This window comes from Sus scrofa, chromosome 6, assembly GCF_054392235.1.
Source record: "Sus scrofa isolate SSC_HxYL_T2T_F1_AM1 chromosome 6, Sscrofa_HxYL_maternal_Yorkshire_Landrace_v2.0, whole genome shotgun sequence".
NCBI classification, from domain to species: domain Eukaryota; kingdom Metazoa; phylum Chordata; class Mammalia; order Artiodactyla; family Suidae; genus Sus; species Sus scrofa.
In genome coordinates this window covers 27819918-28969986 of record NC_139388.1, presented here as the reverse complement: position 1 = coordinate 28969986, position 1150069 = coordinate 27819918, and the positions used below count along the sequence as shown (strand labels likewise).

At 46.5% G+C, this 1150069-nt stretch overlaps 13 protein-coding genes, 2 long non-coding RNA genes, 1 other non-coding gene and 1 pseudogene across 135 annotated transcripts in view; 8 read left to right on the top strand and 9 right to left on the bottom strand.

The window, feature by feature from the left end:
- CA7 (carbonic anhydrase 7) overlaps nt 1-7130 on the bottom strand; it is a 15035-nt gene extending 7905 nt beyond the window's left edge. For all 3 annotated transcript variants that reach the window (XM_021094019.2, XM_084960130.1, XM_021094020.2), the window contains exons 1-4: nt 6966-7130; nt 4324-4521; nt 862-980; nt 40-135 (exon numbers count right to left, since the gene is read on the bottom strand). In XM_021094019.2, coding sequence (XP_020949678.1) covers nt 40-135; nt 862-980; nt 4324-4521; nt 6966-7005 — 453 coding nt within the window. In that variant the 5' untranslated portion in view covers nt 7006-7130. The remainder of the gene's footprint in view (nt 1-39; nt 136-861; nt 981-4323; nt 4522-6965) is intronic.
- The window catches only part of TK2 (thymidine kinase 2), a 1024677-nt gene extending 696234 nt beyond the window's left edge, over nt 1-328443 (top strand). Inside the window, exons 1-13 of one of the 47 annotated variants that reach the window (XR_014805790.1) lie at nt 299252-299348; nt 299456-299608; nt 300032-300162; nt 300345-300382; nt 306950-307024; nt 308829-308882; nt 311189-311278; nt 313119-313192; nt 321511-321599; nt 322614-322693; nt 324886-324966; nt 325372-325438; nt 326075-328443. Coding sequence is in view for 39 of the 47 variants with exons in the window: in XM_021093985.2 (XP_020949644.2) it covers nt 299313-299427; nt 300345-300382; nt 306950-307042; nt 308829-308882; nt 311189-311278; nt 313119-313192; nt 321511-321599; nt 322614-322693; nt 324886-324966; nt 326075-326173 (813 nt within the window). In the remaining 8 variants the exon portion in view is untranslated. Of the gene's footprint in view, nt 1-299251; nt 299792-300031; nt 300163-300344; nt 300383-300942; nt 301039-306949; nt 307043-308828; nt 309712-309965; nt 311279-313118; nt 313193-321510; nt 321600-322613; nt 322694-323684; nt 324428-324885; nt 324967-325371; nt 325439-326074 lie in introns of those variants that run through there. The other 46 variants (XR_014805789.1, XM_084960135.1, XM_084960136.1 and 43 more) reach the window with 46 other exon arrangements.
- NAE1 (NEDD8 activating enzyme E1 subunit 1) lies at nt 15710-44384 on the top strand. Of its 15 annotated transcripts, none has more exons than XR_014805755.1 (20): nt 15710-15789; nt 19515-19618; nt 19701-19761; nt 20932-20962; nt 22235-22306; nt 22573-22608; nt 23330-23439; nt 25928-26037; nt 28223-28285; nt 28493-28556; nt 29170-29261; nt 31615-31674; nt 31764-31897; nt 34123-34198; nt 34521-34560; nt 36594-36680; nt 37159-37251; nt 41405-41519; nt 41607-43196; nt 43691-44384. XR_014805755.1 is itself a non-coding variant. In XM_084960043.1 (20 exons), the coding sequence occupies exons 5-20, from the start codon at nt 22281-22283 to the stop codon at nt 44181-44183; spliced, it is 1266 nt and encodes a 421-aa protein (XP_084816169.1). In that variant the 5' UTR covers nt 15710-15789; nt 19515-19618; nt 19701-19761; nt 20932-20962; nt 22235-22280; the 3' UTR covers nt 44184-44384. The 15 variants fall into 15 exon arrangements, 2 of the variants coding, with proteins under 2 accessions (XP_084816169.1, XP_020949669.1); XR_014805753.1 differs by having other exon boundaries at nt 41607-43205; nt 43699-44384; XR_014805754.1 differs by having other exon boundaries at nt 41607-43218.
- Nucleotides 46282-105110, top strand: TERB1 (telomere repeat binding bouquet formation protein 1). 36 transcript variants are annotated; one of them, XM_084959984.1, is made up of 20 exons: nt 46282-46365; nt 46994-47074; nt 51981-52041; nt 66690-66800; nt 66989-67117; nt 71787-71918; nt 73344-73404; nt 73499-73614; nt 73710-73832; nt 78821-78973; nt 80907-81038; nt 82403-82528; nt 83906-84063; nt 92760-93109; nt 94834-94898; nt 95772-95867; nt 99261-99410; nt 99717-99782; nt 103962-103999; nt 104333-105110. In XM_084959984.1, the coding sequence occupies exons 3-19, from the start codon at nt 51981-51983 to the stop codon at nt 103997-103999; spliced, it is 2067 nt and encodes a 688-aa protein (XP_084816110.1). In that variant the 5' UTR covers nt 46282-46365; nt 46994-47074; the 3' UTR covers nt 104333-105110. The 36 variants fall into 36 exon arrangements, 33 of the variants coding, with proteins under 33 accessions (XP_084816110.1, XP_084816123.1, XP_084816112.1 ...); XM_084959997.1 differs by lacking the exon at nt 71787-71918 and adding an exon at nt 62534-62677; XM_084959986.1 differs by lacking the exons at nt 103962-103999; nt 104333-105110 and adding exons at nt 62534-62677; nt 100120-100698.
- LOC110260938 (large ribosomal subunit protein eL20 pseudogene) lies at nt 88803-89395 on the bottom strand (annotated as a pseudogene).
- On the top strand, nt 109861-139476 carry DYNC1LI2 (dynein cytoplasmic 1 light intermediate chain 2). 2 transcript variants are annotated; one of them, NM_001243620.1, is given in 13 exon segments: nt 109861-109986; nt 110137-110210; nt 112269-112385; nt 118013-118243; nt 124845-125014; nt 126768-126861; nt 129020-129155; nt 131709-131820; nt 132597-132656; nt 133405-133446; nt 133851-133968; nt 134780-134896; nt 136527-136761. In NM_001243620.1, coding segments are annotated over 13 exon segments (1479 nt in total). In that variant the 5' UTR covers nt 109861-109879; the 3' UTR covers nt 136628-136761.
- CMTM4 (CKLF like MARVEL transmembrane domain containing 4) lies at nt 164035-235246 on the top strand. Of its 2 annotated transcripts, XR_014805798.1 has the most exons (5): nt 164035-164450; nt 222962-223138; nt 228276-228374; nt 229626-229901; nt 230073-234376. XR_014805798.1 is itself a non-coding variant. In XM_021094005.2 (4 exons), exons 1-4 carry the CDS (start codon nt 164265-164267, stop codon nt 229788-229790), a joined length of 627 nt encoding a protein of 208 aa, XP_020949664.1. In that variant the 5' UTR covers nt 164035-164264; the 3' UTR covers nt 229791-235246. The 2 variants fall into 2 exon arrangements, 1 of the variants encoding a protein (XP_020949664.1); XM_021094005.2 differs by having other exon boundaries at nt 229626-235246.
- On the bottom strand, nt 238271-247387 carry CMTM3 (CKLF like MARVEL transmembrane domain containing 3). 3 transcript variants are annotated; one of them, XM_084960169.1, is made up of 6 exons: nt 245069-246043; nt 243313-243435; nt 242919-243074; nt 241878-241973; nt 241402-241522; nt 238271-239420 (listed from the first exon to the last, which is right to left on the bottom strand). In XM_084960169.1, the coding sequence occupies exons 3-6, from the start codon at nt 242961-242963 to the stop codon at nt 239392-239394; spliced, it is 291 nt and encodes a 96-aa protein (XP_084816295.1). In that variant the 5' UTR covers nt 242964-243074; nt 243313-243435; nt 245069-246043; the 3' UTR covers nt 238271-239391. The 3 variants fall into 3 exon arrangements, with proteins under 3 accessions (XP_084816295.1, XP_020949665.1, XP_084816294.1); XM_021094006.2 differs by lacking the exons at nt 243313-243435; nt 245069-246043 and adding an exon at nt 247164-247387; XM_084960168.1 differs by lacking the exons at nt 242919-243074; nt 243313-243435; nt 245069-246043 and adding an exon at nt 247164-247387.
- Nucleotides 260154-273687, bottom strand: CMTM2 (CKLF like MARVEL transmembrane domain containing 2). 6 transcript variants are annotated; one of them, XM_021094002.2, is made up of 4 exons: nt 273225-273687; nt 272917-273075; nt 261322-261423; nt 260154-260579 (listed from the first exon to the last, which is right to left on the bottom strand). In XM_021094002.2, the coding sequence occupies exons 1-4, from the start codon at nt 273492-273494 to the stop codon at nt 260316-260318; spliced, it is 795 nt and encodes a 264-aa protein (XP_020949661.2). In that variant the 5' UTR covers nt 273495-273687; the 3' UTR covers nt 260154-260315. The 6 variants fall into 6 exon arrangements, with proteins under 6 accessions (XP_020949661.2, XP_020949662.2, XP_084816290.1 ...); XM_084960162.1 differs by lacking the exons at nt 260154-260579; nt 261322-261423 and adding exons at nt 265277-266505; nt 272613-272692; XM_021094003.2 differs by lacking the exon at nt 272917-273075.
- LOC110260932 (uncharacterized) lies at nt 273984-287630 on the bottom strand. The gene is made up of 5 exons (XM_084960109.1): nt 287018-287630; nt 284339-284497; nt 283453-283669; nt 276497-276595; nt 273984-274343 (listed from the first exon to the last, which is right to left on the bottom strand). Exons 1-5 carry the CDS (start codon nt 287246-287248, stop codon nt 274000-274002), a joined length of 1050 nt encoding a protein of 349 aa, XP_084816235.1. The 5' UTR covers nt 287249-287630; the 3' UTR covers nt 273984-273999.
- CKLF (chemokine like factor) lies at nt 287789-296437 on the bottom strand. 2 transcript variants are annotated; one of them, XM_021094004.2, is made up of 4 exons: nt 296219-296437; nt 294620-294778; nt 290485-290580; nt 287789-287976 (listed from the first exon to the last, which is right to left on the bottom strand). In XM_021094004.2, exons 1-4 carry the CDS (start codon nt 296294-296296, stop codon nt 287860-287862), a joined length of 450 nt encoding a protein of 149 aa, XP_020949663.2. In that variant the 5' UTR covers nt 296297-296437; the 3' UTR covers nt 287789-287859. The 2 variants fall into 2 exon arrangements, with proteins under 2 accessions (XP_020949663.2, XP_084816316.1); XM_084960190.1 differs by having other exon boundaries at nt 296241-296383.
- A 2-nt stretch (nt 328444-328445) lies between the features above and the next one.
- On the bottom strand, nt 328446-339495 carry LOC110260929 (uncharacterized). 2 transcript variants are annotated; one of them, XR_014805758.1, is made up of 3 exons: nt 335411-339495; nt 329804-334615; nt 328446-329233 (listed from the first exon to the last, which is right to left on the bottom strand). XR_014805758.1 is itself a non-coding variant. In XM_021093983.2 (2 exons), the coding sequence occupies exons 1-2, from the start codon at nt 335918-335920 to the stop codon at nt 333503-333505; spliced, it is 1623 nt and encodes a 540-aa protein (XP_020949642.1). In that variant the 5' UTR covers nt 335921-339495; the 3' UTR covers nt 328446-333502. The 2 variants fall into 2 exon arrangements, 1 of the variants encoding a protein (XP_020949642.1); XM_021093983.2 differs by having other exon boundaries at nt 328446-334615.
- Nucleotides 339488-379384, bottom strand: BEAN1 (brain expressed associated with NEDD4 1). 5 transcript variants are annotated; one of them, XM_021093984.2, is made up of 5 exons: nt 378642-378800; nt 369827-369933; nt 348465-348728; nt 342541-342691; nt 339488-341664 (listed from the first exon to the last, which is right to left on the bottom strand). In XM_021093984.2, the coding sequence occupies exons 2-5, from the start codon at nt 369849-369851 to the stop codon at nt 341331-341333; spliced, it is 774 nt and encodes a 257-aa protein (XP_020949643.1). In that variant the 5' UTR covers nt 369852-369933; nt 378642-378800; the 3' UTR covers nt 339488-341330. The 5 variants fall into 5 exon arrangements, 2 of the variants coding, with proteins under 2 accessions (XP_020949643.1, XP_084816293.1); XM_084960167.1 differs by lacking the exon at nt 378642-378800 and adding an exon at nt 371162-371262; XR_014805796.1 differs by lacking the exons at nt 339488-341664; nt 342541-342691 and adding an exon at nt 371162-371278 and having other exon boundaries at nt 348709-348728; nt 378642-379384.
- On the top strand, nt 351836-360928 carry LOC110260931 (uncharacterized). The gene is made up of 3 exons (XR_002344550.2): nt 351836-352064; nt 355630-355907; nt 360805-360928. It is a non-coding gene; the product is annotated as an uncharacterized LOC110260931 (long non-coding RNA).
- Nucleotides 379385-412717: 33333 nt separating the features above from the next.
- Nucleotides 412718-446289, bottom strand: CDH5 (cadherin 5). Of its 2 annotated transcripts, none has more exon segments than NM_001001649.3 (12): nt 412718-414767; nt 416720-416965; nt 418989-419097; nt 419415-419539; nt 421336-421478; nt 424379-424629; nt 425876-426063; nt 426980-427144; nt 428338-428454; nt 429382-429670; nt 434910-435129; nt 446188-446289. In NM_001001649.3, coding segments are annotated over 11 exon segments (2349 nt in total). In that variant the 5' UTR covers nt 435111-435129; nt 446188-446289; the 3' UTR covers nt 412718-414252.
- A 6249-nt stretch (nt 446290-452538) lies between these two features.
- Nucleotides 452539-1103680, top strand: LOC102162742 (uncharacterized). Of its 7 annotated transcripts, none has more exons than XR_014805823.1 (11): nt 452539-452731; nt 550550-550736; nt 642485-642643; nt 850394-850474; nt 964267-964328; nt 965338-965564; nt 967542-967616; nt 968345-968388; nt 1076372-1076511; nt 1079808-1080447; nt 1081395-1082367. It is a non-coding gene; the product is annotated as an uncharacterized LOC102162742 (long non-coding RNA). The 7 variants fall into 7 exon arrangements; XR_014805828.1 differs by lacking the exons at nt 452539-452731; nt 550550-550736; nt 642485-642643; nt 1079808-1080447; nt 1081395-1082367 and adding exons at nt 670215-670326; nt 670417-670494; nt 678895-679039; nt 1085781-1086266; nt 1100675-1103680; XR_014805825.1 differs by lacking the exons at nt 452539-452731; nt 550550-550736; nt 1081395-1082367 and adding exons at nt 616514-616919; nt 955705-956600 and having other exon boundaries at nt 1079808-1080898.
- Nucleotides 771229-771335, top strand: LOC146402261 (U6 spliceosomal RNA). The gene has a single exon (XR_014808791.1). It is a non-coding gene; the product is annotated as a U6 spliceosomal RNA (small nuclear RNA).
- Nucleotides 1103681-1150069: the final 46389 nt, after the last annotated feature.

Genomic DNA, 1150069 nt, shown 5'->3' with positions numbered 1-1150069 from the left:
TGCCCATGCCCCTCCTGGCCCCAAGTAACCACCCCTCACCTCCAAGAAGACACCAACCACAGCCAGGCCGTCGGGTGCCGAGGCTGCCTCCCCGAAGGTGCTGTACTTCTTGGCGTTCCAGTGAACCAGGTGCAGCTATGGAGGCAACAACAGGCCAGGCCAGTGCTTAGTGCCTCTCAGGGGCCATGCGAGCGCAGAGCCAGGCTGCCCTCACTCCTACCAGACTCCTGGGTCCTCTGCAGGAAGGGATCCCAGGGCAAGCCACAGATAGCGTTCCTCCTCTTCTGGGCCTGACACTTTCCTGAGCCCCAAGGGACCAGAGAGCTCGGGCCCTACCCTCTGAGAACTCAGTGAAATAGACAATGATGCCCATTCAGTGTGCCACCACCCTGAGGAAGCGGAGGCTGCAGCTGAGTCCAAAGACTAAGAAGGGGGTCATCAGACGGAACTGTCGGGGAGAACATTCCAGGCAGAGAGCACGGCATAGACAAGAGCCTGCAGGTACGAAGGAGCCAGGTGTGGGCAGGGGATTCATCACAAGCAGGTCAGAGTGAAGAGTCAGGGGGAGATGAGGCTGGACAAGGCCAGCTCATACAGGGCCTTGAATGCCAAGCTTAATCCTTGAAGGGTTGTTAGCGCGGCTGTGGTGGGATTTGCCCTTCAGAAAATTCCTTCTGGACACACAGATGAGACAACAGCGGGCAGAGTTCAGGTGGAAGACCCTGTGCTGGGGGGGTTAGGGGGTATCTCTCCCAAAGGCATCTGGGTGTTCCTCCTCACTCTCTAGAGCCCCACCTCTGGTTCTGGTCAAGCCCCTGACTCCCCAAGCAGTGGAGGGATTCAGAGAGAGGAAGGTCTTACCTCGCTGGGGAATGACTTGCCGTCCACCGTGTGCTCTGAGCCCACACTGTGCTTCTTGCCCCAGTGGAAATGGAACTGCTTGAGCCGGTAGGGCCCATCCAGGGGGCCCCCAGTCACCACTGCAGGTAGAAGTGGGACGTGTAGCAGTCAGTGTGAGAGAGCCTACACTGCCCACAGGCAGCAGTGCCAGGCTCAGGGCAGTGTTCAAGATGCGATAAACTTTTCGCAAAAGGAAAATTCCTTGGGCAAAGCGGACTTGGACCAGTTCCCACCCAGTTCCCTATGCCCTTAGCTGGACCAGGGGAGAAATCCTGGAGGCCTGTAGGTGGCAGAGGAGTCTGGTACCGACAGGGCATATCTCTCCATCTGCCCATCCTCCCCTGTCCTGCCTGGTTCATGTGGAAGCTGAGACTTGGCTTCTCAGGCCCCCGCTATCCCTAACAATAGACCTGTTATATATCTAGAGTCCTGACCCAGAGCTGGATCAGAAGGAGTCTTTCCTTTAGTCCTCAGAGTAGCTCATGAAGGACAGAACCTATTATTTCTATTTTATAAAGGAGGAACTGAGGCACAAAGAGGGCAAGGCATTTGCCCAAGGTCACACAGCAAGCCCACAACGACTTCATAAGTCCAGAGCCCAAGGCCCCAGTCACCAGACCAGGCTGCCCCTCCAGAATCTTGAGCCTCCCCAGGACCTGACATCATCCAGAGGTCTCCACTCTGATGGTCAGGCCCAGGTATCACCAGTGTCCCTCTCCCCATGGCCTCTTTGGCAGGCCCCACTAATGCTGGTTTTGTGACTTTCCCATCCTGATAACCTGTGAGCTGGGGCCATGAACAGGGCCTCGTGAGACTGATTGAATTTCCAACTGAAAGCGATCTGGCAGTGGAGGGATCCCCAGCCAGGCCTGAATGTGAGCCCCTAGATCAGGTGACAGCCCTGGCCTCAGAGCTCCGCTAGCCCCCTCCAGGACTGCTGACTAGAGCAGGGCCTTGCCGCTGTGGACCCCTCGAGGAAAAGGATGATGGGACAGCCCAGAAGGCCCCTCTTGCTGTCCTGTCCTATATGAGAAGCAGGGCCTGTCCATAGCAATGTTTAATGATTGACAAAGGGAGCCTGAGGGGGTGGGGGTGGCTGTGGGCAGGGGCCCAATCAGGCTGCCCCATCCTGGGGAGGTAGGAGTACCCAGGCCTGCAGGCTGAGCTGCTCTGATATGGCCTGTGGGGGCCCATTCTTGGGAGCACGCCCCAGCTGGGGCTCACAGTGCTGTCCCCTGGAGAGCTCCCTCCCTCCCTAACCCTTGAGCTTGGCTCCATCTGACCATAGACCACACTGCCACTCACCCTGTACTTGCTATGTGATCAGCACTCGGCAGACATCGACCGCCACGGTGACCTTGAGGGGGATACATTGTTACCCCCTTGGTCAGGTGTGGGGCAGAGGCCCAGAAAGGTAGGCATCCTGCCCAGGTCACATAGCTGGGGAGTGGCAGAACCCCAAGTGCCTCACTCCCACGCCCATTTTCTTTTCTTTTATTGCTATTTATTTTTTAAAAAGTTTTTTAAAATTTATTTTTTTTTGGTCTTTTTGCCTTTTCTAGGGCTGCTCCCACGGCATATGGAGGTTCCCAGGCTAGGGGTCGAATCGGAGCTGTAGCTGCCGGCCTACGCCAGAGCCACAGCAATGCGGGATCCGAGCTGTGTCTGCAACCTACACCACAGCTTACGGCAACGCCAGATCCTTAACCCACTGATTGAGGCCAGGGATCGAACCCGAAACCTCATCGTTCCTAGTCAGATTTGTTAACCACTGAGCCACGACAGGAACTCCTATTATTATTTATTATTATTATTATTTTAATTTTTATAGGGCCACAGGCACAGCATGTGGAAATTCCAGAGCTGCAGATGCCTGCCTACGCCACAGCTACAGAAACACGGGATCTGAGCCATGTCTGCGACCTACACCACAGCTCACAGCAGTGCTGGATCCTTAGCCCACTGAGCGGGGCCAGGGATTGAACCTGCATCCTCATGGATACTGGTCAGGTTGGTTACCACTCAGCCACGATGGGGGCTCCTCAAGCCCATTTTCTTTCCACTGGTCCCCCACCCCCTCAGGCCTGGGCCTTCTGGTAGGGGAGGGAACCTCAGCCAGGCCTGAAAGTGAGCCCATGGATCATTGGTCCAGAGGAATGTTCTCTTGGTCCTTCCCCTGTCAGGAGTGGCCTTCAGTGAGCTACTGATGTCTGGACTGACCCTCAGTGCCCTCTGAAGGCTCTTTAGAAAACCCAGCTATCTGAAAATGGCTCTTTCATAAACTGTGATCTAAGGTCGTCAAGAGTCCCATGTCCCTTCCTAAAGCTCTGAGTGGGAGACATTTCCTAGAATTCAGTACCGGGGAATGCTGTTTCTCTTCTGAGAATGTGTTGGATTTTTTTTCCCTTCTGCAACAAGAACTATAAATGATCCTCTTTCTTTTTTCCCCTAGCCTACCAGGGCACTCAGGGCTAAGCCACAGTGATCCCTCCTACGTGGCTTTCCTCTTCTCTGCTCTTTGATTTTCATCTTGAAACTTAAGCTCCTCTGAGTGCTTTCCTTGTATGTGTGTTGGTGGGGGGGGAGGCTAAGAGGGGAGAAGACAGAGGGCCAGAGTACCAGTCACCTCCTTACATAAGACACTCTAACAGGTTCCCTCCTTGCCCCACTCCACTCCTCACAGGCGTGGTCATAACAACAAAACCCCTTTACTAAGGATGATCCAGACACCTCTGTCTCGGAATTTGTCATGAAGGAACCTGGACTCTAATCCTGAACTAGACTCTAAGGGCAAAGAGACCTTGGAAGGAGCTGCTGCAAATTCCTACTCGCCTCTCTTTGCTCCAAGATGGTTGAGATCTTGAGGTTGTAGGTGAGTTGGAGAAAAGACCACTGGAGTTGGACTTGGCCCTCTCCAACTCACTGAGTCTCTACCTGCCCATCTTAGACGTAGGTTCTTAAGCGGAAGAGCAGAGCTGCCTGTGACCTTAGCAAAGGGCCTGGCATGCAGAACATTTTTGCTCCCTCTCTCTCTGCTGGGCTTGGCCAGATCACACAAAGAGGAGGGTTTGGCCTTAGGCCACACCGCAGGTCAGTGATGGGGCAGGGAGTGAAAACAAACCTGACCTAAAGCACTAAATGAAAGAGAAGAAAGAATTAGCATCTCTCGAGCATCTGCTGTAGGCTAGCACTACAAACATCACTTCAGGTATTCACTTTTCCTCTCTATGACCCTAGGGAAGAAAATGGGTCCTAATGCTCCCACTTTCTGTATCAGGAGACTGAGGCTCAGCCTAAGGCTTCATAGCTGGTGAGAAGCGGAGCCTTCCTCCCCCACCACAGCATGCTGCCCCGCCCGAGCCTGGCCAAAATGGGGTTAGGACCCCGGGGGAAGGATGCCAGGTTCTGGCGGGGGCCATTTACCAGTTCGGTCGTCACTGTCATTAAAGTCCACTTGGACGGAGTGGCCATTGTTGGCGATGCTGAGGGATGTGCAGGACTCATAGGAAAGCTCCAGAGGCTTCAGGCTGGGCGAGTACACAGCTTGGCTGGATACGATATTGATTGGTGATTGGCGGTCTCCCTGGGCGATGGGATACAGCTTGTGCCAGTGTGAGGGGCCTGCAGGTGGTGAGAGGGCAAGGACTCAGGCCAGCCCAGATAACCTGGGCTGCTGGCTGAGGGTCCCTGTGTGGGGTGGTATCCGGGGTGTCCTTTCAGAGGTTAGCCCCTGCTTTGGAGCCTCGCAGTCTGGAGCTACGTCCTCCCTCAGCCTCCATTTCCTTACCTGCAAAATGGCCTCACTAAAACACCCAGAGCTGATGGGAGGTCTGCAGAGGTAATGCTTGGAAGGGAGCACAAAAAAGTTACAGGCTCGGGGACAGTTCTGGGTTGTGGGTCCTCCCCAACCCCCAGCAGACACTCGGAGAGCCCCCCAGGTTCCTGAAGTCTTGATCTGACCCTACCAGGTATCTGGCCTCTTCCTGCACCTTGGCCAAGTTGGCACTGGTGTTTGTGAAAACAACCTCACTTTGCCTCTGCGACATGCATTTGCTCCTCACCCTACCTTATGAAGGAGAAACCAGCGTGATCCCTATTTCATAGACGAGGGAACTGAGGGCCACTCACACAGATGCGCATGCACACTTGGGCACTGGTAGAAACACGCAGTGGGTGTGTGCACTGCCCTAGCTGCCCTCCCTGCCGTGTGAGGTTCTGGAGATTTTCATGTGCGAATACATATGTGCACGGTGACCTGGGCTCACGGTACCCAGAGCACATGCGCACAAACACACAGCCCTGCCAGCTACATCTGATACACACATATGCATCCTCAAACACAGATCCCCTCTGTTGCAAACTCAGGTCTGCACTAAGAGACGACAGCAAAACACATGTTCATGCACACATATAAACATACACACCTGCATGCACACCCACAGGCACCCACCACCTGCCTCCCAGAGGCTCCATCTGCAGCCGAGAGGCTCAGCATCTCTCTGGGGAACATCCTGAGATGCAGCCTATTTTTAGAGCCATTGCCGGCTGGTGCTTCTCCCAGTTTTTGGCTTCTTAAGTTTTCCTGAGAAAACAGCAGCAGGTGCCGACAGAGCTGTGTCCCCAATGCATGACTCAGAATTGTGGCCCAGACCCACTGGGTTATTTTTGAAGTCCTGTGAGCGTGCTGCATGCCGGCACCTCCATCCTTGTCCTTCTCTCCCTCGTTGCCCTTAGACTGGGTGACCCAGGTTTGGGCGAGGGATATAGCTGCAGGGTGGCCAGCTGTGGGCAGGCCTAATGGGGCAGTGGACTCTCAGTGCTGGTGGGCAGGACTATCAGGAAAGCTGGACTTTTTGACTCGGGGCTGGGGGAAGCACCCAGAAGCTGGCTGGGAGCAGGTGTTTGGGGCGGGGAGGGAAGTGATCTTCCATGGGTCCTGTCAACTTGCCCTTTCTCTGCCTCTCTCTCCATCTCTGATGATCTCTGTTGCCTTTTTATGAATATTTCTAGCTTTTGCATGTCTAGATCTGGGGTTCTTCCCTGAAAATATGCTCCTAGGTGCTTGGGGTCCCAGAGAAGGCCAGAGACACCACAGCAGCTCCCTCACTCCCTCTGGGCTATTGTAACATCCTGACCCCCAGACTTTGAAGCCCAGGACCCCCACTCACCCTCTGCCTCTCCCCAGAGAAGTAGGAATGGCTCCTCTCATCACTATGTTCCCCCCCACCCCCCCACCCCCCACCCCCGCCCCGGGCAGCCTGGATCTTGGATCCTCATTGTTCACCTGGGGGAAAGCTAGGCACCCTTATCCCCCCACCCCACTTGGTAAGAAATAGCCCCAAAGGGACTGACCTCCCCCAGACCCACACTCAAGCCATCTGGCTCTTCTCCCTTCCTCTGAATCCTAAGGAAACTGAGGCAGAATCGAGGGGCTTGTCTCCCAGTCAGACCAGGGGACTGCTGTGGGCCACGGGCTCCCCTGCTTCACATTGGGACGTGCTCAGACACCTTGCCCGATGCAAACACTCACACACACATCCGCGTGCTCGCAAATGCCCCTTCCTTCACATACCTGCAGACACGAGGGCTCAGACACTTCGACGGGGAAACTCTCTGCGGGGACACCGCGCCCTTGCCCACGCGAAGCCCAGCTCCCCAGAGGTCCCCGCTCACCCGCCGTGCGCGCTCCCCGCACAGATACCACGCACAGCGCTCCGCGGGACCGCCACCCGCTGCGTACACCGGGGATGAGTGAGAGAGTGTCCGGGCCCGGGGTCGAGCGAGCGTGGCCGTCAGGGGCTGCGTGGAGGAGGCAGCAGGACGCGCTCCATCTCCGGATGGCTCGCTGCTGCGGGGCCGGCCGGGGGCGCAGCTTGGACTTTGCGCCAGGTGCGGAGGAGACGGGGCTCTGGCTAGGAGGGTGGGCCGGGTTCTGGGGGCTGGAAGGAAGTGGGGGTCCCGGTCCCGCCTGGAGGACGGGGCGCTTGCTGGTCCCACAAACCGGCTAGGCGCCGAGCGTCGAGGCGAATCGCAATGGGTCGGGACGGAATGGGGTCTGCACCTACCGTCGTTTTGGCCATAGCCCCAGCCATGGTGGCCGGTCATGCCTCTGCCGTCCCCACAGCAGTGCACCTGCCGGCTTGGCTCAGTTCTCTCTTCGGCTGCGGCTCCGGCCCCGCTCGCTGCCGCGGAGCAGCTTCTTAAAGCGGCGGCAGGCAGGAGGAGCAGTTCCCGGGGGACCCGCCCCCATCCTCACTCCCCAGCAGGGCGAGAGAGGCTGGCTCTGCCCCGCCCTCGCCCACCCGCCCGCAGGCCAGTTGAGCCTTGAATTGAGATTCAAGAAGCGGGGTCAAGGAGACCTAAACCTCCCCCCTACTTCACCCCGGCCCTAGCCTGACCATCCGCCCTCCTTCCTTTCCTCCAGCAACTGTTCAGGCTCTGGTGCATGAGCAACCATCTATGCTGCGGGCCACCCCTGCTTCCCCACATCCCATCCCTTCCTCAGGCTTGTCCCTGAATTGTTCATCTACCACTGGAGACCTAAGCTCTGGACCCTGAGTCCTTCTGCAAATTGCACTGACCATTGAGTGTCCAGACTGGAGCTTCCCCTGTTTGCCAGACACTGTGGCAGGTGCTAAGCTAAGCTTTGGGTCCTTCCTGGGTTCTAAGCCTCTGGGCTTCTGTACAGCAAAGGATAGTACTTCCTTTAGCCCTGTTTCAAAGAGGGGAAGACTGAGGCTAAGAGAGGTGACGTGACTTGCCCCAGGTCATCCAGCTAGAGAGTGAGGGATTTACTCCCAGTTTGTCTCTCTCCTGGGCTCTTGTGTTCTTTGCCACTTCCCCCTGATGCTGGGTGCAAAGGGGTCCTGTGGGTGTGGGGATCTGGGGGCCCTAGGGTAGGGGGAGGGCTGGGGCAGAACCAGAGCCTCCTAGTGGGAGAGGAGCATTTTGGCTTTAATCAGAGGGCATTAAGACAGAGCCACAGACACCAGCTGGCTTCCCCATGGAACCAGGTCTGAGGTCCTGCCTGGCACCCTCTGATCTCTCCCTTGCTTCCTCCTGTCCAGGACTCTGCCTATCCCTCTACAGCCTGCTATTTGTCCCTCCTTTCCTTGCCTCCCCATGACCTTCGGCACACCTCTGGGAGCGCCAGCCCTCCACCCTGCACTCAGTCTCAGTGTCTGCCTTGGCCCAGCGTTTTCCCACCCGCAGGCACTGATCCTTGCTGTGCCCTCCACCTGGGACGTCCTCTGTCTTCCACCCACTGGCTCCAGCCGGCCCCATCTGATTCATCTTAGGATGTGGCCTTGTGCCAAGGATAGGGCTTGTCTCTGGCTAGGCCTCAGCAGGCAGTTTTGGGAAGACAAATAGATGGGTGGATGGAAGGACAGATAAATTATCTCACCCAGGAGCCTGTACCCAACAGGAGTTGAAGGGCCATTGGTAGAATGTGTGCTGGTCTGACCTCAACAAACAGAGACTGTTTCAGGCCCTGATGTTAGCTGACCTTGTAAAGCAAACTGCCATCTTGTCTGCTAGTCTTCCCTTTATCTGTGTGGCTGTCTTGGTTTCCTGCTCTTAAGCCCTGAAACTCCCAGTTCCCCAAGTAGAGTTACGGAGATAAGTGACAACTGGTTGGCTGGGCCAGAGTCAGCCAGCGACTTCCCAGCACTGCCTAGATGCCCCTGGCCCTGACCCAGGAGCTAGAAGATGCTCTTGATAAAATCTGACCCTAGGAGTTCCCGTTGTGACTCAGTGGGTCAGGAGCTAGACTAGTATCCATGAGGATGCGGGTTCAATCCCTGGCCTCCTGCAGTGGGTTAAGGATCCGGCATTGCTGTGAGCTGTGGCGTAGGCTGACAGCTGTAGCTCTGATTTGCTCCCTGCCGGGAAACCCCCATACACTGCAGATGAGGCCCTAAAAAGCAAAATAAATAAATAAATAAATCTGACCCTAGGGCAGGAGCAGAGGACTCATAACAGACATGCAGAGAGTGGCCCCCAGACTGGTATGTGACAGAGAATGCAACCTTGTCAAGGCCCTAGGACTTTAAACCAGAAATGTCATCTTTAGATCAAGACAAAGGCTTGCTTCAGAATGAGACCTACAACCTCTGTTCATCTCCCAGAAAAGGCGGCCACCCTCCTCCTGGTGGAGCTGCAACATTCTCAGGACCTGGAGTTGGGCCCAAATGTGCCTCCTTCATTGACCTACTTCCCCTTCACAGTGACCCAGGCCTTTTCTATATTTATCTATAGTATTTTTTCTTAATTGTAATGACTTATATGGAGTTCCCATAATGGCTTAGCAGTTAGCAAACCTGACTAGCATCCATGAGGACGAGGGTTCGATCCCTGGCCTCACTTGGTGGGTTAATGATCTGGGCATTGCCGTGAGCTGTGGTTTAGATTGAAGATGCGGCTCAGATCTGGCATTGCTGTGACTGTGGTGTAGTCCCACCACTGTAGCTCTGATCGGACCCCTAGCCTGGGAACCTCCATGTGCCTCGGGTACGGCCCTGAAAAAAAAGACAAAAGACCAAAAAAAAAAAAAAAATTGGAATGACTTACAGAGGTTTGAATCCAGCTTCTTCTGCACAGCAGCCCCATTTTACAGCTAAGGAAAGCAAGGCTCAGGCTCAGAGAAGGTGAGTTAGGGAGCATAGTGAGTGACAGAACGGGAAGGAAACCCCAGGTCTGCAGAGTCCCTTATTCATTTTACAGCTAAGGAAAGCAAGGCTCAGGCTCAGAGAAGGTGAGTTAGGGAGCATAGTGAGTGACAGAACGGGAAGGAAACCCCAGGTCTGCAGAGTCCCTTATTCAGCACGTCTAAAATCTCAGGGAGGGGGAGGAAGTGGATTTTAAATTTGATTGTCATTTGAGTAAATATGCAAGGCTCTCTCCACAATGACTTAGAGAAGCTAGGGAGGGTGTTTGCCTCTTGGGAGGAGCCTGGGAACCTGGAAGGGTGGGGGAAGGTTCGGAATGGGGTGGAAGGGACATTCTTTACTGCCTTCTCCTTCTGAAAGAACTAAAGTATTGCCTCTTTAACAACCAAATAAAAGTTGATTCAATTCTTTCCTTCCTGCATCCTGTCTTCAGCAATTTTCTCTGGGTGCTGGAGTGCTGGGAACTCTGGTAGGTGAGAGGAGCGGATGGAGTCTGCCTGTCTCAGGTGAAGCACCAGTAGCCCCTGCAGCCCACTCTGGCCAGCTTGGGAAAGACTGCACCCCCATTCAGCTGCCTCCTTCTTCAATTATGTGCTGTCTTTAAAGCTGAATTGACAGAGTTCCTGTCGTGGCTCAGCAGTAACAAACCCAACTAGTATCCATGAGGACATGGGTTGAATCCCTGGCCTTGTTCAGTGGGTTAAGGATCCCGTGTTGCTGCAGCTGTGGTGTAGGGTCATATTCGACTCCTACCCTGGGAACTTCCATATGCTGCACCTGTGGCCATAAAAAGACAAAAGACAAAAGACCAAAAAAAGCTGAACTGATTTCATTGCTCTGGAGTTTACACTTTGGTCTCACTGGCCTCAGTGGCCCCCTGGAGTTCTCTGTTTCTAGGGGAGGGCAAGCACAGGGGTGTGAGGGAGGAGGGCAAGAGCCGAGTGTACAGCCACACCTCAGTCATTGTGACCACATCTCAGTTCCCCTCTCAAGTGTCTTTATAACAAGGAGGCAATAAGGGGATCATCCCTGTCCTACTCACTTCATGGGGATCCCTGTGAGCATTGATTGAGAAAACAGTTGTCCAGTGCTGCACCAACAGGCAGAATCATGCCTGCTCTTCACTGTATGTTATGCAAAGGGCCAATTGGCCAGACTGGAAGCCCTGTGCCCTAGAGCCTTTATAGCCCCTATTTTTAAAAAAACATTTCCACTTCAAGTGTGTGTGTGTGTGTGTGTGTGTGTGTGTGTGTGTATGTCCACACAGTGGGATGGAACAGGCTTGGGCTGTGACCTCAGTCAGACCTAGGGGGGAGTTCCCACTGTGGCATAGTGGGTTAATGATCTGGCTTATCACTGTGGAGGCACTAGTTTGATCCCTAGACTGGTACTAGGGAGTTAAGGATCCAGTGTTGTTGCAACTATGGCAGATTCGATCCCCAGCCCAGGAACTTCCATATGCCATGGGGGTGTCTGAAAAAGAAAAAAAAAAGAGAGAGAGAGAGACAAACCTGGGGCTTGGCTCCCAGCATCGCTCACTGGCTGTTGTGACCCCAGGCAAGTTCCTTCACCTCTCTGAACCTGTTCTCTGATCTATCAGGTGGGAATAGAGTCAAGAGGGCTTCCCCTAAATCCCCCCTGTTAACACTGGTAGTGACAATTCTGCTAGGCTTTTTCAATATATATTAGCAGTACTTAAAAAACAATCAAGAGTTCCCTTGTGGCACAGTGGGTTAGGGACATGACATTGTCACTGCTGTGGCTCTGGTTACTGCTCTGGTGCAAGTTTGATTCCTGGCCTGGGAACTTCCACATGCTGCAGGTGGGGCCAAAAAAAAAAAATCAGAATCATATGCAGAGTTTTGTGGACAATTTTTTTCACCTATTTCTCTATGGTAAGCATTTTCCTGCTTTATCGATCTTGGAGAACTTGATAACTAATAACTGCACAATGCTTTAGGTTATGGATTATTTCCAGTTTTCACCTTTGTAAATGCATGGTGGTAGACATCCTTTTTTTTTCCCCAAGCCATAGGAGTAACCTGAGCCACAGTAGTGACAACACTGAGTCCTTAACTGCTTGGCCACCAGGGAACTTCCAGTAAGGCTTTTCTTTTTTTTTGCTTTTTAGGGTTGAACCTGCAGCATATGGAAGTTCCCAGGCTTGGGGTCGAATAGAAGCCGCAGCTGCTGGCCTACACCGTAGCCACAGCAACGTGGAATCTGAGCCACATCTGCAACCTATACATAGCTCATAGCAGCACCAGATCCTCAACCCACTGAGAGAGGCCAGGGATCAAACCCGCATCCTTACAGATACTAGTTGGGTTCATAACCCACTGATCCATGAGGGAACTCCTTTTTTTAAAAAGGCATTTTAAAATGTAGAAAGTATGGTGGAAGTGTTTCAGAAATTTATTCTCTCATTCAAAGCATTTATTGAAGACTTACTAGATGCCAAGGGCTGAGCCAGGCATGGGTGATACAGCTGTGAAAGTTACATACCCACAGTTGGTTGCCTCAGGGGAGGGATGGCGAGAGAGGCAAGAGACTGGCCAATGAGCACCAGTATGAGAAGGGCTGAGATATGTAAGATCAGGTTGGGAGGGCTAGTGGCTGAGACCTGGGAGTGTGCCCTAGGCTGTGATTCATTCTTCCTGGCTGGTTTCCCACAGATTATAAGCTCTTTTAGGGCAGAGCTAGCCCCAAACTTCCTGGCATCCCAAGAATCCAGTCCCCGCCGGTTTATTTCTATGGGTAAAATAATAGAATTGAGCTGGGGTCTGACCAGATCTATAAGAGTGTTTGTTTCTAATGCCTGCGCCACCTCCACCCCCACCCCCCTTTTTTGACCACCCCGAAGCATATGGACTTCCCAGGCCAGGCAGTTGCAAATTACGCCACAGTTGTGGCAAGTCCAGATCCTTTAACCCACTGTGCCCAACCAGGGATTGAACCTGCATCCTGGTGCTGCAGAGATGCCACCAATCCCATTGTGCTGCAGAGGGAACTTCCTGTGCCACCTTTTAATAGCTATGAGGATTTGGAATTTCACCTCCTCAGGCCTCTGCTCTCTTGTGTATAAAATAGGGTGAGCAATTATTATGTATTGCATTGGGCAAGTACAATGAGCATAAAGTGGTGATGCCCGTCAAGGGCCTGCCTGGCATACTCAGTAAACTCATATGGGGCTCAGTTTTCCCAACTGTTCAGTGGGAGACAGGCTGAGGTCAATGGTTTTCAGACTTAAGCATGCTTGTTAAAAGGTTTTGAGGCCTCACCCTAGAGTTTCTGATTCAGCAGGTCTGGAATGGAGCCTGAGAAATTGCGTTTCTAGCAAGTACCCAGGTGATGTTGATGCTGCTGATCCAGGACTGCACTTAGAAAACCAGTGGTCTAGGAGTTCCCGTCATGGCACTCGTCACAGAAACAAATCCGACTAGGAACCATGAGGTTGCGGATTCCATCCCTGGCCTTGCTCAGTGGGTTAAGGATCCAGCGTTGCCGTAAGCTGTGGTGTAGGTCACAGGTGTGGCTCGAATCTGGCGTTGCTGTGGCTCTGGTGTAGGCCAGCAGCTGTAGCTCCGATTAGACCCCTAGCCTGGGAACCTCCATATGCTGTGAGTTTGGCCCTAAAAAAAATACAAAAAGACAAAAAAAAAAAAAAAAAAAAGAAAGTAAAGAAAACCAATGGTCTAATTGAATACAGCAGTGTGGTCCTGGTCTAATACCTTTGATTCTCTGTCTTCTATACTAGGAAAAACTCATGAGGAGCTCTGAGTTCCCAGATGGTAGGGTTTGTGTCTGATCAACCTCCATAGCTCCAGCATAGGCTTTTATGGGTTGAATTATATCCTGGCCCCCAAAGTTGTAGTCCTAACCTTTGAATGTAATCTTATTTGGAAAGATGGTTTTTGCAGATGTAATCACATTACGATGATGTCATTATGGAGTTCCCGCTGTGGCACAGTGCGTTAAGAACCTGAATGCATCAGCTGGGTTTGAACAAGAGAAGAAATACAGACAGAGACATGAGGGGAGAATGCCTTATGATGATGCAGGCAGAGATGGAAGTGCTATAGCTGTAAGCCAAGGAGTATTAGCAAACCACCAGAAGCTAGGAAGGCAGGTAAGATTCTTCCCTCATTTCAAAGGGAGCATACTGCACACATTTTCATTTTGGACTTCCAGTTTTAAGAACTGCGAGACAATAAACTTCTGCGGTTTGTGCCAGTTTATGGTACTTTGTTGCAGCAGTTGTAGAAAACTAATACAATGAAGTATCTTTTTGTGGGACACCACCAACACAAACCTTTTTCGAATTTTTGTATTTCGCCATAGGCAGTATGGCTTCTCTCTGCCAAATTTGGGGACATTTCCAGGCATGAAATCCATGATTACATTGAACCCTCACCTGTCACCTTTTGACCTTCCCACATTCCCTGGGTGTATTTTATTATCCCTTATATTTCACTTGTCCAATTGGAGGACATGTGACGGCATAAGCGCATGACAAGCTGGGAGAGTCTCATGCCTCTGTTTCCCATCAGTTGTGTCCATGGGGCTGGGTAGGGACCAGGGAAGTCGTGAGAGGGTGTGCCCCCACCCAGTCCTGGAGACAGCACCTAGGGGGATTTACACCCATCATCACTGCATCATTACTGTCAAACTGTGCCCCTTCCCTTACCCATCCCTGGATGGGTTGGGGTGGAGATCTGTGCACATTTTCGTTTTATTTCAGGTAATTATTAACCTGAAGATGCCTCTAGAGTCTGGAAGATAGAGGGGAAGGAATATCCTCATCTCTCTTCAACCCCCTCTCCCCTTCCTGATGGGGTAAGCCCCCTTCCCTGGCACTCATCCCCACAGGGATGGTTCTTTTCAAAAAGTGGAGGGCTTTAAATTCTGCCTTGTTTTTATGTTTTCAGTCCTCCCGACTTGGCCGCTGCTGATTCTCAACCCCCCCCCCCCCCACTCCCTACCCTTCACCTAACTCCTCCCCACGCCAACTTCCTTTAATGCCTCCAGCCTGTTATGGCTTCTCTGCCTCCCAGGGATGACACCTGCTGTTCCTCTGTTTAAAACATTTTTCTGGGTGTTCTGTTGTGGCTCAGCTGTAACAAACCCGACTACTATCCATGAAGACTCAGGTTCCATCCGTGGCCTCTCTCAGTGGGTTAAGGATCTGGCATTGCCGTGAGCTGTGGTGTAGGTCGCAGACAAGGCTCAGATCTGGCATTGCTGTGGCTTTGGCATAGGTGGACAGCTGTGTCTCTGATTGACCCCTAGCCTGGGAACTTCCATATGCCTCAGGTGCAGTCCTAAAAAGACAAAAAACAAACAAACAAACAAAACCCAACCAACCAAACAAACAAAATTCTTCCTTGCCCACACCAGATGAATCAATAGTCCTGGAGATGGGGAGTGGGTGGTGGTCCTCTGCTCACCTCTCAGCTCCCAGCTTCCCTCTGCCTATAGAAGGGACCACATTGTCTAGTGGGTACATGTTTACTGTCCCTCTCCTGTCTTGGGGCAGTGATCTCCCCCAAAACAGAGCCCCAGACTTACTCCTCTTTGTATCTGCAGCCAGAAGAAGCTAGCTCTGCGGTTTGAAACAAGTCCTCAGCGTGGTCTTGTTGCATGAGGGGATGCAAGAAATGAGTGAATAATAATGATCATGATAATCAAAGTTATTGTTCAGGCAGGATTTTTTTGTGAGTCTTGTTCTATGTTGTCAAAATCTCATTAAAGGCTAATAGAACAAACACTGAAGGAGACTCATTTATTCCCAATGCGCAGAGGAACAAACTGAGGATTTGAGAGGGAAAAGAGCAGATCTCACAACAGGTAGGTGGTTAAAATCTAAATCTGCCTGATTTGCAAGCCTAAGTTCCCCCAAACTGCCGAGCGTGCAAAGTCACGCACTGGCACATTACTGCTGCTGGTGCACTGGGAGGAACTGGACCACCATCATCTCCCAGTCTGAACCTTGGCAGCGGACGCCCGGGTACATAGGCGACGCATGCGCAGCTGCGGTAGTGGCGCCCCCTGCGGGCGACGCGCTGGAGACAGCGGCGGCGAAGGGGCCCCCAGTGCGTCTGCGCGTTCTTGGAGGTGCTGGCGGTTCTGGGTAGTAGCTTGGCTGTTATACTGGCGCCGGCGCGACCATGGCGCAGCCGGGGAAGCTGCTCAAGGAGCAGAAGTACGACCGGCAGCTAAGGTGAGCCAGGGCTCACCGACTCGGGCGGGCCAGCGGGTTCCTTCCTTCGGGGCCGGGCCTAAGAGAGCGGGTGGCGCAGTTGGGCCTCCCTCAGGCCTCCCGCCGGGCTGGGCCGGGCGGTGCGGGGCTCGAGGAGCCGGCGCTCCAGGTTCGGGCCTGGGACCCGCGGTGCTTCTCGAGGGCGGGGACTCGCCTTCCCCGAGGGGCGCGCCCGCCCGCGCGCCACGCGGTGTACAGGTTGAGGTGCACGGTCCCAGCTGCAGCGGGGTCGCTGGGACCGCAGCCGGTTCCGCCTCGCAGTGCTCAGGCTCCTCGTTTTGCAGAATCAGGGTATCAGGAACACCCTAGGCCGGCCGCGGGGAGCGGCCCCGAGTGTTGGGTATTGTTCTAAGCCGGCGCTGTCCAATGGAAATGTAATGCTAGTCTCCCGTGAGCCACATATGTAGTTAAATCTTTTCTAGCCACATTAAAAAAAGGAAGAGGAAACAGGTGAAAGTAATTTTAATAATACACGTCATTTAACCCAGTATATTCAAAATATTACCTTTTTAATCCATAATCAATATAATTGAGATGTTTTACATTTTTTTCATTCTGTGCTCGAAGTCCAGCAGTTTACACTTCCAGCACGTCTCAATTTGAAGTAGCCTAATTTCTAGTGCTCAGCAGTCTTATGTGGCTAATGGCTACCTTAATGGACACTGCAGGTCCAAGCTATCTGGCTGTTCTCGGCTACTTCCTCTCCCTTGCCTTTTCTCCTAACACTCCCCATTCCTTATTTACTGAGTATCTTCTATGAGTTAAAGTAGAGGAAGTAACACAAATGTTTGGTCACCCTCCAAGCCAGAAGTTAGAGTATATTTCTAAGGACTCGAACTCCCATTTGTACCTACTGCTTAGTGCTGTTTTAGGGGCTTTGGGCATACAATTTTTTTTTGACTTTTTACTTTGTTATTTTACCCTGCAGCTCTGGCAATGCCAGAATCATTCACCTGCTGCACCAGGCTGGGGATTGAACCCCTGCCTCTGCAGTAACCTGAATTGCTGCAGTTGGATTCTTAACTTACTGTGCCACAGCAGGAACTCATGGACACTCAGTTCTGAGAGCAGCCATTCTTTCTGGTTTATGGATGGGGAAATTAATTGAGTCTTGAGAAATTCAGTACCTTGCCCAGAGTCTCCCATGTACTTGAAACCAGGATGTGAACTCAGGCCCTTCTGACTTTTTCAGAGCTGGCACTGTCTGCTCCCAAGCTTCTGGAGAGAGAAGCAAGGGGGGCAGAGCCGTTGTAACCAATTTGTGTTCTCTTGTAATCGCTTGGAGGCCCTTGTGTTTTGAATGCAGGTAGAACCATACATGACAGAGTTGAGAAGGTACTTCAGATTCCCAAGTAACTGTAACAAGAGAGTTTTTGCTGAGTCCAGTCCATTTAAGGACCAAATTTTACTTTTCGTAGTGATTGGTTTTGAAGTGTCAGGGGACGCAGTCACTAGCAAAGTTGTGCAGCCCTTCTTCCTTAGGCCAGCAAGAGACTAGAGAGGACTGAGTTCTTGTTTGGGCCCTTTCTTTCTTACAATATGTTATCTAGAGATGCACCTGGAGAATTCTCTGAGGTTCACTCTCTACCCGACTATCTATCAGTCAGCTGTGTCAGGTATCTTTTGTGTGCCCTACTTTCATAGAAAAAATCCAGATGTTTCCAGTCTGTCTGGTTCTTCTAGGCTATTGACAGATATTTATGATTTCTTACCCTGGGCAAAACACTGAACCGAGCAGTGGAACTCCAGTAGTGAACATAGGGAGTAGAATGGACAGATGGATGTTCAGCACATAAAAAACCATATGAGGAGTTCCTGTCGTGGCGCAGGGGGAACGAATCCAACTAGGAGCCATGACGTTGCGGCTTTGATTCCTAGCCTCTCTCGGTGGGTTAAAGATCCGGTGTTGCCCTGAACTGTGGTGTAGGTCACAGACGCAGCTTGGATCCCATGTTGCCATGGCTGTGGTGCAGGCTGGCAACTGTAGCTCGGATTGGACCTGTAGCCTGGGAACTTCCATATGCCGTGTGTATGGCCCTAAAAAGCAAAAAAGCCCCCCCCCCCCGCAAAAAAAAAGGCAAATGAGGCAGTTGCAGTTGTGATATGCTCTGGAGGACATACAGGCTACAGAGTAAGAGGGAATCTGCTTTAGATCAGGTGACAGGGAAAGCACATTAAAGTCTGTCAGTCTTCCAGGCTGTGAAATTTTTCTAATGATTTAGGCTCCTCCTTAAATTTCTATACTGACAAGAAAAGATACATTGGTAGTAGGCTTTCAGGGTGAAGGTAACAGGTTGGCCCAGCTGTCATGATGCATGTATGATCATGTACCTTGCCCTGGTAATGATATGCTGGTGTGAAACAGCTTATAACATATGTTTCTAATCCTTATTACATCTTTCCATTAATGTGTGCATTTATTAATTGCTATTAGAATGTTCACTGGGTATTAAATTTTATTTATTTTTGTTTTTTTGTCCTTTTATTGCCGTATCTGCGGCATACGGAAGTTCCCAGGCTAGGGAATCGGAGCTTCAGCTGCCCACCTACACCAGAGCCACAGCAACGCTAGGTGAGACATGGCTGCGACCTACCCCACAGCTCACAGCAGTGCCGGATCCTTAACCCACGAGTGAGGCCAGGGATCGAACCCATGTCCTCATGGATTCTGCTGAGCCACGACGGGAATGCCTGGGTATGTTTTAAAGCACTCCTGTAGAAGTCATTGTGAAGGCTTTTCAGTTTTCCTGGTAAAGCTTTTTTTCACTCTTGAAAATTCATGGTGATAAGTCCTATGTCAAGATCTTAAATACACTAGAGGTGCGGCTGTGGTACAGCGGGATCATGGCATCTCTGCAATGCTGGGATGCAGGTTCAATCCCCAGCCCAGCACAGTGGGTTAAAGGATCTGGTGGTGTCGCAGCTGTGGCATAGGTTCCAACTGTGACTTGGATCTGATCTCTGACCTGGGAACTCCATATGCCATGGGGTGGCCAAAAAAAAAGAAAAAAAAAATTCTGTATCCCTATAACTTAAGGAGAAATTAAATAGAGAACAAAATAGATTTTAAAGCTGAGACACTTCCATTTTTTTTTTTGGTCTTTTTAGGGCTGCACCTGAGGCACATGGAAGTTCCCAGGCTAGGGGTTAGTGGTTGAATTGGAGCTGCAGCCGCTGGCCCACATCACAGCCACAGCAATGTGGGATCCAAGCTGCATCTGTGACCTACACCACAGCTCATGGCAATGCTGGATCCTTAACCCACTGAGCAAGGCCAGGGGTCGAACCCACGTCCTCATAGATACCAGTCAGGTTTGTTACCGCTGAGCCACGACAGGAACTCCAAGGCACTTCTTTATTGTTGATGAATATAAAGATTTTCTGTTCTGTGAGTTACCTGGCATGAAAAGATTAACGGACTAGGAGCTGGAAGACCAAGTTTCTAGTTCTGATTTGACCCCTCTTTAACCAGGCCAGGCATCAACCTGAGTCTTAGGTTAGTCAGCTATATAATCCCCATAACACCTCCAGCTGTTCCTGTCTCACATGTTTACCATGGTTGTCACATCAGTTATTCTATACAGTAATGCTTTAAAGATCAAAGATCACCGTTCAAACAAAAAAGTTGTATTTTTCATGAGAGTTTTTAAAATATTACATTTGTCTTTTTTTTTTTTTCTTTGTAGGTTGTGGGGTGATCATGGGCAAGAGGCTTTAGAATCTGCTCATGTATGCCTAATAAATGCAACAGCCACAGGAACTGAAATTCTTAAAAACTTAGTATTACCAGGTATTATTGTTTTGTTGTTATAAATTTACTTCTTTAAGGTTTTGAGCTGGAACTATGTCTTGACTGATGTTTTGTCTCCCAGGTATTGGTTCATTTACAATTATTGATGGACATCAGGTCAGCGGAGAAGATGCTGGAAATAAGTATGTTCTATTCTTTTCAAATACGTGCATGTTAGGGAAGGCCCTGCACTGTCATAGGAGAGCAAGGCCTAAATCCCATCTTCACCTCCTCAATCAGGGGGACTTGACTTTCAGATGGAAATAATCCCTATGCTTAGGATCATGTCAAGGATGAAATGAGTTAAGATAGGTAAAGTGCTAGCCCAGCATCTGGCAAATAGGCAATTAGTATTTATTGTTGGTATTAAAGCAAAAGGGTAGTCATTATTCCTTTATTTGTGAAATCTGGATACTTCCTTGCATTGATTCCTAGATGTTAGTATATAATTAACAACAATTGTATTTTTGGATTATAAGAATAATAAGAGCCATGTTTTATTTGTGGTGTCTTTTAAATTTAGTCCAGGTATATCTCTCCTTATACTATGCTGTCTCTATAGAAATGCTCTTTTAAAGATGGCCTGTATGTTGTCTATTAAAGATCACATTTAGACTTTCAGGGTATTCCCAAATGTGGCTTTCAAGCTTACCTACCTTTCCAGGGACTTGAAGTCTGGGATTTCTCATTATATTTGTCAGTAAACAACAGCAATGATTAAATACAAGGGAAATAAAAATTTAGTTCATATTGAGCTTTGTTATCTTTTCTTTGGGTGGTAGTATAAATTTCACTGTCCATAACACAGCCCTTTAATTGGTACTTATAAAGAAAAAGTCCTTTTATCTTTGCTTACCTGGTTGGTTTGAGTGGGCTATAATAAGAATAAGGTTTCTTTTTCTTATGGAGCCACAGAGCTTGTGCTCCCATGGTACCCTGACTCTGATCAGCAGCCTCAGATCTGGGTCTTGGGACATGATGAGAGTGTATGTGAGAGGAAGCCTGAATAAATCCGTTATAGTTACCTGCAAAAGCAGACTGTTCAGTACAGCATGTCCCAAGTGTAATCTTTGGTAATCTTTGGTTCTTGGGAATGTTAATAGTTGTTAAATGGGCAGATGGATTCTATGGTCAAATGAGTTTGGGAAATGGGTCAAATGAAGTTAAATATTTCTTTAATATAAGGCTTTAATATCATGTGTATCATGTATATTACGAATTTCCAAAACTATGAATGAAATGCACTTGGAATTGCAAATAACCTTTCTTTTATAGTCAGAGAAGCCACTGAAATTTTTTTTATTCTATTTTAGTTTTTTCCTTCAGAGAAGCAGTATTGGCAAGGTAAAAAGTCAGTTTTTTATGGAATATAGTTATATTTGAACATCTAGCAATTCCGCTATGTTTTGATTAAAAAAACTTTTAAAAAGCTTATTCTTTCTCTGAAAAAAAAGTTATCTCATTTTTGTCTGATCTTGTAAATCTTTATATGCTTGGTAGCTTAAGAACTTATAAGTACTCTTTGTGGTTTGTTTGTCTGTTTTTTGGTTGTTCCCCGGGTATGCAGAAGTTTTGGGGCCAGGGATGGAACCCATGCCACAAGCAATGACCTGAGCTGCTTCAGTGACAACACCAGATCCTTAACCCAAGACCTCACAAGAGAGCTCCCTATTTGTGTTTTTATACTGAATCTTGCATTAAAGCTAAGTCTTGGGAGTTCCCTAGTGGCACAGTAGATTAAGGATCCCGAGTTGCCGCTGCTGTGGTATGGGTCGATCCCTGGCCTAGGAACTTCCACACGCCGTGGGCATGCCCCCCTCCAAAAGCTCAGTCTTAAGGGATATTAATGTTCATAGTTTGGAGTATTTTGGTTAGCAAGATTTTTAACCAAGAATTAGTCAAAATGTCTCTTATTTTTGTATTTTATATTAAAAAAATCTTATAAAGTCATATTAATCGACTTAGTGTAATATTTTGAATGGAAATGACTGTTTCTTTAATGATTGACCTCTCTTGTATAGGATCTTAGATGTGGGAGGTTAGAGTGAGTTTAAATTTGACTCAGAACATGTCTGCCTACTACCCAGGGTTTCCTGGTTATTTGCCTTATCAGAATAGTAGAGTTCAAGTAATGCAGTCATTTCAGAATTCTGAATAATAATGGTTTAGATCTGTTTTAAAAATTTTTTTTGTTTGTTTTACTTTTTAGGGCCATACCTGCAGCTTATAGAGAAAGTTCCCTGGCTAGGGGTTGAATCAGAGCTGCAGCTGCCCGCTTGTGCCATAGCAACGTGGGATGAAAACTGTGTCTGCAACCTACACCACAGCTTAGAGCAAGGCCAGATCCTTAACCCACTGAGCGGGACCAGGGATTGAACCCATGTCCTCATGGATACTAGTCGGGCTCATTTCAGCTGAGCCACAATGGGAACTCCGGTTTAGCTGTTTTAAGTAATATTCTCGTTTAGTCTCACTAACGCTATGATAAGCAGAGTTGTCATATCTATACATGGAATTTGGATTGTTTTATACTGTGTTTGCCTAGCTTGTAAATTAGCGGGTTACAATTCAACCAAGTTTTTTCTAATTCAAGTCAAATGCTTTGTTTTTCAAAAGAACCGAGCTCAAGCTGCCATGGAATTCTTACAAGAACTGAATAACGATGTCTCTGGGAGTTTTGTGGAAGAGGTATATATGTATACACATTATTATCTTTGTGCAGAAATATAATTTTCAGTAATTCAGAGCCCTAGGGATTTAGAATTTTGAATCTTTATATATTTATGTTGAAAGTTGAATTATTTTAACATTTTGTCTAACATGTTGCCTCACTTGTTCTAAACTAGCTTAACTGTTTCTGTCATGTTTAATATGATTGTGAAATTGTTGGATTTTTTTTCCCCTGTTTAGAGTCCAGAAAACCTTCTAGACAATGATCCTTCATTTTTCTGTAGGTTTACCATTGTGGTTGCAACTCAACTTCCTGAAAGGTAAATTTAAAGTTAATTTGTTTTTATTTTAATCACTTATTAGATTTGCATAGTTTTGTTTTCTCTCTGGACTCTATGGTCTTTAAAATTCTTAAACACAATAGAAATCTTTAATAAGCCGTTGTAACTCCAGCATTGAAAAGATAGGGAAGAGAAAAATACAGAGATGTGAAACTTTTAAAAAATATATTTAAAACAGTTAACTTGAACAGTGTTTTTTTTTTTTTTTTTTAAGTAAAAAAAACCTGGTTAGAATTATGGAGAGCATTTTGGGGTGTATACAAATATAAGCATTTTCTTCTTTGTTATGGAAATGTTTAGGAAGTGTCTTTCAGTAACATCCTCCCTAATGAAAAGACAAGGAAGGCTTAGAGTTCCCGCTGTGGTGCTGTGGGTTTAGGATCCAGTGTTGTTGCAGCTGTGGTGTAGGTTGCAGCTGTGGCTTGGATTCAGTCCCTGGTCCAGGAACTTCCATATGCTACAGATTCAGCCAAAAAAAAAAAAAAGAAAAAGACAAGGCTTTCATATCCCTCTAGTACAAAAAATATACTTGCTTTGAGATTGCAGCCTTGCTTTTCAGCATATCTTTGGCTTATGTAAATGCAATAGATGTATCTTTGCATTTATTATTTAGTAAGAAAGTTGCGTTATTTTAAGGCATTTTCATGTTTGGCACATACTCATTTGCTCATGTTCTTATCTACTGTGCCTTTTTTTACAGTACATTACTACGTTTAGCAGATGTCCTCTGGAATTCCCAAATACCTCTTTTGATCTGTAGGACATATGGACTAGTTGGTTATATGAGAATCATTATAAAAGAACATCCAGGTAAAATTGTTGCATGTATGGGGCTTTATTGGTTGCTTTAGCCATAATTTTAGGAACTTGACAATTTGGAAATCAGTTTTAAATCACAGAGTAAATTTATAGCAGTACAGCTCTGGTTACAGGTTCAGAGTGGCAATCAGAATCAGTAGGCTTTGGAGTTCCTGTTGTGGCGCAGTGGTTAACGAATCTGACTAGGAACCATGAGGTTGCAGGTTCGATCCCTGCCCTTGCTCAGTGGGTTAAGGATCTGGCGTTGTCGTGAGCTGTGGTATAGGTCGCAGACGTGGCTCAGATCTTGCGTTGCTGTGGCTCTGGCATAGGCTGGCAGCTACATCTCCGATTCGACCCCTAGCCTGGGAACCTCCATATGCCGTGGGAGCGGCCCAAGAAATAGCAAAAAGACAAAAAAAAAAAAAAAAAAAAGAATCAGTAGGCTTTAATCTTAATATTTCCTTTCCTTAGCATTACAGAAGCATACAAAGCAGGAGATATAACTATAGCTTCATCTTATTAGGAGACCCAGCAGCTATACAAGTACCCAGCCTTTTTTGCCTCCTAACCATATAGGGCATGTATGGCTGCCATAGGTGAGAGCCAAGGTATGTGGTCACACTGGCACAGAGAGGTCATGCCACCTTTTCCTCACCAGTTTTCTGTTCCATTCCTATACAAGCCTTAGGCTCCCAATTTAGGTATAATTCCACACAACAAGCAAGGCATTTACTTAACTACTGTTCCAAGGAAACAGTGTTATAGAAGACTGAAGTCATTGATAGTCAGGCTTGCATCAGCTTAGGTCCTTTTACTTATAAAATTTTAATATTAAATCATCATAAAATTTTCATTCAGTACTCATGCATTGCTCTGAGCCAAGTACTCTGCTAGTGCAATGATAGTCACTGGCATTGGTAGCATCACTGAAGAGTGGTATCTGCTTGGGCAGATGAGGATGAGCTTTTGGCAGTGGTGCAAGGTCATTTAAGAGTTGTTAAGTAGGAGAGTGACAGGGTAATAAGCATTTTGGTGGTGTGGACTTTTTCTTTTTTGCTTTTTAGGACCACACCTGAGGCATATGGGAGTTCCCAGGCTAGGGGTCGAATCGGAGCTGTAGCTGCCAGCCACAGCCACAGCCACAGCAACTCGGGATCTGAGCCTGTCTGTGACCTATACCACAGCTCACAGCAACACCGGATCCCCAACCCACTGAGTGAGACCAGAGATTGAACCTGCATCCTCATGGATACTAATCAGTTTGTTTCTGCTGCACCACAACAGTAACTCCTTTTTTTTTTTGGCCATGCCTGTGACATGCAAAAGTTCCCATGCCAGGGAGCCAACTGATGCCACAACAGGAACAATGCTGGATCCTCAACTCTCTAGGCCATCAAGGAACTCCTAAGCATTTATTTTAAATGATTACTTTGAAGCCCAATTGAAGAATGCATGGATTCGAAAAGGCAAATATTGGAGGCAAAGGTTGTTTTTAGGAGATTTTCAGTGGTCTAGGTGAGAGTCCCTAACTGAGGGCAGATGTTACAAGGATGTGGAAGAGGTGGTAGATGGTAACGAAGATTAACATTGCTAGCTGTGTGTCTGCTTTTATGTGCATTATTTCATTTAATCTTCCCCAATCCTTATAAAGTAGATACTCTTTATCTGCTTTTTATAAGAATGTTGAGGCACAGAGAGATTAAGTTATTTTCCTAAGGTCACACAGCTAACAATTGATAGAACTGAGCCTAGCTTAAACACTTATTGAAATTACACTTTCCCATATTCCCTTATGTGGAGAGCTGTATTCGAAGTGACATCAGAATGTGGGGAGTGACTGATAGGGCCAAGGAAGCTTGAAGTCAAGGATGACCATCACATTTCTAGGGAAGAGGTCTTAGGTAGGTGGTGATGCTGTCTATTGAAGACCACAGAAGGAGGAAGGGTAGGTTGTTAGGTGCTATCTGAATATGTATTTTTACCTGTTTTGATCTTTTTCAATTTTGATCTTCTTCAATTGTATTAACAAGAAACTAATGCACTGAAGGAATCTTGGTTTTACTTTTATTGAAACTGTAGTCCTCTTATGATTTGTGCATTTAGTAAAATGTAAATTCATGTATATATTTACACTTAACTAAGTAAACAAAACAAAGTGAAAAATGTGTAGGCCCTATGCCCATTTAAAATTACTTACTTCCTGGAGTTCCTGCTGTGGTGCAGTAGGTTAATGATCCGACTTGTCCCTGTGGAGGTATAGGTTCGATCCCCAGGCCCGGCGTAGTTGGTTAAGCATCCAGAATTGCTGCATATGTCACAGCTCCAGCTCAGATTCGATCCCTGGCTCGGTAACTTCCATATGCCACAGGAACACCTGAAAAAGAAAAATAAATAAATAAAATAAAATTACATATTTCTTAGGTTCTTATAATGCAGTATATTACCAGCAGTATCACTAAAGAAGTAAGTTTATCTTTTGGGATTATTTATTTCACAGTAATTGAATCTCATCCAGATAATGCATTAGAGGATCTTCGACTGGATAAGCCATTTCCTGAACTGAGAGAGCATTTTCAGTCTTATGATTTGGATCGTATGGAAAAAAAGGTTGGTAGTATATGTGACCTTCCATTTATAGGTAGATTTAAAACCTTTTTTTTTTTTTTTTTTTTTTTTTGTATTTTTGCTATTTCTTTGGGCCGCTCCCGCGGCATATGGAGGTTCCCAGGCTAGGGGTCGAATTGGAGCTGTAGCCCCTGGCCTATGCCAGAGCCACAGCAACGCGGGATCCGAGCCACGTCTGCAACCTACACCACAGCTCACGGCAACGCCAGATCGTTAACCCGCTGAGCAGGGGCAGGGATCGAACCCACAACCTCATGGTTCCTAGTCAGATTCATTAACCACTGCGCCACGAAGAGAACTCCTTAAACCCTTTTTTTAAAATATATATTTTTGAATTAAAAAGTGAGGAAATAGGGAGTTCCCGTCTTGGCACAGTGGAAGTGAATCCGACTAGGAAGCGGGAGGTTGCGGGATCGATCCCTGGCCTCACTTAGTGGGTTAAGGATCCCGCATTCCCGTAAGCTGTTGGTGTATGTCGCAGACATGGCTTGGATCTGGCATTGCTGTAGCTCTGGTGTAAGCCAGCACCAACAACTCTGATTAGACCCCTAGCCTGGGAACCTCCATATGCCACGGGTGTGGCCCTAAAAAGACAGAAGACAAAAGAAAAAAAGTGAGGAAATACTATAAATCTTCATATTCCTGTCATCCAGGTTCCATAGTAACGACATTATACCTAATTTGTTTTAAATATATCTATTTTTTTCCCCCAAATTTAAAAACCTTTTTGCTTTTTTAGGGCTGCACCTGAGGCATGTGGAGGTTCCCAGACTAGGGTTCTAATCAGAACTGTAGCCGCTGGCCTACACCACAGTCACAGCAACATGGGATCCGAGCCATGTCTGCAACCTATGCCACAGCTCATGGCTTAACCCACTGAGCGAGGCCAGGGATCAAACCTGCAACCTCATGGATGCTAGTCAGATTCGTTTCCACTGAGCCATGATGGGAACTCCCTAAAAACCTTTTTTATTGAAGAAAATTACATTAGCTGAACATAACCTGTGTGATCAACACCCAGGTCAAGAAATTGGACATTAACATATGTTAACCCAGAAGCCCTCTTCATGGCCCTTTCCTAAATAAATATATGTACTTTTAAAAATAGTTTGAATTTAGGTGGGTGTTTGTTGAAATTGACTCCTTTTGAAACTTACTTGTGTTTGAGAATTACCAAGGCAACCACATATTTTGTTTTAGAAATCATGATATTTATAGCAGACCATACACTTTAAGGAGTATAAATACATTTTCCTACCTACATGTTAATTAAAATTCAGGTATTTGGTTCATCAGAAAACATAGAAATGATCCTTTTTCCTTATTGTAGGATTTATATCTGAAATAAAAATGTTTGAGCTTGGAGTTCCTGTCGTGGCACAGCGGAATGAATCCAGCTAGGAACCATGAGGTTGCAGGTTTGATCCCTGGCCTCACTCAGTGGGTTAAGGATCTGGCATTGCCATGAGCCATGGTGTAGGTTGTAGACTCAGCTTGGATCCCAAGTGGCTGTGGTGTAGGCCTGCAGCTGTAGCTCTGATTCAATCCCTAGCCTGGGAACCTCCATATTGCCGCGTATGTGGCCCTAAAAAGGAAAAAAAAAAAAAATAAATAAATAAATAAATAAATAGATATATATATATATATATATATATATATATATATAGTTGACTTTAATTTTTTGGTAGCAGTCTCTGAGACTGGTTTATTAATGGTAAAATGGAGACAGTCGTTATCCTGACATGACAGTCATAGACATACCTGCCATATTAAGAGTAAATTGAACAGTGCCTCTAAAACAGTGCCGGATCCTTAACCCACTGAGCAAGGCCAGGGATGGAATCCGCAATCTCATGGTTCCTAGTCGGATTCGTTAACCACTGAGCCACAACGGGAACTCCAAAGCAGTTTTTTATTCACCCAGTTAATTTCCTTCTGTTCGTTATTCCACATATATTGAGGGATGTAAATATTTCTGAATAAATATTGTTGAATTTGTTGAAAATGATATGGTATCATGAAGAATAAATGTTAATGATATTGATATTTCCTTTGGTTTTATTTAACCGAATTGAATAAATATTGTTGAATTTGTTGAAAATGATATTGTATAGTGAAGAATAAATGTTAACTATGTTGATATTTTCTTTGGCTGTTTTATTTTTAGGATCATAGCCACACTCCATGGATTGTGATCGTTGCTAAATATCTAGCACAGTGGTATAGTGAAGTATGTCCTTTCTTAAAAAAATAAATTTGTACGTGACTATATTTTTTCAATTTATTACAAAGGATTTCATTGGAGGGGGAGGAGGTTGATTTTTTTCCCTTGCTAATGAAATCTCATGTGGGTGGGAGGTTGGGGGAATCTTTGGGCTCTCAGTTTTCATATTTTGAGTTTTTCTAACTGGTTTAAAAAAATTTTAACCCAATTTAGACAAATGGACGAATACCTAAAACGTATAAAGAAAAAGAAGACTTCAGAGATTTGATTAGGCAAGGTAATATGGGATGTGATTAAATGTTGTATAAAGCTTGAAAAGCAGATTGCTTGAGGTTAATGGCTGTTGGATTTCTGACAACACCTTTGTTAGTGATGCCATCTTGAGCTTTTATTTTCCTTATGGGAGGTTAAGGAGCCACTCCTTGTATAGTTTTAAGAATAACAAACAAACAAACAAAAAACAAAAAAGAAAGAAAGAAAAAGGAATTCCTGTCGTGGCGCAGTGGAAATGAATCCAACTAGGAACCACGGTGTTGTGGGTTTGATCCCTGGACTTGCTTGGTGGGTTAAGAATATGGCGTCACCGTGAGCTGTGGTGCAGGTTGCAGGCACAGCTCAGATCCTGTGTTGCTGTAGCTGTGGTATAGGCTGGCAGCTGTTGCTCTGATTGGACCCCTCGCCTGGGAACCTCTATATACAACCTCAATATACCATATACAACCCTAAAAAAAAAAAAAAAAGAGTAACCAGTGATTAGCTGTGTTTCTTCTTAAGGTTCAACATCCAGTCCTTCCTTCAGAATCTGATAAGGTTATATACATAATGTTGGGAGGAGAGGGAGTGTGAAAAGAAAGGGGCTGTTGTTTGCTAATCAATTTCTATTTTAATAGGAATTTTAAAGAATGAAAATGGGACTCCAGAAGATGAAGAGAATTTTGAAGAAGCTATTAAAAATGTGAACACAGCACTAAATACAACTCAGGTATTTAGAGCTGCTGAGGTATTCACATATGAAAGGTGTTTGTTGAAGTCCTCATAGGTGAAATGGTTGATTTTAGATTTAAAGTTAATATTTTTCAAATTGCGTAGTTGGGGAGTTCCCATCGTGGCTCAGTGGTTAACGAATCTGACAGGAACCATGAGGTTGCGGGTTCGATCCCTCGCCTTGCTCAGTGGGTTAAGGATCTGGCGTTGCCGTGAGCTGTGGTGTAGGTTGCAGACTCGGCTCGGATCCCGTGTTGCTGTGGCTCCGGTGTAGGCTGGTGGCTACAGCTCCTATTCGACCCCTAGCCTGGGAACCTCCATATGCCACAGAAGTGGCCCAGGAAATGGCAAAAAGACAGAAAAAAAAATTGTGTAGTTGGTTAGAAATTAATATCTATGAAATGGCTTGAATCTTATTTTAATAAGACTCTGTACTGTCCTTGTTAAAATGGAGGTCAGTGCTTCCTCATGTAATAGTGATGCAGTGATTTATATAATTGAAGTACATGATTTGTAAATAGTTAATAGTTTGCGGGTAGGAATTATATAATGAGGGTGATATTTTGCTGCTCCAAAATAGTGTTGCCAGAAAAGTTAAATCTACCCTGCATTTGCTTTTGAAAGTAGTTATTTGGGTATATTGGAAGATGTTCTTAATGACATTGTGTACTTTAAAACATACTTGGATAGTAACTCAATTTAGATGCCCTTTGTTTTGTTTTGTTCTTAAAGTCTGGCCAGTGAGTTTTGGGGGAAACTTTAGAATAATAGAACTGGTAGTTTAAGTTAGACTCTTCTTATAATTTAAAACAGCAGAGTTCCCACTGTGGTGCAGTGGATATTGTCTCTGTGGCAGCACACAGCTTGGATTCCTGTCCCAGTGCAGAGAGTTAAGGACCCAGCATTGCCTCATCTGTGGCACATTTGTGGCTCAGATTTGATTCTCTAGCCCAGGAACTTCCTTATGCCGCTGGTGTTCCAATAAAAGAAACAGCAAAAAATTTTGCTTTTCAAGTTAGGAAAGCACTTAAGCTGTTATTGCAAACTTCTTGGAGTTGATGAGGTAGTATTGCTACGTTATTAAAAGTGTGTGCTCCAGGGTTCCTGCTGTTCAGTGGGTTAAGGATCTGGCATTGTCTCTGTGGTGGTGGCTTAGGTCACAGCTGCAGCTGGGATTCCAGTCTCTGGCCTGGGAACTTCCATATGCTGTGGGTGTGACCAAAAAAAAAAAGTCTGTGCTCTGCAACCTGTACTCACACAGTTTTCTGGGGTCATGAAAATTTTCTATGTTTCATTTGAAGTGATGATTGAAAGTATACATATAGTTATCAAAACACATTAAATTGTACATAAAGCTTTGTGCATTTCACTGAATGTGAAATTCATTCCAATTAAAAAAAAATTAAACCATGTGTTCTCATGGTTGGGATACAGTGAACTAAGGAAACAGATAAATGTACCAGCTGCTGTGAAAAAAATTAGAGCAGAACAACAGAGTTAAGTATGATGGGGGAGGGGTCTGGGATCAGAAGGGGCCAGGGAGACTCTCAAAAGAGATGTGTTTAAGCAGAAACCTCCGTGAATGGACATGCAGAGATCTGGAGGATGCACATGTGCAGAGGCCCAGAAGTGAAACGACACTTGGCATTTCTCAAGGATTGGTATGAAAGCCAGTGTGATTGGAGTGATGCGAACAAGGGGGAAAGTGGTAGAGGAATTTAAGTTTGGAGAGGCAGAAGGGCCCAATCCTAAAAGCCTTGCAGGCCACTGAAGTGTTTTGAGCAGGGCAATGCAGTGACCTCATTTATATTTCTAGAAAAACTATTTTGGCTCTTGTGAGGAGAAAAGACTCTAGGGGACTGGGAGTGGAATCAGAGAGAACAGTTAGGAGTTACCGGTGAGAAATTTCTTTTTTCCGCACAACAAGAGAAACAAAACCTCCAATTTCAGTAGTTTATCTCATGTGCGTCAGAGTGGCTGTCTCTTTCAGCAGTGTCTAACTAAAATTAAGTGTTGCAGATTTTTGACAAAATGAAAAAACATGAAGGACTGCAAATCTAGCTTGGTATTAATGTCTGTAATCTTTGTTCTGTCTTCAGATATAACTAATAAGATTTACTTAGGCTCCTCTTTCCTCCATTTATGATGTAAGAGAATAGGTCAGTCTTTAATGCTAACAGCAATGGGCAGGAGGGGACTTTCATCCATTGACTCTTTCCTCAGCAAAGGTCCATCTGAGTAAAAGTGGAAACAAATTACAAGTTTGTACTTGAATCGATTTGGGAAATTGCAGTGAAAATACAGGTGGGCAAATTCTTAGTGTGAGTAAATGTTTTGTGTTCCTTTGTTAGATCCCAAGCAGTATTGAAGATATATTTAATGATGATCGCTGCGTAAATATCACCAAACAGGTAACAACAACAAAAAAAGTAAAAATAATGCCACCTTAACCTTCAGGTCAAATGCCACTTCATATTCATTTTTTTTTTTCTTCTTTCAGACTCCGACGTTTTGGATTTTAGCTCGTGCCTTAAAGGAATTTGTGGCCAAAGAGGGTCAAGGAAATTTACCTGTTCGAGGCACAATTCCTGATATGATTGCAGATTCAGGCAAATATATAAAACTGCAAAATGTGTGAGTCAGCTCTTTGCAAACTATGTAACAGAAAAATTAAACTGTTTCTATTAGAGGTGAACATAATTTTTATCAGTCTACCAGAAATCAAGAGGAAGTCTGTTATAATTGCATTGCTTTAAAAACAAGGTAAAAAACTTAGGGGGCAGAATTTAAAAAAAAATTTTATTTTCTTTTTTGCCATTTCTTGGGCCGCTCCCGCGGCATATGGGAGGTTCCCAGGCTAGGGGTCTAATTGGAGCTGTAGCCACCGGCCTACACCAGAGCCACAGCAACTCGGGATCCAAGCTGTGTCTGCGACCTACACCACAGCTCACAGCAACGCCGGATCCTTAACCCACTGAGCAAGGCCAGGGATCGAACCCGAAACCTCATGGTTCCCAGTCGGATTCGTCAACCACTGCGCCACAATGGGAACTCCCCAAAATTTTATTTTTTAGAATAGTTTTACATTCATAGCAAAATTGGGCAGAAAGTGCAGAGAGTTCCCATATACTCCTGGAGGTCAGATTTTTTTTCTTTCCTCATTCGAGATAAAACCTAACATTTGAGATCTCGTCATGGCTCAGCGGTAATGAACCCAACTAGTATCCATGAGTACAAGGGTTCATTCCCTGGCGTCACTCAGTGGGTTAAGGATCCGGCACTGCCGTGAGCTGTGGTGTAAATCGCAAATGTGGCTCAGATCTGGGTGGCTGTGGTTGTGGCGTAGACGGGCAGCTGCTGCTCCAATTCCACCCTAGGCCTGGGAACTTCTATAGGCCATGGGTGTGCCCTAAAAAAAGACCAAAAAACAAAAATAAAAAACCACTAACATTTGAGCACTTAAGTCTGTGTTGTGAACTGTTCTGTGTATTACCTAATTTAATATTCACCATAGCCCTATGATAGAGATACTGTTATTGTCCCAGCTTTACAGGTGAGAAAACAGGCATAGAAAAGGTAATTTATTCAGGGTCAGACAGCTGGCAAATGACAGAACTAAGATTTGAATCATGAAACCCAGCTCTGTACTCTTAACCATGACCCTATACTGTCTTTCATCTGTAACTTAAAACTTTGAAGCCTTTAGTTTAGATGAGTTTTTTATCATTAATGTTTCATAATTTAAAGAGTTCATGACGATAGGTAGACACCTGCTATCCAGGTATCATTAGCTCGAACCCAGATAGACTGTCATAAGGATGAGTCTCAATGGATGTTACCCTTGTGTAGTTCGGGCATGGTGCTAATGAATCCAGGTCCATTGGCTTGGTTTCTTCAAGGCCCAGATAGTGTCACACAGAGGATCTCTGTTTCCTAGACATATTGCACTCTTCACCTCAGCCATTCTCTAACAAAAAATCTTTGTTAATCTAGCCTAAAAGTTCAGCTACTTAAAACTTGGGAAAAGTCAATTGAGGAAAGACCTGTGACCTCATGTTAGAGGTAGTCAAATCAATTCTAAAGGGTGAAAGTGTAAATAGGAAAGTTTCATATAAATTTGTAGATGGACAGTTTTGAAGTATTTAACTTTCCTTGGGCTTGACTTCAAGGAGATTAAATAATCACATTTTTTTGTAACATACTTTTTTTAGGTCCTCTGTCAGAGAAGCAAGGATCATGGATCCCTCTAGGAGGACAGTTTTGAAGTTAGGTGCTATTAATTATATAGGGAGCTCAGGTATTAGGTGAGTCTAAGAATCCATCACCAACCACTAACATATGCTGCTGGTAACATTTCCATAGCATTTTCACATTTCATATATTGCTAAATCAGTATTTTTTCATGAAAAAGACCTTTTTTGTTTCACGGTGATACTTAAATTTGGTAATTAAAAAATTTTTTGAGCATTCCGCAGTAGTCTGGTAGTTAGGATTTAGTGCCTTCACCACTGTGCCCCAGGTTCAATCCTTGGTTGAGAACTGAGATCCCACACCAAGCTGTTGCATGCCATGGCCCCCCAAAATATATTTTTTTAATTAAAAAATTTTTTTGGAATTTCCATTGTGACACAGCAGGTTAAGGGCCTGGTGTTGTCTCTGTAGCAGCTTGGATAGCTGCTGAGGTGCAGGTTTGATCCCTAGCTTAGCATGGTGGGTTAAAGATCCAGCATTGCTGCAGCTGTGGTAGAGGTTGCAGCTGCAGCTCAGATTTAGTCCCTGGCCTGGGAACTTCCATAAGCTGCGAGTGCAGCCAAAAAAATTTTTTTTAAGTTTGTTAAGTTTTTATTGTTCTTTTCTAGTTACCGTGAAAAAGCAAAGAAAGATGCTGCTGCGGTGGGTAATCATGTTGCCAAATTGCTGCAGTCAATAGGCCAGGTAAGGCGCTGGGCCACTATCTTTGTACAGCTCTATATAGGCTGGTATATATAGCCTGTACAGCTCTATATAGGCCTGATTGTGTTGCATAATTGCAGCCAGAAAAGACTTTGAGAGAGGTGGTGCCACTGGCTCAGAGCTGCTTCAGAGGGCTCTCTCGATTGCCTAAAGAGCAGGCCTGTCATAAGGAAACAAGGTGTTTTCACAGTGCTTTCCCAGCTCTTGGAGAAACCCTCCCTGGATAACAGTGATTGGCCATGTGCTGTACCCTCTGTTAATCTTCCTTTATACTGGAGCAAAACCTGTATTTATCTCTTTACAGGCACCAGAATCCATTTCAGAGAAAGAATTAAAATTGCTCTGTAAGTCCCCTTGAATTAATTTCCTTATGTTGCTTGATAAAAATGTGCCATGGGAAATGTTCCCAGGAATTTTAAATGACTGAAATTAAAAATTTTCCATTTCTTAGTGGTATTGCTATAGATAATTACTGGGTAAGGTTTTCTTTTTCTCATAATAAATAGGGTATTCTAACATTGGTCAGAGATAGAGCATATCTATCTATGACAATGCTATAAAGACATGAAGATCAATTAATTGAAAATTATCAGTAATACAGAATTATTTTCAGCTTATTTTAAATAATTGGGGAAAGTTTTACCTGAAGACTTGAGAGGTGAAGTCCTGAGTCACATGTATCTTGACAGTATTGGTTTAAATACTTATTTTGATCAGTGTTAAATGACTGTGATAGAATTAAGAATTTTGCCATCTGGTTTCAGAGTGGCTAGGCTCTTAGGGTCTTGATAATTCCTAAGTAGGCCCAAAGCATTTTAAGAGTTAAAGAGTAGTAAAATTGTTTTACATGTAATAATTGTATGTTATCTATCTTTAAAATATTTTTACCCAAATTATCCATTTCATGACTCTTCAACTGTAATTGTTTAGGCTTAGTTTTAATGTTTTGTTCCACTACTAATCTTGCACCTTATTTGTCCATTGGTGTTATGCATTAGTGATACCAAATTAAAAGCTGGATGTTGGGGAGTTCCCTTCATATCTCAGTGGCTAACTAACTCGACTGGGATCCATGATCCCTGGGCTTGCTTAGTGGATTAAGGATCCGGCATTGCTATGAGCTGTGGTGTAGGTCGCAGACGCAGCTAGGGTCTGATGTGGCTGTGGCTGTGGCGTAGGCCAAAGGCTGCACCTCTGATTCAACCTCTGGCCTGGGAACTTCCATATGCCATGGGTGCAGCCCTAAAAAACAAAAAAAACAAACAAACAAACAAAAAAAGCTGGATGTTGGATATTTGAGAATTTTTTTACTTTGGTCTCTGTTGGGATATGTTTGAAAATTTCCTTAATACAATTTTTTTTTAAGCCTTATGGTATACTCAGAATATAGACAATTCTAATAGTTAGAATCAAACACTATTTGCAACTGGTAACATTTAAAAAACAATATTTTTTTCAGTACTATTCATTGAGCCCTATCAGGCTTTCTGCTAGGTATGTACTCTACACACTTGCAATTTTAATCCACAGAATAACTCAAAGGTAAAGAATATATCTCCAAAAAAAAGACAAAAAAAAAAAAAAAAAAAAAAGGGAGTTCCCTTTTTTTAAGTGGTTAATGGTTAATGAATCCGACTAGGAACCATGAGGTTGTGGGTTCGGTCCCTGCCCTTGCTCAGTGGGGTAACGATCTGGCGTTGCCGTGAGCTGTGGTGTAGGTTGCAGACGCGGCTCGGATCCCGCGTTGCTGTGGCTCTGGCGTAGGCTGGTGGCTACAGCTCCGATTGGACCCCTAGCCCGGGAACCTCCATATGCTGCGGGAGCGGCCCAAGAAATAGCAAAAAAAAAGGCAAAAAAAAAAAAAAGAATATATCTCCACTTTACAAATGAAAACAGGCTCAGAGTGGCTCAGAGTGGTACCATCATCTACTTCTTCAGTGCTGAACTGGTTGTAGTGTCAAGGACATGGATTTAAGATGACTTGTGTTCTAAGCCTTCTCTGCTAACCATTAGAACCAAATAGAAGACACTTATTCATATTTCCCTGTCTGTAAAGACCATACATAAAAGTTCCGCTCCCGTGGCATATGGAGGATCCCAGGCTAGGGGTCTAATTGGAGCCGTAGCCACCAGCCTACACCAGAGCCACAGCAACTCGAGATCTGCGACCCACACCACAGCTCATGGCAACACTGGATCCTTAGCCCACTGAGCAAGGCCAGGGATTGAACCCACAACCTCATGGTTCCTAGTTGGATTCATTAACCACTGTGCCACGATGGGAACTCCCAAAAGTTCCTGTTCTTTAAGTGATTTGTGATTCAGGATATTTATGTGTCTTGACCATTTACTTCCATAATGTCTTTCCTGTATTCAGGCAGCAATTCCGCATTTCTTCGAGTGGTAAGATGTCGGTCCTTAGCTGAAGAATATGGCTTGGATACAGTTAACAAGGATGAAATTAGTAAGTAATAACCTTTTGATGCTAGGTTAGTAATTAATTTTAAGGGTGTAAATATTTTGTGTATAATTGAATGGTGATAATATAAAGGATAATGTAAATACTTATACTGTGATTTTTATTCTATAAACCAATCCAAGTGGTCATCATTTCAAAATATGAAACTTAATATATACATAAAATCATATTTAGGTCATTAAGTTGTGTGATATGTAGAAGAGCTAAAGTCAGCATGTTACTACTTTAGTAAAGATTTTATGACCATAGCTAATAGTTCAGAAGGCCATTGGGTTTCATCTTAGTAATTTTTCTCCCTTTGTTTTACTGTTATTTATCATTTTCTATTTTACCATCACAACATATTTAAATTTTGTGATAGAATTGCCTTGTATTCTAAAACCTGAGTATATAGTAAATTCAGTCATTTTGTTTTTATGTCATGAATTATCCAGATGCTACTGAGATTCTTTTTTCCTTTCAGTTTCCAGCATGGACAATCCAGATAGTGAGATAGTATTATACTTAATGTTACGGGCTGTTGATAGATTTCATAAACAGCATGGTAGATACCCAGGTAAGAAAAGCAATACACTTATCAAATACAATAAAATCGTAAATAAATACTTGAATGGAATGAAATCTTAAAGTGTTCTTAAGGTGTTTACGGTAGTGATGCTTGAATTCATGCTGTAGTCAATTTACTACCTGGTTCATCTCAGTGAGGCAATACTATTTGTTTCATTTCTTTTTTTTCCACTTTTTTTTTTTTTTTTAAACTGTCTGTGTTTTAAGTGTAGCCAGTTGCAAATATTTTTTAATTCTGAACTGTTACAGAGTTCAGAAATGTTGGTTGAATGTGTGTAGAATAAAGCCTTTTTTCCTGTCAGCTTCTACAGTTTTCTTCCAAGACTCACACTGAGTTTGATTTAGTGGAGTGGAAGAGCCATAGGAAGTATGCCAGTGAGTTATGAACTGAGAACTCCAAAGATGTTTCTTTGCTTATTATCTGTTTTTTGTTATCTGTAAATGTGGTAATTGGGGAATTGGCGTATGTTCAAAGATCTTCAGTTGCCTAGAATGTCTTTATTAAGATGATAATTTTTTTTTTTTTTTTTTTCTTTTTTAGGGCACACCCGTGACATATGGAGGTTCCCAGGCTAGAGGTCTAATCAGAGCTGTAGCTGCCAGCCTACGCCAGAGCCACAGCAACGCAAGATCTGAGCCACATCTGCGACCTACACCACAGCTCACAGCAACACCGGATCCTTAACCCACAGAACAAGGCCAGGGATCGAACCCAAAACCTCATGGTTCCTAGTCAGATTCGTTAACCATTGAGCCACGATGGGGACTCCCTAAGGTGATAGTTTTAATTGTTCAGAATTGTTGTATATCAGGACATTCTAGCTGTATCATAAAACCTCTTGCCCTGAGTTCCTGTCATGGCTCAGCAGGTTAAGAACCTGACTAGCATCCATGAGGATTCAGGTTCACTCCCTGGTCTCATTCAGTGGGTTAAGGATCTGGTGTTGCTGCAAGCTTCAGTGTAGGCTGCAGATGCAGCTCGGATCTGGTGTTGCTGCGGCTGTGGTATAGACAGGCAGCTCTATCTCCCGATTCGACCCCTAGTCTGGGAACTTCTACATGCTGCAAATGTGGTCCTAAAAAATAAAAAAATTTAAAAAATGAAACCTGTTGCCTAAACTGATGTAGTATACCCACTGAGTTATAATTTTTTTTTTTTTGTCTTTTTACTATTTCTTTGGGCCGCTCCAGGGCATATGGAGGTTCCCGGGCTAGGGATCGAATCGGAGCTGTAGCCACCGGCCTACGCCAGAGCCACAGCAATGCGGGATCCGAGCCGTGTCTGCAACCTATACCACAGCTCACGGCAACGCCGGATCGTTAACCCACTGAGCAAGGGCAGGGACCGAACCCGAAACCTCATGGTTCCTAGTCGGATTCGTTAACCACTGCGCCACGACGGGAACCTCTGAGTTATAATCTTAATGAGCAAGCTTACCAGAAAAAGGAAAAGGAATAAATACCAAATATATGTTGCTTTATTTGTTTTGTTTGGTGAAGGTGTATTTTTGGTTATCTCTTACATAGCAAACCACCCCCAAACTTAGTAGTTTAGAACAATCAATTATTCTGTCTTGTGTGTGGATTGGCTGGGTTCTGTTAGGCAGTTCTCATGGGGGGAAAGGGATCTCATGGAATGACCTGTGGCTGGAGTCATTCTGAAAGCTTGACTGAGATAGACATCCAAGAAAGCATACTCACATGTGTGGCACTTTAGTTGGGATATCTGCAGCTGCTGGCATCTCTTCATATGGTCAGCTGAGGCTTCCTTTCTAGCCTGGCAGTCCTAGATTTCTTACATAGTAGCTGCCTTCCCCAGAGTTAACATTCCAAAGACCCAGGTGGAAGGTACAAGGCTTTTTATGACTTGGCCTTGGAAGTCACACAGCAGCACTTATGCCATGTTCTGTTGGCTTCATAGGTCCACGTTAGACCTTAAGAGTGAAAGGGGATGGCACAGCATTGTAAATCAACTACACATTAATTTAGAAAAACAGTGAAAGGGGACTACATGAGGGCATGAAGAGGTGTTCATGGTGGAGCCACCTTGGGAAATTAGCTGTTACATAGAACACAGGCTTTGGAATTAAACCTAGATTCAAATCCACATTCTATCAGTTGAATCTATTGATCTTTATTGAGTCACTATTTCCCTCCAAGTCTCAGTTCTTTCAGTATGATATGATGCTAATAGTATCTGCTCTATTCGATTTGTTTTTGTTTTGTTTTGTTTTTGTCTTTTCTAGGGCCGCACCTGTGGCATATGGAGGGTCCCAGGCTAGGGGTCTAATTGGAGCTGTAGCCGCCAGCCTATGCCACAGCCACAGCAATGCCAGATCCAAGCCACATCTGTGACCTACACCACAGCTCATGGCAATGCCAGATTCTTAACCCACTGAGCGAAGCCAGGGATCGAACCCGAAACCTCATGGTTCCTAGTTGGATTCGTTAACCACTGAGCCACGATGGGAATTCCTGTTCTATTAGATTTGTGAGGGTTAGCTACATGATGTATGAAAATCACATAACACACTGCCTAGTATTTTATTTTATTTTTTGTCTTTTTAGGGGCGCACCTACTGCCTAGTATTTTATAAGTACTTAATAAAGGGTGGATGCTGCCATTTTGAGAAGGAGGAGTGATAATACTTTCAAACTAGAGGTGTTTAAAAATATTGATGTTATTTAATAATACTTGGATATTATTCCTTCCAGTAGTGATAATAGCTTACCTTTGGAGACACCATATTTTAATCATTAAGAACTGCGTGGGGGGAAAAAAAAGAGTTCTTGTCATGGCTCAGCAGAAACGAATCTTACTCAGTGGGTGAAGGATCCAGCGTTCTTGTGAGCTGCAGTGTAGGCCGCAGATACAGCTTGGATCCCGCGTTGCTGTGGCTGTGACGTAGGCCTTCAGCTACAGCTCCCATTCAACCCGTAGCCTGGAAACCTCCATATGCTGCGGATGTGGCCCTAAAAAAAAGACCAAAAAAAAAAAAACCCCAAAAAACAAACTGCATGTGGTCATATCTCAGTTTTGCTACTTTTGAGCTAAGTAACTCCTCTGTGCCTCAATTTTCCTATCTGTAAAATGAAGATAATAATAGTGCCTGCTTCATAGTGTTCTTAGGATTAAATGAATTAATATATATGTGATGGTTAGAACAATGTCCACATCTATTAATGCTCAGTAAGTGCTGCCTATTTTAACTTTATGTCCTCAGCGTCATTTAATCTTCTGGAAATGAGTAATAAACACCATAATTTCTGTAAATGGTATAAATAGGACATTACTTTCTCATTCATTGAATTCTATCAAATAATTACTGAGCACCAACTATGTGCCAGATACTCTTCTAGATACTGGGTATGGAGCTCTGACTAAAGCAGATTTGTCAGAATTTTTAATTGCTTTTGGATGATTTCTCTGATTCTTACAGGTTTTTGATAGTTGCAAATATTGTCCAAATACATTCTATTATTTTCTTTTTTTTTTTTTTTTTTTTTTTTGTCTTTTTGCTATTTCTTGGGCCGCTCCTGCGGCATATGGAGGTTCCCAGGCTAGGGGTCCAATCGGAGCTGTAGCCACCGGCCTACGCCAGAGCCACAGCAATGCAGGATCCGAGCCGCGTCTGCAACCTACACCACAGCTCACAGCAACGCCGGATCTTTAACCCACTGAGCAAGGGCAGGGACCGAACCCGCAACCTCATGGTTCCTAGTCGGATTCGTTAACCACTGCGCCACGACGGGAACTCCCCTATTATTTTTGTTCTTATTTCAGTTTTTTTTTTTTTTTTTGGTCTTTTTGCCATTTTCTTGGGCCGCTCTCGTGGCGTATGGAGGTTCCCAGGCTAAGGGTCTAATCGGAGCCTTAGCCACTGGCCTATACCACGGCAATAGCAACGCAGGATCCAAGCCGCATCTGCAACCTACACCACAGCTCACGGCAATGCTGGATCCTTAACCCACTGAGCGAGGCCAGGGATCAAACCTGCGCTATGACGGGAACTCCTTATTTCAGTTTTATACCTCACTGTTTTGACTAGAACACCTAAAACTGGATTAAATAAAGAAGGTAGCCAATAATTGTAAATCGCATATCTATCTTAATAAAAATTAATTAACATATATATTTTTAGGGATATCTAACTATCAAGTTGAAGAAGATATAGGAAAGTTGAAGTCTTGTCTCACTGGCTTCCTTCAGGAATATGGATTATCTGTAATGGTGAAAGATGACTATGTCCATGAATTGTGAGTATTTTTTTTAGGGCACATAGGAGACAATACTATCCTATTATAAAGCTCATTCTGGGCTCATGTCTCCATCCTTTCCTCTAGTTGCCGATATGGAGCTGCTGAACCACACACCATTGCTGCATTTTTAGGGGGTGAGTTCCAGAGATGAGAAGACTGTCACCTGTTGTTATATAGTACAGTTGTGAAATTTTGTTTTCCTGCCTGTTTTAACTAGGGAGGTCAGTGAAGCACAATGTTCTATTGAGTTTGGATTATTTCAGTAGCCCCTCACATTGGTCTTCCTGCATTCCATCTCTCCCACTGCTGTGCATTTTAAATTCCTGAAGGGTATTCATCTTTCTAAAGCATAGCTCTGTGTCTCTTACTCACCTAACCCTCTGTCCTGCCAATACACACGTATACACTACAGAAGTCCTCAGAAAATAAATCCACAGTCCTTCTGTGTTCTGGTTCCACCCAGCCTTTCTGGCCTTGGCTTTTTTCAAGGTACCTGCCTTTTCCCTAGACATGCTTTCTCATTTCCTGCTCCTTGAATCTTTATCCCTTTGGGCCCATTTGCCTTAAATTTCCCTATTTCCTGGCTGTCTAAAAATCTACCTGTTCTTGGAGTTCCCTGGTGGTTTAGCAGGTTAAGTATCTAGCATTGTCACTGCTCTAGCATGGGCTGCTGCTGTGGTACGGGTTGGATCCCTGACCCCAGAACTTATGCATGCCACAAGCACAGCCAAAAAAAATAAATAAATAAGTAAAATAAAATCTACCTCTTTTTCAAGACCCAACTCAACAATGCCATCTCTGATAAAACTCTTTGGAGGCTGGAAGTTTGAAAGCAGGGTCAGCATATTTGGTTTCTACTGAGGCCTCTCTTTGTGGCTTGTAGGCAGCCTTTAGCATATGTATAAAGGAGGACACATATTAGGTCCGTAACACGTGCATTCTCTAATCATTCTGCACAAATCATTTCTTTCAAGGCTTTGTTTAAATATTATCTTCCCTATGAGGTCATCCCTTATTCCCTGATTTTAAACAGTCACTCCTCTTGCTCTCATATTTCCCTCCTTGCTTTTTCTCCTTAGCACTTAGGTTTTTTGACATGCATTTTATTTATTTGTGAATGCCCTCTCCCTCACTACTAAGATCCATAAGAACAAAGATTTTTGTCTTTTGTTCTCTGGTGCCTAGGATAGTATCTCATACATAGTAGAGTCTCAGATTCTCAGATTTTATTGAATCAGTAAGTATTTGTGAGGGAAGGAGCTTCAGATTATAAAAGATGAAGAATTTTTTTCTTGGTAATTTTTTGAGTTTTTTCTATTGTTTGTTTTGTTTGGAGTAGTATTTTAAAACTTGTTACTTTTACTATATACTCATACTGTTACTAAGTATAGCAATCTGGCAGTATTTAATATAGATCCTTTCCAATTACAAATATTCCTTTACGTCCTTTTTATTATAAAACATGCTCAGGGTAAAATTCAAATGCAACAAAAGGGTATCCTTTGAGAATCTTATGTCTACATGTATCCTTTTTAAAAACTGCCATCATCTATACTACTGCTATGACTGTTTACACTTAATATATTTTTCCAGTCTTTCTAAATCACCATGATTAAAAATGCTTTATTCTTTTTTTTATTATTTTTAAAATTATTTATTTTTTATCTTTTTAGGGCTGCACCTGTGGCATATGGAGGTTCCTGGCTAGGGGTCCAATTGGAGCTGTAGCTGCCAGCCTACACCACAGCCACAGCAATGAGGGATCCGAGCCATGTCTGCAACCTACACCACAGCTCACGGCAACGCTGGATCGTTAACCCACTGAATGAGACCAGGGATTGAACCAGTGTCCTCATGGATGCTAGTCAGATTCATTTCCACTGAGCCACACTGGGAACTCACTTTATTCTTTTAAACTATGGCATAATATCCCAAGGTGCAAATGTATAGATCAAAATCTTTATTTCCTTTAATAACATAGTTTTTAAAAATTGAAATCCTAGAGTTCACATTGCGGCTCAGCGGCTTAAGAACGTGATGTAGCGTCTGTGAGGGTGTGGGTTCCATTCCTGTCCTCGTTAAGAGGGTTAAGGATACAGTGTTGCCATGAGCTGTGGTGTAGGTTGCAGACAGGGCTCAGCTCCTGAGTTGCTGTGGCTGTGGTGTAGGCTGGCAGCTGCGGCTCCGATTTGACACCAGCCCAGGAACTCCATTTACCACAGGTACAGCCATGAAAAAGTAAGAAAGAAAAAAATGGTAGTCCTTTGTTTTAATATGACTCAGGAAGCTATGTCTGTTTTGTATTACCTTTAAACATCTTTGCTTTTGGAAAGAAAAGCTTTTCTTTACAAAATTGATTTTTTTTTTCTTTTTTGGCCCATGTCCACGGCATGTGGAAGTTCCTGGGCCAGTGATGGAATCTGAGCCACAGCAGTGACAAGCTGTATCCTTACTTGCTGTGCCACCAGGGAACTCCACGAATTGAATATTTTAATATAACTCTTGTAATTTACCTTTTTCAAAGATTCGCTTTTCTCCTTTTTCCTTGCAGGAGCCGCTGCTCAAGAGGTTATCAAAATAATAACCAAACAATTTGTAATTTTTAATAATACTTACATTTATAGTGGCATGTCACAAACTTCAGCAACTTTCCAGTTGTAGAATAAACACCATATGTAGTGTATTAATGACTGAAACTGTAATTACTTTCAGGTTGTGTTCTAGTCTGCAAAGTTCTGCTAAGGGAGAACTATTAAATTGTTTCATTAATAAATATTTTTCTCATTTGTAGTAATACTCTTTGGGGGATGTGGAGGGTGGGGAGGAAACAATTTTCTCTTAATAAAAGCTATCCATTTCTAATTGAGTTCATTATTTCTGCCTTGCTATTTCAAAGTTACTCATAGAAATGTCTTCTGTTACATTGGAAATTGCTTAGGAGTTCCCGTTGTGGCGCAGTGGAAACGAATCCAACTAGGAACCATGAGGTTGCTGGTTCGATCTCTGGCCTAGCTCAGTGGGTTAAGGGTCTGGTGTTGCCGTGAGCTGTGGTGTAGGTTGCAGACACGGCCAGGATCCTGAGTTGCTGTGGCTGTGGTGTAGGCCGGCAGCTACAGCTCTGATTTGACCCCTAGCCTGGGAACCTCTATATGCTGTGGGTGCAGCCCTAAAAGAACAAAAGACCAAAAAAAAAAAACAAAACAAAACTTAAAATTTTTTTTTTTTTTTTGTCTTTTTGCCATTTCTTGGGCCGCTCCAGCGGCATATGGAGGTTCCCAGGCTAGGGGTCCAATCGGAGCTGTAGCCCCCCGCCTACGCCAGAGCCACAGCAACGTGGGATCCGAGCTGCGTCTGCAACCTACACCACAGCTCACGGCAATGCCAGATCGTTAACCCACTGAGCAAGGGCAGGGATGGAACCCGCAACTTCATGGTTCCTAGTCGGATTCATTAACCACTGCGCCATGGCAGGAAGTCCCAAAATGTTTTTTTCTTATAGTTTCAAATAATCAGTTGAAGGCATGTGCAAATTTTAGCTTATGGACATCTTAGTACCATCTATTTGTTAAGACTAGTAGAATTTTAAAAAGACAGATACTTAGGATGTGTAGTTTTATCAGAAAACAAAATATACAGATGGCCAACAAGCACTGAAAAAATGCTCAGTATCACTGATGATTAGAGAAAGGCAAATCAAAACTATGATGAGGTACCACCTCACACTAGTCAGAATGGCTATCATTTATAAGTCCACAAATAACATGCTAGAGAGGGTGTGGAGAAAAGGGAACCCTCCTGCATGGTTGGTGGGAATGCAAATTGGTACAACCACTATGGAAAACAGTATGGAGGTACCTCAGAAAACTATATGTAGAACTACCATACAACCCAGCAATCCCACTCTTGGGCATATATCCAGACAAAACTTTCCTTGAAAAAGACACATGCACCCACATGTTCATTGCAGCACTATTCACAATAGCCAAGACATGGAAACAGCCTAAATGTCCAAAGAGAGATGATTGGATTAAGAAGATATGTATATATACACAATGGAATATCACTCAGCCATAAAAAGAACAAACTAATGCCATTTGCAGCAAGATGGAACTAGAGATGCATACTAAGTGAAGTAAGTCAGAAAGACAAATACCATATGATATATATCTGGAATGTAATAAACAGTACAAATGAAAATTTTCCACAGAAAAGAAAATCATGGCCTTGGAGAACAGACTTGTGGTTGCCAAGGGGGAGGGGGAGGGGTGGAATGGACTGGGAATTTGGGGTTAATAGATGCAAACTGTTGCCCTTGGAACTGATAAGCAATGAGATCATGCTGTATGGCACTGGAAACTATATATAGTCACTTATGATGGAGCATGATAATGTGAGAAAAAGAAATGTTTCTGTGTATGTCTGACTGGATCACCTTGCTGTAAAGTAGAAAATTGAATTTTAAAAAAAAATGATACAAAGTGGAGAGAAGGCTGGAAGAGAGGAATGAGGGCCAGGTTCAGGGCTCAGATGCCCTCCTAACCGTAGTACACCTGCCCCTTGCCCCGAGGTCACAGGACTGCCCTAAGGGCCCAGAGCCCACTCTGCTAACTCCTTGGGGCGAATGCCCCTCGGACCAAAGAGAGAGCCGTTTACACGGGGAGCTACTTCCCTGCCCCTTGAAACTTCTGCAAGCAGGGGAGAGGCTCCGCGCGGGGGCGGGGCCGCCGGAAGTTCCGCCCCCACGGAAGTGCGCCCCGCCCTCTCGGTGGGAAACCGGGTCTGGCGTCGTCCTAGGCCCGCTGCAAGGGAGAAAGCGCGGAGCCCAGGCTCCTGCGACGTGAGGGTAAAGCCACAGCTTCCAGTCCCTATCTGTTTGGGTCCTGCCTTAGGCTCGCCCCTGAGCCGGCCCATCGCTCCCTGTGGAAGGTCTGGGCTACAGGATGCCCCGCTCTCCCCTTCTTAACCCGCCTACATGAGGGGATGGGGTGTTGGCGGGAAGGGGCCTTCCTGAGGTGGCGAGCCCTACAGGGAAGGAGAGAATAGTCGCATAGTCGCGTATCACTTAGGTGTAGAGAGTCTGGGGGTTTTTTGTTTGTTTGTTTGTTTGTTTGTTTTGTGGTTTGGCTGGCTCCCATAGCATGTGGAAGTTCTCAAACCCGCGCCACAGCAGCCACCGGAACCGCTGTGGTAAAAACAGGGGATCCTTACTTAACCCCTGGCCTGGCGGTTTTCCACCAATTGTAGTTGAGCATCCCCGGCGCCTCCCTGGGTGACTGTGATGTTTGAAGAGGCGGCCCTGCTGAGGAAGTCGTTTCTCAGGTGGGGGGGGGGGGTGGGCCCTGTGTGCTCCTCAGCACCTGCGAAGGAGGGCATGTTAAATGGGCTGATTTTCGGACCCTCCTGCTACCTGTGGGTGACTCGCCTGTGGTGGGGCTGCCTTGTGTCACTAACCAGCGCCCGGGTCCCTGCAGGAGGTGGAGAGCCCTGGTCTCCGAAGAAGGGGCCTGAGAGACAACCTATGCTCTTCCAGAGGAGTTCTTCCAACTCTTTAGGTGAGCCAGACGGTGTTAATGAGAGAAGCGACGAAACAGGGTGGGGTTAGCCTTCCTTCCTGGGAGAGTGGTCTCTCCCTTACCTGTGGAAACTGGGATAAGGGCCTGAGGACCAATGCGGAAAGCCTGCTCCAATTTGCTGACTTTGGGAGCCTTAATGTAGGGAACTTACTCCTGGTAGCCCAGCCTGTTTCTGGACCTGATGGGCTGTTGTTATTTCTCAATCTAAACCATCATAAGGGAAAGTTTACATGTTATCGCATGCTGGCCCTTTCTGTCTTGCCTCTCCTAGTCTAGAAGAGAGTTTCCACTTGGTATGAGCCCAAGCTAGACAACCTTCTTCAGCAGCTTAGCAGTAGCAATTATGGTGCAATTTTCAGCCCCGCCAGCCTTCCACACAAAGATGTTATTTATCTTTCTGATATTTTGGGGATGCTATTCAGATTTCAAAAAGCTTTTCATGTTAACATTTTCTAGGCCAGGTAAAAGGGTAATTGTTCAGCTCGTTTTCTTGCTAAAGTCGGAATTTGAGTCAACTGTGCTGTTTTGGGGAATTGATTGAGTGAAATTTGTGAGTGGGATAGTTTCTTCTCGTTACCTGTTTAAAAGAAATAAAACTTTTTGCCCCGTGAGACTACAGTAAATAATTTTGAAATCTTGTTTGTGGCAGTTTGCATCTATTCACTAGGTTGATGAAAATACTTAATAACATGCTTTATTGGGCAGATGCTTTTGTTCTTGGGAATATACTATATGCCATATATATATATTTTGTCTTTTGTCTTTACATACCACACCCACAGCATATGGAGGTTCCCAAACTAGGGGTCGAATCAGAGCTACAGCTGCTGGCCTACACCACAGCCACAGCAACGCCAGATCCTTAACCCACTGAGGCCAGAGATCAAACCCACAACCTCATGGTTCCTAGTCGGATTTGTTTCTGCTGCACCACAATGGGAATTCCTATGTTATATTTTTATTTATTTATTTATTTATTTATTTATTTTTTGTCTTTTTTGCCATTTCTTGGGCCGCTCCTGCGGCATATGGAGGTTCCCAAGCTAGGGGTCCAATCGGAGCTGTAGCCCCCCCCGCCTATGCCAGAGCCACAGCAACGCAGGATCCGAGCCGCGTCTGCAACCTACACCACAGCTCACGGCAACGCTGGATTGTTAACCCACTGAGCAAGGGCAGGGACCGAACCTGCAACCTCATGGTTCCTAGTCAGATTCGTTAACCACTGCACCACGACGGGAACTCCATGTTATATTTTTAAATATAATTTTATAATTGTCCATCCCTTGAAAGTTGTAACTTGTTCTTTGCTGTGGATTTTTTTTAAGCATGTAGCAAGTAAATAGATGGCGTGTATTAATGCTACTACGTACTTGACAAACTATCTTATTTTACTGTGCAAAGTAACCATTTGTTAGAAAAAAGTACAAGAAAGGCAAAGGGGAATAGAAGGTTGTTTATGTTGTCAGTTTCAATTTAAAAGTTATATCCAGGAGTTCCGTTGTGGCGCAGTGGTTAACGAATCCGACTAGGAACCATGAGGTTGCGGGTTCGGTCCCTGCCCTTGCTCAGTGGGTTAACGATCCGGCGTTGCCGTGAGCTGTGGTGTCGGTTGCAGACGCGGCTCGGATCCTGAGTTGCTGTGGCTCTGGCGTAGGCCAGGGGCTACAGCTCCGATTCAACTCCTAGCCTGGGAACCTCCATATGCCGCGGGAGCGGCCCAAGAAATAGCAACAACAACAACAACAACAACAAAAAAGACAAAAGACAAAAAAAAAAAAAAAGTTATATCCCTGGAGTTCCCCTGTGGCTCAGCTGTTATGAACCTGACTAGTATCCATGAGGATGAGGGTTCCATCCCTGGCCTCCATCAGTGGGTTAAGGGTCTAGCTTTGCCATGAGCTATGGTGTAGGTCACAGACGTGGCTCAGATCCCATGTTGCTGTGGCTGTGGCGTAGGCCGGCAACTGCAGCTCCAATTTGACCCCTAGCCTGGGAACTTCGATATGGTGCAGGTGTAGACAAATTTTGAGTCTTGCTCTTTTTGATTAAGTTGTAACAAGCATTTTTCCATGTTATCAAACATTTCCAGTAAATGTCAATATTCTTATAGCAGGAAGTTCCTGTCATGGCTCAGTGGTTAATGAACCCAACTAGTATCCTTGAGGAGCCGTGGCCTTTGGGTTAAGTGTAGGTCGGATACTGTGTTGCCATGGCTGTGGTGTAGGCCAGCAGCTGTAGCTCCAATTCACCCCTTAGCCTGGAAACTCCATATGCTGCAGGTGTGGCCCTAAAAAGATAAAAAAAAAGAAAAAAAAATATATGTATGTATTATAACAATAGCCTGTCCTGTGGATATACTATGATCCCTTTTTAATGGGATATTCAGGTTTCAAAATGACAAAACTACTAAATATTTGTAGATTATTTTATTATTATTATTATTTTTTGTCCTTTTGCCTTTTCTAGGGCCACTCCAGCAGCATATGGAGGTTCCCAGGCTAGGGGTCTAATTGGAGCTGTAGCCATGGCCTATGCCAGAGCCACAGCAATGCAGGATCTGAGCTGCGTCTGAGACCTACACCATAGCTCACGGCAACGCAATCCGTAACCCACTGAGCAAGGTCAGGGATCGAACCTGCAACCTCATGGTTCTTAGTCGGATTTGTTAACCACTGAGCCATGACAGGAGCTCCATGTAGATTATTTTATAAAAGATTCTCATACTTATCATTACATTTTTTTGTTTGGAAATTTTGTTTTTATTTTGAGAGTAAGAGTGAAAAATAGAAAGGACAATTAAGTATCTTCATTTAATCACATAGTGTTAAGTAAAGAAAAATTTTAGGAGTTCCCGTCATGGCTCGGTGGTTAACAAATCTGACTAGGAACCATGAGATTTCAGGTTTGATCCCCGGCCCTCGCTCAGTGACTTAATGATCTGGCATTGCCGTGAGCTGTGGTGTAGGTCTCAGACACAGCTCGGATCCTGCGTTGCTGTGGCTCTGGCATAGGCTGGAGGCTATAGCTCCGATTAGATGCCTAGCCTGGGAACCTCCATATGCCTCGGGTGAGGCCCTAGAAAAGACAAAAAAAAAAAATTAGAGTTCTGTGAGTCCTGATTTATTGCTCTCAGAATTTAATTGAACACTAGTAGATTTTTCTTAAAAAAATCAGTTTATCTGAATCCAACTAGTATCCAGGAGGATGTGGGTTTGATTCCTGGCCTCGATCTTGATTCCTGGTCATGGATCTTGCGTTGCCGTGAGCTGTGATGTAGGTTGCAGATGTGGCTCAGATCCTGCTTTGCTCTGGCGGTGTAGACCGACACTAGCTCCTATTCTACCCCTAGCCTGAGAACTTCCATATGCCTTGGGTGAGGCCCTAAAAAGCAAAAAAAAAATAAAAATAAGAAATCAGTTTATCATTTTATCTTTTTGGCCATGCCTACACCATGCAGAAGTTCTGGGACCAGAGAGTGAACCAGAGTCACAGCAGTGACCGCGACGGATCCCTAACCCACTGAGCCACCAAGGAACCCTTCAGCATTTTTTTTTTTTTTTTTTTGGCCACACCTGCAGCATGTGGAAGTTCCCAGGACAGGGATCAAACCCTTGCCATAGCAGTGACCCAGGCCACTGCAGTGGTAAAGCTGGATCCTTAACCTGCTGTGCCACAAGTGAAGTCTAGTTTAGCATTTTATAGTAAAAAATATAAGGAGGCCATATTAGAGTCGCCAGTTATTTTATAATTCTTCTAACAGATGATAAATGAACAAAGATTTAAGCTTGAAAATAAGCAATGGATTCTTAGAAAAACTTTTAGTGTTTTTTTTGTTTGTTTGTTTTTTGTTTTTTGGTTTTTTTTTTTTTTTTTTTTTTTGGTCTTTTTGCTCTTTCTTGGGCTGCTCCCGCGGCATATGGAGATTCCCAGGCTAGGGGTCAAATCGGAGCTGTAGCCACCGGCCTACACCAGAGCCACAGCAACACGGGATCTGAGCCGTGTCTGCAACCTACACCACAGCTCACGGCAACGCTGGATTGTTAACCCACTGAGCAAGGGCAGGGACCGAACCCGCAACCTCATGGTTCCTAGTCAGATTCGTTAACCACTGCGCCATGACGGGAACTCCGAAAAATTTTTAGTGTTAAGTTAAATGCTTATGAAGAGAAATATACATTTAAAGAGAACTGTGTGTGTTTGTGTTCTAAAACTCTGATTCATGGAGTGCCCAATCTGAAATGATGGGACAAAAATTTATAGGAAAGAAAATAATGACGGGAGACCAGGAGTGGAGCAGTTAGATTTAGTTAACCAGTAATTGGTGTGTTTATTTAATAAAATGTGTTGAATGCCTCTAGTTCTTATGAATGCAAGGTGTATTTATGTATGCTTTCAAAGTTAATTCTTTTTTTTTTTGTCTTTTTTTTTTTAGGGGCCGCACCCACGGCATATGGAGGTTCCCAGGCTAGAGGTCTAATTGGAGCTGTAGCCACTGGCCTATACCACAGCCACAGCAATGCCAGATCCGAGCCGCATCTGCGACATACACCACAGCTCATGGCAACGCCGGATCCTTAACCCACTGAGCGAGGCCAGGGATCAAACCCACAACCTCATGGTTCCTAGTTGGATTCGTTTCTGCTGCGCCATGACGGGAACTCCCAAAATTCTTGCAACAGCTCTATGAAATTGGAAATTCCTATTTACAGATGAGGAAACTGAGCCTCAGAGAAGTTAAACATACCCAATACCACACACCTAATAAGTTGCAAATTCAATCCTTAGTCTTATGGCTTGAGAAAAACTTCTTTTTCTACCCTTTTGCATTTATAATTCTGTAATTCTTAAAATTGATTCAAACTGAGAAAATACCTTTATCTTATAGATGAAATATAAGGAAAAAATGCAGACAAGCATGGAAAGTGAGGACACAAAGAAAATACAAGGTGAGAATTTATAGATCATATATCTGGAATTTGTTTCATTATATATTTGTGGGATATATTACAGATTATCTGAGAGGATCCAGTAAATGAAAGAATTATTCAGCAATTTACATAAATATTTATTAAGCATCTTTTCTGTGCATGTCACACTGACTTCAGGAAACTGACATCCTGATGGGAATGGCATGCTGATAATTAGAATACCATATGCTAGCTGACTGAATGGGGGTATATACAAAAACTGGGAACCTCAGAGGACCACCGTTAAAGTATGCCTGGAGGTACAGATTATAGAACTGTCCTCAAAAAAATGGAAATGTAATCCATGGGCGTGGAGGAACTTGAACAGAGAGGAAACATGAAAAGAGAAAAGGATGGGGAATAGTATTCCCTAATAGACTCCATCACATCAGAGTTTGGCTGAGGAAAAGGGTTCTCAGAAAACATCTCAGAAAGGTAAGAGTCAGGAATGTGGCATTTTAAAAATCAGTCTTGTGAGAATGCTCTGAGAAAGATTACCTAAGAGCCTTCATGTTAAATGCCACAAATGGTGACTGAAGTATCCACTGGATTTTCCATTTAGGAGGTTGTTTTATTAATGGTTAATTTAATAGATTTCAGTCAGATTGCAGTGTATTAAGGTCTGGGTGGGAAATAAGAATCTAGAGACAGTATGAATAGCTTACTCTTGTTAAAAGCTTGTGTGAAGATATAGGGCAGCAGCTAGAGGAAGGTTGTAATGTTAAGGGAGTCTTATAAGAGGGATACAGATAAGAATATGTGATGAGGGAATGGGGGTTATGGAGAGGGAGAAACTGGAGAAATAGGGAATAATTGTTGGAGATGCTCCTCTCAGACCATTTGTGTCACTATAAGAATTACTTATGTCTTCTTCTGTCTCTGTCACCAGATTGTGAGTTCTTTGGAATCAGAATCCCATCTGATACAGAGGGGATGCGTAGTAAACATTTAATAAAGATTTGTTAAATTAATACACGAATACATTTTAAAGGTCATAGGCCTGCAGTAGTGCCTCTTGAGTTGCATGTGAGAGAAATCCAACTCAAAGTAGTTCAAGAAATACCTGAAATGTGTCAGCTCATACTACTGGGAAACTCAGAGTTGTGAGAAAGAGTTCTTTAAGCCAAGAAGGAGGAAGGAAATCATTCTGGGCAATAAAAAAAACTATAGTAGAGTTGAACCTTGAACAACGTGGGTTTGAACGTTGTGGTCCAGTTGTATTCAGATTGTTTCAATAGTAAATACTACAGCACTACACCATCCAAGGTTGGTTGAATATGAGAATCATGGATATGGAGGTCAGATTATAAATTATATGTGGATTTTCAATTAATCCCTGAGTTGTTCATAGGTTGACTGTAGTTGCAGTCATTGTAGGATCCCAGAGCACAAGTAAATGGGTTAACCATGAGTAGGACGGGGAGCTGGACCCTGTTGTGGTATTGTAGAGGAAGAGGTAAGAATGCGTGTGGCTGCAGATATTTTTGTAGGAATGCTGTGACACTTAACATCTGTGTCTTTTTTTTTAAAAAATCTCTGATTGCAAATGTTTATTTTAAAAATTTTATTGATGTATAGTTGATTTACAGTGTGTTAATTTCTGCTGTACACCACAGTGATTAAGTTATACATATCTATATTCTTTTTCATGTTCTTTTCCATTATGGTTTATCACAGGGTATTGAATATACTTCGTTCTACTATACTGTAAGACCTCGTTTATCCATCCTATATATGATGGTTTGCATCTGCTAGTCCCAAACTCCCAATCCTTCCCTCCCCAGCCCCTTCCCCCTTGGCAACCACATGTCTGCTCTCTGTATCTACGAGTCTCCTTCTGTTTCATAGATGTGTTCATTTGTGTCATATTTTAGCTTTCACATGTAAGTGATATCATATGGTATCTGTCTTTCTGTGTGTGTTTTTGACTGAGGGTTTATTATAGCATTTATAACCTGCTTTGCCCAGAGAGCAAGGCAAATCCAGAGATGCTAAATAATTAATGGTCTATTCTCTGGAAGCAGCCCTAAAGGACTGATGGGAGTTAATGGGTAAGTAGTCTTCACCCATTGACTGGGATGACTCTGAGACCCATGGATCTACTCTAACTCCCACAGTTTCCTAGTGCAGTTAAGCTCCAGTTACCCATGACAGTAGCACCTTTTCAAAAAAGTACTTGCACTCAAATCCTTGTTTCGTGGCCTTCTTCTAGGGAGCCCAAAATTAACATAAAGTGGAAGAGAAAGAGATGAAGTTTGAAGAGAGCTAAAGATGTTGAAATAGCCATTGAGGAAAATGGGAGAAAGAGCGGGAGGGAATGGGAGATAGAGCTGACCATGGATGGGATTTCTGAGTAGAGGTGGGGTTTGTACCTCGGAATGCATACCAAATATTAGCAATGATGTAATTCCTTGATTTTTTGTTTTTCTTTTAGCAGTGCCCATATTTGGGCTGAAAAAGCAGAGAAAGAAATATGTTTTGTGTTACAGTTAGGATTATAAGACATGTTTGGTAGAAGGAGGAGTCAAAGGAATCCTAGCAAGATAATGGTTGAGGTGATAAATCATGGGATCTGGGATGAATAGGGAAGAAAACAAAACCAGAAGTCTTGGAGAACTGGGAGTTCCCATCGTGGCTCAGTGGTTAACGAACTGACTAGGATCCATGAGGACTCGGGTTCAATCTCTGGCCTCCCTCAGTGGGTTAAGGATCCATCATTGCTGTGAGCTGTGGTATAGGTCGAAGATGCAGCTCAGATCTGGCATTGCTATGGCTCTGGTGTAGGCTGCTATAGCTCTGATTTGACCCCTAGCCTGGGAACCTCCATATGCCACAGATGCAGCCCTCAAAAGACAACAACAACAGAGTTCCCGTCGTGGCGCAGTGGTTAACGAATCCGACTAGGAACCAAAAGGTTACGGGTTTGATCCCTGGCCTTGCTCAGTGGGTTAAGGATCTGGCGTTGCTGTGAGCTCTGGTGTAGGTCGCAGACATGGCTTGGATCCCGCATTGCTGTGGCTCTGGCGTAGACTGGCAGCTACAGCTCCGATTAGACCCCTAGCCTGGGAACTTCCATATACTGCGGGAGTGGCCCAAGAAATGGCAAAAAGACAAAAAAAAAAAAAAAAAAAAAGGAAAAGAAAATAAGGAAGTTGAAAGAACTTGGAGTAATATTCAGAAAATGAAATAAAGGAGTTGAAAATATGGAGTGGTGGAGTTCCCATCGTGGCTCAGTGGTTAACGAATCCAACTAGGAACCATGAGGTTGCGGGTTCAATCCCTGGCCTCCCTCAGTGGGTTAAGGATCCGGTATTGCCGTGAGCTCTGGTGTAGGTCGCAGACAAGGCTCAAATCCTGCATTGCTATGGCTCTGGCATAGGCTAGCGGTTACAGCTTGGATTAGACCTCTAGCCTGGGAACCTCCATATGCCACAGGTGTGGCCCTAGAAAAGAAAAAAAAAATGGAGTGGAAAATGTCAGTGGTAGAGCTATTCTGACTGATGACAGTGGTCTAGATTTGACCTTGGAAGTGAATAGCCATATTTACATACAGTGTGAGATTGGAAAAGAGAGAGGCTGTCTTTTGCCAAGCATCCATATCAGTCACTCAAAAGAATGATTGGGACCATTTTGGTCATTTGGTCATCTTCCCAGCATACCAGTAATATTAAAATATGTATAGAAGTTCCCATTGTGGCTCAGCGGTAACAAACCCAGCTAGTATCCACGAGGATTCAGGTTTAATCCCTGGACTTGCTCAGTGGGTTAAGTATCCAGTGTTGCTGTGGCTGTGGTGTAGGCCAGCAGTTGCAGCTCTGATTGGACCCCTAGCCTGGGAACTTCCATTTGCCGCAGGTGTGCCCCTAAAAAAATAAATACATAAATAAAAATATGTATACACACTAACAACTTGATTAAGATGTTAGAGTTCCCTCATGGCCAAGCAGGTTAGGGATCTGGCATTGTCACTGCTGTGGCTCTGGTTATAGCTGTGGCATGGGTTAAACCCCTGGCCCAGGAACTTCTGTGTGCCATGGGCACAGCAAAAAAAAAAAAAAAAAAAAAAGATGTAGTTGACATACCACATACCTCACCCATTTAAAATACACAATTCTATTGTTTTCATATATTCATACAGTTGTGCAACCATTACCACAATCAAATTTAGGATGTTTTCATCACCCTCAAAGAAACCCCATACCCTTTAGCAGTCACATCCCCCAGCCCCACCCCCCCATTAGACAACCAATCTGTTTCATGTCTCTAATTACCTGTTCAGGATATTTCATATAAATGGAATCATATAATATGTGGGCTTTTTGGCTTAGCTTCTTTCACTTAAGCATAATGTTTTTAAGGATCATCCATGTTGTCTCAGGATTTCCATTCCTTTTTGTTGTTGTTGTTGAATCATACTCCATTGAACAAATAGATCATATTTGACTTATCTCTTCAAGAGTTGATGGACATTTGGGTTTCCATCGTTTAGCTATTATAAGTAATGCTGCTATGAATATCGATGTACAAATTTTGGGTTGGACGTATGTTTTCTTTTGAGTATGTATACCTAGCAGTACAATTACTGAGTCTATGGTAAATTTATGTTTAACATTTTGAGGAACTGGTAGATTGTTTACCAAAGTGGCTGTTCCATTTTACATTCCCATAGCAATGTGTAAGGACTCCAATTTCTCCAAATCCTTGGTCAAAATATTAGAATCTTTTTAATTATAACCATCGTAGTAAGTGTGAAGTGATATCTAATTGTGGCTTTAGTTTGCACTTCTCTAGTTAACTATGATTTTCTTGGGCCGCTCTCGCGGCATATGGAGGTTCCCAGGCTAGTGGTCAAATTGGAGCTTTAGCTGCCAGCCTACACCACAGTCGCAGCAACGCCAGATCCGAGCCAAGTATGCAGCCTACACCACAGCTCTCAGCAATGCCAGATCCTTAACCCACTGACCAAGGCCAAAGATCGAACCTGTGTCCTTATGGATGCTAGTCAGATTTGTATCTGCTGAGCCATGACGGGAACTCCTCCTTTGCATGCTTTTTAATTGGATCGTCTTTTACTGTTGAGTTTTAAGAGTTCTTTGTTTTTTTGTTTTTTTTTTAAGTCAGCCTGACCTTGGCATATGGAAGTTCCCAGGCCAGGGATCAAATCCAAGTTGCAGCTACAAGCCATGCTGCAGCAGCCAGATCGCTTAACCCATTTTGCCAGGCCAGGATCCACTCATGCCTCCACAGCTACCCAAGCCCCCACAGTTGGATTCTTAACCTACTGTTCAACAGTGGGAACTCCAAAAGTTTTATTTATTTATTTAATTTTTTTTTTTTTTTTTTTTTGTCTTTTTGCTATTTCTTTGGGCCGCTCCCGCGGCATATGGAGGTTCCCAGGCTAGGGGTTGAATCGGAGCTGTGGCCACCGGCCTACGCCAGAGCCACAGCAACGCGGGATCCGAGCCGCGTCTGCAACCTACACCACAGCTCACGGCCACGCTGGATCATTAACCCACTGAGCAAGGGCAGGGATCGAACCCGCAACCTCATGGTTCCTAGTCGGATTCGTTAACTGCTGCGCCACGACGGGAACTCCTATTTATTTAATTTTTGATTTACAATGTTTCATTAAGTTCTGTTATACAACAAAGTGACCCAATTACTCACATTTTCCTGTGCTGTACAGTAGGATCCCATTGCCCATCCATTCCAGATATAACAGTTTGCATCCCAAAACCCCCAAAAGGCCCATTCCTCTCACTCCCTCCCCTCTCCCCCCAAGAACCCCAAGTCTGCGCTTCTTGGCCATGTTCCGTTTCTTTTTTTTATTTGTTTGTTTGTTATTTTTAGATAGGATCATCTGTTCCATATTTTAAATTCCACAAATAAGTGATATCATATGGTATTTGTCCTTTTCTTTCTGGCTTACTTCACTTAGTATGAAAGTCTCTGGCTCCGTCCATGTTGCTGCAAATGGCATTAGTTTGTCTTTTTTTATGGCTGATTTATATTCCATTGTATATATGTACCACATCTGCTTAATCCATTCATCTGTTGATGAACACTTAGGTTGTTTCCATGTCTTGGCTATTGTGAATAGTGCTGCTATGAACATAGGGGTACATGTATCTTTTTCAGGGAAAGATTTGTTTAGGTATATGCCCAGCAGTGGAATTGCTGGATCATATGGTAGCTCTATATTTAGTTTTCTGATGTACCTCCATACTGTTTTCCATAGTGGTTGTACCAATTTACATCCCCACCAACAGTAGAGGAGGGTACCTTTTTCTCCACACCCTCTCCAGCATTTATTATCTGTTGTCTTGTTAATGATGGCCATTCTGACTGATGTGAGGTCATTGTAATTTTGATTTACATTTCTCTAATACTTAGTGATATTGAGGAGTTCCCATTGTGGCTCAGTGGTTAACAAATCCGACTAGGAACCATGAGGTTGTGGGTTCGATCCCTGCCTCACTCAGTGGGTTAATGACCCGGCGTTGTGGTGAGCTGTGGTGTAGGTCGCAGACGTGGCTCGGGTCTGGCATTGCTGTGGCTGTGGCTGTGGCTATGGTGAAGGCCAGCAGCTTTAGCTCCGATTAGACCCCTAGCCTGGGAACCTCCATATGCCACAGGTACGGCCCTAGAAAATACCAAAAAAAAAAAAAAAAAAAAATTAGTGATATTGAGACTTTTTTCATATACCTTTTGGCCATCCATATGTCTTCTTTGGAAAAATGTCTATTTATGTCTTCTGCCCATTTTTGAATTGGGTTGTTTATTTTTTTTGTTGTTGAGTTGCATGAGTTGTTTGTATATTTTGGCGATTACGCCCTTGTCTATTGCGTCTTTGGCAAAGATTTTCTCCCATTCTGTGGGTTGTCTTTTCATTTTTTTAATGGTTTCTTTTGCTATGCAAAAGCTTTTGAGTTTGGTTAGGTCCCATTGTTGTTTTTTTATTGTCATTATTCTAGGAGGTGGATCAGGCAAGATATTGCTGCCATTTATGTCACAGGGCATTCTGCCTATATTTTCCTCTAGAAGTTTTATAGTGTCTGACCTCATATTTAGGTCTTTGATCCATTTTGAGTTTATTTTTGTATATGGTGTTAGATAGTGTTCTACTTTCATTCTTTTACATGTAGCTTTCCAATTCTCCCAGCACCATTTATTGAAGAGGCTATCTTTCTTCCACTATATGTTCTGTCCTCCTTTGTCATAGATTAGTTGCCCATAGGTACTTGGGTTTATATCTGGGCTTTCTGTCCTGTTCCATCAGTCTATATGTCTGTTTTTGTGCCAGTACCATATTGTTTTGATGACTGTGGATTTGTAGTATTGTCTAAAGTCAGAAACCTTGATTCCTCCATTTTCGTTTTTCTTTCTCATTATTGCTTTGTCTATTCAGTGTCTCTTGTGTTTCCATACAAATTTTAAAGTATTCTTTTCTAGGAGTTCCCGTCGTGGCCCAGTGGTTAACGAATCCGACTAGGAACCATGAGGTTGCGGGTTCCATCCCTGCCCTTGCTCAGTGGGTTAACGATCTGGCGTTGCCGTGAGCTGTGGTGTAGGTTGCAGATGCGGCTCGGATCTGGCATTGCTGTGGCTCTGGCATAGGCCAGCGGCTACAGCTCCAATTAGACCCCCTAGCCTGGGAACCTCCATATGCCGCAGGAGCAGCCCTAGAATAGGCAAAAAGACAAAAAAAAAAAAAAGAAAAAGGAAAAAGAACGTCTTTGGTAATTTGATAGGGATTACATTGAATCTGTAGATTGCCTTGGGTAATACAGTCATTTTGAAATATTGATCCTTCCAATCCAAGAGCATGGTATACCTTTCCATCTTTTTGTGTCATCTTTGATTTCTTTCATTAACATTTTATGGTTTTTTAGAGTATGTCTTTTGTCTCCTTAGGTAGGTTTATTCCTACATATTTTATTTCTTGTGATGTAATTGTAAATGGGCCGTTTTCTTTGATTTCTCTTTCTGATCTTTCTATATTAGTATATAGAAATGCAAATGATTTCTGTGTATTAATTTTGTAGCTGCAACTTTGCCAAACTCATTGATGAGTTCTAACAGTTTTCTGGAGCTGTCTTTAGGGTTTGCTAAGTATGATATCATATCATCTGCAAACAGTGATAGTTTTTTACTTCTTTTCCAATTTGGATTCCTTTTATTTCTTTTTCTTCTCTAATTGCTGTGGCTGTAGCTGCAACCCATGCCACAGCTGCCAGATCATTTAACTCATTTTGCCAGGCCAGGGATCCAACCCATGCCTCCACAGCTACCCGAGCCCCCACGGTTGGATTCTTAACCCACTGTACCACAGTGGGAACTCCAAAAGTTTTATTTACTTATTTTTTGGCCACACACAGGGCATGTGGCCCTGGCTAGGAATTGAACCTGCACCATAGCAGTAGCCCAAGACACAGTTACAACACCAGATCTTTAACATACTGCAGCACAGGAGAACTTATATTGTATAGTCTGAACACAAGCCCCTTATTGGATATATCTGATTTGAAAATATTTTACTCTAGTCCGTGAGTTGTCTTTTTATTTTCTTAATGATTTCTTTCGAAGCTGAGAAAATTTCAATTTTTAATTCAATTTATTGAATTTTCTTTAGTTGCTTGTATTTTTGGTGTTGTATACATTTCAGGTTTTGTTCGCTTGTTTATTTTCTTCAGGAATTTTTTTTTTTAGGGCCGCACCCACAACATTTGGAGGTTCCCAGACTAGGGGTCTAATCAGAGCTACAGCCTACACCACAGCCACAGCAACACCAGATCTGAGCCCCGTCTGTGACCTATACCACTGCTCATGGCAACTCCAGATCCTTAACTCACTGAGCAAGGCCAGGGGTTGAACCCACAACCTCATCGTTCCTAGTTGCATTTGTTTCCACTGAGCCGCAAAGGAACTCCTTCTTTAGGAATTATTGAAGGAACTAGATTGCATAGCCTGCAGAAGATAAAAACTGAGTTCTAGCTGTCAGTAGGTGCTTTGTCTGGAAAGAGAGGGGTTATGATAGGAAACATTAAAGTATGAAAAGGGAGTGTAGAAGGAATTAAGAAAAGTATGTAAAGAAGTTTCTGTGCCTGGAATTGAACATCACCATGTTGATAGGTCAAAAAGCCCTCTTTGGCATATTATGGATGATGAGTGGCTTATTGACATCCATACAGTCAAACTAACCATATTATGGATGGTAAGTGGTTTATTGACATCCATACAGTCAAACTAACCTTCTTATGGTTTCTATTAATATAAAATATAATTGGTAAAAGTTTGCTGTTGCTCCAAGACAACTTAGTGATAACCTTCATACTATGGATTTTTACTAACAAATTGAGTCATGAATTTTTTCATTGAGCCGAATTGCCAGTTGAGTTTCTTTCAAGAGTAAGACTAATTAGTGATTGACAGTAGATCTTAGTTTCTTTTAGTGTGCTTCTCTATATTTTTGTCACTTCTTCATCCTGTATCTTTGATAACTTTAAATGTTAATTCAACATTCTGTCAAAATCTATATCAATTTTACTTAAATCCTTAAAACCAAGAGAAGAAATTATTTAAAGTTTACAGTCAAGAATTTAATGGGAAAATTATGTCTATTGTTTCCTTTTTAGTTGTAAATAACTATTTATAATTTATATTTTGAGGAGTTCCCTTCGCGGCACAGTGGAAACGAATCCGACTAGAATCCAGGAGGATACAGGTTCAATTCCTGGCCTCACTCAGTGGGCTAAGGATCCAGCGTTGCCGAGAGCTGTGGTGTAGGTTGCAGATGTGGCTTGGATCTGGCATTGGTGTGGCTGTGACATAGGCCAGCAGCTACAGCTCTGATTCGACCCCTAGCCTGGGAACTTACATATGCTTAAATATGCCCTAAAAAGCCAAGGAGTTCCCGTCATGGCGCAGTGGTTAACGAATCCGACTAGGAACCATGAGGTTGCAGGTTCGGTCCCTGCCCTTGCTCAGTGGGTTAACGATCCGGCTTTGCCGTGAGCTGTGGTGTAGGTTGCAGACGCGGCTCGGATCCCGTGTTGCTGTGGCTCTGGTGTAGGCCGGTGGCTACAGCTCCGATTCAACCCCTAGCCTGGGAACCTCCATATGCCGCGGGGAGCGGCCCAAGAAATAGCAACAACAACAACAACAACAACAACAAAAGACAAAAGACAAAAAAAAAAAAAAAAAAAAAGCCAAAAAAAACTTTTTTTTTGAAGTTTTGACACACACATATATATATATATACCCAACATTGTACAAACATCAGCACAATCTGGATAGTAAACATATCTTCATGCATCTTTGTAATACTTCCTTTCTGTCCCTTCCTGGACCTTCTCTCCCCAAGAAACCACTGATCTGCCTTCTGTTACTTTAGAAGTATTTGTGTTCTCTCAATATATGGAAATTGTACAGTATACTATCATATACTCTTTTTTTTTTGGCTGTGTTTTAGGCATGTGGAAGTGCCTGGGCCAGGGATCCAAACCACAGCAGCACCCCAGGCTATTGCAATGACAACACTGAATACTTGACCCCCTGCGCCTTAAGGAAATGACCATTTACTCTTTTTTTGTGTGTGTGGTTTATTTCACTGAGCGTAAGTATTTTTAGACTCATCCGTGTTGTTGCATGTATGAATAGTTTATTCCTTTTTATTGCTAAATAGCATTCCATTGTATGGTTATACCACAATCTGCTTATCCATTCTTCTGTTGATGGATATTTCAGTTGTTACAATTTTTTTTATTCTTTTTAGGGTTGCACCTGTGGCATATGAAAGTTCCCAGGCTAGGGGTTGAATTGGAGCTGCAGCTGCCGGCCTATGTCACAGCCACAGCAAAGCCAAAATCAAGCCACATCTGGGACCCACACCATAACTCACAGCAATGCTGGATCCTTAACCGACTGAGTGAAGCCAGGGATCAAACCTACATCCTCATGATACTAGTCGGGTTCTTAACCTGCTGAGCCACAGTGGGAACTCCCAGTTGTTAACAATTTTTTGTTATTACATATAATGTCACCATGAAGATTTGTGTACAAGTCTTTGCGTACATATACAAATATTACCCCTCCTAATAAAAGGGTAAATACTTAGAAGTAAAATGACTGAATCAAATGGTAGGTGTATGTTTAACAATTTATGAAACTGCCGGACTTTTAAAGTGGTTGTACTATTTTATGTGTCCATTAGCAGTATAGGAGAATTACAGTCCCTTTACATCCTTCCACAATATATTATGGTCAGTCTTTAAATTTTAGTCATTCTATGGGCATGTAATAGTATCTGCTTGTGGTTTTAATTTGCATTTTCCTAATGATATTGAACAGCCTTTCTTGTGTTTAATTGCTACCTGTATATCTTTTTTGTCTGTTCAAATCTTTTGCTCATTGTTTTATCGGGTGGTTTGCTCTTGTATTGTTCAGTTTTGAGAGGTCTATGTGTTTTCTGGATATATTTTTTATTAGATATGTGTTTCACAAATATTTTCTCTGTTTGTGGCTTGTCTTATCCATACTTCACAAAACACTACTAAGAGAATGAAGTTTATAATTTTGTTGAATTTCAACTTATTTATTTTTCTACAGATTGTGCTATTAGTGTCATGCCTAAGAAACCTTTACTTAATCAAGGGTTGCAAAGATTTTTTTCCCATGTTTTATAGTTAAAAAGTTTTAAAAGTTTTTTAAAGTTTTATAGTTTTAGATGTTACATTTATGTCTGCAATCCATTTTGAGTTAGTTTTAACATACGGGGTGAAATATGGATTCAAGGGGTTTTTTTTTTTGTTTTTTTTTTGTTGTTGTTGTTTTTTGCTTTTTAGGGCCACACCCACAGCATATGGAGGTTCCCAGGGGTCAAAATGGAGCTACAGCTGCCAGCGCAAACCACAGCCACAGCAACACCAGATCCGAGCCACATATGCAACCTACACCACAGCTCATGGCAACGTCAGATCCTTAACCCACTGAGCGAGGCCAGGGATCGAACCCGAAACCTCCTAGTTCCTAGTCGAATTTGTTTCCGATGTGCCACGACGGGACCTTCTCAAGTTTTGTTTTATTATGTTTTTGAAGGTGAATATTCATTTGTTCTAACACTAGTTGTTGAAAAGACTATCCTTTCTCCCCTGCATTGCCTTTATGACTTTGTTTTTTTTTTTTAAAAAATCATCTATCCATGTATGTATCAGTTTATTTTTGGACTGTATTCTGTTTCATTGATCTTTTTGTCTATGTTGATGTCACAGTACACTCTTTTGATTACTATAGCTTTATATTAAGACTTGAAATTAGATACTATCAGTCTTCCAGCTTTATTCTTCTCTTTCAGAATTGTTTGGCTATTCTAAGTCCTTTGCATTTCCATATGAATTTTGGAATCAGCTTGTCAGTTTCTACCAAAAAAAAGTCTGTTGGGATTGCATTGAATCTATAGATCAATTTGGGGAGAATTGACATTCTAATAATATTTAATCTTCAGGCCCATGAATATGATGTATCACCTCTTTTATTTCAGCCCTCTCTATCATCTCACAGTAATTTTTAGTTTTTAGTGTATATGTCATTCACATCTTTTGGTAAATTTTTCCTAAGTATTTCAAACTTTTGATGCCATTGTAAATGGCCTTATTTTTTACTTTTAATTCCCAATTATTTATTGCTGGCATATAGAAATATAATTGATTTCTATATGTTAAATGAAACCTTACTACACTTGCTTATTTTAATAGTTCTTTTGTAGATTCTATCAGATTATTTACATAGAAGATCATGTCATATATGAATGCACATAGTTTTACTATTTCCTTCCAATTTGGATGCCGTTTCTTTTTTGCTTTTCTCTTTGGAGTGTCTGAAGAATCAGTGGCTGGGCTCTCCAGTACACTGTTAAATGGAATGTTAAATAGGATGACTCTGGATAGATTCTCCAACACAATGTTAAACATCTCCGTCTTATCCCTAATACTAGGGAGAAAGAATTCGTTCTTTCTCTGCTAAGTTTGATACTTACTGTAGGGTTTCTTAATTATTTATTTATTTATTTTTTTAATTGTGCCCATAGCATGTGGAAGTTCCAGGGCTAGGGATTGAAACTGTGCCACAGCAGCAACCCTAGCTGCTGAAGTGACAATGCCAGAACTTTAACCTGCTGATCCACAAGGGAACTCCTAATGTAGCTTTTATTGGTAGGTATATTTTTTTAGGTTAAGATGGTCCCTATCCATTCCAAGTTTGCTGGATATATTTTTTTAAATCAGAAATGAAATTTGATTTTACCGAATGCTCTTTCTGCATCTATTGAGATGACCATGTGGTTTTCTGTTTTAGTTTGTTATATTACATTGACTGATTTTTCAAATCTTTTTTTTTTCCCCCTGCACCTGAGTCAGGGATTGAATCCAGGCTACAACTGCAACATACACCACAGCTGCTGCAATGCTGGATCCTTAAGTCAATGCAGCAGCACACTGTGAACTCTGATTTTTCAAATCTTAAACCAATCCTGCTTTCCTGGGATAAACCCAGTCAGTCATGATGTGTTGTTATTTTAATTTATGATTAAATTCAGTTTGCTAAATTGTTTAGACTCTTTTGAGTCATAAGAGACATTGATCTGTAGTTTTCTTTTTTTCCTTTCTAATGGCTTTGATTTTGGTATAAGGGTAATGCTGACCTCACAGAATAAGTCAGGAAGTATTTCTTCTTTCCAAAATTTGGAAAAGTTTGTGTAGAATTGATATTATTTCTTCCTTAAACATTTGGAAGAATTTACAGATGAAGCCATATGAACCTGGAGTTTTCTTTATAGACAGATTTTTAACTATGATTTCAATTCATTTTATAGATAATGGACTATTTAAGTTATCTCTTTCTCTTCATTAAGTTTTGATAGTTTGTATCTTTTAAGCAATTTGTCCATTTTATCAAAGTCATTGAATCTGTAGTATGAAGTTGTGCATAACCATTATTATCTTTTGACTGTCTTTAGAATCTGTGGTGATGCCATCTCTCTTATTCTGCTATTGGTAATTTGTGTCTGTGCTTCTTTTTGCCTGATCAGTTTGTCTAGAGGTTTGCTGGTTTCAAAGAACCAGCTCTATTGTTCAGCTTTGATCTGTATAATTTCCTTCCTTCTACTTACTCTGGGTTAACTTAACTCTTTTTCTAGTTTCTTAAAGTGGAAGCTGAGGTCATTAGTACGAGACTTTTCTTCTTTTATTATATAGGTATTTATTATTACCTCCTAAATTCTGATTTAGTAGCATCCCACAAATTCTAATATGTTTTATTTTCATTTTCATTCAGTTCATTCTAAATGGCAGACATTTAAACCAATATAGTTTTAATTAAAGAGAATAATATTTGGATTTTCTTTTCCTATGTTTCATGCAAGGGGAGTATCAAATAATTATAAGGAGTTCATTTCAAGGTATTTTATTTAAGAAACATCTTTCTTTTACATATCTTTATTATTTGTTAGATTACAAAAGTAATACATATTATTTAAAAAGAAAATACAAAGATAGGTATTTAGAAAGTTAAATTTAAATGATTATTTTTAAAAGGAAATTTTTGGCTTAAATAATGAAATTTTTGTTCTTTAGAAATGAAGACTGATCTGAACTTATTATTGGAGTGCCTGAAGTATCAAATGGACAATGCTTTTTCACAAAAGGAAGCTTTGGTCACTATTCATTCAATTTGCCAACAAAACAGTAAGACATGATAATGAATTTTTATTTGTGATTCTTTTTGTTTAGTATTGTGATATATGAAGTATGCATAGTTGTTTCTCTTCTATTCAATTACTCTACATGTTATGTTACTATGTCCGTGTGATTTATTGTCCTTAAAAGAATAATTGTAATAATAATGTACTTTGTCTTTTCTGCATACTCTACAGGTAATGCGGGTGTTTATTTTCGGGAAATTGGTGGTTTGACGTTTGTAAAAAATCTTGCAAAGTCAAGTGAACATAGTATGGTAAAAGAAGCGGCCTTATATATATTAGGAGCTGTTGCAGAACAAAATGGTAAAATATAAAAACTTTATTTCACTATCCTTTAAGCATTGTGTTATATTTTTAACAAACTGCTAGAAATAATTTTTTTTTGTCTTTTTAGGGCCACACGCTCAGCATATGGAAGTTTCCAGGCTAGGGATCTAATTGGAGCTGTAGCTGCCAGCCTAGGCCACTGCTCACCGAAACACTGGATCTTTAAACCATTGAGTGGGGCCAAGGATTGAACTCGTGTCCTCATGGATATAGTCAGTTTCATTACTGCTAAGCCACGATGGGAGTGCCCTAAAAATAATTTTTAAACTAGTTTTTTTTTTTACATGTCTGGAGAGTTTTATCCAGGTGTTTTATTTAAATTAATTCATGGAATTCCCGTCATGGTGAAGTGGAAACAAATCCAACTAGGAACCATGATGTTGCAGGTTCGATCCCTGGCCTCACTCATTGCATTAAGGATCCAGCATTGCCATGGGCTGTGGTGTAGGTCGCAGATGCAGCTCGGATCCCACGTTGCTGTGGCTGTTGTGTAGACTGGTGGCTACAGCTCCAATTAGACCCCTAGCCTGGGAACCTCCATATGCTGTGAGTGCAGCCCTAAAAAGACCGAAGGGAAAAAAAAAAATTAATTCATGCCAGGAGTTCCTGTCTTGGCTCAGCAGTTAGCGAATCTGACTAACATCCATGAAGACATGGATTTGCTCCCTGGCCTCACTCAGTGGGTTGGGGATCCGGTGTTGCCATGAGCTGTGGTGTAGGTCACAGAAGCAGCTCAGATCCCGAGTTGCTGTGACTGTGGTGTAGGCTGGCAGCTACAGCTCTGAATGGACCCCTAGCCTGGGAACCTCCATATGCTGTGAGTGCAGCCCTAAAAAGACAAAAAGACAAAAATTTTTTTAAAAACTAATGCATGTCAAAGATTTTATTTAACTTATTAAGTAATGAGGGAACCAGTAAAATGTTAAAACTGTTTTGAAAGCAATGGCAAAAAATAGTACTATAGGCATTTGGGAAAGCTGAAATTTATGAATAACTGGTAAATAAATAAATTTATGATATAACTGGTCATTGTCTTCAGGGCAATATCTGGCCAAAATATTTTGCGTTTCTGTGGACAAGAATAATTTGTATTACTATAGGTTTTCTGTAATTTACGGAGTTATAAAATAGCCCAAAGACAGTAAGAGGCACAAATAATCTAGAATGGTGTGCTAGACAGGACCGTCAGTGATTGTTTTCATTGTTTCAAAATCTTTCACATTTTTTTTGTCATTAGTTGGAAACTTGTTTTTATCTTTTTTGTTTGTTATTTGTTTTTGCCTGCACCTGTGGCATAGGGAAATTCTAGGGCCTGGTATCACACCTGTGCTACAGTAGCAACCTGAGTCACTGCAGTGACAATGCCAAATCCTTAACCCAATGCGCTGTAAGAAAACTCCCGGAAACTGTTTTTTTCTTTTTAGGGCAGCACTAGCGACATATGGAGGTTCCCAGGCTAGGGGTCCAATCGGAACTACAGCTGCCGGCCTACGCCACAGGTACAGCAGCGCAGGATCCAAGCCAAGTCTTCGACGTACATCAGAGCTCACGGCAACACCAGATCCTTAACCCACAGAACGAGGCCAGGGATCGAACCCACAACCTCATGCTTCCTAGTTGGATTAGTTTCTGCTGCACCACGATGGGAACTCCACAATTTTTTTTAATGGCCACATTCATGGCATATGGAAGTTCCTGGGCCAGGGATTGAATCTTAGATGCAGCTGCAACCTATGCCACAGCTGCAGCAACACCAGATCCTTTAATCGTATCCAAGGTAGGCCGAGGAGCAAACCCGTGTGTCTCTTTTGGGCCGCACCCATGGCATATGGAAGTTCCCAGGCCAGGGGTTCGGTCAGAGCTGTATCTGCTGGCCTGTGCCACAGCCACAGCAACATCTCCTCTGTGACCTACACCACAGCTCACAGCAGTGCTGGATCTTTAACCCAGTGAGCGAGGCCAGGGATTGAATCTGCGTCCTCGTGGATGCTAGTCAGTTTCGATTCCACTGAGCCATGACAGGAACTCCTGCAGTTGGATTCTTTTTTTGTTTGTTTGTTTTTCATCTTTTTTTAAATCTTTTCTATGGCTGTACCCTTGGCATATGGAGGTTCCCAGGCTAGGGGTCTAATTAGAGCTGTAGCTGGCAGGCTTCAACAGAACCACAGCAAGGCAGGATCTGAGCCGTGTCTGCGACCTACACCACAGCTCATGGCAATGCCAGATCCTTAACCCACTGAGTGAGGCTAGGGATTGAACCCGCAACCTCATGGTTCCTAGTCAGATTCATTAACCACTGAGACATGATGGGAACTCCTGCAGTTGGATTCTTAACCCACTGTGCCACATTGGGAACTCCTGGAAGCATTTTTTCATTTTGTCTTTTAGTGTTTTTTGGCCATAATTTTTTAAAATTTTTATAAAAATAAAATGTATCATACATTTTATTGCTTTTGGGTTTTGAATCAGAGGAATTTTTTTCATACTCCCAGGTTATAGGGGAATCCACCCACATTTTCCTGTTGCTACCTGTATGGTTTTGTTTTTTACTTATACATGTATTCTTTTTGAATTTTCATGGAGTGTGATGTGATTAGTGGTTCTGGTTTTATCTTTTTTTTTTTTTTTATGGCAATCCAGCTATCCTAACACTTATTATTAAAAAGTAGATCTTTTCTAAGTTCCCGTTGTGGCTCAACAGAAACAAACCCGACTATTTTTTATGAGGTGCAGGTTCAACTCCTGGTCCTGCTCAGTGAGTTAAGAATCTGGTGTTGCTGTGAACTGTGGTGAAGGTCATAGATATCACAGACATGGCTCGGATCTGGCATTGCTGTGGTGGTGATGTAGGTCGGCAGCTGCAGCTCCTCTTTGACCCCTAGCCTGGAAACCTCCCTAAAAAAAGTATGTCTTTTCCTCATTGATTTGAGATTCTACCCTTATTACTTAATGAGTCAATCTCTAGTTTTTCTTTTCTGTTCATTGTCATTAAATCCAAGTACTTGAATCAAAATATGAAGATAACCCACAACTATCTTGTATGGTAATTCATGTTGCCAAAAACCTTCTTCTCTTAAATGAAGTTAAACTTAAACCGTCAGTTTTTCAAATAACTTTATATTTTCGTCCATTAAATATGTCTTAATTACTTGATAAAGAACCAAGCTGTGTGCTGGAGCACTAGGGATAAATGAGACATTGTCTTTGCCTTTGAGAAGTGTCTAAAAGCTATTCTAGACACTGGATACATGTGTCTTTTTTTTTTCCGGCTGCCCTGTGTCATATGGAGTTCCAGGACAGGGATCCTATCCCAGTCGAAATTGCAACCTATAAAAAAAAAAAAAAAATTGGAGTTCCTGCTGTGGCACAGTGGTTAACGAATCCAACTAGGAAGCATGAGGTTGCGGGTTCGATCCCTGGCCTCCCTCAGGGGTTAAGGATCCGGCGTTGCTGTGAGCTGTGGTGTAGGTTGCAGACTCGGCTCGGATCCCGTGTTGCTGCGGCTCTGGCATAGGCCAGCGGCTACAGCTCTGATTGGATCCCTAGCCTGGGAACCTCCATATGCCTCGGGAGCGGCCCTAGAAAAGGCAAAAAGACAAAAAAAAAAAAAATTGCAACTATGACACAGCTGCAGCACTGTCAGATCCTCAACCCACTGTTCTGGGGCAGGGACTGAACCTGCCTCTTAGTGCTGCAGAGATGCCACTGATCCCATTGCTCTGTAGCAGAAATTCCTCAAGTTGTTTTTATTTTAAATTCTGTTTATTTTATGATTATCAGCAAAAAACAAAACCACAACAAAAACCCTATTCTCAGGAGTGTATAATTTTTGCTTTTTGGAAAGACTTTTTTTTTTTTTCTGACGACACCCATAGTGTACAGAATTTCCCAGGCCAGGCATAGAATCCATACCACAGCAGTGACAATGTTGGGTCCTTAACCACTAGGCCACTAGGGAACTCCTGAAAAGATATCTTTATTTCTAGAAAAGTCTTGAAAAATAGAATAAACATTATTTCTTTCTCTTTTCTTTTGCTATTTCTTGGGCCGCTTCCGCGGCATATGGAGATTCCCAGGCTAGGAGTCTAATCGGAGCTGTAGCCGCCAGCCTATGCCAGAGCCACAGCAATGCCAGATCCGAGCCATGTCTGCAACCTACACCACAGCTCACAGCAACACCGGATCGTTAACCCACTGAGCAAGGGCAGGGACCGAACCCGAAACCTCATGGTTCCTAGTCGGATTCGTTAACCACTGCGCAACGATGGGAACTCCTCTTTCTCTTTTCTAAAGAAAGTTTCTGACTTAAATTTTTCTTTGGCTTTGTTTTGTTACTTATCCTCAAATTTTTATCCTATTTTATTTATTTATTTTTTGTTTGGTTAGTATTCTTATTGGAAATTCTGTGGGACTGCAATTCATGTTTTAGAACCTAGATCAAGTACTTCTGATTAAGATATTACTTCTTTGGTCTGTTACCTGAGTCAGAACATAAATTTGTCAGAATTTGTTGTAAGACTAATAAATGTCAGTGAAATGAAATCTGGTTGAAAACCATCCATATGACAATTTTATATTTTGTTAATATTTTAAAAACTTGTTTATGCTAATGTACGTAAATTAAAATTATATTTTCATATTCCAGTTTACTGTCAGCAGACTTTGTGCACATCAGAATTGTTTGAAGACCTAACTTGGTTCTTATCTAACAGTGATTCAAACACAAATTTGAAAAGAATGTCTGTCTATGTTATTTTGGTTCTAGTTTCGAATAATAGTAAGTACATTCTCTCAGGTTGTAGAAACATTAAAAAAAATAGTAAATTGGTTCTGTCATTAATCCTTTTATTCTAGTCCTTACATCAGTGCCTTTTGTAAAATCATACTAACTTCTGAGAACTACTAGCTTTAAAGAGAAAGAACATTCATAACATGCATTTAATTGTTTTATATTTATTAATTTTAAAAATAGTAAAGTTATTTGTATTATTTAATAATATTGAAAAGGAACAGCTTTAAAAGCGAAAGAGAGGCATTTAATGAATTAGTTTGGTTGATTTTCCACTGAATTGACCATTTAGTTACAGTGTTTACTGTATCAGGCAGCAATGACCCTAAATTTCATGTAGCTCTTGGCTAAAGTTTTATTTTGTTTTTGCTGTTGTCATTGCTTTAGGTTTTTGTTTTTGGGGTTTTTTTTTTTTTTTTTTTTTTTTGCTTTTCAGGGCCACACCCTCGACATATGGAGGTTCGCATGCTAGGGGTCGAATCAGAGCTACAGCTGCTGGCCTATGCCACAGCCACAGCAACCCCAGATCTGAGCTGCATCTGCAACCTACACCACAGCTCACAGCAATGCCAAATCCTTAACGCACTGAGCAAGGCCGGGATTGAACCCACAAACTCATAGTTCCTAGTCAGGTTCATTTCCACTGCGCCTCAATGGGAACTCCTGCTTTAGTTTTTATTTTAGAGTAATCTTAGATTGACAAATAGTTGGAAAAATAGTATATAGAGTGTTCCTATATACCTCTTGCCCAGGCCAAGGTTGTTTTTTAATGTTGCTTTATTTAAATCTTCAAATTGTTAGAAATTTTGTACACATTTTAAATGCTTCTAGATTTATTTTTTCTATTTTGAATTAGTTTTAATTCTTAGAGTATATTTTTGTATTATAACACAGAACCATGCAAAATAAATGTTTTTGAAATTTTTAGAGGAAATTTGAATGCTGTCATTCTCTAAGCATAAGTATTTTCCATAATGATCTTGATTACAGAGATTTTTAGCTACTATAACTCTTTGTGGTATTATATAATACTTTAAAGTGACAGACATTTTTTTGTTTGTTTGTTTTGTTTTTTTTAGGGCTGCACCCATGACATATGGAGGTTCCCAGGCTAGGGGTCAAATTAGAGCTGTAGCCACCAACGTACACCCCAGCCATAGCAACACCACATCTGAGCTGTGTCTGCAACTTATACCACAGCTCACGACAATGCTGGATCCTTAACCCACTGAGTGAAGCTAGGGATCGGAACCCACGTCCTCATGGATACTAGTCAGATTGGTTAACCACTAAGCCATGACGGGAACTCCAGAATGTTATTTATTAAAAATACTACTTAAATGTTTTCCACTTCTGTAAAGTTATTTTGTAGACAAAAGTCATATTCATGTAATATATGGCTGTTTTTTTAAGGGACTGGACAGACACTTGTGAGAGAAACAGGTTGTATTTCAGTTCTATCACAGTTGTTCAAGTAAGTAAATACAAGTTTCTTACTGTTAATTATTCATTTCTTCAGATTTTAACTCAGTTGTATTAACTACTTCTTTTTCTGTTTAATCTAATAGGACAGTTCTTTCAAAATATGAGTTGAATTTGTCAGATAAAAATATTTTCCAGAATTATCAGTTGTGGTCTTCAGTGTGCAGTACTCTGTGTGTCTGTGTCAACAATCCTCAAAATGGTAATTATCTCAGCTATTTAAATATAAAAATAAAAACAGATGAAAACTCACTTTTTCCAAATATATTAAAATATGATTGCCTTTTCTCCTTTTAGATGAAAATCAAATGCTTTGCTGTTCACTTTTTCCACATGCTAATGACTGGCTAATAAACTGCCTGAAACCTGAGATAATTCGCCCTATTTGCTCATTTATTGGACTCACTCTTGCAAACAACAGTAAGTATTGATTACACTCTGGATTGTACTTGAAGAAACATATTTCAAAGCATTAAAAAAACCTAGTGAATTAATTAATGAGTTAATTCCAGTAAGTAGAGTAATTTTGGATGTGTTTATACTATTGCAAATAGGAAAATCTTAAAGTAGGTATTGTTAGAAGGAAGTGGGAAGATGGTAGTGGCGGCACTCTTTTGGATCCCCCCAGGTACCCTCATAAAACAGAACAACTAGAGAGCAAAACTATAAAAACTCAAGAGTATGTTCTCTGACCACATAGAATTAAATTAGAAAAGTCCCAAATATCTAGAAATAAAGCAACTCAGTACTTAAAAAACCCAAATCAAAACAAAAAACACAAATCTAAGAGTCAAAAAAGTAAGTCATGAGGAAATTAGAAATGTTTTAACTTAATGATAATGAAAACATAACATTAAACAGTGGGATGCAGCAAAATCAGTGTTTAGAAGTAAATTTATAGAATTAAAGCTTGCACAGGAAAGAAGAAATTTTTCAAATCAATTATGTTAGTTTCCACCTATAAAACTAGAAAACAGAGCAAGTTAAACTCAAAATAAGTAGAATAAAGAAAATAATAAAGAGAAGATTAGAATTCAATGAAATAGGAAAAAAAAACAGAATAGAGAAATCAATTAAACGAAAAGCTGGTTTTTGAAAAAATCAGTAAAATGGATCCTTTAGTCAGACTAACCATGAAATAAAGAGAAGGCCCAAATTACCAATATCAGGAGTGAGATTTGACATTACTATAGACTGTAACATATATTAAAAGTATAATAGGTGTTCCTATTGTGGCTCAGCAGTAACAAACTCGATTAGTATCTAGGAGGACAAAAAAAGGCATAATAAAAAAATAGACATTTTTTTTTTCTTTAGGGCCGCAGCTGCGGCATATGAAAGTTCCCCGAAGGTTTGAATTGGAGCTATGGCTGCCAGCCTACACCAGAGCCATAGCAGTGCGGGATCTGGGCCACATCTGTGACCTACACCATAGTTCACAGCAATGCCAGATCCTTAGCCCACTGAGCCAAGCCAGGGATTGGACCCCTGTCCCGGATACAAGTCGGGTTTGTAACCCACTGAGCCACAATGGGAACTCCTAGAAATAACTTTATCCCATTACATTTGACAACTTAAATGAACTAGAGAGATTTCTTTGAATAACACAAACTACACAAGCTCACTCAAGAAAAAATAGATAGGAGTTCCCGTTGAGAAGCCAAAATACTTAGTGATATATTTAGTGAAATATGTCTGATATCTATAGGCTGAAAATTGTAAAATGTTGCTGATATAAAGAAAACCTTAAATTGATGGGAGAAATATCACACTTATGGATTATAAGATTCGATGTTGTTAGAATGTCACTTCTCAAATGACATTCATGATTCACGACATTCCTCATCAAAATCTCAGCAGGCTTCGCTGTAGAAATTGACGAGATGATTCTAAAATTTACATGGAAATGAAAAGGGGCTAGGATAGTCAAAATTGTTTTGAAAAAGGACACGATTGTAGGATTTATATTACCTGATTTCAGTACTTACTGCATGTAATCAAGAGTGTAGCATTGGTATAAGTGTAGACATAGATCAGTGGAACAAAATAACTAGAAATAGACATATATATATGTACTCGTGGTTGATTTTCTTTTTTTTCTGGCCCTGCCTGCGGCATACAAAAATTTCCATGGCCGGGATCAAATTTGAGCCACAGCTGTAGCAATGTTGGATCCTTAACACACTGTGTCTGGCCAGGGATTGAACCTTTGCCACCACAGAGACATGGCCAGATCATCAACCCACTGAGCCACAGCAGGAGCTCCCAAACACTGATTTCCTACAAAGGTGCCAAAATAACTCCATGTTGGAAAAGATAGTCTTTTGAACAAATGGTGCTAGAAAAAGTAGTTATCTATCTATGGTATATGAATCTCAACCCATAACTTACGAAGTATACAAACATTAACTTGAAATAATTCATACATCTGAATGTAAGATCTAAAACTATAAAACTTCTAGACAAAAACCTAGAAACAAATCTTTATAATTTGGGAGTAGACAAAGATTTCTTAGGACACAAAAAGCATGAGCCATTAAAGAAAAAATTATAGAGAGTTCCCGTCGTGGCTCAGCAGAAACAAAACAAACTTGACTAGTATCCATGAGGATGTGGGTTCCATCCCTGACCTCACTCAGTGGTTTAGGGATCCAGCATTGCTGTGAGCTGCAGTCACAGACGCGGCTCAGATCCTGAGTTTCTGTGACTATGGTGTAAGCTGGCAGTTACAGATCCGATTTGACCCCTATCCTGGGACTTTCCATGTGCTGTGGATGTGACCCTAAAAAAAAAAAAATTATAAATTGGACTTTACTGAAATTAAAATCTTCTACTCTTCAGAGTTCCTGTTGTGGCGCAGTGGTTAACGAATCCGACTAGGAACCATGAGGTTGCAGGTTCGATCCCTGGCCTTGCTCAGTGGGTTAAGGATCCAGTGTTGCTGTAAGCTGTGGTGTAGGTCGAAGACTCGGCTCAGATCCCAAGTTGCTGTGACTCTGGCATAGGCCGGCGGCTATGGCTCCCATTAGATCCCTAGCCTGGGAACCTCCATGTACCAAGGGAAGTGGCCCTAGAAAAGGCAAAAAGACAAAAAAAAAAGTCTTTTACTCTTCAAAAGATTCTGTTAAGGTGAAAAGCCATTAACTGGGAAAAAATATTTGTGAACTATACATCTGATGAAGAATGTGTCCCTAGGAAAACCCTGAGGAGATATCACTATACACCCACTAGCATGGCTAAAAGTGGGTGATGAGGACGTGGGACAACTAGAACTTTCTCACACATTGCTGGTATATATCTGTATTCAAACGTTTAAAGCAGATAGTTATGTTTCACATGCAAAGGATCTCTATAATTTCAAAAATTGAAATCTATTTCCATGATGCTTTGACATTTCCTTTCTTCAAATACCAGCTTAGGTGAGTAATTGTTATAGGACCTTATTACTCTCAGCAAGTAGATTAGAGATAATTTGAAATGGTCAGTGTACAAGCTTAGGGTGTTCTGCTTCTAAGCCTGAATCTTCATTGTATAGACTATAACTGTAAATCTTTGTGGTAACATAGTGTCCAATTTCATCTAAGAATTTAAAAATATTTCCTTTTCCTAGGATTTTTTAAATGAAAATACTTTATAGTAAAGAAGCCTGTTTCTGAATCTCCATAATATTGAAAATGTTATCCTTAAATAACATTTCCTAACAGTTCTATTCCCCGATGTAAAAAATTTTGAACATAAGTTGTTAGGTTAAGATCTTGTGTTTTACTGAACAATATGAAAAGTGATTTTTGTGTTTATTTTTTTATTTTATTTATTTATTTTTTTTGTCTTTTTGCCTTTTCTAGGGCCGCACCTGCGGCATACGGAGGTTCCCAGGCTAGGGGTCTAATTGGAGCTACAGCTCCACTGGCCTACACCAGAGCCACAGCAACACCAGATCCGAGCTGCCTCTGTGACCTACACCACAGTTCACGGCAACGCCGGCTCCTTAATGCACTGAGCAAGACCAGGGATCGAACCCACAACCTCATGCTTCCTAGTCGGATTCATTAACCACTGAGCCATGATGGGAACTCTGATTTTTGTTTTTAAATCATCCTGGCTCAGTTTGTGATACTAGGGAAGACTGGGAGGAAGGTTTTTGTGACACAGTGATCATCACTAGCCCATATATCATCCATTTGTTATAAGCCCATTGCTAAGATAGGAACTATAGAGACAGTTGAATGTACAGACCCAAGGAATATTTTCCCATTAGAATCATTTTCAACAGGGGAACAAAAGACTAAATACTTTAAAAAAAGTTTCTGTCATTGAATCTTTGCCTGCAATAGTTGTTATGAGTCTCAATAATATGTTACTATTTTATGCTCCAAAAAGTAAGAATTAGGCTTAAATAAGATGGATGAAATATGTGGGTCTTTTGGAAACAGTTAAATTACGTTGCCCTTTGTTGATTCAGGCAATCTTAGGAATGACTTATGTTGGAATTCAGAAAATAGTCAGCTTGCTAATCGTAATACCAAGCTAAATGAATGAATCTATTCTTTATAGCTCTGTTGAAGGACTTTGTTTAATCCATCCTTGTAAAATATACCAGTTCTTGCTAAATGAAACAAGATATCTAACATAACAAGAAATACTGCACTATACATGTAGTTATAATATGTTGAAGTGATTTTCTTGTATTAGTTATGTCTTGCGATTATGTATATACATAGTTAAAGATTGAATTTTTCATTCTTTAATTTTAGGATTTTTAGTAAGTATTTTTAAAAAGTCAAGTTAGGAGTTCCCATCGTGGCTCAGTGAGAACAAATCTGATCAGCATCCATGAGGATGCAGGTTCAATCCCTGGCCTAGCTCAGTGGGTTAAGGGTCCAGCTTTGCTATGAGCTGTGATATAGGTCACAGATGCAGCTCAGATCCTGTGTTGCTGTGACTGTGGTGTAGGCTGGCAGCTATAGCTCTGATTTGACCCCTAGCCTGGGACCCTCATATGCTGCAGGTGTGGCCCTAAAAAGGCAAGGAAAAAAAAAAGTCAAGTTAATGTTGGAGTTCCCATTGTAGCACAGTGGAAACGAATCCGACTAGTAACTCTGAGGTTGCAGGATCGACCCCTAACCTCGCTCAGTGGGTTAAGGATCCGGCATTGCCAAGAACTGTGGTGTAGGTTGCAGATGTGGCTCGGATCTGGCCTTGCTGTGGCTGTGGCGTAGGCCAGTAGCTGTAGCCCCGATTTGACCTCTAGCCTGGGAACCTCCATGTGCCTCGGGTATGGCCTTAAAAATGCAAAAAACAAAAACAAAACAGTCAAGTTAATGTTATATTTAGTGCAGATTAATTTAATGAAATCAGATGCTTGTCTTATTTGAGGTATTAATGGTTCTGCTACTTTATTCTTTAAGCATATGTTCAGAAATACTTTATGTCTGTGGGTGGACTGGATGTATTGTCTCAAGTTCTTGTTCAGCTGGAGTCTGATTCACACAAGACCATTTCCAGTGCTAAGCTTGCAGTGGTGGTGACAAAGACTATGGATGCATGTATTGCTGATAATCGTGAGTGAAAATACTTAGTAATTTTTCTACAATTGCATTTTGTTTAAATTCAGCATGGTGTGTGTTCAAATGATAGATTGAACACTAGCATGGATTGGACTTCCAGTTTCTCATAAGTGGGAGGGAATCTTAGAAATTATCTAGTCCAACTCTTATTTTCCCTTGGAAGTTCTGATTTCCCTAAGGATTCAAATCTAGGTCTTCTGACTTCAAGTTTGATGTTAAAATCAAGATAAGACTGTCAGTCCTAAACCTTTGTTTCAGTTAAAAAGCAGCATTAAAATGAAAAAGTTTAGATGAGAAATCAAGGCACATTTTGGAGATATAGGGAATGGAAAACCCAATTTATATGTATTTTTTAAATTAGATGAAGAATTAAGGTATGCCTCTATCTGATAAGTATGAGATAGATTTACCCTTCTATAACTAGTGCGTGGCAGAACCAGACTTCAACTCATGGCTGCTTCTCACATATACAAATCCTGATAAGTGATAGTCTATAAATCTGTAATAAACAACTCTTTTTTTTTTTTTTTTTTTTTTTTTAAGGGCTGAGGGTGATTTGGAAGCTAGGGGTCAAATCAGAGCTGCAGCTGCCGGTCTATACCATAGCCATAGCAATGCCAGATCCAAGCCACATCTGCAACCTACACTGTAGTTCACAGGCAACCCTGGATCTTTAACCCACTGAGCAAGGCCAGGGATCAGACCTGAGTCCGCATGGACACTAGTCGGGTTCATTACTGCTGAGCCACAATGGGAACTCCTATAATAAGCAACTTCTGACATTCACAAATAACTGGAAAAAAAATGTAGATAACTATAAAGAAAAATCAGTTCTTTGGGAGCTCCTGCTGGGGCAAAACGGGACCCCAAATAGGGCCAAACAGGCGGCATCTTGGGAGCACTGGGACACTGGTTAGATCCCTAGCCGACACAGTGGGTTAAGGATCCAGCATTGCTGAAGCTGCAGTTTAGGTTGTGACTGCAGCTTGGATCTGATCCCTGACTCAGGCCAGGGAGCTCCATATGCCATGGGACAGCCAAAAAAAGAAAAAAAAATCAGTTATTTAGGGCCTGCTGTGTGCTGAGCACTTTGTGAGTTCTAGAGATTAAAAAAAATGATTGAGCTTGAGTTCTCTTATGGCACAATGAGTTCAGGATCTGGCTGTTGTCTCTGCAGCGGCTCAGATTGCTGCTATGGGGTGCATTCAGTCCCTGGCCTGTGAACTTCCATATACCATGGGCATGGCCAAAAACATTGATTAAGGTATAGTCTCCTAAGGAATTCACAACTTTTTTATTGATATCAGTCCTTTTAGACTCTGAACTCTGCTAAAAACAAACAAACAAACAAACAAACCTAAAAACAAAACCCTGAGAAGTATAGCTTAAAATGATAGACTTCTTGAATTTTGTCACATCTCAGTATAGCTTCAGGTATGCTTCACTGCATTATTAATTTCAGTAGAACCATGGCCAGCTGGTAGTGTATTTCAATGGCAGGTAGGAATTGATTGGATAGGAAGGTCTTTACTGTCAATCTAGATAAGGAGAGATATGTAAAGTGAGATTAAATAGCTTTTAGAAAGGTAATATTATTACTTCATATTCATAGCATTGTGCAGGACAACTAAGAAGAAAGCATTCTCCAAAATACTTGCTTTAGTGTAATGTCTTTAGTTTGGGAAGAAGGATTAATAAGGATTACATAAGCCACCATTTTATTATAATGCATTTATTTATAGTCACACACACATACACACACACATATATATCTATATGTATATTAGATGTTATATAAAATATGAATTTTAGATATTATGTAGATATATCATTCTCCCAGGATAAGATCTGAAAAAATAGTGTGTGTAATATCTGGAAAATACTATATTATATTAAAAGTTTTTAATTTGTATTCCCCCTATTTTAGCTACTTTGGGGGTAGTACTATCCAAGTACCACATTGTTTCAAAACTTCTGGCACTACTGCTTCATGAAAGTCTGGATGCAGGAGAAAAGTTTAGCATCATGCTTACTCTTGGTCATTGTACAGAGGATTGTGGTAAGTATTGGACTTACTTGGTTTTCGTAAAAAAAAGAGTGGGATGGAAATCTGCATTCACTTTTCCCTCCAGTCATATGAAAGGCTTAGCACTACTATTGCCTTTCTCCTCATCCTCAAACTAGTCATTTTGTTCCTCATCCTTCTTCATCCGTTGTGTTCAGCCAGTCACTAAGACCTGTAGTTCCACTTCTGTTTATCCCTCCTTATTCCTTTCTGCTCAATTCCAGTGCTACTTTCCCAATTTAAGCCCCCGGCCCCTCAATATCTTTCACCAGTTTTATGGCAATAGATTCCTCCCTGTGTGCTCTTCCTTCTATCTCCATTTTTCAGTCCACTCTTCACACTGCCACACAGATATGATACTGTTTTCCCTCTTTGAAAATCCTTGAAAGTTCTTTCTTTCTCTACCTATCATTCTCTCCTCTCTTTCTTTTTTCTCTTCCTCTTCCTTTTTCTCCCTCTTGTCACTTTCCTGCTTCTTCCTCTGTCCAGACTCTTCTCCTTTCTTACCCTCTTCACTTTCTTCTCTCCTTCCTCTCTTCCTCCAATCTCCTCTCTCCTCCCACTTTTCCACTTTCCTTTGTTCTCTTGCTTCTTCTCTCTCTTCTTTCCCTCATTTTACACTCTCTCCATTCATCTTCTTCTCTTCTCTTTCTCTTAATCTTTGTATAATCTGGGATTTACTAGGCTTTAAAATTTTTCACTTTACTTTTGATTTTTTATTGAGGTGTAATTGAAAACTATACCTTTTTTAAAACCGAATGAGGGCAGTTTGTTTACTCTTATGAGTTATGATGACGCTACTCTGGCTGTATTTCAGAGATTTATCACTTATCAGACTTAGTTATCTTATGCAAGTAGATTTTTTTTGATAAGTAGATTATTTTCTATGAGATTGATATGCTACCTACTACACTAACGAGGGAACTGTTAGATTATTTTCTAAATTGAAAATACCTTTGGGGAGTTCCTGATGTGGCACAGCAGAAATGAATCTGACTAGTATCCATGAGGATTCAGGTCCGATCACTGGCCTCGCTCAGTGGGTCGGGGATCAGGCATTGCCATGAGCTGTGGTGTAGGTCGCAGATGCAGCTCAGATCCTGCGTTGCTGTGGTTGTGGCGTCAGCCAGCAGCTCTAGCTCTGATCCCTAGCCTGGGAACTTACATATGCCGTGGGTGCGGCCCTAAAAAGCAAGATAAATAAATAAATACATTGAAAATACCTTTGAAACTTTGTTTTATTGAATTTTAAAATTTGAACTGTGTTCACAGTTATCACAAGGTAGAATTATGACCTCATGCAGATAGTTTTAAGATAAAGCAACTATTTTCTACTTAATTTTTGATGTGTTTTCCAGAGGAAAATCAGTATGACCTTTTTAAAAACAATGGGCTTCCACTCATGATACAAGCTTTGACTGAATCTCAGAATGAGGAACTAAACAAAGCTGCCACTTTTGTGCTTCACAACTGCAAAAAAATTAGTAAGTTTACTCTTAAAAAAAATACTAACCAAAGTTAATGAGGGGGAATTCCCATTATGGCGCAGTGGTTAATGAATCCAACTAGGAAGCATGAGGTTGCGGGTTTGATCCCTGGCCTTGCTCAGTGGATTAAGGATCTGGTGTTGCCGTGAACTGTGGTGTAGGTCGCAGACGCGGCTTGGATCCTGAGTTGCTGTGGCTGTGGTGTAAGCCAGCGGCTATAGCTCCAATGAGACCCCTAGCCTGGGAACCTCCATATGCCGTGGGAGCAGCCCTAGAAAAGGCAAAAAGACAAAAAAAAAAGTTAATGAGGGGAAATTTATACCTGTTTTAATGAACCAAGCCCCTTTAGCTCCCAGGCTCTTCTTACATTTGAAAATCAGATTATGTAATTTGGACATGAGTAATTTGGAGTATTATTTGTATGTAGAAAATTTATATGGAAGAGACCAACAGTATAGATAATTTACTTATTTAATACAGTGTGGACAGATTTAGTTGTAGTACATAAATTTGAGGGCTGCAAGTGATTTAAGATTAAATTGTGTAAAGGACGTTCATTTGTTTATTTTTAAAATGTCTCATTTGCCAGGTACTGTGCTAGGCATTAGGGGTATGGTGATAAGAAACAACAGTCTGTTTGCTCATAGAGCTTAGTTTAATTAGAGAAATGGTAATTGAATAATATAAAAAATGAATGTTATTATAAATTAACATAAGGGTTAAGAATGGATGGAGCACAGATCTTCACGTGTAACAGAGAACTGTGGCCTAGACTTGGAGCAGAAAATGCTTTGGGAGGAAGTGATTCTTCAGCTGAGATCCAAAAGTAGAATTAATTAGGTGAAAAGAAGGGAGTTTGTTATGGTCTAGTGTGTCAGGCACGAGCAACAGTGAGGCACAAATGTCCTGTGGAGCGGAAGGAACCTAGTGCATTGAAGGAATCGACCACTGGACCATAGAGGAAGTGGCCATGAAAAGGAATTTGGTCTTTGGAAAGAAAAACTGCCGCCACAATATGTGAAAAGAGAATTTAAAGAATTATAGGAAGGAATCACTTTATGAAACATTTTTAAAAAACCTACTTTAAAACCAGTATCCATAAGCCTGAGGATTTTTATATGCCTGGCATGACATATTTTCATACTATTCTTTTCCTATAACTCTGAAGTGTAAAGTCTAATTTATGACTCTTTGGGTCCTCCCTCTCTGCCAAGCACTACTTTCCACTTATTTTCGGTACCACTTAGGCAGTTTGGATGAGAAAAATTTGAAGAAGGGGGTATGGGCCATGTGTTTGTCCTTATTTAAAGTGTTAAAATAACATTACATTTCTAGTAATAGATAAACTCACTATTTTTTTCCCACATTACAAAGCTGAGAAATTATCTCTAAGTCTAGGAGAATATTCTTTTGATGAAGATAAAGAACAATTAAAGAACATAAATATGAAGGAGAAGAATCTTGAAGATTACTGGAAGAAAGCAAAGGAAATTCTACACAGAATAGACCAACTTGAAAGAGAAGGAGATGAGGTTGGCTTCTTTGTTTTAAAGAATAGAGAACTTTTTTCAAATATTTTTTAACAGAAGATGTTAGAGGATGAAATATTTTTCTTGCTGAGTTATTTTCTTTAATGATTTTAAATTTAAAATTCAATAGTAATACTTCAGGAATCATCCTTGAACATGAAGAAAAATATTTTTAAAAAGTGGAAATGATGGGAGTTCCTGATGACTAAGATCCATGAGGGTGTGGGTTTGATCCTTGGCCTTGCTCAGTGGGTTAAGGATCCGGCGTTGCCGTGAGCTGTGGTGTAGGTCATAGATGTGGCTCTGATCTGGCATTGCTGTGGCTCTGGTGTAGGCCGGCAGCTGTAGCTCCGATTGGACCCCTATCCTGGGAACACCCATATGCTGCGGGTATATGGTCCTAAAACAAACAAACAAAAAACAACAACAAAAAAGGTGAAATGATGAATGAAAAAAATAAATGGAAGATATAGCCAGGAGATCTAACGTCTGTATAATAAGGTTTCGAGAAAGAGAAAGAATGGAGAAGTAATCATCTCTCTATATATATATCTATACATATACACACATACATACATGTATACTGTACACACACACACACACATTTATACACACATATATGCAGTTGACCCTTGAACAACAGGTGTTTGAACTGCTTGAATCCACTCATACCTGCATTTTTTTCAATGAATATGTGCTACAATACTACATAGTCTCAGACTGATTGACTCAGCAGGTGTGGAACAGTGGATATGGAGGGCTGACTAAAGTATATGTGGATTTTCGACTGCCTCACTGTTGTTCAAAGGTCAACTGTGTGTTGACCTTTGAACATTTCTATATTTTACTATGTATGTACACTTTGTATCTTTGTGCATGTATTTTATTGCATATACTGTACACCTTTTTTGTGCATGCATTTTAACTTTTTAAATTTTTTTTAATGATTTTTATTTTTTCCATCATAGCTGGTTTACAGTGTTCTGTCAACTTTCACTGTACAACAAGGTGACCCAGTCAAACATACACATATACATTCTTTTTCTCACATTATCATGCTCCATCATAAGTGACTAGATATAGTTCCCAGTGCTATACAATAGGATCTTGTTGCTTATCCATTCCAAAGGCAATAGTTTGCATCTATTAACCCCAAATTCCCAGTCCATCCCACTCCCTCCCCCTCTCCCTTGGCAATGACAAGTCTGTTCGCCAAGTCCATGTACATGCATTTTTAAAAATAAAACAGAGTCCCAACTTAGTATAGTAATTTTATCCTTGTAAAAGACTGAGTACTATTCAATATCATAGATTACCATAATTGATTTAAATAGTCTTTTATTGATGAACATTTTAAAAATACTCAGTTTATCACCAGTGTAGTCAACTCTAAATACCCTGCCACATATGTAGTTGTAATAGTTTTATTGAGATATAAATCCCATTCCATACAATTGACCCAAAGTATACATTTCATTGGTTTTTAGTATACTCACACAATTGTATACCCATTACTACAATCAATTTTAGAACATTTTTATCACCCCAAAAAATAAACTGCATACCATTTAGCATTCACCCTCCCTATTCCCTATTCATCCTCCCCCCAAGCCTAGGCAACCACTGATCTATTTTTTGTCTCCCTATATTTGCCTATTCTAGACTTTTTTTTTCCCCCACACCCATAGCATGTGTAAGTTCCCAGACCAGGGATCAAACCCACGCCATGGCAGTAACCAGAGCCACAGCAGTGACAGCGCTAGATCCTTAACCCAGAACCACAATAGGAACTCCTGGATTTTTTTATATAAATTGAATCATATAATATATGGTCTTTTGTGACTAACTTCTTTCACTTAACCTGTTTTTAAGCTTCAGCCATGTTGTAGTATGTATGGGTACTTTTTTTTTTTTTGTCTTTTTGCCATTTCTAGGGCCGTTCCCACAGCATATGGAGTTCCCAGGCTAGAGGTCTAATCGGAGCTGTAGCCGCCAGCCTCTGCCAGAGCCACAGTAACTTGGGATCTGAGCCATGTCTGCAACCTACACCACAGCTCACGGCAACGCTGGATCCTTAACCCACTGAGCAAGGCCAGGGATCGAACCTGCAACCTCATGGTTCCTAGTCGGATTCGTTAACCACTGAGCTACAATGGGAACTCCTTCATTCCTTTTTTTAGAAATGGTTTTATTGAGATGTAGTTCTCATAGCATTTGCCCATTTAAAGTATACATTTCAGGAAGTTATGCTGTGACACACTGGGTTAATGATCCAGCTTGTCTCTCTGTAGGTCCCAGTTTAATCACCAGCCCGGCGCAGTGGATTAAGGATCCAGCATTGCTGCAGCTGTGGTGTGGGTCATACCTCTGGCTTGGATTTGATCCCTGGCCTGGGAACTTCCATATGCCTTGGGGGTGGCCGAAAAAGATAAAAAAATAGATAAATAAAGTATACAATTCAGTAGTTTTTAGTATTTTCACAGGTATGTGCAATTATCACCATAGCCAATTTTACAATATTTTTTCCTTCAAAAAGAAACTGTACCTTTTAGCTGTTTCCCTGAACCCCCACCTCCACCCCCACAGCCCTGACTCCCAGACATAAGCAACCACCAATCTTCTTTCTAACTCTATAGATTTGCTTTTTGTGGGTATAAGAATGGAATCATATAATACGTGGTCTTCTTTGACTTGCTTCTTTCACTTAGCATGTTTTCAAGGCTCGTTCATGTTTTTGCATGTTTCAGTACTTCATTCCTTTTCGGCCAAGTAGTTTTCCATTGTATATATACTACACTTTGCTTTTCCCTTTATCAGCTAATGGACGTATCCTTTTACTTGTAACCTATGTCTTTATAGTTAGCATGGGTTTTGTACAGACAGCATATCATTTGATCTTTTTAAATCCTGTCTGACAATTTCTGCTTTTTTTGCCTTAAAGTTGATTTACAATGTTGTGATAATTTTTAATGTATAGCAAAGTGACTCAGTTTTATACGTATATATATATACATTCTTTTTCGTACTCTTTTCCTTCATGAGCTATCCTAGGATATTAGACATAGTTCCCTGTCCTATACAGTAGGACCTGATTGTTAATTTCTGCTTTTTAATTGATATGATCACTCCATTTACATTTAATGTAATTACTGATATGTTTGGGTTTAAGTCTACCATATTGCTGTTTGTTTCATATTTGTCCCATTTGTTCTTTGTTCCTTTTTTCCTACTTTATTGCCTTCTCTTTTATAATTTTAAAATATTATATCTTGGGAGTTCCCGTCGTGGTGCAGTGGTTAACGAATCCGACTAGGAACCATGAGGTTGCGGGTTCGGTCCCTGCCCTTGCTCAGTGGGCTAACGATCCAGTGTTGCCGTGAGCTGTGGTGTAGGTTGCAGACGCGGCTCGGATCTCGCGTTGCTGTGGCTCTGGCGTAGACCGGAGGCCACAGCTCCGATTTGACCCCTAGCCTGGGAACTTCCATATGCTGCAGGAGCGGCCCAAAGAAATAGCAAAAAAGACAAATAAATAAATAAAATAAAATAAAATATTATATCTCATCTTAGATTACTGGCTAAACATTCTTGGTTTTTTTAGTGATTGCTTTAAGGTTCTTATATGTATCTTTAATGTATCATAGTCTATATTTAAATAATATTCCTCTTATGTAATATTGTAAGGTCTTTGCAATGGTATGCTTACATTTGCATTTGTTCTTTGTGTTATTGCCATTTTACTGCTACATTTGTTATAAACTGCCTAGTAATGTTATTGTTTTTGCTTTAAACAGTTGTCTTTTTTCCAAAAAATATATACCTTTTTTTGTCTTTATAGGGCTGCACCCACAGCATATGGAGGTTCCCAGGCTAGGGATCAAATCGGAGCTCAGCTGCTGGCCTACACCACAGCCACAGCCATGCCAGATCCAAGCCGCATCCATGACCTGCACCACAGTTCATGGCAATGCTGGATCCTTAACCCACTGATCAAGGCCAGGGATTGAACCTGCTTCCTCACAGATGCTAGTCAGATTCATTTCTGCTGAGCCATGACAAGAACTCCCCCCAAATATTTTTTATTAAAATAATATTTACACACAATGATAATTACACATTTTAAGCATACAGTTTGGAGGATTGGAAAGCATCTTGCCTCAGTATATTAAACATGTTACTCCTCAGTCTTGTAGTTTCCAGTGTTGGTCTTGAGGTCCAAAGCCATTCTAATCCTTTGGTGCGACTTATGTTCTCCCTTTGGAAGCTCATATAATTTTCCAGTGAGGTGTCTTTGGTATCAGTCTCTTTTCATTCATTGTGTTGTATACTTAGTAGACACTTTCAATCTGTCAACATGTGTCTTTCAGTTATGACAAAGTTTATAGCGTTATGCTGTTGAGCTATGATGATTGCTTCCCTGTTTTCTCTTTCCTCCTTTTTTTTTTAATCTTTTTTTTTTTGTTTGTTTTGTTTTTGTTGTTTTTCAGGGCCACTCCCATGGCATATGGAGATTCCCAGGCTACCTACACCACAGCTCATGGAGATGCCGGATCCTTAACCCACTGAGCAAGGCCAGGAGTCAAACCTGTGTCATTATGGATGCTAGTCAGATTCATTAATCACTGAGCCATGATGGGAACTCCTCTTTCCTCTTTTTCTAAAACCCTATTATTTATTTGTTGAACTTATTCATGGAATTAAGACTTCACTGGGCATTTTTCTCTTAAATATATCAATGATAATTCTCATTTTCCCCCTGGTTTTCCCAAGGAGTTTATTTGGGCAAACCTAAGAACAAGGAGCCCCCACATCTGAAAGATGCTGGGCCTCTTGGTGGTGATGTGTGGCTTGTGCTGATGATGCAGGACCCAATGGGTAGTGGGAACTTTATCTTGGGGTCGTGGAAATGCTTGACTGCTGATTGATGGGGCTTGCCATATGTGATCTCCTTGACCTTCACAATCTGGACTGAGTGGGCTGAGGTGTTATGCTGAGCGCCCATGTCTTAGTAGCACTGGGTGAGGGTGCCTGCTCTGGTCAGGTCCCAGTACTCCTGGTACATGTTGTGGGTGCTCTGTGCAAGTCATAGCACAGCCCGATGTCAAAGTTCTTCATCTGTGGGGGAGATTTCTCGAACACGCATCCAAAATAGACTGTTTTCCCCCAAGACTTCATCTTCTTTAGCTGAGACACAAAGTACCAGAAGTGGGACTTGGCAACAACACAATTATGGTGCAGAGATTCACACGCGATAGAGGGGTGGTGAGCGGCACTCAGGGGTAGGCAGGTAGTGCTTCACCACCTTATACTCTAGCATCTAGCCTTCATGGCACTCCATCTGTGCTCCTTTACACCACCCATGAAAAGGCACAATTCTTGTTTCATTCTTATAATTTGTAAATTGAAGAGTAGTTGATATAATTCTCATTTTTCTTGTAATTTAAAAAAAATTTTTTTCTTTCTTTTTTTTTTTTTTTTTGTCCTTTTGCCTTTTTCTAGGGCCGCTCCTGCGGCATATGGAGATTCCCAGGCTAGGGGGTCTAATCAGAGCTGCAGCCATCAGCCTACGTCAGAGCCACAGCAACGCGGGATCTGAGCCACGTCTGCAACCTACACCACAGCTCACGGCAACCCGACAGATCCCCAACCCACTGAGCAAGGCCAGGGATCGAACCTGCAACTTCATGGTTCCTAGTCGGATTCGTTAACCACTGAGCCACAACGGGAACTCCTAATTTTTAAAAAATTTTTTAAAAATCATGCAGCAGCTTGATGTGGGATCTCAGTTCACAGACCAGGGATTGAACCTGGGCTGCAGTGGTAAAAGCCCCAAATCCTAACCACTAGACCACCAGGGAACTCCCCAATACTCACTTTTAGTTGTTTTTTTTTTTTTTTCCCTACTCTGTATTTCATCTTTCTCCTCTGAGGTGTTTTTTGATTGTTGTTTATTTTGGTTTCTTGGCCTCTAGCTTTCTTCAGATTTCTGGTGTTCTTTGATTGCTACTAATATGTAAAAATTGCTAAAAGCCTTCCTGGAATTTTATTTTATTTTATTTGGTTTTTAGGGCTTCCCCTGTGGCATATGGAAGTTCCCAGGCTAGGGGTCGAATCATAGCTGCAGCTGCCAGCTTACACCACAGCCACATGGGATCTAAGCCGTGTCTGTGAACTACACTATAGCTCAGTGGATCCTTAACCCACTGAGTGAGACCAGGCATAGAACCTGCATGCATCCTCATAGATACTAGTCAGTTTTGTTACCCACTGAGTCACAACGGGAAGACCCTTTCCTGGAAAATTTTTGGCTGTGAATTCTTGTTCAATTAATTAGTGGGTTATTTTTTGGAGAACCTCTAATATCTAATCTCCTGCCTAGAAATTGACAACAAGGATGCTGGAATCAAAATGGGGGCAGGGGGGAGTTCCTGCTGTGTCAAAGTGGGTTAAGAACCTGATTGCTGCAGCTCTGGTGGCTGCAGAGGCATGGGTTTGATCCCTGGCCTGGCGCAGTGGGTTGAAGGATCTGGCATTGCCGCAGCTGCAGTGTAGGTCACAGCTGTGGTTCAGATTCAGTTGCTGGCACAGGAACTTTCATATGCTGCAGGTGCCGCCATTTAAAAGAAATAAATAAATGGGGGCAGAGAGCTTGGAAGTCTTAGTATTCAGTATGTAAATATTTTCTTAGTCTTTGTTTCTTGATAGTATTCTGGCTTTACCTTTGCTTAGTGTTCTCCAGTGTAAATACTCTGTTTTATCCCCTCCAGAGATTAATCTTGTGATCTTGGTGGGGGAGAAGGCCTTTTGATGTCAGTCAGCTGCCTGCAAAGTGGGTGTATTTGGGGATCAGATCTAGTAACCCAGCTACTTCTTAAACTCATCCAGTCTTCCTGTTTTTAACCCCACCTTCACTATACCTCCAATTCCTAAGTCTTTTGAAAGTTTGGCAGCATATTTTAGGTCATTACTTGGCTTTTCCCATTGTCAGCTTTTAAGTCTGCTTTATCAACTTCAACTTTATCAAGTTCACTAAGTAGACTGTCATTCACATATCTACTTTCCAGCTTCGGCAATTTTGTGCCCTTTATTTCATTTTTCCTTGTGGGTTTAGGCTGTTTGTTTGTTTTGCTACACCTGCAGCACATGGAAGTTCCTGGACCAGTGATCAAAGTAAGCCACAGCTGTAACCTATGCCACAACTGCAGCAATGCCAGATCCTTAACCAACTGTAATGGGCTGGGATCGAACCTATGCCTCCATGGCAACCCAAGCCACTGCAGAGACAATACTGGATCCTTAACCCATTGCACCACAGTGAGAACTCCTATGCCTTTTTAAAAACTGTTGTTCTACTTATGTTCTAATTTTTTTTGGAACTACTAAAAATAAATATGGATGTTAAAGTCATCATCTTTATGTGGAAGCCCTAGTGATTTATTTATCTATTTTACAGTTGCACAGTATTCCACTGGTGGATATGCTAGTTTGCTTTCTGATGAACATTCAGGTTATTTCTAATTTTTAGCTATTACAAACCATACTGTAGTTACTGTTGACATTTGACACATAAAAATATATCTAGAGGATTTTTTAAAAGATACACACAGTTTTTATCATGAAAGGTATTGTCAAATCGTTTCTCCACAGATTGTGCCATTTTACGTTCCCACTCATGATGTTCAAGAATGTTTCCCTACACCCTTTTGATTTTTGCCAGTGTCGTAAATGAAGAAAGATATCTCAATGTGGCTTTAATGTTTATTTCTCTTGTTAAAGTGAGATGGAGCATTTGTCGTACATGTAAGAACTATTTATATTTCCGTTCCTGTGAACTCTTCGTCTCATTTGCCTATGTTTCTATCCTGTAATCGCTCTTTTTCATACTTCATTGTAAGAGTTTTTTATAAATGTTATTAGAAAAATTATATCTTGAGGTATGATTTATACATATTCCTTTCAGCTGTTTTGATTATCATTTGATTTTGCTTCTGGTCCTTTTTTTCCCCGAGTTTCCCTGTCTGCCCCCCCATATTGTTATTGGTCTCTAGCAGAATTTTAAAAATTTTTTTGTGTGGTAAAGTATGTTTTTTCTCTTATGATTTACTGATTTTGTGTAAACTTGGAAAGATGTTCCATTGGGAATATTAAAATATCATCATTTCTTTTAAAACATATTTCATTTTTTTTATTTCAATATTTAGTTGATTTTGACTTTATTTTTGTATAAATTGTGAGATATAGATTTAGTTTTTTTTTTTCTTTTTAGGGCCGTATCTGTGGCATATGGAAATTCCCAGGCTAGGGGTCAAACCAGAGCTGCAGCTGCAGGCCTACACCACAGTCACAGCAGCACAGGATCTGAGCCATGTCTGCACTGCACACCACAGCTAACAGCAGTGCTGGATCCTTAGCCCACTGAGCGAGGCCAGGGATTGAACCCACATTCTCATGTATACTAGTTGGGTTTATAACCTGCCGAGCCACAGTGGAAACTCCCTTGGTTTATCTTTTGAATGGCTATCCAATTGTCCCCAGATCATTGAATGAATATACTCTCCTTTCTTGCTAATGTAAACTACATCTTTAATTATGTATAGTCTATTGACAATCATAAACTTCTGCATTATTTAAAGAGTGTGTAAGTTAGATTAAAAAGCAAATGATTATTTTGAAATTATTTACTTTTTATTTTTACATTATAGGAAAAAATGCAAAGAGAAAAATATAAGGATAATGTTTCATCTATGAACATAAATATTCAAAATACATTGAAAGACCTCCATGCAGATAGAAGTGGTGGCGGTCCCAAAGCAGAAGATAAGGATAAAAGCCAGTCTAGAAAGCTTCAGGGTTATAAGTGCCATGAAGTCATGTCTAAAGCATGTACAAATGATGATCAAATGAAGACCCTATTAAAGAGTGCAAATCCTGTTAATGCTTGTTATAGGGAGAGTGGGCAAAATAAGACCTTATGTAAAGCTATTTCAAGCTGCAATCAAAATTCCCATGAAGGACCAACTTCTGAAAAAAAGAATTTTGTTTCTCAATCCAGGTATAGTTTAATAATTGTTCCTAACTTTACTTATTCAGCCTGTATTTTTTTGTGTGCAGTACAGTGTGCCACACTGTTGAGCACGGGGGTTTAGAAATGATAAAACATGGTTTTGGGAGGAGCCTAATGTAGGAAATGTTGGGAAAGGAGTTTGGATGGGCCAGAATGGGCCAGTTCATCTAGCGCCTTGCATGTAATACTGAAGATTTTCTGTTTTAACTCATAAGGTGTAGGGAGCCTTTGACGATTTTAAATTGAGGGACACGATCAGATTTGAATTTTAGAACGGATACTCAGAAAAGGTAAATTGACCCTCTATGCCTGAAATAACAATGCACGTATTGATAATCCATCAGCAGTGTAACAAAAGCCAGTTTGTAAGTTTAATTTGATGAAAGAGAGTAAGATGTGATGAAAATCCGGCTTAGGCTTGCCTTTTCATTTGTTCCCTGTACCTCACCTCCAGTACATGTCCTTTCTCCCTCACCAGTAGCCTGTGCAGCTGCATTTGGGATTGTAGCGTTTCTTCTCTGCTCTTCTGATAGTTCTGGGCTAAGAGGGAAACTGAAGAGGATGCTGTTAGGTTCTGGGAAGATTTCAGGGTAAACCAAGTATTAGAAAAATGGATTACATCATCACACCCCCTTTTTCCTTTTCAAAAATATTCTCTTTTTTTTTTACTTTTTAGGGCCACATCCATGGCATATGGAGGTTCCCAGGCGAGGGGTTGAATCAGAGCTGTAGCCGCTGGCCTACGCCACAGCCACAGCTACGCCAGATCCAAGCCAAGTGTGCAGCCTATACCACAGCTCACAGCAATGCTGGATCCTTACCCACTGAGTGAGGTGAGGGATCAAACCTAAGTCATCATGGATACTAGTCAGATTCATTTCCTCTGAACCATGATGAGAACTCCTTCAAAACCATTCTTGATGTTAATTTTTTTTTTTTTTTTTTTTTTTTTTTGTCTTTTCTAAGGCTGCTCCTGCAGCATATGGAGGTTCCCAGGCTAGGGGTCTAATTGGAGCTGTAGCCGCCGGCCACAGCCACAGCCACAGCAACGCAGGATCTGAGCCTCGACTGCAAGCTACACCACAGCTCATGGCAACGCCAGATCCTTAACCCACCGAGCAAGGTCAGGGATTGAACCCGCAACTTCATGGTTCCTAGCTGGGTTTGTTAACCACTGAGCCACGACGGGAACTCTCTTGATGTTAATTTTAACTCAGTAATGTGGAATTGGAAAGTAGTGAGATAGGCTCTTGGGCCAGCCTTCTTGCCCTCTAGCCCACTGAATTTGTCCTCTTTTTTGCTCTCATCCCTTCCTATTTTCCTTTTTTGTAACTTTTTCTTCCATGTACTGGTGGTATCAGTATTATTGCCCTCTGGAGTCTTGTTTAACGCCACTTTTTTTTTTTTTAAGTTGAAGTATAGTTGATTTACAATGTTTCTGGTATATACCAAATTGATTCAGTAATATCTACACACACACACAGTATGTCCTTGTTGTTATATTTATTTTATTTATAGCGTTAATTCTACTTTTAGAAACAAGGCTGTAACCATTGCATACCATACTTTGGCAGAATTTGGTAGATTTTGGTAGATCCTGGCTTAGCTCCTTCTGCCTGCCAAACACCAGAATCACACCACTGCTTACAGAAACATTTGCTTATACACCAAACAATGTTTACTTTAGTAATCTAGTGTCAATTTTCTTTTAGTGACCATATTTTTAAACATCCAATTCCTACTGCCAAGAACACAAAACAGCAGTTACCAGTTACAGGTATGACTAAAAATGTTTCTTCTTTGATTTTTCAACAAAACACATTTAGGTAGTTAATTTAGTTAAAAAGGTACATTGGTATATATGTCCTCTAACATATAAGCCATGTCTTTGACTCTCTTTCAGGTATAAATGCCTTAGTTGTCTTCTTTTTTTGTTGTGGTTTTTCGCTTTTTTTTTTTTTTTTTTTTTTTTTTTGCTTTTTAGGGCTACACCCATGGCATGTGGAGGTTCCCAGACTACGGGTCTCATCAGAGCTACAGCTGCCAGCCACAGCAACGCCAGATCCAAGCCATGTCTGCGACCTACACCACAGCTCATGGCAGCTCCAGAGCCTTAACCCACTGAGCAAGGCCAGGGATTGAGCTCGAAACCTCCTGGTTCCTAGTCGGATTCGCTTCCACTGCGCCACGACGGGAGCTCCGCCTCAGTCATTTTTTATTGATATCCAGAGCCTTTCTGTTTATCTATTGAAGATAACTGAATGTATAGTACTGTGCTAAAGTTTATGGAAATCATCGGAGTTCCCATCGTGGTTCAGTGGTTAGCGAATCCAACTAGGAACCATAAGGTTGCAGGTTCGATCCCTGGCCTTGCTCAGTGGGTTAAGGATCCGGCGTTGCTGTGAGCTGTAGTGTAGGTTGCAGACACTGCTCGGATCCCATGTTGCTGTGGCTCTGGCATAGGCCGGTGGCTACAGCTCCGATTAGACCTCTAGCCTGGGAACCTCCATGTGCTGCGGGAGCAGCCCAAGAAATGGTAAAAAGATAAAAAAAAAAAAATTTATGGAAATCATGAGGATTAATTAATCCTTTAAATGTCAGGTCCTTTTCACTAATCAAAAATAACTTGTATTTTGCAATTTTTCCCCAGATCCATTTATGCTATGTTCAGATATAATAAATAAAGAAGTCATCAGTTTTCTAGAGACAGATAATTGTTCCAAAAAGTTGAAGTACAGATGTTCAGGTAAATATTTTTTTTATTGTAGTTATTTCATAACTAAAGCTTTATATGGTATTAGTTAACTAGATTTTTTTTTTTTTGTCTTTTTAGGGCCACCCTTGTGGTATATGGAAGTTCCCAGGCTAGGGGTCAAACTGGAGCTGCAGCTGCCACAGCCACAGCAGTGCAGGATCGGAGTTGTGTCTGCAACATACACCACAGCTCACAGCAATGCTGGATCCTTAACCCCCTGAGCGAGGCATATACTGGTCACATTGGTTACCACTGAGCCATGATGGGAACTCCTAGAATTTGTAATAGTTCTACCTGCGTGATTTAAACTTCATTTCCTTTGGAGAAATAATAATCTGAGCTATCACGAAACATTCAAATTAATACATTCATTATGTTTATAATAAATATATGTTTGTAGTGTTCTATGTCCCATTGTTTATTTTTTTCCAGGGCCCACAGTGATTATTCCATCAATTTTTCTCCTTCATATTCTAGTATTTCCTCTTTGTTTACTCTTACTTTTGCACTCTGCACCTTTCTGGAGCAAATTGAGGCTATTCCTCTTTAGGCTCAAAATATTACTGTCCTAATATCTTAAGTGAAGAGTGTACCTCTTTTACTCTAAAACTGGTAAATAGCTGTAATCCAAATCCCATCTCAGAGTTCCTATTGTGGTTCAGCAGTAACGAACCCGAGTAGTATCCACAAGGGCATGGGTTCAATCCCTGGCCTTGCTCAGTGAGTTAAACATCCAGCATTGTTGTCAGCTGTGGTGTAGGTTGAAGACATGGTTCACATCTCAAGTTTCTGTGGCTGTGCTGTGATTTGACCCCTCGCCTGGAAACTTCCATATGCCATGGGGGCAGCCCTAAAAAGCAAAAAAAAAGAAAGAAAAAGAAAAAATTACAAAAGTTAAATAAAAGCAAATTCCATCTCTTTCCCCCCTCCTTTTTTTTTTTTTTTTTTTTTTTTTTTGTCTTTTTGTCCTTTTTAGGGCCACACCCATGGCATGTGGAGGTTCCCAGGCTAGGGGTCTAATGGGAGACGTTGCTGCCAGCCTATGCCAGAGCCAGGTCCGACCCACATCTGCGACCTACACCACAGCTCACGGCAATGCCGGATCCTTAACCCACTGAGCGAGGCCAGGGGTTGAAGCCACAACCTCATGGTTCCTAGTCGGATTTGTTTCTGCTGCACCACGATGGGAACTCCTTCCTCCCCATTTTAATCTTTGTGTAGGCTTTCTCCTTTCTATTCATTAACTCCTGTTGTCTCACCTTATACTATGTTCAAATATCATATTTAAAAAAAAATTTGTGATTTGCTATCCCTCCAAGTATTCACCTATTCATTCTTCCATCATCTATTACCAGATTGCTGCTCTTGCTTTTCTCTTTCAGCATATTCATTCCCTTCTAATTACCTGCAATCTAGCTTCTTCTATTGCCTTTCTACTAAATTTAATCTTTCCTGAAGCCTCTTTTTTTACCCCCAAACTAATGACTTTAAAAAAATTCTTATCCTCTTTATTATCTCTTTACTGTTGACTATCATTCCTTGAAATCCTCTCTCAGTAGTTTAAAGCCACAGATCCCAACTGTCCACCCAGGCTCCATGGGGCTCTGCAGTGAACTCACAAGGCCACCACTACACAATATTTTAAGTTACAAAATAGTCAACATCTTTCAGAGACCACATGAACTATCCTTTTTGATGATGTCATGTCTTTGTGGAACTGGGTTTTCAGTGGTTGTTGTGATTTTTGAAAAGCAAGCACCATGTGAAAATCAGTATGGAGAAGGGAGTGAAAGTGTTGATGTCCAGTTTGATTCCAGGTTTTGTACCAGTTGTTGCACACATACCATTAGGAAGTAATTGTAATCAATAAGAATGAAATACAAATATATACGTAAAATTACGGTCTGTTAGTTTTTCAAATAACTGCTAAGTTTTTAGAACATAAATACTTACTGTTTTGGACCTAACAGAACAATTGGTATTCCTTTTGGCCTAAGGGTGCATAAAGAAATCACCAAGATCTTAAGGATGCCAAAGAGTAAGAAATTTTGGGAACCTCTAGTCAAAAGTATTCCCCCCCCAAAAAAATTCCAGTTGGCAGAGTGGATGCTTTATAATTGTTAACTCCCTTTCATCCCTTAGTCTACTTGAGATGTTTCCTAGTTCCTTTGCTCCCTCAGTGACCATTTACTTCACAGACACTTAGGGCGTGCTTATTCTGTGGATGGCACTGGGATCAAAGATAAATAGAACTCAGTCCTCATTACAAGAAGTTTACAGTCAGAGTTCCTGCTGTTGCTCAGTGGTTAACGAATCTGACTAGGAACCATGAAGTTTTGGGTTCAATCCCTGGCCTCACTCAGTGGGTTAAGGATCCGGCGTTGCCATGAGCTGTGGTGTAGGTTGCAGATGCGGCTAGGATCCTGCATTGATGTGGCTCTGGTGTAGGCCAGTGGCTGCAGCTCTGATTAGACCCCTAGCCTGGGAACTTCCATGTGCCGTGGATGCGGCCCTAGAAAAGACCAAAAAAAAAAAAAAAAAAAAAAAAAACCTGTCTTTTTTAGGGCCACACCTACAGCATGTGGAAGTTCTTGGGCTAGGGGCTGAATTGGAGCTGAAGCTGAAGCCTACACTCCAGCCACAGCAACACAGGATCCAGGCCACATCTCAAATCACAGCTTTTGGCAATGCTGGATCCTCAACCCACTAAGTGGGGCCAGGGATCAAACCTGCATCTTCATGGATATTAGTCAGATTCTTAATCCACTGAGCCACAACAGGAATGCCAAAACATTTTTTTTTAAATGATGACTGAGCATGAGTAACTTCTTTTGGATATCTTTCCTGATGGTACTCCTGCTCAGAATCAGGCCAAGCTAGATGCTGCTTTTTGTATATCACTATGACTCGGTTCACACCTCTGTGGTGACACTTATTTCACTGTATTGTATCTGTTGTCTTTATTACAGCATCACATGACTTTGAGTTTCTTTTTTTTTTTTTTTTTTCGGTATTTTTAGGGCCACACCCCAGCATATGGAAGTTTCCAGGTTAGGGGTCGAATTGCAGCTGCAGCTGCTGGCCTACACCACAGCCACAGCAATCAATGTCAGATCCCAGCTACTTCTGTGACCCATGCCGCAACTCACGGCAATGCCAGATCCTTAACCTACCAAGTGAGACCAGGGATCGAATCTGCATTCTCACAGATAGCAGTCGGGTTCATTACCACTGAGCCACAACAGAACTCCACCTTTGAGTTTTGTAACATATTTATAATTAAGTTCCTGATTTTACTTCAGTTACCATCATTAAGATGTTTGCTTTCATAGATTTGTTATTATATATTTTGTAACATCTGTACATCACTTTGTTTTCTTTTAGGTTGTATAGCAATAGGAAAATCCCTGAATAGCCGAAATTTTAGCAAGGTCTTGCACTCTTGCCCATACCAATGTGATCGTCACAAAGTCATTGTGGAGGCTGAAGACAGATATAAAAGTGAACTAAGGAAATCACTTATCTGTAACAAAAGTAATTAATTCAGCAGCTTTAAAACTGTAATTATGACCATACCTTCTGAACTATGATCTAGAACATTAAGTATATTAAAAGCTAGAGGGTAAAATAACATTGAAAAGAAAATCTGTCTCTGAGCAATTGCGATTTAAGGTGTTCCCAGGGAATAGATTTAGTCTGTGGTGGTTTAAATATTCTTTCTAATCCACCCACGGGTTCCCATTAGAAGGGGGAAAAAAAAGAAATAGCATACTAGTGGGATTGATGTGATCTACTCAGATTGATACTCTAAGAAAGGTAAATGTTTTCCATATTTTTCAGAAATCCTGCTGACCCCACGTAGACGACGGCAACTCACTAATGAATCTTCTACCCCTGGAGGAATAAGTGAATATATTTGATTTTTAAATAAACCTAAATTTCATATATTCCTAAAAAGGAAGAGAATAGCTGAATGACTGATCTCAGTTCCATCATTAATGGTTTCTAAATAACCCTTGGCTCTGATGAGAGTCATACTTCCTGAGAAAAGAGACTTCCCCCTTCCCTTCTTCATGTTGCTTGCTCACGCATTGCTTTCCAGCTGGGAAAGGAACAGGAGGAAACTAACATTTATCAAGAACCTACTAGGTGTTAGGTGTTTTATAGATATTATTTCCTTTAATTCATATAATAACATTGTAAAATAAGATATTTTTTCCCACTTTAATTTGTTTTCTTTTAGGTTGCAGAGCAGTAGGAAAATCCCAAATTAGCCAAAATTTGCCAGCGAATTGACAAGTGGCAGAGCTTAGATTCAAACGCAAGCTCATCTTTCTCCAGAAGCCCCTGTTCTATCCACAGATCTATTTTAAGAACAAAATTATTCTCCAATGCACAAGTGCTCCAGAAAGATTTTGCAGAAGATTTTGGTTCACATCTATAGTATTTCAAACAATCAAAATTAAAGAGACAAATAGTATGAAACTTAGAACCTTGCATAAAAATCAAAACATTTCTTAGGAGTTCCCGTCGTGGTGCAGTGGTTAACGAATCCAACTAGGAACCATGAGGTTGCCAGTTCGGTCCCTGCCCTTGCTCAGTGGGTTAACGATCCAGCGTTGCCGTGAGCTGTGGTGTAGGTTGCAGACGCAGCTCGGATCCTGCGTTGCTGTGGCTCTGGCGTAGGCCGGTGGCTACGGCTCCAATTCGACCCCTAGCCTGGGAAGCTCCATATGCCGTGGGAGCGGCCCAAGGAAACAGCAAAAAAGACAAAAAAATATAATAAAAAATACGAAAAACAAACAAACAAACATTTCTTAAACTATGAGTTAATTTACATGAGTTTTTATTTAACTATAAGGTTAACATTTAGGGTTTATCAGCATTTCAAATTGATCACAAGACTTAAAGAACATCACATTACCATTTTCTTCTGTTCATATGGAATTAGTATCTGTAGAGTAAGAGTAAGCAGTTGAGTACATTACTTGTCAAAGTAACCTAGAAATTAGAAACATCTATAGAGCCATTATGTTACTTATTGCAACGACATTTGGGCCTGATTCATCCAGGAAACATTTTGCCACATAATTTTATTTGGCCATTTTCACTGCCAAAACCTTGAAAGAAATTTCAAGTTTACTTTTTGTAACTGGATCTTTTCCTAGGTTAAATTTCTGCATACAGGGAGATCCCACTGTGCCACAGCAGGGTAGGGAGCTGACATTGCCACAAGTGCGGTTCATATTTGATTCCTGGCCCAGGAACTTCCACATGCCACAGGTGTGGCCTAAAACAAAAAAATTTCTGCATACAAAATAAAGTTAACTACAATACCAGTATAGGGTAGCCCACTTTTTGAAATAATATTTTCTGTAGAGACTGCTAGAAAATGGGTAATTTTTGTTGTTATTAGAATTCCTTAGCTAAAATCAAATAGTTAATAAATTGGCCTCCTTTTTTCAAATTTGGAAGGCATCTTGAGGAGCTAGTAATTAAATTGGTCTTATATCTCTTTTACAAGCAGGTCAGGAATACTTAATATATTGCCTCTTTTTTTTTTTTTTTTTTTGCTTTTTAGGGCTGCCCCCGTGGCATGTGGAGGTTCCCAGGCTGAGGGTCTAATCAGGGCTACAGCTGCTGGCCTACGCCACAGCCACAGCAATGCAGGATCCTAACTGAATCTTCGACCTATACCGCAGATCACGGCTACTCCAGATCCTTAACCCACTGTGTGAGGCCAGGGATCGAACCTGAAACCTCATGGTTCCTAATTTGATTTGCTTCTGCTGCACCATGACGGGAACTCCTATATTACCATTCTTCACCCCCTCCATGCCTCCCCCCCCCCCCGCCCCCGCCTTCACCTTTCATTTGGTTACATTCAAATTTGAGACTATTTTGAGGAGGGACCAATCTAAGTATTTAAAGAAACTTAGGAACAAAGCTCTCTTTTAGGATGGATTGATGATCTTGAGAGGGTTTGAAAAATAAGTCTCTGGAACTGAGCCATCTTGCCTAGTTTTCCCTGTTTTTTTTTTTTTTTTTTTTTCCTAATGCCCTATCAGTATTAAGAAGAGAATTAAAGAAGCCACAGAAGGGAGCCTTGTGGTGTAGAGAGCTGTCTCCTTCTAGGCTGCCCACCACTCACTCTATTGCTGTAACTTTTGAAAACTTGAGCACAGATGTTAATTGAAGTGTAAAAGTCAGGGAGATCACAACTGCAAAGAAAAAGTGGTGATTGGTGCTACATGAACAACCCCAGGACCCCAAATCCTGAATGTTATAGTAAACTATCTGGTCCTTATTATAATGAGTTCAAAACATTTAGCAAGTGAAGTTGAAATCATCTGTTTTTGAGATAACCACAATTTTCCACTAGACTCAAAAGAAGTAACGTCACTGAGGCGTTCCCCTGTGGCAAGCAGGTTAAGCATTTGGTGTTGCCATTGCAGCGGCTTGGGCCACTGCTGTGGTACTGGGAACATCCGTGGGCCACAGGTGTTTGGCCAAAACAAAAACAAAAGGGAGTAACTTCACTGGTAAGTTTTAAAATAGTTTTTACCAGTAGTAACTTTTTTCTTTCAATAAATATTTATTGATCACCTACTATTTATTGTGTCACCGTTTTAGGCACTGGGGACACAATGATGAATAAAACAGACAAAAATCCCAGTCTTCATGGAGCTTGCATTTTAAGGAATACCATTAAGTAATAATGACATTATTTTAATTGATTTCTTAGCTGTCCGCTGTTAAGGTTTTTCTCTCCTACTTTAAAAGATCTGAACTGCAGCTCCTATCTTAGGAGAAATGGACTAACAGTCCTGACCTGCAAAGGCAAAATTTTCTAAGATTGTCCCAACACAAGGATTCCAGGTCCTATTAAGTAAATAGAAACACAAAGCCCCTCCTCATCAGCATCTATGTACAAGGATAGCATGCACTAACAATGAATTAAAAAGCTTAAAGGAGGAGTTCCTGTTGTGGTGCAGTGGAAACAAACCCAACTAGGAACCATGAGGTTGCAGGTTTAATCCCTGGCCTTGCTCAGTGTGTTAAGGATCCAGCGTTGCCATGAGCTGTGGTGTAGGTTGCAGACGAGGCTTGGATCCTTTGTGGCTGTGGCAAAGGCTGTCAGCTGTAGCTCCCATTGGACTCCTAGCCTGGGAACCTCCAAATGCCACAGGTGCGGCCCTAAAAAGCCAAAAAAAAAAAAGGAAAGCCTAAAAAAACTATTTCGTGGTAATCATCACTAGAAAATATTTATGTTTACAGATAGCGGCAGTGCATTATTTCTGTTGTAGAAAGTATCCCTAAAAACCAGATAGTTAAAAACTTCCTTCCTCATTGTACAGCCTATTTTTAAAAATTTTAATTAAGGAGTTCCCGTCGTGGCGCAGTGGTTAACGAATCCGACTAGGAACCATGAGGTTGCCGGTTCGGTCCCTGCCCTTGCTCAGTGGGTTAACGATCCGGCGTTGCCGTGAGCTGTGGTGTAGGTTGCAGACGCGGCTCGGATCCTGTGTTGCTGTGGCTCTGATGTAGGCCAGCGGCTACAGCTCTGATTAGACCCCTAGCCTGGGAACCTCCATATGCCGCAGGAGCGGCCCAAGAAATAGCAAAAAGACCAAAAAAAATAAAATTAAATTAAAAAAAAAATTTTAATTAAGCAGAGCACCCATATAGGTAGTGAACATGTTCTTTAAGGCAAATTTCAAAAAAGTACCCTTTTTTTTTTTTGGCTTTTTGCCTTTTTGCCTTTTCTAGGGCCGCTCCCGCAGCATATGGAGGTTCCCAGGCTAGGGGTCTAATCGGAGCTGTAGCCACTGGCCTACACCAGAGCCACAGCAACGTGGGATCCGAGCCACATCTGTGACCTACACCACAACTCATGGCAACGCCAGATCCTTAACCTACCGAGCAAGGCCAGGGATCGAACCTGCATCCTCATGGTTCCTAGTCAGATTAGTTAACCACTGCGCCATGACGGGAACTCCAAAAATACCCTTATTCTTTAAAAAATATTAATCAAGCCTGATAATTAAAGTAACAAGTGTTGATATTCTTTTCTATTCTATGAAGTTATGGAGCCCTTTGGGAAGACTCTATCTGTAAGATAGGTAAGCTGTTTATTAACTGTCATCACAGGAATGTTGAGAGAATTAACAGTTGAATGTTGTAAAATTTTGTGTTTTCTTGAGTGAAGGATTTTGCAAATATTACAATAGGATTAAGTTACCTTATTGAAGAGATCACAGGGATAGCATCTAATGCTTAATCATAGGCACTCAGTTTTTTTAAAAATTGAAGGGGATTTCTACATGATGAGTAGCCAAGGCATGGAGCTTTCTTATTGTGTAGTCCATATCTTTAGCATAATTTAAGTACTTTTTTGGGTCTCAAGATTTTTTCCAGCAAGTATTAATATATTCTTCAATTTTCATTAATTACAGAAAAAAGAAGAGCTCGTAAAAATTTTACAGAAGAAGAAGTAAATTACCTTTTCAGTGGAGTTAAGAAAATGGGAAATCACTGGAATTTAATTTTGTGGTCTTTCCCCTTTCAGCAAGGACGGAAAGCTGTGGACCTTGCTCACAAATACCACAAGCTGACCAAATGCCCCAAGTATGCTGCTCCTTGATTGGAAGAAGACTTGTCTGTTTTTAGTTTGAATACTGTATATACTTAAAACACAATGTGTCGAAAATATAAAATGTAAAATATTCTTCTAAGATCTCATGAGACATGAAATTTGGCAATGGGGATACTGTTTTAATTACTTTTTGTGATGCTGTAGCTCATCAAACAATTAAAACATACATTTTCAGTGTGTAGATTAGTAGGACACAATTCCTTTATGAGATCAAATTTTTATTTAGAAATATGATTTTACTTTACTAAGCTCAAAGAATATAAGTCAGAGAAAAAAATAATCAGCCTTTAGGCATTTTTTGACATCACATTGCAATGAATTCTATGTGAAACACTTGTATTTTCGTATTCCTACCCAGTGGAAAGTCTCTCCCTGGAACTTAGATAGATAGACTCCCAAGATGTTCAAGTGAGGTTCCCACACACTAAATCAGTGTTTGACAGTTTGTTAATTAAAATGTTTCTTCTTGTAAAAGCTAATTATGCAGTTACTTTGAATACTCCCAAATTATACGGTCAGGTTCACTTCTTTGTGGTGCATGTTTATTTGCTTCTGCTTTTTAAAACTTTAAAACAGTTTTTTATTGTTTGTGTTTCAGTTTTCTTCTAGTCGCCAAGCAAACTATTATATCTCAAATTTCTATTTTTCTTACGCTTTTTGTACTCCATCACGATCCTCAAATGATGCTACCTCCTTCTCCATTATACTTAAAATGCTGTTGCTGTGGCAAATTGATCTAGTATCTGGGCCTGAAGGATCACTTGTGCTCATGAACCTGTTGGCTCATTGCTTCATGTCATTCTTCAGTCCCAAAGGTATTCCCTGTAAGCAGGTATTCTTTGACTTTGTCAGGTCACGACTATGTCTACTTAGATAAAGCATAATTTTAATTAAATTTCTTTTTTTTTTTCCTGATCCACAATGAAAATTCCAGAGGGTCAATAGCAGGAAGTTTCCTATTTAAACCCCAAAGTTTCCTTTAGGCATAAGAATAATTTGTAATTAGGGAAATTCCTTGCAAAATTTAAAGTGTAAATGAATCTAGTCCATTATCTATCACTATTTCCTAAGCACTATGTGTATGATTTAAATGATATGCTGAGTTATTTTGTTTTTTTAACTCAATGAATTTTATTACATTTATAGTTGTACAATGATCATCACAACCCAATTTTTAGCATTTCCATCCCAAACCCCCAGCCTATCTCCCCACCCTCAAGCTTTCTCCTTTGGAAACCACTGGTGGGTTATTTTGATTTTTACTTCTCAGGATGTCTGAATGTTTTTTTAGGTCAAAGGGCAAAACATTTTGTCTGTTGCCTCAGCCTTACTTGCTTAATTATTCAGAAGTTGTCTCTTACCATTGTTCAGATATGATTTAAACATTTTTCCACTTTAAGTGGGTCTTAGGCACCAATTCTTTAATTGATTGGAAATTATCTATGTAGCAGAGAATCAAACACTGCTTAACAGGAGTTCCCACTGTGGATCAGCAGGTTAAGGACTTGACGTAGTCTCCATGAGGATGTGGGTTCAATCCCTGGCCTCACTCAGTGGGTTAAGGATCCAGTGTTGCTGCAAGCTTCAGTGTAGGTCACAGATGCAGCTCAGATCTCGAGTTGCTTCAGCTATGGTGCAGGCCAGCAGCTGCAGCTCCAATTCCACCCCTAGCCCAGGAACTTCCATATGCCAGAGTTTGATCGTAAAAGAAAAAATAAAAAGAAAGAAAATAAAGAATCACTGCTCACAGAAGCATCCCGAAGAGTATGACATACTGTAGCTTGGACACTGTTTCGTGTTAGTCACTGACACTATATTTAAAATAACCTATACTGCTTTCTGAAACATTTTTGAAGTTTTATATTAACCCTTGGCTGACTTTGGATTAACATGAGCTGCTTTTTTCCCCTCAAGTGGAATTTATAAATAAAATAAATACATATCAAAAGGAAAGCCAACAAAAGAATGATCATGTATTAGAGGACTGTCTGGCTTTAGGAACTTAGACTTGGCCAAATCAACAGGAAATTAAAAAAAAATTGTAATAATGTCAGACTTGTGCTGCAGGGTGTGGCCCTAAAAAGAAATAAAAAAAGAAAGAAAGAAAGAAAAAAGATCTATGGAGCTGGAGCTGACCTTAGTTATAGTTCCCTGCTAGAGATGTGAAACTGCTGTCCAACAATCTTAACTTTGGTGGCTGTCTTTAATTTTGCATGTATCCTTAGAAAACTAGAATTTATCACTTCACAGGGTGATAACTGATGGACAGTTCTTTATGCTAAAATGAAATGTACCTTTTGGAGCACCTTCTGCAGAACCATAAAAGTTGAATGGATCTCTGGCACATATCAGCCCTTGAGAGAATTAAAGGTAGGAGTCTATCAGAGTTCCTGCTGTGGCACAGCGGAAATGAATCCGACTTGTAACCATGAGGTTGTGGGTCCAATCCCTGGCCTCAATCAGTGGATTAAGGATCTGGCATTGCCATGAGCTGTGGTGTAGGTCGAAGATGCAGCTTGGATCTGGCGTTGCTGTGGTTGTGGTGTAGGCCAGCAGCTGCAGCCCTGATTAGACCCCTAGCCTGGGAATCTCCATAGGCTGCAGGTGCGGCCCTAAAAAGCAAAATAAAATAAAATAAAAGAGTCTATTACTTTCCCTTCTACATCCTTTATCCTTCATGCTGATGAACCCCCAACTCCTACTTCCTGCTTCAGCTGAACAGTGTCAGTTCCTCTTAGGAGCTTAGTCACTGACCACTGGACACCTTTTTGTTTATAAACTGTGTCCAGAAAGAAATGTGGCTTCACTGGCAGAGTAGAGGGATCAGCTTCTTTTCTAGGCCCAAAGACGTTTTATGGACCTTACATAAGATGCTTTTTGACATTCTACATGACTATCTCTTTGATTATAGTTGACATAGACTTAGGAATTAATTTATCTTGTTCTTACACATTTATTTTTAACACCACTACAGGACTTCTGTGGTCATTGTTATTTTCATCTTGTTAGATTTAGTCTGTACTCAGTTTTCATCCAGTATGTGAGGGCTTCTTTCCTGCTTCAGGTCATCCACAACTTGTATGTGTGTGCTGCTGCATTCTCATCTAAGACACTGATGGCACTCTAAATTGGCTGGGCCAGGGGAGGAGATGGGGGCAGGCTTCCTCTGGTTGTCCTTGCTCATTAGCCCATGCTGGGCCTGGTCTTTTTTCTTTTCTTTTCTTTTTTGCTGTTTACAACCACACCCTTGGCATATGGAGTTCCCCAGGCTAAAGATCTAATCAGAGCCACAGCTGCCAGCCACAGCCACACAGGATCCAAGCCGAGTCTGCAACCTACACCACTGCTCATGGCAATGCTGGATCCTTTACCCACTGATAGAGGCCAGGGATGGAACCTGCAACCTCATGGTTACTATGTCAGATTCGTTTCTGCTGCACCACCACAGGAACTCCTGGGCCTGGTCTTTAACAAGCCTCAGTATTATCATTCAGCCTATATTTCACTTTCTTGTTTATGCTGTCCATTGGCAAATGCCCCGTTGAAATCTGCATTTGCTATGTCTGCAGCATCCTCCTCTCTGGCATTCCTGCAAAAAAGAAACCATGTAAATCTGGTGCTATCTTTTCCATTTCAAACTGGTCACATTAGAGAATTTCACCTAGGGCAGACGAAGTTCGCTGGCCTGTAGTTTTCAACTCCATTTTATGTCCTGTGAAAATTAGGATACTTGCTTGCCTTTTTATGAGGTACACTGCTTGCTCTTCCTCGACTTCCAGGGGTATAGTTCTTGATAGGTTTGCATTCTCATTGTCTTGTTTTAACCTTACATTCAGGTTGGCAGATGATTATGCCTATTTGTTGGATCCGTTGAAATTCATGCTGCCAAAATTTTGGCAGAGCCAGGATCAGAATTCAACTCATCTGAAACCCACATACACAATTGTTTTTCTGCCATTCCCACTTCGTTGTGACATTTAGAAATGTAAAATGCTTCTGTTTCCACAAAGATACCAAGAGCCCTCAGATAGAAGCCACACCTAAAGTTAAGCTTGATAGGTGACATTTATTTTTTCTTTGCTTTTCTTCCATTACCCTCTTCCTTCCCTTCTCTCCCCGTCCCTACCCCCTTCACATGCCTTCCTTTTTCCTTCTTTCTTTTCCCCTTCCTTCCTTCCCTCTCTTTCAAAAGGAAATGGAAGCCTCCTATTTCTGGTTGGCTACCAGAAAATACAAATTAAAAAAAAAAACCAAACTGTCAGGGAGTTCCCATCGTGGTTCAGTGGTAACAAATCGGACTATTATCCATGAGGAAATGAGTTCAATCCCTGGCCTCTATCACTGGGTTAAGGATCCAGCATTGCCATGAGCTTCAGTGTAGGTGGGAGACACCGCTAGGATCTGCTTCGTTCCTGTAGCTGTGGCATAAGCCAGCAGCTGCAGTTCCGATCTGACTGCTATCCTGGGAACTTCCATATTCTGCATATGCGGCCCTAAAAAGACAATAAGTCAATCAATCAATCAATAAATAAAATAATCTGTTAAGTATCCACATTGCTGCAGCTGTGGCACAGCCAGTGCAGCCAAAAACAAAACCTGTTAACAAAGCAAACTAAGGTGTATTTAGTGGTAAAGATCACTACCTGATGGTCCTAATAGAGTCAAGGAAGACGGTGAAAAGTAGGATATTTGTGAGGATTTGAGGATCTCGTTTAAGGCCAGTCTTTCAATTCGGGGGTAGATTAGCATTTGGCAAAATTCCTGATATAATAGGTTAAGACCGGTGAGTAAGACTGGAAGTGTCAGGATGCTATCAGAAGATAGCTAGAAAGCACTGGGTCCTTGGTCAGGTTTCTTCAGATTTCTGAGATTCGGACTCATCACTTGTAAGAATTAGATAAGATTCAGTGAGATACTGTGTGACCACACGGTAAAAGCCCGATAAACGGTGCTGTCATGTATCAGTTTCATTCCAAAGCCTGTCCCGTCTCTCCTCGACGGCGCAGCAGGAGTGGCCAGCGCGCGAGGAGCGGGGCGGGGTGCTGTTGTGCCCGTCGGCCAGCAGAGGCCACTAGCGCGCCCTCCGCCCGGGCGGCTCCCACTCGCGCCGCCGCTTCCGCGAGCAGGGCTGTCCCGGCGGCCGCCTGACCGTCGCCCACCTTCAGACACCGCAGTGGCCTCACGACCCTACGGGAGCCCGTGAACATCGAAGGCCCGGAGGAGGGCGGCGGGCGGCAAGGACCCCTTGGGGCGGGCGACGTGGGGCGCGGCGGGCGGCCCGGCCGGGGTCCTCGCGGGTCCTCGGCGGGCCCGGGGGAGGGCCCTCTTTGTGGCTGCAGTTGGCAAGATGGCGCCGGTGGGGGTGGAGAAGAAGCTGCTGCTGGGCCCCAACGGGCCCGCGGTGGCGGCCGCCGGTGACCTAACCAGTGAGGAGGAGGAGGGCCAGAGCCTATGGTGAGACTACGAGGCGGCCAGGCTGAGCCGGCCGGGCGAAGGGAGGGCGCGCCGGGCCCGGCCGGACCGTCGGACAGACTGACGGGCCGTCACTGGCCGGTCAGGTTCAGGCTGGCTGTGGGACCCACCTCTTTGCTGTTGTCCCCACAGGTCCTCGATCCTGAGCGAGGTGTCCACTCGCGCCAGGTCCAAGTTGCCGTCCGGCAAGAACATTCTCGTGTTCGGTGAGCGCCAGGGACGGGGCGTTGCCCGGGGAGCTGGGGTGGGCGAGGCGGACGCCCTCTCACCGAGCCTAGGCTTCCTCTCCCCTACGGCCTGCCTGCAGCCTGCCTCGCCCGGCAGGGCCTGGAAACCCTGGCTGCACAGCCGGAGAGTGGTTGAGTCCACCACGCCCGGAGTCGGGACGGTGCCCCTTTTTGAGAGCCCAGGGATGCTGGCAAGGGGTTGTGGGCACATTCCTTAGTCGCCGTAGTTTGGCTGCAGCATCAGCTCTGCTTTAGAACCCTGGTTCTCTGCTCTAATAGCCTCAAAGTTCACCATACTGGGCGTAGAGAGGGGAGTGAGTAGATTGGAAGGTTAGCGGAGGTGGAGGAACGAGGTAACTGGGGATCGGGTTCGGGGGAGATGCCACAAAAGCCGTTTTTGGATCTGGATGAGCATTGCACAGTGGGAGGGACGTTGCAAAGGACAGCAGGCTCTGGAATCCTCACCAGGGGCTTTACTTGCATTATTTCAGCCTTCACTGCTGGGCTAACTGGTTTAGGTTCCTCACCATCTCTGGTGTCGTTTCCTTGTACAAATGAGGAAGTTTGGCTGGGTTCCTTCCTATGGCAAACCCGTTTGTTTGTTGAGTGAGTCCTGTAGGTTGGTCACTGGGACAGCACAGACATCCCTCAGACACCACACAAGAATCTCCGTCTAATGAGACATGGGTGGATGTGTTGGTAGATGTGTGAGGTTGCTCGGCATGGGCAGGTTATTCTCTGAGCATCATACAGTCTAGTGCTTGCTGTTTGAAAGAAGGTACTTCTTGGAGTGAGGTGTTTTCAAGGATAAATGTCAACATGCAGTGGCCACAGAGGGTTCGTGTTTGCAGGAACACAGGTGACAAGAGCATAAGGGGATTGGAAGCTACCACAACCTCCTCGTGGAAGGTAACTGATGAAGTAAGTTGTGGGCAGATTGTGGAAAGCTGAAGGGTTGATACTTTTTCCTGAAGGCACCCAATTCTCAGGGGCTTTTCATTCACCTCCATCCCCTAATTCTCTTGGGAATCACTGCAAGGGTGGTTTTCCCACTGTCTTTGAGGGGAGCATATGATCTTCTTTAGTTGATGACCAACCACTGTAGTAGGTAGTAGAAGGTCTTAAGAAGTCTTCATGCACTGGAGAATCAAGGACACCAGGTCTGTGTTTTAGAAAGGGGACTCTGGCAGTAGAGTGGGAGGGAGGCTCAAAATGAGCAGGAACTAGAGTCGGGCTAAGTGCTTGCCATGTCCATGTTGGATGTGGAGGGCCTTAGGAAGGTAGTGGCATTGTGGGTGGAGAAGAGGACTTTGATCTGTGGAATGCCTTTCAGTTCTCGTGTTCTGTAATTCCATATTATTAAATCCCAGGGGTGCCTAGCAGTGTTTATTGGTGGTGGCTCTTCCTGATGTCTGAGGTTTCTTGTGGGGGACGAAGGGGGGTTGTTAGCTGGGTGGAGGGGCATGAGGAGGCACTTGATAATTACTGAGATTGTGCTAAAGAGTTTGGCCTGGGTCTGTAATTATTTTCATCAGTTTCCTAGCCCTCAGGATGCTTACAAAAAAAAATATGCTAAAGTCAAAAGTGAATAACAGTTTCCATTCTTCATGATTATGAGGGAGGATCAGACTTTTTTTTTAGTTAAAGAGTTCCTGGGTTTTAAGGTTAATTATATTTTGAAGATGTCTTGCTCTTCTTGTGGTAAAAGTTGTTTCTGTCAGAAACTAGCCCCACCTTTTGCTTTCAGTTCTCCAGATGCACCTTATAAATGATAGGTAGGGCCAGCAAACCTGTCTTATTCATTTCCTTGTAAAGTAAGAATGTCTGTAGTAGATTGTCATTTTAGATCTTGCAAGTTGCCGCCTTTATCACCTCTCCCCACCCTGACTGCAAACAGTAGATCCTGCCGTGTCTGTGAATGTGGGTGAGAACTCAAGAGCCTTGAAGGTCTTGGTTGTTCCTTGTGTGAATGTCCAGACTCCCCATCCTCGTCTAGAGTAAACAGTACGCTTTGTCTTCTTACATGCATTGCTTTAGGTGAAGATGGTTCTGGTAAAACAACCCTCATGACTAAACTTCAAGGAGCTGAACATGGCAAAAAAGGAAGAGGCCTAGAGTATCTCTACCTCAGCATCCATGACGAGGACCGAGATGGTGAGTAAAGTGTTGATCCACAGAGGTTTCTTGAGTCCTTGGTTGCTGCTCCTGCAGCATGCCCAGGCATTCTCAATTTTCTGTTTAGTTCTAAGAGAATTAGTCACAGGGAAATAGATGGAGCGCATATCTTTGTAGGACTTTACCTACTTTTCTTTACAGTGTATGTTAGCAAAATGGGGAATGGGCCTGGTAACTGCTGATCTGGATAACCCCTACTTAACAGGAAGTACTGAGGGTATAGTTTCAGATGCCCATACAAGCAAGAAAGTAATGGGGAGTTCCTTGGTGGTCTAGTGGTTAGGACTTGATGCTTTCACTGCTGCAGCCCAGATTCAACCCCTGGTTTGGGAACTGAGATTTTATATCAAACCACTGTACCTTATGGCGTAAAACAAAACATAAGTAAGAAGTTTTAAAGTGCTTTGGACTTTTTAATGAAAGAAACACTTGGCAAACTGATCTGGACACCATTGTTACTCTGCCTGGTTCTGCTGGAGAATCCAAAATTGCTCAGGAGATATTTACAAGAGAGTTTTCTGAATCTCTTTGCGATGGTGTAAAAATGCTCTTTTCCTAGGACAGTTGTTTTGTTACTACTATTTTTCAGTGGCGATAATAGAAGCTCAGAGGTAATAATGTTCTCTTTTAATTCCTTATTTCTAGAATATGCATAGTAATCATTTTGTACCTGCTGGGAAGTTGGGGTGGTTAAAAGTGTATGGTAAGCTCCCTTATAAGGATTAGATATCATTTAAGTTGTTTTCTTATGATTATGGGTTGAGTTGGAATAATGTTTTTTGCTTACTACCAATTGCTAATGCCTGCTTTATAAATTTTCAGACTTTATGTTGGATTTTCAGTGGCTCTAAAATAAACTAATAGTGGTACATAGAGCTTTTTATTTGTAGGAAAGTTATCTATGTTGCTTAAAGATGAAGTATGTTCATTAAATTACTTTCTTTAAAACTGCCTTTACCAAAAAAAAAAAAAAAAAAGTCTTTACCCATTTAAACAGTAAGGCTCATGATATAAGGATGATTGTATGAGAGGGCAAGATGCCATCATCTCTGGTCCCCCATTTCCTCACTGATAAAATGAGGAAGCTGAACCCAGGTCCTTTCTTGCACCTTAATTCTTTGAGCTCTAGGAATCATTTAATAGAGGGCATGGGTAAGGATCTCTTGTTAAATTTTGGGTTAATCTTAATTTAGTGGTCATTTTAGAACCCCAGGGACTTTATTCCTGCTCCTCCTTTCCTAGCTTCCTTTGCCCTGCTGAATGTTCCCTGAAGGTTATGAAAGAAAAGTAGGGAGTTCCCATCATGGCACAGGGGAAACGAATCTGACTAGGAACCATGAGGTTGTGGGTTCAATCCCTGGCCTCCTGCAGGGGGTTAAGGATCCAGCATTGCCACGAGCTGTGGTGTAGGCTGGCGGCTATAGCTCCAGTTTGACCCCTAGCATGGGAACCTCCATATGCTGAGAGTGTGGCCCTAAAAAGCAGAAAAAGAAAAGAAAGAGGAGTTCCTGTCATGGCGTAGCAGAAATGAATCTCACTAAGACCCATGAGCTTGTGGGTTCGATCCCTGGCCTCTCTCAGTGGGTTAAGGATCCAGTGTTGACATGAGCTGTGGTGTAGCTTGCAGACATGGCTCAGATCTGGCGTTGCTGTGGCTGTGGCATAGGCCAGCAGCAATAGCTCCGATTAGACCCCTAGCCTGGGAACCTTCATATGTCGCTGGTGTGGCCCCAGAAGGACAAAATACAAAAAAAAAAAAAAAAAAGAAAGAAAAAAAAGAAAAGTAAGAGGTAGTCCTGGTGCTCAAGGCTCTCCTTGGTTAGGAGAGCAGAGGCTTTCTGGTGCCCTCCAGGGTCCACCAAAATTTGTGTAAGTAGGGCTAGGACTCGGGTCACTGAGCTGGGCTATGGGACCTCATGTCTGAGTCTTTTGCTTCCTGTTTTTGATGGTTATTATGGAAAGAACTTGGGCTTTGGAGCCAGGCAGAACTGGTTCAGAATCCCACTCCTGTAGTTACTAGTTGTGACTGATTTAACCATGCTGAACCTCAATTTCCTCATTTGTGGAATTGGGTAAAAGTACTAATTTGGTTGACAGAATGAGAGGTGGCATGTGTCAAATGTAAAGTGCTTGAGACACAGTGGTAGGTCTAGTACCTTTTTGAAAGTATATGAAACATAGTGTAAATAATCCATAAATTTCGGTAACCACTTACTTCAAAAGAACATAAACATACTTTATGCCAAGCATCAAAATAACTGTATTCACTTGCCTTTGAATTGAAGTACATCTTAATTTTTATTTCAGATTCCTTAAGGTTGCCTTACAAACTTTTTTTTGCCGTGCCTGAGGCATGTTCCCAGGCCAAGGATCAAATCAGCATCACAGCAACCACCTGAGCCTCTGCAGTGACAAGGCTGGTCCTTAATGTGCTTCACCACAAGGGAACTCCAAAAGCTTCCTGATCTCTATATTAATGGGATTATTTTTTGGCCGTCTACTTGCAAGTTCCTCTTTGTTGAAAGAGGTGCCCTTATCTGTGGTTATACATATTTCAGTCCCATTTGTGTGTGTGTGTGGTATGACTGGATTATAAATAAATTCAGGGGAGGGGGAGAGTTATAAACAAATACATATATTTAATATGTATTTATTTATATGTGTATATATGTATATATTTTAAAACATACATGTACACATTTTGCAGACAATTACCCAGGGAGAGAAAATAGGCTCTGGCTTGTACTTGTGGTGGGACTTGACATGTCATAAGACCCCTGTCTTCAGGATTGGGGGCATGCATTTAATGCTACATGCGATATGTGTGATCTTCATGCACATATAACTTATGTGCTTGACAGGTTGTATATAGTGGGCAGTGGGAAGAAAGGCTTAAAAAAGGAACTATGTCTGGTGAAAAGCAGGCATTAAAATCTGTAGACTTGAGGTCAGTGCCTTATTTTTGAAGGCATTCATCAAATCCAAATCAAAACCACTATCCAAAATTTATTAGGGGAGTTCCCATTGTGGCACAGCAGAAACGAATCTGACTAGTATCCATGAGGATGCAGGTCTGATACCTGGCCTTGCTCAGTGGGTATTTCAGCTATACACACATCCTCTTCTCCTTTCACTCCACATTGGATATGATCCAAATTTCAGACATTATATCATTCCATATATGTCTAAAAAATAAGGATTTTTAAAAACAACTTCATATGCTGCAGATACAGCCCTAAAAAGCAAAAATAAATAGATAAAATTATTAGGGAAGTTCTTGTGTGGTGCAGCTGGTTAAGGATCTGGTGTTGTGGTGCTAGTTCCATCCCTGGCCCAGGAACTTCTGCATGTTACAGATGCATTCAAAAGTGGAAACAATTTAAAAAATAAAGTAAGATGTATTAAAGTTTTGAAAGTATAGCTAGATGTAGATACCTTTATTGTGCTGTTGAAATAAAGTCATGAATATAAACATTTTTTACAGCATTTTAATAATTGATTATACCAAAAAGTAGCTAACAGAAGATAGGTTTTTAAAATGTAGGTTGGAATTTATTGGGGAAAAAGTTAATGAAATGATATTTCTGTTTTTTTTTTTTTTTTTTTTTTTTTTCTTTTTGGTCTTTTTTTGCCTCTTCTAGGGCCACTCCCGCAGCACATGGAGGTTCCCAGGCTAGGGGTCTAATCAGAGCTGTAGCTGCCTGCCTACACCATAGCCACAGCAACTCGGGATCTGAGCTGTATCTGCAACCTACACCACAGCTCATGGCAACACCAGATCCCCAGCCCACTGAGCAAGGCCAGGGATGGAACCCACAACCTCATGGTTCCTAGTCGGATTCTTTAACCACTGTGCCACGACGGAAACTCCCTGAAATGATATTTCTGATAGTAGTTCTTCCTCAAGGCACTGTTGTTTTAAAAAAAAAAAAAAAAAAAAACTCCAAAAAGATGTCTGTTTTTGTTTTGTTTTGTTTTGCTTTTTAGGGCCACTCATAGCATATGGAAGTTCCCAGGCTAGAAGTTGAAGTCAGAGCAACAAGCTGCTGGCCTAGGCCACAGCCACAGCAATGCCAGATCCAAACCACATCTGTAACCCACACCACAGCTTACAGCAATGCTGGTCCCCAACCCACTGAGCAAGTCTAGGGATCGAACCCACAACCTCATGGATCCTAGTCGGGTTCCTTAACAACTGAGCCATGAGGAGAACTCCAAGATGTCTGAAATTTTTAAAAAATCTTTTTTTAATTTGGAGAACTATCTTCTACAGTTTGATCATCCAGAGTATAACTTTGGAATCATATGCTTCACTAAATGTGAGCACATGTACATTTTGTGTATATGTTTTTAACTTTACTATGGAAAACAAAAATACATAAAACATAGGCTAGTTTGATGAACCCCAACATATCTATCACCTGCCTTCAGGTTACCAGTTCTTGGTCAGTTTTATTTCAGCTAAATGTTCATCCTCTTCGCCTTTCACTCCACATTTATTTTTTTATTTTAATGTTTTTACATATAATGATTTTATTTTTTTTCCCGTTATAGCTGGTTTACAGTGTTCTGTCAATTTTCTACTGTACAGCATGGTGACCTAGTTACACATACATGTATAGATTCTTTTTTCTCACATCATGCTCCATCATAAGTGACTAGATATGGTAGGAATGTAAGTTGGTACAACCTCTATGGAAAACAGTATGGAGGACCTTAGAAAACTATACACAGAACTACCATTTGACCCAGCAGTCCCACTTTTGGGCATATATCCAGACAAAACTTTCCTTAAAAAAAGACACATGCACCCGCATGTTCATTGCAGCACTATTCACAATAGCCAAGACATGGAAATAACCCAAATGTCTATTGGTTGATGATTGGATTAGGAAGATATAGTATATATACACACTGGATTATTTCGAAGCAAATTTCAGACATTATATCGTTCTGTCTGTGACTATTTCCATACATGTCTAAAAGATAGGGATTTTTTAAAACAATAATATTATTACCATTATTATACAGAAACAAGTATAATTCCTTAATATCATCAGGCATCCCATAATTCATATCTCAGTTTACATAAGTAATGAGTTCTCTTGGTATTTAAATACAAAGGTCCCGTCTCTTTGGCACCCTTTGTGGTATGTGAGCCCACTGTTTAGTGTGACTGACACAAGAAGAGCTTGTTTAACCACAGGCTTTTTGGCACAGCTTGCTGCCTCACAGATTGCTGATATCTTAGGAGAATGGATTATTTGGACTATGGCATAGTTGTCCAGGGGACATTTGTAGCTTTTGCTAGTATCCTTTGATTCTTATTGAAGGCTGAAATGTCTCCTTTACTCCTTACTCCTCAGACATTGTTGGAATCTTTTTACATGTGGACACAATATATTATGGTAGTTAAATTTTTTTATAGTTGAGTCAGTTCACCAGGCACCTTGACCAAGGGTTGCTGTTCATTGAGCACTTGGACCCCTTTCTGGTTAGGATTTCTGTTTGTGTTCTTATCACCTTCCAAGTTCTTCCTAATGTGGCTCTTCTTTCAGCTATGCTAATGGTCATTGTCAGTAACTTAGCTTCACTTCTTTTCTTAGATCACACGCGCTGCAATGTGTGGATTCTGGATGGAGACCTGTACCACAAAGGCTTGCTGAAGTTTGCAGTTTCTGCTGAATCCTTGCCAGAAACCCTGGTCATTTTTGTTGCAGACATGTCTAGGCCTTGGACTGTGATGGAATCTCTGCAGAAATGGGCTAGTGTTTTACGTGAGCACATTGATAAAATGAAAATTCCACCAGAAGAAATGAGGGAGCTGGAACGGAAGTGTGAGTAAAATAGGATTTTCTTTCTTTCTTTCTTTCTTTTTTTTTTTTTTTTTTTTTTTTTTTTTTAGTCTTTTTAGGGCTGCACATGCAGCATATGGAAGTTCCCAGGCTAGGAGTCGAATCAGAGCTGTAACTACTGGCCTACACCACAGCCATAGCCATGCAGGATCCATCCGAGCCTTGTCTGAGACGTACACCACAGTTCACAGCAACACCAGACCCTTAACCCACTGACCAAAGCCAAGGACCAAATCCGAATCCTCATGGATATTACTGGGTTCGTTAGTGCTAAACCATAATGGGAACTCCCTTTTTTTTTCTCTTTATGGCTGCACTTTAAGCATATGGAAGTTCCCAGGCTAGGAGTCAAACTGGAGCTGCAGCGCTGGACTACACCACAGCCATGCAACACAGATCTGAGCCACATCTGCAACCTGCACTGCAGCTTGTGACAATGCCAGATCCTTAACCCACTGCGGGATGCCAGAGATTGAACCCATATCCTCACAGAGACAACACTGGGTCGTTAACCCCAAGCCACAACGGGAACTCTCTATTAGATTTTTCTTAATTGGAAAATTCACTAGTCTCTTTGAGTGGTTCCAGCCGCCTTCCTTTTCAGTGTCAAGAGGCTGCAGAGCTTCCCTTACAGAGTGTTTGTGGTTTTTTTGCACCGTTTATTTCAGAGTTGCTTTTGTAAAGTCAGTAGTCAAAAAAGTCTTCAAAGCAGTCTTTATCTCAGCTGTCACAGTTGAAGAAAGATGAAGCATTTTTCCATATTATCTTCATTGGTTCTCTTTTACAATAGGGTTCTTCTTTCACTCACTGAAACATGATCAGTTCTAAGAATATTTTTGCTTTGCCATTAACTCTTTGTCTGATGAGTTAGCTTCAGTGGCTGTAGAAGCTTACTGTGACCTCTGCAGCTTGAGTCCATTGCCCTGGGATTCTTTTGAGGTCTTCTGGTTCCCTCTTGCTGGCAGGTTTAAAAGAAGCTTGGCAAAAGATAAATCTTTCGGCTCCTACCTTAGTTCATTTTGGGATCCAGCAAATAAGATTTTAGTTAGAAGTAGGAAGGGTTTTTTTTTTTTTTTTCTTGTCATTAAAAATGAAAGGCTGTTTTCAGATTAAGAGCACCCAAGGTCTTTTGAGAATAAAGAACTTTTCTCTCTCTTTTTTTGGTTATGCCTGTGACATGTAGAAGTTCCCAGGTCAGGGATAGAACCCGAGCCACAGCAGTGACCCAGACCACTGCAGTGACAACACCCAGTCCTTAGTCCTTAACATGATGTGCCACAAGAAAACTCCCAAGAACAAAGAACTTTAAAGGAAGTTTTTGTTTGTTTTTTGGATTTTTCTCCTTAATGTGGTTCAGAAGCTTGTTTTCCCTTTTCCTTGCTTCTGTGCAGTTACATCAGCTTCTGTCCACTTGCCAGGGAAGTGGGAGGGGCAGAGGCTGGAGCTGTGACGGTGGCAGCCCTCTTGGCCAGGGCAGTCTTGGCTCAGCCTGGCTTATTTCCACAGGATGACATCATTCCTTTTAGTGAGTTAATGAGGGCTTCTGGGGCCTGGCACACAGGATCTTCACAATTCCTGGCAGAAGGATTTAGAAGTTTTGATGCATTTTTCAAATCAGATCTCTTGGTATGTGTTTTCTTGTCATAACTTTACCTTGCTCATATCCCACTTTAGCTAAAACAGGAAGTTTGACATAATAATTCTTTAGTTTGCTGTGTGCATGTGTGTTTCCTAGGATACCCGCATGTGTACTACCTTGATTGTTATGCAGCTCAGCATGTCTTTCCTCAAACACTGACCTTTCCAGATAAAGCTTCTTTTTCCCCAGAAATAGAGACCCCAAAGACAACTTCTGAGAGTAGTTTTGAGGCTGAAGAGCTGTTTTCCTTTGATTGCACATTTAGCATCAAACCCAGATTAGTGGGTTAATGCACTAGAGAGTTCCATTTCTGAACCTCTTTTCTTAGAATTATAAACTTGTAAAGATTTGTTAAAATAGAAAAAAAAAAAAAAAAAGACTTTGAGCCAAGGATATTTTTGTTTCCCAGATAGGGAAAGTGTTTGCCTGATGCCAGGTCTGTTCTAGGCATTATGGATATATAGGGCAGACAAGGTGCCTGCTCCTGGGGAGCTTGTGTTCTCATGACACACTGAATTTATTTTGTGATCTTAGTCATTGATGTCTGTGTCACTTAGGATTAGATTGAACTGCATGTGACACAAACCCCAGAATAACAGTGGGCTAAACAATACTGGATTTTATTTCTTGCTCCTGTAAATGAAATTCAGAGGTAGGTAGTTCAGGCCTGGAAAGCAGCTCTGGAAAGATAGGTCAAAGACCCTGGCTCCTTTCTCCTTACTGCTGTGTCATCTCTAGGGTGTGGTTCTCTTCCTCTTGGCAACTTGAGCTCTAGCCTTCACATCCATATTCTAGGCAGCAGGGTGGAGGAAGCTCAAAGAAGGGTTGAAGGGCTAGTGCCTACTGTCTTCCTAAGGAGACAAGGAATTGCAGTCTGTGTGGCCATGTATTCTGAATATCAGGGTTTGGTTTGGTTGTAAGGAGGAAGAGGGGAAAGGACACTGGAGGACAGCCAGCGATTGCTGGAACCACATCCATGCCTCGTGACTGTGGTTAACCTGAGGGCCTCTCTTGTTTTCACCGCCCATCCTCTGAGATGTTTGGAATGGTAGTCAGGCCTTTGTGTTGCATGTTGAAGGAGTGCCTTTGTTAGTGCTGGTTTTAGGTTACATGTTAATACAGCCTTTGGCCATCTTCTTGCTTTAGAGGACTTTCCAGATTAATTGGTATCTAGGTATGGTATTGAATGAGCAAAGGGCTGTCACCCAACCTGCTTTCCGACCCAAGACTAGATTCCAGTCTGCTGAGTCTGCTCCATGGCTGGCCACTCTTTTTCCAGATTAGCTTCCTCAGTGGTCCTGAGTCTGTGGCAGCTGTTTGGCTGCAAGATTTGTCTGAGTGAGGGGAAGGGCAGAGCAGCCTCTAAGCTGCCAGGAGGTGGTGCTTCTGTGTACGTTAGTCTTATCTTTCCTGCTTTATGTATGGGCTTCCCTTGCTTATCAGATAGAAAAGCTTCTGTGCTCTCTGTGGGATCTTCTCAGAACGGTAGAACCAGTGAATAATCAGTGAGGTAGGAGGGAAAAGAAGAGGAGGAGGCTGCAGCAGTTTGGGTAGAGGGTGCTGCAGTCTCCCACCCATACCTACTCCCATCTGAAGCTACAGGGGAGCCCAGGTGTGCTGATGGCTCCTACTGAGAAATCCTGGCCCTCCCACCATCTAGAGAGAAGTTGTTCATACTGTGGTATGTATTACAGTCCTCAGTGTTTTATTGTCATTTCTTTTCATTACCTCTGCCTTCTAACTTAACTTTCTAAAATGCTGAATCATTGGAGTTCCTGTCGTGGTTCAGCAGGTTAACAACCCAACTAGAATCCATGAGGTTGCGGGTTCGATCTCTGGCCTTGCTCAGTGGGTTAAGGATCTGGCATTGCTGTGAGCTGTTGTGTAGGTCACAGGCAAGGCTCAGATCTGGTGTTGCTGTGGCTGTGGTTTAGGCTGGTACCTGCGACTCCCATTCGACCCCTAGCCTGGGAACCTCCGTACACCGCAAGTGCGGCCATAAAAAAATGCTGAATTATTAAAAACACATGTGGGAGTTCCTTGGTGGCTCAGCATGTTAAGGATCTGGTGTTGTCACTGCTGTGGCATGGGTTCGATCCCTGGCCCTGTAACTTGCACATGCCATGAATGCGGCCAAAAAAAACCACATATACATTTCCTACTGTCTTTGGATAGCCATTATTAAGTCATTCCTTCAGAGAGTGAATCATCTAACCCAGAGTTTCCCAACCATTTTCACATCATGGCATATGTAGAATACAGCACAGTTTATGTAGCATGCTAGCTAGTGCAGGTTCATGGAACAGACTGCTGGAGCTGCCCTGCCCCTGCTCACTTCGCACAGTCACTGAGCTTACCTGTAACCTGTTGTAGGCTCGGCCATGCTCACTGTCTTGGAAGCCCTGGTTGAGTGTCTCACATGAACTGGGGCAGTCATAGATATTACCCACATAGTTAAGTATTTTTTTGTAGAAGTGAAGATTTGTTAAAATGCTTTTTTTTTTTTTTTTGGTCTCTTTAGGGCCGTACCACGGCATATGGAGGGTCCCAGGCTAGGGGTCGAATTGGCGCTATAGCTGCCAGCCTACACCACAGCCACAGCAACGCAGGATCTGAGCCACAGGCAGCTCTTCTGCACACAACAGGACTTAAGGACCAAAAGGCCTTTTACTCTCAACCACAACATGCCTCTTTGTTCCCCCGGCTGGAAGTAACTTTAATTATCATGTCCTTGTTCTCTGGAACATGGTACCTAATACATGATATCTTGTTCTCTGGGACATGACATGTGACCTTGAAGCATCTAGGAAAAGGCACAGGTTTGTGGGCTTTTGTTCACTTGTCTTTTTTTTTTTTGTTTTTGTCTTTTTGCCTTTTCTAGGGCCGCTTCCGCAGCATATGGAGGTTCCCAGGCTAGGGGTCTAATCAGAACCGTAGCCACCAGCCTACACCAGGGCCACAGCAACGTAAGATCCCAGCTGCATCTGCAACCTACACCACAGCTCTCGGCAACGCCGGGTCCTTAACCCACTGAGCAGGGGCAGGGATCAAACCCGCAACCTCATGGTTCCTAGTCGGATTCGTTAACCACTGCTCCACAAAGGGAACTCCTGTTCACTTGTCTTAACCGAGGCTATGGATCACTCTCAGCTTGAAGGCCCTCCTGTGGCATTGCCACAGGCATTACCCTTGGCCAAAGTAGTAACTGTATATGCCAGGGTTGTACCACTTACTCCTTCTTGTGTTAGGTAGGAACAGGTCTGTGACACATGTGACTCAGGATCTCCTAAAGATGAAACTTGAGTCCACAAGAGTGAGAATGATGAGGAGATGGAGGTGGTGCCGGACAAGTCCCACCTTGCTCTTTTTTTTTTTTTTTTTTTTTGTCTTTTTACTTTTTCTAGGGCCACTCCCGAGGCATATGGAGGTTCCTAGGCTAGGGGTCTAATCAGAGCTGTAGCCGCTGGCCTACGCCAGAGCCACAGCAGCTCGGGATCCGAGCTGCGTCTGCGACCCACACCACAGCTCACGGCAACGCCGGATCGTTAACCCACTGAGCAAGGCCAGGGATCGAACCTGCAACCTAATGGTTCCTAGGCGGGTTCGTTAACCACTGTGCCATGACAGAAACTCCCCACCTTGCTCTTTAGCATGGACATACCTCAGCTGTTGGGAGACAGCAGATTCTTGTGGAATTCAGGTGGTTTTACTATTTCTACTCCTCGAACTTTGAGGAGTTTTGTAAGCTAAAACCTATTTCTGATGGTTGCCTCTGTTGAATTAAGAAAGTGTTTGTTTTCATAATAGGAACTATTGAAACTTTAGGAGTTTTGTTTGTTGTTTTTTGTTTGTCTTTGCCACAGCATTCAACAGCGTGATGTAGAATCTTGGTTCCTAGACCAAACCAGAGATTGAACTTGGGCCACAGCCATGAAAGCACCAAATCCTAACTGTTAAGCCACCAGGAAACTCCTAGTCTTGATTTGGGATCTCAGTTCCCAGAACAGACTTGGGATTGAACCTGTGGCACAGCAGTGAAAGCCTAACAAGTCGTAACTGTTAGGCCACCAGGGAACTCCTTAGCCTTAGGAGTTTAAAAAAACCTGCTTAATTATTAAGAGTTGGATACAATGGGAGATGTCTAGGAGAATGTCTTTGCTGCTCTGGGGTTTTAATGCTCAGACTGAATATGTCACAATTAGGATTTTGCATCACCATCCCTAAATCCCTAAAATTATAGTTAAGTAGGATGTAATTAGGAAGTTTGTTAAAACTAAAGAGTTGTGTTTTGGAGACTTACAGACATGGAGAATAGACTTCTCATTGCCGGGGAGGGGGAGGGAGTGGGTTGGACTGGGAGTTTGGGGTTAGTAGATTCAAGCTATTACATTTATTTATTTATTTACTTATTGTCTTTTTACCTTTTCTAGGGCCGCTCCCATGGCATGTGGAGGTTCCCAGGCTAGCGGTTGAATTGGAGCTGTAGCTGCCGGCCTGTGTCACAGCCACAGCAATGCAGCATCTGAGCCGAGTCTGCAACCTACACCACAGCTTACGGCAATGCTGGATCCTTAACCCACTGAGCAAGGCCAGGGATCGAACCCGCAACCCATGGTTCATAGTCAGATTCGTTAACTACTGAGCCATGACTGGAACTCCAAGCTATTACATTTAGAATTGGTAAGCAATGAGGTCCTGCTGTTATATCCAGTCACTTGTGGTAGAACATGATGGAAGTTAATATGAGAAAAAGAATATATATGTATGACTCGGTCACTTGGCTATACAGCAGAAATTGACAGAACATTGTAAATCAACTATAAACTTTTTTTAAAAAATAAAAAGAATTGTGTTCTGTGCTTACTAGTTTTCTAAACCTGGCATGTGCATTTTATTATGTGTATGTGTGTATGTATAATTCTCTTTCCTTTTTTTCACTTGTAGTTATGAAAGATTTTCAAGACTATATCGAGCCTGAGGAAGGTTCTCAAGGTTCCCCACAGAGAAGAGGCCCTCTGACCTCAGGTCCTGATGAAGAAAATGTTGCCCTGCCTCTTGGTGACAATGTGCTGACTCATAACCTGGGGGTCCCCGTATTGGTAGTGTGCACAAAGGTATGTGCCAGGGATTGTAAGCTTATCTGGGTTTGGCCAGTGAACAGTCACCATTTGAAAGAAACTTTGAGAAGCTTTAGTTAGGTGTTTTCCCAAGGGATTGTTGGGTTAATTTGAGATTTATTACAGTACCTTGAATATGTCAGGATAGAAAATTTTGTCATTTAACATTGCTGCTGAAAAAACATGACATTTACTTATAGCACAGGTTAATTTCTTATTGAAGCACTGTCAAAATTTACTGAGTGAATCCACCTTGAAACTAAAGTACTTTTCTTAGGAGTTCCCGTTGTGGCTCAGCAGTAACAAACGCAGCTAATATCTGTGAGGACTTGGGTTCAGTCCCTGGCCCTGCTCAGTGGGTTAAGGCTCTGGTGTTGTTATGAGCTGTAGTGTAGGTTGCAGACGTGGCTCGGATCCCATGTTGCTGTGGCTGTGGTGTAGGCCGACAGCTGCAGCTCTGATTCGACTCCTGGCCTGGCAATTTCCATGTGCCGCAGGTGCAGTTCTAAAAAAAATACATAAATAAATAAAAGTACTTTTCTTAAAGCTGTGTAAACCAGTTCATTTAGCTCAAACTAGAGGTAAAAAAGTAACTCAGAAAAGCAGAGTTCTTTTGGCCTCTAAAGTCTCTGACGAGGTTATTTTCAGAAAGGAACATAATAATACTAGAAAAGAAGGAACAGGGGACTCAGATTTGTAAAATATTGAGGTGGGAATAGAAATTCAGGGTAGTTACATAGAAAGTTGTGTCTCTTAGAAATGAAAAAGAAATTGCTTTAAAAACATTTTATGGGAGTTCCCGTCGTGGCGCAGTGGTTAACGAATCCGACTAGGAACCATGAGGTTGCAGGTTCAGTCCCTGCCCTTGCTCAGTGGGTTAACGATCCAGCATTGCCGTGAGCTGTGGTGTAGGTTGCAGATGCGGCTCGGATCCCGCGTTGCTGTGGCTCTGGCGTAGGCTGGAGGTCACAGCTCCGATTCAACCCCTAGCCTGGGAACCTCCATATGCCGAGGGAGCGGCCCTAGAAAAGGCAAAAAGACAAAAAAAAAAAAAAAATTTTACGTTTCAAAAATTCTTTAATCCTAATCAGAGCCACTAGGTTGCCCAACCACAGCATGTGCCTTCACTTTGTGTTCTGTGAGAATGGAGTCCTGTGGAGTATGCCGTGCCCAGCTGTGTCCATTGGGCCCATTTCCCAATGTGACTTCGTTTGATTCTTAGAACAGCTGTCAGGTGATCAGGGCTGTTATAGTCCCACTTTACAGATATGGAAACCGAGGCCTAGACTGAAGGAAGATCTCCAGTTGCTTTTCGTAACTTCCATATTTATATAATTAATGTTTGGATTTTGGGCTATGGCTGCCATCTTTGGAGCTATGATATTTTCATTCTTTTTTTTTTTTTTTTTTTTTTTTTTTGCCTTTTCTAGGGCCGCATTCGGAGCATATGGAGATTCCCAGGCTAGGGGTCTAATCAGAGCTGTTGCTGCCGGTCTACAACAGAGCCACAGCAACGCGGGATCCGAGCCGCATTTGTAACCTACACCACAGCTCATGGCAACGCTGTATTCTTAACCCACTGAGCGAGACCAGAGATTAAACCCGCCACCTCATGGTTCCTTGTCGGATTCATTAACCACTACGCCATGACAGAACTCCTGTGATACTTTATTTCTGAAGAAGGCAGTGTTCCCATCTTCTTTAGGCAAAGAGGCAAAAAGATGACTCAGTCTTTCTTTCTTCCCTGCAGTGTGATGCAGTGAGTGTCCTGGAGAAGGAGCATGATTACAGGGACGAGCACTTTGACTTCATCCAGTCACACCTACGGAGGTTCTGCCTCCAGTGTATCCTTGGGGCGCTGTGTTGGGGCCCAGGGTCACAGGCTCCCCTCTGTGTGTGCTAATCCAGGCTTTCTCCAAATGCGGCATCCTCAAAGACATAAAGTATTGGGAGCTCCCTGGTGGTCCAGTTGTTACAATTCGGCACTTTCACTGCTGTGGCTCAGGTTCAATTTCTGATCTGGGAATTTAGATCCCACATCAAGCTGCTGCACACTACCACCAACAAAAACAGATATATATATATATATATATATATATATATATAAAACTTCCTGAATGCAGTCTTCTGCTAGGGAGAAATTGCATCTGTCTTTTTACTTTTTTAATTTTTACCGTGTTGGAATTTGAGGCCTAATAATTTGTGACTATTTTTGATTACCATTTACTTATTTATTGCATTTTCGGGCCACATATGCAGCATATGGAAGTTCCAGGGTAGAGGTCAAATCAGAGGTTCAACTGGGAGCCGATGCCTCAGCCACAGCAACATAGGATCCAAGCCATGTCTGTGACCTACACCACAGCTCTTAGGAGTGTTAGATCCCTGACCCACTGAGCGAGGCCAGGGATCAAACCTGCATCCTCATGGATAGTAGTAGGATTCACTGCTGCTGAGCTATATTGGGAACTCGATTACTTTTTATTTTTAATACTATACACTTGATAGGCTTTCCTGTTAAGAAGAAAGCCAGGAGTTCCCCTTGTGGCACAGTGGAAATGAATCCGGCTAGTATCCGTGAGGACACAGGTTCGATACCTGGCCTTGTTCAGTGGGTTAAGGATCGGGCATTGCTGTTAGCTGTAGTGTGGGTCACAGATGCAGCTCAGATCCTGTATTGCTGTGGCTGTGGCATAGGCTGGCAGGTGTAGCTCCAATTCAACCCTTAACCTGGAAACTTCATATGCCACACTTGTGGCCCTAAAAAGAAAAACCAAAACAAAAAACGAAGAAGCCGTTATGTGATAATTTTTCATTACCAAATTTTATTGTCTTGGATTTTTTTTTTTTTTTTTTGTCTTTTGAGGGCCGCACCTATGGCATATGGAAATTCCCAGGCTAGGAGTCCATCAGAGCTGCAGCTGCCAGCCTACACCACCGCCATAGCAATGCCAGATCCAAGCTGCACCTGCATCCTACACCACAGCTCATGGCAACACCAGATCCTTAACCCAAAGAGCAAGGCCAGGGATCAAACCCACATCTTCATGGATACTAGTCGAGGAGCCATGACGGAACTCCGGAAATATTTTTAAACTTTTTTTTGTAGAAAAGATTAGTTACATGATTGATTGATTGCTCTTTTTAGGGCTGCACCTGGCATATGGAGATTCCCAGGCTAGGGGTCTAATCAGAGCTATAGCTGCCAGTCTAAGCCACAGCCAAAGCAATGCCAGATCCCATCTGCATCTGCCACCAGCCATGTCTTGCAGCAGTGATGGATCCTTAATCCACTGAGTGAGGCCAGGGCTTGAACCTGTATCCTCATGAATACTACTCAGGCTTTTAATCTGCTGAGACAAAATGGGAACTCCCAGGATATGTTTTAGATGCTACAGGATCTCCTATGTGTTTATGTTTTGTTATGTTTTGTCTTTCCATGAGAGAGATGCTGTGTCAGCAGCTTTTTGAATTTGTTTCTATGAAAATCCAATAGCAGTTGGTGCCTTCGTCCCACACCCTGGGTGGAGGAGAAAAAGGATGGCTCCCACTACTTCCTTGGGGCCCTTTGGCTTGTCTAGCTCAGTGGCAGGTGCCACTAACACCTAGCTACCCATTTCTCATAAAAGGTGTGCTTGACTTAAGCATGTGTGAGCATCTCTCTGGGAAAGAATCTGTATAGGTTGGATATGCTGAGGGTTTCCCAGGACTAGCCTCAGACCCATCAGGTTGACTGCTAGGAAAGCAGTCTGATGGGCAGAAGACAACAGTTCACATGTTAAAAAATGAACTACATGGCCTGCTATCACATGCTTTACGCTTTTAACCTGGTTCATCTGTTGCTATTACCTTTTTCATTTTTAAAACTTTTAACACTTTCTGTTAATCATGTATTAATCAAAAACTGAACAACCCATGACTAGTACTTTGAGGATTGTGCTTGTATGTGTTTGCCTTTTTCTCCCCTGCAATGAATTGGTTTTCCTTAAGCAGATTGATTAGATGGAGCGGCCTTGATTTACACATCAGTGAAGGAAGAGAAAAACCTCGACTTGTTGTATAAGTACATTGTTCATAAAACATACGGTTTCCACTTTACCACGCCTGCCTTAGTTGTGGAAAAGGAAGCAGTTTTTATGTGAGTTCTTTATAGGTGATGCTTTCAAACTCTTCTTCCTTTTTTTGTACCCCAAGGCGTACGGGGTTCCCTGACCAGGAATCAGATCCGAGCCACAGTTCTCACCTATGCCACAGCTGTGGCAATGCTGGATCATTTAATCCACTGTGCTGGGCCAGGGATTGAACCTGCGTCCCGGCACTGCAGATATGCCACCAATCCCTTTGCACCATGTTGGGAACTCTTGTCAGATGCTTCTTTTTATGGTACATTTGCTCTTTACATTTTATCCTTCCAAGTAAGATGCCTCTGTCTCTGTCTTATGCAGCCAGCTTTCTCCTGCCCTGGGGCAAAATGCTTGGGGCTAGACCTCATAGGTACACCCTCCTTCCTTGCTCTGCTCCTTTCCAGATTACTTGCCATTCTACGTCCAGTCTGAGGGAAGTGGGTGGAGTGAGATCAGGGGTGCTGTCTTTTTTCTCTGAGAGCAAGTTGCCAAAACATTTTTGCCACTTATAATCAACTCAGGTAAAGATACTGGCTGAGGGAGGGAGTTGAAGTATAGAGAATGGGCGCTTTGGGGATCCTGAATATTTTCTGTTGAATCATCTGGTTTATTGGCATCCATTGGCAGGGATTACTGCACCCACCCTGGTGCCCCATCAGCTTGGATTTTAGCTGTACTGAACATTCTTTGTGTTTCTGGCATTTCATATTTTGCGAGCCACTGGGGCTATTTGTCCTGGGCAGAGACTTGTATACTTATTTGCCCGAATTTGCGTCATTCTCTTACAGGAGGATGACGAGTGTTATGGGTGTATAAATAAATGTTGAAGCTGTGGTCACTAAGATGTCTTGTGCTAGTAGATCAGTGTTTTCAGGCTTAAATAGCTTTTTTTTCTTTCTTTTCTTTTTTTTTTTTTTTTTTTTTTCCCGCTTTTTGGGGCCGCACCCTCAACATATGGAAGTTCGAGAGCTAGGGGTTGAATTGGAGCAGTAGCTGCTGGCCTACGCCACAGCCACAGCAACGCTGGATCCTTAACCCACTGAGCAAGGCCAGGGATCGAACCCGCATCCTCATGGATACTAGTTGGGTTCATAATGCACTGAGCCACAACAGGAACTCCTTAGATGTCCTCTTGACTTAAAAAAGAATTATAGTTCATTCGACAAATACTGAGCACCTCCTAGGTGACCAGGTTCTGTGCTGAGGACACAGAAATGAATGAGCTATGGTCCCTGCACATGGCATTGTAAGGGACACACACAGGCAAGAAGGGGTAGGGCAGTAATGGGATAGGAGGGGCAGTGTGGCAGGGAGACCAGAGGGGTGGTGCTGGAAGGAGAAATGGTGCGTGTGCCAGACAGGCCAGCAGGAATGGAAGGGCGGGAGGGACAGTCTACAAGGAGGCTGAAGGTGTGAAAGCCAAGAGCTCTTAGAGGACTGAAGAGGAGAGCCTCACTGGAAAAGGGCAGTTTCCAGACAGCAGGCTTAGAGACTTGGACTGATCTTAGAGAATTGTTGAGCGTGATCAGGCTGACACCAAACCTGCAAGCTTTCAGTGAGTGCTGTGCTTTTGGAGTCAGTCAGTACCCAAGTTACATGTGATCCTGAGGAGGAAGAGCTGGTGGGGTTCAGGGCTGGTCTGGAGTGGAGAAGAAGCTCAAAGCTTCTGAAGGTGACATGGGTCAGGACAGTATTTTGACCATGCTCTGTCCTTTTGCACCTTTGGTCCTATTGGTAGTTGCCTGTTGGGGAACCAGTGAAGTCAGCAGAGCCATTTGGGTGGAGCTCCCTGGCTGAGTACCTTCTTGGTTATAGAGCTGTGGTTCAGGAGTTGGAGTATGAAAGGCCTATGAGAACAATTGGTTACCATCTTTTAGAGCTTCTAAAATTCAAAACTATACCACGTCGAGCATTTTACAGTTGCTCCTTACTCTGGGCTGTTGCTTAACTTAATGGAACCTGGTGCCATTCTCCCCTGCAGTGTCAAGCTGGGCAGCATCCAGGTAGGATCCTTAAGAACTTGTGTCCTTCTGGTTTGAGGCCCAGGGTGGGTCTTACTACCCACCCCTCAGCTCCAGGGCACATATTCCCACATCAGTAAAATTAACCAATTCATAAGAAAACTTATCAGGAAGAGGAGTTTTCAGAGAAACAGCTCACAGGGGTGCCTCTATGCCAAAGCCCAAGAGAAACCATCCCATCTTGAGCTCTGTCCTCTGTGCAGCTCTGTATTCTCCACTCTGTTAGAACAGGGTCCTATTATGTCCTTGTTCTTCTGGGTGGAGTTGTGGAAAAGCTCTGAACACTTCCTGTGGGTCAGCGTGTATACTCAGTAGGATCTCACTTTGGCTCCTTCAGTCTGTGAACTCAGTATGGAGCAGGACCTGCAAGGTTGAGCTGATGGACTGTACCTGCAGGGAATAGTGGCTTGTCTGCCAAAAGGTACAAGCCAGTCCAAGCAACTAGAGACCAGATACTGTGGTAAAGGATGTCATTCTAGAGTGGGCTGAGTATTCTGTAAGGCAGTCCCAGGAAAAGCAAGTCAATCCCTATCTCTTTGCCTTTAGACCTGCAGGCTGGGACAATGAAAAGAAAATAGCTATTTTACATGAAAATTTCACAACTGTGAAACCAGAAGATGCATATGAAGACTTTATTGTGAAACCTCCTGTGAGAAAGGTACCCAAATCAATCACTTTAATAGGAGTTGTAAGTCGGGGTTTTTTTGTTTTGGGGGTGGGGGTTGCCTTTTTTTTTTTTTTTTTTTTTTTTTTTACGGCTGCACCCAGGGCATACGGAAGTTCCCAGGCTAGGGATTGAATCAAAGCCATAGCCAGCCCACGCTACAACCACAGCAATGGTAGATCTGCAGATCAGCCGTGTCTGCAGCTTACACCATAGCTCACGGGAACACCAGATCCTTAACCCAGGGCCAGGGATTGAACCCATATCCTCATGGGTACTAGTCAGGTTGTTTCCGATGCACCCCAGCAGGAACTCCCTAGGAGTTGTAGGTGTTTTTAATGGGAAAAGAAATAAGTCATACAATTGAAACATTGGGGGGGGGGGTAAAAAATAATCCAAGAACTTTAAAGAAAGTCTTTAGATTAAATCTGGTGTTAGGTAAATGGCTTCAGGCGGTGGAGCATGAATGATGGAGAGCCCCTGGATTACTGTTAATAGATCCTCCTTGCTCCTGTGAGCTCCTACAGACCATGATCTGGGAGGTTGGTATTGTTTAGAACCTTACCAGACTGAAAATGTCATTTGGCTACATGCCAACCCTGATCTTGGAACAGGATCTTTGCCAGGCTAGAAAAACTTAATTCTCCACAGTGACTCCCCAAACCCGTGTTGAGACACAAGCCCATGATTCTCCTTTCAGTGTGAACTTTGGCAGTTAGGGTGTTCTTGGCCGGTGACCACAGTCAAGTGTGTGTTGCTTCACTTCACAGCTAGTCCACGACAAAGAGTTGGCAGCTGAGGATGAGCAGGTGTTCCTAATGAAGCAACAGGTAAGACCAGTGAGGCCAGAGCAGAGCCCTTCTCGTGAGTGAAATGCCAGGTCCTAGGGCGAGGTTGGGGTACCACAGAGAGCTTTTGGGGACAAAGGATTGCTCTCACTTCTCCTGGTTCCCTCCTTTTTCTAGGATTGCTACTGAATAGGAGATCCCTGAGAGGATCCCCTGCCTGCTTGGCAGATTCTCCTACAGTGGTAGCCTTAGCAGTGTCTTAAGTACTCGATCTCTCTGGAAATTTAGGGGTTTTGGCATAGTGTTTTCCATGTTGACAGTTTGCCTACTATATGCCCTGACCTCCCTTCCATTATTTCCCATTGCCCCACACAACCCTGTCTGTCAAGGCAAGTGAGCTGATGCACACGTTGTTTGTGTGGGTGAGGAGAGTAACTTCCGAGGCTGACAGTTGAGAGTGCAGACCCAGTCGCACTTCGCTGTTGCACTAAAGACTCCTGTTTGACAAGTCACAGATGAGCAGGGATTGCTGATGGTTCTCTTGCCAACTTTTCCTCCTGTCTGAGCTCTCCATGCTTCTTTAGCTTCAGAACTGGTTACTGGGCAGCTTTTTTTTTTTCCCCCCCATCATACACCAAACTGGTTGAAATTTTTTGCATTTATAGTGTAGAATCTATGACTTGGTTGTTACTAACTGTGCCCTCTAGTGGGATGCTCAGAAGTAAGTATTTCTCTAGACCTTCGGTGTACTCTGCCTTGGTTAATGGCTGGTATATCCCTCTCTTTGCAGTCACTCCTTGCCAAGCAGCCAGCCACGCCCACAAGAGCCTCCGTGAGTACCTGAAACTAAACAGGGTCAAGGGCTAATGTTATGGGTTTCTTCAAACTTTCTATCGTTATTCATGAGAGCTTATGTTTGTATGGGCTTTTGTATTTTCAGAAGGAATTTGGTCTCCCTAAACGCCCAGGGCCAGGAACATGATAGGAACTCAGGAAATGTCTGATGAGAGAGTACAGCTCTGGGAGTTAAAGTGAACAGGCTTTGTTATCTTGATATCTCTTCTCTCAGGAGAAATTGGGATCTAAAAGGGATTGAGCTGAGCACAAACTCCTGTTCCTGCCACCCTTCTCTCTAGACTGTGAAAAATACCCTGCAGAAGCATGTCTTCATTTTTGGAGTATCTATTTTCTGTTATTTTTATGCCTGTGTGTGACTTGGGCTGGTTTTGGACTTAGGAATCCCCTGCAAGAGGACCCTCTGGCTCTCCAAGAACCCAGGGCCGGGGAGGGCCAGCCAGTGTGCCTAGTGCCTCCCCAGGCACGTCAGTCAAGAAGCCGGACCCAAACATCAAAAGTATGTATCCTCTCTCTTGGGAGAGTGGTTTAGTCCTGGGCCTCATTCCTGCTTTAGCGGCTGTTTAGCTGGATTTAGAAAGTGGAGAGTCACAGCAGCTGAGCTGTTTTCCCCAGGAAGGTCTCTTTCCACTTCCTCTCTCTTAGAGAGAGGGACCCCTATGGTTGGCAGAGATCAGGGCCTATTCCTTTCTTGGAATTGGGGCCCTTGCATCTGGCTTTGTATAAGACTTTGGTTAGGCCTCTCTGTATTCAGAGAAGAATACAGTGTAAGAAGTCACTTTAAAATGTGTATTTTTAGTTCTCAGTTATGTTTCTCATTAAGATTACATTATTACCATTTATGAATTGTCATTATTTTGTCACGCTCAATTACTTACTAGTTTAAGTAGCCCATAGCCAAGTGACTTACTACCCAAAGATGCTGGCTGCAGTAAAACCCTCAAAATTGTATTTAATTCTTGCATGTTCAGTAACTGTCTTCCATTCTGAATGAGAACTTTTCACAGCAGCTTTGTAATGTTATGGGCTTATGAAACTTTGCGAACACTGCTTCATGGACAGGAGATGATGTGAAACACAAGTTATCTATCATGCCTCTGAACAGGTGGGAAACCTAAACGGGTTTCCATTTATTAATTATGCTAACATGTAATTTGCCTAAGCAGTGGTAGGACATAACACTTAGTCAGTGCATGTGCTTAGCATACTAGGAAGCCACAAATGGATAATTCCAAACTGAAAAGTAGTTTGCTGTTGTTTTATTGAGTCATCCAGTTTGTATGATTCTTTTTTACTTAATGTTTCCCCAGATAATGCAGCAAGTGAAGGGGTGTTGGCCAGCTTCTTCAACAGTCTGTTGAGTAAAAAAACAGGCTCACCTGGAAGCCCTGGTGCTGGTGGCGTGCAGAGCACAGCTAAGAAGTCAGGTACTGAAGGGCCCCCAGAAGACTTCTGACCCTTGTGGTCAAGGGGTGCTGCAAGGTGGGATGGCAGACAGGAGTGTCTGCTTTCACTTGACCTTTAGAACCTCGATGTTCTGAACAGGTTTCCCCTTTATACGGAGCAGTATATTATATAGGAGCATTACCTTATTAGTGTGCTTGTTCCCTTGGCACAATGAAGGGGGGATTTAGATATATTCAAGTTCTTAGGAACTGACTGTTTGATGATTTGAGGTAGATCCTAAACCATACATGCCCCTAGAGAAGCTCTTCTATTGGAAGTCATGGTCTAGAGTGTGATATTTTATTCTATTTCATTTTCTGTGTTGCTCTGTAAGGATTTTGTTCACTCAGCTACTCCTGGTCTTTCACGAGCTGCCTGTGAACCTTCACTGTTTCACTGGGAAATTGTCATTTTCTCCTCCATGAAGCTCCCCGCCTTGTCACACATACACCTCTCTGTAGCAGCCCATCCGTCTGTTCTTCCATCTGGGCAGGTGGGGCAGTTCTACATCCTGGAGGTCCCTGAAACAAAAGAACCAACCAAGTTCCTTGGGAATTACACATTTTCTCAGGAAGCTTGAGGCCATTTCAAAAGGGTTTTAGTTTTCCATTGGCTATAAGGAATGTTAATACAGTGTTTTTCCTAATTGGTATTTTCCGATCAAAGGAGGCCCTCAGGAAATCTCTCCATCCTTAGGTCAACCTGGGCCTTCAAGGGCTCTTGAGTGCTAGGAGACTTAGAGTCTGGTCTGGTCTGGTGGCCCAGACTGTAAACTGGTATTCCCTGGGAAGAAATAGGGGTTGTTTCTAGGGCACACTTAGTATTAGACGACAAAAAACATGTGCACCAGCTTTGTGCAAAGTTGAAATGGCCAGCCTTCATCTTACTGAAATACAGTGTTTCCAGGATGTCCACGTGAGTTGTGATTAGAAGCAAAACACAAACATCTGTGTTTCTGAGGCATAGAAGGTTTGCTGCATGCCAGAAACTCCAGTACCACCTCTAGGAAGTTGATGATGAGAACACGTAAGGTTGGGGTTGGGTCGTGAGAGGGTTTTTAGGAAGGCTTTTGTGTTTGGTACAAAAGCATCCTCAGGCAGGGGGCAGTAATGCAGTCAGGGAGCACAGACGTGACATTTAGAATTTAGAAGGGCTGAGTTGGAGTCTGTCCTCCTTATAATCATTGCAATGAAAAAAGGCTTTCCTCATTCTCTTTTTTTTTTTTTTTTTAATCTTTTTAGGGCCATACCCACTGCACATGGAGGTTCCCAGGCTAGAGGTCGAATCAGAGCTATAGCTGCTGGCCTATGCCACAGCTACAGCAACAGCAATACCAGATCCGAGCCATGTCTGTGACCTACACCACAGCTCACGGCAATGCCTGATCCTTAATCCACTGAGCGAGGCCAGGGATTGAACCTGCGTCCTCATGGATACTAGTCAGATTTCTTTCTGCTGAGCCATGACAGGAACGCCAGGCTTTCCTCATTCTTATCAAGGTTATTATCACCACAAATGACTATAGAAGTCTGAATAATTTTAAATGTTTCTTTGAAATAATTCTCATCTCATCACTCCTGTTTTTTGGGTTTTTTTTTTTTTTCTCTTAAGGACAAAAGACTGTGTTGACAAATGTTCAGGAAGAACTGGATAGAATGACTCGAAAACCAGACTCCATGGTAACAAACTCTTCAACAGAAAATGAAGCCTGATCCTCCTTAAAAAGTGCATATGTAAAATGACCAAATAACTATGTATATTGATCTGCTCTAAGACCAGGATTTTTCTGATATGGCACATGCTATCAGTTTTTTGGGGCAGGGGAGATGAACTTAAAAAAAAAAAATACTTCATTGGCTTGTCTGAGTGTGAAATGCACATTTAGAAAGGTTATGTGTCAGACCCCTTTGTGAAGGATAACCCTTGGACTCTCAGGCATGTGGCTCTCTTGTGGGCAGCAAGTTCAGCTGGGCTTCTTGAGGCGAGGAAGATGGATGGAGAGAAAGAGGGCCCGCTTCCTCTCAGGATGGAGCAAATGAGACCAGGAAGTCATTGATGGTGGCTAGTGTGACCAGTTGCATGTTAACAGATTCACTTGTTCATGGGAAGCAGACTAAGTAGCAGAAAGTCCAGGAAAGAGAAAGACTGAAAGGAGGAAAGAGAGAAGTGTTGATGGGGGAGCTGAACGTTGCAGGAGTGGAAGAGGAGATAAGCAGTGTTAGTAAATACCGTGTGTTCAGTAGAAATTGAATAATCATTTTTAAGACTTAAAATCAGAAGCATTTCCAAACTAAAAACTAAGCAAAATGGGAATTGGACTTGCTGTAAATGCATTTTTAACTTATGAAAGAAAGTTTGGGGGGCGTCCCTGAGTCAGGTGGAGCTGATGTTGGGGGTGGGAAGGATGACAGCAGCCCAGGACTCATGTGCTTGGCCCAGGCCATGTCCTCAGTGAGAGGTGTTGGGCTCCACGCATGTGCATCGTGGGGTAGTCAGTCAACATGGGGTGTGTTTAAAGTCAGCAGTTACAAAATTAGTTTACTTCGAATTGTGTTTTCTAAATAGCTTCTGCTTTTTTTTTTTTTTTTTAATTTAATTTTTTTTTAAACTACCACAGGCTGGCCTACTAGTAGAGAATGGGTGACCAACCTCTCATTTTACCTTAATGCAGTGCTCTACAGAACGTTCGAGGGAGGTTTTTGATGTAACTGCACTCTGATTAATTGGCTTACACCAATCCCTGCCTTACGGTCAGTGGAAACCTTCGTGAAGTTCCATTGATGTGAAAGGGCCTTGTCCTAGCTCCCTGGTCTGATCAGTGCTATCAGATGAACAAATAAGTGTGAATGTTTTATATTGAAAATGGAAATGATACATTTCTCTTGTTTTATGTTTTTCATGAGCTGTAGCATTTTTTTCTTATGGAAATAAGTGTTTCAGATGTCTCCATTTAGGGCAGATTCATGTACATTGTCATGTCATACCACCATCCTAGACGTGACTTCTGTGGATTTGAAATGGCACTTTTAATTTTATATATGACACAAAACATTGAAATGTAAACACTACCATTAATTTAATGTATAAAACATTTGTTGTCAAACCAAGGGAAAAGCCACAGTTCACTTATGTGGAGTTTACTTTTTTTTTTATATGAATGTTTGTTGTACTGTGTCTGAGTATAACTTCCCTAATGTCATTACTTTTACATACCAGATCTAACTGACCACTAACAGTACTGGGCATAACTTACTATCCTATGTTACATAACAAAACTCTAAGACTGTCTTGAATTGCTTTTTTGTAAAGGTCTGAACACTGTTAAGGAGAAAGCTGAGTATTTACTTGCCTTTCTGATGAACATAAAAATGTGTTTTTTATGCCAGTTTTATTGTTGAAAATACATACCCCCTTAAAAAAATTTTTTTTAAATGTATTGTGGCTTTCAATTACCAGATTGTCCAGGTAATGACAGTAAATTGACGTGAAGTAATAGTTGTGATATAATGACCAATAGATGCCAAACAGCTTGTGGCCACACTCATGATGGGGTCACTTAATCCCTCTGTAGCAGCTGTCAAGGGGTGGCAGGCACAAAAAGAGTGACCTTAGAAATAAGAGTTCTTCAAAAGGCACATGCCTGTGAGGGATACAATGTGATTTTAAATTTTAATGCAAAACTCTACTTTCTGTTTATTTTTTTATCATTTAAACTGATAAGCACTTTTTGTGTCAATATAAAATGTTCTAAAACCGAAGAAATGCTAAGACACCTGTCTTGTGAAGGAAGACACATGTGTCTCTCCTGACGAGTGGATTCTCCTAGGATCAGAAGAAACTGAGGCATAGTGTCATGTGCTCAGTAGTTGCCAAAGTCTACCAACTTTGGGGAGCTGCAGGGTTCTCTTTAGGGGGGTGGGAGGAGGGGACATATTTTTGGTTATTTGGGGGTTTTCAAGCATTGGAACCAAAGGCCAAACAATAAACAGCCTTTACTTTTTAAAGTAAAATTCATTTTATTTGCAGAATACACTTGTATGGTAGACTATTAAAGATAATTTTATGACTGTTTTTACACGTTATAGTGGTTACATCTGCTGTTTGTCTTTAAAATAGAAAAATCAAAGAAATAAACCCAATCTTGAAGATATGGCCACAATAAAGGCCATGAATTGGTCTTTCATAAAAATGCAACGGGTATGCTGCTAGAATTATTTAATTTTGTTTGCACTTTTTTTTTTTGATTGGCATTTTTAAACCAGTATTTAAACTGAAGATGTGTTTTATTAGTTTAACAAAGTTGAAGGTGACTGCTCTGTACATCATGACCTTAACAATGTTGATGCTGTAAGTGAAAGTTCACTGTTGTCTCTATACTAAGTTTATTGGTGTTTTTAACTTAAAATTAGGACTACAGATTATTTCCCCACCAGCCTTAGTCCAGGGGTGTGGCTCTGTCCGGATGCAGTATGCAGTCATGTGGAACCTTGCTTTCTAGTGCTGGAAAAGAAGATGTCTCTAATTACTGGCTTCAATAAACATGAATCCAGACTGCTTACAATTTTTGGTGGCTTTCTTTATGATAAATCATCCCACTGGAGATAACATTAAATTACCTGCTAATCATATAGGGTATCTTCCATGTAGCTAAAAATGTACACCTCTCGCTTGAAATTATTAGGAATTCTGTTAAAGAAAAAGCATTCAAAGCCATATTTTGAGCTATGTGGAGTTCCAGGCTATAGATAAAATTTAAGAGGTGAGTAGTTCATCATTTTTTCTGGCCTCTTAGATAATTTTTTTTCTTTCTTTTTAGGACCATACTCACAGCATATGGAGGTTCTCAGGCTGGGGGTCGGATTGGAACTGCAGCTGCCAGCCTACATCACAGCCACAGCAATGCAGGATGTAAGCCCCATCTTCGAGCTACACTGCAGCTTGTGGCAGTGCCAGGTTCTTAACCCACTGAACGAGGCCAGGGATCAAACTCACGTCCTCACAGACACTATGTCAGGTTCTAACCCACTGAGCCACAATGGGAACTCCTCTTAGATAAATTTTTTATTGTATGAATTGGGCTGAGAAGTTTTCACTTAATTTGAAAGCCTTGAGGACTCAGACATTTCAGAGCAACTGTAACATAATGCTTCTCACCTACTAAAATAGGCAATAGTGGAATTCCCACTGTTGCACAGTGGGTTAAAAGTCCACCTGCAGTGGCTCAGGTTGCTGTGGGGGCACGGGTTAAACCCTCAGCCCAGTGCAGTGGGTTAAAGGATCCAGCATTGCCACAGCTGCAACATAGGTCACAGCTGTGCCTCAAATTCAGTTCCTGTCCTGAGAACTTTGATATGCCATGTGTGTGACCATCAAAAAAAAAAAAAAAAAAAAAACAGATACTTTATATTAGAGACGAGTTGTGTTTCTGATATTACCCTCACTTTAAGCATGTTGAATTTTCTATCCTTTGAAGATGAGTTATGGAGTTCCTGTCATTGCTCAGCAGTAATGAACCTAACTAGGATCCATGAGGATGCAGGTTTGATCCCTGTCCCTGCTCAGTGGGTTAAAGGATCCAGTGTTGTCGTGAACCATGGTGGAGAGTTGCAGGCGCAGCTTGGATCTGGCATTGCTTCGGCTGTGGCATAGGCCAGCAGCTGTAGTTCTGATTTGACCCCTAACCTGGGAACTTTTTAGGTGTAACCCTAAAAAGAAAAAAAAAAGGTACTATATAAATTTTCTTCCCGTTCCCAGGCCACGGCAGTGACCTGAACCACAGCGGAGATAACACTGGATCCTTAACCTACTGTGCCACCAGGGAAACTCCTTCACTTTTAAATATATTAGATGAGTCCAGGCCAGTTGTCTCAGAAAATCCTACAATCTAGATTCGTTTTCACTTTTCCTCATGATTTAATTCAGGTTAAACATTTTCCGTAGGAATGCTACATAAGTTATAAATGTTTCAGTACCTCACATCAGGTTGTCCATGTATTGGTGATTCTGGGTTTGAGTGCTTGGGGTTTTTTTGTTTTGTTTTGTTTTTGTTTTGTCTTTTTTCCTTTTCTGGGGCCGCACCCACGGCATATGGAGGTTCCCAGGCTAGGGGTCCAATCGGAGCTGTAGCCGCCGGCCTACACCACAGCCACAGCAACGAGGGATCCAAGCTGAGTCTGTGACCTAAACCACAGCTCACGGCAACGCCAGATCCTTAACCCACTGAGCAAGGCCAGGGATCAAACTGGCAACCTCATGGTTCCTAGTCGAATTTGTTAACTATTGTGCCACAACAGGAACTCCTTGAGTGCTTGGTTTTAAGGTTCTGTCCCCCATATCTATCAAACTGGGGTGATACCATTGAAGATCTTGGATTTCAGCCACCTATTACACTATTATTTTTTTTATCTTTTTATTTATTTATTTTTAGGGCTGCACCTGCAGCATATGGAAGTCCCTGAGCTAGGGGTCAAATAGGAGCTGCAGCTGCTGGCCCCACCATTGCCATAGGAACGCAGAAAGCCACACCTGCCGTCTACGCCTCAGCTTGCAACACCAGGTGGTTAACCCACTGAGCAAGGCCAGAGATCAAACCCACTTCTTCATGGTACTAGTCAGTTCTTATGCTGAGCCACAGCAGGAACTCCCTACACATTATTTATAGCATCCACTGATGATCCTTAACTAAATCAGTTATCACTTTAGTTCTTGGGGTTTTTTCCAGCTGCGCTCATGGCTTATGGGAGTTCCCAGGCCAAGGATCAAAGCCAAGCCACAGCTGTGACCTATGGCACAGCTATGGCAATGCCGGATCCTTAACACTCTGCTCCACAAGAGAACTCCTACAGTTTTGTCTTTGTAGGGCCGCACCTGAAGCATATGGAGGTTCCCAGGCTAGGGGTCTAATGGGAACTGCAGCCACTGGCCTACACCACAGCGCAGCAATGACAGATCCGAGCCAAATCTGCGACCTGCGTACACCACAGCTCTCGGCAATGCTGGATCCTTAACCCGCTGAGCGAGGCCAGGATCGAACCCGAAACCTCATGGTTCCTATTGGATTTGTTTCCACTGCACCATGACGGGAACTCCCAGTTTTGTTGTTTAAATTCAAAGTTTTAAAAAACTTTAAAACCTTAAAAAGAAAAAAAGCTGAAATTTTTATGGTCTAATAACTTTTTTCTTTTTTTTTCTTTTTAGGGCCACATCTGTGGCATATGGAAGTTCCCAGGCTAGGGGTTGAATCAAAGCTGCAGCTGTTGGCCGACTCCACAGCCACAGCAATGCGGGATCCAAGCTGCCTCTGCGACCTGCACAACTTGAGGCGACCTGCACAACTTGAGGCAATGCCAAATCTCTAACCCACAGATCAAGGCCAGGGATCAAACCCATGTCATGATGGATACTATGTGCGGTTCCTAATCTGCTGAGCCACAACGGAAACGCCTAACTCATCCTTCGTGATGCTTAAATTGTTCCAGATTTGATGAGTGGGAGTCTATTCCTCCAGCTGTGTCCTTTTTTTCCATTTTGTTTGAGATATAATTCACAAAATAAATTTTATAATTTTGTGTATTCACTACATTGAGCACCCATTGCCACCATCAAACTCCAGAACATTTCCATCCCTCCAAAAAGAAACTCCGTACCTGTTAGTCTCAATTCTACCCTCACCCCATTCCTAGCAACCACACATCTTTCTATCTTTATGGATTTGCCTATTCAGAGATTTTCCATGAGTGGAATCATACAATATGTGACCTTTTGTCTGGCTTTTGTTTAGCATGTTTTCCAGGTTTATCCATATTATAACATGTATCAGTATTTCATTCCTTTTTATGACTGAGTAGTGTCTCATTGCATGGAAAACCATATGTATCTGTTCATCAGTTGATACATGTTTGGGTTATCGCCAATTGTTGCTTATTATGAATAAGGTACTGTGAACATGTATATATAACTTTTTATGTAAACATTTTTTTTTTTTTTTTGTCTTTTCAGGGTCACACCCACAGCATATGGAGGTTCCCAGGCTAGGGGTCAAATCAGATCTGCAGCTGCCAGCCTACGCCACAACTACAGCAACTCGGGGTCCGAGCCACGTCTGTGACCTACACCACAGCTCACAGCAATGCTGGATCCTTAACTCGCTGAGCAAGGCCAGGGATCGAACTGTGTCCTCATGGATACTAATAGAGTTTGTTAACCTCTAAGCCATGACAAGAACTCTTTAAACACATGTTCTTTTGTCAGATATCTAGAAGGAGAAGTGCTAGGTCATATGGTAATTCTATTTTGGCAGATAATATTTTTATACGGCATTGGAATCATTTTGCCTTCCTGTTGGTGATGTATAATGTTCCTTCTCCGTACCTTGGCAACATTTGTTTTCTGGGAGTTTTTTGTTTGCTTTAACTACACCTGTCCTAGAGACTGAAATATTATTTTGGTGACTAGTGATGTTGACTGTCGTTTCAGGCAATTATTGGCTATTTACATGTCCTTTTTTTTTTTTTTTTTTTTTTTTTTTTGTCTTTAGGGCCTCACCCGAGGCATGTGGAGGTTCCTCTAATCAGAGCTGTAGCCACCAGGCTACGCCACAGCAACACCATATCCAAGCCACATCTTCGATCTACACTACACCTCACGGCAACGCCGGATCCTTAACCCACTGAGCGAGGCCAGGGATTGAACCTGCAACCTCATGGTTCCCAGTCAGATTTGTTAACCACTAAGCCATGACGGGAACTCCTTACATGTCTTCTTAGGAGAGATGTCTATTCTGATCTCCTGTGCACTTTAAAATTACTTGTCTGGAGTTCCCGTTATGGCTCAGTGGTTAATAAATCCGACTGGGAACCATGAGGTTGCGGGTTCCATCCCCGGCCTCGCTCAGTGTGTTAAGGATCTGGCATTGCCATGAGCTGTGGTATAGGTTGCAGACGAGGCTCAGATCTGGCATTGCCGTGGCTGTGGTATAGGCCAGCAGCTATAGTTCCGATTAGAACCCTAGCCTGGGAACTTCCATATGCTGCAAGTGCAGCCCTAGAAAAGACAAAAATTTAAAAAAAAAATTGTCTTGTTGTTTAGCTGTAAGAGTTCTTTATATTCCAAATACTAGACTCGTAGATACAGCTGTATCCTTTTGACTTGCTCCCATTATTCTTTGAGCATTTCCCTACTTGCTGGCACAGAAAGATGTTCCAAACTTACCTTGTATATCCTCTGCCTCTGACCTGGAATCAGCCATTTTCCCAAGTCCTGGCTCCTTTTAGTGGGGATTGGTATTTAGAAACCAAGATCTGGACTGTCGCCATGCTTAATGCGACTGGGTGCTGTTGCCTTTCAGCACTTTCAGTGGACATACAATATATGTGGACATAGAATATGTACTTTTTCACTTAACATTACCTAAAAGATGGGAGTTGCTGCTGTGGTATAGTGGGTTAATGATCCAGCTTGTCTCTATGGCATTGCTTGTTTGGTTCCCAGTGCCTCGCAATGGGCATCTGTAGATTACACCTGCAGTTTGGATTCGATCTCTGGCCTGGGAACTTCCATGTGCCGTAAGTACAGCCAAAAAAAAAACCAAAACACCACAAAACATTGCCTAAAAGTTGTTTTCTATCAGTTCAGTTTATTATTCTTGTTTATTGCTGTATAGTATTCTTACTTATGGCTGCATAACTTGATTATGTGGATGTACTGTAGTTTATTCAACCATTTTCCTAGAGAGAGACATTTAGGACATTTCCAATCTTTTGTTTTTATGTAATGATGCAGTGAATAACCTTGTGCATTGTTGCTTTTATTTGCAGAGATTCATCTTCAGGGTAAATTCCTAGCAGTAATTGTCAAAAGGCAAATGTAGTGTTTGTTAGATATTATGAAAATACCTTACATAAAGATCACATCGGAGTTCCCATCGTGGCGCAGCGGAAAGGAATCCGACTAGGAACCTTGAGGTTGTGGGTTTCAATCCCTGGCCTTGCTCAGTGAGTTAAGGATCCAGCGATGCCGTGAGCTGTGGTGTAGGTCACAGACATGGCTGAGATCCTGTGTTGCTATGGCTCTGGCGTAGGCTGGCAGCTGTAGCTCCAGTTAGACCCCTAGCCTGGGAACCACCATATGCTGCAAGTGTGGCCCTGAAAAATGAAACAAAACCAAAAAATCACATCATTCTGTGCACTTACTAGCAGTTGTAGAAATTAGCTCATTATATTTTGCCTTAAAATTGAGTTTAGGAAGTTTGGTGAATACTTTCTTTGGGGATTACTTTATTTGATGATATTAGCGATAACATTGTAATTGGCAAACATTTTGAGATTTCTATATACCAGTGACTCTTCTAGATGTTGTGTATAAATTGACTTAAGGAGTTCCCATCGTGGCTCAGTGGTTAACGAATCCAACTAGGAACCATGAGGTTGCAGGTTCGATCCCTGGCCTCGTTCGGTGGGTTAAGGATCCAGCGTTGCCATGAGGTGTAGGTTGCAGATGTGGCTCAGATATGGTGTTGCTGTGGCTGTGGCATAGGCTAGAGGCTACAGCTTAGATTGGACCCCTAGCCTGAAAACCTCCATATGCTGCGGGTGCAGCCCTGGAAAAGACAAAAAAGACCAAAACCAAAAAAAACCAAAAAAAAAGATTTAATCCTTACAACAACTCCGTGAGGCAAGTACTACTATCATCTCCATTTTAGTTTCCAGGTGAGAAAGCTAAGCATGATTAAGCCAGGCCTAGGGTGAGACCCAAGATTTGAACCCAAGCAGCAGTGCTATGCTGGTATTCATTGTAGTCATTTTTTATTTTTATTTTTTGGTCGTTTCAGGGCCGTACCTACAGCATATAGAGGTTCCCAGGCTAGAGGTTGAGTCGGAGCTGTAGGCCCCGGCCTACACCACAGCCACAGCAACACCATATCTGAGCCATGTCTGCAACCTACACTACACCTCCCGGCAATGCCAGATCCTTAAGCCACTGAGTGAGGCCAGGGATCAAACCTGCATCCTCATAGATGATAGTCAGATTCATTCCCTCTGAGCTACGATGGGAATGCCATCATTGTACTCATTTTTAAAGCAGGAAAATAAAAGCAATAGAAAGCGTCTTCATCTGTGACCTCAAGCACACGTGGTGTTCCTGTTTAGCCTTTTTCCTTTTTTGTCCTGGATGGAGGAGTCATTCTTGTTAGGTGGGGGAGAATGGCAGAGGATGTACCAGAGGGAAAGTATACAGTATACTTATGCAAAAGGGGAACAGGACCATGGTCACAGTGACTTTGCTAAGAAAGGCAGGTAGGTTGGGGTGTCTGCTGCTCTTCTTAGAAGAATCTCTGCCTCTTAACGCATGAATGCCTTTGGGGGTCGCCTGTGGTAAGGGTTCTTCGCAAGCCCTGAGATGTAGGCCTTCACTGCTACAGATGTTCCTGAATGTACATGTGAGGCCAGCCTGCCTGTTCACCTGCCTGCGGGCTTCCCACACGCTGCCGGCCCACTCTGGTCTCCGTCTCCTGCCACCTCTGGAGCCTGTGGACAGAGGCAGCTGGAATGTAGGGGAGGGTATGTGCTCCAGTGGCTTCCAATCCTGGTGCTTCCTCTGGCCTTACAGAAGTCTCATTACTTTTGAATCAGGTAAGTACAATTGACACAGATGAAGAATTGATCAAAAAGTAGAATAAGAAAACAACCACAATTGGGGAACTTCACCCCTCTGACCCTGAGGGCCTCCCAGAGTTTGAAGGGAGAGGTGACACTTTGATGAGATAGCAGGGGTTTGAGAGGCCAGGAATGGGGGGTAGGGGTTCCGTGTGGGAGGGTTGAGAGGGCGTGAAGTCCTTTCCCCAACCTTGGGCAGCATTTCAGATAGGAGGAGCCTGAGCGTTCAAGGGTTTCTAATCTTGTTAAGAAATTCCTACATGGATAAAGTTTTTTCCAGTTACTGTGAACATTTAACTTTGTGTTCCATCTTGATTGTTTTCATCAAGCAACTCAAGAATTACAAGATTGGAAGTTCCCTTTGTGGCTCAGCGTTTTAACAATCCCGACTAGGATCCATTGGGTTGTGGGTTCAATCCCCAGCCTCGCTCAGTGAGTTAGGGATCCGGCGTTGCCGTGAGCTGTGGTGTAGGTCTCAGACACAGCTTGGATCCCATGTGGCTGTGGCTGTGGCGTAGGCTGGCAGCTGCACCTCCAATTAGACCCGTAGTCTGGAACCTCCATGTGCTGCAAGCGCGGCCATGAAAAGCAAAAAAAGAACCACAAGAGGAATATGAGATATGATATTTAGCTAGAACATTTTGTTAAAACTTTTTTTTTTCTTTTTAGGGCCACACCTGCAGGGTATAGAAGTTTCTGGGCTAGGGGTTGAATCAGAGCTGCAGCTGCCGGCCTATGCCACAGCTACAGCAACATCATCAGAGCTGCATGTGTGACCCATGCTACAGCTCACAGCAACGCCAGATCTTTAACCCACTGAGTGAGGCCAGGGATCAAACCCACATCCTCATGGATACTAGTCAGGTTCTTAACCCACTGAGCCACAACAGAAACTCTGTAGTTGAACTTAGTTTTTGTATAGAATTGAATTAACATTCCTAAATGGTCATCAGCCTTCATCATCTTCCTCACCCTGCCTCCCTTGCACACCCATTTCACCCAATAAGAAACATCTATTTTATTTTATTTTTTGGCTGAGCCCATGGCATGTGGAAGTTCCCAGGCCAGGGAGTGAACCCATACCACAGGAGAAACTGTAGCCACTGCACTGACAATACTGGATCCTTAACCTGCTACACCACAAGTGAACTCCCAGAACCAACTTTTTTTTTTTTTTTTTTTTTTGTCTTTTTGTCTTTTTGCCTTTTCTAGGGCCGCTCCTGTGGCATATGGAGGTTCCCAGGCTAGGGGTCCAATAGAGTTATAGCCACTGGCCTAACACCACAGCCACAGCAACGCCAGATCTGAGCCGCATCTGCAACCTACACCACAGCTCACGGCAACGCTGGATCCTAACCCACTGAGCAAGGCCAGGGATCGAACCCGAAACCTCATGATTCCTAGTCGGATTTGTTAACCACTGCGCCACGATGGGAACTCCAGAACCATCTATTTTAAAGTTCTAGAAAAGGCAAACAAGATGTGAACTTCAGATCATAAGCAACTTAATTTTTGTTTGGAGAAGGATTCTATGATTTAAAACTTCAAGGCAGTGATTTATCTTGTGGGGTCCTGGTACATCTGGCAGCAGCCTGTGGCATGTTATATTTGTCCTTGATCTTTAAAATATTTGGCACCATTTTACTGTGAATCCATTGCTGACCTACTCAGAGTCATGAAACAAATGCAGGCCTGGAATTAAACTTTGGAGTATATAGGAAACTGAACACTGTCATTGTTTAAGCTTTGTCTACAGATGATACGTGCATATTGGGCAGGTATTTCAGAGGTTCCAACTAATGTTAGGTGGTCTTGCACAATGAAGACCCATCCAAGAGGATATGTTCTTGGGCCACAGGAGGCGAGCAAGCTGCAGGGCTTGGTTTTGTAGTAAAGCAGCTGCCCGAGCTGGGCCCTGGTTCTGGCGCAAGCAGGCTCTGCCCGTCTCGGGAAGCCGAGCTCCAGACATTCTTTTCTTCGCATTTGGAAAAGCCTAAATCTAGGTTTTCCAGAGTGTGTTTTGGGCATATTATTATAAGCATCAAGTAGGGTTGGGAGACTCAAAATTAAACTAAGTGAAACAGATTTTTGATTTGTTTCATGGGTGACTGGTCAGGTGTAATTCTTCAGAAAGGCTCAAGTGTGGGCTTTCCCAGCTGGCTGTGACCGTGGACATCCTCCAGGTGCCACAGAATGTCACATTCGGGGTTAATGCTTTCGTGGCTTGGCATTCAGACTCTGGGGATCCAGCACGTGGCTTCTCAGTATCCTCTCTCCTGCCTCACCTCTTCCCTCTCACTGTCCCACGGGAAATCAGCTTCTGTAAATTGGTGGCTTTGCCATAGCTAGGATAACCCCTGGGAGGTTTTACCCCTGGGAGTGGTTTTCTTCAATGACCCCCATGGACGGCATGGTCCTAGGCACAAACAAAGCCAGCGAAGACCATCCTGCTGCTGGCTCTGAGTCCTGAAGGGAGGCATCACCACCAATCAGCCTTTAAAGCTACCCCTCTGCCCGCACATGAAACCATAAGTGTTTCTGGCATTGAGCTGAACCAGAACTGCTCTGACGTAAAATCATTCCAGCCCCGGTGCTGGGCTGTCTCAGCTGGGAACCTGAGTCAGGTGGACTTGGGTGTGGGTCTGGCTCCAGAACTTGGCGGTAGTGTAACTGTAGACAAATAAGTCACTTACCTTCTCTGAATCTTATCACCTTCATGTGGAAGGTGGTGAGGACAAGCTCACCCACTCATGGGCAGGCTGGATGCATTGGGATGGGTGCACGGTGCAGTGCCTGGTGTGCAGACAGTCCTGAAACAGAGCCAACCCTGAATTGCATGAGACAATTTGAAAGGGCCATAGAAATCTCCACTTTCAACAGCGGGAAATAGGGCCAGGAAGAGAAGTTACTTGTCAAGGTCACACAGAAAGGAGCAGAGTTGGGACTGAGAATCCACCTATCAGCTGCTGCTGCTGCCTTAGCCCAGGCAGTGCTAAACACTAGGTCTTAAATCCAAAGAAATAAATTGCTAGTTTAGACCGTGAGCAAGAGAGCTATTTTGGGGCAGACAAGCTTTCAGCACACCATAAATTCCATCACCTGGGCAACTGCCTGATTTCTTGGGCAAGGCAACTTTCCACCATCTGCTTGCGTGGGCATCCGAATACGTGGCTGAGGTATGTGGCCACCTGGGGCCTCCTCCCCACCCTCCTCAGCAACCACTGCCATCTTCCCAGGAAACGTGGGCAGGAGCTGGGGACAAGATGCTGGTGATGGGGAGATGAACAAGGTGGGCCCTTCCCTGCAGGGCTCATGGTCTTCTGCGCGCAACAGGCAAGCCAGCTGTCTCACAGCTTCTCTACTCAACAACCGGAATCTTTGTGGTGCTCGTCCTCTTCCCCGCTGATGTGGCCATAAAGTCTTGAGGCAGGCAGAACCTGACGGGGGGCTGGGGCTGGTGTGGGGGGCGGTGGTGACCCAGAGCTGGCTTTGGACCCTGAGCAGGGCGAAGAGAATGTCCCCGTGGGAGGGGATGTGGGAATGACCTGTCCTGGAGTGGTAGCCCGAGCAGGGTGAAGTGGGCAACTTCCTGCACACGGCAGGAGTTGGAGGGTCCCCAGGCATCAGATCCCAAGTCGGGTGAGGACAACACACCCATGGGGGAGCCGGCCTGACTCAGGCCGTCAGCCTGGGTGGGATGAGAATGGCATCCACATGGGGTGTCAGAAGCTGACTGGGGTGAGCGAACCTCCCCATGAGAGGGGTGGCCCAATGCTGGGCCAAGGGGTAGGAGGACACCTGTGTAGGGATGGGGGTGATGGTGGAGATGGAACCATTGATCAAGTAACCGTGAAAGACAATAGCCACTTTTCCACTGCCGTAGCGGGAGTTACAAAGGATGGAAAGAGAGAAAACTAGAATGTTGGATTGGAGTTGGAGGTATCATTGTGAACTCATGGTTTTCAGTCCACACACATAGAAAAAATGCGTAGATATAAATACGTGCATATATGTGTGTCTTTATATACAGACACATATTCCCTAGCTGCTTACACTGAGAGCTCAGGCCTGGGAGCAGCAGCAACCCGTTAAACACTCCTCATGCCTAGACTCAGTTTTTTGGTACCATTCTCCAGTAAGAAAAATCAGCACTGGGACTGGGGAAGTATAATGAGCTTAGAACATCTATGCCAGAAAGAAAGGGCTCAGAGAATGATGGAGACATGTCAAAAACAAAACAAAACAAAACAAAACAAAAAAACCCACAGGAACCCATTGACCAGATCAGGGACAATTTGAGCATTAAAAAAAAAAAGTTTGCAGTGGATTACAACACATTGGAAAAAATAGGGAGTCTGAGACTGTGTTGATATAAATTAATATATTAAAAGTTTAATGAGAAGCAGCATTCCCTGCCTCATCAAAATTTCAATTTATATGATTTATTTGGTGGGCTATAATCCATTACAATTGATTGCATCCATTACAATTATTGTATTAATTAGTGTATTGATTATAATCAATTACATCTGATTGCTTACATTGTCCCAGGTTTGGTCATTACAGGGTGGGGGGAGGCAAAGAGTAGCAGTGGAGAAGCCTGGGAGACACAAGTTTAATCCCCAAAAGTGAGCACCATTAGTAATAGGACGAATAGGAGTTCCCGTCGTGGCGCATCTGACTAGGAACCATGAGGTTGGGAGGTCGATCCCTGGCCTCACTTGGTTAAGGATCTGGCATTGCCGTGAGCCGTGGTGTAGGTCGCAGATGCAGCTCAGATCCCTGTGGCTGTGGCGTAGGCTGGCGGCTACAGCTCCAATTGGACCCCTAGCCTGGGAACCTCTGTATGCCGCAGGTGCGGCCTTTAAAAAAAAGTAAAGTAATAGGATGAATAGAAATTCTGTGGCCCTGATACTGGCTGAACTGAGAAGAATACAACATCACTTCTGGGGTATTTCTGCCAAAAATATATACCCTGAATCTAATGGTGAGGAAACCTCAGACAGATCAAATTGAAGGACATTCTACAAGATAACTGGTTATCTTCCAAAGTGTGAAACTATGAAAGCCAAGGTGTGTCGGAGGGAGACCAAAGAGGTATGACAACTAAAAGCAGCACATGATTCTCCATGGGAGCCTTTTCTTATAAAGACAGGGACATCTGACAAAACTTGAAAGGAATCCAACAGTTAGCTGGGAGTAAGGGACCATTACCAACTTCCTGGTTTTGGGGGTCGTATTCTGGGAAAGGAGGAGAACATCCCTGTTGGTAGGACGTCAGTATAAATACCTAAGTATCTGGGGTGGTGCAGAATTATTAAGTTGGCGACTTACTCTCAGAGTTTAGGGAGACAAAGTTCATTGCACTGTACTTAGAACTTAAACCACCTTCGAGTCTGCCCATATATGCAGACCAAAGAGCAAAGTGGTGCAACATTCGGACCTTTCACAGTAGCTCCTGAAACCTCTCCACCGCCATGACTTCTTTGTCTTTCTCAGCCCATATTTCATTCTTCACTCCCTCATTCTCCTGGCTTCCTAGACTTGGCCCTTGGTGTGTCTTGTATCATGCTTGGCTGCCCACTCTAATCACTAAGCTTGGCCCTGTCTGTCTTTCAAGGCGTAGCTCAGGTGCCCATGGATGCGGGGGGCGGGGGGCACCCTGCCTCCAAGAACCAGGCTGCCTGAACTCCTGGGGCATTTATGGCTGCTCCAGGCTTTGCCTGAATAGGCTTGGGAACCCCTGGGCATCCACAGATGTACTCCTGGGGACTCTGAGACCTTGTTTCTTTTAAAGAGCTCTGTATATTTTTCCAGGTAGCAGAATGCCTACTATCCATTTGATACAAAGGAGACAAAACCATGAATTATTCATCTGTACTTTTTATTTTCACCCAAATCAGATTATGTCAGTCCAATGGCTCTTCTAACTGCAGGGGGCTTCAGAATCTGTTCCCAATGTACCCTGCCCATCTGTCCCTGCCTTTCACAGGTCCTTTTTTTTTTTGTCTTTTCTAGGGCCACTTCCCACGGCATATGGAGGTTCCCAGGCTAGGGGTCCAATCAGAGCTGTAGCCACCGGCCTACGCCAGAGCCACAGCAACGCGGGATCCGAGCCGCATCTGCCACCGACACCACAGCTCACGGCAACGCTGGATCCTTAACCTACTGAGCAAGGCCAGGGATCGAACCCACAACCCCATGGTTCCTAGTCGGATTTGTTAACCACTGCGCCACGACGGGAACTCCATCACAGGTCTTTTAACCTTTTTCTGCTCACCTCTTTCTGAAGCTCTCAGATCTTTCCATCAGGGCCTCTGCCTAGGCTTGCTCCTCTTTCCAGAATGCCTTGCTCATTTAGAATAACGACAATCATAAATGAGTAAACATTTGCTGAGCCTCTAATTTGTCTCAGAAACAATTCTAAACCCTTTGTCATTTACAGATGAGGAAACTGAGGGCCACAGATGTTCCCGACTTGTCTGAGGTCACACATTCCTGGGTTCCACAAATGCTTCCTTGGATGTCTACCCCATGTCTGGCCCTGAGCCAGGTCCAGAGGATGCAAGAGAGATAAAGGAGGTCTTTGCCCTCTTGGAGCTCGTGGTCTGGAAGGGCTGCAGACTGATGGATAAACAGTGAGTCATAACACGGCGTAAGAAATACTTTGATGCAAGGGGGCTTGGAGGCCAGGGCAGGAGCACCTGACCCAGCCTGGGAACTCAAGAAGGTGTTCCTGGATGGGCTGCCATCTAGCCTGAGTGCTATAAGATGTGCAGGAGGTTGGCCTACACCATAGACACAGCCCCGCCGGATCTGAGCTGCATCTTCGACCTACACTATAGCTCATGGTGGCACTGAATCCTTGACCCACTGAGAGGGGCCGGGGAGTGGAACCTTCATCCTCATGGATACTAGTCAGATTCATTTCCGCTGAGCCATGACGGGAACTCCAAATTAGTTTTATTTCTTCCTGTCTCTACGCCTGTTATTTTACCGCATTAGCTAGGACTTCCAGTATGTTGAATCGGAGTAATAAGAAAGGACATCCTTGTCTGGTTCCTTATATTAGAGGGAACACATTCAGTTTTTCATTAAGTACAATGTTAGTTGTAAGGTTCTTTTTCCATAGAGTTTTCCAACGGGTCTAGAAAGTTTCCCTCTCTTCTCAATTTGCTGAGATTTTTCTTATCGTGAATGAGTGTTGAATTTTGTCAAATGCTTTATCACCAGTTGATATGATCATCTAAGTTTTCTTCAATATCTTAATTGATGTGATGTATTGCATTGAGTTTTGCATATTGAACCAGCCTTGCGTCCTTGAAATAAATCCCCCTTGGTTGTGGAATATAAGCTTTTTATATACGTACTATATTAAAGCATTCCATTTGATTTATTAAAAAAAGTGATGTGCAGGAGGTAGACCTCCTCTCCGTAGCCTGTTTTGAGGATAAAATGTGTTAATATATGAAAACCAAGTAGATCAGTGTCTAGCATATAGAAATATGATGAAAGTGCCACCTCCTCCTTTGCCTCTTCTTCCTTCCTCCTCCTCCTCTTGGTCTTCTAAAGGAATGGATGTTTTTATTGTGGGAGGGGGAACAGCAGGTGAGATCATGAGTTATGTTCTGGCCTCATGGAGTTCAGGACACCCAAGGGTGACGTCTAGTGGGAGAAAAGCCTGGAGTCATGGGAAAGGGGATGAAGCCAGCAGCACCCCGAGGAACATTAAGTATAGGGGCCAAGCCGATAAACATGACTGAAAAGAGAAGTGGGGGGGATATCAGGAGGGCCTGGGACCATCGATGCCCAGCAAGGAGATTGTCACAAGAAGGCAGAGGCAGACGGCAGGGTCACATGCTGCTGGGTGAAATCTTATTTAGCCTTTAAGATGCCGTTCAGCTCCAGGAAGCTTTCTCTGCCCCCTCTGGCCCTGGGCAATTGTAACAGTCTTGCAGTCCTAGGGATACTTGGAACAGCAGATTCCCGTCCCCTGCCATAGGTCTAAGCATCAGACTCTTGGGGGAGGTCCTGAAAATCTACCTCTTGAGCAAATCCTATGCATGTGAAAGTTTGCAAACAGCTGCATTCTAGAGCAGAACGTCTTGGGGTAGGATTCTCACTGGCTCGCCTCAGGTCCCATGGCCGCCCTGAGCCAATCTAGGGTGAAAGAGAACCATGATTGGTCTTTCTTGGGTCAGGTGCCAACTCTTCCTAGGTGGGCATCACTTGGGAGGTGGGAGGTGGGTGTTGGAGGAGAAGCGGAGCAGCCTCAGAACAAGAAGAGGTGCAGGGGATGGTGCTAGGCAGACAGAAGCAGCCTGTGTGCTATGGTTGCACAGTTCTTTTCAGAGAGCCTTGAGGTTGGCACAGGGGCCATCAGCAAATGTTTGGTTCATGTATGTTGCCTCTTAGTTACCTGGGCGCCTCCAGAGGTTCACAGGCTAGTGTAGCCAGCACAGGCCCAGCACGACCATGGGTATTAGAGGTTAGCCTAGGCAGGGTCCATGTTCCCCTGTAGCCACACTTTTCACTTTCTTCCCCAAATAATCGTTCCCTGCCCTGCCCTGGAAAGAGGAGAGGGAGGAGGGCAACCAGGGAGAAGCCAGGCAGCTGCTGAGCCGGTGCATCTTCCCCAAATCACCAAGTGCCAGCAGTGTTTGGAGGTGGTGGGAACCACACACTGGGGTCCTGCGGAGGGTGGGGTTCCACTGGAGGCCCTGGGAAGGGGTGTAGAGGGTTTGGTCCGGGTTGTCCTTGGTCCTAGGAAGCGAAGGAATGTCAAACTGGAAAATCCCAGCGAGCACTATTTTTAGAGAAGACTTGCAGAGCATTTTTCTGGCTCAAGGGACATGTTCTTTCAGAAGCAACAGTTAACTCTAACCTCTGAACTGCTCTGCCTGGAATCCGCCCAGGCCAGGCGCCTCCCTTCAAGCGCACGAGACCCTGCAGGAGGAGAGGCGCATCTGCTGCTTTCAAACACAAAAATAGGTTGTTGGTTTATTTTTACATCTTTGTGTCGAAGCCTTCAAACATCAGGAATTTATACCAGTACCTTTCGAAAGCATTTTGAGAATCATTTCAGACCAAGCTGTTAGCCGTGAAACATGAAATGTGGATTTCTTGGGTATTTGGTTCATGCTTAATGTTAACACTTGTTCACGATAAACTTCGTCTTTCCATGATAGACGTCATGCTTGAAATGTTCTACTTAACTACCAGTGTCTATATTTTTCTATTTGAGGTAAAATCTCTAGGGCTCCTGCTAATTACTGAGCTTATTAAAAGTTGCAGATGAGATCTATTGCTTAATTGAAGTTACAGGCAAAGCTACTCCACCCCCAACACTCACTGGGATGCCCTTGGGAGGAGCCTCAGTAAGAAAAGAAGCAAGGCGTCTCCCTCGTGGCTCAGTGGTAATGGACCTGAACCCAACTAGTATCCCTGAGGTTCTGGGTTCCATCCCTCGCCTTGCTCAGTGGGTTAAGGATCCAGCGTTGCCATGAGCTGTGGAGTAGGCCAGCAGCTGCAGCAACAATTCGATTCGCAGTCCCCTAGCCTAGGAAATTCCATATGCGGCCTTAAAAAGAAAAGAAAAAAGAAAAGAAAGAAGGAAGGAAGGAAGGAAGGAAGGAAGGAAGGAAGGAAGGAAGGAAGGAAAGAAAGAAAGAAAGAAAGAAAGAAAGAAAGAAAGAAAGAAAGAAAGAAAGAAAGAAAGAAAAGTGAAATTCGAACCCCTTCTCCCCTCACAAGGATCAGGCACTGACTCCAGGGACAGAACATACAGGGACCCTTTTGGGAAAGTGTTTTACTCCCAGCCCTTCATGGAATTTAGAATCTAAAGTCCTTTGAGGACCAATGCTTTTAAGGTGAGTACTCTCCATGGAATCAGTGTGCTTGGGGAGAAGGCTAGAGTGAGGAGTCCCTCAGACTCGGAGGTGATTGCCCTTGGGCTAAATAAGACTCAGAGACTTAGGGAGAGGCCAGGCCCCATGTAGGTGCACCCAGGTATACTAGGGGATAGCCTATATCTAAGGAGGTTATAGTCTGAGCCACTCTTTCAAAATGAGTTCAGGGGAGTTCCCATTGTGGTTCAGCAGGTTAAGAACCCAACTGGTATCCACGAGGACTTGAGTTCTATCCCTGTCGAACCAGCATTGCTGTGAGCTGCGGTGTAGGTTGCAGACGCGGTTTGGATCCTGTGTTGCTCTGGCTGTGGCGCAGGCTGGCAGCTGTGGCTCTGATTTGACCCCTAGCCTGGGTACTTCCATATGCTGTGGGTGAGGCCCTAAAAAGACGACCAAAAAAAAAAAAAAAAAAGATGAGTTCAGGAACTGAGGTAAGAATCAGCATTATGGTTGATGGCAGAGGCTATTAGCTGACAACAACTAATGAAGTAGCACATTTGGTTTCTCCATCAGTCTCTTCTGAGTCTGGTTTCCTTGAATGAGACCTGGATATGTGGACCAGACCCTGGAACCCAGGGACCTACGGGCTGCCCACTTCTTTAGAAGTTATCCTCCTCATTTTGTCCTGAGCACTCCTAGTCACCTAGAGGCACAGCTAGAGCCACAATCGCTGATGTATCGCAGTTGAACACTGAGGAAGGCACAATACCAAGTTTTATCTATTCTTACTGTGTGGGATTCCCAACAACACCCTTTGGAAGCCTGTGAACTTCTGTTAAAAACCAAAAGTAAAAAATTTGTGTCTGTCCCTGGAACTAAAAATAAATGTAGGCTAGGGTCCAGGAGCAGGGAACAGCTAACAAGTACTGGAGAGGAGCCTCCGATCTTGCTTCCGCTCAGCCTGTCTCCCTGAATGAAACCAGACAGAGCATTCTAAAAGAAGGCCTCGGAGTTCCCGCTGTGGCACAGTGGGTTAAGGATCTGACCGCAGTGTCTCAGGTCTGGTGAGATCCCTGGCCTGGTGCAGTGGGTTAAAGGATCTGGTGTTTCTGCAGCTGTGGCTCGGATTCACCTGTTGCGAGTGTGGCCATACAAAGAGAAAGCAAGCAAGCAAGCCAGCCAGCCTCACCAGGCCACTTTCCTGCTAAACAGGCTTCCGTCCAGAGTCTCCGCTTTCACATGGCCCCCAAGGCCCTGCAGGGACACCTAAGGCCACCTTTCACGCTGGAGCTCAGCACTTGAGCTTATTCACTCTGCTTTGCTTTCTCACTTGTCTCTGGGCCTTCGCACACATTGTTCTCTCTGCTTGGAATGCTCTTCCACCAGCCCTTACCATCTCTCTGCCTTGCTAACTGCTCTTCATATTTCAGACCTCAGCTGAAATTCTGACTCATAGACTCAATGAAATCCTTCCTGGAAATTCCCACACCACCATGCTCGACACTCAGCACGTGCTCTGTGTATTTACTGCTTTCAGTGCTTGATCTCCCTGTCTGGGCTGGCAGGGACTATATCTGACTCTCAGGTTCCTTTTTAAAAAAAAAAACCATTTTGGTTCCCTGGTGGTCTAGTGGTTAGGACTCACACTATCACTGCTGCAGCCTAGGATCAATCTTCTTGGTCTGGGAATTGGATTCCACATCAAGCTGCTTCATGCCCCTGCCAAAAAAAAAAAAAAAAAAAAAAAAAAAAAAAATCGTTTTAAATTTAGCTCTTACTAAAGTTACATAAGCACATAGTTGAGAGAATCAAATAGTTCTACAAGGTCTATAACTCCCATGACATTTCCTGTTCCCCAGAATTGATACTTTTTAACTTTTAACCAATTTTTGTATTTACCATACACACACACACACACACACACACACACTCACACATATATATACATATATACATATTTTTTTGGCCACGTCCATGGCATGAATGAGTTCCTAGGCCAGGGATTGATGCTTCACCACAGCAGTGACAATGTCAGATCCTTAATCTGATGAGCCACCAGGGAATTCCTACCTTTTATTTTTTAAATTAAATAATTAGTTTATTATTTTTTTCACCATGCCCGAGGCATGTGGAAGTTCCCAGGCCAAGGACCCCACTGCCGCAGTGACATGCCAGATCCTTAGCCTCCTGGACCACAAGAGAACTACTATACATATATTTTGTTTTTGTTTTTGTTTTTTGTCTTTTGGGGGTCACACCCGTGGCATATGGAGGTTCCCAGGCTAGGGGTCTAATCTGAGCTGTAGCTGCCGGCCTACGCCAGAGCCACAGCAATGCAGGATCTGAGCCACGACTGTGACCTACACCACAGCTCACGGCAACACCAGATCCTTAATCCACTGAGCAAGGCCAGGGATTGAACCCGCAACCTCATGGTTCCTAGTCGGATTTATTAACCACTGAGCCACGATGGGAATTCCTCCTTTTCTGTGTATCATTTTAGTTCCCTGCAGTAAATCTATGATTATTTGCTAATTTTCTATGTATTCATCACTAATTTATCTCCAAACTATTGAAACTGATGCTGGAAGGATGGTACCAGAATCCGGGTTCTTGTTCATGGTGGTTGAAGAATGAACTCCACCAACACACAGGTAGCAAGCAAGCAAAGTCTTCATTAAAGGAAAGCAGATAGCTCCCGGGGTTGCTGGGAGGTGGGAGAAGAGCCCCCCTTCTCCACCATTCCATAGGGGTTTTTATTCCCCAAAGTTGGGCGGTACCGATGTGGGGTCCAGAGAGATGTGGTCCTCCCCCATTGGCCCCTGCCTAATTACCCATATCAGTCCTTGTCCAATAGGGTCTTAGGGGTGGAAATGTCCCATAAGTTTCATAGTTTCTTTGTCCTTTTCATCCTGTAAACTGAATCACAGGGGAGTAGGGATCAATGTCCATCTGGGAGTAGGTACACTCCCTACAGTAAACAAGGCCCATGGGGATGTTACTCCCTGGAGCCCTCAAGCCACAAATGTCAACCAGTGGCCATATCAAAGAATGCATCGAAGCCCAGGCTCCTGCATTGACGACCCGAGTTAATATTCTACCTCAAAACTATGAATCTTTCTTTTCTGTATAGTCAAATACATTCTTCTTCTTCTTCTTCTTTCTTTATTTTTTTTTGACTGCGCCCATGGCATGTAGAAGTACCAGGGCCAGGGATCAAACTCTGACCCAAGGCAACTCCTTCAAACACATACTTAATTTCATTTTGAAGATGTCTCTTGAAGCCTCTGGCTGTTCCGATCTAGGCTGGCTAACCCCTAGCCCTGTCACCCCAGGGACACTTACCACCTTTCTCTAGGCTGCATCCATCCTTTCCTGGACCCCATGTCCTCTGCTTCTTTGGTTTAAGTCCTTATTCCAGTAGTTTTTTCTCCAGCAGCCTCCTGAGAAGAGACAGAGGGAGTCTTTGCATGTCTAAGAGAGTCTTCCATCAACTATTCTACTCTATCTATACTCCAGCTAGAACCAGACTCTTTTTTTTTTCTTTTCTTTTAATGGCCACACCCACAGCATATGGAAGTTCCTGGGTGAAGGACTGAATCCAAGCCACAGCTGTAAACTATGTCACAGCTGCCACCTACATCACAGCTGCTGCAATGCCAGATCCTTTAATCTACTGCGCTGGCTGGGATCAAACAAGCTCTGCAATGGAACTCCTGGAACCAGATTTTTAAGTGAGGATCATTTTTCTTAGGATAAGGAATGATTTACTCTATTCCCTTGTAGCTCCCAAAGTTACTGTGGAAAAGTCAGATAACCTTTCTGATTCCTGATCCTTTATTTATTTATTTATTTATTTTGATTCCTGATCCTTTATAAAGAAGTCTGGTCTGTTCTTTTTTTTTTTCTTCCTTTTTTATACAGCCACACCTGTAGAATATGGAAGTTCCTGGGCTAAGGTTGAAGTGGAGCTGCAGCTGCCAGCCTACACCGCAGGCGTGGCAGCGCCAGATCTGAGCTGCATCTGTAACCTATGCTGCAGTTAACCCACTGAGCGAGGCCAGGGATCCAGCCTGCAGCCTCACAGACACTATGTCAGGTGCTTAAGCCACAACAGGAACTGCCCTGCTTCGTTCTTCTCTGGAACCTTGAGCATCTTCTCCTTGGCCCCGTGTTCTGATATACCTGGTGCTGGTCCATGTTCATTCATTGTGCTGGGTACTGGTGGATCCTTTAAGTCCCAAACTCATATCCCTCGGTTCTGGAAAATGTTACCGAATTATTATTATTATTATTATTTGTCTTTTTAGAGCCACACCCATGCCATATGAAAGTTCCCAAGCTATGAGTTGGATCTGAGCTGTAGCTGCCGGACTACGCCACAACCACAGCAATGAGGGATCCCAGCTGCATCTGCCATCTATACCACAGCTCACAGCAACACCAGTTCCTTAACTCACTGAGCGGGGCCACAGATCGAACCCACATCCTCATGGTTACTTAGTCAGGTTCGTTACTGCTGAGTTACCACAGGAACTCCCTGAATTTTTATTTTTTGTTTTCTTACCTCTATTTTCTCTGTTCTAACTTTATGGAAATCTTAGTATTCTATTATTCCCTTGGAATATTCCTCTAATTTTCTTTTCTCTCATTTTCCATCTCTTTGTCTTTTGAGTCTATTTCTTGTCATATTTTCTTTAACTTTTTTCTTTTTTTTTGCTTTTTAGGGCTGCACCCGAGGCATATGGGAATTCCCAGGGTAGGGGTCTAATTGGAGCTGCAGAAGCCGGCCTACACCACAGCCACAGCAGTGCAGGATCCGAGCTGTGTCTGTGACCTACACCACAGCCCATAGCAACACCAGATCCTTAACCCACTGAGCCAGGCCAGGGATTGAACCTGCAACCTCATGGTTCCTAGTCAGATTCCTTTCCGCTGTGCCATAACGGGAACTCCCTTTAACTTTTTTATTGAATTAAATTTTTTTGATTTCATATTATTTAATATCCAAGGACACACACAAACATACACATATACTTTTTAGTATGGTAGCTCAGCCCTCAACTGTGCCTTGTGATCCCTAACTAAGGGACTCTGTTTTACCTTCTCCAGAGAAAAAGATCCCAGTCTTGGGGGACAGGCATGGAAGGTGATGCTTCTCAAAAAGACTTTTCAAAGTTCCTCCTGGGGTGCAGTGGCTAAGGTCACTGTGGAGGCAAGGATTTGATTCCCAGTCTCACAAAGGGGGCTAAAGGATATGGTGTTGTTGCAGCTGTGGCTTGGATTCAATCTGTGGCCCAGGAACTTCCATGTGGCATGGTGTGGGCATTAAAAAAAAAAAAAAAAAAAAAAAAAGACTTGGAGTTCCTGTCATGGCCCAGCAGAAACGAATCCGACTAGGAATCATCAGGTTTCGGGTTCAATCCCTGGCCTTCCTCAGTGGGTCAAGGATCCGGCGTTGCCGTGAGCTGTGGTGTAGGTTGCAGATGAGGCTTGGATCTGGCATTGCTGTGGCTTTGGCGTAGGCTGGCAGCTGTAGCTCTGATTAGACCCCTAGCCTGGGAACCTTCACATGCTGCAGGTATGGCCCTAAACACACACACACACACACACACACACACACACACACACACACACACACGACTTAGTTCACATTTTTTTTTTTTTAATTCTTGCCTTTACCCCCACTTCTAGATGTGTTTGGTGCTGTCCATTCCTGAGCCTTTTTTCTGTGATATGACCTGGGTTGCTCTTCAGCCTTTCCTTGTGCCAGCTTAGAATTTAGCTTTATTGTATCTGCTAAGTCAGTTACTATTAGCCATTTGCTTTTCTGCTTCCAACATTTTGTCGCCCATAGTCCCCTTTCCCATTCTTTGTCCCTGTGGTTATATGCCCTTAAAAAATAAATCTCTGTCATTTCACTGGGGTTTGGGGAGAAAGCAGAGGCCTGAATGTCTATCCAAACATTAAACTTTTTTTTTTTGACTGCACCCGGCATGTGGAAGTTTCCAGCCCAGGAACTGAACCCAAACCAGAGCTGTAACAAGCCGGGTTCTTAATTCACTGAGCCGTGAGGGAACTCCTCAACTTGTTATCTTTAATTGGCAGTCTATCTCCAAGTCCTAGCATGTTCCTTAGCCTATAATAAATGCCCAACAAATAGTTGTTGGTTGAATAGAGTAGTAGTAGAGTCACTATCTTTCCCATGTTTATTTTATTTTTTTTGCTTTTTAGGGCTGCACTTGAGGCATATGGAGGTTCCCAGGCTAGGGGTCCAAACGGAGCTATGGCTGCTGGCCTCCATCACAGCCACAGCAACATCAGATCTGAGACACGTCTTCAACCTACATCACAGCTCAGGCAACACCGATCCTTAACCCACTAAGTAAGGCCGGGGATGGAACCTGCAACCTCACGGTTCCTAGTTGGATTCATTTCCGCTGCACCACACAGGAACTCCTGTCTTTCCCATCTTTAGTAACTAAAAGGTGGGAGCCCTTTAAATTGCAATCTCCTTAGTTATGGCATTTACTGCTTCTCATTTCACAAATTCACAAGGCCATCTCAATTATATACTAGACAACATTGTGTAGTGAAAAAAATCTGGAAAGGAGTAGGCTCTGCCTACCAATTGTGTGGCCTGGAACTAGCAGTCTATAACCTTAGTTTTGTCTTCTGTAAAATGGGAACAATGACACTTTCAGATGCCTTTCTCAGTGCCTGGAGCATGGGAAGTTCTAGATATTTGTTGTCTGGAAAGGTTCAATACCAAAGCGACAATTCTTAGAAAGTCAGTGTTTTATTTCAGCTTAAAATTAGCCTTCACACTTGAATTGCAAATTGGCCCCTAATTAATGCCCATTAGCGAAAAAATCTGTGTTTAACCTGACTTGATTAGACAGAGATCACGAAACCTTTTCAGCTAAGAGAGGAAACTAATGTTAGTTCACCGAGGGTCTCCTCTGGGCCAGCACCCGTCCGTGGTCAGGCGGGTGGATCCAGAACGTACATTGGGAGTTATTCACAAATATTACCCTGTGTCTGTCTTGCAGTCCCAGTACTAAGCGACCCTACTCATCCTGACTTCTCCTCACCCCTGACCGGCTCAGCCCCGACCAGCGTGCCACAGGGTGCCCAGCGTGGGGGACCAGAGGGAAACCCTCTGATCAAACAGTCCGAGTCAGGCCCAGCCTGGGCCCTGTTCCCAGCACCGGGGTTGCGCAGCACCTCTTGGTCTTCATCGGGAAGTCCCCTGGTCTACCTGCAGGGGACCCCACTTCCGCCAGAGGAGAAAATGAGGCAGCGCCCTGGAAATGCAGCTCTGTGCCCCCGGACCCTCCCGTCAGCCTCCAGTCCTCCCGGACACCACGACCCCCCTTCTTTCGCGGTCCCCAGCCCTTGCACGCTGTGATCTCAGGGCGCGCAGCCGCGGCCCGGGTGCTCTCGCGCCCGCAGGTGAGGGCGGGGCCAGAGGCCCCGGCGCCCCGCCCCGCCCCGCCCCGCCTTCCCGAGGCCCCGAGGAGCGGGCAGCCACCTCCACTCGCTGGCTGCGCTGAGCGCCGCCGAGCGGCCGGCTGTTCGCTCCGCCCCCTCCCGGCCAGCCGCGCCGGCTCCCGCCTCCTTTCCTCCCCGCCCGCTCCCGCCTCCCTCCCTTTCTGCTGCTGAGGCGGCGGGAGCCGAGCCCGAGCGGACCGAGCCGCGGCCGCAGCCGGGCGGCGGGCGCAGAGGAGCGCGGCGGCGGGCAGGCGGTCAGTCAGGCGACGGCGACGATGCGGCGGCCCCGCTGAGCCCGCCAGCTCCGGGCGCCTGGGGCCGGCCGCGCGAGGCGGCCGGGGCTGGGCGGCAGCATGCGGAGCGGCGAGGAGCTGGACGGCTTCGAGGGCGAGGCCTCGAGCACCTCCATGATCTCCGGCGCCAGCAGCCCGTACCAGCCCACCACCGAGCCGGTGAGCCAGCGCCGCGGGCTGGCCGGCCTGCGCTGCGACCCCGACTACCTGCGCAGCGCGCTAGGCTGCCTCAAGGTCGCCCAAGTGGTAGGTGCCGGGCGGGGCCCCAGGTGCGGGCGGGCGGCCTAGCTGTGCGCCTTCCTCCCTGCTCCCGCTTCGGGGGGCGCAGGCCGGGACGGCCTCCGCCTCGCACCCGCTTTCCTGGGCCAGACCCTCGCTCCTCGCGCCCCCTCTGCTTGGTCGGGTCCCCGGGCCACCCCCCGGCCGGCCCTGGAGACCCTGCCTTCCCCAGCCCTGCTGCCTCAGGTGTGCGCCTTCTACCTGAACACCTGCCCCGGGGCCTATTTGTCCATTCCTTCCTTCGAGCCTATCTCGAGCCTCTGTGATTAATTGATTGGGCTTGGTGGTGCGCAGAGCCCGGCGCGGGGTCAAGCCATCCCCTGAGTACTACTGGTCAGAGCAACTTTTGGCAGGTTTTCGGTGCCCGCACATCCTGCACTCCTCTGACGGTCCTTGTTTGTCTCGGCTTCCACCTCTGGGGACTGTGGCTGGTTTCTTCTCCCGCGTCCAGTAGCGTGCCGGGCATATGGTAGATGCTCAGATAAATGTTTGTTGAATGGAGGTATGTAGTCTCGATGCATTGGGGGAGCACAGATTTGCCCAGAGTCTCCGGTTTACACTGCAGAGGTTTGGTTCCTCCTAATTCACCCAGAAGATAGAACCGGCATCCCTGAATCCTCTGCCCCAGCACAGTGGCTGGCATTGCCCAATTGGTACCCGAAGTTAAATCACTCTGGGAGGGCAGCCAGTTTTGGAGGTAACAGAAACAGAGAACTTTCTGTTGGACTTGTCTATGGTAGAGCTCATTTCTCAGAATTCTTATTTTTAGCTTCCAGGGTGTTTAGGGCAGGGGCCTGCCCTCCCCCACCTTTTGTGGTTTTCCAAGAGGCCTCTTTGGTTAGTTGCTTAGCTCTGTTGTGGATAGAACATACTTCAGTTGGGGAAAAAACCGTGTCCCAGTATTCCCTGACACAGGTAGGCCTTCCTCTGAGGCCCTGCAGCGAAACTTTATGGACTTCTCAGCCAGAGAAGCCATTTGCACAAAGCTGCAATGTCTGTGCATTTTCTTTCTTCCCAGCATCCGTCTTTTTTGTGCTTACTTGAGTACAAAAATGAATGTTCCTTGGGAATAATATAATATATGGATTCCCTTTAAATAAAGGTCTCAGTGTTTGTAAATTGCAGAATCAGAGACTTTTATCTTTCTCTTGGGTGAAAGGCTTGTTCTGCTGATTGTGGAAGGGTTTTTTTTTGAAAGGCTCTCAGGAAGACAAATAGAGCAGGTTATCCCTCTCTAGAACTTTTAAACTGATCTTATCCAGTAACCCGGAATGTTCTTAGAGGTGAATTGGTTCTGTAGTGAGGCATTGCTGTTAGCAAAAAGAATGGAGGAGGTTGGGGGAGGTGTATAACTGTCTTTTAAAAGAGGCAGTTAGGAGTTCCTGCTTGGTGCAGTGGGTTAAGAACCCAACTGCAGCGGCTTGGGTGGCTGCAGAGGTGTGGATTAGATTCTTGGCCCAAAGGATCCCGGGTTCAGTCCCTGGCGGGAAACTTCCATGTACTGCCGGTGCGGCCATAAAAAGAAAAAAAAGAAAAAAAAAAAAAAAAAAAAAGAGGCAGCTAGCTGATGTTTGAGTACAATGTAGGTAATCAGAAATGAATAAAAGAGCAGGGCGGGAACTTGGACCCAGGTAGAATATATAGGGCCTTGTTAAGTACCTTGCTTTGTTTGCTCTGGACTTTTGCACTGGAGCTTGCCACTCAAAGGATCTGGTGAAAGAATGAAACCCAGTACTTTGTACAAAATATTATCATCTCATTGCTGGAATTTTGTCACCTAAGGCCAGAAATGAAAGCCTATGGTATTTATCATTACCTTTTGTAAAATACTGGGGCTTTTTTGTAGCGCTTTGTTTTTCATCTGGAAGAGCCCTTAAAATCTCACCTAACGCTTGCCCTTTGTCTAATCTCTAGAATTTAAACAGTGAGAAGTTATGTTGTGTGTGGGTGAGTGAAGGATGGGGACCCTGCTTGAAGGGTATGGTGACTTGAAACAGTCTTCCATGATTTAGCTTCTCAGCCTTGATAAAAACCAAGAGAGGGGGAACCCTATGAGGTCCGAGAAGGTGGACTTTCAGCTTGAACTGGAAAAGAAAACAAGCATTGTTATGAAAACATTTCTCAGATGTCACGAAGCTCAGAAGTACTTCATCAAGAGAGATGGTTTGAGTTCTAATTCTGTGGGTTATTGAGAAAATTTTGACTTTTTCTGATTTAGTTTATAAGAGACATTTTTTGTGGTCTGACCTATTGCCACCTGCAGGCCCTTGCTCCAAGTGTGGTCAACAGCATCGCTAGCACCTGAGAGCTTGTTAGACGTGCAGAATCGGAGGCTTCACCCCAGACCTTCCTAATCACAGTCTGCAGCTTAGCAAGAGTCTCCTTGAGATTCTCATGCACATTAAAGTTTGAGGCTTAGCTTTCTGTATCATTTTGGTGTTAAAACCTTACACAGGTGCTCTCAATTAGTTCTCTAGCAGAACCAGTGATGGTCAACCTCAAGCCTGAGGTTTTTCTGTAAAATGAGCCTATACCTCCGTGAAGGGATAGGAAAATGAGGTACTATGTCTAAATTAGCACCTGCCTTATTAGGCGCTTAGTTCGTGTGTAATAAAACCTTAGCTGTCACTGTGGCTGATTAATACTCCTGTCTTTATAGAAACTTGGTGAAAATGCCACCCTCAAGTTATAATTACATATTTGAATTAGAGATAGTTTATTTCCTAGTGATTTAAAAGTTAAATTGATATTTTAAATGAAATGTTATTTGCTAGTAAAACCAGTCTGAAACATGATGGAAATTAATCAGTGCATTTTGATAGGTTATATCTTCTGAAAATGAAACTCCTACTGTCTCTTAGCTGGGGAGAATGCCTCCTGCTGTTATCTCAAGCGATATAAATGTACTTTGTGGGAAAGAGTTGGTTTAAACTATTGACTGTAATGCCTTCTTTCTTAGGATTGTGGGGTTTAGGAGTGTTTATTGTTTTTTATCTCCCAAATACCATTTAATGAAATAGTTAATGTAGGCCTTTTGTTTATTGTTTTGTTTTGATTTTTTTCCAGCACTTGGTTGAAAGCAGAATTTTGCTCTGGGGACGGGGGTGGGGCATACTGTGGCAGTTTTATAAAGAGATGTGAGGGCCGTGTCTGAAGAAGACAGGTCCTGGAGGGGGCAACGTTCTTCATTTTTAAAAGTCTTATTGAAGTATAGTTGATGTACCATGTTGTAATAATTTCTGCTGAAACAGTGATCCAGAGATACATGTACGTGCACCCATTCTCCTTCTAATTCTTTTTTTTTTTTTTTTTTTTTTTGTCTTTTGTCTTTTTGTTGTTGTTGTTGTTGCTATTTCTTGGGCCGCTCCCGAGGCATATGGAGGTTCCCAGGCTAGGGGTCTAATCAGAGCTGTAGCCACTGGCCTACGCCAGAGCCACAGCAATGCGGGATCCAAGCCGCGTCTGCAACCTACACCACAGCTCACGGCAGCGCCGGATGGTTAACCCACTGAGCAAGGGCAGGGACCCAACCCGCAACCTCATGGTTCCTCGTCGGATTCGTTAACCACTGCGCCACGACGGGAACTCCTCCTTCTAATTTTTTACTCACATAGATTATCACAGAATATTGGTAGAGTTCTCTGTGCTATACAGCAGGTCCCCATCCACCAACCATTCCATGTACCTCAGTGTGCGTATGGCAATCCCAAACCCCCAGTCCATCCCTTAATCCCCCAGCCCCCACGTTTCTCCTTTGGTAACCATAAGTTTGTTTTCAAAGTCTGTGAGTGTGTTTCTGTTTTGCAAATAAGCTCATTTGTATCCCTTTTTTAGATGCCACATTTAAGTGACACCATATGATGTTTGTCTTTCATCCTCTGAATATTCTTAGTATAATAATCTCTGGTCCATCCATGTTGCCACAAATGGCATTATTTCATTCTTTATTTATGGCTGAGTAATATTCCATTGTATATATGTACCACATCTTTAGCCATTCCTCTGTGGGTTTTTTTGCTTTTTGTTGCCTTTTTTTTTTTTTTTTTTTTTTTTTTTGCTTTTTGCTTTTTAGGGCCATGCCATACCCTTGGCATATGGAGGTTCCCAGGCTAGGGGTCTAATGGGAACTACAGCTGCTGGCCTACACCACAGCCACAGCAGCATCAGACCTGAGCTGCGTCTGCAACCTACACTACAGCTCATGGCAACGCCGGATCCTTAACCCACTGAGTGAGGCCCAGGATCGAACCTGCAACCTCATGGTTCCTAGTCGGATTTGTTTCCGATTCACCACGATGCAAAGTCCATCCATTCTTCTGTTAATGGACATTTAGGTTGTTTCCATGGCTTGACTATGTAAATAGTGCTGTAGTGAACATTGTGTTGGGGTGTGTGTATCTTTTCCAATTAAGAGTTTCTGGAGTAATTGCCCAGGAGTGGGACTGCTGGATCCTATGGTAGTGCTATTTTTAGTTTTTTGAGGAACCTCTATACTGTTTTCACAGTGGTTGTAGCAATTTACTTTGCTACTAGCAGTGTAAGGGTTACCTTTTCTCAGTATCCTCTCCAGCATTTATTGTATGTATACTTCTTGATGATCTTCATGTTGGCTGGTGGAAGGTGATGGAACAACTTTCTGAATAATAACAGCAGGCATCATTAATGTGTGCTTATTCTACTGTTGTCAGTTATTATTTTGTCTTTTTAGGGCCACACCTGCGGCATATGGAGGTTTCCAGGCTAGGGGTCAAATCTGAGCTGTAGTCGCCGGCCTATACCGCAGCCACAGCATCTCTGGGTCTGAGCCGTGTCTGCGACCTACACCACAGCTCACGGCAATGCCGGATCCTTAACCCACTGAGCAGGGCCAGGGAGTGAACCTTCATCCTCATGGATGCTAGTCAAGTTCGTTTCCACTGAGACACAACAGGTACTCTGTTGTAAGTTATTTTATGAATGAGAAAATTAGAGGCACAGCATTGTGACTCGTTCAAGGTCCTGTAGCTAGTGGTTGGTGAGGCTGAGATTTGAACCTAGGCAGTGTGCTTTTTACAGCCTCCTGAACACATCATTTTGAATCATTCCACATAGTAGAGTAGACCTTGAGTCCAAGGGCATTTCTATGGTCTTTGATCAGCCTGGTAACCTTTTGGGTGACTTTCTCGCTGTGGTGCAGCAGGTTAAGGATCCAGCGTTGTCTCTCCAGTGGCTCAGGTCACTGCTGAGGTCTGGGTTCGATCCCTGGGCTGGGATATGCCACAAGTGCTGCCCAAAAAAAAAAAAAAAAAAAAAAGCCTCCAAAACAAAACAAAAAAAGTGTTTCAATTTCTCAGTGGCCATTGTGCTATTCCTTTGTGTGCAGTTCCTGTGTGGTGTCCAGCAGATCTGCAGTGAGAACCTTCTCAAAAGAGCTAAGAGCAGAATCAGCATTTCATTTTGAAAACACACCTCAGGGAGCTCTTTTGCTTCAGGTCCCTTTCTTGAGCCCGTCTCATGGCTGATTGACTTTCTGACAATTGCATTGCATTTGTTGAGGACTTTTTGTTTGTTTGTTTCTGGCTGTGTCCACAGCATATGGAAGTTCCCAGGCCAGAGATCAAACCTGAGCCACAACAATGGCCAAGCCAATGCACTGAAAACACTGCTGTGCTGGGCTGGAATCAAACTGGCAATGCCACAGAGATGAGCTGGGCCATTAACACCCTGAGACACCGTGGTAGTAGGTGATGTTTACATTCAAATTGTAGCTCTCCTGATCTCCTTGAAATTTCTTCACCCCATTGTGTCTTGGCTTCCTCAGTGGTAGAATGTGAGTGGTAATGATTGAGCATTTTAGGAATTGTAAAAACTAAGGGATTAATGTTTGACAGGTGCTTTCTTAGGCAATTCAAAGACAAATGTGAACTTTTGCATTTCAGGGTTGGGAAATGACTTTTTTTTCTTTCCTTTTTTTTTTTTTTTTTTTTTTAAATTTTGTCCTTTTTAGTGCCTCATGGTTGGTTTGGGTTTTTTTTTTTTTTTTTTTGGTCCTTTTAAGGCTGTATCCCCGGCATTTGGAGGCTCTCTGGCTAGGGGTTGAATTGGAGCTCTAGCTGCAGGCCTATACCACAGCCACAGCAGCGCCATATCTGAAGATCCAAGCTGCGTCTGCAACCTAAACCACAGGGATCCTTAATCCACTGAGCGAGGCTGGGGATTGAAACTGTGTCCTTGTGGATACTAGTCAGATTTTGTTTCTGCTGAGCCACAATGGGAACTCCAGCATTTCTGTTATTTGATGGAAACTTAGTTTTTCCTCCCAAGCCAGTGGGCACAGTCCCTCACCGTGCCTGCTTTCTGGGGCTGTACTGAGGCAGGCCAGGAGCAGGCAGATAATGGCAGGTGAAGTACTAAATTTGACTTCATTGGACTCTCACATCTGCCTCTGAGTAGTTCCTTATAAAACAGTCTCATTTTCCCTTGGAAAGATTGTTATCGATGAGAGTTGTCTTTCTTGTCAGAAACTTGGAGTCAGTAAATTCTAGTAGAAAAGCAAGGATGAAACCACTTTTTTTATGATGGTTGAAAATAGTAAAGTTATCATTTAAGACCTCAGAAAAGTGTCAAGTATACATCTGTTGTATAAAATCAGACAAAGGCAGTTTAAGAACATTACAGACCACTCTTCCTCATGAACACAGAATAAAAATCCTGAACAAAATTCTAGGATGTCAGATTCAGCAGTGTTATGCAAAAAGAATAGTACATTGCAGTCATTGTGATTTATCCCAGAAACAAAAGTCTGGTTCAATTTTCCAAAACCAGGAGTTATAATCCACCATCATAACAGTTTAAAGAACAACAACAACAACAAAAAACACTCGATTATGTCAGTGGATGCAGAAAATCTTTTGACAGAAATCAACATTAATTCATGATATTCATGTTGCCAGCAAAGTCGTAAGAAAAGGAACTTCCTCAACCCAGAAATCTACAGTTAACATACTCCGTGGTGCAAGAATGCTTTCCCCCTAAGATGGGGAGCAAGGCAGCTATGTGTGTTCACACCACTGATATTTCACATTCTACGGGAAGTGTTAGCCAGTGCAAGAAAAATAAATAGAAAGTGTTCAGATTGGAAAGAAAAACTGTTAGCATGATTGTCTGTGTAGACTGTCCCATGGGTATCTATGAAAAAGCGAGGATTGTGTGAGTTAGCAAGATTGCAGGATGCAAGGTCAACACACAAAAAATCAACCTTTTTTTTTTTTCTTTTTTGCCCACCCTGTGGCATATGGAGTTCAGATCCGAGCCTTGGTTGTGATCTACACCGCAACGCCAGACCCTTTCGCCCACTGTGCCAGTGCCAGGGATTGAACCTGTGTCCTGGTGCTCTAGAGCTGCCTCTTAGCCCATTGTGCTGCAGTGGGAGTGCCCACATTTTTATCTTCTAGTCATAAATCATCGGAAACTGAAATTGAAAAAAAAAAAAAAAACCATATCAGTACTAATAGCTCTGAAAAGAATGAAGTACTTAGATCTCAATCTAACAAAAACATGCACGCGGTATGCATGCTGAAAGCTACAAAACTTTGTAGCTACAAAACTGAAGAAGGAAATCACCAGTCACTGAAATGAGTGGACAGACGTATTGTGCTCATGGATTGGAAGATTCAATATAGTTATTAAAATATAATTTCTCCACAAATTAATTGTAGGTTTAACATAATCCCAAAATCCCAGCAAGATTTTTTTTTTTTAGGTAGAGATAAGCTGATTCCAGGGAGTTCTTGTCATAGCTCAGCAGTAATGAACCCAACTAGAATCCGTGAGGATGCAGGTTTGATCCCTAGCCTTACTCAGTGGGTTAGGGATCCAGCGTGGCTGTGACGTAGGCTGGCAGCTATGGCTCTGAATTGACCTCTAGCCTGGGAACTTCCATATGCCGTGAGTGCGGCCTTCAAAGACCAAAAAACAAAAGCTAATTCCAGAATTTATATGAAAAGTCAAGTTAGCCAGGCAAAGGGATGGTGAAGAACTGGTTTCTAGGGCAGAAGGAACTACACAACATGGAGTTTAGGGGTGTGTGTGTGTGTGTGTGTTGGGGGAAGGACAGGGAGGGGTTCTGAGAGTGTGGCTGTCATGTCTCTTGTCATCATGAGACCTTTAGCCAGTTGCTCGTTCACTTCAGGCCTCAAAGCAGGTCTCCTTATTTGTGGATGGGGGCTGCTATGAGTGCTGCTGGCACCCACGAGCCTTCCATAGAGAGTCTCTCATAGAAGTTGCACAGACCTCTTGGCACTGTGGAATATCTCTGGATTACAAATTGGGAAACTGAGTGACTGACTGAGAGTCAGGGTAGAAAGGAGATGTATTTTTTGTGGTATGACTGTTTTCTCTGCATAAATACTTTTTGAATTGTATACCATGTGCACATATCTTCTATTCAGAAATTCCCAGGAAGTTTGTGTTGTGGCACAGCCGAAACCACTGTGACTGGTAACCATGAGGACACAGGTTTGACCCCTGACCTCGCTCAGTGAGTTGAGGATCTGGCATTGCCGTGAGCTGTGGTGTAGGTTGAAGACTCGGCTTGGATCTGGCATTGCTGTGGCTGTGGTGAAGGCCGCCAGCTACAGCTCTGATTCGAACCCTGGCCTGAGAACCTCCATATGCCTCGGGAGCGGCCCTAAAAAGACCAAAAAAAACCCCCCAAAAACAAAAAACCCAGTGTCAGCTATTCTAGCTCTACCTTAGCATAGACTAGCCTTAAAGCTAATGTACTAATCATGATCTTCAGTTAACTTTTTTTTTTAACTGTCTGTAATTTGGAAGCCTTTGGAGAGAATTATTTAGATAATATAGATCTCTTGAAGAAACTTAAAACTTAAACATTGTTTCAATCTGGAGTTCCTGCTTTTGCACAACAGAATCAGTGACATCTCTGGAACCCTGGGACACAGGTTCAATCTTGTGGCTTGTATTTATTCCTGGCCCAGGAACTCCATATGCCATGAGGTGGCCAAAAAAAAAATTTTTTTTCCCCAATATAGTTTCCTGTAAAAATAAAAAAGGATTCTGCACAAAAGCAGGTATGTAATACATTTATTGATACTAATGGAAAAATTTCACCCATTCAAAAGGAATTTACCCTATAGCATGGTGACTATAGTTAATAATACTCTATTTCAGGTTTATTGCAATTGAAAGTTAGTAAGAATAGATCAAATAAGCTCTCATCACAAGAAAGAAATATATGGTGATGGATGTTAAAATAAGGCTTTCAGTGATGCTCATGTGATTATAATGTATATATCTTTTTTTTTTTTTTTTGGCTTTTTTGCCATTTCTTGGGCCGCTCCCGCGGCATATGGAGGTTCCCAGGCTAGGGGTCGAATTGGAGCTGTAGCCACTGGCCTACACCAGAGCCACAGCAACTCGGGATCTGAGCCGCGTCTGCGACCTACACCACAGTTCACGGCAACGCCGGATCGTTAACCCACTGAGCAAGGGCAGGGATCGAACCTGCAACCTCATGGTTCCTAGTCAGATTTGTTAACCACTGCACCACGACAGGAACTCCTATATCTTTTTTTGATAGGCAAGATGTAGGTTTATTAAGATAAGATGCTTGCGAGAGATGCATGCGGGCAGGCAAGGGGGCTTTACATTTTTATTTTTATTTTTTGTTTTTTGTCTTTTCTAGGGCTGCACCCTTGGCACATGGAGGTTCCCAGGCTAGAGGTTGAACCGGAGCTGTAGCCACCAGCCTACGCCACAGCCACAGCAACGGGGGTTCCGAGCTGAATCTGTGACCTACACCACAGCTCACGGCAATGCTGGATCCTTAACCCACTGAGCAAGGCCAGGGATCGAACCCATAACCTCATGGTTCCTAGTTGGATTCGTTAACCACTGAGCCACGACGGGAACTCCCAAACTGGGCCTGTCTGGGTGCTTATTCACATCAGCAGAAGGGCAGTCCTTAAACCCCTGCCCTTGGTCCTAAGGGTCATTGTCTTGCTGAACTTGAATGCAGGCCTCATTTTAATGACTTGCAGCATATCTCCTGCTTTTATTTGTGGTTTTGTTGTTAAGCAAACCTGCTTGTTCTGGTGGCTTTTTTGAGTGGTCTCCCAAAGTTCCCTAGGTTTCCCTCTCTATCTTTGGTCCCCTATTGGGACTTCTACAACCGCCTGTATAATTATCCTACTCCCTCCTTGTCAATAGGAGCAGCCCCATCTGATGTGTGTGGGGTCTGGGGAATGTGAATTATTTCTCCCAGTGGTGGTGTCTTTGCCAGACCCTTACAGATCCCAGTGTCCACCTTGCCCTGTTTGTTTTCCAAAAGACCTTTGGATCTTTTGAGATTTGGGGGCACTGGTACCTCAGATGTGGCTCCTGATTGGTGCAGATCAGAGCCTATCATATATATCATTATTGATAAAAATATTTGTACGTATAAATATTGAATCATTGGATCTTCTCTGTGGCACAGCAGGTTAAAGTTCCAGCATTGCCACAGCAGTGGTTCAGGGGTTCAGTCCCTGGCCTGAGAACTTCCGTATGCTGTGGGCATGGCCAAAAAAAAGTACTGAATCATTATGTTGTACACCTGAAACTAAATATTGTTATGTGACAGTTATATCTCAATTTTTAAAAATTGTAACATTGAAGGAAATTGGGGAAAAAAATCCCAGATGAAAAGGACTTTGGGATTTTTTTCTTCCAAAGGCTGCATAAGATGCTCTGATCTGTTTCCAATTTCTTGCTGTTAGGAAGGATCTTTTATAAATGTCCTGCATTCTTTTGTTGTCTTTTTAAGGCCCCACCGACAGCATATGGAAGTTCTCAGGCTAGGGGTCTAATCGGAGATGTAGCCACCGGCCTACACCACAGCCACAGCAATGTCAGATTCGAGCTACGTCTGCAACTTACACCACAGCTCACAGCAAGCTAGATCCTTAACTCACTGAGCAAGGCCAGGGATGGAAACTTCGTCCTCATGGATGCTAGTCACATTCATTTCTGCTGAGCCACGACAAGAACTCCAACCTTTGTTCTTTCTTTCTTTTTTGGCCACCCTGTAGCAAATGGAGTTCCTGGGCCAGGGATTGGATCCCAGATGCAGTTGTGACCTGTGCTATAGCTGTAGTAATGCTGGATCCTTTAATCCACTGTGCCAGGCCAGGGATTGAACCTGTGTCCTAGTGCTACAGAGATGCCACCATCCTCTTGCGCCACAGTGGGAACTCCTGTTCTTTCTTTTTCTTCATCTTTTTTTTTTTTTTTTTTTTTTTTTTTTTTTTTTTAAGGGCTGCACCCAAGGCATATGGAAGTTCCCAGGCTGGGGGTTGCAGGCCTCAGCTTGCCACCGCAGCCACACCAGATCTGAGCCATGTCCATGACCACACCTACCCCCTAGCTCTCAGCAATGCCAGATCCTTGACCCACTGAGCAAGACCGGGGATTGAACCTGCATCCTCATGGATACTAGTCAGGTTCTTAACCTGCTGAGCCACAACAGGGAGTCATTGTCTTTTTTTTTTTTTTTTTTTTGCCTTTTTTAGGGTCACACCTGCAGCATATGGAAGTTCCCAGGTTAGAGGTCGAATTGGAGCTGTAGCTGCCAGCCTAGGCCATGGCCACAGCAATTTGGGATCTGAGCCATGTCTGTGACGTATACCACAGCTCATGGCAATGCCTGATCCCTGACCCACTGAGTGAGGCCACGGATGGAACCCGCATGCTCGTGGCTACTAGTCAGATTTGTGGGAGTTCTGATGGCCTAGTGAGTTGAAGCTCCTGTGTTCTCACTGCTCTGGCTCAGGTTGCTGCTGTGCGGTATAGGTTTAATCCCTGGCCCAGGAATTCCCACATACTGCCTGTGTGGCAAAAAGAAAAAAAAATACCAAAAAAAAAAAAAAAAAAAAGATTAGTTACTGCTGAGCCACAATAACTCTGAATTCCTCTTTCTTTTTTAAAATTTAATGAATTTCTTTTATTTTTATTGAGATAAACTTGACATAGATTCTGTCTGAGTATAAGGTATACAGCATGGTTTGACTTACATACAGCATGAAATGATTACCACAGTAAGTTTGGTAAACATCCGCCATCTCATATAGATATAAAATTAAATGAATAGAAAAAAATTTTTTTACTTGTGATGAGAGGTCTTAGGGTTTACTCTCAACAACTTTCATATATAACAGCAGCTGTGTCAATTACAGTTATCATGTTGTACAAAACATCCCTAGAACTTGCTTATTTTGTAACTAGAAGTTTGTACCTTTTAATTACCTCTATGCCTCTCCTTTTCTGTGAGTTCGTTTTTGAAGTGTAATTGACCTACAACACCATGTGAGTTCCTATTATACAGCATAGTGATTTAAGAGTACTATTTCTTTTTTTCTTTTTTTTTTGGCCTCACTCAAGGCATGTGGAAGTACCTGGGCCAGGGATCAAACCCGTGCCACAGCAGTGACCCAAGCCGTTGCAGTGACAATGTGGGATCCTTAATCTACTGTTTCACAATCGAATTCCACTATACATTTCTTTCTTTCTTTTTTTTTTTTTTTTTTTTTTTTTTTTTTGCTTTTTTAGGGCTGCATCAGTGGCATATGGAGGTTCCCAGGCTAGGGCACATCGGAGCTATGGCTACCGGCCTACACCACATCCACAGCAAAGTGGGGTCTCAGCTGTGTCTTTGACCTACACCACAGCTCACGGCAACTCCAGATCCCCGACCTATATCCTCTTCAAGGCTACTAGTCAGATTCGTTTCTACTGCGCCACAGAGGGAACTCCCTCCACTATACATTTCAAAATGATCACCATAAAGACCTTTTTCCTTAATCAGAAAGTGCTAATAGGGAGTTCCCATTGTGGCTCACTGGTAACGATCCCAACTTGTATCCTTGAGGATGAGGGTTTGATCCCTGGCCTTGTTCGTGGGTTGAGGATCCAGTGTTGCCATGAGTGAGCTGCAGTGTAGGTCACAGATGCAGCTGTGGCTCAGACCCCACATTGCTGTGGTTGTGGCGTGGGCCAGCAGCTGCAGTTCCAATTTGACCCATAGCCTGGGAACTTCTATATGCCACAGGTACAGCCCTAAAAAGAAAAAAAGAAAGTACTGATAGCTTTTCCCAGGTCATGGCACTTCAGAGGATGCTTAGAGGGGGCAAGGGCAGTGTATGTACCCTGCCATATCCATAGTGGTTCTCCCTCCTGGTAGAATGAATGGATGCTTACCTGTGTGCTAGAGAGAGGCACATTTCCAGCCTAGTAGTAGTGCTGGATTTCCTTGAGCTGCATCGAGTATATTGTCTACCCTATTCAGGGTTGGATTTGTGTGGCTGCTGAGGCTGATTATTTTCCATGATATCCTGTTAGCAAACTGAGCTGTTGAAATGACCTGGAGGTACCAGCATTCTAGCCTTCACCCCACAGCTCTCACTCACTGCCTCTTTATCCTTATTTTTGGAGTAGCTCCAGATCCTTTTGTAGGATGATGTCAGATTTCTTTGGAAAATAAAGTTGTTTGTTAGAGAATAGAACAATAGTCAAAGGCCCGTAACTGTGATCATAGAACCTAAATTTTCCCAGACTGACCCACTTCCTGTACTGTCTCAGACCATAACTACATCCTATGTTTTGAAAAATTTGAATTATGAAATATTCCAAGCATTGAAATTGGAGCGTCAAGTACCCCTGTATTGACAGTTCATCCTGAGCTTTTTGTTTGGAGAATAAGATTATTCCTGGGGGACAGGCTATATGTACAAGAGAAGTGAAAAAAAGCAGGGCGAGGTGAGCTGGGATTTGGATTCATTCGCAAGGTGAGACTTGAGAGAGTCTAGGAAGAGGAGGATAGACTGGGAAAGGCAGAGAATAAGAGAGCAACGAACCCGGATGAGGGGGGTGGTCTCAGTATCTCGTGTGGTGGCGGAAAGCCAGTTTAAACTTTCAGAGGCTTAATTCACAGTGGTCCAGGGCTGGGAGCAGGCCTGCAGCTGGCTGGAGAGGGGACAAATGAGTAGAAGAGTACAGGATTGAGAAAGTGACACCTCCTTTGGGGGGGAGATCTTGCCTTTTTAGCACTTGGAAAGTATCTTATTTTGAAGCAGTTTAATTTCTTGATGTTGAGGATTTTTGTGTGAAAAATTCTCACTTAAGGGGGGGACCCAGCCCTCATCTTAGCACCTCTCTTGGGTGGCCTTGTCTCCTCACATAAATGATGGAGCCTGTCATTGGTTTTCAGAGTTGCGGGAGTCCCATGAGAGCCCGAAGTTTATTAATATAGAAATGGGAGAGTGAGAGTCAGACTGAGGGGCTGAGTACCCGTTCTATTTCAGAAAGTCTAATGTAAACTGCATTAGGAGTTCCTGCAGTGTCTCTGGAGTGCTGGGATGCAGGTTTGATCCCTGGCCAGGCACAGTGGGTTAAAGGATTTGGCGTTGCTGCAGCTGCAGTGTAGGTCACACCTGTGGCTCAGATCTGATCCCTGGTCTGGGAACTCCGTATGCTGCAGGGTAGCCAAAAATAAAAATAAAATAAAATAGAATAGTAAATGCTGTTGGAATTTCTGTCATGGCTCAGTGGTAACAAACCCGACTAGTATCCGTGAGAACATGGGTTCGACCCCTGGCCTTGCTCAGTGAGTAAAGGATCCAGTGTTGCCGTGAGCTGTGGTGTAGGTTGCAGATGCGGCTCAGATCCAGCGTTAGTATGGCATAGGCCAGGAGCTGCAGGTGTGACTCAACCCCTAGCCTAGGAACTTCCATATGCCTCTTGTGAGGCCCTAAAATGACAAAGAAAAAAAAACAAACCTCTGTAAATAGATAAGGCCAGTTTCTTTTTCTTTTTTCTGGCTGCACCCATGGCACATGGAAGTTGGCAGGCCAGGGATTGAATCCTGGCTGCAGCTGTGACCTATGGCAATGCCAGATCCTTTAGCCCACTGTGCCTGCCATCGAACCTGCGTCCTGTTGCTGCAGAGACACCGCCAATCCATTGTGCCACAGCAGGAACTCCTTGACTAGTGTTTTCAGGTGCTGGTTATTTCACTTGACCAGAAACTTTGATTGCTGTTTGGATGAACATGCTCCTGTCTCAGAGTCTTTGCATTTGAGATTTATTCTTCCATCCTCTGCCTGCCTTGTCTGTGCTTCAGAACTGCTGTTCTTCTCTTCTGCTCTAGAGACCTTCGCTGAGCACCCTGTCAAAAGCAGGACCCGACCCCCCCCCCCACCTTATCCCCCTCACCCTGCTTTGCTCTTCTTCACAGCATTTACCACCCAATTAGAATATCACTTCCCTAGAGCAGGGCCTTTGTGTTCAGAGTCTCTGCTGTATCCCCAGTGTCTAAAACAGTGCCTGGCACATAGCAAGGCACTGAGTAAACTCTTGTTGATTCATGCAGGAGAGGAAAAAATCATGTTACTTAGCATATTTGTAAGGTCAAATTATTTGAAAATGTAGGATCCATAAGGGAACAGTAGCATATTTATGTATTTGTAAGCAAATAAACTTCTGGACTCTCTTCTAAGTGGAAAATATTGGGAGAAAGTAGGGAAGTAAAATGCTGTTGTAATTTTTTTCTTTTTTTAACCGTGAGTTGAAAAAGCGTATCTGGTGCTACTAGGAAAGAGAAGCTTTTGCGTAGGAGGCAGATTTTTGTGAAAGGGGGCTGAGAACCATAAGAAGCTTTGCTAAGCTTTTTGCTTAGAAAACTGTAAAGTGAAAATCAGGCATTCTGTAGTTACTATTAAACTTGTCTGCTTTCTGATTAACATGCTGGATGAGAGGGTCGCTTAGGATCTGCCCAGTCAGTATTTTGAGACTCTTTAGAGTAGACAGTTAACAAGTGTAAGGAAGAAGCCACACCTACGATTGAGGCCGAGGCTCCTAGGGCTTATTTTTATGGAGCTCTCCGAAAATAAAAGAACCGCAGTTCTCCGGGGGCCTAAGGGAGGCCTTGATCTTCAGTGAAGATCGAAGGGAGGAAATAACTGGAATCCAGAATTTTGTCTCTTTACATTTCAAATGATTGGTAAAATTTGGGAATTAGATGGGTTAATAAACACTTAAAATGTTCAGAGTTTGTTCAAACGTGGATAGTTTTGGATGGTTTGTTTCTTGCCACTATGATTTGATGACTGGTGCAAGGGAAGCCTTCATTTTTGTGGTTTCCCGTTTATTCCAGCACAGCTATGAAAAACAGTTTAAGGCTAAAAGATTTTGGTGCCAGTGGAAAGAAAACAGAACCCCAGGAACAATGGGTCTTCCAGCGGTAGTTGCTTCTTTAGCTTGTCTACTTTTCTCTCAGCCGTTTTTGGTCCAGATCCTACACATGTGTATAATTTCAGATTAGGAGCCGGCTGAATAACTTTAGAGTTAGATCAAGGTCAGTAGCTGGATGTTGGTAGAAATTTTAACATATTTCCCTCCCTCCCTTAAAAAAAAAAAAGAAAATCTATGTATGTGTGAATACCTAGGCTGGGCCAGGTACTGTTAGACATACTGAAATAGGACAAGAATCCCCGCCTCCAAGGGGCTTACAGTCCACTTAGGGGAGGGTCTGGTATGAGGCAGAGAAAAGGCACAACTGTCCTGGTCCCTGGAGCCAAGGGCTCTAGTAGAGGCTGGAGACAGGGGGCTTGTGTAGGAAGGAAACCAAGTGGTTTACATGGCCAGCCTCCATTCTAGGCACTTTCTGTTCAACCTCACACCAACTCTGCAGTGACAGGTAATCCTCTTAGTCGTACCCCTTTCCATTCTGGCCTGACTCAGGCCTCTAAGGGCCAGGCTGAGGCCTAAGGGCCTGGTTCTAGGGGTAGGTGATAAAGAGCTCTTTTTGTGAAGAAAAGCAATCAGGGAGAAAAGAACAACAGGGAAATCTAGAGAGGTGCAGGAGGGAGGCCATAAAGGATGCTCCTCCAGGAGTTTCCTGGTGGCCTGGTGGTTAACCATCTGGCTTGGTCACTGCTGTGGTGCAGGTTCAATCCCTGGCCCCGGAACTAGTGCATGCCATGCTGTGCAGCCGCCCCCCCCAGCCAAAAAAAGATGCTCCTCCAGCAGAGTGGAGCTGTTACCGTTAATGCTGATGGGTCCTACCTCTTCTAGCCAGGTTCTGGTCCATTCATTCTCCCATTTGGGTTTTCTTCAGAGAAATCTGCCACCCCAACCTGGCTGGAAGCTCTTCATTCCCATGGCAATGTGTTGCTGCTGCGAGGCTGCTCCAGCCCTGCCTTTGTGCAGCCAGAAGATGCCCCAGGAGTGAATGAGTGGCTGGGGTGAGGCAGGGTCATTTATCCTTTTTCTCTTCCCTCTTCCTACTGGCCTTGCCATGCTCGACCTTGTGGGTTTTTCTTTGTTCTGGCTGATGTCCTATGTCCTGAGATGTCCCGTAATATGGAGTACTAGCTTCGTTATAAACCAGCTTACGTTATATTTGTTGTTTATTCTCTAGACTCTGCTTACGGAACAGATTTAGATATACGTGCAGTCAGTCTGTTGTAATAAGTTGTTAAGCACCTGCAAGGCATAGACCCAGTTTCCTCCTGCCCAGTGTTCGTAGTAGTGGACGCTTGGCTGTTTGGTAAGCACTTAACAACTCATCTAAGTTCAGTTTGATGAGTTTTGGAACAAGTTCCAAATCCAAGAAGTACAGGAAAACAACTAATTCATATTGAAGGCATGTCTTAGTCTACCATGACAAAATACTGCGGATTGGGTGACTTAACTCATCTGTTACCCACAGTTTTGGGGGCTGGATTCAAGATCAAGGTACCTGCCAGGAAGGTTTCATTTTGACGCCTCTTAGCTTGTGGGTGACTGTCACCTTGCTCTGTGCCCAAATGGCCTCACATACCTGGCGAGAGAAAGATTGCTTTTTTCCTCTGCTGCTTTCCTCCCCCCGCCCCCTTTCTCTGCTGTACTTATGGCATATTAAAGTTCCCAGGCCAGGGATCAAATCCGAATCTGTGACTTATACCACAGCTGCGGTAAGGCTGGATCCTTACCCCTTTGCACCAGGCCAGGGATCAAACTGGCAAGCCACAGAGACAAGCCAGGTCATTAACTCACTGCACCACAGTGGGAACTCTTCTCTTCTTCTAAGGGCACTAATCCCATCATGAGGGCCCCATCCTCATGACTTCATCCAACCCTAATTACCTCCCAAAGCCCCCATCTCCAAATAACATCACATTAGAAGTTAAGGCTTCAACAGAGGAGTTTGGGGAGTAGGAGACACGGTCCATAGCAAGGTGAGAGCATGGTGTAAATCAGTAATGGAGGTTCCGGATGGCTCAAAACATCTTGAAACTCAAACTCAGAATTTTAGAATATAAGGAATCTTGAAAAGCCATCCTTATGTGTCTCTCCTGTGTTTTGCAGCTGAGGAATGTGACCCTAGAGAAATTATGACTTACCTATGCTACCTAGTTTGTGGATGGTCCTGTAACCTGAGCCTCAGGCTGGCATTCTTTCCTCTGTGACTAGCTGCTGCTCTTGGGGTAAATAGTTGGATTCCTTTCTGTGATGCCAGATGTGGGATGGCTCTGTGAATTCTGATAATCGTTCTTATCCCTTATGGATTATGGGGAAAATCAGAAGAATGGTTAATATCCTCAGGCATTTTCTAGGATAATAGTTGTAGGAAAGATTGTCGATGACAAAGCAAGTCTTTGCCTGCAATATTCTGTTTAAAGAGTGGGTATTTAGGCAGCCGAGGCAAGTGGCCCAAGTGAATGTACAGGGGTGAGCAGCTGACTTGGGAGCCCCAAAGTTTGGACTATATCAAAACCCTGGTGTTTGTAGATATAATGATACAATTTGCCTTTTTTTTTTTTTTTTTTTGTCTTTTTAGGGCTGCACCATGGCATATGGAAGTTTCCAGGGTAGGGTTCTAATCAGAGCTGTAGCTGCCGGCCTACACCACAGCCACAGCAACATAGGACTTGAGCCTCGTCTGCAACCTATGCCAATGCCAGATCCTTAACCCACTGAGCAAGGCCAGGGATCAAACCCACATCCTCAAGGATACTAGTTGGATTTGTTACCACTGAGCCACCATAGGAATTACCCCCCCCCCACTTTTTTCTTTTTAGGGCTGTACCTGCAGCATATGGAAGTTTCTAGGCTAGGGGTCAAATCAGAGCTGCATATGCCACAGCCACAACAGCATGGGATCCCAGCCTCATCTTTGACCTACACTGCAGCTCACAGCAACACCAGATCCTTAACCCACTGAGCGGAGTGGGGCTGGGGATCGAACTTGCATCCTCATGGATACTAGTCAGGTTTGTTACTGCTGAGCCACAATGGGAACTCCTTAATTTGCCTTTTAGTTCCTTAATTTCTCTGACAATAAACTGAGATCAGATAATTTGCCACCAAATTGATGTATATTCTATGTTATTTTAATTTTATTTATTTATTTTTTTGGAATTTAAGCATATTAGTTAGCGGAAGAAAAGAAACTAACCAGGATTCCCTCAGCAGCGGTGAGTGAACAGGGAAGAGCCCAGCACTGAATCCCTGCCCTGCAGTGAGATGTGGGAAATGTGGCATAGGGAAGACCCACTTCCTGGCACTGCTCCTTGGGGGGCCCAAGTCCTTCTGATCGAGGCCCAGCCCACGGACAATGTGAGGCCAGTAGCGGCCCCCGGCATACTGGGCTGGGTGTTGCTAGAGTTGGGTTGCTTGGGAATGCAGCCCAAAGCCGATATATATTCTTTTAGATTATGGTTTTATTTTTATTTATTTTTTGATTTTTTGTACAGCAGAACAGCCCAGTCATAGATATCTGTACCTTCTTTTTCTTATATTATCTTCCATCATGTTCTGTCCCAGGACATTGGATACTGTTCCCTGTTCTGTACAGTTATACAATAGGCCCTTCCTGCTTATTCATTCTAAATGTCATAGTTTGCATCCCCTAACCCCAAACTCCCAGTTCATCCCACGCCCTCCTGCCTCCCCCTTGGCACCCCCAAGTCTGTATAGAGTGTGGTTTTAGAGCTGAAACTAGGGAGACAGACCCTGGCTTGTCACGGTGGGTCCATCCGCATGGCTCTTTTCATGGTCCCAGCATGTGATGATGGTGGAGATGGTGATGGGGATGTCCCTGGAGTGGTGCTCACAGGTGGTTTTGGTGAGGTAGCTGGGGAGACGTGGCACCTGCCTCGCCTTCACTAGACACTTTGGAAAAGCTTCAGCTGTTCTGGGGTCTGGGGGGGGCCTAAGGGTTGCCAAGGTAGTTGACTGAGTGAAGCCCACGGAGAGTGATGAATTGCTAGGTTGAGGGAAGCCTGGAGAAGCCTAGCAGGGGCCAGTGGTTTGTGAAGCCTCTACTCTGTGTTTGGCTCCATGGAGTTCTGTAGGAGACGTGCAGTTTTGTTTTTGTTTTGTTTTTTAATGGAGTCTGAGCTCTATTGTGTCTTAGATTAGGTCAATATAAATGAAAACAAAGTAAAATAATTTTTAAAAATTCTACCTGTTCATAGCAGTAAATTTCTCCCTTCCTTCCTTTCTTTCTTCCTCCATCCCTCCCTCCCTCCCTCCCTTCCTTCCTTTTCTTTCTCTTTTTAGGGCCGCAGCAGTGGCATATGGAAGTTCCCAGACTAGGGGTTGAATCACAGCTACAGCTTCCAGCCTACATCACAGCAATGTGGGAAACAAGCCGCATCTGTGACCTACACCACAGCTCTTGGCAACACCAGATCCTTAACCCACTGAGCGATGCCAGGGATCAAACCTGAATCCTCATGGATACTCGTTGGATTTGTTTTTGCTGTGCCACAACGGGAACTCCTCTTTCTTTTTTTGGTCTTTTTAGGGCCTCAACTGTGGCATACGGAAGTTCCCAGGCTAGGAGTTGAATTGGAGCTGCTGCCGCCAGTCTATGCCACAGCCATAGCAACAGCAATGTAGGATCCAGGAGTGCCCGTCATGGCTCAGTGGTGGACAAACCCAACTAGGATCCATGAGGATGCAGGTGTGGTCCCTGGCCTTGCTCAGTGGATTAAGGATCCGGTGTTGCCATGAGCTGTGGTGTAGGTCTCAGACACAGCTCAGATCTGACGTTGCTCTGGCTGTGGTATAGGCCAGCAGCTGTAGCTCCTATTTGACCCCCTAGCCTGGGAATCTCCATATGCCATAGGTGTGGCCCTAAAAAGACCAAAGACACAAAAATGAACAAACAGTAGTGTTGGATCCAAGCTGCATCTGTGACCTACACCAGATCCTTGACCCCACTTAGTGGGGCCAGGGATTGAACTCCATCAGTAAATTTCCTGATATTTCACAAATAGATCATCAAGACCTGCCAAATATAGGATTTAGCAAGATTGGTTCAGTTGTATTATTATCATTGTCACAGAGGAACAAAGATTGTCCTTGAGATCCTGCTCTGAATCTAAAGCTGCATCTAAGGCAGCTTTTTACACATGGGCAGGCTATGTACTGCACAGAGGGGTCTAGCTGAGAGGGTGAGGAAGATGAGGGAGGCCTACATGCTCTGCTTGCCAAGTCACATCCCCTGGTACTGGGCAGCATCCACCAGAAGGAAGGATTATGTATTCCCAACTTATTAGCCCAGAGCAGGTGCCATTTCTTTCTTTCTTTTTTTTTTTTTCATTTGACGTCTAATAAATTTTTATTTCTTTCCCTCTACTAGAGTTTCTTTTTTTTTTTTTATTTTCCCACTGTACAGCAAGGGGGTCAGGTTATCCTTACATGTATGCATTACAATTACATTTTTCCCCCCACCCTTTCTTCTGTTGCAACATGAGTATCTAGACAAAGTTCTCAATGCTATTCAGCAGGATCTCCTTGTAAATCTATTCTAAGTTGTGTCTGATAAGCCCAAGCTCCCGATCCCTCCCACTCCCTCCCCCTCCCATCAGGCAGCCACAGGTCTCTTCTCCAAGTCCATGATTTTCTTTTCTGAGGGGATGTTCATTTGTGCTGGATATTAGATTCCAGTTATAAGTGATATCATATGGTATTTGTCTTTGTCTTTCTGGCTCATTTCACTCAGTATGAGTTTCTCTAGTTCCATCCATGTTGCTGCAAATGGCATTATGTCATCCTTTTTTATGGCTGAGTAGTATTCCATTGTGTATATATACCACCTCTTCCGAATCCAATCATCTGTCGATGGACATTTGGGTTGTTTCCATGTCCTGGCTATTGTGAATAGTGCTGCAATGAACATGCGGGTGCATGTGTCTCTTTTAAGTAGAGTTTTGTCTGGATAGATGCCCAAGAGTGGGCATTTCTAATTTGCTATCCTCTTACCAAGCCAAGTTCCCACCCAGACTGCAATGTTTCTTACAGACACAAAGGTGCTATATGAAGCAGCTTGATTATTTAATTGGGAAACTTACTTTAGAGACGTGGCTTATCTATGGTATTAAGCTGGATAGGAGAGTGCATTTTTACATAAGACCAGATAAAATAAAAATGTGAACTTTAAATTTAGTTTTCCAGATACAATATTTCAAGCAGATTTTTGAAATTTATTTATTGGCCGCACCTGCAGTATGCCTAAGTTCTCAAGCCTGCAACATGGCAGTGACAACACCAGATCCTTAACCCTCTGAGCCACCAGGGAACTCCTAAACAAATTTATTCTAAATTAGCAAGAACGTGCAGGGCCTTCTAGCCTTTTGTGAGGTATGTAAATGATGATATATTCAAAATTGCATGAATGAATTAATACAATTAAAAAGATAACTTTCTGATTCATTTCAACAAGAGCGCCCATGTTGTCCAGATTAAAAACTTTGAGTCCCTCTCCAAACCTAATTTATTGTTAGAGCATCTGTCAAACAACTGATGATGTTTGTTGGGTAGTAGAGGCTGCTGAAGATACCCTGACACGCTTCCTCCCTAGGAGTTCCTGTCTGGATGTGTGCACCGAGGGGCGTTTGGGGTGCTCGGGACTGGCTGGGTGGGCTGCTCCCCAGGCTGAGCCGTCCCTGCAGTGTTGGTGCGCTCTGAGTTGCCAGGTACAGACAGACAGATGCGTTCCTTTGGTTTTGACTGCAGGACCAGGTAAACCAGGCCTTGGAGGGAACCCTGGGGAGAGCCCAGCAGATGGGCCTCATGAATATTGGTGGTTTAACTTGAGTCAGTGCTTCACTTAGCAGGACTCAGTTTTTCTTTCTAGCTGGTAGGTTAGGGGCATCCCCTGGCTCCTGGGCCACAAAGGGCCCATGTCCTCTCTTCATAGCCTAGCCTGTGACCTAATCGCATCTAAAAGAGCCTTGGCTCTGCCCAGCTCCATGCTGGCCCCGTTCTAGCCTAAGGCCAGCCAAGTGCCTCATCCTCTGCCAGCTGGGCCCCTTTAGGGATAGGGATCTGTCTCTCAGGCTTGTCTGGCAGGAGCTTATGAGCACCTACTACCTTGGTCTGAAACTTGGGGGCAAGAAGTGGCTGGTGGGGCCCAGTGGCCATGCCCTGCTGTGGAGGGCAGCATATGGCGTGGTGTCTGTCTCAGGTAGCCCAAGACTGGCCGCCGTTGACGTGAAAGAATTTCAGCAGCAAGTCTGGTTAGGGGAAGTTAAAACTATGCAAAAGAAAGCAGTTTTTCTTAACAAAATGTGAACCTTCTGCTTGGTTACTTCCAAGAAGAGAAAAACTGGCTGAGGAAAAGAGTATTTTTGAAGTCGGTAGATTGCAAGGAGGAATATGTTAAAAACATTGCTGCCTAACTTGTTTGCAGTGGGAAACACAATCTCCTGCTGTAAGAAATGCCATAGTAAGAGGCCCTATGGAACATAACACATTTCACTGTTAGGTAGCTGCACAAAAGTCCAGGACAGCATTTAGGCCCTGCAGTGTGTACACTTAAGCATTTTCTGTAAACGACAGTATAACCCGAAAAGCAACTCTTAATTAAAAGTTCAGAGGAATCATGCTTGGGTAGGATTGCTGGCCTTGCATTTTCTTTTTTTTTTTTTTATTATTTTTTATTTTTCTTTGCTTTTTATGGCTGCCCCTGGGGCGTATGGAGGTTCCCAGGCTAGAGGTTCAATTGGAGCTACAGCTGCCGGCCTACACCACAGCCACAGCAACGCAGGATCTGAGCCATGTCTGCAACCTACACCACAGCTCATGGCAATGCCAGATCCTTAACCCCCCGAGCGAGGCCCGGGATCGAACCCACAGCCCCATGGTTCCTAGTCGAATTCGTTTCCACTGTGCCACAGTGGGAACTTTGCATTTGCTGATAGACTTATTATATATGATTTTTGTAGATTATTTGAAGTGTTCATCCTAGGTATGTCTGCTCTCTCTGATGCGAATAACTTGCTGACTGTAGCTGAATTCCAGAGAGCATTTGATTGACCTGATTTACCACTGTCTCTTTTCGAGTGGAGCTTTCCCATCGGGCCAAATTAGAGGTGCCTTGCCAGCCTGTGGGTCAGCTGCTCTTGGGTCAGGTGCCCACCCCCCTTAAGCCCTCGGGGTGCTGAGCCTGACACTTGGGTGCAAGGACCAAATTGGGATCACTTCTCTTAGAGGTGGGAAGGCAGGGAGGGCAGAAGGATGGAATCGCCAGCTCTCTGATCTTTAGTGAACACACTGGTCTTTTCTTTCTTAGCTCTTCCAGATTTCCTGGTCTCCCCCTTGGTCCACGCCTCTGCCTTTGCTCCATGTCAGGATCTGTTCTGCCTCTTTGTTCACAGGCCTTCCTCCACCCTCACACCTTTACCACTTGCCTGTTTTTTCCCCATATGTTTATCCAGAGACGCCGGTGAAGTTATGGCTTCTCGGGAGAAGCCTTCCGTATTTCTGTTCTTCATTCTCCAGTCACACATCTGCTACAGTGTCCTTTGGGATCTGGTACTGTATGGAGGCTTACAAAGCTCCTTTATGTCAAAGTGCACACAGCCTAAATCATACATAGACTGATCTGTAATATAAATATCACATTTTAACTTGAATGCTATTTTCCAAAATGGAAAAAATGTATTTTCTGATTATAAAAGTATTTGTGTCAGAGTTCCCATTGTGGCTCAGAGGTAAAAAAACTCGGCTAGTGTCCATGAGGATTGCAGGTCTGATCCCTGGCCTGGCTCAGTGGGTTAAGGATTTGGCGTTGCCATGGCTGTGGTGTAGGCTGGCAGCTGCAGCTCCAATTTGGCTCTTAGCCTGGCAACCTCCATGTGTCACTGGTGCGGCCCCAAAAAGACAAAAAAAAAGTCCTTGTCTGTGGTTAAAAGTAGATGAAGAAGAAAAATGGTAAAAGTCAACAGTATTTTCATCAGCTAGAGGGAACTGACATTACAGTTATCAATTATTTTATTGTTCCTATATGTGCATATTTATAAAAATGAGACATACACGCTGTTCTATAACTTGCTTTTGGGTATCACACAGTGTTTTTCTTGTTTTGGAGTTGTAACTAGTTTTACATTATTGCTTTTAAGGACTTTTTATGGGAGTATAATATATATTGAGAAAAGTGCATAAATCTTTTTTTTTTTTTTTTTGGCTTTTTAGGGCTGCACTCATGGCACATGGAGGTTCCTAAGCTAGGGGTCTAATCGGAGCTACAGCTGCCAGCCTATGCCACAGCCACAGCAATGCCAGATCTGAGCTGTGTCTGTGACCTACACTGCAGCTCATGGCAATGCCAGATCCTTAATCCACTGATCAGGGCCAGTGATAGAACCCAAATCCTCATGGATATTAGTCAGGTTCGTTTATGCTGAGCCACAATAGGAACTCCTCTCCTCCTGTTTTTTTTTTTTTTTTAGACAATTTGTTTTTTTTTACCATTGAATTTTTAAGAATCCCTTATGTACTTTGAATATAAGAACTGTGTCAGATACATGACTTGAAAATATACTTATCTCATTCTGTGGCTTGTGTTTTCATTCTCTTAACCATGTCTTTGCAGAACATGGTTTATCCATTTTTTTCTTCATGGATTCTGCCACTCGTATCATATCTAAGAACTAACCTCAGGTCGAGAAGGTTTTTCCCATTTTTTTGTCTTCTAAGAATTACAGTTTCATGTTTACATTTATTTAGATCTACATTTAGTTTTTATACAGGTGAAAAATGTAGCTTGAGGTTCATATACTTGCCTATTGACACCTAGCTGTTCCAACACTGTAGAAAAGGCTATCCTTTCTCTATTGAATTGCCTTTCCACCTTCGTTAAAAATGAGTTGGCCAGCAGTTCCTGTTGTGGCTCATTGGTTAACGAACTGACTAGCATCCATGAGGACTCAGATTCGATCACTGGCCTCGCTCAGTGGGTTAAGGATCCATGAGCTGTGGTGTAGGTTGCAGATGTGGCTCAGATCCCGCTTGCTGTGGCTGTCTTGTAGGCCAGCAGCTGTGGCTCCAGATTCAGCCCCTACCCTGGGAACCTCCATATGTCTTGGGTGCAGCCTTAAAAAGGGGGAAAAAAAATCAATTGGCCATATAAATATATGTCTCTTATGGGACTCTGTGTTCTGTTCCATTGATCTATGTGTCCATTCTTTTATTACTGCTATACTATTTTTTTTTTTTTTGGTTTTTTGTCTTTGACCTTTTAGGGCCACACCTGCGGCATATGGAGGTTCCCAGGCTAGGGGTCTGATCAGAGCTGTTGCTGCCGGCCCACACCAGAGCCACAGCAACGCCAGATCTGAGCTGCATCTGCAATCTACACCGTAGCTCTCGGCAATGCTGGATCCTTAACCCACTGAGCAAGGCCAGGGATGGAACTTGCAACCCCATGGTTCCTACTCGGATTCTTTTCTGCTGTGCCAGCACAGGAACTGCTGTACTATCTTGATTACTGTAGCTTTATAGTAATTCTTTTTTTGGGAGGTTGCTCTTGCAGCATATGGAAGTCCCCAGGCTAGGAATTAAATTGGAGCTGCAGCAAATGGGATTTGAGCTGTGTCTGTGATCTACACTACAGCTCACGGCAGCGCTGGATCCTTAATTCGCTGAGTGGGGCCAGGATTGAACCCTCATCCTCATAGGTACCAGTTGAGTTCCTTAGTCACAGCGAGAACTCCAGAAATACAGTAGATTTTTGTGTGTTAACCTGGTATCTTTCAACTTTGCTAACTTACCCGTTAGTCCTAGGAGCTTTTTTGTAGATCGCTATGGGATGTTACATACACAATCATGGCATCTGTGAATAGGAACAGTTGTTATTTCTTCCCACCATGTATGCCTTCTAACTAGTTTTCTCATATTGGCTGGCATTTCCACTGGGATGTAGAATATCCGAGAGTAGAGCTTTGTTCCCCATCTTAGGGGGAAAACATTCATTGTTTCATCAAAGTATGAAGTTAGCTGTAGATTTTTGGTAGATGCTCTTTTTTTGGGTAGAGGAAGTTCCCTTCTCTTCCTAGTTTGCTGGCAATATCTATCATGAATATTGAATTTTATCAAGTATTTTTTCCTGCATTCATTGACATAATCAAATGCCTTTTGTTCTTTAAGTCACTAATACAGGATTATATCTCCTGATTTTGGAAAACTGAACCAAAATCAGGCTTTTGTTCCCGTCGCTGAGCCACCACAGAAACTCTGAGACTTCCTCTTTAATGCATCAGTTTTTTAAGAATATGTTGTTTAGGAGTTCCCATTGTGGCGCAGCAGAAACGAAATCTGACTAGTATCCATGAGGATATGGGTTTGATCCCTGGCCTTGTTTAGTGGGTTAAGGATCCGGTGTTGCCGTCAGCTCTGGTGTAGGTCATAGACGAGGCTCGGATCTGGCATTGCTGTGGCTGTAGCTGGCAGTTGCGGCTCTGATTCAACCCCTAGCTTGGGTACTTCCATATGCCATGGGTGGGGCGCTTAAAAGACAAAAAAAAAAAAAAGTCCATATTAAAAAAATATTCCATTGTTTGTAAATACCACATTTTGTTTATCCATTCATCTGTCAGGGAGCACTTGGGTTGCTCCCACCTTTTGGCTATTGTGAATAATGCTGCTATAAATATAGTACAGTTAATTTACTTCAGATTCTGCTTTCAATTGTTTTGGATATATACCCACAAGTGGAATTGCTGTATCATATGGTAATTCTATTTTTTAATGAGCACAGTGTTTCCCACAGAGGCTTCACCAATTTCTATTCCCACTGACAGTACACAAGAGTTCCAGTTTCTGCACATCCTTAAAACTGTTGTTAGGAGTTCCCTTTGTGGCGCAGTGGTTAATGAATCCAACTAGGAACCATGAGGTTGCCAGTTCGGTCCCTGCCCCTGCTCAGTGGGTTAACGATCCAGCATTGCCATGAGCTGTGGTGTAGGTCACAGATGCGGCTCGGATCCAACGTTGCTGTGGCTCTGGCATAGGCCGGTGGCTACGGCTCTGATTCGACCCCTAGCCTGGGAACCTCCATATGCCACGGGAGCGGCCCAAGAGATGGCAAAAAAAAGACCAAAAAAAAAAAAAAGTTCTTATTTTCTGTTGGTTTTGGTTTTGTTTTGGTAGTAGCCACCTTAGTGAGTGTGAGGTAATAGCTTGTAGTGGTTTTGATTTCCGCCTGTATAATGATTAGTGATGTGGAGCATCTCTTCATGTGCTTGTTGGCCATTTGTCTTGGGAGAAGTATGTCTAGTTTAGTCCTTTTCTTTTTTTTTGTGTGTGTCTTTTTTTTAGGGCCGTACCTGTGGCATATGGAGGTTCCCAGGCTAGGGGTCGAATCGGAGACAGGCCTATGCCAGAGCCACAGCAACGCCAGATCTGAGCCGTGTCTGCGACCTACATCACAGCTAACGGCAATGCCAGATCCTTAACCCACTGAGTGAGGCCAGGGGTCGAACCCACGACCTCATGGTTCCTAGTTAGATTCATTAACCACTGAGCCACAAAGGGAATTCCCTTTTCCCATTTTCTAATGTGATTTTTTGGTTGTTGAGTTGTAGAAGTGCTTCATCTATTCTTGATATTAACTCATTATTAGATACATGATTTGCAAATATTTTCTCCCATTCTGTAGTTGTCTTTTTACCCTGTTGTTAGTGTTCTCTGGTATATAGAAGTTTTAAATTTTGATGTAGTTTAGTGTATCTGTTTTTACTGTGCTTTGGTATCATATCCAAAAAATTATTGCCAGTGTCATGAAACTTGTCCCCTGTGTTTTCTTACAAGAGTTTTATTATTTTAGGTCTTAGGTTTCATTCTGTGATTCCTCAGTACTTCTGTATTCTTGCTAATTTTCTGTCCCTTGGTTCTATCAATTATAGAGAGTGGAATGTTGACATCTTCAACTATATTTGCCCATTTCTTTTAGTTTGATCATGTATTTTGAGATTCTGTTATTAGTTTTATACAGATTTGGGATTGTTATATCTTCTTAGTGAATTGAAACTTATTTTTTCTGTAATTTCCCTTTTTATCCCTGGTAGTTTTGTATTCTTCTAAGTATTCTTTGTCTGATACTAATATAGACACTCCAGCTTTCTCTTACTGATGTTTGTATCGTTTATTTTTTTCATCATTTTCTTCTAACCTATTTCTATCATTATATTTGAAGTGAATTTCTTTCTTTTTTTTTTTTTTTTCTTTTTTTGTCTTTTTAGGGCCACATCTGCAGCATATGCAACTTCCCATGCTAGGTGTTGAATAGGAGCTGTAGCTGCCAGTCTATACCACAGCCACAGGTAGGCAGGATCTGAGCTTTGTCTGCCACCCACACTACCGCTCGTGGCAATTCTGGATCCTTAATCCAATGAGTGAGGCCAGGGATCGAACCCGAATCCTCATGGATACAAGTTGGGTTCGTTCCTGCTGCTGCACCATGGCAGGAACTCCATGAATTTCTTATAGATAGCATATAATTGGGTCCTTTTTTTCCCCTTTTTTGGCCATACCCGTGGCATATAGAAGTGCCCAGGCTGGGGATTGAACCTGTGCCTCTTCAGCGACCAGAGCTGCTGCAGTCCAATCCTTGACTCACTGTGCCACCATGTGGCACAGTCCTGTTTTTTTAATCCATTCTGACAATCTCCTTCTTTAGGTTGGTGTATTAGACCATTTAAATTTAATGTTGTTATTAGTTGTTTGGGTTTAGGCTTATAGTTTTACGATGTATTTTCTGTTTGTTCTGTGTTGTGTTCCTTTGTTTTCCCTTTACTCTCTTCTTTTAGGTTATTCAGATATTTGCCAGTATTCCATTAGAATTGATCTATTGAGTTTTGACTATATCTCTACATAGGATTTTTAAGTGTTTGCTCTAGAAATTAGTGTCACGTTAATTATGTATTAACCAACATTAACTTCTTTTTTTTTCAGTCTTTTTAGGGCTACATCCATGGCATGTGGAGGTTCCCAGGCTAGTGGGTGAATCAGAGCTGTAGCCACTGGCCTACACCACAGCCAAAGCAACACAGGATTTGAGCCGAATGTGTGACCTACACCACAGCTCACGGCCACACCAGATCCCTAACCCACTGAGCAAGGGCAGGGATTGAACATGCGCCCTCATGGATACTAGTCAGATTCGTTTCCGCTGAGCCATGACAGGGACTCTCCTAACATTAACATTTTACAGTCTAATCATGACTATTTTACTGCTTCAGATAAAATATAGCAACATTACCACTACAAGGTTCCTTTACCTCTACCTTCCTCCCTTGTTGTAGTTGTCATATACATTGAAAACTGCATTAGACAATGTAACAAATTGTGCTTCCAAATCATGCTGTATATTTTAAAGAACTCAAAAGGAGAAGATTTGTCTATTATATGTACCTAGATTTTTACCATTTCTGTTGATCCTCTTTCCCTCCTGATGTTCCAAGTTTCCCTGTGGCATCATTTTCCTTCTATATAAACATTAGAACTTTCAGCACTTCATTTAGAGCCCTTTTGCAGGCTATGAGTTCTCCTAATTTTCTTTTGTCTGAGAATATCTATTTCACCCTTTTTGTTTTTTTGCTTTTTTGGGTTACACTTGCAATATATGGAAGTTCCCAGGCTAGGGGTTGAATTGGAGCTGCATCTACTAGCCTATGCCACAGCCATAGCAGCACGGGTTCCAAGCTATGTCTGCAACCTACACCATAGCTCATGGCAACCCCAGATTCTTAACCCACTGAGCGAGGTCAGGGATTGAACCCCCATCCTCATGAATGTTAGTTGGGTTTGTTAACTGAGGCACAAGGGGGAACTCCACCTTTCTTCTTTGTTTAAAAAAAATATATTGAAGGAGTTCCCGTCATGGCGCAGCAGTTAATGAATCTGACTAGGAACCATGAGGTTGCGGGTTCAATCCCTGCCCCTGCTCAGTGGGTTAACGATCCAGCATTGCCATGAGCTGTGGTGTAGGTTGCAGATGCGGCTTGGATCCCGTGTTGCTGTGGCTCTGGTGTAGGCCGGCGGCTACAGCTCCGATTGGACCCCTAGCCTGGGAACCTCCATATGCCACAGGAGTGGCCCAAAAAAATAGCAAAAAGACAAAAAAAAAAAAATATATATATATATATATTGAAGTATAGTTGATATACAGCTTTGTGTTGATTAAGAAAAGTGAGTTATACATACATATATACATATATGATTTATCACAGGATAGTTCTTTTATTTCAACTTTATTCTTGAAGGATAGTTTTGCTGGATGTAGAATTCTGGGTTGTCATTTTATTTCTCAGCAGTTTAAAAATACCAGTATTCCACTTATTTCTGGCCTCTGATTCCTGATAATAAATCTGCATCACTTGAATCATTGCTTTGCTATGTATAATGCATTATTTTTTTCTGGCTGTTTTTAGGACTTTTCCTTCTCAGTTTTCAGTCGTTTGATTATGATGCATCTGGGCATAAATTCGAGTTTTTTTGTTTGTTTGGAGTTTGCTGAGCTTTTGCTTTTTAGGGCTGCACCTGCAGCCTATGAAGTTTCCCAGGCTAGGGTTTCAGTCGGAGCTACAGTTGCCAGCCTATACCACAGCCACAGCAATGCCAGATCTGAGCCACGTCTTCGATCTATATCACAGCTCATGGCAACACTGGATCCTTAACCCACTGCCTGAGGCTAGGGATCAAACCTGCAACCTCATGGTTCCCACTTGCATTGTTTCTGCTGTGCCATGATGGGAACTCCTTGCTGAGCTTTTTGAATCTGTGACTTTGCTTTTTGCCAAATAAGGGAAGTTGTCTGCCATTATTTTTGCAAATACTTTTTTCCACAGCATGCGGAAGTTCCCAGGCCAGGGTTCAATCTTGCGCCCAGTGGTGACAATGCCAGATCCTTAAGCAGCTGAGCCATAAGAGAACTCCGCAAATACTTGTGTTTTACATTCTTTTCTCTCTACCTCAGGGACTCCATTGATGCAAACAGTATACCTTTTGGTATTATCCTGTAGGCTTCTGAGGCTCTGTCCTTTTTTTCTCTCTTTGTTGTTTAGACTTGGTAATTTCTATTGATTTATCTTTAGCTTCACTGGTTATTTTCCTCTGTCAGTTGCATTCTGCTGTTAAGCCCAGGCATTGTGTTTTTTATTTTGGATATTGCATTTTATAGTTCTAAAATTTCCATTTGGTTCTTCTTTATATATCAGTGTCTTTGTTGAGACTTATGTCTTCCCATTCTTGTCAAGAGTGTCCATCCTTTTTTCTTGGATAGTTCTTGTTATAGCTGCTTTACAATCTGGTAATTCCAACAAATGTTTCATTTCAGCATTGGCATCTGTTAATTGTCTTTTTCCATGTGAGCTGGGATTTTCCTAGTATCTGTATTTCTCGTAATTTTTTATTGTATCATGGGCATTTGATTAAGTTTTATAACTCTGGTCTTGTTTAAATCCTGTGAAAAATGCTAATTTTTGTTGGTTTTAGAAGACAGTCAACATGATTGGATTAAGGTGGCAAATTGTGGCAAGTCCTTCAGTGGCTTGAGGATATAATGTCAGTTCTGTTTCAAAGCCTTTGCAACGCTGTTTAGATCTTTCATTTATGTGTACCACTCAGTGACTAGTTTGGGACCTATGTGGTGACCTGTCCTAAAGTTCAGTTCTCAAGGTCTTTACTCTGTGGTTGAGCGTCAGATCTATGCACGTATATCTTGGAGTGGGCCCTGCATTTATAAGCAGCTTTGTAGATTGGCTTTCCCTTTCTGCTGTCTCCTTGGTACTTTGAAGTTCTCTGTAACTCCCCTTTCAGGTCTGTGTCCAGAAAGCTAGCACTTTAGTTATTATTGTAACTACTGTCACAACTGTTTGTTCAAGGCCAAACAGTGGGAGGACAGGGATAGAAAAAAGCAGTGAGGGTTTACCATCTCTTTAGGAATTCTTGTCCCTCTAATCACAGGAAGACTGCAGGCTCCTGCTGTTGCAGCTACTTTTGCTACTTCACGATTGCCTGGGGTCTGGAATATGAGAGAATGAAGGGAAAAACTTTAAAAAACCAAAAAACAAAACTCCAGGATTTCTCCCAGGGTTTATAGTGTTAAGAATCCACTTGCCTGTGTCTCTGGTCAGAACTGGATGCATTGTCCTGGAGCTCTCTCCACACTTGGTTCCCTTTGCTGGGTTTGAGGGTGCCTTGAGTCTAAACTGAGGAATATGGGAGGAAAAATAGGAAACTGACTGCCAGCTCAGTGGAACTTTGAATTCTGGTCTTCCCCCATCGGCCTGCTAACTGTTTATTTTTCAGAGTCCTGAAATAGCTGCCCCGTGCATTGTTTCCAGATTTTGTGGCAGTATTCAGAGTAGAGTGTACTTACTCCATTAACTGGAACTGGAATTCCAAAGTTGTGGTATTTGGAAGCTTCCTGATATGTTCTTATTTTCTACAGCAAATAGATTATTGTCTTGTAGGCTACTGGGACCTCGATCTGCTTAGGCTACAGACCGGTTAGAATCCAGTGGCATTTTGGTTTGTTTTTGTTGTTTTCGAAGTAAGGAAATGTTTAAAGTATCACTTTGAATATTCCTGGCATGTGAAGCAAATCATAAAAAAATAACCATTTTATTTCTTTGTTTGTTTTTGCCTTTTTAGGGCCGCATCTGTAGCATACCGGAGTTCCCAGGCTAGGGGTCAAATTGGAGCTATAGCTGCAGGCCTATGCCAGTCACAGCAATGCAGGATCTGAGCCACGACTGTGACCTACACCACAGCTCACGGCAACACCAGATCCTTAACCCACTGAGCAAGGCCAGGGATTGAACCCGAGTCCTCATGGATACCAGTCAGTTTCTTTACTGCTGAGCCATAATGGAAACTCTGAAAATAACCATTTTAATGAGGTTTGAACTTAATATCTTTTCAAACTAATGAACAGGCTTTAGCCAATAAATGTGAAAATGGAGCATCCTATGTGAGAAAAGATTTGTGATCATTCAGCTTAACCCCTGCCACCAAAATTTAAACCTTTTACTTCATCCTTTACTAATAGACATTTAGCTTCAGTGTGACTGATGTTCCCTCAGATTGCCAGGCCTGTCTTCACCTTGACTGCTTTTGGCAAATCTGCTCTCTGCAGTTCTGTATTCCTACAGCTGAATCTCCGAACGTTAAATAAATGTATACCAGTTAGAGTTCACTTTATGACAGCAGTCTGGCCTCTGTCCTGTTGGGATAATTTCGAAGCTTATCATCTTAAGTATTAAGAATCTCAAGTCTCTTGTCCATAAATATGGCAAGTGATAAGCCAGCCTTGTATGTTTCCTCCCAATAATTTCTAGAAACTTAAGTTGGCAGAGGCCATCCCAAAGGTCCTTCATCTGAACCCATGTTCTTTTTTTTTTTAGGGCTGCACTCGCAGTATATGGAGGTTCCCAGGCTAGGGGTCTAATCGGAGCTACAGCTGCTGGCCTACACTACAGCCACAGCAATGCCGTGAGCTGTGGTGTGGGTCGCAGACTCAGCTCAGATCTGGCGTTGCTGTGGCTCTGGTGTAGGCTGGCGGCTGCAGCTCCGATTAGACCCCTAGCCTGGGAACCTCCATGTGCCGTGGGAGCGGCCCTAGAAAAGACCAAAAACAAAAAAAAAAAGAAAAAAAACCCAGTAAGTTAAAGGAAGACAGATTTCCTGGAATCTTGCTAATCAGAGATGAGCATTATTCATTTTGTACATAGAATACTTCGTGTGTATTTATTAATACAGTTATATGGGTGTGTACGTACACATATACTCTACAGATTGCTTTCTAACATGACTATTTTTTTATATATGCCTCTCTTTATCAGGCTTCAAAGCATTTTCTTTTTTTCCTGTTTTTCATTTAGTTTTAATTTATATGTAATAAATTTCACTTTTTATAGTGTGAATTTGACAAATACGTAGTCATGTGTCCGTCACTGTATAGTTGAGAATACTTTCATCCCCCCTCAGGATTGTCTCATTTTGCTGTTTTGTTGTTAAAACCTCTCTCTGCTTCCATCCAGTCCTTGGCAACCAGTGATCTTCTTTCCATTCTTGCAGTTTTTCTTGTTCTGGGATGTCCCATAAGGAGAATCATACAGTGTGTCGCCTTTTGAGTCTGACTTTTTTCACTTAGCATCATGTATTTGAAATATTCTTCCGTGTTGCTATGTATATCAATAGTTTGAGTCTTTTTGTTGCTGAAGTAGTATTCTGTGTATGGACATACCACTGTTCATTTGTCCACAGAAGGACCTTTGGATTGTTTTCTGTTTTTTTTTTTTGTTTGTTTGTTTTATTTGAAGTATAATTGATTTATAGTGTTGTGGGATTGCTTCCAGTTTGGGGAGGATGATAAATAGAGCTTCTGTAATCATTTATGTCTTGGTATAGGATGATAATTTCCGTTTCTCAAGGGCAGATACCTAGGAATGGGGTTACTGGTCATATGGCAAGTGTATGTTTAACTTTTTTTTTCTTTTTACGGCTACACCTGTGACATATGGAAGTTCCTGGGCTAGGGCTTGAATTCGAGCTGCAGCTGCAGGCCCACGCCACAGCCATGGCAACCTGTGCCGAAGCTTGTGGCAATGCCAGATCCTTAACCCACTGAAGCAAGGCCAGGGATCAAACCTGGTCTTCATGGATTCTAGTCAGATTCGTTTCCCTGAGCCACAACGGGGAGTCCTGTTTAACATTATAGAAAACTGCCAAACTGTTTTCAGAGTTGCTGTATCACTTTGCATTCTCATCTGTAGTGTATGAGAGTTCTAGTTGCCTTGCATCACTGGATATTGTTTGCTATTTTAAAAATTATAGCCATTCTAGTGAATGTGAAGTGGCATATCATTGTGATTTTAATTTTCCTTTCCCTAGTGGCTAAATGATGGATGTTAAGAATCTTGTGCCATCATTTGTATCTTCTTTCACAAAGTGTCTGTTTTTATATTCTACCCACTTTTTAATTGAATTATTTTCTTATTGTAAAGATTCGAGAGTCCTTTATATATTTGGATTCAAGTCCTTCAACTTTTTTTTTTTTTTTTTTGGCTGTACCCATGGCATATGGAAGTTCCTAGGCCAGGGACTAAACCCATACCATAGCAGCAACCCAAGCCACTGCAGTGACAATTCCAGATCCTTAACCTGCTGTGCCATAAGAGAACTCCCTCTGATTTTTTCTTTTTTTTTTTTTTTTTTTTTTCTTTTTAGGGCTGGACCTGTAGCATATGGAAGTTCCCAGGCTAGGGGTTGAATCAAAGCTGCAGCCGCTGCCCTATGCCATAGCCACAGCAACGCAAGGTCCGAGCTGCATCTGTGACCTACATCACAGCTCACAGCATGCTGGCTCCCCAACCCACTGAGTGAGGCCAGGGATTGAACCCGAATCCTCATGGCTGCTAGTTTCGGTTGTTGCTGCACCTCAACGGGAACTTCTGAGAACTCCCTCTTTTTAAATTTAGCTTTCTATTATGGAAACTTTCATGTATTCATTGAGGGTCTCCAGAGAAGCAGAACCAATAAGATATAAAAGGGGATTTTTTAATGAGGAATTGGCTCATGTGATTATGGAGGCTGAGAAGTCCCTTGACCTGTTGTCTGCAAGCTAGAGAACCATGAAAGCCATGGGTGTCATTCACTTCGAGTCTGAGGGCCTGAGAACCAGGGAGCTGATGTTGAATCCAAGTGCAGGAAAAGATGTGTTGAGGTAAGTCCCAGCTCTACAGTGAGGCACAAAAAAGAGGCAAATTCCCCTTCTGCTGCTGTTTCAAATGCTAATCTCACCTGGAAACACCCTAACAGGCACACCCAGAAACAATTTTTAACCTGGGCACCCTGTGACTTGCTCAGGTTGACACATAAAATTACTCTTCATGCTAGTGTACCTTTCACTCAGCTTTAGCAGTTATCAACATTTTGCATTTTTTTCTTCAAGCCCTTCCTCTTTTTGGCTGTAGCTTTTTAAAATAAGTCTCAGATACCATAGCATTTCAACTGTTAATGCTTCCTATGCCTTCCTAACTGTCAAAGACTTCCCTCCCCCAATAATACATTCACAATGATCACATCTAAATAATTCCCTAATATCATCTGATATCCAGTATGTGTTCATTTTTCTGCAGTGATCTCAAAAATGCTTCTTGGGGAGTTCCCACTGTGGCTCTGAGAGTTAAGAACCCAACATAATGTCTGTGAGGATGAGGGTTTGATCCTTGGCCTCCCTTAGTGGGTTAAGGATCTGGCGTTTCCGCAGGCTGTGGTGTGTAGGTCACAGAGGCTGCTCAGTCTGGCGTTGCTGTGGCATAGGCTGGCAGTTGATTCAACCCCTGGCCCCGAGAACTTCCATATGCTGCAGGTTCGGCCCTAAAAAGAAAAAAAAAAAAAAATGCTTTTTGGTTTGAATGAAATAGGATCTAAACAAGATGCACACGTTGAATCTGTTTGCTACTCCCCCCCCCCCCCCCCCTTGGGGTGAAATGTGAGAGGAATGCCTGGCTTCTGGTGTTCTGGAAATGTGCAGGAAAAGGAAACTAGGATCCTACCATCCTGTTTGCTACATTTTTAAAGACTTTTTAAAGACTTTTGGAATCTGTAACAGCCCTTCTCCTTTTATGCTATATATTTATTGATGAAATGAGGTAATTTACTGTGTAGACTTTTCCTACATTTTGGATTTGGCTGATGGCCTCCTCATAGTGTAATTTTAACATGTTCCTTTACTTCTATTTCCTTTAATCTGGTTAACTCTAGAGGCTTGATTTTGAGGGAGGGGGCCTGCAAGTGAGCTTTATAGGTGCTGTGTATGTCATACTGCTTCCACACCAGAAGGCAGCAGTGGGAGTTCCTGTCATGGCTCAGTGGTTAACGAACCCTGCTAGCATCTGTGAGGACGCAGGTTCAATCCCTGGTCTTGCTCAGTGGGTTAAGGATCCAGCGTTGCCATGAGCTGTGGTATTTGTAGGTGGCAGACACAGCTCGGATCCCGGGTTGCTGTGGCTGTAGCGTAGGCCGGCAGCTGCAGCTCCGACTGGACCCCTAGCCTGGGAACCTCAATATGTTGTGGATGCAGCTCTAAAAAGACAAAAGACAAAAAATAAAAAAAGACGGCAGTAGTGTCTGATTGCCTCACTTTTTAGGGACAAGAGATTGGTTCAGTGTGTTATTGAACCAACATGAAGCAAAGACAATCTACTGACACTGGGTTGTGGAGAAAGTACAGTGCTTATTGCAGGGTGCCATGCAAGGAGAACAGGGAGTTCCCACTGTAGCGCAGCAGGTTAAGGATTCAGCATCATCCCTGGCAGTGTAGATTTGATCCCTGGCCTGGCACAGTGGGTTAAGGATTTGTGGAAACAGTCATAGCTGTGGCTCGGATTCAGTCCCTGGCCCAGGAACTTCTTATGGCCTGGGTATGGCAGAAAAAGAAAAAAGAAAAAAAAAGAAAAAACAGCCCGTGTTTGAAAGACCTCAACTCCAGTGGCTTTCAGGAGAGGGTTTTTTTATTTTATTTGTTTTTTGGGGTTTGTTTTTGTTTTTGACTGCACCCATGGCATGTGGAAGTTACCGGGCCAGGGATCAAACCAGCGCCACAGCTGCATCCTCAACCTGCTGAGCCGCAAGAGAACTCCCAGGGTAGAGTTTCTAAAGATAGCATTAGTGTTAGCCAAAAAACTAGGTGTATCTCTTGGTGACTGTCTCATCAAAAGACAAAACCAAGCCAAAGATTGGGAGAAGGAAGGGTTTCTTCTTATTTGCAGCAAGTAAGGAGAACACTGGGGATCTTTGCCAAAGTAGTGTCTCCCAGAAAAGCGAAATTGAGAGTTTTAAGCTAAGGGCTCATGCCTATTCAGGAAGAGGCTTTAAAGAGTCCAAGCTTTAGCTGATGGAAAACATGAGGGTCAAAAAGGTCAACATCATCACCCCTTAGGTTTCAGTTGAATCTGGTGGTTGACAGCTTCAGGCTAATTTTTATCATTGAAATGGAGCTGGGAGTCTGATATCTTTGCTGTTGTTACTTTTTTTGCCTGATAACAGACAATATTTCTGCATTCTTTTGTTCCCTTAAGATCATTAATTACTGAGACCTGTTCAAGGATAAGCATTGTGGCCCCGTTAGATGACCAAATACTTAGGCCAAAAATGACTTCTCTCTGTCAAGAAAGCCACACCTGTTCTCCTTCTTCAGAGCCACCACCCCATCTGCTTACTTTAAGGGGTGAGGGTTGCAGGGTGCGTAATCAGCTCCTGGGCTTTCTTCTGATTGGTTGGAGGTGAGGGAACAGGGTGTTGTTTTTATAATCTTAGTCATCAACCTTCTGGTTTCAGCCAGTCATGGGAATACGTGCTTGTGGTCAGCATGTAGTCACCATCCCCCACCTGGGTTGCTGCAGACCAACTCAAAGATGCGCATCAGATTTTATGTATATTCCTTGAGGAGAAATGAGGACTCTTGTTTTATCACTGAATTACTATTTTTGCTTAACTGCTTTTCTTTTGTTTCTGCATTCTCTCACTTCCCTAATTAGTAACCGCTTGGGTTTGCTCTTTGGAGCTCTGGGAAAGCCTAGGGAGACTAAAGCCTTTTTTTTTTTTTTTTTTTTTTTTTTTCCCCCTCCTACAAACAGAAAATGGGGGTGGGTGTTCAGAGGGGCTTTTGTACCCTGGAAGGGCTTGTAGGCTTATGCTCGGTTTCAGTCCCTCCTTTTCTTTGATACGTCTCATTACTGAGAGAAACAGGGGCAAGAAAAGGAATAAAGTTTTGGTTAGAGAGGTTCCTCACAAAATCTGCAGGGAATTGAGTTTTAGGAGGACTCTGTTTCAGATGCAAGTGTTGTTGAGTCGGATCCATCTATTTAAAATTGATCCACCGTTTAGCTAGTAGCTTAATAGCCATTAATGATCATGGCCTAGATCTGTAGTTCCCGTTGGAGGTGGGAAGTCGTCCCCGCACCCTCAACCCCTGAGGACATTTGACAGTATCTGGAGAGAGTTTTTGGTTGCTACCACTGAAGTTGGGGTGAGTACTGGCATTCAGAGGATAGAGGCCAAGGATGCTTCTAAATGTCTGCAGAGTGCAGGACAGCTCCCACAACAAATGATCTGGCCCACAACATCAGTAGTGACCAGTTTGTGAAACCTACTACAGTGTGGGTATCAGAATTTTGAAATGATCCCCATGGGAACCAAGGGTATGAACCACTGACATAGACCAAGAGCTATGGGAATTCGAGATAAGAATGGTTTGGGCTGAAGCAAGAGCCAGAGAAAGCTTTAGTGGAGGATGACTTAGATAAGTGAACAGACCGAAAAAGAATATTTTTGGTTGAATCTAGTGAAGTTAACTTCTAGTTTCCATGTGGATTGCAGAAACGGTGGTCTAGGTCCATTACAAAATGGTAATTTTCTAATCTGTCATTCCTTCTGCATTTATTAGCTGGAATTGTGTAAGGAACTTTTCCTCATTACTCTGAAATACAGTTTGTACAGGAAAGGTAAGCCTGATTCTTTTGTCAGTTTTCCTAATAATTAGCAGACGCTTTAGCAATGTCCAAAGGTGAACAGTGGGTTTTTTCCCCTGGTAATGTACATACAAACTGAATTTTTATGTATTTAATATATTTCAATATTTTGTGGTCATCTAAAAAGACTTTTTATGTATTTATTTTATTGTATTTATTTTTGTATTTATTTTTTTGCACTTGTGGCATGTGGAAGTTCCTAGGCCAGGAGTCAAATGCATGCCAGAGCAGCAGCCTGAGCTAATGCAGTGACAGCACTGGGTCCTTAACCCCTTGAGACAGAAGGAAACTCCTAAAAAGACTCATTATTTTGAAATAATTTCAGTGTTACATAAAAGTTGCAGGAATGCAAAATGATAAATATTCTCACCTAGATTCTCCAAATGTTAACTTTTTAGTACATTTGTTTTATCCTCTATTTCTGTTTATGTGTATGTACACATTAGATATGTAAATTTTATAATATATTAAGTCTTTTGAGAGTATTGCAGGCTTGATGTCTTTATCCCTAAATATTTTTGAATCCTTAAAGACAAGACCACTTTTTTTTTTTTTTTTCTTTAGGGCCATACCTGCAGCATATGTAAGTTACTGGTCTAGGGGTAGATCCAAGCTGTGTCTGTGACTGACAGACACTCCAGCTTGCAGTAAAACTAGAACCCTTAACTCATTGAGTAAGGCCAGGGATCGAACCCACATCATCATGAATACTAGTTGGATTCTTAACCCTCTGAGCCATAATGGGAACTCCAAGACCACTTTTTTTATTTTGTTTTGTTTTCCTTTTTTTTTTGCTGTACTGGCAGCATGCAGAAGTTCCCAGGCCAGAGACTGAACCTGAATCCACAGCAGGGGCCTTAGCTGCTGCTGTGACAATGCCAGATCCTTAACCTGCTCTGCCACAGGAGAACTCCAAGACCACTTTCTTAAGTAACCACAGGACAACGATGGAAGTCACGAAATTAACACTGATACAATACTATTACTAAATTATAGACCCTCGTTATGGTTTTCCCAGGTTGTCTCAAAATTGTTCAAGGAAATCCTGGATCGGTGTTGCGTTTACCTGTCCCCTCTCCTTAATCTCCTCAAGTCTGGAGTAGTTCCTTGGCCTTTGTGCTTCATGTTAACATTTCGGAAGAATTCAGGCCAGTTATTTTATAGAATGTCCCTCACTTTGGGTTGGTCTGACGTTTTCTCCTGTATAGATTCTGGTTGTTTGTGGTGGTGTCATGAATACCATAGAAGTGATGATGTGTTCTTTTCAGAGCATCATATCAGAGGCAGATGGTACAGATTCGTTCTGTTACTGGTGATCTTTTTTTTTTTTTTTTTTTTTGGTCTTGTTGTCTTTTGTTGTTGTTGCTATTTCTTGGGCTGCTCCCGCGACATATGGAGGTTCCCAGGCTAGGGGTCAAATTGGAGCTGTAGCCACCAGCCTACGCCAGAGCCACAGCAACGCGGGATCCGAGCCGCGTCTGCAACCTACACCACAGCTCACGGCAACACCGGATCGTTAACCCACTGAGCAAGGGCAGGGACCAAACCCGCAACCTCATGGTTCCTAGTCGGATTCGTTAACCACTGCGCCACGACGGGAACTCCACTGGTGATCTTAATTTGGTTAGGTGATGTCTGCCAGGCTTCTCTACTGTCAGGTTACTGTTTTTTCCTATATAATTGGCATTTTTGTGAGAGATACTTTTAAGACTATGTAAGTATCCTTGAACTTGTCCAAGTTTCAGTGGTTTTAACTTCCATTGATGATTCTTGCTTGAATCAAGTATTGTTATGATGAATACACTTAATAAATCAGGAGTTCCTGTTGTGGCTCCTCAGAAACGAATCTTACTAGCATCCCGAGGATGTAGGTTTCAGCCCTGGCCTTGCTCAGTGGGTTAAGGATCTGACGTTGCTATGGCTGTGGTGCAGGCCAGCAGCTACAGCTCCCATTCGACCCCTAGCCTGGGAACTTCCATATGCCTTGGGTGAGGCCCTTAAAAAAAATAAATAAATAAATAAATAAATAAATTTAATAAATCAGTCATTCCTTTAAACAGACTTCGAACTGTATGAAAGTTTTACCTTCTCCCCTGTTTATATCAGTGTAGACTTATGAGTTTATGTTTTATTCATGGGTTTTAATACTTAACTGTCATTATTTTGATGCTCAAATTGTCCCAGATTTGGCCAGTGGGAGCCCCTTTGAACTTGCTCCAGTGTCTTTTAGACATGTGCCCTCTATTCTCTGACACAGCTCCTGTTTTGTTTTGTTTTTTTTTTTTTTTTCTTTTTAGGGCCACACTCAAGCCATATGGAGGTTCCCAAGCTAGGGGCTGAATCAGAGCTACAGCTGCCGGCCTACACCACAGCCACAGCAACAGGGCATCTGAGCCATGTCTTGGACCTACACCACAGCTCATGGCAACGCTAGATCACTGACCCACTGAGCAAGGCTGGGATCAGACGTGCATCCTCATGGGTACTAGTCGGATTCGTGCCATGATGGGAAGTCCTGACATAGCTCCTACTGCCAAGCTTCTATTAAGACTTGTATACCTCAGCCCTGGAATTCTCCAATGAGCCCTGGTTCTTTTCAGTGAAAAATAATGGTATTTAGAAACCAAGATTTGGGTGTTGTTTTATATAAATAAAAAGATAAAACTTTTTTTTTTTTTTTTTTTTTTTTGATTTTTAGGGCTGTACCCATGGCATATGGAGGTTCCCAGGCTAGAGGTTGAATCAGAACTACAGCTACCGGCCTATGCCACAGCCACAGCAACTCAGGATCCAAGCCATGTCTGCAGCCTACACCACAGCTCATGGCAACGCCGGATCCTTAACCCACTGAGCAAGGCCTGGGGTTGAACCTGCAACCTCATGGTTCCTAATCGGATTTGTTTCTGCTGTGTCATGACAGGATCTCCTAAACTTTTTTTTAATGCTTATATTAGCCTGTTGGTCATTGAGAGCCCCTTCAAATTGACTTGTGTCCATCTGACAGAGCTGCAGTGGCTTTTAATAACATGCTTGCTTTTTGAATGTCTTGTTCCAGATCTGGAATCAGTCATTTCTTGTAGAAATTTAAAAGCGCTCTTCCTCTAGGGCTGATGAAATGTCCTGCAATTACATAGTGGTGATGGTTTCATAACTCTGAATATGCTAGAAACCATCGTATTATACACTTTAAATGGGTGAGTTTTTTGGAGTGTGAATTGTAACTTGATTGGAAACAAGAAAGCCAACCGTGTTCCTCCCAGGTTTGGATGGAAGTTAAATAAAATGAGAGAATTTTGTGCCAGTGCCCAGGACAGCATTTGATCCATAGTGGAAGGGCTCAGCAGATGTTGAGTTTTTTAGGAGGGTCACAGGGTCACACATTCTAGACTGTTCCTACTGTCTCCGGTGTTGGGGACACCAGTTTACAAAGGCTTTACTGAACAGTAGTGCCTGATTTGTGTGCTAAGGTGCAGAGGAAGATACTATAGAATCTGTAAATTCCAGAATCTATGTGCAAGGCCCTGGGGTTTGGCCTCTTAAGGAGACTGTTCTCCTGCCAGACCCTTCCTCAGTTGGATGGTGCTGAGATGCTGGGGGCTGTAAGGACTGTGGGTTTTTCTTTTTTCTTTTTTTTTTTTTTTTGTCTTTTTAGGGCCACACTTGAGGCATTTGGAGGTACCCAGGCTAGGGGTCGAAACAGAGCTATAGCCACGGGCCTATGCCACAGCCACAGCCACAGCAACGGGGGCTCTGAGCCATGTCTGCAACCTACACCACAGCTCATGGCAATGCCAGATCCTTAACCCACTGAGTGAGGCCAGGGATCGAACCTGCACTTCATGGATACTAGTCAGATTTGTTTCCACTGAGTCATGATGGGAACTCGAGGACTGTGGGTATTTTAGAAGGCTGGGCTGGGTATTCTAGGCAGGCCTCCTCCTGGCCTCTTAAGATATGCAAGTCACTATTTTGGCCTAAATTAGTCTTTAACCAAAAACCGTTCATGGCCTGCTGGTTTCTCACTCAGTGAGAAAAGCTGTCCCCTTCTTCCCATCTGTTAAGTGGTTCATCAGAGATAGAGGAGAGGTGGTGGTGGGGTGCCCAGGAATTAAGTATGAAGAGAAAAGAAAGGGGGCCGGGTATGCTTTTGAATCACACTGGGGATGTGATGCTGCTTCCTGGGATTTCAGCTTCACCCAGGAAGCCTAGGACATGAGAAAGGAAGGGGGGAAAGGAAATCTGAATGCCAGCAGTGCACACATCTTCAGATGTGTATGGTTTGAAAGCGCTTGTTTCCTGTGTCCTCTATGTGTGCATCGTTTTTGCTCCATTACTAATTTAAATGGTCTGAAAATGCAGCTTTTTGGGCAGGGTGGGATTTTCAGTAAAATGTTGTGGGCATTCTTTTGGCAAGAAAGATGCTGACCGTCCTGTGGTTTTCTGAAATCATGTGCAGTTATATCATCAACCACATAATGAGGTTTTCTAGAGTTTTTTTTTTTAAATAAGAAAATCTTTATGCACTTCATTGGATAATACTGTTTGTGTGCTCCAAGGTCCCCAGATAAGCTTATTTTAATTTGTCTGAGTCTGTGATAACCTATGGCCAGCCGTTGTTAATAATTAATGCATGGCTGTAATATGTGTACATTAGAGTTCGTTTATGCTAGAAGTGTAATAATTTATGTTAAAGGTGAGAGTCTTGTCAGAAAAAGAAACCGAAATGCAGTCTGTTGAGTTCAGCTCTTAACTTAGGTATGGCTTGAGGATTCCAAAATAGCAAAATTAATTACATAGTAGAACCCAGCTTGTCAGAGCACTGACTTGAGTAGACCTTGTGACATGGGTCAAGGTCATCAGAGCAAACCAAGCAGACAGCTTCCTAGAGCAGCAACAGCTTGAGCCCTTCTGTCCTCAGTCAACAACAAAATCCTCAGGGATTTGAAACCACCACAGCCTGGAGTGCAGCTGGCAACACCAGCCACCCCATCACTCTTTTCTTCTGACTGTCCTGAGCCCTTGGCAGCTTCCTGCATTTTGTCCTTGTCTCTTACTTCCCAGCAATCAGGAACTTACTTGCCTCTGCCTTTTGGCTCCTTTGCCTAACTAATCCTCCTGCATAATTGGTGTTCCCTGCCAGCCTGGGTGGCTTTAGCTCCTGGGGGCATCTTAAAGCAGGTAACTTTCTTTACATCTCTGCATTTCTCAGATCTGTCTTGGACACTGTTTTTGTAGCTAGAAAAAAACAATGACGCCAGAGATCACATGCAAAAAACATCCAGTGCAGGTGAAATAATTTACACCTGCAATTAGCTCCTTTGTTTCAGAACCGAAAAATATTTGCTCATTGCTCTCTTGTCTCAGGAGAGAACAGGGTAATATTTTAATCTACCTTCCTCATAGGACAGCCTCCCTTGAGCAGAGAAACTCACAGATTATTTTCCTTAGAAAAATTGAGTTGTTACCATAGTAAGATCCCTTTGAGGAATCAACTTCTGTCCTTTGTCGGAGACCCTCGTGACACTGGCTCCTGGGTCTCCTCCTGTGTTCCTTGTAGTGAAGTTGTACCCTGATGCTTCCTCCCATGACCAAGGGTGTGGGGAGGAAGCGGGTAAGTCACACGTTAGGCATCTGGTATAGGAGAATGAGGTGTGTGGAGGAACTAGCTTTGGAGCCTGGGACAGACATTCTGAGCCACACCGTTGTGTGGCCACCTGCTTCCTGAGTGAAGGTGAATATCAGAGATGACAAACAAACTGTGCCCAGCACAGGACCTGAGAGCATCCTTATTGTATTTTTGATGCTCCCTGAATGAAGCCATTGTCATTCTGAGGTGCCTGGCACTACACAGCTAACTATTGGAGACCCTTTGCAGACACATGGCTTGTGGCCTGGGAGCTTATTCTTTAAAGTGATCTGTCATTGAATAAACATGGCGAATATAGAGCAGCTAAATCTCCTGGCCTCTGGACTCAGAAGGATGGAGGGGACAGGCCTCCTGGGCCTCTTCGGCAGTTCTGGCCCCAGGGCCCCATCTTGGCATCTGCTGTGAGTGGTGGGAATGGAGCCGCTTCCTGAGGTGCAGTGGGCCCTGGCACTCTGCCCTCTCTGGGTTCTCTCTTCGGCACATCATGGGGTCTTAGAGCAGAAGTGGCATTTTAACAACTTGCTTTTGGGATCTTTGTGGCTAAATACAAACCATGTCTCATCTTTCAGATATTTTCCAGTCCTGGTGGGAAGAGAGACATTTTAATTTTAAATGTGCTAGAGCTAATATAGCGCTTGGTCTGATTCTGAAGGTACTTTGGACCCTGCTGTGGGTGTGTGCACATGCCTGTGTGCATGCACATGCGTCACTCAGTTAACAAGGTCCTAGGCAGTTGTTACCCTGTTGCATAAATGAGCTTCTGTGTTTTACTCTGTGCATTTATATTATGAGTGACCTGACGACATTGAATATTGACCAGCACATGCTTTTTGTGTTTCACAAACTTGTTTTTCTCCACTATGTAATGTTAATAGGTATGCTGAAGAATACATAAATTCTGTGTTCAGGTAACATAATTCACTTATCAAATAATGGTAACAGTTTTTGTGGGGTTTTTTTTTTTTTTTCTTTATTTTTTTTACTGTGAGGCTTTTCAGGACTGTTAATAGGCCGGTATGCTCTGAGGACTGCAAGACCTGGTCGAATATAGTTATGGTGGACACAGTGTGGGGCTTAGCATGAGAAAACTGAAAGCTTGGTGGCCATAGGGGCGCCAAGCACACTGTGTGCATTCAGGGCTGTTCCTCTGTAACTGGAAGGGTCAGACTGCAGCAGTAGTTTCTGACTTAAAAGAAAAATTTTTTAAATACAACAAATATTTTCCCAGTGTATAAATCAGATTGGTGAAAAATAAATCAGCTGTGCTTCTTGGAGCCCTGGTTCAGGAGATTATGAGCAGGTGTTCTGTTCTTTGGTCGGAAAAGTTTAGGAACCACTAAAACAGAAGTACTTGGGTGAGGGACTAGGTTCTGTCCCTGCCTTGTTCCTCACCCCCAAGCAAGGAACTCAGTTGGAAAGCTCGGCAGTGTTGCACACAAACATTCCTCTCCTGCCTTTTCTCTAATGTCACCGAGTGTAGGCTCTCCAGGAAGCCTTCTCTTGTTCCCTCAAGCCCTCGGTTGCTTTCCAAACCTCAGCACCTCTCTGAGCCCCTGGCACCTGGCTAGTTACCTGTCTGTGTGTGCATAATGAGGTGTGTTGGCTGGCTTGGAACAGAGACTCTGAGCACAGCAGGCCCAGTGCCATTGAGAGGTCAGGGTCACTGAAGAAGTTGCCTGGCAACATAGGAACCACCACAGATTCACACTGTCACAGACATCTTCAAATGGAGAGATGTTTTTGCACTTGGTGGTTTTTAAGGCTCCTGAAAATTGTCAGTGCTATGATTTTTGTTTGTAGGTGTATATATATATATTTTTTAATGGAGCTCCTGGGGCCAGGAATCAGATCTGAGGTGCAGTCTCAATCTAAGTGGTGGCTGTGGCACACCAGATCCTTAACCCACTGTGCCACGCTGGAAATTGAACCTGCGTCCCAGTGCTCCTAGGATGCTGCCAATCCTGTTGCACCAGTGAGAGCTCCTGTAGATGTATTTTTATTTTTTTCTTTTTTTTGTCTTTTGTTGTTGTTGTTGTTGTTGCTATTTCTTGGGCCGCTCCCGCGGCATATGGAGGTTCCCAGGCTAGGGGACCAATCGGAGCTGTAGCCACTGGCCTACACCAGAGCCACAGCCATGCGAGATCTGAGCTGCGTCTGCAACCTACACCACAGCTCACGGCAACGCCGGATCCTTAACCCACTGAGCAAGGGCAGGGACCGAACCCGCAACCTCATGGTTCCTAGTCGGATTCGTTAACCACTGAGCCACGACGGGAACTCCTGTAGATGTATTTTTAAATGAGCTTTGTTAGATCCTTTGACAAACTGGTCATCATGGAAGGTTAGGATTTTGTCTAACCTTCCAAGATGGCTTCATAGATATTTGGGGCACTGTTCCTTTGGGGTGAGGGGATGGACCTTACCCTCCTTTGGCGAGAGTAAGGCTGGCCTTTTTCTTTTGTGCCGACCATGAGGCTGTCCTGTGCCCCCTCCCTACTCTTACTGTGTGTCAGCGGCAAGGAAACAGGATAGTGTGCCATCAGGGAGCCCTTAGAGATGATAAACTCTCCTGATAAAGAAATAGGGCTGACATGGACTTGGAGAGTGACTTTGATTTTCCGTTAAAGTTTATAATGTCATTTTAAAATATTCACGAATGGTTTAAAACATAGAAGGGATGATTCTTAGAGGTCATGAACACTTAACTCATAATTAAACCTGTATGTTTCCCCCAAAGTGCTTATACATAAAATGTTTCATTTTTAAAATTTTCTTATTTAAAAAAAATTTTTTAGTGTAGTCAATTTCTGCTGTACAGCTAAGTGATCCAGTTATATGTATATGTATGTGTGTGTGTATACACACACACACACACACACACACACACACACGCATTCCTTTTGTCACATTATCTTCCATCATGTTCCATCACAAGTGACTGGATATAATTGCTTGTGCTATACAGCAGGATCTCATTGCTTATCCAATCTAATGCAATAGTTTGCATCTGCAAATACCAAACTCCCACTCCCTCCCCCTTGGCAACCACAAGTCTGTTCTCCATGTCCATGAGTTTGTTTCTTTTCTGTAGATAGGTTCATTTGTGCCATATATTAGATTCCATACTTTATAAGTGATATCATTATAATATTGGTCTTTCTCTTTCTGAGTTCACTTAGTATGAAACTCTCTAGTTCCAACCATGTTGCTGCAAATGGTCATTTTAAAAATAAAAACACACTCATGATAGAAATTTTGGAAAATATTAGAAGCCAAAATTTTATCTTTAAATTTAACTTTATTTATTTTATTTTTTATTTTTTGCTTTTTAGGGTTGTACTTGCAGCATAAGGAGGTTCCCAGGCTAGGAGTCGAATTGGAGCTACAGCTGCTGGCCTACTACACCACAGCTCACAGCTAACACCAGATCTTTAACCCACTGAGCGAGGCCAGGGATCAAACCTGCAGCCTCATGGTTCCTAGTCAGATTCATTTCTGATGCACCACGACGGGAACTCAGAAGCCTAAATTTTTTTTTTTTTGTCTTTTTGAGAAGCCTACATTTAAAAAAAAAATCTATCCACAATCCTACCACATAGCTGGATCCCTGAAATTCCAAATATTTTATGCTTTTTTTGTTTTGAAAGAAATTAAATAACATAATCAATATCTTTACCTTGACAGTCTGTTAAGAATTGATCTGTAAAACCATTTGGATCTGGTGTCTTTAAGAGTAAATGGGATGGTTAACATATTCATCCTGTAAAAATTTGCAGTTTTGTGCTAAATGCTCAGGACGTGTTATGCAGATTTAACATTATATCGGTGTTAGCATGAGCTGGATTATGCTGTAGTAACTAACAAAACTAAAATCTCAGTGGTTTAACACAAAGATGCTTTCCTTCTCCCCAAAGGTCCATGCTCTTCTCAGGTCATGGGGAAGCTGGCAGCCCAGCAGCCTTACTCACAAGCCATCCCCACCAGGAGGCCACCCCGCACCAGGAACGTTGCCGGCTGCCTGGTGGTGGAAGAGAGAGAGGGAGGGAGCTTGGTGAAATTTTTCAGACTTCCCGAGGTCCCTGCCAGAAGTAACAGATAGCTCATCCACTCACCTTTCACTGCCCAAACTCAGAAGCAGAGCCAGATTTCGAGAGGCTTGAGACACATACGATTTTGGAAGCTCACTTTAAGGAAAAAGATAAAATTAAGAACAGGGAGTTCCCGTTGTGGCGCAGTGGTTAACAAATCCGACTAGGAACCATGAGGTTGCGGGTTCAATCCCTGCCCTTGCTCAGTGGGTTAAGGATCTGGCGTTGCCGTGAGCTGTGGTGTAGGTTGCAGACGCGGCTCGGATCCTGCGCTGCTGTGGCTCTGGCGTAGGCCGGAGACCACAGTTCCGATTCGACCCCTAGCCTGGGAACCTCCATATGCCGCGGGATCAGCCCAAGAAATAGCAAAAAGAAAAAAAAAAAAAAAGAAAAGAAAAAGCTAAAAAACAAAACAAAACAAAAACCCATAAAACTAGCTACCACAGTATTTAGAGTGAGAAACTTGTGAAATTGTGAATTTTAAAAATGTTTTCTTTCTTTTTTTTTGTTTTTGGCCTCCACTAAAAAGGGCAATATTTGAATTTTTTTTTTTTGTTTTTTTGACATTTCTAGGGCCGCTCCCTAGGCATATGGGGGTTCCCAGGCTAGGGGTCTAATCAGAGCTGTAGCTGCCGGCCTACGCCACAGCTCACGGCAACAGCGAATCCTTAACCCTCTGAGCAAGGCCAGGGATCGAACCCACAGTCTCATGGATCCTAGTCAGATTTGTTAACCACTGAGCCACGACGGGAACTCCGTGATATTTGAATTTTATTATGATCTGAAACGTAGGGGTATGCCAGAACAATTCAGGTTTTAGCTTGCCACTACATTGTATCGAGTGAGTGATATCCTTATACAATCAGTAGGCTCTTATGCTATACATATCAGCTTATTGATGAGCATTCATAGGAGGTTGTCACTGGAACATTTGTCTTTTTTAGGCTGTTCAATGCATCAGAGGCAACTTTTGTGTGCCATTTTATTTGGAACGCTCAGACTTTGTCAGTTCAAGATTTGTCAGAGACACTGTGATGCAGTCTGACATGCTGGGATGCATAAATTAGAATAATTTTGCACACATATGTACTTGCTCTTTATAGAACTGCTATAGGTTTCTGACCTATGAACCCTGGAGTTCTGAGAAATTTTATTTCATGTGATTCCCACCAAAAAGGGAGGAAATATATGGTGTGTTTATAAATGCATTCTCTGTGTTATGGGATGTATTCCTGGTAGGGTACTACTTCCATTTGGGCACTGATGAAAACAGAATTGTCCGCTTACTGTTTTAGGCATTGGATAATCTGAAGCATTCTCCTTTTAAAGAGTTCTAGCTTCTGGTACCATATGTTTCAAATCCTGTTTCTTCTTTCCCACCCACGCCCTTCCAGTTTGGCACTGTAGGACACATTTATCTTTTGAATTTTAGGGCCTGTTTCTCCATCCTCATGTCAGGTCAGAGCATATCTGGAGGCCATTCCTATAGTGGGAAGGCTATAGTAGTTTTATGTGGAAGCGGCAGCTAAACCCAGACTCTGCATCTTTCTCACTCATGTTCCAATTAGCTAAATCTCCAAAATGTCCATTGTTGTTCCTGGCAAATGGAGTTGTGATAGATGGGAGGTTAGAGCATAAGCTTCATCATTTTGAGAATAAATTTGCCCCAGGAAACTCAACGCAAATCTCTAAGCCTACAGTGTTCCTGGAAGGAGGAGAACAGGTTGAGAGATAATTTTTTTTTTGGTCTTTTTATGGCTGCACTTGTGGCATATGGAAGTTTCCAGGCTAGGGGTCGATTCAGAGCTCAAGCTGCTGGCCTCTACCACAGCCACAGCAACGCCAGATCCGAGCCATGTCTGTGACCTACGCCACAGCTCACAGCAACACTGGATCCTTAACCCACTATGCCAGGAATTGAACCCACATCCTCATGGATGCTAGTCGGATTCTTAATCCTCTGAGCCACAACGGGAACTCCAGAACAGGCTGTCTTTTGAACACAGCCCTCCAGAAGGGTCCTGACAGTTTACACTCTTACCAGTAACCTGGGTTTTATGAATTTAAAAAAAGCTTTACGGCAACTTAATCAGCCTGCCGTTCCCTAACCCCCCTGCTTTTTGATGTTGCCAGTCACCATTAGCCACAGTTGTGGAATACTGACAGCCTTTTAACATCAGTTATCAACTGTGAAAATATTTACTCATGGTCAGTGGGTAGGTGCTACATGGAAAGGGCTCTTGGCAAGGGCGCCCTCGTGATCTCCCCGTTACCACTACAGTAGCTGTTCCTTATTTACATCTTTTTGAACATCTGTGTACAATCTTACATGTGACATTTGTGTACTTCAAAACTGTTGAATTATTTTTGACTCTTTGGTTGCTTTGAAGTTGATGGCTTTCAGTATAACTTTGAGTTCTTATTTTCTTCTTACTGGCCAAGAGGTAGGTTTTACTTCAGCAATGGTTGTTAGGGGTCACTGTGCTAGAGGAAATTTGACATTTGCTGTTCTAAAGGACAGGCAAAAAAAAAGTATACTGCTTATTAGAACTTAGGGTCAATTAATCCATGCCAAAGAGGGCAAGAATATACAGTGGAGAAAAGAGTCTCTTCAGTAAGTGCTGCTGGGAAAATCGAATGGCTCCGTGTAAAAGAAGGCAAGTAGAACATCCTTTCACACAATAGCAGAAAGAAACTAAAAATGGATTAAAGGCCTAAATAGAAGGCTAGAAACTGTACAACTCCTGGAAGAAAACATAGGTGGAACACTCTTTGACATAAATCGTAGCCCAGTTTTTTTTGGATCTGTCTTTCAAAGCACATGAAATAGAATATAAGCAAATGGAACCTAATTGGACTTAAAAGCTTGCACAGCAAAGGAAACCATCTACAAAATGAAAAGAGAGCCTACTGAATAGGAGAAAATATTTGCAAATGATATGACCAATATCCAAATATATAAACAGCTCATACACCCCAACATCAAAAAACCAAACCAGCCTGATTTTAAAAAATGAGCAGAAGACCTGAATAGACCTTTTTCCAAAGAAGACATACAGGCACATGAAAAGATGCTCAACATCAATAATCATCAGAAATGCAAATTAAACCACAGTGAGATCACCCCACACCTGTCAGGATGGCTGTCATCAAAAAGAATGCAAATAACAAGTGCTGGCAAAGATGTGGAAGAAAGGGAAAAATAGTTCACTGTTGGTGGGAATGTAAATTGGTATAGGCACTGTGGAAAACAGTATATGGAGGTTTCTCAAAAAACTAAAGCTAGAACTACCATATGACCCAGCAGTTCCACTCCGGGGTATATAACTGAAAAAAACAACTAAAACACTAATTTGGAAAGATACCTGCACCCCAGTATTCATGGCAACATTATTTATAATTGCTAAGATACAGAAGCAACCTGAGTGCCCTTTGAAAGATGAATGGATAGAAAATGTGTGGTGTGTATACACAGACACCCAGACACAGGAATACTACTCAACCATTAAAAAGAATGAATTTTGCCATATGTCACAACATGGATGGACTTGGAGGGTACTACGCTAAGTAAGTCAGAGAAAGACAAGTACTCTGTGATAACATTTAAATGTGGAATCTAAAAGGTAAACTAGTGAATATAAAAAAAGACAGTATGGTGTTCCTGTCATGGCTCAGTGGTTAACAAATCCAACTAGGAACCATGAGGTTGCGGGTTTGATCCCTGGCCCCGCTCAGTGGGTTAAGGATTTGCTGTGAGCTGTGGTGTAGGTTGCAGACGTGGCTCAGATCCGTGTTGCTGTGGCTGTGGTGTAGGCTGGCAGCTACAGCTCCCTTTCGACCCCTAGCCTGGGAACCTCCATATGTGGCTGGTGCGGCCCTAGAAACGGCAAAAAAAAAAAAAAAAAAAAGGCACTATGGAGAACAAACTAGTGATTACAAGTGGGGAGAGGGAGTGGAGGAGAGGCAAGAAGAGGTAGGGGATAAATATGTATAAGCTATTACGTGTAAAATAAACTACAAGCATATATTGTAACAACATGGGGAATATAGCCAGTATTGTGTAATAGCTATAAATAGAGTATGACCTTTAAAAATTGTGAGTCACTTTTCTACATCTGAAACATAATATTGTATGTCAGTTGAATCTCAGTTTTTTAAAAAGTGTATTTATTAGAGTATTAGAAACCACCTAAATACCTCTCAGTGGGGGATTGGTTAAATTATTGTATTTATAAAGTTGTATGTATGTGTATTTATGTACCTATATCTCTATTCATGGGGATATTTGTGATACTGTGGTTTATAATAAATGTATATTCAGTCAACATTCCATTTCTGGCACAGAGCTCCCGAAACTTTTGGAATTTCTTAACTGATGAGGTGTTTTTTTTTTTTTTTTTTTTTCATTTTTGTCTACACCACGGCCACAGCAACTCGGAATCCGAGCTGGGTCTGCGACCTACAGCTCACAGCCATGGCAGATCCTTAACTCACCAAGGAGGCCAGGGATGGAACCCACATTCTCATGGGTCTTAGTTGGGTTCATTAACTGCTGAGCCACAAAGGGAACTCCTTTTTTTTTCTCTTTGATGTTCACAGCAGATCCCTTTCAGCCACACCTGAGTTTGTTTTAACGAGATGACTTTTAGAAAGCTCCTTGTGTTGGAGGCTGGTTTCCAAGGGAACCAACCACCAGGTGGTTAGAGGGTTGGAATGTTCAACCCTACTCTGGAAAGGAGAGGGGACTACAGATTAAGCTCTATGAAAACTCTTGAGCAAGAGGATTCATCTTGCAGGTTGGTGAACTAAAACACATTCAGATGGGAGTTCCCATTGTGGCGCAGTGGTTAACAAATCCGATTAGGAACCATGAGGTTGCGGGTTCGATCCCTGCCCTTGCTCAGTGGGTTAACCATCCGGCGTTGCCATGAGCTGTGGTGTAGGTCGCAGACGCAGCTCGGATCCCGCGTTGCTGTGGCTCTGGCGTAGGCCGGCAGCTACATCTCCGATTGGACCCCTAGCCTGGGAACATCCCATATGCCGCGGGAGCGGCCCAAAAAATGGCAAAAAGACAAAAAAAAAATTTTTTTTAAATAAATAAATAAAACACATTCAGGTTCTGGGAGGATGTCACACTCTAAACTCCAAGGGTACAGAAGTTCCTGTGTTTACGACCCTTTTGGACTTTGCCCTGTGTATCTCTTCATCTGGCTCATCAATCATATCCTTTAATAGCCTTTGTAATAAACTGTAACAAACTTTGTCCTAAATCTGGAATCTTCTCAGAGAGGCCTTCCACTGTCACTCTGCTTAAAATTTCAAATGCCCTCACCCTGGTTATATTTCATTCCCCTTCTCTGCTTTGATTTTTCTTTTTCCTTTGTGCTTAACACTGTCCATCATGCTATATTCTTAATTTTTAAAAACTTCTCCTTTATTAGTATATGAGCTAGAGGATAGGGGATTTTCTCTGTTTTGTTCACTGCTGTATTGAATGGCCTCTTAGATTTGCATATTCTTGAAACCATTTTTATTTTAATATTTAAGAATGTAGGTGTTACCTTCCCACACAAATATGGTTGAAGTTACATACCAGAAACATTTGTAACTCATCAGTACAGTGTGTTATTTCTTGCCCAAGATTACTAGATCCAATTACATGGGTTAAAAATAATTTTTTTAGGAGTTTCCCTTATATGAACTGTTTCTTTGTGAATTGATTGCAAGTCAGGCATGTCATTCAGATGGAGAATTAAAATGTCTGGTTCTGTAGAGAATTAGAAGGTGAGCCATTAAGACCCCTGTGTGTAGCGTGTGGACCTAGAAATGTGGAAGGACCACATATTGTTAGGAAAGGCGTGGACAAAGCAGAGCCTCCCTTCCTTTCATGTGGAGACCGACATACTGATCAGGAGTTGTTGGGGTGGGATTGTAGAGGCTCCCCAAGCTCCCATTTGCTGGCTCTGTGCAGATTAGTGTGCTTGGTGCCTTGGGAGTGGAGGGAGATGGCTTTGTGCCTGCCCTCAGAGAGCTCAGGAGGCAGAGAGATGCCTAGTGGCAAGTATGAAAGATGGAATGCAACCATAAGACCAAGCTTTCCTGGGGGAGAGTGGGGCCGGTCACCTCTGTCAGGGAGAGGCACAATCAGGGAGGGCCTGGAGAGGAGGTACAAGTGGGACTCCTATAAGTGCGGAAGAGCCCCCAACAGCCTTTGCCTCCTGTGCTTCCCCCACTTCAGTCATCTAGGGGTCTTGCCCAGAAAGCAGCTTCTGACTCTGGAAGTCTAGGAGAGGCAGAGCTGCTGCATTTCTAACAGGCTCCCTGTGATGCTGATGGACTGGCTCTAAGGACACATCTGGGCCCAGAGACTGCTTGCCTGTGTTTCCTCAACCTTTGAGGTGGGGGCTGACCTGGAAGCTCTGGCACAGGCTTGATAGGTGGTAGGCACTGAGGTGCTCGATTACAGAAGTGGGGTATAGACCTAAAACCCAAGACTGGTCTGGTTTTAGGTATCAAGACCACCTGACTCTTCCTTGATCACAGGGCCTTTAACTCAGCCCCTAGTCCTCCTCTTTCTGAAATCTCCCTTTATTTTATTTTATTTTTTGTCTTCTTAGGGCCTCACCCACGGCATATGTAGGTTCCCAGGCTAGGGGTCCAATCAGAGCTACAGCTGCCAGACTACACCACAGCCACAGCAACACCAGATCCAAGCTGCATCTGTGACCTACACCACAGCTCAAAGCAATGCCGAATCCTTAACCCCCTGAGAGAGGCCAGGGATCAAACCTGCATCCTCATGGATACTAGTTGGATTCTTAACCTGCTGAGCCACAGTGGGAACTCCTCGTAATTTCTATTGATATCTGTTTGTTTTCATATCTCTGATCTCTTGGGTGATATTGCCAGTGTGTTATTTTGGTCCTTTAGAAAGAAACTGATGCTGTTGTTAGATTAAAAAAAAATTTTTTTTTAAAAATAAACTAGCCTCTTTGTGGTCCAATAATAAACTTAAAAAACATAGCTCATTAATTAGGTGACCCTCATTTTCAAGTGGATCTTCTAAATGGGATAAGGGGGAATGATACAGATCCTTCTAAAGCCATCAGTGGTCTCAGCCTGTGTGACCTCAGTTAAACCACCGAGGCAGTTGCAGGTGGTGTGAAATGGACACCACCAGGACTCTGTTCTTTTAATGTTTGATGTCCTTATGGTAGAGACTATGAACGAGAAACGTGGGTTGTCGGCAGTGTCTACTTAGCTGGTGGCAGGGGTAGAACTAAAACATGACAGGCTTGTTCTTTTCTGTTTTCTCACCAGGAGCCACTTGACACCAGTCTGGTGTCCTGGGATGGGGCTTAGTTGTCCACATTAGGAATTTGATCCTTTCATTAAGGCCCCTATACCCGTTCTTATGTAAGAATTGAATCAGGTCACATTTTCCTGACCGTGACACTGCTGTCCCCAGGGGAAAACTCCGTGGCTGTCTGTGGTGGCGGGAGTTGTTTTATATAAGCTCAGTGGGCACGTGTGCCCACAGTTGTGTACGAAATATATCTATACAAGGAGTTCCCGTCATGGCACAGTGGAAATGAATCTGACTAGGGACCATGATGTTTTGGGTTCAATCCCTGGCCTCGCTCAGTGGATTAAGGATCCGGCATTGCTGTGAGCTGTGGTGCAGGTCGCAGACACGACTCGGATCTGGCGTTGCTGTGGCTGTGGTGGAGGCCAGCAGCTGTAGCTCTAATTGGACCCCTAGCCTGGGAACCTCCAGATGCTGCAGGTGCAGCCCTAAAAAGCAAAAAAAAAAAAAAAAAAAAAAAAAAAAATATATATATATATATATACATACATATCTTTCTATCTGTACATGTGTGTTTGCAATTTTCTTCCTAGATTTTGGCCCTGATTGCATTTATCTGCATAGAGACCATCATGGAGTGCTCCCCATGTGAAGGCCTCTACTTTTTTGAGTTTGTGAGCTGCAGTGCGTTTGTGGTGACCGGAGTCTTGCTGATTCTATTCAGTCTCAACCTTCACATGAGGATCCCCCAGATCAACTGGAACTTGACAGTAAGTAGAAGTCACCTCTCTGATTAGGAAAGGATCAGATGCCAGTTTGGTTCCAGTTCATTTTGTTACCTAAATATTCCATTGTAATGTAACTGTGAATGCTGTGTCTATAATGCTGTGTTTCTTTACTGGGTTGAATAAAATGACTACAGAATTAATTGAGCTTTCACCACTGTTCGAAATATGATTGTTTTGACCCCTTTGAAGATGTCATTTCAGGCGTTCCCGTTGTGGCTCAGCAGGTTACAAACCGGAGTAGTATCCACGAGGATGCGGGTTCAGTTGCTAGCCTGGCTCAGTGGGTTAAGGATCTGGTGTTGCTGTGAGCTGTGGTGTAGGCCATAGATACAGCTCAGATCCCGCATTGCCGTGGTGTAGGCCAGCAGCTGCAGCTCTGATTTGACCCTAATCTGGGAACTTCTATATGCCACAGGTGCGGCCCTTAAAAAAAAGGAAGTATTGATTCAGGAAGAACTGAAAATATGAATGACATTGCCATTAACTTGTGACACCTAGGAATTTTATTAAATTCAAAGCAGCTGGAAGGGTTTAGTGGCTTGATCAGAGTCTTAAAGAAGTATGCCCTCTTTTTTCTGTGGTTTGGGGATCTTAACCCTGTTTGACAGCCTTACTCCCCCATCAGCATGGGAAATTCAGGGCTGGTCACTCCGGTGCTCCCTTTGCTGGTCTTGTGTTACTGGTCCTCATCATGCTAAACAAGAAAGGGGACTTAATAGCACTTATTTTCTTGATATTTATTTGCAAATAAACACATGCAGGAGCTCAAGGAGACTCCAGCAGTCAGGGCAGGCTCTATCAGCTTTCTCTCCCGTCTGTGTCTGTGGTGGGGAGGGTGGCCCTGAGACCACCTGCCCTTTGTGCACACTCCTCTCCTGTTGGTCGGTGCTGGCTCTGTGGAGCCCTGTGGAAAGTGTGGCCCAAGTTCAGGAGCCTGGAAGGAGGAGGCCTGGGCTGGTCACCTTCCCTGGCAGGGTCACTCCCATGATGTTCCTGTAGGGGGGCCAAGAGGGGTCAGGATGCTGTATTGTTCATACTCTTTTAGGAGGACCAATAAAAGGAGAGCTGAATCAGACAAGTTGGTGGTTGAAAACTCAGTTGGTTTTGTCCCAGCATTGAAAACTGGGAAAAAAGCTCCAAAACATCAAGACACTGGAGGCATTTTATGAATTTTCATGACAGGTTTTAATTTTTTTTTACTTTATGGTCTTACTCATGGTATGTGGAAGTTCCTGGGCTAGGGATTGAATCTGAGCCACAGTTGTGCCAATACTGGATTCTTTAACCCACTGCACTGAGCTGGGGATTGAACCCGCCCCTCCATGGCCACCTGAGCCAGTGCAGTCAGATTCTTAACCCACTGTGCCACAGTGGGAACTCCTGAGACAGGTTTTAATGTCTCAACTCTTTTTAAGATAAAGTCTGTGTTAATCCATAAAAAATGCATACAGAGTTGTGATCTAAACAGATTAGTATAGTAGATAGTGCAAGAGAAGTTCACGAATCTCCCCCAGCCAAAATGCAGGCTCCGTGGGGGAAAAGGTCATTGGTAACCCAGGACCCCAGTGTTTCTAAAGCCTAGTAAATACTTGTTGAGGAAGGGTTGGGCTGGGCTGGGCTGTGAATGAAACCCTGCTAGAGAACCTATTTGACAAAGAATCAGCTCTTGGGAAGGTTAAGAGCCCGAGGCTTTGAGTCAGGCAGACCTGTCTGCCTTCAGGTCCAAGGTGGCTCTTAGGAGCTGTGTATGACCCTGGGCAGGGCACTTAGAGCCCCACAAGTAGAGGTGATAGTATTTTCCTTACAGAGTTCCTTTAAGAATGAAAAGAGTCATTGTGTACAAAGGCTCCAAATGAGTGAGTGTTGCTGACAATAAAAGAAATAGTAACCTTAGTGGGAGTCAGAGGCCATTGCTGTCTGTCAGCTCTGTCCTCCTCCTATAAACTTCCACCAGCTTTGACTTTACTCCGTTCATTCTGTCTATGTACTTATTCGACAGCCATAAATGTGTTAGAAGATTCCCTGCTTCACACTATTGCATAGTGTATGCAGTTATGGCCTTTATAACTTATAACGGAATATGATCTGTAAAAATGCAGAATCACTATGCATTACACCTAAAACTAATATGATACCGTAAATTAACTATATTCCAATAAAAAAAAGGTCACTCATCACAAATCACCATAGCAACAAAAAAGATGATTTTTTGGCCATACCCATAGCATGTGGGAGTACCTGGGCCAGGGCTTGAACCTGTGCCACTGCAGTGACTGGAGCTGCAACAGCAATGATGCTGGATTCTTAACCTGCTACACCCCAAGAGAACTCCCAGAAAGACTTCATACTTGAGATAGAGAACTAATTCATACTGGCCTTTATCTCCAGAAATATGTATTAGGTAAGGTCTCTTAAATTCTGATTTTTAAAAATTTTAATCATGAAAGATTTTCCAGGGGTTGACAGCCACATTATTTGGGTCATATCCTAGTGCATCCTTTTCACTAGAATACTGACATCCCTCCTTTTCTTTGGATGGTGTTGACTTGGGCAGATGACTAGGTGGTGCTAGGGGCACTTGGGAATACTTTCTGGGAGTTTCTTGGTGGCCTATGGTTAGGAATTTCACATTGTCACTGCTGTGGCTCAGGTTTGATTCCCTGGCTCGGGAATTTCCATGTGCTGCAGGCATGGCCAAAAAAAAAAAAAAAAAAGAGGAAACAATTTCTGTCCTTTGGGGTCCTTTAGAGTAGATGAAGGTGTCTGTTTATCTGCCAAGAGTGAGTTACATGAACTTGAGGAGTTGGTACTTAGCGGTGGGGGCCCAGGTGGTCCATTCTCTGGGAGGAAAGCAAAAGTGAGTCCCAAGGGCTGAGCAGGCCTCAGGTTGTTACAGAGGATTGGCCTTGGATGTGTTGTGTTTCTCTAACAAGGTGTTGGGAGTATTCTTAACTCTTAACAGAGCCAGCTGCTCAGTGTCATAGGGTGTGATTGATAGGGATTTATAAAAATGGGTTATTTCAGGACCTAAGTTGACTCACATATGTATGAAAAGTGGTGAAGGAGGACAGGACAGTGTTTATTTTATGTAATCATAATTTGATGCATGAAAGAGTGTGTCAATGTCAGCATTTGGAAGTTCCCGGGTTAGCGGTCCAATCAGATTTGCAGCTGCAGGCCTACGCCACAGTCACGCCAGATCCAAGCTTCTGTGACCTCCACTGCAGTTTGAAGCAATGCCTGATCCTTAACCCACTGAGCGAGGCCAGGGATCGACTCCACATCCTCATGGATACTAGTCAGGCTTATTACCACTGAGCCACAACAGGAACTTCCTTCTTTGCTTCTTGATCTCTCTTTTCTCAGCTTTTACTGTCAAATACAGCGTATTCAGAAAACTTTGTAAAAGTAAAGGTACAGTTTAGTGAAGAATGATAGACTGCGTAGCCACCACCTGGGTCAGGAAATGGTATAGTGTCAACACCCCTAAAGCCTCCTCTGTGTCCTTCTCAAACACTGGCTGCCCCTTCCCCCTCCCCCACCCACTCCCCAGGCATTAGGTCCTTGGAAATACTCTGGTCAGGATCTCTGTGGACCTCTGCGCTCCTGGATCCTCTAGTTATTCCTGGTCCTTCCCCCTCTGCCAACTGTTTCAGCATTGTCTGCTATGGAACACGCACAGTCCTTCCTGCCAAACTCTATCCTCTTGCCTCTGATGACACCACAATCTCAGTCTTGGCCGTGCCTGTGGCATGAAGAAGTTTCCGGACCAGAGCTTAAACCTGCACCACAGCAGTAACCGGAGCCACGGCAGAGACAACGGCAGGTCCTTAAGCCTTGAGCCACAAGGGAACTCCTGGTATTGCTTCTTAGGGGCCTTTGTGGCCCCTGCTCCTCCCACAGATGTCTCCCAATTTGCAGACCCAGGCCGGGCGCTGTAGTGAGTTGAGAGCCAGCTGGAGTCATCTAGAGGGGCCACTTGCAGAGCCTTGAGGCTTTGGCCGTGACTCATGTGGTATTTTCTGACACCACTTTTGACACCACATATGTGGGGGGGTTTTCTGACACCAGATCTGTATAGTTTTTCCACACTGAGTAATTCTCTAATTCTCCAAGACCAGCTGGGTGTCCAGCAGTTCAGTTCAGTCCTGACACTGACTCCCGGAAGCACAGACCCCACACAGGTCAATGGGCTTAGTCACCTGATACTGCCCACTCTGACACCACCCACAGAGGGGGTCCCAGTGGCCTGCACTTCTGCCTGGCCAATAGCAGACTCAAGAGTTCATGCAAGCCCCTCCTTGAGTTTGATAATTCTCTAGCATGACTTAAAGAACTTGGAAAAGTATTTTATTTACAATTTCTGGGAGTTCCCGTTATGGCTTAGTGGTAATGACCCCGACTAGTATCCATGAGGATACGGTTCCATCCCTGGCCTCGCTCAGTGGGTTAAGGATCCTGCGTTGCCGTGAGCTGTGGTGTAGGTCACAGACAGAGCTCAGAATGTGCATTGCTATGGCTCTGGTGAGTGCCAGTTGGACCCCTAGACTGGGAACTTCCATATGTCACGGGTGCAGCATTAGAAAGGCAAAAAGATCAAAAAAAAAAAAAAGAAAAAGAAAAGAAATGGTAACTTGGTATGGTTGGTTAAAATGTGGATTTTGCTCTGGCGAGTTATCAAAGAGCATCATTAACTATTATTTTGCCTTCCTCAGAGGGCCATCAAGGCTAAAATAAAGGGAGTTCCCATTGTGGCTCAGTGGTTAGAAGTAGGAACTATGAGGTTGCGGGTTCAATCCCGGGCCTCGCTCAGTGAATTAAGGATCTGGCGTTGCTGTGAGCTGTGGTGTAGGTCACAGATGTGGCTTGGATCTGGCGTTGCTGTGGCTCTGGCGTAGGCTGGCCGCTACAGCTCTGATTAGACTCCTAGCCCGGGAACCTCCATATGTCAAGAGAGTGGCCCTAGAAAAGGCAAAAAAAAAAAAAAAAAAGACTAAAATAAAGAGCTATTGGAAAGGCTGGATATTGTGCTTTTTATTTCAAAAGTTCTTTAGTTGCTTTTAGGACAAAGCATGAAATGATTATTTTCAAGTGATTTTTATTTTATCTTATTCTTTAGGATTTGGTCAACACTGGACTCAGCACTTTCTTTTTCTTTATTGCTTCAATTGTACTGGCTGCTTTAAATCACAAAACCGGAGCAGAAATTGCTGCCGTGGTAAGTGAACTCAAAAAGTTAGAACAGCTGATAGGTATACTTTCTGTGACTTGCCCTTCTGTCCACTGGCATGTGTCCTACTCCTCCTTCTTTAGCTTTTTCTGTGCCAGTGATGTTATTGGGCCAGTGGAGATTCCTTCAGTGCTATGGTTCTCAAAGCATGGTCCCCAGCATGGCCACCTCAGCATCACCCAAGAACTTGTGAAAAATGTCGTCCTCAGACTCCCCCAGAGCTGCCAAATCAGAAATGTGGTTTTTGTTTTTCTAGGGCTGCACCTGCGGCATATGGAAGTTCCCAGGGTGTCGCCGCTGGCCTGCGCCACAGCCACGGCAATGTAGGGTCCTTGACCTATGCTGCAGCAAGCAGCATCACCAGATCCTGAGCCCACTGAGCAAGGCCAGGGATTGAACCCAAGTCCTCATGGATACTAGTTGGGGTCTTAACCCCCTGAGCCACCACAGGAGTTCCAAAAATATGTTTTAACAAGCCCTCCCATGCATGCTCAGGTTTGTGAACCATTGCTTTAGTTTGTTCTCAACAGAACCCTGGATGTCTGTCAGTGATGTTGTTTTAAGGGCCTTCCTTGCCAGCATGGAGTATTAATGGAGGAGGGAGTCTTGACACCATGTAGCAGTCAGTCAGTAGAATGCTGGGAGTGGGGAGGGGAACCAGATGATGTCAAACTTGCTAGCTCTGTGCTCTGCATTTCTGTATTATTTCTCTATTTACAAAGAATATGCAGAACTTCTATAATTGTTGGTTAGTGGTTAAAAGTTTTATAAAAAAAAATACTAAGCTATTAATTCTCCCAGGGGTCACTCAGATTGATTAATCAGTCATTATCTAATAAAACTCCACCACCTCTCCCCCTGGAGCTGCCCACCAGGAGCTGCCCAGGTGAGAGGTAGCCGGACAGCAGGAGGGGGCTCGGGGACTGTGATGTGCAGTGTCAGGCCTTAAAGCTCCAGTTGGTGCTCACTCCCCAAGACCCTAATTTTTCACCTACATGGTGTTTTATATAATTGCACTTTCTGCCCAGGACCAGTGCCACGAAGGAGCTGTAAAAGAGGCACTTTTGTGATCTTTTCCCTTATAGATGCAAAATATTTTGAAAGAGGCCCTAGGCTGTCTTTTTGTGGATCATGTGACTGCAGACTTGACCCCAGTCTGAGAGCAGGGCTGGGCATTGGACTTAAGGCTCCCGTAGACGGCTGATGTGCCTGCAGACTGACCTGGCTTGTTCCTTGTAGATATTCGGCTTCTTGGCCACCGCAGTGTACGCGGTGAACACGTTCCTGGCAGCGCAGAAGTGGAGAGTCAGCCTCCGGCAGCAGAGCGCCAACGACTACATCCGCGCCCGCACAGAGTCCCGAGATGTGGACGGCCGGCCGGAGATCCAGCGCCTGGACACGTGAGGCCGAGCCAGAGTCCTCCTCCCGCTGTTCCTCGCCCGTCCTTTCAATCAAGTTTTCCTTCCCTCATCACGTCAGATTTTCATGCGATTAAGTTGAATTTTGTCCTCTTTGGTAAAAGTTCATTTTGGGGAAGGGTTCTCAGAGTGGCCCTGGTGGCGGTGTGTGCGGCAGGGAGCCCCGTGTCCAGCTGTTCGGACAGAGGTGGGCGGGAGAGGCCCATAGATCCTCCGGTTTGGTGGCCAGAGGAGCCGCTGGCCTCACTGGCTGTCTTGCCCTCTTTAGGTCTTCACTGTCCCTGAGCACAAGCTTCATCATCTGACTGTGAGCCACCCCATCATATGTATTTGTGACAAGTCAGGACTTTGGATTAAAGTGGGGGCTGCTAGGAAGGAAAAAAATCAAGGCGCGGCGGTATAGGGTGGGAATGGTAGGTGAGTAGCGATTCCTGGGTGGCCCCCAAGGTGAGCCCTGGGTCAGCTTTAGTCTCCCTGCCAGGGTCCTCCCCCACTCCTTGTCTTCCATGCCTGGGCATCGAGACACCAGCACTAGAAAGCCATGTGTGACACTGGGGGCCTTGGTGCTGGGTGTGCTGGTGGAGTTCTTGGATGGCCGTGGCTTTATGGGGATGGGAAAAAAAGCTGGTGTCCTCGGGACAGCGCCACAGCACTGCTGACCTGCAGGAGGGTCGCTCTTTCCTACCCTGCTGAGAAATCCCTTGATGCTTCTTCAAATGAATCACCTCCTTGAATCCCAGACTCTCCTCCAGGAATGTGGGGACCATTTTATTTTCCAGTTTCCGACCTACCTTCAATACTTTGAGGCTGGACTGCAGATTTTCTGTCCTTTTACCTTCTCAGGTAAAAGCTATAAAAGAAACACAGTCCACTCCACCAGCCAGAATCCTTGCCCATTTGCTGGCATCATGGACCACAGGTGAGGACCCACCTCTCTTTTAGGGGTGTGTGATTTTCAAATGCCTGAGAAGAGTTCTAGAGTGACTCTGAGTAGATCTGTCTAGGATTTGAAAATACTTGAATCTGCACCACGACACACCCTCTCACTGATGTTGCAGAGGCAACGGCGACCCTGTGCCTCATGGTTGTAACTATGAACGTCGGACGATCCTGGAAGCTGTTGGGGAAAATACTAGTTACATGAGGTTTGAACTGACTCTTGGTGAAGTGAAGATTATTGTGGTGACTAAGTTAATTGAGCCCCTGTGATGCTGTAGGTTTTTTTGACTTTTTTTTTTTTTTTTTTTTTCTGTTACAGACTAATTGTATCTTTTATGGGAAAATTGTTTTAACCTGTCAGGTTTTCAATGCTTTGAACTGTTTTTAATGTTTACAAACCTCACTCTAGTTCTAATATTTTGTGTTTCACCCTCTCCAAGGAAAAAAAGGCTCACTGCTGGTGGGAAGAGTTTATGTTAATGTGGAGAGTCCCCAGGATCTTGTCCTGCTGCATGTTTACAGCGTCAGCAGTGTAGTAATGAGAGAGAGAGAGCGCTCTGTGTCTGGAGGTGGGGGAGCAGAGCCGGTGTGGGAAAACGTCCTCGTGTGCGCACGTGGCAGCGAGGTCTTCATAGCAGAGCAGCCTCTGCTTTCCCAGCGCAGGTGGATTGAAGGGGTGGCCCCACTCGGCCGGGCAGCCCATGGGAAATGGTACCGTGCTGTCCCTGAAGGCGCAGGGTGAGGGGCTGGCTCCGTGAACTGAACATCCCACTCAGTCCGAGTTCTGCTGCACTTCCTTTCCAGGGCAGTGACCCAGGTCAGTGTGCAAGGCCCTGGTCTGCTCAGGGGCTGTGGGTAACTCCCCTTCCCTCTGTCCTGCAGAGGACAGCCAGGCCTGGTCACAACGGGTCACATGGAGCCCTCTTCCCATGGATGTTGTGAGGCAATAAAAACCAGTGCCTCACAAACTTTGAACCTATTATACGTAGTGATTTTTGAGGGGATTTTGACATCTGGATTTTATCTGTTCATTTTATATATTTATTTTGCATTTGTTGAGTGTATATGCTTAGTCAGAACGGGGCTTATCTCCTTTGGAGAGTTCCATTTAAAAACAGGGTCACAAAGACTCAGGCTTGCATTTAATGGGGCCCACTTGGACGGACCACCCTGAACTTTATCAAAAATCTCCTGCTGGGAATCATGTTACTTGGTCTCAATAAAAAGCCACCTTTGAAGTGTGATTGAAAAAAGACCATTCAGGCAGGGTTGTAGCCTGTTTTCCCAAGTCACTCCACTAAGACCAGTTTATCATCTGGTAGAAAGGAGCCTGTTGGCCCCCTGAGGATGTGTTGCCAGCTGCAAGGAGTGGGTCTGAAGCCCATGGAAATTGTGAATGCCGATAGATGATGAAAAGTGGTGACACCTTGTGCCATAGGCCACTTAGAAAGTAATTTGCATTTTAGTATTAGAATCCTTGGAATTATTTATGTCCTTGTAACTATTTAATGTCCTCTGTGCCATGAGGCTCTCCCGTTGTTTTCGTAAATATGTTTCTTTATATTTAATTAGCTCCCACTACAACCAGAAGAGGCCAGGTGCGATGCAGAGTCACACATCATGTCACCTATGGCAGTGTGGTGAGAAATAGGAAGGAAATAATAGTTGTCTAGTGTGAATGGAAAAACACCTGTGTTTTCCTTATGTTATCTCTGTGTACAAACAAGACGTTGTAGATTTGGGGGGCTTAAAAGGGCTCTTTTTTTTTTTTCCTCCCCAAATTGAAGGAAGCATGTTTTTGCATTTAATAGTTTCAGTCTGAACCAAAGTCACTTTGGTTTGGGGTATTTTTAAGGCTGAGGCAGTCTTAGTGTTTCTTAATTTTCTGGTCGGATGATATTGGCTTTCACAGTTGGTGCCAAACTTGTGTACGTTTGAATTTGTTCCTGGAGGCTGGATGGTTGAAACCCTCAAGTATTTGATGGGACCTCTGGTGGTTTTAGATGGATGCAAACACTGACGTCTTCAGAGAAAGTTTATCTTGGCACTAGTGTGGTCAATGTGGTATTTTTTTTTTCCCTCTAATCCTCCCTTATCCTCCCCTCACGCTGCTGAAAGCATGGGGGGACGTACCTTTGCCCTTTTCTCCCTTCATACAGCGAGATTACAGTCCTGAGCGCCTAAGATCCTTGACGGCTCCATATGAAGCCGGGGAAGGACAACAGCAGATTACAGATTTAAGCTTCCTGACAGTAGTTTGATTTAAAGTGAAGAAAATAAACTTTCACTCTGTGCAGCAGCAGCAATCTTCCGCGAGTGATTACCTTTGCACAGAAAGGCAAGCGTGTAGTAGCCTGCCCAGTCCAGGATCCATGTCTTGACTGTGGCAACTTGAACCAACCTGCCAGGGTGCATGGAGCCCAGCCTGGCCACGGGGAAGCCGAGGACCCAGCCTGGCTCTGAGGGTTCAGCTCTAGGAGGTGGATGCCAGCCCCAGCCTTTTGAATACCGTTACTGTCCCTTAGCAGGAAGGCTCATTCCCATGGGCAGGCGTGGAGTGTATCTGACCTCCACCCTGGGCCAGATGCTTGGGGAGAGAGCTTTGTGACTCAGCTGAAAACATTCCTACTCTTTTTTTTTTTTTTTTTTTTTTTTGTCTTTTTAGGGCCACACCCAAGGCATATGGAGGTTCCCAGGGTAGGGGTCCAATTGGAGCTGTAGCCGCCGGTCTACACCACAGCTCATGGCAGTGCTGGATCCTTAACCCACAGCAAGGCCAGGGATCGAACCCACATCCTCATGGATACTAGTCAGGTTCATAAACCACTGAGCCACGATGGGAACTGCAAAAACATTCCTACTCTTAAAGTTTGTAGTTTCATCTGCCTTTCTTTGAAGTTTGCTTAGTGACCCAGTCTTGGGTTAAGCTACAGGTAGCCCCTGAGGAGATGAAGCCACTCTTTTTTCTCTTTTCTTTTTAGGGCCGCACCTGCAGCATATGGAAGTTCCCAGGCTAGGGGTCAAATTGGAGCCACAGCTGCCGGCCTACGTCACAGCCACAGCCACGCAGGATCCAAGCAGCATCTGCAACCTACACCACAGCTCACGGCAATGCCGGATCCTTAACCCACTGAGCAAGGCCAGAGATCGAACCCACATCCTCATGGATGTTAGTCAGGTTCATTTTCCCCTGAGCCACAGTGGGAACTCCTGAAGCCACTCTTGTCTGCACCAGTCCGTAAATTCCTGCTTGTGGTGAATGACCCTTGAGTAACCCCTCCACATGTCATGAGTGTATATGGCCCAAGCTCCCCTTTTCTTGTGCTGTTGGGGAGGAAACCCAGGCTGTGCAGGATTTTCTCTGGGTTGTTGTTAGCACCTGTTCTGACAGATGAATAGTGTGGAGACCACGTGTGGCCAATTCAGTGATTCTGGGAGGCAGTGATATGTATGGTTCCCTTAGTCCCCTTCCGGGTCAAACAGCAACTCTGGAGTCATCATGCCACTGCCTGATTGTCACTTTCTGCACATCTCATTTACAGGAAATTTATGACATTAAACAGGTAGCAACAGGTGAAAAAACTTTCTATGCTAATGGCTGCTGCCAATTGATTCTCTTGGGCAAAATAAAAAGTTGCTTCCTGCTGCGGGGACTGCCATTAGTGTGTGAGATCTCCAGACACTTTTCTAGTTCCTAGTGAAGTTTGCAGAACTCAGAGGCTCTTTCTTGTTTCATCAGCACCCACACTGGGGACCAGCTAGGTGACAGGCAGTGAGGCGGGAACAGGGACAGGTCTGAGAGATGAGAGGAGGGAGGAGGAGGCCCAGACTCTGCTGTGGGCCTGTTGAGAGCCCTGCACGGGGTTACCCACCCAGGCTGTCTTGAAAAAGTGTACTTGGCTAACTAACTACCTTCCTATCCTCTTACAAAAAGCGAGGTCTTGTGTTCCAGGACCTTCTTGAGAGCAAGTGCTGAACATGGAGGCCAGCGTGCCTTGGCCACAGGCCTGGCCAGGTGACCCAGATTCTGATTTGGGTGCCACCTCAGAGAGCATGCAGGCCTAACACTGCCTGCCTTGAGCTTTGTAAACCTTCCTGGCTCTTTGTAAAATCCTGTTATTTCTCTTCTCAACACATATTGCTGAAATCATAAGAACTGTCTGGTTTGATGGTGTAATTTGAAATATGTTGCTCTTTACATTTATTTAAACTGTCTCTGAAAGAAAAAAAAAGTCCCTCACTATCTGTTAGATCTAGGAGAATCTTCTTCTGAAAGTTGGTCTCGTTTGACTTTTCTTCACACCAGTAAATGGCATTTATACACTTTTAAGCTTGAAACAGAGGGGTAGATCCTGATATATTTTCCCTTCTTTGGTCTCTGTTATAGTCTTATTCCATTTGGATATAATTTCTCAACCTTGAGATTTTTTTTTCCCTTTTCCTCTCTAGTTTTTATTATTCTGTAAACATAAAAGTAAAAAAAAAAAAAAAAAAAAAAAATTACCCACAAACCCAGAGTCTAATTGAGTGGCAACTTGGCTAGAATAAAGTTTAGTTCATGGACTCTTCAATCATGTATCTTTTTCACAGGGTCAGTTTGCTGTCTAGTTTCCGTGCCAAGACTTTAATTTGGGTGACTTGCTATCTAGACGCACTGGAGTGGTGTGTTGCCTTTGGGATGCCTTCTACACAAGGCCAAGAGCCTTCATTAAGGGGTTAATAGCTTGGAGTCTAGTGAGCTGTATCAGAACTTTTCATGATTCTGATTTAGAGTAGGAACTTGTCTCAGATGGCCTTGATCAGCTTTGTTGGGGTTAGGAAGAAGCCCAAAGTTTCTTTTCATAATTGCACCTCAGAGGAGAGAAGGTGTGACACAATGGATTTGACAGTGGTTTGTATGGGATTCAGTCATAGCTTGAAACTGTCCAGCCTGTGTCATCATTGGAGGAGACTGACTGCTGAAACCCGGTGGGAAGACCCGCTTTTATCAGGAAAGCCACCGGGAGGGATGGTCAGGAAATGAGGACAGCACAGGGGCCTGGGGCCCATGCAGCCAGGGCCAGGTCTGGCTGCTTCCCGCCACGGGCCGTTTTGCTTTCCTGCAGGTTTCAAGACCTTCGTCTGCAGAAGTGAGGAAGGCAGGTAGTTGGGGCTTGAAGGGCGACCTGGCTGGTCCAAGGCTTCCCAGCGGGGAGCAGGAGGGTGGGATAGCTGCCTGGCCCCCCAAGATAGCCCAGGCGTCACTTGCTTCCAACTCTGCCACTGTAACCCAGTTACAAATGAGTTTTCAAATCCTGCCTCGTGATGAAACTGATGTATGTGGATAAAACCAGTGCTTTTCTATAACTTGATTCTGATGCGGTTCCCTCTGAGAGAATGCGGGGCGTGGGGGAGGGTTGAAACTATTTGTATATGTTGAAATTTGTTAGGGGTTCAGGAACCCGTGGCAAAAACACTTAACTATTTATTATAGGTATAACTGTATTTTTCCTTTTCCCAAAGTAGGTAATTATGTCTTTGTATATTTTAAGACAGTAATTTCACCTTTGGTGCCTTCTGTGTGTCAGTCACATAAACACTCTTGTCAATCATGGAATTGAAACAAAAAGATGTACATTTAGTTAAACCAGATAACACTATTTTTGTAGCATGATTTTAGATTGTGTCCTTTTAAAATTGCTTTCAGCAATGCTGGTTTTGAGGTTTGGTCGTTTTCCCTTTAAACTTTGTTATGTATTTTAAAAGAGAAAAAAAAAAAAAAAACACACAAAAAAACCCCTGGCTTTTCCCATCTCTTTTCTCTGCTGCTTTCTCCCTCCCATCTTCTTTCTGCTTATTTAAACAGTGTGAGAGTAAGAGTATATTTCTGTGAAATAGTTGATTAGTATAATTGCATTTGGCATTTTTGAACTACCCGTTCAGTTTAAACAGCCACTGCTCACCTCGAACAGTAAGAAAGTGGTTCCATTAGAAGGAAAAAAAGAACAGAACATTCTCGGTGCTCTGACTTCCCCTTCTTTGAGTCTCAAAGGGAGAGAAGCCCGTGAGGCTGGGGAATGGAGGGCATTCTCTGGCTGGCGTCTTCTGGATCAGCTCAGGCTGTCCCTTTGGCTTGGCCACCTGCCTCCCTCTGCCTGCCTGAGACAGGCTTGGGGTTGGAGGGCGCGGTCTGCACTGTCTCAGGCTCACCTTCCACTTGGATCTCAGATTGGTTCATGGCTCAGCGGCCCTCTCTGGTGTTCAGCCTGAACAAAATAGGTTCCTTGCTGGGAGGAGCTTGATGAAATCAAGATACACAATATGCTGGCTGCTGCTTTTGCCTTCCCACCCCTGTAGGACTGAGTTCTGTCTGGTCAAGAAAAATCCGGAGTAAACTAGCTGAGCCCATTGTAAAATGAAGGAGTGGATTTATTGAAGCATAAAACTATAGCCAGTAGCTTTTCTGTCGCTTTGAAGGATCAGGATGTGTCACTGTTTTCTAACAAAGGAAGTCAAGTTGGATGGCTGATAACTCCCACATGATTACTTGGTACTTGGGGCAGAGGGGCCATGTTAAAAACGGCTACGCTGTCTCTCAAAAGTCTGTTTCTTTGACGATGTGGGCACAGCTTGGGGCATTCTGAGGTGATGCCCATCTGGCAAACTTTGGTTTATCTGTTCGTTAAGTCAGAGCTTGTACCCTGGCTTCCAAAGCTGAGCCGGATGCCCAGGGGTGGGTACCACCTGGCTCCAGCCATCTCCTGGCTTTGACTGTCCATTTGGAGTGGTTTGGGGGCCCCAGAGCCTTTGCTTCTCTTGGTGTGTCCCTGACAGCAGACACAGCCTCATGCTGCCCTCAGTTTCCCCCCTTTATTTCCTTTGAAGGACCAATTTTTCATGGTACTTGTCCTGATTGTTTTCATAGTGTTCAAATCTGTATTTTTGTATGTAGAGGGAAATAATTTTCTCAGCGCTAATCACTAATAAATATTGTATTAAATTGTCATGAAGGAGTTCTTGTTTAATAAATGGACCTGTAAAAACAGTGTTGTCTCCTCTTCGCTCTGCCTTGCCCCCGCCCCTTTAGAAGCTGTGGCTCAGTTCCCAAAACAGGCCTGTGGGGTAGGGCTCAAAGAACCCCAGGTGCGAGCTGTGGCCTCCTCGCTGTCGCTGCGGACAGGGGCTCTGCTGGGGCTGGCAGGGTGGAGCAGCAAGGCCCCCACGTGCCCCGTCGGCTTTGACAGGTTCCGCTTTGATGTGTGCTTTCAGAACACGTGGCCTGACTTACCATGAGACATTATACTGACACTCGGATGAGACCCTGGGCCTTCTGCGTGGACCTGGGCAAATTTCCCAACGTTCTATTAGTTTCCTGGGCTGTGAAAGAGGCCTGTGTGAGCAGTGAGGAGTGCAGGTGCCTAGCGGGAACCTGGCATGGAGCAAGCGTATGTGTGTTGTTGCACGTGGGGCTGCTCTGTGCCAGAGCATGACACCTGACAGCACTGCTCTGGGTGTGTAATTTTTTTTCCACACACACACACTCCAAGCAAGAATTCAGTCTGGTTTAATCCCTTACAGCTTTTTTCAGGGTAGGAGATTCACATGCAAGAGAAGAACAAAGGTTACAAATGCCCAAAACACAGGTTCAGGATTCTGGTTCATTCACGAGGCCTCTTGGATCACAGGAAATACCATTTAATAAGCTGCTTTGTGTAAAAAAAAAAAAATATATATATATATAAAGTAAAAAAATCCCACTGAAGATAGATGCTCAGTATATGGTCCTTAGGTGAACACAGAAGGCACATTTCACCCTTTGTGAGGGTCAGGGCACCTGCTCTGGTGTCCAGAAGCACACTGTCCTGAGGGCCGAGAGCCTCCCACTGCTCACTGGCACCCAGGGAAAGAAGGTTTGGCTGGGCCTGCCCAGCTGCCCTGGGCACTGTCACTACTACTGTGTCATTTGGTGCCCTCGAATCTTTTGGATCTGGTCAGCGAGTTCACAAGCTATTCTTTGAAACAGTTTTAGACCCAGAATAATCATGTCACCTGAAGACACGGTCTCCAAGGGTGTGAGGAGTCAGTTAAGGGCCCTGGGCCCCACTCTCTCCTAGGTCATAGGGCAAAGGTCAGTCTTCTGTTTCAAGAACAAGAGGAAACTGGTGCTCCTTGAACAGAAAAATCTCGGAAGGATCGTTCTTGACAAAGTGCCTGGCATGACCAGGGGCACCAGAGGCAGATGAAAAACCACTGGGGCCGGGTGGGTTGGCCCCGCGGTATTTTCTGTCATCTGCCCCAACTCCCTGCAGCAGGAAACACTTCCTATGATGGGGTAACAGGGCTTCATCTGCCTTGTCCCCTTGTGCTTATTTTTGGCAGAGAAGTTAAAGGGCTTAAGGTCTGTAGGACAGAAATGAGAAGTGGCGGAATAGTGACGATGCCCTCAGGAGCAGCGAGGTTGGACAGTGCTAAGGCAAGGGCTGCAGTCTCATTTGCTAAGCTCAGGAACGGCACCTTGGGGCTGCGAGGAGGCCCGCTCCACCAGCAACTCCCACTGCAGCTTGAGAAGTCACAGGCTCCCTCCCACCATGCACGGTCCCCTGGCCAGCCTGGTCAGAGTGGAGGAGTGGAGGCCTGCGTGGCTCAGGTGGCCAGGGCAGGTCAGGCCTTCAGTCGGAGTCGGAGTCGGAGTTCTCTTCTGAAAGGAAAGCAAAGAGATGCTTGGCAGGAGTTTCAGGGCCAGCAGTGCCTGGGAGGAGCCTGGAGAGGCACTATCCGAGGGAGCCCTGGCCTCAGGCCACTCCTGCGGCTGGCCGTGCTACGGGTGGTGTCTGCTTGGTGTGAAGACTTCCTCCTGCCTGGGACCTTCTGCAAGCAGCTGCTGTCACCTCCAAGGTGCAGCCAAATGGAGGTGAAGAGCCCACATGGCTCTTCCTCTGGGGCGCCAGGACCTCTAAGGTCTCCCTGGAGGTGTCAGGGTTATAGGTGCCCCCGCCTCCCAATCTGCAGTTCAGCATGTCAACGTGGGGCCAGCTGTTTTCTTGCCCAAGAAGCTAAAATATACTGGAAAATCAGGAAACTGCTTTTTAGCCGCTGATTGCATCGTTTCACTCTCCCCTGACCCAGGAGTTTCAATGTCACCTGCCTGGGGAAAGCAGGTGCTCAATGGCAGAGGCCAACTCCAAGGCAGGGCCTGCAAGCCCCTCAAAAGCCTTCCGTGTTTTGCTGTCCACTGATCCTCAGAGCACAACCACCTGTTCCACAGAAGCATATCCCCTGGATGGGAGACTTGGCCTTTTTACTCTTGTCCTCCCTCCACCCATCCCGTTTCTTCTACCTGCACACTCCTATACACCCATCAAAACCCAGCCCTAGGGTCACCTCCACAACCTCCTAGTTGGCACATCAGGTGGACATTCCATCAGCTGCTTCATTCCTACCTGTTGGCTCCTGTTTTGCTGTTAGAGTTGACATCTATCCTGGGCTCCTGCCTGTTTCATACACTGTGTGTATATCACTGCTCTGCCTCTGGGCAGGAGTGGCCAGAGCCCAGGGCTCCCACAGAGCCCTGTCAGGGCTGAACTTCCTGAGGGCAGGTAGTTGGCCCTGCCCATCCGCACATCCCTAGGGCCCAGCGGGTGTTTGGGTCAACAGATGCTGGCACGAAGCCAGGAAGGATCAAGGGACATCAGGCTGGGGGGAGTTTGGTGCTGAGCCCTAACAATCACCTTCCTTGATTGCAGGGAGCTGACACCTGCCTCTCCAGTGAAAGCCTCCCTGAGGGTGCAGAGAGGGAGAGGCAGGGAGACGGCCTGGGCTCTCCGTCCCAGGCCAGCTCCCAGCTTCTGGCATTTCTGTGTTGGGGCCTCCACCAGCACTGCCAGCCCTGCCCCTCTGGGCAGGGACCTTCTCTGAACCATGCTCAGAGTCCTGGCCATGGCTGAGGAAGGCCTGAGGGAGATCACAAGCTCCAAACCAGCTCCTGACATACCCCGGCAAGGCCCCCAGCCCATGCGCTGCCCTGTGCTGGGCACCCACACCCTGAGGATGTGACATGTTGGTATGGCTGCTGTCACGGATGGAAAACCAGCCATCCAACCTGGAGGGTTTTTCAAAATGAGGTAATGGCACAACAGCCATTCTGAGCTGAAGGGTGGCTTGAGGGGCCAGAAAGTCTGTGGCACTTGCCCTGGATATTAAAGGCAAAACAAGCCTGCGCTTGCCTGGTTTGCCTGGGTGCACCTGGGTGCTGTGGATTAGATGAGAGTTTGGTTTGCTGACCCTTAAGCCTGGGGCAGGTGAGACTGGGGCACAGGGCCACTTTGGGGCAGGTGGCCCTGCGGACTGTGTCCAGGGAGTTGAAGGGGAGTGACTGGCCACTCTGGGGGCTCGTCAGGGGAAGTTTCACAAGGAGGAGGTGCCAGGCATGCGCTCAGTTTGCCCTTCCTGGAAAGGCTGAGGCTGAGGCTCCTTAGAGGGGAGCGGCTTTCCGTTCAGTGCCGCATGAAGGGATATGAGAACTAGGCCATGAAAACACTTCCTGCCTGTGGGGAGAGAGGATATACTCTCACTCCTGCTTCAAACTAGCCACGTGTCCCCAAGGGAGAGCAGGGCCCTGCAGCAGCAGTCCCAGGTGATAAGCTGGGTCCCCCAGTGGGACCCATAGCGTGGCCACCCACCTTCTGCCTTGTTAGCTGTGGTCTCATCTGCTGAGCTCCCTTGTTTGAGGAATTTGGCCACCTCGTTGAAGATCAGGTAGAAGTCAACGGCAAACACGATGGTGGCAAAGAAGCCAAAGACCTGTGGGATACAGGGGACAGGGGCTTGGGACTGGGCAGGTCCAGCCCGAGAAACTGGCACCCCAGCCTCACAGCCTGCCTTTATCTGCTTGGATAAGCAGCTTCGATTGGCAGGCATGGAGCCCTTCCCATTAATGAGCATTAACTTGGCTTGGCAAACAGTCTTTGCACGCTCTGGGCAGAGTAAATCTCCAATAAGAGGACTTTGGAGTCGCTGAGATCCACACAAAGCCCAAGGGACCTAAACAGAGGCGGAATGCGCCTGAGAAGCCAAGAGGGGCACCCACCGAGGAGTGACGTGAAACTTAACGGGGCAGCACAGGCACCCCGCTCCCAGGGGTAGGGTGGCTACTCACCCCAGCTGCTTTGGAAGCCCCGTCTGAGTATTTGGCGACAGCTGTGATAGAGATGGCGAAGTAAATGAGAGCGGCTGTGACACAGCGTAGGAAGTCCTGTGGAAAGAGGGGTACAGCATGGGGAGGGGGCTCAGAAGGGCACTGGTGGCACTAACAGAGCAGGAATCCCACTGTTAGAGGAGGACGGGCCTGGCAGCCAACACATACCCAGCCCCCAGTCCAGCATCCATGGGGCTCCCCCTCTTCCTGGCCCCACGTGCACTCCCTGGTCCTCCAACCCCAACTCCTGCCCCTGCCCAGGTGCCTCCTGCAGGCTGCTGTCCTCTGCCAGGCAGACAAGGTATAGACCAGGCCACAATTGCCCCGTGGCTTGACCTGAATGCAGATTTCCCCGACTGGCAGGAAGAAGATGGAGACCTTGTCACCTGCTCCCACCGGCCCTCCAACAGGGAGATCTGGCCCTGGGCCTTGCTTTGCCACATACTTGTGGCAGATCCATTTATGTATCATGGTTTCTGCTTACTTGTCCCTAAAATGGGGACGGGGTGCAGCTCATCAGGAGGAGTGCTAAATATGAAGTCGAAACGCTAGGGTTCAAGTCAGCCTTTGCTGTCCCTTCTCTCTGGCCCATTTCATACAGCAAAGTCTGGGGCGGGGTTCTGGACCCTCCCAGGTGATAAAATGAGTTGCCAGATGGCTGAGATCTGGTTAAGTTCTCAGATAACCTACCCTGCCCACAGGGAAATGGCTAGAATTCCTGCAGCTGGGGATCATTCCCACAGGCCCTGTTGGGAGCACCAGCGCCACCTGATGGCCAGAGGCAAGGAGGCCATCTGGGGTTCACAACCTCACAGCGGGACACTGGAGACTCTGGAGGCCAGCACCCTGCTCTGGGTCACGTCACTACTGCATGATGGGACCTGTACCAACTGAGACAAGGTCTACCTGCCTGGCTCCAACCATCTGCAAATGGCCCCTCCAGCACACTGAAGGAAGGGTGATGGCCAGCCAACCCCTTCCTCCTGGGGCCCTAGCCCTCACCATCATGGGCCAGCACAGGCCCTGCCACTTGTCATTCAGCTGCATGGCATCAGCAAAGAGGAAGAAGAGGGCCAGCAGGAACTCTAACAGAGGCGCTGTGAGGAAGGCAGATGCTGAGGACGCCACATAGCAGACGAAGATGATGAATGAGAGACCCTGGAGGTGGGGAAGGGAGACGTCAGAGCCTGCGCACAGCACCTTGCCCAGTGCTCCCTAATCCCTGCCAGGTTAGAACCCCATCAGGCCATACCCGTGCTGCCTCCCGTGTTCTGGGCATGGCCCTGCATCCTGACCTCAGACCAGCTCCTTGCTGGGACTCAATCAGGAACCCCCTCGGAGGCCACCTCCTGGGACTGCCCCTCCCCACTCCAGCTGGCTCTATGGCGGAATCCACCTGAGACGGTGCTCAAGGGGGGAAGGTCACACCGAAGCGATCTCAAAGGCAGTCCACTAAGCAGGAGCCAGTTTCAGGAAATGACACCCAAGATTTGTGCTTTTCACTGAATGAAAATTCTACCTGAAAAACAATATGCAAATCTTGCACTTTAATTACATGCATACTGCTCAAGTGTGCAGAGTACTGATGTCTGCGTTACTCTGAACTATCCCAACATAAAATGGACCAGAGTTCCCGCTATGGCACAGTGGGCTAAGAATCCGACCGCAGCAACTCAGGTTGCTGTGGAGGCACAGGTTCATTCCCTGACCCCATGCAGTAGAATAAAGGATCTGGCGTTGCCACATCTGTGGCGTAGCTCAAAGCTGTGGCATAGCTTGAAGCTGTGGCTTGGATGCAGTCCTAGGCCTGGGAACTTCCATATGCTGCGGGTGTGACCGTTAAAAAAAAAAAGGGATTGTGGCATTGCTGTGGCTGTGACGTACACAGATGCAGCTTGGACCTGTTGTGGCTGTGGTGTAGGCTCGTGGCTACAGCTCTGATTCGACACCTAGCCTGCGAACCTCCATATGCCGCGGGAGCGGCCCTAAAAGGACAGAAAAGACAAAAAAAAAAAAAAAAATAGGATTGATGGACAGATAAGATATTGATAAAGCAAATGTAGCAACCTGTTAACACAATCCAGGTGGTGGGTATACGGGTTTTTACAGTATAACTCTTGGCTTTTTAAAATATATTTGCAGGGAGTTCCTGTTGTGGCGCAGTCGTTAACGAATCCGACTAGGAACCATGAGGTTGCGGGTTCGGTCCCTGCCCTTGCTCAGTGGGTTAACGATCCGGCGTTGCCGTGGGCTGTGGTGTAGGTTGCAGATGCGGCTCGGATCCCGCGTTGCTGTGGCTCTGGCGTAGGCTGGCGGCTACAGCTCCGATTAGACCCCTAGCCTGGGAACCTCCATATGCCGCGGAAGCGGCCCAAAGAAATAGCAAAAAGACAAAAAAAAAAAAAAAAAAAAAAAAAAAAATTTGCAGGAGTTCCTGGCGTAGCACAGCAGAAATGAATCCAACTACGAACGATGAGGTTGTGGGCCTCGAACCCTCAGTGGGTTAAGGATCCGGTGTTGCCATGAGCTGTGGTGTAGATCGGATCTGGTGTTGCTGTGGCTGTGGCCTAGGCTGGCAGCTGTAACTCCGATTTGATCCCTAACCTGGGAAACTCTATATGCCACTGATGCGGCCCTAAAAAGCAAAAAATAAAAAAATATATTTGCAGAAGTTCCTTTGTGGAGGAGCAGGTTAAGGATTTGGTATTGTCGCAGCTGTGGTGCAGGTCACAACTGCAGCACAGGTTCAATCCTTGGGCCAGGAACTTCCATATGCCATGGGTATTTGCATGTTTTTGCAAGTTTTCCTAAGAAACATCAGGAGAGGGAGTGTTGATACTGACACCTCATACCCTGCTGTGAAATGTGGGGCGAGGTGTAATGAAGAACTAAGAATTAAAGTGTTTACTGCAGTCCTGTCCACACACTGTGGCTGGCTCCTGATGCTGGAGGATGCTCAGGCCCCCAATAGTTCTGCAGATGTGTGCTCTGCAAGGCAGACTGGGATGACAGGGCTGGCTGTCCTCTGGGCCAGTGGCCACTGAGGCTTGTGGCAGCGCCTCAGCTCCTCACAACCACCCATGCACTGGGTGCCCTTCACAGCCCACTTTGCAGATCAGAAAAGTGAGGTTGAGAGAGGTGCAGTGACTTACTTGGTGTCATGCAGCTAATAAAAGGGCATCGGAATCTGAATTCAGGTCTGGCTGACCCCTCAGCTGGAGTTCTTAAGCAACCTTGCCCTGTGGGGGCTGGCCTTTATCTGTCCAGGTTTTGGTCACTCTGGCTGGGTTTGAGCACATCCATGGCTGAGTAGCTCAGAGTGGGGCCAGAGGGTCCCTTAGGAATGACAATCAGATGCCCTGCAGGCACTGCGGTGGATTCAGACAAGTGAGCTGTAGCGATCCCACCACGAACCACATCTGCCTTGAACATGGCCATAGATGAAGCTAAGCCCAACTTGAACAGATAAAAAACGATGGCATAGTGACAGGCTGAGAGGCTGCCAGGCCTCCCAGGAAGGCAAGGCCATAGGACCCCAACCTGGTCCTTTGCCAAAGGTTGTTCTGTGTCCCTTCTTTTTCTGTCCTTCCCCTCTCCCCAAAGCCTGATCCTGGCGATTCCCCAATTCCCCTCTCAATTCTGCTCCCTCATGTCCTGATTCATGCGGGAGCTTCCTCCTACTTCCTGTCCATATCAGCTCCCCACTTGCTTGGGTCTGGGGGCAGCCAGAGGTGACCAGAGGGAGGTAGCAGTGACTAGAGTGGCTCCACTGCATCTTCACTGCCCACCCCTCATCCTTCCTCCCTCCTCTTCATCCTCGCAGACATAGATTCTTGGGCCTCCTCTGTGCTCTGGCCAGCACCTCCTCCACCCATGAGGTGCGCTTGAGCAGGGTGTGGTTGTGGTCCCCTCCGTGGATGAGCGGATTCAAAGCTTCTCCCCGAGAGTGGCTCCCATCAGTCTCCAAGTGGATGGGGGTGGCCAACCAGGAGGAGACTCCCTGGTGTGTGAGCTGTGAGTCCTGGGCCCTGATGCCTCATCTGGGAGTTGGGCAGATGCTGGCCTGGAGACCTCTGGGCTGACCTCAGGGGCACAGGAGATGCTTGGACTGTCTCCTGCCATCTGCCCTGGGTGATAGAAAGGAGAGGTTGGAGCAGGATCCTCCTCCCTCTGGTCCCTGCCGCCCTGCTGCCCTTGTCCAAGCTGTCACCTGGCCCTCAAGTGACCCATGTCAAGTCCCCTGGACGCTTGGTCCTCAGCTTTCTTGTCTGTAAAGTGGGAGTAATGACAGGGATTTTCAAACTGCTGGAGATCTAAGCAACAAGTGTTTCTCCCTCCTCCCCTCCCCTCCGCTTGGCCTTTTCTTCCCCTTCCTTCCCCCCCCCCCCCCACAGGCCGACCGTGCTGGGGAATTTTCCGAGTGTCCGGAGGACAAAGGCCTGACGGGGCCTACCGGGGTGGGGGTTGCGGGAAGGAGGAAGGAGCTCAGTGGGGGCGGGACTGCTGAATTCTAGCGAGGGAAGGGAGGAAGAGGAATGAAGTCACCCTGCTGGACCGCCCTTCTGCAGCCTGGGTGGGGTGGGCTCCCTGCGCGCCCCCCGCACGCCTGGGCCTCAGCCAAGCTCGGGGGTCCCCTCTCCCAAGCTGGCGGGACTCCACTCTGGCTTCCGTCCTGCAGCCCGAGGCACGGCCGGTCTTCCCAGTGCCCAAGAAAGCGGGCAACGGCGCGGAGGGCCAACTCTAGCCCTTGACTCCGGAGCTGCAGAGGGCTGATTCCTCCAGGGCCCTCCCGGGTCGTGGCGGGGGCGGTGGGCGTGGGAGCCCGCGACGGAGGCCAGAAGTTGCAGGGACATAGCCCGGCCCAGGGGCCCAGAGAGGGCGGAGGCGCCCAAGGGTCACACAGCTCCTGGCCGAGTTCCCAGCGGCCGGGCCACCTCGTCGGCGGGCCCCCTCCTCAGGCTTCCCTCTGGACCCCAACTTCGGGTTAAAGAATCGGGAAGCCCTGGGCGCGGGCCCCGCCTCGCCTCCAACCCGCGGCTGAGCTTCAGCGAGCCCGTCCCGAACTGGGGAAGTTTGCCCAACTCAGCCCAACTTCGGGGGGCTGCGAGGGGAGCCGGCCAGCCGGGGCTCCGGGACCGGGGGATGCAGACGGCGGCTACCGCCCGGAGCCTCACGCCGGCGGCTGCGGACCGGAGCGGCTGCTGGGGGCTCGGCGCCGCCAGGTGGGGCCAGGGGCGCTGCACTCACCGACTCCGCCAGCAGGAGGCGGCCTTTGAGCGAGCAGAGGAAGGCGGGCGCCGGCAGGAGGGCGCAGAGCCCGGAGACGGCCGTGCGGGGCGGGGAGCGGCTGGCGGGCCCGGGGTCCGGGTCGGGCTCTGGGTTTGGGTCTGGGGGCCACATGGCGTCGGCGGCCGGGACCGAGGTTCGGCCTCGCTCCCTCTCACCCGGCGCCCGGGAGGGAAGCGGAAACCCGGACTGTGCGGAAGCACAAGGCTAGGCTAGAAGGGCGCGGGGGCGCATCTCCCCGCCGCCCCGCCCCGCCCCGCCCCTCTTCCTGCCCCGTTCCCTCCCCCTTCTCCTCTCGGCCTCGTTCCCTCCTCCCCTCCTCCCTACTCCTGCCCCCTCCTCTCCTCCCTCTCCCCTTCCGTCGGTCTTCCTCCTCTTTGCTTCCTCTCCTCCCCTCGGACCCAGGCTGCCAGGGCTGCTTAGGACTGCGCTGGCCCGACTGGTGGCAGTGCTGGCTTGGAGCCTCCTCAGACCCCTGCGTTCCCCCCTCCACCCCTGTCCTGGCATCAGGAGACCTTCTTATTGCCGCCCCGGAACACCCAGTCAGAGCTCCCACCCATCCCTTCTTGCCCAGAAGATGGTCTGCACGCGCTGTCTCCCTCCAGTCATGCTTCCTGCCCATGCAGGAACCCAGAAACCTAGGCGTCCAAACTGAGAGACTCCTCTCCTGTCCTGTGGCTTTGACCCTGCTGTCAGCTCCCCGCCCCGCTCCCTCTCCCTTTGTCCCCTGGCCACCCCTCATGTGCTTGCCCAGCCCAGACCTCATTGTTGGCCACCGCAACCCTGGATTTGCGCGCACACATTCCCCTCGCCCCCACCCTCACCCCGCATCTTCATGGAGAGGACTCCAGACATACACCTCGGGGCCCAGCCGCTGCACAACCCACACATGCCTCCGGGGCGTTTGGGGTTAAGTGGATCCAATATCCAGGCCATAACATTCTCACTCTGCCTGATCCTCTGTGAAGGGCGCTGTCATCTGTCTTTCCACCCCAAGAGCCAGAGACCTGGGGATTGGCGTTGTTCTCCCACACACTCACCATCCACCAAGGCCTGCACTTCACTTCCCAAAGCTTTTCTGGATCTCTGTCCAGGTCTCACCTCCGCAGCCTCCAGTAGATCTGAAACCACTTCTGTCTCCTTCCTGGACTGTTGTGAGGGTGTGTTTAGGAGGCTTCTGTGCTTTCTCTCTTGGCAGCCAGAGGGATGCTTAAATCGTCAATCACAGTCATCTTCATTCTCCTCACCTTCAAAAACCTTGGGAACTTCCCGTTTTACTCAGAGACTTGGTATAGAGCCTAAAAACGCAGCCCCTTGCTATCCTCTTCTGTCTCTCATACCCATAGAGCTTTTTACCTCTTACATGCTCCCTCCTGCCACAGGGCCTTTGTACATGCAGAGCCCTCTACCTGGATTGCTTTTTCCACCTTTTTATCTGAATAATTCCTATTTTTCTGTGATCACACTGCAGTAGCACTTCCTCAGAGGAGACTTCCCTCACCTTTCTAGCCAGGTAAGAGGCACTCACTCACTCATTTATTTATTCATTCCACTGCAGTGCTAGAAGCCCAGGAAGCAGGGAAACCCCAGCTTTGGGGGGATGGATGTGGGTCGGTAAACACTAACCGCATCCAGAGAATCCTGAATAAGATCCTGGTGCTACGTCTGGCTGGTTCAGAATGCAATCATAAAGGCTGTGTGGAAGAAAGGACTGGGCTAAGGGCCAGGGGAGAAGATGGATCAGACAAGGGGTGGGGTCAGACTGTGGAGGACCAGGCCTTGGGGTTTGGATTTTACTCCTAATTCCCTGAGGGGAGACCAGGTGAAGATTAAAACAAAGGATGTCCTGGTTCTGATCTGTGTTAATTAAAGCACAGCTCAATATAAATAACTCAAAAATAAGAAGAACAAGCCAATTTAAAGAACGGGCCAAAGATTTGAACAAGCAATTCAGCAAAGATATGTGACCATACACGAAGCATGTGAAAAGGTGCTCCATATCATTGGACTCTAAGAATGTAAATTAAAGCCACAATGAGTTCATACTATACAGCCATCAAAATGACTTAGTAAAAAAGGATGCTGCTATTTAAGTGCTGCTGAGGATGTGGCGCAACTGGAACTTTCATGCACTGCCGATAAGGGTGGAAATTGTTATCACCACTTTGGAAGACAGTTTGGCTGTTTCTCAGAAAGTTAAACAGAGACCTACCATATGACCGAGCCATTTTGCCCCTCGCTATTTACCCAAGAGAAATGGAAATACGTGTCTCTACAAAGGCTTGTAGGTGGATGTTTATAACAGCCCTATTTTTAATAGTTCACACTGGAAACCACCTGTGGTCCATCAGCAGCTCAACAGGTAAAGGAGTAAACTAACTGGGGTAGCCCTGCAGTGGAGTACTTCAGCAATCAGAAGGAGTAAATCATTGACAAAGGCAACAAGGTGGATGCATTTTCCCGATATGCTGAAGAGAGTCAGACTTGAAGCTGTACATGCTGTATGAGTCCATTTGATGAAATTCTAGTACAAGTGAAACTAAGCTCTAGTGACAGAAATCAGATCGGTGGTTACCTGGGGCAGGAGGACACTTTCGAAAAAGGTTCTTTATTTTGACTAGGGTGGTGGTTATACAGGGACATATATTTGTCAAAACACATTAGACCATACACTTAAAATGGGTGCATGCTACTTCATGTAATTGATATCTCTTTTTACGGAAAGTGTTCTGAAAAAAAAAGCAAGTATAGGGACTGACTAGAGCGGCTGCCAGGACCCAGGGAGAGGGCAAGCAAAGCCGGGTGGGTGCCCTTGCGTGAAGTGACTGGATACCCGTGACCACTGGTGCATCCCACAGCCTGTCGTCGTAGCCTGTCCCAGTCCAGAACCTGTCACACAGGATGGCACCAAGAAATGTCTGCTGTGGAGTGACAGGGGGTGGCTTTTTTCCTTTCATGTATAGTTAAATACTATCGTGCTTATTTTGTTGGTTAAGTAATCCTGTCTTTGGCCATTAAGACCTCCTTCAGGAGTTCCCGTCGAGGCGCAGTGGTTAACGAATCCAACTAGGAACCATGACGTTACTGGTTCGCCCCCTGCCCTTGCTCAGTGGGTTAAGGATCCGGTGTTGCCGTGTGTGGTGTAGGTTGCAGACGCGGCTCGGATCCCGTGTTGCTGTAGCTCTGGCATTGGCCAGGGTGGGGGGCGGTGCGCTACAGCTCCGATTAGACTCCTAGCCTGGGAACCTCCATATGCCATGGGAGCGGCCCAAAGAAATAGCAAAAAGACAAAAAAAAAAAAAAAAAAAAAAAAAAAAACCTCCTTCAGATGGGCGCCTCTGTCCCCAACATGCCCCATTTTCATTTTTCCACTTCCTTATTTGCTGACACAGTAAGATCCTTCAGGCTTGTTTCATATTATCCCCATCCCAGTCTGAGGACCAGCTGTTCTTCCAAGAAGCTCCAGGGCTTTTTACTGGAGAACAGTATTTAACAACCAAAATCTCTTAGGGCAGTTTTCATTTGCATTTCTCTAGTTATGAGTGGATCAAACTTTTTTTTTTTTTTTTTTTTTGGCGTGTAAGGGCCATGGGCATTTCCATTTCTGAGAACTGACTTTTCACATCCTCCGCAAAATTTTCTGTTAATTGTTGGCTTTAAAAAAATGGATACCTACGAAGGCACATATTCAGGAAGTTAATCCTGAAATGTGAATTATGAATTTTTTTGGTTTGTCATTTGTCTTTTACTTTGCTTTTTCTCCACACAGATATTTTCTTTTAGAAGCCGCTGCTTTTCTCCTTGAATCTGTGAATGTAATGAATGGCAGTGGCAGGTCCCTGATGCTCATTATCCTCAGAATTGTGGGATGTATCTTTGGCATATGGCAGTTCCCAGACCAGGGACTGAACCCCTGCCACAGTAGCGACTCATGCTCTGCCGTGACAACGCTGGATGTGCCACAAGAGAACTCCGGATGTGCTTTTCTTTGTTATGGTGTTTGTTTTTTGTTTTTTTTTTTAAATACATCCTGTGAGTTTATTCTTCTGCTTCATGCAACCAAAAACCTCCTAAAAAAGTATCCCCCTACACACTGTATTTGCATAGGCCAGATCCTTAAAAAAAAAAAGTCAAAGTTGTATTTCTCTCCATGTTTTTTTTCTAATTTTTATTACAGTTGTTTTACAGTATTCTCTCACTTTCTACTCTACAGCAAAGTGACCCACTTATGAATATATACGTTCTTTTTGTCATAGTCTATCATGTTCTATCACAAGTGATTGGAAATAGTTCGCTGTGCTATATACAGCAGGACCTCATTGCTTATACGTTCTAAATGTAGTATTTATATCTACTAACCCCCAAACTCCCACCACTCCATCCTACTCCTTCTCCCTCCCCCTTGGCAACTAACTACATGTCTGCTCTCCACATCTAGGAGTCTCTTTCTATTCTGTAGATAGGTGGTTCATTTGTGCCATATTTTAGATTCCACATATAAGTGATACCATGTGGTATTTGTCTTTCTCTTTCTGACTTACCTCACTTACTAAGAGAATCTCTCGTTGCTTCCATGTTGCTGCAAATGGCATTATTTTGTTCTTTTTTATGGCTGAGTAGTGTTCCATTGTGTATATGTATCACATCTTCTTAATCTAATCATCTGTGGATGGAATTTAGGGTGTTTTCATGTCTTGGCTACTGCAAATAATGCTGCAGCAAACAAAGGACTGCATGTATCTTTTTTTGTGTGTTTTGCTTTGTCTTTTTAGGGCTGCACTTGCAGCACATGGAGGTTCCCAGGCTAGGGATTGAATTGGAGCTGCAGCTGCCAGCCTACACTACAGCCACGGCAACACCGGATCCTTAACCCACTGAGCAAGGCAAGGGATCGAACCTGCAACCTCATGGTTCTTAGATTTCTTTCTGTTGCACCATGATGGCAACTCCTCATTTTACAAATTTTAATATGTTTTCATTTGGGTTCACATCAAAATATGTTCTAATTTCTCTTGAGATTTTATTTTTGACCTACACATTAATTGCCAGAGTGTTGTTTAATTTCTAAACATTTGGAGATTTGCCAATTGTCTTTATGTAATTAATTTCCAATTTAATTTTGTTATGGTCAGATAATATGATTTCAGTTCTTTTAAATTTATTGAGGTTTGTCTTATGACTCAAGATATCATCCATTTTGGTAAATTCTCTTCAAGAAAGTGTATTTGGGTTTTTGGTTTTTGTTTTTAGGGCTGCACCTATTGCATCTGGAAGTTCCTGGGCCATTGGTCAAATCAGAGCTGCAGCTGCTGGCCTCTGCCACAGCCACAGCCACAGCAACACCAGATTCTCAACCTATACCACAGCTTATGACAACGCCAGATCCTTAACTCACTGAGCAAGGCCAGGGATCAAGCCGGCATCCTCATGGATACTAGTCAGGTTCTTAACCTGCTGAAGTGCAATGGGAACTTCAGAAAGTGTATTTGTTAAGTGTTCTATAAATGTTGATTAGATGCAGTTGATTGGTGGTGGTGTTTAGTTCTATATCCTTGATGATTTTCTTCTTTTGTTTTTTTTTACTTTTTAGGGCCACACCCAAGGTATATGGAGGTTCCCAGGCTAGGGGTTGAATCAGAGCTATGGCTGCCAGCCTATGCTGGAGCCATAGCAATGCCAGATTTTAGCCGCATGTGTGAACTACACCACAGCTCACAGCTCACGGCAACGCCAGACCCTTAACCGACTGAGCGAGGCCAGGGATCGAACCCGAAACCTCATGGTTCCTAGTCGGATTTGTTTCTGCTTCGCTACAACTGGAATGCCTATATCCTTGATGATTTTCTGTGTGTACCTGTTCTACCTACTATTGAGAGAGAAGTGTTGACTTCAACAGCAATCGTGAATTTGCCTATTTTTCTTTTCAGTTCAGTCAGTCTTTGCTTTGCACATTTTGAGGCTCTGTTGGTAGGAACATTTCCTTGTTATATCCTCGTAAGGCAAAATGACCCTTTTATCATTATGTAGTGTCCCTTTTATTCCTTGTGATTTTCTCTGGTTTATATTTTGTCTGATATTAACATTCTAGTTTTCTTCTGATTGGTGAGTGCATGGAATATTTTCCCCATCATTATTTATTTATTTATGGCTGCACCAATGGCATACAGAACTTCCTGGGCCAGGAATCGAACCCAAGCCACAGCAGTGACAACACTGAATCCTTAACCACTAGACCACCAGGGAACTCCTCTATCATTTTATTTTCAATCTAACTATAGCATTATATCCAAGGTGGGCTTCCTGCAGTTGGCATATAGTTGGGTCTTAAAAAAAAAATCCGGAGTTTCCATCGTGGCACAGTGGTTAACGAATCCGACTAGTAACCATGATGTTGCAGGTTCGATCCCTGGCCTCGCTCAGTGGGTTAAGGATCCGGCGTTGCCATGAGCTGTGGTGTAGGTTGCAGATGTGGCTCGGATCCCACGTTGCTGTGGCTGTGGCGTAGGCTGGCAGCTACAGCTCTGATTAGACCCCTAGCCTGGGAACCTCCACATGCCGCGGGTGCAGCCCTAGAAAAGGCAAAAAGACAAAAAAAAAAAAAAAAGACAAAAAAAATCCATCTGGGAGTTCCCATTGTGGCTCAGCAGGTTAAGGATCTGACTAGTATCCCTGAGGGGTTCGATCCCTAGCCTTGCTCAGTGGGTTTAGGAATTGGCGTTGCCACAAGTTGCTGCAAGCTACAGTGGGTCGCAGATGCAGCTCAGATCCCCCTTTGTTGTGGCCGTGGCTGATTTGACCACTAGCCTAGGAACTTCCATATGCCACAGGTGTGGCCCTAAAAAGAAAAAAAAAAGTCCATCTGGCAATTTATTTTGTCTTTAGACTATTGATATTTAATGCAATTATTTATATAATTGGAATTAGATCTACATTTTTTTGTTGTTGTTTGTTCCTTCTGTTTTTTGTTCCCATTTCTCATCTCTACTTCATTTGGGATTATTTGAATGTTTTTTAGTATTCTACTCTCACTTTCCTATTGAGATTTTTAATTTTCTCTTTGTACAGTTTTTTAGTATTTTCTTTTTTTCATATTTTCTATAGGGATTACAATATGTAGGCTTAACTTTTCACAGTCTACATAGAATTAATATTTTACCACTTCAGATGCAATGTGGACACCTGGACACCATATGTGTCCTTTTATCCTTTCCTCCTTAATGCTATACTTGTAAATATTACATTTATATACATTGGAAATCACATCAGATACTGTTCCGATTTTTGTTTCAAACATCAAACATATTTTGAAGAACTCAAGGGGAAGGATATTCTGTTTACTCAGGTATTTACTGTTTCTGGTGCTCGTCCTTCATTCCTGACATTCCGTATTTTCCTCTGGTATCATTTCCCTTCTATCTGAAGAACTTCCGTTGGCAGTTCTCTTTGAGTAGATCTGCTGGCAAGGCTTTATAGTTTTCCTCTTTTTCAGAATGTCCTTATTTTGCCTTTCTTGATGAAAGGTAATTTGACTAGATATAGAATTCTGGATTGACAGTTAATTTCTTTCAGAATTTGAAAAATGTGCCACCTCCTTCTGGCTTCCTTGGTCTCTGACTTCTGGCTACTTTAAAGATATTTTTTCTTTTTCTTTCTTTTTCAAAAACTTGATTGTGACGTACCTGGGCATGGATTTTTAAAAGTTATTCCGTTTGGAATTTTTTTTTTTTTAAAGCAATTGTTTGTTAGTGGTAACAGTCTTGGAGTTATTACCTTTGGCAGGGGCCAGTGTCTTTTATTTGCCTTCCCACTTAATTGCTAGTCCCTCTGAACTTTGAACCTACTGCTTCATTGTTTTCTAATATCCAGGGTAGCCTTTGATGTTTTGGTTTTGATCTTTTTTTTTTTTTTTTCTTTTCTTTTAAGGGCCGCACCCGCGGCATGTGGTGGCTCCCAGGCTAGGGGTTTAATCGGAGCTGGAACTGTTGCTTCGGGTCTACGCCAGAGCCACAGCAACGCTGGATCCGAGCCGTGTCTGTGACCTACACCACAGCTCACGGCAAGGAAGGATCCTTAACTCACTGATCGAGGCCAGAGATCCAATCCGCAACCTCATGGTTCCTAGTTGGATTCGTTTCCACTGCTCCACACGGGAACTCTTGGTTTTGTTCTTTTGTCAGTAACATCTTTACTCTGTTTCTCTCACTCTGAAAACTTGTAGGATTTTCTTTATCTTTAGAGTTCCGTGATTCACCAAGAAATATGGACGTCAGGATTCTCTTCCAGTAAGCCTGCTCACCACTAGGTGGCTCCTTTTTATCAGAAGACTAGCTTTTCTGTAACTGAATGTTAGCCGTTTGTTTCTTTGGTTGTTTTCTTCCCTCCTTCTTTCTGCTCTCACCTGCTGGGATCCCTTTGAGATGGTTGCTGAACTTCTTGATTTTCTCCTCCCTGTCTCTCTTAAATTCTTCTAAAATAATCTCCTTGCCTTGTTTTGCTTTCCTTTCTGGGAAATGTCCTGGACTTTATTTTCCAGGTCCCTCATTTTCCATTGTATTCAAGGCTTCTGTTAAATTGTAAAATCTTCGTCCTGTTTCTCCCACCCCTAAGGAACTATTGTTAGCTCACTGCCCTTTTTCACCGCCTCTCTTGTTTTAAGGACACAGCATCCATATTTATTGTGAATGTACTAGTTCGGATTTTTCAGGATCTGCATTTCAACTAGATCTGTAGGTGACAGACCCACTCGAGGGCAGTTGCTAGCAGATGCTCACCTGGTGTCGTTTTGCCCTGAAGATCTTCCCGCAGTCTGTGGTGACCACATCCCTGATGTGCATGTGGGGATCCCCAACTCAGCACCAGGAGGGGCTGCCTGAGGCCGTGCTCAGCCCCACTCCATGCCTTCTCTCCAGGGGTGTGGAGAGAGCGCCTGCTTCCAAGAGCCAGCCGCCCTCAGGGGTTGAGAGGAGTGGCCACAAAAAGGCATTTAGCACCGTCCACCCTTTCCCAGTGGATCCTGAGCAGTCATATTAAGCTTATGCCTTAAGATAAAATTCATCTATGATGAAACACACAGATCTTTTTTTTTTTCCTTTGTCTTTTTAGGGCTGCACCCATGGTATATGGAGATTGCCAGGCTAGGGGTCCAATCAGAGCTGTAGCCGCTGGCCTACACCACTGCTGGTGGCAACGCCAAATCCTTAACCCACTGAGCGAGGCCAAGGATCGAACCCGCAACCTCATGGTTTCTAGTCGGATTCGTTAACCACTGAGCCATTACAGGAACTCTGAAACACACAGATCTTAAGTATAAAGTTGGATGTTCTGACAAATATACACACCTGTGTAACCAGTTCCTCCAGTGAAGACATAAAACTTTCTCATACTCCCCAAAGTTTCTTCCTGCCTCTTTGTAATCAATCCCCTTTCTCTACCTCCTGAGGTAACTACTGTTTCCATTCACTGTATTTTCCCTGTTGTTTTTTTTTCTTGATGTGTAGTTGATTTCTAATATATTAGTTTCAAGTGTATGAGGTAGTGACTTTTTATATTGTAGATTATACTCCACTTAAAGTTATAATATAGTCTTGGCCATATTCCCTGCGCCGTAAAATGTATCCTGCTGGCTTCTTTACTTTAGACACTGTACCTCTGTGTACCTCTTAATCCCCTGCCTCTGTCTTGCCCCTCGCCACTTCCCACACCCCATGAGGAACCACTAGTTTGTTTTCTATATCTGTGAATCTGTTTCTGTTTTGCTATATTCATTCGTTTCCTTTTTGAGATTCCACAGATAAAGGATACCATGCAATATGTCTTTCTCCATCTCACTTATTTCATCAAGCACAATAGCCTCCAGGTCCATCCATGTTGTTGCAAATGGCAAAATTTTCATTCTTTTTTATGCCTGAGTAATATTGCATTGTGTGTGTGGCGTGTGTGTGTGCGTGTGTGTAAAACGTCTTCTTTATTCATTTATCTGTTGATGGACACTTGGGTTGCTTCGACATCTTGGCTATTGTAAATAATGCTTCTATGAACACTGGGGTGCACGTATCTTTTGGAATTAGTGTTGTTTTTTTTTTTTTGTTATCTTTGGCTGTATACCCAGGAGCGGAATTGCTGGATCATGTGGTAGTTCTATTTTTCACATTTCGAGGAACCTCCCTACTATTTTCCACACTGGTTGCACCAGTTTACTTTCCCTTCAGCAGTCTACTGGGTTTCCCTTCTCTTCACATCCTTGCCAACATTTGTTATTTGTGTTCTTTTTGATGAGAGCCATTCTGACAGGTGTGGGGCGATGTCTCACTGTGGTGTTGATTTGCATTTCCCTGACGATTAGTGATGTTGAGCATCTTTTCATGTGGCTGCCTGTTGTATGTCATCTTTGAAAAATGTCTATTCAGGACATTTCTAGGGTTGTTATCTTATTCTTTCATTTGAAACAGATTCCTCTGTCTCTATAAAATTAGGTGACATAATTACCTATCCTGGTCTTGAAGGGGTGTCCTTGTGTGGGAGCATCCCTGGGCAGACTCTGTGTGTCCAGTGGCTTTGGTGGGAGAGCTGGATTTGGAATGAGCATGGGTCACGTCTTCCCCCAGGGTGTGCTGGCAGCTATCACCCTGGTGGGCAGTGGGGCTGGAGATGGAGGGGCTACAGCCAGAGCCTGGGGTGAGTCAGGACTTCTCTGCTTGGTGGCTGACACCACCCTACCAGGGGCAGGGGAGGGACTGCCCCAAGGTGCCGGAGCAGCAGCCCCGAAGGTCAGGTTCCCCCTGAGTGCATGCTCTCACCCTTCCCAGTACTGACGCCTTGGCCCTAGAAGGGAGGAGTGTTGAAGCAAGAAGGGCCAGAGGGGGCGCTTGGCGTGGGTCAGGGGCAGTTGTGGGAAACTGGCTGGGGCCTTGGGCGCGTTCACTCTGCTTCTTCTGCCTTGTTCCTGGCAGTAAGCAAGCGCGTGGGCACCCTTCACCAGTGGAGTCTCGGTTTCTCACAGCCTTCCTGTTAGGCTCGGTAGTTTTCAGACCAGCTAAGGGGATGCCTGGTGTCAGACCCCAGGGCTGGGGTGCCCCATGTGTTGTTTGAAGCGCTCACTCCCCAGGGAGGATCTCTAAGCCCACACAATCCTCCCCGCTTCTGCGTACCCTCCCAGGGCCCCACCCGATTGCTTCTCCTCCCTTCCCATCCCAACTCCGTGTGGACCTTGCTTGTGTAAGGGACTTGCTGCTGTTTCCAGCTTGTTTGCAGTGAGAACGGCTCCACACGTAGACGTATGTTTGATGTGCTCATGGGGGCGGAGTGAGCTCAGCCTCCTCCTCTGCCATCTTCATTTCCTTCCAGGCACATGTGCTTTAGTTTTCAAGTGCTGAAAAATCAGGCTCTTTCCATATTGACCTTGGAAATCTTTTCGCTTGCTCTGGATTTCCAGATAATGTTGCCTGGAGAGCAAGAACCACCTCCAAGACGTGGTCACTGTTTTGTGCCAATGCCTCTTGCTTTCTCTGCCCTCCTTATGCAGAGGTACTGCGTGATTTGTCTGTTTTTCCTTGTTCTTAAACTGCGTAGACATGGAATCATGTGGTGTGTCCTTTTGTGTCTGGCTTCTCTCAATATGACATGAGGTTCATCATTATGCATCTTTTTTAACATCGTATGAGTCTTTTATTTTTATCGTTATTCACCATTGTGTCTCATCAGTTGCATTTACTGCTGAGTAGTATTCCATTTTGTGGATGTAGCAGTTTATCTTCTTTTAAACATCTGGGCTGTTTGTAGCTTTTGGCTATAGAGAACCTTCCAGAACACCATTTCTGTTGGCCTGAACACCTAGGAGAGGAATTCTGGATCATATGACAGGAGAGCGTGCATTTTTGAGTTTTTCCCTACAGTGTAGCTCCCTCGAGTGTTCCCACTGTTGGTAGGGTTGCCTCACCCTGCCCGGCCTGCAGGGGTGGTGTGGGTGCCTCAAAGGGACTGGTGGGCCTTCAGGTGCAGGCACTGTGGCTGAGGCCAGCAGCGGGGCACAGCCTCCCAACGTCCAGCTCTGCCTGTTTTACCGCCAGACGCTGCCCCAGCTGCCCATCTTCTGCTCCTGAGCCACAGGCAGCAGCCTCCTCCCGGCCTCGCTCCCTCGCAGCAGCAGCAACTTCTTTCCCGTGAAGCGGACCTTGTCCCTTCAAGGGATCTCCATGGCACTTAGGACAAAGACCCAAGTCATTACATGGCTCAGAAGGCCCAGAAGACCCTGCCAACCTCTCTCCCCCCAAAACCACACACACGCACGCACGCATGCACACAAGCACGCATGCACACTTCCTCCCAGCCCCTCATGCATCAGTTTGGGACCTCGCTTGCCTCTCATGATGACCACCCTCCCCGCCAGGAAGGCTGGGCTGTCCAGTGAGGGGGGGCCCTGACCAAGGCCTGCATGTGGACACTGTGGCTCTAGGGCCCGGCCTGGGGCAGAGGCTCAGGCCATCCCTGGGGGGAGACCATACAGGTCCTAGGGGGCTGGCTGGCCATCTCTGGGGGAACCGTCCCCTCAGCTCCTCCTGTGCCCAGCCTGACCCAGCTCTTGAGGCCCTGAGTCCTGAGAAGACAATCCCTCCCCTCCCGCGTACACTTCGAATGGGGAAATGGGGACCGACGCTAAACTGAGTAAGAGTAAGGAAGGCCAGCAGCCTTTCTTATGGTGACACCTGGAGGCTTTCCAAAAAATGCGAAATGGAAATGTCAGCGTGAACCAAATGCAGCCTTTCGTTTCTCAGTCTCTCGGTTTCCTCCAGCCCCTTTGGCTGGTCAGTGTCGATGGCCCCTGCCACCCACGCTTCAGGTCCCCAAACCCTCTGTGCCCTGCTAGCCCCTCCAGAGGCCCAGCTCCAGCCTCGCTCTCTGCACCAAAACTTGTGGCTGCTCTTGTTGAAGGAACAAAATAACGCTGACATCAACTTTACGCTTTCACGTCCATTTAAGGAGTAATTTCCTTCCAAGCAAAGGTGGCGGTGGAAATGGAAAAGAACGCATTCTAGAGAGAGGAGACAAGGTAGACGGCGGAGATACGTTTTGCGGTAAAACCCCCCACCCCTGCGGCCCACAGGCGCGGCCGCCGCCTCACTTCTTGCCTCCTTTGGCGGGTGCAGGCGCCGGCGCTGCCTTCCCCTTCTCCTTCTCCTTCTCCTTCTCCTTCTCCTTCTCCTTCTCCTTCCCCTTCTCCTTTTCTGCTGCAGGTGCTTTTTCGTCTTCCTTTGGCTTTTCACCCTCTTTTCCCTTTTCTGGAGGAACCAGCACATTCCTTTTGACCTTCTTGCCTTTGAAGTGTTTTCTTTGAATACAGATATCAATTAAAGCAAAAATTGCGGCAACACCCATGAGGACCTGGAAAACAAAACCAATCCTGTTCCTGGTGCTTTTCATTCCAAAGTTGTCATCTGGCCTTCCGGCTTCTGATTCATCGCTAGGTGCCGGGTCACCCCTCCCCTTGTCCCCTCAAAGCCCCAGATCCGAGAGACCCGCCCCTCCCCCGGCCTCACTACCGGACCCGCCGCCACCCATCACCTCACTGCATTTTCTTTCTCTCTTTAGAGCTGGTCTGGGTGCCTGGGTGGGGGGGACCCTTGGCTTCTGAGGCCCACTGGCAGCGTTGAGGAGGAAGCCAGTAGCTGGGCTGGCTCCCTCGACATCATCTTCATTTAAATGGCATCTCCACTGGCAACATGTACCAACTTTATTTTTTTTTTTTTTTGCTTTTTAGGGCCGCACCACAGTATTTGGAGGTTCCCAGGCTAGGGGTGGAATTGGAGCTACAGCTGCCAGCCTATGCCAGAGCCACGGCAATGCCAGATCCGAGCTGCGTCTTCGACCAACACCACAGCTCACGGCAACACCGGATGCTCAACCCACTGACTGAGGCCAGGGATTGAACCTGTGTCCTAATTAATACTAGGCAGATTTGTCTCCCCTGAGCCACAACAGGAACTCCCCAACTTTACTTTTTAAACCTTGCTTGAATCCCAAGATTTTGTGAAAAAGAAAGAGGCCCTTTTCCTCAGAGGAAAATAACCATGCTCCAAAAGGGGTGATTTTTGAGCAAATAAACAGCCTAACACAAAAGACTCACCACAGCAATAGCATAGTGCACTGGCATGGTTTTTCGACTGGTCACAGCAAAGACCACAGCCCCCACGAGGAAACCACAGGCGAACAAGTCATTGAGAAGGTCCTGAAAGCACGGGAGAGAGAAGTCAGCCTTGAACCGAGCCAAGTCTCTGTCAGCACTTGGCCTGGCCCAGCTTCCTTCAAAGAGCATAGCTTTCAAACTTCTGCCTGCTATTAAAAATACCTGTAGGAACGCAAGTGTTTCCTGGGCTAGGTGGACATACCTGTGGTCCACCAGTTGGACTCTGAGTTGAGACACAAAGCCCAGGATGCTTAACTGAATTTGTGGCTGCCTTGGCTACCATCTCGTCTATGGTCACATATTTGGTGGCTAGCTGTTTTGTTTTCCTTCCCCTTCCAATGCTCACTCAAATTATGCACAACTATCCAACTCATTGATGTCCCTCTTGGGTACCACCTCCCAGCATTTTTCTAGTCTTAGGGCTAACTCCTCTTTCTGATTTGGCTGGTCACCGCCTTCCCCCACCTTACTTCTTAGATACTAGCCACCAGCACCCCCCACCCCCGGCAAGGCCACACCACTCCGTCATCGATCCTCCTTCCTATCCCGTGTCCTGCCATTGCTCCATATTTGTTTCTCTTACCCTGTACTGACAAGGGCCAGATGTTCCCAGACTGTGCAAAAGGGCTGCCTTCCACACTGCTTTTTCCTCAAGTACCACCCACTGTCGCTCCCTGGCACCACCAATCATAACTCAGAGTTGGCCAAACCATGGCCACAGCAAGAGTGCTTCCTCTCCCATCACTCCTGGGGATAATGCTGGCCCGGAGCTTGTGCATCTTCTCAGTCCTGCAGGCAAGAGTTGACCCTGCAGTGCTGGACAATGCCCACCTTTCCCATGGATTTCTTTGATGTGATTTTCTGCGGGATGGTCTTCCCTGGCCACTGTGTCTTAGGCCTTCTCTTTTCCTTTTCAGTGTTTTGAATTTTAATACATTTCAAACTAACAGAAAAAAAACCAGAACATCCCATCCCCACTCCCACCACCATCAGCCATGAGCTCCTGAGATTGAACAGATGCTAATGTCTTGCAATATTTGCTTGCCTCAGGTCTCTCAACCCGCAGCCCCCACCCTGGCAAAAAGAACCCCCAAAACAAAAAACCTTGGTGGAGTGAGAGATGTCTCTCCATTTCATTCCATTTCCTGTCTCCTGCGTGTGTTCCACGTCAATAGGTAGTTTCCAAGGGTGTACTAGTATTTTCCTCCAAATTATATGTTCATTAACAATGAGTACTATTTTGTATTTCAAAATTTTATTTTATTTTTTTTAAGGGCCATACCCTTGGCATATGGAGGTTCCCAGGCTAGGGGTCCAGTTGGAGCTATAGCTGCCGGCCTCCACCACAGCCACAGCCACGCCAGATCCTTAACCCACTGAGCGAGGCCAGGGATTGAACCCAAGTCCTCATGGATCCTACTTGGGTTCGTTACCATGATAAGAACTCCTGCTTTAAAATTTTTGTTTATAGTGTCTTCTATGGTAGAGTTTTAATTTTAATGGTTCACATGGTTTCTTTTTCTCTCACAGTCCCCAAAACATTTATTAAACAATATTCCATTTGGCTTTGTTACGCCACCTCTGTCATATGCCAAGTTGCCATATGTATACAGGTCTATTTCTTGGTTCTCTTTTTTATTCCTCAATTAGTCTACTCTGGCTGCCATAACAAAATGCTCGACCGGGTAGTTTAAACAACAGACGTTTATTTATTTTCCCCCGGTTCTAGAGGCCAGAAGTCCATGATCAAGGTGCCAGCGAATTCACTTTCTGGTGAGGACTCTCTTCCTGGTTTGCAGATGGCTGCCTTCTCACCATTGCCCCCCCCACCTCCCCCCCCCGTGGCCTTTTCACGAGGGGAAAGGTGGGCGTGGGGAGGGGGCGGGGAGAGGGAGGGAGGTAGAGGAAGAGGGAGAGACAGAGCTCTTCGTTGTCTTGTCTTGTAGGCACACTAATCCTGGCAGATCAGGGTCCCATCCTTATAATCTCATTTAATCTTAATTACTGCTCTGGAGGCCCCATCTGCAAGTACAGCCACACAGGGGGTGGGATTTCAGTATATGAATTTGGGGGGGGGGTACAAAAACATTCAGTCCATTACGATTCCATTGGTCTTTTTGTCAATCCTTAAGCTAGTACCAAAGCTGTATAGTAATTATGATATCCCGCTGGATGAGCCCATCCTTGTAATTCCTTTTATTCTTTCATAAGAATTTTAGAATCACCTTGCAAAGTTTCACAAACAACCTCTATTAGGTTGAAATTTCATTTAATGTATAGATTACTTGGGAACCAATTTGCCAAATTTATGATAGTAACTCTTCACATCTGTGAATGTGGTATATGTCTCCTCTTGCTTAGATTTTTTTCTTTTTTTCTTTTTCTCCCCACCCCCTTTTAGGGCTGTACCTGCAGCAAATGGAAGTTCCCAGGCTAGGGGTCGAATCAGAGCTGCAGCTGCCAGCCTATGCTACAACTTGCAGCAACGCCAAATCCCTAGCCCACTGAGCAAAGCCAGGAATCGAACCCCATCCCCACAGACACTAGGTGGGTTCTTAACCTTCTGAGCCACAACAGGAACTCTAGATTTTTCTTTTATGTCCACTAACAAAATGTCATGATCCTACTATGGTTCCTATTTGTCAATTCTTTTTGTAATTAAGTGCATTTTTGTCTTTTATATTTTTGAGGCTATATAGTTAGGTGCATACAAGTTCAGAATTGCTATATGTAGAGATCTTCTTTACAGATACTAATTTTTTAAAACAAAGTTTATTGGAGTTCCCATTGTGGCTCAGCAGTTAGTGAACTAACTAGCATCCATGAGGACACGGGTTCAATCCCTGGCCTTGCTCAGTGGGTTAAGGATCCAGTGTTGCTGTGAGCTGTGGTGTAGATCACAGGTGCAGCTCAAATCTGTCATTTTTTGGCTGTGGTGTAAGCGGCAGCTGTAGCTTTGATTTGACCCCTAGCCTGGGTGGCCTGATTTGACCCCTATGCTGCAGGTGTGGCCCTAGAAAAACACAAAGACCAAAAAAAACCCCACAAAAAACAAAAACCCATAAAGTTTGTTTAATCTGGTAGTAAAGCTATGCTGGTTTTCCTACTTTCTTTTTGTCTTTTTAGGGACACACCCACAGCATATGGATGTTCCCAGGCCACAGTCACAGAAACACCATATCCCAGCCACCTCTGTGACCTACACCACAGCTCATGGCAATGCCGGATCCTTAACCCACTAAGTGAGGCCAGGGATCAAACCTGTATCCTCATGGATACTAACAGGGTTTGTTTCCACTGAGCCACACTGGGCACTCCTATTTTTATTTATTCTTCTTGATCTCTCTTTGAGAATTCATATCTTTCATTAAATCTAATATCGATATGGTTACCTGAGTTATTTTTTGGTTACGATTTGCATGGAGTATCTTTTTCCACTTTCGCTTTCAACTTATTTGTGTCTTTTGACTCTAAAGTGACTCCTGCGATCCTCATGTAGGAGGTTCATGATTTTAATCCATTCTGATCATCCTCATCTTTTAATTGGAGAGTTCAATCCATGTACCTTTAAAATAATTACTGATAAGGACCTATTTCAGTTTTTTTTTTTTTTTTTTTTTTTAATGACAACACTTTTTTGCAGCATCGGCAAAGGTCAGATTTCTGAAGCTGGGGAAGATGGGGCAGCATTTCCATGTGGCATGTTACCACTTTACAAGCTTTGTTTCTTATTTAGTTCTGCATGCAGAAACTGAAGCATGGTAAAAGAAAAAAATGCAAAATATCGAGGAAAAAAAAAGATGTTGTAGCATACAGATATGCTCTTCAACTAAATTTACTGTGCCTGGCGGAAAGCAGAGGAGATAACTATGCTAAGGAAGTAACAGACTGCCAGGAACAGACTAAGACCCTTTATTTCTACTTAGTGGTGGTTGGGGGGCGAGGGGGAACAAAACAAAAAACAAAAACAAAAGCAAGATAGAAGCTCTACTGTTTCCAGACTTTGTTTAGAGACAGAGGCTGTAATCCCATGAAGGTCAACAAAATCTCCAGGCCCCCTTCCTGCTGTCCTTCATCCATCTTCTGTGACAGCTGCCTGGCACGCTGTTTGTTTTCGATGATATTACAATGGGCTCAACTACCCCTATTTTTAGGCTGGTGTCAGACTCCCCTCAGCCCCCTGCGTTCGTGCTTGTGTACTAATTGTCTTCACATTTCCTCTGACCCTAACAGGCAACGCTATATTACTGACTGATGGATAAAACTGATTTTTCTCCCTCATCCCATGTTCCTCTTGAAACAAATTCCCAAACAAAAACCTTCCTGATGGATTATCTGGTATTTAGATATCTTTCATCATTTTGTTGTCCTGCATGTCAGTTTTTACTAGAAGATTTTACTGCTTGGCCTAGACTTTTCTACTGTAGGCCTGGAGCCCCCAAATGTGTCTTCTTCCAACATGGGATGTTCAATTGAGAGACACTGTAACTCAAATCAAGTTTAAACTCAAGTTCATATCCCCCATACCATTACCATTACAACTGTTTCTTCTCCGGCTCAATCATCTCCCTGACTCTCTTTTTGCTGTAACTCCTCAGGAGTCGAGTCAACCATCTCCAATCTTGACTGCCACTCTCAAGAGAAGATTAGCGCTCATGTCATTTCCATTACAAAAGAACTCCAGCACCTCATCTGGAAGCATCGTCGTTGGTTTGTTCTTGCTCGGGTGTTGGCAGAGGCTGCTGTTTCTGCCTCGTGGCCCCAGCCTGTCCCAGGTTTAGATTTGCAACTCTCCAGACCGACATGCTGAGATGTGTCCACTGCTCTCATTCAGTTGCTGGAGGACTCTCCTATCCGCAACATCAGGTACAGGACCTAATGAAATGACACGTGTTGCTGGATCAATGTCTCCTCCCACCAGTCTTAACGATTAGATCCACAATAGGCGCTCCCTTTGGATGTTGGTAACGAGGCCACCACTCCCTGGTGTCTGCTGGGGCTGGGCTCTGTGCAGGAGCCTGCAGAATCTCCTGATAATCTTCCTGTTTTTGTTGTTTATGAATTTTTTCATTCTCATCCTCTCTTCTTGCTCTGCCTGTTGTGGTTCCAATGACTTGCAGCAAGCTGGGAAGACATGGGAACATTAAGGATCTGAGATCACTGTTGACTGCCCTTCCTGGTTAACATGACGGACAGCATCCTGTCTGCAGCCTCCCCCCCGCTCCTTCCCCATCACCGAGTGGCGGCCCTTTCCTCAGCTGCCTTTTCAGATGCAAGGGAATGGCCACATCAAGTTGGTGACCTTTAGCAGATTAACCACTTGGTGGCTGCAAGATTTTCTAGCATCATTTTATCCAGAGCTTGAATGAAGTCCCCATCTTCTAGACAAGGTACATGTGTAGGGCCACCTCCTTGAAGCATTACCCCAGTATTTTCTTCGTCAGTTTCACTCTCCTTATGGGACTCGGTGAGGCAATGTGTATTCTCTTCCTCTTCTTCATCATCATTATCAGAGCCCTCCTCTTCCTCACTTTCGACCTCCTCTCACTTCACTTTCATTTCCAGATTGTTCCTCTGTTTCATCTTCTTCTTCTTCAACCTCTTCAAGATTTTCTCCTCCTGTCATAGAATCTTTTGAGTCTTTGTCATTTACTAGACTCTAGTTTTATGAAGATTCTCCTTCCGGAGTTCCCGTTGTGGTGCAGGAAGGTTCCTACTAGGAACGATGAGGTTGAGGGTTCGATCCCTGGCCTCCCTCAGTGGCGTTGTCGTGAGCTGTGGTGTAGGCCGGCGGCAACAGCTCAGATTAGACTCCTAGCCTGGGAACCTCCATATACCGAGGGTGTGGCCCTAAAAGGACAAAAGACAAAAAAAAAAAAAAAATTCTCCTTCCAAGTCGTGTACCTTCCTGATGGATTCTTCCAGAGAATTACAGAGTTTGACCTTTGGTCTTAGCAGTTCTAGTGTGCTATTTATTCTCAATATGTCATATCTTTTTTCCTTCAGGGCCTCCATTACTGCCTTCTTTTGTGTTTAATTTTCTTGGAATATGCCAATTTTATTCCCTTCTCATTTTTTTTTAATCTCCATATATTTCAGTTAATTTCTTAGTAGTTACCTTGGAGTTACAGTTGAGTATCTTAAATTTATTAACAATGTAGTTTGAATTGACAGCTTCAATAGTACATGAAAATTCATTATTATTGTCACAAATTGTATCTTTATACATTGTGGCCCATTAAAATAAATTTATAATGATTGTTTTATGCATTTGTCTTTCAAATCATATCAGAAAAGAAAGAGGAGTGACAAACAAAACATACAAGAACACTGGCTTTTCATTTTGTTTAGGGCTGCACCTGTGGCACATGGAAGTTCCCAGGCTGGGGTAGAATCGGAGCTGCAGCTGCTGGCCTGCACCACAGACACAGCCACAGCCACAGCAATGCAGGATCTGAGCCACATCTGTGACCTATACCACGGCTCATGGCAACGCCAGATCCTTAACCCACTGATAGATGCCAGAGATGGAACCGCATTCTCATGGATACTCGTCGGGTTTGTAACCCGTTGAGCCATAACAGGAGCTCCAGAATACTGGCTTTTGTAGTTATCTTTACTGGTGTTCTTTATTTCTTTTATAGCTTCAAGTTACTGTCTAGTCCTTGCATTTTAGCCTGAAGGACTCTCTTGAGCATTTCTTGTAGGGCAGATATACTAGCAACAAATTCTATCAACTTTTATTTATATGGGATTTTTTTTTTTTTTTTTTTTGCCTTTCAGGGCTGCACACGTGGCATGTTGAAGTTCCCAGGCATGGGGTCAAATTGGAGCTGTAGCCACTGGCCTACGCCACAGCCACAGTAATGCTCATCTTCGACCTACACTACAGCTCATGGCAACGCTGGGATCCTTAACCCACTGAGCAAGGCCAGGGATCAAACCTGTGTCCTCATGGATACTAGTCAGGTTTGTTAACCGCTGAGCCATGACAGGAACTCCCTGTATGTGAATATCTTAATTTCTCCCTCTCTCTCTCTCTTTTTTTTTTTTTTGCCACGCCTGCAGCATGCAGAAGTTCCCAGCCTAGGGGTCGAATCCACACCACAGCAGTGGCCCAAGCTGCTGCAGTGACAATGCTGGATCCTTAACCCACTACACCAAAAGAGAACTCCCAATTTCTCTTTCATTTTCTTTTTTTAAGGCCACACCTGTGGCACATGGAAGTTTCCAGGCAAGGGGTCAAATCAGAGCTGCAGCTGCTAGCCTACACCACAGCTGTGGCAATGCTGGATCCGAGGCACATCTGTCACCTACACTGCAGCTTGTAGCAACGCAAGATCCTTAACCCACTGAGCAAGGCCCACAGAGATCAAACCCACATCCTCACAGATGCTATGTCAGGTTCTTAACCCAATGAGCCACGATGGGAACTCCTCTCCATTTTCAAACGGTTAATTTTTTTTTTTTTTTTTTTTGGTCCCTTTGTCTTTTTAGGTCTGCCCCCATGGCACATGGAGGTTCCCAGGCTAGGCGTCCAATTGGAGCTGTAGCCGCCAGCCTACACCACAGCCATAGCAACACTGGATCCAAGCTGTGTCTGCAGCTCATGGCAACACCAGATCCTCAACCCACTGAGTGAGGCCAGGGATCAAACCCACAACCTCATGGTTCTTAGTGAGATTCGCTTCCATTGTGCCATGATGGGAACTCCTCAAATGGTAATTTTTGAAGGATAATTTCAAAGTTGAAGGATATTGTATTTATTTCTTGGGTTTGCCATAACAAAGCCCCACTGCCTGGGTGGCTTGGAACACTATAAAGTCATTGTCTTTCAGTTCCGGAGGACAGAGTATGTTGGCAAGGTCCTGCTTCCTCTAAAGTTGCTGCATAATGATCTGTTTCAGGCTTCTCTTCTAGATTCTTGGAGTGGTGTCATTCCTTGGCTTGGCTTGTCTTCCCGTCTTCTTCCTGTGTCTCTTCGTATTGTCTTCCTCTGGATATATCTGTGTTTGTGTCCAAATTTCTCCTTTTTATAAAAATACTAGTCATGTTGGATTAGGGCCCACTCTGATAACTTCATTTTAACTTGACTATCTGCAAAGGCCTTACTTCCAAACAAGGTCATATTCAGTTACTAGGAGTTAGGACATCAGCATATTCGGGAGGTACATAATTCAACTCATAACAGACAGCAAATTTAAAGGATAGAATTCTTGGTGGACAGTTTATTTTTTCACCCTTTAAGGACTGTAAGTGCCTCGTTCCGCTCCCTCAGGCCTCGATGGTTTCTGATGAGAAATTGGCTGTTCATCTTATTAAGGTCCCTTGTACAAGATGAGTTGCTTCTCCCTTACAACTTCCTTTTTTTTTTTTTTAAATTAAAGGCATTTATTTTATTTTTGTCTTTTAGAGCTACACCCATGGCATATGGAGGTTCCCAGGCTAGGGGTCGAGACGGAGCTACAGCTGCTGGCCTAAGCCACAGCCACATCAACTCAGGATCTGAGCTGTGTCTGTGACCTACACCACAGCTCACGGCAACGTGGGATCCTTAACCCACTGAGCGAGGCCAGGGGCCGAACCTGCATCCTTATGGATGCTAGTCGGGTTCATTAACTGCTGAGCCATGACAGGAACTCCCTCTCTTAAAACTTTCAAGACTTTCTCTTTTCTTGTCTTTCTCTTTGGACACTTTATAATGTGTCTTAGCGAGGATCACTTTTGAGTTTGTCCTGTGTGATGCTTTATGGATATGTAGGCTCCTATCCTTTGTACCAAATTTGGAAAGTTTTTGGCTCTTATTTCTTTGAATATTCTTTCTGCCCCTTTCTCTCTCTCTTTTCCTTTTGGGACTCTGCTTATGTTGGTATGCTTGATAGTGTCTCATAGGTCTCAGGCTCTGTTCATTTTTTCTTCTTTCTTTTTTCTTTTTGTTTCTCAGACTGAATATTCTTTCTTTTTTTAACTCTAGAAATGCTATTTCTTTATTACTCAAAATACTGAGATTATGGAGTTCCCGTCGTGGCGCAGTGGTTAACGAATCCGACTAGGAACCATGAGGTTGCGGGTTCGGTCCCTGCCCTTGCTCAGTGGGTTAACGATCCGGCGTTGCCGTGAGCTGTGGTGTAGGTTGCAGATGCGGCTCGGATCCCGCGTTGCTGTGGCTCTGGCGTAGGCTGGTGGCTACAGCTCCGATTCAACCCCTAGCCTGGGAACCTCCATATACCGCAGGAGCGGCCCAAGAAATAGCAACAACAACAACAACAAAAGACAAAAAGACAAAAAAAAAAAAAACAGATTTTGTCAACATTTAGGATTCTTGTGTGTATGAGAGATTCATAACATAGGCCTCCTTCTCCCTGAATGAATATGCCTATAAATACTGGATTAATCATCTGTGATTAGCATCTTGACAAATACAGATGATGGATGAGAATGGTGTTATATCCAAAGTATAATGTAATTGTTCTCAAGTTCTTGGATAGTCTCCATTTTTCTCATTTTTTTCCTCTGCATTAGACTGAATATTCCTTTTTTTTTTTTTTTTTTTTTTGTCTTTTTAGGGCCACACCTGTGGCATATGGAGATTCCCAGGCTAGGGGTTGAATTAGAGCTGCAGCTGCTGGCCTACACCACAGCACAGAAACGTAGGATCTGAGATACATCTGTGACCTAGATCACAGCTCACAATGCTGGATCCTTAATCTACTGAGCGAGGCCAGGCATCAAACCAGCATCTTCACTATGTCAGGTTCTTAATCCGCTAAGCCACAACAGGAACTCCATGGGGATTTTAAAATCAGGTGTTTTGTCATTTTAACCTCTGAGTTCATTTTTGATAAGCCCTTCCACTCCCCCGTACCTCCCTGTGAGAATCTCTTAATGTTTTATGATTTTGCATTTGTTTTTGTCAAGAATCCCATGGATTTCTTCAGAATACCATCAAATTGGGGTTTTTATGCCAATTTCCAGGCATTAGGTTTTCCAGGCTGTATGAAGGTTTCTAGGCTGAAGGCTGAAAAACTTAAACCAGATCTATACAAAATATAGACTCAAGGTGCCGAGTTCTTAAGGTGGTCTTTTGTGTTTGCACCATTCAAAACTCAGGCAGCGATGAACATGCTTTCTGTTCCTCTGTGTGCGGGGAAGGTGTCTTCTCCGTCTGTCTTTCCCCTATTGTTGGGTCTCTGCAGGGTGCTGCCCTTATGCAGGTTTCTCTGTTCTAAATCCCTGCTTTGCTTGGGACTAAGACCCCATTTCCTAACTGGATTGGGCATGAGAATCCAGTCCAGGTGCCTGGCTAATACCTTGTGGGCCATTCCCGCCCACAGTGAAGGAGCTGATTTGACTCCTGCTCCTGTTTTCCATTTCTGGCATCTGTGTGTTTCCCCGTCTTTGTTGCCAGCTCAGCCATTCAGTTAAGGCAACCGTGTTTTCATTCCCTGTAGTAGTTTTAGGTCAGTACAGCAGGAGGACTTTCCCGTTGCATCGACGTTTCATCTTGCTGGAACTAAACGGCGCTTCTCAAGCACCACGGCTGGGAACTCTCTGCCTGTCCCTTCGCTGTGTCCTCTGCTCATCCCTTTGGCTAGAGTTTTACATGACCCTCTTCTCCTTTCTCTCGACACTGGGAGTCCTCATCTACCTCACTTAGATCTATGGATCCCTCGACCCTCATAACTTTTAACAGGGAGGCAGGACAGGGTATAGTTTGGGACTCAGACTCTACTGATGACGCTGGGCTTGACTCCTTTTTCTGCCACTCGCTACATGAGTTACCTGGGGGCAAGTGACCTGGCCTTTCTGAACCCTTTTTAAGTATAAGGCCAGTGGAACAGTGAGCATAGGGCTCTAGATGCATGCTGTGAATGTGCAAATGCACAAGGCACTGGAGGTTACTTGGGAGCTAGGTAGGTAAACTCTGTGATGACGCAGGTAATGGGCAGGGATTCACATGCATGAGCGCTCAGGCACTGCATCAAGCACTTCACTGTTACTTCTCAGGAACAATCTCACACAAGCTTATTACTGTCTTCTTGTTACAGAGGAGAAAACAGAGTCTAGGAGTAGTGAAGTCACTTGCCCAGCTCAGTCTCATCCCCGTGGCATGACTATCCCTTACAGGCATAGTCACTGGAGATCTGAGACTGCTTGAGAAGTGACTTTTTTTTTTTTAAATCTATTTTATATTACTGATTTTTTTTCTTTGAATTCCGGGGATGGGGTACCTTTTCAGTGATCTTTCCAGTCAGGTGTAAGCTGACACAAGGGTTGAAGGGAACTGCTGGTTGCGACACTTCCCCTGCTCCTAAAGAGAGAAAGCCTCAGGAAAGCAAAGACCTCCTTGTTTGACTACCAAGGAGGAAAGAGGCCCTCCACCCACAAGATGGGCTTTTTGGAAGCCTTTTCTACCTAACTTCAGTGGCCCCTGCTCTGGCCTTACTCCAAAGTGCTGAGCCCAGGCCCCGGGCACAAATAACCCATGCAATAATGCACACCAGGCTCAGGCACTCCCCACCATCCCTCACTTACAAAAATGGGCCACAGGATGAAGGGCAGGTATCTGTGGATGGCGAAGCTGTAGATAATGATGAAGAAGACAAAGATGGATATCTCCATGGTGATGATGAGGGTCAGGATGGGGTGTATAGAGATCCCGGTGAACATTATCAGCGAACCTATTAGGCAACCCTGCCAGAAGAAGCGTGCTTGAGCCAAGGCAAAGGGTTCCGACTCTCTGGGAGCCCCCGGGGAGGCTTCGTTCTCTCTCTTCCTCCGACACGACCCCGCCCCCCGCCCCCTCCCCGCCCCCAGCCCTGGGGGACACCGGCTCAACTCACCAAGCTCAGGATCTTGACCTCGGCGTGCCCCATAACCCAGAACTCTCGATTGCTGTCCTTGAGTTCCCACCTGTAGCGGCGACACCCCTTTCTCGTTCCCACTTCATCCTTGGGCTGCTCCGACTTTTTCTTCTCTTCAGGCTTTGGGGCCTCTGTGGCTGCTCCAGCGGGGGCGGCGGCGGGGGCGGCGGCAGGGGCGGCGGCAGGGGCGGCGGCGGCGGCGGCGGCGGCGGGCTCGGCGGCGGGGCCCTTTTTGCCCTTGTCTGCCATCTCGCACGGGCGTTCTCAGCGTCTCACGGCCTCCCTACTTTCACCTGCTGTCCCCGGCCGGGCCTGGCCTCTGAGCGATCCTGATGCCCACCGACCTGCTTGGAGGCCGTGCTCAGCCAACGGCCAGGACCAGCGAATGCTAACGCCTGGCGCCCTCGCTGCGCGCGCCCATCTCCCCACGCGAGTGTCCCCTGGGCGCAGGGCTGGGCCGCCGGAGCGCGGGTGGCAGGGCCGCCCACCCTCCGCGGGGGAGCCCCCACCCCCACCCCAGCTTCCGCTGTGGTCCCGCCTCCGCGCCAGGTCCCGGGGCCGCCTAGCACCGGGGCTGCAGCCTCCGCTCCCGCCTTCGGGTCGGGTGGGCTGGAACGCTCCCGCCTTCGGGTCGGGTGGGCTGGAACCGTGGCCTCCTGGGGCAGCCGCGCCCAGAGCCTGGCGGGCGCATCGGCACGCGCCTGGAAATGTAACTCGATTTTACACAAGGCAACACGGTTTAGCAGCACTGATTTTATGATCCGCGTTGGCAGAAGTGGGTGACAGCATGCGAGCTCACTGGTTCGAGTGGAGGGAGGGAGAAATCGAGGCTGCTCGCGAGGGTGCTTTCCAGGTTCTCGACCCTCCGGCCTGCGAGGGTGCCCTCACACCTGACCAGCTGTGTAGCTTCACGGTTGTCCTTGTAGGTGCGTTTGGGCCTCCCGTTTTGGGTACCTTTGCGGTAGGGTTGGGTTTTGAGGTCGAGGGGGGATTGGCTTCGGTGTCGATTCCCAGGGCTTTTTTCATGTTCTTCCTCATCGTCTTGGTGACCACAGTCGCGTCGATGAGACACACGATTGCAGCTGTGAGACACAGGGTCTGTCAGGCACAAGAGCAGAATGGAAGGAAGGTGGGATTACTTTGCAGCTCCACAGCCACCTGTCCCCCCAAACCCGTGGGGGCTGGGGGAGGTGGCTGCGGGCAGCCTCCTGTCAGTCTCTGACCCACTACCACCTTCTTGATGTCTGCCCTGTTGGCTGCTGCAGCCCATCTGTCTTTCCTAGAGAAAGGGATTTGGGAAATGGGCTTTTCTGCCAGTGACGACTTCGTGTGAGCCCAGAGGCACCAGGACCAGAGAAGGGTACTGATTTTAGGAGGCTCCAAGTGGCACTGGGGTCCTGAGGGGTCCCTTAGTGGAAAGGACTCTTGGGTTATGTTCAAAAGGGCAAGAAAGAGTTTCCAAGGGGACCAACTAGGAGGAGGGGAACTCCAAGTACTGGAGGAGGTCTCCAAGGAATCTGGGGTTGCTGAGACCTGGGTGTGGGGTGAGGGGGCAGAGTTGAAGCTGGAGAGGTGCAGGATCTGCGACTTGATCAAGAGGAGAGATGAGATTCCACACTCAGAAAGCCCACTTGTCTGTTAGGAGATGAATGGAAAGTGAACCATGCTGGTGGAGGGGAGACCAGTGAGGGGCCTTCGGGGTTCCTGCCATCCAGGTAAGAACTGATGGAGACCAAGGGGTGGGAGCTTCTGGCAAAAATGAGAAGACTTGGCTGCTCAGTTAATAGATGGGGGTCAGCGGCCGACAACTCCTGAGATTCCAAGTGCTCCCTGGCTCCTGCCTGCCTGGTGTGTCTTCTTATGGTCATTTAATTCCTGGCTGCTTTCATGAACTTTTCCTAGGTAGGTCTTGCTCTAGCTAATCTGTGAGCTCCCTCAGGGGGTAGGGACTGTATTCCCAGCACTAAGCTCAGGCCTGGCACAGCCCAATGGGATTGGCAAATACTTACTGATTATGAAATGAATTCAAAGAATTGAAACTTTTTTTTTCTGGATTAATTTCTGTTCCTTTTGCTTAACTTCTTGGATTAAGGCCGCCCACCCCACTCTCCACCCCCTGTCTTCCAAGCATTTAATCTGCCATTTCCTGTGCTCTTCCTGTGATGAAGATTTGTTCCAGCCTTGTGACCCAGAGTAATGTATTTAACCTCAGTTCCCATATCTGTAAAAATGAGAGTTGTACAGATTAAAACAGAATGTGCCTGGCCTGGAGTGGGAACTTCCTTCCTAAATGGGCTGAGTCACTCACTTGCGACAACGCACTTTCTCCCCCCCCACCCCCACAATCATTCTTTCTCCGAGATTTAAAAATGTAAATCTTGGAGTTCCTGCAGTGGCTCAGTGGTTAACGAATCCGACTAGGAACCATGAAGTTGCAGGTTTGGTCCCTGGCCTTGCTCAGTGGGTTAAGGATCCAGTGTTGCCGTGAGCTGTGGTGTAGGTCACAGACGCAGCTCAGATCCCGCGTTGCTGTGGCTCTGGCGTAGGCCAGTGGCTATAGCTCTGATTCGACTCCTAGCCCAGGATCCTCCATATGCCGCAGGAGCGGTCCAAGAAATGGCAGAAAGACAAAAAATAAAATAAAATAAAATAAAATAAATAAAAACGTAAATCTCTAATCCAGAAAACTCCTCTTTATAGACAAGAACATCTTGTTACAATATTTAAAATAATGATGTGTATGAATTTCAAAAGGGGTTCTGTAGCCTTGGTTTTGTACCTATTTGGAGAATGAATATTAGAATGAAAATTTTCATCAGAGTTCGCGTCATGGCGCAGTGGAAACAAATCTAACTAGGAACCATGAGGTTTTGGTTCGATCCCTGGCCTCACTTAGCAGGTTAAGGATCCGGCGTTGCCGTGAGCTGAGCTGTGGTGTAGGTCGAAGATGCAGCTTGGATCCTGCGTTGCTGTGGCTGTGGCGTAGGCCGGCAGCTACAGCTCAGATTAGACCCCTAGCCTGGGAACCTCCATATGCCGTGGGTGTGGCCCTTAAAAAAAAAAAGAATGGGGATTTTTATGAGCTTAGAGTCTGTGCACCTTCAGATCATCTGGAAAAAGTCAGTGTGAGGAAGATAAGGGGTAGTAGTGGGAGACGTTCTGTAAATGAAATGATGATGATCTACCAGTTTCCCTTTTCAAAGAGTCAGGAAGTACTGATTTTAAATGGAGTCATGAAGGCCTCTACTTACCCCTCCAACATAGAATAAATGCCTTCTTTCCTTTTCTCGCATCACCAGGGCCGCAACTACTAAAAGGAACACAGTAGTAATGAAACTGTTGATAAGATCCTGCAATAGAGAATTGAAAATTGTCAAATTTACATGAAAATGTAATTTCAGAAAGTATTGAAATTAGTTACCTATCTAAGGATGGCTGCCTTTTAAAAACTTTCCCTTTGACTAATATTGAGGCACCCTCAGCAGCATAATTCTTATATCTTCCAGAGACATGAGTTTATATGATTGTAAGGTGCTGGATAGGTCTGTCCACAGAAATGGATTTAATTTCATTAAAGAACACTCTTTAAAAAAAAAAAAAAAGGGAGGTTCCTGTTGTGGCGCAGCAGAAATGAATCTGACTAGGAACCATGAGGTTGTGGGTTCAATCCCTGGGTTAAGGATCCGGCATTGCCGTGAGCTGTGATGTAGGTCGAAGATGCGGCCCTGATCTGGCATTACTGTGGCTGTTGTGTAGGCCGGCAGCTGCAGCTCCGATTAGACCCCTAGCCTGGGAACCTCCATGTGCTGCGGGTGTGGCCCTAAAAAGACACACACAAACCCCCCCCAAAACCCCAACTTTTCCATCGGACTTTTTAAAGGGCATAGGAGAATGAACATGGAAGAAACCTCAAGGTCTGGGGGCCTTGCCCAAACTGACCCTCCGTACATATGGTCTTGCTGCAGTTTTGTATTTTATTTTTTTATCTTTTTTTTTTTCTAGGGCCACACCCGCGGCATATGGAGGTTCCCAGACGCAGCTAGGGGTTGAATCAGAGCTGCAGCTGCTGGGGTTGAATCAGGGGTTGCAGGGGTTGAATCAGAGCTGCAGCTGCTGGCCTATGCCACAGCCACAGCAACACCAGATCCGAGCTGCAACTTTGACCTACACCACTGCTCACAGCAACGCCGGATCCTTAGCCCACTGAGTGAGGCCAGGGATTGAACCCCCAACTTCATGGTTCCTAGTCGGGTTCATTAACCACTGTGCCACGATGGAAGCTCCTGAAGTTTTGTATTTTTTTTTTTTTTTGTCTTTTGTCTTTTTTTTTTTGTTGTTGTTGTTGTTGCTAAGTTTTGTATTTTAAATTAAGATAGATTCTGTATTCTATTCTATAATGCGTTTAATATAAAACTAAAAATTTAGATGAATACTTGACTGATTTAATTTCACTCCCAAATCCGCAAATCAGTAGGACCGATACTCTGAAAGCTGGATCATATTTCTTCTGTGGGGTCACACCTTCCAAGAAGGCAGGAACCCATCTGAGGATCAGGCCTAATATTCTGAGGTGAAATTGACTTTCACTCTTTCCTAAAACATGACCAGAATTGGATTTGCCCTGACATTGATAGGCTATTTGTCCTTCTTTCTGGACATGCGTCCTGGGTTCTTCAACTGTCTGTTTCTCCATGTGCAAGGTCAAGGGTGAGGCTGAGGGGTGGGGCACACCGCCGAGGAGCAGCAGCAGCGTGGGGCTCTGCTAGCAGAGCCATCATGCAAGAGAGGGTTCTCAACAAATCAGTGGCACCAGTGTGTGGGGAGGAGCAAAAGCCCAGGGTCCTGTCACCTCTGTATGGCCCGGGTAGCTAATCTGAACATTTTTAAGGCTCTAAGTCTTGGTGGCTTGACTTGATGGTGTCCGCCTGTCTGGCACTTGCACTGCCACAGCAAGGAGCGCTGCTCTGATGGCTGTCATGGAGCGCCTCCGTGGGCTGAGCCTTTCCGGGTTATGATCTCATTTAACTCTCACAAACACCCTCCAATGGCAGTATTGTTAGGATCCCCATTTGAAGAGACTGTAACAGAGGCTTAGAGGAGCTCATTAACTTGCTTTCGATTGAATATCTGCCAAGGAGTGGAGTCAGAACTCAAGTCATCTTTGCCTCCCATCAGGGACACCCAAATAAGGAGGAAGTGAACGAAGGCTCTGGGTTGGACGTGCAACATCCATCGTTGGCATTTTCCGTGGCGTGGGTTATGGAGGATCACAATGGTGTGGGACAAATGAGGTGAGAGTGTTTTCGGTGGATCCGCTCTTTCGGCCCGCCAGCTCCCCTGGGGTATGTTTTATCTGCCCTCTGTGTCAGCAGGCTAATTTTTGATATGGGGATCCTGATGGGCATTCACTGGGTTCCTCTGAGGATTAAACAGCCTAATGAATCTGAAAGCACTAGATAAGGTGCCTGACGTCTAGTTGGCAGCGGGAGTGCATCAGAGTGTAGATTCTTGACATCTGCCTTCAAAATGTGAACAGATAGTAAACTTCCTGTGAACCCCATGTGGTCTTCCTATTGAGATGAGTGAGCAAGGAGCCGTATTATGGGACTTTCCTCTTGGAAAGGCACTGATATCTGTTGTTGGGCTCCTGTTGGGTAACACTAGAGCGCGGAGGGGAACATGAAGCAGGGCTGGTGAGGGCTGGAAGTCAGTTCCAGTTGGCTTCTGTAGGTTAAGCGAGAAGTCTGCCCACAGCAGGGCAGGGACAGTGGTTTGTAGCTTTGCAGGCAGCTTAGCATCTGAGGATGGTGTAAACCAAGATATTCAAAGATGTGAACAAGGACTCTCATAGGAGTGTAAAGTTTTTAAAATAAAAATTAATGAGCTGTGATCTAGATCATTGAGAATTTGGATAAAAGCACATTAATAATGCTAATACTAAAATAAATGCAGATTCGGTTAGCCAATCGTTGACTCCCTGTCAGAATTCCATCTCCTCGCTGGGCTGTTGGAGATCATAGTTTACTCTGGTCCTTACTTGCAAAGAAGGGCTCTCCTGAACTGTCCCTTGGAGGTCACACTTGCTTTGTACCTGACATTTTTATTGTAGCTCACAGTTCTTGAGTGTTTACTATGTGTCCCCTGCTGTGCCAAGGTGTTCTAGTTTGATTCTCACAACAAACTGTCCTCGTCCCCAGCTTACAGATGGGTTGCTCAGCCGGTAAGTGGCTGTGACCCTCTGCAGTCTGATTTGAGAGCCCAAGGGCCTTCTCCTGATTCACCCCCTCCTTTTGCCTTAGACACAGACCCTCTTGTGGGCCTCATCTTTGAGAGAGAGAGAGAGACACGATAGAGAGTGAGTGAGAGACAGACAGACAGAGAGAGAGGAGGGAATGTGAAACTACAGCAGAGCCTTGCCACGTCCAGAAGGACTTCCGGCTTCCCCATAAATACCATCTTTACCCATCACACAATCTTTTTCTTTTTCCCTTTGACTAAATACCTTGTTGACTTACATAGCCTCCTCTGACAAAATGAGAGATGGGTTTGTGACTTGACTATTATTTTTTCTATAAAGTTCCCAAACTGTTCCCTGAGATAAAGTTGTGTAGAATTAAAATTGGGAAATAGGGAGTTCCCATCGTGGTTCGGCAGAAATGAAATGTGACTAGTATCCATGGGGACATAGGTTCGATCCCTGGCCTTGCTCAGTGGGTTAAGGATCCAGCATTGCTGTGAGCTGTGGTGTAGTCACAGATGCAACTCAGATCTGTAGCGGCTGTGGCTGTGGCATAGGCTGGCAGCTGTGGCTCCGACTTAATCCCTCGCCTGGGAGCCTCCATATGCTGCCGGTGCGGCCCTCAAAAGACAAAAAAAAAAGGGGGGGGGGAGAAAATAAAAGATGCTTGGATGGTGAATATATATATATATATATATATATATATATATTTAAAATCACTGAATGTTAGGAAGAGGTTAAACATTTACAGTTTATTTCACAAAATGTTGCATTTGTTACAAGGGTGTGTATACAATAAACATTATGTGGTATTCAGCTAATGTCAACTTTTGTTGGCTCCATTTGCACCTTGGAGGTCTCCAAACACATGGCAGAACATGGGCAGTTAACACCAGAATTGTTCTCATCGGTCTTATTTGAAGGGAACATTCTAAAGCTGATACCTTTTATAAATGTAAAGATATTGCCTATGGTTTTGGAATCATCCCTTCAACAGAGTTTTAGGTAAATATTTGTTTATTATGCCCTTTTTTCTAAGTTGCTTTCTATTGGGAAAAACATCAGCTTGACCAGAACTCATTTTATCTAACCATGTTGGGAAATATCTGTTACCATGTAGAATTATTAAAAATATGGGCTATTCAGAAGGCAGTGATTATAATTTGTACTTTTCTTGGATATACCGATAGGTCACACTAGACTAGGGTGGGTAAAATTGATAATGAAATCTAAAAATGACGGAGTTCCTGTTGTGGCTTCGGTAATGAACCTGATACCAATCCATGAGGACGTGGGTTCGATCCCTGGCCTTGCTCAGTGGGTTAAAGATCCGGCGTTGCCATGAGTTGTGGTGTAGGTCGCAACACAGCTTGGATCCCGCATTGCTGTGGCTGTGGCATCTGCTGGCAGCTGTAGCTCCGGTTTGACCCCTAGCATGGGAGTTTCCATATGCTGTAGGTGTGGCTCTAAAAAGACAAAAAAATTAAAAAAATAAATCAATAAAAATGAAGACAGTGCCCCTACCACAGGTGGGGTGAAGAAAACTGTCTTCCCACCAGCTCTGATGCAGAGCCAGGCTAACAGGTCAGGGCTGGCTGGGAGTCAGATTCCCACCCTCTCCATCTGTCTGGCAAAATCGAGAAGCTGCTGCTGAGACTGGGGTGGGTCCCCAAGGCCAGGCCTCATCACCTCTGCAGCGAAGGAGGCCCCAAGACCCAGAGTCTCCAGATCTCTGCAGGTCATCTGTACGGGAGGCTAGTACTCTTCGGTGTTGCCCTGCTGAGCGTCTGAAGCCCTGATTTATCAGACATCCTATCTCCCTGCTGGACACTTTCACCCTTAGCCCTTTGCCAGACAAGCACGGGAGCAGGGAAATAAGGAGCTCTAGTTTCATGTGAGCCTTTAGGAGAACGGCCACTGAAAATCAGTACACCTCTAGCGCTGGGCAGGCCCTTGAACCTGTGTGGAGCCTTGGGAACCGTCACTATAAGAAACAGGGCTTCCCAAGTGACTCCTGCAGCTTGACGCCATCCCGTCTCCAAATCCACCTACTTCCGGAAGCATCAGGAGGTCTCTTCCTAGGCACCGATACTGTCACTAAACCAGCACATTTCCTACTGTGACGAGGCCTCCCTGTTAGCACCCAGCGGTAGCTGCTTGCCCCTCTGAGCAACCATATGTGTACACGTCCTTCACCTTCCAGGACCTGAAAGGGCAGATTAGAAAGGAGAGGAATGGATCGGAGAAGAGAACAGTTTTGGATCCTGTTTTGATTGGCCTTTTAAAAAAATGCATAATTCAATGAATTTCATTATATTTAGAGTTATGCAATCAAAATCGGCCTTTAAAAAAAACCTTCCGGGTCAATTAGATCACTCACCATCTGACCAACTATGTTGGTTAACATAAGGTTGCTGGATACTGCTAGCTAGTTGGGCAGCCTTCTTGATAAGAGTTTCCCAACTAGGACGCTCCTGGGAGCCCAGCAGGCAGTCCCCCTGTGCTGTTCCAGCCCCCCTACCCTCACCCCGGGGACGGGAGCAAGAAAAAGTCAGGCGCCTCGAGTCATGCTCTGGGCTCCTGAAGCTCTTTGAAGAGAAGAGACTGCTCTCCCCCAAGGACAGAGGTGGCAAAATGGGCCTGACTTTAACAGAGGTGACTGAAGGCCTGCGGCTCTACACCAGCTGGCCTGAGTTGCCCGTGACAGTGGGAACAGCTCCTCTCACGGGACACCTTCCTGCTTCTCGCTTGGGAGACCCATCTCCGGCCTGTCCCTGAGGCGTCCTGGACACTCCCCCGGCCCCTCCAGGGCAGCACGGGGCCCCAAGGCTCCTCCCTCCTGCTCTCCACCTTTAGGGCCCTGGAGCTTTGCTCAGGGGGCTCCCGTCCCCTGCCTTCCCCCCCCACCCCCCGCCACTGACCCCAGCGCCCTGGAGCCCTTAGTCCCTGACCCCCAACAGCTTGTTCCCTGCCCCCACCCCCAAAATCAATTCACTGCTGCCTCCACAATTTACGAAAACAATAAGAAAAATGAGAGGATACAGAGAAGATAAAAATCGAGAGGCTGTGAGGAGGACAAAGCTGTAAGGAGGGTGGAGAAAAGTCCTCACCGAGCAATGGCCTAAAGTCTGGAAAGAGTCCGGGCTTGAGAGTCAGGCAGACCTGGGCTCGAATCTGAGTGTCCCTGTGCCTCACGTGACCATGGGCAGCTTCGTCTCTTGAATCCCAGTTTCTCATCTGGGTTGGTGTGAGGATTGAAGAAGCTAATCTCTATGAACAAGTATCTGGTACATGGTATGTGCTCAAAAGCAGTCCCTTTACATTCCCTTGAAAATTTCCACGGACAGGGATTTTTTTTTTTTTTTTTTTTTTTGTCTGTTTTTTGCTCTTTCTTGGGCTGCTCCCTCGGCATATGGAGGTTCCCAGGCTAGGGGTCTAATCGGAGCTGTAGCCGCCAACCTACGCCAGAGTCACAGCAACGCAGGATCCAAGCCTCGTCTGCAACCTACACCACAGCTCACTGCAATGCCGGATCATTAACCCACTGAGCAAGGGCAGGGACCAAACCCGCAACCTCATGGTTCCTAGTTGGATTCGTTAAGCACTGCGCCACGACGGGAACTCCACAGACAGGGATTTTGGTTGCCCGTCCGAAACCTCTCCATGGCTCTAGCCCTCCGTGCCTAAGAGGCTCTCCCATGCGTCCAGTTAGAGTGGCTCAGGGCTTGCCTGGTCGGCTTCCCTCTGTGCGGCAGACATTCTATGGGACAGAGAGAGTTCAGCAGCCTTTTCAGAAAATCCCTCAGATGCTTGAGGAAAATCTTTGTGGAGTCTTCGTTCAACAGGCACTGGTCCTTCCTCACAGCCAGAGAAAGGTACTCTAAGAAAGTGGGGTGTGGCAGAGGCGTGAGGTCAGAGGGAGGAGGGTTCACGGTGCAAGAGAAAACAGATCAAATGGGGGCCTCTTACTGTCTTGTGGGGTCCCACGAACATGTTGTAGTGAATGTTTAGTTTGTGCCAAGGCTTTTGTGATCATTTGCATGTTACAGGAACCCTGCAGACACTTCCTTTCATCACGCTTTCCCTTTGCAGAGTTTCCCAGATGGGGAGACTTGAGGTTCAAGTTCTCATAGCTAGTAAGGTGGCAGGAACCAGGAACTGGGCCCATGTCTGTATCTGGACCAAACTGAGAGGATGCAGCCATGAGGATGCAGAGCCTCACACTCCACATAAAGAGAATGTATCTGAGACCTGAGGAACTAGCTTTGGAGGTTTTTCAGTTGGTCCGGAATATGAAATTCTGGAAAAAACTACTGAAGAAGGCTATGCGACGTCTTTTCCTAACTACTCCACCACATGGTACCCTTTGGGAAGATGGAACCTTAACACGCATGACAAGGTTGACTCCTGCAGTCTTTCAGGGCACCCATGACAATTTTCTACAGCTTTGCTATGTTGTAGAAGTACGCTTTTGAGAGGGAATGCTTGCGATCTATTTGTTAGAGAGGGCACTGTTTAAAAAGTAGAATAAGCATGTGCAAGTATATACAAGCAATATACTACTGAATATACTAAGTGGAATTCTCTTGAGGATGAACTGAAAAGTACCACGTGTTCAGGGCTATAATGAGACGGAAGCAGGTGTGTGTGTGTTGGTTGTCCTATAGACAAAGGGATTCAAGGAATCTTCCTGGGCAGTAGGCTAGTTTCTTCCCTGGGACTAGGGCGACACCCTGTCATGGCTCAGCTATATCCTTGTCCAGAGAGGATCACTCTGTTGCACTCACTTGAGGAGAGTTTTTACTGTGGGACTGAGGGCACATCTTATATACAAATTATGAAAATGAACACTTACAAGTAAGGGCCAATGTAAATAAGTCATCAAGCGGTGAAGGGTTAGCATATACATTAGAATGAATAAAACATCGATGCAGATTTCCAGAATTGTGACTGCTATATAGGACTCCTGGGCCTCCACACTGATGAAACAAACTAGTGCCCCTAGGAGAAGGCCCTGCAGCAAAAGAAACAGGATTTGTTTTAATGCAGATGGACTATTAAAAGACAAAACAAAACCACATATTATTTTCCAAGTTCCTTATATTTTTGGAGTTCCCCCTGTGACACCATGGGATTGGTGGCGTCTCTGCAGCACCAAGATGCAGGTTCTATCCCTGGCCCAGCACAGTGGGTAGCATTGCTGCAGGGTTGCAACTGCAGCTTGGATCTGATTCCTGACCTGGGAACTCCATATGCCACAGGGCGGCCAAAAAGGAAAAAAAAATTCCTTATATTTTTAAGAAATGAAATAACACACAAATAAAAAAATGCACACAGTACAGAAGTTTCTTTCTTCTCCTTCATCCCAACCCTAGTCTGTCTCCTTAAAAGCAATCACTGTCAACAGTATATATTTCATACCAGAAAGAACTGTGTATATACAGGTCAAGTAGAGTAAATACATTATTGACTTTGATAGAAAGTGAGGTACGGCCACAGCTTTCTTTCCAAACAGCTGCTGATTATCTCAACACCATTTACTGGGAAACACCACCGATCTGAAATCCAACCTCTATCATATACTAAATTCTCATATGTATTCTGGATGCTTTTGAGACTTTGCGGGATCCGAGCCACATCTGCGACCTACACCACAGCTCACTGCAACACCGGATCCTTCACCCACTGAGCAAGGCCAGGGACCGAACCCACAACCTCATGGTTCCTACTCGGATTCGTTAACCACTGCGCCACGATGGGAATTCCAACTTTTGAGACTTTTTTCCATTGAGTTGCTGATTTCTTCTCTAGTGCTTCTGAAATTACAGGCAACTCATTTTATGTTGTATTCCTGTCTGATCTAGTCTCCCTTTAAATACTCATTCTCAGATTGCTTATGTTTCTCATTTTCGTCTGGTCAAGTTCCCCAAATTAAGCCTGTTGGTTTTTTAAGCGGGATTTCCTTTAATTTATAATACTGAAAGACTTCAAAATTTAGTCTTACTCTTCAAGAACAAAGTATGTCTTTCTAGTTATTTTAGTGGAGTATAAAATATCTCTGAGTTGAGTTTGAAAGTTTTCTTCATATAGGTCTTTCACATTTATTTCATTTAATTTTAGATATTTTATCATCTTGATTGCTCTTGTAAAGAGAAATATTTTCTTCTGTTTTAAATGCTTGTTTGCTCATTTCTACTGAGTTAGTAGAAATTATCTTGTTTTAAATTGTTTTCCAGTTGATTTTATTTTTTAGATCTATGATCTTATCAGCTGTAAGAAATGATATATTTCTCTTCTTCCTTTCAAATGTTTCTCACTTATTCCTTTTTCTTGTCTAATTGTGATGACTAGTGGTTCCAGAAAAATATCAAATAACAGCATCTATAGTGGGCATCCTCCTTATTCCTCATTTTAATGGGAATACTTTTGAGGTTTAATTATATATGATGCTGACTTCTGAGTTTATTTTTATAATGTCAGTGAAATATCTATGGTCTCTTTCTTCTTCCCTCGTTCCCCCTCCCTTTTTTTTTTTTTTTACAATCAGTGATGAATGTTGAATTTTGCCAGATACCCTGTTTGTGTTCTATACCCTATGTGATAGAATATTCTAATTATTTCTCCTTTTACTTCTGGTGGATTAGTTTAATAGAGCCATAGTATTGAATCACCCTTATATTTCTTCTTCATGGTGTATTTTTAAAGAGTGCTGATTAATATTTTCTATTAATATATTAATACTGTTACCTTGATACAAGTGACATTTCTATTTAGTTTTCTTTTTCTGAACTTGGTCAAGTTTTGATAGCAGTGTTACTGTAAAAATAGATCAAAAGTGTTTTTTCTTCCTCTCTTCTATGAAAAAGTTTGAAGAGTATCAGAATTGCATACCATGAAGGTTTGAAAGAGTTAATCTGTGAAACAGTCTGGGCCCCATACATTTTTGAAAGATGCTGTCATCCCCCGCCCCCCCGCCCCGTTTAGGTTTTTCTCTATTCTGGGATCAATTTTGGTAACTTATATTTTCCTCAAAAATCAACTCTTTGATCCAGTTATTCGCATTTATTTGTTTTACAAAGTCTTCTTGTGAATCTTTTCAGTTTCTTCGGGGGGTTGCGATTATTCCCTTTCTGGCTTCTAAATTTAAATATATCCCCCTCCCATTTTTTTCCCCTATCGTATTGACTAGTGGTTTATCAGTTTTATTGGTCAATTCTGTTACGTTTGTTTGCTAGTTTACACATTCCCGCTCTCATCTTCATTGTTTCCCTAATTCCCTTTGTGAGGGGAAGCCTGAGCAATGCACGAGCGCGCTGGCGGTGGGGCGCTGGGGTGCGGGGCTGCGGAATAGCGCCAAGTCGAGTGGTCAGTTGAGTGCGTGCGAGGAGCCCGGGGAGAGCGGGAGGAAAGGGGAGGCGAAAAAAGCAAAGGGAATTAGGGGAGCTTTCCCGGGGTGGCGTCCCTGGGAATCCCTCACTCCCTGAGGCTGAAGCCGGCCTGCAGCCGCCCCACCCGTCACCAGCTCTCTGCTCACCAGCCTGATGATCTTCAAGAGTCCTGTGGGCGAGAGGAAAAAACGCTGGACGCTGTCCCTGAATCTGGGCGGGACTTTGGCCCGGCCCTCGGCCCGCTTCTGGATGGCCGCCTTCTCGCGTTCGCTGGGGGGCTCTGGTTTTCGAGCCGCCTTGAGTCTGGATGCGGACGGCGGCCTGGATGCCGAGCCTGTGGGGTGCACCGAGCGCCCGCGCCGCCCCCAACCTGCCATGCCTCCTGGGCGTCTGGGACGCCCCCGGGGTTTCCAGTCCTCCGAAGGTGCGTCGTCGTCTTCAGGATCCCCGGAGGACCCCGGGCCGGGTGGTGTCCGGCTGGGCCCGCGGCTCTGAGCCCGCACGGCGGCGGCCGGCTCTCCCCTGGGAAACAGCCGCGCGCCCCAACGGCTGCGGCCGCCTGTGCCTCGCGCGCAGTCGGCTCTCACTGCCGGCGCTCGAACCCAGCGCTCCAGCCACCCTCGTAGCCCCACGGGGTGGGACGCCGCTGCCCAGCCTGGGCACTCAAGGTCCCCGAAACCCCACCACCTCCGTGCTGCTAGCCAGCCGGGCGGCGGGCTGTGGAGATCGCTTAGGGTGGTCCCGGCGCTTTCTCCTCTGCCTCCCAGGCCCCCGAGCAGGAAAAGCGGATCCGAGCCGATCCAGGCACTCCCAGCGCTCTCTTGGATGTTTCAGTGTGGGTGAGCGCTGGGCGCACAGTTCCTAAATCTCTTCTTCCAGCTCCTAGATTGAGGTTAAAATGAGAACTGCAGAACGTATGTGTCAGAATAAAGAGCTGTGTTTAATACTTAGCATCAACTAAAAAGGAATGAATGTAAATTCACAAAACTTAGAATTTGTCATGAGCAGAGCTTTTCTGATAAGGACCACTTGGGTTAAACAGCAGTTTTCGGTAAATAAGGGCCCCGTCGGCCATGCAGAACACCGAGGCCACCAGTCCAAACACCTGAAACAAAGACACAGTGTCACTACTGTGACCATGGACACACAGGTTTTAAGTGGTCTGCCCACCAACTTCCTCTCCTGCCAGGGCACTAGCAATGTTCCCTGCAGTGTCACCTAATACTAGAATGGGAAGAGACTGCGGAGATCATTTTATTCTTATTTCCAAGTTTCAGAAATACCTTCCTAGAATGAGGGAAAGGTAATTTAAGTGAGCAGAAACAGTACTGAAGCGGAGTTCCTGTCCTGGCTCAGTGGTTAACGAATCTGACTAGGAACCATGGGGTTGTGGGTTCGATCTCTGGCCTCCCTCAGTGGGTTAAGGATCCTGCATCGCTGTGGCTCTGGCATAGGCCAGCAGCTACAGCTCCAATTCGACCCCTACCCTGGGAACCTCCATATGCCGCAGGAGCGGCCCTAGAGAAGGCGAAAAGAAAAGAAACAGTACTGAGTGGTGTGGGCTCTGAAATAAATACGTGTGTGGACCTCTTGACTTGCTCCTGGACATGCTGTTTTTAAGCCGTATGGCTGATATTTAGTTACCGATCATTTCTATCCCCAGTGTTCAATGGTTTGACTCTCTTACTGCAGCTCTACTGAAGAAAAGGTTAAGTGGCCTTGCAGAGTGGGAGTGAGGGGATGATCCAACGTGAGCTCTCAAAGGCTGGGCGACATGCACTGAAGGGCTGGGACTCTCAATCGGCCTCAGGAAAGCAAACCTGAGGGAAAGGGCATAAACTAGACCATGGGCTCTGATGATGGCTATTTGAGAGCTGCTGTCTGGGCTGGAGAAAGGGGATCCCAGTACCTGTGTGCTATTTCACCAGCTCTATCCAACTGCCAGGAAGGCTGGCTTTCTGGCACAAGACACAGTGCCTTTTCCATCCTGAATCTCAAATGCAGCTTCCTAGGTTCTGACCACAGTAAGTACCCCTTACCCATGCTTTCATGACTCTGGTACCCAGCATGTCGCTGGTTCCTCCACCTGGAACCATCCCCCTTTTCTCAAACCCTTTATTCCTGGCAAACTGGGATTCCACTGTCAGAAGAGGTAGTTGCTTCCTCGTTTCTGTGCCCCACAGAACTCTGTTAACAACTTAAATATAGCTGTTTGCATGTTTGTCTCCTGTATTAGGCTCTAAGCAACTTGAAAGCTCATGTTCTAGTCCAGAGCTATCCAAAAGAAATATAATGTGAATCACCAACGTAAGCCATGTAATTAACTTAAAATTTCCTAATAGCCATGTTACAAAGTGAAAGAAAAAAAACAGTGAAATTAATTTTAATAGCATATTTTATTTAGCCTGATATATCCAAAATAGTATAATTTTAATATGCCATCAATAGAATAAAGGTATAACTAAAGTATTCTGTGTTATTTTAGGGGGTGGTGTTAAATCTTTGAAATCCAGTGTGGATTTTACAGTGAAAGCTCATCTCAGTGCAGACCAGCCCCACATTTCCAGTGTTCCGTAGTCACCTGTGGCTTACGGCTCTAAACTTTGTCAGCACCTACCAAAGTGCACTTAAAGAATGAATCAGTCAATGAATGAGTAAATGAGTAAAAGAAAATCCTAGGCCTCATCCCTCTTTCTCAACAGTAGAGGGACGAGGTTATCTTTAGGGACAAGTGGGAGAAATTGCTGTTACAGCACCATCTCATTTGTGGAGCAATTCCCATCCCTTAGGAAGTTGCTTAGGGCCTAAGGGAGGAGTTGAGAAGCCATGGATTCTGAGCTATGTGGCTGCTTTTCCTTGGTGGCCCATACTATGAAAAGATGAGGAAGTAGGAGGGAGATTTATGTAATAAGAACCTCCTGATTCATTTCTCTCAGTCAGAACCTAGAAAAGCCAAATGATTTTGAACCACCTATAAGAAAACTCAGAAGACTGTCAGATGGAACGTAACTGAATGGCTTGACCCTTTCGGTTGGTTTCAGCCTGCCTTCCACATTACACTGATTTGCTTCTCTTCAAGCAGTGTTCAGAATAATCCTTTAGCTGCAAGGCTTCCTGCCATCTTTTCCCCTTACAGTGACTCATCTTCTGTTATATCCCACCTGAAGCAGGATCTGGACAAGAAATAACTGAGCTCAGAGTAGTCTGTCTCACCTTAATTAGTGGGTTATATCCTTTTCTTGAAAAGGGAGAGCTGGGAAACTCATGCGTGATTTGTTCGTTTTTTGCTTACCATCAGGCTTCTGAGAGCTAAGTATTATAACTGATTCCAGTAGCTCTTCTCAGTCTAGTCCAGCCCTATGTTATGTATCTATGAGGAATCTGGGGGAATATCTTGGTTTGGTTAACTTCAACAGTAGTGTGAAATCATAATCCTTCACATAAATCAGGGCCTGGGTTCATACACAGAAGTAGGAAGCCACAAGGTGCTAGGTGCCGGCATAGGAGCCTCAAGGATGAATACAGTCTAGTTTCCTATTCTTGGGTCTATTTTTCAAGTAAATTTGAATGCTGATCAAACTTGAAGGGAGAAACCAGAAAGACCTTCACTTACCCCTCCAAGGACTATGTACGTTGTGGATTTTGGGATCAGTGCCAATATAGACACAGTTATCAAGAACACAGCTGTTACCAGTGAGTTGATAACATCCTGAAAACACAGAATAGAAAGGTCAGCTTTACATGAAGATCACACACACGCACAAAGAATCAGCTCCCTAAAGATCTCAAAAGTTCCATTTTATTAAACAAGATTTGTCTAGTTTAAAAAAGTAGTTTAATTTCGTTTTAGGAAATCAAACTGCTGCAGCAACACATATATTGTATTTGGTCTGCAATGATGCCTAATGGTTCTCCTAACCTATGATATACCAATCTTTTAACTCCCTAACAGGTTTTTGTTTTGTTTTCTTTTGTTTATAGAGCCATACCAGTAGCATATGAAAGCCCCCAGGTTAGGGGTTGATGGGATCTGCAGCTGCCGACCTATGCCACAGCCACAGCCCGAGCCACACTCACAGCCACGTGAGATCCGAGGCACGCCTTCGACTTGTACCACAGCTCACAGCCACGCCGGATACTTAACCCACTGAGCGCGTCCATCCTCATGGACACTAGTTGGGTTCATTACTGCTGAGCCACAGTGGGAACTCCTGAGGGTGGGCTTACTTTGTGGCACAGTTTTCTGTCCCTGGAGCACTTGAGGGGGACAGTCAGAGGAAGCCTGTTCTACAAACTGTGTTCGTTACTGCAGCTTTGGGACAGTGATACACATCACAAATCTGAGTGGAGATGACCAAGCCCTTTCCTCATCAGCGAAGGCAGTGGCCGTCAGACAGAAGTGTTTCCAAGTTACCTTTTCCCCACCTACAGGTTAATTGAAATCTTCAGCCATCGTTCTGTCCTTTGCTTTTGTTACAGTAAAAGAGCCACAGGCAACTTCTCCAACTGTGCTCTGTCCCCATTCCTGTCAGCCACTCTGCAGGGACCTCTCTGCTCATTATCCTCCTCTGTTTGTCCCTGACCAGGTCTCCTCAACTCGGCGGTGGCCCCTCTGTTACAGCTGTCTCCTTGCCTGCTCAGTCCAACTACTCCCGCCGCTTTACTGTTATCTGTCTGCTCAAAGCAAACCATTCTGGGAAAGGTCACTGGAAGCCTCTACTGATACAGTCCCTAAATATATATATGTATTTTTTTGGGGGGGGGAGTCTCTCTTTAATCTCTGACGTCATTCACCACTCCCTTCTTCTCGATGTGCTCCCTCTCTTGGCTTCTGAGACGCGGGTCTGCCTGGCTCCTGTTCACCCCGATGCTCTTCTTTCCTCGGTTTGCCTGCGTCTTGCTCTGTTCTCTCTCCGGGGCCGTCCCAGAGCTCCCTCCCTGTCACAGCGTGATGACCGCCAATGAGCGTCAGACGCCAGCATCTCCCTCTGCCCAGCAATGAAAACCTTGTCTTTTTCGAACGGAACTCACGACACAGCGCTCTCCTGAGTCCTTCCTCCTGTCCTTCCTGTCTCATTCTTCTCTCTCTCTTTTTTTTTTTGGCCACCCCCATGGCCTGTGGAAGTTCTCGGGCCAGGGGTCGAACCTGCTCCACAGCAGTGACCCAAGCTGCTGCAGGGACAACACCGGATCCTTAACCTATTGTGCCACAGGAGAACTCACGTTCTCCTCTTGAAGTGTCACTTTCCCCTGATTTGCCTTCTGGCCAGTCCCGTCAGTCAGTTCTCATCAACTCTTTCCCTCCAGCAACTGCTTTAACCTTAATTCAGGCCTTTCTCATTGTCATGTCTGGATTAAGATAACCGACTTGTGGTCTCTCTCTGAGACCTACCTCTAGGTTTGTTCCTCTTCAAGCCACCCACCATCTCCTCAGACATCAGCTAATCACGTCACTCTCCTACTTAAAAACCTCCTAAAGCTTCCAGTGGCCTCTGGGTTGAAACGCAAGGCATTGGAAGCCTAGCACACTCTGACCTTGAGAGGCAGTAGCCTCTCAAACCTCCTCTCGTCCCTTCTTCTTCACAGCCACTCAGGTCCTTGAGGGTCCAGGTCTTTCTCCCCCAGACCCTAGCACACACTGCTCCCCTCCTGGCAAAGCCCTCTCAGCGCCGCGTCAGTGGGCTAACTACTGTCCTGCCTCCTGCCCTCAGCTCAGGCTGTTTCCCCTCCGCAAGCCTGTGAGGATGTGGTTCCCTTCCGTGGCAGGGAGCCTCCACACCAGCCGGGCAGACGGCTGGCACAGCACCCCTCACACTGAATTGCTCACTCGTCTTGCTTTCTGGCTACACCAGTGGAAAGCTTCTCAAGTGCAAGATTTGAGTTTTGTTTTTTAAGAGAACCTGTGACAGAATCTGGGGATAGAGGATACTTAGTATTTGTTGGATAAGTGATTTCCTGAGATAAAGAGCAGAGAGGAATTTGGGTTTCATGGTGGCGTCATGATAACTTAGCTGAGTATACAGCACACTTTCTTTTCTTTTTTCTTTCTTTCTTTCTTTTTTTTAGGGCTGCACCCTTGACATATGGAAGTTCCCACGCTAGGGGTAGAATCAGAGGTACAGCTGCTCTGTAGCTGCTGGCCTGCGCCACAGCCACGGCCACGCAGATCCAAGCTGCATCTGTGACCTACACCACAGCTCATGGCAACGCCGGCTCCTTAACCCACTGAGCCAGGCCAGGGATTGAACCCTCATCCACATGGATTCTAGTCAGATTTGTTTCTGCTGTGCCATGATGGGAACTCCTCATAGGACCACTTCTAAGAATATGATATCAGTCAAGAGTGAAGGGCAGAGATGTGGAGACTGCTTTCAGAGTGCTCACATGGGCAATGCTCCCTCTCAGTGTGTTCTGTTACATTTTGAGCTCAGAGTTTATCACTGGGAGATGTAAGAAGCTCCAGTTTGGAGAAAAACGCTAAACCGTGTTAAGTTGTATTAACCTTGGAAAAGCAGAGAGTGAAGAGTAAGTCTACAACTTTTTGAGCACAAGATTAAGGGGACGTGGACCGGGGCCATCGTCTCCTTGGGGAAATCCTTGGAATAACTTGGCTTGGTCCTTCCTGCCACTGCACGATGGTCCAGGCCCAGGGCCCGAAGAGGAAGGCCTTGCAATCTCTTCCCCTAGACCGCCCTCCAGTCAGGTCCAGCTCTGAAGTGTAGACCAAGGAGGCATTTGGAGAGGTGCTCTGAAGGCCCTCTCTGTCTCGTAGCTTTCCACCTGGGGGATTGTGTGTGATGCGCCTGAAATGCTCATCACTGGCCTTGCAAGGTGGTTCTAGAAGGTAGCACCTGCAGGCATGCATATGGTATGAGAATAGCTCTAAAGTCCTCTTTCCTTAATACAGGTCATCGGCTTGGATATCATCACTTTGGAAGCCAAGAGGATGTGACCATGCAGCTACCAGCAAAGCCACAGGGTACAAGGGCAGCAGGGGGTCTCAGAAAGGGGACCTGTGGAAATGGGGTTTGGGAGATAAGACTTGAGAGAGGACAGGTGAGGTCACTCAACTTTTCCTCAAACCAGCTTATAGTCCAAGCTGAAGGGCCAAGTTCCCCCTTAGCTAATATCGTCATCTTGCCTATTTTGAGAGGTTCCAGAACCAAGTGGGCAACTGTTCCACTGAACAATTATTCCTAATGCCATGAGTAAGGCCATATGCTACTAAATAAGGTTCTACAAGATGCGTTAAAATGCTTTAGCATTAATGAATACAGTCATTTTAAAGTAAGATAACGTTGTGCTTTATTCAGCCTCTCAAATTATTTTGATTTTCCATTTAGGGATCAGGGATCTGTAAGATGTTGATACTCGGGTATCTGCCTCCATCTCTCTTCCCCAATTTTGAGGCCATGGCAACATGCATTTAAAAGGGGAGTAAAGGTGAAGAATGCTCTATCATTTTATTAACCATGATCTCTAAATTTATTTTTCCTTTGAAGATCTACACCTAAGTGAATTCTCCATACAGAAGGGTCAGCCACATTTACTGATAGAAGGTGCTCGGTGGCTGCCCTGCTTCCTTGACAATCTCCCCTGGAGCACATTAGCAGAGGGTAGACTTCCTCCTCTCCAAGCCTGTGAGAGATTCCTTCAAAGCTTCAGAAAACTCGAGAACAGAGTTTATCAAAATATCTCACTATGGCAAGAAAAAGCAATTAACTTTAACGATGAAACTGAACACTTACAAGCAAAGGCCAAAATATACACTTCATTAATCGGTCAAGTCTGACTAAATACAAAAATATGAAAAAGAAAGTAACAGTGACTTCAAATCCAGTGATGGCAATGTATGGCTCTGGGGCTTGTGCGATGATAAAAAAGGTCATAGATGTCACAGTTAGCGCCTATGGGGAAAAAAAAACATGATTTATGCAGGGATTACCAAATACAAGGTGAAGCTATAAAAATGATCATCTCTAAAATACCTAAGTAGGAATTCCCTGGTGGCTCACCAGTTAAGGATCTGGCATTGTCACTGCTGTGGCTTGGGTCGCTGCTGTGGCACATCTGATCTCTGGCCCAGAAACTTGTGCATGCCTTGGGCCCCGGGCAAACAACAAAACAAAACGAAACTAGATAAATGGGTTTCTTCCAAACACACACACACACACACACACACACATCTAAAAGAGGTATGACTATAATGAATGGCTGTCAACTTCTCTTTGTGTTTTAGAAAACTAGGTGTCCCTCTCTGTTTTAAGTCTAACTAATTATTCCACTTGTATACCTAAAACTATCACTTCCCACCTCTGTCCTCTCCATCTTTTTCCAGTAAATCTCTCCTCCTCCTCTAGTTCCTTACCTCATCTTATAAACACATCTAACGTATCGTCTCTTAACACTCACACCCCCCTTCCTTTCATCCTGCTCCCCACAGAAATTCCTGTTTTCTGCTTCTCTCTGCTGAGAATGTACTGCCTTCCCAAGTGGCCATTTAATTATGGCAATTTTCCCAATGGAAAAATTTCCCTCATATTAAGCAGAACTGTTTCCTTGTAACTTAAAAAGGGTGGGGGGGCATGTGGAAGTTCTTTGGCCAGGGACTGAACCCTTGCCGCAGCACCGACAAGAGCCACAAAGTGACAACATCAGATCTTTTGCCCACTGAGCCACAAGGGAACTCCTCCCTGTCACTTTTAATTTTCCACCCCCTGTCCATATATGTCACCTTTTTAAAATTTAAAAATTATTTTCTCCTTTTTCTTTATTCTTCTTGAATTCCTTCAACATATTCTCCTATGACAATTTCCACTTTTCTTAAGAGCCAGGTAGCCTTCTTCCAAATGAGGATTCATTCTCTCCAAACCTCTGTCCAGAACTGGCTGCAAAGTTCCTGGCATGTCTGGCGCTCCAGAAACTGGCAGTTACATCATCCTTGCTCTGGACTGTATCAGCCTTGAGCTCTCTCACATCAAACTTCTGGGTTACAGTAAATAAACGCAGTATCCACCAAAATCCCTCAGTTTTTGTTTTGTTTTGTTTTATTTTTTAACCTTACTGGTGTCTGAGTGGTACAACAGATGTGCCTTATCTGGTAACCTGGGTACCTGATTTGTGGGTCCAAGTGTAGCTACGTTTCTCTCCTTCTACATCCCCGTACCCCAACCCCGAGGGGTGCAGAGCACACCGCCTTGCCTCTGGGGAGGCCTCAATAGAAACAAGGTTGGAAAAGAGGACAGGGCATCCACTTTGCGCTTTGCAGCCCTATCTCCCCGCGCGTGAGCGCGCTGGGACCCCGCCCCCACGCCGTCCCCATCCCGCGCCCGCGCCCCCACCCTCACCAGCCGCAGCATCTTCACTTGCCCTTTCACGCTAAAACAGAAGGGGCGACTCTGCGCTTTAGGCTTCGGCGTTGGCATCGCGCCTGCAGACCCAGCAGCCGAGCTTCCTTATCAGTCTTCCTGCCCAGCGCACCGCTCTGCCAGGCTTCGCGCGGCGACTACAACGGCCACTGCGGCCACGCACTGCCCTTCTAGGCTTCCTGCCCTCGCGCGCTCCTGCCTCCTGCGTGTCTCGCCGTGGCCCGCGCTCTGCACTCATGCGCTTGCGCCCCGCTGGCGAGCCGCCAGACTGAGGCTTTGGCTGTGCTGAAAGCGAAGGCTCGAATGTGGTAAATGCAGAATCTGTGTGGTGTGAACCAGTAGCCTAGGCCTCATAGCCTATTCCTGCCCCAAGGGGAACCCAATCGGGTTTTGTGAACCTGTTTGTTCTGCATATTTTATTTTATTTTTAAGATTGGAGTTCCTCTTGTGGCTCAGAGGGTTAAGAACCAGACTAGTATCCATGAGGATGGGGGGTTTGATCCCTGGCCTCTCTCAGTGAGGTTAAGAATCCCATGTTGCCACAAGATGCTGTGTAGGCCTCCGATGTGGCTTGGCTCTGGCTTTGGTGTAGGCCAGAGGCTGCAGCTCGGATTGGACTCCTAGCCTGGGAACTTCTGTATGCTGCAGGTACGGCCCTAAAAAGAGAAGAAAAGAAAAAAAGATTATGTCTTGCTCTTTCCTTTTTTGTCTTTTTGGCCATGTGCTCTTGGGCTATGGAAGTTCCTGGACCAGTGATTGAACCCACATCACTGCCTCCCACTGGTGCTTGTTCTTTCATGGAACAGCCTGGTGCCCTTCAAATACTCAATTCAATTCCCTTTTATTGAGGGGGGAGTAGTGCCCACCACATGCTTGAGTTTGAATCCGAGCCACAGCAGTGACAATGCCAGATCCTTTAACTACTAGGCCACTAGGGAATTCCTTGATTCCTATTTTTCACATGTGCTTCTGTGAACCAGTAGTTCCATCATCTTGGAGCCTTTCTTTTTAGGGCAGTGACATATATGTGGATCCTTTTATGTGATTTAGATTCAGTGTTAAGTTGGCCGTCACCTCAGTCCTTTCAGAACATTGTGGATCTTGCCCATCTCACCTTCAGTCCTTGTCATTTAGTCCACTCTGACCAGCAGGTACCTCCAACAGCCTCATCCCAAGTGAGTCACAAAATGTTTTTTTTTTTTAGGTCCACACCTGTGGCATATGGATGTTCCCAGGCTACGGGCCTAATCAGAGCCACAGCTGCCGGCCTACACCACAGCAACATCAGACCTGAGCCGCATCTGCGACCTACAGGATAGCTCACCGGCAACACTGGATCCTTAACCCACTGAGCAAGGCCAGGGATTGAACCTACAACCTCATGATTCCTAGTCGGATTCATTTTGGCTGTACCATGATGGGAACGCCACAAAATGTTGATCCTATTCCTGAAGTTTGTTTGTGGAGGGCACATTTGCCCTGTGCTGGGTCTGTGGCAAATATTACAGGAAGCAAAAGATGGGGTTGTGGCTTTCCAGTAACAGATCTGGAAACTGTGAACCCTCTTGGAAATGGCTTCCTTTTCCCTGCCCACGAGGTGGCTGCTAGCATCTTGTACTTTTGGGAGAGGTGGGAAATCCCTTCCCCTAAGCACTGGCGTGGACGCGCACACAGTCACTGCTCTTTGCTACACAGCCTAGGTTCCAGGGCTTGGGCCTGTTGAGGTACCCTATCTACCTCACCCGCTGATTTTTTGCTACCCGACTATGAACAGGATTTCCAGGCTTCACATCCCTTAGTTGTCTGTCCAGTGGGAACGTTAATGGTGCCTTGTTAAAAGATAAGTTGAGGCATATCAAACGTTTTCAGATTTTATCTGAACAATAGCAATTCAAATCGGGCAGCATTCAAACTAGCAGAGAGAAAGTAGTTCTAAGGAGCTGTACCAAATGAAAGGCAGAGGGAGTGGGGACAAGGAACTTATACTAGGCAAAAATGCCAGCTGGTTATTGCAAGATTACTTTCCTTTAGGGGATGGCAGGGAGTCTGTTTTGCAGATTTTTTTTTTTTTTTTTTTTTTTTGCTTTTTAGGGCCGAACCCACAGGATATGGAGGCTTCCAGGCTAGGGGTCGAATTGGAGCTACAGCTGCCGACCTACGCCACAGCCACAGCAACTCATGATCTGAACCTACACCACAGCTCACCACAATTCCAGATCCCTAACCTGCTGAGCAAGTCCTGGGATCAAACCCGCAACCTCATGGTGTCTGGTCAGATTGTTTCGGCTGTGCCATGATGGGAACTCCTGTTATGCAGACTCCCTAACTAGTGCTGATCAGGAGATGCCTGATTGGCTGGTCTAAGATTCCATTTCTGGGAGAGCCAAAACTGTAATTAAGTCTTGTTTTGGTGAGTGGTACTTAGCATAAGCAATTCCATTTTGAGCCTGTTTAAAAAACAAAAGCAAACAACAATAACAAACCCAGCTTCCTGAAGGATCTAGTATATTTACAGTTCAGACCCTGGAAATATCAGGGTCCAGAGGAGAGAGGCTATCTGTAAAGCAGGACAGATGGCCTTAAGTTGCAGCTCCACCCCCCTGACTACTTCTGATCACTTCCAATAAATTGCCTAAGTCTCCGAGGATCAGCTCAACTCGGACAATATCCGTTTGTAAGATTGTTGGGAAGAATAAATGACACTGAAAGTGTGTGCCAGGTGCCTGGATAGAACAGGTGATCAATTAAGTAATCTCCAATAATTAATTAACCAATCAGTCGCCGGTACTACTGGCCACCCATCCGCCAAGTTTTGCCAAATCACAGGTTCATTCCGCCTGGGTCTCCTTCGCCGGAAGAGTTTCGGGTTGCAAACCGCGAAGGGACCCTCTCACCTTAGAGGGAGGGGGAAATGAGACGTGGTTTCTTTAAGGGAGGGGCGGGGCGAAGGGCGGGGCTCGGCGCGCGGAGGCGGGCCCAGTCGCACGGGAGCGCTCGCGTCGACTTGCGCCGGAAGGAAGCCGGGGCTTGGGGCATCCGCCCGCCGAGCCTTGGGGCGTCCGCCCGCCCGGCCATGCTTCTGCGGCCGCTGCGGAGCTGGGCCTGCCGGGTACTGCGCTGTGACGGCCCCGGGAACCCCGCCTCCGCCCCGGGGTCGCGGGCGGCGCAGCGCTGGGCCTGGCCTCTGGGTAACACGTCTCTCTGTTCCCTTCGCAGATGTCCCGGATACGGCCGGCGCCTCGGGCCATCAGCTCCACTCCCTGCCCTCGGCTCTTGGGACCCGCCTGCACCCAAAACCCCTCCTCCGAGGCGCCTGGGGGAGGGGCGGGGCGGTCGTTGGCAGGGGCCCCAGAAGCGAGCCGGCAGGGGGTGAGCGGGACCTTGGGGTTCCGGGCTCCTCTCCTGTTCGGAGCCAGCAAGTCCTCTAAAGAATCCCCCTCCCTGTTGGGCCCCGATGCCCCTCGCGGCTCCATTCTCTTGGCCTTGGGGGAGATGCGAACTGGGAGCTGCAGATAGCAGTCCTCGGTGCACATTGGTGTCAGTGAACAGTGGGTGGGTTAGCCTCGGTGCCCTCCCTCTCCCCCGGGAATGAGAGCCCCTTTAGAGCCAAGTTCTGGCATTCTTTGGCCTCGGGCTCTTCAGTGGCAGCTTAGAACCCCCTATGAAGTGGGGGGAGGGGGGGGAGCCTCGATGTCAGCCCTCAGCTTGCAGGAGAAACCTGGGTCCTGAGCCAAAACCCGTGCCTGCTGTACCCGTGAGCTGTGTGCTAGCGAAGGCCGCTCTTCTCTTTAGCTGGACTCCCATCAGTGAAGATCATAAATATGAAACATGTGGAAAATGGAAAGCATGATACACTAAGTGAACAAAGATGAGCACAGTTGGGTCCTACACGTGCCGACAGGACCCAGGCGGCAGTTGCATAGGTAGACAGCCTTGGTGGGTCTGCCCCTATCCACCTAGGAGGGTCCCAGGTGTCAGTGGAAAACAGTTTTAGGGCAAGGAGTAAGCATAACAATTACTATTTTTGTGGTGGTTTAGAAAATTAGGACAAAGAAGAGCGAGCTATTTAAAACTGAGTTTAAAATTGATTTCCTTTCTTTTGTAGATAAAGATAGAGAAAATGAAAAAAAGAAAAAATCAGTGGTAAGTCTCTCTTATGTACACTGTCTTCAGTGTAGGATTATATGTATATACATAATACACACATACATGCACATATATGCATGTTTTGAGGAAGGGAGCGAAGGAGGATATACACATAGTTAAAAAAAAAAAAAACCCAAAAAACAGGGAGTTCCTGTCGTGGCACAGTGGTTAATGAATCCAACTAGGAGCCATGAGGTTGCTGGTTTGATCCCTGGCCTCACTCAGTAGGTTAAGGATCTGGCGTTGTTGTGAACTGTGGTGTAGGCTGCAGATGTGGCTCGTATCCTGTGCTGCTGTGGCTGTGGTTGGTATAGGCCTGCAGCTACAACTTGGATTAGACCCCTAGCCTGGGAACCGCCATATGCCGCAGGCGCAGCCCTAGAAAAAGACAAAAAAAAAAAAAAAAAAAGAAACAAAAAACCGAAAATGAATACAAGGGGATCTTCAGGGCTAAGAAGATCTTTCTCCATCCCTGGGCCCCAGATCCCCTCCCCAGAGGCCACCTCTGATACCAGTTTTACCAGTTTCTGCTATGGCCTTCGTGGGTATCTCCACAGGTAGACGACTGCATGTACTCACAGCGTGGATTTGGAGTGTTAGCCTGATGAATGATGACAGAAGGATTTGAAAGGTGCTCCTCCTGTGTGGGGAAGGTTGGTTTGACTATGGGTTAGTGGGTGGCAACCTGGCTGTGAGGGCAAGTCTGCTGACCACCACTCCCAACCCACCACTGCTGAGACGGGCAGTTGGGTGGGGGATCACAGAGAGACCAGGGGTGTCCACAGACATGGGTTTAGCCAGTGCAGTGACTTTGAGGTGCCAGCTCTGGGGTGGGGCTGCAGCTGGTGTGAGGTTGAAGGTCAGAGGAGGATCAAACTGGACATGTCCATGGGATGTTGGAGCCATTTGCTAGCTGTGGTGGGGAGCAGTATTTTAGTCAGCGTTAATCTAGAGGCTCAGTTTCTTTTTTTTCTTTTTTCCCCTTTCATTTTTGGTCGTTCCACAGCATATGGAGCTCCTGGACCAGGGATTAGATCTGAGCCTCAGTTGAGACCTAAGTTGTAGCTGTGGCAAAGCTGGATCCTTAGCCCACTGTGCTGGACCTGGGATCAAACCCACGTCCCAGTGCTCCCAAGATGCCTACTGATCCCGTTGCGCCACAGTGGGAGCTCCCAGAGGCTCAGTTTCTTAAAGGAGCTGGACGTTGGTAGATATGATTGGGAAGGGGCTGGCTTGGTGGGTGGTGGCAGGAGTACCTTGCCTGGGATCTGTAGAGAGCTGAAGCTGTGGGCAGGCCCTCTGGGGTACGTGGGGGGATGGAAAGAGCCTGGGAAGGAGAGAAGTCACATGAAAAGGACTGGTGATGAAAACGCTTGAGATTTATGGAAGCTTGTCGAAGCTAGAGGTGGGGTAGAGTACGGCAGCAGGCACCGTAGATGGGGAGGGGCATTGATGCATTATTGTCCAGTTGAATGTTGGGCTAGGCCTGTCCTAGGTGCTTTCTGGGTGTGGTCTGCCATTCTCCAGACACACAGTGGGTGGGCCGTGGGAAGTGGTGTGGAGCCTGCATTCAGGCCCAGGGCTGCTCTTAATCATTCAAGTCCTCTGGTTCCTGTGTGGCCCTGGGGACCCGGACATCCAGCAGCCTGTGTGCTTACCCTATGAGGGAAATGGCAGTGAGTAGGACGACGGTGGCTCCAGAATCAGGGAGTAGGGGTGGGGCTTCTAGAGGATGATGACTGAAGAGAGACTTGGGGAGCTTTGAGGCCTCCTGGGAGAAAGAGGAGAGGGTGCTGCAGGGGTGTTGGAGCAGAGGGCACTGTAGGGGCAGGTCACGGAGGGATGAGAGCCTGAGGCTGGGGCCCACCCAAAGGGGTGCCCTGTGGGTGGGGCCGGGACTGGAGACAGATCCCAACACCCAGAGCCACTGAAAGACTTTGCTGGACATGATGTGGCTGACCTCTCAGGAGGAGGAGGTGAACCGTGGACAGGGGATGAGGGATGGCGCTGGGCTGGACTGGAGGCGGGGAGGCTGCTCAGCCGGGGGGGCTAGAGACCTTAACTGGGGGCCAAGAGACAGCGCAGGTTCTGCGAATGAGTAGGAAGCAGGGCCCAGGGCTTTGCTGAGTTGCTGGGTGAGGAGGAGGACATCTAGGGCCTTGAGGTGTCTGGACAGAGGGCTCACTCAGCCTTTCCTGAGGACGGGCTCAGGAAGAGAGGCCATAGGTGGGTGTTGGGAGGTGGTGAATTGAAGGGACATGCCATGGGACAGGACAGGGAATATCTGGGCCGAGCTGCAGCTGGGACGTGAGTCACTGCCACAGAATTACAAAATAAATTCCAAAGTCGAGTTTGAAAGTGCAGGGGACTAAGATAATCAGATGAACAAAGCCTGAACAGACATTTCTCGAGGGAATTTATTAATGGCCAGTAAAGGTAAGAAAGTGCTCAACCTCCCTAACAGAGCAAGACTGCTTTTGGAAATGGAGCGGTGAAAGCTATGGATCAGACCGGGGACCTGGGTTCCGTCCCGGCTCTGCTCTTTAGTAGAGGTGGCCAAGCCCTAATTTCCCCGTCTGCGTAAAGGGGCAAATAATTCCCAGCCATGATCGTTGTGAGGATCAATTTGCAATGTTGGCAAAGCCCACCGGGGCCAGTACTAAATGTCTAGTCGGCGGCGGGCATCATTATCCTTATTGCGAATAGAACCGACAAAGGTTTAGAACGAGATAAATCCAGTATTGGTAGGGTAAGCTAAAATGCTCACTCGCATCCTGTTAAAAGGTGTGCGCGTGGGGACAGCATTTTTGAGGGTAATTTGGCATCGTGCATCAGTAGCCATGAAAACGCATTTATCTTTTGATGTGGTGGTGACACTTCTAGAAGTCTGTTGAAGGGGAATAGTCAGAGCCAATGACAAGGATGTATGTACAGGCATTTTCGCGACAGCACTATCTGTCTTATCAAAAAATGGGCGTCGCAAAACAGTTTTATCATAAAATAAAAATAACGACAGAAAGTAACAGCCGACGGTAGAGATTTCAATAGTTCATGGTGTATCTTATACGATGGAATATTCTTCAGCCATTGAAAAGCATGTTTTTGAAAAACATTTAACGACCTGGGGACGTACTCGGTATGTAAGAGATGAAAAAAATAAGGGTAAAAACATATGAAATATGATCCAAATGAAATAATATAGAAACTGTCCATAGGGAAAGAAAACAGGAAAGGACTTGTCAGTGGGTGTCTGGGAAAGTGGGTGTGAGTGCAGGAGAGGGAGAGGGAATTTGGGGACTGAGGCTGGAACTCTTAGTTCTTTGAATGTGAGATAAAATTAAACTGGGTTCCTTTATAAAAAATGGCTCTATTGAGTTATGATTTACATACCCCCAAATTCACTAGTTTTAAATACACAGCTTACTGATTTTTTTTTAGGAAATTTACAGAGTTGTGCAACACCTCCATCTAATTTCAGAGCGTTTTATCGCTCAGAAAAGAAACCTCATGCCCACTGCAGTCACTCCCCCGGACCCAGGCACCCGCTACCCTGCTTCCTGTCTCTATGGATTGGCCTTTTCTGGAGGTTTCCTATACACTGGAGTCATACAGCGTTTTGGTCTTCATGTCTAGCTTTTCTCACTTTGTAGAATGTCTTCGAGGGGCACGCATGTCGAGCAGGTGTCTGTCTGTGTGTCATTCCTTTGTGTTGCCGAATAGCGAGCGTTACTGTAGCGTTTCGTGGTGTGAATGTCCCATGCTTTGTTTATCCATTTGCTGGTCGTTAGCCATTTGGGCAAGTTTCCATTTCACTGCTGATTTCTCAGGGTCTTTGATGGGACAGCATAGATTCTGGCTCTTCCAGTGGCGGCTTTGGAAAGGAAAGCCTGGTTCTGATTCGCCATCTCAGTGGCAGTTATCTTTGGAATCATGAGTGGCTGCTGCTGTCTTCTTTTCATTCTCTATATTTCTTACTGTGAGAAGGCTTGGCTTCTGTCTGCAGAAAAGATTGAATGTTGTGATTTTCAAATAAGGCCAGGGGGTGCCTCACCGTGTCTGTTACCATCACAGAAAGTTGGAATCCAGGCCCAAGGGCAGACGCAAGGGGAGGTAAAGCTTGGCACATCCTGCCGGGGTGGGGGGTGGGGGGGTGCCTGGCTGGCACCATGCTCCCCGGGCGTCGTAACCATCTTTTCTTGGCATTTCCTGTTCCTTTTCTCCTCCAGTTCACGCTCATTCCGAGCTCAGTGGATGCCGGGCCTGGCTCCGAGTCCTCAGGGCCTGGCACATGGAAGGCCTTCAGCCAGCTGTGGAAAGACTCTCAAAGATGAGAAATGTGTAGAGAAAACAATACTTGTCTGCAAGATGCTGAAATGGGGTGATATTTCTCTCTCAGTGGAGGGATCATGGGCAGTATTTTCTGCCTTATGATTTTCTCTGTTTTTGTCAAGGGGTGTGCACTTCTCTTATTCTAGTTTCAGACATCACTTTAAAAAAAAAATTAAAGACTTCCTTTGCCCGGCTCCTTTCTTCCCTCCACGACAGGAACTTTGTGCGACTCTTCATGCCTTGCCTGCTCTAGCGGGTAAACCAGTGGGTAATCCAAGGCCTTCGTTCTGCCAACTTGCAGGATTTCGTGGTGGGACTAGGAACACGTATTCTGGGGAGAGGGTCTCACGAAGACCTTCCTTGCAGTGAACAGGAAAGAAACAATCTGTGCAGAACCATGTTGAAGTCAGGCTGTTTTCAAGTGTCTAGGAAGAGGGAAAGTCCTTTCCTCTACAGAACAACAAGAGGTCCGCTCCCCCGGTGCCCTGATGGGACCCTCTTTTGCACACTCTTTTGGGTTCTTAGAGGTTCTGGTCCTGAAGGAGTGAAGTGTCGGCGAGTCGGGGTCGAGGGCCAGGCCTCCCGGATCCCCGTTACAATCAAGGCAGGAAGAAACCTTCGTATGCGACTGCGGGAGAGTGCAGGTGCTGGGGAGCTCGTGGAGCTGGGCCCGGCGAGGCAGCCCCCCGTGAGCCCGTGTTTTATGGAGAGTGTGGCTGAGGATCCACTAGGGTCGTGACGAGGGGTCTGCCAGGCCTGGTATGAATTCCAGCTTTTTCCCCACCAACCCTGGCACCTGGGACAAGTCACCTGGTGGCCCACGTTTCTCTGGTTCCTCCAGCCTGGGTGTAAAGGTTGCTGTGCAGCAGGGCAGGTCCCCTGTGGCTCTGTGTACCCCAGGGGACATTGAATATGTGTGTGTTCTCCCAGGCCAGTTCGTCTCCTCACTATGTGGGACTGCCCATTTCCTCTCATGGTCTCTGGAGCCAAAGCCACTTGGCCCGTGTCACCAGCAGCCCTGGCTGAGCAGAGCCTTGTCAGAGTTGCTGGGCAGCAGGTTTGAGGGCCCCTACCCGACTCTGACTGAGAGGGTCTGGGTGTTCCACTGGTGCTCCTGGAGCAGGGTTCTGTGGGTTGCTCACTGAGAAGCCCCGCCCCGGACCTGCGGGGCTCAGCTTCCTGCGCTTTGAAACCACTTGGAGAGCTTTCCAAGGTACTGAGGGCGAGTCCCACCCAGAGATGGTGCTGGGATTGGTCTGGGCTGTGGTTTCCTTGTGGAGCTTCTTAAAAGTTCCCCGCTTAGCTACATGATTCTAGCACATACCTAAGTTGGAGAGCCTCCGCCTAAGCGGGAGAGCCCCCTGCCTCAAGCGCTTTCTTTCTCTGCTCTGAGATGCTTGCAGGAGGCTCCTTGCCCTGGTATAGGTAGGCCTCTGCCCCCGGGGCCAGCAGTGCGAGCAGAGTCTTGGGCCAGACTCTGCCCCCTGCTTTACGCCCTTCTAGAGCCTCATCTTTCTCTGCTGGGTAAACCTGGAGACCTACTTCTCAGGTGCTGCCAAGGTTAAGGTCAGAATTGGTATATGTTACACATCCTAGTCCTTCTCTCCTGTTCTGATCCCATCCTGTCCATGGCCAAGCGTGTTTTCCTGCACACAGTGGTGAGTTGGGTTCTTCATAACATGCGCGTGCTTCCCAACCTGAACGCCATTCGGCTCTGGTTAGGGAGGCAGGACCCTTAGGCCTGAGATCTAATAGTCTGCTGGGGAAGGGCAGAGCCAGGGTGGCTGAGGGCCAGCTGTGCGGTGTCTAGGGGTTGACCTAAGGGACGTTTTCTGCTGGAGGACAGTGGTCCGGTGGCTGCCCCTGGAGGAAGGGATCAGGTTGTTAGTTACTGTTACTAACAACTGGACCTTGGGGGTTTCCTGCAGTGAGATTTTTGTGTACACACTGACGTCTTGGACTGAACCAGTTACGCTGTTCAGCTGTGTCCTTCCCTAGAAATTCTTCCTTGATACTCCCTGAGGCACTCCATTTCTGGTTCAGGTTTATTTATTTTAAAAATTTTGGGGTTTTTGTTTGTTTGTTTTTTTGTTTTGGCCACGCCTATGGCATCTGGAAGCTCCCAGGCCAGGGATCGCATCTGAGCCAGAGCAGTGACACTGCCGAACCCTTAACCACTAGGCCACTAGGGAGCTCCCCATGTGTGGTTCTGACGTGCACTTGTTTTTTTCCTAGATCTGTGTTGAAGGCAACATTGCAAGTGGGAAGACGACATGCCTGGAGTTCTTCTCCAACACCAGAGACGTTGAAGTACGGCTTCCACACCAGGTTTCAAGGCGCCTGCAAGAGCTTGGCGTCTTTATTAAGGCTGCGAACTAGCCCTGTCCAGTAGAAGGGCTGCTGGGGAGTTGAGGGCATCCTCTGTGGGAGGAGGGAGCGGCCCCTTGCAAGCTTGTGCTTGGTTTCTGGCCACATTTGGCACCATGCTCCCTTTCCCATGGCTGATTTTGCTTTGTACCCTCTCACCGTATATCTTAGCCATTTGCTGTGTCCTGTGCGTCCTCCTGGTGACCCAGACTCAGGGAGGTAGGGGTCTGGGGCATTGTAGACACACCTGTCCTGAGCGGTGTAACTCTCACTGAAGACCTTGCAGCAATAACCGTCACACCAGCAATGCCAGCTAGCCTAGCGAGGGTCATGCTCGATGCCAGGCACTGTGTCAAGGCTTCCCTGCGTCGTGTAATTGATCTCATCCTTACCAGAGCAGTCACTAGAGATAGGTCTGTCATTGCTTCAGTTGCAGAGGAGAACACTGAGGCTCAGCGAGCTTGCACTGCTTGGCCAGTGTCACACTGCCAGTGCGTGGAGGAGCCAGATCCCAGCCCAGGCCGTCTGCTCCAGGGCCTTGTTCGGTTCTGTGGTGTGAAGAGCTTTGGGGGCTTTAGGTTTCAGCTCAGTGCTCTCTAGGTTTCTCTCTCTGGTGTAGGTTCTTCTGGCCCCTCTATACCCCTACTTTCTACTCCTTCTCAGGGTTTGAAAATATGTGTTGATTTCTGTGGTGATCTGATGAATGTCTGCCTCCCCAGTAAGTTTCAAGTTGCATGAAGGCAGGGCTGGGGCGGCTTTGCTCCTGCTCTATCCTTGGGGTCTAGGATGGCACCCTGGACCATGGGTGCTCAATGTGCCACAGATGGGGCACAGGTCTGGGTTGCCTAAGACACATCCTCTGGTGGGCCTGAGTAGGGCAGCATATGCTCCTCAGGGACAGGAGTGGAGCGCTAAGACCCGGAAGGAGAGGGAGGTGGAGGGAATGTTTCACAGAAGAAGGGATATTTGAATTGGATTTTGAAGGGTGTGTAGGAGTTCTCTATGTAACAAAGGTTGAGGTGCCGTGAGGCAAGCTGGGCACCCTAGGCGGAAGGAACAGCATGAGCAAAGACACAAAGGTGTGAACGGTGGGGGGAGGTTGCTTGTCAAGGGTCCCGTGCGTTGCGTTCCCTTGGTCTCTTGTGAACTCTGGCACCTGCTCACACGCACTTGAAGGTCCCCCGAGGGGTCTGGATAGTCTCAAAATCTTGGCCCCAGTAGCGCCATTTCCATCCTTTCTAGTACACACCTGCACACCTAGAAAGGCTCCTGGCATAGTTTATGGAGGTTACTAAAGAAACACGACTCTTTGCTGTCGGTGTGCCCAGCACGGAAATCAGAGGGAGGAAGCAGAGGCAGAGCAGACCGCCAGGGTCACAGGAGAGCCCCCAGGCGGGGAGCTGGGCTCAGACCACAGCCTAAAGCGCCAGAAGTGGCCTGCCTCTAGGCTTGTCTCACCTCCCTACCCGGCCACCAGGCTGGGCAGTGGAGACCAGGGTGGAACACATGGAGGAGGGTGGCGTGTGCATATCCTTGCACATGGGGGTGGACGGAGTGGGTCTCGGCCTGTTTCTCCAAGTCACGCCAAGAGGCCAGGTCTGGATGGCATTGTGGCCTTGCAGGGGGTGTTGCTCAACTGTCTTGGCCCACCCTGGGCGCCTAAATCTTGACTCTCAGCCCCAACACATTCCTGCACAGGGCTCAGAACTGAGCAGCAGCAGCTTGCTGATGGGTCCTTTCCTTGCAGGTGTTACCGGAGCCTGTGCCCAAGTGGAGGAATGTCCGAGGCCACAATCCCCTGGTGAGTGTTGTTTCCCGTGGGCACCACCAGCTTCCCCTGAGGACGCTGGGGCTGGTGCCTGAGCCTGCACCCTGCCCAGACTAAATAAGGCAGAAACTGTCAGAATCTTTGACTGAAGCATTCCAGAGAGGGGACAAGAGCGAGAGAAGGTGAGAGAAGATGGAATGCCAGTTGTGGGCCTGACAGAGAAGCCTCAGAAACATTCCGTCCTCCAGGCCCCAGCGAGGCACCGGGGCTGCGTCATTGTGTAAGAACGAGAGCTGCAGACCTTAGGGGTTAGGGGTGGCATTTCACGGGACACGGTCCAAGTCTCACAAGTCTGAGTATCAGTGGTACAAAGAGCATTTCCTATGATGGTCTTAGAATAAAAAATAATAGAATTCGGTATTTTTATACGTGTGTCCACTCGGGAGCAAGATTGGTGTTTTTTGTACAAAATCTCCATTCATGGCTTTCTCTGAATTGATTTTCTCAGGCAGAAAGGTATTTGTTTCTGCAGCTGTCAGACAAGAGGGAGTGCTTCTCCTAACCTTCCTAAGGTTTTCTTTCACCCACAGTTAGAAGTCTGCAGTTGTTTTTTCTTTTTATTGCCACACCAGCACATATGGAGGTTCCCAGGCTAGGGGTTGAATCAGAGCTGCAGCTGAGGCCTAGACCACAGCCACAGCAATGCCAGATCCGAGCCACATCTGCGAGCTGCACTGCAGCTTGGAGCAACAGCAAATCCACTGAGTGAGGCCAGGGATCGAACCTGCATCCTCACGGACACTAGGTTGGGTTCTTAACCCACTGAGCCACATTGGGAACTCCCAGAAGCCTTCAGTTTTCAGTGCAGAGCACCAGAGTTTCATTAGTTCAGCCAAGGACAAAGAAAGCAGAAATGTGGGAGTTCCCGTTGTGGCGCAGTGGTTAACGAATCCGACTAGGAACCATGAGGTTGCGGGTTCGGTCCCTGCCCTTGCTCAGTGGGTTAACAATCCGGTGTTGCCATGAGCTGTGGTGTAGGTTGCAGACGCGGCTTGGATCCTGCGTTGCTGTGGCTCTGGCGTAGGCCAGTTGCTACAGCTCCGATTCGACCCCTAGCCTGGGAACCTCCATATGCTGCGGGAGCGGCCCAAAGAAATAGCAAAAAAAAAAACAGATTGGGGTTATTAGCAAGCGGACCCTGGAGCCGGAAATATTTTGTATCTGCAGGCAATGGAGAGGGGTGGAAGAGGTTCTGCTTTTTTTTTTGGTCTTTTTGTCTTTCCTAGGGCTGCACCCGAGGCATATGGAGGTTCCCAGGCTAGGGGTCCAATTGGAACTGTAGCTGCCGGCCTACACCAAGCAACACCGGATCCTTAACCCACTGAGCGAGGCCAGGATTGAACCTGCAACCTCAAGGTTTCTAGTCGGATTCGTTAACCACTGAGCCACGACAGAAACTTCTGCTTTTTTGTTTTTTGTTTGTCTTTTTAGGGCTGCATCCATGGCATATGGAGGTTCCCAGGCTAGGGGTCAGTCGGAGCTGTAGCTGCTGGTATACACCACAGCCACAGCAACACAGGATCCTAACCACGTCTGCGATCTGAAGCACAGCTCACGGCAACACTGGATCCTTAACCGACTGAGCGAGGCCAGGGATGGAACCTGCATCCTTATGGATGCTAGTTGGATTCGTTTCCGCTGAGCCACAACGGGAACTCCTCCAGGGAAGTTCCGTTTTAGAGAGGATGGCTGGGAAGGCATCTCTGACAGGGTGACATTTGAGCAGAGATCTAAACGAAGCAAGGGGGTGAGCCGTGAAGATATTTGGAGGAAGAATGTTCAGAGAGAAGGCACAGCAGATGCAAAGGCCCTGAGGTGGGCTCACGCTTCGGTGTTCGGGGAACACGAAGGCGGCTCGTGGGGTTGGAAGCTCAGTGAGCCAGGGGAAGAATGGTCTGAGATGGGAGGAGATGGCTGTGATTGTCTGGGCCCTTTGGGCTTTGGCGAGGGCTTTGGCCTTGGTTGTGAATGCAGTGGGAAGCCAGTGAATGCACTGAGCAGGGCAGTGATGGGAACTGGCTGCTAGATAGAGAGCAAACCCCGGGGGCTCAGTGACCACGATTGAATGACTGAGTGACTGCGCCCTGGGACTTTATTACAGCTCCTGTTACAACTGTTCTTGGGCCGTCCTCTACCTGAGCCAGTGTCTGTCTCTGTGATGATGTTGGGTTCATCTCTGGCCCCAGCCCAGCCTATAAGTCTCATGAGATGGCTGTCAGTGACCGGAGTCCTAGAGATGGAGCATTTTGAGATAAAGCCCTGTGTTCTCCCCCCTGCAGGGTCTGATGTACCGTGACGCCTCTCGATGGGGCCTCACGCTGCAGACGTACGTGCAGCTCACCATGCTGGACCTGCACACTCGTGCGCAGGTATGTTTCAGAGGCTTGGTTTCAACCTCCTTAAACACAGTTTCCTTCAAATCAGGGCCAAGTCGTTGCCAGGAAGGGAACCCTCCCAAGGAAGCGGCTGGGCCTTCAGTGCTGCTCAGCCTCTTCTGTCCCTGGGGCCAAGGTCTGTGTTCCCACAGGTCTCTGAGGACTGGCCTCTGGCCCCGCCCCTGCCAGCCTCAGCCTACCCAAGAACTGACCCTGATGCCACGTGAGCCCGAGTCTTCATGACCTGAATGTTTCTGGGCTCATCGCCTTTGACTCAGGTTCTCCTCACAGTGTGGTACCTGCACAAGGAGCAGCAGTGGCACCGGGAAACTTGTTAGAGATGCACATTTTCTGTCTCCATCTTGGACCTGTTGAATCAGAAATTCTGGAGATGAGGCCCCACAATCTGTGTTTTTACCAAGCTCTTTGGGTGCTTTTAATGCACGCTCTTTTCCTCTGTGTGAGAACCCGCTATATAACCTTCACAAGGCCTCTTCGTATTTTTGGTTCAGATTCTTGAGAGAAAGAATCTGACTGGCTCGGCCTGGGGCAGATGTCCAGCCCTGGGCCAGTGCAGATCATGGGGCACAAACATGTGCTTGGACCCTTGTCTATGTGTGTGAGAGAGAGAGATAGGGCAGAATCTTTGAGAAGACAGGCTGGCAGTGGGGATCCCACTGGCACCTGAGAGACTGGCATTGGAGGCTCTCCTTGAAGGAGACAGGAGATCCCTACAACCAGTTGCTGTGACACAGTCATTCGCTGGGTGGTTTGCAGAGCTGGGCACTTGCAACCTAGCTTTCATTTTGTAAATCTGCATCTTTTAAAAGTGGAAAAAGACAGGAACAGAACCCTATGAATTTCTGCTTCCCCAAAGATCTGTCTGAAAGATAGAGATTAGAGGATCTAAGGTGGGCGCTCGCCCGACCGTTCCTGAGTTTGGGGCTCCATCGCAAAGGTAAATCGTGTCTTAGTGTGTCTGAATTTAATGGGCCAGAGCTGTGTTCCCATATTGAAGGGAGTCTTTCAGGAAGGAGGCAGAGAAAGAGATGGTCAGACTGGGAAAGGGGAGCAGGAGGGGAGAGGGATGAATGGGGAGCTAAGTGACGAGAGGACGGAAAATGGAAAGGGAGGCAGGTGGACAGAGAGACGAGCAGGGAGAGAGAGAGTCTGAAATTCCCAAGTTACCGCTTTGAATCAGCCTCTGATTGGTCGGTTCCGGTCCCATTGGTGCTGTGGTGTCAGAGGAAGGGCACCTCCGTCTTCCCAGCGGGACCCTCTGGACAAAGGGAAAGGCTGCCTGTGGAGGGTGTGGGCACGCTGGCAGAGCCGCAGCATCAGCATCCTTTCCGGCAGGGAGCCCCCACCCATGCTGTGAGAGGCCGTGCAGTTGGCAAGTGTCCTTGTGGGGTTCCAGAAAGCCCCACCCCAGCCCTCTCTCGGAGCTTCCCCTGCTTAAGCAAGTGCACCCTGTTCAGGTCCATGCTAAGCACCACATTTTGCACTGGCCACCACTTTCCTGGGCCACGCTGGCACTTTTTCCAGCGCTTCCCCAAACCCTCCGTCCAGTGAAGCCTCACCTCTCCTGGGGAGAGGCTGCTGCTGACAGGCCTTCCCGCAGGTCCAGTGAGGCTCAGGGTGCGGGCAGGGCCCAGGGCTGAGGAAGCCTGATCTGAGACACGTGCTTCTCCTCGAGTGGCCGCCTCCCTCTCCTGCGGCCTCTCAGGTCTTGTGCTCATCGAAGACCATAGGCGGGGGAGAGACGGGCTTTCTGCAAGGCTTCCTGACCCCTGCTCTTTGCTTGAGTCATGAATCACTTTCTCTTTTCTTCCAGACGTTACCTGTACGGTTGATGGAGCGGTCAATTCACAGCGCAAGATACGTTTTTGTAGAAAACTTGTATAGAAGGTACCGTAGTTTACATAATAAGTTATTAAACCATTACATTTTTAGAAGTGAGGTTGGAACTTATATATCTAATTGACAGCTGTTGAGTCTCTGCTGTATTGAATTAGTTATCTGTTGCCACAGTGACCCTGTGTAATAACCAACTGAGCCCTTGAGCCTGTGTGGTCCCAGGATGAGAGGCTTTGTCCCCCCACCTTAAGCATCCCCAGTGCCGTGGGGTTGGGGTTGGCGGCCAGGGCAGGTCCTGACTGTGGCTGTGTCTTCTGGCCTCAGAACTTCCTCGTGGGCTCTACCCTGCCAGCAGGCAGCGTTCCAGATGCTGGAGCCCTGTCTCCTCCCAGCTCTGGGCTCCTCAGTGGGGCTGGGGCGTCTACTGCTGGCTTACAGGACCCTTGGCTCTCTCCTCTGTGCCTGCTTGCCAGCACCTCCGCCACAGGGAGGAGAGGCAGGGGAGCCGAGAGGACGAGGGTGCCCCGCTGGTGTCCCTTTACCGCGGACCCTGGCACTCGGGTGTGATTCCTGTGACCCTGCGTAGCTGGGCTCTCTCTGTCTTCTCATTGTGGTCAGCTTGGCCGGTTCTGTGTGACAGCCAGTGGCTCTTTTTGAAGAGGGTGACCTGGAATGGAATGAGGTCAGGGGGAGAGTGGGGTGTGGACTTAGGTACAGTTGGGTTCCATCCCGGCTCTGGAGTCCTAGTGAGCATGACCGGGTTCCCGAACCTTTCTGAGCCCTTCTCTCTAATCCTGTCACTCATCTCTGGTGACCGTTTGGACAGGTTGCCTGGTGAAGGTTTTGTGATCCTTGCCCACCTTGGTCTTCACGAAATTGGCCAGTTTAACCCCCTCGACTGCCATAGGCTGCCTGACGCCTGTGAGCCTCTTTGCTTGTCCCGGGGGCAGGGTTAGGCGTTGCCTGATGTCTGGGCTTTGGTTCCTCACACCCATGGCTCTTCATTACAGCGCTTCTGACAGTGGTTCTCTATTCCCTAACCTCTGGCTGGGTCCCTGTCACTGGTCCAGATACTGGGGCCTTGCCCTGGGCTGTTTCATGGGAAGGGTAGGAAAAGGCTGTAGCTTTTCTTCTTTTCTTCTTTCTTTCTTTCTTTCTTCCTTCCTTCCTTCCTTCATTCCTCTCTCTCTCTCTCTCTCCCTTCCTTCCTTCTTTTCTTCCTTTCTTCCTTCCTTCCTTGGTCTTTCCTGCCTGGCATTTCATAGTTAGGCCTCCCCTGGCCCTCCCAGAGTGCCTGGCATCGCAGTTAGGGTTTCTGTGGACAGTGAAGCACAGAAGAAGTATGCAGTGTCCTTGAGTCCTGGGACCTAGTCGTTTTAAGTTTTCCCATCCTTCAGAGGCATGGATTTCCCTGAAGACCTTGTTGGAGCCTCAAGACTGATGGGAGCCCAGAGGCTGTCAGTTGGTCCATGGCCTTGGGTGCTCCAGAGGTTGCCAGGAGCAGAAGGGCACCTTGGAGGGCCAGGCCATTTACCACTTTGGTCTCAGGGAGATGCGAGAAGGTGGTGCTCCTCGAACCCTCTCCCTGGAGTCCTCCAGAGGCAGAGGGAAACTCACCTAGGCAGCTGCCTCCCCACAGGTCCTCCCAGGCCGGGGAGCCCGAAGCAGCCTACTGACAAACTGGCAATTTCCTTGATGTCACCTCTGTTATCTTTAGAGGATCATTTAGACTTTGCGTTCTCGTATCTAACACGTCCTTCTGATCGTACCTGTAACAAACTCTCTGCTCAGTCTGTGGCTTAGAGTCCCTTTCCCTCAGCCAGTCTCCCCAGAGTCCCCGAGTTAGGGAGGCTGAGAGGCCCCTTCCCAGTGCTGGCCATTGCCTTGTGGTTGGATCCAGCTTGTCTCTGTTCCCTGGAGATACGGCCATGGCTCATGTGTTTGAGGGGCAGAAGTTTGTGTAATTTTGCCACTGGGGGTTAATTGCCGTCGAGGAAGATTCTGGTTACACAGTCTTTCCTTAAAGATGTAAAGAACCTTGCAGAAAAAGCCTTTGATACCATCCAACACCCATTTCTGATAAAAACCCTTGAGAAAGGGGGAGTAGAGGGAACCTACCCCAACAGAGTAAAGGCTAAATATGACAAACCCAGAGCTAACATCGTTCTCAGTGGTGAAAAGCTGAAAGAATTCCCGCTGAGATCAGGAACAGGACAAGGTGTCCGCTCTCGCCACTACTCTTCAGCATAGTTCTGGAAGTCCTAGCCACAGCATTCAGAGAAGTAAAAGAGATAAAAGGAATCCAAATTGGAAAGGAAGAAGTAAAACTACCACTATTTGCAGATGACGTGATACCATACCTAGAGAATCCTAAAGACTCTACCAAAAAACTGTTAGAGCTCATCCATGAATTTGGCAAAGTTGCAGAATGCAAAATTAATACACAGAAATCAATGGCATTTTTATATACTAACAATGAAAGATAAGAAGGAGAAATTAGGGAAGCAATCCCATTTACCATTGCATCCAAAAGAATAAAATACCTAGGAGTAGACCTACCCAAAGAGACAAAAGACCTGTACTCTGAAAACTGTAAGACACTGATGAAAGAAGTCAAAGAAATCAAACATACCATGCTCTTGGATTGGAAGAGTCAGTATTGTCAAAATGACTATACTACCCAAGGCAATCTACAGATTCAGTGCAATCCCTATCAAAGTACCAAGGGCATTTTTCACAGAACTCGAACAAAATACTTTAACGTGTGTTTGGAAGCACAAAAGGCCCAGAATAGCCAAAGACATCCTAAAAAATAACAATGGAGCTGGAGGAATCAGGCTCCCTGACTTCAGACTATACTACAAAGCAGCAGTCATCAAAACCGTATGGTACTGGCACAAAGACAGAAATATAGATCAGTGGATCAGGATAGAAAGCCCAGAATTAAACCAACGCACCTGCAGCCAACTAATCTATGACAAAGGAGGCAAGAATATACAGTGGAGAAAAGACAGCCTGTTCAATTAGTGGTGCTGAGAAAACTGGACAGCTACATATAAAAGAATGAAATTAGAACGCTCCCTAACACCATACACAAAAATAAACTCAAAATGGATTAAAGACCTAGATGTAAGACCAGATACTATAAAATTCTTAGCGGAAAACACAGGCCAAACACTCTCCAACAGAAAGTAGAGCAATGTCTTCTCAGATCCACCTCTTACAGTCATGACAGTAAAAACAAAAATAAACAAGTGGGACTCAGTTAAACTTAAAAGTTTCTGCACAGCAAAGGAAACCCTAAACAAAATGAAAAGACAACCCACAGAGTGGGAGAAAATCTTTGCAAATGAATCGACTGACAAGGGATTAATCTCCAAAATTTATAAATATGTTCTGCAGCTCAATACCAAAAAAACAACCCCATCAAAAAATGGGCAGAAGATCCGAACAGACAGTTCTCCAAAGAAGACATATGAATGGCCAAAAAACACATGAAAAGATGTTCAACATCACTCAGAGAGATGCAAATCAAAACCACGATGAGGGACCACCTTACACCATCCAGAATGGCCATTACTGAAAAGTCTACAAACATGAAGTTCCGGTCGTGGTACAGCAGAAATGAATCCGACTAGGGACCATAGGTTTCGGATTCGATCCCTGGCCTCAGTGGGTAAAGGACCCGGCGTTGCTGTGAGCAGTGGTGTAGGTCAAAGACAGGGCTTGGATCTGGCTTTGCTGTGGCTCTGGCATAGGCCGGTGGCAACAGCTCAGGTTAGACTCCTAGCCTGGGAACCTCCATATGCCGAGGGTGCGGCCCTAAAAAGACAGAAAAGACAAAAAAAAAAAAAAAAAAAAAAAGGTCTACAAACAATAAGTGCTGGAGAGAGTGTGGTGAAAAAGCAACCCTATTACACTGTTGGTGGGATTGTAAATTGGTGCAACCACTGTGGAAAACAGTATGGAGATACCTCAGAGAACTAAACATAGAACTTCCATTTGATCCAGCAATCCCACTCCTTGGTATCTATCCAGAGAAAACCATGACTTGAAAAGACACATGTCCTCTAATATTCATTGCAGCACTATTTGCAATAGCCAAGGCATGGAAACAACCTAAATGTCCATTGGCAGAGGAGTGGATCCAGAAGATGTGGTACATATACACAGTGGAATATTACTCAGCCATCAAAAGGAATGAAATACCGGCATTTTTGGCAACCTGGATGGACCTAGAAATGATCATGCTAAGTGAAGTCAGCCATACAATGAGACACCAACATCAAATGCTTTCACTGACATGTGGAATCTGCAAAAAGGACACAATGAACTTCTTTGCAGAACAGATACTGACTCACAGACTTTGAAAAACTTACGGTTTCCAAAGAAGACAGTTCAGGGGGTCGGGGGGAACATGCCAGGGTTGTGGGATGGAAATCCTATAAAATTGGATTGTGATGATCATTGTACAACTATAAATGCAATAAATTCATTGAGTTAAAAAAAAAAAAACTAAGAGTAAATAAAAGTATGCTTGGTAAAGAAAAAAAAAAAGACTTAAAGAACCTGAGGAACTTCTGAGGTGTGGGCTTGTGCTGGAACCAACAGCCGAAGGTGGCGAGAAAAGACTCATGCAGCTCCCACCACTCAGGCGGTTGTGTGGCCCAAGCCACATGGGCTGAGTACTTGAACACAGAGGTTTTACAGGATTGCCTGGTTGGCGTTTTCTAAGAACAGAAGGAAGGGATGTGAGTGGCCCAGCTGGGGAAGTAACGTGCTGACTCACCTGGGCTGGTGGTCGGGGGATCTTTTCAGACCGTGTTTGGAACAACAGGCAGGTCCTCCTACTGCCCCGATGGGCCCCGGGCCTTGGACTCCTCCTCACTGTGGTGCAGACCGGGGACTCCCTGCCTGGGTCATGGGCCTGAGAGCTGTGACCTTCCTCTGGCCCAGGCCAGAGGGACCCTGGACCCACCAGCCCCCTTGGCTGACTGATGTGGGAGGGTGCGTGACGCCACTGGGAGCATAGAGGTTCAGGGTCACGGAGAGCCAGGCTCAAACCCCTGGGCTTAACTCTCTGGGTCTCATCTGTAAATTGGGGCTAAAATCGACCACACAAGGTCTTGTGAAAACAAAAGAAGGCAGTGGGTGCAAGGAGGCTGGCGTTTGAGCTCAAGTTCTGGTCCACCCTGTGCTGTGTAAACCTGTTGCTTTGGGCCTCGGGAGAAGGGGCAGCAATGTGTGTTCCTCAGGGCAACGGGATTCATGTGGACCCATGACCTTGATTTTTGCCCCCCTCAGATGAGGAGGAGGTCCTGTGAACCCCCCCAGGCCACCCCTAGTCGGTCCTGCCCTGTCTGTGTTCTGTGGCAATAAAACCAGTGCCTCGGTGCTGGTGCTGGGCGGCCCGTTCTCGAAGCAGACAGGACAGGAGGAGCCGGGCAGCTGCTGAGGAGCAGAACCGCAGGTGCAGATGCAACAGCACCCGCTGCCTGGCACGGCTCAGGTTCATGGAAGCCAGCTTCCATTTTCTCGCTCCGCTCAGCCAGTGGCCAGTCATCCTGGACGCCCCAGCACCCAGTCCTGCAGCCTCGGAAGGGCTCTCCCGGCCCCTGCCCTCAAGGGGGCTGCCCTGGAGCCACCTGCACGGGCCTCTTCAGAAGAGCTTGGGCAAGGGAGGCCCAGCTTCCCTGTCTGTTCTCGGCCCCTCGGGGGACCCCGGTTTGCCTGGGTTGGGCTGGCAGTGGGGGACCCCTGAGCCACCCAGGAAGAGTCCTCTGACCACCTGGAGCTGATTCCCGGGGGAGCAGCAGCTCTCAGGCTTCAGACACCCACGCAGGTGTGATCCCATCCCACAGCTCCGGCCACCTCCCTGCACACGTGACACTTCGTTGTGATACCGATTGGCTTGGTTTTGGTTAACACTGCTGCGTAGGTCCTGAATTGTGACTCAGTTCAGTGGACACAGCTCTGAGGATCCCCCCGGCTCTGGGATTTGACAGTCTCCCCGAGCCTCGCAGACCCCTGTGGGGTCCTCAGAGACATCTGGCACCAGCTGTCTGGCGTCAGTGTTGGGGACCGTATCGGGCGGCTTTCCCACCACTCTGCTCAGGGCTGGCACCCTTGCATTGCTGATCTGGGCGGGGTCCCCAGGCTTCGTGTTTGGTGGAGGGGGGCGGGACTGATCAGCAGCTTCCTTTTTGCACATCGTCATTCCCTTGGAGTCCGCTTTGTTCTAGAAAAGGAAAACATGTCAGGAGGAGTGGTTTGATGTCTTGAATATCAAATACTCTCAGCTGCAACTAACTGCAACCCAGCTCAAAGTAGCCTGAACAATGAGGTTGTTACAGGGTGTCTTAACGGCAGGCTTTGGGGTTGGTTTCGTTTGGTGGCCCTGCTGCTATTTCTCTGTGTTTTCCTACTCTGTGTCTTGTTCATAGCCTCAGTATGATCCCCTCTTGGTGACAAAATGGCTGTAGCAGAACCAGGCTTCTCATCTGCTGGCCAGAGGGCATGTGTCTTGCCAGTGGCCTTCCTCTAAATGTGGTTTCTATAAACCCCTGCAAACCTCCCTCAGGTCTCACTGGTCAGGTTGGGCCCCCATGGCCAGGGGATGCCCCGAGCTGGTCAGCTTGGCGTGGCCAGGGCAGGGGATGTCCCTAAGACCAGTTGGTTTACCGTGGAGCTTGGGGTGGGGTCTGGTGTCCCTGAACACTCGGGCCTGTGGGATGGACCCTGAATAGGTCCCTGGGCTACTTTTAAGGAGATGGGAGAGATGGACTGGGGGATGGGCCACCACACCAGCCTGTGGTCACAAAGTTGTTACCTTTAGTAGCTGAATTTTGGTCCCCTCTTGATATCCTGGGACTCCCCCCCTTCCCCTCCCACGAAGCTTCCCCCACTTATTCGGGGCTCCTTGCCTGCTAGTCTGCTCTGGTCTCCCTGCAGAGGTCTGATACCTGAGACCCCTCAGGGCGCCAGCAACTGCCCTCTGCCCCTGCTGTTCTCCGGGCACCATGCATTTTCCTGCTGCTCTGCCAGGCACAGCTTTTCTGTGCCCAGGGCCTCGGGTGGTCTCCAGGACCAGGGAGGGTGTCCCCCTCCAGGCTGTGCCACGTCCTGTGGTTTAGTGCCCTGCACAGCCCCCTGCCCCTGTCCGCAGGCAGAAGCCCCCCAGCTGCAAAGGCTCAGGCACCTCTATCCCCTCGTAGCCAGCCTTGCAAACCCAGTTCCCAGCGCATCCAGGGTGGTTTTCAGGATGGGCGGAGTTCCTCTCCCGTGTGTGTGTGTGTGTGTGTGTGTGTGTGTGTGTGTGTGTGTGTGTGTGTGTGTGTGTGTGTGTGTGTGTGTGTGTGTGTGTGTGTGTGTGCGCGCGCGCGCGCGGAGTTCCTCTCCCGTGTGTGTGTGTGTGTGTGTGTGTGTGTATGTATGGGCGGAGTTCCTCTCCCGTGTGTGTGTGTGTGTGTGTGTGTGTGTGTGTGTGTGTGTGTGTGTTTCCTCCAGCTACTGCCCGTCCTCCTGTCTCCTCCCTGCTCATCGCCAGGGCAGAGGACGGATGCCAGGTCGCCCTCTCCCTCTCAGGCTCTTTCTTCCTGTTGCTTTTTCAGTTATCACTTTAAATATGTGGCAGTGCCACCCGTCCGTCCGTCCCCCCACCCCTTGAGAACGAGTGTGTTGTGAAGTTTGGGAAAATACAGAAAAGGATAAAGAAAAAAGCCTCCCATGGTCCGACAGTTCAGAGAAAAGCACCGTGAACCTTTTGGTGGTTGTCTTCCCAGTCTTCCTTCAAAATGTGTGGGGGATACTCTTGGAAGCATGGTCGGATTGTGCTGTATATACAGCTTTCTGTTTTCGCTGAATGATGAACATCGGATTATGCGCATTTTCCATGTCATTAAGTATTATTTTACAACCTCATCGTTTAGTCGCTACGTGGCTCTCTGTTATATAGACGTGGTTTAGTTTTTCATTATTTTAAACAGTGGGCATCCATGATTATTTCCACAAAATCAACTGCGGGAGGTGAGGCGGTTTGCTGCTCCACTGCCCAGCCTGGGCGCTGTCCCCGTTCTCAGGGAACAGGCTTCATAGCCTTTTCCTTGGCCTGGCGTTCCAGGCCCAAATGAATTCTCCCTCGGGCTGTGCTGTGGTAACTTGCCTTATACGGTAACTGAACCTGGCAGCACAAGATTGGAGGCACTTAGGGTCTTTGTCGTCGTTGCCTGTCCAGTGTCTCATGGATCACACTCTGCTTGGTGCCCTTGGCAGTGCCCTTTCCCAACAGCCACCCCCAGATGCTTCTGGGAAATGGTGCAGCCCAGGAACTTTCTTATGGGGAAATAAACGCCTTACGCCTCTCGTTACAGTGGGAAGATGCCTGAAGTGGACTACGTGGTTCTGTCCGAATGGTTCGACTGGATAGTGAGGAACATCGACTTGTCCATCGACTTGATAGGTGAGAAGGTCCCTCCCTGGCCTCCCTCCCCGGGGCCAGCAGGTGGGTGGGGGCCCTCCCCATTGGGGACTCTTCCCCCTCATTAATTCAGCCATCTCCCCGAGGGCAGACAGAATCTGGGGCTGGGAGAAGCTTGCTGGCCCGTGTCCCTCACGCTGCTGTCCCCTGCGTCCACTGTGGCTCAGTGCGCTTGTAAGGGAGGGAGGACAAACGCTGGACATTTGCTGAGAGCTGCTGGGTGCCAGGCCCTTTGCTGAGCTCTGTCTCCACGTGGAAGCTCATGCAGCCTCGCAGTGACCCTGTGGGGCTGGTGACACGGAAAGAGAACCAAAGTCAGGATGAGGGTCAGGATGCCCATCAGGGCCACACGGCTGATCAGTGTGCTGGCTGCGAGCCGGCCCCGGGCTGTGTCTCCTGCTCGGGGCTGCTGGCCAAGGCTTCTCTCAGGGCCTTGCCTGTGCGCCTTCCTCCCCCACCTTTCACTTTCACTTCTAGGCCATGAACAGTCATTAAAGCCAAGTATTTGGTTTTTTAATTTATTTTTATTTTTTACTTTTTAACTTTTTTTATTGTTGTTTTTATTACTCAAATAAATTTACCCACATCTGTAGTTGTATAATGATCATAACAATCCAGTTTCACAGGATTTCCATCCCTTAACCCAAGCACATCCCCCCACGCGCCAAACTGTCTCCTCCAGAGACCATAAGTTTTTCAGTGTCTGTGAGTCAGCATCTGTTCTGCAAAGAAATTCAGTCTGTCCTTTTTGCAGATACCACATGTCAGTGAAAGCATTTGATGTTGGTGTCTCATTGTATGGCTGACTTCACTTAGCATGATCATTTCTAGGTCCATCCAGGTTGCCAAAAATGCCAGTATTTCATTCCTTTTGATGGCTGAGTAATATTCCACTGTGCATATGTACCACATCTTCTTGATCCACTCCTCTGCCAATGGACATTTAGGTTGTTTCCATGCCTTGGCTATTGCAAATAGTGTTTTTTCAAATCTCAGTTTATCTCCAGACCACTCCTGAGACCTGTTACCAGAGGTTAAAGATGAGGTGCAGGGAAGAGGAGAAGGTCATTCCACTGGTAAGAGCCCCTTTCACCAGTGGAGCATGCTCCGTCCTAGCCTGGCCGCAGCTCCTGGGTTCTTTGCGCTGCTGTGGAGGGAGAGAAACAGGAACTGTGGGTCGGAGGGTGAATGCTGCCTTCCTCTGTGGCTGGAGACCACGTATGATGTCCAGGGCTGCTTCACTTCCTGTGGTTCTGGGCTCAGTGGTGGGCACCCGCTGTGCTCAGAGGCGGCCCTTCTCCCGGATGTTGTTGCCCAGGCGTCCCCAGGGCTTGACCTGTCCACCTCCTGAAGATTGCTGGCCTTTGTGCTGGGACCTGCCTGCTTGCTCGCTGCTGCATCCCCATTGCTCTGCCTAGCGCCTGACTGGGAGGTGGTTCTCACTCATGTTTGCCCAAGGCCACATCAGCTCTCGTCGGGACTGTTGTAACAGACTCTCCTTGTCCTGGTCCCTCACTGTCCACAACCCTGTCTGATATCCAGCCTCCACACTGCTGCTTGGGCGATGTTTCCAATACGGAAACTCAGGCCCCATGCCCAGCTCCTTCAGTGCCTCCCCTCACCGCCGTCTAGGATCAGGTCGGCACTGGTAACGTGCCGTCTGCGATCTTGCATGACTGGCTTTGTCCCCCTCCACTGCCTGCCTCTCGTGTTCTGGCTATGAAGAACTAGTTGTGGCTCCCCATACTCTCTCACTCTTTTTCTCTTTCTCTTTCTCACTCGCTCGTGCTCTCTCCCCACCCTCTTTTCACCATGAAATTACACAAATGTGCCTTTTTGTCATGGTTTCTTTTGCCTTCCAAATTCAGCTCACACGTCACCTCCTCCAGGAAGCCTCCCCTGACCTTCCCTCTACTGTGCCCCCTCCCCCGCAGCCTCTGTTCTTATTTTGGTCACAACCATTAGGACAAATATACTGGAACTATTTGTTTATGTGTTTGCTACCCAGCCCTTGCAAAACCACCATTGCCTTTTTAAGATTAGAACTTATTCCCTCTGCATCCCCAGCATGTGTCCCAGGGCTGGGCATGCAGGAGTTGCTCTGTTCATCCTGAACTGAGTGCCCAAGTGAATGCTGCTGGAGATACATGGACAGAGGCTGGGCGAGCATTTACTTGACTCTCACGGGGTCCGAGCTCAGGATGGGCTGCATGGGGGTCCTAGAAATCCAGTCCAGCTTCATGGGGCTCTGGAAGTCCTGTCCAGCTCCCAAGGCTGCCCAGCTTTATTTTCCCCAGGCTGCCCAGCCTTGTTTTCCCCAGGCACCAGCAAGGTAGATTCCAGCCACAAAGGCCCTGGCCTCGCTCTGGGCAGCTGCTTTGAAATCTGGAGATGACATTGATGAGAGGAAGGGCATGAGGAGTGGGGTTGGACCATGCTGGGATGGAGCGCGGCAGCTCTGTGCAGTGACCCAGATGTTCCCAAGACACCAGTCTGGAGTCCTTCCAACTCGCTATCCAGGACATTGTCCTCATGGTTTTGACAAGGCCTGTAGGTCAAGTCTGTTGTTGCCAAGGGAGGAGTCAGTGGTGGGTAAAGGGGCGGCAGTGCGCTTTGCCTGAGAGCTGCGAGGATGGGAGTAAATTGCCGCTTGCACTGGAGGTGTTTGTGGGCCAGATGAGACGGGATGGCACTGTCCCTGCCCTGCGCGTGGGAGGTGTGCCTTCCCCTCCTGCCGGGGACAGAGACATGGTGGCTGGGGGCGTATCCGGGCCCCTCTTCCCCGGGTTTCACCTGTTTTGGCTTCTGAGGTTGGTCCTTATGGTTTCAAGGGTCCACGCACGCATTGCTTGGTGGGGCGCAAGTGTCTGAGTGGGGATCCTGGGCAGGTAAGGGCCACGGCCCTCTTGGTTGGGAGGACAGAGGGGAGGAGTCAGAGGCTGCCCAGGACCCCCCGAAGGAGTGGTGGCCCTGCTGATGGAGAAGTGGCAGATGAGAGGAGCCTGCTGGGAGGGTGCATGCCAAGTGCCAGTGATAGAGTGCGCTGGAGGGATGGGCCGGTGGCCTGAGTGGCGCTTCTGACTGTTGCACTGCCCTGGCGGGTCGGCGGGGTGTTTGGCTGTGTTTATCGTTGTCTGCCTGAGCTGGCTTGGCTGTCGCAGGCTCCTTTGTCCAAGCCGCTGCCCCGTGGTCCACCTGCCTGCGAGCCTTGGGGAGAGGCCCGCTCCCCTCCCGACTCCCGACAGCCCGCACATCTTTTCCTCGGCAGGACTACCTGGCTGCTATTCACTGCCTGTACGAGGAGTGGCTCATCAAAGGGAGTCTTTTTCCCGTGGCTGCCCCTGTTCTGGTAAGGCCCCCTGACAGGGCGGGAGACTTTTCTAGAAGGAGAAATGACCCAGGGAATGTTAGCCACTCCGCAGTCGGGGGAAGGAAGGGCAGAGACCCTCAGAGCTGGACGATTTGAAAGCAGGAGTGGGAAGGGTGGAAGGGACTCCGTCTCCCGATCCTCGATCCCCATTCTGGATGGAGTCACGGAGTGAGCCGGACAGCCATGTCCCAGTGTCGTCACACCGGTGCCACAGTAGCATCTCACTTATCCAGCATCATCAGCGAAGGAGCATTTTGGTGGCCGGAGCCCCAGACCTGGGTTTTTTGGCTCTAACCGCTTGGGGTGGTGGTCTTTCTGGTGCGCCCGCCCCTTCTCCAGCGATGGAGGCCCAGAGCCTCATTGCACCCTTTCTCGGTGACCCAGGGCATCTGAAGGAACATCAATTGCTGTTCTGGTCTGTCACACAGTGATGCCTTTAGGAGGTGCTGAGGTGTGTAGGACGTGTGCCCAGACTGCTCATGCCTTTGAGTTCCCGTGTTTGCTTGGTGCCCTCCTCTTGCCTACTGACACCCACCGTTTCTAACCGTGCTCACGTGTCTGCCCCGTCAGATTTGCCCTGCTTCCCTGTCCCCACGTTTTCTGATTTGCTGCTGCCAAATTCCTTGAGGTGGGCGCATGGGTACTGCAGACTGTTGGGAATGTGTGGGCCGTGGGGGATCCGAGGGAGGCCTGGGCACACACCGTGTGTGGCCTTGGGGACATCTGTTTGAGCTGCCCAAACATTATACAGTGAGGTTGCTGGAAAGTGAGATATTACTGTACTGGGTTTTTAAAGAAAATTTATCTTTTTCCTTATTATGGAAAAGTGGATGATATAAAATGATAAGGAAGTCACTCATGAGCTTGCCGCAGGGACCACTGTCATGGACTCTTAAGTGAATGTGTAGTTGAGAATGTGGATTGACCTAGAACCGGGAGCTGTTTGGCCGGCCTTCCTTTTCCTCTGCCTGTGACCGTGGCCTTCCCTGCCTCCCCCGGCCTGCCTCCGCCTCTCTCGCTCCATCCGTCAAGGGAAGATGATGGTGAGGACAGGTGCAGCCCTGTGACCCGTGTGTTTAATTTCCAGGTGATTGAGGCGGACCACAACATGCAGAAAATGTTAGAACTCCTTGAACAAAACCGTCACCGAATACTAACTCCAGAGAATCGGAAGCTTGGTCCATAAGATGGGAAAGATCCTGCCAGAAAAATGCCTGCTGCTGCCAAGCTGGCTATGAGGAGCAATTTGGGAAAAACCCGCTCTCGGGAGGGCTTTCTGTCTGGCCACATTTGTCTTCCTAATGGTCTTCTTTCCTCGCCAGTGTCTTTATCCTGGGTTTCTGGCCTCCTGGGTAGATGGCATAATGGGACCCATGGGTTTGGCCTGCCCTTTGGAGCTCGTAGCCTTGCGTTTCCCGGACGCCTCTCCTGGTGGTTTCTCACCACTGGATCCCTCTAAGTAAGGGCAGAGCCCCCTGACTTAGGCTGGACCCATGGTCTCTAGTCCTTCAGACCCCCTGGGAGGGCGAGGTGGTCGGCTTACATCCCAGAGGAGGAAGTTGAAGCTCAGCGAGGCTAAGGAACTCCCTAGGGTCACTTAGCCAGTGACAGTGGAGTCAGCACCATTCAGACTTGGTGACTCCCAGATGACCTCTCGCCCCAGGCTGCCCCCTCCTGAGAGCCCTGCCTGCCCTGCCGGAGACCCTCACGCATGCGTGCGGAGGGCCAGCTGTGCATGGAGCTGGCATCGTCTCTCAATCTGAGCAGTTCCCAAGGACAGTTAGCATTTCTAGGCTTTCACAAAATTGTGCCGTGTTTGGCTGGAGCCTGGTGTTCAGCAGTTCTCTAGCGGGAGGCCAGGGTGGCACCTACCACCTTGTCATTGGGACTTCCTGATCCTTGGCTCCTGAATGGTGCTTGGTCTCCTTGGTGACAACATTCCTGCTTGAGCTGCTGCTGATTTCCTGTCGGCAGTGGCTTGTGGCCCCAGGCTGGTGTGTGCGGTGCTGCCCTGGGGCAGGAGGCCACCACCTGGCTTCTGAGGCTCTGACTCCACAGTGGCCTCGTGTGAGGAGCTTTGGCCTGGAATTCTTGGGAGTGTGTGGCCCAGGGCGGAGACACAAGTGGCCTTAAATCTTTTTTGAAATGTTCTTCTATCCACGGGGACCCCTTGGGCCGTAGAGCAGGAAACTTGCGTTAAGTTCAGAGACTGTCCTAGCTCCGCTCGGCTGTAGCAGCGCCTTGAAGGCACGGCTGTCTCCTGCGTCAGGTGGAAGCAAGGGAAGGGAAGAGCTGCTCTTTGGGGACAGTCTGGACCGGAAGTCGAGCTTGAAAGCAAAGGCTCTCGGAGCATTGGTGCTCCTGATGTTTGGAGGTGGGTGGAGGGAGCTTCCAGAGGACTGGATGCAGAAATGGGGATGGAATGATTGTGAACTTGGGGAAACAGGCCCGGGCTTCTCTGAGCAGCAGCTGGGGTATGTAAAGGCGGGACGGCCTCGACCCAGCCTCTGTGCACGAGACTGACGCCCAGTAGGGGACGGGCGGCCCTGGTAGGGTCCAGTTCCAGAGGCAGCGCTAGAGGGGCAGCACTCTGGCTTCCGGCCCTTCCTGGCTAGACCGACTCTCGGCCGTGTGCAGGGGAGGGCGGCAGCCCAGTGGGGACGTGTCTCGCGCCCAGGTGTCGGTGACAGACAGAAAGCTGGGCGAGGCCGTGCCTCTGTGGCCGGGCGTCTCCGTGTGCTGGGACCATCTTTGGGACTTCGCGAATGGGACAGTCCGATTTTCCCCACAGCTCAGTTTGGGCATCTGTTTGGGGGGAAGTGTGATTAAAAAGAAATCATGTGCTGTGGTAGCCAGTAAATCCCTCACCTGAGACCTGGTAATTTTGGTGTGTTTCCTATGCCTGTGATCTTGGCTGCCTGCAGCATCCTTACACCCATAGGATAATGTTTTGCTTTTTAAACACCAGGGATGTCTGGGTCTGGAAGAGCCCTCGGTCGTCCCCGCCCCCCGGCACTGTGGAGAGGGTGGTGTACGCAACTACAGTGGCTGGAGCTTGTCACCAAAATCTCCCAGCCCGGAGATGTCACATGAAATGGCTGGAGCCAGCCCACCGAGGGTTGCTCTTCCCGACGAGGCGGGCAGGGCTGGTGGTGGTGGGGGTCATGGAGCGGTTAGGAACACTGTCGAGAACCAGGGCAGGAAGGGCGCAGGTGGCACGTGGTAGGCATGGGCCAGTTCTGAGAGCAGAGGGAGGCACCCCCCAGGGACTCCCAGGAACAACCATGAGGAGCATGGCAGGGGCTGGCATCCCCGAGGAGCTGGACGGGGCAGGCCAGGGCAGTGGTGTCACCCCGTTCTTTCCCTGGGGTGGGGTTTCATTGGGTGTAAAGCCAGTCCAGAGCCCTCTCAGCTGCTCTGACTCTTGCTAATTAAAAAAAAAAATCTTGAACAGTATATTTTCTTTGTCAGCGTTTTTAGTGAAATAATTCCAAATTTACATTTGAGGCTTTCTATTTTACATGTAAAATACGTGATTAGGACCATTCAGAAACATCTCATGTGCCTGGTGACCTTAAAAAACCACACAAACAAAAGAAAACCAAGCTAGAAGTATATTCTTCTTTCCTGTAAAAATACAGCAGTGGGTGGTGCAGGGCTGGTGTGGTGGCTCGAGGCCTTAGGGTCCCGGGCCCTTTCTGTCCTGGGATTGGCTTCCTTCCTCCAGGGGCCTTACTGTCCAGTGTGGCACTGGAGCGCCTACTCTGGCTAATGTTGGCATCAGGGCCTACCCCCCCACCCGCTTCACACCTTGGTTCCAATGTGGATGGTGATGCTTGCAAAGCACCACTGAGATAAGCTGGAAAGTTCTAACTGGGCTTTGCTAGAACTGGGGGAAAGGCGAGAGGGAAGTTGTCGACCACAAGCTGGGTCACATCATCTGGCTCAGCTCACGTTAGGAAAGGGGAGAGGGAGGGGGACACGACCATGTTCCTGGGTGAGGCCCTCAGGTCGGGTTTTGCAGAGGGTACCGTTGGTGTGCTCGAGGCTGGCTGTGGGTTCTTTGGCTGTGGGGCTGGAAATGGCCAGAGGGCGTCCTTCGGCCCAGAGGCCTGGGGTGGGGCTTGGAGGCACCGAGCACTCTCATGTGTCCGCAGGGCTGTGCTGCCCGCGTCTTACTCCGTGCTGGTCCCACAGCCCAGCTCCCACCCGCCCTCCACCAGAGCTGAGTTGGGGACCAGAGGCACTGGGCACCGTGTTACCGTTACTAGATTGGAGTGGTGGAGCTGGGGCCTCGGCGCCCGTCCAAGGGAGGCTCTCAGGAGGCCGTGGCTGCCTGTGGCCCGGGAAGTGATGGCCGCTTGATTTCCCCTTCTTGCCTCCTTTCCTTTCCACCTGAGCCCCTCACCTCGACGAGAGGCGCCCCCCCCAGCTCGGGGCTCCATCAGTCAGAGACCCTTCCTGGGGATCCCGCAGACTCTCACTGTCAAACCTGGTGAAGGAGAGCTTGTACTTACTGCTCTGAGAGCAGGTGGACGATGTTTCCAGAACCCGTCCACCCTGGGCGCTATTGAATCCACATCGCCCTCATTTCCCTAGAGCCTGGGGCTGTTGGGGGGAGCTGACCGCAAATGCTCACGTATCTGCCGAGTGAGTAACACTCATCCCCTTGGCCTCCCCCCGCCCCAAGAGTCACAGTTATTAAAATAATTGACAGGCTCTTGGAAATGTCAGCCCTCCACTGTTTGAGAATCTATTAACGGTAACACTGTGCCCAGTGCCTCTGGTCTTTGGCGGCAGGTGACTCACCAGAGGCCCCAGGGCCACTGGCACGTGGCTTTCTTTTCCTGACAACCCTATCCCCGCGGCTCCCTTAAGGCTGGAGTGAATTCTCTGTCCCTCTAGTTGGCATAAGATGGTGAACTTGGCAAAAGCCGTTTGACAGAAGCTAGTTGAAACCCAGTCTTGTGGCGTCTGGATGGGCATTGGCTCTTACGGCTGCCTTGTTGAATTTCTGCTTTTCCTTCTTGAAGCCTGGGGTCCTTGGCACACAGGGGAGATAGTAATAGGTGTTCTGGGAAATGGGGGTTCTGTAGTCCAGAAAATTGGGGCAACACTATCTGGACACACTGTCTGAGATACACAGGTCTTTTAGCCTAGTTCAAGTCGAGAAGTCCTGCAGAAAAAACACCTGCTGAACTTTGTTGTAGTCGAGGATTCTCAAACTTGCTTGACAGTAGAACCCCTCATTTGGGGAAAATCCGTTAAAGATCCCTGGACGTGCTAGTGTTCCTTGAGACACATTGGGAAACCCTCTTTTAGGGGCCCTGCAGCTGCTGGTGACTCCCGGTGCTGTGCCCTTTGGGACTCTCTAGCTTATGGTTCGCTAACTTCAGAGCATCTGAATCCCCTGGAGGGCCTACCCCCAGTTTCTAATTCAGCAGCTCTGGGATGGGCCTGGGAATTTGTTTTCTAATAACTTGCCAATAAATGATGAGGCTGCTGGTCCAGGAACTACCCTTTGGGAACACCTCTCCTAGCCTGATGCTCTCCGGAATTGGACCTCCAGGAGTTCCAGGAAACCTCGGCACGTCATCGAACCTCTCAGGAGCATTGGTTGTCTTATCTGTCACATGGGAGCATTGCTCACGTAGGGCTCTGGGCATGACTGGCCTCGCTCATAGTTGCTTCTGTTTTCATATTCATCTGTCTTTTCTACATTTTATACTCATTCAATGGTTTCCCTAGATGGATCCTTGGACACGCTTGTGAACGAGGCAAGTCCCTCTCATGGAGCTTATATTCGAGTCGGGGAAATGGAAAATGAAATACACTTAAAGTGTCTTTGTGCAGAAAATTGAACTGAGCCGATGTGGCCAGGGAAGACCACCTCTCTGAGAAGGTGACATTTAAGGTGAGGTGTGAATAACAAGAGAATCTGGGGGGCTCAGGTGGGGTGAGGGCAGCGGCTGTGAGGCGGGGCGGGTGGATTTAGCTTGTTAAGATCCCAGAAGTTGGAGTTCCCGATCATGGCTTGAAGAAATGAATCTGACTAATATCCATGAGGATGCAGGTTTGATCCCTGGCCTCGCTCAGTGAGTTAAGTGAGGCATTGCTGTGAGCTGTGGTGTGGGTTGCAGACGCGGCTCGAATCTGGCATTGCTGTGGCTGTGGCGTAGGCTGGTGGCTACAGCTCTGATTGGACCCCTAGCCTGGGACCCTCCATAGACCATGGGTGCAGCCCTAAAAAGACAAAAAAATAAAACCCAAACAACAACAACAACAACAAAAAAAAACAGACGTCAAGGGTAGCTTGGCTGCAGTGGGCTGGCAAGGAAGGGTGCGTGAGATGTGGTCAGCGGGGTAGGAGGGACCAAGCCTACGGGGCTTTGTATGGCCTTGGGAGCCCCAGAAGGGAATTGAGCACATGAGAGTCATGTTGGGACAGTGTTCTTGTTTTAGTTCTTGTTTTCGTTCTTGTTTTCATTTTAGGGCCACTCCTACAGCATGTGGAAGTTCCCAGGCTAGGGGTCAAATCGACAGCTGCCGGCTTACACCACAGCCACAGCAACCTGGATCTGAGCCACATCTGCGGGCTATACCACAGTTTATGGTAACACCAGATCCTTAACCCACTGAACAGGGCCAGGGATTGAACCCACATTCTCATGGATGCCAGTTGGATCTTTTACTGCTGAGCCACAATGGGAACTCCAGGGACAGAGAGGTTTTAACTGGATCCTCTGGCAGCGGGGTGGAGCTGACTGCAGGAGGTGAGGGCAGAGACTGGGAGACAAGGGAGGGGGCTGGTGTCCTCCAGGGATCTGAGAAGCCATGGTAGCTCGGACAAGGGGTTCAGACCTTTGTGGGACAAGGAGGGATGTGGTCAGATTTGGTCCCTGTTGTGACTGACAGCTGTGGTTGGATGAGGGATGTGCAAGAGCGAAATCAAGAATGATATCTACCTGAGGCTTCAGCTTTGGAGTAGATGGGCAACACCGGGGGGCAGGAACATTGGAGGAGAGCAAAAGTTCTATTGTGGGTTGGGGCCCAGCGTGCTTATTATGTTAATAATCAGATAATTATGAGTAAAGAATAGTCACGGGCTGCAGGTCAGATCCAGGACTAGATGCCCTGAGGAGAAGCCCTGGTTGCCATGGTTCCCGGGTCTTCATCCCTTCTAAGGTTCCTGACGCCCTCTGCCTCACCCCCCACCAGCCCGACATTGACAGCTCACCAGCTTGAGTGACAACTGCTGGGTGCTGTGCTGGGTAATTTTCATGAGAGGGTGGGTGGAAGGATGGATGGATGGATGGATGATGGATGGGAGGATGGATGGAATAGATGGATGATGGATGGGTGGGTGGGTAGATGGATGGGTGGGTGGGTAGATGGATAGGCAAGTGGGTGGAGGGGTGGTTGGGTGACCAGTACACCCCTTTCTCCCCAGTGCAGACTGCTTCCTGATTTGTCTCAAAAAGCCTGTGTGGGGGCTGGCCCTCTGTCTGCCTGGGAGGGAAGTGGGGCTGGTGCCCCTTAAATCCTTCCCACGTGTGGTCCCCTTTAATCTTTAGGGACTGAAAATGGCGGAGTCATATGCTCAGCTCTGGGGAGAGCAAGGCAGGCACCATTTATTAAGCACCTTCTGTATACTCCAAAGGGGCCTTTACTGATGTAACTTTTATTGCTCACCACTGGCCTGGGAGGCAGGGGCCATCCTCCCCACTTCAAAGATGCGAAGCTGAGGGGCTGGCCCTGTTACCCCAAGAGAGAGGGTTTTGGCTGGAGGACAAGGACGGTCTATCTTGGGGCCCCCATGAGGAAAGTGTGTGTGTGCGCGCGTGCGCGTGCACAAGTGTGCATGCATGTGTGCATATGGGGGCAGGAGAGGCTGTGGAGGGGGGCCCCGCTCCAGGCAGCCCAGAGGGTGGAGCCCCAACCCTGGGTATAGAGCAGGCCTGTGAGCTAACCCTGGGCTCTAGCTGGGCCTTGTTCTCTGTTAATCAGAAGTTAGCAGAGAGCAAAGGGAGGCCGACAGGGGACCCTAAATGGATTAAGGATGTATTACCTGGCTGGTGGTCTACACAGCTCTCTCTCAATCTGCCCTGTGACAGATGCCTTAAGGATGCCAAGGGAAACTGCTATTCAGAGATGCAGGATGGCTTGTTCAAGGTCACACACTGAGCTGGGAGGTGAAGGGGACAGGAAGCCCCGCTAAGGTTGTTGCTGTGCACACCTCACCTCACTAACTATTCCCAGCCTCTTGTGAAGTAGATCTGACACCACGTCCACTTTACAGAAGGAAACGGGGCTTAGGTGGCGTGAGAAGCCCAAAGTCACACAGTCTGTAGGTGACAGGTCTGGGACCTGAGACCAGGTGGGATCTGCAGCCTGGTCCCGTGCCTGACAAGCTGTGGCCTTGGCTGCTGTCTCCCCTGCTGTAGTCCTGGATCTGCCACCTTTCCAAGGGGTTACCTCTCCAAAGGGTCACCTTTCTGGCGGGAAAGCAGTCGGCTTAGTCCAGGTGTCTGCTGTGGCTCGTGCAGTATCCTCGCGTGGGAACTGGCCCCTCCAGGGGGACATAGTGAGTACTGGGGGGCTCTCGTACATGGGAGGAGGCCTCGGGAGCCCTCCAGAGCTGAGTGACCCTGTCTGGGCTGCCACCTTCACTGGCTGCCTCTCGCCCCACGAGAGGCTGTGGTTGTTTGTTCTCATCAACCCCAGGGCCCCGGGGTCCCCAGAGCCGGTCTGCTGGACTTGGGGGTGTGAGGAGGTGGGCGAGGAGCTCACAGAGCTGGTCCATCTCAGGAGGAGCGTGTGGAAGGGCATCGTACGTGCCAGGGGCGGCTGGCTCCGTCTGTGCTTCTGGCTTTGGGGCCAAGGAATGCTCAGACCACTGGGGGCCTGGCCTCAGGCAGAGCTGCCCGCGAATGGTGACCCCTTCGCTCTCAGGAGCTGCGCTGGGGACCAGGAACTGCTTGCCACTGCTACATGAAGTGGTGGCTGCCTCCCCTAAAGGAGGGCCGGGTGCCTGGGCTGGGCCCTGGAGTTGCTGTTCCTTCAGGCTGCTCGGGGACCAGTCCCCGGGGAACAGGGGCGTCTGGTGCAGGATGAGGTCGCTATAGCAGGTCAGAAACTCCTCGCTGTCCGAGCGTGTGCTGGCACGGCGCCAGGGGCCCAAAGGGACCAGGGGGCCGGGGAGGGGACTGTGGGGGGCTACTGGGACCTCAGGCGGGCTCCAGGCCATGGGCAGGGCGCCCTGACCTTGAGCGCCTTCCGCCCGGGTCCTGTCCGTCCCCATCCCTGCGGGGGCGCTCAGGCTTGGCCGGGCCTCCCGGAGGCTGGTGCGGGTCTTCGCCGGCCCTCTCCCCGGGCTGGGCCTGCGATGGCGCCCAGCCACTTTCTCGCTGAGGACGGGTCCGCCCAAGGTTCCGAGAACAGCCTCACACGCGACTCTGGTCAGGAAGATCTCAAACACCATCTGCTTGGTGTCCTCCTCGCTGGCGGCCTGGACCAGTGAAAACTCGGCCTTGGAGGTGGCCCTGTAGCCCAGCCTGCCCAGGGCCGCGTGCAGAGTGTGTTCGGAGAGCACGGGCCGCACCCAGTAGGCAAAATTCCCCGTGTATGTCTGGAACAGACGGGTGATGGTTAGGGTGGACGGTCCCTGCAGTGTGGCTGCCAGGGGCCGGGCAGGACCAACGGCTGGTCCCACGGCCCCTGGAGGCTCCTGAGAAGCAGCTAGGACAGGGCATCAGCCCACATGGAAACCTGGCCCACGGGCCAGCCACCCCGTCCCATTTTACAGAAGGGCACATGAAGGCCCAGCGGCAGGACCTGTGTCTCAAGAGACGCAGCAAGAGAAGGACCGAGCGGGCCAGTGTCCTGGTTCCCCACCTAGCAGCACTGGCCTGGAGCGAGAAGACATGGAGCCTTTCCAGTGGCCCTCCCCAGCCAAAGTCTTTCCCTTGCTGCTGCTTTTTTTTTTTTTTTTTTTAAGATTTTTGTTTTTTCCATTATAGTTGATTTACAGTGTCTGTCAATTTCTATTGTACAGCACTTGACCCAGTCACACATGTATATATTCTTTTTCTCACATTATGCTCCGTCATGTTCCATCCCAAGTGACCAGTTGTAGTTCCCTGTGCTACACAGCAGGAACTTCCCTTGCTTCTTACGAGCTCCTTGTACCGACTCCTTAGCGAGGTGGTACAGCCTAGCGGTCAGGGGCTGCACTGCCTGAGTTTGGGTCCTGTCTGGGCTGCTTCTTAGACCATAGACAAGCTGTAGTAACCTCTTCAGCCCTCAGTTTCTCCAACTGTAAAAAGGGGCTGAAGTCAGTGGGCATGATAGACCCACCGTCCCCCCCAAAAGCAGAGCCCTGGCCCCTCCCAAGACCCCCTCGCTCGGGGCTGGCGCTGCCTACCTTCAGGGACCTGATTTCCTTCCTCCCGGGAGACAGAAGTAGGTTGACAGAGATCAGCTCCAGGAATTCCAGTGCGCGCACCAGTTTGTGGCAGATGTGCTGGGCAGAGCTGGGAGCCCCCTGCGAGTGAGGGGGCTCCAGGTCAGGGGCCACATCCTCCGGCAGACAGAGCTGGGGCGGGGCCCGCATGCCCAGGAGCTGCTGGGCCCTGCGGATGAGGGCTGCTTGCCTGCAGACCCTGAGCTGGCCCTCCTCTGCCCTGTCCGTGTAGTAGCCGATGAGGTCATCCAGGAGGGGTTCAGGAGCACCCCTGTCTGGGCCTGGGAGTCGGGACCCACTCATGGTGGCGCTGAGGGGCTGGATGAGAGTCCTCTGGGCTGCCCAGGCCAGCCCGCCTCTGTCCCATCCCCCAGCTGAGTCAGGAAGCCGAGGAGGAAGTGGTGCGAGCAAAAGAGAAAGCTGTGCAGGGTGGCTGCTTGTTACTCTGGAAGTGGCTGGGGTTCTGCTCATCTCCTCCCAGTGCAGCAGAGTCAAGGTCAGGCCGGATCCTCGCCTCGCCTCCAGAGCAAATGGGGAAGTGCACTGGTGCCTGCATCCTCCACACGCCACATGGGTGCTGCTGGACGTTTGGCATTGTCACAGCCTGGGGCCAGAGAGAGCCAGAGAGGCCCTTGTCCATCGCAAGTGCCCCTTCCTCCTATTTATGAATGAGGAGACCAAGGCAGCGAGAGCAAGAGCTGGGATGGGAGCCCAAGGACAGGAGTTTCTTATTGCTGCTTGTAATGAATTACTGTAAATTTAATGGCTTAAAATAACACAACTTAATTATAATTCTAGAGGTGAGAAGCCCCATGTCATGGTTGGGCCGGTTCCTTTTGGAGCTTCTAGGGAAGAAGCCATTTCCTCGCCTTTTGTACCTGCTGGAGCCCCCGCAGTCCTTGGCTTGTGGCCCCTTCCTCCATGTTCAGAGCCAGCTCTGTAGCATTGCGCAATCTCTCTCCTGTCTCTGCTTCAGTTTCTTTTCTCCTCCTTTGACCCTGTGGCCTCCCTCTCATAGGACCTCTGTGCTTCTCCTGGGCCCACCTGGACAGCTCAGGCTAATGACCTCATCTCAAGGGCCTTCTTAACCTAATCACACCTTCAAAGTCCCTTTGCCAAGGAAGGTGACATACTCACAGGTTCTGGGATTAGGGCCTGGCCGTCTTTGTGGGGCTGTTTTCAGCAGACTACACCAAGTCTGTCTGATAGCCAAGGCTCTGCTTTTCCTTAATACCGAAGACTTGCAGGAGCACCCAACAGGAGTGGCAGGTTTGGGGATGGGTTCCAGGCCGTTGAGTCATCTTGAAGGGTGGTCACTAGACCATGGGGTAGGGCAGGGGATCTGAAACCAAAGGGTTTAAATGATCTCTCTCTGGCCTCATTTGCTCCCTGAGGAGGGGTGTGGAATTGTTAACATTTCACAAAGTGGTACACACAATTCAACAATATATGATTCTTCTCTTGCTTTTAGTTGCTTTTTTTTTTTTTTTTTTTTGGTCTGTTTTTCGGGCCACACCTGCGGCATATGCATGTTCCCAGGCTAGGGATCCATTCGCAGCTGTAGCTGCCGGCCTACACCACAGCCACAGCAACATGGGATCTGAGCTGCGTCTGCGACCTACACCACAGCTCACCAATGCCGGATCCTTAACCCACTGAGTGAGGCCAGGGATTGAACCCGTGTCCTCATGGATGCTAGTTGGTTTCGTTAACCACTAAGCCATTACGGGAACTCCTCTTTTGGTTACTTGTTGACTTAACCGCTTCACTCCTTCTGGACACCCTAGTCCTCAGCTGCTGGGAAGCCCATCGTGACTGCGAACTGCCTTCCGTCCCTGTCTCTCCAGGGTTGCCCAGGATCATGGGGGAACGCTGGCAGGGTGCCTGGATCCATTCCCTTCTGTGGCGTCTTGTGCACCGGTCAGCCCGGCTGCTCCAGGGCCTGCCTCCTCCACTTGGGGCCACTGCAGTCTCTTGAACTATCTCGTTAGTCACACTTCCTGGGCCCTCAGGGAGTGGCTGGCTTGGTGAGAGCCTGCTTTCTCTGCCTGCCAGAGTGACTTGCTTTGGGGATAAGGCAGGGGCAGAAGGAGGATAGAGGATGCTGGAGATTTGCAGGGGCTGCTTTGGCTTAGGGTGGGCTGATGGGGGATGTTCTGAGGCCCAGAGAAGGGAAGGGTCTGGCCCAAGGTCACAGGGGCCCCCAGGACTGGAACCGGGCTTTGTAGCCACCTTCCCTCCTCCTCTCGGGTGATTCCTGCTGCTCACATGTGGCGGATGCCATGGGCGCTCTGTCCACAGGCCTTGGAACGTGCCCGGCCCGTGGCAGTGGCCTCATCAGCCAGCAGCTGCAGCGCCCCTGTCTGAAGACTTTATTTGGCTAGAAGAGCCCACTTGGTGCACAAAGGGCAGGGATTAACATTCTCTGGGGAACAGCCTCAATGACCTTTGAGTGTGAGAGCCGCTGTGTGAGTGATCCATCTCCCTCAGGCGGTTAACAGAGGTGTGCTCTGCTCGTTCTCGTGGAGTTGCCCGTGGCGGCAACCTGTTTGATGACATGCTGCACACGCTTCCTCCCTTCCTGGTTTCACTGCCCCCTCCCTGGTAGTGCTCCTGGGGTCTCCTCCCCCATTAACCCCTTGTACCCACATCCTATCCCAGGGTCTGGTCCTGCCCCCCACCTCCTGCCCCGCTCCCATTGTCCTGGGAATTTGCCTTCAGGTCCTGTCTCCTTGGGGCCTTCATGGCCTTGCTGTCCAGCGAGCCCCCCCTTGGTCCAGCCCCTCCAGCCCCTGGTGGAGAGAGGTGGCCAGTCTCCATGTGGGAGTGTGCACAGGTCTCTGTGTAGCAATGTGCACAAAGACTGTGGATGTGGCTTTATAGGTGGACAGGCCATTGCATGTCGCAGTGGACACAAGGCATGTTGGAGATGGAAGAGGCAGTAAATACCGAGCCCAACAGTCCCCCTGGGCCAGTGGGATCCTAAGTGTGGTGTTGGAACTGGATGTCGGGGTGCGGTGGTTCAGGTTGGGGTCAGCAGGTGGCTGGGCACTATCGCCATGAAGGCTGCTCCATCCATTCCCAGGAGCAGGGGCCTTGCAGCATGGGGGTGGCACCTGAGCCAGGCACAGTGGTGCTTAGAAGAACAGAGGAGTGACTGTTTTGCATACAGCGACGGGGGCTTGGCTATCTGGCTGTGCCCAAGGAGAGATGATGGAGGGCAGAAGTCACTCCCAGAAATGGAACGCCTGAATGCTTTCAACCTATGGAGCATCCAAGGGAGACAGAGAGGCCCAGGACCTAAAAAGGTTCTGTCTACAGCTGTGAGTGTCAGTGTCTGAAAGTGGGAGAAGGGAGTCTGCTCATCCGTGGGGTTCATTTGCTCTGAACAGTGGTGGCAGGCAGCCAGCAGGTGGCAGTGTGGGCCTGGCGTGGAGATGCTTGGGCGCAGCACTGTTGGGACCTGGGAGTGGGCTGTACCTTCCTTAGGCTTGCATCCCGCTGTCAGGGCACTCGGGAGTTTAGGACTGCGCTAGTGGGCTCTACTTGAGTTCCTGTGGGAGGGAACAGTGGCAGAGGGAGGGAACCAGCCTCTGTTGGCCAAGGGATCAACGACCAAAGCCAAGGTCTTATGGCAAGCACAGACAGGAAGAGAATTTCTGCAGAAGGGGAGAAAACAACTTCTTTCATCCTGATTACATCCCCTGTCCCCTGCTTCCTGGTAGTCAAAGCCATCTGGGTGCGGAGAGCCAACTGCTGTCCAAGTGAGATGTGCAATCCTTGGTGTTGCTGGAGTCGAGTCCAGAGGTTTAGGGCCAAATCTGGGAGAAAAGATGCTGAGTTTCAGAGAGGTTAAAAGATTAACTCGGGTGAGTCAGGGACAACCCCAATAGCCTCTTCAATAGGAAGATGACAAGGCCTCAATGGCTGTGCTAATTTGGGGAGAAGGAACATATTTTCAGCTTGCTGCTGTTTACTGTTTCAAGTTTCAGATGGTGCCAGCCCCTCCCCACCATCCTTGATCCATACCTCTTGCAACGTTTTTTATTGATATTTTTATTTTGAACACAGAAAAGATACATTGTTGCTTATTTAGCGCTTAATCCAGGAACAAGAAAAGCTGTTCAGCTCTATCCCTCAAACACTGATGAGCATGTGGGGATTTTTATCTTTTTCCCCGGGGCAGTCTCTAGGGTTGCAGAAGCAGGAGGCGTTTCTGAAAAGACCCTCATCCCTGGAGTGCGTTGTAAAGGCTATACAGTACAACAGACAGATATTTTTTGCCTAGAAAACAGTATACCACAAAGGTGGACAGAACTGCTTGTAAACAAGGTTCCTCCCCCGGGGTGGACTCAGGGGCTCCAGATGCTACAGAACCTCTGGATGGATTCCTTTCAGTTCTGCACCAGAAGAAATTCTATTTCTACAGAAAATAAAATTCACGATTGCCTTCCTTGCCACCCTTCTTCTTAAGAAAGGGATTACTAAATTGTCTTAGCCCTTTGTTGGAGGAATTGGAATGTGGGGGAGGGGATGGCTGGGGTGCTGTTGCAGGGCGAGGGGTGGGGAGGGAGGCGGGGTGGGTTTGAGAACTCTCTGCCGCTGGTGATGCTGGCGGGGATGCTTGCCACAGATGCTCGCTCGGCTGCCAACCTCTGGCAGGCTAGGTGTTTAGGAGTTGGCTCTGCTACCTGCGTGGTCTCTGATGGAAATTGCTGGGATTCAGGGCCCGAGATCTGAGCCTTTCTAAAAACCCAGCCCTCGTATTCCCTTCTGTGGTACCCCAGCAGCAAGGCCGAGGTGCACTGGTCCTCTCGCAGTGGCACGCTGGGGCCCACGTCCCCTATATCTTGTCTCCACAAACACCACGGACAGCAGGGCCAGAGCATGTTGGCTCACCATTCCCAACTATGAGCCACTCCCCAGGAGGACAGCACTGGCTTCAGGGGTAGGGCTTCAGCCCCCTCAAGCTTAGGCCATAATGGTTAGCTGAGCATGTACTTAGCAAGGGGCCACTGCTCTGCCTTGGAGCCAGACCCAGGCAGCCCTCCCTCTTCTTTGAAAACCCTTGGTCCTGGGCAGCGGCTAGACGGACTCGGGCACAGCTATAACCCACCACCACCGCTGCATGCCTGCCAAGGGCCCTGTCCATCACCTGTGCCTGGGGTGAGGGCTTCTGAGTTAACGCCGCTAGCACCACCAGACTGAGGGCATGGGGCTAGGGGTGGGCAGGGAGGGCTGCAAGGATCTCCAGGTTGTGCCTGAGCCCACAGACCCCTGTCCCTCACCCTGTAAGTGGCAGGGTGGTGATGTAGCTCTTCTGCCCTGGAATTGAGAGAGAGGGACAGCGCGTTGCTGAACCTCACTGAGACCCGTCCCGCCAACCAGGAGGTCCAGCTGCCCTGGGCTGGGGTCGAGCCTGGCAGCTGACCTGGATGGTCGAGCAGTCACTGGAGGCAGAATCCGAGTTTGGGCACAGCCTGCCAGGTGGGGGCAGGGCAGACAGGTGGGGGGGGGGAGGCGGCGCCGAGTGAGCCCTGGTCCCTCCTCCACCTCTCTGCTCCCAGCTTCGTCTGCGGGCTGGGGAGGAGGCTGGAGGTGGGAGAGCGTCATCGGTAATGAAACCTTCGCCGATGGGATCGTGTAGGTGAGGGGGGCCGTGTGTGCGCACGTGTCTGCACACGTGTGGGGCACGTCTGGATGTGTGTGTGCCCACAGTGTGTCAGTGTGTGTGTCCAAGTTGTGTATATATGGGTGCGTGTGGGGGTGCCATGTGTGTTTGTCTGTGTGTGCGTGCATGTGTGCGCATGTGTGTGCCCCTGTGTGCCTGAAAGATGTGGCTCAGCCCCGAGGGGCCAGCAGGACCTGACCACTGGGTCCCTCACAGGATCCTCTCTGGGCCCGAGGCCGGGGCCCGGGTTGGCGCAGGGGAGCCATGGGAGCCTCTTGGGCCGGGTTCTGGCCCCGGCAGAGGCAGCAGGCCCGATGGGGGGCTGGGTCCACACACGGCCTCGTAAGGGGGCAGGGTGTCCATGGAGACGGTGCGGAGGCCGCTCGGGCCCTGCGGCCTCTGCTGGTGTCGGCCGGGGCTGCGGCCACTGCCTGCGTCCAGGGCGCCGTCCAGCGCGGGGCAGGAGTCGGTCAGCGAGTAGGGGGGCGGGGCGTCCGTGGGGATGTACAGCTGCGTGGCCCCCGGCCCCACACACTCCTCGTAACTGCAAGAGAAGAGGCTCCCTCAGGGCTCTGTGCCGGGGCCTGAGCAGTGGGTGTGGGGTCTCCCCTGGGCTGGGGGCCTAGCTGCAGTGACAGGTTGCTCTGGAGCCGTCCGGGCCAGGTCTTTGTCACATTGACTCTGATGAAACCCCTCTGCTCCCTGGAGGGGGAGACCCCAGAACCACGAGACCCAGGTTCCAGCCCAGTGTTCCACGTGAGCCTGAGTGGGCGACTCACTGACCTCTGGGTCTCAGGTGGCTCAGAACAACAGTAGCCGCTGCTGGAGCGTCCCCGGGCTGGGCACTCAGGGTGGGCGGTGCCGGTGGGCACAGCCTCTGGCTTCTAGACACTCCTCCGCCTCAAGTCACCCCCAAGAGGTCCTTCCAGGGTTAGGAAGGAGTCCCAGGGGCCTTCTGAACCCGTAGCTGGAGGGCAAAAAAGCACCCACCCTCCGGCAAGTTTACCCCTCCCCCAGCCCTTGGGGACAGAGGGGTAAAGGGTGAAGAGTGATGGGGAGGACAGGGCCGTTTGTAGGGCCTGAGGGTCCCCTGAGCCTGACTGGTGGTGGTGATGATGTGCCTGAGTGTGGCTTGCAGGATGCGACTCAGAGGCTCCCCAGGCAAGAATCCCCCAATGGGACAGGGCCACCTGATGGGCACAGTGCGATTTGGACACAAAGATGCCTGTTCCAGTGGATGTGACTGGGGTTTTGGAGGCACATACTGAGGGGCTGCTTGGTCTGGAGGGTGAGCCACGCCCACTGAGCAGAGGCTTATCCATATTCTCCCATCTGGGGTGTAGGGGCTTCCCAGGGGGTCTGGGGAGCCCCGCCCAGAGCCCTGCCCTCTCAGGCCCCCTCCCCCACTCGGCCTCCTTACCCTGGTGGGGAATCTGGGTACAGCTCTCGGAGCACCGTGGCATCCACGTCCCCATCAGAGCTGAGGTCCAAGGGTGGAGGCCAGTCCTCGGCAGGGCTGCAGGCGTAGCGCAGTCTGTGGCTTGAGCGGCTGTACACGTGTCCGTCAGACACTGCAGGGAACAGACATTCAGCCTGGGCTTTGGCCTGGCACCAGGGAGGGACCTCACGGGTCTGAGGCCCCTGAGAGTATCTTCTCTCCAGCTCGCTGTCCCGCCCCTCCCCAAGCCCAGCTGCCTTTGCTCCTTCAGGGACAGCCCCAGACACGGGCAAGGCTGGGCCAGGCATGGGGTTGTGGAGAAGCTGCAGAGCTGGCCCCGCGCAGGGCAGTGAGCAGCCTGTCCTGGGAACAGCCTGGGCGCGGGCAGTGGCTCAGGAGCTTTGACAGAGGTAGTGCTGGGGCTGTGGGAGTTGAGACAGGCCTGACCCAGCCGGGAGTTCAGGGAGGGCTTCCTGGAAGAAGGGCTCCCAGAGCTGAGTCTAGTCTAGGAATTCACCAGGCGGAGAGGGGCAGGCCTGGCGGAAGGAAGAGAACAGCTCGGGCCACGGGATGAGTTGAGAAGACGGTGGAGAAGGGCTGGGGCCTAGAAAATGGGGAGGGGGGTGTCCAGAGGTCTCCGGGGTCAGGCTCACAGGTCCCTGCCCCCAGCCACACACTCTTCCCTTTAGGTACCCAGGGCTTCTCTGGGGAATCCTGGTAACTTCATATATCACACTCCCTTCTATTCGTTTTGTTGTTGTTGTTGTTTTTACCACGTAGTACATCAAGGCTCTGAAACGCCCCGCAGCTGAGAAACACATTTAACTGTGCTTGTGCAGCGTCTGGCCACAGAATCTTGTTTTCTTAGACCTGGTAACACTGCTTAGGAGATGCTGCTGGAGTACAATCTTCTCACTCTACAGCTGGGGCTCAGAGAGGCTCAGTGACTGGCCAGAGGTCACACAGCAAATTATTGGTGGGGCCAGAGGGCGGCTGGATGCCCTGGCTCCTCCCCCTGGGAGCTCTCCACATCTCAGTTCCTGACAGGTCTAGAGAGGTGGGGGGCAGCGGGAGCTGCAAAGATGGTTGAGACCTGAGGTCTCCCGGGTGCAGGCCTGAGAGCCCCCCACACTGAACCACACTACGGTTCACCCCTCTTTCCAAGGTGGCTTTTCTTGGGCCGCAGGGCTGAGCATCTGGGGAAATTGAGGCTGCCCTGAGGCACTCACCCAGACCCCAATCCTGAGACATCGAGCTGGGCAGAGCTCCCGAGGAACTGCTGGAGAGAAGCCCCCCCTTCACCCCCTATTCGAACTCCGCCAATTCTTATCTCCTCTCCTTTCCTCTTCCACGGAGACCCGAATCTCCCTCTCCCTTTCTTTACTCAAATTAAGAAGACCTTGGTTCATGATTGAGCACAAATCCAAGGTAAACATCCCTTTGCAGGCCTGGGAGCTGGGGAGGAAGAATTTGCGTCTATGAGCATGCGCTCCAGCCTCATGGGCTCCTTCACCTCCCCAGCAGTGTGCGACAGGCCCAGGGTGGCTGTCCTCCTCCCTCAGAGGAACAGAGAGGTGCGGTCACCTGCACTGAACCGCCAGCAAGTGAGAAATGAGAGTGGACCAGGACCAGAACTGACCCCCAAAGCTCACATTCAGGCCGTCCATCTGGTGGAAAGACAGTGTCCCTCCCGCTCCTCCCGCCCCCTCCCTTCCTCTTTCAGTCTCCCTCATCCCTTCCTTCCTTCACTCACTCACTCCTTCATTCATTCTCAGACACGTACTGAGCCCCCTCTGTGTCCCCCTCTGTGCCAGCCTACAGAAGGGCCCCGTGGCGGACAGAGGGGGACCAGCTTTGTCCTGAGGGCAGTGGGGAGCTACTGAGTGGTTCTTGAGCAGAGGCCCCACCTCCGTCGTGTGGGTTGTCTTGTAGAGAAGACCTTGGAGGTGCCGGGCCGGGGCTGGCAGGGGTGGGGGATGTGGCGTCAGTGAAGTGGCCCTGGAGCAGGTTTTCTTGGGGGCAGAGAGAATGAAAATGGTTAACCTTACTGAGCACTTACTCAGAAGCCAAGAACGGGGCTGATTTAGTCCTGGTGGTGACCTCTTGGGCGGATCCCTGGGTACCCACTGTACAGGTGACTCTCAGAGGCTAAGCCATGTTCCTGAGGTCCCCCAGTGAGAAGCGGAAGGTGAAGGCTGTTGGACGCCCAGGGTCTGAGGTGTGAGGCTTCAGGGGGTGGTGTTTGGGGGTGTCTGGGTGAGCACGGCGGGTGGATGAGCTGGAGCATCAGAGAGAGGGCCCGGGGCCTGGGGCTGGGCTGTGAGGGACCTTGGTGACTCTCTCCTCAGAGAAGAGGGGTCCACAGACAAGTCTGACAAGGCGCGGCTGGCGCGGCAGGAGAGAGACTGGGAGCGTGGTCACCAGAGCCAGGGGACAGCATGTCTCAGGGACAGAGGGTCCCCGGGGCCACTGGGTGGGCGCTTGTGGGTGCTCTGCCGCTTTTGTGTTCTCCCCACAGCTGCACGTGCTGCGGCTCCGTCTTCCCTGGCATCCTGCCAAGGCTCCTGGGGCCCCTGGGCGCCCCCCAAAGGCTGGCAGCAGGTGTGGGGCCATCAGCACTCCCACCGCAGGCCGAGGCCCCCAGGAGACGCCAGACCCAGAGCTGAGGATAGAAATGGACATGGAGGTGGCGGCCCCCTGGAGGGGTCTCCTGGCCACAGGGCCGCAGGGCTGCTGTGGGTCAGACTTGGCCTGGCTGTCACCCCACCTGCTCCGAGGTCAGGGCCAGGGTCTTGCTCATGTGGCACAGGCCCCGGGGCCCCACCGCCGACTCAGCAGGGACTAGCCTGCTCCAGGCCCATCTCTGGCTTCAAGGTCAAGGCTGACCTATTAGATTGCAGCTTGGGAACTCCCCCAGGGCCTTCTCCCAGGCTCAGAGTACCAGCCTCGGGCTCGGGGACCTTCAGACCATTCAACAAGTCCCTTGGGCTTCCCAGACTTTAAAGTGGGCTGCCAGGGCTCTTGCTGAGAGGATGAAATGAGGTCATTCCTTCCCCTGCCCCGGGGAGCATTGCCTCTGGGTCAGATCCCATGGCAGGCTCAGAGCTCGGCTCCTGGAGCGCTATGTGCAGGCCCTGTTTTCCCTGATGCGACACAGCCATCCTGTTTCAGGGGCACTGCTGGAGGGGTGGGCGCGATGCTAAGGAAGTGCAGGGAGAGGGATCCCCCCACCTGGGGGGTGGGTAAGGAGGGGCCGGAGAAGCTCCCTGAAGGAGGTGGCATTTGAACCAGAGCTGGAAGAACAAGTAGGCTTCTGTTAGTTGGGCAAGTATGGGGAATGGCATTCTGGGCATAGGGAAGAGCATATGCAAATGTGCAGAGGCAGGAGATGAAACCACGTGCAAGCCCCTGAGTCCTTGTGTTTTGAAGCAAAAGCCTTTTCCTTTAGCCTCCCAGGCCTCCCCTTAGACTCAAAAGGCTGACTCAAAAGTTAGTAATTAGAAAATATTGTTACAGCTAAAAACTAGTTAAAACAGTCTCCTCTGTGTTATGTTCTGCTTTGGCGCACTAACTGTTCCTAGCGGTTACTTTCTAGTTAGAGTTATATGGCACCTGGTGTTTTGTTTTCCTTTGAAACACCCCTAACACCCCGCTCCTCTTCTGAGCCTTCAAGAGAGAAGGTAAAGGTGCGAGAACCCCAAAGACCACCAGACACCGTCACCGGACCACCAGATACTGTCACCGGACCACCTGACTCTAACCTGGATGACTTGGGCATGGTCTGTGGAGGGAGAATGTAGGCTCCCTCTTCCTTATCAACAGCCCTGCCTTTTTCAAGCTAAACCTGTCACAGCCCTTGCTGTCCCCTCCCAAGGCAGGACACTGTGCTGAGGGCATTAGCCTGCTGTGGCCTCCTTCACCTGGCAAAGCAGTCAAGCTGTTCTTTCTGTTTCACTAGAACTCTGTCTGGTGTGCAGAGGCCACGTTTCGGCCACAGAGGGGCATGAAGGAGGTACCCAGGGAGGAGCGGGGGAGTGGAGGACAGGCTGTCTAGGCAGGCCGCCTGGGCCTGGCTGGCACCATCCTGGGTAGGGGAGGTCGAAAGTGGTACCTGGGCTCCTCGGTGGTGGCGGGCACACTCTGGGCAGGAGCCCCGCACTCCCCAAGGGTCGGGCTGGTGACACAAGGGCGGGAAGAGGCAGGCCTGGTCTGGGCAGTGTCCCTGGATTGTTTTCTAGGGGAGTCCTTGGCTTCTGGGCAGACTCAAGGGGACTTGAATGGCTGAGTTTTCAACACCCTATTTTTTATTTTTATTTTTTTGCTTTTTAGGGCCGCACTCGCAGCATGTGGAGATTCCCAGGCTAGGGGTCCAATTGGAGTTACAGCTGCCGGCCTATGCCAGAGCCGCAGCCACACCAGATCTGAGCCGCGTCTGCGACCTACACCACAGCTCACGGCAACGCAGGATCCTTAACCCACTGAGCAAGGCCAGGGATTGAACCCACAACCTCATGGTTCCTAGTTGGATTTGTTTCCCCTGTGCCACAAAGGGAACTCTACAACACCTGTTGTATTAATGCTGACCTTTCTCTTTAGTCTTCATTGTTGGGCAGTAAAAGCAGACCCCTGACCTGCAGCATCTTTCTTCCACTGTGGCCTCTTGCCCCCCTGGCACGGAGGACAGGCCCCCGTACCTTCAGTCTCCCTCGGGGGCGTGGGTGCCTAGCCCTCTGAGATGGTGCTGTGCAGTGGTTAGACCGTGGGCATCCAGGTCAGACTATCTGGGCTCACATCTGGGATCCAGCTGCCGGGGTGACCCCAGGCAGGTTCCTTAGTCACCCTGCTGTGGTCTGAATGTGTGTGTCCCCCTCAAATTCATATACTGAGCTCTGAACCCCCAAGGTTATGGCACTGGGAGGTAGGGGCCTCAGGCCCTCTGCCCTGCAGCGTGAAAGTGCCCGGGCCCCTGCGGCTCCACAGGCCGGCTTCTCTCTCCCCGACTCCAGCAGGGCCCTCTTGAGGCCTCAGTGCAGGCTTTTGCTGTCACTGAAAGCTATCTGAGAGTGGAATGCAAGTGAGTTCCTTCCTGCTGCTTTAAGATAACTGGCCCCTTCCAAGAATAAGCTTGAGTCAGGCGACTGCATTCTGTAAAAAGCTTGGGCCAGATAGATACTTCTCAGACAGGTCAGCCCAAGAACTAGCCAGCCCCTCTATGGAAGGCTCATTCCTTAATTGGGGGAGACTCAAATCAGTTCTGTTCGCATTTTGGAGGCTCTCTGAGGATAGATTCATTCACCTATCATTCATGCCATCCAGTCACTTATTCATATAACCCCCCACCCGGGTCCCATCCAACTCTTCCACCTCTCCCCACCTCCCCCATCCATCTCTCCATCCACTCGTACATCCCGCCCAACCCACACATCTGTCCAGCTTCGCCCATCCAGCTTTCCATTCATCCATCCTTCCATCCACCCACTCAGCCATCTCTCCCTCCATCCATGGATCCATTCACTCACTCATCCACTCAGTCCCCGCCCCTTTGCCCACCTGTCCATCTCCTCATCCCCCTCCCACTCCATCCTCCCATCCCACTCATCCACCCCTCTCTCTATCCATCCCTCCATCCAGGCACCACCTGGACCAGCCATCAGTACGGCCTGGACCAACACTAGCCGGTGCTGTTCCCTCTGACTCTTGGTGGACAACTGGGCAACTGTCGCCACTGAGAACATTATGTCCGGTAAGCGCCTCTGAGCTCCTCCTGATCGCTCGAGGCCTCTGGGATGCCTCTCCCGCCCCCGCCCCGCCACCCCATGGCAGAGCCACCACCACCTCCCTGGTGCCTCCTGGGCTGCAGTCAAGATGGGACTGGAGGCCGGGGCCCGGGGTGGGCAGCAGCTCACCGTAGCCGTGCTCGGACTCTCGATGGCGGCGGCGGCGGCGGCGACGGTGGTGGTGGTGGTGGCGGCGGCGAGGGCGGTGGCGGTGCCGCTGGAGCCGGGCTTGCCTGTCCCTGCGGATGCTGCCCACGATGATGGTGATGCAGGAGAGGATGATGACCACACCTATGACGGCACTCGCCACCAGCACAGGAGACACCAGCAGATGGCTGTGCTCTGAGCTCTCTGAGAACGTGGGGTAGAAGTAGCTGGTGCGGTTGTATCGAGCTACGGTGGACAGAGCGAGAGGACACTGAGCTGGGCCACGGGCCCCGCCGCATGCCTTTCCCTGCCACCCCAGCTGCCCTGTGAGTTAGTTGTCCCTCATATTCTGGCCCATGGACTCTATTCTGAGCGCTCCTGCCAGGAGGAGGGGAGCAGCCTGCAGGAGCCTCTGCTAGTGAGGGCGGGCCTCCTCTCCTCGCCTCTGAAGCCTCTGGCCTAGGGGCTCACCCAGCTCAGAGACAGGAAAAAAGGCAGGCGGTGGACTTGCTCAAGGTCACAGAGCAAAGTAGTGGTAGAGCTGCGGTGTGAACCCAAGACTCTGAGTGCTCAAAAAGGACCCTGCTCCACTAGGACATGAGGCAGGAAGGCCAGAAGGACTTGAGCTGGAAGGCATGGAGGATACACAGAGGTTGGAACATGAGGCCTAACCATAGAGGCCAACACTGACCTCCTGCCTCAAGGGCGAAACCTCCCTAGGGGAGCTCAGGCAGGCCTGGGGCTGTGGGCAGTAACGGATGCAGACACTTCAGGGGCTTGGATCAGATCAGGAAAGGCCTCTCCAAAGAGGTGAACCTAGGAGGTCTTCCAGGCAGGTTATGGGCCAGGGCAAAGGTGCAGAGGGGTGGGAAGGGGCTTCCAGGAAGGAATTGGCACTGCGGGGGGGATGTGGAGATGCAAGAACCCTCTCTGGGACCAATAGCTAGCTCCCTGAGAGCCTGGGAAAGAAAGCTCCTGGGAACCATTGTGGCTTTGTCCTCTCATAGGATATGAGGATGGGTTCCTGGGGGCTGGGGTCCCAGGGAGGGATTCGAATCAGCCAGGAACACCCATGGGCACTGGCTGCCTCACTCAGGGGGAGGCAGCGTGGCACTAGTGAGCAACTGTGACTGCCACTTGGGCTCCTCCACTTGAGCTGGGCAAGGGTGTGGTTTTCCGCTTTTACAGATGCATGGACCAAGGCTTGGCACCTAGTCCGTCATCAAGTGACCAGCCATCGTCACTCACTCTGTGGCTGAGCCAAGTGAGAACTCAGGCCAAAGCTTCAAAGTCCAGTGCTCACTCTCCAGTATTCTTTGCCCCAGGCCTGAGCTTTTCGTGAGGGTGCATTTCTGCCAGCCATATGGGTCAGGCGCAAGCACTTCTGAGCCCTGTCCTGAGAGGGGTACGTCCCCCTGTCTGTCCTCCTAGAGCCCATGTCCCAGTCCCTGCCTGCCGCTATTTCCTAACTCTGTGCCAGTGGCAGACATTACTAATTAGCAGGCATTCTCTTCCTGTTTGGCCCAGAGGCAGCCGCAGCATCCTTTTCAACACAGCACTTCACACAGTGAGCACATCAGCCATGAAATGCAGCTTTTGGCCACCAGTCATCTAGGCTACCGTGCCGCCAGCCCTGGGCCAGTGGCCAGGCTTTGGCTTGGGCTGGAGCTGAGCCAGTGGTCACTCCACTCCCAAATTCTCTCTAATGAAGTACCGGTCAGCTGGCCATCCAACCAATGTTACTCTCTTCCTCTCTACCATGGCCTTTCACCTTTGAAGCCCATGGCAGGACTTTGAAGCCCAAGGTCAGGGACATCAGCACTCCTTGGGGAGGGTGGGCTCTCCACTGTTCTGCTCAGTATGTTCCAGCTGCTGCAGTGGCTTGGAATGCGCCAATCACCTCACGATTCAAGGCAGATGTGCTACTGGAAAGCTGGCCATGGCCAGGCTGCAGGTGCCCAGAATGAGAACCTAGGGTTGGATGTGCTTGTGTGTGCGCCTGCCCTGATCAGCATGCAGAACCTGCCCCAGAGTTGCCAGTCTGGTGGGGTCACCTTGAAGATGCCCTTCCCTCCACCTGCTGCAGCGCTAGAGCCTCACCTTCCTGGCAGTGCCAGGCTCATTACCAGCCAGGTGTGGAGATGGCAACACCTGTGCCTGCAGATGGAGCCAGTTGGCACAGGCATCTGCCTGCATGGCCGGTTGGGAAATTATCTTCCAGTCACCATGATCGGCAGAGGTAGGTGCTGCTTTAAATCATGAGGGAAACTATTCCAATTTACAGGCATAGCGCCCATGTCATCAACAAGATACACATGACTGCAGGGAAATAACATGACGCTAGATCCCTTCCCACCTCTCGGCCTCCCTGTCCCCCTGCACCAGCTGCAGCAAGGACAGAGGAGAAGGTGAGCTTTGCCTCTATCCTAGACTTTCTTTCTAAGCAGCTTCTGCAAAGGTGCTCATGATCAAGAGAAAATTGTACCACAAAAATAGCAACTCTTCCCTGAGAAGCAGCCTTCCCACCACACACCAGCATGAGTTGCTAACATCTCCTGAACACCTACTGTGTGTCCTGCACCATGCTTCATAGTTTTCATGCATTATATTATTTCATTTAATTCTTATGATGGTCCATGAGGGGATCCACAATTAACAGGTGGAGAAAATGGGCCTCAGAGAGGTTAAGTAATCTGCACAATGTCACACAGCCCACAAAGGACCCAGGTGAGTGGGCAGCCAAAGCCCCATGCTCTTAGCCAAGATGCTTTTCTGTGACTACCAGGCACTGTGCACTAGAGCTCGTGTTGTGAGGACTTGGCTAAAATAAAATTTTTCTCTAAAACCATGCTTTGCTTCTTTTGGGCCACTTTATATGTAGTCAAAGTAGACCATGACCAACGGTCTTATTCAGGTTGATGGTGTATCAGCAGCTGAACAATGCTGGGTTTGGAGGGGCTGACAGGAGCCAGACCGTGAGAGTCCGAAAGGTCAAACAAATCAAGAGGCTCTATCTCAAGGGCAACAAGACGACGCGAAGGGGGGCTGGTCAGCGTGTTTTAGGAGCGCCCTCTAGCGGCAGCGTGGAACACAGGGTGGGCAGAGACCGGTGAAAAGGCTGCTGGAGGGTCTGCATGAGTGGGCGTGGGGGGCACGCAGGGGGCGGAGCACACCGGGCGCGGCGTGGGGGCACGCAGGGCGCGGCGTGGGGGCACGCAGGGCGTGGGGGCACGCAGGGCGTGGGGGCACGCAGGGCGTGGGGGCACGCAGGGCGTGGGGGCACGCAGGGCGTGGGGGCACGCAGGGCGTGGGGGCACGCAGGGCGTGGGGGCACGCCGGGCGACTCGCCGTTCACTAATTAGGTACAACTGAGCGTGGAACCCGGCTCAGGTGAAGGCACTTGGCGAGTAGGTTTCTGAGCAGAGCGTTCCTCCACCACCAGCGTTCTCCCGAGCAGGCCTCAGATGGGATCCCAAGGCCCTCCGGGGCTAGCATGGCACCTGGGCCCGTGGGTTGCCGCAATGCCAGGCAGTAGCCAGCTCTGGTTCGTGCAGACTTCTAGGCTGGGACTGGGAGCCCCAGGTGAGTCGGAAGGTGCTACATGAGTGCAGCCTGGGTGTAGGCCTGGGTCTGGGGCTTGCCTCCTCTCTGTGTGGATGCTACTGTCACCCCCATTTACAGATGGGGACACTAAGTTTTGGTGAGCTGAAGTTTGCGCCTCTGGTCTTGTGGCAGTGCTGGGAACTAAACCCAGGTATGACTGATCATCCACGGACTCGTGGCCTGGAGCAGGGGGAGAGAGCAGGATGGAGGCAGAAGCAGGAGAGTTGGGTTCTGTTCCTGGTTTTACCACTCACTCGCGGTGCGCTCTTGGGCATGTCCCCTGTGCACACTGGACTTTCTGGGTAGCTGTCCGCGGAGAAGCTTATTCTGGAACCGTTCTCCCCTGCAGGGTGGGTGAAGGGATGTTGAAGGGGTGGGAGGAAGTGAGATCCAGGCCTGGGGTGCGGGATGGGGTCAGGGCTGGCTTCCAGTCTGGGAAGCATGTGGAACATGCAGAGCTTGGAAAGCGGGGAGACCATCACTACACTCAGCTGCCCACACGCTGAGTGTAGCGTGTGGACAGCTCCAGGGTCGCTCTGCGCAAGGTACAGGGACGAGCTCTTTGCCGCCTGAAGCTACCTGGGAGCACTGACAAAGGAAGGGTGCTGAGCCAACATCTTTAGCCCTCCAGTCCTGCCCACACCCTCAGAGACGCTGGCCAGAGGGAGAAGGGAGGCCAAAGACTGAGGTCTGACTGATGGTTCCTGTCACAAAAGATTCCGAAGACATTTGTCTTGCCAAGTGTGGCCTTAGTAGTGCACTTCTTCCTCCACTGCTGAAACCACCAGGATGAGGCTGCGAAGTCCCTGGGAGGAATCTGGGGAGCAGGATTCAGGTCCCATCTTCCTGCTGGTTCCATCCTCCCAGCAGGGACATGGAGAGAGGCTGGGGCGAGGGGTGTGACAGGGCAGGCGCACTTGCTTGGGCACTTTTGAGTTTCCTCCTATTCTTTTTATGAGCAACCTCTTAGCCCACTTGCTGATAGCCATCCTCTGGTCACCAGGAGACCGTGAGGAGCCGTCGGAGTGCTGGGGGCAGGTCGGGGACAGCCACACAGAGGGGCTGGGTCTTGAAGGATGAAGCAGCAGAACAAGATCAGGGAAGGAGGAAGGGACATGGGCCAGAGCACAGAGGAACGAGGTGCCACCAGAGCTCAGGAAACGAGGAGGTGCTCCTGGGGTGGATGTCGCCTCCATCCTGGGACTGTGGGGGTGAGGGAGAGGCTGCGTGGTGTGCGGGATTCTTCTCACAGTGGGGATGTGTTCCTGTGAGACGTCAGCTAATGTCATGTCAAGGCACGGACACCTTTTCCTTGGCTGTTTGTGGCATTCCTAGTGGTCAGATTGTGGTGGAAAGGACTGCAACGTTAAGTAATCCCCCTGTTAGTCAGTCCTCCATAAGGGCGGTCAACCAACCAGCCACCCCCCTCCCATGTATTTATCTTCCTGGGCATCTGCTGAAGATCCAGTTGCTCATCCATCCATCCATCCCCCCGCCCACCCAGCCATATATTCAGTCATCCGCTCACCAAGACTCACTAAGCGCTTGGTCTATGCCTGGACATATGCTGGGGACTAGGAATGTGCATATGACTCAGAATAGAATGAACCTCTCAAACTGCAGAAAGCAAGAAGGCCCTCACAGGTGCCCCAGCGCCGAGGGAACGTCTCGGTACCCCATGGAGCTCCCTGCTCTTGCTTGATGTGCAGCAGCCCTGCCTCCCTCTGTTTCCATATCAGAGTTAATAGAGCCCTCCACTGCCAAGTAGACCTTTTCAGCCACTGCATTAAAATATAACTGGAAAAATATGTGACCCACTCAGAAGTCTTTTATAAGCCTGTGAATATAAGCTGAAAGTGAAGTCACCAAAATTAACTCGCAAGTACCTCTACATATCCAAACTCCACGACGGTGCGGTGGTAAACTTAGGGAGTTTAGATAAGCAGACGAACATATGAGTTCATTTTTTACTATTGTATCAAAATTCACTGAGGTTTTATCTCTGGTTTGATGAACTGAAAAACCCATTGAAACAGCATCACAAACCACTTTTCCCTGTTTCTGCAGAAGTGGTGAGCTGGCTGACTGCAGAATCAAGCCACAGCCAAGGCAGACTTTCTACGTGAACCCACAGAAAACTTGTTTTCTTGCTAAAATCATCATGGCTCCCGAGCTCATTTTCTTTTTTTTTTTTTCTTTCTTTTTTTTTTTGCCTTTTCTTGAGCCGCTCCCGCGGCATATGGAGGTTCCCAGGCTAGGGGTCTAATTGGAGCTGTAGCCACCGGCCTACACCACAGCCATAGCAACACGGGACCCAAGCCGCATCTGCAACCTACACCACAGCTCACGGTGACGCTGGATCCTTAGCCCACTGAGCAAGGCCAGGGATTGAACCCGCAACCTCATGGTTCCTAGTCAGATTCGTTAACCACTGCGCCACGACGGGAACTCCCCGAGCTCATTTTCTTACCTCTTCTGTCACCACCTAGAGTTGATTCTTAAGCTATTTTCCACAGAGAACACAGGTTTTTATGACACCGGCAGTCACTGTGTCCGCTTGCTGAGTAGGAAATAGTGGAGCTGTTGAGAAGCAGATGCTGGTGGGAGCGGGGGCTGGCTGGGCTCCCCATCAGCATGGGGATGAGCTCTCCCACCCCAGCTTGCATCATGAGACTCAAAACCATGGCTTCAAAAAATGGCCGTTTACTACAATGTGGGCTTTCCAGGAAGTTCATGAGTAATTGACATATAAAATGTTAAATTCATGAATGTGGCCGATTATCATCAGCTATCCTGCCATAAGCTGGACCAGCCTAGAGATGTGTTCTTGGGCCACAGTGGCTAAGCCCCCTTCCTGAGTACTGTCTTGCTTGAATTTTGCTTTGGCCTTTTGCTTTTGTGGGTTCTGATTCTGGAACATATTAGAAGTCCTGGGATCTTGTCCTCTGCTCCACAGTGATAGCCTCAACTCTTGGAATTTACAAGGGCATGTGGGAAACCAGCACCAGGGCAGCAGTATATTAAAAATAATACATCATGAGTAGAAAAAGACTTATTCCAGGGATGCAAAACTGGTTTAAGACCAGGAGATTTATTCATGTAACTTGTCACTTTAGTGGGTAGGAAGAGACAAACTAATAACCAGGTCAAGATAGATACTTTTTGGTCATGATAAATCCTGGTGATCGCATCTGACTGTAGCATCACACTGAACCATGGAGCTTTGGAGTAATTTGTCAGTGTGTGGTTTGGGGACAACATTGAGGAGTATTTTGGCCCAGGCCCTGGACCCTCTCAGCTCTCAAGATTCTTTTGCAGCCCTGAGCTGGGGCAAACCAGCCCTAATCCTAAGGCATTTACTCACCAACACTCAGTATCCTGAGAAGGTGAGTGTCTGCTAGGAGAAGAGTTACTCCTTAGCCATCATCCTGGGGGCTGGGGGAGCCCAGAGCTCCTCCACCAGAGCTGACCTGCATCTTGTCCTAGGATCTGGCTAAGACAGACAGACAGTCCTAGGTTCAGATCTTGGCCTTGCCTCTTGCAGGTGGTGCCCTCTGGGCAGTTTACCCTTCCGAGCCTCCGTCACTTCATCTGCAAAATGGGAACAGCCACCTCAAGCACACTGCCTAGCAGGATGCTTGGCACAAAGCAGGTGCTCAGTGGATGGCAATTAAGCCTTCAAATCCTAGAAAACATTCCCAAGACACAAGTTTTAAGTGTGAAAGGCCAAAGAGTAAAGTTTCAAGAGGAAAACCCTGTCGAACAGCTCTACGACCTTGCATTTCTGAAATAGGACACAGGGACTAGCTCTGAAAAAAACTGGTAAGTTGGACCCTATTAAAATAGAGATGTTTGGTGGGAGTTTGGGCTTCCAGGTGGGCAGGGGGCACAGGGACTGAGATGTGAACAGGGTCAAAGCCATGGCTGAAGCAGGGGGAGGGTTTTGAAAGCCTCTCTAAGTCATTTGCCACCTGCCCCAGGACCCAGACAGGACAGTGTCTGTAGAGGTGCCTGGAATGGGTTAATAGATTCCAAGACACAGAAAGGTCCTCTGACATCTTTATGGGATCCTTCATTTTTGCACAATTAGTGGTGGCCCTACCATCAGTTGTAGCGGTTCAGTGTCAATTTTAAGCGAGTATGGTGCGACTTGTGGTGATACGGGAAAAGTAATTTGGAAACCTAGGCCTTCAGTTCAGTGAGGGACCTAAAACAGCCTTTCGTCAAATAAGTGCTAAGTAAAAAGCCCTACAGGATTTCTTTTCAGTTCAAAAAATGCAAGTCTTAGCAGCAGCTGATAGGAAGTGTGTGCTCTTTACCCGGGCTGTCTTTTGATGGTGACTCGTTACCAGTGTCTTTGGTGCCTCTGATTACCTATGTCTCAGTATCAGTATCACTACTTCAGTGCTTCCAATCTTGGGAAGGTTTTTCAGTGGGAGTGTAGTTCTTGCTTGTCTATTAAACTTAGAGACAGGTCCTCATTCAGTGTTTTTTTTGTTTGTTTTTTTTTTTTGTTTTTTTTTGTTTTTTTTTGCACATGGACTTCCCAGGCCAGGGATTAGATCCAAGCTGTGTTGTGACTTATGCTGCAGTTATGGCAATGCCAGATCCCTAACCTGCTGTGCTGGGCCAGGGATGGAACCCATGTCCCAGTGCTTGCAAGATGCCACTAATCCCATTGCGCCACAGTGGGAATTCTCCTCTTTGTTTTTTTTTGGTTTTGTTTGTTTGTTTGTTTGTTTTTTTAGGGCTGCACTCACAGCATATGGAAAGTTCCAAGACTAGGGGTTGAATCTGGGCTACAGCTGCTGGCCTACACCACACCCACAGCAACGCAGGATCTGAGCCGTGTCTGCGACCTACACCACAGCTCATAGCAACACCGGATCCCCGGCCCACCGAGTGAGGCCAGGGATCGAACCCGCATCCCCATGGATACTGATCGGATTCGTTTCCCCTGCGCCACAACGGGAACTCCCTCATTCAGCTTTTATTACATTTTTTGCATTCTGCTCTAAAGCAAAGCCAGTGTTGAACAAAAGGATGTTGCTCTGTGCTTCCTTCTTCTCCTGTGTGTCTTTCATCAGCTTGCCATCCCCGTGGCTCTTGTAATAAGGCAGTGGTGTATAGCTGGGCCTTTGGCCCTTGTGCACTTAAAAATAAATCCCACTGTAGGGGAAAGGCTGGCTGTGCTGGGATTGAGCAGAAATTGACTTTGAAATGATAGGGAAGCATTTGTTAAACCAGACACACTGAACTTCAGCCGCGATGGTGGGTATACTGCTTTGTTCAGTGTTTTTATTTAATGCTCAATAGAATTCCCATTTTAAAAGAATTTAAAGGAGCACTCCACAAGCTTCTGAATATACATACTCAGTTATAAATTCCACACCGTCTGGGAATTTGATAGTCATGTTGGTTTAGGTAATTGGATTTTATGCTTGGTAGATACACCGGTGCACAGTATCTCTAACATGTAAATGATCCTCCTGCTCCTCACAGGGGTAACACGGGAGCCATGCCACAGTGCTCTGATTCGCGTTGCTTCGAGAGGTTGGGGACATACTGTGCACATATTAATAACCGTGTGTACTGTAACAGTCCTTAAACTATTGGGATCACTGGTGTTAGAGGTACTTTTTTATCTTGAAAAAAATAGGAGGTTTTAAAAAAGTTTAAATTATTTCATGAACAGTCCTTGAAGTTTTGTTTAACTTAAAGCCCGAACTTTCAATGATAGACAAAAAACTCTTTACCAGGGCTGCCACCCAGCTTAAAAGGTACCCACCTTGGCTTTCACATTTATAAAAATGTATTCTTTGAAGCGCAGCAGTAGACTCCTCTGTTCCTCAGGAGGACCAGAGGGTATCTCCTAACTGTATGCTCTGTATCATCTTATTTTCTGTAAACTTTGAAGTTCAATATGCATGAAGTAGATAATTATATATGAGTTAATAAATACTTTATATATAAAAGTTAAGAATATCTGTTAATCCAAAGACACCATCGTAAGAGTCAAATAGCAATCCACAAAGAGGGAGAAGATTTTCGCAATGATATAGCCAGCACTGGACTCACATTTGGAACATATAAAGAACTACAAATCACTTATAAATAGACCCAATGAAAGGGATGGGCAAAGGCTTGAATAATCACTTCACAAAAGAGGATAGCCAGGGCGCTAAATACACCACACTTAATCATCAGAGAAATTCAGATGAAAACCACAAGGTGACATTTCTGTCATCTACCAGAATGGCTCAAGTGAAAAAAACCCAGCCAAGTGTTAGTGAGGATGTGGGGGAACTAGAATTCTCGTCTACAGATGAGAGGCATGTGGAATGGTACAGCCACTCTAGAAAACTGTTTAACTCCTTCTATTAAACATATGTATATCCTGTAGCCCAGAAATCCCACTCCTGAGCAGAATGCATTCTCCAGCAGAAGTGCATCAGTATCATCACCAAAAGCGCAGAACTGCACTAGAACAGTGCTGTCTGATGTAGTACCACCAGCCACATGCAGCTACTTAAATTAGTTAAAATGAAATTAAAATTCAGTTCCTTAAAATTGAGGATGATTCAAAGAAGTGGAAAGATAGCCCATGCTCCTAGGTTGGAAGACTTAATATTATTAAAGTGACCATACTGCCCAAGGCAATCTATAGATTTAATGCAATCCCTATAAAAATATCCTGGACATTTTTCACAGAACTAGAACAAATAATCCTAAAATTTATAGGGAACTACACAGGACTCCAAATTGCCAAAGCAATCCTGAAAAAAAAAAAAAGAGTTGGAGGTACAAACCTCCCAAATTTCAGACTGTACAGCAAAGTTAACAGTAATCAAAATAGCATGGTATTGACACAAAAACAGACACATAGATGGAACAGAATAGAGAGCCCAGAAGTAAACTCACCCACCTGTGGTCAATTAGTCTATGACAGAGGAGGCAAGAATATACAACGGAGAAAAGACAGCCTGTTCACTAAGTGGTGCTGGGGAGACTGGACAGCCACATGTAAAACAATGAGATTAGAACATTCCCTCACACCATATACACAAACTTTGAAAGTGTTCAAAGACCTAAATATAAGACATAAATCTATAAAACTCCTAAAAGAGAACACAGAACACTCTGACATAAATTGTAGCGATATTTTCTCGGATCAGTCCCTGAAAGCAAAGAAATAAAAGGAAAAATAAACAACCAGGATCTAATTAAATTTAAAAGCTTTTGCACAGCAAAAGAAATGATCAGATGAAAAGGCAACCTACAGAATGGGAGAAAATATTTGCAAATGATCAGACCGACTCGAGGTTAATGTCCAAAATATACAAACAGCCCATACAGCTCAATATAAAGAAAACAAAAACTGAAAACCCAAACAGCCCAATCAATAAAAACAGAAGGTCTGAACAGAAATTTTTTCTTTTTTCTTTTTTTTTTTGTCTTTTCTTGGGCCGCTCCTGCGGCATATGGAGGTTCCCAGGCTAGGGGTCTAATCGTAGCTGGTAGCCGCCGGCCTACGCCAGAGCCACAGCAACTCGGGATCCGAGCTGCGTCTGCAACCTACACCACAGCTCATGGCAACGCCGGATCGTTAACCCACTGAGCAAGGGCAGGGATCGAACCCGCAACCTCATGGTTCCTAGTCGGATTTGTTAACCACTGCGCCACGACGGGAACTCCGACATTTTTTCTAAAGAAGACATACAGATGGCTAACAGGCACATGAAAAGATGCTCAACATTGCTAGTTATTAGAGAAATGCGGATCAAAACTGCAATGGGGTATCATTGCACATCTATCACAATGGCTGTCATCAAGAGGACCACAATAACAAATGTTGGAGAGGATGTGGAGAAAAGGGAGTCCTAATTCACTGTTGGTGGGAGTGTAAATTGGTGCACTACGGAAAACAGTATGGAGGCCCCTTAAAAAACTAAAAATAGAACTACCATATGGTCCAGCAATTCCAATCCCGAGTATATACCTAGAAAAAATGAAAACACTAATTTGAAAAGATTCGGGCACCCCAGTGTTCGTAACAGCACTGTTTACAATTGTGAAGATAATGGAAGCAACCCAGATGCCCACCAGCAGCCAATTGGGTGAAGAAGATGTGGTATATATACCCACTGGAATGTTACTCTGCCACACACAGAATGAGATACTGCCCTTTGCGGCAACGTCGATAGACCTAGAGAATATTATGCTTCGTGAAGTAAGAAAAAGACAAATACTGTATGACATCACTTAAATGTGGAATCTAAAAAATAATGCAAATGAATGTATATGCAAAATAGACTCACAGATTTAGGAAACAAACTTGTGGTTACCAAAGGGGAGAGGGACAAATTAGGGATATGGGATTAATAGATACAAATGACTATATATAAAATAGATAAGCAACCAGGATATACTGTATAACACAGTGCATTATACCTATTATCTTATAATAACATATAATGGGATATAATCTGCAAAAATGCTAAATCACTATGCTCTACACCTAAGCGAACACAATATTATAATGACTGCATGTCAGTTAAAAAATTCAGTTCCTCAGTTGCACTAGTTCTATTTAAAGGGCTCAGTAGCTACATCTGGCTAGTGGTTATCATAGTGGGCAGTGAAGATACAGAAAATTTTCATTATTGCAGAAAGCTCTATTGCACAGCACGTTCCTAGAATGTTCACTCTTCTCTTATAGCCCCAAACTGGAGACTCCTCAAGTGTCCATTAAAGTAGAAAGGATAAGTTATTTGTGGTGTATTCACGCAGTGGAGGTCCACATGGTGATGAGAAGAAATGATCTACAATTAAATGCAATACCGTGGTTGAACCTCACAATAGACTGCTGAGCAAAAGAAGGCGGACACCAAAGAGAACTTACTGTATGATTCAAAGGTCAAAACCGAGCAAAACCAAGTCATAGTAGCAGACGTCAAGACAGTGGTTGACCTGGGCATAGCACAGTGACCAGAAGAGCGTGTGGCAGGAGTTCTAGGGCGACGTGTTTCTGGATCTGAGTGTGCTCCATTTGTGAAGATTCATTGAACTGTACATTGGATCTGTACACCTTCTCTGTATATGTTATACAGAGGTGCGCTGGTAAACCTGCTTTCCAAGAAAAATAAAAATCCCTGATGTGTAGTGTTGTTTGCCAAATCCCAGGGTGTCAATATTGCCATCATGGTGGATTTCAGGGTGGTTGCCAACCATTAAGCAACAGGTCATGAATCTCCTGTATTTTTAGCTATTCACTCTTGTGAGCTGGTATTTCTACTAAACAAACTAACAAACAAAAAGCCCACCCCAGAGAACCTCAAGGAAGAGAATTCCTGAGTTCCGTTCCCATTCCTCAGAATGTCCCATTCCAGATGTTCAGAGGTCCTCCTGGAGTCTCGGGGCCTAGAGAGGAAGGACAGCAGGCAGGAGGGGAAGGGTTTGCTGTTCTGACTGTCTGCTGTCTCTATGTTAGACTGAGGGGGGACCAGGTTTTAAGAACGTTTGTCCTTTCGAAGACTAGTTCGGCAAGCCAGTCTTTCTCTTCTCATTCCCTTGCAATAATTAGCTTAGGTGTGGACATGCGGCTGCATTCTGGCCAATGGCACATGGCAGTGGTGAGCTGGGGCACTTCTGGGGAAAGTTGCATCAGTGTCTGGGTTGATGGTGACCATCTCGTGATGCAGAAAATGTTGGATCAGGAAGATGGAAAGCATCTGGGTCCTCAGCGATGTCCATCCTGGACCAGTGACATTGAGAACCCTAAAGCTGCTCCATCTCAGGACTTCCCTGCCTATGTGGAAATGATAAATGGCTTCACTATTACCAAAAAAAAAAAAAAAAAAAAAAAAAGACATAACTTGGGTCACAGTTTTACTTTCAGAAGAGGGCTGCTTTTCCTCTGCATCTTCACTGAGAACAGGGCAGCAGGCTCCATGTGGAAAGAATACTTTTTTTTTTTCTGTCTTTTTGTCTTTTCTAGGGCCACACCCGTGGCATATGGAGGTTCCCAGGCTAGGGGTCTAATCGGAGCTCTTGCTGCCGGCCTACGCCACAACCACAGCAACTCGGGATCTGAGCTGAGTCTGCAACCTATACCACAGCTCATGGCAACACTGGATCCTTAACCCTCTGAGTGAGGCCAGGGATTGAACCCACAACCCCATGGTTCCTAGTTGGATTCGTTAACCACTGCGCCATGACGGGAACTCTGGAAAGAACACTTTTTATGTGGAGTCAGGCTGGGAGCACCAGAGTTTCAGCCATGACCACGCTGGGTGACTTGGTCCAGTCCCCAGTCCGCCTCTCAGTTCTGCATCTCTGGTGTGAGGCCGTTGGGGTAGAGCCCTGAGGCAGGTCCCATGGGGTCAGCAGATGACCTCTTACATCCAGTCTACATGGGAGGGAGGACCTGTTTTTCTCCTGTCATCCTGTCCTGTGCCTTTGTTGGGGCCTGGTGAGAGCCTATGCGATGTGGGGGGCCAAGTGTGCCATGCTGCATCCCGGCACCACCTGGGACTGGCTGGGAAGAGTGAAAAGGTGTGGTTTTCCCTCAGAACAGTCTTGGGGGGACTCTGCAGGAAGACTGAGTTCTGTGGCTGGGGTTTCAAGAGCCAGAGGAGAAAGAACAGACCCTTACTGAGCATCTGTGTGCTCGCCAAACTCAGTCAGCCTGCACGCTGAATCTCATGATCCCATTTCACAGCTGAGTAAATAGAGGCTTGGATGATTTAAATACATTTCCTCCATCTTTCGGCACTTGCTCTTACTACCTCATTAGGCTATATCCCCAGCCTAAGCACCAGTCCTGAGGGAGACAGGTATCCTCCAGTGCCTGAAGGGCCTTGTGGCTGGGCAGAGGAAAGCTCTGGTATGATACTCTTTTTTTTTGTGGTCTTTTGTCCTTTTAGGGTCACACCTGTGGCACATGGAGGTTCACAGGCTAGGGGTCTTATTGGAGCTGGAGCCACAGCAGTGCCCGATCCGAGCCGTGTCTGCGACCTACACCACAGCTCAAGGCAATGCTGGATCCTTAACCCATTGAGCGAAGCCAGGGATCAAACTCGCAACCTCATGGTTCCTAGTTGGATTCGTTTCCGCTGCGCCAGCACGGGGACTCCTGGAATGACTCTCTCTTGAGCAAGGCCTGGAGGCCACCCATATCCATGTAGTCCAGGCAGGATTAGGTGAGAGCAGGGAGAAACCCTTAGAAGCTGATGGTCTGGGGACTAATGGAGGACTAATGGAGGTGCTTTTAATGTAGAGAGAAGCAGAGAGAAGGAACTCCAGGAGGTGAAAGTGTCTCAAGTTCTCAGAGGGCCTAAGGTGCCCAGTGCCCTGGGCTGCAACCTGGAAACCTGTCTCCTCCTCCAGTGGTCCCTGGGTCCACTGGGCATGTGGCTTCTCTCTTGGGGCCTCTGGGAAGCACACAGGCCTGCACGCTTCTGTGGTGCTGTCACAGAGGACAACCAGGCTTTCTCATCACCCTGGGCGTGATTCCAGGTGCAGGCGGAGGCTGAATTTCGGGGTAGCTCTCGGGACCCCGGGGCAGAGAAATGGCGATGTCCTTACACAGTCCTATTTGCATATACATCCTCCCCAGTGCATTTGGCTTTGGGGTGCCATGGGTGACAACTCTGGGGATCACACTTCCTTGGTAAGATTTCTAGGTACAGAAACCACTTGCCTTCCACCAACCCAAGGCTCAGTCTCTGGCAGATTAGGACAAAGAGGGACAAAAGGGAGGCAAAGAGGCTGGTTAGGAGGCTGGGACAGGAGTCCAGGTGATGACAAGGGTGTCCTTGGTCCTGGGGGTTAGCAATGGAGGTGGCAAGAGGGGGTCAGGTTTGAATGTGAACCTATTAGGACATTCAAATTAATCGGTTTCGGGGAAGGAGAGTGGCAAAAACTGACCAAGTTTGGGGCTTGAGCACACTGGAAGGACTGAGCTGCCATCGGCTGAGATGGGGAAGATGGTGGGCAGGATGGATGGCTGGGGGACTAGAAGTCAAGATTTAAGGTTTTGGAGTTCCCGTCATGGCTCAGCGGTAACAAACCTGACTAGTATCCATGAGGCTGCAGTTTCAATGCCTGGCCCTCTCAGTGGGTTAAGGATCCGGCGTTGCCAGGAGCTGTGGTGTAGGTCGCAGACACGGCTCGGATCTGGCATTGTTGTGGATGTGTTGTAGGCCGGCAACTGCAGCTCTAACTCGACCCCTAGCCTGGGAACTTCCACATGCCACGGGGGTGGCCCTAAAAAGACAAGAGACAGAAAAAAAAAAAAAAAAAAAAAAAAAGGATTGAAGGTTTTTAAGGGTTCCCTCAGAGATGCTCTGCAGACACCAAGAGGACATCCGAGTGGAGATTTGGGGCGGACAGGTGGAGATATGAGTCTGGAGCTGGAGATGTAAATGTGGGGGACTGTCAGGGTGGGGGAGCTGCTCAGTGCCATGAGGTGGATGATGTCGCCCAGGGAGCCCACTGCCAGGGGACGGGGGGGATGCAATAGCTCTGCCAGCTGGGAGTGCTCTGCACAAGCTGGGGGTCCTTCTGCAGTTGTTGTTACGGTGTTATTTGCTCAAGCCAAGGTTGATGCCCTCTTGCCAGGGACTCTAATCTAAACGGATTGTGCATTTAAGACTGAGATCAGCTGTCAGATGCTGAGCACTCACTGCAGTCCGACTCTGGGCTCGAGCTGAAGCCTCTGAGGAGGGCCAGCCAGGAGAGTCATGGCCTCGCAGAGTGGACTGTCCACTCGGGGGGGGGGGGAGGTGAGGTGGAGGAGAGGACTGGACTCCAGCCTTGTCTTTTTGTCGAGCTCTAGTTTATCTAAAATTGAGCCCTGGAACGACTCCCTGGGATGTATCCCTGCCCCCCACCCCAACTCTCCAGCCGTGTCACCTACATTCTTCCTGTCGTGGAGTTTCAGTTTCTTCAAGCGTGGAACGGGCACACTGACCTCTCTGCAGAGATGCTTCAAGGAAGCAGGGGGGCCACGTAAAGAAATGATCATAAGACCTTGGAAGCCCTTTACCAGTGGTATCTCATTAGATCCTCAGGGCAACCCTCTGAGGGGGACAGTCTCATCAACTTCCATTTTATGGGTGAGGAGACTGAGGCTCAGAGAGGCATGACTAGCTGGAGTCCCTCCTGTTCCCTTGCCGGCTCCAGGATCGGATCTCAGCAAGGCGTGGACAGGGAGTTCACTGCATAGGCTAATGATCATCGGGTGGTGCCTGCATGTGCTGAGGGGGAGTCTGATGTCGCCTCCAGGCTCAGTAGGACAGAGTGCTGCAATGGATGGGCCATGTCTGCTCTGGGCACGGAAGTGGTAAATGGCAGAATGTGTCCCATCCTTTGCCTTCCTAGCTCTCAAGTCCTTCCTTCTCTTGGCAGTCAAGCCCCTGCAGAGGTAACAGTTCCAGTGAGCAGAGCAGAAAACAGTCGTATCTGATCCAAACCCCAGATTCATCTCCAAAGTCTCCAACCCTCTCCATTTTCCTCAATCTGTTACCAAAGACTGGGATAATACTAGGCTGTGGAGACAGAGGGTGGTCACTTTGCAGTCTCTTGAGCCTCTTCGCAGTGCCTGGCACCAAGCTAGAGTCTCCTCCTTGAGCCACATCAAATCTGGGCATCAACCAAAAGGCTATAATGACTATTTCCATTTTATAGGTGTGCAAGTTGAGGTTTCTAGTCGTTACAGCTTGCCCCAGACCACACAGCGGTAAGTGTCCGTGCCAGGTTGTCCTTGAGGCCAGGCACTGTCTACCACATCCCAGCGGCTCTGAGGGACACCCAAGGGCACCCGGAGGCTGGGCTGTGATTCCTTCCAGCCTGTGCGCAGCCTGTGAGCTTCGTGGAGACAAGCCCCACCTGGTTTCTCTGTGGATTGGTGAAACCAGCTTGACTTCAGGCTGTCTCCCCTGGGGCTCCAAAGCACCCCCCACCCCAGTCTGTCCCCTGAGGCCATCCCTGCCTCACGGGGAGCCCTGGGGCAGTGGGGACAAGAGGTTGTGAAGCGTCTGTCCTGGGGACCTGGGTCCTGGGAGAGTCCTGGGCTGCCCTGCCTAGCTGGGCCAGATGGAGATGGCTCCCGTGCCTCAGGCCTGAGGAGCCAGGCTGCTCCTCCTCCTCCTCACCCAGTGCTTAAGGCCAGGAATGGCTCAGGGCCAAAGACCCGCCTTCCCTCTTGCAGCCGTGGGGCCCATCCCCTCCCTTTGCTCCTCCCCCTGCCTCAGCCTTTCCTCTGCCTGACCCTGCTGGCGCTGTCTCGGTGAGGGGCCAGATGAGCTCACAGGCCTGGAAGGTGAGAGGGGTCAGAGGGGTTGGGAAGGCCGCGCTGTGACCCAGCCTGGTGTGATTCACGGCCGCCCAGCTCCTGGGAGGCGGGTGCCTGCTCCCGCTGCAGCCGGTGTCGGATGCTGCGGAGGCAGGGCAGACCTCTGCCCGCTGCCCTGTCCCTTCCTGACCCCCTGAATGCTAACTCCTAGGAGCCGGGTCTTGCTTGGGAGACTCTGGAGCTTGTTCTTCCTTCTGGGGTCTTTCCCTTTTGCCCTTCTCAGTCCACAGCGGGGAGAGGGGAGGAATCCCAAATGGGAACACGCTCTGGCTCCTCTCCTAAGTTTTCCAGCTTTTAATGGGCTTTAGCATCTTCACGTGTGCTGAGCAGGATCCTGTTGTGAGCTACTGAAAGTTAAAGCGCTTCCTTGTTAGGTGTCTAAATTCACAGAGCAGGAAAGTAGGTGCTAAAAAAAAAAAAATAATAAGGTGTATGTGTGTCCAGGGCAGAGACCTCCTGGGATTTCAGGTTTCATCCTTCAGTGCTCCCGGCTTAGGCACATCAGGACAGCAGGGCTCTTGTGGCTCTGCGTCCCTTCCAGAACCTGCGTGAGGGTCTCTGGTCTGCAGGCTCAGGAGGTCGCCTGCAAGGCACCCGGTTTATCCCGGTTTGCTCACTTGTCCAGTTGTTCCATAAACATCTACTGAGGCAGTGATTTCCAGGTTGGCTCGGAGGGGCCTTGCTGATGGGGCTGGGTCAGGATGGAGAGCTGTTGACCCACTTTGCAAACCTCAGGGTCTCCGTGGGCAGGTGGCAGTGATGGATGGGTTGGAGGGGAATTGGGGGTGGCCCCCAGATTTCTGGCCTGAGGGACTGAGTGGATGGTGGGACCCTAAACCAAGACCGCAAAGCAAGCAGAGCCGGCCTGGAGGGAGAGGTAGGGAGTTCAGTTCAGGCTGAATTTGAGCCGCGGAGGAGGGGCTGACCAGGGGAGAGGGGCTGCAGGAGGCAGAGGAATCAGAAGCTCAGGTAGAAACTGGGGTGGAAGCTGCTGGCCTAGAGGCTGCGGTGGAAAGCAGGGTGAGGACAAGAAAGTCTGGAGTGTTTGGGGAGAGAAGGCCAGGGCGGGGTTGGAGCCAGGGCAGGGGTGGGGGGACCCAGTATCCCAGGGCAGGTGCCTGAAGAATCCCTCCCCCACCACCAAAGGAGTCCACGAATGGATAATGGATGGGCAGACCCCAGATAGGCAGTCGGGCGGGAGCAGAACCCAGGGGAGGAGTCGCCAGGAAAGTTGATGGGGACCAACAGGGTCAGATGCAGCTGAGAACTGGAAACTCTGGGATGGACTCAGCCACACAGACATCGCTATGGTGTTGGGGTGGGGATGCAGGAGCCAGACTGAAGCAGACTAGGGGTGCTGAAAGGGGGGACAGTGAGCACTTCTTAGACAAGTTCAGAGAAAAGGTAAAGATTCTGATTGGACAGAGTGAGGCAAGGAACAGAGAAGGGGAGAGATGGAGGAAGGGGTGGGTCTGGACAAGCGCACGGGACCTGCTTTCGCCCAGGACCCTGAGCTCCTGGAAGCCACTGGCCTCGGCCACCCCTTCATTTTAGAGATGAGGACAGGTTGGCTAAAGCCTGGGAGAATGTGGTGGCAGAGTCAGGAGCTTCAGCTTCTCCCAGACCCAGCACCTCATCCTTGGTGCCTGACCATGCGTGTATTCATTCACAGACAATTTTGTGAGCGCCTGCTGCATGCTAGGCGCTGGGCCTGCGGGGGGAGAGGGGGATTCAGAGGTGTGCAGGGACTGCTTCTGAACAACCCAGAATTCAGATGCCTGCATCTGGAGTCCTCAGGAGATAGGTGCACAGAGCCCTGTCCTGGGGTGACAGCCCGTATTAGTGCACATGCGCAGGGCTCTGAAGGGCCTGGCTTGATCCCAGAAGGTTCTGGAAAGCCCTCTGCACTCAGCAGCCCCAGAGTTCTGTACTGCCAGCTGCTCCTGGGAGTAAGGCCACAACCACCCTGACCCTCTGTGGGGCAGGGGTCCCCAGGCTCAGACCAGCTCCCATGGCAGTCTTCTCACCTGGCCTGGGGCTCAGGCTTTGACATCTGCTCAGCTACAACAGCAGCCACGGTGACAACAGTAACAGTGGCTTATCAAGCTTGTCCTGTCTATCAGAAATCTTACAGCTCTTGATCTCTGCCTTCTCCATACCCACGGCAGCCAGACTGGGCTCCCCCACCCCCCATACCACTCTTTGCACAGTGAACCCCACTGCCACCCCACTCCCCTGGGCATGCCTGGTGATAATCGCTCTCAGATGGGATCGGCCAGCTCCCCTTCCCCCACTACAGCAGCCCCTTGATGTCCACAGATTTGACAACTGGGCTTTCGACTATTTGGAAGAGAGGCCCCCAACCCCCAAGATGTGGGACCTGTAGCCAGTGGTACAGATTCAGACAGACACTGGTGAGTGGGGGTGAGGCAGCAGCCAGCGTGAGCATGGATGAGGGGCGATGACGAGTAGAAAGAAGGTAGGTCCTGATTTCACCCAGGCTCACAGCCCCGACTCACTAAGGAGAAGGGATAGGGAGGGCGGAGTGCCCTCCCAATTGCAGCAAGTGACAGTGGATTTGAGGGGGCTTGGGGATATCATGGGAGCAAGTAGGCAGCCACAAGGAGGAGAGGTGAAGGGGACTCTGTAAGGGTGGCGGCATGAGCTGCTCAAGGTGGGGCTGATGACAACCAGGGGACTAAGCCCAGGGGCTACAGCCTTGAGCCCCAGGGGTACACCTAACTGAGCCTGTCGTCTGGCCGCGTGAGTGTCAGGGAGCCATGAGAAGGATGTCATGGGCAAAATCATCTAACGCCATCATTAGATGAAATGAGCTAGTAAACGGGGGGCTACATGGTGGGGCTGCTCTGGGAAGGGCTTCCTAGGACACCAAACTCCAAGGAGTGTGTTCTGTGGAGCACCCATCCATGAGACATTGCTTATGATCGAATTTGGGAAGACCACTGGACTTCCTCTTTCCTATGGAGACTCACAACACAGCGCCACATTCAAGGCTCTGAAAAGGCCTGCAAGAGCAAAATCTACTTGACTTTGCTCACTTAGTATTTCCCACACTCATTTGGCTATGTTTTTTTTTTTTTTTTTTTTTTTTTTTTTTTTTTTTTTAAGTAACCACATTAATATCCCTTGGACAAACACTGATCCACACTTTGGGAAGTGCTGATAAAAAGGGACTGGCAGAGTGTGAGGTCTCTTGCAGACATCAGGGCTCTTCTGTGTTGCCCTCCCCCATCCACCATATCGTATCAAACCCTTATCAGACCCCTGGAGCTCTTTGGCCAAACGTCCTACAGACATCCTCCACAACCCTGACTCTGCCCTTTCCTGGCCCCGAGCTGTGGGAGGCTGTGGGGAGGAGACTTACAGGGGCAGGGGCGTTTGAAGGACATGTAATCCTTGGAGCAGAAGAGCGGAGCCAGCCTGCCCAGGTGCACAGCTCTGACTTCTCGCAGGGAAGGACCCTCCGCTCACCTGCAGAGACACAAAAAGGCAGGTGATGGGGGCACCCATCTGGCACCCACTGACCCTAAAGGTTGGGGGCGCTGTGTCCACTGGGCTGTCAGCCTCTGGGGAGAGAATGGTGACTTTGAGGGCATGTACCCAGTCTGAGTGGGGTTCTGGAGGGCTCTGGGCTCCAGGGTCCTAGAGGGTTCTAGGGCGGGGTGGTACAAATGCATGCTGGGGTCTCAGTAGTGGGTGGAAGGGGGGATATCCTAGAGAGAGCCTTGAGCATCTTACAACAGGCAGGGCTGGAAGGACCCTTGAAGATCAGCCTAGGGTCCTCATTTCACAGAAGAGGAAACAGACCTAGAGAGGGCGAGGGACAGCTTAAAGTCTCATAGCTGGCTTTGGAAGGGAATTCAGAGATGCCTAGCTCAAACCATGCTATCATTAATATTATTAGCATCATTTTTGTCATCTCAACAACTTTAAGAGGAAGATGCTCTTTTCATTTATATTTTATAAATAAGGCAGTTGAGGCTCAGAAGTTATGAAGCTTTGCAAGGTGCACAGCTTCTCATTATAGGCTGGGACTAGAACCCAGGTCTGTTTGACTCCAGAGCCCACACTGTCAGCCAGCATACTCTTTTGTAAGGCACCTAAAATATTAAATGACCAACTCAGAAATAAGGACCCCGAGAATGAAAACGTCTCTTCCCCAATTCCCCCTCCACCTCCGCATGAACATCCAGGTGTGACACCTGGATGTCTGTGCAGCAGAGGAGCGCCAGGACACTCTAACACCCGTCTGCAACAGAGGAAACATTTTCAGAAAAGTAATCCATCCTCCCATGCTGCTGAAGGTCTAAACCGGTTCGGTCTCTCCTGGTATGTCCCCAGGAGAGTTAGGGAGTTACAGTTCTTATTTCCCAGGCAGTGTGGTCTCTTGACTTGCAGAGAACAGACTGCACCTTTGGATGGACACGGAGCCCAGCAGGCACTTGCAGGGGAAGCTGGCAGCCACAAACCAGCAGGAAAACAGCCTGGCTCCTCCAGGTCCCAGGGGGTAGTGGGCTTCCCGGATCCTGGGGATGACATCATTGTGGACAGAACTTTTCCGTGAGAAGCAGGTCCACAGCTTCCCACCCTTGTCTCCCCAGGAATGTATATATATTCCCCAGATGGGTCCCATGTTTTGACCAAGCCAAACTACACTGACTAATAATTGATTTTTCTATTTAATAAGCAAATCACACACCTATCTTTGTAGAGCTGCAGCCCAGAAGTCCAGTGCCTGAGAGCTAATAGCATTCTGCTACTTCCTGGTGGTGTAACTTTGGGTAAGCACTTCACTTCTCTGAGCTGCAGCATCTTCCTGGGGAAAGCAGGGTAAACACACTTAACTTGCCTTGAGGATAAGCATTATGGATGGAAGGCCCCTGGCATGAGGTGTATGGCCGCAAAATGTTCATTCTGCTGCCTGGGTTGGGGTGGGGGGAGCTGTCACTGCTGATAACCTGGGGGTCCCTCTTCAGGTGGCTCCTTCCAGCTTAGCCTTTCCTGGAGTGAACCCCAGGCTGGCCTGACACCCACTCCCATTCCCCATAGAAACCAACTGGAAAGTTCTGATGGGGGAAGTGGAGATAGGATGCGATCTCCCCAGGCCTGGTGGAACTGGCGTGGCAGGCTGCTACACTGGAAGATTCACAGAGCATATCAGGGCCTGGGATCCATGCTCCCTAATATACATGCGTGTACATGTGTGTTTGCTTGTATGAGTGTCCCTGTGCACTGTGGCCGCATGTGAGTCTAGTTCTGGGGCTCTGCTTACCTCTAGTGAACCGGCATGGTGCAGGGGCTTAGCGAAAGCGTGCAGAATGTACACTTCCTGTAGGGCTGTCTTGGTGGCATCTGATGCTGTGGAGGCTGCTCACCACCTCCAATTCTTCAAGCAGTTGTCCCCAAGGTCCTGCTTCTCCTAGAGGCCCCTTGTATTCCCTCTTTCCTCCTACTGTACCTTGTGACTTTTGAGATGAAGGCTGAGGTTTCGCACGGTGTGGAGAGGTGGGAGATGGGTCTCCCAGGGCACACCAAAAACCCTCACCTTATGTCTGATTTTCTGTGGTCAGTTGGGGTGTTCGATGGACAGTGGGCAAGCTCCGCCCCCGGCAAGGGCCCAGCGGGTTTGGCCGTGGGTCAGGTAGACATTTACGTATATGGAGATGTTCTGGCCCCCAGGCTATCAGCATCGCTCACATTCTCCAAACGCTGGTGTTAGCGACATTATCCTCAAATCCCTTTCAGTGGGTCACGTCATTTTCATTGTGTGGAGGAGAAAACCCACGGGCTCCGTGACCTGACCCACCCAAAGTCACAGAGGAGAGGAGGAGGAGGCGCTGCGCACGGAGACTCTTTCGCACGTCCCTCCCCCGCCCCCCCGCCCCCCTTGGTTACTGCCAGGGAAACCCCACAGAGATCTGACACCCAGGTCACGTCTCCTATCTCCCGTCGCCCGCCTCACTCAGTACCCAGCATCTGAGGCGAAGCGCGTCCCTGCCTGTGACTCATCTCCGACTGGATTGTCTGGCTGGAAAGTGGAGGGCGGGTGGGCTGGCGAGCTGCGGTTCTCCAGGTTCTGAGGTGGCTGCATGGTGGGCGGCCAAGTCCACCGTCTCCCCCGCTTCGCTTCGTGTCCCTGCTCCCAGAGTACCTCTACTCTGTGGCCCCCCATGACCCCCAGATATCGGTTCACGAGCTCGTGGTTTAGGCGACCGGCTCCGTATCCCTGGCAGAGGCGGTCACGTAACAGCGCATGCGCGGCAGAGGCGGCCGGACCGGCGGGTTGAGACTCGCCAGTTCTAGCGCAGGGCGCTTGGTAGCTGGCCTGTGGAAGGGGCCACGTCTACGCAGTGCCTACTCAACCCACTAGATGTCAAAATAAATCTCCATTTTACAGTTGACGACACAGAAAGGAGTCTCAGAAATGAGGGAGGCGGGTCTTTATGTAAGCCTGATGATTTCCCCAATGGGGAAGAATACTCCCTGGCGAGTGTGGGTAAGTGTGATTGCAGACATACCTCGGAGATGTTGTGGTTTGGTGTTGACGCTTCAGAACACTGCAGTATAGCGAGTCACACAGTATTTTTGGTGTCCAAGTGCATATAAGTGCTTAGTATGCCATAGGGTTTTTGTTTTATTTCTTTTTGGTCTTTTTAGGGCCGCACCCGCCCTAAAAATGTTCCCGGGCTAGGGGTGGAGTTGGAGCTACAGCTACCGGCCCAGCCAGTGGGATCCTTCACCCACTGAGCGAGGCCAGGGATCGAACCCACAACCTCAAGGTTACCGGTTAGGTTCGGGAACTCCCCCCTTATTTTTCCCCTTCCTAGGGCTGAACTCTTGGCACATGGAAGTTCCCAGGCCAATCGGAGCTACAGCTGCGGGCCTAGGCCACAGTCACAGCAACTGCCAGATCCGAGCCATGTCTGTGGCTCACACCACAGCTCATGGCAACTCTGGATCCTTAACCTGCTGAACAGGGCCAGGGATCAAACCCACGTTGTCATGGATACTAGTTGGGTTCCTTATCACTGAGCCACAACAGAACCTCCAAGTGGTAATCTTCTTGTAACAGTAAGAACAACAACAACAAGGACAAAATCACTGATAACAGGTTGCCACAATGAATACAGTTAACAATGAAAAAGTTTGAGGTGTTGTAAGAATTATCAAAATGTGACATGGTAAGGCATAAAGTGAGAAATGCAGCTAGAAAAATGGCACCAGTAGACTTGCTTGACACAAGGTTGCCCCAAACCTTCCATTTGTAAAAATATGCAACATCTAGGAAGAGCAATAAAACAAGGTATGCCTGTACATGTGTCATGTGATTGAAGAAGCAGATGAACGCAGGAGTGGAGGAGAAAAGGAGTGAGAGGACAGTGGCGCAGAGGCTGGGAGAAGACACGGAAGTTTGCAAACATGTAACTTGGTGCTGATACTAGGAAAGGGATCCAGGTGTGTGACAACCTCTGCAGCAAGGAGACCTTTTATTCCCATGCAAAATTTGGCCACAAGTGTGCTATACTGAGTTGGTTAGGAAATGCCTGGAGACTCCATCATTTACCTGGACTGGCCCTCTATTGGATCAGCTACTCTCCCCAATGCCACCAAAGCCGACTTCTAAGACCTCCTTTGTTGTCTAACTACATAAACCAGCCCATGTGCAAACCAGCAAATAGGACCTGACCAAGGATGTAGACAGACCTTACGCAGGGTCCAGAAAACACCAAAGAGGCCATAGAACAGCACTGCTGCAGCAGCGAAAGATACAAGCCCAGTATCCAATGAGAGGACAGGCTGAGCAAATTTTGATGTACACTTAAATGTGGAATATTATATAGCCATGAAATCATGTTTTTTAAAAGAAAAATTTAATAACAAAAACTTCAGTGTAATATTAAGAGGGAGAAAAAACACCACCAGGTAAGCAGGTTTTAGAACTCTGCATACAACATGATCCTTAATTTTGTAAGGAAAAAAAAAACCTAGAGAAGATATTCATACATAGAAAAAGATTAGGAAGGAAATAGACTAAAATATTCACAGTCATGTATTTTCTGGGCAGTGGTGAGATTGAGGAGGATTTTTATGTTCTTTCATTTTTCAAAATGACTTTCCAAATTTTCTGCAATGAACATGTATTACTTTTATAATCTGAAAAAATCATTAAAGTGAAGATTTGAAAAAACCTTTTGTGCTAACAAAGAGTAATTACGTGAATAAATCAGAGATGGTTAACTCATTGGAAGTTTTAAAAGCTAAGTTAATTGCCTCTGAACATGCCATTTGTTATTGCAAAGATTAAAAAAAAATTAACTTGTCTCTGAACTTACTGATAAGGAGCTTTATTAACATGTTAGGAGCATAATCTCCACTGTTTTTAACCTTCCTCACATTTTCTCTGGCGCTCAAGCGAGTCCTGTTTGCCACCTTTTTGAGGGACTAGTTTCTGCCATGAACCTTAAGGTCTTATTTTCAGGCAAGCTATACACTTGGCAAAAGTAATAAACAGACCTTATGTTTGAAAAACACTTTATAATTTGCAAAGCATACTACGTGCTGGTTAGTGTCTTGGTCTCTGGGTGTATAAGAGTAAGCAAAATGGTTAAAAGTCTCTGCCTTTGGAGAGCTTACATTATATTGACGAGGGCAGATGATAAACAAATGAGTAAGATAAATAAATGTTGAGGATGATAAGTGCTATGGAGAAAAATGGGAGAAAGGGGATAGGGAGTAATGAGGTGGGAGCTGCTCTTTTCCATTTAATACTGTTTGAATAGGAAAAACAATGAAGGTGTCTTTGCAAATTCTATAGCCCATAGACAGACAGTGGTTGAAGATATCCATGGAGGAAGCATCCCACTAACTAATTACATCTCATCTAAGATATTATGTGCTAATTATTAATTTTACAAACTTAAAATTATGATGAGTCATAGTCATGTTTTAAGTTTTTTTTTTGTTTTTTTTTTGTTTGTTTTTTTTTTGTCTTTTCTAGGGCCACTCCCTCGGCATATGGAGGTTCCCAGGCTAGGGGTCGAATTGGAGCTGTAGCCGCCTGCCTATGCCAGAGCCACAGCAACGCGGGATCCGAGCTGCGTCTGCGACCTACACCACAGCTCACAGCAACGCCAGATCCTTAACCCACAGCCTCATGGTTCCTAGTCGGATTCGTTAACCACTGAACCACAACGGGAACTCCCAATGTTTTAAGTTTTCTAGACCTAGCAAAGTTTGTCTTTAACCTCCCTAAGCCTCCGTGTTCTCACCTAGGGACAACTTTAGTACCTAAATCAGAGGACTCTTGTCAGAATCCAAAGAGAAGATGCATATGCTCGGGAAACGGTCTGTGTTCAGTGCTTGTTCATGGTGCAGACCCAGCAAGGCCACTGCGCGGGGTCCATGTGACATTGCCATGTGTTCCCCATATGTTATTTCTCTTATCCTTACAACTGAACTGGGAGGTGTGGAATATTTTTTCATGTTTTCAGGAGGAAATTGAGGCCCCGAAGGGTAAATCTCCGGCCCAGAATCACATGCCAAAAACCAGGTGGTTCAGCTCCAAGAAGCTGCACTCTCAGCCACAGCTCTACTTTGTGTTGAGGGGCTCAGGTTCTCCCTTTAGGAGGCTGAGAGCTGACTGCCGCCTTCCCGCCCCTTACTCTGAGCTCCGAGCACTTCCAGGGCAACAGCTCCAGGTAAACAGCCCCTGAGTGTGTCTAACTGGTACTTCCCAGAACAGAAGGAGGTGCCCATATTCCCACCACGTGGCCTACTGGCTGTGTTCCAAATACTGTGTGAACCAGGAGACACAGAGCTCCTAATGAGTTTCTGATCCACTCCTTTGGGAAGAAGAGGCGAGGATTATGGAAGACACAAGGATGTGACACCCCAGTGGGAATGGGGCTGGGTGGGCATAGGCTACAGTGGAAGAAGAGGAGAGAGGGGGTTTCTGTGTAGAAGGAGCCGGGAGGAGACGGCCCATTCTGCCTCTTCACCAGGTCCCTACCAGGCAACATGTGGACAGCCCCCCCCCCAAATGGCCCCCATACTGGGCAGCTGGGACACAGGTGAGCAGGACTAACATGCGTGTCCACAAGCTGGACATCTGTTTTCTTCCCAGCAACACTTCTGGTCACCTACACCCTCCATGCCACCCCAAGGATTCCAGCATCCCTCCCCAGACCCTGGGCGTCGTTGGTTCTACTTTGGGTCTGAAGTCTCAGCTGCACAGACCAGGGAGACCTCTTCCTGGGCACCCAGCTCTGAATATCAAACCTCTCAGTCAGCAACGGGCTCCATTTCCTCCCCAAGGGTCATCATTTCTGGTGCCTCGTGGCCCAGTTGCCTAGATGAACATATCTCAGTCAGCAGAGGATCAGGGTTAGGACCCCCTCAGACTTCCCGCACTCTCTGCCCTGATGGCTGCTCCCCCTGCTGCTCTTTGCTGCCTGTCTGAACTGTCACCACTGGAACATCCAAGCCACCTGACTGTCTGATCACTCCCCAGGGAAAGCAGCCCTCCCAGGCCCCAAACTCTGGAGTGGAGGGAGGTGTGAATTCTCTGGCACAGTGTGAGCAGTACTTGGGGAGCCCTCCAAGGGGACAGCTGACATTAGTCAAGAGCAAAAGAAAGAGTCGATCAGATACAATCTTTCCCAACCTGGATGGAGATGATAGGTTGGGAGGGGTGCGAGGTTGGGAAGCAGAGAGCCTGGCGGGGAGGGGACCTCTGAGAAAGGGCTGGCCCTAAGGAGATGGTTTTGCATTGCAGTTAGATGTCATCAAGGCCTTCAGGGAGTCAAAGGCCTCCTTGGAGGGGTGTGTGTGGGGGGGTTCATGTCCCCAAACTCCTCAGGGGAACTCGCTCTGTTTCAGCATCTATTGGTGCTGGGACACTTCATAAAACATCACCTCTAGTCAATCTGAACTTCATGATGGCTGTGTACCAAGCACCATGCTAGGCACCCCCCCCCCACCCCCAGCATCACCTCATTTAATCCTCCCAACCCACCTTCCCCGTGTTTCAGATGGGGAAATTGAAGCTCAGAGAGGTTAGGTATCTTGCTTAAGCTAGGAAGTCAGCCAAGCCCACTCTCCGGTTCCAGAGCCCTTAAACACTCTGCTCACAACAGAATCCTGCCTACTTGTCAGCGGAGGAAATTGAGGCACAGGGAGTTGAAGTCACTTGTTCCAGTAGAACAGTCATGATGATTTAGGGGAGTCAGGAGGGGCTTGCTCAAGGCAGGAACTGTGTGAATCAAGACAAGGACCAAGCTCCTGGAGCCCCCACCTCTCACACCTGTCCCTTGTGCCCTTCCCTTCCCAACCTGGGCCTGGCCGCCCACGCGGCACGGGGCTTGGGATCGGGAGGGCAGCCCTGAGTCCTCCACGCGCCCGCCACAGGACCGCCGGGCTGACCGGGAGAGGGGAAGGGCTAGGGCTGTGCGAGTCAGCCGGGGGTGAGGTGGGCACTACTAACTTCCGAGGGCTCTCGGAGAAAGACGGCTATACCATTTGGCGCTGCGCAGCCAGTCAGAGCAGCCTCCTCGGACTCAGCCTCGAGTCCCATTTACCGCGCTAGAAAAAGTCTGCCCCAGAGCTGGAGAAGGTGCAGCGCGGACACCCCCTCTCGCCCTGACTGTGCTTGCGATACGCCAGCGCGGCAGGTACTGAAGCGGGGCCACGGCCCTGGTGACCTGCCCGTCGGAGGGTCAAACTTCTGGGCTTGAGGGTCGGGGGTGGGTTCTGCTTCAAACTCCACAAAGCCCAGATCTTCCTTCCTCTTCTAGCCCGGCCGTAAGTGCGTTCTAATTTCCCCTTCTTAGGTAGGATGTTCAGGGGTCCCCCAAACCGAGGGCGGGGTCGTGGAGATGTCTTAACGCGGGATAGATGTTGGTTTGGGACTCGCGTCGGGCAAGAATCTGGGAAACCGCCCTTTCCCCGCGTGCTCGGGGGCCAGCCTCGGGTCCCGGTGACCCGCCCGGGGGCGCGCGGGTCGGGGCTGGGGTCCGCGGGAGAGAGGGGATCCGGTTCGGAGCGCGCTGCGGTTCCGCCCCGCACCGCGCCGAGCGCCCCCAGGTGTGTGCGTGCGCCGGGGCGCCGCAGAGCGCGGGGGAGGGGGCCGGGACCCCCTCCCCGCCCCTCCCCAGCACCGCCCCCGGCCCCACGCCCCTTACTCGGCTTGGCTGCCTCGCTCCGATCCGTGCGCCGCACTGCCGGCTCCAGCTTCGGCTCCAGCTCGGGTTCCCGCTCTGGCTCCGCTCCCGCTCCCGCTCCGGTTCCCGCTCGGATGCCGCTGCGCTCGGGCTCGGGCGTCGCGGGGGGCGCGCCGCTCTGCCTCGGCCTGCTGGGCGCGCAGGGGCGGGGCGGGGCGGGGCGGGGCCGGGCCGGGCCGACCCGGTGCCCGCGATCCCCGGCCGAGGCGGCGGCGGCGGCGGCTTCCCGGCCCCGGCCCTGCCCTGTCGCAGCCCCGCCCGGCTGCCCGCCGGCCCCGCGCCGCCGCCCACGCCACGGCCGCCCGCTCCCGCCGCCCTGCGCCGGGGCTCCGGGGCCTCAGCAGCGCTGGGCCGCCGCCCGGGTCATTCCAGAGCTGGGGGGACGCGGCGGAGGGCGGGGGACGAGCCGCGCCCCTCTGCGCACAGCCAGCCCGACACCCACACAGCGGCAGGCGGGGCGGCGCGGCGAGGAGGCCGAGAGATGCTGGGAGGCCAGCGTGCCAGCCAGATAGACAGCGTGTGTAGAGAATGACATACAGACAGGCGGGAGCAGAGGAGCGCAGACACACAGACATGTGCAGAGAAGGGTAGACAAACGACATGTGCCAGCCGGGTTTGTCAGAGGCAGTCCTGGGCCCTCGGGCAGGGGACCCGTGTCACGGCCACTGGGAGGGGCAGAGGAGCCTGGCAGGGCCTCCTGCTCCCAGTTGCTGCCGGCGAGTGGTGAGTTCAGGGGTATGCGGGGATGTCAGCTAGACCCGGCTCAAGCCTTCGGCTTCTGAGCAACCAGCTGGCCTATTTCTTGCCCCCGTCACCCAAGCCTGTGCCCTCTGTACCCGCTGGACACAGAGCTCTGCCCTGGCAGACGCATGCCTGCCTGCCTCAGCGGGGTTTTGCTTCAAGAGGAGTTCCTGGCTTTCAGGACCTGCTCTGGCCCCCTCTCCTGTGGGGCCTTCCGCAAGCCCATCCCATCTCCCAGACCTCCCTTTCTTCATTACAACAGGGCTCCAGTTTCTTGCAGCCTTGCTTGTGTGGGTGCGTTCCGGTTATCTGTGGAATCGCTTATTTAATCTCCTCTACTTAGCTGGAGGGACGCCCTTGGGGACCTGCATAGGGTATGCCCTCTAAATTTGGGGAATGAACTGATGACATATTTTGTTGATTCTTCTCCTAACTCCCATTATGTTGATGGCAGCTAGTAAGTGGTTCTCAAGAATTAAACATGAGGTCAAGGAGCTGCACAAGTTGTTGACAAAACTTGGGAAATGAGAGGAGCCATGCGGATGGAGTGCAAGAGAAGCCAGGAAGCCATTGGCACTGCAGGGAGGGTGGGGACAGAGCAGGCTCTGGTGGAGAAAACAAACTTACTCCACACCACCTCTGCCAGTCAGCATGTCTTGGGCTTCCCTGGGTGGAGGCAGAGGGACCTAGATGGTCTGGAGCCTTGGTGGGTGAGGACACTTCCCACCCTCCTTTGGTAGCTCTTCATTCTGGGCTCTCCCTCCTGCACTGCCTCCCCCATCCCCCCAGACGGTGGGAGGAGGTTGGACCCAGGCTGAGGGATCCCAGCTCCATCTGGGGCTATGATGGGGGCATATGTGCTAGGTGGGGGATGGTGTCGGGGTGAATGGAGACATCCCACAGAGTCCTAAGAAATGGCACCTGAGAAGTCCTTTGTCCAACCCAGGCATTTATCCTATGGATGAACAGATGAAGGACCTAGAGAAAGGAGGGGTGAGGCCAGGGTCAGAGAGCTAGGACTGGAGGCTCTAGGACTCCCAGGCCAGGGCTGAGCCTACTGCACAACTTTGCAAAGGTGACCTTGACCTTCCTGAGCAGGCACCTGGTGATCTGTGCAGGATGGATATTCCATTGAGCGGCTTTACCAGCAGTCTGTCCACTTGGGTGAGACTGTGGGTATGTGTGTTTTGTGGAAGGCTCTAGCCAGAAAGAGTTCATCCCCCTCCACTCTCCGCTTGAGCATCGCTAGTCTGGCAAGTCCGGCTTGTTCTTCACACTGGAACCCACAGCTGGTTTCCACTGGGCGCGGTGATGTTGGGTTTAGCTTTGGGGAGTTGGTTTGTGTTGATTTGTCTATCTAGCTATCCATCCACAGTTACCTATCAGTGTAGGTCACTTGAGAAACATCAAAAAGCAAAACAAGAACAGAAAAATTGGTCACTGTTAATTTTGAGGCTTCTTTATCTTCCTAATGTCACTACGCTGCAAGTGTCCTTACTAGAATGCGCTTGCTCACACTCCTCTCCTCTGTCACATTTTTCATGGCTGCCTAGCATTGCATCAGATGGCTGTATTATATTTTATTTAACTAATCCTCTGTGACTCGGCATGCAGTTTCAAGCTTTGCACCTTCAAGACACCACCACAGTGAACGTTCTTATGGCTGAGTTTGTGCGTGTCTGTGATTATTATTATTACTATTTTTATTTTTTGTCTTTTCAGGGCCGCTCCCGTGGCATATGGAGGTTCCCAGGCTAGGGGTCTAATCGGAGCTGTAGCCACCGACCTTCGCCACAGCCACAGCAACTCGAGATCTGAGCTGCATCTTCAACCTACACCATAGCTCATGGCAATGCCGGATCCTTAACCCATTGAGCAAGGCCAGGGATTGAACCCGCAACCTCATGGTTCCTAGTTGGATTCGTTTCTGCTGCACCACGACGGGAACTCCTGATTATTCTTGATTTCAGCAGCTATCTTCCTGTATATTTTGAGGTGTTCTTCCCATCCCCCCTTCTTTTTTGAACGTTCCCGGGCAAGGGATTGAATCTGCCCCATAGCAGGGACAACGCGGGTCCTTAACTACTAGGCCACCAGAAGACTCCGAGGCTTTCTTCTGTTTGGGGTCGGAATTGTGGGCCTTCTGGGCACCAGGGAAGCTCAGTGGTGTTTAGTGTCTGCTAGGTCATGAGCAGGGAAGGAGGTTGGACGGAGGGTCAGGCGGTGCCATCTTGGGACACTGAGGGGCCCTGGGAGTCAAGTCCCAGGCTGCAGGGACCTGCCCTATGGTGTGCTCTTCATTACCCTGTCCCTCAAAGGGTACAGTCGCCTTATCAATTTGATTGTTTCGGGGAATCTTCTGATACTAAGGGTGGAGGAGGGGAGGGGAAAAGGCCAGCAGGATGGTCTGGGGTCTGGCGGGGGGGGGGTCGGGGGGGGGAGGAGGAAGGGTATCTGTCTAAAAAACCCATCACACCCTTCAGCAAGGTTATCTTTTTTGCTAGTACATCCCCTATCCAGAGTTAGGTCAGAAGCATCTTCCCAGGAGTTCCTGTGGTGGCCCAGTGGTTAACAAATCCGACTAGGAACCATGAGGTTGCGGGTTTGATCCCTGCCCTTGCTCAGTGGGTTAAGGATCCGGCCTTGCCGTGAGCTGTGGTGTGGGTCGCAGACGTGGCTTGGATCCTGCGTTGCTGTGGCTCTGGCGTAGGCCGGTGGCTACAGCTCCAATTGGACCCCTAGCCTGGGAACCTCCATATGCCACAGGAATGGCCCTAGAAAAGGCAAAAAGACAAAAAAAAAAAAAAAAAAAAAAGCATCTTCCCAGCCTTGAATTATGTCACAAAGGGCCCAGGTCTCCAGATGGCCTTGGCTTTGCAACGTCACCCAGCATGTTCTAGAAAGAGAGTAGGTGAGGGAGGAAAAGCTATTCCACCAGTTTTTCTAAGACATTTTTTTCTCTTGCCCTCTGACTTTTGCTAAAGACCCCCTCAAATGCGTCTCAGCAGCATGAAGGGAGGATGGAGCAAGAGACAGAGGCTTGGTTGGTGCCTGGTGTGGGGCGGGGTCAGGAAGCAGAGCCCACCCAAAGCCCAGGGGCTCAGGGTGGTGCTCACGCCGGAGGGCGGGGCAGAGAAATAGCTGTAAAACCTTCTGCAGGTGCTCTCTCTGCTGAGACCTTGGCTTTGTGCTTTCACCCCACTTTACGGATGAGGAGACTGAGACCCTCTGAATTTAAATGACTTTCCAGAGATGCACACGTGATTAATCCGTGCCAGGTAAGCTGATGGGACACTTTCAAATAGGCAGAAAGGATGACCAGGTGTCCGTCTCATCGAATGTTAGGTGTTCCGTGGCACATGGTTACCTGCGTACCTTTCATGGTCTCTGAGAGTTTTTTAGTCTTCTGTTTTCTTACGGTATTTATTATTTTGGAGGTTGTAGAAAACTGATTGTAATGTATCGTCCGTTGCGATGCACATGCCTTTCATCAGGTGAAGTCCATTCAGGGCTTGCTGGGGGAGGGGCAGCTACAAGCTGTACCTGTGGCTTCACTTTGGATCCTATCTGGGATTGTGCATAACATCTTTTTGGTTCTCTCATTGATGAATGAGTTAAGTGAAATCTTTGACATGTGCTCATTTTATATTTGTGTAACAGTCATGGTTTTATCCATAAAAAAATAGACCCTTTGATGGCAGGAAGCTTGGGATTGCATCCAGATGGATCGGTTTTACTTCAGAGCTTTGCCTTTCATTGGAGGCACCAGGGCCTCGGGCTCCCAGAACAGAGGGATGTTGGTGTGGGTTGGGTTGGTCGCCCAGGGCTCTCCTGAGGGGGAGGGGGTTTGGGGGGCTGGGGGGAGGGTTTAGAGAGCCACACCTGTAGAAGGCTTTCCCGGATGGAGGGGTCCTGGGGTCCTGGGGTCCTGGAGTCCTGGAAGGTGTGTGGAAGCCGGTGAAACGGCTTCTCTGGATCAAGGGTGGGCTCTGCAGTGCCACATGCAGACAGAGGATGGAGGCGAGCTTCTTGGTAAGGAGGCTGCACCTGTCGGCAGTGGGGAGCCATGGCTGGCTCCAGAGGGAGCAAAGAACTTAAAGAAATGAATGTGTTGTGAAGGCTGGGCCCTGAGTTCCTAAACCCTTCTGCGCATCGAACAGGCCCGGGCCGCACTTTCTCCTGGGTGGAGGGCCGAGGCAGGCTGCCCCTCGCTGTCTCAGGCGGGAAGCCACCTTCCAGATCCCTGAGAGAGCTCTGCGGGTGCCGAAGTGTAACAGGTGGCCCTCCTCTCTTATCCCTGGGGAGCCTATTTCTGGGCCTGCTTGAAGGTTTGTATCTGGGGTAGCGTTTCTTTCTGGCTAGCTGGCTCGGGAGTGAGCAGGGGCTGCATGTGGACCCTTCTGCTGCGGTTTCCAGCCAGTCAGGATGTGTCCTTCCAGCAGCCGTACCATCTGTCAGCTGTGCTACGTCCATTATTTCATCCTCCCAGTGTCCCATGGGGGGGATAATATTTTCTCCATTTTTTTTTCGTGCACAGCAAGGTAGTTTATGAAGGTCATGTAACTTGTTTAGGGTCACATAGCTAATTAGGGGCAGAACCCAGAGTTGTGCCCAAGCCTGCCTGACCTCCAAACAAAGCCAAAATAGGCACAGTCTCTCCTTTTTGGGGCTCACTGCCTAGAGGAGGTGCAGACATCGACCAAGGAGTGGCAGAGGTCAAAGTTGCCATGGTGAGACAGGCTGCAAGTCTGGAGAGCTTGTTGAGTGCGTGTTCAGGACCTTGGGTGGAACGAGGCAAGGGAAGTGGGCAGGGACCAGGGCTGCTTTTGGTCTAAAGAGCGGTGGAAGGCAAAAGAGCATTTTAAACAATATTGGAGGCGTGGTGGTGGCCTAACCAGACCTGCATTTTGACGACAGTTTCCTTGGTGGGGTGGGGTGGGGGTGGGGCAGACAGAATGGAAGTGGGGAGGCTGGAGGGCTGGGGTTCACACCAGCCCAGGAGAGAAGTGCTGCTGATTCTGGAGATGGAGAGAGATGGACGGATTGGAGATAGATGTTAAAGGTAAAATCGCTAAGACTCGGTCCTGGCTGGGGTGTGGGGCTTGAGCGAGTAGATGGAATCAGGGATGATGCCGAGATTGCTGGTTGGTGCAGGGCGATAGACAGTGTTGCCGTTCACCGAGGATCTCAACACTGGAAGGGATTCAGTTTGGAGAAGAAGAATACGAGTTTGATTTCACGCTTGTTGAATTTCAGAAGTCACTGGCAAGCAGCAGAACTCTGGAGGTGTCCAGCCTGCAAAGACAGCCTAAGGACTGAACCCTAGGCTTAGACATACATGCAGGCAGCATAGTCGATTGAGCCACCCATGTATCCATTTATTCATCTCTCCATCCAGTCATCTATCCTTCCATCAATCCACATATCCTTTCTCCTGTCCTCCTCTCATCTGTCCATTTATCCACTCATTCATCCATCTGAACTGCCGCTAACTCACCTGTCCCTCCTCCTGTCTTCTAGTCCATCTGTCCGTCCATCCATCCATCCATCCGTCCATCCGTCCATCCATCCCCTTGAACATATCTCAGTAATATGAAGGCGAGATGAAAAAAGAGGTCTTGGTTAATGCTTAGTGGTATGTGGGGACAATGGCAGGGCCCTCCTAAGGCCAACAAGCTCAGAGGTGGTCCTGAAGGAGAGGGAGGAAGGTCAGGGGGTGAAAACCTGAGGCAGCTCCTTTTGGAGCTGCTCTCTGCTGAGAGCTTGGAAGGTTTTGTGCTTTCTCCCCACCTTGCAGATGAGACTGAAGCCCTCTGAATTTAAGTGTCTTTCCAGAGATGCACTTGTGGTTAAGCCAAGCCAGGTAAAATTGGCTGAAAAGATTAGCACGTGTCCTTCTAATTGAATATTAGGTGTTGCTTGGCACATGGTTATCTGTTTCCATAGGAGTTTGTAGCTTTCATGGTCTCTGAGCTGTTGCATTATTTTGGAAGTTGTTGAAAATGGAATGTAATGGAACCTGTTCTTGTCCATTGAGATGCAAATGAATTTTATCAGGTGAGGTCAGTTGATGTCTTGTTGGGGTGGGTGGGCTAAAACCTGTATTTAGGGCTTCACTTTGCATCCTACTTTGAATCGTATATAGCATCTTATTGGTTCTCTCATTAATTAATGAGTTAAAGGAAATCTTTGATATCTGTCCATCCATCCGTCTAATCTTCCTCTCATCCTTCCGCCTCCATGTCCTCCCACAACCCACTTATTGTTCTTCCAATCTATGTACCTCTCCATCTATCCATATAAACTCGACTTATTTACCCATCTGCTCATCTGTTTACCCCGTCTGCATCTATTTAGTCACATATCTTGTGCATACTTTTTTTTTTTTTTTCGGTAGCCCTGTGGCATATGGAGTTCCCAGGCAGGGATCAGATGCCAGCCGCAGCTGCAACCTAAGCCACAGCTCCTGGCTTCTTAACCCACTGGGCTGGACCAGGGATTGAACCTACCTCCTAGCGCTCCCAAGACATTGCTGGACCCGTTGTGCCAGAGTGGGAACTCCCCATGCATGCTTCCTGATGCCCACTGCAGGACCAGCACTCTGCTGTATGCTGGTGGAAAAAATGATGTAGGGAATGAGGCCCCTGCTCTTAGGGAGCCCGCAGTCTGGCAGGAGAGGCAGATGTAGAAACCATTGTTCACTGAACAATGTATTTTCTGTGCCAGACATGCACAGAGAAAGGCCACTTCACCCAATCCGAGGAGGTCAGAAAAGGCTGCTCTGAGGTTGTGTTCCTTGAATTGAGCTTAAAGTTTCAGATTTCCCCAGATGGACAGGTTTGGGTGATGTTCCAGGAGAGAGTAGCTTGGGTGTACAATGGCACCGTAGCTGTCGAGAGACCAACGTGATTCCAGGGACCCAGTAATTTGGACTAGTGGGAGTGCGGCTAGTGTGACTGAGTGGTGTGAAGACTGGGATGCCGGTCTGGAGTGTCCACACCATCACTTGATCCTCCAACTCCGCAGACACCAAGTGGGTGTCCAACCACTTGATTCAATTCTTCGACTACCCAGAGTTAGCACGGACTTGGCAGCTGAAGGGCGCCGTGCCACAGGACCATCCCCACTTTAGATGCCAGTTATAAAGCTACCCTTTGGTTATAAATAGAGGGCTCTCATGAGCCCCTCCTTGGGTTCAATAATTTGCTAGAACGGCTTCCAGGACTTGGGGAAATGCCATACTTAGGTTTACCAGTTTCTTACAAAGGATATGACCAGGAGCAGCCAGATGGGAGAGAGGCACAGGGCAAGGGCCAAGGGTGGGCAGCAGTGTGTCAGCTTCTGCGACCTCTCTGGGGCACCACCCTCCCTGCACCTCACTATGTTCCCCTGCCAGGAAGCTCATCAAATCTCATTGTTGAACAGTTTTGATACAGCTTAATCTCCAGCCCCCACCTGCTCCATCCCCTTTCTGTAAGTCAGTCGGCAGGACTGAGATGTCCAACCCTGTAATCACTTGGTATTTCTGGTGACCCTAGCCATCCTGAGGCCACGTGGGGGCCCCACCCTCAGTCGCCTCAGTAGCATCAACTCAGGTGTGATCGACGGGCACGGTAAGATTAACAGATGGCACTCCTGTCACTTGGGAAATTTCAAGAGTTTTAGGAGCTCTCTACAGAAACCAAATATCATAGCAAAAGATGCTTCACACTCAGGAAGTTACCTGGGTTTTAGTTGCTCTGTGCCGGGAACCCAGAACAAAGACCGAGACATGTCTCATTATACTGCAGCAGATCGTAAAGGCCTTTAATGACAGACTGATGTCTTGAATAACAGGCTGAGGGTCTTGGGGCCTATGGAGGGGCTTTAAGGAGGGAATGACGCGGTCACACCTGTGTTTTAGAAAGATCTCTCTGGATGACTGGCTGGGATATGTGTGTGCAGAGGGGATCAAATGGTCCAGTCTCTGCAGAATGAGGACTTGGACAATGATGTGCTCTCGATGCAGCCCCTGGGGTTGGCCCCAACCCCCATGTTAGGCCTGGGCCCAAACCCAGTTCTTGTTCCACTGACCCTGCGAAGCTGAAGTCAAGGCAGCCGGGCTGAAGTTGTGGCATCAGAAAGATGCAGGGGTTCTCCTTTTTCCAGAGGGGTGTGCAGTGTGCCCAAGGTCTTCAGTCTTGTTGCGGTCCCTCTCCAGCTTCAGGGCTGCTTTGGACCAAGAAACACCAGTATGTGGAAGGGGAGAGAGTTCAGGCTGCAGAGTCGGGTGGGCTTGGGTTTGTGTCTTTGCTCTGCCACTCACTGGATTGTGTCCTTAGAGAGGTGACTTCATTTCCTCTGAGCTTCAATTTCTTCATATGTAGAAGGGAAAAATAAAATGTATCTATCTTACTATAGAGTTTTTCAGGTAGCAGCTAATGCAACTAATGGGAACCAACTTGAACCATTTTAAGCAAAAAGGAGAATTTACTAGAACCCAAGTCTGGGCTTCCTGAATCCCTAGAGTAGGGAAGAGAGAAGCAGATGGGAACTCAGGCAGGACTCTGCCTCTTATCTCTGCAGCCTCTGCTCAGTCTCCTAATTTTTCTGGCCCTGCAGACCCTCTTTCTTCATTCCTTCATAAAAAAAGTCTATGCCGCAGCTTAGGAGTGAGTTCCTAGCAGGTCATTTTAACCACAAGCAGACCTGACTGACCTCTTTGAGACACAAGTCCAAATTCCCAAGAGTGAATCTGATCGGCTGAGTTGTATCTCATCCATTCAGCTGTGACAGGGTTGGGGGGGCATACAGCACAAATGTGGCAGCTAGGGGACATACACATAAGCAAGGGGTAGGATTTTTTTTTTTGAGATATAGTTGAGTTACAATATTATATTAGTTTCAGGTATACGGCATAGTGATTCAAGTTTTAGAGATTATACTCCATATAAAGATATTATAAAAATTGGCTATATTCTCTGTCCTTGTAACTTGTTGGTTTTGTAGTAGTTTGTACTCCTAATCCCCTACCTCTATTTTACCCTTCCCTTATTCTCTTTCCCCACTGGTAACCACTGGTTTGTTCTCAATTTGTCTGTGAGTCTGTTTATGTTTTTTTAATATTCTTTCATTTGTTTTTATTTTTAAGAGTCCACATATAAATGATAACATACAATCTTTTTGTTTCTCTAACTTGTTTCACTAAATGCAATACTGTCCAGGTCCATCCATGTGGTTACAAACGGCAGAATTTCAGTCTTTTTTATGGCTGAGTAATATTCCATTGTATATATGTACCACATTGTCTTTATCCATTCACATGTTTATGGACATTTGGGTTGCTTCAGTATCCTGGCTACTATGAACAGTGTTGCTGTAAACATTGAGGTGCATGTGTTTTTTGGAATTAGTGTTTTCATTTTCTTTAGATATATATCCAAGAGTAGAATTGCTAGATTATATGATAGTTTTAATTTCACTTTTTTTAAGGACCTTCCATACTGTTCTCCATATTGCACCAATTTACATTTGCACCAGCAGTGAACTAGAGCTCCCTTTTCTTCACACTTTTTCCAACTATTTGCTATTTGTTGTCTTTATGATGATGGCCATTCTGACAGGTAGGACGTGATATCTCCAACATTGTGGTTTGACTTGGTTTTTCTGATGGTTAGCAATGTCGAGTATTTTTTCATGCTGCCTATTGGCCACCTGTATGTCTGGAAACATGTCTATTCAGATCTTCTGCCCACTTTTAACTGGATTTTTTTTTATATTGAGCTCTATGAGCCATTAGTATATTTTGGACATTAGCCCCTTGTCAGTTGCATCATTTGCAAATATTTTCTCTCATTCTGTAGGCTGTCTTTTCATTTTGTTGTAGTTTCCTTTGATGTGCAAAAGCTTTTAAGTTTAATTAAATCCCTTTTGTTTATTTTTTATTTTGTTTCCTCTGCCTTAGGAGACAGATCCAAAAGCATTGCTACAATTTATGTGTTCTGCCTATGGTTGCTCCTAAGAGTATCAAGGTTTCCAGTCTTACATTTGTGGCTTTATTTTGAGTTTGTTTTTTTCTATATAGTGTGAGGAAATGTTTTAATTTTATTCTTTTGCATGTAGCTTTCCAGTTTTCCCGCTTATTGCAGAGGCTATCTTTTCCCCCATTGTGTATTTTTGCCTCCTTTCTCCTAGATTAACTGAATCATAAGTGCATGGGTTTATTTCTGGGCTCTCTGTTCTCTTCCATTGATCTGTGTGTCTGTTTTTGTGTCAGTACCATCCTTTTTCCCCCCTTTTTATAGCTACACCCATGGCATATAGAAATTCTCAGGCTAGGGGTCAAATTGTAGCTACAGCTGCTGGCCTACACCATAGCCACAGCAATGCCAGATCCAGGCTTCATCTATGACCTACACTGCAGCCTGTGGCAATGCCGGATCCCCTAACCCACTGAGAGAGGCCAGGGATCGAACCCACATCTTCATGGATCAAGTACTTGGATTCTTAACCCACTGAACCACAATGGGAACTCCCAAGTACCATCCTGTTTTGATTACTGTAGCTTTGTAGTATAGCCTGAAGTTAGGCAGTGTGATACTTCCTCCTCTGTTCTTTCTCAAGATTATTTTGGCCACCTGGAGTCTTTTGTGGTTCTGTATAAAATTAAGGATTATTTGTTCTAATTCTGTGGAAAATGCCATTGGTATTTTGATAGAGATTGCATTGTATCTGTAAATTGCCTTGTATATTATAGTTGTTTCAACAATATTAATTCTTCCAGTCCATGGACACAGTATATCTTTCCATCTGTTTGTGTTGTCTTCAGTTTCATTTCTCAGTGTCTTATAGTTTCTGAATATGGGTCTTTTACCTCCTCAGTTAAATTTATTCCTACGTATTTTATTCTTTCTGATGTGTGTGTAAATGGGATTGTCTCCTTAAATTTTCCTTCTGATAGTTCATTCTTAGAGTATGGAAATGCAACAGATTTCTGTATATGAGTTTTGTACCCTGCAGCTGTAGTGAATTCATTCATGAGCTCTAGTAGTAATGTTTTGGTGGCATCTTTAGGATTGTCTCTAGATAGTATCATGTTATCTGCAAACAGTGACAGTTTTACTTCTTCCTTTCCAATTTGGATTCCTTTTCTTTTAAAATTAAAAAAAAAATTTAAGTATAGTTGATTTACAGTGTTGTGCCAATTTCTGCTATACAGCAGTGACTCAGTTATATATATATATAAATATATATGTATATATATACACACACAGACATATATATATACAACACATTCTTTTTTTATACTTTAAAGTTTTATTGAAGTATAGTTGGTTTACACTGTTGTGATAATTTATGTTGTACAGCAGTGTGATTCGGTTATATATGTACACAATCCATTCTCTTTCAGATTCTTTTCCCACATAGATGATTACAGAATATTGAGTAGAGCTGAGGCATATGGAATGATTGGTCAACAGGGATCTGCTCTATAGCACAGAGAACATATATTCTTTTTTAATATTCTTTTCCATCACGGTCTAGCCCCAGCAGACTGAATATAGTTCCCTGTACTATTCAGTAGGACCTTGCTGCTTATCCATTCTAAATGTAACAGTTTATCTATGAATCCCAAACTCCCAGTCCATCCCCACCTCTGCAGGCAACCACAAGTCTGTTCTCCGTGTCTACAAGTCTGTTTCTTTCATAGATAGGTTCATTTATGCCATATTTAATTCAAAAAAATTTTTTTTGGTCTTTTGTCCTTTTAAGGCCTCACCCGAGGCATATGGAGGTTCCCAGATTAGGGATCTAATTGGAGCTGTAAGTGCCAGCCTATGCCACAGCCACAACAATGCCAGATCTGAGCTACACCCATGACCTACACCACAGCTCACGGCATTCTGGATCCTTAACCCACTGAGCGAGGCCAGGCATCGAACCCGCAACCTCATGGTCACCAGTCATATTTGTTTCTGCTGCACCATGATGGGAACTCCCATATTTTAGATTCCACATATTAAGTGAAATCATGTGGTATTTGTATTTCTCTTTCCAGCTTACTTCACTTAGTTTGATAATCTCTGGTTGCATCCATGTTGCTGCAAATGGCATTATTTCATTCTTTTTTATGGCTGAGTAGTATTCCATCGTATATATGTACCACATATTCTTAATCCACCATCTGTCAATGGACATTTAGGTTGTTTTCATGTCTTGGCTTGTGTGTGTGTGTGTGTGTGTGTGTGTGTGTGTGTGTGTGTGTGTGTGTGTGTGTTTTAGGACTGCATATGGAAGTTCCCAGGCTAGGGGTCATGCTGGAGCTACATCTGCCAGCCTATGCCATAGCCACAGCAACTTGGGATCCAAGCCACTTCTGTGACCTATACCATAGCTCATAGCAATGCCAGATCCTTAACCCACTGAGTGAAGACAGGGATTGAACCCACCTCATGGATCCTAGTTGGGTTTGTTAACCGCTGAGCCATGAAGGGAACTCCATTTTGGCTATTGTGAGTAATGTTGCTATGAACACAGGGGTGCGTATATCTTTTTGAATTAAAGTTTTGTCCACATATATGCCAAGGAGTGGGATTGCTGGTAATTCTTAGTTCTCTATGGAACCTCCATACTGTTTTCCACAGTGGTTGTACCAACTTACATCCCCACCAACAGTGTAGGAGGGTTCCCTTTTCTCTATACCCCCTCCAGCATTTGTTATTTGTAGACTTTTTAATGACGGCCATTCTGACTGGTATGAGGTAGCATCTCATTGTAGTTTTGATTTACCTTTCTTTATTTAGTGATGTTGAACATCTTTTCATGTGCCTACTGGCTATCTGTATGTCTTCTCTGGAGAAATGTCTATTTAGGTCTTCTGCCCATTTTTTAGATTGGGTTGTTTGTTTATTGCTGAGTTGTATGCATTATTTGTATACTTTGAAGATTAAGCCCTTGTAATTTGCATAATTTGCAAATATTTTCTGTTTTCATTTTTTAAATTGTTTCCTTTGCTGTGCAAAATCTTGCAAGTTTGATCAGGGCCCATTTGTTTACTTTTGTGTTCCTTTCTATTGCCTTGGGATACTGACCTAATAAAACATTTGTATAATTTATGTTGGAGAATGTTTTGCCTTTGTTTGCTTGTAGGAGTTTTATGGTGTCATGTACTCTGTTTAAATCTTTAAGCCATTTTTTTGTGCATGGTGTGAGGGTGTGTTCTGATTTCATTTATTTACATGCAGCTGTCCAAATTTACCAGCACTACTTGCTGAAGAGAGTCTTCTTCCAATTTTATATTCTTGGCTTCTTTGTTGAAGATTAATTGGCTGTAGGTATGTGGGTTTGTTTCTGGGCTCTCTGTTCTATTCCACTGATCTGTAAGTCTGGTTTGTTTGTTTGTTTTTTTACCAATATCACATTGTTTTGATTACTGTAGCTTTGTAGTATTGCCTGAAGTGTGGGAGAGTTATGCCTTCTGCTTTGTTTTTTTGTTCCTCAGGGTTGCTTTGGCAATTCTGAGTCTTTTATGGTTCCATATACATTTTTGGATTATTTGTTCTAGTTCTGTGAAAAATGTCATGGGTGATTTGATAGGGATCACATTAAATATGTAGATTGCTTTGGGTAGTAATTTAATTTATTAATTTCCTTTATTAATGTTTTATAGTTCTCAGTGTGTAAGTCTTTCACCTCCTTGGTCGGTTTATTCCTAGGTATTTTATATTTGGGTGGAAATTTTAAAAGATACTGTTTTTTTTCCACAATCATTTTCTGATATTTCATTGTTAGTGTACAGAAATGCAACTAATTTCTAAATGTTAATCTTGTGTCCTGCTACTTCACTGAATTCGTTTATCAGATCAAGTAGTTTCTGTGTGGAGTCCTTAGGGTTTTCTATAGATAGTATCATGTCATCTGCATATAGTGACAATTTCACTTTTTCCCTTCCAATTTGCATAATTTTTATTTCTTCTTCTTGTCTGATTGCTGTGGCTAGGACTTCCAGTACTGTGCTGAACAAAAGTGGTGAGAATGGGCATCCTTGTCTTAATCTTAGAGGAAGTAATTTCAACTTTTTACCATTGAATATAATTTAGCTTTGGCTTATCATACATGGTCTTTGTTGAAGTATACCCACTTTGTAGAAATTTTTAAAAATAAGTAGGTATTGAATTTTGTCAAATGCTTTTTCTGCATCTGTTGAGATGGTCATAGAATTTTTATTCTTCCATTTGTTAATTTGATAAATCACATTGACTGATTTGTGGATATTGAATCATCTTTGCATCCTTGGGATGCCCCCCAATTGATCATGGCATATAATCCTTCTAATGTATTGTTAGATTCAGTTTGCTAATATTTTGTTGAGAATTCTTCATCAGTGACATTAGTTTATAATTTTCTTTTTTCGTGTGATATCTTTATTTTGGTTTTGGGATCAGAATGATTCTGGCCTCAAAGAATGAGTTTGAAAGTGTTACCTCCTCTGTAACTTTTTGGAATCGTTTGAGAAGGATAAGTATTAACTCTTCTCTAAATGTTTGGGAGAATTCACCTGTGAGGCCATCTGGTCCTAGACTTGTTTGTTGGGATTTTTTTGAATTTTTATTTTTACTGATTCATTTTCATTACTGATAATTGGACTGTTCATATTTTCTTTTTCTTCCTGGTTTAGTCTTGGAGATTATACATTCTAGGAATTGTCTTTTTCCTATAGGTTGTCCATTTTATTGGTATGTAGTTGTTCATAATAATCTCTTATGATCCTTTGTATTTCTGTGGTGTTGGTTGTAACTTCTTTTTCATTTCTGATTTTATTGATTTGAATCCTCTCTGTTTTTTATTGATGAATCTAGCTCAATGCTTATCAATTTTGTTTATCTTTTCAAAAAACCAATTCTTAGGTTCATTGATCTTTTATGTATTTTTTTGCCTTTTGTTGTTGTTGTTGTTGGGGCTGCACCTGCAGCACATGGAAGTTCCCAGGCTAGGAGTCGAATCAGAGCTACAGCTGCTGGCCTACACCACAGCCACAGCAACACCAGATCTGACTGAATCTGCAACCTACACCACAGCTCACGGCAATGCCAGATCATCGACTGCAGGGATTGAACTCACATCCTCATGGATCCTAGTCAGATTTGTTAACCGCTGAGCCACAAAGGGAACTCCTGATCTTTTCTCTTTTTATTCTCTACTTTTTTTTCCTGCTCCGATATTTGTGATTTTTTTTTTCCTTCTACTAAGTTTGAATTTTGTTTTTTCTTTCTCTAGTTGCTTTAGGTATAAGGTTATGTTGTTTATTTGAGATTTTTCTTGTTTCCTGAAGTAGGCTTGTATTGCTGTAAACTTTCCTCTTAGAACAGCTTTTACTGTGTCCCATAGATTTTGGATCATTGTGTTTTCATTTTTATTTGTCTTCAGGTATTTTTAAATTCTTTTCTTTGATTTCTTAAGTGATCCATTGGTTGTTTAATATCATATTTTTAGCCTCCACATGTTTGTGGGTTTTTTTTTGCAGTTTTCTCCCTTGCGGTAGGTCCCTTGTATGTACCTTGTTGTGTTTCCCTTGCTGCTTTTAATATTCTGTCTTTATTTTTAATTTTTGCCTTTTTTGGGGGGCAGGCCAGAGATTGACCCCCCACCACAGCAGTGGTAAGAGTCACAGCAGTGACAATGCTGCATCCTTAACCACTAGGCCACAAGGGAACTCCAATTTTTGCAATTTTAGTGACACTTTGTCTTGGTGTGATCTTCTTTTTGGGGTTCCATGCTTCCTGGACTTGGATGTTAGTTTCCTTTTTCAGTTCGGGATATTTTCAGCTATTAAGTCTTCAAACTTATTCTCAGCTCCTTTCTCTCTTTTCCTTCTGGAATCCCTGTATTGTGAGTGTTAGTGTGTTTGATGTTGTCTCAAAGGCCTCTTAAGCTGTCCTCATTTCTTTTGATTGTTTTTTGCTCTCTTCTGTGTAGCACCAGTGATTTTCACTACTCCGTCTCCAGCTCACTGATCCATTCCTCGATATCATTTAATTTAGTGTTGATTCCTTCTAGTGTATTTTTTTTTCATTTTAGTTTTTGTATTCTTCATCTCAATTTGGCTCTTTATTTCCTAAATCTTTGTTGAAAGCTTTGAGCGTCTTGCTCGGTTCATCCATCCTTCCTCGAGCTCTGTGATCACCTTTGTGACCATTACCTTGAACTCTTTGTCGGGCAGGTTGCCTACCTCCACTTCACTTGGTTCTTCTTCTGAGGTTTTCTTTTGTTCCTTTACTTGGAATCTGTTCCTCTATTGCCTCGTGTGGCCTAGTTTGTTGTTTTTATTTCTATATACCTGGTAGTTGGTTACATTTCCCGACCTTAGAGAAGTGACCTTTCATAGGAGACATCTTACGTATCCCAGCAGTACACTCCCCTTTGGCACCAGAGATGTTTGCTCTAAGCGTGTCCCCTATGGGGACGGCCTGGGTCTTTCTGTTGTGGCAGACCGACCCCTGTGGGTGGTGTGGTGTGTGTGGCTGGCCCCCAGTCGGGTTGGTGCCAGACCTTGACGTAAGCTGGGTGACACTCAGCATTGTCTCTTACGTTAGCTCAGGGTTGTTGAGAAGATTAAATAGGACCATGAATGTAAGCATCTGGCACAGTGTCTGGTAGATACTTTAGGCTCTCTAAAGGGCAGCTGCTATCATTCATTCCTTACCTTACTTAAAAACCACTTTTAGTGTATAGTTTGTATTAGATCCTGCACTAGGAAGTTCCTGCCATGGCTCATTGGAAACGAATCTGACTAGTATCCATGAGGATGCAGGCTTGATCCCTGGCCTCACTCAGTGGGTTAAGGATCCCACCCTCCAAAAAAAAAAAAAAAAAAAAAAAAAAAAGAGATCCTACACTAGGTGCTGAGGACAAAGTTGTATGTTGTTGTTGGGGTTTTGGTCAAGGATTGGAAGAAAAAAGACATGCAAATTGATGAGGACAGTTCCTGACACATAATAAAGTTTCAGTAAATTTGCCTGCACACGTTGACTAATTGCAAAAGGGCAAAAAAAAAAAAAAAAATTCTTAGGATTTGTCTATAGTTTTTGGTCCCCTGGCCACAGGGCTGAGACACGTTTGGTTACAGAAATAGATTTCAGTGATCAAAATAATGTCAGCTGCCAGACTGACAGTTTTCAGATGCTGTGTTTCAGTCCAAAGTTTAGAAAAAGAACATTGGCATTTTCTGAACTTAAGCACTTAAATTATTAGGAATTAAATCATTTAAAAATACCCTTGTGCAATCTGTGATTGTCTTTATTTTCCTGGCCAGCGTGGATGGGCCTTCCCATCTGTAGGAGAATAAACTGGGGTAGAAACGAGCAACGAGGATGAACATACTGAAAGCGCAGGCAATGGATGGGCAACTCACAGAGCTGAGCAAAGGAAACCAGACACTAAATGATTCTTTTTATATAAATTTCCAAAACAGGACAAACACATCTATGGTATTAGAGGTCCAGAAAGTGTTTGCCCTTGACCAGGGCTTGGCTGGGAGGGGGCTTTAGGTGTTTTGGTAATGCTGGGTGCTGGGTACAAAAGTGAATTTTGTGAAATTTTATGAACAGTGCACTTATGTGCATTTTAATGTATGTATGCTATACTTTGATAAAAAGTTAAAAAAAAAAAAAGGGAGTTCCTGTCTTGGCTCAGTGGTTAATGAACCCAGCTAACATCCATGAGGAGGCGGGTTCGATCCCTGGCCTTGCTCAGTGGGTTAAGGATCTGGGGTTGGCTTGAGCTGCGGTTCAGGTTGCAGATGTGGTTTGGATCCCATGTTGCTGTGGCTGTGGGGAGACCGGCAGCCACAGCTCCGATTCAACCCCTAGCCTAGGAACCTCCATATGCCTCGGGTGTGGCCCTAAAAAGACAAAAAACAAAAAAGCAGAACCTCCCCCATCCCTCTCTTTTGCCTGTAGATGCAAAACATTTCCGGCTCCAGGGACCACTTGCTAATAACCCCAGTCTGCTCTTTTCCACATTTCTGCTTTTTCTGCTCTTGGTGCAAACTAATGAAACTCTGGAGCTCTGCACTGAAATCTGCAGACTTCTAGGAGTTCCCATTGTGGCTCAGTGGGTTAAGAACCCAACCTAGTGTCTGTGAGGCTGCAGGTTCAATCCATGGCCTCACTCAATGGATTTGTTGTTGCTCAAGCTTCAGCTTGGGTTGCAAACGTGACTCAGATCCATGTTGCTGTTGCTGTGGCTCTGGCGTAGGCTGGCGGCTACAGCTCCGATTTGAGCCCTGGCTTGGGAACCTCCAAATGCCACAGGTTTGGCCCTAAAAAGACAAAAAAAAAAAAAAAAAAGTGAAAAAAAGAGAGCCCCACCTTTATGCACCTGCTTAGCCAAGGCAGGAGAGGCAGGCTCCCCCCTTGATAACCGAGGAGGAATTAGGTTTCCAGGCAGAGGGGGCAAAGGGAGAGGAACTAATATTTGTTCAGTCATGGGAGAACTTTGTTTTGAGGCGCAGTAACAAAAAGAGTTTCACTTCTTCTGAGCAATATTTTTTTCTTTTTCTTTAAAATATCTCTTTGGGAGTTCCCACTGTGGCGCAGTCGGTTAATGATCCAGCTTGTCTCTGTGGAGTTGCCGGTTTGATCCCCAAGCCAGGGCAGCAGGTTAAGGATCCAGAGTTGCTGCAGCTGTGGCAGAGGCTGCATATGCGGCTCACATTCCATCCCTGGCCTGGGAACTTCCATATGCCTTGGGTGCGGCAAAAAAAAAAAAAAAAAAAAAAAAAAAAAAAAGGCGGGGGGGAATATCTCTTGCATCTTGTTTTTTTTTTTTTTTTTTTTTTTTTTCTCTTGCATCTTGTGAATCTTGCAACAGAGGCTGCTTCCCTCTACAGTGGCTGCTACTTAAAGTCACTTTTGGGTCCATCTCTGGCAAGAGCAGGAATTGGATCTTTTGGTGTCATCTATTTTTCCTTTGTTTCCTATCCTTAATTTCCTTTGTCCCAATTCACTCCCTTCCTTTTAAAAAATTGTAATGCACATGTTTTCTTTGTCTTGATTTACTCACTTATTTAAAAAAAAATTGAGATGTGTGTATATTTCCTTTGCCCGTAGTTACTCACATGTTGGAGAAAACATGATGGTGCGTGCATGTCTTTTAGTGGCTTTGATTCTTTTTTGAAGAGGACGGTGTACAAAGAAACAAAACAGCGCAGAAAGCACTGGTAGAAAACATGCGTGCATGGGGTGTTACCACCACTTATTTCAGAGGACAGTTCCTGGGGAAAGGGCACAGACCGGGGGGGGGGGGGGCTGGTGCAGCCTACAGTAGGTGTCCAATGCATTTGAGAGGTACTGGCCAGTTGGGGAGAAGGATGGAACACAGGGGACTGCATGAGGTCTCTGCTTTCTCCAAGTTCTGAAAAGCGCAGAGAAGTTCACTCTGAGCTGGACCAGGATCTCTGGGCTTGGAGGCAGGAAACTTGGGTTCGGTTCCCCACTCTCACTTACCTGCTGTGTGTTTCTTGTCCACTCAAAGCCTTGGTCCAGCAGGAGGAGTCTCCAGCAGGCACTGCCTGGGACTGGGGTCTCCTGTCCAGCATCTTCAGCCTGGGGCCCCCTGCCTGGAGTGGTCAGCAAGTATGAAGGGGACTCTTAACCCAGCCTCTTCTTTCTGTCCCATCCCTCTGCACCTGAGTTCCAGGGGACCTTTGGTAACTCAAGAGTATCCCCATGCCACTTGCTCACGTCCACAAGACTCAGAAGATCAGGGAGTCCCAGAACCCAAGCAGATGGCTGTGGGGGGCTTCACCGCTCCCTGCATCTGCTCCTCTTAATCAGGCTCTGCAGCCGGGCACTTAAGAGACTAAAGCCCCGACCAACAGAGAGAGATGGGCCCCTCTTTGACCCCACCTTAGGAGGCAGCCTGTCTGCTGTTCCTTCTGAGCTGACCAGGTGGACTTGAAATGCTGCTGGGAGACCTCAGCCCTGAGAAGTACATTCATCATGTCACCTGAATGCAGTACAGAAGGGTTTACCCCTCGGCCCAGGGTAGCTGAGCCTGCGCACTGGCAGAGAGGTAGGCAGCCTGGTGGACCGCTGGAGTCTTGTGAATCTAACCCTGTGGGAAAAGGCATTTCCCAGCATCTCTGTTTGGACCATCACTTTGTTCATTTTCCCAGCACATGGTGTGCTCCAAGCATCCCCCCGCCAAAGCTGGATACAGGCTGCCTTCAGAATAACCTTTCCTCAGCTCAGCCTGGGAGAGAGGACGCCCCTCCACCCCTCCGTCCCTCCACCCCTCCACCCCTCTGCCCCTCCACCCTGGCCTTGGTGCTTCCTTGAATCGAGCCACACCCTTGCTTAAGCCCCTCAATAGTTTCCTGTTTCTACAGGGTCAAGTCCACACCGGAAAGGACAATCAAGGTCCTTTCTGATCTGGTCCCTGCTCGCCTCTCTAGGTTCTATTCTTGTCACTCCACTCCTGGGCTGTAGTCATTTTGAACATCCGAATGCCCCTTTCTTTGGCTGTTTCTCTGACCTTGTCATCCCTCAGGTTGAAGGAATAGCCTCTTGATCTGGGGTCCTGTAACACACTTCACATTTCAAAATGATGGAAATGGCTGAAGTTTTTCTATTGTGTTTATGCATACATGCCTCCCCGTTTGTGAGCCTTTGGAGGGAAGGAACAGAGTCTTGTTCAATACTGTGTCTCCATTAAAAAAAAAATGTGGATATCTATCTGTCTGTATGACTGAGTCACTTGACTGTGCAGCAGAAATTGGCACAACACTGTAAATCAACTATACTTTAAAAAAAAAAATTGTGTCTCCAGCTCAGGATCTGACTCAGGGCCTCATAACTATTTGTTGCACGAGTGGCATTGGATCATAAAGATGCCAGCGATTGTGCTGGAGCAGGGGGCTGCCTCCAGAGGGCCTGGTCTGCCCTTGCATTATTCTAGTTCTTTCTCTCTCCCTGTCCCTTCTCAGTGTGTCAGTTCTAGCTCTCCTCCTCTTTCCATTTGATACTTACAAGCTTCCCAGCAGAGCTGTAGGTTGCTTGAGAGAACAATATCCATGATTGCTACATAAATAAGCTTATATTCACAGACAGTTCAGTAAAACCAGGTTTGGTGAGAATGACTGCCTTCTTACCAGGACACTGCTGGCTGTGTAGCAGTCCTTTAGAAGACGAAACAAAACACTCTTTTCATTTTGAGAGAATTTTAGACTTACAGAAAAATCGCAGAAATAGAGTTCCTGTATGTCCTTCATCCAGTTTCCCCTAATGACCACCACTTAGACACCCAGAGTAGGATCAAAACCAGGAGATTAACATTGGTACAATTTTGTTACTGTATCCTATGTAAATTTCACTAGTTTTCACCTCTTGTTCCTTCTCTGTTTCTAGGTCAGCTTCAAGAGTCCATCTTGCCCATGTCCTTGTGTCTCCTTGAGTCTGTAATAGTTCCTCATTCTTTGCTTGCTTTCATAAACTTGCCATCTCTTGATGAGTACCGACCAGTTACTGAGAAGCTTTTTATTTGCTCCTGGTTCCTGGTTGGTTTCCAGGTGATTGAAGTTCCTGGAGGCGTGTGTTTAGGATGAGGTCTGCATAGATGTTTTTTTTCCCTTTCCCTTCTCATGCTGCTTGATTCCCTTGGGATTCTCTGGAGCAGGCGTCAGGGGCGGAAGGCCTTCTGTGCAGGTGATTCTTGTGTTTGACCTTGAGTGTTCACTGTCAGAGTTCCTGATCGCATCTGCAGTCAGTTATACAGTTAACCATGCGCGTTGACCTTGGGGTGGGGCCGATTCCTTCTTGCTCCTGCTCCTCTGTGTGCCTTTCTCTGCTCCTCCCTGCTCCCCGTTGTCTGCTGTTTGTCACAGATTAGAGGAGGCTTCACGGCCGGCAGATCTGGTCACGCACTTTGCTGGAATCTCATGCCTCCTGGGACAGCTCTGCCAGGTCTGCTGAGGGAACTGGGTGGTGATTTGAGAGATGGGACATGTGCTGAGCCTCACAACCCTCGTGCATTCCCCACTGATGGGGTTCTGGGGCCCCTGAGGATTCCAGGAGCAGAGGTCGGGAGGGGGGTCAACTGTGGTAACAGAGTGTCCATCAGCTCAGCCCCTATCACATCCAGTCACTCATCCTCCAGCGAGGAACGTGGGCTTTCTGAAGGATAATATAAGAACATGCTAGAACCCAGTCACTTAATGCATTCACTCATTTTTTTTGACCAGAGTAAGGCCTGGTTGGCTGTGATTATTACACTTGTTGTTGCTGTTATTATTATGAAGTCCTTGGTGCGAGGACGTTGGGGTGAGTGTGACTCCAGCGCTACCCTCAGAGTGCTCGTAGAGAGACCTCAGCCCCATGCGGCCCGCGCTCTGTGGAGGGATGTGTTAAGTTTGTGGGAACAAGGGAGAGGAGTGACATAATTGTGACAGGGATGCAGTGGATGTGTAGGGGATGCTAAGGGGTTTGGAAGAGTTAGGCTGGCAAACCGGGGGGGACTGATGGTCCAGGGAGGGGGAGCATCCTGTGCAAAGGCCTGGAGGACAGAGCGCCTGAGGCTCTCTGAGGACTGGAAAACTCTCTATACCTTTCCACCTTCATGCATCCATCCAACCATTTGTTCTGGGCCTTTGCTGCGCACGGGGCCACCAAGGTGAGGTAGACCTGGCCCTGCCTAAGAGCCTCATAGCCATGGCGGAAAGACATACATTTATTATGAGAGCAGGAATATACACAGATGCCTTGGGAGGATAGAGGGATGGGCAGGGAAGGCTTCTTGGAGGAGGATATCATTGAGCTTTGACTTGCGGAGTTGGGCAAGTGAAGAAGTAGAGACGGTCATTCTTTACCGAGAGAGGAGCACATGCCAAGGCCCAGAGGTCATGTGTTCATTCATTTGTTATATTCATTCCTTTAACAGGTATGCATTGACTGCCAGCCATGTATCTGTATTATGCATAGAGGTTACAAAGTGATTATGGAGCTTACACAGAGTGCTTCAGTCTCTTTAGGCTAAATTGCACTTTGGTGATGAACAACCCGCAATCTCAGCGGTTCACAACAATGAAGGTTTATTTTCCACTCAAGTCATATGTTAATTGCTGGTAGCAGAGAGAAGAGAGGTGGTGGAACCAAGAGCTGGCTCTTAAGTTTCTGATCTAGAGAGACAAACGTCTCTTCCACCCACAAAGGGCATTACCAGGCCGAGTTTGACAACAGTGGGTTAGGGTTGTGTAGTCTCCTACAGAGAAGGGCCGTGCATCTTTTGATCAATAAGACTCCCTTCATATGTCTGAGGAAAGGTAGCTTAGTAGACTGACTGGCATTAGGGCAGTTGTGAAAATAATTGTTAGGGAGAAGCCAGATGGTGCCGAGCCTTGGGTACCAGGCTGAAGAGTTTGGGCTGTAAGGGCTGGCAGGGGCGAGCCATGGAAGGTTTGAAAAATTCTGTTGCGTGTTAGGGGAGTGCAAGATCTTATTTGGACTTTACAAAAGTCATTTTGGTGGCAACAGGAGAATGGCTGACAGGGGTTGAGGCTAGAGAGGAAGAGAAGTTTGGGAAATCTGGGGAGTACTGGAGTAGAAAGAATGAGGAGGACCCCAACCAGGTTGGAGCAGCAGGAGAGAGGAGGAGACGGCTTCGGAGATGTCAGGAATAGAATCAAGGGGATTTGGCACGGTGTTCAGCAGATAATTTAGAAAGAAAGAAGGATATTTAGAAAGAGTAAGTGTGTCTACCTGGACCTGCGCACAATGAGATAACCAAGAAACCAGTATAAAGAGAGCCAGACCCTGATCAAATCTCTCTCCATTAAAAAATGTTGATAACTTAAAAATTTTAAAAATTATGTATAGTAACATTCACTTTTTTGAAGTATAATTCTATGAGTTTTTTCCCCCCTCTTTGGTGGTACCTGCAGCATATGGAAGTTCCCAGGCCAGGAATTGAATCTGAGCCACCGCCGTGATCTGCGCCACAGCCGCAGCAATGCCAGATCTTTAACCCACTGTGCCAGTCTGGGATCAACCCTGTGCTCTCTCAGAGACCTACGCCACAGCCACAGCAATGCTGGATCCTTAACCCTCTGTGCCACATTGAGAGCTTCTAGTTCTGTGATTCTGATAAATGCATTAGACCTGTGTAACCACAATTATGATAGTGAAGGGTTCCATCTCTGCAAAAGTCTCTCATGCAGCTTCTCTTTGTTAATCAAACCATCCCTCTTCCCCCATTCCTGGAAACCCTGTTCTGTTTTCTGCTGCTATAGTTTTGCCTTTTTCAGAATGTTGTATAAATGGAATCATACCGTATGTCATTTTTAAAGTCTATCTTTCACTTAGCATCATGCATTTGAGATTCACTCAAGTTGTTATGTGTGTAATGTTTCCTTTTTATTACTAAACAGTATTTAATTGTATGGCTGTACCATATGTATGGTTAAAAAAAAGCCTAAATAACTTTTCTTTTCCTTTTTTTTTCTATAATGATTTTTATTTTCATTATAGCTGTTTTACAGTGTTCTGTCAATTTCCTACTGAACAGCAAGGTGACCCAGTTACACATACATGTATAGATTCTTTTCTCTCACATTATCCTGCTCCATCATAAGTGACTAGCTATGGTTCTCAGGGCCACACAGCAGGATCTCATTGCTTATCCATTCCAAAGGCAATAGTGTGCATCTATTAACCTCAAGTTCCCAGTCCACCCAACTCCCTCCCCCTCCCCCTTGGCAACAACATATCTGTTCTCGGAGTCTGTGATTTTCTTTTCTGTGGAGAAGTTCATTTGTGCCGTATATTAGGTTCCAGGTGTAAGTGATATCATATGGTATTTGTCTTTCTCTTTCTGACTTACTTAGTATGAGAGTCTTAGTTCCATCATGTTGCTGCAAATGGCATTATTTTGTTCTTTTTTATGGCTGAGTAGTATTCCATTGTGTATATATAACACATCTTCCTAATCTAATCATCTGTTGATGAACATTTAGGTTGTTTCCATGTCTTGGCTATTGTGAATAGTGCTGCAATGAACATGCAGGTGCACGTGTCTTTTTCAAGCAAAGTTTTATCCAGATGTATGCCCAAGAGTGGGATTGCTGGGTCATATGGTAGTTCTGTGTATAGTTTTCTTTCTTTTTCTTTTTGTCTTTTTAGGGCTGCACCTGTGGCATATAGAAGTTGCCAGGCTAGGGGTCTAATCAGAGCTGTTGCTGCCAGCCTACACCAGAGCCACAGCAATGCCAGATCCGAGCCGTGTCTGCGACCTACACCATAGCTCATGGCAACACTGGATCCCCAACCCACCGAGTGAGGCCAGGGATGGAACCTGCAACCTCATGGCTCCTATTCGGATTCGTTTCCACTGTGCCAAGACGGAAACTCCTATGTATAGTTTTCTAAGGTAACTCCATACTGTTCTCCATAGTGGTTGTACCAACTTACATTCCCACCGACAGTGCAGGAGGGCTCCCTTTTCTCCACACCCCCTCCAGCATTTGTTATTTGTGGACTTATTAATGATGGCCATTCTGACTGGTGTGATGTGGTATCTCGTGGTAGTTTTGATTTGCATTTCTTGAATAATCAGGGATGTTGAGCATTTTTTCATGTGCTTGTTGGCCATCTGTGTATCTTCTTTGGAGAAATTTCTATTCATGTCTTTTGCCCATTTTTCCATTGGGTTGTTGGCTTTTTTAGCTGTTGAGTTGTATAGGTTGTTTTTATATTTTAGAGATTAAATCCTTGTCAATTGCATCATTTGAAATGATCTAAATCACTTTTCACTATTCTCTACATTCTGCAAAATGTCGGCTCTTTTATGTGATGCCCCAGACAGGGCTTTTCTATTTCTTGCCAGGTGCCCTATGCCTGTAGATCTCCTTCTGCTCAGTCAGGAAAAGCCTTCTCTGGTTCCCTGGGCTCAAAGGTAGAGTTTTGTTTTCTTCTTTGAGAGACCTGCTTTGTGCTCTGAGTCCCATATGAAAACACAACCCCCTTGCACAGCTTCCTGTGTCATATCATTAACCATCCTGCCAGCAAGCATTACTCAGGAGCATCAGAGGTTAACTGTACTTTCTACACCTTATGCTAGAAAAGTACCTGCAAAGTGCTATGAAGTCCCCGAGAGTGGGTGGACACTCAGCTTTCCCACAATTCCCTGGATGGCCTCTAGATGGACTGTGGGAAATTGGTCTCAGCTTTTTCTCTTCTCTTTTTGAGTAATGTATCTTTGAGTATAAAAGTAATGTAGGATATTTCTGGAAGAGTTCCCATTGTGCCTCAGCAGTAACGAACCTGACTATTATCCATGAGGATGCAGATTCAATCCTTGGTCTTACTCAGTGGGTTAAGTATCCAGTGTTGCTGTGAGCTGTGGTATAGGTCAGAGATGCAGCTTGGATCTGGCGTGGCTGTGGCTGTGGCGTAGGCTGGCAGCTGGAGCTTGGATTCGACCCCTAGACTGGCAACTTTCATATGCTGTGAGTGTGGCCCTTAAAAAAAAAAAAAAAAAAAGAGTAATGTAGGATATTTCTATGCAATGCAGAATTCTGTGGGGTCCCCTGGTGGTAACACCAGGCTTTTCTCATGCCATGGATTGCGATAGTTCTGATCCAGAAAGTTGCTGCAAATTTGGGGTTAAAAAACTTTGAAGGCTAAGAGGTGCAGGCCCCACAGGACCAAGTTCAAAGGACTTCTTAAAAAAAAAAAATCGAATTCCCAACAACAGTTTTGCTGGATTCAAAAGCAATTAGTTAATTTTAAAAAGTATTTTTTGCATTAATAAAGAGTAAACTTTTTTTTAAAAAAACAATAACTTTCAATGTTAAAAAATGACATGTGGGGATATACTTTGCATATCAAATTTACTGTTTTTCAATGAAAAAGTATAAATTAACATCAAAATCAGATTATTTTCTGATTATAAATATAATGCATGCTGATTATAGAAAATTGAAAAAAACCCCACAGGATTAAGAAGAAAAGAAAAATTCTTCATTCTTTCTAAGCCTGGAGATGGACATGTGCTAATAAGAAAAACTGGGGTCCTACTGTAAATAATTTGAGTTCAGCTTTTTTTGTTTGACCTTGAATTCAGCTCAAGCTCACCGTGTCACACTGTGTTTTGTGGATCTGCCATCATGTACCTTACTAGTCTTTTATTGTTGGGCATTTCTATTTGTGTCTTATTTTTTGTTCTGTATATACCAGAAATTAACATTGTGGCAGATAGACTTTGTGTATGTCCCTTTGGCTATATCCTTAGAAGAAGAATTGCTGGGTCGTCAGGGGCTATGGTTGTGAAGATCAGAGACTCAACCTATCGTTTTGTGGAGAACAAAATTTATGGTAAGGATTCTTGACTTGGGAGCTGCCTGGAATCAGGGCACTCAAGGATGGCTGCTCCTTCTGGTGCAGAGTCAATATTCCAGGATTGCCTTGACAAAAGCAGGGTATAGTAGATCAGGAGGGTTGAGTGTGGACACTGGGGCAGGGGCCCTTGTGCAGGGAGGGATAATGGGGTATACATGCTCAAGGATCCCACAGCCAGGGCCAGCTGCTTCCCATACTTGAGATTCTTGGTGTCATCAGTGTTGCTGGAAGCCACAGGTACCCCCTTCCGCTTGGGAAGGATGGAACTAGGTACCTACCTTTCCTTTTCCCATCAGAGACTGACATAAGAGGAGGTGCAGAGTGGGTTGTGGGGCTGAACCCTACTTCCGCCTCTCTTATCTAGGTTCTGTTAAAGCTCAGGCCTCTCAGAACCAGAAGTTTACGTCAGGTTACCAGGATACCAGGATACCAGGTGTTGCAACACAGGGATGCTGCTGAGTCCTGAGCATGTGTTGATCCCGCGCGCCCCCTGGTGGTCATTTTCCCCGTAACTCGCTCAGTGGGAGCGGGTGATTTTCCTGGTCCATCCTCAAGCTCCTGAGTCTGTGGAACTGCCTCCTGCAGACCCACATTTTCCTAGGAGCCAGGAAGTAAGTACTACTCCCAGTTCTGTCTTTAACTTGCTCTGTAATGCCACATCACATCCCTTTCTGAGTCTCACTTTAGTCATCTGTGAAATGAGAGAGCTGACCTCATAGGTTTGACCTGGGGGAGGGGAAGGGCTCAGAGCCTTTGCAGCTCCTGCCCACTTTGGCCAGGGGTGGGGCAGGGTTGGCTAGAGCAGATATGTGCAGTGTGGAAACCGATTCCAGAGAGTACTGGGTTTGTGCCTTTTGTGTCCACTAAAGGCTCCAAATTGAGAAGTGAACCCTCTGCTTTCATAAAAATCACTCCTCCCTCCTCAGGGTAAACAGGAAGCAGAGAGGATGTGGGCTGCATGGAAAAGTGCTCAGAGCCAAGCCCCTCGGGGAGGTTGGAGGGATAGGGACTGCCTGATTTGGGACTGCCTGCAAGGCTTCTTTGAGGAGGCAGTAGTGAACAGATCTCATGAGCTCCAGGAGCTGGACAACTGTGAGTTCAGAGGGAAGGCACTTCAGACAGGTAGGAAAATAGAGCTCAAAGGCAGCTTTAGGGGGTGACATCATCAGGAATGACAGAAAAAGGAAATCCTCCCTTCCATAAAAGCAATTAGAACACTGGAGAAAAGTGTCAAAATCAACTTTTTTGGAACTCTGGAAATTAACCAAAGTCTTGAAACAATCCAAGGAATACTCATTAAAAAAAAAAAAAAGGCATCTAAATCTTGGTAAGAACAATGAACTTCATGATATTTAACTTCCTCTAATCCCATCCCCCTCTCTCCAGCGCTGAAGTAGCCTTGAAACCCAAATAGCTCCACAAGTGCAATGAAAATCAGCAGCCTGGCAGCCACGGGGAGGGGAAGAACAGAATTGGGGCTCCTCCAAAGCTCAGTTCCCAGATAACTGTCATCATTTTACCTTTGTCTGATTCCCTAAGTGACCTCCCTTGAAAGCTTGTTTATATTTATTTTTGTATTTTTAGGACCACACCCATGGCATATGGAGGTTCCCAGGCTAGGGGTTGAATTGGAGCTCTAGCTGCTGGCCTACACCACAGCCACAACAACGTGGGATCTGTTTGACCTACACCACAGCTCATGGCAATACCAGATCCTTAATCCACTGAGTGAGGCCAGGGATGGAACCTACATCCTCATGGATACTATTTGGGTTTGTTAACCACTGAGCCACTATGGGAACTCCTGAAAGGTTATGTTGATTTGACCTGACTTTAAGCTTGTTTTAGTGCAAACAAGCCTTTTTTCCTGAGGGCGTTTGTTGAAAATAACCAGTAGCATTTACTTAACATCAGTTGTCTGAGGCAGTGACAATAGCCAGGGCAAATAAGAAGCTGACCAACACTATGGAGAACAGTTTGGAGATACCTTAGAAATGTATACATAGAACTTCCATATGACTCCGCAATCCCACTCTTGGGCATATATCCCGACAAAACTCCACTTAAAAGAGACACATGCACCTGCATGTTCATTGCAGCACTATTCACAATAGCCAGGACATGGAAACAACCCAAATGTCCATCCACAGATGATTGGATTCAGAAGATGTGGTGTATATATACACAATGGAATACTACTCAGCCATAAAAAGAATGACATAATGCCATTTGCAGCAACATGGATGGAACTAGAGAATCTCATACTGAGTGAAATGAGCCAGAAAGACAAAGACAAATACCATATGATATCACTTATAACTGGAATCTAATATCCAGCACAAATGAACATCTCCTCAGAAAAGAAAATCATGGACTTGGAGAAAAGACTGTGGCTGCCTGATGGGAGGGGGAGGGAGTGGGAGGGATGGGGAGCTTGGGCCTATCAGACACAACTTAGAATAGATTTACAAGGAGATCCTGCTGAATAGCATTGAGAACTTTGTCTAGATACTCATGTTGCAACAGAACAAAGGGTGGGGAAAAAAATGTAATGTATACATGTAAGGATAACTTGATCCCCTTGCTGTACAGTGGGGAAATTAAAAAAAAAAAAAAAGCTGACCAAAATTATAAAAGAAAAGTTAGAGAATGAGCTGTCCACAGAGGGCTTTGAAAAACTTTGGCATATTCCTGGGACTATAAAAGGCCACTCATGTGTAGGCTTGTGTGCATTCTTAGGGAAGACATGGGCAGGCCCTAAGTTCTCACCTCTGGCTGACCTTGAGGCCCTGTGTAACAAAAAGTGAAGGCTAAGCAGATCTGTAAACTGCCTGCCTAAGCACTGAAGTTCTCCAACATACACACAGAACCCCTTGGCAAATGCTGAGAGACTTTTTCATTCTAGGCATTTAAGGGACTCCCATCCCTTAACTGACCACTACTGAGCAGAGACCTCAGTGGCCGCATACAACAAGAAGTACAGACTTTACAGCATTAGTTTTAGAAAGTCACTAAACAAAATCCGGCAACAACAAACTCTGGGGGTCAGGGATCTGGTTTCTACAGTAACCATATGGTATGGTATTAGTTTTTGTGTACAAAAATCATGAGACATACCAAGAAACAAAGATTGATCTATTCACAGGAAAACAAGCAATCAGTAGGAATTAATCCTAAAGAAACCCAAATGTTGGACTTACTAGACAAATACTTTAGTCCAGTTATTTAAAATACGTTCAGCTAACTAGAGGAAACTAGGTATAAAGAATGAAAGATGGTGTGAGAATTATGTGTCATCACATAGAGAATGTCAATAAAGAGGTATAAAAAAGAACCAAATAGAAATTCTAGAGTTGAAAGTACAATAGGTGAAAGAAAAATTCACTCGAAGAGCTCAAGAACAAATGTGAGTTAGCTGATGAAAGAAAGGTTCAGCAAAACTTGAAGACAGGTTAATTAAGATAATCTAATCTGAGGAACAGAAAGAAAGAAATAAAATTAATAGAAACTTAAATACCCATTGGACATTGGCAAGTATACTAATATATGCATAATGGGAGTTCCAGAATAGAGGAAAGAGAGAGAGACAGGATATTTGAAAAAGTAATGGTCCCAAACTCCCCAGATTTGATTAAAAATAGTAATTTACACATCCAAGAAGTTCAGCAACCTCCAAGTAAGATCAACTATTAGAATTTATCCTAGACATATCACAATGAGACTGTTGAAAATCAAAGACAGAGGGAATAGTGAAAGCAGCAAGAGAGAACTTATCACATAAAAATTCTTTCAATAAGATTAACAGTCTGTTTCTCATCAGAAGTTAGGGAGGCCAGAAGGCAGTGGGGTGACATTCAAAGTGCTGAAGGAAAAATCCTATCAACCAAGAGTTCTGTCTCTAGGAAAACTATTCCTGCAAAAAGTAAGGGTGAAATCAAGACTTCCCAGATAAAGTGGAGAGACTCCTCACTAGCATACCTTCCCTAAAAGAATAAAAAAATAAAATAAAGTAAATACTAAAGGGATCATTAAGGTTGAAATGAAAGACAGTAGACAGTAACTTGAATCCACATGAAGAAATAAGACCAGCAGTAAAAGTAGCTAGATATAAAAGATAGTACCTATATAGTTTGTAACTCTTATCCTTCCTATATGATTTAAAAGGCAACTGCATAAAGCAATAATTACAAATCTATGTTGATGGATATACAGTGTATAAAAGTGTAAAATGTACAACAGTGATAGCAACAAAGGAGTGGGGAGGGAGTGGAGCTATTAGGAGCAAAGTTCTACATACTGTTTAAGTTGGTACACATTCTAACTAGATTGTTATAAGAGTTAAGATTTTAAGTATAAGCCTTAGTGGAATCACTAAGACGGTAAACAAAGATATGGTAAAAGAAATGGCAAGAGAATTAAAATGGTACACTATAAAATATCTATTCAACATAAAAAAGGGAGTAATGAAGTAATAGAGGAACAAAAAGACATGAGACATAGAAAATAAACCAAAAATGACAGACATAAATCCTGCCTTAGTAATTACATTAAATGTAAGCATCTTAAAAATTTCAATAAAATAGCAGAGATTGGTAGGATGGATAAACTGCCATGATCCAACTCTATTTTGTTCACAGAAAAGACACTTTGTATTAAAAGACACAAATAGGTTGAAAATAAAATGATGGAAAAAGATATGCCATGTAAACCAAAAGAGAGCAGGAGTGATTATACTAATATCAGACAAAATGGACTTTAAGATAAAAATTGTGACTAGATATAAAGAGGTATATTTTATAATGCTAAAAGGGTCAATCTATCAAGAAGATATAGCAGTTATAAACCTATATGCTTCTAGCAACAGAGACTCAAAATACCTGGAGCAAAACCCAACAGTATTGAAGGGAGAAACAGAAAATTCAACAGTAAGAGTTGGAGATTTCAGCACCACACTTTCAGTAATGGACAGACTAATTAGACAGAAGATCCATGAGGAAATAAAAGACTTGAACAACACTAGCAGACAGCTGTAGAACACTCCACCACCAACAGTAGAAGAGCACATTCTTCTCAAGTGCACATGGAACATTCTTCAAGCTAAAACATGTTAAGATATAAAACTAGTATCAGTACATTTACAAGGATTGAAATCATAAAAATTATGTTCTCTGATCACCATGGAATGAAATTAAAAATCAGCACATGTAAATTGGGAAAATCCACAAATATGTGGATGTTAAACAATATATTTGAAATAGCCAGTGGCTCAAAAAAGAAGTTGCAAGGGAAACTAGAGCAAAATTGGAATTCAGATAAATGGACCCCTGAGAGCTCCAGGAAGTAGTGTTTATCCAGAGCACAGTTTGCAGAATATCCCTCAGAGTCACACTGCCCAGGAAACCCTGCTGGCAGCGATCCAGGAGCAGGGGACTTGCTGAAGTGAGTTTCATCTCTCACCTCCTCATTTCAAGTCCTAAGTCTGGCAAGGAGGATTCCTATTCTCAATTTTGTTGGTGAGGTTTTCCAGGCAGGACCCCCTTGTTGGATCCACACACTCCAATAAAGTGCCAGCTGCTCAGTCCCTGTTGTCAGCCAGCTAGTTAGAGACTGATTTCCTCCCTCACTCCTTTCCTCACCCCCCCTGGTTTATCAGTCCAGTGGAAAAGGTGTGACAGCTCCAGCTTCCAGAGGCTTTGCCTGCTGTGTGGGGTCAGGTGGGAGGGAGGGGCATATACAGAGGCTGAGTGAAGGCATGGAGCTCTGGGAGAAGACTGGGCTGGACTCAGGGTCCCTTGTTATTCTTTGTGGCAGTCACTTTGCTGTGGTGTGTCTTTGAGATCCTAACTGCAAATGTGGCCTTGCACCCTGAGTTCCTCTGCTGGTGGTACTGGTGGTTGTGTTTCACATGAGCTTGCTCAGCTCTAGAAATAGAAATATTTCAAGATTTTTATTTATTTAATTATAAAAAAAATACAGTATGTCCCATGCATTCGTGCAGCCAATATATATATAGTCATTATCATTAAAGCAATTACCACAATGATAGGAAATAGAAGGTTATAGGAATTGGTTTATCCAACTAAAAAAACCTGAATTTAAGTTGTTAACCTAAATAGCAACCAGCTCATTATGCAAAAAATCCTTATTCTATTTGTGAGAGCTAGAAATGTGTAAGTATTATTAGTTAAAAAAGTGAAAAAGTAGTTATTAGTTAAAAGCAAAAAGTCAGTGTTATCTACAGTCCCCTGAATTGTGGGGGGAGCCTTTCCCAAAGCAGGAAACTTAGTTCATGTCAAAGGGTGTGCTGAAGAGTTTGCTTCCTTCCCCCATCCCCTCCTGTTGAGTGAAGCCATTTCCCAGAGGTGTGTTTGCAGTGGAAAGTTCCATAAGTGCGAGATGCATGGGTGACTGCAGGGCTTGGGCAGGGGCCTTGCCCCCTGCAGGAATGAGGCCCTGCTGGGGTTCCCTGAGATGTGGCCATGATGAGGTGTAAAGGCAAATGGCACAGCTCTGTTATGCAGTCATGTTTGGGTTTGGACTTTGGCCAGAGTTGATGTGGGTCACATCTTGAGGGCCTCTAAGTCAAGAGATCAAGACTGGATGGAGAGAAAAGGAAAAGAGCATGAGCGAGTGACCAGGGGAGATGGGCAGAGGTCTTCTGCTCTGGGAACATCGGCCCCACTTGCCAGGCAAAACTGGAGCGGTGTCATGAGTCTCAAGTTGGGGTCACAGTGACTCCAGGCCCTCTCTGGAGGGAGTGGGAGTGGCCCTCACCCTATGATCTGTCACACTTGGTCTCCACTATCCCTCCAGGATGAATTCACAGTTGCTTTGAAGTTCAACAAACCATTTCCCTGACTTTGGATGAGTTGTCAACACTCAGCACAGCATAGTTACAAGCGTAGCAGGCCAGCAAGGTCACCACAGGAACTGTCAGGGGCCCTTCCTCCCTCTTGACAGGTCTGAGGAGAGGCTGAGGAGTGCTGGGGACTCTGGAGGGTGTAAGGAAGCTGAAGCAGGGCGGGTGTGATGGGTGGACCCAGTCGCCTGTGGCACTAGGCTGCAGAGTCTTGCCCCACGGTTGCGCCAGCCCGCCCTTTGCTTCCAGGCTGACAGGCACCAGGACCTCCCCATGAGGCTCTCTGACCTCAGAGGAAGAATTCCCCTTGGGAGTCGATAATAAGCTGCTTTGAGGAGCCAGAGAAAGGCTTGAGTTGGACCCTGGGTCCCGGGTGACAGGATGCCCAGCCCAGACAGAACACCATCCTGGATTTTCCAGCATTTTGTGAGTAGCCGTTGCTGAAAGATGTTCCTGGACATTTCAGGGACTTGGTTGTGCTACCCAAGGTGATGAGGTCTCTGGGACCCAGGAGGAAGGGCTCTTAGGCTGGGGCATGAGTGCTACAATTCAAGGGCTCAGTGCCTCATGTCTGACTAGCCTAAGCCGCGGTGGTTTGGGTCTCCTAATACAGCAGCTCCTCTCGGGGGTCTGAGCCGTACAGCTCGGCCAGCATCTTGAACCTGGGCCCCCAGTCATTGAGGAAGTCATAATCGATGTCAGAGTCGGATGAGTCGGTGCCCAAGGAGCTGAGGGACTCGGCGATGGACTCAGCGCCCTCGTAGCCAAAGATATGCAGCGTGTCGTAGGGAGGGCCGCCGCCGTCATGGTCCGCCTCATCCTTCTTCACCTCGATCATCGCCGCCATCTCCCCTGGCGCATGCGCCCCGGGTGCGTGACGTGGCGGCTTCTGCACCTGCGCGTAGAGGGACGGTCGCGCATCCAGCGCCGGCCGCGGGGGCTTGGCCCCGCCGTGGCGCACTGAGTTGAGAACCGAGACGTCGTAGCTGGTGGTGTCCATCTCGCCGCCGCCCTCCTCATCGTAGGTGACCAGCTGCTCGTGGATCTCCGGCACGCTCTTGCCATGGGCGCGAGCCTGCTTCCGGAGACGCCGCCGCAGGTACACGAGGAGGGAGATCACTGCGATCAAGCGAGCCAGAGCTGGTCAGATACAGCCCCAGGGGCTGGGTGGCCACTACACTCTGAGACTCACCTGCGCCCTCCCTTCCTCCCTGGGAATCTCGGGCCCACCCAGCCGCCCAGTGCCGCCTGAGCCTTGGTTTGGTCCAGACACCTGGTGGGCCTCCCCGCACCCCCATCCCAATCCCAGGGTCATCTCCACCCCACCCCACCCCACCCCCACTCCAGTATATGAGCCTGGCTGGTGTCAGGGCCACTGGTAGGGCTGCCAGGAGAAGGACATGTGGGCCTCTCAGATTCATTCTCTCCTGTCACTCTCATCTCCATCTGCCTACATCCTCATTTCCTCCCTCCTCTAACCCTTTTGGCAGATCCTTCTATGTCATGTTCAAAGGCAGGAGGCCAGAGGTTGGGGCAGAAATGGGGAAAGGGATGGAGTTGGAATTTGGAGTGCGAAGATTCTGAGCCATGGGGATGATGATGGGTCATGGTGGCGCTGGTAGACATGGCACCTATTGCAGTAGCAACAGCCACTCTTGAGCACCTACTGTATATGTGGTGGCATGATAGTAGCACACTTTTATGTTCTCTCACTCAAGGTAGGTATTGTCCTATTTTACAGTTAAGCAAACTGAGCTCAGAGGGGCTGAGTGACTTTTCCCAGAGTCCCATGATCAGGCAGTGGGACTGCTGGCCTTGCTTAAAGCTCTGAAGGATGTAATTGATGGCATGAGGGTTGCCAGCCTTTCGGAGGAATGGACCATGTAGGGCAGAGAGCTCCTAAAACTGGCTCAGAGCATCCCTAGACTCTGTCCTTCTAGGCTCGAGTTACCTAAACTGTTAAACACATAAGAAAAGCTGGGTGGGCCTCAGTTTATTTGTCTGTAAAATGGATGCGATGACTCCTCTGTTCTGTTTCTATTTGATAAGGTGGCTCCGAGATTAAGTGCAGTTCTTCATGTGGTGGTGATGCCACATCATGGAGAATCTGGGTCTGGGCTCTCTGCCACAGAAGCCCCAGATGGGGGGCACAGCCAGGGGCCTCTCAGGGAAGCTGCTGGCAGGAAAGGCCTGGAGCAGATAACGTGGGTGTCTGGTCCGGTCGCGGTGTCCCCTGGTCCTGTCAGGGTGACCTCTAACTGCCCAAGGGCCGGCCCCTGCCCCATGTCTTGGCAGGTGAAGTACAAGATAACTTATGCCTCAGGGAGGAGCCCCACCCATTAGCTGGTGACCATTGGTGGGTATGGGCTGAATGCCACCCCCTGTCCCCAGTGGGAGGAAGCTGCAGTGACCCATGATGTCAACTTCTCTGACAACTTGTCCTTCATCGGCTGCCTCCCTCCCCTGTCTCACTCCCCCTTTTCCTTCGGGGGCTTCCTGCGAGCACCTCTCTGATAAACCACACGCACCCCAATCCTCGTCCCAGGGTCTACTTCTTGGGGAACTCGTTTAGGCAAGGCCTAAAATGCTCCTAACATTTCTGAGGCCAAAACAAGAGAAAAAGGGGTATCAAGGCTGGAGGAATCCTAAAAAAAGGAAAGACAGACCCTGGTGATAATTTAAACTAGAAATTTTAAAACTTTCTATTTCTTTCCCAAAGAGGAACTGGATCCTCTTTTTTTCAAACTAGTCTTTATGAAAGTAAATGCTTAGGACAGTGGCTGGCACACAGTAAGTGCTCCAAATATGTAAGTTGAAAGCGTGAATGTTATAAACTATTTTAAACTGGGTTTATGCTGCCTCAAGGTCCCATCCCTCCTCCCCTTTGTCCATCCCCACCCTTAGGCACCCAGGAATGTGGTGCCTGCACCCATGTACCCCAACATGGAACCCTGAGGCCCAGGGCGGGGTTCTAGGTGCAGGGATGGAAGCGGGGCCAGGCCTGGATCCCAGGCCTCTTCTTCTCCTGTGCAGCCCCATCAGTGTCCCCTCCCGCCCTCCTGGGCACTGACCTGCGATGGTGAGGATGCAGAGGAAGATGGCTACCAGGGCCTGGATGCTGACGCCCACTTGGGCGCCCATCTCCTCGCACAAGGTGAACTCGCCCCGCTCGTTGCACTTGCACACGGTCACGTGCAGCGTGCTGGTGCCTGTGAGGCTCGGCCTCCCGTTGTCCGAGATGAGTATGGGAAGGTGGTGGACCTTGGCACGCTCCCGGTCAAAATACCCGTGCTTGACTGTGATGTTGGCTGTGTTATCTGGAAACACCAAGGCCTCACCGTTAGGCTCTGCTGCCCAGAGTGCCCATCCTCTTGTCCACACCGCCTCCTCCAGGAAGCCCTCCTTGACTGCACCAGCCCACGTGCCGTCTGGGACTACTTCTCTGCCCTTTGCATCCCCTCCCTTAAGTTTCTACCATTTGAGCGCATGTCTTTCCTCCCGAGAGGGGATGTTTTGGGCAGCTGCTCTGACCTAGCTTTTAGGAAGGACTTGGCTAGAATGTGAAATCCTTGCTTTCTGTTGCTGAGGACAACTGATGTGCCTGACCCCTTCTTCCTCCCTAACCCCACCTCAATAAGAGGTGACTCAGTTAATTGATGAATTGTTTGAAGCTTTGACAAGCAATCAGGGGGGAAATAAAGTCTTAAAAAGTCTTTTAGCCTCGGGCTGACTTCTAGGGCTGTTTTTGCAACCCCTGAAAATCCACTGGAAAGTAAAAACAATGCACAGATTCCCTGGGGTACCGAGGGAATGATTACCTATACAATTGAGGATCCCCTGGGTAGGCTGGAATTGGAAATGTGCTTTGGCCCAAATATTGACTCCGCCTCCTTGCTCCAATCAATTCATGTGCAGAACTCACCAGGGAGATTTTTAAACAAGCTGGTGTTCAGACCTCTCCTCCCCTCCCCCCGACATTTCTGATTCAATGGCTCTGGACTGAGGCCAGATAATCTGTCTTTTGTAGCTCCCGGGAGGTTGTGATGGTCAGAGGGTCCAGGGACTCCCTGCTGCAGGGTTTACCTAGCCATGTGGCATTGGCACCAAAAGCAAAGGAGGCCATCTTTTAGATTTCAGATGGAAGCCAATTATATTTCATGGTTAAGCAGCCATGTCTGTTTTAATTGAAAAGAACAACATGGCTATTGACACTTTATAATAGAAATTAGAGATTTCTCACTCTACTTATTTAATATTATAGCAGGACATTCGTGTTATAAGTGAATCTGAAACCACCAAGCTTGTCTCCTGGTCATACATAGGTGTCTTTGAGGTGGCACTTAAGCTTTCTGCTCCACTGCACACCTCCTCTGAGGTGGCATCGGGGTGAGCATTGGGGATGGGATGACAGGTATTTTTGTTGCACTATTTCCTACTAAAGATAACTGAATGTTGAATGGTCATTGACTATCACAATGTCACGGCCACTGTCGCCATCCTACAGGAGGCTCCTTTCGGACAGGTCTGTGGCCGGTTCTCTGTATCTTCCCCTCACTCTCAGGCACCCTGCTCCCTGACTTTCCTGAAAGCTGGCATTGGCTGTTTCTTTGCAGGGATCCTCATCAAACACAGGGTTGCCAGTTAGGGACAGGCAGGGATTCCACCCCATTCTGGGGGAAGGATTATTCTGTTTAGACCCAAGGAGATTTTCTCTATTTTTCTGAGGAAGGTACAGAAGTCATGGAAGCCTGTCTGCTTTTGTTTGGAATTCAAGCAACCTAGCATCATCACTCCTAGGAGCACATACTCATCAGAAGCTCTGATTGGCTACTACTGAGATCACAGGACTCTCTAGGCAGTGATTAGTGGACCGGATCCTGTCCCAGAGACACCTGGTGAAAGTAATCATTGTGGCAGAGTTAACACTGTATCCTTGGCACCTTCGATTTTAAACGTGAGTTTTGACTCTTTGGGAGCTACTTCCAAGTTGCACATCATAGAGTAATTTGCAGTTGTGCTGTGCACAGGGGTCCCATGGGAGAGTCCCTTGGTTAGTTCATGAACTGAGCTTTGTGTGCTCCATATTTATTCTGTGGTGCTCCTTGTGACCTGAACATCTTATGGGGAAGGGCAGGCCATGTGGACTTGGCAGTGCACAGACCATTGCCTAGAGCAATGAGGTATGTGGCAGGAGTTGTACAAAGTGTCCTGTAACTTGAAAGCCTCGGTGAGGTGCTGCCCCCACTACGCTGGCTTTGTCCTTGACCGTGGCACTTCATTACTCAAATAACCCCGACCTCGACCCCCCACGAGAGCCAGGCTGACTGCTTTGAGGCACACCGTGATTATCCGTGAGGGTGAAGTTGCTGTCCTCAGTGCTCAGGGAGAACTTGAACTTCACATCTCGTGGTGTTACATCCTTGTCTATTGCTGAAATTTGCACAACCAGCTGGAAGGTGGAAAATGGGGGAGAAAACAGGGGATGGTCAGTGGTGGCGTTGGGCTGATCCAGGATTCAGTGATGGGGACTTTGGGTTTAGACCTGACTGTGGCTGCTTCTTACCTGTAGTGCTAACCTGAATGTCTCTGCAAAGCCCCTCTTTCTACCAGCTCCCTCCCCCCCAGCCTATTCATTACACATTCTCTCTGAGCCTCAGTTTCAGCATTACACTCAGTGAAACACCAGCTGATTGTGGCTGGGAGGTGCTCCCCCTCAGCCTGCCCCAGGCAGGTGCTGCCTCGCCCTCCCACTTGAACTAGACTCACCTTGCCCTGGGGGGCGTCCTCACACACTTTGGCCTCATAGGGCTTGGCAAACTCCGGGGCGTTGTCGTTCTCATCCAGAACTTCAATGTGGACCTGCACAATGGATTCCTTGCCCGTGGGGGTGCCTGCAGGGGAAAGGACCCATCACTGCACTGGGCTCAGCAAGTGCTGCCCGGGATTAGATGGTGTATGGACAAGAGTCCTGGAGGGGTGCTCTTTTTACAGGAGGAGGGGGCTACTGATCTCTGGAAAGGAGGCCAGGGATGGTGTTCTGGATGAAAGGAGTTGGGGAGGGAGTGAAGCTTCATGAACAAGGATGTTTGCTAAAGAATTACTTGTAAGAGTCAAAAAGTATTTGAAGAGGCTTTAATTAAATCAATTAAGTAATTATTAAATCGCTTCAACAATTTAAGTAATCTAAATAAATTACTAAATAATTGAAAAGGTAAGCAATCAAAGCGAAATTGGGTTAATAAATTACGCCACTTTAAAAGAGTGGACTGTGTGTCCATTTGTAATGCCCACGTAAATTACATTTTAAAATGTATTTTTTTTAAAAGATATTTTTAGTCCCATGAGAAAGCGATGCTGGAATAATGTTAAGAAAAAATGCAGGATATGGGAGTTCCTGTCGTGGCTCAGTGGTTAACAAATCCGACTAGGAACCATGAGGTGTGGGTCCGATCCCTGTTCTTGATCGGTGGGTTAAGGATCCGACATTGCTGTGAGCTGTCGTGTAGGTCACAGATGCGGCTCAGATCCCGAGTTGCTGTGGCTGTGGTGTAGGCCGGTGGCTACAGCTCCGATTCGACCCCTAGCCTGGGAACCTCCATATGCCATGGGAGTGGCCCTAGAAAAGGCAAAAAGACAAAAAAAAAATGTAGGATATGATTTTTATATGAATATTATGATCTCACCTGTATAAAAAATATATATAGAAAAAAGACGAGAGAAAAATAACACTAGAATGCTAACACTTATCTCTGTATGGTGGGATTGTGGGGGAATAATTTTCCTCTCCTGTATTTTGTGGTTTCCATATTTTACAATGAATAACAAACTACTACTTGAAAGTTTAAAAATTGTAGGAGCAAGATTAGGTGGGGAAGGAAGGGACAAAGATTGATCTGGAAAGTACGCAGGAGTCTATTGAAGTTGGCCTGGTTGCCCTGCGCAGGAATATGTTGCCAGCAGGAGGCAGGGGGCCCTCCAGGATAGCACCAGTGGGATCTCGGCCAAGTCACTCTGTTTCTGGGTCTCCTGGGTGAGGTGGGAATATTGACCCTTCTCCTGGAGGCTGGTTGTGATTTTCCCACATAGGCTAAGAGTGCAGACATCAACCTACACTTGTCTTTCCCTCGGGCAGCAGTTGCCCTAATTTCTGGAGAACCTAACAGTCTTGGGGTTGGAAACTGCTTCAGATTTTGAATTAAACCTACCAACTAGCACATAAACATCCTCCCAAACCGCCTTTTCCAAATGTACATGATAATAAGAACCACATGGCACTTGTTCAATGCACATTCCTTGGCCCCATTTCTGACTTACTAGACCAGATCCTCTAGGGAGGCATCTGAGGAGCTCTCTTTTTAAGAGGTGCCTCAGGTGACTCTTATCACAGGGACATGTGACAGCTGGTTTTGAAACAGTGCATCTTAAACTGCACTGTACATGAGGTTGTGATTCTGATTAATCCTGGGGGTGGGACTCCATGTGTTTCCCTCATAACAAAGTCTCAGGTGACGTGGATGCTGCTGGTCTATCAACACCTGGGGATGGAGGCGCTATAGCATTCCAGTCAAGTGGTGCATCAGCAGGTGCTTATGGTACTTCTAGAGACCAGAAATGTCAGATTATGACGATTTTGGAAGAATGAGGGAAGGAGAGGAACCCAGGTCCTCTGGAAAATGGGACCACTCACCCCTAGAATCCAGCTCTTTGGCCTCCACTGTCAGGTTATACCAGGGGTAGACTTCTCTGTCCAGTTCTTTCACATTGTAAATATTCCCGTGCTTGTTTATTCCGAAGAACTGGCCCTTGTCACTGGTCCTGCGGATGGAGTATCTGCCCAGGGGAGAGAGTTTCAAGAGAGTTTTGTGGCTTTTCCATTGTTCTTCTCCGAGTCCTAATTCCTCAGCAGGTCAGACAAGGCCCTTCAGGATCTGTCCCTTGCCTCCTCCTCCATCCTCCTCTCACTGCTCATTGCACTCGACCACCCAGAGGGAGTTAGAATAGCAAGATGACCCCTTTGATCTTAGCAGTGTTGCCAGCGCTGGGCTGAGGGTGGCGTCTGAGACTCCCATCAACAGCACTTTCAGTGTTGAGGCAGGTGGCACTATACCATAGCTGGGATCAGATTTTGTGGTTAATGAAAAGAGAGTTGAGCAAGAGCCAGGAAGAATTAAAAAAGGAACTGGAAGAAGGAAGAGATGTTTGGAAGGGAATTAAATTTGTGAAGTAAAAATTCAAAAAGGCATGAAGAGATGAAAAGAGAGGTGAAAAAATATATAACATTCCAAACATAATACTTTTCTAATAGGAAAATTTCAGAACAAATATACAGAAGAAATAACAAAGATATAATAAAAGAAAACTTCCTGACCTGAAGAAAGACTCAAGTCTACAGATTAAGAGAGATTATTGATATCAGACATAATTTTAAAAAGAGATCAATATTTAGGTATATCCTGATGACATTTTTGAATTTCAAGGCTATATGAAGAAACTGAAAAGAGTCCAGACAGAAGAAAAACAGGCCCGTATAAGGAAAGAGCCACCCAAGACATCCTCATAAAGTTAAATACTGGACACAGTGGTAGTATTTTTAATTTATAAATATGTAAGAGCTCGGGAAGTATATCACTCTGTGACAAAGATGGGTGCTGAACTTTTTTTTTGGAAAGTTTACTTCATTTAAGAAATGTCTTGGAGTTCCCGTCATGGCACAGTGGAAACGAATCCCACTAGGAACCATGAGGTTGAGGGTTTGATCCCTGGCCTCTCTCAGTGGGTTAAGCATTGCCATGAGCTGTGGTGTAGGCTGCAGATGCAGCTCTGATCCTGTGTTGCTGTGGTTCTGGTGTAGGCTGGCGGCTACAGCTCCAATTAGACCCCTAGCATGGGAACCACCATATGCCGCAGATGCAGCCCTAAGAACACAAAAGACAAAAGACAAAAAAAAAAAAAAAAAAAAAAAAAAAGACAAGAAAAAAGAGAGAAATGTCTCAAAATAAGGTGAAAACCTGGTTTGGGAGGAATTAAAATTAAACTGTTGATTTCTCTATCATATATAGGAAAGTGTTGGTGTATATGTGTGTGTATGGGGGGTGGGTATTTGTAACTAGAAAATTTGGGTCCAGGAAAACATTTAAAGATTTTTCAGACAGAAGTAAATTTCAGTGGTAAAAGTAAAAATGGATGTATTCCATCCATCCAGATATATAGGAGAAAAAAATTGAAAGAAGTAAGATCAGACTTAACATTTAAGATGAAAAATGTAAATCCGGGAGTTCCCGTCGTGGTGCAGTGGTTAACGAATCCGACTAGGAACCAGGAGGTTTCGGGTTCGATCCCTGGCCTCACTCAGTGGGTTAAAGATCTGGCATTGCTGTGGCTGTGGCGTAGGCCAGCAGCTATAGCTCTAGTTTGACCCGTAGCCTGGGAACCTCCATATGCCATGGGTGTGGCCCTAAAAAGACAAAAAAAAAAAAAAAAGGAATTTTATGATTCATAAGAAAGAAAAGGACTGGCCTTATACATGCTAAGTTTTAGTGCAAAGCTGCTGCAACAAAACAGAATGACGTTGCCACAGAACAATACATAGAATAGGAGATTCAGAAATAGATTCAGGAATATAAAGGAAGTTAGTACATAACAGAGGTGGAAAATAATGATTTTTTTTTTTTTTTTTTGTCTTTTTGCCTTTTCTAGGGCCATTCCCTCGGCGTATGGAGATTCCCAGGCTAGGGATCAAATCGGAGCTGTAGCCGCCAGCTTACGCCAGAGCCACCGCAACTCGGGATCCGAGCCGTGTCTGCAACCTACATCACAGCTCACGGCATCGCCTGATCCTTAACCCACTGAGCAAGGCCAGGGACCAAACCCGCAACCTCATGGTTCCTAGTCAGATTCGTTAACCACTGCACCACGACAGGAACTCCAAATGATGACTTATTTAATCGATGGTGCTGGCACAGTTGGCTGCCCCTCTGGAATAAAATGAGATTGCATGAAATTCACATTTACTGTCAAATGTTTTTGTGGCTCTCGGAAGTAAGAATTAGAACTGTGTCTCTTGTCACAGAGGGCAGAGGAGAGGACTCCAGTTGAGACAGAAGAACAGGCAGTGATGAAATGGTCCTACTCTAATCCAAAGAAATTTTAATATAATCAAAGCCCTCAGACAAACAAATGACAAATCCACCATAAATGCCTGTTGGTGTGGTCATGGAGAAAGGCGTGCTAGGACCACAGCACACCATGAATGTGACTTATTTGGAAGTCAGGGTTACTGATGTTTTCTTTATAGATCTTTGTGTTGCTTTGCTGTGTGAAATAAACACTTCCCTTTTGTGGTTTTGGGAAGTCAGGTGATAAAGCATGTTTAGTGATGTTTAGTGAAGGGCTTTCATGTATGTCAAGTTGGTTGCCCTCTAGACCATCAGCTCTCCCCATATGCGACCTGGGGGAGCCGTAGCCCAAAGAGCAGCTCCTTCAAGATGGAGCAGATAACGGGCAGCTGTGATGGCCTGGGCTGTGCTAGGTGGCGTGCCTGGGCAGGACAAGAGTCCACCTGGCATGTGGGTTGGGGGGGAGCTTGGGCTTCTGCTCTGGCTTCAGCCCATGTCCCAGGAGCTGGAAAAGCCAGTTTCCCCCTCTGAGTCTTGGGTTAGTCCAGCAGGTCTAAGAATCTCAGTGCTGAGGTTGTCGTGATCATCACCTTCCTCACACCCTCCACCCCTTACCCGATGCTCCGCTGAGCGGCGTCCGGGTCCACGGCCAGCACTGAGCCGATCCAAGGTTTCTTCTCATTCTCCCGCAGCTGGAAGTGGTAGAAGGGCTGCTTGAAGTTGGGGGGCTCGTCCACGTCTGTGACGTTGATGATGACACGGGCGATGTTCTTGGTGGAGGTGCCACTCAGGTAGCGGAGGTCGATGGTGGGGTCTGTGGCCTCGATGGTGAAGCTGTATTGCTGGATGCGTTCATAGTCCAGGGGCTGCAGAAGGAAGAAGTATGGTGAGCACCTGCTAGAGCCAAGCACGTGGCTGTGATCTTCACAGCGACCCTGCAGAGTAGTATTGGCATGCCCCCCGTTTTACAGACAGGGGCCTGTGGCCTGGAGAAGATCAAGAGAGAGGCGGGGCCTGGCTGTCTTCAGCTGTCTCCCTTGCATCCTGACCCTGACTCTGCTCCGGATATTGGGCACCAGCAGTGGATCAGCCACAATCCTCTTCTCAAGGGAATCACAGACTAGTGATTCTGTCCACGGCTCCTTAAAGACATGCCTTTTCTTTGTGCCTTTGCTGAAGATGCTCCTGCCCTTGCCCCCTTGGCACATACCTACTCACCCCTCCAGAAGCCAATCTGAAAGCAATTGGGTGTCTTCTCAGAACTGGTCCCTGCCCTCCCCACTCAGGTAATCGCTCCCTGCCTGGGTACCCTTTTTGTCGGTGCCTTTTTTGTCTACCAGAGGAAAGGACAGGTGCATAGACCAAGAGCCTTAGTACCTTGGAGGTTGTCCTCCTGCTTAGATGCAGTCTCTAGTGCAGGTCTGGACAGAAGGACTCAAGACAGGTCTGCTGGAGGAATGGCCTGGGACCCTCTGTCCTCTGCATGGCCATCTGGAGGCAGTCTGTGCTCCTGGGAGACTTGCCCCCCTCTTCCTGATTCGGTCTGTCTGACTGGTTTCTCATCAGCAGCTACTGCCAATGGCCACCCCGTCTGCACGGCATTCACTGTTTGCTTACGTGCTGACGGCTTTATGCTACAAGCACCTGTAACGTACCAGGGCTCCTCTGGCCTGTGCTCAAGGCAGATCAGAAAGTGCCAGGGAGTGAGCATCCCCCGGGAGCCCTCAGTCAGCCCACAGCTGCTTCGACTCAGGCATATTCCACACATATTCCCCTGATGTCCCCGGTGGGACTGCACCCCACATGCCCACGGTGATCACCTGCTCATGACAGAGCCTCTACGAGCTTTCTTCCTTTTCTCACGTCACTGCCCTGGGCTTCCTGGGATCACCTCCCAAATCTGTGCCTCAAGGTCTGTTTCTGGGGCACCGACCCTCCTCTCCTGGCTCCCCTGCCCAGCTCCAGGGCCACAGTCTCCATGAGCACAGCTTCAACCTGACCCAGAACGTGCACCTTTGATGGCCTCTGGCTTGGGAGCAGCCCCTGGCTGAGTCCCAAGGATGCCGGGAGCCCCCAACCCCACATCTGACATCACCGCCCAGGCCTCCGAACCTTCATGGGCTTGATGATGCCCTCGTTGCGGGTGGGGTCCGGCTCGATGGTGAAGGTGTCCCTGTACTCGCCCTGCACGATGCTGTACTTGGTTTTCCGGTTTTGGGGCTCATCTGGGTCCTTGACAAACAGAGAGCCTAGGGGGCTGCCCACACGGATGTCTTCAGGCACAGAAAATGTGTACCTGGCTGATGAAGAGGGGGGCCCCAGAGGGCACTGCGTTAATGGGATATATGAAGCGATTGTCCCCACTGCCACCCTAACACACTAGGATACAGGAAGTGGGCACTATAAAATAATAATGATAGCAATAATAATAATAGCCGTAGGTGTAACAGTAGTAGTAATAATAGTTCCCCTAGAATTTTGGGTCCAAGGCAAAGAGGTTCTGCTCTGTCCTGTCCCTCCATCCATCTGATAAGTTGTTAATAAGCACCTACTATATGGCAAGCACTTTGCTAGGGGACCCATTGATTGACAGGAGAGAAAAGTCCTGCCTTCAGGGAGCTTGTTCCCTGTACAATGAGGCCCTTTCAGGAAAGGTCCTGTCCTTGGGGCGGCCAAGCCTCCAAATGACCCCGTCAGCATCGGAGGTGCAAGTGTTGAGCCGCCTGACTCTCCTCCCCAGGCCACCCAGGGCATGTGAAAGGCTCTTGTCAGACATTTTTCTCGGGGGAGAATCAGTCTGTAGGTGGTCAGGGCCCAGCCCTCGCCCTGGATGTGGAGATTTGCTGAACCCCTGCTCCCCAGCTCATGGGAATTTTCTAGCAGGGGCCTGGATTTTCCTGAGCTCGTGAAATCTGGATGAAACTGGTCCTCTCTGGTAGTGGGACTCTGGGCCCGGTGGTGGCACACAGCAGGGAGTGTGACCTCCCGCAGTCCTCTGAGGGCATGGTGGCAGGAGAGAGTGGGACAGCCTTGGGAATGTGTGCAGGGATGGGAGCAGGGCCCCTCCACATGTCAGAAAGGTTCCCTAAGCTCAGACCCACCCTGGGGTGGAGGGAGAGATGGCGGGCCACCAGGGTCCTCCCTGAGAGCCTCGGGTCACCCAGTCTGGAGGGTCCCAAGCCCCGCCCTGCCTAGGGCCCTAAGGGAGGGGCTTACTCTGGGTGAAGACGGGGAAGTTGTCGTTGACGTCCTGCAGAGTGATGAACACAGTGGCTGTGCCCGAGTCCCCACGGAGGCCCTGGGCATCTTGTGTTTCCACCACGATCTTGTACATGGGCACTGTCTCTCGGTCCAGATTTTTGCTGGCCGTTTCAATGAGTCCTGTAAAATGCGTTGCATCAGGAGCCATGTTACCTAGGGAGCCTTTAGAAAAGACTGGTGCCCAGGCCCTACTTCGAAGCGCCTGACTTCCAGGGAGCACCCGTGCTCCAGGGCTGAGAGCCAGGAGTGAGCCACCTCCCACCCCTACACCCTGTGCCATTAGGCCAAAGCCACCCAAGTGCTTTGGTCCAGTATCAGTCCTAGTCACCTGGAGCAGTGGGTTGGTAAAGAGCCTGGGGCCACATCGAGGTTCCGAGTGGGAAGAGAGCTGTGATGGGTTAGTGTTGGCTGCGTCGGTGCAGCCTTGGTGGTGGCCCCGTCTGTGCTGTGTATTGCCATCACTCTGAAAGATGGTGTGTTCCATGCCTGACCACCTAGACTTCTGCCTTGATCCCAAAACTCAGTCCTTAGATTTTTTTTTTTTTTTTTTGCTTTTTAGGGTCGCACCCGTGGCATATGGAGGTTTCCAAGGCTAGGGGTCTACCTGGAGCTACAGCTGCTGCCCTATGCCAGAGCCACAGCAACACCAGATCCGAGCCATGTCTTTGACCTACACCACGGTTCATGGCAACCCTGGATCCTTAACCCATTGAGCGAGGCCAGGGATCAAACCAGCAACCTCATGGTTCCTAGTCGGATTCATTTCCGCTGCACCAAGATGGGAACTCCCAGTCCTTAGAGTTTTAAAGGTCACATCGAATGGATAACGATGATGGACCGTGTACTCTCTGTATGTTATCTAATTTCAGACTTCACAGCTACCGTACAGGTGAGTATAAGCTTCCTCTTTTTGGAGATGAGGGCATGGGGACTCCCAGAGGTCACTTGACTTGCCCTGAGTCTTTAGAGCAGAGCCGGGTTTGGACATCAGATCTATCTGATCCCATACCCAGAGCCTCTGGCCAGCAGTCTTTTCCACCTCCCGTGTCCTGATTTTGTGCCTTGGACTAGAATTCATGTCTGGGGCACCTGTCTGCCTCTTCCTGCCCTCACCAGCCACCTTGCCTTGGCGTGTGTTACCAACCGCCTCCACAGGGCAGCGTGGGTCAGTGGTAGGTGCCACCTGTCGGACTGGACTGCCCTCGCGCCTGCACCTGGACGGCCCGCGGCCTCCCCCCTCCCCCTGAGTCAGCACTGCCTGCGGGGTCCCCTCCCCCTGAGTCAGCACTGCCTGCGGGGTTCGTCACACAGACCAGGACCACGGATGCGGAAGTGTTCTTCTCCCTCCTTGAGCCGGTATATGACAGAGGCATGGTCTGCCACCGTGGGGTCATCTGCGTCTACTGCTGTCAACTGGATGACCGAGGTCCCTGCGGGGAGAGAAGCCAGGGGTTGCCGCCGTCACCCCATTCCCAGATGAAAGCAGAGGGGGCTTGGGCTGTTCCCAGGTCCTGGGGGAGAAAAGGCTGTTTTGTTTTCTGAGGAGCCTGCCAGGGGCCACAGTGCCAGCAGTGGCGGAGGCGCAGCCCAGTTAACCGTGAAGGGACAAGGAGAACAGATGATTGTCATTTCTAGGGGTAGTGAGGAAACGGGTGAATGGCTGGGGTCCTGAGGAGAAACAGAGTAAGGGCAGCTTCCTCCTTCCCCTGGAAGCATGAGAACAAGGGAATAGGAAGGGCCCCCCAAGTGGTAGTGGTCACAGCACTTTCCCCTTGAACTCCAGGCTCCCCAAGCTTAACAGGAAGGTCTGGTCCCGGGGTCCTGGCCAGAGATCCTGCACTACAGGGGGGGGGAAGGGTACTTTTTTGGTACCTCTGGAGGCTGGGGGTAGAATTGAGGAAGGGAAACTCCCCTCTGGAGGTCTAGGGTCCAGGCTGGTGACACACTTTGGGCGACGTGTGTCCCTCTCCCTCCCCCATCCTGCATGGACCCTAAAGGTGACTTTCCTTGTCTTGGTGGCAGAGTTGGCTTCCTTCATGTGCAAAGTCTGTGCTCTTGTCATGCCAGTCCTGAGAGTCAGAGCAGTGGTGGGGTTGGCTCCGAAGACTCTGTGTGTGTGTGTGTGTGTGTGTGTGTGTGTGTGTGATGCTGTGATGGTCAGTGCTCTCTGTCTGGGGCCAGGCCAGAGCTTAGTCTTTAGAGAGTTTCTTTCCTGTGCCATAAAGGGGCGATATGGGCATCCCATCACTGCCCGGAACTCAGTGAGTCCTGCCCCAGGTAGTGACCTTGCTGATGGGCGAGGTCCCTCCAGGCAGAGATGAGGAGGGGAGAGGGGGAGGGACAGGCTGGGCACGCACCTATCACTGACATCTCAGGCACGGAGGCGTTGAACACGAGCTGTGTGAACACAGGCCAGTTGTCGTTGATATCGTGAACTTTGATGGTGAAGCTGGAAGGAGACTCCAGGTTCTTCTCAGTGTTCTTGTCCACCACGAGGGCGACGAGCTGGTACTCAGGGATCTTCTCCCTGTCCAGCCTCTCGAAGGCGTACACATCCCCCGTGTTCTCATCCACCCGGAAGACCTTGCCGGCGGACTCGCCTTTGAGCTGGTACTTGGTGTTCTTGTGGTTCACGCTGGATTTAATCTAGGAAAGGAGAGGCAACGGCAGTGGTGGCTGTGTGTGTGTGCGTGCGTGTGCCAGCAAATAGATACAAGTGTGTCTACGTGTCTTGTCATGTCTGTATATAGGCACACAGGCATATTTATGAATGTGTGTGTGTGTGAGCGTGTCTGTGGTCCTGGCCAGAGACCCTAAAACGTGACACTGCGGTTTTTTGTTTGTTTGTTTGTTTTTGTCTTTTTGTCTTTTTTGCCTTTTCTAGGGCCGCTCCTGCGGCATATGGAGGTTCCCAGGCTAGGGGGCTAATTGGAGCTGTAGCCACCGGCCTACGCCAGAGCCACAGCAACGCGGGATCCGAGCCGCGTCTGCAACCTACACCACAGCTCACGGCAACGCCGGATTGTCAACCCACTGAGCAAGGGCAGGGACCGAACCTGTGACCTCATGGTTCCTAGTCGGATTCATTAACCACTTCGCCACGACAGGAACTCCGACACTGCGATTTTTAACAAGACTCTCTGGTCATTAGAGAGCTTTCCTCAGCAAGGTCACCTTGAATACCTTACTAATGTGCCTTGCCCAGCGCAGTGCTCCTGTAAGTCTAGAACTGTGCCTGGATCATAGTAGGTGCTTAGAAAACCTTTTTTTTGTTGTTGTTTTTTGTTTTTTGTTTTTGAGTGGAAAAATATACTTTGTTCCATTGGAAGGGAAAAGGTATCTTGTTTTGCCCCTTAGATGTCACTTAACCTCTGAGTCATGGTAACCTCATCTGTAAAGTGGAGATTACATTGCGTCTGATGTTGAGTTGCTGTAACAGGCAGAACAGTGCTTTTGAAAGCAAGTGCCAGGGAACACTGGTCTCTTTCACTGTTTTACCCACATTGTGATCCCAGCGTGCTAGAGCTGGCGTAGACTGGCTTGGCTTCAAGAGCCAGCTTACATTTTCAGGAATGTTTGTGAACTGGTTGTTAAATATAGACATTATTAAAAATTCAATTATGTAAGCTTAAATTAAAATGAATCATGTGGAGTTCCCGTTGTGGCGCAGTGGTTAATGAATCTGACTAGGAACGATGAGGTTGTGGGTTCGGTCCCTGCCCTTGCTCAGTGGGTTAACGATCCGGCGTTGCCGTGAGCTGTGGTGAAGGTCGCAGATGCGGCTTGGATCCCACGTTGCTGTGGCCCTGGTGTGGGCCAGTGGCTACAGCTCCGATTCGACCCCTAGCCTGGGAACCTCCATATGCCGCGGGAGCGGCCCAAGAAATGGCAAAAAGACCAAAAAAAAAAAAAAAAAGAATCATGTGAAAAACAAAGGTAACATACTCAAAAGCCATTGCTACCTAATTATTTTCCTGTGGTCTTGAGTTTTTTATGTTGATTGTATGGAAAGATGGAAATCATGGATAACCCTGTGTTAATGCACATCCGTTCCCACCTCTGCCTTCAGTGGCATCACGTTGGTAGCTTGAAACAGACATGGCCAACGTATCTACACCAAGGAAATGGGCAGATGCTGCAAACAGAATCTTTCGCCCCCGAAAGCCAGTTGTCAACTAGTTATAAGCATACCACTGGCCCCTGTCATTTAGTTTTGGCGTGGTACGTAAAATGTTCTTAGGAGATGTATAATGTATAGTCCTACAGAAAAGACCTTCCTTGAGCTTTAACTCAGGTATTCCTCTATATCCTTATTAGAACCCGAATCCTTTTTCTTGGCAACACAGACTATTAGTGTCCTGAGGAATAAGATTTGGAAAATAACGTGTAAAGCAATTTGCACAGGCTCTCAGTAAATGCTCATTGTTATCCATGCTAGATCCATATGTTCAAGGATATTAGAAGGTCGGAGTTGCTGAACGTGTTATTTATATAATCTTAGAAACAGAGACTCTCAGGAACATAAGCTGATCATATTGCGTACATGTCGAATGGTTCTCTTGTAGATGGACAGGCTGTCCAAAAAAATAGAGTTTGATTAAATAAAGGAAAAAGTCATATGCCTACAGGGCACCAGCCTGGGAGTGTAGAGATTCCAGACCCTGTTTTTGCTCTCAGGGCCTGGTTTGAAGTTGCAGAGGCCGAGATTTTGAGGAAAGGCAGCATGTAAGGTCTGACAGAATGAGAGCCTCGAGTGAAGGTGTCTGATGAAGATGCATCAGAAAGGCTGGACGAGAACCAGCGGAAGAATGGGGTCTCAGGACAGAGGAGGGGGCGTCAAGACGGGTGTAGTCAGATCCCAGGAGGTCTGGAAAGCATCCTAGGCTTTGCAAGGATACAGTCGCCAAGCCATTGGTGAGAGCAGCGTTGGGGGTGGGGCTGGAGTGGGAAGCCAGGTGACAGGTGGGAGAGAAGGGGGAGAGGAGGTGGGGACAGGGAGTGAGGCTAACCACCCCCCCTTGGTAGACGGGGAGGGAGAGAGTTTGTCAGTCTCCTTTTTTCTTTTTTTAATTGAGTGTAGTTAATTATAATGTTATATTAGTTTCAAGTATGCAGCAAAGTGATATATATCTATATCTATATCTATATCTATATCTTTTTCAGATTCTTTTGCCCTAGAGGTTATTATATGGACTATAGTTCCCTGCGCTATACAAAAGGTCCTCACTGTTTACCTATTTTATTTTATTCTTTTATTTTTTTATCTATTTTGGGCCACACCCGCGGCATATGGAGGTTCCCAGGGCAGGGGTCGAATTAGAACTGTAGCCACCAGCCTACACCACAGCCACAGCCACACGGAATCCAAGCCGCATTTGCAACCCACACCACAGTTCACGGCAACGCCGGATCCTTCACCCACTGAGCAAGGCCTGGGATCGAACCCACGTCCTCATAGATACTAGTCAGGTTTGTGAACTGCTGAGCCAGGACAGGAACTCCCGTTTACCTATTTTATATATAGTAGTGGGTAAATGTTAATCCCAAACTCCTAATTAATCTCTCCCCACACCCCACCCCTCTGGTGGTCATAAGTTTGTTTTCTGTGTCTGTGGGTCTCTCCTTGGTATGATGACCCTGAGAGTTTTGAGGAGCACTGGTCTTGGGTTTGTAGGCTGTCCTCCTATTGGATTTGTCTGATGCTGTCCTCATGATTAGACAGGCTAAGGTTATAGGTTTAGGAGGTCAAAATTATCCCCATATTTGGATATAACTTCTTCATGCCAGAAGCTGTGCTGACCCCATGTTTACAGAGGGCGAAGGCCGCTCAGGACCTGCTCCCATTGTTTAGCAAACGGCTCGGCTCTCGAAACAAAGGCTCCAGGCTCTGATCTTGATAAACAGGGACTTCCTTCCCTCCCATTACATGTTTGGAGCCTGGAGGTGATCCTTGGAGCCCTGTCCTTGCCTTTCCCGGGCACCCCTGCTTCTCCCCAGGGAGAGGATTGCACAGGCTCCTCTGTCCCCCAGCCCCATGCCAGCTGCCAAGCAAAAGCCTTTGGTAGGTGACGGCAGGCTTGATGCTCTTCCTGCCACATAGAGCCCCTGGGGCCAGCCGTCTAGAGTCTGCCTGGCCGGGCTGCTTGGGACGCTGGGGGCCGTGTCTGCTGACCCCCTGACTCAGCCTGTGGATATTCCTGGGGGGAGTCATTCTCTTCAGAGGCTGATTCATGGCTCAGTCATCCCATGGCGAGGGTTGGTGACATTTTCCTTTAGGACACAGAGTTCACCTTTGTGTCGGGGGTCAGGATCCCTGTGCTTTCCTAGGCTCTGTCCTGGTTTCACTCTGTGATGGGGAGCAAGCATCCTCCCCTCCGAGTGGCCAGACTGAAGGATCTAAACTTCCTGGCCATTTCTGGGGACCAGGAGGCAGCCTGGGCACAGTGAGCCGGCCGTGGGTGGGGCAGAGTGGAGTGTCCCCTGCTGGCTCCACCCTCAGCTGCTGTGGCATTTCTGAGGCCAGGCTGGACCCTCCCTCACCAAAGGGTCCTTTCCAGCCTGTTTCTCTGGCACTTGTGGGGTTCTTTGTCTGATGTATGCTGCTCTCCTAGACCAGGATGGGCCAATTGTTTCTGTAAAGGGCCAGATGGTAAAAAGTTTTGACTTTGTGGGTCCTATGTAACAACCACTCAACCCCGCTGTGGTAGCGTGAAAGCAGCCACGACCCTTTGTAAGTGCACAGCGTGGCTCTGTTCTAATAAAACTTTATTTAAAAGACCCCCATGGGGGGCTGGCCAGCCCCTGCTTTAGACCACACGCTCTATGAGGGTGAAGACTGAGTTTGTCTTTGCCCACTGCTGTCTTCCCAGAAGCCAGCCTCGTGCCCGGGACCATCCTTGCTGTCACCAGTGCACTGATCTTTCTTTAGCTGATCATGTTTATGTTCCAGGAAACTGACATGGTGAGATTTTAAAGCACTTGCAAGGGATTTTTCTCCTCACTGAAAACTCTCGAAATACCTAGCCCGTCTCCGTCACTGTGTGTGAAATTCCACCAGTTAGAGCCAGTCCTTTCCATGGGAGTGGATGGTTTTGACATCAGCAACCCTTTGACCCTGGAACATAGTCCTGTAGTCACGCAGACTAGCTCCAAGCCCTAGGAAGGTTGCTGAGGATTGGACGCGTTTTGAAGGGGATGAAGTGAGGGTTAGAGCCTGAGGCACAACGCTGGGGGGCAGGCTTGGGTTAGACACCTTGTTACGGGTGTCCTAGAATCTGGGGAGTTGTGTGGGCTGACAGGGAGCCAGGGAGGGTGGTTGGGGAGAAAGAGGTTTGTGAGGCGTTTCAAAGGCCTCGACTAGGGTTGGCAGATTGTGCTTAGATGATGAACTTTGTAACCAGCACAGCGTTGTGCATGTCTGCTCAGGTCTTGCAGACCTCTCAGGTGGGGAAGTGTCCTGCCCTAAGCCCTGACTTCCCCCAGAGCAGGCTGATCGCTTTAGCCGGGGCATGGAGACATGTGCCAGAGGTATTCAGTCCACAGACCAGAGCCTGGGAGAACAGGAATTTTTGTGCCTGCCGTCACTTTCACCGCCAGCCCCATCACCTCCATGATCACTGTCGTCTCCGTCACCACCTTCTGCATCTCTATCCCGGTCACCCCCCGTCCCCACTGTTACCACCACCGCTTTCTCCTTGACTGTCACCATAGCCGCCACCACCACCACCACATCGACCACCTCCACCACCTCCCGCTGTTACCATCACCCGCACAGCCAATGTCCCCATCCCTGCAACCACCACACCACCTAGTGCTGTCCTTCCCGGCACTGGTGCTGCGGGCCCCCTGCGCCCAGGCATCACCTACTTCGGGGCCTGAGCCTTACCTTGCCCACGTAATGGGGCAGCGAGCCGTTTTTCTCTTCGTCGATGTGCATCTGGTTCCAGATCCAGTCTCTCTTCTGGCGCCGGTGAAGGGGCAGCGTGCTGGGGGTGTCCTGTCGGCCAGGGTTCGAGGCAGCTGTAGGTGCTGTCAGCAGGCCCAGGTAGGTGCCGGCTGCAGCGAGCAGCATCACGAGCACCTGCATCTTCCCAGGAGGGGCCGGTCTGGGGAAGGAGGGGAGATGCCATCAGGCGTGGCGGTCATCGCCCTGGGGTGCGAGCAGCGCCCGTGGAGCTGTTCACTCCTTCATCCTCCACTCTCTGCTCAGACTGGTAGACCCTGATCTCGCCCCCATGGAGCTCCCAGCCCAGGAGGGCAAGACAGACACAGATACACTTCCTACCCAAGGGTCACTGGTGCTGGTGGAGGAGCAAGTGTGGGTGACGGGAGCTGGAGGAGAGCTGTAGGGAGGAGTCCCTGAGGAGAGGGTGATGCTGATGAGGCTGATAGCTCCCAAATCTTGGGAGGCGGATGCCCACGTCATCCTCATTTTACAAATGGGAAAACTGAGCACCGAGAGGTTAAGGTCACATGGGAGTCAATGGTGGGGCCGAGAACAGAGCCTAGGAGTCTGACTTCAACAGCTAATAGTTATCAGTGAATGTTATCAATAATATAGTAAGTATCAAAAATAAGTATCAGTAACTTCTTATGAGCCTGACACACTTCCAAGCACTGTTTTTTTTTTTTTTTTTTTTAAGTGGCATACAGAGGTTCCCAGGCTAGGGGTCCAATCGGAGCTATTGCTGCCGGCCTACGCCAGAGCCACAGCAACACAGGATCTGAGCCGCGTCTGTGACCTACACCACAGCTCACGGCAATACCAGATCCTTAACCCACCGAGCGAGGCCAGGGATCGAACCCGCAACCTCATGGTTCCTAGTCGGATTCGTTTCCACTGTGCCATGAACGGGAATGCCCCAAGCACTGTATATATGTCATCTCACTTCATCCTCCCTCTGACCCTTGAGGTGAGTAGCACTGTAACCCTTACTTTATAGATGAGCTCGGAACAGAGAGGTTTAGCAACAATTCTGAGATCATCCAGACTGTCAGCCACAGAGTCAAACTTGAACTAAGTTGGCCTGGCCCAAAAGTTCGTGCTTTTTCCCACTGCCCTTCTTGTCCTAGCAGCTGCTGTGAGGTGGGGTTTAAAGACTTGTCTCAACAAACATAGCCCCCCAGGCAGCCCAAGAGCCCCCATGGCAGCATTGCTTTGATGCTGCCTTCAGAAAGCTCTTAAGAAACACAAAAGTCCTAACCCAGAGGGTCAGCCTCATCAGACCCAGAACTCCTGGTGATGAGCTTAGGAGCCGTCATGAGAGCAGGGGTGGGGTGGGTTGAGGGGTTGAGAGGCTGGGCTCACAGGACAGGCTTCATTTGTGGGGCTGAATACAAAATGGAAACATGGGTTCTTTTGTTTCAAAAGTTAGTATGGATTTCAGGAGGGAGAAGGAGGACTTGAAACTCAGCATGGGGTCCTTTTAAGCACAAGGTGACAGCACCCGGGTGATTGCACCGTTGAAGGCACCCTTGGGATGTGGGATCAGCCTGGACTGGAATCTGAGGTCACCCGGAGATCAGAGCCTGGCTTCATCCTGAGTTCCAGGAGGAGGGATTTTCCCACTGCCCCATGCATGGTGCATAGAGACTGTGACCTTGGCTATCACCGTGCCCTCTCAGCCCCGAGTATCAGTCCAGCCCTGTGTCACTGACCTGCGGCTCCTGGGATGCTTCAGAGGAAGAGGCTAGTGGACAGGAGTGGGAACCAGGGCTCCTGCCTGGAGAGGGACGAGGACCCACTGGATGCTGGGTGGGATGCCTCCTCCCTGGCTGCCCCTCGCCCTGGCTGGAGGGAGAGGCTGGATTCTGCACAGCACAGGAGGTTTCTAAACTCTAGTGACATTTCCTCTGAGACACTGGCGCCAGGGAGGGCCGGGGTGTCTGTGCAGGCCAGCCTCTGAGTCTGCTGACCTCAGCATCCAGCGCCCTCATCCTATGGCCCCCTTGCTGGCCCAGGAGGAAGTGGGCTCTCAAGGTTGGGATGGGGCAGAGTGTTCCAGCAGGGCCCAGAATGCATGTGCCATGTGCTGGGGAGACTCCTGGTCCCAGTTTCTTTGGTCCCAAATGAGATGGCCGAATGGGGGGAGACTCTGTCCTTGGAGCTGGGCTGTGGCCACGCAGCCACTCCGGGCAGGAGGAAAGCAGTGAACAAAGGCATGGGGAGCAGAGAGTCCTGGCCAGGAAGCTGGTTCTGACTCAGGGGAGATGGCAGCTGTGACCCTTGCCCGGCCATGCTGGGCTCAGGCCCGCTGGGTCATTTCCTTCTTTGCCTGGAAAGGAACTGTGCATCTTGCTTATTTCTTCCTCCCTCAGGTGGAAGTGACTCAAAAATGAAAAAGTAAAACAAACAAAGTAAAACTGAGAAACAGGGAGAGTTCGTTCTCAGGCTCCTGGGCGGGACTCTGTGTGAGGCTACACCCTGAGCAGACACGTAATAAGCACCTGCGGTGGGCTGGGCTCCATGCCGTGAGAGGACAGACAGGACCTGCCCTCAGGGGGTGCACCCCGTAGTGGGAACCCCAGGAAAATGAGTACACGAGGGAAAATATTCAGCTGGTGATCGGCGGTGCTCAGGAAATTACACTGGGGGACACAACAGCACGTGTGGGTGGCTGGCTAAGGCTTCCAGGCCAGAGAAGGCCTCCCAGAGAGATGGCATTTATGCCAACATCAGAGTACCAGCCCTGGGAATGCCAGGAAGAGCGAGGGGATCCCGGGCATAGGGACCAGCAAGTGCAAAGGCCCTGAGTTGGAAAAATGTTTAGTTTGTTTGAAGAACCAGAAGCCCCTTAGGTCAGATAAAAACGATCCTTGGTTAAGGATCCAGTGTTGCTGTGAGCTGTGGTGTAGGTCGCAGGCATGGCTCAGATCCTGTGTGGCTGTGGCTGTGGTGTAGGCAGGCAGCTGCAGCTCTCATTCTACCCCTAGCCTAGGAACCTCCATATGCCGTGGGTGTGGCCCTAAAAAGCAAAAAAAGAAAAAAAAAAAAAAAAAAAAAAGAGGAAATGAGCAATGGGGCAGAGCGGTGGAGCTCCAGGAAAGGAGACCAGTTTGGGGTGCTCGGCTCAATGAGGTCCCCCTGTAGACACCCACATGCTGATCCCTAGAACCTGTGAACATTTCCTTAACTGGCAGAGGACTTTTAGCAGATGGGCTTAGGCCAAGGATTGATTGATTGATTGATCGATCTATTTATTTGCTTTTTAGGGCTGCACCCACGGAGGTTCAGAGGCTAGGGGCCAAATCGGAGCTACAGCTGCTGGCCTCTACCACAGCCACAGCAATCCCAGATCTGAGCCACATCCACAACCTACACCACAGCTCACGGCAACACCAGATCCTTAACCCACTGAGCGAGGCCAGGGATTGAACCCACCACCTCATGGATACTAGTCAGATTCGTTTCCGCTGTGCCACTATGGGAACTCTTAGGCCAAGGATCTTGAGATGAGGGATTATACTGGATTATGCGGATAGACCGATTACAGTCACAGAATCCCTAAAAGATGAAGGCAGGAGGGTGAGAACCCAGAAAGAAGAGATGTGACGAGGGAAAGAGTTTGGAGTAGGGTTGGGCCCAGCCAAGGAGTATGGGTGGCCTCCAGGAGCCAGAAAAGGAGAAAAATGGATTCTCCCCTAGAGCCTGTAGACAGAAAGCTGTCCAGATTCTTGTGCACTGAATCCTGTTGCAGACTTGAGACCTCCAGAACCCTGAGCTGACAAATAAGTTTGTGCAGGGTGGTTACAGCAGCTGGATGAGACTAACGAACGCATTTGGGTTGTGCGGGGCAGCCTTGGGAGGGGAGGGCTGTCTCCTAAGCACAAGGGGTGTGTGGTCTGATTTGAAGAAACCCCGGCTGAGGAGAGGAGGCCAGGTCACTGTCATCCAAGCCAGAGCCGACGGTGGCCCAGACCTGGTTTAGGGGTGCGTGGCCATAGGATGTGTTTTTTGTTTTTGTTGTGTTTTTTGGGCCACACCTGTGGCATATGGAGGTTCTCAGGCTAGGGGCTGAATCGAAGCTACAACTGCCAGCCTATGCCAGAGCCACAGCAACGCAGGATCCAAGCTGTGTCTGTGACCTACACCACAGCTCACGGCAACGCCAGATCCTTAACTCACTGAGCGAGGCCAGGGATTGAACCTGCAACCTCATGGTTCCTAGTTGGATTCACTGGGATGAGTTTTTTTTTGAGCTGGAGTTAACAGGACCTGCTGTGGATGGAATGTTGAGTGAGGGGTGGAGAGGAGTCGAGGACTGCCCCCCGGCCCGCTCCTCAGTTAGCGAGGAGGCAGGACTCTGCAGCTGGGGATCTTTGCGAGGTGAAGGTCACATCACCCCATGTCCCCCCCCAGGCTGGACCACCCTCGTGTGCCCTCCTAAGTCTGTCTGTCCTTGCCTGAGGCAGTCTTTCCTGAACACCTCCTCAAAGCTTATCTCACTTAAACCTTGCAAACTGCTAGGTAGCCATCCGTAATCCTGTTATGTTGGGGAGGCTCAGAGAGGTGGAGTGAGGTGTCCTGGGTCACACAGCGGCAAGAGGCGGAGCCAGGGTTTGAACTTAGTCTGCCTTTCACCCCAAGCATTGCTTTCTCCGTCATGCCACTTTATCCCTGGGGTTGATGTTCTCATGTAATGATAATAATAGTCGTAGTAGTAGGAAGAAGAAGACACAGCTGTTTTCCATGCTCAGCTTTCGTAGACACCATCTCATTTAGTTTCCACCCTATTCCAAGTTAGTAGGAATTAGCATCCCATTTCTCAGAGGAAGAAACTGAGGCTCAGAGACAAACATCTTGGAAGTGGTAGATCCGGAACCCTCAGCGAGACCTGTCTTTTTCTAAATCCTGGGCACCTAATCTCAGAGGGTCCCGAGGGACATTTTTGTCTGAAAAGCCATGCTGTGTGTCTCTTGCCCTCTGTGTTAGAAGTTTGTCCACCTAAATGGGGGCCGAGGGGAAGGGTTTTGTGGAGCAATTGTTCCTCCTCTTCCTGCGGGATGTGCTAGACCCACAGCTGGAAACAGAATTTCCCTTGGCCGCACCTCGGGAGGCGTGGTCTGAGCACAGCTGGGGTCAGGCTTATCTTAGCCCTTTACTTTCCTATAAGGAGTCTCTGGGTTGCTCTCACTAAGTTTCCGGAGATGAGGCTGCAGCCGGGAGGATGTGGGGGATGACACACGTGCAGGGAGGCTGAGGATTTTGGAAGTGATTTCTGTGCTCAGAAATGCCCAACTGAGCAGCCCTGGGAACCTGCCTGCCAACTGCCCTGGGGGTGGGGAGTCCCTTAGCAGCTCGGGTGTGCCTGCTACGCACCCAGAGGCCAGGGGCCGGCGCCCCGTCCCTGTTATCCAGCGCCTATGACGCTGCTCCATCCCTGGTGCTGTGGTAGAGCCTTTAGGGCAAATGGACTGATGGATGAGGGCGGGCGTTCTGTGCCCTCGGTCAGTCTGGGAAAGTCCAAGGGGCCTAAAACGAAAGGACAGAGTGTGTGTGTGGGGCCTGGAGCCCAGGAGAAGGGGCAGAGGAGCCTTGGAGCATCTGGGGCGCAGCCGGGCTCAGCTGTGCTCAAGGCCGTGGAGAACTCCTGGGTCTGGGTCTGTGTCCGTGTCCACAGTGAGGTGGGACCACTGAGCTCAGAACCTAGATGGCTGGACTCAGCCTGAGGACCGAGGGGGGTCTCTGGAGGCTGAGCCTAGCTGGCAGGGTGGGGGTGGTTCTGTGCCTCTGTCTACTCCTCCCCAGGTTTCTGTCTGGGTCTTGAGAGCGCTTGGTGAGCCTCCAAGGGTAGCCCCAGCCTCTAGGATGGTAACACCCACCAGGCTTGGTCACACCCTCCAGCCTTTGCACTTGCCATTCTCTTGCCTCTGGCTGGATTTAGATCCATGTCACCACTTCTCTGAAGCCCTCTTGAGAGCCCAGGTGTTATGCAGTCATTCAACAAACATTTAATTGAGCACCTACTATATACTAGGCACTGAACTACACCTGGGAGCCTACCCAGGCTGTACCTCTGTAGGGGAGGTGGATCCTCACCGCTTGATTAGAGACACACAGTTTTAAATTGTGGTGTGTGCTTTGACCGAGAAGCAGAGGAGGCTGGCAGAGGGAAGAGGCGGAGGGTCCTGATGCCTCAGAGGCTCTCTGTCTAGGAGTGAGTCTTGCCTCTCTCTGACCCGCTGTGGGACAGACTCCCTTGGGTCCCTTTCTCTTTGTGGCCCCCATCCTGTCCCTGTGGTTTGCCCTCAAAGGGGCTGTAAAGTCTGCCGCAGACCTTTAAATGGAGGGGCCGGGGGTCGGGGAGCACAGAGGGAGATGCAAGCGGCGGCGTCCGGGGCGGCTCCTTTGTAACCAAATCAACCCTAGAACGTCTGGACCCACCTTGGAGCTGCGCAGCGGGCAGCCTGGCAAATGCCCTGGGCTGGCTGTGCCCTGACACCCCCCTCAGTCCTTAGGTTTCAGGGGCCGTCTGGGTGTTATTGAGCGGGTCACAGGGCCCTTGGGGTGGAGTGGGGAAGACACCAGGTCGGGGATACACATGTGACACCCTCAGGCCCCACAGACACACACACACACACACACACACACACACACACACACACAGCCACATGAGCACACCCCTGTGCCCTGAAGAGTCTTGCTCTGCGGGGCTGGCCCCTCCCACCCAGCACACCTGCCATCAGCGAGGCAGCAGAGCCCGGCCCCAAGGCAAAGCTTCCTAGGGTGGACTCGACCTCAGTCCCAGCCCAGCCTCCTGCCGGTGCTGGACTCCTGCCCAGAGGCCCCGGGTCAGGGTTTAGGGGCCAGGCGGTGGGAGGAGAGGCCCAAAACAGGCAGGAGGTGTGCCTGTGGGGCTGGCCGTGCTGGAGCCCCACTCCCTGTGTGGCCCTGAGCAGCTCCCCTGCCCTCCCAACCTACCTCCTCAAGCCTCCATCTAGGGCAGCGCTTGAAGCCAGTGATTCCCACACTCCTTGAGGGCTTCCCCAAAGCCTCCTTGAGCTCCAGCATTTACGGCTGGGCCTTGGCAGCCACAGGCGCCCGGAGGATGAAGGGTGAGGCTTGGAAGCCCCCGGATGGGGTGTGTCGGGGGGTGAGGCTGGGTTGCTATGAGCTGGCCCCGTGGGACTTTATCCTGGTTTGGGGCTCAGTTCAGCATCTGAGCTGCTTCTGTGGGTCCAGATGTGCTTCCCTCCCCTATGGTTCTGCCAACAGCCTCCTGGGCCCGGCTCCCTTAGAGCTGCCCACGTTGCTGCCCTGTTGACCACTTCTCCCCGGCTCCCCACCCCTGCAGGACGAAGCCTAGCTCCTGAGCCAGTGTTCAGGACCCAGCACGGCCTGTCCCTGCCCACCCCTCTGGCTCTCCTCTCCCTCACCTCCCTGCTCTTCCGGCTGCGAGGAGAACTAGACCTTTCTGGAACACACAGAGCTTTCTCTCTTTAGCATGTTTTTGGCATGGGCTGTTCCCTCTGCCCAGAATGCCCTTCCTTGCTGTGGCCCCTGGGCGAATGTTTTACTTCTTTTCAAGCCCCAGTCCGTACCCCTGCCCCCTCATCCACCCGGGGTCTTCTGGTTGACCCAGGCTCTAGCACAGCCTCTGTCTCTTGGCCTGAGTGTCTCTGACCAGGCGGGTTCTGGGCCCATGTCCATTTCATCCCAGCATCCAATTGCAGGAACTCGAGGCCCAAAGGACCTGGAGCTGTCAGTGTCCCCCCTGCTACCTGTTAACCTGCCTTAGTCTCCAGTTCTGTTCTCGCCACTGCTTCCCTCCACACTCACAGGATTTAAAACACATCTGCCCATCTGCAGACAGCACCTTGGGTGGTCAGAGCAGTACAACAGTTGGTATAACTCAAAGAGCCTCCTCTCTGTCCCCAAATAGCATCTCTCATGGCCCATCACTTTGTCACACACACCACCATGAGGATTCTGATCCTTTGAGGACAAGGTTACCCCTCTTCTGGGTCCCTGATGAACATACACACACCCTGTGCAGGGGACCTCTGAAGGTAGGGCTGGCAAAACGGAGCTCACAGGTTTCCATTCGACCCCTCCCACAACCTCGGCAGACATCGCTAATCATTCCCAGGGTTCCTTCCCACGGAGCTTGAGCTCCGATCCTGAACCCTTACTATAGTCTTTGAGCTAGAGAGTACCAGTTCACCAGACTTAGTTCATGATTGGAAACAAATTTGTGCTCCGGTCTCTGGGGCATCCCCCATCTTCTAATGGGGCAACTCCAAGCTTCAAGGAGAGAACACCCAACCTCGGGAGCCTCTTGTAGCCTCTTCTGGGCTTTCTGACTTTGCCTGGGCTCTGAGGCAGTCGGAGGGGGCAACAGAGCAAGTCTCACACACGTGCCTGTTTGATCCTGAGCTGTGTGGCCTTAGGCCCGTTCCTTGCTCTCTCTGTGCTCTAGCTTCCTCATTTCTAACAGAGGATTGAATGAGATCATGGGTGCAGGCCCGGCAAGCAGTAGGTGCTTCGTAAATGTGTGGGCTTCTCAGCCATCACCTACCCACTCAGTCTGGCCTGGCAGCTGTGAGCTTCATGGGCTGCCTCATATCTGACTTCATTTCCTGGTTCTGCCCTGGGCCCACCTTCTGCTCCTGTCTGTCCTTCTCCAGAAGGAAATCTCCTTCACTGCCTGCCTGGCCCAGCCCTGGGGGCCCCACTTCCTGTTCCTCCCAATACCCGCACCTTCCAGAATCTAACCATTATACTGCAGCAGACAGTCTGGAATTTAGGGACCCTGAATGAGTTTAGGGTCCATCCATGTGGTCCATCCCCTGCCCTAGAGACATTCGAAGACTGAGGCTCAGAGAGCAGACCCAAGACCTCCCAGCATCCTCCAGGGCTCCCAGGCTTCTTCCAGGAAGTCTTTGGAAATTTCTCTACCCAGCAGCAACTGGATCTAGGTCAGGATGGGCTTGTCAGTATCTCTCCAGCCAGAAGCCAAGCTACTTGGGGCAGCACCTGTCTCCTAGAATACTCTTTTCCCAGGATCATCAGGCTCCTGGCTCATCCTGGTGCCTGCTTCTATGGCTTGAACTGTCAGGTTCTATCCTTCCCAACTTCTTCGCTCTCCAGGAGGGGAGTGTGGCAGGGCAGTGGAGTTAGAAGGAACTGGCCTCACTCACATCCTGCTTTCACCTCATAGTAACTGTGTGACCTGAGACTGGCTGCTCAGCCTCGCTCAGCCTCTGTGGTCCTGCTGTCAAGACTCCAATTCTTTTAGCAGCTTCCGGGATGCCAAGGGGGTGCAGGGGGTAATGGAAGTAGCAAGGATGGATCCCCATGGGCAAGGGGCTCTAGGTTATTTCCCCCCCGAGCGAGTGTCCACTATGTCCACTGGGCATCCCTGAGGCAGCAGCAGAGCCGTGAGTCATCCAGCTTTGGGAGAAAATAAGCGTGGCCCCTCTGGCTTCCTGCTCCCATGTCCGGCCCTTGTTCAGCAGCACAATCGCTCAGGTCCAGACTGCAGGGCAGGCAGTTTAACCCCTGCCAGGCCAAGGCCAGTAGGCGCCTTGCCTACCCCCTCAGCATGGGAAGCCAGAATTAGCAGAGCTGCCTGGGGGCACAGCAGCTCCTGGGCCCCTTGGTCACCTGCTGCCCTCCAGGCCGGGACCCACACGTGCTGGACTCAGGCCAGTCAGGAGGGTCCTGCTGCTCCCCATCGCCTGAAGATGAACCAGAGCTCTCAGTCCTGGGACTCACTCCTGGCCTTTAGCATCACTGGCCCTCCTGCCACTCCCTGCTCTAGAAACCTTCCAGCCACACTGGCCTCTGTGGGGCCAATGAGCTGCCCGGCTCCCTGCCTTCCCTAGAATGCCCGTTGTTTCCTGTGAGGCTCCTGTCTGCCCACCACCCCTGGCAGAAAGGCCCAGGGTGTGGGGATGGGGGAACCAGTGTGGTGCTTGGCACCAAAGAGCTGACACATCCTCTCACCTGCTAAGGACTGACCAACTTCAGGGGTCAAACCCTTTATAACATTCAAGCCATGGTCAGCTCGGGGTGGCCGGTGAATTCAGCTGTGATTTCTTAAAGCCCCCCCCACACGCCCCGCCCCCCATGAGCCATTCCCGACACGAGGTGTGTTCAGGCCTCCTTTAATTGACTCACACAAAGACCGTTTCTTCCAACTTGCGCACGAGGAGGCTGACACATGAGAAGCTATGTGTTCCGGGAAGGAGCCTGGGCTTTGGGGTCCAAGGTCTCGCTTCTCCACTGAGATGTGGGGAAAGGCCTTATCAAATTCATCGGTTTGCCAGTGACAGGAAACAGTGAGCTCCAGCGCCCCAGGGCCGTCTGTGAGCATCATTTTCAGCTCTTGCAATGAATTGCAAAAAGAACTGCCATCTCCATTGCTCAGACAAGCCAACCGAGTTTTGGAGACTTTGAGTAATCTTCCCAAGGTCTTACGGGAAGTGAACGGTAGAGCTGAGATTTATACTAGGATGGCCGTCTTCAAGCCAGGCTCGTACCCTAGACCGCCTTGCCTTCAAGTCTTTAGGGGGAACTTCTTCAAAATATGAGGGCTCCTGGGTCCCTTGGGTTCCCATCTATAGGCACCAGGGTGTTGGAAGAGAAAGACCACAGCTCCCACAGCTCGTGACTGGCCCCTACAGTGTCTGGGGCTGGGAGGGGACAGATTCCACTGGCAGATCCCCGGGGGCCCAGAGCCGAGCCTCAGCCTGCCCATACTGAAAATGGGGGCAGAGGTTGACGAGGAGGGGCCGGGGCTCTGAGCTCCCCTTGCGGGGCTCCTCTTGCCGTCCCGGCACAGAGGCTTCAGGGTGGAGGGGATGACCTCAGCCTTGGTGAATCCTCTCTCACAGGGGAAGGGGCCCCGCAGGGGAGCCTAGGCCTGGGTGCCAGTCCTCTGTCCCTGGTGTGCTGGGCGACTCAGGCAGAGTCCTGCCCTCCAAGCGTCTGTCCCCCGCCCCCACGGAAGCCCATGGGCCCTGGGGCCTGGGTGTCTACCCATGGGGGAGCTGAGCTCGCCCCTTCCCCAAGCGCGTCCCTCCGTGCCTGTGGCACCCTCGCTGGGCACACCTTCCCGGCCCTGCCCTGAGCCAGAAGCCCGGGCCGCCCCAGGAGCGGCTCTTCCCTGCGAACCCATGAGGACCATTCCCCGGGTGGGAAGCCGAGGCCCCTCACTCACCGTGCCGGGGGCCGAGATGTGTGTCCGTCTGTCTGGCTGTCTGCCGCCCGTCCGGGGCTGAGTGTGCCGGGGAGCTTGGCCCACAGCCTCTCGAGGGGAGCCCCGCCCGGCGGCGAGGGAGGCCTGGCCGCCGCCCCTTCAGGTTTTCCAGCTGGCCCTGGCCCACGTCCCCCCCGGGATGGTTTCCTGTTATTGTTCCTTTGTGAGGGCCGGGCTGGCTGCAGAGAGGCAGGCCTTCAGTGGGCCTCGGCCCAGCCAGGCTGTCCCCATGGAGGCCGAGCCCTGGACCCGGCCCCTGACCCTCAGTTCGAACCCCAGCCCTAGGCCTCAGCTCTGGGGCTTTGAGTCCAGCACCTGCCAAGGGCCTTCATTCACCCTCCTTATAAGCTTGGGGACAGGTGCCATCACCCCCATTTTACAGCTCAGGACACTGAGACTCAGCAGGTGTCAGGCGCTTGTGTACTCATCTGGGGCACAGTAGAGCCAGAAATGCAGCCTGGGTCGCGAGGGCTCAGAGCCACATTTTCCCAGGTGACCCTATGACTTGCTGGGGGGGAGGGGCAGACTTCTTAGGTGACAGGGAGCCCTCAGGGGCCTCTGTGGTGGGATGGGTGGGGGCTGGGAAACACACCGCAGCTCTCAGTTCTGGAAACTGCTTCACCTTCTTCCCAGTGGGGGTAGACGGGGCATGGGGCTGCTGAGTGGGTTTAGGAATATCAAGAAAAGTCAAGCGCCGTGACTCTACCTTGGACGTGACCGTGGGCCCGTCGTGCCCCTCCACCTCGCCTCGGTTTCTCTTCTGTAGAGTGGGGATACTCACAGCCTCAGCCTCAGCCTCATGTGGCTGCTGAGATAAACAGGAGTCCAAGAGGGGTGTGGAAGATCGCCACGGCGAAGGCAGGACCAGAGATGGTTAGAACCAAGAAGCTGGGGGCAGGAGGTGCTCAGATGCTCTTCATCATGAGAGTCCCAGAGAAGGTTTTACAAACTGCGGACACGGGAGCTCCACCCGACCATCTGATTTGGAATCTTCCAGGCGTGTGGTGGGAAGCTTTGAATCGTTGGCCCCTATTTTTCCACGGATGAATGAATGGGAAGTCCCGCAGTGGTTCCCCCCCACTCCTTTTTTTTTTTTTTTTTTGCCTTTTCTAGGGCCACACCCGCAGCATATGGAAGTTCCCAGGCTAGAGGTCTAATCAGAGCGTAGCTATCGGCCTACACCACAGCCACGTGGGATCTGAGCCATGCCTGCGAACTACACCACATCTCACGGCAACGCCGGATCCTTGACCCACTGAGCGAGGCCAGGAATCGAACCCGCAACCTCATGGTTCCTAGTCAGATTCATCAACCACTGAGCCACGACAGGAACGCCAATGATTCCCTTACATAGCTGGACAAACAGAGACTGGAGAGGGGGCGGGCCTGGCCCGGGGCTACTTGGTATGTCAGTGGACACGAGTGTGGAGATGGGGATGGGGCAGAAGGGGATTTTGGGGGAGGGGGAGATGGAGATTTCCCTGTTTCAGGCATGTTGAGATTGAGGTGGCTCATAGACACCCGAGTGGCCAGGTCAGATTGGCAGCTGGGGACTCGGGTGGATACGGTTGGCTACACTTGGCCTAGAGCTGAGGTTTGGAAGCCTGAGCTTATGGCTGTCTCCCGAGGCCACCATGGAAGTGGGTGAGCTTATGGGGAAGGAGGCCTATAGGTTGCTTAAGATCGAGCCCGGGAGGAAGGAGTGTCGCCTGGGTCAGCCTGGGAAAGGGGAGGACTGAAGCTTGGGTTGGGAAGTCAGGGTCGTCGATGGCTGTGCCCAGAGCAAGTTAAAGGGAAAGGAGTGGAGACAAGGGGCTGGCGGAGGGGAGTGAGGAAGTGAGCCCAGCTCCCTTTCCCAGCCTCGCAGTGGGTGAAGCAGAGAAACGGAGGCTTTTTGGTTTTGTTTTAAGGCTGTGCCGGCACGTGTGTGTGCTTTGGGGGACCCTGGCAGCAGGGAAGCTGGGCGATGCTGGAGGGAGGACGGTCCGACGGGGACCTCTGTGCGGGATGCAGCACATTCGGTCACTGTTTGTGGAATGAACAAACAAAGGCTCAGCGTTTCCTTCTCCAGCGCGATTAACTCTGCCTTCTCCTGCCAGGGGCTGGGGTGGCCACAGAGGAGCCAGGACCGGCCAGGGCTCTGTCCCTGGTGCCCCAGCCTGACTCCTCCTCACCCCCGCCTGTGTCACTGGCCTGCCCTCGTGCTCTGCGTGTCTGTGGCGTCGGGCCCGGCCCAGGCACCCCTTCCTGCTGGGTATTGGGCTCCGTTGCTCAGGCAGACAGGGATGGGGTCTGTCCTGTCACCATCTGCCAGTTCCCTTTGTGCTCTCAGTCCGTGGGGAAGTTGACCCTGCCCTGAAACCCTCTGTTCCTGTTGTCTGTAAACAATGGGGTGGCCGCCTGGGAGTGCCCCCCTGGGTCAGGGAAGGGGCCTCCAGGCAGAGGTTGGCCAGGCCAAGGGAGCAAGGGCCCCCTCAGCATCTCCCACCTGATCTCTGCCACTGCCCAGCCCCAGCTCTAACCCCTCTGGAGGCAAAGGAGGTGCTGGGAGGGCACGAAGCCAGGAAGGTACCATCAGGAGCGAAGGAGGCAGCCAGTGGCCGGCAGGAAACGGGATGGTCTGTGAGACCTGATTAGGGGCTGGAGGCGGAAGCAACAAGGGGACAGTGGGGGTGGGCTGGGAAGTGTGACAATAAGGCCTGGGGACACCTGTGGCCAGGGAGGGGGCACGGTGATGCCCTGCTTGGAGAGATTTAGGCTTGGGGGCTGGCAGACTGGGTTCAGATCCTAGGCTAGCTCATCACTGGCTGTGTGACCCGGGGTAGCCCACTTGCTTCTCTGATCCTCTTTCCTGACCTGTGGGCTGGGTTACCAGGTCAGACTTCGCAGTGCTACCGGCAGCACGTGAGTCACTGAAAATAAACGATGGTAATAGCAAGCATTCGATGAACAGGTATTTCTCAAAGTGTGGTCCTCAGGCCACCAGTCTCAGAATCACCTGGGGAGCATGTGTGGGAAATGCAGATTCCTGGGCCCTGCCCCAGGCCGATGGAGTCAGATGGCTGGCAATGGAGCCCTGAGACCTACAGGTTTGTAGCGCCCAGGCTGCACATTTGCATCCTCATGTTTGAGGACCACAGTCTGTGAGCTCTTTTCTCCGGGGCGGGGGCCGGGGGGGCGCTTTCAATCCTCAGGACAACCCGGGGAAGGGGGAAGTTTCCTACTGTTATTCCCATTATGCAGATGGGGAAACGGAGCCTGGAAACTGAGTGCTCCCAAGATCACAGAGCTCGTCAGTGGTAGGCTGGAAATTTCCAGCCAGACTTCTGTTTGCAGAGGCCATCTCCTCGCCCACGAAGCTCTCCTGCCTGCTTGAGTCTGGCGCACAGAAGGGGCTTATCAACAGGCGAACCCGTTCTTCCTTCCCCACAGTGTGGGAGGCCCAAGGGTGGCACAGGGAAGCCAGGCCACTGGGTCTTTGTCCACGCGCTTCTCCTTACTGGGCTGCCTCCTCTGCACCCCCACAGCTGCCTCGGACCCCCATCCTCTGCTACAGCTCACTGCCCCATCCACTTCTCTCCTCTGCCCCTCCGCTCCCTCCTCTGTGCCCCCCCGCACCCCCAGTCTTTTACGCAGACCTCTTTCAAGGGCACCCCCTCATTCATCTGCTCATCTCCCCCCGCACCCCACTTGTGTTTCCTTTGTGGGTCTGTTGCTGGGGGGGCTCCTGGTACTGAGTGAGCGCTCTGTAAACGTGGACTTGAAACCACAGGCTCCCAGAAGGGCAGTCAGGCACCGCAGGGTGGAGCTTTGCAGAGACTGCGTGGCTGTGTAGGGCGTTGCACTCTGCACGGAGTGAACCCGGGCCTGTGGGCAGAGCCCTGGCAGAGAGCGTGAGCACAGCCCACAGTATCACACAACACATAGAGAGGGGGAGGTTAGGCTTCCCCTAGGAGAAAGTGCCTGGAATGAACTCTGGGGGTTCTATCTGTAGCATGATTTGGTTGCTGAAATGTTTTTCACTTCCTTCTCCTTTTCTCCAGATAATTGCGCAACACCTGCAGCTGATAAGGAGCGTGGGCACCAGGCTCGGGCTTTCCCTGGGCCGGGGGAACGGAGGGGACAGTTGGGTGCTTTGGGTTCCCAAGCTGTTGGGATCGCAGGAGGGAGTGGGGGCTGCCTGGCTGTGAAGCGGGGGCGGAGGCTGTGTAAGCAGACTTCTGAGTTATTTGGGGAAGGCTCCCTGGCTGTGGTGAGGCGAGTGGACACAGCCTTCAGGGGAAGCAGAATGGGGTCCGTGTGGGGTAGGCTTCAGGCGCTCAGGAGGGAGGAGGAGCAGGGGAGGGGTCTCACCCTCAGCTGTGGCTCCACAAGGAATTGGGGATGGCTGCTCCCAGCAGGGAGTGGGCTGGGCTCACCTGTGGGGCTCAGAGCTGAGCTCAGGGCAGGCACAGAGCAGGGATCATTGAATGAATGAATGAATGCGTGAATGTGTGTGTGGATGAGTGGGTGGCTGGGCCACCAGCTGGCGAGGCAGACACGGGCCTGGGGCCAGTGTACCTGTGGTCCGTGGTATATTCCAGCACATCGTGGGTCCTTTTCTCAAATCCTTCAAGGAGGCACTGGATTGATTAGTCTCTTAGCCCTGCTGGAGGTGAGGACCCAGGGAGGTGAAAGATTCAGTCCCTTGATAAACTCGAAGACTGGGTTGGAGTGACTTGTGGCCGCTAACCTAGTATGTGTCATCCCGCCCCAGGCTCTGTACCTTATTTTTAATACTCAGGGTGACCCTGAGAGGGGGGTATGGCTCTTCCCCTTTTACAGCCCCAAGCGCCTCAAATCAGGGCTCCAGTGAGTGTGCTGAGCCTTGCTGAACAGCCCAGATCCATCTCGGGCTGAGCTGCTACCCCCACCTGCCTCCGTGCCTTTGTCCATGCTGTTCTTAAACCAAAACCCAAACCAGAACATCCGAAATGGAGTTCCCGCCATGGCATAGTGGGTCAGGAATCCAGCTGGAGTGGCTGGGTTCGCTGTGGAGGCACGGGTTCGATCGGCAGCCTGGCACAGTGGGTTAATGGAGTCGATGTTGCTGCAGCTGTGGCTTGGATTCAGCCGCCGACCCTGGAACTTCCATGCGCCTCAGGTGTGGCCATTAAAACCAACCAACCAACCAACCAGCAACCATGCTCTTCTTGCCACCCAGGGTGCTCTTCCTTCCTCCCTCTGCCAGCCCAGCCCTCCTTCACTCCAAGCTCACACGCACCACCCCTCCACCCGGCCCTCCCAGATTCCCATTCTGGAAAGCATCCCCCCCAACCCCTGCCCCCCCCCCCCCCCGGGGGGGCAAGTTCCAAAGCCTACATGGCCTCTCCCCTCTTTTCTCACTCCAGCCCTGAGAAGTGTACATACTGTTCATAAGCCCATTTCCCTGAGGAGCGAGCTGAGGCTCAGAGAGGCTGAGTAACTTGTCCAAGGTCACACAGGGGCACACGGGAGGGTGTGAGCACGGCCTCTGCATGTGGACGGTGTTTGCTTGGCAGCTGTGTGGCTACACTCGTACGTGCCAGTGCCGCGTGGAGCATGTAAGGTGCTCCTGGGCAGCCGAGCCAGGATTCCGGCCCTCGTCTTCCGGTTCGCAGTTGAGCGCTCCGTCTACATCGTCATCCCGCTCCTGGCCACATATCATTGTTGGACAGTGTTTTGTGCCCATTTATGACTGAAAAAATACATTTAATGACCTGCTGGCTTTGCCTAGCTCTGCTTTCGATGTGTCAGACCAATGTGGGCAGAGTGGGTGGGGCCAGAGGTGTGTGCCCCGTGCTGGGGGTGGTGGAGGAGGCAGCCTGGGAAGCTGCCAGAGGATGGGGTGCCCAGGCTGCTCTGAAAGGATGCGCAGGGCAAGAGGAAGGGTGGGCTGGGCAGGGGGAATGGCAGGGTCCGAGCCTGTTTGTGGGGAGAAGCTGTTCCCCTGAGCGGAAGCATTGAGCTGCTGGGAGGGGCCGGCAGGGGGCCTCTCAGGCCCCACTGAGGAGCCCAGGCAGTGGGGTGGCTGGGGGCCTCTTACCGATGGGGGCCGAGGAGCCCTGAAGTTTAGGAGAATTGCTCTGAGGAGCTACGAGCTGTGGTCACTGAGTATACAGTCCCTGGAGCTGGACCAAGCGAGGCCTGTCCTTGGCCAGGAAGGGGCTGGTGGAGCAGGCGCGAGCTCCCGACAGTGAGGACAATGCCTCCCCCGCACACCGCTGTCCCGGGTGTTTCTCACGCCCACCACAGCCGGGCAGCCTCTTAGGAAGCAGCTTCTGCTGCGGGGCTGAGGGGAGGCCAGGAGCAGCCCGACGTGAGGGCTCAGAGTGGCACCTGTGGTCCTGTCCTGGGGACCTCTGCCACTTACGGTCCCGCCGGTCCTGGACCAGGCTTTGGTGCCGAAGCTTCCACGTCTGTAAAATGGGTGTACTTGCGTGTCTTCCTCGAAGGGCTGCTGGAAGGAGTGATGGACAAGATTCAGGTGCGTAGAGCAGCCTCTGGCACACAGCAGGTGTCGACCAAGTTAGTCCCGACAGTGACGCCGCAGGGAGGCTGATGGTGGGGGTGCATGTGGGCACACGTGGGGGTGTGAGCACGGCCTCTGCATGTGCACGGCATGTTTGGCCGCTGTGTGGCTACATGTGTACATGCCCGAGGCCACGTGGAGCGTGTAAGGTGCCCACATTGGTGTGACCATGTGTGTTTTTGGGTGCACGAGTGGCTGAGGGGTACAGCGGGGCCAAGGAAGGGCCAGGCCCCGGGACAACCTCTTCTTCCTCCATCACCTGGAATCATCTGCCTCTGCTACCCTGTGGACCCAGCCTTCTGCACCTTCATCTCCTGCAGACACCCAGAGAGGTCGAGGCCTTCCTCCAGGGTAGCCCAGCATGCCAGGAGCCACAGGATGGGGCCAAGGACCCTTCCTCCCTGCTTGGCGGGCAGGCCCGAGTCTCGCCACAGGGAAGCCAGGACTTCCTGTCTCTGGGCCCTGCATTCCTTTTGTTCTCCGTCAGAGTGTCCCGGGGAAACAATGGGTCGGAGGCTTTGCCATCTGCAGGGCCCCCTGGTCCTGCCCCTTGATGGGGGGGACAGGCAGGGCTCAGGCCCAGACCCCAGGCATGGCAGTGAGGCAGCAGGGCCAGAATCAGCCTGGGATGGCTGCCTCCTGCCTGCGCTGGCCCGTCCCTTCTCCTGGCCATCCCTAGACCCCTTAGCCGTCTCCAGCTCCGCCCCTCCCGACCCCTGCAGCCCGAGGATGGGGACACAGTCTGATTGGAGGTCGAGGAGTCTAAGCTGGTCCTGAGGAAGGAAGCTGCCAGGGAGAACCCAAGGCAGATTGGATGGAACTGATCACAGCTGGTGGAGATTTTGGGGGTCTCCCAACCTCACCCGCCCGCCATGCCATTGAGAACCAGGAGGGAAGGGAGAGAAACCCCACCCAACCCAAAGCAAGCCTCCCCGGCCCTGGGCTCAAGCTCGTACACCTAGGGCTGGCTCTGAGCCTGGTAACTCGCAGTTTACACACAGTTCTAACAAGCCTGGCAGCAGGAAGGGCAGGGTGGAGCTGTGGCAACACTGCCAGCTCAGAGGAGGACGCTGGGGTCTTTTTGTTGGCATGAAGGTCTCAGGTTGTTTCTGTTTGCCCTTGTGTCTGAGAATCTGGCCGTCATCCAGGGCCTCTGCTGCCTCGGCTGGGGGACTCTTTCTGGGAACAGCTCCTCCAGTCCATTGGTACTTCTGGAAAGGTTTCCTTCTGCTTCTGAGTCCTTGGCTGGAATGAAGGAGAACAGGGGTCAGGGTGGTGGGGTTTGGTGACAAGCGAGGCTTGATGGGGATGGTTTGCCACCCTCTCCCAGCTCGTAGGCCAGCCCCTCAGGGCCTCGGCTCTGGGACCCTCACTATGGGCCTCCCTCTCACGGGAGAGTCATACATCGTCTCACCCCATCCCACCCCCCTTCTCTCCTGTCTGCTGTTTGCTGCCACTTCCTACATGATGACCGCCACCCTTCACTCTTTGGCACGAGGTCCAAGCTCCTCAGGCTGGTGTTCAAGGCCCTGCTGCCCACTGCAGTCCTGTCGCTCACCCTTCAGCCCCAGCCATGCTGGGGGACTGAGTTCCCTATAAGCACAGGGCTCTGTCAGACCACAGGGCCTTTGCATGTGCCACCCCCACTGCCTGGAGGTGCACCTCCCAAAGAACTTCTAGTCCTTCCAGCTCCCTGAAATTCAATCCAAGTATCATCTCCATGGCAAACAACAGCAGTAAAGAATAGAGATACTCTTTAAAAAAACGAAATAACTTTCCTGAGATATAATTCATATATCATAATGTTCACCCTTTTAAGATATACAAATTCTCTTTTTTTTTTTTCCCTTTCTTTTTTTTTAGGGCCACACCCACGGCATGAAGAAGTTCCCAGGCTAGGGGTCAAATCAGAGCTGCAGCTGCCAGTCTACACCACAGCCACAGCAACGCCAGATCCAAGCCGAGTCTGTGACCTACACACAGCTTATGGCAACGCCGGATCCTTAACCCATTGAGCGAGGCCAGGGATCGAAACTGCATCCTTGTGGATTCTAGTCAGATTTGTTAACTGCTGTGTCACGACGGGAACTCCTGTGTTTTTTTAGTATATTCACAGATTTGTGCATCAGTCACCACTATCTAATCCTAGAACATTCGCATCACCCCAAAGAAACCCAATACGCCATTAGCAGTCATTCCCTTTTCCCCTCCCCCTAGCCCTTAGCATCCATCAATCTGCTTTCTGTCTCTGTGGATTTGCTTCTTCTGGGCATTTTATATAAATGGAATCATATAATATGTGGTCTTTTGTGACTGGATTCTTTCACTTAGCATGACATTTTCAGGGTTCATCTATGTAGTATTATGTATCAGCACTTCATTCTTTTTTATGGCTGTGTAATATTCTAATGTGCAGATATCACACATTTGTTTATCAGTTCATCAGTTGATGTACATTTGGGTTGTTTCTGCTTTGGGGCTATTATGAATAAGACTGCTATGAACACTTGTGTACAAGTTTTTGTGTGAAGATATTTTTAATTCTCCTGGGGTATATATTTGAGAGTAGATTTGCTGGGCCATATGGTAACTCTAGATTTAATCTTTGAGGAATTGTCAAGCTGTTTTACAAAGCAGCCCTACCATTTTACATTTCTACCAGCAATATTCAGGGCTCCGATTTCTCCACATTCTCACCAACACTCATTAATACTTGTCCTTTTGATTCTAGCCGTTCCAGTGAGTGTGAAGTGTATCTCAATGTGGGCTTGATTTGCGTTTCCCAAATGACTAATATTGTTGAGCACCTTTTCAAGTGTATTGGCTCTCTGTATATCTTCTTTGGACAAATGTCTATTTATATCATTTGCCTATTTTTAACTGGGTTGTCTTTTTCTCTCGCATTGCAAGTTTTATATACATATAGCTCGAAGTCCCTTATCAAATATGTAGTTTACAAATGTTTCTTTCCCATTTTCTAGGTTGTTTTTTTCACTTTCTGTATAGTGTCCTTTGAAATGCAAAAGCTTTTAGTTTTAATGAAGTCCAATTTATATATGTTTTTCCGTTTGTCCCTTGTGCTTTTGGTATCCAGTGCAAGAAACCAATGTCTAATCCAAGGTCCTGAAAATTAGCTACCACTTTTTTTTTTTTTTCTTTTTTGGCTGCACTTGCGGCATATGGAACTTCCCGGGCCAGGGGTCAAATCTGTGCCACAGCTTTGACCTACGCTACAGCTGCAGCAATACTGCCAGATCCTTAACTCACTGTGCTGGGCCAGAGATTGAACTTGCGCTGCCACAGAGACAACACCCGATCATTAACCCACTGAGCCACAGTGGGAACTCCTAGCTGCCACTTCTTGAGACTCACCCTCTGCCTCGTACTTTACATATATCATCTTCCCTTGTTACATCTTGGCAAGGCAGGAGTTTGTACTCTTATCTTACGGATGTGAAATTGAGGCTCAGTTCAATTTCTGGACCCATAGCAAGGAGATGGCAGGGTGTCTAGTTTCAAATCTGGGCCCAGATTGGAACCAGGGTGTCCCACAGATAGCCTGGAAGGATGGCAGTGGGTTAAGGAAGAGAGTGACATTCATGGAAGGTTTTCTTTGTCCGAGTGTGATGCTCAGTGCTTTATACGCATGAGCTGACGTTTCTCTCTCTCTCCATGGCAGAGGCTCTCAAAGCATGGCTCCGGCCTGCAGCACCAGCCACTTCTTGGTGGCTAAATCAGAAACTCTGGGGGTGGGATCCAGCAGTCTGTATTATTTAAGAGCGTCAAGTGGTCCTGATGCACTCAAGCTTGAGAACTACCACCCTGGAGCTGTGCTTCTCTGCAGGCTGCACACTGCAATTACCTGGGGAGCTTAGGTTTTGTTTTTTTCCTAAGTTCTAGGCTGGGGAAAGGCACGTGGAGAGATTCCAATTTAATTGGTGTGAGTGAGGCTTGGACTTCACTATTTTTTAAAGCTCCCCAGAAGAGCACCTGGGCTTTATTCCCTGTCTTAGGCATCGCTACCACCACTAGATCCATTTTATAGGTACAGAAGCTGGGAGATTAAAGGATGTGTTCAAGCTATAGAGCCACATAGCAGGACAGGGAGCTGGAACTGAAAGCCCCTGCTTTTTGATTTCCTCTCCTTCCTCCCATTCATTACTTTCTGCTTAATATAGATCCTGTGTGTTGTTTCCCAAGGCGCTCTGTCTGGAAAGTGACTGATGCACGATGTTGCCATCTCGTGGCCATTGGTGAGAACTGACAAGCATGTTCAGGATTTCCAATGACCGACTGTTCTCAGGGGACACAGGTGAGGGGAGAGGTGACCATTCACCTTGCTAGACAGGCATTTTGGGGAAACATGGGCCCGTGTTTCCAAAAGATATCTTTTGAGAAAGGGAGAGTGGTGTGATGGCAGCTTTCACGTTTAAGCAGTGTTGATTAGAGTTCATTCACACACCCCAGGAGAGGCTGGGACAGTCTCTTCTTGATCAAACTGGAGTCAGTTTCCGTAACTTTCTTCTGGGCCCAGCTGTGCCACTTTCCTTGTAAAATCTAATTATCCAGAACCTCCACTCTGATCAGGTTCTTCATCCTCCAGCATCCGCTAGGTGATGTCTGAGCTCCCCAGCCGGCCTTCAGCAAGAATCCTGTGAGATGAGTTTAGCCGGAGTTCCCCTCACCCCTCATGCTTCCTCTTAGTAATTTTCCATCCATCCACTGACCCCCATTCACCCTGCTCCTTGGCTCTCACTTCCTGCGTGTCGAGGCCGTGTTCAGAGTTGAGCTCTGTCTCTTTCCTCCCAAATCTTACTGCCGTGGTCCCTGTACCTGCGGCAGTGGTCCTGAATGGGGTCTGCCCACCATCTTTAACAAGTGCCATCAAAATATTTATTATTATTATTTTTGGTCTTTTGTCTTTTGAGGGCCACACCCGGGCATATGGAGGGTCCCAGGCTAGGGGTCGAATCAGAGCTGTAGCTGCCAGCCTACACCACAGCTCACGGCAGCACTGGATCCTTAACCCACTGAGTGAGGCCAGGGATTGAACCCGTCCTCATGGTTACTAGTCGGGTTCATTAACCACTGAGACGCGATGGGAAATCCTATTTTTTTTTTTTTTTGTCTTTTTTCTTTTTAGAGCTGCACCTGCAGCACATGGAAGTTCCCAGGCTAGGGGTCGAATCGGAGCTGTAGCTGCCAGCCTGCACCATAGCCACAGCAATGCAGGGTCCAAGCCATAACTGCAGCCTACACCACAGTGCATGGCAAAGCCAGATCCTTAACCCACTGAGTGAGTGCAGGGATAGAGTTCACGTCCTCGTGGATACTTGTTGGGTTCATTAGTATCCAGACTGTAGTTTGCTGAGCCACAACAAGAACTCCCTTAAACATGTATTTTCTTTAACGCTGGGGAGGCTGGGTCCCAGGCAGGGCCGGAAGGGGAGGCGGAGAGACATTGGAAATGATGGATGCTCATTTGGCTGGAGATCTTGGCTCACTTCTGTGTGGGCATTGATTCAGTCAACAGACAGCCACTGTGGGTCAGGTCGGAGGGGGGTGCTGGCTCTCAGTCATCACGGGGAGAAGCATAGAACAATCGGATCTGTTCTTGGCCCTGGGAGGGGCTCCAGTGGAGGCAGGTGGGGTGGGGAGGATGTGGTGTCCCCATTTGGGGCACCTGAGATAGCTGTGGTGAGGGGCAGCCTCTTGAAGCTGGTGCCCAGGGTCCGAGTTGGAGCCCACAGAGGGGCGTCAGAATTGATGGCAGCTGCTGGCTCTACTGGCTCCTGTGGGACCAAACAAGGGCCCCCAGCAAATGCTTTGGAGCCTCTCAGGTGCCGGCGTGGGCTTCTCACCAGGGGCAGGGGAAGAAGTAAAGGAGGTTGTGATTGGCTATCGGGAGGGCACCCACAGAAGGTACACGTAGCAGAAGATTTACCATCCTAACCATCTTTACGTGTCAGTTCGGTGGCATGAAGTCCACTCATACTGTTGTGTAGCCATCGCCACCGTCCATCTCCGGAAGTCTGTCCCTCTTGCCAAACAAAACTGTGCTCATTAAACACGAACTCCCCATCCCCCCTCACCCTGCCCCTGGCAACCAGCATTCTACTTTCTGTTTTGATGATTTTGACTACTCTAGGACCTCCTGGGAGTGGAGAATCACATAGTATTTGTCCTTCATTTAGCATAATGTCCTCAAGGTTCATCCATGCAGTAGCCTGTGTGAGAATTTCCTTCCTTTTTAAGGCTAAATAATATTCCATTGTGGGTATCCACCTCATTTTGCTTATCTGCTCATCTAACAATGGACACTTGGGTGGATTCTGCCTTTTGGCTGTTGTGAGTAGGGCTGCAGTGAAGACGGGTGTACCGATATCTGAGTTCCTACTTTCAATTCTTTTGGGTGTGTACTCAGAAGTGGAACTGCCGGATCATACGGTAATTATATTTAAAAAATTGGGGGGTCCATAGTGTTGTTTTCCATGCGGCTGCCCCATTTTCCATTCTTACCAGCAGTACACAAGGCTTCCAATTTCTCCACATTCTCACAAAATATGTTACATTCTGCTTTTTTTTTTTTTTTTTTAAATAGTAGCCATCCTAATGGGTATGAAGCGGGATATTTTATTGTGGTTTTGATTTGCGTATTTGAAATGATTAGTGATGCTGAGCAGCTTTACCTATAGCTTGGAATTCGTTGAGCAAATTGAATCTTAGTGGACAAAACAGATGTAAGGGCTCATACCATTGGAAGGTAAAACATCTAGCCTGGAGGCTTACTGTCAGATTTTTTAAATCTATATACGCTTTAAAGTATTATTTTCCATCATGGTCTATCCCAAGAGACTGAATATAGTTCCCTGTGCTGTACAGCAGGACCTCATTGCTTATCCATTCTTTTTTTTTTTTTTTTTTTTTTTTTTTTTTTAACTTTATTGATCGTACCATTGTATGTTTTTTTTTTTTTTTTTTTTTTTTTTTTTTTTTTTTTTTTATTAAATTTTATTTTATTTTCCCACTGTACAGCAAGGGGGTCAGGTCATCCTTAGATGTATACATTACAATTACAGTTTTTCCCCCCACCATTTCTTCTGTTGCAACATGAGTATCTAGACATAGTTCTCAATGCTATTCAGCGGGATCTCCTTGTAAATCTATTCTACGTTGTGACTGATAAGCCCAAGCTCCCGATCCCTCCCACTCCCTCCCCCTCCCATCAGGCAACCACAAGTCTCTTCTCCAAGTCCATGATTGATTTTCTTTTCTGAGGAGATGTTCATTTGTGCTGGATATTAGATTCCAGTTATAAGTGATGTCATATGGTATTTGTCTTTGTCTTTCTGGCTCATTTCACTCAGTATGAGATTCTCTAGTTCCATCCATGTTGCTGCAAATGGCATGATGTCATCCTTTTTAATGGCTGAGTAGTATTCCATCGTGTATATATACCACATCTTCCGAATCCAATCCTCTGTCGATGGACATTTGGATTGTTTCCATGTCCTGGCTATTGTGAATAGTGCTGCAATGAACATGCGGGTGCATGTGTCTCTTTTAAGTAGAGCTTTGTCCGGATAGATGCCCAAGAGTGGGATTGCAGGGTCATATGGAAGTTCTATGTATAGATTTCTAAGGTATCTCCAAACTGTTCTCCATAGTGGCTGTACCAGTTTACATTCCCACCAACAGTGCAGGAGGGTTCCCTTTTCTCCACAGCCCCTCCAGCACTTGTTATTTGTGGATTTATTAATGATGGCCATTCTGACTGGTGTGAGGTGGTATCTCATGGTAGTTTTGATTTGCATTTCTCTTATAATCAGCGATGTTGAGCATTTTTTCATGTGTTTGTTGGCCATCTGTATATCTTCTTTGGAGAAATGTCTATTCAGGTCTTTTGCCCATTTTTCCATTGATTGATTGGTTTTTTTGCTGTTGAGTTGTATAAGTTGCTTGTATATTCTAGAGATTAAGCCCTTGTCAGTTGCATCATTTGAAACTATTTTCTCCCATTCTGTAAGTTGTCTTTTTGTTTTCTTTTGGGTTTCCTTTGCTGTGCAAAAGCTTTTCAGTTTGATGAGGTCCCATGGGTTTATTTTTGCTCTAGTTTCTATTGCTTTGGGAGACTGACCTGAGAAAATATTCATGATGTTGATGTCAGAGAGTGTTTTGCCTATGTTTTCTTCTAGGAGTTTGATGGTGTCCTGTCGTATATTTAAGTCTTTCAGCCATTTGGAGTTTATTTTTGTGCATGGTGTGAGGGTGTGTTCTAGTTTCATTGCTTTGCATACAGCTGTCCAGGTTTCCCAGCAATGCTTGCTGAATAGACTTTCCTTTTCCCATTTGATGTTCTTGCCTCCCTTGTCAAAGATTAATTGACCATAGTTGTCAGGGTTAATTTCCAGATTCTCTATTCTGTTCCATTGGTCTGTCTGTCTGTTTTGATACCAGTACCACACTGTTTTGATGATTGTGGCTTTGTAGTATTTCTTGAAGTCTGGGAGAGTTATGCCTCCTGCTTGGTTTTTGTTTCTCAGGATTGCTTTGGCGATTCTGGGTCTTTTGTTGTTCCATATAAATGTTTGGATTGTTTGTTCTAGTTCTGTGAAAAATGTCATGGGTAATTTGATAGGGATTGCATTGAATCTGTAGATTGCTTTGGGTAGGATGGCCATTTTCACAATATTGATTTTTCCAATCCAGGAACATGGAATATCTTTCCATTTTTTTACATCTTCTTTGATTTCTTTGATTAAGGTTTTATAGTTCTCGGCATATAGGTCCTTTACCTCTTTGGTTAGGTGTATTCCGAGGTATTTGATTTTGTGAGGTACAATTTTAAAAGGTATCGTATTTTTGTATTCCTTTTCTAATGCTTCATTGCTGGTATACAGAAATGCAACTGACTTCTGAATGTTAATCTTATATCCTGCCACTTTGCTGAATTTATTAATCAGTTCAAGGAGTTTTGGGGTTGAGTCCTTAGGGTTTTCTAGGTATAGAATCATGTCATCTGCATACAGTGACAGTTTGATCTCTTCTCTTCCTATATGGATGCCTTTGATTTCTTTTGTTTGTCTAATTGCTGTGGCTAAGACTTCCAAAACTATGTTGAAGAGCAGTGGTGAGAGTGGGCATCCCTGTCTTGTTCCAGATTTGAGTGAGAAGGCTTTCAGTTTTTCCCCATTGAGGATTATATTTGCTGTGGGTTTATCATAAATGGCTTTGATTATATTCAGGAATGTTCCCTCTATACCCACTTTGGCGAGGGTCTTGATCATGAATGGATGTTGAACTTTGTCAAATGCTTTTTCTGCATCTATTGAGATGATCATATGATTTTTGACTTTTTTTTTGTTAATGTGGTGTATGATGTTGATTGATTTGCGTATGTTGAACCATCCTTGTGAACCTGGGATGAACCCAACCTGGTCATGGTGTATAATTTTTTTGATATGTTGTTGGATTCGGTTGGCTAAGATTTTGTTGAGAAGTTTTGCATCTATATTCATCAATGATATTGGGCGATAGTTTTCTTTTTTGGTGGTATCTCTGCCTGGTTTTGGAATGAGGGTGATGGTGGCCTCATAGAATGTCTTTGGGAGTATTCCTTCTTCTTCAACCTTTTGAAAGAGTTTAAGGAGGATGGGCACCAATTCCTCTTTATATGTTTGATAGAATTCACCTGTGAAGCCATCTGGTCCTGGGCTTTTATTTGTAGGGAGTGATTTTATGACCTCTTCAATTTCATTTCTAGTGATTGGTCTGTTCAGTTGGTCTGTTTCTGCTTGATTCAGTTTTGGCAGGCTGTAAGAGTCTAGAAAATTGTCCATTTCTTCCAGATTGTCAAACTTATTGCCATATAGTTGTTCATAGTATTCTCTTATGGTTTTTTGTATTTCTGCTGTATCCGTTGTGATTTCTCCTTTTTCATTTATAATTTTGGTGATTTGGGTTCTTTCTCTCCTCTTTTTAGTGAGTCTGGCCAGGGGTTTATCAATTTTGTTCACCTTTTCAAAGAACCAGCTCTTGGTTTTATTAATTTTCTCTATTGTTTTTTGAGTCTCTATTTTATTGATTTCTTCTTTGATCTTTACAATTTCCTTCCTTCTGCTGACTTTAGGACTTCTTTGTTCTTCTTTTTCTAATTCATTTAGGTGGAGGGTTAAGTTGTCAATTTGGGATCTTTCTTCTTTTTTGAGAAAGGCCTGGATTGCTATAAATTTCCCTCTGAGCACTGCTTTCGCAGCATCCCATAGATTTTGAGAGGTTATGTCTTCATTATCATTTGTTTCAAGATAGTTTTTAATTTCCTTCTTGATTTCCTCATTGACCCATTGGTTTTTTAGTAGCATGTTGTTTAGTCTCCATGGAGTAGGTTTTTTCTCTTTCCTTTTCCCATGGTTGATTTCTAATTTCATGGCATTGTGGTCAGAGAAGATACTTGAGATAATTTCTATGCTCCTAAATTTATTGAGATTCGCTTTATGTCCCAATATGTGGTCGATTCTTGAGAATGTTCCATGAGCGTTTGAGAAGAATGTGTATTCTGATTTTTTTGGATGTAGTGTCCTGAAGATATCAATTAAGTCTAACTTTTCTATTGTTTCCTTTAGGATCTCTGTTGCTTTATTGGTTTTCTGTCTAGAGGATCTGTCCATTGATGTGAGGGGGGTATTTAGGTCTCCTACTATGATTGTATTCTCATCAATATCTCCCTTTATGTCTGTTAATATTTGTTGTATGTATCTGGGTGCTCCTATGTTTGGGGCATATATGTTGATGATAGTAACATCCTCTCCTTGGATGGATCCCTTAATCATTAAATAGTGTCCTTCTTTGTCTTTCTTTATGTCTTTTGTTTTAAAGTCTATTTTGTCTGATATGAGCGTTGCAACTCCTGCTTTTCTGTCATGTCTATTGGCATGAAATACTTTTCCCCAGCCTTTCACTTTCAATCTATATGTATCTTTTGTCCTAAGGTGAGTTTCTTGTAGGCAGCATATTGAAGGTTTTTGCCGTTTTATCCACTCAGCCATTCTGTGTCTTTTGATTGGGGCATTCAGTCCATTGACATTTAAGGTGATAATTGATAGATGATTATTTATTGCCATTTGATCCTCGTGTTCCAGTTGATTCTATGGTTCTCCATTCTTCTTTTTTTTTTTTTTTTTTGGTTGGATGGTCTCCTGTTATTATCTGCTTGAGTGTATTTTTTTTTTTCATTTTTTGCAAATGCAATATTTGGTTTTGGCTTGTGGTTGCCCTGTTTTTTAAGTATGCTAACCCCTTCCCATAATTGTGTGTTTTAGCCTGATGGTCCTGTAAGTTCAAACACTTCATTATTATATTAAAATTAAGAAGAGAGACATACATACAAACAAAAAGGATTATTTACCTCCTAACATCCCTTGCCCACATTTTATGGTTTTGATGACTCTTTTATTTTTTTCTTTTTAATTTTATTTTGTTTGAAGCATGTTCATGATTAAATCTGTATGCTGGCTTATTTGAGTGACTGCTCTCTGATTGTATCTTCCTCAGTCCTAGTTCTTCCTCTTCTTCTTCTTCTTCTTTTTTTTTTTTTTTCTTTTCTTTTTTCTTCCCTTTCCTTCCTTTCTTTTTGGTTTAGAGAAGCCCTTTCAATATTTCCTTTAACCTGGGTTTTGTGTTGCTGTATTCTTTAAGTTTTTGTTTGTTGGGAAAAATTTTTATTTCCCCTTCTATTTTAAATGATATTCTTGCTGGATAAAGTATTCTAGGTTGCATATTTTTTCCTTTGAGCACTTTAAATATCTCTTGCCATTCCCTCCTGGCCTGTAGTGTTTCTGTAGAGAAATCAGCTGATATTCTTATGGGGGTTCCCTTGTAGGTAACATTCTGTTTTTCTCTTGCTGCCTTTAGGATCCTCTCTTTATCACTAACTTTTGCCATTTTTATTATGATGTGTCTTGGTGTGGGTCTGTTTGGGTTCAGTTTGTTTGGGGCCCTCTGTGCTTCTTGTATCTTAAATCCAGTATCCTTTAGATTTGGGAAGTTTCCAGCGATAATTTCTTCAAATATATTTTCCATTCCTTTATCTTTTTCTACTCCTTCTGGAATTCCTATTATGCGTAGATTGGCCCGTTTTATATTATCCCATAGGTCTCTTATATTGCTTTCCAGTTTTTTGATTCGGTTTTCTGTCTGTTGACCAGATTGAGTGATTTCCATTATTCTATCTTCCATATCACTGATTCGTTCTTCTGCATTATTCATTCTGGTTTTTACTGCCCCTAGTTCAGTTTGCATCTCTGCAAATGAATGTTCTAGTTTTTCTTGGCTCCTCCTTATATTTTCTAGCTCCTTTCTGAGGGTATCTGCATTGCTGTTCATATCTTCTCTTAATTCCTTCAGTATTTTCACTATTTCTCTTTTGAACTCCAGGTCTGTCAGACTGCAGAGATCAGTTTCATTGTTGACTGTTTTAGGTGAGTTCTCCTGTTGGTTTGACTGGGGGTGGTTTCTCAGCTTCTTCATCTTGCTTGTTGTCTTCTTTCTCCTGAGGGAGTTGTACTCTCTGTTATCGGGTAGTGTTTGCCTTGTCACTGCCCTGGAATATTTCCTGAGGGCTGTCGTTGTTGGTCAATCTTTTTTTGAGGCAGTGTGGCTTTTCTGGAGTGTTGATGGGACTAACAGTGTTTCTTTGAAGCAAAGGAGGACTTCCTGAGGGCAGACAGGACTGGGAGGTCCACCCCACGATGGTAGCAGATTTCACTTGGTTCTCAGCACCCCCTGGGGTCTTGGGCGGGTAGCAGGGCCCTTGGAGACTCAAGAGGTTCCTCCCCAGGGCAGCCCGACTCAGAAAGACCGTCTGAGATCTTTTCCCGATTCGGCCAGGCTTGTTGCAGCTTTTCTGGGCTGCAGGGGGTCCTGCCTGGAGCTGGCAGTCCTATGCAGCTGGTCCACTAGGTCTCAGCACCCCTTGGGGTCTTGGGCGGGTAGCAGGGCCTTTGGAGACTCAAGAGGCTCCTCCCCAGAACAGCCCGACTCAGAAAGACCGTCTGAGATCTTTTCCCAAGTCGGCCAGGCTTGTTGCAGCTTTTCTGGGCTGCAGGGGGTCCTGCCTGGAGCTGGCAGTCCTATGCAGCTGGTCCACTAGGTCTCAGCACCCCCTGGGGTCTTGGGCGGGTAGCAGGGCCCTTGGAGACTCAAGAGGCTCCTCCCCAGGACAGCCCGACTCAGAAAGACCGTCTGGGATCTTTTCCCAAGTCGGCCAGGCTTGTTGCAGCTTTTCTGGGCTGCAGGGGGTCCTGCCTGGAGCTGGCAGTCCTATGCAGCTGGTCCACTAGGTCTCAGCACCCCCTGGGGTCTTGGGCGGGTAGCAGGGCCCTTGGAGGCTCAAGAGGCTCCTCCCCAGGACAGCCCGACTCAGAAAGACCGTCTGAGATCTTTTCCCGATTCGGCCAGGCTTGTTGCAGCTTTTCTGGGCTGCAGGGGGTCCTGCCTGGAGCTGGCAGTCCTATGCAGCTGGTCCACTAGGTCTCAGCACCCCCTGGGGTCTTGGGCGGGTAGCAGGGCCCTTGGAGACTCAAGAGGCTCCTCCCCAGGACAGCCCGACTCAGAAAGACCGTCTGGGATCTTTTCCCAAGTCGGCCAGGCTTGTTGCAGCTTTTCTGGGCTGCAGGGGGTCCTGCCTGGAGCTGGCAGTCCTATGCAGCTGGTCCACTAGGTCTCAGCACCCCCTGGGGTCTTGGGCGGGTAGCAGGGCCCTTGGAGGCTCAAGAGGCTCCTCCCCAGGACAGCCCGACTCAGAAAGACCGTCTGAGATCTTTTCCCGATTCGGCCAGGCTTGTTGCAGCTTTTCTGGGCTGCAGGGGGTCCTGCCTGGAGCTGGCAGTCCTATGCAGCTGGTCCACTAGGTCTCAGCACCCCCTGGGGTCTTGGGCGGGTAGCAGGGCCCTTGGAGGCTCAAGAGGCTCCTCCCCAGGACAGCCCGACTCAGAAAGACCGTCTGAGATCTTTTCCCGATTCGGCCAGGCTTGTTGCAGCTTTTCTGGGCTGCAGGGGGTCCTGCCTGGAGCTGGCAGTCCTATGCAGCTGGTCCACTAGGTCTCAGCACCCCCTGGGGTCTTGGGCGGGTAGCAGGGCCCTTGGAGGCTCAAGAGGCTCCTCCCCAGGACAGCCCGACTCAGAAAGACCGTCTGAGATCTTTTCCCGATTCGGCCAGGCTTGTTGCAGCTTTTCTGGGCTGCAGGGGGTCCTGCCTGGAGCTGGCAGTCCTATGCAGCTGGTCCACTAGGTCTCAGCACCCCTTGGGGTCTTGGGCGGGTAGCAGGGCCCTTGGAGACTCAAGAGGCTCCTCCCCAGGACAGCCCGACTCCGAAAGACCGTCTGAGATCTTTTCCCGATTCGGCCAGGCTTGTTGCAGCTTTTCTGGGCTGCAGGGGGTCCTGCCTGGAGCTGGCAGTCCTATGCAGCTGGTCCACTAGGTCTTAGCACCCCCTAGGGTCTTGGGCGTGTAGCAAGGCCCTTGGAGACTCAAGAGGCTCCTCCCCGGGGGAGCCCGTCTCAGAAAAACCGTCAGAGAATTAGGTCGATCTATTCACGGCCTGGCTAGGCTTGTTCTAGCTTTTCTGGGCTGCAGGCCTTTTTTAGGGGGCTGGTGGTGTTTGGTGCTGCTCTGTGGAAGTGTAGCCCCTCCAAAGGGCAAGCAGGCCTGTGCAGGGAGAGCCCCTGCGGTGGTAGGCTTCAGGCAATTGTTGAGGCCAGCCCTCCTGGATGGCAGGCAGCCCCAGGTTCGGCGAGAGCGTAGGGGGTGGTGGGGGTGGGGGGAGGGAATGCACTGGGAAGCACAGCTTTCTGCTAGCTAGCGGGCCTGTAAGCTTGTTGTGGCGTGGGGGGTATTCTATGGGGACCCACCCCTTCTTCTCTCCCCTCCCCAGCACTGGCGCAGACCAGGCTCTTCTCCCAGGTTCCCTCTGAGGCGGCTTTCCACTTCCCCGCCCCTAGAGTATTGCTCCCTTCCTCTGCGACAGCTTTGTTTTCTAGTCTCCCAGGCAGTCTCTGCCCCGTCAAATGGTTTAGAGACCTCCCAAGCAGTTTCCGCTCTTCCCCGCCCCCCTAGCCCGGGGACTAATCTCTGGAGCCGAGGTCTCGGTGCCCAGCCCCCCCCCCAGGCGTCCCCCGGCCCTTTCTTGGGGACTAACCTTCGGAGGCGAGGTCTCGGTGCCCAGCCCCAACCCAGGCGTCCCCGGCCCCCTCTCGGGGACCAACCTTCAGAGCTGAGGTCTCGGTGCCCAGCCCCCACCCAGGCGTCCCCCGGCCCTTTCCCGGGGACTAACCTCTGGAGCCGAGGATTCGGTGCCCAGCCCCCACCCAGGCGTCTCAATTTTTGGTGACTGTGCCCGTAGTTCAGATGGTCCGTTGGGTTCTTGATCGTTTTTCCGTACTCCAACTTACTGCTACACTCTTCTCTGCATCTGGAGATTCCTCCGGTTTGTTTGATCTTTCGCCCGGTAGGTGACTTTCCAGGGTGCGGGATCCCTTTCCCCTCCGCAGTTCCCTTTCGGGAGCGCCCGTCCCGCTCGGATTCACCTTCTCTCACTCTCCTCTTTTCTCCCGTTCTGCCCAATAATGTCACGAATTTCTTGCCGTTATTGGAGATTAGGTTCCTCTGCCAGCGATTGGTTGTTGTTCTGTGCGAGTCATTTCTTCTGTAGATGTGCTTTTTTTGTTGTGTTTGTGGGAGAGGGCGAGCGTGTCCCCCTACTCCTCCGCCATCTTGTCCTCTCTCCCTGCTTATCCATTCTAACCCCAAACTCCTCGTCCATCCCACTCCCTCTCCCCTCCCCCTTGGCGACCACACGTCTGTCCTCTACGTCTGTGAGTCTGTTTCTGTTCGGTAGAGAGGTTCATTTGTGTCATCTTTTAGATTCCACCTGTAAGTGATATCAGATGGTATTTGTCTTCCTCTTTCTGACTTGACTTCACTTAGTATGAGAATCTCTAGGCGCATCCATGTTGCTGCAAATGCCATGATTTCATTCGTTTTTATACCCTTAGATGTTACATCTCTGCTTTTTCATGCAAATGCTGTTTTAGCGTTTGTTGTGTGTTAACCTCATCTGATAACAGGTTCTTTTATTCCCAAATGCATGCATGTGTCTCATGGAAAATAAAAGGCCTATGGAATACACTGTGGCTTTTTCTTTTCTGCTCAGAGGAATTCCTTTATTCTGCACCTCTCTGTGTCTTCACTGGGCCAGACTGGAGTCAAGCCCAACAGGGTCTTCTTTCCCTGCTGATTCTGCCGAGCCCTTTCCCTTGGCTGTGGTTTCTCTGGACTGTAGGAGGGGACAGTGAGAATCGCATTCATCCATTCATGCGTGTCACTAATTCGATGACAAGGCGTTTGGCTACCTTGACAGAGTGAGGTAGGGCTCACTCAGTTATCTGCATGTCATTGAATTTCTTCACTTTGACATTCAGAGCACAGGGCAGACGTCCCATCGCGTCAATACCTGCCGCGGGCCTTCGTGGAAGGTTCTCTGGAATAGAGTTTGCGAAACACTGGAAGATCTTTTTCCACAGGCTCCAGCCCAGGCCCATCCAGATCCACATTTTTCATGATGATTTAGAAGCAAACCCTGCTTGTTTACTGATCACATTCATGGGCTCGTCAAACCCTGATGGGATTTTATTGGGCCACAGGGTCGGGATCCAAAGATGTCTTTGCAGGGCACCGAAAGGGCTCGGAATAACAGTATGTAACCTTACAAGGATGCGTTCAAGGCCCTGCACCTGGCTTTAAAAAACAAATCAAGAGCAGCTGTCCAAAGACAAGGGTGACCCATGTGAGAGAAACCAAGGACACTTAGTCAATGGTTGGCGTGATAATATTTAAAGTCATGCTAACTAGTATGGATTACCTTATTTGGCCTTTATAGCAATGTATGATGTAGATACTATTATCAGTGCCCATTCAACAGATGGTGAAATTAAGGCTCCCAATTTCTACAAGTGAAGTCACTTACCTAGGGTCGCACTGTGCTGGTGACCAAGCAGAGATCAAGGACAAGATCTGCCCCCGGGGCTCAGTGGCCGCACCCTGATTGGGATGCTACCCTCATTCTTTTCAAGGCACCCGAAGATGCCTGGAGAAGAGCGACAGGGAAGTTTGACCTACAGTAGACTGGGCGGCTGTAGAAGTAGTGAGCTCCTTGTCCCTGGGGGGTGTTCAAGCAGAGACTGGAAGATCCTGGCTGTGCTGTTGTTGTGCTGAGGATCCCAGCATCAGAGGGGAACTAGAATAAATAAACTCGAAGGTCTCTTCTTCCCTTGCAGCTCTGTAATTCTGCTATAGCAACTCATTACGTTAAAGTCAAGCCGATGATATGAGAGCCCTCCTCTTTTTTATGCCCTGAATGTATGCATTATTTATAATCTTTTAGGGTTTCTCCTATGACAAATATGCTCACTGTATTTATTCCCAAGTTCTAGGACTGGTGACAAATTTTACATGACCATTTAGAGTTTATGTTTTGGCTGATTATTAAGACATTTATAGTGATTGTACATTTATATTTATGATGCAGGGTTAGTCATATTTACGATGTACTGGATGCCCAGCCATTGATCAGAAACCCAAGCTGAATATCTTACCTCAGTCCCGTGGGGGAAACGCATCCTGCTTTATGACAATTCATTTTAGGATGTGGTTTCAGAAATGTTGCAAATTTTCTTTGGGGAAAAACCCACCATCACTAGGTTCAGGGAAGTCCCATATATTTAGAGGTAGACAAGCTTGGTTTGCTGCATGGCTTGGGTGAGTTTCTCAGCATTTCTGTGCCTCAGTGTCCTCATTTAGAATTTGGGGGAAGGGAGTCCCCATCGTGGCTCAGTGGAAACGAATCTGACTAGTATCCATGAGGACACATGTTTGATCCCTGGCCTCGCTCAGTGGGTTAAGGATCTGGCGTTGCCATGAGATGTGGTGTAGGTCACAGATGCGGCTCAGATCCTGCATGACTGTGGCTGTGGTGGAGGCCAGCAGCTGTAGCTTTGATTCGACCCCCAGCCTGGGAAGCTCCGTATGCCGCAAGTGTGGCCCTAACAACAACAACAACGAAAAGAATTGGAGGGGAGAAGCCACACCCCTCCCATGTGTGTGTGCATGTGTGTGCGTGGCAGTACCCTGCTCAGTGACGCCTCTTCCCTTCTTTGTCCTCCTTTGCCATTGATGGCGCTGCCTTGGGAACCGTGAGCCGCGAAGGCCGGCTGCCTGCCCAGAGGGGCTCCAGCTCTGGGATTCTTTCCAGGAATCCTCTTGCCAAGCAGCGTCTTTTCAACAAACGTGAGGATTTTGCTCAGGGCCTCCAAACTAAACTAGTTTCATCTTAAATAAAAGAAATCAATCCTTGGAGCTGAGCTGTTGCTCCGACATTGATTTGGCATAAATTTCGAGGCAGCCTGGCTAATAAATAAGTGGAAAGGCAATAAACATTAGGGAGAATTATTTGTGAGGCGATCAGGGCAGGTGGCCAGGGAGGGGGCCTGCCCCCCTTTCTCTTCCTGGCCAGGAGTTCGTGATAGGGCTTGTGGTAGGGTTCGAGACCCAGGCAGGGCTGCCTGATGGGTGTGGGGACTTGGGGAAATGAGGCCTCCCTGGGACTCTTGGGACTTCCCTGGGACTCCTGGCTGCTCAGAGCAGCCCAGCAGAGCAAGAAGAGGCCGGCCCTCTTGCCCTTGGTGCCGGCCACTTAGGTATGAATCTCACCGAGCTGTGTGACCATGGGCAGATGAATTGACCTCTCTGTGCCTTGGTCTTTCTCACCTAGAAAACTGGGGTACTCTGGCAGGCATTGGGTGAGATTCAGGGACAGGGCCACTGACAACATGCCAGCACATCAGCCATGGCTATCACAGAGGGTTTTAGAAGCTCTCTGACAGGTGCCCAGCACACAGTAGTCGCTGTGCAAATAGCGGGAGTTATTACTATGGGGATGCCCTCTTGAACTTGTGGGTCCCCCTCGTCAAGTCCTGGACGCGTCCTCTGCCTACTCGTGTCCTGCTGTGAGCCCCACGTGGCCCTGGGATGGTCCCTCCTCACCTTCTCTGCTGCCCCTTGAAGCCCCTGATCCCCAGTCTCAGAGTTCAGGGTCCTTGACCTCTGCTGGACGTGCCTCCCTCTTCCCAGGGTTGGCCCCTCTGGGTTCTCTGGGTCCCTGTCCCCATGTCACGTGGGCCTAGCGGGGCTCCAGCCAACTCTGCTGCCTGGCTTGCCCATCCCGAAGAGGATGCCCTCACGCGGATAATTGCATTTTTCAGTGTGTTAGCAACTTAATTACCGGTTAATAGGACCCTCAAATAAATAACTCTTACCCGCATCTGCTTACGGGTAGGTGATGAGGAGGAAACAAATGTGCATTTGAAAAGCCATACATTTCCCCCAACATGATTCCTGTCTCCGGTCATAAACGTCAGAGATAAATGAATCTGTTTTATTAAGAATCAGCACACTGGTGCGGGGAGGCATTGCTGGGCCGTGAATCACGGTGCCCCGGCCCCCCTCGCCCGCTCCATGTTGTCAGGGCTGCCAGCACTGCCCTCCTGCATGGGTGCTGGGAGCACCCGCCAGCCCCCATCCCCCCAAGCCCAGGCCCTTCCAAGTGCCCCACCTGGTGGTGCGGATAGCTTCGCTGTCCCAGCATGACCTTCCCAGGACCCTGACTGCAGCCGCCTACCCCAGCCCCGTTTTCAGAGGCAGGCAGTCTCAACTCCAAGCTGTGCAGCCTCCAGTGAATTGCTTGCACTCTCTGAGCCTTGGTAGCCTCAGCTGTGAAGTGAGAACACTAATGTTCAGGCCTGATTTATCCATTTGACCCAGTGCCTATGGCCTAAGATACTCCTCGAGGGGTTCCAGTGGACAGAATAATGGCCCCCAAAGAGATCTACTTCTTAGACCCTGGAAGCCAGGAAGACGCTGCATGGCAAAGGGGAATTAAGCTTGCAGGTGAATTCATGTTACTGCTGAGCTACTTTCAAGTAGTGAGATTGTCCTGGATTATCCCAGGGGGCCCAGTGTAATGACAAAGGCCCTTAAATGTGGCAGAGGGAGGCAGAGAGGGAGTGTCAGGGTGATGCTGCATGAGAAGGACCAGCTTTGAAGGTGGGGTTCCATAAGCCAAGGGATGCGGGCGGCCTCCAGAGGCTGGAAGAGGTGGGGGAACGGTTCTCCCCTAGAGCCTCCTGCAAAGGAAGGCAGCCAGTCCCTCGATTTTAGCCCAGTGACACTCATTTCAGACTCCTGACCCCTGGAACTGTAAGATAATAAATGTCTGTTGTTTTAAGCCTCTCCATTTGATGGTGGCTTGCTATAGCAGCAGGCGGGAACAAATACAGGGTCCCATGACACCGTTCCAATTTCTTTTCAAGTCATCCAGGTTGCTAGAGTCCCGAACCGACTAGTATCCATGAAGACGTGGGTCTGATCCCTGGCCTTGCCCAGTGGGTTAAGGATCCGGTGTTGTCACAAGGTGTGGTGTAGGTTGCAGACATGACTCGGATCTGGCCTTGCTGTGGCTGTGGTGTAGGCGGGCAGCTGCAGCTCTGATTTGACCCCTAGCCGGGGAACCTCCATATGCATGCGGCAGGTGCGGCCATATATAAATACATATATAAACAAACGTGAATAAATAAATTCTGGGCTGGGTTATGTTCCTCTTTATATCAGCGCAGTCATGAAATATAACCATTAATGATGTTTTGGATGGAGGAAGGTGCCCACAAAGGCAAAAGCACGAAGGACCCATAAACGTTGAATGCAGCCCCGCTACTTCTTGCTTCTCCACCTGCCATGGCTTAAATGAAAGCATGCACCTCCTAAGGTGTGCGGGACACACAGCGGGAGCCAGGAATGGTGGCAGTGGTTGTTTTTGTGCTTGTAGTCAGTTTCCCTTCTGAGCCCCGAGGCTTCCAGCTGGGGGTGGGGGGTGCTGTACTGTCCTGAAAATTGCAACACCCCTCCCCCACCACTGCTTAGACCGCCCTCCCCGCAATCTCCCATCTGGGACTTCACTGACCTAAGAGGCCTGTGGGGGTCCAGCCCTGGCTTGCTGTTTACCTAATGGGGGGGGGGGCTGTCCCCCTGTGCCTGGATCTGTTGCTGAGTCCCCTACAGTCATACAGTCATCTGGGCCCCCACTCTGTGCTTGGACTTGAGAGTCACGGTCTAGAAGCAGCCTTCCCCGTTCTCTGCCATCTTCCCGAATAATAACACCTTTGCGTTTTTGAAGCCACCGGATGAGGCAGGTGCCCTCATCCCCCTCCAGCGTCCCACCTGGATGCCCATCACTTTCCCTCATGTCCCGGATGTGAAAGTCACCGGGGAAGCGTGCCTGGCCCTGGCCAGCCCCGCCACAACCCCACCTTCTGGGGAGGCCGGGGAGGCCGCTGTAGGGTTACTAGGGGCCTCAGCCCAGAGTCCCTGCCTCACTGGTCATACGCTCAGTTTGCAGCCGCAAGGGAAGGCGGCAAACCGAAACGGAGGGACATGTGGACGGAGGTCTGTTCTATATGCCAGATGCTGGGCTAGGCTCGGCCACGTTTTGTCCCCTCGGCCATCTTTCCCAGTGATGACAACTCGTTTTAGAGGTGGGAAAAATCATGGCTCCAGGAGGCAGAGGAGAACTCTGGAGCTGTGGTGATCGGGGCGGGAGGAGGCAGACGGCAGCCTGGGGCAGAGGGAGCTGCAGCAGGACCCTCTGGCGGTGGGGGCGGGAGGCTCAACCTCTCTTCCTGACGCAGTCACACTGATGCTCGGCCTGACGGAGGCTACCCTCTCTCTCCTGCAGGCCACAGTCCCCAGTGGGCTCTATCTGGGCTCTGCAGTTCAGCCCTGGCATTGCTCTGTGTGTGGGGGTGGGGTCGGGGCGGCAAGAGGCGGGGGAGGAAGCTCCCTCCCAGCTGGGGTGGGGTCCACCTTATTTGGAATGGTTCCTATAAGACCCTTTTTGTGAGGCCTGCTGGGGCTTGGGTTGGCCTACCTTGGAGAGGAGGGCAGGGCAGAACCAGATGGGCGGGAAGAGCGCCCCCTGCAGGGACCAGCCCAGCAGGTGCAATACCAGCCTTCTTTTACAGGGAGGCCTCCAGGTCTCAGCTCCAACAAACTCGCCTGCTGGCCAGCATTTCTCTTCCTCTTAATAAAAATGTTTGAAGCATAATATGTCTACAGTAAAGGCCACACATCTTCAGTATGCAGCTCAATAGGAAAAAAAGATAACTCCAGTGGCCCAGAGATTCCCCTTGTGTCCCTCCCAAGTCTGCATCCAACTCCCTGCCTCCAGAGGGAACCACTATTTTGACTTCTGACCACACAGATCAGTGTTGCTAGTTGTTGAGTTTTCTAATTTTATTTTTTAAATGTTCAGATTAAAACAAAAATCTTAAAAAAAAAATATTTTTTAAGGGCTGCACCTGTAGCATTTGGAAGTTCCCAGGCTAGGGGTTGAATCAGAGTTGTAGCTGCTGGCCTACACCACAGCCACAGCAACACCAGATCTGAGCTCTGTCTGTGACCTACACCACAGCTCATGGCAACGTTGGAGCCTTAACCCACTGAGCGAGGCCAGGGATTGAACCCGTATCCTCATGGATACTAGTTGGGTTCATTATTGTTGAGCCATGAGGGGAACTCCCAATTTTATAATTTTATATAAAGAGTGTGTCCCCCGCTGGGCCTCGATCCTCTCACTCTGTGTTATGCCTGTGGCATTCATCCACGCTGTGGTGTATCAGTGGTTTACTTAATTATGAATTTAATTGCTGCGTAATATTCCATTGAAGTCTGCATGGAATATCCCCCACCCGTTCCTTCGTGGATGGGGATTTGGGTCCTTTCGATTTGGGGCTGTTATGGAAAACCAGAGAATTTCCTATTTTTTGCAAATGTTGGTGAACTTCGGAAATTTCCTGTTTCCCATCCATTCTGACCTTCTCCCTCCCTTCTCTTCTCCCTGCGGCACTTTTCAGCAGCTACTGTTCAGGAGGTTTTTGTGGGCTCTCGGCTGTGCTGTGACAGTGACTCACACCTCACTGCAGATGTGGCTCAGATCTGATGTTGCTGTGGCTGTGGCGTAGGCTGGCCGCTGCAGCTCTGACTGGACCCCTAGCCTGGGGACTTCCATATGCCTGCGGCCCTAAAGACACACACACACACACACACACACACACACACACACACACACACACACAGCTGGTGAAGGCTTACAGGGTCAGATATGGGTTAAAGGCTGAGTTTCAACATTTTCTACCTGTGCTGATTTTGGGAAAAATCACTGTCTCTCTGAGCCTCACTTTCTCATCTGCTGAATGGGGATCATTGGCTTCATGGCAGAAAGAGTAGCCCAAGAGGATGCTGGAGATGGGGGAAGGGCTGGTTTTCCGGGGCCTGGAGGCCACCATGGGACCCCGAGTTTCACCCCAATGACGATGGAAAGTTGCTGGAGCAGCAGAGTCCTAGAGAACTTTCTATGATGATGGAAACCCTCTCTGTCCCATCTATCTGGTAGAGTAGCCACCCCCCACATGTACCTTCTGAGCACTTGGAGTGGGGCCACCGCAGACCAGGAGCTGAAATTTTAGTTTTAATTAGTTTCTTTAAATTTAAATTCAAAGAGTTACTTGGAACTAATGGCTACTACATAAAATCTCCACTAGAGGGCAGCACTAGAGGCTTTCAAGCAGTGAAAAGTGGCACAGTCTGCTGCTCCCCATATATATATATTTTTTTTCTTTTGGCCCATGAACTCCAAGCCTGGGAGCTATTGACTTTCTTCACAGGGACACTGGAGGACAGCAATGGGTATAAAATGCCCAGCGCTTCCTAAATGCGTAAATGCCCAAATGCTCAGTGGCATCCTGAATCTTCTGCCAAAGTTTTGTTGTCACTAAACCCCAGCCAGCCTCAGGCGGACTGGCCAGAAGAGCCGTCTCTGCTGAGCTTCGTCATCTTTGCCTGAGACGGGGAAAGGGGTGGGGGGGTGTATGGCTTCTCTGTAAGCAGATCCAAGTCCAAGGCAAAATCCTTGTTTGTTAATCTGCGGAAGTTAGACTCTGGGGTGCTCAGCTTACTTTGTTCTGAAGCCAAGGTCAGTGAGAAATAGAGAGAAAAACTTAAACTTGAAGTCATGAGACTTGAGTCTGAAGCCCTCCTCGGCTGCCTGCCTGCCATGGGACCTTGGGCAAGTTGCCTGGCAGTGTCCTCATCTGTCATCACAGCGATGATGACAGTAGCTGTCCCTGTTGACCCAGGGCAAGGAGCTTTGTCCACACAACCTCATCCTCCCCTTTTGGCTACTCAGTGGGGCTCAGATGAGAGTTCCCCCAATTTGCAGTTGAGACCACAGAGTCCCTATCAGATGATGTGAGCTACTCAGGACACAGAGCCAGAGGGTGGCAGGGTCAGGATTTGAACCCAGGTCTGTCTAACTCCAAAGCCTGTGCTCTTCCTGTCTGCCTTAGGGTGCCAGCTTGCATGGATAGCGGGCAGGGATAGCGATGCCGATGACATGGAGGAGGGCACAGTCCCGAGTTTCCTCTAGTCATTGCTCAGGGACCTGAACCCTCTGGTCCTCAGTGTCCTTCTGTGAAGGGTTAAGTTCATTCTGCAGTCGCCCTCAAAAGCTTGTTAGAAAGATTAAACAGGATTTTGATGGTGCGCGTGTCTTGGTGGCCAGTATTCAAAACGCAATACGTGTTCAGAACAAGGCAACCGTGAGGTCAGGAAAGCAGTGCGGAGAAGGCAGTGCAGCAGCCTTGGCTGAAGTGGGGCGGAGGGGGGCGGGGGGGTGGGGACAGGGGTGTAGCGAGAGGACAGGCCAGGGGCCGCAGGGTGGGGGATGGGGTGAGAAGACGCCATGGGAGGGGAGAATTCTCTGGAATACGGCAGAGGACCCTCGAGGCAGCACGTAGGAAGCGATCAGGAAATAACTATTTCATGCTCCAGGTACCAGCCCCTTTTTGAGGAAGGGAGGGGCGGAGCCCCGCACACACAGAACTGCAGAGAATGAGCATCACCTATTTTGCCTTCCGGTTTCGGGGACACCACCCTGTGATCCAACACACGCAGTTCCTTCGCCGTCTCTCCAGGCTCTGCTTTTGGGTGTGGGGCCCCTGTCCTCTTCTGAGGTTCTGCCTCTTTTGTCCCTCTGTCATATTGTCACCTCCATCCCCTGCTTCCTAAGGTCCCACTTTCCTCAGAGTTGAGCCTGGGGTGGTTTCTGTGGTTCCCCTGCTGGAGGGTGGCAGGGAAGACTTGATGCTCAGATGGAGGCAGGGTGGGGGTGGGGTGGGGGGCTCCGGGTGTACCGGCTTCAAGGCACAGGATCTGAAAAGCCCTCACATGGAGGGGATTAACGTCTTGCTAGCATTTCTCCTTGTGCAAAAGAGGGTCTGCTCCCCCTTCCCCTTGAGCGATGGGGAAGAGGGTTCTTGCTGTTAAGGGAACCTCGCAGTGGAGGGCAGGGTGCCAGGCTGCGGGAAAGGAAGTGGGTGACAGGCTCCTTCCACCAGACACAACTTTGTCACCTGCCTAATGGAGGATGGAGCAGGGGCTTGGTCTAACTGTCGGTGGGAAACAGACAGCTCGCTGCCTCCTCCCGGGCTTTAGACATTTGGCGCCCTGGTGTCTGCCTGTCCCACGCCTGCTCCACGGAGAGTGTTCAAATGCTGGGCCTCCACAGGGACAAGCCCATCCTCCCTCCTCCCCCTTAAGGGGAAGACTTGGCCCAGCGAGTCAGGGACCCTGCATGGCTGCACGCTTGAGTTGGGGCAGAGCCAGGGCTCCTGCCTGCCGTCCCTGTGCCCTCTCCCAGGCCCTGGTCATCAGTGTGCCCGTGGACACCAATGACGTCTGCCAGGGCATACCAAGTGCTGTCCCTGTGCCAGAGCACCTGCCCCCAGGGACGAGGGTGAGCCCGGAGAGGTTGTGCAGGCTTGCCCAGGGGCGCACAGCCTGGAATGCATCAGCTCTGGGCTGGGTGTTGAGGTCCCGGGACAGTGCCCAAGCGCATGCCCCATCCACCCCAGGCAGCGTCTGGTCCCTTCTCGCCAGGGGGGCCCCTTCCTCCCCCTGTGTCTCCCCAGGTTCCTATTCTCCAGCTGGTCATCGACACCACCTCTTCTCATCTGTTTGCACAGAAAAGAAAATAAATTGTTTGGGGACATGAGGCTGGGTTTTATGCCTTTAATCTCTCTTTCTGAACAATATCATCTTGCTTAAGAATTTGAAGAGGGAGAAACAAGTGCAGAGAGGGTTTTCTTCCCAAGAAGTGATCTTTTTCTCCTCTCCTCTTTTTTTATGTAGGAGAGTGGGAGCTGGGAATTAATTTGTACTCAGAAAAGAGAAGAGAAAGGGGCTACTGGCTGCTAGGCAATGCGCAGCCCTGGCCTTGACCTCTGGATCTGCATGCTAGAGATACTGGTGGATCCACTCATTCAGTCAATGAGTCACCCATGCACCAGGTGGCGTGAGAGATGCAACAGGGTGCAAGATGCAGTCGCAGTCCCCGCTGGGGCATCTTCTGTGTAAAAGCCAGACTTGTCTTTTTTTCTGATCCATTTGTCACTCTCTTGCTAGAGGGCTTGTCCTGAAACACAAATCTGATCCCATCACGTGCTGGCTTAAAACCCTTCAGGCTCTCCTCGTTCATTTAGGTCAGTGGAAGTACAAACTCTTCATCAGAGCCTGCTGTACCCTGTGTGACCTCCCCTCCTGTCCCCTCCCCCGCCACCCTACCCACCAGCCTTGGCTATATCCATGCTAAAAGACCCCGAATGCCCTACGCCGTTCAACCCAGAGTTATTTCCGTTAATGAATTCAAGACGGTCTGTTTCGTCTGGCTTAGAATGATCTGTGCTAGAGAATTCAAGGTGTTCTATTTCACTTTTGTCCAACAGAACTAGAACATGTGCCACATCCTCAAAGTTCCCTTTTAGCCACATCCAAAAAGGTGAAAAGAAACAGGAGAAATCAACTTTAATAGTAATTTTATTATTAAATAATATCTAATAATAATTGTCTATTTAACTCATTACATCAAATATTATTAGAGTTCTCATTGTGGCTCGGTGGGTTGAGAACCCAGTGTTGTCTCTGTGAGGATGAGGGTTCGATCCTTGGCCTTGCTAAGTGGGTTAAGGATCTGGCGTTGCCACAAGCTGTGGCAGACATGGCTTGGGTCCGATGTTGCTGTGGCGTAGGCTGGCAGCTGCAGCTTCAATTTGCCCCAGGCCTGGGAACTTCCACATGCCACAGGTGTGGCCATAAAAAGAAAAAAACATTATCAACGTGCAATCAATATAAAAATCATCAAAGGGATAGTTAGCCTTTTTTGCACTACATCTTTGAGATATGGTGTATATTTCATGCGTAAAGCGCATCTCAAGTCAGAGGTTAATGTTTCATTGGAAATGCTTGATTCATATTTAGATTTCATAACATGGGAATTAAATTAAAAAGAAATGAAATATTTCCATCCTTGGCTTCAGGAGGCTCCTTGCAAATGCTCATGTGTCACAGGTGGCTGGTGGCTGCCATTTTGACTGTGCAGTTCTGCACCGTCCAGGACTGTCCACGCCTTCATCCAGCGTAGTCTCTGCTCTTGTTTCTCCGCATCAGCACCGCTGACTTTCTGGATGGATAAATACTGTGTTGGGTGTTGGGGGATGCTGTCCTGTGCATCGCCGAATTTATAGCACCATCTCTGGTCCCTACTAACTATATGCCAGTGCACACTGTGCCCACCTTGAGTTGTGGCAATAAAAAATGTCTCCAGGGGTTCCCTTCGTGGCTCAGCAGTTAATGAACCCAACTAGGATCCATGAGGTTGTGGGTTCCATCCCCGGCCTCGCTCGGTGGGTTAAGGATCCGGGGGTGCCGCGAGCTGTGGTGTAGGTCTCGGATGTAGCTCAGATCTGGCATTGCTGTGGCTGTGGTGTAAGCTGGAAGCTGCAGCAGAGGTTGGATCCCTAGCCTGGGAACTTCCATATGCTGCTGGTGTGGCCCTAAAAAAAAAACTCTAGACATTGACAAGACCCCCTGGAGGACAAGATCACCCCCCTCTTGGAACCACTGGTCTACACTGTCCAACCCAGGACCACCCACACGGTCACACTCAGTGGTCTACCCTGTTCTACCCACAACTCTCCATGCTGTCAAATGCAGGAGAGCTAGCCTGTCTAGTTCAGAATTGTCTGTGTCAGTCAAACCACAGCCCGCCCGGTTCTGTATAGGACCCCTTGCCCTGCTTGGTCTGGGGGCATCTATACTCGGAGTCATGAATTGGTACCCCAAGAACAGAAGCAGGCCTGCAGATTAGTTTTATGTGACTTACAAAAAGTTTAAGACTATTTAAACTAATTCCCAGCCTTTTAACATCAGGAAGTTTCACCCCAAAATCCAGATTGCTAGCGTATGGGAAAGCTCTGGACTCACTGAGACCACACGCCCACCTAACAACTCCTGGTTGGTACTGAGTCCCGACTCCCCCCAGGTGGGAAGGTACCCTCTCCACTCTGTGTTCACGATGTCCCCACAAACTCACTTCATGGCATGGTGATACCTGTCTGAGCCTGCTGGGCTTTTGATCTGTGACCTCAGGGCTATAGGATTCTGCACCCTGGTCAGCTGGCTGATCCAGAAAAGCGCTCAAAGGGACCTGCATGGCTCAAGAGGTTAAGTTAAGGATCTGGCATTGTCAGTGCTGTGGCTTTGGTTGTAGTTGGGGCATGGGTTCGATTCCTGACCCAGGAACCTTCTGCCTGCTGTGGGTGCAGCCAAAAAACAAACAAAAAAACAAAAAAGAAAAAATTTTGGAAGTCTGCACCTTAGAATCAGCCATGCGGCCTCTGAAATACGGTTGACCCTTGAACCACGTGGGTTTGAACTGCCCCGGTCCCGTCCCACTGCGTTTTCTTTCAGTGAGTACACACTGCAGCATTACACGTTCTGAGGTTGGTTGAATCGTGGGTGTGGACCTCTTATACGAAGGGACGACGGTAAAGTCATGCCCAGATTATTGACTGTGCAAGAGGTTAGTGCCCTTAACCCCTGCCTCGTTTAAAGGTCAACTGTATACAGATTCCCAGGCCCATCCTGGACTTTCCGAGGCAGGAACTGGGGTGGGGGTGGGACAACATGTGCATTTTTACAGAGTTTCACAGCCGACTCTGGTGGTGTTTTGACTTACATGTAATCGATATAAAAAATGTTGATGACACTTATGTAGATTCCCCCACCCCCTGCCCGGCCCCACGGAGAGTCCGCAATGGATTAGCATCTGGCGTAATCTCGGGTATCTAGCTGGACTTTATGTAGCAGCGCGTAGGCTCCTGGCATCGTTGCCCAGCAAGGCAACCCCTGAGCTTGGGTGTCCCTTCACTGACCCCGGGGACTGCGGAGGACATAGTTTGTGGCTTGAATTGGAAAAAAGGTCCCCTCCCTGGAACATGGCCCGTCTCTGAATCTAGCTCAGGCTGCAGCCTGTATCTTTAGGAGGCACATGGGCCAGGAGGCTGACGTAGATGCCCTCCTGTGGTGGATATTGGGGTGCTTGGCTTAGTTCCCCCCTTTAGGCTTGCACACCCTCCCTGGCTGCGGAGCATATCAGTTCCTGGCTGCATCACTCACGGGGAATTGCCCCCAGCTGGTGGGGACTCCTGGTGCTGTGTTATGCTCCCCTGTGGCCAGGACCCCTGATAACAAGGCCTGTCTCCTTATCTCAGCAGGGGGGCCCTCCCAGCTCCAAAGCTTTCACGGGGCTGGCTGAAGCCTCAGCTGCTGCTGCATTGCGCTGGGCTTCTCCCTCCGCCCAGCCTTGTCTTGCTGTTTTCCTTTCGGGTGCATCCCCCAGAAACCTTCTTCAGTAAACCTCTTGTCTGCAAAGATCCATCCCAGAGTTTCCCAGGGAGCCTGCTCCAAGACACCTATCTTTTTGGCAGTTCTTTGCTGAGAACTGGCATCTTTTCAGCACCAAGAAAATCATCTTGGAACATCTGGGTCCTTTTATGGCTGGAAATTCCGTAGAAAAACGGGCTCTCCAGCTGTGGCTCGTGGCTGAGCGTCTGCCGTTGGCTGAGAAAGTCCCTGGATCATTTGGAAACTGTGGCGGCCACCTCAGATGTTGACATAAAACAATGAGAAGTACATTTCATTTAAATAATCAAATCCAACCCAAACGCTCATACACCGCAGCTGTTTAAGAGGAAACTGCTCCAGGAGTTCCCGTTGTGGCGCAGCGGAAACGAATCCGACTAGCAACTGTGAGGATGCAGATTTGATCCCCAGCCTCGCTCAGTGGGTTAGGGATCCAGCGTGGCCGTGAGCTGTGGTGTAGGTCTCAGACATGGCTCGGATCCTGCGTTGCTGTGGCTGTGGTGTAGGCCGGCAGCTGTAGCTCTGATTTGACCCCTAGCCTGGGAACCTCCATATGCCACGGATGCGGCCCTAAGAAGACAGGAAAAAAAAAAAAAAAAAGGAGAGAGAGAGAAAACTGCTCCAGCTTCCTGATTTCCTCCAACTGTGGGCCTTCCTTTCCTTTTCAGACCTGTGTCTGTCTGCTGGCTTTTGGTAGGTGTGCCAAACTCAGGTTCCCGCCTCCTAGGTGACCAGCCCAACATGGGAAGATGTGACTTGTGATCAGGGGAGCCCTTCCCCTCATGGTCCACGCCAACCATCTGAGTTACATTTCCACAAACCATGTCTGGTCTGGCCAGGCCCTGCTCAGGAGTTCCTGTGGCGCCCTATCATCTTGAGCATTCGAGTTCTTGGATCGGGGATTCTGGGCCAGTCATGAGGCAGCGCCCCGGCCTGGGGCCTGTGGTCTGTCATGTTCCCTCTCTGGTTCTCCTGCTTCCCTCAAGCCAGTTCTCAACACTTCAAGCTCCAGCCAAACCAAATCACCTAAACTTTTCTTTTGTGTCTTTTTAGGGCCACACCTGGGGCATATGGAGGTTCCCAGGCTAGGGGTTGAATTGGAGCTATAGCTGCCGGCCTACACCACAGCCACCGCAACTGAGCCATGTCTGAGGCCCACATCACAGCTCACGGCCACGCTGGATCCTTAACCCATGGAGCGAGGCCAGGGATCAAATCTGCGTCCTCATGGATACTAGTCAGATTCGTTTCTGCCGAGCCACGATGGGAACTCCTAAACTTTTCTAGAACATTCCACTTGTATGTGTCCAAGTGACAATGGATGTGCTAGTTCCTCCACCTAGAAATCGCTCTATACTCCGTATGATTGGAGAGCTTCTGCTTATCCGTCAAACCCCACTGTGAATATCACCTCCTCCAGGATGCTGACCCCCGCTGCTCCAGACAGAATCCATCTCTGCTTTCTCTGCTCGCCGCCCCCTGCCCCCCTGCATCTACCGCGCTTTCTTAGTGTATCACTAGTCTCGTGCTCATGATGTCTGCTTTTTGATGGTGGATGCAAGTTGACCAGTGGTCTACATGGCCAGGCTTTTTATCCCTTGGCTGGGAGTGGGCCCCATAGCACCGTAGAGAGAGGCGCTCTCTTTAAAAGCTGGGAATTTGGAAGTTTCCTGTGAAACACTCACATCCTGCCCTAGGTGCCTTTGGCTAAGAACTTTGCTAGATGTCTGTTTAGCTCTGGCCTAAATTCTCTTCTTCTCTTTGTCCCAGATATTCTTGTTCTAGAACAGTGTTCTAGAGCAACAGCAGCAGAAAGCATCCACAGGTCACGTGCGAAAATAGAATTTGAAAAAGTCAGGAGAGAAGTTCCACGTTGCCCACCTTTCTGGCAGCCTCTGCCTGACTGCCCCGCCAGTGGGGTGCAGAGCAGCTCCCACATTTTCACTTCCTCCGCCCCTTCCCCGGGGGTGGGGGGTGGGGGGTGGGGGTGGAGGAGGGCAGTCTGTTAAATTCCCTCCATCCCATTCTGAGGGCTTCTCCAGAGTTCTGCCTGGAAGGCAAATTCGGATCCAGGCATCACCGGATCCCCAAGGCCTGTTCGCCCAAGGGGTCCCGGGGCCACTCCATCTTCTATTTTTGATTTAACACGCACTTAAATGCTGCTTCGTACGTGCTAGCCACTTTTCTGAACACTTCACGTCTTGTGACGTATTTTTCTCGCTGGGGAAGCAGACTCCGCGTCACAGCCTTGAACGCAGGATGGTCATGAATGGGGCGGGCGTGTCTTGGGATCAGCCCACGCGGAAAGGAGGAGTGAGAAGCAGGATTGGGCTGTCAACGGAAAAAGATGCACAACTTAAAAGTTGAGAGTTAAGTTTTATTTGAGGCAAAATGAGGACCGTAGCCTGGGAGGCAGCCTTTCAGAGAGCTCTGGGATTTGGTTTCAGAGACCTAGGGGTTTCAGAGAGCCAGGTCAGTGTAGATTCGATTTGGGTGCAGCGGGAGGTGCACGCAGCCAAGCACACGTTTTGCAGAAGGTTGCTGCCAGTCTCACGAAGGTCCCTGCTAGTCCCAAGAAGCAGACGCCACTGTGAAGGATTTTAGTGCTTTTCTAGATAAGGGGAGATGCAAGAATTGGGCTCATAAAATCTCTTGGAGTTCCCGTTGTGGCTCAGCGGTTAATGAATCTGACTAGGAACCACGAGGTTGAGGGTTGGATCCCTGGCCTTGCTCGGTGGGTTAAGGATCTGGTGTTGCCGTGAGCTGTGGTGTAGGTTGCAGATTTGGCTCGGATCCCGCGTTGCTGTGGCTCTGGCGTAGGCCGGTGGCTACAGCTCTGACTTGGCCCCTAGTCTGGGAAGCTCCATTTGCCGCAGGAGCGGCCCAAGAAAAGGCAAAAAGACAAAAAAATAAAGTAAAGTAAAAATAAAATAAAATCTTTTCCTGACAATATCTAACTCTCTGAAGACCTGCTCTGCCCGTTCTCCCAGAGCACAGAGCGCCTCACTCCTCATCTCCATCCTGACCTCTTTCAGGGGCTGTTGGGGGTCGGCAGCTGCAGCGGCTCATGGTTCAGTCCACGCAGAGGCGGGTGGCAAGCGTCCATCTCCAGCTCGCAGGGCAGAGCGCAAGTTCAGCTGTGGTGCAGACCTGACAGAGAGCTCAGCCAGCCCCAGAGGAAGCTCTGGAGCTGGGATGGTCGTCCCGAGTTGCCTGAGCAGGGACGGGGCGCCCGGCCTTCAAGCCCCTCTGGTGATGTGTCATTAACGCAGGCTGCCCTTGGGAGGAGGTCTGACCTTGGGCGAGGCCGTGTGCTGCAGCTGAGGCCATTTCCCCCAGAGAGGGCTGGCGGCCCGCCCAGCAGCTGAGCAAATACGGCTTTCATTTCTGAAGTGGGAGGCACATGTGTCCACCCCCCACAGAGCATCTCATTTCATTCTCACGACAGTCTAGTGAAACCGAATTGTAATTGTCTCCATTTTACAGATGAGAAAACTGAGGCTCAGAGAGAAAGATGTGACGGTGCTTTGCACAAGGCCCCATGGCTGGTGGGGGGCTGAGCTGGAGATCCTAGCTAGGCAGACAGCCCCATCTCTGCTCCCGAACCAGGCTTTGTCTTACTTAATTTACTCCCACGACCCTCTCAAGGTCATGGCTTCCAAAAAGGGGGCCCTGGGAGTGTTTGCTAGAAGCCATGGAGAATTAAAAATGATAAACTCCAAACACTTTAAAATCAGGCTTGATTAAAATTAAGTTGAGGCCAGAGGCTTCCAGCTTTAGGAGCAGGTGCCTGGAGAGGATACAAGCACTTTTGAGGATGCAAACCCTGAATTAGCCATTAGCCTTTATTTAGATAGACGTGAGAAGTGCAGCAAATATTTATATGCCGGTTACTGCGGAATTCAAGCCAAATCTGTATTTATTCTGTATCTTGTCATCATAAAGTTGATTTTTTGTCCAAGTGCATTTCCTAAGGGGACAAGGAGTGTTCCTGAAATATCGAAGGGTTTATTTTAATAGTTCCAAGCACTGTCGACTTCCACATTTGAGACAGTGAGTGTTTATGATAGGAAACTAAATTTGTTCACATGTGTGTCAAAAACTGTGTGTGTTCAGTTAAAGTTGCAGACCACTATTTTTATAAGAAGTTGATTTTGTTCGCCAGCTCTGTGATGAGCCCATGGGGACGTCACAGATCAAGTTCAAATGAGCCCAACCAGCACAAAAAATCCGGGCCCTTTCTCAGTTAGGAACCCAAAGGCATTCGATTATTTGGCAAGAAAAATAAGGGAGTGAAGACTGAAAACTTTAAAACACAGCACAGGACTCGAAAAACTTTTTCTTATTGTCTTTTTGGGGCTGCACCCGCAGCATATGGAGGTTCCCAGGCTAGGGGTCCAATCGGAGCTGCAGCTGCTGGCCTACGCCACGGCCACGGCAATGCCAGATCCGAGCTGCAGCTTGTGACAATGCTGGATCCTTCCACCCACTGAGCAAGGGCAGGGATCGATCCCACATCCTTTTGGATACAAGTCGGATTCTTAACCCTCTGAGCCACAACGGGGACTCCCTAACAGAAAATATTAAAACATGGTGCAGAGCCTTGATTTTCTGTGAAAACTGTGAGAGGCTTCCTGGAGTGGGGGGGTCTGTCTTTCTGACTGCAGACCTCCCCGAGTCCAGAACCACGTGCTGGCTCTACTCCAGCATCGGGCAGTTCTGCCATGGAGGCGCTTTGGTCTTGGGGGTGAATTGTTAGCATCCTGACCTCTGGTAACTAAGCCTGTGACCTTATCAGGAGACTGGGCCTTTCAGAGAGACTCCAGTTAAAATGAGGTCCCTAAGGTGGGTCTCAATCCAACATGACTGGTGTCCTTATAAAACGGGGACACTCGGACACAGATGGGCAGAGGGAGCTGGAGAACCAGGTGAGGTGAGAAGGGAGAAGATGGCCTACAAGCCGACAAGGGAGGCCTGGAGCAGAGCCTTCCTCCGCAGCCCCCAGAAGGAACCAGCCCTGCCCTCCCCTGGGTTTCATACCCGCAGCCTCCAGAACCGCGAGACCATCTGTTTCTGTTGTTGAAGCTTCCCCAGTTTATGGTCCTTTGTTACGGACCACAGATGCCTTAGCAGGGCTTGCCCGAGTTCTCTGGTTTTAGTGAGAGTTCTGGCCTCCCCTCCTCCTTTGCCTGCACTGATGCAGAGACGCAGAAGTAACCTCCTGATGAAGGTCCAAGCTGCCACAGTACTTTCCAGAAAGTCATCCACTATGCCCACCCCACCCCTGCTGTCTGGTATTGTTCAGAGCTGGCACCACCTGTGTGGCTACTGTCACAGCAAGTAGCCCTGGGCTCATCCATGGGAACCTCTGTCCCTCCCTCTGCCCCCAACCTGCTGGCCTTGCTGTCCCAACACCCACCTCCTCAGGCCATGAACCCTTCCCCCGTTCATTTCCACCGACAGTTGAGCTTGGCATCAGCGGGGTATTCCTATTCAGATAGTGTCCTCGGTCCGTGCCCTTTTGTCCCGGCCACCAAGCCAGGCTGCTTCGGCGTCAGCCACACCACGGGGAAGCTCCGGGTCCAGCACCTGAGAGTCATTTTCCTTTCTAGGTTCTCGGTCTTTCTTGGATGTCATTGTATAAGTGGAAATTGGCACCAGGTTAAAGATAGCAAGCCTGGAATGTGTGAAAAAGAAATTTATTTTCCACTGGCGAGCCAGGGAAGTGCTTGAAATATAAGCCCTGGGTGCAGTTGCGAAGTTGGGCATTGTGAGGGTGGGTAAATCTGTGAGACCCAGCATATGGTCCTGGGTTGGCGCGTGAGCGCAGGCGCCTGCATCTGTCTGTGGAAGGATGCATGCACCTAAGTGCTCATCCCTGTGTGAGGCCTGCATACCATTGTGTGTGCAAATAGGTAGGACTGAGAACACATGTGTGCACCTGGCTTTTAAGTATCTGCACAGGGGTGCACGGGCTGCGATGCCAGGTCTGCAGCAGGCAGAGGAAGGGGTGGCATGGGACTGGTTTGGATGCAGGACCCCAGAGGAGATTCTCTGAAGGGTGAACATCCTGCTCCACCTGCCACATGCTGCTCATGTCTGTTGGATGCCAGGTCTAGCTTTAGAGGCAGACATGCCCACTTCCTCGGTCCCTTTGCTGAGCTGCATTTGTCCTGCTCGCTTGGTCTGAAGCATGCGGTCTCTGCTGAGAGCTTGGGAGCACGGGCGGTGTCCTTCTGCCAGGAGCCTGCCTGCAAGGCCCCCCAACCCTGCATGGTTCATTCTAAGAGGTGGGGACACCCCAGCCCCACTCACGCCAGCCAGCTCCTGTGGGCCATGCCCACCTATCACCTAAGCCAGCTCTGGACGTGGCCCAAGGATGGCCCTGGGCTCTAGCATTCCTGGTCCCTCTGATACTTACTCTTTAATCGAGTGAGGCAGTGTTAGCACTTCGCAAGGGTGGGTGACCCTCTGGGAACCCTCCACCCTCCCGCCCTTCCAGTTTACAGAGAGGATGCATGCATACGCTGTCATGCCAGTTCTCTGCCTCGGAGTCTTCAGCGGAGGCTGTCCATGTGCACGGAGGTCTGTGAGGCCTCTGCACCTTCCTTCCAAGCTTTCACATCTTCATTTTGGGCTCGTGGCTCTGCCTGCTCCCTGTGTTTCAGTATTACCTTCTCTGCAGATGAGAAACCTCCCAGGCCCTCAAACCCCATGGCACCCCACTAGTGAGGTCAGCGCTATCCTTACCCAGAGGGGGAGGTTTAGGCAGGCTTTAATCTACTTGCATCCCACGTTGTCCTGCCTCACTAGGAAGAGCCAGTCCTCCAGGGTAGGGACCAGGCCCGGCTCCCTTGGTACCCACCAGTTCCCCCTCCTCAAGGGAGCTCACCAGGGGTCCCCAGGGGAGATCACCAATTGGGTGTGGCTCAATGACCTTGCCCAGGTAGATTCAAGGACTAGGTGGGGCTGGGGCGTTCCAAGTTCTTTTCCTAAGATAGGTAGTGCAGTGGGAAAGGCACAGGGCCAGGGAGCGGAGCTCAGGGTTGCTCTGTTGGGGCAGAGTTGAGGGGTCTGAAGGGCTAAGGACCCCTGGGTGGGACAGGTGATGCTCTCTCAAACCACGCACTCAGGTCCCAGGCAGGTGTGCTGCTTGGAGCACCCTCCTTTTTCGCAAACCCTCTGGTTACTAAAGACCCAGCACCCACCTGGCCCTGCCTTTTGGCTCCTCCATCTTTGTCTCTCCTGAGTGCCCAGCACAGATGTGCATGTAAAGCATGCGCTAAAGATCTGCTTCCTTCCTGCTTCCATCCCACCATCGTCTTTTGTCATTTTCAGGTGCCTTTGGACACTAAACTTTTGTTCATAAATAGTCAATTTCTTCGCCCCATCATTTCCCCCTTTTGTAAAATAGTTGGCTTCCCAGGGGCCAGAATCAGGAGTCAGGTTGTTGGCCTTTGCAGAAGACCCTGTGTCCCCAGTATAGGGTTGTCAGATTAAATACAGGTTGCTATGTTCCATTTGAATTTCAGATAAAGAGCAAATACTTTTTTAGTTACTGCAGTAGACTGAATGTTTGTGTTTCCTCACAATCCCCAATGCAGTGGTACTAGGAGGTGGGGCCTTTGGGAGGTGTTGAGTCATTAGGGTGGAGGCTGCATGAATGGGATTAGTGCCCTTATAAAAGGGGCCCCAGAATACTCCCTCTCCCCTTCTACCATGAGAGGATCAGAGAAAACTGGCTGTGAACCAGAAAGGGAGCCTTCCGCAGACACTGAATCTGCTGGCGCCTTGACAGTGGATGTCCTGGCTTCCAGAACTGTGAGAAATAAATGTTTGTCATTTAAGCCACCCAGTCAGTGGTATTTTGTTATAGCAACCCAAGTGGTTTAAGGCAGAAATAAGTGTGTCCCGTGCAATATTTGGGACAAACTTGTTATGAATTGTGTCTCCCCAAAGATATGCCCTATTCCTAATCCCTGGTGCTTTTGAATATGACCTACCTGGGAAAGAGGATCTTTGCAGATGTGATCAAATTAAGATGAGGTCACATGGGAGTAGGGTGCGCCCTAAATCCAGTGTGACTGATGTTCTCATAGGAAGAGGAGAAGAGACACAGAGAGGGAAGATGCCCATGTGAAGATGCAGAGACATGGGCAGAATGTCATGTCATGATAGAGGCAGAGGCCAGAGTTATGCGTGTACAAGCCACGGGTTGACGGCAGCACCAGCAGTGAAGAGAAAGACATGGAATAGACTCTCCCCCAGGGACTTGAGAAAGAGCATGGTCCTGCAGAAACCTGGATGTCACATTGCAGCCTCCAGGACGTGAGAGGGCAAAATGAAGCTGCCCTGTGTGTGCTGCTTTGTCACAGCTGCCCTAGAAAACAATACAATTAGACAAATGATCCATTGTTTGTCTGAAATTCAGAGGTAACAGGACATCCTGTGTTTTTTGTTTCCTGTAGATGGCACGTCTACCCGGGCAGCTCTGGTTTTCTCCTCTGTAAGACTGTCAAAGACAGGCGACCTGGTCCTCCTTAGGACTCACATGAGCATTCACGGAGGTCCCTGGAGTGAATGGGGTCCTGCTGTGAGGCAGAACCTTGTTGGTCCTTTTTTGGGACCCTCTGCCTGGTTTTGAAGCCCAACCCACCATCTCACTTTTTTTCTTCATTAAAGATGAAAGAGGAGTTCCCGTCGTGGCGCAGTGGTTAACGAATCCGACTAGGAACCATGAGGTTGCGGGTTCGGTCCCTGCCCTTGCTCAGTGGGTTAACGATCCGGCGTTGCCGTGAGCTGTGGTGTAGGTCGCAGACACGGCTTGGATCCTGCGTTGCTGTGCCTCTGGCGTAGGCCGGTGGCTACAGCTCCTATTCAACCCCTAGCCTGGGAACCTCCATATGCCGCGGGAGCGGCCCAAGAAATAGCAACAACAACAACAACAAAAGACAAAAAGACAAAAGACAAAAAAAAAAAAAAAAAAAAGATGAAAGAAAAAGTAGGGTCTCTTGCCATTTGCAACAACATGGCTGGACCTTGAGGGCATTAGGCTAAGTGAAATACGTCAGACAGAGAAAGGCAAAATACTGTATGATCTCACTTACCTGTGGAATCTAAAAAACAAACAACAGGAGTTCCCTGGTGGCTCAGAGGGTTAATGATCCAGCATTGTCACTGCTGTGGATGTGGTTACTACTGTGGTGAAAAGTTGATCCATGGCATGGAATTTCTACATGCTGCCAGCAGGGCCACCATTACCGCCCCCCCCCCAAACCCCTCCCCCCAAACTCATAGAGAACAGAGGTGGGGGTTGATGAAATAGGTGAAGGGAGTCAAAAACTACCAACTCGCAGTTCTAAGATAAATGAGTCCTGGGGAGGTAATGTGTAGCATGGTGGCTGTAGTTAGTAGTACTGTATTGAATATTTGAAAATTGCTATGGGATTAGGTCTTAAAAGTTTCCATCGCAAGAAAGAAAATTTGTAACTGTGTGGTGATGCATTTTAATTAAACTTATTGTGGGGACCGTTTTGCAATATATACAAATATTGAACCATCATGTTGCACACCTGAAACTAATACATTCCTATATGTCAAGTATATTTCAATGAAAAGAAAGGAAGGAACTGACCTTAAAACCCCTTAGTAGCTTGGTGGCCCCCGGAGAGGGAGAGCTGACTGGGGCTTGATCTGTGTGGCCTGGGGGTGGGCCTGAGGCTCCCAGTTCAAGAGCAGGTGCATGGGTCAGTGTACGGATGCTCGCGAGCTGTGCCTCTGGGTGGTGTTTGCAGCCCTAGCAGGGCCATAAGTTACTGTGTGACCTTGAGAAAGGTCCTTTTCCTCCTTTTGGTTTCCCCAGCTGTGAAAGGAGAAAAGGAGAGAGTTGGCTTTACCCAAGGGGTCTCTAACAACGCCCCCCCCATCCTGACCCTCTCTCTGACTCCTACCTGCCATGTGTTTCTTGGGAGAATGCACTTCCATTTAAAATCCTGACTTGGAGCAGTGTCCACCAAAGATCGACGGAACACGCCATCTGGGCTGGAATGTTGGAGGCACACCCACAGGGCCTGTCTGCTCCAGAGCTTGCTTTCAGCCTGCTCCCTGTCCTGCATGGGCCCCCCCCCTCTGTCCTTCAGAGCAGAGCTGGAGGGCAGGCCACATTTCAGGGGAGGCCAGGGAAAGCCATCGTCCCTGAATGAAGTCTCAGAGTGACCACTTGGTTGCCATCAGGCAGGACATCTGAATGTGGGCAACGTCTGTCCCCCTAGCGGCTGCTTTTGGTGGTGGGACAGCGTCCAGCCGAAGTCTGGGCATGCACATGGAGGTTTGGGGAAGAGGCGTGGCAAGGTGGTAGCAGTCAGAGAGTCGCTGTCGATCTGAGCAGGCGAGGAATGAAGTCCTGTGTAAAGGGGGCTAGTTTCTGACAGTCGAAAGCAGGACGGTGCCCGTGTATGAAAGGGAGGTGTTTGCTCTCTGCCAGAATCTCAGCCACAGAATGCCTAGGTGAGCCGTGGAGGGGAAGGCTGGAGACGGGCACCGTGCTTCTGGTCCTGCTGTGCTGAGTGCGCCTGTCCCGGGCTGTCCTGGCTGTGCTGTGTGTCTTCCATGAGTCTCTGGGCAGCACCAGTCTCAGTTTTCCCGATGAAGCGGTGATGCTGAGAACCTCCTGTCAGGGACACGGTGGCATCTAAAGAGCTCAGCAGAGGAGTTCCGGTTGTGGCTCAGCAAGTTAAGAACTCACCTAGTATCCATGAGGATGCGGATTCTATCCCTGGCCTTGTTCAGTGGGTTAAGGATCGGGCATTGCTGTGGCTGTGGCGTAGGGCGGCAGCTGGAGCTCTGATTTGACCCCTAGCCTGGGAACCCCCATGTGCTGCGAGTGCAGCCCTAAAAAGAAAAAAAAAAAGAGCTCACCAGAGGTGAGCTCAGCAGAGGCTGGCGCGCCCTAGGTGCCTTTGATTCAGCAGAGATGTGGCTGGGCTTGGGCTTAGGATGCAGGGAGAAGCTCTGCTTCCTGCCTCCTGGAAGCTACCATCCAAATGGAGGGACAGCCCTGTGCAGAGGCCGCTGTGGTCAGGACTATGGGCAGAGGTGGCCTGGGGGTTGGGGGGAGTCTATGGGGGACCATTGGAGGTCCTTAGGGCGGGGGTGAGGGTGGGACGGGGTGGTCCCGACATCCCTTAGTGATTGACACTGAGCCTGCAAAGTGGGGCTGTCTGAGGGCAGCCTCTGGGGGGCGGGGGTGGGGGGTTGAGTCTGTAAACCGACATTAAGCCCTCTGAAGGTTTCCTCTGAGGCCGGGACCTTCCCCTGGAAGCTTTTCAGAGCGGAACAGAGAGCCGAGCTTCCTACTCCTATTGACCTGGGGAGCCGGGAGGAGAGGGGCGATACCTCCCTGGTTTTGGGGCTGCAAGCTTTCCTATTTAAGCTTCTGGGGGGCCCTGCTCCCTGCCCCCACCATCCCCCAGGATGGTCCAGCTGCCCCCTCCCAGCCCATCCCCACTCTGTATCGTCACCCCACTGCTCTCCCTGACAGCTGCCCCCTCCCTTGGCTCCCCTGAGGCCTCTGCTCAGGCCCAACACGTGTGGGGGTTGGACTGAAGGATCTGTGGGCCAAGCAGGTCCCCGAGTCCGGCACTATCGGGGACAGCTCTGACACAAAATCTCTGTCTCTCGGCCACCCCACCCCCCCGCCCCCAATAGGCCTGGTCTCTGGCTGCGGAATGATTGGGCTTGACATGTTCATTTGCTGCCTGTTAAAAGTCCATTTTCTGGGCCTGAGCAGACGCTGGTGGGGGGTTTGAAGGCCTCGCTGTGGACCAGCTGCCGCAGCCCCTTAACATGCTGCATAAATATTAGTCTCTGTGAGAAGGAGGCTCAGCTGCAATTGTCTTTGGCCGGAGGACGTGACTGGGCTCTTTGCCTGCATTCCTCCCTGGCCTCTCCTGGCTCTGCAGACCCTTCCAGAACCCTGGAAGCCTGGGTGTTGGCTGACCTCGGTCCAAGGTGGGATTCAGCCCACAGACCCCCCCCCCCCCCCATGGAGAAGAATTCCATCCCGGGGCAGAGGAGGGAGGAAGAGGGTGTGTGGGCGGCAGCCCCACGTTTTTTGGTGGGAAGCAGTGGCTGGTCACTTCCTCTCCTGGTATCGGCCTCCTCTTCTGCAAACTGGGAAGAGCGACCCTACCCGGCTTTGTGCCTCTAAGCCTGCTCCTTGCCTGGCAGCGCCATGCAGGCGGAGGTGGTGTGTGCTGACTGTGCCCGGCTGTGGGTGGGGCTGCTGCCCACCCCGCCCCCACCCTGCCCTGCCCATGGCCTTGCCTCTGGAGTCCCCAGACCTGGGTGTGAACCCTGAGCGCATTGCCTCTGTCATTCAGTGCCTATCGAATGGGTGCCAGGCTCGTGCTGGGTGCTGGGGTTGAAGTGACAAAAGAATTTTGTCAAGGCCATTGTGAGCACTCAAAACCACTAAGGAAAGTAATTTTGGACTGTCAAACCCAGGACTGGGGGCTACGCCCACCCAGGTGGCTGTGGCCTCTGAGAAGAAATGACACATCTGAGCTGAGACCTGAACCTGTGTAACCTTTGGTTCCCTAATCCGCAAGGTGGCGGTGAAGCCCCGTCCCTTCTCCCTGCTTAAGTGAGATTGTACCTAGGGGGCTCTGCCCACTGGGGGAGCTTGGCCCCAGGGGCCTCTGAACAAGTCTCCCCTTAGCATCTGGCCGTTCTCCCTCGTGACCATGTGGCCTTTCACCACGCCGTCAGATTCAGGCTTCCCGAACTTCTGTATGAATCAAAATCATGGGGGGGAATCTTGTTAAAAATAGTCTCAGGCCTCCCCGCAGTGATTCAGGAGGGCAGGGCTAGGACTTGGAATCTTCATTTTTAGAGGCATTGAGGGTGACAGGGGTGGCACACTTTGAGAATCATAGGTTAGACACGTGCCCCTCCCCAGCACCCCGGGGAAACCCAGGATCCCTCTCTCAACTGCCAAGGCTCAACTCTTTAAGCCCTTGGGATGGTGGTTTTAGGGTTCAGTTCGCCTCTGCCCCAGCAGACCCAGAGAAGCTGCTCTGAGAGCTGAGGCCTGTCTGGTCTCTGTTCTGGGGAGGGTTTGCCCACTGGACCGTGTGAAATGCAGCTTTGAAATAACCAGCTGCTCAGAATCCCAAAGCATCCTGAATTTATTAACATGCAGAATGTCTTCCGAGAGCCTGATGGGGAATATTAAGTATCACTGCTGGCCCTGGAATGATGCTCTGGGGGGGTGGGTGCCGGTTATCAGGTCCGACAGGCTGAGGGGGCAGCGCTTAAGCCCACAGAAGAGGAGGATCGGTGCTCCAGGGGCAGCGGGCCGGGGAGAAGGTGGGTGGGTGGGGGTGTCCTGGGTGCATTTGCTGCTCTGAGAGGTCAGAGTTCAGCCCAGGATGCTCCATCTCCCCCCCCACCATCTTCCCACCGCGCTCCTGGCTGAAGCTTCCTACAGACCAGGCACCTCATCAGCATGGATCACACACGCTAATGTAATAACAGCTGCTAATTATATATCCTGCTATTACTCGGCTGCCAGTTGTGGGAACTGAAGCAGGGTGATTTGGGGGTACTCCCCCCTCCCCCACCCCCGTATGTTATTTTATTCACAAGGCTGCTTACCCCCCCCCCCACCCCCCAAAGCTTTGTTCCTATCTGAAATTTGTTCTTCCCGCCTCAGCTGGGCCAGCCCACCCAGCCAGCTGTGATCTCCCCATGTAGCCTGGCTCCCGGGGAGGGCAGGAACCCAGCCTGGTTCTTGCTTGGGGCGACTGCCAGGCAGTGCTCTGGGAAGGGGCGCGTGACAGGCAGGGATACCTGCCTGGGCATCCTCCTCTTTTGCTGCTCACGGGTGCCTGCTCCCTCTTGCCATAGCCACCCACTAGTGGCTTGTCTAAAATGGCCCAGGACACCATTCCCCCCCCCCCCCCCCGCCCCGCCGGACAGGATCTGCTTAGATAGCCATAGGGTGGGGGCAGAGCTCCCCTGCCCCAAAGAGCCAGGCCACTTGTCCAGTCTGGAGACCGCTGCTTGGCATCCCCTCCTCCCACCTCCTTCTCTTCTTAAAGCGCCTGGGCCCCAGTTCCCACATTGGCGTAATGGAGAGCCTGGTAACACCTGCCTGGCTGGGATCAAGTCAGTGGTTCTCAATCCCGGTTGTATGTTTAGAATCACCACGATGATTAAAACAATTGCCAAAGCCCAGAGATCTGCCTGATCTCATCCGCGTTTGAGGGGAGCGGGGTCTGGACGCCTGCATTTTTAAAGAAGCCACCCGGCGAGTCCATTGTGCAGCTGGGGGTGAGAACCACTTCTGTACGGAAAGCTTCCATGACAGAGACTAGCGCAAGGCAGACCTTCAGCAAGTCAGGGCTGTTGCTTCATTATTGTGGATTGCGTTAAGAGCATTAAATGGCATTATGTTTTAAAGCACTCGTTTGTAACCAGTAGACTAAGAAGAGCTTCATTTTAAAAAGAAACCATTAATAAAAGGAAATACAGAGTAGAGTTCCCTTGTGTGCGGGTTAAGGATCTGGTATTGACACTACAGTTTGGGTCACTGCTGTGGCTCAGGTCCGATCCCTGGCCTGCAGCTGCGGCAAAAAAAAAAAAAAAAAAAGAATTGTCCATGTACAGGGTGAGTCATGAGGAAAGTTAGCAGTTTCAGTGTCTCCTTCCCTCACCCCATGTCCAGGAGAAGAGGAGGGGTTGGAAAGCGGGAGGTCTGGAAGGGTAGGGGTGGAGGAGGCTGATTAGCCCTTATGAAGAGATTCCTGGAACTGGGAAGGACATAGGGTTTTTGGTGCTTCCTTCATAGCATTTGGGGGTGGGGGAGGTAGCTGGACCAGTGAGACACCGGCTCCGTGGGGCGCCTGGGGAAACAAAGAATCGGGATCCCTGACTCAGGCCCCTGGCTGTGGATGAAGAGGCTTGAGCCACAGGCTCTGAACTCCAGGTGGTCAGAAGGCCCCCAAAGCCAGCACACGAGGGGCACTTCCCAGCCCTGCCCCAGGAAATCGAGATGGCATTTCCCATAACCTCGAGGGACAGGGCTCAGGATCTTATCCTCAGCCCAGGACTTTCTTTCTTCTTTTTTTTTTTTTTTAGTCTTTTTGCCATTTCTTGGGCCGCTCCCGCAGCATATGGAAGTTCCCAGGCTAGGGGTCGAATTGGAGCTGTAGCCACCGGCCTACGCCAGAGCCACAGCAACGCGGGATCCGAGCCGCGTCTGCAACCTACACCACAGCTCATGGCAACGCCGGATCGTTAACCCACTGAGCAAGGGCAGGGACCGAACCCGCAACCTCATGGTTCCTAGTCGGATTCGTTAACCACTGCGCCATGACGGGAACTCCGCCCAGGACTTTCTGAATGAGGCACTGGGGGCCCTAGAAGTGGGCTCTTGGGGAGAGAGAAGGCGAGTCCCTCTGACCAGGAGGGCAGGGCTGGAATGTGTCTCCCAAACCTGTATGAGCTAGATGACTCATTGAAAATACAGTCTCAGGCCCCACGCAGTTTTGGGTACAGTGGGTCTGGTTCCTGGGAACCTGCATTGTCAACAATCTGTCTGGACCGACTCTGACTTTCTGGGGCACACTCAGGCTGGAGAGTCATGGGGGTTGGGGAGAGGCAGGAATCAGGGCTGCTCCAGTAAATGGGGAGAACCCTAGCCCTTCCCCCGCTGCACATCCTAATCCCCCCAAGCCCCAATCCTGCAGGCCACAAGGCCAGCCCCGTTCCTCTGGGAGCATCTTCCAACTTCCCTCCTGTTCTCTGGGCCTCCTGTGGGCCCTCTGATGGGCGCCCACCCTCCCAGGGTGGGGCCCCTTTGCCCAGGAGAGGACCCGATGTTCCACAAAGGGGTGTGGGTGTGTGTGTGTGTGTCTGCTGGCGCCACGTTTGCTTGAAATAAGCTTTTCTTTTTGAGTCGGTCTCATCCTCCTGTTACTCAAACATGACACTCCACTGTGCCGTTCTGTTTGCTGATGATTTTTATCATTGGTGAGCTGAGTGTCAAAGATACCAAGTAAATGAGTGGAGAGAAAGAAAAAGCATGATCGCTTATAGGAATTAGGAAGTGAAGATTTCAAACCCAGTGCAGGTTGCAGGCTGTGGCTCAGGCAGCATCCCTCTGCCCTGAGGGGGTGGAGACACTCTCTCCATCCAAATTGCAGGAGAAGGATGCTCAGGGTAGGGATGCAGGGCTCGTGAAGCTCAGCGTCTTCCTCACCAAGCTGGTCCCTCTGCCCACTGCTGGCTTCTCCAGCCACTTTCCTGCTCCTGTAAGGACATTTCCACCTTTCCACTCACCTGCCCGGTACCCGGCAGAACTGCCCATCGCCCTGGGGCTGCATCTGGGTGGCTTGGCATTCCCTCCTCCTGTGCCCTTTGCTTCCTGGATATATTACTTGTTGAACGTGTGAATGAATCTTCCTCACACTTGTCTTGATAGACCGACCTTGCGGCACCTCTGCTCCTGCTGTTTCCTCTGCCCTGAGTGCCTCCTGCCTCAGCTCTACATGCAAACAGTCTGCCTGCTTCTCCACGTCCCGCTGAAATGCTTCTTCCTTCACCAAACCTCCTCCAATGGCCGTCAGCTCCCCTTCCCCTTCTGCGCTTCCACCGGCGTTGGTGTGGAACGATGAGAGCCGTTGGCAGCCTGCCCTCTTTAATCTGTGCCCATTTCCATATCTGTTTTTTCCTTTGCTCTTCACCTCCATGTGGCTTGAGTGGTGCTTGGCACACGGCAGGCGACTGGCGCACAGTAGGTGCCTAACTGCCCTTAGCTGCAGAGATCATGAGGCGGAACACACAGAGGTTTTGAGACCTGGTGCAGAACCGGGCATCTGCCTGCAGGACAGAGACCTGGTAATAACATAACAAGGGTGACCTCTCTTCTCAATGGTCCCCACCCCAAGTCTCTGTCCCTGGAAACCGTGCTGTCATTGAGTTGCTACTGGGGCCCAGCCAGCCATTGATGTGGATGCTGATCCAGGCTGTGTTCCTGGAAACTGGGGCTGAGGGACCTGATTCAACTTCAGTTAGCTGTAGGGTGGCTGACGTCACCCCCCGGTGAGGCCAGGGACCCCTTAGGAGGTGTATGGCATGGTAAGAACATGGATTTTGGAGCATGACATCCTTGCACTCATATTCAGTCTGCTGTGTGACCTCAGACAAAGTCCTTAACCTCTCTGAACCTTAGTTTCCTGGTTTGGCAAATGATGCTACTGACCTTTTGGGTCATTGGGAATATTGGTGGTAATACCTGTAAAGTGCTGGGCATCTTATAAGAGTTTGATAAGTAACAGCATGATTATCATTATCATCACTAGCAGCCCTGATTTTTAGTTCTTTTTTTGGTAGTCAGAGCTATTTCCTCTAGCTGTTGGCGCCTGTGCTGGCGTCACCCGGGGCTGGGAGCCAGTCATTCTGTAATTAGCTTGGCAAATGCAGGATGTGGCAGACCCCTGCCAGGGATCCCAGATTAATTAGTGTCGTTTGTGGAGAGGAAGACTTTGACAACCTTGATGGGGACACGCCAGGCCCTTGGGCATCTGTCCTCACTCCTCATGGCTCTGCACACGGGTGAGTCCCAGGACATTGACAGGCGGTGGGTATGCTTAGAGTCTGCAGGGGGACTCAGAGCCACGCAGGTGTCACTGCACGTTTGGCACGTGAGGCACCCTATGCACTCCACAGCACCCATAGTACTCTAGCCATCACCTGAGTCTGGCCGTCCCCTGCCCCCCATGCCCAGATCTACCACAGCAAATCACTGGGCAGCACCCCATCCGTCCTCTCTCTGCAGCCTCCAGCAGCCCTGGAGTCAGGCCTCATCCACAAAGGACAATGTCAGCCTCTATTGATGTCCAGGGCCCCAGAGGCAGACAGAGCTCCCAGCACGGGTGTTTTCCAAGGATTCTGGTCTCGCTTCACTCCCCCACCTCACCCGTGGGGCAGCATGTGGGCTGGTGGCACCTGCGTCTGTCCCCACACGCCCTCAGGTCATCCTCGCCCCTACCACCCCCGCTTGCCTCACTACGGGGCGTGGACAAACTGCTTTTCCTCAATTCACACGTAGTGTGGGCTTTCCCGGGTCTCAGGGATCTGAGGCGAACTCTTCACACGCGTGAATGCTTTCCCTTACTAGCCGTGGTGTCCCCAGGTAACACCTTGTCCCATTTTATAGACAAGGCGATTGGGGCTCCCAGGTTAACCTGAGTCGCCAAACTGGTAAGGATTGGAGTTAGGCTTTGAACCCAGATGGTCTGACTACACATTCTTTTTGTAAATTAAAGAATAATTAGCAGTTCCCATCATGGCTCAGCGGAAACAAATCTGACTAGTATCCGAGAGGATGCAGGTTCCATCCCTGGCCTCGATCCGTGGGTTAAGGATCCGGCATTGCTGTGAGCTGTGGCACAGGTTGAAGATGCAACTTGGACCCCTCGTTGCTGTGGCTGTGGTGTAGGCTGGCAGCTGGAGCTCTGATTTGACCCCTAGCCTGGGAATCTCCATATGCCGTGGGGATGGCCCTAGAAAAAGACAAAAAAAAAAAAAAAAAATTAAAGAATAATTACAGTACAACAACAGGCACACATCTCTGGTGTTCAGTTCATTGAGGGTTGACAAAGGTATTCACCCATGTAACCAGCACCCTAAGTGAGGCCTGGGATACCCCCATCACTCTTCATGCTGCTTCTCCATCCATCCTGCTCCCCACATGGAGGCACCCGTGATCTGACTGCCATCACCATAGGTAGCCTTTGTCCGTGGATTTTTCTAGAAGTATATCTACTCCTTCGTAGGTGCTTTCTGTACTTTTGTACTTCTTTCACCCAGCTCAGTGTTTTTGAGATGGATCCATATTGTTGTGCATGTCAATACTTTTTTATTCCTTGCATTGCTGAGCAGGATTCTGTTGTATAGATGGAACCACACTTTCTCTTTTTCCTTTCTATGGCCGTACCTGCAGCATATGGAAGTTCACGGGCGAGGGGCTGCATCAGAGCTGCAGCGGCCGGCCCATGCTGCAGCCACAGCAACACCAGATGGGAGCCTTATCTGCGACCTGTGTCGCAGTATGCGGCATTGTTGGATCTTTTAATCCACTGAGCGAGGCCAGGGATTGAACCCCCATCCTCATGGACACTATGTTGGGGTCTTAACCCTCTGAGCCACAGCAGGAACTCCCAGAGCACACTTGGTTTCTCTCTCCACTTACTGATGGACATACTGGGTCACTTCCAGTGTTGAGCAAGATGAATAAAGCTGCTCTGAACACTCACCTACAGAGCTTTGCGTGGACCTGCATCTTCGTTTCTCTTAGGCAGATACTCGGTGTGGAATTGCTAGCTTATAGGGAGGTGTGTTTTTAGCATTAACATTGCCAGGCATTTTCTGAAGTGTCTGTGCCATTTTTACATTCTCACTCCCAGTGAGAGGGAGTTCTAGCTGCTCCATGTTCTTGCCAACATTTGATGATGTTGGTCTTTTTAATTTTAGTGGATGGGTAGTGGTGTCTCATTTTGGTTTCGATGTATGTTTCTGTGATGATCACTGATCCTGGTCTTATTTTTCACGTGCTTACTGGCCAGTCATATCTTTTCCTTCGTGATGTGTCTATTTTAGTCTTTCGCCCACTTAAAAAAATTTGGTTGGTTGTCCTTTTATTGTTGATGTATAGGAGTTCATTAGGTAATGTGATGTGACTACGTATTTTTCCCCAGCCTCTGACTGGCTTATTCATTTTCTTAAGGGGGTGGTCGGTGAGCAGAAATTGGCTGTTGCCCCCTTACCTTTGATTTTAGAGGATTCTTGCGAGTGTGAAATAAGACGATGTGATGTACCAAGTATACAGCAGGCGCTCAGAAGGGGCTTATTTACTTTGCCCTTCTCCCTCTTCCTGTCAAGACCTCCCCAGACCCTTTTCTCCAACTGGAACAGACGTCCTCTCCTCTCTACCCATCCTCCCACATTTTGCTCATCCTTGAAAGCCCAGATTAACATGGGCCTCTGGCACTAAGCTTCTTAGAACCCATGGGAAAGAATCCCAAAGCTGATCAGATAGCAGGGATTCTCTCTCACTGAGGGCCTTGGGTTGTCTCAGGGGCCTCTGGGAGGATGCTGGAGATGACAGTGTGTTGCTGCTGACTCCATCCGGCTGATGCAGGAACTGAGGGCTGGGGAGTTAACTCACCCAGCGTACTTATGGGTACAGCCAGGAGGAAGACAGTCTTCAAATTCACGGGCAGTGCTCAACTGTACCCCCACTTCATCCCAGCCCTCCCCACATCTTGCTTGGACCACTGTGGTGCCGTCTCCTCCTCACTCAGTGGACACAAATTCGTGTAGTATCGGCCACTCCCAGGGCCTGTATTCTGTAGGCTCCCAGAATACAGCCATCAATCACACATCCCCCTCCCCCCCAGGGGCTCCCAGACCAGGGGAAACACATGCACTGCCGTCGTTAGGTGGGGAGTGATGAGAGGTGTACAGCAGATGGATGCATTAGGCATGGGGTGTGTGGGTGGGGTTAGAAAGAGCGCTGCTTTCTCTGCCTGGGGGCAGGAGTGAAGGGGGACCCCAGGGACATCGTCTCAGAGGAGCAACCCTTGAGCCAGGGTTTGTGAGCTGAAGGGCCTCTTCCCAGGTAGAGAGCTACGTGGAAAAGAAGGGCGTCACAGAGAGAGGGGAGATCGCTGGGAGATGCCTGGAGACAGTGCACAGCACAGGGCATCCGGGGAAGAGCATTTGGCGCCCCCCACGGGCAGGGGGCTGCTGGGAGCTGAGCTTGGAGGGGCCCACAAGGTGAGAGCATAAAACACTTGATGTGTCAAGTAGGAAACTTGGGTTTTATCCTGAAAGCAATGGGGAGCTTTTGGAGGATTTGAAGGTGGGGAGGGCGAGGGACTAAGCGCTAGGAGCCCGTTCGTGGCGGTCACCAGGAGGGGCCTGGGGACAGGCTGTTTCACCTGAGGCCTGTGGGACCCTCTTCCCATAGTTGATCCAGGCGAGAGATGACCTGGGACCTCGGGGTGGCGGGAACATTTCGTCCCCACCCAGGGGAGCTGCTGAGAGCTCAAGGGCCATGGTGTGAATAGAACACAGTTACAGAGGCAGTAACAGGATATGGTCAAGTTAAAAAGGCAAAGTGGAGACTTCAGTGGACAGGAGCATCTGTGCTTTGGATGACAAACAGACCCTGATATCTGGCCGGGAACGGATGGGACTGTGTGTTGCCCCCAGAAGTGGCTTTTGGATGAGCCAGCGATGCTTCTGGGTGCAGAAGCATGAGACAGCGCAGGTTAGAGAGCCTGGAGGTCGGGGGGGGGGGGGAGAGAACAGGCTTTGTTTGGCATCTGGAAGCTTCCTGTGGTCAAACAGACCTGGCTTTGCCTCCCGCCTCTGGAACTCTGCTCTTAAACTCTCTCAGCCACGGTCTTCTCACCTCTGAAATAGGGCCAATAACAGCCTCTGTCGTGGAGCTGTTTGGGGATTAAATGCTGAAATGCGTGTAGAGAAAGCACTTGAAGTGCAAGTTACGCTCCATACCTGCTGGATTCTGGCCACGTGTGGGAGTCGTCGCGAGAGTTTCCTGGTGCTGTTGTTTTCCCTGTCCTGCTTCTGGAGGCTGCCCATCTGCTGGGCGCCCAGCTAGTGCAAGGCCCGGATGTGGGAGCCAATTCCCAGGAAAACCCATTGGCAGCGCACTGGCACCTCTCCCTCAATCCACAGCAGCCACGGGGCCCCAGTAGGGCCCAGGCCAGAGTTATTTGCACTCTTTGGGAGAGGGCCCGCCTGTGGCTGCCCTAGTTAAATAAACATCACCCTCTGGCAGGTTGTCTGGGCTGCGCCCATCGGGCAGTTAAGGAACTGACATTCCAAAGGCAGTTTCTCCCCCAGGCGGTATTTTATGGGCTGTTCATGCTATACTGCTGCCAGGAGGTGTCCTCCCTGCCCCTCCCAGGCTAAACCTGCACAAGTCAAGTCACTGGCCTCCACTCCCCGGGCTGCCAGGTGGCTCCCTGGACCATGGAGGATGGAGCAGGCCTGACTGGGATGTCCATGCATGGTTCTGACTGGACCTCCCTCTCTGCTTCAGGGCCCCAGGGGGCTTGGGTCTGTGATGAGCGCCAAGATTGCCCAAAACATTGCTGTTAGTGAAAACCAGAAAACTCTCCCTTACCTCAAAAATGAGGTAGAAAACTCCGATAAGTGCCTTATTAAGCAGCTGCCGCGGACTCAATAATAGCTATTAAAAACTATCAATTATTTAGACATTGGGGAAGAAAGCTCTTAGGGACACTTCTAAAGCTGGCGGAGTGTCAATAGTAGTGTTATTATTTTCCAGCTCAGAGATAGTGTTTCAAACATGGGTTATAACAGTCCTTTGGCGCAAGAGAACTTTCACAGTCATGCAGAGGCTGAGCTAATGAAACTTCTTCGGGCATCCAGGGTGCTGTCCAGACCTGCCTCCAGCATGGCCCGGTGTGGGGTGTCTCAGGCGGGGGCTGGGTCCATGAGCGAGGACCAGGTGGTCCTGCCTGCCTGGACTTGACCTTCTCTCTAGCAAGACGCCTGGGTTCCTGCTTAGAATCGCAGTCCCACCCCATGCTGCTACCCAAGACGGCCACTAGGGGGAGCCGGGGTTCTCATCCAAAGGCTGCTCTCCGGCAATGTCAAAGCCCAAGGAGACCTGCAGCATCAGTGGCTTTTCCATTCTGGATTCTGAAACCCGGGGCTGGGCTGGGGACAGCGTAACTGCTGACAGGCCTGGCAGAGGTGGAGCATATTTGAAGGAGCCGCAGTTGCAAAGGGCTATCTGGGTCTTTCCTCACCAGCCTGCCTCCTTCCTAAATACAAGAAGCACAGTTACGTTTCGGGTGGGACACAGCCAACTTCGGAATGCCTGCTTCTGGGGAACCTTCCAGAGGTGCCAGCCTCGTGACCGCTCCAGGTCCCTGGGCACGGTCTGCCCAGTGAGAAGGAAGCCGAGGACTGTGATCTGTTGCTTCCTCCTCTTCTTCCTCCTCCCACTCTGAACACCCTCCCCCACGTGATCAGGCACCTGTGATTTGAGGAACCGCGGGCAATGGCCCTGGGGAAACTGGAAGGTGGTGGGGACTCTCTGAGAGACAGAGCCCTGTATTCAGGAGCTTTCCACCCAATCTGGAGATGTAGGAATTGGGGTCACCTCGTTGAACGTAATCTGAGTGCCCATATGAGGAAGGGCAGAGTATGGGGAAAAGAGAAGAGATGTGGTGACTGAGTTTCAGTCTTGGCTCCACCTGGAAGAGCCAGTGTGATGTCGTGTTACTTAAAGTGGCTCCCTCTCTATTTTCTCATCTGGAAAATGGGGCCAGGCATCTCTCAGTTAATGACAGCCCTGTTCTGAGACTCATACACAGCGATGGAAGAGAGAGGCTTCCTTAACTGCAAAGGAAGCGCCACCTCCTTTGTAGACTCCCCAGGTCCCTCCTCCCACCAAGTGTCTGTTTTCCAAAACCCACTGGTGCCGTCTGTGTGCACTGTCCTTACTTACCTGTCAGAACACCGAGAACACAGGTTAGGGATGGTGCATGTGCCTGAGGCCTTAAGCTGACAGCTTGGTGCTCTGCAGGGGGTGTTTACAGATGTTGGGGTGAGATGCCGGGGTAAGGGAGAGGGTGAGAACAACTCACTGCTTGCCAGTTTAGGGTCCTGGGCTGACGGTGGTACCATCCAGGCAAGTGAGACCCAGGTGTGTGTGTAGGTGGACACTGACCGTGGGTTCAGGTCCTGGGTGATCTCTGGGGAGAGAACCTGATCATCAAGGATCAGGGCCCACAGGGGCCTGGGCTGTGGTCACACATATTGGAGGCCCTCAGTATGAGGGTGGCATCGAACCCACCCACCCTCGGCGTGGGTGGGTTCCAGGACAGGAAGGGGCAGTGTTTCCCACAAGGTGGGCCATATGTCACTGAGGGTGGGTGGGTCACAGGGGGATGTCATCAGGAGCCCAGCACAGTGTTCACAGCCCTGGGTTGCAGAGAGAGAAACGGATGCCTTTGGGGCCTTTATCAAGCCTGTCTTGGTGAGGGAGGCAGCTGGGCGCCAGGGCGCCCTCTGGTGTGTGCTCAGCTCCCTTTTGGAGGAGGAGCAAGCAGGGGCTTCTGGCAGGCCAGGTACCGGTGGCAATTTACGCTCCCTGTTTTCTTTCCCCGTTACTTTTGATATGTATTTTTTTTTTTTAAATGGAGCTTCCCAGGCGAGGGATCAAATCAGAGCTCCAGCTGCCAGCCTACACCACAGCCACAGCAACACCAGATCCGAGCCGCATCTGCAACCTACACCACAGCTCACAGCAACTGAGTGAGGCCAGGGATTGAATCTGCATCCTCATAGATACTAATCGGATTCATTACCACTGAGCCACGACAGGAACTCCAATTTTCTGGTTACTTTTGAGAAGTAAAATTATTTTAACATACCATGGCGATACAGTTTCCTTTAAGTACCTTTATTTGAGTTAAAAATAAAGAGATTCAGTGTAAAGAAAAATATTAAGGAAACAACAGTAAGGTGGTGCTTGAATACAGCACCAATCCTGATGCTTGTACACCGGTGACTGTAGTGGGGCTGAGAGCGCAAGTTTGGAGTTACAGCTGGAGATCCCGGTGCTGACTCTTCTTGTGGGGTGACCTTGGACCTCTGAGCCTCAGCTTTCATCTCTGTAACAATGGTAATACCTTCTCCACGGGTGGCTGTGAGGAGCCCATGAAGTGATGCGTGGCAAGTACTTGGCCCGGAGCCAGGCATACAGTCGGTGCTCGGTAATTGTGCATTGTCGGGACATTTTAGTTTGTAGCAGGTGTGGGTGGGGCTGTAGAATCCAAGCCATGGTTGGGGGTGGGGGAAGGGGGGAAGCAGGTCCCTTAGGGATGGAGGCAGGAGGATGCGAGATGCCGGAGGAGGGATCAGGGAGGGACCAGGGAGCCCAGAGAGCACGACCTGTGGACCTCGGGAGGGGAGCCCCTCCCGCCCCCTGCCCCCACCCTGCCTTGAGCAGGAAGCCGGGCCCCTCCACTTCCCCTTCCTTCGAGATGAAATTCAGAACTACAAGTGTTCCTGTTCATAGGAAGATCCTGGCAGTGTTAACCCAGGAGGTTCTGGCCTAGAAGGACCCCTTTTCTCCCCAAGTTCAATAGGCACACATCAGTGAGTGGTCTCTGGGTCCTCCGGGAGCTGGTGCTCCAGCTGATGAAATGTCAATTCTTTTGCAACTTGCAGGCAAGAGGGGAACACCTGAAAAATATTCATGAGCCTTCCAACCCCTTCCATCCCTCCTTCCTTCCACAGGTATTTTTGAGGGCACGCTGGGCGCTTGTACTTTTACCTTTGCCAAAACCAGGAGTGCTGCCTCCTTCTCTGGCAGAGGCCTAATTTCAGTTCTTGAAGCACAAGCAAGAGGCAGAAATTCCAGGACCTGTGTCCCTTGGAGCAATCCAAGAATTCTTCTCTGCTTCATCTGCTTCCAATATTTACATAGCATTCAGGTCACACACACAGTGTTTTGAGCCGTCTGCCTGTGCGAATTAATCTTGTTGTTTGCTTGGTTTTCAGTGTCCAGGCAGGAGAGCCGGCTCCTTCCCCTTCCTCAGCTGCCCGCCCCGCCAGGCTTGCTTCCCCGCCCTCTGCGGGCCAGTCTCCAAGCCTTTGTGTGTGTGTGGTTCTCCCTTTCTGGAGCACTGTCTTTCTTCCTTTTCACTTTTGGAGACACCCCAGGCTTTTCCATCCCCAGGAGTCTTCCTGAGGCTCTGAGACCCCACAGTCCAATGGCCCTGGACGTCCTGGGTTACCTACTGGGGAGGCTGATCCCCCCGGGGACCAGGGCTTCAGTCTTAGAACTGCTATTTGCTGAAAACTCATTCTGTCTCCATCCACGAGCTCAAAATTCTCCTGTTGAGGCAGGTGCTGGATTGACCCACTTACAGGTGTGCTCAGGGTCACTTGGCCAAAGAAACAGAAGCAGGGCTGGTGTACAGGTGCCCTGGCCCCACTGCCCCACACTCAGAACCACTCCTCTGCCGGCACTGCCTTTCCCCAGGCACAGGGCGGGCTCGGGAGCCAAGGCAGGGAGGGTCCCCGTAAGCTCAGGCTGCCAGATGCTGGGGTAAGTGTACCAGGTGATGGATGTAACGTGGAAAGTGTCTGCTAGGCATTAAGCAAGTTTCGCCACTTGGAGATGGGAGCTGCCCCTGTTGCCTGTCGCTGGGATTGGTGTCTCTGTACAAAGCCCCTCTCTGATTATCTGAGTGTTCACTTCTCTGGAACGCTGTCCCTCCTACGCCTTAATTCAAAGCATTTATTTATTTTTGCTTTGCTTTATTCCCCAGAGGGTTCCAGGTGACCTACAAGAAAACATTCAATAAAGTCCTAATAAAATATAAATAAGAACAACAAGGGAAGACGCTGTTCACATCATGGCGTGGCGTTTGCTGCATCCGATGGTCCTTCATGGACTGGATTAGCCTCAGTTCCCTGATCCTTCCACGCAGAAAGGTCAGGCCCGTCGCAGGATTTGAGTTTAAATGTAAAGATGCCAGATTCTCCCACGCATGCGCTGTGGGGACATTTGCCTCCCAGCCAAAGCAGCTGATTTGAAAGGCACCGGGCACTGATGACTTCCCCATTAATACTCTCATCTCCGCTTCCTGACCAGGCTCCTTAAGCTGATGAAGTGGCCCTGCCCTCTGGCCATAACCGGGTGGCTTTTCAGGTGTGATGACAGTGTTATGCAAAGGGGCAGGGTCTCAGCTCTTGGCAGCGGATCTGGTTGGGCCAAGGGGCCACCTGAGCCTAGCACTGAAAGGTCCTCCCCCACCTGGTCTGCTGAGCCACGTGGGCGCCGGTCCCCTCGGGGGACAAACAGAACCATCCAATGCTCCGATTCGCTTTCTTTGCCTCCAGGAAACACTGTTCCTGGGTTGAGTCTGTGAGCCTCGGGCCCTGAGAAACCAGGGGAAAGGTTGTTGTGAAGACGCTGTGTTTGGTTGCCAGGAGCCCATGGGACTCGGGAGCCAGGAGGAAAGCTGACAGGCATGAGCTCACAGGACACACCGTGGGACCAAGGGAGGCTTTCCCTTCTCACCTGAATCGGTGTGACTCAATGATCGGCAGTCCCTTTGGGGAGGTGATGGGACTGGTTCACGCGAACACGCAGGGGCTGCGCCAGCTGGGACACCGGAGACTGCGTTGATGGCTGTGCTGCCTGCTGTTCCACCAAGAACTTTGAGACCTGGGCTGGACAGTGATAAGGGAGGAGTCTTGGGAAGCGTCACGTTTGAACTGCAATTTGCTTTGCTCTTGACCAGCCTAAGGGAGTCGGGGGCTGGCAGCTTAGGATGGTAGGAGTCAGGCAGGTGAAGTGAGCAGGGCAGAGGGCAAGGCAGGCGGAGCAAGGGCCTGGAGGGGCAGGACGGCACGGTGCTGTGGGTATTGTGGAAGGATTCAGAGGTCTAGTGATGTCTGCAGCCTGGCCTTTTTTGGAATCGGGGAGGTATGGAGAGGGAGCTGGGCTTAGAGAAAAGGACAGGATTGTGCTGGGCAAACCAAGGGGTTCAGGCCGCCACTTGATGCTTCAAATGCCCCCCGCCCAACCCCCCCCCAGCCCAGCCTCCTTCAATCTTGGGTCAGGGCTGTGGGTTATGAACCCAGAGGTGTTTTCCATGTGGGTCTTCAGTGGCTGGCAGGGCTTTCTGTTGCTGTAACCCACAGATGGAATCTGGTCACACCTCTGCTCTAGACCCTTCCATGGCTCCTCACTGCCCTCCTGATGAAGCCCACTTCATTTTGGCCCGGTCTTCATGGCCTCGTGAGATCACACCCCTACTCCCCCCGCCCCAGATCTCTCCTCTCTCTGCCTCTCTTTCAAACCCCTCTCCCCTCTCCCCTCACTCATATTCTCTTCTCCCTACTCCTCTTTACCCAAGTCACTCCTGTGCATCCTTTGGGGCTCAGCTCAGGCTTTGCCTCCTCCAGGAAGCCCTCCGTGACTCCCTCTGAGTCCCATGGCCCCCACGCTTCCCCGTCTCAGCACATTTCACACTCTGCTCTTTGTCTGGCTCCCCCACCAGGCTGTTGGCAATGTGGGGGCAGGTGAAGGTCTGTCCTCTTCCTCTGGTCCCTGGGCCCTGGGACTAAGTGCCTGGCACTTAGTTGGTGCTCCTAAGTCATGTCAGCATGAGTGAATGAGCGAGTGATTTAAGGAAGGCCTTTGATTTCTTCCTGGCAGTCTGTTTACTGCCCTGACCCGCACAGGGGCCCCACCTGCTTACACTGTTACTTTAGAGATTCTGGAATTCAGCCTCTATTGCTTAGATTCACCATATATTTTTATTCTGGCTTTTCCATCCCACTGCCTGGTGCACAATAGCACTCCACGTTTTTCTATCTGTGAGCCCACCCACTCTGTTCTGATGCCTGAGCCCCTCAGATGCTTCAATAGGAAGAGTTTTAATCTTCCTGGGCACAGCCATTTCAGAAGTGTGTTTCAAAGCTTCTTGAAAGCGAGATGCTACGGCTTTGATGTCTCCGTTAGCGCCTCTGCAGGGGAGACAGGCTGGCTCACGGAGGTTGCCGGAGGCCTAAGGATGGGGAGGCGGTGCCCTTGTGGAATCCTGAGAGGTGTGGGGGGCTGTGTGGCCCGTCTGCCAGGGCGGGGGGTGACAAAGAGCAACACTTTCCACCCAGGCTCCCACGGCCTGCCCTGGCTGGCAGGGCCCTCTTCTGCAGTGGGCACTGGGGCTTCTGCCCATCTCTGCATCTTCAGGGCCTTCGCATCCGTTCCCCAGATGCTGGGACTATCTTCCCAGCTACACCCTTCACTGGAAATTGCCCTTGGCCATGGGGCAACTGCCTCACCCCAGGTGTAGTCCATCCCTCTAGCTAATGGCTAGTGGAAGAGGGAGTACAATTCTGAAGACCTGGGCCTTCTGGCCTCAGTTTGGAACAATTCCAAGGGACCACTGTGGCTCCGGAACTCCCCAGGGATCAGCTGAGGCCTCAGTCCCCACACAGCACCCATAGCGCAGCGGTCCACCCCTCCTTCTGCCCAGCCCCACCTTCCTTGCTCCCTTAAAGGTGTATCTCCCAGGACCACTTGGCAAAATAAATGTTCTTCATGGACTTTCCATCCCAGAGTCTCTAGGGAACCTGCTCTAAGACATCCTCTCATGTGCTGGGCAACAGGGGCCTCCTGGCCACTAGCTGCCAGGGGGCAGTGGAGACAATGTGGGTGACCAGGCAGCCCAGAAATAGCATCTCTGGCACAGATGCCTGGGGTGCTGCAGCCGGAGCCCCAGGCTCCCTCCCTTCCCCCCGGCCCTGCTTCCTGCAGGGCCCCCAGGGCTCTTCATTACAGCCAGGGCATAGGCGGGGCCCTTCCTTCACGTCTGGGTTTGTCTCTGTCTTGGGATTTTGCCTGAGAGAGACTTGTTAAAAGGTCAGCAAGGAAGTTCCCTTGTGGCGCAGTGGGCTAAGGATCCGGCATTGTCATTGCAGTGTTGGCTCCTGTTCGGTCCCTTGTCTGGGAACTTTCACATGCCGCAGGTGCAGCCAAAAAATAAAAAAATTGAAATAAAAAAAAAATGGAGTTCCCATTGTGGCTCAGTGGGTTAAGAACCCAGCTAGTATCCATGAGGATGTGGGTTTGATCCTTGACCTCACTCAGTGGGTTAAGGATCTGGTGCTGCCATGAACTATGGTGTAGGTCAAAGATGTGGTTTGGGTCCTGCATTGCTGTGGTTGTGGTGTAGACCGGCAGCTGTAGCTCTGATTTGACCCCTAGCCTGGGAACTTCCTTATGCCGTGGGTGCGGTCCTAAAAAGACAAAAAAAAGTAGGTGGGCAAGTAGGTGATGGCCTCTGGTAAAATGTAGATGGGGGAACTCAGCTTGGCCATCAGGCCTGGGCGAAGTTTCCCACAGCCTACTGAGGAATCCGGGATGGAAACATGCACAAGAATGGCCATCCTGGAGTTCCCGTCATGGCTCAGTGGTTAACGAATCTGACTAGGAACCATGAGGTTGCAGGTTCGATCCCTGGCCTCGCTCAGTGGGTTAAGGATCCGGTGTTGCTGTGAACTGTGGTGTAGGATGGTGGCTACAGCTCCCATTAGACTCCTAGCCTGGGAACCTCCATATGCCATGGGAGCAGCCCTAAAAAGACAAAATAAAAAAAAAAAAAAAAAAAAAAAAGGAATGGCCATCCTGCCTTTGCCTGTTCATGTGCTGCTGTAGACTGACTGTGTTCAATGCAAGCTCCTATGTTGAAACCTAATCCCCAACACGATGGTGTTTGGAGGTGGTGTCTTTGGGAGAGGATTAGGTCGTGAGGGTGGAGCCCTCACAAATGCAGTTAGTGCCCTTATAGAAGAGACCCCAGCGAGCTGCCTCTCCCCTTCAGCTGTATGCAGACCCAGAAGACAACCATCTCTGAACCAGGGCCTCATCACACACTGAATCTGCTGGTGCCTTGACCTTGGACTCCCCAGCCTCCAGAACTGTGAGAGATACATTTTCACTGTTTATAAACCACCCTGTCTGTGGTATTTTCTTATAGCAGCCTGAAGAGACTATGACACGGAGGCAGGAAGCACAAGGGAGTTTCCTAAAGTCACCTGTATTTTCTCCGGCTGCTGGAACAGGTCACGATAAACTCAGTGGCTTAAAAGAGCACACGTTTACTGTCCTGAGGTTCTTGAGGTTAGAAATCTGAAATAGGTCTTGCTGGGCCAGAATCAAAGTATGGGCAGGACCTCTCAGGAGGTGGTGGGGGAGAAGGCATTGCCTTGCCTTTTCTAGCTTTTAGAGGCTCCAGCATTCCTTGGCTTGGGGCCTCCTGTTCCATCTTCAAAGTCAGAGATGGCCAGTTGAGTTTTCTGACATCGCATCACTCTGACCCTAGCTCTTTTCCCTCTTCCATGTCACAAGGACCCTCATGATTCCATTGGTCCCACTTGGATAATCCAGGCTAATTTCTCCCATCTCAAGATCAGCTGATGTAATTCCTGTGCAGTCTTAATTCCATCTGGGATCTTTTTTTTTTTTTTTTTTTTTTTTGTCTTTTGTCTTTTGTCTTTTTAGGGCTGCACCTGTGGCATATGGAAGTTCCCAGGCTAGGGGTCGAATTGGAGCTGCAGCTGCTGGCCTACACCAAAGCCACAGCAATGCAGGATCTGAGCCGTGCAGCTCACGGCAACGCAAAATCCTTAACCCATGAGTGAGGCGAGGGATCAAACCCGCATCCTCATGGTCACTAGTTGGGTCGAGTACTAGTTCCTAAGCCACAACAGGAACTCCCTCCATTTGGGATCCTAATTTTCCTTTGCTATGTAGCATGATATACTGGCAAGTTCTGCACATTAGGATGTGGCTGTCTTTGGGGGCCATTGTTCTGCCTACCACGACATCCCTGTGGTCACTGGTTACTGGCACACCCTCTACTGGCTGTCTTTTTCTCAGTGTCACCTTCCCACACCTGCTGGTGACCCTTTCACTGGCATTTCAATCTTTGTCTTAGGGTCTTCTTTGGGGCTTGGGGGACTAAAGCAACACGCTTAGCAAAGCTTTCAAATGAATGACACAGCTCAGAGGAGGAGTAAACCCAGGCTGCAGAGGTTCAAGACTGAAGGCAGCGAGTTGCGTTGGACCTGGCCCTTAGGGGCCCCTGGGAACGAGCACCTTCCCAGCCGGCAGAGGGATGCACCATGGTGGAGGCAATGGCTAACCTTCACCGGCATGTCCCCTCCACCCCAGGGCTCCCTGCTCCTGCCAGCTACCAGGTGTCATGTGCTAATGAATGGCTCATTCTGCGCACTTAGCAAATTTCAATTTTAAGTAATTGCTTGAATCAAAGTTATTTATTGGATCCTTAATACATTTCAGATTTGAAGCTGGTTTTGATTAGCCTCCATCACTGTTAAAATGGAAAATAGGTTCCCCATTTGGTGGCGATTTTCCTCCATAATGACACAGTGGCTAATGAGTACCGTTTCAGTCTTCACTGAACTTGGGGAGCACATTCTGGATCTTTCCCCTTCTGATTACCCCTTTTCTGGCTTCAAAGGAGTTTTTCATGATCACAGCCCTTAATGTGGCTAGGCACCCACTGGGCACTCAAGAGCTGATTGGATGCTTTCTCTTCTGCAAAACAGGCCCCAGCTTCTCTCCAGCGTGTGCGCTGGGCAGCCTGGGGCAGGAAGCCTCTCTTGGGCTCATAAGGAAGGACAAGCTCATGTGCCATAATTGACCCCACTTCTGTCTGGGGCTGCAAGGCCCTGGCCACGGGGCATGATGCGTATCTCCTTCCAGGAATGAATTCGGCTGTTGACACCAGGTGATGGAGACACAGCGTGGAGGCCTTTCGGGGGAGCTGTGCGGGGATGGAGCCCTTTATGAGGTGCTGGGCCACTCAGCTGCAGTGGCTCTTGCTTAAAAACCGCTCTGAGTCAGACAGTCGAGAGGGAATTATTATTTTTTTCATACCTGCGGGATGTCAGAGTATTTTGAAAAGAACAAGCCCTCGTGTCTGCGACAAGCCTCACTGAGGCGGAACAGCTCATTTTATAGATGTCTGCCTCTGAGATATTATTTACTTAGTTAACAAAGAACCACAGTCGACGCAGGTGCAGCCCTGGCTCCAACACTTGCAAGGCTTAGAAGGACCGGCTGAAGAGTGGAGGCCCTGGAATGCCAGGGGTGCAGATGAGAGGGGGGCTCTTGGTGGCCGGCTTTGAGTGGGACGCTGACACACCTTTGGGGAAGCCGCTGGGGGTGCCATTGGTCACCCAGCCGGGTTTAGGAGTCTCTGGGGGTGGGGTGGTGTGGGAATAACTTCGCCCCCGCCTTTCTATAAGTCTGGCAAGCAAAGGAACCGTTCGTGAACCCTAACCCATCATAATTTTCAGATTTTTATTTTCGAAACACACCATAGAATCATCCTGAAGAGCAGATTTCTGTTTAACATGAGGCCGGGGAAATGATTCTTGTTTATTAAAACACACACACACACAAAATCCTCTTGACTTTGTATTACCGGCATCTGCCTGGAGGCGAGGGTGAGGCGAAGGAGATTCTGTGTTATTTATTACAGAAAACATGTTTTCTACCTGTTTCTTGGCCTCAGGAGCAGATACCCTGAAAAATGACTGACTCCCAGGAGATGGGGATGCAGCCTGGGGTGGGGGATTGTCAGGCGCCTGCTCCACTCCCCAGAACTAGCTGATTCCATTCCCAAGGGCTGGCACTCTGCAGGTGCTCTGTAAATCCCTTATGAATGATGCTCTCATCCAATCCCGCACAGCTTCCCGGGCAGGTACTAATAGCCCCCTCCTATAGAATCCTGGACTGTCTCATGCGGCCCTGCATCCTGGGTGTGTCATGCTTACAGACACCCCGGGTTTCTCTGGCTATATACAGGACCTTCGCCCTCCCCTGGGGATTTCTCAGAGTCCCCCCATGTCTCAGTGAGCCCCTCTCTGTCCTTTCATGGCATCCTCCATCTCCTTCCTGCTCCTCCTTGGCACCGCGTTGGTGCCCCTGGACCATAGCATCACTGGGGCTCACCCAGGGGTGTGGCGCTCAGAGCTCTCTCCTGAGGTTCACCCCCTCTCCCCTGAGTCCTACCTGCACCCAAGCCGTGCAGTGGGACCTGTGGGATTCAGCACAACGCATCTCTCTTCCTTGGTGGTAGATTTGTCACGGGGTGGGGGAGGGGGCTCCTGTGCAGGCTCTTTAGCGCGACCTGTGCTTGGCGCTCCCTCCTCCAGGCCCTTCCAGGGCTGGGACCTTCACCTGCCTCTCCCAGCTCTGAAACACCCCTTGTGCTGTTTTCAAAGTCTCCAGACTTGACCAGCAGCAGCCTTGATGCTGAATGGTGACACAAGTTCAGTTACCGTCTTGGAAAAATCGTCTTAGAGACTTTCTATCATGTTTGCGTCAGTTTCTCAGTGGACCATTTTTTCTGTATGTTGACAGCGAATTTCTCCATGCATTAAAAAAAAAAAAAGACCAATTAAAGCAAAAGCAGAGAGGGGGTGAATGGAATTTCACTGATTTCTGCCCTCCGGGTAATGCCCCAGATTCTTCATTGAGTCTGGAAAGACTCGGAAGCCCGATGACTCGCAGAACTGGGTCAGTATGTTGTAAATGTGAGAAGAGGTTTTTTCACCCACAAACGGATGTTGGGTGTCATCATCAAAGCTGCCCGCACATCCACACCGGCCCCATCTCCCTCAGAGTTCGCAGGGATACTTTTTTAACAGCTGGTTAAAGCCTTCCAATGAGGGCAGTTGTCTCCACTTTGCAGATGGGGAAACTGAGACACAGGGAGGTTAAGCAACTGGCTTGAGTGAACTTAAATTTGAGTTTAGTTCTGTTTGTTCTAATAGCAAGAGTTCCCCCCACCCCAGCCTATTGAATTATGGAGCCTGTGCCTGGACTGAGACATCCTTCCTCCCTCCCTTCCTCTTTCTTTCAGAGCCAGACCCGCGGCAGACGGAAGTTCCCAGGCTGCGGGTCGAATCGGAGCTGCAGCTGCCAGCCTGTGTCACAGCCACAGCAACACTGGATCGGAGCTGCATCTGTGACCTACATTGCAGCTCCTGGCAAGGCCAGATCCTCCACCCACTGAGTCAAGCCAGGGATCCAACCCACATCCTCATGGTTACCAGTTGGGTTTCTTTCCTAGGAGCTATAAGGGGAACTCCTGGACTTAGTATTTCTATGTAACAAATTTTAGCAACACTTAGAAGCTAAAAACAAGAAGTTAATTGTGCTTGCAGCTTCTATGGTTGGAGTTCAGATAGCACAGCTGGGACTTTTCCTCTGCTGGAAAGACTCCAAATTGGGGAGTGATTTGATGGGGGAGTCTAGAATCACCAGGAGGCTCATTCATTCATTCATTCATTCATAAGTCTGCTAGGTGGGCTGGGATCATTGGAAGCACAGGGTTGCAAGCTGGACCACCTAGTGTGCTCTTCCCACGGAGCTTGGCTTTCTTGCAGCCAAGCAACCTCGTGTGGTTGAACTCCTTCCATGGTGGCTCAGAGCTCCAGGATGGGTGTTTCAGAGAGGAAGAGGAAAGCTGCATGGCCTGTCATGACCCAGCCCTGGAAGTCACACAGTGTCACTTTTGCCTCATTCTGCTGTTCAAGTAGTCACATGCCAAGAGAGGTGACCCATCAATGCTGTTTCTAGGGAGGATTTGGGTCAGGGGGGAATACCGTTGTCATTGATGGGAAATACAGTCCATCCCTCTCCTAAGCCAATGCTTTGTCCATCAAGAGGTTCTGTAAATGGGCTGTACTTTATAAATGCAATAGAAATAGAGATAGAAATTCAGCCCCAATAATGGAGCCTTAACAGGAGACGGGAAGATGGGACACCCTGTCAGCAAGCTTCCTTTCTGCCAGTAGGTCACACGCACACACAAAGCACAGGGGGATACAAAATAGTTCTGTCCTTTGTGTTCAGCCAGCATCTTCCAAGATGGGTCACCTGACCTCAGCTCTGGGGCACGTCCAGGATGACTGCGGCTCTTGCCGCCCCTTGAAACGAACACCCTCTACTTTGGATTCTCCTTCTTGTCTCTCCTGCCCTCTGGCTCCTTGGTGCTCTCACCCAGCGGATCCCCGTTTTCAAGAGCCTGGTCTCTGGTGGGGTCTGGAGCATGAAGTCCCCTCGGGTCCGTCTCTGCAGGGCCAGTAGCAGCGAGTGGGAGCAGGGGCTCTGGGTCAGATGGCCCTGTCCCAGCCGGTGCTGGCCTTCTCCTGTGGCACCCGCATCAGATGATCATACGCCTCCTTCAGTTAGGGCAGCCTTGGGCCAGCCCTCACCCCAGGAACCGGGACCACTGGGGCAGAGTCAAGAGAAAACTGTCCTACTTCACAAGGGAAGGGTCTTATTTATGTTTTAAAAATGTATTATTATAAGGTTTGAGCTGTTCTCGTGTCCTGATTCATGCCCAGAAGAAGCAGGAAGGTGTATTATTATAAGGTTTGAGCTGTTCTCGTGTCCTGATTCATGCCCAGAAGAAGCAGGAAGGTGATTCCCTATCTGATCAGATAAAGGAGGGAGAGATGGATCAGTTTGCCTTTTTCGCCACTTGTCGGTGCCAAGTATCTGCTCAGAGCCTCATTCTACATTCAGTCAGAACCGCCCCCCCCCACCCCCCGCGTGCCTTTGCCTCCAGCCTGGGTGGTTCCACATGGTGGGGACCAGTGAGGAAGCCTGTCATCTGGGTCGCTTCCAGGTCCCTGGAGAGTTTCCTCTGCTGTCGTGGTACTGGGTTGGCTCTTTGTTTCATTGAATCCACCAGAAGGAAAGTTCTGGAGCTGGAGGTGGGGTGAGGAGCAGGCTGCTGCCCCTGACCTTTGCTCAGGGAGGGAACGCATGACAATGAGTAAGCAAGCTGCGGAGAGTGTGACAAGCGCTGTGATGCTGGGGGTGGCTCAGAGAAGGGACAGCTTGAGCTGGAAGGAGCATGGAGAACTTGTGAGCTGATGGATTTGGGGAGGAGACCCCTCTTGGCCAGGCATCTGCTCCATTTGTGTGCTCTAAGGGGGGTTGGGCCTTTCCAGGGGGTTCCCTGCTTTTACTATGAAGAACAAGACGGAAGAGAGAGACTGAGTAGGGGGTGAGAGGGCAGAGGGCAGCAGAGGCCTTGCAGGCTCCAGGGCATGGGGAGTGTTGGGGGGGTAGTGGTGGGGGGGAGCCAGTGTTGGGGAGAGAGGGGTTGCAGAGGCCTGAGCAGCAGTAGGGTGGAGAGAAGGGGAAAGAGCAGAAAGATCTGAGCAAGTACTAGTGGAGGGTCCTTATGACTCCGAACCTCATAGGGGGTCTTTGCGAGGTGCAAAGATTTGAACGCCGTTGGAATCCATTCTGCATGCAGTGCAGCCCACACGAAGCTGGAGGGAAGGCAGGGTCCTGTGTGGGAGCTGTCAGGTGTTGAGCGGGGCTGAAGCAGGTGAGTCGTGCAGCACAGCAGAGCTGAGGCTGGAGGGAGTCCAAAGCTACCGGACCCCACAGTCCATTTGCTGAGTCTCAGCTTCAACTGGAAGACGGTGGGGGCCACTGAGAGATCACGTGGGATGACAGGTCACAAGGCCCCCTTTGCCTGTAGTACGGATGTTGGATTAGAAGGAGTGGGACCCGACACTGAGGACCGGAGGAGGCTGGCAGCATCCCGAAAGTGCTGAGGGAGCCTGGGGGAGGGGAGGGGAAGAGAAGAGAGGAGTGACGAGGAGGAGGGGGGCAGAATCAATGCGGCAGTGGACTGGATGAGTGAGACGAGGGGGTGACAGAGAGGAAGGAGCTGAGGATGCTGCTCAGGTCTGGACCGCTTATTGAGAGGATGAAGCAAGATGGGGAGCCAGTCACGTGGCACAGAGCAGGGGGCCGCTACCATGAGAACAACTCTAGCAACACTTTCCTGCCTGTGACGAATTGTGAAGATCAGTCCCTATAATGAGGCATCAGTTCCCTGAGGGCAGGGACAGTCTCTGTCTAGTTTTCTGCACTGTGCTGGATGCGGGGCGTCCCTAAGGAATGACCTAATCTACCGCTAGGCTGTCCCCTCTCCTCGCCTCAGCCTGCTTTGGCCAGAAGGTGGCGCTCTTCCTAGAAAGAACCTCGGGTCTTGAGGACATGCGGTTGGTTTAAGAAGCTTGGTTCCAGAGTCCATCTTCCTCCTGGACGAGCTTCGTGGCTTTAGAGTGTTGCTGGAGTGTAATTCCTGCAGGGCTCACTTCCTTTAATAAAATAGTGCAGGAAAACAGTTGGCCTGCTTCTGGGGGAAGCTGTGTGTGCCTGGGTGTGCACCTGCGTGCGTGTGGCTGTGCAGGAGCGTCTGTGTGTGTGTGCGCGCACGCGCGCTCTCTCGCTTGCGTGCAGCGTATGTCCAAGTCAAAGATCCATCTCGTGGGTCTGTTGAGCATTTTGGTTCCTCAGAGCCTCACGTGTTGGGCCCTGTGGGGGGATGGGCGACCCTTTCTTGGTTGCACGTGCCCCATGTACAGACCATCGGTGACTCCCCTCAGCCACTCCTCAGCCGCCAGTTCACACCCTTCTCCGCTTGACTTGCACCCTTCTTTCCAGCAGCATCTCCTTCACGCCCTTGAGGTTCTGCCCTGGGATGTGGGACAGGTCTGAGAAGCAGGAAAATATTTTAACGTTTGAATAATGTGGGGCTTTCTAAACACAGCCCCAGCAGGAGCCCCTCTCACCCGGGTCTAAGGAGAGTTCAGGAATCTCTCTTTTTAAATTGTGTGGGGGGGGGGGAACCCCGTAGAAAAAGTACCATCTTAACCATTTGTAAGTGCGTAGTTCAGGAGCAAGTACATTCAGTCACATTGCGGTGCAGCGGCGTATCTCCAGAACCTTCTTATCTTGTGAAACAGAAACTGTGCTCACGAAACAACTCCTTTCCCCTCCTCAGCTCCTGACAACCCGCATCCTACCTCTCTATGAATTTCACTACTTTAGATGCTTTATATAAGTGGAATCATACAGCATTTGTCTTTTTGCGACTGGCTTATTTCACTTAGTATCATACCAGGTTGTAGTTTGTGGCAGGACTTCCTGCCTTTTTATTGATTTATTTTTAATTAAAAATTTTTTATTTTAAAAATTTATTTTTTATTTAAAAAATCTTTAAATTTATTTTTTATTGTTTTTTATTTTTTAATTTTTTGAATAATATTCCTTTGTGTGTATGTAAATATATTTCACATTTTACTATTAATTTTTTAATTAAAGTATAGTTGATTTATAAGGTTGTCCCAACTTCTGCTGTAGAGCAAAGTGACCGAGCCATACATATGTATATACCTACCTATTTCCTTTCTTATATTATCTCCTGCCCTGTTCTATCCCAGGAGACTGGATACAGTTCTCTGTGCTGTACAGTAGGAGCTCATTGCTTATCCTTCTAAATGTAGCAGTTCGCATCTACTAACCCCCAACTCCCAGTCCACCTCCCTCCCTCCCTTCTCCCCCTTGGTAACCACAACTCCATTCTCATATCTGTGAGTCTCTCTCTGTTCTGTAAATTGGTGCATTTGTGTCCTGTTTTCAATTCCACATATAAGTGATATCATATGGTATTTGTCTTCCTCTTTCTGACTTATTCTCTATCTCGCATTTAAAAAATCCATTCATCTGTCAGTGGACACTTAGATTATGCCTGTGTCTTGGCTACCGTGGATAGTGCTGCTCTGATCATGGGTGCATGAATCTCTCTTCAAGACCTTGCTTTCATTTCTTTTGGATATTTACCTGAAGTGGGATTTCTGGATCATATGGCAATTCTGTTTTTATCTTTCTGAGGAACTGTCATACCATTTTCTAAAGTGGCTGCATCACTTGCCAGTGCACAGTGCACACGGGTTCCAATTTCTCAACATCCTTGCCAACACTCGAAATTTTGTTTTTTCTGATAGTAGCCATCTTAATGGGTGTGAGGTGATAGCTCTTTGTGATTTTTGATTTGAATTTCCCTAATAATTATCAATGTTGTGCATCTTTTCATATTATTGGTGATTCGTGTGTATCATCTTTGGAGATATGTCTATGCAGGTCCCTTGCCTGCTTTAAATTCAAGTTATTTGATTTTTTACGAAGTTGTTGGAATTCTTGATATATTCTGGATATGAACCCCTTAATAGATAAATGACTCGCAAATATTTTCTCATTATGTTGGCTGCCGTTTCACTCTGTTGATCATATCATGTGATGCCCTGACTGGGACCCTTTGAATGTCTTATGTTGGACTGTTCGTCGTTCTCCTTTGGGGGTCAGTCTTACTGTGGCCACTCTTTTGGCTACTCATTGATTCATTAATGCAGGAGGCAGTTATTAAGTCCCTGCTCTGTGCCAGCCCTTGGGGTGGGGGGATCCATGGTGAGAAAAACAAGCGGACAAGCATGAGGAGCGGCACGTGGCCCCATGCCCTGCTTCTCACGCTCCTTGCTCCTCAGCCAGCCCGATTTCCATCCCAGCTCAGTGCTGGTGTTCAGTTCCGCTCCGACTCACCCTGCTCTTACAGCGCCCATGTCATGCTCCAAGTGCCTGGTCGTTGCTGCCTTGGGGTGCTCCCCAGCGCTGCAGGACTGGCAGTGTGGGGCATGTTTTCACCAGGTGTGTAAGACACATAGGAAAGGACTGTCGTGCAGGAAGAGGTTTCCACCCGCAGGTCCCTAGAAACAGGGCCACAGGGGGCAGAACCAGGGTCAGCCAGGAGGCGGAAGAGGGAGAGGGCAAACCAGGGCCCGGAGCCTTTATTTTGGATTTCACGGGAAGGAAGGGGAGAGGCAGGGTAGGTCAGCTGAGCAAGTTTAGAATTGGATCGTTTGAATAATTTCGCTGGGCTTTGGGCTCTGGGCTACAGGGGTGCTTGGCCTGGGGCCAGCTGGACAGTGACACAGTGTGGGAGAGGCTGATGGAGGAGTTGGGCATCTGGATGGTTGATTTGTATGAGAGGCTCCCTGGGAGTCATTTGCTGGGAGCCAGCCCGCTCTTGGAGGCCAGTGTCTTCAGGATCAAGGCCGCCAGTGCCGGAGCACCAGGAATTCCGAAAATCAGAAACTGTAGTCAATACAGAGCCTTAATCCCCTTGACCCCCTGGCAACCCTCAACCAGCGGGGTCAGGAGCTGGTGGGTAATCGCTCCAGCCTCCTGTCTTCAGGGGGCCAATTCTGGAACCTTCTCACTGCCTCCCAGGAGGCTCCAGCAGAGCCCCTGTTGCCCACCCACATCTTTTTTTTTTTTTTTTTTTTTTTTTGTCCTTTTGCTATTTCTTTGGGCCGCTCCAGCGGCACATGGAGGTTCCCAGGCTAGGGGTCGAACCGGAGCTGTAGCCACTGGCCTTACGCCAGAGCCACAGCAACGCGGGATCCGAGCCGCGTCTGCAACCTACACCACAGCTCACGGCAACGCCGGATCGTTAACCCACTGAGCAAGGGCAGGGACCAAACCCGCAACCTCATGGTTCCTAGTCGGATTCATCAACCACTGCGCCACGATGGGAACTCCCCACCCACATCTTTTAATGTTCTTTTTCTTCTCCCCTGTGTTGCTCTCCCCACTCCCTCACTCCCCCCAAACCTCTCCCAAATAATCCACCTGTCACAGTCCTGGCCTCAGAACCCCACATAAACTACCTGATCCCTGCTGCCTTGATGCTTGACACAAGGTTCAGGGGAGACATGCTTCTGGAAAGTGTTCTTGAGAAAGAGAGACTTTTTCCTATGGGTGAAAAAAGCCTTTCATTTAGGGGGTGAAAGGGGTGAGCAGAGAACAGCCTGGGCAGAGGGAGCTGCATGTGCAAAGGCCCTGAGGCTGCTGGGAGAAGCATGACCAGTTCTAGGAAGGCATCAAAGGGGTCCCCCAGGCCTCTTTCCTGCTGGTTCCACACTCTTCCTGTCCCCATGGATCCACAGATCCCACCCGCCAGCATCCTTGCACCAAGGTCCAGCCATTTATAACCAAGGTGAGAGTCTGTCTGAGTGTGGACACACTCCTGCTTCATTTCTGGGATTTTCTGGGGGAATTGCTGGGCAAGCTCCCATAAGAGAGAAGGGCAGAGAAACTCAGCGAAGCAGTTCAATTTGGCCTCTGCCTCTAGGGTAGTGGTAACAGCAGGGGACAATGAGACTGATGGGATATGTGTGAATGGTACACCCTCCCCTCTTGTTCTTCCTTTTCCAAGATCTCTCCAAGATTCATCCCTCTCTCGGTCCTGGGGCTGTGGGGCCCCGCTGGCACAGTGGAGGCCTTGCCTCGTTTCCAACAGCACTTACTCTTGAATGGGAAACTGGATTCTGTGCTCGTTTTTCCACCTCAAGGATGCTTCTGGTCAAGCCTGGAAGCCTAGGCTTGCAGTGGCCCCGCTTTCTTGCTCTAGTTTCCCTTCCCTCCCCTGCTAGCCCCTCCGCTGCACCAGGCTCAGCTCTGCAGCCTGCAGACACCACGCGGGGGTGGGGGTGGGGCGGGGCGGCGGAGGTGTGCAGGGACCTGGGTGGGGTTATAACAGATTGACCGGAAAGCTTGGAGGAAAAAGCTCGGAAAGGTACTCAGTTCTCCTGTGCTGGAGGCCAGACAAAGGAATCAGGCAGCCAGTGAGGATTCTGCTCTTGCATGTGTGGCACACGTTGGACACAGGTAAGGGAGGGCCACAGCTGAAAGTGAGGGCACAGCGAGTCCCTGTGCTGGAGGCATTGATGGAGCTTGGAGAAATCATTCTGACAGGCACATGCTCCATGCTTAGTTCTTCCCTGAAGCTGCTTTCCTTCTCCTGCCTTGTGGACCACCCATAGGCCAGCAGATGGACAGAGGCCTGGGTGGGTGGTGGGTGGGGAGAGAACTCCCACTCCCTCCCCATGGCTCCATCTAGCTGCTCTAAGCCTTGGCCTGGGCAGTTCACTCATGCTCATGGCCTGTCCCCCGATACCAGGGAACTTGAAATAAGATGCCCTGGACCCTCCACAAAATAGGGGCTCCAGCACTCCAGGACCGCCCTGTCTTAGACGAGAATTTTCTTTTTCCCACCACACCCCATTCCTTTTTTATGCCCTTTCCTCTTTTGGAATCAAGACTGCATAGATTAACATCCTACCTTCCCCTCTAACTGTGTGACTTTGGGCAAGTTCCTAAGCCTCTCTGCGCCTCAGCGACCTCATGCATATGCAGATAACAGTAGGCCTAAGTGGGAATCTTACCTAGAAATTGCTTACAAGAGCCCCTGGCACTGAGGAAGGAAGTGCCCCTTAGCTGTTATTAGGATGGCCAGGGTGGGAATCGGGTTCTGCCTTTAGGACCTTAAATTCAGCACAGTAAAAGGGAGCTTTCAGACACACCCTCCGCTGCCTGAGTTTAAAGTGAGGTCGGGTGAGGACGGGGGTCACACGAATGTGAGATTCTGCATTTAGGCATCACTGTTTGGGAGAAGAGGTAAGATCTCAAGGAGAGAATGCCCATTCTCTTTGGAGGGGGGGGGTGTATGTGACAGCAACGGGTCCATGCGGTCCGCTTTTAAATACGTAGACGGGGGGAATTTTGCCTGGGGCCTGAGGGCAGCCGTTTTGGTGCTGGCGGGGTCAGGTGGGGTACCGGGAAGCCCCGGCTGGCAACGGCGGCGACCTTCGCCCATATGGCCGCCAGGTGGCGCTGTGGCCACGCGGCCGCCCGCCCGCCTCCCCGCCCGGCCCCGCCCCGCCCCGCCCAGCGAGCCGCGCCTCCCGGCGGTGCTGCGGCCGCGCCCCCCGCGAGCAGCCCGCCAACGCTGCGCGGTCTCGGCTCCGCACCAGCCCCTTACCCCAGTCTCCGCTGCCCTCGCGGCGGTCACCGCGGGGAGCCGCCCGGCCCTGCGGAAGGTGGGACGCGCTGAGGCCTACCGCCCTTCCCGCCTCAGTTTGCTCGCCCGCGAAGCGGCGCTGCGCGCTCCCCTGGCGGCCACGCCTCTGGCCCACGCCTTCTGGTTTTGGGTTCCTATGGGTCACGCGGCCCTGGAACGAGGTACCCAACAGATCCGGGTCCCTTCGTTTGTCCGGTCCGAGCTAGCGACTCCTCCTTCCTCCCTGCAGTCTCCCTCCCTCCCTTCTCCTTTCTCTCTTGCTATGGGTTCAGAAGACTCTGCATTTAATTCTGGGTCTTTTCTCTCCGGAGGAGATGCCCACCCCGTGGCACTGGAGCGTCCATCCTGCCGCCCCCTGACCCTCCCCCTGGACACCCTCACAAGCACCTTTGATCTGATGCGTCTGGAAGTGAATTCATCACCCCCTCGCCCCAACCCCAGCCTGCTTTTTCTCCAGTGGCCCTTTCAGCCCCACCACCCCAAGAGGGGACAAAACCGTAGGGCCGAGTGCCAGCCAGCAGCCAGATGAAGCCCACCTACCAGCTGCATCGGGGTGTGGGTGTGTGTGTGTGTGTGTGTGTGTGTGTGTGTGTGTTGGGGGGGAGTGTTAAATGGGAATGTTCAGAGACCCAGGCCACACACTGACTGAAGCCGGCCCTCCCTGGGGCCCCCTGACTGTGCCTTTGGGTGAAGTGCCCCCAGGATGCTGAACTTGGAGAGAGCTGCCACTGGAAGGTCTCCCAGGCCGACTCAGAGTATGGACCTCTGAAATCTGAGACGGGTGTGTAAATGTGCTATTGAGGTGTTAGGCTAAAGTACATACTGGCCCATTATAGTGTAAGAAGATCTAAATGTGAGCCTGTTAGGTGTGAGTCTCTGTGGACCCTGGGTAGGTGGTGTAGGGGTTCAGGGCCACGTGGGATGCTCCGAGGAGCAGGAAAAGGGGGGGGCTTTGAGGAGGAAGGCAGGGGGCTCTGGAGCAAGGGGGGCTTCACGTTTTTAGAGCTAGGAGGAGCCTTTTATCCCCAGCTCCCCTTACTCTATTATTGGTCCAGACGCTGGCCCAGAGGGAGACAGTGAGTGAGGGCAGGCAGCCTTCCTAGAGGCAGTAGGGAGCTATAGAAAGTTCTAGAGCACTCTCCAGGATGAGAAGGTCATTTCTCCAACTAGAGGGGAGGGTCTGCAGGCCTCTCTCTGTCATCCAAGTCCTGGGCCTGGAGCCGATTCCTCTCCAGGGAATAGGGAAAGACCCTGGAGCCATGGCTAGTCTCTTTCAGGGACTGTGGACACAGATTCAAATGTGATGTCCCTTTATTGCTCCTCTGCGGAGAGGAGGTAGAGGGATCTCCATCGGGGGCACCACCTCTGTCCCTGCTGGGCTTCTCCTTGAGTGAGTGCTGTATTTCCATTAAGCTGGCAAAGCAGTAAAAATCATTTCTTTCTGAACAGGGGGCTTACACATTCATACTTTTGAAGGCATCTATAAAAAAATGGAAAGGGTGCAAAAGCATGAATCTCCCTCCATTCCAGACCCCAGCTTCCCACTTCCTCTTCCTGGAGGCAGTGATCCTGACCAGCTTCCCCACAGCATCTTGGATGCTCTGTGCACGTTAAAGCCTATGTGGCCATACATCTCCTCTTAAATGCAGAGCGCATTAGACAGCCAGCTCCAGCCCTTTCCTTTGACTCAAAAATATATATATAAAAAAAAGTCTTCGAGACTGTTTCGTATCTGTATGAGGTTGATCTGTCTCCAGCTGAGTAGTTAAAAGCCTGGCTCTGGGGACACTGCTCATGCTTGAATCAGGGTCCATCATTTACTAGCTGGCGACTGTGGGCAAATTGCTTAACCATTTTTTTTGCTCCACTCTCCTCATTTAAAAAACAAAGGTAATAATACTTATTTCATGAAGTCATCATGAGGATTCAAAAACAAAAACGCTCCACACAGGCCCTGGTATGCAGTAAATGCTCAATAAATGATAATTATCAAATCATCCCCTCATTGACTTTAATTCTGAAAAATCACAGTGTAAACTTGACAACCCCCCTTACCACCCCCCCCGCGCCTTGTAGAGATGCCATGGCAAAGACACAGGTGCCAAGACCCCTCTTACTTACATCTTGGCTTTGCCACTTGCCAGCTTTGTGCTCGTGAAGAAGTGACTTTTCAACCTCTCTGAGCCTCTGTCTAACCCGTCTGCAGGATGTGAGTAACCATATAACCCCTGCAGGGGTGTTGGAGGGTCAGAGGAGATCCTGGCCACAAAGGCACTGGGAGCAGTGCCTGCCTGTGATACGGGTGACAGTACTACTGGTGACAAGGGCAGTCAGTAGCCTCTGAGCATCTACCATGTGCCTGCCATGAGACGTGTGTGGTCTCACCTGGGTCCCCAGGAACACCATTCTGTCCTTCTTTGAGCACCTGCCACTTACCTGGCACTGTTCTGTGTGTTCTGTGCTTCCCCCTGACACAGCTACTGTATTATCTCCATTTTAGTCAAAAGACTGAGGCTCAGAGAGGTTAGGTCACTTGCATAAGATCACACAGCTGATAAAAATCTGGTTTAGTGCATGTCTGTCTCCAGACCTGGAGCCTAATGGGCTACACCTTGTCACTCACTGGGGCTCAGAGGAGGCTGCTTCAGCACGCCCCCCCTCCTCCTCTTCCCTCCCACCCCCTTTCCTCTCCCCTCCCATCCCCACCTCCTTCCTCCTCTTAATCCTTCTTTTCTCCTCTCCTTTGTTAATTTCTCTCTTCCCTTAAGTCCTCCTTCCCCTTTGCCAGGACTCTGGAGGTCTGGGTGCCCTCTGGGGGGCCATCAGAGAGAAATATAACAAGCAGCCCCCTCCCTTCAAGGGGCTGCCCTACCCCAGGGCTGCGGGAAAGGGTGTGTGTGTGTGTGTGTGTGTGTGTGTGTGTGTGTGTTCCTCCTGCATGTTTGCCTGCACATACGTGCTGCCTGGGGACACGGATCCGCTCGAATAGTTGTCGTTTATGTGCGATCCATGTCCGGAAAGGCGGCAAGTCCTTTACAATTGCTCTGCGGAGGCAGGAAGGACAGGAAGCAGGAGCAGGTGTGGTTGTGTGGGAGGCAGCTCCCCAGTCCCGACCGCCCTCCTCCAGGGCCCCGCCTGCGCAGCGGAGGGATCCCTGGTGCCCAAGCCCCTTCTCTGCCCACAGATGTGGCTGCCCAGTTGGCCCTGCCGGCCCAAGCCTCTGCCCACAGGCTGTGTGCCCGGGGCTGGAGGAGGCTGTGGACTCACCCACCTGCCTTTCCCCTGTGGCTTCCGAGCTCCGGATATTTCTGAGCTCCTTGGGCTTATCTGGAAATGGGGCTCATAAGATCTGAATTTGGGTGGATGAGGAGTGAGCTTGGGCTGGCTCAGCAGAGCCTGGGGAAGGGTTTCCTGTCGTGGGTTGAGAGGAATGTCTCAGGGTGGTGGGGGCTGGGGGTCCCTGGCAGGGTCCTTGCCGCCAGGCTCTCCGCTGGCCGCCAGGGCAGGTCCTGGCCACGCACCTCACACATCTGGAAGCAGTTGTCTCCAGCTGCCGGGCGGGGCTCAGGCTGCGGTCAGGGCTGGCTGCCCGTGCTTTGGAGACCTCGGACCCTCAGACATCCCCTCGGAGCAGGGAGGGGAGACTGGGAGAGGGAAGGGAACGGGATACAGGGGGAGTCGGGGGCGAGGGCTGTCTTTTTGTTCTGAAGAACCTTTTGGCTTTTCCCAACACATCAGAAAATCTGGCCGGGAAACTGTTTTTCTTCTGGTCCCACCCATGTCTAAATCAGGCAAACCTGAGCACACATCTGTTTTTGTTTCTAAAGGAATCAAAGGGAGTCCAGGCCTGTACGGGGTCCTAAAAATACATGTTGAAAACTGCTCGTGTTCCACCCTCTCCCGTGAAAGTTTTGTTTCCATGACTTAAAAATTTCCAGCAAGTTGCCATCTCTGCTCTGACCTTCGGCGGCAGTGGGCCTTGTTAAATAGGCCGGAGTCTCCAAAATCGCTGGGGGGCTGGGGTTGAAATGGGTTGGTCTTTGGTCACAGGACATGGTGGAACCGTCTAGTTCTGCGTCCTCATCTTATAGCTGGAGAAACCAGCCCAGAGAAAGTCCAACAGCCCGAATGGTCCCTGAAATGACACGATGTGGGAGGGCCCCTGCCCACCCCCAGAGGACAGACCGGAAAGCATCTTATTTGCCACCATGGAGCGTGTGTAGCCTGTGCAGAATGTGGAGACTTTATGGTGAGAGGCGTGGGGGCTGGCCGAGGGTGGGCCTGCCTCTGTACCCCAGGGTTGGGGTCTCCCAGCTCACTTTCCTGCTGAGTGTTGTGGGTGTCACTCGCCTGGGCCCTCAGCTCCCCATCTGAAAATTATAAGAGTTGTAACCATACTGACATGTGTCATTGAAGGAGCATTTACTATGCACACTTCTTGCATTTCATCCCATTTGAAACGATAGCCCTTTTGGGTGGGTCCTAGTGCTGGCTCCACTCTGCAGATGAGCAAACTGAGGCTCCGGCAGGTTACGTGACTCCACCAAGATGTGGAGTCAGGTGTTGGGCCCAGGTGGCCAGGGGCAGATGGCTACTCTGCCTTTTGCCCTCAAACCCGAGGTGAAGATTCACAGGGCCCCCGGTTGGAGAAAGTAGGGCCCTAGTTGGTGTGTGTGTGTGGGGGGCAAGTGGACCAGAAGCAGAAGCCCGGTCTTTGGGCACCTCCCAGCAGGCCCCCCTTCTCTCTTAGAGACCTGCAGCCTGGTGAGTTCACCGGCCTGCAGACTTCACTGCAGGCAGGGAGGCCCACGGCAGCCCCTTCTTGCTGCCACCCTCGGCTGCCGGCTCTGTTTCCCTCCCCCACCATGGCCTGGCACGCTGGCCGCTCACGTCTCTGCCAAAGCAAAATTAGAGTGTGCAGCTCCTGTGGAGAGGGCGGATTTAACCAAGCCTCCTGCCAGGCCCTTGCAAGTGGCTGACAGGGGTGTGGGGAGGGAGTCCAGGGCCTGAGCCTGCGACATTCCTGGCGACAAGGACATCTCCGGGCTGGCTGCTGGCGGCTTAGACAGTGTCCCCACACTGCGAGCTGTTGGAGGATGGCAGGCGCTGTGCTCCCCTCCTCTCCCGCCTGGCTCAGGGTGGGCGCGTCATAATATTACTGACAGAGGAAGCCGGGGACTTCCAGAACACTCCTCCCTGGATTGGGGGCTTGGTGGGGGCCGGAAGGATTGCTCTGAGCCCACTAATGGGCACCGCTTTCTGCTGGTGACAGGTGGCACTTTTCTGGTTTATTATGCTCAGTTTTTTTAAAAAAATTCTCTTCCCTGCGGCTGGGCATTTATCTATTATAGATAAGATAAGGGAGATCAAGTTGGAGAAGGTTATGTGACAGTAATTGGAGGGCCGCTTGGCCTTCCACAGAGCTGCTGTGTGATTTCTGCAGTATGTTTTGTTCTGTGGCACCTGATGAAATAGCAGCTGAAGTGATTTGCGGGTTTGTGCTCTGAGCGCTGGGCGGCGCAGCCCACGGGGCGGGATTCTGCATCTTGGCCTCGGTGAGAAGGTGACACTTCCAAGCCGAGCTCGGGGGTGTCAGCATAGGCAGGACTCCTTTGTCTGGTGTCTGAAGCCGGGGACATCGTCTTTAGCAGCTCCTTGACTCCCTGGCTGCAGAGTGCTGGGCAGAGGTAGGTGGGGTGTGCGGCCTTGGCCGTGGGCTTGGCCGGGCTGTGTTCTGGCTGCAGGCTCCTTGCTGTGTCTGCAGTGGTGAACGCAGCCAGGTCCACCCCAGTTTGGTCCTAGGAGCACAGACTCTCCTGTCCTGCCGTCAATGTCACTCATTTGGTCTCTTCCTCTCGGGTGTAGCAGGGAGGCGGAGGTCAGGCCAGGCTCCACGAAGTGCTGGCTCTGGGAACATGAGTGATTTAGAACAGGCATGGGGTAGAGTTCAAGAGTTTGGCATAAGGAGTTCTGGTTGTGGCTCAGTGGTTAATGAACCCGACCAGCCTCCATGAGGACGTGGGTTCAATCCCTGGCCTTAATCAGTGGGTTGAGGATCCGGTATTGCTGTGAGCTGTGGTATAGGTCACAGACGCAGCTCGGATCCCGAGTTGTTGGGGCTCTGGCGTAAGGCCGGTGGCTACAGCTCTGATTGGACCCCTAGCCTGGGAACCTCCACATGCCCCAGATGTGGCCCTAAAAAGACAAAAAGACAAAAAAAAAAAAAAAAAAAGAGTTTGGCATAAGAGGCAAAAATCTAGAGCAAGTTGAAGAGAATGCAGACTTAACAGTTACCCAGTTTTTATGTTTCTCCTATAATGAGAGGCTCACTCACCAGGAGATGCTGGCTCCACTCTGCAGATGAGCAAACTGAGGCTCTGGCCGGTTAAGTGACTCCACCAAGATGTGTGGAGTCAGGTGTTGGGAGTGTGCAGGATATTCATGCCTGCCCTTCCAGATCATTCCTCATACTGCTGTGTGCCCAGGTGTGCCTGCTGTGGCTGCATCACCCGGGCTCCCCCACCCGGGCTTTGCATTCTCTTTGGTCAGTGGGAGGCAGCAGCAGGGGCTGGGGACTGAGAGAAAGAGCAGGAGTGTTTTCCTGCCCCCTCCCTGCTGAACTGAGGGTTGCCCGTGCCTGTGCCAGGCAGCTACGCTCACAGCTCTCGCCAGGGTCCAGTCCCCTGCCTCCCCTCACCCCCTGAAGCCTAGGGGTGCTTCCAGCTCCACCGTCCCAGGTGGTCTGTCTTAAGTCCGCTTGCACTTCTGTCAACTGTCCTTTTAGTGCGTTGAATAGTGCTCCCCAAACCCCAGGACGTGTTGCCATCTTCAGCCCTGGAAACTGTGAAGTGCCCTTATTGGGAAACAGGGCCTTGGCAGGTGTCATTGAGTGAGAGGTGGCAAGATGAGATTGCCTCGCATTATCCAGGAGATGGAGCTTGGGGTGATGCAGCCACAAGACAAGGCCTGGAGCCTGGTAAAGCTGGCGTGGCGAGGAGGTGGTCTCCCTAGAACCTCCAGGGGGTCGCGGTTGTGCCCCCACCTCGATTTCAGACCTCTGGCCTCCAGAACTGAGATAATAACTTCTGTTGTTTTAACAGCAGCCCTCGGAAGTGACTGACTGCATCCACATCCATTTGTTAAACTCTCCTCAGCCACCCTGTTTAGCGCCAGGACCCAGGCTGGTAGAGAGGGCCACGGTTCAGAGGACACAGGCCTGTGGAGAGCCTGGCACCCTGCCCCCAGGTCCCAAGGAGCGGGGTCACACGCCTTGGCCCAGGCTCTGCCCTGGTGCCCTCCGCCCACCCGGTGTCCCCTGCAGCTTGGGTGGATAGTTCCTAAACCCTGTGGTGACTTCCACCTACAGCACGGGCTCTCTGTGGCTGAGGGCGTGCTCCAGCTGCTGGAGGTGCTCAGCCCGCGAGGGGCAGACTGGACGTGCTGGGGGCTGCTGCTCCCAGGAGCCACCAGCCCCTAGTAGGCAGAGGGAGTCCCTCTGGGGAGTCAGTTCTCAGGTGTGGGTGACCGTCTCCTGGAGGTACTTCTATTATTTCTGTTTTAGGGAGCGGGGAGCCCAGGCATGACGAGGGGACCAGCCTGAGGTCACAGGGCCGGGCTCCCAGCCCAGACGGAGCCTGACCTCAGAGCCGGCTGTCACTTTGGCCCCATCCTGGGACTGGCCAGTAAGCACTCAGAGGGGAGGAGCATTCCGTTTCTGAGCCCCTGCTGTGTGTGGAGCACCGAGTCTATGGCTGGTCATCCGGCCCTCTCAAGACCCTGCGGGGTACGAACGGGTGCTGTTCCCATTTAATAGATAAGAAAAGCAAGGCTCCAAAGTTTAAGGAATTTGTTTGAGACGGTTCAGTTGGTATGTGGGGGGGCAGAGCTGGGATCTGGGCTCTGATCCATCTACTCCACCCCCAGCTCCTTCCAGAAGTCAGGGTGTCTCCCTGGTGCTCCAGGGGCTGGTCGGTGAACCCTTCTTGTAGGGGTTCGTCATGCTGCTACATCTCATGAGAACACGCAGCTGCAGCAGCCCACCTGGTCAACGGGCAGGACTTGCGTGCTTTCAACATGAGTCAGGTTGTACACGCAGAATTCACGGTGGTGGGTCATGGGAGCAAGTGCCTCCGAAATGACGGCCAGGCCTGGAGAGGCTGGAACCAGGACAGTGAAAGGAGCTTTTCGTAAGCAGGTCCTCAGAGCTGCAGGGCCGATGCTCTGCCCTGCAAAAGCCGACCAGACGCAGCAGCCTGGTCAGCGGCCATGCCTCTCCCTGCTCTTGTCACCTCTGCCAGCCACACCTCTCCTGGAATCACCTCCACTTGCTTTTGGAAGCTTCTGTCCTGCTGGCTAGATGCCATTAGATCTTTCTCCCCATGTCACAGCAGGGAAACCAAAGCTCCTGGGGCCTCTGTGCCCAGGTAGCCGTTGGGCGCGTGGAGCTCTTCCTGGCCTTAGGCTCACGGCCCCTGTGTCGTTCCTTGTGGTGGAAGGAAAAAAACGTGTCACACAAGAGAAGCCCTCAGAGCCTGGGCGGCAAGCCTGGGGGAGCCCCATTCCGGGTGAACAGGGCGTGTGTAAGGCCAGGGGACTAATCCTGCGATTTCTCCAAGATCAGCCGCACGTCCTGGGGAGACAGACATGCTTGACGGCAGCATCAGAAGGGGATTGGTGGGCGGGGAGCCCGGATTAGAGGATGTTAAGCTGAGGATTTTATAGTCTGTCTTTCTGCCAGGAGAGTCAACCACAGCCCGGGGCCCACTCATCTTCCCAAATAAGCAAGCGGCTGAGTCACCTGAATAGCAACCACGTGACCACCTGTGAGTGCGAGTCTGTGCACTTGTGGTGTACCTGTGTGTGTACCTGTGTGTGGCAGTGAATGTGCACGTGAGTGCATCTGTGTGCACGTCTACGTGAGGGTGAGAATGTGTGTCTGAACGTTTATGTGTGTGTTGTGTGAATTGTATGTGTGTGCCCACAGAGGGGGGGATGTTTCTGAGGGTACGTGTGAAAGTGTGTGTGAGAGCATATCTGTGCAAGTGAGTGTGTGAGACCTGAGAGTTACTCAGGTCTTGGGCACAAAGCCCAGCCATGCCTCCTCCCTGTGGGCCTCAGACAAACTGGTAGCCCCAGGCCTCTGTTTGTGGACCTGCCGGATGGGTATTAACTCCCAGGTGCCGATGGGAGGCCTGGAGGAGCCGGGGCGGGAGAAGGCCTTGGAGCCCTGGGGCTTCCCAGCCGCCCTCCTCCTCCTCCTCGCTGGGCACCCCTGCCCCCCGTGCTGGGCTCTGGGGCCGTCCTTGGAGGTGGGCTCTATGGAACGTCACCTCTGAAGGCACCTGGGCCCGTCACACCAGCTGCTTTGCTCTGCTTCTTATCTTCCTCCCTCCCTCCTTCCTTCTCTCTTTCTCTCTCCCCATCCGAGGCGTGAGGAAGGTCCTGGGCCACAGCATCAGCTGCTTGTCTTGACTCCCGCCCCCCCTCCCGCCACCAAAGTCAGGCCATAGCCTGGACTGCGCAGGCCCCATGTGTCCATACATATCACTAAGTGGCCTTTCCACCAGGACAGGTCACTTTGAACCCTCCTCAGACAGCCATCTCTGTGCAGGTCCTAGGGTGGCTCTGAGGAGTGGGGGCAAGGCTGAGCCCGTCTCGCCGTCTCTTCTGGTGCTGGGGCAAAACCAGGGCTTCAGAGGCATAAAGGAGGCTCAAATCTTGGGTGGGCCACCACCTGCTGTGTGGCTTGGGGCGAGCTCCTTGACCTTTCTGGGCCTAGTTTCTTCCCTTGCAAATCCTTGTCCCCAAGCTGACCTGCCTGCCCGGGGGGAGCTGCTCTAGGGAGAGTTAGAACAAGGCGCCGGTTTCCTCCTGCTGCAGTGGTTTGGACCAACACAAAATGACTATTTTGTTTTAGGTCTGAAGGCTGACCGGGGTCTCCCTGTGCTAAGGTCCTGGTGTTGGCAGAGCCGTGTTCCTTCTGGAGGCTCCAGGGGAGAATCCGTTTCCTTTTCCAGCTTCTGGAGGACACGTGCGCCCCTTGGCTCAGGACCCTCCCTCCATCTTTAAAGCGCATCACTTTGCTTCTGTCGTGGCGTCTCCCTTGATCCTGGTTGCCTTGCTCCCCCCCCCCCCCCATAGGTAGGGCCCCTTGTGATCACACCAGCCCCACCTGGATAATCCAGGATATTCTCCCACCTTAAGTGCCTGGATTGATCCGCCTCGGCAACGTCCCCTTTGCCATGTGAGGTAACATATCACAGATTCTGGGGGCTGGGATGTGGACGTCTTTGGGGATGGCAGCGTGGCAGACCCCCAGTCCCCAGGCCAAGACTAAACAACCATCACTTACGGTATCAGTCATTTTTACAAACATTTATTAAATGCCAACTATAAGCCAGACTAACCCCTGCCCGCAGGGAGTTTATGTTCTAGTTGGGGAGACTGATAACAAACAGTAAAATATGTAACGTAGCAGGTGGTGGCAGGTCCTATGGAGAAGAGTAAAGCCGGCGGGGGGACACGGAGTGGGGAGGCTGCTCCAGAAGCCTCTCTGGGGGGGCGGGGAGGTGACACTGGAACAGAGCCTAAAGTGAGGGGAAAGAGTGGGTATCAGAGGGGAGAGTCTCTCTCCCCCCAAAATAAATGTTCAAGTCCTAACCCTCAGGGGCCTGTGATCTTGTTGGAAACAGGGTCTTTGCAGATGTAATTCAGACCTGAGCTCAGGACGGGCCTTAAACCCAGTCGCTAAGGAAGCCAGGGTTGGTCTTCCTGCAGTCGAGCTGTTTACCTCCTGCTGGTGACTGATCAAAGCAAGGGCCTCTTCTTGGTAAAAAGAAAAGAAATACCTAACAGCAGCTGCTGTTTATTGTCTGTTCATGGCCACGTGTGTTGCAACCATCATCTCTATTCTCACAGAGCTCGGCCAGGCTGTTAGTGTTAGGGCCCCATTTCACAGATGAGAAAACTGAGGCCTAAAGTGTGCTGCTCGCCTGGGCACACTCAGCTTCTGAACCAGGAAGCTGAGCCTCAAGGCCAAGGGTGTGTTTTTACCCACAGCCCTGCCGTGGGTGCAGTTTGAGGGCAGGGCCCCTTCATTCTTTGATCTGTTGTCTCTCGCACACAAGAGCCAGTTCAAACCAATTGATTCTTGCCTCCGTGAATGATCTCTAAGCCTTGACAAGCGAGTTCAGTTCAATCAGAACTTTTGACAAATCCCAAACCAGTTTTCCCTCCTGTGCTGTTATTCCGTAAACGTTCGCCAAGAGGCCCTGTGTACCTGGGACAAGCTGCAGGGCGATTTGCTCCATTCCGTCTTGAATAGATGCTAATTATAGCCACAATTTTGAAAAAGTAATTCTTCCGTTGGTTTTTGGATAAAATCCTCCGAGGAGCCACTGGGGAGGCCTCGGCAGAGCCCAGTAGCTGCAGCTGGAAACCTTTGCCTCTGGACCAGGAGTCACACCCCGTTTCCTGTTCTGCTGTGGCCATTTCGACCTTGGCTCTGCTGGGCTTGTACCGCCCGCACCTCCCGGGGATGCCTGCCCCTCCCCCGGGGAACACACACCCCTCCTGGCCTCCGGGTGTATCTTGTGCTTTGGTTTCCAAAGCCTTTCTTCCAGCTGCTTTGGAAAGCTGTCTGTCTTCCTCCTTTTGACTTCTGCCACTGTCCTTGACAAATTCCCAGGTGAATCAGGATGGCCGTGTTTTGAGGCATCTTCGGTGACCTTCCTGGGAGCATCTCTGCTTTTTTTTTGTTGTTGTTGTCTTTTGTCTTTTTAGGGCCACACCCACAGTTCCCAGGCTAGGGGTCTAATTGGAGCTGCAGCTGCCAGCCTACACCAGAGCCACAGCCATGCCAGATCCAAGCCGCATCTGCAACCTGCACCCCAGCTCATGGCAATGCTGGATCCCTAACCCAATGAGTGAGGTCAGGGATCAAACCTGCGTCCTCATGGATGCCACTCAGATTGGCTTCCACTGAGTCCCGATGGGAACTCCAGGGAGCAGCTATTCTTAAAGCCTCTGAGCTGATGGCTGGAAAGCCAGTGTTGTGTCCGTGCTATGATGTATGGGTGGAAAAGCCATGGGGGTGGGGGGAAGTGCTGAGAAATGGCAGAGGGCTTCACAGAGTGGCTAACACAGAAACACCGCAGTAAAACGACAAGATATTAGTTACTGCCCGTCTGGTTAACCCTGATTCAAAACTACGAACCACCATGAAATAACTGCTGGAAAATGCCCAGCCTGCAGGGTCTTTCCACCAGAGTGAAATATAAATAGCACACGTTCTCCAGAGAGCAATTCAATATTGTGCGTTGAGTTTTTTTTTTTTTTTTTTTGTCTTTTGTCTTTTTGTTGTTGTTGTTGTTGCTATTTCTTGGGCCGCTCCCGCAGCATATGGAGGTTCCCAGGCTAGGGGTTGAATCGGAGCTGTAGCCACCGGCCTACGCCAGAGCCACAGCAACTCGGGATCCGAGCCACAGCTCACGGCAATGCCGGATCGTTAACCCACTGAGCAAGGGGCAGGGACCGAACCCGCAACCTCATAGTTCCTAGTCGGATTCGTTAACCACTGCGCCACGACGGGAACTCCATGTGCGTTGAGGTTTAAACCAGCTCCTCCCATGGATCTAGCAGTTGTTCTAGGGTAGAAGTTAGCTGCGTTGACAGAGAAAGATGAATGTATGAGGTAGTTTATTGTTTGGTGTAGAAGCAAAACTTGGGAAAGACCCTAAGTGTGCAACCACGGGGAAGTGGTTAAATAACCTTTGTCCCTCTGTCCCTCTGTCCATTCAGTGGGACGATATGCATCCATTTAAAATGATGCTCCTGCGCACTTTTGCTGCCATGGAAACATAATAATCATGATAATAGTGTTTATAATGGGCCGGGCCCTGCTGTAAGCACTTTGCAAGGAATAACCCAGCCGCCTTGTGATGCAAGGGCAAGATCAGAACAACGTCGATGTTACACACGAGGGAATGGCGGCCCAGGAAGGAGCCCAGAGAGCCAGAACTTTCTAGCTCACATGGCTCTGGTGGGAGATTTGAACCCCACCTGCTTCCTACATCTGCCTCTCCCTGTGACCACAGAGCTGGAAATGTCAAGGACACAAACCCGCATGTCCCTCCGGATCCACTTTCACAAGGGAAGATGTTTGTTGTGCACCGAAAAAAAGACTAGAAAAGAAAACATCTGTAACAGCGGGGGCCTCTGGGTGGTGGGATTAGGAGACATTCTCTTCTGTGTTGGCATTTTCTAAATTCTTTACAACAGTTGCTGTATGACTTTTATTGTAAAACTGGGTGAAGTGGGGAATGAGAGGTGGGACACAGGCAGGTGTCTGTCTGGGGGGGGGGGGTGGTCAGGATCCTGGCCTTCGTCCTCCTGGGATGGAGGGTCCATGGGGAATCCATGCTATCACCTAGACCAGCTTTTGGCTCTTCCTCGTCTCCTGGAAGGAGGTGAGGGGAGTGTTTTGTGCATCTCAAGAAAGAAATAGAGACCCCTGTGTCCTCTGACCCTGGCCGCAGAATCCTGAGGTGTGAGGCCTCCGTGGTGACCAAACCCAAGGGTTGGAAAGAGGCCTGAGGATTACATGGGGCATTAGTTTTTCCTTTCTTTTTTTGCTTTTTAGGGCCACACCTGCAGCATATGGAGGTTCCCAGGCTGGGGGTCGAATCAGAGCTGTAGCCACCGGCCTACACCACAGCTGCAGCAATGCGGGATCCGAGCCACGTCTGCCACCTACACCACAGCTCATGGCAACGCCGGATCGTTAACCCACTGAGCAAGGGCAGGGACCGAACCCGCGACCTCATGCCGTTCCTAGTCGGATTCGTTAACCACTGCGCCACAACGGGAACTCCCCAAGTTTCTTTTAGAGAAGAGATGCTTTTGGGAAAAAATCTCCCTCTAGGAGCCCTTTGGATGAATGTGAGGTTCTGAGAATATGATCTAAATGGAGATGATGAAGCCAAAGGGACCTTTCTCTGTAAGAAATGAACGTGATTTTTGGCATGGGGGAGGGGAGAGGAGCGAGGACTTGGGTTCCAAAGCAGTGGGTACCGACATACTTTGATTTCTGTTTCCTTGATGGAGGGACGCAGGGATGAGAAAAAATTTGACTTTGACCTTGGTGTTCAGCTTTGGGTGGCTGAACAGACAAAGGCTTATTAATTCAATGTCATTTCTGGAAACTGTACAATTGTGTCATCAAGGATTGAGTGATCATGTGGGTTATCATTATATCTTATTTACATAATGAGGTAATAATATGAGAGTGTATATATTTTGTACATACTGTTAAAATCTAAACACTCACATTCAAATATAGGCAAGCATTCTTAAAGTATTATAAGTATCGAATCTTTCTGTTTATATTTAGCGATTTTATCAATTGAAGTATAAATTACTGCAAGAGTAAAGTACTACAATTATTAATTTTGATTATGAAAGTTAATTTTGCTAACTTTGCTAAATCATCTTAACATATTTTCAATTGACAAATAAATAAGAAAATAGAGTAACAGTTCATGCAAATACTGGGAGTATTAGCTAGACAACTTTAGGAAGAATATTATTTCCTTCCCGAGCCAACCAATGTTTATAAAATTTGAATAATAATACAGAACAGAATAATAGAAATTAGATCATATCACAATTATAAATTTTGTTGAGTTGTTATTATACCTGCATGCATATCGCTGAACAATAAAAACTGCATTTCATTTTTAGTTATTTAGTTCTATCTAGGAATTCTATATAGGTCATGAGGATTTCAAGAAAGTATTTGGGAATTTTTTCCATATCCTGGGAGGATAATTGGAAATAGAGTATCACTCACACTACCTCAAAACAGGAGGAAAAATTCCAAAAATTCTTGGTGTTCAGTGTTCATGACGAATCTGATCCACATGTAATTCAAAATATAGAGAAAAAAGAAAGTGTTGGAGAAAGGGGAGGTAACCCCCCAATACCTTGCTTCTGCCATGACCTCAGTTGACAGGTGTATTTAATATCACAAATGCGAGCCCGGCGGCCCTGGGGTTGCTCGACCTCTGGCAGTCTTGAGGAATTATTATTCCTGCCCTAAGAGGTGAAATGCTCAGTATGTGACTACTAAAATGTAAATTATAAACCTGTAATAAAACTTAATGATAGGGAGTTCCCATTGTGATGCAGTGGAAACGAATCGACTAGGAACCATGAGGTTGTGGATTGGATCTCTGGCCTCGCTCAGTGGGCTAAGGATCCGGCATTGCCCTGAGCTGTTGTGTAGGTTGCAGACATGGCTCAGATCTGACGTTGCTGGGGCTGTGGTGTAGGCCGGCAGCTGTGATAATATTGAAATTTAAAAATAAGATGCCAGAATTGTTTTCTGAGCTCAGAATAAATTCCATGATGGTTTCATTTGGCCTCAATTGGGATTAAATGCCAATTGTGACACTTAGCCACCTGACCAAAGTGTACATGCCTTGCTCCACGAATGCAGTCTGTAATTGCTGGTTTGCTGCTCTGCAACCCCATTGGTCATGCATAAGGCAGGGATTGTGGCATCACTTCTGCTTCATCTCAAGCGATACAGTTTCTGGCATTTTTAAGTTCTCAATCAATTCTTGTTGAATGAACAAAGTACAGCATGAGGCACTGTTATTATTATTACTTAGTAGACAGCTGTGAGGCAGCTACACCCCCTATATGTTATTCAAAATGCTTTGTTTCAGTTTGTGAGGTATAAGAAAATCAACATAAATGGCTTAAGCAATACAGAAAATTAAGGGAATTTCTTGACCCACGTATCCGAGGGACCAAGGTTGGGTGGGCCTTAGGGGCTGTGCACCTCTCCATTCCCTGAGGTATATGGGGCCGCCCTCCATAGCCTGCTTTTATCTCAGCCTTTGGGTTGACCGTTCACTTGCTCCAACTCTGCACTCCCCAAAGAGAAGGAAGAGCTTCTCTTTCCTAATCAGCAGACGAACGACCTGGGCTGCACTCTGATTGGGCCAGTTAGGTCACATGACCACGTCTCTATCAATCATTGAGGCGAGAGAGAATGGGATTCATCTGATTGGTTTAGGCAAATAGGGTCCACCAATCAGGCTCACAGTGACCCAAGGGGCAGGGACGGAATGAGCTGGGTGGGTCTATTAGTTAACTATTTCTTCATCACAAATCACCACCCACTCAGTGGCTTAAAAGCAACACACATTTTACTATCTCACTGGTTTCTGTGGGTCAGGACTCTGAGTGGGGGTTAACTGGGTCCTCTGCTTCGGGTCTTACCAGGCTGAGCTCAAGGTGTCAGCCAAGGCTGTGATGTCGCGTGAGCCTCGGGGACCTCTTCCAAGCTTCTTGGTGGTTGGCAGAATTCATTTCCTTGTGCCACAGCAATGGCTGTGTTACCTTGCTGGCTGTGACAGGACTATCTCAGCTCCTTGCCACACAGCTCCCTCCTCTCACAGCGGAGCTGTTTCCTTCTTTCCCACCAGCAGGATATACCTCTCTTACTTCTTCTATCTCTGACCTCTGAACCCTCTTCTAGGAGCCCCCCCCCCATTAGCTCAGGCACCCCCCACGCCCAGATAATCTTCTCTGTGATTAACCAAAGTCAGCATGATAGGGACCTTATTTGCACCTATAACATCTCTTCAGCTTTGCCATATAAAGTCGCCTAAGCAGAGGAGTGGCACCCCAACATATTCACAACTGTCCACATCCAAGGGCAGAGGGCTATCCAGAGTGTGTACTTCAGGGGGCCACCTTAGATTCTACCTACCAAAATGGGTGGGCATCACCCTTATTCCTGATCTTCTTCAGACCTTGTTTAGATTTCCTGGCCCCCCACCCCAGTCCCAGCTGTGCCCCCTCGCACAACAGTCTCCCAAGAGAGACATTTTTACCCTGAGTCTTCCTCTGCTGGGTGCAGACCCCCTGTACTGGCGCAAGCATCAGAATCCTTCAGGGTGAGTGAGCAGCTGGAGGAGATATCAAATTCCAGGGCCGACCAAGACCGCAGGAGGCCTGGTGTTTTCCAAACACACTGTGAAGTCTTTATTTACTAGATGACTTTATTTGGTGCTTATTAGGTGCCAGCTCTTGCACTCTGTATCCTTCCTCCATTATCTAATTGAACCATCCCCCAAACACATGAGATCACCGTTAATGGAATTTCCATTTTATTCCTGTTTTAAAAAGAAGACAGGGGTTCAGACAGGCTCATTTGCCCCAGGTAGTGTGGCCAGCAGGTGGCAGAGCTGGGACTTGAACCCCAGGTCTCCACTGACTGCAAAGCACTTGTATTTCACTGCTCAGGTAGCAGGTCTCCCCGCAGAATATTCCAGACCATGCAACCAGCTCCACATTTTGCCGATGTTCAGAGAGGGAGGCATAGGTTCAAGTTCCCTACCCAGAAAGGTCAGGGGCATTATAGGTTTAATTTCAAACCTGAGCCTGGGGCTTTCGGACCAAGTCCAAGTGCAGGGGCCAATACTGGCTTTGTTCTTCACACCTGGGAGCGCCTCGCCTGGGACCTGTTGGGATAGAGCTTGCAGGCTTTAGCGCGCCCTCCATGAGGGAAATCCTCACAGAAAAACAAAACGTGCTCTGCCAGTTGGAGAGGAAAATGCTGGTTGCTTTTTAACGTACCTTGCGGAATGGCTGCTGCTGGGCGTGAGCAACGGCCACCAGCTCAGGGGCATGAGGCAGGTACTTTGGCATCCGATCTCTCCTCGGGAGGACCTGGCCAGGAGGGGGTGGGGGATTTGAGAACATGGCTGGATGTTCCCTGCTGAAACAGTGTTGCAAAACCCTGAGCCTACTCAGAAGCTGGGCTCTTTGCTTCAAGGCATTTTAATGACTCAGTGTACTGGCAGCAGGGGAAGCTGGCCAGGCCGAGGACAGCGGAGGACAGCGGCAGTTTGGCTGGAGTGAAACGGCCCAGATGTTGCTCCTGCCTCCAGCTGCGCTCTGCTTGGATGTGGCGGGCAAACACTCGCGGGCCACGCTGTCCAGCTGAAACAGAACATGACCCACAGATGTAATTTAAACGTTTCTAGTAGCCACAAAGGAAATGGGTAAACTCTAAATTAATGATATATTTTGTTTAACCTACCTTCGTAAAAAAATAGTATCCTTTCAATATATACTCAATATGAATATTTTATTCTTTTTCTTGCACAGCTTCTTGCAAACCCAGTGTGTATTTGATACATACGACACATTTCAATTCGGACTAAACATACTTCAGGGGCTCACAATAGCCACCGGCTGTATTGCTTTCCCCCCAGTATGGCCCTTATCACCCTCTGCTGCTCAAAGACCTTCCAAGGCTCCCTACTGTCCAACCTCTTGGAGCCAGCTATATATTACACTAATTTGTGTTTTTGCCTGCCTCTCTCTCCAACACGAATTTTTATGGTGTCTAACAGGGCACTTATTATGCACCTGCTGTGTCCTAGTGGGAGGCTCCCTAAGCTATGTTAATTGTATTTTCCATCAGCCCTCAATAACTCTTCCTAGGATAGGTGAATGCGTCAGCCATTGTGTTAAAAGCTTTATGTAATTTTCTGATTTAATTCTCAGAATAACCCTACCCCTGAGGAAGGTACTTAACCTCCATTTTACAGGTGGAGATCACACCCAGATTCGTTGGCTTCCAAGTTATTCTTTCAGCTCCATCGTGCCCTGCCTGTCACCTTAGCTGGACACATTCTAGGTTCTCAGAAAACACGTTTAGCTGCGTTGAATTGAGACCAGAGGTTTCTCAGCTCTTTCTTGGGATGAGCATGTGGAAGTGGCAGGAGGGGCCAGAGATCTATTGACTCGTGTGTCCTTGGTCATCGGGCTGTTTTATCAGCTTGGGCCCCAGGAGGGCTGACAGCGGCCTCCGTGGAAGCTGAGCAGAACTAGGGCTCTTGGCAGCTGGGCAGCAAATTGGTGCGATGAACACCCCGCCCTGCCGCAGGCTGATCACTGGCGCTCAGCGTCTCAGGCTTCCCGAGCCACTGCTATTTACGAGATGCATGATTCGCACTCCTCTGTTGCCAGAGAGTACAGCGCTTAGCCTCCGTGCCTTATGGAGAGCACCGTGAAAATAAAGATGAGCGACTCATAAAATGTCAAAAGAACATGTCAATTAGGATTGCCCTCCCCCCCCAAGAGGCTGATGTTATTGTACCTCCTTTTAGTGAATTCCTCTAATTAGTCAAATAAATATGCAGTCCTCCCACTCGGTTGTGTGTTTGTTTCCTTAAAAACATTATAATTACATCCCCTGCTTTGGAAACTTCTGGGAACCGGAAACTCCACACATGGGCTTTGGTTTAGAGGGATGATGTGAGCCAGCGCTTTGGCTGCGATGAAACTACCCGCCTGCCTGTGGAAGGTCTGGGCTAAGTGTTCGGGGGCAGGCTCTGCCTTGCCCTGCTCTCATTCAAACACTCTCCGGGGCTCCCTGGGGGTCGCTGGCGTCAGACCAATTTCACTCTATGCTGAGGAAAGGGAGCTGGGCAGCAGGGAGCCTGGAGCGGTGAGTTCTGCAGGACCTTGAGCAATCCCCACACATCTCCATCCTCTGCTTCCTCTTTGATGAAACACGAGGCAGGTCTGGCTGCCCCATCCCCGAAACAGTGCTGATTGTCACTGTTGTCACCGGGCTCTCCCTTCCAAACTGCAGCTTCTCGCATCTCCCTCTCCCTGCAAGAAAACATTAGAGCTTCAGGTTATATTTAAATTGTCTCTATTTCTTCCACTTTTGTGCATGTTTGAAAATATATACACACACTCTCTCTAGAAATAGCTATTAATCGAGTAGAACACACACATGCCCAAGAAATCAGTGCTGATACAGAGGTTAGTGCTGTGTCCTGAAAAACACTTTGACTAAAATTTCTGTGTGATTAAACCAAAAGTGGAGACACTGAGTGTGAGGACGATATAGATGAAATAAATTGAAGACCTGCTTTAGGATCCTGGTTCCTCCCCTCTGGATAAATGCATCACCTTGGGCTGAGCTTGACCCTCCTTGTCTAAAATGAGGCGAATCTAGCCTCGATTGTTCATTTCATGGGAGGTTATTCTGAAGGCTGAATTACACGATGCATGTGAAACTGTTTGGTAACCTCCATCCTCTTTCTAATCAATGGGACAAATACAATGGGACCAGTCATAGCAGATACCTCCTTGCGCCACGCACCAGGCTGGGTTTAATATACCTTCGCTCAGGACGGATCACAAAGCTCCAGAAGGTGGGGGTTATTATCTCCATGAGCAGAACTTCAGAGAGATGGGGGCTTGGTCAAGGTCACGCAGCTGATGTGTGTTCTGGTCTGGTTGTGGGTCTCGAGCTCGTGATCTTCCCGCCGTGTCAGACTATCATCTGATCTTCAGAGCTTGCACCGTCCCTGTAAATCAGCTTGACAATCTTCTTCATGTCTTGTTGGCAGCCTAGGATAGATTTGCTCATTTAAGATGCCATTGACCTTATCTAACAAAAGGCATCAGGATCCAAGGAGTCTGTTTAATTCATTATTAAAGATCATTTCCTGTTATTATCTTCCCTGTAGCAAAATTAGCTGTTAACTCTCCTGTTAGCATAACCCAGCCAGGATTACTAGGAAATTAAGAAAAAAATCAGTTCAGTGATATGTGAGCAGAGCTCAGGGAATTCCCCATCTTCAGCGCATATTAACATCATGCCTTAGACGTCAAGAAAATGTTCTGTTAAGTGGAAAAGGAATTGCAGAAATTTTACTTTCAAAAGTCAAGTAAAAAGTTCTTCTTCTTTTTTTTTTTTTCCCAAGTCAAATTAATTTTTGTCTCAGGGCAAGAAAAAGTAAATTAAAAATCACACGCGCCACCTCCCCCTCCTCCCAGGCCTCTTCCTCCTGGGTTTCCATCCCAGTTGGCTGGAGTTTCGTGTTTCTCTAGCCCAGTTTGGGCCTCGGAGGGGAGCCTAGCTGCAGAGTTTCTGCTTCCGGAGCCTCTGACTGTGGCAGGGTGGGGGCAGCCCGCCTTTCCTTCTGCCCACTCACCCTTTCAGGTCTTTCTCTTCCTCCTGGCAATTGTTGGGGGTGAGGAGGATGGCAAGACCTGAGTTCCAGGTGCCACAGGGAGGGCCCGTGTTTCATGACATGGGGTGGACATGGAGTTGCTGGGATCAAAACTGCACACCTCAGATGGGACTTGAACTCACAATCTCCCGGTCAAAACCACACACCTGCCCTCAGGACTTAACTCAGGTTCTTTACGTCTCAGCACAGAAGGAATTCAGTGAGAGGCAGTGATAGGTAAGATAGAAATTTGCCAATCTCTCTTCTGGCCCATAGTGTTTCTATAGAGAAATCAGTTGATAGCCTTATGGGGGTTCCCTTCTAATTAATTCCTTGTCTTTTTCTTGCTGTATTTTATTTTTTATTTTATTTATTTATTTATTTTTTTTATTGTGGCGAGGGTTGTGGGTGGTGACATTCCGGTAGCTTCATCAGTGCAGGACTCCAAGGTTTCAGCACAACCATAGGTGACAACACTTGGCCAGGGACATAGGAAGGAGCAGCAGTGTCCCTACCAAGTGTTGGAAGCTCTCCTGGGCTCATGACACATTAGTTATGGCTCAAGTGTTCTTGTGATTCAGAAATTCTCAAGAATATTAGAGTTAGAATAATAAGAATGTCTGTCTGCGCAGTCAAGAATCGTGGGAAGCCCAGTAGGGTGGCCAGCCTGTCTGGTTTGTCTGGAAATCTCCTTTCCAATTGGGATTTCCTCCATCCTATATCTTCTTCTTTCCTCTTTAGAGGAGACCTTTCAGTATTTCTTTGAGAATGGGTTTAGTATTGCTGTAGTCTTCAGTTTTGGTTTGTCAGATAAATTATTTCTCCTTCTATTTTATTTATTTTATTTTACTTTTTTTAGGGCCGCACCTGCGGCATACAGAAGTTTCAGGCTAGGGGTCAAATTAGAGCTGTAGCTGCCGGCCTACACCATAGCCACAGCAACACAGATCTGAGCTGTGCCTTCGACTTACACCTCAGTTCATGGCAATGCTGGATCCCTAACCCACTGAACGAGACCAGGGGTCAAACCTGTGTCTTCATGGTTACTAGTCGAGTTCGTTACTGCTGTGCGATCATGGGAACGCCTCTTGTATTTTAAATGAAATTCTTGCTGGGTAGAGTATTCTAGGCTACAAATGTTATCCTTTTAGAACTTTGACTATATCTTGCCATTGTTTTCTGGCCTGTAGAGTTTCTGTAGAGAAATCGGCTGATAGCATTATGGCGGTTCCCTTGTAATTAACTCTTAGCTTTTTTCTTGCTATCTTTTTTATTTTATTTTATTTTATTTTTATTATTATTATTTTTTAACAGCTGCACCTATAGCACATGGAAGTTCCTGCGCTAGGGGTGGGGTCAGAGCACCGGCTTCTTAACCCACTGAATGAGACCAGGGATCGTACCCACACCCTCACAGACAATATGTCAGGTTCTTAACCCACTGAACCACAATGGGAACTCCTCTCTTGCTGCCTGTAGAATTCTCTCCTTATCTTTAATTTTTGCCATTTTTTAAAATAACATGTCTTTGTTTAGGTCTGTTTGGGTTCAACTTGTTTGGGGCCCTCTGTGCTTCCTGTATATGGATAGCTGTTTCCTTGTTTAGATTTAGAAAGTTTGCAGCCATAATTTCTTCAATATATTTTCAATGTCTGGAAATTTCCTGATTTTACTACTGAAGCCCTGTGCCCAAGGACCCCTCCTCCCAATAACCCCCACTCTGGGAATATTTCTAGGCAAAGTGGGACAGCTGGTCACCCTACAGATCATCCTGGTTTTAGAGGCAGGAGGCAGAATCACAGATTGGCTCAAAGTCCTATGGCTATGATGCAGCCGAACTGTTTTCAACCTGAACCCATGATTTTGGACAAAGATTGAATCCAGCCTGGTCCCTGGCCGAGCAGGACTCACATCCACATGTGTTGAGCAGCCAGTGAGATAAAGTTGCCATAGGCTCGTCTCACCTGTTGGTATCTGACTTACAATTATTCTCTGTTAACTCCATTATCTTTAATTTGTAAGAACTGCAGCCATCAGGAAACCTTTCTCTTTAATGAAACACAACTTGATTACAAATCATCAGAGTTCCCTGGTGGGACAGACGTTTCTGGCGGCTTTCAGCCTGCCCTGGCCACTTCAGCACCGTCTCTGCCCTTTAGGGGGGTCAGTGGAAGCTGCCGAAGTCCCCTGCTAGGGGAGGGGGCCCTAGCCCCCAGCCAGCCCATTTGCTAAGGGCAGTTGTTGAAAACACCTCTCTCATGAACAGGTGAGTGAGAGGTATTCTTTGTGGGCCCTGGTCCCAGCGTACCAGCAGTGCCTTGCAGGTTCACTGCAAAATTTTTGATGAGCCTGTACGATTTATTTTTTGTTGCAACTGCCGATAGACATTATCAAGGCCAATGTCAAGCAGACCAGGTCTGGGGTTGGAGGGATTCAGCTGGTTGAAGGTAAAAGGTGAGAGCCATGAAGCCAAGTCACAGGATCACATATGTTGATAGGACATTAGAGAGCTGGCTGGTGTGTGTTCAAATGGCTTTGGCGGAGTTCCTGTCATGGTGTAGCAGAATTAAGTCCGACTAGGAACCACTAGGTGTGGGTTCGATCCCTGGCCTCACTCAGTGGGTTAAGGATCTGGTGTTGCTGTGAGCTGTGGTGTAGGTCATAGACGTGGCTCGATCCTGCGTTGCTGTGGCTCTGGTGTAGGCTGGCAGCTGTAGCTCCAATTAGATCCCTAGCCTAGGAACCTCTAGATGCCATGGGTGCGGCCCTAAAAAAGCAAAATAAATAAGCAAATGAAATATAATTAAAAGTAAAAATTAAAAAAAAAAAAGTGTCCTTGGCAGCATCAACCTTTCTCCAAACAGCCTTCCAGGGGCAGTGTGGTGGGCAGTGTCACCAATGTGGTGCTTTGATGGAGTAGTAAAACCTGGTGACACAGTACCTGGGACACAGTGGTACTTAGCTTCATTTGGAGTCTTATCATCCTGTCCTGTGTGCCAAGCAGAGTTTTTTTTTTTTTTTTTTTTTCTGTCGTTTTGCCTTTTCTAGGGCCGCTTCTGCGGCATATAGAGGTTGCCAGGCCAGGGGTCCAATCAGAGCCATAGCCACTGGCCTACACCAGAGCCACAGCAATGTGGGATCCAAGCCGCGCCTGCAACCTACACCACAGCTCACGGCAACGCTCAACCCACTTAGCAAGGCCAGGGATCGAACCCTCAACCTCATGGCTCCTAGTCGGATTCGTTAACCACTGCGCCATGACGGGAACTCCCAAGCAGATTGTTATCACCACGTACCATGCCTGCCACAAACACCAGAAAGTTGAGAACCACGATCCCCAAACCCTTATTTTCTTCTGCTCACTTCTGCTTGTCAGATGCTGCACTTACCTATGGCCTCAAACCTTCACTGACCCACGCATCTCCCCCTCCTCCCTGCCACTGGAAGGAAACCATGGCATCAGAACACATTGGGACTGGCAGCTGCCTCCAGCACAAGGACTCAGAGTCGCATCATTGGATTCCTGGACCCACTTGTGCCTGCTATCAGCTTCCTGTTCCTGAGTGAGTCACTTAATGTTTCTTAAAAGAAAGGTTTTTTATTATTTTAAAAAAATTGACCGATATTTGACTTATGATACTGTGTTAGCACTTAATCTTTCTGAGCTTAGTCTCCTTAGCTGGGAAATGGGGTTCATCACCACCATGTGGGTCACAGTGATGAGTAAATGGGGCGGCACCAGGGAGAGAGGGTTAGGGATTTGTCAGCAACAGGTGGGTGCGGGGAGATGGGGGTTAAGGATGGGTCCGCCCTTGGCCTGTCCATTGTCTTGGGGAGGATTTTGGCTTCTCTGGGCTTCTGTTTCTTAACGTGTAGAATGGGGTCAGCATAGCAGCGATGCATAGTGTGGAGAGGGATGAAAAGAATTGCACGTTCAAGCACGGACAGCAGTGCCCAACACGCAGTGAACTCAAGCCCGGCATGGATGGTGGGCCTTGCATGGGGCAACATCCCTGCCCTACAGACAGTGCTCTTATTATGCTGTCTGCATTGGGGCCAAGTGGTAAACTACTAGGTGTTTGGTTGCAGCAAGAGAGTGCAGGAGAGGTGGAGTGAGCAGCCCAGGGTTTAGGTCACAGCGAAAGGCAAGGCCCAGCCTGGATGCAGGCTCTGGCTCTCTCTGGTGGAGGGTCCAGGAGGAGAGTCTTTATCTGCACAAGAAGATGGATGGAACCTCCTCTGGTCCTTCCAGTCACCAACAAGAGGAAGCTGAATGAGGACACGGGATGCTGGTGAGGGGGACGGGTTCTCCTCCTCATTATACCATAAATTAGCTGTGTGACCTTGGGCAAGTCACATCTCCTCTCTGGTCCACTCAGTGTCTCCATTTGTAATATTAGAGAATGGGATGGAACCATCCCTAGCATCTCTCCCTTTTCCTTCATTCCATGATTTTCTAGGTACCATTTCTTTATTTCTTATTCATATACAATCTTGTTCCAAATTGCAGCTCTGCCTCCCAGCTAGAATGCACATTCCTGGAGGCCAAGCATCCTCCTTGGAAGAGTCTAGCAGGTGACCCACACAGGTGGGGGGGTCGGAGGCTAGGGCTGTGTGAAATAACAGCAAATATACCTATTGGTCTCTGACCCTGATTCCTGAGCTCTTAAATCCCTTGGAGTTTCCTAGGTGATACGAGTGTCTTTTGTCTTAGTGAGAGGACTGTGGGTGGGCTCCTGGAGAGCTTTGGGATAGGGGCTGGTCACCAGAAAGACCACACGTGATTAGAAGCATGGATCTTTCCCCCTTACTACTCATCCTCTGGGGAGGGGAAAGGGCTGGAGACCGAGTTAGTGACTGATCATGCCTATGTGATGAAGCCTCCATGAAAACCTGGAGAGCTTCCGGGTTGCTGAACATACCCTGGTGTGGGGTGGGTGGTGCGTACCGGCTCCTTGGGGACGGAAGCTCCTATGCTCCGGACCCTTTGCCCTGTGTATCTTTTTCATCTGGCTGTTCAGCTGTATTCTTTATAACAACTTGGTCAACACAAGTGTTTCCCTGGATTCTGTGCACCACTGTAATCAATTGAATTCAGGAAGGACCTCGTGGGAACCCCAACATGTAGCCAATTGGTCAGAAGCACATGTGATAATTGGCATTTGAAGTGGGGCCAGTTTTGTGGAACTGAGCCCCTAACTTGTAGGCTCTGACGCTAAGCCCAGGTAGCAGTGTTGGAGCTGAATGAAATTGAGGGACACCCATCTGGCCTCAGAGAATTGCGCGGTGTGTGGGAAATCCACACAGCCGGTTTCAGCAGCGTTGAGAGCGTGGTAGCAGGGGGAACAGTGGAGGAGGAACACCGGAGTCGTTTTCCAATTCCGATTGCACGGCAGTAAAATCAGGGTCGTTCCTGGGGGTGGAAATAGGGTGAGGGGAGACATGGTTCACCCCCTCCCTCAGCTTCTTAGAGGAGAACCTATCATAATTACTGGAAACACCCCAGATCACACAAAGGTACATGAAAATAGCTTTTAAAATTCTACTTGTCTTTGGCAATGCTAAGATCAGGACATTTCCATCAAGATCCGTGATAAAAAGAAACCAAAGCTCGGCACTTTGCCAGGACTCAGCTCAGGATGCCGCCTCGCCTCCATCGTTCCACCATGGGTTGCCTAGAGGGGGTTCCATGCCTTTTGCACAAGAGTGGTGTTTACACAGATTCCTCTACCACGGTGCTGCTCTGGGTGCACAGTATTCTTTTTCTCCCTCACTGGTTCCGTGCATCCAGCTTTAGCTGTCCGTGGTTTCTCTCCTTCTCCATTGGTTTGAAAACAGTGTCAAAGCAAGTATCCTTTATCTCACTGGGACTCCCTTGGGGTTGCCCGTGATTCCAAGAGTCTTTCTCTCTCTGCTCTTCTTTCTCTTTCCTCCTTGTTGTGGTTACCCTCGCTGGAATCAGCTGTCACGGGGCAGGTCACACGGGCATCCGTTACTTGGCAGGGTTAGATATCAGCCTTGCCTTGGAAGGCAGTGGCACTGAGGATCACCTGTGGTGGCACATGGCCACTTGTGCCTCATCCCTCCCACCCAATATTTAAGAGAGATTGAGTTTATGGGGAAAAGAAGGAAGGAGATATTTGAGAGGAGGTGCTTCTCGATGTGGGGAAGGTCATGGCCAGAGACTCAGAGGATTTGTATTCCATTCTGCCCCTAGCTTGCCAAAGGCCATGGATAAGTCTCTTGAGCACCGGGGTCTCAGTTTCCTCATATGCAAAATTAAGACACTGAGATAAGAAAATCATGAGGTTCATTTCATTTCTAAAGGAGAAGAGGCATGACCGGCTCTGAAGCCCCTGCTTGGGGCCACTTCCCATCCAAGTGCTTTGTAAACCCTCCGTTTATCGTCAGGATTATCCTCTGAGGAAGGCATATCCGCCTCATTTTTACCAGTGGGACAGCCAAGGTTCTGAGAGATTAATCCCTGTCCTGTGGACACATTTCTAAAGCCAGAGACCGCATCTAGCTTTTCCTCACTCCAGAGCCTGTTTTTCTAGCTCCAGAGATTTTTCTAATTCGACCCTCTTAAAAAAAAATGAGAATGGTGTTCCCCTCAGAGAAGTGTCTTTTCCTGCCTCCATTTGTACAACGTGTTCCAGGTCGTGGAGAACTCTTCTTTCCAGAAATTTCCAAAGGACAAGGGATGCATCATGTCTTCAGTTTTTGGCAGCTTCGCACAACAACCTGAACAGCCTCTTGGCTTCCAGCTCCCAGGATGGCATTTCGAGTACGTGTGGTCATGGCGTGCCTGTGGTTTAAATTTTAATGGAGGACGCTTACCCGCATCTGTCTTTATTGGCTCTCGCCCCGTCCCTGGTTTCCTGGAGGTCACGGGCTCTGCAGGCCCCCCACCTCCACTCATCCCCTCTTGCAGCTGGGAGGGGCTCTGTCCCTCCTCCCTTGCTGTAAGCCACAGGCTCCACTGGGCCTTTCAAGCTCTCTGGCAGTTTGGATGTCAGTAGCAGGGAAAAACAAGCTTAAGATTTGACAACAATACAAAGTCAACCTGTTCTCTCTCTCTCTCTTTTTTAATGGGAGTTTAATTTTTATTTATTTAAAAAATTTTTAAAAATTTTTTATTTTCTCTGCTGTACAGCATGGGGACCAAGTTATACATACATGTATACATACTTTTTCCTCCCATTGTTGTGTTGCCATGTAAGTATCTAGACATAGTTCTCAATGCTACACAGCAGGATCTCATTGTAAATCCATTCCAAGAGCAATACTTGGCATCCGTTAACCCCAAGCTCCCGATCCCTCCCACTCCCTCCCTCTCCCCCCTGTTCTCTTTTCATCCCAGATGGAATTGAAAAGCAGAGTTCTTAAGGGGACACTCCCCCAAGGAAGGGAGAGACAGTTGGTCTGGGAGCCACAGTGGGTTGGTGGGGGCACACGGGGCCAGAAGCTGGTGAGCTTGGGCTCTGGTGTTGGCATGGAAGCCAACTAGCTGTTGACCTTGGGCAAGGCTCACCCTCTCTGAGCTTTAAATTTCCTCCTGCGTGAAGAAATGATTGCTCAGGCTAGAAATAGTCTGATTTAGGAACTGTGCTCTCTTAAACACAGAATCAGCTTGTGGGGATGTTTCTATACCCCATGAAAACTTTGGGAAGAGCCAGGGCTTTTTGAGGGGAAGGGTCAGAAGAGCAAGGAGGGACCCTGGACTCCAGGGGAGGAGGTCCAGGAGAAGGAACCAACTCTGTCTGTAGGACCTACAGAAGGCTGAGTGTGCCTGGTCACTGTGCTGGGCTCAAGGGTTGAAATCCAGAAGTGCTGAGAACCTGAAGGGGCAAACAGGTGCCTGCAACATGGGCGAATCCAGGTTTCCATTCCTGGGAGCCTCTAGTTTGATGCTCGGCAGAGGATCTGGGCTCAGTCACCACCAGACTCATACCTGTTGCGTGGCCTCAGCCCCCTCAGCATCTGCTTGTGTCCCCACACAGTACGAGTCTGTGGAATAAATCAACTGGGCAGAAGTCTGTTTCCAAATGGGGGTGTCTCTTCAGGCACCTCCAGGATGGCTTCCTTTGACTCAGAGCCTGGACTGGCTGGAGGGAGCAGGCAGAACTGACAGGGAGACGTGGGCTGGAGTAGATGTGGTGTCAGGTCACCAGCTGCCATGCTGGGCACAGGACAGGCATCTGGGTCCAGAAGTGTGTTGGAAGATGAAACAGGAAACTGAGGCAAAAGCTCTATTGTAGGTTTGGCCATGCAGGAGAAGAATGGCATCCCTGGAAACAGGCAAGCACATCTAAACACCCACAGAAGAAACCTCACTTCATTTCTGAGAGTCATTCCCTAGAGAAAGCTGCCGTGCTACATTTTGACCCAGAGGGTCTCACTTATTTTATACGATTATTACCAGATTGAAGTTTTCTGGGAGACCCCAACTGACATGGTAGCTGCTGGTTTGAGAGAAAGAGCTCCTCCCCAATCTCAGAAGAATTTTTGGAATGACTTAGAAACAAACAAAGTGGGAGTTCCCGTCGTGGCGCAGTGGTTAACGAATCTGACTAGGAACCATGAGGTTGCAGGTTCGGTCCCTGCCTTGCTCAGTGGGTTAACGATCTGGCGTTGCCATGAGCTGTGGTGTAGGTTGCAGACGCGGCTCGGATCCCACGTTGCTGTGGCTCTGGTGTAGGCCCGTGGCTACAGCTCCAATTAGACCCCTAGCCTGGGAACCTCCATATGCCACGGGAGTGGCCCAAGAAATAGCAAAAAAAGACAAAAAAAAAAAAAAAAAAAAAAAAAAAAAAGAAACAAAGCGAATGTCACCAGGACCTCTGTATGTAGAGGCATTTAATTACACACGATATCTGGGAATTCTAGATTACATCATCTTATGGGAGATAGTCTCTCAGGTGGAAAGTTCCATGGTGGGCCATCCTTGAAAACAGGTGTGATTCATGAACTTTCTCTTAGAGTGCCATGATCTTCACATCCAGAAAGAGCCATCTCAAGTCATAATTTTCTTTGAATGTTTTTCCATTGAATGATTTCTGCCTGGCTCAGACCTTTGAAGATCTCATACTAAAGAAACAATGTTTTCTTTATAAGGATGTTTAAGTATGATACAAAACTTAGAAGCCACGAAAGATGATAATAAATTCAGTTCCATTAAAATGGACTTATCTTGGGAGTTCCTGTTGTGGCTCAGTGGAAATGAATCTGACCAGTATCCATGATGATGCAGCTTCAAACCCTGGCCTCACTCAGTGGGTTAAGGATCTGGCATGGCTGTGAGCTGTGGTGTAGGTCGCAGACTCGGCTTGGATCCCGTGTTGCTGTGGCTGTGGCATAGGCTGGCAGCTGCAGCTCTGATTTGACCTCTAGCTTGGGAACTTCCATATACCACTGGTTCGGCCCTAAAAAGCAATACAATACAATAAGATAAAATAACTCAGCTAAATGTACCATAAACAAAATCAAAAGACAAACAGCAAACTGGAAAGATGTTTGCAGGCTATGTCACAGAGGAAGGGCTTGATTCCCTAATATTTAAAGAGATCCTGCAGGAGTTCCCATCGTGGCTCAGCGGTTAGTGAACCTGACTAGCATCCATGAGGATGCGGTTCGATCCCTGGCCTCGCTCAATGGGTTAAGGATCCAGCATTGCCATGACCTGTGGTGTAGGTTGCAGATGCAGCTTGGATCCTCAGTTGCTGTGCCTCTGGTGTAGGCTGGCGGCTACAGCTCCGACTGGACCCCTAGCCCGGGAACCTCCACATGCCCTGGGTGTGGCCCTAAAAAGATAGAAAGACCAAAAAACAAAACAAAACAAAACAAAACAAAAAAAACCCTGCAAATCAATAACCAAGGATTGTGAGCTTAATAGAAAAACGGGCAAAGGATATGAATAAAGTCCATGGTGAAGGAAGCAAAACTTTTTCGTAAGCATATGAAAAGTTGCTTAGTCTCACTAATAAGAAATGAAAATTAAAACTACATTGAGATAATCTATTTCATTTCTGAGATTGAAAAAGATCAAAAAGTTTGCAAATGACAAGATAGTAAGGTGTGTGCGCGAGAGTGTGAGGGTGATGTACAGATTCTTATCACTTTTACGGGGGAGCAATTCGGTAACATTTCTCACTCTTGAGTCAAAGTCGTGAATGTTCTATTCACAAATGACAATGGTTTTCTGCATATGCTGGAGTTTCCAAACTGGTAGTTCATGGAATAGTTTCTCCTTACACACGTGGAAGGGTTTTTCAGGGGCACAGTCTGAAAAAACACTGGTACGTGTAACATATCACGTAGTTCGAAGTGTCTGGGTGCCACAAACCCTGTCCACATCTAGCTACAGCGATGTTTGCTGGCTTCTTTAGAAAGAAAAAAACCCCTCTCGGACCTCCACCTTCATCTTCTGGTCTTGGAAATGCGTTTTGAGTCCGGGGTGTGAACACCAGAGCTGCAGAAATGGTTCAGAAGCCAGGGGGTTGCGTGGGGACAGTCTCTGCTCTCTGGGGCTGGGACAAGGAGATGGCAGGGCCCTTGCTCGGCAAGAACCCCCCCCTGGTGTGAGAGGAGAGACCAGAGACTTTGCTCGCAGCACTAATTGGATGGAGGCAACATTTGGACACCATCTGTTCAGGAAACCCTGCCCAGGACACACACTGTGCACCCTGGGCTCTGGGGCTGCCCTGCGTCAGGGACCTGGCTCCACATGCCTCAGTGGGCTTCTCTAGCAGAACCCCTCCAGAATGTGTGGGCAAATCTGCCTTCTCAGGTTCTCCTTCTTTGCCTCAAGGTGAAACAGGTGACTTCTATCCCTGCCTGTCTGGGAGCCAGAGAGCAGTAAGGGTCTGCTCAGTGCTAGGCTGGTGCCCAGCAGAACCTCCACGGAGCCTCCAGCCCTTTCCCAAAGCAGGCAGGTGAACACACACAAGCAGGCCAGTGAACAGGGAGTGCGGTGGGCTCACAGGTGATGTCTGTAGACCAGCTTTGCCCCCCCCCCCTTCTGCCTCCCCGGCTTCCCCAGGACAGGGCAGCTCAGGGCTTGTTGGGATCCCACCTGTCCACCACTGTCTATCCACCTGATCCACCTTTGCCTGCCAGGGGAGGATGTGTCTGCCACCTAGGACAGTGGCCTCCAGCCTTGGCTGTACATGACAATCACGGGGGAGAGCTTAAAAACAAATGACTAGTGCCTGGATCTCAGCCCCATAGATTTTGATTTAATCGGGATGTTACCGAGCTCCCCAGGCGATCCTATGTGTAGGCAAGGTGGGAAACCACAGATCTGGGATGCCCTTATGTATCAGGATATTTCCGAGACCGCGTGGGGGCATATTAACCACTATTCTGCATATTGGGGGCTGTCGGAAGCAAGTCTGGAATTGCATGATCTCCTTTGTTTAATCTTGAGAGACCCATGGAAATTGTCTTCTAAGGGTACAAGATAATAGTTCTTTTGGTTTGTTTGTTCTGCGTGAATGCAAACATTGGTACTTTCACGGCATTGGAGCGGATTGTCCGAGGGTTCCATGAACCCGATTTTGAGTTCCCTTATTTTTCCAACACTCCCACTTTCCTAGTTCATGCGCCTCCCTTCTAGGAGGTGGAGGGGGATTTGTGGTCCAGGAATTCGAAGCCTTTGAGAGGCCTCCTGCAGTGCTGCGCAGTCTCACCACTGTCTGCACCTTCTCCGTGATGCATCTTTTCCTGCCACAGCATCTTGGGCCGTGGTGGGTGGAGAGCTCTGGCTTTGGTCTCAGCAACCCTTTCCAAGCCTCAGTTTCCTCAGCAGGAAAGTGTGGAGGGTACCACCAGTCTCTGGGTGTTGTGGTAGGGATCACACGAGCCCCTCGTACACACACCGCTGGGGCACCCTCTGTGCAGCAGAGCAGTGCACAGCCCCTCCTGCCTCGCTGGGGAGACTGGGCTCTTCCACGGGCCACCGTGTTCTCCGCTAATGGCGTGTCCTTAAGGGGTGTTGACCTCTTGATCCTCTTAGAAGTGACAGGTGAGAATTCTTGCATTGTTCAGAACAAATGAATGACTCACACTGTGTGACACTGGGAATAAATGAAGTCCATTGCAAATATTACTTTGTTAATATATTTAAGTTTGAGCAGGGAAATAAAGTGAGTGCATGCTTGCCTAGTCTATAGATAGAAAGAGTGAGGTGCCATGTGACCTAAAACCTCACAGTAGCTAAGTCTGCAGGGCGGGGAAGAGCATGGCATTATTGACCATCACGGGTGCCAGATGCTTCCACGTTCAGCAACTCTGCAGAGGAATTGTTTCTATCCCTACCTCTTGGCTGAGGAAACTGAGACTCAGAGAGGTTGTGTGACTGTCTAAGACCACACAGCAAGGTGGCCACCTGGGTTGTGATTCTTTTTTTTTGAATGGTTGCACCAAACCCATATGGAAGTTTCCGGGCCAGGGATTGAATGCCAAAGTGCATCTGTGATCTACACGCAGCTGTGGCAACGCCAGATCCTTTAACACACTGTGCCAGGCTGGGGGTTGAACCTGCGCCACCTCAGGGACCTGAGCTGCTGCAGTCGGATTCTCGACCCACTGGGCTCTGATTCTGAGTCTGCCTGACTCCAAAATGCAAGCCCAGATCCCAGCGGAGGGAGCCATGCCTCTCACGCTATGAGCATGGTATCCAGATCTCTGGAAGTTTTGGAAAATGGCTGGTTGTTTGGGCTTTTTCTATCCTCATCTCAGTGAGGACCTTCTGGTAAGCGTCACTGTGGCCAAAACATTGACTTTTGGGTCAGTGGCTTTGTAAGGAGATGCCTTCCACCTTTGCCCTCGCCTCCCTCCCAGGAGCATTGGTTGGCCTGTGCTCTACACTGGGGATACGGTGTAGCATCTGTGCCATTGTCCCTGCCTTCAAAGAGTGTTCTGCCCTCAAAGAGTTGAGCAAGAGAGGCCATCTGAGAGGCAGAGTGAAGGGTGTGCAAAGGCCGTGTGGGCAGGGCCCAGGGGGTGGAGGCTCGAAGTTTGAACAGCAGGGAGTGTTCAACATCATGCTGCAAATCAGGGAGGACAGCCTGGAGGAGGTGATTTCTGAATCTGCGTTTGGAGCAAGGTTGAAGTAGATAAGGAGAGAAGGATCAGAGAGGACACGGGGCAAAACCACGGAAAGACGCCGTATGTTTGTGAGAAGAGGCGGGTCACCCCGGGCATGGGGTGAGGCCGATGGGCAGCTGGGGGTCTGTTCCTATGCATCCGGGACACCATGTGCTCTGACTGCGGTGGATGCAGCCATCACATGGGATCCCCTGCTGCAGTTCACCCACAGAATGCAAAGCTGGAGCAAGGTCCCCTGGCCTCAGCTCTTTACATTAGATTAAAGAGGTGAAATGTCTTCATTGCGGCTATTTTGCCAGTTGTCTCTTTTCTCAGGACTTTTACTGCCAGAGCCAAGAAAGTGGCTTTCACACGCACCCGCAGACCTCTTGGGTCACTCCCAAGGCCATTCAGGGCGGACCCCACCTCATTTTAGTCGTCAGGAGACCTTTGCTATATTCTAATCATGTTCTTATAAAAAGTTTACACTCATTAAAAAAGGCCATGTTTGGAAATTATATATACATATGTAATATATATATCTTTGGAGAAATAGGCCATGTTTAAATTGTTGATCTGTTAGTGCGAGCTGAATTTTATTAGCATTTCACCTGTGGTTTGGTGACAGACACAAGCTGGCTTGAAAACCATTGAAAAGGAATTCTTGGTTGATTCATTTGTTTTAGTTCCTCATGGTTCTGACACTTTGGAAATACTTAAATTGTTATTTTACCACTTTGTGCAAGACCAGTCTGAATTTCTGAGAGCTGTGTGGGCAGGATGTGGATGCTTTAAATTCCAGCCGTGGGTGTCCAATTTGAAATTCACAGAATCAAGCACAGGTGGAGTTGGAAGGACTTCTGTGGTCATAAAATCCAGTGCTTTAGCTGAGGGCTGCTGGTAACTGGCTTCTGGCATTCTTGATTATATGATAGGTTGGCTTCTGCTTGGATATCTTCAGTGACAGGGAACTTACTACCTAAACATTGGCTCTGAGATATTGCTAGCAGGCATGTTTAATGATGTCACAAAGGAAGTATCCATAGACTCCATGTGTTTCAGCTTGGGCTTCAGGGTTAAGTTGGAACAGCCCTGGGCCATGATATACAGAAGGCTGTTTTTTGTGGATTGTACCAAGAGAACACAGATTCAGGTGCAGAGGAAGGTGGGCTGCCCCCAAAGCCCCTGACAGAGGCGAGGAGGTCCCTGGAGTCTGCCCTAAACAATAGATGCAAGCACTCAGGATTTAGGGACCCAGGAGCAAGAAGCAGACTTCCAGGGCAGGGGGTGTCATAAGGACAAAGTGGTTCTTGCAGAAATTTGCAGAACAGGTGAGCTTGGAAGGTGTCTCCTCACCTGAGCTGGCTGAGGTCCTTACCGATCCTCAGAAGCTGGAGCTTAGAGTGTCCCGCATCATTCATTCATTCAACAAATTCTTGCCTATACATTTTAGAGAGTAAATTACAACAAAATGTCCTTATGGAGTGTGGCCCTCAGTCATGGTCATCAGATCTTTTTGCTGTATCTTAAAGTCAGGTGTGAAAGCCACCCTTGGAAGTTATTACAGATGAGAGGGATTAAAGATAGAAGGTATTATAGATGCATTTCTGGACCAAGGGGACTCAGAATTTGGTTGGGGTCCAGAGAGCTGGGTCCTGGGTCCTGGGTCCTGAGTCGGGGGTGAGAGATAAAGAGCTGCTTTCTTACCAGGGTCCTCCAGAGCCACCTGGGATGCTTGTTAACCAGGCAGCCAGGCAGAGGATTTGGGGTGGGATTTGGTGTCTGCAGGTTGAACAGACTCCCTAAGAGATGCTTGTTTGGATCGGCTGCCTTTCAGAGCAATATCTTAAGGCGCCTCTGGTGCAGGGTGTGCTGCATTTCACAGAAGCGCTGGGAAAGACGACAAATGTTGCACCAGTCTGCATCCTGTAAATTGCTTGTGTGGCATCCCCCTGCCCTCTGTGCCATCTCTGGTCTATGGAGAACTGTAGTGTCTGAGAATCCTTTTCCAAAGGGCTTCACACACTACCAGGAGTCGCCAGAAACAAACGCCGCACTCCTTCCCACACTGGCCTGTTGGAAGCCTGGAGAATCTCTTGTCTGGCCCACTGTAGCTTGGGGACAGATGCTGGGCCACAGCTGAGAACAGGCATTCCTCACACCTAAGGACCTGGTCTGGCCATTTTCTCCCTGGTTCGATCTCTGTCTGCTCCCAGCTTTGGGTCAGAGAGCTGTGACTCCCCCGTGTGCAGTACACAGCTTGATTAGCAAAAATCAGGTCCCACTTCCCTGGAGCCTTGGAGGTGGTGTGAGCTAAGTGGGCTTTGAAGATCCTGCCAGTGAGACATGCCTTTTCACTTCAGCTCTTAACACGTCTGGCAGAGAGCAGTGCAGAGACCCCTGCGGTGGCAGCGGGGAAGGGTCATGTCACAGGGGGGCCCAGTGGCGGCTCTGCACCCAGGCACACCTGCGGCTTGCTTTGCGCCTTGGCTCCCATGGAACCCGAGCTCCACAGGCCTCCTGGACGGTTACAACTTTCTACCTGCCTTGCATCCTGACTCCCGCATTGGACGGGCCTTAGGGACTGAATGCTTGTGTCCCTCCCAAGTCGTATGTTGAAATTCTAACCCCAGTGTGGCGGTATTAGCAGGGGGGGACCTGTGGGAGGAGATCAGGTCTTGGGATTAGTACAGTGAGAGCCCACAGAGCTGCCTCACCCCCTCCGCCACGTGGAGGCACAGAAGAGGGAAATCGGTGAAGCAGGAAGCCGGCTCTCACCACACGTGGAATCTGCTGGCGCCTTGACGTGGGACCTCCCAGCCTCCAGAACTGGAGAAATACATTTCTTTTGTTCTAAGCCACCCAGTCTATGACATCGTATTAAAGCAGCCCAAACAGACGGAGACCCCTACTGAGGGTGAGCTGGGGGCTCCACTGCGCTCAGCCTTGGCGCCCGCACCTGCCGGGTGAGGCTGGCCGGGCTCGCAGAGCATTTGCGAGGGAAGGTCCATTGGTTCCCTCTTTCTAGTCTCACCGCAATTTCTGCATCTCTTATTTCCTGCCAGTGGGGACGGCATTTTAGTCGCAACATGATTTTATTCCCATCTGGGGTTCTTCGTTGCACCCAGCTCAGAGCCTGGCCAAGGAAACGAGCTGTCAGAGGAAGAGGGCAAGCCCCTCAGGGACCCAGTCGGTTGACCTCCAGGTGGAGAGAGGAGCGCGGAGGGAGGGGCTGGGCCTGCGTTCCCAGGGACCTGAGGTGACTCTTTATACTGGGTCAGCCTGTCTTGTGTCAGAATAAAGCACGATCCTTCCCCGTTCTCAGGCTTTGCTAGTGTTCCCGTGCCAGGGACAGAGGGGTCCCTGCCCGGGGTCACCTCCCCCCTCCCACCGTCTTGGAATCCCAGGGCCCGCTGGCTGCCTGTACCTCGGAGTCTAAAGGACATTTTCGTGGGGCCGTCTTAATCGTTTTCAGCTTTGAGCAAATAAATTCAGACCATCTAGGTAATAATACAACAATGACCAGGGCTTTCAAAAACATTTGGGGGAACCGACTTAGTGTTTAAACCAATATTCTTTTTTGTAATGAGTCTAACTTGCTGGTTAGATTAAAATGCTATTTTCTGATGCTGCGTCAATGCAGTGTGTATGCAATTGAGCCCAAATAAAATTACCGTTTACGTTTTCATCAAACGGGGAGCAGGCTGACGAGGACGGTTGAAATGCAATTTATGGTTATGTAAATGACACTGCCTTCAGGACACTAATAATGTAGATAAACGAAACTTTCATTATTGTGAATCAAGATGCCATTAACTTTGGAAAATTATATATAATTGTCACAAACGTTCCTTAAAAAATAAAAAGGGACAATCTCCAGCTTTGTGGTTCCTTTGTTAAAAAAACTGTTAATTAATTTTTCCCAGCTTTGTTAAGATATAGTTGACAAATAACATTGTGTAAGATGTATAATGTGAGGATTTAATACGTGTATATGTTGTGAGATGATTTTTATAGTAGGGTTCGTTAATACCTCCATCATCTCACATAATCACCATTCCTTTTCTTGTGGTGAGAAAAATCTTAAACATATTTAAGATTTAGTCTCTTAGCAACTTTCAAGTATAATAATACAGTTTTGTTAATTGTAATCACCATGCTGGTACATGAGATCCCCAGACCTTATTTATCTCATAACAAAGGGAAGTTTGTAACCTTTGATATGTTCTCATTTCCCCAGTCTCCCAGTCCCTGGCAACCACTCTTCTTTCTCTCTATTTCTATAATTTTGATGCTTTTAGATTCCACGTAATGAGATGATAGAGGATTTGTCTTTCTCTGATTTCTTTCACTTGGCACAGTGCCCTCAAAGTCCATTCATGTTGCAAATGGCAAGATTTCCCTTTTTCATGGATGAATACTATTCCATTGTGAATGTTTGTGTATCTCTGTCTCACATCTTGTTTATCCATTCATCTGTAGACGGACACTTAGATGGTTTCTATGTCTTCATTATCAGGAAAAATGCTGCCAGGAACTTGGAAGTGCAGATATTTTTTGAGATCCTGATTTTCTTCCTTTGGATATATAGCCAGAAGTGAGATCACTGGATCACATAGTAGTTCTATTTTCAATTTTTTTGAAGAACCTCCATACTCTTTTCCATGGTGACTGTACCAATTTACATTCCCACCAACTTCCTTGACAACACTGGTCATCTCTTGTTTTTGTTTTTTTTAATTGAGGTATAGTTGATTTACAGTGTTGTGTGACTTTCTGGTGTACGGCAGAGTGATCGTTAACATATATGCATAGATATATGTGTATATATTCTTTTTCAGATTATTTTCCACCATAGGTTATTACAAGATATTGCAAATAGTTACCTGTGCTTTACAATAGGATTTTATTATTATTATTTTGTCTTTTGTCTTTTTAGGGCCGTACTCATGGCATATGGCAGTTCCCAGGCTAGTGGTCTAATCGGAGATACAGCTGCCAGCCTACACCACAGCCACAGCAACACCAGATTCGAGCTTTGTCTGCGACCTACACCACAGCTCATGGCAATGCCGGATCCTTAACCCACTGAGCGAGGCCAGAGATCGAACCAGCATCCTCATGGGTGCTAGTCAGATTCGTTTCCACTCAGCCACAACAGGAACTCCCAATGACATTCTTGTTTACCTATTTTATAGTGTATCATGTGCATCTGTCATTCTAACATGTGTGAGGTGATAATTCATTGTGGTTTTGGTTTGCATTTCCCTGATGAATTGTGTTGAGCACCTTTTCATATACCTGTCAGTCATCTGTATCTCTTCTTTGTAAAAACGTCTATTCCTGTGTCCATTTTTTAATCGGACTGTTTGTTTTTTTGCTATTGAGTTGTGCAAGTTCCTTATATGTTTTGGATATTAACTCCTTGTCAGATACATTTTACAAGTATCTTCTATTCTGTAGGTTATCTTTTCATTTTGTCAATTGTTCCTTTTTCTGTGCAGAAGATTTTAGTTTGAGGTAGGCCCACTTATTTATTTTTGCTTTTTTTGCTTGTGCTTTTGGTGTCATATCCAAAAAATCATTGTCAAGACCAATGTCAAGAATTTTTTTCCTGTTTTCTTCTAGGAGTTTTATGGTTTCTGGTCTTATGTTTAAGTCTTTAATCATTCAAGATACTTTTTTGAGTGGTGAAAGATAGGGGTCCAGTTTCATTCTTCTGTGTATGATTATTCAGTTTCCCTGAACCATTTTTTTTTTTTTTTCTTTTTAGGGCCACACTCACAGCATATGGAAGTTTCTTGGCTAGGGGTTGAATTGGAGCCACAGCTGTTGGCCAAAGCCACAGGCACAACCACAGCAACTTGGGATCTGAGCCACGTCTGTGACCTATACCACAGCTCATGGCAATGTCAGATCCTTAATCCACTGAGCAAGGCCAGGGATCAAACCTGTGTCCTCATGGATACTAATCAGATTCATTTTTGCTGCACCACAATAGGAACTCCTCCCCAAACCGTTTATTAAGAAGACTATATTTTCCCCGTTAAGTATTCTTGCATGTTCTAACAGTTTTTTAAAAGGAGTCTTTGGGATTTTTCTACATATTAGATCATATAATCTTTGAAGATAATTTTACTTTTTCCTTTATGATTTATATGCCTTTTATTTCTGTTTCTTGCCTGATTGCTCTGGCTAGGACTTCTTATATTGAATAGGAGTTGTGAGAGGGTTCCCTAGTTTTGTTGATGACCTTAAAGGAGAAGCTTCCAATCTTACACCACTGAGTATGATGTTCATTGTGGGTTTGTCATGGCCTTTATTATGTTGAAGTATGTTCCTTCTCTGCTCAATTTGTTGAGAATTCTTATCATGAAAGAATGTTTTATCTTTATCAAATTCTCTGTGTCAGCTGAGATTATCATATAATTTTTCATCTTTCATCCTACTAATGTGGTGTATCACATTTATTGATTTTCATAAGTTGAATCATCCTTGTATTCCAGGGGTAAATCCCACTTGATTATGGTGCATGACCCTTTCAGTGTCCTGTTGAATTCACTTTGCCAGTGTTTTGTTGAGATTTTTTGCATATGTTCATTATGGTTATTGTCCTGTAGTTTTCTTTTCTTATACTGTTTTTATCTGTTTTGGTATCAGGATAATGTTGGCCTCATAAAATGAGTTTGAGAGTGTTCCCGCTTCATTTTGGGGAAGAAGTTGGGAAGGATTGGTGTTAATTCTTCTTTAAATGTTTGGTAGAATTCACCAGTGAAACCTTCTTGTCCTGGGCTTTTCTCTGTTGGAGGTTTTTGATTACTGGTTCAATCTCTATTCATTGTTGGTCTGCATATTTTCTCTTTGTTTCATGATTCAGTCTTGGTAGATTGTATGATCCTAGGAATTTAACCATTTCTTCTAGGTTATCCAATATATCGGTGTGTAGTTTCTCATAGATGTCTCTTACGATCTTTTGTATTTTTGTGATACCAGTTGTAATGTCTTTTCTTTCATTTCTGATTTTGAGTCTTCTCTCTTATTTTTCTTAGTCTTCCTAAAGGTTGGTCTGTTTTGTTTATGTTTTCAAAAACTAGAATCCTAGTTTCACTTTCTATTGTTTTTTTCTGGTTTCTATTTCACATATTTCTGCTTTGATCTTTGTTATTTCCTTGCTTCTGCTAGATTTGGGCTTAGGTGATACTTCTTTTTCTAGTTCTTTGATGTGTAAAGTTAGGATGTTTGGTATCTTTCTTTTTTCTTACTGTAGGCTGTTATTACTATAAACCTTCTTAGAACTGCTTTTGCTGCATCCCATATATTTTGGTATGTTGTATTTTCATTTGTTTCAAGATATTTTTTGATTTCTATTTGACCCATTGGTTGTTTGGGAGTCTTTTGTTTACTTTCCACATTTTTGTGAATTTTCCTTCTGTAGTGATTTCTAGTTTCATACCACCGTGGTTGGAAAAAAATCTTGGTATGATTTTAATCTTAAATTTGCTAAGACTTATTTTGTCACCTATCACATGATCCATCCTGAAGAATGTTCTGTGTGTACTCAAGAAAAATATGTATTCTGCTGTTCTTGGATGGAATGATCTGAATATGACTGTTAGGTTCATTTGGTCTAAAGTATAGTTCAAATTTGGTGTTTCCTTATTCATGTTTTTTTGTTTAGATGATCTATCTATGTTGAAAGTAGGAAATTAAAGTCTCCAACAGGAGTTCCCATTGTGGCTTAGTGGAAATGAATCTGTCTAGCATCCATGAGGATACAGGTTCGATCCCTGGTCTTGCCCAGTGTGTTAAGGATCTGGTGTTGCTGTGAGCTGTGGTGTAGGTCACAAATGCAGCTCAGATCTGGCATTGCTGTGGCTGTGGCATAGGCCAGTGTCTACAGCTCCAATTTGACCCTTAGCCTGGGAACCTCCATATGCCGTGGATGTGGCCCTAAAATAAATAAAATAAAATAAAATAAAAGTAAAAATAAAATAAAATCTCTGACAAATATGACTGTTGTCTATTTCTCCCTTTAGCTATATTAGTATTTGCTTAATGTTTTCAGTAGCTTCAGTGTTGGGTACAAATATACTTATGATTGTTTTATCATCTTGATGAATTGACCCCTTTTTCCTTTTTCTAAAAAATGATTTTTATTTTTTCCATTATAGCTGGTTTACAGTGTTCTGTCAATTTTCTGTTGTACAGCAAAGTGACTCAGTCACACATGCATATATACATTCTTTTTCTCACATTATCCTCCATCATGCTCCATCATAAGTGACTAGATATAGTTCCCAGTGCTATACAGCAGGATCTCATTGTTTATCCATTCCAAAGGTAATAGTTTGCATTTATTAACCCCAGATTCCCAGTCCATCCCACTCCCTCCCTGCCTCTTGGCAACCACAAGACTGTTCTCTAAGTCCATGAGTTTTTTTTTCTGTGGAAAGATTGATTTGTGCTGCATTTTAGATTCCAGATATAAGTGATATCATATGGTATTTGACTTTCTCTTTCTGACTTACTTCACTTAGTATGAGAGTCTCTAGTTCCATCCATGTTGTTGCAAATGGCATTATTATTATTTTTATGGCTGAGTACCTTTTTCCTTATATCATGACCTTCTTTGTCTCTTGTTACAGTTTTTGGCTTAAATTCTATTTTCTTTGATATAAGCATACCTCTGCTCTCTTTTGGTTTCAATTTGCATGAAATATTTTTTTCTACATCTACACTTTGAGCCTATGTATGTCCTTAAAGCTAAAGTGAGTCTCTTATAGGCAATATATTGTTAGGTCTTTTATATATATATATATATATATATATATATATATATATATATATATATATATATACACACACACACACACATACACACACACACATATATATACATATACATATTTTAACTCTTTCTGTGACTTTAGATTGGATAATTTAATCAACTTACATGTAGTTGATTATTTCTATGTAAAGACTTACTAATGCCATCATATCAACTGTTTTCTATTTCGTAGTTCCTTTTCCCCTCTCTTATTGCCTTTGTGAATTGATGATTTTCCATAGCGGAATTTTTTGATTCTTTTGTCTTTATCTTTTGTGTTTCTACTGAAGGTTTTTTGCATTGTCTTACTAAAAGGCTTAACAAGGCGTTTTAGAGATATAACAGTTTTATGCCAATAAAAGCTCAACCTTGACTGCATACAAAAACTCTACGCTTTTATTCTCTCCCTTTTGTGTTTTTAATGCTGCAGTTTACCTCATTTATATTGTGTATTCATTAACAAATTATTGTTGCTATATGTACTTTTAATACTTTTGTCCTTTAACATTTATGCTAGAGTTAAGTGGTTAACACATCATATTACAGTATGATTTATTAGAATGTTTTGAATTTGACTATTTACTTACCTTTGCTAGTGAGCTATATATTTTCATAGTTTTCATGTTACTAATCAGCATCCTTTTTATTTCAGTTTGAAAAACAACTTTCAGCATTTCTTGTAAGACACAGCTAATGGTGATGAACTCCTAAAACTTTTGTGTGTATGGGGAAGTCTTTTCTTTTTTCTTTCTTTCTTTTTTTTTTTTTTTGTCTTTTTGTCTTTTTGTCTTTTTGCTATTTCTTTGGGCAGCTCCTGCAGCATATGGAGGTTCCCAGGCTAGGGGTCGAATCGGAGCTGTAGCCACTGGCCTACACCAGAGCCACAGCAACACAGGATCCGAGCCGCATCTGCAACCTACACCACAGCTCACGGCAACGCTGGATCGCTAACCCACTGAGCAAGGGCAGGGACCAAACCCGCAATCTCATGGTTCCTGGTCGGATTCGTTAACCACTGCGCCACGACGGGAACTCCCAGGGGAAGTCTTTTCTATCCTCATTTCTGAAGGACAAGTTTGCCAAGCAGGGTGTTGTTGGTTGGCAGTCTTTTTTTTTTTTTCCCCCCTTTATCACTTTGAATGTATCATCCCACTCTTTCCTGGCCTGAAGGTTTCTACTAAGAAATCCTCTGATAGCGTTGTGGGGGTTCTCATATATGGTAAGAGCTTCTTTTCTCTTGCTGATTTTAAGATTTTCATTTTGTCTTTGGTTTTTTTTTAGTTTTATTATCATGTGTTTGGGGGAAGATCTCTATATTGAGTTTGTTTGGTGACCAATTAGCTTCATGAAATTGGATGTCCAAATTTCTCCCCAGACTTTGGAAGTTCTCAGCCATTGTTGCTTTGAACAAGCTTTCTGCCCCCTTCTTTCGCTCTTCTGCTATGGGACTCCAATAATTCATAGAATGCTTCTTTTGATGGTATCTCATAGGGTAGGCTTTCTTCACTCTTTTTCATTTTTTTTCTTTGTTCTTGTCTGATGGATAATTTTGAAGATCCTGTCTATTCACAGATTTATTCTTTAGCTTGATTCATTCTGCTGTTGATGTTCTCTACTGCATTTTTTTTCCATTTCATATATTGTGTTCTTCAACTCTAAAATTTATGATTTTTAAAAATGAGTTCTCTTTGTCACACTTCTCATTTTGTTCATGTATTGTTTTCCTGATTTTGTTGAATTGTCTTTCTGTATTTTCTTGTAGCTCACTGAGCTTCCTTAAAATAGCTATTTTGACTCTTTGTTGGGTAAATCACAGATCTCTTGGTCTTTGTGTTTGGTTACTGGAGTATTATTGTAATCCTTTGGTGGTATCCTCTTTCCTTGATTTTTTTGTGTTCCTTGAAGTCTAACTGTCTTTGCATTTAAAGTAGCAGTCATTTTCTTCAGGCTTTACTGATTCTATCAGCACTGCTAGGGATTCTGAGGATTTCTCAGACATTCTGCGGATATGCTTGCTCCATGCGTCTTCCCTTTTGTGGCAGAATTCGTACACTTTCATGCCTTCTCTTGGTTCTGCAACACATTAGGCTTGGTGCTGGCATCCTCCATATTGCTTTCCCAAAGGTGGGACTGTCTCAAGTTTGTGGTGTTTTCCTGGACTGCAGATTTGGCTGGCCTTCTGTGCTAGCTCACTGGCCATCTACCAAAGCTCCATCTTGCTGCCATGACGAGTGCATACAGAGAGCTCGCCATAGGTTGGAGTTGTGTGTAGGTGAGGGATACGGAGTACTGTGTGTGCCCATAGACCAGGTGGGTTGATCTGTGTGCAAGGTGTTCCCATTGGCTCATTGGTAGGCTACTCAATGGAGTCGCTCATGCAGTTGGTAGAATCCTTCCTTTAGTGCCTTCTGAGAATCTTATTGGGTCACTCTGCTCAAGTTATACATTCCTGGGAGGGTGGGTCAGAGTGGCCTCACTTGGGTCAGGTGTCCACCTCCAGCCTGGAGGAGGGGGCTTGGTGACCTATAGTGCCAGCAAGACCATATGTGGCAGATGAGGGGAATAAACATTTCCCAGATAAAAGCAACAGCTGTCTTGCAGCATCTTCTTAACTGTTACTGAGCGTCCATGGCAGGGCCAGGACCTGAATCTAGAGCTTCTGAACCTGCTCTCTGGGCTCTTCCATCTATGCTCAGTGGTCACTCCAGAAGGAAGTGGGCAGGGTAGGGGATCCAGTATTTGGAGTTGCAGGTAGAGCAGGAGCTGACACTCAGGATGCCAACAGAGCCAGCAAGCAGAAAGAGGAGCAGGCCTCAGACCATCCAAAACCCTGGTTTCTCCCTGGACTGTTGACCTTGGAAGGGCTTGGATGACCTCTGATCCTGGGTGGGTAGGGACTTGGCTGCTCTGTGTGGCTAAGTGGATCCAGTTGTGCTGCGGGGGTGAGGGTGGGGGGAGCACGGGAGAGGGGATGTCTCCTGAGGATACCTCCAACTCAGCTCTTGGATCAGCACTGCTCGACTTGAGCCTGAGTGTCACCTGGGGAGTTTTCAAGACTCTTCTGTCCCTGGGCTGCACCCAACAGAATCAGAGTATCTGGTGGAGGCCGAATTTAAAAGCTCCCAGGTGTTTCTCATGTACAGTCTGGGCTGGGATTTCTGTTTCTGGGCTGCAGCAGTGCAGCTGTAAATGTTGGCTGAGAATCTCAGGTTGCTCAAGATTTCCTGTCTGGGTAGCTGACAGGGTCCCTTGCAGTTTAACCTGGTGAAGGGGGCCTGGGTGCCTTGTGGGTAAATCTCAGGCACAGGGAGTCTGCTGGGAGGCAAGGATGGGGGCCTCCTGGCCCCTATTCCCAGATCTCCCAGGACCTCTTTTTAACCCTCTTTCAAACCCTCATCTTTGGCTTTGGAATTAAAAGCCAGCACTGCTCACCTGGATGTGGGGAGCCCAGGGAAAGACTGTAGGATGCAAACAGGAACTTGCCTCCCAAAGAGCGGTTCTGACACATGAGGTTCTAGATGGAGATTAAAGGGACCAGAATGGATTCTTCCACCCAACATGGGCCATTCTTGACCCATGACAACCTTGTTCTCCAAGCTAAGGAGTCATCTGTTAGGCTCTTGGGGGCAGGACAATGAAGAGGCGAGGTGACGCGAGGGAGGCAGAGGAGAGAAGGTGGCAGGAGAGCGGGGGTGGAGTCACAGCGCTCGCCCTGCACCCTCCGTAGTGCTTTGGAAAGAGTCGGTATTTCTACTCAGTTGCAGAGGCAAGTGTCTGACAGTGAGTGATCTGTTACCAGGGTCCGCTACGTACTGTGTAGGGTCCAGTACAAAATGAAAATGGGGAACCCTTATGAAAAGTGAAGAGTTGCACGATGGTGGTAGCAGAGCATGAATCCAAGTGCAGTGCCCTGTGAGATGGCACGAATCAGTCCTGCACCCACGAAGCTGGCTCTGCTTATTACTTTGGAGTGTCGTAGGCCCCCAGGACTTTGGAGGGAGAGGGAGTCACGTCCAGTTGGGGCTGAGACTTGGGGAGCAACCTAGCAGTAAGCTCATCTTGGGAGGAACCCCTGACGGGGGTTTTGCCCAAGGAGGGTACATCAGTGTCAGGTGGGGTGGGCGCAGGGGTGAGCAGCAGGGTATTTCAGACCGTGTCCAGGGGATCAGTCCTGTGGAAGGAAGCTCTGACCAGCAGCTCTCTGGGTCCGGAAAACAGGATCCAGCCTAGCATGGGCAAGTGGATGATAAAAAGAATTAGGCAGACCTTGGGTCCAGGGCAGTAGGCTGAGCCTCAGAGCAGGCCTCCACCTCTGGGGGAAAATTGTGTGAAAGGTGGGGAAACTGAGGTAGGAGAGAGGGCCCGAGGACTAGGCATGCCAGGTGAGAGGGAGGAGCAGAAGGGCTGTGTGGTGAGAGCCAGCGTACCCTGCTGGAAGGAGCTGAAGGGCCACCTCTGTTCCATGTCCCTGGGACTGGGTGTAGATATAGGTGAGACCTGGACCAGATGACACCCGGTAGGTCAAGAAAGGCCCACATTGGGGAGTTCCTGTTGTGGCTCAGTGGTAATGAACCCGACTAGTATCTGTGAGGATGAAGGGTTCGATCCCTGGCCCCTGGTTCTCAATCCCGGTTGTACATTTAGAATCACCAAGGTGATTAAAACACTTACCAAAGCCCAGAGACTCGCCAGATTTCATTAGAATTTGGGGGGAGCGGGGTCTGGACATCCACATTTTTAAAAAGCTGCCTGGAGTTCCTGTTGTGGTGCAGTGGAAACGAATCCAACTAGGAACCACGAGGTTGTGGGTTCAATCCCTGGCCTCGCTCAGTGGGTTAAGGATCTGGCGTTGCCGTGAGCCAAGGTGTAGGTCGCAGACGCGGCTCAGATCTGGCGTTGCTGTGGCATAGGCCAGTGGCTACGGCTCTGATTAAACCTGTAACAGTGAGCTCCCCTGCGGCCCCCAAAAAAGAAAAAAAAAAAAAAGAATGGCCCACATTGTGGGGAAGCAGAGACAGCTGGGGAAACGACAGGACCCCAGACCAAATGCATGATCCCCACAAGGAGAGCCACCCACCCTACCCTACCAAGCTGATCACCCTCCCCCCTCTCCTAAGGGATGGAGCGAGCAAGAGCAAGTGGTGCTCAAGGCTCCAGGACTCTGAAGACTGGAGGGAGGGAAGGAAGAGGTCTGGGAACAGGGGAGACAAAGAGCAGGAAACCACCGTGAACGGAAGTCCTAGGGGCCTCAGGGCTCTACCATCTCTTCAGTGTCTCACTGTTAAGTGACGGGTTCCCTTGGGTCTCCTGTGGCCATTTCTCTGCACTCACTCCTCTGCCTTCACTTCTGATAGCGAGTCCCTGCGTTTCTGTTCTCAGAGGGCCTCCCTGGGCTGCCAGGGTGGGAGTGGGTGCTGCACCCTGCCCACCACCAGCCTGGAGGGCAGTCCTTCGTCAAGAAGCCATCCTCCCTGATGGGGCTCCACCGAGCCTTGTCTTCCACGGTGCTCTTCAGGTCCCCTGGGGAGCTTGTTAAAAAGCAGATGATGCTTTTGGAGATTGAGAGCAGATCTCAAAATTCACTGGCAACCAATTTTGGGCAGAGTTGTTGCTGCAGATCTGGGGCCACATCTCAGGCACAGCATCCTTGCTGGGTCTTTCTTTCCCTGATCCCTCTTTCCCGCCCTCTCGCTGACTTTCCTGGAATCATTTCTTACAAAATCACCTTGTTCCAAATCCTCATCTCACGGTCTGTCTGGAACCCATCCTACCACTGTTATGGATTCATGAGATGGGTCATGCCAAGCCGGTTAACAGATGAGGAAGCCGAAGCTCAGAAAAGAGGAGTTGCTGGCGCCAGTTTGGGCAGCCAGGAAGGGGCAGCCAGGTCTGTCCGATGCCCAGACCTAGTCTCTTTTGCCTACATCGTCCTTTAGGCCATCCTCCCGTGGTGCTCAGGCCCCCTGGCCGAGCCAGCATCTCGCCTCCTTCTCCCTTTCCCAGCCCCTTAGGCTGGGAAACCAGTGTGGACTATCCCTTCTCAGTCAAGCCTCCAGACCTGGAACCCTTTGCGCGGTAAAAATGCACCAAGATCTAACCACAGCGCCAGCCTCAGGATTCCAGGGCTCCACCTGCTTGCAGCATCTCTCAGGGCCCCTTTTCTCCCTTATTTTGGCCATAAGGCAGTTAAGCAATGGGTTCTCCGGAAGCCCTTAAAGAAGGCGGAATGTCAGGATCAGTGGAACTCTCTTCTCTCCTTTTCTCCACGCGGATGCAGAGCAGAGGTCGTGCATTGTGTTCTCAAAGAGCTTCTGCTGCCCTGCCACCCGTTGGCTGGGGACTGGCGCGGGGCCGCGTGACATCCCGTCACCCCTGAAACAGCTCTTTTCTGTTCCCCGATGAGGTACCTTGGCAGATGAAACGGCATCGACCTGCTTGTAATTGTGAATACCACCCCAATTGCCTTCAGAGCTGTCACTGCCTCAAAGATATATATAAAAGGGAACAATGTTTAGTTTCTGCTCTGGAATAAACACACCCATTTCCTAAAAGCTTCTTTTAACTTGACACACTGAAAAGCAGGACGTATGTGGGGTGTCTGGCTGCCTCTCCCAGCCACCTGTCAGTACACGATGTCTTAAAGCTGGCTTCGCGGGCAGGGGTCCTTCCGCAGGGTTGGGGGCCTTTTGGAATGAACGCAATGGGTCAGGCAAAATGAACACCTATTTTGGCGGAAATGACAGGCATGATTACCAATGAGCACCGCGGGGAGAGGGGAAGGGGGCGGCTCAGGGGAGGGGTTGGCGGAGGCAGCGCTCAGTGACCCGCTGCCTCGCCCGCCTTCCTTAACGCAGGCAGACCTCGTTTTCCTGCCTCCCTTTAATGTGCTTTGCAGGTAATGTGTTTCTTGCAAATTGCAGGTTTATGGCAACTCTGCGTTGAGCAAGCCTCTCAGCACCATTTCCCCCAAGTGTTGGCTCGCTTCCTGTCTCTGTGTCCCATTTTGGAAGTTCTTGCAATAGCTTTTTCATCAGGGTTATATTTGCTGTGGTGACCTGTGATCAGTGATCTTGATGTGACTGTTGCAAAAAGATTATGACTTACTGAAGGCTCAGGTGATGGTTGGGATTTTTTAGCAATACAGCATTTTAAAATTAAGGCGTGTGGATTTCCCACTGTGGCTAAGCAGATTAGGACACAAACAAAGGATATGGGTTTGATCCTGGGCCTTGCTCAGTGGGTTAAGGCTCCAGCATTGCCACAAGCTGTGGTGTAGGTTGCAAATTATTGTTGCTGTGGCTGTGGAGTAGGCCAGCAGCTGCAGCTCTGATTCAACCTCTGGCCTGGGAGCTTCCGCATGTGGCAGATATGACCAAAGAAAGAAAGGAAGGAAGGAAGAGAGAGGAAAAAAAGGGAAAAAAACCCCAATAAAACTAAGGTGTGTGTATTTTTTTTTTTTTAGGCATAATGTTGCTGCACACTTAATAGACTATAATAAACATGACCTTTATATGCACTGGGGTGTCAAAAACATTTGTGTGACACACGTTATTGCAATATTTACTTATTGGGGTAGGTTGGAACTGAACCTGCAGTATCTCTGAGGTTTGTCTTACAAAGACCCATACTGCAGGGATGTGTGGCTTGGGTACCTCCTCTGTCTACGGGTCACCTCCTGGTCATCTCTTCTTTTTTAGGTGAGGAGCAGGGGCTCCTGGAGGAATTGGCTTTCGTTTAAATCTCGGGTCTGCCCCTGTGGGCTCCCCTCCCCCACCCTTCCTCGCCTACCACGGGCTCCTGCACAGATCTCTTCCCGCCCAAGAGTCTTCATCGTGTGGGCCCTTAGCTAATGATGGAGAAGTTGGAGGATGAACTAGCTTCCCCATCCTCAGCATGGATGGAGGTGGGGGGCTCTACGGCGTGCTCTACACTGTCTCCAAGGGCTCATTCGTGGGATGGAGCCCCAGGAACCCACTGTGTAAGCCCCTCATCTGTGTTCCTTCTATAGGCTTTGCCTGCTCCCCTCGCTGTCTCACTTCCCTCCTCTCCTGCTGGCGCTTCTTGGGATCACTTCCCAAATAAACGACTTGCATGTAAATCCTGTGCCAAGGTTTGCTTCTGGGGAAACCTCAGTGAAGACAGGAAGAAGAATGGAACCCCCACTGGAGTACTGACCATGGGCCAGGAATTGTGCCAGGCCGTTCATACCTCCTGTCTTTTAATCCTGGAAGGTTGAATTTATCATTCCCATTTTAACACACTGTTCAAATAAGGCTCAACAGTTTTCTGAGGTCTCAGGACTCTGCCATGAAGTGGTGGAGCCAGGATTTTTTTCTGATGGGGCAATCCCAGCTCCCAAGGGACAGGTTGCTGGATGTGCGGGACCATCCTGGGCCTGGGAGTCAGGAGCCTTGGGTTCAAGTTTCAGGCATGGAAGTGACTTGGAAAGTCACTTCTCCTCTCTGGGCCTCAGTTTCCCTATTTGTGAAATATTAGAATAGGGTTAGTGTATCTCTGAAAGCCCCTCTGTGTCTCAAAATCTAGGCTGGGAATCCATTGGTGATAGAGCTCCTGGGCCCCATCTTCTTTACCTGCCACAACACAGAGCTCGGGTGTGGCTTCTAGACAAGGCCTTGGAGGCTGTTCTGGAGAGTTTGCTTCTCAACTGGCCTCTTACTGAGGCCTATTGACGGTCAGAGATTGACCGATGAGATGGATTATCTCCCTGAAATAAGATAGAAAACATAATTCTCCTGATGTCATTTGATTCCCTAGGAAAAGCAAATTTGCCCACTCTGAAATGTCATGGGAAGGGGGGACGTTATTGGAATTCATTGATAAAACTATAATCTTTCCCCATGTATTTCCCACGAATGTCGTATAACTCTTTCCAGCAGACAGTTTCTATAGATTTAATGAAGAGAGTGAAGCAGATAAGATGGAAGATGGCAGCAGATTAATGGTTGCTTAAAAGATGGTGTACAAATGGCAGCTGATGATGGATGGAACGTTGGCACATATATGCTAAGGGCTTTCTGTGCACCAGCACCAAAGTAAACACACCAGGCGTGGATGAATCATCTCATTTCTGAGATAATTCTGAGAATGATCTCCATTTCTGAGAGGAGGGGATTTAGGCTCAGAGAGGCTAAGCAGTCAGAACAAGGTCACACAGCCAAGCGGTGGCAGAGTTGGAAGTTAGATCCAAGTCTAGTCTTGAGTGTAGCTTTGGAAGCAGGAAGATGACTTAGATTTGAATCTTTTACCAACTGATTCGTCATCATGTGGCGGGTCACTTGGCCTCTTTGAGTCTCAATTTCTTCATCTTAAAAGTGAGAAAAACGTCATCAATGGGAATACTGGGTATGTAGCTGATAACATAGTTTTAGGCATGTGGAAAGTGCTCAGTGTATCATTATGACATTATTCTGCATTATTACCCAAGATGTGCTGAAGATGGAAAAATTGTAAAAATGTCATCAAGAAAAACCAGAATCCCATGCAGGTCTTGACCAGGGTCTCTCCACTCTCAGCCTTCTCACCCCACTCCCCTGCCCATGAGCAAGGTCGGAGTAGCAGCCTGTGGGTCATTCACACCTCAAAGCAAGACCTCTGTCTTACCTCTGCTGGTGGTCTCCTGCCTCTTTGGCATTTGCAGTTTCAAAAGGTTGTGCAAGTAGCTCCCTGCATGGGATTCTGGTTTTTCTTGAGGACATTTTTACAATTTTTCCATCTTCAGCACATCTTGGTCCTGGTCTGGAATGGTCTGTGATGTCTGCTGGTCTCAGCGCTTTGGGATCCTGTAACTGTTCACTGCCGCCTAAGTTATCCATCCCCAGTGCTCCCAACATGCAATCCCTGCTCTCTCTGTGCTGAGATTACTGCCCAGACCACACCATCTCCCCCCCTTGTTTCAGAGCCTGGGCTCTCATTAATGGTTTTATTTTTTAATTGAATTATTTTATTTTGTCTTTGTCATTTGAGGGCTGCACCCGTGGCATATGAAAGTTCTCAGACTAGGGGTTGAATTGGAGCTGCAGCTGCTGGCCTACACCACAGCCACAGCAATGCAGGATCTGAGCCATCTCTGTGACTTACACCACAGCTCACGGCAACACCAGATCCTTAACCCGCTGAGTGAGGCCAGGGATCGTACTCACGTCCTCATGGACACTAGTTGGGTCCGTTAAGCACTGAGCCATGATGGGAACTCCTTGTTAATGAGTTTTAAAAGGTTATTGGCAACTATTCTGCCTTGGTGCCTGAGACCCTACCGCTAGTAAGTCACTTGTTTGGTTAAAGGTAAGGTGTCTCCTGTTAAAATGCAACTACCACTAGGATATGCCAACCAAGTTCCTTTCAACCATCCATGCCTTAGCAAGGGAAGCCTTTGAGGAATGGGCCCCAGAGTGAGTAAGATGCTCTTGGTTCTGAGGTTCTTCTAGTGAGTGAGGAAATCTCAGCTGTCCTCATGCTATACCCCTGACTCTTCCCTATAGTTGCCAGGCAAATCTGGGGACTCAGAGTGACATCAGGGGCCATATGTACAGAGGATACAGGTGAGGAAGGAGAAATAAAACCAAATATAGCCCCAAACTCAGAAAACTCTGGGCCTCACCCCATCTCCCATCCAATATTTACTGTAGCACGTGATAGGAAAATTTGAGAACCTAGGTGAGACTGGGAGAGATTTTGTTCAGCAGAGGGACAGAGCAGGAGAAGCAACAGGGAACAGGACTGTTAAAACTAACCATCTAATTCTCCCTTCCAGGATGGGGACCACATTCATGAGAAACTGCTAAGTGTGGCATCACAATTGAGCAAGACAGGGCCAGTAGAGATAAAGTCCAGATAAAAATGGGAGGAGGGAACAGGCCCAGGAAATCACAGAGAGCAAGCCGCATATTTTTGAACACTACACAAAACAGTAGACGAAGCATCCCTAAGAAGTTAATGCTTCTAGCTTCTGAACAATGCCTCCTAAAAGTTCAGGAAGATTATTTGCACAGAAAAAGGGCCACAGAAAATGATCAAGACCAAACCCAATGCAAAGTTATTATAAGGCAACAAGAGACAGAGGAGCAGAATAGCATTTCCATAGGCAAAGAGACATGTCATAAAGCAGAACAAAAGTGTAACTTACTATTTCAAATGAATAAAAGACATTATGATATAGGATATAATATAGTTAGAAAATCTCACAGTGAGGGAACTCAGGAAATAATTAGAATAAAAATAAAGACCAAACTGTAAGGAACTGAAGCAAATATAAATATCATAAATATCTTGGAGTTCCCGTTGTGGCTCAGTGGGTTAAGTATCTGGTGTTGCCACAAGCTGTTGCAGATGTGGTTTGGATCGCACGTTGCTGTGGCCCTAACGTAGTTTGACTCCTAGCCTGGGAACTTCCATATGCTGCAGGTGTGGCCATAAAAAGACAAAAAAAAAAAAAAAAAAAAAAAAAAACCAAAAAAACAAAACAAAACAAAAAAAACACAAAAAACCCCACTTAATACAAATAGAAGGTGGCAAGGAGAAAGAAATGAAAAATCAGAGAGGAAAATAGGAATAAAAAGGATTCAAGAGAGATAGTATGGAAGATAGGCAAAGACAATCTAACGCATGAATAATAGGAGCCCCTGAAGAAGAAAACAAAGGCAAAAGAACAGAAAAAACCTCCAAAACCATAATTCAAAAAAGCTTTCTTGAAAAATTATGATTTAAAACTAAAGATTGAAAGCATGTTTCATATTTTCTGTTCTTGAGAATATTGACCCAAAACAGCCAACTCCAAGACATATCCTAGTAAAATTACTGAACCGTAAAGAAAAGAAAAATCCCATGGGTTTCTAGGCTCAAAGACCTAGTAACTTTAAGGGAAATGAAATTAGATCATCATTAGAGTTTGGGAAAGTGATACTTCATTTTCCAGGAGAAAATGGAGTAACATATTGAATAATCTTGAGGAAAGAATGTGTAAGCCAAGGATTTTGTGTCCATCAGCCCTGACATTCAAGTGGAAAAGGGAATGAACTATTTTTTTGTATGCAAGAACTCAGGAAATTTCATTCCTTTGAAACTTGAAAGACGACTCTACTAGCAAATGAGTGGCAGACGGCCCAAAAAGCTAAGAAGACATCAGTATAAGGAACTGTGGTAAGCTTTAGGTATAGAGTTACTTGCAGAATTAAAAAATAAAAAAATTAATGGGAGAGAGAATAGTCTGTAGTGGATGAAATGCTCTGACAGAGTAAATAGAGTGCAGTGATAAAAGTAGGAGGAAAATAAATAGATAAAACTGAAAAAAAATTTAACTTTCAGTAATCACACTGGTGATGGTAATTTTAATATTGCTACTCTGAAATTATAATGTATGTAATGTGGGATAAAACAAATAAATAATTATGAGCTATTCAAATTCTGTCATCTCCTGAGCCTTGAGAATCATTATTCTTTAGAAGATACAGATGTAATGTTAAATGTAATATAATATTCTTGGGATAGACCATGATGGAAGATAAAGTAAGAAAGGGAATGTATATATATATATATATGTATGTATGCCTGGGTCACTTTGCTCTATAGCAGAAACTGGCACAACATTGTGAATCAACTATACTCAAGAAAAAAAAAAGTAGGAGTTCCTGTTGAGGCTCAGCAGGTTAAGAACCCAACTAGTAACTATGAAGATGTGGGTTCAATCCTTGGGCTTGCTCAGTGGGTTAAGGATTTGGTGTTGCCGTGAGCTGTGGCGTAGGTTGCAGATTTGGCTCGGACCCCGCGTTGCTGTGGCTGTGGTGTAGACCTGCAGCTGCAGCTCTGACTTGACCCCTAGCCTGGGAACTTCCATAAGCTGCAGGTGTGGCTGTAAAAAGAAAAAAAAAAAGTAATGTAATGTGTGGGCAAACCCCACAGCCTTAAATTAAAATCAGAATGTCAGTCCTTATATATTCATGTTATGGACATCTGTTCATCTGTTTACCAGTTAGGTTGAGATCTAACTCATTCTTTCTCTTGGCTGAAGAATATTCCATTATACGGTTTTGCCACAATTTATTCAAATATATATATATATATATATTTGCTCTCTAAATTTCACCATTACAAATCATTTGGCAGTGTATCGCTGAGTGTATGAAAGAATATTTTTGAATGAGAAATTCCTAGAAATAGAAGCAGGGTCAAAGACTGTGTTCTCTGAAATGTGTTAGATAATTGCCTTCCATGAAGGTTTTATCAATTTGAATTTCTACTCTGAGAGGATAAGAGTACTGTTTTTCCAGAAATTTGTCAACCTGTTTTCAGTCCGATGGGGAAAATATTGCTTTGATATATATTTATTTGATCATATGAAGGTTGGATCAATAAAGAGAATCTTTTTTTATAAACCTATAGGCCATTTCTATTTCTTCTTTTGTGAATTGCCTACTTGAAATTTGACTTATTTCAAGTTGAATCCTTTTGATTGTTGAATCCTTTTTATTGTTGATTCGTAGGCACTTTCAGCATGTTATTAGTGTTTATCCTTTTTCAGTTGTACGTTTTGTAAATATTTTTCCTTAATTTGGCACTTATTTGAATATGAGAGACTTAACATTTTTATGTAGTCAGATTTGTCAATTCCCATGCCCCCTTTTAATGACTCCTGGATTTTCTGTCACATTTTAAAAAAAGATCTACTTGATCTATAAGTCATAAATTTTTTTGTATTTTTTATATTTCCTTTTACTGGTTTTATAGTTCTTTATTTTGCTTTTAGATTTTCTAATCCACTGAAATTTTATTACATGTGAAGTGAAATAGGATGTATGTATCCCATTTAAACCATCTATCTGCGAATCATTTATCTATCAATCTACCCATCTATCTATCTGTCATCAATCTTTCCAATAGATAGACAATTTTCCAACAGCCTTTGGAAAATATATCTATTCACCATTGATTTGAAAAGTCACTTTCTAGTCACTAATTTATCATATGTAATCAGTGTTTGTTCTTCATTCTGTTACACTGAACTATGCCTATTTCTTTGCTGGTACCATACTCTTTTTTAATTTTTTTTTTCTCTTAAAGATGAGGGTCGAGAAGAGGTTGTGATTTTTTTTTTTCTATTCAAATATGTAAATGGGCCAAGACAATTGGCAGACCTTGTCCTACCAGTAATCTGCTGTGTAAATCCTAGGCGCCCATTCAAGCTCATCCTTCAGATTTAGGATCCCTTTTTGGCTTCCCCAGTCTCTTTAGTCTCTGAGTCTAAGTTATCTGCTAGGGGCCATTTCAGGTATTGCTATACCCTGACCAAATCCCTACCAAACTTTGAATTATTTTCGGTGAATATAAATCTCAACATTTGGAACTCGCTCTCAAGTTCCCTGAAGTATTATTCTTTCGCATATATCTTCACTGTTCTTGCACATTTGCTTTCCAAATGACCTTAATTATCAATTTGTGAAATTAAAGTAACTATTAGGATTCTGATTGAAATTGCATTATATTAAATTAATTTTGGAGAAGAGTAAAGAATTAGACAGTGTGTGTCCTCACATCCAAGAATATCATTTCTCACTGTAGATTTCTTGAAAATATCTTTTGGTGCATTTTCATAGAACACGCTTGCATTTTTCTTATTAAATATATTTTTAGGTGCAATGTAATTGCTGTGGATATTTTGAATGTGGTTTTGCTTTCCATTACATATTTTCCCATGATATTTTACAATTGATTGCTGCTTCTATAAAAGTTAAGCTATCACATTAAAACATATATGCCCAGGAAGCAGGAGGGAGAGTCCATTCTTGGGGAGACCTTGAGGGATGGGACAGGTGGGCTGGGAGGGTACCTCTGCTGGGAGAATCACAGGTGATTTTCCGCTCTTCTCCTACATATGAGGGCTAGTGCTGTGACATGGTGAGCCTCACTCGAGGATGGGTTTTTACCTTGCCTGAGCCTCGAATACCACTAAGGCAGCACATCAGCCCACTCAGTGACCTTCCAGAATCTTCAGGCACCTGTGAGATTTCTAGCAAAATGCTACCCCCTCCCTCCCAGGCCTCCCCTCCTGTGCTCAGAGCTGAGGTATCCGTGGCATTACTGGTGGCGTGGAACAGTGTTCTTTGCATTGCACAACTCAACATGTACTATGTACTGTGTAGTGTCTCTTAATAAAACTGCTAAATACACTTTATGGCAGAGAGTTTAGCTATTTCCTGCTATGTGTAGGTATTTTCAGGAGTTCTGGGATAGAAAACATACCAGTTTATTATATCCCATATTGCTAATTCCCTGTGGAAATTGTCACAAAATCACACTGATATGAGCAGAAGAAGACTTTAGGTGGTGAGTGAAGCCACTGGGGTCTATTTTTCAAGCCTATGTATAATATATATCTGCCTTCCCTGGCGCTGGGTAGACTGAGCACCCAGCAGGATTGAAGTCACGTCCAGAGCCTTCACAATTAATATTGAAAACTGTCTAACAAGTTGTACAATTTGGTTTAATGGGATGTCTGATGAGTGACACATGGTTGTTTGTTGACTAAAAATATCCTGAAGACCTTTGAGCGAACCAGGGTAGACCTCTCTCGTGTCGCGTCTCACAAACAGCTGCACCCTGCCTGGGTACACATAATTGCTGAAACCAATTGGGGAGGGCTGGGAGTGTTGATGCTGTCGTATTAATTTGCTCCATAAATCAGCACATGAACTTGACAGCCCTTTAAAATCTTTATCATCGCACACGTATCCTTTGTATTCTGCGGGAGCCTTATCTGACTTCGATCCAGAACAACTTCTCTTTGTTAAATGAATGTATATTGAACATTGGCGGGTGCTAAAGAACTGTGGACCCATCTTCAAGGAGCCCCCAGTCTCACGGGGAAACCTGGAAGAACAAGGGGGACCGGGGTTTAGCAATGAATGAGACATTCTTGGTTTCAGCCCTTCGTCTATCAAGGAAGATTCTGTTAAATATATGATCACGTGATAAGTCACCAAATTCTGCTTGTGAGAAACATTTGGGGGAGGTGGGGCATCTCATGAGAGTGTGTGAAGAGAGAGGTGACCCAGCTCGAAGCATCAATAAATGCTTCTCTGACAACCAAAAATGTGCGGTCTTTGACCTACAGCCCTCCAAGTCCCACCCCTCCGCCCCAGCACTTGGCAACCACCACTCAATGCCCTGTTTCTATGAAATAGTTTTTCTGTGTATGTTTTTTTTTTTTTTCCTAGATGTCACATATGATTGATACCATGCAGTCTTTGTCTTATGGCTTATTTCACTTAGCGTAATGCCCTCCAGATATATCCATGTTGTTGCAGATGGCAGGATTTTCCTTCTTTTTCTCTGGTAGAATAATATTTTAGTGTGTGTGAGTGTGTGTGTGTGTGTGTGTGTGTGTGTGTGTGTTATATTTATAGCATAATTTCTTTATTTATCCATAGGTCACAGGATACAAATTTTCAGTTATAAGAAGAATAAGTTCTCAGGATCTAATGTACAGCGCGGTGACTATAGTTAATAATACAGTATTGTACACTCGAAAATTGCTAGCAGTACTTATTAAACATTTTTACCACATACACAAAAAGAGTTAACTATGTGAGGGGATGGCTATGTTAATAGTTTTGATCTTTTTAATCATCCTATAATATGTATGCATATATATCAAATCGTCACATTGTACATTTTAAATATATACAATTGTATTTGTTAATTATTCCTCAGTAAAATTAAAAAAAAAAAAGGAAATGCTTTTCTGAGGCTGTGACCCATGAGCTGATACTTGAAGGCAGACTACTAGAAGGAGGTGCATTCCAGGTAGCAGGAACAGTAAGTGCAAAGGCCCTGGGGCCCAGTGGAACTTAATGTATTCCTCCAAGTGAAAACTGGTGTGGCTACAAGAACAAGGGCCATCTTGCACATTAGCTGTCCTCCTTGCCAGGCATTTGAAAAAGTTATTTAATTATATTGAAGTATAGTTGATTTATAATGTCATGTTATAAATTTCATGTATTTCTTCTGTACAGCAAAGTGATTCAGCCATATGTATACACATATCCATTCTCATGTAGCTTATCACAGAATATTGAGTAGATTTCCCTCTGCTATACAGCATGTCCCCTTTGATCATCCATTCCATATGTGAAAGTGTGCATTTGCCATCCCAAACCCCTAATCCGTCCCCCCTTACCCCTTTAGTCACCATAAATTTATTTTCAAAATCTGTGAATCTGTTTCTGTTTTCTGTATAAATTCACTTGTATCATTTAAAAAAATTCCACATATAAGCGATAGCATATGGTATTTGTCTTTCCCCATCTGACTTCCTCCACTTAGGGTGATAATCTCTAGGTCCATCCATGATGCTACCATGGCATTATTTCATTCTTTTTAACGACTGAGTAATATTCCATTGTATATGTGTACTGCATCTTCTTTATCCATTCATCTGTTGATGGACATTTGGGTTACTTCTGTGTCTTCACTATTATAAATAGTGTTACAATGAACATTGGGGTGCATATATCTTTTCGAATTACAGTTTTTTCCAGATTTATGCCCGGGAGTGGAATTGTTGGATCATATAGTAATTCTCTTTTTAGTCTTTTGAGAAACTTCCATATTGTTTTCCACAGTGGTTGTACCAGTTTACATTCCCCCCAACAGTGTAGGAGGGTTTCCTTTTCTCCATACCCTCTCCAGCATTTATCAATTGTATACTTTTTGCTGATGGTCATTCTGACTGGTGTGAGGTGATACCTCATTGTAGTTTTGATTTGCATTTCTCTAATAATTAGCAGTGTTGAGCGTCCTTTCATGTGCTTTTTGGCCATCTTGGCATCTATTTAAACACTGAGTTGTCTCTCAGCCTTGTGGACAGGAGAAATGTGACAGAATAGAATGAGGCCTGGCCCAAGAGACGACTTAAGCATTTAACCACTGACACTGAGCTCAGTTTCCCCAACTACCCAATGGGGATCCCTGCTCCCTTGCTTAGCTACAAGATGTTGTGGATGGGAAAATGCTTAGGAGAGCGGTGCAAACTCTATTGTTATGAATTATATTGCGAAGCCCCTGCCCCCCTCTCTCCTACCTCAGGGATACATCTGTGGGATGAAGCGAGGTAATGTGGCTATGCTGTCGGGCTTCCGTGTTGAAGGATGATGGTTAATTAAAAAGACTTTCAGTTTTTTCTTCTTAAGCATACAATAGCATTGGGAAAAACAGCTGACTGTCCCCAGCTGCATGTAAATACCCAACCGGAAGCAGCAAACAAAGAGCTGATTATGACAGAAAGGCACCAGGCTGTTAGTGCAGAGCTGACAGATGCCATTAGCAAGTGAGAATGAAGGGAAATTGGCCAGTTGCCGGGAAAGAAGCCTCCGTGTGATTCTTGAAGATCCGGTGGGCGGTACAACAGGGATGGCATTTGGATGGGGTGAGGGTCTGGGCTGGGGACAGGGGTGTCTCAACCACAGATCCAGATCACCTCCAGCACTCTGGGGACTTGAGGACATAATTATTTTCAGACCGGGGATCCGTGGGAGGCAGGGGCAGGCAGTGATTGAAATAAAGTTGAACTTTGAGGATTAATGGTGGAGCTATGTTATGGGTTGAACAGCGTCCTCCTCTCCCAAACTCCCAGTGCTAACTCCCAGGGCTTCAGAATGTGAACTTATTTGGAAATAGGGTCTTTATAGAGGTCAGCAAGATTGCAAGGGAGGTCATTAGATGGGTCCTAATCCAGTCTGGCAGATGTCCTTATAAAAAGGGGAAATTTGGACACACAGTCACACCTACATGGAGGAAAGATGGCCTGAAGACACAGGGAGAAGATGGGCCTATGACTGGTCTGATGACTCTTTAAGTCAAGGAACACCAAGGATTGCTGGCCAACACCAGAATTTAGAAGAAACAGGGAAGGATTTCCCCCTAAAATTATCAGAGAAAGCATGGCTCTGCAACACTGAGAATCCAGAGTTCCAGCCTCTAGAACTATGAGACAATGCATTTCTGTCATTTTAAGCCTCCTCGTTTTTGGTACTTTATTACAGCAGCCCTGGGAAACTAAGGCAAGGAACTTTGCATGAGGATCATTTGACTTCTCAAACTTCTCCAATAAGATGAAGCCATAATATTTTTGGATACAGATTGTGAAGGAGGCAGGCATTTTCTCAGGGCCGTGACAGTTCATTGAAATGCTTATCATATCCTAATGATGCCAGCCTGCGTGTGTGCCCGCTCTGTCGGGGTACTATGCTAAGTGGACCATCTCAGTGGTGAGTAAAAGCAGATGTTTAGACCTGGACTAAATGTCAGCTCTGCCACACACACAAGCTCTGTGATTCAAGGCACGCAACTTTCTTCAGTCTCAGTGAAAGGAGGATTATACCACCACCCTCCTGGGACCTGGGGAGGTTCACTGGGAATATGCATGTGAGGGGCTTCGCTCTGGCCAACCCAAGGAAGTGCTGGCAAACTGTGATGGATTTTGATTAATGGGATCCTGTCCAGCAGCTGTCTTCTTTAGCTGCAGGCATTTGCTGGTTTGATGATTACAGACTGTGGGAGAAGGTGTTCAGTTATGTTTAACTCCCATAATAGACCCCTTAGTGGATGGAGGAAGGATACAGCTGGCCATTGGCACCCTCCCATCTCCCTGGAGCCAGACCCAAGGGCCTGGGTGTTTTTTGGGGACTTCAGGTTTGTGGTTAATGTAAAAGGGATGCCTACACTGATAAAAATTCTATATTCAAAAGTATGAGCAAAGGATAGTTCATTCTATTCCCTGGGGGTTTTACCATTTGAAAAAATAGAGTTTGTTAACTTTAGAGAAGTTCTGTTTGATGCCGTGGATGCGGGAAATAATTTTATGGTCTGGATTTGGGGGGCAGTACCTGCTATAGACTGAGTGTTCATATGCTGAGACCCAGTCCCCATCTAATGGTCCTTGGAGGTGGGGCCTTTGGGAGGTGATTAAGAGCCCTCATGAATGGGATTGGTGTCCTTGTCAGAGAGACACCAGAGAGCTCCTTTGCTCCTTTTGCCAAGTGAGGACAGAGTGGCTAGATGGCCATCTGTGACCCAGGTAGAGGGCCCTCACCCAATACTGAATCTGCAGACGCCTTGATCTTGGACTTCCCAGCCTCCAGAACTGTGAGAAATAGATTTCTGTTGTTTATAAGCCACCAGGTCTATGGTCTTTTGTTAGAGCATCCCACCTGACCTAAGACAATAGAAAATACTACATGAACCGCAGAAGAAAAGATAACCTGGGGAGTTCCCGTCATGGCTCAGTGGTTAACGAATTTGACTAGGAACCATGAGGTTGCGGGTTTGATCCCGGGCCTTGCTCAGTGGGTTAAGGATCCGGCGTTGTCACGAGCTGTGGTGTAGGTTTCAGACATGGCTCGGATCCCGCGTTGCTGTGGCTCTGGTGTAGGCCGGCAGCTACAGCTCCGATTTGACCCCTAGCCTGGGAACCTCCATATGCCGAGGGAGTGGCCCTAGGAATGGCAAAAAGACCAAAAAAAAAAAAAAGAAAAAAAAAAAAAAGAAAGGAAAGATAATGAGTCAGCCATTTAAGATGTTTTTTGTGAAAGTTTGTGCCACTGTCTCTCCCATAACAAGCCACTGACCTGGCCAGTTTCCATCTTCTCTGCAGGACAGGAGGATTGTTCGAATCACCCAAAGCAGCTTGGCTCGCTCACTCACTCTTCCCAGAACTGACTTAATCTCACTTCTGTGATGCTGTTCCCTCTGGCTTTCCTTTTCCGTGTATTACCATGTGCACCTTAATGAGGTCATCCGCAAACAGCACCCAAGCCTGGCGACTGTGGGGAACTTTATTTCCGCTATTGTCTCAAACCAGCAAGAAAGAAGTCCTCCCAAGATTAACTCTGGATGTGGCCCCGATATTCCTAGATTCTGACACTTCACCCGCCATGTCTTCCACCTGGAGGGTCCTTTGATTGCCTTGACCTCCTGGTCAACTCCTGCTCATCTCTCAGGGCCCTGCTCACCAGTAGCCTCCTGTCTGAAGCCTTCTGTGCCACTCTGGATCCCTGCCGAGGTGCTGCTCGCATGGGATGGTTCGCTTATTCGTCTCTCCCTGTGGCCTGTGAGGTCTACTTCAAAGGCCCGAGCATGTGGTTGGGATTATTAATAACTGTTGCACAAAATGAATGGATAGATACATAGATGGAAAGAGGCACGGATGATGGCTGGATGGCTGGATGGCTGGATGGTTGAAGGTGTGAGATAACGTCAGCATTTTTGCCCCTGCTTCAGTTAGGATGGAATTTCCCTACAAATTTGTGTTACCTTTTAATGCTCAGCCCCTTTGGAGACGGGGCAGCTCACAGCCAGCATGAGTGAGAGAGATGCATCAGGGCGGGGTGCTGAGCCACTGACAGTTCGTAAGCTTCCCCGATGCATTTCATCAATAGAATGTGTTAACTCTGAAGAAGATGGACATGGTGGACCATGTGGGAAATACTTTCGAGGACTGCAACTGGGGACAGTACCCCTTTATCCCGCTTCTGCTGGGGGTTCTGAGCTTGCGCACCTGCTCCCCCTTCCTGCTCTAGGCCAGGACTGCTCCCATCTCTGTGGCCTCTTCTTCCTCCCTGCCTTGGTCTCCTGGCTGCATGTGACTTTTTCTGATTCAACGTGGATGGGTGTTGGCTGGACCTCCCAATTCTGCGGATGCTCTGGCATGGCAGCGCCAGAGGAGCCCAGGGCCCCGTGGGAAGGGCTATTTATGCAGGGCTGGAGAAAGAACCTGGGCTTAGAGCTGGAGACTGGCCCTGGCAGGTGGGATGTTTGGAACGTGTTGCTCTCTTGCTGCCAAGCCGGCAGCAGCGTTTAGACCTAATACTCCTGTGCAGTCTCTGGGTGTGTTCTTGCTCTGTTTTAGTGAGTTGTGACTGAGGCTAGAGAAGAGGGTGGAATTTACTTTATTGTCTGGAAAGAGAGCTGACCAGCAACAGGTTTATTGTTTTTTAAATCTGTGGTTCTGAAAGGAGAGAGCTCTGTCGATTTGCGGGTCTTGAAGATCCACTTGACCCAGAACCTATCTTTGCCTTGGTCTGAAGGGCAAAGGGAGGTGGGCCTTTGCCCAAGTATGAACTATATTTGGAAGTGACTCCCAGCTTCCCTGGATAAGAGGCATCCAAAGAGAGCCTCAGGCTAGATTAATCTGACTCCTTGAACTTGGGAGATTTTTATTCATAATAGGGAGACCAAGATGACTTTTTAGATAAAACAATCCTTGCAAACTTGGCGAGGCCATCACCTCTCCTGCTTGGGTCTCAGTTTTCTTATCTATACAATTGTTAAAATGTTACTCTTATACTTTATGGAGCTACACGGATCAAATAAGTTCACCTAAATTGTAAAATGTTAAACAAATGCTAAGGTTTGATGGTCATTATTACGAACATAGCACCAACCATCCATCTCAGAAGAGAGGAAATCTGCAAAGTGACCTGGAGAATTAATGGGACCAGTGACATTTATCCTCGACATCCATCCTTCGCAATTGTCTGTGTCAGAGTCTCCGGAACTGGACGTGAAGAGAGGAGGGCAGGTGGTGGAATTGCAATGAGTTTCCCGTCTTGGTTTTAGCATCTCTGGCTGGGAGCATTTGCGTGGATTGCTAAAGGAAGTTATTAGCCTGTGAAACCCAAAGTCATGTGAGCAGAGGATTACTGGCCTTCAAGGCCTTCCAGCATCTGCCTGGCCAGCCCTTACCCTTCACTTTCCACTTCTACGAGCACACTTGTCTCTACTAGACTTAGCTTCCTGCCACATCAAGGCAAGTCCTCGTCCTGCCAGGGACTCATGTAGTCTGGTACCTTCTCCATATCTTGGATCACATGTCTCCTTTTTCAGGGAGTGAGCAGCGATGCCAAGTCTGAGATTTTATCACAACCAGAGGACACAGGAATTCCTAAATCCTCATTTCTCTCCATTCCCCCTTCTATCATGTCCAGGAGGGAAAGCTATTCCCAGGATAATGAAAAAAAGAACAGGAAGAAGGAGGAGAGTAAGAAGAGGAGAAGGAAGAGGAAGAGGAAGAAGGGGAATAGGAAGAGGAAGGAAGAAGAGAGGGTAGAGGGAGGGGGAGGAGGGGAGGAGCAATGTTTGCTACATTGTCGAAGGGAGGTTTAACCCCAGGAACTAAAGTGGATTTCCGGTCTACCAGGCTGTACCCTGTGAAGAGCTCCCTTTTGAAAATCTAAGTGAACTTCAGAGACATCAGAGTAGCTTGCTCCATCCATGTGCCTTAAAAGCAGACCCATCTTCAGCAGGTCACCTTGCTGCGAGAAAAAACTGCACTCTGGCAGCGAAGTTGTGAGAGCAACAGAACAGGGGTGAGGCTCCATTTCTGGAGCGGAGCTGTCCCAGGCTGTCCCAGCCCCGGCTTGTTTGTCTGGGGTGGACCTTGAGTCTGATGCCCTGATGGAGAAGAGAGAACAGGCAAAAAGGACTGTGGAGAACCATGAAAATCATGTCCTTGCTGCAGGTCTGGCCACTCTGGCTGCATAGAAGGAAGAGATAGAAAACAAGAGGCCATATTCACATGGATTTGATGTCACCCCTCACCCCATTTTTGGTATGAAACTAAATCTTATTAGAGCAAGTTTTAAAAAAAATGACAACTACGACGAGGATGATAGAAACTCAGAATTCTAAGTAAGATCATTTTATTATTTTCTTGACATATCTCTAATATTTTTCTTAGAATCATTGGCTGCATTCTATCATTGTCTATCAATTTGTTCACATGACAACACATTGGTAATAATTTTCTATAGAGAGGAGGATAATTCAGTCTTTCCTCTAGCATAACCGATGGACACGTGCTTATTATTGATGCTTTAGAATTTTTTTTCAGCTTTGCTACTCTTTATTGGTAAGAACATGTACATTTTTAATACTTTTGTCAAATTCGGGAAAGCCTCTATCACATTTCTTGCCCATAGGATCTCTTACAATTTCAGGATGTTTAGATTTCTTTTAACGCAGTTGCTAATTAAAAAAATATGTTTTATTGAGATACCATTCATCTACCATAAAATCCATCCCTTTGAAGAGTATAATTGGCAAAGTTGTGCAGTCACTACCATTATCTAATTCATAACATTTTCTTCGTCTCCACAAGAAACTGGGTCCCGGCTGGCATTCACTGCCCATTCCTCTATCCCCCTCCTTCCCTAGAAACCACTCTTATGCTTTTTGTCTTCATGGATTTGTCTTTCCTGAACATTTCATGTAAATGGAATCGTATAACACGTGGCCCTTTGTGTCTGACTTAGCTTAGCATAATGATGCCAAGATTCATCCATGTTGTAGCATGTATCACTACTTAATTTTTTATATGACTGACTAATATTCTCTTGTATGGATGTACCATAGTTTCTTCACCCATTTATAAGTCGATGGGCATGTGGGTTGTTTCCATATTTTGGCTCTTATGAATGATGCTGCTATGACTATTCATGTGCAATTTTTTTTGAGGACATGTGTTTTCATCTCTCTCGGGTGTATACAGAGGAGTACAATTCCTGGGCCATAAGATAACTCTATACTTAGCTTTTTGATCTTGAGACTTTCTTAAAAATGGAGGACAGTGATACCTCTTGTCCTTGAAGGCAGGTTAAGGTTGGGTGGGAGTGCGGTGGGCTGGGGGAGGAGAAGGCTGAGCACCCAGGGGAGGTCTTTCAATGTGTCCTTCTCTCTCCTTTGATTGCCCAGAGCAATGGAGGCCCGATGCCAGGGACAGAGCAGGAAAAGTGAATACCCTTGTGAGCTGCATTTCTGGAAGGTAGCAAATGAAAGTAACTGTATTTAGTCCCACAAGGGAAAATCCATTCTTGCCCCTTTAATTCTTAGCATAGTGCTTAAGAGTGGGCTATAGACCTGTGCTGCATGGGTTGGCATCCCAGCTCCATCACCAACTAGCTGTGGACCTGGATTAAGTTAACTTCTCAGTGCCTTGATGTCATCATGCATAAAATGGGGAGATTTATACTAATAGCTTCCTCGTGGAGCTGTTGTCCTCCCATGCTGACAGATGTCCCACATGAACAGGGTCTCTGGCAAATGCTCAGCCTGTTATAAATGGTAGCATTTTTTTCTTTTCTTTTTCAGCTACACCCATATGGAATTTCCTGGGTCAGGGATTGAATGAATTCAAGCTGCCAAAATGCTGGATCTTTAACCCACTGTGCCAGAGTGGGAACTCCAGTATAAGCAGTTTTATTGACCTTTGTAGGAATGGAAACTTGTGAATGAAGATATCTGCATAGTCTCTGGCCACTAAAATTTTAATTTCTTGAACGTGATTGAGAAGTAGCTGGCAAGAAATGGCACACGAAATTATGAGCCTGACTCGCTCTGCAGCCCTGTCTCCAGCTCAGAGCCCAGTGGGGGCTGGTGGGCAGCGAGCATGACTTGACATGAACCTTAATAAGTATTTGAAGACTCTTGATCGATTTGTCCCTGGAATGCAGTATATGGGAGAGGGAGGCACTTTTCTAAAGAAATGCTGGCTTCAGCTGTGAAATCCTCCCAAGTGTCTGGAAACCTAGGCCTGGCTCCTTCTGAGGTCTTCTGTCTTCTGGAGCTTCCCTGCAAATTGAAATTTGCTACAGTCAGTTTTGCTCATAAAAAAATTGGGTCAGCTCTCCATGCCCCATTTCTTTTGCCCCCAAAATCTTACTAATTTTTACCTGAGACAAAAATGTTCTTTTTCCTTTCTGGAAAGTAGAATGTATGAATCATTTGAAGGCTAGAGAAGCAGTAGCAAAACTGTAGGGAATCTGTCTATGCTATCCTATGCTATCCTGTTCTGTTCTGTTCTATTCTCTGTCTATGTATCTGTGTATCTGTCTAATTTTTATCTTTTTTTTCCAATTTAGTTAAGCCTTTTGTTTGCTTTTCATTCATTCAACTCTCCAACTCATCCACCCGTCCACCAGTATGTACCAACATTGGAAATGTAATAAGAGATTAAATAAGAAACACACAGGAAGGCCAAGTAATTGCACCACAATGTGAGAACTACACATTGGAACTCAGAAAACACAGCAGAAGAATATAGAGATGAGGTGATATTTGGGTTTGGGTGATAAGTGGAAGTTTAACAGTAGAAAAGATGAGAAGTTGGGACCAGGTGGAGGAAGTTGGTTTTCAGAGACACAGAGGCATCCCTGGGGAGGCTGGGGCAGAGGGTGGGAGGCAGGGATTCCTGGGAGATGAGGTTGGACCAGCAGGGTCTTGAATTCTATGCTCAGACATTTGGATTTCATCCCGCAGCTTTGACATACCGGAGAAGTAGTTTGAGCAGGTGAGTGACTACATTTTCAAAAGGTCACAGTGAGAGTGGGTGTGGAGCACGGGGGAGTGGGGGTGGTGGAGGGAGGAGATGGAGATAAGGGTTAAAAGGCTCTTAATCATTCAGCTTCTGATCAATAGGCAATTCACTGGTGTTTTAGGAGTCTTTAATCGAATAATCAGAGGTATGATCCAGTTTTGATGTCACGTGAAACACATGGAATGTATTTTATGTTACTTTACCTTTATTTTACTATTTTATTTCATTTTAGTTATTCATGCTGCTTGGTAGACTTTATCATAGTTTCTTCCTATTGCAATCAAGGACCTGGGTGATTAAAATGATTTTCTAGGGCCCCTGGCTCCATCACGCACACATTATAACGCTTGAAACATGTCACAGAGATGGCCCATTACAAGATGACTAGGTTTCATGGGCTTCAAATACAAAGCAAGATCATACTGTGTTTTATTTGAGCCCTACAATCAGAACAAAACTGTTCTTGTGACCGGTAGGCCTCTGAGGTGGATGCTACCTGTCTCCCTCGTGGTCCTTCCATTAGATGGAAAGGGGGGTTGCTGTAGGGGAGGGGGGAATAGTCCCCGGCAGAGGCCCCGGGGATGGGCAGCAGCCCCCATCTGAGGGTGAAGCATGTGGCTTGCCGTCCGTGGACCTGGCTCACTCTCTCCCATCGTTGTGGGAGCTTTGCGTGTTGGAAACGTGAGCCTGGGAATATTCACGAGGCTTAGCCGCAGAGGGATAAAAATCCCCCAAGAGCAGCCATCATTATGTTTCCTTCAGATCCCACACGCAGGAGTTCCCATTGTGGCTCAGTGGTTAACGAACCTGACTAGCATCCATGAGGACACGAGTTCGATCCCTGGCTTCGCTCAGTGGGTTGGGCATCTGGTGTTGCCGTGAGCTGTGGTGTTGGTTGCAGATGTGGCTCAGATCCAAATCCCACGTTGTAGTGTAGGCTGGTGGCTACAGCTCCAATTGGACCCCTAGCCTGGGAATCTCCATATGCCACTGCTGGTGCGGCCCTAAAAAGCCAAAAAAAAAAAAAAAAAAGATCCCACATTCAGCCTGCATCCTGCTGGCCACAGCCTGGGGGTCTTGGGTCCCTGTCATAACTAACAGTCACAGGGCTCTTCCACTCTCCACTCTCTGTGTGCTGTTTCTTCACATTCCCTGTATTAAATCTTCCGCAATGGGGGTACTATTATTATTTACATTTTTATTCATGAGGAAGCTCAGGGGCAAACAGATCCGCTAAATTGTTCAAAGTCATGGAGATGACAAAAGTCAGGCTTGAGCGGTACCTTGGCCAGGGTTGTTTCGGTTCTCAGCCGTCATGCTATCCCTTCTCTCAGGGGATATTTAACTAGAATAACTTGGTTATTTGTGAGCTTAGAAATGTTGTGGAATGTTCTCCTTCAAAGCATTATGAATTGCCTAAAATGATTATTATGCTATGTTCATAATTTATTTTCATTTCTGAAGCCAGTCTGCAGAAACTTGAAATAAATCAGACTGAACACTCAATGAGATTTCAACTACCTTTTTGTGAAAAGTAATCGGCAATATCCATTAAAACAAATAACACACTTAATGTTCGTATTCATGAGTCCTACTTTGGGAAATTCTCCTATAGAAACAGAAGCACTGGGGAGATGAGGTATATGATGAAGGAAGCATTTGCAGTGTTGTCTGTAATGATAAAAACTGGGGCGAGCCTGGCAGCCCATCTCTGGGCTGGAGGGGGTGGAGACACGTGAGTAGTTGCACAGCTTGCAGTCCACAGAGGGGTGTTGTGTAGCTATGACCTAGAGTATGCTTAGGTGATAGGAGCAAGGAGCAGAAACACATGCACAGGAAACTTTCAATAACAAGCAAAGCAAAACAGTGCCACACTCCTTCCTATATACATGTGCATTTGACCAAGTCTTAGAAGCATGGAGACGGGTGTGGAAAGATATGCTTGCTGTCATGTTCAATCCATGGGAAGTGACCTGTGCTGGGGAAGAATGAAGTTGGGGTGCACTCTTAATTTTCTGTGTTACTGCATAGGAAGTGCTTTTTTTTTTTTGCTTCTTAGGGCCGCATCCATGGCATATGGAGGTTCCCAGCCTAGGGGTCCAATCAGAGCTACAGCTGCCAGCCACAGCCACAGCAATTAGGGATCCGAGCCGTGTGTGTGACCTATACCACAGCTGTCAGCAACGCCAGATCCTTAACCCACTGAGCAGGGCCAGGGATCGAACCTACAACCTCATGGTTCCTAGGCAGATTCGTTTCCTCTGCGCCACAACGGGAACTCCTTGAACATGTGCTTTTGAAGCTTTAAAAAAATTAAAAAAAAAAAAGAATAATTTGTGTAGCCAATGCTCAGTTCAGACACAGTCATATCTTAACTGCATGGCTTGGTCAGATTAGACAAATGCTTCGATCCACATAACCCATACCCCTGTTGAGATATAGGACACTTCTACCAGCCTGGAGAGCTGCTTTGTGCCCCCACCCTCAGTTGTTCCCTGCTTACCCCCCGCCCCTACCAGAAGCAACCATGTTCTGATTTCTTTCGCAATAGGTTAGCTTTTCCTGCTCTAGAACTTTATAGGAATAGAATCATACAACGCGTACTCTTTTGTGTGTGGTTCCTTCTGCTCAACACTGTTTTTAAGATTTGCCCACTTTGCTGCCTGTATCAGTAGTTTGTACCTTTTAATGCAGAGGACTGTTCCACTGCATGAATATTGCACAGTTTGTATATCCATGCTCCTGCTGATGGACATTTGGGTTGGCTCTTATGAATAAACTGTTGTGAATATTCCTGTATTTTTCTCCCTGTGGACATATGTTTTCATTTCTCTTGGATGAATACCTGGAAGTAGAATTTCTGGGTTAAAGGGTAGGCGTACAGACATATGTTTAACTTCATAAAAACCTGAGAATTTTCCAAACTGGTGTGGGGTCAGGTTGCATCACATCCTTGCCTGGCAGTTTGATATTGTTGGTTTCATATCAGGCAATCTATTGAGGTTTTTTTTTTTTTTCTTCTTTTGGTCTTTTTAGGGCTGTATCCACCACATATGGAGGTTCCCAGGCTAGGGGTCCAATTGGAGCTACAGCCACCAGCCTACACCACAGCCACAGCAACATGGGATCTGAGCCGCCTCTGCGACCTACACCACAGCCGGATCCTTAACCCACTGAGCAAGGCCAGGTATCGAACCTTCATCCTTATGGATTCTAGTTGGTTTTGTTAACCACTGAGCCAGGATGGGAACTCCTCTATTGGGGTGTTTTAATTTACATTTTCCTAACGACTTACAATGTTAAACACTTTTTCATGTCCTTAAAAGCAGATTGCCTGATTCCAGCTGTGTGGTTAACCTTATACCAATACCACATCTGCTTGATTAATGTAGCTTTATAGTAAATTGTGTAACCAGGTGGTATAAGCCCTTCATTTTTTTCTCATTTTTCAAAATTGTTTTGTTCTGGCTCTCATCAAATTTTTGGTTACAGTGCTTGCATATATTTTGTTAAATTTATCTCTGAGTATTTCATGTTTTTTTTTTGATGCTCTTATGAACAGTACTTCTGAAATTACAATTTCCAGTTGTTTGTTCCTAGAGTATGGACGTACAACTGATTATTGTTGAAGCTGTGTCCTGCAGCCTTACTTAGCTCACTTTTTAGTTCTGATTTTTGCATTTGCAGCTTTCTTAGGATTTTCTAAGAAAATGTGATTATGTGATTATGTTACCTGCAAATAAACATTTTGATTCCTTCTTTTCCTATCTGTTTACATTTTTTTTTCCTTTTCCTTTCTTTGATGCATTGATTAGGACACCCAACAAAATGTTCAAGTAGTGAGAGGAGGCACCCTTGCCTTATTCTCCACCTCAGGGAGAAAGTATTTGTTTTTTTACCATCCAGGATGCCAGTATTGGCAAGGATACTATGGAAAACCCTTTATCAGATTGAGGAAGGTTCACTTTTTTTTCTTTTTTTTTTCCTTATTTTAGGGCTGCACCTGTGGCATATGGAAGTTCCCAGGCTAGGGGTTGAATTCGAGCTGCAGCTGCTGGACTACACCACAGCCACAGCAACTCAGGATCCGAGCTCCATCTGCGACCTATCCTGCAGTTTGCGGTGATGCTCGATCTATTTTTTTTTTTTTTTGTCTTTTTAGGCAAAGACACCCATGCATATGGAGGTTCCCAGGCTAGGGGCCCAATCAGAGCTGTAGCCACTGGCCTACACCATAGCCACAGCAATGCAGGAACTGAGCTGCATCTGCCACCTACACCACAGCTCATGGCAATGTCGGATTCTTAGCCCACTGAGTGAGGCCAGGGATCGAATCTGCATCCTCATGGATACTAGTCAGGTTCTTAACACCCTGAGTCACAACAACAACAGGTTTATTTTCATTCCAAGTTTGCTGAGCATTTTTATCATGAATAAGTGTGGGATATTTCATATACCTTTTCTGCACCTCTTGAGAGACTCATATGCAGTTTCTCCCTAGTCTGTTAACATGCCAAATTACATTGATTGACATTTGAATGTTAAACCAATCTTATAATCTTGGGATAAACCCTAATTTTTCATGATGTGTTTTTATTAATATTTTAATAAGGATTTTGGTATCTCTCTTCATGAGGGATGTTGGTTTGTGGTTTTCTTTAATTCCCCTCTGGTGTGGTTTTAGTATCACAGCCAGACTGGTCTTATAAATGTCAGTTTTCCTCTCCTATTTTCTGGAAGAGTTTATGTAGAGTTGGCATTATTTTTTCTTATGTGTTTTCATATGATTCAGCAGTGAAGTATTTTGCATCTGTGTTTTAAGTTGGATAGCTTCTAGTACCCTATTACCTTGTCTTTAAGGTCGCTGATCTTTTCTGATGTAGCGTCCAATCTGCCTGTATGCCCATCCACTGGATGTTTCAATTCAGAGACTTTATTTTGGCATTCTCAAATTTCTGTTTGATTCTTTTTTATGTTTCCACTAAAATTCTGAATCTCTTTCCTCCTTCTGCTTCTCTTTTCCTTTAAATCTTTGAACAGACTACGATAGCTGTTTTAAAATACATTTTTGCTGACTTCAACGTTCTAGTCTTCTTGGTCTGCTTCTTTTGACTTATTTTTCTCTTGCTTATGATTCTATGTTATTTATTCGTATGACTAGAATAAATATTGATGACTAGAAAATATTGATTGACTAGAAAATATTGATCATATACTGGTACTGATAAATGACACTGTTGAATTTCTGAATTTTGTTATTGCTCTTCAAGGGGTGTAGATTCTCCCCCCACCCCCTGCCCCGTAGGCAGTTAATTTACATTAATTTACATCCTTTTCCGCGTAATACACGATTCTTATTGCTGTCCTAAAGCAGTCTCCTGGTGAGAGTGGGAAGGTGTGTTCTCTCTGTGGTCGCAAGTGAATGGCCAGGATGTTTAGGGATTTATCTCAACTCTGATTAGCTGGAACCACTGTGTTTCCCAGAACTGTGGGCTCTCCATTCAGATCACAGGTACTTAGCAGCTGTTCTTAGCCAAGGCTTTCCTGGCCTTTCCCTGTGCAAATGTAGCTTAGACCAAAAGCCCAAAGGTTTAAGAGAATCTTTATGTATGTTTCTGGAGCTCCTCTTCTCTTCTATGCCACGTCCTCTTCTCCACTGTTTTATCCAGCAAATTCCAGCTGCCTCAGCAGAACCCCTGTTTTGTCTCCTGAGCTTGCAGAGACCACCGTGGTTTGTTTGGGCTCCATCTCCTTGCAAGGTCTGGACAGCCAATTCTGACATGAGACTCTCGTTTTCCTCTTTCATGGATCATAACCCAGTGCTGCCTGTTATCCAATATCTGAAGACAGTTGTTTCACATATTTTGGACCATTTTCTCATGGTTGACAGCCAGAGGGCTAGTCTGATACCGGTTACTTTGTTAGAGCTGATAGGAGAAATGCAATCACTTTTTGGAGAGCAATTTAATAAAATAATGTTTTCCTGAAAGAGAAATAAATCACAGAGTATTATCTAGCCCAAAGCACACTGCCTAGGGTCATTGAATGAGATGGGATAAACAGTAGGACTTGGTGGTTTAGGGGACACTTAGGAGAAATGCCTTCTTTCTCCTCCTCTGCTTGGTCTGCATTTTTCCAGCCATGGACGTTTATTTAGAGGGCTGGTATTTGAGTGAGGGATGGAAGAGGGGAAAATGAACTACTGCTGCTGCCTCTATAGCTTAAGTAAAAGTTTCCATCCTCACGGCCCAATCTGGGCCATCAGGAGCCTGCAGGAAATGTGGGACAAAGCGCTCACCTTTGTTATCTCTGAGCACTGAGTACATATCCCCATCAGGGGACCGTGGTGAGGCGGATGGTGGCTGTCTGTAGAGATCAGGTTCCCAGACCCTAACCATCACACACAATCTTCTTTAGCCCACAGACAGGGATTTAAAAAAAGACAAAAAAACAGAGGCTCAGAGCTTGATGGCTGAGGAAACAGGAGGGATGAGAGGAAAGATGGGAGCCCATGGGTTGGGGCCCCAAGGCGCTGCTGAGAATGGGGCTGGAACTCAGACTCTTCATCCCCAGTGGCTGAACACTTACGTGGATCCCAGGCCCACAAGAGCACATGCAGCAGACTTTCTACTTGGTGATTCTGCTTGGGAATAGGACACATTGAAATTGAACTCTCCCAACTAGTATAGAAAATCAAATTGATTCAGGACAAAGCCTCCTGGGACAGCCTGTGGAAATACCAGTGTCTTCTCCTCTGGGCTCTGGCTAGAGTACCCCGCCCTACTGAGTGCCCAGCTTTACCCTGAGAGAAGTCTCTGTCCTGGTGGGTGGGCTGGGGGAAAAGGGCCTCTCCAGTGTCAGGAAAGGCTTGATCTAGGCTCTGAGTCACATCCCACTGGGCCATCAGTGGGAAGTCTTGGGATTGGGAAGGGGGCTCTTTGAGCTGGAACCAAAACCTGCTGCCAAGTTTCTGGGGCCCCACTCCTCCAGGGGGCCGGCCCCTCCTGTTAGGCAATGGAAGATTTTCTTTGACCAAGAATTTCCGTGATAACTGGTTAGCTTGCCTTGCTCTCAGACACAGCTCAGAAGCTGCTGGTAAATTATTTTTAGGATGCATAAAGCAGGCAGATGGAGTCTACCAAACTGATCACTGAGAATGGCTTCCAGATCTCATCATTTAGAATATTAGGTGATTAAACTAGAAACAGCTCTTAGAAATTTCCTACTTTGGGAAATCTGATTTTTAACGATGGTGGTACACGCCGGCCTTGAATCGGGGCCTCTAGATTGCTTCTGCAAAACAACTGCTATCATCATAGACTGCCTCTTGGTAAAGTTTAAAAGAGAAAAACGAACAAGGGCCTCTCTCAAAAACAGCTGCTCTGTGTGTAGAACCCAGGCTACAGAGAAGAGGAAGAATCGCAGCTGAGTGTCTCCATGCTACAGAAATAGAACAGGAGAACCGTAATTAGAGACATTCCCACCCACCCAGCACGGCAGCAGGCGATGGTGGATTTTGCCAGACAAAGAGGTCTTAAATGGGAGTTTTTAGGAACATCTGAGCTGGAGTGTCTCACCATGACATTTTGTTGCTTGGAGAGACTGCTGTGGTGGTTTGGTAAGTTTTCAAGATAAAGCAACGCTTGGATTATCACATTCCCAAATCATGACTAAGAAGATTCAGGCTGTCTAAATAAAGGGAAACAATCCTATTTAGTGGCCTCCAAATGTAATTAAACTGCCAAGTCAGTAATTTTCTAAGTGGGGACACCTCATGCGTGACTAACACCCCGGTCCCCCCATCAAAACACATTCAAGGAAAGAAGAAAACAAAACAAAACAAAAACAACAAGGGCGATTTCAATATGCACCCTGAAGAATTTAGCCCTGGAGGCCGCCTGTCGTATGACAAACCTGTAACGCGGTCCGACGTGGCTGAGGACGTCACCCGTTTCGGTTCACGAATCTGGCCGAACGCCGAGGAGAACCCTGGCACAGGCAGCAGGCAGGGCTCGCTCGGGATGTGAGGTGGGAGAGCCCCGGCCCGAAGCCTGGAGCATCAAGGCTGAGAAACGGAGGGACCAGGACTGAACATGGGCGGCCTGACTTCCGGAGCTGCCCCACCTTGAGCTTATGGTCAGGAGCGAGGGCTTTGGCCGCGTGGACATCTGGGGGGTTTGCTTTGCCCCCCGGTCACGGAGGCCAGCAGTCACACTGCTGGGGGGTGGTATGTGCGTGTTTCCTTGTTGCTCAGGTTCTGTGGCCGTGGCTCTGAGATCACTCGGGCAACAGCAGAGTGTGGCGAGAGGCAGCCTCCAGCCCCCTGGGCTCGAAGCGGCATGGAGTGGGCTCTGCCCGGTGCTGGGCTCCCCGCCAGGCACAGCCAAGCTGGGGGCCTGGATTTCAGCAGGAGGCTGAAGAAAAGCCAGGCTGCTTCCTGGGCTTCTCTCATGAAAGGAGTCGGATATGGGCAGAAATGTCAAATTCTGACTGCGGGACTGAGCTATTTATGTTAAAAACATTTGAGTGACGTTTCTCCCCGCTTCTTCCACAATCAAGATGGGCACATTTCCAGGCCTGCCCCCGCACCCGGCCAGCCTCCGAAAGCCGCCTGGCACTCCGTCTGCTGAAACCGTGCGGAGCCTGGCTGAATAAATGGCCCGGCAGAGCTCCGTGAGCGCTCAAGTTTAATAGGCACTTGACCCCTTTGTCTTTCAGAAATGAAATTTATTGAGTTTGGATTCCAGCGCCCCCGGGCCCCCACTAACATCTAATTAACCAGACCACACTTTGACTTCAAAAGTGCAGGGGAAAATGAGGAGCTGTATTATGATGTGCTCGCAGTGGGAAGCTCGCGGGAGGGGCTGGGGAGCTGAGCCAGGGGTCTTTTGAAGTGTCTGAGTTGGTGGTCTTCCGTTCTGCCAGAATGCAAGATAAGCAGGTTGGCCTTCCTTTGCTGCTGTCTTTTTTCCCAATAAAGAGTGATTATCTTTCTTTTGTCGTCATTGACCCTTCTTGGCCTGAATTTCCCAGGCTCTGAATCTGAGCTTCTTTGATGCAACAGACAAGGGGGCAGCCAACTGTACCCCCTAACCCCCACCTTGCAAACATCCTCCTTCTGCGCTGCCACTGTGCCCGAGTCCCCACCAGGGAGACCGCTTCTTTATCATCAAGGCAGCGTGTCTAGAAAACGCCATGAAAATTCATCATCGGAGACAGGGTGATGCATTCATCCCTGAGGAGGGGAATCACGACTGGAGTCGAGTTTGAGAACTCCCGATTCAGTCCAATTCCCTGTTTTCAGCTTGCAAAGGTAGCCGGATAGACGCAAGGGAGGCGAAATGTGACATTTGTCTGAAACAACTAAGAATAACTGCAGAAGCTGTCTTGTCCTTTTTCCGGCCTCTGGGGACCTAGACCAGGGAGGATGCTGCACGTGTTTACCCTGGCGAGACGGGGTGGCCACTGGACTGGAGCAGAAGGGGGCTTCTGGGGCGCGGAGGCTATGTTGGGACTTCAGCTGCACATCGTGGAGGCAGTGTTGGGTGAACATAGCCTGGCTCGCCTAGGGAGAGGAATGGCCTGTTGGCCAGATGCAGGAAGCAGCATTTGGGCCCTTGATTTAAGGCATGGTGGTTTCCAGGGAGGCCCCAGTGGGCAGGTGGAATAAAGCCAGAATAGGGGTGGGGACATGAGCATGAGGCCGTGGTTGTTTTGTCGCCAAGTGAGATAATAACCATAAGTCACTTAACTCAGAGGTGAGCATACAGCACGTGCTCAACAACCGGTATCATTCATCACTGGTGTCATCAGATGGTACGGATGAGGGAAAGGAGACATCTCAGAGCCTGGCTGAGAAGCACTGAGGGAGGGAGGGATGGCGACGAAGACATAGGACAGGGCAGAAGTCTAGGACTCTGAGAAAGTAGAGGTGACCCCTGGGTGAACCCCAAGGCACCAGGCTTGCCTGGGGAGGAAGAGGGAAGAGGCTCATGGAGAGGTAGCCTGCTGTTTGCCCCAACAAGCTTCACATGGTAAGGAACCATTTCTCCCTCGTTCTTGAGTGTAGGCCTGGCACGTAGCACAGTTCTTGGCACATAAGAAGAGCTGCTAGCAGACATTAATGTTCCGCCTGTATCTCCTAACATTTATCATTTTAAGGTTCCTTGGCCTGCTTTCCAGCTGCCAGATTCTACATCTCTTGGCCTGAAGATTTTCTTAGGTTGCTAAAACCTCCTTTGTCCCACTGAAAGGCCAGAAGTGGGGAAATTCACATCACTGAAAATGCAGCTGTTGGTCCATGACTGAGTGTGTGATGCTTCAGCTCCCTCCCCTATTTGGAGGGTTAAGTCTAGACAATGCATTTTTGAGGTCACCATAGGGGCAACTCGATAACTCATCTTTTATTGGCCACCTTCCTTTTCTTCACGTTTATTTATTTATTTTTTTTGCTGCACTCATGGCATATGGAGGTTCCCAGGCTAGGGGTCAGATTGGAGCTACAGCTGCCAGCCTACACCACAGTCCCAGCAATGTGGGATCTGAGCCACATCAACACCGAAGCTCATGGCAACCCACTGAGTGAGGCCAGGGATTGGACCTGTATCTTCACAGATACTAGTTGGGTTCGTTACCACTGAGCCTCGACAGAAACTCCTCTTCACTAACGTTTGTCCTCCTCCCCAAATGTCTCCATCTTCCACGCAGACTGCCAGCACTTGAAATCTTATCTGAGGCTCTGCTTCTGGGGGAATCCAAACTCAGCTAGTACCCAAGAGCTATGTATTGGATAATGACAAAAATGCCTGAGCTGGACCCAGCCAGTGTCACTGGGTCTTTGTCCTTATTACTTGTCACCCCTGATGTCTCCTGTACACGGGTAGTAAATGGGGCATCCACAGACTCAGAAACCCATGTCCCAAGTGTCCCAGGAACTCCAGGCTCTGCTCTCAGCCTTTGCCCTTTGTCTTCATGTTACCCCCCTTTCTGGCATGATCCAGAGGAAAAGAGGGTGTTTTCTGCTACAGAGACCCCAACCTTGGCCATTCTTCTTGGTGACCCCTCCTGCATCAAGGGGGACACTTCCCTTCACTACTGTTTTCAGAGCCTGCCGCTCTCCACTTCTCACCCTTAATGATTCTTTAATGGAATTAGTCAAGAGGTACATCAGATCTTTGTCGATTTACTTCTGAGAAAGGCTGAGAAGATAGGGTAACAGTGCCTGTCGTGCAAAAATAAAAAGGGCCAGGTCTTTGGAGAGATGACCAAAGTAGAGAGATGGAAACTGGGTGTCCAGGGACTCCAAGCTGCCGCTGAGCCTTTCCTCGGAGAAATTTGTTAAACAATCTCTAAGTCCTGTACAATTAGATGACAACATTTATTTGCAAATAGGAAGGGTGATGGTGACAGCACCGTAATTTATGTCTTCGATAAGTGGCTCATGCCCAGCGTCAGATGGGATCCATTGCCATCTAATCTTGCCCCCGCTTTTCACATTTTTGCATTTATATGGGGGATATAAGTGACAACATGGAGCATGTGACAGGCCAGGTTGTTGTCAGCTTCATTCTCAGATTACCAATCGTGCTGCTTTTTGATAAGATAATTACTCCATTTTGTGTGTGTTTCTTGCTTCACGTATGGCAAATCAGGGAATACGGGGGCTGTCTCTGGAGCAGTTTCTCCTCACGAATTTGAAGAGGGAGGGAGTAGGTAGTTATTGCTTTGTTACTTGAGGTTGGAAATGTCCCAGTTAGGTGGAGAACATGCTGGAAACTCCAGGCTCCCAGAAACCTCCAAGGTCCTCTTTTTCATCTCATGATCATAGAAGAAACTGCCTTGCTAGCATCACTGTATAACATCACCCTTCTGTTCCTGGGAGCATATAGTTTATTGTCCGAACTAAAACCCCTTTGAGGTTGAAAGGGGGCGCTATGAAGAAGTATCCTGGGATGACAGGTTTCAGTCTGGCAACTTGGGACATGTGGGCATTCCTGCCCTCTGCACCTGCATGGCCCTTGTGATGGGGAACTTCTTTAACCTGACCAAATGTATTTGTCAAAAATCTGTCTTTAAAAAACTCCTCATACTTAGGGGAGTTCCCGTCATGGCGCAGTGGTTAACCAATCCGACTGGGAATCATGAGGTTGCGGGTTCGATCCCTGGCCTTGGTCAGTGGGTTAAGGGTCTGGCGTTGCCGTGAGCTGTGGTATAGGTTGCAGACGCAGCTCGGATCTCTCATTGCTGTGGCTGTGGTGTAGGCCAGGCTGGTGGCTACAGCTCCGATTCCACCCCCAGCCCGGGAACCTGCATATGCCGCGGGAGTGGCCCTAGAAATGGCAAAAAGCCAAAAACAAAACAAACAAAAACAAAACAAAACTCCTCATACTTAATGAAGAAATACACATTTCTCCTAAAATTAAGACAAGGATGTCTTTTTTTTTTTTTTTTTAATATTATATTGGCAGTCTAAGCCAGCATAGTTAAAGAAGAATATGACATCGAAGGTGTGAGGGTTGGAAAGAAGAAACAAAACTGCCATTTTCCATGGACAATTATGATTATTTCTAAAGAAAACCCAAGAGTCTTCAAACATCAGAATTAATAAGAGTTCATTAAGTTTGTTGGATATAGATCAACATACAAAAATCAGTTGTATTCTGTCCATCAGCAAGAAGCCATTAAATACTATTTATAGGCGTTCCCATTGTGGCTCAGCAGAAACAAATCTGACTAGTATCCATGAGGATTCAGATTTTATTCCTGGCCTTGATCAGTAGACCGGGGATCCGGTGTTGCCATGAGCTGTGGTGTAGGTCTCAGACACAGCTTGGACCCCGTGTTGCTGTGGCTGTGGCGTAGGCCAGCGGTTACGGCTCTGATTCAACCCCTAGCCTGGGAATTTCCATATGCCGAAGGTGCGGCCCTAAAAAAAAGACAAATAAAATAAAATAAAATAAAATACTATTTACAATATCAGCTCAAGAGCAACGTGCTTAGGAATAAATATCATGAAAACTGAATAAGATCTATAAAGGAAAATGATAACTCTGAAAGAAATCCTAATTAAGCAGAGAGATATACCATGTTCAAGGATATATGAACTCTCTATTAAAAAGATGTTAGTTCTTCTCAAATTAATTTATAAGTCGAATACAGTTCCAGTAAACATCCTAGCAAGTTATTTATGGAATTTCATGGGCTTATTCTAAATAAGATATAGAATAACAAAGGGCTAAGAATAGCTAGGGCACATTTAGAGAAGAATAAGGAGGACAAGAATAAGTCAGACACCAAAACTTGTTATAAAACTATAGTAATTGGGAGTTCCTGTCGTGGCTCAGTGGTTAACGAATCTGACTAGGAGTCATGAGGTTGCGAGTTCAATCCCTGGCCTCGCTCAGTGGGTTAAGGATCCAGCGTTGCTGCGGTGTGGTCAGCTGTGGTGTAGGTCGAAGACGAGGCTTGGATCTGGCGTTGCTGTGGCTGTGGTGTAGGCTGGAGGCTACAGCTCCGATTCGACCCCTAGCCTGGGAACCTCCATATGCTGCCAGTGTGGCCCTAGAAAAGACAAAAAACAAACAAATGAAAACAAACAAACAAACAACCTATAGTAATTAAGAAGGTGTAACATTCTTGTGGGGATAGACAAACAGACAAACAGAGCAGAATAGAGGGACCAGATCAACACTGACACCAACCTCCTAGTGACAGAGGTGACACTGCAGGTAGAGAATGGTATGGGAATGATTAATAATCCATGCAGAAAGCCACCAGATTGCCAGCTTGTACACAAAGATAAATTCCAGGTGAATTTAACACATAATAAACAAAAGTTAAAAAAACTTTAGATGAAAATTTAGAAGGATATCTTCATGAGTTCAGTGTAGGAAATAATTTTTTTTTAAATTTGAGGTGCACAGAATTGAATTAATTATAATCCTTGGTTTATAATCCTTGCTCTGGTTTGCTTTTATTTGTTCTATTCAGCTATTAGTAATAATGCAATAAGCACCCATGAAAACACCCATGAAACAAAAATTAGGGCCTTGAGATAAGAACCTACATCTAAAATATGGCTTCAGAGTACCTGTTGTGGCGCAGTGGAAAGAATCCGACTAGGAATCGTGAGGTTGCAGGTTCGATCCCTAGCCTCGCTCAGTGGGTTATGGATCCAGCGTTGCCGTGAGCTGTGGTGTAGGTCACAGACGCGGCTCAGATCTGGTATTGCTGTGGCTGTGGCATAGGCTGGCAGCTACAGCTCCGTTTGGACCCCTAGCCTGGGAACCTCCATATGCCGCAGGAGCGGCCCTAGAAAAGGCAAAAAGACAAAAAAAAAAAAAAAAAAAAAAAAAGGCCTCCCTACATCCCATCCCTTTGTCTCTGTAGCACAAGGAAACCATCATTCTGAACTGTATGCCCATTATTCTCTTTATTTTCTTTTTATATAGTTTTATTCCATTAAGTTTTTCTAAAAGAGTATGTTTTCAATTTAATTGTTTTTAACTTTATAAAAAAGATATCATGCTGTTTTTAATCTTCTGGGAATTAACTGTTTTTATTTTATATTTTATTGCTAAGATTTTCCCACATAATCATGTTGCAAAGTAGTTAGTTTGACTGCTTTATAATATTTCATATGTGGATATATCACAGTTTGTTTATCTGCTCTCCTAGTGATGGGCATTTGGTTGTTTTAAGGATATTGGCTTTTTAAAAAAACTTTTTTTATAGGATGTTTGCAATTATGAACAATGCTATAAACATTTTTTGTAGTTTCCTGTTGTACATGAGCAAGACGTTACTTTGGGTATCCTTAGGGGTAGGAAAAGATTTCTTAAGATACAAAAGGTATTGATTATAAAAACTGATTGGTAAAATTTTTAAAAATTTTATTGATGTATAGTTGATTTACAATGTTGCATTAATTGCTGCTGTACAGCTAAGTGGTTCAGTTATCCATATATATATCTCCATAAATATATATATATACATATATATCTCCATATATATATATATATATATCTCCATATATATATTCTTTTCCATTATGGCTTATCACAGGATATCAAATATAGTTCCCTGTACTATACAGTAGGGCCTTGTTGTTTATCCATCCTGGATATAACTGTTTGCATCTGCTAGTCCCAAATTCCCAATTCATCTCTGCCCCCTTCATTCCTTGCTCCTTGGCAACCACAAGTATGTTCTCTATGTCTGTGAGTTGGTTTCTGTTTCATAGATTTGTTCATTTGTATCATATTTTAGATTCCACATATAAGTGATATCATATGGCATTTGTCCTTCTCTTTCTGACCTCACTTAGTGTGAAAATCCCTAGGTCTGTCCATGTGGCTGCAAATGCATCATTTCATTCTTTTTATGGCTGAGAAATAGTCCATTATATATACACGTACCGCATTTTCTTTATGCTTTCTTCTGTCAATGGACATTTAGGCTGTTTCTACATCTTAGCTATTGTGAATAATGCTATCTTAGTCAAGCAAAATGAATTAAGTTCTAGAGATCCGTTGTACAACAGTAAACCTATAATCAACAATATTGTACAGTTAAAATTTTGTTAAGAAGGTAGATCTTATGTTGAATATTTTTTATACACACACACACACACACACACACACACACACACACACACAAAACCATTGAAGGAAAGGGGGTGGGGCAGGATGCCCACAATTTAATCATATTTCTTTCAGAGCTTTCTGCATTGAGAAGGTTTATTTCTGCCACTATTACAGTTTTTTCCTTTTTCTTCACTATAAATGAGATCTTTTTGTCTTCTGAACTTTTACACTTTGTCAGGAGGCATTATCCTCATGATTGACTTATTTATTTTTTTCTTTTTTGGCTGCCTGGGGGCATATGGAGTTCCTAGGCCAGGGATCAGATCTTAGCCACAGCTGCAACCTACGCTGCAGCTGAGGCAATGCTGGATCCTTTGATCTACTGTTCTGGGCCCCGGATCAAACCTGCATGCTGGTGCTGCAGAGATACAACTGATTCCATTGCACCACAATGGGAACTCCAATGGCTGGCTTTTTAGAGTCTAGTAAATCTAGAATTATATTATAGAATCATGGGATTAGAGAAATCTTCAGAGGTCACTTCATGCATGCTAAAGGAATCTTTCCTGTGGCTGTTCTTAGAAGGGAGCTTTGGTCTTTAATTGCTTCTGGTGATGGGGAATTCACTACCTATAGAGGAAGCAGGACTTTGAATTCATTTTCATAGAGCTGGGGAGTCAAGAGATCTGTGTTCTAACACCAGCTCCATTCCTAATTGACTGAGCAACTTGGGGCAAAATTATCACTTTTCTGCACCTCACTTTTCTCATCTGCAAAATGGGATCATTCCAATTGAAATATAGAAGTGCCTGAGTCACAAACTGAGCATCAGCCCTTTTCTGAGACCAGACAGGACTGGGAGCTTTCCATGGGGAAGAACTTAAATTTTTCCTTTTGTTTGAAATTCTTTGTTTCCTGTTTATAGTAATACAGGTATTCATTGTTAAAAAAAATTAGAAAGTTACCTAAAAGCATTAGGCAGAAATTGAAAATTGTCCTAAGTCCCACAAACCAGAGAGAACTCTTGTTTACAGTCTAGGCTGTAAAAGACCTAGTTATCTTAACAAAAGTGATTAAGACAGGATGATAGTCCTACTAACAATGCTACAAGGGAGCATGAATGGCAGCAGAAACCAAGCCTTTCCCTAAACATTTTACATATTTTAATCTCCTTTAATTCTCATAATGGCCCTGCTTACATCATCTCCATCTTATGGATGAGGGGATTCTTGCTCCCGATCACACAGTAAGTGGCAGCGTTTGTGCCCTTAGCCACCAAGGCACATTGGATAGGGAATTTTGAACCTGTTCTTTCAAAACATCATGCCCAGTGCATTCAACCGTATAAACCAGGCATTAGTAAGTAAGATGTGAGAGGCTCTCGGATTCTGCAACTGGCAAGGTGCATGGGTGTGTGCGTGGCTTACACACTACATGAACTCAGCCATGTTCCAATAAATGCTTGCTCCATGGCATGCTTCATGATCCCTTGGTTTGGGGTATGGGGTTGTGTTTGAACTTTGTTATGAAAACAAGGCAGTGAAAATCTTTGTGCCGAAAGCTCTGTCTCTCTGATCATTTCTCTAGGAAAGAGTTCAAGTTTTTGGTGCTTTCAAGGTTCTAGCGAGGGATTCTACCAGCCAGGCTGGTGAATGTTCTTAGACTTGATGAGGTTGCAGTCACAGGTGCCTAAAGGTGGAAGCCTCTGGCCAGATGCTGGACCCAGACTTCTTAGCTGCTGCCTTTAGCTCTGTGGGAAGAAGCCCTTTCTTCTTCTCCAGGTCTTTTGAGCTTCCTGGCCCGATCCCACATAACGGACAATAGGTGACTTCACCATCTGTCATTTGCAGGCAGAGTGTCCTAGGTTATGGAGAACTTGAAGGCAATTTTGAGAATCCAGCCTTGTGGTTTTGCTAGGAGATCTTTGCAGGTGAGTTCATCTAGATCTGCACTTCCCAGTGTTTGCTGGCTTGAGTATTTTCTCCACAGTAAGAAATAAACTCAAAAAACTGCTCATGAAATTTTAAATGACTTTTTAAGGCAGCATTTTCATGTGGTAAAAGCTAAAAATGTGATTTTTGGTAAGAAGTGGTTTTAAATCAGCATATTATTAAAATTGGATTTTAAAACTATTTTAAAGCAAATTGTAAATAATATTCATAATATAAAAACAGGCCAATTTTGACCTTTCTCCAATGCATATGTGACAAATGATGCTTCACAAAGTATGAAAAAGCTTGATTTGTTGGCAGCTCGATTAAAAATTGACATTTGATATCCTGTTTGGATTTGGGACCTAATGTATATTTAACAGGATCCAAAATTTGACTGTACATTACAGCATAAGAAACAGGCATACCTTGTTTTCAAGACCTGACATTTGACATAACCGAAATGCCTCTTAAAATGAAAACCGTTCTTTTAAGAGTAAATTTAGTGTTCTGTTTCCAAAACTCAACAAGAGAGAGGGTTTGCAAGCCTGTCTCCACTAATAAGAAAGCTTGGGCTGTAGATGTTTTTTTATTTCTAATAAACACAAAAAGTCAATTGGACAGAACAGTTCCTCCCTCTTCTCTTTAGAAAATGACTTTTGAAGTTGTCGAGACGTCTTGATCCGTTCCTTTAGAATTCTGTTCAGGTGACTGCAGTTTCTAGACCTGGTTGAGAGGCTTTGCAGGTGAATTTGCAAGATTACCCTCCCTTGGCACTGCTCACGTGTCCCAACATCCCATAGGGAAGGGACCTGGGCCCCATGGCCCGCTGACCCCTGGCGACCTCTGCACAGGGGCCTGCCCTTGGAAGGCTTTTGACCCATTCTGCTTTAAAGCCAAACCCCCCTGCATTTCACTGATAATTTCGATTGTTGGTTTTTAAGGAATAAAACAGAAACAGGCAGTTTGTTTGTTGAGGGCTGACTTTCAGTAGTTCACAGCGATGAAGCTGCTCCGTTCCGTTTGAAACCCCACCCCAGAAGCATGTCATCTATGAATGGTTTACCACCAGGTTCCCCAGGAGTGTTTGGTGAGCGATGGACCCTGGTCCCTATGTGCGCCAAGGGGAGGGGTGCGCTGCAGTGTGGCAAAGAGGCAGTTTTGCTATTATAATGACAGAGAATCCGGGAATGCATTTGCAAACCCTGGCTGGGATTGAAACCCCTCCCCCTCCCCAGTTGGAAGATGGTCCTGTGGACAGATGCTCCCTCCAACTCTTTGCTGGGTACGCTCTGCTTCCCTTTGGACATAGAATGCCCTGGATGGAGGCCTGATTTATTTCAGGATCTTTGTTTAGAAACTTTTCGGAAGCAGGAAGTACAGAATTTGGGGGTCTAATATGGACTGGGGGTCAGGACCCTGGATCTGTTCCTCCAGGGTTACTTTCTCTCTCTCTCTGCTTCACTTTCCTCATCTGCAAAACAAAGGCATAGAATTATTTGACCTTGAGTCAAGGTTCAGGATTTGGATTCTTTCTTAAGCGCAAAATTCCTTTCCCACCAATCTCATGGCAGAAGGATTTTAGGCAGCAATCAGTTTCCTTGAAAAAAAAAAAATCCCCTGGAGGGGTTTCTGTGGGAGCAAGAAACTGCTTGGAGAAAGGTTAAGGGAGAGGCCAGGCCACCAGGCATTCTCCCTGATGAATAAAGCTGGGTGAGCTGTGCCTCTAGGGGCACCAAGAGCTCCAGGATATCTCTTTTACCCTCTTGCTGGTTTGAAGCTGTCATTTATGAACTTCCCTTTCTCTCCACGGGGAGGAGGGAACCAGAGACAAAAAGAAAGAGAGAGATTTGTATCTTTTCAGCAGGATGAATGGATAGAGGAAGCCAGAATCGGACTGTAACGCAGAGTCTGGGCTCTGCTTTCTTAGGAACCAGAGCGGGGTCAGCTCTCTGGGGTGAAGGATTCCTGCTGGAATCTTCCAGACTCAGGAAGTGCTGGCTGCTGCCTCCGTTGGTCTTACAACTGCAATTCTAGGTATGGCCTCTAGAGGGCGGGGGGAACCAAACTCCAGGGCACGGGACCGGAAGCCAGAGGATTTGCGGGGAGTTCTGGAAGTCTTGAATGGAGTTCCTGCAGGAGAGGGTCCCAGGAGCCAGGATTAGGTCCCTTGCCTTGAGATGGCAGCTGGGGAAATCGAAGTCTAGGGAAGGGAACTCGCTCAGGGTCAGACAGGATTAGAGAGAGAGCCAGGGAGGGGGCAAAAGTCTGCTGGCCCTGAGTTCAGGCCTTTTGCAAACCCTGGTGATGGGGAGGTGATGTGCTGGGGGGCGGGGGGGATCTCCCCCAGCTGTCGCCTGTCAACCCCCTTTGTCAGTCACCTTGTCCGTGGTGAAGTATTTCGGCCTTGAAGTCATCCCAAGAAACAAAGTAAATTCCCTTATGGTAGAAACTCTCCAGCTTGAGACCTAAGAGCCTGCAGAAAATTTAGGAGTGATTTCTTTTTGTCTTTTGTCTTTTTATGGCCCCACCCACAGCATATGGAGGTTCCCAGGCTAGGGGGTCTAATTGGAGCTCCAGCTGCCGGCCGACACCACAGCCACAGCAACGCGGGATCTGAGCTGCCTCTGTGACCTAAGCCACAGCTCACAGCAATGCCGGATCCTCAACCCACTGAGCAAGGCCAGGGATTGAACCCACAACCTCATGGTTCCTAGTCGGATTCGTTTCTGCTGTGCCACGATGGGAACTCCCGGAAGTGATCTTGATTTGGAAAAATCTGGGATTCCCTGGAGATGCAAGGCCTTCTGCTCCATTGTCAGCAGGGCACTGGTTCAGGGAAGACTCCCCAGAGGAGCTGACCCTTGAGCCTGAATTAAGAGATGAGCCTGTGTCAGGGAAGGGCCTTGGTGGCAGATGGCACAGCAGGAGCACAGTGGGGCAGTTTGAAGCAAGTGCGTTGTAGAAGCGTGGGGCGGGGGGAGCTGCCGTGGCAGGGGCCATGCATGGTGGGCGCTGCACTCCCTACCAAGACGAGGTGCTTTTCTACACAGGCCACTGGGAGCCACAGAGCAGCCTGGCTTAGAGGGATGAACTCGCTCCATGTCTGCCCCAAGAGGGTGTCCCTGCTGGCATTTGAAGAGCAGTTGGTTAAGAGCACGGGTGCAGCCTCTCCACCCTCACAAACTTCTCCCCCACACGCTGGGCCATCATTCTCCCTAATAAAATAATATGAAGCTCAATTATGCTCCTGTTCCCATGTTCCTGGACTTCATTAAGCACTGAGGGATTAAAAACTTGTATAAATTAATCAATGTACTATAATCCTAAAAATTAGAAGATGAGTCCTTGAGGAAGTAATGTAATACGGGCTTTTTAATTAGCAGGGCCCCCGAGATTCACGGCTCTCCCCTGCAAGTCTCGTGTTTATGAATTGCGTCCTCATTCGCCGGGGAAGGCCCTGCAGACTCCAGCCTGCTCGAAGGAAATGCCAGAAACCCTGCTAATTCCCCGGGCTCCCACCCTCCTCAGAGCCGGAGCCGCAGGATGACAGAGCTGGCCTGGCTTTTCTTTATCCCTCCCAAATGAGAGCTCATTTTTAAAAAGAAACTCAGCAAAAGGATCTGGGGGGCGTGGGGGCGGGCAATGAAGCCACTTCCGTCTGTCTTCCTGGCGTGTGGGATGCAGAGGAGAGATTTTGGAGATGCATGGATCTGGGTTCGAATCTGGCTCTGCTGCTCACCAGCTCTGTCCTGTGGGCCCGTCACCTGTCTGCGGAAAGTCTCCTTCCTCCATTTCCTTCCTCTGTCCTGGATCTTTGTGAGAAATGCCTCCTGACGGCAAATGAGAGCTACCTGCAGACCCAGAAGCTTTCCCAGCTACCCGGTCCTTCTTCCTTCCCGACACGGGCCAAACAGCATCTTCTCCTGCCATGAGTGAGTCTGTGGGGGCTCTACTCCACATGCCTGCTTGCCTGGGCTTGGCCATCTTTTTCTTCCTAGACCCTTCTCTCTTCATAACTTACTCTCCTTTTCAACAACCTTGAACCATGCCAAGTCTCTCCATCCTAGCAAAACCCAAATGTAATTCTTCCCCCACTTGCCCGTCCAGCTCCTGCCTGTTGCCTCACCTCCACTCTCACACTGTGCCTGCTGGACCTGCACTGGCAGTCTTCTCATTAGGATCTCCAGTGAGTCTTTATCCTACCTGACCTCTTGGCGCCATTGGACTCATTCGCTCTGGTTTCCTCGTGGCTTCTCAGACTCTTTTGCTCCTTTTGAGCATCTGTGCTCCCCTGGGATGCGCACCCACCAGGTCCTTTCTACCACCTCCACTCAGGACTGTCCAGGCCTTTCTGGCTTCCTCCTCGCCGCTCTGCTTCAGGCCCCCAAACTGCAGAGCCAAGGACCAATGGCTCCTTGGTCATTCTGCTTGGACATCTTATAGGCTCTTCAAACTCAGTGTGTCCGTGACACAACCCAATCCCTTCCCTTCCCAAGAGGGTTGCTTCTTTAGAGTCTAGAAAATGGCACCAGTATCCGCCTAGTAATGCAGACAAACTCCTGTCTCTCCTCCACAGGGCCAGGGCTGGGTGTCTTGGTTCCCTCTCTACCCTGCCCCCCACCCAGGCCTAGCACAGACCCTGGGGAGTAGCAGCCTTTTGGTAAATGCATTTCCTGGCTAGCTGGCTGGCTCCCATTTACTCTCTCTCTTTTTTTTTTTTAATTTTTTTATTATAGTTGATTTGCAATGTTCTGTCAATTTCTGCTGTACAGTAAAGTGACCCAGTTATACATATAGATATATTCTTTTTCTCACATTATCCTCCATCATGTTCCATCACAAGTGACCAGATTTAGCTCCCTGTGCTATACAGTAGGATCTCATTGCTTATCCACTCTATATGCAGTAGTTTGCATCTATTAGCACCAGACTCCCAGTCCATCCCACTCCTCCCCTGCTGGCAACCACAAGTCTGTTCTCCAAGACCATGAGTTTGTTTCTTTTCTGTAGATAGGTTTATTTGTGCTGTATATTAGATCCAGATATAAGTGATATCATATGGTATTTGTCTTTTCTCTTCCTGACTGACTTCACTTAGTTTGAGAGTCTCTAGTTCCATCCATGTTGTTTTGTCTTTATGGCTGAGTAGTATTCTGTTGTGTATACATACCACCTCTTCTTAACCCATTCATCTGTCGATGGACATTTAGGTTGTTTCCATGGCTTGGCTATTGTGACCAGTGCTGCAATGAACATAGGGGTGCATGTATTTTTTTCAATGAAAGTTTTGTCCAGATATTTGCCCAGGAGTGGGATTGCTGGATCATATGGTAGTTCTGTATTTAGTTCCATTTACTTTCTTTTTCATTTGCTGGCTCGGTTAATAAATGAGATCATGTTTGCTGTGAGTCCATCTTTCCTAATGGTTTCACCACGATTGAGGCTGACACTGACCCTGGTGCAGGTAGCTCAGGACTCCTGTGTGGGGAAGGGTCCCCAGTTCCAAGCAGGACCCTCTCTGAATGACTTACTTCCATAGACTGTGATTTAACAGAGGGCCTCGAGATTAGGAGTCAGAAAGGCCCATGAAGTCCCTCTCCCCGGAGCCTGGAGGAAAAGGAGACTCCAGCCCACATAGGAATTGTGGAATCCAGGCTGTGTTGCCTGATGTGGTGCCCCAGGTGGGGACAGCTTTCTTTGGTGACCGAGGGCATGGTGGCTGACTGGCATCCACCTGCTCCCCTGCCTGGAGGGGCTTCCCGAGAGTCGGGGGTGGGGGTGGGGGTGGGCATGGCAGTGACTGCCCCTCCCCCAATTGGTCCCTCCTGGAGGAGCATTTGTTCTGTTTTCTGAGGGGTACCTAGCAGCGCAGTCTCTCACACCTGCAAGCCAGGCAGTGCCACTCCCGTTTCATAGCTGTGACTATTTTTATCCTGGCACATTCACCCGGTGTGTTTTGGAAAACAGATATGCAGTGCTGCCAAAATTCACAGCTCCTCTCCCATTCAGCGTTTCCCTGGAAGGCTGGTGCCCTCTGGGAGCGGGAGCCCGCCCCTGCTGCTGGCTGGAGCTGAGGACCTGGTGAGGAGCCAGGGGACGGAGCTCTTTGCTGAGCAGCCCCTGAGCAGCAGGGTCGTGGAGGGAAGTCCCATGTGAACCCCTTCTCCAATGGCTCATCTGTCTCTTGGGGGAGCCTGGCTGCTCTCTTGTCAACAGGAGCCTGAGCTGGAGAGGCAGAAACCCTCTGTCCCCTTGCAGAAGGCATAGGTCCCTTCAAACCCATCCTTGCCTCCCTCACCACGCTGTTAGCAGATGCCTTCTGCCCTTCACTGCGTCCAGCCAGATGTGGTGTGTGGGGATGGGGCCCTGGCTCAGGAGCCAGGAGTAGTCAAGTCTTATTGCAAAGGAACCCTCCCTGCCTCTGCTTCCCTGGCATGCATGCACGCGCACACTCATGCGCAAGCATGCACACACACACACACAAACACACACGGTTAGGAATGTCTCCTAGTTTACACATCGCCTGCACTTAGAATGGCTACGCCACAACTGCCAAGGGCTGGTGTTCTGCAAATAACCACATGACCATAAATCAGCCATCAGGGCCCCGGCCCTGGTTTGCAACAGTCTGCAGAGCCTGGTCTGATGGCCTAGCTTTCATAATTAAAAATAATAATAATAAACATTTAAAATTATTCAGACTTCTATAGTCATTTGTGGTGATAATAACCTCGATAAGAATGAGGAAAGCCTGGAGTTCCTAGCATGGCTCAGCGGAAATGAATCTGACTAGCATCCATAAGGGCACAGGTAAGATCCCTGGCCTCGCTCAGTGGCTTAAGGACCTGGTGTTGCTGTGAGCTGTGGTGTAGGTCGCAGTTGTGGCTAAGATCCTGCGTTGCTGTGGCTGTGGTGTAGGCTGGAGGCTATAGCTCCGATTCAACCCATAGCCTAGGAAATTCCATATGCTACAGGTGTGGCCTTAAAAAAACAACAAAAAACCCATAAATAAATAAATAGTGCCATTACAAAACCCTAATGCCCAAGGGACAGGAAAAGCCAGAAACAGCTCATTAATTTACTCTGAAAATCCAAAACTGGGGTTTCCAAACTTTTGTTAAGGTAGTGGAATCTAGGACTTCCTGTCGTGGCTCAGTGGAAACGAGTCCAGCTAGGAACCATGAGGTTGCGGTTCGATCCCTGGCCTTGCTCAGTGGGTTAAGGATCCGGCATTGCTGTGAGCTGTGGTGTAGGTTGCAGACTTGGCTCGGATTCCTTGTTGCTGTGGATGTGGTGCAGGGTGGCAGCTGTAGCTCTGATTCGACCCCTAGCCTGGGAACCTCCATATGCCGTGGGTGCAGCCCTAAATAAAAAGCAAAAAAAAAGAAAAAAAAAAAAGCTAGTGGAATCTAGTTTTGAAACAAATATTTCCTGCCACACACTTAGTGTGTAAAATGCAGAAAGACGAGGTGGGCAGTGAGAGAGGGGATGGAGGCTCCTCTCCTGCCACCTCCTTCCTCTCCCTTCACCCTGTCTGTGGCAGGGAGCACTTTCAGCGATCTTCAGAGCATGGTTTGAAAACCAGGGACCTCAGAGAACAGGGCTGGCCCCCTTTTCCCTGGGGCAGCAGGATCCACCTCCAGCGAGATGCTCAGCCCTGAATCCTGGCAACTTTTCAATGTCACAGCAGTTGATGGGGAAGCGACCCTTAGCCTTGTCTCTGATGGAGAGCAGAGGCCTGGATCGCATGCCTAAGTGTCCTCTGCCATGTGGACCTGGGTGCTTAGGAGGAGCCACGTCCTGCAGATTCTCACTCACAGAAATGCACAGGCTTCCGGGAGCCCCTGCTGCAGAGTGGGGCCTGAGGTCCGGGCAGGCCCACGACGCACTGCGCTGTAGCCCTGCCCTGTGTTCTCCAGGTCAGGCCTGGTCCTGCCTCTTCTCTGTGGAGAGCCACTGCCTCCTGTGGCTGTTGCCTGCAGCCGCAGTTGGTCTCAGAATCTTGGCAGCCGCAGAAGAGGGCTCATGCAGTTTTCCCCAGATTTATAAGGACGCCTCCTAGAAATATGAGATTTGCCTTATCTATGGATACCCATCAAAGGGAACCATGGTGGACCTCCCATGTGTTCTAGGGCTCCTTTTATAGTGAGACAGTGTCTTCTGTGGTCTTTAGGTTAAATGCAGAAGGAAGAGGGGTGGGGGTGGCCTCACAGCCCTGGGAGAAATGTTATCTCTGGGTGCTGGCAGTGGCACGAAAGTACAGCTGAGGATGTCTGTACTGCAGGTTATCTAAGAAACTTTTCTTCACCCACTGCAGCAGGTCATACCCTCATTCTGTTTCTGCCCTTCTTATCACCAGGGCCACCCAGGGTGCTTGGGGGAGGGGTGGAGTCAGTTTATCACTGTCACTCACCCATCATTTTTCTTTCTTTTCTTTTCTTTTCTTTCCTTTCCTTTCCTTTTCTTTTCTTTTCTTTTCTTTTCTTTTCTTTTCTTTTCTTTTCTTTTCTTTTCTTTTCTTTCTTTCTTTCTTTCTTTCTTTCTTTCTTTCTTTCTATCTTTCTTTCTTTCTTTCTTTCTTTCTTTCTTTCTTTCTTTCTTTCTTTCTCTCTCTCTCTCTCTCTTTCTTTCTTTCTTTCTTTCTTTCTTTCTTTTCTTTCTTTCTTTTTTTTTTTTGTCTCTTTAGGGGACACCAGTGGCATATGGAGGTTCCCAGGCTAGGGGTCAAATTGGAGCTGCAGCTGCTAGCCTAGGTCATCACCATAGCAACACAGGGTCAGAGACGTGTCTGCGACCTACATCACGGCTGATGGCAATGCTGGATCCTTAAGCCGCTGAGTGAGCCCAGGGTTCAAACCTGTGTCCTCGTGGATGCTAGTCAGATTCGTTTCTGCTGTGCCATGATGGGAACTCCTGACCCATCATTTTCTGATGCTGCCTCAGAATTTTCCTCCTGGTATGAATTTGTCATTTGAGCCTCCCTTGAAAGCATCCAGGCTTTACCTAAAATCTTAGCAATGATTATTTCTTGAGAATTTCCCCATATCGAGGATCAATAAGTCAGAAATATTTCTGAGCTCCTGTAGCCCTGCATATCAAGTAGGGAGGGTGCCCTGAGGCGATGTGGGGGCGCCAGTTCTCCCTGGCTCTTGCTGCTTCATAAATCAAGAAGTGTGTTTTGACAGAGAGGTGAGCCCTCACCTGATGGGAGAGGGCGGATGGGGAAGAAGTGTTAATTAGAGCAACTTGGCCTCCAGCTTCTAGGACCTATTTATGCAAGGAATCCTGACTCGCTTACCCTGGTCCAGTAAAAGTCACCCTCAACAGATACCTGGGGCCATCAAGGAGTGGGGACGTTTTTCCAGTTCAAGGGCAGGTGCTATGGATCCAAGGGGTCAAGAAATCACAGGAGAAGGTGGGCTCGCCAGATGGGCCCTCTAAGGGTGAACATGGGCGCTGGTCGTGGAGGCTGCATGCCCGTGTCCCCCCTCCCATTGCTCGTGCAGATGCCCTTGAACTTTGTCAGGGGATCTGAATTGCTATGGTGACGGGAGGGGAGCTTATCTGGGAGGAGATCTGGGGAGGGGCTAAAATTACAAGAAAGAGAATTTTGACAAAATGCACCCATGGTCCCCGTTTCCCCCAGAGCCGGGCCCCAGGCTTCATAGGTGGGCAGGTGGGATGGAGAAAACTTCCAGCTGCTGAGAGCCTGAGCTGCCTTTGTTTCATTCCATTGCCTTTGTGATATCAGGGGCTGCAGGAGCTGGAGGGGAGCCCCTGACGTGGTGATATTGGCCCCTGGTCTCAAGGCCTTGGCGGTGGGGCCTTGTGAGTGTGGACGGGTTATTTGGCTGAGCAGAAGCAGCTGGTGGTGAGCTGCCCTCTGTTCCCTGGACTTCCTTCTGCCTCCTCTTTGCAGGTTCCTCCAGGGACTTCACTTCTCTCTTATACGCAGGCAACCTCCCTGCCAACACTCCTGGGACCCTGGCCTTCACCAGTGCCCTTCCTCTTGGGAGCCAGGTATCAGGGGACCCTTGGGCCTCTCCTAGATGCGAGAGTGAGGGCAGCAGTGATAAAGATATGATTCCTACTGGAGTGTTGACACGGAGGTGAAAGATGCAGCTCATATGCTTTTTCTTTTAAATTACAAATATTCATCATTCAAATGCATCTTCCCTCCCTCCCTTTCTCCCTCCCTCCCCTTCTCCTTCTCTTCCTCTCTCTCATTCTTCTCCCTCCCTCCCCCAATTTGCTGAGCACCAGCGAAGGGCCAGGCTCCATGACAAGCCTTGAGGATGCAGCAATGAGTAAGGGTGGGGCCCTGGAGGAAGGAGTCTACAATCTAGACTGGAGGAGATAAAGGTCAGACATCTAAGCCGATGATAAATTCTCTAGAGGAGGCTACATGTGGTGTGTGAGTGCAGGGGACAGATAACTGGATCTGGGGGAGTCAGGACAGATTCTCAGAGAAGTGGAATTCCCATTGTGTCTCAGCAGTAGTGAATCCGACTGGTATCCATGAGGATGCGGGTTCCATCCCTGGCCTCACTCAGTGAATTGAGGATCCGGCATTGCCATGAGGCGTGGTGTAGGTTGCAGATGCGGCTTGGATCTGACGTTGCTGTGGCTGTGGTGTAGGCTGGCGGCTATAACTCTGATTTGACCCCTAGCCTGGGAACCTCCATATGCTATGGGTGTGGCCCTAAAAAGACAAAAAAAAAAAAAAAAAGAAAAAGACAAAAAAAAGAAAAGAAAAAGTGACCCTTGAGATTTCTAAGCAGGGAAGGGGGACAGTGCCTGGCGGTGCTCTAGCCTGTGCAAAGACAGAGCACATACTGGCTGATCTGACTGTTCTGTGTTGTCACCAAGGCTGGCTGTCATGGCAAAATCGGGGCCTCTCAGTCATCCTCCTTTTCTTGCTCCGAGTGCTGCCCTCTCAGGGTGCAGCTCTACCGCCTCTAGGAGCCCCGCCCTCCGCCGCATGTCCTCCTCCATCCAGGAGGTCCCCAAGCCTTGCCTTTCAGCCCTGGCCAGTGACCAACTCCCTCATTACTCGTTCAGGGCTTGCATGCAAGGTCTAGAGCTGGAGAGAGTCCTGGAGCTTGTAAGGAACCGTGCCAAGCAGCAGCGAACCTTCTCAAACAAAGATCCCGTGGCTGGGCTGCGGGGCTGTCAATCTCATGCAAGTATAATGTTAACCAAGAACTTGAGGGCGGGGAGGCAGATGCCTTCTAGCTTTTGCTCCAAGTTCTTTTTGGAGCTGATATCACTTAAGGTGGGTGGGATCTTCCTTCCCAGCTAGTCTCAGAGGCCTCCTAAGAAAACAGGCCTCCAGCCTTGGAGACGAGATTCCCAGGAGCAGAGGTCAAGGTGGGAAGGTAGGTGGAGCGAGACTGCTGGACCTGGTGTGGGGGTCGAGTCCAGAATTTAGGATTTTTCGGAGTTCCCATCATGGCTCAGTGGTTAACGATGCCGAGGAACCGTGAGGATGCGGGTTTGATCCCTGGCCTTGCTCAGTGGGTTGAGGATCCGGCGTTGCCGTGAGCTGTGGTGTAGTTCGCAGATGTGGCTCAGATCCTGCATTGCCGTGAGCTGTGGCGTAGGCCGGCAGCTACAGCTCTGATTAGACCCCTAGCCTGGGAACCTCCATATGCCGTGGTGTGCGGGCCTAAAAAGACAAAAAAAAAAAAAAAAAAAGAACTGAAGAACTTAGGATTTTTGAGATTTGTTTCAAGCAGCAAGAAATCAGCTTCTGGCCTATTAGAATGTGAAGGAAATGATAGAAAGCAGAATCCAGGGCAAGACGGCCTCCCTGATAAGGTTTCCTAAGACGTCTCTCCCTGTCCTGTCCACCTTCCTTCCCAGAAATGGGAGTTGGGTGGGGAGGCAGATGGGGCCTCTCGGAAGCACTTGGGAAGTTGTACGGTTGTTGCTTCTGTTGTTTTCTGAACCTTTCTTTCCTGGGGCTCCCCTCCCCCAATTCATGTACCCAGTACCCCAGAATGTGATCTTATTTGGGAATAAGATCTTTGCAAATATAATTGATTAAAAATCTTAAGATGGGAGTTCCCATTATGGCTCAGCAGGTTAAGAAGCTGACTAGTATTCATGCGGGTTAAGGATGGATGGATTAAGGATCCAGTGGGTTAAGGATCCGGCGTTGCTGTGAGCTCTGGCGTAGGCCTGCAGCTGCAGCTCCTGGCCTGGAAACTTCCATATGCCACAAGCGCAGCCCTAAGAAGAAAAAAAGAAAAGAAAAATAAAAAGGAATCTCAAGATAAAATCATCCTGGATTCAGGGTGGATGCTCCCTGCAGTGTCTGTGGTCTTTATAAGAAGAAGAGAGGACCCAGGAAGAGACAGAGTGATACAGGTACAAGCCAGAGGATGCCAAGATTCTCAGGAACCCCTGGAAGCCAGGAAGAGGCGTGGAAGGGGTCCTGCCTCAGAGTCTCCGGCAGGAACCCATCTTTTTCATACTTTGTGCACATCTGGCCTCCACCCCTGGGGGAGAATATGTTTATGTTGTTTGAAAGCACCAAGTCTGTGCTCACTTGTACCAGCAGCCCCAGGAACCTCGTGCAGGGTCGAGTTTTGGGGTCTCTGGCTTTGCTTCTCCTCTTCCCACTGTGTGGGTCCCAAAGCTTTCCCACCCAGCATCTTCTCTGATATGAGCATGCCACACGAGCCTGGTGTCACGTGGATGAAAAAACCTGGGGCCCAGACCGTGACACGTGTGGATGTTAGAGGGGTCGGGACACCCAACTCAGGGTGCCAGGTTCCTTCCCTCCACACTGACCCGCTCTGCCTTCCATCTGCCATCTTTTCTTTCTTTTAAAACCAGTTCCAGTAGGGGAAGAGGTAGCAAAGAGACAAGCAAGAGGTTATGGCACAAGCTAGGGGTCCAGAAACATCCTTGGTTTAACAGCCTGATTCTGGTGTGTCCCTGGGCACCAGGGCTGTTCCCACCTCTGATCACATGTCCTGTGTCCTCTGGAAACAGAGGAGGCATGCATTAGTTCGCTTTCACTGTGTAATGAGCTACCGCCAAACCTGGTGCCTTAAACAACCAGTATTTATTTAAAGCTCATAATTCAGCACGTTGGCACTGTGGGGTCCATTCTGGTTTTGGCTGGACTGCCTCACCTGTCTGTGGTCAGGGGCCAGGTTGGCTGGAGGTAGACTGGTTTCCAGTGGCCTCATTAGGTGGTGATTGGATAGTGGTGGCTTAGGGTCATGGGGGTGCCTGGGACCCACGTCTCTAATCCTACAGCAGGCCAGCATGGCTATCACATGACAATGGCAAGGAGAAAGAGAGGGTGCAGGAGTCACAAGCCTCTGCATCCTTTTAACCAAAGCACGTCATAAGACCAGCCCAGATTCAAGGAAGGGGAAATAGCCACGTCTCAAGATCAGAGGAGCTGCTATGTCATATTGCAAAGAATGTGGTCACAGGAGGGGTAGAGAACCCGGCCAGCTTGTGAGCACCCAGCGAGCCCTGTTCTTGGCCCAGGCGGAACACCCCCTCAGCCTGAGTTCTCTGCTACCCTTTGCTGTCCTCCCTGCCCTGGAGGAATCTTGCAGTGAGAGCAAGGACAGAATCCAGCTTTTAGTACCTGTATGTCTCGGCTGGATTTGTAATGCCTCATTCCAGAAATCTTTCTTTCATCGTTTATTCAAGTGCCTGCTGCCCAAGACCAAGTATAGAGACCACACAGGGAGGCAGGAAATCTCATGGTTAGGAGCCTGGATCTTGGAGTCGGACAGGTCTGGCTTTGAACATCTGCTCGTGTAGGCGGGGGCGGGGGAAGCCCCTGTCCTTTCCTGAGCCTGTTTCGTTATCAATAAGATGCGGTAATAACGTCTGTGTTCCAGGGGAGCCGTGAGATCTGAGTCAGACACCCAAGGGAAAGTGCTTAGCCCAGCACTGGTCCACCGTGGAAGCCCACGAAATGATCATCCATAGTAAATGTAGGTTCAAGGCATTCACAGATGCATGAAAGTCTGGGCACCTTTCAGCCAAATGTGCATCATTAATGGTTACTCCCTCCCCATCCTGGTCCAGGTGACCTGTACAGAGGCTCTAAGGAAACCCATTAGCCACTGCTGACTTTCCTTCATAACGAGAAATCTCACAGCCCTGGCCACGGCTCCTTGGTGACCGGGACACGGGGATGGATTATTAACACCTGACTCTGCTTCCAGGCTCCGGATGCAAGCGGCACCCCTCACTGTGCCCACAAACTCCGCCTCCGACCGCGGAGTGCGCCCCGTGGAAAATGCAGCCGCACCTGCACCAGTGGCTGCTGAGAGGCATTTTCCCCTCGGTTGCCTGGACCATTTTGTCTCCACACCTGCAAACAACCTTCCTTTTTTCCTCCTCTCCAAATCAAAGCGCGCCTTTGCTCTCCACGCTGCCTGCCTGCCTCCCAAGCAGAGTCGGCGGGGAGGGCAAGGAGAAAAGCTGGGCGATCAGATGCTCAGCCGGCCCCTCTCGGAGGCTGGAGCTGTTTTTAGCTCTGTCTCTCCCGCAGGCAAGCGGGCCTGGCCTTGGGGTCTGGGCCCAGCCTGGTAAATTAGTAGCAGCAGAAGACTGCCAGGGCCCCAAAACGCCAGGAGAGGGGAGGAGAGCGCTCTCTGAGCGCTGCTGGGTTGGAGGTGCTATTTTCCTTTTTTCCTTTTATTCTGTTGGAAATGACAGTTTCCCGTTTAAACGTGCCTCGCCTTTGTCCAGATGCTCTTTGTCAAGCGACCCAGTGTAGTTAAAGACAACAATAAACTCCCGCTCCGTCTGTTTTTAGTGGAAAATAAAAACACATTTTCTAATCGGAGATTGCATGCTCACGTGAGAATGAAGAGAACGCCGATGCTTCGGGTTAAGGGGGCAGTGGAGGGAGCCCGAAGCTTGGGGAGGAGAGGAAAGGTTTCTTAACCCGCATTTATAAGTTGAGGCTGCTCCCAGGAGCCTGGGATGGGCGGGGGTCGGGTGGTTGGTGTGCAGCGGGTAAGGTTTGCTTTTTAAGAAAGAGGGTCAGTTTCTGGAGGCAAATGGGCTCCAGGCTGATACAATCTGCTGGTGAAAATAACTCTGGATTTGGATCTAACAAAGACTATAAAAGAGAGACTCGGAGACTTGTTTTCCAGCCTTGTGGGAGTCAGGGTGGTTTTAAATGAAGGGCAGATGTAGCCTGAGGCCAAAATCCACCTCCCCCAACCCGGCTGTAACCCTATTAAAGGATAAAAAGAAAGGCAGGTCTTTTATGGTGAGAAAGAAACCATGCGAGTGACAAGGCGCCTTCCCTGAGCCCAGAGAGGGGTCCTGGGGATGCGTGTGAAGAAGGTGGGATCTCGCCTCTCTCTCTGCAGGGGCCTCCGGAGAGGAGGAGGGCAGATGGGGGCCTTGGGCTTGAGCAGGGGGATCCGGATCTGACAGTCAAGGTCAGGGCAGGGGAGGAAGGGCAGGAGGGGGGCTCCCAGCTGGTGCAGCCTCTTAGGTCTTCTGACAGGTCAGGTCTGCCTCCTGCCTGGCCAGTCCTCACCCCACAGCCCCAGGGCTCTGGCTGTCCTCACAGGAGGATGTTCTGTGACTCCCTGTGAAAGGCAATGAAGCAGGAGCCTGGGCTGCCCAAGGTGGCACTGCGCCTGGCACCTGGGAAGAGCTGGCCCCTAATGCTGGTGACAAGAAAACACATGCTCCTGCAGCAGGGACCTTTCACCTTTAAGCATTCCCAGGATGGGGGGGCTTCCCATTCCTCAGGTTTGGGGTGCTCGAGATCCCTTGCACTGAGTTAGAACCTTGTCTACACTCTCACCACCTGAGCGGCTCGCCTCACGCGTCTGCATTTGGGCTCGGGCCCGGGGACCAGCTATGGGGCCAGGTGCGGGTGATGGGCTCTTGTACTCCTCAGATCTGGGGTCTGGGCAGGGACACTGGGCAGGGTCCTGGCCTTGGCATCGCCAGCAGCCTGGAGCGGAGAAGCCTGCTGCCTGGTGGACCCCGGGCAGCCCTGAGCCCAGGAGGGGGTGCGGCCAAGTGGGAGGCCTGGGAGCAGAGAGCCAGGGGCCTGAGAGGTCTCTGTTCAGATGCGGAGGGTGGGTGGTGGGGGGCGTGTTTCTTCCTCTCAGGCTTAGGTTCTTCTGTTCTTCCAGCACTCTCATCTCTTGTCTGGTCTCCTGGCTGCAGGCTTTCCGGCTGCAATCTATTTTCCAGGCAGCCAGAGGGGTCGGTGTAAAACAAAGATCTGACCATGCTACACTCCCTCTCTCTCTCTCTCTTTTTGTTTTTTTCAGGCTGCACCCAAGGGTTATGGAAGTTCCCAGGGTAGGGGTCCAATCGGAGCTACAGCTGCTGGCCTATACCACAGCCACAGCAACGCTAGATCCGAGCCTCATCTGTGATCTACACCACAGCTCATGGCAACACCTGATCCTTAACCCACTGAGCGAGGCCGGGGATGGAGCCTGTGTCCTCATGGATACTAGTCGGGTTTGTTACCACTGAACCATAGCGGGAAGTCCATACTCTCTCCACTGTGGTTCCCAATTACTTCCAGGACAGAGTCCAGAGTCTGTAATGTGTGATAAGCAGCCTTCTTCATCCTCTCATGTGTGTTCTTTTTTCTCACCCCTCCATCCTGGGATCTGGCCTACAGAGCTTGGGGGTCTTGCATGTTTGCATATTGTCACGGCCATTGCCCTGCCCCAGTCCCTCTGTCTCCCTCCAGCGCACCTGCATCTGTGATGGACACTCCTTTAACTCTGTTGGCTCTGGACCTCGAGCACCTGGGGGGTCTCTGCCTGTGGACCTGAGGAGGATGCCTGCCTGCTTAGGGGTAGGGTAGTCATGGGGATGGGGTGAGGAGACGACTGCCTCAGGAGTCGTCTGTGGTTCTTGAGCGGCAGGAATTGAAGACTACATATCCAGCCTCCAAGGGCCTCGATGGGACAGTTCCAAGGTGTGCTTTGCTCAAGCTGTCAGAGGGCTGCAGGGGGATGCATCTTGGCTGCCCCCACAGTGACCAGCTTATGAGTGCTTCCCTCTCTTCCCAGGTGTTAGGGACTGAATGTTCGTGCCCCCACCCCCATCCCTGTGTTGAAACCCTACCCCCCAGTGTGATGTGACCGGGAAGTGGGGCCTTGGGGCGCTGATTGGGTTGCGAGGATGGAGCCCCCGCGAATGGGATTAGTGCCGTCCTAAGATGGCCTGCATCCTCCCCTGCTCCCTGCCGAGTGAGGGGACAGAGATGCTGGCACTCGCAGCTTGGAAGCAGGTTCTCACCAAGACCCGGTGATGCTGGCGTCTTTGTCTTGGATTTGTGGCCCCCAGAACTGTGGGAAATCCATTTTTGCTGTTTCTAAGCCACACAGGCTGTGGTGATTTGTTGCAGCAGCCCGAGCTAAGACATCTGACTTACGTCCCCCCTTTCTCACTGGCTTTCTTGGGTCACCCTGTGTATCACCTCATGGTCTAATCTCAGGGTCTCCTTGGGGGCGGGGTGCACCCAGACCATGGCATAGCTGCTGCCCCTTCTGCTTGTGGGGGCTAACGTCTCTTCGTCTGTTGATTGTCACTCAGGTTTTCCTGGGCGGGCATCTCTGAAGTTAGCTGCCCTGCTCTGTGCTCCCAAGGCAGCTGGCTCTGTCCTCTGGCCAGCCTGCTGGTTGGCACAAGTGGTCAGCTCGTCCGCGTGGCTCAGGGCGTGGGGCCGTGTGAGTATGTCTGAGTGGTCAGGGGTTCAACAGATATGTGTTCAGGGTGCCGATGTGATGGACCCTCGTTAGTGTTAGCAGTCTGGGCTTGGAAGCAGCAGCAAATCGTGTTTTCTATGCTTTTCAGATTCTTCCTCCCTTGGCCAAAAAACATAAAAGATTTTCTGGAATACTATCTCACATCCGTGTCGTGTGAGGGCTACTTTAAGCACTTTAACGTGAGGCTGGGTCTCACCTAAACTCTGTGACGAGCAGACAGCATCGCCCCATTTCACAGATGAGGCCGTGGAGGCCTGGCGGCTAATTGGCTGGCCCAAGACAATAACCACAAACGTGGAGACTGCAGTCTGGAGAGGTTAGGCAAATGGCCCAGAGGCACATAGCTCGAAGCCAGCAGGAGAGAGTCCGCCAGACCCCAGACAGGTCTGTCTGTTTCCAGAATCCACATTCTCTCCGGACCCAACCAGCTGCACCGGTGTGAGCCTGCTGCTGTCAGGCTCCAGCTGGGGGCCACCCCCCCACTCCCCCCTTCATCCTCACAACAATCCTCTGAGCTGGAGCGTACAGCTCCGTTTTTCAGATGCGGAGACTGAGGTTCTGAGCGGTTCCGGGGCAAATCCCAGCTCCCACCCAGGTCCCTCTGACTCTGCAGCCAGTGTTCATTCTCTGCAGCCAGCGTGTTCCTTTTTCCTCAACTTTCCCAGATGTTAGGCCCCAAGGCAGACGGCTCAGGGAGAGGACTATTTCAGAAATCTGTCTGGTGAAGATTGAGTGGCAGGCGCCACTCCTAAACTTCGGGCGTTTGTGTCTGTGGGGCTCAGACTTTCAGGCAGAGATGCAAATGGTGGTGCTGAGGCAGCTGTTTGCTGCTGGCTGGGTCGAATGGACATCTCTGCCTCAGATTTATGGAGGCTTTGCTTCGGAGAGAGGAGGAGGAGGAGGAGGGGGAAGGGGAGGAGGGGAAGGAAGAGAGGATAGAGAAGAAGAGGCGGTAGAGGGAGAAATTACTTCTCTTAGGCTAAGAGTCAGACCTCTCCCTTCTCATGCCAGACTGCACCAGACCAGACCCTTGGAATTTTCTAGAAACAACTTCACAAACATTGTTTTTTTTTTTTTCCCTCCACAGGTAAACCCTGCTCTTTTGCTCTCTTTAGTTGCATTTTCTGCCTTGGTAGAGAACACAAACCTTCTTTTTCCTTTGAGGAGGTGGGACGTTGGGTGGAGAAGGCCAGACATTTGCCAAGTGGAGAAAGGCTTTTCATGGTTTAAAGCTCAGACAGCCTTGGTGCTGCCCTTCTCCCCTTCCCCACACCTTGCATCCCACCGGGCACCAAGGCATCAGTTCTCCCTCTTAAACAGACTCTGTCCCTTGGCTTTTTTCCACATCACTCACCCGGACAACTAGAGGAGCCTTCTTGCTGTCTCTCTGCTTCGGCTCCTGTCCCCAAACTTCCCTCCTACACTGGCCCCTTCGCAAATGCACACATGACCATGTCACTCTGCTTAAATGCTTTTGTGGCTTTCCATAATGACAGAGTGCACATATAGGGAGTCTTGAGCTGGTGAACCCGTGGCCAAAAAAAGTCCTGATTTACATACAGGGTTTGCTGATTGCCCTGGTGGAAGGATTCCCGCTATTTCAAGTGGTAATGTTCGGGCTGGCAACACACCATGGCTTTCCTTGAGTGGCAGGACGTGGACCCAGCTCATCCCTGTGTAGCCCCGATGAGGCATCTCCCAGCACTGCTTAGAGATTTTTATCTTTGTCTGGGTGCTTCCCCTGCCTGGCACGCCCTCGCCTCTTCTCTGTGCTTACCCAGATTCTCCCTCCTCTGACCCACTTCCGGTCCGGCTTGCTCCAGGATGCCTCCCCAGACCCACCCCCACGGCTGGAACACCTCGCAGGATGGTAGGTTCCCCTCCCTGGGGAGGATGGTCTGTTTCAGAGGCCCGCCTCCGCGTGTGCATGCCCGTGTAATTCACACTTGTCAGTGTGCAGACCATCCCAGGGAGTATTGATATGGCACCAGTAACGTGGGACTCTCTGTAACCGCCGGCGGGGGAAAGAGAAGTGCCGGCCTTGAGCCCTGCCCTCGCGGACCAGAGAGCTGGGTGTGGGTTTCATGGGCATCAGGGGGTGGGAGCCACAGGTCAGCAGCTCTAGCGCTTTGTGGTGATGCACAGCAGCTGTTTATCCTCTGACTGAACCGGATCATCCTGATTCGGCTTCCCTCATCGCCACAGTGGATGGAAGCCATTAATCCTGATGAGCAGCTGCTGTGCCCATGAACGGGAAATCAGCAGGGCTGGAGGGGCGTGTTCAAGGTCAGGATGTGCCCTTTCTATTGAGAGTTCGGTTCTACAGAGAAGGAAAGGGAGAAGACTGCCCAGCCCCCTAAGGGACAGAGGGCTCTCCCCAGTCCTGCTTGGAACCTGCCATCCCCACCCCATGCTTCCCACCATGGAAACACTATCGTCTAGATAAACATTTACATTCAAGGAATCTATAAAATATATGTGAATGCTAGCATGAGTGCATCAAAACCATGGTGTGGTTTTTTTGGGGTTTTTTTTTGTTTTGTTTTTTTGGTAAGAACAAAACATTGGAAATAACCTAAACATTCATCAGTAGGGGTTTGGTTGAATCAAGGGCAATCCATGTATAAAATGCAATGAGATGTTCCATTTTAAAGAGCGTGGGAGACCTCATGATTTGGACGCCGGTGCAGGATGTCAGTGAGCTAAGTGGAGTGATCTGTAATTTGCTAAATGAGGGGCAGGGCAAGTGGCAGAGCGCTTCTGCCGTCCCACCAGAGCGGGGACTGTGTCTCTTGTTCACGGCTGTCCTCAGCACCTGCTGTAGAACCTGGCTTCAGGAAGGGCTCTGTAAATGTGGTTATTGTCAGCAGGCCATAAATAAACGATGACCAAATGCTACTTTGTATAATCCTATGAAGAGGCTTAGAAAAATCTTGGAAGGAACCTCATGAAAACGTTCATAGAGCTTACCCCTGTTTGGAGTATTACTGGCCAGGAGGGGATGAGACGCTCACTCAAAATATTAATATTGTTACAATTTAGTTTTTCTTATTTTTGAGATGAGAATAAAAACCAGCAGAAGAGGGAAAAAGATCCCTTCACAGTCTTTCTCCCACAAACACACTCCGCTCTCTGTTGTAGATTCTGGATTTTTGCAGGCCTGGGGATTAGTTGTGCCTTATTGATCCCTGTCTGGTAAACTGGATCGTCAGAGGAGATCTACTCTTACTGGGCGGGTGGGGGGAGGTAGAGAGAACCACATGCAGTAATGAGGGTCATGCGCTCCATGCGACCACCTCTAACATACAGGAGGCGGGCTTCACCGTTAGCTGCCTTCCCCCTTCCCCTGGAGCTTCATCCACTGACTCATCATCCACTTACCTTTTTTTACCCCAGGGCCCTTGCTTGTGTTCATCTGAGCTTCATTAGTTCCTACAACATGATCAGGGATGAAATCTATAGGAAGATTCAGTCCACCCCTTTCATTGGATGGCAGGCAGGGCTCCGAGAGGTGGAATGACTTGCCCAAAGTCACACAGCTTCCAGGTGGTAGAGGTAGTCTTTGCGCGGAGCTCCAATGCCCCTTGCTTCTGGTGTTGCGCTGCCTGGCAGGGACTTCATGTTTCGTATTCTCAAGAAGACTCCTAGAGGCAGGGAAGACTTATTTCAAGAGGATGGAACTGCCAGCGGGGGATTTTAACAATCTGGCAGAGCCACCCTGTCTAGGGTTCACTTCCTTGGGTGAGAAATGGAGGGGCTGGGCTGGAGGAACACACCCATATTTACATAATCTCAGGGAGCCCCTCCTTCCTCTGGCTGGTCCTCTACAGTCATACACCTGCCTGGCCCAACCTCGCTGTGAAGAGGTCCTCCTTGGTCATCACGAGCCTCGGAACCAGACAGGTGTGGCTTTAAAACTCTGCTCCAATCCCTTGTGTGCCGTGAACTACGTAGCTGCAGAATGAGGACAGTGAGACCTACCTGCCTGGTGCCTGTTGAGAGTTAGGTGAGATGTCACACCTGCCTGGTGTGGGGTCTGGTGAGCTCCGGGTGGGCTGGGTGGGTGACAGACAAATTGGAATCCGTTCGATTAAAGGAAGCCACTTTGTTCCTGGGCCTGGAGACCCCCTGCCACATATGATGGGGGCTAAGACCAGAAAGTAATGTTTCTGTCTCCAGGTCGGTGTAGTTGCCTTTTCACCATTCTGGTAGGTGGTAGAGTGATTAACAGCATGGTCTGAGGAGCCTTAGAGTCCCGGGTTCGAGTCTCAGATCCACCATTTCCAGCTCTCTGACTGTGCAAGTCCCTGGAGCTCGTGAGTCTCCATTTCCTCATCTGTAAATTTGGGCGAGTATTAACCTCTACCTTGTTGTGACTATTAAGTGGATAAAGGACAGAAAGCACTTTGCCCACTGCCTGGTATGTGGTGAATAGCCAGTCAACATCAGCTTCTTTGAATATGTCGTCATTGTTATTGCTATTACTGTTTTGGTGCTGTAGTTCCCTCCTGCTCTTCACCAAATATTTTCTGTTCGCCTCTGGGCAAATGGTAGGATTGCAATTCTCTGACTCATGAAGAGTAGGTAAGGGAGTTCCTTTGTGGTGCAGCAGGTCAAGGATCTGCTGTTGTCACTGCAGTGGCTCAGGTGGTTGCTGTGATGTGGGTTCAGTCCCTGGCCTGAGAACTTCCAGATGCCATGGGTGCGACCAAAAAAACAATTTAAGTGGGGCCTCTGACTTGCTTGGGGTCAGAGACATGTAAAGGGAAGTATGTGTTTCATCTGGGGCAAGACTTTTTGGGGCCGGCACGTGATTTGCTACTGTCCATTCTCCTGCCCTGAACATACAGTCCTAATGACACACCCTTCGTGGGGATAGTTGTTACAGCAGTGTACCTTGGCCTCGCCTGACTGATACACATGGGCCAACCCCCGCACGTTGAGACTATAGGTGATCAGGCGACTTCAGCTTTGTCACATGAGGCAAGATAAGAGAGAGGCAGAGGAGTTGGTGCAGCCCTTGACAGGCAAAGTTTTTTTCCCATTGCAGTGATTAAAACTAGCAGACCTGGCATCCTCTTCCCTCTGACTAGAGGAACTGGGATGTGTGTAGGAGGCTGATCAGATCGGAGGGGCTGATCAGATCCAGGACCGGATCAGATCTGGGACCAGACCACAGCTGTGCATTTCCTCTTTGGAACCAACTGGTCCTCTGCCGGGAGCTCCCCCATCTACTTCTCTGCAGAGTGCAGGCTGTTCCCATTTCTCACTGTGTTATATCTTCCAAGTGACTAGGATCCCTGCTCACATGAGGATTTAAAAACTGCACTCCCTCGAGGCAGCCCCGTAGAAACTCCTCTGCGTTGGCTCCCTGCCAAAGCCATGAGCAGGCTTCGTGGGCAGGGCCACCAGAGAAGGGCCCAGCCTGACATACTAGAGCCTGGGGACCCTCTGAACCTCTGGGCCAGGGACAGTAGGAGAAGACGCTTGAAAACCCAGGTCCTCCTGTTAAGCTGATATTTTGATTCTCACTCATTTCTGTTCAGGTATAAATGATGGACCTAAAGTTATTCAACCCAGACTATTTCAGTGGAGGGAGCAACAAGTTACAAGCACCTCAAAGTCAAGAGATGGAGGCAAAAGAAGTAAAGGGGGGCATTGAAAGAAGATGGGGGAGTTCCTGTCGTGGCTCAGTGGTTAATGAACCCCACTAGTATCCATGAGGATTTAAAAACTGCATTCCTTCGAGGCAGCCCTGTTGAAACTCCTCTGCGTTTGCTCCCTGGCCTCACTCAGTGGGTTAAGGATCAGGCGTTGCCATGAGCTGTGGTGTAGGTTGCAGATGCGGCTTGGATCCTGTGTTGCCATGCCTGTGGTATAGGCTGGCAGCCACCACTCCAATTTGACCCCTAGCCTGGGAACCTCCATATGCTGCAGGTGCAGCCCTAAAAAGCAAAAAAAAAAAAAAAAAAAAAAAAAAAGACTGGGAGGTGGGTGGGCAACCAGTCAGACTCCCTCTGCGAGATGATGCAGGGACTTTGAGGTCAGGTGGCCTGGGTTCAAAACCTTCCCCTGCCCCTTGGCCGCTGTGTGACCTTGGGGTGGGGGGTAAGCTGGGTTCATTGTTTTGAGGTCAAGAGAGCACCCTTGGCTGTGTTCCTGAGATGTGTGAATGTCCATGTGCTGGGTTGTAAGTGGAGCAACGCCCACCCCTGCAGCCCCCATCTGAATGCCTTATCCTGCGCCCCCGAAAATGTATTAGCACCAGTACCAAGAGCCATCTTTTCGTTGTTTCACTGCAGGGATAAAATTAAATGAGCTCAGTTAAATTTTACAGTTGACCCTTGAACAAGGCGGGGATCGGAGGCGCTGGCCCTCTGTGCACTTGACAACCACCTGTAATTTATAATCGTCCCTCTGGATCCATGGTTCCTCAGCATCCATGGATTCAACCTGTGGTGGATCGTGTAGTCCTGTGGGATTTAATATTGAAACAAAGTCATGTATAGGTGGACTCGCGCAGTTCAGAGCTGCGTCTGAGGCCCATCTGCGCTGAGTTCTTCCTATGTGCAAGCTGGGTGTTGCACATAGGAAGGTGTTGCACACTTACTATGCACCGGACTGGGTGTGGTGGAGAGAAAGTTGGGAAAAGGATGCTGCGGGTGGTAACTCTCAAGACACCGAAGCGAGAGCTTGGGGTTAGAAACCAGGAGGATTGGCCTCGGAAAGACGTTTCCCCTCCTTTGGGACTCAGTCACCCAGGGAGACCTGAGTGGCATCTCCTCTGATGTGTCCTGGGAGGACTTGGCGGGTTGGGGTCGGGGGGAGTGTGAAAGTCACTGCAGTAACAAAGCTCTTTTCGAGCGTGGGGTTTTTCACGCTTACTGGATCCACTGGTGTGTACTGGGAGCTCAGCCCTGACCATGGTGAGGCTGCTGACAGCTGGCTGGGGTTTTCCCGTGGGGTGGTTTGATTAGACACATGCGACTGGACTTGGTTTGTCTCAGGGGCCCTGGGCAGCTCTCCACGCACAATTCCTGCGGGAGAAGGGCTGGGACCTCCACCCATCCGTGGGTTCTCCACCGAGGGCCAGCCCCCTGCGTTCCCCTTCTGAGGAGGAGCGGGACTGAGTCTTGCTTGAAGAAACGCTCACCATCTGGTCCCCTGGCTGTGGGCCAGGGAATCGCCTTCAGCGTCAGAACAGCAGAGATTCAGAGCGAGGCTGGGAAGCCACATTTCTTCTCATCTTTGGGAGGGAAGCCCCGGGCAAATGGCCGGGTACCAGCGAACCTCCATGCGCCCCCTGAGAATTGGGGAAGTGTTCTTATTTTTAAAATATCACTATTGGTTCTGATTTCTGAGCCCAGAGTCCCCCTCATTGAGCTTCCTGATGATTCCTTCCTTGCATTTTTACATTTTTAAAAAGAAAACTCTTAGGATCTTAGCTTCCAAGTTGACCTGATTAGCTACCAACCGCAAGCTTCCTGGCCTCCCCCGTGGGCCATGAGCTTTTGGGTTGGTCCAGACAGGGCTGCAGGCAGGTGGGGACACTGGGTTTCCCTCTGGGAAGGTGGGAAGGCAGCAGATGTGGCTTCACAGTGCAGACCACATGAGTCCATTACTCTTAGGCAAAGCCCCTTAGCTAGGGCCTACTTAGCATGAGGTCTGCTGCTGGGTAACGGGAGGAACAAAGGCGTGGCTGTTAGATGGGGGAGAAGGCAAATAAAATCAATCGCAGGAAGCACAGAAAAAAGGTCCCCCCAAAAGCTTGGGGCTGTGACTGGCCAAGGAAAGGCATTTTGGCAGAGCTGTAAAAGCGTTTTCGAATCCCAAGGTGTAGAAAGAGCTTATGCGATCATCTCTTGATGGACATTTAGGTTGTTTCCATGTCTTGGCTATTGTGATAGTGCTGCAGTGAACATGCGGGTGCATGTGTCTTTTTCAAGGAAAGTTTTGTCTGGATATATGCCTAAGAGTAGGATTGCTGGGTTATAGGGTAGTTCTATGTGTAGTTTTCTAAGGTACCTCCATTCTGTTCTCCGTAGAGGTTGTACCAACTTACATTCCCACCGTATCTAGACACTTATGATGGAGCCTAATAATGTGAGAAAAAAGAATCTATACATGTATATGTAACTGGGTCACCATGCTGTACAGTAGAAAATTGACAGAGCACTGTAGACCAGCTATAACGAAAAAAAAATTATTATATATATAAAAAAAGAGCTTATGAACCTTTCAGCTGTAGGGGAGTGTGGTTGAAGACTGAGAGGTGAGAAGTTCAGGTGTGGGGAGATGCTGGTGGAAAAGGGGTGTGCTCGAGACTGGGGGCAGGTAGGAAAGGCCTGTAACACCAAGAAGGAGGTTGGTTTTGTCAAGTCTGTGGTTTGGAAAGATCTTCTGTTTGAATACCCCTTGTGATGAGAAGCTCACTACCTCTGACACAGCCCCTTCTACCTTCGGCTCTGACTTATTAAAAGTTCTTTCCGGAGTTCCTGTCATGGCTCAGTGGTTAATGAATCTGACTAGGAACTATGAGGTTGCAGGTTCCATCCCTGGCCTGGCTCAGTGGGTTATGGATCCGGCGTTGCTGTGAGCTATGGTGCAGGTTGCAGACGAGGCTTGGATCCGGCGTTGCTGTGGCTCTGGCGTAGGCCAGTGCCTACAGCTCCGATCCGACCCCTAGCCTGGGAACCTCCATATGCCGAGGGAGCAGCCCTAGAAAAAGGCAAAAAGTCAAAAAAAAAAAAAAAAAGTTCTTTCCAAGAGCAAACTGTCATCTGTTGGCCTTGGAGGTGCCTGAGGGACCAACCTAAGCCACCCTTGGTCCTTCCATCCTTGTTTTTGTCCTTGATAGAGTGATGGACATTTGGTTTGGAGGCCAGCATGATAACTTCCTTTTACCACAACCACCACAAAGTTTAGGCATGTTCCCAGAACCTCCAGAACTTTCCATTAATGACCGAAGTTGGCCTCCTCTAAGGAACATCATCTGAATTCATCTCCACAGTTTTCCTGATGGCTCAGAACTTGTGGGTTTCGGTTCAACAGTCCTGATTTCGAATCCCAGCCCAGCCACTTTGTAGCTTTCTGACTGTGAGCTCATGGCTTTCCTCTCCAAGTTCAGCTTCCTCAGCCTGGCGCAGGGGTTACTGTAACTGCAAGTGACATCCTCGCATCCCTCCTCTCTGGTTAAGAGGCCTCTCTCTTCCCAGGCTGTTGAGATGGAATTTTGGAAGATCCTTGGTCACTGCTATTTTTGAGAAGCTTCTGGAGCCCCTGACCCCTTTCAGTCACCTTACTCCCCTGGGAAATAGATTTATGTGTTTTCTGACTAAAACCTGCCGCCAGAGAAAGACTGGCTGCCGTTTGCGTAAAGGGATCTGTTTTCGGGCTGCACTGTCCGTCCGTTCCCTCTCTGTTGGTTTGGAAGGCAGGTGCAATCTGCCTTTTGCAGGCCGCCTCCATCTGTTTCTAGACAAAGTATTTTGACAGCGCGTTCTCCGTCTTGCCTCTCTCTAGCTCTCTTTGGGAGGCCCAGGCATTTGCTTTTGCCGAGCCTTTGGCTCTGTGACCGTCTGGTGGGGTCAGCCTGCTGGGCTGCGGGCCTGAGCAGGAATCTGAAACAACCCAGCATCAGAGAAAGCAGGTCCCCGGACACCACCCCATTCACCCCTCTCCTGTCTCAGCCTAGGGATCGAGGCCCAGAGAGCAGGGTCAGGGGCAACTTGTCTAAAGTCACAGGGAGAATTGGTGGCAAAGCTGGAGGGACAACTCCCCTCCCTTGACTCCGTGTCCTGCTCTCCGCTGGGGCCCCGGGCCCTGAGTAGCCTGAGTGTTTCCAGGAGTTCGTCCTCTGGGCCTGCTGCACACATCCCCCCAGGCTGCATGGCTTTATTTTGGTCACAACCCCCATCACTATCTGGTTCGAGACCCCGCCTTATTCCCCCTCTCAGGATGCCTGGTTTGCAAACCCCCAAACTCCATGCGCATCAAACAGACACTTCCTGAACTCCACCCTTCTCCGGCTCCTGTTCCTAGCTGAGCAGGAGGAGGTGCTGTGGGAAGGCTCAGGAAGCCTCAGGAAGGCAGGCAGTGGGTTCCAGCAGCTGCGATTTGGGCAATTAGAGCTGCATCCCCTCCCCCGTCCCATCCCCCAGTCTCTGCTCACAATCTGGCCCCGCCCTGGGCCCGGAGAACAGCAGCCTGTTTCAGTTTTCCTGAGCGTGAGATGCTGTTCACGCACGATGCATGTTCCGGTTGCTGCTGTAACCGATGACCACAGAGGCAGTGGCCTGTAACAGCACAAATCTCTCCTCGATTCCGGAAGGCAGGGGCTCAGAGAGGCTGAGAGTCAACCTGTTGGTGGGGCCACTTTTTTCTGGAAGTTCCAGGAGAGAATCCTCTTCCCTGCCTTTCCAGCTTCTGGAAGCCTCCTCTGTTCTTTGGCTTGTGGCCTTTTTCTTCAAAGCCAGACACTTAGCTTCTTCCTTCTCTGAATCGTCTGTCCTCACCAGGCCTTCTTTTCTGTATCAAGTCTGCCTCTACTTCCCTCTGTGTGGATATTTGTGATGACCTCTAGAACTCACCAGGACAGTCCAGGCGCATCTCCCACCTCCCTAGCTCAAGATCCTTCGTTTAGCCTCATCTGCAAAGCCCCTTTGCCATGGGAGGGAATGTCCACAGGGCCTGGAGGTGAGGATGCCTTTCAGGCTGCCAGTCAGTTCATGTCCCGCCCATTTCACAGACTTGGAGCCTGAGGCCTGGAAAGGTTAAGGGGTACAGGGAATTCAGGTCTCAGACACCTGCTCCTTAATCCTAGGACCTGGGCTTGTTGATGGCCTTTTGGAATCCATGGGGTGCTCTTTAAAAGTGAATAATCTTGGCGTTCCCATTGTGGCTCAGTGGGTTAAGAACCCGACCTAGTCTCCATGAGGATACGGGTTCAATGCCTGGCCTTGCTCGATGGGTTAAGGATGTGGTGTTGCCACAGCCGAGGTGTAGGTCGCAGATGCAGCTCAATCCCGTGTCGCTGTGGCTGTGGTGTAGGCTTGCAGTTCCCATTCTGCCTCTGGCGTGGGAACTTCCATATGCCGTAGGTATGGCCACACAAATAAATAAATACGTAAAAGTGAATAATCTGACACTTTCTCACATTGGTTGGTCACTTTCTGGGGTTGCAAATAGCTTCATTGTTCCTTGGAAATCTAGGGAAAGCCCCCCTCCCCGGCCCCCCTTTTCCACATCAATAAACTGAAGCTGGTAACACCTACCTCCTGACTTGGTTGGATTTCCAGGAAGATTGCAATAATGGCAATTCTTTCCTCCCTCCCTCCATCCCCCCTCCCTGCCGGGAATGTTAGTGCTATTTACCCACAGCCTCCCCTCCTCTGCAGACTTGCTTTCAGCCAAACAGGGGGCCGCCCGAGGAGCAGCCGCCCCGCCTGCCCCTCCCATGCATCCCTTGACTGACTCACCGGAGGGCACAGGGCTGGTTTTCTGCCATGTGAAACCAGCTTTGGGTGGCAGTTCAGGCTCCAGAGCTCCCTGCGGGCTCAGGCTGGCCTCTGCCCGAGGTCACAGCTTTTCTTAGCTCCTTTTGTGTCCTGCCTCCCTTTCTCCCCACCTCCGGAGAGCCTCCCCACTGATTCACGGCACCCCAATCCTGCTATGGGGTCCACTTCTAGAGAACTGACCCTAAGTCACTTTCTTCTGCCTTTTAAGTTTCTCTTCTCTCTCTTCCCTGCTAGGAAATCAGGAGAGTGTGACCTCATGGAAACCCAGTCATCAGCAGGAGAAGAGACCGGCAGCATCGGACGAGGGAGGCCGTCACAGAATCAGGACCAAAGCTCGCTGGCCTTGGCGTTGAGAAGGTTTATTGGTGGCCTCCTGTCTAATTGAATATCAAGGTGCCGTTAAACCTCACCTTCCTTCTTTACTGCTGGGTTTCTAAGTCTTATCAAAACAAACTTGAATGGTAGAAGAATACCAGGCAAGTCAGTTCTCTTGCCTTAGCCTTAGTTTCCCCACCTGCAGAGGAGCTGGATAATCTATCCGAAATTTTATGATTCCAAAAGCATATCCTGAGGAGCTCCCTTTGTGGCTCAGCGGTAATGAGCCCCACTGGTATCCATAAGGCTGGGGGTTTGATCCCTGTCATCAATCAGTGGGTTAAGAATCTGGCATTGCTGTGAACTGTGGTATAGGTTAACGACGTGGCTCAGATCTGGCATTGCTGTGGCTGCGGCGTGGACCGATTTGACCAGCCTGGGAACTTCTATTTGCCGCGAGTTCAGCCCTGAAAAAAGCAAAAAGTCAAAACCAAAAACGTATCCCTTTGTGACCTTCTGCAGATAAGAACAGTTCCAATTACCAAACCTTTGATGTGGGCCCTCCAACCATGCTGAGCAGAGAGAGGATGGCACGTACTTCCACCCTGGGAAACAGAAAGGCTCTTATCTCCCTTTTCCTGTTTCATTGACTTGTCTATGTATCATTGCCTCCTGGGTTCATATGTCCAGCCTGGTCCTCACCCCTTGAACCAGGTGACTTTAGCCTGTTTCTTCTAACCCCTTCTTTTTTTTTTTTGGTCTTTTTGCCTTTTCTAGGGTCGCTCCCGCAGCATATGGAGATTCCCAGGCTAGGGGTCTAATTGGAGCTGTAGCCGCCCAGCCTATGCCAGAGCCACAGCAATGCAGGATCTGAGCCACATCTGCGACTTACACCACAGCTCACGGCAATGCTGGATCGTCGACCCACTGAGCAAGGCCAGGGATCGAACCCGCAAGCTCATGGTTCCTAGTCGGATTCGCTAACCACTGCACCACGGGAACTCCTGCTAACCCCTTCTTAATTGGATCAGGCTGCCATGACAAAATGCCACAGCATGGAGGACTGAAATAACAGCAATTTATTTCTCATAGTTTTGGAAGCTGGAAGTTTAAGGTCAGGTGCGAACACGATGGGGTTCTGACAAAGGGTCTCTTCCTGGCTTGCAGGTGGCCACCGCCTCCCTGTGTCCTCCTTAAAATGTTGGGGTGGGGGTTGCTCACACACGAGAGAGATCTCTGCCATTTCTTCTCATAAGGGCACTAATCCCAACGCGAAGGCTCCTCCCTCATGACCTCATCTAAACCCAATTACCTCCCAAAGGCCCCATCTCTAAATACCATCACACTGGACTTAGAGCTTTGACAAATGAATTGAGGTCGGGGGCGGGGGGCATTGCTCAGTCCATGGCAACCCCTGGCCAAGAGGGCATTAAATAATCGGTGGGGCTCAACCAAGTGTGGAATCTCTTAGATGTTGCAGGACATGCTTCAAGCTTATCCCTCTGAAATGGGGAGCTGGGCGTTATCTATCCACCATTTCCCATCAGCCATGGGTTGAGAGCTGCTCCTGGGAGCTACTGACCCCTGCCCTCCTGGGCTGCCCCTGTGAACTGAGCACACTCCTGTGACCACACAGGCCCTCAGGCAGGGTGCAGGTGCGGTGCTGAGGCCACTGGGGCTGCGTGCTCAGGTGTGGTCAGTGCTGAGGGGCCCTGTGCGGGGGTCATGCCGTCTGCCTGCAGGTCTGCAGGCTGAGCACTGGGGTGTGCCCACATTTAAATCTGGTTCTGTGGTTATTTCAGGAGAGGGGGGTTTTCCACGGAGTTGTGGGCGCAGAGGCCCCAGGGGAGTGGGTTGTTCATGATGGGGTGGTGAAGAAGCAGGGCAGAAGTGAGGACGCCTTTTGAGTGAATTAGACGGGGGTGGGGAATCAAGAGGGAGCATTCTCCATGCAAGGTGAGAGGCTCAGGTGTGTGCTTTTGTACCGACGGGGATGCTGGGGGTGGGGGTAAGGGAGTGGTGAGTGAAGCAGGATGCAGGAGCCCAGGTGTGGGGACGGGGGCTGCACATGTGAAGATTTGAAGGCAGATCAGAGGGAGGTCCAGAGGTCCAGACACATACAGAGTGACTGATCTATGGGGAGCACAAAGCCTCTTCTGAGAGAAGAGGGAAGAGGGGAGAAGTGAGACCAGCTGAAGGTGCACTTGGTAAGGAATACTGAAGGGGTGTGATTGATGCCTTCTATTTTTTCAAGGAAATATTGGCAATGTCAAGACAAATGAGTGAAAAGAGAGAGAGGTGGGGGTGTGTGCTATCGTTGCCCATTTCTTTTCTTTTTTTTTTTGGAGTGGAGTAAGCCAGTTTCTTTCCTTTTATACAGAAACACTTCTCAGAGCTATCAGAGTGATTGCATTTTCTTTCATTGAAAATAAATACACATCAAATGCTTCCACGCACTTAGTGAGTTTCTCATAGTCTTTGAAATTACTTATTGGTTTCGCTTGTCAGCATTGCGTGCGTGTGTGATATAAAATGTTCTGGTATTTTTGAAGGGCAGTTTGGAATCATTAGTAGCCTTAACAATGCATGTAGATTTTGACCCGGCAATTTTGTGAAATGTGACAACTTTCATGCCTGAAAAGCCAAAGGAGAAGATATCAAAGACAAATGGGGAGTCAGGAGAAAAGGATTCCTTGGGCGGGAGGAAGAGAGAAATAGTTCACATTTATTGAGTTTTTACTATGATCCAGGACCTTTTGGCTAAGGTTTTTTAGTTGTTTAGTCCCAGAATTCTATAAAGGAGGTATTATTATTGTCATCCTGATTTTAAGAAGGAGAAAATGGAAGCACCCCTGGGGAGTAATTAACTTGCTGCAAGTTACACACTGAGAAAGTAGCAGAACCAGGAGGAGAAGTTCTCTAGTTCCAATGCTAGGTCACTAGGTCTAGGTCACTGCTATGGCTCGTACCCACAGATCTTAGCCCTGTCACTTGACACTCTTCTCCGTCTATTTATTTTTTCCTCCCAGCTCTGTTGAGATATAATTGACACATAACACTAAGCAATTTTAAGGTGTACAACGTGACGACTTAATCCTTGTGTATGTGGTAAAAGGGTTACCACGACAGGTTAGTTAGCATCTCCTTCACCTCCCATGGCTGCCATGTCTTTTTTTGTGCTGAGAACATTTAAGATCTACCCTTTGAGGAGTTCCTTGGTGGCACAGTGGGTTAAGGATCTGGTGTTGTCGCTGCTGTAGCTTGGGTCACTGCTATGGCTCAGGTTCAGTCCCTGGACTGGGAACTTCTGCATGTCATGGGCATGGCTAAAAATAAAAGGTCTACCCTTTGAGTTCCTTTCAACATATCATACAGTGTTTTTAACTAGCGTCATCATTCTGTACTGAGAGCCCTAGAACGTATTCATTCTTTTTTTTTCTTTGGACTTTTCAGGGCCTCAAATGCGGTTTATGGCTAGGGGTTGAATCAGAGCTACAGCCGCCGGCCTACACCACAGCCACAGCAACTTGGGATCTGAGCCACGTTTGTGACCAACACCGCAGCACATGACAACACAGGAACCTTAATCCACTGAACGAGGCCAGGGATCGAACCTGCATCCTCATGGATGCTAGTCAGATTCTTTCTGCTGAGCCACGGTGGGAACTCCTCATTCATCTTATAACCGAGAGTTTGTAGCCTTTGGCCGACATCTCCCCAGTTCCCCCAGCCCTTGGCACCATCCTTCTCTTCTCTGTTTCTAGGAGTTTGATGTCTTTCGACTCCACATGTAAGTGAGAGCATGTAATGTTTGTCTTTCTCTATGTGCCTTATTTCACCATTGCCCTATATGTTTGGTCGTGGTGTGCCATCAAAGCTCAAACCCAGAAAACCCACATGGGCCCAAGAACTCCAGGGGGCCAATAGACTCTGCAAATTCCGTGACAAATAAAATAGTCCCATTTCTCACTGACAGACTATTACATGTTTATGGAGTTGATCACCAAACCATAATGGTGGAAGGGACAATTCTTCAGACTTTAGGAAGCAACTTATAAAGATTAACATCTACTCTTTTTTTCTGTCCTTCAGTCTTACTGGGGAAAAAAAAAAAAAGACAAGATGCATGTAACATGTAATGTTTTTCAGGTGCTGCTCTGGCTGTGGTTTTTCACAAATGGAATTCTGAACAAGAGTATTCAAGTTGAGGAATTTTTGTTGTGGTTCAGTGGGTTGAGAACCCAACATTAGCGTCCATGAGGCTGTGGGTTCGATCCCTGGCCTCGCTCAGTGGGTTAAGGATCTGGTATTTCTGTGAGCCATGGTGTAGGGTGCAGATGCAGTTTGGATCTGGCATTGATGTGGCTGTGGTGTAGGCCAGCAGCTGTAGCTCTGATTCAACCTGTAGCAGAGGAACTTCCGTAAGTATGGGCCTAAAAAGAAAAAAAAAAAAAAATCTAACAGGGCTCTCATTTCTGTCCCCTGATCCACTTGCCTTGTATTTGGGTCTCATTAAAGTATGAGAATAGGTCTTCCGTGAAGACCTCTTGCCATGTATCTGGTTTCCCAGATGACAAATGCCAATTGCAAGAAGGAAGAGAGAGGAGATCTTCGGGTATAGAATCCTAGCATATCTGAGCCAAGAGGAACCTTGGGGACAGTCCCGGGCCATCCCTTGATTTTTTTCCTTTTCCAGAGAAGGAAACTGCCTCAGCTCCCACAGGGCTGGGGCGGGAACCCCCTGCTCTTGGCCACTGGATCGCTTCCACCAAACCACAGTGCATTCCATGTTGGTGTATGCTCACTTCCCGGCCCCAGTTTATCATCCTTGGACCTAACATTCTAAATAAACTGTGTGTATTTCCTAAGAACTCTTTAAGAATCCAGTCCCACGTGTGTGATGAAAAACATCAGAAGCTTCAGACAAGATGTTCACACGTGTCACTGTGGATAGCACGTCTCCAAGCCCCTCTGGACTAAAGTCTTTGATGTTGTTGGTAATCTGTTCTTCTAGAATAGAGTACACAGAATTTCCATTTCTCCCCGATGCACAAGTAGGAGTTGGCAAAGTTACAAACTGTTTTGCATGACCAAATGGGCAGTCTCTCTCTTCCCATCTAACGAAAGGCAAGAGGTCCAAGAGATCATTTTCAGCCCAAGGAATCCATCATGAAGGTGAATGCAAACCTCCTTCTTCTCTACTCAGCTGGATCTTCTTTGAGAGGGATTTCATTGTAACGTGATTTGGACGAACCCGCAGAATAATATTAAAGCCATAAACTATGCAGAGGAACACATGGTGGCAGGTGCAGGAAATAAGTTGGGAACGCTGAAAGTTATCATGTCCCAAATTTAGTATCACGATGTCTAATCACAACTCATAATGTTAACTATCAGACTGCTTAGGCACCGTCATGTCTTTCAGGAAAATAAAGTTGTCTCCTATCATGTGGGACAGTCTGAGTATCTACCGACTATCAGAGACCACAAAATATGGAATTTTACATGTTCCTATACCCATCATTTTAGTACAAGAGGACTTTGAACTCAAACTGAATACTCTTTTTTTTTTTTTTTTTTGCTTTTTAGGTCCGCACCTGCAGTATATGGAAGTTCCCGGGCTAGGGGTCAGATCGAAGCTGCAGATGCTGGCCACAGCCACAGCCACAGCAACCGGCTGAGCCACATTGGGAACTACTCTGCTAGATTTTTGATTACCATTGGTGGTCAGGTTGGGGAGGGGGCCTTTCTCTTTAAAGCCAAGTCATTTGTACCAGAAAAAACATATGGATCCATTTCCAGGCAGATCTGACCTACATTTGTAGGGGGGGCGTAGGGTGATGAGAGATGTCCTTCTACACCTTAAGGACTGTGGCCTTCTTGAATGGCACCGCAGTAGCATCCTGTTAATGTGGAGCGTGCAGTTGTCAAGAAATTATTAAAAATTAGCAATGGGCTACAAAATGCAGAGTGACAGATTGGTGCCCAGGGTGCTGGGGAAAAGAATAATTTACAGCTTCCAACTGAAATCTCAGGTTGTTTGTTCTTCGTTTCTGGAAGCGTAACACAACGTTCGCAGCATGTGTTGGGAGAAATCAGCCTCTTGTTGATTTTGGAAGCTGTTGTCAGCCTGCCCCCCCCCTTTCCTCAGCCTCAGAGACACAGCAGACTTGAGGGGTGGAGAACAGCATGATCCCAGTGTCTGAGCTCAGTCCTGGGTCCCCAGAGGCGCCCCATGGGAGTGGGGACTGCTTTCTGTTGCTGGTGCCTGGCACATAGTAGGTGCTCACTGAAGATGTGTTGACTGCGCAGCTCCTGGGAGCCACACTGGTGCGCAGAGCAGACAAGAGCAGGAGGAGATGAGGCAGTGTGGGGCTGGGGGGCTTGTTACCCCCATTTCTCTTGCAGGAGGATGTGCCCCCACCCCCAGAGCAGAGGAGAGGAGAGCCTGTCTTTGGAGCTTGGCTTCTCCCTTTTCTCCTTCTCATCCGCCCTCAGTGCTGGAGGGTGGTCGGCTGAGTAGCAGGATGGGCAGAAATGTGCTCTTTCTGCAGGTCCCGCGTGGAGGGAATTCAACAGCCGTGGTGACTCTCCCCTGAGCATTCCAGACTCAGCTCCCAGATTGGACTCCCTCATGGCCAACCTGAGGGCCCCTTGGAGGGCAGGTGCCACCATGTCCTGGCCTCACCACGGCTTCCCAGAGGAGGGCAGAGAATCCCTGTGCTCTGCTGTTCAGATGAGAAAGAACTGGTGTTTCCACACTCACATTCTCGCATGGACATTATTCAGCTTTTACTAATTGGCTTTACGATTTTTCTCAGTAGTTAATATTCATCTGTCAAAGATGGAAGCATAAATAAATAACTCTGGTCGGAGCACACCTTCTTATTAGGCCATACATCATGTTAGAAAGTTCGCATTCTTTAACCAGGAAGATGAAATTAGAAACATCTTGAAAAAGCCTTCTTGTTATCAATCATGTCATCTCAAACATGTTTCGAAGCTTGCTGCTGGCATCCAGAATAGATGTTTTATTCAAAAGAATGTATTTAAAGAAAATGACAGCACTTTTCGATTGCAGCTTTTTAAAAACAGGAAATCTTTCAAGTCGTCCTGACTATGAGCATTCCAATGCCTTGGCAGATGAGTGGAGTGGCAGAAGCCGTCTCCGGGTGCACTCGTCAGAATGGAGGATTTTCTGACCCTTTAGAAAGGGAGTGAGACAGAAAGACAAACGGACTGTGGTTTAGCAGAATGTCCTGGGTCTTGTGTGGCTTTAAAAAAATCGCTTGCCCTCTTCGAGATCCGGTCTATTCATCTGTAAAATGAAGAGGCTGTCTAAGTTTAGTGCCTTAGCTTGGGCTGCTATAACAAATGACCACAGACTGGGAGGCTAAAGTCACGAACATAGATTTCTCACAGTTCCGGAGGCAGGAAGCCCAAGATCAAGGAGCTGGCAGAGTGGGTATCTGGGGAGGGCATTCTTCCCGGTTTGCAGATGTCCATCTTCTTCTTCTGCATTTTTTTTTTTTTTTCCCTTGGCTGCAGCATGTGGAAGTTCCTGGCTCAGGGATTGAACCCAAGCCACAGCAGTGACAATGCTGAGTCCTTACCTTTAGGCCACCAAGGAACCCAGATGTCCATCTTCTTGTATCCTCCTATGGTGGCAGCAGAGAGTGAGACTTTTTTTTGGTCTTTTTAGGGCCACACCCATGTCACATGGAAGTTCCCAGGCTAGGGGTCAAATCCAAGCAACAGCTGCCAGCCTACACCACAGCCACAGCAACGCCAGATCCAAGCTGTGTCTGCAACCTACGCCACAGCTCATGGCAACGCAGGATCCTTAACCTACTGAGCGAGGCCAGGGATCAAACCTGTGTCCCCATGGATACTAGACGGTTCATTACTGTTGAGCCCCAAAACAGGACCTCCCAAGAGTGAGCTCCTTTTTCATCAGAGCATTATACAAGGGCCACACCCTCATGACTTCGTCTAACCCTATTACTCCCCAAAATCCCCACTTCCCTTGGGGATGGAGCTTTTCCTACCTGGGATCATTCCCCACCCCCCACAGGACCAGACCTGTCCAAGGGCCCTTGTAGCTCTGACCTGATCAACCCCAGGTGAGTTGAGCTGAGGGGGTTCTCGTGGCCCCAGGTACCCAGCCCCTCCTTCCAGGAGGTGATCAGGAGCTCTCCCCAGTCCCGCCACACCTGCATTCACACCCCAGCACAGCGCAGACAGGAGACAGGAGAACGGGGTCCTTGCCTCAGCTCTACGCCATGACCCCTCCCCTCCCTGGGTCTCACTTTCTCCTTGTAGCAAATAAGGCGGTTGCATGGACTAATCTCCAAGAGCCAAGATTTAGAAACCCCCTGGGAGCTAAGAGATATTCAAGGCCTGGATGTATTTCTGCAAAAACAAATAGAACTCAATCCATTTCCATAAAAGCCAGGATCCCATGGGGCAGCATTTTCCTTATTGCAAAGATAGTTTAGAATCCATTTGTTTGCAAATGAATTCAGGAAACAAAGGGACTTCAGGGTCAGGCCTCTGGTCAGCAACAGAGGTCATTCTAGGGGCAAGTACCCTCAAAGCTTTCTCAACCCCTGATGGTCCTACAGAACAAATCCAGAGTCAGCCAGTTCCACTGAGTTGGCATCCAATTGAGTCCTGGAATGCTGGACCTGGAATAAGCTCAGACATCTCCTGGAGCAGCATTCTCACTTGGCAGTTGACAAAAACCAAGGCCCTGGAGGAGGACTTCATGTCTTCAGGGCGCAGCCCAGGGGTTGCGGAGATGGGACTTGATCCCAGGGTTCCCCCCACCCCAGGGCTCTCCCCACAACCCTCCATTTGCATCTCACTTAAAAGGCCTTAATATAACTCCTCAAAATGCACCACTTGATTTTGAATTCTTTGCCTTCTTTAGGCCCGAGTCTAAAGTTGCAGTTTGTAAAAACGCACAAACATTGAACCCACACTTTTACCGCAAAGGCGGGGAGCCGCACCCATCTGCCACCCTGAACTGCCAAGGGAGTGACTGTCCAAATCTCATCAGGGACAGTCTGCCAAACACTTCACTGCCAAACCTCATGGAAAATTAATAATGTTAAGTGTGTCTGTGACATCTAAGAGTCAAACAGGTTGATTTATGACAAGGATGTCTCCCCACAAACCCCATTGAAAATGGAAGGTGTTAGACTAAATTAGGGAAGGCGGCGGGCTAGACCAGACACAATTAGGACAAATCCCAGGTTCTAAGAGCCCACAGTCCGGCAGGACGGCTGTGCCTTGTCAGCAAGATGTGCCAGCAGAAGGTCCAAGGTGATGGACAAAGTGTAGGGGGCCTCAGTGGAGAGAGGAACACTTCTGGCCCCAGATCTTGGGGGACGGGCATCTGGACAGGGCTCTGGAAGCGGGGAGGATGGGGCACGAGCACAGGGGTGCTTTGTGGCTCAGAGGTAAAAATCCCTGGTGCACATTCGGGGAGTAAGTGCGTGGCTGTAAGCAGAGACACGATTGGAAACGGCTGGTTGGATCCCTGAGGTGAAAGTCTCGTGTGACGACGGGCTAAGGGCCAGCTCTCGCTGAGGAGTCACCCCGGCCCCCGTGACAGTGGTGACTGATGCAGAGCAGAAAATAGGGATTTTGGAGAAAAGACTGGAGAAGGGTCAAATCTTGAGGATTCTGCTTCCCAGGGGGTGCCCTTTGGCAAGTCATGTCACCAGCCGTCTCTGTAACGGGGCACGGACGTCTCTTTTACAGGAGGGTGCCAGGTTATGGCATTTTTTGCAGGATAGGCATACCTTGTCTTACAGGGCTTTGATTTATTGTGCTTCGCAGATAGACTTTTTGCAAACTGAAGGTGTGTGTGTGGCAACCCTGTGTTGTCAGGTGATGGTTAACATTTTTTGGTAAAGTATTTTAAAATTAAGATGTGTATGTTGTTTACACACTTAATGTGCAACACTATTGCACACTTCATAGATTATAGAATATGATGTAAACATAACTTATATGCACTGGGAAACCAAAAAAATTCCTTTGCGTTGCTTTACTGTGACTTTTGCTTTATTGTGGTGGTCGGGAACCGAACCTGCAATGTCTCCGAGGTCTGCGGTAATGAGAGCCAGCAGGTGGGCTGCGTCATGTGTTGTGCTGAGCTTTACATTACTTGTGTCACTGAATCTTCAAAAGGACTTTCTGGGGTAGATACTGTTATTATCCCATTAAACAGATGAGGACACTGGGGCTCAGGCACTGGCCTCTGCTTTAGGCTGCCCAGCATGAGAGCGTCCCATCTCTTCAATGATGTCACAGCATCACACATGGTCCAGTATCAGTGCTCATTATCCACCCGGTCTTATGAGGAGCCAGGCATATGCTATAAATAAACATTTCACATGAGCTGGTTTCTCTAATCTTTTTTTTTTTTTTTTTTTTTTTGCTTTTTAGGGCAGCACCAGAGGCATATGGAAGTTCCCAGACTAAGGGTTGAATCATAGCTATAGCTGCTGGCCTATGCCACAGCCTACACCACAGCCACAGCAACGCAGGATCCGAGCCGTCTCTGCAACCTACATCACACCTCATGGCAATGCTGGATCCTTAACCGCCTGAGCAAGGACAGGTTTCGAACCCACATCCTCATGGATACTAGTCGGATTCGTTTCCGCTGAGCCACAACAGAACTCCATGGCTTCTCTGATCTTTGCAACAACCCTCCCAGATTGTGTTTTACTCTTTGCATTCTATGGCTGGGGAAGCTGATGCTTGTCCCAATGAGACAGCTAAAATCACTGGGGTTTGGTTGATTTACTTACATTGTGTCATATGCCCAAAGATTTTGATTTAATTGCCTGGGGCTGAGTCAGATATTGGTATTTTAAAAAGCTGCCTGGAGCTCCATACCAAAAAAACAAACAACCCCATCAAAAAAAGGGCAGAAGATCTAAACAGTTCTCCAAAGAAGACATACAGATGGCCAAGAAACACATGAAAAGATGTTCAACATCACTCATTATTAGAGAAATGCAAAGCAAAACCACTATGAGGTACCACCTTACACCAGCCAGAATGGCCATCATTAAAAAGTCTACCAACAATAAGTGCTGGAGAGGGTGTGGAGAAAAAGGAACCCTAATACACTGTTGGTGGCATTGTAAATTGGTGCAACCACTGTGGAAAGCACTATGGAGATTCCTCAGAGAACTAAACATAGAACTACCATTTGATCCAGCAATCCCACTCCTGAGCGTCTATCCAGAGAAAACCATGACTCAAAAAGACGCATGTACACCAATGTTCACTGCAGCAATATTTACAATAGCCAAGACATGGAAACCACCTAAATGTCCATCAACAGAGGAGTGGATCAAGAAGATGTGGTGCATATACACAATGGAATACTACTCAGCCATTAAAAAGAACGAAATACTGGCATTCTTAGCAACATGGATGGACCTAGAAATGATCATGCTAAGTGAAGTCAGCCATACAATGAGACACCAACATCAAATGCTTTCACTGACATGTGGAATCTGAAAAAATGACACAATGAACTTCTTTGCAAAACAGATACTGACTCACAGACATTGAAAAACTTATGGTCTCCGGAGGAGACAGTTTGGGGGGTGGGGGATGTGCTTGGGCTGTGGGATGGAAATCCTGTGAAATCAGATTGTTGTGATCATTATACAACTACAGATGTGATAAAGTCATTTGAGTAATAAAAAAATAAAGTAATTAAGGAAAAAAAACAAACAGAAATAAAATAAAATAAAATAGAAAGCTGCCTGAGAGTTCCTGTCATGACTCAGCCGTTAGTGAACTTGACTAGCATCCTTGAGGACTATGGTTCAATCCCTGGCCTGGCTCAGTGGGTTAAGGATCTGGCGTTGCTGCGAGCTGTGGTGTAGGTCACAGATGTGGCTCGGACCCTGAGTTGCTGTGACTGTGGCATAGGCCTGGCTAGAATTCTGACTGGACAACTAGCCCGGGAACCTCCATAGGCCTCGGGTGCAGCCCTAAAAGGACAAATGAATAAATAAGCTGCCTGGCTGATTCTGATGTGTAGCTGGGGCTGAGACCCTGTTGGCCTGGTGGCAAAGCTCGTATTCTTAACCGGGATTTTTAAAATTAAAAAAAAAAAAAAAAACCCATGTAGTTCTCCATTGAGGGCATCTGTGGGTTCCCAAACCTAGATCTTTGCGCAGTAAACAGACTGGCTTCAAATAGTTTGGATCCTACGGCGACTACCGTTGTTTAAAACAAGGCAGGGGAAAGGAGCTTTTTCAAAAATTTAGCAATACGGGTACATTAATAGGAGTGCCCAGGGCAAAAATAGCTTTTACTCACCTGTCAAGTTTCTGTCATCACCTGCCAACACAACAAACTTTATTTTCTAAAGATACTGAGAAGAATATGAGCTGTGGGGCTCCTGGCTGGGGGAAGTGTGGGCTTTGGCAGGTGAAGGCAGAGCACATTTTCAACCCCATCTCTCTCCTTTGAGAGAAGAGCCGCTATTCCGGGGCTCTCGGAGACACTGGAAAAGGAAATCTGACGTTCAGTCCTTCAGAATTAAGGAGGTGGGTGTGGAAGACGACTCGTAGTGTGGAAACCTGCCCGGCTGCCTTCTTCTGTTTCTTGGGGCCAGTGCTCTTCTGCGTTCAGACAGGATGCTGGGCTCAGTGTGGTGTCCAGCCCTCCCTCTGCGGGACCCATGTGCCACTCCGGGAGCTCCATGAGCTGCTTTCCCCAGCTCTCCCGGCTTCTCTGCCTCCATCAGCCCCGGACACGTGAACACCTGTCCCTGCTTCTCAGAGGGGTCATGTGGTCCTGGTGTCCCTACCTTCAAGGAGGACGTGCCACAGGCTGCCTCCAGGACCAGGCACTGGGTTGCAATGCGGGGTGGGGGGGTTGTGATTCCTTCGAGCTGGGATTTCAGCAAGAGGGTGAATTGCTTGGATGCGTTACATAAGTTGAGACTCAGGGTGGATCTGCCTTTGGCGATCAGGTCTGGCCGTGCTGTCGAATACGTCCCTGGGGTCTGTTCAGAGGTCGTGCCTGGTATCACCAAGGGGCTCTGTGTGGGAAGGGGCCACGTCCAAGACCCCCGAAAGAGGGACTCACCGCAGGGTGAGGTTTTGGTGACCGTGAGCAAAAACTGGTCTTCTTGTTGTTTTGCTAAAAGTGACAAGAATACCTTTAATGATAGAAGTAAGTAGTAACAATAACGATAGTTGCAACTAGGTATAATGGGCTATAATGACAAATATTGTCCATGTTAATTTTCAGCACACTCTCCTGTGGTAGGTTTATTTTTAGCTCCATCTTACAGCTGAGGGAAACTGAGGCTCTGGAAATTCAAGAAGATGTTCCTCAGAGGTGGCAGAACCATTTTTAAACTCGATCTTGTTTTTTCCTTTCATCGCTCGGGAGCACAGACCTAGAAAGGTATTTTGTAAATTCCGTTGAAACATGCCTCGTGAAAAGGTTCCTGTGATTAGTTGTTCACACCTGCTTTCGGGAGGGAGGGGAGAGGTGCCGCCTCCTCCACATGCTGTCCTTTCAAAAGGGTGCAGGCTGCCTGAGCCCCGCCCTCTCGGCTCCCCTCTCAAAGAGGGGGCGACACTCATACCTTCAACCATTTCCTGCCGGCCCTTCACTCTCCTCTCATGTTGTCCATTTGATCCATATTCCTCTGAAAATCTTCCCCATTCCAAATATAACACTGAAAGCATCATCCCACCGGGGGCATTTTTTTTTTTTTTTTTTTTTAAAGCAAGAAACTGCGAGGTGTCAAGTTTTAGAACAACAAGGGATCATAGAGATCGTGTAGCCCAGGCCTCTCATCTTGTACCCGGAGAAAACTGAGGCCCAGGAGGGAGGGAGAAGACAGGCCAAGGTCACTGGGCATTAGGGGTGGGGCCACACACCCACAGTTTGCTCACCTCTAAAGGGAGGAGTGCGGGTCGGTTGGGAGGGGGAGATGGGGTTATGTCTGTGACCTACTTAGTGCAGGGAAGTTGCCGTATCTTGGGGAGAGATGATGAGGGCTGGCAGCTGGCAAGTGGGGATGGAGGGAGAGGGGAGGTCTTCAGGCTGTAAAAGGAACGAGACCTGGTGGCGGACTGTGAGAGGGGAGCTATCGGAGATGGGTGACTCCCAGGTTCCTCAGTTTCAACACCTTTCAAATGGGTTTCAAAGGATGAATAGGAGTTCGCCCACTGGGTAGGGGAGGGATGGCCCTCTGCACAGAACAGATGGCCTTGTGGAGGCAGGGGGGTTGGTGGCGCAGAATATGCTGGCGCATGCCTAGGCATGCTCTGTGGGACTTGGTTACCCCGGTGGAGCAGTCATCAAACAGGCATCTTAGCAGCAATAACAACCATGAAAAGAGCAGGGAGAAAATGAAAATCAATGCTTGCGACGGTGTTGGAAAGACATTTTAACACCTTTGTGGACTGATGTCTCACAAGCTCCATCCAGAGGCTTCGAGTTAATGAAATTTAAGCAGCTAGCCTCTCTTCTGACATGGCTTGTCCCCAGTGTCACCTGAGCTGCCGGCCTGATGACTTCTCAGACAGCAGAGACATCCGGGGCCCTCAGCTCTCCCTCTTTTATGGCTGTTATCTGCCCCTGGATCAGAACAGGCGTTGACTGTTGACGGCGGGGTGGGGGTGGGGTGGGGAGCAGGACTCCTCACAGCTGCCAGAGCAGTTCCAACCACTCTTTCATTCCTCTCCTCAAGTTACATTTTAACCAAACTTTACAAACGTTCATTTTTGACCAAATTGCTCAAGCATGCAAAAGTGCCATTTATTTTAGAATGCTAAACCAAAGGCTGTTTTCTTCTGTTTTGTTTTTGTATTTGAATTTTCGTTTGTTCCATTTCCAGAGCAGATCCTAGGTCTTGAGATCCTAGGTGTGGGAGCTCCTTCTGAAAAGCTTTAGTGTGTGTGTGTGTGTATGTGTGTGTGTGTGTGTGTCAAGAACACACACGCATGACTCCGCACAGACGGTTCAGCTTCTGAGAAGCAGAGCTGAGTGGGTGACCTGGAACCAGCCATGTCTGAAGCCTCCTCACTTACAGGGCAAGTCTGACTTACAGGAATGTAAGTCAGGGATGCTCCAGGTGGCCCAGAGAGGTTCAGGAACAAGCCCAAAGTCACACAGCTCATGAGGGATGGAGCAGGGCCGAGAACCGGGATAGTCCAGCTGCAAAGGTGGTTGGTGAGCTGAACCCTGGTGCAACAAATGTCCCTAGGGTGTGGCTGTGATATGTCTACACCATATCAATTATAGAGGAATTAAGAGTCATTTACCTAAATAGAAGTGAGCTGGAGAGAGAGTAAGGAGATCACCCTGTAAAGGCTGATCCTCTCTTAAAGAGAGAGGGATGAGGGCACAAGGGGGTGGCAGAGGCAAAGAGCCACGATGGGCCGGGGCTCCAACAGCCAGGCTTTGGAAGGAAACCCATACGACTCGAGCTTACTAGCCCAGTGGAGGGGGAGGGAAAGAAATGCCTGAAAGTGTTTGGAGACCCGAAAGGAATTATCGGGGTCCCTATGTCCTCAATATCTAGTTGTTACATAGCATCACAGTCTCTCTTGTTAAAAGGGAGGGCCTTCAAATGTTTGTGATGCCCAAATCGGGAAGGACCTGATTCAGACAGAGGTGAGTGCCCCATCCTGGAAGCATCCTATCAAAACAGAAACCGCTGGCCTCATTTAATGAGAATTTCAGTATTCACTCGGCACACTGAGGGCGGGCAGCAATGACAGCCTTTTAAGCCTAACATAAAACTGAGTCACAGTTATAATTAATTTCCCAAGTTTCCAGAAAACATTAAAGACAGATATAAAGTTTCACGTGGAAAGATGTTCTTCCTCGCACTATTTATCTTATTAAACATTAGAAACAACCCACATGTCCCCAAATTGGGTATTATTGAGGCAAAAATCATCCTCCTGCCTAATGTAATGTTAATTTGTCATTAAGATGAGGGTTTTTTTTTTTTTTTTTTTTTTTTGTCTTTTTAAGGCCACGCCCATGGCATATGGAGGTTCCCAGGCTACGGGTCTAATCAGAGCTGTAGCTGCTGGCCTGCACCACAGCCACAGCAACGCCAGATCTCAGCTGTGTCTGCAACCTACACCACAGCTCACAGCAACGCCCGATCCTTCATCCCCTGAGCGAGGCCAGGGATCGAACCTGCGTCCTCATGGATGCTAGTCAGATTCATTTCCACTGAGCCACAATGGGAACTCCAAGATAAGGTTTTAAAAACAACATTTGAGGAGTTCCTGTCGTGGCTCTGTGGTTAATGAACCCAACTAGTGTCTGCGAGGACTTGGGTTCAATCCTTGCCCTTGCCCAGTGGGTTAAGGATCCTGTGTTGCCGTGAACTGTGGCATAGGTTGCAGATGTGGCTCAGATCCTGAGTTGCTGTGGCTGTGGCATAGGCCAGCAGCTGTAGCTCTGTGTCAACCCTTAGCCTGGGAACCTCCATATGCCATGGGCATGGCCCTGAAAAGACAAAAGACAACCCCCCCAAAAAAACCCAAAAAAACCAAAAAACCCCAATATTCAAGTCACAAGACCAACTTAGCACATAATGTGACAAAGGAGGATGGAAAGTTGTGTAAACTCATGCACACATGCATATATATACAGGCACATGTAAGTTGATGAATGAATAGGAAAGAGTGGATGGACTATGAGAAAATGCAAACAGTCCTAATGGCCTGTTGGTGAGATAAAAAGGGCAAAATAAGGATCTGTATGCTCCAAAGCTTTTCACCAGGGGTCTGTATCCCGTTTATAATCAAAGCACAAGTTATTAAAATGTTGTTTTTGAAGACTAGAATGACATGGGGAAACACAATATCATGTTAAGTGAAAAATGCAGGATGCAAAAATATGCATATATTATGATCCTAATTATGCACATAAATTTAGTTATTTATTCCCTATTTGTTTCACAGAAAGTATTAGAAACGACATGGATGAACACACCTGCAGCCCCTCCCCGACCAGGCGAAGCCTAAAGCAAATATTTGAAAATGCTGGTGGTTGGCCTTGGGTTGTAGGATTGTGGGTAATTTTGTTTTTTGACTGCATTTTCCAACAACTTTTTTTCCCTTTCTGTTAATATTGCTAAAATCAAGCGGGAAGCCCCAGAAAAGCCAAAAACAATTCCTGGTGCCTCTTAGGAGCTCGAGATGATGGTCAGTTCTCCTTTCTGTCGGCTGCCCGATGAATGGGCCAAGGACCTAAGACCTTCCCGACCCTGCTGGGCTGTGCGTCCTGCACGAGGGGCAGCTGTGGGCCCAGCTCACCTGGTCACTCTCCTCTGGGGCAGAAGGGCAAGCCCATCCCCAGGTTCAGCCAAGGTTCCTGCCACGTGTGACCCTACGAAGGGCTTCCTTGTCACTCTGGAAACTGGCTCAGGAAATCCCAGGTCTCAAAACGCCTTGTTAAACAAGGATGGATTCGATCCAAGTTCATCGGCTTGAGACCAGCCTTGCCGTAATCCCCAGAATCATAGTGAGTGTAAACAGGGTGGTGACACCCCAGCAGGAGTACACATCGAGTTTACTTTTACTTTCGTAAAAAGATAATTGGCAAAAGGGCAGTTAATCCCACCACGCTGTATCATTTAAATGTGGCCAGAAATGATTGCTGACATACAGCTGATTAACAGCAGCACTTAGTGCCAAATTAATCAGCATCTGATCCTGAGTATGTATTAAGATGGAATGGGATTAAAAAAAACAATCAAAAAACCCCCACCTTCTCTCCCAACCCCCCTCTACTGTTATTTTATTTATTTATTTATTTATTTATTTATTTATTTATTTATTTATTTATCTATTTGCCTTTTCTAGGGCCACTCCCGCGGCATATGGAGGTTCCCAGGCTAGGGGTCGAATCAGAGCTGTAGCCACCGGCCTACACCAGAGTCACAGCAACGCAGGATCCGAGCCGCCTCTGCGACCTACACCACAGCTCATAGCAACGCTGGATCCTTAACTCACGGAGCAAGGCCAGGGATCAAACCCGCAACCTCATGGTTCCTAGTCGATTCATTAACCACTGCGCCATGACAGGAACTCTATCTACTGTTATTTTAATAGAATGCCCAGCTTTTCTCTGCCCTTTGGGAGTTTGACTAAAAGCTTTGTTTGAATACTTTTCTTATGTGAAAAAGACACATAAATGATACATTGTCAAAACATACATGTAATTTTTCCCATTGGAGGTATTGAATTACCTCCACTTCATTTGATATGCTTGCAGGGAACTGTCAATCACTCTGCACAAAGTTGGGGGAGAGGAGGTGAGTAAACCCACCTATATCTTCCAACGTTCTGGAAAGATAAGCCCCCACTTGTCTCTCAGGAGCCACCTGGTTCCTGTTCTTCCCCAGGCATAATGCATTTTTGGTTTTTGCCTTTAATTCTGTGAGTAAACTTCCAATAAATTGGTTAACTGTCCATTTGGAGTAACTGTCCGATAAATTCCTTTTTTAAAAAAAGTTAGCCAGTTTTGGGGAATTCCTGTCGTGGCGCAGTGGTTAACGAATCCGACTAGGAACCAAGAGGTTGCGGGTTCAGTCCCTGCCCTTGCTCAGTGTGTTAACTATCCGCCGTTGCCGTGAGCTGTGGTGTAGGTTGCAGACGCGGCTCGGGATCCCGCGTTGCTGTGGCTCTGGCGTAGGCCGGTAGCTACAGCTCCGATTCGACCCCTAGCCTGGGAAATCTCCATATGCTGCAGGAGCGGCCCAAAGAAATAGCAAAAAGATAAAAAAAAAAAAAAAAAAAAAAAAAAAAAAAAAAAAAAAAAAAAAAAAAAAAGTTAGCCAGTTTTTTAAAATTACTCAATGAATTTTATTACATTTATAGTTGTACAACGATCATCACAATCCAATTTTATGGCATTTCCATTCCAAACTCCCAGCCCATCCTTCCACACCCCAACCTGTCTCCCTTGGAAACCATAAGTTTTTCAAAGTCTGTGAGTCAGTATCTGTTCTGCAAAGAAGCTCATTGTGTCATTTTTTTAGATTCCACATGTCAGTGAAAGCATTTGATGTTGGTGTCTCGTTGTATGGCTAACTTCACTTAGCATGATCATTTCTAGATCCATCCATGTTGCTAAGAATGCCGGTATTTCGTTCTTTTTAATGGCTGAGTAATATTCCATTGTGTATATGCACCACATCTTCTTGATCCACTCCTCTGTTGATGGACATTTAGGTGGTTTCCATGTCTTGGCTATTGTAAATATTGCTGCAATGAACATCGGAGTACATGTGTCTTTTTGAGTCATGGTTTTCTCTGGATAGATGCTCAGGAGTGGGATTGCTGAATCAAGTAATTCTATTTTTAGTTTTCTGAGGAATCTTCATATTGCTTTCCACAGTGGTTGTACTATTTCGCTTTCCCACTAGTAGCCAGTTTCTGTTTTTATGATTTACACACACACACACACACACACACACACACACACACACACACACACTGCTGATAGAAATGTGCTGAAGAAAAAGAATTCTAAGCTACGAAAATTAAGTAGTTAAAAGGACCCCCCTCCCAAGGACTCCTACTAAAAATAAACAGAATATTTTTAAGGAAAACATGTGCTGACAGGGTGGTGTTCGGGAGATTTCCTCATGGGTCAGCTGCCGTCTAGGTGTGAGTGGATTTTACTGGTGTCCTTATCAAAGGCTCTTAAATGTTTTGCTTTGGGGAGATCCTGATGTTAAAGTTTGGCCCTGGGACTGGGCAGCAAGCATGGACGCTAAGTGGATATTTTACTTTTCTTATTGAAGGTTTTTTCTTACCAGCCCTGCCTGCCTGTCCTCACTCCCCTGTCCTGGGGACCACCTACTCTTGCAGGTGGGATCTCCAGGAGGGGCAGGGCCGGGGTGGGGGAGGGCAGGGGTGACTCCCACCTCCTACCTGAGAGAGACCAGAGGTTGACCTCATGAGCCCTATTGCTGGGTGACACTCTGATAGGGTCACCTTCCTACCACCCTATCAATATCTGGCTCTTCCTACCTAACAACTCTTCCTTCCTTCCTTCCTTTCTTCTCTCCCTCCCTCCCCCTCTCTCCTTTCTTTCTTTCTCTTTCTTTCTTTCTTTCTTTCTTTCTTTCTTTCTTTCTTTCTTTCTTTCTTTCTTTCTTTCTTTCTTTCTTTCTTTCTTTCTTTTCTTTCTCTCTCTCTCCTTCCTTCCTTCCTTCCTTCCTTCCTTCCTTCCTTCCTTCCTTCCTTCCTTCCTTCCTTCCCTGCCTGCCTGCTTTTTAGGGCCACACACGTGGCATATGGAAATTCCCAGCCTAGGGATCGAATTGGAGTTACAGCTGCCAGCCTACACCATGGCAATGCGGGATCCGATCTGATTCGTTTACACTCACTATGATTCTGGGGATTACGGCAAGGCTGGTCTCAAGCCGATGAACTCGGATCGAATCCATCCTTGTTTAACAAGGCGTTTTGAGACCTGGGATTTCCTGAGCCAGTTTCCAGAGTGACAAGGAAGCTCTTCTTAGGGTCACACGTGCAGGAACCTTGGCTGAACCTGGGGATGGGCTTGCCCTTCTGCCCCAGAGGAGAGTGACCAGGTGAGCTGGGCCCACAGCTGCCCCTCGTGCAGGACGCACAGCCCAGCAGGGTCGGGAAGGTCTTAGGTCCTTGGCCCATTCATCGGGGAGCCGACAGAAAGGAGAACTGACCATCATCTCGAGCTCCTAAGAGGCACCAGGAATTGTTTTTGGCTTTTCTGGGGCTTTCCTTCTTGATTATAGAAATATTAATAATTTTTTAATAATAATACTGTGCGAGTTACACCCCAGCCCACAGCAATGCCGGGTCCTTAACCCACTGATCAAGGCCAGGGATGGAACCTGCATGGATCCTAGTCAGCTTGGTTCCCGCTGAGCCACAACGCGAGCTCCAGCAAGCTTGCTCTCTTTCTTTTCAATGCATTTTTCAAAGGTTATAGTCCAGGAAATGGAAGTGCTCTCTCTCTCTGTCTCTGCGCTGAACTCTGGCTTTGTAACATTGGAAACAATGGCTTATGGGTGGGAAAGCAACGCCTCTTGAAATAGTTACATCATGCATTCAGTGGTTATTAACAACAGGTATCAAAAATGGGACTTTGTGTTGTTTTGGGCCATAATCCTCCCTGTTCAGCCTCCAGCGGCTGGATGCCCAGCATTCTTGAGGAGGTGGGGTTCCCTCTGGAGAAAAATGACTTCTAGGTGGGTCTCAAAGGCACATACCTATACCTAGAAGTGCTATTGTCTAGGACAATGGTTTTCAACCTTTTTGGCTTCTTTTTTAAAGCAGCAGGACCTTACTTTCATATGATATATGATGCAGGCACACAGCCTATTTTCAGAAATCTCCAGCCGGAGGAAAACCAGGTCAAACTTAACACTGATTTCCAAAGGCTTCAGGTTAGCTGATCTAGATATCTGCATATCTGTAGGTAATATTCAAATTATTTATTATTGGCTCAGGGATGGCAAAATGTTGATGCTGGGCTTTTCTGCCTCAACAGCTCTCGATGTCATAGGTCAATGTAGGGAGCCATCTGGGACTCATGTAAGCCCGTCTAATCAAAGGCAGTGTGCTGGGATCTTGAGAGACCAGGCTCCAAGCTTCTCTGTCTACCGGTTTTCAGTGTCACCAAATTTCTCAGACATCCCTGGCAGAGAGATAACTGTGCCCAGTGGAGTGCTTGCCGTGTGCCAGATGCCTTGCCAACTGTCACTCACTCCATGCCCACAGCACCCTATGTATTGTATTACTGATAAGCAAACTCATATTCAGAGAGGTTGAGGAACTCACATCCGGTCACACAGTAACTAAAAGGCACACCTGGCATTTGTGCCCTGGGGCTCCAGAGCCCACACTGCCTGGAGTTAGCTTTGCAGAGCCTGGCTTGATCCAGCAGTAACAGATCCTGTTTCCCTTTTCTGCTGCCACTCCTTGCTGCTCACCCTTCATCAGCCCAGTTCTCCGTTTCTCTCCCATCTCTTGCTTGGAGACAGCCCGCTCCATTTCTTCATCCCACCAGGACCCCAGGGGTGGTTGACACCTATTCTTACTGTTGTTTAAATGCAGACATCATTAGGGCTGGCTTCTAGAATCCACTTTATGAAAGATAAGGTGGAAAGTTTATGCCCCCAAATTTTCAAGGAATGTGCAGGGAAAATGATCTGTGATATGTGACTTGAAACGCTGAACTCCTTGGGCTCGAAGCTATGTCCTGCCTCTGGTCACTGCTGGCTGGTTCTCTGCCCCTGCAGCTGTGTCACATGTGCCTGATTGAGGAAGAACCGTCCTTCTAAAGAGAACCTAGCTGGCAAATGCTCCTTCCCAGCGTCTTGCCGGCTGAGACACTGGGTTTCTGCCAACATCAGCACAAGATGGAAGCCCTGTGGGCACATACTTCGTCCAAACCCTGATGCCTCCAAAATGATCTATTTGGCCTCCAAGGCTGCTTCCCCCACGGCTCCCACCTCTACCTCATCTCATCCAGTCAGATGGAAGGTGGGGTGGGCAGAGAGCAAGAAACAGGTTCTCACCTCCCTTCTTTTCCCTCCAATCCCAACGTGGAGAAAGTGGGCGGGATACCATGCTTGGACTCAGCGATGGGCTCAGGGGTGGCGCCCTGGGGCTCGGAAGCAAGACTGGGTCTGGAGATGGGGCGGGGGCCAGTGGGCATCCGGCAGAATCTTTAGCGTAGTCAGGGTGGCCTCAAAAGATCCACAGCAGCCCTGCAGATGTGGGCAGGCAGGAGAAGAGACCACGATTGGACAGCATGTGGGATCTGCAAGGGCGGGCAGAGGTCCCCGAGAGCACTTCCGTCTTCCTGGTCGTGACGTAATGAATGCTAGACCCTGTCTCCCGCTTCTCAGGGCCTTGGCCCTCCCGTCCTTTCCACCACCTTCCCCGCTCACTCGCCATGAGTGACACATCCCTCTAGTCAGGCAGCATTTGGCTCTTCTAGTGTTCCAGCACAGTCCACCTGCCTCCTAGGTGGAGGCTCATGCTATTTCTGTGTTCTTCCTCTTACCAGCTCAACTCACCTAGGTTATTAAGCCTCCTGATGGTGGAGCCTGGACGCCAAGCTTTAGGAAGCTCCGCCCAGCAGCTCTGGAGACGCTGGTAGAGACGGTACTGGAGGATGGGACACCAGCCCTGCAGCATGGGGATGAGCCTAGTGCCAGCGGCCAGAGGTGAGGGACAGAAGGGTTGAGCTGAGTCACAAAGAGGAAGCAGATGTGGGGGGATGGGCACAGCATGTTCTCGAGTTTAGCCAGAACTCTCTGGTGGTGGCAAGTGACAGAAACCCAGCACCATCCAGTTTAAGGGTGAGAGAGGATTTATTGGACAGCACGGGAGTAGCCATATATTTGGAGAAAGAGTTTCTCTCTGCACATGTCTCCTCCCATAGATACACTTGTCGAGAAAGGCCCAGAGAGGGGAGAAGGATGCCTCCTTGCACTTTGCACAAGGCCTCTCACGCTTTCTCTCTAGTCCTCGCCTTGGCCGGAAGCCCCACCTGCACAGCTTCTCCTCCAGCTCCAACTTTAAAAGTCTCAGCCTGAGACCCTATTGGCTTGCATCCCATAAACATCTCAGGTCAATCCCTCTTCTATGGGCCTCAAGGTTTTTTTTTTTTTCCTTTTGACAGTATTTATTTTTATTTAAGGAAAAATTTATTGGAGCATAGTTGACTAAAAAAGTTGTTTGAGTTTCAGGTGTATAGCAAAGTAAATCAGTTAAATATATACACATATCTCTGTTATATATATATATATATATATATATATATATATATATATATATATATATACATGTACATACATCTGTTCCTTTTCAGATTTTTTTCCCATGTAGGTTATTATAGAGCATCGAGTAGATTACCCTGTGCTCTAAGTAGGTCCTTGTTACCCATCTATTTTTTATATAGTAGTGTGGATATGTCAGTCCCAACTCTCTAATTTGTCCCTCCTGCCCCCTATTTCCCCTTTGGTAACCATGAATTTGGTTCCAAAATCTTTGAGTTTGTTTCTGTTCTGTAAGTTCTTTTGTATCATTTTTTTGGGTTAGATTCCACATATTAGTGATCTCATGAAATTCATCTTTCTCTGGTGATTTACTTCGCTTAGTATGATAATTTTTATGTTCATCCACGTTGCTGCAAATGGTATTATGTCATTCATTTTTATGGCTGAGTGATATTCAAATGTATACATGGACCACATCGTCTTTATCCAGTCCTCTGTTGATGGACATTGAGGTTGCATCCATGTCTTGGCTATTGTAAATAGTGTTGCAGTGAACATTGGGGTGCATATATCTTTTGGAATTACGGTTTTCTCTGGATAGATGCCCAGGCCTCAGTTTTCTGCTATCTTAAATGGGTAGATGGGACTAACTGATCTCTGAAGACTCATGGGATCCTACTGTTCTGTGGAAGATGTGGCTTTTCATTCTGTTTCCCTGGAACCTAGCACAAGGCACAGTGCATTCCACGCAGTGGGTCTCCTCACGTGTGTGCGGATGAATGGATCTGCTTCTTCCCCAACATCTGCTATAGCTCTGACCCACCGAGAACTGAATTCCGTGGTATTTCTCAGGATCCTTGACTCCAGGGCCACGCCCAGGATTGGGAAAGACATGTTTATGATGCACACGAGGTTAGGGAGCTTTTTCTCCAAAGGCGCAGCAGCTTGGGAACAGCTGGCTGTGTTGGATGGCCTGTTGAGAGCCTTCCTCTCTGTCTTGGCTCTGCCTTGCAAGAAGGGGGGAGGGCCGGGCGCTCAGAGAGCTGGTGATGGATGAGGTGAGGCCCCAGGAAGAGACTAACGGCTCCGGCCTGCGTGCTTCTGCCTGGGTCAAGGCGAAGGGCTCACAGGGACGTTCTGTGCGAACAGTATTGCAGGCTGCCTGCGAGCTCCAGTCTCTGATGCTGAAGGAATCCAGATGGGGTTGTCAGGTGGAGCTGAAGGGTTGGGGGGTGGGGCTGGAAAAATGAGCCCCTCTCTGTCCTCTCAGCCCTACTTCTTCTCCAGGAGGCTGAGAAGGGCTGATGTGAAATTTTGCCATCAGAGAGAGTAATGGATTTACGGTGTGGGCATCTGAGGTTGAATCCCAGTTGGCTCCCATCATATGTGTGTCTTTGGACAAGTCAATGAGCCTCTTTGAGCCTCACTTTTACCATCAGTAAGCTGGACCTGAAGTATAACCTACCTAACAAAGTTGGGTCTGAATAGCAATGGCACAAATATTGTTTAGGCTAAATCCTGTCATTTTTGAATGAGCGCATTGCTTTGTGAGGAGGTAAACTCTCTGGAGCTCAGTCAGGGTCCCACGACCGTGAGAGGGGGCATCTGGGATCAAGTGAGGGAAGTTTCTCCTCCCTGGGACACGTGTCAGTGAGCAGCCTTGTGTGCCCTCCCCCACCTTATGGCTGGAGGGGGTGCTTTCAAATTTTCTTTTGCTGGAGTAGAGTTGACTTACAGTGTTGTGTTAGTTGCAGGTGTACAGCAACGTGAATCAGCTATGCATATACATATATCCGGGGATGGGGGAGGGAGGGCTTTGTCTTTAGTTAACACAGTGAGCTACCTTGATTTGGGGAAGGGCTCTTCCCTGCTCTGGTTCATCCATCTCTGGCTTCCCACTCCAGTCCTTCTCCCTCAACTCTCCATCTTTGGCTCCCATCTTTTCTCTCTGCTCAGTTTTCTTTCTGATGTACCCGTGACCCCCAGGAGATTCCCAGCTGTTTGTCTTAGAGTGGTTGAAGTGGAAGATGTCTGCTTGCTGAAATGCCAGGGTCTCCGTTAGCTTTGAACTTGACACGTGTGTACATTCCTTGTCTGGTGGGATTTCTCCCCTCAGCTGCTCCACAGCTCAGCGAGTCTCCCCAGGGTCCCGTTCACGTGCTTCTCTTCACCTTTGAGTCCCACTCGGTGCAGAAAGGATGCTTCTCTGGTGAACTGTCCACACCAGCATGGGCTCCTGACATGAGTAATCAAAGGCATTGCACGGTCAATCAAACCTATCGATCTTTCTAACTTAGCTGGCTCATTTTATGGAAAACACATGACTAACCCATCAAAAAGCAGATGATCCTCGCAGTGTAAATTTTCATCCGTGTAGAGGAAAATTACATTTTCTTTCCCTTTCTCCCCCTGCTGCCTTCGCTGACATGTGTCCTTCATCCTGCATCAGGGCAGCAGCTCTGTAAGAGGAAAATGAGTGGAAAAGGAGGGAGGGACAGGTGAGCAGAGCATTTAGACACTTTGCAAAAGATAGACAGCAGTCCCTCACTTTGTTAAAAGCAGAGAAGAGGAGTGTCTTTATACAAGGGAGGAACTCAAATAAACAGCCACGGAAATTGCACAAGGAGAGAGGAAGACCTCACACGTTTTGCCCTTCTCCAGGGTACGTGTGCCCAGAGTCCGTTCCTGAGTCTCCAACTTGGGCAGATGGATTTCCAGTGGCCTGTGAGGTTTACATGGATCTTTCCCCAAAGTGTTCTGAAAGGGAGCAAATGAGTGTATTTGGAGTTAGGAACCCTAGATTCTACTCCTGGAGGACATAGAGGTTTTTTACAACCTTGGGCTAGTCAGTTAAGCCCATTGAGATGTGAATTCTGTATCTGAAGTGTGGGTTCTTGGTAGCATTTCTGAACTTGGATGGTTCCTGCGAGATCAAATAGGCTGGTGAGACGCCGCCCTGCCTCCCTCTTGGAGGCACTAAGAGGGTCGCAGGTGTGGTGAATGTGACAGTGTCCTAAAGCGATGGAGAAGAGGTTGCAGTCCTTGTGGCTGAGGCACGGTAACCCCCTGCAGCTGGCTGAGAAGTGATGGCTCTGCTTCCAAGAACTTGGACGTGGGCTGGACAAAGTCTGACTCTAAGCCTCATGCCCACCTTCCATGTCACCCCTGGCCTGGAGACCTGCTCTGCTCCTCCTTTGGTTCCCAGATCATATGCCTGCTAGTTCAGCCTTGGCCACTGGCTCTGCCTGGCTCGGCCTGGACAAGGCTGGGTCTAAACTCTGGTTTTATCTAACATCCTGACCCACTAGGGAGAAGAGACATTCACTCTCAAAGGCCTTTCTTCCAGACTCCTGCCTCCAACCCCACTCCTCAGAGTTCTGTAGCTCTCCCATACTTTCAGGAAACTGAGCTAAAACAAATAATGGACTCCTGTTTTTAATAACCAGAAGGTCAAAAATCTCATGCAAAGGAAGTGATGGTTGCCAAAAATCCAAGCCAAGGGTCAAAATGGGGCTGAGTGTTTTGTTCGCATAACTGTGTAATTTGTAGATTTTGTGCGTGTGTTGGGGCAGGGAGCCTGGACCATGAACATACAAATAGCAAATCTAAATGAGACATTCCAGGAAAATGAGACACATTAAGCTTTCTCCTTTAATATCTGAAACAGAAAAAGCAATTCTTCCAGCAACCACAAGAATGCTTTATTGCCAACAGGGCTATGGCCTCCAGTGGTCAGGCACTGATTCAGAGGATAAGAATCAAAATCCGGGTAATGGTGGGGAGGGCCTAGCATCCTGGGCAGGAAGGAGCGGGGGCCCGTTTAGGGTGTGATCTGTAAACCAGGCTGCTCAATGGTCCGTAAGCCGAAGCTGCGTAGATGTCCTGCATGGAGAAGGCTCTCTGAGGACCAAGCCACTCTCAGTGGGGCACCGAGAGGAAGCAGCAGGTGTGTCCAGGGTTCAGGTCTCTGCTCTAGGCGAGTGCAGTATGTACACGGAAGTTCAGGTGCATTGCTGGCTTTGCCTGTTTCTTCCAGATGGTCAGCTGTGGCGCCTTGGACTTGGACCCTGCCTGCCATCTCCAAGTCCAGGGCCGTCTCGGAGACCTCAGAGAGGTCAGTCGATCTCTGCCACTCCTTTCTTTCTAGATGCTCAAGACAAGGCCTCTTGGGCCCTTTGAGGACTGGTAAGGTTCCCTTCTCAGAGTTGGGCACTCCTGCCCCATCTAGGGGACCACCTTCAGCCCCCCCACCCAGCTGCAGCCTGCAGCCTGTGGGCCTGCCACTCTCTTTCTCTGTTTACAGACACTAATCATCCCCCATGCGATTGAACAACTTAAGCTGTGAAAATTTGATAAGACAATTTAATTGTCAGCTTTTACCTATCTGCTCCGTGTAGCTGGGTTTCTCGGAGGTGAGCTGGCAGTGTGAGTAGAGACACTTAATTAGAGAACGAAAACAATGAAGCTCGATTAGGGAGCGCCAGCAGCACCAACCCTGGACAGATTTCTCTGCATGCCCCCTACACCTGGGGCCCTTTTTGCAAACTTTACTGGTGGTGCCCTCTGGAAGGTAACAAAATAAAGATGCAGGTTCCAGACACCTGATGTGTGGTAGGGTGGTAGGTGGCTTTGCAGGGGGCAGCTCTCAACTCTTACGAGGGAGCTTGTTTTGTGGGGAGAAGGGGGGAGCGTTAATGGGAAGATATAATTTGGCTTGTGTGGTCACAGCTCAAGGAGATGGTACCAGCCTCCTGACTGGTGGAGAAGGATGGGGGCTGATGCTGAGGAGTGCATTTGCAAGTCTTTGTGAGTTACTAACAGCTGTTCAGTGGATTTTTGTCTTTTTCTGTGTCTTTGTGAGTAATTCCCATGATGCCGCATCATGGGGGACTGGACCTGATTCTAGACCATGTACCTTCATTTTATTGAATTGAACCCTTGTGATAATAATAACTCCATGAAGGAGGCACAAGAATATTTTTTTATTTTTTAATTTTTGGGTCATGCTCGTGGCATATGGAGGTTCCCAGGCTAGAGGTTGGAGCTATAGCTGCCGGCCTACACCACAGCCACAGCAACACCAGGTCTGAGCTGTGTCTTTGACCCACATCACAGCTCACAGCAACTCCAGATCCTTAACCCACTGAGCAAGGCCAGGAATCGAACCCACAGCCTCATGGTTCCTAGTCGGATTTGTTTCCGTTGCACCATGACGGGAACTCCAAGGCATAAGAATATTCCTATTGCAGATGCAGATCCTGAGACTCAGAGAGGTCAAGCAACTTGCCCGAGGCAATACAGCTAGATAGAAGGATCAGGATTTAAACAGATTGTACTAGAGCTGTCGGGGCTCTGCCCAGATCCCCTTACTGATTCTGGGTACCCATTTCAGCTCCACTTTCCTGTCTCTGACTCTCCCAGGAGGTCTTCCCTTGAGCTATTGGCGACCTGCAGCCAGTGATCATCCGCAAAAGGCCAGCTCCCTGCCTGGAGGCAGGCCAGACCCTATGGTGTAATTTATGCTCCAGAGTCCCCCACGGGGCCAGGCCCGAGCTGGAACCTCCCTGACTTCACACCTTGGCTTGACTTCTTCTTCCCTTTCGCAGCTCTTCCTCCTCTCTGTGCCCTGTTTCTTTTCCTTCTTCCTTAGTAAAGCTCTCGCACACAAATTCTTATCTCAAGGTCCGCTTCTGTACCACCTGAACCTAAGTCACGGATGTATGTTTGACCTCTGCCTGCCCTTGCTGGAGGCCCCTAAGTCTTGTCCCTTGTTCCATGTGGTCAGCATATCTCCTAGGCTGGTTTGCGAGTGTGGGAAATATCCAGCTTGGAATTTCTGCATGGACCCAATTTGCAGTAAAATAGGAGGTGAGCCAGAAAGATCTCCTTGGGGGTGAAATTCCTTAGCTTCTCTGGGGCACAGCTTCCTCATCTGTAAACTGGGAATAATAAGCATCTTGATAACAAAGGACTGTCGAGGGGAGTCACTGAGTTTGCATGTGTGAAACCCTTGGCGTTGAGCACAGGCTGCGTGCTCACTACAGGTTCGTGGTTATTACTGGAATTCAAGCCTTGTCATCCCTGTTGGGGTTCAGAAACGAGGTCACCGTGTTGGGTGGTCTCGTAGGGGAGGAACCAAGCCACCTGTTCGGTACACTCTAAGCATTTATTTAAAAACGATTTTGGGGGGTAGAGGATTTTAAAAAGGCCGTTGCTGGATTGATGGAGTATTTGCCTGCCACGGTCAGGAGAAGAGTTTCTAGATTTTGCTGCGAGTGTCAGGTTAACTGCTCCACTCTCTCTCCATCTCCCTTTCATTGGTGGGACGAGTTTGCCAAGCATTTCACAAACACCATGAAGGGAAGAGAGAGGATGACGGGAGATGGGCTGAATGTGGCAAACGGGGGTAGCCAACAGCCACAGCGCCGGGCATTCCCCAGACGCCCGCATTTAGGGCCTGATGAACTTAAAACATTTCCCAGCTTCTTAAGCGCTTGATAAGAGTCGACTGGGGAGAGAGAAGATAAGCTCTTACAAGGGCTAATTTGAGGCTTAGGAAACTTGAACGTGCCTAAATCTTAAATTGTCAGGGGTGGAGCACTGGTGGTCGTGGGGTCCGAGGAGGGGGCGGAACATTCTAACATTCGGGGAGTGGATGGGGGTCCCCGCTACCCGGGGCCCTCCTCCCTCTTTGCAGCTGCTGGGCTGCGGGAACTTGCATTCTCTTTTCTTCCCCTTGTGAGGGCTTAGATGATTTTCCCTTTTGAAGGCATAGAAATAGATGGCTTTGGATTCAGAGCACAGCCTCTGTTGGCTTCTTCCTCCCCGAGATGCCTGGAAAAATCAAAGTGGGGCCTTCGTGGTGCTGTTCCCCTGGCGTCCTCTTGATGTGTTAATGGGTCACGCTCACTGCACTGCCGTCCCTGCTGCCAGAGACACTGTTCCATGGGCAAATCTCTCTCCCTTTCCCCTCAGATCAGGCGGCACAGAGCCAGCCAGGGAGCAATTGGTTTTCCTGTCATGAACCACGCTTGGCTAACTTTTGATCTTTGACAGGGAATTTCCTGCAAAGATACAGACAGAGTGGGGCTCTGATCCCAGCTGCCCTGGGGCGCGGGAGGGGCATTTTGTTGCCATTGGATGGTGTATTCATTTTTTCTGTGGCTTCATAGTGGCTTAAAACAACACCCATTTATCAGCTCATGGTTCGATAGGTCAGAAGTCTGGAACGACGTGGCTGGTTCCCTGCTCAGGATCTTACAAGGCTGATTTCAAGGTGACTGCTGGGCTGGGCCATGTTCTGGGAGCTCTGGGGAGAGATCTACTTGCAAACACATTCAAAGTCTGGGCAGGATTCATTTCCTTGTGGGTGGAGGACTGGGGTCCCGTTTCCTCACTGGCTATCGCTTGGGGGCACAATTTAGGGCAGTAGGTGTTCCTTCTCGTGTGGTCGCCTCCCTTTCCAAGCCAACAAGGGCTCGTCGAATCCTCCTCGGGCTTTCAATCCCTCTGACTTCCTCTTCTGTCACCAGCCAGAGAAAACTCTCAGCTTTTAAATGCCCAGCTGCTTGGGTCAGGCCTACCTAGATCATAACTGTTGTATAAAATCACTTGACATGAAGTTTCTGCTGTGGCACAGCGAGTTAAGGATCCAGTGTGGACTCTGTGGCAGCGCAGGTTTGATCCCAGGCTGGGTGCAGTGGGTCAAGGATCCAGACGAATAAATAAATAAATAAACATATCAGCTGATACGGGACTTTAATTGCATGTTCGAAATTCCTTCCTAGGTTAATGTTTGAGTGATCAACTGAAGGATGGGAATCTTGGAGGCAGGGGGAGAGTCTGCCCATGACTGTGATGAGCTTATGGCTAGAGGACCCAGGTAGCCTTGAAGAGCCTCCCCTGTCCCTGTAAGGTCCCGAGGGAGGGAGGGAGGGAGGAGGGCTCCCAGGGGAGCTTGGCAGACGGGAATGAAGCCAGCAGCATCTTATTCTCAGCAGGGCCTCTGTGGTAACCCCCAGGAAGGCTTCTGCAGAACCAGGCAAGCTGGTGAGTTTTGAGACCGTAGGCTGAGGAATCTCTCCCAAGCTCCTTAGCAACCATCATTCCCTCTTTCCTTCTTATGTGGCTTCCCAGGACCAAATAGGAACTCTCAAAAGCACGTACAGAGGACATTGCGGCTACTTCTTACAAAACTTAATATTGCCAGATGTCAGTATTTTATATTTACTATATTTATTTACTAAAATGAGTCATTGAAACTTTGAATCCCGGGTGGCATCTTGCAAGCAATTCTCACTCCATCTCTTCCAAGGTCCTTCAGAAATACATCTGAAGTAACAGAGGGAGCAAAACCAAGACTGACAGCCCACTAGCTCAAGGCATCTGGGGGCGGTTCCCATAAAGGGCAGAGTGAAGTTGTTCTGGGAGGCATCTATGTTCTCCCATTCTAATCTGAATGACTCCATCAGCTTCGTGGCAGGCAGCCCTGGGCTCTCTCTTTGTCTACAGCGTTCTTGAGTCAAAGGCCCGGGGTCTCATCTCACCTAAGACCTGGGTATCCATCTCACTAAGCAGCAGTTCTGTGTTTGAGACCTCGGTGCATTTCTACTTGTTCCTCTCTCTCAGCCATGAGCCTAGCACTTCCCCTGGGCGCTTACCTGGGACCTGATGGCAGGACTCGTTGCGTGGCCCAGGATCACAGTGCAGTGGATGGTAGAGGGGCCAGACAGAGCCCTGGAGTAGTGCATTTTGGGAACTGTAGTTTTTAATGAGCTCCTTTGTTTCAGGGAACTAGGGTACAAGGTCTTTTCCCGGCTCTTCCATTTCAGCATAGGTAGTGCATTTAGCATGGGATTAATTCTTCTACAAACGCACCAGCCAACATGTATGGGCTTTTTGTTGTTCAAAGGAAGCATCCTTCTATTCTCGTTCAGAATTAGAACATTCTGTAAAAGGAAGACCAACAAGGGGATCCTCACATTCAGGTTATGGAAATGCATCATGAAACTAGTAATTAAAATAGTTTGTCATCATTGTAAGAGTCAACTGACAGGTCAGTCGAATAGAATCAATGGTCCTATGTAAACTAGAACTTGGTACAGATTAAAAAGTCTTCAGAAAGAAAATAGTACGGACAAATGGTTCAACAGATTATCTTGAGAAAACTGGTCTTTTGGAAGTAACATCAAGTTAGATCCTCATCTTTTACCAAACCCTCAGTTATTAAAAAAATTCAACCCTCCCCGATTCAATATACTCTATACAGCGAAAAGGCCAACAAGAAGCTAAATATGCAGCAAATGTTTGGCAGATAAAGGGTCAAAATCTTTACTAGGCAAAGAGGTCTTGCACAACAGGGGAAAAACTAGCGAAGGACATGAACCCATGGGTCAAGTCAGAGAAATTGTCTTTAAGAAATAATCAGGAGAACAATACCTAGTTATAAGTGTGTTCACTGCAGTACCACTTAGAATAAAACATTACGCCCCAAATCCCTAAAATCTTTAGCAATTGAAGAGTGGTTGAATAAATTATAGTATATTTATGTGATGTAATTTTGGGCAGTCATTATAATTGCACTTGAGAGAATATCTACTATCATGGGACCAAATGTGAAGTTTCATTTTTAAACAATAAAAAACTCAATATGCTCTATGAGGATGGCCCCACATGTACCTGCGTGTGCCATGCACACACAAGAGCCTGTTAGCAATGGATCTTGATGTGTGATGCAATTATATAGGATTTTTATTTGCTTCTGTATTTTCTTTTAAATTTTGTTTCTGTTTTCCAAATTTCTATAATGAGCTTTCTGCAAGCAAATTATACGTTATTTTAATAAATCAATAGCTGTTAAATTGGTGCATAAAAACCTGAAAACACTTTAGGAACAAGTAGATACGGGTTGTATTTATTAGTAGAAAGTCCCAATGTTGTAAACATGTAACTTCTCTTTAATCTATGTATTAATGAGTTAATCTACAAACCCAGTGAATGCCAATTAAAACACTAAGAGGATTTCAGTTTCAAAATTTGACAGGAAGATTCGGAAGTCATCCTGGCAAAAAAAGGACCATATAAAATAGTAATAAAGGGAGGGTGGTTTCAGCAGATTTTAAAAGGTATCATGAAGCTATTGTATAATAAACAGTTTGGTTTCAGGAAACAAAGGAACAGAATGGAACCCACCCTCTTCCTCGCCCCCAAATGTACTAAATACCCAAGGGTATTTTAGTATATATTAAAAAGTACTTTGAATTGCATCTTGGGGAGGGAAAGGGAGATTATTTAATAAATGGGACAACTGTCCAGTCATTTTGACAAAAAGAAATTATAGGGCTATATTTCCATTTCTTTGTTTCTTTCACTAAAGTAACTTGTAAATGAATCAGAGGGGGAGTTTTTCAACACTGAAGCCAGATGGTGCCACTTCCTGATTTGGAATCCCGCAGTGGCTGGCCCTTGCCATTAGAGGAGCGCCCCCGTGCTGTAGGGCGGAGGCCCTGCAGGGGCGGCCCCACCTACCTCTGTGATGACACCCCACCTGCCTTGCCCTGCTCTCTCCTCTGAGGATGCTCCATCTCCTCTCTGTGCTCCTGGCTCAGCAAGCTCTTTCTGCACCTGCTGTTCCCGGCTGGTGTGCTCTTCCTTGGCTCTTTCCATGGCTTCCTTTTTCTCCTGAGACCCAGCCATTAAAACCTCTCTCACATTCTCCTGCTTTCTTTTCTCCATAGCTCTCGACATCCTCTAAAATCATTTCTTCTTCCATTTGCATTTTGTGGTAGGTCTGTCATCCCTTTACTGGAACCATTGAAGGGCAGCTGTCTGGCCTTGTCTTGTTCGCTGCGGTAACCCAGGGCGTATAAACAAGGCCCAGAACAGAGAGGGTGCTCAATAAATATAAGTCTCAATGAATGATTTTAAACCTGAAAATGAAAGAGGAGATAAGTACCTTTCCAAGGTGCCCTGAACAAGTGAAGAGCTATAAAGAAGGGAATGATAAATCTGACGAGACATTAATTTATGCATTAAATAAATAGCTGACGAGGACCCACGTTATGTTAGGCACTGATGGAGGCGCTAGAGTTGCAAGGGTGAACAAGATGGTGGAGGTCCTGACCTCATGGAGCGGATACTGGGGACGGGTGAAGCAGAAGGGAGCAAATCAATAAGTACTTGTATGTTGTGAGAAATGCATCCAAAGAGGCAGAGGAGGAGCTTCTGTCTTGGCTCAGTGGTAACAAACCGGACTATTATCCATGAGGATGAGGGTTCGCTCCTTGGCCTTGCCCAGTGGATCAGCGATCTGGCATTGCTGTGATCTGTGGTGTAGGTTGTAGATGTGGCTCCGATTCCCAGTCGCTGTGGCTGTGGTGTAGGCCAGCAGCTGTAGCTCCAATTCGACCCCTAGCCTGGGAACTTCCCAACGCCACAGGGGAGGCCCTAAAAAGCAAAAAAAAAAAAAAAAAAAAAAAAGGGGGGGGGCAAGTGCTATATAAACATGCAGTTAATAAAGGAACTCCTACCTCATATTGCCCCCCCATACCTTCTAAAGAAAAACAACACTGCACAATAATTGCCAATTGACATATGAAAAGACTTTCACTGTTAATCATAATAAAAGAGAATACGGATCAAAATAGTAGCAAGATTCCACTTTTCATTTCTCAGATTGGCAAATATTAAGTTTTCTCTTTTCCAGGTTGACTAGAGCTATGGAAAAGGGATAGTTCCACACAGTTCATGGGAGAAGGTGTGTGGGGTGGTTGCTAGTGACCTCTCTGAACAACAGTTTAACTACATCTTTCAAGACTTTAAATGCACGTGGCTTCTGCCCAGCAGTTTCAGGTCTAAGAACACACGCTAGGGTGTGTGCTGATCCTGGTCATGCTGTCAGTGTGTGCATGGGGTACTCATGGCAGCTCTGCTGTAATAGCAAAAAATCCCCACCAAGGCTATAAATGACCATCAGCAGGGGTCTGGTTAAGTAATTTCTGGTTTACCCATTAATGGAACAATCTTTCCTTCTTAAAAAAAAAGAATGAGTTGAATCTATATGTGCTCCTGTGTGACCCTATCCAAGGTGTACTATTACATGAAAAAAAAAAAGCAAGATGTGGAACAGTGGAACACACACACACACACACACACACACACACACACACACACAGTGTTTTACATAGAAAACATTTTCTGGAAGGGTTTATTAGAAACTGTTAAATCAGCCGGGGATGTTATGGGGGGGGACTCTCGCTTCTCATTGTACACTCTCCATGGTGTTTGAATTTTTCAAATATACTTTGTGAGGAATAACAAAAATGTGTTAAAACATTCTCAAGTTGAACGGAACTATGTTAAAAACAAGAATCAAGTCAGCTGTTGTCATCCGAGACACAGCAAACAATAATAACCCCTAATAACGAAAAATAAAGATTAGGAGTAAGCCTTTGCCTTTGCAGGACTGTGTACCATTTACTAATATCTTCTGACGTAACCTCACTTAATTCTGCAGGACAGTCACACTGAGCCCCATGTCACTGGTTGGACATCGAGGCTGCTAGGGCAGCTCAGAGTCCACGTCAGGGGCTCTGATGCCCTGCCCAGGGCTTTTCTCTCCTCTCTGCTGTTCATGGCGATGAAGGACACGCATTGAAAAGGCAAGTGTTCTCTTTCCCAGCAGCATGTGCCAATTTGGGCAAGCGTGGTGGGTTACGAATCGATGTCAGCCGACCCCGTCATCTGCAGTGTGACCTTGGGCCAGTCCCTTCCCCTGTGTGGACGAGCTATAATGCCTCCCTACGCCATAGATAATCTTTGATTTATGTCGAATGTCTTGCTGAGGTAATTGGATTTTCAGCATGGTGTGTCATAACTCATTTGTAAAACTTTGAAACACAAAAGTTCATGGATAACACTTAAAGACTTGGGGTCCTGAGCAACTCTGTAAATCTCCCATTCTACAAAGCACCCGCATCCTACCCTTGCAAGGACTGTTTGGGGGAGATGTGCAGACGCTGGCCTGGTTGCTCCGTTTCCAGCTCCAGCTGTGTGCTTCCATGCCAGAGGTTGCTGGTGTCCTTCCCTCTAAAGGCCACAGGACCCTCCGCTGGCCCCCAGCACCAGCTCTAGCAGTGCTCTGACTGCATCTCCTAATATATATGTTGGTATTCATCCATCTTAGGGCAGAATTCCTCATCATGTGTTCTTAAGAGCCCAGTACAGAATCTGGAAGGCGGTGTACACTTGAGAAGTACCTGTGCAACAGGTCACTGAACACCCAACCTTGGCTAATTGGTTTGGCTTGTCCCGCTGTATAAAACTCTTTGAGTTACAGATTTTGCAGTTGAAGACTTCGAGAATCTTAGCACAGGACTCTGTAATTCAGGGAAATGATAGTCTTATAAATTTAGATGAGGCAGCGTGTGCGTTACATATATGAACTACAGAGACAGACACCCTGGGTTTGGACCCCGGTTGGATCCCACTTCTGGACAGCACAGCACAGGCTCTCTGGGCTCCCCACAGGGCCCACCAAGACTGTTCAGTGCGTTTCCATCCCACTGGCAATATCTGCATCTCCATGCCTAAGGGTTCCCCTTAGAACTTCGGAAAGCTGCTCTGTGGTGTAGGGTAGGACCGAAGGGCCATGGAATCAATGCTTCCCTTCCCCTGCCCAGCAGTCCTCAAGCACCCACACTTGGAATTAACGTGATACTGAACCACATGAAATTGCCAATTCTGTAAGTCAGGCATGTTCAGACAGTGGCAATTTTGTTGGTTCGATCTGATATAAATACTGCAGGCCCCTTGTCACTTGGGTGGGATTGTTGACAGGAGCGGCATGCTTGCTCCATAGCGTTTCCCCATTGGACTGATCCAATCACCACTGTGTAGCTGGCTCAGTCACGCAGCCTTTATTGCCTGGGTCCCTTTCTTCTGTTACTTCCTCATTTCCCTACTGATGCTTCCTAGAATCACTTCCCAGATTAACTATGTGCATTTCCATGTTGTCTCAGGGGCTGCTTCTGGGGGCAGCCCCAACCTAACCCACTCGGGGCCTCCCATTTGGAGGGAGACGGCTTCATTGCTGAGATGAAACGAGATAACGCACACGAAGCACAGAAAACGCAGTGTGAATCAATAGCAGCGGTTACTGCTTTCGGGTCTAATGTGTTCCTCTGAGAGGCATGGAGAGGAGAGGTGGCTTTCTCAGTGCCACTTCATGGGTTAGCATGGGCTCCTCACTTTTGGCTGATCCCCAGGAAGATGACACCAAAGGCAGACAGAGCACTGGCTGCCTCGCAGCCTGCCTTCCTCAAGGTGGTGACAGGGCCACTGGTCAGGACTCAGCTTAGTAAACATGTGCAGGGAGGTACCTATGTGTTCATGTGCTTGTGTACAAACACTATACAACAGGGGTACATGGGAGGGAGGGGCTGCGATGACCAGAGAGAGGACTGGGCAGGGTGTCAGGAATAAAGGGTTCCAATGCCGTATTTGCTGCTAAGACTCTACCCTGGCTGGGCGGCTTTGTCCAAATGGCAGGATTCTTGGATGGAAGCCTTGTCAAAATGTCAGCTCCAAATAGACTGAGCGATAAGACAGATGAGCATTTGGATTGATCTCTGATCCAGCAGAAATTCAGACTGATGGCTATAATGAAAAGACATCTCATTGCTGACCAGTCCAGGGCTCCAGACATAGATGTGAGGTTCCCCTGAAGATGCACCCTGGTGCCTTCTCTCTCCCCTGCCATCCAGTTCTGGTTTACGTGGGCCAGGTGGGAAAAGGGGCACGGTGACACATGGTGACCTCCTGAGAAACTCTTTGTAAGGGAGCATCCTGGACCAATTCTGGGAGACTTGGATTCCGGCCCTGGCTATGTCACTAAGTTGGTGGCAAAGTTCTAACAGACGAAGCCAGTTTCCTCATCTGGTGGGAATTCCAGTGTGTCCCTGAGATAATACTGCAGCTATCTTTCTGGAAAGATGGCTCAGGGTGGCAGGTATCATGTTCATCCTGTCAGCCCCTCTCCCACCTCTGCCTTTTTGCTGGGCAAGAGCCAGAGCCATCGTTCCAAACCTAGGGGATATTGCAAGCTTGGGTATGATATGGCCCAGTGCTCTTGTCTAGGAGGCAGTGTTTCCCAAAGTTTGTTCTAGTGAGTAACAGTTCTGTGAGACATATGCCCTATTAAAAGGGTTCTGTGGTGATTAGGTTGGCATGCCAGTTACAAAAGAAATGTTAACTTGCTTCTAGGTCAATTGATGAAAACCAGTGTCAGTTTATTAAGCATTTATCATATGAAAACCTAGTGAGGCACATGGATGCAGAAGGGAATGACACATGAGCCTGGGTGGAAGGAGCTCAGCATCAGCTCGGGAGACAGCCTGTTAAGTTCGTTACCGTAAATGTGCTAAAGGAAGAGCAAAGGTATATACAGGGCATAGGGCAGCAATGGGCAAGAAGTGGTTCATTCTGGATGGGAGTGGTCAGAAGGTCTCACTCATGTCTGTTATTTTTTAAGGTTGGTTAAATTTGCCTGGTGGTAAGATGCCTCACAGGAGTTTCCCAGAAAGTGTGATACCATATATGAGGCACAAAGGCTTGAAGCAGCAGGGGCTGTTTGGGGGGCTCTATGACATTTGACAAGTTTAAATGGATAGTTCCTGAGAGAAGGGGCCTATCACTTGATACGGCTCCATAGCCACATCCTCTCTGTATATTATTATGAAAAATAGAAACTGAGTGTGTGGCTCTGTTGATCCTTTGGAAACACCATAATCAAATGTAGACAGCTACTCAGATTGTCTGAGTCACCACGGAGAAGATGCTACTGAAATGTGGCAGCTAGGAGACAGCCAGGCCGATAGAGGTGACAGGCACAGGAGATGCTGACAGTGATGGGAACTCTCCACTTCGGTGCCGTGATGCTGGCAGGGCTGGACTCACAAAGCATACCGTCTGGAGCAGTGCCTCACAAACGTGAATGTGCATACATATCACAGGGGGAGTCTTGTCAAGGCCTGAGGTTCTGCATTTCTAACAAGCTCCCAGGTACTGTCCATGGTGCTGGTCCTCAGACTCACTTCAGTAATGAATTTCTAGGGTAGGGGTTGAAAGACTATGGTCTGCTTCTTATTTTTTGAGTAAAGTTTTGCTGGCACATAGCTGTGTCCATGTTTATATATGAATAGTTGTGACAGAGATGATATGACCTGAAAATCTTAAAAAAAGTTACTCTCTCGCCCTTTGCAGAAAATTTACTTACTTAACCTCTGTTCCAGAGGAATGGTTTTTGAACTTGGGCATGTAGTAGAAATATCTGGAGAAGTTTAAAACATCCCAGTTGTCAGGATGCACCAAAACCAATTAAATCATAATCTCTGGAGGTGGGCTTCAGGCCTCAGTAGCTTTTTTTTTTTTTTTTAAATGCTTTTTATTTTTCTCCATTATAGCTGGTTTACAGAGTTCTGTCAATTTTCTACTGTACAGCAAGGTGACCCAGTCACACATACATATATACACTCTTTTTCTCACATTATCATGCTCCATCACAAGTGACTAGATATAGTTCCCAGTGTGATACAGCAGGATCTTGTTGCTTATCCATTCCAAAGACAATAGTTTGCATCTATTAACTCCAAATTCCCAGTCCATCCACTCCCTCCACCTCCCCTTTGGCAACCACAAGTCTATTCTCCAAGTCCATGATTTTCTTTTCTGTGGAAAGGTTTCTTTGTGCCGTATATTATATTCAGGTGCTTGTTGGCCATCTGTATAGCTTCTTTGGAGAAATGTCTATTCAGGTCTTTTGCCCATTTTTCCATTGGGTTGTTGGCTTTTTTAGCTGTTGAGTTGTGTAAGGTGTTTGCATATTTTAGAGATTAAGCCCTTGTCAGTTGCATTGTTTGAAACTATTTTCTCCCATTCTGTAAGTTGTCTTTTTTTTTTTATGGTTTCCTTTGCTGTGCAAAGTTTGTCAGTTTGATTAGGTACCATTGGTTTATTTTTGCTTTTATTTCTGTTGCCTTGGGAGATCTCAGTAGCTTTGATATTCCCAGATGGTGCCAATATGCAGCGAAGATTTAGAAGGTGCTGTTGCAGAGGCTGCAATGATGCTGATTCATATTATGCCTGCAATTCAAAAATACAACACTAGGAGGCAGCGGTACTAGTTAGGCTATGCACAAGTGGCAGAACTATTAGGCATGGTTTTCTGGATAACCCCAACTGGCTCTAACCACCAATTTCTCTTTGTATAATTAGGACTTGGATTAAAATTGAGAAATCACTCATAGGTGATCAGCCACTAGTCTCACTCAGCTAAGGCAAGCCTTTGGATCTGTGGGCCTCAGAACTTGGCACAGGATTAACTGCTTTGGACTTTAAAAAATGACTCTAATGGAAATTGCTTTTTGCCTGGACCTTACCTTTTCCAGTCTTTGGCTGTTATCATCTGAATTTTGTCCCTGGGCTCTTTGTCTGGTTTCCATTCCATATGTGGTATATCCTGTGACTTAAAGCAGTGATAAGGATAACTTGCATCTGTGGCTCTCAACAGCTTTTAAAGGACTTTTTGTATCATTATTTCATTTGGACGAAATAAAGGTTTCACGAAACCCTGTGTGTGGAGTTTGTTTCCAATTAATAGGTAAGGACACTGAGGTTCTTAGACATTTTCTGGAACTAGTGAGTGGGGAGCTGGGACTCTTACTCAGATCTTCTGTCCATGAACCAGTGATGGTGAGGGTTACCATCCTCCTAGTTGGAGAAAAAGCTCATTTTGGCTAATGTTACAATGTTGTCCCTCACCCCACCTCCCCACTCCCAGCTGCAGCTCAGTCTCTCCTGCCTCACTTCCTGTGTCTCTCTTCCAGCTCCTTTCAAATGAATAAAAGATTTTACAGCTTCTTTATAAATACTCTGCAGGTTTCAATCCAGCCTTTTTGTAGATTCAAACAAATTCCCCCAAGGAGTTTGGTTCCCTCTTCTTTTTCCTTTCTGTTCAATACGTTTGAACCATTTTAAATCTAATGCATCAGAACTGTTTTTGAACGCAGGGACCCAGTAATTGACTCACAGATGTGAGTTTGACCATTGCCACTTGTGCTGTCACTTGAGACCACCAGAGGTCACGGGGAAGACAAATAACCTCCAACTTAAATTCAATTCTATTTCCTCTGCCCCAGTGAAACTTTTTCACCTGTCAGCCTCATGGTCCTTGAGAACAAAGAGCCAGTCTCCTTGTCTCTGACCTGGGTGGGCTGTGGCATTTGGGAAGTTCTGAGAGATGGATGTTGGGCCATTTTGGACTGGCCCTTGGCCTTGGGACATGGTCGTTGATTGGATTCCAGCATCCCAATTGGTTTTCTGTCTTAAAGTCCTTACCTTTCACTTTGGGAAATGAAGTGTCCAAACCACAAAGGCGAAAGGAGAGAAGTCCAAATGCTTATAGTTGAATTTGTGCTTCATCCCCTACCTCATTCTATAAGGGAATCAATTTCTGATGTGCTCCTCTGAACAGAGAAAATGCTTAACAAAGCAATCCGTGATTAAACATCCAATGCGAAACATCAATTTTAGAATGGACAATAAATATAAGTGAAGAATATTTGATATTTATCAACCTTTGAGATTTACTGCACCCATGTGGGCTGGTCAACCGGGATGATGGAGGTCCTGACAGGTATCCCCTATCCCCAATATCCTGGAGGAAGAACTAATTCTATGTCATTTTAGTCTTTAATAGAGTTGGTTCATTAAGTATACTACAATGAGACTTGATTTCATTTTTATATGTTTTAGTCTTTAGAGATTCATATATTTCAAATAATAAGGAAACAAAATATGAAGCTTGATCAACATAGTATTTCCTAAATGTTAAGTACTCTGCTGTGACCATCATCCAAAATACAAAGAGACACATCGACAGTGATGGCAGCCCTGGGTGACATCTGCTTTAATGCTGGTTGGCTGTCTGGACCTATGTTCAACTCCTATCCCATAGGAATGCTTGGAGTTTTATAGTTTATTTATGATTTCCCTTCTGCTGACCCCCTCAAAGAAAGTGTCTATTAGGGACCTGAACAAAAGAGGTGTTCCATAGAGATTTCTGGATGAATGAAGGCAGGCAGTGTCAACATTAGAACAATTCTGTTTTATTGAGGATTATGGTGTGTTGTCGAGAGGGCAGGCTTTGGGCTCAAACAGGTCTGAGTTCATAGTATGGCTTCACTGCTAGCTGACGAGTCCTGGTTGGTAAAATGCAGACAGCGTTCTCTTCTTTCCAGGGCTATCGTTGTGGCACAATGATGGGTGTGTAGTGATTGCAGGAAGAGGCTGTGAGGAGCCAGCTGGGTCATGGGCTTGACTTCAGATAGATCTTGAGCCACCCCAGGAAGACCAGCCTCTGCCAAGACCTGGAGTAATAAGTAGTCTCTCCCTCTGCTCCAGTCCCATAGGCGTTCACAGGCTTGATATTCTGACATTTGTCATTACTTTAGGCTTGTGGAACTTGCAGCAGAGAGACAGTTTATTTCTTTTCCATCTGATTCATTGGTGTGTGTGTGAAATAGAAAGAATCCTGCTATGGGTGCAACCAACTCAAAAAACATATATTTTATAGTATTCCATCTAATTGAGTTTTTCTTAATAAAAAGCATGAATATTAAGCATTATATTGGATGAGATCTTGGCTCTATAGAGGGTCACAGATCTGCTCTTAGCTTCCATTTCTGTGTTTATTATATGATATAAATGACTCCTCTTGAGCTTGAGTCTTTGCCTCAGGGTGTGCTTCTGCTTCGTTTGGACCCAAACTAAGGCCTTTGGGGAAGAGGACAAGACACATTCTGGCCAACTCGGCCTCCTCTGGTTAATGGAGGGAGGCACTGGGGAGCCATGCAAGTGACATTTCATTTTTTTTGATGAGTGACAAACATCATCAGACAAGGAACAAGAAAGGGAAACTACATCGAGGAATTGGTGCTACTGGATTAAAGACAGATGACTCTGGAAAGTAGTCCTAAGCCTGAGGGACCTAAGGAAACTGGGGCAGACTCTGGGTTTGCTCCATCCCTTGGTTGGTACAATCCACAGGCTTTGCTCCTGCTCAGTGGGATAATCCAAACCCGCCTCATTCATCTTTCAAGGGCAAGAACTGTATCTTCCACTTCTTTTTTATCCCCTTATTGGAAAACCGCATCTTTTCACATTGGTAATTGTTCTTAAGATTCTGGAGAAAAATGCAGCCTGGTTGTTTTAAGAACAAAGCAGGCCCTTCAATGAGGAATGCATTCTCTGGTTGGAAAAGTACACGGGGAAATCAGAAGGGTCTTTTGCCTTCAGTTGGTGACTCTGGGAGCAAGGGCAGCAGAGGACTTCCTAGGATGCAGGGAAAGGGCAGGTGCTGAGAGATTCACTGCAGTGAATCAGCCGTGATTGCATCATGGACTCAGACGGAGGATTCTTCCACCCCAGACGCCACCAGGAAGCTGCCTGTGAGCTCTGTTCATTCCCTCCAGCAGCGTTGCCCTCATCAGGCTTTCCTGCCTCGCCCCCTTCCAGCCACACTGCACACTGAGGCCAGGCTGACCTCTCAGCTCCCCAGTCCTCCTCCCCCCAGGCCAAGTTCAAGCTCCAATCCTGGGCACAGGGCTTTTCATCTCCTTTTCCACCCTTCACCCCATGGCGTTCCCTGGCTGGCCAGCCACCCTGCCGTGGTTGGTCATGCCATTCCTTGTGCCTGGAATGCCCTTCCTCACTTTGCCTCCTTGGCTGAGTCCTACTTACTCAACAGGACACAATTCAGACGTTTACCAGACACACCCAGACCTAAATTCTAACTCCCGTCTCTGCGCTTGGACAGCCTTTCCATACACCCCTGTTACTCCCTGTCACTCTGCATAATGCTTTGTTTAATTGCCCAGCTTGGCTGTTGGGATGGGACTCAAGGCAGGGGCCACTATGCCAGACTCATTCTGATTCTCCAGAGGGGGCGCAGTGCCTGGCCCGTGATGGACACCTACTGTAGGTTAGCGAAAAATAATTGGCTGTCCTTGAACTTGATTTTTTTCACGTTCACATGTTCCTTCTTTACACCTCGGCCTTAAACACCTAGGGAGTAGGTGTGATTTATTTCAGGTTCTTTTCCTAAGCATTGAGGCTTACCAGCTCCCCTGCAGCCCCTCTGCTGGCCTGGGCAGGTTCCTGTGCGTGATAAGTGGCCACTGGATAAAAGAAGGAATGGCATTCAGTCCCCTAGCTTCGGAGCTCACCTCAGTGTCTTCTGTCTCACATGGATTCGCCTGTCAGAGAATATTTTTATCATCCTGTCATGCTTAGAAGGCTGGGTCCTTGATCCAGGTCATTTCTAAGTCAAAAGTGATACAGTTTCCAGATCCCTGTGCTCAGAGAAAATCCCTGGCAGAGCCACCTGCTTTCGGGTATGTGATGGGGGCCTCGGCAGCATGTCTCACACACCTGTGGCGGTGACGAGAGGTAATTTAACACCTGTCCAGGCCTCCACTGAGTCTCCCCAAGTGGGCTAATGGGATGTCAGGTTGACGATGGGAGGGGGGATGCAACAGTGTTATAGTCTAAGCCCCTCCAGCAACGGGCCCTGCCCCCTCCTGGGTTTCTGTTCGCAGGGCAGCCCCTGCTGGTCTGCACTCCAAAGCCAGACTTTTCTGGTGATAATACACCTTTTCTGGGGTTCCCTACAGGCTTCATGGTGCAAGTCAGTGTTTGAGGGCGTGGCAGTGGGCAGCTGCTTCTGGAAGCACCGGAATAGGATTTGTCGTTGTCAGCGTGAGCTCCTTATCTAAGCATCTACTCTGCAAGGGTACCTGAGATTTCCTAAAGCTTGCAAAATGACTCCCTGAGAAAGACGATCCAAAATATGAAATATGTTGGATTTACCAAATAGTACTTCAGTGGCTATTCTTCTTTGAAGTAAAATAATATACAGGATGAGTATGATGTTAACTTCTTATCTCTTTCCTTTGGGGAGCTGGTAAGACTCTCCTGAGTCAGACCAGACAGAGCCTTCAGTGTTTCAGCATGGGAGATGGAGGCCTGGAAATACAGAACAGTCAGGTTGCATCTTATGCTTTGTTAACTAATGCAGATTCAATGAGAGAGGGAAAGAAAAATAGGAAGATGGAGCTAGAGGCAGGGGTGGGGGGGTGCACAATTAGCAATTTGCCTGGCCTGGTGGTTAGACCGGCTCTTCTCAATGAGCTCATTTCCAGGCAGGAATGAGATGTGGCCATGAGGCTAATTTGCCCTTGGTCTTGATACCTGTGAGCCTCTTATAGGTGAGCCCCTGGTTGTGGTCTCACTGTCTGCAGGGGTGTGATTCTTACATCCAACCCTCTTTATTACCTCCTGCCCATTACTGAATCCATTATACATAGAAACATCTTTTACTGGGCAGGGCTGTGTGTACCAAACTAGGCAAACTCTAGTTTATAGACAATTAAGGGATTCTCGGGAACAATTTTAACAGATTTTTTTTTTTTTTGCCTTATATGCTGAACTTTAGACCCCAATTTCTGGGTCACATGTAACCCCACTGAACGGATCACACTAATGATGAGAACACCATAAACAACAGTAATAGCCATGCTTTCATTGTACGTACTCAGCCCAGCCACCAGGATAAGTACTTTCCATGGACTGTCTGTTTTTATCTTCACGGCAATTCTGTGCATTAGATATTATCATATTTTGATTCAACCTTTTAAATTGAGTTATATATTTCATAGAGTATGTTTTGGTGACTTTTCCACATGTACAAACTCATGTGAACTTGGCTCTGATCGAGACAGAGCATTCCATTCCCCTTCCCCCAGCAGGTTCTCTGAGGTCCCCCATCCCCTGCCGAGGTGGCCATTATGCTGACTTCTAAGACCATAGCTTATCTTCTTATGTTCTAGGACTTTATATATAAATAGAATAATATAGTATCTACCTTTTAGTGTCTGGCTTCTCTCTTCAACATAACATTTTTGACATTCATATTATTTATACACACACACATATATACACACATAATCTTTACATGCCTATACATGTATACACACATAATACATATATATCTTTATATGTACATATATAAATATGTACATCTTTATATGTATACATACACATACATACACATATCTTTATATGTACATATATGGGTTACATAATGATATATATCATACATACATCTTTATATGTATATATACATACATATACATACATACATGTACATCTTTATATATACATCTATGGGGTTACATCATGATAAACCCATCCTAAGCTGAAAATATTGTAAGCTGAAAATGCCCCTAACATACCCAACATCATAGCTTAGCCCAGCCTACCTTAAATGTGCTCAGAACACTTATATTAGCCTACATTTGGGCAAAATCATCTGACACAAAGCCCATTTTGTAATAAAGGGTTGACTATCTCATGTAATTTATTGAATACTGTGTTGAAAGTGAAAAGCATAATGTTTATAAGTATATGGGTTGTTTACCCCCGTGACCACGTGGCTGAGGCTCGCTGCCCCCGCCCAGCATCCGGAGAGAGTATCTCACCGCATTGCTCTAGCCCAAGAAAAGATCACAATTCAAAATTCCAAGTACAGTTGCCACCGAATGCATATTGCTTTCGTGCCAAAGTCAAAAAATCTTAAGTGGAACCATCTAAGCTGGGGACATAAGGTCACATAGCTGGCAAGTGGCACAGCGTGGATTTGAGCCAAGCTCCATGCTACTCCAAAGGCTCTTAGCCACTCCCTCTGTGTGTCATGGCAGCTCCAGTTTTCCAGGTCCAGGAGAGAAGCCTGCATGGGAGCAGATGAATGTATACAGACCGAATACAAGCATGGAGACTACAGGATGCAGTAAATGCACCACCAAGTGCCCCTTTCCGGCCAGTCATCTGCAAATGGATTAAACCTGGGGAGTTCAGGCATTTTCCAGCATAGGAGGCTAGGCTATCACTAAAGCCAGAGTCTCTCCATCCCTTTATTCTGAGTTCTGATTCCTGAATGTAACAGAAGAGGTATTACTTTGATGTTGGAATCGTGCCTTTGATCAAAAGCTTGCTGGCTCCCTCATGTCTCTTAGAACAAGACAGTAGTTCTATTGTGCTGGCGTGTGTTGTAACATTTTGGACAGCAGAAATGACATTTACATGAAACAGCCATCCTTGGAATGCAGGAGATAAGACACTTTCAACAGCTCCTCGAAGAAGACTCTCCAGCATTGACTTTAAATCAAACAGAAGTAATAGCGTGTCATCCTGCTTCCCCTTTTCTACCTGGTGTTAATTAAAATCCTGATAACAGAACTCAGTCAACATCCAGATGAGGAAGACCAAAGCACCGCTTAAAAATGTTCAGATGAGAGTACAGTTAATCAGAATGAAAACAGCCCCCCTGCCCCAATTTTCATTCTTATTTGGCGTCTCCTGGATGATCTGATTAACAAGCAGAGGTAATTTCTTAGGCTCCTCCACACCTTTCTCCCCACCCCTTTGGAGTTTCTGAGCTGAACCCTTTGAAATAACTGAACAATTACTTTGTGCAATATTATTGAAGTTTATTAAGTTGTTGCCATCGGCTTTGTCCAATTACCAAATTTGGCTGATTTGCATATTGCAAAGCAGGGTGATGAAGGTGTCTGCAGAGTGGAACCTCAGATGCTTCTGAGCAGAGAGAAGCTGTAAAGTTCCTATGGTTCAAATCCTTTCCTCTTAAAGATTAGGACGCTGAGGCTGAGAGGTGAATTGACCTGACTAAGGTGTACACAAGCTAGAGGCAGGGCAGGGCTGTGCCCCCTGTTCCCCAGAAGCCCCATCTGTCTGCAGGGCTCTAAGCTGGCAAACCCTGCGTTGTCCCCTCCGAAGCCAAAGCTGCTTCCATATTCCCGCACGTCTCAATTAGTTCCAATTTAGACATGACATCAAGCACATCTTAAAATGCAAAGCCATTCTGACAGGATAGAAAGGACTAAATGCGGACTACCCCGGCGCAATTCAGCAGCTCTAGAATCTTGGAATTTTGGAGCCACAGGCCGAATGGTCTGCAGTGAAACACTGTTATTTCATTGGGAGTGAAAAACTAACTTCCAACACTTTGCATCTCTATCCTGGCCTCAGAATCCTCTGCCTCGACCTCATTTGGACCTTGCTTTTATTTTTAAACTTTTATTATGGAAAGTTACCAACACCTGCAAAAGTGAGAGTCGTATAGTAGAGACACAGAGAGGTCGACTGACTTGCCCAAGGTCACCACAGCAAGGGAAGGGGAAAACAGAGGTGAGCTCAGGTATTTCCGTGTTTTCTTGTGTGTGAGATAAGAACACAGCATGAGACCTATTCTCTTGTAGTTGTAAGTGCACAACATGGTATCATTAACCACAGGCACAGCGCTGTACAGCAGATCCCTACAAGTTATTCGTCATGACTAACTGAAGCCTTATACCTGTTGAATGGCAGTTCCCCATGTCCCTCAGGAAACCACTGCTCTACTCTCTGTTCCTCTGAGTTAGACTATTTTAGATGCCTCGTATAAGTGGAATCATACAGTATTTGTCCCTCTGTGACTGGCTTATTGCACTTAGCACAACCTCAAATTTCATCCATGTTGTTGCATATGGCAGAAATTCCTTATTTTTCAAGGTGGATTAATATTCCATTGCTTGCCTTTAGAAATCAGAGACTTTGTGGTTGGGAATGTAAAATGGTACAGCTTCTATGAAAAACAGTGTAGAGGTTCTTGAAAACAATTAAAAATAGAATTACATATGATCCATCAAGCCTAGGTCAGGGAATTTGTCTGAAAGAACTGAAATCATCTCTCAAAGATATATTTGAACTCCTAAGTTCATTGCAGCATTAGTCACAATGTGTAGAACCAATCTAAATGATCATCAGTGGATGAATGGATGAACACACTCTTATTTATTTGTTTTTTTTTTTAGAGCCACACCTGCAGCATATGGAAGTTCCCAGGCTACAGGTCCCATCAGAGCGACAGCTGTCAGCCTACACCACAGCCACAGCAACACAGGATCCTTGTCCTCAGGGATACTAGTCAGGTTTGTTACCACTGAGCCACGATGGGAATTCCTGAACACACTCTTAAATGCCTGCCATTGGTGGTTACTCAGCAATGGGGCAGTAAAGCTGGTTACTTCTGTCCTTCTGTCCCCACCTCCCAGTGCCTAGCCCAAGTACATAGTTGTATAAATTGTTGTGTGTTGATGACATGCCTTTCCTATCATCAGGCTCACCTTTAGCTGACATGGTTTGGCTGGAAAAGGCACTCTCTCTAGCCCCACTGGCTGGCTCCAATGTCTTGGGATACAGACACATCCAGGTGTTCTTGTGAGGGGCTGTGGCCTTCTTGATGGTCTTTTCCAGAAGCAGGTAGATGATCTTGATGTCTGACCACCCACCCATCACATCAGTCATCAGAACTGGTTAGCTGATGGAAGTCAGGAACAGTCCTGGATTTGGAGTTAGAAAACCTTGGTTAGAGCTCCTTGATTTAGATGTTGTGTGTATGCCATTTAATCTCTCTGCCCCTTGTTACCTTATCTATAAAACATGGACCATAATCTCAAGTTCACAGGGTTGTTTGGAATGTTGAACAGGAGCAGGGAGAGAAGGACCTTTCAGACTATTGGTCTAAAGCTTAACCCATCAGAAGGTGAGGCCATCAAGTGCAGGGCCCATAGGCAGTGACTGAATGTAACATCATGTGTTCTTTCTTTTGCTTGAAATTAGATCCCAGCGTTCTAATTACTAGTCTCCATAATTACTTTAAATAAATAACTACATACTATATCCTCGGGTTGATGTATCTCAATTACCTGGGCCATTTCTATTAGAGAATGATATATTGGGCATCCTTAAAGTATCTTTTGTTTTGACTTGTAGCTTAGAATAAATTTGCCAGAGAGTGATAATTGGGGTCTAGAGGGGGGATTGTTATAATGTTATGCTCACTATTGATTCTTTTTTTTGCCTGTGCCCATAGCATGTGGAAGTTTCCAGGCCAGGGATCAAACCCAAGCCACAATAGTGACAACATGGAATTATTAACTGCTAGGCCACCAGGGAACTCCAATATTTTGATTCTTTAAGTATATTTTCATTTTGCTCTCATAACATTGTGCAGATCTTACTATAACTTCGCTAGCATTGGCTTTTTTTCTGGTATTTTTTTAAAATAGGAATTCCTGCAGTGGTACAGTAGGTTAAGAATCTGACTGCAGCAGCTCAGGTCCCTGTGGAAGTGTGGGTCTGATCACTGGCCATGAGTAGTGGATTAAAGGATCTGGCATTGCTGCAGCTGTACCTTAGATTCATTCTCTGGCCTGGGAACTTCTATATGTCATGGATGCAGTCAAAAACACAAAGCAAAACAACCCCCCCCAAAAAAAAACCTCCCAGAAAAACCCTTCTTTTGTGCTTTTTAACAAAAAACACAGCACAGCTATCACCAGGTCATCTGAGAACATTTCACATACTCATAGTATTGCACTTATCATGTCAAATGGTCAACAATTTATTTTTCAATCTTTCCTCCAGCCCCCCACCCCAACCAAGTGTGAGCCAGAAGAGAATGTATGCCCATCTTAAACAGCTGGAACATGGTGGGTTTATGCTAACTTGTTTGTTGAAATCACCTCTTCCATCTTGCTGAACACAGCAAGTGAAAGTGGTCACCTTTCAGCATTTTGAAATAAAGCTTAAACTCAGTTTTTCCCTGGGATGGTGAGTGTTGGGTTAGAATCAAGGCTCTGCTGGACCCCGAAGAGCTCTAGGAAATTGTCTCGAGTTTATCAAAGCCGACCTGCATCCTGAGGAGGAGGGGTGGGCGAAGCCTCTCCGCCTGATGTTTTGCAGAAGAAATTTGGGTCCATAACCCACTAAACTGACTCCAGATAAGACCACCCCCATCAAAGGCTGATGCAGGCTGGGAGGTGTCGGCCGTACACGCACCACCCGATTTAATCAATTGCAGCCCCTGGTCTAAAGAGACAATGGCTGAAAATACAACGTAGATATTATTGCAGCGAGGGAGGCTATTGTCAAAGGAGGGTTTTTAGAAACTTATTTTAAGCTGAAAACCAGACTGAGATAAGGGATGGGTTGATGAGGAGGCTGCGTGTAAAGAGCGCTCCCGCCGCTGGAGGGGCGCAGAGGCTGCCGGGAAGGTGGAAGCTGGTGGGAGGGTGCGGGGTGCACGTTGGGGCTCTGCTGGATCATACTTTCAAATAGAAAAGAAGAGATGCTTGATAGGCTACAGGAAAAGAAAAGAGAACACAGCTATAGGGAAGACTGGCGGCCAGGTACCAGGAAGTGGGAGGAGAGCGCGAGTAAGGGAATGAGGGCTTGGGTGGGGCATCTCCTGCTGGCCTGGGTAGTGGGGTCCAGCCTTCTGCTCGAGACATCACCTCTGAGGTGACACTGAGGGGGTTGCAGAGGGGAGAGGTAGCCTTTGGGAGGCACCGGGCACCTGCCTCAATCACTCACCCTCCACCCCGGCCAATCCAGCTCTCTTTGCAGCCTCCCACCCTTCACCCAAAGCCCTGGACTCTTTGTATACCCGCTGGACTTTTAAAGAAGTTGCCACACCTCTTTTTCTCTTTCCAACCCTCTATTTATAGCTGTTGCCCAGAGTGAGTTACCTTTCAAAGAAATTCATCATTTTTGCCACAGAAACACATCAAATCCTTCCCACGACTTCCACGAAATCTCTTGGGTGTGGCATTGCAGGTCTCCCACAGCGATTCCATAGGGACCTCTCTTTTTCTCATTGCAGCCGTGTTACCCCGGCCCCAGCTTCCTTCCTTCAGGCTCCTGTGAAGGTTTCCTTTTCTCGGATTTGTACACTTTGGTGTAAGTGATTCTATCATCCTGGAATTCCCTTCCTGCCTTGTTTACCCAGAAGATTCCCACTCATTCTTCAAGGACGGGTTCAAATGCCTCCTGCTTTACAGACCTGTCTTTGTTCCCATTTTAACACAAACAGAAATAGTTATGTTAAAGGAATGAAGATCTCACTACCCAATGGGATAAAAGGTGGCGAGAAAAAGGCATAGGAAAAAAAGGACATGGACACAGAGTGTCTGTTCTGTGCTAGGCAGTTAGCAGAGCTGGTTGTATTTGGATATTTTGAGGACACTAAGAAGTCGAGGAAACTATGGGCCCAGGTGGTGAAGTGACTCACTTGAGATCATCCAGCTGGCCCGGGGCAGAGCTGGGACTGGAACCCATCTCTCCCAGACTCCAAGGCCCATGGACATTAGACATTAGTCCTCTACAGCCCTGAAATTATGGTCTGGAGGCCCTGCTTATTCCCTCAGTGAGGGTGGCAGCGCCTGAGTCCACATGGGCATAGGAACCCCTTCTCCCCATCAAGAATTTGCAAGACTGTAAATGTGCACCTGGGGTGGGGAGAGAGGCCGTCACCCGGACCACATTCCTCTTCTTTCACGTTCCACAGATTCTTTTCTTTGCCATCAACACAGTTCTTGTCACACTCAAGTCACTCACTTATCCCACAAATATTTAGCCACCACTCGCTCTGTGTCCCAAGCACTGTTTTAGGTTGTGGGGCTGCAGCAGGGGACAGAACAGACCAAGATTCCTGCCTGGTGGAGCTTACTTGCTAGTGAGGGAGACAGAAAATAAGTCAATGGATAGATTTAGAAGGTGGTTGGTGGTGATAAGTGCCGTGGAGGGAAATACAGCAGGAGAGGCTGGCAGAGATGTCTATGACAGCTCTTCTGGGGGGTGGTTGGGTGGGCAGCCAGCCAGGCAGGTGGGGCAAGGAGAATGATGCGAGGGAGGGAACTGGGCAGGTGTCTGGGAGGAGCATCTGTCTGCCTCTGCTTCCAAGTTGCTGCTCTCCACATCTCAAGTGTTCAAGATTATTTTAGGTTTGGAGCTGCATCTTCTGTGTCTCTTTATCATCCTCTCTAATGCACATGCAGTATGGCAGCTCTCTGTGTCTCTCTCCACTCGGATCCCTCTGTTTGTGTTTCTTTGAGACTGTGGTCCTCCTGAGAGTTATTCTTAGTTGGCCCGAGGCAGTGGCTGTGTTTCATTTACTCTGGGCTGAAGCAAATTGTCCTTTGGGCATAAACCTGATGTCATGCCACCTTTTGGGCAGCACCCTTTCACTTCTCCCAGAACTTGATGGCTGATCTGTTCATGCCCAGTGTCATGAGAGTTTCACAGTGATCTTGCAGAATGAACTCATTAAAGATCATTAAATATTCGGGCTGGGGTCAGTGCCTGACAGAATGGCTAGTGGGGCATGCCAGAAGCAGGAGACCTTGGCACTGAATGGTGTGCCAATGAGAAGGACACACACCCTGCATCCTGATGGGAACGCTCATCAGGAGAGGCAGCAATCCAAGTGCCAGGTACTTGGCTCTCATGTTTGTCAGTGATTCACGAAGTGATTATCAACATTCAAAACCACTTCATGAATCAACCAGGAGCTGGAACAAGATTTAACCATAATGAGCTCATTTCCATAGAAATATGACCAGAACCACTGGTGGATCAAATTGTCGTGGCTCAGTCTTCCACCCACCCCTCCTGCCACCACCTGGCTTCCAACAGGCTCATTTCAGGCCTCACTATGCTCTGTTGCTTTGTACTCTAACCAAGAGCTGCCACATCCAAGAAACTCAGAAATGGTGGATTCAGAGTCCTTCTTCTTCTTCTTCTTCTTTTTTTTTTTTCCTTTTTAGGGATGCACCCATGGCATATGGAAGTTCCCATGCTAGGGGTCGAATTAGAGCTGCAGCTGCTGGTCTACAGCCACAGCCACAGCAATGCCAGATTTAAGCCGCATCTGCGACCTACACCACAGCTCATAGCAATGCCAGATCCTTAACCCACTGAGTAAGGCCAGGGATTGAACCCATGTCTCATGGATACCAGTCAGGTTTGTTACCACTGAACCATGATGGGAACTCCCAGAGTCCTTTGCTCCGCTGGAGAGTGAGCATCCTTTGAGGTCTGATGTGAGCTGAACCGTGTCCCCTCCTATACACGGTCCATGTGTTGAAGCCCTAACCTCTAGGACCACAGAATATGACAGTGTTTGGAGATAAGGCCTTTAAATAGGGGATTAAAGTCAAACAAAGTCATAGGGTTGGGCCCTGATCGCATAGGACTGATGTCCTTCTAAGAAGAGATTAAGGCACAGGCGTGTAAAGAGGAAAGACCACATGAAGACACAGGGAGGAGGTGGCCATCTTCAAGCCAAAGACAGATGTCTCAGAAGAATTCGACTCTACCCACGCCTTGACTTCAGACTGCTAGTCTCCAGCACTGTGGGGAAATATATTTCTGTTGTTGGAGCCACCCCATCTGTAGTACTTTGTAATGGCAGACTTAGCCCACTCATTCAGGGTTCTTTTTTTTTTTTGTTGTTGTTGTTGTTTTTCAGGGCTGCACCCACGACCTGTGGAGGCTCCTGGGTTAGGGGTCTCATCGGAGCTACAGCTGCTGGCCTACACCACAGCCACAGCAGTGCCAGATCTGAGCTGCATCTGTGACCTACACCACAGCTCATGGCAATGCTGGATCCTTAATCCACTGAGCGAGGCCAGGGATCAAACCCGCAACCTCATGGTTCCTAGTCGAATTCGTTTCCGCTGCACCATAGCAGGACCACCTCATACAGGGTTCTTGAGTGTGCTTCTTGGGAAGCACCTCATACAAGCTTCTTGGGAAGCTTCCAGATTTTATCAACAGGGTTACCTTGGCAAGGTGCCTTCTCTGGAGGCCATTTAATTCCTTCTCGGAGCCTCATTATCCTTCCCCCAACAACCTTGAAGTTGGCTGTCCTTTGGTACTGCCACCTGCCAGAAAGAAGCCCATTCGGACCTCGTGTTGCCAGGGGCCTCCTTACCATTGGGCCACTTTCCCCCTTGTCTTAGCTTGGTTCTTCCTAAAAGCAGGTCCTAAGACAGAAATGGGTATGTGAGGTTTACAGGTGGTGTGAGCCCGAGAAGCACGGCCAGAGGATGGGGAGTGAGACAGGGGAGAGAATGGAGCTGCTGCTCGGTCGTTATGACAGTGATTGGGTTCATTCTCGTTGGGGGCCCTGGGAAAGTATGTACAGCACACCTGATTGTGTCACCAAGGGGCAAGGGAGCCCAGGCATTCATCTACCAGCACTTGCCCCTCATGGCCTGAGGGTCTTGTTCGTGACTCCCCTGCGCTAAGGTGAGTTCCTGCAACCAGCAAGACCCCTTGGGCATAGAGACACAGGGAGATGGCGCCATGTCTAGGAATGTTGGCAGTGACCACTAGGGTGGGCGAGGGGCTTTGGAGTAGCACCCATGGGGCCCACTGCACCCAGCCCCTTCCTCTCCAGACCTCCCCTTCCATGAACTCCAACATGTCACACATCTCGCCCACCCAAATGCAAAGCACTCTTCCTCTCTCTCTCTCTGGCTGAGCTTTCAGCTCCCTTCCAAGAGGCGTTTGCTCCGTGAACACCGGCATCTGTTTCAGAGGCGTCACTTCAATAGAGCCACTTCTGTTCCTTCGGACTCACCACTCACCTACATGAAAGGCAGAGTCTCTCAGAAACCAGAATGAAAGGATTCCTCGGCCAGCTTTCCTTTCTGCTGAAAGGATGGCCCCATCTCCCAGATCGCCCAAAGAATCCAGGTTAGCCGGTGGCTCAGCAGTGGTGGGGAAGTATTTCAGGAGTAATCTCTGTCATTTCTCAAATGGCCACATTTGAAAGTAGCGTCCTTCTCGGGTCTCTTCTGCTGGGCCGTTTAAAGGAGATTGTGATGGAATTTCAAGGCTGTGCTTTGGGGATGGGGTCCAGCCCAGCTGCCCCATCTTGCTTGGGCCCTGCGTGCCTGGGCCTTGCCTGAATTTCCTTTCTCTGTATTTTGGCATTTCTTCCTTCACCTCCTCTGGATCTGGAGTCATCTCCAACTTTTTCTTTCCCCTGAGAATTCTGCCTAACCAGTGACGCCAGGCGATGCTGTGGGAGGAGCATCGGGTCTGGAATCAGGCAAAGCTGGATGTGAAACTCCACGCTATCACTCAAGAGCTCTGGAGCCCTGAGCGGCCACTGGCCTCCTGTTTCCTCTTCTCTCCAGCACCTCAGCTCGCCAAGTCACCTCTTTGGAGAGGTGCTTCCTGACACCGCAGCTAAAATGGGACCCACTTCATCATTCTCTGATGCTTACCTTTGTAAGCATTTAAATGCCTTTGTTTACTGGGTTATGTGTGTATGCATCTCACCAGGCTGTAGGCCCTATGATGCAGATACATCTGTGAATATTGTAAAATGCTGTCCATTGCTGTACCACTCAGTGTACAGAAGCGCCTGGTGCATAGTAGGCTCTCAGTCAGTATTTATTGAATGAGTGAGTGAAATAAATCAAACTCTCCAGATGATGGATGGGAAGAGACCCAGAGTGTGTCCCAAAATACAGAAGAATTACACAACTCGGGCTCAAAGACCCATCTCACCAGGAAAAAAAAAAATAAGACCGATCCCCTTCTAGCTTTTGTTTGAGGCAGAAAAGGCCTACACGAAGGACACACCAAGTGTTTGATCAGCTGGACTTACTACCCCAGCGTGTCTAAGGTAATATTTCATTGGATTTCACCCTGTATTTGAAAGCAAAACAATTCGCATTTGAAAAATCTCATTACTAGCATCTTCCCTCCAAATCCATTAACGGCGCGAGTGTTTCTGGCAGCCGAGATCACCTCGGATTATAGTATGAAATGCAACTCTGGGGAAAACTGTATGTTTCAAGATGTTTGTACCATTCAATTGTCAAATATTCACACGGTTATGATTCTCAAAGAAAGAACACAATGTAGGGAAATTGGTAACAAAATAAAAGCTCCAGGATGTATTGAGAGAAGGCAGCCAAAGGATTCCTGCCTGACATATCTAATCCCAGGAACGGGAAATTAAAAACCACGCCAGAATATCAATGCTTCACATAGAACATGGCTTTTCTTGAGCATGATTCCAGGTCTCATCCTGCAGAGCAATTGCGGCCTTCACCAGACCTTCGGGTCTCTTGCAAGCACCCTTTTCTCATTCCAGAGGAAACAAGAAGTTTCCTTTTCTCCCACCCAGACTCACTGCAGCAACTAAATCTGGCTTTTCACTAATCTCTCATTTCACATGTCCACCCCTGTCTTGGTGAACTCAGTGACATCATACTCAAAGACTCATCAGCCTTTAGAGCCGAAGAGGTTCTGTAAGATTGGGGAAAAAAAAAAAAAAAAAAAGGTGAGGGTTGGGGTTTTGTAGTCAAAGGAATTTGGGAACTACAGCAATGCGACTTTCCTTTCAGAGCTTCCCAGTTCATACAGGCATGTTCAAGGTTCTGAGATGTCCCATGCTCAAGAATCCTGTTTATATTTATTTAACTTAGCATTGTTCCAAATTAGCTGGCTAGGCAGCCTTTAGTTTGACCATATGAAATAGTCAAATTCTATGGAAAACTAGTGTACAAATAGAGATCCCCCAGCCTTCAACAGATGAGGCAGAGTTCCCATTGTGGCGCAGTGGAAATGAATCCTACTGGGAACCATGAGGTTGCGGGTTTGATCCCTGGCCTCACTCAGTGGGTTAAGGATCTGGTGTTGCTGTGAGCTCTGGTGTAGGTTGCAGACGTGGCTCGGATCTGGCATTGCTGTGGCTCTGGCGTAGGCTGGCAACTGTAGCTCTGATTAGCTCCCTAGCCTGGGAACCTCCATATGCCAAGGGTGTGGCCCTAAAAAGACAAAAACAAAACAAAAAAACAAACAAAAAAACAGATGAGGCAGCAAAGGACAGGGAAGGTATCAGAGTGCTTGATGACTTGGCTGGTCGGTGGCAGAGCCAGGAAGGACTGGACACCAGGGACCATGACACCCAATTCAGGGATCCTGTACTATCCTCCCTTAATTTACTTCAATTCAGTAAAATTCCACTCAACCCATCCCATCCCACCCTATTCACTCCATGAATATTTCTTAAGCACCTGTCATGGCCAGGCGCTGTTCTGAGTGCTGGAATACACAAGACACCTAAGACTGGGCCATGCAGAATCTGACTTTGCCCCCACAGAATTAAGAGGCTAATTTGGAGCCTCTCATCATTTTCTTCCCATCTTCTCTCCCTCCCCTCTTTCCTCCCTCTCTTCCTCATTCCAGGTCATGTTTCACTCTGAGCAAGGTAAATGGCCCTCAAACTCCACCTAAATCACATCACTCCCTGTGTGAGGACCTTAATTGATTCCTTTTTGTCTCTCAGACCAGGTTTAGTCTGTGGGACTGTGAGCTCCAGGATAGCAGGGCCTGGGCTGGTCTCTTTCACTCTCCCAAGCACAACACCTGTCTCATAGCACCTACTCCACTGATACCCATTCCATGGCTCATGGCTGAGTGTTTGTCTGTCCTGCAAGACATCCTTGGACCTTACACTCCTCTGCTTGGCCTGAAACCCTCCCTCTACATCAGGTAGTAACCTGATGAGCTCTCCATACAACCCCACCTTCGTTTCCTTGTGATTTTTCTTGAACTAATTCTTCAGCGAGAGAGAGCGAACATTCAGTCCCTCCTATGTTGATTCGAATTTCACACCCAGCTCAATTTCTCACCTCTTTTAGAAAGACTTCCCTAAAGTCCTTCCTTCTCCCTTCCTCCCTCCTCATCAGGCACTATACTAGATCCTATGAATATAAATATGAGTCACGAGTAACTCCTGTCTTTATGAATCTCATGGTCCAGTGGAGAAGATAGACAAGTGACTAATTATAATGCCATGACTGAAGTGTACACCAGCTGCCAGAGGTCTGTAAATGGAGAATCAGCTCATGTGGAGTCAGAAAAGGCCTCCAGAGGAAGGGGATGTACTAGCTGATCCTGGAAGTAAAAGGTGAGGTAATACAGAGGGAAACTTGCTGGGGTTGGTGGAGAGGAAAGGAGTAGGAGACCCAAGAGCTGTCCACCAGAGGCATCACATCTAGCAGCTGGGGACCTCATTGTCCTTGAATGTTATTTGGGGTCAGATCTCAAATTGAGTCCCAGTTTTGTGATTTCTGCTTCTTAGACAAGTTACTTCATTTTAGTAAGTCTCATCATTTATGAAATCAGACTATTCTTAGCACAGAGACTGGCACATAGTAGATGCTCAATAAATACATGTTGAACAAATGAATGGATATTTTTCTAATTGTCTTTACTGTTGAAAGTATTTCAAGTGATGAAGTGACTTGTCCTGTGTTAGTTCTCTCTCTCTTCCTAGTTTTATTCCCTAAGAGACGTATAGAGAGGACAGGACATTGTCTATGACTTGAGTGGAGCATGGCTCATCTGCTTCCTCCCAAGAAGATTCTCTACCTTCCATTAGCGTCTTTCTCACGCTCAACTTCAGCCTTGACCTTTCTATCTAAAAATAGATCATAAGGTAAATGGAGCCTATTGTTCACTTCCTCATCCTCTCAATTTTTCTGAGTAAAGTGTACTCCATGAATGAAGTAGCACGAGTATTGGCAACGACCTTTTTTTTTTTTTTTAAATTCCCAGGTGATCAGATTTAACTAAATCTGACTTTTTCTTCCTTCATTCTCCTGACCTCTTGCCCTGCATTAAAATAAAATCCCTTTGTGTCTCAGTCCCCCATCAGTGGTCAGTGGCCGGCTGCTCCTCCCTCTGTAAACATTTTTTTCTCTAACGTGTTGTTCCAGTGAGCTCCGCTGCCCCTTCTGCCCCTGGAGTAGAACCATATTTTAGGCATTCCCTGCCCTTCAGCAGAAACTGGGAGGGCGCAGGTGGCAGAGGACACTTGGCGCTCATCAAGTAAATAGCTGTGCCAATCCCTCTCTCTGGTGTCTCCCATTCGGTATCACGTTTAAGCCTTACAGTGACTCTGGTTGTTGTTGAAATTCAAAGTTCAGGCTTCACCCTGACCAATTAAATCAGAATCTCAGGGGTGGGGTCTTGACGTTGGTATTTTTAAAAAGTGCTCCAGGCCATTCTAATATCAGGCAACATTTTAAATTACTGCCTTCCATCAGGCTGCCTCTCAGAAAGTATGTTTTAGAGAATTTTAGGAGCCATCAATATAAATACCACTCTGAGGAAGAAAAGGTACTTGGAGTGAGGCCATTGGTTGGGGCCATAACTTTGTTCTGAGGCAAGAACAAATGGGTTCTTCAGGGGATAATCTAGTCAATCAAAAATACTCTTTGAATGCTTTTGCCCAAACATAAGGGAACTTGAAGTGCTAACAGTGGATAATAGCCAGGGGATGTCTCACAAAGTAGCACAGGATGGAAGTCTAGCATGAACAGCTCTCCCATGTAACAGGAGAGAGTTTTTGTGCAGTGGACATCCTAAGGGTTGTGTTCAGCTTGCCGAATTCTGAAGATCTGAAGATTCACCACCACAGAAGATCACAGACAGAAAATTCAATCCAGAAAGAAATGGTGTGCATTTTGCAGATCCCACTCTAAAAAGCTTCACAACATCCTTTATTGAGATTAACAGAGAGAGATTCTTACAGGAAGTTCTTGCAAACTCTTATAAGACATGGGTAGTCTTGATTCTGTTTCAGAATCATTTCCCTAAGCTGGATGTGCCTGAGGGTGCCACTAATTATTTGCTGGGAGGGAGTTGAGTTAGTAGTAGAAATGTGCTACAATAATGTTGGCTATTAGTTGTAATTTGTTTGATGTGTATTTGTTTACATGAATCGCATACTTAACTATTTTAATGCTTTCCATATTGTGGATTCATTTCCTGTAATTATGCTATTGGTTAAAAGAATCCCTCCAGGTTTGTAAAGATGGATATTTAAGACCAGTAAGCTCAGCTGAATATGTGTCCAAGTTCTCTAACCCTTGATGGGAAAAGTAGGCAAGCAGTGCCATTATACAGAAGATAGAAGAACTATATTTAGATTCTTTTGGAAGAGCACATAAAATAAGTATACAACAGTCTTGCACCCTTTAGGTTGGAAAAATGGTGTTTTTTTTTTTTTTTTCTTTTTAGAGCTGTATCTGCAGCATATGGAGGTTCCCAGGCTAGGGCTACAGCTTCGGACCTATGCCACAGCATCTCGGGATCTGAGCTGTGTCTTGGACCTACACCACAACTCATGGCAACACCAGATCCTTACTTAACCCACTGAGCAAGGCCAGGGATCAAACCTGCAGCCTCATGGATCCTCGTCCAGTTCATTAACCACTGAGCCACAATGGGAACTCCTAAAATGGTGTGTTTAAGTCCACTATCAAATCACAATAGAATTAACTACAGACATACAAATAGATGCCACAAAAATGTAAAGAACATCCTTTATTTGTCCTTGGATTCATGTCAACTATGTAATAGTGATTAAGTGGATGGACACTGAAGCAAGGGTTCTAAAGTCTAAATCTCAGCTCTGCTGCTTACTACCACCTGTGTGACCTTGGGCAAATCACTTAGCTTCTCTGTGCCCCATATTCCTCTTCCTTGACATGGCGATGACAACAGTATGTACAGTCACATTGCTCTGAGGATTAAATCTGCTAATATTTGTAAAACATGCCTAAGAGTGCCTGGCACATAGCAAATGCTATATATGTGTTTGTTAAATATAAACAGATGAACTCCCAACATCAGTTCTCAAATTTCAATGAGCATATGAATCACATGGGGATTTTATAGAAATGCAGACTTATTTCAGTAGGTGTGGGGTGGGGCCTGAGATTCTGTATTTATAACAGGCTCCCAGGTAATGCTGATGCTTCTGGCTCAGGATCAAACTTTGGGCAGTGTGGGGTCTACACACTTCAGCTTGATGGGGGAGGGAAGGGTTTAAGTGTGACACAGCTGTTCTTTTTCACTTGCTTCAGCTCTCCAGCAGCTGTGGGTGGTTGAAAGTAAACTCTTAGAATCAAGCTCTTGAAGAAGAAAAATCTCTCCTTATACCCTTTAATGCTCCTGCTTGTTACTCCAGGACCCAAAACATTCAGTCAGCTGGCTTTACCCTAAACAAGAGAGCAATAAGGTGTGGAGATTCAGATCCCACTAATGGAGCATTTTAGAGACCAGTCTCTGTCTCTCCTTGCAAACATGGTTTGTCTATGGTAAGTTTTTTGGGAGTTACTATGCAAAAAAAATGATTTGTCTGGTTTCTGGCTTGAGCCACCTCAGCAGGTGCTCTTTTTGTGATCCTGCTTTGATAATTTCCAGACCTGGAGTTCTGGCTGTGATGCAACAGCATTGGTGGTTTCTCTGCAATGCCAGGATACAGGTTCAATTCCCAGCCCAGCGCAGTGGGTTAAAAGATCTGGCATTGTTGCAGCTGTAGCATAGGTTGCAACTGCAGCTCAGATGTGATCCCTGACCTGGAAACGTCACATGCTGCCAGGCAGCCAAAAAAGAACAAAGATAATTTCCAGGCCCTTAGAAGAGGGGATAGAGGAAAGATGAGACCAGTACTCTCACCCAGTGAGAAAAAAGTTCTGTCCCTACAATCAAACTAACATTCTGGTTATTTGTTCTTCGAATGCATGTTCTACATTAGCTTAAACTTGCATCCACCAAGTAAGTTGATGTAAGTTTCTTTTTTCTTTTTTTAAAAAATTTATTTCTCATTTATTTTTATTTTTTTAATTTTCACTGTTATAATTTTATTTTTTTAATTACTCAATGAATTTGTTACATTTATTGTTGTACAGTGATCATCACGATCCAATTTTATAGGATTTCCAGTTTCTTTAATTCCCTCTTGATACAGTGCAGATATTTAAAGCATCTGAAAATGGCTACAGAAAAACAGGAGCCGAAAACTTTCAAAAGGCCCAGTTTGTTAAGCTAAAGAATACAGGGGCCCCGGGTAAATCAGAGAATGATCGATGCCATGGTTGTGTTTATTGCGTCCTAATATTGCTGCCAGCTCAGCATTCAAGGGCTCTCCTGTGTGTCCTTGGCCACCTGGGCTTCAGGTAGGTGACTGTACCTACTTAGTAGGTGGTGAAGAAGATTGTGACCTTATGATTTGACCCACCAGCTGTGCATACTTAGAGAAGGGTTCAAACCTTACTAAAAAATCAGCATTTTTTTTTTTTTTGAGTAAGCATGCCTAGACGAAAAGAAGGGGAAGGCATGACAAATGTTAGATAACACTGAAAAATCAATCATTAGCAAAAGCCACATTTTTACGGAAAATAAATATTTCACCATGATTTGGTGCCTTCCATTGAGGACCATCTGTTATTAATCATTGCTTGACTGTGCCCTGATGTTTTCTCAGGTTCTTGTATATGCTTTATTCCCATCTCTCCTTCTTTAAGAAATGGTAGCTCCTTATTTGTTTAATTGACATATAGTTAATACACAGCGAAAGGCACAGGTCTTCATGGTACAGGTTAATGAGTTTTCACAAATGCATGCGGCCATGTAATCCGCATCTTTGTCAAGACACATGGCATTTCCATCCCCCCCAAAACCTTCCGCCTGCTCCTTCCAATCCGCCCTTCTCCCCGCTCCCCCCCCGCCCTCAGGAAAACCCTGCTCTGACTTCTTCCCACAGAGATCAGTTTTGCCTGTTCCAGAACTCCACATACCTCAAATTGTGCAGGATGTATTCTTTTTGTATGTTTTTTTTTTTTTTTTAAGCTCATTTGAGGCTCTCATCCGTGTTGTTGTATCCGAAATTTATTCTTCTTTATTGCTGAGTACCTTCTGTTATATGATTGTAACTCCATCGTTTATCCATTCACTTGCTGAAGAGCATTTGGGTCATTTCTGCTTTTTGGTGATTATGATTAAAGCTCATAGGGACATTCTCGTTTAACTCTTTGTGCGCATTTTCGTTTCTCTTGGGTAACTACAGGCTGACCTCGTTTTCTTGCTTATAGCTCTATGGTGCTTTGCGGATTCTGGGCTTTTTACATACGGAAGGTTTGCAGCAACCCTGCCTCAAGCAAACCTATTGGTTCCGTTTTCCCAACAGCATCTGCTTACTTCCTGTCTCTGTGTCACATTCTGGTAATTCTTGCAACGTTTCATACTTTTTCATTATTATTACCTTTGTTATGGTGATTGGTGACCAATGATCTTTGATGTTACTGTTGCAAACAGATTGCAACTCACCGAAGGCTTAGATGATGGTTAACATTTTTTAGCAATAAAGTATTTTTAAAATTAAGGTATGTACATTTTTTTAAACATAATGGTACTGCATACTTAATAGACTATAGTAGAGTGTAAACAACTTTTTTTTATTTTTTTGGTTCTGCAAAAAACTCTCTTGTTTCCATTTTGTCCATGGCTTGGGGGAGGGCCCCAGGGTGGTTAAAAAGCTGCCTAGTAGCTGCACAGAGAGGCTTCAGGCAGAAGCTCTGACACTGGGGGGTATCAGAGGGGGCTCCTCAAAGACCACTGGGCTCTGGACACTGCCAGTCATGCTTGGGGAGAGCCTTTGGAAAAGATACCCGAGCAGCCTCGCCTGAGGGTATCTGCTGCGGACCTGCTGGTCGCCCATCTTCTTGATGAGTTTCACCTGCTCACCCAGGAAGCGGTTCTCCAGGAAGTCACAGAGCTGGGGGGTCTGTGTGGGCAGAAGCCAGGGCATGCAGCCCCAAACAACTTGGTTCAGGTTCTTCTCTAGGACTGTGGCGGCTTCCACAGAGTCCTGGGTTTTACCCTCCTCGTCTTGGGATGGTTCCTGCTCGTCCTGGAAGAGGGCACGGCTGCTGCACCAGTTTTGCATCTTCGAGAGACGCTCTGAGCTCTTGTGATTCTCCTCGGTCAATTTGCGGAATAAGCGGCCCACGCTGACCAGAGCCACATCGTCATGGTGGAAATGGAAGCCCAGAGAGAGGTAGGTGTAGAAAGCCAGCAAATGCATGTTGACCAGGCGGTTGGGGGGTCCCCACCTGTATGGAATAATTGTGACTAGACTGGGAGCTCATGGTTGGTGGGAAATAAGGAGCTAAGCTCAAAAATGGTGTTGGCTGGTCCCGGAGGCCGAGGATATCTGAGTGGTTGATTCTGAAGGTTGCAGCTAGTTAAAATGTTGGAGGGTGGTCAAGGAAGGGGTGTCCCTGGGTCTGTTCTGTCCAAACACTGTTGAGGCAAGAGACAGAAATCCAAGACCCAGAGTGCACTGCCTTTCATGCACCAAGAAACCAAACAATTTGTTTGACTTGCTTTACGGAAGTACTTGCCTTGTTGTGGTGGTCTGGAATTGAACCTTCAGTATCTCTAAGGTATGTCTGTATATAGAAGTGGAATTGCAGCTCACAGGGCAAATAAATATTTACCTTTATGAGAAACGGCTAGACAGATTGCAAAGTGACCATTTTGCTTTCTTGATAGTAATATACCAGAGTTCCTGTTGCTCCATATCCTTACTGATATTTGATGGTATCAGTCTTCAAATGCCAGCCATTATATTGTGTGTATAATCATATACTGTATTTAGTTTAGAACATTTGCATTTCCCTGATGACTAATGCTCTTGAGCCTTTTGACTATGTGCTTATTGGACACTCATGTGTATTCTTTTATGAATTGTCTATTCAAGTCTTTTTACTGATTACAAAAATTGGATTGTCTTCTTATGATTGAGGTTTGTGAAGTTCCTCATATATTTTAGATTCAGATGCTTGTCAGATACGTGTTTTGTGAATGCATTTGTGGATTTTCACCTGGTCTGTGCCTGATTCTTAATAATGTCTTTTCATAAAGGTTTTAGAATTTTGAGAAAGTCTAGTGTATCAAATTTTCCTTTTGTGACAAACGCTTTTTCATTCCTGTCTGAGAAATCTACTTCGAAGCTGCAAAGATATTCTTCTGTGGTTTCTTTTGGCAGTTTTATTGTGTTAAGCCTTTATACTGATGTGTATGATCTATGTTGAGTTAACTTTTGTGTATGGTATGAGGCAAGAGTGGAAGTTCATTTTTACCCCTTATACATAGAGAGCTATTTGTTGCGGTGATGTTTATTGAAAAAACTCTCTCTCCCTCAATGAATTTCTTAGGTTCCTTGACTCCAAATCAGTTGGTTATATGAACATGGATCAGACTGGACTTTGTTCTGTTGCACTGTTTATGTCCTTCGTTGCTAATACCACTGTCTCAGTTACCATGGGTTTATCATAAGTCTTTAAATCTTTCAGTGTACTCTTTTTCAAGGTTGTTTAACTTTTCTCGGTCCTCAAGATGATTTTAAAATCATCTCATAAATCTCGACAAAGAAAAATTAAGATTTTGTAAAATGAAGGTTTAAATACAGTGAAATGTACAGATCTTACAAACATATATATCTGTGTAAGCAACACTTTTATCAAGATATTTCGATAACCCCAGAAAGCTGCACTGTGTCCCTTCCTAGTCATTCTGCCTTCTCAGAAGTAACTCCTTATCTCATTTTTGTCACCCAAGTTTAGTTTTGCCTTTTCTAGAATTTCCTGTAAAGGAAATCAGTAATTCTGACAAATCATACACAGTACACAGAATGTGTATGTTTGTGTGAAAGCTTCCTTTTAGCATAGTACTTTTGCTTTGTCTATCAGAGGTGCATTCATTTTTATTGCTAAGTAGCATTCCACTGAGTGAACACACCACAGTTTGTTCGTTCTTTCACTTCCTCATGAACACCTGGGCTGCTACCACCTGGACTGTTGTGAAAAAGCTGCTCTGATTAAATTTGTGAAATACTTTTTGTGGTTAGGTGTTTTCATTTTTCTTAGGTAAATACCTTAGAGTGGAATTGCTGGTTGTAGACGAAACATATGTTTATCGCTTTAAGAAACTGCTAGAACCCTTTCTAGAAATGTTGTCATGTTTTACAATCCTACAGAAATGGACAGGCATTCTGGGCATTTCATATCTTCACAAAAATTTGGGGTTCATTGTAACAACTTTATATATGTGTCATAACGTCTCATTACAGTTTTAATTTGCTATTCCCTGGTGACTGAAGATTTTTGAATAAATTCTTATATGCATATATGTGTTTTGTAAAGTCTCTGTTTGAACTTTTGCCCATTATTTATTGGATGGGTTTTTTTGTTGTTGTAGAGGATACAGAGATAGAGATATTTGTATTATATATATCCTTTTTCAGATACTATGAATATTTTTTCTCTGTTTATGGCTTTCTTAATCATTTAAAAATGTCTTTTGATAAGTAAAAATCTTTTAAAATAGCATTTTGATGAAGTCCAACTTTTCAATTTTCTAATGGTTACTAAATTCTATATCCTATCTAGGCAACTTCATTTAGGCCAAATTCACAAAAATATTAATGTGTTTCTTCCTTAGACATCTCAGAGTTTTAGCTTTTATGATTAGGTATATGTATCCTGTGACACTGACAAATTCACTTAATTCTATAATTTTTTGTTTTCGATTCCATAAGATTTTCTATGTATATTATTATGTTGTCTGCAAATAAAGGAAGCTTTACTTTAAATTTCTTCTATATGCCTTCCACTTTTTTTTCTTATTACACTGCCTAGAATCTCTATTCAACACTGCCTAGAATCTCTATTCAACAAGTGGTGAGCATGGATATACCAGCCTTTTCCTGATAAAAGTGAGAAAGCATTAAATATAATGTTAGTTGTTAAGTTTCTCATAGATAATATTAGGTTTAAGGCAATTTCCTCTGTTCTTAGTTTGAGAGTTTTTTTCCTCCAGATTTGTCAAAATATTTCTCAGCACCTGTTGAGATTATTATAGTACCCTCTACCTTATTCTATTAATATGACAGATTTTATTAGTTGATATGTGAATGTTAACCAAACTTGGTTCCTGTGATAAATCTCACTGGGTCATGTTGTATTGTATTTTGTAATATTTTGTGGGATTTTTCTTGAAATGTTCATGAGGCATATTAGCTTTCAGTTTTTTTTATCTGGTTGTGACATCCTGTGAGGCTAAAGTTGTCTTCCCCTCCTCCAGATTTATGAACGTATTTGTTTAGGATTTGTATTATATCCTCTTTAAATGTCTGATAAATCACCAGGAAAACAATCTAGGTCTGGAATTTTCATTGTGGGAAGACATTTAATTACAAATTCACTTTCTTTCATAGATAGGTGGCCATTTAGATTTTCTACTTCTTGAGTCAATATTGGTAATTTGTATGTTCCAAGGAATGTGTACATTTAGCCTGAGTTTTCAAGTTATGAGAACTAAGTTGTTAATAATTTTTTTTCATTATTAATGTATGTAGGATCTATAGAAATATGTTCTCTGTCATTCCTGATATTATTTGTGTTTACCTCTATTTACTTCATTAGTCTAGCTGGGGATTTATTAATTTTATTAAACTTCTCAAAGAACCCACTTTTGTTGCCTTTTCCCCCTGATATTTTGATTATTTCCTCTTGTATCACGTTCCATTCTTTATTATATCTTTCCTCCTGCACACTTTGCATTTAATTTCCTCATTTTAAAATCTTTTTAGATTGAAGCTTAGATAATGTTTACTTTTCTAATATAAACCTTTAGAGCTGTAAGTTTACTTCTAAGCACTGTATTAGCTGCAGCCTACAAATTTTGGTATGCTGTGTTTTACTTTTCTAGTTTAAACTATCTTCTAATCCCCTTTGTAATTTCTCCTTTAATTTATGGGTTATTTAGACATATAATGCTTAATTTGCAAAATTTATGAATTTTCCTGGAATCTTGTTATTAATTTCTAATCCAATTCCATTTTGTCATAAAACAAACTTTGTAGGATTTGAATACTTTTTAGGTTTCAGACTGGTTTTGTGGTCCACAATATGGTCTATTTTGGTGAATGTTTCATGTGCACTTGGGTAGACTATCAGGTTGAATTGATTGTAATATTGTTCACATTTTGTGTATTCTTTTTTGTTTGTTTACTTACTGTTATAGATGGAATGTTTGTGTCCCCCAAAATTCATATGTTGAAATTCTAACTATATGATGATGTTAGGAGGTGGGGCATTTGGAGGGTAATCAGGTCATGAGGATGGAGTCCTCATGAATGAGACTAGTGTCCTTATAAAAGAGACCCCAGAGATTCCCTTGCCCCATTTACCATGTGAAGGCATGGCAAAAAGACAGGTAACTGTGACCCAGGAAGTGGGTTCTCACCAGACACTGAGTCTGTTGATGCCTTCATCTTGGACTTCCAGCCTCTGGAACTGTAAGAAATTTCTATTGTTTATAAGTCACCCGGTTTATGGTATTCTCTTCTAACACCCAAATGGGCTAAGGTGCTTTGTCTCTCCTAACTGGATAAGTACAGTTGACAGGTTTGAACTATCACATGTACACAGATATTTTTGAATAGTAAATACTGCAGTCCTACATGATGCATGATTGACTGGATCCATGGATGCAGAGGAACCTCAGATGTGGAGGGCCAACTATAAATTATTCTTAGATTAACCTCTGTGTTTTTCAAGGGTCAAATATATTGAAATTCGCAAATCTATTTGTAAATCTGTCATCTCTGTCAGTTTTTGCTTCAGTTATATACAAGTATGATTGTTACATCCTCTTGATGAATTGACATTTTTGCCCTTACTACATACATGTTTCTCTTTATATCTTGTAATAGTTATCTTGAAGGCTACATTGTTTAATATTAATATAGCTACTCCAGCTTTCTTACAATCAGTATTTGCCTGGTGCCTCTATCATTTGACTTCTAATCTATTTGTGTACTTGTACACATGAGGTAGTTTGGATTAAAAAAAAATCAAGTCCTATCTAATGAACATGGCCTTTTAATTGGAGTTTAAGTTCATTAACATTTAATTAAATTTTTATGTGATTGGATCTATGTCACCAGTATTTTTTCTTTTCTTCTTTTTTCCTTTGATTGTTTATTTATTTATTTTTATCACTCAATGAATTTATTACATTTATAGTTGTACAATGATGATCATAATCCAATTTTATATCATTTACATCTCACTCCCCCAGCGCATCCACCCACCCCCCAAACTGTCTCCTTTGGAAACCGTAAGTTTTTCAAAGTCTGTGAGTCAGTATCTGTTCTGCAAAGAAGTTCACTGTATTCTTTTTTCAGACTCCACATGTAATTGATAGCATTTGATGTTGGTGTCTCATTGTCTGACTTACTTCACTTGGTATGATAATTTCGAGGTCCAGCTATGTTGCTAAAAATGCCATTCCTTTTAATGGCTGAATAATATTCCATTGTGACTACTTTTGGATTAGTTGAACATGTTCCAGTAATCTATATCTCCTTGATTGGCTTAGTAGCTATAACTCTGAGGTCTGTATTTTTAGTATGTTTATTTTCTTTATTTTTAGTGCTAAATATACACCCTTAAAACTTATAATGATGTACTTTTTAATATTTTACTACATCACATTTAATGTAAGAACCATGCAGCAGTATAATGCTATATTACTTATTCTTTTGTGCTATTGTATTCTCACATTTTACTTCCACACATTATAAACCCCAAATACATCATTACTATTTTGATTTAAATAATATTAAAAAATAAATGAAAGGACAAATAGTTATTAGTTACCTATTTTCTATATGTGGTGCTCTTCATTTCTTTGTATAAATATAAATTTCTGTCTGGTATCATTTTCCTCCTTCCTGAATAACTTCCTTCAACATTTCTCATAGTATAGATTTTCTAGCTATGGATTTTTGTTTTATTCTATCTTATAATATCCTTATTTTGCTATAATTTTAAGGGTATTGCTCTGGATATAGAATTCTAGGTTGACAATGTTTTTGTTTCAGACCCTTAAAGACGTCATTCTTTTTTCTGGGTTGCATTATTTTGGTAAGAAGTCAGTAGAAACTCTTATATTTTTCTCCTGTATGTTATATGCCTGTTCTCTGGCTGCTTTTAAGATATTTTCCTTTGGTTTATCACAATTTGATTATTGTAAGTCTTAGTGTGTTTTTCTTTGCTTATCATTCTTGGGGGTTACTGACCTTCTTCAAGCTATGAGTTAGTATTTGACATCAAAATGTGGAAAATATCCAGATGCTATTTCTTCAAATGCTTTCTCTGCCTCAATCCAGGGGGTTACTGGCCTTCTTCAAGCTATGAATTAGTATTTGACATCAAAATGTGGAAAATATCCAGCTGCTATTTCTTCAAATACTTTCTCTGCCTCAATCTTTCTCTTCTCCTCTGGGGACTTTAACTTCAAGTGTATTAGACTACTTGATATGGTATCGTGGTTGAGATGCTTCATTGTATTTAGCCTTTTCGTCTTTTTGTGCTTCATTTCAGATACTTTGTATTGCTTCATCTACAAGTTTACTAATCTCTACATCTGCAGGGGTCTGATCTGCTTACCCCAATTCAGTGGATTTAAAAAATGTCAGATACTGTATCTTTCAGCTTTAGAATTTGCATTTGCTTTTTTTTTGAAATTGTTATATTTTATTTTTTGGAGCAGTTTTAGGTTTCCAGAAGAAAAATGCAGAAAATATAGATAGTTTAGATACCCTCTCCTGTCACTCTCTTGTGTATAGTTTCCTCTATTTAAAATCTTGCATTAGTATGATAAAGTTGTTAAAACTGATGAATCAATTGTGACACATTATTATTAACTAGGTTCACAGTTGACATAAGGGTTCACTATTTGTCTTGGATAGTCCTATAGGTTTTGATGAATACATAATGGCATGTATCTCCCATTACAGTCTCATACACAATAGTTTCATCACCCTAAAATCCCTTTGCCCCACCTAGTCTTCCCTCCTTTCATCCCTTCCTTCAAACCCCTGACCACCACTGTCTCCCTCGTTTTGCCTCTTCCAGAATGTACTGTAGTTGGAATCATATATGATATGTAACTAACCTTTTCAGACTAGTTTATTTCACTTAGCAACATGTATTTAAGTTTCCTTTTTGTGGCTTGATAATTGACTTATTTTTATTGCTAAATGATATTCTATTATTTGGATGTAGCAGTTTGTTTATTCATCCATCTATTAAAGGGCATCTTGGTTGCTTCCAAGTTTTGGCAATTATGAATAAACCTTCTATAAATATTCATATTCAGGTTTTGGTTTGGACATAAAGTTTCAACTCATTTGGATAAATACCAAAGAGAATAATAGCTGGATCATGGAAAGCCTATGTTTGGCTTTGTAAAAGAGCCACCTAAGGAGAGAGGACAAGATGGCGGAGGAGAAGGAAGACACGCTCGCCCTCTCCCACAAACACAACAAAAAAAGCACATCTACAGAATAGATGACTCGCACAGAACAGCAACCAATCACTGGCAGAGGAACCTAAACTCCAATAACGGCAAGAAATTCGTGGCATTATTGGGCAGAACAGGAGAAAAGAGGAGAGTGAGAGAAGGCGAATCCGAGCGAGACGGGGGCTCCCGAAAGGGAACTGCGGAGGAGAAAGGGATCCCGCACCCTGGAAAGTCACCTACCGGGCGAAAGATCAAACGAACCAGAGGAATCTCCAGATGCAGAGAAGAGTGTAGCAGTAAGTTGGAGTACGGAGGAGCCGATCAAGAACCCAACGGACCATCTGAACTACGGGCAGAGTCACCAAAAATTGAGACGCCTGGGTGGGGGCTGGGCACCGAGACCTCGCCTCTGAAGGTTAGTCCCCGAGAGGGGGCCGGGGGACGCCTGGGTGGGGGCTGAACACCGAGACCTCGCCTCCGAAGGTTAATCCCTGAGAAAGGGCCGGGGGACGCCTGGGAGGGGGGCTGGGCACCGAGACCTCGCTGCCGAAGGTTAGTCCCCGAGAGGGGGCCGGGGGATGCCGGGTGGGGGCTGGGCACCGAGACCTCGCCTCCGAAGGTTAATCCCTGAGAAAGGGCCGGGGGACGCCTGGGGGGGGGGGCTGGGCACCGAGACCTCGCCGCAGAAGGTTAGTCCCCGAGAAAGGGCCGGGGGGCGCCGCCTGGGTGGGGGCTGGGCACCGAGACCTTGGCTCCAGAGATTAGTCCCCGGGCTAGGGGGGCGGGGCAGAGCGGAAACTGCTTGGGAGGTCTAGAAACCAGTTGACGGGGCAGAGACTGCCTGGGAGACTAGAAAACAAAGCTGTCGCAGAGGAAGGGAGCAATACTCCAGGAGTGGGGAAGGGGAAAGCCACATCAGAGGGAACCTGGGAGAAGAGCTTGGTCTGCGCCCGTGCTGGGGAGGGGAGAGAAGAAGGGGTGGGTCCCCATAGAATACCCCCCATGCCATAGCAAGCTTACAGGCCCGCTAGCTAGCTGAAAACTCTGCTTCCCAGTGCATCCCCTCCCCCCACCCCCGCCACGCCCTACGCTCTCACGGAACTGGGGCTGCCTGCCATCCAGGAGGGCTGGCCTCAACAATTGCCTGAAGCCTACCACCGCAGGGGCTGTCCCTGCACAGGCCTGCTTGCCCTTTGGAGGGGCTACACTTCCGCAGAGCAGCACCAAACAGCACCAGCCCCCGAGAAAAGGCCTGCAGCCTAGAAAAGCTAGAACAAGCTTAGCCAGGCTGTGAATAGATCGGCCTAATTCTCGGATGGTTTTTCTGAGTCGGGTTGCCCCGGGGAGGAGCCTCTTCGGTTTCCAATGGCCCTGCTACCCACCCAAGCCCCCAGGGGATGCTCTAGTGGACCAGCTGCATAGGACTGCCAGCTCCAGGCAGGACCCCCTGCAGCCAAGAAAAGCTGCAACAAGCTCAGCCAGACTGTGAAAAGATCTGCCTACATTCTCAGGCTGTCCTTCTGAGTTGGGCTGCCCTAGGGAAGAGCCTCTCAGGTTCTCAGTGCCCCAGATAGCTGCTCCAGCCCCCAGGGGGTGATGCACCCCTAAAAAGCAGCTGCCCAACACCGCCAACCCCCTGCAAGAACCCCACAGCCTAAAAACCCCAGAGCAAGCTCTGCATGGCCAAGTGAAATCTGCTACCATCGCGGTGTGGACCTCTCAGTCCTGTCTGCCCTCAGGAAGTCCTCCTTTGCTTCAAAGAAACACTGTTAGCCCCATCAACACTCCAGAAAAGCCACACTGCCTCAAAAAAGATTGACCAACAACGCCAGCCCTCAGGAAATATTCCACGGCAGTGACAAGGCAAACACTGCCCGATCACGGAGAGTACAACTCCCTCAGGAGAAAGAAAACAACAAGCAAGATGAAGAAGCTGAGAAACCACCCCCAGTCAAACCAACAGGAGAACTCACCTAAAACAGTCAACAATGAAACAGATCTCGGCAGTCTGACAGACCTGGAGTTCAAAAGAGAAATAGTGAAAATACTGAAGGAATTAAGAGAAGATATGAACAGTAATGCAGATACCCTCAGAAAGGAACTAGAAAATATAAGGAGGAGCCAAGAAAAACTAGAACATTCATTTGCAGAGATGCAAACTGAACTAGGGGCAGTAAAAACCAGAATGAATAATGCAGAAGAACGAATCAGTGATATGGAAGATAGAATAATGGAAATCACTCAATCTGGTCAACAGACAGAAAACCGAATCAAAAAACTGGAAAGCAATATAAGAGACCTATGGGATAATATAAAGCGGGCCAATCTACGCATAATAGGAATTCCAGAAGGAGTAGAAAAAGATAAGGGAATGGAAAATATATTTGAAGAAATTATTGCTGGAAACTTCCCAAATCTAAAGGATACTGGATTCAAGATACAAGAAGCACAGAGGGCCCCAAACAAACTGAACCCAAACAGACCCACACCAAGACACATCATAATAAAAATGGCAAAAGTTAGTGATAAAGAGAGGATCCTCAAGGCAGCAAGAGAAAAACAGAATGTTACCTACAAGGGAACCCCCATAAGAATATCAGCTGATTTCTCTACAGAAACACTACAGGCCAGGAGGGAATGGCAAGAGATATTTAAAGTGCTCAAAGGAAAAAATATGCAACCTAGAATACTCTATCCAGCAAGAATATCATTTAAAATAGAAGGGGAAATAAAAATTTTTCCCAACAAACAAAAACTTAAAGAATACAGCAACACAAAACCCAGGTTAAAGGAAATATTGAAAGGGCTTCTCTAAACCAAAAAGAAAGGAAGGAAAGGGAAGAAAAAAGAAAAGAAAAAAAAAAAAGAAGAAGAAGAGGAAGAACTAGGACTGAGGAAACTGCAATCAGAGAGAAGTCACTCAAATAAGCCAGCATACAGATTTAATCATGAACATGCTTCAAACAAAATAAAATTAAAAAGAAAAAAATAAAAAAGAGTCATCAAAACCATAAAATGTGGGCAAGGGATGTCAGGAGGTAAATAACCCTTTTTGTTTATATGTATGTCTCTCTTCTTAATTTTAATATAGTAATGAAGTGTTTGAACTTACAGGACCATCAGGCTAAAACACACATTTATGGGAAGGGGTTAGCATACTTAAAAAACAGGGCAATCACAAGCCAAAACCAAATATTGCATTTGCAAAAAATGAAAAAAAAAACCACTCAAGCAGATAATAACAGGAGACCATCCAACTAAAAAAAAAAAAAAAATGGAGAACCATAGAATCAACTGGAACACGAGGTTCAAATGGCAATAAATAATCATCTATCAATTATCACCTTAAATGTCAATGGACTGAATGCCCCAATCAAAAGACACAGAGTGGCTGAGTGGATAAAAAGGCAAAAACCTTCAATATGCTGCCTACAAGAAACTCACCTTAGGACAAAAGATACATATAGATTGAAAGTGAAAGGGTGGGGAAAAATATTTCACGCCAATAGACATGACAGAAAAGCAGGAGTCGCAACACTCGTATCAGACAAAATAGACTTTAAAACAAAAGGCATAAAGAAAGACAAAGAAGGACACTATTTAATGATTAAGGGATCCATCCAAGGAGAGGATGTTACTATTGTCAACATATATGCCCCAAATACAGGAGCACCCAGATACACACAACAAATATTAACAGACATAAAGGGAGATATTGATGAGAATACAATCATAGCAGGAGACCTAAATACCCCCCTCACATCAATGGACAGATCCTCTAGACAGAAAACCAATAAAGCAACAGAGATCCTAAAGGAAACAATAGAAAAGTTAGACTTAATTGATATCTTCAGGACACTACATCCAAAAAAAGCAGAATACACATTCTTCTCAAATGCTCATGGAACATTCTCAGGAATCGACCACATATTGGGACACAAAGCGAATCTCAATAAATTTAGGAGCGTAGAAATTATCTCAAGTATCTTCTCTGACCACAATGCCATGAAATTAGAAATCAACCATGGGAAAAGCAAAGAGAAAAAACCTACTCCATGGAGACTAAACAACATGCTACTAAAAAACCAATGGGTCAATGAGGAAATCAAGAAGGAAATTAAAAACTACCTTGAAACAAATGATAATGAAGACACAACCTCTCAAAATCTATGGGATGCTGCGAAAGCAGTGCTCAGAGGGAAATTTATAGCAATCCAGGCCTTTCTCAAAAAAGAAGAAAGATCCCAAATTGACAACTTAACCCTCCACCTAAACGAATTAGAAAAAGAAGAACAAAAAAGTCCTAAAGTCAGCAGAAGGAAGGAAATTATAAAGATCAAAGAAGAAATCAATAAAATAGAGACTCAAAAAACAATAGAGAAAATTAATAAAACCAAGAGCTGGTTCTTTGAAAAGGTGAACAAAATTGACAAACCCCTGGCCAGACTCACTAAAAAGAGGAGAGAAAGAACCCAAATCACCAAAATTATAAATGAAAAAGGAGAAATCACAACGGATACAGCAGAAATACAAAAAACCATAAGAGAATACTATGAACAACTGTATGGCAACAAGTTTGACAATCTGGAAGAAATGGACAATTTTCTAGAATCTTACAGCTTGCCAAAACTGAATCAAGCAGAAACAGACCAACTGAACAGACCGATCACTAGAAATGAAATTGAAGAGGTCATAAAATCACTCCCTACAAATAAAAGTCCAGGACCAGATGGCTTCACAGGTGAATTTTATCAAACATATAAAGAGGAATTGGTGCCCATCCTCCTTAAACTCTTTCAAAAGGTTGAAGAAGAAGGAATACTCCCAAAGACATTCTATGAGGCCACCATCACCCTCATTCCAAAACCAGACAGAGATACCACCAAAAAAGAAAACTATCGGCCAATATCATTGATGAATATAGATGCAAAAATTCTCAACAAAATCTTAGCCAACCGAATCCAACAACATATCAAAAAAATTATACACCATGACCAGGTTGGGTTCATCCCAGGTTCACAAGGATGGTTCAACATACGCAAATCAATCAGCATCATACACCACATTAACAAAAAAAAGGTCAAAAATCATATGATCATCTCAATAGACGCAGAAAAAGCATTTGACAAAGTCCAACATCCATTCATGATCAAGACCCTCGCCAAAGTGGGTATAGAGGGAACATTCCTGAATATAATCAAAGCCATTTATGATAAACCCACAGCAAATATAATCCTCAATGGGGAAAAACTGAAAGCCTTCTCCCTCAAATCTGGAACAAGACAGGGATGCCCACTCTCACCACTGCTCTTCAACATAGTTTTGGAAGTCTTAGCCACAGCAATTAGACAAACAAAAGAAATCAAAGGCATCCATATAGGAAGAGAAGAGATCAAACTGTCACTGTATGAAGACGACATGATACTATACATAGAAAACCCTAAGGACTCAACCCCAAAACTCCTTGAACTGATTAATAAATTCAGCAAAGTGGCAGGATATAAGATTAACATTCAGAAGTCAGTTGCATTTCTGTATACCAGCAATGAAACATTAGAAAAGGAATACAAAAAAATGATACCTTTTAAAATTGTACCTCACAAAATCAAATAGCTCGGAATACACCTGACCAAAGAGGTAAAGGACCTATATGCCGAGAACTATAAAACTTTAATCAAAGAAATCAAAGAAGATGTAAAGAAATGGAAAGATATTCCATGTTCCTGGATTGGAAAAATCAATATTGTGAAAATGGCCATCCTACCCAAAGCAATCTACAGATTCAATGCAATCCCTATCAAATTACCCATGACATTGTTCACAGAACTAGAACAAACAATCCAAACATTTATATGGAACCACAAAAGACCCAGAATCGCCAAAGCAATCCTGAGAAACAAAAACCAAGCAGGAGGCATAACTCTCCCAGACTTCAAGAAATACTACAAAGCCACAGTCATCAAAACAGTGTGGTACTGGTATCAAAACAGACAGACAGACCAATGGAACAGAATAGAGAATCCGGAAATAAACCCTGACACCTATGGTCAATTAATCTTTGACAAGGGAGGCAGGAACATCAAATGGGAAAAGGAAAGTCTATTCAGCAAGCATTGCTGAGAAACCTGGACAGCTGTATGCAAAGCAATGAAACTAGAACACACCCTCACACCATGCACAAAAATAAACTCCAAATGGCTGAAAGACTTAAATAGACGACAGGACACCATCAAACTCCTAGAAGAAAACATAGGCAAAACACTCTCTGACATCAACATCATGAATATTTTCTCAGGTCAGTCTCCCAAAGCAATAGAAATTAGAGCAAAAATAAACCCATGGGACCTCATCAAACTGAAAAGCTTTTGCACAGCAAAGGAAACCAAAAAGAAAACAAAAAGACAACTTACAGAATGGGCAAAAATAGTTTCAAATGATGCAACTGACAAGGGCTTAATCTCTAGAATATACAAGCAACTTATACAACTCAACAGCAAAAAAGCCAATCAATCAATGGAAAAATGGGCAAAAGACCTGAATAGACATTTCTCCAAGGAAGATATACAGATGGCCAACAAACACATGAAAAAATGCTCAACATCACTGATTATAAGAGAAATGCAAATCAAAACTACCATGAGATACCACCTCACACCAGTCAGAATGGCCATCATTAATAAATCCACAAATAACAAGTGATGGAGGGGCTGTGGAGAAAAGGGAACCCTCCTGCACTGTTGGTGGGAATGTAAACTGGTACAGCCACTATGGAGAACAGTTTGGAGATACCTTAGAAATCTATACATAGAACTTCCATATGACCCTGCAATCCCACTCTTGGGCATCTATCCGGACAAAGCTCTACTTAAAAGAGACACATGCACCCGCATGTTCATTGCAGCCCTATTCACAATAGCCAGGACATGGAAACAATCCAAATGTCCATCGACAGAGGATTGGATTCGGAAGATGTGGTATATATACACGATGGAATACTACTCAGCCATAAAAAAGGATGACATCATGCCATTTGCAGCAACATGGATGGAACTAGAGAATCTCATACTGAGTGAAATGAGCCAGAAAGACAAAGACAAATACCATATGATATCACTTATAACTGGAATCTAATATCCAGCACAAATGAACATCTCCTCAGAAAAGAAAATCATGGACTTGGAGAAGAGACTTGTGGTTGCCTGATGGGAGGGGGAGGGAGGGGGAGGGATCGGGAGCTTGGGCTTATCAGACACAACCTAGAATAGATTTACAAGGAGATCCTGCTGAATAGCATTGAGAACTATGTCTAGATACTCATGTCGCAACAGAAGAAAGGGTGGGGGAAAAAACTGTAACTGCAATGTATACATCTAAGGATGACCTGACCCCCTTGCTGTACAGTGGGAAAATAAAAAAAAAAAAAAAAAAAAAAGAGCCACCTAACTGTTTTCCAAAGTGGCTGTACCATTTTGCATTCCCATCAGCAACAAGTGAGAGTTCCTGCTGCTGCACATTCTCACTGGCATTTGTTATTGTCAGTTTAGCCATCCTAATAGGTGTGTAGGATGATTCTTTTTTTAAATATATAGCTCTCATTACTCAATTGAGATGTTCTATTTGTTCTCTTTATATTCTGGTTTGCTTTAAGTCCTTGAATTTAAGAGCTATTTAAAAATTCTTGTCTGCTAATTCTATCCTGTCTTTTCTGAGTCTGTTTCTATTTACTGATTTTTCTTTTGTGCATCTCATTTTCTGCTTCTTTGCATGTCTATGTTTTTTATTATATGCTCTGCTTTATGAATGCTGAGCTCTTGGATATCTAGATTTTGATGTCTGTTCCATAGTGCTGTCTTGTTCCAGCAGAAAGTGAATTGACTTGAGGAGCTCTTAACGCACTCAAGGCTTTAAAAGGAGCTTTGAGTGGCTCAAGAGCTAGATTAACCCTATTTCTAAGGTGTTGCCCTTTTAGTCTCCCTACTGAAAGCCCACCTTGTTGAACAGAGTCTCTACACCCTCACTGGTTAGAACTTGGCATCTCTTGGCCCTCTGTGGCCTTGGGGAGTTTAGCTCAGAGTTTTTCAGCAATTCTTTTTCCTACTGGTAGGTCATTGCCTGGCCTCTTGGAGCCTTACTCAAGAGCTCAGTATTCAGCCAAAGACTCAAGAGGACACCTAATGGGACTATTTGGAGTTTCTCTCCTTTGATAGTTTTTCTCGATACCTGGCCTGAAACTCCCAGTGACGTCAGTCACCTTCAACTCTTTGTCATCTCATCCCAGGGACACATCATGTTCTCCTTTGATTCCCTCTCCCCATCCCGTAGCTCTGTGTCTGTGCCCTAATGCATCACTGAGGCAGAAAAAAGTCAGGACCGTCATGGGCCTCACCTCACGTTTCCCTTCCCTCTAGCCTAGCTGTCCTGCTCTGCCTGGTACCTATATCTGAAATCAGTTCTGTCATGTGTTCTATCCAGTTTTCTAGTTATTTATAGTGGAAGCAAAGTCTAGTACCAGTTACCCCTTCGTGGATAGAAAGCAAACATCCCACTGATTCTTCAGGCATAGGATTTAATGTTCTTCCATGACTTTTGTGTTTCACAGCATCAATCTTAGCTGGCACTGGAGGCTTATGCTCTTTTCCCTCTTTGTAGAAGGTGAGTCTAGTAATATCTTTGTACTTACTCATCCTATAGTTGAGACACATAAACTAGCATTTGTTAAGTGACATTAACTAGCACACACCCAGGGCTCTCTGGAATTTTTATCCCACCTTGTGGAGTAGGTGTGACCATCATCCCACACTTTGAGGTGAGGGCAGGGAGGCTGAGGTGGGAGGAGTGATTTGTCTAACACTTCTCTTCTGGTAGGTGATGACTTTCTGACTCTAAAGCTCTGTACTCAGATTTTACTGTAGTTTCTACTGTTCTCAAGTATTTTCAGACGACTTCTCACAGCCTCATGACTCCAAGAGTAAGAGGGAGGTTGAATGGATAGACTGTCTTGTTCTCATTCCACTTCACCTCCCCACCTGCTGTTTGAACTATAGCAGATACTCTTTTACTTGTTTAATTGTTTAGAGTCCCAAAAATATCTTAAAGGAATTTCTGCAGTAAATCAAGCAGGCACATCTGTGGGAAACCACTGTGCCACACTGGGTATTAATTTGCCCTTTAAAAATGTGGTTTCCTCTGTGATGAGGAAGAAACTGGTAAGGAAGTGAGTAAAAGAAAATCCCCTTTGCATCTTTCTGCTTCCCTTGGTGTGATGTTGCAGGAAGTATATGGGTTCTTCCATTTTGATCCTAGCTCTGCTGCAAAGTTGTAAGCTTGTCCTAGATTTACTCAAGCATCCATGGCATCAGCTACATAGTCTGCTCAATTAGGAAAAGAACACTTTCCCCAATGTTTTGTTTGTTTTCAATAAACGGATCTGAAGGGCCTGGCCCTGTATCACTGGCAGCATTAGGCAGCCCCTACTAGTCCCCACCTTCTGCTATTTGTGCCCTTCCGTGATCCCCTCCTCTTGAATATGGACTAGACTTAGTGATTTGCTTCTAATGGAAAGAAGACGGCAAAGGTGATGAGATGTCACTTCCAAGGTTAGGTTACAAAGACTGTGCCTTCCGTCATGGGCCCCCTGTGAGGCTCTGACGGAAGCCAGCTGCCACGTTATGAGCTGTCTGTGAGGAGGCTCATGTAGCAAGAAACCAAAGTCTCCAGCAGACAGCTAGTGAGCACTGGAGACCTGCCAACAGCCATGGCAGTGAACTTGGGACCAGATCTTTTTCCAGTGGAGAGTTGTTTGACTGCTGCTTGAACTACTGCAGCCTGTGAGGGACCCTGAGCCAGAAGCACCCAGCAAAGCCACGCCTGGTTTCTTGACCTTCAGCAACTGTGAAAAATAAATGTAATTAAATTGCTAAATTTCAGGAAAATTTGTTATTATTGATAGGTAACAAATACAGTGTCTTGCACAAAGCTGATGCTCTGATAATAATCATTTTCTCCCTGGTTTTCTTCCTTTCATCTCTCAGGGGAGCAGTGACTTTTGTGGTGGTCTGACTCTGCTTGTCTGCAGGGATGGCACACCCACTCGACTCTGACCTAATTAGAAGCAGAATTCCCCAATGCCAGCTCTCCCAATTCTTCCTTGGGGTTGTTTTTTGCTTGTTTGCTTTTTTTGTTTGTTTGTTTTTTAATAAATATTTTATTTGGGTGTGTGGTGGGAAGTGGAATTTACTTCCTAATTGTTTCCAGAGCCAAGTGATCTAATGCGCCGAGTTCTGATGTCCTGCAGGCACTTGGAGTTGTGGACAGAAATCATGGTTCATGTTGCAGTATCCCATTTACAAATGCTCTAGCTGTGCTAGGGTCTTAAAACATTTACAAGGTGGCTCCACCATGGGAAGGCGATCACTCCCTGTGGAAACATATTAGGGACATGTGTTCTTGGCGAGCTTTTTCCCCCTTTCCCTTCTCTCTTACATTCTCTGGACGACTGTAAAATCAAGGCTCTTCCCATGAGGTCACTTCGAATTTTTATCTCCTCCCGGATATAGGATCTCGCTTTCAGGTGCCTTCCCACCCCTCCCCAGCCCCCTTTCCAAGTTAGGAATTGACAGATTGCAAACTGAGATGCCTGAAATCTTCAGCATATTGTTCACTTGATAAAATGCCTATCCCTTGTTGACGTAGACACTTGTGGAATTTCTGGGGTCCTGCCTGTCAGAATGAATTTCATTAGCCCTCCCTGGGAATTGAAGCAAGTCAGAGTCTTAGATCGAAAGCAAGATGACCAAGGATGTGTCTCTTACTTTGTGTGTGTGTGTGTGTGTTTTACTTTTTTAGGGCTGCACCCGAGGCATATAAAAGTTCCCAGGCTAGGGGTTGAATCAGAGCTACAGCTGCTGGCTTATACCACAGCCACAGCAACATGGGATCTGAGCCACATCTGCAACCTACACCTGCCGCTCACGGCAATGCCGGATCCTTAACCCACTGAGCGAGGCCAGGGATTGAACCCAAGTCTTCCTGGCTACCAGTTGGGTCTGTTTCTGCTGAGCCTCAAGGAGAACTCATACTTTTTTTTTTAACTTTGAAATTTCTTGGATATATTGTTTTTCCTTGTGAAGTCTCATATCAGGGGAGAAAAATCTCCACTACATATTTGCTGGCCCCTAATATCTATTCCAGAGGGTTGAGGAGCAACTTTACTCTTAAAAAAATTTCTTTGTATAACATGATCAAGGTTCAGGAATCTGCTAGGTTCTGGTGGGGAGTTGCCTTGAAGGATATGGCCCCTCCATCCATTCCTAAGTCGGCACTTGCTCCTCTGCAGGGGCCAGCAGGCTGGGAAGGGTTCCATGTGGGCTTGTGCAGGGCAATAGGGAGGGGGCACGTTTTAATATGCATCATGTTGCATGTCTGTCTGTATCATTGTGTAGGTATACAGACACACATTTGTATGTGCCAGCATGCCAATATCTGTGGCTACAAGCCAGACCTAGCCCAGTGATTTTTCTCTAGTATCTAAGACCCAATGTCATTAGATCTCTGAAAGCTACACATCTGGACAGTGAAATTTACATGCCACCCTCCCCATAGTTTGAAGCTTTTACTGGATCTGTGGTTTGATGGCATCTAACTGTTATCAACATCTGCCTCATGGAACAGGGTCAGTGCCCATCGTATTCATCAATGATCCCCTACTGCTTAGAACGGTACCTGTCTCATAGTAGACCCTCAACAGATGCTAGGAAAATGTTAAAAAATATATTGCTGAACATGTTGAGTAAAAAAGGGTTTGTTCTAAAATGTCGTGGGAGTTCCCTCCGTGGCTTAGCAGTTAACAAATCCGACTAGGATCCGTGAGGATGCGGGTTCGATCCCTGGCCTTACTCAGTGGGTTAAGGATCTGGCATTGCTGTGAGCTGTGGTGTAGGGCACAGACTCTGCTCAGATCTGGCATTGCTATGGCTGTGGTGTAGGCTGGCAGCTGTAGCTCCGATTTGATCCCTAGCCTGAGAACCTCCATATGCCTCAGGAGTGGCCCTAAAAGGCAAAAAAAAAACCCACCAAAAAACAAAAAACAAAACTGACGTTGTTTCAGTTGTGTGGACATGGATTTCATCTTGGGGCTGGCTGCTGGGAAGCTCAAGCTGTATGTTTGTTTGATCTTCCTCTTGCGCTGACACAAGACTTTATCGAATGTGTTGTTTCACCAGGGCCAGTCCTGTATTTCTTTTAGAAACATAGGTTTCTTGTTGACCCCTAATATTTTGTGGTTGTGCTCTATGTGTCTTTGTAAATACTCCTCAGTTCTGAGGGTGAATATATAAAAATAATGCCATGGAAAAGGACTGGGAATTAAAGGAACACTGGCCGGACAGCATGTGTGGTGCAGGAAGCAGAGGGGTTCCCCGGAAAAGGAGGGGGACAGTAGTGGAGGAGGGATGTAAGGTTAGAGGGTAAGAAACAGGGCTGGGCTCCCCTCCCAGGCCTTACAAGACCTCTGGGGAGGTGGTTGGTGGCCTGTGGGGGCTGGTAGGCTGTGACAAGAGGGTGGGCATCTGGTCAGCACCTCTGGATGAACGTGTGGCCTGGAACCCTCTTGAGGTGAGGGTGTCCTTGGAGTGAGGTTTTTATCTCTACTTAGGCCCCATCAGCAGCTGCTTGCCTTCTCCCAGCCTCGGTTTCCTGTCTGTAAAAAGGGGATAATAACAAAGCTTCCTGCTAGACTCCTCTTCTGGTTCATTGAGACAATGAACAGGAAGTATCTGAAAACATATGCAGTGTCCTCATTAGTCATTGTTGGTATTGCATCGAGCTCCCCATGAATTCTTCTCATCTACAGCCATCTCAGGCCAGGGTGGAGAGGCAGCGGGAAGAGAGGGGGGGGAAATACAGCCCCAGTGAGTTTTTGTACATTTATAAGTAGGCTTTTGTTAGAAGCTCTTTTTTTTTTTTTTTTTTTTTTTTTAAACCCAAGTATCACTGACCTGACTTGGGTTTTCCCTCTATTCAGTCAGAGCCTTCCATCCGTAGGCAAATCTCACAGAACCTGGCATCAGTAAAACTTACAAATACATTCTAAAAGTTTTGAAAAAATAATGCTTTTTTTTTTTCCAACCGAAGTTCTTCTCAGAGGGGCCAAGGGAGTCCATTTATGCACATTCCATGTTGAAACCCTAAAAATTCACCTTAATGAGTCGTTTCCAGTTCCTCGTCATGGCAGCTGCCCAGTCACCCCACCCCTATTTCCTTCTCTGTCCATCACCTCTCTTTCTTTGTCCTCTTCTCTCAGGCTGTGTCCTTCCAGCTCCTTCCTGTCTCTGTGGCTCTTCTGATTTCTGTAGACCTTTTATTTAGAGAAAGGATCATCAAGCTTTCCTATAAAGGGCCAGATAGCAAATGTTTTAGGCTCTTTGGGCTGAGCTCTGCCTTTGTAACTCAAAGGCAGCTAGAGACAATAGGAAATAAATGGCCATGGCTGTGTTTCAGTTAAACTTTTTATTACAAAAACAGGAAATGGACTAGCTTTGGTCCATGGGCTGTGATTTTCAGACTCTTGATCTTGAGCAATTTAGGACTTTTAAAAATCTTCACCAATTGATATTTCTCTTTCTTTCATCACTCACAGCAAAATAGAAGATTCTGTTACAGATGTATCTCTCTTTGGAGATCAAGAAGGCAGTGGGTGTTGTAAATAACCATTAATATTTTCTCCATTTCATGCTGATTAAACAGGTCAAAATGATTCTTCACACTGCCTCTAAGACTTGTGTATTTGATAACGCTTGGTCCTGGATTTAGAGTGACAGGTTTCTCAGGTTCCTTGGTGAAGGGTGTGTGTGTGTGTGTGTGTGTGTGTGTATGTGTGTGTGTGTGTGTGTGTGTGTGTGATGTTTGGGACCAGAGCTTTCTTGGCCAACAATGGGAAAAATTAAGGTCCTATTTTTTTGGCCTCTTTCACTTTCTCATTTGATTCTCAAAAGATCTTCATATCAAATTGTATAATAGGAAAGGGACTGGACCAGAGCCAGGGCGTCTGATTGCTATTTTGGTTACATTAGCACTTTTGTGTTGGACCTTGGCAAGTCCATTCCCTCCCTGGTTTAGGTCTGTCAGGTATTAAAACTAGAATCTTTGGTCACCAAATCTTTCAGCAAATGACTCTTCCTGAGAGGAAATCTTACCTGGTGTTCAGATGTATATGGAATGAAGTGGGGTGGGAGTATCAGAGCCCTGTCCAGAGCCCTTTTGCCCTGTCACTCAATCTCATCCCCATCTAAGGGGAACCCAGGAACATCTCATGGAACCCAGAGACTCTAGGCAGCATAGGTCACTAAACTATGATTCTTTGGTCTTCTGTCTGATCTTTTGCCAATCACCTAGTGTTCTTGACACCTCAACAATTGCTTATGCTCCTTCAAAATGGCAAAGACTTATCAGAAATGTGTTCTTACGTGCTCACTGATCTTTTTTCCTGCTTGGCTTTTTACTCTATCCAATTTTTATGCCAACTTCCCAGACTCCTGACTTATCCTCTATGGCCCAACTCCAAATACCCACTTCTAAGGATGGTCTAACTAACTGACTTCTTAGAGAAAACTTTTGGAAGATCCACTGATTCTAGAAGACTCTTAAGTCCCAACTTCCAGATAGCCTTGTTTAAATGGACCTTTCCTCCTCCCTGCACCTAAGAATTTAGGAGGATACGCACTGCAACCAGCACAAGTTGTCATGGCCCCAGCGGGGCTGCCTCTGAAGGAAGCCACATCCTCAGTGCCTGGAGTGGGCCTGGCACCTGCTGAATCACTGAATTCGCCTTTTGAGAGGTGGTCACTGTGTAATTTGGCTCCTTTTATCTAGACTTCCTCTCCCTTATTTGTTTTTTCTTCAGTCATCTTAAGGTAAGGATGTTGGGACAAGAAAACAGAATTCTGGCCATCAGTGGAAGGGAGTTTGGGGATTGAATGACTTGCAGGTTGAAAAGGTTTCCTGTGAGAGATCAGCAGAGGGAAGGTTAGAAAGTCAGACTTTCCAGCTGTGGCCATGACTAGCCGACACCCTTGACATATAAGAACTCCTTCAGTAGGATGTGGTATCGAAGGCTTCTTTTTCTGTCTGGATGGGTGGCAGGTTTTGTGGTCCCAGCTCTGTCCAGATCCCACTGCTCTGCTGTCCACCTGGATCCTCCCTGGCCTCAGAGTAGGCTGGGATGAAGCTGTGACTGGGCCAAACGTGACATAAATGGAAGCAGGGATTCAAAGACAAAAAAGAAAATGATTTAGAAAGGAAACCCAAAGAAATTACAATTAGCCGCAGGTGGCTAAAGCTCCATTAGCCTCCCACTGTGCTGTTGTTCCGTAGCCAACTTAGATTATCCAAAGACAATGTTTAAAAGCCATTTTAACTAAATTAGCAATCATATAAAACCTTCACTCAGAATATATGTTTATCTGCACTTTTGTCAGAACAATTTCTGTCAAGGAATCACATGAAAAATGGAGGTCAAAAAAGACTGATAAAGAGGAAAAATGTTTTGAATCAGACATCAAACATTTGGGAGTAGCTCTGTGTGACTGAAGGATTTGCAGTTGTTCCTTCTAACTAGGGTGATTGTCTTGGTTTGCCTGAGACAGTCCTTGTTTTTTTTTTTTCGTCCGTGCCCTGCAGGCCAGGGATGGAACTTGTACCACAGCAGCAACTCCAGCTGCTATAGTGACAATGCCAGATCCTTAACTTGGTGTGCCACAAGGGAACTCTGGTGATGGCATAATGATTAGTAACATCCTCGTTGGCTCTTATAAGTGTTTCCATCTGGACAATAAATTAAAAGGTTGCTCTATATACATGCAGAGAAAGCTCCCGTCTCCCAGAAGGTGTAGGAGGTGATGTAGCCAAGTGCCTTTCATATGAGGTCTAATACTTAGACCTCAGGATCTTGAACCAAGAAGCATCTCCTCATTGACAGATACATTTATCACAATTTATATGTCTTGCTAAACATACTATAACCTTAAATTTCTTATTACAGTGTTAGGCATGTGGTAGACCAAGAGTTTTTCATTTTTAAAAATCACACCTGTGTTGATATATCTGTGGAAGAGTTGGTGGTTCCTCCTTTCTTCTTTCACTGAAATGATTTGTACTCCTGGCTTCTGATAGTTTGATGGTTATGTGCCCATGATTGAGGGACTTAAGTTTTCTGAGCCCATGTCCCTCTCTGTAGGATCTAATGGTGCCTGTGTCCTGCTCTCAGCATGCTAAGGGAGCCTCGGGTCAAGTGGTATCTGCAGGAGGTGTATTCTCCACCCAGATGAAACGCAGTTTTGTCATCCTGCTGGTGCCTGGAGAGTGATAATTAGCCAATTCCTGGCAGCTTCACTATGGATCACAATAGGCCCTTATTCTAACATTACCTCCTTCCTTTTGGTCAGAATACTCTGATTTCCTTTTAGAGAATTGCGTTTCTTTTGAACTTTAGTGTCTCAATCTGTAAAACGGTCCATTAAAGCATCTAAGACCTACTCTTGGCCAATTGGATTTTTTCTGTTCTAGAACTTGATGCCCCCATCAATTTTTACTAGAATGGAAAAAACTCATTCTGCTCCTGAGTGAAGGAAGTAGGACAAGTCAGCCAGGTTGTCTCTGACCTGTGAGGTTCATATTAATTAACTCATGCATTGAGCAAACGTTTATTGATGTCTCTGTGTCAGACAATGCATGCCAAGTCTTTTATATATTTTTCTCATTTAATCCTCAGTGCATATTATGTGTTGGGTCTTGTTGCTTGCCTTGCAAATGAAGAAACAGAGAATGGAATTTCAACAACTTGCTCACGATTACTTAGCAAGCATGTTTTGAGGATGAGATTTGTAGACTCCAGAGCCTACGTTTTCTTTGCCATGATATTTGACCTTCCATGCTTGGGGAAGAACAGTTGAAACATATTTTAACTAAGATGCTAGGGAGTGATTGTCCCTTCTGTTCTTTCATCTAAGTGTCTGCAGCGGTAATGAAGGGTTCTGTGAGTATGGAGGATCTGAGTGGGTGGGGGCATCTATTGCTTTCATCTGGTTAGTGGACCTTCAAGAAGGTTCCTCTTCTTCTTCCTCTTTCTCCTCCTAATGATGGTGGTGGTGGTGGTGATGGTGATGATGGCAGATTCCTTCCTTTGGGAGGTAATCTCTATTGGCTCATTCCTTCTAATTCTTATGGGATTGTCAGTTACCAAACCAGCTCTTCTGGCCACAAGAGCTTAGCGCTGATACAAGCCCAGCCAATGAGAGTACTCTTCCCCTGGCCACAAAGGCTTGCTCCAAGGGAGGGGCACATGACCCAGACCAGCCAATCACTTTCTTCCCTAGGTCTTATATATACTAGAGAAGGAAGAGATTTTTCTTTTCTGCCTCTGAGATGTTAAAGATTCTAGATGCAGCTCTCCTCTCTTCCAGGCAGATGGAGTCATGGGAAGCCAGAGAGAATGGGACTGACCTGAAGAAGGAAGCTGAGGAGTGAGATAGCCTGGAAATGTACTTAACAAATCACCTCCCATTCCCACTTTGCTCGTTTTTTGAGTTTTGCCTTTTTTTTTTTTCTTGTCTATTTTTAGGGCTGTACCTGCAGCACATGGAAGTTCTCATGGTAGGGGTTGAGAATCAGAACTGCAGCTGCTGGCCTATACCACAGCCACAGCAACACGGGATCTGAGCCATGTCTGAGTCCTACACCACAGCTCATGGCAATACTCCTTCCTTAACCCAGTTAGTGAGGCTAGGAATCAAACCCAAGTCTTCATGGATACTAGTTGGGTTGGTTACCGCTGAGCCACCATGAGAACTCCCTTGTCTGTCATTTTTAAGTGACTAATACAAGATGCTTCCTAGCATATGTTTGCAGAAACCTGGGGTCTGGGAAGCAATTTCCTTTACCTGCGAGTGGCTGGTGGGGGAGAGGCCAGTCATGGCAAAACTGGACCATAATTATGGTCACATGTTATATGTTGTGATGTGTGTGTGTTTTCCCCAAGGATAAGTCATTTACTCATTTGTTTGTTCCCATTTGGTTTGATTCACTCAAATAGCTCTTGTGTACCTGCCGTGGTCCAGGGGCCATGTGGTTGTTGGCAGTTGGGCATAGTCAGCAGCATGCTTCCTGCCCTCATGGGGTTCACAGTTCAGAGCCCTCTATTCCCTGGAGCCTCCATGGCCCTCTCAGCAGGCTGTGTTTGCCATTTAGAATCTACCACTTGGGGAGCTAAATTATTTGCAACTTCTTTTTGCCAGAGCATCCAAAGACTTAAAGCCAGATTCTGGCGCTCAGGCCTGGGGTCAGAGCTCCTTTCAGAAACACTTTCCTTATCTTATTTCTCTCTCTCCTTTGCCCCCAGCATACCACGCACTTGGAACAGATCTCTTGCCAAAATCACTCCTAGGGGAATGTTTGAGCCCTTTTGAATATGTTCCTCTCTGTTCTCTTGAATTTAAACTCACCATGGACCCCGATGGGTCTTGAGGAAAAGGTTCCACTTCCTTAGGCAAACAGAGGGGCACAGAGGGCCTTGATGTCACACAGAGCCTGGTGATCCTGTCTGCTGGCTGTCCCTGCTGTGCTGCTGGCCCCCCAGCCCGCCCCCACCAGGCCTCCTGCCCTCTCAGCATCACGTTTGACTGGAGTCCCTCTCCACGCTCTTCCTGATCCACTCTTCTCTTCCACCTGGTTGTCATGGTGCCAGATTGAGCCTCTCTGGTAGGATCTTTCTTTCAATAAATGTGTTCCTTTGGGTGATGCCCAGCTCTGGTACCTCCTGGCCCCCAAGTGCCTGTGACTGTCCTTCTGGGAGAGGACCAGGAATAGAGAATATAAGATCTGGGGCCGGCCACACTGGGCAGGGGTGGTTAGAATATTAATTGAAGGTCAAAATCAACATAGATGAATTGGGGAAGTGGTAGCAGGAGGAAGGGGCTGGATAGAAGGAGCTGAAGACTTAAGGGGGTACAACAAAGAGGGGAGAGGATGTGCATAGAATCACATAACTGGATGGTGCTGGAGCCAGGCTTGGAGGCTGCATCCTCCTAACTCTGACCAGTGCTCATTTGAAAATTTATTCTGTTGTCTCCCGGGCATAGACCGTATCTCAGCTGCTGCTTCCCTAGGGAAGATGCCTCCAGCTCACCAGGAACAGGTCCCCTGTAATAGGTTCTCACAATATCCCATGACCTTCGCCAGACACGGTCAACCCTACGTGAATGCTTGAGTGATAACTTGCCTAACGCCTGCCTTCCTTCTGGGAATCACGCTGGTCTTATTCACAGCGGGAGCCCCAGTAAAACGTCTGGAACATATTAGGCTCTCAAAAAATGTTTGTGGAATGACTGAAGGAATAAACGCTCCAGCTGTAGATTTCGGATCTTCTTTACAAGCTTTTGTGCCAGGAGATTCATCTACTTCCATCAAGACTTCCCGGCAAAGAGAGGGATTGACTATATTATCACTGTGAGTCACATACATTTTAGTTCAAGCCAGTTTTATTTTACTCCACACAAAAATACAAATAAAAAATGTTTATGTGAACTTCCAGAAAGATACATGGGAAATAAAGAGACCACTTAAAGCCGGGGTGAAGGCTGGTGTCTTTGCCATCAGGAGCCAATGTAATGAGCCTCAGTTCTCCCCTGTACAGAGAAGATGGGGCCCTGGAACCTCACAGGGGACTCCCAGCTCTGTGCTCCACCACCTACCCCGCTGCAGCTCCTGCATCACGGGGCTGCTTCAGTTTCTACCATGAAAAGATACTGGTATTTTGAATTTTTCGATTCCAGTTAAATGTCAAGCGTTCTCTGAATGGGTTGTATTCTGAACTGTTGGGAGACCCTGAGATCCCAGGGTAATGAGGGGGCATAGGAAGAAATGGGGAGTGAGTTAAGGCAGTTATAGGAAAGCGGGGCCCCTGAATGGGGTAAGGAGAAGGCAGCACCATGGAGAGAGAAAAGAGACAGAGGGCAGAGGTGTATTCTAAATACATGTACTTAAAACTCTTTTCCCCTTAATTGAGGGAGCTGGGACTGGGCGATAGGACATTTATTAAATTATGCTGGACTGAGAGCTGGACTCAGACCCTGTGCTGGGTAAGAAGCTACAGCTAAGAAACACACACTGTCCTCTTCTCACGGCCTCAGATGATAAATGGGCAGTGATAGGAGTCAGTGAAGGTTCTTTATGTTGAGTAACCAGGAAAGAACTCTTTGAAGAGGTGTAGCCCAAGGTGAGAGCTGAAAGCTAAGCTGTGCAGAGAAGGAAAAAGCATCTCTGACAGAAGGGGTGGTAAGCGCAAAGGTCCTGGGGCAGAAATGAGCTATGCGGGCTCGAAGGGCTGAAGGCAGTAGCATGGTGGAGCAGAGCGAGGAGGGGTTACTGGCACCCAGTGAGGCTGGGGAAGCGACGGGGACAGTGTGTTGAGTGAGTAGGCAGAGTAGAAGGTTGGGCAAGCAAGAGATGTGTGGGATTTGGAGCACCCGAGAAGTGGATGACCTGCTTTAAGTTTCACAGACACCACCCTGGCTGCTCTGTGGGGAAGGAATATGATGGGGAGAGGCGGGGATAGGGGGGAATCGGGCGGAGGCTGCCAAGGAAGAGACCACTTAGAACTGGATGAGGGGTAAGGCAGTGACGAAGAAAAGGGACCTATTTGGGAGCTTCTGTGTTTTACCTCTGGTCCTGTTATTGGCTGGCCCTGCACTCTGGTTCTCAGTGTCTCCATCTCTGAAATGAGAGTTGCTCTCAAACGTTCTCCCAGCTCTGGGTACCCTGGAGGGTCTGTTGACTGTGGCCCTGGGAGCTTTGCCAAGGTCTATGTCTGTTTGCTTCTTCTCTCAGGGCTGAGAAACCCTCACTGGAAAGAATTTATGGCTTAAAGATGGATTTTCTAACTTTCCAAAGTCTATTCATATTTGAAGCCCATGACTATCCTGTGTCCCTGCCTCTTCGTGGGAGGTCATGGGTGAGGGTGTTACATTATTAATAAAATATGGAGACACGAAGAACATTTTATCTTAATGTAGCTTATGTGGAAAACATGATCTTCTTGGCAAGCGGTTGGAAATGCATGTTTGCCCCAAACCTTTGAAAGCCCTTGATCAGGCTGGGGTCTTTGTTTCCAACAAAGCCCTTGACCCCTCACGGTTTCAGTTCTGTTTACTCTTGGCAAGCGTTTCTGGTTCAAAGGGAGACTCTTTAAAAGCTGGATTGGGAAAGTCTATAAAATCTTAACGCATCTTTGACATCAAATAGCTCTTTCAAAGCGGTGATCTGATGAAGTAAATAGGAGTGCAGCAGCCTGAGCCATATGGAACGCATTTTCCATAACTGCTCCACACTTGAATAACAAAGGAGAGAAGTTCTTGGCACGGGGAGTTTGGGATTTTAATGACCCTTAAATATTTGGCTTAGTCGCCAGATGTGTTTTACCAGGCTGAAAACCCCAAGGATAGGCCCTGCCTTTCTCTTTGGCAAAACATAAGCTAACATGATGTTGCTGTTCATGAAAAGATGTTTGTGCCTCGTTGCAGAAAGCTTAATTCACCATGATTTCCTTAATTATCCACCCCCCCCCCCAAACTGGCATCACTCCCAACAGGCCTCTGAGCATCGTTTCTGATTTGAGACGCTGAGCTCTCTGACGATGCTGCAGAAACCGCCTTACTTATTCAAGATGGGGATCAAAGAGTTGAAACGTTCAGAGTGAGTGTGGTGGATGGGGGTGGGGTGGGGCAGGGGACTCTGGCGTCCTGGCATGAGCGGCGCTGCCCGAACTGGCCAAGGAGCTGCACACATCACTTGATGTTTTAAGCTAAAAGTGTCACCTTCAAACTGTTGCTATCAAGTTCTGGTTCTGATTCTGAATGAACCTACCTGTGCTAAAAGCACAGACACACACGTTTGCTGCCTCTCAAAGTCTTCGTTTTGAAAGTCCACGCTGGTTTTTATGGACGTCAACTTATTTCATGGAACATCTGCCTGTGGGTGTGGGAAGGGATGCGCCTCTCTAGACAACCTCTAAACTGGTTTCTCCAGCTTTTGCGTATCGATGGGTGGATAGTGGATCCCTAATAAACTTTCTTAGTAAGAGGCAGGCATTTGCAACGTCAGATGAAAGGGCCTTCAAAGAGATGGAGCCAGACACACCCGTTTTCCAGATGAGGAAACCGAAGCACAGAGAATAGATGTGACTTGCCCCAGGCCACATGGCTTGTCAGTGTCAGAACCAAGGTCAAATACACCCTAATGCTAGCAGTTTGCCTCCCAAGTGGCTTCTGTTTACAGAAATAAAATGCATGCACACGAAGATGATGAATTTTTGACATAGAAGCTATTCAAGAATTTGCCCTTCGGGAGGGGAGGGCAGATGAAAGGGAGCAAAGCACACACCACACTCTGAGCTCCAGGCTTCCCTTGGGCAGTGTTGTTTCGTCTTCTGCTAAAAAAATACAAAACGTTTTATGGAAGAAGAAGTTGGAGATGTGAAGTGCCTTGGTGCTGTCGCTGAGCCAGGCAGAGGCGAAGTGGCTGTGGAGGCTTTGCGCTTCCTGCGATGAGAAGCCACACTGGGTCTGCAGGCCTGGAACTGGACAGCTGGGGCTCTGTCTCTCTACTGGATCCCGTGGTTGGACCACTGCCCTTCCCACTTCTTGTCGCCCTGGAGGAGACTGCAAGCTCCTCTCTACCTGGCAGGAGCCCCAAGAATGAGTCCACTTTTCCATCTTTGCCCATAGACGGATATGCACAAAAATCCACATAGTCAGTAAAACCCAGAGGTTGAGAGAGGCCCAGACCCACGTTGCAGCAGATGCCAGAGTATACTTTCTCCTTTAAAAAATTAGGTGCCATTCTGTGAAAACAAACAATCAGAAACACCACCCAGGGAATCATGGAGGTGGGCTGGTGACAGTCACTGGAAGGGACAGACATGCTGCTGCCTTGCGGTTGCCACTGCTTCCTCCGCCCTTCCTCTACTTGGTTTTCTTGAGGCCCCCTGCGTCTGAGCTAGTAGACTCCTGCAGGAATCGCCTCCTGGCTGACTCCCCCACCCCCAACCCCGACTCCTCCACCCCCGACTTTTCCACCCCATCATTTAGACTCTTGGGATGGGCAGTGGAGAGCGTGACATGGCATTAAGGATCAGCCTTCCTTAGGGGGCAAGGGGATCCAAGTGGAGGTGTGCGGGGCACTGAGGCTGAGAACAGGGAGTGAGTAGAGAGCAAGGGTCAGGAGTGCTCAGGACGGCTCTCTAGCGTCCCCAGGGGGCGCTACCATCTTCCCCCTCTGCTCACATCCTCACCTCTGGGAGGGAGGCCAGAAGGGAAGCAGGGCTGAGTCTGCACCGGGAGAAACTGAAGACAGCCCTGGTGATTTGGGGTTGTGCTGATGATTCCTGAATGCAGTTTCCAGGTTTCTGTTCTCAGTGCAGAAGCTACGAAGTTCTGGGCCTTTGTGGCTGGACCCAGGTCCTCTGCTGAACCTGCTCCCCTGCCCCACCACGACAGTGCCTTGGGGAGGGGGCGGGTGAGCGGAGCGAGTGACGTGGATGAGCGGGAACTGGGTTGAAACTAGGAGGCTTTCACCTTCTGCAGCTCCATACCAAAGAAAACAAATAACCCCATCAAAAAATGGGCAGAAGATCTGAACAGACAGTTCTCCAAAGAAGACATACAAGAAAAACATGAAAAGATGTTCAACATCACTCATTATGAGAGAAATGCAAAGCAAAACCACTATGAGGTACCACCTTACACCAGCCAGAATGGCCATCATCAAAAAGTCTACAAACTGTAAGTGTTGGAGAGGGTGTGGAGAAAAAGGAACCCTATTATACTATTGGTGGGATTGTAAATGGTGCAACCACTGTGGAAAACAGTATGGAGATTCCTCAGAGAACTAAACATAGAACTACCATTTGATCCAGCAACCCCACTCCTTCGCATCTATCCACAGAAAACCACAACTCACAAAGACACATGTACTCTGATGTTCACTGCAGCACTATTTGCAATAGCCAAGACATGGAAACAACCTAAATGTCCATCGACAGAGGAGTGGATCAAGAAGATGTGGTGCATATACACAATGGAATATTACTCAGCCATTAAAAGGAATGAAATACCAGCATTTTTAGCAACATGGATGGACATAGAAATTATCATGCCAAGTGAAGTCAGCCATACAATGAGACCCAACATCAAATGCTTTCACTGACATGTGGAATCTGAAAAAAGGACAGACTGAACTTCTTTGCAGAAAAGATACTGACTCACAGACATTGAAAAACTTTTGGTTTCCACCTCCGTTTGTGGGGTGGAGGGATGTGCTTGGGTTGTGGGATGGAAATCCTGTGAAATTGAACTGTGATGATCAATATACAAGTACAGATGTGATAAATTCATTTGAGTAATTAAAAAAAAAAGTAGGAGGCTTTGTGCTGTTTCAGGCACTTTAATTAAATATGGGGATTATATACCCCAAATCTTCACAGCAAGCAGATTTATCGTACCTCATTAGCAGATTTTATACAGCCCACTTAGGCGAGACTGATGTTCTGTATTATCAAAGAATGCTGGATTTTATGGTCCCAAACCTGCAGATATTAAGAGAGAAACATTTAGAAATGACATTAGTGAGATGTGAAATAGCGCTTGTAAGGCTCTGAGGAGAGGCTGAAGCCAGGCGGAGTTCTCTTGTCCCATGTGCTCTCTGGAGGCATCACGGGCAGAAGGCTTCACCTCGAGTTCAGGTTGAACTGGGCAAAGCTTTTGTTCCTGTGAGTGGACCTCATTCTCCACTTAGCAGACAATTCCCTCTGAGGTGATGCTCCTGATGGCTATAAGGGTGTGTGTGGGTGTGAGGGTGTAGGTATAGGTGTGAGAGTGTGAAGGTGTGTGTGAGAGAAGGTGTGTTCATAGACGTAAGTGTGTAGGTGTGAGTGTGTGTAGGTGTGAAGGTGTGTGTGGGTGTGAGGGTGTATGTGAGAGAGGCTGTGTATATAGGGGTGAGTGGGTGTGTAGTGTGAGGGTGTGTGTAGTGTGAAGGTATGTGTGGAGGTGTGAGGGGATGCGTGTGAGGGAGTGTGTGTGGTGTGAAGGGGTGTGTGTACATATAAGGGGTTGTGTACACGTGAGAGGTGCTTGTAGATGTAAGGGGGTGTATGTGTGTGTGGGAGTCCATGTAAAACTTAAATATAATTTTAACTTCTGTAGTAGGAATAGAATAAAATGTCAGCTCTATTAGGATCTTGAAAAGCAACAGACCTCTGACCAATTCCTTTTCACCTGCTTCTTGTTCCCTGGAGGCAACATTTTTCAACTCTTAGCTGTTTCTTTTTATATTCACCTTTACATTTCTAAAGACCATACCTATGCTGTTATTTTTAATGTTTGCTGTATTAGACACAATCTGTTGGCTTTCTGCCCAAAGACATGGGTTTGGCCCTCCCTCCCGTCTCCCCTCGACCCCCTCCCCCATCTCCCACCACCTCCCGCCTCCCACATGAATACCCCCCCTTCAATTCTCCTAACGTATTTATCATCCATTTTGCTTCCACGGTGTTGTCATGACAATGTAAATATCATTACAATTGAGACATGCACTGTCTCTCGATTATGTTTTCTTCAACTATTTGTTTTGTCCAGAGCTAAAAGAAAGCTTTACCTGTTCATTTGCCAGGTTTCCATGCATCCCAGACTGGCCACGCCTGTCAGCCCAGGTGCTCAGTTGGTTCCTGGAGCTGGTGCCCTGAGGCTCCTGCTGCTGCACTTGCCCTCCAGACTTGCCTATGGCTCTCATCCTGGAACTTCTTTCCCCCGCTCCCCGTCTACTACTCTGGTCCATCATGCTTCTTGGATCCCACCTCCTCCTTAGGTTTTTTTTTTTTGTTTTTTTTTGTTTTTTTTCAGGGCTGCACCTGAGACATATGGAGGTTCCCAGGCTAGGGGTCGATTTGGAGCTACAGCTGCCGGCCTACACCACAGCCACAGCAATACCAGATCCAAGCTTCATCTGCAACCCATACCACAGCTCATAGCAACACAGGATCCTTAACCCACTGAGCGAGGCCAGGGGTTGAACCTGCGTCCTCATGGATAGTAGTTAGATTAATCTGTGGATTCCACGGGAACGCCAGTCCTCCTCAGTTTTGATTACTTCCTTGTTGGGTGGGTGGCTTCCTCTCGGAGTTCATGGCTGATACATTTGGAAACACCATGTTCTAAGTTCTAAGGAAGATCCAGTTTCCTACCTAAATGCTGGATTGATCATTGGCTGGGTATAGTATTCTAGGCTACAAATATCTATTCTTGCTCCTGATTGTTAATTACCTCCTAGGTTCCACCGTTGCTGTTGATGACATTTTAGTTACTGATCTTCTGACTGTGACCTGTTTTTCTTTCGGGAAACTTGCGGTATTTTCTCTTTCCCCACTGTCACGATAGTTCACGTTGATGTGCCTTTGTATTGATTTCTCTGCTATCACTGAGCTCAGCTCTCAGTGGACCCTTTCAATCTGGAAATGTATGTCCTTTGGGTCATTGTTTTATTCCTTTGATGACAATTTTCTCTATTTTTCTTTCTTTTTACTTTCTAGAATGTCTAGCATTCAAATATTCTTTCCCTAGATTGATTTTTTTTAGCTTTTTTTTTTTTTAAGTTTTCCTCTTCCATTTTCCATTTTTGGCTCTATTTTACAAGTTTTAGTTATTCTGGTTATTTTTTAAAACAAAGCATAATTGCTGTTTCATGGTTATAATATTTTCTTCTTTCTCCAAGAATATTACAATGGTGATTGTTTTTCCTTCTTGAATCTCTTGGTTCATTTAGTTACTATTTGTTGGTAGAAGTTTTGCTCAAATGCTTGATGCTTCTTAGTTGTCACACATGTTTGAAGGAAATGTCAGGTTGATGGTCAGGAATATTAGTGTGTGAGGGCAGAGCTTGTCCACTGGGGCTTCGTTGTCCAAACACGGAGCTGTGACCTTAAGTGCTTTGCTTCTTCCCGGCTCCCATCCCCCAGAAGCCCAAATGTCTGTGTCTGTAGGTGGCGTCCCTTGGGCTGGTCAGTGTGCACAGGGAGAAATTTTCTCCTGCCTGGAGGGTCAGGCTGGGCTGAGGGTGGTCTGGGTCTCCCTGCTTCAGATGTCACCTTCTTCCCATCCCTCCAGTTTTTAGTCTCTGCCTCCCCACCTCCTTAAGTTGTCCCTGTTGACTACGCATCCTGAGCCACTTGGACTCACTGTCCCCAGAAAGCAGCAAACCCAGAGTCACTGTGGAAAGGGCAGCCACCTGACTGCATGGGGAGGGGGCTGGGGGCCGTGGCAATGCCTTGTACACATTTTCTTCTTTTTAAACAAATTTTAAAAGTTAAGGTGTTACTGATTCACAGTGTTGCGCCAATTTCTCCTGTACATCAGAGTGACCCAGTCTTTCTCTCTCTCTCTCTCTCTCTCTCTCTCACACACACACACACACACACACACACACACACTCCTTTTCCTGTGTTATCTTCTATTGTGGTCTGTCCCAAGAGATTGGCTGTAGTTCCCTGTGCTATATACTAGGACTGCATTGCTTATCCATTCTAAATGTAATAGTTTAAATCTACTACTAAATGTAATAGTCTAAACCTACTAACCCCAAACTCCCTGTCCATCCCACTCCCCAGCCTTTTCCTTGTACACATTTTCAGTGAATCCTCCAGTTTTATTCTCAGCCGCATGCTCCATCTTAAGAGCTTCCTGGTGACTCCTACTCTTGAGACTGTCTGGGGTTCTGTGGTCTCATCAAATGTACCTAATGCTCTTCCTCAAATTCTCATGATCTCACCTGCCTCCTGGACCCTTGGCCACTTGCTGGGCCTCAGTTATGGTGGCAGTGAGCTCTACCTCACTGGTCCTGGGCATTGGGCTGCCAGAGGCTGGGTAGCTGCATGTCCTACCTTATTCTACCACTCCCCCACCAACACGGGGTTCTGATACCCTAGCTGGCCTTAGCAGGGATCCAGCCGGGAGAAAGAAATGGGTTTTAGCACATACAGAATCATACTGACTTCTTCCTGACTCCATTTGCCTGGGTGTATGAGAACAAAATAGAAGAATCTACTACAGATTGTTAGGTGGTACAGAAACTTGAGGACGCCTACTGATGTGGGCAGACTTGTCCCTGGGTCCATCCTTTCTCCAGAATTGTGAAAAACCCTGCCATCATCATTCTGACATCATTGTGGATATTGGAGACTTAAGGATTATTTCTTTCTTTAATTTCTTTTTTATGGCCACACCTGTGACATTTTGAGATTCCCAGGCTTTGGGTCGAATTGGAACTGCATCTGTGACGTATACTGCAGCTCATGGCAATGCTGGATCCTTAACCCACTGAGCAAGGCCAGGGATTGAACTCGCACCCTCATGGACACTATGTTAGGTTCTTAACCCACTGACTCAATGAGAACTCTGATTTTTTTTCTTTTTTCTTTTGCAAGAAATCATAAGAAAACTTGGAGGAGCCAGAGAGAAAATGTTCTGGGCATCATTCTTCTTTTTGAGATTCAAAACATGCCTGGTAGAGAGGTGCAGCTGGCAGCTGGGAGCATGTGTCCTTTCCCTGAACTGCATTTTCCTGTCTCACCACTGTGTCACGACCAATGGGAGTGCCAGCCCCTCCCCCCATGGGTGCCTCTGCTGCTGCCTCCTCTTCCTCCTCTTCCTCCTCCTCCAGGTGTGAGCAAGGGTACGGGCTCTATCTTGCTTATTTCACAGCCCTAGCACCCATAGGGATACTCAGGATGGCTTAGGTGTCGAAAGTCTTTGTGAAATTGGAGACTGGCTGCTTCTCAGACATTCCCTCAGGGACTTGTGTGTGTGTGTGTGTGTGTGTGTGTTGTGGGGGGGCGGGGGGGGGGAGTCGGGCACTGGCCTTTGAAGCAGGTAGGGCGGTGGTGGGTGTATGAGAACAGACATGGCCCCACATCTGCAACAGTCTATCCAGCTGCTAACAGGCCTGGGCTGCCAGGAGCAGAGATTCCATTGTTTCTTTCTCAAAGATGGTGCAACATTTCAAGAGTGAATGAAAACTTCAGATACTATTTCTGGCCTAGGAAGAGTTCTTCCTTCTCAACCTTGCATCTTTGGAAATGTTTATTTGCCTTGATAAGGTCCACTTGGTATGCTGGCCTTTCCAGCTGTGTAGTCAGTCCTGGGACCAACATCTTTATCTCCTTCCAGAGCCAAATTCGTATCTCCAGGCAGAAACCAGGCACATGTCAGCCCTCAGTGAGTTGGCCTCACTATTTAACCCAGAACGTTTCTTAGCTTTAAAAACAAGTATGTTCAGTATGTAAATTGCGAAATGTAATAATAAAACAAACATCTGTGAATCCAAAACTTAAAAACATAAAAAATACACAAGACCAACAACATTGAAGTGTGACTTCCCTCTCACAAACATAATCACTTTTCTGGAATTTGTGTATGTCATTCACCTGAGCTTTCTTTAGAATGTTACTGTATATACCTCTACACAGTCTATTACTGTGGTTTATTTTTTTGGTTTAATTCTATAAAAATTCTATCATGCTATGAAGTATTCTTCTGCAACTTGCTTTTTTTTCTCTTACCATTAGGCTTGCAAATTTCATTCACGATGTACTAGTCCATTGTTAATTTTCACCATTGTATTCTCTCCTGCTGTGGGACCATTCTACAGTTTATTTCCCCATTTCCCTTTCAATGTATGTTTGTGATATTTCTAGTCTTTTCTAGGAAAAAAAAAGTGCTGTAGACAGTCTTGAAACCATATCTGGGTGTACATGCAGTTTGTACCTAAAAACAAAATTAGCAGGATCTATGTAAAACTCAAACTAAACTGTACTAGCTGATGCCAAATTGCTCTCCGAAGTGTATGAGTCAAATCTTATACACTATTAGCAAGAGTATAAAGTCTCATTAATGTACATCTTCCCTGGTACTTTGTATTGTCAGATTTTTTAATTGGGTGTGAAAATACATTCCATCTTGTTTTCAACTTAAATTTTCTTGATTATGTAATGAGGTATCTTTCAAAATTTCATTAGCTATTCTAGTTCCCTTTTTCGAGAATTCTCATTCAAGGCTTCTCCATGGTTTTAAATTGGATTGTGTGTCTCTTTTGCATTGATTTTTTTAGGAGTTAAATATGCACCCTGGATTCTAATTACTTGGCCTTCTATACATGGGGCAAGTGTCATTCTGTGTTTAGGCCATCTTCTCACTTTCTTCCAGGTGTCTCTTGATGAACAGAAGTTTTTCATTTTAGTAAAGTGATCAATCTATTCTTTTTTTTTTTTTCCTGAGTGGTTTATTTTCCATGTGGATAATAAATTCACTTGTCCAGCACCAACTCATTAGTCCTACCATCTCCCATTTACCTGAAAAATTATCTTCATAAAAAGGTAGTGCATATATAATAGGACTATTTTTTTTGGCTTTCTATTTTGCTCCATTAGTCAATTTGTCTATCCATGCACCAGTATCACCTTATCCATTTAATAATTCTTAATGACTTGGGGGGCAAGTTCCCCTTCCTTTGGCTTCTGGGCTACCTTGACTAGTTTTATTCCTATGTGCATATATAAGGACTCATTAGAAATATGCAGAATACCATTAAGACATCTAAAACAGAATGCTCTCACAGACCTTGTTAACAAAGCAAATTTTCCACACTCTTTCATATTTCTGAAAACTGTTTGAATCAAGTTCAAGTAAAAATCCACCCCAAGAGTTTATCATGGCTCGTTACATCACCTTAGTGTCATTTAACATGTTCCTCTATTCCATGTATTTTTTGGTAGGTAGACAGCATGAGACCTGATCAGATTCAAGTTCATTTGTGGGGCGGGGGAGAGGCAAGACTCCTTCATAGCTGGTAGCATGCACTTCCATCAGGAGACACATAATATTTAGTTGTCTCTCTTTTGTGTTAGTGGCAGCCACTGATCATCAAGGTTTAAACCCATTAATTCACTAGGGCTTACAACAAAATGGCAGCATTCTATCATTCTTTCCTACTTATTAGCTACAATTAGTTTACAAAGATAAATTTCCTCTGTTAGTTACCTTGAGGGACATTTTATGAAGCAAGTGGGCCATGCCATAGTCAGTTATCTACACTGAGCACTTTTCTTTTCTTTAACCAGTTTTCAAAATGACTTCCTCCAAAAGTGACAAAGACATTTTAAAAAGTATCATTATGAATTCTTAGGTTAAATCCATGTGCTTTAATCCTTTGTCGTTTTTATCCTCACTGATGTCCAAACTGTCCCCTCTGTGACCGATAGGAGCCGCTTCATGTTAGATCCTTCAGGCTTTTTACATAACCCAGCAATTTTGTTTGCGTTTCTGAAAGTCGAAATTACAAAATGTTCCAGGCTCATCTTGGACATTTTTAACCCCAGACCTGGAATTAGCCCATTTGTCTAAGAAGACCTGGTTCCTATTAGTGCAAAATGCTGTTTAGAAAAACTACAGTCCAGGCATTAGGAGTCTTTTTTTCTAGTGACTTAGTCATTGTTTCTGAACTGTTAGGGTGGATAGAATGAGGGAATGTGTGCTTAATATAACACGCAGACAGACACACAGACATATGTACATTGAAGATACATCATGGGTTCTCAAGTTGGTGACTACATGGTCTTTATTTAATTCCATCAATCTTACTTTTGCAAAATTTCCACTCCATGGCATTAATACCATTTTGCAATCTCACCAAGTGTATGGAAGAACTTTTTTCCTCATTTATTTTTGGGAAAACTTTTGAGTGAGAATTGGTATCTCTATGTAATTTTAATTTGTATTTGCCTGCTTTGGAGGGTGGGTGTGTGTGTGTGTGCATGCGCACATGTGTGGGTATTCATCTATTTATAAATCAACTTGTTGAGTTCCACAAAAAACCATGTTAGGAATCTTTATTAGAATTGCATAGAATCTATAGGCCAATTCTTCTCAACCTGAAATTTTTATGATATTGAATTTTTCTGCCCATGAACTCTATCTATTTCTTTATGTATTTAGGTCTTCTTCAATGTCTTTCAATAAATCTTTATAATCTCTTCCACAAAGGTCTTGAGCATCTTTTGTTAGACTTTCCTAGCTCCTTTATGCATTTCATTACTGTTTTAAATGGCCTCTTATAAATTTTCATTTATATATACTTGATGGTAGAATAAATATAATTAATTTTTGTATATTGCTCTATGTCCAATAATTTTTCTAGTTTTCTAATAATTGTAGATCCTTTTAGGTTTTCCATGAAGATCATCATCTAGGAATACTGATGGTTTTGTTTTTCTATTCCAGTCCTTCTGTATTTGATTTCTTTTTTTGGCTGCTGCTAAATTCCTCCAGGACAACACTGGATCCCACCAGAATCCTAGGTTATCTGTGCTGAGCACTGATAGCTGTCCCTCAACTGGCTGGGGAGCAAAACTTAAAAGCTTTATTCTTTTCCCCTTGTCCATACCCCATCTCTGTTTGGATTTGACTTCTGTGTAGTGAGATGTCAGCTGAAGTTTGGCCAGTTGGCCTGCAGCAGTGAAGCCTCCCATAGCTTTGCTTCGTCAGTCTGGACGGGCTGAGGGAAATGGTGATTTTAGACCTCATGTCTTTATAAGCCAGATGCGGTGCACTGAGACCCCTGAGAGGCAGGAAAACCCTGGGATATGGATCCTTGAACCAGAGCTGGTACATGTCAGTGGGGTGAGCCTCAGGAGCAGAGAGTCTCGTGTCCTGAAGGTCCTGAGAGTCAGACTCAAGAAGCCATTCCATTGGTATTGAAACAAAGGAGGAAGCTGACCTTAAGGCAAAGCATAAATATGGGGAGACCAGGAGGCTCTAGACCACAGCAAGGAGCAGGAACACATGACCAGATCCAGGCTGTGTTGCCTGGATGTTATTTCATCAACCTTAGTCTTGCATGTACTGGGGAGTCAGTGTGGCTAGACTCAGGTTTAGCGCTGTGAGGGTGAAGTGCAATTATACGCAAAAAGCCCCAGCTTGTGTCCTGGCTGCAGTAGGGACTCAATCAATGGCAGTTCTTGGCAGGTGGGGCACCTCTGTAGACGTTCAGTGTGGTGTCTGCCAAGAACTGCTGTTGATTGAGCTCATATTGCATTATTCCATGCCAGGACACCAGCTAGGGGCTTTGCTCTTGTTGGCTGTGTACTTTCCTGCCAACTCGGTCATCTTCCCACGTGCCATGGCCCCAAGCTGTTCACCGCAAGCCCATTATGGCACCCGTTCTAGCCAACAGTCCCCTGGAGCACACTCTTGCTTCCCTGGTCCCCAGATTCTCAGCATTGCACCCTGCCTTTGACGCTTGGCTTGTTGAGGTGTTCTAGAATCCTTGTCCAGTTTCTGAGCAGAGCTCAGGCTGCAAAGGTCCATCAACAGACTAATCTCTGGCCCCTACAATCATTGGGAGAATCTGAGTATTCATGGCAAGTTGTTTCAGTCACGGGCTTATTTAGTATAGACTGATTTTTATCTCAGTCACCCAGAGAATAAATGAACAATGCAAATTCTTAGGACTCAATTCATCTGGGCCACACAGAATCATGGCGTTTCCAGACTGGGGTCTGACATTTGCCATGTGACCACAGGCAGGTCTCCTTCAGTTGTTGGTCCTCAGCTTTCCCAGCTCATTTGTCTAGGATTCTCTGACTATAGACTGGATATCCCCTCCATGGTTTCTCTCCTCTGGCCATGCTCCCACTCCAGGCAGTATGTTTCTGCTGTAAAACTCGGCCAGGGAGGGAGTCGGAAAATTCACTGCTCTCATACCTTGCGCTATTATCATGACCAATCTCCTTTCACACATTTTATCCCTCATTTTATGATAGCTATTAAAGACTGTTAGGAGATCTCTGGGTTCCTTGAGGAATATTTATGTATTTTATAGGACTCTCATGAAGGAGAGGAGCCCTTATTAGGAGCAGGCAGGGAGATTCTGCATTAAGGGCCATTAGGTGGCCTTGCCCAGAAGATAATGAGACTGAGGCCCCCCTGTTCAACTTGCCAGTTTGAAATGTTTTCTTTGGGGCGAGGGGGATTAAGGGATCTTTGAGAATTTCAAACAGTGCAGAGAGACTGTGCTCTCCCTGAGATCTTGCTACTATTTGCAATATCATCTGCACTGGTGGGAAGATTTTGTAGCTCCTCTCCCTGTGCCTTACTTCACTTACCCATCAAGGGACCAGCACCTGGCCAGCAGCCTGAATTTACCCCTACCATGTCCGCAGTGGCTTTAGTCTCTATCCCGTGTTTCACTGCTCTGCCTTCCTAGTACATTCTGTATTTCATGAGACCTGAGGCAATCTCCAGCTGTTTGTCTTCTGTTTTAGCTTAGAGCAATTTTAGGTTCAGAGCAAAACCAAGTGGAGAACAGAGAGATTTCCCATATACCCTCTGTCTTGCCCCTGGGTAGTTTCCCCTGTTATCAGCATCCCCCACCAGAGTGGGATGAACTCGCATGCGCACATGGTGGCCCCCCCAAAGTCCACAGTGTGCATTACACTTCACTCTTGCTGCTGTGTATTCTGTGGATTTTGACAAATGTATAATGATGTATCTACCATTATAGTATCATACGGAACAGTTCTTATTTAAACTTTTTTTTTAAATTTAAAAATTTTGAGACTGCACCCACAGCAGTATGGATGTTCCTGGGCCAGGGATTGAACCCAAGCTGCAGCTGCAGCAATGCAGGATCCTTTAAGCTACTGCATCAAGCTGGGGATATAACTACGCCTCTGCAGTGACTTGGACTGGTGCAGCTGGATTCTTAACCCACTGGGCCTTGGCAGGAAATCCTCATACAGAATAGTTTTACTGCCCTAAATATCCTCTGTGCTAGGCCTGTTCGTCCTTTCCTTTCTACCCATCCCCTTACTGATCTTTTTAGTGTCTTCACAGTTGTGTCTTTTCCAGAATGTCATATTGTTGGAATCATAGACTGTAGTCTTTTCCAGATTGGCCCCTTTAACTTGGTAACATGCGTTTCCATGGCTTGATAGCTCATTTCTTTTCAGCACTGCATAGTATTTCATTGTCTGAATGTACCACAATGTGTTGATCCATTCACCTACTGAAGGATGTCTTGGTTGCACCCAAGTTTTGGCCATCGTGCATCAAGCTGCTGTAAACACCCATGTGCAGGATTTTGTGTGGATGTAAGTCTTCAACCCCTTGGGTAAATACTGAGGAGCATGACTGCTGGCTTGTGTGGTAAGAGTATATTAAGTTTTGTTAAAAACGGCCAAACTGTCTTCCAAAGTGGTCTACCCTAATTTAGGTCATGTCTAGCCCTCCTGGGAAATGGGTTACCCAAGCCAGGAGCCTGAGGGATTTTGAAGACCACGTCCTTTCTCTCTCTCTTCATCTCCTACCACCCACACCATCCAAGTTCGGCTAATTCCCACTTTTCTGCACCAGGATGGGAAATGCCTATGATCATTGCTATTACCATAGTGACCAGAGGCAGAATGAGGGGTGCACCACAGTCTCTGTTGTCTAGTCCTTGTTTTTCAAGTATGGTCCCAGATCACCTGTACCAGAGACTGGGGATAATTAAACAGGGGGAATCCCAGCTCCTCCACAGACTGAATGAATCAGACCCTTAGGAAGTAGCCCCAGAACTTGACATGGGTCAGTCCTTACTTCCATTCTTCCAAAGCTCATTCTGGTTCTCGCTGAATTGTGAGGACTGCTGACCCATGTGCTATCTGCTACTCACCAGTCCCTGGACCTAGAAAAGGAAAGGTCTCAGGGCCTCAGTGTTCCCCTCCAGCCTTGGCGGGGTGTCTCCTTGGACCGGGGTCCTTCTGCCCTGCTCCCCAGCAAACCTCCCTCCTCCCACCCTCCTTTTCTCCACTCTGGCCTGCCGTCTCTCTCTATTTCTCTGTGCCTTTTTCTCCATCTCACTTTAATTGATTCCAAAGTGTTAAGGCACTTAGTATGAATTTGTGTTTCGCTGAAATCAATCTCTTTCTGCAAGCTTGCTTCCCCCTTCTTACAAGTCAGCTAAATCTTGCCTCCCCAAAATTAAATGGCTCTGGGCGGAACCAGTCTTGAGTTGATTACCTAATGCCGTGGCAGCTCCAGTGCCGCTGATCGGGCTTGACCTAATTTGACCCAGAAATGCTGTCCCACTCACAAGCACAGTCCCCGTTGGGCTTTGCCCTGCTGGTTATCCCGGAGGTGGCTGGGAGGCGGGGGATGCTTGGGGGTGATGGGGAATCTGCCCAAATGGGGGTGGGGACATCCCAGGGGAGGGGGTGGTACTGGCCTCTGAAGTTTGGGGTGACCCCAAAGAAGATAAGCAAAAGCTTTCCTACCTCAATGATTATTTTAAGCTCCTTGTCCCCACTCTGGGTCTGGAAACCTGGAGTTCCTGCATTCTGAGAAGCCAGGAGGTGTCTTGGAAACAGATGGGTGTCTTTGGGTGACTGTGTGACTGAACCTGTTTCCTCATCTACGGAACAGTGACTATCATGTTAGGCCCCCACAGGGTGATGATTTCTTAGCATTAAAGTGCTGAGGGCTGGGCAGGTGTTAACCTCATTTTATAGGGGCAGAAGCTGGCACTCCATGCGCCTAAGCCCCCGCCACACCTGGGTCCAGGCCTGCAGGTGACGGTAAACATTAGTGATCACACGAGGCCAAGCAAAGCCTTACAACAATGTCTTGAGTGGTTATGGACCCCAGGGGGCTGCATTTCAATCCAGAATCTAGCTCCTGTGCCATAGTTCACTTTGGTTTCCTCACCTGTCAAAAGGCAGAGAATTCTACCCCGTCCCACCCTCTTGGGTCCAATGGGGCTGATGGGAAGAACGGACAAGTTAATGGATGTGAGTGTGCTTAGCACATCCCTTGGCACACAGTAGGTGCTCAGAGATGTTTTTTATATTTGTACCTACGGAGACAAATAAAACAATGAAAATCTGTTTAAAAAATGTTAAAAATGGAGTTCCCGTCATGGCTCAGAGGTAACGAATCCCACTTTTATCCCTGAGGGTGCAGGGTTGATCCCTGGCCTCACTCAGTGGGTAAGGATCTGGCATTGCTGTAAGCTGTGATGTAGGTCGCAGATGCAGCCCGGATCACATGTTGCTGTGGCTGTGGCGTGGGTCGGCAGCTGCAGGTGCAATTCAACCCCTAGCCTGGGAACTTCTGTATGCCATAGGTATGGCCCTAAAAAAAAAGTTAAAATATCTATGAGAGCAGTGGATCGTTGGCGTGTATAGACAGGACAGACTTCATTGAGTCTGCCTGCCAAGGGCATGCCTCCGGCCCTGCAGCCCAAGGGACTGGATGCGATTCCAAATCACGAGGATACTGTCTTAGTTAAATGTACGGAGGTGATTAGGGGCTGTGCTGATTACCTGCACATGAAAAAGTTCAGCCCTGTTGGTGAGATCAGCACTTCTTCCTCCTGGTTTCACATCACCCCAGGGGGTCTCCAATTATCTCAAGAAGGGTCAGGAACCACTCAAGATGTTATTAATTTTAATCCATTCTAATTAAATATATAAATGGGCCATGGACCACTTTGTGGAAGGAGAAAAGGGGGAAACAATATCTTAAACTCAAATTTGTAATTCTCGAGTAGCTGCCATCTCAAGGGCTGAGAATTGTGGTTTATTTCTATTTCTTTCCCTCTCCTCCTCTTTCTCTCATTAGGAGCCCTGCTGGGTGCTCTGATACAGGCAAAGACTGGTTACATCTAGGGAGCCAGCAGGGCCATAGGACAAGTGAGGTCGGTAGGATGGGGAGAGGGGGTGCCAGAGCCCCTGGGATCTTGCCCTGGTTTTGTCTCTCAGTGCTGTGTGACGCCAGCCGAATCTGCTTTGGATAAGTCTCTGACGATCATCACCTTGTTCCTTCTGCCTTACAAGGTCAAGTGAACTTCAAGGCAACAGTGAAGGGGCCAGTGCCCTGGATGTCTGCATGCATTCCTCAGCCATGCTTATTAAGCACCATGCTATGCTTGGGAGAACAACCATGAGCAAAAGAAGGCGGCGCCCTGGTCTTTTTTTTTTTTTTTTTTTTTTTTTTTGTCTTTTTGCCATTTCTAGGGCTGCTCCTGTGGCATATGGAGGTTCCTGGGCTAGGGGTTGAATCAGAGCTGTAGCCGCTGGCTTATGCCAGAGACACAGCAACGCAGGATCCGAGCCGCGTCTGCAACCTACACCACAGCTCAGGGCAACACCAGATCCTTAACCCACAGAGCAAGGCCAGGGATCGAACCCGCAACCTCATGGTTCCTAGTCGGATTCGTTAACCACTGGGCCACGACGGGAATTCCCGGCTCCCTGCTCTTGAGCTGCTGTAGCAGAAAGGAGTGAATTGGGATCTTGGGCACCATGTGGCCTTTGCAGCAGGATGTTGCTGAGGCTTCAGATACTGCTTCTGGGCACAGAGAGGTTCTGATCCCCAGCCACCCTGAGGACTGATGCGGGAGAGACTCTCCCTGGGCTTCTGCCCCTCCCTCCAGTGGCTCCAGAGGAGGTTCCATGCTCAGCCTCTCTCTCAACACTAAGGGGTGGGTTAGAGACAGAGGAGGGGCCCCCGGCTCAGCAAGGGGAGGGGGGGATAGACAGAGCCTGCCAGATGGTGCGGCGCTGAGGAAGGACAAGGGCATGGCGGGAGGGGAGGCGGTCAGTCCCGTGGTGAGGGCCAGGCTGCTGGAGTGAGGATTTGCCCTTGATGCTGAGAGGTTTCCACGAGAACCCCGAACATCATGTCTTCCCAGGTCTCCCTGCAGGCTGTCGGTCTGTCCTCTCCCTGTGAGGTCTGCAGGGGACCAGTGGGCTTCTGGGCTAAATGGAGTTTCTCACTCAGGAATTCTAGAACCCTGAGGACACTGGGTGAGCAGAACCAGGGGCTACAGGAAGTGGAGTCCAGCTGCAGTTGCTGGGGGGAGGCTGAGCCGGTGGCCGAGGTGGAGGGCCCAGAGGCAGGCCTGGCTGCACTTGTTTTTCTGAAGCACCCTGTCTTTCTGGACCCTTGCACCTGCCACTCTGCAACTTTCTTTCCAAATTTGTTGTCTTCTTCTACCTTCTCTGCATCTGGCCAATGCTGGCTCACCCTTCAGGTCTCATCTCAGATTTCCTTTCCTTAGCCATGCACCCCCGCACCTCCACCCTGATCTCTCTGGACTGGGCATGTGCTCTTCCCCACCCCCTGCATCCTTCATGTCAAGATTCTCCATCCCCTGAATCAAAACTGCCTGTCTTCTTATCTGGGGCTGCATTAGACCATGTGCTGAGTATCCCCTGGCTCTGAGCACGGTGCTTGGCACCTAGGAAGTGTTCAAAAATACTTCTGGAATGAATGATGTTGAGGTTATTGGTCACGAGCCACCATGGGCGGTAGGGAGGTCCAGAGCCATACCAACAGGAGGTAGACTTCACTGCCTGCTGTCAGGGCCCTGGGCTTGGGTGGCCCTGGCCTGGATCCCAGATGGTCTTGGGGGTCTGGCTTGTCCTTGCTCACCTCTCTTGCCCAGGCTCTTCACTCCTGGGGCTGAAGCTGCAGCTACATTCCCAATTCTTTAAATGTCTTGGGCGATTTTTCAAACGTTTTACCTCCGACGTGCTTTGCATACGGCCACACATTTTAAAACCCACACATAATTTAAGGAACATTTAATCAATAGAGTCTTGATTCATTTTTCCCTTAAATCATCAGTATTATTGTTGTGAAGAGCCCATTTGAAGTTCAGGAAGGCTCTTAAGCATTTTTAATAACCATTTTCTTCCCTTGCGTCCTATTTTTTTAAAAAACTATCTTTTTGAAAGATACTTTTTTCCAATGGTTGAACAAGCTCAAAATGCCAGATTCCCAATTGCTTAAATTGTGTACAATATGCAATTCTGTAAGGAAAATGGACTCCTCCAGAATACTTTCATGCATATATATATATATGTATATATACACCAGAGCAGTTTTTGCTGGTGGTTTTCTGAGGATTATTGGAAAAGGGCTCTTAGGGCTTAGCTCCCAGCTGTGACTTGAGACTGGGGCTGGGGCAGACGGTCTTGTCTTCTCCAGGAATAACTCATGTCTCATGCTTGGGGGGCTCACATCTTTTAAGAACATACATACACGGCAGGCAGTTATCTCCACCCTCCTGGGTCTGATGGGATTCTCTGTCTCTGCCACGTGTGGTTTGCCAGTTACATCCCACTTTGTGTATATACAGATATCCTGCCAAACCCTCCATATGCTCCTTCTCAGGAGTTATTATCCCATTTTACAGACAAGAGAACTGAGGAGGAGGGCTTGTGTATGAGACTCCTGTGGCCGCTGTGATAAATGGCCTCAAATTTGGTGGGTAAAAGCAGCAGAAAGGTATTCTCTTGCAGCTCTGGAGGCCTGAAATCTGAAATCAAGGTGTTGGCAGGGTTGTCCTTTTGAAGAGTTGGTTCCCTGGCTCTTCAGGCTTCCAGAGACTCCAGCCTTCCTTGGCTCAGGGCCACACCACTCCAGTCTCTGCCTTGTGGTCACATTGACTCCTCCTCTTCACAAGTGGTGTTTCCTCTCTGTGTCTGTCTCTTATAAGGACACTTGTCATTGAATTTAGGGCCCTTATGGATAATCCAGGCTAAATTCCTCTAGGATGCTTAACTTAATACACCCCCCCCTCTTTTTTTTTTTTCCATGTAAGGTATAAAGGAAGATCTGGGAGTTAAGACGTGGCTGTATCTTTTGGCGTCCACCATTGGGCCCACTACAGCTTGTAAAGAGCATCACCAGACTTGAAACCAAGCAGTGGGGCTGCAGAGGTGGGGCTTCTCAGCACTGCTGTGGGTTCCCTGCTCCATGGCTAATGTGCTAGGACAGCAGCAATAGAAAGTGCAAAAGGCATCAGGCTCAACCAGCTTGGTTTTTTTTTAACTTATTTTTTTTAAATTAGAGAATAGTTGATTTACAGTGTTGTGTCAATTTCTTCTGTACACACACATACACACACACACACACATATATACATACTTTTTCTCATATTATCATCCATCATGTTCTATCCCAAGAGACTGGTTATAGTTCCTTGTGTATACAGTAGGACCTCATTGGTTGGGGTTTTAATTGGTCTTTCCCCCGAGGGTACTTGTATCCTGTCTTAGTCCACCTGGGCAGCTGTAACAAAATCCCACAGGCTGGGTGACTCATACATGTATTACTCACAGCTCTAGGCTTGGGATGTTCAAGGTCAAGGTGCCAACACAGGCACCTTCTGGTGAAGGTCCTCTTCTGGTTCACAGCCAGCGCCTTCCTCTTGTGTCCTCCTTATATGGTGGAAAGTGCTAGGGGTCTCTCTGGAGCCTCTTTGATAAGGACATCAATCCCTGCATGAGGGTCCACCCTCATGACCTAAGAACATCTTTTCAAAGGCTCCACCTTCTAATACTGTCATCTTTAGGAGTTGGGATTTCAACATATGCATTTAGGTGGTGGTGGGGGGGCATAAAAATTCAGATCACAGCATATCCTTCCTGTCCTTTTGGTTTTGTTTTCTTTCTATCTTGACAAAAATATTTTATACTCCAATGTTTATGTGATTGGTGTTCTGTATGGACCATGGTCTCATATTGCAGACAACTATGTGACTGCCACTCACCCTGACATAGTGGTGGGTGCTGACTGGGATGTGTGGTTGTGATATTGCAATAATATATATCCCTATATCTCTCTTGTTATCAGATTAATCTATTTGAAAGTGCCATATTTTTGGCTAACGCCCATCAAATCTCAGCAATTTCATTTGGATCACTCTTATATTTATGTAATCTCCCATCCATGCCTGCATCTCTTCCAGCAGCTCATCTTCCTCCACCTGCTTCCTCCAAAGGCCAGCTAAGCATTCCAGTCTCCTGCATGTGCCTTTGAGTTCAGCACATGGCTGGTCTGGCCCATCTTGATTCTTTAGTTATTTCTCCGGCAGATTTGGTCCTCTGTCATGCCCCAAATCCCATCCTAATTTTGACTGCCTCCAAAGAAGCCACAGAGCAGCCAGCCCATTTTGAAGTTATCAGCTTGCATTAAGGGTTCTGGAGCATCTGTTTGAAAGCAACATGCTATTTTCCTGCCTGGCAAATCAGTAGCAGAATCGCGCACTGTGCTCAGTATCATGAACACTTACCAGTAGTGTCAAGGTAGGTCCAAGTCTAAAAATACTCCCTTGCCTTTAGCATCTCATCTTTTCTGGAGAGTGCCCTGACTCCCAGCCGGAACCTCCCCACACTCTAAACATCTACACATTTAGTGCATCCTGAAATGTGAACCTGTATTATGCACGAGCAGCAGTGTAAATGTTTCCTTTCCTGGCAAGAGCTGTGTTATTGGAAATCATTTATTGAGATTTATGTCTTAACAGAGCTGAAGGGCTCTTTGCATTTTTAAGGCTTCCGAAAGCCAAGGTGGAAATTCTGGGGTGGTGTTTACATAGAGATTTGGAGTCACTAGGAATGGCCCTCCCAGCCCTGAGCTGTCAATCATCTGTTAACATCTCTCACCTGTGCACTCTTTGTGTGCCTCCAGGACAATGCACTGGGTGTGCAACACTGGGCAAATTGTTCCACCTCTCTGAACCCTCATTTCCTAGAGTCCTGTCTTACAGTATGGTGATAGTAATGGCACATGCTTTGTAGGTTTTGGCCCAGAGCCAAACCTGCCTCTCCTATTAATTCCAAATATGGAAGAACATTTTGTGGGAATGTTTTGCTGAAAGTGTATTGGCAGAGACTGAGAGATCGGTCACCAGGGCTCATGCTGAGGGATCCCACAATTATATGAAAGACAGTGACTTAGCCATCTAACCCCAGGAGTCTAGGGTTATGTGCCATCTCGATCTGGGAAGAAGATAAAAATGTATATCTTGGAAGATAAGAGGCAATAAAGAGTATCAAAGACCTTAGAGTCTGGTACCCAGCACAGAGTTAACAACTTGGTCAGAACTTAATTACTTCTTAGACGCTCAGTAATACATATTTACTGAGTACTTGCCATGATGCTAATGCAGTCCAAAGTCCTAGGGACACTTAGATGGGTATACCTGAACATCTCAAGGAACTGTGTCTCAGAATGGCTAATCTCATCATGAAGGATTTGTAGGGAAACAGTGCAGAGAAGAGAGGGAGCTAACATTTGTAAAAGACCTGCTATGTACCAAGCCTGGTATTTATTATCTCCCTAAAACTTTGTGAGCGAGATACTATTATCTCCACTTTACAGGTGCAGAAATGAAGTCTCAAGGAGACTGTGACTTAATCCGTGCCTCTGTATCAGTCAGGATGAGCTAGGTAATGCTATGGTAACAAACAGCCCCAGAATTTTTGTGGCAGAAAACAGGTTTATTTGTTACTCACTCTATATATTTCTCATGGGAGAGCTATGGGTTCTAGTCCTTGTTGTTTTCCTCATTTAGGAACCCAGGTGGAGATGGATCAGCCACCATCTGGAACTTGTTTGTTATGCCAGAGGGAAAAGAAAATGTAGAGAAGCAAGCGTTGTCCCTTAAAGTTCTCACTTCATTGGCCATAGCAAGTTGTATGGACACAGCCAACTTCCAGGAGGCAGGACAGTCAGTCCTACCACCTGCCTGAAAGGGGGCCAGGGTGCTGGTGAATAGCTCCATTGATTACCCACCTCTCAGCAAGTGGTGGAGCTAGAAGTCACGTCCATGCTTTTTCACTTTATCCAGTGGTTCTAGAGTCTGGTGACTCTGTCTTCTACAGCGAGATATGGTCCCACCTTGGTGAAGGTGACACTGCACTGTGACCAGGCTCCCCTCAACCCCTCTAGACCCCAGCACCCTTGGTTGCACTTAACATCCAGGCTTTTCATGAGGGATTTGCCCATTGCTGCCGTAAGCAGCTTAAGAGGCTTGGGAAGGCCTTCAAGATGGCCTCCCTCCCTTGGTGCCAGGAGTGGGGACGGTCTCGTGGCATGACAGACCTGGTATCAGCAAGATGGAGCCAGAAAAGCCGGCTGATCTGAGGAAGACAAGAGGATGTGAGCAGGGGTACAAGAACCCAACAGGCCAAAGAAAGAGCCATCCTTGAAAGTAGCTGTGTAGTCAGCTTATGCTGCCTTAAGAGGAGCCACTGACTGGGTAGCTTAAATGATGGAAATTTATTTTCATGTAGGTCTGGAGGCTGGATGTTCAACATCATGGAGCCAGCAGGGTTGTTCCTGGTGAGGCCTCTCTTCCTGGCTTGTAGATGGCTGCCTTCTCGCTGTGACCTCATGTGGTCTTTCCTCTGTGTGCATGTGGGGAGGGGGCGGGAGGTGGGGGAGAGGAGTAGAGGAAGGAGCACATGAGCTCTGGGGTCCTATGGGATTAGGGCTTCACCCTCACAGCTTCAGTTAACCTTAAATACCACCCGAGAGGCCCTGTCTCCAAAGGCCATCACATTGGGGATTAGGGCTTCATTCTGTGAATTTGAGGGTTAGGGCAAAATTCAGTCTATAGCAGTAACAACAACAACAACAACAAAAAATCCACATCTGAGTGATAGAGGAGGCAGGGAAAGAGGGTCCGAGGTCCCAGTTTGCACAGTTATTCTTTGTCATCCACATGACCCTGAGGGCTCCTGAGCTCCACCCACATGGTCAGCGTGAGGCGGGCCCCTTGCCTGGGGCAGGGAGGAAGCACATCAGCCTCCCTGTCTCCTCACTGAGCCACCGCTTCTTAGTTGGCAAAATGGAATTGGCCATTCTCACCTTGCAGAATTGCTCTGACCGTCAGGAGTGAAGGTTCTTGAAGTGTGTGGAGCAGCCTAAGGGGGGCCGCCCTCACTCGTCCTCCATCTCATATCCACACAGAAGTGGGGAAACAGTTGGGTACTCAGTACATCTGGGGTGACCCACGGGGCTAGGAAGTAGCCGGAGGATGAAATCGTGTGCATGGTGAGCTGGAGGCCCTCCAGCTGTCCCGAGCCAGAATGCTCAGCTCCACCTCTGGGGAAGATGTGTGATCAGAGCAAACAGCCAGTATGGGGCTGAGGAAAGGCCGTGGGCTTTGGGGTGGCTCCATGGGTTCAAATCCCAGCCTCCCAACATGTGTGATGCAGGGCCAGTTATTAGGCAACCTGTGACCCTGTGACTCAGTCTCTCTAAGGTGGGAGCCCTGGCCTCGTCCTTGGTGGCAATGAGGACCAGGGTCCAAAATGCGGTGGGAGGGACTCGATTCTCAGTAGCTAGTGTTGTTGACATATGGGTCAGCTACAGGGGCCAGTGGACACTCAGAGTGTTCGAGAATTAATAATTCTTACCCCTTTCACGGCCATTCCCTGGGATGGGGCTGTAACCCAGTGGCCCCCGATGATGGGACAGTAGCTGTCCTTGTCACGTCCCTTCCAAAGTCACACACTTCACCTGAGCCCCTCAGTCAGTGACCTTCCCTGGGGCCTTCCCTCCTGGGATGGTTCTTAGGCTGTGGATGATGGAGAATCACAGTCCGTTATCCTCAACCAGTCTCTTAATGGGAGGGTGTTTAGATTTGACCAATGGCTTAGTGTTTTGTCCTCCGGAGGAGGTAGCCTCTCTGAGGGCCTCTCCAGCTATGCATCATTGTCATGGCCCCTCTTGGAAGCACCTGGAAGTCATCTGGAGAAAAACAGCCCCTTGTTCCAACCTTGTACTTCTCACCCACGCCCTTGCTTTCTGATAAGCCCTCCTGATCTTTGCTTTCCTCCCAGCCCTGCCTGGGCTGCTGGGGGCTCCCTACAGCCTGACAACAGTCTGATGGCTGCTCAGTTAGTCCATCATCCTCTCTCTTTTTTTTTTTTTTGTTTTTTTTGTGTTTGTTTTTTTAGGGCTGCACCCGCAGCATGCGGAAGTTCCCAGGCTAGGGGTCGAATCAGAGCTGCAGCTGTCAGCCTATGCCACAGCCACAGCCATGCGGGATCTGAGCCACGTCTGTGACTACACGGCAGCTTGAGGCAATGCCAGATCCTTAACCCACTGATCGTGGCCAGGGATTGAACCTGCATCCTTAAGGATACTAGCCGGGTTCTTAACCCTCTGAGCCACAGTGGAAAGTCCCACTTGATTACTCTTCCTTCCTCATCGCTGTTCTTGCAGGGCTGAGGTTGTGGGAGTACGAACTCCTCTGAGCCAAGGCCCAGAGAGGCTTCTGGATTTATGGATGTGCTTAAGTGTCTTCACAGGCAGATTGCTGGGGCACTGTCAGGATGCCCTCAGCCATCAGGGGGTTCCGGCTGGCCTTTTAGTTGTGTGCCAGCTAAGTTTTATTGAGCACTCACACTGCTGGCTGAAGCTATTCTTGGCAGTGGGTCTGCACTTTACAACTTAGCAAGTCTACTCCTCATCGTCTGCATAACAAATGTCCCTGGTTCACTCACTCATTCTTTGATTCCTCACACTGGTCCAGTACCCAGTGTGCAGCATGGACCACTCAAGGGCTCTGTGCTTTCTAGTGTTAATAACATAAAAACAGGTCCCTGCCTTGTTCAGGATTTTGGGGAAAAAGAAACAGACACACTATCTCATTCAGTGAATGAAAAAGCAGAGTATTTTGGGGGGCCAGAAGGAGGGCTATTGAGTCCAGCAGGGCAGAGGTGGGAGGGTGAGGAGGGAGGCCAGGAAGGCTTCCTAGAGGAAGGACCTGCATCTCGAAGGACCTTAGGACGTGGACAAGCAAGGACAGTACAGGGAGGAGGGGTGAGCAGGCAGAGGTGATAACATGGGCAGAAAGTACCTGACTCTTACAGAGGTGAGGCTGGCTGGCAGCTGCCTGGTCCGTGCATAGTGTCTGGCCCTCGGATAAGTCCTCATTTATTTCTTAGGAGGAAAACTAATGCTCGAGCACCTGCTTGAACCCAAAGCCTCAGTTTCCCATCTGTAAAGTTTCACAAGTGAACTTGTCTGTTTCTACTATTCTCATGAGTTGGGACCAGCTATGTGGTTTTTGAATTCCAGGTACTAAGCTCTGCTTTGATGTTTTTTGTGCATTTTTCTTGCTAAGCACCTGCTTGAGCTGATCTGGCTGCTGCAGGTTGGGGCTGGTGGGACTTTGTGGCTTCAAGGGCCAGTTTGGTGGAGAGAAGCATTTTTCTCTCCCCAGGCCGCCACAGCCCCACGTGAGGCTGAGGGGATGTCACTCACTTCTTGTTCCTGTGGCCCAGGAGGTGAGGATGCTGCTTCGAAGCCTCTGCCTGACCCTTCTAAAGAGAGAGGGCAGGGTGGTCTCTCTGTCCCACCCAGGAGAACCATGCCCACCAGGGAACTCTTTTCCCTTAAGAGACCCAATCTGCGTATTTGCAGAAATCCACTTCCAATCATCACCTTTTCTTTCCTCTTCTTTCTTGGGGTACAACTTTTCTCAAAGAGAGCCTGAGGCTTGAAGTGGGTTAAAACAGAGTTTTCAAAGTCTCACTGGCTCAGGCTCCAGGAGGTTTTCAGTTATATCCCGGCAGCATCTGATGTGGCCAGCTGCCTGGTGCTGGTTCACCTCTGCACCCTGACCCAAGGCTGCAGGACCCTCCCTGGGCTTGGGATCCATCCCCATGTTTGGTGAGTCAGCAGCTGAAAGAGGCCAATTGGTGAGACGTGCCTCTGGTGCCATGGCCCGGTCTGCCCCTGGGGGCCCACTCCCCAGATGTCCTCCTCGTTAGCCCTGACCAGCTCTCGGGTGGTAAAAAGAGCCACATTTGGTGCTCTGACACTTGCCTCAGGTCACAGGTCCCTGGATCACTGAACCCAAGAGGTCTCCTTTTCCAAGGGCAAGGCTCGCAGCCTGCTTCCCTTCTCTGGTGCGGGCTTCTGTTCTCTCTTTAGCTCTGAGCACAGTGTTCATTGTAGCACAGACCAACTCTAATCTGTCCTCCTATCCCACAGGGCCCAGCACAGTGAAAATCAGGGACTTAAAGGGCTGATGCACTGGAAATGTAGATTGATTAGTCCCAAGGTTTCACCCTCTCTTTGGATAGGATTATACATACACCAGTCCTCTTGCCAGAATACTTTGTCAAAAAGTCTTTCTATAGAGAAGGTGGTGTGTTTATCTCTGCCGCATTGACTCCGGGTGCGGTCATGGGGTTTACTTTAGTCAATAAGATGCTAGTAGAAAAGCAGAGTCTTGCATTGTGCTTGTGAAATGATGCTCAGACTCTTGCACTTCTGCCCTTCGCTAGGGGAAGAGAATGCCCAGATGAGAGTGCTGGTCCTGGAGAGACTTGAACTTACCCCCCCGCCACCCCACCCAAAGCCAGAACTAGAGCTTCCCCAATAAATCAATAGACCTTAGAGGAATAGCCAGTGCTGTACAATGGGGGAGTCGGCAGTTGTCTACTAGACACAGCAGCATTGCACAAAACCATCTGACCATCGTGAGGATCAACTTGATGCAGGGGCTGCATCGTTTTCTTTCCTAGCTCCATCAGCTCCTATGTAAGAACACAGGAGAAATGCCAGGACAAATTTTCTGAATGGAGGGCAGGAAGATGAACTCTGGTGAACTTGCCACGCTTGGTTGACGCTGCTCCCATCTGAGGCCGGTGGAATCTAGCACCATGTTATAGCCCAGATTTGTGTGTGGAATCTCTCAATTATAAGTATTGAATAAAATCTATATACCACTCTGCAGGCAAAACAAAACACTCGGACCAGCTGGTGGATGGCCAGTTTATAGCCTCTGAAAGGGCTCCTCCTCCGAATTTTGTCAGTGGCTAGAATTCTCATGAAAAGATCCAAGAAAATAGAAGAACAGTCAGCCTGATGGCACAGCCTGTTTGCTGGATGGTGTTGCTTTAGTGCCACTAAAATAGTTCAGGTCTGACTAGGAAAGAGCATTGGACTGAACATCTGGAGTTTTGGGTTTGAATCCATCTTCTAGTTTGATTTGCTGTGTGACATCAAGTGAGTCTCTCTGGGCCTTAGCTTTCCCAATGATATAATGACTTTGCCACTTAGAAGCTGAGAAGCTGAGAACTGGTCACTTAACCTTTCCAAGCATTAGCATCCTCATCTGTGAAGTGGAGTAGAGCTATGAAGTGGGGTGTCGCTGTCAAGTGGGGTTACCGCTGCTCACCTGCGTTAAACAAGGACAGAATCCACTACTAGCTCACTGCCCGGCACACATAATCCCATGGCTGTTCACTGTGGCTTCTGCTGTGCTAATTATTAGTGACAACAATAATAAATGAAAAAAACATAGCTTGGGATTCTCTACTAGGAGCTGGGGACAAAAGTTGGCACACAAAATTCTGGGGCCACTCTCTGAATACTAGCAGAGGTGCAGTGTTCTTATTTCCTCTCTGTCTAGTTCCTGCGGTCCATTCCCTGCCCAGCCCCTTGATGCCCCCATTAGAAGTTCTCTTTACTTTGTTCACAGCCAGTTTGCACCCTTGCCCCCGATGGTCAGCTCTGAGTGCATGCATTTCACACACTGGCTTTCCTTGATCTCTCCCTGCAAGGTCCTCTGGAAGGGATTTCATGCTGAGAGGCGGGACCCCTCCCAGCTGCCAGCCTGGTGCTCAAATAAGTTTCTAAACCCTGTAGCACCCAGGTCTCTTTTCCCAGGCCAGGACTGAGAGCAAACAAATTGATCAGAGCACTTCCCCAGCCACCAGAGAGCCTGGACAACTTGGTATAACATTTTATATAAAGCAGTCGCATGGATTAGCAGACCCTCAGGAGCCAGAAACTTGCTTCAGACTATCCTGAAAGAAAAAAATCATTGATTCCTATAACTGGGAAGGTCAGGGGTTGAGCTACATTGTCACTTGTCTTCCCACTCCCGATCCCCTCCGGGTGCCTTTAGAGAATGTGATTGGTGGAAACTCAAACAGAAACAGGTCAGCCCTTCACTTCCAAGGAAGCATTCGGATTGGCTCCCCTTGGACCAATCACTCACTTTGGGGGATGAGGAAGCAAGTTTGGCTGAGCCTGGCTGTAAGCCCATCACTGCAGCAAGTGTGTATGAGGTGTAACTTCCCCATCATTTCCTCTGGAGCCCCAAGCAAGGGAGGTGGGGGGCAGGGGTTGGGGGGAGGTATGGCTCTCCAAAGGAGATGAGCTGGGCTGCTCAGGAATACGCTGCCTGTCCTGTCCAGGACATTGTGCAAAAACCTCAAATCACTTTTCTTGATTCCTAGGACATTTCACATCTGGGTAGGGGAAAATGCCAGTGGGCTCTTTACAATAGGAACACCTAATATACACTGTCAAGGGGAAAGGGGAACCAGCAGGATTCTCTGTGCCAGTAACATCTGGGGTGACGAAAGAATTACATGCAGGTTTGCATAAAAGCAGAATTATCCAACATAAAGATATAGAAAGCAAATACCACGTGTTGTATAACATCCTAGGCCCATGTGCATTTAGAGGGCAAGGGAAGGGCCCCTGCTCCTCATGGGGAGGGGCCCCGCCAGCAGCACACCCTTCGCGTCTGGTCTGTCTCCCCACCCCATCCCCGCCCTGACTCTGTACTTTAAGCCTCCTCTTGGCCCATCCGGCCGGGCTCTTCTCTTTGCCCTCCCAACTCCCACTGCTCCCTCCTGTCCATGGCCCACGGAGCATCCGGTGCAGGTCTTCCTGTGTTCCCTGCCTACAAACCTCCGCCTGCTCTTATTCCCAGTGGGACGAGGTCTCAGCACCTTTGTGACACACAACCCTCCCTAAGCTCACTTTTGTCCTCTGCTCCAGACTGAAAGCACAAATCGGTGTCCACTTGGCCTGGATTTGAGTCTTATTGCTGCCTTCTAATGTCCATGCGATTTTGGACTTGACATGCACCTTCTCTGGGGCTCAGGCCTCCTGTAAAACGGAGTTGAAATCCTTCTTTCCCTCTCCTTCCCTCCTGCCTCTATCACTCCTTCCATCCTGCTCCCTCTCTCCCTCTCTGTCTTCTCCTCTATTTCTCTCTGTCCCTCCATCCCTCTCCCCCTTCTTCCCCCTCCTGCCCTCTGTCACTTTCTCCCTTCCCTGCACACATACACCTTGCAGGGACTGGTGAAGACTGTGTGCTGCATTGTGCAGACAGCACATCCAGAGCAGCACACGTGTCCTCTGTGCCTGCACATTCCCCGTATCCTCCAGTGCCTGGTCTCCCTGTTTTATAGTAAAGAATTTGTCTGGACTTTATGCTGGGCTGCTGGCACAGAGCTTCTAAAACCCTTGGAGTTTCCCAAGTGATGGGAGTACCTTTGTAATTCTTGAGCCCCTTGAACTAAACCTAAGTTTTGCTAATGAGTTGAGATGACTCAGGATGCAGCTGGGTTCCCTGAAACACCAACTGCGTGATTAGAGGGTGGGGCTTTGGACCAGCCTGACTTCTAGGCTGTGGGGAGTGGCTGGAGATTGAGTTATTACTTATCCCTCTGTAATGAGCCCCCAGTAAAAGTGCTGGAAACTGGGAGTTCCTGTCATGGCTCAGCAGAAACGAATCTGACTAGTAGCCATGAGGACTTAGGTTTGTGGGTTCGATCCCTGGCCTCACTCAGTGGGTTTAGGATCTGGCGTTGCTGTGAGCTGTGGTGTAGGTCACAGATGTGGCTCAGATCCCACGTTGATGTGGCTATGGTGTAGGCCAGCAGCTATGGCTACAATTGGACCCCTAGCCTGGGAACCTCCAAATGCTGTGGGCGTGGCTCTAAAAAAAAAAAAAGACAAAAAATAAGTGCTGGAAACTGAAGCTCAGTGGAGCTTCCTGGCTGGTGAGTCCATCACTGTGCCTGGAGGGTGACATTCTGATTCCACAGGGAGAGGACATAGGAGTGTAGGTTTGGGTCCCTCCCATCCCAGACCTCACCTGCACTGTGCGTCTCTTTGTCTGGCTGGTCCTGGTCTTTGTCTTTTATACTAAAACTGTAATAATGGGTGTAGCATTTCCCTGAGTTCTGTGAGATATTCTAGGGAATTAGCAAGCCTGAGAAGGACATGGGAGCCCCTGATTTGAAACCAGTTGGGCATAAGCTTGGGTGACCTGGGGACCCCACTTGGAGCTGGTGTCTGCGCTGAGAGCAAGTCTTGTTGGGAGGACTGCTTACCTTGTGGGGTCTGCACTACCTGGCGGTTAGCACTGGAACTGAATTGCACTTCACTGGTTTAAGTTGAAACAGTGAAACTTCTACTGGCCTGTCCTTCTCTGTGGGCTCCACTCCTGTGATATCTCTCTCTGGATTGCTCTTCTGCTCCTAATTGCATCAGAAACTCCTGTTCACCCTGCAAAACCCCCATGAGATGCCCAGCTCTCAGAGGCTATATCCCTCAACTTTTTATTACAGAAAATTCCAAATACCTGCAGTTAGAGAAAATAATATGACAGACTCACACACTCATTTTGGGACCAACTTCCTGTTCTTGCTTACTCTCTTACCACCCCTACCCCTCAACTTTCAGAGACTCTTTGGTCTCTGCCGAGAGGACCAAGGTGCCTGCTGAGGTCACGGAACCGAAGACCTGTCCGAGGCTATCCTCCAGGGTGTGCAGCAGACTTGGGGTGTAGCTGTCTTGCATCAGTGACTTGTGTGCAGAGCAAAATGAGATGAGAAATGCACTTACATAAAAGCTGAATTGGCACGACAAGCAAATTTACAGAGAGAATGGCGTGTCATTTGAAATAATAAGAACGGCATTGTTGGGCAGGCAGCAGATGGAAAGAGCACACGTCTCCTGACCCAGCATTCGGGTTTATCTAACACTCCATGTTAGCTCAGTTCACCAAATATTTCTCCAGGAGCAGTGGGGTGGGCTGGATGGCAGCTAGGATGTGGTCACACATGAGGAAGCAAGGGTGCGTTGGGGAAGTTGGTTCCAAGATTTTCCGACACCACCTCTCTTCTTTTAAAGATTTTTTTTTTTTTTTTTTTTTTTTTAGGGCTGCACTCATGGCATATGAAAGTTCCCGGGCTAGGGGTCGAATCAGAGCTGTAGCCACTGGCCTACACCACAGCCACAGCAAAGCGGGATCTGAGCCATGTCTGCAACCTACACCACAGCTCACGGCAATGCAGGATCCTTGACCCACTGAGCGAGGCCAGGGATTGAACCTGTATCCTCAAGGACACTAGTCAGATTCGTTTTCACTGCACCACCAAGATAGGAACTCCCTTCTTTTAAAAATTTCTACTCCACGCTTTCTCCTTTCCTCCCTCACCCATTCCTTCCTTTCTGAACCACTTGCGGAGTTTGGAGTGTTGTACCAAAGTCTGGGCTTGTGGTGGTGATGATGATGCTAAAGATAACGAGAAGATGTCATAATAAGCACCCCGTAGGATTTATCTTGGGGTAGACACAGTTGCCAGTGAATTATTTCATCAACCCCTGGAGGTCAATTACTCTGTTTTTACAGATGGTGAAACTGGAAAAACAGAGACGTTAAACCACTTGTCCAAAGTCACACAGCTCCTGGACATACAGAAAGGAATAAGGCACATGGCTGCCAGTTTGCATGGGCTCCCACGTGGATAATTTTTGAGTATCAGATGGAGTAGGATAGCATTTATGAGTTCATGGCTGATAGAAGTCCAGGAGAGATGGGGAAGGGGAGGGAGAGAGGAGGAGAGAATCACCTTGCAGAAAAACGCCAACAACCAATGTGGAAGGAATGAGAAAATTACCGTTTTGCAACCTCTAGTGTAGTACTGGATGAAGGCAGGGACCACAAAGGATGTTGGAACCACTGGGTGAAAGGCACTGGGGAGCAGGATCTTAATAGGATTCCAAAGAATCACCCCACAGATTAGCTACAAATTACCATGGGAAAATGGGCCTTTAGGGTGCAGCTATCTGGTAGTCACCACCTTGACCCAGCGTGGCCAAGAGAGGGAAATCCTGATATGACAGCCCCCTGAGCAGGTGCAGTAAGAAGGCTCATAGCAACATCAGGAGGAAAGTACTGAGCTTTCCTGCATCCCCCCCATCCCCACACCCCCGCCTGCCACAGCCACCCCACCCTCAGCACCCCCCCGCAGTGGCCCACTCCTTGCATCCCACATCTCCGTCCCGTGTCCATAGTTTGTATCAGGGCTCACCCTTGGCGCTGTACTTTTATTTTAAAAATTCTTTTGCTGTCATTTGGATGGGGTTTTGGACGGGAGAGAAGGGAAACGTGGGCGTAAAACTCATCTTCTTTCCCACAAGTCACTTTTTCTTTCAATGAAAAATGTTGTTCTCTCTCCCTGGCCCTGTCCTAGCCTCACTTGTGCAGGAAAGTCTGGCCTTTGCGGGGCTTTTGGAGGCCTTGTGGGCTGCCAGTGGCACCTGGGCTCCCTCTGGATCCCAGGAAGTGGAGGAGGGGCTGCTGCAAGTCACAAGTGCAGAGTGAGGGCAGCCCCCGCCCCCCGCCGCCGCCCCCCATTCTCTGCTTGGAATGCAGCTTCCTCCTCCCGGCCTGAGCCCACATCGTGGTTCCTTTGTTCCACCACAACACCAGCGCTGGAATGGATGGAACATTTGTGCTCTTTCTATTTTGAAATTAACTGGCATGAGCCCAGCGCGGGAAGCACAACACTGGCTCCCTCTTGAATGGGAAACGCCAGTCTGTTGCTCTGCCCAGGCTTTCCTGCTTGGAGGCGGGCTTTCTGCTCCTGAAATATTTAATGAGGGCATGTGGCCGAGGAGGCTTGAGAGGCCTCTGAAATTACTGGCCTCCCTTTGCAGGTGAGGCCTCCCCCGGTTCTGCAACAAAGAGCCAGATGCACTGGGGGTGCCAGCTGGTGCCTGGGAGGCGCTGACCTTTCCAGCACCTGCTGCCCAGAGCTGTACTGACCCCGCTCGCAGGCATCCATGTCATCTCTGCAGAGGGTGCTCTGGGCTCTTGCTTCCAGGACACAGCGTTGCTTCCTTTGGACTCAGTGCCTCTGTCCCTTCACCCTTACAGGGCACAACAGGGACACTCTGATGGGACCTCGCCATTAGCAAGGTTACACAATCCCCTTTAATTGAGGCTCACCCAGCTGGTTCTGAGATACATACAACAGTTTCTTTTTGTCCTATAGGCCCCTTCATGTTATTTCTTTTTCCTCTTAAGAGGGGCCTGATGACCCATCTCCCCAGACCCATTCCGGATCCAGCCTTCATAGCTCAGATGAAGAACCGTCTTTCTCAAATTCAGCCCCCCTCACTTCCTAGCGTATGTGTAGTCCTTCACTGGTTGTACCACAACGATTAGACTAAATCTCACGCTCAGTGTTCAGGAAACACCGGTTCACTGTATGCATCCAGTCTGTCGTGTCCACTGCCTGCCTCCTGGGGCTCGCAGCCCATGTCCGTGCCTCAGACTGCACCCTTGAAAATGTCAGTTTTATTCCCCACTTTCTCATGCTCTTGCACCCCTCTATTCGCTGACTTGGAATGTATTGAGTACCTGCAGTGCACCAAGAATTTTCTGGATCGGTGTTATCCAGTAGAAAGACAATGCAAGCCACATGTGTAATTTGAAATGTTCTGGTAGCTACATCAAAAAAGGTAAAAAGTAAAAGAAGGAATGTATTTGAATAACTTATTTAACCTCATGTTGCTTTGTTGTTTATTGTCTCTCTATTTTAGTGTCTAAAATATTATCAATTTCAACATGTAATCAATACAATGATACTAATATGGTGCTTGCTTTGGCAGCACATGTACTAAAATTGGAATGACACAGAGAAGATTTGCATGACCCCCATGGAGGGATGACATGCAAATTCGTGAGGCGTTCCATAGTTTTTTGGACATATACACACTACCGTATATAAAATAGATGGGTAACAAGGACCTACCATATAACACAGGGACATCTACTCAATACTGTGTAAACCTATATGGGAAATGAATCTGAAAAGGAATGGATGTATGTATATGTATAACTGATTTACTTTGCTGTGCAGCTGAAGCCAACACGATTTGTAAGTCAACCCCACTCCAATAAAATCTATTAAAAACTACTAATATGTTGTTTTGCATTCTTTTTATACCAAGTCTTTGAAATCCAGTGTATGTGTTCCATGTCCTGCTTCTCTCAGTAGGACTGGGCACATTGGCAGGGCTCAGTGTGGCTTGTGGCCACCATATGAAAGAGCATGGCTCTAGGTGATGAGAGCACTTGTGAACAGGGCACCAGCATCCCTGCCCTCATGGTGTTTACATTCTAGTTAGAGAAAGAGATAGCAAACAGCAAAACAGCATGGACCTAATTCCAGGTGGGCTCGCTTTCTGTGGGACTTGGCCCACCACTCACTAATCGAGAAATTCCTCAGGTGCTGTCTTTGTCTAAGGTAGCGGCTTACACTGTGGGATAGAGGATGAAATCTCACCTAGCCCTCACTGCCTGTGACAGGCAGAAAAGCAGCCCCCAGCGATGTCCACGTCTTATCCCTGGGACCTGTGGATATGTCCTCTTAAGTGGCAAATGAAACTTTGCAGGTGTGATTAAGGATGAGGAGGTTGCAGAGTTCCCATTGTGGCTCAGTGGGTTAAGAACCCTACTAGTATCCATGAAGATGCATGTTGGATACCTGGCCTCATTCAGTGGTTTACGGATCTGGCGTTGCTGTGGCTATGGCATAGGTTGGCAACTGCAGCTCTGACTTGACCCCTAGCCTGGGGTTGACTTCCATATGCTGCAGGTGTGGCCCTAAAAAAGAAAAAAAAGATCGAGGATCTTGGGATGGGGAAGATAATCCTGAATTATGCCCTGGCGTGGGGAGCAGGGAGCCGATCCCATCACACGACTGCTTAAAAACAGCACACTTCTCCTGGCTGCAGAGACAGAGAACTGGAGAGATGGGATCATGAGAAGTGCACGGTCTGTGTGGCTTGCTGTCACAACGGAGGAAGGTGGACATAATTCAAGGAATGCACCAGCCTCTAGAAGCTCAAAAAGGCAAGGACACAGATTTCCCCTTAGAGCTGCCAGAAAGGAATGCAGCCTGCTGGGACCTGGATGTCAGCCTGTTGAGACCCCTCTTGGAAGTGTGACCCACAGAATTGTGAAATTATGAATGTGTGGTGTTTTAAGGCCCTCCATTAGTGATAATTTGTTACGGCAGCAATAGAAAACTGATACGCTAGCTTTGGGATTAAGGGATGAATAATTCACCTTCCTGAGAGTCAGAAATTAGTTATATCTGCCTCGTGGGAGTTTGCAGTGGATAGAAATGAGCTAATGGCTATAAAGCACCCCGTCCTGAGTCCAGCCCATCGTAAATGCGCACTTACTGTCAGCGAACACTCCGTGCATTGCTGCGGTTTCTCGAAGGGTTGGCCTGGAGCAGGGACTCTGCGAATGCTGCTTGAATGAACACTGAGTGACTGGCCGTCTATCACCGTCTTCCAAGACAGAGTCGTCGGCTTCTTAGAGCTCGTCTGCTCTGTGATTTTCCGGTGTGGAACCCAAGGGGATTTGTGTGGCACACAGTCAAACATGTTTTATTTGAGTCGTTATGCATTTTAATGTGTGTTGGGAAAATATGGCTGGCACATCAAATCCATTATTCGCAGATAAAGGACAATGAAGCAAACCCATTTTTTAAGAAGGGTTGTGTAGGCGTTCCTGTTGTGGGTGCAGTGGAAATGAACCTGACTAGTATCCATGAGGATGCAGGTTCGACGCCTGGCCTTGCTCAGTCGGTCGGGGATCTGGTGTTGCTGTGAGTTGTGGTGTAGGTTGCAGACATGGCTCAGATCCTGTGTTGCTGGGGCTGTGGCTATGGCCAGCAGCTGTAGCTCCGATTTGACCTCTAGCCTGGGAACTTGCACATGTTGTGGGGTGCAGCCCTAAGAAGCAAAAAAAAAAAAAAAAAAAAGAGAGAGAGAAAAGAGTTGTGCAAGCACTGGTTCCCATGGTGAGGGTGGTAGGTGAGTGGCTGGAAGCCTGATAGAGTCTGCTATCTCACTCTGGAGATGGGGAGACAGAGGCTGAGGGAAGGAGGGTAACATGAGGGCTGTGTGTGTCCATGCAGCAGCCTCATCTTTCTGTTCTTTGCTCCTGATTATATGCTGTGCTGTTTCAATTCAGGACCAGCCCTTTAGATTCCTTAGAAACCAGGAGTCCATCTTCAGGCGTGGAAAGTTTTCAAGTGCATCTCCCTCATGTTATGGACTTAAGGGACATCCTTGGTTCTGTCTGATCTCCACTTCACTCTGTCTCCAGCTGAGGAATAGGGAATGTGTGCACAGGGCCTTCATATTAGTCTGAGTTCTTTTTATGGTTCAAATCTAAACTATAAAAGAAAAAGGGAGTTCCCATTGTGGTGCAGTAGAAATGAATCTGACCAGTATCCACAAGAATGTGGGTTCGATCCCTGGCCTCTCTGAGTGGGTTAAGGATCTGGTGTTGCTGTAGCTGTGGTGCAGGCTGGCAGCTATAGCTCCAAGTTGACCCCTAGCCTGGGAACATCCTTGTGCCACTGGTATGGCCCTAAAAAAGCAACAAACAAACACAACTAGAGCCAGTGTGGACAGAGGTTATTTGTTGGCTTATAGACAAGGTGGGGTTGAACAACTAAACCATGGAAGGAGAGACATGCAGCTGGGCTTTGGACACTTCCCACATCAAGGCCTCTGCTATCTCTCTCTATTCCTTTCTCATTTCTGCTTCCCCCTGTGAATGTCTGCCCCCTGCTCTGGTCCTTCTGCTTCTCAGCCCTACCTCTTTTGCTGTCAGACAGCAGAGTGCATTTTGCTGTGATTTCTAGTTCTGATGTGAAAAATCCCAGAGACAGAGTCTATGATTGGTTGGGCCTGGGCTGAATGTCCAACTCTGGACCAATCACATTGCTTGGGCTTGAATTCAATGTCCAACCCTGGGCCAATCAGACTGGTTGAGCTTAGGCTGACTATCCAACCCAGGACCAATCAACTGTGCTAGATGGAGACGTGGAGGGGGCAGGGTCGAGGAAAAACAGGGCTGCTTTCTCTCAAGCCACAAGATGATGTTCTGCAAAGAAGGCAGTAGTGGGATGTGGTGGTCAGACTTAGCGAGAGGCAGCCTCTGGACCAGCTTGTGAACCTGCAAAGCTTGCTTGCATAGCTCAAATCTTTGCTTTTGCACTTACTATTCATTTCACCTTGGGAATATTTCCGATTCCCCTAAGCCTCAGTTCCCTCATCTATAAAAGTAGAAATTTTGATACTTATTTTGTAAGATGTTATGAGGATTGTGGGAAATATCAGGTGAAAATATCTAGTGCACAATAAGAGATCAAGAACACTTTGCTTCTTGATTTCTCAAGTGGCCAATTTTTCTTCTAGATTTTTGCTTAGGAAGCAGATTTCAAAGCTCATGATTGAAACCCTTCTGTTATTATTTCCTCCTGTTGATTGAAACGAAGCAAAACTATTTCCCTGTTATAATTACTTCTAAGACTGGCTTTAAAACATACTGGGTTAATGATAATTGGAGAACACCTAGGACATCAAGAAAATATGTAGGTCACACTAATAGTGACTGCCGGAGTTCCTGAAATAAACATGATGGGAACTATCTAGGGAAATGAACATTATGCCAAATGCTAAAATGAGTGGGGAAGAGATGGGAAAGGGAGGGATCTGTGTCTGCTGGGGAGAGTGCCTCAGGACATGGGTCATGAGCTCGGACATGGTCCAGAGCAAACCTCTACCTTCACCAGGGTCTCAGGTCCACTCTCTTGCAGGATATCTGGGCAGTGGCCTTTGACACTTCACAGACCTCTGAGGACTGGCTCAGCCTGGGACTAAGGATATAATAAAAGCCCTTTCATAGTGGAAGAAACTCATGTCTCCAAGAGATGAGAGCCTGGGAGACCTCTGGGTCATGTAGGCGCTCTACCAGCTGGAGAAGCCAATCAGATCCTGTCTTTGGAGTAGGCTTGGAAAAAAGTAAAGGATAATAGCTTTGGAGTAGTGAGACAGGGAAGAGTAGGGCAGGAAGGGAAAGGAAGCATTAGAGGGAAATCCCTATACCTTCACCCAACCGCCCATTCCTTTGTCCCTCCATCCGTCAGCCTTCCATTCACCCATCTGCTTGACCATCTGCTTGGCCACATACATAATTCTGGTCTTCTCTTGATCTAAGGTGGGGATGGAGTTAATGAGTCAGTACCAGAGAAATGGAAATGAATTGGACAAAAGGCCTTTCCTACTTCACCGAGTTCACACTCATATATTCTGCACAATGCACAGTGAGGAAAGGGCTGTACACACAGACATAAGAAAATGAGGAGAGACACTTAGAATACACAGCACATACTAGAAAGCCCAATGCATCAACTCAATTCCCCTTGCTTATTTATTTATTTATTTTTTCGTGAGCTTTGTTCCATGAGCAGCGTCCTTATTCCTCTGGGGAAATTTGCCAGATCAACTTGAATTGGGGAGTTCAGAGCAATTATTCTCCCTGAACTACAGTTTCTCTACTTCCTTACCCTTTCAAAAAATATTGCGTCCTGACTTGCTGGAAAAGGCCAAGGCCCAGCCAGCCTGGTTCTGACTCACCATTTGTGAGAGGTGATGTAGGGGAGTAGAAAGAACGGCTGCCTGAAAGTCTGGAGCCTGGGCTGTATAGCACTCAGTCTTGCCCGGCTCTGACATCCCAAGGCCCTGCCCTTGGCTTCCTCCCCTTTGCATCTCTGCGTACCTTGGCCTGCTGTAGATACCTGAGGACCATCAGTCTCCTGCCCCCTTCCTCCAGGAGGGGGAATTGCATAGGGTACCTAAGTTAGCAAATGTTTGAATGACTCATTTTATGCCATTTCCTTAAAAAAAAAAAAAAAAATTCCTTTGTTGCCCACATAAAAGGCTGACAATGTCCAAGAAACTTAGAGGACATCAGATCTAGCTGAGAGCAGAAGGAAAAGCTCTATGGCCCTTGAGGAATGTCTTAGTGTCCCTAGCGTATGCCAAGCTCTGTACGAAGCCTGGATCCCACTGACATCCTAGGACCCAGCCCCGCCCTGGAGGAACACACATTCTCCTGAGGAGCTGGGCATGGGCCTAAAGACTGATGCTGTGCAGAAGGCTCCACGCGAATGCATCCAGGTGCGGAGGATGGAGCAAGCAAGGGTTCCTGGCTGAGGGAGGGTGAAGCCAGAGGCTTGAGGCATGAGTGCTCACAAGATGAGGACAAGAAATCAGGAGGAGAGAACTCTGCGTGAGGAAGACGTGAAGGCGTGTCCCTGAGTGAGGGATTTAATTACAGGTAGGCAGGTGCTGCTGGCATTTGGGGTTCAAGTGAGGAGTAATATCCTTAAAGGCCTGGAACATGAAGCTCAGGTGCTTCAGTTTTATCCTAACTGCAGAGGTGGAGGGATTTTAAGCCTGGAATGAGATGATGTGCTGGTGTGGGTTCCCCTGCAAGCAGAGCCTAAGATGAGAACTTGGGTGCATGTGCTTTATTTAGAAGGTGATCTCAGGAGACAGAAGGATGTGAAGAAGTGAGGCAGGGAAGGAAAAACAGTGGAAACTCTGCGGCTACTGGGCTGGTAACCACATGGGCAGAGCAGATCTCAGTCTTGCTGGGGACTCTTTAATGAAGCGTGTAGAACATGCCCCGGAATTTTCTCACTGAAGAATGGGAGCCGGGGGCATTCATCCCCTGATGCCCATCCTTTAATAATTGAAGCCTGCCCTCAGAGGCGGTCATTCCTTGCTCAGATGGGCTGTTTGTGTGTAACTAATGCTTGTCTGCACTGCCAGCCCTGCCCTCACTGCCTCTCTCAGAGCCTTTCACACATGTGGGCGTGGGGAGTGAATTACCATAGATGCCAAGGATGTGCCTGACCTCCTTCCCCTGCCTGACCGCTCCCTCCTGTGATGGTCATTTTCATAGTCAAATGGGTTTTGGGTTCTTTCTTTCTTTCTTTCTAAGGCCGCACATGCAGCATATAGAAGTTCCCAGGCTAGGGGTCGAATCAGAGCTGCAGCTGCCAGCCTATACCACAGCCATAGCAACATAGGATCCAAGCCGCATCTGCAACCCACAACACAGCTCACAGCATTGCTGGATCCTTAACCCACTGAGAGAGCCCAGGGATCGAACCCACAAACTCATGGATACTTAGTTGGATTCTTAACCCACTGAACCACAATGGGAACTCCCTTAAATGAGTTTTTATCAGTCATGGGTTCAGATGGCTCTGTGACTTCAGAGAAAGCCCAGAGGCAGAGGCAAAAAGATGGAGCCACACGTCAGTGTGCATTTGAGATGGGATGTTGGGTGGAGCATCTTTTGCACACAAGGATAGATCTGCATTTTAGAAGGTCACTTTGGTCTGAATAAGGAGGATGGATTGAAGGAGGCTAGATGGGCAGCCACAGACACATCTCATGGGAGAAATTCTCCAGTAATTCAATTCTCTCAAACCCCATCAATGCCAAGTGATTTGAATTTTCTCAGCAGCAAGTGTGGCGCTTCTCTAAGAAAAATCCAGGGCCATAATGGGAGTGGCCCTCTCCAAGGGGAAGACTGGGGGTGAGAAGACAGAGTTATCTTGGTCTCCATTAAAGGATATTTCGCAACTCATTGGGTCTTGAGACTTAGCTGGTGGCTTCAACAGCAAGATGAGTGGGGTCAGAAACCAAGGAGGCAGTTGAAGTTTTGACCGTTCCCCTTTTCCAGAACCACTAGGAGGCAAGTAAATATTTATGGACTTGGAGCAACTCCTAGTTATAGAGTTGGAACTTCAATCTTATTGCAGTGGTTCAATTCAGGCACTCACCTTGTTGGGGAGAAATTAAAGATTAAATCAGAGCTTTCAAATATCCTGTGGGGTATATTGCTGTAACCATGGAACATCCATATCAGATGGCTTTGGTACAGCGAAAGAAAGGTTACATGATTATTATTATTTTTTCTTGTGGAGAAATAACATTTAGACCCTACAGAGCTTGTCCTTTGCATTTCCACTGTCTACCATGTAATTGGGGTAGTTTTTTGATCTTTCTTTTACATTTTCTACTTGCTATTTGGAGGAAGTAGCTCTTCATTGCTTTGAAAAGCATTTTTCCCTAGACTCCAGTGCAAAGGACTCTCTTGTCACTTCCTGGTCATGAAAATGCTGGAGAACTCAGGACAAAGCAGGGTCTTTGTAAATGCTATGCTTTTCACTGGAAGTGCTTGGGCCATGGCTATGAGCTGGCCTTTGTATCAACTGGGTGGGTCTGGTCTTATTTCTTGCAGCTATGCTGTAAAAGTGTCTGCAATTACAGGTCTCTTCTCAGAGCCATCACCTGCATGTAAATAATGCCTATCTGCCCTTTAAGCCCTGCCCTCGCTGCCTCTTTTATTATTGGAGCCCTGCACACGTGTGGACATGCTGAGGAGGTCACCATAGCTGCCAAATGGTGGCACATGACTTCTTCCATCTGCCTGGACTCTTTCCTTTATGTGGTGGTTGGTTTTAGAATTAGATGCATTTTAGTCTATCTTTTCTCCATGGACAGCCAGTTTAATCTCCCCAGAACAATAATTGTGGTACATTTGTCTTAAAAAAAATAGCAGGCTCTGAAATATTCATGGTGATTAGGACCAGCGACGTAATTTGCAGGGCCCAGTGCAAAGTGAAAACGCATGGTTCCTTGTTTGAAAATGAAGAAATTCAAGACAGCAAACATCAGAACATTGACCCGAGCACAGGATCCTTCTATGTGTGCAGGCCTTTGTGATGGCACAGGTTGAATGTGTGTGCACCTGGCTTTGGCGGGGATTATCTTTGAGGGCCGGGATTACAGAAGGAGCATATTTCATATTTTGAGCATTCTCTGTAGTAAACATGAATACTTTCAATAATCAGGAAAAATTATTCTAAAATGAGACTTATAGAATAAGCAGCTGTACGGAGTCTGGACCATGAGTCAGGAGACCTGGAGTCTAATCTTGATTCTCTTGCTACTTGACCTTCAATGATCCTTGCCCACTCTGTTTTTTATTTCTTCCCAGGACAATTTACTGGGATGGCCAGGAAGAGGTCCAAGGTCTCCTCCTGCCTGGTGATGCTTGGATGCTAAGATTATCACCAAGAAAACATACCCTGAGAGTTTCTTGGACACAAAGGTTAGAAAACCATGGAAGGGCAGGTTTGCCAAAATTTCCACTGAATTGCCCTTGGAAATATTCCTGGCCAGGCTGTCAGGTGCATAACCCTCTCCATGAAAAGATCTTCCCTCCAGAAGCTGCTGGTCTCCAGGGGGACGGATGCCTTGTGTGGATCTAAGTCAGCAAAGTGGAAGAGGACAGGGGAGGCCCAACATGGTGGCTCGGGGTGGGGGCAGGTGGGGAAGGGGTGATCTGTGGCCCACAGCCTCTTGTTTTCTTACAGCAATTGTGGGAAGACTACAAATATTTGAGCTGATTGTATTCACTTACATGCAGCAGTGAATCATTTTGTGATGAGAGGCCTGAAATATGCCGGGATGAAATTAATGTCAATGAAACAGAAAATGGATTTTGGCTCCCACCACAATGAGCTATACAAGAGGAGACGGGAGAGCCTGGAGCTGACTGCTATTCTTAGTGGCAGAAATGCCTGCCACTAAGCACTGGTGTTGCCTTTTCTTTCTATTTTCTTAAAAAGCTTCTTTTCAGCTCCTCCTGTGCGGGCACCTTCTAATCAGACTTTGGCTCAGGTTGCTTCTTAACTTCTTAGATCTCGGAAGGAAAAAATAGAAGAAAAAAGACACTAGGACAGACCTTCAGAGGTTAAAGGAGAGGAAAATTGAGGAACCGTCTTCTCCCAGACAAACCACAACTCAGCGCACAAGGGTCAGTGTTCCCTTAGATGCAGGTGTTTCACAACTGAAACAATATTTTTAGGGCGCAGCACAGTGTTGAAGCCTTAACCAGTGTTACCTTCATTTCCTTCCTTCCTCACTCCTCTGCCAGTCATTCTTCTCTTTAGTGGCTTTTGAATTTCAAAAACGCAGGCCTATTGCAGCACTATTCACAATAGCCAGGACGTGGAAACAACCCAAATGTCCATCAACAGATGATTGGATTCGGAAGATGTGGTATATATACACAATGGAATACTATTCAGCCATAAAAAAGAATGATATAATGCCATTTGCAGCAACATGGATGGAACTAGAGACTCTCATACTGAGTGAAATGAGCCAGAAAGACAAAGACAAATACCATATGGTATCACATAACTGGAATCTAATATCCAGCACAAATGAACATCTCCACAGAAAAGAAAATCATGGACTTGGAGAAAAGACTTGTGGCTGCCTGATGGGAGGGGGAGGGAGTGGGAGGGATCGGGAGCTTGGGTTTATCAGACACAACTTAGAATAGATTTACAAGGAGATCCTGCTGGGTAGCATTGAGAACTTTGTCTAGATACTCATGTTGCAACAGAACAAAGGGTGGGGAAAAAAATGTAATTGTGATGTATACATGTAAGGATAACTTGATCCCCTTGCTGTACAGTGGGAAAAAAAAAGATACAATCTACTACATAAAAAATAAATAATCAACAAAGATATATTGTACAGCATACGGAAATACAGTCATAATTTTTAATAACCATAGATGGAGTGTAATTTATAAAAATATGGAATCACTATGTTATACACCTAAAACTAATATTATACTGTAAGTCAACAATACTTCAAAATAAAAACAAATAAAAGTAGATTTTGTATTAAAATTATAGTGAAATATAAAAAACAAAACAAAACAAAACAAAAAAATGCAGGCCCTGCAGGAAATGGAAGAAAGAAACGCACACCTGGAGACAGAGGTGGGAGGATTCGCAGCAAGTCCTAGCGAGGCTTCCTGTTGGCGAGAGCAGACCCACAGGGATGTAACCCGCGTGTAGATGCTAGCGGGTCTCCGAGAAGAGTCTTGAGACTCTCCTCCACCCTAGAGACACCCAGCAGGTGGGCCAAGCTCCCCTGCATCCTTCTACTACTGATGGCTGGCCACCAACCCTACTGTCTGGAGAGCCCTGCCCCCGTGTCCCAGCCACCCCCCAGAGCATGCTGGGTGACCAGAGCCAGACCTGAATCAGCCCAGGTTCTCTGGCCAAGGGTACCTGCTTTGGGAATCAGAGAGACCCAGGGGCTCCAGTCAACATTCAACTTATTTGAACTTCAGCTTGCTCAGATGTGAAATGAGGTTAGTGCAGAGTACTCAACAGAGAGGGGGACTGTTCTAAATTTAAAGCAGATAAAGCTCCTAGGTCCATGCTCAGCATGTGCTTGCCAGCTGGTGAAGGGCAGTCCACCCTCTCAGGTTCCTTCTCCCTGGCTCTGGCCTGAGAGCTGGGACAGTGCTTCAGCCTCACCCATGCCTCACTCTGGCTCCATCCAACTTCTTCAGGACCCAGCATCGCTTGAGACTGAATATACTTGAAAAATAAAGAGGTCCAGATCCACGAGCTCTTGGCGACCATAGCAACATTGTTTTTTCCCTCTGAAAATAAGAAATATGTTCTGGAGATGTGAAAAGTCCCTCTGATAGGGGAGCAGTGCCACAGCAGGTGCTCCAGGGACCAGTCTGGTGTTAGGCGATAAACCATGTGGGTTGGAGCCTCCATTTGACACTCAAGACTTAACAGCTGTGGCTTAACCTCACCCTAACCATTCTGTGACTCAGTGTCCTCGTTAGTTATTGGGGATGATGATGACAGTGACCTTATGCATTGTGAGGATTTCCTGAGGGAACACATGGAAAGGAGGATGCCTGGCCCACAGCTAGTGCCCAGCAAGTGCCAGCTGCTCCTGTTGTTCTAAGTATGTTATCGGGCTGCCCTGCCTTTCCTGTTTGGTTTGGCTTGTGATCTAATAGGCTATCGAGCAGGTGAGGGGCAAGTCTCCTCTCTCTCTCTGAGGAAGGGGGCTTCTCTGAGGACTCCTGGACCGGAGCCTGGAGGGCCATGTGGAACTGAGACTGCTCTGGGGACCGGGGACCTCAGTGGATGCCCTGGCTTTTCCCCCTGTGCCTTTGGCTTCTTTATTCTCTGCCTCTGCCTCCCCCCCACCCCCCCGCCGGATTCCTCATGTCTGTCTGTGACCACTTGCGTCATCTTTGAGAGCTCCCTGAGATGGACTTCAGAAGTGGATCCTGAAATGAAGCTTGGAGTACCAGTGGTTATCTGACAAGTGATTCCAGGAACTATTAGAAGGGGGTTGGGGCTGTGAGGAAGGAACAAGCAAGGCGGTCAATAAAGGCTGTGTTATCAAGCAAAATATTACTTTGAGCAGCTGGAACCTAATCCCTTTGAGGGAACCTGGGCTGTCAGCGTGGGGTATCTGCCTCCAAGGCTGTGTACATCAGGATCAGGAGAGCTGGGGTATTTATACACCAAATCTCACTAGTCACTTTCAGGGCTGCTGTGGGGGCATGAACTCTTCTGAACTTGTAGCTCCCTCTGTGTGTTGGCCAAGCTCACTCCAGGAGGGAGTGACAGGCACCTGCGGGAAGCAGCTTTCAGCATGTAGGGTGAGGACCTGGAGGACCTGGGAGGGTCCATTGAGGCACCACCTGCTACCCCCCCCCCCCCCAACTGACAGCTCCCCTCTCTGTTTTGCAATTCTAGATATGGGTGGGGGAGGGGAGGAAGATGAGGAGGAAGTAGGGCACAGAAGAGGGAGGGAGGGAGGAGGAAAGGAGAGAGAGCGTGCATAAGAACGGAAATGCATTTGTGAACCTGGGAGAGCCATGCCATCCTACTCCCTCCATCCTTGATCTGGCCAGGCGGAAGGGACTGCGTGTTCTACCTGGGGCTGTGGGAAGGAGACGGTCATCCAAATGGCCTGTGGGTTATTCTTTTTGAACATCTTTCTTTCTATAATTTTTATAATTTCCCACGGGCGAGGGTGACGGAAGTGGGTTTGTTCTGACAGCTCGAGGAGGAGCAGGGAGCTGAGATCCAGTGGTCTCCATCCTGTTCTACTTTCTCCAGCATCCACATCCGCAAGCTTCACCCAGTTCCTTCCTGCTCCACGGCCGAGGTGGTGAAAAGTCACATAGTGGCCAGTCCAGAGCAGTTGTTTCACCTTAAAACAAGCCCCATCTTGGCTGTGTCGTCACCACGAGAGAAGTCACACATGGCCGAGCTGTTTTCGCTCTCCTTTGCGAAGAAATGGGAGAGGAGGTACCAGCTTCTGCTCCCTGACATTTTCCTTGCTCTGGGGTAAATCACAGCTAGGAGTGGCAGAATATCTTGGCCAGACTTTACCAGAAGAGACATGAATCAGGATTTAATACTCTGGAAGCAGAATCATTTTGAAGGATGCTTGGGAAGGGCTCTTCTAAAACAATGACATTCAAAGTTGAACACACAAGTCACCTAGTGATTTTGCAAAGACGCAGATGCTGATTCAGTGGGGCTTCTAAGGAGCCAGAGGGTCTGACATTTCCAACATGCTCCAAGGAAATGCCCAGGCTGCCAGTCCAAGGACTTTGAGTAGCAAGGGCATAACCTTGAGATTTAGACATAACTGGATTCAAATGCCAGCTCTGCTGCTTCCTTGCTGGGGGAGGTTGAACAAGTTATTTCACTTGTCTGAGCTTCAGTTCTTTGACACTGAGAACATGGGACAGAATTCTTACTCCTCAGGGTTGTTGTGGGGGTGTGACAGGAGCATGTGTTCTGGGGACCACACATGAACTGTTCCATGCTCTCATTTTGTTGTAATTTGGTCACATGACATTCTTTCCTTTCTTCTTTGGGTCATCTCTCCACCCTGGGAAGTGCTAGCTGCCAATTTCAGTCAACATCAGGGAGGGCGGCTGATGGAATCTAGCCTAGGGTGGATACAGTGTGAGGAGGGCAGCATGGGCACATCACTGCAGCAAGAAGACAAGCGTGGCTGTCTTTGAGAGACCAGGAAATACATTCAGCCCACCTCCTGGAATCTGGTTGGGATATGGTCACCCTCTCCTTGCCTTGCTCTTGGAACATCCCCTGGAATCCATTTCCTGGTTCTCAACTCACTTCTGATTCTGTCCCTGGTCCTGTACTTCCACACCTACCAAGGTGCTCAGTGTACAAGCTCTCCTCGACTTGAGCTGCAAGGGCCACCCCTGCCCCTGGAATGTTATCCAAGCTACAGTCTTCTTTCCTTCTGTCATTCCCCTCATTTCCAGGGCAATGAGCAGTTCCCCCTCTGGGCCTCAGCTTACCCATCCTTCTGGGTCTTCTTCAGGCAAAATCCATATACTCACCAGCTCTTTCCCATCAATGGGTTCAACTACAGCAGTCCCAGCACTGTTTTTGCTTTTTTCTCCTGAACTCCCTTCTTCAGTCTTCCTTGTCCATCATCCCTGATCATTTGCTCCAAATCCTGCCTAATTTCTAGGTCCTATTGGTGCAGAGATGCTATATTCACACAAAATAGTGTGCTCTGGAGCTGTGTGTACACAGCCCATACGCATGCATATTGGAACCTTGCATGGACCTCCTGCTTTGGACACGATACCCCATATTCTCGGTTCCAAACTCATCCCATACCCCCTCCCTAAAACCCCAGTGTAGACCAAGCACCTAGCTTTCCCTAACCTAAGGAGTTCAGCTCCAGAGTAAGGCTAGGGAGGATGGGCTAACACCAGACAATGTAGGACGGAAGTTGCGTATGCATGAAGCCAGATGACAAAACCAGGCGTCAGTATAGTAGGACTTTCCTGGGCCTGACACCTCAGGTCTAAGGTCAAGATTCCATGTTTTAGTAAATATTAGGATGTGACATTCTTTAGAAAGCTGTCTTGCTCAGCCTAGAAATACTACCTTGACTCACATAATTTTGGTCACTGGGTAACATACCCTAGCTATCTAATAAGCATTTGTCTATTTTGTATCCATAGCAAAAAAGCAAATACTGGTTAGGTCTCCATCAGCCACAGCACCTAAAGCCAGTTCTCCTTGATGGAGTTTACTTCAATACCTTTGTTTCAATGTCACTGTTCATGTTTCAGTGTCATTATTCTTGCTCGTGAAAGGTCCACACAGGATCACCCCTTTCATTTCATGCTGCAGTTACATAAATGAGTATTGATAAATAAATCATATTTAATAGAAGAAATAGAAATTTACAATACTTTTCTGACCAAAGGAGTATCTGAGGACACGTGAGCCAGGGCAAGAAGAGTTGTGGTCTGTGGATAGAAGACTGAACCACACGGGTGTAGGGGTTCCCCGCCGCTTAGAACCAGAATGGCAAATACGTAGCAAGGGTGCTCTGCACCCTGGAGCTGGCTTCAGCTAGCCTGTGATAGCCGATTTGGGTGCATTTTGTCCCAAATCTGCTCTCAGTGATGTCACATTGATGGCTTGAAGCTGGCTATTGGTGGGAGCATTTTTACGGTGGAAATTAGCCAGGGCTTTCCCTCTTTTTAGAGAGCAGTTGTTAAATGTTTACTAGTGTACTATGACAAATAGATGGCCATGTCCCCCTCTCATCCTTGGCAGACCTTACTAATGGATCCTAAGACATATTTTTTTTCCCCTTTGAGCCACAGATGAGGCTCAAAATCCTTTACATATATTTTCAATACATTTTCTAGGTAGCAATTACCAGCAAGTTGGTATTAGGTTATGGAATAAAACTCATTCAATAAAATCTACTTACTTTTGTCCAGCGTGTCCTGAAAAGGACTGCTAAATGAGGTAGAAGAGTAGACCTCAAACTTTCGGATTGTATTAACCTTTAAAATGTGCAAAAATATTTTTGGACCATGTTAGAATAACTACCTTTTCTCCCATTCTGTGGGTTGTCTTTTTGTTTTGTTTAGGGTTTCCTTTGCTGTGCAGAAACTTTTAAGTGTAATTAAGTCCCATTTGTTTATTTTTGTTTTTACTGACATCTCTCTAAGAGGTGGATCTGAGAAGATGTTGCTGTCATTTATGTTGGAGAGTGTTTGGCCTATATTTTCCTTTAAGAGTTTTATAGTATCTGGTGGTATATTTAGGTCTTTAATCCATTTCGAGTTTATTTTTGTGTATGGTGTTAGGGAGTGTTCTAATTTTTCTTTTCCATGTGACTGTCCAGTTTTCCCAGCACCACTTATTTAACAGGCTGTCTTTTCTCCACTGTATATTCTCGCCTCCTTTGTCATAGATTAGTTGGCTGTAGGTGCATGGGTTTAATTCTGGGCTTTCTATCCTGTTCCACTGATCTGTATTTCTGTCTTTGTGCCAGTACCATGTGGTTTTGATGATTGTTGCTTTGTAGTATGGTCTGAAGCCAGGGAGCCTGATTCCTCCAGCTCCAGTTTTCTTTTTCAGGATGTCTTTGGCTATTCTGGGTCTTTTGTGCTTCCAAACACACTTTAAAACATTTTGTTTAAGTTCTGTGAAAAATGTCCTTGGTACTTTGATAGGGATTGCATTGAATCTGTAGATTGCCTTGGGTAGTATAGTCATTTTGATAATTTTGACTCTTCCAATCCAAGAGCATGGTATGTCTTTCCATCTATTTGTGTCATCTTTGAGTTCTTTCATCAGCGTCTTATAGTTTTCAGAGTACAGGTCTTTTGTCTCTTTAGGTAGGTTTACTCCTAGGTATTTTATTCTTTTGGATGTGATGGTAAACGGGATTGCTTCCCTAGTTTCTCTTTCGGATCTTTCATTGTTAATATGTAGAAGTGCCATCAATTTCTGTGTGTTAATTTTGTATCCTGTGACTTTGCCAAATTCATGGATGAGCTCTAACAGTGTTCTGGTAGAGTCTTTAGGATTCTCTAGGTATGGTATCATGTCATCTGCAAATAGTGATAGTTTTACTTCTTCGTTTCCAATTTGGATTCCTTTTATTTCTTTTGCTTCTCTGATTGCCATGGCTGGGACTTCCAAAACTATGTTGAAGAGTAGTGGCGAGAGCGGACAGCCTTGTCCTGTTCCTGATCTCAGTGGGAATTCTTTCAGCTTTTCACCATTGAGAATGATGTTTGCTGTGGGTTTGTCTTATGTGGCCTTTATCATGTTGAGGTATGTTCCCTCTATCCCCACTTTCTGAAGGGTTTTTATCAGAAATGGGCATTGGATTTTGTCAAAGGCTTTTTCTGGGTCTATTGAGAGGATCATGTGGTTTTTATTCTTCAGTTTGTTAATGTGGTGTATCACACTGATGGATTTGCTGATATTGAAGAACCCTTGCATCGCTGGGATCAATCCCACTTGATCATGATGTACAAGCCTTTTAAGGTATTGTTGGATGCGGTTTGCTAGTATTTTGTTGAGGATATTTGCATCGATGTTGATCAGTGAAATTGGCTTGTAATTTTCTTTTTTGTGGTATCTTTGTCTGATTTTGGTATCAGGGTGATGGTGGCCTCTTAGAATGAATTTGGAAGTGTCCCTTCCTCTGTGATTTTTTGGAATAGTTTCAGAAGGATAGGTGTTAGCTCTTCTCTAAATGTTTGATAGAATTCGCCTGTGAAGCCATCTGCTCCTGGAGTTTTGTTTGTTGGAAGTTTTTAAATCACAGTTTCAATTTCAGTTCTTGTGATTTGTCCATTAATCTTTTCAATTTCATCTTGGTTAAGTCTTGGAAGATTGTCCTTTTCTAAAATTTGTCCATTTCTAATAGGTTTTCTCTTTTATTGGCGTATAGTTGCATATAGTAGTCCCTTATGATCCTTTGTATTTCTGTGATGTCCATTGTTACGCCTCCTTTTTCAGTTCTAATTTTATTGATTTGAATCATTTCTCTTTTTTCCTTGTTAAGTCTGGCTAAGGGTTTATTAATTTTGTTGATCTTTTCACATAACCAGCTTTTGTTTCATTGTTCTTTTCTATGGTTTTTTTGTTTCTATTTCATTGATTTCTGCTCTGATCTTTATGATTTATTTCCATCTGCTAACTTTAGGTCTTGTCTGTTCTTCTCTCTCTAGCTGCTTTAGATATAAAGTTAGCTTGTTTATTTGAGCTTTTTCTTGTTTCCTGAGGTAGGCTTGTATTGCTGTAAACTTTCCTCTTAGAATGGCTTTTGCTGCATCCCATAGGTTTTGGAGTGTTGTATCTTTGTTGTCATTTGCTTCTAGGTATTTTACATTTCCTCTTTGATTTCTGCAGTGATCCATTTGTTGTTTAGAAGCATGTTGTTGAGTCTCCACGTGTTTGTGTTTTTTTGCAGTTTTTTCCTTTTTGTTGATTTCCAGTCGTATGGCATTGTGGTCAGAAGATGCTTGATATGATTTCAATTTTCTTAAAGTTACCGAGGTTTGATTTGTAGCCCAGGATGTGGTCAATCTTAGAGAATGTTCCATGTGCACTTGAGAAGAATGTGTATTCTGCTGCTTTTGGATGGAATGTCCTATAAATATCTATTAAGTCCATTGGGTCTAATACTTCACTCAGAGCCTGTGTTTCCTTATTGATTTTCTGTCTCGATGATTTGTCCATTGCTGTAAGTGGGGTGTTAAAGTCCCCCACTATAATTGTCTTATTGTTGATTTGTCCTTTTTAGGTTATTAGCAGTTGACTTATATGTTGTGGTGAACCTATGTTGGGTGTGTAGATATTTAAAATTGTTATATCTTCTTGGATTGATCCTTTGATCACTATGTAGTGACCTTTCTTGTCCCTTAAAATATTCTTCATTTTAAGGTCTACTTTGTCTGATATGGGTATTGCTACTCCAGCTTTCTTTTGGTTCCCATTTGCATTGAATATTTTCTACCATCCTCTCACTTTCAATTTGTATGTGTCCCTAGAAGTGAAGTGGGTCTCTTGAAGGCAGCATATATATGGATCTTGTTTTTGTATCCATTCAGCTAGTCTATGTCTTTTGGTTGGGGCATTTAGTCCATTAACATTTAAGGTGATTATTGAGATATATGTTCTTATTGCCATTTTATTAATTGCTTTGGATTTGTTTTTGTTGCTCTTTTTTCTTCCTTTCTTCTCTTGTTCTCTTCTGGTTTGATGACTATCTTTAGTGTTGTATTTGAGTTGATTTTTCTTATTTGTGCATCAATTGTTAATTTTTGGTTTGCATTTATTCTGAAGTTTTACTATGAGTCTATATATATAAGAGATTGTTTAAAGTTGTTGGTCTCTTAATTGCAAGTGCATCTCTAGTGTCTTGCATTTGTACCCTTCTCTTCTCACTATTTCTGATTTTGGTGGCATAATTGTGCGTGGATGATTTCGTATCTTTACTGTATATATGCTTTTACTGTTGAGCCTTGTCATTTGTGGTATTTTTATTTCTGGTTGTGGCCTTTTCTGCTGGGATTTGAATCCAGTTATGTCCAAATTTAAGGGTGAAGTGCTTGCAGCTCAAAGTCCTTGGACTGGAAGCTTGGGTATTGCCTTGGAGCACGTTAGAAATGTCAGATTCTTGGCTCCATAGAAGACCCCCTGAGGAATCCCTGTTGTGGCTCAGCAGAAATAAATCTGACTAGATTCCATGAGAATGCAAGTTCGATCCCTGGCCTTGCTTGATAGGTTAAGGATCTGGAGTTGCCATGAGCTGTGGTGTAGGTCACAGACATGGCTTGGATCTGGCATGGCTGTGGCTATGGCATAGGCCAGTGGCTGCAGCTCCAGTTCAACTCGTAGCCTGGGAACCTCCATGGGTATGGCCCTAAAAAGACAAATAAATAAATAAATAAATGAAAAGAAGCCCCACTGAATTAGAATCTGCATCTTTGCAAGATCACCAGGTGACTTGCATGCTCCTTTAAGCTAGAATATCATTGTTCTAGGAGAGTCCTTCCCAAATATTTTTCAAAATGATTCTGCTTCCAGAGTATTAAATCTTGATTCATTTTTCTTCTGGTTGGGTGTGGCTGAGATATTCCATTTCTAGCCATCTAGTAGGTGCTCAAATGTTTGATGAATGAATAAGCAGATGTACACCAAGCAGGGAAAGAACAGTGCAGAGAAAGGGAATAGAATGAGTAAAAAGAGGAGCAAATTAAGTGTAAGGATATGGGAACAGCCAGTGTGCCTGGGTGAGAGGCACATGAGGCTGAGTCTGGACTGCTAAGACTGGAAAGGAGGCCTTCAGTCAGTCCCTGGAGAAGCTGGAATACTGCTATGTCTAGGGGATTGGACTTGTATCTGAGAAGCAGAGGGGTTTGGGAGCAAGGGGGTGAGAAATATGGGCTTTCCCATTATAAAGAACATTCTGGAAGCTGACACAGAACATAGAATAGTGTGTGTCAGGGAGCAGTAACTGGAGTCAGGTAGACCAGTTACCCTGCTATTGCTGTGGTCCGTAAAATGGCGAGGATGATCAAATCTCTAGGAAGGTATTGGCAGCAAGAGTGGAGGGTAGAGGGGCATTTGAATCCACAGCTTTGTGCATGGAGTGCAAGTATGTTTCTGGAAGCAGCTTTGAGGCAGCAAGACCAGATGTTCCTTTGCAGGATGTGGCAGAAGCAGCAATCAGGTGTGCTGTGGTGGGAGGCCTGAGATACGAATTGGTACCACTCTGAAACATCACTCAAGGAGTCCAACTGTGCAGGTTAACGTGTAGCTAATTTTATTGGGAACAAACAATGATGTTTAAGTGGTGTGTGTTCTCAGGGTTTGCAGATTTGGTACAAATCTGGATGTTTCCCTTGGCCCCACTGCCCATTAGGAAAATGTAACTCATAAAAGTAATGCTCTTGCTCGGAACCTTTTTCATTAGAGTAAATTTGTTTCCAAATTGACTGTAAATTATATTGCATTTGTTTGAAAGAACTTTCTGAGTTAAAATAGACAGCTGAGTATGCAATACTTGGTGTGAAACAGAAGTTCAATTACTGGCAATTACGAGCATGTTCTTCTCCACGTGTGTGTAGATGGCGTCTCATATGTGAAGGATTTCAGAGCTGGAAGCTGCTTTACAGATCACTTAGTTCAGCATTCCCAAAATAGAGATGAAAGCACAGAGAGGGAAGGAAAAATTGCCCAAGGTCACATCACAAGTTAATGGCAAAGTTAAAACTTGTTTAGGTATCCTGATGTAGCTTTTTGATGAAATTGAAGAAAAAATATGTTTCTTCATTTTCATTTCACAGAATATTCAATAGTTATTTCTCTGTTATGAGTTCTTTCTCTAACATGAGAATCACTTTGTCTCAAATTGGTTCCAAAACAGACCTAGAGAGGAAATACAGCTGAAGATATCAAACCCTAGTTCATGACACTGAAAATTCTAGAAAGGGCAGACACCACATGCCGTATTTTCAATGTTGTTCAAATGGGAAGCCTACCACACTCTACTTTTTCATCAAATCTAATTTCACAAACCTGTTTCATTAGTCGTTGAATTACCTGGCACAGGTGAGCATTTGGATGAATACCTAAGGCCAAACCTGATGCTTCAGGCTTTCTCACCCACAGAGACCACCCATTGCCAAGCTATGTTCATTCCACCTCCTAGCTTTCTCTGGGCTGTATCTTCTCACTTCCCCTGCAGCCACTAGCTCCAAGCCCAAGTTCGTCACCCTCATCGGTACCATTGTAATAGGCCCCTATCCAATCCACTTCCCTCCCTTCTTGACCAGACCGGCAGTCCAGTTCCCAGTTAGCAGACAGCTTTAATTATTTAAAACTCAAATCCAGTCATGTTGACCTGTTACTCCAGCCAACATCCTCACCATGGCCTAGACCTGGGGCAGCTTGATCCATGCCAATCCCTAGCTTCCTTGGCCTCCAATCCCTAGCCAGTTCTCCTTTCCAGCCCACAGTTTTCCCATCTGTCCTTCCTGCTACAGAGCTTTTGCACATACTGGCTACACTGCCTGCCCTTGCCCCAACCTCCCTTTGGTTATTTAGTGCCAACTTATTCTTCAGAGAGAGAAATTATTCTCTCTCTCATGTAAATCCTTTATGGATCCCCGGATAAAATGAATTTTCCCTATTCCCTGGCACTGGTAGAGGAGATGATGGGGGGGTGACGATCTCAGTCAGAGCTTGAGCGGTAGGGTAGGTGGGAGAGAATCCAGCAGGGTCAAGGTCTTCACTTCATCTTGATGGTTTTAATGTCTGATATTCAGGCTACTGGGCACCCAGTGCTCTCTGTACCCGTGGGCAACCACACACACACACACACACACACACACACACACAATCCCCCCAAAAAAACCCCGAAAAATAGAACCCTTTCAAATTCCTATGCTGGCTTTTCAAAATATTCCTGTTCCATTCTCAGCACAGCTAATGTTTGCTGTCTGCAAGTCTGGCGGGGTTGGGGATTTTAAGCCAACAGGTGGAGTGGGAAGTGGGGATCGAGGAGGAAGTGGACAGTCCCTAGTATCATTCGCCTTTTAACCTCTGTGCTCACCAATCCTTGAGGCAGAGAATAAAGTGGCATTCTGGGGTCCTTATAGTTTGCTCTCCATGTTTTGACCTCTGAAAGCTCCAAAGCTGAGCCGTGCCAGCCGCCACTGCCCTCTGCACATCTGCACACATCAGCAGCACATGCTCAGCCCTGTTCTCACGGGGAAGGCTGACAAGCACATGCCATATCTTCCTTCTGCTGCGGCCAGTGGTCCCTGCTGGGAGCTTTGAATGCCTTGGCAGTTGAAAGAGCGAAACGAAATGGTGCAAATGAATGTGCCATTGCAAATGCCCCACTCCTTTAATTTATGATTTGGGATCACATTTCACTCAATTCTGCCAAGTCATAGAGTGATTTGTGATAAGACATTCTGGCGATAATTTAGCAGGATCCAAATGATGTCTGAATAGAGCTGCAGAAACCCTGGCTGTGAAGCATCCCCACAGGGGGCTCTGTTTAATTCCACAACTGTTTATTTACTGATTATCTTTTGGGAAGGTGGACCTGACCCCAGCTCTGCTCTGTCCCTTGCAGATTGTCCTGCTGGCCCCTCCTTAATCTCATTTCTCCTTTGCCTCGGGCCCCTAAGTGCTGCCTCACTTCCCTCTGAAATCATCAGAGTAATGGTGACAGGGGTTAGTGTTTATTGAGAGCTGAGCTAGAGCAGGTAATGTGCTTATATGCTTCATCTCATTTCATATAACAACCCTTCCATAGGTAGCTGTGATTACTTTTACTTTATAGAAGAGGAAACGGAAGCTCTGAGAGGTTAATTGGTTTCTTAGAGGTTAGCTCTGGTGCTGGAGCTGGGATTTAACCCCCACGATGGTTAAAATTCCTGAGGTTACAGGGAGAGTGGTTGAGATAAGGTATATAGAAAGCAGGCCCTATGGAGAAGGGGTTTTCTGATGACATGAAGGGAACCTTTTTACTGGGGGTGAACAAGGCCATACAACTTTTTGCCAGAGGTGCCAGGGAGGCTGGGTAAAGCAGAAATTAGGATTTCTTCTAATGCTTGAATCCTATGATTCTCTGATGCTGGGGTTCTATTCTCAAGGTCTGCAAATATATGGATGCAATTGTACCATCATGTGGGAATTGATTTTTCATATCTTCTACATCATTTCCGTCATGATGAGATTGCAGTACTACCCTAACTGCTGATGTTGTTACTGGGCACCATTAATTGACTTTGTGATGGGAGCTGGGGGAATGGGATGATGGATTTGAAATCTATAGGGCTTTCCTTAATAATCCTACCGACTCTGAGTATGTTTCCAAGTTCGAGCTCCATTTTCTCTCTTTCTTTTAGCAAAACAGTTAGGAACTTAGGCATTAGAAATTGATAGAACTGGTTTAAATCCTGACTCTGCCACTTACCAGCTGTGTGAACTTGGACAAGTCATTTCTTTTCTTTGAACCTGTCTCCTTATCTATAAAGTGGAGTTTGCAATGCTTATCCCCTGGGTTGCGTTATATCATTTGCAGATAAAATGATGTAATGCAGACGAAGCATTTAGCACAGTGCTTGGCACATGATACATTCCCTGTAAGATGCTACTGTGTTATGCTTCACTCCATGTCAGTCACTGTGTGACACACTTTCCATCCTCCTCTCGGGGTGCACAGTGACATAAATGTTATCTTTATTTAAAGACATGATCCACAGGCTCAGAGAGGCGAAATCACTAACCCAAAGTCACTCAGCTCCAAAAGCGGCCTCTAAGCTCCACTTCCTCAGGTTCAGCTCTCTCGCTCTGCCCTGCAGAGTGCACCTTTCATGGTACTGCTGCCCACTGGAGGCTGGTGATCGCCCATGCGTGCTGTATCCCACGGAGATGCCCTCCAAATGCTTTTTGGTTGAATGAACAGGGACAAGGACATTGTCGTCTCCATCTTTCTTCTCTCCGTAGAAGACTGAACATGTTCTTTCCTCTTCTCTGGGCCCCAGTCTCCTTACATGTAATACAGGAGGGTTCGGACCAAAGAGAATCTATAAGCCCTTTCTCATTGTTAATGGTTCTTGAATAGCACCAAGCACATAGTAGGTGCCCTATGAATTGTCATAGTAAGGCTGGGACTAGAGTGAGGCAAGCAGGGACCCTTGGTCACAAAACTGAAGGAGGCATAGACTTTGAAAGTTGTGCAAGTATAGGATTGGCCCCTGGGGGTGTGTGCCTCCTTAAATCTAGAGGTTAAATCCCTTAACCTCTCTCCTCTCACCCCAGTCTCAGCTCTGCTTCACAAGGTGGGTGAAAGGATTAATGATTCAGTGGCCCAAACAGGCTTTTTTTGCCCCTATTTTTAAACACTGGTGATATGCACAGTGATATTTTTAATAAGAGTTGGCTGGTACTTTGAATAGTTCTGCTCAAAAAGAAATTCTTGAAAAAATCTATTATTATCTAGTTATATATTTTAGGCTTCTTGGGAAAATGATAAGGGGACAGGATTGTAAGAAATAGAAGGGATGTAAAAGGGAAAAGATGAAATTACTATAACAACCATTAGACTAGCCAAGGAAATAATTTCCAATGATACAGTCATTATTTGTACAAGCAGTTTCCCCCACCCCCCCCAAAAAAGCAGACCAACAGAATTTTCACACTTACTTCTTTGGTTTAATTGTCTATTTGTTTCAAAATGAAAGCTAATTAAAAGATTATTTTCATATGCTTTAATCACACTACAGCTAACTGTTAGAAAATTTGCAATTAATTGATGCAACAGTTGACATAAGAATGCATTTAAAAAAAATAACATCACTATTTGAATACACAGAGTGAAGCAATTAGTCCTTCATTAGTTCTGAGTTATTTCAAATGCTTTGAAATACGTGTGTGTTTAATGTTTAATCATCAAGGAAATATATCTGGCAATGCTGCTAGCCCCAGCATCATGAATTAAATATCATCCCATGGGAGTGGAGAGAGTTCAGGAAGAAAAATGGCAGCCTCTCCAGGCTTGGTGATGAGTAAATTCCTTCTTTGTCTGGTCACCAGCAAAGTGAAGGCTCTTAATGTGTCCATGCCTCCCACATGCTTGTCACTTTGCAAGTGTGGCTATGCGTACTGCAGGTGGTGCCTTGGAGCTGAGCTGACTGGGAGGGACATCCCCTGAGTCTAGAGCCCCCTACTGGAGTGGAGGTGTTAGAGGCGATGTCAGCAGCCACAGAGGAAGGTGAGGGAGGGGCTACAGGTTGGCAGGCTGAACGTACTATCTAGAGGGTGGGGACCAGCACTCTGAGCAGAAGAATGTCAATGGAGCTGTAGGTAGGGGCACAGAAAAAGGAGAGGGGCATGTTTTAAACATCAGCAGGGATTGGTAAGGGGGTGCTACCTGGCAAGAAATCTTCAGAGGTACCGAGAGACTCATTGTCAGACAATGAATGTGGCTTTGGTGTGTAGGTAAGAATCAAAGGGCTCTGTCCAAACTGGCAGTGAGGTCTCTTCCCAGCACTAGCCTTATGGTTATCTAACACAGCAGATGTCAGAGCCATTTCCCCTGGGTCAGTAGAAAATAATCAGAAGGCTGGAAGTTTTCATCTCCTGGAGACTCAGCCATAGACAGCAAGTAAGCACTTACATCTCTACTTCATACCGAGTTCTATACATACCTTTTATTATTTAATTCTCATAGTAGTTTAGCAAATAGGCATGTATATGAGGCATAGAGAGGTTAGGAAGCAAATTAAACTGGAGCCATTCCTTATGCCTGTCTCATTGGCTTCTAGGAGAAATAAAATCACCTATAATGTTCCCTATTGTACAGAGCAATACAGGTAAGAAGACCTGCCCAAGGAAATGTATGTATGTACTTGGTTTTTAAGTCAATTCTTTCTGACTCCAAATTCACTCAAAGCTCAGCGTAGGGGGGTGTGGTTCTCTAGTGTTTCATTGGGCATGCCAACACAAAGAACAGCTCTATTGGTGCACCATGTTATTGTGGGAGGCTGGCTCTGCATCACTCATCAGGATAGCAGACTCATAGAAACAAATGTAGCTTCCGTGGGACCCCAAATAATGTCCTCTCTTCTTAGCAAAACTAATAAGGTTTCTTCAAGGCAGGAATTACAAATATCAGAAGCCTGAGATTTGACCAATGACAGCAAAACAAATTCCAGGCTTCACACCTGTGAATATGTTTTAGGATTGAAGATGAAGATCTTAGGGAAGGGAGGGGAGGAGGGTGTTGAGAGTGACCATGGCCGTCTTCATTTCTAGGCTTTGTGTTGACAGTGAGCAATGGAATGATGCTTCCGCCTGTCTTTCATGGCCTAAACAGAAGACAGAACTCTGTGCCAAGCCCTCTCTCTGCCATCTACAAGTCTCTCCTGTAAAGTGTGCCCACCTCTGTCCATAGGGAGGGTCGAATCCATTGAGAAACACTGACACAGAGAGAAGCATGGAGGTTCAGTGCGTGGGTGACCACAGAGCTGTGATTCAGCCTGAAGAAACAGGGAATGGGCTCAGTTGGCTGCAGTCAGAGCCAGAGGAGAAGAAACATATTCCTGGTCCTGATTTTCCTTGTGGAAAAGAGGGGTAAGGATGCTCCAAACTCAGGAACCATGTGTTCCAGAGACTGTGGTGGGAAGGGGCTGTGGGGATTTGGGGACTGGACAGAGCTTTAGTAAAATGGAGGTGTAGGGGGCTTCTTTTGTGGCTCAGTGGATTAAGGTTCCGGCATTGTCACTGCAGCAGCTAGGGTTACTGCTTTGGTACAGGTTTGATCCCTGTCTCAGGAACTTCCACATGCTTAAGGTGTGGCCAAAGAAAAAAATGGGGGTATAGAAAGCAGATGTTGGGTTGTGGGAGAGGATAGAGAAGGCCCTGGAATTCTATCCATCTGGGGGAGCCTGGGTGTCCTCCTACAGCCAGCAGGCTGGGAACCAAGAGAAATTTGTAAACGAGGAATGGGGAAAGCACTGCATTTCACAGGTGATCTGAATTAGAACGTGTTTGCGGGGTGATGAAAGCCCAATCGAATGACCTGGGTTCCTTCCTTTTTCTTGGAGGGTCACTTACTTTTACTTGTTTCTGTGTTTATAGTCTCTGTATTTTTCCACAATGGAGGGAGGTTACATATATTCTTTATTAACTCACAAAACCAAAGGCGGGCCCAAATGATAAAATAAGTTACTAAAGGGGTAGGGCAGAGCTCAGGTTCTGAAGCAGACTCCAGAGCTGGCACTGAGGGTCCCAGTGGCCAAAGCAGAGAAAATTAAACCACATGACACTGTGGTCCCATGACACAGTGAAACCACGTCAGCTTTTCCTGGTACAGAAGATGAAATGCTCTTATGAATTTGCCAAAGGGAGTTCTTCAAGAGATATTATACCCATCAAAAAATGGGCAGAAGATCTAAACAGACAATTCTCCAAAGAAGACATACGGATGGCCAAAAAACACATGAAAAGATGTTCAACATCACTCATTATTAGAGAAATGCAAATCAAAACCTCTATGAGGTACCACCTTACACCAGCCAGAATGACCATCATCAAAAAGTCTACAAACATTAAATGCTGGAGAGGGTGTGGAGAAAAAGGAACCCTATTGCACTATTGGTGGGAATGTAAATTGGTGCAAGCACTGTGGAAAACAGTATGGAGATTCTTCAGAAAACTAAAAATAGAATTACCATTTGATCCAGCAATCCCCCTCCTGGGCATCTCTCTAGAGAAAACCATGACTCAAAAAGACACATGTATTCCAATGTTCACTGAAGCACTATATACAATAGCCAAGACATGGAAGCAACTTAAATGTCCATTGACAGAGGAGTGGATAAAGAAGATGTGGTACATGTACACAATGGAATATTACTCAGCCATCATAAGGAAAGAAATAACGGCATTTTTAGCAACGTGGATGGACCTAGAAATGATCATGCTAAGTGAAGTCAGTCAGACGGTGAGATACCAACATCAATGCTATCACTCAAATGTGGAATCTGAAAAAAGGACACAATGAACTTCTTTGCAGAACAGATACTGACTCATAGACTTTGAAAAACCTATGGTTACCAAAGGAGATGGTTTGGGGAGTGGGGGATGCCCTGGGGGTTTGGGCTGGAAATGCTATAAAAGTTGGTTGTGATGATTGTTGTACACCTATAAATGTAATAAAATTCATTGAGTAAGAAAAATAAATATTTCAGGAATTTCAAATAGCTACCCTTTAAAAATTTTTAATTACCTAAATAAAAAAGTTATTTATTTTTAATATTTTATTTTATTTTATTTTATTTTCATCTTTTTGCCTTTTCTAGGGCCTGTGGCATATGGTGGTTCCCAGGCTAGGGGTCTAATTGGAGCTGTAGCTGCCAGCCTACACTGCAGCCACAGCAATGCCAGATCTGACCTGAGTCTGCGACCTACACCACAGCTCATGGCAATGTCAGATCCCCAACACACTGAGCTAGGCCAGGGGTTGAACCCACAACCCCATGGTTCCTAGTCGGATTCATTAACCACTGAGCCATGACAGGAACTCCTATTTATATTTTTAATTGAAGGATAGTTGGTTTATAATATTGTGTTTTGGGTATACAACAAAATGATTCATTTATATATATTTTTTCAGATTATTTTCAATTGTAGGTTTTTATAAGATATTGAATATAGTTTCACATGCTCTACAGTAAATCCTTGATGCTTATCTATTTTATGTATAGTAGTTGGTAATGGTTAATCTCATACTCCTAATGTATCCTTGCCCTCTCTCCCTTTCCCCTTTGGTAACCATATGTTCATTTTCTGTGTCTGTGAGTCTATTTCTGTTTTGTTTATAAATTCATTTGTATTACTTTAAGGTTAATCAATATTTTTGTGCATTATGAAATAATTGTTATAGTCACCGTTGTCATTGTATAAAGTTGTTCCGATATTATTGACTATATTCTCTATGTGTACATGACATCCCGTGACTGATTTATTCTACAGCTGAAAGTTTGTACCTCGTACTCCCCTTCTCCTATTTTGCCCTTTCCCCCATGTACCCTCTTCCCTCTGGCAACCACCAGTCTGTTCTCTGTATCTATGATCTGTTTCTCATTGGTTTGCTTGCTTGTTTTGTTTTGTTTTGTTTTTTTAGATTCTACAAGGGATTGAAATGTGTCTTGCTACTTCTGGCTTATTTCATTTAGCATAAGACCCTCAAGGTCCATCTGTGTTGTCCTGAATGGTGAGACCTCATAGGTTCTTACAAGGTGGGCTAATAGGATTCCACTAAAACTCAGTTTAGGGCAGCAGAGCAAAGGGACGAGCCCCAGCTTGCACATATCTCTTCATCTGGCTTGATCATAGCCTAAAATCCAGGCGAACATGATGGCTTTCATTCTTTTAAAGATTAGCATTCATTTTCAAAAAGGTAATTGATTTCTTGAGAGTTCCCATTGTGGTTCAGTGGTAACAAACTCGACTAGTATCCACGAAGACGCGGGTTCAGTCCCTGGCCTTGCTCAGTGGGTTGGGGATCCAGCATTGCTGTGAGTTGTGGTGGAGGTTGCAGAAGCAGCTTGGCTGCATAACCATGTTGCTATGACTGTGGCGTAGGCCAGCAGCTGCAACTCCAATTCAACCCCTAGCCTGGGAACTTCCATACGCTGCTGGTGTAGCCATAAAAAGCAAAACAAACAAACAAACAAAACAAACAAAAAAACCCCAAGTAACCAACCAAACAAACAAAGCAAGAAAGAAAAGAAAGGTAATGGATTTCTTATCCACAGACTTAGTATTCCATGTATAACAGAGAAGACCTGCCTTCCCTGGATTGGCAGAGAGGCAGGAGATTTCTCTAGGGAGCCTCAGGGACATCCCCAGGAATTCCTGGCCTCTGGGGAAGATAATCTGGAAAACTGCTGATCTAAAGGAGTGACAGATATCATGCCTTTCAGGGGAGACTCTAAAAATATTATTTCTTGCAGTTGGGGCTTGACGACAATGGGAGGGTAACGAGCTCAGGTAGAGATTTGCTGCGCAGATGTTCTGGGCTGCTGATCACAGGTGATTTTGAAAACAGTGACAAGCAGTCAAAGGCCAAACACTCCAGGATCACTTAGACTGCAGTCCCAGCTCTCAGAGGATCCTGCCTTTGAGGATTCAAGGTCCTGAGTGTGGGCTTTGGGGCCACATGGCCCCACCTTGGCCCTGATGGGGAGCAGTCTCACTCTGACAAAGTCTCCCAGGACCAGGTTGCTCTAGATCTTTTTAATTGTTTCTTGACATGCCTTTTAAGCTGTCACGCTGAAATGTGATTCCCATCTCTGTTTATGTAGTGTCACCGGGGGAGGCACTTGGAGAATTGTTATGACTAGACATCAACCTGCAAATACACTCTCTCCCCTCAGCTGTCTCTCCCCACCTTCCCAAATGTCTCTGGGGCGGCTGAGCAATTGGCAGGGTCTTTGGCAGCAAAAACAACCACAACAAAGACTGCTCTGGGGGAAAGCAAACAGCTGGCTGGTCCTCCGTGGTGCTTCCTGGACCTGGAGATTCCGTCCGGCTTACCAGGCCCATGCCTGGCACCAAGGTTGTTGGGGGAGGGGACCACAGGAAGGCAGGGGATACGTGCTCTCAGGGGCTCGTGGTCAGGGGGTGAGGCCAGCACACCCACAAGTGTACTTTTTTGATGTAAAAGGGAGCCCAGTGAGGTGATGCCTGGGATGTTTGGCTGGAGAGACCCCCTCTCTCCTCTCCATCCTGCTCTCTGCCCTAGGAGCCCTACTGCATGAATGTCAATGGCTTCTTCCACCTGCTGCTTTCTCCTGGGTCCAGTCGATGGGGGCTCCAAAAAGAGTTAGAAGGGAGGTCAGATAAAGCAATCATCATTGTCACCATTATCAATAACCAATGCTGACAAGCGAGTGCAAACTGACCCCAAAAGCAAGGACTCATGCTCACAAAGCAAAGCTATTTTTCAGTCCTAAGGGTCAGTGGCATCTAAGTATTTTGGCAAAATAGCTCAGGCCATGTTTCCAGACTGGAGTCTCACAGATGAGAGTGAGGTCAGAGTATTTACCTCTACCCCCTCCCTGCCGGGTCCTCTCTTGGCTTGGCTGGCTCAGTGACTGCACAGCTTTGCTTCTCTCAAGGAGGCTGACTGCTCTCTATGCTCTCTCCCTGGCTCTGTAACTACTCCCATCCCTCTGGGGAGTCAAAGGGTGGTATGTCTTAGCCTTTTAGTCCTAAGGGTGGTAAAGCTATGCTATTTCGAAGCCACTGGTTACTGTTCTATCACTTTAGTACACCCTCGCCTTACCTTTGTATACAGCCCTTTCAAAAACAGCACATCGTGCTTGGAATCACCCTGTTTTCAGTATGGTCTCTTTCTTGTTGGAACCTAGACTGATTTAAGGAGGGATAGATTTATTCCTGAAACAGAAAATCAACTTTCAAGAGTTGGGTCTTACAGGAAAGTGGGATATGGATAGGGGAAGGGTAGGGTCACTGCTCAGTGGTGTGTCAGCAATTGTGCCTGGAGCTTAATCTATGGAGTCCCACTAACCTTCCCAATAGCCTCATTGGCTGGAGTGCCCTAGATGCAGACAGCCACAGGGAAGGTCATCCAAGAGCACATGTCCCTGTCTGGTTGAGAGAGGGCTCTAATTCCACTCAGTCCACCTCCAAGGTCTCTGAACCCTCCATTACCCCACGGTGCCTCCCATCAAAGACCTGAGTCAAAGCCCAAACAGTAGGTGTAGGCTGGAAGGGGCAGGAAGACCTGACAAACAAAGGGAGACCCCTGGGGACATAACAGGTGACTTTGGCAAGTTCTGCATCTCGGAAGCCCAGGTCCTAATAGTTGAGAGGTAGTACAGCAATGTGGGGTACGGGGTCTCAAGGCACAGTGAGACTTCTTAGGTAAGAAGTCATTCAACCTTTCTTAGCCTCAAACTCTTCAACTATTAATGAGGGATAATGATAGTATCTGCTTCAGAGGGTTGTGGTAAGAATTAAATAAGGTAAAGCATATGCATCATTGGATGCAGTCTCTGACCTCTCGTTGGCATTTGACAAATATTGGTTGTCATTGTTGACAAGTGAGAAGGAGCAGGTGTGGCTGGTGAGGCAGCTGAGGGGAGAGAGTAAGGCGGTATGATTTTATCACATGGGAAGTCTCAGACTGGAGAATGACCAAGTGCCAGAGCTGGAAGGACATTTAATTGATCCTTTTGTCTGAATCTCCCTTTTCTCAGGTGAGTAAACTTTGGCCAGCATGGAGAGGAAGGCCTCTTCCAGATCACCCAGATCTTGATGGTAGGATCAAGACTTAAACTTGAATCTTCTGATTTTCTCTCTTAGGCTCCTTTCTCCAGAACCTCTCCTGGAAATCCCTCCACTTATTTCCTCACCTCAAGGGTGGGGATGACTCTTTTAACTTGTTAATGCCGTCATAAGGAATATTTAAGAAAATAATGTCCATAAATCATGCCCAAGTCATTCTTGGAAGGGAAAGAACCATTGTTGATTTTGCACTGGTTTAATAACCTACCCGGAGTCACGTGGCTCGTGGGAGGTGGAGGGGGGAGGCTGGCTTAATTAGGACACTGCCTCTTCTGACCTCTGAGTTTATACTCTCTCCTCTCTGTCACACTCCTTCAGCCATTTCTTCACTGAAATTAAGAGCTGTGGCTTCAAATAGAGCCACTTGCTTCACACCCTCTTAACTTCCTTGCTCCAGGAAACCCTATCTTTGTGGCTAATTCATAGAGTGTCGGTTGTTAAAAAATGCCCAGGGACAAGAAAACAGAGCCTGAAATGTTTCATCTGGAAAAAACAAAAGCACACACAGACAAACAAGGGGACAATTAGGTTTTGTTTGGGCTGAAGCCAGCAGGGTCTTTGTCATCTAAGTGGAAGTCTGTAGAATTTAATCGGATTATTGTAGGGCAAGGAAGTCCATTTGGGGGGGGGGAACAAACCCCCAGGAGTAAAACATGTCCATATACGTTTTTATGAATACTTAAAAAAATCCAACCTAGGAATAATACACCTGATACTTGAAGTAACAACACGACCACCAACAGTGATGTAATGTTTGTGAACAACCATTAACTCTGAACCAGGTCGTATATTAAGCCCTCTACATTAGGATCTCATTTAGTCCTTGCAGGGCTACTAGGCACCTGTTGTTATTTCTGCACTAGTGGTTAAAGATACCTGGGCCAAGAGCAGCTGAATTGTAAAGCTACTGAAGTAGTAAGTGGTGAAGGTGAAATTTGAGCTTCATTCCAAGTCTTCTTCCACATTTCTGTCTCCTCTGAAATACCCTGAGAGTGTGGGTAGGATCCATAAACCCAGTTGATACGTAAGGGGTGCCAATAAAATTTGGCAGTTGCCATCTGCCTCTGCAAGAATTGACTAGCCACTGTGGTCACTGACTTTCCATACCCCCTGAAAGGAGTTCAGGGTGGAGATCAGGAATGAGGCATTCAATGCTAGATCCTTTAAACCACTGAGCCAGGCCAGGGATTGAACCCACACTTTCAAAGTGACCCGATTTGCTGCAGTTGGATTCTTAATCCAACCCTCTGTACCATAGTAGGTACGCCCAGGTGTAGATTTTTATGAGCTCATGTTCTTGTATCTTCTCATACCTAGAAAAACACTAAAACCATAAATGAAAACATCTGCTCCTTGTGACTAGCAACAAGCCTCTGCCAAAATGTGTGCTTGACTGCACATACCCCCCTTCACCAAAATCACATATATACTGACTGCCCCTCGGACACTTCAGAGCAGCTCTTCAGACCTATCTGAGATGCTGTCTCTCAGGCTATAGTCATCATGTTGTGCTTTTTTCTCATGTTGGGCTTCTTTACAGTTGACAAGAGTTATGCTGCCAGTGTGGACCTCTGAGCAGGGCCAAGGTGTAAGTCAAAGTCTATGAATTAATCCAGAGTCCAAAATCAGACATATCCATAAGGCAAGACAGGTTAAGAAAGAGGGATATGCTGGTCCAGTAATTCTAATGGAAATCGGTTTGCTGTTGCCTTAAAAGTTGGAGTTAGTGCCTTTTGAAACCTGACTTCACTTACCTAACCTCTGCAGGGAACATATTTTCTTTCTTGTTTTTTTGTTTTTTTTTTTAATTTATTTTAGGGATGCACCTGCGGCACATGGAAGTTCCCAGGCTAGGGGTCGAATCAGAGCTATGGCTGCCAGCCTGTACCACAGCCACAGAAATGTGGGAATCAGAACTATAGCTGCCAGCCTGTACCACAGCCACAGAAATGTGGGAATCAGAACTATAGCTGCCAGCCTGTACCACAGCCACAGAAATGTGGGAATCTGAGCTGCGTCTTCGACCTACACCACAGCTCATGGCAACACCAGGTCCTTAACCCACTGAATAAGGCCAGGGATCAAACATGCAGCCTCATGGATATTAGTCAGATTTGTTTCCGTCGAGCCACAATGGGAACTCTTCTTTCTTGTTTTAAATGCAAACATTTTATTGAATTTTTACATGTACATAGGCACCTTGGCAAAAGAATGAAGAACCTAAGTGACCAGAGCACAAAGCTCTTATACCTTTTAGACAAAGAAACAATAAATGTATGAAGAGTCACACAGCAAAGGGGTTTGGGTGAGGGATAGGAAGTGGTGAAGAAGTAACAAGGAAGATAAAGGTTATTTTTAAAATTTTTTTTGTCTTTTTGCCATTTCTAGGACTGCTCCTGCGGCATATGGAGGTTCTCAGTCTAGGGGTCTAATTGGAGCTGTAGGCGCCGACCTACGCCAGAACCACAGCAACGCGGGATCCGAGCCACGTCTGCAACCTATACCACAGCTCATGGCAACGCTGGATCCTTAACCCACTGAGCAAGGCCAGGAATTGAACCCACAACCTCATGGTTCCTAATAGGATTTGTTAACTACTAAGCCACGACGGGAACTCCGATAAAGGTTATTTTGATGAGCCTTGTTTGTACAGATTTCTCAGCCCCCAGTTTCCTGTTTCTGGGGATGGCTTCCTTCTTTTGGAGGAATCTATTTTCTAATTCTTTTCTCTGCCCCACTTGCCCAGCAAGAGTTGATCCTCGATAGGGACTTGCTGATCTATTGTCCGACTGATTGATTGATTAATTGATATATTTGCAGCTGTATTGTTTGGGGCTTCCAGCTCTTGCTGGGAATTGATTTTAATCCTCAGAGGTTAAAAACAAAAGCTATCAAATCCCTTACAGGAGATGGTGATGAGACACAATCTTATTAAAGAGAAACTGACAATTTATCATCTCCCTACAGCTCCAGGCCCAATTTTTTTTTGTGTGTGTATTCTTCCTAGGATCTCAGTGCCTTGTTCAATATCCAATTTATTTGGGTTTTGTTGAGGGAGGAGCATCTTCTGCAATTCTTGTCTTCAGTTTCCAAAGAGCAGTTAAACAGCAAAAGGAGAGGACTTGGTGGTCATAAGTCCATGTAACAGGCCACATACCATTTTTTTCCCCCCCGAACCTTGAACCATGATCATTTTCTCCCAAACCTAACTCTCAATGGTCCTATTTTCTTTCCCTAACCTTTGTTTTTGTGTTGTCACCTTAATTTTGTTTTGTCACCTTATTAAGTACTGAAATATTGTTTAGCAAAATCTGTTCATGGCATTTCGGAGGCTAATTAAACTTCCTAAGAGCATACATAAATCCGACCCTCTGGCCAGTTGGGGAAATGCGCACCTCATCTGCTTTGGTCCAGGGGTTGCCTTGTTCAGCATCCATCACTTGAGAGCTGGGTCTCCAGGAAGAAGGCTATTGGGTATACAACTGAGCACACAGGATTGGCTGAGTCCATCCTGTTCCTTATTATTGGGTTACAGTGATTGGTTCTGAGCAAGCGTGGGTGGGGTCATGGGATTACAGTGTGGCCTATCAGAATCATCCTTGGGTGTGGCCTATGGGCTCTGTGAGAGGTTTTATTTCCGCTGGGTTTGCAAATGTGGGAGGGTTTGAGTGGGTCTGCTGGTATCTACCTTTCCACCCATAAGAGGAGAGTGTGCTTAAGGGTTAAGAAGGAAAAGGCAGAGTTCATAGATGAGAGCTCCAATCACAAGGAGATTCCTTTGTTTTTCATTTATGTGACTCATTGAATTCCTTTTGCACTCCAAGCTAGTTTAAGTTGGCTTCTTCTACTTACAATCAAGATTCTTAACATATAGGTGGGCGTATCTTCTCCATTTTATGAAGAGCTGAACTGGGGCTGGGAGAAGTTAAGAGACTTGAGGCTCACACTGGTGGCAATTGGCAAAATAGGTCCGCCTGTCTCAGAAGCTGCTGGAGACAGTGTGATCCAGTATCATAACACTGCCTTGGTATGCCTTACTTGAAAAACAGCTGCTGTTCTTATCAAGGCTCATTGCCAGCTCCAAATAATCAGTCACCCCAGGGTGAGTATGACACCTTCCTTTGCTTTCCTATTATTTCCCTGACTTATAATCATGATTCTTTATTTTCTAGTGTTTCCACTAAATGTAAAATTAATGCATGCACTCTGTAGATGTTACAGAGAAGCACAAATTTACTCCTAATTTTGCCACCTAGACGAAACCACAATCAAAACAGTGTGCTATTTTCTCTCTGTGCATAAGAAACGTAAGTGTTCACTTAATTCATCTGCTCCTTAATTAATAGGTAAAATCGGCTCACATCATCATTCCATGGCTTGAGTCCAATTCTGTCCTAGACTAGGTCTGTGATCTTGGGCAAGTCACTTAAGCTCCTTTAGCCATTTTCTGATCTGTACTTATAAAACGGTGATGCAGATAATGTCATAGTGATTTCTACAGTTTTTTTTCTTTCTAGCCACAAAAATGTCTCATAAAAATTTCTTTGTGGAATCACAGTATATAAAATAGATAGAGGGGCTCCTTTGCTTAGTGCAGAGCCACCTCCAACCCCTGGTGGCTCATAATGTGACTTCAGGTAAACTCCAGTGCTAAGGGAGCTAATTAGAGACCGTGGTCTATTATTAGATAATTTCCAAAGTGCTTTCATCTAATAAACCCAAGAGAAAATGCCAGGGAAACTTGACAGGGTTCAAAACAGAGAAGGGTAGTCTAAGTGGCATAGAAAAACCCAACATGTTCTCTTCTGCGAATACTAAATTAGCAAGAACGCTAACCAGGGCCTGTTTTCAGAAGAATATGGCACTGGAGAAGATGAAGTTATCATCCTGGAGTTTCCTTGGCCATTGCTGTATGCCGTCAAGTGCTTCTTATGAGACACTCCTCCCCTATTCCTCCAACTGCATGTCTAGCAGGGGTGGGACAAAGCCAAGGATTGAAACCACCAACTCTATCTACACAGATGCCCAAAGACACTCCCCTTGGTTCTGGGAGTCATCCAGGGAGTACTTGTTCTGTGTCAGGTATTTTGCTCAATGTTGGGGATATAGTGGTGGACAAACTCAGCCTTAACCTTTGTCTCATCCTCTTCTCTGATGATTTAGTAGCTAGCTAGGGAGTTAGACATAAACCATCCTATAGTCTAATTTTACAGCCCTAAAATTAATGTAAAATTGCAATCTTTATATATGTTGGATGGACTCAGTCTGGGAGATCAGAAAGAATATGGTGACATTTAAGATATGACCCACAGCTAACAAACATCCCATGCCAAGGAAGAAGGTTGTACAAAGGCCCTATGGTGGAGAGGGGTTTGTACCTCATAGAACTGAATGAAGGCCAATGTTGTCTGGTGTGCAGGATAAGCCTGAGAAGGGAGACAGGGAACAGGACAAGCAAGTTTATGTGGGCCATGCCAATGAATTTGCTATTTATGCTAGGAACCATGGGAAGCCACGGTTTGTGGCACTTGACCATTTGGGAAGATTATCCCAGGGCAGGGGCTTGGATATACAGAAAAGCAGATGCATCCTGGAATTATTTGGATAGCAAAGTCAAGAAAACTTTGTAGTGAATGTGTTCTAGTAAGGTGTATTAGTTTCCATATTGCTGCTGTAACAAATTACCACAAACTTATGCCTTAAAACAACAGTAATTTACTCTGTTACAGTCCTGGTGGCCAGAAGTAGAAATGGGTCTTAAAGGACTAGAAATCAAAGTCTTGGCAGGGCTGGTTCTTCTGGAGTTTCCAGGACAGAATCTCTTTCTTTCCTCTTCCACATTCTAGTGGCTGCTGGCTCCCTTGGCTTGTGGCCACATCAGTCCATTCTCTGCTTCTATCATCACATGGCCTTGTCCTCTTCTGTCTTCACACCTCCCTCTGCTTCCCTCTCATAAGGACCCTTGTGGTTACAGTTAGGGCCCACCTTGACAATCCAGGATGATCTCTCCATTTTGAGATTGAAAATATTTAAGATTCTTTAATTACACCTTCACTGTCCCTTTTGCCAGTAAGGTAACATCCACAGGTTCCAAGGATTAGGATCTGGACCTCTTTGGGGACTGTCATTCAGTCTGTTATATAAGGCAAGGAGGAAAAGAGGAGGAGACAGCTTTTGAGTTGGATAGATGGTGCTGAGATGGAGTTGTGGTCACAAGGTGAATTCAGTTTGGTCCTGTTGAGTTTGAGGTACCTTTGAGACAGCCAAGGGCAGCTGTCCATCAGGCAATGTGGAAACAGAGATCTGGAGTCCAGAAGAAAGGCTGAGGCTAGAGATACAGATTTGAGATAGTAAAATAATGCTGGTGTAGATGTGCAGATAGCAGAGTGTGAATAATACTGCAGCACGGACGAGATTGTATATAAAATAAGAGAGAAGAGTGCCCAAGACCAGGCTTTGAGGAGCTCTTAGAGGAGACTAATGAAGTAACAGCAATTTTCAGAGAGGATCCAGAGAGGCAAGAGGAAAACCAGTACATTTCAGGCTCAAAGGCAAGGAGAAGATGGTTTGAAGAAGGGAGTGATCGAATCTGTCCACATTGTCTGAAGGCTCAAGTAAATTGAGGATTGAAAATGTCCACGAGGGGTTATCATTGTGGCACAACAGGATCAGTGGCATCTCTGGAGCTCTGGGATGCAGCTTTGATCCCTGGCCTGGTGCAGTGGGGGTTAAAAGATCAGGTATTGCAGCTGTGGCTTAGGTAGAAATTGTGGTTTGGATCTGATCCCTGGCCTGAGAACTTTTATATGCTGAGGGACAGCCAAAAAAAGAAACAAGAAAAAAAAAAAGAAAATATCCATGAAACTTATCACATGAACCTCTATACCAGAGTGATGGAAGTGGAAGACACCTTAGGTTGGAGCAGGTTGAGGAGTTGGTGGATGGGAAGAAACCAGAGAGCAAGCATAGAAAATTCTTCTGTATTCACAGATACCGTTCTCTCTGTATTGTATATTCACACTCATCTTTCAGCTCACACTTGAACCATTACTTCTTCAGGGAGACTTTCCTGACTTTTTGACCCTCATTTTATATGTTCTCCTAGCTCTTTCTCTCCTGTGTAGCTCTGATCAAAATTTATAGAAATCTATTCATGTGATTATTTTATCAATGTCATTCTCTCCTACTGCTCATAGAAGTTCCTTGAAAGTGGATTCTGGATCACTTTTTGTTCACCATTGTATTCCCAGGACGTAGTCCAAAGCCAGCACATAGCAGGTACATGATTGACTTTACTGAATGAAAACAAACAAACAAACAAACAAACAAATGATCAAGTGATTGCTATAGCCATAAGTTCAGAATTGGAAGCCTTTTTGATTTCTAGAAAGAAACTTACTAAATTAAAAGTGCACAGACTTTGAACTCAGAACTTAAAGTTTTGAATCCAGAAACTTCTGCCTTCCAGTTCTGTGGCTTTGGCAAAATCAGATTCGCTGACCTTTGGAGCCTTGGTTTTCACAGCAATATAATGGGATAGCTTTGATGTAGATAATAGCATGCACCTGACTGAGTCTGATATGCATCGTATTCCCACAGCACTTTTGCTTGGTCAAGAGCTGACCGACATTGAAAACAATTGATATATTTGAATTTTTCAGAAGTATTACTTTGGGAAACTAGAAAAGAAAACAAATAGTGTGAGTGTGTGTGCGTGAGCATGAGAGAGAGAACCTGGCATAGTAACGACTTAATGCACCCTGCCCCTTGGTTGTGCTGGGTTGCATTTTGTCCTTAGCATATTGTGGTTGGGCTTGTAGATGTGTGAGGAGTGATTTCCTAATTAGAGGAGGTGCCTTGGTGGAAGCTTACACCTGCTAATGTGGATGAGGGCTCCCATGTCTGAGCAGAGAGAGGGCTGGGGTCGGGGGGACCGGATCTTCCTGCAGGGGGGAGCTTAACCTTGTTCTTTGCAGTTGTCATTCCAGCTGGGCACCTGGCAAAGGAAAGCTAAGCCTCCCCACCCCCTATCGTGGTGCTTACACCTCTGAGATCACATGTGGAGCTGGGCTGCCTGCTGGAAATTTGCAGTAATTCTGGTTTATTAATTTGTGCCCCTATAATTAAACAGTCATATTAATTAGCATTTCTGCTTGTGTGCCTTCCTTTTTCATGTTAGAGTTGAAGCTCAGTGCAATTATTTATATGATTTCTCAATTTGTTTTGGTTTCTGTTTTCCCAAAGTGATACTTTTGCAAAATTCATATACAGCACTTGTTTTGCTTGTCTGATTGTCAGCTCTTGACAAGGCAGGATTGCTGTGGGAGCAGAATTTATCAGATGATGCCTGTGTTCTGGGCGGTAGGTAATTCAGAGCACCCATTCTTTCTGATGAATTTGCAAGGAAATTTGAAATCTCTATGCACATTGCCAGTGGTTCTTGCATGTTTTATTATGTGTGTGTGTGTGGCGGGGGTGGGGGGCTTGTGCACAAGGGAGCTTTTAAAAAAATTTTGTAGGGCAATTATTCAGCTTGGTTTGGTGTCATCACAGGGAACCACCATTTTGTTTCCCTAGTATTGGCTTAGAATAATGGATATAACCTACAGAGCATGGAGGGGGTCAAGTGGTTTATGGCTTGATTTGGTGACCTCCTGTTTGCCAAATGTTCCCATTCACAGTTGATGGGAATCATTCCTTCCATGGGCATTTGTGGGAAATGTCTAAGCAGCTACTATCACTCAGGGTGAGGTAGGCTCTGTTCCTTGTCTCTGAACCATTTACTACCCCCAAGGGGAGATAAGGTCAAAATGATTAATGGGTCAACACAAGACACTGCAAACACACAAGAGCAGGCAGAATGGAATATGCTGCCTCACTGATGATCTTCACGGCAGAGGACAGAGACACGGGAGACCTGTCGGTTGGTGATTGGAGGGGAAATGAAGACAGAGGAAAGGAAATGGTGGAGAGGAGGAAAGGGTTGAGCGTTTATGGTATCCCTGGTTTGTGTTTGCCCCTTGTAGGGGAAAGTCTCTTTCTAACTACAGTGACTCAGCAGCTTTGGCATCAAGCACTGCCCCCACCTCATTTTATAGATGGGAAAGTAGAGGCTCCGGTGAGGATTGAGTGATTCCTCCAGAACTGTCCACTAGAAGGTGTCAGAGGCAGGATTCAGACTCCAGTGCCGGACACCTTCCACTCTCCCATGCAACACACCAATGCTAATTAGCATGTGCTTTGGAGACCATGAAAGAATTTATCAGCAACTCACGATTTATAGACTGTCCACAATATGCCACGCTTTCTGCTCCGGGGATGCACAGTGTCCAGTGCAGTGTGGGGAGCACATGGCTATGGAATCAGAAGGAAGTAGTCAGAAGCCTTTTAAGACCAGAGCAATAGTAGCTGCTATTGTCATGACATTCTGTGGGCTGGGCTTGTTCAAAACCTTCTACACTCACAATCACATTTGATCCTCACAGCTTCTGTCTAGAATAGGTACCATTGTTTAATCCCATTTTATAGACGAAGAAACTGAGGAGCAGAATGGTGAATGGAGAAGCAGGAGAAATGGATGTGAGTTACTGTTGTCTTCCTGGGCCTGGACTGCAGGAGGCTGGCAGGGAGTGGGCACACCACAAGTGACGGGGGGCTGATCCAGCTGGGAGTCTGGCAGCTGAAGCTGCAGTGGGCATGAGCAGCTCTGATCCAGTGCTCCAGGTGGCCCTGAGGGCTCCATGTGGGAGGCTGAATGATGCCCTGGGGATACAGGTCCATGCCCAGTATAACTGAGGCATGATCACCTGGATAAGTAAAACACAGACAGGAAACGTTGAGCTATGGGTCCAGCCACTGGACAGTCCATGGAAAAGAGCGAAGCGTGTGGGCTTTGGAATCTGGCCAAACTTGGCTCAGATCGGGGCCCCATCACTTATTCAGTGTGCGACTTTGAGCAAGACACATAACCTCCCTGAGCCTGATTCTTCTATGAAATATAGACGGTAGGACTGGCCTTTCAGGACAGTAACAGAGATGACATAAGATGGTGCCTGATCCATGCTTAGTGCGTATTTGAGGAGGGATGGACAAGAAAGAATCCGCTTGAGGAAATCATGGGATACTTCAAGGAGGAGATGGCATTTGAATTGGGCCTTAAAAGATGAGTAGGGCTTATCTGACTTTCATGTGAACAAAGGTCAGAGAGGAGTCCAGGATGGGCCTGCTAGTAGGTTGGGGCAGGCAGAGCCACCCAGGATACTCCAGGAGGCCTGAGAGGGATGAGGAGCAGCGTTCTCCTGGGCTCTGCCATGGACATAGACCTGTTAACAATGACTGAGAACCTGCTCTGAGCCAGACCCTGTGCCTGGGGGCACACGCAGTATTCCCTATCTCCCTGTAACAAGAGACTTGCTTTTGGAGAGGCTGCAGAACAACCAACTGGAGTGGCAAGGCAGCTTGGGGCTCCGAGCCCTTGTGTTCTATCATCCCCTTCATCTTGCTCGAACACGCTAAAGACAAGCCCCCAGATTGTCTGTATTGCTGGGGCCACTGCCTGGCTCCAAGAATCTGGGGTTCAACTGTTCTGTGAGCTGAGCTTCCCAATGAAGACATACGCACTGCTCACAGAGGCAGCGCTTCCTGATACCTCTGGCACAAACACTCCGAATTCTAATGGTGGAAATAATTTAGAAGAAGGAGATGAAGGTTATCATTTATTTAGGGGGCTTTACCAACAGAGGCCTTCTCCAGCTTTAATAAATGACACGTGTTGCCTAGAACAGGGATCACTGAGGCCGTAGATAGTGTGTCTGCCCATGGAGAGCTTTGAATAATTTACATCCTGGAAAGATATTTTATGACAGTGCTTATAATCTTCCTATTGGTTCAAAATCAACATTTACAGCAGATGTCTTTGAACTGATGCAGCCGATAAGCTTATCTCTTTATTATGTGACACGAATCAAGTCGGCTCAGGAAAGGGAGGTTTTGTTGAAATTGATTTCTCTTTGGATGTTCGTATTTTTTTCCCCTCCCCAAACAGCCAATAAATAATAGAGGTCAGCTATAAATATTCCATTTTAATTAATATATTAGTAGAGGGAACTCTTTTAATTCGAAGGAGCATGGGAAGAGGCCTTGCAAAGGTGATTTATCTGGGGGCCGTATCTCTGATTAAACCCAGCTCCGGAGAGGCGCCTGCTTTTATCAGTCTTGACCTCCCCGCGGAGGTGGGGGAATCGGGGAGCTGATGGGGGCACAACTTTTTCAGCAGCTTTTTCACCTCTTCTAGGTGATTTGCTGAGTCTGGTCAGTCCAGAAGAGGATTCCTGGGCACCTGGTACCTGGTGAAATAGAAAGAATATTTTGCTCCCATGGTTCTGCAATGTTTGGGTCTGGGGGGAAGGGCATAGGAAGAAGTGAATCATGGCCCCTAGGAGTCAAAAGGCTGTCTGTTTTTCCATTGGGGTATACGCAGCTGACACACACACAGTGTGATTGCAGGCAGTGCAGTCCCAAAGGCAGTTTTTCTTTTCTTTTTTTTTTTTGGTCTTTTTTTCTAGGGGGGTGGGCAACACCCACAACACATGGAGGTTCCCAGACTAGGGGGTCGAATCAGAGCTATAGCTGCTGACCTACCCCACAGCCACAGCAATGCAGGATCCAAGCCACATCTATGACCTACATCACAGCTCATGGCAATGCTGATCCTTAGCCCACTGAGCGAGGCCAGGGATTGAACCCATGTCCTCATGGATATTAGTCAGTTTTGTTAACTGCTGAGCCACTACAGGAAATCCCCAAAGGCAGCTTTAGCAGTATGTACCGGTGCTCACAGGGTAGCTCTCTGATTCATTTAGGAAAATGCATCCCCTGCTCTGAGCCTCCATTTTCTCCTCTATAGACTCAGATAATGGGCGTTCGGCTCACAAGGCTGTACTGAGAGTGAAGGGCACCGACCCCTTTCAACAGCCCTCTGCCGTTCTGAGCAGAGCTTGCCCTTAAGATTCCAAACGGAGAGGTCCCGGTGCTCCAGGAGGAACCCTTCCACCAGGGAACACAGCATATGCATCTTAGGAACTGGAAGCTAATACATCTCCTGGACGTTTGGGCTTTTCAAAAAGAGGGGCTCTGAACTGACCTGAGGAAAACAATCCAGTTGCCATGACGAATTGGGTTTCTGCTCCAACACAGGGGGTGGCCGGGGAGGGCTGTGCTTGGAGCCCAGGGGTTTGCTGGGCACCTCCTAACACTCCCTTTCCCAGAGTTCTGGCCAGTCTGACTGTGGCAACCCAGTAAGAACAAGGCCCACCAAGGGCTTAGACCTCAAATAAATGAGGCTTGGTTCACCCTCAAGGTAAAGAGCCTGTTCCTGCGGAGGGTCCAGAGTGTGGAGTGGGTGGTGGGATTAGAAACAGTGATTGCAGACTGGAACCCGATCTTCGGAGGATGGAGGCGACAGAATGATCGAATGACATTACTCTGCAGACTCAGTGGTGTGTTCCATGTACTGGGGACATGGACTTTCATGTGGACCAGAGTGGATACTCTGTGATTTTTGTTTTGGGAGGTTGATCTTTCTGGAATGTCACTTGGCCCCTTGCCTTCTGGCTTCCCATAGGTGTTGGTCAACGGTCAGTGCCTCCGGGATCAGAGAGAAGATGGGGGATAGGAGGAGAGGGAGCCCCCTTTTTGTGGGCACCAAGGAGCTGGATGCACCTGTCCTCACAGAGTCCTTGCTGCTCAGCCCTCGCTGTCTAGATTTGGCTCTAAGTTCTAGTAATTGACCCCCGCCCCTTTTCAGGCCTGTGGTGGTGATAGCTTCCCACTGTCACTAGCCCTGCCCTGAGCCATCTCTTTTCTTTTCCCTTCCGTCCTGCCCATGCCTGTGTGCACAGGTGCTTGATCCAACTCTTCCTGCATACCTTGTTTGAGTGTGTTATCATCTCCTCTCTGGTGAAGCCTGATTCATGCAGGGAGCAGCCTCACAGGCAGGCTGCCATCTGATGCACAGAATTTGGACAGGTGGGCAGAGGATCAGAGGGTGTTGTGGAAAGAGACAAAGTGAATGCTGACAAAGGGTAATGCTACCCTTATCTGTGGGCCCCCAAGGCCCGTTGTTTAGCCCCTCAGCCTCTTAGCTTCCACTATATAATAATAACAACTGGTAATTATTATTCTAATTGTATAATATACTCATAATTATATATGTTATTATAAAATTATATTATACTATTATATAATGCAAGACACAGTTATTATAACTATATAATTATAATAACTGGGGGTAATAATAATATCTACATGGTAGGCTGAAAAGCAATTCAAAATGCATGGAGACTAAATAAAGACCTGGCACATGATAGGTGCTCAGTGAAGCTCTTAGTTGCTTTCCCCTGGCACACAGTAGACATTCAACTGATGTGAGGTAAATCTAGATGAAAGAGAGAGAAGGTGTGTGTATGTGTGTAAGTGGGTTTGCGCTGAGCGGGTGGATGAGGGTGGTGCTAGAAAAGAGACAGGTCTGCCCGCAGAGGTCCTTGAATCTATGCAGAGATTTCAGTTTGGGGAACATTCAGAAACACAGCCGATCTGGGGTGGGGATGAGATTGGAGAAAGCCTCAAATACCAAAGTCAGCCTACAGAGCAAAGGCAGGGCTTAGATGTGGGTGGGAAAGGCTGATCTGGGGAAGGGAAATTGTCTGGAATGGCCTGGAAGCAGGGAGCCCAGACTAGGAAGAAGGTCTGGCTGGTGGAGGGAGAGGAACAGCAACAGATGCTGTGCTGTGTATGATGATCTGGGCTTCGAGCCCTTGGGCCTCCCTTGTGAGGACAGTGGGTGCTCAGGGTTCAAGCTCCCCTGCACTTGGCTGGGGGCCCACTGCTGGGGCCCGGCCCCTCCTAAGCTGATCCATAACTCAGAGGCACTTTGGGATTTTGAGGTGAACAGAGCCTACAGATTTACAAGAGGAATCTGGGAACAGGAGTGTAAATTAGGAATTGATGCTGCAGTCAGGCATAATCCCACTGTCCCAAGCAGGTGGACTTCTGCGTCCTCTTTCTTATTCCTTGAGCAGGTATTGGCTTTTTCCCTATCTGTGCTGGTCAGCGGGCAGAAAGGAGGGCTGGGAGCAAAGAGGGAAACAGGCTTCTGTGGCTCTACTTGAGGAGGTGTTTGCTTCACGTAATTAAGGAGAGTGGATCGCTGAGAGCTCTTTCTCCACTTTCCAATCAAAAACATTCCATTAGTCATGCTGCCTTGGAAATCCTTCAACAGCCTGTTGGATAGTTGGCTCAAGAATGTGTGCTGATTGGAGCGTGGAGAAAATTCTTGCTGCGGCCGGGCCATGCTGACACTCGTGGGTGCACAGGCAGCTCTGTGCCCTGTGGACATCCCAAGTGGGACTTTGGGCAAAGGCAGAAATGGCCAGCGGGTGTGGCTCATAGGTACAATGATCCTCGGTCCGACATTCTGATACCTCAAAGCAAGATAAACTCACATTGTATTTTATTTTATTCTGGGCCAGGTCCTTCTCTGCCCTGGAGATTTAGAGCTGGAGAGGACACAGCTTTGAGGGGCTCCAGTCAGGCTGGGCAGAACAAGATGGAACCAGACCCATGGAGCTACATGTGAAACCATCCCACCCTGAGCAGAAGCGGGATGGCAGGTGCCGTGGGGACAGGAGACCATGAGCTCCAGGGTGCTCAGACAATGTCTCTTCACTCCCCACTGTGTCCTCAGAGCCTCCCACTTGCTGGGCTAAATCAATTCGCTAGGTACTTATGGGATGGGTGAATGAGTTAATGAATGAACACAGGAAAGGTGTCAGGAAGGCTTCTGCAAAGGACTGATGTGGGAACACATCTTGAAGCTCATGTCAGTTGGCAGAGGGAGGGGACTAATCATTCTGCAGAGAGGGGGCCAGGAGACACATTTGATGCAGATGACATGGGGCACCAACTTTCAGTGTTCGGTTTCCACCTTCGGGGCATGATTAGATCCGATCTGGGACCCATGGGGAGCTGCGTGTGTCTTCTCCGTCCTGTCGCTGCCTGTCACTGTGATGCTGTTTGATAGCTTCCACCCCCTGGAATATCTTGCCTGAGGAACAGTTATGAGGCCTAACCTGTGATTTCGGCACTGCTGGTGAGAGAAGTGGGTTGACAGGTTGGCTGAGGCATATTTAGGTCACTCCCTTGTCCCTTCTTAGCAACACTGAGAAGGGGGCTCAGAGGCGAGGGTTTCTCTCCTTGGCTACCTGGCCACAGGTCTGCCTGGCTTCCATCTTCCAGCCACGTGGTAACACATGACAATTCAGCAAAGGTGACTCACCCTCATTGCCTCATCTCCAAAGGGGAACAAAACAACCCTCCAGGTTTCCGGGGAGAATCTCGCCCCACACTGTTTCCATGAAGTGCAGAGCCCCCTGCTCAGATCTGAAAGCAGAGCGTCCCTCTGAAACCTTTTGTCAACCGGAATGGCATAAAGCCAGAAGCAATACCTTTGTTCAGTAAAAGCAAAATTCCCCTTCGGATTTCTTGGTTAGCCAAACCAGGTATTAACGTAGGTCTTTTGTAAAAGTGAAGTGGCATAAAGTGAACTTTTGAAAAGCAGGGGAGACCTGGACCCCTAAATCCAGGGAGGTGATCTCAGAGCTCCAGGAGTCAGATGGTATTGCCCAACGCACAAAATGGTTTTGAAGTCAGTCGTCTTATCTTAAAAATCATGAGGTTTTGTACTCCAGCCCTCAGTAGAGCTGTGTTTGCTTTATTTCACCTGTTTTAAATGCCTTGCAGTGAGCAAGGCTGGGGTGAAGTGAAGAGAGGCAGGCACCTGCCTTGAGCTCCCAAAGTAAGGAGAGGCCCAAACTCAGGAATCAAGATAAGAAATATGCAGTATTTAAAAAACCTCAAATTGGAGAGTTCCTGTTGTGGCTCAGTGGGTTAAGAACCTGACTAGTATCCATGAGGATGCAGGTTTGATCCCTGGCCCTTTTTGGTGGGTTAAGGATCCAGCATTGTTGTGAGCTGTGGTGTGAGTCGCAGACATGGATTGGATCTGCGTGGCTGTGGCTGTGGCGTAGGCTGGCTGCTGCAGCTCCAATTCCACCCCTAGCTCAGGAAATTCCATGTGCCATGGGTGCCTTAAAAAAAAAAGGAAAAAAAACCCAAAGCACCCAAACTCAAATTGGCAAACTGGCCACTGCTTTTAGTAAATACAGTCATATTGGCGGCACTAGGGTGCAGCGAGTGAGGCAGGCTTGTGCCAATGCAGGAGCAGATCTGATATTTATTTAAAATTGTGATCCTTGTTTGTCATGAATCTTTTTAGCATTAACTTTGATTTTAAGAAGTACTGCATCATGATATTATTTATCTTGATTCCTGACTATTTGGGTCTCTCTAAAATTTTGCCCCCAAGGCTAGTGCCTCCCTGGCCTCACCCTAGTCCCAGCCCCATGTGCACTTAAGCTTCTTTACTCCTTGCTCCTGAAACATGCAAGACAACAGGCCCTCCAGGAAGCTGCAGCATGTTATTCCACTGGCTTCGTAAAATCCCAGAGCACATTTATGGGCACATTCATTAAGAAGCAGTGAGATATATGAGTTTTTTTTTTCTAATGTCTATTTTATTATTATTATTTTTAATAGTTATTTCCTCAATATGATTTTTTTCTACTGTACATCATGGTGACCCAATTACACATACATGTACACATTCTTTTTTCTCACATTATCATGCTTCATCATAAGTGACTAGACATAGTTCCCAGTGCTACACAGCAGGATCTCATTGCTAATCCATTCCAAAGGCAATAGTTTGTATCTATTAACCCCAAGCTCCCCAACCACCCCACTCCCCCACCTCCTGGCAACCACAAGTCTATTCTCCAAGTCCATGATTTTCTTTTCTGTGGAAAGGTTCATTTGTGCCATATATTAAATTCCAGATATAAGTGATATCATATGGTATTTGTCTTTCTCTTTCTGATTTCACTCAGGATGAGAGTCTCTAGTTCCATCCATGTTGCTGCAAATGGCCTTATTTCATTCTTTTTTATGGCTGAGTAGTATTCCATTGTGTATATATACCACATCTTCCTCATCCAATCACCTGTCGATGGACATTTAGGTTGTTTCCATGTCTTGGCTATTGTGAATAGGGCTGCAATGAACATGCAGGTGCATGTAACTTTTTTAAGGAAAGTTTTGTCTGGATATGTGCCCAAGAGTGGGATTTCTGGGTCATATGGTAGTTCTATGTATAGATTTCTGAGGTATCTCCATACTGTTTTCCATAGTGGTTGTACCAGCTTACATTCCCACCAACAGTGCAGGAGGGTTCCCCTTTCTCCACACCCTCTCCAGCACTTGTTATTTGTGGACTTATTAATTATGGCCATTCTGACTGGTGTGGGGTGGTATCTGGTGGTAGTTTTGATTTGCATTTATCTAATAATCAGGGACTCTGAGCATTTTTTCATGTGCTGGTTTGCCATCTGTGCATCTTCCTTGGAAAAATGTCTATTCAGATCTTTTGCCCATTTTTCAACTGGGTTGTTGCTTTTTTTCTGTTGAGTTTGTAAGTTGCTTGTATATTCTAGAGATTAAGCTATTGTCAGTTGCATTATTTTAAACTATTTTATCCCATTCTGTAAGTTGTCTTTTTGTTTTCTTTTTGGTTTCTTTTGCTTTGCAAAACTTGTTAGTTTGATTAGGTCCCATTGGTTAATTTTTGCTTTTATTTCTGCTTTGGGAAGACTGACCTGAGAAAATACTCATAAATTTGATGTCAGAGAATGTTTTGCCTATGTTCTCTTCCAGGAGTTTGATGGTGTCTTGTCTTATATTTAAGTCTTTAAGCCATTTTGAGTTTATTTTTGTGCATGGTGTGAGGATGTGATCTAGTTTCATTGATTTACATGCAGCTGTCCAGGTTTCCCAGCAATGCTTGCTGAAAAGACTGTCTTTTCCCCATTTTATGTTCTTGCCTCCTTTGTCAAAGATTAATTGACCATAGGTGTCTGGGTTTATTTCTGGGTTTTCTATTCTGTTCCATTGGTCTATATGTCTGTTTTGGTACAGTATGGAGATATGTGAGATTCTTAATACAAGATCAGGTGCCAGGGCTCCTTGAAGGCCGTGGGCTGGTTGGTCTCCATCAGCAAGATCACCTGTGGCTTCTTTTGAGAACTCAAGCAATCTCCTCTCCACTTGCCCATCAGCCAAACGAGGGGATGGGGACAGGTGATCTTTATTAAGGCTTCATAGTCTGTGCTTCTCTGAAAGCATCCCCCATGGACCACGGGGGAGAGACCACAGCCGGTGCAGCCCCAGGCCAGCCAGACCTTCCTGTGAGTCACAGACTGAGAAAAGGTCAGTGTGGAAAATAGCTGGTGTTGAAAACAGAAGTGCTGAAGCGATGTTCTCTGGGTGTGAGTGAGGAAGGGAAGGTTCTCTGTCTCTGAAAACTCTTCAGAGAACATATGGCTTGTGCTAGCTGTTGAGGGGAGTGCACAGGGGATTAGGGAGAGCCTGCAACACCCCTCACCCCCACCCCCACCCCCACCCGGGTCGAGGGGCAGGGTCTTGGGGATGGATTGAGGTCTGGCAAGGAGAGGAAAAGGATGACACAGGCCAAATGGGGCGGGGGGGGGGGGGGGGAGTCAGCCCAGAGATGGACTTCAAGGTCAGTCTGGGGAGAGTTCTTGGAAAAGGTGAGCCTTGAAGGAAATGCTTTCAATGTTGGCGAACACTGTAAACCCAAAGAGAGGATCCCCCAATCTCACACGGGGGGATTGAGGAGCGGTTGACACCTGAATTATTGGTAATTGTTCTGGATGACTAAGGGACAGTCACCAAAGGAAGGAGAAGCACTTTGGGGTGCCACTGGAGTCTTTGCCACTCCTGGCCTGAACAAGAAGGGGAGAGAAGGCTAGAACTTGGAGGGAGCTGTCGCCCTGGAGGGCTTGGATGGGAGCCGAGGCTTTCAGGACCCGAGCTCAGCTGGAAGGTGGACCAGCTCTCCTGCTCTCCTTCTCTCCTTCTCTCCAGCTCTCCTGCTCTCCTTCCACACCCCCATTGCTTGCAGGAGCCTCCCCAGTGGATGTCCTTCCCACAGGTCAGCATCCCAGGGCCCAGACCAGGGTGGAGAGGGAGTCTGGGTCGCTCACTGGTCAGACGGATACAGTAACTGAGTGAAGCTGAGCCTGTACGTCTGTCTGTGTGGTTAAAGGACGGAGAGGGGACGCCCTCCCCACTTCTGCTCACTCACTCCTCACAACACCTGGCCAGGAATCTCTTAGTGCCTCTGCTTCTCAGGACAGAAGTGACAGCCAGACTCCCTGGGGAGCTGAGAGCCTGCCTGTGTTTCCAGCGGGGAGAGGTGGCTGACTCTCTCCCTGGAGCTCCTGCAGGGTGATTCTGCCTCTATGTTGTGATCGCAAGCCACTGGCATAGTAGGAAGATGCTCTTGGATAATATCTGATGGAGAGGAAAACATTTCCCTGAAGGCAGGCTCCAGGAAGGGGCCAGGCAGAGCAGGAGGATGGCTGCACACATGAGATGAGGGCATTAACATGGGTCCTGCTGGCAGCAGTGACCATGATTGAGCTCGGGGCTTGAGTGGGGAAAGCTGGGGCTGACTCGGTCCCGGAGAGCTTCAGAACTGCTTTTGTGCCTGTGTGCCTTCCAACCAGCATGCTTTCTGAATGCCAATGAGGTCCCAGGTCTGGTTGGCTCTTGAGGCTTCACAGGTGGATGGAAACACCCCAACACTGCCTCCTCTTCATCCTCATGTGCCTTCTCATCATAACCAGTGTTGATTGGGCTTTGTAGGTTACAGGCTTTGTGTTTGCTCTATAAGTCAATCAATGTGTCTAATCCTTATAACAATACTTTAGGGCTGGGTGTTACCACTGCCGTTTTACTCACAAGGACTCGGGCATGGAGGGGCTTGCACTGGGGTGAGAGATACTGATCAGAGAACCGTCAGTGCGGGATCAGTGCCACGTCACAAAATTGTACGTAGACCTTCCTGCGTGCTGTGTGTCCTTGGGCAGTTTTCTTTAGCCTTGGTTCTATCATAGAGACCTCCTCATGAAGCTGTTTGGAGGATGAATGAACTAGCCCCCAGGAAGCCTAGCCTGGTGCTTGGCACATGGCAGCACCAGACAAATGTCAGCTGTTACCTGTGGTTATTGCTGTAACTATTCTTGTCGAGCCATCTCTTGGTCCTTTCTCTTTGTCTCTGCTTCCTCTCTGCCTTCTCCTCTTTACACTTTCCTGGCCCAAGGGCCTCCATCATTGGCCTGGCAGTTGCCCCAAATACAAGGTCCTGAAAACACTTCCTAGTCACACTGTGTATCATGTTTGCACTCTTCCTGACCAGCCCCACGGGGCTCAGAACAAGATCCCAAGAGCTGGATGGAGCAGCACTTGTGCTTTGCATTTATGCTGGGGGGCGGCCTCCCTTCCTCCTTGTAGGAGAGTTCCCAGGGCCTGGGACTACCACAGGCCAGCACATATTTTCACAGACTGCTGGGTATTTCCCCAGTGGGCTGATGGTACTTTTCTCCATTTGTACAGATGTGCAAACTGCATCTCAGACAGAGAATGTGACTAGGTCACTCAGCACATGAGAGGGGGGCTGGGACTGGCAGCGGGTCAGTCTGATGCTCAAACCCCACTTCCTCTTTCTCACCTCTTTTTGGCCCTGCCTTTCCGTTTGGGCTTTTGGTGGGGACTCCCACTTCTCTCCCCTTTGTCTCTATTGCAAATCGCTGGGCTGTCCTGAGGCTTCTGCCTGAGGCTGAGCAGGTGGGACTTGGTCCCTTCATGGGGGCTGGCCTTTGGAAATTTCAAATACAGCCTGCGTGACCCTGAGAGTGTGGGAAAGGGGGGTGTGGGGGACCGACTAAGAATGAAGAGAACAAGCGAAGAGGCAGGACCCAGAAGGTGACGGAACTGGCCAGAGAGCCAGCAGAAGACTATGGAGGCTGCAGGGCTGTCCTGATTGGCTCAGCGCTGGAGGTGGGAGGAGCTGGGATGTCCACCCACGGGCCCTCATGAGCAGGCGATGGTGCTGGCCAGAGAAAGTAGGGAAGAATCAGGGCATATGACAGGGCGTAATAAAGCTCTCAACCTGTGGTGAAGACGTTTTTATTAGCTTGTGCATGTACAGATGTAGCAATTTTTAGAACAGGAGAACAGTGACATATGCCCTGGAGCTGCCGCAGCTCCTGCGGTCCTGTGTGATACATTCTGTATCTCAGGCTCTGAGCAGAAGCAGGGATTCTCACCCCACCTACCCACGCTGGGGCGGGGAGCCACAGGGAGCGAGCATCTGGCCTCCATTGCTGCAGTGCCCAGGTTCTCACATTCTGGTGAACCAGACTCACTTGCAGGGCTTGGGAGAAAAAAACTGAAAACAAAAACCAAAATCAGAAGTTCCCCTTGTGGCTCAGCGGAAACAAATCTGACTAGTATCCATGAGGACCAAGGTTCGATCCCTGGCCTCTCTCAGTGGGTTAAGGACCCAGAGTTGCCATGAGCTGTGGTGTAGGTCACAGAGGCGGCTCAGATCCCAAGTTGCTGTGGCTGTGGTGTAGGCCAGTGGCTATAGCTCCATTTCGACCCCTGGCCGGGGCACCTCCATATGTAGCAGATGTGGCCCAAAAAGAAAAAAACAAAAAAACCAAAAAACCCCAAGAATACCTACAGGGGTTCTTTTTTAGTAAATCTAGAAGGGTTTACTAAAAGTAGCTAAGTAGTCACATTTCTAGCAAGTACCCAGGTGATAGGGAGACTATTCTTCTGGGGAGCTACACTTGGAGAACCACTGCTCTAGAATTCTCCCCATCCTGCTTATTTGCGTATAGGAATCACCTGAGAGGTCTTTAGACCATCCTAAATCCAGACCATCTGAAGTGTGGCTCCAGTTATCAGTGCATTTTCAGAGTTCCCTGGCTGATTCTACAGTGTCAGTCTACAAACACCCAGGACCAGCATCCCCACTCATCAAATCAGCTTCTGAATATGATTTTGATGCCAGAATTGAGAATTACTCTCTAAGACCATAGTGGAGAAGCAAACCCCCAAGAAAATAAAACTTACAAAACAGATATAAAACCTCCCAATTACAGCTGATACATGGAGTCAGCCAGCAAATATTTCTTGAATATGTACCATGTGCCAGGAACTGGGCAGAGTGGTGGAGGGAGAAAAATGAATTGGCTATGGTGATAAATAATACACAACAGGTCTATTGTGGTAACGTGGGAAGTGTGTGTTTGTCCATTTTTAGTTGCAGGGGATGCATTCAGAATTAAGTTAAAAGTGTAACATACACGCGTAGGTTATCACATAATGTGAGTTCATCTCTTCTGCTGTTTGCATAATGGCCTAGGTGCCAGGGTCTTGTGGGGTCTGCCTGAATAGATAAATGTAGGCAGGTGCTTGACACCCTGAGAAGACTGATCAGGTAAACAATGTCCCTTCAGGGAGCCTGGGGAGAGTCTGTCCCCTTCTCTTGTTCACACATGACACTTGCATATCAGTGACACCACCCAGAGCCCCACCCTCCACCTGTGTGCTTCACTTTCCGGGAAGGAGGAGAGGACAGTTTGGGATTTGTCATACATTGAAATTCAGCCAGGTCAGATTAATGTTTTTGATTTTTCCTGGAGGATGTACCATAGATTTTTGTCAACACAAGGCCAAAAGCACTAGATTTATAAAGTCAAAATTTGTTTTTACATGGCTCAAATGAGATATCTAACATGCCCATAATTTGGGATCTGCAAGTTATTATTACCGCACAAAAGAAGATGGTTCTGTGAATCCAATCTTTTTTTTTTTGTTTGTTTGACCCATGCACATGGAACTCTCGGGCCAGGGATCAGATCCAAGGCGCAGCTGCAAACTAAGCTGCAGCTGTGGCAACGCCTGATCCTTAACCTACTGTGGGGGGCTGGGGATTGAACCTGAGTCTCAGTGCTCCCAAGACACTGCCAATTCCAATGTGCCACAGCAGTAGCTCCTGCGAGTCTGGTCTTAGTAGAACAATTCCAGTCCACTCAGCATGTAGACTGAGCTGAGTGTAAGGCATAGGTGACTCAGGTAGCAGAGGGCTGCTGGGAGGACAGAATATGGATAAACAGCTGGTATATTTCATGGTGTGAAGTGGAGTCCCAGTACAGGTCAGCAGCCATTTCTACCCACCTCCAACACGCTGATGGGTGTTACTGACTATCCCTGAGAAATCCACTGTGTTGATAAAATTGCTTTCTTGAGAGGAAACCTTAGCAAATGGAAAAGGGATAAACCAGAGCCAGGTGAGGTGGTGTGAGCTTGGGGGAAGCAGGAAAGTCTGTATCAAGTTGTATGTATGTATACATATGGCCTTGGACTCTCTCACTTCCCTCAGATGAGGGAGGAACTCAATTGTCTGTCAATTGGCATATGGTTCCTGTAGATCAGTCACTTGAAATAAACATGTTGGTTTTCAGAGTTTCCTTGGGTGCAGATTTAACTACCCACACAGCGTCATGAATATGGACTAATTACAAGCAAACTCTAAAAATGCGTGATTATGTGGTGGCTAATTTACAGCATTCTTTTTTACCCCTTTCCCTGTCTGTGGCTGGGAAATGAAAGAGGTGGTATTCTCAGATTTCAGTGAGCCTTGGTCCCATATCTGCCTTGGCGGGGGGCTGGGGTTCCCGTTAGCTCAGCGAAGCTTTCCAGAGGTTCTCCCCAGCCCCCTCCTCAAAGCAGCTGGCAACCTGAGCACCCAAGCTGGGCGGGGGATGGGGGACAGGGGCAAAGTGGATGGATGAAGGATGATGTCCTTACTTTCTTTAGCAGTGAAAAGTAACTATGACAAATGACACCGTTCAAGGCGTTTAGTTGTGTTTGTATGTCTGTGTTTAAAAACGGAAAGGCTCATGCATTCAGAAATCTGGCCTTCAAGTCTCTATTGTATCAGTTTTGCTGTGTGACCTCAGGCAATTCCCTTCCCCTCTCTGGGTCTTAAATGATAGAATGGGCTTTGAATGAAAGGGCTTTAACATCCAAAAGGATATGAATGTGTATAAAGTTGACCCTTGAACAACATGGTGGTTAAGGGTGCAAACCCTCCTTTGTAGCCAAAAATCTGCCTGTATCTTAGAGTCAACCCTCTATATCCATGGTTCTTCGGTATCCATGGCTCCTCAGAATCTGCAGAGTCAACCAACTGTGGATTGTGTAGTACTGTAGTATTTACTGTTGAAAAAAATCCATATATAAGTGGATCCATGCGGTCCAAACTATGTCATTGACAAGTCAACTAGTATTAGCTTTGAAAGCCAGGGTTTGAACCAACTGGAAGCATAGATAGAGAGAGGGGGAGCCCTGGAGTTTGTTTCATCAAATCATTTGTTTTACTGATGAAAATCCTGATGGTTAGAAAGATGGGGAGGGACTTTTTTCTTGTCTGAAAAATGGAGGAAAGAGCAATGCTCACGTGGTATTGTTATTGTGGGAATTAAGCGAGAGCAACAGTCTCCAGCAGCCTGGTCTATAAGCCCCTTGAGGGCTGGATGGAGTAGCCCCTGCCCCAATTCTTCATCTTTGTTCTTCAGTGTTTAGCACGAGGCTTGGCGTTCAGCGACCACTTATTAATTATTGAATAAAAACGATACCGGTGTATAGCAGAGAGGCTCTCCCCCACCTGCTGCATGGAACACACTGGCTAAGTGTTTCCTTCCCGAGGGACACGATCAGTAGCCGGTGGAGCCAGAATGATATTCACACTTTCCCAAAATGTGCACACCTGCAGCGCAGCTAGTTTTCAAAGGGAGCCTGTGCCCTTTCAGTTCAGAAATGAAGGCAGAGAGCTTTCAGCGGCTTCCATATGCTTTCATGTTAATTTCCTTAGATGGAGTTCTTTTACTTTGTGTGTGTATGTGTGTGTGTGTGTGTGTGTGTGTGTGTGTGTGTATTAAACAATACTCCAAAAAATGCCTCCCTTGATTGGCACTCCTGCGGCCACCCTGAGTTCAGCATTCCTGGTTATGAAAGCTAGGTAAACAGCAGGTGGGTAATGGTGCTCTGACCTCTGGCTCCCCCATCTCAATGGGGTGGGGCCCTTGGGTCTGGATAAAGCCAGATGGGCTTCAGAGAGGGTGCAACGTCCCTATCTTTCCTCACCAGTGGCTTCTTTCTCTGAGGGTGAAGATATGGATTGGAGGCAACTCCAGGAGAAAGAGAGTTTAGCAGGCTGGACTGGGAACTCAAGAACCAGGTACAGGAAGGATGCCTAGCTGAAACACCATCACCTGAGCCTTCCCTGCTGAAAAGGCCACCTCCTCCCTTGTGGCTTAGTGAGGTGTTCACCTCTCCATTTCCCTTTATAGAAAGACAGGGAGTTTGGGCGATGCTTCCTCATCTGAAGCCCTCATGATGACTCTCACGTTGGAACAATGCCCCTTTCCAGGCATTGTGCTAACTACTTCCACATCTTATAACTTTACAGCCCTCTTGCTCACCTCTGAGACAAGGAGTCTGCAGTCCACATAACTTAAATCCTTGCTCAAGGATTCGTGGCTGGTATGCTACAAAGCCAGGATGTTGGGGGTATCCAAGTCCATATGTTTCCCAGGTCCCTATGCTTTACTTACCTGCAGTGCTTCATCTACAGCAGTCTTGTGACAATCAAGGGACCTCCCTGTGCCCTGCAAGCTTGGCGATAGCTTTCTGCCCTCCTGTGCAATGGCTCCTGTGCCATCTCTACTCTTAGACAAATGGGTAACCCTCCAGCCCTGCAACTGCCATCAGAGCCCTGGTGTCCTTGTCTCCACCCATCCCTTCACACAGCATCTTCACACAGCATCTGAATCTCATGGCCCCACATACACTGAACTTCCGCCACAATTATTACCCACTGCCACCTTTCTGGATCCTTGAGAATAGACTCTAACTTTATTTTTTTTATTTCTATTTTTTTTTTTTTGTCTTTTTTCCTTTTCTAGGGCCGCTTCCCACGGCATATGGAGGTTCCCAGGCAAGGGGTCTAATTGGAGCTGTAGCCACCGGCCTATGCCAGAGCCACAGCAACGTGGGATCCGAGCCATGTCTGCAACCTACACCACAGCTCACGGCAATGCCGGATCCTTAACCCACCGAGCAAGGCCAGGGATTGAACCTGCAACCTCATGGTTCCTAGTCGGATTCATTAACCACTGCACCATGACGGGAACTCCTAGACTCTAACTTTGATGTCTCTAACTAAATTTTTCCATTTTATTTATTTATTTATTTGTTGATTATGTCCTGGTTTATTATTTTTTTCATTTACAATGATTTTTATTTTTTCCATTAGAGCTGGTTTACAGTGTTCTGTCAATCTTCTACTGAACAGCAGGGTGACCCAGTCACACATACATGTATAGATTCTTTTCTCTCACATTATCATGCTCCATCATAAGTGACTAGATATGGTTTCCAGTGCTACACAGCAGGATCTCATTGCTTATCCATTCCAAAGGCAATAGTGTGCATCTATTTCCATTCATTTAAAAATACCTTTATTCTAGAAGGTCTCGATGGCCACTTATGTCAGTAGCCTCCAGGATTCTGGTGGGCTTGCTATAACACAGATTGCTGGGCCCTAGCTCCAGGGTCTCTGAATTGCCTCACCTGGGATAGGGACTGAGGGCTGCACATTTGTGGCATGGTTCCAGGTGATGCTGATGATGCTGGTTTCTGTGTTTAGGAGCCCCCTAGGGCCTCATAGCTGAAAGGGGAGTCCATTCCTATGCCTGTTGGTGTTTGAGAAGCCATATGTGGGGGGCAGACATTAGGCCCTTGGGAACCCCACAGTCTAGGTAGTAGTTCTCAAGTTCAACTACACTTTAGAATTACTGAGGAAGTTTTAAAGATACTCTATACCTGGGCTCCAGCCCAGAGCAGTTGAATCAAACTTCCTGCTATTGTTGTAGTTTTTAACTCCCCAGAGATTCTAAAGTGCTGCTGACCAGGGATGAGAACCGCTGGTCCAGGGAGGTGCAGACTTGTAAATGGGAAGATCCCTCTGCTGGAATCAGCCATGTGTTTTTATTTAAACATAGACCTCAGGGAGGTGGATGGGCTGAGTTACATGAAAGGGCTTGAGTTGGGTGTCAGCAACCTTGGGTTTTAAGTCCATCTCTGCTTTGCAGCTTCAGGCAAGTATGTCAGTCTCTCTGATCTTGGTTTCCTATGGGGCCCAGTGCTGTGGTGAGTCTGGGGGACTTCTGTGTGCCTTTCCCCCTCCTAGGTTAGTGATTCTAAGAATGCCACGAGGGTGAATCTCAGACTCACTACAGATGCTGATGAACTCAAGGGCTGGCATATCACTGCAAATACCAAAGGAGAAGTAGAAAAATACATCTGGCTCTTGAAGAATGTGGGGGTTGGGGGGTGCCAACCCTCCATACAGTCCAAAGTCTCAGTATAACTTAGAGTTGGCCCCCTGTATAGCTGGTCCCCTGTGTCTGTGATTACACATCTGCAAAATCAACCAACCAAGGATTGTGTAGTACTGTAGTATTTACTTTTGAAAAGAAATCTGTGTATAAGTGGATCCATGCAGTTCAGATTCATCTCCCACATTGTTCAAGGGTCAGTTGTACAGCTAAACTGTTTATTTGGAGGCACTAAGACAAGATGAGAACATAGGCTAGAGGGCCTGTGAATTCCATCTTTTCCTTCTTGTAAAGAGTGGCATAGTTATGCTAATGAAGCTTTGCTCAGAGCCATGGTTCTCCTCTGACTGTAGCTCCTAAATCAGCAACATCAGCACCCTTGGGAACTTGCTAGAAATAAGTCCTTGGGCCCCAACCCAGATCTACTGAGTCAGAAACTCTGGAGGTGGGCCCAGCGATCTGTAGTTTAACAAGCCTTCAGGTGGTTGTGAGACTGGCTCCAGCCTGAGAACCACTGAGCTGGAGAAATACTGCTGTCACTTGTGGCTGCACCTGAGCCCCAGTCCTTTCTGAGCACAAGGACTTGGTCCCAATTGCGGACTCCATTGTGGACTCCCTGGGCACCCTAGAACTTCTAGTTTCCAGTTTTCTTAAACAGAAAGAGATGTAAGAGAGCTCGCCAGCTTGTGTTCCTTCTCTGCATTGACAGTTTTTGCCTTACTCATTCTACATAACATTTTTGGGTTTAGAACTGAATGTCCTTTTTTTAACACAGATGAAGGGGAGAAGCCCCTGCTCCCCTCCAAGACTGCGATGATTATTTTCCTCTAAAGGTGTTGATTTCAAGTTCACTCTTGAGATTGTTCTCCTGCTGCTGTTACAGTGATCTAATCAGACCTCAAAGGAGAAAAGTTATTATTTAAATATATATTGTTCTGTGCAAAGAGAATGCCAGAACATTCCGGGGGAAAGTTGATGAGCAGCTAGACCATGATTCTGGCTGGCAAAAGGGTGGGTTTGAAAGGCTGCGGAGGAGAATGGCCACATTGTGTCAAAGCAGTTAAAAGGGAAGGTCTCCTTTACTTTCAGCACAAGAGGGCTGCCTGTAAGGATTCCAGGTCTGCTTTTATGAATATGAGACTCTAAGAAGTGTCGCAATTGTGAGCCGTGGGGGACAATGTCACCTTGATCCGCCAATTTACTGCCGCCAGCAGTCAAAAGAGCTAAACATCTTCACACGCTTCCCAATCCACTTTCATTTGATCACCCAAAGAGGTGCCTGGGACAATAGTCGTGGGATGTGACATTGATGTGATATATATTTGCTTCAACTAAGAAGGTCAGGTGCCTTTGAAGAGCCCGAAAGTGGGAGAGGATTCTGATTCCCTCTCCAGCTCTCTGACACCCTCAGCAAGTAAAAATAAGTTTTGGCATTAGTTTGCCTCTCAACTGACCGAAGCTTCCCTTAATGATGATCAACTCTGCAACCCACAAACTGATCATTGCCTCTTCAGCCATCACAACATCTGCCCACTATCAGGCAGACCCCAGAAACCTTCCGTATTGCATCCTATTTCCCTGCCTGTTCACTTGCAAAGGTTTCTTTGAATTTTATATCAAGACATAGCACAAAACCCAAACACTGGGTAATGGTGTTTTGCTGCCTGCTCTCTTTAATTGATGTCTGTCTGATTGTTCTCTGCCCCATACCTCCTCCAGTTTAGCCGTGGAAACATCTGTCTTTTTATCCACCAATACAGTCTCGAAAGGGTAACAAACCTGTTAGATAAAATATCAAAGTTATGAATTCTGATTTAATAAATGCACATTCAAGAGATGATTCATGGCATGTATGATGGTTTTCAATTGCTTTCTCAAACAGTTCATGCTTCATTTCATTAGGAGCTTCCGTCAATGCCAACTGATTAATTATCACAGCACTAGTCATCTTTTGTTTGGTAAATATATACGTGGGACCTGTCTGGGCTTGGCCATATAGAAATTTGTTTTAAATGCCAATTAAAATGTTTTAAAATATTTATTTTATTTATTTTATAAACGTTTTTAGAATTCCACTAACTACTAGAAATCATAAGTAGTGATTATGAATCTTTTTTGCCTGAAAAAAGACTACTGGGTTCCTACAAGTGCCCACTATAGGCTAAGTGCTTGGAGAATATACAGCACCTGTCCTCAGTGAGCTTATAGTCTAGGGGCTTCAAGCCTTTCTACGTGAATGGTCACAGGCTAAGGCATTCTGAGTCCTGATTATTCAGGGGTGATGACTTTAAGTCCCAACTGGGCCACAGCGTGGCTGTGACAATGAGTAAAATGCATCAACTGTGTAGGATATGGTTTTTCTTTTTGCAGATGACCTTGTTGGATTCTGTTGCCTTGGTGTCCTACTGACATGATCTGATCCTAATTCTTGAAGTCTTTTTGTTTGCCTCTCATCTCAATCTCAACCAAAGAAACCACAGAATTGAAACCCTGAGGCTTAGCTATGAGAGTCATGCCATTAAGTAGAATTCTTCATTTTGGCAAACCTACAAATCTTTTTCATGGACTTTGAATGTTCACACTATGATCATAATTGCAAAAGTCAAAGGAAAGATCTCATTCTAGAAGAAATTAAGCAAATTTAAAATGAGTGGCTTTTTCATTTCATGTGCCACCCTGAAGTGTTTTTTTTTTTAATAACACGTTAAAAAAATAAATAAATAAGAACACTACTTCATTACTGATCCCTGAGGGAACCTGTGTGTTGCTGGTCCTGGAAGAAGTGACCACTCACACAGTTGGCTTCCTCAGGCCCAGCTTGACCTCCTCCAAGTGACCTTGTCCCAGGAGTCATCAGAGTGGAATGCCAGGCTCAGGCTCAGGGGAGCTCTCACTGTGGTAGTTCTTCCTCCTCCTCAGTATTTTTATTTGGTTAATTGTGGGCTGTCATGACTGCCAAGAGCAGCCTTGAGGTGGAGGGGCATGAACTGGAGGCACTGTTGGAGCTAGAGCAGAATGCTGGGAGGCAGGGAGGTCAAGAACAGAGAAGTCACTTTTCTGGTGGGGAAAAGCCTGGTGAGGCAGCTGTCAGAGACCAAAATGCTTCAGACAAAGAGTCTGGTTGTTCTGGCTGGAGGGCAACTCAGGGTTAGGGGACCAGCCCTCCCCAGGGGGCAGGCAGGCATCACCATGGTGGTAGAGATGAAGTTGGGCACCAGAATTGATGCTGAACCCAGCCTCTGTACACCAATGCCAAACTGAATTTGAAAAAAGAGCATTGGGTGAAGTAGAAGAGAATAGCTTTATTGCTTTTCCAGGCAAAGGAGGTCACAGTAGGTCAGTGTCCATAAAGCTGTGTCCTTCCCTGGAGGGGTAGAGGGAGTGAGGAGTCTTACCATGTTCAGAGAGCAGGGCGTGATCAGTTTGTGGACAGTCTTCTGATTGGCTGGCGTGAGGTAATTGGTAGTCAGCATCATCAGCCTCCTGGTTCCAGCGGATCTGTGTCTATGTGCTTGTGGGTAGTACACAGTTACCTTCTTTTACCTTGTAGGGGTTTCAGTAGCTGGAAAACAACTCAAAGGACATGGCTTAGAGTATTATTTATGGCCCTTAAGGAAGAACTAAAGGTTCTTGACTTTATTTAATGGTGAAAATATTATTTTGTCTTGCTTGACTGTTTTCCTTTCTTTCTGCATTTTCTTGCTTCTCTGATTAAATGTATTCTTTTTAAAAAAATTTATTATAGTGATTTACTATGTTCTGTCACTTTCTGCTGTACAGCAAAGTGATCCAGTTATACATTTATATACATTCTTTTTTCCCCCACATTATCCTCCATCATGTTTCATCACAAGTGACTAGATACATTCCCTGTGCTGTACAGCAGGATCTCATTGCTTATCTACTCCAAATGCAATTGTTTGGATCTGCTTACCCCAAACTCCCAGTCCTTCCCAGTCCCTCCCACTACCTCCTGTCAACCACAAGTCTCTTCTCAATGAGTTTTTTTCCTATAGATAGGTTCATTTGCACTGTATATTAGTTTCCATATATAAGTGATATCATATGGTATTTGTCTTTCTGACTTACTTCACTTAGTATCAGAATCTCTAGTTTCATCCATGTTGCTGCAACTGGCATTGTTCCTTTTTATGGCTGAGTAGTATTCCGTTGTGTATATGTACTACATCTTCTTAATCCATTCATCTGTCAATGGACATTGTGGTTATTTCCAAGTCTTGGCTATTTTGAACAGTGCTGCAATGAACATAGGGAGTGCATGTATCTTTTTCAGTGAAGGTTTGGCTGGATATATTCCCATTAAATGTGTTCTTTGACTAAAGTTTTTCTATAGGCAAAAGGCAGGTGGAAGACATGGGTGGGAGTTGGAGGTCTATTCTGGAAGGCCTCATAGAGTCCTGTTTGGTTACAATTCCCCCTTTTTCTAACTGGTCATGCGTTTTGTGGTCAGCCACATGTATGGACCCTGATTCCATCACTTTTAGGAATGACTTTAGACAAATGATCCATAATGTTTCTGTCCATCAGTTTTCCCATATGTAAAATGGGTAGACTTGTGATGGTTTTGAGAGTTGAATAAATTACAGATTGTAAAGGTTTTGCCTCAGTGACTGGTAGTTAATAATTAATGAGAAGAATGATGATGACTTCTTTATCTGTGTGTTCCTCTTAGCTCTCATGTGCTAACACCTGTACTTCATAGGTTACAAAGCATGTCCATATGCTAAGTATCTTTGAGTCTTTTTTTTTTTTAGGGCCATACCCACGGCATACAGAGATTCCCAGGCTAGGGGTTGAATTGGAGCTGTAGCTGCTGGCCTACACCATAGCCACAGCAACGTAGGATCTGAGCTGTATCAGCAACCTACAGCTTATAGCCACTCCGGATGTTTAACCCACTGAGCAAGGCCAGGGATTGATTGTGCATCCTCATAGATGCTAGTCAGATTTGTTAACTGCTGAGCCATGACAGGAACTCCTCCTTTGGGTCTTAATGACGCTCTAAGGGAGAGGCCATGAGCTGCATTGCCCAGATGAGGCAGGCCTGCATAATGAACAGGACTACCATGCAGTATAATGCTATGTTCCCACTTGTAAAGCCAGGGACAGTGTATGTTCATGGAAGAAATTTTGGATCATGTGGAGAGACATTAAAATTAGACAAAAATTTCCCATAATTCAACCACCTAGAGATAACCATGCATAACATAATTGTGTATTTCCTTCATAGTCTTCATTTATACATACTCATATACTCACACTATATGAGTATAATTTTATAATTTGCAAAATTGAATTAATATAGCACAGGCTCTTTGAGTCTTTTTTTTTTTGGAATTGGTGAATATGATGGATTTATTTAAGGTCATAAGAATTTTTTTTTTGTCTTTTTGCCATTTCTTGGGCCGCTCCCGCAGCATATGGAGGTTCCCAGGCTAGGGGTCTAATTGGAGCTGTAGCTGCCAGCCTACACCACAGCCACAGCAGCGCGGGATCCGAGCCGCATCTGCGACCTACACCATAGCTCACGGCAATGCTGGATTGTTAACCCACCGAGCAAGGGCAGGGATTGAACCCGCAACCTCATGGTTCCTAGTCGGATTCATTAACCACTGCGCCACGACGGGAACTCCAAGAATTTTTTTTTATTACTTAATGAATTTTATTACATTTATAGGTGTACAACAATCATTACAACCAAATTTTACAGCATGTCCATCCCAACCCCTCAGTACATCCCCCCAACCCTCAACCTGTCTCATTTGGAAACCATAAGTTTTTCAAAGTCTATGAGTCAGTATCTGTTCTGCAAAGAAGTTCATTGTGTCCTTTTTTCAGATTCCACATTTGAGTGATAGCGTTGATGTTGGTATCTCACCGTCTGACTGACTTCACTTAGCATGATCATTTCTATGTTCATCCATGTTGCTAAAAATGCCGTTATTTCTTTCCTTATGATGGCTGAGTAATATTCCATTGTGTACATGTACCACATCTTCTTTATCCACTCCTCTGTCGATGGACATTTAGGTTTCCATGTCTTGGCCATTGCAAATAGTGCTGCAATGACTATTGGAGTACATGTGTCTTTGTGAGTCATGGTTTTCTCTGGATAGATGCCCAGGAGAGGGATTGCTGGATCAAATGGTAATTCTATTTTTAGTTTTCTGAAGAATCTCCATACTGTTTTCCACAGTGCTTGCACCAATTTACATTCCTACCAACAGTGTAATGGGGTTCCTTCACCACACCCTCTCCAGCACTTGATGTTTGTAGACATTTTGATGACAGTCATTCTGGCTGGTGTAAGGTGGTACCTCATAGTGGTTTTGATTTGCATTTCTCTAATAATGAGTGATGTTTGGCATCGTTTGATGTGTTTTTTGGCCATCTGTATGTCTTCTTTGAAGAATTGTCTGTTTAGATCTTCTGCACATTTTTTGATGGTGTTGTTTGTTTTTTTGGTATTGAGTGGTAGGAGGTGCTTACAAATTTTGGAGATTAATTCTTTGTCATTTGATTCATTTGCAAAGATTTTCTCCCATTCTGTGGGTTGTCTTTTTGTTTTGTTTAGGGTTTCCTTTGCTGTGCAGAAACTTTTAAGTGTAATTAAGTCCCACTGTTTGTTTTTATTTTTACTGTCATTGCTCTAAAAGGTAGATCTGAGAAGATGTTGCTGTCATTTATGTTGGAGAGTGTTTGGCCTATATTTTCCTTTAAGAGTTTTATAGTATCTGGTGGTATATTTAGGTCTTTAATCCATTTCAAGTTTCTTTTTGTGTATGGTGTTAGGGAGTGTTCTAATTTTTCTTTTCCATGTGGCTGTCCAGTTTTCCCAGCACCACTTATTGAACAGGCTATCTTTTCTCCACTGTATATTCTCGCCTCCTTTGTCATAGATTAGTTGGCTGTAGGTGCATGGGTTTAATTCTGGGCTTTTATCCTGTTCCACTGATCTGTATTTCTGTCTTTGTGCCAGTACCATGTGGTTTTGATGATTGTTGCTTTGTAGTATGGTCTGAAGCCAGGGAGCCTGATTCCTCCAGCTCCAGTTTTCTTTTTCAGGATGTCTTTGGCTATTCTGGGTCTTTTGTGCTTCCAAACACACTTTAAAACATTTTGTTTGAGTTCTGTGAAAAATGTCCTTGGTATTTTGATAGGGATTGCATTGAATCTGTAGATTGCCTTGGGTAGTATAGTCATTTTGATAATATTGACTCTTCCAATCCATGAGCATGGTATGAATCTTTCCATCTATTTGTGTCATCTTTGAGTTCTTTCATTAGCATCTTATAGTTTTCAGAGTACAGGTCTTTTGTCTCTTTAGGTAGGTTTACTCCTAGGTATTTTATTCTTTTGGATGTGATGGTAAACGGGATTGCTTCCCTAGTTTCTCTTTCGGATCTTTCATTGTTAGTGTATGGAAATGCCATCAATTTCTGTGTGTTAATTTTGTATCCTGCGACTTTGCCAAATTCATGGATGAGCTCTAACAGTGTTCTGGTAGAGTCTTTAGGATTCTCTAGGTATGGTATCATGTCATCTGCAAATAGTGATAGTTTTACTTCTTCCTTTCCAATTTGGATTCCTTTTATTTCTTTTGCTTCTCTGGTTGCCATGGCTGGGACTTCCAAAACTATGTTGAAGAGTAGTGGCGAGAGCGGACAGCCTTGTCCTGTTCCTGATCTCAGTGGGAATTCTTTCAGCTTTTCACCATTGAGAATGATGTTTGCTGTGGGTTTGTCTTATGTGGCCTTTATCATGTTGAGGTATGTTCCCTCTATCCCCACTTTCTGAAGGGTTTTTATCAGAAATGGGCATTGGATTTTGTCAAAGGCTTTTTCTGGGTCTATTGAGAGGATCATGTGGTTTTTATTCTTCAGTTTGTTAATGTGGTGTATCACACTGATGGATTTGCTGATATTGAAGAACCCTTGCATCGCTGGGATCAATCCCACTTGATCATGATGTACAAGCCTTTTAAGGTATTGTTGGATGCGGTTTGCTAGTATTTTGTTGAGGATATTTGCATCGATGTTGATCAGTGAAATTGGCTTGTAATTTTCTTTTTTTGTGGTATCTTTGTCTGATTTTGGTATCAGGGTGATGGTGGCCTCTTAGAATGAGTTTGGAAGTATCCCTTCTGCAATTTTTGGATAACCATGTATAACATAATTGTGTATTTTCTTCATATTCTTCACTTACTCATACTCATATACTCACACTATATGAATGTAATTTTATAATTGGCAAAATTGAATTAATATAGCACATGCTCTTAGAGTCTTAAAAAATAATTTCAAACTTCATAAGAGCCCTGAGTTTTTTAACATTTTTCCCTAATGTGTTCCATCACCCACCCTTTCTATTTCTTGCTCTGACCTTCCCTCTGTATTATTGTTATTAATTTTCAGAATCATTTGAGAGCACTTGTATATACAGTACTTCATCCTTCCTAAAAACTCCAGTATACATTTCCTCAAAACAAGAATACCATTTATTCTACCCTACCATCTAAAAGAGGAGATCAACACTGTGAGGAAGCTTCTATCCAACCCTATTGAAATTTCTCAATCAGCCCCAACAATATATCCTTCTACTTTCTGGTTCAAGATCCAATCCACCATTGCTCATGTCACATGCCACTTTTATCTTCTTCAAAGTGGAACTGTTTCTTAGGCTCCCTCTCTTTAATGTCTTGACATTTTTAAATAGTTGGAGAGGACTTTTATTCTGTAGGGTATTCCTCAGCTTGGGTCTGTCCCATGTTTCCTTGTGATCAGAATTCAGCTGTCCATTTTGGGGAGAAATATCACAGAAATGATGCTGTGTTCTCAGTGGACCACACCAAGCCAACCCATCCAGTCCTGTCAAGCCAGTTTTGATGACCTGGTCAAGTTGATGTCTGCTGAATTTCTCCATCACAAGTCCAACTGTTTCCATATATAATTTCAAAGTGTTTTTTTGGGGTGATTCTCTACAATGGCCTTGATATCTTGCCTCTCATCAAACCTTCACCCACTAGCCTTGGCATCTTCTTATGCTTCCTGCTGAATTAAATGCCACTATGATGGTTGTCAAATGGTGATTTTAAAAAGATTTTGTAATTTTTGTACATTTATTAGTTGCTATTCTACTGAAAGAAGGAGCTTCCCCTTCTCCCTCTTTTATTTGTTAGTTGATTTGTTTATATCAGTATGGACTCATGGCTTCATGTTTTATTCAGTGAATTAAATATGTTCCTATTATTATTTATTTTGGTATTCAAATTATCTCAAATTTGGCCAGTGGAAGACTCTTCATGCTAACTCCTGTGCCCTTTTGGATGTATCCTCCTCATTCTTTAAGCACTTTCTTACTTTCTGCTGCAGAAAAACATTCCAATCTCATATTGTACTTTTCTTGCCCCAGCTCGGCAGTCAGCCATTTTTCCAGGGAAACGTGGTTCCTTTTAGTAGAGAATGGTATTTAGAAACTGAATCTGGGTGATGAATGTGTTCACAGCTAGTGAGGTGTCACTGCTTTTAGGCCCACTCAGCCAACTGAGCTGGGAAATCTATATATGATTTTATGTATACTCACATACATTATCTATCTATCTATTCACCCATCCATCATCCATCAATTCATTTACCTATCTATCCACATATGCACACACGCACACGTGCACACACATGTGCACACACACACATACACACACACACACATCTACATCAACGCTTCTCAACCATGACACTAGTGACATTTTGGGTTGGTACTTCTTTGCTATGGGGCTGATCTGTGTATTAAAAGATGTTAAGCAGTATCCCTTGCCTGTCCCCACTATGTGCTAGTAGAAGCCCCTTCCCTCAGTTGTTACAATCCCAAATATGATTAGACATTGCCAGCTGTCTTCTGAGGAACAAAATTTCTCCTGATTGATAACAGCTGATCTATACAGATTTCCATATCTGTTTATGTACAGATTTTTAAAATATGCCACCACCTTCAGTCTCAATTCAGAACCTCAATACCATCGTTTTTTTTTGTTTGTTTGTTTTTTGTTTTTTTTTTTGTTTTTTTTTTTTTTTACAGCCACATTGGCAGCATATGGAAGTTCCAAAGCTAGGGGTTGAATTGGAGCTGCAGCTGCTGGCCTGAGCCATAGCTACAGCAATGCTCAAACCACCTACCACCTACACCATTGCTTATGGAAACGCTGGATCTTTAACCCACTGAGCGAGGCCAGGATAAAAACTGCATCCTTATGGACACTATGTTGGCTTCTTAACCCCCGAGCCACAGTGGGAACTCCTCAGTACCTCCAGTTCTGATCTCCCTTTCTATGTCTGTAAACCCTTTTTCTGACCATCAGCAATCTGGCTTCCATTATCCTCAATATAGTTATTTATTTGCCTAACTCTCCTGCATTTAACCAGTCTCCTTACCATGCTGGTCACATCTCCAGCCCCTTAGATGCTCCACTGCCACATCCATAGTCCCTTTCACCTCTTCTCATGGCCTCGTAGGCACAAAAGGCCACCACCACCATCCTTCTTATAATTGTGTTCTTCCAAGTGTGTTTTCCATAATAAATTTCAAGTTCCATGATGGGCAGGAAGCAGCCTATCTTGCGCAGAGCCAATTCCCCAGCCCCTGACATGGTGCTGGTATGCAGGTGACACTCAATCACTGTATAATAAATAGAAGTATATAGGTTGGGCTGTTCAGTTTTATGGCAGCATGGAAACCTTACCTTGAAGCACTTGGGTCTTTGCTTTATACCCATTTTCCAGGTAGGAAAGGCTGAGGCTGAGCTCCAAGCCTCTCACATCATCTTCTTATGTGAGTGGCTAATTGGCTCTTGGCCAAAGTCTGTGCTGTTTCACCCCATCAGGCCACGCCAGGTATTTCTCACTGGGCAGGATTAAGAGCTGAATTTCCAATGGCTCGCAAGTGTTTGCTGTGACTGTCTGACAGCAGGGAGGCTCTTCTTTGCTGTCCTCCTCTGCCTGACCTCATTCTTCATAATCCCACCACCACACTGCTCCTGGCCCCCACTGTCTGGAGCAGCTGGTGATATTTGTTCTTCTTTGCCGAGCCTGCCTTGGGTAGACTGCTGATGTGGAAAAAGACCATCTCTCTGGCACCCTGAAGGGTTTTCAAATAAAGTTCTTTTCAGTTCAAAGACACCTGACCATCTAGTACCAATGGTATTACTTAGCCAAGAAGGGGAGCAGCTGATGTGCTGTTCCCTTCCAAGCCTTTATCACAGCCTGACGGAGCTGCTTCACCAGTGGGCTGTGTGAATCTTTCTGAATAGTTCAGGGGCACAGAGACCCTCACCTCCCATGGTCCACGGTGTGAGGTGGCTTGCTGAATTCCTGTAGATCTGGCTGACACGGGGATAAAGTGCAGAGTTCCAGAAGACGAGCAGCCCTGACCTGAAATTCCACCAGCCTTATTTCCAGATTTTAGCTCCTTTCTCCACTTACCATGTGGCCTTGGGAAATACAACCTCATCTAAAATAAGCTGAGGGTAGGTGGGCACTGATTCTCTGAAGAATGCTCCCTATGGGGGCAAACAGAAAGGGATAGGGGGCAGAGAAAGACCCAGGAGGAGGTCTTGATTCTAGTCTGGGCTCTGCCTTAAGCCTGACCTTGGAGTGGTGTCTGTCTTGCTCAGCCTCACAGCCAGGTCCCTTGGAGGGTGTCTGGTGCAGACTATACGTGCAATAAACCTATCCTTGGGGGTTGCTCCCTTTGGATGAATTGACCTCTCAAAAATCCTTGGGCTCCAGTGGTCTTACCTGTAAACAGGACAATAAAGGATGGAGATGATGTATGGTGAGCGCTGGCTCCTGTATCTGGCTCCTGGTCAGGGTGTAAGGCTGAGTTGCCATTGTCATTGCTTGACTCTGGGCCACCTGCTTCCGGGAGAGGGCCCTTTCTGCTTTCTCAGTTCTGGGTCCAGTGCTGGATGGTGAGCACAGCTGAGAGCCACTGAGTGCCTGCTCTGTGCCCCACATGTGGCATGTGCCATCACGTTTCATCCTCTAGGCAGCCCCACCAGACAGAATCCCCATCACCATCCCCAGGTTATGCCGGAAGCAACTGGCTCCCAGGCAGGTAAAGATTTTTGAGAGGTGCCTTGGTTAGGAAGTCATCAAATCAGGCTTCAAATTCCAGGTTTGGAGTTCCCATTGTGGCACAGCGGGAAAGGAATCTGACTAGGAACCATGAGGTTTCGGGTTAGATCCTTGGCCTTGCTCAGTGGGTTAAGGATCCGGTGTTGCCATGAACTGTGGTGTAGGTTGCAGACATGGCTCAGATCTGCGTTGCTGTGGCTGTGGTGTAGGCCAGCAGCTATAGCTTGGATTAGACCCCTGGCCTGGGAACCTCCCTATGCCGTGAGTGCAGCTCTAAAAAGGAAAACACCAAACAACAAAAAAACCCCAAAACCCCCAAATTTCCAGGTCTGTCTGACTCCAAACTGGGTGCTTTTTCCACTGCCCTTCCCCCACCAGGATGGGGGCTGTTTGACTTACCTGCCAAAGTCTATCCATTCACCTGACATGGGAGTCATCCTTGATGTGACCAGGCCTGTGTGTGGGGAGACACTTGGGCTGCCCTAATCCCAAACAGGGGGTCTTGGCTACCCACTTTGATGTGCCCTGGCAGATAGTCGGAGTTGGGCCAATGGGTTTTGGCAGAGAAATAACTACAGTGTCATCATGCCCTCTAACTGTGTTTGATCCAATGGCTAATGGGGTCATTAGCAAAGGGGAGTAATTGTAGGTATGTCTCACCCCTTATGGTTGCTGGTGAATCAATGGCCATTTATCATCCTTTGGCTTTCTGCCTAGGGTGCAGGCGATGGCATCAGAGTGGTCCTGGCATCAATTCCTGGGAAGGTAAACACACTTCCTAATCATTCCTGGTGCTATTTGATGCCCTTCGGGGTCCTCCTGTGATAGGAGCTTGTGGCTGTGGGGGCCTCTGCCCAGAAATGGGCCTCAGAGTCTTAGTATTCTCAGCACATGACATGCCATGCCCTGGGGGCACATGGGAAATGGCACGTTTTGTCCCGAAGGTGGCCGGCAAGTCTCCTCCTTGAAACAGCACCCGCTAGACAGGATCAATTTCCCATTGACTTTCAGCCCCATCTCAGACACAGTGTAATTCTTGTCTGAGGGTTTATAAAGGCCATTGACTGTCTTATAAAAGATTTAAACACTTACCTTGTGGCATGTGGGAGCTCTATATATCACAGGGCCTTTTTGACAATTTGAGGGGGTAGCACTGAGGAGAAGGAGGGGTTGCTGGTGTTCTTAGGGCAAGCATGGCTTGGACAGTCAGTACTGGCCAGACCTGGCGGGACAGAAGGGTGGATGAGTCAATAGAAGGACCCTCCTAATTCATCACTCAGGGGCTCTTCTCCACAGGAAGGCAGGCTCCCTCTGCTCCATTTTGGAAACAAATCCCATGCAACACAAGGTAATCCTTGCCCCCAGAGGATAAGCCTGGCCTCCATGGGAACTGAAAAGACACACGACTGGGGCATATTGGAACCAGGAGCACAAAGGATTTTCTAGGAAACAGCAGTGGGAACAGTGATGGTGACCCTTTGCACCTGGCTAGTCCCACTGTAAGGCGTGTCTTACCCACCTTTTTTGACCCACATAATAACTTTGGAACGCAGGTGGAGCCACCATTGTCAATTCATTTTATAGCCAGGACACCTGAGTCTCAAAGAGGTTAAATGTGTGTTTGACCAAAATAATCTCCATTTTCAGGCAAAACAGTATTTTCCAACTACCCTTTCTCCTACCCTTCTGCTGCCCACCCTCCCCTGTAGCCAGCCATGTGGTGCTTCCTGGGGGAAAGGCGGGAATGAGATGATAGGATTTCTGTCTTGGAAGAGCTCAGTCCAGTGGGTGAGGTAGGCAGGGAGCTGGGTGATGACATTTCAGTGTGTTTTGTGACATAAGGACTTTATGGTCAAGGAGAATGGGAGCATACAGGATGGCTGGTCAGAGCTCTGTGCAGGGCAGGAGGGTTGGTGGTTGGTCAAGGATAGCATCAGAACATAGGCACAGTGCTGAGACATGAGAACACCCAGTCTGCGTGGAGAATTGTGACAGTGACGCACTAGAGAAAAGACTTGTGAGGTGCAGGGCAGGGAGTGGCAGGCATACTCTGACCCCCTTAACCCCCTCTGCTGGCATCTCCCCTCCTCTCCCTCTACCTTACTTTCTTTTGCCCACACTGGCCTCTATGCTGTTTACCCCACACAGCAGGTATGTTCCTACTCAGGGCCTTTGCCGAGGCTCCTCCCACTGCCTGGCCTGGGCTTGCCCTAATCCTTGAGACTCACAACCCTGCCTCCTTCAAGTCTTTGCTCTAACGTCATCTGCTCATTGTTAGGGTGATTCTGACCACCCAGTTGATACTTGTAACTCCCCACATTCCTCTCTGGGTTTCTTTTTTCCATCCTCCATTCTCTTATCCACAGTATGCTACCTCTGAACATACTGTATCATATGCATACTAATTATGATTCTTAAGTATTGCTTTCTCCATCAATTGGAATATAAGCTGCATGGAAGCAGGAGTCATTGTTTCTGGTTTATCCCAAATGCTCAGAACTGTGCCTGGCATGGAGTAGATTCTCAATAAATATTTGTTGAGTAGATGATTTCCTGCATGATTGGCCTTCGGTGATACATGCTGAAGGACTGGGATTCAGGGTTGTGTGTGATGGGGAGCTTGGGATTTATTGTGGACAGTGGAACTGAGGAGAGTAAGCAGTGGGGTTATGCAGTGGAATGCTTATGGGGAGGGCGGATGGAGACTGGGAGACATGAGCCAGGTAAGGCACGCAGGGGGAGTGTGGGGATTGGAGTGAAGGGCCGGTCTCATGGGGCTTGGACAGGTGTGGCTCTGTGGGCTATTTGGAAAGCAGGACTGCAGTTGACTCCTCAGCTTGAGTTGAGTGACTGGATGGACAATCTATTCATTCATTGACTCCAAGACCATGGTTGAGGAAAACCATGTTGTGCTGAGTGTGTGTGTGTGTGCGTGTGTGTGCACGTGTGCATGTGCATGTGTGTTTGTTAGCAAGGGAGGAAGATCCATGCTGAGCTGCAGGCTGTTGGGAGTCATTTACCCCGGAGCTGACTGGGTCCCCAGAGGCCTGGGGTGATGTGGAATTGATAACTGGGTCAGTAGAAAGATGGTGGGGTGAAAAATCACACAGAGTGGCTATCTGCTTGCCTTCTGCTTGATATTCTAGGGCTGGGCCAAATGGTTTGGGGAAAACACTTTTATTTTCTTCTTTTTAAAATTTAATTTTGGAGTTCCCATCATGGCTCAGTGGAAATGAATCTGACAAGCATCCAGGGGAATGCAGGTTCAATCCCTGGCCTTGCTCAGTGGGTTGAAGATCTGGTATTGCTGTGAGCTGTGATGTAGGTCACAGATGTGGCTCGGATCCTGCGATGTTGTAGCCATGGGTAGGCCAGTGGCTGCAGCTCCAACTCGACCCCTAGCCTGGGAACCTCCATACGCTGTGGGGGCGACCCTAAAAAGAAAAAAAATTACATAAAATAAAATTTAATTTTATTGAAGTGTAATTGATTTCCAATGTTGTGTTAGTTTCAGGTGTATGGCAAAATTAATCCATCATGCATATACATATATCCATCCTTTTTTTCTCATACAGTTTATTAAAAACTATTGAGTAGATTTTCCCATGCTATGACGTAGGTTCTTGTTAATCATATATTTTATGGTGTGTATATGTTATTCCCACTATCCCTATTCTTCACTCTTCCCAATGGATTCATCTATGGTAACCATAAGATTGGCTTTGGAATCTGTGAGTTTGTTTCTATTTTTTAAATAAGTTCTTTTGTATTATTTTTTATTAGATGCCACATATAAGTGACATCATATGATATTTGTCTGATTCACTTCACTCATTATGATAATCTCTAGGTCTGTCCCTGTTGCTGAAAATGGTATTATTTCATTCTTTTTATGACTAAATAATATTTCATTGTGTATATGTACTACATCATCTTTGTCCATTTTTCTGTCAAAGGACATTTAGGTTGTTTCCATTTCTTTGCTATTGTAAATAGTGCTGCAATGAACATTTGGGTGCATGTATGTTTTAAAATTATGATTTTCTCCCAGATGTGAGATTGCTGGATCATATAGTAGTTGTATATTCAGTTTTTTAAGAAACCTCCATAACTGTCCTCCATGGTGGTTGCATCAATTTACATTCCCACCAATAGAGTAGAAGTGTTCCCTTTTCTGCCCACCAGCTCTAGCATGTATTGCTTGTAGGCTTTTTGATGATGGCCGTTCTGACTGGTGTAAGGTGACACGTCGTTATAGTTTTGATTTGCATTTCTCTAATAATTAGTGATGTTGAACATATTTTAATGTTTTATTATTTTTGCCACCTGTATGTCATCTTAGAGAAACGCCTATTTAGATCTTTAGCCCATTTTTTGATTAGGTTTTCGGTTTTTGTTTTGTTTTGTTTTTTTTTTCGATATAAAGCTCCATGAGTTGTTTGTATATTTTGGAGATTAATCCCTTTTTGGTCACTTCATTTGCAAATATTTTCTCCCATTCTGTGAGTTGTCTTTTCATTTTTTAAAATGGTTTCCTTGCTGTGTAGATGCTTTTCAGTTTAATTGGGTCCACTTGGTTTATTGCTGTTTTCATTGTCATTATTCTAGGAGGTGGATCAACAAGACACTTCTGTGATTTATGTCAAAGAGTATCCTGCCAGTGTTTTACTCTAGGAGTTTTATAGTATCTGGCCTTATGTTTAGGTCTTTAACCCATTTGGAGTTTATTTTTGTGTATGGTATTAGAGAATGTTCTGATTTCATTCTCTTTTATGTAGCTGTTCAGTTTTCCCAACACCACCTATTGAAGAGATTATCTTTCCTTTGCTGTATGTTCTTGCCTCCTTTGTCATAGATTAATGGACCAAAGGTGCCTGGGTTTACTTCTGGGCTTTCTATTCTTTCCCACTGATCTATATGGTTTTTTGGGTGCTGGTACCATACTGTTTTGATTACTGTTGCTTTGTGGGATAGTTTGAGGTCAGGGAGCCTGATTCTGCCAGTCCCATTTTTTTCTTCTTCAATATTTCTTTGGCTATTCAGGGTCTTTTATGTTTCCATAAAAATTTTAAAATATTTTTTCTAGTTCTGTGAAAAATGTCATTGGTAAATTTATAGGGATTGCATTGAACATTGAATCTATAGATTGCCTTGAGTAGTATAGTCATTTTGATGATATTTTTTAAATTTTTAAATTTTAAATTGTTATCAAAATATGTTTATTTACAATGTCATGTTAGTTTCAATTGTCCACTAAAGTGTGTGTGTGAAGAATATATATATTCTTTTCTCTCTATATATATATATATTCTTCTCTCTCTCTCTCTCTCTCCTCTCTCTCTCTCTCTCTCTCTCTCTCTCTATATATATATATATATATATATATATATATATATATATATATATATTCTTCTTTTACATTCTCTTCCATTGTAGGTTATTACAAAATATTGAGTGTAGTTCTCTGTGCTATATGGTAGGTCCTTGTTGATTTTCCATTTTGACAATATTGATTCTTCTAATCCAAGAGCATGGTAAATTTCCCATCCATTTGTACCATCTTTGATTTATATCATTGGCATGTTTTCAGAGGGAAAACACTTTCTGGCTCAGAGAGGAACTTAGTGCTTCTTAAGTAAGAGCAGGGGCTTGGGACTCAGTGCTCCTGCTTCCTCTTTCCTTCCATCCCTGTGCTGAAGACATCCTTTTCCTTCTCTTCTGTGGAGGCTCCTCTACCATCTCCTCTTCTTTTTCCTCTTATCACATATCCGTTTGGCTGCCTGTGGGCTCCAGGCTCTGTATCCATCACAGCTGACATGCACATGGCCCAGGTCTCAAGAGGCTTCTCATATTGGACCATGTGGACCCTGGGCTCCTATGGGCAGACACGCGACATTACAGTGACAAGAGACCAGGTTTTGGTACCAACTTTGCTACAGACATGGGACATGGGACCTAAGGAAAGTCCCCTTTCTTTTTAGAATTTCAAGATTCTCATCTGGAAAGGACGATAGTTATGACTGCCCCACCTCTCTAGGTCAGAATGCCAGAATTTGAGTGTTGAAAGTTGGAACAAACAGTTGAGCATGAAGTGGGCAGGAGGAAGGAGACTTTGCTCCTGGATTTGCAAGTATCAAACAAAGTAACATCCAGGTCATACAGAAGTAACCGTCATCTTCTCCATTAGGTGGAACCTTCTTTCATGGGAGAATCAGCTCAAGAAATAACCACATAAAATTTGTTCCTAAAAGGGACATTTCCATTCTGCTGTAAAAGTGTTCTAATTTGGGACACATTTGATGAATTTCCTCTGAAAAAAAAATTTTAACTTTTCTTTCCTACTAAGTGTATTTTTTTTCAAAAGAGGGAAATGAAATGATTGAGGGGGGATCATGTCCATTTAGATTCCCTGTCATCCCAGTTCTGTTAGTCCTCTTGGGGGCCATGCTTGCTGCTAGAGATCATACAGGGCCTTCCTTGTACACCATACAGAGAAGAGTGGATTTTGCCCCAAGAGGCGGTCAGAATCATATAGAATGGTGAGTTAGGAGAGTAGCAGCCTTATTTTCTATCTTTAGCATGGAGTAGAGGCTGGATTGGGTGTTTATGAATTAGATATCTCTGGATGAATTTGGGAGTCCAGAACATACCACTGAGAGTGGGAGTTTGGGGGTTGGGAAGGATTTAAAAACTATTAAGCAGGTACAGTCAGAGTTGATGAAACTTTAAATTATTAGATGGGAGAAGGGGGTCAAATGCAGCTACACATTTATTATGGACCTTCTTAGAGTAATTTCATGGAAACCAGCCTGCACGGCGAGCAGAAATTGAAGGAGAAGAGTGAGGAGTGTAAACAATTCTTTGGAGAAACTTGTCTGTGTCAGGGTGCTAGAAGGAGAGAGAGGGTAGAGGGAGATTTTTCTTAGCTTTTTAAGGTATAGGAAGCCTGGACATATTGATAAGCTGAGGGTAAAAGGTCTTTGAAGGGAAGCCTAGAAGGACAGAATATTGAAGTGATAACTGGTGGGCAAGACACCCAAATGATGCTTTGTTAGAAGCTGACACATTTTCCTCCAATCTTTCCTTCCCTGAAATAAAACTTTGAGGGAGTTTACTAGTCCCTCTATTACCACTCAGAAGTAGGAAGCCAAGTGCTCTGCTATGGGGCTGGGGGCTTGAGGCCAGTGGAGCAGATCTCCTTCAAGTGATGGAAGGGGCCTACAAATTATGGTGTGTGATGCTGTGGCTGGATGGGGCCCAGGATAGGGCATGGCTGGGTCTTGAGCTCCAGCCTGAGGAGGGCCACAGTGGGGCAGCACCTGGGGCCAATAGTTTGTTTGACCCAAGGTTTAATTCTTCTGGGAGTGGAAGAGGTGCTCCAGAACATGGACCCAGAGAATGATTGAAGCAATGGGTTGTAGCAATGTGATATAGGGAAGGATTGAGCAGGGTGGTGATGGGCCTGGACATCATGATAAGGTCAGATAAAAGATGGAAGGTGATTATTGGAGCTGAGAAGAAATAAGCTATTGTCAGATATTAGATTTTAAGATTTCAGAGCCAGAAACTTTCTGGGTGACCTTAAGATCCAGGGTATGGCAGCTGCTGTGGAGGTGAAAATGGTCACTAAAATGCTAAACACAGCGTAAATGCTTTGGATGGATTTTCTCATTAAATCTCATAACAATCCCTATTTTACAGATGAGAAACTGAAGCACCAAGGGAAGAAGCATATTGATCAAGGAGCCACAGCTAGACATTGCTGGAGGCGGAGATGTGAAGGTAAGTGGTCTTTTCCATTGTCATTCAACACTCATAACCCCCGACAGCGGTTGGCTGAGTCAGCTCTGTGCATGATAATGTCCCCCAGGACAAAGGCTGTTGGTGTGGAGAGGAAGATGATGAAATCGGGACTGAGTCTTCCATGAAACATTGACCTGTACCAAAACACCAGCTGAAGCATCACTCTGTCCACACCAGCTCCACCACCATCCATACTGGCCAAGTCAGCTCTGGGCTTCTAAGGGCTAATAAGTTTCCTTCTGGGCCTATGACTCATCCTTGAAGTTGGATGCTCAGCTTTCTGTGCAGTGGTTCTCAGTGTGGTACCTGGAGGCTGGCCCTGGCATAGGATTCAAGTCACAGCCATCTGTGGTGGGAAGTGGAGCAGGGGAGGGGTCAGCCTTGAAATGTCACTGCTTCTGTTCTGGAGGGTCAGGGGCAGAAGAGGAGAGCAGCTCCCACAGTAAGAGCACTGCTGAGGGAGTTCCCATTGTGTCTCAGCATATATAAATCTGATTAGTATCCATGAAGACACAGGTTTGATTCCTGGCCTCGCTCAGTCAGTTAAGGATCTGGGTGTTGCCATGAGCTGTGGTGTAGGTCACAGACACAGTTCAGATCTGGCATTGCTGTGGCTGTGGTGTAGGCCAGCAGCTGCAACTCCAATTTGACCACTAACGTGGGAACCTCCATATGCCACTGAGGCCCTAAAAAGACAAAAAAAAAAAAAAAAAAGGCACTGCTGAGCATGGCATGTGTGGATGTGTGGCCTGGGGAAGTGGGCAGCGTCTCTGCTCCTTATGGTCTCCCTGGGGCCATATTTTCCAAGAGATGTCAGAACCCTAGACACATTTCAGATTGTGTGGTCACTTTCTTGGGAATAATTCTCCCAGGGCAGTCTGGATCCAGGTGAGTGATATTGAGAATATCTTTGGGTTCATCAAGTTTGTCCAGTTATCCCAATTGGTTCTTTCTTCCCCTCATTCTAGTTGAGATCCTTTTTCCTTGCTGTTTATCCTATCATAAAGGGTGTGGTATGGTACAGTAGAGATAGTCAAATTCTCTTATTTGGCTGCTGTGTTTTGGATCCTTCAACAAATACTGGAACATATTTTTGGAGAAGGTGGACTTGGGTTTAACATTATAGGTGTGCTAGCCATGTGGGCAGGGTCCTTGTCATGACATACTCTAGATGTCACAAATGAGTGGTTTTTAACCTGTAGATGATCGGGGCACTGTGTGACCAAGGCGGGGATTGATTACACTCTTGGAGCCTCAGTTTCTTTTTCTGTGCAATGGGGTTTTATAACAACTTGGCACAGTGTTCATGAGAAAGCAGTGAGAAAATATTTTTAAGAGCCCAGCACAGTGCCTGGCACATGGCTGCTTCCAAACCTGTTGGTTCCTCCTCCCTCAGATCCCACATATTTCGTAACTGACTGGGGGGTACCATTTCCCCAGTAGAATAGGGGTGCTTTTGCATGGCTGTGGCCAGTAGGCTTGCACTTTCTGTGCCTGCATGATGGGTACCATGTGCATGCTAATGGCAAAGGTCTCTGTGGCCATAGGTGCCTGTGAGTCCAATTAACCCGGCTGAAGAATGACATTTTGATTGGAACAGAAAGAGAGTTTTAAAGAGCTCATCTCAGAGCTCACTGCTTTAGTACCTAGCAGGAGAGCTCCAGCCTCCCTCCTTCCCCTAGTCCTGCTGGTCTGGAATGGGCCAGGGCAGGGCACGTGGTGGGATCTGCTCTTTTGGCCCAAGTTTGCATGATAATCTTTGATGCTGGGATTGAACCAGTTGTGAAATAGTCCGTGACGCCTCACAGTTTAGGAAACGGCAATTGCATTCACACCAGCTACATTTTCCAGACGATCCAGGCCTCTTCTCTGCTGGTAGCTTCCATTTCAGCATTTCTGGACCCAGAATAAGGTCATCGGGTCCAAGGGGGCCCACGCGCGCTTTGGCTTTGTGGGAAGTCGGCATTCTGTCTCATTCTGGCCGGGCTTTTCAGCTTGGATGTTGTATCCTCTGGCTTCGTGTCATGTTTCTTCTCACACATGGTGGTAGCATTTGTTCAAACAGAAGCAGCACCATGGTTCTGTGGAAAGAGCAAAGGGTTTTGAGTGAAGCTGCCTGGGGTTGAGGCCTGCCTTTCAAGCCCTCTGAGTCTCTATTAGGCTGACTCCACACAGGGCTTGTGAAGTCCAACCACATCACGTGTGTGAAGACCAGGAACCATGCAAAGAGCTACAGACGTTAGCGTTTTACTTATGATTATCCTTCAGTTTATAAACCCACACCCACATTTTGATGATAAGCTGCAAGAGGGTCAGATTATCCGTGAAAATATCATTCATCTGCCAGGCAACCGGTAGAGGAGGAAAAGTTGCTTAATATTCATTATTAACCTCTAAAAGCAGTATTGGGTTGGTCTTCTCAGATGAGCTGTGAATGACAGGCAAGTTTTGAGAATCTATTTTCAGAGCTTTTTTTTTTTTTTTTCTTTTTAGTTTTGTTTAAAAAGTCAATGCATCATCCTCACAGACTTTAATGGAGATTAAGTGAATGAAGTTCACAGTTTTGTCAATGTTAATTTAAAAAACCCACGTCAGATCTGTCAGACTCAATGCACAGGGATTGGTAGGAAAAATCAGTCATGGGGCTTCAGAGCTGCAGCTGAGAATTGCCAAGGTTCCCCTTCCCTTCTGCCTCTGCCCGCCCTCCATCCTCACTGCACCCTGCTCTCCTCAATAATCTGTCATGGCTCCCTATTGCCCCGTGGGGCTTCCAGGGTCTGGATTGTACCCTTTCTCTTTGATATTTCCCCCAGCTTTCTCCCACTCCATATCTGTGTTCCAGTGTTTCCATACTATGTTCTCTTCAAGATTTACTGTCAACATGCGTGTTGGTTTTTGTAAGAGTAGCACCCCAAGGAGCACCTCTGTCTGGGTGCTGCCATCATCCTGATGTCCCCTGCCATTTCTCCTACAAGAATGACCCACCTTCTCAACTTCATTCAGTGCTGGCTCCACTTTCTGCAGAGATTTATCCTAAATAGTTTAGGGAGGAGAACGGTGCCTCTTTTTTTTTTTTTAATATTGAAATATAGTTGATTTACAATGTTGAGTTAGAGTTAGTTTCAGTGTACGGTAAATGGTATATATATGTATGTATATATAAAACACACACATTCTTTTTTTTTTTTTTTTTTTTTGTCTTTTCTAGGGCTGCTCCCGCGGCATATGGAGGTTCCCAGGTTAGGAGTCCAATCGGAGCTGTAGCTGCCAGCCTACACCAGAGCCACAGCAACGTGGGATCCGAGCCAAGTCTTCAACCTACACCACAGCTCACAGCAATGCCAGATCCTTAACCCACTGAGCAAGGCCAGGGATCGAACCTGCAACCTCATGGTTCCTAGTCAGATTCGTTAACCACTGCGCCATGACGGGAACTCCCACACATTCATTTTTTACATTCTCCTCCTTTATAGGTTATTACAAAATATCGAGTATAGTTTCCTGTGCTATATGGTGAATCCTTTTTTTGGTTATCCATTTTATACACAGTGGTGCATATATTTTAATCCCAGTCTCCTAATTTATTCTTGTCTACCCCTCCCCTTCGGTAACCATTCTGTGTGTAAGCAATATCATATGATATTTGTCTTTCTCTGTCTTATGGTAATGGTGAATTTGTTTTCTGTGTCTTTGGATCTATTTCTAGTTTGTTAATAAGTTCATTTGTATCTTTTCTTTTTAGATTCCACATATAAGTGATATCATAGGATATTTGTCTTTGTATGGCTTACTTCATTTAGTGTGATAATCTCTAGGTCCATCCATGTTGCTGCAGATGGCATTATTTCATTTTTTATGGCTGAGTAATATTCCATTGTGTATATATATACACCACATCTTCTTTATCCATCCTCTGTTGATGGACTCTTAGGTTGCTTAAGGTAATTCGTTATAACAACTCATGGCCAGTCAGAAACTTCTTACAGAGTGAGTTACTTTAGCAGGTGATGAAATCCTAATAATAAACCGTGTCCCAACAGATCCCTGTTAGGAACAATTGCCCCTCTTAGGAACCTTGTTTTGACTGCTACACACATACCTCATCTAGCCTATAGACTGTGAACAAGCTGAAACATATTTGACCCTGTAAAATTACATATGTCCTATCATAATGCCTGCACAGAACATACCTTCCAAGAAATTTGCCAAATGCATTGATAATACAGCTTCTCAGGGACCTTCAGAGGCCCAGGTCACTGAATCGGGAAACTTCCCAAATGTTGGTAACCGAGGCTCTCCCTCTCTGACACATATAAGTAGTACTAGGGTGTGAGGGTAGTGATTAGAAGAGGTCTATTTAGGAGCTGCCATCATGGCTCAGTGGAAACGAATCCGACTAGTACCCATGAGGACGAGGGTTCGATCCCTGGCCTTGCCCAGTGGGTTAAGGACCTAGAATTGCCATGAGCTGTGGTGTAGGTCACAGATATGGCTCGGATCTGGTGTGGCTGTGGTGCAGGCTGTAGCTCTGATTTGACCCCAGGCTGTAGCTCTGATTTGACCCCTAGCCTAGGAACTTCCCTATGCCTCCGGTGCAGCCCTAAAAAGCAAAAGAAAGAAGAGGTGCGTTTAGAATGTAGTTTTCTGAAACAACTCACTACAAAAATAGTGACTTAATCCAACACAAATATACCGCCTTACAGGCCTGTCAATTAGAAGTCTGAAATCACGGTGTCAGCAGGGCTGCCTTCCTCTCCAGAGGCTCTGGGGAGAGGACATTTCCTTGCCTCTTCCAGCTTCTAGAGACCGCCTGCAGTCACAGCTCCCTTTCTCCATCTTCACAGCCAGCAAAGTTACATCTCTCTGACGTCCTTCCTTTATCATATCTCCTCCTGCCTCTCCCTGCTAACCCCCTCTTCTGCTTTTTCAAATTAAATTTTTTCATTAAAGTATATTTGGTTTACAGTGTAGTGCCACTTTCTGCCATACAGTAAAGTGACATACATTCTTTTTTTATATTCTGCTCCATCATAGCCTATTCCAGGAGGTTGGCTATAGTGTCCTGTGCTATGCAATAGAATCTTGCTGTTTCCCTCTTTTCTACTTTTCTTTTTTTTTTCTTTTTCTTTTTCTTTTTCTTTTTTTTGCTGTCTTTTGTCTTTTTAGGGCCGCACCTGTGGCCTATGGCGGTTCCAAGGCTAGGGGTCCAATCGGAGCTGCGGCTGCCGGGCTATGCCAGAGCCACAGCAATGCCAGATCCCAGCTGAATCTGCAACCTACACCACAGCTCATGGCCACGCTGGGTCCTTAACCCACTGAGCAAGGCCAGGGATTGAACCCGCAACCTCATGGTTCCTAGTTGGATTTGTTTCCACTGTGCCACGATGGGAACTCCTCCCTTTTCTGCTTTTAAGGGCCTTTGTGATTACACTGGGCCTTCCTGGATCATCCAGGATACTTATCACTATTTTAAGGTCAGTTTAGTAACAGTCAATTCCATCTGCAACCTTAACTCCTCCTTTCTAATTAACCTAACATATTTGCATATTCCAGGAGTTAGGGCGTGGATATTTTGGGGGGAACCATTATTTTCCCTTTTACAAATACAGACTAGACTAGGAAACATGGTACCCAAACACACTTTACCTTTCCCCAGAGTGAAAGCATCAGACTATGTCACAGACATCCACACTGAGGTCTAGTCTAGAGAGAAAATAAGGGTCAGGGTAGACCCCCTGGCAGATCACTTGGTCCATCAACCACCTGCCAAGCAACCCACATTTACTGATTCCTGGCACCTAGTAGAGCTTCTGAGACAAGTGTCTGTCATTTTGGGATCTGAGAGAGAAGGACATGAAGAGACCAGGCCCTGCGATGAAGGCTTCATAGAAGAGTGGGCACATGGATGAGTCCTGAAAGAGACACAGGTCATGGGAAGATATTCATTGGAGAAAGTGGGGAGTGCATTTCCAGCAGAGAACACAGCATATGCAAAGCACAGAGGTGTAGACCAGCCCAGCAAGTTCCAGAGTCAGCCAGTGGCTCTCTCTTTGCCCTCTTGGATCCTGCCGGGGCCTGCTGGGATCAGGGCTTCTAAAATGCCAGTTATATCTGGAAGGCTGTGGCCCAAAGCCATTTTTGCAAGGTCTTCTAAATCAGAGGGAGCACACAGCTATTCTTAAACCTGAAAGTGTTTATGTCTGAAAGAAGACCGAATTTTATTTAGGGAAGACCCGCATTTATATATATGAAACAGTGACTTCTGGAGGCAAACCAAATAAAACCAGAGTCATCTAAGGGAAGGTAACCTGCTTCCATGGAACAGTTGTCTGGTATGTGCCAAATTCTAAATCAGCCTTCCTGTAAGGCCACTCACCACAGAATCCATGTGGGTTGCATCCCTTAGAGATTTAACTTGTTGAGACGTAAGCAAAGAAGATTCAGAGGGGAAAAAAAGAATCAGATCGTTATTTGGTGGGATTTAACCAGAGATGTTTGGAGAACCATTGATAGTGGAAAATAATAAGAACTAGGTAGGTGTTAAAGGCTGAATTGTGCTTTCTCAAAATTCATGGGTCAAAGTCCTCACTCCTGGGACCTTGGAATGTGACAATGTTTGAAGAGAAGGTCTTTAAAGAGGTAGTGAGGATAAGATGAGGTCATTAGAGCTACCCCGAATTCAATGCGACAATTGTCCTTAAAAAAGGAAATTAGGCCACAGACACGTGTATAGAGGGAAGACCCCGTGAATACCCAGAGAAAAGATGGATAGCTACAAAGCTAGAAGAGAGGTCAACCTTTCTCACACCTTGACCTCAGACTTTTAGCCTCCAAAACTGTAATAAAAGACATTTCTGTTGCTTGAGGCATCCACTCTGTGGTGCTTTGTTATGGCAGCCCTGGAAAACTAATATAGTAGGTCATCAAAAGCATCAAAATCATTGAATGCCATTTGTACTAGATGCTCAGATCTCCTTTTAGATATGATGGCCTTATCCCCCCAACTACTTCAGATCTCCTTTCAGGTATGATGGCCTTATCCCCCCAACTACTGGGAACACTCCTGGCAGACAGATCTCAGCCATCAGCTTCTTTCAGGGATTTGCCTTGGATTGTGTTCCCTTGCCCATGGTCATTCTCCCTTTCTCAGGATGGTCTGCATCCAGGATTTGTTGACATAGGGTTATGAAGGTTTGGTCTCTTTTCCCAACTTGGTTCAACTCTGAGAGGTCATCTGGCTTCAGAGTTTCCTTTGGACTTGACCCAGGCCTTTGTTGGGACGGCATCACAACTTTTTTTCAAATTTTTTTTTTTTTTTTTTTGCCTTTCAGGGCTGCATTTGTGGCATATGAAAATTCCCTGGCTAGGGGTTGAATCAGAGCTACAGCTGCCAGCCTATGCCACAGCCAAAGCAATGCCATATCCGAGTTGCACCACATCTCATGGCAATGCTGGATCCTTTACCCACTTTGATCAAGGTCTGGGATTGAACCAGCATCCTCATGGATACTAGTCTGGTTCATTACCGCTGAGCCAAGACAGGAACTCCTTCTCTTCAATTCTTCTTCCTTCCCACCTTTCCTTTCCACGTGGATTAATCCCAAGAATGCTCTCTAATACACTCCTGTATGATAGCTATTGTCTCAGGGTCTACATCTTGAAGAATGCAACCTGTTACCTCATAATGAAGAAATTGGGCTCTCTCCTGTTAGCACTGGGGAGCTATTGAAGCACTATATTCTGATGTGGTATGGTTTGTAGTATGGCTGGTTTGAAGGCTAAATAAAAGTGGATCAGATGGAAGTAGATAGACCAGTTAGACAGAGTTGGGAGTAGGCAAGAGGGAAGGTGATAGAGGCCTGATTGTAAATAGTCATTTTTTACTTAAGGCTTCTCCTGCAGCCTCCCCCCTGCTGGGAAGCCCAGAACCATTCCAATATCTGAAATGCATTGTCCTGGCTTGAGTGGCATTTAGGTCTTGCTCAGGGCACTAAAGGAAACTCAAGTCTGGTATGTTTTTCAAGATGTGAGAACCACACAAGAGCATTGATGGGTACATTGCGGGTGAATAATGGTAACTTAATGCTCCAGTACATCCTCAGAGATTTAGAGATGAATCAGAGAATAAGATGCATACTTTCTCCTTACCCCCTGCAAGTATAAGTGTTTCATGAGCTTAATCTGATGGGACACAAGCTCTCACACATCATCCCTGAGTACTTATTGCTCTTCCCTCACATTATGCTGTAACTGAACCCTGAACTTTAGCTAATGCAGTTCCCTCTGACTGGACTGTATCCCCTTGTTCTCCATGACTTGCATTTACCTTATTAATCACTCAAGTCTCTTTTCTACATTTACTGCTTCCAAGAAGCCTTTCCTGACGGCTCCCTTAGGCTGGATTATAGTTTTACTCTTTTTATTTTTTCAACCATTAGACTATAAATTTCATGACAATAGAAATGATGTGTTCTTGGGGATTTGGAGCAAAAGAAGCACTGCCTTCTTATTCCCACTCAAAGTCTGACCATTAAAGAACATAGACACAAAGAACTAGTGACTGAATGAGGATCCCTTTATCTATTTTGGTAAGCATTGCACAATGCGCAATAACCATCAAAACTGGAGACTCCAGCAAACTATGTAGGAGCTTGAGCTTGTGACTTAGACCTTGGGCCGAGTGGTATTTCCTTGTTACTTGATGTGTATTTAGCAAACCACAAGAAACATAGCATGGCTTGTAGGGTAGATACCAAATTCCTAACCTTGTGAAATAGGACTTCAGGCATGGCTACATCAAGCATAAAATTTACTAGGGGAGTAGGGAAGAGGAGAGAGGGATAGTGGTAGGTTTGTCCCCCAAGAGGGGACCTACCCTGATGGTTTTGTATAGAGAGGCAGGAAGGAGGAGGATAATGTATGGTGACAGAGGCTGGATGGCAAAGGAGAATGAAGGAAGAGTAGCATTATTTGGGATAGTTTTCCTGCTCACTAGGAAAATGTAGCTCCTTTCCTAATCCAATTAATCACTTTAAAGTCATTCAAAATCTCACATGATCAATTGAATTGGACAAACCTTCTTCCACAGGAGGCAGGGAGTGAGAAGACAGAGGGAGGACCAGAGTTTCCTCTGAGGGAAAAGTGGATGGAAACATGGCATTTATGGGAGGAATTAGAACCACAGGGGAAAGAGCTCATATGACTTTTGTCTCCCTAGATACCAGCATGGGACTGGCTGAAATTAGGTATCAGCTAGTGCTGACTGATGCAGTGGGTGAGTGGATCACTACCTGGATATGGAGTGCCAGTCGCTGATGGATTTGGGTTATGCCCCTTTCTTTCTTTCTCTCAGCTACTAATTAATGTCCTTGGGCCTATATATTATTATAAATGTAACTCATTCTCAACTTTGCAGACTTGTCACTGAAAGCCCCTCAGAATCTCTTGCCATCTCACCTTTAGCCACGTCCATCATGAAGGTGTGTTGTTGTCTATGAGCCCCCACTAGGTAGGCAGTGGGATGTGGTCAGAAGGGGAAATGGGGAGCTCAGCCCTGCTGCACTCCCAGGATGAGTGTGGACAGAGTAGAGAAGCTAACTGCGGAGTAGACGGAAGTTACTGGCCGGTGGGTGTGGTGGCATGGCTCTCTCTACTTCATCCACTTATGGCAGAATGGAAACAGCATGGACACTTGAGTAAGGACTGGGGGAGGCTGGCCCAGGACTGTGGTCCCTTAGAAGCTTATAAGGACGCAGGACCCAACTCCAGTCTCAGAAGCGAATGAGAAAGGCTGGACAGGAAAATGGGAGGCTGTTTCCATTGTAAAGGTGGCCTGCCTGGATGGGGATTAGAAGGGGTCTGTTAGAAGGAATGCAAGGTCCCTTTTTGGGTCCATAGAATACAAGTATCCATAGTATGGATTATATGTTGGGTGTTCCGAGTTAGTGACTTGAGTTTGAAGGGTGTGCTGGCTACCTCCATTGGGGAAGATACATTAAACTCTTCACTCTGCTGGGGTAGCCACTGTCGCATACTCATGAAGTCCTCATTCAGTGAGGACTTAACTGTCCCAGCTGCTGGGGGACTATTGACAGACAGCTTTGATATCTTTCAACCTCTCTAAGGATTGCAGAAAGCTGTGCAGCTAAGACTATGACCCTGCTTGGTGTGCCCAATCTAATACTGAGGAGGTGCCATAGGAGTAGAGCCTGTTTGAGCTCAACTTGGAGCACTGCTAAAGGGTCAATTCTAACTCCAGAGCTTCCCATGGGGTCAGCAAAATCTGCCAATGGGTGTGTAGCCCAACTGGCCATTTTCTTCTGCTACCTGCTTCTGTTCCCTTCCTTTCCCTGGGGCACTCTTTTTTTTTTTTTTTTTTTTTTTTTTTTTTTTTGCTTTTTATGGCTGTACCTATGGCATATGGAAGTTCCCAGGCTAGGAGTCAAATTGGAGCTGCAGCTTTTGGCCACAGCCACAGCCACAGCAATGCAGTATCTGAGCCATGTCCATGACCTACACCATAGCTCATGGCAACAGCAGATCCTTAATCCACTGAGCAAGGCCCTGCATTGAACCCACATCATCATGGTTGTTAGTTGGGTTTCTAACCTGCTGAGCCACAATGGGAACTCCTGAAGGGCACCCTTAATACACATCTGGCATGCTCTGCATCTCGGCCTTTGCTTCCCAGGCAACGTGACCCGTAACTCTCCCCTTTGTACAGTGTGTTCTAATCTAGTTTGGGAAGAGCCAGGGGTGAGTCAGGTTGAGCGTGAAGGGGAAGATCTGGGAGTGATGGCGCAAGGGGCCCCAGACTTGTGCAACATTGGATCTAGAGTGAGAAGTCCCCCAACAGAATCGGTTCAAGGCCTGGTTGATGGTCCTAGTGATGTCTTATTGTGGGGATGTTCAGAAGGGATGCTCTCATGTGGCATAGAATGCTGGTGATGACCCAGGAGTAGAAGGCTGATGTTATCTGGACAAAGGGACTTTCTGGACCCTGGCCCACTCTTGGGGAAACATTCTGCCTCACACAATTGGGTGGTCCATCAGGCAGTGTGCATTTCTAGAGCTCTTCTTTGAAGTTTGGAAAGTGGCACAATGGATTCTTAAAGTTGTAAATATAATTTTCATGGTTACACCCATTAGTGTGGCCTTGAATATGCAAGTATGGGTTTGAGTCAAATTCCTTCTGGAGAAGAAGGAGGCTGACTGGAAAGAATATGAATTATGGGTGTTAAACCCCTCAGATTTGTCCTAGAAACTGAAAAAAAAAATACCAAAAAAAAAAAAAAAAAACCTTTCATCCTACTTCCATCCCACACAGCCTCTGGGAAGTTACACTCCTCATATATTAATTTCTTATGAATAAGTAATTCTTTGAGCACCTCATATATACCACATTCTGTGCTGAAAACTGGAAAAACAGAAAACCACAGACTTACCCTTGAATAGCTCTCATATTCCTATGGGAGGCAGGCACAAAAATAATCAAAATAATGGTGGCATTAGGGTTAGATTAAAGGGTTTGTGATTAGGGAACTGAAGAACACCATTGGATGGCTGATAACCACACCCTGCAAAAGTCCAAGTAAGGTGTGTGCATAGCATGAACACAAGGAAAGGAGCAAAAGACCACAGAGTGACAACATTTTGTAAACTGGGCAGAGAAGACACAGAAAACCAGCTGAGTCCAGTTGAGGTCCTCCTTGGCCTCACATACTAAGAGTTCACATGCAAGCAAGTCTTGGAGTCTCCATTGTCCCAGCATCTCCCATGCCCAAGACACGTCTCCGATTTCTACCCCCTATGCACATAAGGTCCATATCGGGACTCTAAGCATTTAGTGCTGCCAGAAGTTGAAGGTAACAGAGCATCAAGGGATAAGACTAACCCTGCTAGGCAGGTTCCATATTATCAAGGACCACCATGATATCTGTAGAGTTTCTCTTTTGTCCTGAGAACAAGTGGTTTGAACTTGTATGTTTATCAGAATCACCTGGAGAGCTTTAGAAGAGGTGGCTCCATGGTCTAGTGCCTGGACAGTGGCTCTCAGATGGGGGAGTGAGAGATGTTGACAGGGCCACAGGAGAGGCAGGCTCTGGGTTCCTAACTCTTTTGTGTTGACTCAGGAGAATGATGGCGTTTGGATGTCATATTCTGGTTGGCCAGTCCATTGGGCTCAGATAGACCGAGATTGCCAGTGATGGATATTCCACAGAGGAAGAAAAGCTTTTCATGAGAGACCAGTATCATTGCAGAATCCTTACCCTGCCTCGGCCTTAAGGGCATTAGGACAAACTGGGAAAACATTCAAATGTTCAAAGGAATCTAGTAAGGAGAAATGTCCTCTCAAGATCTCTGGTCCCATTCTGGGGTCATTTGGGTTATAAAGGCCTTCCCACCCCATGCCTTCCACCCACTGGTTTCTATTCTACCCTAAGTGTTGGTAGGGTGAGCAAGCATCTGTGGTGCCTGAGGCCTGTTTTCACGAAAATTAGTAATCAATGAAATCAACAGGAAATAATCACAGGGCAAAATAGTCACAAGAAGGCGACTGACCCCAATTTAATGAGAGGGATTCATCACTTAAGCCAAGTGCTACTGGTACAGATATTGGAATCAGATCTTAGTGGGGGAACAAGGCTGCTTGGGGATGGAGAGAGTGGGAATATACATGGTACCTTGATGCCTTGTACACAAAACATGGACCCCTCAGCAAAGCCGTCACTGGGTAACACATATAGGCCACACTGGATGGAAAATTATTCATGTAAATATGTTTAATGTCCAGGAATGTAGCTGCTGATTATCCAGTGAAGAAAGTGTTAGGAAACTCATTAAGAAAAACGTTTCTTTCTTTGCCTTGGCCTAAGCATCACAATTAGCATCCACACCCACACAAAATGCAGATAGAATTGTGAAATGAATTTTGAAAATTGAGTCCCTCAAGCTTTCCGGTTCCCATGCCAACTGTGTCCATTTGATGTCACTTGGATCTTGATGGCGTGAACAAAGACTTCTTGTTTTAGCACTTCCATAGCTTCCTAAAGGTTGGGGCTGACATTCTGTACTTTTTTGGTGTGAAAAAGAAGACTCTATTGTTGAAGCCACTTTATGGGGATATTTTGTTACTCACAGCTGCAAGCACCTCTGCTCTTCTCCAGACCACTTCTACCTTTTGTGGGATCTTTCTCTCAGCAGATCTTTCCTGTCTTGCTTCTTTGGTCTTGACCTAAAAGCCTACGTAAGCTCTTTCTCACCCCACCCCCTCCTGAGCCACCTTTCCTCTTTTTACCCCAAACTTATTGGGTTGACTCTCACACTTGCATTTTTGGCCTTCTACTACTTTGTCCCCTCTTCTCTTTGTAAGAGATGACCCCCATCCCTCTATGGGAAGCTTTCTTGAAAGTCTTTAGAAAGGTCCAAGTTGCCAAACCCAGTGGATCTATTTAAGTCCCCCTAGTCTGGTAATCTTCACTTTCCCTCTTTTCCCCCAAAACTTTCATGCTGTGCCCCACATCTAAGCTCTTTCTCCTTTCTCCCTCCTTCACTTGCTAAAAGCCAGTTTCCTCTGAGTGTCTTTGGTCCTCTTCTCCTCCTTCTCTGTGGTATTCCCTTGGTTGGTCTCATCTCTGGGTTTCAAGAAAGACCTCATGGGGGTGTTGCCCCCCCCCCTGCATACTAGGTTCTCACCTTTAGACTTGGGGGCCTCAAAGCCCCCTGGACACCTCAACCTGCCTGTCTGATTGTATCTCCATTATAGTACATCTGAAACCAAGCTCTTGCATTCTTGCATGAACCTATTTTTGTAAGGGTCTGCTGATGAGGTTCTGGCCTAGTTTTGGGGCCCAGACTATGGCATGTGCCTCAGTTTTACTACCAGATTCCTATACCAAGCCAGAGCCCTGCTACGAGATGCTACCATGTTAGAACATGGCAGAGGTCAGGCTGCCTGTGCACAGGGAACTCTTTGTGCAGTAATAGTGATGTGTCCAGGGTCTGACTGAGCCCATAATGACTCCTAGGACCTTGAGTTGAGCTAAAGCATCAAGCAATGGTCTTGTGTCTCTCACCATGGGGTGAGGGGAGATGGAGAGGTTGGGGAATGAGGAAGCCCTGAATCCTGACTTCTTCATTGTGCTTATCGCCTCTGCCCTCCTCTCACTAAGATGCAGCATTTCTGAAGGCAAGAATGTTTTCTTTGCTTCATGGCTTGATCCCCAGAATAGTGCTTGGTGGGACCTCAAGAAACATTTATTAAATGAATACATTGAATTGGTTAAATAAATTCATGACAGATACAAATATAGAAATCAACTCCAGCAACTCGAGGCTCTTGGGTGGTTCTTTGCTGTTTAGTTGAGGTTTCCTATCTCAGCCCTCTGCTCCAGGATTGCCACTGAGGTAAGCACCAGTAACCAAGGGGAGGCTCATGGCTTCTTCAACGAGGAAGTTCCTGAATAGCCGCTGGCCAGATAATATTGGAAAACCCTCAAAATATGCATACCAAATAAGAAAACTATGCAGCCATAATCAGGGACTGTAAATCTGAAATATTTATTTATTTATTTATTTATTTTAGTATCAAGAGAAGGTCAGTTACAGCCAATAGGTCAATTACAGATCAGGGACTTGAACAGATAATGTGAGTTGATGGGTACCTTGAAATTACTCCTAACTATCTTCCTTTTTCAAGATTGTGTTTGTATCTCTATCAAGAAGATTGTGTTTTTTTTCTGTGTGTGGGAAAAGTGCAAGTCCTGTGACACATGAGCTACGTGGGTGTTGCCAGTCCTCGGTGGTGGGGAGCTCTGCTGAGAACACAGGCTGGCAGCTGGAAGGGCACTAATTGTACTTCTGGGAAGTCCACTCAGGATGAGTGTCATCCCAAATGACAGCAAGACCCTTGGGTGTCAGGTCTTAGGGAGCTTTCAAGGAGTGCTGTCCTGTACTCCCCAGCCAGGCCCCAGATTCTCCAAGGACCCAGCTGGGTTTGGTGCTTTATAATATTCCCTGAAAGCCTTCCTTTGCTTCATGACAATGTGGACTGACTGAGGTTGCCTGGCTCTGCGCCCCACCCCCACCCCCACCCCCCAAGATGGGTTTCTTTGTCATTCTCAGTCCACAGAGTAGTTGATATCCTTATTGCTATCCTCCTTTCTGAGGTGATTGGCATAACTTTTTTTTTTTTGCCTTTCTTGGGCCACACTTGTGGCATATGAGGGGGGATGATGCTGGGGGATGAAGTGGAGCTGTAGCCACTGGCCTATGCCACAGATAAAGCAACTCTAGATGCAAGCTGCATCTGCAAACTACACCACAGCTCATGGCAATGTCGGATCCTTAACCCACTGAGCGAGGCCAGGGATCAAACCCACGTCCTCATGGATGCTAGTTGCGTTCGTTAACTGCTGAGCCACAATGGGAACTCCACGACTGGTACACCTTTTAGGCAGGGGAGTTCTGGGGAATGTTTCTTTTCTGCGTGGTCACATCCTCTTCTCCACTGTTCCAGCCTCTTCTCACTCCCAGATTCTCTTTTTCCCATACCTCCCACTGAAGCATTACTTTCTTGCTGGTTAATCCTCAGACTTTCTGTCTGCAATTACAGACGAAAAGAAAGCTCTTTCTTTCCTGACATGAACTGCGTCCAATTGCCAACGTCAAGCTTATTAGTGGACACCCCAAACTGCCGGCTTTGAGTATTATCACTTTTTATTTGGCTTTGCCAAGTTAAAAGACAATCATTACTGGTTCCGTTTTATTTCTTTAATTACCCAGGAGATTGAGCAGTTTTTCATGTGTTGATTGGTCATTTGCATTTCCTCTCTGGGGACTTATCTTTAACCTCTATAAATTAATGTTTTGGGTTTTTCCCTGGATGAATTCATAAATGAAAGAAGCCAGTGTCAGATCCACATTGCTATATCTGTGCTGCATTGCAACTGAATGCTGCTCTCTTCTTGCTCACCCTGTGCGGAATTCAGTCTGGACTCAAAACTCAGCAGCAGCAGAGAGATGAGTATCTTCTAATATTTCATGCATACACACATAATGTATTCATATATATGTATGTGTATATATACATACATACTATTCACATAGATGTATATATTCAAATTGTATGTATGTGTGTATACCCCTCTGTGTATGTGTATATATTCAGTGTGTGTCTATATTCAACTTAAATGGGCTTCAATGGGAGAGATTAGGAGCTATAACTTTAGTAAGAGTGTTCTCAAGTTGAACCACTATGAGAGCCTGTGAATCAAAAGCTGTTTTTCCAGTTGCTCTACAAATCCCTGAAAATTAGCCTCTGGATTCAGTATAATAGAAAATGGGCAGGTCTCTAACGGTAGCCCCAGAGGGCTTCCGATTGTCCGCTGGAAAGCGCTTCTGGTCTCCATGCCCTGGGCCAGCCCCTTCCTGCATTGGATGAAAGGGCAGGAGCTGGGGCTTTGGTGAGTACGTGATGTCATGTGCTCAGGCGTTTGTTCAAAACCCATAAAGCTCTATTTATGCCTCTTTCTGCAGAGGCGTGTTTCCTTGGCTAAAGCTCTCGTCCCTGGTACTCTTTTCTTGGCGGCTATTTCTGGGGTCTGCACGAGGCGTGCCCTGGGTACCTGGGCCTGCAGACCTGGGCCCTGGAAGTGTGGTCTGAGCCTGTGAGGCCAGTGGAACCCCCACATTTCAGAGGCCCATGTTGTGGTAGCCATACTGCGGTGTTTATCAAGTCACAGAGCAGAGAGACTGGGGGTGGAGGGAAATGCAAATCTATTTTATAGTAAAGATGACTTGTTCAATAAACCAGGTTTATTAAAGTGCTCACAGGGTTGGTGTTTCATGCTCAAATACGCCATTGATCTCCCTCATCTCGCCCACCCTGTCTCCTGTGCTTTCTCATTTCCTTCTCCTTCCCTCACTTGTTCCCTCTCCGGGTCCCTGATTTGTTCCAGGAAGCCCAGGTAGTGGCTGCCACAGGCCAGGCTCACTGCCTCTGGCCTTCACCCCCACAGTGGCCCTGGGACACCCACATCCATCAGAGGTTCTGTCACCATCCATGTTCCCGACGTAGTCTTTCCCTCCAGTTTCCTCACTCGACTCCCCGTTCTGTCTGTCCTTGCTCTCTGACCCTGTTCCCAGCTCACTGCATGAGCTCATGGCTCTCTCCTCCCCCCAGGAAGCTGGCATCAGCCTCCCTGTTAGAGACTTCTAGCTCACACTGTCCTTCGGGGCTCAGACCCCATCCGTCTCCAATCTGGCCAGCAGACCTTGCTCTCACACGCTTGTGTTCTGGCTTTGCACACTCTCGGGTTCAGCTTAGTCACTGGTCCAGGTCAGAGATGCCCCAGTCCTTGGCGTCTTCCCTGGGGAACCCATTCCAGGGGGGCTGCTCCCTTGGCCTTTCCTGTAAGATGAGCACATTAGTGACCGAACGCCTTTAGAAGGAGGACGGTGCTATCTGGGTAGGACAAATGCAGTCGGTATAACTTCCTGGATATTTTGCACCTGCTGGGGCTGGGCTAGAGTGTCTCTGAACTGGTCAAACTGTTCCTGGGTGTGGGGCTCAGCTCCAGCACCTGCACTTGTGGAGGGAAGTCCAGAACAGAGCAACTAAGAGGGTGAGCAAGTGAGCAAGTCATTACAGGCACTTGAAAGCAGTCATCTGCTCTGCAGCACAGGCCTCTCCTTTCCCGCCACTGTGTTCTTAAGTGCCAGCGCAGGCCTGACTGCGGCAGGAGGAATCAGTGCTTGCTGGGTTGGTAAGGGCATGAACCATGTCATGAATGTCATGGTCAAAGGACCGGGGTTGTCCTGTTGGTGGAAAAAGGAAGACTGAAGGAATTTAAGGGGACACTTGGAGCACTGTCACTGCAGAGCGTTTTGTGGGATGCCAAAGGCCTGAACTGGGAGTGAGAGTAGCAGTTATGCAGATGTAGATTTCAATTCCACATCTGGAAATTCTACTTGTTAAATGAGGAAATGAGCTGAATCCAGGGATGACAAACTCCTTGATGCTGGAGCTATATATTCAGGTGGAGGATGCCACTTCACTTCTTCTTCTTCTTTTTTTTTTTTTTTTTTTTTTTTTTTTTTGCTTTTTAGGGCCACATATGTGGTATATGGACGTTCCAAGGCTCCTAGGCTAGGGGTTGAATTGGAGCTGCAGCCATGCCAGATCTGAGCCTCGCCTGCAACCTACACCACAGCTCACAGCAACGCCAGATCCTTAACCCCCTGAGTGGGGCCAGGAATCAAACCCGCATCCTCATGGACACTAGTCAGATTTGTTACGTTGAGCCACAATGGGAACTCTGCCACATGACCTGTTAATTGGAAGGATGTGGAAGGGAATTCCGACGTAGCCCCAGTGATGCAAGGATTGTCAGTTGGACACTTGTGTGCAAGCGACTACCCCAGTCTCTGTGAGTGGAGAGACAGTTAAGCCTCTAGTCCTTCAGAGGTGCTCTAGCAGGCTCCTTGGTTTGGTGCTTACGGTTAAAGGGTATCCACAGCTCCTATTGCGTACCTGGGGAAACCAAAGTCAGGACAGTGATGGGCCTTTTTCTAGCAGCATCTGGCATTGAGTGCCTATGGGGCCAGGCCCGGGGGGAGGGCTTATTTGCATCTTCTCAGTTCATCTTCCCATCAGCCCTAGGTTGAAGATCTGAGTTTTAGGGCTTTGACCCAGCATCCAGCCCTACTCACCAGACTCCTGATCTAGCACACTCCCCGCTGTAGCAGTTGACAAATTTTAGACACACAGTCACAGAGACTCAGCAGCTCAGGGCAGGGAGTAAGCAAGAGATGTAGGGAAGGAAAGAACGCTTTCTGAGCCTGCTGAGGGCCAGATGGAGCTTTACCTCCAATGTAAAATTTGATTTGAACAAGATCCATGAGAGTTAGCTGATTTTACTACCAGTTTACAAACGATGAGTCTCTGGCTCAGGGAAGTTCAGTGACTTGGTTAACGTCACTCAGTTAATGAGAACTGGGGCTCAGGTACTTCTTCACCACCCTGACCGTTTCCACTCTTTGCCTTATTGCTATCACTAGTTCTAGTACTACTATTATCACCATTATAACTAATAGCATTACTTGTTAGTATGCTTGCTATTACTACTATGATTATTAATTTCACTACCATGGGTACTAGTCCTACTACCAGGATTACTAGTTATGACTGCTATCTTCTCCTCCTTCTACTCATGACAAACTTGAGTTATTGAGGGCACACTCTGTGTAAGGTCCTAGATGAAGCCCTTTCAAATCTATTTCATTTTTCACAACAATTCAGTGAGATGTAGGATGCAGTCTTTACCCCAGAGCTGATGGTTTGCCCCATATTGTGGGATAATCATAGGCATCCCTGATCCATAAGAAAAGGGCAGGAGGTGGAAGTTGGTAAACCAGGAACTGGGCTCCATGGGTCTTAAAACATACTCCTATGTTTATCTTAAGTTTGGGATTGAAAAAACAAAGTTTAGCCTGTTTTCACTGGAATAGTTGTGTAGCCTGTTCTGTCCGGAATTCACTTCAGGTAAGAACTCTGAAGAGAAGGACTGATGCTTCTGTGAGAAAGAAGAGCAGTGCTGGATTGCACCTGCTTCTCTCTTGCAGGTGTGATGGCAGATGCTCTGCACGCTGGCTCTTCAATTCCCATACTGGGAGGTAGGTTCTATCAGGCCCATTCTACAGACCTGCAAGCTGAGGCAGAGTGAAGGCAGGGAGCATGTTCAAGGTCGCATCTCCAGCCGGACAGGGTCTTCCTGGTCCCTCCTGCTCCAGCATGGGGCCTCTGCAGCAGAATTAAAATGTAAATCAAAACGTAATTGGCTTTGTGTGCACAGTTTAGATAAGATTTACTTTTGAAGAATGACTTTGTGTTCTAACCCAGCAGGCCCAGCTCCACGCGGCCCACTTGCACTTAATAACGGCTGGGGAGTGGGGCCATAAATATTGCAAACGATGCAGCTTGAACGAAACGCCCTATGAACCGTAATAAAACCCCCCGTGATTAATTCCAGAACGCGCTCTGTTCATATTAGACCTGCAGTGGCTCCCCTGATGAGATCAATACAGCGTGGCGGAGTGATCCTAATAGAAGTGTTATTATCTTTTAATCTTCGGGAAAATGCCAACTTCTCGAATCCGTCACCAGGCCGCCTGCTTTATTTTCTTGGTGCAACCTTGAAGGCAGTTGTTTTCCCTGAAATGAAGATACATTTGAGTCTTTTCAAGGATTTATCAATAATAGGACCTGGTCCCTTTTGCAGGGCCCATGGCTGAAAGGCACATTTGTATGCAGCGAGTTAGAACTGGTCACGGTGACCTTTGCTGTCAGCTGCTATTTTCCCAGCAGACAAATGCCTCTGGAGAGTGAGTGTTAAAGACAGATATTCACAGGAGGGAGATGGAGAAGCAAGAGGGGAAGAGAAATAACACCACCAACAAATAACCAAGGGTGGGTTGAGGAAGCCAGGTGTGTCCCCTGTTTGGGACTCTGGGGGGAGGGGGGTAGAAATGGCCTTTCATGGCCCTGACCAGGCTGCTGGCGCATTTTCCACCACTTCTGCATGTCTCCAGGGACTGGGCATAGTGGAACTGTGAGCCGCGATGGAAAATGAAATGTCATTGCCCCGTAGTGAGTGTCCAGGGAAGAAAGAAATAAGCCAGGGACCTCTCAGCCTCCTGCCTGCAGGGGTGCTGAACTTTCAGGAGGCCATAGAGGCTGTGTGTGTGGCTTGGTGTCATGGCGGCAACCCCTCTCCTGGAGGTGGAGGTATGCGGGCCATGCTTGTTGGGTGTGGAATGAACCAACTCAGGGGTGACAAGGATGGAAAGTTTGTAAAAGGTTCCAGTGCCACTCTGGTGTGTGTCCTGAGTTCTGACAGAGGCACCACCCCAGGCCCACAGCCAGTCTCAGAGGAAGGCAGCAGAGCCCACGGCAAGGAGGAACAGTCTTTGTTGCCTTTCTTCTTCCTCCTCTGCTTAAAGGAGCACACCTCCCTGAAAGGCAGCCTTCTCTGAAGGAGCCTTGGCTAGCATCTTGTCCCACCTTTATCTTTTGGAAAAGGGAAACCCAAGACTCACAGTGGGTAAATGAGTGAGTGGTGGGGCTCACAGTGGGTTATCCAGAGGGCTCCGTCTATCTCTTCTTGCTCCACACTGTCACTCAGGGACCCAGGCTCCTACTACTTGGGGGGCTCTGCCATTCACCCAGGCCTCTGAGTCCTGCATTTTATCATCCATGTCCAGCCTGCAGGCAAACAAGGAGGGGGAGGGGAACCGAGCATCTTATGGGGAAATATGAGGACCAGGGAATAGTATGAGACTGGTATAACTTTAGTGCAATTTTGTTGATAGAACTCAGTAGTATGCCCCCCCACCCCCTGCCTAAAGTCAGATGCTGGGAAGTGTCGTTCACAGTGTGCCACGGAAGGAGGGGGCACAGAACTTGTGAACAACTAGCTGTCATGGCTGCAGTATTCTCATCTCTAAAATAGGGGTACAGATTAACCCCTATCAGGCCGTAGCAGGAACTATAAGGAAAGGAAAGGTATGAGGGCTTCTGACAAATAGTAGGTGCTATGTTAATGTTAATGCTACCACCTTAGTTTCTCCAGTCCCTCCTCTCATAGATGGGAGGCTTGAGCCCATGTCTGAATTTCCTCTCCCACTTTGTGAGGCTTCAATGGATTCCTGGTGGCTGGGCTCTTCCTTTAGGGGGGGATTAGAGACAAGATACCTTCTATGTTCCAATCTGGCATTGGTGATGGCCTTGCCTTGCTTGCCCACTGATGAGACTCTCCACCTGCCACTGGCTCTCCCCTCCTGCCCCTGCCTCCTTCCCTTTACTTCCCATATTACCCTGAGCCCATGATCTGATCCCAACATATAAGATACAGCTCCTTAGATTCAGCTTTGCCACACCTGCTATGTTCCAGGAATCACACTGAGCTGCCTGGTGTCCCACTCTCAAAAGAGCCAGAGCTGTGCTGATGGGCAATTCCATCATGGGGTGGACTTACCTTTTGGCTCTTTCACTTATGATCTCATAACCTTAGGCAAATGGCTTTGACTCTTTGAGTATCACTTGGATTATAAGAAGACCTGAAAAAGGAAGAACCAACATACAAACTGTTAGAAGGAGGAAACAAAAGCATGGTTGCGAAATTGTTGAGCACAAAGCTCCTCAGAGCAGCTTGGAGGGAGGGTTTGTCTCAAAAAGTGGCCGTATATGTTGATGCCTCCCCCCCCATCATGCTGAAATCCCTAATTTTTCTCAACTAGAAGGTCAGGGTGCTCTGTGAGGATGATGGGAGTGGCAGAGTTGATAAGGTGGGGGTTAGGGGACAATATCCATATATATCCCACTACCCTCTGGGGAAATGCTGAAGGATGTGAGGTCCTAGTACCTTCTCATGCCCCTTCACCTTCAGCTCATCTGGATCACTCACTTCTTTGCCACTAGTCAAAGCATCCCTGGGCTGAGGAAATCCACGTTCTTGGCTGAGCACAGAACTACGGGGAGCTTTTAGTTTGGCAGGATGTTACTTCCCCATATCTACCCTCTGCACCCTACAGAGCTTTTAGCACCAGGCAGATGGGCTCCAAGTAAACTCATCAGATATAAAGGTAAACAGGACAGGTGAGAACAGTGGTGGGGTGGAGTGGAAGGGGGGTGTAGATTCTTGCCTTGTGATATAGTTCCTTTCTGATATACCCTGGGCCATCTGTTCTTCCTTTCCTGAGGTGCTTAGACTTTTATGGTACCTTGAGTTTAGGATGACACTCTCAAAAGAGCCAGAGCTGTGCCGATGGGCAATTCCAGCATGTTTCCTATCCCCTGCCTACCTCAGGTACTTGCCTACCTCTGTGCCTTGGCTCTGCTGTTCACCAAGCCAGTCATGCCCCATTCATCTATCCTCATTTTACCCTTTTCAAGGTCTACAGAAATTTATCACTTCTCAGGAATCCTCTTAGGGTCCTTGAGTCAGAGGAGACTGCTTCCTACTCCAGATGCACACAAAACTTCCTCTTGTTTATCTTGTGTCCGTTCTTAAATTTTCTGGTAGATAGGTTAGTGCTCTTCTTCTCCCTTTAGCTAATCGTAGTAATAATTATAATAAACATTAATACCAACTTTTGGCTGATCTCTAGATTCCATGAAATTTATTGACATTACCAAAATTAATCCTCTCAATGACCATTTGGAGGTGGCATGATTAGAATCATCAAGCTATGATGAGAAAACTAGCCATGCAGAGGTTAAGGAGCTTTAGTAAAGGTCCTCCAGTCAGTGAATAGTGGTTCCAAGATTTATTGCAAACTCTTATGGCCTCCAAGTCCATGTTCTTGACCACTGCAGTTTGTCTTCAGCTTGATTATAAAGTTAAGATTTTGTAGGAAACTGATTTGGCCATTGCATCTCAGGCAGAGCACACAGAAGAGAGAATGTGCTTTGGAGTAAAAAAGGTCCAATTGGATCACCCTCTTGATTTGAGGATCTTGGACAATCTTCTTGAACTTTTTAGTTCTTTTTTTTTTTTCTTCTATAAGGTATACAAAATTGTATGCACTGCAGGGTTGGATATGATAGGGCTTAACTGAGATCAGGCCTGTAAGGTAACTCCAACAGTGTCCCACAGGTAATAGTATTAGGTAATACTTATCTACACTTATCCTGAGCCACATGCTTTTCTATATGAGGCATATGGGTTAGTTCATTTAGCCCTTTATAAAAATGTAGTGACTGGAGTTGCTATACTAATATCAGAGAAGTAGACTTAAAACACAAAAAAGTTACTAGGGTTAAAGGGCATTATTTTGTAGTGACATAAAACCAGTCCATCAGCAAGTCACAACAAGTACAAACACGTATGCACTTAACACAGCCACCAGATACATGAAGCAAATGCTGATAGAATTGAGAGAAATAGACAATTCAAAAATAAAAGTTGGAGATGTTAATACTCCACTAAGAAAAAATAGGGAAGATTCAAAGTACTGAAATCAGAAATGAAAGAGGGGATATTAATCCTGACTTTACAGAAATTTAAAAAAATCTAGTATAAGGGAATACTGTAAAAAACTATATGCCAACAAACCAGGAAATAGATTTGAAGAACACTATATACAAATTAAACCTAATATTTATAGAACATTCCACTCAACAACAGAATATACTCTTCTCAAGTGCACACAGATCTACAAAATACACCATATTCTAGGCCATAAAACAAGTTTCAATAAATGTAAAAAGGATTGAAATCGTACAGAGTATGGTTTTTGGTTACAATGGGATGAAATTATAAGTTAATAACAGAAAGCTCTTTGGGATATTCTGCTACTAAATAACCAGTAGGTCACAGAAGAAATAATAAGAAAAATAAGAAAAAAAATTGGAAATGAATGAAAATGAATACAAAACATACCAAAACTTATGTGATGCAGCTAAATCAGTGCTTAGAAGGTAATTTATAGCTGTAAATGCTTATATTTTTTGAAAATAAAGATCTCAACCTAACCTTCTACCTTAAGACACTAAAACAGAAGAGAAAACAAACCCAAAGCAAGTAGAGGAAGAAAATTATAAGAATCAGGATGGAAATTAGTGCAACAGAGAATAGAAAAGCAGTAGAGAAACCAAGTGATTTTTTTTTTTCAAAAAGACCAACAATACTGACAAACCTTTATCTAGGTTAACCAAGAAAAAATAGAGATGATTCTAAATACTAGAATAAAAAAAAATTACGGGACATTATTACTGACCCTACAGAAATAGAAAAATAAAGTATAAGGGCATTCTATGAACAACTCTATGCCAATAAAATAGATAACTTAGATTAAATGTACAAATTCCTATAAAGATACAAACTACTGAAACGGACTCAAGATGAAATAGAAAAGTCTGAACAGACCTTTAACAAATAGAGATGAAATTAGTCATCAAAAACTTTCCCACAAAGAAAAGCTTAGGATTAGATGGTTTCACTGGTATTTCTACCAGACATTTGAAGAAGAATGAATACAAATTATTCACAATCTTTATTTCTCAAAAATTAGAAGATGACACATTCCCCAGTCCATTTTAGGAAGCCAATATTACCCAGTCACTGGAACTCAGCAAAGGTATTATAAGAAAAGAGACTACAGACTCATATGTTTTATGAAAGTAGATGCAAAAATCCTCAGCAAAATATCACCAAATCAAAATCTACAATATATAAAAAGGATTACACATCATGATCAAGTTGAATTTATCTGAGGGGTGCTAGGCTGGTTTAACACCCCTCAAATCTCATAAAATAAAAGACAAAATCCATATGATCACCTCAAAAGATGCATAAAAAGCACTTGACAGATTTCAACAGCCCTTTTTTTTTTACAAAAACCACTTAACAAACTAGGAATAGAAGGTAAGGTCTTCAACCTGATAAAAGGAATCTATAAAAACCTATAGCTAACATCATACCTAATAGTAAAAGACTGAATGCTTCCCCCTTAAAAGCAGGAACAAGACAAGGATGTCTGCTCTCACCACTTCTATACAGCATTGTACTTAAAAAAAATAGATTCCATTTGAAATAATATCAAAAAGAATAAGAATAAATTTAATGAAGGAAGTGTGACGCATGTACTTTAAAAACCAGAAAACAATAAAGAGAAGGTCCAAAAAAAAAAAAAAAAAAAACCAGAAAACATGGTGGAGAGAAATTATATTCTTAAATAAATGAAAAGACATCCTGTGTTCAAAGATCAGAGGACTTAACATTTTTGAGATGGCAATACTACACAGAGTAATCTACAGATTCAGTATAATTCCTATCAAAATCCCATCTGACTTCTCAGGAGAATGTGACAAATTAATCCTAAAATTCATAGGAAATTCAGAGCATTCAGAGTAGTCAAAAGGATCTTGAAAAAGAACCAAGTTAGAAGTCTCACAGTTCCCAAGTTCAAATCTTACTACAAAGTTATGGTAATCAAGACAAAATGGAACTGGCATAATAGTGGACATATAGATCAATGGAATAGAATTGAAAGTGCAGAATAAACTCTCACATTTATGGTCATTGGATATTTTTAAAAGATTTCAAGACAATTTGGTGTTGGAAAGAATAGTTTTTTTAAAAAATTGATTCAGGGAAAACGATATCTACATGCAAAAGAGTGAAGTTGGATCCCCTACTTTGCACCATGTGCAAAAATTACCTCAAACAAATTAAGCATCTAAATCTAAAGAACAAAAACTATAAAACTCTTTGAAGAAAACAGGTATAAATCATGACCTTGGATTAGACAATGGTTCCTTCGATATGACATAAAACAAAAGCAACAAAAATATCCAGTTTATATCTTTTTCATCAAAATTAAAAAGAACTTGTATCTAAAATACATAAAAAGCTAGTGTGACTCAGTAATAAGGTAAATGGCCCAATTAAAAATGAGAAAAAGACCTGAATAGACATTTCTCCAAAGAAGATGTATGTAAATATATGGCTGATAAGTACATGAAAAAAAGATTCAATATCTACTAACAAATGAATGGATAAACAAAATGTAGTGTCTTCACATAAGGGAATATATTCAGTACTGATGCATGATACAATGTGAGGACAAAAACCAGTTATAAGGGACAAAATAGTGTAAGACTCCATCGAAATGTCCAGAATAGGCAAATCTATAGAGAAGAAAGATTAATTATTGCCTAAGTATGAGGGGAATGGGAGGGGTTTGAGAAAGTGATGGCTAAGGGATGCAGGGTTTCTTTTGAGGAAAATAAGGTATTCTACAATTGCTTGTAGTGCTAAATGTACAATTCTGTACGTATACTAAAGGCCACTCAAGTATACATTTTAAATGGATGAAATGTATGTGAACTGCTAAAAAACCTGGAGTAGGTATTATTAATCTGCCCATTTTATGGAGGAGTAAACTAAGGTGAAGAGAGATTGAGAAACATATCCACAGTCACACAGCACTGATAAGCAGTGGAGCCAGGATCTGTGCAGTGTTGGGCAGTACTACCCTAAGAGGAAGCACCTGTTATTGCTGTAGATTAATTCAAAAAATATTTATTAAGGCAGAAGTCCTCACAACATTGTAAATCAACCGTACTTCAATAAAACTTTAAAAAGTGAAAAAAAAATGTATAGAACACCTACTCTGTAAAAGTATGTTCAGACTTCACCTTTGAGATTTTTGATTCAATAAAGTAGGATTGCTGATCCACTTATACCTGCTCGGTAGATGATTCTGCAGCTCATCCAGGGTGGAGGACCCTGGTTGTGGCAAGCATTTAATAAGTGCCTGTTTGTTAAATTAAAAGCGTGAACAGTGTACAGTTGAAGGTATTACTGTACACTGTTCATGCTTCAGGATCATGCCTTACTCAGGAAACATACTGGCCAGCAAACTTGAGTGTCCCAGGGCAGGCTGAGTTCATGCGCAACAGTGGGAAGGTTTGCTGTGAGTAAGGGGACCCCATCTCTAGGCCCAACCCCTTTGACCAGTGGGTTTGACATCACAAAGCCATGCCTGGACAGAAGTGCCCATGTTAGTTGGTACTCATTGGTGAGAGGTACCGACGAAAGTGTTCTAGCAGCTGAATTATTTAGGAGAATCAACCTTAGCTGAACACCCACCATGAGTCAGAGATGTGGCACATACAGAATACTCCTGTCATATGTCCTTTACCCTGGGTTCCTTATTAAGAGGAAACACAATCTGATGTAGGACTTGCAGCCCCTAATGTCTGTGATGCTCTGATATCACTCCTGTGAAATGCAGATGCCGGACCCCTCAAGGTTCCTGATTTCAGTACGTGGTCTAGATAAATGGAGGCAGAATGGGATGGGGATTAGGGGTACAGGCTCTGGAGCCAGAAGGGCCAGATTCAAATTTGGTCTTGAGCAATTGAGAAGCTGCAAATTGTTGGCACATGATTTAATCCTGAGCTTCAATCACTCTGGCAAGTGAGAGGTAATAAGAATGTGTTTGTCAATTATTTTGAGGATTAAATGAGATAATGCATGGTAAGTCCCCAAGATTGGTAAATCCAATGTTTGAAAATGTTAGCTGTTGCCATGAGCATGATGATAAAGCCTTATTCAGGTCAATACCACTGATGTTGGCCAGTGTCCATCATCGAGGACCCTGGGATGCAGTGGGCTTCTTTAGCTCCTTACACACATTTCTTCCCTTTTAATAGTGTTGTCCTCATTTGATAGATGAGGCAAATGGAGCCCAGAGAGATGAGACCATCTCTCCATGGCCCCACAGTAGAATAGATAATTCTTCATTAGTCCATGTCATCTAGTCTAATGGGAAGGTTAGCTGGAAATGCTACTGGCCAGCACTGCTCTGCATGCCAGCTTCTTTGTGTGCAGCTTGGTGAACTTGGTTTCTCTCTAGTTCAGCTCATGTAGTTCAAAGGCTCAGGTTCTCTGTTCTCATCATTGTGAAGGTCTTGATGCTCTTACTGGTTTGAGTCCCAATTTTTGCAAGAGAACATTTTTTACTCCTGATCCTGCAACTCAGACTTAGAAGGCAGGGATTTACCCTGGAAATATCATCAGTACTCATTTTTGCAAAGGCAAATGAACTGCAGCTTCAAGAAGTAACTTGTGCACACCCAGGGTGGGAGGCAGGCATGGGTGTGGCCTGTGCCCCTAAGCACAATGCTGCATAACTGCAGGAATGAGGGGTAATGTGGGCTTGCTGGGAAAACCTCCAGCCCCTCTCCTCTCTGGACCAGCTCTCCATTTCTCTTTGCTTGGAGTAGGGTTATATGCATAGAAGAGGATGAGAGAGACACTTCTTTTGCATTCTGGGGCTCAGGCTTGAAGGCTGAAGTAGGGGTTTTGCCAAGGATGAGAAAGCCCTCCAGGCAGAGTGAAACAGCCCACGGAAAGGCTGTTCTGCCATGTTTTTCCCAGATAGTTGGTGATCTGGTACATGGTGTTCCTGGCAGTGGATCCCAGAGACAAAGAGCACTCTGGCCTTGTTTGGGAAGCTCTCAGAGCCTAGGGACACCTGGACTTAGCAAGTCCTGATTCTGTTTCCCTCATAGCCCCTGCCTTTGGTGTCTGTTGCCTTGGGCTCTTGGCCCTGTGAGCTTCAGCTCCCTGGGTCTTTGCCTCTCCTCAAAGGACTGGGAAGGACTTTGTGCTTAGGGCCGAATGAATCTTGGCATTGGTTGACAGAATGCAGAGAAGAAGGGGTGTCCTGGATGGCATCCTGGAGAAGGTGATGTGTGGCAGGTGTCCTATAGGATGATAGTTAGGACCTGATTCTGACTGATGGCTGCTTGTGGCCCTCTGATGTGATGAGCTACAGTTTCTAAAATATTCCTGGACAAAGCAGTGTTTAATACTAGGGGAATGAATGAGTTGGATAAATAAATCAAGGGCAAGGGGAGGAGAGAAGACTGAATGAAAACCTTAAGAGCAATGCTAAGGTTCACCACTCTGGGGCTTGACTTCTGTTAGTTCATTTAACCTTTCCATCATCCAGGTAGATATGTTTATACAGGTTTCAAAACTGAAGAAAGCAAAGCCAGAGAGTTAAGAGACTTCCCTAAGGTCACACCGTCAGGGAACAAGGGAACCAGGCTTTAGTCTTTGATTTAGCTGCAAAGCCTGAGTTCTTTATACCGATGTGCTTTCTTTCCTCTCCACCATGACTCCGGAGAAAAGTCAATTTTCACTGGTCGTGGTTGTTTGCTGAAAAGAGCAATTCCCTTTCCTCCATCTCTAATTTTCCTCCAACTAATTGCAAATTAGTGGTAATTTTCAAATGAAAAGAGGGAGCCTGCCTGCCATCCATTTGTGCTTACCCAGCAAGGCCTTAGGCCTGTGACAGCTCCGTTGCCATGGCAACCCTGCATCAAGGCCTTCCCTGGATCCTTGGAAGCGCTGCCCTAGACTCTGGAGGTGGGGCCACTTACCCTCTGGGTTAGCCTCTTTCTTTGCTTGAGTGTCCCCAGCACAGGCCCAGAATGTCAGTGTTTAATAAGGCTCTACTCTTCCTGTTGCTCACTTTGATCCCCTCTATTTTTAGAAGTTTAGAATTAATAATAATAAAGAAAGAAGAAAAAAGCCCTGACCAGGAAACTTAGCCAGTGACAATTGCAGACTGACGAAAAATAGCCTTTCCCTCCAAAACATGGGGTAATCATTATCCTTCTCAATTCAACTGCTGCAGGTGATGGAATAGGCTCCCCTGCCCCAGGATCCTGTGGATACAGAGATCCTGCTTTTGGCAGATCTGGAAGACCTGGTGGATAGAAGAGGTGTAATGGGAAAACCTCCACTTGCCCCAACTCCATCCCACAAGGGTATCCCTAGCAAGGGGCCCCAAACCTGGAAGGAGGAAGATCTTTGCAGAGCGCTTTTTATTTATTTTTGTGAGTGAGTGTGTTTGCATTCTCAATTCATAGCAAACAGGTAGTGATGACCTACTCTGTTGCCCAGCTCTGATGGTGAAACAGCGAAGGATTCCCATCCCCTGCTATTAAGTAGCTGTTTCCTGGTGAGGGAGGCAAATAGCCAATGAGGTGCCATGAATGATGTGATGGCAGGGGTAGGGGTGGGGCCAGCACCATTAGGTATGTTTGCAGTACATTTGCAGACATTGGGGCATGAGCTCAGTCTTGAGAGAAATTAACGACTTACTAGAAAGATAAGTAGGAAGAAACATATCACAGGCAAGAGGGGATAACAAATGCAGAAGCATGAAGATGAGACAGAGGTTCATCTATTTTGGTAAATCTCAGTGGCAAGCGTGGTCAGGATGTAAGTGACTGGGGGCAGAGAACAATATACACTGAGTATTTAAAACTAATATTAGAGTGAAGAAAAAATTGATCAACATCCTGGGCTTGGCACTGTGTGGGAGCCAGGCCTCTGTAAGATCTTTAGATGGCAAGGACTCAGTATTATCTTATCACAATATGACCAGAAAACCCATTCAGAGGATAGATTCAAGAGCATGAACTTCCTGGTTCCTGGGCTGCAGGGAAGATGGGTGGCATCTTGTTTAGCCGCTGGTGTCCATTTCAAGCAGATGGAACATCAGCTAACAGAGGGAGACCAGGTGGGTTTGCAGGGAACCCATGTGCTGGGACCCAGAAAGGATTTTCATTTGTTTGGGGTGGGGGTTTCCTTTCAACTTCTGCCAAGACAATGTGAAGGGAGGCTGGACGATGGGGTGAAAGACTGGGGTTCTAACAAGGTAGCATGGACCCCCTCAAAACTCAGCCCATGCCATTGTGAGAGACAGTAGCTGGGCTAAGTAAACTCTGCCTCTGAGTCTGGCAAACAGGCAGGCCCTCCTGTGCCACAACCATGCATATGCCCCACCACCACCCTCTGCTCCATCACCCGTGATTTCTTGATACCATCTCTCTGGTTCCATTCCACTCTTATTCATTCTGCATCTTTTACAAAATTATTATTACTTGAGGTCAGAAATTGCACACCTCAATAAATGCAATTCAGTGATTCTTGACAAAGGTATCACCATATAGCCAAAACTCCAAGATAAAGAACATTTCCATTTCCCTAGAAAGTCCCCTCCAGCCCCATTCCAGTCAATCCCTGCTCCCCCACAGGTCTGATGATTACCTTGTTTCTGAATATCTGAACGACACATAATGTGTTGTCTTTGGGGTCAATCCCTTTGGTCTTGTCGCTATCCGCTGACTCCTCCTTTGCCCTGGAGGAATGGGGGTAGGGTGATGTTCCCAGGACTCTCTTTTCCTATTCCCAGAGATTTCTTTGGGACTTATTGTGTCTAAGTGGGAGTCAGGTCATTTCTTGAAGTTTCCACCTTAAATCAGCATCCTGCTTGACCCAGGTCAGAGGGGCTGGCAGGTCAGGAGGCCATGGAAAGAAGCAGCAGTTTATCCTCTGCAGAGTCGGAAGCCAAATGGCTCACCTTTTCACCTCTCTGTGCCTCCTACATGCAATGGGAATCATGCAGTTGTGCCTCCTTCCAAGAGCTACAGTGAGATGATGCTTGTGAAATTCACGGCAGGGCACCTGGCACTTAGGAAGTCCTCAGCCTCCGTGTTAGTGTAACAGGTTGAGAGAATTCAGAACTGGGCACCCGTGGCTTAAGAGAAGATCTTGACCTGCAGAGAATACGGGAGCTGCCTCCTCCCATTCTGTAAGGAGAATGATCATTCTCGGTAACTTTTCCTGTGGGCGTCATTCTCGCCAGGCACTGTTTTAAGTGCTTTGCATAAATACTTATTTTCAGTCCTCACAATTTGGATGTCATATGAATGACTGGAGGACAGAGAGGCTGACAGCTGGCCAATGATCATACAAGTGGCCAGTGGCCAGGCTGGGGTGCTTTGTATCCCAGGAGATCTGCCTCCTTGAACTTGACTTGTTACCATTGGCTTATACTGGGGGATGGTTCCTTTAAAGCACTCCCAAATCTGGGTAGCTTGAGAGAGGGCAGGGGTTACCCAGAACAGGGACCAGCCAATCAGAGTTTCTCTACCCCAAAATACTCTTAAACATCAAGGGTCTGAGCTTGGTTCTTAGAAGCAACCAGGGAGGAAAAAAAAATATATATGTATATATATATTTATACCAAAAAATATATATTTATATGTATATTTATTTTTATTAATATAATAATTTATTAATTTATTTTAAATTATTTATTTTCATGAATATATATTTATATGTATATTTATATGTATGTATATATATTTATATATATATAAATATAAATGTTTATGTGTGTATATATATATATATATTCCCTGATATATGTGTGTGTGTGTATATATATATATCAGGGACTATATCAGGTTATAAGAGTTGTAGCCAGGCAATCAGCTGGAACAAATCTTCCCCCACAAGTGGGGTTTATACTTAAGGAAAAGTACACACACTGAATAGTCACATTTAGGATTAATCAGGGACATGGTGTTTCTTGAGTGTGGCATTCAGGGTACTTGTCTTGTATTTGCATTAAAAAAAAGGTATGGAGTTTTGCTCAAAGCAGACAGTAATAGCAGCCCAGGAAGTGTTAGAGAGCAGTCTTTTCCCTGAATATCTCCCTGTGATGTGGGATTCCATTTGGATGCTGGGCAGGAGGAGAGGCAGGCAGGTCTTTGGTCCATTTCAGGCACCTCCTGGGGGGCGCAGAGGTTGGAAGGTGCTGGCCTTTTCTGCACTCTGAACTGGAGGCTCTTACCTGGGCTGGGTGAGCATTTCCCCCCGATCCCAGATCCGGGGTCTGGGTCTCTCTGCACATGTGGATCTTTATTCTCCCGTCACAACCCCCTTGAGACTTGCCTTTAGACTTTGGGAGACATTTGCCCTCAGGGTTCCCCCCAAATGCATTAGTCTTAATAAAAGATCTTTTTCACTGATTTCTCTTTCTTTGGGTTTAACCTTTTGGAATCTCAATTATCTGTCCATTCAATGGGGAGGAGGATAGTGAACTGAATGGAATTACTGTGAGGAGTAAATAATGTGACTTAAATGCATCTCTAGCAAAGGCCCTGGCCTGGGAGATACCCTGGCTCATGTCTCTTCACCTTAGCAATTCTGTTTGTGTGAAGCACTGAAGCACGAGTGTTGTTTCTTGCTTAACTCCCAACATCCATCTCCCTCCTGGGGACTTGGGAGAGGTCCTGGTAACTTTCTACCTCTTCTCAGTCTCCTATTTCTTTTTGGGTCCTTTAACTTCCCAAGGAATAAATTTATAACTGTCCCAATAAAATCCCTGAAGAATAAATTTCCAACAGTAATGACAATGCTAGTTACTGTTGTTAATGAGCAATCCATTATTTCATAGTTACTAAGTACTTAGGAAAGGGTAAATGCAGTGATTGCTCATATTCATAACTACCAGGTGAAAAAGCCCCACCCCCACCCACCCATTTTACAGATGAGAACACAAAGGCTCATCAAGGTTAAGTGACTTCCCAGTAAAGAGTGTCACAGAGTTAACATTCAAAACCTGGCCCATGCATGACCAAATCCTTTAAGGCAGACCATAAAACCGCCAGTCCCCTGGCCCCCAGAATAAGTCTGCTCTTGAAATCGTTTGCCTTGACTTGTAATTTATTTGCGGATCCCAGCCTGTGGGATTGATTCTGAATTTATGATGTGCACTCAGGTCTTTTGTGACTTGTGCTCCTGGAATTTCATTAGGCCAACCTCTAATTGTTGTGGTAAATGTTTACACATCTATAAATTATTATTTAGGCAAGGGGGCAAGGCAACCTTTATCTTTTAAGGCGCCAGGAACAGGCTCCAGAGATTTCCCAGCAGACAAAGGGGCTGAGATCTGATTAATTACGGGCTGTGTTGGCATCATATTGACAACACTCTTTCTTGCTGTTAATTTCGAAGCCCCAAATGGGTCATCTTTCCTGAGCATGAAAAATTATCACCCCTTTACCGATTGTTTTGCAAGTGACTCCATTTTAAATCACTAATGACTATTGATAGTTGATCTCTCTACCCAGGAGGCAAAGCCCAAGATGTCTTTTGTATTTCAGCGTGAACTTTTTGTTATACTCTTTTTTTTGCTATCTGTTTAGGTTAATACCTCTGTTTCCAACTCATTTACATTTTTGGCATCATATACTAATTGTTTAAAAGCATTGCAATAATAGCATTAAAGAGACATTTATAATGGAAAAGAAGACTTAATATGCCTAAAAGCCACTACACCGCAGGCATTTTTATATGTTTGTCATCTAAGGCAACAGCCACGTGGGGTCAGCATTATTGTTATTTTCGAGTTGCTGAAACTCATATTCAGAGTTCAGGTTATTCTGTCAAGGTCCCATGGCTGGAAAAGTGTGAAGTAAGTTCTGTGTAGCTCTAAACTAAATTCTCTTCCTCTCATCAAGTCCTTTAATCAAGGTCTGGGACAAAGTTGAAAGGTGAAAGAAGTAGTTGTATTTCTGTTGCGTTTCAGGGTCACACGTCAGCTTACACAACACCCTTGGTGGCAACAGAATTACCAGAAATAAAAACACCTCACCCTCAACAACATTTTCCTTAGTTCTTAGGACAGAAGAAAGGGCTATGAGAGCAGCATGACTGCTGGAGGTACTCCAGGATTTCCTTCCCAGTATTCACCTCTCTACATTTCCATTTTTCCAATTCTCTTTTTATTTTCACTTTTCGTCTGAAACCCTGTAGCTCAGGTAGTATGTCTTGTTCATCTCTGAAGCTCTAGCAGACAACATGATAGCTGGCATATGGCAGGCACTTAACAAAATCACAGGAATACAGGAATGCAAGAATCCCCACCTCCACCCAAAGAAAGATTTTAAATCCAGTCACTGTGTGTGTATTCATGTGTACACACACACACACACACACACACACACTCTCTCTCTCTCTCTCTCTCTCTCTCTCCATGTTTCTAAATTCTTTTCCTTTCCTTTTGAGCTAATTTCACCATTTTGCCACTGATAGAAAGAGGTGGTTAAAAGAATAGCTCTGTCCTATGGAAAAGAACATTGGAAGGCAGTATTTTCTGAAACTACAAAAGGAGTTGGGTAGAATCCCAGATAACTCTAGCATTAAAGTCTGTAACTTGAAACCAAGGTGTCCTCTCTGTTCTTAGGGAAAGTCTGGGATTTGCTCCCCTGGAATCCTTAGTTAGACCAGGGACATTCAGCCTCTGGAGGATAATTACTGGCATTTAAGCTTTTCTTTCCCCAAATACTAGGCAAGCTCTTTCTCCTGCTCTGCCTGCCTCCTGGGGCCTCTGCCTTTTTAGTGAGGGAATTGCAAGGTTGGGCTCGTTATTCTGGTCTCTTCTTTTCTTTTCTGGCCCACCCCCTCTTTGTCCAGGTTACCCCTTAATGTATAAATGCTCTTTATAATATGGTAATGCAAGGATTCCAACAGCAAATGAATACTCAGGTTCAACTCCCAGCTGCTGATTACCCACTGTGTGCCAGGACTTTTCACATTTAATTACCCAGCAAAGACATTTAACTTAATCCAGCTCCTACTGTGTGTCTGTTCCTTTGTCATGCGCCGCGGGGATGAGCAGCAAATGAATGGCCTGGAATCAGCTCTCAGGATCTCAGGGTCTAAGGGGGATGGCCGGAGGTAGGAGCTTCTAGGAACTGTGAAGGCCAAGGAGATGTGCCAGACTGTAGAACATGAGCCAGGATCCCCACCTTGGAGGAAGATGAAAACTCACCATGTTTGTAAGGATTAACAGGACTATATTGTTTATGAAGACTTTTCTTGGCCCCTCTCCTGTTTGCTACATATAAGAGCAGTCCTCTTGAACAAGGAAAAGCCTCTGTTTAGGACCCTTCTGGAACATTTTGCTTGGCTTGCAAACCCTAGTTTGCCATCATCTGGACTCAAATGTCCAAGCTGTCTACCTGCCTCAGCAATGTCTAGAGGCGTTTATCACTAGAGTCTTCTAGAGGAAACGCAAATATTGGTTGAGTGGGTTCAATTCACTTTATGAAATTTACTGCAAAGTAACTTAAACATATCTATCTGTGTGACATGTCTACTACAGACAGCTTGAGTGTGGATCTAGTTTCATTGAGCACTTCCTTCTCTCTGGACCCTGGGGTCACCTTTACAAGGAGTGACAATGAGAAAATCTGGGTTCTGAGTTGATCCATACATTTATCCCATCAATCACATGGTTCTTCACTGTTTCTTGGCCTCTGACTGCATCCTATACCTAATGGCAAGAAATAGGGTGGAAAAGCTCAAAACAAAAGGCAAATTGGTTTTACACTTTATCCGGGAGCTGCAGGTGTCCAAATTCTCCTTAGTGCCATGGATGATTAAAAGCCCAAGTGTGTCATCCTCTTTGGGGCAAAAACTCTTGCTCTTCTCCTGGCCTTGGTTTTCTCAACTGTGCTACAGGCAGTTACTTTCCTCAATTCCCTCCTCTGGCCTTAGAGCCCCCATCTCTAAAGTACAGGAATAGAAGGTCCTTAAACATCCTCGGAGTTCTTAAATGCCATATGTTGTGGAAGATTCACCAGCTCTGCCTCAGAGATTGTTGAGAAGCATTTAGAACAACCCCAGTGGAGGTGTTAAAACATGGGTGGAAATTCTTTAACATTCCTTCTTTCCAAAGATGGTGTCTACGCCCTTGACCTTTGAATCTGAATGGGTTGTGACAACTTCAACCAAGAGAACGTGGCACAGGAGACACTACCTAACTTTCAAAGCTCCATCATAATGGCCATGTAATGTCCATCTTTCACTTGAATATGGCATCTGGGAGCACCGGGAGCTCCACAATGGAAAGGCCATCTGCTTCAGTGGATCATCCCAACTGAGCCCAGCTCTCAGCCATCCCATCCAGGAGCAGACAGGTAGATAAAGAAGACTTCAGGAGATTGCAAGTCACTCCTAGCCATTTGAATCCTCCCACCCAAAGTCTCAGATGTTGTGGAGCAGAGATATATCATCTGCTCTGTGCTCCATCTGCATCCCCTGGGATCTATGAGCACATGAAGGAGTGGCTGGTTGTCCATTTGGGGTGCTTTATGCAGACACCCTCAGAGGAAGCCCTGGCTGGTGTCTTGAGATGAAGCTTGGAGAACAGACTTGTGGTTGCCAAAAGGGAGGGGGAGGGAGTGGGGTGGACTGGGAATCTGGGGTTAATAGATGCAAACTATTGCCTTTAGAATGGATAAGCAATGAGATTCTGCTGTATAGCACTGGGAACTATGTCTAGTCACTTATGATGGAGCATGATAGAGGATAATGTGAGAAAAAGAATGTATGTATGTATGTGTGACTAGGTCACTTTGCTTGTACGTAGAAAATTGATAGAACACTGTGAACCAACTATATTGGAAAAAACAGAAATCATTTAAAAAAAAAAAAAGAAAGAAAGTTTGTTGGTAGGAACTGACCTTTACTTTATCTGTTATGTTCTCATCAATGTGTATAGGGAACCTTTGCATTTGCGTCCCTGAAAGAATCACCTTTTTCATGAGGGTTGCTCCTTTCTCTTGTGCTGACAACTTCTCCTCTCTGCCACGCTCCTCCTTGTGCAGAAATTTATCTGCCCCACCCCTTCCCCATGCAGAATGCTGCAGGGGAGCAGGCCACCATCATTGCCTCCTGGTCAAGCCTGTCAGAGGTGTTCACTGTGCGTGAAGCCTGGGCTTCCCATCAGAGAGACTGCAGTGGGCTGGAGATGATGGGAGGCAATATCTACTGAGTTTTTACTACACAGGAGATGCCATAGAAAGTGCGTCATGTGCTCCATCCCACTGACTCATCCCAGCCCTTCTGGGAGAGAAGCAAGTACTCGTGGTTCCCATTTAACAGAAGTGAATGGGGAGGCTTGGAGGAGTGGAGCCAGCAACCCACGCGGTGTTTATGGCAGGGTTCTAGCTGAAACTTGTCTTGTGAATGAATGAGGAGTGGCTAAGTGAGGGAGGTTGTGAAGGGGAACCCATAGAGTTGGGGTCACAGGAGTGAATGAAAAGTTGGGTCCTCTCTTTAGGTCCCAACTGGAGGAAGCAGGCTGGAGACAGGGCTGTCAGGGCTCAAGCCGCCTGGCTTTGGACCCATGCATGTGTCATGCTCTTGACCCCTCTGCTGTCCTGCTTCATAGGAAGATGCCAACCTGGGAGTCTGGCCTGCAGCAGTTAGGGGTGAAATTCTGAGCACCTCATATCATCCAGGTCTCAGCTCCCCATTGGTCACTTGCAGGTAAAGCTTTCTCTCCTGTGAGCATTAAAGGACTTTTGAAGGTCCTTGTATGCCCAGTTCATGTGAAAGTGTTTGTAGCCTCTTCACCTCTGTGCATTTCAAGAATGCACCCTGAGTTTCTCTTCCTCTGATACCACTGTATTTTTAAGATGCATAGGTTTCATGTCTAAAGAAAAAGTCTAATGGAATTGTGGTTAAACTTAAATATGCTGCTTTGTTTTGTCTTTGACAAAAGTCCGATGCAATCAGGTTGTATGAAGCCTAATCCCAGGGCACCCTCAACCTCCTCACTGGCAATGACAATGTCTTGCATCTCAGAAGTCAGGCCAATCAGACAATGAGCCTGGGATGTATTGAACTGCAGCTTGGTAGTAATTATTTCTTTTTCTTTTCAGTAGATTCCTATTAGCTGGTTAAGGGTTTGCATTTGCAGAGGGCTCTGTGCTCTGCATATATAATTCATCTCACTTCCAACGCCCTAGGCTCAAGCCTGAGCAGCCACCAAGCCCATCACTGCCAGCAGCTCTCTCTGTGTCCCCCCCGCCCCACCTAGCTACCAAGTGCTGGTGGCTCTCATAGGACCTTCTTCCTACTTCCTGCCTCCATTGTTTCTACCCATCCTCGTTGTGCCGCTCCTTATTGGGTTCCCCATCAGCTTTCCTCTGCCACACATCCTAACTGGCTTGTCAGCCCAACACTTCTGTGTCTCCTCTAAGCCATTGTCCACAACACAGCTGGCAAGACTTTTTGAAAATGCAAATGTCCCCCCATCCACAGGAGGGGCAGGGGTTCCTTGAAGTGGTAGAAGTTTGGGGAAGTGAGCAGAGTCCAGTGCCCTGGGATCATTTTCCTGTGTGTTTGCCTCCCCGTAGGGTACAAGCTGATGGAGTGCAGGGGTATGGGGATTCTTTATTATTTATCTTCATGTTCTGAGCAACCCACATGGTGTCTGCTGCAGAAGCTGTATCTGGACCTTTAATTGTGAACAAATCGGGGGCAGCTAAGTGTACAATGATGTTAAGAGGGACCCATCAGGCCAGGATAATAGGAGGTGAACAAAAGTATCACCTCCTCTCAGGTCTGAACCTGGGGAAACAGATGGGACATGAGGTTATCAGAGCCCAAAGGTCAAGGGTCCAGGCAGGTGAGATGGATGCTGGGGACAGTATGGCATGACGGTGGAGATCTGTCACATCAGCAATGTGATGGATAGACAGGCAGAAAGGCAGTAGGAGCCATGAGCTGGGGTTTCGCTTAGGACATACTTGAAGGTCTGGGTCTGTGGGGGCTGCTGACTGGATCCCAGTCATGTCTCTAGCCCTTAGAGCCCTATGAGCTGGAGTGCGTCCTAATCTTCATGAGCCTCAGTTTCTCAATCTGTTAAAATGAGTGGAGCCACATTGAAGAATATGGACACTTCCTCCTCTACAGTGTAGACCTCCCCAGGGTGGAGAGATCTGGGGGAAAGTGTGTGGAGTCTAGAATGAGAGAGATCCACGTATCAATCCCAGCTCTGCCTCTTGCTACCTGTGTGAACTTGGGCGAGTTGATTAACATCCATGAGCTTCTGCTCCATATTCTGTAAAATGGGTAATACCCACCTCGCACAGGTTTTGAGAAGACTAAGTGGGGTGCTTGTAAGGACAGTGCTTTTTGAATAGTTGCTGATACTCTCATTGGGCAAATCCAAACTCCCCTCTCAGCAGTCCCGTCCCCTCCCTGACCTTGGGCTCTGGTCTCAGTTTACTTTGCTTCCTAATCCCGCCCTGCTCACTCCAGGCTTGGCCTCCTGTCTCTCCCCTGGCTCCGTGAACTGCCCTCACTCCTCCTTCCCCTGAAGAGCGGTTTTACATTCCTGGCTTTGGGTGAGCTCTCGACATATGTTAATGTTTGGAAAATCAGCCTGGAACAGTGCGGGGAGCCTTCCGAACATGAGCCCAGAGGCAACGAATAAATTACTTTGCAGCAAGGGTTCTGTCTGTTGTGAGTTAAAACTTAAAGAAAACATTCCCCTTCTGCTTTGGACACCTTGGAAGCCATGGGCACCCTCGCCTCTGGGTCAGAACTCTCCTTGTCCCGCAGCCAGGGATGGACCACCAGCAAAGGCGCCTTGTACCAGGTGCCTGGTATTGTGTGAGAGCCTTGCTATACAGGTAAGAAATAGTGGCTCGTCAAGGGTAACTAACTTGTTCAGACTCACCCATGAAGTAAATAGTTGAAGCCAGATTTGAAAGCAGGCCTGTTAGATTGCAAAGCCTATCTAATCACTAACATCTTGATCTTTTAGTGTATGAAAATAGGGAGCATCCCCCCCCCTTTTCTTAAGAGGAATGTGTGTATTTCGAAGATTTCCTCTGGGAGCAGCATGGATCCATGGCAGGAGGGAGTGAGAGGAGAGATGGAGGAGCGGATATAATGTTGTGGCGATTGGTCAGGTGGCCACGGAGCCTGAACAAGGGCCAGGAAGGCTGAGATTGATCAGACCCATGGATGCGCAGGGCTTTCCCCCAAGTGCACTAGCCATGGGACAACGGCCATGGAGGACTAACCCCTGTCCATATCCACTCTAGCTTTCTACCTTGGTCATCAGGATGGTCTCTGTACTTGCTGTCTTTAGCTCTGGCACAATGTGGTAGATTGTTTGCAAAAATGGCCACAAAAATTTCTCCTGACCCTTATCCAGTCTCCTTTGCAATGTAACTCTGTCTCACCTCCCATCAAGCGGTAGAGTCTTTTTCTCCACTCCTTTGTTTTTTTTTTAAATTTTATCGAAGTACATTTGATATTACTTTATATAAGTTTCAACAAAGTGATGCACAATTTTTAAAGACAATACTCAATTTATAGTTATTATAGTCACTATATTCTCTATGCTATATAGTATATCCTTGTATCTTATTTATTTTATACATAGGAGTTTGTATCTCTTTTCCCACACCCCTCTCTTGCCCCTCCCCCTTTCTCTCTCCCTAATGGCCACCACTCGTTTATTCTCTATATTTTTCTTTTTTGTTATATTGACTGTTTTTTATATTTTTTAGACACCACATATAAATGATATCAAGCAGTATTTGTCTATCCTTGTGTGACTTATTTCACTAAGCATTGTACCCTCCAAGTCCATTCATGTTGTTGCAAATGGTAGAATTTCATTCTTTTTTTATGAATGAAAACATCTTTTTTAAATATATTACTCAATGAATTTATTACATTTATAGTTGTACAATGATATAGCATTTCCATCTCAAACCCCCAGCATCCCCCCACCCCCAACCTCTCTCCTTTGGAAACTGTAAGTTTTTCAATGTCTGAGTCAGTATCTGTTCTTTAAAGAAGTTCATTGTGACCTTTCTTCAGATTCCAACGTCTTCTCAGATCCACCTTTTAGAGTAATGACAGTAAAAACAAAAATAAACAAATGGGAACTAATCAAACTTAAAAGTTTCTGCACAGCAAAGGAAACCCTAAACAAAACAAAAAGACAACCCACAGAATGGGAGAAAATCTTTGCAAATGAATCGGCAGACAAGGGATTAATCTCCAAAATTTATAAACACCCCCTATGGCTCAATACCAAAAAAAAAAAAAAAAACAAACCCAAACAATCTCCATTCCTTTGAATCCAGGTTTAGTTCAGTCACTGGGACATTAGACAATGAGATGAAAACAAAAACTTAAGTCGTGCTCATGCATTGGAGCTCACCCTCTCTTGCTGCCCTTTGAAACCCTGAGACTTCCTGGTGAAGATGCCCAAGCTAGCCTGCTGGAGCATGAGAGACGGTGTGAAGCCAAGAGGAGCAGATCCTGCTGAGGCTCCCTTAGACCAGACAGACTGCCAGCCACAAGCCATGTGAGCAAGGCCACCAGAGACCATGCGGTACCGATGAGCTGCTGGCTGACTGTGAAGATCAACTGAGTCAGTACAAGACCAGGAGACCTGCCCAGCTGACAGAATTGCAAGAAACAGTAATGTCTGTTGCTTTAAGCCCTTAAGATTTGAAGTGGTTTGTTTTTCAGCAAAATGATAGAGAACAGCAAAATCAGTGCGAGAAGGAGCTGGGGTTCTCTCTTGTTTCTGAGCGTCCATAACCTTTGGTACCTCGGGTACAGTACCTTACCCCCCCTGAATTAGAGACTGAAAAAACCCAGATATCCTGGGTCAGAGCCAAAAGTCACCTCATCCAACCTATTTTATTGCCGTCCCGGATTCCAGGCTCTTGGAGGCAGAGGCCAGACCCCTGGCAAAGAGCCCAGACTACATCTTGTAGGAATTTAGGGGCCTTGAAAGTTTTTGCTTGTTTATTTATTTTAAAATAATAATTGAAAATGTTTTGTATCTTGATGTGTTGGTGGTTATGTAACTGTATACATTTGTCAAAAATCAATACTGTACACTTAAAATGGGTCACTTTTTATTGTATGTACATTACAATTTAATAGAAATATTTTAAAACAAATAAATAATTTTTAGTATGGAGAAGAATGAGAATTTCCATGAAATATGAACTCCCAAGGTCCATCATGAAAACCACTGTGTTACTATGACTACGGTTTTTTCAAGCATAGGTTGTTTAGAAAAATTCTTCATAGCTCTCATTTTTTCTTGTTGTTTTTATTATTTTTCAAATTTTTATTTAAAAAATAATTATAGAAATCATAAGCAGTTGTAAAGATAATCTAGAGAATTCCCATGTACTCTTCACCCAGTTGCCCCTGTGGTTTTATCTTTATTTGTTTGTTTTACTTTTTTTGTTTTTTTTCCATTTGTAAAAGTTTTATTGAAGTATAGTTGATTTACAATGTTGCAACAATTTCTCTGTACAGCAAAAAGATTCAGTTATACATGTACACACATCCATTCTATTCCAGATTCTTTTCCCATATAGATTATCACAGAATATTGGTAGAGTTCTCTGTGCTATACAGCAGGTCCCCACTGGCCAGTAATTCCATATACCTCAGTGTTCATCTGCCAGTCCCAAACCCCCAGTCCATCCCTCCTCTTGCAACTGTTCCCTTTGCTGACCATAGGTTTTTCAAAGTCTATGAGTCTGTTTCTGTTCTGCCAATAAGTTCATTTGTATCCTTTTTTTTTTTTTTTTTTTTTTTTAGATTCCACATATAAGTGATATCATGTGATGTTTGTCTTTCACTGCCTAACTTCACTTAGTATGAAAATCTCCAGGTCTATCCATGTTGCCGTGAATGACATTATTTCATTCTTTTTTCATGGCTGAGTTATAACTCATTTTTAATGAATATTTCAGTTATAGATATTACCTCATGATAGAATGACAAAAAATCAGATTCGAAACAAACTCATATTGACTATTTAATCTAGTTACATTCTACTCACGGGAAGGTGAAGAAGGTGTATTTTCCCTGTCCCTCTTGCTAACCCCTAGAAACTCTGGATATTACAAATGAAACAAACATAAGATTCTGAAAGGAGGAAGGAAGAAGGCAGACCAGCCAGGGACATTGAGACCTGAGGAATGACACAGTCATGTGTAGTCTCTGGATTTTCTTTTTGCTTCATCTCCCAGATGAATAGCTGATGAATCCAGCAACTCAAACACTGATGGGTGCAGATGAAAGGAAAATCTGTAGCAAAAGCCTATTTTCTGTGGTGAAAGTATCAGGAAAAGTGATAGCTTAACAAGATAGCAAACTTTAATAAAGTCAGTACTACACTTTAGCCAAGTGCCTCAGAAAAAACCATGACTGCAACCCAATCTACGCCAGCCAAGGCCAGATGGGGCATGTAGACTTTCTTTTTTTTCCCCCAAGAGAAAACCTTGCCTGGAAATGCCAGAGAAGAGTCAGTGGGGATGCTGATCCCTGCTGGGTCACCACCTTATCACCATAAGGAGCCGCCTCTCCTCTGCAGTGAGACCGCATGGAGAACCTGGACTTGTAGCCTAAACGGGAATAATGAAGTGCCTCTCATTGTCCCCACCTGGATGGTATCAGAGGTGGCCTTGGGAGAGTCAGGACATTGCCTGCCCCCCATCCATCTGTAACAAGAGCACCCACTGTGTGGTGTTGATGGGCAAAGGGGCACAGTAATGAGTCAGTCCTACCCCTCTCGGACTAACATCAACTGGGGGAAGGGAACTCCCTACCACTCAACAGGAATGAGGAGATCCCTGTTGGTCGTCACTGAAGGTCAAGTGGGAAACCTGGACTCTTCCCCTTCCTGGAAGTATCAGTGTAGTCTGATACCTATGATAGGAGAGAGAGGGAGAGAGAGAGAGAGAGAGAGAGAGAGACAGAGAGAGAGAGAGGGAGAGAGTGTGTGTATGTAAAATATATATAAAATATCAATGATACTCCCCCTACCAGAGCAGTATCAGAAAAAGCCAGCTACAACAGCAGATTAAAATAAGCTCCAGATAAATTAGAAATTTGGGATTAATAGATACACACTAATATACACAAAACAGATAAACAAGAAAGACCTCCTGTATAGCACAAGGAATGTTCAATATCTTGTAATAACCTATAATGGAAATGAATCTGAAAAAGAATAGAGATATATATGTATATGTATAACTGAATCACTTTGCTGTATACCTAAAACATTGTAAATCAGCTATACTTTAGTTTAAAAACAAAAGAAGTTTCAGAGCATCAGAGCATAACACAGCATGCAACAAATGTCCAGGTTGCAGTAGAAACAAAAATCATACCAATAAGGGGAAGGATTTCAGACTGAAAGAAAAGAGGCAACCAATGGATGTCAACACAGATGATGTAGATTTCAAATCTGTCAAAGATTTGAAAGCAACCATCAAAACAATGCTTCAGTGAACAATTACAGAAACACTTGAGACAAATGAAAAAATAGAACATCTCAGCAAAGAAATGAAACATTTCAGTAAAGAAGAAGATGTAACGAAGAACCAAATGGGAATTTTATAACTGAAAAATAACTGAAATGAAAAGCTCAGTGGGCACGATGGCAAAGTGGAGGCAACACAGGAAAGAATTGGTGAACTTGAACGTGGAAAAATAGAAATGACCCAACATGAACAACAGAGAGAAAATAGGCTGACAACAAAGGAACAGAGCCTCAGAAGTCTGGGGGATTATAAGAAAGATTAAATATCTGTGTAACTGAAGTCTTGGAAAGAGAGGAGAAAACAGGTGGACCTGAAAACAAACAAACAAACAAGAAATAATGACTAAAAACATCCCAAGTTTGACAAAAAAACACAAACCTAGAAAGTCAAGAAACTGAGTGAATCCCAAACAGGATAAAACCAAAAAAAAAAAAAAAAAAAAAAGCCAAAAATACAAGTTGAATGACCATGGACTTGTCATCAGAAACCTCAGAGAAGCCAGAAGAAGGGGCACAACCTTTTTTTAAGAGTCAAAGGAATGGAATTATCAACTTGCAATTCTGTTTGCAGCAAAAATATCCTTTAGGACCTCCACTAGACTGGACTCCTTTGAGGGCTGTTCCCACTGAATTTACCCAGCCTCAGACACTGGATCCAGAAACTATGTGTGGAAATCAGGAATCCTTGTTCTTTCCACCAGTGACTTGCTGTGCAATCTTAAATAAATATCTTGTCCTATCTATGTCTTATTTCCCAAAATTGTGATAAAAAGGAAAATGGTTTTAAATAACCCATGAAAAATTTTCTTCAAAGGGAGTTCTGTGAAGTCTTGCATGTAAAACGGAAAACTTAAAGTTGGAGGAACCCCTACTTTGGGAACCACACAGTTTGATGACTGTCCTTCTCCGTGGACTTTATGGCTGCCCTGCCACCCTCCAGCTTTACTTCTCCATGCCTTCTCTTGGTGGCATCTCCCAGAAAGATCTACCGTCCTTCCCAGTAACCTCCTCCTCTGTGACCATGCCCTTCCCCACATTGGCCAAGGAACACGGGGAAACTCCAAAAAGTGACTTTCTCCTCTCTGTGCCTATTTTATTGAGTGGCATGTAAGGTGTGATTTCTCAGGGCTGTTCCAGAGTGTGCCTACCTTCTCTCTGAGAAGTGAGGTTGGTGTTCTCATGGCACAGTCTTGTCCTGGACCTGACAATGGTTCTGGCCAGCATGAGGCTCTCTAGGGGTTGGTGTTCATGGTTGGCAATAGCTGGAAGGCTACCCTCTCTGAGCACTAGTGGGTAGGGATGCAGGAGCCCAGGCTGCAGGGAGAGCAAGCTGGCTGGGAGAACAAGCACATTTTCACTGTGGGCAACCCTGACCCCCACCCCCACCCCAGGGTAAAGCTGCCCCCATCTTTACTCCCACAGGGACCAGTGCTTCCCAGCAGAGGTTGTGGCAGGCTCCACAGTTACTGGTCGCCTCCCCAGAACATCACAAGCCTGGTGAAGGCAGAAGTAGTGTCCTCCTGCTCTTATCATCCCTTCTGCCCAGCACAGGATCCGGCTCCAAGCAGAAGATCTTCAGGGGCTTGTGAATTGAAATGCATGGCACTCTGCAGCTTCCTCCCTGCCGCAATTAGCAGATGGTAAAATCCCTCTCCAGGTGGTTCTTGACCTAGCAGGTGCACACGTGGAAGGCCTTCTCCTTTGCAGAGCATGTGAATGTCTGATTTATTATTAACAGGAAGTGGTGGGTCTGGAGCAGATCCAGAAAACAGTCAGAGACATGAGTAAAGAGGCAACAGCTCCTAGGAGGCAGGTTTAAAGTAAATACAGTCCCTTAGTCTGGGGCGGAAGAAACTGGCTGTAATGAATGAGGTGTCAGACCTGTGAGGAGTCCTTTGAAAAAGGCGTCCCTCCCTCCCTCCTCCTCTGCCCTCCCTTCTCCCTCCCACCTGCCTACCCGGAGCAAACACTGATCAAGGTTCTACCATGCCCTGGGCACTGTGTGAGGGGACGGGAAGGATGAAGAGGTTTATCATGCATATTCTATGCCTTCAAGACACTTGCAGGATGGTAGGAGGCAGAAAACAAATAGCTGTAATAAGAGAAGCAAGATTAGGTTGTATGAGAGGTCAGAGGGAGCAAGCAGAGATCACTTCTAGCTTGAATGTTTGGAGAAGGGCTACATGAAGGAAGAGGTGAACTTGAACAGGGGTAGGCTTTGAATCAAATAGGGGAACTCATTAAGAATGCAGGCTTTATCCAGGCAGACCTGCTCTGAATCCTGGTCCACAGCCAGCTAGCTGTGTGACCTTAGTGAAATCACTTCACCTCTCTGAACTTTAACCTCCTTCACTATAAAATTGGTTAAAATATTCTATAATTGTCCTTTCTCCTACAGATAGCTGGTCTTTCTCTCTAGGTCATGCCCATGAGCACACACACATGTTTATCTCCAATTAAAACAAAACAAAACAAAAAAGGAAACAAAAGCCTCCCCTTGAAACCACATCCCACTCTCAGCTCCTACCCATTTCACTGCCTTCCTTTAGAACAAACTTCTCACACAGGTTATCTATTCATCTCTTTCTTCTCTGCTCCCATTCTTTCTTGTACCAGCTCCAGCTGGGTTGTTGTCCCTATCATCCCACTGTAATCACTTGGGTCATGGTCACCAATCACTACCATGATGCAAAAACCAAAGGTCAGGTCTTTGATCAAATCAAATTCAAAAAGATATGTCACCCCTGTGTTTGTTGCAGTACTATTCACGATGGCCAAGACATGGAAATCAACCTAAATGTCCATTGATGGATGGATGAAGATGTGGTACAAAATGGAATACTACTCAGCCAGAAAAAAGAACAAAATAATGCCATGTGCAGCAACATGGATGGAACTAGAGATTCTCATACTGAGTGAAATAAGTCAGAAAGAAAGACAAATACCACATGACATTACTTATACTTGGAATCTAAAATATGGCACAGATGAACTTACCTACAAAATAGAAATAGACTCATAGACATAGAGAAGAGACTTTTGGTTGCCAAGTGGGAGGGGGAGGGAGAGGGATAGACTGGGAGTTTGGAGTTAGTAGATACAAACTGTTACATTTAGGATGGGTAATCAATGAGGTCTTATTGTACTGCACAGGGAACTATGTCTAATCTCTTGTAATAGAACATAATGGAAGATAATATGAGAAAAAGGATGTATATATGTATATGACTGGGTCACTATGCTGGACAGCAGAAATTGACACAGTGCTGTAAATCAACTTTAATAAAAATAAAATTGAAAAAAATCTTACCTGATTGCACATCACTTGACACAAGTGCCCATTTTCGCCTGTTTCCTGTGGTGTGCAGGATGCCATTCTCTGTCGGTTTTCTCCCAGGTGCCCCCAGGCTGTGCCTCTTTTGCTCTTTCCTCTCTATTCCTCTGCCCATCATCTAAATTCTGGACCAGCCCAGAGCTCAGTTCTAGGGCCTCTTTTCTGTTGATGGGCACACCTCTGGTGACCTCACGTGGGGACACCCTAACATTTTCCCAGTGAATGTCTCCATTCCAGGCTCTCCCCTGAGCTCCACATTTAGACCCTCAGCTGTCTGCTGGACATCTTCTCTCGGAAGTTTCATTAGCGTCTGAATCCTAGCATATTCCAAGCCAAACTCTTCCTCTCCACCCGCTCACTCTTTAACAAGCTGCTCTCATCTCCATTTTTGACAATCCATTGTTCATGTTGCTGAGGATCAGAAACTTTGCAGTGGTCCTTGATTCTTCTTTCAGACTCCATAGGAAATCCACAGCCAATTTCTCGGGCTCTACATTCAAAGCACATCCCGAATGTGCCCGTTTCTCACCCCCTCCCCTGGTCTCACTCTGGTCCAAGCCATCATCACTCACCTGGACTGTGGCATAGTTTCCTAAGGGCCACCCTGCTCCCACCACTGACTTACAGCCAGAACCAACCTTTTGTAATGTGTCATTTCATGTCACTCTCCTACCCCAAACCTTCTTGTGGCTTCTCAATGCTCTCAGAGTAAAAGACAAAGTCTTGCCACGGCCTCTAAGGCCCCACGGTCTGCCTCCGTCCCTCCCCTTCCTCTCTCGTTCTGACTTCATCCCATACCAAGATGCTCTGTTCTGGACACACTGCCCTCTTTGAAGTTCCTCAGATCCACCAAGCACGCCCCCACCCCAAGGGCTTTGCATTTCGATAGCAGCACCTCTTTTTCTCCTGGAACATACAAGCATTGCCCTTTCACGTCCTTCAATCTCCGTGCACATAGGAGACCTTCCATCAGAGAGACCTTTTCTAACTATCCCCACTCAGTCTCACTCTATGGCCCTCACCTGGCTCCAGCATTCTTTGTAGCACTTAAAACTTCCTGACTTACCTATATTTTCAAATTTTAATACATTAGTCAGCAGATTAATTATATATACCATAATACATATGCTCTATAATTATACACATAATTTCATAGATATATTTAGTCTGCTGGGGCTGCCATAACAGAATAGTACAGTCTTAACAGGAATTTCTTACAGTTCTGGAGGCTGGAAGTCCAAGATCAAGGTCCAAGTCCAAGATGAAGTCCAAGACATAGGCTTCAGTGTTGGTTTCCTTGGCTTACAGCTACCTGCCTCTTGATAAGTCCTCAGTGGCCTTTTCTCTGTGTGTGCATGTGGCAGGGGGCAGGGTAAGGAAGGGCTTGGGTCGGGGGAAGAGCTCCTATTCTCTAAGGCCAACAATATCTGATTACCACAACTCACACTGGGGGTTAGGCTTTTAACATATGAATATATGTAATATATAATATATTATATAGTACTGATGTGTTTATGTTTCTTGTTTTTACTGTTCCCTAATCACTGTCACTTCTCAGAAGGGTATTTACCTGTTTGATTCCCTACAGTTTCTCTAGTGCTTAGACGAATGTGCCAACTTGTAGGATACTCTTCATATCAGTGTGGTGGTTTCTGTTTTTGTTTTGTGTATGTAAGTGTCATACCTCGTGGTACTTGTAAGTGCCTAGCACATGGAAGCATTTGATAAATGTCCTACTTATTAGATGGTGATGAGAGGGGCCTTTTTATGGGGTGGGGCCAGCATAAGCCAGGTCACAGACATGGGGGGAATGCAGCTTAGTTACAAGAAGATCGAGAATTCTGTTGAGGAATTCCCATTGTGGCTCAGTGGGTTACGAACCTGACTAGTGTCCGTGAGGACACAGGTTCAATCCCTGGCCTCGCTCAGTGGGTTAAGGATCCAGCGTTGCCCTGAGCTGTGGTGTAGGTTGCAGATGTGGCTCAGATGTGGTGTTACTGTGGCTGTGGCTGTGGCTGGCAGCTACAGCTCCCATTTGACCCCTAGCCTGGTAATCTCCACATGCTGTGGGTGTGGCCCTTAAAAAAAAAAAAAAAAGTGTTCTGTAGGGTTTGAGCAAGCTTTCCTAAGCCACGCAAGGAAGTCCTGCATGTCATCCTCAGGAGTTAGGGACTGGCATTTGGGAGCTATTTAGTATTTTGCCTTGCCTAGACCTGGGTTTAGTTTGTTTAACCAAATCTGGTAAAGGGTGGGAGAGGATGGGGAAAGGTAAGCCTTGGGGTAGAAAAGGCCAAGGAGAATTTCTCAGGTGAGTACATAGGAACAATTGAATTTTCAGCCTCATGCAGTCTGCTACCCACTGCTTCTCTTTTACATTTTATTTCAATAATGTGTTTTTACCTAAAAGCATTGTGTGTGGATCCTTTTTCAAGGGAGCCATGCAATTGGTAAACACTTTCTCAAGGATATAAATTAGAAGATTTCTTGAATTCTCTCTCTCCCTCTTTGGATACTGTCTGTATTATTCCGCTTCTATCTCAGAATGAGCCTTATGAACTACTGAATATCCTCAGAATTCCAGTGATGTCTCTCTTATTTCTCATTCTTGGAGAGAAAGTCTGTTTGCCTATTGTTGAGAGAAGCATGAATTCTGGCAGAGTTTGAATAGATCTTTGTTCAAATACTTGGGCCCAAGAAAAATGAGACTTTCTTGGGGTGGATTTTGGCTTACCTGGGGACTTCTGTACAGTTGGCGGGATCAGTAACACCTTGGCATGGAGGTGGTGGTAGCTTTCCCAGGTTTGTAGAGGTGGCCTGGGGGCACTGTTCTTCTCCTGTATCCCTCCCACTCCAGAGATGCCCCTTCCCATGGTCCCCTGAATGTTTCCCTTAACTTAGAGCTCCTGAGGTCACGCCCCTCCCAGCTGTGTCCTCACTGTTTATCTCTACCCATCTCTGTGGTTTTCAGATTCTATGCATCTACATCACAGTCACTTTCCTTAAATAGACACCAAACCTCAGACTAATTTGTTCTTCTGTCTCAGTGCTTTCCAAACTGAGGTCTGGGTCAGAATTACCTGGGGTAGACATGTCAATTCCTGGCCTCCCTCGAGCTTGAAAATCTGAAATCTATTTTTTAATCCTGTCTGCAGGATTTCTTGCAGAAATAGCACTCACCTTTTGGCTCATCCTTGGTACTGTTGCCTGTGTTGTTTAGATATTATTTATTCTAATACATGTATATTCTAATTTTATATGTATGCTTAATTATGTATTTATTGGTCATTTCAAAGGGAACATTTAAAGGGCGAGGAGTTAAATCTTTTGAAACATTGAAACACTTGCCATCCTTAGATGAAATAGGGTTTTTATATTCTTTATAAGTTTTTATTAGGACAATAAAACCATATTGCAGAAAGCTTAGAAAGTAGGGAGAAAAGCATAATTTCCCCCAATTTGATGCAATGACTGTTTTCACGCCTATATGGCCACCTTGGGTCTCTGTACAGAAGTCCTCATAAACGTGAGCAGCATCGGGTTGTGATGTGCATCAGAGAGAAGTTTCCAGGAGCACAGACTCTGCCTGGGCTCCAACCTTCTCTGAGGATGTGGTGCTACGTTCATGGAGGGACCCACTTGCAGGAGTCCCAGCCCTGGGCTCGCACAGGCCCCCAAGGGCAGGAGGCACAGAATCGTTCCAGAACCCGACACCAGCATCCCTAGGGCTGGTGTGCCTAGCATGTGTGCCAATCCGGCCTGTGCTTTTTGTCACCGCTTATGTGCAGTGGGTGAACAGAACCTTGCCACCGCGCTGCTCGGGGACTCCCAGGCTGGGGTGGCCGTGAGGGTGGGGGAGACACTTAAACAACAGTTGCCATAGAGTGAGATATATGTCATTCTGGAGGGTGGTGCAAAGTGGGATCCTGGAGGAGGGAGTGCAGCCACTGACTGACCAGGCGAGAGAAGAGAGATGATGAAGGCGGGAAGGGAGATAGAGGTAGGTGCCCCTGAGCGCAGCTTGGCTGGCTGGCTGGCTGCAGTTCAGGCACAGCCCACGGTCGCATGGGCTGGCGCTGGTGCAGGTGCATCTGGGGGCTAAATGACCTCTGTTCTAGCTCCCGACTCGTTCCCAGGGAAGCCAAAGGACTTTCAAAAAGAAAATACTTGTCTTATATTTAAGTCTTTCAGCCATTTTGAGTTTATTTTTGTGCATGGTGTAGGGGTGTGTTCTAATTTCATTGCTTTGCATGCAGCTGTCCAGGTTTCCCAGCAATGCTTGGTGAATAGGCTTTCTTTTTCCCATTTTATGTTCTTGCCTCCCTTGTCAAAGATTAATTGACCATAGATGTCAGGGTTTATTTCTGGATTCTCTATTCTGTTCCATTGGTCTGTCTGTCTGTTTTGATACCAGTACCATGCTGTTTTGATGACTGTGGCTTTGTAATATTCCTTGAAGTCTGGGAGAGTTATGCCTCCTGCTTGGTTTTTGTTTCTCAGGATTGCTTTGGCAATTCTGGCGCTTTTGTTGTTCCATATAAATTTTTGGGTTGTTTGTTCTAGTTCTTTGAAAAATGTCTTGGGTAATTTGATAGGGATTGCATTGAATCTGTAGATTGCTTTGGGTAGTATGGCCATTTTTACAGTATTGATTTTTCCAATATTGATTTTTCCAATCCATGAACATGGAATATCTTTCCCTTTCTTTACATCTTCTTTGATTTCTTTGATTAAAGTTTTATAGTCTCAGCATATAAGTCCTTTACCTCCTTGGTCAGGTATATTCCAAGGTATTTGATTTTGTGAGGTGCAATTTTAAAAGGTATTGTATTTTTGTATTCCTTTTCTAATATTTCATTGCTGATATACAGAAATGTGACTGACTTCTGAATGTTAATCTTATATCCTGCTACTTTGCTGAATTTATTAATTAGTTCAAGTAGTTTTTGGGTTGAGTCCTTAGGGTTTTCTATGTATAGTATCATGTCGTCTGCATACAGTGACAGTTTGATCTCTTCTCTTCCTATATGGATGCCTTTTATTTCTTTTGTTTGTCTAATTGCTGTGGCTAAGACTTCCAAAACTATGTTGAAGAGCAGTGGTGAGAGTGGGCATCCCTGTCTTGTTCCAGATTTGAGTGAGAAGGCTTTCAGTTTTTGTCCATTGAGTATTATATTTGCTGTGGGTTTATCATAAATGGCTTTGATTATGTTCAGGAATGTTCCCTGTATACCCACTTTGGCGAGGGTCTTGATCATGAATGGATGTTGAACTTTGTCAAATGCTTTTTCTGCATCTATTGAGATGATCATATGATTTTTGACTTTTCTTTTGTTAATGTGGTGTATGACGTTGATTGATTTGCGTATGTTGAACCATCCTTGTGAACCTGGGATGAATCCTACCTGGTCATGGTGTATGATTTTTTTGATATGTTGTTGGATTCGGTTGGCTAATACTTTGTTGAGAATTTTTGCATCTATATTCATCAAAGGTAGTGGCTGATAGTTTTCTTTTTTGGTGTTATCGTTGTCTGGTTTTGGAATGAGGGTGATGGTGGCATCATAGAATGTCTTTGGGAGTATTCCTTCTTCTTCAACCTTTTGAAAGAGTTTAAGGAGGATGGGCACCAGTTCCTCTTTATATGTTTGACAGAATTCGCCTGTGAAGCCATCTGGTCCTGGACTTTTATTTGTAGGGAGTGTTTTTATGACCTCTTCAATTTCATTTCTAGTGATCGGTCTGTTCAGTTGGTCTGTTTCTGCTTGATTCAGTTTTGGCAGGTTGTAAGATTCTAGAAAATTGTCCATTTCTTCCAGATTGTCAAATTTGTTGCCGTATAGTTGTTCACAGTATTCTCTTATGGTTTTTTGTATTTCTGCAGTATCTGCTGTGATTTCTCCTTTCCCCTCACACCACACACAAAAATAAACTCAAAATGGCTGAAAGACTTAAATATAAGACAGGACACCATCAAACTTCTAGAAGAAAACATAGGCAAAACACTCTCTGACATCAACATCATGAATATGTTCTCAGGTCAGTCTCCCAAAGCAACAGAAATAAGAGCAAAAATAAACCAATGGGACCTAATCAAACTGAAAAGCTTTTGTACAGCAAAGGAAACCCAAAAGAAAATAAAAAGACAACTTGCAGAATGGGGAAAATAGTTTCAAACGATGCAATGGACAAGGGCTTAATCTCTAGAATATATAAGCAATTATACAACTCAACAGCAAAAAAGCCAATCAATCAATGGAAAAATGGGCAAAAGACCTGAATAGACTGTTCTCCAAGGAAGATATACAGATGGCCAGCAAACACATGAAAAAATGCTCAACATCGCTGATTATAAGAGAAATGCAAATCAAAACTACCATGAGATACCACCTCGCACCAGTCAGAATGGCCATCATTAATAAGTCCACAAATAACAAGTGCTGGAGGGGTTGTGGAGAAAAGGGAACCCTCCTGCACTTTGGTGGGAATGTAAACTGGTACAGCCACTATGGAGAACAGTTTGGAGATACCTTAGAAATCCATACATAGAACATCCATATGACCCCGCAATTCCACTCTTGGGCATATATCCGGACAAAACTCTACTTAAAAGAGACACATGCACCCTCATGTTCATTGCAGCACTATTCACAATAGCCAGGACATGGAAACAACCCAAATGTCCATCAACAGATGATTGGATTCGGAAGAAGTGGTATATATACACAATGGACTACTACTTAGCCATAAAAAAGAATGAAATAATGCCATTTGCAGCAACATGGATGGAACTAGAGACTCTCATACTGAGTGAAATGAGCCAGAAAGACAAAGACAAATATCATATGATATCAGTTATAACTGGAATCTAATATCCAGCACAAATGAACATCTCCACAGAAAAGAAAATCATGGACTTGGAAAATAGACTTGTGGCTGCCTGATGGGAGAGGGAGGGAGTGGGAGGGATCAGGAGCTTGGGGTTATCAGATACAACTTAGAATAGATTTACAAGGAGATCCTGCTGAGTAGCATTGAGAACTATGTCTAGATACTCATGTCGCAACAGAAGAAAGGGTGGGGAAAAAACTGTAACTGCAATGTATACATCTAAGGATGACCTGACCCCCTTGCTGTACAGTGGGAAAAAAAAAAAAAGAAAAGAAAAGAAAAGCAACTGGGCATTACAGAAAAAAAAGAAAATACTGAAACTGATGTGTGCAAGATGTTGTGTTAGGCAGTGTCACCCCTCAGCCGGAAATGGCATTTTCTCTCTTTATAATTTTATTATTTTATTGCAATTCTGAATACTTAAAATATACAGAAGTTGACAGAAAGTGATGAAACAGACACCCATATATATACTGGACAGATTTAAAGAAAGATATTATTTTGCCACATTTGATTCATATTTTTTTAAAGGAAATTTAAAAATTTCACCTCTTATGTCATTTTTGTAACCCTCATGGATTACATTTCTCTCTCACCCTCCTAAACTAGAGGTAAACACTATTTTGAAGTGTTTCTCCTGTATGTACTATTTTTTGGCGTTCATTTACCTGGGTATGCAGTATGTGCTTTAAATTATGTTTGTTTGTTTGTTTGTTTCTGTCTTTTTAGGGCCACACCCTCAGGATATTGAGGTTCCCAGGCTAGGGGTCAAATCACCAGCCTACACCAGCCAGTCACACAATGCCAGATCTGAGCCTTGTCTGTGACCTACACCACAGCTCGCTGTAATGCCAGGGATTGAACCTGCTTCCTTATCAATACTAGTCACATTCCTTTCTGCTGAGCCAAGAGTGGAACTCCTATGTATACTTTCTGTCTATTTACCTGCTGTCTGTCTATCTATCTATCTATCTAAGATATGATACATATATTTTGTAACTTAATTTTGTTCCATCTCTCTGTTCTAAGTTTTTGAGGCTTACCCATATGGATCTTATGGAAACCGGTTCTTTCATTTTCACAGCTATAGAGTATATTTCATTGTTTGAAAATACTGTGCTGTTCTTATTCATTCTCCTTTGAATGGATGCTTGAGTTGCTGCAGAAAACATCCTTCCCTGTACCTCCATACATGTACGTATGAGAATTTGTCTTCATCATATTTCACAGAGAGATTACCTGGGTCTTTGTAAATGTACATTTAAAGTTTCCCCACATATTTGCAAATTGCTCTCCGAAGAGTTTGATCACATTTTGAGTGCCGTCAGCGATGTAGCACATCATCACACATCACAATTTTTGACAATTTTATGAGCATGAAACAGCATCTCACTGTGGTTTTTATTTATGTCTCTGATTATTAGAGAAGATTATTATGTATTCATGTGTTAATATGTGTAAGTTCTTTATATTTTCTGTGTACTAACACTTTGTTGCTTATGTATATTGAAACTATTTTCTCCCAATCTCTGATTTATCTTTGAATGCTGTTCTCAGCAGTTTCTCTCTTACAGACATTGGTAAATCTTTCCCTTGGAAAGTTGTGCATTTTCATTTTGTGTCAGGAATCCTCCATGTCCTGGGGCCATAAGTATACAGTTGGCCCTTGAACAATGCAGGGGTTAGGGCCCCTTTGCAGTGGAAAATCCGTGTATAACTTATAGTTGGCCCTGTGTTCCCCAGGGTCCACATCCTTGGATTCAACCAACTGCAAATCACATAGTACTGTAGTGTTCACTATTGAAAAACATCCACATATATCTGAACCTGCCCGGTTTGAACCTATATTGTTCAAGGGTCAACTGTATTCTCTGAGATTTTCATCTGAAAGTTTTAAGGTTTTATTTCTACATTTAAATCCTTAAGTGTGTGAAAAAAAAAAGCAAAACTTTTTTGAACTGTACAGTTCATGAAATTAAACTATGAGGCTTTATTATGATAGTGCCAGTGCAGTGTAATCATGACTTAAGAAACAGCATGTTAGGGCCAGAGAAACGCTCCATGTGCCCCTGTCAATATACAGCCTTCTTCTCATGCCAGTTCATCACTAACCTCTGTGATGGGCTCCTATGCCTCTTCCTGTACCAGTCTCCCCATTTCGGGATGTTATCTCTGCCCTGGTCTTCCCAGGACCTCTGTCTCTGGGCCTCACACCCACCCAAGGCCTTACCCTTGCTGGAGAAGTTCCCTGAGCTTAGACTGAAAGGAAGAGCAAGTCCGGGGAAGAGGTTGAGAGCAAGGGAGAGAGGGAGCAAGAGAATTGGCCACTGTGAGGCTGGGGGCAGTGTCCTTCATCTCAGGAGCCAGGGCTGAGAGCATTTGCTCAGAGTGCTGCACGGTGAAGCCAGGTAGGTGTCATCCTCTCCCTCCTGGGCCAGCAGGAGCCTAAACTCATTTCCCGTACACTGAACAGAGACAGAGTCTTCTCCCCACGATGCTTGAAAGAGGCAGAGAGGACAAGAACAAATGCACAAAGTACATAGAAACAGACGGGCTTGCAGAGAGCAGATGTTTTGCTCTAAGAGCCCTTCCATCTGACTAAAAACAGCTGGTGCTTCCAGGAGCCACCCTGTCCCCTTTCAGCTGCCTTGGTTCCTTTTCTCACTCTTTTCTTTCACCCCTTCTCACCTTCGGGGTGGCGGCCCATCCTGCATTCAGAGTCACATCCCGCAGAGGGTATGGAGTCATTGTAGGTACTGTTGGACTCTGGGTACTGGTGCTGGGGGCACATACCCTTGGCTTCCTCCCCACCCTGCTTCTGTTCATACTCACAGGGACCCAAGCATTAATGGAACCCAAGTCTGTCTTCACCCTGGAGAAGAAGAGAAGTTAGTCAAAGTGAGCAGAGGTTTGGGGAGGAGCTATAGAAAAATCAACCAACCAACCAACCAAAAAACCAACAAACCAACACCATGCCAGGCCCTGCTCCAGGTGCTGGGAAATTCCAGGGTTGGCTAGTTTTCCAAGGCAGACTAGAATTTTACCAAATACCTTGGCTTTAGAACTCACCCCCCCCCCTTTTTTAAATAGATTTAAAACCCATTAGGGAATGACTTAAGAAGTTAATAACCTGTTACCATTCTGGAGAATTTCATTTGATGTTGTTTATAGCTATTTGGCTTATGAAAATAAATACATTATGATTGGGAGCCAGTTCTTATTCACACCACTTATTGAAGGCAGATCATCCACTAATAAGTAAGTATCATTCATCTTAAACCCATGTGGGGAGAATTTCATTTTTTAAAACTAATCGTACTTGTTGGATTCTATATATTTAAATTAGAACCTAAAAAAAAATGCAGTAATACAATAAACTTTGCATCTCTGGTACAGAATTCAACTTGTGTGGGAAAAACAAATTAACTGTGAAATGTAACCAGGAAAAGCACTGTTGATTACAAAGAGCACATAATTAGGGCCGCTTGGATATGCACTGGGTTCCTCCTTGCTCCTACCAAGCCTGAGTGCTAGTGAACAGGTATTCATTGTGGTTTTAATTATCACATTAGTATCAGTTATAATTTCCATTAATGGCTCTTTAGCCGCAGGAATGGATACTAGGGTTGAAAGCCTTTTTTTTTTTTTTTTTTTTTTCCCCTATCTGAGCATTTATTTCCCAAATATTAGGGCAGCCTGTGCAGGGAGACAAAGTCAGACAAAGCTGGTCATTTCTCAATATGTTAATTCCAGATTCTTTCTGAAGCCAGGCAGCCATTTGCTTTATTTCATTGGCTACAGTTTATTCACTCACACTCCCTTAAATGAGTTGCTAGGAACTCACTGATTTAGAAATCTTTGTCATTGGATTAGAGGGAGATATACATGAAAGCTTAAAAAAATAATTATACATATTAAGATCCATGATGATATAAGGTGATAGGAACACATGGAAGAGGGAGGGGTGAGGGTATGGAAAGGGGTGCTTTGTATTGGGTTTTGATGGATACATAGGAGTTCCCTAGAGGAAGGAGGAAGAAAATGGCTCAAGTTAAAAAAAAGTGCATGAGGCAGTCAGAGGAGAGTGAAGCTCAGAAGCCTGGAGGGCAAAGTTAGTGGGAGAGTAAATCTGGAAAATCAAACTTCTTGTCAGCTGGTTCACCCACCTTGCTCTTCTCTTCTCAGTTATCACCTCTCACCTTATCCAGAAGCCTCAGCGTGGTCTCCTTACTTCCCCCTTTGCCCTCCTCGAATCTGTCCTCCATGTTGCAGCCAAAGGGATCTTTCTAAAACCCAAACCTGAGCATGTCACTCTCCTTGGCCCTCGGGATAAAGTTCAGATCTACTTGATCTGTAGAGAGGATACTGGAGCTAGCCTCAGCCGGCCAAACTCTCAGCCCTCACATTCCATCCAATGCCTTTTTTCTCCATAAGTTCCCACCACACCCTCCTCCTCTTTGTTCTGAGGCCTGCAGGCCTCATTCTCTCCTCTGAGCCTTTGCACATGCTGCTCCCACTGCCTGGTAAACTCCCCATTTTCTAAAATAAGCCTCTCCCCCGCCTCTCCCACGCTCCTCACACTGATTCTCTGAGCCCTTTGTTTCCTTTCTTTCTTCTTCACTCCTATAGCCTGTGTACAGTCCGTAATTACGCCTTTTGTCTGTCTTCCTCTTTAGAGTTCAGACTCTGCGAGCAGAGCAGAGGAATCACGCCTCTCTCGCTCACAGCTGTATCCCCAGTTCCTGGCCCTGCGACCGGTACCTCCTAGGTTCCGAAAAATTACTTCTTGAGAAAATAGATGAAAGGGCCAGATTCCAGAGGGCCTTGTGTGCCAGGCTCTAAGCTTTAGCCCTTATCCTGTGAACAATAGGAAACCAAGAGAGAGATTTAACCAGGCCTGCAACGAGCATGGTGTGGGTCTGCCTGACACAGAAAATTAAGTTTAAAACATTTTCAGTAATTTTACTCATACCATGACTTCACTGGCATCCTTCTGCGCTGAGGCGGTGATGGGAGCAAAAAGCGATTTTCATTTCTCGAGTAAAACATAAAACCTCTCCCTGCAGGGCCTTACGCGCTCAGAATGAAAACTGAACCTACTGCCCCGTCCAGACAGACGAGAGAGCTGGTTAGCGGGAGGGATGGCGGGTCGCTGACAGCACAGGGCCCTCTGGTTTGCAATTTTAAGGGGATATAAAATGCTGGCTGGCTTTCACAGAACACCGGGCTGAGCTGCAGAAAACTGTAAAATCTCCCTGTTGTAATATAAATATGGGATGAAAGTTGATTAACCAATTTTATGTTGTTATCTGAGCCTTCAATCCATTTGCACTTGAATTAAAAAGACACAAATTGAGTTTTGGCTAGACCGGCATTTTTTCAAGAGGCAATATGAGGTAAAAGAAAAGAGGTTGAAATTCTGTTTTCACCTGAAATCTTTATCTGGCACAAGATTTTTCTAGGATGTCACTCTGCTTGATTTCTGTGGAGTAACTGCCAGGGTTTAACATAAGGGCCCACGGTACAAAGAATACAGCAGAAAAGGACATCTTCTGAATTTTCTTCTAGGGGCCAGGGCATTTTTGTGGTCGTGGACACATTTTTTCTGACTGAGGTTATTGCAGGAGCCTCCTTGCTGGACTCCATGTAACTCTGGGGGCTACTTCCGGTCCATCTCTGCCCAGCCCCTAAGTTCTCTTACCAGACAGCCACAAGAATGATCTCCCAGTGCAAATCTAGACAATTTATCCTCAATCTCTAGCCTCACTTGTCTATACAATTCTCGTATCTGTAGCGTTTTGACCACTGAATCCCTCAGAAGAGCGTGTGAATAGCAGAGAAGCCACTCCTGGTTTATGTACATCCAGTCCATTCGGAGACTCTTGACCTTTTAACCTGGCTTCATAACCTGTAGCCAACAGCCAAGAAGAAGGGTCCGGTGACACCCCTGCCTCATTAGCAGCCAGCATCCTGAGCTTTCCTGTCAGCTGCCTCCTGGCCCCCATTTCCATGATCCCCCTGCCCACCCAGTGTCTGCCCTTCAGTCTTGTCTCCTGTCTGTGGACCACCGTCTGTCCCTCAGCCCCAAATCTTGATGGGAGTCTCTGGTTCTAACCTCCAGCTTTTGACTTTGACTCCATGACTCTGGACTCTCCAGAATCATTCTCCCTGCTCTGCCTTCTCTGGGCACAATCCCCTCTGTTTCGCACCATCCATGTCATGCAGGGGCTCTGGGCTTGCCTCAGTCCAGGGAGGGGACTCATCCTATGTCACTGCACGATTCCCTGTTGCTCACTGAACCAACACAAAACTTAGCAGTTTGGCCTTTGAGGCTCTTCTCACCCTGACTGCTCACTAACCCAAGCCACCCTTGGGCCCCTGCCTGGCAGTGTACCTTATGCTCTAGCCCTTCTGTGTAAGTCGCATTCTTGAGCACACTATGCACTTGACATCATTCTGCCTTACTGCACTGTTCCAGTGCTTTTAGTGGGGATCTCACGGGGTTATGAGAATTCTTCAAATTCAGATTCCACAGTCAGAACCAGGTTCAAAGCCCCATTCTTAGAGCATCTTTGTGACCTTAGGCATATCCTTTAACCTTTCCGAACGTCAATGGACTCATCTGAAGGTGAATATACTGGCCCCACTTGGTGGGGTTATGGTTGGATCCTGAGAGATGTGGTACCGGGCATGCCACCTGCCCCATGGCATGATGACCTGAGTGCTCCTTCACTGCCCCATCACAGACCTTGCTGACGGCTAAGAAAGCTGCTCATGGTGCCTTGACTAAGGTATGGGGATGCTCCTTGTCATGAGCCCCACTCCTCTGGAGGCCACACAGGGGCTGCCACATGAGGTGCTAATTCAGAGATGACTTCTTGTGATCCTGGCCTCTCACTACTTCCATACTTGTCGTGAGTTGTGGGTTCCAGCTTTCACATTTCTCACAACACTTCCCAGGGACTTGTCACTTGGCAAACCCCTGAGCCGAGATCATTCCGCAGCACTGGGGAAGCAGGGTGGGGAGTCCCTGGAAAGCACATAAATAGTTTCTCCACGTTCTTCCGAGGAGAATTCATCTGGCCAGGAGCTATGCTGATCACAGTGGTCGGGGACCCCCACTGGTGGTCAAAGGACCAGTTTCTAGTTCCATAGCGAAGTTTCAAAGTGACCCTTGGAGAATCTCTTCCTTTGTTTGTGCCTCTGTTTCCTTAATTGAAAATTATGGGCACTGACCCAGGAGATCTCTAAGGTCCCTTGAAATGCTTACACTGTGTGGTTGTTCTTAGTGAGTGGCCCATGACAGCTTTCCATCCACCCACGCCTTGTTGTGATGCTGGAGACAGACACAGTGCAGAGGGCTGACACCCCAGCTGATACCTTAATGGGGCACTTAGTAATTGTCATGCCCTGTAAGTGTTTGTTCATGGGAAAATATAAAACTTATTTGATTATATTCTTTTTTGTACCTCCCCTGTACTAGGCACTTTGCCTATATGTAGTATGAATTCTGCCCTGTATTGGTGCCCATTTTCCCCCAGGCAAACTCTGTGACAAGGATTAGGGTGCAAGGAGTTTATCTGGGGAGAGGTCACAGGATGCATGATGCCTGAGTGGGGAGTGAGACAGAAGGAGAAAGCCCATTAATGGTGCATGAATGAATGGGTTGCTGCTGGGGGCACCTGGGAGGCAGTCTCCATGGGGCTTATCTCAAGATGGTACCCTTGAGGGGGAGAAGTTGGAGATTTATTCACCACCTCCATCCTTGGAGAGTCTTCTAGGTATTAACTCTCTGGCTTTGTGGTGCCCCTCTGGTGCGGGTCAGTCAGACTGCCTTGGCCAGGTGACACCTTTGTGCAGGGCACCCAAGAGGACACAGGATAATCAGAACTAGCTGCTGGGGACCTCTGGGACGGGTCGGAATCAGTGATGCTTTGGAGTCAGCGTCACCTGTGCCTGAGAACCAATTGTCCACTTTTTGAGAATTTTTACCAGCTGGCCACAAAACATCTTTACAAACTTGCCATTAAGTAAATTACATGAAAGACAAAGGTGAAAAGTACTAACCTTCCATCTAATTCTTTTACTAGACATTGCTCTTCTTCATGTTCTGAGGTTCTACTCATTTGGTGAAAATACACTTTGATGACATGCATGTTTGTCATCAGCCACTCAGGGAATATTTACACCACGGGAACTGGTAAACGCCACTGGGGCTCCAAAGAACAGGTGATTAAACATCGACCAACACCCTGGTTGTGTTGCTGCTGAAAGGACACTGACCATGTCAGTTACAAACCCCATCGCAACAGCCAGAGTCTTAAATGACTTACAAAATCATAGAGAGATTTGAAGACACAGATGATACACTAGGTTTGTAGGGACAATTCCCAGTGTATTAATTCCCAAAGTATCACCACTGAATTGAGATCCTAAGGCTGCTGCCCCCTCTGGCACAGTCAGGAAATGGCAGACACACATAAGATGTGGAATCAGGAAGGCCCTGGAGCTCCACAGCTACCTTTGCCCTGATCCGTGTCAGCAAAATGCCTGCTGCCCCACAGGCTGCTGAGGGTGAGATGAACAGGAAATAAGCCCCATCTGTATCTCCAGCTTCAAGGGAATCTGAGAACAATTTTAGACTTTTGGCTTCAGAATGACAGAAAGGGATTCAGCACTCGTTAAGAAAGCCCTTCACTGCCTCCACAGTGGTCAGCTTCTTCAACAGCCTGAGAAGGGTGGCTGTGTCCTTGCCCTCCTGTATCCCCAAAATTCAGCACAAGCTTGGGGTGCAGTGGGAGTTCTCTAGGTGCATGTGAAATGAATTGTGACTCTTGAAAGGAAACCTGCTTTTCTTGGGTTGGTCCTCATCTTTGTCAAAAAGTAAATTCTGAAAGGGGATTTGAGCTCAGGAAGAAACATATGGCTTGAAAACTCCTCTCTCTTCTCCTCTCCCCGCTTCCCTCCCTCCTTCCCCTCTTCCTCTTCTCCTTTTTCTTCTCTTCTCTGCCTCTCAGCTGCAGCTTCCATCCTCAAGAAACCTGCTTCTCCTGCAGACATGCAGGGGGACCTTCAAACCCAGCCTGCGGTCGCTCGTCTTCCATGCTTTGCCTCTTTGAACTCAGTGTCCCCTTTAGCGAAGTCCCGCCGTGCTGCAGGATCATCGGGGCAGGAGAGAACCTCATCAGAACTGGGACCTGGTATTATAGGGAAACGTGGTCCAGGGGAGGTGGTTCCCCCCTTGGAGAGAGGGCCAGGCCCCTGCCCTTGGGGACCACTATGGGTCCTTGCTGGGTGGGCACGTGCACGTCCAAGGTAGCACCCTCTCTGGCCCTGCTGGCTGGAACTGGCTGGCAAAGCTCACGTCCCTTATCAAAATATGAAATACATGCCTAAGTGGCAACATTACTGTGTCCCGTTTCCCCTAATGATACCTCAATCAGGGCTTTTTATGACAGTGTTCTAGGGAAAGAAACATAAACGTTGTGATGTTGGCCCTGGCTGTGGTGCTGGAGGCTGGCCGGGAGCCCTTGGAGAAAGCCCTCTACCCTCTCTCCCAGCTTGCTCAGGTTTAAGATGATGATCTGCAAGTTCTTTCAGTTCTACCCAGAAACCCCTTGGCAAGTGCCAACCCTGGGGGGATCTGGGGGTAGGCTGTGGCCTCCGTGGGGGATGGGGCCCTGTTGGGGTAGAGCCCAGGGGTTTCCAGTTCACCTAGGGCTCCTGTGTTGAGGAAGGGATGTATGTACCCCTCTTTCTATGTCAAGCCCCCCTCTACCCACCCCGTCCTGATGTTGAACCCAGGGCAGGGGTCCTACGCCTGAGAGGAGAGGCAGGAGCCAGGCTCCCCTCTCTCTTGCCACCTTCGCAGGGGCAGAGGCAGGTTCAGCCTTCCAGAGCACCTGCCAAGTCCCTGGCTTCTCCAGGCTGGGGAAATAATGCGTGGCAGCAGGGGGATGGGGGTGGGGCTCCCCTGCAAGCACAGCCATCTTTTTCTCTCTCTTAACCTGCAGACATTCCTGAGTTCTTACCCTGAGATTAGGTTTAATGTCAAACCCACACCTATTTTTTTTTTTTAAAGCCGGATGTGCAAAGACCCAAGAAAAACAAACCTTAAATAAAACAACCAAAAGCCAGAATCAGAGTCATTGAGCATCAGCTTAGATATTAGCAAAGTAAAAGGGCACATTCCCAGGCTACTGGCTACCATGGTCCCCTCTGCTTCTGTAAGGAGCCACTGCCCAAAGACCAGGGACGGCAGGGGTGACGTGCAGGGCAGCGTGCACCCCTTGCAGTGTCACTCAGTCTAATGTCATTCCCGAGGCACCCAAGCCCCCTTTCTGGCAGTGTAGACTGGCTTCAGACGGACATGAGGTGGACTTAGGTGTGGGGCTTCCCGGCCATCTCATTGTGCAGAAAGCTGCCAAGTCACCCCAGGGGCAGGGTTGGGAGAGAAATATTGATTCTAGCCCTTGAAACTGACAGAAAATATTGTTGACAAAGAATTTGGGGAATATCTCTAGTGGGAACTGAGTATTATGTTGCTTTAGTTGAAAGTAATAGAGAATAAATCAAATCCATTGAGTGTCTACTATGTGCTTGCAATCATTTTACATCCTGAGGCATAGCAGCCATTGAAATTGAGGCGAGTGGACATTAAATAGCCAAACCATAAGAAGGGCAGGTGCAGAAGCTGGCTGTGGGGCCGTCAGAACTAGAGACTTGAACTTCAGCAAGATTTCTGTGATTCAGCTTCTCTTGCCGGTCACTCCCTCTGCACAACTTCTTCTGGTTTCTACGTCCATCAGGAGAGGGACAAAACAGCCACCATTCATGATCATGCTCCCATCATAGGGTTCCAGCCTAATAAAGATGTCAAATCAGGAAACTTTAATTGACTAGCAGGTCAGTGCCAGGTAAGTGACAGGCCCACATCTGGTATATTAAGAAAGTTCCATTTCCCCCAAGGAAGGTGGGAGGTGGCCAACGCCTGGGGATGTGAACTTGCAGACCATGCAATGACGTGCTTCCCTGGGCAGCCACTGGAGCCCGAGAAAGAAAGCATGGCTCAAGAAGGAGGAGAAACTGTGAGCAACCTGAATGGAAACTAAGAAGGTGAAGGTTGCCTTGTGTGACATCAAGCTTTCCGGTCCTGAGCTTGGCTCCCTGTCCCTAGAGGTACTGCCTGCACATGGGGAAAGCTTCCAACTGTCGCTTCCCCAACACACCTTCATGGGTAGCATATGTGTTGCTGGATGGATCCAGTGCAGCGCTGTTGTTATCTAGCATCCTTATTTTCTTCTTTTTCCTGTGCTGGGAACATCCTGGGCTCAGTTCTAATCCTAGATCTTTGCTTCAGCTGCCTGCAACCCCCCATGGCGGGAATGCCCCAAGTACTCCATCATTCTTATTAAAATATCGCACACCTTCAAGGCCATCTCAAACCCCCTCCTTTGGGCAGCCCATACTTCTCTCCTCAGGCCCTCCAATCTCTGAGTCCCGGGCACAGTGTGGAGTTAAGCCAAGCAGGCATCATTTCATTCTATGCTCCAGAACCTCTGTGCAGTTGGGGTCATTTCCTCCATTGTACAGATGGGGAAACTGAGGCTCAGGGAGGCCCCACACTGCCCCAGGCAGGAGGAGCTGGAGTCCCTGCAGCTCTGTCTGCTCTGCTCTGTGCTCTGTCCGCACTTTCTGGGGAGGTCACTTGGTTCTCAAACTTCAGGCTGTAATGAGCATGGCCACCACAGGGAATGTTTCACAGGGTTCAGGTTGCCGTGGCCAAGCTGCAGAAGAGGACTTGAGGCTGGGGACCAGCCCTGAGTGCTTATGGCAGGCTGATCCCACTCCAAGAACCACTGGTTTAGGAGCTGGACATTTCAGTATAAGTGAAGATTTGGGTCACATGGGACTCGGGATCTGAAGCCCTTCTCAGACCTGTTGAATCAGAATGTCTGCAGTGAGCGGGCCTGGGGATCTCTAGCTGACTAAGTGCCCCCGGGTGGTTTGAAATCATCTGTCAAGTTGGAGAGAGCTGATTGAGATTCAGGCCCACCCAATTAGCTCTTAATTGTATCCTGCTTTATCTTCTTCTCCAATTAGTTCTTCTGTGTCAATTAAGCTCCGTGGAGGCCCAGGCAAACACTCTACTCAGAATAGTCCCCAGCGCTTGTGTGGTCCTGGGCAGGTGACTGGTGTCATCCAACTGCATCTACACTCAGAGGAGAGACACTTCTAGAATGTAAGGAGAGGGGGGCTTCCGGCAAAGCTAACTCAGGGGTCCTACAACTCCCAACTTGGCACTTGCTCTTGCCTCGCATCTCAGAAAGGCAGAGTCCTTTCTGCTGCTTAAGGACCAGCTCAGGTTCTTTTCATTCTGTGAAACAGAATTATCCCTTGCTATTATCCCTAGCAAGGGATGGACCTCTCACCATTGGGCCTGTTGATCCTTCTTACATAAATTTACCTGGGATTGGTGCTATCCGTGGTGGAAGGGCTTCACAGTGTTGCTAGCCTGACACGGCGTTAGGCATATACATCATAGGCACAGTTAACATCTGCTCTTGCCTTCCTACGGCCTCTTCTGGGAAGGGGATCTTCTCTACCTGAACATCCCCAGAATGTGGAACAGTGACTTGTATAAGTTCAATTAATATTTTAGATTCCTGCATAAATCTCAGAGATAGTATCAGAAATTACAATATTGAGGCAATGAATGTGAATACCATATATTGTGTGCGTATGTGTTATTCTCACTTTTAGGTGCTGGATTTCCCCATGACCTAGTCCAGAGCCTTACACGTGATTGCTTTCTAGACATAATTTTTTTGATTCTGGATGAAGTTATTAACTTCTCAGGGTAAACACTTATAAAGGGAAGAATGTATGCGTCTCTGTATAGAAAAAAAAAAATCACTGTCTTCCTCTTAAAGCTATTTTGCACTTACTAGACCTCTTCAGGACTCAAAGTTTCTGAGCATCAGTTTCTTTATCATTAAAAAGGGAAATAATAATAGCTACTGTATACATCTATAACTATCTCTGCAACTTGTTTATCATAGTGCATACATACAGTAAGTTCTCAAATTGTAGCTGTGTAGTACAACACAGACAACTCTAAGTTGAGACAAAAGACAGAGCATGTATTTTGTCCCTATTAAAAAATTAAAATAGAACAAAACAAAAGAAATTATAAAAACCCAGTGTGGGTGATATTGTAATTGAACAGGCACACATATTTTGGAGGAATTTCTAGTAATGCATATGAAGTCATAGATTTTTTTACATACTTTTATGTTAGAACATCAGTTCTAAGAATTACTCTAAGAGAACGATTTTTAAAAAGGAACATTTTAAATATAGGCATCAGTGTAATTTACAAAAATGAAAACAAGAAGTAACTTAGATGACAAAAATAGAAGAAGGGTTATAAAAATTATAGCACATCAACATATGGAACGTTTCACAACAATTAGAAAAGCTAAAGGCAAATCCTACGTTAAAAACATGGACTAATTTAAAATAAGTATAATATTAAAAACAGTTTTATGTACATTTTAATTAAAATGATACAGAATTATATATTTACATATAGGCATAATGATTAGAAAGGAACAAAAAGACAATAATGTGTGCTTTTTTATATTGGTGATGCTAAATTTCTTTTAAGTACATGTCTCTCAATATTTAAAATCCCCATAATTGTTCTAAAAGGCAGCTTTTATTACCTTCATTTCTCAGATGAGGGAGCAGACACAAATATTTTGCTAAATCACACATCTAAGAAAAGGTGAAGGAAGCCTTAGAGTGAATCTTGTCCCTCCAACTCCCAAATCTGTGCTTTTTTGGATTAATTATTAACACATTATACATGAGTGAATTTGGTGTTGGTTTCTCTTGGGAACTTGTTTCTGATTCCACCTTCTTTTATATTTCAAGAATGTAGATAGCTGTAGAAGTACATCATAGGAGTTATTATATGTACCATAAACAATGCATAGCTACTGTGTGGTATATTGTCACATGATTGGCTGCAGCATTTCCCAGTGCTCATGGATCTGTGTAGACTCCATTTGCAGAGACACCAGACTTGGCTATGTGACCTGCCTTAGCCAATGGGCCATTGGCAAGCATGACAAAAGCAGGCCCTGATAAACACTTGTAAGTTGGGATGTGTTCTTTTGGAACTCAGCCACCATGTTATGAGGAAGCCCAAGCCAGCCACAGGAGAGGCCACATAGAAGAGAACTAAAGTGTCCCAGAAAAAAGCCCCAGATGGACTCCCCAACTCACAGTCCATACTAACTGCCATGTGGAGTGATCATTATGGATGATCAAGCCTCCGTTAAGCCTCTGAATTACAGTGACTGTTGCTGACACTGTGGATACAAAAATCACCTAGTGAGCCCAGGCAATGCATAGGATCATGAGAAATAAATAAATCTTTGTTGTTTTAAGCCACTGAATTTTGGGATGGTTGGTTATCTAGCAGTAGATGACTGATACACTGGAAATGAAACATTTTAAGTACCAGGATAAATTTGGTCCATAGTAGCTGCTTAATTAAATGTGTAGGAAGAGGAAGAGGTACATTCTGTGGCTTGGCATTCGGATTCCCATATGATTGTCCACTGCAGGAAGACAACCTTTCTGTTGGATTGGATGGATCTGTAACCCAGGCCAGTGACCCTGGCTCAGAACAATCCTTTCTAAAGGGCAGACTGTACAGTTCCATAGCAAGGGGGCATTGTCCTTTTGGAAATGCCAGATCCTTTATAAGCTGGAGAGTTACAGCCACTGCTTGGTAATTGCCCTGCCCCCTGCTAGTGCTTCCATTCTTGGTTCCCATAATAAAGTTCAGTCTCATGCTCATTTTTTATCTTCCTGAATGGAGCCTGCCATGGAACAGTCATTTGTATCAGGATCTTAGGCAACCAGGGCTCTTCCCAGCCCCAGCATCCCCATGGCCACTGCCTCAGTACAGGTCCCCATCAACTCTCGCTTGGATAATTACAGCAGCCCTAACAAGTCTCCTAGCATCTTGGCTTACTCACCTCCATTCCATTCTCTGCAGCAGGCAGTGGGCCATTTCTAAAACACAGACTGAATCATTTCACTCTCCTTTTTGAAACTCTCCAATAGGCTCCCCACTGCCTCAAAGCAGTGACTCTCAAACTGGATTAATGAGTGTTTCGTAGGATATTGGGCAGAAATGAGATTCACAATTTAATACATTTGAGAAATCCTGGGTTAAACAAAGTTAACCAGGTGTGTGTGTGTGTGTGTGTGTGTGTGTGTGTGTGTGCGTGCGTGTGTGTGTGTGTTACAGGACTTCTCAGAGCCTTTAATATGCTGATGTGAAGTGGAATCTTCAAAAGGGTGACACAAAAGGCAACATGTGCTAAACTTACTTTCTTGCCAGTCTGCCTTTGGTTGGTTGAGTTAAGGTTGAGAATTGCTGAATTATTCCCAAGTTCCTTAGTTTAACATACAAGCTTCTTTAGGATCTGACCCCTGCTTACCTCTCCAGGTCAAATCCCTATGTTTCTCCAGGTTCTTGCTTAGAACAGCTTGGTGTCTTTGCATCTACATTCCCTTTATCCCAAATCAATCTGCCCTGCTCTTTCACAGCCCAGTTAATTTTTATTCATCCTTGAAATCTCAGGGTGACCTTCCATCCTCTGGGAAGTACCCCACCTCACTCTACCCCACCCCACTCACCCCCATCTCACCTTAGCCTGAAATACATGTTCAACCCACATCATCTCAGGATTTTCCCTGTTCTATGAACTTCCTCATAGCCTTATAATTCCCTGCTGGATTTTCCTTCTAGGTTTCATGTTCCTTTGGCTAGGGCTGGCTTCTTGGCCCTTTGGGGGGCATTTAGTGAGTGTTTCCTGTATACATAAGCACTCCAAAATAGAATCAATTCTGAGACCAGTATTGTTGACTAGGTGCTTCCTGAGAGCAGGTAGTTGTAGGAGATACACTTTCAGGTGCTGATTCACCCAGGGTCCAAACATGTTTCTCATATTGACCTTACCACCTATCCCCGCTCTCCCACTGCTGGCCCTTGTGATGCTGTCTTCTCAGACAAGCAAGGTCACATGAACAAAACTGGACCTGCTCAATTAACCCTCTGAAAATTGTTGTTAGAATGTTGTTCAAACTGCAGAAACATAAACTCAGGAGCTCCGGTGACCACTCTGAGTGTGGGAAGATGGGGGCAGAGAGAGAGGGGGGAATCTGAAGGCTCAGACATTACTTAGAAAGAAGCTCAGGTGGGGAGAGATGGTGGGCTTTGTGCCTAACTGGTCTTATACGCACCTTTCAGCAGGAGCTGAAGTTTGGGTCTATTACCTGTATTTGAGTGATGAATGTACCATTTTGATGAATTTCCTTTTTGCCTACTCAAGCTCATGCAAGGATTTTTTTTTTTTTTTTGAGGGTCTTGACTAAGCAACATCCAATTCTTTTCCCTTAAACAGCTCAAAACATGAATGGTCCTAGCTTCATGCTTCTCTCTGTCACGGCCACGTTGTGAATATTAATGGCAATACTTAAGCAGGTTGATTGTGCACTGAGAATATAAAATATGTCTGTCACTTAAAAACAAATGATTGTCAACATAGCGTCTGGACTGATTTAGTCTCACCCAGGTTGTCACAGATGATGCAAAAGGAAGCTGTGGCGATGTGTCTATGCCAGACTCTATGGTTCCCAAGGTCAAGATCCACATGTACAGATTCAGGAAGGTGCATTCTGACTAATGATTTGTTATCATTAACTTGACACACTGGTAGATTTATAGAGAAATAAATGTTAATGAAAGGTTCTTTGAGCTTCATTTCTGCTTTGTTGAGTTGTCATTCCATTAGGCAAATTGAGACAATGTAATTGCTACAAGGTTCTCCATATTTGCAAATGAATTTGTGAATTTATTTGGGAAATGAATGGGTTTTAACTTGTTGGACTAATTCCATCTTATTCCTGGGAGATGTTCTGATTATGCTTTTCTATAAGCTTGCAGGATAGTAAAGCAGTTTTCTGTTGACAAGATAGCAGACAGATAGGTTACCTACTAATGGTGTGACCATGGCCCAGTTATTTCTCTGAGCCTCAGGCTCCTCATCTGTCAAATGGACACCATGGTAATACCTGGCTTATAGAAGAGTTGGCGATTAAATTTGATAATGTGTGTTAAAAAAAACTGACATCCGATTGTTGGAAGTTATTATTTCATCTTAAGCTATCTTTTGATTGTTCCCATTAGAACAAAAAGGAAATTTGCAATTGACATGAATATTTATAAATTTGAAGGTGTGATCCCCAGTTTGGGATTTGGGCTTGAGATGGTCAAGACAAGGATGATGGAGTAGTGGCACCTGCCACACCTGTGACAGGCAGTATCCAGTAGGGGCAAGAGTGGGCCCATGTAAGTTACCCTCAAAGCAGAGCTGTCCCAGACTTCAACTTCATGATAGCAAAGCATACGTTGGAGTGTACAAAACCCAGGGAATGGACTTTGACAACAAGTGGGTAACTTACAATCATTTATTGACTGACTGATATCATGTGTGAAGCATTTGTATTTTCCAAACATTCTGTAGGATTCTAATTCCCTTCCTGAAGGGAAGTATCTGACAAGCAGCAATTTTTGAAGATAGCATGCATGATGGGAATGACTGAAATTTAGAGTAAGACTTGCATTCTATTTGTTTTGACTGTTTCATCTTTCTTTGCCATTGGGCTCATTGTTTCACCCCCTGGATCCTGTTTTTCTATCTGTAAGATGAAGATTATAATATCACCATGTGACATAAGTGTATTTTCATACATTCATTCAACAAATGATCTGCTCAGGATTAGGGAGCCAGTGGTGAATAAACAGACAACAGTGTTAACCTCAAAGAGCTTACATTCCATTGGGAGAGTAGGTGAGACTCTCAAAAGGTGAAATCTAGAGTTTGTCACATAGTCATAGCTGAGTGCCAAGGAGTGAAACAATTCAAGGGAGAAGGGCCGGAAGTGTCAGTAGCGGTGGGGGCTCATCAATGTAGAATAAGTAGCCAGCCTAGAACCTCAGAGAAGGTGGTATTTGAATAAAGACCTGAAGGTGGTGAGGGGGCAGCACATGATGGTGTGGGAGGTGGGGTGGGAGCATTCCAGCAGAGGAACCAGCAGGAACAAAGAACTCTATGTGAGCATAGGTCTGGAGAATCTGAGAAAGCAGAGGTGGCCAGAGTGGAATGAAAGAGGAGGAGAGAAGCAAGAGATGGCAATGGAAGGATGGGCAGATCTGAAAGGCCTTGTGGACCATTGTCAGGACCTTGACTTTTCCCTTGAGTGTGATGGGACAGCACTGGAGAATGAGGAGCACAGCAACAATACAATCTGACTTAGGCTTAGCAGTATTACCGAAACCTCCTCTACCCCAAAGGGGAGATGTAGACCTTTGGAAATGGGGCCGATGAGACAGGGACTGATTTTTCCGTTTTCTTTCATTTGAATTACCTTAAATTTAAAAGCCATTTCTTGATTTAGTGATTGGAAACCTTTTAAGTGTGTTTGGAATAACTTGCGTGTGTGAATGTATTTTTTCAACTGTACATTTAGGAGTTCTAAATATAGATTAGGTATTCCCAATAAAAAAAATTACCATCTGAATCAAGATGTGCTGTAGTTGTAAAAGATACTCTGTTTCTAAAACATAGGGTGAAAAAATTAAGGTTAAAAAAATCTCGCTATTTTTATATTCGCTATATGTTGAAATAATACTTTGAAGAGATTGAGTTAAATACAATTACAGTAACATTGTTTTCACCTGTTTCTTTTTACATGTTTCAAACAGAACTACTGGAAAATTATAGACGAGAAACATGGTTCATATTCTGTTTCTATTGGAGGGCACCGATGTAGAAAAAGGTGTGCACTAAGCTTGGTAGCTATGAATGAACTCATTCATTCATTCTTTCATCAAGAACATATTGGGTACTTTCCATGGATGGAGTGAAGGGCTCAGAGAGGGAGAGATGGGTGCTCCCTGTCCTCTTGGTGGGAGACTCCCTGACTTCTGGAGGGAGAGACAGATGAAACCAAAAAAAATCAAATAATGCAAAACTGTGGCAAGTGCTATGGAAGGAGAAGTACTGGTTTGAGAAAGCATATTGGGGAAGGGGCTTTAGGGGGGCTGTCAAGGAAGTCTCTTGGGGGCCATGAGGAATCAGTGCTGCTGGAGGATTGTCATCAAACTGCCACGCAGAGGTGCTTTTTAAACCCTCAAGTGTTATCAACGTGAGTTATTGTTACTGTCTGTGTTGTTAGGGGCAAGGCATTTGGCTGGAATATGATTTCCTGGAGAACAGAGGCTGAGTCTCTGTTAACATCTCACATGGGTGTTGGCCCCGTGTCAGACACGTACAGACACATATGAGGTGTCAGCAAGGATTCGAATCACTGGGGCCCCTTGGGCAATAAATAGAAGCACTAAATGGGTTTCCTGATTTCATTGAGTTTAGTTGGAAGGGAAACACAGGGATACAAATAGGAGACAAGTGGCCCCAGGGCTGAACAAATGACATGAGTGGGGGTGTGGTAGGCATGCTAGGTGGGTCAAGGCCAAGTGAGTGGGGAAGGTCCTTAGAGGAAGAAGAGGTAGCATGCGTGTCTGAAGCTCCTGGGAGCTTTGAGTAGGTGGAGAGAGGGGCAGGGAGGGTGCTCAGGGCAAGAGCAAAGGACTAGCAGACGTTTGGAGGTGGGATCTGGCAGCCAAGATGAAGGAAGCTCCCAGGCAGGAGGGGAAACAATTGCTATTGTCCTTTGCAACCAAAACAGTGGGTCTGATCTTCTGAGTTCTGAGAAGTCAATCAGTACATGAACTTAGAGAGAAAAGAGATCTAATTGTAGAGTTGGGTCTTTCTTATAAAAATGTATCATCTGAATTGAGTTAGCCTGTAACTCTAAAAGCGTTCCAGGTTTTGAAAATTTAGGATAAAAAAGGAAAAACAGGACTCATATATTTTTATATTTATTCTACATTGAAGTAATATTTGGGTATATTGGGTTAAATAGGCTATAGTAATATTAATGTCACCTCTTTCTTTTTACTTTAAAAAAATGTAACAACCAGAAAATTTAAAGTTACAAACACAGCTCACATGGTGTTTCTGTTGGAGAATGCTTCTCCAGGTGCTGCCGTGCCCACACCAGGAGGGACAGCCCAGCCCAGCCCGGCTCTCCCCTCTGTGAAGGTCTGGCAAATGGGCCTGAAGGTCAAGGCTTCCTGACACCCTAGTAGCTAGTTACAAGTGGACATAAGATGTTAGAGGCACAGTCCCCGAGTGCGACAGCTCAGCCCTCACCTTGCAAAGGAGAAAATGTTTTCTTGATCAGATGCGCCCGTGTTTCTTTCCACCTTGTTCATCATCATGTGTCCCTCTAGTGATGCAGAAACTCTTGTCCTAACTTTGTAAATCACATGCATGGCGAATGTGAGATCTCCAGCCTAAAGTCACACAGTGTAGACAGGATCCAACCCTAGATCAAGGGCAAATCCTCTCCTCCAATGTCATTTTCAGACCCTGGGTAGTACTGCTTTCTGGGAGCTCGCCCCTTAGCGTGGTGGCCCTTTCACCTTTCTCAGGTGGGAGACTAAGACCCAGAAAGAGACAGAGACTTTGTCGAGGGTCCTGCTGCCAACTGTCTTCAGCAGCAACAGCAGCAGCAGCAGCAGCAGCCTCCTTCCAGATAGATTTCCAGGGAAAGAAAGAGTCTGTACCCTCTGGAGCTGGGGGAAATGGGCCTCTCTTCTCCTGACCCATTAATGTGGGACAAGAATCCAAGGTTTGTTGGGCACGGGCTTGAACCAGGAAAAATGCTGACAAGCTGATAGTGGCCTGGTTGAGAGTGAATGTCCCCTTCCCTCCCCCGCCCCCTGGCTACTGACCCCTTCCAGGGGCTACACTGCCTCTGGCTTTCCTGCCTCCAGGGACACTGGCAGCTGCAGATGCTGCAGGCTGGGTGGGGATGGCACTGGCTCTGGGTGACGCATGCAGGCACCAGCCGCTGCTGATCTCACCCAGGATTCGGGGCTGGGAGCCAGGCAGGCGGAGATAAGGCTCACCCTGGTGACAGGACCTCCCACACGCTGTTTATAAGCACAGCTCCTGCCATCTGGGCCCTGTCCCCATGCCTGGCCTCCGTCCTGGGAAGCCAAGCTGTGTCACACACACGCAACTCTGCACTTTGATGCATCCCAGGCCTGAGTGTTTAGGTAGAGATGCGAGATGGAGCAAAGGCTCAGCCCTGTTGTGGGCCCTGAAAACCCAGCCCCAGGGAGGACCATCCGTAGGCAGCTCCACAACAGGCGCCTCAGAACCTAATCCTAGGGAGCTTATTGGAGACCGTACCCGAGGCTTGGTGATGAGGTGCCTGGCTCCCCAGCTCTGCCACCCCCTGCCCTGGGGGTGTGACAGCAGCTCAGGAACTGGATGGGCTGCTCCCTTGCTCCCCTGTGTCCCCTGTAGTCATGGCTCTCCATTGATTGACAGCATCTCATATCCCTAAAAATTACATTCTTTATCTGAAAAGAAACACCCTGGAATGTTAGCAACAGTAAATGTCTTTGGGTGCTGGGTCTGTGGATGATTTTTCTATCTCTAATTTCCTTTTCTTTACTCTGAACACTTTCTTCATGGAGCCTATATTACTTTAGAACAATAATATTTGAACAAAGTTGGTTTTTTTTTTTTGTTTTTTTTTTTTTTTTTTCCCTGCCCAGAAGGCAAGATATGACTTCCATGGAGCAGATTGTCTCCTTGGAGCGAAGATGACTGTTTCTGAATTTGCCCCAGGCCCACCCACATCCCCACATGCTTCATCCTCTTTTTTGCCTCATCCCTGTTTCCTCTTTCTCAGGGGGAAAAAAAAGTGCCGTTCTCTTGAAGCTGGGGGCTTTATATACCTCATTTCATCATCAGAAATAAAGCCAGACGTGAGAAGGAAATGCCATGGAGGAGGAGAGCTCTTTGATGCTGGGTCTGGAGTTTCCCGCATCCTTGCTCCGTGCTTGTTCCACAGCTACAATCGCTTTCATCTCACACTGTTACACCGTTCCTCCATTCCCGGCACAACCTCGGAGCATCCACTGGACATTTCCATGACTGTTGTCTGTCCTCTCCTCCTACAGATTGTATTAGGATTCTCATTTATACAATAACTCGAGCTGGGAATTTAAACCTCTGAGGTCATCTTTTTCTTTCTCCATTTAGTCCAGTGACCTGAGGAGCAACTGACCCCCTTCTTTGTATTTGTTGGTTTATCAAAAATGTTTGAAAGTGTCATATGCACAGTCATCCAGCCCCATGGTTCTTATGAGTGGCTAATGAGGAGTACACGCTGCTGCTATTTTGTGTAGCTTTACTATCATGTTATGCCCTGGATGATCAGTGGTCTCTTTGCTACTGGAAATAAAGTCATTAGTGTCTTTACAGCTAAGGAGATTAGAGAGCCATTTGCATAAACCCCAGAACAATTCAGAAAACTCATCCTTAAAATTCTCTTCCTCTGGAGCCACTCTTGGTACCAAAATATGTATTAGTCATGGTCCTCCAGAGAAGTAGAGCCAGTAACATCTATCTAGCCAGTAGCATTTATCTAGCCAGCTAGGTAGCTATCTAGCTATCTCTCTATCTACCTACTTATCTACCTATCATCCATCTATCTGTCTATCACCTGTCATCTATCAATTATCTATCATCTATCTAGCTCTCTATCTAAAACCTACTTACCTACCTATCATCTATCTATCTCTCTATCTATCTATCACCTATCTGTCATCTATCAATCATCTATCTAGCTCTCTGTCTATAAACCTACTTACTTACCTATCATCTGTCATCTATCTATCATCTATCTACCTATTTACCTACCTATCATCTGTTATCTATTTATTTATCTATCATTTATCTATCATCTACCTAGCTCTCTCTCTACCTACTTACCTACCATCATCTATCTATCTATCTACCTATCTATCTATCATCAATCTATCTATCTCTGGGTTTATTATAAAGAATTGGCTCACGTGGTTAAGGAGGGTGAAAGATGTCAGTGGGCAAGCTGGAGACCGAGGAGAACTGATGGTTATTTCTCGTCCACAGCCAGGAGAAGACTGATGTCCCAGCTCATGTAGTCAGACAGGCAAAGTTCCTTTTTATTCGGCCTTTGTGTTTGATTCAGGTCTTCATTTGGTAGGAGGAGGTCTGCCCACACCGGCAGGGGTGGGGGTGGGGATGGGGCTGGGAGCGCCGTCTGATTTACTCCATCTACTGATTCCCCTTACTTTATTTTCTAATGAGGCCATCTATTTATCAAAAAGCATCTTTGTTCTAGATATTTGATAATGAGAAGGTTTCTTAGCATATCTATTTGCCAAGTTGTCTGGACCAGAAGTGACACCGTAGGATTTGTGTGTGTGTGTGTGTGTGTGTGTGTGTGTGTGTGTATGTGTGTGTACAAACGTGAAACTTATTGAATTTCATTAAAGTAGTAAATTTTATATACTAAAAGTGTGTGTTTGTATAATAATGATCATATTCAGCATAGAATTGACCTCTGGAAGGCAGAAAAGGAAATGGGATTAGAGAGGAATACACAGAGGTTTCAAATTTATCTAATATTTTATTTCTTGGAGAAATACTAAGATTTTATTAAGCTGAATGGTTGTGAACCAGGTGTGTATTATATTTTGTGTAACTTTATAGTAGGTTGAAGATATTTCACAATGAAAAAAGAAGGAAGGAAGGATGGAAGGAAGGAATGGAGGGAGGGAGACAGGGAGGGAGGGAGGAAATGGGGAAGGGACAAGAACAGAAGAGAGCGGGCCACACCCAGAGTGATGGCCAAAATTAGGCCACAGAAACAATTGGAAAGACCTCCTGCCAGTACCAGACTGGACTGCCAGCTGGACCCTAGATTCCCTCTGCCACCGCTGCCCCCAGAAGCTTCACACTGGCTCCAACACTGTTGCCTCCCACTTCCAGAATAGAGACTCTACAGTTCCCAAATCTTTGTGTCACCACCTGCCAACTCCATTCAGACACATTCCAGGTTATACCCTTCACTCTCAAAGCACAAGGTGAGAAGAGGAAGCAGGTAATCTGCATTTTCAGCTTCTATACTGAGAGGCTGCCCCAGATGCATAAAATGAAGAGTTTCTCGAGCACAGGAATGGGGCAGAGGTTCAAATAACAGACAGCCCTTAATGAAACACCCAAGGCCAAGCATGCCTGGAAAGATTGGGTTCTCTCTGCAGAATCCTGGGCCGGGTCCTGACCTACAATCCTTCCTTCCATCCTGGCCCCATCCCCCCACCCCAGCCTATATGAATGTCCTTACCTCAGCTTCATGGACAATAGAGAGCTGGACTTGTGCCTCAGCACAAAGTGAGCCAGAAACAGACTGAAATCTATGTCTTCTTAACTCGCAGGTCTTGTTTCTGACTTTTTTTCAGGCGAAATTAAGGAGAGGCCCTTCCTCTGTAAGTTTCTACCTCCTTTCTGTGGTTTCCTCAATAACACAGATATGGTTCCTCCTGGTGCACGATTCATCCTTGTCATGGGGGGAGGTCATGGGGGAAGGTCAAAGGAAAGGTGACCTTGTTCTTTGTCTTACAGTGTAATGCTTTAGTAGAGCATTTGGTTTTGCTAAAGCCACTGTGGTAGCAGACCCCCAGACATGGCATTGTCTGGAGCCCTGTGTGGGAGAAGGTGTTTTCCTAAAGTCAGCAATCACGGGGGTGTTTCAGGAGCTGGACAATGGGGGAAAATGTTTAGTTTGAGGCTCTGGGGGCTCTGCAAATCATTTTAGGTGAACATTTGCCTCAACAGTCACAGACAAGAAAGAGTAAAGCTCTTGAGTGTAAATATGTAAGAGGGTGGGGCCAGGGTGCAGATGTGCCTAAACTGAATGTGTCTTGGTGCTGAAGACATGGATTGTGTGTGGAACATTGAGGCTTCTTCAAACCACCCTGCTGACTGTGTGTTCAGGGCTCACAGAGGGGTCTCATTTTCTCAAAATTAAAATTCAGTAAGAGGCATCTTTCTTTTCAATCTCCTGCCTTTGTGTAGCAGACATAATATTCTAGTGATAAATGCAGGTGAATTGAACTTTGTTTTTTTTTCCCCCATAATAGTTGCATCTGGCAGTAAACGAATGTATTAGTTATCAGATATGAAAATAAGCATAATGCCTGATCCTGAACTTGAAATCGCATAACTGCAGCCAAATGCCTTTTGACTAAATTGAAATTTGTTTTCCTTGTCTTTTCCCCCCCTCCTTTTTGTGAAATCACCTTTTATCTGTGATGATCATAGCTTATTAGCAGGCTGTTTTGGAGCCCACTGAGATGAGAGAGCCCTCATTTAATGCATCACTACTTTATCCCCAGGCTCTTAGATGTTCACCCCAAAGCCTTTAGCATTTATCTCCTCCAACCTAGACACTAAAGCATATATTCTTCTAATTCATTTTTAATGCACAAATTCAGAGCCTATGTGTCTGTTCTCAAGAATGGGGGCTTTTGTTCTGCAAGTGGGGGGTCAGTATTAAAAATGGATATATGTGCCTTGCACCTTATGTATAGTATGTCTAATCTTTGCATCATCTGAGGAAGGGAGAGATTATCCCCATTTGACTGATCACCAAGCAGGATCTTAAAGAGAGTGGTGGACTGATTGGAAGTGTGAGAGAATGAGAAGGATAAACATTAAACCCTGGAATCAAGCCTGAGCGCAAGGTGGATGGTGTTGCCCTTTAAAGCTGGAAGCCTGGGGGGCAGAGGGGATTCTTGTAGGGGTAGAGATCAGAGGACTGGTTTAGGAGTCATTTAACTTGAGAAGCCTACTTAAAGGCCAAGTGGAAATGTCAGTTATAGGGTTGATGAATATAAGGGTTCAGAAAAAGAGAGAGATGAATATTTGGGCTGCCCTTGGAATCAGTGTACTTGAGTAACCCTCCTAGTGCCAGCCAGCTGAGCCAAGAGTGTCACCACCACCCCATCTTCTGGCGTTTGTGGCTGCTTCCCTCTCTGTCACTTACACCTTACTGCTGAGCCTGGGCAGAGGAGGAGGTGACATTCAGAGTCTGACACCCATGCTGAGGCCTTTAGGTGATGAAATAACTGTAGATTTTATCAGAGGGAGAGACTAAATTTATTAAAGCCACAGACACATTTCTATGCCTCATTTTGTTCCTATCCAAACACAATAGAATATTGGAAGTGGGAACTCTCCCAGGAGAGAGGTTTCATTTCCTTGCCTTAAATCAGAATTATCATAAGAATCACCATCCCATTGCATCAGCCAGAGCTCTCTCATTCTTCTCAGAGTTCCCACGGACATGCTCACTCTTTCGCCCATAGAATGATGGTACAAAGGCTGAAATTTGGTGCTCAGAATGCTGTTTCATCCCCTTTCCTTTGACTTCTGTCCAGGCCAGCTCAATTCAGAACACATTTATTAAAAACGTATGTTTATCCAGCTTGGTGAAGAGAAACAGGAGTGTATGCATTATTCCCTAAAATGAAGATCACGATGCAGGATCTGTCCAAGAATCTTATTGGGATAGAATTTAATTACAGGACAAACCAAGAGGGCTGTGTTAAATCACTTGTAGCTAGACATTAAGTTAATCACCTCTAAGGAAACCAACTATATCATGAGCCTGTTAGTCTGGCGTATATGTGTATTTGGCCCCATCTGTGGTTTCTGGTTCCTGTGGGTGTATATGGCATGGCCCCCAACTTACTTTTAGGGCTGAGGCAGAAGAGAACAGAATTAGGAGTTAAAATGAAGTCAAAGCCTGAAACTATAGCTCTTAAGGAAGAACCATTTCTTAAAAATCTTTTATGCAGATGGTTCTGTTAATGAAGCAGCAATGGTAAGTTTGGCTTATTGTCCTTTAGCTCTTCACAGGCTAATGGTGAGCTTATAACCTGTTCATCAACAATTTTAACACAATTCAGATTTTGGGGCAGAGTAAGATGGGGGAGGGGTGGACCATCCCACCACTGACTGGGAGAATTGGGACAGACTCCCTGGGAGGGTGTCATCAGAGCTGGACCTCAGGTGCTGGAATTTGGATGTGAGAAGACAGACAGGTGTGGAGGGAGAGGCTCACAGGCAGAAGGAATGATGGTACAAAGGCTTGGAGGTGAGATCCTGGGGCCAGGTCATGGGAAGAGTGCATGATGCACTTTGACCACATAGGATGGAGGTTCCTGGACAGAGTGCATGATCACCAAAACTGAAACAGAAGTATGGAAAAAGTCAAGGGGACTTGTGGATGTTCTACAGTGATGGAGGCTGGGATTTATTATTTAGGTGATGAAAAAGTGTAGAGGCTCTGTGAGCAGAGCGAGAAAGTACAGTGAGAGCTACACTTCAGGGAGCTTAATCCAAAAATTGAGTGTGGTATGAACTTTGGTGGGGGGTGGGGTGGAAGTGGGGGCATTTGTGGCCACTATCCAGCCCAGGGAACGTTTGTCAAATGAAGTTCCAAGGTATCACAAGCACGTGGATACATATAAGCATGTAAAACACTCAGGGATTTGAACTGAGTGAAATCACTGGTCCCTCCAACAACTTCCCTGGAATTCAAACAAAGTAACTCATCCAGTTGTCAAGAGAATCAATTTTGCCATCTGTGGGTCTAGCCGCCTCCAGTGGCTATCCTTTGTCTTTAGAGCAAAAGCAAGATTTGGTGTGGAATTTAGGGATTTTACCAAACTGGCCTCATCTCTTCCAACTCAGGGCTCTGACAAAACACCTTGGCTCTTCTGCAACAGCTTGTGTCCACCTCCAACTCCATTTATGCTTATCCTACCTGGAGAGCCTTTCTCTGCATGAACTGCTTTCTTTCCATGAATTGGCTATTTTTGCATTTGCTTGGCAGCCCATGCAGCTCCTTGAGTCAGGAAGCTTGTTGCTCATCCGTGAAGCACAGGGGATCAACATGAATCACCCCTGAGCAAATGCTCTTCTCCGCTCCAGACCCAGAAGCATTTGCTTCCCCAGCAGGTGTTTACACAGGAGACACACCATCCCCTGGGCTATTGACAGAGTATCCCAGAACTCTGGCTTCTCTAAGAACTCCTGTTCCAACAGGGAGGCTGGCCTCTAAGGCATTCCTGTTGAGTCTCTGGGAACAGGGAGTCTAAAGGAAACCTACTTTAGAGGATTGCAACACCAAAGAATTCTTGGCCAATTCTAGCTGAGAAGGTAACCATTGGCCTCTCTTCCCCAGATCATCCAGGGTGGGTTCTCTAAGCTTAAAGGGTCTGGGCCCCTGGCTCCTGTGACTGTGTAGGTAGGGGAACTTGGCCAAGGAAAGTGAGTACATCCAATGGAACACTCATCAGCCTCCACTTAAAAAGTCTTGATAAATAGAGACAGGACCGCTCACCCACCCGTCTCCTTGGAAACAGCCTTTGGCAGATCATCAGTGTATTGTCACTTTCGCACCATCTGTGTCATATGCCTGCTCCTTGCTGGATGCTCCCTGGGGGCTGTACCTTGGTTACCTCCTTGCACGCATGTTATGGACCAGTGTGGCCTGAGTCTATCCTGGACACCAGGTCCTGCCTGAGGACTTGACATCTGACGCCATCTCCACCCCATAGAGAAAAAGAATGATTTCCATTGAGAGCTGGGGATGCCCAGGAAGGTGGGGGTTCAGACAGTGGCTAAGCAAGAACTAAGAGTCAAATGTCCACCTGCCTGTGAAGACAGCTTTTTCTACAGGATTCTTGCTATAGCCAGAACAGATCCTGGTCCAGTTCCTTTGTACACAGTACCTCCTTCTTCTGCCCTCATCCCCCCACCACCATGGGTCCTCCTGGCCACTCAGAAAAAGCCACTATGTACATTTACAGAGTAAGAGTGATGGAGAGTTCAGTGACTTTCCCCAAACCTCACATTAGTAAATGCTGGAGCTGGCATTCAACTCCAGATCTACTGGTCAGAGTTCATATCCAGCCACCATAATAAGAGGGGGCCTTTGGAGGCTGGGAAAACTGAGGTTTATTCTTCATCCTCCCCTAATGAATGATGTGCCCTTAATTGAGCTCCTTAACTCCTCTCAGCTATGGTCCTCAAATTCCACAGGCAGATGGATCCCAGAGTCTTACTCACAGGATTGTGGGGGGTTTGATGGGGACTGATGCTCAGCCCAGTACACAGCACACAGGAGGACCACAGAGAAGCTTACCTGCTGTTATTACAGCTTTCATTTTATAGTGCTTAACCTTTCCCTGGGCCTGGCCCAGATTCTGAGGTATAGGAGAGCAGAAACATCTTCTTCCTCTTGTCATTAGAAGACATCTGTGATAACAAATTTGTTCCATCCCTCATGAGCTTGGCTGCCAGCAAGACTGGCAACTTGTTACCCACCAGGCACAGCAGCCCAGCCAGCTGCTGGCACCTTCCAGCTGGCCCAGGGCAGGCCAGCAATGATGGGAGCTCTGTGGCATCTCCTGGGCTCCTGCTTCCCCTAGAAAGGCTCCTGGTGCCTCTGCTAACTTCCTGTCATCTGCTGAGTTGGGGGAAAGTTTCCACAGGTTGGAACTCAGCCTCCATGCGTGTCTCAAGGCTTTCTTTGTCTCTAAGAGCTAATCAATGCCACTCTGCATACACACTTTGTCCCATGTCATCAACACTTATTACTTGGGACAATGAATTTCCTCTTTCTCTTGCTAAGTGTATACTGTGAAAACCCACTCTGGATTTGATCATAAAGACAGAATCCTGCCAGAGGATACAGGGCTCTGCAGAAAGACAGATTTTCTCATTAGGCATCTCTCTTCAGAGGCAGGTAATTGACCCTGCCCCAGAGCCTTCCCCAGGCTGACCTGATCTATGCAGGTGTCAACAGCATGGGTCTGGAGTCAGAAGGAACAGGATTCTTTGTGCTTAATCGCCTTAATGGATGTGCAGCTTTGGCTAATGGCTACATAATCTGCATCCCAGTTTCCTCATCTGAAGTAGAGGTAATGAGGTCACCATCAGAGGGCGCTCACACCTGCACAAACACTAGCTACCTGGGGGATGGGCTGACCATGACTGCTACACAGAAAAATGCCTCACTTTCTTATTAAAAAAAAAAAAAAAAAAAAAAAAAAAAAAAAAAAAACCTTTGATAAAATAAACATACCTTAACATTTACCATTTTAACTATTTTTAAATGGCATCTCAAAGTTCAATGGCATTAAGTACATTAACATTTTTATGCAACTCTCACCACTATTCCTCCTCAGAGCTTTTTCATCTTCTCCAACAGAAACTCTATCTGTAAACTCCCCTCCAGCCCCTGGTAACCACTGTTCTTTCTGTCCTATGAATCTGACTCTTCTGGGTGCCTTATGTGAGTGGAATCATACTTATTTGTCTTTTCATGTCTGGGTTATTTCACTTAGATTAATGTCTGCAAGGTATGTCTATGTTGCAGCATGTATCAAAATTTCCTACCTTTTTAAGGTTGAATAATATTCCATTATACGTACATGCCACGTTCTGTTTATCTATTCATCTGTTGCTGGATATTTGGGTTGTTTGCACCTTTTGGCTATTGTAAATAACACTGCTGTGAACATGGGTGTATAAAATTCTGCTTTGAGTTCTTTTGAGTATATACCCAGAAGCAGAATAGCTGGATTATATGGTAATTCTATGTTGAATTTTTTCAGGAACCTCCATACTGTTTTCCACAGTGGCTGCACCATTTTCCATCCCTTCCTAGCAGTGCATGAGGGTTCTAATTTCTCCACATTATTGCCAACTTTTAATTTTTTAAAATAGTAGCCATCCTAATGTGTGTGAAGTGGTATCTCATTGTGGTTTTAACTTGCATTTTCCTAATGATTAGTGGTGTTGAGCATCTTTTTGTGTGCTCCTTGACCTTTTGCATAACTTCTGAGGAGAAATGTCTATTTCAAATCACCTCATCACCTCACTCAGTTTCACAAAGGAGACTATTCCCCATCACACTCCTAGACTTCTGGATTTGAGTGTTTCTTTTTCCCACATGGCATTGTTCGCTTGATTTATTAAACACACTCTTCTTGAGTATTTGCTCTGCTGCAGACCCTGAGTTGACTGCTGGCATCGCCGAGATAGGGAAGGTGTGGTCTTTGTCCTGGGGATACGGCAGGGTGTTGGGGAAAGCAGGCAGAGAGAATCAGTTCTGTGCCAAAGATGTACATGGTTCTAGGGGGCATGGAAGAGGGTTATCTGATTGTGCTGAGTGTTTAGAGAAGTGACCCATGGAAAAGATGCTGCAGCTGCATCTTGAAGAATGAGGAAGAGCAAATATGATGGGAGAAGGCACTGAGGCAGAGAAAAGCATGTGCAAAACAGTACGGTAAACATATTTTAACATGAGATGCCATACCCAGAAATGTTTAGCAACAAATTACCCACATGAATGAATGTCACTGTTTGGCCTTGAACTCAGGACTCTTGAGCCTTGGATCAAAGCTGCATTGAACATAGTGTGAATTTCTGTGCCATTAATGACTGATTAAGAGAATTACGTTCCATGTGCAGTTGCGCCTCCTCCAGCAGGACTGGCTTGGATTCCTGCTGCTTTGGGGAGGGCCCAAGCACAGGGAGGCTCATCCTGGAGGTTCCAGGGTGAGGCACTCTGGGCTCAGGTGGACCCAGGGACTGAGAGCCAAGTGATGCAACCACAGCTGTGTCGGCAGCTGCCACATTCATGCATAACTTTGTTCGGCACAGTGGCATCAAGCTGTGAAGTGGATGCAGCCCAGAGGAGTGGTTAAAGCTGCTCTTGCCTTGGAAACCTGACTCTGGGGAAGAAAGCCCCAACCAGATCCAGATTATGCTGCCTCTGCCTCCCTCCCCACCTCCAGCTCCTGGGACCCCTGTACTGTGAGAAGCTAAATAGCAGAGTAGAGGCTCAGAGATCACACACACATCTGATGGTAGAATTGAAAATTTAGCTCCTTTAGTTCGGCTAATCGGGCTTCTGCTCTGGCCACGGGGTCGAGAGAAAATAGGTGGCTGAGGAAGCCATCCATCTGAGGGCACCCGGATGGCACCAGCAGATTGGGCTCTGTAGCCTCCTGGTGAGCTCAGGCACCCCTTGACATAATCAAGTGATGAGGTCTTGAAAAACCTCCATAACCTAAACTCTTTATGTCCACGACGGACTCTGCAATGCATCACCAGGAGTCCCCCCCCCCACTGTGGGATTTCCTCCACTGGAGGGAGCACCACTGGCCCCACAGACCTGCCCTCTTGTTAGGTGGCCTAGCTCCCGTGGCTGACTGCCTTGGGTGTCTAAGACTTGTCCCCTTGTCCCAACTTGGGACAGCCGTAGGTCCCCCTACCATCAGAATCCCCTGTGGAGTTGGCTGAGCCTCCCATGAAGACCCCACCACACCTCACCTGCTCCCTGTGCCCAATCCTGCTTCTTTCCCTTCCCTTCTCTGTGTGTTGAGCCCTAAAGACGTCCCTAGCAAGGGTTCTGCTTCCTGTCCTCCATCGTAGACTCAGCTTCCCAGCCAGCCAACCCAGGACAGTGCCTAGAGACATTTGACCTGAAAACATCCAGGTAAATAATGAACCCAGAGGACTATGGTCCCTCCTGAGCAGTGTGAGCCCACATTTCCCCTGGTCTCCTGTAAATGTGGCCTGTTTGTGGGAGAGGCAGGTGGGAGTCACAGAGGTAGATTTGTGAATGACCACGTGCATGGATAAGTCAAGTGACCAGGTGGCCCCCAGTGGCCTTTGTGCTCCCTGGAGCCTGAGCTCATGTTAGGCCACCTGTAATTAGGGTCTCTTCCATTGGCAAGGAGGGACCTTCGAGGACCCATTCTATCTGCTCATCCCTGGCCTCTATCTGGTGGAAACAAACTCCATCTGGTTTGGAGGAATCTTCAGGTAGTACCTGGTCCAGCCACCTGGCCACCTTGGGGGAGGCCTCTTACTGTGGCTGCAGTCCTTCTGCCAGATCACTCCATTCTGTCCCTTTCCGCTTAGGCCTTCATAATAACTTGCTAGGGCTGCCATGGACTGGGTGAGTTCAACAGCAGGGATCTACTGTCACACAGTTCTAGAAGTTGGAAGTCCACATCCAGCTGGCTTGGTCCCTCTGAGGGCTGGGAGGGAAGGGACAGCCCCAAGCTTCCGTCCTTGGCTTGTTGATGGCCATCTTCTCTCTGTGTCTCTTCACATCATCTCCCCTCTGTCCTTGTTTGTGTCTAGAATTGCCCCGACTTGTAAGAACAGCAGTCATGTTGGATCAGGGCCACCCTCGTGACCTCACCTTACCTTGATCACCTCTGGAACAACCCTGTCTCTCGATAAGCTCGTAGTCTGAGGTTCTAAGGGTTAAGACTCCAGTGTATGGATTGGGGGTGGGGGTGGGGGTGGGGCACAGTTCAGCCCCTAAACTTGACTTCTTCAAGCCCAACCTGGAAGAAGGGTGTGAGGACAGCTTTCCCATCGTCTGACGCAGTGTCAAACTCCTCCTCTCCCTTAACCCCTGACTTAGATGGAGCCGAATCCAACCCTCACTCTGCATCAGCCGTGCTCTCATAGCTGGATTATTGTATGTATTTTGGAACTCCTTGACTCTTTTCTGCACGTTTCCTCATCTTTGACATGAATGACGGGAAAAAATAAATGTCCTGTTTGATCCAAACACATTCACTCCTTTATTAAAAAGTCAATTCATTTTTATTGAACTCCTACTATTCGCCAGGCACTTTACTATTTCACCTGTGGTTTTTAAAGGCATTGCAAGTGGTTTATGCTTGTCTGTCTATCTGATTATTTTGCTTGTTGATGTCAGCCCTAAATGCACCTGGACATCATCCCATCCCCTCTTTTCACAGGGTCAGATCATGGGATTTGCAGCTGGAAAAACTTGGCTCAAGTTCAAGTTGTGTCATTCACTGTCTGTGTAACTTTTGTCAAGGTGCTTAAGCTGTCTATTTTATTCATCAGCTGTAACACAAGAATAACAGTAATTAGGTATCCTATGGGAGATGAGTGAAATATGAAATAGAATTTATGAAACTGCCTAACAAGATGCTGGGCACTAGGTAGATAGTCAGTAAATATTTGTTTAAAAAATGTTTTTTGTGGGGGGGAGTTCCCATGGTGGCTCAGTGTGTTAAGGACCTGACTAGTATCCATGAGGATGTGGTTTGATCCCTGGCCTCGCTCAGTGAGTTGAGGATCTGGCGTTGCCGAGAGCTGTGGTTGAGGTCATGGGGTATGGGTCTGCAGCTCCGATTCGACCCCTGGCCTGGGAACTTCCATATGCCTCAGGTGTGGCCCCAAAAAGGAAAAAAAAAAAAAAGGAAAAAAATAAAATAGTCTATGTGCATTGAGTTTTCTGGGACCTCAGGCCCAGGGCAGCAAGATGAGCCAACTTCCAAGGGACTCTTGAAATCGTGGCAGGTCACAGAGCCACACAGAAAATGTTACCATGGACAGAGGGTCCTAGAAGCACCGCTGCTGTTGAAAGCTCTTGCTGCACAGATGTCACTTCACCAACTGGGACAAAATCACTTGACCTTTTTCTAACTCCTCACCCATGTGTATTAGTTTCCTTTTGCTGCGGTAACAACGTACAACACACTTAAGTGGCTTAAGACAAACACATTTATGATCTTACAACTCTGTAGGTTAGAAATCTGACATGGATCTCACTGGGCTGAAGCCAAGGGTTGTGTTCCTTCTGGAGGCTCCAGGGGAAAATCTGGTTCCTTGCCTTTCCAGCCTCACTCAGGGCCCCTCCTCCACTGTAAAAGCCAGTAACTCTGGGCTAAGTCCTTGTGCTGGTGCCCTCACTCTGGTTCTCGTCTACTTTTGTGATTGCAGTGAGCCCCACACCCAATTAATCCAGGATAATCACCCCATCTTGAGACAATTTAATCACATCTGCAAAGTCTCTTTTCATGTGAAAGGTGATATATTCAAACGCTCCAAGGTTAGGGTGTGGATGGCTTTGGGAGACCATCATTCTGCCTATAACAATAAATGAGGACGCAGGCTCAGAGAGGGTGAGGATTTGACCAAGACCACACAGCAGCTGGTGGAAGGTTGGGACTTGACCTTGGCTCTAATCTGGGGTGTGAGGTGATAGAGGCAGAAAGGAAGGAATTGGAGGTGAAGACAATGTCGAACCATCCAGCATACTCTCCCCATGACTCAGCCTCTCTCATGTCTGGAAGCTTCCAGAGTCTGGCCCATAGTCAGAGACAAAGGGAGACATAGGTGAAGATGACAAAATGATGACATCATGGGAAACTAAACCCATGTTCCTTTCAGCTGCTCTGTTGTGATGGAAGCTCCGCTTCCTTGGGGTTACATTTGTTGGACACAATCAATTATCTGATAACTTAGATTGAGCTCCAGAAAACCACTGGAGCCAGCAGAGAAGCCAGACACCCCGGTGATGCACCTGGGCACATAGAGCTCACCAACTGTGCAGCTTCTACACTGAGTCCACCTGATCTGCTCATGTGTCGTCAGCTGGTGGGCAGGCAGACAGGGGCTGCTGTGGTTTGAGTTCTGGCTTTTCTGCTACAGAGCCCACCCTCTGCACCCTGTGTCTCCTCTTCTCCTCACTTGCAGAGAGACTGAGCTTTGGGTCTCTCCCTGTCATGGCCACACGAATGTGGCAGGTGCAGTTTACATCCCAGCTCTTGGGCCCTTGGGCAGTGTTCTTTCCCTCCTTGGGCTGCTTTGGTTTCCTCTTTTATAAAATGACACTGACGGTAACCACTTCATGTGGTTGACTGGGGAGCAAATACCCTGAGAATTAAATAAGGAAGCACAGGGCTAGGCGGACGGGAGGCTTATGGGAATGCCTGTTTTCCAGAAGGCAGCTTGGGACACACTGGTGGAGAGAGAGATTGAAGGAAGCCCTGGCTCATTTTGCCACTGAGCACAGGTGTACACAGCTGCCCAGGACGCCCCTGGTGCGCAGAAAGCTCTGTTTCTTTATATCGCATCTCCATCCATCCGAAACTGCTCCCTGCATCCCAGGACAGCAAAGCTGTTCAGAGAGCTCTCAGGGAAACAGGTAGGGCAGTGGCACTGCATACTCTTCCTTCCTCCTTCACATGTCAGCATCTCAGCCTCTTCAAAGTCTCACACTTTTTTTGGGAAAAACTGTGGCTGAGCATTTCCCAAAGACTTTTGACCTCCGAGATTTTTAACCGGACCATCTGACAGGACACTGGTGTCCTGAGGATCTCTTGGCACAGTTTGGGGACAGTGGGTCAATTGTGCCTCTTCCCACAGCCTCCTCTCTGGCAACAGGTGCCTTTTCATGCAAAGGCTGAGGCATCTTATCTTAGAAAATATTGAGCAATCCCAAACTACATCAAAACCCATTCTCCATTCCCCTCGTGTTTCCCTTCCCATGAGTAGATGAAAACAGCCTATATTACCGAAAAATAAAATGCCTTATGTCAGACCAATGGGCTGGCTCCCTGGGTATTGGGGACCACATGTTGGTAAACCTCCCATTTGTCAGGGCTGCGCTTACAGCCTTGAGCAGCTCCCTGGCTCTCCAAGCCCCTTGTCCTGGCCCCTCTGCCTCCAGGCTTTGGGATGCCCCCTGGCCTGGCTGGTGGCAGAAAGGGCAAAAAGCTCAGAGCTCCTCAATCTGAGTTGCCTTTGGAAGTAAAGCCTCCTTCGGTCCCTTCCCCTCCCTCAGGATGCTGCTCTTTGTCCTTGTGGGGAAATGAATGTATGCTGGTTTGCGAGATCCATGGGCACCGTCTCTCCATTTACTGTTGAAACCTCAGGCTGAGTTGGTTGATCCTGGCCCATCGCCACCCTTGTGTGCCTTTGCCAACCTCTACCAGGCTTGCCTTTTCTCCCCAACTTTAAATGTTGCAATTCATCCATATCACTGTCCCAGACCAACGTCGGACCCTTCCTTCTTCCCAAAGCCTTCCCCCTTCCCTTTTCCTTCTGCGGACCTTCTACACTATCCTCGTGATTTCCTGGCTTTGGTCATAAACTCTGTGTGTGATTTTTTTCCCCCTCCTACCAGATTGCAAATGTCTCAATGGCAGACACAGTCTTATTCTAAATAAATGTTTATTGAGGACCAACCATGTCCCAGGCTCTTCCTTAAGCATTTTGTCCTCTAACCACTCTGGGCAGGGGGACAGGTATATTTTCCTTTTATTAGTGAAAATGTTGGGGTTGGGAACATGGAGAGATTCGCCCAACACAGTGATATTTCAGAGGTGCCAGGGCCAGAGTTTGAATCTTGGTCATCACTTGAAACTTCATATCATCACTTCCTTCTTCCTTTCTTTCTTCCTTCCTTCCTCCCTCCCTCCCTCCCTCTCTCTCTCTCTTTCTTTCGCATTTTAGGGCCGTACCTGTAGCACATGGAAGTTCCCAGGCTAGGGGTTGAATTGGAGCTGCTGGCCTACACCACAGCCACAGCAACATGGGATCTGAGCCACGTCTGTGACCTACACACAGCTCATGACAACGCCGGATCCTTCCTTAATCCACTGAGCAAGGCCAGGGATCGAACCTGTATCCTCATGGGTACTAGTAGGGTTCATTACTGCTGAGCCACCATGAGAACTCTTCCTCTTTTTTTTTTTAAATTAAACTTTGACAAAAATCCCATTACCAGGTTTCCAAATTTTACCCCTTTGCAGTAAGGAAAATGCAACTTCATCACCCATTTAAATATCATTATCAGTTGTATTGAAGTTGAAGATGCCAGAGTTAAATAATCACAACCTGAGTGGACTGAGAGATTCTGGCAAACTTCCTAGGCTGTAAGGTTATCCTTTTCATGTTGGGTTTTCATTATACTAATTAGTACCAGTGCAACCAACCGGTTCAGCTGTGATATTTCTGACTAGAGGACATTTCTAGTTAGAAGCCTTTGTGTCTCTGGAGATGTGACACATCTTTGACTGTTGGAAGGAGAATACCAGCCATACTGAGGGCACCCTCCAGGTCAACGAGGGTGTGCCAAGCTGCCGTGAGCACACGGAATGGGGTGAGGTATAACAGACCAGAGCACTCCTCCTCAGGCCACGCTGTCCCACTGTGATTCTAACAGGCCCTGAGCTCCATGTGGTCCTGGTGAGACAGACTCTTAGCAGAAGGCAGGGGTATCTGTGTTGGAGCAAAATGCTGTGGGCTTTAAAGGTGGCTGAAGGGGGGCATCACTGGATCCTGTGGGGAGGACCCAGGTCCTGTGAGGGGCAGTGGAAACACATGGGGATGTTGAGTCTGGGACCCTGGGATGGGTCTGGAAGAGCCAAGACAAACTAAGGGGGTTTCTGAGGAGGATGGGGATGCCAGAGGCAGGGTGACTTCTCAGTGCCTAAGACACCTTGCAATTCTGGAATTCTAGGGTTATAGCATTGCCCCATCCTCCATCCAACATAGGGTGACCTTTGTAATAAATATAAGTATCTTCTATTCACCAGGGCCTGGGCCAAGGCCTGCAGCATCTGTACGGTCAGGTAACAAGTTACTATTTATGATGCTAAATCTTGTTTTAGTCCAGCAAACGCAAGCCATTCAGCCTTCAGAGATGGGAAAAGGAAGGAGCAAAATCCCTTGCAGGCTCAAAACTTAGAGGCCGTGGTCCTTCCATGCTGCCCTGGGGCTGTGGGTTATCTCATTCACCTGTGTCCTAACCTGCTCCCACCTTCCCAGCCCTCCTGTGGGCCAGGGCTCCCTTCATCATTTTTGATTCACTTGCACAAAAGTTGTGCATGGATCATAAGAGGCCAGGATGTGCACCCTGATGTCCTGGGTTTCAGTCCCTCTTCTGTCACTTATTAGCTGTGTGTCCTTGGGGGAAAGACTTAGCCTCTCTGATTCCTGTTTCTATTTATTTATTTATTTATTTATTTATTTATTTAATGTCTCTGTAGAACCACACCAGCAGCATATGGAGGTTCCCAGGCTAGGGGTTGAATCACAGCTATAGCCACCGGCCTACATCACAGTCACAGCAACATGGGATCCAAGCTGCATCTGTGACCTACACCACAGCTGATAGCAAGGCCGGATCCCCAACCCACTGAGCAAGGCCAGGGATCGAAGCCACGTCTTCATGGATACTAGTCAGATTCGTTTCTGCTGAGCCACCATGGAAACTCCCTGTTTCTTTTTATATAAAAGACTTTTGCAATAATCCCTGGGTCACAGGGCTTTGGTAAGGGGTAAGATGACTTCATAGGTGGCTTGGCAACATCTTTCCCTAAAAGGCTAGACAGAATATATTATAGGCTTTGTGTCTCAGTTATTCAATCTGCTATTGTAGCACTAAAGCAGCCACAGCTAAAACATAAGTGAATGTTTGTGGGTGTTCCAATAAAACTTTATTTACATAAACAGGTGGTGGGGTGTGTGTGTGTGTGTGTGTATGTGTGTATGGATTCAGGCTGTTCGGTAATTCTTGAAGAGATGCATGCAAAACACTTAGCACAGGGCAAAGTAAGCCATGAATAAACAGTGATGATTATTAGCATTATTATTTTTTATTAATGGTCATATTTGGAGGAGAGCTGGGCACAGTCTCCAGGCCCCAGTTGGAAAGATGTGCATGTGGATAGTAGGAGTCCAGGAGATCTTGGTAGGGGACACAAAGACCATCCCACAGCCATCATGTGACGTTACAGAGCACGCTGATGGTCTCCAGTAGCTAAGGTGGTAGGAGATGTGTTAGCACAGTGCAAAGCAGGGTAAACATGGTGCAGGGGGGCAGGCGGGAGAGGAACATTACTATTTTTTGCTAGACAGAGCTGTGTGCAGTTGGAACTCCTTATCACCATTTGTCACTTAAATTCTTTACCAATAACCGCTGGGAAAACCCATCAGCATTGTAAGGGCACTAACTGGAAGCGCTGTCCTAAGATAATTGCTGTCTCCTTGGTTTGAGCATGGCTGGGACTCTCCTGGTGACCTCTCAAAGACACCCAGGTCAGGGAAAGTATGGAACCGCCTCTATGACTGGCCCATAGTGTAACTCTCACCCTCTGAATCCCTCTTCTTGAAGTTCTAGAACATTCTCTAGGGCCTTTTCTCATCGACTTTCAGATGCACTGTTTACTGTTTGTGCTAGAACCTGGGGTTGGGGGCTTCCAGGCAGAGGAGCTCAGAAAATACTGAAAAGATGCCTGCATGGTGGTGTCATTGGGGGGCACTGAGATGTGGCTGCCCCAGGTACGAGTGAGGGGGGTCTTCCCTGCGGGCCACACTCAGCTTCTAAACAGAAGACCCTGGCGGAGGAATGATCGAGACCTTTTCTGACAGCCCCACATGCTGATCTGTATAGACGAAGCCTTGGGAAAGAACATTACCATCCAGCAGTGATGCTGGATCATTGCCCAGCTATCAATTCCTGGATGAGTAATCACAAATTCTGAAGGAATGGTCAAGGCAGCTCCTGAAAGCTTCCAGAACTCTTGGCTTATTTTCAGCCAGGGTCCCAACATCTTCGCTGTGCAGCTGAGGAGGTCTGCCTGGCTTCCCGTTCCACAGGCAGGCAATGAACCAGAAGGGTCCCATCTAGTCCTGTGCTATGAAAATGCCTTCTCCCTGCCTCCTGTCACACCTGGTCAGGTGTTTGTGCCTCTTATCCATCCAAGTGATGTCTGTCTGTGCTGCTCACAGCTGGACCCCCAGCCCCTGGTACAAGTCCTTGGTACAAGGCGACTCAAGGTAAATGTTTGCTGAGAAACAAACAGCCATAAAGGCAAGTTCTCCCAAGCTGTGGTTCCAGTGGGACAAATGGGCCCATCATCTTTGGGGAAGGTTAAACTCCTGTGGCTGCCATGAAATGGGATCACAAATTTGATGAAAGAGAAAGGAGCAGAAGGTTTGAAAATAACTCCCCCAATCGAAGGTACATGTCTCAGGCTGAGTTCTCCCAGCAGCAGGTAGTTGATGGCAGGTAGTTGGTTTAGCAGATGAGAAGAGAAGCACCTGCAGGGGACCAAAAGATGAGAGAGGGCATGGATGAAGAGAACGGTGTGTGTAAAACAAGTGGGTTCCAGGCTGGCACGAGGGCTCCAACGCAGTAGGGCCTCTGGGAGACTTGGGAGTCGTCCCACCTAAAGGTAGAGGGCTGGAGCATTGACACAGAAGCTGGCACCCATCATGAGGGGAAAGCTGATCCCAGCGGCCCTTCAGTGACTGCCTCCCTGAGCAGAGCAACGCTCCTGTGGTGTGAGTGCTGACACAGGGGGGGCTCTGCTTCTGTTCCCTTCCTTTTCCTAAGTTAGGAAACTGAGGCTCAAAGTTATTAAGGGGCCTCCTGAGAAGCAGCCAAGCTGGGCTGGGTTTCTGCTGATAAGCAGTCCAGCTGGGCTTCAAGTCCAATTCCATGGGCTGTGAGCCCATCCCTCCAGCATACCTTTTTGAGTGGCGCATGGGGCAAGCGGTCCCCCCTGAAGAATCCTTCTGCCTTGTTCCAGGCTATTCCTGCCCTGGCGTGTCCCATTATAACAGTCCTTCTCCTTCTGTTCAGAGCAGTTAACTTTGCCTCATTATTATTTCATTGGGCCGAGCTTTAGTGAAACACAGGCTTTAATTTGTTTATTTAACATTCCTGGTCTGCTCTTGCTGATAGAGTAAAACTGATTAATTAATTAATTGTAGCCTGCCATGGCTCATGCCAGATCGTGACAATATTTCAGATGCTGATGGGCACTCAGGAAGAGGCGGGTGGTGATTGAGCTGGGTGATGGACCCCTGGCCTGAGTGCAAGGCAGGGAGGGATCAGGCAGGCTGCCCTTGGCCGTTTGCCAAGTTCGGAGGATACACAGGGCTCATCCAGGCCAGAAGCAGGCAGGCAAGCGGCCTTAGCCCCAGCCATCAGGAATCCAGATCTCCCACGCTTCTCTGTGTAATACTCCTGGTTGTATTTCTGGGATCCTAGATTGGCTTTGGTATTATGTCTTTCTGCCAAATTGGTCCAAAGGTTCCAGAGAAAATGTTCCAGACATGGAGCACATCTGAAATGGGCCTAGTCCTAATAGGCTTGGGCAGGGCAGCCAGGAACTCCAGGGAGCCCCATCAACCCATCCCAGCAGCCACTGTTGCCAAATTAAGTGCCCCAGAGCTAGAAATCAGGTACTCTCTTCCTGTTTGAGATCCAGGCTCTGCCGTCTTCTGGGAACTAGGTCTGGAGGGATGATGGCATTTCTCTCATTCTGTAATTACGTGTTGACATGAGACCCTGGCCCCTGGGATCCAGGTTTGCCCAGTGGATTGTCCGCCACTGACCTCTTTCTTTTCTTTTTCTGCTTTTTAGGGCTGCACCCTCAGCATATAGAAGTTCCCAAGTTAGGGACTGAATTGGAACTATAGCTGCTGGCCTATGCCACAGCCGTGGTAACACAGGATCTAAGACACATCTGGGAACTACAGAGCAGCTCAAGGCAATGCCAGATCCTTAACCCACTGAACAAGGCCAGGGATGGGACCTGCATTGTCATGGATACTAGTCAGGTTCATTACCTGCTGAGCCGCAATGGGAACTCCCCATTGACCATTTCTTGCACCACCATGACACTGATGGATTTTCATTCATTGCTAAATTCATAAATGTTTATTAAAATGCCTATTTATATGCCAGAACCTGTCCTCGTCACTGGGGCACAGATGTGCCCCCCGCTTCATGGGGCTTCCTCTCTCTTCCACTCAGGGAGCACTGCTTTGCTTTGGGTCCCTCTGCAACCTTCCTTCATTCCCACCAGCCTTGGTCGATCTTTTCTTTTGTTTGTTTAAAGCACTTCCTATGTGCTAGATGTTACTTCCTTTGACTTCCACTCCAAGTCTACAGAGAGAAGTTACTATTAACTTTAGGGAAGATGAAGTCTCCAGGAGACATGACCTGCCAAGCCAGCAGGTGTCAGGGTTAGTACTCGAACCTGGGAATTGTACTTGAAGTCCAGAGCCTCCAGTCCATTCGACTTGGTCAACTGAGTTCCAGCCACTGCTCTGCTGCTTTTGAAATAACTATGAATGAATGTTCTATGTTGGGGCATTTCTCCCAGGCTCAGGAGTAATGGAAGCTCTTATTGTGAAATTGCATTTAGTGATCCTATAATTACCTTTGCCTTGGGAGGGAGGAAAACAGCAGAAGAGACAGATTTTTCTAGGGCATGGATTCTGTCTTGGATCTGGCTCCAGCTACCCAGCATGTCCTGTCTAGTTAAGACATAAAAGCCAGTTTCAGATTATAGCCCAGACCTATAGGGACCTCAGGTTTTCCCAATGGCCTGGTTTGTCTATGGACACCGTGCCCATAATTCTGTACTGAATGCTTGTTGTAGCTCTATGATACATACCTGTTGAAAAGTGTATCAAAATGAATGAATAAACTATACAAATTTTGTCCTTGTCTTTTGCTACCTCGGCGGCTTTGGGCAAGTCACTTCACTTCCCCGAGTCTGCGATTTGCTGCAAAATGGAATTCATAACACACAAGGTTGTTACAAAATGGAATTCATAACACACAAGGTTGTTACAAAACGGAATTTATAATACACAAGGTTGTTAGGGAGATTACATGAAATGATTGGACATGTCCAGATCAGTTCCTGGTATACAGTTAGTGCTAAGTGCAGCTTCCCAAAGTCAGGTTCAGATAGGGGTGGACAGTGTCTTTCAGGTTGATTTTGTGCTCAGCAGTCCAAGAGCATCTTTTCCTCTTTATCTCATTCCCCTGGAAATGGAGAAATGCAGCTACAAACAGAGTTCCCACCACCCAAGCAACTCTGCAAACATGTGCCTTGTTGATTCTCGGTGTTCTCATCCACAAAATGGGGACACAGGCCTCTTCTTCAGAGAACTCCATGGGCAGCATGGAAGTCCTCGCCCACCTCTCAGGACCCTAGAAGGAAGAAGTGAGGTGTTGTTTCCACTGTGCTGGGCAGAAGGATGGCAATTAGGGGGGATTCATTGTAATTACCTATTTATCTCTAAGGTTTGACCTAGCAGTATTTCTGTTCAAATAATAGTATTTAGCAGTGCTCGGCTGGGCATAAAGTCTCCATCTGCTCCTTGGTTTTGGTGGACAGAGCCTGGGATGGGGGTGGGGTAGCCCTCTCTCAGCTTCACGAATGTGTACACTTTGTTGTCACCTTGAGCGGTTCTCCTTGCAGAAACATGAGGAAGGCTCAAGGACTAGCTAATTCGTCTTTTGTTCTTTGATCGAAGAGTAGAAAGGCATTTCTTACAATGCATCCCTTCCTGAGAAGGGACATAGTTTCTAAGAAAATGTTGAGGGTTTTTTTTGTTTGTTTGTTTTTTAAGGATTGAAGTATTGGAGAAAAGGTAACTAAATTGCTCTAAGGCTGCTGTGTGAAGGTGAAATATTAAAAGGAAAATATTTGTTGACTAGGGTCAACTCAATGCATCCAATTGTCTTTTAAGCCACAAAGATTTAGAGACTGTGGATGGTGGGAAAGATATGGCAGCTGCAGAGAGAGTGGTGATGGTGAACACACTGTTCTTCAGGAGCTCAAGGTCAAGTGAGAAAAACCTACCATGTACATAACAGAGATACCAGTTGACATGGACTGGCTCACCTGGAAAAAGTAAGGACAAGAAGCCAGAATGGGCTACTCAGATGGGAGATTGCTTCCTGGAGGCTGCATGAGTTTTGACAGAATGAAAGATGTGAACATAAAAGGGCAAGAAGAGATCTTTGGGGCATGAAAGACACTGGATCAAAAGCCCTGAGAGTGGTCTGGCCGTGGGGCTGGTGGGTGCTCAGGGATAGGCTGGGTAGGAGACCCCAGATCCGAGTTTCTACTTTGTCCCCTCGTAGCTGGACCATCCAAGATAATTGCCCTCTCTCTCAGGGTATCACTGTCCTAGTGGAGCTCATTAAAGACAAGAATATGCAAATCAATGTGAAGAGACTGACCTTGGCTCAACAAATGCAACTCCCCTTTCTTAGTTTCTTCTTAATTTCCTGAAAATCAATTCCCCATTTCCAGTGACCCTTGACTATAAGATGAGAAAATCCCCATGATCCAGAGCTGGTCACTGGGGATGACCAGCCAGTGTTATCCTCATCAGTGCCCCAGGGAGCTGACTGAGAGTCAGCAGCAGAAGGAGACAGCATGAAACTCTGCAACCACAGCTGCACACCTACAGCTGTGCCAAGAAAATGAACAAATAGGTCTCATCTTCCTGTAATCCTTAAACTAAAATCTGACATTCTGCCATGGAGTTAGGTACATGCTGCAGCTGCTCCTTTGGCAAAAATATTCCTATAAACAATGAGGAAAGCCTCTGTAGAACCTACTGTGGTAGGCAGAGCAGTGGTCCCCCAAGAGGATCACATCCTAGTTTTGGAAATTGTAAATATGCTACCTCACATGGGAAGGGAGTTAAGGTTGCAAATGAAGTATGGCTGCAAGTCAGCTATCCTTAATATAGGGAGATTATCTTGGATTATTTAGGTGGACCCAACATAATCATAAGGGTCCTTAAAACTGAAACTCAGGACAGAGATAGCACTGTAGCAGCACGAGAAAAAAGTGGCCCAACACTGCTGGCTTTGAAGATGGAAGAGTGGCCATAAGCCAAGAAATGTGGGCGGCTTCTAGAAGCTGGAAACGGCAAGGAAACTGTTTCTCCCCAGAGCCTTCGTAAAAGAATAAGGCCCTGCCTCATTTGATTTTAGCTCAGGGAGACCTGTGTTGGATCTCTAATTTCTAGAACTGTAAGATGATAAATTTGTGTTGTTTGAAGCTACCAAATCTGTGGTAATTTGTTAGAGCAGTGATAGAAAACTGCACCCTACCCTCCAACTCCAATTCTCTTCCTAAATTCTGAAAGATGCTGACATCCATATGTTCATTCATTCATTCACTTACTTGTGCCTGCATATACTCATGTATTCCTACATTCCAGGTTCCTAATTTGCAAATAGAAGTCAATAGTAGAAAATATTTCATAGGGTCTTTTGAGGATTAAATTTAATAAAACAAGTTACGGGTCCCATTGTCAGGCATGGTACAAGCACTCATAAATGTTAGCCATCTCTATCATTCTTATTTTTCTTGCAGTTCAGTCAGAAAATATCTCTTTGGCATCAGGCTTGTCCCATCTCTTCCTGAGCTCAAACCATGGTTCCTGGAATGAAAAACGGGTCAGACGAGGATCAAAGGGAGCTTTCCCTAAAGCCCCATTCAGTTACTGTGTATCATTGGCCACCTCCACCTACAAGGTGGGCTGCTAGGTTCAGTCCTTCGGGTTGGCTTGTGGCTGCCCTTAAGCAAAACCAGGGTTCTTTCATTAGGGAGAAATGAAGTTGGATTTTAGTAGGAAATTACGCACAGTTGGCAAAGCTTTGGAGATGAAGGACGTTGGAGAGAGCAAGAAATAATCATTTTGGAATTACTATTAAGTACTGTGTCTTTTATGCGTATACTTGCATTTAAGCTCATAGCCACCCTACGAGATTAACAGTCTTGTCCCCACTTCACTGTGATAGGACACATCACGCAACTAATAGGACACAGAGACTAAATGGAACATCTGGATCCCAAGGGCACTGGATTCCAAGGCCATGCTTAATCCATCTACCATTGCCTCATCTTCAAGATGTGCTGCAGACAAACCCAGAAGATTGAAAACCCCATTTCTCCCTATTCTTTTACTTTCTGGCTCGTCTATAAAATGAGGTGTTTCCCCCTAGCAGGACACAGACTGGTTACTCTGGTCTTTTCAGCTCCTCTCTTTCAGTGCTGGGAGAGCAGTGTTAGCCTTGGCATCCATACCATCTTGCCCACACCTGGGCAAGTGCAGCCAATAGGAAGCACCCCCCCATAGAACCAGTGCAAACAGAGCAGTCACTGCCAAGAAAGTCTTCCAAGAGAAAAGTCTTACCTATCTCTGGCTCTTGAGAAACCACAAGTCTTGCTAACCTTTCCTTTGCAGCTTCTCTGGGCTATAGTGGGCTGCCCCCAACACTGCTTAGCATGCAGCTATTTCCTCCTCTTGCCGGAGTGTTTCTTGCTTCATTGATGCCCACAGAGCTTCAAGGGCGACATTTTGCTTCCTGGACGCCCACTGGGTAGATGACCCCATCTTGGGTGAGCCAGTCATGATGGCAGGGCACTTCAGGGGGCGAGCCACAGGCAAGTGTCCTCACAGAGAGCCCATCTGTGTCAGCCAAGATCTGTCACCAATGGGCTTAACTCAAACTGAGGCACATTAGTAAGAAGACAATCGGCCAGCAAATAAAAGGGAGCCTCCTATTTATCATTTAGAAATAATTAGCCAAGTCAAAATTGGATCAGTGTTTAGGTTCAGTAGCTGAGGCAAAATAAGACTAAAGCAGTTGTGTTTACAGAATCCCAAGGGTGACTCATGGTAGAGGAAAGCCCTCGTGTTCCTCTGGGACCACGTAAGGAGGCACAGGCAAGAGTTTCATTATGTCCTTTTTCTAAATAACTGCAGGAAGGTCCTCTGGGTTGAGCTGGAGCACTACAACCAGCACTGGGACACACCTGCGACTTTCCAACTACAGGACACTCTCATCCACACAGCAGGTTTCCCTGGCACAGGCTTGGGAAATTGTCCTTCTAAATTAGGCTGGCATCCTGAATTGTCCTCTCTAATCAGCCTTCATTCACCAACACAGGATGGCCATGATGAGGAGGTAAAATGGGGTGCATGCCCTGCAGACTTGCAAATCCCCCCATTACCCTAACCCTCGCTTGCTTTGTCAGCATCTCCTCTGTGAGGACAGTTAGATGTTCTGTAGTTTTTCCTGGTTCTTTTTCTGCATGATTATTTTTCATGGCGCTAAAATGGAATCCAGAAAAAAGAGAATGCACAAAATAAAGTTGACTAAGTACTTACTATGAGCTTTTGCTAAGGACTTTATAATAATTATCATATTGTTTCCTTAAGGCAATACCATTATATCAAATGTACAGATTGAATGACTAAGGCTTGTAGAGATTATCCTGCATAAGTAGAGACAGATACTAAGTCTAGGATCAACCTGGACGGGTTTAACTATGAGGGAAGTCCATGCCATTTGCACCATATAAATGAGAAACCTCCACAAATCCACATTTTTACCTTCATGGCTTAGACAAGGGACTTATTATTATTTCTGGAGGCAATAGAAAATCCTACTGTACCTTAGAAGCCCTCAGATAAATATTAAATTATATTTGATTAAATCTGATCAAAAAACATTTTACCACGTCCCAACATTGAAAACTAAAATTCTATGCATGAGACGCCTGGTGCCTTCCTGTTAAATAGAACATTCAGCGAACCACAACATTAAGGTCCTGAGCATTCCAGATAAAAAGAGTTTTCTGTATAATAAATGTAATGAATACACTTTGGAGGCAAATTCACAGATTTCTATGTTTTGGGAAATACTTGGGAGGTAGTGGTGACTGTTTGATAAAGGATGGTCTTCATTCTGTTTTTCCCTTTTCTTTGGTGGTTTCCATTTCCCGTTTGGTAAGGTCGAGGTGGGGCAGAGGGGGAACACTATTCATGCTTCAGTTTTGTCCTTTCCGTGTCTGCTCCATTTATGGGTAGGAGGGGAGTTGGCACAGGAGCCACAAATCACAGTGACATAGAGTGTCCCTTCATCCACTGGTAGCTTGCTCTTCTACCCTGGGCTTCCTGTGTGACAAAGAGGAGACTGGGGTTAATCAGCCCTAAAGTCAAAAAGACCTTCTCTTGATTGTGTCTGTTGCATCCCCTGCAGTTCCCTCTTTCCTCAGGAAGGAACAGTGCAAAGGGACCTCATGCCCATGTATCGTTTCGTTTTCTCAACACAAATCTTCCAGGGTAGGAATTCACCCAATTTATAGGCAAGGAAACTGAGACCCTAGACATTTCAGTGATTCATCAAAAGGCATGTAGGCAGCAAATGGTGGAGCTAAGCTTTAAGTCTAGGCATTTTGCACCCTGGCCCTCATAGGAGTCAGACTCTTGTAAGAGGCTCCAGTTCCCAAGAGGGAAGCAGACCAGCCTTGAAGGAACCGTCCTGGGTGTTCATGGGATGTCCTGGCTTTGCCCACAACCCCCACCCCCTGAGTCTTCAAGAGAGGAGGCTGTTACTTGTACTGTGAAGAATAAAATTTTACTTATTAAAAAAGTATATTTCCCTCAAACTTTATAAATAAGGCAAAGAGGATTGAATGATTGAACGTTAACAAAATAAACCCCTCAGAAATAAATGAACATTTCATATTGCGCTTCATTTCAGTTTCATGAGCTCCAAAATAGCACTTCAAGTGATTAATGTTTTCTTCATTAACCGTAACTAAACCCGAGTAAAACCTCGCTCTTTTCTCTAACACTTTTTTTTTTTTTTTTTTTTTTTTTTTTTTTTTTAGGAGATCGAGGGTAGTTCATTGCTAAGGTCAACCCTTTAAAACCTGCTGCAGGCAATTTAAGGGAGGGTGTGTACCTTGGTGTCAGGCAGATCTGCACTCTGATTTGGGTGCTGTGATTTTCTCATTGTGTGGTTCTGAAAGACTGAGGCTTAGTTCCCCATTCTCATTACAATATGGAAACATGAATGGGAACCTCGCAGAACCATGGTAGTTGGCTACATTGGTAGCCCCCAATGAAACAGGTCCCCTGGGCTTTGAATCGAGGTTATGTTTATGGCTTCTTTTAACCGAAAGAACATGGTAGAACTTCTAATAATACTGAAGTGTAAATTGCTACTTTTTCTAAGGTTGTGATTCTCAGTGGGAGCCCATTTTACCCTCCACCCCAGGGACATTTGGCCATGTATAGAGACATTTTTTAGTGGCCCAACTAGAAGAGTATTCCTGGCACCTAGTGAGCAGAGACCAGGGATGATGGTAAATGTCCTTTATCGTACAGGATGGATGTCTGCCACCCCCGCCCCAACAAAGAATCATCCAACCCTATATGTCAGTAGTGCTCTAGTTAAGAAGCCCTACTCTAAAAGACATAGCCTGGGAACTGGCCCTAAGTCTCCATATAAGAAAACCAGTTACCTTGCTAGAAAGACAATGTAACGTGGCTACCTGGAATTGATGAGGCCACCTTGAGAAGAAGAAGCCCTCAGACTCCCTGGAGAGAGCAAGAGAGGCCTAGCCATCTCATTCTTCCAGAAGAACTCAGCCCACCACAGCTTCCATAGCAGCCAAATACAGCCAATGAGTGATCACCAGCAGGCCTGCAGAAGAACTGCCCAGCTGAGCCCAGCACAGTTTGCAGAGTCACGAGCAAGATGGAAATGTTTGTTTGCTTCAGGGTAAGTTTGGCGGTGGTTGAACAAAGTAGATACCTAAAATGATAGTGTACATTAAAGGAAACTACAGAATCTCTACCAATGGCAGATTCCTTGGGCAGGGGATATTGTGATGTGTCACCCCACTTCCCTCTTCAGGACTCTGCCCTCCTCCCACCAGCTGCGGTGGTATTGGTGGCTGACAGCTCACAGCTGAGAGTCTTTCCAGGCTTTGCCTTCTGCTGAAGAGTCGCCTTACCCAAGCTCACAGTGCTTCCCCTGGGGCAGCCACATCAGATGATGATGGATCCATGTACAGAAAGAAAGTCCTGGAACCCTTGCCTTAAGGCAGGACAGTGATGAAGGTTCATCTCAGCCCTAGTGTTCCCCAGGGCCACAGCGGAGACTGCAACTGTTAAGCCCCCATCTTGGCCAGCTCCAGCTTCTGTCACCTCGTCCAGGTCTTGATCTTGAGGAAACTCCCCCAAGAATCTCCTGAATGCAGATCTCCATTTCAGAGCCTCTTCTCCAGAAACCTGACTTGGAATGCCTTTCTTCTTCACGTCTTTGTCCCCTCTAAATGTTATCACTGTAAGACCTTCGGGACACAAGTTAGTTTGGCCAAGAGCATGGTCCAGGGGGGCTGAATCCTGTAGTCCCTGCTCCATCCCTGGCTTTTGGGTGTCTGTTAAGTTACAGTTGCCTTTAAATAAAGAAAGAAGCAAAAAAACCTTGCCTTGAATGTGAAGAGAGATTCAAGTGTTTAACTGTAACTCTGGGAAACTTATAAATAGCAAAGAAACAGAGGGAAACATATTAATCTTCACCAGAAATGCAGGAAGTGCAAATTAAATCCACCTTGAGATACCATTTTACACTGACTAAATTAGCAGAACAAAGTAAAAATAAATTCAAATACACATTGCTGGTGACATTATGGTGAATATTGGGTCCTCTTAATCTGCTGGTTTAAATATAAATTTCTCAACCCTAGGAGGAAACAATATGGCAATACACAGTGGAATCTGTAAATAGGCCTTTGCCCTCTGGCCCATTGGTAAGAATGTATCTGAATAAATTTATCTAAGAGGGGTTTGGGGATTTAAATTCTGATCTCTTAAATTTCACCAGGCTGAAAAACAAATGTAGTGTAAATGAATATGTGCTGGATAATAAGTAGCTAGGACATAGAACTAGAAGATTGGGAGAAACATATTCTATAAGAAGAAAAGACTAGTATTGAACATGTGGCAATGTTTCTCAAAGCATAGTCTTCTCACAACTAGTATCCAAATTGCAGGGATGTTATTAAAAGGTACAATCCTGAGACTGACCCCACATCTCAAGAAGCAGAGTTTATGTGACTTGGGTCTGGGGACCTGCATTTTAAGTCCATTTTCCAGGGATCCTTGTGCCTCCCAAGTCTGAAAGGTCTACATTTAAACCATTTCTTTATGTCCCTCCTCACCTTTTTTTGGTATTTTTTTTTTGGAGGGTCCACTCCCATGGCATATGGAGGTTCCCAGGTTAGGGGTTGAATTGGAGCTGTAGCTGCAGGCCTGTGCCACAGCCATAGCTGAGCAAGGTGGGATCCGAGCCTCATCTGTGACCTACACCACAGCTCACAGCAACACTGGATCCCCAACCCACTGAGCAAGGCCAGGGAGCAAACCTGTATTCTCATGGATACCAGTCAGGTTGCCACCACTGCACCACCATGGAAACTCCCTCGCCCCCCTTTTTGATGGTAATATTAGTTGGGCTTTATCCCATAAATTTACTTTTATCCATTTTGAGGGTGCTAGCACCAGGAGAGGCATTATCTTTTTCAAATTTGCTATAGTTATTTTGTTATGTTTTCACAATTGTTAAGAGGAAAAATGATGTCATTTTCCTTGAGCCCTCTGGAGAAAAGTCATTTTAATTATAGGTGTTTTAATTGTTCCTCGTCAAGGTGCATAGCTTAACCTCATCCACAGGGGTAGGTTAAGTATCAAGAGAGAAGAGTCTTGCACTAAGAAAAGGGCATTCTTATCATTATTAATCTTCCTGGTAATAGATATTTATGATATATTTAAGAATCTTCCATTATTAACCATTCCCAAGTCCCCTTGGGTTCTGTGTTGAGCACACTTTTGGCTTCCAGCTTGGGAGGTTGGGATGGTTTAGATGGGTTTAGGGAGAGCTGTTCTGAAGGTTGAAGCAGAGACATTAAATCCCAAAGCTTAAAAATACTGTGCCCTTAAATCTGGAGAGAGGAATAACACCTGTGAGATAGGCAGAGTGGAATTGAGAAGATGGGCAGAAGTGTTAGACTTTCTCCATGTCTACCCCCTACCCCCAGCCCCACCCCTGCCTGCAGAGTCATTAGCACACTGAAATTGTTGTTGTAAAACTAATGTATATTTCTGTCTCAAGACCTATTTCAGTGTTTAACTAACTCTGTGCTAACCTAGCAGTCTTTTCTGGTCTAAAATTTCAGAAAAAAATTTCAGAAACATCTGTAAGCTCTGTCTCAGAGAGATACTGGTCAGGGAGCTTATGCAAAGGTGGAGCCCTCATGGTCAGTTTATGTTCCTCTCACATTTAGCCTGTTATTGATTGAAGGGAATGAAAGAGGATTGGAGGATGGTTAATACTTATGTGTGCTTGAGTATTGCACACACACCTGTGCCATGAAGGAGACTCAAAAGGGCAAATGATGAATACAGTGAGGAGATATTACGAGGTTATGGAAGGCAATTATGGATGCTGATGAGGTCAAGAGTCGGAAACTTCCCTTCTTATCTCTGTCCCATCTCTGAAGAAGATGAAATGAATGCCTATCCTTGGTTTTAGGTGAGCTGGGACCTGGTCACTAGGGAGCCAATTGGCTCTAGGGACTTTTGACTTCAAATGAAATGGTATAAATTGGCATCCAGAGAAGTCTCAAAGGTTGTGCTTTTATTAACAAAAGAAGTAGTGATATAAAAAGACATTCCAGTTAAGACTGATTCCTGTGATTGAGATTTTACCTAGTGGATTAAGGATAAGAATGGATGGGAGTTCCTGTCATGGCACAGTGGTTAACGAATCTGACTAGGAACCATGAGGTTGCAGGTTCGATCCCTGGCCTTGCTCACTGGGTTAAGGATCCGGCGTTGCTGTGACCTGTGGTGTAGGTTGCAGACGAGGCTCGGATCCCATGTTGCTGTGGCTGTGGTATAGGCCGGCAGCAACAGCTATGATTCGACCCCTAGCCTGGGGACCTCCATATGCAGTGGGATTGGCCCTAGAAAAGGCATAAAGACAAAAAAAAAAAAAAAAAAAAAAAAAAAAGAATGGATGGAAAAGACATTCAATTCAGTCTCCAGCTTTACAGTCTTCAAATCTTGCCCCATTTATGTTAACATTTAAACAGTGCATCAAGAACTGCTGGTTAAGATAACTACAGTCACATGTCCTAACTGAAATCACCATTTTACTTTAATATTAAATTATGTGTTTGATTGAAGAAAAACTCATGATTATTACTCTCTGGTAAAGGGTATGTCTTGTCTTTTGACCATGGATCTCACAAGGGAAACCCTTTTGCCCAGCCCACCTGAAAAACACCTAAGAGAATGACCATGGTCATATCACAGCAGGGCTAAACTCCTCAGGTCATTTGCTCTAGGTATATGTGTGCATGTCTTTCCTTCCTTTTTCTAAAAGAATTCAAGATTACCTCTAAGTATAGGTTATTAGGACACAGTACTTTGAAAAGACAAAAATCTAACGGAATGTTAATATCATTAAAACCTGGGATCAACGAGGATCATTTACCGAAACCTACTTTTGTATGTAGCTATATGCTTGAAATATTTTCCTTCTAAAAACAAACACAGAAGCAGAAAAATTATCTGGACCAAGAAATATATAAATATATGGTAGTGTGTGTGTGTGTGTGTGTGTGTGTGTGTGCACGTGTCTGTGTGTGTGTGTGTGTGTGTGTGTCTCACAGGTAGTAGGCAGAGTGTGTGTTTATAGGGATCAGCACATTTTTTTTTTTTTCATAGAGGGCAGTCTCGTAGAGATTTCAGCTTAGTGAGCCATGTAATGGTCCTTATTGCATTGACTCAATTCTGCCATTATAGCGTAAAAGCCTCCCTAGAAAATATGTTACAAATTGGATATGGTTGTGTTACAATAAAACTTTATTTACAAAAACAGATGGTGGGCCAGAATTGGTTGAAGTTTGCCAATCCCTGCTTTAGAGATTAGACAAAGCCTAATGTGTATCATTAGAATTGTCTCTTCCCACTCCTCATTTTACTTAAGGAAAACCCAATGCCCAGAGAGATGAAATGACTAATCTCAAGATGAACAGCAAAGGCAGAATCAGAACCAGATTCTGCTGTATTTTCTTGATCCCTGTAACACAGAGTGGGATCCAAAGTGGCAGCTCCCTGCACAGACAGAGGGGAGGGGGCTGGAGGAAAGGGAGAGGGACAGAGGGACAGTGTGTGCAGGGCTGACCCCTGGATATCTTTTCCCTGATGATCACTGGGGCTTGTCTGTGTTTTGCCCATGTTGTCATGTTTGTTTGCTTTTTAAGGGTGGAAGAACAACCAGGCAGGGAGGTGTGGACCTGTCGTCCACTTAGCTCTGTGGCCTTGAAGCAAGTCACTGCCCCTCTCTGGGCTTCATTGTTTTTAGCCTGTGAAAAAAAAAGAGGGGGGCTTTAATGGATGATCTTGAACTCTCATTCTGTTCTCGAGTTTTCTGATGTTCCAAGTACATTCCTTCCAGTTCAACACCTGCCCCCCTCCACCCGCCGCCCTCATCAATCTATGATGATTAACAAGTTGGCTGAAAACTTGCTCTGGCCTTGGGTGCAGACAGGCCCTAAGTTGGGAGCCTCACTTGGGTGTCATCCCACTACATGTTTCTGTGCTCACCTGGCATATTCGCCACCCTCAGAGCATCCCAGGAACGAGGATGGAGGATGACCTCATTGCTTCCTGGGCCCAGAGTTGATTATCATAATAAAGGTACCCACCTGCTCACAAAGCCTTTCTGGTTTTGGCTCAGAACTGCTGAGCTGGGCGTTTTACCAACTCAGTAGTCTTGCTTATAGATTTATCTATCCCTTTAGAATCTCCACTTCTCTCTGAACTTCTTCACAGTAAGCAGTTTTATAACAAACCAGGCCTTGGCTTCAGCGTAGGTTGGACCAGGTGAGATGAAGCCCTCCTGCAGGCTTGTTCTGGGTGAGTGTGTTATTGCCACTCGACTATCTATTTTTGCCAAGGATTCAAATGGTCCTCTTTCCACATCAGGAATTGCATCCACTGGAGTTAATTTTAGTTAAATTCTAGGTAATTTTTCTTCGTAGAAAATATGGTATTGGAAATAGAGTACTGGACTGAGTCTGGAGACCTGGGTTCAAATCCCAGTGACATCACACTTAGATATATGACCTTGGACATGTTCTACGATGTCTCAGCTGCCCAGGTGTTGAGTATTACTAAATATTCTCCAGGTGATTCTAATGCGCAACAAGGCTTGAGAGACACAGGTTTTAATCTAAATGATATCACTGATATGAACGCACATTTCAAAAGGGTCTTATTAATGTGTTGGGCTGTTATTTTGTATTTCTTTTTTTTTTTTTTTTTGTCTTTTGTCTTTTTGTCTGTTGTTGTTGTTGTTGCTGTTGTTGCTATTTCTTGGGCCGCTCCCGCGGCATATGGAGGTTCCCAGGCTAGGGGTTGAATCGGAGCTGTAGCCACCGGCCTACGCCAAAGCCACAGCAACGTGGGATCCGAGCCGCGTCTGCAACCTACACCACAGCTCACGGCAACGCCGGATCATTAACCCACTGAGCAAGGGCAGGGACCGAACCCGCAACCTCATGGTTCCTAGTCGGATTCGTTAACCACTGCGCCACGATGGGAACTCCTTATTTTGTATTTCTATTTCAAAGAGAGATACCAAAAGCCTATAGAAATAATCCCCCAAGAGAAATAAAACAAATGAATAAAATGAGGCAGATTTATAATAAGAAATATATATTTGGTCTTTGTTCTGTTTCTGACTCGAAACTCCCCAGACCCTTGGACGTTCCTGAGCCATAAGAGCAATGGGAATATCTTTCCTTATAATATTTGGTCTCTTGTGCTTTGTTCCCCAAATGACTACAGAATCATAAAGGTGAAATGGGTGTCTTGTTATTTGCAACCATTCCCTTCAATCACAACTGGGTTTTGTTAATTAATGAAAATCCTTTAAAGCTGAGGGGAGATGATGGGCAACCCAAAGCTGGTTGCCAGGGGGGCAACCAGGTGACTAGAGGGCTGAAACTTCCGGTCCCACCCCTGATCTCTTGGGAGGGGAAAGGGGCTGGAGATTGAGTTCAATCATCTATATACAATGACTTAATCAACTATGCCTCTGTGATGACAAATCTATATAAAGAGAAGGCAAGGATTCAGAGAGCTTCTGGTTGGTGAACAGGTGGAGATTCCAGGAGGGCGGCAGGCTGGAGAGGGTCTGGGAACTCTGTGCCCCTCCCCACATACCTTGCCCTGTGCATCTCTTCCATCTCGCTGTTCCTGAGTTATGTATTTCTGTAATAAACCTATAATCTAGTAATTAAAATGTTTCTCTGTGTTCTGTGAGCTGCTATAGCAAATTCATCAAAACTTAGGAGGGGAGTTTTGGAATTTCCACTCTATCTCTGGTCTGTCAGCAGAGCAGATGACACCTTGGACTTGTGATAGACATCTGGATGTGGGGGGGTGGTGGTGGTGGTAGTGGTGTTGAGGGCTTGTAGGTCTTGTCATCTTGTAAGACTAAGCCCTTCATCTGTGAGATCTAATACTATTTCCAGGGAGAGAGTGTCAGAATTAAGTTGTAGGGCACCCAGCTCATGTTAGATAATTGCTTGGAGTGGGAAACTCCCCGCCACATGTTGGAATTGGTCTCAGAATCTTAGGCAGCCTGTCCTGCAACATATTTTAGTTTTCTGAGGTTTTCTTTGATATCTACAACCTTTATAGATTAAAATTACAGTCAAGTAACTTAACCACCCAATAGCCCCGTGGCACTGGATTAAATGTGCTGTCGATTTGTTTAATTCTATGGAAACTCTGCAAGATGAGGTTGGTGGCCCCGTTTCTTTAAGTGAAGCAATTAAAGTTTGGAAAGGGAAATCACTGTAAGCTCCCATCACTATAAAGTGGAAGTGATGGGACCAAACATCATTGTCAAGGGCTCTTTGCATTAGATCTTAGCTGTTCTTGATCCTACCACATAGAACTTAAAAACCATATCATTTCAAATCGCAGATGATAAGTGAATGATGCTAATGATGGCCGTAATATCACGTTATCATCTTATGTGATGTCAAGGCTTCAAGTTGCTTTCATGTCTTTTTTATTAATTTTTTTATTAAAGCATATTTGATTTACAATGTTTTATCAATTTCTGCTGCACAGCAAAGTGACCCAGTCATGCCACATATATACATTCTTTTTCTCATATTATCTTCCATCATGTTCTATCACAAGTGATTGGATATAGTTCCCTGTGCTATACAGCATGACCTCATTGCTTATCCATCCTAAATATAATAGTTTGTATCTACCGAGCCCAAACTCCCAGTCCATCCTGCTCCCTCCCTCTCACCCCTTAGCCACCACAAGCTTTCATGTCTTTTGTATTTTAGAGAATCAGTGGATTGAAATCACAACCTCAGATGGCTACCATGAGGCTAACCTCAGTTTAAAGGTAGGTAGAATTTGGTTTTTTGTTTGTTGGTTTTTTAAAAGTAGGTAGAGTTTACAAGTCCTAATAGGGCCTCTCCTACAGAGTCAATGTTATAAACACATAGTTGCTAAGTTCTCAGGCTATCCCATTATTACTTTGCATGATGCTAAGGAGGAGGCTGGGTCAATGGCTGCTCAAGACTGCACTGGGGAAACATAAATTTACCGAGTGACCCAGCAAACCCACTCCCAGGTATCTACCCAAGAGAAATTAAAATACTTATACACAAAACTAGATTTTGGTACACAGAAATTCACAGCAGTATTATTCATATTGCCAAAAAGTGGAAAAAACATGAATTTAAACAAAATGTGGACTACCTGTATGAGAGAATATTATTTAGTCATAACAAGGAATGACGTACTCATATGTCATGTACGAATCCATACATTATGCTAAGGTGAAAGCAGCCAAAAGCAGAAGACTGCATAATACATCATTTCCTTTATACAAAATGCTCAGAAAAGGCAAATCTATAGACACAGAAAGCCAATCAGTGGTTGCCTGGGGCTAGGAGGTGGAAACAGGGATTAATTACAAAAGAGCACCAGTATCATTGTGAGCTAATAGAAGAGTTCTAAAATGGAATTATAGTCATGGTTGCACCCTAGGAATTTAACTAGAAAAGAAATGATTGAATTGCACACTTAAAATGGGCAAACATTACAATATAAAAATTTTACCTCGCTAAAGCTTTTCGTTGTTGTTGTTTGTTGCTTTTTTTTTTTTTTTTTTTTTTAAAAAAAAGACCATTAGGAGTATAACAGAAAAGTCCATGTGGTTCAGAATTGCTTCCTCTTTTTCTCATCAAGACTTTTTGGCAGAATGTCAGAGTCGGTCAAGCTCAAGGAAAGTTTCCCCGGAAAGTAGATGCAGGAGACATGTTCAAACCAATTTCTAGTCTATGGTTATGTGTGAAGAAACTGATCTTCCCAGAAACAAGTATGCTCACATCTCTGTCCCACCCCAGGACTTCAGATTTCCATACTGAATATCTGGGAGGTTCCTAGTCAACAAGAGTCCACTTTCTGGGTGTGGATGGAATAAGAACACAGGGTGATGGATGGTGTCAAGGATATTTCACAACAGCCACTCAAGAGGCTTGTGAACTGAACCAGCCTCTTACTGGAGATGCCATTTCTGGACCAGTGTGCTAATGTTTCCCGGATCCAGTGACCCTCCTCCTGCACTTGGCTGGTGAGTCATTGTCATGTCCGTTCTGCTCTCCTCCCCTTTACCATGTTCCATTCAGACAACTCTCTCTGCTCTAGCAGTCTTTCCCCAGCTAGGACTCAATGCAGTATTTTAAGTTTCTTCAGTCTTCTGTGTGATGACATTACAGATCTGTTTTTTGCTATGTTGGTGTGATTATGCTGGCCCAACTTCCCGAGGGTAAGAAGTGACTACAGGAGTTTCTGTTGTGGCTGAGCAGTAACAAACCCAACTAGTATCCATGAGGATGTGGGTTTGATCCCTGGTCTCATTCAGTGGGTTAAGGATCTGGTGTTGCTGTGAGCTGTGGTATAGATTGCAGACATGGCTAGGATCTGGTATTGCTATGGTTATGGTATAGGCTGGCAGGTGCAGCTCCAAATCACCCCTAGCCTGGGAACTTACATATGCTGCAGGTGTGGCCCTAAAAAGACAAAAAAAAAAAAAAAGTGACTAGAGGTGGCCAATATGCTCAGGACTCCTCAAAGGCCCTCTTCTAGACTCTGGAGATATCTGCCACTCCTGAGGCCAAGCTAGAACCCTCACCGACTGGAACCTCATAAACTTTCTATTCCCTTAATAAAAATGGAACAAACAACAGTTGCCTATTCACAAAGTGTGTTTATCATTGGAATGTTCTAGCACTCTCCTTTCACATGAGACCCACCTCCCTCCAGCTTAGTCCTGCTCCTTCCTCATGGAATTGGAAATAAAGACTGGTGTAGAAATGGGTCATCAGTGTGCTACTATTTCCTGGGAGAGTGGGCAGTTGTGGGTGGGCCAGCCTGACGTGTGTATGTCACATCAATTCTTCTCGTCTAATCTCCTTGAATTGCAGTTGACTCAGACTGCGATGCTTGATGCTGGCAGGGTTGTCTGTGTGTTTCCGAAATAATTAGAATGCTTTAGCTTTAGGAACTGTGGGGCTGTCCCCCAGCACCAGCCCTGATCCCAACCTTCACTTGATCCACAGTTCTAACACTAACCCTAGTCTTAGAATTGGGTGACGCCCTAACTCAAATATAAGAATACAAAGTACTTATCACTATGGTGACACAGTTTCATTACTGATATTATTATTTAAACTTTAGCAACATTCAATAATGAAATAATTTAAAAAATCACTTCTGTTTGTTGAGTGGGTGTTCTATGTCAGAACATGTCATCTATCAATCAATCAATATATCTATAGATGGATAACCTATAAACCTCCAAAATCAACATCTCCATTAGCTGTTTACCTACTTTCCATCATCTGCCCACCTAATTCAGGGCTTTTTGGTATCAGGAGTATGGACATTTTGGGCTGGATGATTTTAGGTTGTAGGGTGTATAGCAAAATATTGAGCCTCTAGCCACTAGATTTTGGTAGCTGTCCTCAGCCAAGTCACGACATGTCAATCAAAAATGTCTCCAAACAATGCCAATGTCCCCTTGGAGGAGGGGAACACAATCTATCTAAGCTATCATCTATCCATTATTTTTACTGCTCCTTTCAAGAAGGTACAGCATAGACACTCTTCCCATTTTACAGATAAGAAATTGAAGCTGAAAATTTAAGCCACTTATACAAGGTTCCATAAGCATCAAGTGATGCATGTGGGGGATTAAAACAAAATTTACCTTATTTTAAAACATGCATGTTCTTTCTATGATGCTAGGCTCTTTTACCTTGACCTTAGCCAAAAGGCCAGGGTGAGAAGCAATATAGACTACGCTATTTTAAATTAAACATTAATGCTCCCCAGTGGATCCTCAGGGCCATTATTCTCCTTTATTGTGAACTTGAAATTATCCTCAAACTTAATTCTGACTCTCAGAATTAAGAGAGTCCAGACATGTCTTCCAGCCTAAACATATATGAATGTATCTACAGCCCAAACCGTCATTCTTATCCTGTCCTTGACTCTGGACTTTACCCTACTTCCAACACCAATTCTTAGCCATCTAATTGCTTTCTAGATCCTGTTTCCTCATCCCAGACAATGAGAGTTGAAACTGGAGGAGAGCCCTTCTGTGCCCATGAACCCAGCAGAAGTGAGTAAGCCCACCTATAACCAGGGACTGGTATATTGTTCCATCCTAAAGAAGAAGGATGCAAATGGTCCCTCCTTTGCTGATCCACTGAGTTAGTGTGCGTGTGGACCCTGGTCTGCTACAGAACCCCCTGAAGTGGGGATGTTCGGAAATACCCAATAATAGAAAGCTTCTATTTGCCCTCCTCAGGAACAGACTAGAACTGATGGATGTAACTTCTGAAAAACTGAGCAAATGAAAAAAGGGTCTATTAACAGATCAGTTGGATTCTCATATTGGTTCAGCTTCTACCCAGCAGAAGTATTTTTGATTTCTGCCCAACACCCTGAGGCCCATTGGATGGCTGACAGCTTCTGGCTTCCATGTCCAGAATTCAAACAGGGTGAGATGTTGTATAGCAATTAACAGTGATGCTTGGAAGAGATGGCAACAAGCTGAAAAAAATTAATTGAAAATTTAACCTTCAAATAAAAATACTTAGACCTTAGGCTTCCATTTGTAAGCAGCTTATGCTGTCTATGCACATTCTGTTGTATTATTTAAGTATTTTCTACACCATTTCTGATTAATACAGCAGTGCTATTTTCCAGTCCAGTCTCCTTAATAAATATATGTGTCAAATATCCGTTTCCTCCCTTGAATGCAAAGGCTTTTAATTCCCCCTTGTTTGCATGTGCTAACTGGCAGTGTAACGAGATTAACAGCTCTGTCTTTTTCTTCTTCTGCAGATTTTATAAGAAAAGCCAGTGGGCTCCCAGACAAAGTTAAAAAGGTACCTTCTTTAATTTTGCATATTGTTAGCTACAATCCGGTTGCTAATGTTTGTTTTATTTCCATCTGTCAAAAGCGATGCCAAAATACGTTGTGTTTGCCTTGAGTTGGCTCAATTAATCCTCCTCTGGAAACAGTTCTGTCATTTCATGTTCGGTTAAGGCCCTGATTCAGTAGCTACCAAACGGGGGCTCATCTCTGCCAATGGCAGCCAGTGCACATTTAATGTGACATTCTGGGAAATATCTGCTTGACAAAGACAAAGGGGAAGGAGGGGTAGTGCCCTTATAGGAATGTTGATTTGGAGCCAGCCCTGTCACTCCCATGGGTACAAATAGGTGTGTCCTGGGCTTGAGCCTCTACACCAGTTCCTGCGGAGCTAAAAGAACTTGCTAATGTGTCACACTGAGAGAGTGGCTTTGTGGGGTCTCAGCATGGGGCAGACTTCCCTCCATGAGTGGTTTCTATGTAAGTCTGATGATGGGGTATTAGTGTGCTGGGACTGCCATAAAAATACCACAGACTAGGTGGCTTAGACAACAGACCTTTATTTTCTCACAGTTCTGGAGGCCGGAAGTCCAAGATCATGGTGTCAGCAGGGTCACTTTCTTCTGAGACCTCTCTCCTTGGCTTGTAGATGTGGCCCATGTCTTCACATGGGCTTCCCTCTGTGTCTGTGAGTTGTCTGCATCACAATGTCCTCTTTTTATAAGGACACCTGTCATGTTGGAATGGGCCCATCGTAATGACCTCATTTTAACTTCATGACCTCTTTGCAGACCCTGTGTCCAAATTCAGCCACAGTCTGAGAGACTTGCAGTTAGGGCCTCAACATAGGAATTTTGGAGGGAGGCAATGCAGCCCACAACAATGGTAACTAGAAAATAGTGAAAATATGAGAAGAAGGGAAAGAGCGCAGGCTCCAAACTATACATGCAGCCACTCTGTAGCTGCCTCTCTTTCTCTCCTCTCTCTCACTTCTTGCATCTTCTCTCTCGCTGAACAAAACCTCTAGTCACCATCCCTATGGAGTTAACATAAGTTACAGAAGGTAGGCTTTTGAATCAGTATGCTCTGAGTTCAAATCCTGACCTGACTCTTGTTAATTCTATGACCAAGGGCAAATCATTTAAATTCTAACTCTCAGGTTCCTCTGTTTAACCGGTGGGGTTAATAACTAACACAGCTGATATTGTTTCGTATGGATACAAGGTACTACTTGTGAAAGCCAGGGGCACCCCAGGGTTGGGGAAGTGGGAGTGGTCTGCTCTGAGCACAAGGGGTGTATCTTGCATAGGAAATTTGAAAGAAGTAACACAGTTGCCTTTTAAAACAATGTCTGTAGTAAAATACCTTCCCCCTCATGGAAGATGCCTCCCCCTGCTGACCTTCTCCTCATCTAGAGCAGGAGGGAACCTTATCTAGAAACAGGCTAGAACTCTGTTTCCATCTATTGCATATGAAATGCCATCTACCCCACCCCTCCCCCACCCACTTGCATCCTGAATTTAGTCATTCTCAGGACAGCTTAACTAAAGGTCTTTCACATGACTGCACACCTTATTTTTTATTCATTTTACTCAGAAATTGCCAGCCCTTGGAGCTAAATTATATATGATAGAGGAGAGTCATCATTTATCATTGTTTTGAAAAGAGGAGGCCTAGTAGTCTCTGATTAGAGCTGCCTTCCTCCTCCCCAATTCTCTCCAATTCTTCTGTCCAGCTTCCAGAACTGGGTCCTGCCAGAAGACATCTTGATAAGAGTAAGGAGTACAAATCCACAAAAACTGACCGTAGGAGAGGGGTGGGTGGCTGGGCTGTTGCTTTTATGATCCATATCCCTTTCTGAAGTGGTACCCAACCCCCTGGCACCTTTATGTAAAGTAGCTACTTATGTAATCACTATACTGTATAGTAGCTATTTTATGTAAGTAGAAGAACAGAGAGTTGATTAATTGTGAAACTAAAACACTTCTGACTTGAACCCAGCCAAAACCCACAGTGGGACTTGAACCCACATTTTTTTTTTTTGGTGAGATTTTTATTTTTTCTATTATAGTTGGTATACAATGTTCTATCAATTTTCTACTATGCAGTAAACTGACCCAATCGTGTGTGTGTGTGTGTGTGTGTGTGTATTCTTTTTCTCACATTATCCTCCATCATGTGCCATCACAAGTGATTAGATATAGTTCCCTGTGCTACACAGCAGGATCTCATTGCTTATCCACTACAAATGCAATAGTTTGCATCTACTAACCCAAAACTCGCAGTCCATCCCACTCCCTCCCCCTTCCCTTGGCAACCATAAGTCTGTTCTCCAAGTCCATGAGTTTTTTCTTTACTGTAGATAGTTCATTTGTGTCATTTATTACATTCCAGATATAAGTGGTATCATATGGTGTTTGCCTTTCTCTTTCTGATTTACTTCAGTTAGTATGAGAGCCTCTAGTTCCATCCATTTTGCTACAAATGGCATTATTTTTTATGGCTGAGTAGTATTCCATTGTGTATATATACTACATCTTCTTAATACATTCATCCGTTGATGGACATTTAAGTTGTTTCCATGTCTCGGCTACTGTGAACGGTGCTGCAATGAACATACGGTGCATGTGTCTTTTTCAATGAAAGTTTTGTCTGGATATATTCCCAGGAGTTGAACCCATGGTTTTTTAACTAGAATCACTCACCTGGTGTCTGGACTTATTGAGGCTCAGGTTCTTTGTGTCTCAGCACAGAGGGAATCCAGAGAGAGACAAAGTGATAGGCAAGAAATAGATTTATTAAGATAGGATGCTTGTGAGGGATACAAATGGATAGACAAGGAGGCTCTGCCATTAGGATCAGGTCGGCTGCATTCTTATAATCCAAGGAAAGTGGGGAGGGGGAAAAAAGACTGCCTTCTCCTCATTTGAGTAGACAGCAGGCTTACATCAATAGGTTCTCCTTCATATTGGGTAAGAGAGTATTTGACCTATAAGGTCACACTAGGACTGTCTTGGTGCTTATTCAAATCAGCAGAAGAGAAATAACATATGCTAAAATATGTTGAATTAGCTCAGGTTTCTGTAATGAGGGTCTCCTCTTTGGAATGTCATTCTTCCCTTAAATTCCTATACTTGATCCTAAGAATCATTATCTTACTGAACTGAATGCAGGCCTCATTTTGTCTTTCACCTGAGGCATATCTTGTGCTTTTGTTTACTGTTTTATAATTAAACAATTCCAAGATGTTCCAATGGCTTTCTTGAGTGATTATTAACTTACAGTGGTTTCCCAAAGTTCCCTAGGTTTCCTTTTCTGGTCCTCTACTAGGATTTCTACAACTACCTGTGAAACTATCCCACTTAATCCCTATCAGTTGTATTGATACACACACACACACACACATACACACACACACACACATATGCATAATTATGAATGGTACATTTCTTTTTTCAGTGAATGATATATGTCTTCATATAAATAAAAAAGTCTAAACCCTTGGCATGAATCATTCAACTTTTCCAGAGAATATTTCACACTGAGGTTTTATAAATCAACTTCCTCAGTCTAGATCTCCAGAGGTGGAAGAAATAGATGGTGGTGTATACATTGCATGGGTGTATCATTAAGTTATTAAAATGATGGCTTTGATAGTCATTTAATAAAATGGAGCTGTTTGATCATATCATGAGACATGAATAAAAAGAAGCAAAGGGCTATAAAACATATATTAAAATGTTTAACAAAAAGTAGATGCATCTAAGTTTGTCTAATACTATGTAAAATGTGATTTGCTCATACAGAGATGCCTTTGGAAAGAGCCCTTTTCTGTGAGGTGGGTGGCCGGTCTTGTATCTGCTCTGTCCACACTGGGTATCAGAATCCTAAACCTGTATCCCATTAGTTTGGGCCTGATTTGAATTTCTATAACTAACAGAACAGGTTGTAGGGAATCTGAAGATGAAGGACGGGATCAAATTTAGGATGTAACAATGGCACTCAAAAGATGGGGTAGCCTGGTTGAACCCAATCTGAAATGCAAACTTTATAGAGATTTCTAGATGGTTGGCATACCCACAGTGAGATAAACTTTGAATGTTTCAAAGCAAGCTTAAATTTTAAAAAGTCATATTTTTCTTAGTAAGGCAAAGTAAAATGTCTAACTTGTATTTACTAAGAGAATTGCCTATTTTTTCTTAGGTGGCTCATCATTCCCAGCCAAGTTCTCTCCCTGCACACCATTCTGGATGTATTACAGATTTGGGCCAGGATAATGTTTCCATGGGTCAGGCCCATAATTATGAGCTGCAAAGTTTTCTGTGTTTCATTTACTAGAGATTGTTCAATTGGTAGAATGTGAATAACAAAGTTAATATAAAATCAGTTGAAGGTCATTCAATATGCAGCTAGAGCTCCAGTTTGTTCTGTGTGTTCCCTCTGATTTCTGTGCCCTCATCTCGTTTCTCTTTGATTGCCATTGGGTGTAGAGCTGGAGAGGGATTTTGGTAGCAGCAATTATTTTTCAAAATGGGAAGAGTAACAAAGGGAACATCTTGGCTGCAGGGTTATAGATTCCATGCCTCTTCCTAAATATCTTGATTGGACTCTCCCCCTTGAGTGTGGCTGGTGGGTCACTTCACACCCATAGCCACAAGGCTCCATGTTGCACAAGGTTGTTGGGAGGAACCGTATTGAGATGTGACTAGTGACTGCGTTTTAGTCCTGGGATTATGAGAATATTTTCTTCCCTTGTTTTCCAAATGTCCTTTAATGACTTTGATAAAAAAAGGTGTTTTTTTTTTTCAGACTGTAATAATCATGCTACTTTTTAATGCATGTTCCAAACCTCCTGATATCACATGAGCTAATTCTGTTAACTTCAACACTTTTATCATCACATGTAAGAAACTGAAATATTGAGATTTATAAAGAGGAGTAACTGAAAATTTCCATTAAAATCATTACCGTAGGCTGGATGATGGTAAGAATATCTTTCTAATTTAAAAATTTGAGAAACCTATTTGTAAGCCCAAACAGGAGTTCCCATTAGGGCTCAGTGGGTTGAGAATCTTACATATTCTCAGTGAGGATGCAGGTTCAATCCTTGGCCTCACTCAGTGGATTAAGGATCCAGTGTTGTCACAAACTGTGGTATAGGTCGCATACACATGTTGGATCTGGTGTTGCCGTGGCTGTGGCATAAACTTCAGCTGTAGCTCCAATTTAACCCCTAGCCCAGGAACTTCCATATGCCGCAGGTGCAGCCTTAAAAATAAATGAATGAATGAATAAATGAATGAATCAATCAATAAACCCCATTAAATAGAATAAATAGAAAGATATTATTGTCTAGGATATTAAAAAATATACAGGTCCGTTTCATCCCAACATTTAATCATTCATTCAGTCAACATTTTATATGGGCTTGGCCACTTGATTCACTGGTGAGCTAAGTAAATTGTCCCTGTCCTCAGGGGGCTTACATTCTGAGTTAATTTTCTATCAGAATAATTTTATGTTAGGATTAACAGATACTAAATTAAGAGTGGAGAGGAAGAAAAGCAATAGATTGCAGAACTATGTTTTGCATGTATGGAAATATTTAAAATAAACATTTATTTTCTACTTCACCCAATACACACATAGACACTCACGGTGTCAACACAGTCTCTACCTGGCTCAGAGACGTAGAGTTTATACCAATCATAGAAGTAATAGTCATTTAAGCACTTGTTCTTGAAAGGGCAGTTGGCTCTCTTACATCTTGTTCTTGCCCACCAGTATCTGCTCTGAGATACAATAAGTAAATGAAAGCAATCAATGAGGGCAGGCAAGGCCCCCTAACCCCTAAAAACTGAGGGGCATGACCCCTACAGGGAAAAGGCTGTCCTGGGGCACAGATGGGAAAGCCCTGGCAGCAATATATATAATAAAGGTGACTCCTATATTTCAGAGAGTCACTGGTTTAAAGTGTCACAGAACCAAACGGAAGGATTATGCCGTGATCTCACCTTGGTCCATCAGTACTTGAATGGAAGAACACCTGTTACAGATTAGCACTTCCATGAGGCATCACTCAAGAAATTTTATAAAAAAACAAATATCAAGGGGATCGTTGGGGATACTGTAGAACAAAGGAAAAATAACACTGCCCTGAAAAGGATTGTATAAGTTGAGGGTGGAGAGAATATATAGAATGTTTGGTAAAGTACAGGAAGTTGGACCCTAAGACACTCTTTGAATGCCATTTTGGAAAAAACTACACCACGAACTGATATGAAAAAAATGGAGCCGAGCGAGACAAGAAAATCTTTCAAGGAAGCTAACACTCAACCATAGGGAGATGAACGGCTAACTACTCATAGTGAAGACAGAAATGATCAAAAAGTTAAATCCAAGCGGAGTAGGATAAACTTGAAGACATGCCCTTAAACCGGGTCCTTCTTCCCATCTCTCCCTTCCTCCCTTCCTTTGTTTTCATTGCTTCTTTCCTTCAGGACTGTTTATTGAGCAGCCAATATGTGTGAGAGGAAAGCAAAGAAAAAGTTGAGAAAAGGAGAGAGGGACAAAATGAATGTGACACATAAACATTTTAGGAAAAAAATAAAAATCATTATAGATATTTCCAAAAATTAAAAGCAAGCCATTGAAAGAAAACAATCATCAAGGGTATAATAAGATACAATTTTCTGAAGCTGAAAGGATCTCAATATGGAGATCAAAAATCCCCACTGTATTAAAAAAAGAGATAATGAAAAAAAAAAAAAAAAAAAAAAAGATCTTCACCTAGAAGAGCAGAGTAAATGCCAGAAAATGGAACAGCTTGCACAGGGTTTTCAGAGGAAAGTGTGTGACCTAAGCCTGTTATAACCAGCCAAATGGCCATTTATAGTGAGGGAAAATTAAAAAAAAAATACGAAAACCGAAGTTCATAAAATCCTACACAAAACAAAACAAAAAAGACATTAAACTTGAAAAACTTCCAAAATATGTTACCAATACAATCTTATTAGAGGGAAAAAGAGATGGAATATAACCTACACACAACAGAGAATTGACCTGAAATTAGTGACTCAAGATGGGAAAACTATGGTATTAAGAGTGATTGTGAGAAAAGAAAACAATATAAAATCAAAAACTGGAAATACCCTTCTAATTTGAATGTAAATAGCAGTACAATTCTCAAAAGAGATGGTTCTCAATTATACCATACTAATATAATAGAAAATGAATTTAGAGAAAGGAAATGAAAAACAAACTCACTGAATTGCTCATTTGATAAAAGGGTGAGAGTTGACATTAATTAGATCTTATGGGTTCGAGAAAAAAAAATGACCCAAATATATAAGAGTAAACCATAGTAAACTACTAAAAAAGGTAAGTTCCTTTCAAACTACTGGGAAAAAATAAGCAAAATATGGACCAGAAAAAAAAAAAGTTAAAAGAGGAGGTGTTAACACAGTATATGAAAAGTTGATTTAAAACAAGATGGCCAAGTTGGTCAATAATAATGTGAGTTCACCCTTTGTATATACTTCATTGCCTCATTTAATTCTCTTTTGCAGATGAGTAAAACAGGGCTCATCTTTTAAGTACAAACAGGGCTTGGAGAAGATCTCTTGACTGATAGTAACAGATCTTTTAGTAACTTGCCATATAGGAGTCATACCGTAATTTGACTCTTGACATTTCTCCCCTGATATTGTAGACAGGCAAAGCCTTTGCCTTAATCTGCCTTGGACAGAGGATGCTCTATAAAATCCATAATTTGAGTTTCTCATATGTTGTCCCCCTACCAACACAACACTATTACGGCCCTGCTGTTTCTTGGAGGGTACAGGAGATGATAGCTGTGGGAAAAAAAATACATGGAGAAGTATCCTACAGATAATACTGTTACTGTAAACACTGAGGTTTTACTTAGTAATAACATCTCACTTACCACTCTCATTTTTCCTATGTTCTCAGAGTGCTGAGCTGATTCTATAGCCTAGAGGCAATGCCTGCTTAACCAACACATTCTAGCCAGTAGCCAGGAGGGAAATGAAGGGCTGACAGTTCACAGCTCTGCCTCCCAGGGGGAAACCATGGGAGAGGAGGTGCAGGAGCTGACCATGAAAGGTTTTTAGATTATTTTAAAAGATTTCATATGATTAACAATATTTTCCAGCAACTGAGAAGACCAAACGTATCTACGGTGTTCAGCTGCAAATTTTTGTTCAGGGCTATGTCAAACTAAAAGACAAAGGACATTGAAAAAAATGGATGACAAAGTACTCCCAAGGAAATGCAAAAACAAAGAAAGTGGGCTGACAACCTTAGTTCCAATGAACTTTATTCCAGGCCAAACAATATTAGAGGAGATAAAGTGTGTCATTTTACAATCTGCAATACAGATAAAATAGTCATGAAAATTTATTTGCCGAATGACATAGCATCAAAATATATAAAGCTAAAAATGTTAGATATAAAATGGGAAATTTACAGAAACATGTTTGTTTTGGGAGACAGTAACATATCTCTCTTACTCATGGCAGATAAAATAGACTCAAATATCTAAGTATACAAATATTTAAATAAAATAGTTCAAAAAATAGTCATGTATTACAATAAAAATGTTTTTTAAGTTTCACCAGAAGATTTATAAAATTATCTTATTATAAGCTACAACAAAAAGCACAGTAAATTCTTGAAAGTAGATATTTTGTGAGATCAGTTTTCAAAGTGTAATGTCAGATAAACATAAATTAAAAATTAAACAAATAATGATCATTGAAATTTCTCTTTAAAAAATTTTGGGTTAATGAATAATGGGAACTCAGTTACTAATTACTTAGAAATAAATGAAGGTAAGAAGACATGCTATACTGCCAAAGCTTTACTCCAAGGCAAATTCATAGAGTAAATCACTTCCTTACGTAATGAGAGGCAATCAGTAAGCTAATCACCGTCTCTTTAAGATGTTAGACAGAACACAAATGTAACCCAGGGAGACTGGGTAGATGCAAATGATGAAAATAAGAACAAAAGTAAATTGAAATAGAAAATAATTATAAATAGAAAATGGAAGGAGTATCCAAAATTTCTTTCCTCTTCCTCCATCGTATAACATTAAAAGTAAATAAAACAGATCAGCTAGACCAACTTCTGATGATCTTATTAAATTTTTAAAAAAGGAATCACTCTTCACCCATAAGGAAAATTAAAGATAGACTGGCTAATTCCAAATACAGAGAACATTTAAAAATAAGAGAATACAATTACAATGCACAGCTTGAGGAAAACATACTGATAAAATTATTGATAAAATTGATTATTTAGAGAAGAAATAGACATAATGAAATTGGCTTCCCTCACTCAAAAAAAGCCACACTAGTTCATTGCATAAATGAGTAACTGTGGAAGAAAATGAAAACATACTTGATTCAATGTGGCAATTTCCTCAGTGGACTCTCTCAAACTATTGAAGATGAGATCATTTCTATGATTTATAAATTCTTCCACAGCAGGCACAAGATGAATATGTACTTCTAAGTAATGTTCACAGACTAAATAGATTCAACATGCCTTTCTATTAAAATACCTTAAACGATGCAGACAGACAAACCAGCAAAACAGCATAAATTTAAGGGAGAAGAGTAGGACCACATGCTGCTGAGTTTATGGAATGGATTGAGAAGCATTCTTGAAACCAAACAGGCCCTGCAGTTCAAAGACTCTAGAGAAAAGTCTCAATCTATCAAGTTCCCTCTTGCCCTCTCTCTCTCATGTGTTCCATTGCTCCATTGAGTAAATGCAAACACACACACACACACACACAGCTTTGAGACTGACCCTCACTATCTAACTTAAAGTCCCAGTAGTTTCACTGATGAGAATGGTAAGTGACCATCCACAAACATGGTAGGAAATTTATTATAAACGCAAAGGTTCCTGAGCCCTAATCAATGTCCGGGCTTCTTTTAATTTCTCTATTACTACTGGCTTTTAAAGACATGCAAATAATAACCTAGGGAGTTGCAGAAATAAAAGTGGTGGCAGGAGAAATGCTTCATTCTGGATTATTTATTTGCATGAGAACAAGTGTCCTTAACTAATGGCCTGGAAGCCACTTGTTGGAGCAGGAGAAAATTAAACCTGACCCCCAAATGACTGTAGCCATTAACTCCAGGGAACCTGGGTCATGACTGTGGGCATTGTTGACTCTGGTGCCTAAAAAGCTTAGGTTTAGTTTTCTCAACTTGGAATGAGCAAATCAAATAAATAATTAAAAAAAAATCTCCAAAGTGGGAGACTTTGCTTAGGAGAAAAGCAGCATTGCTCTGGTGTCTCAAAGAGAAAGTGTACCTCTAAAAATTACATTTTCTAAGATAAGTTAGAAATATAAGAAGTCTAAACCGGAGTTCCTGCTGTGGAGCAGTAAGTTAATGATCTGGCTTGTCTCTGGGCAGGCACTAGTTTGATCCCCAGCCCGGTGCAGTGGGTTAAGGATCCAGCATTTCTGCAGCTATGGCATAGGTCATAGCTGCGGCTTGGATTCCATCTCTGGCCTGGGAATATCCGTATGCTGTGGAGGCAGCCTGAAAAGAAAGAGTCTGAGATAAGTCCTGAAAACAATCAGCCTCTCTGAGATAAAATCAAGGTGGTGCAAGAGAGGCAAGAGGTTACAATGAATGCAGAGGGGCATGGAGAGTCCCTTGGGATAAGAATGGAGGATGAGAAATCTCAAACTACCATAGTGGGCTTTTTAATTTGTGTTGGAGGCAAGAAAAAACAGAACTGACCTCAGAGTGGAATCAATGACACCCTGGAATCTATGATGTGGGCTGGAAATAAGAGAAGACGTTGTAATCTGCCATATTCCTCACTAGGGGATACAGAGCATGTGTTTTTTTTTTTTGTTTGTTTGTTTGTTTTTGTCTTTTTGCCTTTTCTAAGGCCATTCCCATGGCATATGGAGGTTCCCAGGCTAGGGGTCTAATTGGAGCTGCAGCCACTGGCCTACGCCAGAGCCACAGCAAGGCCAGGCCCGAGCTGCATCTGCGACCTACACCACAGCTCATGGCAACGCCAGATCCTTAACCCACTGAGCAAGGCTAGGGATAGAACCTGCAACCTCATGGTTCCTAGTCGGATTCGTTAACCACTGAGCCACGACGGGAACTCCCAGAACACATTTTAATTTTACTTTAAAATTTTAATTTTATTTTTACTTTTTGATGATTTAGAATTCTTTTAATTTCTTACCACCCCCCCCACATCCCCCCACACTCTGCTTTAACAAATTCTTTCAGAAGCTCCTAGGCACATGTAGATTTCCGCTTCTGTGGAGAAGTACTGCAGCCTGCTACTACTTCTTGAGTCTTTCTTAAAATTTCTTTTTTTCATCATCTTATCACTAGCTTCCCAACCCCCATAGTTTCATTCTGAGTTAGAACTACCTCTCTTCCATCCCCGCCAAGCTTTCCCCTTTAAATTACATCTTCTAATCGATCATACGCTAAAAAGCAACTAACCAATCTTTTGAGAAGTATGTTAAAAAATAATTGCCAATAGGTGTGAAATTTTAAAAATTGTGATATCTTAGACCACGAAGAATTCTTCTTTGAGTGTCAGTTAAGAGGTATTATGATCAAATGTTATTTTTATTCCTCAGTGTTGTTGTTTGTTTTTTCCTGATGCCTCTGTTATTCACTCACATTCTACATAGCAGATTGATTTAGTTATCTAGGTGTTTTGTATATAAAATCATCTTCATGAGTACTGACTGAAGCACACATTTGTACAACTGCCTTGGAGGTATCTATAGAGTAAGGCCATTGGGTTTCTTCTGGAATAGTTCACAAAGATGGGGTGACTGTTGCTTGAACAGACCTAGAAGTTCTTGTCTCGGTTATAGCAATCAATAGTTGGAAGGATTTGAGATGAAGATTAATATAGGATATTTCTTTCAGATTACTGGGAGCTGGGATGACCCCTCCATTCCCAGCCACAGATATTCTGGAATTTAGGGAAAGCCAGGGCTTGTATTTTCTTCTAAGCATCCTTCCCTAGAGCCAAAGGCAGCTTCAGAGCTACTGAGGGACCAGGACTGCCTTCAGTTGTCTCCATGCCTTGACTCTTATTTTATGCAGTTGCAGTGGAAGGAGAAGTAGGATGGCCTCTGCATAGGAAGTGTCAGTTACTGCCGTGGGACCCCTTCCTCGAGCCAGGATGCTTGATGTTTTTTACAGAGAGGGCGTCCTAGCATTGTGTTCCAGGCATCTTGCTCTCTGAGCACAGAGTGGGCTGGGAATCTGCTTGTAGGACAATCAATTAAACACTTGCTCTCTGACAATTCAAGGTCTAGAAGATCCCTCTATGGGCATTTTTTGTAGTTCTCATTGAGATGAATGGGGGTTCTAAATTATAAATCAAACAGCCTCACATGTTGGATAGCGTGAAGGGCTGAAATTGTTCTGAGGACCATGTGTTTCAGCTCCTTTGTTGCATGGTTTGCTGGGTGCTTTCATGGGAGTGGTATCATTAACTTTCTTTGCAAAATGAAGGAGAAGGAGGAGGAGAAGAAGAGAGGTGAGCCAGAATATGAGCATCACTTTTTTCTCAAAAGGAATTTGGATATAAGGATCCACTAGGGAGGTCCCACTGTGGAGCAGGAGAAACGAATGCAACTAGTATACATGAGGATGCGGGTTTGATCTCTGGTTTCAATCAGCGTGTCAGGGATCTGGCGTTGCCTTGAGCTGTGGTGTAGGTTGCAGATGTGGCTCAGTTCCTGAGTTGCCACGGCTGTGCTGTAGGCCGACAGCTTTAGCTCTGATTTGACCACTAGCCTAGGAACCTCTACATGCCATGGGTATGGCCCTAAGAAGCAAAAAAAAAAAAAAAAAAAAAAAAAAAAAGGGATCCACCATGACTCTGCATTCCCCCTGAGTAAGAGAAAAGGGACGAAACAGACAGACAAACAGAACTAGTTAGTTTTTCACTCTAGGGAATGTGAAGAATGCAAGGTCCGCCTAACTCTTGAACCATGAATCCCAACTCAAGGAACATGACATGTGACATTAGGATTTTAAATGAGGGGGGGTTTGGAAAACCTTGAGTTCAACTCCCTGCTCAGGAGAAAGTCACCTCCATACCTTTCAACAAACAAACTGCCTGAGCCCTCAAATCGGAAGTATTGACACATTCTTGCTTCTTCTAGTTTCCTGTTCACTTTCTCAGTCTTGTGGGGTGGGTAGGCTTTAGATCATGTAATGGTCCTGTGTGCAGTTTGAGTGTGGAGAGAAAAGACTCATGCAGTGAAACTGCTTTCAAGACACTAGAAGGCTAAGGCAGGGTGTCCAGCCTAGAGCTTACCAAAGCCAGTTAAGAGAGACCTTGGCATAGCAGTCTGGCCCAAGCAGGAAATGCATGGCACACCAAAACTGTGTCCTTGGAAGAGAGAGGAGGGGGGGTGCTATGCCAGAGCTGGCAGGATGCAGCCAGCTTGAGGAAGCTCTATGGCAGGAGGACCCCCCGCCCCTGCCTCTCCCTCGCTTGAGTTTCTTGCAGGGGCCACATCTAAAGAGGTGCCAGAAGGCAGGTTGGTCCTCTGGGGCAGTCTAAATAGGTTAGCCCCTCAGGACCCGGGCTGGAGAGAGGAGGGAGAGGAGTGGACTTGGAGGGGGGACACCTCAAGAGTGAAGGTGCGCGGAAGTCTGGAGAAGTCTTGCAACTTTGATTCAACTGCTACCTCCCAGCATCATGGCACCCATTAGTCACAGGGACCATCAGTGTGAGAAGGAAAGGGTGGGAACTTTTTTAGGTGCCCGTCCTGCTCTGCCCGTTAGAGAGAAGAGCCCGGCCCCATGCTGCCTCCCACGGGGCAGGACTGTGATTCCCACCAGAAAGCTGTCTCCAGATAACACACCAATTCATGGACTGAGATGTCTCAGACTCGGGAAAGCACAGAAGAACATTTTTCAGGACCATTGAGAGCATGTTCCCCTCACTGGGCTGAAAGGGTAATAGCGACACATGAAACCCCATCTGGTTGCGGTGCCTGTACCAGAAAACGCGGTGATGTCTTCCATCATTTGGTTTTAGTAGAGATTGTTTTGAAATGGAAGCAATCTGTCTTTCTCATGTCTGGGAAGGGTGGTTATTAACTATGGAGAAACTGTCTCCAAGAGTAGGTCAATTAATTACTGCATTTTAGAGCTGCTTCTTGAAAAACAGCAATTAATTTCACTACGTTTCTGGGTCTTTCTTCTCCAAACCTTATCCATTTGAAATCACTGTTATTCTGGGCAGATAAGGGAACTTGATTATTTCTGAGGGCTTTACAGAAGATCATATTCCGCCTTTTTTTTTTTTAATGAATGCAGGGATAGAATTAGGTTTTAATTATCGCTGGCACCTTTTCACTATTGGAAATAGATTTAAGACAGAAAATGGGAAGGATTCATACTGAAAGGAGAGCTGATAAATACTCAGAAAGACTATTTATCCAAACACGTCTTATGTGAAAATGCTATCTGATATGAAAAATAGAATCTAAACATAACACAGGGTACTTCAGTTTACTGATGAATAGTCTTGCATTTCCCTGGCCTAATGGGTTAATTCTTCTATAAGAATTAATTTTTTTTTCTGGGAAAGAAAAAAATCAAAGGGACTATTCTCACCTGCTCCTTAACCTTTTAACTCAGCTTCAGCTACATTATCTTTCACTGGCTTGGACCTTGCTGCCCTCCTATTTGGTTTCTCAGAAAGCTACAGAGAACTTGACTGGCTTTAGTCCAAAGGGCAGCGAGCAATAATTTTTCTTTGCCATATATCATCTGATTGTGGGAAGTGGCCAAATCTGGGTTTAGAGACCTAAGTCGGGCATTTGTCGCTGGCTTTGCTAGACCTTCCTAAGGAAGTCTGCTTTCCAGCCATTCTCAGAGGTAGAAAGCAAGGTTTCTCAGCCTCAGCACTTTTTAACATTTGGGGCTCGGCTAATTCTTTGTGCACTGGAGAATGTTTAGCAGCATCCCTGGCTTCTACCCACTAGATGCCAGTAGCAGCCCTCTCCCCTCAGCTGTGACAATCAAAACCATTTCCTGGCATCGCTAAATGTCCCCTGGGTGGGAGTGGGGGTGGGAGTCCTCCCTACTTGGAACCACTGGTAACCCAAGGCCTCATGGTTATGAAGATGGGTGTTGGATAGACTACAGGTAAAGATACATGAGCATATGTATGCATAGCTCAGTAATATGAGGGCTGTGGTTTTTTGAAAAGGCTGTGTATTTGTCTGGGGAAAGAGAACCAGTAGAATGTGGATCGATAGATATAGATTGAGGGATAGATATATCCGAGGAGATTTATTACAGGGATTGGCTTATTTCATTACGGAAGCTGAGAGTTTCCACAACCTGCTGTCTACCAGCTGGAGAAAGAGGAAAGGCGCTGGTGTAATTCAGTTTGAGTCCAAAGGCCTGAGAACCAGGGGTGCTGACGTCTGAGGGCAGGAGATGCGCGTCCCAGCTCACGTAGACAGCAGATTCTCCCGCCCTCCACCTTCGTGTTCTATTCAGGCTCTCTGTGGATCGGATGATGCCCGCTCACATCTGGGAGGACCATCTGCAGGTTCAGATGCTCATGTCTTTTGGAAACATCCTCACGGACACACCTGGAAATAACGTTTCACCCACCATCTGTATATGTGTGTCTCTTAGCCCCGTCAGGTAGGTACATAAAATTACCCACCACACCTTGGGCTGTGTCATCAGGCACATCTGGATTTCCATTCAGGCTTTGTCAAAAGCAAGCTCTGGGATACTTCCCCATCTCTGGAGCCTAACAGTGTTGAGTCCATAAGTTTTGGGTGAAGACAGATGAACAGATACCTGAAAAGTGCTTGTTACTGAGCCCAGAATACAGTAGGGGCTCCGGGAAAGGTATCTCCTGCCCACGTGCAGAAGCTGCTTGTGATAAATAGATGGAGAGCTGTACTGGAAATAGAAGACCCATTCTGCTCATTGACAGGTATTTCTACCCTCTTTGCTCTGTGTCAGCTGAGAAAGATGTCTGTCTCTGTTTCATGCCATATACTAGTGTATCAGTTCACATAAAATTGCTTTTCTTTAGGAGTTCCTGCTGTGCAATGGGATTGGCAATACCTTAGGAGCACTGGGATGCAGGTTCAATCCCCGGACCAGCACAGTGGGTTAAGGATCTGGTGTTGCTACAGCTGCAGCTTAGGTTACAACGGTGGCTTGGATCCGATCCTTGGCCCAGAAACTCCATATGCTGCGGGGAGGACAAAAAATTTTTTTTAAAAAAATGCTTTTCTTTAAAAAGTAAGCATATAAGCAACATATGAACATTCCCATTGCAAAACTTCAAATACTACAGATAAAGCTTGAGTCTCCCTCAATCTTTTACCCCAAGGCCACCCTAGAGGCGACCATGGGCAGCAGATTGAGGTGTTTCCCTCTCAAGTTTTTATATCATTATCAGTTTGTGTGTGTAAATATACACGGTTTTATCTTGAACATAGTAATTTCTTACCTTTTTACAGCGTATGCTCTTAGGATATACAGACCTGGGTCATACATTTCGCCCTTCCTTCCTTTCTTCCTTCCTCCCTTTATTTATTTGAGGTATAGTTGATGTGCAATATTATATATTACAGGTGTACAATAAAGTGACTGACAATGTATACTTCATTCATAGTTATTTCACAATACTGTCTCTATTCCCTATGTTGCACAATATATCCTGTAGCTTATTTTCTACAAAATAGTTGGGACCTCTAAGTGCATGACTGGCAGATATTTCAGCTTTGGGACTATTTCAAACAATGCTGCTGTGAAGAGACTTACTTCTCATTGGGCATTTATCTACAATAGACACCAAGAAGTGAAATTGTGGAGATAGAGTATGCGTATTCTAAATTTTAATAGAAAAGGCCAGATCGCCCTCCAAAGTGCCTGGGCCATTATAGAATGGTCCAGCAATCAGTAGCATCAAATCTATTTTTTTTTTGGTCAATCATATAGAAAAAACAAACAAATACATTGTTTTAATTTGCATTCCACTGATTAATGTCAGGTAGAGTATTTTTTCTTATATTTGTTGCCTTTTTCTTTTGGGATTTGCTTCTGCATTTCATGTGCCTGTTTCTGTATTGGATTGTCATCTTTTTCTTATTGATTGTATGATTGTTTTTTATTTGTTCTGTACACTAATTCTTTGTTAGACACATTGTCCAAGAAGAGACTTTAAGACACTGCACAGTAAGCATTTCAAAGGGCATCAAGTTCAAAAGCTACTGTCTGGGAGAATTAGTGAGCTTTTCCCAACTGTGATGTGTCCCCATGTCCTTGTCCCTGTTCTGTTGGCTCTTGTCAGCTGCAGGTGTCTCCCTGAAGTCCTAGATCTCCTGCTTCCTGGGCAGTGTCCCCGCTCCCCGCCTGAGGCTGCCCAGGTAAGCACATCAGTGCAGGTTTCAGCCTTCCCTTCCTCAGACAGCATTCCCAAGTGGGCGGTGGAGAACACCGTCCCTGGAATATTGAGAAATGTTGTGGGCAAACAAGACTCATAACATAAATTTGCAAAACTCACTTGATCAAACCAAATCCATTACCTTTTTTTCACTGCAGGCCATTTTTGCTCTCAGACCCTTTGCTGCACCACCCTACATAGTGTCCCTCCAAGAGGGCACGAATTAGCATCATTTCCCAAATGCCTTTGACAAGATAGGACTTCTTCCCAAGAGCCTCTCTCTAGGCCACCTCACCATGGAAGATGCTTCCAGGTATTTTTCTGTGGTATATGCAACAAAGATGCATCTTGAAAGCTGACACAGGTTCTTCCCGGACTGGGTGTGTATGTGTATGTATGTGCATGTGTATGTGTGTGTTCCATTCTGTGTCTAATATTCCTTTGTGTTCTGTGGGTATATCCCACATGCAGGGCATTTCATGCAGTAGCTAAAGGATGGGTACCAGCAGGATAAATGTGGGAAGCTGGGGTAGAGCTCCAGGACAGTGCTGTTTGCAAATTTTCAGGTTGGGGTCTGATGAGCTATAAGACCTGGGGGAATCTGCTCAGGCTCCGTGGGTGGGAGTTTGCCTGCACTACAGTAGAAGTGATAATATCAGATTTTCAGGAGCTTTGATGAAAATTAAATGAGATAATGCATGCACCATCCTAAAGCAGGTGCTCAGATGTGTTCAAACTGTAATGCCTTTGTGGTTTGAGTCTTGGCACAGTGTGAAGTGTCTGGGAAACCCAAAATCTCACTTGTTCTGGGATGCCCCAGATCCATTCATTTTTAAGAGAGATAGATGGCACTTAATATGGAAATAATATCTGGGGGAGAGAATACAGGCTCTCATCCTTTCTCAGGGTTCTTCCTGTGGGCATCCCATCAGTTTCTCCATTCTTCTTTACCCTAATGGGAGCAGCTGCTATTCATGCTTGACAATTTTTTCTTTTTCCTTTTTTTAAAAATTTATTTATTTGTTTATTTTCCACTGTACAGGATGGGGGCCAAGTTACACATACATGTATACATACTTTTTTTTTTTTTTTTTTTTTTTTTCTTCCATCCCTTGCAGGATCAATCCCATCGCACCCCCTCGAGACACCTGCCTCCACCAGGGGGCATCACCTCCTCAGATGTCTGAGTCCTGGCTCCTTGGAGCTCCTCCCCAGAGCTTCCTAATTCTACTTCTTCTCTTGGTTTTCTCAGCCTTAGTGGGGTGGTAGCTACATCTACAGTTGGTTGAACTATGATGCCCTAGGTTTCTCTTATTATTCCTTATTTCTTTCAACTACCTAATTATCAGCTTTATTCCTATGCAATCATTATTTATATTAAATTATCTTTCTTCAAATAACTGGGTTGGGTCTGTCTTCTGCTTGGACCCTCACTGATAAAAGAAAGAAGGAAGAACAGAAGGAAAGAAGGAAGGGATGGGTTAGAAGGGAGGATGGAAATTGCCAGTCTTCTAAATCCACATCTTGTGCTCATCTCTGGAACTCTCGGCCACTGGCCGGGTCCTCTGCTGGCCGACCCCCATCCTCCTTCTGATAGAAATCTGAACACTCAGTATGTGATGCTTCTCTCAGGTGCAATAACCCACTTACCATAGATTAGCTGGTTAATCATGGTGTGTCTCTTGTTTTCTCATGGGATTGGCTGCTCAAACGTGTTTTTCTTTAAGGTGATAGAAAGTCATCAGTAATTCATTAACGTGTTCTGGTGATGCTGATTGCTATTGTAATGATCATTACACTGTTGTATTAGGTTATAGGTATTAATGTCGTCTCTTTTATGAGAAACTGTTAATGAGCCACATACACTTCTAGAAGAGACTGAGCCCAAGAGCTTGGTGTTGGGAGCCTGCTTATTTCATCAGTTCGGATGGAGACTGAAGGCTTTCCAATGACAGACTCTAGCATGTGTGCTCTGAAATCAGACAGCTTGGCTCTGTCTTCTACTTACTGGGGGGCCCTGAACACTTCGCTTTCTTGCTCTCAGTGTCCCCAACTGAACTAGAGATGCTGATGCTGCTGATGATGATAGAGTGTTGACAGACTAAATAAGATAGTAGAGCTTAATACATTACATTAAGGCACACAATATCTACCACTGCTTCTATAAACCATTCAGACACAGCAAATTTTGAGCCTGTATGCACTTCTTTCTGCCCCAACTCCAATTTTTAAGCCGATTTCACTCAGCAGGTACTGTTAAAACAAAGAGGTGGAAAGACTATCCTTGTGTGCCAGAGTGATCTAGAACAGTGCCTGGCCCTTTGTTGGTGCCTCATAGATGCTCACTGAATGAATGGGTCTATGGTAAGCCCCAGGATTTGGGATCATAAAGATTGAGACTGAATCTACCATTAAACACTATATAAGCTGAATAAGATACTGATTCTCCACAGTCCTCATACTTCTCATCTCTACCCAGGGACAACAAACACCCATCTCACTATAGTGGTTTCCCAGTAGGAATCCCTGGGAAGCTTGTTAAATGAGATGCATAGTCCCAGGCTTGTCCCTGGAGATGCTAAGTCAGACAGTCTGGGATGGGCTTTGATGCTTATATTTCAACAAGCTTCTGGGAAGACTGGGGTGCCACATGGGTACTCCAAGGACCACGCTCTGAGAAACAGTGTATTGCAAGTTCACTGTGAGATCATAATAGGGCTGCAAGTGGAATACTCCTGCCTATCAATTTTAACACACACACCCCCCTTCACTGATTCAGGGAATCCTTTGTACAGGGGTACCTTCTGAATTTTCTGTCAAGACCTTTGGGCTTAAGCATCACACCTGTCAAAAGACATCTGTGAGAGATTAGATAAATTACTTAAATTTTCTGGGCGTCTCTTTTTTCCTCATATATTCTCTCAGATTTGAAGGGATCTTTTTAAGCATATCATGTGAAACATTATGAGGAGAATGCTTTGCAAACCATCAGAGTTCTTTCAGATGTTATGTTTTTCAATATATGGGTTTATTTTCTTGTTTTATGATGAGCCCCTAAATCCATACCCTTAATCCTAAACCAGAAATGATTTGCTTCAAACAGAGAATCATTTATAAGGTGAACTGGAGTTAAGTTATCTCAGGGGACCACTCATCATTTACAAAGCCAGTTTTGAAGGGAAACTTGGTAGCAATGACCGACCTGCTCCCTCAAGGGACAGATGCAGGGCCTGAGTCCCCAGAGCAGCCTTGGGAAGGTTGAGGTCTGGCCTTGGGATGCTGCCCCATGCTTCTCCCCCTGTCCCCACTGAAATTTCCAGTCTGGTCCACACTGCTCGTTTCCTGCACACCAGTCTCCATCTACACATCTCTCTTCATCTCTTCTGCTGTCTACAGGGTGGGGTCAGGGAGCATCCCACACCTTTCCTACCACCACCTCGTCATCCCTCAGTATGATGAAGAAAGGCTGAGCTCCTGGAACTCAGACCCTGGCAACTGTCTTTGATTTAACGAGAGCTGATGGTGGGGAGGATACATGTGTTTCAGAGTCAGACAGACTTGAGCTCTCATCTGTGCCCTGTAAGCTTTCTTTGATGCTTGCTTGCTTGCTTTCTGTCTGTCTGTCTGTCTTTCTTTCTCTTTTTAGGGCTGCACCTGTGGCATATGGAAGTTCCCAGGGTAGGTAGGGGTTGAACTGGAGCTGCAGCTGCCAGCCTACACCACAGCTACAAGCAACACCAGATCTGAGCCATGTCTGCGACCTACACCACAGCTCAAGGCAACTCTGGGTCCTTAACCCACTGATCAGGGCCAGAGATTAAACCAGCATCCTCATGGATACAAGTCAGATTCACTACCACTGAGCCACAACGGGAATCCTGATGTGTCCTTATAGCTTCTAACCGTCACTCTCTTCCTTACCTAGAAGGTGGTGTTAAAGATAAGTTCCCCTCTCGATTGACATGGTAAATAGAGTAAAGGGTGGAAGAAACGGGTGTTAATGAAGCATCTACTGTGTGCCGGACCTTTGGCTCTGTTACTCTTATGCTCCCCATGGGCCTGTGCTGTAGGGCTCCTACTGTCTTTATCCTTCTAGAGCCAAGTGTCAGGAGCGCAAGGACGTTTGCCCCATCCCTTCACTAGGGTCTCCCCACCACCCCCAGCATGGCAGATGTGCAGACATGCTTTCTCTCTTTGGAAGGGAATGGATTCTGCCAGAAATGAAAATAGCAGCAATCTGCCAAAAGCTGCAAGGCCTGGAAATGACAGAGCAGGAACCCATCCGAACCAGCCTGGCTCTGAAGCCCTGGTGGTGTCCTGCTCCTGTGCGTGGGTGGCCCAGTGCTTAGGTCAGGGACAGGCTAGGTGTCCCCATGAAGCCCTGGACCTGTGGGGATCTGTGTGCTCAGTGACCACTCCTGTCTACCTTAGTTCTTCCCTTCACCCTCACTGTCTCTCAGTCTCACCAGCACCTCATTAAAATGCAGTTGCACGATTCATCAACATTATAGGAGGAAGCTGGTAGATAAAATAAAGGAAAAAATGTTAGCATTTGCAAAGACAAGTAGTACTGAGCTTTCTACCTTATCCAGGGGCTAAATGCACACATGTAGCCAAACCACCCTGACCACCAGAAACCGCCCCCCAAGTGTGGAGTGTTTTTTTTCCCCCCTCTTCTGTCTCTTACATGATCCACAATCTTTACATTTTGCCCACACTGCCATGAAAGCTAATGGCATCATTTTCATGCACGGACATGGGCCTGCCAGCTGACAGTGGTTAGCAATTCTTATTACAAATATATCTTCTAATTCCCGAGCTAGAATTGTAAAGCTTTTCTATAGTGACACTGAACCAAAATATCGAAATTGCTCAAGCCTTTAAAGAAAGTAGCAGCAAAAGGTTGCAGAGTGCCTTTTAAGTACTGCCACAGTGGAATACAGATCGGATGCCTGCCTGAGTTTTCCTGTCACCTCAGATCACCCAGGAACTCAGACTCCAAACTTCCAGTGCCTCTGGCAGGAATTGAGCAGAGAGAAAGAGAAAGAGGAGGGGAAAAAAAGAGAGGGGGTAGGGGAGAGGAGTCTCTTTGAAAAGAAACTTGTGCACAGTTTTTATCTGTGCTATTCTCTTTGCATGGAGGGGCCTCTTTGGAGTCTGGAACAGAAATGCTGAAACAGGATGTGTCTGTAGATCCCACCTGCAGGCTTATCACTTGAAGGAATTCTCTTCAAGGCTCTCAGGCCACACCCATTTGGATACTTCTCAAAATGCAATTCACTATTCATCTTCATTAACGAGAGTACCTCTTCATTTCTTCCCACCAGCCCCAGGTTGGCAAAGTTGTCCTCTTTCGGAGCAGTCATTACCTCCTGGGCCTCTCTCTGTTCCAGAAAAGCAAGTGTGAACAAGTGGGAAACATTTTGGCTCTGAAGCTGATCAGAGCTTCTGTCTTGGGCATATGACTTAGAATACAGGCAAGACATTTAACCTCTCAAAGCCTTCATTCATTCCCCCATCAAGTGGGCTTCATGATATCCACTCTGTGGAACTGTTTTGTGGGTTAAATGAGGAAATATTGGCCCCAGCATGAAAGGCACAATTTACTTGCATTTTTATGACTTTCATCACATGTGATCTTGAGCGGCTCCCTTTCTTAGAAGATGGGGCTCCTTGGGGACGCAGCCAGATCCACAGCTCTGAGGATGCAGCTAAGACTCTTTTCTGATCTCTTGGCTCTGTTGATGTCTGTGTGCTGGCTTCCTTCTGCAGGCAGGCTCTCTCCCAGTGGGTAGGAAGATGAAAGGCGGCAGCCCTCAAGTAGAAGCATGTCCTAGCGGCTCACCATTCCGCAGGGGCAGGCTGGGGTAGGATGGAGGGGTCCTTCCTCTCTGCAATCCACCTGCTAATCAAAGGAAGGCTGGTGGGTGTGCCCAGGGTCCACCCACCAATCACGTGTAGGAGATGGGACAGTACACACACTGTCAGCTCCCTCTGCCTCCCGCCATGGTGTTCTGGATTCAGGGTGGGCAGTATGGGTGTCTGTTCGCCCCCAGGACCACATGAAATGGGGCAGGGGCAATTATCCAATAGGAACACCCTGCTGGCTCCAGGAAAAGGGAAGCGTCCTTGGAAGCATCGTATGGCCAAACCCTGCTGAACAGATAAATGAATCAGCAAACAAATGCATGTTTTGAGCAAAGAGCCCTGGCTTGGGAATAGGACTAACTGAGGTCAAGTCCCAGTACCTCCTTTAACTTGGGTGATCCTATACATTTAGACCTTGCCTCTCTGGGACTGGTGGCCTGGACTGTAATTTTCTGCTTGGATTCAACGATCTCCAAGGCCCCTTCCCACGTTGCGCATCTATTATCTCATGCTGCTGCTCATTAAGGGAGAATTGTAAGTTAATTTGAACTGGACCCTTTTAGCCGGCTCTGGAGAAAACTGTATAGATATCTATAGGTTAACAGGGTAATAGAAGGCTTCCCCTGACTGAGGAGAAGTGTAATTCAGGAAGATGAGAACTAAGTAAGACTGTGCCGTGCAGGGACTGTGAAGGACCACAGACACGGGTGTTCTGTAGACTGGCCAGGGGAAGGCCAGCTTGTATGGCAGGAGGGCTGAGCAGGGGCTGTAGGGTCAAGGTCAGCACAGCGGAAGCACCTTGTTGTTACCATTCTCAGGATGAAACACAATTTGTTGGGTGGTTACTTGGCTTTCCATTGAATGGCCTAGGAGACAGAGGCTCAGAATAGGGGAGGAGGGAGTTCCCAGCAGAAACACACCTGACTAGAATCCATGAGGACGCAGGTTCAATCCCTGGCCTCGCTCAGTGGGTTAAGGATCCAGCGTTGCCATAAGCAGTGGTGTAGGTTGCAGTTGCAGCTCGGATCCTGCGTTGCTGTGGCTGTGGCATAGGCCAGCAGCTGTAGCTCCGATTTGACCCCTAGCCTGGGAACCTCCATGTGCTATGGGTGCAGCCCCCAAAAAAAACAAAAAAAACAAAAAAAAAAAAAAAAGGGAAAGAAAAGGGAAGGAACTAGGCCTTGGTTTCCCAGCCAGGACTGGGGTCAGAGCCCCTGGGCTCCGTTTGTCAGGCCCCATGGAAGTTCTGAGCTGTGGGTGCCCTATGCTGGCCTTGGGTGAGTGGTGGGGCCAATTCTAAAATGAAGAGCCAGATCAGACCACTCAGTGTTCAAGGTCAAGGCCAAGCAAGCGTGAGCTGAGGGCTGGGCAGTCCACCCTCAGCAGCCATCTGAGGGGGCTGTGGTCCAAAGCCCAGAGCCCTGGAGTCCCCGCTGCTCCCTACATCCTTCCTTCTTCTTCCTGCATCCACCTCCCAGCACACCCGACGCAGGACTCAGAACACCAGAGGGAAGCATTACCATCTAAGCACCTGAGTGGTACTCAGTACATAGGCAGCTCTTCGTGGCCCAGCTGTTCATGGAGCTGGATGACCTGGTGGTCCAGGCCCCTGGGAGGGCTGGGCTGGGCCTGCACAAGAGCTCAGCACTGCCTGCCTTTCTCAGACCAGCCTTCATAACTGGGGTCATTTGCCCTGCCCTTGTTTTTCTCCTAGTCCATGTCTGCCTCCTCCAACATGTTTTCTTTGGTTTATTTGTCCCTTGGTTCCGGTGTTTTTTTTTTTTTTTTTTTTTGCTTTTTAGGACCATACGCAAGGCACAAGGAAGTTCTCAGGCTAGGGGGTCAAATCCGAGCTACAGCCGCTGGCCTACACCATAGTCACAGCAACACCAGATCTTTAACCCATTGAGTGAGGCCAGAGATCAAACCTGTGTCCTCATGGATCCTAGTCAGATTCATTTCCACCAGGCCACAGGGGAACTCCTCCATTGCTTTTGAATGTCTCTTTCCAACTCCGTTCATTTCCTTTTTGATCTGCCCTACCCTCTTTTTCCTCTCTTGCCACATCCTTCTCTTCCTTGGATCTCTCTCTCTCTCTGTTGCCATCCCTGGCCCCTGCCCTCGCAGGTTTTCCCTTTGCAGAGCTCAGCCGGCTTCACACAGAGCCCAGCTCCTTCCCAGCTCAGCCCCATCTCACCCGGGATCTCTGTGTCCTGAGCCCTGATGGAGAGGCTCCCCCTCTGGCCTTGTCCCCAACCCCTCCTTCTGTGAGGTCCTCTCTCAGCCTGGAGATGTTGATGAAGGGCCCCCTTCACTGCAGACGGGGGCCTGGTGCTCTGAAGAGTGGATGGGGCTAAAGGGGCAGGAAGCCAAGATGTGAGGGCTCAGCCCTGGCTCTGCTCCCCAACCCTTCTCTGTCTGCAGGGCTCCCCTTCCAGAGACACCACTTGCCCTCACCCACCACTCCCACAATGCATGCAGGGTGTCCGGGACTGGGCTGTCTGCAGAGTGGGTCCTCAGTAGATGCCACCCCCATGTCCCCAGCCATCTTCCTGCTGTATTCCAGGGGCAGCCCTTTACCTCTCTGGTCTAAGACCATTCAGAAACTCCACATTCAGTAAGCAGTCACTGAGCACCTCCTGTGTGCCTGATACTGTGCTAGGTGCTGTCCTAACCCCTGTAGAGCAGGGAACAAGCTGGGCCCTTCTCATCGAGGGGCTCATGTTCCATGAAGAGATGCTCTCACAAGCTAAGACAGAGGATGTATTAAGTTTTTCTGGTAAAGATGAGGGTGGTTGTGGCAGGGACTAGAAATTTCCAGGTGGAAGGACAGCCGCTGTGAAAGCTTGGAGGGCAAAGAGAGCATCTCTCCCCTCTCTTGTTCCCCAGGAGAATGCACCCTCATCCTGTAGGATGCAGCCCAGCCTGGGCCCTCCCTCCCCCGAGTTCCTATGGCACCTCTGCCTTCCTCCAGGAGAGCCTGGTCTCTACCTGCCGACAGGTGTATCTCTGAAATTCCAGAGCCTGGCTCCACACCTGGATAATCAATCTCCATCAGTGCTGTTGAGTTCTATACATGAATGGATGGAAGGGTAATGAACTTAAAAAAACTTCCTGTTGTGGCTCAGCGGTTAGCAAACCTGACTAGCATCCACGAGGATGTGGGTTTGACCCCCGGCCTCGCTCAGTGGGTTAAGGATCCTGTGTTGCCGTGAGCTGTGGTACAAGTCGCAGACAAGGCTTGGATCCCAAGTTGCTGTGGCTGGGGTATAGGCCGGCAGCTATAGCTCCGACTGGAACCCTAGCCTGGGAACCTCCATATGCCATGGGTGTGGCCCTAAAAAACCAAAAAAAAAAAAAAAAAAAAAAAAAAAAGGCGTTCCAGGCAGAGGCCTGGCCTGAACTCCAAGGCTGCCAAAGCTTACTCTGCCTGCGCAGGCTCCCTCAAAAAGCCCCAGTGTCCTGGGGATTTTGCAAAGGCTGATCCATCATTATCTCAGGCTGCCAAGAACTCCTTTTTCTTCAGGAAATCAAACTAACCCCCAAATATTGGGTGTGTTTGTGTGTGTTTCCTGCAAGCTGAGGCTTGGCTTTCGAGAAGTAATCAATTCCAATTGATTGGCAAAATCTGACTTGCCTTCTCTCGGCCAACTTTGGATGGTAAAGTTCATTAAAAGCGGGCCTCTGGCAAGCCGACACCCCTCAGTGCTACGGTAATAAGGGCTGATTATGCCAAGCAGCAGGATCTGCCCTAAAGAGTCCCTGGCATGATTTTGTGGGGACTTGCCCATCTGCAGCAGCATTTTTCTGTAAAGGAGTAATTTGACAGGGTAAAAATCCATGAGGAGTTCTTCCGAGCTTGGCTGGTCAAGAGTCGGAGAGAACTTGATGGAGAGGAGGGGGGAGCCTGGCCAGTGGTGGTGCTGGAACCCTTTCCATGCCTCCTCCTCCTTCCTGCTCTTACTCCCATTCCCCTGGACGGAGATTTCTTTTGGCAGCACCAGCAGGAAAGTGGTTTGGCCCCAGGCAGATAAAGGCGCTGCTCTGAGCCTTGTGGCCACTCGGAGAGGCTGGACACACATCTCTCCCACACTTGTTTGCTTTCAGAGGCTCCAAGGGCTGGAGCTTGGCAGCTATCAATTTCTTCCTGAATTAGCACAGAGCAGTGACTTCTGGAAGTCATCAACTCTGAAAGCAACTGGCACAGGGCCCCCTGGGCGCAGCCCAGCCCAAAGGCAGGAGCTCGCTTTGAACTGGTATTTATGGGGATCCCGTCATGTGCCAACCTCAAAGTTGGGCATATCCACTGCCTTCACCTCTTCATAGCAGCCACCAGAACTGGAGGTCATCGATGTCGTGGCTTGTGAGCCAAGCATCAATCTTTGTTTTCCATTTTTAAATGTTCACATGGAAGTTCTAAAAGGCTGTGCAAAACAAGGGTCTCAGGTTTTTGAGAGATGGAGGTAGGGGGTTGGGGAAGGCTTTGAATTTTTACTTAACATCCTAAACATACTAGTCATAAATTTAAGAAGTAATTTAAGAATTAATATTTCCAAATATATATGAAAATAAGGAAAGAAAAATATACCACCTGTTAGATATGGTTAACATTTCCCTTTTTCATTCAAGTAAATTAAGGCCCAAACATACCCAAGTTCATATAGGTAAAAGATGAGTCAGGATTTGGCTCAGATTTGGAAGTGGTTTCTGCCCTCCTCGGGTTTCTAAAAGTGTTTTCCACATAGCCCTTGGTCCTAGGAGAGTTCCTCTAGAGAGAATAATAGGCTCCATGCTCAGAGGAGCATGGAATATGGTGGGTTCCATGTCTTATAATTGATGGTTTGTGGTCAATGTGCTTGCAGTGGGTATTTGCTTACTAAAGGCTCTGAGAAGTCCTGCAAACCTCTATGAACATAGAACCCTCACTCCCCAGTGAAGGCACTCATAGACTCTAAGTAAATCTCATAAGTCAGGCAAATACGCCCTGAAGGAGCCTGCAATTTGGCTTTTCTCTGGGGGCATCAGCAATGATTCTAGAGGAACATAGACAATATTCATGGTGGGTGCTGTGTCAGGGCCTCTCGGTACTAAGGCTCTAAATAAAGCTTCATAGTGAGGAGAGTGGGACAGGGGGTTGGGGAAAGGATCCTTTGAGAAAGGATCTTTGGAATCACCTCCTGAGAGGGCAGACCTGGCAGAAGGCAGGGGTCAAGGCTCTTCTCAGGTAGGGCTTTAAGGTCTGGTTGTAAATGGCCAGCAGCATCCTCAGCAGTTCTTAGAGCTGCAGGTCTCTCGTCCCTCTGCCTTACATTTTCATGAGCAGACATAGGGGTCTGATTTGTGGGTGGGGATGGGAGAGGGTGAAGCTAGGCCAGGACACAGAGACACAGCACTTACCAGGAACCGCATTTTCTATGTTCCTCCTGGATCAATCTTGCAGCCAGTGGAAAGGGTCAAGTTCCTACCTTGCTTGACTCCAGGCCCTGGTGCCCTGACTTGAGGCTGCAGTTCTGGGTCATGCCCAGCCCGCAGGTGTATGCCTCCTAGTCCTCGCCAGCAGGTCCTGCTTGGAACTGCAGATGCAACAATTGTCATCCACAGGTGTGAGATGTGCATTTGCTGGTTGGTTAAAAACCCCTGGGTAAGGCTGTCCTCACTGACAGTCCTTCCATTGGGTCAGTTCAAGCAAGGCCCCCTTTCCATCACCCACACTCCAGACTGATATGCACTTGCCTAACTCATGGTAACCCTTTGGGTGAAAACAGCATCTTAAGTTGCTTCCATTTTTGCCTCCTGATTACCACTGACAGCAAAGACCCTTCGATGCGCCTTGTCGGGTTTATTCTTCTGTTCCTGGGAATTGCCAGTTCAAATCCTTAAGTCATTTTCTGTTGGCTTGTTTATTTAGTCTTTTACCTATAGATTTATAGACATTTTTATATGCTCTTGTCTTTTTCTCATCATGAATATTTCTCTGTTACATATTTTGAAAATGTCTCTTATCTAGCTTTGTCATCCAGTGTTTTGTTGGTTCCCATACAGCACTTGTGTTTAGAAAGCCTGACTTACCTCCATGTTAGATATTTCTCTGTGTTTCCTTCTAATTATTTGACGTTTTTACTTCTTTGATATTTGATGCTTTAATAATTCAGGAAGCTATTTTTGTGACTGATATTAGGTAAAGAGCTACGTAGGAGTCTACCTAGGTATTTATGTCGCATGAATAGCCACTTGTTTTCACACCATTTATTGAACTGTCCAACATTTCTCAACTGGTTTGAACTGTTTCCTTTGTCATAGAGAATGTTTCTATATGTGTGTGCTTTTAGATACATATGCGTGGGTGTGTATTACACATGCCCAAATCAGTATTAGCCTATTTGCATTCTTGACACTCATGATTATAATGGAAATATGGGGGAAGGGTAGCAGAGGTATTAAGGTCCTTGCATCGATACCAGCAATGTAACAGATCTCTCTTAAGTCTATATTGCTTAGCACATGTTTAGCAAGTGCATATCTTGTGGTTCCACATAAAGAATTATGTTTCCAGGGGTCCTTACCTTCTGAGAACTCTCTTGTCCTCATGGTGAGTGGGCTGGCAGTGGACATGTTTTCAAGGCTGAAAGATTTGTAAATAATTAAATTTAGCATCTGAAATCCTGGATTGGATCCTGGAATAGAAAAAGACATTAGGAAAAACGATTGCTGTCCAGATGAAGCCTATAGTTTAGTTAATAGTATTGCACCAAGGTTAAGTTCTTAGTGTTGACAATTATGACGATTATAGAACATGTCGACTTTAGCGGAAGCTGGATGAAGGGCATATTGGAACTCCCCCATTACCTTTGCAACTTTTCAATAAATCTAAAATTATGCAAGGGAGTTCCCTTCATGGCTCAGTGGAAACACATCTGACTAGCACCCATGAGGATGCAGCTTCGATTCCTGGCCTCGCGTGGTGGGTTAAGGATCTGGCATTGCCATGAGCTGTGGTGTAGGTCGCAGACTCAGCTCGGATCCCGTGTTGCTGTGGAAGCTCTAATTCAATCCCTAGCCTGGGAACTTCCATATGGCGTGGGTGCAAGCCTAAATAAATAAATAAATAAACAACGCAATAAAATAAAATTAGGCAAGGATGAAAGTTTTGCTTAAACATTTTTAAAATTAGCATGCAAAGTTGATGAGACACTTGGAGATGTATTCATGACGTCCTCGTGGGGAATTCAGTGAATTTGTCTTAGAAGGTGGAGCCTTTGAAGTGTGTGGCTTCTGAAAGACTTCACCAATTTGGGATTTGGGTCTCATTCTTCTCATCCATGAAGTGGGAGAAAGCTCTGAGAGGATCCCTGAAGCCCCTTCCACATTGTGGAGGCAGGGCTATTTGCTCTATTAGGAAGTCCCTAGGCTCAGAATTCTTCAAGCATCTGCAGATTTCACACTCAATAGATGCTTAATGAGTTTTGCCTGCAAGCAGGCACAAGTCATCAAGTCGTAACAGTGAAAGAGCAAGGAGCTCAGATCAGAAGAAAATCATTTGAATGGCAGGTCGACAAAGCTGACCTGCTGTTGTCCTTTGGCAGGACAGTTAAACCTCAGAGCCTCGGTTTGCTCATTTGTAAAATGGGGATTAAGGAATTGCTACCTCCCAGGGCTGCACTGACAACTGAACACGGGGAAAGCCTACCTTTCAGTTCCCAGTGTGTTGTCAGCGCTTGGTGAACACAGGTCTGCAGTTCTTTCCTCGCTTCCCTCACCCTGGCAGCATTTTAACTCCTGTTCAGATTAATATGGCAGCGAAGGAACTTGGGTTAACAGTCCAAATCTCATTTAGAGTTTGTCACCATCCTTTTCCAAACTGTCATATCACTCAGTGGTTACGTTTCTTTCTGGTGCTGGGGACAATCAAGCAGGCGAGATGCCTTCTCAATAATGCAAAATGTGATTTTTCCAGGATGATATTGCACGAGGAGGACATCTGAGTTGAAAGGAATTTTTAGTAGGCTCACTGCCACAGATCGGATAACAGGAAATAAAACAAATAAGATTCAGGCAGTACACTGGCAGTGTCAAATTTCTTATAAAGCAGGCATGCAGTCCTGGCACGGGTTTGAATATCAGCCCCATTCTGGGTACAAAGCAAAGAGGTAAAATCAGGAGCTTTGGCAGGGTCCCCACTCACACATCTCTGGGGGAGGGGCGGGCACCATTTCCACACTGTGCCTGCAAATGGGGCCTCCCTGGGTTTTGCGGTACGCCGCCCCCAGGGGGCGCTAATCCCATCCTGGTGCCCAGGGCCAGCAGAGACAAAATTCTTTAATCCCTCTGACCTGTGAAACGGGGCGGGATTAGATGAATCAGTAGGATCTCTAGCATCCTCTGCAATACAATTTCCTTTTTCATGAACTCTCATTAAAATTAGTCACACAGATTCCATTGCTGGGTGCAATTCCCCCCTTTTTGGCAGGACTGAGACCACCTGAAAAATACAGGTAATGTACAGAGTGGGCTGCCTGAGGCCATGCATGGTTCGATGCCATTCTTGCAGAGTACACAAACAATGAAAACTAAGCAATATACCACCTAGGGGTACACACGTGTATGAGGTGTGTATAGCTATGATGCATGTATGTATTACATATAGAAAAGCAATCTGCCCATCTATGTGTGCATGTGATGGGATGGGACTCATTTCTGCAGGGAGAAGGCAGAGATGGAAGGAGAGAGGGACACTCAGAAGGTCTCAGCACGTTTGTGACAACTTCTCGGGTCCAGTGGCTGGGCCTTAAAAATGGGTTTTAGGGTTTTTTAAAATATCTGGCATATACCTAATGTATATTTCATTATGTATGAAATATTACATAATTTAAAGAAACCCCAAGCAGTCACTCTGAAAGCAAGTTTTACTGGACAGAAAAAAAAAAAAAAATCCTAAACATATCAGTCCTGAGATGTAGGGACAACGGCATAAAGACATTGAAACGCCATGTCACCCGGGCCCATTCTGCTTCCCCTCCTTGGGGATGGCTTCTCTCCTTCCCAGGCGCAGAGGCCATGGGCAGGAGCTTCTGTGCCCCCCTCTGCCCGTGAAGCACAGACTCCCAGTCTGTTTTCTGCTCTGTTGTCACCCCCTGAAACTCTTGCTGGGGGGCAGGAGGTGGGGTGTTACTCTCAAGAGAAATTCATTCCCTGATTTTCTTTCTTCTCGCTTTTTCCTTGTGAAGAGGAGGAGCAACACGCCCCATCCTCCAAGGGTCTTTCTGCACATGGCATGCCCGTGCCACCCCTCTCTTATCACCTGTACCTGTTTTGTTTTGTTTTGTTTTGAATTACTATTATTTTTTTGTCTTTTTGGGGCCATAGCCATGGCATATGGACATTCCCAGTCTGGAGGTCGAATCGGAGCTGTAGCTGCCAGCCACAGCCACAGGCACAGGCATAGCAACATGGGATCTGAGCCGCGTCTGCGACCTACCCCACAGCTCACAGCAACGCCGGATCCTTAACCCACTGAGCGAGGCCAGAGATTGAACCCGCACCTCATGGATACTAGTTAACCCCTGAGCCATGATGGGAACTCCGTTTTAAAAATTTTTTATTATGATTGATTTACAATGTTCTGTCAATTTCTGTTGCACAGCAAAGTGACCCAGTCATACATACATACATACATATATATATATATATATATATATATATATATATACATACCCATTCTTTTTCTCCCATTATCCTCCTTCGTGTTCCATTAGAAGTGATTAGATATATAGTTCCCTGTGCTATACAGCAGGGTCTCATTGCCCAGCCACTCCAAAATGCAAGAGATTTTTTGCCTTTTTAACCCCAGATACCCAATCCATCCCACTCTCTCCCCCAGCAAGCAGGAGTCTACCTGTACCTGTTTTGATGGTTTTTACCTGTAGGAGGCGCTCAGCAGGGACTCATTTCCTTTTCCCTTGCCTTGACCTGCTTGCTCTCAGTTTCTCCAGTCCTGAGATGGGAACCACAGTGCTACTTCAGATGGACAATGGGACCACCCTAGGAGCAAGCCAGGTGGTCACCTCACCCATGGGAGCTGGAGCAGAGGAGATAGCCCGGAAACTGCTCCTTCTCCTGGGCTGCCTTGTGGGGGCCTTTGGGGGCCTTGCTTTTCTTGGCTGTCAAGTGGGAATATCCATTTATGCCTGTTTAGGGCTCCAAGGCAGTGAGGGAAGGCAGAGTAATTAGACAGATCAGAAGCATCCTTTGGAGGTTCCAGCAGAGATATAAGTATCTCCAGAGACTGGGAGTGTCTGTCTTTGTGGCTGTCAGGTGGCCCACGTGTCCCTGGTTAGTTTTGGTCTTGGTCTCCATGGTGGCAGTTTCACCTTTCCTCACGGCCCTGCCATGTTCACTCGTCTTCCCTTCTGCCCACCTGCTCAGCTTCAGGGCGAGGCCCTGTTCGCCGCAGGAATCTGTCATCCGTGGGCCATGGGTCACAGGGAGGTCATGGCCTCTTTCTCCTGCCTGGGCTTCAGCCAGGAGTTGCCCTTACCCCTGGGCTGTGACGATGGGTGGAGTTTGTAATGTATGGAAATGAGGCTCCTTGCTCCTGGGGAGTGGGGTTCAGCTTTCAGGCCCCAGAAGGTGTTGGAATGCAGAAGGCTCTCTCTCCTGCCCCAGAGAGCAGACTGGGTTCACAAAACAAGTCTCAGAGAACTAGTCCCAGTCGGGGAAGGGACGTCACAAGGAGCTTGTGGCCTCAGAATTCCAGAGCTCCAGACTTCAGCCCGGGACGTCACCCGACCTTCCCATCCTCCAGACACATGCGGAGGAGGACACCTCGCTAATTAGGCTGCCTTCCCCGTGGCCTGTCATATTCCTTTTATCTTTTCTTTCCACCTTGGCCACGTTTTAGCTGCCTGACCTTGGACAAGGGACCTCACCACCCTGAACCACAATGGCATCCTCTGTAAAAAGGAGAAATGATGCCTTGCAGAGTTATTGTGAAGATGAGAGCGCATGTGTGCGGAGTTCCCGGCAGCCTGCCGGAGGCCCAGAACATTCAAGTTATTCCTGAAGTCCTTGCCCTGTAGCATTGTTGTGTCACCAGCACAGAAAGCCTGACTTTGGGGGCTCAGTGTGGGTATTTGATGACTATTTGATGATTGTTTTTTCAATTCTTAAAATGGGAAGCTGGGAGGAGTGGACATTTTGAGCTGAAAGCTCTGTTCTTTTTTAATTTGAGAAACCTTTTATTTTTAGGATTCATGGCATTAAGGAAATTTATTTCCTCCCTTTCTGATCGCTGAGGTGGTGTCACATCCTTCTGATGAGTGGGCTCTTGAAGGCTGCACCTCTGTTCTTTGTTCATCTCCTGGTGTGGGGTTCATTGCAAACTCACTCACCATCTCCCTACACACAGGGCCTCTGGACAAGCTAGATGCAGAAAGCCTAGCTGTGTCAAGACCAGTCAAGGCTGTGTCCCTGCCTCTGATAGATGAGGTGTATTTAAAATGTGTTTTTCCTAACTTGCTCCCTCCTTACAAAGAACCAGCCGTATCACACCCTCATTAGCTTCAAAGAGAAATACTAATGTTTGTCTTTTTTTCTTTCCTTTTTCTTGCGTTGGCAAGAGATTTAGTTTTGCTTAAAGGAAACACAGATGACGCTAATGAGACCGCAGTGTCTTAATTTGCATATTCGATGAGATAAATATTGAGCTAATTAACACCTAAGATGAATTTTCATTGCCTGGGACAATTGTTCTGTGGCAATAGTAGTTCTCTGCTACTTACCCGGGAGCAGAACAATTTGAAGAGAGAAGGACTTCCCCACAAATACTTCAGGCCAACCAAAAGTCCTCCCAGGAAATGCCATCCCGAAGTTCCTCTGTTAATTTGTACTACCTCCTGGACCCTCTTCCAAGTTAACCTGGGTCCCATCGGCAAGGGACCCCAGCAGGAGGTCTGCCCCACAGCCCAGAGGAGAGCTGAGTGGGGCTGGCAGGGGCTGGGGGCAAGAGAAGCTAATTGATTGCCTCTAGGGTTCTGGCAAAGGATTGAAAGGACAACCTAGGTTGGATAGTCATTTATTCTTTGAGCAGGATTGGCTACATCATTTGTCAGGCCCAGGGCAATAGTGCAAATTGTAGGGTCCCTTGTTAAGACATTAAGAAGTTCAAGGTGACTGTAGTAGAACAGCAAACCAACACAGGTCCTTCTAAGCAGGCGGAGACCCGTCCAGCTTACATGCTCCTGCAGCCCACCCTGTCTGTGGAATATGAGCTTTGGAGAGAAGAAAAACAAGGGGAAAGCATTTAAAAAGAAGTAATATTTCACATCTACCCATCTCAAAGAAGTAAATGTATTTGGATGATTATAAATAAAATTACATGAAAAAAAAGAGTGCCGAGCGCCGGGCTTGCCAGGCTTCTGCTGCCCCCTCGCTTTCCTCTCCTCTCTGCCTCTGTTTGCATCTGTGACTCACTGACTAGGGTGCTCCATTCTCTGTCCACACTCTCCAGAATTGCTTCCCCCTTCCAACGATGCTTGCTCAACTTTCAACCTCCAAGTGTTAAGCTTTGCTCTGCCTTTTTTATTTTAATTGCTTTCTCTCTTGCTTTTAATGAGCAATCAGGGCTATTTCTTTATTGAGGACCTGCTGGCAAATTTCAAGCTGACTGTGTGCCTATGAAAGAAACAGGTGAAATCCACATTCTCCAGCATGATTAGCTGTGGGGAGGCGTGGAATAGCCATCTATCGAAGGAAAAATGTCCACTTAACTCACAGCCTTAATTCAAAGGAAATGTCAAGTACTCAACTCTAGACTTTGTGGCAATTGAAGAGAAGATTGGAAGGAGGGTTGGCGAAAATAACCGAGACCACAGACATTGTGAGGAAATTAGCTTAGGTAGGTGTGCGTGCCTGTGTGCGGTGGTACATGCCTGGATTTAATGCCCAGCATTGCCCATCAGAATTAACTCCCTAGCAACAAGTAGGCAGGAGATAAATGCCAAAGGATTGTAGGCTCAATTAAGAGAAGCCATAAACTCATCATTATAGAGTCAGGAGCTGTATTTGTGCAGGGCATGCTCTATCGTAGGATTGCTTCAAAGGAACGGCCATTCTTGCCACAGATCTTCTTTCCTTCCGGGGATTCACAATAATATTGCCAGTGGGATATTTGTTTCTTTGAATCTCTATATTTTTCTACAACCACCTTGGTACCCTGCACTCAGCCGCTGCCGATACATGCCTGTTGATTGACAGAGACGTAGGAAGCCATCAAATGAATTTCCTCCCCAAAGGAGTAGAGACCACGTGCCTTCAATTAGTGCCTTTCCTCCTGGCTGGAACTCTTCAGTATGACAAAGGCATCAGGTTACATCGGGATGTGGGGAATTGTCCTAGCAGTACCACAGATGTCACACATGTCCCAAGCTCTCAGAGACAGCTGAGCTCAATGATAGGAAACGTGGCGATGCGTCTGTGTCATTTTTATGGGGCTCCCCCGTGCCCTGAAGGGCAAACTTTCTGGCTTAGAGCTATAACAGCATTGCCCCAAATGGGAACAGGGCTTTCAGACCTGCCAATTTGACTACTTAGGTCGAATTGAGCAAATATTTTATACAAGTTAAACAATTTTTAAAAAACCAAACCATTAAAACGACAAATTGTGATACTTTATAAAGACAATCGCCCCACTTTCACTGTCCCCAAAGTGACTGAACAATGGTTTGCTTCTTTCCAAAGGGAGGACTGGGCATTTGGAAAGGTATGAGTGTTCCATTATTTCCACCACAGATGCGGGTGGGTGATATGTTGTATGTGTGTGTGTGTGTGTGTGTGTGTATATCTGTGTGTACTCCGCAAGTAATGTAACAAATGAGGAGGGTGACCATCAATGACCACAAAACTTCTCCCGCCTCCTACACCTGCTCAGGTATCACCACTTTGGAGGTCCCTGGCCCCATCTCCAGAGTTCACTCCTTCCTCTGTTTAGCCTTGCACAATGGTCTAACTTTTATGTGCACTTTACACAGTAGATATATGTCATTATTTACCCCTCACTTTTCCCACCCTAGAATTCTTGGTATTTCCCAAACCTAGGGCTAATTACCCCCCCAGGAAGGCACTGTAATGTGACATGACATGACTGGCAACCTGAATTACCCTTAACCAGGGAGAGAAATCTTGTTGCTTAAAGTATGCTGGATCTGAATCTGGCTCTGGCTAACTTAGCAGCAATTGCTTAATGTAGTCTCATTATTTATGGAACAAGTGCTGTGTTGAGTCAAGGTTCTGGGCATTACAAATGAAATATGCATATGCTTGTTGAATTGCTTACATTGGACTAGCAACATTTTTTTTTTTTTTATGGCTATACCTGAGGTATATGGACGTTCCTCAGCCAGGGATCAAACTCTTGTCACCGTGGCCACCTGAGCCACTGCAGTTGGATTCTTCATCCACTGCAGCACAGCAGGAACTCCTAGACTGGCACCTTTCAAAGAGGTTATCTTTGAAGAGGTTCCTATTCTGCCTGAATTGGATCAGAGGATGTATCTCTTTTGTTCACCATTCAGTTGCCAGCGCCTCAATCAGTGACTGGCAAATAAGTCACCCCAGAGTGTTCTAGACTAAATGAAGAAGATGTGAGATAGATGGCATTGTAGCACTTTATGGAGAAGTTAAGTCACTTGCTAAAGGCCACTCAGCTCTTACATGGCAGAGCCATGATTCAAATCTGGTCTCTTTGACTCCGAAGGATCTGGCGTCTCCACATGCCCCATCCTCTCCCAATCTTGCACGATGGGAACATCTCCATTGTCATCCATTGAGGGCACAGAGGTCATCATATATGGGCTGTGAGTGAGATCCAGAGAAAGTTCTAGATGGGACTGGAGGAAGTGTGGGTTATTAGTATAATAAATTGTCACATGTTTTTCTGCCAAATATCAGAGGAAGACTCAAAGAGAAGGTGGTAATTAGCTGGGTTTAGTAGAATTACAGGTTTGTAACCTGCACATGATGGTCAGAGAGGAACCTGCAAGGTGGATGCCAGGCCTGCGGGAGAGGCAGAGTGTGCCTTGGCCACCACGTGTTTGCCTGAGGAAATTAATTCAGCAAACTTAGACCAAGTACCCCAGCGGGGTCTGGATCCTGGGATGGACAAAGCATGTCTTGTTCCCTTGAATAACTGTCACTCTGCTCAGGGAGACAGAATCACGTTCTGTTCACCGTAGCTTGGCCGTGGGTTGGGGCGATGGTCACCGTAGAGCCCTGTTGTGTGGGGCTCATCTCACCGTGTTGCAGCCTTGTTTATTATCTGGGTATTTCTCTGGGAGAGAGTCCCAAGTCTGTGGGTGTTTATTGGCCAGGGTCTGATGAATGGAGCCTTTGTTTTTCAGCGAAGTCATATTCTCTAAAGGAGTGGGAACGCAGCTCCTGCTGTCAACCCGGAGCTGAGGAGAAATTAAAGCTCTTGATCTGCAATTGATCAACTATTAAAGTCCCCAGTGTGGGGTGGTTCCATGCTTTGTCTGTTTGGGGGGTTTGGTTTTGTCTTATATTTGCCTTATTGGTTGGACCTGCCCTCCTTCATTTAAGAATACACAGGAAGTGCTTCTTAATGATTTATGCCGCGGAGGGTCCAATCTGTGGGGTAGATAACTGGTGCTTTTTTGGGAGCATTCCCAACACATGACATTGTTGTGAAATGTTTATGCTGATGAATATCTGGAGTGATCACTGCAGGGCGGAAGGCTCAGGAGTAGCTGTCACTGCCTGAGGAGCAGGGTAGGATGTCAGTCTCCTCCACATCGATGCTCCTTGACCTTTAAGAAAAGTCAAGAGACGGGGAAGACGCTTATTTATCCTCAGTTATGGACCTGCTGTCTTAAATGTTTGAACACATTTACTTCCTCCTACTGCAGTCTCTGCAAGGAGCCATGGTTGTCCCCACTCTACAGATAAGGAACCAGAAGCTCAGGAAGCTCAAGTGAGTTGCCTGAGGTCACACAGCTCCTCAGAAATCTCGCTTGCTTTGGTTGGAAAATCGCTGTTTCTCTTCTCTGTAATGCATTCTGAAGCCCTCCTGACTTCAGAATTCCACTCACTGGTTTTCAAGTTGGCTTGTTTGTCTATATTTTCCGTGATAGCTGGAAGATACAGGACTGAGAAATGGTGGGGTCTCATCTGACGTGACAGAAGCTGGGCGCCCATTATCCTTTTGTCTCCCACCCTCCACCGCTGGGCAGGCCTGACATATAAAGATTCCTCTGGATCCCAGCTAGCAGGGCCTGGTGGGTAGGATGGAGCAGTCCCTGTGCACTAACTGTTACCCTGGTACCTTATGTAGCTCACGTTGTAACTTGTGGAGCAGCCCTATGTGGCATATACTATTACCTCTGCTCTATGGAGGATGAAATGGAGACATAATGATGATAAATGAGTTACCCAACACCATTTGACAACCAGGAGACAGGGCAGGGATTTTAAACCACTGCCTTCTCACTGGCAATTCCAGACTTTTTCAATTAGGCCACTATGTCTTCTGGTCGGGGCCACATGGAAAAGTACGGAAACATTCTGAGGGAATGTGAATGCATGAGGGTGGTGGGAAATGTGAGGTTGCATTTGGGAAGGGGCAGCACGTGGAGGAGGCCACCCTGTGTGAGGGGAGTCAGGGCATAGGAAGTGGGCCTACAGAACGGGCAGGGCTGGCCTGGCAGTGACATGCTTGCGGTGAGTAAACTCTTGTAGTTGTCCAGTGTAGGGGTCAGGTGAGGGCAAACCCGACTTGTAGAGGAGGCTAAAGAGGCCCTCTTACCCTCTGTGTGGGGCAGTCAAAATATTGAGCTAAAAATAATGGGGATCCTCTCTTTGAGATTTCCATGCACCCCTTACATGAAATAAAAGAAAGATGAACCAACAATAAATTTTCCCTAAAGAGTCTCCTCACTTCACACTGCTAGTCTCCTTTCCAATATTTTGAGACAGGTAGTTGTGAGGGTAGGGTTGTTTCTCTTTCTTTTTTCTTTCTTTTCTCGTGTTGCCTTTCTCTCCTCTCCCCTCTCCTCTCCTCTCCTCTCACGATAGTCGGCAATACCGGCGACTGTGGTTAGAGAGACTTCCATTCCACATTGAAAAGTGTGATGAGGAGGCAGGAGAGTCTATTTTATGTTCTTTTATCACTGATGATGGTACAAAGTGATGACAGTCAAGCTTGTCATTAACAATGGAAGGGGGAAACTTAGTGCTACACAAGCTGGGTCATGGCTGCGTGAGGGAAGCTTGATAGTCCTACACAGGACGTGTCCTACCTCTGCACTCTGGGCTTTGGATAGCAAACAGAAAGTGGCTCCTGGGAGTAAAAGGGGGTTAATATTGCTGAGATCAGGTGGAAGTTTGTCCCAGGATCATGTTGTAGCCATAGTTGCTGCATAGACCCGAGGTTACACTATAAGTGCTGGGGCCACGTAGGTTGGGCTTAGAACAAGCTGGCAACTCATAAGCAAACTTGAAGAGTTAGGGACATGGTTCCTGTAGCCATAATTGGACTGTCCAGAGCATATAGACCATGAGGAACAAGCATCTCAGGAGCACCCATTCATTCATTCCAAGCATATTTATTGAGGGCCTATGAGAGAAGGGGTAAAGAGGAAGTCAACGCCCTCTTAGAGTTTGCATTCTAGAAGCAGGTGATCTGGACCAAAAATGAGCTGCAACCTCCCCTACCTGGGTTGTAAATGATCAGACATGCTTTAAGGCACGGCTTTTCAGAGGGGGACTTGTTAAAATGAAGATTCTTGTTGAGCACGTCTGTGCTGGGGCCCGAGATTCTGCTTTTTTATCAAGTCCCCTGTGCTGCTGACCCTGACCTCATGATTAGGAGCAAAGTCCAGGAACCCAGACCACCATGCTTTCTATTTGGTCTGTTCATTTCAGTTTGGAGTCACATAAATCAAGTTCTCCTTCCAGCATGTGGACGTCAGCAGGTTCAAGAAATCCACTCATCATCGGGAGGAAGGGGCTGGAAGTAGGGATCTGCTTTCAGTGTAGACAGAAACCTGGAGGAGACACATCACCCCAGTCTTAGGGTCAAGATTCTTGCCTAGAGTAGAACAGATTGCAGGAATACAACTGCCTTATTTCATTCTCATATTCCACTTGGGCTGGATTTCAGGGCCTGCCCTTAATTATATAGAACTTGAATTTGGTCCAAATTTTTGATACATTTACCAACTTTATTTTTCAGAAGAGCCCCTTCCAAGCACAATTTTCTCCTTTTGTTTCCATACTTTTTTCAGGCCATGATTATCTTTGTTATTGCAGACTAGCAGACAGACAGAAACACACACACAGACACACAGGCACATATTCTTAGCCGTTTCTGGTTACAATTTGTAGATCGGGCCACATTTCAGCAACACAACTAGGTCCCAAGCCCCGAAACTCCCAGTTACGAAGCTGGGATTTCAGCAGTTCCCAAAATCCAGTTTAGGGAGGTTTGGTTTTGTACATGTGCTCCCTTGCGCCCCCGAAACCAACACACAAAAGCCACGAGGACGAGGACGTCCAAGTGGGGAGCTGAATAATGGCCTCTGAAAATTGGAAATCCATTTAAAGTGGGAGGCTATCTCATCCACACCCTTGGTAAATGTTATAAAGCGAAGGAGTTATAACCTCTGAATTAGTGTGGAGAGAGAGGCAATGAAGTGCAGCAGGCTATCATGAAAAGGATATCGTGTTTGGAAATAAGGGCTTGATGCAGGATGAGGAGAAGAAAGTGCAGGCCTTTTTCATTTGGCCAGAGATCAGCAGCTTCAGCTCACAAACAGTTCCTGGAGGGATGAAATTTCATCGGGGAGAAAGGGGACCGACACACAGCCGGCAGAGGCAGACAAGTTTCCGAGACAAAAAGAAAAAAAAAAAAATGCAGTCCAGGGTAAATGCTATTTACTCTAAAATATGAACTACAAAGAGAGTAATTGTTTAATCATCTGGGGCCTTTAAACAATTCACTTTTTGTGGCTCTTTTCATCTGAGTGCCATTTCCTCTGTGCTGCCCACCTGTTCCCCTGCCAAATGGGTATGTAACCTAGTTAATGATGCCATTATCCAAAGCTCACTGTAGAAAGAGGAGTATTTCACCTGGGACAAGGAACACACACAAAAAAGGAAAAAAGTAATTTTTGTAAACTTTTTTTTTTTCTTTTTGCTCAGAAAGTTTGGAGAAAATGGAGTTGGCCATAATAAATGGCAAGAGAGTAAAAAGCATCATTTACCCATGAATGTAATAGCAGTAGTGCACATACTTGCTCGAAACCACTGGGCTCTTAATTAAAGGGCTATAAGTCTTTAGATTTCCACATAATTAGGGATTAATAATCGTCATGCATTGTGCCGCTGGCTCAGGGTAGTTATTTAACTTACAGTGCTTGTGTTTCTTTTAAGACTCACCCCAAAGTTCCAGTTTCAGTCGGCTTTTATAAATGTGGTTGCTGGGAACGACATGCAAATCCAGCTTTCTTTTCCCCACCCCACCCCCCCTTTCTCTCTTTAAGAGAAAACCTAATAATGTTGCTAAACATTTCAGGGTGCCTGCACAACATTTTTAAGTTGTTTGCAGATAAGGGAAGATTCAATAGCCCCAAGAAATAGAATAAACGCCGGCCATCTTCATTAACCTGCTAAATTTCAGGGAGACATAATGGTCTCCAGGGGAGGTGTGCTCTTGGTTATCGAGCCTACGGACCTTGGTAACGACACATTGGGAATGATTGGGGGCAGTCTGCTGCAGTTTATTTCAACCACCATGGAGCTTGTGCTTATTCATTTGTTTGGGCATTTGACGTGTATCAGGACCTGTGCCGGGAGCCCATGGTGAGGACCAAAACCAACAGCAAACACAAGGAGACCCAACTAACTCCTGCCTGCTCTGTGTTTGCAGTCAAATGTATGAGACAAACCCAAACCAAAGAATCAGAGAAATATAGGATGACGACCACAGTAAGGATTTGGAAGGAGAGTGACATGGTGATATAAAAGTTAATGGCAAGAACTGACCGGGTCAAGGAGGATTAGGGAAGCTTCCAGAAGAAGCAATACTCAAACCTTCACCACTGAGGATAATTCCTTAGTTCCTTCAATGTTTAAGGGTTTATCTCACCTTTTCTGAATCCTCCTCTATTCTGATATTCACAGTAGAAAAGCAAGGCAGAGACTGTTGTCCCCACATCACGGACAGGGACAGTGGGACAGGAGGGAACGAGGGCAGACTGCCCAGTGGAGCCCAGTCTCTGGGGTTTTGTGCCATCCTTGATATCAATCATCCTGTGTCTGTTTTTGTCTTCTGCTTTCTGGAGGATGGTTTACATATTAAGCCTAATGAGATTTGGCTGTGACTAGCCTCTTAGCCTCAGTAAAACTCTGAGTCACTGAAATAAAATATTCTTCAGCTGCTGCTGTCAGCTGGCCTCCTCAGATCGCCGTCCTCCTGTCTATGGATTGGTCTCCACTTCGGCCCTCTGCTGTCTCCTCCTAAATTCTTAGCTCCCCTTTGCTTGATGTTTCCAGAGATGGGAACCTGGCTGCCTCCTGCCATGGCCCCTGTCTTGGGACAGCTGCGCATATTAGCACCATCTCTGCTAACTTTCTTGCAGTGGCTTCTGCTTGGTCACGTGGCTTCTGGAGCAAGACCTAATGGAGAGACTTGAGAACTCTCCTCAAGTCCCTGGTGGAGGTGAGGAGAAAACATTTGGGACCTTCTGAAACCCAACAGTGTAATACAACAGGTCACATGGAGTTGGCTCTGAAACATGCCCTGATGGTGGGCTTATTCAGGGGTAGAATGCCTCCCTCCCTCCCCATCAAGACTAGAATTGGACAGACAGGACCTGTGTGAGACATCCTGTGTGGTCCTCCCAACGAATAAAATGGGTGCACCCTCTACTCCTCATCTCCCAGCACTCCCCTGGCCCTTGATGTTTCTGCAAAAACTTCATGAAACAGTGAGCTGGGAATTAGATGGAGGAGGCTCCAGGTGGCTGGGATCTATGCCTCTGACTCCACTGGACTTGCCACAGTGGCTGGAGACGAATGTTTCCTGCCTATTTTCTGAGCCATCAGCCCCTTTGATGTTCTCCTTCTAGAATCACTGGTTGTCCTGGAAATTGTAGCTGGGAGTCTGAGATGCTTGGAATTCCTCTGTTTCTTTAGGAGGTTATCACTGAAGACCCTCCTTGCCCTCATAGACACACTACTTCAAGCAGTTATAGATGAAGTGCAGACCTGGTGGTGGCAGTTTCCCTAGGTGGCCCTGGGTTTCTCCCAGGTGGCAGCCTCACAGTCGGGAGGTTTGAGCCGATAGGAGAGGTGGGGAATTCTTGTGACAAGAGCTCTGCTGCTGGAAGGAGAAGCCCCTTGGCTTTGCAGAGGGGGAGAGACAAAAGCACAAGGTAGAAATGCTCAGGAAGAAATTGCTTCTTCTAAACACACGCCTTGAAGCCTGATGCCTTCCTGCCCTACCTGACAATATGCTTGACTCCCAAGGGAGTCAAAACAAAAACCTTACTCTACTCAAGAGAGAGTTGGATCTGACTTTCAACTGATTAGGCTCAACTAAGCTTTGCATGGGAAATTGGCATTTTATTACCTTTGTAGATGACATGTCACAGACAGTGTCCTGGTGCTCAGGGAGAGCCTGACACATGGATTGGATGGTGCCCATTTTGCAGGCCAGACAATGAGGAAGAAGTTGTACATTTGGGACTCTGGATGTTCCAGCCTAAGACGCCCCCTCCTTTTCCATGAATCAGGTTTTCTCCTTGGTGATAGCATATGATGTTTTTCTCTGATTTTCTGAACAACTTCACTTAATATGATAGTTTCTAGGTCATGCTGCCAATGGCATTATTTCATTCTTTTTTATGGCTGAATAATACTCCATTGTATATTTGTAGCACATCTTTATTCATTCCTCCTTTATCCATTCCTTTATCCATGTCCAAATTTAGATTGCTTCCATGTATTGACTATTGTATATAATGCTTGGAATCTAAAAAAGGATGCAAATGAACTTGTTTGCTGAACAGAAACAGACTCACAGATTTTGAAAAACCATGGTTACCAAAGGGGGTGGGGGTGGGTGGAAGGAAGGGGGTTTAGGGGTTTGGGATGGAATTGTTCTAAAATTAGGTTGTGATGATGGTTCTACAACTATAAATATAATAAAATACATTAAAATTTATCTCCTCGAGTTCCCATTGTGGCTCAGTGGGTTAAGAACCTGGCTAGTATCCATGACAATGCAAGTTCAATCCCTGGCCTTGCTCAGTGGGTTAAGGATCTGGCACTGCTGCCAACTTTGGTGTAGATTGTAGATGTGCCTTGGATCTGGCATTGCTGTGGTTGTAGCTCTGATTCCACCCCTAGCCTGGGAACTTCCATATGCCAAGGGTACAGCCCTAAACAGACAAAAAAGGAAAAAAAAGAAAAAAGAAATTCTCTCCTTAGGAGGCAACACCCAGAGCTACGGTCTAAGGATGGCTAGAGGGAGTGGCCATGTGGAAGGAGAAGGCCTTGGCCGCAAGCAGGCTGTAATTTGTGCTGTGGACACTCAGCGTTGTAGGGCAGACAAGGTTAACCATGGAGAAAACGGGTGGAGGTGGCTTGGCAGTGAGATTTGAGTTTAGGTGTGAAAGAAGGATCTTAGTAACAACCAGAAGATGTGTGCTATGGACTGGGAAACCTAATTCCCAGTATGGCAGGATTCGAAGGTGAGAGCTTTGGGAGGTGATTAGGTCATGAAGACGGAGCCCTTCTGAATGGGATTAGCTCTCCTGAATGGGATAACCTCAGAGAGCTCCCTCACCCTTTCCAACCTCCGAGGACAGTGAGGAGACAGCCCTCTATGTACCAGGGACTGGGCTCTCACCAGGTACTGAATCTCCTGGCATCTTGATCTTGGACTTACCAGCTTCCGGAATTGTAGGACGTGTTAGTGGCTTAAGCCACCCAGTCTGTGGTATTCTGTTAGAGCAACCCGAACAGACTGAGACAGCAGGATTCCTGGTAAGATGATAGTGTGGGCAGAGGCCTGATGGAGGAGCACTTGGGAGTATTCAGATAAGGCTGCTCAGACCCCCACAGTTGCAGGTGGACCAGGTCACAGTGAAGGGATGGATATGAAGCCTTCCTTTGCAACTGCAATATCTCTGATGCAGTGTTTCTGGCCTTCAGCCCTGTTGACATTTTGGACTAAGCCGTTCTTTATTGTGGGGCTGTCATGTGAGTCGTAGGATGTTTGACAGCATCCCAGGCCTCTACCCCAATCATCGTGACAACCAGAAATGTCTGCAGACTTTTGCCACATGTTCCCTGGGGTCACACTCACCCCTGGTTGAAACACTGCTCTAATTCCATCTTCATGGCATCGTCAGGAGATGACGTCACTTGCCTTTACGCTGATGTAGAAAACCAGAGGCTAATGGTAACAAAACCGGTACCGGGGAACATGGGGTTTTGAAACCACATTTGTTCTGATCCTTGACAAGACTCTGCCTGATGGCTGAGGGGGAGACGGGTCAGGGCAACCTCTTGGACTTGGTTGCACTGAGCTTTGGTCTGTTTTCTCATGCTTTAGAGCTTGCCCCTGGCCTGGTTTGCTTATCCAAATAGGCAGAAGCACCCTGTGCAGAATGAGAGCAAATTGGTGGATTTTAATCCCTTTTGGGACACCTTATGAATGTTCTTGCTAACCCACTGTGAGCTGATTCATTCATTCTCCAGCATTTACTGAGCTCTGACCGCTTCCTATGTGTGTGATGCTAGGTGCCAGGGAGAGGAGGGTGAACAGATTTCTGCCTGATCTCTGCTCTCAGGACTTTATTTCATGGCTGGAGACAGATGACAAGACAGTAACAACCACCACTGCAGCAGCAAACCTAAACAGCCGGCTCTGACGGGAATTACTGGGATGACAGATCCAGCTAGATAGCCTGAGATCGGGATGCTAAGAAAGTACTATCTCTGTCCATGGAGGTGGGTGGAGGGTTGTGGAGGCAGAGGGAACAGCTGGTGTAAAGACCCCAAAGTGGGAAAGACCTTGATGTGTTTTAGCAACGGGCAGAGAGGTTTGTGGAGCTGGATTTGCAGGGAGACCCACCGGCCTAACCAGTGGTCGAGCACTAGAAGCTCCAGCTAATCACCCTGTGGACAAGATTTCTGGGACAATGATGATTTCGGCACAGAAAAGTAAGTGGATCCGAATGTGTCAGGAGAGCCTCATGAACTCCCAGCCTGACAGAGTCTCAGGAGGGGCAACCTTGTCTCCATGTGTGTCTGTTTCTTCCTCAAACCTTCAAATGCTGGAGAGGAAGACATTGCCCTTCTGGGTTCTTCTGGCTGGTCTAAGAATTAAATTGACATGAGACGCATTAGCAGGAGGAAATCAAACCAATGTTTATGAACAGGTATCCGTGCGAGAGACCCAGGAAACCTGAGTAACTTGCCAAATGGCTGAAGCTCTCGCTTTAAATGTCGTCTTCAGCTAAAAACAAAAGAGGATGGGAGTTCCCATCGTAGTGCAGTGGTTTACGAATCTGACTAGGAACCATGAGGTTGCAGGTTCGGTCCCTGCCCTTACTCAGTGGGTTAACGATCTGGCGTTGCCGTGGGCTGTGGTGTGGGTTGCAGACGTGGCTCAGATCCCGCGTTGCTGTGGCTCTGGCGTAGGCCAGAGCCCTAGCCTGGGAACCTCCATATGCTGTGGGAGTGGCCCAAAAAAATAGCAAAAAAACCAAAAAAACAAACAAAAAAACAAAACAAGAGGATGGGAGGCAGGGGCTGGGAACGATTTGGGGCTGGAAGGAAGGCAATGCACTTGGAGTTGGAAAAGTGTATGTTTTCCGGGCCTGCAGAGGCAGTGGGACGCAGAGGGGACCCTCATCTCTGGGTCCTGCCGAGTGCCCCACCCCCACCCGCCCCATTCTCTGCAGAGTCTCCATTGATCTCTCTATCCTGGGAACAGGCCCTCTCCAGCACAATTCTTTTAGTTATTTAGGGGGAAGGTCAAAGTTTCTTCCTAAGTCTTTTTGGGCCTTAATTGTTTTTAGCTCGAAATAACCCACATGACAAAGAGATTTTTTTTTGGGGGGGGCGAGTTTCAGGCCCCCACACAGACCCACTCCAGTTGTCTCCTTAAGCTGGGGAGGCAGGACCTCAGGGACTTCTGATTCCCTGGCTCCCTAAAGCCGAAAGCCCAGCTTGTCTCCCTGCAACCTGGACTCTGAGGCTCTGCCTCTGTCCTGGCCTGTGAGAGGGGCCCCACCCATGCCTGGGGCAGCCCTTCGTTGTTCCCTGTTCTGCTCTGCTTTGCCCTGCCCTGTCCTCACCCTCTCAGGCCGTGTTGGCCTTAGGAGACCCCTGTGCTGTGCCTACCCCCAGCGGAGAGGCCCTGGCCACTCCCATCTTCCTGTCTTGCTTTGCTCTCACTGTCCTGGGACGGATTCTTCTCCTACCCTGGGTCTCAGAGTTTGTGTGAAGCCTGGCCTCTCTGTCACCTGGGTGCAGGTGTGGAGCCTGCATGCTGAGCTCACGTGGAGCTGTGCAAGCCCCAGGGATCCAGGGAAAATGAAGCTCCCACACCTGCCTCTGAGAACTCACAGCCCTTCCTGGACGAGGAGGCAGCCCAGTGCCACAAAGTGACAAGCCTGATGTTCACGGTCCAGGAAGCTTGAGCCAGAACCCTGGCACCAGAAAGCAGAAGGTGTGGAGACTTAGAAAGTTCCTCTAGCTCCCAAGACCTGGACGTCTGTCTGAACCTGGCGCCAGATGCCTGGCAGCAAGCCTGGGGTCAGACCCCAGCTCTCCTTCCCAGGGTGGGGGCCTCAGCCTTCTCCTCCCCCAGGGGCAGTGCACACCTCTCAGCCCTTGTCTCCTGGAGGCATTGCCCAGGGGTGGGGGCAGGGGCCGGTTTGTGCTCTGCTGCTTCTGGGCTTCAGGTTTCCTTGTAGCCTGGTGCTGGAGGAGACCATCTGCTTGGATGTTTCATGTGGATTCAGTCCCAGGCTTCACCATCCATTGGTTCTGAGATTTCAGACAGGAGGCTTAACCTCGTTGGGCCTCCGTTTCCTCATAAGTAAGAGGCAGCCACTGGCTCCCACGAGGAGGGCAGCCTTGTGGCGGTCAGGAGATGGCTCCCTCTCCAGGCGTCACTTTCTCCCTCCCTCCCTCCTCGCTCCCACCCTCCTGAATGAATTCAGGGCAAGATCACTTGAGGACATATATCCTTTGTCTCCCTGTGAGAGCCTCCCTTCCTCCCCTTCATGTAATTGTCAGCAACAAAGTTGGAAAATAAGGATGTCTGAAGCAGCTCTCCGCACGGCAACATCTGCACCAGACAAAACTCGAAAAGCCCTCAATCCCCAGTCATGAATGCACTATAAAAACAATGTGGCAGAAATGAAAATTGTTCCATCATAATATTTCACAGTTCTTTTTGACAAAAGCCAAGCCGCCCTCATGAATACACATTTCCCAGCATCTTATGCATTATGCATCAGCCTATAGCAGGGGACCTGGGAATTGCCAGTCCCTAGTAAAGGGCCTTTGAAAGTGCCTATTTTGTAAACAAATGGAGCCCAGGCCCAGCACTCAGGCTCTTTAGGTAATTTAAGACTGACTCCGGCTGCCTGGGTGGGGACCCGCTCCTCTCAGGGCCGTAAGTGGCAGGTGTCTCCAACGTTCTCTGGATGGAGAGGGGTGCTCCTGCATTCGGTATTCTCATCCTTAGTTTCAGGGTATCCACGATGGCCATTCAGGGGGCAGGGACAGGCCATGTTTGGAGCCAGAACCAAACATGGCCTGAAGGCCAAATGAACCTTCCAAGGCTGGCTGGGTGGTCAGGCAAATTAGTCAGGACTTCTGACTCCCAAGCGCCCCAAAGGGACTGAGGCCTGTGATGGGGGATAGTGATGGGTGGAGGGGACAAGGCGGTCCAGGCACATGGGACATGGGGGTTGGCCTATCTTAGTGGGCTCACAGGAGGCATCTCTGTTTGCCCCAAGCAGGCAAATTGGAAGTAGGTATTAGTGTGTCTTATTGTCATTGGGAAGTCCCTTGAAGATTATTAACTAACCCCTGTGTGTCAAGGAAGGGAAGACTGAGTCCAGGCATTTTAAGTGACATGTTCAAGGTCACCCTGGTTGGTGAGCAGCAGATCTGAGCCTGCTGGAAGCCGGTTGTCTTTTCCCGGCACCTCCCACTGCCTCTATCAAGAATTGGCAGCAACTGAAAGGACCAGGGGCAAAACGGTTACTGATTGTTATGATTTAAGCAAAGGGCAGACTCGGATCCTTACAACCACCCTGGAAAAGAGCGCATGCAAGGCTGTTTTGTGTAATTTGCAATCTGTCCTCTCTGGTTTGAAGTGGTGACTTAACGACGGATATCTGCTCGTTACATTATATCTGTTGCAATAACAAGGTGGTGACTGATTCATTGCTACCTGTATTTATTTCATAAAAACATTCAGCTCCCATTAGGAGGAACTGTGATGGCTTAGCATTGAGGAGCAGAAATTTTGAATTCCAGTGTGGGTATGCTCTAGTCCTCCCTTCCTGGGACCTCCGATCCTTTTTCGTGAAATGAGGGGCTCAGGAGGAATGGTCTCTGAGTTGCATCCCAGCTGAACTCTCCCACGTGCTAATGTGTGAGTGGGTGTACTGTGCAGAGGCCGTGATGAAGTTGCAGGGAGAGCGACCCACTTCATGCTGTGCACACACCACTGCAGGGCTGGGCTCCCGGAGGAGTTGAGGGGTGGGGGAGGCAGGATCAACCCCAGTTAGGGGAAGTCAAGAGAAATTCCTCATTACTGCACCTGCTGGTCCACAGCTGTTGGATCTGCTTGCTGATTGGTGCAGTTTGACTAATGACAGCAGGGACAGCTGAAGGCTGTTTGAAACGATGCGGCAATGTACCCCTCACAGACACCTGGAAAAATCGACTTAGGAGATGGCTGCTTCCCCATCCTCTGGTGACCCAGGGAACAGGCTGACAGGGGAGGTGGCTGGAAGGGGACAGTCAGGATCATCAAGCCACTGATAACACTGAGAGCCCACTTGTGATGCTCTAAGCCTAAAATGAGTGATGCTCAAACTGTTGGGGCTTTTTTGGGTTGTTTTTATTACTTGGTTTTGTTTTGTTAAAACACTCCCTGTCCATGGAGTTTCTATGTAGTAGAGACGTGTGTTTGGGCTGGGAGATGTTTTGTGTTGCAAAATTCCCAGGAACCACACTTTGAGAACTACGATATCAAAAAAGAAGAAGCTCTATAGGTCCTCAAATTCCATTTCTCTGTGCCTTCAAACTATTCAAAAATACTCCCAAATCTTTGTTAAAAATAAATAAATTCAACCTCTATAACTGGCAGAGCAGTGAGTGAAATTGGCCCCATGTAACATAAATAATGATTTATTTAGTTTCAAATCAAGAAATAATTTCCCCTGAATTATGAAAAGAAAATATTTAATTTAGAAGCCTCAGAAATTCAGAAAGGTATAAAAATGAAAATAAATGGAAATGGATCACAGAGAGATAGCAGCTGTTGACCTGCTATCTTCCCTTAATTTTCAGCCAGTGAATAGGTCTCAGTAGGTCTTTCTACTGTCTTAGGTAGTTTTCCTAAATCGGGGTCCTTGGGATGTTAGCGTTATAACAAAAGAAACAAAAACAATAAAACCTGCAACAACAGCAACAACACAAAAGATATATTTTAGAAGCTGATTTGAGGTAAAAACCTGACAAGAGGAGTTCCCGTCGTGGCACAGTGGTTAACGAATCCAACTAGGAACCACGAGGTTGCGGGTTTGATCCCTGGCCTCACTCAGTGGGTTACCGATCTGGTGTTGCCGTGAGCTGTGGTGTAGGTTGCAGACGCGGCTCGGATCCCACGTTGCTGTGGCTCTGGCATAGGCCGGTGGCTACAGCTCCGATTAGACCCCTAGCCTGGGAACCTCCATGTGCCGCGGGAGCGGCCCAAGAATTGGCAAAAAGACAAAAAAAAAACACCAAAAAACAAACAAAAAAAAACAACCTGATAAGAGCTGTGGGAACTCAAAGTTTTAAATTGAATAGTTTTGGGAGATCCTGTTGCGGCTCATCAGTAATGAGCCCAAATAGTATCCATGAGAACTCAGATTTGATCCCTGACCTCGCTCAGTGGGTTAAGGATCCAGCAATGCCATGAGCTCTGGTGTAGTTCGAGGGTCTGGCTCAGACCTGAGTTGCTGAGTTGCTGCAGCTCTGATTCCACTTCTAACCTGGGAACTTCCATATGCTGTGGATGTGGCACCCACCCTCCCTGCCCCCTGAAAAAAAAAAAATAGTTTTGAATTGGAGGAGTTATCCTCTGATGGACCCTTGGGCTGGGAGTGTCTCTCACATAGGCTTCCCCTCTCCTGCCAATCTCTCTCAACCCTAACCCAAGCTTTTTAGGAGATGGGGGTTCTTATCCCTCTTAGGGGAAATGCTTAGAGAGTTGTAAGAAATTTACCCTGTGGCTAAAATATAGAGGTTTTTTTTTCATCTAAGTTTTATTGAAGTATAGTGATCATTTCTGCTGTACAACAAAGTGATTCTGTTGTACATATAAACACATCCTTTCTCTTTCAGATTCTTTTCCCATAGAGATTATTGCAGAGTATTGGGTAGAGTCCCCAACAGAGAGTTTGAAACTCATATCATTACATTATCTTGTTGGTCATATTGGGTTTTCCAAAGGGAAATTTTGGAAATTCAATAAGTAAAGCAAGAAATGGTCATTTGGCCTCAATCATCACTCTCCAGACAATGAAGAATCAGGATTTAAAGTCCGTACTTTCGGTGAGCATGACCTGAGCTTGTTGTCAGCTGTCTTCCTCTTCCTAAAAGGACACTAATTCCATCATGAGCGTCTTCCCAAAAGTCCCGCATAAATATACCATCACTCAGAGGTTAGGGCTTCAATGTCTCATTCTGGAAGGACACAATCATTTAGCCCATGAAAGCAGCTTTATTTCTTGGCAAAGCCACTAACCTCTCTGAGACCATTCACTTTTCTAAAGGAGGGGCGGTGATGCTTGTGCGATCTATTGTTGTGAAATGGGTGAGCTCTGTGGCACGCCGATTATTGCCCACCTCCCGACTCCTGTGCACACCATTTCCACGGCTGCAGAGGCTCTCTTCCACCCACTCCCCATTCACCCACTTAGTTTCTACTAGTCCTTCAAGGCCCAAGTTTTTTTCCTTATGGCCACCTACCTCCACCAAAGCTCTTTCTACCCCATGTTGATCATATCAGAACTCTGTCTCTTCTGCTGGGCTGTGAGCTGCTACATGAGGACACAGACCATATATCCCATCCGATCTTCATGCTGCAGTGCCCAGCAGTCTGCCTGGCACACCACAGGTGCTCAATAAATGTTTGACTCAATGAACATGGTGGTGCACAGTGCACAGAAGGAAAGAGATACAGTGGAAGTCTTGCTATAACCACTGGTGAGAAAGAAACATACCAGAAGAGAGTATAAGGAAGCAATGGGAACAGAAATAGAATTTCCCACAAATATTTAAACAAAAGTTCCTACCACAGTGGTTTAACAGGTACAAACCAAGAGAAAAACACCTTATCAGGTTGACAAATGCCAAGACTTGTGCTCAAAACCCAGCCAGGTTTCCTTTGAGGGTTTTGCCTTTGCTTGAACATTCCACACACACAGGTTGATCCCAGTGGGACAACTGTGCCTAAAAGAAGCACGCTCTATACCTACCAATCATGAGGCTAAGAGTGAACTCAGGCAGTTAATGATCATCTTAATTAACCCACAAAATTTTATGCACGGCCAGTATTCAGCCAACCTTTTGATTCCCAACAGAAATCTATTAAAGTTGGTTGAGAGAATGAAAAGACAAAAATCTGATGAACATTTTTTACCTTGGTGGATATAAAAGTTGGCAGGTTGGATGACTCTATGAGTGATCTATTTGCCAATAGCAATCTTACATTAAATTGGGGAAACCATTCCCTAAATGCAAAGCGAGGAAGTACCCCGAATGATAGCTTAAAATTACATGTGTCTAGGGCCTGTCAAGGCTGGAAAGGATAGAATTAATATTCCTGATTTAGGAATGTAGGAAAATTCCACATTTCCTCCCAAAGAGTACTCTTTGAGTTTGTTTTGAGTCAGGGGCTAGTTTGAGAAGCTGGTGAACATTATAGATAAATGTGTGTGGTGCCTGCCTGGAAGGCTTTGTGTTTCTTAGGGAGCTCATGAAATTCTTAGGTGACCACCTGCAGATTCCATTCAGGTATTCCTGCTCCTAGACCAAATGGGTCTAGAGATTTTGCAGATTTCCAACCACAAGTGTGAGGAATGGCATTATCTGGATCATCTCTGAAACTTTTCATCATATGCATTTTCCCCACGTGGCATGATCATGGATCACTGCCACCTTTCAAGAAGGGAGAACTGAGTTGGGGCTAAGACATGGGTGTTTTGAAAAATATACCAATGGTTCTCTTGCACACATAGCCCCACCCAATACCTCATCCCCTCCACAGATCTGATATGGAACCACATGATAACACTGTTGACTGAGTCCATGGATGTGGCCCCAGGGATACAGAGGGATGACTGTAACCCCCACAAAGGTCAATTGTGTATTTAATATAAAATGCATCTAGTAGACCTAGACCTGGGTTCTTCCCAGCTTCTTTCCTTAATGTCTATGACCTTGCTCAAGGAACATTTATTTCCTCTCTCAACCTCTGCTTTTTTCATTTATAAAGACTGAGCTGAAGGGCATGGGGTTTATGACACAACCTCACTTCCCTTTGTTTAAAGGGAACATCAAGGTACCTACTGGAAGTTTCATTACAGGGTCTTATCAAGAAGGAAGTTGTAAACACTGGATGTGCCAGGGTACACTTTATGCCTGGTACAAAGTGTAGTTGATGAGGGGACTCCTTCATGTGGCTCCCAAGAGTCTTAGGTATCAGGAGAGTGTTGCATTTCTCAGTCAGCTCTAAGGGTATATATTACTTATAAAGGCCTCAAGGAGATTTTTCACAGTGAAGGTTATGAGCGAGTGAATATTGCCAATAGAGTTGGGAGTGGTGCACCATATGTTGACTTTTCCTGGTTTGGCTTCCAAAGGCATTTTGTGTCATCTGAAGAGTGTGCAAGTGTGGGCAATACTATGAAAAACTGTTTTATTTTTTATTTTATTTTTTGATTGGGATGGAAGGGTGATGTAGTTGGGCAAGTGCTACAGGTCTCCATGGTCTGGCACCACAGGAGGTATCCAGCTTGTGCACAGGTCTGGAGGTAAGCCTTGAGACCTCAGTGTCCCAGTCTCTACCATGGGAGTCACTCTCATCTCAAGAGTAGTTAGGAGGACCATTAGATAAGCTGTGCAAAGTGCCTGCCTGTAAGGTATCAGGTGCTGAACAAGTGGTAGTTAACTTGGAGTCAATGATGGAAGCATTAGGAGGCTAATAGGAGTGGCCGAATAAGGCTCAGAAGTTTCAGTTGGACAAACTTCAGTCACAGCTTGTGGTGAAGTCTCGAGGCCTAAACTGGGGGAAACGGAGCCTAGGGGGAAGAGCATGGTAAAAGTGGGATGCACATAAAGGGGGTTAGAATTGGAGTGAAGCAAAAACCCCAGCTGGGCTCAGGCTCTCCATGTTCCTCTGCCCCAGCCCTGCTCGACTGCAAAAGATGGCATCTCCTGTGGTGACAAATTCATCCCAGGTCCTACAGGACTTCACTAGACCAAGAGAATGTCCACAGGGCCTAGTAGTGTCACCATTCCTGGAAAACTGGAATGACTGGTTACTCTCCTCCCACCTGTGTATCCCAGCCCGTGAAGAGCAGGCCAATCCCATTCAGATGGCTGTGGGGTGATTCCACTGCCCCCTCACTGGGTACCCAGGACATCAGCCTTTCCTTGCTCCTACCACAACCTCTGGGGGCATCTAAAAGGGCATCAGCTTAACACTTGGGTTCCTGCTGAGACTGTAAGGGGTATTGTCTGGTTCACTCTATCAACAGCATGTAGAGAATTCCTGGCATGTAGTAAGATGCTCAGTAGTAGAGGTTGGATGGGTGGATGGAGATCTTGTCCAGAGTTCTATTTTGTGTGCTTAGGGACCTGAGGTACTGCTTAAATTGAACTAGTTTCACCTCCACGAAGTCAAGTCCCACTGTCCATGTCTTGCTCCAGTTTGAATGGGCCATTCAGGACTACAGAATCCTCATGCCCATGTTTGCTGCTTCCTTGAAGATTTTGCAGGATGCTCAGTCTGCCATGTTGGTGCATAGTACACAGTGTTAGAAAATTCCTGTTCCCCTTTAAGTAATTAGAACTTTCTTCTTCCCAGCCAACCTTGGAAACGTTTCAAGTTGTGAGAGAAACAATGGCCAGTGTACCAGTATTGTGTTTTAACTATTTTCTACAGTTGTCCCCATGCATCTTTATTATTTGAGACATTCCAGTATGTAGGCACCACTCTCTCTCTTCCATCCTATTTCTCCTAATTGTAAGGGTCATGTTCTTTCTTTGTTGAGCCATAGCAGCAAACCATGATTCCTTCTTTGAAATACAGGGTCCCTGCAGCTCTGTTTGGTTTCAGAACCACAGGGAGAGGACAAGAGGACACCTTTTTGCTTCTATTTCCAGTTTTTAGAGAGAACTCTCACATTGGTGGTTCATTCATTAAGATATTAACATTCAAGGGGAAATAAGTTGGGTGTGGTTGGTGTCCCTGTAGCCATGAATGACAGGCACATGTATATTCCATTAAGATCCACAGAGGCTGGAGTTCCCATTGTGACTCAGCGTGTTCAGAACCTGACTAGTATCCATGAGGGTGTGGGTTCAACTCCTGGCCTCACTCATTGTGTTAAGGATCCGGCAGTGGTGCAAGCTGTGACATGGGTCACAAATGCAGCTCAGATCCTGCATTGCTGTGGCTGTGGCATAGACCAGGGGCTGCAGCTCCGATTTGACCCCTAGCCTGGGTACTTCCAAATGCTGCAGGTGCAACTGTAAAAAGAAAAAGAAAAAAAGATACACAGAGATTGTCGTCATGGTGTTAAGAGTTAGGCTTTGATTCATCTACACCTGAGTTTAGCTGTCAAATGATTAATTAGCTCTGCGGTTTTGTTATTGTTGTTTTATTATTTTTTTTGTATTTTTAAAGTATAGTTGATTAACAATGTTGTGCTAGGAGTTCCCATGATAGCTCAGTGGTTAACGAATCCAACTAGAAACCATGAAGTTGTGGGTTTGATCCCTGGCCTTGCTCAGTGGGTTGAGGATCTGGCATTGCCGTGAGCTGTGGTGTAGGTCGCTGATGCGGCTCAGATCCTGCATTGCTGTGGCTCTGGCACAGGCCGGTGGCTACAGCTCTGATTCAACCCCTAGCCTGGGAACCTCCATGTGCTGCGGGAGCAGCCCAAGAAATGGCAAGAAGACAAAAAAAAAAAAAAAGTGCTAATTTCTGCTGTGCAGCAAAGTGACCCAGTCATACACATACACACACACACATATATATACATACATTCTTTTTTCTCATATCATCCCCCATCATCCTGTATCCCAAGAGATTGGATGGTGTTCCCTGTGCTGTACAGTAGGACCTCATGTCTTATCCAATCTAAATGTGATAGTTTGCATCTACTAACCCCAAACTCCTCATCTATCCCACTCCCTCCCACCTTCCCCTTGGCAACCACAAATCTGTTCTCTATATCTCTTGAGTCTGTTTCTGTTTCACAGATAGGTTCATTTGTGCCCTATTTTAGATTCCACATATAAGTGACATCACATGGTATTTGTCTTTGGTTGTTTCAGTATTGCCATCATTGTCATCATCAGCACAGTTGGAACAACTCAAAGGGCATCTATGGCCAATTTAGTCAAGGTAAATTCTTCTCTGAACAAAGGAAGACGTTTTGTATTCTCCCCGCCTCCCGCACCCATAAAAGCCACTTGTGCCTCCCAATCATAGTGAAGATGCCACATGCTCTACGTGTATCAAATGCTCTATTGTTGGGTGCTGTCTCCAGTTGAAAAGCCCTTGGGGTAATTCAGGGAGGAAAGATAATGGAAGATAGAGGCATGATGAGAACTTCAGGATTCTGAGCTCTGGGAATCCCACGCCAGTTAGGACGTGATCTTACTCATCCTCTTTCACATAAAAATACACTCACGCTGATGTTGAGAACAACCTCACAGCTCATTGGTTCGTGTCTAAGCTCTTCAGGACTCAATCGGTATTACTCTCTCTCCTGTGGGGCCAAACTTGGGTTTTCCTTTCTGTAAACTTCCTGCATTTGCTCACAATATCCTCCTTGACCTGGAATTTCCTCTCTGTCCTTCCAGTCTCAACTCCTCATTCAAGGGTTAGCAGAGAAGTCCACCTTCTGGGAATCTTTTTATGGAGACCACTGTGCACCCAGCGGGTACTATTCTTTTCTGCATAATTTGTTGTCTCTTTGTCCAGACTGGAAGATATTTGAGGAAAGAGACTGTGTTACCCTCTCTGGTTCCTCTTCAGCACGGAGACCAGAGTGCTGTTGGCTTCTGATCTGGGAGGCACGTCTGCTGGTTTTCTGGGCAGAAAGCCTTACTCCCTGGTGTGGGCAGCTCTTGCCTTTCCACATACCTTTGTTGAAATTTTCACCACAACTCAGATCCTGAGAAAAGGTACTTGTTTTAACACAGTTGCTGGGCAGAGGTCATTGCTTTAGACAAGGTTTCTTTTCTTTCTTTTTTAATGAACTTAATCATTTTTAATATCTTTCCCAAGCAGAATACATTAAATGACCTGGGCTTGGCTGAAAGCCTTCTCTCGAGTGCTTTGGGGGGATTAGAGGAAGTTCTTTTACAGCCTCTTAGCATGACTGGCTGCCTTTTCCCTTCTTTGGGTTATGAGAGAGTGGGATTTGATTCTAATTAACAAAGGGGGAGCCCTGAGCCTTGCCATTTCTGTTCAGGGGCCAGACTCTGGAGGAGGGAGGCTGATGTTTTCAATGATTTTGGCTTGTGTCTGAACATGGGGGCTGATATGGACACTGATAAGGAAGCTTTGGGAAAGCACAGCAGAGCCCAGAGAGCACAAGAAAGCATGAGGGTCAGGAGGGAGAGCAGTTATCCTCTGAAGAGAGTCAACTCTGACCGTGGAGACCGTATCCAGCAGTGATGGAAGCACAATTCAGGCCCACGTGCAAATTAAAAGTCAGTGACAACATTTCTTCTTTCAGTGCACGAAGATCATAAAAAGAGAACCAAAAGGGGCCGGGGCGGGGGGGTGGAGGGGCAAATTAATCAGCAGTGTAATGAGAATGGAAAATAGTTCAGGAAAAAATTGTTCTCTGTGGTGTTCAAACTCCTGGCCCATCACCTTCTGGTGACAGGAGGGACTGTGTCATGCTTGGGGAGGTTCCTGCAGAAAGAAGGGGGCATTTCAGATGGTCTCTGCTGCATTCTACAGGGATTTCATTTGCCTTCTATGCATCCCTTGTTATTTCTGCTCTAGGCCTGTCATGCAATCTCTCCCCAAAGAAGGAGAAGTACGAGGGGACTTAATCTTGCTTTTCTTCTTTCTCTCCGTGGCCCCTAATAAAGTGCTGGCCATGGGGTACCATTTAGAACTTTAAAGAAGGAAACATCTGTTAGAGGCAGCCAACCTCTGCTTAGTGTCAGAACTGATTGATTGAGTGGCTGAGGATGATTGCGATTTGCCTGATTCGACTGGTACATCCTTTCAACCATGATCTGCCACCTCCGAATCAAGAAAGAGCCCCCTGTTATCCCGTCTTTGGCCTCAGACAGGGATGACAGGGATGACAGACTAAGGAGAGACCTCTAAGAAGCAAACAGAGGGTGAATTTGTCCAAATAGCACAGCCAGGGTTGGCCAATTGCATCACTGGTTCGAGCCCGCATCTTTCTCAGAACACGGCCTTAAAATATTCTGCTCAGCTGCTCTGCGCTCCAGAAATACAATAAATAGCAGCACTATTTTTAAAGGATCATTGGGCTTCATTAAGTAAAGAGCGGCTTCTCTTTAACATGGTTTTGAGGATTTGCTGTCTAAACAGTGGGCCGGGGTGTTGACATCCTGGCAGAAGTTTTTCAAGTGTGTATTAATAGGCCTGGCTGTCTCTGGGGATGCCTCTCCCTCCCTGGGCATTCTGCAGCCAGTCTTTCTACCTGCCCTTGGCCTCGCTCTCCCATCTGTAGGCACAACGGGGATAAAAAACAAAACAAAACAAAACAAAAACTGTTTCCCCATTTATTGTGAGGAGGAAATGCAATGAGTCAGCTCCACAGCCATTGTAACGTGCACGTTGGTTCTTCCTTTCATTACTTCCCCAGCAACGCTGCCATCACAGGATGCTTTGGGTGCCTGCTGTCCTTTGAATTAGGCTCTTGGTTTCTCTACATTGTTAGGATTTAGCAAGAGGCTTCATAATTAAACACCATTCAGGCTGAGGTTAAAACGCTTTAGTTCATTTTCACCCACAGACCATCATCACTGTCCCACTCTGGCCCAGGATGAAGAAGCAGATAGAATTATCTTTGCATGGAGAGGAAGGATGAGGCCTTGGTCAAAGGACAATTCTTTTTCATTTGTTTGTTTTAATTTTTTATTATTGTTGATTTACAATGTTCTGTCAATTTCTGCTGTACAGCAAAGTGACCCAGTTACACACGCACACACACATATACACACATTCTTTTTCTTTCTTTCTTTCTTTCTTTTTTTTTTTTTTTTCTTTTTGGGGCTGTACCTGCAGCATGTGGAGGTTTCCAGGCTAGGGGTCAAATTGGAGCTACAGCTGCTGGCCTACACCACAGCCACAGCAACACAGGCTCCAAGCCGCATCTGTGACCCATACCACAGCTCGCAGCAACGCCAGATCCTTAACCTACTGAGCAAGGCCAGGGATCGAACCTGCAACCTAATGGTTTCTAATTGGATTTGTTTCCGCTGTGCCACAACAGGAACTCCTATACCTTCCTTTTTTCATTATTATCTTCCATCATCTTCCATCACCAGTGATTGGATATAGTTCCCTGTGCTATACAGCAGGACCTCACTGGGGTTAGTTGATGCACACTCTTGCATTTGGAGTGGATTAAGCGAAAAGGACAGTTCTTGCAATCAGAGAGACAGATTCATATTCCTGATCAACTGCTTGCTGGCCACGAGACAAATAACTTATTTGCTTACAGCCTTCTTTCCATCATTTGTAAGGAGGAACAATAGAACCCATTTTAGAAGACTCTTGTGATTCCAAATAAAAGGCTATGCTTTGCTGCCATCAGTACAGAGTAGTTGCACATGAGACAGGAGTTCCCTTAGCAGAAATAAATGCTATTGAGGTGGTGGTCACAGGCTGCCCACCTCTCTTTAGTTCTTTCCTTCTCTCCATGGCTCTCCCACCTGCATTCCCATCTCCCAAGATGGCCTTCTTGAGTGTCTGTCATCAAAACTCTCTTAAGAGGGGCCTAGATGAGCCCCTCAGCTTTCTTTGTGGGCTGGACTGGGCAGCTCCCACTTCAGGTGGGGTGTGTCTCGTGCCTCTTTTGCCTTTGTGGGATCAAAGCCTTTGTTTTGGGAGAGAAGAATTAAACCTTTGGCATCCTAAGAAAAAAAAGTACTGAAATATATGGAAAAGTGCATATATTGTCAGTATAGCCTATCACAGCTTGGCAAAGTTAATAGATCGGTGTCATTGGTGCCCAGATTAACAAACAGATCATTGGTGACTCCCTAGTAGCCCCTTTTGTCATTGTCCCACGTAGTCACCAACCCCCCAGGGTGACCTCCATAGGCTGCTAGTGTTCTTTATATAAATGGAATCATATACATGGACTCTTTGGTCTGGATTTTCTCACCTGGTCTTCATTTGTGAGAACCGTCACTGTTGCTGTGTGTAGTTGTAGACTGTTGATTCTCCGTGCTGTATACATGCCACTGGGTGAATATACCACAGACTACGCATCGATTCCACAGCAGATGAGCCTCTGGGCTGTTCCCTTGGCAATCCAGCGGCATCCACTCTTTGCAAGGGTCTCAGAGCCTTGGCTCTAAACCTGCCTGCCTCACCTGCCCAGAAGCTTGGGGCAGCCTTGGACAGGATTGAGACTTTTCACATAAACTTTATTTGAGGACCTCAAGTCCCCCTGACAACCCTGGGAGGGAGGGAGGTACGTGTCTCTCAATTGTCCACACAATCAAACTGTGGCTGAGGGAGTTTAGACATTTGCCCGAGGCAGCAGACCTACCAAATGCCAAAATGCCAAAGCCAAGGTTCTAATCCAGTTTTTAGCTCCTCTAAAGATTATACTCCTTTCACAAATCATACCACCTCTTTGCAAGATTTGATGAAAAGCTCACATTAACTCGAGGTTAAGGGAAAACAGTTTTATTCCAGAGTGTGCACACAAAGTTTGGCCAGGTCATGGCTTTCCTGGTCTGGCCATCATCTTCTTACCTGTAAGAATAAAGCAGTCAAATTCACTGCCCATAGGGAGGACGGGCCAGCAAGTGAGACTCAAGCCAGGTTCTGTAAGGTTGGGAATCTTGACTCTTTCCCTCATGAGCTGTGTGACCTTGGGCAAGTTACTTGCCTTTTCTTTGCCTCTGTTTCCCCATCCCTAAAATGAAGGCAATAAAAGTTGGCTACCTCACAAACTGCTGTGAAGATTACATGGAAAATGAATGCAGATCTCTCTGCATAGTGCCCGGCACTGAGCTGATATTTGGGGGGCACTTCCTATTGTAATTAAATGCAAGCCCTTTGGCAGGTCTGACATTCTAGAACCAAGTACTGTCATTTCAGCCGGCACTTTGAATCAGACATCTTCGCCAGCTCCTAAATAAACGTTACATGGCTGCTACTACCGCTTCTCTTTTTTGGAGATGTCTATTAAAATTATGATTCAATTGTCAGAAACAAAATATTCTTAAGATGTCTTCAACCATACCCTCAAATTATATGACAGTGCCTGGCTTTAATACCCATCTAAATAGTTATACTGCTGACAGGTTTCGGGAGCAGCGTTTGCTCTTCCATTCCTCCCATTAACTTATGTAGCAACATCATAACTCTCTGAATGAATTTTTTTTAAAGGATGCTGGCATATTCCATCTGAATTCATTTCATATAGCGTCTGTGTCAGAGCATTTGCATATGAATGAGATTACTTGACGTCGTTGGATCATTAACATGGGAGCACTGCCGTGACATGTTTCAGAGCTCAGGTTCAAGAGTTTGAGGCAAGCCAAGGAAGAAAGGTTGGAGACTCAGCGCATTGGAAATCTTGCTGGAGTTGCCTGGCATAGAATATCCATCCCAGTTGGGCTGTGGTCTGGAACTGCAGTTCCCTCCTTTGCCTTTAGGACAGTAAGCCCAGCATCCTCTCCTTCTTCCCCATGTTCGAGGCCCCTGGACACGGTTCTTCCTCCATATCCTCAAGTCTTTGTATAGATAACCTGCTTCCTGTACTTGATAGTGCCCCCCTCTCTGCTTGGAAGATCTTACTGATCCCATTGAATTGTCAGTGTTTTTCTGAACCCTTCTCAGACCTTCCAGGCAAATTTAATCACTTCTTCTCTGGGCCCTGCACCTGACCTCATAACTGGAATGGCCTGTGTCCCGTGCTCCACATCTCTTTCATGCTGGATGCTGAGGTTTGAGAACCCATGGAGGGGACCAATCTTCTCCGTTCTTCCAACCCCAGGGATCAGTATAGAGTAGTAGGTGTTCAATAAACACTTCGTGGATGCAGGTAGCAAACTGGAATGAGACATGGTGGGGCATATTGTGAGTTTCTTTCTCCAAGGGACCTTTGGTATTTAACCATCCTAAGTGTCCGTAATAGACTGTCTGTAACTCTTCACCAGCAGTTCTAATCAACAAGATTCTGGCTCAGAGGAGCCCTGGGGTCCTTGTGGACTGTGTCTCCCTCATATCACAGGTGATGGAAATGGGCAGAGCACATCCTCACAGCCACCTGGCTGCCTGTGGCTTGATGGCTGATCTCATAATGGAACATACTGACTTGGAGGCAGTTAGCCTCAGTGCTGAGGTGTGCTCCCAATAATATCTCTGAATTGGGATGACGTGGGTCTTAGTAGCTAAAGTCTGAGGATGACATAGTGGCAAGGCACACCCAACAGACACGGTGATCAGTGCTGTCAGCTTCCAAGGGACCTCTAGCACCCTTTAGTGATCCTGCACTCACATTCACTGCAGGGGCATGAGGTGCTAGGGGAACACACTCCGAAGTCAGACCACTTAGGTTCTGCCCTGGCTTGACCATCTGTTGCTAGTGGGACCTTGTGCAAGTTCCTCTCCCTTTCTCATCTGTAAAATGGGCACTCATAACAGAGTGACCTTTTATATGTGTCATAGAATCTGTAACACATAGAAATATGACCTTGGATATGTCCATGACCTGACCTGATAAAATTACACTCACAATAGACATAGGTCTTTTTTTGGCTTCCCAGCATCTGACTATCCAGCCTAATTTGTAGAGGGACCCCAAGAGAGGTGGGCGGTAGATGGAGCTTTGCCTTCCACCTCAGGAACCCAAAGCAGGCAGGTGGTTCTCTCAACTTGACAGTTGGTACCTTGACTGTCAGGAAGTGGCCTGAGCAGGGTCTTCCAGAGGCTCCAGTGTGGGATGTTGATCTGGGATGAATGGAAAAGAACAGGTGACAGTTTAGGATCTGTTACACTGGTCCTTAGCATCTGGTGCCCATTGTGCCAGCATCCAGAGTTGGTGTGTCTGTAGAGCTTGTGGTAGAGACCAGAGACCTTCTTACCAGACTCTGGGGCCGGGTTGGGCTGTGGTTCATATGGACCAGTCTACCTCATCCCTGCCCATGGTCTGAGTCTTCTCTCCAGCCTTCTCAATAACTCTGTAAGCTGATTCCCATCTTCCAGCCAAATTTCTTCTTTGTTGGCATTACCAAAAGTTTACTTCTATCCTCTTCAGCCAATTACCCTGATGAGTTCATGCTTTTCCACCCAGAGTAAGTAGTGTCTCTCAAGCCTGGTTGCAAGTGCAGTCACCTAGGGAGCTTTTTGTTATCCTAGCTCTCAGGCTGTCTCTGGGGGAGGAATCAGGAGGATGCATTCATTACAGATTTTTGGATGGTTTCATGGTATAACCATGTTTGAGAACAAATGCTCACCACGCCACACACTTGTGTTTCATGGCTGAAACTTGCATTGCCATTCAGACCAAGCTCAGATTGGCTACTGGGAGGCCGTCTCTGCCCCTTTCCCCGTCCCTGGGTTGGGCTAAGCCAGTGGTTCTCAGTCTTTGCATTGATACAACCTGAACGGTTTAAAAAATCCTACAGCCTGGATTTTTTTAATCCATAAAAATTCTGATTCAAATCATTTAGGATGTAACTTGGGCTTCTTTACTGTCTGTGGAATGTCCCAACAGCTCAGACGATATTCAGATTCTTTGACGAGAAATGCAGATTGACAATGACTGATATTATAGGCAGTACACAGGAGTGATTGCAAGCAGGCCTCCATGAATTTTAAAAAAGAGGGAAGAATAGATTGCCTTTGGAAAAGAAAATTAGTACATGCTACCCAGAATCGATGAAGTTAGCTGCCTGCGAGTAGTGGGCACCATTCTTCTTCATATGCCCATGAAATCGCTTCTGCTCCTTCCCTAGAAAGATCAGCACTGAAACCAGCACCTGCCTTTCTCCTCACCCCTCTCCCAGGGAAAGACGGGCTATAACAACCAGCTTGCTGAGATGGAGAGCGCCTCCACCTGTTTCTAGGGGAGACTCCTCCTGTTCTCCTGCTTCTCCAGAGATGATGGGGGAAATCTGCCATGGAGGTGGGAAGCTTATCGCCTTCTCCAACCCCAGCTGTGCCGAAGACAGTACGGGACCTGTGTTCTGATTCCCAGATGGTCTTTGAGACTGTCCCTGATTGGTGAGAACATTTTAGGTCTTGAAGAAACAAACCAGGGGTGTCCGTAAAGACATGATTGCAGAGTCTGGGAAAACCTCAGCCTCCTCTGAAATGACCTGGAGGTTATCACCTGTGCACAGGACTGAGGTGCACAGAAGACCAGTGAGTTGTGGGTGCCTCGCTGGGAAAGCGGTACCAACAGCAGGATACAGGTGATTCCATAGGGAGCAGGGATAAGTGCAGGTCAGTGAGGTGGCACCCCACAGTATTAGTTTTCTGTGGCTGCTGTAACAAACTACTCCAAATTGAGGGGCTGAAAGAGCACACCTGTATGCTCTCCTGATTCAGGAAGTCACAAGTCCCAAATCAGTTTCACTAGGCAATAACCAAGGTGTCAGTGTGGCCATGCCCCCTCTGGAGGTACTTCTTCCAGCCTCTAGAGCTGTGTTCCTTGCATTCCTTGGTGCCTGACCTCTTCTGCATCTTCAAGCCAGTGGTGAATCATCAAGCTTCAGTCATCACAGCAACTTTTTCTTCTGCCCTACCATTGAATCTCTCCTGACTTCCTCTTATGAGGGTGCTGTGACCCACCTGGCTAATCCACGACAATCTCCCTACATGGAGAGCTTTCATTCCATCACACTTGTACCACCCCCTTTGTCACTGAAGTTAATGCAAAGTTCCTGGCTGTCTTTAGGGGGTGCTCTTGAACCTATCACACCAGACTCGGAGGAGCTCCAAGCCACAAGTGTACTTGGGCCTCTGGGTTGAACTTCATGTCCTGTGGACCCCCAGCTTGGCCCCACTCTGACTTGAAGCTCAGCAGGGGCCTTTGACCTAACATGTGGAGAATGGGGACAGAACAGACTGGTCTTGCAGAGGAAAGCATTGGTTTATGTGGCTGTAGTGCTTCTGAATGGTTATGAAGAGGTTGGCACTCTGTCTATCAGCTTTTATGAGCCTAAAACATGGGAGTCTGGCCCAGTGAGATGGGCCTCCTCTTCCAGATGCTGCTAAAACCCCAGAGCCTGAAAACAGTGACTGGGGGAATTCAACACAGGAAGGACCACAGAGGCTGGCTGGAGACACCTCGATCTGATCACGTATTCTCTCGGGAAGAGCATTTATTTACTGACATTTGAAAAAGTGTTTTGAGCAGGTTGTGCCTTTACCTTATTTTTTATATGGTTCTCACTCACAGAGGCTGGTGCACCCTTAGCCTCCCCATTTCAGCCTTGACCGCAGCCTCTCCTTCGATTCCCTGAGCGTCGAGGTCATGGTCTGCTGTGTGTGCCTGGCTCAGGGTCATGGTGCCTGGAGCCCGGCTGGCAGTCTGGGGGAGGCAGCCTTGCCCTTCATAGATGCTTCAGCTCTGTGACATCGGAGGTATCTGGTCATTGATTTGATGCTTTCGAGACCGCACGAAAGGTCTCAACTTGCTCACAGAGCGGTTCAGACACCCGACCCCTGGACGGAAAGTGCTTGCCGCTAACAAGGCAATGCTCTTCCTTTGCCAGGCTTCCTCGGAGCAGAGTCCCGGGGGAGTCAGGCCTGAGGCCTCCTGTGTGGATGTTCAGCAGGTGAGAAAAGTCACCGCATTTTACTTTCAGTTTTTCTGTTTCAAATAGAAGATATTTTGGAATCCATTTGTTCTGCCAACGAGAGCTGACATCTTCCTGAGTTTGAGAGAATCCCTCTGAAATCCCATCAGCCTCGCTTCTACCTGCAAAAGCGATGGGGCCCTCTTTCCCACCTGCAAAAGCGATGGGGCCCTCTTTCCCCAGCAAGTCTCTTCCCCCTAAAACAGGATTTCCCCTGGCAGAGTGGGCTGGACCGTGAGGGCCAGAGTCCTGGGTGTGGCCAAGTTCAACACTGATGCCACGTGCCCCTGTGCAGGGGTCCTGCAGGTACCGCATACACCGTGTTTCTGCTATTTGACTTTAGGCAGGAAGGCATTTATTTTTCTTTTTGAGGTTGAGCGCATCCCTTCCACCATCATGGGTTGCAGGCAGGCAAAAGCTGAGCTCACAGAAAGGGTAGACAGTTTAGTTTAGAGAGCCTGGTTACATAGGCCAGGTTGGCTTCTAAACACATTATCACAGAAGTGATATGGGGGGGGGTTGGGTTCTAGAATCTCTAAGATCTCAGTGAGAAGTAGCCAATCACTTTCCTCATTCTCCAGGAAGGAGACAGAGCCTATGGCATCTTGGTACCTTGGCCATCATCACCTAGCTGCCAAGTGGCTTTGTAGGACCCAGAAAGCCTGCCTGAGCAATCCCCCCTCCTCTGTCCTGCCGCAGTGCTGCCACTAGGCTTTTCACGACATTAATCAGTGTGTCTTTGCGATTTACATGTAGGGCTTTAGGGCAGAATGTGATGTTTCTACCCTGAGCAGACCACGCAGGGTGCCAAGGGGAAACAGAGGCCAGGGAGGGCAGCTGCATTGCTTGTGGCGCTCTGGATCCTTGGAGAGAGGCAAGCAGGAGTTGAGATGAGTGGCTGTAACACATCTCTTTGTGTATAAACCTGAGAGTAAGCAGCTCTCCACGGATGGCCCCTGAGCCTTCCTTGTTAGAAATGCAAATTCTCAAGCTCTCCCCAGACCTACTGAATCTGAAATTGAGCCTGGGGTCCAGTGCTCTATCTCCACAAGCAGGGGTTGTGATTCACGCTGATCGTGTCTCCTTGCAGAGCCAGTGCTCTCATTCTCAGCAAACCTTTGGCCTCTGTCTTCACAGATGGAGACTAAAGGGTAATTACCTGGTACCATGCAAGAGGGGACCTGGGCTGAGTGGAGCCTCCTGACTCCTGGAGGGCTGGAGCCCTGTGGGCAGCCCTGGGGTTGGGCATCCTTCCTGGGTGAGACACACTGGCCCAGGAGTGCTCTGTGTTCCGGGAGGCGAATGCAGCCAGCGCGCGCTGTGTTCCTGGCTCCCAGCTCCTGGTTCCTCCCAGCGGCGCCTCCCCTTCCTGGAAGCCTTCTGACTTCGGAACACTGTCCAGACCTGCATGCCTCTGATTCTAATCATTAGCACCTTGTAGTTGGGATCCTTGCCTTGTAAATCTCTTTGTTCTCTCAAAGTTCAGGGGGGAGGGAGGGCCAGGAAGCCTGGAGGAGCTCTCCTTTCAGCCTGTTCCTCGGCTCCAAGTAGAACAAAGCCAGCGTGTGGGGAAGGCGCTTTGATCCCAGACAATGAGAGCGGCAGGATTAAGTGTTTGGAGAGACCAGACAGCTCTGGCACAAAACAGATCAGTTACTTTTCTTTCTTTCTTTTTTTTTTTTTTTCCTTTTTTCTTCTATTTTTTTAAGACCTCATTCAGGGACAGGAAATAAAAAAGTAAAATGTTCTGAAGGGTGGTTTTTCCATAGCTCTCTAAGTCTCAGGCTCTAACCTGAAACATCTGTGTGCTGGGTGCCCCGCTCAGACTCAGAGGCTCTGCCCCAGGATTGGGGGGTGCTCTGAGGGATTAGTATAAAGGGCCTTCCCAGGGCTCCTGCCCTGCCCTGAGGTCCTTGAGTGACAGCTGGGACTGGAAAATGCTGGAGTTGGAAGGAACCTTGGGAAAATCTGTTCATGTATTCAACACAGTTGCCAGACATAGGAAATTCTGAGTTCAAATATAAACATAATAAAATAAACATTCCTGTACAGAACGCTGCCTCTGTGCCAAGCACTAAGTAATTCATTGAACCTCCAGCACAGCCTCGGGGGTCTCTGTTTTCTCGCATGGTTTATATGGCAAGTCTAATAATACTTGTAATACAATTGTTGTCCCTGTATTTCAGATGAGAAAATCTGAGGCACAGAACTTACCCAAGGTCACCCAGCTAGCTACATGGCAGAACCAGGATGCAAACCCAGGCACTTTGGCTCCAGGGCTCACGCCCTGTGCTACAAAGATAAGATCTTGTTCATGATGAATTTGGTCTGTCTGAAAAAAGTGATGGATCGTGCAGGAAAAAAAAAAATTGCAGGGAAAATTCCGCCTGTCCTGAGTGTTCTGGAAACTGCTTCCGCTGTTACTGCTGCTGTTCTTATTGACACAGACGAATTCAGCACAGGGCTGCCAGAGCCGCATGGGTGGACAGTGTGTAAAGGGAAAGCGGGAGAGGAAACTGGGAGCTCAGCACTACTGGGGGTCTGGGCAGAAGACAGCCCTTATTCACAGAAGAGGAGAGCTCTGAGCTGAAGTTCTTTGTCTCCAATCACACTGGGTAGAGAAAGCAGAGAGAGGCCAGGCAGGGGAACTGCCATGTGTGAAGGCATTGCAATTAGACTAGAGGAACACAAATTAGAGGGATTTAAGGAGGCTTTTGCCTGCCAGGGTTTCAGCTCATGCCTCTCAGTTCCCCCGTCATCCTTACCTCCCTGGGGCTTCTGCTGTATCAAAAGGATGGAGGTAGCATTAGGAATGATCCAGCTGGTTCAGTGACTAAACATACACATATAGGAGAAGACAGTGGCAATGGTTTGACCGTTTTGGCTTTCATGCCTTCCACACCCCTCAAACTCTGGGCAGCCTGAACTTGTAAGTATTCCCTGTATGTCCCTTGTTCACTCAGAGCCCTGGTCTGGCATCTTCTTAACTTATTCCAGTTACCCCTCCAAGCATGCCCTCTCCCATCCTTGATGCCCAGGGCTTCCCCACAGTCAAAGCCTAGTTTAGAAGCCCTTTCTTCCAGGAACCATTCCGTGCTTTTCCCAGCTGGGAACAATTCATTCCTCCCTCCAGTTCCCTTGTGGCACTGATGGCTTCTGCATGATGGAGACAGAAATGACCTCTGATGCTACTCTCGAGCTGACAGTTCAGCACCATTTGGTATAATGCATTCCTCAGTGTCTGATGAGCCAAGCCTCAGAATATGGTCCTAAGACCCCTAAAAAGGGCCCAGATTCGGCTGCATTCTTGAATTCCAAAGCCCTGATATGCCTATGATTTTTTTCTTCCTCGTGCCAGATCAGCTCTGCTTATCGACTGCTATTTTAATGAAACCTCCTGGTACCAGCTCAGGAAGGATATTTTTATTAGATACGATTGGGCGGATTCTCATGTTGAAAGCATTTGGTGTAAAATACGAACACATCCAGTTCTCAGATATCCTTCCAAATATTTCCTTTGAAATCGGAAAATTACCAAAGAACTTGTGATAAGAATATGAAAAAAAGGAATTAAAAAGCAAGGAAGACGTGCTTGTCTCCCACCCCCCACCACAATCCTTCACGGATGGGGCTTTGGGAATTCGAAGATCAATTCAATTAGAAGATTAGATGGGGCAGGACCTGGCTCCGCCCCACAAAGTCTTAGGAAGATGGTCAGTGTTTTTTTCTGGTCTGTTTTCCCCTCTCCTCTAACTTCCCCTTAGGAGCTGGAGTCATACAGAAACATAACAGGTCAGACTCACGTACAGTCAACTCTATTAAATTATGATGCCCCTGGCAGTGTGGTACCTAAGTCTCAGCATCAAGGAGAACGTTGTGATCAATGTTTGCAGAAATCAACCCTCCCTGCTCCAGTGAAAATCTCTTCCCCCATCATTCACCTCCCCTAACTTGGAATACAGTATACACAGAGGCTTAAAGCTTGGGCTCTGGAATCACCACCTGAATTTAAATACTGGCTTTACGGCTTTCTAGCTGGGTGACCTTGGGCAAGTTACTTTGCCGGCATCACTCCCCTTGCCTTATCATTAAAATGAAGACAAGCAATTGTACTCATGTCCTAGGGCTGTTATGGAAGGAGACAATTGATTTAATACATTTAACCACATAGTAAACACTCAATAAATGTTAGCTATTACTCATATTACCATAAAGACCCTATCTTGACAAGGGGAGAGTGAGGAGGAGGACAAGATTCAAGTATTTCCCTCAGAGCCCTTCCCTAATAATTGTACCTTAGCAATCACCTTTGGGGACGTAATAAGAAATATATAGTTGATCTCTGCCCCAATAAGAAATGTACAGGTGATCCCTGCCCCAGGTTTCTGATGCACGTTTTCCTAAAACCCTTGTAAGTTCCTGAGGGACAGGGTTGCTAGGAGCTCCTTCTTCTCTGACATTTGCTTTTTGACCATGGTTTTTAAATTTTTTGGAATTTCCTGGGTGATAGGAACATCTTTTGTTCCAATGAGGTAACTTTTGTTGGGCCTCAGAGTTGGGGCTAATCACCAGAAAGACTAAGCCATGATTAGAAGCCTGGAACTTTCGGCTTCCCCACCCCTTCCCCCACCCCCCATCACCCTCTGGGAAGGAGAGAGAAGCTGGAGGTTGACTTAATGATGAATCATGCCTATGTGATAAAACTTCCATAAAAAAGTCCCTGAAATATAGGCTTTGGAGAGCTTCTAGGGTGGCGAACACGTTCACAGGCAGGGAAGGTGGTGCATCCCAGCCCTTGGGGGACAGAAGCGCCTGCACCCCTTCTGGAACCTTCCAGACCTCGCCTTGCTGTACTTATTTTTTATCTGATTGTTCATCTGTATCCTTTATCATCCCTTTCATAACAAACTGATAAATATAAGTAAGTGTTTCCCTGACTTCTGTGAGCCATTGTAGCAAATTACTGAACCTGAGTGGGGGTTATAGGAACCTCAGGTAGAAGTGCAGTAACCTCGAGACCCACTGCTTGCTATTGGCATCTGAAACTGGGGGAAGTTTTATGGGGCAGAGCCCTTAACTCTTGGGGTCTGCATACCTCTGGGAGGTTAGGGTCATAATTTAATTGTAGGACACCTAGTTGGAGCCTGCAGAATCAGAAAATTGGCATGGGAAATATCCCCACACATTTAGTGGCAGAAGTGCTGTCAGTGGAGTAAAAGAAAATGTGCTTTTTATTTCCTTATTATTTATGAATCTGGACTTTTCTGAGCTTCTGACATTACTGATGTCATTTGGGCCTTTCCCCAGTTAAACAGTATGCTGCCAAAACAAAACAAGTTTGCATAAACCCTACTCTACTACTAGTTAAAGGTGGAGGCAGGAAGTCCCCTTATGGTGCAGTGGGTTAAGGATCCACTGTTGGCACAGCTGTGGCACAGGTTCAATCCCTGGCCCAGGAACTTCCATATGTTCCAAATGCAGCCAAAAAAAAAAAAAAAAAAAAAAAAAAAGTTGGAGTTCTCACTGTGACATAGTGGGTTCAGAACCTGACTGACTGTACTGGCTTAGGTCTCTGCAGAGGTGCAGATTCATTCCCTGGCCGGGGACAGGGGTTAAAAGATTCAGTAGTTGCCACGGCTGTGGGATAGGTCAAAGCTGAGCCTCAGATTCAATTTCTGGCCCAGGAATTTCTGTATGCCAATTGAAAACAAAACAAAACGAAAAAACAAAACCTTCTAACCAGAAGGGGATTCTGATTGTCCATGGGTGGTCTTTTTTTCTAGTTAGGGGCTGTTTCCAAGTTAAATTTCAGAGATCATGAAACAGGAGCCAACATCATGAGACTCATTGAACTTTGAAACTCAGAATTGCTCAGCCAGAGACCCAGGATGGACCCTAATTCCTATCGAAGTTCTATCTTAAGACTTGCTACCATCTAAATATTATTCTCACCATCTGCTAGATGAGAAGCTTGGTGCTCAGAGAAGTCAGGGTCGGCAGAAGGAATTGGGAAGCATTTAAGGGAAGAGATGGTGGTGTATTTTAGAAAAGAGACGGTGGATGTAGACTTTGTGATCACATTGGATCCATGCAGCATGGCCTGCAGGAATTTGTGCTTCATTCACACCAAAAGGAAGATCAAAGTGATTTTTACCACCTCGACTTGGAAGAAGAGCTTTGCCTGCCCTTGGGCTTTCCCTGGGTATTGGTACAAGATGCCAGGTGTGTCTTGGAGATGATAACTATTTTGGAGTGGCAGCCATTCCATGAGCCCCATGAGTCCTCATCCGTGGGCCAGGCTCCTGGTCCTGGCTGCCATGCCTGTGGACCCCTAGCAGTTTTGTAGAATCCCATCTTCCCCTTACTTCCAGTCTGGGTTTATCCCCTCTCAACCCTGCTTCCTGGCCCAAGTCCCTCAAGCCATGGGGAATGTTGGGAATCCAATGTCCTGGCCTGGTGCATCTGCCAGGCACTTTCTAGGCTCAGTATCCTCTCTCAGCCCCCTATCTGTACCTCCTGGTTCTTCTTTGACTGGACCTGTTATTTGGTCCTGTGGCCCCTTTGCCTTGCTCTCAGCTCCTCTCTGGGACATGAGTTCAGGCGGCTGTTATCTCTTGTGATGTCAGCCTAAAACCCTGATTTCTAATGATATGAACAGGTCTGTCTGCTGCAAGTTTCCCAGACAGTGACTTTCAGTATTTTCCTGTCATCACTGACAGGGAAATTCAGAGAGGCGACCCTGGGGCAAGATAGCAGAAAGTCTCCTGTTTACTGGAAACAGGAATAATGGGAAAGGTGTTTAATCCTTCAGGCCAACTTTGGTTCCTTTGCCAGGTGGAGTTCTGGAGCCCCAGGCAGTAGTCACAGACCAGTGACATCTTTCCTGGCCAGAGGTTAGGGTATGGTGACGGTGTGCACACACTTAAGGTGCTTTTGGTATACCTTTTTTAGACCTCCAGCCACTTGTCTGGAGCCCAGCATCAGGTATATAGTACAGATCCTCTCTCTTTGCTGCTGAGCTGAAGGAATCTGATGCTCCTCTAAGAAGATAGGAACTTCTTGGTACTCCTTCTAGAAAACTGGGGCATTAGAGCTCATGTTTCTTGAGTATCTTCTATATACCAAGCTCTGAGGTAGCGTCTTTACTGTGTAATCTAGAGTCTTTCTTGATTCCTGGATTCCAGATGAGACGAGCTTAACCGCCCTCTCTGCCCTTGCCTTGTTGGGGTCCAGAGCCTGCCTCAAGATTTTTGTGATTTTCAAGGTCTCATTCTCTCAAGTCAGAACAAAAGGATTCTTCTTTTTATTAGGAACAAACACACAGAAAAGGCAGCTGGGGTTGTAAAATTTTTTATTTTTTCCTCCAACACAAATAAATTTTTGGTTCTAATTCTCATTAAAAAAAGAAAAAAATAACCTTGAAGGTAGATTTTTTTAATCCCACTTTATAGATAAAAAAAATTAAGCATGTATTAGGGCTTTTAACTATTTTTTCCGTCTCACATAGCAAATAGCTGGCAGATTCATTATTCAAATCCAGATCTGTATGACTCCAAACCCGTGTACTTTCCACTAATTTAAATGAAGTCGGGCCTTCAGATTCAAAGATCAGTTTAATTGTGCAACTGACGTAGGTTTTATAATGTCATCTTTATATTACTGCTGTGGATGAAGTCTCTTTTCCTGGGAGGTATTTTAATTCGTGCAAGTTAACTAGAACTTTCCCCTATTTGGTCTAAATTTTGACCCCGAGCTTTTTACATTGTACAAGTGATGAAACAAATAACCAATCAGTCTGTTAAGGCTCTTTGCAAACCTGGAATGAATCAGGCACCCACATAAGGGTTTGCAAGAAGCTTCATCTCCTGGAAGTAGACGGCCTGTTATCTTAGTTAAAAATTACTAGATTCCAGAACTTATTAGGAGTCTGCTTGAAATTCTGTACTGTCCCAATTTTATCTTCAGAATTGAATTAATTAGCCAAAAAACATTTGCATATGTAATTTGTTTTTTCTTCAGATGCACCGTGATAACAAGCTATTCTTTTACATCATTAAGATGGAAACATATTATATTTTCATGCAAAGCAGAATCTGTTATTTTTTAAGTGTCTAATCCCCTTGTCTTTAAAATATGCAAAAAGTAAGCATATGTGCCCTAGGCCTTTGGAAGTCAAACTTTCAGTTCACAAGGCTGTGGATGTTTCATCTCTCACCCAAGGAAGTTGTCCCAGACAAAGTTACAGCTTCAGTAAGGAGCCTGAAGAAAGCCAGTTCGTAATTTGAAAGGCTACTGGCTGTAAGAATGGAAGGGAGAAGAGCTTTAAATTGTAACTGGCATTGGTCTTTATGGTGCCATTTCAAACAAACATTTTAGAGTTGATTTCTGCTATGTAACCTCGGAGACCTGAGAATTCATGGCCATTTTTGAAAATGTATCTACCTTGTTTAATCTCATTGTCTTTAAAGTTACAGTCCATGAAACTCCCTCTTTGGAGCATTTTTCTTAGAGGGGATTATCGTGAAAATACACTTAAAAAATGTTATTGATTTTCAAATGACAAGGAGAGGAAGTTTATTTAATTATCAACTATATATTCCCACTGTTTAATAAGTATAAGGGAATAGGATTTATTGACTCTGCTTGGGAAACTGGTGAATTTCTTTCCTGAATTTTTAGGGCCATGCACCATGGATTTTTATTTTAAATATCAGAAACAATTTGGGTTCCCACTGTGGTGTAGCGGGTTAAAGATCCAGTGTTATCTCTATGGCAGCTCAGGTGGCTGCTGAAGCACGGTTCGATCCCCAGCCCGGTGTGGTAAGTTAAGGATCCAGAGTTTCTGCAGCTGTGGCTCAGATTCTATCCCTGGCCTGGGAACTTCCAAATGCTATGGGTGTGGCAAAAAAAAAAAAAAAAGGAACAACCTCAAAAGGGATTTTATAAGCAGTCTTTAACTGGTCAGTTGTCTTTCTTATATAGCTCTGACCCAATTCAACTTACTTTTCCTCTTCCATGTCAATAGAATAAAAAAATCACATAAAAACATGCCTACTTATTCTTTCCATATTGCTGAAGGAGCTCAAAATCCTGGTATCAGGAATTGCATGGACGTCAAAGAACGGCCCACATTGGGAAACCATATTGTGTTCTCCATGGTGATGTTACCTGGAGAACTTATGTTCTCCGAGGCTCAGTTTTTTTCCTATAAAGTAAAAGTAGTAATGAAAACTTCTCAGTAATTCAACATAAAAGTTTCTGCTGATCTGATCAGACACAGAAGACTGATTTTTATCTTTAGCTTGGAGGGGACAGCCATAAGGATATCAGCTATCGGCATATTTTAAGATATTTTATGTGGGAGAACTGGGGTTGATTGGTGTGTGACTAGGTTCTTTGTCACTGGATGTAACCCGCAGCGTCTGGGCATCCCCAGTGGTGGGCGCTGTAGAGAGGTATCAGGATCAGGTGAAAGATCAGACAGGATGACCTATAATACCCTTCTTTGCCTGATGTCCTAAAATTCTCTAATTAATCGGACCCTCTCCCTATTTAGAAACCGCATCTCAAATCACACCCCTAGGGTCAGATGTGTCACTTTTCTGAGGCTTCGTAGACTCGACCTCCATGGCTGGACCTCATTTGGTCTTTCTGGGGTCTCCGCCTGGTTCCGACTGGTTCCCACAGTTTTCCTGTCCAGGGAGCCTGCACTCAAAGGCTTTTTTCTCCCCAGTTCAGTTCCCCTCAACCCCTTTCTCCTCTTACCTTCTATCTTCTTATTTCTGACTCCCATTAGAACTGTGGATATCTGCCTTTGGTTGGCATGGGTTCACGCAAGTCTACTTTACCTCTAAGAAAAGCTGACCCTGAGAAAACACTGACATGACTTTTGGGACTAATTCTGGAAGTTACCTCTCTATCTGTTGGTCTCGTTCAAGTGCCCCATGGGTTTTACGTGTGGACCTGCGCTGAAATCCTGTCTGTCCCACTGGCTAACCGTGCCATCTTGGTTAAGTCTCCTCATCTCACAAAATCACCTTCCTTTCCATTATATAACTAGTGAAATGAAAGACACGTCACATTCCACCTCTGCCAGGATGTCTTCTCTACTAAAGGGAGTTATTACGAATAGGAAAATCCTAAAGAAATGATATGAAACTGACATCCATTCTGGTTTCCTTTCTGCAAAACTGAAAGGGAAACCCACTGTGGGGTGAAGGGTGAGCAAGAACCTGAACTGCTATTTCTCAAATGCCTTCCACATGTGTATCCTTGCTGCTGCCTGTACTTTGCTGTGGTTTGTAAGTAGGTGGCGGATACTCTTTTGGATTAGATCACTCAGAGGGGCCGCCTGAACTGGTTTGTCCTCCATGTGGTACAGAGTGAGAACAGGCACAGCAGTCACACGAAAGACAGGATTTGGAGTGAGAACAGGGTCTTTACTATGTGCGTTGTCGGAGACCACTGTGTCCAGCGCAACCCATCAAAACCGGTAGTGAGTACGCCTTTTCTGTAAGGGCCAGAGGGTAAATATTTGAGACTTTGTGAGCCAGATGGTCTTGGTGGATGGTCTTGGTGGCAACCCCTCAGCTCTGCCATTGGAGCTCGAAAGCAGTCATAGTTGATACATAAAGGAATGGATACACATGGTTGCTTTCCAAGAGAACGTTGTTTACATAAGCAGAAGGTGGGCTCACGTTGGGCCACAGGCCAAGCCTGTGGCCTAGTTCTCCAAGCCTCAATGTATGTATCTTCAACACGGGGACAACGGAGTTTCACAAAGATTACAGAGTATAATGCAAATGAAGCATCGGAGCCCACAGCCTGACCTGTGAAAGATCTCCAAAAAGTTATTTCTTCCCATCTTTTTTCTCCCAAGTGCTTCTGTACAGTGAGGAGTTGGGAAAGAATGCACGCAAAGGTCCTTCCCAGCCCTGTGATTTTATGAAATTGCCCGTCAAAAAAAAAAAAAAAAAAAAAAAGCAAGAAAGAGCGTGCCAGGGAGAAAAATTGTATGCGTGTTCTTTTTCTCTGCAAAATCTGACCACAAGAAGCATTAAATCAATCAGATGACAAAGCAGAATATGAAAAATTGAGTTGGTTTAGTCCCAAGTATGCAGGAGGCCTGTGCTATTGGGATCTGAAGCAGACAAGAAAAAAAAAAAGGGAAATGTTTTCTACACATTATGTGCTTTGGCTATTCTGTGACTCCCACATAATTCATCACTGGAAAACTTTGAGTGCAATAAACATTTCCCCTAGTTTAGTAGCTGCTCTGACCAAGAACAAAGTCATTAACAAAAATGCAGATAAATACAAGGCAAATAATGATATTCCCAATTGCTTCTGTGTCAACCAGCTCAGCCCATCAATCTTGCCTGACTGGTTAAGAAGGAACTGAGAGAATTTATAACCGGGGAAGATTTCTCTCTAAAGCATTTCCACCTCACAGACGAGGGCAAGGATGAATCATCCAGAAAGTCCCGGGAAACTGAATGAACGCTCTTCATCTTCAGAGCCTCCCCTCAGAGGCACTCTGTCTGGCACTGATGCACGGACACCCTGCCTTTCTGGGACCAGGGCTCCCCTCATGGGGCACTTTTTTTTCAGGCAAAGCTGAGGGCTGGATTTATAATTTTCAGAGCCCCCTCTCTGCATTCCTCGGAGAAGGTGTAGCCCCAGGAGCTCCTGGTGTGCCCATCCTGATTGGCAGGGGTGAGGGTAGAGGGCTCAGCAGCTTTTCTCAATCCTTGGTCCTGATGCCAACACTCATTTAGAGTTAAGTTCTAGTTTCTCGGCCCGTTGCTCTGATTGCCTCTCTTCTGTGTTCACTTCATTGACCTCGGTTTCACCTCCTCATGCGGTTTTTTTTTTGGGTTTTTTGGTCCTTTTTGGGCCACACCCGCAGCATACAGAAGTTCCCAGGCTAGGGGTCAAATCGGAGCTATAGCTGCCAACCTACACCACAGCCACAGCAACTGGGGATCTGAGCTGTGTCTGTGACCTACACCACAGCTCATGGCAATGCTGGATCCCTGACCCACTGAGCGAGGCCAGGGATCAAATCAGCATCCTCATGGATACTAGTCGGATTCCTTTCCACTGCACCACAGTGGGAACTCCCATTCTCATCTGCTTTTAAGGAGCAGTGTCTAGTCTTCTCCCCCCAGCACCCTCCTTTCTCCCAGTTGTCACATTTACCCTCTTGGTAGCAGAGACCAGCTACATCTCAGCGCCTCGATCATCTTTATCTGTCCAGGCATTGCCTCTAAAGTGCAGTCCTGTATTCAACTCCTCGCTGCTCTCACCTCCTGCCTGCCCACCAGACACATCAACTGTAACACGTCTGCCACACCTTCTAACCCTGCTTCGCCCCTCCTGTGACTTTATAAGTAACCTCTTCTGGATCCAGTGGCCCAGATCAGATCCTGGGTTGTGCTGGGTGCTTCCCTTTCTCTCAGCCCTAATGTCTCCACAGTAGCCATGACCTAGAGATAAAAACATCCCACAAGTGTCACAAAAGCATGTCCTCCTGGTCTATGGGATCACAGTGCTAGTGAGGGGGCTTATTCAGAGAAATGCCTTATTTTGGTCTCACTGCCTCTACCCTGCCCCCTTCCACAGTTACTGATTTGGGTTTTCTGTGCGCTGTGATGGGATGACATAATTAGTATTTCTGACTGATGCAGACGTCCACAGTCTGCAGGAGCTGCTGCGGGGATGGAGTTAGAATTGGAAGCAGGGATACGTGGCTCACAATCTGATACAGTGACTCGGGCTTGGGGGAGAGAGAGGGGACTCAATGGAGGAAGAGAGAGGGTTGTGTTTGCAGCATCTGTGTATCGGGCTAGATGCTTTAACATCCTCTAATGGTGTCATCTCAAATCCCTTCAAGGAAAAGACTATTGTCTCCCCCGCCACCCAATATCCTAAGTGAGAAAATACCCTTGCGATGTTTAGTCTTAGGTGATCTCTTAGGATATGACAGATCCAGGATTCCAATCCAAGGCTGCCTGTGTATAACCCCCACCCCCATTAATCCCCATTGCCCACTTCCCAGAGGAGGGAGACCACAGACCCATTTTGATAGACACATGGAGAAGAAATGGGCTGAGACTGGCCATGGACACACTCCATCTTCCAAGAACACAAGCATAAGGAGATCAGAGACTCATTATCTACTTGGCTCACTGATCTATACCTAGAACCTCTACTAGTCTGTCCCAAAGGAGTCATTCAATAGATGCTTATTAAATCAATGAATTAAATCACCAGTCCTACAAACTTGGTCTTGGAAGCTACATCTCCCTAGAGAGAGCATCATCTTGTGCCTTTGCTAGGGTCTTCCCTTGTGTTTGTCCTCCTCCTTGATTCCCACTGCTGTGTAGACAAGACCCTTTTTAGCTATGGGGCTGAGGACAGCAGATGCAACATACAGCAATGTTTGTTGAATGAATCCTGGACCATTGTGTCCCTTGCCTTTTTGCCTTCCTTGGCACAGTGTGTGGAAATTGTCCAAGTGTCTGTACATAACTTCCTTTACCTTCCTAGAGAGCCTTTACAGTCCACCCAGGGCCCTGGTCCTGCCAGAAAAAATGCCTCAACCGTGCCCTCAGCCTCTATCTTATCTGTCATGGAGTTCCGGGTGAGTGCAGAGCCCAGTGCCAAAAGGACACTTCTTTCTCTTCTTGCTACCCCTGCGCAGCATCTTATTCTCCATCTGCCTCATGAATTTTTTCTCCTTCACTTGCAGGATAGTAACGGCAATATTCAGAGAAACGTTTTTCACATTTCCTCCCCCTCTGCCTCTTTGCCTTGGAAAATATCCCACCTTGCGTATCTCTGCATCACTTGTGGTCAATGTCAGCAGTATAGACCAATAGAAAGAACAAGACTTCCATGGCTCAGGAAATACAGAGCAGATCCTTGCTCTCTTAAAAACATGTGAATTTTAAAAGACCATACCTGGGAGTTCCTGTTATGGCTCAGCGGAAACAAACCCGACTAGTCTCCAAAAGGATGCGAGTTCAATCCCTGGCCTTGCTCAGTGGGGTAAGGATTCTGCATTGACATGAGCTGCAGTGTGGGTCACAGACATGGCTCGGGTCTGGCGTTGCTGTGGCTTTGGTGTAGGCTAGCAGCTGCAGCTCTGATTCTGCCCCTGGCCTGGGAACTCCCATATGCTGCGAGTACAGCCCTAAAAAGAAAAATAAATAAATAAATTAATTAATTAAAAAGGACCATATCTGAGCTTGAGGTTCTTTATCTGTAAAATTGGGCTAATAACACTGATTTAAGGTTTTTCTGATGATTGGACAGGCTGGTGTTACGCCCTTAATAGAGAGCCTGGCATAAAATAGGTGGTCTCTGTACATTGCTTTCCTTCCCCGGGGTTCCCACCCCTGGATTAAAATCGCATCTACCCCAGGCAGATACATCTCCTACTTAAATGCACCAGCAGCAGGCAGTGAATTTCAAACCACTTCTCACAGCATTGGCATTGGTCTGCCGGTCACCTCCCCTGTCCGAGTGGCCCCAGCTGGGCTGTGAGTCGCTCTGGCCTTTGGCTGGTGACATTTAGACCTGTCTGTCTGAATGTCAGTCTTCTCCAAGGTGCTGGGCTCGCAAATGCCCATCACAGCTCGCACGGCTGATCGGCATGTGGGGATGTGTGCCGGCAGGGTCCTCCAGACAGGCGGGGAAGGACCGAGCTGACCTAACACCGTCAGGCTGACTGGCCGCTCATTTCTCTTCCCTGGCCTGTCTTCCCCCTGCTCCGGGCTTAGCACATGTCTCAGGGCGCTCTGCCCGGTGAGCTCTTTCCACCCACTCTGCCTCCCCCGCCCCCGTGACTTGTGACTGGAAACATCAATCCTGGCCTTACGTGGTGTCTCAGTGACACATTCACTCTATCTATTCACCCACCCATCCCTTATTTTCTTCCTTTCCCTCAGTCGTAGGCCATCTACCATGTGCCGTGCTCTTGCTGAGAATTTTCAGGTACAAGTCTCCATAATCAGTGTTGTCTTTTCAAACACTCCAGAAAGAGATAACAGTCCATGCTCAGAGATTTCTATTGTGCCATTGCTGTCTGTGTGCTCCAGCTGCGGGGCTGGTTGAGGGCTTAGGGCTCGGTGGGGTTGGCTCTGGCTAGGTATTTGTCCAGACCTGTCACCTCATTCTGTTCCTAGAACAGCCAACCATCTCCGTCCACATCTTTCCCTCCTCTGCGGCAACTCAGACACATTCTCTCTTCCGTGGTTCTAGCTGCTTCTGCAGCCAGGCATCAGCCAGTGCTCTGGCAGCTGATGATTTAGGCGTTGCTTTCTGCTCAGTTCTTCAAATCAGAGCTGCTTTTTTGGCCAACTTGGGAGAACCCAGCCACCAGAGACATTACCAGGAGGTCTCTTCTGCTTTCTCTGGATTCCCAACTTTGTCCAATGAGTTCTTCAGTGTAGGGCTGGGGTGATGCTGTGCTGGGTAGAATTCAACCGTATTTCATTCGGGCTGTTGTGTCTTCTACCTCAGAGGAGCTTTCTTCCTTCTTGGCTGTGCCTTAAAGAAACAGACAATCTTTGCCTCCTCTGTGTGCCTGGCAGCTGTGATTTCCTCTGCAGAATGTTCCAGGGAGCTTTCTCCGGACTCCTCCCATGAGGTGTCAGGATCCTTTTGCAAAAGGATACCCTGCAGCTCTCCTTGGAGGTCCCAGGATTCCAGGGGTATTTATGCAGATTAGACTCCCTCTGTGACCTGTGCTTCTCTACACTATGGGGGGCTCTTTTCTTCACAGTAATCAACATCTCATCTTAATTGCTTGTGTTTATGGTTCAATAAGTGCGTCCTTTTTGGCAACACCAGCTCACAGCAATATCTTAAATTACCCAAGCCTGCCCATTTCCTTTATGAACTCTGGCTCCAGTCTGATGAGCGCTTGAATTTTTAACCATTTATTTCCTCTGCGTGACAGGGAATGAGGAACATAAAGTAGATGGGAACGGTAAAGAAGGGGGAGCACTGGAGGCTCGGGACCCATAAAAGTAGTGCACAGTGTGCGAGGCCAATATAAAAGCAATGAGTTTTTAATATACGGCGCGTGTAATACATTCATATTCCTAATAAAGTCAATTATCGTCGGATCCGTTATTTCTCAATTTTCCACCTCAGCTCAGACAAAAACAAATCTGGAGCTATTCAGAAGGAAAAAAAAATATACTCCAGTAATTGCAAAGGCAGCAGCTGTCAAAAAAATTGTCTAATAAGTGCCTGTTTAACACATCTACCCTCCCAGGAGCCCGGGGTAATGTCGGGAACAGCGCTTGCCATGAATATAACCTAAGACAAAACTGAATCTTTGCCCTTGATTTGAGCAATTATCTTGCTCTTTGCTGCTTTTTAAAATATTCCAGTTGTCATCTTGCGGAAAACAGTGAGTTGGGAGATGGAGTGCCATCTCCATCCTGGGGATGGGTGTCTTCAGGGACATTTCAGTTTCTGGCTGATCTGTGTGAACTTGTGTGCATTGCTTTACCTCCCTGGACCTGTCCCCACCACTCCATTTCTCTATGCGATGGTTTCCTTATGTATTTAATGAAGAAGTTTTTCCTAAACCCAACTGAACATCAGAATAATTTGTTGTCTTAAATTTTTTTTTCTTTGCAGCGAACCATTGCTAATTGAAAAAATTTCCAAGTATCTTTGTGATTACTACTTTTAATTATAGAAGAATATGAATTATCTATTGATGTACAACAATATTCTCACAAAACTAGTAGCTGAAAACCCTGTGACTTCATCACATTTACCCTGTCAGTTTCTGTGTGTCAGGGGTTGTGCCCAGCTTGGCTGAGTCCTCTGCATCAGGGTCTCACAAGGCAACAGTCAGGGTGTTGGATGGGCAATGGTCTCATCTGAGGCTGGACCAGGGATAGATATATTTCCAAACTTATGTGGTTAGCAGAATTCAATTTCTTTTAGCCTCTTGGACCAGAAGCCCCAGTTTCTTGCTGGCTGTGGGTTGGAGGCCATCCTCAGGTCCCTGACAGTTGTTGGCCATAGATTTGTCTCTCTTCCTTGCCATGTGTACTTCCTCAACGTGACCACCTGCTTCATTAAAGCCAGCAAGGGATAGAGTCCAATAGGATGGTATTAAAGTCTTCTATAATGTAATCACAGAGGAGGCATCCTGTCACCTTTGCTATGTTCTATTAGTTAGAAACAAATCGTAGGTTCCACTCACACTCAAGAAGAAGGAAGAGGGGGTTACACAATAGTGTGAACACCAGGAAGTGGGATAATCGGATCCACATTAGAGCCTGACAGTTTTTTGTTTGTTTGTTTGTTTGTTTGGCTGGCCATTCCCACAACATGGGGGAATTCCAGAGCCAGGGATCGAACCTGAACCAAAGCAGTGACCGTAGTAGCCATTGCAGTGACAGTGCAGGATCCTTAACCTGCTGCCCCACAAGGAACTCCCTGCTGGTTTTGTTTGTTTGTTTGTTTTGTTTTTTTCTGAGGGGAAAATGTAGAACACTGTAGGGCATAATGTCAAACTCTCCTTTCTTCTACTGTTTTGACCATTTCTCTTGTAAGGTTTTGGTGAGTTGTTGTATCAATCTCCTAAGGCTGCCGTAACGCAGGACATGAAATAACAGAAATTTATCCTTTCACAGTCCTGGAGGCTAGGAGTATGAAATCAAGGTGTTGGCAGGGCCACACTTCCTTTCAGCTTGGAGCGATGAGTCCTTCTTTGTCCCTTCTGGCTTCCAGTGGCTCCTGGCTGTCCCAGTTCCTTGATTTGCAGCTCTGTCATTCCAGTCTCTGCCTATGGTGTCGCCTGGGCTTCTCCCCCTTTTGTGTTTTCTTTTCTTCTTCTTAGGAGGATACCACTCCCTGTGTTTAGGACCTACTCTAATTGAATGAATTACATCTGCCAAGACTCTATTTCCAAATAAAGTCACATTCTGAGGTTCTCGGTAGACGTGAAATTTTTGTGGGATGCCATTCATTTCACCACAGTTGTAAACTCTACCTCTGGCATTTGCCACCCCAAAACTAAATCCTACCTGTGAGCCACCATGATCCCCTGGCTGTTGTGAACCATGAGCCCCATCAGAGGTAGCAAAAGGCAGGGGCTGGAGCCCTGGTCTCTCACCAGTCCAGTGGCCTGGGGAGATACTCAGTCTCTCTGCTCAAATTCCTCATCTGATCATCATCAGCATCATCAGCATAGTATTTAACTTTTAGGGTTGTTAGAGGATACGTGAGATGATATATGTAGAGCTCTTAGAACACTGCCTGGCAGGTAAAAAGCACTGTGCCAAGGTCAGCAGTTATTACTAACCTCTCGCTTCACCTTCCCTCTCCACTACCTGCTTTTTGGTAGTTAGAAAAATCATGTTTACTATTCGTTTTCTTATTTTAAATTACATTTAAATGAATGAATTATTTATTAATCATATAATGTGTAGATAAATTCAGTATAATGTGTATTAATCATATAATGTGTAGATAAATTACTTCTCTATGTGTTTTATAGTTATCTATAAATATTATAGATAATATATAGATTAAATATGCTTACATAAGTAACGAGTAATTAAATAATAATTTTAATGAAAATTTATGACAAGTATTTTAAGTTATATATTTATTCTCAAAACTCTATTGCTTAATCTGATTATTTTGTACACTATCTAGTTATTTCCATATTGTATGAAGGAATTAACAGTCCCCTTCCTTCTCCTGCAATCTCTTTCCTACCTGCCCCGCTTTGTCTTTATTTTCTTTATTTTCCTGTCTCGATTTTTATATTTATTTTATGATATTTAGTTCTGATTTAATCATCTATGTTTCATGAAGAGACTAATTTCAATAGTAGCCTTTATATCAAAAATCCACTATTCTTCCTATATTTTATTATTATAATAATAATGGTAATAACACCTACTGTTTTCATGCTCATTATAAGTCAATAACCATTCTAAATACATTATATGTTAGCTCATTTAATCTCTATAATTGTCTTCTGAGTTCGGTGACATTTTACAGAGGTGAGAGCTGAGGCCCCAGAGAAGTTAAGTAACTTTTGCAAGGTCACACAGCTAGCAAGCAGCAGACGCAGGGTTTGAATCCTGTCCATGTTCTGTGGCTTCTCAGTGTCCATGGCTTGCACCACGTTCACGTGCCCTGACTGGAATCAGAGAAGGGAATGGAAGGCGATATATCTCAGTTCAGATCACTTGAAGGAATATAGGGAAAACACAATAGCTTTCTTTCTTTACTAACACCCAATGAATTCCTCAAAAATAGGCTGCATTTTAGTTTTTCACTGTCAACCCATGCCTTTCATATATGATTTTTTTTTGTTTGTTTTTCCATGGGGTTCCTTTAGTTTTTCTCAACGGAGGAAAATCTATGCCCTCATTTTCCCATTAAAGGGTTGCAGCTTCTTCATCATACAAATGAGATGACAGAGTTGACGTCCCTCTTGAAGGTGTTATTTTTGGCACCTGTCGAATTCCTGTTCCATTTTGACTGATGGCTTTTTGCCTCATACTTGTCATCCTGCGATTTCATTTTATTCCACTCTGGGTTTAATTTCCATTTTCCCCTGGATTTCCTGGACCCCTTTTCTATTTTTCTTGGATTTCTTTTTCATTTGGCTGAAGTATATTCTCATTTTCATTGTTGTTTTGCAGAAAATATTCTTTGCAGAAACGGCAGTGTCCTTATATGTATGTTGTCTGAGTGTATAATTGAAAAGCATTTTCCCCTCAAAAGACAAGGACGGATGCGAATCTGATTACCGTGCCATTGAAGAGAACACCTTTCTTCTCTGTAAGCTTTCAGGATTTTCTGTTTATCTTTGCGAGGCTGGACGCTCACCCGGGTGCTAGGGAAGTTTCCATTTATCCATCCTCTGCAACGCTCCCAGTGAGTCTTTCATTTTGAAGACTTGAGCAGTTCTTTTATTTCTAAGATTATTTCTTTGAAAAGTTTTATTTGTTAAAAAGAAGTTCCTGGTTTGTCCCCTGGTCTAGGATGGGCCTTGGGAATGTGGATCTTTATCAATATTCCCAGATGATGGAGTTCCTGTTGTGGCTCAGTGGTTAATGAACCTGACTAGTACCCATGAGGACACAGGTTTGATCCCTGGCTTCTCTCAGTGAGTTAAGGATCTGGCATTGCCATGAGCTGTGGTGTAGGTCACAGATGCGGCTCAGATCTGGTGTTGCTATGGCTGTGGTGTAGGCCAGCAGCTACAGCACCGATTCAATCCCTAGGCTGGGAGCATTCATATGCTGTGGGTGTGGCCCTAAAAAGACAAAAGACAAAAGACAAAAAAAAAAAAAAAATTCCCGAGTGGCACTGTTAGTCAGTGATGTCTGTGAACTGCCCATGAGAAAGCCCCTGACATCTCTTGGTGGCACTTGCCCTTTTACATAGTAGGGTGGCTGGGGCGGTACTTTGTGATGTTGTCACATGGTGCTGCACTTCCCCAGCATGACAGCAGTGGAGGTGTGAAGTTACAGCACCCTCCCTGGCTCTCAGCAGTCCTTCAAAGGTCAAGTGCAATCCTGTTTGTAGAACTGCTTTGAAAACTCTCCTGGAACATCTACAATTCAGAAGTTAACTCACCCGGGTGTCCCAGCCTTTGGCGAGGCTCTGTGAGTTTCAGCAGGCTGCATCTCTTGCTGTGTCCTCGTGGAGGAAATGTTGGTTCTTGAGGTCCATTTGTACTGAATCTTTTCTTCCCAGTCCCTGCTTCTTGGCTCCTGAAGTTAATGTCTACCCAAGGCAGGACGGTCTGTTTTCATTTCTCCCCTTGTCTCTCCTCTTTCTATTACCTTTGCTGACTTAAGTATCAAATCCGGCTTGGTGTCCCGAGCCTCTAAATAGCAGTGTCTTCTATAAATCATTATTAATAACAAGGATAATAATGATAATACTAAATAGCACTTTGGTAAAACCTTCCATTACAAAATGCTTTCAAAAATAGTACCTCTGAGCTGCTGGTTTATGTAGGGAACATGAAAACTGATTAAAAAAGAAGACTGTTCTATCCAAAATGTGTTTGCTTTTCTGGATTGAATTCATTTCGTTGATTGAAAATTTCATAAGGAAGATGCAGGTGGGAGAAGGCTGGGATTGTGGAAATAAGTGCATTGCAGGGTGCTAAAATAGTACATGGATAACCCAAAGGTTTAGGAAGATGCGGGTAACAGATCTGACTTACTCTGAAAAAGTTGGGTCCTAGAGACAAAGTAGATTCAATGCTTAAATTTCTTGAAACTCTTGTAGAATCAATGGAGGGGCTTCTTGTGCTCCAGTCTCCCCTCTGTTTCGGAAGAATAGTGGTGGCTTTAGGTATTATTTAGCATCTCTGTGCTGGAGTCTGACAGGTTCCCTGACCAGGAATTTGGTTGATGCTACAGGAAATCTTCTGAAAGGGCTGGAGTGATGCAAAATCAGAGACTCCCCCCTCCAGTCATTCTGATGAAATTAATGCTCTCTCCAAAACCATTCCTGCCTCTTAGCTTGGGACCCGATGGCCATGAGCCATTTTCTCTTTCCACATAACACGTGTGTGCTGGGGTTTCCCTCATTCATCTTCCTTGGCCTGAAGGTCGTCCTGGACTTCCACTTACCCCCAGCACCTGGTACATGCCTGGCACTCAGTAGACTCTCAATAAATACTTGCTGATGGAATGAATGGATGTTGGGCTTATAAATGGGCACTTAAAAAGTCATTTTCCCTAGAGAGATTACGTTAATGTTGGTTGGTTGGCTTTTATTTTTTTTTTGTCTTTTTAGGGCCGCACCCACAGCATACGGAGGTTCCCAGGCTAGGAATGGAGTCGGAGTTATAGCCGCCAGCCTATGCCACAGCCACAGCAACACCATATCGAAGAAGCATCTGCGACCTACACCACAGCTCATGGCAACGCCGGATCCTTAACCCACTGAGCGAGGCCAGGGATGGAACCCACAACCTCGTGGTTCCTAGTTGGATTTGTTTCCACTGTGCCACGATGGGAACTCTGGCTGGTTGGTTTTTAGTTTGCAAGTTGAAGGGAGAAATTTTAGTTGGTTCTGAACAGATGTTTATTAATATCTGATGCATATCTATAGATCCTAAGGACATGCACGTTTTAAGCATATTTTAAGCTGACTGGGACCCGTACCCTACCCTTGCCTTGTATTCAATTTCAAGTGTGAGTTATGACGGCTACGCCTGTATCAGGGGTTATGGTAGAGGCCCTGCATTTGCTGTCTGCTTTCCTCCCCATTCCTTGTGTGTGCAGTTCAAGGAAAATACCAATTCTCGACAAATACAAACAAACCCTTCTCCCAAGGCTTATAGGGAACTAAGTTGAGTGGATTTAGAAAGACATGCGAGAAAGTTTTCTTATGTGAACCAGTGGCCACATTTGCATGGTTTTCATCAGCAATTCCCTCATATGAGGATGGCCTAGAACCATCGTATCACACAAACATTTATCTGCTGCCAGTACGAGGCACTGGGAGCCCAGCAATGAAGAGTTACTCCTTTGTTTGCATGGAACTTCTGTGTCTTCTTGGGGGAAGCCAGACAAAACAGGAGAAAGGCAAGTAAACAAGCCAATGACTTAAAACGGTTCCCAAATGTGACAGTAATAAGACCAGAGTTCATTGATTTTTAAGACACATTTCTTTTCACCTTTTAATATTGTTGAAATTGTGATGTCTTAAAAAGGGAATGTGTGGTTAATATATTGTTCTTCCCCTTGAGAAGTGATTAAATTGATGCTTTGACTTCCGATCGATGGTGTCTGAGAATGGAGGAAATATGGTAATAATAAAAGCTTACATGTATTGAACACTAACAACGAGTCGGGTGTGAATGGTATGTGTTGTATGTAGCAGCGTCTCTTTTGTTCTGGATAACAATCAGATGAAGCATAAGTGTGGAGAAGCCTCTCTACAGGTGAGGGAAGTGGATCTCAGGGCGCTGAGGCTGCTGGCTTCATGTCAGAAATATTGCGGGGGCTGCTTTTCACGCCCTGGCCAGCCTGACTCTGCTCTACTAGGCCTTCTGTTATCCGCCTCCCCATTTCCCCTGGCTCTGCTCCCGTCCTTCTTGAGAGAGCTGGTGCAAAACAATCGATGCCATTAGGATCCCCAGGCCCTTCTAGGGTGGCTCAGTGGTTTTCATGTAACTAGGAGGTGCAGTCCCTGCAGTTGGGCTGCATAGAAGCTCCCACAGAGCCTGTGTGCCCAGGGAATCTCGAAGGAAGAGTTGGGGACCCCTCTTGGTCAGGAATATCGGATTCCTTGATTTGCTTGGGTGAATACTTAAGAAAAGAGGTACAAAGCAACCTTGGTGCTACCGTAGGGTCCTTTTATTTATTTTTAATTTTTTTTACTTTTTAGGGCCACACCCACAGCATATGGAAGTTTCCAGGTCGAATTGGACCTACAGCTGCTGGTCTATACCACAACCATAGCAATGTGGGATCCGAGCCATGCCTGTGACCTACACCAGAGCTCATGGCAATGCTGGATCCTTCACCCACTGAGGGAGGCCAGGGATCAAACCTGCATCCTCATGGATGCTAGTTGTGTTCATAAACTGCTGAGCCACAACAGGAACTCCCTTGGTGTCCTTTTAGAAGGATGATCTGTTAACCAAGAGAGAAAACGCTAAATCTTACTGTAGGGGGAAAACATGCCAGTTAGAAGATGCTAGAGACAGCTTCTAAACCAAGCCAACCTCAGAGAGGCCAAATGACACACTCAGGACTCCCAGGGCCAGTTAGAGAATCAGAAGTAGGTCCCTGATCTTCTGGTTTGTGTGGTGTTTCTCCCTCTCACCTCTTTTCCTTCCTTTCTTCTCTCTTAACCTCTTCGTCCTCCTCTTCCCTCCTTTCCTTCTCCCCATTTCTTTCTCTCTCTTCCTCCCTCTCTCCATCCTTCCCTTTCTGTCCCTTTTATCTAAAGAAGGGCTGAGTAGATGGAAAAAGGATTAAATAACTTTGGTGGTAAAAGCAGTGAAGAGTGGGAGCTAAAATAGAAAGTTCTGGAACTTGTGAAAGTATGATGAACCACTAAGATCAGTTTCGGATTGATTTATGTGGCTAAATAGTTAATATGCTCAAAGGAGTTTTAAAATATGAGGCTTGTAATTAATATTTATAGATCTCAGTGATGAGAAATGACCAAAAAAAAAAAAAAAAAAAAAAAAAAAGAAGGCTGTTGGGCTGACCTAAAGAGTCAGAAATCTCCTGAGATAATACAGGCAAGAAGGGAGAAGGCGGGGCTGCTAGCACGCTCCAAGGGGTTGGCTTTCGGGCTCATGCAGAAGGTACCCAAATCGGGAGTGTCTGGAGAGCCTGAGTATGCGCTGGAGGCATAGACGACTTGGAGGCAATTTCCATGTTCATTGAATTCGCCTCACACAGGCTGGACTGATCTGGGTTACCCTGAGCTGCTGGATGGACAAGAGCACCAAACGCCAGCCCATGAACTAGTAACCTATTTAGAAACTTCATGAAAGAACTGGAGAAGCTAGGCCTTTGTATCTAGCAGGCTAGGCAGCAGAAAAAATGCAGAGGGAGACCAGAACTTCTGGAAGCTTTGCTACTCTGCCCAGGCTCACCCCACTTGCTGCCCCGAGAGAAGACATGTTTGTGGCTCCAAATCTGTGCTCTGGAGTTTCCTGTTCCCAGAGATCTCATCTCTCTTTGCTGTACGAGCTGTTTATATAGATTTGGTTAAGCTGAACTCTCCTAAGCAGAATATAGTGTACTGTCTTGGAAACTTCTTATTGCTAAAGGAATGTTTAAGAGCCTGTCATTAGTTTATAAACACAGATACAGAAGGAGAAACTCTTAAAAAAAAAACTCTGCTTTAAAAAAGTTTTCAAAAAAATAAATTACTGGAGTTCCCCTTGTGGCTCAGTGGTTAGCGAACCCGACTAGTATCCAGGACGGAGGTTTGATCCCTGGCCTCGCTCAGTGGGTTAAGGATCCGGCGTTGCCATGAGCTGTGGAGTAAGTCACAGATGCAGCTTGGATCCCGAGTGGCTGTGGCTGTGGCTGTGGCTGTGGTGTAGGCCAGTAGCTGTAGCTCCGATTTGACCCCTAGCCTGGGAACTTCCACATACCAGGGGTGTGGCCCTAAAAAGAATAAATAAATAAATAAATAAATAACAGAATGATTAGTCACTTCACCAAAGGGTTTCTTCTTCTTCTTTTTTAAAGTCTTCTCTGTATCTTTTTAAAAAACCAAAACTCTAAAACAACAACAACAACAACAAAAGAGAACTTTTACACTTTATATTTTTACAGATCTATTTAGTGTATAAGCTGAGTTTTTCTGCCCACAGAGACACAATGAACCAGCACTCTTTTTACCTTGTTCATTCACTCAACAACACTGGAGACATTCAGGCGGACCCTGTGAGGAAGACAGAAGTCAAACAGTGCTTTGTCTTCAAGGCAGAGAAAGCGTCACTTCCTGGTTTTTGCGATTTTTTCTACACTTTAGGAAAATAAAGTGTCTGCTCTAAAATATTTAGAAAATACAAAAATGAATCACAAGGAAGGAAGCAAATAAGCCTATAATTTCTTTACTCAGAAGAATTCTCTATGGACATATTTATCCCTTTCCTTCCTGCTGCCGGGAGTATGTCCATGCGGGTGGGCAGGTGTGCCTGAGAACAGGATTTGCGAGGAGGGGTGTCAGAGAGGAAGCTCTGAGCACAGGCAGGGCGAGAGCTTTGCAAACCACCAGGTGTTGTGGACTTTGCCCTTTGGTGACAGGACAATGATGAAGGAATAGCAAGTGAGGGGTGTGATTTGAATGCCCGGAATTTCTTTTCTCCTGATTCATCTATGAGAGAGGAGTACTCAAAGAGCTTAGAAACGATGTTAGATAAAGCCTACTGATCTTTTGGCATCATTAGCAATTTCATTTAATCCCCTAACAGCTCTTTGGGTGGGGAATCCCACCACCGTGCCCCTTTTACAGATCAGCTTGAGGAAAATCAACATCCAGGAGGTCGCCCAGATCCCTAACGAGTGGAGAGATTAGAATTTGAACCCAGACCATCTGGCTGTAGCGCTCCACTGCAGTTATCTATTGTTGTCTAAGAAGCCACATTAAAATTTAACAGCTGAGAGTAACCCCTGTCTAATTACAGTCAGGAATTCAGGCAGGGCTCCGCTGGGTGTTTCTTCTCCTTGTGGCATTGGCTGAGGTCACTTGGTGGAATTCAACTAGTGATTGAGTTGTTTGGGGGTTGAAGTCCATAGTGACTTCATCTGCTTACTTAGTACCTTGTCAGGGATGGCTGGGCAGTGGCAGGGTAGGGGGTGCTTGGCTGGGCTTAGGGACTGGAGCATCTTCAGGTCGGTGGTCATCTCAGGGTAGCTGGGCCACTTCATATGGCTCCTCAGGGCTTCCAGAGACAGTTGCAAGTGGAAGCCGACAGTCTCTTAAAGCTTAGAAAGTGGCACAGGCCACAGCTGACGTTTTTCTATTAACCCAGGAGTCAGAGAATCTACCTAGAATCCAGGGGAGGGATGTAGCCCCCTCCTCAATAATTTGTGGCCATCTTTAATTTCTGCATGTCCCACGGCTCTTATTATCTCAGATAATAAGCAACCACCTTTGACTTCATTGATTGTCTAACTTGATTGATTCACCTGTTAATCAAACACATATTGAACTGTCATGTGTTGGACACAAGGACATGATAGCAAAACAGAATACAGACAATTTCCATCCTTAGACGCTTCTAACACTGGAATGGGAGGGGCAGCGGTAACCGAGGAACAAATGGAGAAAATGATGGGAGGCGGGTTCGAGGAAGAGCTTGAGCTGCTTTATGAGATAGTGGGCTCCTGGACAGCTTTGTCAGGGCTTGCTGGGGATGTGATGTTTTACCTGCTGGCTGAGAGTGGAACGGAAGGGAAAATGCATCTTCTAGAGAGGAAAAATAGCAAGTCTCCAAACTCAGAAGTGGAAAAGGACTTCATGAATCTATAGAACAGAGAACATGCCTGAAGGAAGGTGGAAAAGGCAGTGTATGACCCCTGCAGAGAGAGCACTGGGGGGAACTGGATCACCCATGGCCTCAGAGGCCAGAGAAATGCCACTTCATCTTAATGGCAAGCATAAGCCCCTGAGTTTTGGGCAGGTGTGTCACATGATCTAAATATGTTCACACTTCCAGGGTGTTAGCCACTAAATGCTGTGTGAATTTGAGACAGACAGGAAACCTCTCTGAGCCTATTTTCACACTCGCAATGAAGGGGTTTGAATGGTTTGCAATGGATCTTTTTAACTTTCGCATTCTGACTCTACATGTCCCTCGTTTATAATTTCCCCTGGTGTTGGCCCCTTCTGCATCTGTGCCAGGAAATAAGCTACCCCTCAGACAGCCTTTGCAGCCCCGCCTGCATGAACTTTCCTGGGCCTGAGCATCAACATCAGCCCTGACCAAGGCATCTGGTCTACAAGGGGCACTGCTCAGATTAGGGAGAGACAGAGATTGGAAACAAGGGGCTTGCACATTCCAGCGGCTCTTAACTTGATTTCAACTTTTGACCTGTAATGCTTCCCAGCTGTTTTGAAGTCACACATCCCATCCTGATTAGCATCCCCCCAAATGTGATCCACGGAGAGGGGGATCATTTTAGGGAACCATCCCCCCACTGGCTACACGTTTGCAGTTCCTGGCTGAAGGCAGTCACTCTCCCAGCCTTTCGCTTGATGCAGCAGGAAGGGCCCTGGCCTCTCCCTCTCTCTCTCTGCAGAGGGAGCCGCCTCTTGAAAGGTCTGTTTGTACAACACTGAGGAGGAGGTGGGGGCAGGGTACGAGCCAGAGTCCCTGCCCCCCCACAAAATAACATTCCCCAGCGTGGTGGGAAAGCGCGGGGCTCCGATTCCAAAGTACACATTAAAATAAATGGAAACCAACTGGACTTGAGTTGGGTGGAGGCAGGAGAAGAAATTTCAGCTTCAAGGGTTCTTTTTTTTTTTAGTTCAAAATGCTAATCATGGGGTGAACTCAGAAGGAATGTGCTTTCTCAAGATGAATTTCCTAACATGGTAGAAAATGGGCAGAATCCAGGAAGCAGCTCAGCCTGTCCTAGGATGGATGTCTGCATCTGGCCAGGATGGGTGATCTCCCCCATCCATCACCAGGCTTGGGGTCGCAGCACCTGAGGCCCACAAAAATCAGGAAGAGGGGTACAGATCCTCAAGTTTCCGTGATTTCCCCAAGACCAAGAAATACAGACCCATTGGTCCCACATTTGGTTTCTCTGGAAATAAGCTTTCAGGTGATTTTTTTGTACATCATGAGCAAATGTCCCAGGAACTCTCATTTTTTGTGCATGTCTCCTAGCATCTGCTCACTAGAGCCTATAAACCTACTCGTGTAAGTTTGTGCAATTGAATTGAGAAAGATCTATTATTATTTTTTTTCAGGGCTGCATCTGAGGCATATGGAGGTTTCCCAGGCTAGGGGTCGAATCGGAGCTGTAGCTGCCGGCCTACACCACAGCAACAGCAATGCAGGATCTGAGCCATGTCTGCAAGCTATACCACAGCTCATGGCAATGCCAGATCCTTAACCCACTGAGAAAGGCCAGGGATTGAACCTGTGTCCTCATGGATGCTAGTCAGATTCGTTAATTGCTGAGCCATGACGGGAACTCCAGATCTACTACTTCATGGATGCCGCACCTTAGCACTCCAGACACTTACAGGGTCTCCTCTGTGTACCTGGCTGGACGATGGTTTGGAGACAGCACAGGTGGAGCATCTTTCAAACCAATTCTCCAATCAGAACACACCACCTTCTCTGCTTGGAGGCTATGAAAGGTCACCTGGATTCTCCTTATGAGCCTGTCTCCTGACAGCCTTCATTCACCCCAACTCACTAACTTGTTCATTGCAAATTCTCTTCTCCAACATCAATTCCAGAGACTCTGATTTTGTGGCTCTTCCCCATGTGGGGGGAGTCAAGTTCTCTCTCCCTTTCGTTGCAGACTCTATGCCATTTGTCTGGAAGGCACCCTTCTGCCCTCCACTCTTCATCCCACCAGCTCATCAGAGCGCTCGCTTCCTGTAAAGCCTTCTCTGTTGTTGCAGCTAGAACTATTCCCACCTCCGCTCTGCTCTCACTTATAATCCAGTCTTAAGCCACTCTAAGAAGACTTCATGGTCATGGTCATGTCTTCACCAGTCTGCACGCCTCTGGGGGAATGATGAATCTTCTCTTTCTCACAATTTTTTCCCAATCCTTGCCAGAGTAAATGCAAAAATATTGTTTTCTAAGTGAATAGAAACTCTTATTAACAGGCACTAAGCTTGAAACAAAGATCAGGTTTACAGATCACAGCAATTTCTAATTAACTCTACGAGCATTTGAGGTCTTCATGTCCAGACATTGTGGGACACTTTCAGCTGTCAGAGCCCAGAGTGGGCAGATGTCTTCTGTCCCTGTAACAGGGTTACAGTTGCTGCCACATAACCAGGACGCATCAGCACCTCCTTTCTCCCTGAGGTTTTTTGGGGCTCTTTCCTGATTCCAGATCAGACCTAAAGAGCTGGTTATAGGCAAAGCTGTCACAGGGTGTGGGAACTCAGGCCCAGGGGCTGGGGGATCAGTACTTTACTATGCAGCTGAAGCAACCCAGCCCCATTGTCTCAGTCATCACGTTGCTGGACACCTCACCCTGTTCCAGGTCAAAAGGGGCTGATGGTAATGCATCCTCACAACTCCCTTGAGGTGAATGTTCTAAGTTCTGTCTCACAGATGAAGAAATTGAGAATTAAAGAAGTTGTCATTGGCCCAAAGTCATTCATCTACTAACTGTATATCTGAAAACTGCTGGAAATCAACCCAAGACTCTCCCTGGAAGCTTGTCCTTCCTCTGCTGGGCCCTGACCATGTTGTTTTTCTCCATCCTTCTAACGCCTCAAGCACAGTGCCCGATGATAAATAAGTATCTTTTTTTTTTGTCTTTTTGCTATTTCTTGGGCTGCTTCCGTGGCATATGGAGGTTCCCAGGCTAGGGGTCAAATTGGAGCTGTAGCCACCGGCCTACACCAGAGCCACAGCAACGCAGGATCCAAGCCGCGTCTGCAACCTACACCACAGCTCACGGCAACGCCGGATCGTTAACCCACTGAGCAAGGGCAGGGACCGAACCTGCAACCTCATGGTTCCTAGTCGGATTCGTTAATCACTGCTCCATGACGGGAACTCCAAATAAGTATCTTTAATTGACTGAACAGATGCGTGACCATCCATTCATGTATTTATTGCTTTTTAGTTTTTTTAATTGTTATTTCCCCAATACAATTTTTTTTTTTTCTAGTGTACAGCATGGTGACCCAGTGACACATACATGTATGCATTTTGGATGGAACTAGAGACTCTCATACTGAGTGAAGTAAGTCCGAAAGAGAAAGACAAATACCATCCATTTATTGTCATTATTGAAATATCATCAGACTTGATTTTATTTATTTATTTTTATGGCCGCACCCACAGCACAGGGAAGCTTCTTGGCCACTGACTGAATCTGAGCCATGCCAGCTGCTGCAATGCCAGATCCTTTAACTACTGTCCCAGGCTGGAGATCAAACGTGCGCCTCTGCACTGATCCGAGCGGCTAACGGTCCGGTTTGTACTGTTCCACTGCACCACAGCAAGAAACTCTGTTGACTTTATTTTTTTACACCACCCTTTCTTTGTGTCATAATGCCCTCTGGGGCTTCTTCATTCACCCAAGGCTTCCCTAGGTATTCACTCATAAACCATATTCTACCTGCAGAGGAGAGTCTGTGGGACCTAAAAATGTTGGCATCTGATTTTGGTCTTCCAAAGCAAAGCTTCTGCAAGGAGAACTAGAAGTGGTTTGTGGTTGTGGGTGTAAGACCCTGTCCCTTAGGAGGGAAGCCAAGGATTTAGCCAAGACATCCCTGCTTTTTGAACATCACACCACTCACCCCATTTACCCTATGCCTATGGTGGGTGGGGGGCATTGCTGAGTTTTTTGTTTTAATTTTTTATTTTTCACTTGGATGTGGCCTATCTTGTCAGCCCATTCTTTTGCCTATGCCTACAAATTAATGCGGCAGGTCATTGTGATGGAAAAGTGGACACAGTGCACAGAGAAACTTCAGTAGGGACATTACATTAAAAGTAGTCATTTTAAGAGAGGAGAAAGGAAAATGACAGCTTTCTTCCTTTCAGGCCCAGGGCACTGGCTCCGAGATGACATTTCAGCTTGGTATTTCATTTCCTCCACTTAATTCTTTTAAGTTTCTGTGGCATCTGGAGGGAGCTTCCTCAGCCCATCCTTGGGAGATGGGCTTCACCGCCCAGTTTGTTCACTAGAAGGCATGGCTCAGATCGGTTGAGTTGCAGACATTCAGCCTAGCTAAATGTGTTCTCCATGGAACTGTGTCAGATGCGAACTGTCTTTTCATAAGTTCCTTTAGGACAAACGACAAACATCTCTGAGTGGAAGAAGCAGGAGGCTCTTTGATTTGAAGCAAGAGTTAGCACTGGAGGTGGAGCGTCTGCAACTATTAGGAAAGATGCACAGACCCAGACGGTGCCTTGCAGATCATCTTGTGGTTTGCAAACTTGTTTATAGACTAAAACTTCTTCCTCAGCAAAATGAGCGGAATATGTAATGCAGGAGACAGCAGAACTATGTGCTGTGGTTGCTTTCTGGAACATTTGGGATTTGAGAAACATTGACCTTGTCCCTGTCTCTGTTTCCTCCTTTCCTCTCTGCCTTCCTTCCTCCCTCCTTCATCTTCTCCATCTTTCTTTTCTCACTTTCATTTTCCAGAGTTGGAAACTAAGGACTCAAGAGGATCAGATGTTTATGGCAGATTTTGCCCCCAAACTAGTCCCCGAAAGATCTTTCTGCGAAACCACTGCCTTGTTTATTTAAATCTCACTAGTTCCCAGAGCAAATTGTTTAAAATTCCCTGGGAGATACACTGTTGGTGGGTGGATACACACATTTGCTGAATTCACTGAATATTTCTCTTTCACTCAGTATGTTGACACTGATCATAAATTCAAACAGGACAAAAGTGACAAAGATGAGTGTGTGAATTCTGGGCCAGACACTGGACAAATACTTTCATGCCATATTTCATTTTTCTTCACAAGAAAACTGTGAGATTTGTTTTTCTATCCCTACTTTACAGCGAGGAACATTCAGAGGCTAAACCTTTTTGTACCAACTGATATATTAGGGTTCATGTAAAACTCTTGTAACAAAGAGGCCCTAATATACAATATCTTAAATACAGTAGAAGTATTTCTCTAATAATAGTCCATAGGAAGGTGATCTAGGGCTTCTGGGTGTGGGTGGCTCAAGATGCATCTAATGTGGCTTTTCCAGCTCTTAACATCTCCCCCTCAGCAGAGAAGCCAGGTGGCCGGTAAATGATTAGACCCAGATTTGAACCAAGGCTGATGAGATTTGAAAGTCTGGTATTACTACACACTGAATAAATTCGCCCCATCACTCTCACCCCAGTTGCTATAGAAAAGATCTAATAACAACCTGCCACCACCTCAGGCACCTTACTAGTCATGGTAGCCAGCCTCCAAGGTGGCTCCTCATGCTCCTTCCCTCTTGGGGTTCATGCCTTCCTGTAGTTCCCTCTCACATTGACTAGGGCTGGTGTGTGTCATCAGTAAGTGTTGTGGATGTGTTAGGGAAGACCTTCTGAGGAGGCTGGGTCCTGAAAGGCATTGCAGTTGCTGGTTGGCTCTTCCTGACATCGCTGGGAAGCTGGCTGCCATGTTGGGAGGACACTCAAGCAGCCTTGTGGAGAAGTCCACAGGGTAAGGAACTCAGGAACCGAGCCTCCCACCAGCACCCAGCACCGACCCGCCAGCCATGCAAGTGAGTCACCTTAGAAGCAGATCCTTGGGTCTTAGTCAGCCTTCCCAGAAATGCAGCTCCCACCCAATCGTGAATATGACTTCATCAGAATCCCTGAATCAGAATTAATCAGTAAAGTGGTACTCAAATCCCTGCCCCATAGAAACTATCTGAAATAACAAATGCTCATTTTTTAATTTTATGCCACAAAATTTTACAATCATTTGCCATGAATCTATTGATAACAAATACATTACTCTAGATGCCTCCTCAGGGAAGCCTTAATTGATTTCTTCTTTTCTCTGTGTGGTGGTTTCTTTATCCTACCTTGTGTCACTCACAACTGAAGTGTCTATTTTTACAAATCAGTTTTCTTCTCCAGACCAAGTGTTCATCCCTCGATGACAGTGTCTTGTGTTCATATGCACCTCCCCTATGCTGACCTGGCCAAATTAGACGTATATTGAAGTGAATGACCGAAACCTTCTACCATCCTTCTCCTTGGTTGTTTTGTAATGTCATGCACATATTTTCTTTAATGCAGCCTCTAAAAACATGTGCATGTTGCCTTTTACATGAAGCCTCTCAGTTACTTCTTTGTTACAGTAACAGGCTTTTAAAAATACTCTGTATAAATAAAAGATAAATCTCCTAAGGGCCAGAGAGCATGCTGTTTTAGGAGCTTTTACAAATAGTTGGCACCTCCTTCTTGAAAATCAGGCCTGAAATCTCATCAAAACAAATGTTCCCTGGAGATCCCCAGAGCTGAGGAGATTTATTCTTTTAATCACATTATCTCTTAGCCCATTTAGAAGATGAGAGAAGGGAGCCTGTTATGATCCTGTTAAGCTCAGTGTCTCCACACTCCTGGCCTGAGTGACCACTTTCTGATGAATCCAGGGTACCTCTGAAGCCACCTCATGTCCTAACACACTTCCAGCCCTGTGTGTAACCTTTCACGAATGCCCCTAAGATGTTTTCACCTGCATTTCCTTCCATAGCACTGAACTTAGAACCACTCCAGAGAGGAATTGGAATACATTCTGCATCCTTTTAAAATCTATATACTTTTCTTAATCTTCAGGCTCTGGGAAGTTTGGGGAATTTTTAGGTCACATGGAATTGAGTTTTGGTTCAGCAGATGCAGAAGTTGAAATGTTTTTGTGTGGGATTGTGGCTTGACAAATAGCAAAACAGGGCATTTTGTGCCAGTCTGTGTTGTTCCTTTGCCCAGAGCGCCATTCACACTTCCTCATAGGCATCCAAATTCCCATCTTGACCCAGCCGTGGGTCAGAGACGCATATCTGACCTGATCTGCACCCTTCCTCCTCCAAGAGCTGCATTTTCATAGCAAGTAAAATTAAGGAGCAGATTTCCTTTTTTGCTTGTTTTTCACAGTGACATTAATTGACTCGCATGGGACAGTGGCTCAGATCATGTTTATGAAATGGTCATGCTTCAATGCATCACCAGAGAAAAGGGATGTAAATTTTATCCCCCATTACCTCCCCCTGCCCCAAACACAGTGTGTTGTGTCCCCCAATTGGGAGGTAATAATGGCTTGATTATGAACATTTTCCATGCTTACTCAGATATAAGACTCTATCGATCCACATCATTGATTCAATAACAGAATATATATACATACACACACATATATGTATACACACACACACATATATATACACACACATATATTTTTAAGGAAAAAAATCAACTATATTACATTCACATGTCAATTGTATGATGCATCCAAGGTTTGGAAACCTAATGCCAATGGAAAAGAGATATCTATCATACACCTAAGAGTGTTTGGTAAATTTCTTGAGAGGTGAAATCTCTTGGTTCCCAGAGGTGATCGGGCAGAAATGTGAATGGAAGTTAATGCACCAGAAAAGGGCTCTAAAGGCCTATCAACGTGTCATTTTCCAACAACCTTTGGGGAAAGAGACGATGTCTCATCCATCTGCTGCTGGGTCCCCAGGACCTGGCTGGATGTCCAGCACCCAGAGTCGCTTGATGGTTTTTTGCTATATTAGAGGACCTCACTGATCCCTCCTAGGTCCTCTTGCTGGCCGTGTTGCCCGCCCCCAATCCCCCCAGAAGGCTGTGGCAAGCACTGCATGAGATCACACACCTCACATTTCTGTTGAAGTCAGGTTCTCAGCAAACAGATGTCAGCTCCTTTGGTTCCTCCTCATGCTCCCCGCTCCTTCCACATTTTTTGTCTACTCAGGATCCTTCAACAGAAATTAAACTTTGCAGAAAAACTCCCTAGGGTCTTCCCAAAGACAAATTCTTTCTGCGAGAAAATGAATTTATTGACTTCTCTGCCTTGGAAGAGCATGGGGTACAGCTCTCGGTGCAGGGGTGTGGACTGGCAGAAGTCCCTGCCTGCCCCGGCTGGGCAGGGAGCAGCAGCCAACACCACAGGGGGCTCCTCCTTCACAGCTGGGTGAGAGTGGCTTTCCATTCAACAGCTGGGCTTCCGTCACCTGCCTCCTGAATGACGTCCATGCTATTTGGGATGGCGTTCAAGGACCTAGTTCTTTGGCCTAAGTTGTACTTTCACCTTTATGATCAAACTACATCTATCACATGCCTGGAATATGAGAGGTTTTTGATCCATTCACATAGGAGAGTCAAGTGGGTTGAAGAAAGAACTTTCTCATTCAAAGACTCAACTCAGACTTTTTTTTTTTTTTCTTTTTTATGGCCGCACCTGGGGCATATGGAATTTCCCAGGTTAGGAGTTGAATCAGAGCTCCAGCTGCAGACCTATACCACGGCCATAGCAACATGGCATCTGAGCCACATCTGTGGCACACACCACAGCTCACTGTAACGCCAGATGCCGAATCCACCGGGCGAGGCCCGGGACTGAACTTGCATCCTCATGGATACTAGTTGGGCTCGTTTCCGCTGAGCTGCGATGGGAACTCCTGCAACTCAGATCTTTTCCCACCGAGGGGTTCTGGAACCAGGGGCACTGTGGTTTGATGCCCAGTGCTAGCCTTCTCAGAGCCCCACTGTGTGTGCTCTCCCTCTCGGCCCAGGATCATTCCACCTGGAATGGTCTCCCTTCAAGGTGCCCTTCATCCTCACATGCCAGCCTGATGCAGCTCACAACAGGCCACTTCCTTCCTGAAGCTCACAGATTTGCCTTCCAGAGTGAAAACCTGAGTAGCTTTGCTCTGCCTTCAATTGATTTGGATGGAAAGGAACCTTGTATGTTATGCTGGAGGTGAGGGTCATTTCCCCCAATTTAGTAGACACTGAAGAGTAATGTAGAGCAGGGGATGGCAGTATCTGACTTGTGTGTTAGATCAATCTGGACAGGTTCTTCAAAGGAGGGAGAGAGAGAGGGGCAATGCAGTAATTTAGGAGTTAAATCAACAGTTAGGTTTGGATCTGTTGGCATTTTGACTCATCCTTTAACTTTGCTCCTTGTCTCTGCTTTCTAGCTTCAGAGGGAAGCCAGGATACTCATTCTTCTTGTCTTCCTCTCTTTTTCCCTCCTCTCCACCTCCACATCTCTTTTCCCCTCCCTCCTTCTTACCCTCTTCCTCACCCTAACTCTTTGCTAAACAGGCCTTCCATGGTTTCAGGTTCACTGATATGATCCCAGATCCTGGACTCCAGGGTTGTCCCCTCATTCCTCTGCCCCTGAAATCTAAGAAGGCAGTAGGTTCCCACTGCTGGGATTCTTGTCTTTACTTCATTCATTTGGGTTCTAAGCTCTTCCAAGGCTGCTAGAACCAAAATCCTGTGTTCAATTCCTCCAGTTTATCCTGTTAAATATGGAGGGTGGTTTCTGTTTTCTGTTTGACCGAGACAGCTGTCTACAGGACTGGTACATGTAAAGTGGATGAAGGTCTAAATAAGGATGCTGCCTGAGGGCTGGAGGAGAGGAGAAGTTTTGGAGATATCCGTAATTCCTTGTATCCTTGATCCAAGAGGGGTCACTTGTCACTTGTCACATGACATTCCATCATTTGGAGTACTGTCCACCAGATCTCAAACATCAGCTGTCTTTTTAGGCCCCTTGTCATGTCACTCATCCTGCAGAGAATGATGCTTAGTCAGGCATGAATGCTTTAGTTTATCACCAATGTTTATATTTCCAAGGAATGGGACACAGAAGGAGAATAAAAGACCAGAAGAGAATTAAGAAGCGTGACAGAGTGTTAACTTGAAAGTTAACAGACCAGGAGTTTTTCTGTCTTTGTTTAACTAGGGTTCTGACTAGCTATGTGGTCTTGGATGGGTCATTTTCCTGCTGTGGGGCTTACTTTCTCCATTTTAAAGAGTATGAACCTAATGTGCCTTCCAGGCCTGGCCAAAATTTGCCATCCTCTCTACTCTTCTGAGAGTTTATCATGGAATCCATCCCATTGACTGGATGAGTTCTTACACTCCTGGTGTCTGATCCATGATGTTAAAGCCTCTGCATAAATGTTAATAACCTGTTTCCCTTTGAAAAGCTTTGAGAGTACAGATGGATTTTCCAGGCCCCAACTGAGCTTTGCACTCAGCAAATCAAATATCGCACATTTAAATGTCCTTGGCACTTGGTGTAGACAGAAGCCTTAGCCAGACATTGCAGGGAAGGATGGTTCATTCACCATCCAGCAGTTCAAAGTCAGACCCTCTGTTTTTGAAATGAACCAACTTGCCTCTCACCGTCTGTTTTCTAGGACCTGGAATGATACACACTCTTATTTCCATTTGCAACCTAATCTGCTCCCAGAAATAGGCACTGAAAACCAGGAAAGAAATGTCATCCTTTGGCTGGTTACCCTAAAATACCACAAACCACCTTCTTTTTATTTTCTTTTTTCATATTTTAAATTATCATCTTCACCTAAGAATATCTTCATTTAACCATATTCCTCTCTCTGGGAGAATGGGAAAAAAGCACTTATTCCTGGACTGACACTAAGATTCACACTAGAGATGGTGTCACCTTTTTGATTAAGCAAAATCTCACTGGGGCCTTTGTGGCACCCTGACTATGTACATTTTATCAAGGCTTTTGTTTAGATGCCAAAGGTAGCTTACAACTCATAAAATAAATGCATACTCTGTGGCAGACACTTTGCTTATCTTTAGGTTTTTCTGAGATTAAATATATGTGGCCCCTTTTCTTGAGGATATCAAATGTGATGGGAGAAACAGAGCTGTGAATTGTACAAGCTATAATACTGGTGGATTTATAGTATTGGATCTCTTAAGGCTTGCCCTCATCCTCCAAAGCCAGAGAGCGGCCACTAGTGGTAAAGTACTGAATTGCAGGTATAGAACTTGACTATTGGTATAGAACTGACTAGAGTCATTCCACTAAATTTTCCACTGTGGGGCTTTATACACCTACATGTTGGAAGCAGGGGTTTCTAATACTTTTCAAAAGTTTGATCTGTCAGTTTGAAGGTATACCTCAAAAGTCATAAAAATGGTAGATGGACTTTGTCCCAGCAGTTTCTCTTTAAGGAATTCACCCTAGGAAGCTATAGATGCACTCAGAAATATATTGCAAGTATGTTTATTACAGTGTTATTTACAGTACTAAAAGAATTAAAACATCATCTAATTGTAAGGTAAGGTAAGAATTCACTGAATTAGGGTAGACTGAGATGATGGAATGTCATGCGGTGATGGTATAGAAAAGAACTTAATGGCAGGGGAAGAAACATGACATATAGTTTGATGAAACAGTAGGTGATGAAACTCTATAGGCAATGAGACTAAATTCAAATACTTATGTATTTGCATTTGTGTATGCCATGTAGTAGTGGATATAGATGCAGATACACTTACATATTGAAAAAAAAGTAGAAGGATATGCACTGCTACTTAACAGTGGTCATTTCTTGCTGGGGCTATTTCAAGTGACATTTATTTTCTTTGTATATGTATTTTCCAGTGTATGTGGATTGCTTTAAAACCAAAACAAAATGTTGATTTTTAAAAATGGGATTGGCTTCTGGATAGGTTGCAGGAATGACAATGGCAAGGGCCAGTTGGCAGAGCCATAAGAGAGATTTTGAGGCCACAGTCTTCATAAAGTCCCTTCAGAATGAGCCCTGCCTTTACCATCACTTTGGGCCATTTGGAAATGGACATTTCATATACCTCTGTGTATGTAAGACTGAGGGTAGTTGTGATAAGAAGATCTCCTTGGATGACCTGGGGTAGTTGGTTGGGTTGGATGCACTGAATATGGACAGTCTTAACCAAATGGACATCAGGGAACAGAGGCTTATGTCCCAGTGCTTCCATCTGCTTCATCTACTTCTGAAGGCCCTGATGTCACAACAGGTGGGTAATTAGAATAACTTTGAAGCAAGGTGGTAGAGAATTACTTGCTCTGACCCAGAACTTCTGACTTCAAACCTGAGTCAGCATCATGGGTGTGGGCCAGCTCACCACTTTTCTGATTTAGGATGGAGGTTGTAAAGTAGAGGTACAGAATTGTGATGGTACTATTCCCAGAGACTAGCCAGTGTTACACTTGGATGGATCTCACAACAGCATCCTAGGAACCACTTTCTAGAGGAAAAACTGCAAATAACACCACCACCAACAGCAAAAATGACCTGTCGTTTGGGTTTCTTTGTGGCCCATAGTGTGTATAGGTGGGATGGAGTCTCCGCAGCTCCCTCCCTTCATTTCCTCTTTTCACTCTAATTAGCAATTAACATGAATTGTCCTAGAGAGCCACTGAGGTGTGTTTGGTTGTTGGGCATGGGGGTGGTATCATAAAGCCTCTTTTTTTAAATTTAATTTAATTTAATTAATTTATTTTTTTGTCTTTTTGCCTTTTCTGGGGCCCCTCCCATGGCATATAGAGGTTCCTAGGCTAGAGGTCTAATTGAAGCTGTAGCTGCCGGCCTATGCCAGAGCCACAGCAATGTGGGATCCGAGCTGTGTCTGTGACCTACAGCACAGTTCACAGCAACACCGGATCCCCAACCCACTGAGCAAGGCCAGGGATCGAACTCTCAACCTCATGGTTCCTAGTCGGATTCATTAACCCCTGAGCCACAACAGGAACTCCTTTTTTTTTTTTAATTTTTATTTGTATTTATTTATTTATTTTTTTAAGCCTCTTGTTTCAATGTTCCATTCTTTCTCTTCAGCTTCTTGCTGCAAGCCTGGGTGGCTCCTATCCTCAGGACCAGTGATGTTCATCCATCTTCCCTGATTATGCAACTAAGTAGATAATGGGGCCAGAGCGCCTGGTTTCGCCTTACTACTAGCATTGTGCCACCTGATGCAGGTCTGTATTCCTTTGTGGGCTGCAGTTTTCCAATCTATAAATCCGTGGAATGGTCTTGGTCATCCCATTTTTCTTACACCAAGATTTTTCAACCTATTGACATCGTGGTCTGGTTAATTCTTTGCTGTGCGGGGCCTCCTGTGCATGATAGGTAGTTTAGCAGTATCCTTGGCCAGTGACACTGCCCCCTCTGCTTGCAACAATCTTGCATGTCCCCAGATATTGCCAGATGCCTCCAGAGGGGCAAAATCATCCCCAGTTGAGAACCAACTGCCTTTCACTTAGGATTTTTGGGGTGCATGTTCATCTTCTGTTTTATAGCATTGAATAGCAGCAGGTAGTTTCTGCACACATGTGGGCAGGTATCTTGAAAAAAGTTGCATTACTGAGGGTTCAATTTAGGACCCTCCTAATACACAGCCACGTGGAGAGGTCTGCCTCACCAGACCTCGAACACCTCTGAAGGTGAGGTGAATTTTCCTCATGGGCACCTTTAGGCAGCCTCTGGGATCAAAACTGGCAGCTCACCACTGCCAGGGGAGTCAGGGTGCCACGCCTTGTCTGCTTCCTGAGAACCCATGGGGAATTTTGGCTTGGCACAGAGCCCACAGAGCAGGGAAACCCTGAGAGAAGGCAAGAGTGTGGTCAGGAATTTCCCTTTTTTTTTTTTTTTTTGCTTTTTTAGAGCCACTTCTGTGGCATATGAAGTTCCCAGGCTAGGGGTCAAATCAGAGCTACAACTGCCAGCCTACACCACGGCCACAGCAATGTGGTATCTAAGACATATCTTCGACCTACACCATAGCTCACAGCAATGCCGGATCTTTAACCCACCAAGCAAGGCTAGGGATTGAACCTGCATCCTCAGGGATCCTAGTTAGGTTTGTTAACTGCTGAGCCATGAAGGGAGCTCCAGTAATTTCCTTAGCTTCACTGGAAACAGATGCCTAGGAAAGGTGCCTGGCTGGGCTCTGTTTCAGGCCAGCATGCTTGGCAGCCTCCCCCCTCCACATCCCTCATCCTCCCCCTCCTCCTGCCTACCTCTGCAAGTATGACCACACTGTTATTTAAGAGGAGGGTTCTGGCTTAGAGAAGCCAGAGTTGTGACACAGAAGTAAAATCTTTCATGAGAATGTGAGCATGTATGATGACTGTATGTGCACATGATCAGAGAGAGAGAGGTTAAAGATCATCAGGACAATAAGGTCCTTTTGTAGTCTGAGTGCAACACCTTCAGCTAAGGTCCAAAACCAAGAATGGAACCCAGGAATCCAGGTCAGTTAGTTCCCAGGGCCTATGCCCATAATCCACCCCTGCCTCCAAGTTCTCTCTTAAGAAATAAATCTTTTTAGATGTAATTGATCACACCTGTCATTCCTGGCCTGTGCCTATGGCAGACATCACTAATTGATCACAGAGTTCTTTCCTGCTGGGCTTTGATGCTGCCTAATTATCTATTATCCAAACAGCACTCCAGATAGGAAATACCAGTCAGATATGAAAAGTGTTTTCCATACCTGCCAGTGACTTGGTCTGGCAGTCTTCTTAGAAATATATGAAAGCAAGGGCCTGGGGGAAAGTGTTCATTTGAGATTGTCTTATGAGCAAGGGTGAAAGGAAGTATGTCAGAAGTGTAGTCTATTCTAGGGCTGCTCAAACTTCACTGTGGACATGACTTACCTGGGAGAGCTTTCTGAAATACAGTAGGTCTGGGGAGAGTCTCCAGTTCTAACACACCCCCAGATGATGCTGATGTAGCTCACCCACACAGCTATTTTACCATTTAAGAAACTGTGGTTCCAGGAGGATGAGAGAAACAGTCAGGGCCACTTCTCCATCAGCTGGACAAGTTGCTCAGTACAAGGACTCCATTAACATTTGCCCATCCCGCTCGCTTTTGCCCATCTCTTTCACCCTGCACCTGGCTTGCATCTACTTTTTTAACCAGAGGCATCTCAGAACCGATGTCCACTTCAAATCTGGTGTGTTCAGAACCTGGCCACAGGAAAGAATTATTATTTGCCTTCATATTTTTTTATCTTTCTGGAACATTGTTACAGTTTCTCCTGGAGGTCACATCCTACTGAGAATTGAACCTTAACCAAGGATAATAGATTGGGTGGATAGTCCCTGAAAGGTCTGTTTCCTTTGAGCAAACCTCATTGATTTATGGAACTCCTGCTGTTGGAGGCCTGTTATGACTTAAGAGAGGGGACAGGGCTTCATTGTTTGGTAAATAACTTCTGAGTTGAGAAAAAATTTCTCCTAAATAAAGGAAAGCAGAAGAATGGCGGGAAGGGGCTTTTTTCCTTTTCCTCAGTAATTGAGACATCTCATCTCACTCTGACATAATTATATTGTCAAATGGAAGATGCTTCAAGTAATTAGTAACGTAATTAGTCAAGCTTTTCGGCTGCCTGTGTCCTCAACTAAAACAATCCTTGTATCTGGTGCCTTTTGCAGCACAGGACAATCTTTAACAAGAAACACTTTTTTAATATTTTTCTTTTAATGAACAAAAGGAGAAAAGGAAAATGCAGGGTTTTTCAGGGGATCAGAAAGGCTGCTTACTCAGCGCCAGTTAACAAAAATGAGATTTGAGGAAAGGTAACATTAGGAAACACACAATATCGGGAGTTCCTGTTGTGGCGCAGTGGAAACAAATCTGACTGGGAACCATACCATGAGGTTGCAGGTTCGATCCCTGGCCTCCCTCAATGGGTTAAGGATCCAGTGTTGCTGTGAGCTGTGGTGTAGGTCGCAGATGCGGCTCAGGTGTGGCGTGGCTGTGGCTGTTGCATAGGCCAATGGCTGTAGCTCCGACTTGACCTCTAGCCTGGGAACCTCCATAGGCCACAGGTGCAGCCCTCAGAAGACAAAAAAAAAAAAAAGGAAACAAATAATATGGCTTTGGTTAAGGCTGATGCCTAAATGGGTCAGAGTGATATTTCCTTTTAAGGAAACTGGATGGTTTTGCTCAGGATAAAAACACTCAGGAGAGCAAGTCATTGTTGGAGAAGCAGGATGGGAACTCAGGCCCCTGCTTAATTTTATTTTAAGATTTACTGGGTTTGTATCAAGGAATGTGAAACAGCTGCTGCATAAAAACAAGGTTCTGTAGTCCAAGGTCTTTGAGGAATTGAACCTGCTCTTGGAGATCGACACATACAAGAGCATATGGAAGCCTTTAAAAAACTTGTTTTGGGATAATCATACTTGCTAATGTTTAAAATCCAGTGATTCTGAAAAATTCGCTCATACAGCTTCTATTTCACATGTTGCTTGTCAACTTCCAGGGAAACCACATCCCGCAGGGCTTGTATTTTATATAAATGGCCAAGATTGCACCGTGCTGAGTCCATGCACAAGGGCTGGTGGGCATCGAGAAGCACACTCATCGTCCTCCTGAACCATCCTGAGATAGAGTTAGGACTCATGTGACCATCCCCACTGTGTGGATGAGTGAATGGGACTCAGGCAGGCGGGGCATTTGTCTGATCCACACAGCTTACAAGAGGCAGGTTCAAGGCCAACCTCGGTCTCCCAGTGCCAAGTTGGTTCTCTTCGGTCCGCTCCAGCCGCAGCCACAGAGGTCCTTGGTGCCTGCTTGGATATGTTGCAATGCCAGATCCGTTGACATCGGTCTGGGCAGCCCCATGCACTTCACTTTGCGTACGTGGAAGTCCTGAGTGCACTTCATTGCCTGACGAGCAGCTCTCCAGCGAAGGATAATGGAGCAAAAGAGAACGAGCGCACTAACGAAGGCGATAATTACACTTCCCAGGACCTGTAGAGCACTTGGCGGCTTTACGAGTGCTTTCACACATGGCATCCCTTTTGATCAGCACAGCAGCCCAGTGCGTCAGCTGGGCTGGCAACTTCTGTCCTCATCTGACAAGGAAGAGAATCATGGTGCGGCGAGCAAAATCTCACATGGTGTGTCAGTGGCAAGTTGGCCACCCAGTTCCCCCTCCTCCTTCCTGACTGGTTCTAATATTCGCACTGGCGTCCGGTAGAGATCGCGGTAGAAACGAAGCTGTCTCTTGCCCCGTCCACTGTTTGCTCCTTCCCGCTTCTGTTCTTTTCTCCTTTCTTCCTTTGAAATGAAAAATGCAAAATATAGAAAAACACAAAGAAAAGGGAACAAGCATAATCCTACCACCCAGCAATCACAACAGTGTGTTTGCTTCTAGTAATGGTTTTATGCACATTTACCTGTTATTAAATTTTCTCAAAAGTGTAATTTTAAAGGTCTACAATGAATTGCATTTTATGTTACGTTACCCATCTTTTGTTGTTGGACATTTAGAATGTTGTCACATTTTCTGTAATTTAATATGATAAACATCATTTTACATAAAACTTTGTGCACTTAAAAAAAAAAAAAGCTGTCCTTGAGATCAATTTCTTCAGTGAAATTTTAGAGTCAAAGGGTTTCCAGATATTTAAGACTTTGGATAGATATTTGAAACTGCCATCCAGAAAAGTTTTAGCAGTTTCACAGCTCCATGAATAACAATCTTCATCATGTAGTATTATGCTTTTTGAACTTTTCAAAGTTCACAGGCATTGGTTTAATTTCTATTCCTTTAATTACCAGTTTGGATGATTTTTCTCTTTTTAAATATTCATTTTGGTTGGTCATTTTTTATTTCTTCTTTTGCCAATTTCCTGCTCATCTCTTTTTCCTATTACCCCATTATGATTATGCTGATTTTGCTTGTTATGCTTTTCTTATTAATATCCTAGAATTCTAATATATTAAGGGAACTAGTACTTAGGTTGCAAAAATGTTTTCCCCTAGACTGAAATCATAATGAGTTGAGCACTGTGAGCCATGTTCTTATTTATTTACTTATTTGTTTATTATTTTTCTTTTTTAGGGCTACACCTGTGGCATTCCACTCAGGCTAGGGGTCAAAGCTGAGCTATAGCTGCTAGCTCACAGGCAACACCTGATCCTTAACCCACTGAGCAAGGCCAGAGATTGAACCCGCATCCTCATGGTTCCTAATCAGGTTCGCTAACCACTTCGCCACAAAGGGAACTCCCCCGTGAGCCATGTTTTTCATCTATGAGGAAAACTATAGGGAAAAGCACTCAGCCCTGGATGAAGAAGATGTTTCTAGAGATGAAGGACTGTTGTGCAATGCAGGGATTGGTGGTTTTGCAATAATCCTCTTTCATGGAGAGGTAAACCAAGACTCAGAGAGGTCTAGCAACTTGCCACAGGTCACACGGCACAAAGCATCAGGCATGAGATTTGAACCCAGTTCTGTCTCCAACTTCTGTGTCTCTTGGCATCCCAGAGGGAGGTGATGATCACGGCGATGTTGCAGGGATAAACTGGTTGCAGAAAACATGAGACAAGGAAAAAGGAGAAGGAAGAAAATGATTAGGAGATTGAGAATTGGAGGTCTCGAAAAGATACGTTCAACGATATGAAAGCACAGGTCTTAATTCATAAAAGGGAGAGAGAGTAACATGGCCAAGTTACTTTCTTCATCCCCACCTTCATCGCCCTCATCAGCACCCAACTCTGGGTGCTTTTAAAGCCACTCTTGGCTTTCTTTGAGCTAAGCTTTCTCTAAGTTTCATTTTTCCTAAGAAGAAGACAGACACGGAGTAACCTTTTGCAAAGTGTCACTTCCAGGGTTTTAGATTCCTTTCTCTCTCTGTCTCTCTCTTTCTTCATCTCTCTCTCTCTCTTTCTTATTTCTTGTTATTTATTTTTTTTAAACTGCTGAGTCTGATAAATTAGGGCTATTAAGAGACTGTTTGTTATTCTGTCCCTGAGTTACTATTTTGAGAGCTAAAAACACTCATAAATATATGGATGTTCTGACTGTAAATGGATACATTTTAGCCAGTGAAAAATTCATTTTTTCTAATACAGATTTCTAAAGTGTCCTCCTGAAATTCTACACCATATCTCACCAGGATCTTTCACTGTTCCTCCTGTTTTTATCTGATAAAAGCAGATCCATCACTGATGTGGTTCCTTTTCTCTGTACCATAAATAACAGCTGGGGAAGGAGGGTTCTCTCCCACAACACAGCAGCTTCGGATTTTAACCAGTTTTGAAGTTTATTGTTAAGTCTTCTTGGGATGGGAGCCAAAAGTACCTGCATGGCCACAAGTTCTCTCATGGGCTTCCTAGTTTTGGACCCAGGCACTCCATGTCTGAGCAGAGAGAATTTTGCATCCGATTTCAGCCTGGCTTTCTGGGTGGAAGGCGGGATATGGCAGGTTGTCATACATTCAGGCTCTTCTGGGTCAGTCCCAGAGTTTGACGATGGGCCCAGTGAAACTGTCGAAAGTGACCTTTTTTTGCTCTCCAAAGTGTCCTGGTTTGGATGAGAAATTATATGGTCACTGTAGATTTACATTTATTTTATTTTTCTTTTCTTTTACAGCCCCACTTGTGGCATATGGAAGTTCCCGGGCTAGGGATTGAATCAGAGCTGTAGCTGCTGGCCTACACCACAGCCATAGCAACATGGGATCCAAGTTGCGTCTGCAACCTACCCATAGCCACAGCAATACCAGATCCTTAACCCACTGAGCGAGGCCAGGGATCAAACCCGCATCCTCATAGATACTAGTCGGTTCTTAACCTGCTGAACCACAATGGGAACTTTTAGATGTAAGTTTAGAAGCCCAGTGCCCTATATTGTCTCTTATCTTTTTCCTGTTTCTTAACGGAGGATGTTCGTTCTATGTATTGAAACCTCCTTTCCCTTCCATCAACCAGTCATCATAGTCAGGAGACTTATTAGAGTCAGTGGTAACATCTCCAGGATGGCACAAAAGGAAGGAAGGGAGGGAGGAGGGAAGAAAAGAAAGATGATGTTAGTTCTCATCATGTACAAGCCCCTATGCTAGAGGTTTTTACCAAAAAAAAAAAAAAAAAATCACGTTTTCATTCTAAGAATAACCCCTACAAGTACTGTAATTCATCAATATCAAGATGCATATTTTTTCATTTATTAGTATCTTGAAGTCAGGCTGTCTTATTACTGATGTCATCTTATAATTGCTGTTGGTCATGCAGCATTGAGATGCCCTTGTCGTTGTCTGTACTTGTACCAGCATCAAAACTCACAGAATGGGTCTCAATAGCTTGGAAGAAAATCCTAGAAGCTAAGCATTCTTTTAGACCCCAGGAATCAAATGATTGTGGTAAAAGGGTGAAAGAGTTGGCAAACCAGAGTATTTAGCAATATTCTGGGAGCAGAACTTAATAGCAGACAAGCACTGCATCACTGAAAAGCCAGACTAAACACTCAGCAAACATGACTTTTTGGTTCTTTAAGGGATTCTTATAAAAAATGCTTTCTCACCAATAATCTTGATGACATGGAGGGCCATGCTATTTGCAAAGTTACCTGATGGTTTTGAATTGCAAATTGTCTCTTAATGTGAAGAAGATTTAAGACTCCTTCAAACCATTTGATTCATTTATCATTTCTCCTTTTTATATGTACAAGAGTGACATGGGATAAAATCTACACCAATTAAGTCTCAGATTTTAAATTAATTATAAAATTAAAATTTCGAGAGATTAAAACCAGCAGGACAAAGTTTTGTGGAAGCATCCTGTCTTAGTCATATATAAGAAAACAGGTATCCTACAACTGACAGTGTCTTGATGGTATCTTGCGGTGAGTCCATATGCTAGTGATGCCTGAGCTCTTTTCACAGGTGCAACTAGAACTAGAACGATGTGTTTTGTTTTCCTGAAGTTTACACCTTTAGCAGGTGGTAGTACAGGAGTAGGGTTGGAATGACTCAAAAAGTTGATTTAGATGATAGTCATGGAGGGGCTACAGAGTGCCAGGCGACATCTGGGAAACTCAGCAGTGAAGGAAACATGTGTATGGTCCCCCCGCCCTCACAGAGCTTTCAGTCCTGAGAGTAAAGGGGAACAGAACATGGGGAGACAAAGAAGCAGGTTTTTTGGTGGTGTTTTTTTTTTTTTTTTTTTAGGGTCACACCAGTAGCATATGCAATTCCCAGGCTATGGGTTGAATCAGAGATGCAGCTGCCAGCCTAGGCCATGGCTACAGAAACACCCAATCCGAGCCATGCTTACAACCTACACCACAGCTGGATCTTTAACCCACTGAGTAGGGCCAGGGATTGAACCCACATCTTCATGGATACTAGTCTGGTTGGTTACCAATGAGACATGACGGGAACTCTGAGGCAGGTAATTGAGATACATCTTAAAGGACCTGGGCTCTGGGGCAGCACCAGGAAGAAGGGGCTCCCAAGCCTTAGCCTGAAGAGTAAGGAGGGATTTTTGAGCAGGAGGAATTAGGGGGGAGGAGCGTGTTCCCCACAGCGGGACAGCACATACAGATCCCTGGTGATCCCACCAGCATCATTTCTGGGACTGCACCACCCTGCCTTCTTGAGTTGTTGACAGTGTCTGGCTGGGGCAGCACCCCCGTGGGAGACACGGGCACCTCTCCTGCGGAGAAAAAAAAGAATGACGTCCCTGTGTGCTGGCGCTTTGGACCTTGGTCTCCCTAATCATCACAGAGGTAGGCAGTCGACATTGCAAACTCTAGTCTGGAAGTTCCCATTGTGGCTCAGTGGGTTAAGAACCCAACTAGTATCCATGAGGCTGCAGGTTCAATCCCTGGCCTTGTTCAGTGGGTTGCTGTGGCTGTGGTGTAGGCCAGTAGCTGCAGCCCTGATGCCACCTCTAGCCTGGGAACTTCCATACACTGTGGGTGGTCCAATCTGAAGGTGAGAAAAACGCAATTCATTGTGTTAACCTGCTGTGCCCAAGATTATACAAGTAGTGAGTGATGGAGGTAAAATGGGGACCCCAGTGGGCTAGACTCAAAGTGAATTTGTGCCAAAAAACATCAGAGAAGGTCACACACTTCCAGGACGAGGAGATCCGGGATCCGTTTGACTCATACTCACGCCCTGGCCTAATGGGCGGAGAGGGAAGCAGAGGACCCACAGGTGAACGTGGCCTGCCCTGGTCAGGCACAGCCAAGGTCAAACTAGGAACCAAGGTGTTGGGGAGCGTCTTCTCCATTCACTTGTATCCCCATCATTTTTATCAATACGTATTTAAGCATTGTCCAAGCAGAGCTAACCACTGCTTAAGAGCAATTATTCGGTGATGATCAGGAGGGGGCAAGGAGATTCCGTTTGCTTATTTTGTGAACCTAAAATGCCTGCTTTCTTAATTAAGTTTTAACTCTAGGTTTTGCCTCGAGCTTTTCATTTTTTTCCCTCTTTAACAGGTCTCAGCCTTCTTCCATCACGGAAGGCCTTGGGCTTTGCCTGTTGGATTTCTCTCTTCTAAGAAGCATCTGCTCCCGCCCCAACGCTGAGGATACCGGCCTTTTTCATCCCCAGTCCCAGCTGCTTTTAATTTCATAATTATCAGCCAGGAGCAGAGCACTCTGTTCCTTGTTGACTCAGGAGCAAGGGATGCAGGGATTCTCAACCTGGGGCTCCTTCCTCCTGCCTGGCTCCTCTCAGTAACACTTCCCTTTCCCGAGAACTCGCCCTGAGTCCCCTGCGAGGAGCAGCCTTCCCTGATCAACACTGAGTCTCTTCGAGGGGCTCCCCCAGTCTATCCATCCTGGCCCTGGGGACCTCATGGATTTTGGCTTTCAATCTCTCATAACTAGCAAAGTTTCCAAAACATAGGAGAGAAACATGCTTCTTGAACAGATGAAGGCAAGAAGGAATGAATGAAGAAATAAGCTTGGGCTGGTGTTCAGGTGAGTGCACATGTCTGGGGTCAGTGTCGGTGGGGAGGAGGGGTTGTCAGCTGTTTAATCCCAGTATATTGTTAGAAGCTGCTTATCACAGATGGAGCTGTTCAGTGATGTTTAATAGTCACACAGTAACTCCGGTTTTGGTTGGAATACCTATATACCCAGCCCCCTTGGGCTGGACATCATTATCCATCTATTCCTTCATAGCCTTAGTGGAGAATCGATTTAATCCTGCTCACCAGCTTTAAGAATTTGGTTCAGTGTCCTTATGTACCTCCCACCACCAATCAGCAAGCTCTTAGATGTCCCAGGTATTTTCATTTATTTGTGCATCACTCATTCATGAAATATTTATTGAACAACTACTGTGCTCCCTGTCAGAGGTACAACACTGAGGGAGACAGACACAGGATCCTCCCCTCTGGGGATCTTGCAAGGCAGAGGGAGAGTGAGGTTAGCCATGAGGCTCATTCAGGTGGGCGAGGTATGGATTTCTATGCAAACACAGAGCAGAAGCACCTACAATGGACTTCTGTCATCAGCAAAGGCTATCCAGAGGCAAGGATGCAGCCCAGTTAGCCCACACAGGTGGAGGGAGAGAAAGTGTTGGGTTATCTGTTACTGCATAACTTGCTGCCGCCAAACTTCGTGGTTTAAAACAACCACTGTTGTGTTGAAGTCTCGCCATTCTGTGAGCAGGGAGTTTGGATGGGGCTCATTCGGATGATTCTTCTGCTCCACGTGGCACTCATTGAGGTCATCTGACAATATTCAGCTGGGAGCTGGTCTGGTTTGGTGGATATAAGGGGGCTTTCCTCATGTGTCCGGAGCCTTGGTGGGCAGCTGGGAGCCAGCCTCTCCAGCAGGCAGGTCTCTCGCATGGCCATAAGGAGGAGGTGGCAGCTGCCACCTTTCAGTCTGTTAAGGCTTGGGACCCCAGGCTGTAAAGGTATTCTTTCCCCTAAGCCCACCTGGTTAAGGCAGCCACACCACTTGCCCAGATTCAAGGGGAGAAGATGAAGCAGCCACTTGCTGATGGAGATGGGTCAAAGCATCTGGAGTATCTCAAATCTGCCTTGTGGGAGAGCTGGAGAGTGGGTCCAAGAAGAATGGGCAGAGTGTGGAGGTTAGAGAGAACCTGACCAAGTGGGGTGCCTGGAAGCGAGCCCTCAGAGGGTGGACCAGGCTGCAGAACAGGCAGAGGTCGGGCAGAGCTGACCTTATCAGGACATGTCCTGGAGTCTGGGATTTGTCATGGGGACAACAGGAAGGCACTGGAGGATGTTGGGCGGGGACATGACATGGTCATACTTGTAGTCGAGAACGATTGCTCTGGTGACTATGTGGGGAACGTGGTGAAAAGTTTGCAGAGGGAGCCACAGACCTGGGTGTGGAGGACAGGAGTGAAGTGATGCAGGCGAGAGAGATGGATATCTTGGAAGAGGCAGGGGTGGAGGGCAGAACTAGACACAAGGGGGGACCTTAGGGTCATGGGTGCAGAGAAGGACATGACACCCTGAGAGCCCTTGTCTCTGGCAGCTCAGCCTCGCTCCTGAGTATCGTGGAAGACCCCGTCCTATGCCACCCCAGCAACAATTGTCTGGGCAGCAGTGTGGACGCCAGCCCTGCACACAGTTGGACAAGCAGCCAGATTTTAATCCCCGTGTTCTAACAAGCATCAGTCAGCTTCCCATATGTGAAAAATGGGGACGATGATATTAAATGTGACAAACATTTAACCATCTCTGAAGCTGTGATCTTGGTAGCAGCTGGAAAGAAATGATAAAGTGGTAACAAGGACGGAAATCAGATTTCCTGTTGGAGGAGTTGCTAAAACATTTCATTTTTCTAAACTAAGAGGTTTTGATTGACCTGATTTATTTCAAACCTTCAGGGGCCTATTTTGGAATCCTTGAATCTGAAATTGGGAGGCCTGAGGGTTTCCTTGTCTCCACATCAGCCCCCTACTTCCCAGAGGGGTGACAAGACCCATAGAGCATGGACTCTGTGTCAGGCGTGCTTGGATCTGAAACCCTCCCCAGCTGAGTCTCTCACCTTCTGAGCATCAGTTTCCTCATTTGCAGAATGAGAACAACTGATTTCCACCCCATAGACAGTTGGCATGAGCATCTATGAGATACAGGGACAAGCTTGACAAGCACCACCAGCTCGACTCTCTCTGACATTGTGCATGCTCAGTTAGCTCCTTCCTAGTTCACATGTGGGGCAGTGGAGGCTCCAAGGGGTCAAGTAGCGATTCCAGGCAAGATCAGCTCTGAGGAGAGGTTTGAAGTTATCTGATGGTGACTCAGGTGAGACAGTCCCTCTGGCTCTGGAACACCTCACTCAGAGAGTGGGTGGGTGCCCTGGGGAAGCAGATGTGACCTCGGGTCCATGGGTGTCTTCCTTGCAAGTAGAGTGTTTACACTAGATCGTGTGTGTGGTATAGGCTCCCCATCACCAGAAGTGTTTGAGCAGAGGCTGGAGTCACTGGGTCAGAACCGTGGCTGGGAGAATGTGTGACTCCTGTGAAGGATCAGAGCATCCTGGCTTGGAGAGTCTGCAGGACCATAGAACATATGTTTCTTGAACAAATGCTAAATCATCCCAAGGGTGTTTTTTTGTTTGTTTGTTTGTTTGTTTGTTTTTTGTCCTTTTAGGGCCATATCCATGGCATATGGAAATTCCCAGGCTAAGAGTCGAATTAGAGCTATAGCTGCCAGCCTACACCACAGCCTCAGCAATGCTGGTTCCAAGCCACATCTGTGACCTATGCTGCAGCTGGTGACAATGCCAGATCCTTAGCTCTCTGAGTGAGGCCAGGGATCGAACCCATATCCTCATGGGTTCTAGTCCGGTTTGTTAGACTGCGCCACAATGGGAACTCCACCCCAAGGGAGTTTTTAAAGCTAGCCTCTCAATCTTTGCTTGGTGGCTGAATGTCAGGATGAACTGGGCCTCTGAGGAGAGGCTGGCCATGCCTCTGGACACAGCCAGGGCCAGATGGGTTTCCTAGAACACCTTGACCACAATAAATAGGCTCACATTGCCCTGCATACATGATGGCTTCTGCCGGTTCTTTAGGTCTCTGTGATGAGGCCAAGATGGACTCACCATGGCTCCCAGGGGTGTATCCGGTTTCTCCCTCACCAGGGAGACCTCATCCACCACGGTGCTGTAGGGAAGGACTGACCGTACCTCTCTCCCCTCCGAAATAAGTGGGCTGGCTGGGCCCCAGCCCGAGAACACAGTGTGATGAAGTGTTTGATGTTAAATTCGGCATTTCTCCTGTCTCTCTCTGTCCCCTGCCTCACTCAGTGCAAGTCTGTCTCACTTCAGGGGATTGGTCATCTTGCCCAGGGATCAGAAAGCTTTCTCTTACAGGACCAGATAGGACCTATTTTCAGCTTTGCAGGCCATATTCTCTCTGTCACAACTGCTCAACCACGCTGCTATTGTGCAGAGATGGTCCATAAACAGGTGTGGCTGTTTTATAAATACAGCCATAGACAAGACAAGTATGTATATAAAAATACAGCCATAGGCAATATGTAAATTCCTGGGCCTGATAAAACTTTATTTACAAAAAGAGACAGCAGGCTAGATTGGATCTATGGGCCTCCGTTTCCTGACTCATCATTTCAAGCAGATCCTCAGCAAATCAAGAGGAAAAAAAGCCCATCCCTTATGCCAGAGTCTGGTGCTGGGGGTGGTACACGTTCTCTCCACAAAGCAGGGTCCCTGAAACCACAGCATCAGACTCACTGTAACAAGGTCCAGGCGACTGTCAGAAGTGGAGCATCTCAGCATCTCTCTTCTCTTCTTTTCCTCCTAAACTACCTCCCCCCATTGGAATCTGCATTTTAGCCAAGTTTTCCAAATGATTCACATACATGTTCAAGTTTCAAAAATACTGGGTTGCAAGAAAGTGCAGTCTTGGGGGCAGTGATTAACACCTGCCTTTAAGTAATGTGTGCATGTGTGCGTCCCTGTTGCTATTGCCGATTGTACAGTGAGCTGGAGAGTAAGGACACCAGATTTTTAGACTCTGCTGATAGAGGGTCGGTGGAGAGAGGGTAATCGTAAAACTTGTGCTGCTAACCGATGTGACGGTGGCCAATCTTTGCAGTCTTTGGCATTTTCCAGAGTGATCTAACAAATGCAGTCCTCACAGTACCCCTTCGTATGAAAGGTCACATCTCTGCTCAGCTCCAGAGGTGCCCCTTCCATGTGGCACCCCCTGGAGTTGTGCAGTGCACTGCCTGAGCAGCTGTGCATAGCAGCCCCGCCTTGAAGGCAGCTTCACAGCCTCATATTTTCTGATAAATGGAGCCAGCAACTTGTGAGAAGAGGGGAACAGGGAGGTCTGTTTGCAGTAATGATTCTGTACTTGCATAAGAGAGGGGAAGAGGCAAATGATATTTGCATAACATTTGCCACATTGGAGATCGTTTTGCTTCTTGGTCTTCAAAATCCTGTGTGGCAGCTGTATTACTGCTGTTGCTCTCATTTTCTGCTTGAAAAACTGAAGTTAAAGGGAGCATCAGGATTCACATGAAGGCCCAGCCAGCTCCCCTGCCCTCCCTTCCCCTCCTCAAGCCCCCACCTAGGCTGTCCTCCCAGGCATGCACCCCTCACTTTGTCCTGGCAGGAAGGCTGAAGATGAACGGCCTGCAGGTGTCCGAGGTTGGGGTCTTTTCCCTTCCCTGAGATAACCCGAGCCTTGGCGAGGTGGATCCCTGGGGGGCACAGATGGGCCCTTTGGAGGTAGGAGCATTGGCTTCTGGGGTCACTGTCTCCCTGTGGCCCCTGAGGGTCCAGGAGTCCTTCAGCCATGGACTCATGCTCTCCAAGCCTCTTTTGTCTCCTGGAAGGATGAAGGTGCTACAGATGGACAGCCTCAGGCACGCTGCCTGCAGCCAGTGCACCGTGTTCCTCTTCCTCGCCGTGGCTGCGCCAGCTGTCTCGTGTCTCCCTCAGGACCTAGAAGGGCCCATGGCTCTCAGAGGCAGCCCTTAAGTCCTGTCTTATTGCCATGGACACTGACATGACTTCCGTGATGTCTTAGTACACTGGGGGTCTAAGCAGACTGGCCTTTCATCCCTTCTCATCTTTATAGAATGAGGGATGCTCTCTGCAGACCACACATGGAGTCAGCCAGGTCTCCTCTGGCCCAGGCTGGCCCTTCTGGGAGAAGTCAGCACACGGCAGGAGTGGGGGCCAGGAACTGGAGCTGGGAGATGCCGGTGAGGGCCTGGGGCTGCTACAACAGGCTGTGTGATGGGGGGGTGACTCACTGATCTGCATGGAGCCTCATCCCCCAGCAACCACGATGAGGAAGAGCTGGAACAGGTGACCAGGGAGACATAAGGGTCCAGAGTTTGTCTCCCCACCCTGTGCCTGGGGCTAAGCTGGTCCCATCACACGCCATGTCACTAACATTCACCGAAAACCTAGTCAGCCCACTTCACGGGTGTCAGAACTGAATTTCAGATGTTTCATCACAAGGTCACACAGGGGCTAATCTTTGCGTGGGTGTAACGAGCCTCTCTGTCCCCAAGCCTGACCCTTTCCCAGCGGCAAAGGCCATGCAGCTTGGGGATTTGAGATGATCTGACTGTGTGAGGTGGTAACCTTAGGTGACATGGATGTGCTGCAATTGTAAGGGAGCTGCTGACTCAAGGGTGGAAGCTGCCACTGTCTGGCACCTGGACCATTTGCTTAGGGTTTTGCTGAAGCTCTGCTCAAGATGAGGCCATAAAATCTTGGAGTGACAACACCATTTTTCAGGGTATCCAAAGCCCTTCGTGTCCCTCCCATGCTCACTGGTGTTCTGTACCATTAAAGTATACTGTGGATTAATATTTGAGCAGCCATGCAGAATGTGCGTGTCATCGAGCCCCATATTTCTTATCTGTTTCTGCTCCTGCAACTCTTAGGTCTCCCTCTGGGTTTCCATTCCCCTCCCTTAGTCCTTCCCAGTCTGGTCTGGTCTATGCTCCCCTAATAAAAATGGACCCAAAGGGAGTTCCTGGTATGGCTCAGCAGGTTAAGAATGTGACTAATATCCATGAGGATGTGGGTTCAATCTCCAGCCTCCCTCAGTGGGTTAAGGATCTGGCGTTGCCATGAACTGCAGTGTAGGTCTCAGATGTAGCTCAGATTCTGTGTTTCTTGCTGTGGCTGTGGCATAGGCCGGCAGCTTATGGAGGTAGCCGCTCCAGCTATTTCCCTCCCGGCCCTATTCTCCCATTCTGATTAAACTGCTCCTCTTGAAAGAGTCCCCCAGGCCCATTCTCTGCTTTTCCTTGCTTTGCATTCTCTCCACAGTGCAGTCTATTGAAACAATTCCTTGCTATTTTATAAGGCACCTGGCTTGGCTGAGAGATGCTGTTGCTGAGCTGAGCTGGGTGGCACCCTTCCCAAAGCTCTCCTTAGGTGGAGGTTCATTTTGATCATAAGCAGCAGTAGCCTGTGTTTCAGAAGTCCTCCCTGAGTGACCTCAGGCAAGTCTCTTAACCTCACTGACCCTCGGATTTTTGTCTCTAAAATGAGGGTGATAATAGTACCTAACTTCAGGGAACTGTTATGAGAATTGGCTAAGCTGATGCCTTTTAAACAAAAAGCATCCCCAAATCTTAAGTACAATTGGAAACTTTAATAACATCAGGAGCATTCATGCTATTAATCCACTAAATGCATCACTTGAAAGTTGAAGTTTTTCCATTTTTAAGTATTTAGTGTTGTGAATTTATGCATTTTTAATTTTTGTTTCAGTCAATATTTCCTGTGTTCAGCTAGAGGGGCCTGGGGAGGGAAAAAAAAAAAAAAAACAAGGAAATTTAAAGACTTACTTTTAAAAATTCACAGAAGTGAATAAATGCAAAAGAAATTTAGACCAACTTTCAAATGAGTTCTTGTGTATTTATAGCCTTTCTATCTCTGAAGTTATTAAAGCCTAACGCCAAGACTTAGTAAGTGCTGCAGGAAGAGAAGCCCTTCTTTTATTATTTCTGAGTTGTCACTGTTGCCATCATCATATGGTCAAAGCAGTCGTAGAGAGAATCCTTCTTTGGTATTGATTACTGGAGACCAAGAAGCCCTGTTCTGTGTCTGCCTCTCCTTTGGAGCAGGTCTTGGATCCGAGACCTCTCGTGTCCTTATCTTCCGTCTACATTCTACAGAGCTTGGTCGCCATGCTATTGTAGGTTTGCATTCCTTGCCAAGTTTTTGCTTCTCATCCCCTCACTAGCTCACCTCCTGACCTTTAGTAAGACGTGGTGGACCCAGACTCAGGCAGGAAGCAGGGGATGGGGGCAGCATCAGGGAAAACTGGCAGCCAAATTCCATTTTGAACCTAGATGTCAGTTCATCTCATCTGCATCCTTCCCCCAAAGCCCACTCTGCCCTTGACCTTACTCACTACTGACTCCATTTAAAGGTCATGTCTCCTTGGACTCAGTGCTCTGGCCTCCTTCCTTATGGCCTCCACTCTATCCTCCCCCCCAACTCTGCTCAGCCTCCCCCATCCTCTCCTACCTACTTATTTCTCCTGAACACACTGGATCCTCCACCCCATTACAGAGCCCCCCCAACACATCAGCTTCATCATGGGAAACTTGACCCATGTGATTCCCTTGGTGGGAATATTCCTCACCTCTGAAGACTTCTACTTGGTGGGAACACTCTCATGTCTCAGAATTTGGTGTCCAAGATTATACTGGGGAGGAAAGAGTGATGAAGTTTAAGAGGAAGCTTTCTGCTTCTAGCAGCCTAGTGTGTTGCTATCTCAGCTACCCAAGTGGGATGTGAAATTTTGCGTTTCTTCTGAATGGTGAGCTGGGAGTCTCTCTGGCATCCAGGGGGTGGTTGGTCAGCTGGGCCTGAAGCTTCAAGAGAAAGTCTAGGTGGGCACTAAACCTGGGCCCCCTCAGCCTGGAGGCCCTGGGAGGGCTGGCCTGGAGACTGTGCTGCACGGGTGGAGAAGGGAAGAGCTGCAGCCCAGGGGAAATACAAGAGAAGCTTGCACAGCGATGGTTCTGGAAGGACCATGTCTGGGCTCACACATGCTGGAAGAGGATGGGGATTCAGTGAAGAGGCAAAGGGGGGTCGATGCTGGAGAGATGTCAAGATGGGCGAGGACTGATGGGGGTGGCTCCTAGGAGACCAGCAGTAACTCTGCAAAGAGCAGGGAGGGAGGGGATGAGAGTGATGGCAGGACAGAGTGAGGAGGTAGGATGGTGACCGTGGCCAAGATGTGTCATAGCAGGAAATGGCAAAGCAGCCAAAATGAAAGGATCAGAGGGTGTTGGTTAGAAAGGGAGAGGTTCTAGAATAGTTGATGCTGAAGGAAAGTGTGGAGGGTGTGGTGGTTTGTGGGATAACGAGCTCTGCCCACTTTCTAAAGAGCTGATGGAAGCTCTGAGAGACCCGCCCTGCAAACTTGACCCCACACAGGTTTTACATCCTGTCAGGTGGAATTCACAGACACTCTGAAGCCTATCCAGGACCCAGGAGGAGCTGGCAGGAGCAGGGCAGAGAGAGGATGCTGAGGTGCTTGCTGGGGGCTCCTTGCTTAACTGAGGTTAGCTGAGGATCTTTCCTTGGAGCCCTCACTTCCTTCTCTCTCATTCAAGGCCAAGCTTCCCTCTCTCTTTGACTCGTTCCCATTTTGCAGGCTGGGAAACTAAGGCATAGGGGCTGGAGTTATGGGTTGCTCTTCTTAACCCCCTTAAGTACAGGCAGGATGACAGCCCAAGGCTGGTGAGTCGCCTGGTCTAATTAGCCTCTAATTGAGTTCCCTCTCCTTCTGCTCAGGCGTCACAGTGACATTAAATTACAGGATTCAAACATATAATTTCCTAAACTTAAATGTGATTTATCTTAATAGGACGTTGTATCAGGTCACTTTATCATGCACAGTGTCAGCAACCAGATCTATTATTCACAGGGACTATTCCTGAATCAGAAGCTGGAGCCTGGGGAGACCTTGAGAGGTCAGCTTGTGTTCAACTGAACCACCCCCAGCCCTGGGCAGCCCCTCACCCCGTGCTGGGGATAGTGGGTGGACAGCTGGGTTTATGTGCAAGCAGAAGAAGAGAGACCCAGGCTTCACAAACCTCATGGCATGCTTTGTATCTAGCTTAAACCTCATTGCTTTAAATTCTCTCCTCAAGTAAAGATACCAGGGGTGTAATGCCGGTCCTATGTCACCATGCCTGGGTTATGATCTGGCCAGTAACCAAAATGGGCTGTTCATTAGACAAGTGCTTCAGAGTCATTGCATCTTAGAGCAGGAAGATGGCTGGTTTATTACATCATTCATTAATCCCTTAGCTCATTCAGTCATTTCGTCATTTACAGCAAATTTGCTATGCAGTTAGAGAAAAAAAAAGCCAAGAGAGAAGTGACTTGCCCAAGGTCGCACTTGCCCAAAGGTAGTTGCAGAGCTTGGATTCAAACCCAGGCCTCCCCAGCCCCTGGCCAGGCCATCTTGCCCTCCTTCCAGCTGCCAGCCAGCTGCCCAGCTTCCATGCGCTCTTTGAAGGTGGTGGTGGGGAGCAGATGGCTGGTGTTGGTCCCCGTGATGGATGGGATTCCACTTGGCAATTTGATCTTCAGCCTTCACAACTTGGGAAAGACAGAGAGTGATCAAAAGAATATATCTTTCTAATGCAAGTCACCTTTGGAAATCCAGTATAGCACCCTGTCAGCCTCCTGAGTCAGAGAAGGAGGAATGGGACAGATCTGCGCATGGGCCTGCCGTTGACAAGCTGACCTAAATGTGTGCAAGCTGTACAGTCTCTCCAAGCACCAGCCAGAATCCAAAGATGTGCTGAAGAAATCCAAAGGCAGAGAGGTGGGGCTTGCAGGGCTATTCTGAGCTGTGCTTCTGAACCCAGGCCACTGGAGCTTGAACCCCTAAAGGCAGTTTGACCACTTAATATCTGTGTGACTGCCCAGACAGAGACTCAGATACTCTCTTGGTTTCCTGCTCTGTAAAACTGGGGTAGTTGAACTTAGCTCATCACGTTGTTTTGAGGATAAAGGCAATGAGGGATGTGAAACGCTTAGCAGGGGGCTGGGTGATGCTCTGCGAATCCGCTACTCTGCAGGCTTTTGTTAAACACACTGCACCTGTGATCCTGGCTTTTATTAAACAGGCTGGTACCTTCTTTTCCTAAATCCAAGAAAGCTGGATGCACGTCTTCTGGGGACAGAATTGCCTTATTATTTAGCATTACAGACCTGTGCTTCTGAGCTGAATGGAGGGGTGGGAGGAACCTCTATGGCCCCCTCTGCCTCAGAAGCCCCTTCCTTGTGGGGCCCAGGTTAGTAGCTCATAAGACGAGAGAGGGAAGCATCTTTATTTTTCCCATTCCAGGTTTCAGACATGGGTATGTTCCTGTGTGTCAGGAGCAGTGTAGACCCAGACAGTAGGCTTTGAACTCAGCTGAGAGGCTCGTTTTCCATCCTGGACACTCGTGTGGGCAAATTGCTGCTGGGAGATGGTGGGTGGGTGTGGAGGCACCAGGTGCTGGGGGGGGCACTGGAGTGAGGGGGCACTTCTGTGGGTTCTGGCAGGCATGGGGCTTCAGAGAGGAGGTGATGTTTAAGATGATCCTTGAAGGAGGAGGAGGAGGATCTGAGTTTGAATTTGGTGACAAAGATGAGAAAGTCCCTGGGGCCCTGCATGGTTGGAGGCTCGGACATGAGAAGGAGCTCGGCTCAGGGAAGGGGGCTCCAAGGTTTGGCAGATGTGTAGAAGTGAGGAGCTTGGTTAATGCAGGTGGAGGGGAAGACAGGGTGCTGATGGGGCTGGGAGACAGGTGGTACTGAGTATGGGGCAGGCTTAGCATTTATTGCCTGGAATCAACAAGTCATTGCAGAAGAGGCAGCTAATCCATCCTGAGCTTGGGGCGCGGGGTAGGGGGTGGTTTCTGGAGGGTGTGCTGCTCAAGCTGGGAGGGAAAGTTCTGGGGAATGGCTGAACCGGGCAGGGAGAAGCACATACACAAAATCCCAGTGCTGGCAGAGGATGAAGGGAGGACAGGGAGAGGGAGAGATCACCTTGTGCCCTTCAGCCCTGGGTGGAGGGTGAGAATGGAAGGGGGTGGTAGAGACAATTCTTGGGGCCACATCACTCAGCACCTTACAAGCCCTGCAGCCACTGGGATCCGAGACAGGGCACAGTCAGGGGCTGACAGATCCGGGTTCCGGCTCAGAGCCCCCTCCCCAGCCAACTCAGGCTGCCTGGGCTCAGGGCCCAAGCTCACCTCTCTGCACATCCCAGCAGAACATTGCCCACGAACGATGCTATTTGGTTGATTGGCCCTTGACCGTGCAGTCTGTTTGGGCACAGAGGACGCCAGCCATCACTTAGATTGTTAAATGCTCAGAGAGGACCCCCCCCCTGCCCCCCACTGGGCCAAATGCAGATCTGTAGCTCATTCTGTGGAATCCATTCTGCATTACAAGAGTATGATATTACCCAATGTTTACGGATGGCTGAGTCTAAAATATCCATTCTGAAATCCACTGAAGGATGAAATTCCTTGTTACTTTCATAGATTCTCTTGTCTTATTTTTCCCCCTGTGGAGGAACATAAAGCATACATATTTTTAGCTCAAAGCCTGGTCATTTTTCTAATCATATCTGAGTAAGAAGGAAAAGCCTTTTGAGGGGAGATGGTTTGATGAGCACTGTCACAGCCTGGAAGGGGTCCCTCAAGCAGCCCCCTCCCAACCAGGGTCTCTATTTGTCATGCTTCAGCCACATCTGCATGCTGAGGGCAGAAGATCTCAGCGTCTGTCAATGATACCAAAGTTCACCAGGGCTCAGGACTTAAAAATCAGGCAGAGGCTGCCATGCCGCCCAGGCTAGATGCCCATCCAAGAAGGAAATGGGTCAAGGGCTGAGGCCTTGAGCCCTTGTCCTTCTCTTTCTCCATGGTCGGCATGTCAGTGCTCTTGGTGTTTTATAAAATGACCCGACCCTCTGTAATTATGAACTGAAATGCCTGTAACTCCATGAACTGCACCTTTGTCCCATGTCCGCCATGATTGCCCACTGCCCAGCAGGTCCTGCCTTCTCCTTGTTGGCCAAAGTAGACTTGTTTGCTGGTAGAACAGACAGAACACTCTACCCCCTGCAGTTGACCTGCAGCACGGCACCTGCCAGGCACCATGGCATTCACGCATTTATGAAACCAACAGCACTATTGACCTGAACCTAGCCAGAACCTGGCACCCAAGTGCCAGGACACGAATCCAGCCTAAACCCAGATTGGGTCTTGAACCCAAAGTTTTAAATTAGAATCATTCACCTGGTGTCTGGACTTACTGAGGTTCAGGATATTTGTGCCTCCACACAGAAGGGATTTAGTGAGAGACAAAGTGATAGGCAAGAAATAGACTTATTAGGATAGGATACCTGTGAGAGATGCAGGTGGGCAGGCAAGGAGGCTCTGCCCCAGGATCAAGTGGGCTACAGTTTTCTCACCCAAGAGGAGTGCGGGTGGGAAAAAACTGCCTCTTCCTCTTTCTTAGAGTAGTAGCTCTTCCTCATTATCCAGTAAGAGAGTATTTGATGCTATAAGGTCAGACTAGGACTGTCAGGGTGCTTATCCAAATCAGCAGAAGGGTGGTCCTCAGACTCCTGCCCTTGGTCTGAACCTGAATGCAGGCCTCACCCCATTCCCCACCCAGTGACCTGAGGCATATCTCACGCCTCCACTAGTCAAGCGAGCCTGCCTTGTTCTGATGGCTCTCTTGAGCAGTTATTAACTTACAGTGATCTCTCAAAGTCCCCTAGGTTTCCCTCTCTATCGACGGTTCCTTATTGGAGCTTCTATGACTACCGGTACCTACTCCATCCTTATCATTTACCTGCCCAAGGTTGCCATGGTGTCTCACCAATTTTAGGAAATTCTGTGTATGGTATCACCTGGCACCAAAAATACCTGCTCGATGAACACATGAATGAATGGACAGAGAAGCCTTTCCATGCAAAGCCTGGAGCCTCTTTAACCATGAAGACCACAGCTGACCGGGGCTGAACATGACCCTTTGCTCACGTGGACATTACTATGCTCTGTGCGCAGAACTTGACCTGCGCCTCACTCAGAAATGATATCATTAGTAAGGATGCCAGTGCACCCCACTCTGTGTGGGGTTTGAACTACACGCAGCAGGGCAGTGAGACAGACCCAGTCCTCATCCTCTTGGAGCACAGAGTGTGTGGAGGCAGCCAGTTAACCAAGGGAGGTGGGCGGTGATAGGCAGAATGCAGGGCGCTGTCAGAGTGCAGGACAGTGTCTGGCTCACACGGGTGATTCCTGGAGAAGGGCCTCTGATTCAGAGATGGGTAGGAATTCCAGCCTAGGGGCAGGCAGGAGTGTTCCAGGCACAGAGAACAGAGGCAGGAATGGCTGGAGGGGTCAGGGCTGGATGGTGTGGGCTGCTTGGGTTTGGGTGGTCAAGCACTCCTAGCTGCATCTAGCTTCCCTCCAGATGCCTTCCCTTCCCTTGGTCTTTGGTGCGAAAGGTCAGAAGAAGCCCCTCTGCTCTTGAGGGAGGGCGCCACCCACAGGCAACACTGTGCACGCCTGCTCATGAAGCTTCAGCATGTGTCCTGGAGAGATGTCCCTCTCCTCAGTGAGTTCAGCCCCTTTCCTCGTGTCCCCTCTCCTCTGAGTGTTTTCCAGGCAACATCCCAGCCCACCTGTGAGTTGCTAGTCCCCCTGTGACCCCCAGGCATCCAGGCATCACAGGATACTTAGGAGGCAGGTGCCCGTGGTTGAACATCTCTTGCTATTGATACTAATTACAACCTGAGGCTTTCTTCTCCCTTAGGATGGGAATAATATACCCAGTTCCTTGACCTGTTTTGAGGATTAAAAGCCCATGTATGGGCAGCACATAGTAGGTGCTTTACACCACCACTACTTTCTCTTCCTCTCCATTAACAGAACACCCAGAGCTCATGCACTGATCATTCAATGCCAGCTAATCACGACACGAGTCCTTAAAGAATGTCAACACCATGCCATGCCCTTGGCTGCACGGCACCCTCTGGCACTGTTATAGCACCCATTTGACAGATTTGGAAAAAGAGACTCAGAAAGAGTCCCAAACGAGTAAACTAGGAATCCGGCACTGGCGCTGTGATCCTGGAGCCCTCGCTCCACAACACGCCCCAGCAGCTCCTCCCAGGCCCTCCTCAGTCAGCTCCAGGCACCGGGAGGGCCCTGTTCCTGCACCTTCTAGTCCTTCCTAAGTAGGATGCTGTTAGCAGCTGACACGCGCAGCCCAGGGTAAAGCACACAGTTGTATATAACTGTTGTAGGAAAACAGGAAGGAGGAGGGGTGTTCTTGACCCCGCATGCTGACAAAAGTCATTCTCTCCCCAGGCTCCCATTTAATTTAGAGGAACATATGCAGGCTCGTTGGATGGAGGCCTCCGGGTCAGGATTCCGGGAACAGACACCAGTAGTTGTTGATTACATCAAACACATCCCCAGGCCTGTGAAGGAGGCGACCCCAGCATCAGGAGCAGCTCCCTGCAGGGCAGGCTCCGGTGCTTTTCCAGGGAAGTCCCGAGGTGCTCTGGACCAAAGCCCCAGTCGCCTGCCTGCTTCCTCCTAGCAAGGACATTGGCCAGGAGTGCAGAGTTCAGTGCCCTCAAATACCAGGTATGTTCCAATGTCAGTTCACTTCATTATCCAGAAATTCCCACTGCAGAGGCTTTATAGATGTACAAGCTCAGGCTCCAGGGGCTAATGATTTCACTCTCAGACACAGAGATTGTACTGGAGTTAGAGTCCAACTCAGGCCTGTCTCTCAAATCTACGCTTGTCTGCCTGTTTCCAGCTGGGCAACCTCTCAGGGGTACATTGTATGTGCCGGGATTGAGGTAGGAGCTGCTCTCCAGGAAGAGAGGGCAGCCAGAGGTGCTTGCAAAGATGGGAGCTGGGCATCAGCAGTGGTAATACTCCCTGGGGATCCCGGGCCAGTGTCTGAGGACACCCCACCTCTCTGTCTCACCCAAGCCTCACACTACCCCAAAAATGGCTGATGCCCTTGTGCCCATTTTACAGAGCAGCAAACTGAGGCCAGCATGGAATGAGCAAGCCTGGGCAGTGAGGCAGGGCTGGTGGAGCCCAGGAGAGTCGTCAGCATGAGGAAGTCTCTTCAGGGTGTCCTGGCAGGTTGCAGGGCAGGGCACATGCAGGAGGTGACTGCTGTCGGTGATGCAGGGGTGGAGCTGAGGCAGTGGAAGGTGACTGGAAGAGGCTGGTGCCTGGGAGCAGAGCGGATGATCTAAGAGGGGACAGAGAAGATGAGGGAGGGAGAGCTTTCTCCCCAGGGAGCCGTTTTCTGAAGACTCAGTCTGGGACACAAGGTGGGGCTGCCTTTGGGCTGAGGCAGAAACTGAGTTCTCAGGAGGCCTGGTGTCAAGACTGACCTGCAGGGAGTGAAGTTTTAGGGCCGAGAGTGGACAAATAGGGAAGTCGACCCCAGCATCTGGGCTGAGCCTCTCAGTGGGGTCCCTCAATTCCCGGGGTGGGAGGTGGGCATCCTGCAGACAGGGTGTCCCACCCTCCATCTCTCTATGGAGAGTCCATTTCTCTGGTCTCCTGTGAAGCAGGTGGCTGCTGGCTTCTTCATGGGAGCAGGACTCATTTCACAGCTGGGCACTTCCTGGGCTGAGGCACCATTACTGCTTCCAGAAAAGTGCCTATGGGGCCTGTGGGTAGGAGTGGGGAGGAGGAAGCGAGCCCTTCCTACTGCCTGGCTGAGCCCTGCTCAGGTTTCTCCCAGGGAAGAAGAACCCTTGTCACAAAAGACTCTGGATTTTCCCAGCACGTTAGGGAAGGCCCCAGGGTCTCTGTCCTTGGGAAGAGGGATGCACAAGACATCAGAGGATGGGGGTTAAGTGGGAAGGAGAGAAGCAAGGAGGGAGAGTCAGAGAGTGGCAGCCACCCCATGCCTGGAGCCCTGGCCATGTGCGTCCATGCACTCAGGCTTCCACACAGAGTCTGCTGCTGAGCCATGCAAGACGGAGTCTCTCTGTCCTTGTTCACTGTAAATAACCGCTCTGCACCAACTCTGCACCAGGCCCTGCCATGGTGAGGAAAGGGGTTGGCATTAGGTGAGCTGGGTCTGGATCAGGGGCTCTGTGGGAGAGGCGGCATTGAGCCTGGTCTGTCAAAGAGTTTTCTCCCATTTGTCACAACCCTAGAATCTCCCCTCCTGTGGCCACCCTGCTACTTCTTAAATCTTGAATCTTAATCTTGCTCTCTCTCTCCCTCTCTCCAAATCACTCTGACCACAGCCTACAAAACACTCAACTCCAGCCTACGTGTTCAACAGCAGATGCCCCCTTTGCAGCCCCTGAGCCTTGCATCCACCTACCTTGGAGATGCCTTGCATCCTCAGAGATGCCTCTCTGTGACTCACTTACTTCCCGGTCATCTTCAAGGAACTAGCTGCATTTATTGGCCCCATCATATTCCCTTTGATTCTTGTGTCTCCATCCCTTTACCACCCAACGTTACGGACATGGTTTTCTAAAAATGCCAAGGGATGATCTAAATGTCAACACTTCTGATTCTATGTTAGAAGCTGTTGACCCTGACTTTCAACTCCAAGCCCTTTTTTCCTTTGAATCCCATGACCCACACCTCTTCCCATCCTTCTACTTCTCTGTCCATTCCCTTGGGTATTGCCAGTCTCCAAGTTTTCTTTATCGCTCCTCTGGTCTCACTGTTTTCTTCTGCAGCAACCTCTGGACTCCTCTGGGATTCCCCCCTCAACTGCCTGCACACTGATGACACCAAAATCTCTTTATCCCCTGCTGCCCTGGGAACTTGACATTGGTATGTAGCTGCAAGGGAGCCAGGAGATGCTTTTGATGAGCCAAGATTAGGGACAGCCAGGGTGGGGGTTTCAGAAAAACAGACTGAAATGAGTTTTTGTGAAGGTAGGCAATACAATATTCTTTTGATTCCATTTAGATGGGAAACAGAATTAAATAAGAAACTCAAGACACTGTGGTTTTACTCACCCACTTTCTAGCCTGTCATAGGTGCTTAATGTTAGGTGCTGTTGATTCATTCGTTGTGCCTGTGTCCTTCTTTTTTTCTATATAAGATGAGAGGAGTTCCCGTCGTGGCACAATGGTTAACAAATCCGACTAGGAAACATGAGGTTGCGGGTTCGATCCCTGCCCTTGCTCAGTGGGTTAACCACCCAGCGTTGCCTTGAGCTGTGGTGTAGGTTGCAGGCTCAGCTTGGATCCCGCATTGCTGTGGCTCTGGCGTAGGCTGGCAGCTACAGCTCTGATTAGACCCCTAGCCTGGGAGACTCCATATGCCGTGGGAGCGGCCCAAGAAATGGGAAAAAAAAAAAAAAAAGATGAGAGTACATCTCTTAATATTCTATATTTTTGAAAAAGGTTAATGAGCTAAATATTACTTATTGAATGACTATGAGAATAAACAGGTGAAATAATTAAATAACAGGAAGGAATGGAAATTTTACCTCTTTGGTTAGTTGTGTCCACTTGAAGACTTTTCGTGCCTCAGTTCTGCCTTCTCTCCACTCTGACAGACCCCTTCATTATGACTTTAAATGAAACTAACACTCACTGGGATAAGCAGGTTTGGTCTTTTTTGAAACTTAAAGTTAGTGGGAAAAAGTCAGTTTAATATAGAATCACATTTGCCATCAACAAGGTCAAGACTGTATTCTGCAGCTTCTTAGCCCAATTGTTAGATTCTAAAGATTCCAAGGTCAAGGAAGGCAGGTGAGTCAGGCCAAAAAGGCAGAATTATTGTTGAAATTCACCCTGTTTTGTTCTTAAATTGAGATATCATTAATTATAACATTGTATTAGTTTCAGGTTCGCAACATAATGATTTGATATTTGTATATATTAAGAAATAATCACCACTATGTCTACATCACCACACATAGTTACATTGTTTATTCCTCGTGATGAGAACTTTTACGATCTACTTGGTGAATTTTACATATATAATATGGTATTATTAACTGCAGTCCCCATGCTGTACCTTACCTCTCTATGACTTCCTGATTTTATAATTAGAAGTTTGTACGTTTTGACCCCCTTCACCCATTTAACCCGCCCCCCCCCCCCCCACCTCTGGCAACCACCAATCTGTTCTCTGTATCTATGAGTTTGGTTGTTTTTAGATTCTATGTATAAGTGACATCATATGATATTTGTCCTTCTCTTATTTCACTTAGCATAATTGTTTCAAGTTTCCTCCATGTTGTGTTGTATATGGCAAGATTTCCTTCTTCACATGGCTGAATAGTACTCCATTGCATTTATATCCAACATTTTCTTTATCTACTTACGCATTAATGGACATTTAGGTTGTCTCCATGTCTTGGATATTGGCTAACTGTATATCTTTTTTGGAAAAATATGTTAAGATCCTCTGCCTGTTTTTTAAAGTGGATTGATTGGGGCTTGTTTGTTTTTGTTTTGTGGGGGGTTTTATTTTTATTTTTTGTCTTTTCAGGGCTGCCTCCGCAGCATATGGAGGTTCCCAGGCTAGGGGTCAAATCAGATCTACAGCTGCCAGCCTACACCAGAGCCACAGCAACTCAGGATCCTAGCCTCGTTTGCAACCTACACCACAGCCCACAGCAACGCTGGATCCTTAACCCACTGAGCGAGGCCAGGGATTGAACCTGCAACCTCATGGCTCCTAGTCAGATTCGTTTCCACCACGCCATGATGGGAACTTCTGTTTTTGTTTTTTGATTTTTTGCTTTTGAGTACATGAGCTGTTTAATACACTTTAGATAATAACCCCCTTTCAGATAAAAGATTTGTAAATATTTTTCCTTTGCAACTTTGAAAGGTTGTCTTTTCATTTGTTGGTTTCCCTTGCTGTGCAGAAACTTTTTCAGTTGATGTAATCCTACTTGTTTGTTTTGCATTTGGTACCTTTGCTTTTGGTGTTCACTCCAAAAATCATTGGCAAGACTGATGTCAAGTTTTACCATATCTTTTTTCTTCCAGGAGTTTTATGGTTTCAGGCATTACATTAAAATCTTTACTCTATTTTTTAGTTTTTTTGTATAGTGTAAGACCGTGGTCCAGTTTTGTTCTTTTGCTTGTAACTGTCCAGTTTTCCTAAAACCATTTATTGAAGAGACTGTTTTTTCTTCATTGCATTTTCTTGGCTCCTTTGCCATGAAACAATTGGCCATGTATTCATGGGTTTCTGTTCTGTTCCATTGATCTGTATGTCAGTTTTTTAATGCCAATGCCCTACTCTTTTGGTTACTATAGCTTTGTAATATAAATTGAAACAAGGGAGAGTGATGCTTCCAGCTTTGTACTTCTTTGGAAAGATTTTTTTTGGCTACTTGGAGTCTTTTGTGATTTCGTATAAATTTTAGAGTTGCTTGTTCTAGTTCTATGAAAAGTGCCATTGAAATTTTAATGGGAATCTGCAGATTGCTTTGCATAGCATGGAATTTTTAACAATATTAATTTTTCCAATCCATGGGGTTGGAATATTGCTCCTTTTATTTGTCTCTTCTTCAGTTACTTTCATCAGTGTTACATAGTTTTCAGAGTACAGGTCTTTTACTGACTTAGATAAATTTACTCCTAGGTATTTGATTCTTTGTCCTGTAATCATAAATGAGATTGTTTTAATTTCTCTTTCTGATACTTTGTTGTTAGCAAATATAAATGCCACATATTTAATGTTTATTTTTGTATCCTACAACATTACTGAATTCATTTATTGGTTGTAACACTTTTGGGGTGGACTATTTAGGGTTTCCTATATACAGTATCATATAATCTGCAAATAGTGATAATTTTACTTTTTTCCAATATAGGTGCCTTTTATTTCTTTTTCTTGCCCAGTTTCTATGGCTGGGACTTCCAATATTATGTTGCATAAAAGTGGCAAGAGTGGGCATTCTTGTCTTATTGCTGACCTTAAAAAAAAACTTTTCATCTTTTTACCATTGAGTATGATATTAGCTGTAACCCAGGTTTAATTTTTTTGAACTATAGTAAAATACACTTAACATAAAATTGAGTGTCTTAACCATTTTAAGTATAAAGTTCATCAGTGTTAAGTATTTCACATTGTTTTGTAGCCATCGCTGCCATTCTTCTCCAGAAGTCCTTGCATCTTACAAAATTGAAACCCCCTCTTCCCTAGCCCCTGGTAAACACAATTTACTTTCTGTGTCTATAACTTTGACTGCTATAGGTAGCTCCTGTAAGTGGACTCATGCAGTTTTTTCTTTTTACAAATGGCTTATTTTACTTAGCATAATGCCTTCAAGGTTTATCCACGTGGTAGCATGTGTCAGAATTTCCTTCTTCTTTAAGGTTGTATAATATTTCATGGTATGCCTACAGCATGCACCAAGGTTTTAACTGATGAGCTTCAAGTGAGAAGTTGGCTTGAGGTCTTCTTTTGTGTCCAAATGTGAATCTCGTAGCTTAAAGGAGTGTTGCAGGAGAGAAACATGCAAATTTAAAGGTGGATTCTCCTAAAACCACTCCCATCTTATGGCCTTTATGTTCACTGAGTTTATTTTCAATTGTTAGAGGTCACAAAGAATCTTCTCCTTTAATTATGCTGAAGGAAACAAAGGAAAAGATGGCAGCCCAGACTCAGGTCTTAAGTAGGAAGCAGAACACCACATGCCCAGAGTCTGTGGTAATGATTTTGATGGGTACCAAACTGAGTTACCCCAAGGGAAAATGGAAAATGGGGCCAGTGCTTGGGGCCAGTGCTTTAAGCCAGTGGATCCTAATATTCCACCTACCCACGAGGATGACTCTGGTAGTTTTGGCCATTCGTTGTATACGCAGAGTGCTGAAGACTAGGCTGTGTTTTGGTTTTTCCTAAGCTTGAGGCATGCAGGACAGAAAGAAAAACTCAAACCACTCCTCACCTTGGGGATCCTTCCCCTTCCTGGATCAGAACCACGCCTTTGCCATATTCCTGTTTGGAGGAGAATCTGCAGTGGGTCGCTGTTGCTGTTTTATGGTGCCTCTTTGTTCTTAAAGTGCTACTTTTCTACAAAGAAATATTTGTAGAAATTCTGGGTGCAGTAGGAAACCTTGAAACGAAAAAAAAAAAAATGGAGATTCTATAAGCCTGCTTGGAAACCAAGATTCTGCCCTAAAGTTAAATTGCTTTTGAAAGAACTTAAGCTGATGTTTCCCTGCTCTTGGCATAACTCTCCTCCTACCTCTCCTTCTCTCACCCTCTCCTCCTCCCTCTCTCTCATCATGCTCACAAAGGTGCCACATGGGGAAATGACTCTTGACTCTTTTGTCCTTGTCCATTGAAAATGTGTCCTATGCCCGCCGGCTCTCTGGAAACCTTGCAGGCTTTTCTTCTGCAGTCCCTGTGAGTGGCTGAATTACCATTTCTCACCCAACCCTCAAAGAGAGGTTGTTAACAAAGCCCACAGTTCAGAGGAGGCCAAGGAGGCCTGCTCAGAGGCAGGCAGAGCCTTGAGGTTTGCAGCAGGAATATGTATGGGTATTTTTCCCACTAAAGAAGGATGTTAAACACTATCAATTACTCCCTTTCAAACAGAGAGCAGAAATACCAGACACTACAATTGTTGAAGGAAAGGTGACAAAGTTTAAAGTTGGACAAGATGTTGGCAGGGGTAAGCTGTTCTCAGTCAACTGAAAAGGCATAACCTGAATTTAGCCAGAAAATCAAGGTTCTTGGTTCAAATGACACCCCCTCTGAGGTCTAGTGAACTTGGGCAAATTGTTTGATTTCTCTGGGCTTCACCAGAATGGTGCTTCATTTGGTTTCAGGGAAACCTGGTTTTACAGTGGTGCTCACTTTCTCTCTAGCTGTGTAACCTTAGCGACGATGGTTGGCCAGCTCCTTCAGTATCCTCATCTCAAGGTGGAGGTCATGAAGTCTGCTCCTCTGGGGAGGCTCTTGCAAGCAGGGTTTTTAGCTCACCTCAGCGAGGTGAGTGTCATTCCTAGATACTGCTACTGCTGACAGGATGGTGATAATGGTAACTAAGTGGCACCTGCTGAAAATTAGCGCACCCTCCCAGTGCTCTTCTTGCAACTGTGCCATGGCCAGTTTTGAATGGAGACACCTAACACATCCCAGCTCCATCTACATATGGCTCTGTGTTTGGCTTGGCTCCCTTTGTCCAGAGCTATGCAAGGCTGTGCGATTTTGAAACTGAAAGACACCCAGTCTGCTCGGATTTCTTTGAGAGTGTGTTTATTTACCCAACATGTGCTGTTATATTTTCTCTCAGCATGAGTCCTTCTCCTGCATTTCAAGGTAGAAGAGCCATTACACCTAATGAGAGCTCCTTTCTAGCTCATGTGCCACTTAGAATGTTTAAGAGTGTGCTCGAATTTTAACCTTTCAGTGCATCTCTGTAATGGCATGTCACCCCTAAAAAATGCGATGTCAGCTTCCCTGGAAAAGGAATAGACACTGATTTTCAACCTGAAAACCACCACTCGTCCTTCCAGGGGCCTCATTTATGTGGAGGATGTTATAAAACATCATGAGATGGAAAGGCAGGGTAACTGCTAGTTGTGGAACGTGCCCACCCTGTGGGGATCCAGATTACAATTGAGGCAAATGCCTGAGGATGACATGTTCTCATTGCATTTCAGCACTGCTCCAGGGTCCTATACCACATCACTAGGAAATGCACTGTTGGCAGCCCTATTTTTTTTTTTAAGAGGCTTCACTATCACCTAAGTGAATGAATGTTGCCAGGAAGGCATTTTAAGAATTGTTGCATTAGGAATAATTGTCTCCTAGATGCTCCCTCAGTTGATGGATTCATTCTGCTCTTTTATCCCCATTGCAATGGAAGCGGTCCCCCTGCTTTTCATCATCAGTCATTCATGTGGAAACTTCTCTCATCCAAATGGAGCCTCTAACTGCTCCCTGAATACACCAGGCATCTTACCTGAATGGTAAAGCCATACTCATCTTTCAAGACCCAGCTCAGAAGAAGTCACTTCATCTCTCAACTCTTCCCAGATTCCCTTTCACAGGGGTGCTTGCTCCCTCCTTCCTCTGATGTCCTCTGGAACTTTGTTTATAACTCTCCAGTGGTACTCCCCAGCCCGAATGGCACTTAGCTGTGCATGTCCCTCTCTTCTCCTGGAATGTGAGCTAGGGATGGCCATGGGGACACATTTTATTTATCAGAAGCACCTGCCTACTAGTGCTCAGGCAATATCCAACACTTATTAGAACTTGGATGAAAAAGAAAGGGACGAAGGGATGAGTGACTATTAAGAGATGCCAAAACTGGTGTAGGGTGGGAGGAACCAGAAGGTGTCTTTGCTCCAAGACAGAGGGAGAAAGGACTTGCCTCCTTTATGGTAAATCCTCTCCTTTTATAGGGAAGTAGCTGGAGGCTGGGGAAAGGAGGTGGCTTGCCCAGAGGCACACAAGACCTGGAGCTGGAGCTATCACACAGCAAGGCAACATGTCCTCCTGCTCCTTCAGGGCATGAGTTTTCCTTCTGCAGTATGACGTCTGAGGCCTTGTCTTGGTGGAAGTGAGAGACACAGAGAGGTAGCTACTGAGGGTTGTGCCGAAAATAAGAATCAAGCAGACTAGATGTTGCCTCAGTTCATACATCCAAGTCCTCCCATAACTATTTCAAACAAAGTCCTAAGAACTTCTGTGCTTGGCTGGAAAAGGTGTCAGCCGTGGGACCATGTGATGATGATAGTGATGGGGCTGATACTGCTGGTCTCCTTTCCAAATCCCATCTCCCTTCCCTATGGCTCACAAGCCCTTCTTTATATGCAGGACTATATACCTCAGGAGTGGTCCACACAGTGATGCAAGTCATGCATGGCAGTTATACCCCCTTGCTAAGGATTGATAGAGACATAGACACGGGTCACAGTTCCGGTCAATGACACAGGTGGACCAGTCTTCTTCACTGTCAAAATGAGACTCTGAAAGGTTGCCTGAATTAGGAAAAACAAAAACCCAAACTTGAAACCAAGAAAAAAAAATGCAAAAAGGCCCAGATAAGACACCTAGTAAATTTTAACTTTCAGATAAAGAAATTTTTTTTTTTTTAGTCTTAAGTATGTTCCATGCAATATCTGGATGCCCCATGCAACGTTTGTGTCATCCAAGCTCTCAAAATGCCTGTGAAACACATGGTCTGGGAGACCTACACACACACACACACACACACACACACACAAACCCCACTTAAAATTCCTGGGGCTCGGGTGCCTTGGATAATAACAGATTCATATTCATGAAACAAGCTTTCTGCCATCCCTTCTGTGTTGAAGGGCTGTTTAGTCCTCAGAACCACAGTTTTCTGTTTGTTTTTCCCAACATCATTCTCCTCTTTACCCAGCCTCCAATAAAGTTGGCTGTGTTAACACGTCATAGATGTTCTATTTTACCTGGAGGTAGGGCTGTGGGCAACTTTTTGAAGGTATGTAGAAATATCTAGGATGCCAAGTTGGCTTGAAGGGTGGTGAGTGGTGAGTTACATTTTCATTGACGTGCCTAGAAAATTCACTGCAGCTCAGTCTTCTCATCTGTAAAACTACTGCTGACGTCATAGGGTTGTTGAAGAATAAAAAGGAAGCAAATGCAAATTGGTATAGACACTTTAGAAGACAGTTTGGCAGTTTCTTATAAAACTACACATACACTTATAATATGACCCAGCGATTACACTCTTAATAACTTACCCAAAGGAGTCAAAAAATTATACCTACTCAAGGCTTTGCAATGGATGTTTATAGCAGCTTTATTCATAATTGCCAAAATTTGGAAGCAACCAAGACGTCCTTCAGTAGGTACAGATAAATAAGCTATGGTCCATCCATATGATCTTGTACTAAAAAGAAATGAGCTATTAAGACATGAAAAGGAATAGAGGTAACTTAAATACATGCTATTAAGTGAAAGAAGCAAGTCTGAAAAGCCTACATTCTGTACGATTTCAGCTCTGATGTTCTGAAAAAGGCAAAACTATGGAGACAAGATTAGCCGTTGCCGGGGGTTGTGGAGGCGGAGTCACACAGCACTTTTTGGGCAGTGAAATTACTCTGTATGATTCTGCAAAGACGAATACATGGCATTAAACATGAGTTGAAACCCACAGAATGTACAACACCAAGAGTAAACCCTGATGTGTCAATGTGGGTCTATCGATTTTAACACGGGTACGGGTGGGGGAGGCTAGCATCTGTGGGGCAAAAGATATAGGGGGAATCTCTTGTACTTTCCTTTGAATTTTGCCATGAACCTAAAACTGCTTGAAAAACTAAAGTCTTTTATTTATTTATTTTTTAAAGACGTGAACCAGAGCAATGAGCACAATGATAGGACAGAGTTACCTTTTTCTGAACGACAGTGTTCTTCCCACACATACATGGGGGTAATGGCTCTGACGTGCTGTTCTAGGCTTCTCTCTGCCACTCCTGCTTTGCTGACCTCTGTGGGTTTCCATCGGGCTGACAATAATACTGTTGTGAAGAAGGATTAACTGACTCTGAACCAGGAGGCCTGGATTTTTGCCCAGCTTCCTACTGCTTCCTAGATCATAAAGACCAGGGAAACAGGAAATCCCAGAGACACAACTACTGACATGAAGTGAGGCATGATGATCGTGACAGTGATGGTAACACACACTTGTGTAGTTCTCATCACTCCTCGAGCTTCTTGGGGGAGATTTATACTTGATAATGAGACATGAAGCTGTTTATTTCATCCCATCACAAGACCTATTTGGAGCACCAGCATTATGTCAAATCCCATGCTGGGTGCAAAGCATACAGATAGAAATAAGACTTCGTGCTTCAAGCACTATCAGTCCAGTCAGGCAGAAGGCTGATAAACTCATAATGGTGAAGCCATACATTCTGAACTAACCAGATGTCCTAAAGTGAGGTGTGAGGGCAGAGATGAGAATAACATAAACGAGGAGTTCCCTTGTGGTGCAGTGGCTTAAGGCTCTGGTGTTGTCACTGCGGCAGCTTGTTTTGCCCCTGTGGCATGGGTCCAGTCCCTGGCCTGGGAACTTCCACATGATGCAGGTGTGGCCAAAAAATAATAATAATAATATGGTAAATGAGGCTTGGTAGTAGAGGTTCAGGCCGGGGCCTCATGGGCCTGGCTCCCTACCTGTGATGGAATGCCATAGAAAGGAGTCAAGCCAATGAGGAAGAAAGACTTGGAAGTAGTTATTTTAGGGTCTACTAGGCCCTTCAGAATCTCTCTCTCCTCTAGCAATCAGATCAGGCAGTGATTCATTAGTAATGTTTTGTTAAGTCAAATGTAACTGCTTGGGGTCAGATTTGGGGCCTATGGAATTTCAAAGTCCTTGGACTCCATTCTTTCTAGCAGATCAAATGCAAAATTGGTCAATCCCCATAGCTTCCTAATGAAATTTATGAAAGAATTTGAGAAACAGAATTTTGAAAATATATTTTCAATCAATCCAGAGTCAAAAACTAATTTTTAAAAATCATTTAGCACCCTTTGATTCAATCTCAGAAAGTTAATCAATACAAAATGGAGAGCGTTCACCACGTACACCACTCTAATCAGATTTAAAATGTAGGGACCATCACTAGGCTTTAAAATAAAAAGAAACAGATGCTTTTACATAGACCTGGCTCCATCCTTTGTCTGCAGTTCACTGAGAAGGGAGTGTATCAACGCAGGTGTCTTTACAGCCTAGATGAAGCATGCAGAAAGCTCCACCCAAGAATCTCAAAAGAAACTCTCCTAGGTAAGAAAATTGGGGCAGCTTACGGGACCATATTCAAGGAAATAAGGGCAGATGACAAGGCCAGCTCCCAATTCATGCATTTAGAGAATTAGGTAATTGCCTTTCTTCAAAAGTGACTCTTTCTGCCTAAAATTACACATACTTTCTAGAAAATTTAGGTAATCTGGAATTTCTCATTAAGAATAAACAATCACAGGTGGGTTTTTTGTTGTTGTTTTGTTTTGTTTTTTAGTGCTGCAACCACAGGATATAGACATTCCCAGGCTAGGGGTCCAGTCGGAGCTGTGGCTGCTGGCCTATGCCACAGCCACAACCATGCAGTATCTGAGCTGCGTCTTCCACCTACACCACAGCTCATGGCAACGCTGGATCCTTAGCCCACTGGGCAAGGCCAGGGATTGAACCAGTGTCCCCGTGGATACTAATTGGGTTTGTTACCACTGAGCCACAACAGGAACTCCCTATCCCAAGAATTAATGTTTTAAGAAAACAACCTTTATTGGTCTCATAATTCTGTGAGATAGGTTGGTTGACTTGGCTGGTCTCTCCTGAGACCACACATACCATTAGCTGGTTTGTTGGCTGGTGACTGTTCTGGGATGGCCTCACTTGGAGGTCTTGCAGTTGACAGAATGCCTTATCTCTACATGACCTCTTATCCTCCATCTGGCAAGGCTGGACTTGTTCACAGGGTGATAAGCAGATGTGAGTGAAACGAGGGGTGCTGGTATAAAACCAGGAGTTTGTCTTTGGATATTTCAAGACTGAGGTGTCTACTAGACCTCCAAGTCCAGATATGGAGTAGGCAGTTCAATATAGAAATCTAGAGCTCAGGGGCAAGGTCTAGGCTACAGATCAATATTTGCAGGTCATCTATAAAGATATCACTGAAAATGAGACTGGATGAACTCAGCAGAGGAGTATGAATAGAAAAGGAGTCTAAGGGGAGTTCCCACCATGGCTCAGTGGTAATGAACCCAGCTAGTATCCATGAGTACTTAGGTTTGATCCCTGGCTTCACTCAGTGGGTCAGCAATCAGGCATTGCTGTGAGCTGTGGTATAGGTGGAAGAGGTGGCTTGGATCTGAGCATTGTTGTGGTATAGACTACAAGCTGCAGCTCCAATTCAACCCCTAGCCTGGGAACTTCCATATGCCACAGGTGAGGCCCTTAAAAAGGAAGGAGGGAAGGAAGAAAGAGATAGGAAGGCAGGAAGAAAGGAAGGGAATGAAAGAGAAAGAAGGAAGGAAGGAAGGAAAGAAAGAGAAAGAAAGAAAGAAAGAAAGAAAGAAAGAAAGAAAGAAAGAAAGAAAGAAAGAAAAGTAGTCTAAGGAAGAAGTCCTATGGCTCACTACTATTCCCTATAGAAAAGGTGAGAACAAAACAGGTAAAGAGACCAAGAAGGAAAAGCTAATGACTTATGAGGAAAACTGAGAGTGATTCCCCAGAAACTGAGTGGGCAAAACCGTATTGGAAGAAGAGAGTCAAACACTGCCAACAGATCAAGTAAGAGGGTTGGGGAGTGACCACTGTATTTAGCAACATGAAGGTCACGGGTGACTGATGAGAACTTGGGATATAGTGGTGATGAAAGCCTTATTGGGAGTGGTTTCAGAAGGTCATAGGAGGAAAGGAAAGTAGTTGCCTCCCAATATTTCACTTTGAAAGTTTTCACACATGCAGAAAGGCTGAAAGAAGAGTACAGTGAATACACGTACTCCCCCTCCTAGATTCTATTCTTAACCTTTTAATAGATTTGCCTACTCATGTCCATTTATCCAATCGTACATCCATTTAGCAATCCATCTTTTTTATGTTAAAGGAATAATGGCACAGCATGGGAGCGAGATGGGGAGAGAGGAGACTGGCACATATCTGTGTATGTATCCATGCGTACAGGTGTGGATGCATGTGAATGATTCTACATGGGCAGCAGGTGTTTACATGCTGATGAGGATGATCAAGGAGCAAAGTCGCAATTGATGGAGCTGGTGGACTTAAGCTTTGGAATGATGACTTTGGGTGGAAAAAGGATTATTGGCTTTGGTGCAAGTGGAGATACTGGCCTCAGAGAGGTTCCTCTCCAGTGATGAAAGAGAAGGTAGAGAACATGGACAGACAGGCAGATGAGAACATTGTTGGGCAGCCTGCAATCCAGCATCACCGGCAACTGCTCTGCCCCCACCTCTGGTTTCTGGCTCTCTTGTGGGTGTGCTCAGAAACTTTGGGAGAGGCACATAACCAACCTCTCGGGGCTTCTGGGACCTCAGCTGAAAAATTAGCATAATTATGACTATCATACTCACACTCCAGGGAGCTGTGGAAATTATACACCCGGGATGTCGGTTTTGTTGTTATGTTTATTACTCACGCTTACCCAGAAGAGCAGCTTTGCAGGCTGTTGTGGTTTTGTCCCCCGCTCTGCGCAACACCTTATTCCTGTCTGGGGACTTTCAGATACTGGATAAACAACCCAGGACTTCATAGACATTGTCCCCCTTTGAGGTCCTTTAATGTTTAGCCAATGGAATGATATTGTACTGGAGAACAAGGAGCTTAAGGGGAGTCCCGAGGACTTGAGTCCCATCCCACCTCAGAGGGAAGGACACCTACTCACTGCACCCCAAGGTGATGGTATTGGGGTCATTCATTCCCCCATTCTGCCCCTCCCTTTGTCTTGGGTCAGTAGAGCAGGGTCTAAGGCCTGCGATCCAGTGCTGACTGGGGCTTCTGTTTATTCTAGCAAATGTGGCATTTCTGTACCAAAGTGCCTTGCATTCTTTGTGCAGATTTCCACACCTCCTTCCAGATGCTTGGTGTTATTTATGTCTGCAAAGAAGATAGGTGGGTGACCTGTCACCAGCAACCACACACAGCAAAGAGTCTTACTGCAAAAATACACAAGATATATTTAACACTGCTTAATTAGACTTAGCTATCCTGAATTCATTTTCTTTCCTTTATGGTGAGGTTTTCAATTAAAACCCAAATACCTTGCACTTGCACTTATTGTAGTAGAGAAGCCATAGGGCTTGGAATCAGGGGTAAATTAGGTTAAAACACATATTCTCCCACATTGGGCAAAATACTGCATCACTCAGCCTCAGTTTCCTCATCTGTGATCTCAGGGTGATAATATTTTTCTCCTAAGAGTGCTGAAAGGATTAAGAGTGATCTTGTATATGAAAAGCCCCAGTATGTCACTGAATAAATGAAGAGCTGGTGAGGATGGGACAGTGTACTTGGAAAATAATAAGCTTCACTAGATTTTAGCATAATGGATTAATGAGCACTCCACACCAGAAATAATGAAAATAATTCAATGACCACAGTTGATGTGGAGTGTTTGCTGGGTCCCAGGCTTGGTGTTCTCTCTTGCCTTCGTTGGCACATTAATCATGACAGAAAAAGAACTTATGCAGACACTGCTTCCTTCTTTGAAAGTGAACTCTTCTCAGTAATTGAAATATGTAATTGACACCCTATCAAATTTAGGTCTCCAACCTCTATTTCAGTAGAATCTACATTATATTCTATTTACCTTTAAAATGACTGAATGAGTCTCTGATAAGTTTGAGAGAGAAAATGCAAGACACCTAATTCATTGTGAATTTCTGATAAAAATATTTTAGTGTAAGTCTATCCCATGCAATATTTGAGATGTACTAGACATCACTGCTTATCCAAAAATCAAATGTAACTGGGAGTCCAGTGTTTTAATTTGCTAAATCTGGCAACCCTAGATTCTAGATTTCATTGCCTTGTTTCAAAGGCAATGAAATCTTGACCATAAGGCTTAAAGCCTGAGGTGTGTGGACATGACAAAAGGTCACGGTGACCTTCCAAGAGAAGGAGTTCCCTAACCCTGACATCCAATGTAAGGTGGTGTATGTCACCCACTTATCCTCTCCTGCTTCTGACTTTCATGCCCTTTGTAGGAAACTTTTCCATTCCTTTTAGCGTTCAACTAAGTAATATGTATTCACGAGTTGTCATTTATAGGATGGTGAGAAACATCCTGTATCCCTTTGCCTAGCACAGGGTCTGGCACATAGTAGGTAGTCAAGGAAATGTCACTGAATAAATGAAGAGCTGGTGAGGATGGGACAGTGTCACAAGTTATAATGAATAACAGGCTTCACAGATGGGAGTCAAATTTCACTGAGCACCGACTATGTGCCAAACCCTCTGCTAGGTGGGGGGATCTGAGATGAATGAGACAGATCTAGTTCCTGACCAGCAAACAGGATAAATAATGAATGAGAATCGGTGATCACTTAGCTGAGAGGAGTTTAGGATTTTGATGTTCTGTGACTCAGTTTACACATCCACTAATGAGATAATCCATCTACCTGAAGGATTGTATTGGGGGGAAATGAACATCGATATCTGTGTCTGTGACTATCTCTCTATATCTATAGTGTGTGTGTGTGTGTGTGTGTGTGTGTGTGTGTGTGTGTGTGAGAGAGAGAGTGAAGCCAATAGGTAAACATTAGATTTCCCAATTTAGTATCAATTCCTTTCCCTTTCTTTTATGTCAGAAAGCTAGCATTGGTCTCTGTTGATACCTTTTCTTATTTCATAAGGGGAAGGCTAATTCCTTGACCAGAAAGGGTTATGAAGACCAGAACTGTAACACATGGATTTTTTTATCATTATGGAATAAATTTTCCAGATGCATGTCATTGATAGCTGAGGGACTGGATCATAGACCCAGGCAAATGTTGACACTTTGGCCTTGCAGATGACCTCTGGGAATAGGGTGCGAATGATCTGACAGAATCTCTCCACCTTTGCCTTGGGGTCCCCAGAGTTTCAGAAAGTTTGGGGACAGGGTGGTGATGAGATCTTGCAGACAACTATTGTCTTTCATGGGACCCATGATGTGTGAGTCTGGCGCAAATTAAAACCCTGAAACAGAATATCAAGATGGGAGGAATTTGTACCCATATTAGACTCCCTGCTCCTTGGGTAGGTGATTTTGACACTCTGAAGGATGTCTAGGGAGTTAATAATAACATCTTCTCACACATCGCTTTTGTTATGAGGAGCTCATTGCTTTTTCAAGGAGTTCAAAGTCATTCACCAGCTACATGTTTTCAGTAAGAGACTAGGTATTAAATGTAAACCCTCGGGCAGGAAAACAGTTTCCTTGAGAATGCGAATCCCCCAAGGTCACAGAGTGTGAAAGCAAAGACCAATTTATACTCTGCCTGGCTCATAGTGGCCTTGGGAAGCACTGGTTCAACTAGAGGGGATACGGGATATGGTGTGTATGCATTAAAGTCACTATGGGGGAGTTCCCATTGTGGCTCAGTGGTAACGAACCTGACTGGTATCCATGAGGATGTGGGTTCGACCCCTGGCCTTGCTCAGAGGGTTAAGGATCCGGCATTGCCAGAAGCTCAAGTGAAGTTTGCAGACACAGCTTGGTTGTGGCTGTGGCTATGGCATAGGCCAGCGGCTGCAGCTCTGATTCGACCCTTAGACTGGGAACTTCTATAGGTGCAGCCCTAAAAATAATAAAAAAAAAATAAAATAAGTCACTATGGGGACATTGTCATTTTTTGTTTTGCTAAGCTGTGTTGAAGTCATTCACTCGTTCACTTGGCTCAGAGGTTTGTACATCTATCGCCCAGGGTGCCTTGATTTCAAGGGTGTGATTTGTCTTTGAAAGACTTACCACAGAAGAATGTGTTCAGATATTTATCCAGGGCTATGGTTTCCTTGCCTTCTCTTGCTCCATCTGAGGATTTAAGATCCTGAGTTTCTCTGGCCTGTCATAAACTTCTATAGTGAAAACTAGATTTATTAATTGGGCACATTTGCTTCAAACCTATTCAATCTAGATAACAATTTAGTTTAGTGTGATTTTTCCACTTAGTAAGAATATTTTTTTAGGACTCTATTTGATAGCTTTAACAATCCTAGACAGAATAGCTGGAGATGAAAGATAATAACAACTAGATTTTTGAAAGAAGAAAGAGCAGCATATGAATTGGGTAGTAGAATGAACCCAGCAATAATTAAAACACATAGTAGGTGATTTCATAGGACCTAAGAATCCAGTAAGTTCTTAAATAGAAGTACAAATCTTAGATGTGAAGCATAATTTTAAAAAATGATGATTTAAATTCATGCAAGACATTATATGGTGACATTTTAGGTTATTATAGGGAATTATAAAGCTTCTGGCATGAGGAAGAGTGGGCTGGGTGGACCTGTTACCTACAAAGGGACGTGAATCAGGCTGACACCAGACTTCTCAGCAGCAGCAATGGATGCAGCAGAAAATAGAGCAGTATTTTCAAAAGTCAGGGAGGCAGTTAACTTTGAATCTGGATTGCTATATCCAATAAAGTTTAATTCAAACATAAGGGTAAAAATGCATAGATTTTCTGATAGGCAAAATTTGCCATGTGCAGATCCCTTGAAAAGAATTATGAGCAAGGGAAAAAAATAAGTCCAAGAAGAAGCAGGATAAGAGAAACAACTGTGAACAAAGAAATCATGAAAAACCTTATTTTGATGTTTAAAAATTAATTTTCTAACTAAAATACTTCAGCTGATTCCAAATGTAGTGTGCTTGGGCTATAAAAGGGAGGCAAATGGAATTTATAGCATGCTAAGATTCCTGTCTTGTTATACAGAGAGTATATATAGCAATTATCTCTAAAATTGTTCTGAATGATTCATGTTCAAGTGTGTTTATCAAAAGCATAAAGTAACAATTATAAAAATAGATCTAGAGTACATTCCCCAAACCACTAAATATTCAGGTCAGGGAGAACAGAGCAGAAGAACTTCAGTCAATTCAGGAGAAGTCAGAGAAGAAACAAAAAATGAGGAAATAACCAGAAAAGGCGGCACATAGAAAATGAATTAACTCACTCATAGTGTTCTAATTACTAAAATACGTGGGCACTTATGTCTAATACTATGAATGAGTTAATGTCACTTGTTAAAAAACAGTAATTCTCTGATTGAGAGAGAAAACCACATCCATCTCTGTACCATTTGCCACAGGGACCCTAAATCACAATAATGCAAGAATGCTGCTGACGAAGGTATGTAATTGTCCCCACAGATCAGAGTGTATTTAGGGCAGGGGCAGAGGGTAGGACCAGATACAGATTATGGAGGCTCTTCAGGGAGGAAAAGAAACTTGAAATCCATCCTGAATGGAAATAAGCCATAGTGTGAAGATTTTGGGAACTTCATGAGATTTACATTGGAGAAACTTTACTATGGCATTTGGGAACATTTAGGGCAGTGGTGGAGAATAAGTAGGAGCCCTTCAAGGAATTCATGCATGCAATGATGAGGAGTTAGACCATGTCATAGCAGTGGAGGTGGAGAAAAGATTGTAGGTATTATTGCCTTTAAGAAGATAGACTTGAAACAACCTAAATGTCCATCAATAGACAAATGGATTTAAAAGATGTGGTATATATATACAATGAAATACTACTCAGCTGTAAAAAAAAGAATGAAATAATGCCATTTGCAGCAACATGGATGCAACTAGAGATTATCATACTAACTGAAGTTAGTTAGCAAGAGAAAGACAAATACCATATGAAATCCCTTATATGTGAAATCTAAATATGGCACAGATCAACCTATCTACAAGGTTCTGTAGACTCACAGACATAGAGAACAGACTTGCGGTTGCCAAGGGGTCGGGGGGGGGCAGGGAGAGGGGTAGACTGGGAGTTTGGGGTTAGTAGATGCAAACTATTATATTTAGAAAGAAAAAGTAATGAGGTCCTACTATCTAGCATGGGGAAGTACAACCAAATCTCCTGGGTCTTGGTCTACCATGATGGAAAAGAATATAAAAGAGAAATGTATAATATATGCACAACTGAGTCACTTAGCTGTACAGCAAAAATTGGCACAACATTGTAAATCAACTATACCTTAATAAAAATTATTGAAAGAAGAGAGACACAATAAGACTTGGAGATGAGGGGGATGAGGGTTGTACCATTGTGGGAACACTCAGGGAAGAAGATACAGATAGAGGAGAGACAATGAACTTGGGCCTTGTTGCACTGGGGTATTCAGTGAGAAATGATTCTCAGCATACAAATTTGGTTGGATATGCAAATCTTAGCACCGCTGTCTTACTGGTGGAAGGAGTCATCATTAATTAATAACCAAAGCTTCCAATAGCAAACTGGACTTGCTCATAAGAGCTAATATTCTTTTGATCCATCATGTGAAAAGCTGGAACTCTGACATGAGTCCTGACTCTCTACTTTTACATTATGCAGAGAGAATAATGAATGCAAATAATCACATCTTACCAAACCCAGTTAGGCAAGTTGAGAGTTTGACTAAGCAAAAGATCAGTCCCTTCCTCCCCCTTTGTCTCTGAATTCCCATGCCTTTGCAATCATGGGAACCATGTAGGTGAGAAGGGGAATGGGGTTATTCTTGATGCCTTCTGGCATTACATGAAGCACTAATAGCAAAACATTTAAGAAGATTAAGAAGCCTCTTGTTGCTCTCTGAAGAAAAGCAGCCCCTTGGGTGAAGTGGTTGCTAATTATTCTGGTATCTAGTCATTAGTTGAATGTGATAATTGACTTCATAGATAACAAATGACAAGTCTTTTATGAGCTGTTCCCAGGAAAAAAAACCCACTCCCCACCCCCACCCTCCACATCCAACATGAAGACACCACAGTGGAAGCAGAGGCACATTTCAGTGTGGTCTGCTTGGAAGTTCTCAAGACCATGGATTGGAACACAAATCCCAAAATGTTTGAGAAGCTTCAACCAAAAGGTGGAAGAGTTTCCTAGATTCCTCCTCTTTCTCTTACTCAAGAGAAGTCCAGGAAACACCGATATTTGCATGGTTTACCAGATTCCAAATCTAGTGTCTTCACAGATCCAACTGTATTCCCAACCCTGTCAAGGAAAAGTTTAGATGGAAACCAGTGACCCTGTTTTCAGTGCTTGGAATTTGCTGTACTTTTCTGAAACTTTAGCTCATTCATTGGAATGCCTTCCCTAAGGAGGTGAATTCTGTGCTACAACTTGAAGGAGGGAGGCATATTTCAAGTGTAGAACGGAAACAGGCTAGTTCTCTTTCAGAAGGAATGGAGCTCCCTCTCCCCTGAGCTTCCTCTGCACTATGCAAATACTTCCATTGTAATTCTGGGATCTGCACTGGATTTATTTGTAATACTTGTAATACTATTCTTTGTTATTGAGTTTATGCTTTAAAAATTAATATCTGCTCCTGAAAGAACCCAGGATTTGGAATCTCCTGGGTAGAGTTAAACAATCTATTCAAACAAGTAGTTAATGAGTATGGATGTAGGAATGGCTGCAGTTGCCAATGGTGGTAACAAACTGCAGTTGAGGAAGGAGGAAGACCCATTCAGTAGAGCAGTTGCCCTAATTCTCTATTTTGTTTGAGAAAAAAGGTTTTCCCAGTAGATTCCAGTGTCTGGAGAGTCAGAGGAGTGCGTTGCCTTGAGAGTCTTTGCATGAGAAGAATGGATGTCCCTGAAAAGATTAGAAACCCGGTGTAAGAGGGTTAGAGATATAAATCTCCTTCAATCTGAATGGGTCAGAGCAAGAGTGAGTTACCCAACAAATGCTGGGTTTTTTCTTAGGTCCAGGAGAGAAGGAAATCTCAGCTTCTTGGTAATATGTGAAGAACCCTGGGCTACTCTGTTCTGTGTAAACCCCCTCCTCAACCAGCCTTTTTATCTTCCACTGTAGCAAGAAGTAGGGCATGCAGGACCGCCAACACTGGTAATTTGGGACCAGGCTGAGTGGCTGATGAGGAGGAGAATGGGGCTATAATGTACTGAGCTTTCTTGCTGTATGAGGTACTACTCTAAGCGCTTAGTATATGCATAGGACAGGACCGGCATTTTATCTTCCAAGGAAAGAGGAACAATTACTATCACTGTGACAGATGGGGAAACTGAGACTTACAGAGGCTCACCAGTGTGCTTAAGTAGAAGGAACAAGTGTCCCTTGGCAACGGTGTATGACTCCCATTTCAAAATTCTATTTGAGCATGAACATTTGAGCAGTTCAGAGAATGCAGCTTTTCTTCATAGCTCATCAGACCAAGGGGTCTGAAGTGAGAACTGGGAGCCACTTTTGAGAGCTGAGGTGAGTAGGGGATGCCGGCGGCATAGGGGTAGGGCTAAGAGCAAGAACTATCTGGGTCAAATGGGCAGGTGGTCCAGAGAAACGCTGAAGCCAAAGACCAGCAGCATAGCTTTATTTATAAAACCAAGCAGGGTATTTCTGGAAAGTTGTCAACCTCCTATAATGGAATGGATAACCTGAGAACAAGTAAGGGACACTTTTGAGATGGAAGATGCTGCTTTTTATGTTTCACCGAGGGCATTGTGGACTAGATTAGGGGCTTTGGAGGCAGCAAAGAAAGTGTGTTAAGGTGATGGGCTAAAAACTATTTTTAATCAGGAATATTCAACCTTGTATCCAGCTTACTTTGTACTAGCTATTTGACCTTAGATAAGTAACTATCCTTAATGGATCTCTCTTGGTTCATTTTACAGTGGAGACCATAATGTTAACAACAACAAAAAATGCACAACTTAAAAGTTCACAGTTATGTTTCATTTGGTGGAAAAAACTGAGGACTTAAGCTGGGGAGGCAACATCTCAAGTAATGCTGAGAAAACTGCTCCAAGGAGGTGAAGGAGGATCTAGGATATATCGGAGTTTGCCAACAAAGGGCAAGTAGTTGGAACAAAAGGTTACTGTTGAGGGAGTTCCCATTGTGGCTCAGCAAGTTAAGAACTTGACATAGTGTTTGTGAGTATACAGGTTCAATCCCTGGCCTCACTCAGTGGGTTAAGGATCCAGCATTGCCATGAGCTGTGGTGTAGGTCACAGATGTGTCTCAGATCCTGCATTGCTGTGGCTGTGGTGCAAGCTAGGAGCTGCTGCTCCAATTTGACCCCTAGCCTGGGAAACTCCATATGCCATATGGGTGGGTTTAAAAAAAAAAAAAAGATTACCATTTAAAACAAAGAGAGAACTAAAGGAATTCAGCGCTTTTCTATATATGGGAAGATGCAGGGTCTGGGCTCACTGAAATCATGCCTTTGAAATGTACCTCAGCCATCAGGGATCAGTACCCTGTGTTCTCACATCCTGAGGGCTCACCACTGGGAGGGGCTGCAGTCTGAAGGCTGCTAGATGGCAGGGATTCTTTGGTTCCTTCCTGAGTTCCCTCAGGAGTCACCAGTGTCAAAGGTGGCTGCAATCACTGATGGCTGTGACATCCTTCGTACACTGATATGGCAGACAATATTTTATTTCTCAATATTACTGATGCTACCTGGTTGTGGGGAGAATGGTATGGGATGATGTATTTAAAATGTACACCGTGTCTGCCTCCCTTCACAAACTCTCCCCTCTTGCACACAATCACCTTGGCTGGCAGAGCATAAGAAAACAGAGTACAGAGCAGTGGAGTCTGGTGGAGCCAAGAGACGTCTTTTTAGGAACACGTGATTGACATGCTCGGCGCCGTCCCAGGATTATGAAGGAGGAAAAGGGCAGGATGCTGGGATTTGGGCAATTTTAACTTGCCACACAACCAGCAGAAATCCTTTCTTAGAGAGTTACTGTGGACTTCTTATCCTATAGGCTGGACTGACCTGGTCCATCCTGGTTCTGTTTGAATTGAAAAATAAAACACAAGAAACCACGCTAAACACGTACTTGTTAACCACTTAGCCCCATCGACTGGGAAAGGATGTTGCGTGTGGAGACCAGTCTCTGGGGAAAAGGAGGGGAGGGACTATCCACTGGCCCCTTCCTGGGTCAGAGGCAGCCTTGCTGAGGGCCTCACAGCTGCTGCCACTGGAAAGAGCAATTTGTCAACTTTATACCTTTCTGCTTTATGGTCTGGTGACTTAATAGGATTCGACCTTCCCTGGATTCCATTTCAGTTGGGTCAGACACTGCACTTCAAATTAAAATTTGGGCTCTGACACAGGTGATGAGGAATTGGCGAGGTGTGTGCCCACGTGCTCATAGCAGGGCTCTAGCTTCAGATGCCCTCTGAGCCAGTGTGATCAATCCCTGCGTTCCTGCTATCACCCAGCCAGAGCCCCACACTTCTTACAACACCATGGCCATCCTGCCTCCCCCACTCCAAGCACTGCAGTGGCCCCCGGTGTGCAGTGGGTCTACTCATCCATCTACCTATTGAGAGGAAGCCTCAATTTTTATGCAGTAATGGAATGGAATCCAAAGATGGGCAGGGACATTGTCACTGCAAAGGTTTTATAAAATGACAATGTTCACTTGGCAGGGATGTGTTTAGCATCCCTGTGTGTCAGTCACTGTGGTGACGGCAAAGGGGATGGAAGGATTTCAACCACACTGTCAAAGACCTTGGAGTCCACACGAAAGACAAGGGCATACATGACTGTAATGCAAGGCAGAAAGTGATTAGACTAAGGAGGAGAGCTACTTAGAAGAAGGAGGGAGAGAGAAAGCTTAGCAGGCATTGGAGGATAGGTGAAAATCCTGGAAGGCTTTGTTGTGGGGGTACCATTTGAACCGAGCTTTTGAAGAGGACTTAGACAAGCAAGCATTGCACTGGGGGAAGGTCAGTCTCAGGGGAGGCAGGAACATGGGCAAAGGAGCAGGGGTTTGGCATCATGCCATGTGTAGGGACCAAAGAGTGGTCCATGGTGTCTTGGCTGGGCCATCCCAGGGAGACCTGGCCTGGTAGTAAGCATGTAATCAGTAGTAAGAGCTAAGACTTCCTGGGAGATAACTATGGGCTACTGTTTTAAGCCCTTTATATGTATTATATATCTCTATAGTTTGTATTTAGATATGAGCACCGATTTGAGGGGAAATAAATTATACTTACTAAATATTCACATTCCTGAGTTGTTTTCATTATCCCCATGTTACAGATGAAACTGAGGCAAAAAGGACAAACTGCATAAGGAGCTTGTAGAGTCACTGGCAGCTTGCTCAGCAGGTTGGCTTTCAAAAGGGAGAGATAGGAGGAGAGGAAGGAAGGTTCTACCTCCCAGAACTGACTCTCCATAAGCGGAGTCTGCTCTGAGCCAGAGACCACTTGAGGAATGTGCAGTCCCTCTAGCAGAGGGGTTCTGTCCCCTCTGAGTCCTTCTCAATGACTTTGTGGTCCCGGCAGAGTTTCCGAATTATGTGCTCTTTCTGTGCATCGTCTTCTGTGACTGTCACCGGACTGATGTCTTTTGGCTTTTCTCTAAATGAAGGGGGCACTGAGACCCAGCTCAGGAGGGATGATCATGGAGCATGAGCAGAGGCAGGAAGGAGGCGGCTGGGGATGAATGTTTGTGGTGACCAGGAGGCCTGCCATCTGCCTATGCATCCAGAGGAGGCCTTATAAGATGACTTCAAAAGAGCAGAAGGTCATCTGATCTTGTGTTTAGAATAATGGGCACCAGCCAGGAGTTTGGCATCTGCCCTTGACCACTTCTCTTTTCATCTCACCCAGGAGCAACTAAAAATGAATAATAGGAGTTTCTGGTGAATTAATGAGTTTGGTCAACTTTAGGAACACTAATCCTTTAGAAGTAAAATGAAGGGATTTCCTTATGAATGTTAATTGTAGCATTGCCTGTGTTAACTAAACAAAAATAGGAGTTCCCATCGTGGCCCAGTGGTTAACGAATCCGACTAGGAACCATGAGGTTGCGGATTTGATCTCTGGCCTTGCTCAGTGGGTTAAGGATCTGGCGTTGCCGTGAGTTGTGGTGTAGGTCGCAGACGCAGCTCGGATCTGGCATTGCTGTGGCTCTGGCGTAGGCCGGCGGCTACAGCTCCGATTCAACCCCTAGCCTGGGAACCTCCATATCCTGCTGCTGCAGCCCTAGAAAAGACAAAATAAATAAATCATAAATAAATAAATAAAAATAAATAAACCCTGGAATCAATCAGAAGTTTCCCAATCCATCAATAGGGGAATGATTGAATACACTGTGGTATTCTGGTGCATTTGTACTATAGTGAGTGGATCACAAAGTTGCTTCAGTGAATGAATGATATAGATCAATGTACATTAACCTGGAAAGGTGTCCAGGAAAACACTGTCAATGACATAAAATGAAGGTGCAGAATAATGTATGAAACATGTTGATTTTTTCAGTGAAAAGAAAAAGAATGAAAAAAAGAATAGGGTAGCCTGTATATCTGTTTGTGTGTCTACAAGCATAGGAAAACAGAGAAATAGAATGATAAAAATGGTATCATTTTGTTATCTTAAGGCACTGGTTTGAAGAAAAATAAATTATAAATTCTTTATAAAGATTCTTATTTAACTTCATAAAAAAATCATGCATTTATTTCATAATTAAAAACCCAATAAGCTAAGCATTTTTCATGGATAAAATTTAAGAAAGAAACAAAAGTGGAGTTAAATTACACAGTACATTAAATGCCAGAATATAGACTTCGAGCTTCATATTATATTCCAGAATTTTTAAACACAGTTTCCGACATGTGTACCATATAATATTGCTGAAATGGTTTTTTGACAAAATAATTTTTATAATGTTGCCCCGTATATTATACCCATGGATATACTTATTGATATACTTTACTTATTGATATCTTATCAAAAGCACCAAGAAGCCCTGCAGTTGCACATATTTTTCAAATATATTAATCCAGTTTCCCAGATGTATTCTTCAGAAAACCTCTTTTTTTGCATCATAGTTACCCTGTGGAACACACAGTGAAACACTTGAGAATAAAATGCTTGATTTTATGGCAATAGGAAGCTTCTGGAGGTTTTGAGGCAGAGCAATAAGCCTTGAGATGATTTTGAGGGATCCAGGGCAACGAGGACCAGATAGGAGGATGTTCTGAGTGCAGGGTAGGGGAAACAGTGGTGTCAAAGAGGACAAAACTGTGGCAGTGGAGAGTAAGCTGGGTCTTGGAAGGGGAACATCAGCCAGGCTTGGAGGAAGAGGGGGCAGGAAAGACGGAGGGGAGGGATGCAGAGAGATTGTATGTTTGGCTAGGGGTGTCTGGTGCTGCTCGGAAACGGGGAATGCTAGAGGAGGAGCAGTTAGGGGGTCCAGGAGGACAGTGATCATGAGGTGAGTCTGAGGCACTGGCGGACACGTCCAGTAAGGAGTTGGGTGGACAAACTGCCAACCACAACTCTTCTGAAACCACATGCACCTATCATGTGTCTGGAAGAAGGAACCTGGCCTAATAGGGCTAAATTTTCACTTGACCCACCTGTTGAAGCCATAAAGCAGGGCTGAGGTCCCTCCTAGAGGAGACAGGCCCCCAGCAGAAGATGCTGTCCCTTAGAAAACCGGATCTTGCTAAGTGAGCTCTGATGGCTCCTGGGAACTCTTGCCTTTTTTTCAGAGACTCATTCTCTTGCATCTGGATTTCTGAGAGGGCAAAGGCCAGGCTGTGGGCTCCTGGGTGGTGTGGTTTTGTGGAGACAAACCCAGTGCTAGAATGGAGATGCCAGAGAGTCCAGAGATCAAGTCAAATCTTCTAAGACAAGTGAGCTGATTTTTATCTTTTACACGATCCTCTGAGTTTATTTCCCTTTTGTTTTCCCTAGGTTATTAATCAACCTAAGTTGGAGGTCCTAGTTCTATTTCAGGTGTGGTACAAAGAATGAGGGGTGGGTCCTGTGTCCACATTTGAGCTCTGAGTTTTGGGGGGGGGGAACAGCGCCCCCTGAGGCCAGTGTAGACTTGGCAGCAGGAACAGGTGAGAAATCTCTTGAGGAGGGTGCCTGTCAGGGGGTGGGTGGTGCGCTGAGAGGTCTGAGCACTACCCCCACACTGGGGCATTCTTCCTCTTTTCAAGCTTGAAAGGAGGTTTTCCATACAAAGACCTATGGTATGGTGATAAAATTGTTCTATTCCTCTGGTCATTAACCACTTTTAGGTCAAAATGGACTGACATTTCTAGGTGATAGAAAAAGAACCTAAGCGGTTTTCCCATTCTGTTCATGAAAGCCACCAAAATGCCTCTGTCTCTCCTATTTCATGAGAGAAACGGTATGGATCTGGAGGGTGGATTGATGAGGATTCAGGTTCTCCATCACATCACACGTCAAACTATTCGACATCAGGAATAAAGGTCGCTGTCACACTATTACATGGAAAGGGTTACACTGTGGTGACCTGACTCATATACCCCCAGTCTCTGCATAAAGATACAGACACAGTCACACAGGATGGCAGGAAACCCCAAGAAGCACCTTTGAACTGAGTCTGTTGGGAAGTAGCTTTGTTATGGAGCAAGATCAATGGGATTGATTTGAAGATGGGCTATCAAGTTGCTAGCAGACCCTGGGCTTAGGCTTGGAAGGAACTGGCTGAGACTTTGGGACTTCCTGGTAATTCTGACTCCAAATCCAGTTAGGATCTGCCCAGAGCTTTTGATTTTATTTTTCTTGCCTATGAAAAACACACTGTGGATTATGTAGTTCATTTGAAGCACATCGGCCTAAGAAGCCCCTGAGAGCACCTCCTCCCTAGCTCTCCATTCCGACAAGGAAATGATGTCTGAGAACGGGAACTGGTTTTGATCCGAGGTCTTGTAGGTTGTTTTGGGCAGAGCCAGGCATCTTAACTTCTTGGCGTTAGTCAGTCTCTCCTAGTTGAACACCAAGGCAATGGTCAAATGACTGCTGAATGCTGGCCCCAGGTTTTGTCCTGGAGAAACAAAGATGGGAAATAAGTGTTCTTTGCTGGACATACAAACAGGGCACTGGAAGAGCCTCATATGATGGGGGAATTCATGCGCAAGAATGTAAATGCTATGAAGAAAGGGGCTTAGTTTCTTTGGTCCGCTGCTGTATCCCAGGGCCCGACACAGCACCCGGTACATAACAGTGATGCCTGGATACGTGTGGAAGGAATGATGCTAGAGGCTTGTACAAGATGCTGTGTTCTTATCACATCTGAAAGGGATGAATTCTGCTAACACAGTCACAGGGATTCAGAGGAAGCTCAGGAGAGGCTTGTTGGTGAGATACATTTTAGGGTCTGAGAAGGTCACAAGGAAGCAGGGATGGGAGTAGATTCTAGGGAGAGGAAATAGCACCATAGGAGTGGGGACCTGACTTCATGCAAAGATCCTGGGATAGGGTATTCTCTGCCCTGTGTGTGGGTGGAACCTACCTCTACCTCTGGGTGGACTGGAACAGCATGGGGGAGAGACCAGGGGCCTGATCACAAAAATTCTCTGAGCTTTTGCAGAAGAGATTTTATTTTTTGGCAATGGCCATAAAAAGAAGACTTCTTGCTATAGGTAACCACTTCTGAGTTGCAGAGAAGGGTAACTTTCTTTTTTCTTTTTTTTTTTTTTTTTTTTTTTTTTTTTGCTGGGGACTATGATGTTTGCTTTCTCTGAGAAATGTTCCAGATGAGATTGGCCAATGAGTGAAGACTAAAATGTCTCACTGCACTTGTGGCAGATGTAGTACACTCTGGTGCCTCTGGTCCAATCAGATCCCTTGGAATCCTAACAGTCTGTCCCTCCATTCCTGCAGTGTTTGCAGCAGGCTTAGCTAGCTCATGCCCGTGGAAGCGCCAGATTTCAGGGAAGGGCTGGGCCGCGGGGTGGGGGGGGGGCAGGTGGTAAGACGTGGTGCAAACGATCTTTGCAAGTAAGTATAGGAGGAGAGTGCTGCTGATGGGGAAGGGAGGCAGACAGACTTAAGTGGCTTTGTTTGGATGGCCCTGAGTAGGGCATGGGGAGACATCAGTATTGGAGTTGGGTGGGCTCAGACTGTGTCACTTAATAACTAGGTGATTGAAGTGTTTGCTTAACCTCTATGAAACTTAGTTTTCTCGTCTAAAAATTAGGAATAAGAGAGTCATCATACAAGGTTGTTGTAAAAGTGAAATGAGATGCTAGTTAGATTTTTTGTTCTCTATCTTCTTTCTTTCTGTCCTCCAATGATGAGGCTTAACCTTGTGGGCATTCAGAGAGGGAGAGCTGGTATTCCTGGCTTGCAAAGAAGATGATCTCCATGTTGGGACATAAGTGACCTTAGCAAGGGGTGGCCAACAGCTAGGATATGAGAAAGGTCTAGATTCAGGGCAGTGGGTGCTCAGGGGAAGGTGCAGAGAAAGAGTAGGGTGGGCCAGAAGACCTTGGAACCTAGGGTGGGTGCTAAGAATTTTGACATTTGGAAACTAAAAATAAAAAAAAAAATGGGGAGAGAGCTTTATGATCAAAGGGTATTTGTCTGATTGCAGTGTAAAGTATATTGGAGTTGAGGTGGTTTGGGAAAGGGGAACAATAGGCTATAAAACTTTAGATGTGTTCGAGGCAATTTTGGGGACCCTGGAGTCCTGAGATAAGGAATATGGACTCTATTAAAGTTCAAAAATCCCACCTAAGAAGAAGAAAAAAGGACAGGACAGGAGAGCCCCCAAGCCCTTCCTGCCTTTCCTCCTCTAGCTTTAGAACTTAATAGTTTTCTTGGTACCTATGGGTTAGATCCTCAACAGAAGGTGGCTGTAAGATCTTCAGTGCTGGGTCTTTACTGGATGCAGAGGGTAGACTGTGGGGAAGGGAGTGGGGAGAGCATCATTCTTTATTCCATCATTTTCTCCTTTCTGATGATGGAAAGGCAATTTCCCTGTGTCTCTTGCATACAGCTCCTCTTGCGCTCACAGGGGGTCTGGCCTGCATTGTTGATCTGATCTTGCTTTTCAGATGCCTGGGCCAGATTCCCAATGGAAATCCAGTGCTGACATTTAAAAGCCAAGATGCTAGTTGGTAAAGTTGGCTAAGCAATATCTAAGCTCCTTTTGTGGACCAGAGCTCCTTCCAATGAGGAGGGGGTTCTGAGGGTTTGAAATACATCTCTGACAGCTTTCTTAACAATCAGGACATGGAAAAAGTGGCACACCATCTTTCCTGGATGAAACAGTGTCAGGATGGAAGTTCCAAAGGTCCTGTCACAGATGAGGAAAGCAAGTGTCAAATAAGGAAACAGACTCATTTATTCCTCAAATATTTATTAAAATGCATTCACTGTGAGTGTTGGAGGTTCAAAGATGAAAGAGGCTCACAGCAGTAAGTATGATCTTTCAAATACCTAAATCAGATTGTGCCACTTCTCTGCTTAAGACTCATTAATAGTCTCCTACTTTACTTCAAATAACCACTGTAACATGGTTGCTAAGGTCCTTAATGATCTGGCCCCTGCTTATGGCTCTGTACTTATCTCATGCTTCTTGCCCCTCTTGTCTATTCAGTTTCTCTAACAGGTTCAAATGTGACAAGCTTTCCCTGGCCTCAGGTCCTCCTCACAGGCTGATCTTTCTTATTGAAATCCCCTTTCTTCTTCTCTTTCTACATCTGGCTAGTTATCATCTTTCAGGTCTTACTTAAAAATGTTATCTCCTTGGAGTTTCCACTGTGGTGCCGTGGGTTAATGATCCAGCTTGTTCCTGTGGAGGAGCCAGTTCAATCCTGGGCTCGGCGCAGTGGGTTAGAGCATCCGATGTTGCTACAGCTGTGGCATAGGTCGCAGATGCTGCTGGGATTCAGTCCCTGGCCTGGGAACTTCCATATGCCGTAGGTGCAGATGAAAAAGGAAAAACAGAAAAAGTTATCCTCTTAAAAGGCTTTCCATGACCAGTCTAGCTACCATCCATGTCCTTATTGACGTACTTAGTTTGTTCTTCTGTAAGACTGATCATAACTTAAAGTCAATTATTTATTAACTTATCTGTCCAAGACCTTCCTGATCTATGGGGTTGCAAGCCCTATCATGACGACAATACCTCTGTCTAATTTATTGCTATATGACCCTACACCCAGCATGTGCTGGACACAGAGAAGGTGCTGAGTGCATACTTGTGAATGAATGGATGAATGTGTCCAGGAATAACTGTGTGAATGAAAGCACAGACCCACCTTCCCCTGTGGTTCCTGGTGAGCCCAGCACTGATGCCATTCCTGATAACACAGTATAACACTGTAACAGCGGTGATCTGAGCAGAACCCAGGGCATGATTATTTCAGAAATTAGAGAACTCTGTCCATACAAAGTTCATTTTGAGCTGGTTTTGAGGGGTGAGGAGTTTTTTGTTTTCCCTAAGACTCTACACAGCAGAGGATTTCAGACAAAGGGAGTAAACAATATGCTAGATTAGACAGACAACAGATACTTTTTCAGTATAAGTACGTCTCATGCAATATTGGAGATATGCCAAAACATATTTGTTGTTTATCTGAAATCATATTTTACTGGGGGTTTGCATTTTATGTAGTACCTCTACACATATTGAATTAAGGACCAGCAAGAGCACAGCATGTGTGGACTTAGGGAAAAATGAGGGGCACATGAGAATTAGGGTGTCTTGGGAAGCACAGGATGGCAGGTGCAAAGGCTCAAGGGCACTGCTGTGTGAAAGTACCTAAAAGTCGGGCCAGGGGGCATGGCTTTCATTCTCTGAGCGATGGTCCACAGATAAGAAAGTCGCCAGATTAGATCTTGTCAAACCTCTGAGCACCAACCCCATCTTCTACCACAGAGTGGTTCTCCCATCTCGACTGGAGCCTGTGGTGTATACTGCACAATAAGAATGGGAACGGGCCTTGTCTCTGGTCTAACTGTACTATTATTTGTGGGAATTGATTCGGGTTCCAAGTCTGTATGAGGCGGCCAAGTTGCTTCCCTTCCTGAGTGTTGATTATCCCATCTCTAAAATGAAAAGGTTGACCAGATGTCTTTAAGACCCCTCAGCATTTACACAACATTGAGGTCTTACTTTGAGACCTATAGTACATTCTAGTAGAGTATCCAGAGAACTGTTTCGAGACAGACTTCAGTGTCCACTCTCAGTGACTTACGTGCCTGTGTGGTGTCCCCCTTCTTCCTTGGGCAGTGTCTTAGGATGGGATCCCTGGCAGTGGAGCCTGAGGCAGGGGTGATTCTCGTGCATGGGACTTATGGAAAGAGCGCATTTAGGAAAAGGAAACTGAGGGAAATAGGGCAAAAGAAAAAAAGCCAAGAAAGGATGTTTTCTTAGCTGGAGACTTATTTTGAGCCTGCTCTCCCAGGGAACTCTGGATCATTAGGAAGTGACATGAAGTTAAGGGCCTGGGCTTGTACACCCTCACATCAGTTATTCACTGGCCGTGTGCTGCCCTAGTAGGCAGCACGGCCTGGCAATCACCTCTGAGTCCACCCTGGTCATACGGTTCCCATCAGCCAAGGGTAATTCTCCCAAGAAGCTTGTAGCTGTGATCCATGAGCAACCAGCATTCACAGGTGCTGGGAGATGGGTGACTCTACCCGGGAAAGAGGATCCAGGCAGAAAAATGGGTGTCTGCTACAGTCGTTAGTGCTCAGAGCACTTAAGAAAAGTGCTAATGGAGTAAATAAGAGCCTAAGTGGAGAAGAACAAAGGCTCTAACATACTATGTAAACAATTTCAAAGCACATCTTTTTGTCTGGGACTCAATTTCCCTATCCATGAAGTGGGAAGATTGGATCACCTTTTCTCTAAGGAGTCTATCATTGCTCCAGTGTTCACAGGTTCTGGAGTTCTGCTGCCTTAGTTCAAACTCTAGCTCTTCCATGAATGGGTCTATGTTTGCCCAGATGCGTAGTCTTTGGATTTTAGTAGTCACTGATTATAAAGACATATTCCACAAGGTTGAGCCTCATCTGTAAAATGGGAGCAACTGCAGTAGCACACACCCTGCGTGGTTAGTATAAAGGTGAATTGGAAAATGTATATAAAGTAATGAAACTGCATCTTTTTCCTCTCCCTAGCATCAGTCATGCACACCTTAGTAAGAAATTTAGAGCATGGTGTTCTGGGGAATTTAACAAGTTTGATTTTTTTCCCTCTTTTTTTTTTTTTTTTTGTAGCCATGCCCACGGCATGCAGAAGGTCCTAAGCCAGGGATCAAACCCATGCCATGGCAGTGACAACCTTTATCCTTAACCAACTATGCCACAAGGGAACTCCCAACAAGTTCCATTTTTTTTCTGATGGAGGAATAAAGTCATGTTTTATTATTTAATGATAATTATTTAATAATATTTAATAAGAAACTTAAGCAGAGATATCTGCAGCCAGGCTGCATATTTAGGAATAGGGTTCAAAGACTTTCTGGGGCTCATGAAACCTATCACGAGGCAGTCACTTTGGCAGTCTAATCCTTGGGCTTTCTATATGTCTTCAGATAGTGTCACGGGAAGCCTAGGGGAGCGGGACAGACCTGGATGAAACTTGTTCTCAGCACATTGCCTTAGGAAAATCACACGCAGATGGGCTTGTGCTGATTTGAGGAAACAGAAGGAAAATAATTCATGGTTTCAAAACTTGACATTTTTTATCTTCCCACCAGATATGTCATGTGTACTATATTTGCTGCACTTCTTGGCCTGACTTTCTCAAGCTCAAGATTCAGGAAATACACTTGACATTTCCTTCCAATATGGTCACGAGAGGCAAAGAGGAAGGGCTCTGTGGGGGAAGGAAGGAGCTGTGGGAGGTCGGCTCTGGTACCCAGTCGTCAGGTGATCTGGCACAGGACTCCTCTCTCTGAGACTGGTTCCCCCATCTATGACATGGGGATAAGCCCTAGTTCCCAGGGATGGCACAGGGACTGAGGGGGGAGTCAGTGGTCTCCAGTGCTCACTCAGGCTGCATGACTGTAGGTCCTCCTGTATCCTGGGAAGCACTGATTTAAGCAGCTCTCATGAAGTTGTTCTCTTTCCTAAGAGAACTGTTCAGAATCTCACAAGAGTACATGTTAGAGGCAGAATTCCAACAAACCCATCTCACTCTGAAGGGGGGTACTTCCCACTCTTCTCTCCTGCCTCCTTCCTCTGTCTGCTCCTTCTCTCCCCACCAAGCTTTGCAGCCATGTATCTGTGCTCTCTGTGTCTTGTGAACTGGCCTCCTATGGAGACAACTTCCAGGGTGTGAAATGGAGGCGATCTCTAAAAAGGGTCCCCTAAAGTGAACCTGACCTCTGTTAGCACAGCCAGATCCATAGTTCTAACAGTGATGAGGATAAGGATCCAGGAGGTACCAGCTCTCCCCTATGAAGTGATACAACCTGGAAGGATGACATGCCATGTGATAGCAGAGGGAGCCAAAGCAGGGAGGTGGACAGCTTTGGGCTACCCATACCTGTGCGTCACTGGAAGGGCTGTGGGAGCCTCCACAGAGGCTGGCAGGTGAGGGAGGAAGGAGGATGAGTTGGGACTAGGACCTGGGGAACCCACCCAGTGGTACTGTCAGATGTCAGTTTGAGGTCCCAGATAGGCATAAATCCCACTGTTCATGGGGGAGGTTGGCTCAATCTAGACCAGCATCCATACACAGGGTGGGCTCGGCATCAGGGGGGTTGGGTCATCATCAGCATGGCTTCAGGCTCACACTGGCACTACTGCCCCACCATGGCTCCTCCCTAAGCCTGGACAAGCCCAGGACCCAGGGTATTGTGGTGTAGAGTACAGCCTTGCCCTCATGGTGAGATGGGGTCAGCAAAGTTCCATGTGGCCAACCAAATTCTTGTCTCCAGGTGCCCGAGTGGAGCTGGAGGGTCAACAGAGAAGGCATGAGTGTGGGGCCCCCAGCATGAGGAGGAGGATGCTCACCTCGGGTGTGGTGGGCTTTGACCTTGAGGAAATGACCCCTGAGTGACTTACAGAAGGTGGGGTCTGTAGGCTCCACAGCCCCAGATCTTGGCTAGTCTTCATTTCCATCAGAACAGCTCAGGGTAAATTAGTGGCCGCTGTGCCTCTGATCCCTGCCCTCATTCTTCTTCTCTTTCCTGAGTCTCAGTTTATAGTGTTCTTTCATTCCCTTTGGAACCCAGGCAGGACCACCCTCAGCTGCACACCAGCATCCTGGCTGACTTTCCCAGAGCCTTCCTGGTGGAGACGAGGAGGCTGGCTTCCTTCCTCTCCCGTCAGAACCCCACTCTCCTGTAGCCATCTTCCCTGCAACCCAAGGGAGCGGTCTGGCCTGCATCCTGGTGGCACGATCCACCCTCCCCCACAGCCGCCTCAGGACCCCACCTCCCTTTCAGCCTCCCTATGTCACACTGCCTGCATCTACCCCCGGGGATGGCGACCGTGACCCAAAACTGTCAGCTCGCTCTTTCATGCTCACTTAGAGCGCATTAGAGACATATTGTGCAAAGAGCTTGCATTTACAGAAGCATCACTGTGTGCTGTTTGGGCTGTGAAGGACAAGTGCACTCCTGTCTTTCACTGAATGGGAAAGGAGGGCTGCAGGTCTCCCCAGCCTGAGAATGTGCTGGGGCCTGAGCCCCAAGAGCTGCTGCCCCTCCCAAGACTGCAGGGGCCATGGCAGCTCCTCTGGTCAGCACCTCATGCCAGGCATCCATGCCCCCAAGCCCACCAGGTCCTGGGGAGCCTGATGCTGCAGAAAAGTCTCTGTCTCTGTATAAGTTCATATGCCTCCATGACTGTCCCTTCTCTGCCCTTTAACTCCTTTGAAATTGGAACAAAAAGTAATCCCCCACCATGGGAAGTTCCCATCGATATTATGCCTGCACTCAACCCACCCCATCTGGTTCTTTCCTGAGCCCGTGTGTGGCTCTGTCTGGGTCTCCAGCCCTCGAGGAGTGCCTGCTCCGGGAGGTAGAGTCACATTGCAGCAGAACACCAGAAGCGACCCCCCAGCTCTCCTGTGGGACTCTGTCCCCACACCCAGCCCAGCACTACCTTCTGGGGCTGAGCACCATACATCCCTTCCTCGCTCCTCCAATCCCCTTCCCTCTGCATCCACCCTCTTCCTGCCCCGGTGAGCATCCTGAATGTTAACCCCACTCTTCTCAGCCATGTCTGTGCCCCTGCTGTGCTCCTCTCTCTGCGGGATGCTGTTTCTGCCATCCTTTCCTTGAGTAATTCCTGCTCATTTTCAGAACTGACCTCAGGGGTCACCTTCTGGGAAGGGCCTACCCAGGCTCTGCTTCTCCTCTGTCCATCTCACTTGGGGCCCTCTTCTGTGCAATATACATAATACTCCATCTAAATATCTATATATCTGCATAGTAAGATGCTAGACCAGCCAGGGTGTGGGTCACTGTCTTCATCCATCCTGGCTACTCTAACAAAATACCACTGACTGGTGGCTTATTAACTACAGAAATTTCTTGTTCATGGTTCTAGAAGCTGAGGAATCCAAAAGCAAGGTGCTAGCAGGATTGCCTTCGGGTGAGGGCCTACTTCCTGGCTCCTAACGCATGCCTCCTGCTGTGTGTTCACTGGGTAGTTGGGGCTGGGCATCTCTCTGGAGCAGCCTCTATAAGGGCTCTGATCTCACCCATGTAGGCTCCATCCCCACAACCCAAGAGCCTCCCAAAGGTGCTTCTAAGACCATCACACTGGGCATTCGGCTTTCCATATGGATTTTACAGCGACACAAACATTCAGTCCATGGCAGCCACTGTAGTGATGCTTGAGCAAAGTCCATAAATACCACCAGGCCTCAGTTTTCTCACCTGTGAAGTGGAGATGATGGCAGAGACTATCTCATAGGCTGGGGCAGGGCCTTGATTAGATGGTGCACATGACTGAGGGATGGGCTTAGCAGGGTGCCTGCGGCAAGCTGGACTATACTCAGCTGTTCTTTGCAGTGTCTCATGCCAGGGGTTGGCAATGGAATGCCTTTCAGTGAAGGAGCTGGCAATGCTCACCCCTATCACCTCAGTGCCCAGAACAGGGCTTGGCAGAAACTAAGTGCTCAAACCAAAGGGAGTGGATAAAGCAGGGCACACTAAGGCACAGCGTATGGTGTCTAACCCTCAGTAGGAAAATTAGAGAACTGGTTGAAAGCAGTGGGGCAAACGGGTTTATCTTTTGGATTGTATAGTAGTGGTATGAATGGTAGCTTAAGGATATTTCATTCTTAGTCTGCTCCTTAGATAGATTTACACTCTGACCATGAGTGTGAGAATGTGTGAGTGTGCATGTGTTGGCAGGGGGTGTTTCCCAGCCTCATAGCACCAGTGGCAACCCCTCATCATCCAGCATACAGTGGCCAAGGGACAGATCCCCAAGGGGCAGTTTTATCCCTCGGTCAGCTGCAGAGGAAAGCCGGGCATCTGCTGTTATTCTTGTCCTAGTGGCTGTGGTTTGGGAGTAAATGCCTGAACTGCTGCTGGGGTCCCAGGGTGACTCAGACTTGGGGATTGATGATGGGTTTTGTCATGTTTCTGAATAATTAAAGAGCAGCTTCCATTTATGGGGACTTACTTTGAAGCCATCACAATGTATTAGTGGTCAAGTAGGCTGCGTGTGTGAGAGTTTAAAAGGTGAAGAGAAACCCACAGCCAAGAAGATAAAGTCTGGCAGTATAAATAATCCTGTCCATGCAGAGCGGCTACATCACAAGAAACACTCTTTGCTGAAGACACACCTTCCAGGCCCCTTTGCACATGCGTGCCACCTCATTTCTTCAGCAAAGCCAGCCCAGAATGATCTGGAATGAAGGGTGAGCAGACAGGGGTTTGAGGTCCCCCTTGAGGTCAGTCCTGTTCCCAGCCCTGGATTCATTCAGACCAGGGCTTTCCAGAAAGAACGGAGGGGGTGAGCTGCTGGGAACAAGTTTTCTTTCTCTCTGAGCCTCAAGCTTTTGCTTTTCTTTAAAATGGAACTAAAGGTATAGGACCTGCCCATTTTATGGGGGTTGTGATGATGGTTAAATTGGGTGATGCATGTGATAGAAACAAATGAGCATTAGGGTTGGTATATGGAATTGACACTTCTGTGAAGAGATGGGACCTGAGTCCTTTAATTTGTGGGGTTTGCCTATATGTCATCCTAGGCATTTCCTTTTCCCCTTGTAACGGGGTGAACAGCAAGAGGTAGGTTTCTGCCTTAGGAAAAAAAGAGATGATTTACAAGAGCTGGAGTAAACCAATTCCAGAAGCCAACAGGCTGGTTCCTGGGACCTTTGAAGAATGAACCAGAAATTCTCCCCTTGCTGGGCCTGAAGGAAATACAGGCAGTAAGCAGAAGGCACGCAGGATTCAGAAACAGTGGCCATTTACAGAGTAAAGCTGCTCAATTAGGTCCAGCTAAATGTCTTTAGAATATGATTAATGGTGACCCAAAGGTTCAAAACTGGCCGAAATTCAATGATCCTTAATGTCATGATGCCCAGAGCCAAACATCAGCTACTGTTGACAGAATTTATAAGAGAAAATGACAGGAATAGGTATGTCCCATGCTTGGTGTCTTTAAGTCGGCTCAAATTCATTCATTTCTTTATTTATTTATTTAGTTTTAAATGGTTACTAATAAGGTAGCTAACCAGGTAGATAAAGGGAAGCAGGAAGAAAGGAAAGGAAAGGAAGGAAGGAAGAAAGAGGAAGGAAGAGAGGGAAAGAGGGAACAGGAGACGGGTAAATAGGAATACAAAGAATATTTTTTTCAATTTTCACTTTCTTTTGATCAAAGAAATGTTCATATATTGAAAAGATATAAGAAGAACACTGCGTTGAGAGTTAAGGGATTTGGAATAGAATTCCATCTTGGACAAGTCCTTGAAACCCTCGTGTGTGTGTCTTATAACATAAAGGAGTTGGTCCAGATTCATGCACAAAGCTTATCCCAGCTTCACCAGCCTGAGATCTACTCATGGCAGGGAGGTTTAGCTGGGAAATTCTCACTACCTGGGCCAGGGTCATGACGTGGCTACAGGAGCAGCCATCGTATATTTTAATTGTGTCAAGAAAGTGACTTTTTGATCGAATAGGTGAGTGAAAACATTTGGCAACTTCCTGCATGAGTGCAAATGAAAAGCAATTATATTAGGGGTGTTATTTTTTCCTCAAGAATGACTTCCTTTGTGCGGCAATAGGAAGCTTTCAGGAAATTATTCTTTCTGGCACTGCTGGTGTTTAAGCACCAGAATGAACCTGCATTTAGTAATCTAAAGTAACTTTGTTTTCCAAGTTAATTAATTGAATGATTCTTGATGTTTGACAATGAAATATAACATGGGAACAGCATGAGGCAGTTTCCCTATTTAATTTTAAAAAAGAGTCTCGTCTACTCCATTTCCTGTTAGAGCCGCCATCATTACGCCAAACAAAGTGAGCAGACATGGAGTTGATGGGCTTCTGTGGGTCACTTTTTTTTCCCCTAGGCATAAAATAATTCAGAGTAGTGCTTCTCAAATGTTAGTGTTCCTGAGAATAATCTAAAGATCCTTTTAAAATGGAGAATATGATCCAAGTAGACCTGAGATCTTGTGTTTCTAACAACCTCTTGGGTAAAGCCTGTGATGCTGCCCTCCTGTGGACCCCACCTTAAGACCTCTGTGTCTACAGCCAGATACCTCTATCTGTATGGATAGGAAGGAGGGAGGGAGGGAGAAAATGAACCAAACTGTTATAAGATGCCCGGGCTGTGATGGGCTATTGTCTCCCCTTGCCCTGTGCACTGACTGAGCTGGGGACATCTCAGCATGACCTGAGCTGTCATCCACAGCTGTGGCTGAAATCAGAGGTAGGTCAAAGGGGTGTTAATCTGGACACCAAAAGCATCTGCTGCATAAGAAGACAGAGGAGAGTGAGGAGAAGATTATGTCTGGTGCCTGGGGTAGCTAGACATGAATGTTAACTGCCAGGTGCACCAGGAAGCCATAGAAATGTCCGTGAAACAGACCAGCTCTGGAAATTAGCTTCATGAACAGATGCTCAGGAGTAGACACCATTAAAGCCAGATGTAGATGCTTTGAAGTCTTCAGACTTCAGGGCAGCACCTCCTGTCAATTTGGTGTCTGTACGCTTGTTGTCCCTGAGTCACCTGGACATGCACTGGCTTCTGCTTGTGACGTCAGCTTGGTCAGCTCAGGAGCTAGGGATGGAGCTCAGGTGGTGGTGGTGGTAGACTCTGCATACTTAGAAATCCTCACAGAACTGGATTGAAATAATCCTTATTCCTATGCAATTGTGCTAACTGGCCATGGTTCCAAACATAATGCCAGCTTTAAGACTGCCGTGCTGTTCTCTTAGGCTGTTAAAGGAACACTCTACATGTGTCGTTTTTTCATTCCTTGCGTATGAACAGCTGTTGACCGAAGGATGTCTCTTTTGGGATCAGAGAGAGTTGAAGGAGGGGAAGTAGGGTTGTGAAATGTTCTTTGACATTTCAAATATAATAAGTATCAGAACATCCACATCAGGAAGGGGGATTCCCCCGACGCTAGGCTCGGGGGCTGAGAGGCACTGCTGACTCCCTCATCAATTTTAGGACTCACGGAGCTGGAGCTCTCGTTCCCCACGCCCTGGTAAGGCTCTCTCCTTTATGGCCGTGTAACCATAGACGCTCAGATGATTAAACCTCTCTAATGAGCTTAATAGAAGACAAGGGCATCTGTTATTTACCTAGAGGGAAGATAGGGGGGAATGTGTGTGGGCTGGGGATCATTAATGCAGCATTTAACGAGGGTTGGGATGAGAGGGAGCTAGAGGTGGAACATCAGTGAGGCCTAAGCATCCGGAAATATTTTCCAGTCATACGTAGGACAGGCTCTGTGTTCAGACCAGGGTAGAAAAGAGAGAGGGTAACTCTAGTACTGCAGAAGGAAAGGGAGATAGCATTTTGGGAACGGCTACTCTATATATCAGGAACTAACCCTTTTGCTGCCACATGCTGTTTTTTTCTAGTATGATACAAGCTGGTAAACAGCTCCTTAAAAATTTGTCCATCTCTATATGGAAACATAGATGCTCACTGGCCTGAAGTCTTATTTATTCCTTCAAAGCTCAAAAGTGCTGGAACTTTCAAATCCAGATCTGCTTGAACCCAAGGTCAAGGAATTCCCACTTTGGGTAATTTTTAAAATATTATCACTACAATATTAAGGCTGTGAGTGAAAGAGGTGAATCATTACATATAAAATGTATGCAACCATGTTTTCTCTAAGTGAGTTTTGATGTTGGCTCTGTGCTTCCTGGAAGTCAGGGAAGGAAAGAAAAGAATGAAAATATTTTGCAGAATTGATGAGGCCTATAAACTCTGAAGACAAAGTGTTGAAAGTTTGTCTGGTACTGTCATATGACTTCAGACTTCATGTACGTAGCTCTTCAACAAAACAGATAAAATTATATGGTCCATTCATAAATATTTCTATAGGCCCTCTTACTCCAGCCCTATGGCCCCTATAAGGCCTACCTGAAACTGTGCCTCTACTGGGCAGCCTTCGTGGATGGCTTCAGTCTTTGTGGTATCTCCTGGCTTGTACACGCCACAGTTGTTCCAGTTTTGAGATATAACTGACATGCAGCACAGTATAAGTTTAAGGTATGCAGTGAATGGGCTTGACTTACATATACTGTGAAGTGATTAGGTTTAGTTAACATCCATCATCTCATATAGACACACACCCAAAAAAAAAGCTTTTTCTTCAGCATTTACTAAGCAACTTCCAAACATACATACAGCAATGTTAATTATAATAAACATGTTATACAGTATGTCCTCATTACATTTTTTTCCCACTATGGATTCATTAATTGATTCATTCATTTAACTGATTTTCCTTTTTTTTAATTTTATTAAGGTTTAGTTGATTTATAATGTTCTGTCAATTTCTGCTGTGCAGCAAAGTGACCCAGTCATACACACACACACACGCATTCTTTTACTCATATTATCTTCCATCATGTTCTATCATAAGAAGTGATTGGATATAATTCCCTATGCTATATACAGCAGGACCTCATTTCTTCCCACTACTTCTTCATCTTGTACTGGAAGTTTGTATCTTTAACCACTTTCATCCAATTGCTCCTCCACCACCTTCCTCAACCCCGGTAATGAAAAATCTGGTCTCTTTTTCTATGCTTTTTTTTTTTAAGAGTCCAAGTATTCGTGAGATCATATAGTATTTTTTTTTTCTAATTCCCCTTAATGCTCTCAAGGTTCATGCACATTTTTGAAAATGGCAGGATTTTTTTAATGGTTGAATAATATTCCATTATATATGTATATTTTATGTTATATATAGTATTTAGCTATAGATATTATATCACAATTTCTTCATCCATTAACCCGTCAATGAACACTGAGGTTGTTCCCATGTCATGGCTAATGTAAATAATGAATGTGGGGTGCAGGTATCTCTTCAACATGTGTTATCATTTCCTTTGGAAATATGCCCATAAATGACACTGCTGGGTCAGATGGTAGCTCTATTTTTAATTTTTGGTGGAACCACCATACTGTTTTCCATAGTGGCTTTGTCAGTTTATTTTTTATTCTTTTTGTTTATATTTTTTAAATGTTAAAGAATAGTTGATTTACAATGTTGAGCCAATTTCTGCTGTATAGCACAGGACTTTATGTATACATACATACATACATACATAATTTTTTACATTTCCCATCATGGTTTATCCCAGGAGGCTGGCTCGAGTTCCCTGTGCTATACAGTAGGATCCTGCTATTTATCCATTCTATATGTGATCATTTGCATCTACTAACCCCAATTCCCAGTCCATCCCTATCCCTCTCCCCTCCTTGGAAACCACAAGTCTGTTCTCTATGTCTATGAGTCTGTTTCTATTTTGTATATAGGTTCATTTGTCCCATATTTTATTTTATGTTATTTTACTTTATTGCTTTTTAGGGCCACACCCATGGCATATGGAGGTTCCAAGCCTAGGAGTCTAATCAGAGCTACAGCTGCCAGCCTACACCACAGCCACAGCAAGGCGAGATCCAAGCCGCACCTGCAACCTACACCAAAGCTCATGGCAACGCCAGATCTTTAACCCACTGAGTGAGGCCAGGGATCTAGAACCTGCAACCTCATGGTTCTAGTTGGATTTGTTTCCACTGTGCCATGACAGGAACTCCAATTTGTGCCATATTTTAGATTCTACATAAAAGTGAGACCAACATAGTATTTTTCCTCTTTTTGATTTATTTCACTTAGTATGATAATGTCTAGTTGCATCAATGTTGCTCTGAATGGCATTATTTGATTCCTTTTATGGCTAAATAGTGTTGCCTTGTACAACATCTTATTCCATTCGTCAGTAGACATTTAGGTTGTTTCCATGTCTTGGCTAATATAAATAGTGCTGCTACGAACATTGGGGTTACATGTATCTTTTTGAATTATATTTTCGTCCAGATATATTCCCAGGAATGGGATTACCAGATCATATGGTAATTCTGTTTTTAGTTTTCTTAGGAATCTCCATACTGTTTTCCACAGTGGTTGCACCAATTTACATTCCCACCAACAGTATAGGAAGCTTCCATTTTCTTCATACCCTCTCTGGCATTTGTTATTTGTGGACTTATTAATTATGACCATTTTGACCAGTGTAAGGTGGTACCTCACTGTACTTTTGATTTGCATTTCTCCAAGAAGTAGTAATGTTGAGCATCTTTTCATGTGCCCACTGGACATCTGTATGTCTTCTTTGAAAAAATGTCTATTTTGGTCTTCTTCCCATTTTTAGATTGGGTTGTTTGTTGTTGAGTTATATCAGATGTTTGTATATTTTAGAGATTAAGCACTTGTCAGTTGCACTGTTTGCATCTATTTTCTCCCATTCTGTACTTTGTTTTACCTTTCCTTTTATTTTTTTTTTAAAGTTTCTTTTGCTGTGTTTAAAGCTTTTAATTTTGACAAGGTCCCATTTGTTTATTTTGGTTTTTAATCTTTATTGCCTTGGGCAACTGACCTATTAAGACATTTGTACAATTTATGTCAGAAAATGTTTTGCCTGTGTTCCCTTCTAGGAGTTTTATGGTGTCATGTCTTATGTTTAAGTCTTTAAGTTATTTTGCACTTATTATTTGTGCGTGGTGTGAGGGTGTGCTCTAATTTCACTGATTTACATGCAGCTGTCCAGTTTTCCCAGCACCACTTACTGAAGAGACTGTCTGTCTTTTCCAATTTTATATTCTTGCTTCCTTTGCTTTGTGAAGATTAAATGACCATAAGTGTCTGGTTTATTTCTGGGATGTCTCTACTGTTCCATTGATTTGTCTATCTGTTTATGTATCAATACTACACTGTTTTGTTTACCATAGATCTGTAGTATTATATCAAGTCTGGGAGCGTTATGCCTCCCGCTTTGTTTTTTTTTTCCTTGGGATTGCTTTGGCAGTTCTGGGTCTTTTATGGTTCCATATAATTTTTTGGATTATTTGTTCTAGTCTGTGAAAAATGTCATTGGTAATTTCATAGGGATCACATCAAATGTGTAAATTACTTTGGATAATATTGACATTTTAACAGTATTCTTCCAATCCAAGAGCATGGAATATCTTTCCATTTCTTTGAATGCTCTTTAATTTCCTTTATTGATGTCTTGTAGTCGTCAATATATCAGCCTTTCATTCCCTTGGTCGTATTTACCCCAGGTGTTTTTTTTTTTTTTTTTTGATGCAATTTAAAAATGTATTTTTTTTACATTCCCTTTCTGATATTTCATTGTTAGTATACAGAAATGCAACTGACTTCTGAATGTTAATCTTGTATCCTGCTACTGTGTGAATTCCTTTATCAGATCTCTTAGTTTTTTCTGGAGTCCTTAGGGTTTTCTCTATATAATACCATGCCATCTACATATAGTAACAGTTTTACCTTCTGTCTTCCAATTTGGATACCTTTTATTTATTTTTCTTGTCCAGAAAATTGCCGTGGCTAAGATACCCAATACAATGCTCAATGGATGTGGTATGAGTGGTCATCTTTGTCTTGTTCCAGATTTTAGTGAGAAGGTTTTCAGCTTTTCTCTGTTGAGTATTATAGTGGCTATGGGTTTGTCATAAACGGCTTTGATTATGTTGAAATATGTTCCCTCTGTACCTGATTTGGTAAGAGTTTTTATCATGAATGGATGTTGAACTTTGTCAAATGCTTTTTCTGCATCTGTTAGATGATGTGTTTTTTGATTTTTCTTTTGCTAAAGACTGATTCTTACATGTTGGAAGAATGATTGTGAATTTGGCATGAATCCCACTTGGTCATGGTGTATGATCTTTTTCTATGTGTTGCTGGATTCAGTTTGCTAAAATTTTCTTGTGCTTCTTCATTTGGTTTATATTTTTCTTACTCTGCAAGTTAAGGAGAAACAATGATCTACTGTAGTCTTGGAGGGCTATTTATATGTGGGACCACCCCTGGGTAGCTTGTGTGAGTTTACCATTATTTTGGTGTGAAGGCTGCCTTTAGCTTGGATTCTTGCTAGCTCTTTCCTTAGCAAGTGCAGGACATTATCCCCTTGACAGGGGCTGTGCAGGTGCTTGGCCCATGCTTCCAGGGAGGGAGGGGTACCAGGCAGTGCCTAATCTGGGGCCCCTGACAGCAGCAAAAACAACACATGCTCTTGGGAAGGCAGGGGCAGTGGGCAGTGTCTGGTCGTGGGGTCCTTGGGAGTGGTGGTGACCCTCAAGGAGGCAGTGGTAGTGAGTAATGCCTGTTCATGGGACAGTAGGCAGTGGTGGGCCACACACATCTCTGGAATCTGAGATTGTTGTGACTTACACCTGCCCCTGTAGCCAGCACATGTGGTGCCCTGCTGCCTGAGAGTCCACACAGGGGAAAGAATTGCCTATGACAGTCCCACTCTGCTTCATTCACACTCCCCAACAATGGTGCCTTGCTTCTCTGGTGGGCTCAAGCCTTCTCCCACATTCCCTTGGCTGTGACACACACACCCCATACCCTAAGCCTTCTCCCTGGGATAGACCTCCAAACCTCAGCACCCTGCCTCTCCTAGTAGATAAGCCTCCCAGGCAGTGGCACAGACTGTCTGTGTGGCTTTATCTCCTCATTGCCCTCTTCAGACCACCTGCAGCACTCTTTCTCAGAGGCTTTGAAGCTCTCCTTCTGCTTGGTTAATCTCCTTACCAGAGGGCCTCCCAGTGTGTGGAAACCTTGCCTCTTTCACAGCTCCCTCCCAGGAGTGCTGGTCCTGATTTCTTTTTTTTCCCCCCTTTGTCCTATCCAGCAGTTACATGGAGATTTTATTGCACTTTTGGAATTCTGAGGTCTTCTGCCAGTGTTTAGTAGATGTTCTGTGAGAATCATTCTACATAATGATTTTTTAAAATATATTTGTGGAAGAAGGCGAGCTGCATATCTTACTCACTACCATCTTGCTCTAATCTCCCTGGTTTTACCAGTTTACATTCCTCCATTCTCTTGTGTCTTGCCAGCACCATTTTTTTGCACCTGCTGGCCATTTGAAAAAAAATGTCTAGTCAGGTCCTTTGCCCATTTTTTTTTTTTCTTTTTAGGGCTGAATCTGTGGCGTGTGAAAATTCCTGGGCTAAGGGCCCAATCAGAGCTGTAGCTGCTGACCTATGCCACAGCAACATAGGATCTGAGCTGCATCTGCAATCTATGCCTTAGCTTGCAGCAATGCTGAATCCTTAACCCACAGAGGGAGAGGCCAGGGAGCAAACCCACATCCTCATGGACGCTATGGCAGGGTCTTATCCTGCTGTGCCACAATGGGGACTCTCCTTTGCCCATTTGTTAACATAATTATTTTTTGCTATCGAGTTGTATGAATTTTTTAAATATACCTTGGATGATTTGATAGGGATTCCCCTAATTCTGTAGATTTCTTTGGGTAGTGTGGCCATTTTAACAATATTAATTCTTCCAAACTAAGAACATGGAATTAAATATCCTTACTAGTGATTAATCTAATTTGGTCTTGGTAGCTTATATCGTTCTAAGAATTTTTCCGTTTCTTCTAGGATATCCTTGGTTTGTATGGTTGTTCATAGTAGCCTCTTATGATCAGATGTAATACCTCCTGTTTTCCTTCATTAGTCTAGTTAAAGGTTTGTAAATTGTGTGGGTCTTTTCAAAGAACCAAGTCTTTTAAAATATTTTCTATTGTTTTCCTGTCCTTTATTTTTACTCTAATATTTATTATTTCCTTTTTCCTGCCTTCTATTTTTACTCTAATATTATTTCCTTCTTTTTGCTAACTTTGGGTTTATTTTACTTTTTCTAGTTCCTTGAAGCATAGTTAGCTTATTAATTTGATGTCTCAGATTATTTATTTCATGTTTCTTAATGTAGGCATTTATTGTTATGAACTTCCCTCTCAGTACTGTATTTGCTGTATCCCATAAGTTTTGGTATGTTGTCTTTCCAATTTTGTCTCAAGATACTTTTCTATTTCCCCCTGAGTTTCTTCTTTGATTGATTGGTGGTTCAGGAAAGAGTTGATTTTCATGATCAAGAGTTGTCCAGGTCTCTCCTGTTATTTTCAGGTTCATGCTATTCTGGTCACTGTTTCTTAGCATGATTTCTATCTTCTTAAAGTGTCTAAGCGTTCTTTTGTTGCCTAACACATCATCTATCATTGAAAATGTTCCATGTGCCCTTGAGAAGTATGTGTATTCTGCTGTTTGTTGGATAGAATGTTTTGTATGTGTTAAGTCCATTTGATCTCTAGTGTTGTTCAAATCCACTGTTTCCTAATTGATTCTCTGTTTGGACAATCTATTGATTATCAAGAGTGGAATATGAAAGTTTGCAACTTATTTATTTTTAGTTCTATTTTGGTTTATACATTGAGGTGCTTTGATGTAGGGTGTATAAATATAATTTTTAGATCTGCTTGAAGGATTAATGAATTTAAGTATAGCTACCTCACGTTTTTGCTACTACCTGCTTGAAATGTCTTTCTTGATTTTACTTTCTCTGTTTATGCATATCTTTAAAGCTAAAGTGATTCTCTTATAGGCAGCATATTCTAAGATCTTGAATTTTTATGCATTCAGCCATTCTGTATCTTTTGATTCGAGAATTTAATCCATTTACTTTAAAAATAATTATTGATAGGTAAGGGCTTACTATTGCCATTTTAAAAATTTTCTGGAGTGCCCATCGTGGCACAGCAGAAATGAATTTGATTAGGAACCATGAGGTTGCAGATTTGATCCCTGGCCTTGCTCAGTGGGTTAAGGATCTGGCATTG

What these genes read in the sequence shown, in the direction of transcription:
- TERB1 (XM_021094007.2), top strand. Translation starts at nt 51,981, where the DNA reads ATGAAATATAAGGAAAAAATGCAGACAAGCATGGAAAGTGAGGACACA. An exon ending in TGTCAACAATCCTCAAAATG is followed by an intron (nt 73,615 to 73,709) that starts GTAATTATCTCA and finishes TTCTCCTTTTAG; the next exon opens with ATGAAAATCAAATGCTTTGC. An exon ending in ACTCACTCTTGCAAACAACA is followed by an intron (nt 73,833 to 78,820) that starts GTAAGTATTGAT and finishes TTATTCTTTAAG; the next exon opens with CATATGTTCAGAAATACTTT.
- CMTM4 (XM_021094005.2), top strand. Translation starts at nt 164,265, where the DNA reads ATGCGGAGCGGCGAGGAGCTGGACGGCTTCGAGGGCGAGGCCTCGAGC. An exon ending in GCCTCAAGGTCGCCCAAGTG is followed by an intron (nt 164,451 to 222,961) that starts GTAGGTGCCGGG and finishes TTTTCTTCCTAG; the next exon opens with ATTTTGGCCCTGATTGCATT. An exon ending in AGATCAACTGGAACTTGACA is followed by an intron (nt 223,139 to 228,275) that starts GTAAGTAGAAGT and finishes CTTATTCTTTAG; the next exon opens with GATTTGGTCAACACTGGACT.
- CDH5 (XM_084958696.1), bottom strand. Translation starts at nt 435,110, where the DNA reads ATGCAGGTGCTCGTGATGCTGCTCGCTGCAGCCGGCACCTACCTGGGC. An exon ending in TGCCCCATTACGTGGGCAAG is followed by an intron (nt 429,671 to 434,909) that starts GTAAGGCTCAGG and finishes CTCCTTTCCTAG; the next exon opens with ATTAAATCCAGCGTGAACCA. An exon ending in CAAAGAGCTGGATTCTAGGG is followed by an intron (nt 419,540 to 421,335) that starts GTGAGTGGTCCC and finishes TTTCCCCTGCAG; the next exon opens with GCACCCCCACGGGCAAGGAA.
- LOC110260929 (XM_021093983.2), bottom strand. Translation starts at nt 335,920, where the DNA reads ATGAGCAGAACCCCAGCCACTTCCAGAGTAACAAGCAGCCACCCTGCA. An exon ending in AGGAAATCAGGTCCCTGAAG is followed by an intron (nt 334,616 to 335,410) that starts GTAGGCAGCGCC and finishes CGTCTGTTCCAG; the next exon opens with ACATACACGGGGAATTTTGC.
- LOC110260932 (XM_084960109.1), bottom strand. Translation starts at nt 287,248, where the DNA reads ATGGCAGGTTGGGGGCGGCGCGGGCGCTCGGTGCACCCCACAGGCTCG. An exon ending in TCTTGAAGATCATCAGGCTG is followed by an intron (nt 284,498 to 287,017) that starts GTGAGCAGAGAG and finishes CTTTTGCTGCAG; the next exon opens with GGCCTTCTCCTAGGGGCACT. An exon ending in TCGTGGGACCCCACAAGACA is followed by an intron (nt 276,596 to 283,452) that starts GTAAGAGGCCCC and finishes TCTCTATTGCAG; the next exon opens with GATCTTATCAACAGTTTCAT.
- NAE1 (XM_021094010.2), top strand. Translation starts at nt 15,737, where the DNA reads ATGGCGCAGCCGGGGAAGCTGCTCAAGGAGCAGAAGTACGACCGGCAG. An exon ending in TAAAAACTTAGTATTACCAG is followed by an intron (nt 19,619 to 19,700) that starts GTATTATTGTTT and finishes TTTGTCTCCCAG; the next exon opens with GTATTGGTTCATTTACAATT. An exon ending in CATTATAAAAGAACATCCAG is followed by an intron (nt 23,440 to 25,927) that starts GTAAAATTGTTG and finishes TTTATTTCACAG; the next exon opens with TAATTGAATCTCATCCAGAT.
- CMTM3 (XM_021094006.2), bottom strand. Translation starts at nt 247,316, where the DNA reads ATGTGGCCCCCAGACCCAAACCCAGAGCCCGACCCGGACCCCGGGCCC. An exon ending in GCCTGTGCTGGCCCATGATG is followed by an intron (nt 241,974 to 242,918) that starts GTGAGGGCTAGG and finishes CTCTTTCCACAG; the next exon opens with GACTTCCTACGCTGTGTCAC. An exon ending in GGGCTTCCAAAGCAGCTGGG is followed by an intron (nt 241,523 to 241,877) that starts GTGAGTAGCCAC and finishes TGTATCCCACAG; the next exon opens with GTCTTTGGCTTCTTTGCCAC.
- CKLF (XM_021094004.2), bottom strand. Translation starts at nt 296,296, where the DNA reads ATGCCAACGCCGAAGCCTAAAGCGCAGAGTCGCCCCTTCTGTTTTAGC. An exon ending in GTATATTTTGGCCTTTGCTT is followed by an intron (nt 290,581 to 294,619) that starts GTAAGTGTTCAG and finishes CTGTGTTTTCAG; the next exon opens with GATGTTATCAACTCACTGGT. An exon ending in CGTACATAGTCCTTGGAGGG is followed by an intron (nt 287,977 to 290,484) that starts GTAAGTGAAGGT and finishes TCTTTGTTTCAG; the next exon opens with GTGTTTGGACTGGTGGCCTC.
- BEAN1 (XM_021093984.2), bottom strand. Translation starts at nt 369,851, where the DNA reads ATGTCCTTCAAACGCCCCTGCCCCT. An exon ending in AGAGTCCGAGCACGGCTACG is followed by an intron (nt 342,692 to 348,464) that starts GTGAGCTGCTGC and finishes TGTTCCCTGCAG; the next exon opens with TGTCTGACGGACACGTGTAC. An exon ending in TACCCAGATTCCCCACCAGG is followed by an intron (nt 341,665 to 342,540) that starts GTAAGGAGGCCG and finishes CTTCTCTTGCAG; the next exon opens with TTACGAGGAGTGTGTGGGGC.
- CMTM2 (XM_021094002.2), bottom strand. Translation starts at nt 273,494, where the DNA reads ATGGCAGACAAGGGCAAAAAGGGCCCCGCCGCCGAGCCCGCCGCCGCC. An exon ending in AGGTCAAGATCCTGAGCTTG is followed by an intron (nt 273,076 to 273,224) that starts GTGAGTTGAGCC and finishes TTCTTCTGGCAG; the next exon opens with GGTTGCCTAATAGGTTCGCT. An exon ending in TGCACTATGCTATTGCTGTG is followed by an intron (nt 260,580 to 261,321) that starts GTGAGTCTTTTG and finishes TTTGTTTTCCAG; the next exon opens with GTCCTCATGGGTGTTGCCGC.
- DYNC1LI2 (XM_021093420.2), top strand. Translation starts at nt 109,880, where the DNA reads ATGGCGCCGGTGGGGGTGGAGAAGAAGCTGCTGCTGGGCCCCAACGGG. An exon ending in GAGGGAGCTGGAACGGAAGT is followed by an intron (nt 118,244 to 124,844) that starts GTGAGTAAAATA and finishes TTTCACTTGTAG; the next exon opens with TTATGAAAGATTTTCAAGAC. An exon ending in GAAAAGGAAGCAGTTTTTAT is followed by an intron (nt 129,156 to 131,708) that starts GTGAGTTCTTTA and finishes CTTTGCCTTTAG; the next exon opens with ACCTGCAGGCTGGGACAATG.